This window comes from Mus musculus, chromosome 18 (assembly GCF_000001635.26).
Source record: "Mus musculus strain C57BL/6J chromosome 18, GRCm38.p6 C57BL/6J".
Lineage (NCBI taxonomy): Eukaryota > Metazoa > Chordata > Mammalia > Rodentia > Muridae > Mus > Mus musculus.
Genome location: NC_000084.6, coordinates 34,731,190 through 35,878,486, shown reverse-complemented (window position 1 = coordinate 35,878,486; position 1,147,297 = coordinate 34,731,190). Strand labels below are relative to the sequence as shown.

The window sequence follows — 1,147,297 nt, the reverse complement described above, 5'->3', positions numbered from 1 at the left end:
TGTTTTCTTTTTTTGAGACAGGGTTTCTCTGTATAGCTCTAGGTGTCCTGGAACTCACTTTGTAGACCAGGCTGGTCTCGAACTCAGAAATCCGCCTGCCTCTGCCTCCCGAGTGCTGGGATTAAAGGCGTGTGCCACCACGCCCGGTGTAGTGAGTACTTTTTATGCAGACATATCTACTCCTTTTTGCTGTTGTTGTTTAAGACAGGATTTCTCTGTGTAAACCCTGGCTATCCTACACTATGTAGAGCAGGCTGGCCTCACACTAACAGAGATCCGCCTGCCTCTGCCTCCCAAGTGCTGGGATTAAAGATATGTGCCACCACCTCTTGGGTCGTCTAATCCTCTTAGCACCCACATTTGACCATGTTTGGGGGTATATGATATCGGGGATTGAACCCAGAGCCTTGGGTAACCTAGGCAACTGCTCCTTACCAATGAGCTACATCCTCAAGTTCAATGTTTTTCAATTTTCAGTTGTAAATGTATCAAGCATGTATGGGGCAGGCTGTGCTCAGGATCAAACAGCTAAGTCTGGCCTGGGACTATGTAGCTTACACTGGCCTTGAATTCCTGATCACTCTACCCCTACCTCAAGTGCCGGGATTACAGGAACTCAGGACTCTGACTCGCTTTGTTTATTCTTACAATGTGGGTTGCCCAGGCTGACTTTAAAAGACTGTGCTCAAGGGATCCTCTGCTTCAAGGAATCTTTTAGTAGCTTGGATGGTAGGGCTGCAACATGAGGCCCAGCTAGAACATCTTCGAACAAGACCAGTAGAGCCAGCTCTCAAGAGTCTGAGGGAGGAAGATCATGAGTTCAAGCCCAGCTTAGACTACATAGGAAGATCTTTTCTTAAAATATAGTAAAGGACAGGACACTAGAGACAGGCACTAGTTTCAAAGACCTTACAGTTACAAAGAAGGTGGTTCAATAGGTAAAGATGCTTGCCCTGCCAAGCTGACACCTTAAGTTTGATTCCCATGACTCAAAAGTGGAATGAAAGAATCAACTCCCCAAAGTGGTCCCCTGACCTCCGCATGGACTAGAATGTGAACCAAGACTGCCTAATGCCTACACCATACACCGAGCTTCCGACGACAGACCAGTGTCAATTGTGTTAGCTGTGGCACAGGGCACAGCCCATACACCATTTAGGAATCTGGACTATGGGTCTCTGATGTAGAAGGCCCTCCAAAAAGGGACATTTATTTATTTATCTTGAGGACAGTGTCTTACTCTATAGCCCATTCTGCTCTGGAACTTGTACATGATCTTCCTAATTCTTCTGGGTGCTGGGACAGAAAGCAAAGTCAGCAAAGTTGGCATAGACACGGAGTGTCAGGCTTGTGTGAGACGTTCCAGGTGACTCTCTGAGAGTGTAGCCCAGAGAGAAGGAAGGAACAGAGGGCAGTGAGCTTCCTGGAGAAGGTCTGACAAGCTGCCCTCCCACACCCATGTTGGGCTGGTCAGGGTAGAATGAGAGAAAGGCAGCCCACTTCCAGGCAGAGATACATGGATAAAGTCTTAGAGGGAGAACTGGGCACAGCCTGTACTATCTTGGCAGATCCTCAGACTGCAAATGCAGAACCGCAGCACAGATAGCTCAAACAAAATGCCAACCAACTGGGTTACTCCAAGACTCGATAATATTTCTTAAGGTACTGCAGATGCAATCCCTAAAGCCTTATGCAAGTGCACTACCCACTCATCTACACCAGCCCAAGGTCAGCTTTCTTTGCTGGCTTGTTGGACAGAGCTCTTCCAAGGTGCTGATGGTGAATCCTGATGTGTTCCTCGCGCCCACGATGGTAGCATGAGTTGGGCAGAGTCAAATAGATGAGTGTTTCAAGGACATCCTTGGCTATATATCAAGTTTGAGGACAGTTTGGGGAGCATGAAATCCTGTCTGGAAAAAAATAAAATAAAATAAATCAAGGCAGTGGTCCCCAAAATCCCCAACTGCTAAATCAGAGGAGTCCCTCAATTAAAGCCTTGGGATTCAGCCTGATTGGCTAGACCCAAGTCACATGTCTATTTCAGAACCAATCAATGTAGCCCAGAATCAGAGGTAGGAAGAACCCCCCTAGAGCCCAAGGCAGCTGGAGTGAGGAAAGTCCCTTTTCTGGGACTTCCCTTCATAGTTCCAAAGTAGATTATAATTTCACATGAGATGGGCTGTGTTCTCCTCCCCTGAGAGTGATGACATATGGAAGTGAGAGCTAGATATGGGCATGCCAGCAATCTCAGTACATATGGGTGTGTATGTAAGCCATTGTGTATATGCATGTATGCATGCGTGCATGTGTGTATGATATGTGCATGTATGATTACGTACATACATGTGGAGGCACTCAGTACCTATCAGTGACAACCTACCTCAGTCTCATGGCCAGACCCTGGACCTTGCATGACTCTTGCACCAGCAAGCTAAGGACGACATACTACCTCTCAGAGCTCAGCTGTTAGACAACATCCAGAGCCTCTATATGGCGATGCTGTAGGAAGGCTCCCAAGTTGCAAGGTGTGGTGAGGGGCCCTTGGATGTCTCCATGGGCCCACCTGATGCTGTCATCCACTTTCAGCCTTAGTTGAACTCTTTCCTCTCCATTTGGGCAATTTACAGCATTACCAGCCCTGACTGGCGCTCAAGAAGGCCAGTCTTCCAAGAGGAAGACCATGGCCAAGTGCACCCCACCTTTTAGCCAGGATTTAGGTATGGATGTCAATTTCAGGAAGCAAAGCAATTGGGGCCAGCTCCAGGATATGGGACCAGCCGGCAGGCCCGTCTAGAGCTAATGATGTTGAATTGGGCTTGCCAGGGCAGCAGAGACCTTTCTGGGATTCTGCAGCTCCTTAGCATTTGGATCAAGTACCTGTAATAATAATAATAAAAAAACAAAAGACAGATATTTAAATTCTGCATTAGCTGGGTGGACTTAAGGCTTGCTCTCTCCAGTCTCAGCATTCCCATCTGTGAAATAGGGATAATGCAAGGAAGGCTGGCCAGACTTCAAAAAGTAGTGCCACAGAGATGAGATAGTGCACAGCAGGTGCTGGCTGTGCTCCTGAAGCAGCGGTTCCTCCGTAAAGAGGCAGTTGGTGTTAGGATTTTTCAAGCTCTGAGCCTACCCCTCAGCCTGCAGTTCTAGGTGGCCCATTTTGGACCTCAGTTTCTCCATTTGTCCTTCCAGCTTTCACACTCATGGAGTGGGTGACTAAGATGATCTCACTGAAGGGAGGACCCCTCCCACATGGGTCAGTCCATGGGGGGGCAGGCGACAGTGCCCAACCAACATTTTCACCAGGCTGGGCAGGCAGCGCCAGGCAGGCGGGAGCTGGTCAGGTTTTTAATTGAACGCGATGCAAATGAAATGTAAATACCATGCAAATAAGCTCTTGCCAGGAGGTGCTGGGCTGAGAGCAGAGGGAGCAGGGAGGGGACTGCCTAGCAGGGATCCCTTCTTTGGGGGTGGGATCTCTTTCCTTTGACCGTCCACCCTCCCACCTCCAGTGTTGACCACCCAGCCTGGTCATTTCAGAAGGCAACAGAAATAATTTGTCCCCCTACAGCTCTCTCCAGACTCACTCCCTAACCCCGCTTCTCTTGGTGATCGTAGGGCGCTCTAGGGAGAAGCAAAGGACCTCGTGTGTAGGATAAGGCTGACACAGTCACACACAGTCATATGGAAAGACACACCAATAAAACAGAGACAAGTATTCAAAAACATTCCCTCCTCAGACCCTGCAACCCCGAGGCCCACTTGGACACGGACAGTCATACATAAATATACTCAAGTGCACATTTAGTCACACACACAGTGACAAACCCCGTCACAGAGGCAAGTATGTACGCACACACTGCTATGTCATGAGGACTGCAAACGGAAGTCCCTGTGCTGGCTGGAGGGAGCTGGGTGTGGGGGTGTAGGAGAGACACCCTGTGTGGTCAGAGCCTGGTGGCCTGAGGAAGGCCAGACAGCCAGTAGGGGGATTTTCAGGGTGGCCTGGGCTCTTTGCCCAGCCCCCATCCCAATACATGACCAAACCCCAGAACTCACAGTCCTGCGATCCCAGGTGCTAGATGTGGAGTCTCTCTATGGCCCCACAGCCCATACTTCTGAGATAGCCATCTTTTCGGGAAGGCTGGCCCAGGATGACAGAGTTACCTTCCCAAGGGCTAAGGGATGTGGTGTAGGGGGAAGTGGGGTTTAGGGGTGGGGATTAGCAGTATGGCAAACGCTATTCACCCTTCACATCTGAGGGTGGTCCCATCCCCCTTTCCGAGGTGACTCACGCCCTACATTTAACTCTCATTAGCGCTTCTGAGCCCAGCTGGAGGGACAACCGCCAACTTCCCCCAGCAGACAGGGAGCTCTGGGTGGGCCGCCCTCGCAGCCTCAGTTTCCCCCTAGGGGCCTGGCCCAGGGACAAGAACTGCGTGGGAAGCAGTGCTCACAGTCCCTTTGGCCTTGGCAAGGGCTGTCCTCCAACCCAAGGAATGAGGCACTGGGTGTGGCCTCTTCCAGGAACCACCCTCCCCAGACCCTTCCGGATGCGTTTCAGCTTAACAGCCCTAGCTTAGAGCTTGGCCCAGAGGACAGGACGGGAAGAAGAGGAGGAGGTGACGGCAGCGGCAGTCTCAGGGGGCGAAGTTACTGGGGATCTCGCCGCCAGTGCTTCTCCGACACCCCGCTGTGTGCAGGCGGGGAAAGGGTGGACTGAGACTGGCCAAGAATCCATGGGAGTCCCGGCCTCCGTGGCTCCCAGTGTGCCTGGCACCGTGCGAGAGCCCCGGCCACCTCGGGAGGCCCAGTTGCACTCGCCTCGTCGCCGCCCTCCCCCTCCACGGTTCTGTGGGAAGGAGGCAGCTGGGGCGGGGGTGGCCGCGGGAGCGTCTTGCCCGTGTGATCGTGCCGAGCGGGGAACTCGGGGCCATGTGGGAAAGACATTAGTGCCGGCCGCCCTGCCAGCCAGGAATGCGCCCCCCGCTCCGCAGTCGCCGCCTGCCTGGCCCAGAAACGGTGACTCACACGCTCCGCGTTCCCACCCCCTCGGCGCGCACCCTGAACAGCCCACCAAGGGCCTGGCCAGCGCGTTCAGCCTCCCTGCTTCGGCTGCTTGAGGGCCCGCAACCTGCCTCGCCCAGCTTCCACTGGGCCAGGGTCGAGGAGTCGGGAAATCAGGAGCTACAAAGTTCCTCCAGGGCGTCCTGAGACGCACACGCCTCCACACAAGCTTGCCTGTTCTGGGCTTGCTCGGAATAGCCACCCCTCAGGGACTTATTACCCAGGGCTGCCTCTCTCACTGCGGAAACATTCACCTCGGGATCCCCATATTCAGCACAAGGCCAAGAACACAGGGCAGATTAATAATAACCAGGAGGCAGTGCAACATCTTGAGGCAGGAAACAGGACCTTTGTGTGGGAGGACTATCCCAGGACCACCTACCTCAGCCTCATAAAGCATGATGACTTGTGGACCTTACTCCCTTGTTCTAGCCTAGCTTTGATCAACCCGAAGTAACCATTCCCTGTCGCTCTAACTGAAGCCTATCATAGAAGGCTTTGGTCCTCAGCAAGGAGTCAGCTGCTACTACAAGCAATCAAGGCTATTTAACAAACTATGTGGCCCTACTCCGGGCTAGCTCAAGACAAGTATGTATGTATGTATGTATGTATGTATGTATGTATGTATGCATGCATGCATGCATGCATGTATATAGGTAAATTCAGTGACTCTTGTAACCCAGACTAGCAGAGAATATCCTTGAATTTCTTGAACTTTTTGCCTCCACCTCCGGAGTGCTGGGATTGCAGGCTAAGCTTGTATTCAATGTCCAGGACTCAATGCAGGGTTTCCCAGTCACTGCTAACAGGCACTCTCTCAACTGAGTTGCATCTCAGTAGGGCCATATAGTTTGTTTTCTTTTTCAGACGGGCTGGCTTGGAATTCCATGGCCCTCCCCAGTGTTCTGGGAACCACGTTGTTCTCTTCTCTTTCACAGATGAAGAAACACGGGAACTCTAGGAAGAGACAGACCCTTGGGTCCATGTTCAGGGCTGTGACCCTCTATCTGTAGACTGGATACAGGAGCATCCTGTTTCCCCACCTGCTGGACCTGTGAGATCAAACTGGGTTCTAGTAGACAGCCCTTTGCCTCTGCTGTCCCCCTCAGAAGCCCTCTGCTAGCTGCCACCCAAGGCCACCTCTCATAACTTTTAATAAGAGGTAATAGCACCGAGCAGCAGGCATCAGCTTCATTTTTAATTATCTAATTTACATGTAATCTTCCCCACCAATGTGATGCAGTTTATTAATGTTTCACCTAAGAGCACCCTTTCACGGTCTAAAAATGCATTCGAGAAACTACTGGGCATTGGTTCCCTGGGAAGAATGATCTAGTTCAGAGTGGATTCCAGCTGGGGTCTCGGGCCACAGCATCCAACAACCAACAGTTCTTAACCCTAGAATAACTGATGAACAAATACCCCAGAATTCTTTCATAACACGTCTCTTGCCCGCCAGCTGCCTCCAGAAATCTAGATTGTGCTGCCCTGTTTATGGGGCTTGAATCTTTGTACCTACTTTTTCTTTCCTCCCCCTCTTCCTCCCCTTCCTCCTCCCCTCTTCCTTTTTCTTTCCTCCCCCTCTCCTTCTTCCTTCCCTCTCCCTCCTCTTCTTCCTCTTCTATTTTTTTTTTTTTTTTTTTTTTTTGGTTTTTCAAGACAGGGTTTCTCTATATAGCTCTGGCTGTCCTGGAACTCACTCTGTAGACCAGGCTGGCCTCGAACTCAGAAATCCACCTGCCTCTGCCTCCCAAGTGCTGGGATTAAAGGCGTGAGCCACCACGCCCAGCTCTAATTTTTTAAGTCAGGGTTTTTACTATGTAGACCAGACTCACAGAGATCCCCCTGCCTCTGCTTCCTGAGGGTGAGGACTCCAGTAATCCTTCTTCCCAATTCAGTATGCTAGAGAAGGATGCTCTGACTGAGGGCACAGCCACTTATGGAGCATGGGAGCTTCCAAGGGCCTTAGAGATGACGGCCAAGGCCTTGACCTGCCATCCCTGAGCCTCTGCATTTCTATGCAGCTTCTCTATTTCATAAAAAGGGAAACTGAGGCTCAGAGAAGCCAAAAGACTGCTCCACAATCACACAGCAAATTGGGGTCAGAGGTGGAAACAGAATCCATATTTTTCACCCAGAATGGGGCCTTTGGAAAGCTCAGACAGCTCTTTGTGGTTAAGTTCAGACAGCTCCGTGGAAGGTCCAGACTGGGTCTGGGTGAGTGCAAGTTGTGTGTGTGTGTGTGTGTGTGTGTGTGTGTGTGTGTGTGTGTGTGTGTGCGCGCGCGCGCGCGCGCGCATGTATGCGTGTATGTTGCTGGGAGTGAGGGGCGGGTGGATGCGGTGTCTAGGGAGCTGCAGCCGCCGCCTTCTTGGTATTTTTAGCCTTGAGAATGAGCTGAGCTCAGGGCTATGAGCTCTGGTTGGTGTTGACAGTGAGAGAAATAGGAAGGTCCTCACCAGCCTTCCCTGTCACCACCAACCTAAAGCTGAGTCAAGAGAGGGCGAGTGAGCCTGGAAAAGTACAGGACTCCAGGGACCCTGAGCCCTGGCTGTCTCCACTGTGGTCCATCCCCGTTCAGATCTTTTTTCTTTTTCTTTTTCTTTTTTTTCCCTTTGTGGTTTTTCCAGACAGGGTTTCTTTGTAGCCCTGGCTGTCCTAGAACTTGTTCTATAGACCAGGCTGGCCTTGAATTCACAAGGATCAACCTGCCTCTGTCTCCCCAGTACTGGGATTAAAGGCACATGCCACCACTGCCTGGCTCTCTCTCTCTCTTTTTTAAATTACATTTATTTATTTATTTATTTATTTATTGTGGGTGCATGCCACACAGCATCTGTGTGGAGGTCAGGGAACTTGCCAGACTTGCCTCTCTCCCTCCAGGATTTGGGTCCTAGGGATCAAACTATTAGGCTTAGTGGCAGGCACCCTTACCTGCTGACCCATTTTCCTGGCTTTAGGTCATCGATCTTTCTAATACCCTCTTCCCAAGAAGAAAGCCAAGCTGGTAGGAACAGGAACCCCACTCCAGGACCATCAGCTTTCCTGGCTATGAGCTCTAGGCCTGCTTTTGCCTATGCTAGGTCAGAAGTGTAGGTAGGGTTCCCATGACAACAAATGATAGCACTACAGACTGCTGGCCTCAAGGCCAGAGGTGAAAGGGGTGTGGATAGCCCAGCAGAAGAAAGGTAGCCTACATGAGGATGGGTGAAGGTTGAAGAACTCTAAATTTAAAGCCTACTCAAGCCTTGAACGCCCAGGAAATGCCTGGAGCCAAGACTGACTGCTGATAGATGAGTCTGCCACACCATGAGGAGAGATGGGCACAGGAAGGGCAGCAGACTGGCTAGGCCTTTGTTTGAGATCATGAAGCCAGCTTGAGGTAGGGCTCACATGGAAATCCTAGGCCCAGCCGTCCATCCTGCAGCTTCTAGGCTAGGATCTCTTGGGACACAGATATTTCTTTACTTTTATCTCTGGAAAGAGTCTGAAAGCTTTCCTAATTAGCCTGGTTGGTCTGTCACTGGGATTCTTCCTAAGAGGACAGGCCACTTGCTGAAACCTTAACCTTCTAACATAGAATGGAGTGTTTTAGTTATCCCACAATATTGCTGAAGCTTGAGAACCATCCCTGGCTCCCACTGTCCCAAGGTAAACCTTGACATTAACCCTTGCCTGGGCTCCCATTAGCATGGTCTCACAACCCAAAGAGTTCCTAAGGCAATCTTATGAAAGTATGGCTGGACATAGGGGTCCATGCCTTTGATCCCAGCACTTGGGAGGCAAAGGCGGGTAGATTTCAAAGTTCAAGGCCAGCCTGATCATTCTATCTGGAAATGCCAAAATCCTAAGGAATGACACCTGAGTTTGACCCTCCACGTGAACACACATGCACTGGTTCATATAAACACATATGCATGCATGCATGCACATGCAAGTGTCATTCCCACACACAAAAAAAGAAGCTGGATCCTTTGTTCATCTCTAGATAAGCCATCCTTGTTCTTGCCTCTTGCCTCTTCCTATCCACTCAAATCTCTTGTGCTCTACGGAGTGAGGGTGAGGGACAGTGCTCTCTCTGTCTCTGTTGCTCTGTCAACAGGGTCATGCTATGCTACAGCTCAACCTGACCGCAAACTTGCAGTACTGGGTTTATAGGCATGCATCCTCACACACAGCTCAACCTAGTTTCTGGTCTAACCCGAGTCCCACCTGCTACAATGTGTTGAAGATTAAAGTGGGGTGATTGGCCGAGGTTCTTTACCCTAAGGTGTTACCAACAGGTGCTTGCCTTGTTTCTACCCAGGATGTCCCCTGCTCCCCATCTCTAGGTCATTCAGGGTGAGCGGAAAGGGCAGGCTGAGGAGCCTAACTAACATCAGATCCCCATGTGAACAGGGCCTGGGGGTGCCTCACTCTGGATCTGCTTTGAAGGGTATTGCCTGGTCAGGGCCGCCTCCTCTCAGGGCTGCAGAGCTAGATTAAAACCAAAGAGGCCACAGGATTGCTGCCTGGTCCTCAGAGTCCCTGAGGCCACCCGGAAGAAACCAGAAAAGGCAAAAGGAATTTGGCCTCAGCTCCCCAAATCCACACCCCCCCCCCAAGTTAGAGTGGAGCTGTAGGGCCTTAGAAAGACAGAGGCCCTCCTGGGGGCGTGGCAGTGGTGGCGGTGGGGTGTTGAGAGCTGGGTGCCCTTGTGATGAGGCCAGCTGCAGAGTGATTAATCTTGTGAAGCTTGAACGTCAGGCCCCCCCCAACCCCCCCCCACTCCTACCCCCAGCCTCCCAGGACCAACCCCACCCGCACTGCCCCAGGAGTTAATCTCTGCTCCAGGGACCCCTCAGCAGTCCTTGCTGCTGCATTAACAATTCCGAGGAAGGCAGGAAGCAAAAACACAGCTGGGGGGAGGGAGAGCTAGGATGGCCAGCCTCCCTGGGAAGGTTTTGTGACTAGTAGCCAGTGAGGAGTCACCCCAAAAGATGGAGCTAGGTCCCCTTCAAGGCCCAGCCCTGGAGGAAGGTATGGGACACCTAAAGCATCTCTTTCATATTATCAGAGCCTATGCACCCCTGGTCTGTATCATAGTCCACAAGCTCAGCCCCAAATGCAGTTTGCAGTTTTGACAGCAGATGTCTCTGCTATTATGATTTATCAAAATGCTTAAGGTAAATAATGCACACATATTTATAGTAGAGGAGTGGGTAGCAGACTGGAAATAGCTAAATGGGGAAGGAGGCTTCCGTGGAGCACCCTGCCTGTCCTTGCTCTTCCTTAACAATGCCCAAAGGCTAACTGATCCAAGTCTGACTCTAGGAAAACAGGCTGGAGTGATACTTCCAGCCACTAGCCCAGGCTGACCCCTGGGAGGGCAGGAGGCGACATAGCCTGTGGCTGGACCTGGCTTGCTGGGCCCCTGCCAGGCCTGGGAGGCAGCCACCTGGGGAAGCGGCTGAGCCAGCCTCACACTTCAGCCCCTGTTTCCATGGCTTCACTGTGTCCCTGCTCCCGAGGGCTCTGTCGCCTTATCAACGGCTGCAGAGCGGGCACTGCCCTTGCCCTCACCCTCAACATCGGCCACTCTTCTTCTGGGCCCCCAGCAGCTTGCGTGTCAATCCTATTGTGGGGGGTGGGGGTGTAGGAGGGGCCGTGGGGAAGGATGAGAGCTGTATGGGCTCAGGCTATGCCTGTTTCTCGCCTCCAGAATTTCTCCTCTTGCTGCTCGAAGGTTATGCTCTTATTTCCTATACAGTACTTTTATTTTCTTTCTAAACCTTTCTGAACTTGTAAACATTTGGTTAAAGAGTTTTCTAGGCTGGCTGTGACTGTACATGCCTGTAATCCCAGCACTCAGAGGCTGAGGCAGGGGGATAGTGAAACATCTCAAACAAACAAAAACCAGTGGGTAGTGACCTCTCAGGGGAGGTCAGCTTTGTTTCCTGACAAAGTCTGAAACAACATAACCAGGTGATTAAAAGATCAGCTGTGTGACTTTCTCCTCTTCACTCTCTCTCCTTCTCTGCATCTAATTTTGTTATCTATAAAGTAGGGATATTTGATCAGTGCCCTTCTCATGGTATTCTGGGCATATGTATGTAATGAGCTGGCCAAGTGCTTGGTTCCCTAGTCACAAGCTCAGTGCCCTGTGAGGCAGGAGGGTCTCGTCACCACCATCAGTATTTCTTACTGAGGGCTATGGAAGCCGGAGACTGAACCCAGTGCATTGTACACGTTTTTAAAGGCACTGAGCCACACTCTCTGCCCAAGGAGGCTCTTTTAAATAAATTTTCATTTATGGATAGTACCTCAACTATGATAAAAACTCACACAGGAAAAAAGTGCCCAGGAAAGGAAGATGGTTTTTATTCAGCTCACAGGTTTGTTCTGAGACAGTGTCTTTGACACGAAGCTCAGGCTGTCCTTGAACTCCTGATCCCCTTGTCTCCACCTTCCCAGTACTAATTATAGGTATGCTCCTCCACACATCTGGATCCACAGATGTTTCTTAGCACACTTCCATGTGCTAGGTGCCAACGATGCCCTTCATGAACTCAAGATCACAGCCGTGAAAGCATGTGATGCCACCCAGAGTGGCCACTACTGTGGCAGGGGAAACATGGACACCTGAGCCAGTGGGGGTTAGGAGAGAGAGAGAGAGAGAGAGAGACTCTGTGTGTGTGTGTGTGTGTGTGTGTGTGTGTGTGTGTGTGTGGTGTGCTGGGGAGGGTTAGGATCAGTCAGAAGGAACAGGAAACAGGTGTGTATCCTAGAGCCTGGCATCTGAGATGGGGTTAGTGTCCACCACCCTTAAATCAAATCCCCAGGGACCCAGACCTGAAGCCTGGGAGGACCTGGTCTACCTCTTCTTCGTGGCCCCCCACTGCCTGGAATCTGAAGCCGGCTCTTGTTCTCTGGCAGAGGGGTAATTTAATGCTGCTGGAAGGTGGTAGGTCTCAAGCAGAGAAAACATGTCTGCTTGGTACCCTGGCCAGCAGTCTCAGGAGTACTTTCCATCCTTCCTCAAAAGCAGAGACCTCAGGCAGATGTGGACCCTTAGGGATAGATAGGACACACCAGAGCTATGTGATTGTGGGGGGGACAAGGGTCTCTGTACCTGGTCCCATCTGCAGGGTGGTGGAGTTGAGATCTATGTTTTACTGTCGCCTGTTCATTCTACAGCTCTGGCCTGTCAGGCAGGCAGCGGGGGTTGGGGTGGGGTGGGGGGCCAGGGAGGGCTGTACAAATGACCTCCATCTGTGTATCTCTGGCACCTGGGAGCCAGAGCTGGTAGTGCAATCAGGTCAGACCCAAATGGCCTTGATACAACCGAGCCATGCAGATATCACGTCCTTCTTTGTAGCAGTGTGAGCTAGGTTGGCCTGGGAGTAGAGGCTGGGCCTCCAAGCTCAAATCTACCTCCAGGGTCACCAGTCTCATGTCCCTGCAGTGGGTCTTGGCACTAACTGTGAGGTGACCTTGTCAAGTGCCCTACTCTACAACCCCTGGCTCTGCTGCCCTTCTTCTAAGAATACGGAACAGAGGAAAAGGTACTTGTTCAACCAACCAAGGTCATCCAACAAGAATACGCATAGCATGGTGTCTGTGACACATCATGACCAGTACATGGGGAGGAACCCATATGTCCAGACTCCCAGGCCCCCTGCCAACTCTTCTGGAGGCATCTGGTCCTCCTCCCAAGAGAGCAGAAGCCCGGGTGCTGACCGCCATCTTGCTTGTGGTGAGTCACACGATGTCCGTCATCTATAAAATAGGTCATAAGCCCAACCCTGATGGTTTACCTCAGCCAGAGACACATCGACCAACTCAGAACGGAAACCAGTCTGGACTGAAGGCTAAGCTTCCAACTTGGCCATGTGCCAAGGGGAAGTTGTACCCTTCCAGAACCCAGGTGCTGACCCACCATCACCCGGCACTGCCCCAGGAACTGGAACTGTTGTGGTTTCTCCTTCTTGCACACCACACTCACAGTTCAGGGCCAGTCTGTAGCCCTGTGTAGATAATGTAAAGCATGGGACAGACTTGGAGAGCTGTGTGTGTGAGTGTGTTGTGTTGGAGGTTGGTGGTTTCAGTGGGGAGGGACTAGGTCATACTAAGCTGGCTGTCATGGGAGAAGGATCACCTGCCAGGCAGGCACTGGACATTCTAGGGTTGAAAAAGGAGGCCTTTGGCGGCCACAGAACAAAGGAGTCAGAGTTGCCAAGGTATTTGGTGGCGCTGAAGGCAGCAGTGAAAGGTTTGGGAGAGGGCCATTTCAGCTGTGGGAGAAGCCTCCCTCCTGTCCTCCCAAGCCCTCATGCCAGCACCCAGTGCAGCCTGGGCTTCTGGACCCACACTGGCGAATGAAATGTCCCGAGAGCCCTGTGCTTTCTCTAGAGTTGTACAGCTGTCAGAGGTGGGGAGCAGGAAATGCTGTGGAAAAACACACATGAATGGGGCTGTACCCCTGGGACCCCATGGGCACACCGACACATGTATGTACACTGCACATCCACAGCATTATGTAGGTAACATGCAGGGTTACATGGTCATAACATATGTCATACACTCTCTCTGATGTCAGTCTCAGGCAGGGCCATGTATATGAGTCATGGACACTTAGTATTGTGAAGTGCTCTCCCAGGGTCACATAAGATATAACAGTAATGTATATCCAGTACCACAGACTCAAAATCATCCAATGTTACATTCAGTTGTCCATCTTATCATCCTGGGTCTGCTACAGGACTGTACATGGTCACAGGAACACAAACAATATCACGGAACATCCCAATGAGATCATTCATACATGAATCCATGGACACACCGCGTCTTAAATGTGTTCCACATCATCTCCAGCCCACTTTCATGTCACATTCAATGGTACAGTCATGTTCCTGGACACAGCCTCATAAGATTTTTCTAGGCTTTAAATCAGTCTCAATCTCCCTCTCCTCTTGTGTGGGCACGCGCGCGCGCGCGCACACACACACACACACACACACAGTGTTATTGGACTTGTCTCTAGGAGTGTGCCTAGCCCTTCCAACTCATACCTTGCCACCCTCAAAGCTAGTTCTGACCATTACATTGTTGTAGGTAGGGATCACCAGGAGTCTACACTTCCCATCCTGACAAGGGAGGGAATGAACCATCCTCACTCCCCCAAGAGCATCCTTTGTCAGCAGAAGAGAGGTCTAAAACAGAGATAAAGGGATAGGAGAAAGACTCTGAACACAACTCGGGGACTCAAAGGTGTGTAAAGACAGACTAGGTTTCAGGAGTTTGAGACCTTTAAGCCAGATAGACAAAAAGTAGGATAATGGGCTGGTTAGCAAGGGTCAGGACCATACTGTATAGGTGGGTTATATGGCAGAGAAAGTCTTAGGGAGAATGCTAAGGCCAGGTCCACCTAGAAAGGAGAGGTCTGGTGAACTATTTTAAAGAAATATTCAGTGTGGGGCTAGGGAAGGTGGCTCAGCAGTCACAAATACTGCTCTTCTAGAGGAGCAGAGTTCAATTTTCAACATCCATAAGATGACTTTCAACTGTCTGTGACTATGGTCTCAGAGCATCTGACACTCTTTGGTCTCTTACAGGTATTGGGCCCCCATGTGGTGCAGACTACATTCAGGCCTAACACCAACATACATAAATATACAGTAAAGCTCAGTGGACATTCCCAAAGTGGGAGCGGGCTGTCGAACTGGGAAAGCACACATTCAAAATCTTTTTGTTTTGAGACCAGGTCTTCCTACATAGCCATGGGTGTCCAGGAACTGTGTAGACCAGGCTGGCCTTGAACTCACAAGAGATCTATTTTCCTTTATCTTCTGAGTCACCCCACCACACAAGACTTTTTTTTTTTTTTTAAGCCAGTGCCTGATACCTCTACACTCACTAAAACTAAGGCTTTTTGGATTCCCAAAGTTCTGGCATCAGGGAAATGTAATCACCTTATTAGGATGTTTTGTTTCAGACAGGGCTGTTCTCCTGTCTCAGCCTTCACAGCTGGGATTACTGGTTTGGGCCACCAGAGCTGGCCCAAATATATATTTAACCTCTATGTATGTGTGCGCTTATGTGCTGGTGAATGAAGTGGCCAGAAGAGGGCGCTGGATCCTCTGGAGCTGGAGTTACAGGTGGTTGTGAGCTTCACACGCTGGGAAACAAACTCTAGTCCTTTGTGAGAGCACCAAGTACTCTTAGCAGAGACTCATCTCTTCGGGCTGGTGAATAGTTATAAAGTAGCAGTCGCCCTCGACCACTGCTCAGGATGCACCAAGCCTGGCCTTCATGATGGCGGTTTCTCCTTGACCATCCACGGGGAGAGTATCACTTCCCAGGGCAAGGCTTGGCTTGGCAGCAACCCGTTCCCTTTGCTTCCCTCAGAAACAGTCTGGCTAGTGTCCACCTCACAGTGCCCTTGGGTACATCAAGAGGCAGGAACTCAAAAGTGAGGGGCTCTGGACCTTGGCTTTCTGCACTGTGGGGTGGGCTACGGCCGAGTCACAACATCCCCTTCCCATTAAGGCTGGCACTAGAGCCACCCACCCCACCCCTGGAGATGTGCCAGAGGGCTGGCCTAGGCCATCTGCAGTCTGTGTGCTGCCAGCAAAGGCCTCCAGCCCAGTGCCCCCTGCTGGCCAGGCTCCCCACTCCCTCTGAAGCCCTCCCTTCTCCTGAGGTTCTGGAGATGCAGGTTTGCCTTGTGCTGCAATGAGGGTGCCCCCAGCTGTAACACCCCCCACTCCCTGCTGGACACCCCCCTTTTGCAGAGCCGCCTGGAGAGATCACAGGCAGCCACATGAAAGGGAATTTTCCCAGGCAGGGATGGAGTTGAAAGCTACCTCCCCCGCCCCTGCCTACCCCTGCTGTGCCAGGCCAGGCTGCTGAGCCCTTGGTGCTCCAAGGGAGCCTGTGACACAGGGAAAGGGTTGGGGTCAGGATCCCTCCTCCCTGCTCCCCCCTCCCTCTTCCAGGAACAATAGCAGACAGCCCATCTCTCCCACTTCACCACCCACTCAGCTCCAGAAGCCCCACCTTGCTTTGTTCTGAAAGCCTTCACCCACCTGAAACCTTGTCAGGAAGTCCTTCTGCAAGTCTAGCTTCCATCTCTGCCAGGCTCAGAGCAGATGAGGGGAAGGGGAAGAGCACTCCTCTAGTGGTTGGCAAGGCCTTATCCTTCAGGTTGGCCTCTAGGATGTGTGAAAAGCAGCATCCGAACCACACACCTGTCTGTTACAGTCACCCTGGCCTAGACCATGGGCTCTGTAAGGATTTCCCCAGATGGCGGCTGGCTTCTGAGGTTCTAGACCGCCCCTTACCAACCAACCCTCTGGAGGTCAGAGCAGGCAGTGCACTTCTTAAAATCAGGCTGGAATGGAAGGGATCCAAGACCAGGCATTAGAGGGCACAGCTGCATTCCAGAAACCCAGGGGAAAACTGTGTGGGTGGCTAGGTGTGTGGGAGATGGCTGCCCCGCAAAAGGACCCAAGTAGTCCAGGCCCACTCCAATAGCACAGTCTGCCTGGCAATGGTCAGGTTAAAGAGCTAGGAGCTGGGACGCACCAACCCTTCCATACACAACGGGTTCCGTGCTGTTTCCAGGATGCCTGTTCCAGCTCTCACCCTACCTCCTGGGTCCAAAGGCTTCTCCTTCCCAAGAGACTCTAGCCAGCCCCAGCCCCAAGCCAGCCCCCCAAAACCCAAGAGCAAGAAGCCAGGAGTGTTATCATGACACAAACATGCATTCAGTTTTATTCACAAAACAGCCTGGTCTCCTAAAACAATACAAACAGCATGTTCCTCAGCAGGGAGCTGGCCACGGGCAGGGGGCCCCCTGGGCACCCACCCCTACCAGCAGGGGACCACGCAGAGAAGCCCTTTCTTCTGCTGCTGCGAGCAAGGCTGAGAAAAGAGGGCTTATTTTCTCTAAGGGAAGTAGCCAGGATCAGAAATACTGAGATGTGGGCTCTCCAGATCTCAGTGGATCAACAAATGAATAGAATTTTCATCTCTCCAAAATCCATCACTGTTGGGGTAGGGGGAATCCCAATCAGGGGACGATGGGGTGCAACATGGTCGGGCCTGGGTCAGGAACTCCCAGTCCCAGTGGGCTCTGGCCCCTCTGCACACATGGATGGATACAGAGGGGCTTCTACACGGTGCCACCACCTATTCCTTTATAAACGTGAATGGATTCTCCAGGCAAACTATGCACTATTTCATGGTTGGAAAGAATCAAAGGAAGTTTAAAATGAGAGTGGAGTTAAAACTGTGCTAAATTACAGTAGTGCTTATTAGTAACTAGATTGCAAAAGGTTACAGAAAATTTACATTCTCTACACAAAAACAGCATCTCCCGCACAGACAACATTGACATTGACATTGACACAGGAAGGAGACTGATTGTCCATTCTTTGCCCAGGAAGTCTCGGTACTTTATAGATTCGTCTTTACCTCTCTTGTTGTTGTTGATGTTCTTCTGAAAAAGCAGTTAAAATTTTTTTTCTTTTCTTTTTCTTTTTATACTAGGGACGTGGAGATGTTAAAACGACAACAAAAAATATATATATATAAAAACAGGAATGAAATCTGTGAGAGAATATTTTTGGTTCTAAAGACGGGTGCATCCGTTTGTCTTCGCCCGAATCCCTTGCCGGAGACCACGCGGGCAGTGACATTGCACGGAGAGGGCAGCTTTGGGTTCCCGGCCGTCACTGAAATCACTGAAACCACCGGAAGGCGGCTCCCGACGGAAGCATCACCTTCTGGCGGGGCGGGAGACAAAAACAAGGAGAGAGTTCAGTCAGGGTCCCGGTGGGCCTGGTGCAAGATGCTCCCCGTGGCCGGCTCAATGACGGAGGGACGGGCATGGAGAACGCACGGGCAGTTACCCCGAAGAGTTCCGGTCATCTCGGCCAGGCCAGGTTGGCCAAAGGAGGAGCCATGACCCAGCTGGGCTACCCAAAGGCCCAGAGCACCCAGAGGCCTCCTGAGCCACTCAGATGCCCAAAGGCACCTAGCACCAGGTGGCCATCGTTTACCTGGGGCCACAGCTGCGTTCTGGCAAGTGAGTGTGAGCACTGCTGTGTGCATGTGGCGGGGAAGCAGCCAAGTCTATGATGAGGAGGCCTACAGGGCAGGTGTACACATGGGTGTCCACCCTGGAGTGGGTGTGCCTTGGTGTGCTGGTAGGTAAGCAAGACACATGAGAGAGAGGCAGGCTGCGGTCAGAAAGGTGGCCAAAAGGCCACGACTAGGATGCCTTTCCAACCATTATGGAGTCAAGCCACTTTGCAAGGAGTGGAGACGAGTGGGCAGGGATGGGAAACTGCGAAGCTGCTCCTGAACTCGGCTAGTTCACCCCATCTGGGACAGAGAGCCAGGCTCTGCTACACGGGTAGACAGATCCCTGCAGGTACACCAAGCTCACAGTTATGAATGAGCTGCCTCTTCCTACCTGCAGGCAGGGCAGGCAGCACTGGGACTACTCTATCTTATGGAGTGGGGGGTGGGGGTGGGGTGGGGCTGGGTTGGGAGTTCAACAACACATGACTCTTCTCAAGGCCACAGGGTCCATAGACAAAACCCCTCAGATAGGGCTAGGGACAGAACCAGTCTTAGGTTACAGACTAGATGCTTTAGGACATGTCTAGGAGATAGAAACTTGGTACCTATGTGGGAATATCTTGACACAGGCCCTAGGAGGGGCATCAGAGTCCCAGGGCCTCACTGGGAACGCCAGGCCCCTACCTGCAAACCATGGCTTGCTGGCATCTCAGGATGTGGCTCTGACTTTTAGGGCAGTGAACAGGTATCTTGCAGCCAGACCTCCAGGCCCTAGGGGCTTGGGTATCCCCCACACTTGCAGACAGGAAAGGTGGGCTCCAGGACTCAGGGGTAGGTATGGACCGCCAGAGAGATGGGAGAGCCCGCACACCTCCCTCTACGGTGCTGTTACCTCCAGAGCAGCGGAAGGCTTCTTTTTGAGTTCTTCACACTTTCTGAATTTGCAAATCTGATGGCCAGTCTTTCGGTTCCTACAACTGCTGCACTGCTCACAGTTGATGCGCCGCCGGCAGGGCGCACACATGCCGCAGCGTTTCCGCTTCTTCTTGCCTGAGCTGATGGCGGAAGCCAGCTCTCCCTGCATGGGGTACTCGGCCAGGCCAGCCATGTGCAGTGCACTCTCAGCCAGGAACACGCCAGCTGGGGTCATGATGAAGAGGCCTGGATTGATGGGGAAAGCGCCCAGATAGGGGAAGTCGGACTGGCCATTGAGGGCTTCGGCGCCGGCCACAGCCTCCATGTCAGGCAGGCCGGCACCGGCCTCACTCATCAGTGGCAGGTGTTCCTGCACCACGCGCTTTAGCATCTCTGTGGACTGTGCAAACTGCTGCAGCGTCAGCTGTCCCTCAGCTGCCAGCTCTGTGGCCCTCTCTGCCTTGCTCAGCAGGCTGGCCACAGCACCACTTTTGTGCTTTGAGGTAGGGTTGCTTTTGTCCACTGCCATGGCCGCAGCCAGGTCATGACCATTGGCCAATAGGGAGGCTGCGGCTGCCGCTGCCTTGTCAGCAGACTCCACCCCCATCATGCTTCCGCCGCCACCACTGCTACCAAAGGAAGAGTAGTGAGAGAGTGGTCGGGAGCGCCGCAGGCTCTTGTTGAGGGGTTCACTGATGATACCGCTCTTGTTCCGACGCTCAGGGGGTGGGGCATCGTCTGCCACGGAGGTCGGCGCCGTGGTGGCGGCCACCGCGGTACTTTTGTCTGTTCCTCCTGCCTTTTGGCCACTGCCACTGCTGCTATTGGTGTTACTGCTGCTGCTACTGCCACCGGCGTCCTGGGAGCCACCGCCGAGGCTCGACATGGTGGGGCCGAGGCCCAGACCCCGGGGCTGGGAGCCTGCAAACTGTTGGGGGCTCAGAGTTGAGCGTGTAGCACGGCTGCCCACAATAGAGATGCCTGGGGAGCCTCAGTCAGGGTAGGCACATGATCAGGTGTCCACGTGGAAATGTCTTTACTCTGTTGGGAAAGGTGGGGACAAGGTCAGTAAACCCTCCTCCTTCAGCATCATCACCCATATTGCCATGGTAACAACCAGACGTCTGATGAGGCATTACCAAACCTATCTTGGTGAAGAACGTATTTGTACTATCTCACTTAAGATCCCGAAGAACCTTAGGAACCAAGCAGTACATGGTAATCCAGGGAGGACAATGTTTATTCTGAGTCACTAGCTCAGAGACACATGGCTACTGAGGCACAGGAAGGTTTAGGTCACGTGGTCCCAGCCCAAATCTGCCCTGTGTAGATCTTGAAGACTTAACTAATGAGGGCAAGGGGCTGCTGCCCTTAGTGGGGTAGGAGATCTAGAGAATCTACCTAACCCCGTGGATTAACGACCTCTAGTCTGACCCATCTACGGAGTGGAGTAAAGATACAGACAACAGCAGAACTGCAGTCCCTGGATGCTTGTTTGGAGATTGTGCGTAAAGGAATCAGGCTGCTTCATTTAATACAAAGTCTGATGGAGTAGAGCACCCTCATGTTATGGAACATCTACCCTCTAAGAAAGCAAGCAGGGGCTCTCTGCCTGAAGTGCTTCTCCCGCACGAGTGGGAAACATGCATGCACTCCATACATACTTCCTTTGAAAACCACAGTCATCATCTCAGACCCTGCTCTGGCTTCAGATGGAAGGGGGGGTGCAGGCCTGACAAGGGGTGTGGAGCAGAGGTCACAGTGACAATCGAGAGGGCTGGGATGGAGAGTGGAGGGAGGGAGAGAGGGAGGCAAGCAAGAGCCTGTCTTCTGGCCACGTCTATAGTTCTGAGGCCTGGGGTCTCTCCCAAGACAGGGGGCTTTTAAACGCAGGCATTAATCAGGGCATGTGAATGGCCAGCCCCCTTCTAACAGGTCCAGATGGAGTGGAGTAGCAATTTCCTCTCAGCCTTCTCCGCAGGCCTGCTTCAGTCTAGCATCCCCAAGGAGAGGAGTGAGAGGGCGCAGCACAAGGCCCAACCCCTGAGCAGCTGGTGGCTCAAGGGGCAGCTGAACATCTGGCGGACCCCGCCCTGCCCTGGGCTTGAGTGTTAGGAACACATCAGATCTTTGTCCCTGGACAACCCCATCACACCCACCAGGCTGCCCTGGATACTCAGCCTGTACCAAAGGCCATGGAATCCAACTCTGCATTTACAAAGGTGTAAACCCATCACCCGTTAGACCCTCTGCTCCAGGAAAGTGGTTAGTGTAGCCAACTGACACGCTCAGGGGGTGGGGTGGGCGGGGCCTCACTCTGCCAAGTATCTGCACCCAGAGCACCTGGATGAAGAAGAACCAAGGAAGCCAGGTGTGGTGGCGCACGCCTTTAATCCCAGTACTCGGGAGACAGAGGCAGGGGGATTTCTGAGTTCGAGGTCAGCCTGGTCTACAAAGTGAGTTCCAGAACAGCCAGGGCTACACAGAGAAACCCTGTCTCGAAAAACAAACAAACAAACAAACAAAAACCAAGCATGCTGGAAACCACTCGGACAGTCCCAGGAGGGCATGGCTGGGGGTCAGAGGTCAGGGCCATAATAGGACGGGGACCATTCTGATTATATCTCACCTCCAACAGACCAGCCTAGACCACCTTTCCAGACCAGGGACCCTGGGTGTGCTGAGAGACAAGGGTCAGAAAACACCAAGCACCCTTCTGGCTCCTGCTTTTTGAGCCCAACTTCCTTGCCCAGGGCCACAACCCAGCAGCCCCAACTACAGAGATAGGGAAGAAGGAAGAGGTCTACAGGCTGAAGCGACAGGAGCAAAAGCCCATGTGTCCCCCACCTCTAAGGCCTGCTGGCTGGTGGCAGAAATCGATAGCCGCATTAACGCCGCTCTTGCTTGCTCAAGCTCCCCCCCACCCACTCCCCCCTAGCTCCAGGAGCTGGCTCTGCGTGCAGGGCCGGCAGGTCAATTAGAAGTCAGCTCCCTTCAACACAGCAAGCAGCGTGGTTCAGGGCTGTGCTTACTTGCTCTGGCTGAGCCCCTGCTTTTGTCTCCATCCCAGTCTGTCTAGGTTGAGAACAGGCCTTGGGTTCATCTCTGGTCCCCTCCTAAAATCTGTCTCATCTCTCACGTCGGTCCTCCCAGGGACGACGTGGTCTCAGTCCCAGAGTCCTACAGCATACTGAGCTTGGGACAGAGAACGTGATATGTCACTGAGCAGGTGCTGCAGGAAGAACGCCGTGCTTTGCTAGCCCTGGAAGGTAAGGGAGGATACACAAGGGGACTGGCCACAGGGGTAACGGTCCTCAAAGCCAGACAGCAGATATGCAAAACCAATCTTCATGGACTAGGCCTAGCTCCCAATCTTCTTCCAAACCTGCCTTTGTGGCTGTGTCATCATCCCCTTCAGACCTAGGGAAAGGCTGATGCCCTCCCTGGTCCCTAACAACTACAGGTCCCATCTAACCTGTTCACAGAAGGAGAGAACAAAGAGGTGACATTTTCCTAGGCCCCCAGTCTTTTATGGCAGGGCACACAGCAACCCCTCCAAGGCCAAGAAGGGCCTGGCAATACCCAGGCAGCAGGGGAAGAGCTGGGCTGCGTTGAAGCGGAGCGGGAATGAGCGGGAGGGAAAGCTGGCGGGCAGGCAGGCGGCAGCGGCGGGCGCATCCATCATCAGCCCTGCCAGGAACGCATCCAGCCCCCAAAAAGAAATACTGCGCCTGAGGAGGGACAACAAAGGGCTCCGTTTCATCAGCAATGCGGAGCCAGCGCCCCGCCGCCCCGCCAGCCGCGGTCAGCCCACAAAGGACCCCTTTGTCCATGCAGGAGCCCGGCGGCCTGGAGCTGGAACCAGGGGCTGACGGGTGGGGACAGGGCCTAGGGATGAAGGAACTAGTCCCCAAGAGCTGGGGTGGGGTGGGGGCTGGGGTGTGTGTGTGAAGGAGAGACAGGTGTTAAGGACAGAGAATGTTGACACAGAACCTAGGAACAGGTCAGAGACAACAGGACCTGGTAGGTAGGATGAAGCAGACTCACCGTCAGAGGTCAGAGGGGACATAGGGGACCAGGAATGGGAATGACACAGCCCAAAGAAAGAAGCTGGAGATGCCCACAGAGGGAGGAGCTGAGAGTGAGAATCACCTCTAACATAAACTTGGGGAGAACAGATGGAGGGATGGGAACGCAGAGTTCTTGCCCCAGACCCTAGCCTCAGAAGCTTGGGTGTCTGGCTATTGGGAAGAAGGAAAGTCATGTGACCACCTGATAGCAGTGGGGGGTACTTCAGCCTCTACCCCCTGAAAGCAGAGTCTGGTCCTTTCAAACCGGCACCTCAACTAACATTTAACTAAGAACCCTTTCCTAGGGGCTCGCATTTGTTGAGCATCTATTCTGCTGTTGCATTCGTATGCTTCACATGTTCAGATAGTGGTACCTGAGAGACAGGAAGCTTTAACCAGCTTCAGAGATAAAGAAACAAAGGTTCACAAAAGTTCAAGCTGTCAGCCGTGGTAGAACTTGAACCCAGAGCTAAGTGCTGGTCACCTGCTTTATGGCTGCCTTTGTTCTACTTGGGCAACTGACAGAACAGCCCAAGGCAAAGTGACCCAGTTATCCTACTACCCTGCCACCAAATTGTTACCATGCCTGTCACTTCTTCCTGGTCAGGGGTCAGCTGTCACAGGCCCCCAGGGGAGTGCCCCACCTGGAGGCTTAGAGATACACATGCAGGAGGAACTCAGAATGCTAGGCCAGTGACATCATAATGCCAGCTGGCAATGAGGTCACCGGAGGTGGTGGTGATGGCCTCACCCTACCCTCAGCCCCAGAAGAGCGTGACTGCATAGGGGGTGGAGCTTACGTCCTGGGAGGGGCTGGTGCTCTGTCCCTAGGAGGCCTACAGCTAGATCTAAATGTTTAGTGGTTCTCCCTTTCCTACCAATGCCCTGTGTTACTGTGGAGGGAGGGGCAAGTGGGATGGCCACACTGACCCTTCCCGCAGGAGTGCGTGAGAGCTGGGCTGGTGGAATCACCAGTGAGGCTAGAGGCCTTCTTGGAGGAAGAGGTTGGCAAAGGATAGGGAGACATGACCAAGACACACAGCTGAAAGCGGGTGCCAGGTATGGATGACCTCTGCAGGGTCACAGCCACAGTCTTGAGGCCAAGGATAGGACATTTACAGGGCCACTGGATGCTTTTTCTTGGGTGTGTGTGTTTGGGGAGCGGGAGAGGCAACAACCCGAGCTCCTAAATCCCGGGATTATGGATGTTAGTTACCATTCCTGGCCCTAGTTCTGTAAGTTTTTTCTATTTTTTTAAATTACTTTTTTAATGTATGTGAATACACTGTCACTCTCTTCAGACACACCAGAAGACGGAATCATATCTCATTACAGATGGTTGTAAGCCACTATGTAGTTGCTGGGAATTGAACTCAGGACTTCTGGGAGAGCAGTCAAGTGGTCTTAACCACTGAGCCATCTCTCCAGCTACTTTTTTTTTCCAAGACAGAGTTTCTCTGTATAGCCCTTGCTCTCCTTGAACTCAGAAATCCTCCTGCCTCTGTCTCCCAAGTGCTGGGATTAAAGGCATGTACCACCACTGCCTGGCTATTTTTTTGTTTGTTGGTTTTTGTTTTTGTTTGAGACAGGGTTTCCCTGTGTAGCCCTGGCTGTCCTGGAACTTGCTTTGTAGACCAGGCTGGTCTCAAACTCACAGAGAACCACCTGCCTCTGCCTCATGAGTGCTGAGATTGAAGGCATACACCACCACACTTGGCCTGGTTCAATGATTTTTAAGTGCATTTTTAGAATTATGTCCAAGGACAGGTTTGCCCAGGGCATTACGCCTGCACTGGCTTTAATAACCTGTGTCTATCCTGCCTGTGAAAGGTAGGTTTCCTGAAGTAACTCCAATTACCAAGCAGAACAGCATGGCCTGAGTGGGCTAACTCTACAGAGGACCCTGGCTAGGAGTTTCTTGTATTTACTTATCTGGAGTATGGGGGGGAGAAGCAGTGCTGATGAGTACTATAAGGAGGTCGGTCAGACAGACAGACAGACAGTTGGCAGACAGCCCAGACCACAGGCTCCACCGACTGAACTGAGCTGACCCACTGATGCTGAGGAGAGGGTTCTGTCTCGGATTCCCATCATTTAACTTGGGAAGTCTCCAGGGTTGGGGAGCCCTGTTGGGCCCAAGAGATACACATGGGGTGCTGATCTTGGGGGCAGGAAGACACACAGCCTGACAGGCCAGTATGGGGGGGATAGACCAGTACAGCCATAGCAACCCCAAGCACTTAGCAATTGGTTGGGGTGAGACATGCCCTTGACACTACTGGGGATCTTAACACTGCAAGACAGTAAATAGCAGAGAGGGGCAGGGTGTAGTTGTGCGCCTCTTTAATCTTTTTTTTTAAAGATTTATTTATTTATTATATGTAAGTACACTGTAGCTGTCTTCAGACACTCCAGAAGAGGACATCAGATTTTTGATACGGATGGTTGTGAGCCACCATGTGGTTGTTGAGATTTGAACTCGGGACCTTTGGAAGAGCAGTCGGTGCTCTTAACCGCTGAGCCATCTCACCAGCCCTGTTTGTTTTTTTCAAGACAGGTTTTTTTTTTTAATATTTATTTATTATATGTAAGTACACTGTAGCTGTCTTCAGACACTCCAGAAGAGGGAGTCAGATCTCATTACAGATGGTTGTGAGCCACCATGTGGTTGCTGAGATTTGAACTCGGGACCTTTGGAAGAGCAGTTGGGTGCTCTTACCCACTGAGCCATCTCACCAGCCCAAGTAGGGTTTCTCTGTATAGCCCTGGCTGTCCTGGAACTCACTTTGTAGACCTGGCTGTGACCTCAAACTCAGAAATCCGCCTGCCCCCGCCTGGATTAAAGGCGTGTGCCACCTTGCCCGGCTTAGCATATGACCTTTTGAGCTCTTTTCTGACATGTTATATAGGACCCTATCGATCACTAACACAGATAGGCTTTCTTCTGTATGCTTTAGCCCATATACTCCTTATAGACACCCTCTGAGTATGTCCTGTATTGTCCTACTGAGAATAGGCAGAATGGTCTGTGGCTAGGATGGACAGACTGATATTCTGCTCTGGGTACCCCTGGACCCTGAACTAACTGCTTCCTGGAGTGATGCTGTCTAAGCAGACACCCACCTGAGATGATAGCTCGCGTCCCTGCTTAGCCTCTATCCTGATGGGTTTCATCACGGACAGGCAGCGAAAGCTAGCTCAGAGGACACTTGAGTCAAGGAGCCAGAGTAGGTAAACTGTCAAAAGAATAAAGCTAGCTAGGCACCGGAGTCTTTCGGTCTGTGTCGTGGCTCTGTTCCCTCACCATGAACTTTGAACTAGCCCTCTCCCTGCATAGAGTGTCAGTTTCCCATTTGTAGAATAGGAAATGCCCAAAGACTGTTTTATCATATGAGTGCCTACCTAAGTATATACACTGTGTGCATTTTTGGTGACCAAGGAGATCGGAACACAGCATCACCTAGACCGATAGTTACAGGGAATTGTAAGCTGCCATGTATATACTGGGAACCAAACCTGGGTCCACTGCAAAAACAGCTAGTACTCTTCTTAATTACTGAGCCATCCCTCTAGCCCTGCCAACGGCTTCTTGACCCTTGTTCCAAACTGTAGGACTCCTGCTCCTGGCCTCCAAGGGGAAGAAGACATAGACACACACACACACACACACACACACACACACACACACACACAAAGTTTGGGAAAGCAACTCCTCATCTAGTTACCTAGAGACCTAGTGGCCTAACAGGAGGCCAGAGCTAGTCATAGGATTTGTAGGAGAGGAAGCCTCTAAGCAAGCCACAGATGGAATTTGGCTTACTGAGGGGCAGGGAGACATATGGTGTCCTCTAGCTCTGGTTGCCTAAGGGGGACGTGACAGCAAGCCAGGCACTGTGCTGAACATTTCCTTGTTTTTGTTGTAGCTGTTTTGAAACAGGGTCTCTCCTGGAGCTCAAACTATCTGTCTGCCTCTGCTTCCTAAGGGCTGGGATAAAAGGCATGAGCTACCACACCCAGGCCTTGTAGCTTATTATGGACTGTCTCTATACTCTGTTAACTAAAAGATGTGAAACTATCTGCCTAAGGTCACCAGGTCAGTAGGTGACAGGGCCACAGTTTGAACCCAGACCTGGCTTTCTAACCCTGGCTTAAGAGGAGAAGGCTCCTCCCAAGGATCTTTCTGGTGGCCTTCAGGCTTCTAGGGACATCACATCAAGCACGACTGCTAAAGAGTCTGCGGCTGTACCCCAAGCCTAGGGGAAGGGGCTACGGGTGGGCCGGACGGGCCTGGCCGGGCAAGAGCTCCGGGCATTCCGGCAGCCTCCGCAGGAAGCAGAAGGGGACGGAAACCGGCTCTTGCTGCCTCCCCCAGAATCCTGTGGGCAGCCCAGCCAGGCTGCACAGAGGCCTTCTTTGTGCCTGCCCCAACCCGCCACCCGGCTGGCCCAGGGTTTTGAGTTTCCTGGGGGGGGGGGGGTGTCCAGCCACCACTAAGCCTCTAGCTTCTCCCCCTCCCAGTAACAACCACAGCAGTCCACAGCTGGAGGAGGAAGTGAGTGGATGGCTGTGGCTGCCCCGGAGACTCTAGGGGATCTGCAACAGGCCCACATCCCAATCCCCCATATTTACATACCCTAACCAGAAACTGTGGCACCCAAGCTGTCATGACCCACCTGGAACCACCCCCATCCGACTCCACCAGGATGTTCTTGGGCCAGGTGGGTGGGGCAGCGCAACTGGCAAGCCACCCTTCCCTACACTCTGGACACAGGATGCACCAAGCAGATGTCTCTTCCCAGCATTTCAGGGGATAAAGGCCCCTTTGGGGGTGTTAAGTAAGAAACTTGGGGTACCTGGGAAGAAGGGAGTAGGAAGCAGAACCATCTAGCTATCAGGGGAAGCATGTCAGACATTCAGGCTTGGAGCCTTTGTCTGGTGGGCATGGCCAGGTGCGGATGAAGTCCATGGCGCTAACCTTTGTGGACAAGAGCGCCATTGCAGTTCTGCACCAACACAGGTGGAGGCACTTGGAACATAAGCGCCCAGTGTGCAAGGTGGAGGGGCGTGCTTCCCATACCTCAGGTCGTACACAGTCATCAGTGTTGTTTGCAAGTAGAGTATTAACTATGGTGGGTGAGTGTCTGCAGGTTCTTCTGCTGTGTGCTAACCTGCCTTAGCTGTGAGACAGCAGTGTGTGTGCCCTGTGAGCGAGCCCTGGCGGGGCCCGAGTGTGATGGGCATGATGCAGTTGGGAACTGGTGCCAGCTGCTAAGGCCCTTATGGAAACAGGAAGCTGCCCACAGGTGTGCCTGCGGTGCGGTGCAGTGGGGGCTGGGCGTCACCCAGGTTCAGTTTGTCCCTCTTGAGAAACCAATTCACTGTTTTTGCTGAGAATCCCAGCCCCAAGCGAGGCACCTGTCTGCTGTTCAAGGCCTAATAGCTCTGGTCAGCATCTAGCCGCCTGCCTGGCAGCCGGGCCTTAGCGTGGTAAAAACTGGCAAACAAAAGCCCCTAGACCGCAGGCCCTCCCTGCAGAGGCGTGGGGGAGGCAGGCAAGACGCAGGAGACTGAAGGGGTGGGAGGGAGGGAGGGAGGGAGGTGTCGTCGCAACCCCGGAACACAAAAATAATGAGGCGAGAGGGGCCATGGGGCCAAGCTGGCTGGTTCCGGAGTCGCTATCTGACCTTGACAGATGCCACAGCTGGGCGCCTGGAGAGGAGCTACAGCCACCCGCTGCCTCTGTGCTCCAGCCTGCCCCCCCCACCACCACTTCCCCCAGGCCAGGGTCGATTGAGGCTCTTACAGGCCAGCTACAGGCAGGCCCCCACCAGGGAAGGGAAAGGAGAAAGACCAGGGTGTGGAGGTGACTGGGAGGGGATCTAGCCACAGGGCCACCTGAGTACCCCAGCCCTCAGGTGTGACCAAATGTTAACATCATGGAGTTGGCTATTGTACTACAGCTTAGCTATGTGTCTGTGTGTGGAAGTGAGGCAAAGTCCAAGTCTGACAGGGACAAAGATAGTATGTTTATGTCCTCGGGGGTCATACAAGCAGGACGGATGGACTAACATTCCTGCTGTTGATGTGGACATATTCTTGGGGATGGGCACCGATCGCTCCCCTACCCTCTTCCAGAGACACAGCCGGCCAATGCAAGCAAGGATGGGACTAGGCTGGAGTGGGAGACAAAGAGAAGCACGGCTGCTTCCCCCCCCCCCCACCATGACTCTCTCTAGACCCTGCTCCCTCACTGTAGCAGTTGTCCCCCTCAGTATGCAATGATGGGTATATAGCTGGGTACTGCCCCTTGGGGGGTTGGCAGCAAGGGGCTGGGGTGTGAGCTGCAGCAGGGGACGCTGGGCTAGAGGTAGATTAGCAATTCCGAGCACTGGCTGCATAATTAAAAAATCATTACGGCAGGCAGGCGGGCAGAGCTGAGTGTGAGCTCACGCTGGAGCAGGCGGGGACACAGCCACAGCGCTCCCCCTCAAAGTGCTTCCCCGAGGAAAAATCCCACCTGCTAATATAATTATGGAAAAACACAAGCACGGAAATTCTGTTTCAGCAAACAGTGTGCCTGAGTGCCCAGGGCTTGCATGGCCCCCAGCACAGTTAGCAGGACTTAAGGCTGGCACCTCTGGTTCACTGCAGTGAGGCAGGTCCTGCTGGGTTCAGATTCTGACCTCCACCTGCTGGAATCCCCAAATGCAAAAATCTGCATAAGGTCTTCTCTGTCAGTCATGGCAAGGCTGACGGGCACTGGGCGGTCCTGCTCACCAACGCAACACCCCAGAAGCTCAACTGCCTGCCTCTCTCCTGTCCCCGGCTTGCCTTTCAGTCTCTGCCCAGCCCTTCGGCTGGCTGTGTGGACCCCAGGCTCCAAGGACACAAGGCACCCTGGGCTTGTCTGGGTTAAGCCAGGCGGGCAGCCATTCAGCCTGGGAAAGGCAGCCAGCTTTGGGGCACATGCCCCAGAAGGGCAGGCTGAGCCGCCATCACCTCGGGCCTGAAGCGGGCAGCGCAGGAGGGAGCCGGGTCTAATTAGTCGGCCTGGGAGGACGGGGCGGGCGCCAGGCGGCTGCCCAGAGCAGCGCAGGCACGTCCGAGAGCGGCCAGGAGGTGGTGGCGCCCGGAGACGCACCCGAGACGCAGCGGGCAGGAAGCCTGGGAAGGAGGGCTGGGGCCAAGGAGACTCTGCAGCGAGCAGGACTGCCGCCCCTCACTCCTCCATGCCACCAGGCGCGGCAATTAGAGGCTTTCAAAGTTTGTCCTTAATTGGTTTCATTTTTGCCTCATAAATGATTCATGGCCCCAGAGGTCTGGGAGGCGGAGGGAGTGGCAGGGGAAATTTGGGGAGGCTTTTGCCTGGGGCCAGTCCCTCTCTACCTGAGACTGGGAGAGAACTCTGAACCCACTGCAGTGGAGAGGGACTGGGGGAAGCACTTGGCGGGTGGGACCCTGTAGCAAAATTTAAACACCCAGGCCTTCTCTTTGGAGTTTTAATTAGGAGCTGCAGCGTTTCTGTGGACGAGGCTCAGGCTCTGAGTCTAGGCACAGCCACAGCAGCTGCTGGGACCCAGGAAGCATGAATAACGCCAAGATAACAACCTACAGCATCAATGGTAATAACCATGAACACTTAAGAACGCTTTTAACTGGAACCCGGCAGAGGCTCTTTTAACCACTCACTGCCCCAGCACCACAGGGTGAAGTACTGAAGATCACTGCTTTCAAAGAAACTGAAGCCCAGCAAGATTAAGACCCACCTTCTGAGTGCCCCCCCTCCCCGCCCCAAGTCTCATGATAGAAGCCCTCAGCCCCAAACCTCTTAGGGCTCAAGAGATTTTGTCCTAGTGGGGCCTTGGCCTATCTGTAAAATGGGAACAGAGAAGTCCACAGTCCCTAATGGAGTGATAACTCTGTGCCAAGCCCGGTACTGAGGGATGCAATGGACACCACCCTCTGGGAGCTCCCGGTCTCAGAGACAGACAGACATGTAACAGTTCACCCAGAGAACATGTGAACACATCATAGCTAACATGGTGGGATAACAGGTCTTGAAGCAAGTGAGATATATGGCCAGGATCTCCTTCCTTCTGGCTAACCTGCGCTCAGTATGCTCAGCGAGAGGATGTGGTTCACTTAACCAAGCCCTGGGTCAGATCTCCCTAGAAATTTAGAACTACAAGTTACACCAGACTGACACTGAGATGCAAATTGCTATTAAATACACTGTTTTTAAAAAATGCAGACTCCAGGGTTGCTTGCCTCTGCCTCCCAAGAGCTGGGGTTAAAGCATTACACCTGGTGTGCCTTTTAACATTTTTAAAGTGTGTGTGTCAGTGCCTGTTTGAATCCCTTGGAACTGGGGTTATCTACTGGTGGTTGTTAGCTACCTGATGACCTGAGAATTGAACCCAGGTCCTCTGGAAGAACAGCAAAATGTGCCTACCACTGAGTCACCTGTCCATATTAAATTCACGGCAGGGCTGCTAGGCCCCTAGAAATTCTAGAGATGAAGGAGACTGACTGCCCCAGGTCCAGGCCTGCTGCTTGGTCTTGGATGCCTCACAACATCTCCTCTTGCACAGTGTGTACCAGGTATTCCTCCAAAGTCCTGCTAGGGCAGCAAAGCTCCAGAGCAGCCTCCCCACCCCCCAAACTGATCAGGCAGAGGAAACAGTACAGGCTGATTACAGCTGCCCAGACCCTTCCACAGCCTTCAGAATGTAACCACACATACTTCCCAGATGAAGAAAACAAGGCTTAGGGAAGAGAAGGTTCACAGGTCTAACAGTCTATGGAGCCCATGTCTCATGAGCCCAGTGATGGGTCGGAGCAATGAGTATCAACTCTCCCGTGCCTAGAAACTTTTTGTCCCAGCCCTGATCACTTTTTTTTCTCTCTTTTTTTTTATTACGTATTTTCCTCAATTACATTTCCAGTGCTATCCCAAAAGCCTCCCCCCTCCCCACCCCCACTCCCCTACCCTGATCACTCTTTAAAACCAAGAGCGCCCACATTTCCTCAGCCATTAGAACTCAGTCCAACTGAAGCATGTGATCAGCAGCCTCACAGGAGCCCTGAAGGTGGACAGAGATATTTCTACTACCGTGGCGTGCACAGGGCTCCCAGCCCTGTCTCGTTCAGCTAGGTCTTTTGACAAGAAGCTGGGATGGTAGAAGAGAGTAAAATGGTGCCCGCCAGGGGTGACAAGCTGGAGGGGGTGACTATGACCCACGGACTGCTTACCCTCACCTAGGATAGTAGGTGCCTGCAGGATCCCAGAGCTGAACTCATTCTCTGAGAGGAAGACTAAGTAAGCAAGCTATTCCCTACCCCATCTTGATGGAGTCACTAGCTTAACAACCTGGGTTGCTTAATGGCACAACCATGTCCTTCTTGGAGGAAGTAGACACTCAAATGATCTGTTCTTTGAAGAACTGGACTTTTGTGACATTGAGATCGGTATACTATGGAAGCTGACAAAGGCCACCGATATACAGACAAGTGGCCAGTTCTCAGAGCCCCAAGTCATACTCAGTAGACCTAGCTAACAAACCCTGATGCCCAGGTACTCACCATGGGCCAAGGCACAAGTGCCCCTTTGCTCCCATCTCCCTATCCCAGAGCTGTACAGTGGGGTCACTGGGGCCCCTCTTCTCAGCTTGCCCAGGAAGCTGCATGTCTTCAGTGGGTCAGTACTGACGTCAGCAAGGCCAGCCGGGCGTGGAGCCTGCCACCTCCGGAACCGCCAATTAATTAACTTTTTCAAATTAATTTCCCAAGCAAAATTCCATAATTACATCTGTCTCCATCAGCCTCCTAGCTGGGCAAGCAAGAGGATGACCCCACATTGAGGTGGAACACGGTAAGAGACGAGTATTACAACCTGGGAGTTGAAAAGGACACAAGAGGTTTGGTTTCTCTCTAACCGGGAGTTTGCCTAGTATCCTTATGGAAACCGTTTTGAGGAGGGACAAACTAAGACCAGAGAGAGCCCTTTGGCCCAAAAGTGAAGGGTTCTCAGAGATATCTGTGTCCTGTTGAACTCACCTTGCTGCTGCTGTTGGTACCCCACTAACACACACCCCCTCAGTGCCCCTAAACATAGCAGGTCTTGGCCCAGTAGCAGCACAGGCTCCAGGAGGCTGAGAACGCGGCTGCGGTCTAATTTCCCAAAGGGGCTGAGATTAATTAGCTCACACACAGGCACAGAGAGGGAGAGAGGAGAGTGGGAGCAGGGGCGGGTGGCGTCAGGCAAGGAGAAGCTGCTTGGCGCTCCCCGCCACCCAACCGGCAGGCAGGCAGTCAGGCGGCCTTGACAGCCTGGGTGCTCTGAAGGTCAGTGGCCAAGCCAGCTGAGCTAGCAGACTGGCACCATCTCCTTCCCAGAATGCCCACGACCAAAGCTGGAGGGACAGAAACCAGGAGGCCAGGGTTGGGGGAGGGGCTTGCTGTTACCATCATCTGTGAAAGTCTAGCTAGGTACTGTTCACACATGTCGTGTTTCATCTTCATAGCAGCCCAAAGACAAGGCAGCATGGTCCTCCCGCCTTTACAGATAAGGATGCTGAGGCCCAGACAAGGGCAGTGACCGGCCAAGGTCACTCACGCTTGGGCAACAAAGGTAAAGCTTTTATAAAGGTTGGCCGGTCCAACTCCACTGCCCACCCTGCTGCCCCATGTCTCTATGACAGCACAGGGCATATGAAAGGATCTCGTGCTTACAAATGAGCAGGAGTCAGCCATTTCACGGAGGGACTTTGACCCAAAAGAGGAAGTGACCTGAGGTGGAGACCAACCTGCAGCCAAGACAACCTAACTTGGAGACGCTTTAGTGATCACCAGTGGCCACATGGAACGGAGGACTCTGATTGGTTAAGTGGCAAACCAACCAAGTGATGGGGGACAGGGGCGTGTTTTCATGTTGGCCGCTGTGTACCCAAAGGGAAATGTTTACTTAAGAGACCTCCCAACCACTCTCTGAAGAAGTTTTCCAGAAAAAAGGGAGGCAGCCAGTCAGAACTGGGACGCTAAAGACCCTCAGCAGGTGCCTGGTGCTGTAATTTCTCAGAGCTTGCCACACCCTTGTGGCATCCTTGTGGGTGCTAACCCTCCTTAGACCCAAAGGACCAGCAGCAGTGCACAGCAACCATTACCCATTCATTCCCTGTGACTCTGCAAGTAGGGATGCATACCTCCCCTGGGGGGCATATTAAGGTCCTGTCGCTGTCCTGCCTAGGAGATCTAGTCTAGGGGAATCCCAGACAAGCTGAGGAGGCTTGCTAAGCTCAAAGCCTAAGTCTGGATCATAGCAAGTAACAACCTCAACTCACTGGGTTCTGCAGCCCCCATACCTGAATCTCTTGAGAAAGGGCTAGCTTGTTATCTTTACATGGCTCAGGCCATGGATACTGGAGGACCAAGGCCCTAGTCTCTCTGTGAGCCGCCAACTCCCTTATTCATTCGTTCTGCTCGCTCCATCCCCATACACAGCAGTCCCTGCTGACCCCAGGAGATAAGTGTGTGTTCAAGTCTGAGGGTTGCTGAGAAGGCAGTGCCAGCTGGATGGGCCCATGCCTCTTCTGACCACAGAAGAGCCCACCTACACTTATGGTGACCCTTTCCATGTCCACCCTGTGGTGACACTGCTGTGTCAGTAGCTCCGGAACTATTACGACTGGCTCTTTCCTTCCAGGATGTGAGGTGTCACTGTCCTCTATCCTGAATCTAACTGATCAACCCCCTTGTCTCCTGCCACTCAGCTGGGCTTCCTCACTTCTGCACACATCTGAGAAACAGCTCCAGACAGGGCCAAGTCCATGACAATCTAATTACGGATGCTTCTTGAAGATGCTGCCCTCAAGGAAAAAAAAATCTAGCTTTGGTAGAGCAGACAGGGGTTCAGTACCAGCCCCCATGGGGCTCAATGGGGACTAAACCCAGAGGCTCACATATGCTGGGCATGAGCCCTGCTGGCGAGCCCCACCCTCAGCCCCCATCACTTACTTTCAGCAGTGTAGCTGTAATACCAAGATGACATTTGGTTCATTTTATAGACAAAAATGATAGAAAACCTGGCAGGTGGGGTGTGGTGGCATACATCTTTGATCCTGGTATCTGGGAGGCAGAAGTAGGCAGATCTCTATGAGTTTGGAGCCAGCCTGGTCTACATACTTGAATTCCAGGCAGCCAAAGCTACACACACGGTGAAACTCTGTCTCAACAAAAACAGACCAAAATAAAACAAAGCTTTGGGCATGACACAGCAGCTAACAGCCAACATCAGGGTCCCCAGCTCAGGGACAAGTCTAGTTTTCTGAGTGTCTCAGCCTTTCTGGAACCTTCTCCTTCCCCCCTGACCATCTTACATAGGGAGACTAGGAGGTGGGAACCTGCTGCACCCCAGATGATCTATAACAGAGGTGCTGGACAGTGGTGTCAGTACCCCTCCTGGTTACAAGGCCATGCACACCCAGCTCAATTCTCTCACTTCTTGTGTGGAAAAGTCTGTCTTCTCCATTCTGTGTGGGAGGGCAGGCAAGCCCTGGCCCCAGTGGCGCTAAGGCTTAGACACCACTGCAGGCACCCTGCCAACCTCACAGCCCAGGCCTTCTTGTCAGACCAGCGCCATGCAGACTAAGAGGTGTGGCCAAATCCCAAGTCTCAGGGTGCTAGCTGGAGGGGAACAAGGGGACAGAGAAGAGTGAGTGCCAGGCTAAGCGGCACAAGACTCCTTGGACACAGCTCGCTTTGACAGAAGAGGTGTCCTTCCTTCCCCAGTCCCCAGAATGCTCCCATCTCTCACAGACCCCACCTTGAATGGGGAGAGGTGGCCACTTCTAGGAAGATGGATTTTTCACAGCGTTCCTCCACCAACCTCTCTTCCTTCCAGCCTGTCTGCCTCTTTCCCTTGCCTACCCTTGAGTATCCTCTGCTTGAGCCATAGTCCCCTATGACAACACCAACTGGGTCCCCAAATGGGGCCGACAGTAACCTAATGGCAGGGAAAGCCCTCTCCCACCCCCACCTCAGCATCAGAAGGTGACTGAGGGGAGGCCTCTTTTGTGTAAGCCTCAACAGAGATAAGCAGTGTGACATGAGTGTTAGGCACCATTGAGTGGGTGCTCAGGACCTTACACTGCAGCCTCCTAAAGGTGCGAGCCGGGGCCTACAGACCACTGCTTGAGCCAGGATGGGGAGGTATAGAAGGTCTGTGAGGGCGAGGGTGGCTTCCTACCTATGCCTGACGGAGACTGGGCATGCCTGACTGCCGAATCTGTGCCAGCACGTACATGTACCAGGATCAGGTGTTTCTGAGGTCCCCACACATGCGTGAATAAGTCTGGAGCATGCAGGCAGTGGGTTCCGCTGAGGCATGTGGAATTAGATGTGCTGAAGCCGTGTATACCCTCTATATCCCTGGCTGTGTTGAGAGTGGGACTGCGTTGAGTGTGTGCTCTGCCTGCTGCTAGGGATGGGGTGACTCACTCCTCCTGAGCTAATCTCGCCACCCGCCTGCCCCGCTCACCCTGCTCTGCTGGGCTCATGGCGGCCAGCATAAGAGGTGGGGAGGAGGAGAGCAGGCAGACACTCAGCGGGGAGGCTGGCTTGATAAATAACCTGCTGCTTCCCCAGGCCTCTGTGAAGGGGAGGCTGCATCAGCAAGGAGCAGGAGAGGGAGGCAAGAAAGGCGTCCGTCCTTGGCCCCCCAGGCGCTGACTGCCCTGGCCCCCGTGGCTGCGGTTCCTGTTTCATAGAAACCTGATCTGGGAAAAGCCTATCGGGTCATCTTGCCTGTCCCGGCGACCCAGCAAGCTGCCCCTCAGGGAACAAGCCCACAGCCTGGCTGCCCAAGCAGTGGGTGGGTGGGTGGTAGGATATTTCTGTCCAGACTAAATGCAGCTTTAGGCCTCTGTCTGTGCACCAACAGCTGCTCCCAGAGGCCTCAGCTACGCGGTGATGACTAAATTTAGCCCCACCCCACCCCCCAGCAAACCCCAAAGCTCACCTCTTCATACTGGCTCCACATATACTGGGATAGAGGGAAGGATAGATAGTCTACAGTGTCACCTTGGGCCACTGAATGCCTCTTTGGGTCTTAGTTGTGTGTGTGGGGGGGGAATCAAGTCTTACTCAGGTCTGGGCTCTGAACTGCCCTGCAGGATTTATTAAGGGTAGTCTACAAAAGCAGCTAAGTCGGGGTCTTTGCCTAGTGGTTACTGAGCTGAGAGGTTCCTTTCCCACAGTATCAGCTTCAGCTTATAAACACTGACTTCCTCCGTTCTGCCTTTCCCTCCATCAGACGGGGCAATACCAAGCTTCTCCAATCTACCAAACCAGACTCTGGCCAGGAGACAAGTTGTGCCAGGCTGGGAGTGTGTATGTGAGTGTGTGTCTGTGCACACGTTGACAGCTGATATTTCCTGGAGGCTACAGTTGGGTAGGGCCAGAATTCCTGTCTGGACCCTAAGATCAGCAGAGGAGCCTCTTCCAGTTTGCACCCTGGAGAAGATCAGTACCATTTCCAAACCCACACTGCTGTGGTACAGACGGGGTGGGGGTTGTGGGGGGGTCAGTCATCTCTACAGGGTTCAGCAGGCTGGGAAGGAGGCAGCCACAGTTCCCCTCCTGCCCACCCGCTGCTTCCCCCAGCCCCACATGCACCGAATTCCCCACGTGCCTGTCTGTCTCTGACAGCTCGTGCAAAATACTTGGCTGAGCAGGCGCCCAACGCCCGCTGTTCTGAGCCTGCTGTGCCTCCTCCCCATCTTCCCAGGGGGTTCTGTAGACACAGCCAGGGATGGGAAGGGACTGGAGCCCAGGGCCTGGTGGACAGTTGGGGGAAAGAAAGGGCCAGAGAGACCAGTTTCAATTCACACGACTCTATTCCCAGCTCCTGGCTCTGAGCATGGGGGACAGGGGAGGCTACTGTGAGCAAGCCAGTCTTGTCTGGGTGGCAGCTGCCTATACCCTTCTGCTCTCTCACCCTCTCAGGAGGCCTTGCCAGGGGTTTCCCATTCTCCTGGGCAAAAGAAACCACACCTGCCGCTCCGTGTCGCTTCACTATGCCCCTCTTCCCAGGTAACTCAGGACAGAGCTGAAGGCTTGGAAATCTGGATGAGGGCCCAACCCCTCTTGGCAGTCAAAGGCCCCCTTCCCAGAGCAGGAGGGGGTGTGTTCCAGCTCTCCTGCAGTGAGGGGCACACCCACCCAGCTGCCAGGCTAAGATGACTCCATGTAGGCCTGAGGGGGGGCCAAGTCTGCTCCTTCCTGTCCAGCTTGTCAGGTCTTCCCAGGAGAGCAGCTGGGATTTTCCTTTGACCACTACCTAGCTGCCAAGCTCCTTCTCTGAATCACCCCTGTGACCCAATCAGATCCCCCACCCCATTTCTGCAGCCAAGGATTCTCCTCTCCCTGGGAGATGTGCCACTTGACTTGAATCCCTAGCCCAGATCCCGTTATAGACACTGACTTGTGGGCTCCATTTTACAGATGGGCACACTGAAGTCATGAAGGAGTTCCCTGGAGAGGAGGGGTAGGCTTATCTTGAAACTGTTTGATTCTCTTTCTTATCTACTCCATAAACCTACATCTATCTTTTGCTCAGGAATCCAGCTACCCCCTGCCCAGACTAATGGGGAGAAGAGAGGAGAGGACTCAGTGGCTGGCGGAAGGCCAGTGTCCCAGGCTCTTCTGGACCATCTCATTCTCCACAGCCTAACAGTGGTCCCAGGAAGACTCCTAGCCTTGCTGTTGAGGTGAGCCCCACACTGTGGGACAAAGCCTCCTCTCTCCATTGCACAGATGGGGTTGCTGAGGACCCCAGGGGAGGGAAGCTGCAGGCAGCCATGAGTCAGAGGGGGAGCTGGGAAGCCGCCCGGCCCTGCCTGCTGTCGCTGGAAGCAACAGCCTGCGTTTCCTCCTCACACTGGTGTCTCGGGAAGCGTGGGCAGCAGGCGGCAGGCTGCCACAGGGAGGACCCCTCCTGTGTCTGCAGGCCAGCCACAGCCCCTTGCTGCCTGACTGGGCCCAGAGCCCACCCTCTCCACGTAGAACTGGCCTTTCAGTCCCTGGAATAGGTTCTTGTCCCTGGAGGTCTCCTGGCTCTGCAACCTCAGGAGAGCCCCAAGCCCAGCCCCATTCCAGCCCCACTCTCCCGTGTTCTCTAGCGTCGTCAAACAAGGTGACTGAAGCGTGGCCATGCATGCTTCCTCCCCGCAGGAAAACCTACTCTTTGGTGACTGTAGAATCCCAACGTGACAAGAATGCCAACTTAACACATCTTTTCATTGCAAACAGTCTATGATTCTAGACTCCTGTCACTAAGATTCTAGACTGCCAAAATCCTACAGCTCTGGGAAGGGGCCACTGGGCCTACCCACCACCTCCACCTCCAACCAATCTCTCACCAAAGCTTTTGGGAAGAGGGCTGGGCTGGAGAGGGTCAACAGGAAATGACATAAAGCTGGGGTATACTATGGGCTGGGGGAGGAACCAGTCTAACCCCAGGGGACAGGCCACCTCCTCCTGGCACACAGGGCCACTAACTGCACAGATGTCAGGAAATGAGCTTGCGCTGGAGCAGGAGTTGGTAGCCGGAGGGTTGTGAGCCTGTGCTCGCCCCCCAAAGGGCGGGCCAAGCCCACATCAGGTCAGTACTGGTCTCCATGTTTCTCAGGTTCCAAGCCAGGCTCTTGGCTTTATCTTCCTGTCTTCACCACCCACTGCTTCCTGCTTCCCACCACAGTCCCTTCACCTCCCAGGCTGGCCCCAGTCTAGGCCAGCTGGTAGCCAGCCAAAGAACCTCCAAATTGGGGCCCAGTTGACAGATAGAAACACTGAGGTCCAAGGAGGAGGCATGATTTGCCCATCAGGTTGCTGGTCTTTGTCCACATCTCTCAGTTGTGGTCACATCCCTTCACTTCCCACTATGCTTCACTGAGTCAGAAGGTGTCCACATGCCTGACCTCTACGCCCCCCCACCCCCACCCCAGTGTACTTTGAGAAAGTTCACTCACACGGCCAGCTCATTCATTCATTTACTCAACCAGTCAAACAGCCTTCTTCCCTGCCTCAAACCAGGTTCCTTGCTGGGATGATGGAGTCAGGGTGGTGGAGAGGATGCAGGCCCATGTTTGGTAAACATTTGGGCAGAGTGGAAGATATAAAACACACACACACACACACACACACACACACACACTGACCAACTGCCCTGAGGGTCCTCACAGCCTGGCATACACTGGACCAGGACCCCACCTCACTTGCTTCATTTGTGCACAGCTAGGCATACCCAACACCCAACTCCCAAGTGTATGGTGGGGATAACAGCAGAGAAAGGGCATAAAGAGGTTGGCATAGTAGCATCACTTAGGGGCTTCGGGTGGGCTGGGCTTTCTCATATCCACGTGAGGACAGAGCCTGATGAATGCAATAGCTAAAATCTTCCAAACACTCGCATGGTGCCAGGCGCTGGGGTACACAATGAAGCCACTGCCACATCCCATTTGCAAGGCTGGCACCGAGTGGGGCTCAAAACCCTTGTAAGCATCTGATGAATGAGGGAGTTAATGACAGGAAGTACGGCACTGCCTCAAAGGAGGCACAACCTGGTGGTGCTTGTGACTAAGCAGGTCTCAGCGCTCATGGGCATGTGTATACCCACGCAGATGTGTGCACACGGGGCCTTGGTCAGGACACTGAGGGATCCAGTTACTCTGGCTCTGCCAAGCACAGGCACTAAACCCAGTGACAGAGGCCTGGAGTGATGTTTTGCATAGTTCTGGCCAGGAGATTACAGGCCTAGCTAGGTTAGGCCCCTGGGTTGGGAGATAGAGTGGCTGTTGGTACCAGGCCTCCAGTACCCCTACGTTGGCTCATTCCAGCATGGCAAACAAGTCTTCCTGCTGGCCGGGCAGGAGAGGTGGAGGAGGAGGTCAGAGGAGGTCAGGGGCAAGGGGGGGATTGGTCCCCCCAAAAGCCACGTGGGGTCTGCCAGACAGGACAGAGTAAGTCCAAGGCTCCCCAGGGGCCACTGGGCAGGCCTGGCTCTGCCCTGTTGAGCCCAGCAGCTGGAGGGAGGTAAATCCAGCGCAGGGCGTCCCAGCCACATTCCTGGGAGGCCAGCAGGGCTGCCTGCCCACTGCTCTAAGCGGAGCGCAGCAGCCAGGCCTAGGGCTGCCACTGCCCTCTTCCCAAACAAACAGAAAAATAAATAAAACCAGCTCTCACGCCAGCCAGCCAGCCAGCCAGCCCGACCGGCGGAGGAGGGGGCAGGAAGGGGCGGAGGGCGCAAGGACAGGCAGGCAGACCAGTTGCCACGGTTTCTGTTCCACTGGGAAGGGGAGCCCAACAAAAGAGGAAAATGGAGGAAAAGCAGATGAGACAGTCAGAGATGTCAGGGAGAGAGCAGATAGGGTGTGTGTGTGTGTGTGTGTGTGTGTGTGTGTGTGTCTGTCTGTCCAGTGGAGGTGTAGAGTAGGAGGGTCAAGAAAGACAGGGAAGGCAACAGGGGCAGTCACAGTGCCAGAAGGTAGAGACAGCCTCTGGGTCAGTAACTCAATGACAGAGATGGGGGGGGGGGCAGACAAAGGGGGCCCTGTGGGCTGGGGCAAAGGGGTCGACTTGAAGGGCTATGAAATATTAAAGAGCCTAGGCCAGAGAGTGACAGAGGTCACAGAATTCAGAAGACTAGCCAGTAAGCGATAGGGGGCCTGAGGCGGAAGGCAGCCCCCACCTCTGTCACTGTCTATCCGACAGAGGACGTGCTGAGGGCGGGCGGGGCAAGGGGACTGGTGATAGGAAGGAGAACTCTATAGTTCCCTCTCCCCTCAGGCTGAGCTGGGCACAGCCAGCCTTCCAGAGCTTCCAGCCACTCCAGTATTAAAGCCAGGCGGCCTGTCAGCTCAGTGGCTGTCATGGGTGCTTCCTGGGGGAGGAGGGGGTGGACCCCCTTCCCAGGGAGGAGGGGGTGGACCCCCCTTTCCAAGAGAAAAAAACAAAACAAAACAAAAAACAGCCAAGCTACCACTTTTCAGTGACTAGCAGGGAGGGAAGGCTGTGCCTCACAGCTCCGCTGAGCCAGCAGACCATTCCCTGGCCCCATTACCAGCCTCATGACCTTGGCCAGCCCCTTGCCCTCTGTGTCTGTATAGTTCTACCCACAGCAGGCTTAATGAGAGGAAAGAAAAGAGAGAGCAAATAACATGTGGGAAGCCATGGGGCTGAGCACCCTACAGGTCCTGCACTACACGCCTTTGGGTGCTCGGAGGCTGGTTCCATCCGTCCACTTTGCAGATGGGGAAGATAAACTCCAGTGTGGAGAGAGTAAGGCAGCCAAGGGCACAGACCTGGTTCTTAGAGATACAGGTTGTCCTCCCTGCCCCAATTCATTGGAAATAGTTCTTAACACTATAAATGCCAGCTTTGATCCCAGCAGAGGCAGAAAGACTCAGTGAGTTTGAGGCCAGCCTTGTCTACATAGCAACTTCCAGGACAGCCAAGGCTATGTAGAAAGACCCTGTCCTAAGGACACAATAAACAAACAAACAAATCAGGCCCATCTCTGTTGATTGCTGAGTGGACGCATCTAGGCCCTCTCCTCATGCTTAATCCTTGCATTCAATCTAAAACTGGTCACATGAGTTAGTTCGCTATTTACTGACCCATCTCAGAGATAAAGGAAACAGATAGGTAGAGAGAAAACTTGCCTTTATGGTATACAGTCAGCCACATAGTGGTCAGGATTCACAGCCAGGTGTGAAGACCTCCCGAGTCCTGCACGTGCACTTGCCTGTATGGAGTCCTGCATGTGCACTTGCCTGTATGGAGTTCAGGGATGGTTCTTAGGGGAGCCAGGAGAAGGCCTCGGTGGGCCCACAGGCCCCTAAAAGGACTATGGCTGGGAAATCAGGAAAATGTGAAAAGGGAGGCTATTGCTGAAGTGCTGGACATGCTTGTAAGTCCCTGTACTTGGGAAGGCAGAGATAGAAGGGTCTCTGCAAGTGTAAGGCTGGCCTGAGCCACATAGTGCTCAGTAAGTACTAACTGCTGTGGGAGCAGGTGGTGGGCACAGTCTACGAAGGGCATGGACAAGGGACAGCCTAGGAACCTGGCTAAAGGGATCTGCCTATTCCACAGGTAGCCCTGTACCAGCTACAAGAGATCCTGTTTCCTGACAGAGGGATTCTGTAGTTGGCACAAAAGGGCTAGTGGAACCCGGTCTTGCTGGTCCCTCGGGGTTCTGACTTCAGCTCTAGGGCTAGTGTACCAGGAACTAATCACCCTCCCAGATTCCCTAGGGCTAGGAGAAGGGAAGTTGGGATTGCCCACCACCCCCAATCCCTGCAAACCCAGAGGGAGGCCAGCATCAAGAGGCAGGAAATGAAGAAGAATTTGCAATCTAATTGAGCTGGCGGGGGATTAGGCCACAGAATGCAATTACAGAGGCTGGAGCTGGTCCAGGGGCAGGCAGTGACACCCCAAGATGTGGCCTTGTCCAGGTGACTGGGCCCAGCTAGTCTCAAAGCTAGTCTCAAATTCAACTAGAGGAGAGGAAATTAAGAAAGCAAGACTTGAGGCTAGACCACTCTCCCTTAGAAAACTGTCAAGAGTTCCAGCTCTGTGGGATGCCCAAGCAGCGGGAAGTTTAACTGGGAATCACTCTCCAGCCCCTGGAGAATCCAGGACAAGCCCATGGACTGTCACAGGTTCTGCTCATGCATGTCCCTGTGTGATTCTGCTCTCAGGTAAGGCACACACACACACACACACACACACACACACACACACACACACACACTCTCACACATTGATGTTCACCCGCACAGGGGCATACCCCAACCTGCAGACACACTGCTGTGGACCTCTGCTGCCAGGGGAGAAACAGAAGAAACACCCATGACCTTAAAACCCTTTTATTCTTATAATCACAGGCTGCCATCGCGGTGGATATGCGCTGTCACCCCGGCCCCAGCCTGTCTCCCGCCAAGGCTTCCAAAACTCCCAGCGGCAGGCAGACCAGGAGGCTGCCCGGTTACTACGGCTAGGGGGAGGGGGGACACAGCTAAGTGGAAAAGGTTTTCAGTCTCTTGGCTTCACAAACAGGGAAGAAGAGACTTAGAAAGTCAGAATGGCAAACAGATTATAGAAAGAGACAAGAAACACAAAGCCACTAGCCACTGACAACTGCCCACTCAGCTCAAATATGTCCACTTCCAGGTTTACTCAAATACTCACAATCCAGACATGTACCACTAAAGGAGTGGACACTCTCCCGTGTGTGTGTGTGTGTGTGTGTGTGTGTGTGTGTGTGTGTGTGTATCTCAGGTACATACTAGGAGCCAAGTGTGGTAGGGCACATCTTTAATCCCAGAATTTGGGAGGCAGAGGCAGACTGGTATCTGTGAGTTCAAAGCTAACCTGGTTTATATAGTAAGTTCCAGGTCAGGCAGGGTTATACAGTATGACACTGTCTCAAATCAAACACATACAAATCACAAACCCTACAAAATTCCAAGTACTGGAAACATACAGTATATATTATATAGGGACATGGCCAACCAACAGACATACAATTTCAGACTTAAGTGCATGAGATGTATATGTAGTATTATAATATGTAATATATATATAATGCAGATACATAACCATTCATTTGTATAAAATCATACATCTTAGACTTCCACATCTTCAGACATACACATTTTAAACACAGACTTGCAACAAGAGATATACCATCCAGGTTGTCACACAGATCAACAGACACAGTGTCACACAACCCCATCTTTGCCAGCTGATTTTAGGGGCAGATGAAGGGTTGGAGCTTTCTGGGTCTCTGAGGGGGCAGTCCTTTCTCCCTGCCAGCAGCCTGGGAAGGTGGGCTCAGCACTGAGGAGAGCAGACAGAGCAAGGGGTAAGGAAGAGAATGCAGAAAAAACTTTAGTGGGATATTCTTGTTGGGCAGTAGCGCGTGAGTAACGGGGGAGGCTTTTTTGTGGTCTGGTGAGTTCCAGCTATGAGTGAGAGTTTAACTATTAATATACTTAATCAAGGACACCACACACACACACACACACACACACACACCTCTAGGATGGTAAGGGTAAGAGAGCAGGCGCTGGGGGACCCTTCACCCTCCTGGCCCCCCCCCCTCCAGACCCGAGGCAGAATGTGCACACCAGAACAGCAAGGAACTCAGCACCCACCAGAGGCTGAATAAATGAATTACTTAAAATGACAGTAGGTAAGCCCGCTCCATCCATGACCACCGAGGGCAAGCGCTGGAGAATTTCCTGTGACTGAGTGATTCCCGCACCCCACAGAATCAAGAGCGCGACCAGGTCTAGCCCAAGTCTCAAGTCCTCCATTTTTTTCTACCTCACCACGAACCCTATGGGCTCAACCGGCTTTAGCTCAGTCCAAAGCTCTCTCCTCTTCTTGGGAAGAATAACTGAATGCTCCCATGAGTAACTAGGTAGGGACCTAAAGAAGGGCGGACTTAACTTACTGAAACAAGCATGGCCCCACATTCACATGGGCCTCAATTTCACAGTCGCCAAATGGGTATGAGAAAAGAAACAACAAAACTGAAGGGTCATGGGGAGCCCTTGGGCACGTAAGCCTGTGAGGGGCTTGAGCCCTGGATTCAGAGCCCTCCCCTCTTCCCTTCCCCCACGCAGCCCAGCTCAGCCCAGCCGGGTGGACATTCCAGACCTCACGTGATAAAGGGGAGGCCATTGGCCCTCCGGTAAGTCAACAGGAGAGATAGGAGGCCCAGGCCAGGGTTACCTGCTGAGCTGGGAAACCGGGCCCAAACACACACATAAATAAGGCACTAACAAGCCAGCTAGCCAAGGGCCTAGCTTCTGCAGCCCCTTTAGCTAAGTGCTTCTCCTAGAGAATCCAGCTCCTGCCAGGATGAAGGGGAGGCACCTATAGTGCTTACCAGGACTACAGAGTAACCCAGAGGCCAACCTCCGTCAGCTGTTCCCACCCCTCCCCGGGGCAAAAAAAAAAAAAAAATCAAACTGTCACCCTTCCCTCCTCCCTAAGGAGGACAATTTCCGTTCTGAGGGGGGCGACAGCTGCAGAGCGCGTCGCTACCCGCCCCCCCCCCCAACAACAAGCTCCAGCTTGACTCTCATCTAAGGAACGGCTAAATCAACACCATGCAGTCACAGTCGAAGTAGGTGAGGACAGTCTCCTCATACTACTCTCAAAAAGGAGATGGGAAGGGTTTCCACCAACAACTCAAGGCACTGTAGCCTTTCAGGAGAGGGTCAGGTCAAGCTTAGGCCAATAGGCGCCCCCTACCCATCTCATTTAAACAGTCTCCACTGCTAGGACCGTACACCCGAACCCCCCGATGGGGGCAATTGAGGTGGCGCTGGGCGTTCAAACCGCGCTCCAAACAAGTCCGCGGCGACCGCGCTCACTGCCCCCGCCAGGCGGCCCCAGCGGAAAACTTGAAAGGGACTCTGTTTGCCGGCGGCCCTGGGGCTGCTCCGGCGGGGGCGGGGGCGAGAGCCAGCGATCACACGCCCCCTTCCCTAGTGCTTCCTGGGCAAACCCGCGCGACGGGGGGCGGGGTGGGCTGGGAGGGGGACGCACTACAAAACCGAGGGCTCCAAACAGCAAGGGGGCACAAGGGAAGGCGAGAGGATCAAGGGCCTAATCCGCATCTCGTTTTGGGTACTCCCATTTGGATGACCCAACTCTCAGACCACCCAGGGTCCCGGGGAGCACAGTAGGGTGCGGCTGCCAAACCTTCATTCCCCCCACTTTTCTGGAGACTAGGGGAGCAAGTCTTTCCAGATGAGTCACTACAAACCCCCCAAAATCTAATGGTACCTCCTTGCAACCCATGGCACCAACCCAACTCTGCGCACCCCTTACGATTCCCCAGGGAGGAAAAAAAAGGAAATTTTGCTTGCTTTTTCCGGTGCGCCCCAGCACTTGTGACAGGTCCCCTATTTTAAAAACGGGGTCCCTCACTTTCGGTCCAACCTATTCATAAACAAAGCCAGGCGCACCTCGCTCTCCCCGCCGGAAAACAGCCCATTCCGGGCGAGGACAACTTCCCCCAGTAAGAAAATTAACACATTCCTCTCGCGGCGGTTCAGCCCTGGCTCCAGGGATGCGAAAGGGAGGGGGTTCGGGCGGGACTTCGAGGGTAAATTCGGGGCCAGAGCAGCGTGGCAGGAGCCTGGGATGCCCGCCCCCTGCAGACCTGCAGCTGAGGAACAAACACCCCCCCCCCCCGCGCGTCCCCGGCTTTGCACGCAGCTAGGCACACGCGGAGAGGCAGTCCGAGACTCCCCAAGGCCGAAAAGGACAGAAGAGAGGCCGCCTAGCCGGCGGAGGTGGAGGTGATATACTTTGACGGGAAAAAAAAAAAAAAAAAAAAAAAGGTCAAACTTGATCAGCCCGCCAGGCACCCTGCAGGCAGTGGGGGCGAGCAGCCCGAGGGGAAAAAACAGAAGTAGCCGCCGCCTCTTCCAAGTCTAAGGGGAGGCAAGGCCACGCGTGGTCCGAGGCTCTCGGGGCAGTTATGAACGTCCCTATACACAGGGCAGCGAGTGGGGTCTGATGCGGGGAGTGTGCGCCGCAGACCTGCAAGCAGCCGCCCCCGCAGGCGCAGCACCCGCCCAGCACTGCGAGGTGAGGACCCCCGGCGCCCGCAAGCTACAATGATTGGGAAGGAAGCGTCCCCCGCAGGGAGAGCCCCAGCCCCACTCCTCCGCTCCCAGCCCGCCGTCCTCGACCCTAAAACCCCTCTTTTTGTCTGAACTCAGTGATCTGCGACCGAGCATACTGCGGCTTGGGAAGGCTTCGGTATAGGAGCGGCCACCGAGCGATCACCGGAGCTAGGTCTCCCAGGCCCCGCGGCTCAGGCTGCGGGCGTCCCCCGCCCCTCCCAAACACCGACCCCTCCTTCCCCATCCCTGGCTCTCCGCACCTGAACTTCGGGGGAACCCGCGCCGCCAAACTTTCCGCGGACTTGCGGCGAACTCCGGCCCCGGCCGCGCACGGAGCCCCGGGGGAGGAGAGGGAGGGAGGCGGGGAAGGGGAGAGGGTTGGCCTCCCGGGGGGGGGGCGGAGGAGGGCCCGACACCTACCGGCTCCGCGAGTCGTCCGAGCCGCCACGGTCGCCGCGAGGCCGAGGGGGAGGGGCGGGGCGGGGAGCTGCGCTCCGCTCTGGGCACCGCCGCGGTGCGCTCCGCTCCAGTCGCCCGCCGCGCCCGGGGCCAGAGCCGGAGTCGCGCCGCCGCGGCTGGCCCAAGGCGGGGAGGGGGGGGGAGCCTGCAGCACCTGCCCCTCCTCCCCCTCCCCGCGGCCCAAATTAAAAAACAACAAAAAGCAACTAATCACCCCGGAGCGCAGCGCCTCGCGGCGCGGCGGGCGAAGGACTCGGCGTGCGGCGCCCGGACTCAGCAGGCGGTGCGCATTGCTAGGCGCAGGCTGGGACGCGGGGCTGGGCTGTCGGGGATGAGGCTCTCCTCTTCTGGCTCTGCTCGGACGCCTGATCTCGCCGCCGCCTCTACATCCCAGCTCAGGCTCCGCCGCCTCTGCCGCCGCGCCGCGCGCCCGCCCGGGCAGGAGCTCCGAACGCTGCCCGGGGGCTGCCGGCAAAACCCGGACCGGACTAGCGGCTCCCTCACCCCCCCCTCTCCACCTCGGATTCCCTCCCTCCTCCGCGGCCTCCCTCCCAGATCAGCTTTGGCCACTTGGACGCCGCAGGCTCTGAAGCTGGAGTCGCAGCCGTTGCGCCTCAAGATCCCCGCGTCCTGGCGAGGTCCTCCCAGGCTGAGCTCCCCCACGCGTCAAGCTTCACCTTTTTTCCATGCAACTTTACAAATACATAAGTAAATAAATACCACAGGACCCCTTTGTAGGAGATGCCTGGGCTTGGAGACGCACCTTCCGTGGAAAATCCGCAGACCTTCTGCTCCCTGCTCAACTGTTCGCTGGGGCAACAAGCTACAGGGATTGAGAAGGAAGGTTTGGCAGCTCAGCCCTCACCCCCACCCCCCAGCTCAGGTGCTGCTCGATCTGCCAGACTCTCAGTTCAAAGACCGTACCCTTCCCAAATACACTTGCCTGCATTCAGTAGACCCTAATTCCAACGGAAGAAAAAAGGAGGCAGAGTCCTGCTCCCATTTCACAGATGAAGAAACTAATCAGAAAGAGGACATTTTGAGTTTTTTAGGAGGCAGGCTCCTACCCAACTATAATCCTGGGGCAAAGCATGTACACTGGTGCCCTAGAGCTGTGGCCTATGAACAGGGAGCCTGTAATAGTACCTGGAACCAAGCAACATTCAGTAGATAACTAGCTAAGAACTAAATCTCAGCCCTGCGCCTGGTGGGAACAGCAGTTTTGAGACAGCACCTATTCCATCTGTACCTCTGTCCTTTGACCAAGTCCCCTCCCTTATCTGCCCAGCTTGGGCTAATCCTACCTACATCTGATGTCTTCTCAGAGAACCATAGAATGAGCCCTGGACTCCTATCTTCCTGGAGTGATAGTTCTGCAGTCTTGAGGGATTTGAGTGGGAGGTCAGGGTTGCAGTAGTCAGACCTTCAGGCCAGAGAAAACAGCCTCCAGACCCATGGGGATTTCCGGAGCAGTGAGGGTGGGAGCATCAGCTTGGTGGTAAGTATTACCATCTAATACCAATTGAAGTCCAGATAACAGAGAGTTAACTGCAGTGGCCCGGGTGCCGCCAGCCACAGACTCTGGCCTCTATGGGAGAAGTGAAATCGCCTCCCACAGCTGCTTCCTCTCTGGTTGTGGGTCTCCCTAGAGCCACCCTCCAAGCCATCTGTGTATGGACTGATGGGGCAGATGGAGTGGGGTGGTGGCATGTCAAGGACAGAGCTCACCTGGGTTGTTACCTGTCTCCCACTCTGACATCCCAGACCACAAGGTGACTCCGCCCAGCTCTAGGAACACCCCCTTGCCAGTTCCTACCTACTGTCAAAGAATGGTCTCCTGGAGGAGGTGTTTAGCTCCCCTTAACCTCTAGCTGATTTCTTCATAGTCACCCCCAAAGAAGCCTGTCAGCTAAGTAAAAAGGCGCTTGCAATGTAAATAGTTCTTCTGTTTGTGTCCTTCTTGTTGTGACAGGGCCTCACAATGTAGTCCTGGCTGCTCTGAAACTCACTACACAGACCAGGCGGGCCTTGAATTCAGAGAGATCCACCTGCCTCCTAAGTGCTGGGACAGGAAGAAAAGTGGATGTCACCACACCCTGTATGGAAACAGTCCTAAGACAGTGGACACACTGTGCTATTCTGCTTAGAGATTCTGGTCCTAACCTTGCCAGGTGCTATTTGGCACAAACCATACAAGGAAAAGGGAGGCAGAATCCTGGGTCTGTATGTTCTAGGATGTTCCAACACTTACCCCTCCTCACTCACTGTATCTGGAGAAGTCGGGATGCTGACTGTGCGGAGGGACCTGCTCCCTGGGGATGAGCAACCATCATGAAGATCCTGACCCACGAAGTAAAGGACCTGTCCACCTTGAAGCCTAGAGCCAGTACAGATCAAGTCCTGCACACCGGGAAAAGGCTCTGTGCTAGGCAGTCTCGGGCAGAGGGTCTGGCTCACTCAGTAAATAAAGGTGCTTTCCTTGCCAGTGGGGAGACTTGAGTTTGATCCCCTGAACCTGGGATGGTAAACCCAACAATGAAGAGGCAGAGACAGAAGACTCCCTACGGCTTACAAGCCAGCCATCCTAATTAGTGAGCTCCAGTGAGAAGCCCTAACTCTGAGAAGGTGGGCAGCATTCTGTGCACCCCAGCCTCCCACCTCACGCATGCATCCATATGCATTTAAAAGAAAAAAAAAACAAAACAAAAAACTCTAAACCAGATTCTCTCTGGTCCTCAACTTGCCAGGCACTATTTGGCACAGGAAGTTGCAATTTAAGCATTTTTCTTTGAGACTCCCTACCTCTAAGCAAACTCAAGAAGCCCAAGGCTAAGGGGTCTGTAGTGGAGAGAGCCAGGTGCCCCAGTGGGCTTGACTTCCTCAGGGAGGAAATGATACCAATACTGTGCCTGGCCTCCTTTGATCTCAGGGTCTTCCCATTTTATACCTCAGCAACTGGGAGATGCAGAGCCTCACCTGTCCAATCTACTTGGGAGCCAGAGAGATTATTGTTCCCACGGAAAATATAACATGAACAGGGACTGTCACAAGCAAGCCATCTACACGCAACACTATCCTATGAGTGTGTGCTTAAGAAGAGAACGTGGAGGCGGGGCGGGGCAGGAAAGACCACCCACTCTGGAGAGGGAGGGATGCCACCTTGGTTCTACCCCTCAAAAAATATTTTTGCTTACATTATTTATTGAAGTTTCAACTGAGTTTTCAACCAACCAGCCTTCAAGTCTCCAGCACCGGTGTGAAGGACAGCCCCCCACCTCAATAACCACCTGACCTGCCTTCTAGTAGCAGTCTAGGACCCTCGATTACTGTGTCCCTGTCCACCCTCAGTGCTCCCTGTGTCTGTGACTCTCTCCTTTCCATCACTCTCTTCCTCCTCCTCCTCCTCCTCCTCCTCGCAGACCTCACAGCTACTCCAGCCTGGTCACCACACCTGCCCTCTTGAATCCCACTCTGAAGCCCTTGCCTATCTTTTTTTTTTCCCTCTGTCAATATCATCCCCATTTCTCAGATGAAGGGACTGAATAGTTGGTGCCAAAGTTGTTCTCTAACCCGAGTTTTGCTGTCCTGGGGCTTCTTCCATACAGACTCATTATGGGGTGCCTGTGCTTCAGATCCTGCAGTGGTTCCCTACAGCCATGGGATCCACGCAGTCCAGGACTTTACATCTACTGTTCTGTGTAGAAGGCTTGATTCAAGCTTATCATAGAAGGCCCTGCTTTAGACGCAGTGCAACTCCACTGAGAAGCCTGTGTAGGGGTCACTCTGAGCCTGAGTTTGGGCCATACCTACACAGCCAGCAGTAGTGTTGGTGATACTTGCAAAAGGTGTCCCTTGGAGTCTGTTCACGCTTGTGCTACACACACACACTTCTCTCTCTTCCCCTTCCCTCCCTCTCCTGCCCCCCTCTCTCTCTCTCTCTCTCTCTCTCTTTTGTTTTGTTTTTTGTTTTTCGAGACAGGGTTTTCTGTATAGCCCTGGCTGTCCTGGAACTCACTCTGTAGACCAGGCTGGCCTCGAACTCAGAAATCCACCTGCCTCTGCCTCCTGAGTGCTGGGATTAAAGGCAGGTGCCACCATGCCCGACTTCCTGCCTCTCTTATTTAACCTTTATTTACTTTAAATTTTTTATTTTAGCTGGGCATCTTTGGTATATACCTAATACTAGCACTTAGGAGGCAAAGGGAGACAGATCATGTTCCAACAACCAGGGCTACACAGAGAATTCATGTTTCAAAGGAAAAAAAATATTTTATAAGGTTGGAGAGATTGTTCAGTGGTTAAGAGCACTGACCTCTCTTCCAGAGGTCCTGAGTTCAATTCCCAGCAACTACATGGTGGCTCACAACCATCTGTAATGGGATCCAAAGCCCTCTCTGGTGTGTCTGAAGACAGCTACAGTGTATCCATATAAATAAAATCTTGTTGTTGTTGTTTTGTTTTTTTGTTTTTGTTTTTCGAGACAGTGTTTCTCTGTATAGCCCCAGCTGTCCTGGAACTCACTTTGTAGACCAGGCTAGCCTCAAACTCAGAAATCCGCCTGCCTCTGCCTCCCGAGTGCCATATAAATAAAAAATTTAAAAACTCTTTTATATCTATGGATGTTTTATCTGTATGCATGTTTATATAACATGTTTAGATACCATGTGCATGGGAGGCCAGAAGAGGGTGTCAGAGTCTTTGGGACTGGAGTTATGGCTGGATGGTTGTAAGCCACCATTTTAGTGCTGGAAATCTGATTCACATTCCCTGGTAGAACACTTAGCCCTTTTAGCCTCTGGGTCATCTGCCCAGCCCCTTAACCACTATCTTTATTTTATGTGTATGGGTGTTTCCCTAAAAGTATGTCTGTGTACTGAGTGCACGCAGTGCAGTGGCAGCCAGGAGAGGGCATCTGATCCTCTGGGACTGGAGTTACAGGCAGTTGTGAGCTGCCATATGGTTGCTGGAAATTGAACCCCGGTACCTCTGGAAGAGCAACCAGTGCTCTTAACTGCTGAGCCATCTCTTAAGCCCCACTAGGTACCTTTTTTGAGATGTATATTCTATATACCCACAGCATGGCCTGACTTTGTGTAGGTCATCTCTCCTCTCATAAGGCAGTTGAGATCATATCACAACCAAGTGGGTTTTTTCTCTTTCGGCTGGACTGGGGATGAGATTTGCTCGTATTAGGCAAATATTCAACCACTGAGTTGCGTCCCCAGTCCCAGAAATGGATTTATTTATTCATCCACCAGCCGTGAAAAGTCTTTGAAGGTAAGAGAGTGGCTCCCACCTCCCCTACCCCTAAAGTCTACATCTTCCTAAGTGAGAACTTACTATAAATTAGGCACCAAGCTAACTGCTTTCTGTGCATATTGAATCCACAGGTTCTGAAGGACATTTGCCCAAGTTGACAAAGCAGCCAACCAAGTTCTCAGCCCAGTCTTTTCTGAGGCATTCCCACAACTGCACCCGCCTGTCATTAACCCAATAGCTAGTAGCTGGAAGTGTCTGGACAGAGGAGTGTACGAGTGAGTTTCCAATGAAGATGTTCCACTCAAACTGTGCCTAGTGTCAACCCCTCTAGGACCTAAGTCCTTTACCAGTGTCACAAAGGATGGGAGTAAGGGTGTTTGTGAGCTTGTCTACTAGGGTAGTATATGTCTTAATGGAGGTCACTCTGGATTCTGATTGCAGCCGAAATCCCAATGTGGTGCAGAAGAAGGGAAGAGTTTAAAAACCATTTGTGGCTGGGCAGTGGTGGTGCATGCCTTTAATCCCAGCACTTGGGAGGCAGAGGCAGGTGGATCTCTCAGTTCGAGGCCAGCCTGGTCTACAAAGTGAGTTCCAGGACAGCCAGGGCTACACAGAGAAACCCTGTCTCAGGAAGAAAAAAAAAAAAAGGGCCATTTGTGGACTCAGGCTTTTGGGATCTCAACCATCACATTGACCACTGGTCTGTGTCACCTCTGTCACCCTTACCCTATGACAATCGACAATAAGAGAGCTATAAAACCAAAGGAAAATGTCAAACAAGACAGCCCTGTCTCCCACGTGACCTGGGCTTACTCCTTTAAAATTAGTCTGGTGTCTCACCCTGGTCTTGGTCTGGAAAAACAGGAGAAGAGAGTTGGGGGGGGGGGAGGGACAGGGGAGGGACGACTCCAGCCCTAGAACAAAACAGCTCTGGAGACAGACTAGCCAGTCCCCTACAGCCAAGCACAGCAAACAGTTACGCACATGTGTAAATAAGCACAGACACAGTTCTACACCCCTACCAGGAACTAGGAGTTGAGACTATATGTGTGTGTGTGTGTGTGTGTGTGTGTAGTGGGGGAGGGAGACCGGAAGGTCTGATGACTATCATGCTCCTGACAGCAAGTATCCCTGTACAGTCATGGGTCAACTATCTGTCCAGTAGGAATAAGACCGAGTGCTCACAGAGGCCAAACTGTTTCCTGGGCTCCCGGGTCAGGAAGGAGTAATGAAGGAGAGGCCTAGGGGGGTGGAGGAGGGCAGAGTCCTGTGTTGGGGGTTGGGGGGGGGGATACCCTGGGCAGTGAGAAGCCAGTCTGGCCTGTAAGTGTTCTGCCTGAGGCCTGGAGGCTAGGGTGGGGTAGAAAGGGGGAGACCTGCAGCAGGTGATGGGGTGGGACTTCTCTCGACAGGGCCCCAGAGGATAAAGCAGGGTGTTGGCTGTGTTCCATGCGGAGGTTTCTGAAAACTACCGGGTCTCTCAAAGGGGCTCAAAGACCCCATCTACCATCCCCTGCACTGTCTTCCTCTTCAGACCCCAGAGAATGGGGTGCTCGGTTTGTTCCTGGGGTGGGGTCTGGATGAACTGCTCTTTGAACTGGTGAGACTGGTTTTGTGTCTAGCCACCTGGGCAGTCACGGGTTGCCTGCTGGGCCAAGGAGAGAGGCCTCGGGAAGGGGCCTCTCGTAAATTGTTAACTCTCAGAGCCTCTGCTGGGTCCCTTGGGCCCCACCCCCCAGTCCTGACTCTGGCCCAGAGCGCTCACCCTGGGGCCAGAAGTCAGAGGTCAGAGCTAGAGGTCACAGCACCTAGGCAAGTCCTTCCCCCAGCTCTCAGTGGGAGGGGCTGTTTCTGCAGGGATAGCCCTTCCCTCTAAATTCTGAGAGCTGTCTCTCTGTTTTGCCCTCTAGTCTTCCTGTTGTGGCCCAGACCTTTGTCTCTGAGGAACTCTTGGGTGGGCCTCAAGACAACCCCTGGGCAAGTCCCACCAGCCTCAGATAATTATTCGAGTCCCACCTACTCAAAGGCGTGTCCAAGGCTTGTTAATGAATGGGATGAGGAAAAGCAGCCGCTAGCTCTGAACGCTCTGAATTGAGATAAGCCTCTAAGCATCATTCCAGTCCCAACTAGAACAATAATGGCTACCTTTTTGGGGGCATTTAAGGAAACTTAACCTGCTTAGTAGGTTTTATTTATTTCTTTGTTTGTTTGTTTGTATGTTTATTGAGGCAGAGTCTGGCTGGGATGAAACTCACTATGTAGACTGCCGCGGAACTCAGAGAGAGCCACCTGCCTCTGTATCCAGTGTGCTGGGATTAAAGATGGGAGGTAGGGGCTGGTGAGATGGCTCAGCGGGTAAGAGCACCCAACTGCTCTTCCGAAGGTCCTGAGTTCATATCCTAGCAACCACATGGTGGCTCACAACCATCGGTAAGGAGATTGTCTAAAGACAGCTGTGTACTTACATATAATAAATAAATAAATCTTTAAAGATGGGAGGTAATCTTTTAGCATGTGCCACTAGACTCAGCATAATTTATTATTTTTTAAGATTTTTCATATATATGAATGTTCTGCCTGCATGTATGTCTGTGCATCGTGTGTGCACCCGAATCCTACAGAGGTCAGACTTTGGATCCCCTAAGACTGGAGTTATGGTTGGTTGTGACTGAACCTAAGTCACAACCTGCAAGAGCAGGTGTGCTTAAGTTCTGAGCCATCTCTCCAATTCTTATTATTTATTTATGTGTGTGTCTAAATATGCCAGTGCCTGCAGAGGCCAGAAGAGGGCATCCGATCCTCTAGAGCTGGATGACAGGTGGTCAATGCAGCCTCTTAGTGTGGGTGTAGAAACTGAAGAGGGCCTTTGAAGGAACCGGAAGCAAGCACCTTTCATCTCTCTCTCCAGCCGCACAAAACTTGGATTTTGACCATAGAGGGTGGTCTACGTCATTTCATATTCTGAAGCTCTAGATGAGAAGATATAATACGCCCTGTATCTCAGTAATAGTGCTGTTGGGAGTTGCTGATGTGGAGATAAATAGGGCACATATCTAGGCAAAACTCCATCCACAGCCTGCACAGTTCTGGGAGCCCCTCCCGTAGCACGTCCTCTAGCGCTACCTCCATCCCCATGAAACCTTTTCCAGACAAGCCAATGAGGGAGGATTAATGGTGTTGCCACTCCTTTCGACAGGGAGATGTCTTAGAAGCTAAGGAGATAGGAAAAAAAAAAAAAAAGCCAACATCAACTTTTAATCGAGATTGCAGATTCAGAAAAGATTCATAACTGAAATGATTCCCTAAGGAAATATAAAAAGTTACTTACGGCATGGCTAAATTGGGCACACTTCAATCAGGGGCTGTTGAGAAGCCATTAAAATACACACAGTGATCTACATGACTCTGTCAGAAAGGGTGGCCACTACTCTGACTAGAGAGAGCATCTGTTTCTGGGCTGCCTTGGCTCCAATCCAGAGCTAGGGAGAGAAAGAACCCCTACCTGATTGGCACCAAAGACCATTGCCCAGGGAGCCAGAAATTCTAGCAAGAGAAAGTAAAACAGGAAATAGACCATTTTATTGTTGGAAACTGTTTTCTCTCCAGCAGTGTAATAGGAAGCTGCAGGGTAACTGCTTTTCTTGTCAAACATTGAAGAAGGCCTCAGTGTGGTGGCACAAACCTTTAATCCCAGCATTCAGGAGACTGAGACAGGCAGATTTCTGCGTTCCTTGCCAGCCAAGGTTATATAGTGAGACCCTATCTCAAAAACCAAAACAAAGGGCTGGAGTGATGGCTCAGCAGTTAAGAGCACTGGCTGCTCTTCCAGAGGGCCTGAGTTCAATTTTCAGTAACCACATGACAGCTCACAACCATCTGTAATGGGATCCAATGCCCTCTTCTGGTGTGTCTGAAGACAATGATAGTGTACTCATATATATAAAATAAATCTTTAAAAGAAAAGAAAAAAAAAGATTACCAGTGACTCACAACTTTCTATAACACCAATTCCAGGAGATCTGACATTCTCTTCTGGTTTTCATGGACAGACACACACAGAGCCTTTAATCCCTGCACTCAGGAAGCAGAGGCAGTAAGATCTCTGTGAGTTTGTGGCCAGCCTGGCTCACATAAGAAGTTCTAGCCCACCAAGGATTACACTGTGGAACCCTGCTTCAAAAATAAACAACCAAAACAACCTGAAGAGGGGTCTACTTTTTATGACCCTTTTCCTATTTCTCAGGTCAGCCTAAGGAAGTGGGAAGATTATTAGTTATTTTTGTAAAGGCTAACTTAGGGGCCGGATGAGATGGCTTAGCTGTTAAAAGCACTGGCTGCTCTTCCAGATGACCCAGGTTCAATTCCCAACACCCACATGACAGCTCACAACTGTCTGTAACTCCAGTTGCAGGGGATCTGACATTCTCATATAGACATACATGCAGGCAAAACACCAATACACGTGAAATAAAAGTAAATAGCTTGTTTATGTATATATGTGGGCCTAGTATATGTTATGTGCATTCAGATACCTACAGAAGCCAGAGGAGGTGGTACAGATGAGTGCTGGCAATCGAACCTGGGACCTCTGCAAGAGCAGAAAATGCTCTTAACCACTGAACCATCTCTCCAGCCCCACTCCCACTCTATTGGTTTCGAAAGACAAGGTCTCCTTATGTAGCTATGATGACCTGGAACTTTCTATGTAAACCGGGCTGGTCTCAAATTCACAAAGTTCTGCCAGCCTCTCCCTCCCCAGCGCTGGGACTAAATGTGCACACCACCACACCTGGCTCCAAATACAGTCCTGATGTTGCACCTGAGCTCTAGGCCTGGACAGTGAGACTGGGGGAGGGATCATTGGCTTTGTTCTCCTCCAGGACAAATAGGATGTGAACCTTCTGGGGGAAGCTGAGACAGATAGCTTTTGAGAGCTCTTCTCTACCACTGCTCTTTGGACTCTCGAGTGCTAGCTAGCTAGGGTTCCTGGGGTCTCTTCAGCTGTCTGTGACGGTGTTTCTGGTCCTTACTTTCTCTAGAGGACTGAAGCAGGCATCACACATCTCCATCTCTGCCCAGAGTCTGGCCTCCAGTTGATGCTAATGTTTCTTAGAGGAGGAATAGCCCTGGTTATGGCTGATGAAATACAGCTATCTCAGGTCCTGACAGGGGTTTGCAGTGGTACTTGCCTGGCCCCCTTTCCTAAGGCCCAACTGCCTCCTTCACTGCCTAATCCTCAGGAAAGGCGAGAAACCTTAGCTAGATTAGACAGTGGTGGCTATGGTTGTCTTGTGGGTGACCTGGACTCCACCCAGGCCATGCAGAGGCAGTTTTAGAACCCAGCCTCAAGCTGCCTGCTGCCTTAGGCCTCCTAGGCTTACTGGGCCCATCTTTGATTACAAAGCTATTGCCCACTCTTCCTTACTCTGAGACCCTGTATAACATGATCTCTGGATTTTTTTTTAAATTATGCGTATACCTGGTACCTTAGGAAGCTAAAAGACACATCAGCTCTCTTAGAACTTGAGTTGTAGATTATTGCCAGCTGTCATGTGGGTGTTGGGAATCTGACCTAGAAGAGCAACCAGTGCTCCTAGCCACTGAGACATCTCTCTAGTGAAGGCCCTGGACTTTTTATTAAAGGCCTATTTTATTATTTATGTATATGTGTCTCTAAATGCAGGTGTCTGTAGAGGCCAAAAGAGGGCGCCAGATACACTGGTGCTGGAGTTACTGGTTGCTGGTGGTCGGGTGGTTATGAATTGTGTGTCTTGGTATTTTTTTTGTTTTGTTTTTTTTGTTTGTTTGTTTCGAGACAGGGTTTCTCTGTGTAGCCCTGGCTGTCCTGGAACTCACTCTATAGACCAGGCTGGCCTTGAACTCAGAAATCTGCCTGCCTCTGCCTCTCAAGTACTGGGATTAAAGGCGTGCGCCACCACCACCCGGGTGGCTGATTTTTTTAAAATGTTGTTTTTACTGTTATTTATGAATTCTCCTGAGAAAATGACTCCTTTATGACTTGCCCAGACATCCATCCAGTCCTGCATTTAATCTGTCCCGACTCTGTTAGCATGTCCAGTAGTAATTGCCTTTGACTGCCTCAATGGCCTCCTTTCTAGCCACATAAGGGATGTTCTTCTTGTTGCTTTCATGGTAGACATTGTTGGGAGGATTGCCTACATTTGTCTGTCTTCTTTCCAGCACCCTTAACTCGTGTTCTGGAGGCCCACTGGCTCTTTCTGCCATGTGTCCCCTCTAGGAACCTTGCTTCTTCAGGGTTCCTGACCAATGGTAGTATGGTTTCTCTTCCCTTCTATTAGCTAAAACAAAGTCAGGAAACTTCTCCTGAGAACTGTCTCAGAGGGCTACAGTCCATGGCAAGGAGCAAGGCAGGCAGGCAGTCATGGTGCTGGAGCTGGTGCTGAGAGACACATCGTCATCCATATGCACAAGGCATAACTATTTTTCTTTTACTTTTTTTCTTTGGCTTTTTTGGAGACAGAGTTTCTCTTTAGATCCCTGGCTATCCTGGAACTCACTCTGTAGACTAGGCTGGTCTCGAACTCAGAAATCTACCTGCCTCTGCCTCCCAAGTACTGGGATTAAAGGCATGTGCCTTTAATTATGTGCATATGTGTTTGGTCTTGGATTCCCCTCCGCTGGAGTTCCAGGTAGTTGGTTATGAGCCATCTGACCTGGGGGTTAGAAACTGCAGTGCTTACAGATGGCAGAAGGCATCAGATCACAGTACACTGGATGCCATGAGCTACCATCTGAGTGTAGGGAATCAAACTCAGGTCCTCAAGCAAGTGTTCTTAACCACTGAGCCATCTCTTCACCCCAAACTGTCTTCATCTCTTGTCAATGCCAATCTCAGTGACAGCCTTGACGACTCAGGCAGTCTTATTCCTCCAGCCAGAGGCACCTGTTGACCTGTGTCCTGATATTTCCCCTTCAGAAGAGCTCTCTTCCCTAGGAATAAGGACACAACTAATCCAGAGAACAGAATTCTGGGTACTGTCACTGCTGGGGGACAGAATGCAGGCCACAATAGGAATGATTTAGGAAATAAGTGGACTGGGTGGAATCAGGGACTTCCCAGGAGTAAGATAGCACTAAGCTATCTCCGCTCTGTCTGCCTGTGTGAGGTGACTCGAGGAGGCGTCCCCATCTCAGTTCTCTGCTTTAAAGGCTGGGGATTGGTGCTGTTTAATCTGCACTGCCTTCTTCCTGTCTGCCGTCTGGAACAGCTCAGTGTTCAGGTGGCCCAGCTGTCAGCTGTCTGGGCCCACTGGACCTGTGTTCACAATCTCTTTGACATCCCCAGCAATAGAGAGCTGAGTTCTGCCAGCACCACCCCTAGCCAACAATGACCTTGGGGGAAGCAGCCAGGACACATGGGAAGGGGGCTGATCATCAGTGCTGGTGCTTCCATACTGAACTGGCTAGACAGGTCACTAAGTCACCTCAAGCGGCCCCATAACTCCATCTATTCCCCTGCCTCCATAACTGGTAGCCTCGGCAGTACAGTGAGGTATTGGTGCCAAGCCTGAGAAGGATAAGCAAGGATGCCAGAAACCCTGCCAGCTCAAGTAGTTTATTGCAAGCTAGGAGTGGGAGGTACGGCAGAGGGGACACTTCCGGTAATTATGGACCTGAGAGGGCTGGGGACAGGGCTGTTTGGGGAGATCACATTTTCATTGCTGCAGATCTCTGGCATCCCATGGTATTCTATTACCTCCAGGTGTTTGGGGTTGAGGTTAGATTATGGCTATTTGGTAATTCCTGGGGTCCTACTCCAACCTTACCCCCTAGTGCTGGGCAAGTGCTCTAGCACTAAGCTGTATTTCTTGTCCTTGGAGACTTTTCATTGTTAGTGTTTTGAGGCAGGGTCTAGCCTCACTCTAGCCCTGGCTGACCTAAAACAGGCTATGTAGACCAGGCTGGCTCTCAATCTCATGGTGTGATCCTTCTGCTTCTGCCTTCCAGGTGTTGGGACTACAGGTGAATGGTCCCATATCTAGCCCCTGACCACATTTTTGTCTACACTGTTGCTATTGGCATCTAATAAGTAGAGATCATTGATAAGGATTAAAAAATTAGGACCTAAGTCCTAGAATGTCAGTAGTATTGAGGCTGTGAGAAAGCCGGGGAGGATTTCCCCTCACTGATCCCAAACTTGAGGCAAGGTAATTTTCCAGCCCCTACCACTACATGCATAGGGGCTACAGTTCATCCTTTCACCAGTTCTGGCAGAGAACGCTTTCAAGCCCGCTTCAAAGCCCCATTGTGGCCTTAGGGATGTGAATTGGCTGCCTGCTCACCTGCCCACACACCAATCTCCAATGCCCAGGAAAAGATTCACCCATTCCAATGCCAGGCAAACCCTATGCTGCTTGACCCAAAGAAGATTCTTGGCCTAAAGAAAAGGCTGGAGGAGCTGGAAGGTAGACAGACCACTGCCCTGCCCCTCCAAACCCATTTCTTTTAAGAGTTACTGGAGTCTGTGGCTGGCAGGAAGCTCTGCCCCCCCCCCCCCCCGTTCTATTTAGGAGGCGGCCATGGTGGCTTAGCTCTTGTCTCCGGTTTCCTAGGGAGCTGTGGAGAAACAGCCCAGCCTCCGTGGGTCCATCTGTCAGGGAGGCTGTTCCGCCCCATCGATTGCTGTTCCCAAGGGGCTGTGTTGCTGGAGGGACCCAATGTGGCCGCCAGATAGGAGGGAACCACCCGAAGAGGCAAGGAGGGGGGGCAGCTTGGTAGCAGGAAGAGCCAAGAGAGGCTGACACTGCAGAGAGAAGGGACAAGCATGAGAAATGTAGACAGTCAGGGGCAGTGCAGCATCAGGCTGGCTGCAATGATCTCTGAAGCCAGCTGGCACCCTTAGGACTCAGTTTTGCCTTTGGACACACCAAGTTCCCACTTGTAAAGACAACAACAACAGCTAGCATTTATTGAGCAGGAACAATGTGCCTGGCATTAGGATGGAACTTCACACACCCCTGGTTTCACCTGAAGAACTGCCCGTGCAATGCAGGTGTACTTTATTCTCGAGCAAGAGAGAAGGAATCAGAGACGCTGCGGCTCTGTCAGTCACACACAGGAACTGGAGCAGTCTCTGACTGCAAGTCAGCTAGGCTCAGTGGTTGAGCCCAGCTCCAGACAGACAGAGCCAGGTCGAAGGGGGAGGAGGTAGTCTTGCCTGGCCAGAAGCCCTGCCCGCCCTCCCAGGGAGCCGCCTCCTCCCCTGGGCTGCGTGACATCTGCCCCGCTTCCCGGCCCCAGACAGCTGCCCAGAGCCACGTCAGCACTTCCACCAGGGAGTCTGGAAACTGGCTCTGGCCCCTGAGAAGGAAGGAGGAGGAGGGTTGTGGTCCCCCTTCCCCCCAGGATGGCTTTTCAAAGGGGTGACCCCACTCTGCTGAGCAGGAATGGGGGTACATGACCTTGGTCTTTAACAATACATAGTTTCCCCTGCTTTGGTGGATATGCAGTGGGGGTCCTTTGGCAAGAATACTAGTAGCATCCAAAGTGGATACAGCATATATTCCCACGCGGCCCATAGTTCCAGGGACAGGCGGACAGCCTGCAACCCTCCCGACCTACTTGGGGCCTAATAGTCATCTGGTGGGGATCCCGGAGGTGGGAAAGCAGAGTATGGAAGTGTATGGATGGCCCAGCTCTGCAACTGGCCGGCTGGGGCCAGAGATAACCAGCGCCTCCCAGAAAATCATTAGCATCTGTTTGGGCCAGCAAAGCTGGCCTGCTGGCGCCTCTGCCTACAGGAACCGGAGGCTACAGCCCAGCCCTATGGGTACACAAGCCCACCTGGATCTAACTCAAGTGAGGACGACATCTATTTGTCCACCCACCTTGGGAGATGGGTATCACAGCCAGAAGCAGGAAACAAGTGCTTGCGTTGTTAGGGGTGGGGGCTTCCTTTGCGAAGCAGGCGGTTCACTCCACACTCTGGGCAATCCAGGCCGGTTCTTGGAGATGCCTGTGCTGGCGGCAGCCCAGGGAGTGTGTGGAAATGACACCGCCAGGGCGGCGGAGATCCCCCCCTCCTGACATTGGCTGGAAAGTGGAGCAGCTCGTCAGGGACAATCAATGGCGATCGATCGCTGCGCGGCGCAGGCGGCCAGCGCGCACGCGGGGGAGGGGTGGGGAGGGGCAGCGTGGCCAGCAGGGGTAGGGGCACCCGTGGCTGAGGTCAAAAAACACACAGACTGCAAAAGGGCACAGTTGGGTCGCCTGATACACAACTGTACATTAAGGCATTACAAAGAAGGCAGACTCACCACACTAGTCTCTGACACAAGTCACAACACAACAGGGTTAAATGTTTGGTCTGCAAGGACACACGATGGAATCAGTCACATGTAAACTGCACCATGATATAGCATATCACACTACCACACAACCAGATCCACCACACACAGGGCCCACAGCAACACAACGGATGCCCTAACCTTACACTCACCCACCACTTGCCAGGATATAAAATTACACTAGACAAAAATGGGGGGAATTATTAAGTCTGGCTGCACAAGGCAAAAAGTCAGATGGTCATATTGTATGTCACACAACCTCAAAAAATACTGTTGTGTCTACCGGCTACCACAATGGACCCTAGAGCCCAAGTGGAATACAACTGGGCCACCCATTTCTTCATAGCTTCCACCATGAATACTTTTCATCATGTGGCATTCCCCCACCCCCCACCACACCAGAGACAGGCAAACTAGCTTTCTTTAGAAGCTCTGAAAGGACTACCAAGTGAAAGGCCAGGCAGCAGGTAAACTTAACAAAGGAGGCCTGGGTCACTATGAATGGCCATGTGCTAGACAGTTCTCAGCCTGTGGGTTGAGAAATGCCTTTAGGGGTCGAACTACCCTTTTACAGGGCTCACCTAAGACCAGTGGGAAAGATAGATTCATGTTATGGTTCATAACAGCAATATCAGTTAGGAAATAGCAACAAAAATTTTATTTTGGAGGTCACAACATTAAGAACTGTACTAAAAGGTCACAGCATTAGGAGGGTTGAGAGCCACTATGCTAGTAAGTTATACAATGGCTGCTTGCTTAGCATATCACTCTAAACTTTAAGCTTCCTCTCTGGGAACCTGACTCACCTTAGCATTACATCTGGGAAACACTACTCAAATGTCACAAACTCAACTCCCACGGTTGTTTTCACCCATAAAGAAGCCACATTCTTCCCCCAACCTAGCTGGCCATGTCCTAGCAGCAGGGTTAGCCCAAGTAGCTATCATATCACTCTGGCCATGGGACCTTGGTGGGGAAACCACCCCCAACCTCTTACCAGATGAAACTCAAATACAGCTGCTGATCTTATTTCCTGTTACCTCCCTCCACAAGCTTTAGAAGACAAAACATTTCTTCCCCAAGTTACCCATCCAGAGTCTCCCAAATCCCCTAAGGACTATCCCTACTTAAACACACTCTCTATCCCTTTATTTTATCCAAGAGAAATAGAAGTACTGGTTAAAGCCCTAGAAAGTCAGGTGTGGGTGCACACAACTTTCTGGAGGCAGAGGCAGGTAAATCATTGAAGCCAGTATGACTTAGAGTTAGTTCCTGGAGAGATAACCAGAGCTATACAGAAAAACCCTGTCTCCAAAAACAGCAACAAAGAATCCCCAGATTCTCTCCAGCAAAACAAGGCGGGCCATAGATCTTAGCAATATCCCTGTCCCAAAGAAGCATGTTCATGAGAGCAGGACTGAAATCTTCAGTCCTACAGAACACCCTATGCTGTGAGTGAAAGTAGGTCAGCTGGGGTGTAGTTCTAACTTCATGTGCCCACCCAGGGACTGCCAGGAATCTCTGCTAGCAAGAGAGCTCCCCCTAAAGGTTATGCCTAGAGTGACCCCAACACTCCCTGTGTTTTACCTGTGTGATAGTTTGTGACTCTCAAGTCTCACACACTGACTGACCCAAGATCACAGAGACCTTCCTAGACTACATTCCCATGTAGACTGTTTTTGTGCTCTAGAAATGAGCACAGCAAGGATCCAGCCATAGTGGGTGCTACAACCACCCATTCACCAGTTTTTTCCCCTTCCCTTTCTAGCACAACAGGGAAACCCGTGGAGGAAGAGATCTGCTCTGCTCTGACCATGTCTCACCCCCAGCGGAAGGCAAATTCTAACACTGTACCTTTCCCTCCAGGCTTTATACCCACCAGTCACAGGTGGTTGGCAAGACAGGTGCACCTAACTCATGTGCCTACCGCACTCATGGGCCTTGCTTACGAAGTATGCAAGCCCAGGCAGTTATACCAGGTACCTGGTGCCCCAAATACTGGCCTTACTCAAGAGGTTTGCCATTAAAAAATAAAACAAACAAACCAGGGCATCCGTACAACTGTCCATAGCTACTTCCTTGAGCCTGGCTCACAATTCTTTGTTTTTGTTTTTTTGGGACAGGGTTTCTCTGTATAGCCCTGGCTGTCCTGGAACTCACTTTGTAGACCAGGCTGGCCTCGAAATCAGAAATCCACCTGCCTCTGCCTCCCAAGTGCTGGGATTAAAGGCGTGCACCACCACGCCCAGCTGGGACCTCACAATTCTTTAATTGGTAAGATCATTTTCTATCAAGTCTTACAAGCTGTTAGAGACCAAGTATTCATTTTCTATATGAGAAAATTCAAAGGACATATAAATTATTTGTCCTAAATTATACAACCATAGGTTCAGACCCATATGCATAAACACTAAGGAATGTCCATGCTCACAAACTTCTCAAACGTTCCTAACAACATGGACAGCCCCTCCTGCACACACACAAGCTGGCCTATGCTCTCCCTTGTCTAGAGTCTGTCAGCCACATTCTCCATGGCTCTGTTCTTTCCAACAGGACAGGGCAGACAGGAAGTCTACAGACTCCCTGATCCTGACCCGCCTAATGCATGCATCCCCCACCCCCTGGGGATAGGAAGGAGACCTGGAGGAGCACCAGGCATTCTGGGGATCAGCCTGCTAGCCCTTCTCAGGGCTGCCTAAGATCCAGTTCTATGGCCTGTGTTAATATCAAGTCAACCTTTCCTTCAGGAAAGTCATGTCCTGATAGAATCAAGGCATCTTCTTTATTAAAGAGTCTTTCCTAGGTCCAAAGTTTTCCTTAGATGCAAAATCCTTCACATGGTCAGGAGCTAAAGTAGAACTCAGTCCTCTAGACGTCTCTCTATAGAGGTTTACAACCAAAACCCAACTTCCAGGCACCAACAGCCCCTAGATACTTTCCTAATCTGGGGATAGTATTGGCTCTCATAGCTCTGCCTGGGTTGCAACTACTTGGTGACTTCAGCAAATCTAAAGTTATTTGCATACCCAGATGGCCAAGCCTACAATTTCAAAGAATTCCCAATGAAGAGGCAGCTGGCTTCCGGATGGTGGCCCTGGAGGACCACAGCTGTTGTACTGGAACACTAGAAAGCCTAGGGCCCCAAATCACAAGATAGATTGTAAAGGACAGTATTTCCCACGCCTTACTACCAGTCCTCTCTTTTTTTTCTGAACCTCCATCTTTGGGCATTAAAAAACCATGTTATGGCTGCCCAGCTGACATAGGCAAACAAGTGAGACTGGATTTTAACTACCTGCTTTTGAAAAGGCAACAGTGGGTGCCAGAAATGTAAAACAATGAACACAACTAAGTGGGTAAAGCTGGTGTTAAAGTTGTTTATGTAATACAGAGATGACTGACTACAAGAGCACTAAGTAAAGGCAATCCAGCACTTTGGAACAGAACGTAAGTCATTATACCCTGTTCTCTTACAGTAAACCTTTCTGAGTATCTGACTGAACTAAGCACTGGTCCATCTGTTTCTAAATACACCAACAAAAAGCCAATCCCAAAAGAAGCCTTACTCAAAACAAAAGCTCCTCTTAGGTTCTGTCCACGCACATTCACTGACCTCGCACACCTTGTAGTTTTAAAAGCTGCAGGTCATCATTGCCCTCTGCTGGCTACAGAGAAACTAGCACCCACACAGAACCTCCTTTACCAAGTAGACACTGAAAATGTAACTCGAGTTTGTTTGCTATCTGTTGAATCATGAGTTAACATTGGCCAGAATACATAAAAACTAAGCTAGTGTTGGGGCAATTTTGTCTGTCTCCCACCCCAAATATAAACAATGAACTCACTGCAGCTCGGAAGTTGCACCCACTCACATTTCTTGGCGAACTCAACAATCCACCACCAGGTCCTCCTTCCATCTTGTCTCTCATGTCCTTGCCCTATCTGCTTCAAAGAAAAGACCTAGAGCCATACTTCCATAAAGGTTCAACTTCCCTTTTTCTTCCCACAACCCCCTTTGCCACTCCACAGCAAGTGCCTGGAAGCTCACAATGTCCTCTAAAACAAGACCAGATCCTTGGAGCTGGTGAGATGGCTCCGCAGTTAAGAGCACTGACTACTCTTCCAAAGGTCCCGAGTTCAAATCCCAGCAACCACATGGTGGCTCACAATCATCCGTAACGAGATCTGACGCCCTCTTCTGGTATGTCTGAAGACAACTACAGTGTACTTACATATAATAAATAAATAAATCTTTAAAAAAAAAAAAGACTAGATCCTTTAGCAATTGGCACAATATTCTGTGAGCTGGCTACATCTTTAAAGATGGCTGTAACTTCAGCTTGGAGGACTGGGGTATCCTGATGAGTAAAACCTTGTAAGGGAAAGCTCTAGACCTTAGGGTCGGTCACAAAGTAACCAACCAATTACTTCAAGCATAGAACCAACCATTCTCTTCTAAGCTAGTGCTGGCTTTAAAGCCTAGATGCCAGATTATCCTTTGGGAAGCCTCCAGAAACTTCAATCTCAATTTTTGGGAGGCCAAACCTGAAAACTGGCAATTTATGGGAAGATGGCTCTCCTTAGACAAACCCCCCTCTTCACCTACTATGAAAATTTAAGATTCAACACCTGAGGAAACAACATTACTCTCCAAGCCTGAACTAAATTCAACCTTTGGAACTGGCATGGTGGGAGGAAAGCCATCTCTAGGACCTTCTTCTCTAACCACATGTGTGTTAAGGCATGCTCAAAACCACATACAGACTCATATTTAATGCTACTGCATTTACGTGGTACCCTACAACTTCCAGTAACACAACTTTCAGGGACTCTGGTGAGTTCTAGGATATCTGGTGCTCTTGACATGTGCATGTGATGCACATATATTCATGCAGGTTCACCATACATACACATTAAGAAAAAAAAATCTTTAAGGCAAGAATAGTATGGAATACCTTTAATCTTAGCACTTGGGAAGCAGGGGAAGGTAGATCTTTGCAATTCTGAGGCCAGCCTGATCCACAGAGCGAGTTTTAGGATAGCCCAGCTACACAAAGTCTGTCTTGAAAAAAACAAACAAAAAAAAAAAAAAAAGAAAGAAAAAAACAAACAACAAAAATGAAATGGAGGCTAAGGATATTTATAGTTGGTGGAGTGCCTGCTGTGCCTGCTTGTCTAGCATGCGTGATGGACGTCCTGGCTCAGTTCCCTGCATTGCGTAACTGTGTGAGAGCTGTATGGTGCCTATTATTCCAGCACTCAGGAGGCAGAATGACTGGAATCTCAAGGACATCTACAGCTCCACAAGTTTGAAGCCAGTCTGGGCTACATGAGAACATGTCTCAAAAACAGAAATATTTTCACAATTGAACTGGGTGTAGTGTCCTATGCTTGAAGTCCCGGCTCCTAGGAAATGGAAACAGAAGAATTCAGCTCACAAGTTCAAACACAGCATATATATCCAAAGTAAAACTAAATGTCAAAAAGAAAAAAGTTCCAGGTTTAAATATTTCAGTAAGAAGTTCTAGCCAGAGAATTTTAATAGTAGATATGGAAGATACCTAAGGAAGCCGTAGCAGGCACCCCCCCATACTCTCACAAGGTTGAAGGGGAACTCAATACATTTATCAGGGCTCCTGCTCTTTCTCTTTCTACCACAAGAGCCTAGTTGGGTATTTAGTGGCTTCTTGCTTTCTTTCCTACAAGTGATGAGCCATTTGCTTTCAATATAGGAAATTCTACAAACAACAACTTACATAGGTTAAAATCAAGCCATGAAAAAAACGAATCAAAGACTGCTAAGCTGCTGTACTGGTACCAAGCTATTCTTTTAGGTGTGAATTAATAGGGATTAATCCAAACCCTTGTGCATTTTACAGAAGCACAGTTACATTTGCATCTGATGAAAGGTAACACTATGAATAATTAAAAGATGAAAAGTGATCCCTAGCCACTACTCTAAATGTCTAACTTTGCCTCACCTAGCTAAAATGCAGTCACTGAGATAGCAAAGCTGGATGGTGGGTGACTATTACACAGCCTTGAGGTCAAAGGCCATAAAGGCTTTCAAACTGAGTTTGAAATTTACACTAAGGTAAAATACAGCAACAATGAATTGGTTCAGGAATGATCTAGAACACAAGTAAGGTTACGGTGCCAAGAGAAAGGCTTTTTTCTTATTCTTTTACTTAGACAGGATCTCTTGTACTCCAGACTCTAGATCTCCAAGCTTCTAAAAAACTAGGATAACCTGTGAACCACTCAGACGAAGGCTTTAAGGAAAGAGAACTTGGAGAAATCCAGTATTCACCTAAGTGCACACACAACACAGGGGAACAGACACCTGCACCATGAGTATACACAATCCACAGCTCCAAAGGTGCAAGGTGTGGGGGTGAGAAGAGGAAGTACATCCACAAGCCAAAGAGCCAGGAACAAAAGGCTATTCTACTGAAACCTCAGCACAAATATAAGGATCCTATATTCTAAGACAAAGCCAGAGTTTGTCCTTAACTGCAGACAAGGGCAAACCTTCCTGTCTCTTCAACCATTATGATCCTGCTGTATCTTTGTTCTAGACAAAGTTAGCAGGACAATGATGCCTTTGACTATTAGCCAGTAATGCCAATACCTGAAATGGTTTGGTTTTTTTTACCAAGAGATTGCTCTGAATATAACTTGACAAAATTGTCTAAACTACTATTAACTTAAGCACCCACGCCACCCCCGCAGAAAAACAAAAACCCAACCCCATAACTTTCATTTTCTTGTAACCACTGTCTCACCAGAATAAAACAAAGTTGGTTCAAATTAGCCTTTAGACATCAGAGAAACTTTGTGTGAGCCTATGTGAGAATCTGCCCAAGTGACAGGTTTTTGGATTGTGAGAAGGGAATCATAAAACAACTGGAATAATAGTGCTTCATCCTCAAACTGTATTTCCCAGCCTAATATTGTTTGTGATCATCCAAACTTGCTTTTATTTAACACAAAAATACAGCACTCTTGTAATACCCACACTATAATTTAAAAAATTGTAATAAGCTAGCAGTTCTCTGAGATGAGAGTCAAGTAAGAATGGGCAAATGAGAGCTGTGCAATGGAACCCAAAGAAAGTAGTAGAATAGTAAAACCAGGCAAGTTCAGCAGGGATATGGCCAATTGCAGAGTATTTGATTCGCATCTGCTAGGACTGAGGCCCACTGAAACAAACATATACACAGCACCCAAAAGCAAATTTCCATCTGTCTATAACAGTAATATCTTGTTAGAGTTCAATTCTGAATTGTTCTTTTACAACTGGTTAAAGCAATTACCTGCAGGGCCAAGGAGATGCTAATATAGCATTCCTGAAATTTGTGTAAGCAGCCAGCTGCTAATTAAGAGACTTTTAGCTGACAGGTTGAGATGGAGGAACATTGACACTGAGAGATGAGACAGGTGAACAAGTTTAAAACCAAAAGCAGTGGTCATTTATTCCTCGATTTTTGTGCAAGAGTGTAAAGATGCATTTCAAAGATCTTGGTGACTAAAGAGCATTGGCCTTCAAGCTGGCCTGGCTTACATTTAGGTTAGGAAAGGGGACGAGGGGAGGTAACTAGCCTAGTTCACATGAATGTTTCTGGATTAACAGTTGTTTACAAATTTCAAACTACATTTTACTAGAGTCAAGGGAAGACTTCAAAAAGCCACATACAGTACAATTTAAAACCAAGGGACATCCTGCAAATGTTAGTGCAAAGTAACAACACAGACTCTCCAATACAAGATTGTGCTCATGTTTCCCAGGTTCGGTCAGCTACTCTTTATGATTACAATCAATTAACTTAACAAACAGCAACCAACACCTTTGCATTCTATGCCCTATGTACCAAGAGACTGTCACAAGGTTTTGGTGAAATGCTGCTCAGTTTCATTAACAAAGCAAATTTATTTAGTTTAACAGTCATGTTCCTGGAATGGTGCACATATAAGTTTCATGAAAATGCCTTTAAGCTTATGCCTCTACCTTGTTTAATAAAATTACTTTTATATCTTTTTTAGTATGTAAACTGGAATTGTTTCATGATTTTGAAATGCAACAAATATAGATGAAAACATTTCAGGGGTGAGGAAAAATCCACCACTAATCTTAGCTAGACCAAGTTTTTAAATCAAAAAGCCTATTCACACAAAATTATCTGTAATGACTGTAGTAATCAGTTTATTACACAGATGAATCATTCGTGAACGTACAAGCTCCAGAGGAGCAACAGGGTCTTAAATATACACACGGATTTCCATCAAATACATCTCCACCCTTACATCGAAATAGGCCTAAAGCAGTTAAAAACATAAGAAAAATAAGAGCTATTAGCTATGTATTAACTGAGAAACCACATACAAACCAAAGATTATGGAAAGGGGCTAAAAGGAGGAAGGCTGAAAGGGCAGGGAGATGTGAAGTGTTGGGAACAAAGCCCACCACACTTTATGTACTAACAGCTCCAGTCCATTTAAATGTTGATCCGTTAACCTTAGACCTTAAAGCACAGCATGTAGTTTAATCTGTTTGGTCATAACTTTCACCTAAGTTGTAGGTCCTTCAGGATGAAATGAATATAGAAACAGCTTCACGTTCTTCACCTTGCTTTTTATGACTGTTTGAGATTGGATGGACTCCACTTAAGGACAATCTCCTATGGGTCACTGGAGCTTTTCCTCCCATCCAAGCACACACTGTGTACCTACTACCCCTCACATCTTGCCATTATCCAAAGTTAAGTCAATAAGGAAAGCTTTTAGTCTCACACCTAGGTTATGCCCGGAGAACTGGCTTCTCACACACACACTTCTCTGCTAGGAGGCAATGTTGGTACAGAAGTACAGTATTTCTAGTTTGTTGTTCCAAGTATGTACAACACGCAGCACTGCTGTGTCAGGTAAACATGTGCACAGGGGAAGATGAGGCGTGGGCTCATAGAAAGCAGTCAAATGGAAATCAAAAGGACTTTCTCTCTCTCAGAGTTCCCCTAGCTTTATTTGTAGAGGTTATCCAATAATTTCTTTAATTACATCGCATACTTCTGAGTCCATTCCCGAGCTATTCTGTTGTACCTGTACACACACAAAGAGAACTCAGCTTAACATAGGTAAGGAGTCAATAAGCAACATTTCATTCATTATCCCAACTAGTAATTTTAAGGCAATAACTGAAAATGTTCAAACAAAATCAACTTTCTCCCTCTAATTTTCTTCACACACCCGCCTTTTGCTCCCTAACCACCTGCCCCTCCCTTTGGGTTAGGGTCTCACTTCAAAGCTATAGCTAACCATGAACTACCTAAAACTAGGATGGCCTCAAAACTTGTGGCAACCCTCCTGGGTTGTTGCTATTACAGGGACATAGCACCACCTAGCTTTACCTCCAATTATAAATAAGCCTATACTCAGGATACAGTGAGACACTGTTCTAAAATTCAAAACAATTTCCTATAAATGTAGTATCTAAAGGACTCAAGATTCAAATTTAGTATTTGCTGGTATGTGTATCATCTTAAGTTTTTTTTTTTTTGTTTTGAGACAGGGTTTCCCTGCATAACAACCCTGGCTGTCCTAGAACTCAATTTGTAGACTAGGCTAGTCTTGAACTCACAGAGATCTAACTATCTCTGTCTCCTGTATTCTGGGATTAATATGTAGCCAAAGCTAACCTTAAACCCACAGTCTTTCTAGCTTTGGAGGGTTATAGGCATGTGCCAAGACATCTTATTATGTAAGAATTTTGTGACTATGTAATTTAATATTATATGGTTCTTAAAATCAGCATAATGAGCTAAGAGAGAAGACTGAAGCATTAAATTTCAAAAATTGTCTCAAAACACACAAAAAGAATGAGACCAGCCTGTATTACACAGAGACTCTTGTCTCACAAAAATATAACAGGGGAGCTAGAGGCAGCTCAGCAGTTAAGAGACTTGCTGCTGGTAAGTAGGGGCTCATTCAGTTCCTAGCACCTACATGGCAGGCGGGTCACAAACACCTCTAACTCCAGTTCTGGAGATCCAACTCCCTCTCACGGACTCTGTGGGTACCAGGCACTGATGTGGTACATATACATAAACAGAATTCTCACCTATTCTTATACATAAAGTAAATATAAAAAAATTACAAGGCGCTCTCTTGCCTCTCTCTCCTTGTCTCTTGCTCCCCCCTGCCCCTCCCCTCCATGGTCATGGCCGGTCTCTACTGTCCCCCCCTCTCTGCCTCTACTACTCTCTTAACTCCCCTCCCTACGCCCTGAATAAACTCTATTCTATACTTTTAAAAACAAACAGCCGGGCGGTGGTGGCGCACGCCTTTAATCCCAGCACTTGGGAGGCAGAGGCAGGCAGATTTCTGAGTTCGAGGCCAGCCTGGTCTACAAAGTGAGTCCAGGATAGCCAGAGCTATGCAGAGAAACCCTGTCTCAAAAAAACCAAAACAAACAAACCCTACAAGGAGTTGAATATGGTGGTGCACTTCTTTAGTCCTAGCACTTAGAAGGCATAGGAAAATAAATAGGTATGTGTGAACTGAAGGTGAGCATGGTTATCCATACCAAGCTGTAGCAAGCCTACATGGTAAGATACTGTCTCCAAACAAAACAAAACCCTACAAAGAAATAAAATGGCATAATACCTTCCTTTATATTAATAAAATAACTCATTCTGATAGGGTTACTTCAATAATTTGTAAAACATTCCAGTAAGAAAATAAAGAAAACCTATGTAAGTCTAGACAAATATACCTGTTAATACATCATTCAAGGGGTAGAGACAGGAGGATCAAAAAAAGTTACACAGTGAATTAAGGAGGCCAGCCTTAGCTACATGAGACCATCTCAAACAAACAGAGAGAGAGAAAGAGAGAGAGAGAGAGAGAGAGAGAGAGAGAGAGAGAGAGAGAGAACACAAAGAATAGAAATGTGGGCTGGAGAGATGACTCACAGTTATGAGCACTGGCTGCTCTTTCAGAGCAGTTTAATTCCTAGCACCCACATAGCAGCTCACAACTGTCCATAACTCCTATTCCAGGGGATCTGACACCCTCATACAGACATACATGCAGGTAAAAGATTAATGTACATAAAATAACTCAGAGATCGCCTGTCTCTGCTTCCAGGCAATAAATTTTATTTTAATTTTTAAAAAAGGTTTATTTATTTCATGTATGTGAGTACATTGTTGCTGCCTTCAGACACACCAGAAGAGGGCATCAGGTCCCATTACAGATGGTTGTGAGCCACCCACCATCCGGTTGCTGGGAATTGAACTCAGGACCCAGAAGAACACTCAGTGATCGTAACTGCTGAGCCATCTCTCCAGCCCATAAATTTTACTTTTTAATTTTTAAAAATTTTTTTTCAAGACAGGGTTTCACTGTGTAGCTCTGGCTGTCCTGGAACTCTGTAGACCAGGCTGGCCTCAAACTCAGAAATTCACTTGCTTCTGCCTCCCAAGTGCTGGGACTAAAGGTGTGCGCCACCACTGCCAGGTTAAGAAATTTTAAATTCAGCCAGAAACACGTGATTATTAATGGTACTCAGACATAAACAAAACAAAACTAAGAATTAGTGTCCAGTATTCCCTACTGCTGGTGTAGCTTCATTAAACACTAACATTAACAACAAAACCAAAAACATCTATGATTTCTCTGTTGTTTTTGACTTTGGGCCTTTTAAGATAGCTATCATCCTGTTGTTTAAGGTGGCCTCAAATTCATAGTCCTCCTGCCTCAATACTCTGCATATATATATGTGACTTTCTTTTCTTTCTTTTTTTCTTTTCCATGGAGACAGGGTCTCTCTATGTAGCCCTGGCTGTCCTGAAACTCACTATGTAGACCATGCTAGCCTTGACCTCATAGTCATCTGTCTGCCTTCCAAATACTGGAATTAAAAATAAAGACGTGCACCACAACAGCCCAGCTTGTATCTATGACTTTTTAATACAACAGATTCTAATCGTGTGTAACTTTTAATTAATTAACTAATTAATTAATTAGCTAATGAGAGACAGGATCTTAATCTGTCTCCACTTCACAAGAGCTGGAATCAAAGGTGCTGGCTACCACATTCAGCTAGTCTTTTATGTTTTTAACTCAAAATCTAGTTATGTATGGTGGGAAAGGTATAGTGGCATGTGCCCTTTTCCTGGGGTAAGAGGTGTTCAAGACAGGGTTTCTCCACATAGCCTCAGCTGTCTTTGAACTCAAAAGTCTGCCTTCTCCTCCCTCCTAAGTGCTGGGATTAAAGTCCTGTGCCATCACCAGCATGTGCCTTTAATCCCAGCATTGAGAGGCAGAGGCAGAAGGATCTTTCAGTTCCAGGCCAGCCTGAGCTACACAAGAAATGCTGTCTCAAAACAGCAGGGTTAGAGAGATGGCTAAATGGTTAAGAGCTGTGACTGTTCTTCCAGAGGTCCTAAGTTCAAATCCCAGCAACCACATGGTGGCTCACAACCATTTATAATAGGATCCAATGGCCTCTTCTGATGTGAAACAGCTACAGCGTACTCATAAATAAATAAATAAATCTTTAAGGGGGGCAGCCCCCCATATTCTATATAGTCCCGTCTTAATCTCATCAAGTAAGACACAAAAGCAAAAATGACTAGACCTCGAAGTCACTTGATATCATGATCATTCTTGAGTAAGTCATACAGTATACAGTTCTAAATGCCTAATTCTACATCAAAACTTGTTTTTAAAAGATTTGGCACCTTTATGCCAAATGGTAGTAAGGTCAATTATCTTTCTCATTAATTTACCAAACTATATGTAAGATAAATAAATGAGAACCTGATGTACAATAATTCACAAGTCTAAAACCAAACAAGACACAAAGGTATTAATAAGTACTGTAAGGAGAAGCTGGGCGTGGTGGCACATGCCTTTGATTCCAGCACTCGGGAGGCAGAGGCAGGTGGATTTCTGAGTTCGAGGCCAGCCTGGTCTACAAAGTGAGTTCCAGGACAGCCAGGGCTACACAGAGAAACCCTGTCTCGAAAAGTACTGCAAGAAAGGTTTTTAGTAGAAGTTACATTAGACAACTATATATATGAGATTAGTATCATCTGTTTATAATATATGATATAGAAACCTGTTTCATGTACCCCTCAGAGAGTTTATCTTAAACTTTTAGTCTATATTTAACTCTATAAGTAACAAGTTGTAAGGCAGCTCTATCCCATGCCTGAATGTTTTTTTATCTGGAGGTGATACTTACTTTTCTCTATCTGTTTTGTAGATCCGAGCAATCTCAGGCACTAAAGGATCATCTGGATTGGGATCACACAACAGAGAACAGATGGACAAAAGTACTGGGATAGTAAAAAAAAAAAAGAAAAAGAAAAAAGTATAGGTTAGTAGAAGACCACAGCAAAAGGCTTAAACATCAGAAGCTGGGCATGGTCTTTAATGGAAGCACTCAGGAGGCAGAGGCAGGGGAAAAGGTGGATATCTGCGAATTCAAGGCCAGCCACAGTGGTACAGTAAGACCCTGTTTCCAAGAGGAAAACAAACAAATCACCACCAAAAACCCAACCTGATATGCCAACCTGAGATAAGAATATAGAATTATGAATGCAGGTAGCTTAGTGGTGGAAAGCTTGCATAATGTGCATGAGGTTCTGCTCTGAAGAACAAAACAGCTCTTCTAAATCCTAGATTGAGAATACACATCAGCACTAGCGAACCTCAATTTTTAGAGGCTCATATTCAGAGAAAATCAGCTGTCAAATTTCCAACAGACAAGAGTAGTTGTCTGACACAATCAGTCATACAGAAACTTCAAGGATAATCTGGGGCCAGGCGTGGTGGCGCACACCTTTAGTCCCAGCACTCGGGAGGCAGAGGCAGGCGGATTTCTGAGTTCGAGGCCAGCCTGGTCTACAAAGTGAGTTCCAGGACAGCCAGGGCTACACAGAAAAACCCTGTCTTAAAAAAAAAAAGAAAAAAAGAAGATAGTCTGGGATATAGGAGATTGTCTCAAAAATAAAATAAGTTTTAACCAGGTACAGTAGCTCACACTTGTAATCCCAGCACTGTAGATGCTAAGGCCATCCTGAACTACAGAGTAAGACCCTGTCTTAAAACAAACAGATAAAAATCAAACAATCACATCATTCATTTTCTTTTAAACAAAACAAAACAAAAGCAAAAACAAAAAAGCCCCAGATAATCTTAAAAAGTTAAGCCAACAGAGAACAGTAACAAAGAGCAGTTACTTTCCCCTTTGAGACAGGGTCTCACTATACAGTGCTGGCACTCAGAGATCTGCTTGCCTTTGCCTCCACAGTGCTGGTATTAAAGGTGTGCTCCTCCATACCCTGCACAAAATCAGTTATTTCACCTTGTTATCAAACAACCATTCCATTACCTTTTGAAATAGTTAGTGCTGGAGACCACTGTGACCGTAGAATATCAAGACAAATGCTGCCATTACTGTTAATATTTGGGTGATAAATTCTTGTTGTAAATGCAACCTGAAGAAAAAGAAATCTTTGTGATTTGTTTACCAGTACCATACAGAGCATCTTAAGAGCAATGATCATATACCATTTACCTTAGGCGGTTTGAAGGGGTAATCTGTTGGGAAATGAATTGTCAAGAAAAATACTCCACCCTGATAGGGGCTGTCATTCTGTTGATGATAAAAAAGTGATATTAAAAATGGATAAATTACTTGAAACAATTATTAAGGAATTAAAGTGAATACTTACTGGCCCCATTATTGTAGCCTGCCAATGAAACACTGAAAAAGAAGAAAAAAGGGTCACCATGTTAATTAACAATATTCACATTACACCTACGATAGAGAAACCTATCATTTCCTATATCTAATCAAAGTTTATTTATAAATAGCATGATAACGACTAGTTTCAATGGGCAGGATGAAGACTAAACCAATTGAGTCCAAACCATTAAAAGAAAAAGGAAGGAAGGAAGGAAAAAAACCAGATAGACAGAGACAGAGTGAGACAGACAGACAGACAAGTGAGCAGGGTGTGGCAGTGACTGCCTTTAATCCCAGCACTTGGGAGGCAGAGGTAGGTAGATTTCTGAGGCCAGCCTGGTCTACAGAATGAGTTCCAGGACAGCCAGGGCTACACAGAGAAACCCTGTCTCAAAAAAACAAAAAACAAAACAAACAAACAACAACAACAACAACAAAACAAAACCAAAAAACCAACAACAAAATGTAAGCAAGACACCGTGACATTTACATTTAATCTTAGTACTTGGGAGGCAGAGGTAGAAGGATCTCTTTGACTACAGAGTGAGTGAATGCCAGACCAGTCCAAGCTGCCTCCAAATAAGTAATGAAAATAAATTATGATCTCTTGTGGGTTTTTAGAGTTTCCAGTATATCCTTCAATACAGAGCTGGGGGGACATGAAGCATTTGCCTGGCATATGTTACTCTGGGCTGGATCCTCAACCTTACTTTAAAATACAAACACACAAAACACAAATTTGTTCATAAGCTATAGCGATAATTTCAAAGTACTCAATAAAGTAACTACCTATAAAAGCAGTAAATATTTGTCTCATTTCTAAAGTGGGCTTACTCAATACAGAGACAGAGAACAAAAGAGTTTGTAAGGAAAATCCAGTCAATATCTACACCAGAGAGAGACACTGCCAGTATGAGTTTATCTACATCACCCAACCAAGCTAACTCTTGTCACACGGGATTAAACTGTTAAGAGTACAGCTACACAAAAATTTATTGGGATGTATAAAAACTAAAGGTCCTTCAAACTTCTTCAATACGTAATTGTTTATGGTTTCTTTTACTAGGCCCCAAACTCACCATTAGCAGCTCATTTATCAGAAAAACATATCTAGAGTCACCATACACATTTTAGAAGGCATCAAACGAAAACAGTGGTTAGATGCCATAAAGTAAGTAAGTAGAAATGCCTCTATGCAGGCAGATTTCTGAGTTCAAGGCCAGTCTGGTCTACAGAGTGAGTTCCAGGTCAGCCAGGGCTATACAAAGAAACCCTGTCTCGAAAAACAAAACAAAACAAACAAACAAACAAACAAACAAACCCAGGAGAGTCAGATGGGCATTGTTCTCAGCACTAAAGAGGAAGAGATACAGAGGTCCAACCTCATCTGCACACACAGTTGAGACCCTGCCTCAAACCAAACACCTAAAACATACATACATACATACATACATACATACATACATACATACATACATACATTTGAACAAACAAAACTCCAAAACCAATTAACTCTAGAGCCTCTACTAGGTAGTAATGATCAAATGGGCAACTAGATCTCTTTTAAGTCTTGTCCTTCAACCTAATCCTTTCATATTCAATTTAAATCTATTGTACTGTCAGTTTCTAAAAATCAGATTAAAATAATAATAATTAAATAATAATTTCAAAATATTGAGGTTTCAAGTATAAAATTTTCTAGTAGCTAAGTACTAATTCTTTGTTTCTAGTCTTCTGACAGCAATCATTTATTCTTGCTAAAAAAAAACTTACTAAACTTAAGAAGAACTTAAGCCGATGTTGTGGCTAAATGGTAGAAGGTTTGGCAGGTGTGAGGCTATAGATTCAACCTCTACTATTGCACACACAGAAAGAAGGGAGAAAAGGAGGCTGGAGAGATGGCTCAGTGGTTAAGAGCACTGACTGCTCTTCCAGAAGTCTTGAGTTCAATTCCCAGCAACCACATGGTGGCTCACAACCATCTGTAATGGGATCTAATGCCCTCTTCTGGTATGCATGAAGACAGCTACAGTGGACTCATATAAATAAAATAAATTAAAAACATTTTTTTGAAATGTGGGTATTGCATACACGTTCCACAGTGTATGGAAGAATGGTGGTCAGAGTACAACTTTCAGAGTCAGTTCACACCTACAACCACAGGTTTAGAGATCAAACTCAGTAAGTGCTTTCTTTTAACCCACTGAGCATCTTACTGGTCCTACTTCTGAGAATCTTTACTACCAACAGCAGTAAGAATACTCACTAGAATCACTAACAGGTTTTCCTCTGGAGTCTTATTATACTTCTTGTTCTCTTTAGGTGGAAATATGAGCGAGGTAAACAGTGATATAATATCTAATCCTGATTCAAAAGACGAAGTCTAAGAAATTCCTAGAGGTTTCAAGTAGAAAGAACTCTAGAAATAGTTACTGGCAAAATATGAACCTATCCAACACAAAATATCACTATATTTTACAAAAAATAGTTAAGGACCTCTTGAGTTGTTTGAAATGGAGTTTATAATATCAAAATAAAACATGAGTTTCACCCAACTGCGTGGTTCTGGGCTGAGTACTGAACCACGGCTTCAGGCATGTTAGAAAAGCACTCTACCACTGAGCTCCATACTCAGCTCCAGAAACAACTTGGGACAATAAAAATAACTACTATTAGAACTTTGGTTTGATGCTGTCAAATCAAATTACAGATGATGTCTTAAAGTTAAAAGGGATAGATAGTAAGAATATTTGTTAGTTTGAAATTAAATCTCCAGCTGAACATACAGATCCCAAAAGGATCACTTCACCAAGTTCAAACCAAAATCAAGTCCATTAAGTATCTTCAGCTTACTTCAAGGGGAAGTACTCTTTCCTCCTAATCAGCTCATTACCGAAAAGGGGACGGGGGACGGGGGACGGGGAGAACATTAAAACTAAAAGTACTGAGCCTTTAATCCCAGCACTTGGGAGGCAGAGGCAGGCGAATTTCTGAGTTCCAGGCCAGCCTGGTCTACAGAGTGAATTCCAGGACAGCCAGGGCTATACTGAGAAACCCTGTCTCAAAAAACCAAAAATAAATAAATAAATAAATAAATAAATAAAATAAAAACACTGGATATAGTGAGTGACACACATCTTTGGTAATACTGGGAAGACAAGTGGATCTCTGCAAATTCAAGGACTCTGTATAAAGAGCTATACAGTGAACGACGTGACCATCCAGTGCTATGTAGTAGAGACCACCTCCCTCCTCCCAATTACAACTCTCTCTTCTTCCTGGCTCCCTCTCTGTGTATGATGTTCCATTGCACAGGCCAGAAGACAGTATCAGACAATTCTCATTTTATTACTTCTTGTCTTATTGTTTTTGTACTGGCACACCCAGCTTCTATCAGTGTCTTCTCTCTCAAATCATGACTTTAATCTTAACACTTGATGAAAAAAGATAGGCAGACCTCTGAGTTCAAGGCCAGTCTGTTCTACAGGAGACAAGCAGGGCTGTTACACAGAGAAACCCTGTCTCAAAAAGCCAAAAACCAAACCAAACCAATTCACTCTCTGTGTGTAGCCTCTGCCTCTCAATTACTGGGATTACAGGAAGGCACTACCATGGCTGTTTACTTTTGATTTTAACTTATTTAAAAAAAAAAAAAAGGGGAGGGACTGGAGAGATGGCTCAGCGGTTAAGAGCACTGACTGCTTGCTCTTCTGAAGGTCCTGAGTTCAAATCCCAGCAACCACATGGTGGCTCACAACCATCCGTAATGAGATCTGACGCCTTCTTCAGGTGTGTCTGAAGACAGCTACAGTATACTTACATATAATAATAAATAAATCTTTTAAAAAAACATTTTTTTTAGCTTATGTGTATGTGCAGATGCTTAAGGAGGCCAGGGGAGGGCGCTGGGACCTCTGGAACTGGAGTTAACAGGTTGTTTTGTGCTTGAAATCTAAACTCCTATCTTCTAGAAAAGAAGCAAGCATACTTAACTGCAGAGCCACTCTCCAGACTTTCTTGACATTAAAAAACAAACAAACAAAAAACTCTAGTGGCATCTCATGATAGTTTTGTTTCTTTTTGTTTCTTTCTCTCTCTTTTTTTTAAAGATTTATTTATTGTTAATGAAAGTACACTATAGGATGGGTAGGGGAGCAGGTGGGGGGAGGGTATAGGGAACTTTCGGGATAGCATTTGAAATGTATATAAAGAAAATATCTAATAAAAAATAAATAACTAAAAAGACATGAGAAAAACAAACTGTGAAGTTCATGTCAGGGTTGATTTTCTTTTTCTACCACCACCCAATGGCTCCTGAGTTTTGCCAAACAGACAGAAATCCAAAAAAAAAAAAAAAAAAAAAAAAAGTACACTATAGCTGTCTCCAGTCACACCAGATCTCATTGCAGATGGCTGTGAGCCACCATCTGGTTGCTGAGATTTGAACTCAGGACCTCTGGAAGAGCAGTCAGTGCAGTTAACTGCTGAGCCATCTCTCCATCCTCCATAGTTTTGTTTCTTTAGAGTCCCTTTCACTATATTGCACAGACTGATCTTGGACTCAAAACTCCTGTTTAAACCCATTAAGATTCTGGGATTACAGACATATGCTACTATTTTCAGGGTGTATTTTTTTTTTCTCAATGTTATCATTTGTAGCAAATTAAGGTTCTTGGGGTTTTTTGTTTTTTGTTTTTAAATGAAGTCCAAGTAACCTACATTTAAAAAATATTTGGCAGTGGTCTTGCACAACTTCAATCCCAGCGCTACGGAGGCAGAGACACGTTGAATCTCTCAGTTCTCGGCTAGCCTGGTCTACAGAATGAGTTTTCAGGACAGCCAGGGCTACAAAGAGAAACCCTGCCTTGAAAAACCAAAACAGATAGATTAGTTTGCCCTTAACTTTGCAGGACAGCAATTTCTGCTCTAAGAAAAAATGCAATAATGCAAGCTGCAATATAGCAGTAAATCAAAAATCAATTGTTAATGGCATATTTAAAACTTCCCACCAAGGCTAGGCATGGTGGCATATGACATAAATCCCAGCACTCAGGAGGTAGAGGCAGGGGGGTCTCTGTGAATTTGAAGCCAGGCTGGTCCACAAATGAAGTCCAGAAGAGCCAAGGCTCTGTTTTTTTGTTTTTTGTTTTAAAAAAAAAAAAAAAAAAAGGAACAAAGCATACACAAAAACCAGAACCTCTCACCAGGTCTGGCTGTACACACCTTTAATCTCAGCACTCAGAGGCTAAAACAAACAGATCTCTGTTAACTCAAGGCAGGCTGGTCTACACACAGAGTTCCAGAGTAGCCAAGAAAGACACAATGAGAAAAGAAAGTGACAGGATGAGGACAGAGATGAGGGTGTGTCCCAAAATTTTAAGAAAATAAAAAAACCAAAAAAATCTCAAATCACCTGGGCTGAATGGCTCCCACTTCAATCCTAGCATTGGGGAAGTTGGGACAGAAGGACTACATGAACTACATGAGACTTTTTTGTTTTTAATACTAAAATTTAGTACTACAGTATTAAACTAGAATTAAAATGTTGGCAGGGCCAGTGAGTAGGTAAAGACATCTGCTGAAGCCTAACAACCTAAGTTAAATCCCTGGGACTCAAATGTTAAAAGGAGAAACCCCTAAGACACAATAAACATACAAACAAATATAACTGTTAAGTTGGTCTAGCGAGGACACTTCTCAGTAATAAGAGTGAGTGCCTAGCATACACAAGGCCCTGGGTTCAACCCCTCAGGACTGTGAATAATGTAATAAAAGTATTATGCCTGCTTTCATACATATGAGCCAACAGAATATAGTCAAATACAAGTACACATATACCATGTCATCCTTTAAGAGCAAAATAGCCATGCATAGTAACAGTTTTTTTGTTTGTTTGTTTGTTTGTTTTGAGACAGGGTTTCTCTGTGTAGCCCAGGCTGTCTTGGAACTCAGAAATCCACCTGCCTCTGCCTCTCAAGTGCCGGGATTAAAGACATATAACAGTTCTTTTATTTCAGGAAAACGTCCAAAAGGATAGGTAGAAAGAGACCAGAACAACCACAAAAATAATGCTGGCAGAAGCAGGTCAAAGTCTAGTATGATTGGGTGAACTTAAAACAGGTTCTGTCACAGGAAACTAGTCATTAAGTCTCCCCTTTCCCTATAGCAAATACCTCTTAACAGATCATAACTTTGCTAAACATGACCACCTGGAGTGTATACACACTTGAAAAAAAATAAATAGCACAAATAAATAATCTCAAGAAATACAAATTCTCCAGAGAAAGTACTGCCATGCTACTTCACTCTTCACACCACTTAGATACTTACTATCATCTCCAACAGGACCTGCTGAACACTGTGCTGGGGGATCTCGAGCCAGGTCATTCAATTCCTTAAGAAAAAAAAACAAAAAGAAATGTAACTTTATAGAGTTACTAAACTTATCTTGTTAACAGTGGTCTCTGCCTTACTAGGGAAGCTTTTAGGATTATTCTCCAGTCAGAGAAGCACAGAGTAAATCTTAGAGGTATTTTGGGGGTGAGACAGGGGGAGTTGAGAAATGATAAGGTCTCACTATATAGACCTGGCTGGCCTTGAGAGACACACCCGCCTCTGCCTCATCAGTGCTGGGGTTAAAGAAAGGTATGTATCACCACACCTTGCAAAGCTAGTTTTATGTATTTCTTTCATCCTTTCTTTTTTTAAAAGGTATTTACTGTATCTTACAAGTGTTTTTGATTACATGTATGTATATATGTATATCAGAAGATATCAGATGTTAGATTCCCCTAGATTGGATGGTTTGGATGGCTATGAGTCACCATGTGGCTAGTTCTCTGGACAAGTGCTCTTAGTGGCTGAGCCACAAAGCTAATCGTAAATACAAGCTAATGGTGCTGTTTGATCCTCCTCTAGACTAGTAGACTCTTGTTCAGTTTGACTCCTGGTCTTAAGTCTTATATACTTCTCTTACACAAATGTCTGCAAGCTTTTCTTTATTTTTCAGATTTCACCACCAACTTTATGGCAAACCTCCTGCTTCAGACTCTGAATGCTACTCCTTAACCTATTTGGGGGGAGGGGCATTATTTTTCTTTTATCCTTTCTCTCTCCCTCCCTTTCCCTTTTTGAAATAAAGTCTCACTTTGTAGCTCAGGCCTAGCTTCAAATTTGTGATCTACCTGACTCAGAATAAACAGTGCTGGAATTACATGTGTGCACCACTATGCCCAGCTCCCCACTTCCATTGAAATAGCTCAGGTTGGTCCACACCACCATGCCTGGCTCTCAATTATTTGAGAGGATTGCAGGGGAGGACTCAATGCAAATTGTTTCATTCTGTGTAGTCTTGTCTGACCTAGAATTTAATCTATAGACAAGGCTGGTCTTGAAATCACAGAGAGGCACTTAACTCTGCCTCGTCTCTCTGCTGAGATTAAAGTTATGTGTCACCATACCCATCCCAATTCAATTTTATATCATAAAACTTAGTAGTTAGAACAAGCTCTTAAAATCTTAAAAATGGTTCTACACTAGACCATCTGATAAAGTGCTGATATGTTGTTAGCGGTGTCTTACCGCCAATGTACTAAATAGAAAAACCTTTAAATGAATATAGCACACTCTAGTCAGATGGTACAAATATATAATCTCAGCTACTGGAAGTCAGAACAGAAGGACAATATCCAGGCTGACTGAACTACCACAAAGTTCAAGGCTGGACTGAGTAATTTAGTCAAAGTTAAGGGAACTAACTAAAGAGCTAGGAATACAGCTCAGTCATAGAGTAACTGAATATCATGTTAGTCCAGGTTCAGACCCCAGAATTTCCAAAATGAGAATATACTATAGAGGCTGACTGGAGCACTCAAGAGACTGATTTACCTTCAGTACTGCTCCACAACCAAATGTCAGCTCCTCAGTTATTTTAACACAACCCTGGAGCCTGGTAATGAACAATGATACTTGAAAAACTGGACAAATGAAATCACTCTATTTTCTTTCTCCTCAGCTTGATTTTCCTGTTTTGTTTTACAGTGATGCAGAATACTCCCCCCTGGCTCATGATAGGCAACTGTGGTACAACTGTAACTACAGCCTTTGGCCTGGTTTTAGAGATCAGAAGACTGTTCGGAAGGGTTAATTTTAGGACATACTTCAAAAGTACAACAGTAGAAATAATAAATTCTAACAGTAAAAAATGGTTTTTATTTTATGTGAGTGTTGTCTGCATGCATGTATGTGTGCCATGTATGTATAAGTGCCTGTAGAGACTAGACTAGAGTGTTGGGAGCCCCTGGAACTGACATTATAGACAATTACAAGCCACCACATAGATGTTAGAAATAGAAGCTTACATTAGAAGAATAGTTCAAGCTCGAATCTGCAGAGCCATCTCTCCAGCCCCAAATAAAATTTTTACAGTTTTACAAAAGACTTAAATTTAGGGCAAAGTCTCCAAAAGGCCACAGGCTTAGGTAGGCTCTCCCTCTAAGTGCTCCAATGACCTGTGCCAATGAAGTCCCAAGAGTATAATAAACATTTCCCAGTATCCCCCAAGGTAATGCTTAAAATTAATTAGAAATGCTTTGCCTTTAATGCGTAACTTTTAAAATCTACTAAATAAAGGCAACAGGCAAAATTAAGGCTTTCTAAACATACACTCATTGATGTTCTCACCATCATGCGCTTAAGAAACTTTAAACAAATCAGTTACTTGGTCTCTTGAGATCAGTTTCATACCTACATTAAAGAAGTTAGACTGAGATAGATATTTACATAGTATGATATGGTCATTGGTTAAGACTCAAAATAAATTAGCTGGGCAGTGGTGGCACACACCCTTAGGCCCAGCACTTTGGAGGCAGAGGCAGACAGATCTGTGAGTTGAGGCCTGCCTGGTCTACAGGGCAAGTTCCAGGACAGCCAGGAGTTTACAGAAAAATCCTGTAGCAAACAAAACAACACAACAGAAAGAAACAAAGAAAAAAGAATCTAGTAAGTTTAGAAAATACTGTATTTCAAGGCACACAGAAACAGAAATCCTGTAGCAAACAAAACAACAGAAAGAAACAAAGAAAGATAGATAAAAATGTTAAGCATGACAGAGAAATGCATATACACTGCATGGATAAAACTTTTCTGTAGTTATTTCTTTTTTTTATTCCCCTTTTTTTGAGATAGTGTTTCCTTTGTGTAGCCCTGGCAGAGATCTGCCTGCCTCTGCCTCCTGAGTGCTGGGATTAAAGGTGTGCACTACCACCACCCAGCCTGCAATCATTTCTCAACTATCAGTTCTACATTATAAACTACTTGGAATTATTTTAGATTCATTTACTTACCTTTGTTCTCCCCCCTTTTTCCTTTCTAGACAGAATCTCTCTATAGGCTGCACTTGAGATAGAGGCAATTCTGTTTTAGCATCCCTAGTGCAGGGATTACAACCATGTAACACCATGCCCAGCTCTGAATGTCTACTATACAGAAAGAGAAAGCTTCTGTTTTAATAAATTATCTTTCAAAGGCAAAGCCTTCTTTTTTTCCACCAAGTACTTACTTAGATCTCAGAAATCCTTAAAAATGTAACACTGTTAACAATTTTCAATGGTAAGCAAAATATACACACAGTCCAGAGTAGTCCTGGTACATACTTGAAATCCCCGCACTCAGGTGGCTAAGACAGATGATCTCCAATTTAAGGCCAGCCTGAGCTATACACGTAGTTTGAACCCTACTGGGTAAAGATTCTGTCTAAAATACATAAAAAAGGATTTAATTACTATATCTGAAAGTTAATGTATTTTGGGCCAAGCCAATATAATACTAGAGAATAAGGAATTTCTTGCTTGCTTTTTAGATAGGATCTCATACTGCAGCCCAGGCACCATGCTTGACTAAGGACAAGGAATTTGTTGAAGCACTTCAGCAGGAAACATTCATGAGTGTCCTGACATAAGTAAAGAAAATAGTCATGACTTTGTGTCTATTATTTTGAGATTCCACTATGCACTCAACTAGACTCATCCACAGCTGTTTTCAACTGATACTTTTTTAACATCAGCCTCCTAAATATCTAGGAGTATGAATCTAGGCATCCTTATCTGGCTTTCCTTTGTTATTTAGGATCAAAAATCCTTCATATATGAGTGCAGTAGCTCACAACTGTAAAATTAACACCCAGGAAGCTGAGACAGGGTTATCTCTGCGAGTTCATAACAAGTTCCAGAATACCCTGAACTACATAGAAATACTGTCTCAAAACCAACCAAACAACAAACCAAAACCCGCTGGGGCGTGGTGGTGCATACCTTTAATCCTAGCACTTGGGAGGCAGAGGCAGGCAGATTTCTGAGTTCGAGGCAGGCCTGGTCTACAAAGTGAGTTCCAGGACAGCCAGGGCTACACAGAGAAACCTTGTCTTGAAAAACCAAAAAAAAAAAAAACAAAACCCAAAACAAAACAAAAAACCCCAAAACCCACAAAAACCAAAACACTTTGTCTCAAAGAAACATAACAGAGCTGGGATATGTGTCGGTTGGTAAGGTGCTAATCTAGCATGTACTATCCCTAGCATTTTACAAGCCATATATAGTAGCAAAAGACTGTGATCAAACCTAGCAATCAAGAGGATCAAAAGTACAAGATCATCTACTACAGGGAATAGGAAGCTCCATGCAAGTGAGCAAGAGAGGGAAGGAGGGAGGGAGAAAGTAAAGGGGAGGGGAAAGAAGGGAGGAGGGAGAAAGTAAAGCACTGAAAGTCTACCTTGGAGATAGAGCAAAGTTTACACAAGCACATGTGTTGTATGTAAGTTATGTATAAATGTATATAGAGCACAGCACGATGGCCTTAAATACATATAGATTGTGAAATGGCTCATAGGCTAATTAATATATTTATCATGTAACATTTACTATTCTGTAACACAAACACTTAAAATCTATTCTAAAAATTTTTAGTTATATATTACATACTTATTTCTCCAATACCACAAAATATGAGACTACATTACCAATTATAGTTAACATGCTGTAAAATAGCGGTTTTTTTAAAATTGTATTTATTATTACTGTGAATTATTATTGAGTATGAGGTGGGCTGGATGGTGCACCTGCAACAACACACAGGTGGAGAGCTCTATGGAATCCGATCTCTCCTCCTTCCACGCTGGCAATCACCTTTTACCCACCAAGCTGTCTCAACAGATTGTTTTATATTTAGTCCTCCAATCTAACACAAACTTTGGCCAGGGGTTAGACAGATTGCTCGGGTTAAGAGCACTAGCTGCTTTTCCAGGACTTGGGTTTGGATTCCCAGCACCTACACAGTGGCTTATATCCATTTGTAACTCTAGCTCCTAAAGATTCAACACTCTTTTCTGGCCTCCATGGATGCTTGCACATACAAGGTACACAAACATACACCCACACACATAAACTAAAAATAACTTTTATAAGACATCAAACAACTTTAACCAACTCCTTTCTACCCCCAAGCCCTGTGAAATTATCATTCTATTCTACTTAAATGAGTTTGATTTTTAGGTTCCACATAAAAGTGAGTTCATATTATGGTCTACCTGCACCTAGACAATAAGTTTTCCATAGTATATGAGGTCTTTCCAGAATATTTAAAAACAAATATATTATTACAAATAATAGGATTTTCTTTTTAAAGTTGAGCAGCAGTAGTCTAAGGCATACTGAATTTTTTCTTTCTTTTTCTTTTGTTTTTTTCTTTTTTTTCTGAGACAGAGTTTCTCTGTGTAGCCCTGGCTGTCCTGGAATTTAGAAATCCACCTGCCTCTGCCTCCTAAGTGCTGGGATTAAGATGTGTGCCACCACTGCCTGGCTGAATTTTTTTCTAGGTATCAAGGATGACATCCAATTTGTGACCCTCCTGCTTCAGGTTATCTAATGTGTTGAGATTTTAGGTATGTGGCATCATGAACAGTTCTTTTAAATCCCTGGCTTTACATTGTAACCAATGTGGATCTCGGGGAACGCTGCCAGGAATGGTCTTGCCATTCCCTCTCTCCTTTTCTACTTCCTCCATGTACCTTTAGGTCTCACATAACTGCTTGCTAGCTAACTCCTGACTCTCCATTTATTTGTTGTCAAATACTATGAAAAATCTCAAGTTGCTTTTATAACTAAGTATAGTTCAAATTTCTCTGTGGTTATATAGTATTTCTCTTTGTCCAGTAAAAACTAGGAAGGAATCTGACTTCTAGCTTTTTGCACACTGAAAGTGATGGGACTTGTTCAGGAAATATCTGTTCAACATATAGTTGAGAGGCTAGAGATGGCTCAGCAGTTAAGAGTACTTATTGCTCTTGTGGAAGACCCTGGTTTAATTTTAAGTACCTACATGGCAGCTTACAACCATCCAGTGCCAAGGAATCCAATGGCCTCTCTGGCCCCTGTGGAATACCAGGCACTCACACGTACAAAGACATACATGCAGACAAAAACTTGAATTATGCATAAGTATCCAGAGGAAGGTAATACTGTTTTTCACCGACTACATGAACAATAGCCCACTTTCCCACATTTTGAAATGGCCTCTTGTAGCCCAGACTGCCCTTGGACTCTAGATCCTCTAGGTCTCCACCTCCCAAGTACTAGGCAAGTAGTATGTATATTTTTAGTATAACCAAAATGATATTTTCAACATAGCATGCAACTGGAAATATTTTCTTCCCCTCTTTCTTCTGAGATATTTCCTGGATGGCCTGAAACTCAACCATGTAAACCAGATACCCAACTGTTTCTGCTAGAATTAAAGACACCACCATGCACAGCCTGTTTTCTTTCTTGATTGCATTTTAGATATATCAAAAACAGATAAATGGAGAAGCAACCATCTTATTCTCTGATACTGCAGCTATAAGATCACATACCTAGAAGAGTACAAATTAGAATTTTAACAACTATAGCCAAAGTAGAACATCCTCAGTAAATGACAAAGCTAGATAAGAAAATCTAACATATTTCAGTAAGACTACTTTTCTTTTGTTTTTCCCGAGTCAGGGTTTCTCTGTGTAGTCCTGGCTGTCCTGGAACTCACTCTGTAGACCAGGCTGGCCTCGAACTCAGAAATCCGCCTGCCTTTGCCTCCCAAGTGCTGGGATTAAAGGCATGCGCCACCACCGCCTGGCAGTAAGACTACTTTTGAAATAAAGAAACACAAATATAGAAGCTTCCAAGAACTGTTCCTTTCTGCCAATTCCTGAAGTTCACAAACAATAGTGGCTGTATCAAATCAAGTTTGACTCCCTCGACACAGGATCTTTTAAGATCTGAAACTCCCTCTGGTTACCTCTGTTCTCCACAATGAGTATGGCACATAGCCAGCTAGATGAGAAGAATCTGTGCTAATAGAGATAAATTTCAATGTCTAAAGTATCACTAACTAAGCTCCAAAGAAAATGCTGGACACTGCAGTGGTTTGAAAGAAAATGGTCCCTATAGGCTTATAGCAAGTGGCACTAAAAGAGGTGTCAACTTATTGGATGAAGTGAATCTGTCTTCTACTGCCTACTGATCAAGACATAGAATTTAGGTCCTTCTTCAGCACCATGTCTGCCTGCATGATTTTGTGCTTCCCGCCATGATGATAATGGACTCTGAACTATAAGCCATCCCTAATAAAATATCTTCCTTTATAGAGTTGCCATTGCCATGGTGTTCTTAACAATAAAACCTAAATTAAGATAGTTCCCCCATCTTACATTCAAGTTACTAGGGTCCCTTCCACCAGCTCAATCTTACTTTCTAAGTCAACTACACTGGAAACTAGAAATTTAAAATACTTACTGTAAGGAGTTACACCAAATCTCAAGCTTAAAAAGAGGTAAAGAGCAATGTCACCAAATACAAAGCGGTATATATCTTTACATCTTTAATCCCATCATTGGGGGGCAGAGGCAGGCCTATCTCTGTTAAGTTTGAGGTCAGCTTGGTCTACAAATAGAATTCCAGGACATCCAGGGCTGTTACATACATACACACACACCCTCTAAAAAACAAGTACAGAGAGAGAGAGAGAGAGAGAGAGAGAGAGAGACAGAGAGAGACAGAGAGAGACACAGAGAGAGAGAGAGACAGAGAGAGAACAATAAAAAAGGGAAGTCTGTTTTCTTATGATAAAATCCATACCTGAAAGAATTGTCAGGTTATCTGCAGTAAAGGTTAGAAAATGGTCATTTTAAAAAAAGAAAGAAAAATTGAGTCCATAGTTAAACTGAGGACAAATTTGGTATCAAGTATTATGTATCTTAAGACAGTTTGATCATCAGGAACAAAGCACACCTTTAGTAGTCCTTTTTTTAAAATACAAAATCAATTTAAAAAATTGAGTGGTAAAGGATATATAATTTATTAAGTTATAAAGTACAATTGTACAGGCAAATGGAGGAAGGAGTGAGTTCAAAACTAGAATGGCTACATAACAAGACTGACTCAAAACAAGAAAAATATGGGCGGGGCTGGAGAGATAGCTCAAAGTTTAAGCACTGACTGCTCTTCCCAGAGGTCCTGAGTTCAATTCCCAGCAACCACATACATGGTAGCTCACAACCATCTGTAACAGGATCTGATGCCCTCTTCTGGTGTGTCTGAAGACAGCTACAGTGTACTCATATACATAAAATAAATAATTCTCTAAAAAAAGAAAGAAAAAGAAGAGAGAGAGAACGAATGAACGAAAGAGAAAAATAAGGACTCAGTCCTTAAGAACAGTTCAATTGTTTAGTTACAAGCACTTACATCTGGCAGTTCACAACTGCCTGTAAATGCAACCCCAGGAGACCCCACTCTCTTCTGGCCTCTGTGGGCACTATATACCCATGCATACCACACCCACATCCACTCTTACTTAAAACAAATAAAGCTTTAATCCCAGCCAGGAGGCAGAGGCAGGTAGATCTCTCGAGTTTGAGTTCAGCCTAGTCTACAGAGTTCCAAGGCAGCCAGAGCTACACACAGAGAAACCCTGTCTCAAAAAGCCAAAAATAAAAGGGGTTGGGAACCCTGCCTCAAAAGACCTAACTTTCCTTTCCCACCTCCACCCCCCAAAGAACCAGGCACACTGGCTCAAGTGACATCTGTTAACTGTAGCTGAGGCAACAGTACTGCTACAGGTTCACCATCAGCCTTACACTTTAGAGCAAGTCTCTACAAAGCCAAACACACAGACACAGACACACACACAAACACACACACACCCCAGTGCAACAAGGGTGGAAGAGTTGGCTCAGTGGGTTAAGAGCTCCGAGCTGCTCTTTCAGAAAACCTAGGTTGAATTCCCAGCATAGGCATAGCAGTTCCCAAATCTCTGTAACCCCAGTCCTAGGGAATCCAATGTTTTATCCAATGTTTGTTTTATCTCTTGGCAACAAACCAAGATGCACATATATCCATGGAAATAAAAGTGTATACACCTTATTGAAAGAAATCAATCTCCACAATCTTGGCACTTGTGGAGGGCTGCTAGGAAAAGCAAATATATCTAGGAGGCTTGTGGTTCAAGTCTGTTTTTGTTGGCTCTGGAACCAAAGAGAGCACATGGCTTTAAATTGAAGATACTTATACCCAAGATGAAACTAAATTCTACCTAGGCAAAAAATGTGCTCATGTATATAAAGCAAAAAGCAATACAGTGATCCCTGGAGGTAAGCTGAACAAAACCAGAGGCATCTAGGTAAAGATAGCTCAGGCCTATGCAAACAGTGACATGTTTCATACCAAATTCCAGATCAACATTCCTGCAAAGGCCATTGTACACTGCATCCATGTGGTGCTGTACCCGTCATAGATTTAAACTGAGAAATAGTAAATAAAATGACTTTAAAAAAATCTTCACAAAATTAATTTTAATACACGATCACAGTCAAATCAGGGTAAACACATCCATGTCTCATGTATTTCTGTATAACAATGTTACTATACTATGTTCATCCAACTGTCTTAGTGCCCCTCCCCCCCTACACACACACACACACACACACACACACACACACACACAAAGAAGCACCATAACCACAGTAATGCTTGCTTACAGTTTCACAGACCATCATTATCATGGTAGGGGGCACGTCAAGCATAGTGCTAGAGATGCAGCTAAAAGTTACATCCTTATCTACAGGCAGAAAAAACAAGACTAAGTCTGGCATAGGCTTTTGAAATCTCCAAGTCCACCCCCAGTGACATACTTCCTCCAAGGAATGTTTAAAAACCATACAGTACTATTTGTGAATTCTGAAAGTATTTTTTGGATTAGTGCAGAAAAGGTTACAAGCAGAGGTATTTTGTAGTATAACAGAAGTGTGAAAATATTATAATACAGTTGTGCACTGGTGGTGTATGACTTTAATCCCAAACAATTTCAAGGCAGAGAGGGCAGATCTCTGTGAGTTCAAGACTAACCTGGTCTACAGAATGAGTTCCAGGACAGTCAAGGCTACACACTCACACACAAAAAAAGTTTTGAAACACCCCCCCACCTTTTAAATAGCAGGGGCAGTGGTGGTGCAGCCTTTAATCCTCATACTCAGAAGACAGAGGCAAGTGGACCTCTGTGAGTTTGAGGCCAGCCTAGTCAACAGTTTCAGGACAGTCATTGCTACAGAAAAATAAAAAGAGAAAAAATAATATATATTACAAAATTAAATTATTACACATAAGTAACCAAAAATAAGACATTAAGATAACAATTTACATTATGTGTGTGTATATGTAGATATATGTAGGTAGATACACACACACACACACACACACATGCCTGTGGGTATTTTACATGTATGTAGTAGTTGAAAGAGGATGTCAGATCCTCTAGAACTGGAGTTAGACATTTGTGAGCTGCCATGTTGGTGCTATGAAACAAACCGAGGTCCACTGGAGTAGCAGCAGTAAGTGCTCTTAACCACTGAGCCATTTCTCCAGCTCCTAAACTATATATTCTTCAAAGACAGTTACTAATTAATTACTCCTTCCAGCATTCTACAATTGACAAAAGTAGCATCTACTAAATAAAATGCAACTATCAAGTGATATCCTATGGTCACTGTGATTTGCATTTTGATGAGCAAGGGAGACAATGTAAACACTAGAGCCCTTATAATAGCAGGATTATAAACAACTGCCCAATTTGGAACAGTCTAAATTCTATTGCTTTGTATGCAAACAAGAGCCGGGCAGTGGTGGCACACGCCTTTAATTTTACCACTTAGGAGGCAGAGGCAGGTGGATTTCTGAGTTCAAGGCCAGCCTGGTCTAGAGTGAGTTCCAGGACTGCCAGGGATACACAGAGAAACCCTGTCTCAAAAAAAACTTTAGAGTGAGGAGAGAGAGACAGACAGACAGACAGACAGACAGACAGACAGAGAGAATACAAAAATCAATGTTTTAGCATAACTTTTATCTGAAGATGGCGACTGAACCCAGGACCTCCTACATTTAAGAGAAGGCACTCTTATTAAAGGAACTTAGGAAGATGACTCAACAGTTAAGTGCATTGCTCTTGAAGAGCTCCCGAGTTCAGTTCCCAACCCCCTAACACTCAGTGCTCATGAGCACCTAACTAAACACACACACATAATTACAATGCTAGAGCTGGGCATGGTGATACATAATCCCAGCACTCAGGAGCCATTCTCAGACGCCCATATGAGAAAGTGTGATTATGTTTTAAGCAGCCAGTTTTGTTTTTTGTTTTTTCTACAAACAGGTTTCACAAGCATTTATAAGACAGGAGATATTATAATGGGAGCTATAACCTTAAATGATTGAAGCAACCATCAGTAATGGTTCAAGGTGATAATATATCAACAGTCAGGTTGCAATGAAAAGCAGCCAACTCTACAAATCATCCAGCACCTGGACAGGTGCAGGGACGCACAACTGAACGTCAACTTAACCTAACAGAGGAAACCTAAAAACCTAAACTAAAGGAGACACGCACACTCCCATAGCTCCAGCACTCAGGAGAGATGGGAATTTGAGATCATTCTCTGCAACAGAGCCAGCACAGGTAATAAGACCTTATTTCAGAAAATAAAATAAAAACTAGGTATTGACATGGCATCAACCAAGCAGATTTCTTAGAAATAGAAAAAACAAACCCCCAAAACAAGACAAAAATATTTGTACAAGATTTGCACTTTTTGTAGGTCTGAATTTGTTTTAAATTTTCATAAAAGTTTAACAAATGAAAAAGTCCAAGGGCTAACCAGGCAGTTACTTTATTAAAAATTGTGGATATTAAATGTTGTATTACTGAGGGCTTGCAGAGACTGGACCCTATTTGGTGCCCAGCACCCATGTCAGGTGACAGAAAACTGAAAACACCAGCTCCAGGGATTCCAACATCTCTGACCTCCTTGGGCATCTGCACTCACATGTTTAAACCTACAAGCAGATAGATAAATGGACACAAACACATAAAATAAATAAAGCCCAGCATGATGGCTCACCCATTCAATACCAGCATTCACGAGGCCAAAGCAGGAATATCTCTAATAAGTTCCAGGCCAGCCAAGGCCACATGGTGAGACTGTCTAAAAGACAAAAATAGGAGCTAGAGAGATGGCTAAACAGTTAAGAACACCTAGCTGATTTTTCACGGACCTGTGTTTGGGATTTCAGCACCTAAATGGAGGCTCACAACTGTAAATCCATTCTTTAGAGGATCTGATACCCCCATCTGGCCGCTGGGGGCACCACACATGCACAAGATGAACACCTTTAGCATCAGCACTCAGGAAGCAGAGGGGGGCAGATGGCTATCACAGACCAGCTTGGTCTACATAGTGAGTCCTAGGCCAGCCTGAGCAAATTACTGAGATCCTGCATCAAAAACAAAACATGGGGGCTGGAGAGATGGCTAAGCAGTCAAGAGCTCTTCCAGAGATCCTGAGTTCAATTCCCAGCATCCACATGGTGGCTCACAACCATCTGCAATGGGATCCAATGCACTCTTGTGTGTCTGAAGAGAAGGGCACATACATAAAATAAATAAATCTTAAAAAAAAAAAAAAAGTCTTAGGACAACCACCTTTTTAATTAACCAAAAAAAAAAAAAAAAAAAAATCCAGTGAAGTTGTTGGTGTGCTGGTACAGACTACATAGTTGATAAGCAGGAGGACCAGGAACTCAAAGTTAGTCTGGACTACATAGCTGAGTATGAGGCTGATTATGGGCTACATGAAACCCTATGTTAAAACAGACAAGCTGGCAGGGTGGGACATAGGCACTCAGGAGGCAGAGGACAGTGGATTGCTGTGAATTTGAGGCCAGAATTATTACATAGAGAAATCCTGTCTCTGAAATATAAGAAAAAAGAAAGAGACAAAGGAAAGGAGGGGCTATAGGGATAATTTTTTATATGCACTGTGTAAAGATGTGTCTATGCCCCTCCTTGCATACCTAAGATGCCGTTTCAATGGTTAAAATAAAAGAACTATAGTAAAAGGTAGACTAGAAAGGTAGGACATCTGGCAGAGAGGACTCTGGGAAGCAGGCTCAAGGGATTTTGCCACCCAGACTCAGAGGAAATCAGATGTATGAAACTGAGAGTTAAACAGCCACGTGGCAAACAAAATATAAACAAGTTGAGTTACAAGCTAGTTGAGAGCAAACCTAGCTTAAAGCCAAAAGCATAAATAAATAAATGCCTCTATGTCATTATTAAGAGCTGGGGCAGGGACTGGAGAGATGGCTTAGCAGTTAAGAGTTACTGGCTGCTCTTCCAGAAGACCGGAGTTCAATTCCCAGCAACCATGGTGGCTCACAACCATCTGTAGTGGAATCCAATGCCCTCTTCTGGTGTATCTGAAAGACAGCTACAGTGTACTCATATAAATACAATAAATCTTAAAAAGAAAGAACAAAAGAAAGACAGACAGACTGATCTACAGTTACAGAAGGGAGGAACGGATGGATTTCTTTTGAGACAGGGTCTCTCTTTGTAGTCCTAGTTATCCTGGAACTTAGTATGTAGACTAAACTGACCTCAAACTCAGAGATCCACCTGCCTCTGCCTCTTTCCTGAATACTGGGATTAAGGCATACATCACAACACCCAGCCCAAAAATTAAACTTAAAAAGAAAAAAAAAATTCAATTAAGCTAAGCATGACGGCTCATGCCTGTATCCTAGCACTTACGAAGCTTGAGAGTTAAAGGCCAGACTGAGCTACAGAATGACATACTGTCTAAAAATAAAAAAGCAAATATAGAATTCAATAAAAGGGCTAGGGGTAGGTCAGTGGCAAAGGGAATGCCTCCTACACCTGAAGCTCTAGGTTCAATCTCTGATATTGTTACCATTCCAAAAGGAAAATTAAAAAAAAAATTCAATTCTCAAAAAAACAAACAGACAGACAAAAAAACAACCCCCCCCCCAATTCAATTCAAAGGAAATTTATTATTACTATTGAGATGGAGTTTCTATATAGCCCTGGCTATCCTGGAATTTGCTCTGTAGACCAGGTTAGCCTAACTCTGTCTCCCAAGTCCTGGGATTAAAGTCATGTACCACTACTGCTCTGCTTCAAAGGAAATTTTTATAGTATCTTCAGGGAGCTGGAGTCAAAAGGACTCATTGGTTGTTGTTCTATGATTAAGAGTCCTAGCTCCCACTCGCTAACTAGTTACAGGGTATCAGACACTGTTCTGGCTTCCACAAGTACTATATGTATGTGGTAGACTATATAGTCATAAGTGTAGGGTAAACACTAATATAAAGTAATAAAAATCAAAAAGAAAAAGAAAAGAAACTCAGTTTTCCATTCAGCCTATGTCCCTTTTTTTTTTTTTTAATGTTGTGTGTTTTGTCTGTGTATCATGTATGTGCCTGAGACTGGAGTTACAGATAATATAAGCTACTGGGAATCAAACCCTGGTTTTCTGGAAGAGTAGTCAGTACTTTTAACGGAGTCATTTCTCTAGTCCCTCAGCTTATAATCAAGTCCATTGTCAAGTAACAACCTTGAAATATGTTGCAGTGCTAGCATTACGTATCTATTATACATGGGCTGGTGAGAGGACTCAGTGGGTAAGAGCACTGACTGCTCTTCCAAAGGTCCTGAGTTCTAATCCCAGCAACCATTATGGTGGCTCACAACCATCTGTAATGAGATCTGATGCCCTCTTTTGGTCCGTCTGAAGACAGCTACAGTGTACTTATGTATAATGATAATAAAAATTATAAACCATCAAGGGCTGGTGAGATGGCTCAGTGGGTAAGAGCACCCTACTGTTCTTCCAAAGGTCCAGAGTTCAAATCCCAGCAACCACATGGTGGCTCACAACCATCTGTAACAAGATCTGACGCCCTCTTCTGGAGTGTCTGAAGACAGCTACAGTGTACTTACATATAATAAAAAAAAAAACCATCAAAACTTTATTTTTACAAAAAAAACCACAAGTGTACACCTTCATTTCCAAAATGAAGACGGTAATACTTCAGTCAGCAGCAGCCATCTGTTAGGAATTCCTGTACTGGGAACTACCTAGGATATTTCAGCAGCCATCTTTCTTTGATCATAATATCCAGAATTGCAAACTATCAAAACTACCCCTTACCACTCAAAGACACACACTAAAAAGAGTACACTTCTTAGTTAAAAAAAGTATTCTTCCAATACTCCATATTTCTCATAAATACAGTTAAAGAATGGGTTTTTAATATGTTTTCCACACTGGTCTCAGACTCCTGGAACTCAAACAATCCTCCTGCCTTTATCTCTCAATTTAGCTGTGCCTACACCCATTTAAAAAATCTTTTGATTTTTATGAGGTGAAGAAACTTTGCAAAAAACTGTATCATGGGCCGGGTGTGGTGGTGCATGCTTTTAATCCCAGCATTTGGGGAGGCAGAGGCAGGCGAATTTCTGAGTTTGAGGCCAGCCTGGTTTACAAAGTGAGTTCTAGGACAGCCAAGGCTATACAGAGGAGAAACCCTGTCTCGAAAAACCAAAAAAAAGAAAGAAAAAAAAGGAAATAGACATCTTTAATCCCAGCAGAGGCAAGCAAATTTCTGTTAAGTTCCAAGCCAGCCAAAGATATACAGTAAGACCCCACCAAAAGAGAATATATGCCAAGACCCAATCTACACACACCACACACAATTATCTGTAAATAAATAGATCCACAGATCTTGGCAATAACATTTAAAGAGAAATAGGAGGCAAATGGCCTATTTCCTAGCTTCCTTGTTATCCTTGCTCACTTTAGTTACCTGTCTGATCTTGAGTTCAAAACTTTTATTTAACTAAGAACTTTGCTTTGGCGCCTTAGAACTTTGCCTTAGATATAGATATACAGTGATATTACTTTGCTTCAAAACTATGCACACAAACCTTAAACTATAAATAGCGAGACATAACTAAAATATCCAAGGCATTATCAGGGCTTTAAAAAGTATCCTAGCACCGGGCGTTGGTGGCACACGCCTTTAATCCCAGCGCTCGGAAGGCAGAGACAGGCGGATTTCTGAGTTCGAGGCCAGCCTGGTCTACAATGTGAGTTCCAGAACAGCCAGGCCCACACAGAGAAACCCTGTCTCGAAAAACCAAAAAAAAAAAAAAAAAAGTATCCTAGCTTGCACATTTATTTACTAAGAATCTTATGTATCCTAGGCTAATCTAAATTTAATATGTAATTGATCTTCTCAGTCCTGGGACTTTAGAAGAACCCTACAAGAGGCTAGGGATCAAATCAGGACTTTGCATGCTGTCAAGCGCTCTACCCACTGAGCTTCACACCTAGCTCTTATCATCTTTTGCCAATCTTGAACTCCTCAAGGAATCAAGAAATTTAGCTTGTAAGCCAGATAGGCAGTGGTGGTATACGCCTTTAATCCCAGCACCTGAGAGGCAGAGGCAGTTGGATTTCTGAGTTCGAGGCCAGCTTGTTCTGCAGAGTGAGTTCCAAGACAGCCAGGGCTATACAGAGAAAAATTTAGCTTGTTACCCTTCTCAAAAACAGAGAAATTAGCCTATATTTCAACGAGGACCCTGCATAGTTATAACTAAAGATAAAAGGAAAAACAGGAAGCAAAAAAGGTCTTTGATCAGTCAAAACACCCCATACAGTTCACAGAACACATGAAACCCTCTTCACTCAGAGCCTACTGGATCTTATTTTAGACACAATTTTAATAAGCTCCGTGATCTGGTTTCTTAGCCCACAACAGATGAGATGCAGCCAACTGGAAAAGGGCTGGGGGTGGCACTAGAAGAGGAAAACACTCAAAGCATCAAAACCCAAGCTAAAGACCTATAAAGTCAGCAGAAAACCTCAAACAAAGCAGACCAAGGTCATTTGGTGTAGGTAGACACACACAGAGACACACAGACACAAGTCACACAGCATTAAAATCCCTGCCAGAACTATACTGTTTATAATGTGTCTCTTTGGCAACTTTTGCCCAAAGTGCAGCTCAAGAATCTCTTAAGATATACATTAAAATAATGCCCATTAAAAGATTCTTCCATGGTTTGAAATCTATAGCTCAGTAGTAGGATTTCTGTTGAGAATGTACAAGGCTTGGTTCAATGTTCAGCAATAAAAATAAAAAATGCTATAAATATGGCCAAGATAGTCTACACATGTGTGAAATTCAAATTATAAAAAAGATTTTTCACTGGGTGCTTGGTGATACACACCTTTAATCCCAGCACTCAGGAGGCAGAGGCGAGCAAATTTCTGTGAGTTTGAGACTAACCTAGTCTACAAAGCTAGTTCTAGGTTAGCCAAGGCTATACAGAGATCCTGTCTCAAAAAATAAAATACTAAATGTGGGGCAAGTGGCCAGGGCAGAGTCTCTCAGAACCTTTCCATCTGGATGAGTTTGGGGAGAGCAGCTGTGCTCCAGGATCCCAGCAGCAAGGCAGGCATGCAGCCCAATATGTAAGCATTTTCTAAAAGTGTCAAATTCAGACACAAATCTATATATAATCAGAGAGGTTTTAAGATTCTATTTATTTATTTATTTATTTATTTATTTATAATATGTAAGTATACTGCAGCTGTCTTCATACACACCAGAAGAGGGCATCATATCTCATTACTGATGGTTGTAAGCCACCATGTGGTTGCTGGGAATTGAACTCAGAATCTTTGGAAGAACAGTCAGTGCTCTTAACCACTGAGCCGTCTCTCCAGCCCCCAAAGTAAGATTATGCTTCCTGTCAAATGTGGTAAATTATTTTAAGAATTCTCATGACATCTGAAGTTGAAGGGGTATTGCAGTAATTTTTTTCTTTTCAGAGACTTGACAATAGGAAAGACTCAAGACCAAGACTGGCTGATAATACAGACCAAGCAAGTCTTGGGATTCCAATACAGATACTCTGGATTGAGGACAGGACAGGAATGGTCTTATCTATATCCATTAATCCTATCATTTAATGTAAACTATATGCCACACAAAAAGTCTGAAAAACCTGACTTCTGCTTTTATTTTCGCTATAATTTTGACAAAAATAAAATGGGGCTTTTCTAGTCTCTGGCAGTCTAAGACAAGTGAAGCCATACTTAACTTCAAGAAAGGTTCTAGGACCAGGCGGTGGTGACACATGCCTTCCATCCCAACACCTGGAGGCAGAGGCAGGTGGATCTCTCTGAGTTCGAGGTCAGTTTTGTCTACAGATCAAGTTCTAAGATAGCCAGGGCTACATAGAAAAATCTTATCTTTTTGAAAACAAACAAACAAAAACGTTTAGGTTATTAAATGGGGATGGAGGGAGATATATATAATCAAGCTACTGAGCTAAGAACACAATTTAGCCAAATGGTGTCACCATGAGGCAGTAGTTCAGGGATCAGCCTTGTCTACAGAGTAAATTCCAGGACTTCCAGAACAAAGAGACACCAGGTCTTGAAGAACAATAACAAAAGAATGCAGTTCAGATGGCCAAGTTCTTGCCTAACATGTAAGAACTATGGGTTTGATTCCCAGAGCCACTTAACACCTGACGGGTTGGCACATGCTTATAACCCTAGTATTCAGGAGGTAGGGGCTGCAGGAGCACAAATCAAGGTCATGTGCCCATACTTCAGGTCAGCCTGGCACAAACAGAACCCTGTATCAGGAAAACAGTTTGAGGGCTAAAGAGGCAGCTGAGCTGTTAAGAGCATTTGTTGCTCTTGCTGATGACCCAGGTTGGATTCCCAGCTCCCATATTGCGGCTCACAACCATCAAACAGGCATGTACAATGAGCACATACATGTATGTGTAAAGGCAAAACATTCGTAAAGTGAAATGCACAAATCTAAGAAAAATCTAATTAAAAACTTGGATCACATAGATAGATGGCTCAGTTGGTAAAGGCAAACCTGACAACTCAAGTTCAATTCCTAGGACCCATGGAAAGGTGAAAAGAAGAGACTTTACAAAGTTATCCTCACACTCCCATGAGGGCTGTGGTTGAAACACACACAAACACACACCCACAATTTTAAGGTCAAATGAACATTTCTAAACCTGATTTTTAAAAAATATTTGTAAGAACTGAGAATGTAGTAGAGTGTTTGCCTTAGCATGCAGAAGATCTTGGATTCAATCCCTAGTACTAAACAAAAAGGTCTAGTGAAGGCAGGTGTGATGGTACGTGCCTGAATCCCAGCACTCAGGATCAACACCAGCAGTGACAGCCTAACTCAAAAACAGCACTAGGAGCAAGCTGTGGTGGCACACACATTTACTTCTGGCACTGGGAAGGCAAAGGGGCAGGCAGATCTGAGAGTTTGAGACCAGCACACAGGCAGAGCTGTTACACAGAGAAAACAAAACCCACAACAACAGGAACTATATTGGGCGGGCAAATGTTATTCTAAGATTTAAATGTATGTTTTGAGTCAGTGTCATCTCCCTCTCTGAAGAAGTCTGTATAGCACAGATATTAACAGAAACTCTAAAAGCTATTAACTTGATGGTTTAATCTCAGCCCTTCAAAGGCAGTGGCAAGTGGGTCATGGAGTTGAGGCCAGCCTGGTCTACACCATAGTTAAAAGTTCCAAGCCAGCCAGAGCTAGTGAGACTCCACCTTAAAAAAAAAAAAAAAAAAAAAAAAAGAATCTCTACAAAATTTCACAAACCAAACTCCCCTTTCCGAGCTTTGGGGGGCAATCTTTACAGGTCTAATTCAATACCATTTCAAATTGATAATGCTCCATTAGACTCCATAAAGACTACTAAAGTCTTAGAAATACATATACATGTTACTTAGATGTTTCTTACTTTGTTCTTATCCCTTACACAGTTTTTCTTTTGATCAAACTTCTTTGTGCAAAGACCCTGCTTCATTTTAGTACAAGATTTACTACCTGGGCTGGAGAGATGGATCAGTGGTTAAGAGCACTGACTGCTCTTCCAAAGGCCCTGAGTTCAATTCCCAGTAACCACATGGTGGCTCACAGCCATCTGTAATGAGATCTGATGCCCCTTCTGGTGTGTCTGAAGACATCAACAGTGTATTTACATATAATAAATAAATCTTAAAAAAAAAAGATTTACTACCTAAAGTCTACCCTCTGGGTTCTAAGAAATGAAAGAAAACAAAAGTTGGTAAGATGCTAACTCACAGTAAGGAATGAAATTAATTCCACAAAGTCTTGAATAAAGAATAAATGAGGTCCAATTGATTGCTGAACTGTGCTCCAACCTCCATTCTTTTGTATTCCTACCCTATCGGTCCTTATGGGTTATCCCAGGTCCAGCCACTTACTAATACAAGTTAATATCGCTCATCTGAGGAGCCAAATAAAACAGCAAACAAAACTCACCAGTGGGTAACTTCCTATTTCTAAGAGGGAAGAAAAGTAATCATAAGTGATACTAAGAAGTTAATATTTGGGGGGCTAGGGGCTAAATTTTAATCAAAGCCAATGTTCTCCATAGTATTAAATCTATCATTAAATAAGTGGATAACCTTTCATTTAAAAGAATTAAGAAGTTATTTCTAACCAAAAATAGAGTAAAATCCCTTCTAAATTGGAAGTCTCAGCAAACATAGTATATATTTTCAGGGTTAAAATCATTTTGGAAGAAGTCTGTGAAAGGAATTTCTCCGGCGGTTTTCAACGTTCGGTTTTCTTAACTGAATGGCTTCTACTCTCTACCAGTTGTTGTTCCACTAGATCCAATCCTGCAAAACTGAAGGGTTAGTTTCTGACGACATACACCAACCCCAAGGAATAAAACGCTTCTCCACTTAATCCCCTCCTCCCTCCGGTGTGGCATTTTCTTACCTCTGACTTCCAAGTCCACTTTCTAGACCAGTTAAGGTGGCCTTTCGGGAGCAGTTAGCTGCCCCAGAGTTAGTTAAGTGAACTCAAGAAAAACAGTCATGGAGCGAGCAAATGGACCCTCTGGTCGGCCTAACTATGTCCTCGATCTCAGGCAGCTCGAAGGAGGGCACCAGAGTAGGGGGACAGACTGCGAGCAGCCTATCGACCTCAGATCACAGGGCCACCCAACTACCAGCCGCCCCACCCCTACCCCCCAACCCCCCTGCGCCGCCCCAAGTCCCTTTTTCGGCCGGACAATAGCCCTAAAGAGCATCAAGTCTCAGGCTGGAGGGAGGCCTGGAAGGGCGTCGGGGATTAGAGCCTGCGAGGACAAGAGCAACTTTGGCCTAAGCCAGGGCCCCGCGCACGGGCCTTCCTGGGCGCCATCTCTGGGAGCGGGGTGTGAAGGCCGCCCCCCTGGGGCCGGCGCCGGCAGAAGGAACCAGACGCCGCGAGTCCAGCGGAGGCGATCGCGGGAAGTGCAGGCCGCAGCCTATTCAGGGGGCCCGCCCAGCGGCCCATGCCCACCGCAAACCCCCTGGCCGCTTACCTTGTGGATTCTCTTCAGAGCCATGGTGGGAAACGGTGGCGACGGCCCCCGGGGCGGGGACGGGGACGGGGGAGGGACGGGGAAGGGGCGAGGGGGCCTGAGACCGCCCGAGCGGTCGCGAGTCGACCGGAGAAGACCGGGAGCTCCCGGGAGTGCGGATCAGACGAGCTGAGGGCCGAGGCCCCACTCAGCTTCTGGGCCTGCCGCAGCGGTCACCGCATCACCCGGCGGCGGCCCCTTTATGCGCTGCTGCCACAGCCGCCGCCGCCGCCGTAGCTGCCTCTTCCTCGTACGCTCAGCGCCGCCTCCTCGGCCGCCGTGGATCCCTCCGCCTGGGAGGAAGAGCCCCCAAGCTCCGGGCTCGCCCAGCGCCTTACGGTGGCGGAGCCGGGGGGAGCCTGCTCTCCTGCCTGGTGCAGGTGGACTAAGGGACGCGCGGGCGGGCGGCGCCGCCGGGGTGGGGCCGCCGGAGCGCAGGGTGGGCCCAGGCCGAGGGGCAGGTCGGGAGGCGCCGGGATTGGCGGGCCAGGGAGGGAGGGCCGGGCCGCGCCAGCGGCGGAGGGATACGGGCCGCCCCTGCGAGCACCCTACGCGCCGGCGCAGGCGCCGGCGCAAGCACAGCCGCAGAGGGGATGACGTCGCGAGGCAGTGGGAGGAAATCTCGCGAGAGTTCAGGCGCGGGTTCTAGATGCTCACTACTCCCCCCCACCCCCCTTCGCCAAGGCCTGAGAGCAGCCTCTGGTACCCTGCGTGACTGGGTCTTCGAAGATCAATAGATGCTTAAAGGCACGGGTTTTCCATATTGTGTAATCACCATCAAACTCGGAAGTAACTAATCCGACCGTCACTTTCCATGAAAAAGAAAGGGACTTTTCCAAGGTCACACAACTCTTCAGCCTCACCACCACCACCCCAGAAAAAGAGGGTCCTAGAGCTTGCTTGCACTGGGAGCCCTGAGGCTGCTGGTCCCAACCAAGACCTCAACTGGACAGGACTCGAGGGTTCCATCCGCAGCCACTGGCTTGTTAGCATCAGGGAATGTGCCGTGTAGAATGAGAAAATATGGGAAGGATTTTTGACAAGGTTTCATTGCAAGTGGCAAGGTTGATCACCTCTCCTTACAGAGAAGGGTGGACCCCAGAGACAAAACTCTGCCAGTCACAGAGAATCTGTATGTTAGAGGGCCTGTATGAGGAGGAGCAATCTGTAGGTGCAGGTCTTTCTGAAATATGAAAGAAAACACAAAAATGCCTTCAGGTCAGATTTTTAATTTTGTTCTTTTTTTTTTTTTTTTTTTGATTCAATAAAGTTTTATTTTCTCAAATGCACAGCTGATTGAACCTGTTCTTCACCAGCAGCTGGGGCGTCTCCACCCTTTGTGTTTCTGGTATAAATCATTTGAGCTCTGTGCTTTGAAACCAGCTTGATAAGTCCTTTACTAAGGAGCTTCTGGAGGGCTGCCCTGGCCAAGGACCCGGGAATCTTCAGTCTCTCGGAGACCATGGATGGAGTAATAAGCTTATAGTTGGAAACTTCCTTACAGAGATTGTCAAACAGGACAAGATTGTCCAACTTGTCCCGAACTTTGCTTTTGGACCACTTCTTAGCCTTGGCGCCAGATTTATTTACTGGGTCTTTGTCCTTTTTGGCCGACTTTCTGACATTTTTCTTCTTCTTGTCGTCTTTGGGCGGCATGGCGAAACTCAGGGAGTCGTGTGGACCACTGCAGCTTCACTAAGATGTCAGGAAAAAAATTTTAATTTTGTTCTTAATGGTAACATTCTTGTATTTAAAAGGCAATGTAGGAGCTGTTGATGGCTCTGTGGGTGATGGTACTTGTTGCCATGCCTAATGACCTGAGTTGGATCCCTGAGACCAACTTGAGGAAAGGAGAGAACCTATTCCAAGTTAACCTGTGACCTCCACACCCAAGCACAGGTATACACAAGGGCACATACTTACCCACACAAATGTAAGTTCGAAAAAAAAAAAAAAGAAAATAACATGTATTTTACTGATCCCACTTGGGGAACATTTAAAGAGCTGTTTCTAGGTGCTAGAGAGATTGTTCAGTGGTTCACAGCACACATTGCTCTTCTAGAGGACAAGAGGCTGGTTCCTAACATTCACCTCAGAATCACAGTTCCCTGGGACTCCAGCTCTAGGGGATCCAACACCTTTGGCCTCTGTATTCATGTACACACACCCTTTACCCAGAGAGATGCTAAAATAAAAATAGTTGTTTTCAAAGGCTGGATACAAAAAAAGGGGGGGGGCGTGTACTGGCTAGTTTTGGGTCAACTTGACACAGCTGGAGTTATCACAGAGAAAGGAGCTTCAGTTGAGGAAATGCCTCCATGAGATACAACTGTAAGGCATTGTCTCAATTAGTGATCAAGGGGGAAAGGCCCCTTGTGGGTGGGACCATCCCTGGGCTGGTAGTCTTGAGTTCTATAAGAGAGCAGGCTGAGAAAGCCAGGGGAAGCAAGCCAGTAAAGAATATTCCTCGATGGCCTCTGCATCAGCTCCTGCTTCCTGACCTATTTGAGTTCCAGTCCTGACTTCCTTGGTGATAAACAGCAGTATGGAAGTGTAAGCTGAATAAACCCTTTCCTCCCCAACTTGCTTCTTAGTCATGATGTTTAAGCAGGAATAGAAACCCTGACTAAGACAGGGGGTTATGCTGTTTCCAGCTTTATTATTAAATATAAGGGTATGTGGGTAGGAGACATTTAATGGACATTTAATTCACTTTAGATGAGGAACTGACTACAGACCAAAGTAAGGATACTAATAAAGTACTTGGTGAACCAATGTATTTCCTTGGGGCTATTTATAAGGGTACGGGTGAGGGGTCACTCACAGGAGCAGAGGTGACTGAGAGTCAGCTGCATTTATGAAAGCCCACCGCAGAGGTGGCAGCTCTGGGGCTCACTGTATGACTTGCAGGCATCTTTACAAGTAAGAATCTCTCCAAGGAAGTTCACGGGTCTTTGCTTCTTATACATATCTTGGCTGGTGTCCCTCTTCCAAGCAGCTCAGCTGGTCTGTTTCCTTTAAATCCTTATGTAACCTGGGGGGGGGGGGGGGCAGCCATATGTATTTGGTCAATTTCAGGGACTTCCTAAGACCCTTAGGTTGTCTACTCTCCAAGGTGGTTTTTGTTTGTTAGTTTTTTGTTGTTGGGTTTTTGTTTGTTTGTTTGTTTGTTTTTGGTTTGTTTGTTTGTTTTTTGGTTGTGTGGTTTGAAGGCAAAGCCTCACTATGTAGCCCTGGCTGTTCTACAACTTGCTAGGTCGACTAGGCTGGCTCACAAAGACCTACCTGCCTCTGTCTCCTGAGCTGGGATTTGAACTCAGGACCTTTGGAAAGAGCAGTCATGCTCTTAACCACCTAGCCATCTCACCAGCCCCCAAGAAAATCTCTTAAAGGCATGCCCAACTGCTTGGGCTTTAGTTGATTCCAGATGTAGTCAAACTGACAACCAAGATTACCCATCACAATAACTCTCTGAGATCCTCTTGCTTCAGCATCCAACCAAAGATTATAGATGTGTGTCACACCTGCCTTTCTTGATGTCTCAGTTTGAGACAGCCTGGGCTAGCCTCGAACTATAGATATTCCTGCATCTGTCAGTGGAGTGCACCACCATGCTGATTTGCATACCTTTCTGATACAGGACCATCATGTCTAGTTTATGCTAAGGAAGCATGACTAGAGCTTTATGAGGATTAATTGCTGACTACCTATTGCACCATCATTACACCATTATCAATGCTTCCCCCCCCCGCCCCACCCCCCGGACATCTCATATATTGCAGGCTAGCTTTGAACTTACTGTGTAGCCTAGGATGTCCTGGAGCTTCTGAGTCCCCTGCCTCTACCTCCTGAGGACCAGAAGTAAAAACGTGTACCATCTTTCTTTTAGGTAGTGCTAGAGATCATACCCAGGGTTTCGTGCACGGTAGGAAGTACTCTACTAACTGAGTACATTCCCTATACCAACCATTACTGTTTATTTATTTTAGGTTAACAGAAGCTTTCTTGGGAAAAATGAAGACTGCATTCTATCTTTTACTTCCATTTTATCAATTTTTAAAAGTTTTATTAGTTCTTTGAAAATTGTATACAGTGTTTTTGTTCTGTTTTGAGAGAGTCTCCTTTTGTAGCTCTGGCTGTCCTGGAACTCTCTATGTAGATCAGGCCATCCTTGAACTCACAGAGATCTATCTACCAGCCTCTGCCTCTGGAATGCTGGGATTAAAGGGACACACCACCATAACTACTACATCATGCTAAGCAATGTGTTTAGAAAATATTCCTGCGGGGGGTGGGTATGGGAGACTTTTGGGATAGCATTGGAAATGTAAACGAGGAAAATACCTAGTTAAAAATAAATAAATAAATAAATAAATAAAAAGAAAATATTCCTGCCTGCTCTCCAAACTCTTCTCAGACTCACTCTCCTTTCCCCTTCCATCCAATTTTCCGTCTTTCCCTTCTCCCCCAACCCCCCCACCCCCAGCCCATCAAAACCAATTTGAACTGCCCAAATATCCTTGGATGTGTGATGTCATCTTCCACTGGAGAGAGGCTGCCTTACCAGTGGCTACCATCTCCTATCAGCTAACCATTGTCAATAGCTCCACAGCTAAGGGTAGAATTTAGTGGCCTATTCCTCCTTATGCTGGGATTTGATCTGTTGGGACTTGACCAGGTATTGCAGATGCTGTCATAGACACTATGAGATCATATGTGTAGCTCCTGTGGTATCCAGAAGACACTGTTTTCTTTGTAGTCATCCACTGCCTCTGCCTCTTAGACTTTTTCTGCCTCCTCTTCTGTAATGATTCCTGAGCCTTGGGGGGAGGGGATGGGGATATGTATGTTTCAGTTTGAGCTGAGCACTCCTAAGTCTCTTATTTTCTGTACCTTGGACAGTTATGAGTCTCTGCGTGAATTACCATCTTCAAATAGGAGCTTCTCTGATGAGAGTTGAGAGATGCATTAATTTATGGGAATAACCTAACCCATGGGTAGATTAGATTAATACTATGTCCTTAAGACAAAATGGGTATTTTGCTACTATATTGTAGCAAAAATAATAGTAGTAGCTTCTCCCCTCAGGCCTAGAGTAGGGTGTGGGAAAAGGTAACAACACAGACCTGGAGTCCAGCACAGAGTGGGTAGAGCCAGGATAATAAAGAATTCAAGGGGCTGGAGAGATGGCTCAGTGGTTAAGAGCACTGACTGCTCTTCCAAAGGTCCTGAGTTCAATTCCCAGCAACCACATGGTGGCTCATAACCATCTGTAATGACATTCAATGCCCTCTTCTAATGTATCTGAAGACAGCTACAGTGTACTCATATACATAAAATAAATCTTAAAAAAAAAGAATTCAAGGGCACTCACAGGTACATAGTTTAAAGCTAGACTGATTAAATGTCATTTAGCAATTTCTTCTGAAGTTCATTAAGATCTAGGGAATTCTAAGGAGGCACATTAAGACTCAGGAAATTCTAAAGGAAAGTGCTTTAAATCTCAGAAAGTGGCCATTTGTGGTGGTGCACACCTGTAATTCAAATGGTGGCTTACAACCATTTGTAATGAAATCTGATACCGTCTTCTGGAGTGTCTGAAGACAGCTACAGTGTACTTACATATAATAAATAGGTAAATAAATATTTTTTTTTAAAAAGATTTTCTTGATTGGATCATTGGAAGTGGGAAGACTCACCCTAAACCTGGGCCACACTAACTGCTGGCAGCCCACATAAAAGGACATGGAAAAAGGAGGATTTTTCTTCCTGCCTGTTTCTCCTCACCCTCACTGGCCAGTTCCTCTCTCCTGTTTCTGAGGCATTGCTTGGCTGGTAATCAGAGCCTACTTCTTCAGGATTCCAATGTAAACTGAAGCTCTCTAGAAATCTGCCAAGACTCCAGCAGCAAACTAGGAATGCTGTGACACCCAGTCTTGAAGTCTAAACTACACCAGGTCCTTAGATTCTTGGTTTTTCTGTCCTGAGACAGCTATTGTTAGACTATCCAGACAACAGCCTGTAATCCACTGAATCATTCTAATAAACCATAAAACATAGGATTTATATATATTTATATCTGAGTACATATCCCTATTAATTCTGTGGCATTAGAGAACCCTGATATTCCACCTATGTGGTGAGACTCCTCATTGCCAGGGTTTTTAGAGTCTGAGCCTGGACTCTGGGAATTCTAACTCTGTGACTGTCCTCAACAGGCCAAAACAGACAATACTGTAAAGCAGAAAGAGATGTATGTATTCAGGCTATCAGTGTTTTCAAGGAACAACTAAGAGGTCCAGTAACTGTTCCCCTTAAGATCCTCTTCAGAGTTTTGCCTTGAGGTTTAGGTTAAACAGAAGGCACAAGGTGTGCATGACTCAGCAGTCCTAGTCACAGGCTGCCTCCCACCCAGTACTGACCCACCAGTGTCTCAGTGCCAGTCTCTCCTATAGAGCAGTCTGACAGGTGTGTCAGACCTGTGAGATCTCTTCCCAGGAGTTGGGTTTCTCCTCTGGGTAGAACAAATAAGTCCCCTTTCCTTTTAGCATGAGATTTCCTGGAGTAATTCCAATTGCTTGAAATGCATTGTTTCTTTTCTTCTTTTGAGACAGGATCTCACTATATACCTCTGGCTAGCCTGGACCTTTTAAGACTGGCCTTAAACACTCAGAGCTCTGGCTGCCTCTGCCTCCCAAATGCTGGGATTAAAGGTGCTTTGCATTGTTTCAGTAGCCTGATAGCCAGAGGAGGAGTGCACATATCTCTTTGGACCATTTCATTCCTGTCAGGATGGTTATACCTGGTTTTCTCTTTCCTTCTTTCTTTCTTCCTTCCTTTCTTTCTTTCTTTCTTTCTTTCTTCCTTCCTTCCTTCCTTCCTTCCTTTCTCTCTCTCTCTCTCTCTCTCTCTCTCTCTCTCTTTCTTCTTCTTCTTCTTCTTCTTCTTCTTCTTCTTCTTCTTCTTCTTCTTCTTCTTCTTCTTCTTCTTCTTAATAAAGTGCCAGGTGTTGGTAGTGAATGCAAAGGGAAAAGGAGGCCAGGTATAGTGCATACCTATAGTCCTGACACACTAGTGGAGGAGGCAAGAGGACCAGGAGGGGCTGCAGAAATGCTTCCATGGTTAAACGCACTCGTTCCTGCAGAGAACCTGGATTCAAGTCCCAGCACCCACACATCAGCAACTCCAGTTCCAGGGCATCTGACACACTTCTGACCTCCATAGGCAATAGGCATGCATATGGTATGCAAACATCCATGCAGGCAAAACACCATACACATAAAAGAAAAGAAATAAATTTAAAGCCGTGTGTGTGTGTGTGTGTGTGTGTGTGTGTGTGTGTGTGTTTTAAACAGGTATGAACCTGGGCATGGCAGTGCAGGCCTTTAATCCCAGCACTTGGGAGGCAGCGGCAAGCAGATTTCTGAGTCTAAGCCCAGCCCCGTCTACAGAGTGAGGAGTTCCAGGACAGCCAGGGCTACACAGAGAAACCCTGTCTCATAAAACAAAAACAAACAAACAAGAAACACATATGGGGGCTGGTGAGATGGCTCAGCAGATAAGAGCACCCGACTGTTCTTCTGAAGGTCCTGAGTTCAATTCCCAGCAACCACATGGTGGCTCACAACCATCCCTAACAAGATCTGGCGCCCTCTTCTGGAGTGTCTGAAGACAGCTACAGTGTACTTACATATAATAAATAAATCTTTAAAAAAAAAAAAAAAAAAAAAAAAAAAGAAACACATATGAAGGCTGGAGAGATGGCTCAGCGGTTAAGAGCTCTTCCAGAGGTCCTGAGTTCAAATCCCAGCAACCACATGGTGGCTCACAGCCATCTGTAATGAGATCTGGCACTCTCTTCTAGTGTGTCTGAAGACAGCTACAGTGAACTTACATATAACAAATAAATAAATCTTTAAAAAAAAAAAATTCTGGTCTGAAGAAAGACTAGTGCTCGTGCTGCGTAGATTCGAGGCTAGCCTGGTCTGGGACAGGTGTGTGTGTGTGTGTGTGTGCTGGCTCACACCTGTAACTGCAATAACACAAGAGAGGCTGAGGCAGGAGTTACTAGATGTCAGGAGCATGCCTGGGCTACATAATTCCTGACAAGCCTGAGCCCATAGCCTGTCTCTAAAACGAACTAGAGCCCGGAATGTGGCTCAGTTGGTAAACGGCTGCCTAGCATGCCCAAGGCCCTCAGCTCCATCCCCAACACCAAAACCTGGAGATACAGCAGGGACTTTACAGTGCTGCCTTGCATACACCAGGATCTGAGTTTGGTCCTCAGGACAGAGAGAAAAGGTCTTGGTCAAGAGAGAGGGGAAGGTGGGAAGGAAAGAAGTGGAATTGTAAACCGGTGAGCCAAGCAATGCTTTGCCCACAAGGGAGCTCTTCTAAGGCCAGGTGCTGGGATGCTGAGGTGATCTGCAGGTCCTCAGGGCCCTCGCCTCTCCTCTGGGTGGACAGTTCTCTTCCTCCTGTGAAGGATGCTGAGTTGGTGGGAGGACATCAGAAGTGGAGGAATCTCTTCCCGCAAGCTCAGTCCACACACATTCTGGCAGCAACACTCTTCAGTATTCTTGTTGGAAACAGTTAAAGCTCCATCCTTTCTCTGTATTCTGGGAAGGGGTTGGAAGCCCTGTGCAGGTGTTTCTCATCATAGCGGTGGCTAGTGACAAGTTAGTCATCACTACTTGATGTTATCTAAAGGGAAAGGTATTTTTTTTTGATTTGGTTATTTCGAAACCGGGTCTTCCGTGGCTCAGGCTGACCTTGGATTCAGTGTGGTCTGAACATGGTGACCTTGCGCACTTTTTTTCTTTCTTTCTTTCTTTCTTTCTTTCTTTCTTTCTTTCTTTCTTTCTTTCTTTCTTTCTTTCTTCCTCTTGAGACAAAGTTTTAGGAAGGCCAGGGTGACCTCACTCACACTCTCCGTGCAGGAAGACCTTGAACTTGTGCTCCTCCTGCCTCTAACTCCTATGCGCGGGGAAGACAGGCAGCCACAGCTCCCACCATACCCAGTTTCTCATAGCCGGTGGTAAACCCCGGGGCTGAGGTGTTCCTGATCCCTGCCCACCCGCACTGTGTTATTGTGTTTGATGTCTGTGGCTTGTGTGTGCTGCACCTGTGGTGATCAGAAGAGACATTATCATTCCCTTCCACCTTCATACGCCCCGTGATTCAGCTCAGGTCAGCAGGCTTGTGCAGCACATGTTCTTTCTGCTACGCCATCTGGCCTAGTTTGATTTTTTTTTAATTTAATTTTTAATATATTATATATCTGTTGTACACGTATCTTATCTAATTTAATTAATTAATTAATTAATTAATTAATTAATTTTAGTTAAACTTTTGTTGTTGTTGCTTGAGACAGGCTCTCTCTATATAGCCCTGGCTGTCTTGGTACTCACTATGTAGACCAGGCTGGCCTCGAACTGCCAGAGATGCACCTGTTCCTGTCTCTGAGTGCTGGGATTAAAGCATAAGCCACCACATCCAGCTAATGTTTTTCCACCCAGTTAATTTTTTTAAATTATTTTATTTTATTTTATGTGTGTGGATGTTTGCCTGAATGTCTGTCTGTGCACCATGAGTGCACATAATGCCCAAAGACGCCAGAATAGGGTGTCTGACCCTCTGGAGTTGGAGTTCCAGATGGTTGTCGGTTGCCATGTGGGTCCTGGAACTTGATGACTCCTCTGGAAGAGCACCCAGTATTTTTAACTGGGAAGTCATTTCTCTAGCCCTTATTTTACTTATGTATTTATTTTTATTCTTGAAACGTGGTCTCACTCTGTAGCCCTGGTTGTCCTGGAACTGACTATGATGACTAAGCTGACTCAGAATGCTGGAACTAAAAGTGTATGCCATCATACCCAACTATTCTTCTTTCCTTTTTTAAGTTTTGTTTTGTTTTGTTTTTGTTTTTTTCAAGACAGGATTTCTCTGTGTAATCCTGGCTCTCCTGGAACTTGCTCTGTAGACCAGGCTGGCCTTGAACTCAAGATCTGATTGCCTCTACTTCCCAAGTGCTAGAAATAAAAGCATGTGCTACCATGTCTTGCTTACTTTTATCTTTAATTGTGTGTGTGTGTGGCCTGGCGTGATGGCGAATGCCTTTAATCCCAGCACTTGGGAGGCAGAGGCAGGTGAATTTCTGAGTTTGAGACCAGTCTGGTCTACAGAGTTAGTTCCAGGACAGTCAAGGCTACTCAGAGAAACCCTGTCTTGAAAACAAAACAAAAATTGTGTGTTTGTGTGTGCTTGTATATGGGTATGTGTATGGTAGTGTAGGTGCCCATGGAACACAGATGGGTTAGATTCTTTGGAGTTACAGATAGTGGACACTGCCCAAAATGTGTGCTGGAACCTAACTTGGGTCCTCTGAAAGAGCAGTACTTGCTCTTAACCACTGAATGAGTACACTAGCCTTACTTTCCTTTTGAAAAAGTGTGTGTGTGTATGTGTGTGATGTGTGGTGTGTGGTATGTATGTGATTTGTGTATATGTGTATGTGGGGGTGTGTGTGTATGTGTGTTTGTGATGTGTGGTGTGTATGTGGCATGTGGTATATATGTGATTTGTGTATATGTGTATGTGGGGTATGTGTGTATGTGTGTGTTTGTGATGTGTGGTGTGTATGTGGTGTGTGGTATCTATGTGATTTGTGTATATGTGTATGTGATGTGTGTGTGTGTGTGTGTGTGTGTGTGTGGTGTATATAAAGGCCAGAGGAGAATGTCAGGTGTCACTATGTACCTTACTTTGTTGAGACAAGGCCTCTCAATGAAACTGCTGCTCCCCATATTTTGACTGGCTAGACAAAGCCCAAGGGATTAGCTTGCCTATTACTGGGGTTATAGGCCAAAGTGCCCATACTAAACTTCTTTTTGTTTTTTGTTTTTGTTTTTGTTTTTTTTTAATAGTTATTTTTTCTTTCTTTCTTTATTTTATTTTTTTTATTAGGTATTTTCCTCATTTATACCATACTAAACTTCTATAAGTCTCTTTTTAAAAAGTTTTATTAGCCGGGCCTGGTGGCGCACGCCTTTAATCCCAGCACTCCGGAGGCAGAGGCAGGTGGATTTCTGAGTTCGAGCCCAGCCTGGTCTACAAAGTGAGGTCCAGGACAGCCAGGGCTATACAGAGAGACCCTGTCTCAAAAAACCAAAAAAAAAAAAAGAAAGAAAGAAAAATTTATTATTATTATTTTTTATTTTAGGTGTATTGGTATTTTCCCTTGCATGTCTGTCTGTGCATCACTTCTGTCCCTGATGCCTGGAGGCCAGAAGCAGGTGTCATTGCCCTGGACCTGGAGTTACAAATGTTGTAAGCCACTGAGTGGGTGCTGGGAACTGAACCTAACTCCTCTGCCCAAACAACAAGTACTCTTAATCACTGAGCCGTCTCTCCAGCTTCATGCCCAAGCTTTACATGGGTTCTGAGGCTCTGAACTCAAATCCTCATCAGACTCCTAGAGCAAGTACTCTTACCCACTGAACGATATCCACAGCCCTGTTTTTCTTCTTTTTAAAATGATTTATTGGGGCTGGAGAGATGGCTCAGCAGTTAACAGCACTGACTGCTCTTCTAGAGGTCCTGAGTTCAAATCTCAGCAATCACATGGTGGCTTACAACCATCTGTAATGGGATCCGATGCCTTCTGGTGTGTCTGAAGAGAGTGACAGTATATCCACATACATAAATAAATCTTTAAAACAAAAAACATAAAATACGGGGCTGGAGAGATGGCTCAGCGGTTAAGAGCACTGACTGCTCTTCCAAAGGTCCTGAGTTCAAATCCCAGCAACCATATGGTGGCTCACAACCACCTGTAATGTGATCTGATGCCCTCTTCTGAAGACAGCTACAGTGTACTTAGATATAATAATAAATAAATCTTTAAAAAAAATAAAATACATAAAATTATTTATTTATTTTTATTTATGTGTGCATTGGTGTTTGTCTGTTTGTATGTGTGAAGGTGTCAGATCCCCTGGAACTGGAGTTATGGGTGGTTATGAGCTGTTCTGAGAATCGAACCCAGTCCTCTGTGAGAGCAGGCACCAAGTGCTCAGGTTACTGAGCCATCCCTCTGGTCTCATTAATAAAATAATTTAATGAGGGACACAGAAGAAAGTTTGAGAACAATCTATCTTTTTAGAATTAAAAAAAACGAAAAAACAAAAACACAACAGGGCAGGCAAGGTTGTAAACTCCAGCAGGCCAGGGGAAGGTTAAAGGGAAAGAGAAATGTGTGGCAGTGGGTTAAGGCAGCCCTGACGTCAGTCACAGGGCAAGGCCAGTGACAGGAACAGACTGCTTTGAGAGCAGCCACCTGCATGTCTGTGGCTCTGCAAATGACCTCATTAGGGCTGTGTTTTCTGGGAAGGAAGTGTGCATTAGCTCCCTGAAGGTATAATTATTCTTCCTATCGCTCTAGCCAGGCTTAGGCAAAACCTATCTTCCTAAGGAGAGTCCCTTAGGCAGGTGATTATTCGGCCTAACTGGAATGTTGGGTCTCCACGCAAGCCAAGAATTTCATTTCTTGACCAGGAGGAAAGAGCTCTCCTTTAGTGGGCCTCCAATTCGGCCCAGACTTGCCTCAAACTCCTGACACTCCTCCTGGAATTATAAGAGATTGCCACCTTATCTGTCTTAGTCCCCTCCACCCTTCCCCGGAAGACAGGGTCCCTTGAGTAGCCAGGCTAAAACGTAGCAGAAGTCGCTGGTCTCAGATTCCTTCTGTAGCCCAGGGGGGTCTTCGAACTCATGGTCTTCTTGTGTCGGTCCAGAGTGCTGAGAGTATGGGTGAGCTCTACCACACAGGGCAGTGGTGGAGACGCTGGTGGAGGCAGCGGTGGCTGTGATGGTGGGGATGGTTGAGTTGCTATTGTTTTTCCTCTTCTCATGGTGTTTTGTTTTGTTTTTATAAGATTTATTTATTTATTATATGTAAGTACACTGTAGCTGTCTTCAGACATTCCAGACGAGGGCATCAGATCTCATTACGGATGGTTGTGAGCCACCATGTGGTTGCTGGGATTTGAACTCAGGACCTCCAGAAGAACAGTTAGTGCTCTTAACCGCTGAGCCATCTCTCCGGCCCCCTTCTCATGTTTTATTAGCACGTATTATACAAAACAATACATTGCTTTGTCGAATTTCCATGCAAACATACAGCATACTTTAGCCACATGACCCTAAACTTCTCCTCAGCCTGAGTCCTTCCCGACTCTGACAGCCTCTTCTCTACTTTCACAAGATTTTTTGAGGCTCCACATTTGAGAACAGGTGAGACTTCTTTTCTCTTCCAGAGTTTGGCTTATTTTCTTTAACACAGTGACTTCCAGTTTCATCAACTATTCTTCAAAAGACATGATTTGTATCTTCTTTTTGGTTGAATAATAATACTTCATGTTATGTTTATAGAACTTCAACAAAAGACTAGTCAGAAACTCGGTACAAGTCATACCGGGATCATTGTCAGTTTAGGAAGGAAATCTCTCTTTCAAATCAATTTCCGTTCCTTTCAGTGCGGTCTCAGTTCATACATTTATGTAGTATAGGGACGTCTTTTGTTATACCGTTTGGTTTTTGATTGTTTGTTGTTTGAAGCAGGGTCTCTCTATGTAGGTTGCTTGGAACTCAGTATGTAGACCAGGCTGGCCTTGAACACACGGGGATCTGCCTGCCTCTGCCTCTTGAGTGCGGATTAAAAATGACCCAGTTCAAGGTCATTTTTTTTTTAAAGATTTATTTATTTATTATATGTAAGTACACTGTAGCTGTCTTCAGACACTCCAGAAGAGGGCGTCAGATCTTGTTACAGATGGTTGTGAGCCACCATGTGGTTGCTGGGATTTGAACTCTGGACCTTCAGAAGAGCAGTCGGGTGCTCTTAACCACTGAGCCATCTCACCAGCCCTCGAGGTCATTTTTAAGGGTATTTGTAGTTGTTTCTTTTCCCCCTGGATCCAGAAACCTCTTGTGAAGTCTGCCGGCTGGTCAGGTATGGAGAAAGGAACCGGTAACATTGTCACCTGGCCTGGCTTTGCTGTGGTCCTTCACCCCTAACCTTGCTCCCCTCCCCCCTTCAGGGGGGGGCAGGCTTTGTCTAGAAAGGGATGCTTGAGTGCCCCAGTAGGGGGCCTCTTTGGGGGGGGGGGCTAAACGATCATCACAAAGGCCTCCTGGAGGTTTGTTCAAGGCTTTCTCTTCCAGGGCCTTCTTTGATCCCTCCGCTCCCACTGAGGCTGGGTTTAACAAGGGTCCTCCAGCCTAGCTTTAACCTCATTCCGATTACATTTTAAGCACTTTGGGATGACAATGGCTAACGCTGGCAGTTTGTACTGGAAGAAACTGTTACAAAGGAAAGCAGCCTGCTGGGCTTTAACTGCTCCAAGGGACCAAGCAGCCCAGCAGCTCCAGTGTACTCTCCTTCCCACCTACACCTCCCCCACCCCAGGCACACCAGTTCCCTCAGCCCTTCAAGGTTCTTTCTTTTTTTTTTTTTTTTTTTTTTTTTTTTTTTTTTAGATTTATTTATTTATTATATGTAAGTACACTGTAGCTGTCTTCAGACATTCCAGAAGAGGGCGTTACGGATGGTTGTGAGCCACCATGTGGTTGCTGGGATTTGAACTCCTGACCTTCGGGAGAGCAGTCGGGTGCTCTTACCCACTGAGCCATCTCACCAGCCCCAAGGTTCTTTCTTTATCTCAGCAATACCTACCTTCCTTCCTTCCTTCCTTCCTTCCTTTCTTTCTTTCTTTCTTTCTTTCTTTCTTTCTTTCTTTCTTTCTTTCAAAGATTTATTTATTTGTTATATATAAGTACACTGTAGCTGTCTTCAGACACACCAGAAGGGGGCATCAGATCTCATTACAGATGGTTGTGAACTACCATGTGGTTGCTGGGATTTGAACTCAGGACCTCTGGAAGAGCAGTCCATGCCCCCCCCCCTTTTTTTTCAGTCAGGGTTTCTCTGTATAGCCCTGGCTGTCCTGAAACTCACTAGAGCAGACTGGCCTCAAACTCAGAAATCCGCCTGCCTCTGCCTCCTGAGTGCTGGGACTAAAGGCGTGCCCGGCTTCAGTCCATGCTCTTAATCACTGAGCCATCTCTCCAGCCCTCAGCAGTACCTTTTATTGTCAACCCTTGTCCCTCTCACTGTTCAGGACACCCCACCTGTTTTCTTATTCCCTCTCAATGTGGCCAGCTCTTCATCCTCTCTGGTACTGCTGCTAGCTAACTCCTTGAAGGTCAAAGGTCATTGTTGCAGTGAAAGGGCTCTAGCAACGCTTTCTTAGCCCTGACCAGAGAACTGGCCTATTCTGAAGAGTCAAGTCCACTTTTGTTAAGTTCTTCCTTCCAGAGGGTCCGGGTCTGGATCTGACCCTAACACATCAGGCTAGTAGAGTTGGGGGTGGGCACAAATGGGACAACTTCACAAGTAGGGGTTGGGACCAAACAGAGCTTGGTCCCACCGTTTGCAAGCTATTTGACTATGACAAAATCACCTAAGTGTCTTCTGTCTCAGTCTCCTTATCCATAGCTGGAAATAAAGAAAAAGCCTATATCTCTGCAGTCTTTGGTGAGAATGAAAGTAGAGTATGGCATACATGCCTAAAAGAGTGCTGGGAGGAAAGCTGGAGACAGACTGAGCACCTCACTCCAGGTGGTAAACATATCTCTGTTCTATGATGAATCCCTTGGGAGGCCTTTGGTGCCAGTGTCAGTCAGCGCTCAGGGAAACCTGCTTGCATGGCTGACTGCTCCCAGAGTTATCCCCAGCCTCCTTAGGCTAATGCTCAGAATGGCTAACCCCTGCCCATCCCGCTCTGCCTCCCGCTCTGCCTCCCGTAGACTTTTTGTTTGTTTGTTTGATTGGTTGGTTGCTTTTTCAAGACAGGGTTTCTCTTTGGTACAGTCTTGGCTGTCCTGGAACTTGCTCTGTAGACCAGGCTGGTCTCTTAACTCACAGAGAATCCCCCTGCCTCTGCCTCCCAAGTGCTGGGATTTAAAGGCATGCACCCTCACCACCCCTCTCCCACTGGTTTTATCTCCAACCTAACACAAACTTTCAAGAAAGCTGTTTGTATTTCCTCTTCCCAGCCTTAAATCCCAGGGCAAATTCCAATTATCTTGGGGACTATTGTTTCAGCAATCTGACAGTCAAAGAAACACAAGAGCCTCTTTAGAATATCTTTAGTCCTGCCTGGATAGGTACAAAGACACATCTTGTTCTCACGGCTTACTTATCCCCTCTGCTAGACTTCGAGGAAGAAAAATAAGATAGGGCTCTATCTAGCCATCTGGGGGCATTGCTCTGCCCAAGGCTGGCTCACGTGTTGCTGGGGAAGGTCTGAGATACTGAGAAGGACTTGTACATTGTGTGCCTCTCCTGATTTAGCCTGTAATTAAGACCCTCCTAGGGCAAGGTGTCATGGTATCTGTGTGTGCATGTGTATCTGTCACACCGTGTAACACAAACTACCCAAGTGGAATGTATTTACCATGCGGGGGGGGGGGGGGAGGCTATAATATAAAGGGAAAATAACAAAGATTATATAAGGCAATGTGCCAGTGCATCCTATGTTAGGGGATTAGCCTTTGGATGTGAATTTGTTAAGCTAATGCAGACATGAATAAACACTACATACTAGCAGAAAGGCTTGCTGTACCATTTCTCTGTTATGAGAATCTGAAAACAAGCCCAGTGGAGTGGAGACTTTGATGATCTGTTAGGACACTGGGTATGGCATGGCATAGTAGATTACTTACAGGTTGGCATCTGCTGGGGTCTCTGTTCTGTCCTTGTGGGGTCCATCACATGCTCCATCAGCCTGCACTGCTTACATCTGCCTGGCCTGACATTAGTCCTTCCTCTGGCTTCTAGGGCACCAGATACCAGAAGACAAAGGACTCAAACTGAACACGTTATCAAAAAATCAGTTTTCCCAAGATACCTGACTCAGTCCCATCCTGGGAGGGACTGAGCAGCCTAATCAAAGCCTGAACACCTTAGGGAAGTGTATGCTCTTTTTCTCCTTCATTCTTTCCCAATACCCCAGATAGCTCACCTCTCCAACCACCTTCCACTAACCCACCCAACCTAGAAGTAGGACTACGTTTAACCCCTTAAAGTTGGCACTTGGCTCAGTGGCAGAGCACATACTTAGGATGTGAGAGGTCCTGGGTTTAATCCCAATTACACATACGAAACCAGAATGTTAAAATTACAATGAACCATGCTTGACCCTAAGTATATGTGGCCTTTTTCCTTCCCCAGCTATAAACCTACGGGGGGGGGGGTCTTTGTTTGTTTGGCATGGGGGATGGGGGTGCAGTGGGATATTGAGACAGGATCTCTCCTGGAAGCAGGCTGGCCTTGAACTCACAGAGATCCATTTGCCTCTGCTTCTCAAGTGTTGGGATTAAAGGGTGTGCTACTGCAGTTTTCTAGGCTCAGTGGTTAAGAGCACTGACTGCTCTTCCGAAGGTCCTGAGTTGAAACCCCAGCAACCACATGGTAATGAGATCTGACGTCCTCTTCTGGTGTGTCTGAAGACAACTACAGTGTATTTACATAATATAAATAAATAAATCAAAAAAGGAAAAAGCAGAAGAGAGAAAAAAAATTTTTTAATTGTACATGTGGTCACTGTGAGCCACTTAAGCAAGATTCCCCCTGAGAAGCTATACCCATGCTGTATCTTGTCCTTTTCCTCAGGTGTGCCTCTTTCTATTAAAGCCACGCCTGCATCTATATTAACATCCTCTTCTTATAAACTGCACTACTAATTCATAGCAGCTCATTCTGAAATTCTTGTTGACAGTGATGTTAAGGATTCTGGCTTGGGAGGTGGGGATGTAGCTCAGTTGGTAGAGTGACTAGTATCTTAGGGTTTCCATTGTTGTGAAGAGACACCATGATCAAGGCAACTCTTATAAAGGACAACATGTAATTGGGGCTGGCTTACAGATTCTGAGGTTCAGTCCATTATCATCATGGTGGGAAGCATGGCAGTGTCCAGGCAGGCATGGCTCTGGGGAAGCTGAGAGTTCTACATCTTGTTCCAAAGGCAAACAGGAGAAAACTAGCTTCTAGGCAGCTAGGAGAAGGGTCTCAAAGCCCACCCCCAAAATGACACACTTCCTCCAACAAGGGCATACCTCCTAATAGTGCCACTCCCTGGGTCAAGCATATTCAAATCACCACACCCAGCATCCATGAATCTCCAGCACCTACTTAGACTCACAACCATCTGTTACTCTAGTTCCAGGGGATCCAATGCTGTCTTCTGGCCTCCAAGAGTACCAGGCATTCAACCGGTACACAGACAACACAAGCAAAACACCCATGGACATACAAAATAAAAATAAATAAACCTTAAAAGAAATTCTGGTCTCTGGGGCTGGAGAGGTATCTCAGCGGAGCTTATTTCTCTCCCAGAGGACTGAAGTGTTGATGCAGCTCACGGAAGCCTGAGCTTCAGCTCCAGGGTGTTCAATACCTTATGAGATCCTTAGGATCCTGCCCAAGGGCGGTGTGCACACACACACACACACACACACACACACACACACACACACACACACACACACAGAGAGAGAGAGAGAGAGAGAGAGAGAGAGAGAGAGAGAGAGAGATCACCAGGGTGGCCAGCACACCTTTGATTCTTACACTTGGGAGGCAGAATCAGGCAGCAGGTCCCTTGACTTACAGACTTACAGACTAGCCAGAGTTACACAATGAGACCCTGTTTCAAAAAAACAAAACACCCACCTAGAGTGGAGGTCTCTGAATTGACCGGCAGGGGTAAAGTGCTCGCTGAATAGCCATGAGGACCTGGGTTTGGATCCCCAGTACTCAGTAACATTGGGGCAACAGGGCAGAGAAAGGCAGATAGCCAGTAGGGCTGAATATCCCCTTAGGCCAGCTGCAATGCCACATTTTGGGTTAACTGAGTCATCTCCATCTCTGTTAAGATGAGAAGTAGGAGATAATGTTCAGTGGTTAAGAACAACGTTGCTATTTCAAAGAGAGTTTGTTTCCTAGCACCCAAGTCTGTGGCTCACAGTTGTAACTGTAACTTTCGGGAAAACACTGAATGTCCATGTGCACATACTAAATGAGATGGAGAATAATAGAAGACACCTGAAGAATAATAGAAGACACCTGAAGTTGACCTCTGGCTTCTACATGTACACAAACAGGTAAGCAGTGCACACAAGCATCACACACACACACACACACACACACACACACACACACACACACACACACACACAGAGAGAGAGAGAGAGAGAGAGAACTCAGACCATTGCATTGCGTGGGGCAGCCCCACGACCTACCACTGTTAAGAATATCATAAGAATTTCCATCTCATTTTAAGGTAAACTAAGGCACTGAAGGACAATCTCCTCCAAGACTATTCTGAAATGAGACAACAGAGGCTATGTCCTTGTCTGCCTGCTTGTCCATTTGAGAATAAGAGCTCCCAAGGATGCGGCATGAAGCCGAGGCTCCTGACTTGGAGGCCCGAGGGAAGCCTGGAAAAGTAGAGACGTGAGCCATAAAGCAGCCAGCAGTGATCACAGCCCAGGTGGTGTGATGTGATCGTCCTAGCCATAGCTCAACCGGCTACAGCCGCCGTGGCTCTCGGCTGAGAACAGCGCCATCTAGCGAAGTCTAGGACTCAGCGCAGAGCCGATGATGTCACTGCCATAAGGCATGCCGGGAAGGCGAGCCCTGATCACGATTTACCAAAGTAGAAAGGGAGGGATAAACACCTTTGGAGACTCCGTGTATCTGACTTTTGGGGGAAACTGACCACATCAAGTATAGGGCATCGCGAGTCGGAGTATCCACATCGTCTGGTGTCCTCTGGCAACTGCCCAGGTCACTGTGATGGATCTCCGTCAGACCCCTCAGATTCCGAGGTGGATCCCTTCTTAACCTCCTGACACCCTCCCACTCACCACGCTATTCTTGTGCTGCATCCCCTCCCTTACATCTCAAGGCCATCATACTGGAGGTGGAGTCCTGCTCCTCCTTGCCCAATTATACTATTCAGTTCTGACTGCCTCTCCTAATTCATTCCAATAGCTATGCCAGCCAGCACCAGATCCTCTTCACTATTTCTTGTCCCGCAACTGGAGGAGAGATCCTTTTCTGCTTAGGAACTGTGATTGATGAAACTTCTGCGTTAGACCTGCCGCTCCGCCCTTTCACTACCAGGTTGCCATGGTGCAGTCCCTCTTGTAGCTGATCAGGAACACCAAGGCTCTCTCCCACCCGTGTCCAGGTTTCCTTTTCCGAAGAAGGGCAGGGCTGCTCCTTTAAACTGAGTTGAAAGGTCATCAAATCCTGCTCTCTTGGAGTCCTGGGCTTGCCCCTAGAGATCAGGAGGTGGAATTTTGCCTCTCAGCTTCTTTTCTGCCCAACTGAAAATGTACGCTCCTAATGGTGGCACTGGTATGGTCTTGTTCACAGAGTGAGGTGCCTGCCGCAGAGAAGGGGCTCAATAAATACTTGTTGAGGATGGAATGATTGACTATCTGGACGTATTTTAAGCTCATGGCAATATATATGAGGACCTGGCATCAAGGGTGAGGGGAACAGAAACGCAGAGATTCGGGGTAATGGGCTCTATAGTAGTTCCCCTCAGCCATCACTTACAGAGGTCTAGTTTGGGGACACACTTCCTTCCAAGGATGCCGAGGACAGCCTGGGCCCACAACTCAGCTCTCTTCTGCTCTATGGCATCAAGGATTTATCCTCGGGCTGGAGAGGTGGCTCAGCAGTTAAGAGCACTGACTGCTCTTCCAAAGGTCCTGAGTTCAACTCTCAGCCACCACATGGTGGCTCACAATCATCTGTAATGGGATCTGATGCCCTCTTCTGGTGTCTCTCTAAAAACAGCTACAGTGCTAGTTTTTTTTCCCCCAAAGATTTATTTATTATTATATGTAAGTACACAGTAGCTGTCTTGTCAGAGCTCATTACGGATGGTTGCTGGGATTTGAACTCAGTGTCTTAACCGCTGAGCCATCTCTCCAGCCCTGTGCTTGCTAGGGATTTTATTTTATTTTATTTTATTTTATTTTATTTGTTTGTTTATTTTTGAGACAGGGTTTCTCTGTATAGCCCTGGCTGTCCTGGAACTCACTTTGCAGACCAGGCTGACCTCGAACTCAATAATTCGCCTGCCTCTGCCTCCTGAGTGCTGGGATTAAAGGTGTCCGCTACCACCCCCCCACTCCCCCCCCACCCCCCCCACCCCCACCCCCCCAAGGGATTTTAAGTCCCACCCGTATCATCCAGGGTAACTGCAGAGAGTGTCTTTGCACTCCAGCAGCACCACGTCTCTGGCTTTTGATCTCTCAGAGTAAAACCAAACCTAGTTCAGATAAACATTCACTCTATAGCCTGGAGGAGTGAAAGCCAAAAGCCAGGTGCAGGAAAGGGGCAGACTCTGTCCAGCCCGTGGGACTGATGCCAAAAGAAACAAGCTGGTAGAAGCGGACGGTGTGATGATAACACAGACTATGCCTTAAGGTTGTTGCCACTTAGGATTGTGGGCAAGCTTTGAATTGGGCCATGGAGAGGCAATGCCGGTGGTGGTGGTGGTGGTGGTGGTGGTGGTGGTGGTTCCAATGTTTTGGATGAAAGGTCTTGTGTAGCCCAGGCTGGCCTTGATTTTACTCTACAGCCAAAAATGATCTTGAACTTCTGGTCCTCCCGTCTCCACTTCTCCAGCCCTGGTATAACAGTGGTGTACTGCTACACCCTGATGATGGAAGCCAGGGCTTCATGCATGCTAGGAGAGCACTTTACCAACTGAGCTACCTCCTTGGCCTCCCCCATCCTCCGTTTTAATATTTTTTAAAAGATTTATTTATTATTATATCTAAGTACACTGTAGCTGTCTTCAGACACACCAGAAGAGGGTGTCAGATCTCATTACAGATGGTTGTGAGCCACCATGTGGTTGCTGGGAGTTGAACTCACATCCTTCAGAAGAGCAGTCAGTGCTCTTAACCACTGAGCCATCTCTCCAGCCCCCTGTTTTAATATTTTGAGACAGGGTCTCCCTCTGTAGCCCAATCCAGGCTATCCTGGAGCTCATTGTGTAGCCCAGGCTATGCTGGAGCTCATGTGTAGCCCAGCTGGCCTGAGCTTATGGCAATTCTCTTACTTTAGCTTCTCAGTCCTGGGTACTTACATATCATATTATTTACCATGTCCCATTCTTCCAAGCGCTTGCCATTTAGTCTCTTTCACCTTTCCAGTAATCCTTGTTCCCGGAGGGCAAGGCAGTCCACCCCCTTGGAGAGATGTACATAAAGTGGAGGGACTGGGGAAGGGATGTAGGTGGGCTGAGCTGGGGGTGCACACTGAGTTTAGAGCAGACAATAGGTCTTTGGTTGGAGGGCATTGGTAAGCTCCAGAGACCAGAGGTAGCACCTCCTGCCTTGTAGGCTGAGGGCCTTGTTTCTTCCTCTGAGCACCTTTTGTCTGTGTTTCTGTTGTAGGGAGTCAACTGCTATGACTCAAGGAGTAAGGGTTGGCAGTCCTAGGTCGGAGGCAGTCTGGCTATGGAAAGTTAAGTTTTTGTCTTTGGTGCCCTCTCCTCATCCTCCCTCCCTCTCTCTTCTCTCCCTTCCTCCTTCCCTCCCTCCATCTTGCTTCCCTCCCTTCCTTTGGTGAGGGCTCATGCATGCTGAGTGCATGCCCCATTATGGAACTCCACCCCTGGATCCTCTCTCTGCAGGGAAAGCTGCTCAGGCTCTGTTCATAGCTCCTGAACACGATGGAGCCCAGGTGTAGGTGCAGCTTTAATTAACTTGTCCTTTCTTCAAATAACTCTTTGCTGGCCTGCCTCACAGGCGTCCCTGGAACACAGGACAGGCAGAGAAGAGGGACCAGAGAACCACTGGAGGCTCACCTATGTGCTCATGCCTGAGCAGGTGAGTCATCCGGGGACACAGCATTCCCTTTCATCGCCACAGTCTGTGCTCAGTCATCCTTCTACCCCTCAAAAGAGAGGGTCTTTTCCAAGCCAGACATTGCACCAGGCCCTGAGGTATATACAAACCTGAACCCAATAGACTTTTAGTTTAGCTGGCCACCAGGTGTCACTAGAACCAGTCACACGGCATCTCCCAGACCCGAGAAAAGGCAGGCTAATGGGGAAATGGGATTTGAATTTGGTCAGCTCTGTTCCACCAGTCTGAACCAGAAGCAAATTCCTCCAGTGGAAAAATAACTCCAAAGACATCCGTGTGACTTCCATAATAGCCCAGCTGGCCTGGGGCCTTGGGGAGTCAGTACCTCAGGTCAGTTTGGAATCTTTCTGCAGCTCGTGCCTCCCAGAGCTCACCAGGCTTCCTGCAAAACCTTTTCCCTGCGCCCGATGCAGCGTAGATTATTAGAAAGCACTTCCTAATTTCCAAAGTTTGTCCTCACTTTAGCTTCTCTAACGTGTATGCTGTCTATAGTCAAAAGGGGAAGCCCGGCTACTCTTTCAACATCTGGAGAAGATTGCTGGGTCCTTTTGGTCCTAGCAACTAAAGAGTGACTGTGTGTTGGCCTTGGGGCCACATCAGAGTAAACAAGGTAAAGCTCTGTCCTCCTTTGGCTTATAATCTATCCAAAAAGCCCATGGCCAGTGGGCATGGTGAGCTGTACTTATAGTCCCAGCATTTAGGAGGCTGAAGCTTGAAGAATAAATTTGAGGCCATCCTGGGCTACAATAGTGAGACCCTGCCTAAAACCAAACAGATAGGGTCTGGAGAGATGGTTCAGTGTTGTGGTTTCCTCAGACACCTGCACTCAGGAGCACATATCCACACACATCTACACATAATTAAAAATAAAAATAAATCTTTAAAAAAAAGGTCTGTTGATCTGGCCCTGATGGTGCACATCTCAGTAGTCATGAGGGAGAGGTAAGAAATTATGAGTTTCAAGCTAGCCTGGTCTACAGAGTGAGTTCTAGGACAGCCAGGGCTACATAGAGAAACCCTGTCTCAAAAACACAAACAAGAAACAAACAAACAAAGAAAGCCTGGTCTGATGGGCCATACCTATAATACAAGAACATAGGAGGCCGAGGCAGCAGAATAAGGAGTTGCCTGGGTTATAGATCGAATTTGAGTCCAGCCTGGGCTACATGAAAATTGTCTAAAAATAACAAAATAGGCTAGAGTACTGGTGTACCCCACTAATCCTAGCACCACAGCAGCATACACAGGAGGATCTTTGTGAGTTCAATAGCAGCCAGAACTAAACAGTAGACTCTCAAAACAAAAACAAAAGCCACATCAAGACAGAACAGAACCCCAAAAGGAAGTTGGAGAGATGCCCAGTTGTTAAGAATGTTGCTGTATACCCACAAGGACCTGGGTTCAGATATTAGCATTCATGTAACAAGTTAGGCATGGTCTCTTACATGCCTGTAATACCAACACTTGGGGGATACAGACAGGGGGATCTGTGGGGCTTTCTGTCTGCCAGATTAGCTGAAACTGCAAGCTGTGAGTTCAGGAAGACACCTTTCATTGAAGGGATAAGTCAGAGAGTAATAGAGGCCACCACATGCTCTTGTTTGGACTTTTGCACACAGGCCTATTCACATGTGCATATAACACACACACACACACACACACACACACACACGTTGGGTGTGGTGGTGCAAGCCTGTTATCCCTGCACTTAAGATGAAGAAGAGGAAGTTTGACATGGCTTCTTGGGGAGGTGTCTCTGTAAATAGATCATGAAAAGTTTGTTGTTGTTGCTGCTGCTGCTGTAGAGAAAATGAGTCAGACAGACTTCATCGCAACAGGCTAAGTCTGCTTTACTGGACCATCAAGGGGCCTCAACATTGCCAAGAGATGAAGGCTGAGCTCGTGTAGAGGGGCTGAGGGACAGTGTAAATATTACACACATACATGAGTAGCTACCAGGAAGTTGCAGCTACTTTCTATGGGCTTGACTGGGGGCGGGGTGGGTTGTTTTCAATACCCAGGCATATGTTTGTGCAGGTGGAGCAGAGCAGTCAGTCTGGGGCTAAGCTATGATTTATGGCTAGGGACTATTGTCCGGTCTACCCTGACTCAGTTCCTTATAACCTGAGGTGACCCAACACTACCACTGAGCTACATACCCGGCCCTTTTTGTTTTACTTCTGATTTTGAACTAGTCTCCCTAGGTAGCTCAAGCTGAACTCACTCTGTAGCTCTGACTGACCTGTATCCTGAGCTGCTCCTGCTTTAGCCTTCCAAGTAGCTGGAATTACAGGTCTGTGCCTAGAATATACGCATAGCTTTTTTCTACCTCTTGGAAATAGACAGACAGACAGACAGACAGACAGACAGACAGACAGACAGACAGACAGATAGATAGATAGATAGATAGATAGATAGATTTAGATAAAGGTTTCTTCTGTGTGACCCTGGCCATCTTGAAACTTGCTCTGTAGACCAGGCTGCCCTTGAACTCAGAGATCTGCCTGCTTCTGCTTTCCTAGTGCTGGGATTAAAGGTGTGTGCCACCACTTCCCAATTTGGAGATTTTTCAGTTAAATTTAGCAATTTCACTTATTTATTTGTGTGTGTGTGTGCGCGTGCGCGCACGCATGTGCACAAGTGTGGAGGTCAAAGGACAACTTTCCTGGGTCAGCGCTTGCCTTCCAACATGTAGGATCTGGGATCGAACTCAGGACTCAGGTTGTCAGGCTTCGTGCAAGCGCTTCTATAAACTGAGCCTTCTTTCTGCCCTGTCCTGCACTGAGCCTTCTCTTGTAGTCCACGGCTTTTCTGAAAGTTGCCATGTAGCCAAGAAGTTCCAGGATGACCTTAAATTTCTAATCCTGGCTTGTAATGTACACATGCATTATATAAATTCATGTAAATGTGAGTGAAACCATTATTTAAAAAAAACTATTAGACAGGAGACAAAGATGGGGTAGAGTCACTAAGGAAGTGGGGGAAGGGCTAAGAGTCTTGGGAGGCATGAAGTGAAAGTAGCCCAGTCTGTAGCTCAGTTACAGGAAAGGGTAGGAGGAGAGAGAGAACGGGAGACAGGGAGGCAGAAAATCTGCTAAACACATTTTGCTTGCATCCTGAAACCTGATGGGAGGTATCTACCGGACAAGACCACTCAGACACTAGTTTAAGCCAACAGAAAGTCTCTATTAGCCGCCTGGCAACTACACTGAGTGTTTGGGATCCCAGTGTTGCCTTAAGCCTTTCCCAGGGTGAGCTTTGTAAAGGAATTACTTATTCTAGCTAGCTAGTATAAAAGACACAGAAACCTGTATTTTATTTATAGGCTCTAAGTTTAGACTGGACAGGTTCTAAGCTATTCTCACCTGCATCCAAACCACACACCCCTTGTTAGCTGCTGTTTGAATCTCACCCAGGCTGCTTCTGCTTCGCCAGCCTGTCCTCAAGGTTCACCTCTCCCAGCCACGTGATCAGTGAGCATGATCCAACTCCTCTGTCTTCCTCTCCCTCCTTCTCTGTGGTCTCTCTGGAGATTCCCTCACTCAGGTCCCGCCTTCCTCTCTCTCCTGCCCAGTCACAGGCCCTAGCCTCTTATTTTCCAATAGCTTTAAATTGGGGAGCAAGGTTTATACAACAAAGACTGGTATTGCCAGGCAGTGATGACTCACACCTTTAATCCCAGCACTTGGGAGGCAGAGGCAGGCGGATTCCTGAGTTTGAGGCCAGCCTAGTCTATAGTCTAGTCTCTAAAAATAAAAAACCAACCAACCAACCAAACAAACAAACAAACAAACAAAAACAAAGGCTGGTATACATGAGAATGCACTCGTCGGGGTGGCAACTGGATCTTAGGGTTAAGGATTTGGACACATAGGTTAGCATTTGTATACATAGCAACAGACCAACCCCCAACAGAGCTTTCAAGCACAAACACCACACCCTGAGCTGATGTTCTTCAGTTATCAAGACTAGTTAGCCAGGATTGGTGCTACAGAAGCCTGGAAACAAGGCTAGTACATTTAGAGACTTTCCCAGAACTATGGACTTGGATGGGTTCGGTCTTTGTTTTCATTTTTCAGGTGGTGCTGCTAGCACTCTGAGTTTTATGGCCCGTATGGTACTTCCATCATGAAGTCAGTTGTATTAAGGTCTGAGGGCCTGCTACAAAACCCAACACCTTGAATGGTAACTCAAAAAACTAAACCCCCACATGGTGTCAAAAAAAATCTAGAAAAGGCAGAAGTTGAGGTTAGAGGATAGCTAGCTATATGGAGAAAGGTATAGAGACTGTTGCTCAGGGAATGCAGGGTTTCTGTTTGTGGTGATGGAGAGTGGTGACAACTCAGTCAACCACATATGTCATTTCTGCAGCTCACTTCTTGGTCTTTTGGCTAAGATCAAGAATAACCAATCTATGTTACTTAATTATGCTTTGTAAGGTCCTCTCACTGCATTTCCACTTCAGCCTTCTAAATGTTACAATCATGGAATACATAATTACACCTGGCAAAGGTCACACAGCTAGAGAGACAGAAGTCAGACTGAGTCACAGGTCCACTGGGATCATTGAGAGTAAAACTGTCCCATTGTTGATTTTCTTCGAGGATTAAGTGATGCTGAGCTTGTGTGGGCCAGAGAGGCTCTGAGAGGCCAGAGCCTCTCACACTTTGTCAGGGTGAAACTTCCCCTGAATGGAAAAATGAGGTGACATCTTCCAAGAGCATCAGTGATGAGTGTTGGAGAAGACAGAAGAACTGGCCTGGAAATAGAAATAAGAACCTGTTCAGATCAGCATTTCAGGGTATCTTCACAGAAGAAGCAACTACAAAAAGGCGTGAGAGTAAAGTCTGTATGTCAGACAGCAACTTGAAGCTAACTTGCCTCCGTAGCCTCTGGCCTTCTCTTCGGCTGATGAGAGCTGATCACAGACAAATACAGACTCCTTGCCTGTCTGTAAAGCTGGTCTGTCTACATGTGGAAGACAGTCTCATGCAATCCCTGTCAAATGATTTTTTCCAGGCCTGGCCTCAAGGTCCTAGTCAATTTTTCAAACTTCTTGTGTCACTGACCAGGTGAGAGATTTGATTGTATCCCCAATGTGCTGAAGCCCTGTCTTCCAGTATTGTGTCTATATGTCTGTCTTCTGTTGCTAAAAGCACAGTACAGACTGGATAAGTTACAGAGAAAGCAGTTTTATTTCAATTTGTAATTCTGGTGCAAGGCCAAAGGACTTCATTCAGTATTAACTTTGTTTCTGGCAAAATACCAAGGGAGGGCATTATGTGGCCGAAGACAAGAGACATTTATTCATTCATTCATTCGTTCGTTCGTTCGTTCATTTATTTTGGATTTCTGAGACAGGTTCTTATTCAGTCTGGGCTGTCCTAAACTCACTATTTATCCAAGGATGACCTTGTACTTTGCGCTTCCACTTTCCAAGTGCTGTAACTACAGGAGCATGCTGCTGTGCCTGGCTGAGGCAAGAGACATTCATGTGTATCTCCACTGCTCTTTTCTTCTTATAAATCCACCAGTATTAGATAACAGTTGCTCCACACTAATGACCTTCTTTAAACCCAATCACTTCCCAAACACCTCGTCTTTGTGAACCATGGTTGGACTAAGTACCCAACCCTGGAAGGGAAGCCACATTTAGACCATGCAGTCTACTGTGGGACATTTTTTTGGACGTTTTTGAATGGAGTTAAGGCAAAGTAAGCTCACTGGGTGGAGCACTAATGCCATCTAACTGGGTCCATAGAAAAAGAAATGCTAGGTAAAGACAGATGCTCAGCAGTGCAGCAGGTGAGGTCGGAGGTAGACATTCAGTTCCTGCCAACCAAGGCCTGCTAGCAGTGAAGGGAGCAAGGAGACTTTTTCAGAGCCCTTAGACACCTTGGTCCCTGGCTACCAAGCTTTAGAGAGAATAAAATTGTGTTGTTTGTTTTGTTTTTTGTTTGTTTGTTTTGTTTTGTTTTGTTTTGTTTTTTTGAGAGAGGGTTTCTTGGTGTAGCCCTGGCTCTCCTGGAACTCCTTTTGTGGACCAGGCTGGCCTCCATCTTAGAGATCCACCTGCCTCTGCCTCCTGAGTGCTGCGATCAAAGGAATAAGCCACCACCCACCTGGTTGAGATAATACATTTATGTTGTTTTCTGATGCTTAGTTATAGCAACCTTGGAGAGTATATAGATGCCTCTCCTGCATGTTCTCATAACATCTGCATCCTCCACCGGCCAAGATCCAGCTGAGGCAGGGTTTATACCTCTCCTTTCAGAATGTTTTATCGATGCTGTCCTCATCTCTCTCATAGGCCTTCCAAATTCGGCTTTAATGGCACATCTGCAGTAAAGTCCAGACTTGGGCATTCCGGTTGCCTACCAGAGCAACAAGATGAACGCATCTTTGGTAGCCCTCATCATGTGTGTAGCTGAATACTTCCTTGGATAGTTATGTTATATACATTTGCCCCGCTTGGTTGTTGATGCCAGTTCAAGGCCTGGCATCACAGATTCATCAGCAGACCTGGTCATGAGTAGGCACAATCTCTAGGATGATTCACTGCATGAGATATATGGATAAAAGATGTACAGCCTGGCATAGGGCTGCACATCTGCAATCCCAGCTCTTGGGAGGGCAGGGCAGGAGGCACAGGCGCTCAAAGTCATCCTTGGCTACATATTGAGTTTGAAGACAGCCTGGGCTACATGAGACCCTGTCTCAAAATGAAACAAAAGTAACCCTGCGCAGGAGCTCCTGGCAGGACGTTTAAAGAGCCAGGCAGTGGGAGCCTGTCCTTCAGCAGCTTTATCGCTCTTGCCCAATGCGCCGGAGGTTTTGCTGTAATCAGTCCAAGCTAACGTGCAGACCACAATCCATTCACCAGGCCCTGCTGGCTGCTCTTTTTCTTTGGTCTCCACCATTCCCAACATCTGACTTCCAGGCACACCTTACTATTCCTAAGGGACCTGACTCAATACTTTTTGTAGCATGCATGCACTGCATTGCCCAGAACAGTGGATGAGTGTACAGGACAGGGCAAGTAGAAAGCAGTGCCCAGATAAAAGTGATACTAAGAGGTTTTCTTCTAACTAGATATTAAAAACAAAACAAACAAATAACTAACATATTAATTAATTGACTTATTTAGTGTATATGATGCTTTGCCTGTGTGTATCCCTGTAGCACTTGTGTGCCCGGTACTGGAAGAGACCAGAAGAAACATCAGAGACCCTGAAGATGGAGTTAGAGATGGTTGTGAACAGCCATGTAGGTACTGAGAAACTAACTTAGGTCCTCTGGAAGGGCAGCCAAGGCTCTTAACTTCGGATTCATCTTCCCATCCTCTCCTTTCTGAATACTTTGTTATTGCTTACTGTATAGATGAGGCTTTTCTGAAACTCAGCCCAACCGTCCTATCTCAGCCTCCCCAGTGCTGGGATTACAGGTATGTGCCCTCCTGCCTGTCCTTCTGTATAAAGTGTACATCATACAAATAAATTTCATCCCATGTAGTGAAGGAGGGGAAAACGGAATAGAAATCACTCAGATTCCTACCTCAAGGAATCTCATCCTCTCTCATGCTGTCATCCACCCAGTTAGCTCTTTATATGAGGCAACTATGAGGGAGAGAAAGTGTAGGGAGTTCCCTGCAGTTTAAGATAATTGTTTTTTAAAAATCCAGAGGTTTTCCAGGAAGCCAGAATATTCCTGGGAGTTCAGGGGAGCCTCTGAATGCCGGTGTTCTCCTGTCTCTGCTTGTGATACGGGGAGGATTCAGGTTCTTGCCTGGAAGGGACGAACTGCTCCTGTCCCGGGCCTCAGCAGCTAGCTTCTCCTGTGCCAGGGAAACTACATGAACCATGGCATCTTCCATCTGCTCCTAAAAACAAGGCACGGAGCCAACTGGCTTCTGAGCTTCTGAGCCTCAGGGCTCAGGCTTTACAACCTCACCGACTTGGGTAAAGTTACTGTACCTCTCTGGGCTCAGATCACCCTCATGTAAAAAAAAAGAATAAAGAGCTGGCCAGATGGCTAGCAGGGAAGAGATGCTTGTGGCTAAGCCTAAGGATCTGTGTTGGATCCCTGATACCCACCGGGTGAAAGGGGAGAATGACTCATAAATTGTCCGGTGCCCTCCCCTAACAAAAAAACAAAACAAAACTATAATTGTAAAAACAAACAAACAAACAAACAAACAAAAAACAGGAAAGAATTTGAGCCTTCTTCCTAGGGGCACAGGGAGAACTGAACTGAGCGAAACAGGATTAGAAGCCTTTGGCTATCTGGACCTGGACTTCCCTTCATTTAATTCTAGTACCTTCCCACTCAACCATCCTGAGACTGGGAAATTAGAGGCGTGGTTATTTCCCCGAAAAGAGTGCTCTCCCCCCTCCCCCGGAAGGCTGAAACTATTAAATTCCTTGCTCAGATTTCAGGAAGTAAAGTGTGCTGTTCATCTCAATCTCTCCTGTCTAACCCCTCCCCTCCCGATTTCCGGGGGATCAATGATAGTAGAGAGCTTTGGGGCCTCTGGAAATCCTGTGGGGCCCTGTCACTTTTGGTCCTTGTATGGAGTCCTGCTAGGTGTCCACTGGAGTGTGTTACATCTCGGGACCTTTAGAGGAATTCGGAGTGCGGGGCTGTGGCTGCTGGTGAGTGACTTTTTGAACACCTTCAGTTTGGGGGTTAGGAAAGAGGAACAGAGGAGGGCGATCTGAAGCTTCACCTCCCCCACCCTCCCCTGCTATACTCAGACCTGGTTTATGGAGGCTGGTAGGAAGGGGGGGGGGTGCTTTGGCAGGAAACACCAAAAAGAATAAAGAGCTGGCCAGATGGCTAGCTTCCTCCCAGAGCACTGAAAACTGTGCTCTGGCAAGGGCCAGGGCTGTGGTTTTACTGAGGAAGCGAGCTGAGTTGCAGTTGTTTTTAACATTTCGTTTTCAGTCTCCCCATTCAGAAGCCACTTGCTAGTAGCTACTGAAAGGCTCTTCATTGTCTCTTCTGCTCCAGGAACACCGGTCTAGGAAGCAGAAGGTAGGATTAGAAATGGGGCAGTATTCTCCTGGTACTTCGTGGTGGGAGAAACCCTGGGCTGGCAGAACACTCTAAGGTCTAGGTCTTGGATCAGTTTCTTCCTTCTTTCTCACACCAGTGAGCTCAGTGGGGCTCACATGTACACGCTCTGTTTACTATGAACCTCTCCTAGACAGGTGCTGTAGGATGCTATGTGCCCAGGGCGTCTCCTTGAGGTGTATCCAAGAGTAGCCCATGGGACTAGCTGGGCTGGGAGACCCAAGGAGATGGATGACTAGTCAGGACCTTAGGCCCTGAAGGACAGGAGAACCCCAGAAGCATAGCTGTGGATTTCTTGATGTCTACAGATGCCATACTCCAACCTGCATCCAGCCATCCCACGGCCCAGAGGTCACCGCTCCAAATATGTAGCCCTCATCTTTCTGGTGGCCAGCCTGATGATCCTTTGGGTGGCAAAGGATCCACCAAATCACACTCTGAAGTACCTAGCACTTCACCTAGCCTCGCACGAACTTGGACTACTGTTGAAAAACCTCTGCTGTCTGGCTGAAGAGCTGTGCCATGTCCAGTCCAGGTAACCCTCTGTGGTCTCCACGATGACTTGATACCCAGCAAGTATCACACCCTTGACTCCTAACCTTGGCCTTCCCTGAACATCATCAGCTGAGTTGGGCTGGGATCTGAGGCTAGGCTGTCCCCTGCAGGTACCAGGGCAGCTACTGGAAGGCTGTGCGCGCCTGCCTGGGATGCCCCATCCACTGTATGGCTATGATTCTACTATCGTCTTATTTCTATTTCCTCCAAAACACTGCTGACATATACCTCAGTTGGATGTTTGGCCTTCTGGTCCTCTATAAGTCCCTAAGCATGCTCCTGGGCCTTCAGGTATGAAGCAGAAGAGGTGGGTGGTGTGGGAAGAGGGGACTATGGCTAGTGCTGGTGTGCCTGAGCTCAGTGCTGAGACTCAGACTAATTTAAAGGTTGGAGACCTGGGTGTGGAGCTATGAAGGCTTGGGATGATGGGTTTAATAGCAGTGCTGAGAGCAAGCTGGCAGCAGGTTGGGAAAGTTTTCTGCAAGAGAAGGGCTTTGGACATCCCCCTTGAAAGTCCCTCAGGCCCTTCTGCTGTCTTCAGAGCTTGACTCCAGCGGAAGTCTCTGCAGTCTGTGAAGAAAAGAAGTTAAATGTTGCCCACGGGCTGGCCTGGTCATACTACATTGGGTACTTGCGGTTGATCTTACCAGGTAGGGCACCTCTGGATGTTGATGTGTGGACAACAAAACACACAGCTTTGCCGTACTTATTTTGCTATGCTTTTCAAAGTATTTCCATGTCTGCCATACAGTTAAATTCCTAAAGCATTCCTGTCTGTGTGAAGGGTGTGATCTTTGAGGCAGGAGCCCAGGGTACATAAAATCACCCTATTTATTTGAGGGTGACCTTGAATTTCTTTTTTTTTCTTTTTAAAGACTTTATTTATATGGATACACTGTAGCTGTCTTCATGCACACCAGAAGAGAGCATTAGATCCCACTACAGATGGTTGTGAGCCACCATGTGGTTGCTGGGAATTGAACGTAGGACCTCTGGAAGAGCAGTCAGTGCTCTTAACCACTGAGCCATCTCTCCAGCCCCTGACCTTGAATTTCTGATCCTTTTTCATCTGCCTTCCAGGTCCTGGGATTACAGGTGTGAGCCACCACACTTGTCTTACTATTACTGTTATCTTTGTAATTAATTCATTTGTTGTCTTGAGGACTGACTCTGGGACTTAAACAGACTCAGTAAGCAGCCTGCTACCTGAGCTGCCTTACCAGCTCGAGGACAGCACTACTACACTTGGTTTACATAAGTAAGGCCACCGGTGTTAAGAGCTGGTCATCTTTGCCCAAGATTCAACTATGAGTGCTTGCCTTTGTCTCCTCTCCCTTCACAGTTTTTAGTGTGTGTGCGCATGTGCGTGTGTATGTGTGCGTGTGTGTGAGTGTGGGTCTGTCACAGAGTCAGTTCTCTCCTTCCCCCTTTTTGAGGCAGGGTCTCTCTTTTTTCTGCTGCTGCATAGCCCGTTCCCCTGTCATTGCCTCCCACCTCTGGATTAGAATGCTAGGATCACGACGCACTCCACTGCCTTCGTTCATATGGTTGCTCTGGGGATCAAGTTCACAGGGTCAGCTTTTATTTGCTGACCCATCTCCCCAGCCTGTTTTCCCTCACTTTTTGAAAGATGTATCTAGTTGTTGCAACAGATATCTGTGAATGTGCCCCTGTGTGAATTGTGTGTGTTGGTCCCTAAACTCCTAACTTCCCCCTGCCTTGGTCTTCTAAAAGCTAGGATTACAGGTGTATGTCACTGCGCTTCTCCTGTGATTCCTATTCCATCTCTTTCTTTTGTCTTTTGAAACACGAACTCAATAGGGAACCCTGGCCGGCCTGGAACTCATCTGTAAACCAGGCTGGCCTTGAATTTGTGGTCCTTCTGACTGGAATTGGAGAATGTGCCATCACACCTGGTTTTTCATGAATACTTCTTTAAAACAACTTTGCTTCTATAGGTATCTCGCATGCATGTCTGTCTGTGCACCATGTGAGTTATCAGTGCCTGCAGAGGCCAGAAAAAGGCTTTGGATCCCCTGGAACTAGAGTAATAGATGATTAGCCACCATGAACCCAGGTCCTCTAGAAAAGCAGCAGGTGCTCTTTACCGCTGAGCCATCTCTCCAGCCCCCAGACCCCCACAGGGTCTCAATATGTAACCCAAGCTAACCTAGAACTCTCTATGGAGATCAGGCTGGCCTCAAACTCAAGAGAACCACTTGTTTCTGCCTCTCAAGTGCTGGGACTAAAAGCATGTGCCACCAAAGATTTATTTTTTTCCTTATGTGTATGCATGCATGTCTGTCTGTCTGTCTGTCTGTAGATGTGTGCACCTGAGTCCAGGTGAGCACGGAAGCCAGACGAGGATGTCAGATCCCCTGGGGCTGAAGCTGGTGGTTGTAAGCCATCCAATATTGCTTCTGGGAACTGAACTTGGTTCCTCTGGAAGAGCAGCAGATGCTCCTACCCACTGTGCTATCTGCCTAGCCCCCATTATTCATTGGTTAGATAAGAACACTGTGGCTTTGAGAGAAAAGTGACCTAACTGGTCATGAGTAAGAGAGGAGATAGATTTGGAGTCCAGGGCTGCCCAGAGCCAGCACAGTTGGCCACTCTGCTGGGGAACTCATGCGGCAGCTCCTTGACTTTCAATCCCAGGCTATGACTCTCCTGAATCTCTTGGATGCCAGGAAGGCTTTAGAGCCAGACGTCTATCATACAATGATGACACTGTCTATCATACAATGAGGAGAATGCCACTAGCCAGGGATCTGCCAATCTCTCAGAACCCAGACTACTGTGGTAGTGGTGGTAGGGACTGACACAGACATTCAGTGTCCAGGAATGGTGGCACAACCCTTTGATTCCATCAGTTGGGTGGCAGAGGAAAGCAGACCTTCACATGTTCATGCTCTGCTTTGTCTAATAGAGGGAATTCCAGGACAGCCTGGGCTACACCTACACACACACACACACACACACACACACACACACACACACACACACACGGGAAAACAGAATAAGGGGTGGAAAGGGGAGATCCCTGAATATTCTCTTCTTCCCCCAAATCTCCTTCCTGTACGATGAGAGAGATTAGACACCCCCCCCCAATTCTCTTGTGCTCACACTGAGAAGGCTAACGAGCTGAGTGTCAGTTCTAGATTGAGTGGGAGACAAAGTAATGAGATGATTTCTTGGGCTTCCCTACTGCAGGGCTCCAGGCCCGGATCCGAATGTTCAATCAGCTACATAACAACATGCTCAGTGGTGCAGGGAGCCGAAGACTGTACATCCTCTTTCCATTGGACTGTGGGGTGCCTGACAACCTGAGTGTAGTTGACCCCAACATTCGATTCCGAGATATGCTGCCCCAGCAAAACATCGACCGTGCTGGCATCAAGAATCGGGTTTATTCCAACAGCGTCTACGAGATTCTGGAGAACGGACAGCCAGTAAGTATACAGAGCTCAGTTTGGGGAAAAGGTCCAGCTCCCAAGAACTCTGAATCCCTAGCCACAGGCTGACAAGAATTCATGTCTTCTCTAAGCCTGTCTGCATGGCCAGTCCCAGGACAAGGCAAGATTCAGTTCCAAACGACACTGAGGAGTAACATTTATGGAGCAGAAGCTATTCCGTGTATACCATAAGGCCACTTCATTAAACCTTACCACCAATCTGTGAGACAGGCGTGATCCCTGTTCTATGGTGGAGAAGAGTGAGGCTCGGGGACGCGATAGTGAAGGCTATGAGAGCATTGAGGGATTTGGTGTGGGTGTTGAAGAGCCCCAAGCAAAGCAAAATCCTAGAACCTTCCCAAGACTCCATTTCCAGTCATGATGCCACGCTCCAGGACCATGGGAGAAGGATCTGTGAAGTGTTTAGCCCAGCCCAGGCCTAAAGTTAGGAAGCGGGCATCAGAGGCCCTAGCAGGGCAGTTACATCCCAGGGCTTTTGTTCTGCAGACTGAGGGGGTAGGGCCACTGCCCATGGCACCACCTATCAGGCTGTGGCTCAGTCTAACCTTGTTCTCACCTCCATCAGGCAGGCGTCTGTATCCTGGAGTACGCCACCCCCTTGCAGACCCTGTTTGCCATGTCACAGGATGCCAAAGCTGGCTTCAGTCGGGAGGATCGGCTTGAGCAGGCTAAACTCTTCTGCCGGACACTTGAGGAAATCCTGGAAGATGTCCCCGAGTCTCGAAATAACTGCCGCCTCATTGTCTACCAAGGTAAGAAGAGACTGATACAGCTGGAGGGCAGGAATCAGGAATAGCAGCATCTCACAGAGGTGCCAGAGAACACGGAAGCAGCCTTTTCTGGGCTTTCCTAAGTGGTCAGAGGGATTATACCCTGCCCTTTCCTCCACTGGAAGACGCCTCTTGTCACCCGAATGTGGCCAACCTTGACTCTAATGTGCCTTGGTTGTGTGACCTCAGGCAGGTCTTTGCCCTTTTCTGAACATCATCTCTAAAGCAGGAGGGTGGGCTTCCATGACTTTGATAACTATTTCTTTATCTGGGATTCCCTCAGAGGCTGTGTGTTAGGTGGCAAGAGGGGAAGGAGGCTGGAGGATCATCCCAGCAGCTCCCAAGGGTGCCTGCATCTTGCTGACCACCCCCCATCTCTATTCCAGAACCCACAGACGGAAACAGTTTCTCACTGTCTCAGGAGGTGCTCCGGCACATTCGTCAGGAAGAAAAGGAGGAGGTTACCATGAATGCCCCCATGACCTCAGTGGCACCTCCTCCCTCCGTACTGTCCCAAGAGCCAAGACTCCTCATCAGTGGTATGGATCAGCCTCTCCCACTCCGCACTGACCTCATCTGAGGCATGGGACAGCCTTGTCTGGGCTCTAGTGATCCTTTAGCCTCCTGACTGAGCCTTCCTTCAATGGTTGGGGGCCTCAGAGACTTCACATCTCCAGATGAGTCCCACATTCCTGGGCAAGCCATTTATTTCACCTCTCTGAGCCTCAACCAACCCTACTATGAAAGGAGGTCATAATGCGTTCCCTGCCCAGCCAAAGGATTTTATATATGTAGAAGTTGGTGTCAATGCCTGGTAAACTTGAGAGAAAGGCCAAGTACTTCCCGTGGATGCTGCAGACATTCCCTGCTCTCTGTTGACCTGTGTGGATGGTACCAGCAGACTTCCAACCCTCCAGCTTCTGGTCACGTGTGTTCAATGGGAGCTTAAGTAGATGGCGAGAGGGAGAAGGAACATTTGTTCTGTTAGCTGTATACAATCACAGTGGGCTGGCCTGTCAACTGCCTTCTTAATAAACATATCTATTCTCAGATTTCTAGAATGGCCTCTTCCCCTTGTCTCTAGCACTGGTATTTGTGTGACACTGGAGTACTTTCTGTCTGGTCTCTTTATATCATGTCCCTTGCACATGGTGTTGGCATCAGGACGTCCCAAACTCATGACATCACATAGGCGACAGCATGACCTGCAACCTGCAGACCGGTTGCCAAGACAACAGGCACCATATTCCCACCTTCCACTTGGCTCACCTCCCACCTTTACCTGTGTTACGTCATCTTCCATATCTTCCATACGTCTTCCATCTTCCATACGTCTCTCTCCCCTGCTTCTCTTTCTGCTGCTACCTTGTCTCTCCCTTCCAATAAAACCTCTTCCATGCGGAACTGCCTTGGCCTAGTGTGTTGTTGAGATGCGACCCGCTATTCTATCACATCACATGGCCCTTCAATAGGCACTCCTTGAATTACCCGGTTCTAGGACACATCTTTTTCTGCTAGGACATGATAGCTATGAGGCATTGCCCCTGACATCTGAGTCTGAGGGCATATACAGCACTTCCTATACTCTTCATCCTGCCACAAGGCATAGGCAATGGGTGTCGTTTCAACCCAAACAGAGCCCACCATTCACACTGAGGGCACACCCCACCTTACTTTCAGTGTCCCTGCCTCCAGTGGCAGGCTGAAGGATCAGGAGCGGGGCTGAGTGGAGCAGCACACAGGTGCCATACGTGGCCCATAGCTGTGTCCAGGGAAGGGACCACTGAACAAATGCTCCCAAATGAGAGATCTGTGAAAGGATCATGGAGGAGAGGAGGTGCGTCTGAGGACACACCCTTAGGAATGGTTAGTCACCAAGCCTACCTGATGCCGTTGTAACAATATCGTGGTGGCACTGTCACCCCCAGCTAGGAGGTCAGGCAGTCCTTCCTATCAGCTTTACCTAGACTTGACATGTGTCTTCCCTCTACCTCTGTTTTCATTACAAGGGCTCGGTATTGCACTTTGAACGTCCCCTTGTTTTATGCGTGTGTTTTCTCCAGTACTGAGGATCCAATTCATGGTCTTGTTCACATAGGCAAACACTCTACCCCTGAGCTGTGCCCTCAGTTCTCATTATGAGTTTCTGCATACAGTGTCACTGTAGGGGGAGGTTCTGATGCTAGTTGCTGGGCTGGAGGTACAGATGGGACTTCTGGGTTTTTGGATGAGAACGGGCTCGCCATACTTTAGAGACGAACTAAGAGCCATGTGAGATCTCAAAATGGAGTAGCCACACAGGCTGCTCCTATAGGCAGGTTGTCAGGGGAGTTTAGCAACTAAAGTTTAGGACTGGTGGGAGAGGCAGAGATAAGAAATTGGTAAAGGGCTGGGTGGTGGTGGTGCATGCCTTTAATCTCAGCACTTGGGAGGCAGAGGCAGGTGGATTTCTGAGTTCAAAGCCAGCCTGGTCTACAAAGTGAGTTCCAGGACAGCCAGGGCTATACAGAGAAATCCTGTTTCGAAAAAAAAGAAAAAAGAAAAAAAAGAAAGAAACTGGTAAGGGCATGCTTTTCCAGGCAGGAGATAATAGCACCCAGCAATTGTGCCAAGAAGGCAAATTGAACACCTGTGTGTCTGTGTTTTTATCCTTGGACTCAAGGGAAGCCAGGTAAGGGCTGGTACCTCAATTGATACCACAAAACTACACTCAACATGTCACTATGGAGAAATATCACACACACACACACACACACACACACACACACACACACACACACACACACACACATCAGAGGAAGCCAGTCACTCTAAGGATAGCAGAACCATGGGGATCAAGTGTGGGGCAGTCTTGGGACTCGTGAGATGGCTCAGTGGGTAAGAGCACCCGACTATTCTTCCGAAGGTCTGAAGTTCAAATCCCAACAACCACATGGTGGCTCACAACCATCCGTAATGAGATCTGACTCCCTCTTCTGGAGTGTCTAAAGACAGCTACAGTGTACTTATATATAATAAAAATAAATAAATCTTTAAAAAAAAGTGTGGGGCAGTCTCTTCTCTCTCTGTCACAGCCATCTTGTCATAACACTGAGGAGCCTCTATCACACCCAACACTTCCTTCTCTAGCAACCAGGCCTAGCATAAACGGCCTCCTCAGGCTGATTGTGTTCAACCCACCAGTCCCCGGGATGGTTCCTAGGCTGTGCGGCTGGTGAAACTCAGTCTGAAATGCTCACTTTATTGCTTGGTACCTGTGTCCACCATGGTGAAATGGGGACTGCATGGCATCTCTGCCAAGGTTGTGAGGAGTGAATGGGACTGACAGGACCAGCAATCTGCACATAGATGAATAGCTGACTGCTAAGCAGCAGCATCAAGCAATGCCAGCTGGCACCTTTTTTTTTTTTTTTTTTTTTGAGACAGTGTTTCTCTGTGTAGCCTTGGCTGTCCTGGAACACACTCTGTAGACCAGGCTGGTCTTGAACTCACAGAGATCTGCCTGCTTCTGCCTCCCTAGTGGTAGGATTAAAAGCAAGTACCACCATTGCCTGGCTCTTATGCAGTCACAAGGAGGTGTGTTCATTCTCTGCACACATTTCCACCCATTCTGCTTCTCCCCCACCTCCCTGGTTCCCTGCCTCATTCTGTGGGAGGACAGAGCACGATGATTTATCCTTAGGAGGTCCCAGTTGTGTTTGTTTGTTTGTTTGTTTGTTTAAGATTTCTTTTATTTATATGAGTACACTGTAGCTGTCTTCAGCCACACCAGAAGGGGACATTGATCCCATTACAGATGGCTGTGAGCCACCATGTGGTTGCTAGGATTTGAACTCAGGATCTCTGGAAGAGCAGCACTGCTCTTAACTGCTGAGCCATCCCTCCAGCCTTCTTTTTTTTTTTTTTTTTTTTTTTTTTTAAGAAAGAGCCTCACTATGTAGCCCAGGTTAGCATAGAACTCACTATATAAAATCAATTCACCTTGAACTCAGAGATCCATCTGCCTCTGCCTCTTGAGTGCTGGGGTTAAAGGTGTGCACCAGCATATCCAACCCTGCTCTTCTCTTCTCTTCCTTCCTTTTTTTTTTTTTTTGTAAGTTTTTACTGATTCTCTGTATCATTCATATCGTGTACCCCAGCCCACTCCTCTCCTTCACCTTGTATTTGCCTTCTGCCCATGCAACCTCCTCCCCAAATAATAAACAAACAAGAAATAAAACAAAGCATGGTGAACATCTCGTTGTGGAAGCTGTAGTGTGTCACAGTGTGTCCCACAATAAACCCCTCTGTCCACACACCTTCACTTGGGAATGTTCATTGCACTGAGTCATTGGTCTGTTCTGAGATCTCTGGCTTCCGTGACGCCGTCAATATTGGATCCTCACCAGGACCCCTCCTGGTTTCCTGCTGTTGCCCTGTGTCACAGAGATCCTACAGCTTAGGAACAGCAGGACTGCTTTCATGTGTCCCAACAGTTCACAGATGCTGTAGAGGTTGTGGTGGTGGATCTGGATCTGGGCGTGGATGGAAGCTGAGCGTCAGCCTGCCAGCTCTTCCTTATTCAAACCGCCAGGGCGAGCTCTCCAGCACTGCTCTGACTAGGTCACCCAATGCTGACCTCGGCAGGAAGCAGGGTCAGCTCTTCCGCTCTTATGCCCTCCCTCGCGCAGGCTCACCCGCACCCACGCTGCCAGAGCCCTCGGCTGTACTGCCCAATCAAGGCAGCCTGCTCTCTCAAGTGCTGCACCCGGCAAGGGGCTGGGACTGCTCTGGCCATGTCACACCTTCGGGGCTGCCTCACCTGAGCCATCATCCTCAGGGCCAGCTCCACTGTGTTGCCCAAGCGAGGTGCAGAGCCTGCCTTCAGCCAGTGAGGGACAGGGATAGCTCTTTCCCTTTCATGACAGGTGGGGGGGTTGACCGGTGACAGGTGGGGGTGGGGAGCAGCTGTCCCGACTACTGCAAGGGGAGTGGGGTGGGGGAGGGGAAAGGGCTTCACCAGTCGCCCACTCCACCTCATTTCACAGCAGATGAGTGGTGGGGCCAGTTCTCCTAAGGACTGGCTAAGCTGCCCATGCTCTATCAGGGCCAACTCTACTGTGAGGTTCAGGGCTTGCTTTTATTTCACAACCTCTAGCCAGCCACAGGTGGCTAGTGGCAAGGCAGGCCTCTCCTTTCTCTTAATAAACAGGTGCCATGTAGTCTAGGCTGGCCCTCAAACTTGCAGTGTCATCAAGGATAACCCTGAACTTGTGATTTTCCTGCCTCTATCTCTCAAGTGCTAAGATTAAAAGACAGTACCACTGTGCTGTTTATATATAGTTTATGTCTGTAGGTTTCTTGACTGCATATGAATAAGCATCTGAGGTACCAGAGAAAGGGGGTGCCTTTCCCAGAGAGCCTCCAGGAGGCCCAGCTTTGTTCTCCTGGTCTGCCTGCTTTTTCCTGACCACAGGCTGAGCAATGCTACTTCCCTATGGGGATGGACCCTTTCATGCTCCCTCCTTCCCCGAACGCGTTCCATAACATTCCCTTTCATTTCCTGTTTTCCCAGTAGCTGGAAAGTCCTGGATCTGGAAGTTGTTTGAACTGAGTTTTAGGCTTCTTCCAAGCGGGCCCACCCTCACACTGAAAATAAGAGGTAATTAGAGTCTCCAAATTCCCCCCATTATATCCTAGGATGGCAAGACAGAGTTCGGGGACATTCAAACCCATCTTGGAACTCTGGATAGAGATTAGGGACCCCAAGGGCTCTGGAGGTTATCAACAGGGCCTAGCAGGCAAAGGTGCCCTCCAAGGGCAGAAAGGCAATAATAGAGTTGTCTCCTTTCCCAGGCACACTGTGTCTCAGAGAAGATACCCCAGGCCCCTTGCCTTAGTTCTCCCTGGATCAGCAGTGTGCGAACACAGGGCCTCTGACTCTCCTCTCGCTCAGGGATGGAATCTTCACTTTACTTCAAGGGAGATGGAGATCAGAGGTGCAAGAAGACAAAGGCACTCTGAGAAGGTTCAGGAGGTCTCTGAGGGGAAGCCTTGTAAGGGTGGCCTTGGCGCCATGTCACAAGGCAAGATCCTCAAGGGGCTTTTCTTGTCATCATGAAGCTTTCGTGTTAAGTCCGAGGACAGCTCCAGATGAGTCCGGAGGCAGTCCATAGCTCTGACACCCTGGCTTCCATTCACTCTCTAGTCCAGTGTCTTGTTCTGAGACCAGCCAGGCTAACTTCCAAATCACACTCTTACAGATACGTGACTTCATCGATGCTGGGCCTGTGCCCGTCTAGGGCAGGGCCAGAGTGAGGAATAAAAAGTCCCTGCTGGCTTTCTCTGTGACTGTCCTGTAGACTCAGTAGCCGCCAGTGGATGAGGTAAACGCCGTTCTCTGGCTTTAGGGCCGGTGGCTCTGTGAGGAGAGTAGCCTGACCCTGATGCAGTGCAGGCCCAAAGTGAACCGCCAGCACAATGCAGATCGCCAGCAGGACAAAGGCCGCGATGATGGCAGCAAGCAGCGGCAGCCCGTCGCCACCTCGAGGGGGCATATCTGGGAGCTGCCTTTGAGGCTCCTGATCCAACGAACCATTCACAAGTAGAGAAGGCTGAGGGTAGTAGTCATCCTGGGTGGGGGTGGAGAGGTGAGAGAGAAAGTTGACATGGACAGGAACATACAAAGAAAACCCAAAGGAGAAGGAGGGGTCTGAGAGACAGAAAACCCCAGAGACAGTAACAGAGAGAGGGGAGAGAGAAAGAGAGGAAGGTTCAACACACTCAGGAGAATCAACTGAAAGACAAAGACACTGGGAGCTGTGGGCATGGGAGGAAGAACGATAAAAACAAACAGAAATGAAGATGGAGACACTAACCGAAATACAAACCAGCCCCCTGGAAGATAAGGAGTTAAAAATCAGGAAGGGCAAAGGGGGGAGCTTTATTTTATTATTTTTTAAAGATTTGTCTTATTTTATTATTATTATTTTTTTTTTTTTTGGTTTTTCGAGACAGGGTTTCTCTGTGTAGGCCTGGCTGTCCTGGAACTCACTCTGTAAACCAGGCTGGCCTCGAACTCAGAAATCTGCCTGCCTCTGCCTCCCAAGTGCTGGGATTAACGGCGTGTGCTACCACTGCCCAGCATTAAGATTTATTTTTTATTATTATACATAAGTACACTGTAGCTGACTTCAGACACACCAGAAGAGGGTGTCAGATCTCATTACAGGTGGTTGTGAACCACCATGTGGTTGCTGGGATTTGAACTCAGGACCTTCAGTAGAGCAGTCAGTGCTCTTAGCCACTGAGCCATCTCTCCAGCCCGAGGAGCTTTATTATAGTCTGGAAGAAAATAGTTTGTTCCCAGAGTCTTTTCTCATTGCTCCCCCTTCCCAGGTCTCCAGCAAGAGTGACAAATGGATCCTGTGTTCTGGAAATCTGAGTAGTCTCTGGGCTGCTGCCCCACATGCAGTGGGCAGCAAGCAGTAGCTGCTCTGAGGTGTTCTGGAAAAGGGGGTCATTGTCCAGCCTCAGAGGTTCCCCTACTCCAAGTTACTGGAAAGCAGAAAAGTGGTACCCTTGGAAAAGTTTAGGAAGAGGGACATGAACCCTAGAAACTTGGTACGAGGTGGTATGTATGCCCATACTCCATCCTGTAAGTATATCCCATTCTAGAGGCCTAGACAGGGAGGTCTGGCGTCTGGTGTAGATTCCTGGCTATGCCCAGGGTGGGTTGAGGAGATTCTGCACCAGTCTACCCTTGCCAGGATCTCTGGGCTTCTCTATTGAAAGCTGAGGACATAACTCATGACATTAGTATGTCCCTGTCCCGCTAGATGTTGAGTAGGGATGAGAGGATCTCAGTCAGTGAGGTGGCCTCCCTCCCTCCAGCCATCATTCTGAAGGACCCAGGGAGTCGGGGGGGGGGGGGGGCTCTCTAACTCTGAGCGCTCAGAAAGGTATGGAGCCCCCACAGTGAGTTAGGAAGGGATGAACAAAGACTCTACCTGGTGCATTGTCCAGGGCTGGCGCAGAGTTCTCTTGGGACTGGATACCAGCAAAGGAAGAGAGAGCTCACTGCCCTAGCTCAGTCCCTACCTGGAGCTGCCACGTCTGTGGGGTTCCTGGGCACACACCCTCTGCACACACCCTCACTGTTCTTTCCCGCGCTTGTAGTTCCGGGAACATCTAGGCTACCCTGGGCCACCCTTCTACTCTGAGAGCACTTTGATCTTCAGACAGTTTCTTTCATACCTCTGCTGCTTAGGAGCCCAAGTTGCCCTGCCCACTTCCTCTCCCTGCAGATACTAGACACCTAATCCCTCCCTAGGACTTGCCCATTCTCCTACTCCCTCCCATTTCCTGAAGCTAAGGTCCTTTGCTCTTTCCTTGTTCTACGTAATAGTTCAAGCACTACAGAGTGTAGATCACATATTCTACAGAATAGATGGACTATAATGCCTCTGAATTTCTATAGTCCAACAGCTCTGTCCATCCATTTTTGCCGCACCACATTTATTTCTAAAATATTAAGGACTAAATTAGTGGGCTGAAGAGATGGCTCAGCAGTTAAGAACACTGACTGCTCTTCCAGAGGCCCTGAGTTCCAGCAACCACATGGTGGCTCACAACCATCTGTAATGGAATCTGAAGCCCTCTTCTGGTGTGTCTGAAGACATGACAGTGTACTCATATACTTAAATTAAAAATACAATCTTTAAAAAAAAGAGAACTAAATTAGTTTTCTAAATTTATTCTTATTTTAAATGTTAAAAATTTGATTTTTCATTGTGTAAGTGTGTATGTGTATATGCATAATGTGAATGGGGGCACTGTGTCAAGGCAGTGGACAACTTTGTGGAGTTGGTTCTTTCTACTCTATGTTAATTCTGAGGATCAGACTCTGGCTTACATAGTACAGTAAGTACAGTACCTAACTTCACTTGTTAAGCCATCTATTTATCATTATTATTGTTGTTGTTGTTGCTGCTGTTGTTGTTATCGACAGGATTTATCTATGAATAGCTCTGGCTGTCTTGGAACTTTCTCTGTAGACCAGGCTGGCCTCAAACTCACAGAGATCCACCTGCCTCAGCTCCTGAGTGCTGGGATTAAAAGCATGAGCCACCAGTGCCCACAAAGCCATCTATTTTTATTTTATTTATTTATTTGAAGGTTCTGGCGATCGACTGCCTCCCACTCTGGTCCTCTTGGATCTTAGCCAATGCGGATCCAGACTCTTCCCCAAGTCATCAGTTTCCAGGACTTTCTGAAACCAAAGTAACCAAACCCAGACCTCTCCATTACTTTCCCATGTCCGCACTCAACATTATGATCGCCTCGCTTTCCTATCTACACCTTAATTACTCATCCTGTCTCACTAGTTTTGGGTGTCATCCCTCCTAGAATGCATTCTTCAGCTCCTGAAACTGGAGTAGCCCCCTTTCCCCTTTTAAGCCCTTTACAAGTGCTGTTTAAAAACATGTTACTAATATTTTTCTTTGTGTCTCTGTGTGTATATGATGTGTGTGTATACATGTTGATGCACGTGAGTGTGACATGGCATGTGTGTGGGCACAGAGGACCACCTCAGGTGTCCATTTCACTTCCCACTTTATTGGAGGTCGTCTCCATTGTTAGTTGCTGCGAATGCCGGGCTAGCTGGTTGAAAGTTCGAGGGATGCTCCTGTGTCTGCCTCCCATCTCACCCAGGAGCACTAGGGTTATAGAACCACACCCAGCTTTATATAGGTCCTGGGGTTTCAAACCCAGGTCCCCACTGAGCTATTTCCCAGGCTACCTGTTCCTAACATTGTCAAATGTGAGGAGCAACAAAAAAAGACTGGGAGTTTGAAGCCATCCTGGGCTACAAGGTAAGAGTCTGTCCCAAAATAGCCATCAAGTAAAATCAGTAACAATAATAATTAGAAAAGAGGTCACGGATTTGAGGAGTGGGGGGAACACAGGAAGAGGTGGGAGGGAGAGGAAGAGATGGGAATATTGGAAACACAGTTCAAACTCATGTATGAAAATTTCAAAAACAAACAAACAAACAAACAAACAAACAAACAAACAAACCAAAACCCGGGGCTTTGAGAGATAGCTCAGCAGTTAAAAGCACTTGCTGCTCTTTTCAAAGGATCCGTGTTCGAGTCCCAGAACCTATATATACCAGCCAGCCTCCATCGCCCTCTTCTGGCCTGTGCGTGTACTGCATGCATGTGGTACACAGACTATACACTCAGGCCAAATACCCATAACATTAAAAATACAAATAAATCTTTAAGAGGAAAAAAGTAAAATTTAAACAACAAACAAAACAAAACCCCCAGAGATTTGAGAGAAGGCTCGTCCGTCTGAGTGCTTGCTGCCCTTCCAGAGGCCCTGAGTTTGGTTCGCGTTAGGTGGCTCTCGTTACCTGTAATTCCGGCTCCAGGGAAGAGGATCCCTTCTACTGGCCCCTGTGCACACGTGCCATACACTTACACAGACACACATCTATAAAAATAAAATCTTTTTTTTTTTTCAAATTTGATTTAGATTTTTTTTTTTTGAGACAGGGTTTCTCTGTGTAGCCTTGACTGTCCTGGACCTCACTTTGTAGACCAGGCTGGCCTCGAACTCAGAAATCCGCCTGCCTCTGCCTCCCGAGTGCTGGGATTAAAGGTTTGCGCCACTACGCCCGGCTTGAAGGGCATCAGATCTCATTAGGGATGGTTGTAAGCCACCATGTGGTTGCTGGGATTTGAACTCAGGACCTTCAGAAGAGCAGGCAGTGCTCTTAACCACTGAGCCATCTCTCCAGCCTTTGATTTAGATTTTTAAAAGCTTTTTATTCTTTGTGAATTTCCGCATCATGTACCACAATCCCACTCATCTCCTTTTTTTTTAAAGATGTATTTATTTATTTTGTACATATGAGTACAACACCATTGTTCTGTTCAGACACACCCAGAAGAGGGCACCAGACCCCCATTAATGGTTGTGAGCCACCGTTTGGTTGCTGGGAATTGAACTCAGGACCTCTGGAAGAATAGTCAGTTCTCTTAACTACTGAGCCATCTCTCCAGCCCCTCACTCATCTCCTTATATTTAATTTTATGTGATGGGTGTTTGCCTGCTAGTATGTCTATGTATCATATGCATGCCTTAGCGTCGGGAAGGCTAGAAGAGGGCACTGGATGCCCAGAACTGAGTTAGGGATGGTTGTGACCTGCCACATGAGTGCTGAGAATTGAATCTGGGCCTTCTGCAAGAAAAATCAGTGCTCTTAGCCACTGAGTCATCTTTCCAGGCCCTAAGAAGCATCCGGAAGGCAGAGGCCGGTAGATATCTGTAAGTCTGAAGCCAGCTTGGTTTATATATTGAGTTCCGGGGCAGCTAGAGTTGCACAATAGAGAAACCCTGTCTCAAAAAACAAACCAAAACAAAACAACAAACAGCAAAAACCAAACAAAAAGCTCTAAAAAGAAAACCTTAAGGGACGGTGTGATGAGGTGTGATGATGCATACTTTTGATCCAAGCACTCAGGAGGGCAAAGACAGTGAGATCACTGAGTTCAAAGCCAGCCTGATCTACAGAGACAGTCTAGGACAGTCAGAGCTCCACTGAGAAAAACCTGGTTTAGAAAAACCATAAACAAATGAACAAAGGAACAAACAAACAGAAGTAGTATATATCAGATATCTCTCTTCTTCATTTTTTCTCATACTTTTAAATGTTTTAGATTTATTTCAGTAAGTATGTTCTGGGGCCTTTCTGTATGGTGAGTTTTATGTAGGAATATTACTACTGGCCTGCGGTGAGAAAGTGAGAACCTGGGGCGTGCTATGGAGGGTAAGGACAGGGCATTCTCCAATCGCAGGTAACAAACCTAGCCTGAGGGGGCTAGGGAGGCCAGGGGGTATGCCTCTCCTGTGTGTGTGTGTGTGTGTGTGTGTGCGCGCGCGCGCGCGTGCTCAAGCATGCACGGGTGCTTGTGCATGTGTCTGTACAAAAGCCAGAAGTCACCCTCAAATATTGTTCCTCAGAAGCCATCTACTTGTTTGTTTGTTTGTTTGTTTAGAGATAGGGTCCTTCACAGGAACCTGGGGCTCACCAATTAGGCTAGAGGGCCAATGAGCCCCAGGATTCACCTGACTCTGCCTCCCCCTGTAATGGGATTTCAGGTCAGCCCACCTTGCTTGGCTTTCTATGAGGGTGCTGGGATAAGAGTTCATGCTTTCGAGGCTAGTTCTTTACCCACTGAGCTCTTTGCCCACCCCACCTCTTGTTTTTCTATCAGGAATAACGAGCTTGCTTGTAAGGCCTCCCTAACAGATGCTGGAAGTCCCATCTGCACTGAAGGCCCTGAGTGGGGAGAGGAATGTGGAGAATTCATAGTCTACTGAGCATGGGCAGCTGGTGGGTAGAACTTAGAGCTGGGTCCTTGGAGACAAGCGTCTGCAACAGTAGGCTTTGGGGAAACGCAGGTGCTGCAGGGAAGGACCTGAAGGGTCCCTCAGAGAGGAAGGTAGTGTTGGGGGCAAACTGTCACCACTGGTCATTATGCACAGAACCCAGAAAGGCCCTCGCCAGTCCCCACAACCACTGCTCCGGCTGACATCCTCATCTGGGCTGTGTGCTGAACCGGGGCCCCTGGAGCCAGTCCCAATCTGTTTCCTTCTATTCTTTGACAGGAAGCTCCTGGAGAGCCAGCCCCCGCCCCTGCCCCCGCCCCATCTCACCCCAGTACTCCCTCTCTCTTCTCTACTATGGACAGAGAATACACTGAGGAGCCTGCTACACACCCAGCTGATCTGGGGACCAGCGGAGCCATGAGGCTGGGTTCAGCAATTCTCGGTTTACTCCTGCTCCAAGGTAAGATGCACGTGCCGGTTTTCTCCAGCAAGCCTCCCCTCCTCCTCCCCACTCCTTCCCCCTCCTGCCCTCCCCCCCCCCCCAACACGTTCCCATCCAACGCTCTGCCCGAAGAAGGGAAATTCCAGAACCTTTCCATGAAAGGGATGGGCTGGCCTGGAGGACGGGAATTACCACCCTGGTTAAACAGACTGTAAAGCTGTTAGGATATTTTCTACAGCTCCCCCATAGAGTCTGGCCCCTAGAAAGGTGGGGAGTGGTTGGCTTGATGAATGACAGACCCTGAAAGTTCTTTCTAAGGAGTATAGGAGCAGGAGAAATCTGTGGCTGCCCTGTCAATACTCTACTGATACAGGCACTATGGTCACTCTATGGAAAGTTCTAGCCGAAAATGGTCTGCACCTCGGGCTTTCTGGCTCACCTTCTCTTCTGCCATTACCTGTGAAGAATTACAACCTTTGAATTTCAAATGCTGACTTTAATCTCAAATCACATCAAGAGGGTTTCTGGTTAGACACAAAGAACACTTTACCAAGGAGGATATATACACAGCACAGGGGCTGGTTGAAATGACTGGAATTCGACCTCTCAGATTGTCGCTGGCAGTCGTGAGTGGGGTCTTGAGGCAGGATCCTCTAATTAGGGAGCCATTGCTGGGAACCATGAGAAAGAAGTCCAGGACACTCTGATTCACAGGGCAGCAACTTCCCTTTGTCAACCGGCCCCGCCCCTGCCCCCACCCCTGGTCCTTTGTGGACTGCATCTGAGGCTGCATACCAGGTATTGGGAAGATGGGCCAGAGTGCTTAGGAGAAAGGGTTTGTGTTCCAGAAAATGCTTCGAGACATTTCTCTGGAAGCCCACGGGCTGGGGTCAACACTGACACCCCTTCTTGCCCATCAACTCCCACAGGGGAGAGTCAGAGGTTAGTGTGGGGGATTTATGAGGGATTCCGCAGGCCTTCCTAATGCCAGCCTAGACTTTGTCTAACCCACTGGCACCCTAGCTTGCCCAACTTCTTCAGCTGGGCATTCACAGCAGTTGTCAGCAGTTGTGGCGGCTGAGGAACTGTCTAGAGAGACAGTCACATTCACGCCAACACAGGGGTTCTGGCTGTGGAGAGTCAGCCAGTCTTTAGATTTGGAGAAATCAAGAGAATGGGGCAAAAATGTCAACATCTAGCACCGATTGAGCAAGTGTCAGGGGCTGTGGGCTTTGTATGTATTTTCTTTTCCCCTCAACAACCTCGGAGGCTCTCCCCCACCCCACCCCAGTGGTGTGATGCTGAGAATCCAGCACGGGACTTATGCAGAATTATACCTCAGTCTCACATTCCAGAGAGGCCAGGTCCAGCTCAGGCTGTGAGTGAAGCCAGAACTCAAATTCCCCACTTTTTATTTATTTATTTATTTTTTCTCTTGTGCTGGGGATTGGTCCTAGGGCCTCACCCAAGCTCACACATGCTAAGTAAGTGCTCCACCACTGAGCTACATCCCCAATGCTGCTTTTCAACCCTAAACTATGCTGCTGAGGAAAACAGGGGCGTGGGCGTGGTTAGACTGGAAAGAAGTGAAGCAGGTAGGGATTAGGAAGCAGAGGTCAGCAAAGTTAGGAGTTCTTGTGGCCACAGCTTTCTGGGTGTCTGTATGTCCCCTGGGTCAGAGGCACCAGCCTACAGAAGAACATATTCCTCAAGTCCCCCCTCTGCTTACAAAGAATTTTTAGAGATGGCAAGTTGGGAGGAGTCAGATAAGAGGCAGAGAGCTCAGGCCTTCCCAGCTTGATGCTTGTGCCCTGGGAACTCCTCAAAGACTTACAGATCATCTTCTAGATACATTTAGAGAGGTGCACTCAGACTTCAAGTCCTCCCAGAACTACTATGGAATGTATGTGGTGCTTTAACAGGAAGCAACTGTCTTCAGAGGTTTTGGATGCAAAGGGTTAGCCCAGGCTCATCCCATGCTAGAAAGGGTTTTTCCTAGCCTGGGGTTCCTGTAATATTTACCTCTTTGTGGAACCTCTACCCACAAAGGAGCAGGAATGTGAGAGATCTTGACTTGGAAAAACACATCTCAGGGCTGGGTAAGCTTTGGCTTGCAAACAATTCCACAGTATCCAAGTGTGGATCCCTTCACGTGGATAGTGTGGATCACTCCTTGGAGGAACAGTAAGGCCTTAAGGAAAACAAACAGACCAGCAGGTTGCCACGGCTTGGGTTGGGCCCCTGGAACTCAGCTGCCTCAGTCCTTCAGGGGCCTGGGTCTGATGCTGCACTAATGAAGAAAAGAGCGGCCACCTCAGTTCCAGCCTGTGTGGAGGGAGCAGCTCCAGATGGGCGGTTCCGTTTCCCTGTTTTCCTTTCACATTGTTCATAGGTTTCAAGAATGATTTCATTGTGGAAAGTGAGCAAACATAACCTGACCTTCCAGCCTCCCCCCCCCCCCCCAACACATAAAAGCATTGCATATCTATGCCAAGGCTACAAACACACATGTGAACAAACAGAATAGCTAACAAGAGCTCCAAAAGTGGCTGCCAGTGACCTCCTCTCCCTGGGGTTAGACTAGAACACCACTTTTTAACTTAAACCTGTCACTCCTTTCAGCACTTCCTCTCCTGTTGGACATACCTCAGAACTTGTTTCCAAGGCAGGGCATTACCTCTGGTTAGGGAGGGGAGTGGGGAGGAGAGGGGAGAGGAGAGGAAGAGAGAGGGAGAAGGAGAGGGAGAGGGAGAGGAGGGAGAGGGAGGGGGAAGAGGGAGAGGGAGGGGGAAGAGGGAGAGGAGGGAGAGGGAGGGGGAAGAGGGAGAGGGAGAGGAGGGAGAGGAGGGAGAGGAGGGAGAGGGAGAGGAGGGAGAGGGAGGGGGAAGAGGGAGAGGGGGGAGAGGGAGAGGAGGGAGAGGGAGAGGAGGGAGAGGGAGGGGGAAGAGGGAGAGGAGGAGAGGGAGAGGAGGGAGAGGGAGAGGAGGGAGAGGAGGGAGAGGGAGAGGAGAGAGAGGGAGAGGAGGGAGAGGGAGAGGGAAAAGAGGGAGAGGGAGAGGGAGAGGAGGGAGAGGAGGGAGAGGAGAGAGAGGGAGAGGGAGAGGGAGAGGGAGAGGGAGAGGGAGAGGGAGAGGGAGAGGGAGAGGGAGAGGAGGGAGAGGGAGAGGAGAGAGAGGGAGAGGGAGAGGGAGAGGGAGAGGGAGAGGGAGAGGGAGAGGGAGAGGGAGAGAGAATGTGAAAGCAGGCACAAAGCAATGCGAGCCCCAAACTCTACCCAATTTCATTTACCTTCCTCTCCCCTTCCTTTAGATTGCAGCCAAAATGACAGTTTTCACAGGAGGAAACAAGTGGACCAGTAGTGCATAGACCCAGAGACCCAGAGTTCTGTGTGTTTGGTCAGATGTGTCACTAGTTTGAATAACTGTCCCCTAGACTTGTGTCAGGGTGCTAAGATAACTATTAAGGACTGAAGACACAGTAGAAGACTCTAGGACTCTGAACTGAGAGGTGATGGTGACAAGCCCTTATCCTGTAATTCCCTGCCAAGTGTGTCTGCCTTCTAGTATGGACAGTTTAGACAGCCAAAAAAACCTAGTTTCTCTCATGGGCTCTACTCAGCAGTTACCAAAACAATCTGTCTTTGTTTTGTTTTGTTTTGTTTTGTTTTGTTTTGTTTTGTTTTGTTTTGTCTTGTTTTGTTTTGTTTTGAGACAGGGTCTCTCTATGTAGTCCTGGCTGTCCTGGAACTCACTCTATAGACCAGGATGGCCTTGAATTCAAAGAGATCTGCCTACTTCTGCCTCCTGAGTTCTGGGATTAAAGATGTGTGCCACCATGCCCCTTCATAGTCTGTGTACTTTTGTTTTCTCTCACAGGCTACAGCTCTCAACCTACGACAACTCAGACCTCGCAGGGTAAGATTTGGGGCCTACTCCAGCATCTGTGCCTAAGAGTTTAGGAAGGTATTGGAGGAGGGGGCTCGGGTCTCTCTTTTTCACTGAAAGCAGGTGAGAGGAGCTTGGGCCAAGTCTCTGAGGCTCACTCAACTGGCCTCACCTAACATGCCTGGAAGAGGGAAGAGATAACTAGTCAGAGGTAGAGGAGGGGAGGAAAACAAACAAACAAACAACAAATCTACCTTCAGAGACAAAGAGAAGGGCACAGAACGGCTGGAGGGTAGAGTAGCAGACCCCTCAAGTGATGTGTTTTAGGGCTTTTCAGGAGCCTGAGCCCCCAGCTAGTTTCTCTCAGCTTAGTGAATGGGTGCGGCTGCAGAGAAGGTCACCTCTACCCTCCCATGCTCACCCCCAGCCATTCAGACCTACTTGATCCTGGGGTCCCCATTTGCTTTCCCCTTCTGCTCTGTCCTTGCAGAAGACAGATCTTCCTCAGAGCCTGGCGGCCCGGGGCTTTGGCTCAGCACTGTTACCCTAGGTACTCAGCTGCTGAGACTGCTGATAGTGGCCTGCAAAGGCCCCGGAGGAGCAAGACGCAGTTTGGGCTCTGCAGGAGGATGCAGAGCCTGTGGCAGAAGGGACAGGCAAACAGGGCCTCACACTGGTGATTCCAGAGCAAGGGAGCAGGAACAAGTGTCACTGGGCCCATCTGGATGTCAGCCTCTTCAGACGTCATCTCTGGGGCCCTTCCTATGGGAACTGAGAACAGCCCAGAGACCCGAGCCAGCAAAGGAGTGAGATGAACAAGGGGAGACTGTGGGGTGGAGGGAGGGAAAGACCTTCCCAATCTCAGGGGCGAGCCAGAGAACAGGTCCTCCAGGAATTGAAGGCGTTGACAAAGGAGGGCTGTGGCTGTAGCTCTGGGGCACAGTGCTTGCCCAGTATGAAAGACATCCTGCGTTTAATCACTAGCACCACACACAAGAAAAGGACTAGAAAGAAAAAGTATTTTGGACTCTCTGTGCATATTATAGCTGACACTCTGAGCTGGTCACATGTACTTGCCTATCCACAGAAATTCTACAGAAGTCTTCTCAGGTCTCCTTGGTATCCAATCAGCCTGTGACACCAAGGTCAAGCACCATGGATAAACAGTCCCTTTCCTTGCCTGACTTGATGTCCTTCCAGCCACAGAAGCACACACTGGGACCTGGTGAGTATCCAGGGCAGGTGGGCAGGAGGTGATGGGCCCTAGATATGCCTGGATAGGTGTTTACTTCCTTTAGTGGGGTGCCCTCAGTGTGGGAGTGGAGGCTCTTAAGTCTAGAAACTACATCAGTGGTACCCTGGTTTGGGAAATTACAAGAAAGCACTGGGAAGAAGTAGAAACAGAGTTGGATCTGGTCACAGTAAAGGTTAAACACTCCTGATGGGGAATGAGAAAAGAACAGATGGAGGAGGGAAATGGGAAGGGTTGAGAAAGGGCTAGACCCTTCTCAGAGTATGTTGGGAGAGATGGGATCCTCCATCTTGGCCATTTGTTTCTGGTGCAGGCACAGGAACCCCAGAAAGGAGCAGCAGCAGCAGCAGCAGCAGCAGCAGCAGGAGAGGAGGTATGTTCAGTGTGTGTTCTCAGTCTATAACCCTTTCTTTTAAATCCTCTTTTGGTTCTTGGACATTGTACACTCATACAAATAAGGAAATAGGGTAGAAAATAGGCCGGAGGGTACTTGACTTGTGCAAGGGAAGAAAAATGTGACATTGGTCCTCTCCTTCAACCATGTAGGTCATAGGGATTGAACTTAGGCTACCAGCTTTGGTTGCAAGCACCTTTACCTGTTGAGCCATTTAGCTAGCCCAACATCATTTTAAGAGGGCCAGAAACCTATGTCCCTTGCCTGGCACCCTGGCCCTTTAGGCCAATGTCTTCTTTCCTCCCATCTTCAACTGTTGGCATAGCACAGATGGCTCTGCTTTGCCCAGTATGGTTTCCCTGTTTTTGCAGCATAAATCCTTTCTTCTGGGTACCACGTGGGGATGGGAAGCATTTTAACCTTTCTAGAGTTCTCTGAAAACAGTAATGTGAGCAACTGGCCGAGTTACTCATGTAGAGATGTGAGATCTGCATCCTCGGTCTTCAGGGGGTTGGTTGTGTCCAGAGTGAGTCTTTTTCTGTGAGCTGTTAGCTCTGTGCAAACTCTCACCTCAGAGCATCAGGAAAGAAGCTGATTCTCTTTGCCAGGTCTCAGCAGTGCCCTTCACTGATGCACCAACACCCACTCTATTTCAGAAGCATCTCTGGATGCTACTCCCAGTCCAGAAACCACCAGCCTTCAGACAAAAAAGATGACCATCCTGCTGACCATCCTGCCTACCCCCACATCAGAGTCAGTGCTAACTGTGGCTGCCTTTGGTGAGAGATGGCAGTGGGGATGGGGCATGAGAGGGGACTCCACCTCAGGATTGACTTAGACTCTGGTTAAGATGCAAGTTCAAATCTCACCCATTCATTCTGGGATGGACTTGCTGATAAGCAAGGCCATAATGCAAGGGTTTTGGCTTTCTTGGGCTCCATGTTGCTATGGATGATGTAGCTGGGCTAAGTGGTCCACATTAGTTAAGGGAACCAGCTAATAGATTACTCATGTTTCCAAGAGAAGCAGAATCTACTTCACTCTCAGAGCAAATATATAGTGTGCACACGAACACACACAAACACACACACACATACACACGTGCACACATGCATGCGCACACACACAGGCACTTACCTGTGCCAGGGAACTCCAGACTCATCCTTATTGTTCCACCTCTTCCTCCTGTTCCCATCTCTTCCCTGCTCAGGTGTCATCAGCTTCATTGTCATCCTGGTGGTTGTAGTGATCATCCTGGTCAGTGTGGTCAGTCTAAGATTTAAGTGTCGGAAGAACAAGGAGTCTGAAGGTAATTGTCTTGACCTGGGCTGCTTTGACCCTTGTGCTTCAGGAGCCTGAGCGGGGGCTCAGGCTGATGGCAACTGGGCCGAGGGAGGGAATGACACAGAAGCAGCATTTGATGAGTTGGGGAGGTGAGCTTGGGTGGGCTCTGAGGAGAAGCTGGACATCTGAGTTACAGCGTATGACCCTAATCTGTGCCCTTGGGATTTTACAGATCCACAGAAACCAGGGAGTTCAGGGCTGTCTGAAAGGTAAGATTTTAGAAACTCACGAGAGAAATCTGATTCCAAATCCCTTTACCCCAAGAGGAAAACAATTCTCTCTGCCTTCTGTACACACACACACACACACACACACACACACACACACACACACACACACACACTTCTGCTTCCCACCACATACCATACCCATTCATACCACTTGAAGACATATGCCCCACAATTCTGCAGTCGTCACTGAAGCAGGCTGCCAGGCTCAGCAGAGACAAGTGAGGGTCTTCAGCACCAGGGCTCAGCTCCTGTGGCCTCTTCATGAAAATACAGATTCCGATATAAGATATATCCTCTCTAAGCTGAAGAAACTTGTTGAAAACCTACTCTGAAGGCAGGTATTGTGGTGATGTATGCTTTTAATCCCAGCACTTGGGAGGCAGAGGCAGTCGGATCTCTGAGTTCAAGGTCAGTCTGATCTACAGAGTGAGCTCCAGGACAGCCAGGGCTACACAGAGAAACCCTGTCTTGAAAAACCAAACCAGAAAGCTATTATATACCATACACAACAACATACAAATTGTGATCTTACTGAAAATCTTTTGTTTGTTTGTTTTTTGTTTGTTTGTTTTCTTACTGAAAATCTTTACAGCATTTTTTTCCCTCTTCTTTGAAACATGAAGCATGCTTGGGAACCTGGAGCAGGACAAGTTGTAACTTGGTCAAGATCAAACACTAGAAGATAGGAAAAACAGGTTTCTCCTCCTCCTCTTCCTCCTCCTCCTCCTCCTCCTCTTCCTCCTTGTTTTGCTCTGTTGAGAAAGAGCCTGGGCTGGCTTTGAACTCATTATATAGCTGAGGATGACCCTGAATCCCCTATCTTCCTACCTCTTACCTACCAAGTGCTAGGCTTACACGTGTACACCAGCAGCCTGGCTGGGCTTATGGTTGTAAAGCACCAACCTAGCTTGAAAAAGAACAGAAATAAATGAGGTTTAAACACAAGTCTCGTGGGTTTCAGACCACATTCTCATTTTCTTTCTTTCTTTTTTTTTTTAAGATTTATTTATCTTTTATGTATATAAGTACACTGTAGCTGTACAGATGGTTGTAAGCCATCATGAGGTTGCTGGGAATTGAACCCAGTACCTCTGCTCCCTCTGGCCCAAAGATTTATTTATTGTTATATGTAAGTATACTGTAGCTGTCTTCAGACACTCCAGAAGAGGTCCTTATATTTCATTACCGATAGTTGTGAGCCACCATGTGGTTGCTGGGATTTGAACTCAGGACCTTTGGAAGAACAGTCAGTGCTCTTAACCGCTGAGCCATCTCACCAGCCCACATTCTAATTTTCTTATTATCCATCCCAAAGTAGAGTTTTCTGGCATGAGGACTGAAGGCCCAGTGCTCCGTGGCCCCTTTACTCCCTGGTCCTCCATCCCTTCTTCTCTCTAACCCTGGCTCCTTCCCATCCCAGCTGCTCCACAGCCAATGGAGAGAAAGACAGCATCACACTCATCTCCATGAGGAACATCAACGTGAACAACAGCAAAGGCAGCATGTCAGCAGAGAAGGTGCATCTCACATGTTCTTCCCTCCCCAGTCACCCACTCCACTCCTCACCTCACCCCCCACCCCCACCCCTCAGTCCTATTTTCAGGCTCTGGTTCCTTAGCCAGAAAGGCTAAGGTCACGGCTGCAGACCCAGGCTCTTCCTCCCCTGCTCTCTTACCTGGCCCCTCCCAGGTTCTCCCTTCCTCATTGTACATATGCATTTCAGATTCTTTAAGAGTGACCTGGAGTCGCCATGGGTCCACGTGTGATGCGGCTGTCCCCTGGCCATGAGGAAGGAGAGGAGACGAGATTGGGGGAGGCAGCGGACCACACATAAATTATTTGATGTCATGCCTGCTCCCAGTTCTAAAGGACATGAGATTCCTCTAGATCCAGAAGAACCTACCACACAAGAGACTCCTTCCCACTTGGAAGCCATGCTAGACACTTGGCCTGCTCCCCCTCCTCCTGCTGCTCAGAAACTCAGGAACGAGGAGTCAATAGAGCAAGACTTAAGGAAATAATGAGGTAGATTGTCCATTCTACTAGAATTAAAATTATTTTCTGGCCTGGAATCCAATTTCTTTTAAGGTCTATGTCCCCATCTACCCACCTTTCTTTTCTTTTTTCTTTTCTTTTCTTTCCCTCTTTCTTTCTTTCTCTCTTTCTTTCTCTCTCTCTCTCTCTCTTTCTTTCTTTCTTTCTTTCTTTCTTTCTTCCTTCCTTCCTTCCTTCCTTCCTTCCTTCCTTCTTCTCTCTCTCTCTCTCTCTCCCTTCCTTCTTTCGTGTTTGTGTGTGTGTGTGTGTGTGTGTGTGTGTGTGTGTGTATACACTGTTACACTGTGTGTGTGTGCAGAAACCCACAGAGGGCATGGATCCCCTGCAACTGGAGTTACAGGTGGCTGCTCTGTGGGTAGTGGGAATCGAACCTGGATCTTCTAGCCCCCTATATACATTTCTGAGTAGCATTCTAGCAACTTTGGTATCTTCTTTCCTAGGACAGAGATGCCTTCGTCTTTCTACCTCTGTGGGTAGCTAGGAAGACTTGTGTGAGTGGGATTTTTTGCTAGGTTTGCCTGTTGCCTGTCTTTTGTTTATTAATTTAACAATTTTTTTTGTTTTGTTTTTCTGAGACAGGGTGTTTTTGTTTGTTTGTTTGTTTGTTTGTTTGTTTTTGGTTTTTCGAGACAGGGTTTCTCTGTATAGCCCTGGCTGTCCTGGAACACACTTTGTAGACCAGGCTGGCCTTGAACTCAGAAATCTGCCTGCCTCAGCCTCCGGAGTGCTGGGATTAAAGGCGTGCACCACCATGCCCAGCAATAATTTTCTTGTGTGTGTGATAGTAGGGATTAAAACTCAGATAAGCAGGCTGGAGAGATGGATGGCTCAGAGGTTAAGAGCACTGGATGCTCTTTCAGATTTCCTGAGTTCAATTCTCATCAACCATGGGTGGCTCACAACCATTGGTAATGTGGTCTGTTGCCCTCTTCTGGTGTGTCTGAAGACAGCAACAGTGTACTCATATACATTAAAAACAAAAACAAAAACAAAGAAAACACAAACAGACCTCAGGTAAGCATTCTATTGATGAGGTATACTTTATATGTTGAGACCTTCTCACTAGGTTGTCCAGGCTAACCTTGAACTTATTCTGTAGTTAGATAGGCCTTGGGTTTAACAGTCCCCCTGCCTTAACCTCCCAAGGATCTAGGATTACAAAGCTGTGCAGCCAGGCCCCAGGTTTGCTTGTCTTATTAGGTAAGGTAGCACTGAGTAACCACCTCAACAGAAGCAACAGGCTGTACCTGGTGACCAGTTGTCATCAATAATGAATGCAGTCAGGCTATCAAGATGGCTGCATGGTTGGGGAAGCCTGACATCAAGATTGGTGACCTGAGTTTATCCCTCAGCGTTTCCACAGGGTGGAAAGAGAGCCAACCCCTGCAGGCTTTCTCTGCCTCCATAGGCACCCACCCATAGAAACATAGACACTCCAAACAAGCAAGGATTCATTTTCAAATTAATTTTTTTTTAATTTGGTTTAATTTTGAGACAGGGTTTCTCTGTATAGCCCTGGCTGTCCTAGAACTAACTCTGTAGACCAGGCTGGCCTTGAACTCAGAAATCCACCTGCCTCTGCCTCCCAAGTGCTGAGATTAAAGGCCTGTACCACCACTGCCTGGCTCAAATTAATTTTTTAACAATTACAATTTAGGGGCCTAGAGAGATGAGAACCCAAAGAACCAGAGCTCAATTCCCAGCACCCACGTGGCAGCTCACAACTGTCTGTAACTCCAGTTCCAGGGAATCTGACCCCCTCTCACAGACTCATAGACATACTCACAGGCAAAACACTAACATACATAAAATAAAAATAAATTACAGAAAAATTAAAATTTAGCCTGGGTGTGATGGCACATGCCTTTAATCCCAGCACTTGAGAAACAAAGGCAGGTGGATCTCTGTGTGTTTGAAGTCAGCCTGGTCTTACAAAGCTAGTTATAGGTCAGTCAGAGCTAACTGTCTTAGACCCTGTCTTAAAAATCAAAGTAAATAAATTAAATGAAAATATGATTATATAATTATTTCCCCTTCTGTTTCCTTCCTCCAATCTCTCCTATAAAGTACACACACACACACACACACACACACACACACACACACATACACGCACATGAGTGCACACATGCACAAAATCTTGGTCTTTTTTCTTTGTTATTGTTGATATCTATAAATGCCTAGGTATATAAATACAACCTGATGAGTCCATGTGGTTGCTAGCATGTATATGATTCCAGGCAGGGCTGGATGGGCTCTATCCAGCTGGTACAGGATCACCAATTAGAATGTCATCCCTGGGGGAGGCCGTTTCTCCCCCTCCTGGCATCCCTCGGTTGCTTGTAGTTCTTTGTGTAGGGGTGGGAGCCCTGAGCGCTCTCTTTCTCTCTCTCATTCTCTCTCTCTCTCTCTCTCTGGTTAGCACATATATTGGTGTTATACTTCCTCAGGTCTAAAATAAGAAATCTTCAGCTGGGCATGGTGGTGCACACCTTTAATCCCAGCACTTGGGAGGCAGTGGCAGACAGATCTCTGAGTTCGAGACCAGCCTCAAGTTCCACAACATCAAGGGCTGCACAAAGAAAAAAACAAAACAAAACAAAAAGAAAAAACAAAACAAAACAAAACAAAAAGAAAAAGAAAAAGAACTGTCTGTTTTCTTAGTAATAGGTGTTTGCTTCTATGGTGCTAGTTTGGGAAGACTAGAGGAAACAGCTGCCCTGTGCATCTGCAGAGTGTTTAGAACCCAGAGAGTATATTGCTTAAAACTCTGCAGAAACAAAATGCCATTTTCTTCTGGCTTAACTTCAGGAAATGATAGAAGAGGGGAAGAAGGAACAGTCTCGACCATCTCCATTCTCATGAGAAGTGTAAAAATTATTTCTTCTCTTTCTAGAAAAAAATGTATTTATGGGGGCTGGAGAGATGACTCAGTGGTTAAGAGTACCAGCTGCTCTTCCAGAAGTCCTGAGTTCATTTCCCAGCAACCACATGGTAGCTCATAACTATCTATAATATGTTCTGTCTGATGCCCTCTTCTGGTATGAAAGTGTACATGAAGAAAGAGCACTCACATATATAAAATAAATAAATCTTTAAAGAAAGAAGAAATAAGAAAGAAAGAAAGAAAGAAAGAAAGAAAGAAAGAAAGGGAGGAAGGAAGGAAGGAAGGAAGGAAGGAAGGAAGGAAGGAAGGAAGGAAGGAAGGAAGAAAAGAGAAAAGAAATCAAACCTTGCTTTAAAGGTGTATTTTTTTTTTTTAGTTGTATGGGTGTGTTGTCTGCATGAGTGTCGGCACAATGTGCAGTGCCACAGAGGTCAGAAGAGGAAGTCAGAGCCCCTGGAACTAGAGTTACAGTTGTGAGCAGCCATCTGTGTGCTGGGTCTCAAACCTGGATCCTCTGGAAGAGCAGCAGTCCTCTAAGCCATTGAGCCACCTCTCTACTCCTACCTTCTCAAAACAATTAAAATGAAAGTTTGAAGAGATTGGGTATACTTCATCCCAGAATTGGGAGCAGTGGTAGACAGATCTCTGCGTTTAAGGCCAGTTTGCTCTACATAGCTAGTTTAAGGCTAGCCAGGGCTACATCTAGAGACCTTAAAGAGGAGGAAGAGGAGGATGATGAAGACCAAGTATGATGTTTACACACATAAATTTAGTACTCTAGGAGGCTTGGGCAGGAGAATATTGAGTTGGAGGTCAGCCTAGAGTTACACTGGGATCCTTCCAGCTCTTCCAGGGATCCTGAATTCAATTCCCAGCAACCACATTGTGGCTCACAACCATCTGTAATGAGAACTGGTGCCCTCTTCTGGCCTGCAGGCATATGTGCAGGTAGAACACTGTGTACCTAATAAAAAAAAAAGAGTAGTTGCTGCTCTTTCCTGGAGTCATCCTGGATAGCAATACTCTAAGATTTACTTATTGAATTTTACGACAGGATCTCCTCTATCGCAGGCTATCCTGGAATTCACAATGTACACGCGATAACCTTGAACTTCTTACCTTCTTTCCTACACCTCTCAAGTGTAGATATTTACTACCCTGCCCAGTTTTATGCAGTGCTGGGGATCAAATGAAGGCCTTCATGCAAGTAAAACACACGACCAAGTGACACCTGCCCCTAGTCCTGACGTCCAAGTGACGCCTGCCCCTAGTTCTGATGCACAGTACTTTCTTTCTCATATGTGTATATTTGTGTTATGTGTATTTACATGGGCGTTGGTGAGTGGGAACACACGTGTACTTTGCATGTGGAGGCCAGAAGTTGACAGGCCTCGTCTTTCTCCTCCCTGTCCCCTGTGCATGTAGGCAGGGTCTCTCACTTGAACCCAGTGCTTCTTGGTCTGGCTAGTTTAGCTATGCAGGCCACCCCAGGAAAACACCCATCTCCTTCCCTGACACTGGAATCACAGGCAGGCCCCCATGCCTACCTGTCTTTTATAAGCATGCAGGAGATCCCCAAATCCATCCTCAAGCTTACGTGGCAAGTACTTTTGCCCTCTGAGTCATCTATGGCACCATATGGCAGTATTTTTCCTACTTTAGATATATTTTATTTAGACCATACTTCCAAAAGCCTGATTTACTACATCAAGTTGCAGCTATCGTTGGCATGGAACGTTCCATGTGACATAACAATGTTTAGAAGTCTTGAATTCTGTTAGGATTGTTATCGTTCTGTCGTGGAACTTGGTTCAGCTGCTTAGTGTACTGAACTTATCAGGTCAAGGACATGGGTGGATTTCACTCTGGTTAACTCATATGACTTCTGCAGCACAAAGCCACAAAATTTCCCCTGACTCTGGACAATGTACTACAAATGTGAGCTGTTAGTCATAAGGTATTTATATATGGGAGGTGGAGGAATAAACTGGTATTAATATCTTTGAGATGGCAAGGCTCTCCCTCGCCCTGCTGCTGACACTGCAGTACTACACTAGCTGAGAGAATGATCCCATTGCTAAGTAACAGTACTCTGGGGGTGGGTCTAGGATGACCTCATTTAGTGCTACATCCTGTGCTCCACAAACTATGTTGAGGGGGGTCTTTGGTAGGTTCCTGCTTTGTATGTAAATACAAGAGTCCACTCTGACAGGAAATCCGAGCGCAGCCCTCTGCTGCTCTGGTGCTTCCCTAAGCCTGCATCTCTTCCTTCAAGTCTAGACAACAGGATGGTGACCATTTACAAGACAACTTCCTCCCTTTTCTTATACAAGACTACAGTCCTAAAGCAGGAAGCTCTCTCTCTCTCTCTCTCTGTTATAGAATATCCTCGTATTTCCTCACATTTCTTTGCTCAGTCTATGGGAAAACAAGAAACACAACACCAGCTCAGGCACACAGGCCCCAACTAAATAAAGGAAAATTTACCCAGTATCTTTTTTTTTTCCAGGCCTGGATGGGGCAAACCTCACATCAATATTTCTACCAACACACACACACACACACACACACACACATATATTAAGATTTATTTATTTTGGCTCTGGTGAGATGGCTCGGTGGGTAAGAGCACTGACTGCTCTTCCGAAGGCCCTAAGTTCAAATCCTAGCTACCACATGGTGGCTCACAACTACCCGTAATGAGCTCTGACACCCTCTTCTGGTGCATCAGAAGACAGCTACAGTGTACTATGTATAATAATAAATACATGAATTCTCACAACCATCTGTACAACTACAGTGTACTCACATATATAAAATAAATAAATAAATCTTTAAAAAAAGATTTATTTATTTTATGTATGTGAGTACACTGTCACTGTCTTCAGTCACACCAGAAGAGGGCATCAGATTCCATTACAGATGATTGTGAGCCACCATATGGTTGCTGGAATTGAACTCAGGACCTCTAGAAGAGCAGTCAGTGCTTGACCACTGGATAAAACTGATAGAATACTGGCTGCAGGCTTCCTTGCTCTTAACTCTGGCATATAATTTCTCAAAGCCAGCCTAGTCCCACTAAATTCTATGTAAATATACCAAAAAAAAAAAAAAAGACAAACAAACAAAAAAACAAACAGACAAAAAAAGTGTGGTCCTGATTGCCAGTCACCTGGATTTGTGGATCTGTCCTTCTTCCTGCAACTTTTGCACATATTTCCTTTCTAAGAATTGACTTAGAAGAAGAAGAAGTTTTGCTATATTTATTTTGAAGTTATATGGATATGTGCATGTCGGGGGGGCAGTGGAGGGGGGGGTTGTGATGTAAATGCAGGTACCCTTAAAGTCGAAAGAGGATGTAGAGGCCCTGGAGCTAGAGGCACAGGTAGTTGTGAGCCACCTGACACAGTGCTGGGAACTGACTCTATAAGAGCAACAGTCCATGTTTTGGGCACAGAGACACTTCTGCAGCCCACCTCCAGGATAGCCTTTGTCCTTGCTGCTGCTGGCTTTCCTTTGCCTCATCCACTTCATACAAACACAGATGCTGTTTTTGTTTGTTTGTTTTTTTTGAGACAGGGTTTCTCTGTGTAGCCCTGGCTGTCCTGGAACTCACTCTGTAGCCCAGGCTGGCCTCAAACTCAGAAATCCACCTGCCTCTGCTCCCAAGTGCTGGGATTAAAGGCGTGCGCCACCACTGCCTGGCCAAACACAGATGTTGATAGGCAGTAATGATTTCTGTTAGTTGGTGCATATAAACAGCACCTGACACAGAAGTGTTGTGTGTTGGAATTTGGAGCCCTAAGTTTGACTCAGTGATACAGACAAATCCAGACTTGTCAATGAAGTTATAAAGGATCCAATGGGTACCTTTTCATGCCATTACCTAAGAAGGGTGCAATGCCACTGCCACCCCTTTTTCTTTTACTGGGAGGCTGCAGCGAATGGGGAGAGATTGCTCCTTGGGAAGCATCAGTTTTCCAGTTTTCCCCAGCACACTCGAACCTAGACTCTGGTCCCAGTAATTTTATAATGCATGGTACTCCTTTTCTATCTAGTACTTCCACACTCAACCAGATACTTCTGAGTTGATGGTGCTCAGACATCTATGATTACCGGTAGACCTTAACCCCCTGCCCTGGGAACCAAGGCTTTACCTACCTCAGGTTGCCAGCTTCTACAACCCCCAAAGCAGAAAGCCTGTTACGTACAAGCATGTTCCTGATCAGGCCACGGAGCACTCGCGGATCCGTCAGGACCCAGGCTTCTGTCGTCTTAACCACTGAGCCATCTCTCCTGGGCAGATCTGGTCTCCCATGAGCACACTATTACCTGAACTATATAAGCTTGTCACAGGCCCAGGGTCTCAGAGCCGACCTGCAGCTTATCTCATGGTTTGGATGTTTGTCTTTCAAGTTTAAGACTATAACATAATCCACCCGGTCACGATGCACAGTCCTTTCCACACCAATTCACTTTGCCATACACTTTTGTTTGCGACGAAGTCCCATTCTGGACCTCAGGCTACCCTCAAACTAGGATCCTCCTGCTTCAGCCCCTTGGTGCTACAAATAAGCACCCCCACATCTAGTATTCTCTTTTTGTGAGGCAAGGTTTCATGCCCACCATGCTTGCTTTGAACTCCCGATTCTTCCATTTCCTCTCTAGTACTAAGATTTGGGTGTGTATCACTATGCTTGGTGTATCCTTTGAACTTTCTGAAATCAGGACTGGGGTAGATCACTAGTTTTAAGAGCTGGAGATGTAGGACATAGGGGAAATCAGCTTCCTATCTCTTTTTGATTTTTTTATTCTTTTTTTCCTATTTGTAGTAATAACAATCTACAGATGTACAGGCATGCAGATCTAGTTAGATGTACTGAAGACTTTATGACATGCCTAACACAGATTATACACTACTAATTAACAATGCATATCACAAAGAAATAGCTTTTGTTCTGCCACGATAGTCTGTAGTACTGGTTAACATTTACTTAATATCAGACGAAGTGCTAAATACTTTATAAGTCAACAATGCTAAGCTAATCTCTTACCCACTATGTTGTTCCCCCTCCTAAATCAGATGACAATGATTAAATATCTACACAGTTGCCATCTTCTTTATAATTACAGAGTAGAGTTTAGGGCACATCATCATTAGATGCTCTGTTTGCAATTGATATTTCAAATGACACAAGCCTTTAAGGGCCAATTAATTTGGTAGTTTTTGTTTCATTTTGTTTTGCTTTGCTTTGCTTCGCTTTATTTTGTAGATATGGTTTCTCTGTATAGCCAAGACTGTCCTGGAACTTGCTCTGTAGACCAGGCTGGCTTTGAACTCATAGAGATCTACCTGCCTCTGCCACCTGAGAGCTGGGATTAAGGATATGTACCACCACAGCTCAGCCTTTTATTTCTGGTATTTTTCAAATATATGTTTTAAAAATACTTTTTAAAAGATTTGTTTATTTACATATTTTATGTATATGCATGTATGCCTATTTGCATGTATGCCTATTTGCATGTATGCTGGGTGGCAGAAAAGGCATCAAACAAAAGCGGGCATTGGATCTCATTACAGATGCTTGGGAGCCACCATGTGGCTGCTGGGAATTGAACTTAAGACTCAGGAAGAGCAGCAGTGCCCTTAACGACTGAGCTCTCCAGTCCTCAAATGCATGCTTTTTTAAGTCTCAAAATATAAAACAGAACTGTTTTGATTAGAGAATAGCAATACAGCCTTCCTCATAGAAGGTCCCAGAGGCAGCTACACATTGAGCCTTAAGGCTACCTTGGCTTAGTAATTACCAACTGGCTCTAACATTCTCAACTTATAGAAGACTGAGGTCAAAGCAGGAGAAAGGGGTAGCTCAGGGCCACACAGTGATTTATGGCAACCCCCAACTATAGCCTGTATCTAACTCTGAGCTTTTTCCACTGAGAGTCCTTGGTCTCTTGGCATTCCAAGTAGTCATGAAGTCAGCATGCCAGGGCTATGCCAGTAGGGCAGTGCTACAGCCACACTTGTCATCTGATGCTCTTACCCTTCTGTTTGGGTTCAGTGTTCACCTGAGTTTCCCAACAGCCTAAATTGGTGGTATTTGACAGCATAACTTATTTGGTTTTCTTGAATAAAATCTAAGTGAATTCCAGGCATTTTTCCCCCCAGATAATTTTCTGAACTCATGATCATTTTGCCCTTTTGTAGACCTGATCTGTAGCATGTGATTAGCTTGGGTCTTGGTGATCCTCAGTGGATGAGCAAGAGAGTGAGGAGGCCAGTGGTCTCCTGTGAAAGAGTCGCTTTGATTCTTTGCTTGACTCCAAGGAAAACAGGGTGAGGGACTGTAGGAATAAGCCCTCCTTTCCTCTTTCCAAACTTCTTAGAAAAGAAGACAGGCCAGAGAAAGGGCTGGGCTGAGAAAGAGCGATGCCTCAGAGGCTCATGAGTAAAATGGGGATGAATTAAGAACAAGGAATGGCGGAGCTCCATGGTAGCTCCCAAACTTGCCCTCTCACTCTCCCCATTATGGTTCCTCTGATGCCTGAGGGGCTTCAATGGGAGGAACCCAAACTACTGTCTAACTACATTGAATTCACCCCACTTTTCATTTTGCCTTTTTCTTTTCTTTTTTTCTTTTTCATTTTGCGGCCATTAAACTTCCCGTAGTTGAGTTTAGCTTTCCTCAGACCATTTTTCTATGTCCAGGTCTTAGCATAGTTTAAGCACTAGTGGACATTTAAGGGGGGTGGGGGGGGGTGGGACGACATTCTTGTGGATGTAATCGGTTACCGGTTGTCCTACAGTGTGCAAAGCCGTTGTCCCGTAGGACTTTTGTATGCTCTCAGGATCAGGAAGGACAGAACTCACTATCCTCAGCTACAGATGAGTCTGAGTGAGAGCCAGCAACCAGCAGCCACGCAGAAATCAGCCAACTAAATCTGACAGGCCTCGCTCTGGGGGTCCAAACTCTCCGTACCCCGGCGGCTCAGAGTGAGTCGCGCGGGCCCCGCCGGGACTTGTAGTCGCGTAGAAGCGCAGCCTACACGTATTAAACTACAATGACCAGCGTGCCCCGCGCTCTGCGCCCCTTCTCTTTCAGCCTCCGGGACTTGAGAGGCTCAGTCGATCTGCTGACAGAAAACCGATATGGCGACCACTCTGGGCAGCGGAGAGCGCTGGACCCAAGGTACTAGGTCCGGGACTGGAGGGTGGGACTAGGCAGCATTCCGGAGAGATCAGGGATGCGGCTTCTCCGAGCTTAAGGCGGAGATCCTGGGCCAGATGGAGGCTTATGGGAAGATGCTAAGCTTGGGTAGGATTCGCGTAGCGGTGGAGGACGGCCCAGGGCAGAGGCCGGGAACACTAGCTCAGACAGAGGCTGTGCCCCTGAGCTCAGTCACCAGCTACGACTAGTTGCCTCCGGACCCCCAACCCTGTCCTGGTCTTTCCCTGTCCAGAGCCCGGGGCTGCTTGGCTAGTGTTGACCTCCTGTGAGTGACTCGAGGTCTCTTAGGATGCCGAGTTCTGTAGCTTACCTGCCTCATATGGACGACTTCTCCAGGTTAGCTACCTGACTCTCAGTCCCGGTTTGATCTTGTCCCTCCATGCCTCATCAGGGTCGTAGGCTGTCTGTCCTCTTCCATCCTACGGCAAAAAGTTTTGATCACAATACCTATCATGTGTCCTGCATTATGCTGATTCTGCAGAGGGAATTTGACAGACGCGGGTCCCTGAGCTCACAGAACTGTCAGTCCACTGAGAGAGTTTGACCGGTTAACAGCCTTTTACAAAACACGGCCAGTAAGTTCCTGGGTTACCACAGCAAGGTTGGGGGCTTGGGTTGCACACTGACAAGGTATCCAACACAGCCTGGGTGTCAAGAGAGGCTTCGTGGAGAAAACGTTACACATAAAGACACGAAGGACGCCTTGGAGTTAGCCGGGCTACCTTAGGTGTCGAGGAAGTGTCACAGAGGGATCTTGAATAGGGGAGAAAGATGTTCTTAAAGCCTTTTCATGTCTTCTGAGAAGAAGATAGGAGTGCCCTGTCCTCGCTGACTTGTCCATGCATTCTGTAGGTGTTAGTACTGACTGAATTCTCTTGTGCTAAATTATAACCTTTTTATGGGCAGGAGTTGGTCTCACCCGTACAGCGCCTGATATGTCTAGCCCAGTGTCTTGGTTCATATTAGTTCTACACGTGTTAGTTTATTTAATTAGAAAAAATATTTATTTTTATCTTTAATTGTGTGTGTGTAGCAGCACTATGTGAATGTGAGTTCAGGTGCCTTCAGAGGCTGGAGGTATCGAATCTACCTGAAACTAGAGTTATAAGAGGTGTGAGCCATGTGGGTGCTGGAAACCAAATTCAGGTACTTAGAAGAGCAGTAGTCACTCTAACCACAGCTGAGCAATCAATCTCTCTAGTCCCTCCAAATGCTAGTTCAAAAGAACTGAACTACTCCATTCTTTTTGCTTGTTTTGCTATGGTTTTGGCTTTTGAGACAGGATCTGTCTATGCTTTAAAATTTAAGAGTAGGAGGCAATACACATACACATATACATACATATATATACATACATATATATGTGTGTGTGTATATACATATGTATGTATATATGTGTGTATATATAGATAGATAGATATAGATATATATACATACATACATGAGAGAGAGAGAGAGAGAGAGAGAGAGAGAGAGAGAGAGAGAAAGAAGTGCCACCTCTGACCATGGAGCACAAAGAAATGGTCCTTTCTCTGCCCTGTACTAAAGGGTAGAGACTCCTTACAAGGCCTTTTTCTATAAGTGAAGAGAATTTGTTGAATGGGCATTGTAAGTATGGTTAAAAAAAATGGGCTTTATGTTTCTGGCATCTAATTTCTTTTCTTGGGTGCATCCCATATATTCTGTATAGTGTTCCAGGGAAGATGTCTTTAGGGTTTTGAGTGGAGACTTGGAGGTCCCCATGATGTCTTTAGACATCTAAAGACACCCGTGCTCTTATCTATAAGCTGCCTCCCAGAGAGTTCAGCCAAATAGCAAAACTGTAGAGATGGGCTTCAGTGCATATGCTTGTAATTCCAATGGTAAAGGAGCAGAGGTGGAAGGTGTGTGGATTTGAGGCCAGCGAAAGGTACACAGTGGAGCCTTGTCTGGAAAAAAGCAAACCAAAGCCTAACGTTGATTTGAACCAGAGGTTGATTTGGGAATTGCTTTGCAGCTTACATTGATGCAATTAGAAGAAACAAATACCCAGAAGACAAGCGGCCTGACAGCCATGATCCTTGCGGCTGCTGTAACTGCATGAAGGCGCAAAAGGAAAAAAAGTCTGAGAATGAGTGGAATCAGACGCGGCAGGGAGAGGGGAACGCCACTTACACAGAGGAACAGCTACGTGGGGTACAAAGGTAAGCTGGTAGGATAAATAAGAGATTTTATATAAAGTGCTCAGAAGAAGGCCTGCCTCAGGATGGGCTGTGTAACTACTAACCTATGTCTTCACCGTTTTTCTTTAGGTTGATTTATTATTTTATGTGTGTGGGTGTTTTCCCTGTGTGTGTCTGTGTACCATGTGTGTGCAGTGCCCTCAGAGGTACAAGAGGTGGCTTTGGACACTGAAACTGTAGTTATAGGCAGGCAGTTTTAAGCCTCCATCTGGGTGCTGGGAATCAAACCCAGGTCCTTTGGAAGGGTACAGAGAAACCCTGTCTAGAAAATCCAACACTAAATCCAAAAAAGGAAAAGGAAAAGAAACTAGAAGATAGGTATGGTGGTATATGCTTATTGTCACAGAACTTAAGTTGAAGCAGGGACATCTGAGGTTTGAGACCCTTGACCAAAAAATAAACAACAAAATGTCTTACGTAAGAAGAATAAAGGAGATCACAGGGCCCCCAATGGAGAGGGTAGAGAATGCACCCAAGGAGCTAAAGGGGTCTGCAACCCTATAGGTGGAACAACAACATGAACTAACCAGTACCCCCAGAGCTCGTGTCTCTAGCTGCATATGTAGCAGAAGATGGCCTAGTCGGCCATCAGTGGAAAGAGAGGCCCCTTGGTATTGCAAACTTTATATGCCCCAGTACAGGGGAACACCATGGCCAAGAAGTGGGAGTGGGTGGGGAGGGGAGTGGGGGTGGGGAGGGGAGTGGGGGACTTGAAATGTAAATGAAGAAAATACCTAATTAAAAAAAGAAGAAGAATATAAAAAGTGAAAAAAAAAGAAGGATAAAGGAAATAACATGAGTACATATAAATGAAATAGAAGATAGGAAAACAATAGAGAAAATGCAATGCAATCATAAGTTGAATCCTTAAAACAGTAACATAACTGATAAACTCTTAACTATACTGCCCAAGAGAGAAAAACAGTACTCCAGTGACGAAGGCATTCCTGCTTGTGAAACCTGTAACCCCAGCACTCGGAGCAGGGGAACTGGCAACTTCCGGGCTGGCCAGAGCTATATAGTGAGGGCTGTATGCTCCTTAACACTCAGACCTACACAAAATCAGGGCTACAAGGATAAGAGGGCACAACCCTTTTTATTATTGTTATTGATAATTTTATTATCATGTGTCTGTGGGTGTGAGCACTTGAGTGCAGGTGCCCACAGAGTCTTGAAGAGGATGTCAGACCCCTTGGAGATGGAGTTCTAGACAGCTGTGAGCCACCTGATGTGGATGATAGGAACAAGGCCAGTCTGGTCTGCATAGCAGGTTCCAGGCCTACAAAGCTATAGAGTGAGAGACCCTTTCTCTCTGTTGTTGTTTGACGGTTTGAGACAGGGTCATTCTGTGTGCTGGGATTAAAGGCATGCACCACCATGCCCTGGGAGTGTCTGTTCCAAAAGCAAACAAATAAATGGAAGAGAGAAAAATCACCTGGAAATGGAAGGGACCCAGAATGGCCCAAACAGTTTTTAAAAGAGAACAAAGTTGGAGAAGTAGTGCTTTAATTTTTTTTTTTTTTTTGAGACAGGGTTTCTCTGTGTAACCCTGACTATTCTGGCATTAGCTCTCTATACCAGGATGCACTGACAAAGATGCCCTAGCCTCTGCCTCCTGAGTGCTGGGATTAAAGATATGTACCACCACCACCTGGATTAAACTTTAAGCTTACCTCAAAAGAACAATGAAGACCATCAGACAAATTTAAGGATGGACATGTAGCTCTGTGGTCTAGGCTGAGGAATAACTCTTATGTTTATAGGCCCTTGGTTTTTATTGTTGTTTTTAGATAAGGTTTAATTCTGTAAGTTCCAAACTTCCAGTAAATCTCTTGCCTCAACTACCAAATACTAGCAATGCTAGGTGATATAGGCCACCAAGCCCGGCTCTAGTCCAGTTCTTATTGACAAAGCACCTAGGTATTTTAATGGAGGGAAGGACAGTCCTCTGCAAATGTTGACTGGACAATGCATATTTACAGGAAAAGACTGAACCTGGACCCCAGCCTCATGGACATACACAGCCAGTTGAAGGCAGGTGTGGGGCGTGATGCTTATCTAACCCTCAGGAAGCAGGGGTGGGTGGATCTCTGTGAGTTCTAGGACAGCTAGAACTCAAAAAGAGATGAGAAAGAGAGAAAGAGAAAAAGAGAGAGAGAGAGAGAGAGAGAGAGAGAATGTAATTTAAAAATATGAAGACTGGGAAGAAAACATCTGATATTGGTCTCTGGTTTTGATATATATACATACATACACACATACAAACATACATGCATGCATGCATATAAACATACACACATACAAACATATGCATACAAACATACATACATATATATACATACATACATACATACATATATATATATATATATATATATATATATACACATACATACATACACAAACATACGTACGTATACACACACACACACACACACACACACACACACACACACACGCATGCACACCACACTCAGGGAGTCATTCTCTGCTACTTGGAGAGTTGGAACCCAACCTAGAAGTAGGATGATCTTTGTGAGCTGGAGGCCAGATTGGTCTACATAGAAAATTCCAAAACAGCCAAAACTACATAGTGAGACCCTGTCTCAAAACAAACAAAACACCTTCCTGTTATTGCCTGTAGCTTTTTGCTACCCCACCTATGCTCTGGGAATGGGCTGAGCTACAAGCCCCTGCCCAGCTTCCCTTGAGTCCATGGATAAAAGACACACACACACACACACATACACACACACATTTTCAATTTGCCACCTTGGCACAATTGCTGGACACTACTATCTCCCACCTGGAAAAGCATGTCCTTATCATTACTCTTAACTCCGTACTGCCCACCTGCCTTAAACTTTAGTGGCTAGTCCCATATAGCCCATGCTAGATGCCCCTGACCACCTGCCTGTAGGAGCAGCCTGTGTGGCCACTCTGTTTTGAGATCTCCCATGGCTCATCAACTCTTCTCCATCAAAAGCATGATAAAGCTCTCCCTCTTCTTCCTTGCATATTCCTTCTTCTCCAGGGACCTGGAAGTCCCACCTGTGCCTTCTGCCCAGCAGTTGACCCATGACTTTCTTTATTGTGAGATCAAGAACCAATTGGGGAACAGGACCCTAGCATCAGCACTACCCCTACAGCCCGTTTCTCCAAGACAAAACTGTACACACAATTTTGAAAGATAGCGTAAGGGGAGATGTGAGAGCATGCACACCCATAATATCAACCTGTGGGAAAGGGAGGATTAAGACTTAAAGGCCAGCCTTAGCTACATAGTGAGCTGGAGACTAGTCTGGGCTGCTTGAGATGCTGTCACAAGAAAACAAAATAAATAAGATGGCTCTTGGAGCTTTGCTGTTCTTGGATTAAGTTTCAGGATCTTGACCTGGACTTTGACATCAAGGTTAACAGGCTCCTTTTCCCCGGCTATGAAAACAGGAGAGGGGACGAGTACTCCAGGGGGAGCTGTGCAAAGCATGAGGTCTGGGTAGGAAGATTCGAATGTTTCATAATTTGTTCACTAATTCCTCTTAGGTTTGCTTTGGTGCTCACAGGTTGGTTGGATATATTTTTTGTTGTACAAATAGAGCCTCTGTATCTTAAAATGCACATTAATTTTTTTTTCTTTTAAGAATCAAGAAGTGCAGAAATTACTATGACATCCTGGGTGTTTCTCACAATGCCAGCGATGAAGAGCTTAAGAAAGCGTACAAGAAGCTTGCCCTGAAGTTTCACCCCGACAAGAACTGCGCTCCTGGAGCAACAGAGGCCTTCAAAGGTTTGACCTTGAGCCACGCCCATCTGCCCTTGTAATGTCGGTGGTGGCAAATGTGTTTGTTTTTAACTTTTAAAATTATATTTATTTATCTTAGTAACCGGCATATGCATGAAGGTCTAAGAACAGTCTTTGAAAGTCAGTTTTCTTCCTCCACTCTGTGGGTCCCAGGACTCAAGCCCAGAGTCATCAGACCTAGCAGCTAACACCTGCTACCTTCTGAGCCATCTTGCAGGCCCGGGAGCAAACTGCTTTTAGTCTTCCCTGCAGATGGCTTCTTAGGTCATGAGCACTTTTCCTTGACACATGACTTTTGCTTTGTTTTGTTTGAGACAGAATCTTACTATTCATGTATCCTTGTCAAGTAGGTTTTGGCTGGTCATCAAACACCACCGCATCTGCATTACCAGGCTGGGTTATAAGCTCCATAGGGCCTGGCCCAGGTCATTATGCTTGCAAGGATGTCACTTGACACTCTTTCTTTCTCCCTGACTCCTTCCACCTCTCTTGCTTTTTTGAGACAGGGTCTCACTATATTGCTCTATCTGTAATTCAACAACTAAGCCTATCCTCAACCAGCTTACAAATAAATGAGACTCAGACGGTGGCCATTTTATTTGGCTTCGACCATTACTGGGAGGTAACCCCTAATCCACTCTTCTAACTGCTGGCCTGGCTACCTCCCCAGCGGGGAGATCCCAGATCGGGCTGTTTCTCCTGGTCATGTGCTCATCATCCATCTCCACTCCTGGCAGCTTTCTCCTCTCCTCTCATTCATCTTCCTCTCATTCTTCGTGCTCCCTCTCCCTCTCCCTCCCCTTCTCCCTTTCCCTCCCCTACCTCCCTCCCTCTCTCTATCATATCTCCACCCCCCACCCCACCTACTTCTAATCTCTCCAGTAATTGGTTTTAGCCAATCTTTTTTTTTTTAAAGATTTATTTATTTTATGTATGTGGGTACACTGTTGCTGTCTTCAGACACACCAGAAGAGGGCATCAGATCCTATTACAGATGGTTGTGAGCCACCATGTGGTTGCTGGGAATTGAACTCAGGACCTCTGGAAGAACAGTCAGAGCTCTTAACCGCTGAGCCATTGCTCTAGCCCCCATAGCCAATCTTATTTAACCAATAGTTTTAAATAAGGAACAAGCGTTACACAACAAAAGCTTGTAACGTGAGAATTCACTCATAGACCTAGATTTCTAGTATGGAATTGAGCATTATAATATGTAGCAACAGACCAAACCCAACAGTTCTTGCTCTCTTTTTTTTTATATATAAATGAAAAGGCTTTTTCTCTTATAATAATAAACAGTATATAGTAGGAACAATTATGAAATTATTATGAAAATTATTAGGTAGAGTTACATTAAAAAATCTAGTCTGGCCGGGCTTGTGGCGCACGCCTTTAATCCCAGCGCTCGGGAGGCAGAGGCAGGTGGATTTCTGAGTTTGAGCCCAGCCTGGTCTACAAAGTGAGTTCCAGGACAGCCAGGGCTACACAGAGAAACCCTGTCTCGGAAAAAAAAAAAATCTAGTCTGGGGCTGAAGAGATGGCTCCGTGGTTAAGAACACTGACTGCTCTTCCAAAGGTCCTGAGTTCAAATCCCAGCAACCACATGGTGGCTCACAACCATCTGTAATGAGATCTGATGCCCTCTTCTGGTGCATCTGAAGACAGCTACAGTGTGCTTAGATATAATAATAAATAAATCTTTAAAAAATAAGACTATGACTATTGAGTCTTCAACCCATCAGAGACCTGAGAAGGAATTAAATATTACCTAAGTGCAGAAAGCACAAGGACACAGCTTCCAAAAATGATAGCAGTGACAGAGACAGCTGACCACTGGGCAGTCCCCAGTGGTCCCTGTTAGGCCAAGAAGATCTGACAGATCTTTTGTGAGGCAGGAATTATGAAGGACTTGCTTACCTTTCCCTGTCTGGACAGCGTGGCAGTCATCTTGCCTGTATCTGTCTCTTCTGGACAGTATCCTGTCTGTACATAAAGTTAGGCTATTTTCTTTGTCCAGTGGCTAGCTCGCTACAATTGACGCAACTCCATATGGAGTTACTGATACTTATCATCTTCTCCCAAGCTGGATGGGGTGCTGCCAGGAGCGGACGTGTCTCAATGTCATAGCAGCCTTATATTAAAATCACCCTTAAGTGCCATAGTCTGTGAATCTTTGAGCTTTTAGAAGACCACCGATCTATAGCATATCTGAACAAGCTAACATTGCCTGTCTCCACCTACCTATTATCTGTTCAACCCAGGATTTATAGTTTTGTAATAGTTCAGACTAGTATCTGACAAGGCCATGAGTTTGATGGACTGTTTTGTTTTTTGTTTTTTAAAATTTATTTATTTTTTATTTATATGAGTACAGTGCAGCTGTTTTCAGACACAAACTACAAGTGAGAATCAGATCCTGTTGGAGATTGTTGTGAGCCACAATGTGGTTGCTGGGATTTGAACTCAGGACCTTCAGAAGAGCAGTCAGTGCTCTTAACCGCTGAGCCATCTCTCCAGCCCTTATACCTTGTATTTTAAAATGAGATTCATAGTCATAATGACTATCTAAGTGTTGAAATATACATATATTATGTTGTAACAAAATAAATCTTAAGTTTTATATCAATAAAAAAGATGTATACCAATGAAAACTTTAAACCTGTTTCAGTATACAAAATTCTGTACCAATGTAACAAAATATAACCTTCTTTTTGTATCAATATACAAAATTCTCTACCAGTGTAAGATTATAGCTATAAAATGTATTTTGGCTTAAGAGTAGATTTAATTGTCTACCTCTGATTATCTAATTTCTTATAATATTTTTATATTCTCCTCTTTTCTACCCCCTTTCCCTTACTTCAAGAAGAAAGATAGAGAAAAGGAAAGGAAATAGAATAGAAATCCCTGAGTCTACATTCCCCATTTTGTTTCCTCCCCACTCAAGACTATAATTATCTGTAATCATCCCCTAAATTGGCAACATATCTATTATTCATAAAATAACCAAAATCATTCACCCCAACTTAAGGGACTGGGGTGATGACGGCTTTATTTTAATTTCTTCCTGCTGAACTGGGGCAAAGAATTCCTTTTGTGGGGGGCAAGAAAATTAAAAAATGGTTAGTCTTAATAAAGCTAGCAGAAGCCTTTGTTTTCCAGTCTCTGTAAGCTGAGATAGTGTAGGCTTAAGTGAAGTCCCAATTGGAACAGTCTGAAAGGCTGAACCAAGTGTGCCAGCTGTTCTGAAAATGTTTCGGGACAAAGTCCTTACAGGAAGCAGCTTGGATGCAGTTGAGGTAGAATCGAGCAGGGAGCTGGTATAGCAGGTCTCAGTATCTCAGCATCCCCAAGGGACAATTCTGTCAGGACTGCCGTCTTGGTCTTCCATTCTGCAATATACAAACCTCACAAGCATTATGTAGTTCTATAAAGACATTTGTGTGGAAGGAATGTGCAGCATGCACAGAGCAGTTATGAATGATTTCCTATGCTTTGTTTGTGCAGGTGAAAGACAGCTGTCTTTCTTCAGAAGTTTGTCTGATGATATAGTCAAACCACAATATAAATCTCCATTCAGGGCTGGAGAGATGGCTCAGCGGTTAAGAGCACTGACTGCTCTTCCAAAGGTCCTGAGTTCAAATCCCAGCAACCACATGGTGGCTCACAACCATCTGTAATGAGATCTGATGCCTTCTTCTAGTGTGTCTGAAGACAGCTACAGTGTACTTATTTATAATAATAAAGAAATCTTAAAAAAACAAACAAACCTCCATTCATGCAGTATGAAAGACTTATTGGCCACCTAAGCCTAAGTTCTGGCTGGAGACATATCTATGCCCCAGTCAGTTTCAGAGTTGTTTTAGGACTGTACATTACTGGCTTGTTTGAACCTTTTGATTTTCTTCTTGTCTGTAGTTGAGATCTTCTGGAGGTCTTCCTCTGCCATGTTTGATTTTATCAGTTTGGAAGGAACCCATAGCTTTTCTTTTTCTGTAGAAATATAGGCATAACCCCTCCCCCAGCGTAACACATTTCCTGTTTTCCATTCTTAGGTTAAGACATCTTTAAAATAAACAGGCTAGCTTAGTTCAGCTGTTTTGGTTTTTGCTTGTTTGTTTTTGTTTTTGTTTTTTTTTTTTACTCCCATATTCCAGCGTCTCTTTACAGCTGTAGGTTTTTGCTCGCTAGCATTCATAAAATCTAAAGTTAATAAAGCATTATGCAGTCCATCTCTGGGGGGTCTTTGTATTCCTTTTTGCTTGCTGAGCATCTCTTTAAAATACAATTGGATCTATATGATTGTTGGTCCTGTAGGATTGTGTGGTATACCTGTAGTGTGTTTTATATCATAATATGTAAAAAAATCATTTCATTTTATTACAGACATATACAAGAACATTGTCATAATTTGTCTGTGTATTCTCCTAGTGGACATAATTTCTGACAAATGTGTAATTACAGAATCAGCCTTTTCAGAAGTTAGTGCAGTTGCCCATTGAAATCCTGAATATGTGTCTCTAGTATAGTGCATACATTTCAGTTTACAAACTCTGTAAAATGAAACATATCCATTTGCCAAATTTCATTTCCTTGGGTGCCTTTAGGATTTCTCCCTGCAGGTAATGGAGTTTAATTATATACAGAACAAATAGAAATGTCTTTGCAATTTGCTCTGCTTATTGCCAAGTGATAGAAAATTCTTTTTTTATATCTTTGCTATTAGCATGTGGTTTTTATGAAATTCTGAAGCCTCTAGCACACTTCCTATCAATAGCTAATCAATTTCATCATTGCCTTGTGCTAGAGGGCCTGGTAGACTCATATGAGATCTGAGATATACATATATATATATATACATTTCTATTTCTGATCATTTGTTGTAGTTGAATAAACAGTGAAGTTAATTCAGAATCATCGTGAATAAGTTCAGTCGTTTTTGTATGCAAAACAACTTTCTGCATATTGAGAGTCTTACTATATTAAGAGATTCTTGGAAATCTAATAACGGAAAGAATTGCATGTAACTCTGATTTTTGAACTGAATTATAAGGATTCTCATTTACTATGTTTTCTAACTTATATTCTGCCTTTCCTGATTTATTTGCATCAGTAAAAATGTAGGGGCTCCAGAAATTGTTCCCCCAAGCCAGGCAGTGGTGACTCACGCCTTTAATCCCAGCACTTGGGAGGCAGAGGCAGGTAGATTTCTGAGTTCCAGGACAGCCTGGTCTACAGAGTGAGTTCCAGGACAGCCAGGTCTACATAGAGAAACCCTGTCTTGAAAAACCAAAAAAAAAAAAAGAAGAAGAAAAACAGAAATTGGTCCCCCTTTTATTATACAAGGGAGAATCCAATTAGTTCTTTTTACAAACCAAAGTTGCTTGCCTCTGGGGTATTTATTGTTAATTTCTCCAAAATATTACAGCAAGCTCTTTGCCAATATTTCTTTTCTGCCATAACAAGACAATCCCAACATTAGTAAAAGGCACCACAATTTCAGATGGATCTATTTCAGCTAATTGATAAAGTATCGTTTTTCCTTTTAGAATCAGTCCAGAGACCTTTTCTATATAGGCCTTTAATTTTTTTACTCTGTACGTGTGCTAAAAATAACTGTCCTAAGATATAATCTTCCCTCTGCATAAGAATTCCATGGGAGAATAAGTAGAGGTCAAGATAACAAAATATAAGCCATCTTTGGGCTAATGAGCTCTATGTGGGCAATTTGTAAGTTTTTTTTTCTATCAGCCAATTCCTTTTCAGTTTCAGCTGATAGTCTTCTTGGACTAATTAGTTCTTTATCACCTTGCAGGGTTTGAAATAAATTATTCAGCTCTTGAGTGGTCAAATCAATTGTAGGCCAAAGCCAGTTAATATCTCCCAGTAATTTTTAAAAATCATTAAGAGTATTTAGCTGGTCTCTCCTGACTTGCACCTTTTTTTTTTTTTAAGAATTATTTATTATAAACAAGTACACTGTAGCAGTCTTCAGGCATACCAGAAGAGGGCATCAGATCTCATTATGGGTGGTTGCGAGCTACCCTGTGGTTGCTGGGATTTGAACTCAGGGCCTTTGGAAGAGCAGTCAGTGCTCTTACATGCTGAGCCATCTTTCCAGCCCCTGATTTGTGCCTTTTGTGGTCTCATTTCTTGCTGATTTATTCTAGGTAATCAACAAAATCTCCTCTGTATTTCTTTTCAAGAGTAATTAGTAATCCCCAATAAGGCAATTTTTTTTTCCTTCATCAAATGTTTGTTCCAAGGTATCTCTATTTGAATCAGCCAGCAAGATATCATCCATATAATGGTGAATTATGGATTGAGGAAATTGTTTACAAATTATTTCCAATAGCTGTTGGTATAAGGTAGTAAGCATTATTCAACAGTCCTGTGGCAGGACTTTCCGTTGGTACCTTTTGGTTGGCATTGAGTGGTTAAATGTGGGCACCTGAAGGGAAATCTTTCTTTATGTAAAGGGGTTGGGAAAAGCAATCCTTTAGCTCGATCACTATGATAGGCCATTCCTTAGGTAATGAGGAAGATAATGAAATTCCAGGCTGTAAATAGCCCATTGTTTGAATAATTTTATTGATTGCTCTCAGATCTGTCAGTATCCTCCATTTGCCAGATATCTTTTTAATAACAAATACAGGAGAGTTCCAAGGGCTGATGGACTCTTCTATGTGCTCTGGTTTGTCCTTTCTCTTAGGTCATTGCTCAGTCCAAACAGGTGGTTTGGTCAGTCAACCAGAGTGTAAGGCTGTTGGTGTTTCATCAGCAGTGGCTCCCTCAACCAAGATTCTGTCTATGGATATAGCCTGGACAGTCTACAGCTGTCCCTGATAACATCCTTTTAACTTTTTTTTTTGGTTTGTTTTTTTGTTTGGTTTTTGTTGTTGTTGTTGTTGTTGTTGTTGTTTTGTTTTGTTTTGTTTTTCGAGACAGGGTTTCTCTGTGTAGCCCTGGCTGTCCTGGAACTCACTTTGTAGACCAGGCTGGCCTCAAACTCAGAAATCTGCCTGCCTCTGCCTCCCGAGTGCTGGGATTAAAGGCATGCGCCACCACGCCCTGCTTAACTTTTTATCAGAGCTACCTCCCTATGACCTATCTCTGACTTTGGAGGAATGCTAATCTCCATTGTTGGAATAGATCTCGTCCCCTTAAATTCATGGCCATCTGCTGCATGTGGTCTTAACCTTCCTATTTGACCCTTCTGGTCATTTAACCCATCGAAGACTTTGATGTACCTGAGACAATGTCCCTATCCCTAGGAGCCGAGTAGATACCCTTTGAAGCGGCCAAGCTGGATTCCAGGCACCCTGTGATGTAAAGGTTACATCTGCACCAGTATCCTCAAATCCTTGCATCTCAATTCCATCTGACTGTGGTTTTAACTTTGACCTCTTATCATTGATAGCAGTCTGCAAAAGTACCTGTTTTTCTGTATCCTTAGAATCTCTTGTTTGGGTTTAAGTTTTAAGCAGCTCTGTTTGTCCTATCAGACTTTGAATTTTTAAATTGTTTTTCAGAAATATTTTTCCTTGGTGAATAGGAAATGAACGGCTCATGTTGGTTTTTGTCAGTCCTTGAGCAAAGCCCCTTAGTTAGTTTTCTGAAATTGAGGAGATGCCTTGTATATCTTTGGATGAGCTACATTCATGAGCCATATTCTTTCCACATCTTCCACATCTCATAGGAAAATTTCTCCCAGAGTGATTACTACTGTAGAAGGATTTATCCGTAGTAATTGTTTGGTTACCATCGCCTAGGGAATGACTGGATCTTTAAGAGCCACAGCAATGGGGATCTAGTTTTTCTTTCCTGTAATTGTTTGTCCAAACCCCAATTGGATTGTGAGCATTTGCTTCCATGTCCGCAGTCCTTTTAATCAATTCATAAAGGGGTGTAGATCTTTCTCCTAATGGTCTAATTGCCTTTTTTGCATTCATCATTAGTGGGGTTTTTGTTTTGTCTTATTTGTTTTTGTTTTTTCAAGACAGGGTTTCTCTGTGTAGCCCTGGCTGCCCTGGAACTCACTCTGTAGTCCAGGCTGGCTTCCAATTCAGAAATCCTCCTGCCTCTGCCTCCTAAGTACTGGGATTAAAGGCGTGTACTGCCCGGCTAAAGATTCATTTAAGATTTCTCTAGCACTTGGATCTGATATTGCTGTATTTACAGCTATGGTTAGTCTTTGTAAAAAGTCTGTGCAATGGGCTGGTGAGATGGCTCAACAGGTAAGAGCACCCGACTGCTCTTCTGAAGGTCCTGAGTTCAAATCCCGGCAACCACATGGTGGCTCACAACCATTCGTAACGAGCTCTGACTCCCTCTTCTGGTGTGTCTGAAGACAGCTACAGTGTACTTACATATAATAAATAAATAAATCTTTAAAAAAAAAAAAGTCTGTGCAAGGTTTTGAACCCTGGGTTATCTTCAGTTCATCCTTGTTCAACCTTGTACCAAGCATTTTTGGACTTGGTTCTCTCCTTCTACCATGTAGGTTCCAAGGATTGAGCTCAGGTCTTCAGGCCAAGTGGCAAATGCCTTTACCCACTGAGCATCTTGTGGGTACCTGAGAAAATTTTAAGTTATTCTTGAGGTTAGAGAGATAGCTCAGTGGTTAAGAGCACTGGCTATTCTTGCAGAGGACCAAGGTTCAATTCCCAGAACCCATACAGTGGCTCGCAATTGCCTGTAACTCCAGCTCCAGGAGATTCAGCGCCCTCTTCAGGCCTCTGTGGACATTGCATGCATATGGTACATATATGTACATTCAGGCAAAATGCCCATACACATAAAAGGAAATAAACTTTTTGTTTACTTGAGGAAATGTCACTCTGTGTAGCTCTGGCTGACCTGGAACTCACTATATAGACCAGTCTGGCCTTTAATTCACAGAGACCTGCCTGTCTCTGCCTCCTGACTGCTGGGATTAAGGTATGTGCTACCAAGCCCAGCTAAAAATAAATCTTAGAAGAAGTCCCTGTATATCACGAGGACAGTTTTTCTGTTGTGACTCTAGTTCCTAAAGCATCACTAAGGGACCATGTGGTTAACCCATGTTCTCGTATATTTTTGGTTGTGAGCCCAGCCTTTAGTGGCTGAGCTATCTTTCCAGCCTCCATATTCTCTATATTCATATGGAAGTCTTCTCACAAACCAATGAGAGCCTTTTGTTTTCATCAAAGCAGAAGGAGTTTTGAAGATTAGTATATTTAGGAGTTTGGTTTTTACTTCAACTTAATAGTACTGTGAACTGTTTCAATAAACTGCTGCTCTTAAGTGAAATAATAACACTGGTGTGTGTGTGTATGTGTGTGTGTATCAGATCTTGAGGCTCATATGGTAAGCATGCTCCTGAACTCTGAGCCTTAGCTCCATCCCCTAAAACAGATTTTTTTTAAAAATTTCATTTATGCCTATGCATGTGGTTATTTGTGTGTTCACTCTGTGAGCACAGGTGTCCAGAGAGGCCAGAATAGGGTATCAAGAAACTAGAGTTACAGGCAGTTGTGAGTCACCCATTATGCTGTTAAGAACTGAACCTTAGTTTTGTATAAGAGCAGTAAGTGCTCTTAACCTCTGAGCCATCTCTCCAGCCTCGCAAGTCCCAACATGTCTAAATTATTGGCAGCATGAGCTAGGGACAGTGTCTCAACTTCAGTGCACCTGAGAGGTGTCAAGAACTCTTAGGAGTTAACGCTCACTTCAATAGAGTTCTCAGTTGTTGGATTCTAGTATTGTTCTTAGTTAATCAAGACTATGAACAAGCCGGGCAGTGATGGCGCACGCCTTTAATCCCAACATTTGGGAGGTAAAGGCTGGCAGATTTCTGAGTTGGAGGCCAGCCTGGTCTACAGAGTGAATTCCAGGACAGCCAGGGCTCCACAGAGAAACCCTGTCTTGAAAAACCAAAAATAAAATAAAATAAAAAAAGACTATGAAGATCTCTGGGGCAAATCCTTTGGGGGAAGTTCGTAGGCCTAAGTACCTCTGTTTGTAACCCTGTGAGGCTGTCTAGTACCACCTCTGGGCGTCTTGCTGCTGCTGTGGTCACCCTTGGCAATAGCCAAGGATGTGCTGATGTTGTTTCTTGTTGGTTGCAGCAATAGGAAATGCCTTTGCAGTCCTGAGCAATCCCGACAAGAGACTCCGCTATGATGAATATGGAGATGAGCAGGTGACTTTCACTGTCCCTCGAGCCAGATCTTATCATTATTACAAAGACTTTGAAGCTGACATCTCTCCAGAAGAATTATTTAATGTGTTCTTCGGAGGACATTTCCCTTCAGGTTGGTTTTTTGTTTTTTTTTGTAAAGCTTTGCCTGCATGTATGTCTGTGCACCTTATACATGGCTGGTGACAGAGGAGATCACAGGAGGGTCCTGGAACTGGAATTACATCTCTGAGTGGCTGTGGGTGCCGGGTCCTCTGGGAAAGCAGCCAGTGCTCTTGGCCACTGAGCCATCTCTCCAGCCTGAGGTTAGTGTCTTAAAATGAAGATTCTTTAGCCAGGCGTAGTGGCGCACGCCTTTAATCCCAGCATTCGGGAGGCAGAGGCAGGCGGATTTCTGAGTTCGAGACCAGCCTGGTCTACAAAGTGAGTTCCAGGACAGAAACCCCGTCTAGAAAAAAAAAAAAAAAGAAGAAGATTCTTTATCCCATTTATTTATGGCTCTCAGCAGACTCTAGTTTGCAGATCTAAATAGAAGGACATTGGTGCTGGAGAAACAGCAAGGATTTGAAGTGGGCTGTAGGGAGTCGGAGGAGTCTCTAGTCTCCAGCTGTGCATAAAGTCGGCTGTATCATACATTTCTCTCACCATAGTCACCCACCTGAGAAAATGGTGGTGGTATTTCAGGGTTGCTTTGAAATATATATCTTTTGTATTACATGTATATTATTGCAGGACTATACATTGAACCCAAGGCTTACAAATTCTAGGAAAGACAGATTAAATAGCTGCTCTGGCTCATTTTGAGCCCCTTATGTAGCCCAAGACAGTCTGGAATTTGCTGTCATGGGCACCACATGGTAGAAGGAGAGAAACGATTCCTGAAAGTTGTCCTTTGATCTCCATGCATGTGCTTTGTGTGCACGTGGACACAGGTGCACACATGCAGGTGCACATATACACACATACTAATGTTTACGTATTAAATGAATAAATGTAATATTTTTAAAAGTTCTTTAGGGGCTAGGGAAATGACTCGGTGGTTAAAAAGCACTGACTGTACTTGCAGAGGACCAAGGTGTAATTCCAGCACCCACATTGCTCACAACCATCTGTACCTCCAATTCTAAGAGACCTCATGCCCTCTTCTGGCTTCTGTGGGCACTGCATACACATGGTGCACAGACATACATGCAGACAAAACACCCATACACATATAATTAATTAATTAATTAGTTAATTAATTAATTAAAATGTAAATGTCACAATTGATTACTGGCATATAACTACCTACAGTTCCATTACTTGATGGGGGGCAAGCAAGAGCATCAGAAGTTCAAGGTTATCCTTCCATACATAGCAGGTTTGAGACCAGCTGGACTCCTGAGTCTCTGTCTCAAACAAGGTAGAACTTAAAGGGCTGGGCTTGGTGGTTAAGAGAGCCCAGCTGTGGTTTCCGAGGATACAGGCTGGATTCCCAGTACTCACACAGCGACTCAGCGTCTGTGGCTTCACTGCCAAGGGGTTGATCTTTGCAGGCATGCCTGTGGTGGACATATAGACATGCAGATCAAATACTCAAACACTCGAGAGATGGCTCAGTGGTTAAGAGCACTGGCTGTCTTCCAGAGGTCCTGAGTTCAATTCCCAGCAACCTCACAACTATCTGTATTGGTATCTGATATGCCCTCTTCTGGCATGCAGATAGAGGACTCATGTACATAAAATAAATAAATAGATCCTTTAAAAAAAAAACCTACTCAAACACATAAATAAATCTTTGTTTTTTAAAATTATTTATTTATTTAATGTATATGAGCACACTGTAGCTGTCTTCAGACACACCAGAATGGGGCATCAGATCCCATTACAGATGGTTGTGAGCCACCATGTGGTTACTGGGAACTGAACTCAGGACCTCTGGAAGAGCAGACAGTGTTCCTAACCACTGAACCATCTCTCCAGCCCTGTTGTTGTTTTTTGAGACAAAGTCTTTCTATGTAGGCTTGGTTGTCCTGAAACTCAAACTCAATCTGGCCTCAAACTCACAGAGATCTGCCTGTCTGTCTGCCTCTGCCTGTACCTGCCTTGAGTGCTGGGATTAAAGGTGTGTAAAAACCATACCCAGCAACATAAAATAAATAGATATTTGAATGAACAAATAAAACCACCTAAAAATGGCTTGTTCTTGTTGAGGACCTGGGTTCTATTTCCAGCAACTCGCATCATCTGGAATTCCATTTCCAGGTGGAGCTGATGCCGTCTTCTGGCCACCCTGGGTACTGCATGCATATAATACGTAGACACAGGCAGGCAAATCATCCAGGCTTAGTTACTTCTCTGTTGCTGTAAAGAGACATACAGCCAAGGCAAGTCTTAGAAAGGAAAGTATTTAACTAGGGGCTTGTTCACAATTTTAGAGGGTTAGTCTGTCATCATGATACTGGTGAGAGACAGGCATGGTGTTAGAGCAGCAGCTGGGAGTGTTCCACCCTGTTCTACAAGGGGGGGGGGGCAGGAGGACTGAGCCTGGGGCGGGTTTTTGAAAGCTCAAAGCCCACCCCCACTGTTATGCTTCCTCCAACAAGGCCACAGATACTTCAACATGGCCATAACAAGGCCTAATCCTTCTCAAACAGTTCTACTAACAGCTCAACTATTCACATGTATGAGCCTGTGGGATCCATTCTCATTCAAACACCACAAATGCATATACATAAAAATAAATTTTTCTTTAAAAAATCACAGTGAGCCCCCGCTTTTTTTTTTTTTAAGACAATCAATTTGTGCAATAATACAGAAACCCAGAAAGTATATCACAAAGAGCTGGAAGTTGAGAAAATTCAATGCCAAGACAATAACTTGAATTTTTTATGTTGCTAGGGATGCAGCCCTAATCCTCCAACATGCTAAGCATGTACCCCATGCTGAGATACACCTCAGCCCCATAAACTGAATTTCATGAGTGGCTATTAAAGATGTCACTTAGAGCTGGGCGTGGCAGCGGTGGCGCACGCCTTTAATCCCAGCACTCAGGAGGCAGAGGCAGGCAGATTTCTGAGTTCAAGGCCAGCCTGGTCTACAAAGTGAGTGTCGGGACAGCTAGGGCTATACAGAGAAACCCTGTCTCAAAAAACAAAAAAACAAAAAAAAAGAAGTAAATGTATGTCAGATAGGATTCATGGCCAAAATGCTCTCTGGCTTCTGGGCTTTTAGAGTTACCTCCCACCATACTTGCAAAGGACTGTCTCCATAAAGTCAGGAGTCTTATGCATCCTGTGCCCAGCTGGCCCACTTGGCTCATATTATTTTTCTGCTGGGTCAGACCGGCAGGTGCCCCATCTTTAGCCTTGTTTGGAACGAGACTTTGCAAAGGACAGAAAAGGAATAGCCGTCTCATGAATGTTCTCTCTCCCACTCTCTGCCCTCCCTCTCTCTCTCTAATCACGTCTCTTTTCCAGGAAATATTCACATGTTCTCAAATGTGACAGACGACAGTCAGTATTATCGCCGGCGACACCGCCACGAGAGGACACAGACACATAAGAGAGAGGAAGACAAATCTCAGGTGTGTGGGGAGCGGAGGTCATACTCATGGCCATACTGAGCCTGCTTCTGTGGGGGTGAGGAGCCTGCCTACAGGGCCGCCCTGTGCCTGCCCCTGTGGTATAATCGGTGCTAGACTCCCACTTGAGCTGTGCTGGTAAAATGAGCTAGATAAGTGTTGGTGATTCCTGGTCCCTTCTGTATACAGCAGCAGCCCAGCCTTCCTCTCCAGCTCACTCCATCTCCCCCACCCACTACTTTTTGGTTTTGAGACAGGTTCTCTCGATGCAACTCTGGTTGTCCTGGAACTCACTGTGTAGACCAGGCTGGTCTTGAATTCACAGAGGTCCACCTGCCTCTGCCTCCAAAGTGCTGGGACCACCGTTGGGACCACGGTGTGAGGCACCAGGCCCAGCTTGTGGGGCTGTCCTGATTGAACTCTCCCTTACTAGAGAAAAGAAGAAGCTCCTTAAAGATCCTCAGAACTAGCCAGGCTGGTGGCACAGCCTTTGATCTTGGAGGCAGAGGCAGGTGGATCTCTGTGCGTTCTAGGCCAGCCTCTACACAGTGAGGTCCAGGACAGCCATGGCTACACAGTGAAGCCCTGTCTCAAAACAAAACAACAAAAACAAAAAAATTTCAGAACTAAAAGTAGGGTACACAGGGTTACCTCAGGAAGCTCATAAGGCAAGAAGTACTGCCGGGACTGAGCTAGGTTGTCCAGCTTGGCAGCAAGCACCGCGACTTGCTGAGTTATCACAGACAACCACTCCTATGCCTCTGGCTGGTTCACAGTATTGGAAAGAATGCGTCCTTTTCTAAACTGTAGTTAATAAAGGAGGGGGATGAACCTTGACCCTGCATTGTCAAGGAAGAATGTGGTCATCTCTGACAGAGTTAGATGTCATTGATTTTGGATAGCTGTGGCCAAGTAAGAGTTGCTTAGCAGTAACCACTCCCGGAGCCCAGTCCCTGTCTGGCAGAATTACCTAGAGGCATAAGGGACAGGGGGATTATTGACAGTGCAGGTTGGAAGGGCTTCCTTTAGCTTGTCAGCAGAGAAAAAAAAAATGTGTTGTTTGCTTGTAAGCTGAAATCCAACCTTTGTGGTAACCCTTGGCTTTGTAGGCGTTCCTGCAGTATGCATTAACAACCTGCATTTCCTTTGGGATGTCTTCATCCTCTCAGGCACTTCTCTGTTCTTTTGCAGACTCCATATTCGGCATTTGTTCAGCTGCTTCCAGTTCTGGTGATTGTGACTATTTCTGTCATTACTCAGCTGCTCGCTGCTAATCCCCCATATAGTCTGTTCTATAAATCGTGAGTGGAGTGTTTCTAATTTTCCCCTAGCAACAGTCTGAAAGACAAAAGACTTAATGCTGATTCAGGCTGACATTTCATCTCACCTTCCTGTGGAAACATAATGCTGACTTTATGTTTCAGGGAATAGCTACCCAGAGTTCCCCTAGTGTTTCCTGTGGAAGTGAGAAATACTAAATTCACTTACTCAAAAACAATTAACCTAAATGGAAAGGAACAGCCCAGCGATAACAATGTGGATGCTGGGTAGCAGCTGCCTTAGGAGAGGGACTATTCTGTCACACAGTGACACCCTCTGGTCAACTGCAAAACAGTCAGAATTCATTTAGAAGGATCAGTGCCATCATTTGAGATTCACAGATAATCTTTCTTTCTCACCATGGTGGAGTTAGAGAGGACCCCAGTGAAGGCAGGAATGAGGGCTCATACCTGTGGTCCTGCACTGAGGAAGCAGGGGCAGAGCCGGCCAAGCCTGAGCTACAGTGAGAGAGAGACAGACAGAAAAGAGGGGGGACAGAGGGGGAGAGAGAGAGAAGAGAGAAGATGAAGGGGGAAGGAGGAAGGGCAGACTGTGATTTGTGGGTCTGGAATGACCCATAGTCACTGGGACCTAGTGACTTCTTAAAATACTTTTTAATTCCAAGGAGGAGATGGAGAGACAGCTAAAAGGTCAAGAGCACTGGCTGCCCTTGCAGAGGACTGGGTTTAATTCCCAGTGCTCACATGGTGGGGTATAACCATCCATAACTCCAGTTCCAGGGGAATCTGCCGCCCTCTTCTGGTCTCTGCATGCAAATGGTTCACAGATATACGTGTAGGCAAAATAAGACACATAAAATTAATACTAATTTTTAAAAAATTGCAAGAAGGGACATTTGTTACCCATAAGGACACAGAGGTGACGGCAGTCATATTTAGAGGCCAGAGCCAGAAGTAAGATTGCAGCTATTACAAGCTGATGTGAGATGCTCTCTGTTTCAGGACCTTGGGCTATACCATTTCTAGAGAAACGCAGAACCTGCAGGTGCCTTACTTCGTGGATAAAAACTTTGACAAGGCCTACCGAGGCGCTTCCCTTCGTGACCTGGAGAAGACAATAGAGAAAGACTACATTGATTACATCCAGACGAGTTGTTGGAAGGAGAAACAGCAAAGTAAGTCAGGCCAAACAGGCCTCCCTGTGGCCATGACCCACTCTCATGAGGTCTCCCTAGCCTCCTGACCCCTCTGTTCTATGTGTTTGTGTAACAGAGACAGAGGACAGGCACCCACTCAGATACGACAGCAAGGAAGGAAGGCTTATTGACATGTGACTGGGATTGGAAAACTTAAAAACTCAGGCCCTATTTACCTATTATACTCTCCTCTTCCCCTCGGTGGGGATGTGAGGGCGTGGGGGCTTACTACATAGGCCTGGCTCAGCCTAGCTGACTTAGAGCTCACGGCATGGACCAGGCTGGCCTGCCTCTGCCTCTAGGCTGCTGCTCTGTAGTCCTGAATTTCTGTTCCTCCCGAGGACTTAAGATTACAGCTAGACACGAGCTCTCCCATCTTACTGCCTTTTTCTTTTCTTTAAAAAAGATCTTGCATTTATTTATTTTTACAAGAATGTGTGCATGTGCCACAAAGTGCGGTTGGCGCTCAGAGATGCCTTGTGGGACGCTGTGGTTTTGGCTGTTGCTCTTGTCACTGTATGAGATCCCCAGCCTCAGTAGTCACTGACGGACCCCATGCCGCATCCCAAGCTCCCCCTTGAAGTTCTCAGTGCTCTCTGCTTTCCTTCACAGTTCCTAAATTCCCAAGAATCTGATCGAACCAGCCTAGCTTTTTGAGTCAAGTCAGAAGTTTAGAAGTTGTGAAATACACCTTTAATCCCAGCACTTGGGAGGCAGAGGCAGGTGGATCTCTGAGTTTGAGGCCAGCCTGGTCTACAAAGTGAGTTCCAGGACAGCCAGGGCTATACAGAGAAACCCTGTCTTGAAAAACCAAAGAAGGAGAAGGAGGAGAAGGTGAGAAGAGAAAGAGCAAGAAGGAGGAAGAGGAAAAAGCAAAGTCGTAATAGTTGCTGCGGCTGCTGGCATGGGGTCTCCTGTCCCCTTGACCCTTGTTCCTTGTGGCCTCCTGGGTCTGGCTTTTCAGTAGGATGAATGTAAACATATCTGTCTTCTCTTTCCCTCACAGAGATCAGTGGGGTGACAGTGTCTGCCACTTGGCTTACAGCTCCAGTTGTTACTGAGGAGTGCTGATAGGACTGGTGGTCCTGTCTCAGCCAGTAACTTCATTTTTAAATCCCATTCAACCCCCCTCCCCCACCCCACCCCAACAAACACGGAATAACTACATCTTGGCTTTGCAAACTGGGTTTTAGATGATTTTTTTTTCAAAGCAAACTGTAACTCATCTTTTAACCTTTACTTTGGATGTCCTTAGATGTCTACTGGTGCAGTTTGCTCTTTGTGCTTGTGCCCTTGCTGAGCCATCCATCATGTCCTCCTACCCCACCACTGAGTTAAGCTGTCCCTCTGGTGTGTGCCTAAGGCACTTCACTCTTCCCACTAGCAGTACTGATCACTAGCTTTAGAGGTTCATGGGTGTGTGTCAGTTCCCTCTGCAGGGCTGCTAGCCCCGGGGAGCAGCCCCTGTCCTACTAATTCTGTGTCTCGGCTGCCGGCTGCGGGCACAGTCCTGGCTTCAGAACTTGCTTCAGAACGTGTGCTCAGCATGGGTCTTTAGAGAAGCTTCTCATACTGAAAAGCAGTGAACCGAGGATGAGTGCTGCCGTCTTGTCCCTCTCCCTCAGGGACCTTGTCTCAAATAAGGGGCAGTTAACCAGGATGATGGTGCTTTTACCTACCTCATTGTGAAATTAGTTCGCTTTGTTTTGTTTTCTTTTGTTTTGCAATAGGGACTCACTTTGTAGCTCAGGCTGTCCTGGATCTCACTATGGAGACAGGCTTGTTTAAGTTAGCGTTTCTCCTTAGGGAAGAGCTAGGTGTAGTGGTGTAGGCCTGTAATTCCAATAAGTGGGAGGCACAGATAGGAAGATTTTGAGTTTAAGGTCCGTCTGAGCTACATTATTAAGACTCTGCCTTGGGCAAAAAAATGAGGCTGGTGAGATGGGTCAGTGGGTAAGGGCAGGTTACACAAAGTCTCACTTGAATTGCATCCAGGATCGTGAAGTAGAAAGAACTTACTCCCAAAAGTTGTTCTCTGACCACCACGTACATGTTATGGTACACGAAAGAGGGTGTGCACACACACAAATAAGGGGAATTAAAAAAAAAAAAAAAAAAGCAAGGTGGTGGTGTCACAAGCCTTTAATCCTAGCGCTTGGGAGGCAAAGTCAGGCAGATTTCTTGAGTTTGAGGCCAGCCTGGTCTACAGAGTGAGTTCCAGTACAGCCAGGGCTACACAGAGAAACCCTGTCTCGAAAAGCAAAAGGAAATAAGAAAGAAATCTGTGTAAAGAACAGGCTGGCCTCAACCTCACAAAGACTCACCTGCCTCTGCCTCCAAGTGTTGGCTTAACAGCGTTCCCCAGCACAGGGGAGAATGTAAGAGCAAGTGTCTGTGTGTGTCTAAATCAGGGCAAAGGCAAAGTAATCCGTCCTCAGTGTCCCCTTCGTGCTGGGCACTGGGGTGGTTTGAATCTATTGCTTTCTGCAAGAACTGCATGAAAATCTGTGTTTTGCATGTTTCACACACACAAGCACACATATACCACACACATACATGCATGCCTGTGCACCATATTTTACTCTGGCATTAGGATGCTGACTATGCCAAGAGGTTAAAGATTACACCAAAAGCGGCATCTAAGCTTTTGTTTCCATCCACATGAGCCTTGTTCAGAACTGTCGCCTTCTTTAAGTATAAGTGAAAATTCAATGAGGGCTAGACCTGGTAGAACAAACCTGTAATCTCTTGGGAAACTAAGGCAGGAAGATCACAAATTCAGGACCTCTCCCCACCACAGAGTGAGTTCAAAGCTATCCTGGGCAACTTAATAAGCCCTATCCCAAAATGTTTGAAAAATGAACTGAAGGTATGGCTCAGTGGTAGAGCTCATACCTAGGATTCATGAAGTTCTAAGATCTATCCTCAGTTAAAACACACACACACACACACACACACACACACACACAAAGTAAACAAATCCATTGAATGAACCTGATGTGTGAATGGAGGAACCTGAATGGAGGTTGTCAGCACATACCCCTGTAAAAATCTATTCCTAGCATTTAAACACAATGGTTCTGTGGAGCCTCCACACCACCCGAGTGCCATTTGAGAGCAGGCAGCATTTGCCCTCTGAATCCAGCAGCAAGTGCCCAGGAAGGTTAAATTTAGCACTCTGAGGTTGTAAAAATAAACTCACTTGAGAACAAAGTTCACTCATGGCAAAATACCAAATGGGAATTTTATCAAGGCCAGCCATTGTCTTTTAAAATCTTTATTATTCCTTTTATCCGCTTTTCCTTAGAAAGCCTAATGTGGGTGATCTTGTCTGAGTAACCCTTTACTGTGGATGAGAACTGTCCTGTTTACCCTTCCATGGATTGCCTGCGTATTACATGAACTGTCAGGGAAAGTGGCCGTGGCACTGTACTGGGCAGGATACAAGTTAACAGGCAAGACCTGCCTCCCGGCCGCTCCAGCAGAGCCTGAGTGAGCCTGGAGCGAGCACTTCTTTCCACGACCTTGAGCAGGATAACAGAATAACAGAGTGGCCAGAGTCCCAGGCTTTGACGTGCAGGGGCAGTATTCGTTCCCTCTGAGAGGTTGGATGATGTGGATGTAGCTTGGCACAGTGCCTGGCACACGGTGAATACCTGGTTCCTGGTGAAGCCCAAGCTTGAATAGCCTCACACAGTAGACTGAAGTGCAGTGTCCCATGGGACCCGGCCCTGGGTAGTTAAAATTGAAGGGGACATTTTTGTTAAGGGGAAAAGGTATTTTTTTGGTCCTGCTCCTCCCAAAGACTTTTTTTCTTTCATTTTACTTGTAAGTTACTGAGTGTTGGGACTGGAGAGATGGCTTGGTGGTTAAGAGCACTCGCTGTTCTTCAGAGGACTCTGGTTCGGTTCCCAGCACCCATGTAGGGTGACTCTAAAGGTCAGCCTGGTCTACAGCGTGAGTTCCAGAACAGCCAGGGTCACAGGAGGAACCCTGTCTAGAAACAAAAACAAAAACAAAAACAAAACTCAGCAGAAGGGATTGTTCTAGTGAAGAGGAGAGCCAGTCTGTTCTGCTACAGTGGTGTAGCTGTGACTCGAAAGGTGCAAAGTGCAGAGAGATTTCACAGAGGCCTCCTGCATAAGCTTCCTACCTGCCAAAGAAGCCCTAGAAAGGGTGCTGAACACTCGGTGGGGCACAGGAGCCAAACCGGAACACTTGAGTGCAGCACAGTCCCCCACAAAGCCCTGTCACCTGCAAGGTGATTGTGCCAAGGCAGGCCCTGGCTAGGAGGCCCTGTGGGCGCCCGCACCCAGAGTGAGAGAGAGAGCACATTGTTCTGCAGCCTGAGAGACACACTGCCTGCCAAGCCACTGCAGGCCAGAGTCCAGGCCCTGCACTCACTGTCCAGGGAGGGGTGTCATGCTTCCCCACCCTCACACTGGCATCCTGCTCCATCTGCACTTTGGGCCTGCCTCCATGTAAATAGAACCATTGTGAGCCGAAATGCTAAGCAGTGTTTTGTGTTGGTAGAAACTTACTCGGTAGTCTGTGCCCATTGTTCCTCCTGGTGAGTGCGAATTCCTTTGTCCTGGTACTTTGCTGAGTAATCAGACAGGTGCGTCTTGTTCCACCAAGAAAAACAAAACCTGTTAGCAAGGTGATTAAGAACGGAAGGCATATTTCAAAGTGATTAAAATAGCATTTTCAGAAGCACAGTCCTTTAAAAGCTGCCTTCTGTTGGAGACTTTGGGAAGCCCATGCCATCCTATTAATATGCGGCACCCGTCTCTGGTCTCTGAAGGTGCATTTCCTGAGCTCCCGCTAAGGAGGAGGGGCCTCCAGAGAATCAAAACGTAGAGCAACCATGGAGTTGGGAAACACAGCAGAGATTATATTCCAGTTAAAAATAGAATGGCCTTCTCTATCACGAGGAGAATATGAAATTTATTTAGTCAAGGAAACAAGAGGCCAGTGGGCCATGGACTTTGACTTTTGGAAGAGCAGTTTGCATTGGTGACCTCCATATGAGGTGAGGGGATGGAAAAGCTGCCGGCCTGGCCTTCTATAGCTATTCATCTATCAGAGCAGCCTGGGCCATGTGTGACTTAGGAGTCTGCGTGCTGAGGGAAGAATGCAGCAGCTGTCTTTGTTCAGATGACAGGAATAGGTGGTTGGGCTCCAGTCCCTCCAACTGCCATCTGATCACCACTGGTAGCCAGGCCGTGGCAGTCTCCTCTTTCTGCACATGTGCAAGCTTCCTAAGCCTGTGCCAAATGGTTTGTTGATAAGAAGTAAGCCTCGTACTTTTATAACACACAGATTTCGGGGCTCTCAGGTCACAGATAGCCTTAACCCTCAGAACCTGCTGCAGTGCCCAATGGATACCTCTAGGGTAGAGGAGTAACGCTTGCCCAATGGAATAGAATAAGGTGGTAGCAAAACAAGATCGTTTGAATCTAGACACGCTGAAATGAACCATTCCCTGTTGTGTCTTTCAGAGTCGGAGCTGACCAATTTGGCGGGGTTATACAGAGATGAGCGACTGCGGCAGAAAGCAGAGTCACTGAAACTCGAAAACTGTGCAAAGCTTTCCAAGCTCATTGGCCTGCGCAGGGCCGGCTGAGAGGCCAGCGACCCTACTCTGGGTGGGGGGTTCTTACCCGTTACAATTGCATTGCAAATCCCATTTTATAATACAAGTTAGGAGATATGAGCACTTTACTCTCTGCTGACTTTGTTGGGCAGAGCTGCAGTGATTGGAGACTTGTCCCCTCCAGTCCTTCCCCAGGCCTGGCTCCCAGGGCAGAACAGTTGGTCTTAGTCACAGGCATGGTAAAGTTTGGACCCAACTCCTCTGTGAAGTAGGTCAGGGCATTCCAGAGACGACCCATGTTTCGTCCTTCATCCTGTCTGCAGCAAAAGCCCACTACCTAGGCATGTCTAGGCTTAGCCAGTGCACTGCAGAGTATTGGTGGTGTCTGCCAAGAATTATACCTCTCCTGCTGTAAAGTCACCACCTCCCCTGATTTTCAGTTTTCCACTCCCTAAGGACTGTAGAGAAATTGAACTACGTAGCCAACAGTTCAGTGTTATCCAAATCTCTGTTGAGTTAGGACCATAAGCAAAGCTGCCTGATTTGAGGTTTCTTTTTTTGAGAGAAGGGCTCACTCTGCAGCCCAGACCAGTCTGGAACTCACTACCTAGTCCAAGCTGGCCTGAGTCTGCAGTGATTCTCCTGCCTGAGCCTCTTGAGAGCTGTGATTTCAGTTGTGAGCCACCATAGGTGAGGCTCCTTTATTGTCTTAGTCTTCTCTTTCAGAAGGTCTAAGAAGTAAAACCTGGTTGAGCAGGCTGGGTTTGGTGGCCTACATCTTTAATCTTAGGACTCAGGAGGCACAAGCAGGCCATTCTCTCTTAGTTCAAGGCCAGCCTGGGTTACATATCAGTTCCAGACCAGCCAAAGTTACATAATGAGACCTTGCCTCAAACAAACAAACAAACAAACAAGCAAAAAAACCTGCTGGGCTTGGAGACAGCTCAGTGAACAGTCCAGCAGCAGGTAGCAGGGCTAAGGGAGAAGGTGAAATCTAAGACTGTCAGCTCTTCACTGTAGATCCCCTGGTCCATTTCTGAACTGGAGAACACTCTCTGTGTCCCTCCCTTTAAATCATCATTTAGTGTTAACGGTTGTATGATGAGCACAGGAATGCACAGAAGGGCAGGAGCCAAACTGGAGAGGAGACACAGGCACAGAGACACAGAGGGAAGAGTCTGTCACCGTGGCATGGGAGGCTCAGAGTTAGCAGCCATTTTGTCTGGCTGAGTGCCCTGCACATTTTAGTGTGAGATAGTGATGTGACCTTTCACCCATTCAATATTTATGAAGTGCCTACTGCAAAGAGGCCTTTCAAACTCACGTGGTGTTCTGTTTTATTTTGTTTTTTCACTTATTCCTCATAACAGTTTGTGAAACCGGTATGTTAGCCCTTTTATGAATTGGCCAGAGAGGATGAGTGGTCGGCCTAGGTCATATGTCTAGGTGAGGAAAGACTGTGTGTGAGAAGTCATCCTTTTTCTCGGGTGATTCTAGCCAGTTTGGCAAAGCAGACTTACCCATCCTCCAGGACACCTCCGCCCCCACCTCGCATCCTTTCCAGGCCATCCTGAGTCCCTACAGGGCTGCTTCCCTGCTGGGCGTTTAGAAGCAGGATCAGGGCTGGAGAGAGGCTGGGCAGTTAGAAGAGCACTGGCTTCTCTTCCAGAGGACTCAGGTTCAATTCCCCGCACCCACCTGGTGGCTCCCAACATTCTGTAACTCCAGTTCCAGGGGACCTGACCCTCTTTGGCCTCCACAGGCATTGCCTGCACCTGGTGCACGGACACACATGCAGGCAGTGTAACACCCACATACATTTTTTTTTTTTAAAGCAGGACACTTGATTCAAATCCTTTAGAGGCAGAAAAAGCAACTCTTTCTAGAACTAAGTCAAGGATTGCCTAGGCTGTGTGGTTGGGCCTTCCTGTGGAGGTCGGATTTAGATTTGAGTTCCTGAGCTGCCCAGATTATCATGAAACTGAATTTAAAAGAAGCCGGTAACTGATTTATAGTCTTTTTTTTTTTTCTTTTTTTTTTTTTTTTAGGTAGGGTCTCATGTAGCCCAGGCTGGCCTCAAAATTCATATACAGTCAAAAACCTTGAACAACTTCTTGATTGTTTGGGTTTTGTTGTTTTGTTTTAAATTTTTAATTTTATGTAGCCCTGGCTGTCCTGGAACTCACTGTAGACCAGGCTGATGTTGAACTCAGAGATCTGCCTGCCTCTGCTTCCTGAGTGACGGGATTAAAGGCATTTACCACCATGCCCGGCCCTGTTTGTATGTTTGTTCGTTTTTTGAAAGGTTTTTCTGTATAGCCCTGGCTGTCGTGGAACTCACTTTGTAAATCAGACTGGTCTTGAACTCACAGATCTTCCTGCCAATGTCTCTGGAGTGCTGGTTATCTGGATTCAAGGTGTGTGCCACCACTTCCCAAGACATTGGACTTGTGATTCTCCTGCCTCTACCTCCTGAATGCTAGAGTTAGACCTGGTTTCTGTGGTACTGGAGATTGAGCCCAAGGCTTTGTGCATGCTAGCCTACCGAGCTACATCCCCAGCCTTACCTTCCTAATTTTTTGAGAATCTCTTTAACTTATGAGCAGCAAGGAGTTTATTTTGTAAAATGTGTCAGGCATGGTGGCATATAGCTTTAAACCCAGCACTCAGAATTCAGAGGCAGACGGAATACTGTGAGTTCAAGGCCAGCTGCTCTACACAGAAAGTTCACAGCGAAACCTTGTCTCAAAACATACGTTGTAAAATGTACCTATGAACCAAACTTAAGGAAAGCTCCTAGACATGAAAGCTTCCCTCTCCCAGCCCCAGGCTCTGCTAGAAAATGCACTGTTATGAAACTGCCCTGACAGCGTAAGGCCCCTCCCACTAGACGACTTTTACTAATTCTGTAGATTTCCTGGCACTGAGAGTTATCTGTGAGGTGATGATAACCAGAGACAACACTAACAGCTCCGTCAACTGTTGCACCTATTGTCTGTTCTTACAGCCTGGTGGCACTGTTTTATTTATTACTGTAGCCTACAGTACTCATATCCTGTTTCCTTGCTTCAGTTGAAAGATAATATGGCACTATCTAGAATAGTGTTAAACTCTTAATTCCTTGCTTACAGTTTAGATATGTTGTCTGTGTGTTGGTGAACAAAGTTTTGTTCTCCTGCCTACATCTTTTGGGAGACTTCCTGGCACAGTGAGTTCTCTGCTGGGGCTGTTTTTGCTCTGTGTGTGTGTGTGTGTGTGTGTGTGTGTGTCTCACAGATTGAGACCACAGAATGGAGACTGACGGGAGTGAGGCTCGCACAGGAGTGGAAGCTGCCATTCCCGAGAGGTGCTTTCTTTAGTGAGAGGGAGACAGAAAATCCTTTTCCTTCTATGGAACAGTAGAGCCTGAAGGGGCAAGTTCATCACTCAAGCCAGGAAAACATCTCCGCTTCACTGACCGGCGCCAGGCCTCACAGCTTGGGAGAAGCGACCTACGGTAAGGAAATAGCATTGCTCTGCATGCTTATGGGAACTGTTAGAAAGGACAAGAAGTGCAGAACCCTGCTGGAGCCCGATCCAGCCAGCTGCTGAATTCTCCATCCGCAAGTCTCCATCCTCACTCCTCTGAACTGGCGCTGCCAGAGGCACCTTGGGAATCCCAGCAGGTTCCTGTTGCAAATGGCCCTCACCACCAACTCATTGTCTCTGCATGCACGGCTCCTCCCAGGGGCTGGCGTTAAATCTGTACTCACTTAAGGTGTTAGATTGGTGTCCTAATCCCTTTATTTTGGGAAGGGGCCAAGTTACTAAACACCTTGACGTTTGGGCCTGTGCTGTTGATACCTCATGCAGTATCAAGTAACTGTTACATCCTGAGTACATTTGCATTTGGGGAGGTGGAGAAGGGAATGTTCTGGGGCCAGAGTCGGGGTTGACATATGTGAAATCAGTTGGCAGTGAAAAATGCTGAGAACTCTGGTCACCTGACCCATGGCGTTTGGAGTGAGTTTTAACAAAGTGAACATTAAACGATTTTACATACAAAATTCGACTTTATGACTCCTCTTTCCTCAGCCACTGCTGTCAGCTTCAGATACTGAACACACGTGGAGCCATTTTGGACACAGTTGTTACTGTGCAATAGCTTGTGTTTAGAACAGCACATAATACTGATGGCATGAATTCTAGGTTCGTTTGTTTTGTTTTGTTTTGTTTTGTTTTGTTTTTCAAGACAGTCTTCAAGACAAGACTCTGCCTCTGCCTCTGCCCAGCCTGTGCTGGAATTAAAGGCTTGCACCACCACCACCTGGCTAAGGAATTTTTTTTTTTTTAAAGATTTATCCCTTTTAATTCTTTTTATGTATATGGGTGTTTTACCTGCGTGTGTGTGTGTGTGTGTGTGTGTGTGTGTGTGTGTGTGTGTGTGTGTACACTACACCACGTAGTGCCCTTGGAGGCCAGAAAAGGGAGCGGTTGTGAGCCATCATGAGGGCAATGGAAGCAGAACCTGGGGTCTCATACGAGCAGCAAGTAGGGCTTTGTTTCTTTTGTTCTTTTTTTTGTTTTGTTTTGTTTTACGAGACAGGGTTTCTCTGTGTAGTCCTGGCTGTCCTGGTGTTTTGTTCTTTTAAACACTTTATAGTTTATATATCTAATTTTAGCAAGAAACAATTTAAAATGATAACACTCTTACATTAACAATAAAAACAAAATAGAATTCTATTTATTTTCTTATTTATTTACTTATTGGTTTCTTGAGACAGGGTTTCTCTGTGTAGGCTGACCTCAGAATTCAAGAAGATCCACCTGCCTCTGCCTTTTGAGAGCTGGGATTATAGGTGTGAGCCACTATGCACTATTTTAAATAATTGTTACTGACTGTTTATAAATGTTTGTTATGGTTTTTCTTAACCCAGATAGCTCCCAAATAATTGAGTCTGGACTATTTATTTTAAGCTTTAAGGGCACAACAACTGAGCAGTATTACTCCATCTTAATCCTCTAAACTAATCTGGCTGCCTCCTAGGCAAACACTAGTGATGCTTGTGTTTTAGTGTTCATGGGCTCCCTGGCTCCAGGGGTTTTCTCCTGTCTCCTGGACCCTCTTCCTGAGGTGAATCCCCATTTCCTCTTCCTTTCCCCCTCCCCTGGCTAGGAGGAAGTCCAACCCTATTTATTCCCCTGCTCAGTCACTGGCTGATCAGCTTCTTTATTGACCAATTGGAATAATTGGGGAGCAATGTTTTGCAACCAGATAGGGGTGCATAGAAATCAGCATTTGAACACAAGGATAATCTTTACACAGAGCACAATAACATTATGCCTACAGGTAATTCTTTTTTGTTATTTTTTTTAAATTTTTTTTTAAAGATTTATTTATTTATTATATGTAAGTACACTGTAGCTGTCTTCAGACATTCCAGAAGAGGGAGTCAGATCTCATTACAGATGGTTGTGAGCCACCATGTGGTTGCTGGGATTTGAACTCTGGACCTTCGGAAGAGCAGTCGGGTGCTCTTACCCACTGAGCCATCTCACCAGCCCCACCCCCCCTTTTTTTTTTTTGAAGGAGGGTTCCTCTGTGTAGCCTTGGCTATCCTGGAACTCATAGATCATACTGGCCTTGAATTCAGAGATCCCCTTGCCTCTGCCCTCTTGAGTACTGAAATTAAATGCATTTGCCAACTTACATTATAGCAATTCTGTTTTTTAAAAGATTTATTTAATATTTTATGTATATGAGTACACTGTAGCTGTACTCAGGACCTTCTGAAGAGGAGTCAGTGCTCTTAACCGCTGAGCCATCTCTCCAGCCCATAGCAATTCTTTAAGAGGTTTGGGAGTGTTAGAGAAATGGTTCAGCTGTTAAAAGTATATACTGTTCTTGCAAAGATCCTAATTTGGGTTCCTAACACTCAAAATGAGTGGCTCACAGTCACCTGTAACTGAGATTGAAGGTGTGTGCCACCATCACCCAGCAAAAGCTCAAATTTTAAAAAGAAAAAAAAAAAAACCATAATCCAGCAACAATGAAAAATTCACACACAATGTAAATTGTAACTCGTAAGAAATCAATCGGGGGTGGGGGGAGGCTGGAGAGATGGCTCAGAGATTGAGAGCACTGACTGCTCTTCCAGAGGTCCTGAGTTCAATTCCCAGCAACCACATTCTTGTGCGCGTCCGACTTGCCAGCAGGAACGATGCTGCAACAGGATCCTTCTGCACACGTTTATGGGGAGAGCTTGATTGCAGAGGCGAAGAGACCCCAAGCCCAGAACTGGTGCTGCTTATATAGGCCTAGGAGAGGCGAGTCTCACACCCGGATTGGTTATGCATTCTACCTCATTTGCATGTTCCTCATCTGATTGGTTATTCTCTCAGTACCTCAAATAACCTCATTATCATGCCGGGGCCAGGCAGTATCTTGGCAAAAAACTTTACTGCATATGTACATATTGATTGTTTGCCCAAACTTATGCGTGGTGGCCAGTGGTAGCCAGTGCCACTCTGAAACAGCACATGTGGCTTCCCACACCACATGGTGGCTCACCGCCATCTGTAATGGGATTCAATGCCCTCTTCTGGTATGTCTGAAGACAGCTACAATGTACTCATATGCATAAAATAAATCTTTAAAAAAATAAATCTGATCTTAAGAAAATATTAGTTTATAAAAATTTAAGCCGGACCATCTAGAGACTGTCATATCCAGGGATCCATCCCATAATTAGCCTCCAAACGATGACACCATTGCATACACTAGCAAGCATTTGCTGAAAGGACCCTAATATAGCTGTCTCTTGTGAGACTAGACCGGGGCCTAGCAAACACATAAGTGGATGCTCACAGTCAGCTATTGGATGGATCACAGGGCCCCCAATGGAGGAGCTAGAGAAAGTATCTAAGGAGCTAAAGAGATCTGCAACCCTGCAGGTGCAACAACATTATGAACTAACCAGTACTCCGGAGCTCTTGACTGTAGCTGCATATGTATCAAAAGATGGCCTAGTCAGCCATCACTGGAAAGAGAGGCCCATTGGACACACAAACTTTATATGCCCCAGTACAGGGGAATGCCAGGGCCAAAAAGTGGGAATGGGTGGGTAGGGGAGTGGGAGGGAGGGCATGGGGCACTTTTGGGATAGCATTGGAAATGTAATTGAGGAAAATACGTAATAAAAAAAAAACTTTAAGCCAGGCATGGTGATGCACGCCTTTAATCCCAGCACTCGAGAGGCAGAGGCAGGCGGATTTCTGAGTTGTAGGCCAGCCTGATCTACAAAGTGAGTTCCAGGACAGCCAGGGCTACACAGAGAAACCTTGTCTTGAAAAACCAAAAAAAAAAAAAAAAAACAACAAAAAAACCTGTTGATAAGATCAGTTCCTATCCTGAAAAACAACATGACATCCCGAAGCCCAATAGCTTTAGGAGCAACCTAATCCTTATTTCTCTTTTTTGAAGGGGACAGTGTGGAGATGGTGTGTGTGTGGGGGGGGGGGGGGGACGGGACAGCAGAGAAGAATGAACCCGCAGTGTGTGCCTGTAGGTGATGGATGTGGCTTTAACTGAAGCAGTCCCTTCTGTTAAGGATCCTGTCAGCACTGGCAGCATACCACAGTCAATCTAGATCAAGACTAGAATTAGCTCTTTCCTGGCTTCATTCCATACGGCCCATATTTAGCAAAGTTTTGGCTTTAAAATATTCCTGGTATTTAATATTTACATAGTCTAACTGGTTACATGTCCTTCTTGGACCAACATGCATGTGAAATTCAGTTCAGCAGAGTCTGTGAACGTTCCTGTGTTCCAGGGGGGTTGGGTCAGGGAACAAATGTCCCAGAACTCCTAGAGCAAGTACCTCATGCAGTGACTCTCATCCTACAGGTCACAACCCCTTTGGGAGACATGTATCAGATATCCTGCATATCAGATATATTATGATTCATAACAGCAAAATTACAGTTATGAAGTAGCAATGAAAGTAGTTTTATTTTGGGGCTCACTACACTATAAGGAGGTCTCATTTATTAAGGGGTCTCAGCATTAGGAAGGTTGAGAGCCCCTGTCTTGATTAGTTTTCACTTTGCCTTGGCATTGGTATTTTCAGGATCACAGGTGTGTGTGACCCTGCCTTGAAAATTTTAGTTTTTACCTCCAAAACATCCCAACGCTCTCTTCTGATACCATTAGATGCGCACTCCCATATTCCCATCCACTTACACTGCAGTAGCTTCACCCTCTTGCCTAGGTTATTTCAGTAGCTTGCTTTGGTCCCCAGTACTAAAATCATCAAAGTTCTAATCACAGCTGTCTTAGGGTTTTACTGCTGTGAACAGACATAACGACCAAGGCAGCTCTTAATTGGGGCTGGCTTACAAGTTCAGAGGTTCAGTCCATTATCATCAAGGCAGGATCATGGCAGCACCAGGCAGGCATGGTGCAGGAGGAACGCTCAGTTCAACATCTTGTCTGAAGGCAAACAGGAGAAGACTGGTTTCCAGATAGCTAAGATGAGGGTCTTAAAGTCCACGCCTACAGTGACACACTCCCTTTGACAAGGCCATACATACCTCCTAATAGTACCACTCCCTGGACCAAGCATGTTCAAACCACCACAATAGCCAACATTTTGTTTTGAAGATATTTTTGTTTTGTTTTTTGAGATAGGATTTCTCTGTGTAGCCTTGGCTGTCCTGGAACTCACTCTGTAGACCAGGCTCAGAATCATTGATAACTGTAGATTGTTGCTGGCAGCAGGAAGCTCAGGCTGAGGACCCTCAGTCCCAGTTTCTCCACAGGGGCTGCCTGAGGTGGGTCGATGAGAGAAATCGCCTAGAGTGACAGTAACAGGAGCTGCCAGTGTCTGAAGGCCTTTTGTGTGGGTGGGGGGATGTGGCATGTATATGTATATGTGTGTCCAGTGCATATATATATATATATATATATATATATATATATATATATATATGTTTGATTGCTTTGGGGTTTTTTTTTTTTTTTTGGATTATGAAAGATGATCTCACTATGTAGTTCTACTGGTCGGGAACTTGATATGTAGACCGAGCTCAAACTCACAGAGATCTGCTGGAATTAAAGGTGTGCATCAGCATCACCCAGATAAACCCTCTTGCTAAAGTAACTCCTTACACCATGGATGCAATGCCACCAGCTTGCTTCCAGCTCCTGCTGCTGTGCTCCCCCCCCCCCCGCACCCCCCCCCCCCGCTGTGATGGACTGTGCTCCCAAACTGGGTCAGAGTAAACCCTCCCTTCCTGTCTTCCTGCCTTCTCTCCTTCCTTCCTTCCTCCCTCCCTCCCTCCCTCTCTCCCTTCTTAAGCACTTTGTCACAGCAGCAAGACATATGACTAAAGGAAGGTGTCCTTTCCCATGCAGGAGCTCAAAACTAAGGTGTCACACCACACCGAGTCTCACTGAGCCCAGAATGCCTACTGACAGAGACACTGTGATGGTGTCTGACAAGGGTGACCAGCCTTCATGTCCATGTTGGATCCAAGGTTCTCTCCTTGTGACCTCCCCCTAACCCCAGGGACTGGTTACTAGAGCCTCCTACCCTTCTGGGTGTTGTCCCAAATACATGTGAGGAAGCCGAGTCAGACTTATTAGGTGAGCACTGAGCGGCAAGGACACGAAGCAACAGCTCACGAAAAATCTGAGGGATGAAACAGACTATGTTCATGGAGGAATACTAAGGATCACTGCCCTGGGGGACTCTGCAGCCTTCTCTGGAGTAACTCAGGTGAGCATCCTCATTCACTAGACAAGGTCTGTACAAGAAGCGCTGTGTTGAGGCCATAAACTTCAGGGTCCCATAGGCACATGCTATCCATCGCAGTAACCACCGGTTACGTGGAGCCCTTGAAAATGTGGACTGAGGGTGAAGCACAGAAGTAGACCACTTTCCTAAAATGAAAATTATAACTGAAGTTTATTTAAAATAAATTCAATAAAAATCGTAGGCAGAGGGCTGAAGAGACGATTCAGTGGTCACAGAATACATTACTCTTCTAGAGGACCAGAGTTCAATTCCCAGTGGCTTACCTGTAACTCCAGCTGTCTTCCTTGAGTGGTGCACCACAAAAGCTGCTGCACCAAGAACGCTGTTAAAAAAGCAGGGGCAGGCCCCTCCCCCTCCTTACCACCCCAGCCTACAGTTGCTGCAATAAAATGTCCTACAGGAACTGTCCAAAATGGCTGCTCCTGTCAAAATGGTGGCACTATGGTATCTCCTCAGCCTACAGCTATCACAGGAGCTGTGGGAGCTGTCCACAGTGATGGTCCCTTTCCTGCCTCAGCCTACAGCTTTTGTGAAACTGCCCCCAGAGGAGCTGTCTACAGTGGCAGCAGCTCCTCTCTAGCCCCGCCCCCCCATATACGTATACACCAGCAGCCATACAGAGCTGACACCTCAGCAAAAGCCAGCTGCAGCTGGGAAGGACTTCCCACCCTGACCCTTGGGCAGCATGTGGGGAAGAAGAGTTGAAAAACAAGAAAACCTACCAATCCCTGAGCTTCCCACAAAACAAAACAAAACAAACAAACAAACAAAAATACCAATCCCTGAGTCCCCAAGCTCAGGACTTGAAATCTCACCAATCCCCACTCTGGAAGTCTCTGCCCCGAGAAGCTCTGCCCCCTCAGAAATCCTATATCAGCACTGTCCCTTCGACAGTTCCCTGCTGTCCACTCCCAGGAGCAGAGGGCAGCCATCCCTGGATTCGTCCCTCCTCCTCCTCCTCCTCCTCCTCCTCCTCCTCCTCCTCCTCCTCCTCCTCCTCTTCCTCCCCAGGCCTTTCTCCTCCCCCTCCTCCTGAATTCTTCCCTTCAATAAACCTCCTTTATGAGATTTGCTGCCTGGAGTTTCTGAAGAAGCTGAGAAGAAAGGAAGCAAAGAAAAGAAGAGTTAGCAGGGCTGAGGCTCCTCAGCTCCTCAGCTCCCCTGGGAGCTGTGCTGCCTCTCCTGAAGATGCAACCTCAGACCTGTGAGGTTCCTGAGCTGTATCTCAAGATACCCTTCCTTTGGAACTCTGTCCCACCTCAGAGCTGTGAGGTTCCTGTGCTGTATCTCAAGATACCCTTCCTTTGGAACTCTGTCCCACCTCAGAGCTGTGAGGTTCCTGGGCATTGGGGTCCCAGGATATCCTTTCATCCGAGCAGAAACCAGTTGCAGGGGATCCAACTCCTCTGGCCTCCATGGGCACCTACACACATAATGCACACGCCAACAACACACATATACACACAACACACACACAATTAAAAATAAAAAAAAAATCCTTAGGCACAGAGTTGGAGAGAGAGCTCATCGTTTAAGAGCACCCCCCCCCCCGCTCTAGCAGAAGCCCCAGATTCCGTTCTCAGCACCCACAAAGTGGTTCACAATCACCCATAACTTCAGTTCCCGGGAATAAGAGGCCCCACTTCTGACTCAGTAGGCACTAGGTGATAAGTTATCTTGGCTGATAAAATGAGCCAAGCCAAGCCAAATTAAATTATAAAGGCAGGTTTGTTGGGGAGAGTTCTTGGGTGAATTCATGGGCCACACAACACACAGCAGGGGGTCAGTGAAGTGCAGAGGGAGACAGAGGAGAACAAAGAAAAAACATAAGCACAGAGAGGGGGGGAGAGAGGGAGAGGGGGACAGGAAGAGAGGGAGAGAGGGAGAGAGTGGGGGGAGAGAGGGAGAGGGGGACAGGAAGAGAGGGAGAGAGGGAGGAGAGAGGGAGAGAGAGGGAGAGGGGGACAGGAAGAGAGGGAGAGAGGGAAAGAGGGAGAGAGGGAGAGAGGGGGGAGAGAGGGAGAGGGGGACAGGAAGAGAGGGAGAGAGGGAGAAGGAGAGAGAGGGAGAGGGGGACAGGAAGAGAGGGAGAGAGGGAGAGGGAGAGAGGGAGAGAGAGGGGGAGGGGGGGGAAGAAGGGGAGGGTGGGAGAGGGGGAGAGAAAGATATTGAGAGAGAGACCCAAAAGTCTGTGTTATATAGTTAAAAGCCACTGAGTGAGGGGAAACCCAGCCCCTGGGCTAGAAAGTTCAGCATAGAGGGCAAGGTATGCCAGCCATGCCCCGTAACAGGCAGGGACTGAGGGCTGCTGGGAGATCCTGAAGGCCAGATTCACTGTTATTTACTTCAGCTACTTGTCCCAGATCTGAAACCCAACACCCCAGCCTTTTGTTGATAGTAAACGAATAAGGGACAACATAATCTTATATGGCTACTCTGCTGACATTGAGGCGCCATTATTGGGACATCCTAAAGCTGAACTGTTGGCCAGGTCTGGGAAGAGAGCAGCGTGCTGCCCAGCCTCTGCAGGACCTCTGGGACTAGGGATGTGAAGGCCCAGCTGAAGCAGTTTGGACCTGTACTGGATGCAGGTATTGAATAAACACCTGCATCTGGCAGGATGCTGAGAGACACACGTGTTTGGGGCAAAAGATAAAGTTAAGAAGTTTAGAGAGGATTTTTTTCTTGGCTGTACATTTGAAAACTTTAGGCCCATGGTTTTGGTACTTTGAGGGGGGGGGTGGATGACCCAGAACCAGGGAAAGGGGACTAGATCCCACCCTCAGGGGTCTAAATTTAAATTTTTGTTTGTTTGTTTTTTTTTGAGACAGGGTTTCTTTGTGTAGCCCTGGTTGTCCTGGAACTTACTCTGTGGACCAGGCTGGCCTCAAACTCAGAAATCCGGAGGTAGGGCTTTTATATGTAGGCCAGGATGGCCTTGAACTCACAATCCTCCAGCCTCCTGAACGCTGAAGTTACCAGTTTAAGCTATCACACCCTGTCATTTGTTGCTGCAGTGTTGGGGGATGAAATCCAGTCTGGCTCTACTCATTGAACCACAAGCCCGGCTCTCAAGGGGCGTGGAGCCGGGCCTCGGCCTTGCGAACAGAGGAAGTCCCCGCCCCGGTTGCCAGGGTGCTCTGTGGCGTCGCATTCTCATTGGCCGGCGACGGATGAGGCGCGCAGCAGGAGGCCATTTCCAACGAGCCAGCGGGGGCAAAAGATGGCGACGCCCCTTGGGTGGTCGCAGGGGGGCTCTGGATCAGTGTGTCTCGCCTTCGATCAACTGCGGGACGTGATTGAATCTCAGGAGGAACTTATCCACCAGCTGAGGAATGTGGTAGGCAGCCAGGGCTTGGGGAAAGGCCGCGCTGGACGCCTCACCGGTGGGGGCAGGGCCAGGCGCTCGTGGATGTAGGGGCCGTGGCTAGTATACACCGTGAAGGGGGTCATCCCAGAGGCTGGGCTCACCTAGCCAGGGGCAGAACCAAGAAGACGGCTGCTTTCCTGAACGTTACCAAATCGGGCAATATTCCCCACTCTGCCTGGTTGGTGAAGGGACTGACAGATAACCAGTGAACTTCAGTGTCTCCACGTTTAGCGGTAGAGACCTCACCGACTCCCCAAGGCAACCTGCGCACCGAAACCAGATCATTCCTTAAGCCGCACACCTTTCCAGTGTCAAAAGCAGTGCGAATACAAGCTTGGCCTTTCACGGTGCAGATTTAAGGGCCTCCAAACTTTCCTGTGCCTTTGTTTCTAACCTCAGTTAGTTAGTGGGTGCCACGCTAATGGCGTCATAGTTACATCAGTGCCGGGTCCGCTGGAGGTCATGGGCTTTGTGGTTGTTGTTTCTCTTTTGGTAACAATGTTGGAATGCATCTCTCTCTCTCAAAACAAACAAAAACAAAACAAAACAAAAAATTGGTTTCACATCTATTTTCCACTCTAATGATTTTTAGACAGTGTCATCCCTTCTGAGCAGTTAGATTCGAGGGGGATTATTACTATATGTCAACAAAGTGTATGCCAACATGGGCGCTGAATTGCCTTCAAGTCCCAGAGGATCCCCAGATCTTTCTCTTGGCAGCTCACTCCTACTATCTGGAACGGTTTTTTTCTCTCTCCTCATCCTATTTAGCAGTCCGATCTCAGGATTAATGTTATTTTCTCAGAGAGCAGTCCTGATCCTTACTAATGCTGGGCCCAGGGGTCCCTCTGTGTACCACAGCCCCCTTTGTCCTTTTGCCTAGGACATACAGTGTAAAGAGAGGACTGGTTTTGTGTAGTCTCCATGAGGCTAGTTGGTCTTTGTAGGCAGCACTTTGAGCCAGGCCTCAGTAGATCTGTGAGACTAAATTCTCCTGTCCTAAGGCCTGTCAGGACCTGTGTGCCTTTGACATGGCTCCATTACCCATCCTTTATTCTGGTCCTTAGAGGGCGTCCCCCTCCCACCCCAGCCCCTGTCCCTTCCTGAGCCAGGCTCTGTTGCAGATGGTTCTCCAGGATGAGAATTTTGTCAGTAAAGAAGAATTCCATGAAATAGAGAAGAAACTGGTGGTGAGTAGCCTCCTCTGCTCACTCCTCCCACTTCCCGAGTTCCCTGTGGCTGGGCAGAATCCTTGAGTCTTGGCCTTTCAGAACTTCAGCCCTCCTAGCGAGGCTGCATCTTCCTGCATCCTAGCTGCAGCATGCACCTCTGAAAAGGGGGTTAGTTAAGAGATCCTAAGAGACCCAGGGTGGCTTGGGATAAAGCGAGCCATCACCTCCCTGGCAGGAGGAGAAAGCTGCTCATGCCAAAACCAAAGCCCTCCTGGCCAAGGAAGAAGAGAAGTTACAGTTTGCTCTGGGAGAGGTGGAGGTGCTGTCCAAGCAGCTGGAGAAAGAGAAGATGGCCTTTGAAAAAGCGTGAGAGAGTGGGCCTCAGGAGGGGGCTTGGAGCTTGGGGGGCTCACCTGCCTGCTGCCTGCCCACCCTTTCGGTCTAACTTTCCCCTAGGCTCTCCAGTGTCAAGAGCAGAGTCCTGCAGGAGTCCAGCAAGAAGGACCAGCTCATCACCAAGTGCAATGGTAGGCGGGAGGCCCGTGCTGCCCCCCAAGTTAACATACACGGGCTCTTTACCAACAGCCCAATGACGGTGCCAAAAGCAGGGCTCTACCCCAACTTCTGCCCCCGGCTGAGGATACAGGCAAGTCCAGTCCTTCGAAAGTGCCTTCAGGGACCAGGCAGGTCACGGAAATGATGGACATGATCAGATCAGCGTGCGGTATTCTTCACAGCCATAAAGGAACGGGCTCGCTCCCATTTTTCTTGAAACATACAACCTTCTTAGTCCACCTTTTGTTTTATCCCATTTTTGATAAGTGTTAGAAATAGTATATTCTATTTGTAACCTTGCTTCAAGAGGAGCCGTAGAGCAAACACAATCCTACAAGGGGTCTTAAGACTCAGAATCAAAGGACTCTCTCGGGTTCGAGACTGGGGTTACCAGAGCCATGCCCCTCCTCTGGGAATAGAGCCTAGGATTGTCAGATCTTTTTTTTTTTTTTTTTAAAGATTTATTTATTTATTATATGTAAGTACACTGTAGCTGTCTTCAGACACTCCAGAAGAGGGAGTCAGATCTCGTTACGGATGGTTGTGAGCCACCATGTGGTTGCTGGGATTTGAACTCCGGACCTTCGGAAGAATAGTCGGGTGCTCTTACCCACTGAGCCATCTCACCAGCCCCGTCAGATCTTTAAAAAAAAAAAAAATAATAATCTAGAGGCCAGATGTTGTGGCACATGCTTTTAATTCCAGCATTCAGGAGATAGAGGCAGAAAGATTGGGAGTTTGAGGCCATTGTGGGCTGTGTAAGACCTTGTCTCAAAAGCAAAACAAAACAAAAGAATCTAGAAGTCAATTTTAATGGAAACTTCTGAATTGTTAGTGTAGGCAACTAACTTAGGCAGTTTAAAAGCAGTGTATTCACTGAGTGAACTATGTCTGGGCCACTGAATTTCAACTCTGCTAAAGGCATGCTCATGGCAGAGTTGAAACCAACCTGAGCCCAAGAGAGTGACGATCCCTCCTCATAAGGCTCCCACTTGGGGCTCTGGGCAGCTTTCACCCACCCACAGCCTTCTGTCACTCCTGGTGAACATTCCCTGAGAATTGCCATCAGGCTAGTCTCTTGATGAGGGCAAGCAGGCTGACAGGCATCATGGCTGTTTGAGCAAGGCTTCCTGAAGCCTAATCGGTAGTCGCTGTCTCATACCCAGTGTCCCTACACCTCTCGGTCCTATCTGCCTTTGCACTTCCCCTCTCTGGAAAACCCAGAGAACTGGAGTTATATCCTGGTATAGCCAGAGACACCTTACCTTAGGGTATCTCCTTCTACCAGAATCAGCCCAGGCTGGTGAGAAGCCGGGTCTGAAAAGGCAGCTAGCCCAGCTTGCTAACACTGCCGCAACGCGAGCCTTCCTCCAGTGCAGCCTTATCCTTCCTTCTCTGATCATTTCCTCTTCTGTCTGTCTTTTGTTTTTATTTTCCTCTCTTCTTGCTTTGGTGCAGGAAATCAAATTCAAGACCCTCACTAGGCAAGAGTTTTAGTAACAAGCCACATCATCAGCCTTCAACTCTTCAGCATTTATTTATTTATTTGTTCACTCACTCATTCCTTCCTTCATTTACTCATTCTGCTGAGATGGGGGTCTCAGGTAGCCCAGACTGTCCTTAACTTGGTAAGGTGACCTTGGACTTCCCATACTCTTCCCAGTGCTGGGATTAGTAGCATGTGCCTCCACTCTCAGTTCAGTTTAAGTTTTGTTTTTAAGGTTTATGAGTGTGACTGTTTTGCTTGCATATATGTGTGTCCACCATGTGTGTGCCTAGAGCCTGTGGAGATGAGAAGAGGGTGCCAGATCCCCAGGAGCTAGAGTTAGCATGTTTACAAACTACCATAGGATACTGGGAACCAATTCAGGGTTCCCTGGAAGAGCAGTGTGAGCCGTCTTAACTGCTGAGCCATCTGTCCAGCCTCTAGTTCCTGAGTCCGACTCCTCCTTTTGAAAAGTTAGGCACATGTCTGGCATAATCAAGGACCTCCCACCAGAGGCCCTGTATAACACAAGCCTGGGCATCCGTCTGCTCTTGATAGGTCTGGCTTAACCGAAATGGCCAAACTTGCTTTTTTGTTTTGTTTTTCAAACTTGGTACTTTGAAGCCCAAAGCTCTTAGGGACATCTTGTTCACAGTATACAGATCTATGAGCTAGGCTCTGTTAGGTGTAAAGGTTAACAGTGACAAAGGCAATAGTCCCTGACCCCGTGGACCTTATGTCCTAATTGTAGAAAAGGCCAACAATTGATGGATGAGACACTTTGGACATTGGCACAAGGAAAACAGGGACAGGAGATGGGAATAGAACATACTGGGAAGGGCTGCAGTTTCTAGACCAAGGGTCTAACCATGGAAGTGTAAAGTCCTGAGGGCCAGCCAGAGCTATGACAGGGTTCTCTGCTTCTCTCCAGGGAGTTTTGCCCACCCTCACCTGGGTGAGGTTCATAATACAGTGGTAAAGTTACTGACAGAATCGTTTTCCCTACTCAGGAGACCCCCAAACATTTGCTGATGTGGCAGGGTCTTGTGGTGAACACCAAAGCCTAGCTACTCAGGAAGCTGAGGTAACAGAACCAAAAATTTAAGGCCTGACAGTATTACAGAGTGAGTTTAAGGCTAGTCCGGTCAACTTAATGAGCCTCTGTTTCAAAACCAAGCAGAAAGTGGAGATGGGTGTGGTGGTGGTGTTGGGAGGAGGCTGAGGCAGGTGGATCTCTTACAGTTGGGGCCAGCCTGTTCTACATGGCGAGATCCAGAACAGCCAGAGCTAGTATAATAGACCCTGTCTCAAAAAGAAAGAGAGAAAGGAAGGAAGGAAGGAAGAAAGAAGAAAGAGGGTTGAGTATGGGTTGGGAGGTGGCATGGTAGCACACCTTTAATCCTAGTACTTGGGAGGCAGAGACAGGAGTTATCTCTGAGTTCAAGGCCAGCATGGTCTACATAGTGAGTTCTAGGACAGCCAGGGCTATATAGAAGATCCCCCCCCCCCCCCCTGGAGCTCCGTGGTGGAGCTCTTACTGATCATGCATGAGGCCTTGGGTTCAGTCTCCAATACAGAAAGCCAGGCTCCTTCATACTAAGGTACAGGCATCCGTTGAAGAAGAACTCGTGGGCAGGGAGAGCCAGACAAAGGAAGACCTCAACTCAGAAGCCTGAGGGTGGGAACCACCCCTCCTCCCTGCCTCTCTCCCCCACAGAAATTGAATCCCACATTATAAAGCAAGAAGATATACTTAATGGCAAAGAGAATGAGATTAAAGAGTTGCAGCAGGTTATCAGCCAGCAGAAACAGAATTTCAGGTGAGGGGCTGGGCCAGGCTGGGGGTTGTTGATGGAAGCCGGGAGCCTGACTCCTGGCCCCTACGTAGGGCTGTGCAGCCTACGACCAGCTGGCTCCATTGCAGGAATCACATATCTGACTTCCGGATCCAAAAGCAGCAGGAGACCTACATGGCCCAGGTGCTGGATCAGAAGCGTAAGAAAGCCACAGGAATGCGTCGGGCCCGTAGCCGTCAGTGTTCCAGGGAGAAATAAACTGCTGGTTATCTTCCTGTTCTCTAGCTGTAATGCCCAACCTCTCTACCTTCTCTGTCCTGGGGAGACCAGCTCTCTCCCATTCCATCCCTGTGGGTCCCTCACCCCTCCATGAGCAGTGGCACTGTCTGTCTGCCTCCTATAGCAAATCAAGGCACCGAGGGCTACCTGGGAGTCAGCTCTGGAGACCCCCACCCCTGCACCCGCCTCTACTGAGCTTAAGAGGGAACACTGCCCATGTCCTCAGCCCCTACTGCTGCCCTCCTTTGGGATGGGGTAGAGCCAGTGAGAGTGAGTGGGAACTGCGCCTCTGTGGGTCTTGCTGGGACCGTGGCCCAGAAGGCACTGCTGCTTGCTTTGGGTGGTTAGGTTTGTTCCTACATACACAGCCCCAGTTAGCCCAGTCACCCCCTACCTGGACTGGTAATGAGAATATGTGTATACTGTCGGTACATATCACATCTGCACCTTCTTACACTGCTGAACAAGAACCTTCAAACACATGAGGAAACTTTCTAAAGCAGGGAAAGGACAGCCTGTTCAAGTTGCTCAAGCAGATCAGAGAGGATGAAAGGTTAGCTCTGTTCAGAAGGGGTCACTGAGTGTCCCTCGGGAGTCGTAAGTAGGGGAGAATAAGACCCACAAAACTCATATTGGTTAAGTCTAGCCTGTGCTGTGTCACTGTGAGGCTGTGTGCAAAGGAGGGGCGGGTGCATCAAGGCCAGCTGGGGCCTGAGTCACAGCAGGACGGTCAAGCCAGAAGTTAAGGACAGTTCTGTCCTATTGTCTGTCATAAGACAAAGACAGCTGGTGACTGCTTCTCTATGAGGGAAGGAATGAATTTTTTTTTGGGGGGGGGACTGGAGTAAGAACCTTGTGGGCCTAGGACTTTAGAGGGAACCCTACAAAGACTGGTTTGTCTGCCAGGTTTGTTGGGGGTGCTAAGCTGCTTGTGAAAGCTAGTTAGGGAAGACCCTCCAGCCTTTTCTTCCTATGAGCCTAAAAGTCTAGCCAGCACTTACCTGAGTTAGGAGAGCCCTCTGATGATCCTTAACCCTATCAAAGGTGGTGTGGGGTGTGTGAGGGAAGTCGAAGCATAAGGGAGGCATGGAGGAGAGTTTGTGATGTAAAAGAGTTGGGGGGCTGAGGATATGGACGATCCTCACGCTCTGAACCTCATCTCGGATGAGCCCCTTGCAAGGCAGGAGTTTTCTAGAATTGGACCTAGCTGCTGCCTCCTTACTAAATAAAGCCTGCCTTCCTCTCACATGCCTGTCGGCCGGAGTCCGGAGCCCCACCTCCACGCTGCACCTGTGTTGGAGAAAGTTCGGCATGGGGGCTTCACCCCTAAAAGCCCACAGCTTAGGTTTCTCTGCTGCCAAGGCCGCTAGCTCAGGCGTTGACGCTGGCGCTTTAAGACGCTTTGACCCCGCGGCATCCAGGCGGGGCGGGGATAGTGCAGGAGCCACCAGCGGAGGCACTGCGCGGGAGGTAGTGCTAGGTGTCCTGCCCACCATGCTGACTGCGCTCGCCCCGCTAGCCCTTCCTGGGCTCTCAAGGCGGCTGCCTGCCCCAGCGGGGCGTCAGGACTCGTCCGGTTCGTCCGGCTCCTACCACACAGCTCCGGGTTCTCCGGAGCCCCCGGACGTTGGGCCGGACACAGAAGGCCGGGGGACTTGGCTCTGGGTGGCTCCTGGGCGGGGGGCGGGCGCGCAGCCTGTCCTGTCCGTCAGCGCCCAGAATAGCCGCCAGCAGCACGGCTCCGGCTCGGGTTTCCCGCGAGGCCCGGGCTCCGGCCCGCTGCCGCCCCGGCCCCAGCTGCGCATGCTGCCGTCGGGGGAGATGGAAGTCATCTTCGGCGCGGGGCCTCTGTTCAACCGCTCCGACGCGGAGGATCTGCAGGAGCAACAGCTCATGGCGCCTACCTTCAGCAGTCCCCAGCTGCCCGGGCCAGCGTCTCCTGCCTCTGTCTCATCGCAGCCGCAGGTCCCCGACGGAGGCTCTCGCTGGGCCACCTACCTGGAGCTGCCGCCCCGCGAGCCGAGTCCTGCCGTCTCAGGCCAGTACGAGTGTGTGGAGGTGGCCCTGGAGGAGCGCAGCGCGCCCGTTAGACCCCGCACTGTGCCGAAACGTCAGATCGAGCTGCGTCCGCGGCCTCGGAGTCCCTCGCAGGACAGTCGCGCGCCGCGTCCCCGACTGCTCCTGCGCACGGGCTCCCTGGACGAGTCTCTGAGCCGCTTGCAGGCCGCCGCGGGCATCGTGCAGACGGCGCTGGCTAGAAAACTAGGCTCTGCGGTCCCAGCCCCCAGCAACGTCACTTTTAAGTCTACCGCCAAGCCAGAATCCACGACGAACTCTCAGGAGACGACAGACAGCACTCGTGTGCTCCTGGAAGAGGCTAAGTCTCGGCCACCCCGCGCGCACGATAATTCCTCCTCTGCCAGAGTCCCGCGGCCTTGGCCTAGCCTCCGAGAGCGAGCGATTCGGCGGGACAAGCCGGCGCCCGGGACCGAGCCTCTGGGTCCAGTTAGTTCCAGCATCTTTCTGCAGTCAGAGGAGAAACCTCATCAGGCTTACAAACAGGAATCCAAGACCCAGTTTCCCCGTGAGACTCCTGATAGAACCGTGCCGAGAGCACGGAGTCCTCCTTTTCATTCTAGAGGTTCCCGGGTGGTTCCCAGTAGGGTTGTGAGGCCCAGGAGCCCCTCTCCTCCGCAGCAGGCTCCAAACGGGTCTCCCCACAACCCCCCACAACCTTCTAAGATTGTTTGGAGACGGAGCAGCCCGGCCTTCCCTGGCGGCACATCCTCTGCGTGGGAAAATCGGAATGCTTCCGTCGAGGAAGTCGTCAGCAGAAGGACCCCTTCCCCACCACCACTTCCCCAATGGACTCAGGGTGTCGCTAGAGTTGGGAACCCATGTCCTGAAGCTCCTCTTGTGTGGAAGGTTCCGAATTCGAGAGGCGGAGATGCAGTAGGGCTGAGTAGGGACTCGTCGCTGCCAGCCCTGCTCCCGCGGGAAGCACCTCATCCTATTGAAACGCGTACCCCATCTCCCGGAGAGACTTGGAGTCCTGTTGTGCAGGGTGCATCGACGGCACTGCATCAGGAAGCTATGAACGGTCTAACCCAGGAGCTGGAGCCGCCTACACCATCAGCACCCGCGACTCCAGAGCTCACAGAGGCTCTGTGTCTGCTCTCACTGGAAAATGCGGGTATCGCCGTCAGAGGCGGTCAACGGTCTCCAGATGTGGATACACCGGAACAGCCCCGAAGTCACCTCACAAGCACTCTGGACGACGATGTGTGCCCAGAAGCCGTGGGCTCGGGAGAAGCGGCTTCTGAACGCCCGCGCGTGACCATTCCGCGGCCGCGAGACGTGCGCAAGATGGTTAAGACTACTTATGCACCAAGCTTCCCTGCAGGGACCCCAGGCTCCGGGCTTCCCGCGCCTCCTGCGGACACCTGCGGGGAGGACGGTGATGCATCCAAAACTCACAAGCTCCCCGCACTTGAGTCGCCCGCCCCGGCTCATTACACTTCCATTTTTCTCAAGGACTTTCTGCCTGTGGTACCTCATCCCTACGAGTCACCAGAGCCTTCACTCCATGCAACCCCTAAGGATGCCTCCCAGTCCAGCGGGGTCCCGAGGCGGCGGGCAGAGAACAGCACCGCGAAGCCTTTCGCTCGAAGTGAGATCCGCTTGCCTGGCGCTCTAGCTTTCGGCCAGCGGCGGGAGAAAACCCCGAGTGTCCAAAGACGCGGTCCTGGAGGAGAAAACCCGGATGCTGAGGCCCAGCGCCTGGTCCGGGACCCTGAGGGTCGGACCAGCCCTTTAGGAGGCGCTCGCACCTCAACCCAATGTTCCCCTTTAGAGTCGACAGGGACGCGACCACCTCGCCCCGGCTCCCCGCAGGCGTGTCCAAACTCGAGCCTTAGGGCAGCGCCGGAATTGGAGACACCGCTTGTGGCTCCTGCAACTGCGGTCCAGGCGCCCCTACTTCCCGATCATCCGGCGACGGCAGCCAGGGCCGCTGCACCCTTCCCGCGAGCTGCTTCTGCGCCTCCCACCGACCGGCTCCCCCCTGCATCTTCCCTGGGGCGGAGGCCTCCGGGAGCCGCCCCCGCGGGGAAGGTCCTTGTAGACCCGGAGAGCGGCCGGTACTACTTTGTGGAGGCGCCGAGGCAGCCGAGGCTGCGACTACTTTTCGATCCCGAGAGCGGGCAGTACGTGGAAGTACTGCTGCCACCCTCGCCCTCTCCCTCCCGGCAGCCACGCCAGCCCTATGCCCCACTGGCCCTAGGGCCCGGCCTCTACCCGCCCGCCTATGGGCCTATCTCTGGTCCATCACTGTCGCCGCTGTCCCCCAACCTGTCGGCCCTTGGTAGTCTCCAGCTACCTTGGGCTCCTGAGGCTGGACCCCTGGAGGGAATGTATTACATGCCCTTGAGCGGGACCCCTAGTCCCGCACCACCAATGCTCTTCTGTGCCCCACCCTCCAGTTCTGGTCCCATCCAGTCCAGCAAGGGTTCTGTGTTTCCTTTGTGAAGCCTCAGCCCTTATTCCCATGGAGTTGGGTTCCCTAGAAGGCATTGGAAGTTCCAGATCCCAGTCTCTTTAACTTTTTTTCTCCCATCAATTCTTTGGCCAGTTCCAGCCAGTCACCACACCAGAAGTGGCCTTAAGAGAGTGTATCTGCTACCTGGGCTAATAGTGACAGAGTATCGTTAGCAAATGGCTGTCTGCCTACCCCTCAGCCCCAACAAAAATATGTATCCTTTTCCCAGACCTTCCCAGGGTGTGGTGTATTTGTGTATTTGTTTATGTAGGCAAGCAAGTCTGTCAAAGTGAGAAGCCAGTCTAGGAGGTGTTGGGGTTTCCCAGAATAGCAGGTGTGGGAGCAGCAGGACCCGGGCTGCCTGGGTCAACTGTTTGTATCTCCCTAACACTGGGCCCAGTTGAGTGGAGCCCGACAGTGGGTGCTGCTGAGATGGAAGGGATAGGTGACAGCCATCACATCTGGATGTGTGCTTTATCCTGGGAGCCTATGGGAGAACCCAGTGTGGCCCTAGGGCAGCTTGGGGCAGCCAATGAGAGCTACGAGGATAGTAGCTGGAGTTGTGGTATGGATGTCGTTTAAGGAGATGTGGAGGATCAGCCTGGATTGGAGGTGAGAGAAGAGGATGAAATGGCCCAGGGTTGCTGTAGAGACAGCCAATGGGACAAGCAGCTCCTGGACAGAGAGGCAGCAGGAGGCACTAGGAAATGAGGAGGGGGGAGGAAGATTACTTGTCTTTGGGTTTTCTGTGGCTAGGGGTGACTAGGGACAAGTAGTGAATTAAAGAATCTCAAGTGGTCAGCAAGTGTTTCTCTTGTTTGCCCATTTCTGGAGTTGAGAGGGCAGGGAGAGCAAGAATCTAGAAAAACAAGTTACTTTAGTTTTGGGAATTGTTGTTTAACCAAAATGGAGGAGCTTCATAAAATGGTGTGACAGCTGGCCAGTCCTTTGATCCCAGCACTCTGGAGGCAGCGACAGGTGGATCTCTGTGAGTTCAAGGCCAGCCTACAGAGTGAGTTCCAGGACTACCCAGAGAAATCCTGTCTCAAAAACAACAAACAAATAAACAAAGACACTGACTAAAACTAACAGCCCACAGCAGGGAACCCAGCTCTTTCCTCAAGCCCCAGGCCTGTCTTCTGTAGACCCTAGGAGCTGAGCTGGCTTATCTTGAAGCCTTCATTGACCCCAAGTAAGTTAAATCAACAGGAAGACAATAGAGAGGAAGGCTGTCATCACACTAGTGAGTTAGAACTGGCAAGAGGAAGGGCGTTCCTATATGGAGTAGGCCAAGGGTCCCTGACCCTTTAGCTGGTTCCATTCTCCATGTTCCTCCAGGAGCAGAGGCAACAGAGCCCACACAGGGACTGGCCCTCCCGGCTGCTCACAGCACAGGAAAGACCCTAAACCTGTGCTCTGTCTGCTCTGAGCCTGGGGTAAACTGAGGGCCAGAGACCAATCTCTGTGAGGTGGGAGGTGATCTCTGTCATTTGGAGCCTTGCTGGAGGAGTGTTTGATAGGAGGTGTTTGGGAAGGATAATCCCTATGAGAAGCAATGCCGAGTAGGCATTTGATAGCTTTCTGGTTCCGAGCCTGTGTAGCTAAAATCCCTTGGAGCTTCTGTCAAGCTCCTTGCCCTAGACTGGAAATCGGCTAAAGTGCACCGTCAAAATAACCTCAACATCTCTACCAGAGACACTGGTCCTAGTGACATGGAGAGACCAGGCCCACCCCTAGAGTGTATCATCTCACCTTCGTGTGCAATAAATGGCTGACCATGGAGAGCCATGGTGGCCGAAATGACAACCAAGTGTGTAGTCCTAATTTCCTGCTGCCACCTTTTTAAAACAAAACAAGACAAAATTTAAAAAAAATCACTTATACCTTGCATGATGGTATACACCGTTAATCCCAGCACCTGAGAGGCAGAAGCAGGTGGATCTCTTTGAGTTCAAGGACAGTCGAGGCTGTCTCAAAAAGTCAAGTAAATAACATTTAAAATATTTATTTTTATTTTATGAGTGTTTACCTGCATGTATGTATGTGTACCACGTGTATGCTTGAGGCCCATGGAGGCCAGAAAAGGGCATTGAATAGCTCTGGAAATCCCCTGGAATTGGAGTTACAGATGGTTGTGAACCATTGTGCGAGTGATGGGAACTGAACCCAGGTCCTTAGCAAACCAAGCAATTGTTCCTAACAACTGGGCTTTCTTCAGCTTGCTGCTTCTTAAACATCCTCTGCAGAGAGCCCTCATGTCTGGCTCTGGCCTAGGGAAAGGGCACCCTAGGATTGGAGGAAAAGACCACGTATGCTCTCATACACTGTGGTCTCCAGTAACTCTGTTTTACTACAGTTAGAGCCCTAAGCCAGCCACCACGGCCATGACCACAGTCCTCCTGGAGACTGTGACCTGTGGGCACTGGGACCACTTTCAACATGGCTTCTCCAGCTGGAGGAGCTGGCTTTCTCTCTTGAGCTTTCACATCCTCTGAAGTAGAATAAAGATGACTGCAACCGGCCACCTCACCCCACAGGATGTTCGGTCAGGTTCCTACCGCTGGCTCAGGTCACACTATGTGCTCTTCATCAGCGGCCTTGGCCAGCCTTGGCCTCTCTCCTTGCATCTTTATCCTCTATGTGTGAAACGGAGCTGAGTCATTAGAAGCCAGGTCCCCTGCATGCGTGGCGTCTCCAGGGCCTCGCGGAAAGGGAAGAGGGTCAGTGAGGTGTCTGTTCCCTATTGGCCTACACCACAGATAATTCGAATGCACATCTGCGCCCCGACCACAGCCTGTGCTCCAAGAAGTAAGTTCAGAGGCCATGAGACTGCCTCTGCCACTGTTGCTACTGTTCGGGTGCAGGGCTATCCTGGGGAGCGCCGGGGATAGGGTTTCCCTCTCGGCTTCGGCTCCCACACTGGATGATGAAGAGAAGTACTCGGCTCATATGCCGGCTCACCTGCGCTGCGATGCCTGCCGGGCTGTGGCCTTCCAGGTAAGCTCTGCCTGTCCCCCAGCAGGCCTGGCTCAGGCCACTTCATCTGTCGTAGACCTCACCATTGAGCCTTCAATCCCCAGCCCTCAGCCCGAATCAGCAATCTTTCCAGGATATTACCAGCCCCCTTCTCTTGAATTGCCATGCCTCAGTTTACTGTTTTGCCTGGTCACCAAAGAGCAGACAATCTGAGATGGCCCCATCTTGTCACCCCAGGGAAATCATTCTTCCTCTTATAATTCTCCCGTCTGTATCCTTTCTCGTCTGGACACCCTCCCCAGGTCCCTGAGATGCCTTTATTTTACACGTGTTGAGTACGTATGTATCTATGTGAACCCACCATGTTTGTTCACCTCAAGCATGCCTGTGTGACCATGTTTCTGTGTGTATGTGGGGTGAGTGGGTACATGAGTTATTAAAGACTGGTTAATTTATTTGCGTATCATCATCATCATCATCATCATCGTTATTGACTTTCCTTGTTCTCATGGTTTAAAAATAGCATGTGCTACTGGGCAGGTGGGCCCTGAAGGAGGGCCAGGTCTTTCACTCAGCATTTTTTCCCCTAGCCCCTGAGAGCAGGTCATGCCTGAGCTGGCCCAGCCCAGCTGTGGGGCCTAGAGAGGGGCCCCTGCAGCCTGCCTTGCAGGTGCTTCCTGATCAACAGCTCCCCTGCCACCTCATTCTCCCCAGAGACTTGGGTGTCTGTCCTCCTCTCCTCCCCCCAATTGACCAGCAGTCCCCAAGTCCAGCCTCTCAGCATCCCCTCATTCCAGATGGGGCAACGTCTGGCGAAAGCAGAGGCTAAATCTCACACTCCAGACGCCAGTGGATTGCAGGAGCTGAGTGAATCCACGTACACAGATGTCCTGGACCAGACCTGCTCTCAGAACTGGCAGTCGTGAGTTGTTGATCCTGCCATCTTCCTAAGGGGAAGGGCTGGTGGGTACAGCCCTCCTTCCTCCCATTGATGCCTCATGCTAATTCCATGAAGGCTCTGGTCTGAGGGAGGAGGTCAGCTGGGCTGAAATCTGGGCTACGGCTGCTGCTGAGAACATCTGGGTGAGCAGATGGCCACAGAAAGATCACTGTGAGATCTTGAGACTTAAACTTAACTCTGTCTGAGCTCAGCAAATGTCCAGTATACTTAGCCTAGAATAGGAGCAAGTTCTTCCCTGAGCTGATCCGCACTGATCCTACATCCCTTGCTTCCCATTACCATCAGCTATGGAGTTCATGAAGTGAACCAGATGAAGCGTCTCACGGGCCCAGGACTTAGCAAGGGGCCAGAGCCAAGAATCAGCGTGATGATTTCTGGGGGTCCCTGGCCCAATAGGTAATAGCATGTGGGAGAAAGAGCCCCTGGAGTCCCGCTTTGCTCCTCGACTTCCCCAAGGGCGGGTTAGAGCTCAAGGTGCCTAATGCTCCCCTAGGCTCTCCAAGACGTGTTTCCACTACCTGGGTGAGTTTGGAGAGGACCAGATCTATGAAGCCTACCGCCAAGGCCAAGCGAATCTGGAGGCGCTGCTCTGTGGGGGCACCCATGGGCCCTGCTCACAGGAGATCCTGGCCCAGAGAGAAGAGCTTTAGTCCAACCTGCTGCACTTCTGGATCTTCTCTAATTTTATTATTATTAATGGCTGATTAGAGGCAGGCTCTCATCATGTAGGCCAGGCTGGCCTTAAACTTGTCATCCTGCTCAGCCTCGAAAGTGCTGCATTTAAGTCCTGAGCCTTTTTGTGCTTGACCCTCCTATATAATTTTTTCAACTGTGGTGGTGGGGAGGGGACAGGGAAGCCTGACTCTAGCTGTCAATCTTCTCCCTCCACCTCTCGATGGGGTACTGGGACTGAGGCTGCCTTTCTACTTTCAAATAAAGCTTTGAAAGACTTTGAGTAGTGTTGGCTGTTGAAGGAATCAGGTGTCTCAAGCAAGCCTGAACTCTTAGATACTGAGAACTGCCCTGGTACCCGGATTAGTTCATGAAAGAATTGTTAGGGTCTGAAAATCCAAAACAATCCAAGCAGACACAAGAGTTCACACAAAGCAAGATCTTTATTTGAATGAGGCAGCAAAAACTGACCAGTCAGGGACGACAGCAGCACAGACTCGGGAGCTGACTGCATCTTTTAATGTTCATCGTGGTAGCTCTTTAAGCAGATGACAAAAATGTACTGTACTTGGGATGAAACTGATCGATCAGGGTCATAGAACCAGGCTCCAGAGCTGACCCCCAAGCCAGAATGTTAGCTTCAAATTCATAAATATCTATGCCAAGTTACAGTTACAACTTTCCATCAACCAGAATAATTTGTTCTTTCACAGTTAGGAACAATTGTTATGTTTTGGGAATAGAAGGTGGAGGAGAAGCAGGAAGAGGAAGAGGAGGAGGAAGAGGAGAAGGAGTAGGAGGAAGAGAAGGAAGAAGAAGAGGAGGAAGAGGAGAAGGAGGAGAAGGAGGAGGAGGAAGAGGAAGAGGAGGGACAGGAGGAGGAGAAGGAGGAGGAATAAGAAGGGGGGGGCTGGGGCTGGAGAGATGGTTCAGTGGTTAAGAGCACCGACTGCTCTTCCGAAGGTCCTGAGTTCAATTCCTAGCAACAACATGGTGGCTCATAGCCATCTGTAATGAGATCCAACGCCCTCTTCTGGTGCATCTGAAGACAGCTACAGTGTACTTAGATATAATAATAAATAAAAATCTTTAAAAAAAAAAAAAAAAGAGGAGGAGGAGGAGGAAGTTGGCTCAGCCTTCAGGAAAGCTCCCCTAAAGCCTAGGGACTTGAACTTAATTTCACCTTATGATCAAAATGGAGTCTGAAAACAAAATGGCAGTAATTAGGATAAGTCTCATTTGCTTGATCCCAACAGAATAAAAACACAGCAACTTCCTCTTGGATTAATTTGACCAAGATCAAGCTCAAGTGTGAAATCTTCACTTCTTTTCCTGTACCTTCCAAATGTCCATAGTCTGGTTTCTGGCTTGTTTGTAATCTTTCTGTTATGTTTGTGCTTGTCCCTAACAAAGGGCTTGGCTCTGTGTTTATTGTTTATTCCGAGAAAGGGCCTCACTATGTAACCCTGGTTGTTCATCTTGGCCTGGGATTCACAGAGCTCTGACTGCCTCTGCTTCCCCAGTGCTGGGTTTGTTGGCATGTGCCACTAAACTGAGCTGGGAGTGAGGAGTTCTTTATAAAAATCTTTAACAGCATTTTACAAGGGGAAAGGCCACTTGCTGCTTCATTGCCTCCAACTGACGCAGGCTAGTAACTAAAGCTGCAAGCATGTTCTCAGCCTATATTCATGCATCCCTTGAGTATGTATTGGGGATATTTGCTTTGAGGTTTCTTCTAGACTGTTGTCTGTTTTCAGTAAAAATGTACCACCATGAATACATGCATACACACATATAACATTATTCTGGCTCAGGGCATTGAAGAGCACATAATTTAAAATTAAAACAGTGTGTTGGTGTAGCTTGTAAAAGCTGACTGCATGGGAAATCTAAGGCAAGTAAGGTTGGTTACAGAGTTCTCCTAAGGGCAGGTTAAACTTAAGCAGGCTGAGGGGGCACACAGTAGAATAACAGGCTAACTATATAGTCTTTTGTTGTTGTTGTTGTTATTGTTTTGGGTTTTGTTTTGTTTTTTTGAGACAGGGTTTCTCTGTGTAGCCCTGGCTGTCCTGGAACTCACTTTGTAGACCAGGCTGGCCTTGAACTCAGAAATCTGCCTGCCTCTGCCTCCCAAGTGCTGGGATTAAAGGCGTGCACCACCGGCACTATATAGTCTTAAATGATCTCAAGGGGTATTATTAACTTTGCTATGAGGGTTGCCAAAAGTTTAGACTATTGGGAGGCCAAGAAATATATTTATAAATATGTATTGCTGCATCTCACATCCCATTGACAGTATCTAGGGATCTCAATTAGTTCTTTGTTTTTTGGTTTTTTTGGGGGGTTTTTGTTGTTGTTTGTTTTTCTGTTTTGTTTTGTTTTTGTTTTCTGTCATTTAAAGAATTAAAAGCCGGGCATGGTGGCACACGCCTTTAATCCCAGCACTCTGGAGGCAGAGGCAGGCAGATTTCTGAGTTCAAGGCCAGCCTGGTCTACAGAGTGAGTTCCAGGACAGCCAGGGCTATGCAGAGAAACCCTGTCTAGATGGCTCAGTGGTTAAGAGCACTGACCAGTCTTCCATAGGTTCTGAGTTCAATTCCAAGCACCCACATGGTGGCTCACAATCATCTGTAATGGAATCTGATGCCCTCTTCTGGTGTGTCTGAAGACAGCTATAGTGTACTTACATAAATCTATCATTCTCTCTTTCTTTCTTTCTTTCTCCCTCTCTCTCTCTCTCTCTCTCTCTCTCTCTCTTTCTTTCTTTCTTTTTTTTTTTTTTTTTAAAGATTTTATTTATTGATTATATGTAAGTACACTGTAGCTGTCTTCAGACACTCCAGAAGAGGGAGTCAGATCTTGTTACGGATGGTTGTGAGCCACCATGTGGTTGCTGGGATTTGAACTCCTGACCTTTGGAAGAACAGTCGGGTGCTCTTACCCACTGAGCCATCTCACCAGCCCCTCTTTCTTTCTTTCTTAAATATTTATTTATTTACTTATTATATGTAAGTACACTGTAGCCATCATGTGGGTTCTGGGATTGAACTCAGGACCTTCAGAAGAGCAGTTGGTGCTTTTTGTTTTGTTTTGGTTTTTTGTTTTGGTTTTTCAAGACAGGGTTTCTCTGTGTAGCCCTGGCTGTCCTGGAACTCACTTTGTAGGCCAGGCTGGCCTCGAACTCAGAAATCTGCCTGCCTCTGCCTCCCAAGTGCTGCGCCACCACCGCCCAGTTTACATAAATCTTTCTTTAAAAAGAAAGTAAGATAACAAAGTTTAAAGAAAGAAAGAAAGAAAGAAAGAAAGAAAGAAAGAAAGAAAGAAAGAGGGCTGGTGAGATGGCTCAGTGGGTAAGAGCACCCCACTGCTCTTCCGAAGGTCAGGAGTTCAAATCCCAGCAACCACATGGTGGCTCACAACCATCCATAACGAGATCTGACTCCCTCTTCTGGAGTGTCTGAGGACAGCTACAGTGTACTTACATATAATAAATAAATAAAAACAAATCTTTAAAAAAAAAAAAGAAAGAAGAAAGAAAAAAGAGAGAGGGAGGGAGGGAGGAAGGCAGAAAGGAAGGAAGAAAGAAAAAAGAAAGGAAGGAAGGAAGGAAGGAAGAAAGGTGTTTATTGGGAATAGGGAAACACACTCGGCAGACACATAGAGGAAAATATCCCCCCAAAAGCAGAAGAGACCTTGGAAAGCTGAAAATCTGGTCTCTTCCCAAGACTGGGATTTGTTCAATCTTTGAAGAGTTTCCCTGCCTTAATTTAGGGTTAGTCAGTTTAAAGAGAAAGACAGGATGATTGAGTGGCCCACAGCTATTTGTTCTGACTCAGCCTCTAACTTGTTCAGCCAGTCCATCACCTGGCCTGCTGGCAAGAGGAAGAACCCCCAGGGCCTTTGTTTTAAGCAGCCAGATCAGGAGGGTGGCGAGGACAAAGTCGGCCATCTTGGAAGGTCACCATCTTTATTACTAATCATGCCCCCCTCCCTATCTGTTTGCCTACCATGGAATATGTCTGTTAGGGATATATGAGTGAAACCTGCAAGAGAGGAGCCAATCACGAGGTTGGCAGCTGAGATATGAGCCAAGCCCTGGTAGGCTCTGATATGCTAATAAACTGCAAGTATCCATGATTTGATGAAGAATGATACCCGGACTCGGATAGTATGTAAAGGCAAAGAATGTTTTGTTCTGCAGAAGTCCAGCAGGCTGGGGTCTCCCATTGCCAGAATAGAGAGACACCCAAGGGAGCTTACAGGTCTGATTTAAACTAAAGCATATTAGGGAATTCCAGGGTAGATACTTCTATGTTAATCTGTTGGGTCCATCTCTACAGACATTCCATTACCAGGGTGTGAGGGCTGGAAACTTGCTGGGGAGGTCTGGAAACTGTTGCCACCCCATTGTCTTTGCTTGAGGCCAGGTGGCTGGGTATGAAGGTTGGAGCTTGGCTTTTTTTTTCTCTTAGCAATTGACTTGTCTGGGCTTGCCTGAACTTGCTCAGTTTCTAGGCCTAGTCTCCTTAACTGCTAGTTTGAAGTCTGTCATGAAAACAGCCTAACCTTCTCAAAACCAACACCGACATGCCATTGAGAGCCTAATGAACCAGCCCTAAGAGGTGAGCCCAGATGGCACAAAACTAATGCCCACTAGACAATACAAAAAAACTGGAGATGCGGATGTGACCCAGGCACTGCACAGCCATGTTCCTCAGTCTGGCAGTTTGAGCCTCTGTGCAGATACCCACTGGCAAGGGGACTTTGGGACTGGCCACTGTAGACTGTTGAGCGTCCAGTGTTGTTGTTGAGTTCATGCATACCTTTCTGTCAGCATTAACCACTGGCTGAAGCCCTCAAGGACCTCCTTCCTGGTCCTTTCCTCCCAGCCTGCCACAAACAAAGTAACTCATGGTGATGCCAGTTGAGTTTGGAGGCTGCTGAAAAGTTCTAACTGGAAAATTCTCTGGTGGAACATTAGCTGCCTGATGGACCATGGCAACTAAATGAGGTATCTGTTTATGTGAGATTGCTATAGCCTTTAGAATAGCATTGTATTGTAAAGAAACATGAATGACTAAACTGAGCATATTTCAAAGGCAAATCTGGTGTGGACATTGGAACTGCCGGGCGTCTCACAGCCCACTGGGCATGCTCTCCACACTAACTCTTAGTCCCCCCCCCCCCACTCTCACTTGCCCTAGGATCTACACCATGCCTCCTTTTCCTCCTGGCCCTCACCCTAGCGAGAAACCTCAGAAATCTGAAAGCCAGGGCCCAGGTTGCTGGCTGGACCATGAGGAGTGTGACCCATGGAAGTCTGGGCAGGCGCCTGGGAGGAGGCCTGAGTGATCTTATCTGATGTCATCAGGGAAACGGGGTTTTCCTGCTTGGTTCTTGGTCTTGTTAATAGAAGTATTTTTTCAAGGCTACTGATAGGCTGGATAGATGGTTCAGAGGTTAGGAATACTTGGTTTAGTCTCCAGTGCCCATATAGTGGCCCACAACCATCTGTAACTCTAGTTTTAGGGGAATCCAATAACTTCCTCTGACCTACTTGGGTATTAGGCATACACAAACAGGAAAAACATGCACATGTAAAATAAAAATAAATCTTTCTTCTTCCTCCTCCTCCTTCTTCTCCTCCTCCTCCTTCTTTCTCCTTCTCCTCCTTCTTAATTTTGAGACAAGGTCTCACTATGTAGCCTTGCTGGCCTGGAACTTGCTATATAGACTAGGCTGCACTTGAACTCACAGAAATATATCTATCTCTGCTTCCCAAGGGCTGAAATTAAAGGTGTGTGCCACCACACCCTGCTAAAAAATAAATAAGTCTTTAAAAAGTTAAAAATGACTAAAAGCAGCCTCCTAGCCAGCCATGGTGATACATGCCTTTATGCACTCCTTTAATTCCAGCACTCAGGAGGCAGAGGCAGGTAGATTTTCTGAGTTCGAGTACAGCCTGGTCTACAGAGTGAGTTCCAGGACAGCCAGGGCTATACAGAGAAACCCTGCCTCGAAAAACCAGAAAAAAAAAATAATCTCAGTGCTTAGAAGGCATGTAGATCTCTGCGAATTCAAGGCCAGCTGGTTACATAATGAGTTTCAGGCTGGCAGTTGTTATATGGTGAGATTCTATCTCAATAAATAAAAATATTTAAATGTACTCAGAAGAACATGTCGAGACAATTTGAGAGAAAAAGAAGGCAGACAAGCTGTAAGTCTCAGCGACTGCTGGAGGAGGGAAATGGAGAAGAGGGAGAGAGAGCCACAGGGTCCAAGAAAGCAGGTAGGCTCACCAAAGGAGATGTGCAAGCATTTACAAAGGGAGGGAGAGGTAGACAGGGATTGATTGAAGCAACATACAAATAAAAGCAGAACGGCATATCCAGAAGCAGAATCATTCTTTTTTTTATCGATTCATTTATTATATGTGCGTACACTGTAGCTGTCTTCAGACACACCAGAGAGCGTCAGATCTCATTATGGATGGTTGTAAGCCACTATGTGGTTGCTGGGATTTGAACTCAGGACCTCTGGAAGAGCAATCAGTACTCTTAACCGCTGAGCCATCTATCCAGCCAGAGAATCATTCTTTAATAAGAATAACCGAGTGTTGTGTCCAGCCAGCAGATCACAGCCTGGGTTCTAGCCTGGAAAGGCATTTTGGAAACCTGGAAGAGAAGAGGGGCTAGGCGGCAAGATAAAGAAATGCAGCTAAGACAGGCATTCTGATCAAAGCTCAATTTTACTGTTCTGCACGCAGTTATGAAGGAAGGGGGAGGGGACCCGATTCCCGCCAAATAATCTCGGGTTCCAGTAGCAGGGTGAGCATGTGTGTGGCTCCAAACAGCAAAATGGCAAGGTCCAGCAGTGGGCATGGCAGAACGAATGAGCAGGAAGCTCCACCCCTGAGCAAGCAGGTTTCAGGCTGGGGGAGGGGAGACTACATTTCCTCCCTTTTGTTAACAAAAAAAGAAAAAAAAAGAAAAAGCTGGCCTGAGGCAAAAAATTTATTTGTGCTCAATAGTTCTGCCTGAATTCTAGGGCTAAAGAAAAAACCTGTCTTTGTGGGATTCCCCAACTTTTCTTATGGTAAACTGTATCTGGATAAGACTGTCCTCTCTATCCTAGTAAACAACTAACAGAAAAGCCTGGAGCTGTAGGCTCTGCTTTATAATGCTAATTAGTACTGAATAGGTAACTTCCTAGTTGAATTTTAAGTAGGGGGTTGGAACCCTGACTAAGTTTGACTGAACAAATTTGAAATACACTTTATTAAGAATAACACTGAGGGGTGGGTGGGTATGGGGGACTTTTGGTATAGCATTGGAAATGTAAATGAGCTAAATACCTAATGAAAAATGGAAAAAAAAAAAAAGAGTGTTCCCTAAATACAAATGTACATTTTGAAATTTCTGTTAAGATTTTTCATTATTTTTGCAAAATTCAAGGAGTAAAATAAAACCTACTTAACAAATAAAAAAAAAAAAGAATAACACTGAGTTGATATTCCTTCGCATTTTTGGATGACAGGCGGAAACAGGGAGAAGGGGGTGACAACTGGCTCCGTAGTACAAGGCCAATTGGCTTTTTATTTTGGGAAGGGAGGCAGTGAAGGACTTGCCCTTCTAACAGTACGGTCTCCAACCTCTCTCCCCCCTATTAATTAAGTTTTAAAAGGCCACACTTGGGCTGGTGAGATGGCTCAGTGGGTAAGAGCACCCGACTGCTCTTCCGAAGGTCCAGAGTTCAAATCCCAGCAACCACATGGTGGCTCACAACCATCCCCAACAAGATCTGACTCCCTCTTCTGGTGTGTCTGAAGACAGCTTCAGTGTACTTACATATAATAATAAATAAATCTTTAAAAAAAAAAAAAGGCCACACTTAACTGAGGTGATCAAATGATTTTCTCATCTGTAGATGAGTGGGCTTTTAACCTTGGCTTGGGTGGACATTGACCCGAATCCTCCCGTGGGTGCTATCATGACCCACACCTGTGGCTCTTGGTATCTTTTGGAGAGGGGAGGCAGAGCGTAGATATTTTTGGTTTTTAGCCAAAATTAGATACCAACCTCCTTCAAACCGGGTATAACCCACAGGAAACTCAGAAATGGTCAAGCTGGACCTTCCCCTGCAGTAGTTCTCTGCACCAAGCGATACCCATACTGTATTCGTATGATCATGAACTAGTATGCACAGTTCTGAGTACTGTACAGCTCCTAAAGGAGAATTATCAACCTCAGATTCAGCAAGGCCTAGGCAAGAATTATGTCATTAGTAACACCACGATTTGTGGCTAAAATAGGAGCTGGAAGTCTTCCTCCTCATCCCTGTATTTCCCACAGCCTGAGGAACTAAGGACACCTTGCAGTAACAGCAAGGGTGAAAAGCCAGAGGCCAGCTAAGGGACTAAGCCTGTCTATCAGAATAAAAACCAATCTCTTTTAATATTTGAAATGTCTACTTTTCTAGCCCTCCTGGTAAACCTAAATTTCAACTCAGACTGAAAGCCACGTGCTGGAATGTCCTGGGAATGAAGATAGCAGTTGCCACCTGTGTGCTCTTGGGGGTGGGGGTGGGGAGGGATGCAAGCCCGCTGCAGTCCAGCTGAAGGTGTAGATTGACCTGCCTGAAAGACAAAAATCTTAGAGAGTGAAGAGTAACATCACAAAGCTTCTTTTGGGGAAGTTCAGGTACTTTATTCAGTTGCAAATTAACAAGGCACAATCTCAGTCTCTGGGCTGGTTTTAGAATAGGAAAAAGGCCAGAGACTCTCTGGAAGTGGGGGATGTGCTCTGAATTAACTCTGCTAGGTAATTAAGAATATAGAACATTAATTCTTAATTAAGAATTAAGAACATTGGACTGAATATTAGACCAGTCTAAGATTGAGTTAGAATGACTGGTCACACTGAAGAAAAGAGAAAAATCATTATGACTCTATTAAATGACTAATTTTACCAAGTCAGTATATACAGTCTCTGATGTACTATTGCCATAAAGTTAAAAGGCTAGAAGCTAGTCTAAACTGGAAAAATGATAAGCAAGGATGGATCTAAAACATGAATTTAATTTAGTTTTTTTGTCATTTCAATCAGGACACTGAGTCAACTTACCTGCCAGCTCGACACACGAATTAACTAATATGCTTCTGCAGCGTTCTGTGGAGAAAACCTGTTTTTCCCTTTCTCAATAAGGTAGCTGTTTTAGGATCAATCTATAAGCCAATAAGTAGATCCTTTTAAGATACTATAAAGCATTTATTAAATTCTTTGACATTTAAATTTCAAATTTCGAAAATAAAGGTATGATTTAAATAGTGTGTATGGGAATGCACTAAATAGTATGTACGGGGATACAATTTCTCTCTTTTTTGTCTTTTTTTTTTTTTTTTTTTTTTGGTTTTGTTTTTGAGACAGGGTTTCTCTGTATAGCCCTGGCTGTCCTGGAACTCACTTTGTAGACCAGGCTGGCCTCGAACTCAGAGATCCACCTGCCTCTGCCTCCCGAGTGCTGGGATTAAAGGCTTGTGCCACCAGGCCCGGCTGCTCTTTTTTGTCTTTTAAGAAGTTAAAGTTTTAAAATTTCACAATATCTAACCTATTGAATTAATAACTTGTTGACAAAACATTTTAAATACTTGGCTGTAAAGGGGCAGTGACTAATTGCACTATCAATCATTTTTCTTAAGGAGCGGTTGTAACTAGAAAGCTTGCAAAGTTATTAAGAGTCACATATGCATAATTTATTTATTAATTAGAAATATGCATAAGCAATTGTAAATGTGAGAATTAATAGTATCTGAGGGATGAACAATTTAAGCAATTGTGAGCTCAGAGATATGGCATTGAGTATTAATATACAAATTAAGGTTTGATTGTTCAGCATTTTAAAACAACATCTACAGCACACAACTAGATTATTTGTGCTGAAACGGGGGAAACTGTGTGTCTTAAGACTCAGCCCCACAGAAGCTAGTTGGGCCCACCTGGGCCAACAATCGGCTGGGAGGATGAGAAAAATGACTTTACAATAATGTTTTTTTCTGGCCAAAGAATTGTCTTGGGCACAACTAATTTTTAATTACCAATTAATAACAATTATAAAAGCTTTCTTTATTTTTTTGTAAAACCTTTTGTAGTAAACTAAAACCCTAAGTAATAAAAGGATATTGTCTCTGAATCTTTTGGGTGAGAGAGCAAGGATTTAAGGTAACCTTCCTTTAAGAAGCATTAGTTAATAAAATACTTTCCACTTAGGAAACAATATACACTGAAAGATTAAAACTCTTGGCTTCTTGTATAGAAGCAGAAACAATAAAAATTTTTCTTACATAAGGTAAAGTTACATTAGCCATACCTAGAGGCAAAATTTTCTAGTGATTACAGTTCACCAGAAGCAAAACTCTTTGAATTTAAGCATTATTTTAAACATCTGAATAGATCTGCAACACTGTTAAAAATAAATTTTCTTGAACACAGGGAAAAACTTTCTCAGGCACTGTTTGCAAAACACAAGAAGGCCACAAGCCACTCTGGGGCTGCCCAGAGCCCTGCATTGACTCAAACGTAAAATACTTTTTTAATCTGAGCATCTTGGCCCTCCTGTAATAAGGACCCATTCTAGAGGAACAATGTAACCATCTACGCCTCTAACTTTTGATACTCTTTCTTAAGATGACTTACAGTTAAAACGTTCTTCACAACTTTAGTGTTGTGAAAAAATTGCCTGTACTGCAGTTTCCTGCCAGGCAGCAACTATAGCCAAACTGTTTGTCTAATCTATTCACAAAGACAAACATAACTAGATAACTCTGTCACAGTTTTGTATGAAGTGAGCTGTATGAGTGCTCTCATAAGATGATTACTCTTGTAATAATCTTAATTAACAATATATGGGTGAGTAGAAAATCTTAAATTTGCAATCAAACTGTAAGCTGCAGTCAATGGAACACTGGCAGTTTTAACCATAATTTTAAAGTTTCTTGTGCAAGGTTAGGATAATACCTACAACCTTGGGAAAGCAAAACCCAAGTTTAAAACAATTTATCATCTTTAAAATCAATATTAGAAGCATTACTATCATATTACGAAGTTTGGATGCCAATTAATACCTATGAATACCTATTAAAGCAAGCTTTAATGCTTTAATAAAGAGGCATTGTTTTAAATCTTACCTTAAATTTTACTATTTAGGATAGGAACCACATTAATTATTATCTAAATTAGAAATATCTTTAGAGAACCAGCCTCTTGGCCTGCCTTATGCCATGTGTCGGAAGGAACCAGCCTCTTGGCCTGCCTTATGCCATGTGTCGGAAGGACTCTAAACTTGAGTTATCAAATTTAACACTAACCATCTGTAGCAATGTAACAATTATTAATCTTAACCAACACTCAGAGCACATTACCAATAAAAAGGAACCAAATGAAGCAGTTAATTTTAGACCAATCAGAGAATATTAATTTTTGTAGCTACAATCATAGAATAAAAGGCACTTTACCATTGTCAAACACATTAGTCACAAACCATTTATCAGCTTTTTTACCCCGAAACTAAGAGGCTATGCACTCGCCCTTATTTCCTAAAATGAACAGTTTTTCCAGCAGGGGCCCTCCTGCCATGTGTCTGATTCCTGGCTGAAGCACGTGGCAGCTCTCGGCTTTGCAGATAAAGTTTTTTATACCATCTTTATTATCCAACATAAAACATAGAACATTCATTCATACAGACTGGACACGAACATACATGAATTGAACATGAGAACAGATTGGTGCACCAGACATTAGACAAGACACAAAAGGGAACAGAGTACTCCTGCTATAAGGCCCAGAGAGAAATTTCTGTCTGTTTTTTGGGATATTTTCCTCCCTCATGATGCAGTTTTTATTAACTGTGGCAATCCACCTGATTATTAATTTCCTTTTAATAAACACTTTCTTTTCTCACGCCTGAAAATGTAGCTTCGGAGAGCACGGCCTTCTGCCTGTTATAGTTCCCAGCTCCTCTTAAGCTTCACTGCTGAACCTAAATGAACCAGTGCTCAGGTTTAACGCTGTTTCAGCTTAGCCCATACCTTCTCCGGTATGAATTTCCTTTATCCTTTAATTATTCCATGGAGCTCCGAACCAGCAGTGTCTCTTCCAAAAATCCTTTGCCATTTCTCAGTCCCGCGTTGGTTCGCCAAATGTTGTGTCCGGCCAGCAGATCAAAGCCTGGGTTCTAGCCTGGAAAGGCATTTTGGAAACCTGGAAGAGAAGAGGGGCTAGGCGGCGAGATAAAGAAATGCAGCTAAGACAGGCATTCTGATCAAAGCTCAATTTTTACTGTTCTGCACGCAGTTATGAAGGAAGGGGGAGGGGACCCGATTCCCGACAAATAATCTCGCATTCCAGTAGCAGGGTGAGCACGTGTGTGGCTCCAAACAGCAAAACGTCACTGTCCAGCAGTGGGCATGGCAGAACGAATGAGCAGGAAGCTCCACCCCTGAGCAAGCAGGTTTCAGGCTGGGGGAGGAGAGACTACAACTGAGGGCTAGAGAGATGGCTCAGCAAGGTTGAGAATGCTGACTGCTCTTCCAGAAGTCCTGAGTTCGGTTCCTGGCCACCATATGTTGGCTCATGGCTATCTGTGATAGAATCTGGTGCCCTCTTCTGGTGTGCCTGAACACAACTACATTGTACTCACACGGAATAAATAGATAAATCTTTGTGTGTGTGTGTGTGGGGGGGCGGGTGTTTTCAAGACAGGGTTTCTCTGTATAGCTCTGGCTGTCCTGGAACTCACTTTGTAGACTAGGCTGGCCTCGAACTCAGAAATCCGCCCGCCACTGCCTCCCGAGTGCTGGGAGTAAAGGCGTGTGCCACCATGTCTTGCAAATCTTTTTTTCTTTAAAAAAAAAAAAAAAAAAAAAAACAAGCCGGGCATGGTCTACAGAGTGAGTTCCAGGACAACCAGGGCTACACAGAGAAACCCTGTCTCAAAAAAACAAAAACAAAAACAAAAACAAAAACAACAAAAAAAAAAAACCAACAAAACCAACATAACAACAAAACAAAACAAAACCCCAAAAATACAAAAAAACAAAAGAATAACCAAAGTGTCTTGGCCTCTCCTCTGAAGTGAGACCACGTCTGATGTGTGGGATACTGGGCTTTTACAAGATGGCCAAGGGGCAACTCTAGGGATGAAGAGAATCTTCAGGGCAGCTCCCCTGCAATCTGGGCTTCCACAATCAGAGGCTTCCACAGGCCTTATCAGTGGGGTCAACTTTCCTGCCCAGAGAGTCAGTCTACTTGAGGCTTTTAGGTAATTATCTTTTCCCAGACTGTCAGGGAAAGCATTCTTAGGCTTAGTATCCAAAAACAAACAAACAAACAAACAAACAAAAACCGAGGAAGGGTTATAATTTTCTGAGTTAGTACTGAGAAAAGTAGGCAGGTTCTGTGTGGTAGCACAAGAAATTTGACTTCTGGAAAGGACATTGTCTCATGAAGAGGCGAGCTCTCCTCTAGCTCCTTAGCATGGCCTTAAGTGAATCAGCCTTCTTGACCAGTGGGCTCCCGGCCAGGTGACTGACAGCCCAGCTGGATTGACTTGCTCCGATTCAGTGTGTTTTTGCATGTGTGCTCATGTGGAAGTGGGAGGGTGACTTGCTGGAGTCAGCTTTTCCCTTCTACCCTGTGGCTCCAAAGGATCAAACCCAGCAGCAAATCTCCCAAATACCTTTTTTCTTTCTGAGACAGGGTGTCTTAGTACTCCATCGCTGTGAAGAGATAGCATGAGGGCTGGTGAGATGGCTCAGTGGGTAAGAGCACCCGACTGCTCTTCCGAAGGTCTGGAGTTCAAATCCCAGCAACCACATGGTGGCTCACAACCATCCGTAATGAGATCTGACTCCCTCTTCTGGAGTGTCTGAAGACAGCTACAGTGTACTTACATATAATAAATAAATAAATAAATAAATAAATAAAAGATTTAGTCTTTAAAAAAAAAAAAGAGATAGCATGACTGAAGCAACTCTTAGTTTTTGTTTTGTTTTGTTTTTTTTTAATCATTTAATTGGAGCTGTGCTTACAGTTTCAGAGGGTTAGTCCATGATGACCATAGCAGGAAGCAGATACAGCAGGGTGCAGCAGGCAATGGGCAGAGAGAGACACTGGACATGGTATGGGCTTATGAAAAACTCACATCCACTCGCATTGATAGACCTCTTCCAACAAGGCCTGCTGGAATTGGTCTGGTGCTGCTATGTATTCAAATGCTATAGACTGTATTCCAAGATATGGTTGTCCCAGAACGGGTGAATTCCCATTCTCGAATATACCAGCTTTTGTTGTGCAAGCCTTCCCTGGGTTGGGCAGAAAGAGTGGGAGGAGCAAAGATTGCAGGGCTTGGTGTCTGAGGTAGGGACCAGGAGGAGAGGAAGAAGGATGCTGACCATGGGCACAGGACCATAAGGACAAGCCTGAAGGAGTGGGAGCTGCCCAGGTAGAACATGGCAATGAGGGCAGCCCTCTGCCCTGCTCGGATGCTTTTAAAGCTTATTATAAATCTAGGGCTGGAGAGATGGCTCAGCAGGTAAGAGCACTGACTGCTCTTCCAGAGGTCCTGAGTCCAAATCCCAGCAACCACATGGTGGCTCACAACCACCCGTAATGAGATCTGACGCCCTCTTCTGGAACGTCTGAAGACAGCTACAGTGTACTTACATATAATAAAGAAATAAATCTTAAAAAAAAAAATCTAAAGGTTCCTGTGTCTTGTATTTGGCAACTAAATGATCTGAAGTGGGGTTTCTAAATAAATAAATATTTAAAGACAACAAGGGGGTGTGATAACCTCCAGAATAAGAATAACCACAACAAGGCCACAACTCCTCAGCCTAGTGAGCATGCATTCAAAAATATGAGCCTATGGGAGACCACTCATATTCCAACCACCAATTACTGGAGAAAGAAAGAGAGAGAAACTAGAAATGGTTTGGCAAACCTCAAAGCCCACCCCCAGTGACACACCTCCTCTAACAAGGCCACACCTCCTAATCCTTCCCAAACCATTCCATTTCCCGGTAATTAAGCATTCAAACTTATGTGCCTATAGGGACCCTATGTGTCTAGAAGAGCTGCACTTATACACTGAGTATCTATCTATCTATCTATCTATCTGTCTATCTATCTATTATCTATCTAATATCTATTTATTATTTATCTGTCTATCCTCTATTATCTATCATCTGTCTATTATCTATCATCTATTTATCATTTATATATCTATTATCTAACATCTATTATCTATCATCTATCATCTATCTATCTATCTATCTATCTATCTATCTATCTATCTATCAAGGGCAAATTAGTGATAGGATAAAAATTGTGAGCAAAGGGTGATAGCCCGTGTCAAGATGGACCACTGAGAATCGATGCCATGCAACACATCTGATGTAAGAGGTTTACTGGGGAAGGGAGAGTGAAAGGCATCTCAGAGTGGGAGAGAGATGGAGGCTGACAGGCATGGAGACAGAGAAAGGGACTGGGAAAGAGGGCTCTATAGACAGGGAATGAGAGGGAAGAAAGAGAAGCACGGAAGGAGGCAGTGAGAGAGGGACATGAAGACATAGAGTGGATATCTGGGGTGGCTGGGGGCCCTTTATCTGCAGCACATGCCTGCCTCACCTGGTGGTGGCAGGTGATCATGTAAGCTGTTGCCAGGTCCTGAGAGCAGGCCAGCAGGATGCCTGGCTACTAATGTAAGGGTCCAAAGATTGCTGAAGGAAGACCCCAGACTCAGAGAGGGTTAAGACTGTTTATTCTGCAAAAACATCCAATGTGTGGGGGTCAACCATTCTTCAAAATGGCCACCGCAGACAAAGTCGAGCAAGGCCTTCTTATAGGAAAACAGGGAAAACTCCCTAGAAGGATCAGATAATTTAAAATTTCATTGGTGGGTGCTGGGGGGGGGCGGGTCATACGTTGTCAGTAGTCTGCATTCCTGTATCATGACCATTTAATCATAGGATGAAATAGGGCTGCCCAGCACGGATGGCCCATTCTGAGATATTTCCTCTTTTTTTGGTTACCTCCAGGCTGTTTTTTGGGGAGGGGGTTTTATGACCTTGTTTATGGTCTGTTTCTGGAGATTTTGCCTATGGCCTTCTTTTCGAAATCAGACCTGGTCCTTCAATGGAGACAAATAGGGCTTATGTTGTCCCTTCACTAACAATTAGAATGGCTTACAAGCTGTGGTCCAGCAATGTCTGTCTACCAAAGGCCAAGAGTCCAGTAGCTGTTCAGTCCATGAGGCTGGTAATGTCAGCTGGTCTTCAGTATCTGCCGGAATCCCAAAGTTGGCTCTAATGCCAGTGAAGAAATGGACTTGCCAGCAAGAGCAAAAAGCAAGTAGACAAAGAGAGCAATGCCTTCTACGTCCTTTAGATAGGCTGCAAACAGATGGCATGGTCCAGATCAAAGGTGGATCTTCCCACCTCCGTGTTTGGTTTCAAACCCAGGGACAGGGACTGAGGTGCATAGTTAACATACCAAACCAGACCTGGCTTCCAAGTTCTCCCAGCATCCCTGGGTCCTGACCTGGCACACCCTACCCCCAGTCCTGAGCGTTCTAGCCCACGGATTGGGCTGCCCTTCCCCCAGAGGCTCTTCTCTATAGAATCCAGATACTCTGAGCTCTTTCTCTCCTTCTCTCCCTCTCTCTGTCCACATACTCTTTCTCTTTCCCCTCCTGTCTTTCTCCCTCCTCATGGCAATAAACCTGCCTTTGTATATGTTATATGTTTGTATATGTTAATCTGGCTTGAATTGGCTCATTTTACCAGCGGGGAAATAATGTGTCACTCAGAGGATCCAGAATAAAAGTGGGTCTTTCCACTTCAAGAGACATAATTAGGGCTGGAGAGGTGGCTCAGCGTTTAAGGGCACTGACTGCTCTTCCAAAGGTCCTGAGTTCAATTTCCAGCAACCATCTGTAACAGGATCTGATACCCTCTTCTGGTGTGTCTGAAGACAGTGCTAGTGTACCCATATACACCTAAAAAATAAAAATAAAGACGTAATTAAGAAAAAAAAATCTCTCACAGACCACTTGAGTTTTAGTTAATTCCAGATGTGATCAAGTTGACCACCAAGAATAGCCATCACACAAGCTAGCCAGGCTGTCCTTGGCCTCACAGAGATCTATCTCCTACCTGCCTCAAGTATGCTGGGCTTAAGGGAGTGTGCCGCCATGCTAGCTCCGAGGAGAGGAAACAATGGGTAATGATCTACTCTTTGGAGCAGATCAGAATGTTATCCCCACCCCAGGCCAGGCGTCTTCTATTCTTTTGAGCATTAGGCTTAAGGAACAGTGACAAAGTGGATGTTTATCTTCCTAGTGTTGCCTGAGAAACAGGAGGTGGTGTCCAAGTTGACCATTCTCAGCGGCCTCTAAGGCTACACTATCTTAAAGACATCGTAGGGGGTTAAGGGGGAGCTAGTGTCATGGCCAACGCATGCCAGGGGACACTTTTCCAAGCCTTGTAATGCACATGTCCTGGTCAGGTTTGAGCTGTATGGAGCTGTGATTGAAGAAGTGGGGGTAGGGGCTCCCTTTCTGCCACCCGCAGAGAGCTGGGAGGAGCTGCGGAGGCCCGACAGGTCAAACCACTTTGAGAACTGCAGTGCAGAAACCTGGAGAGGAGTGGACCAAAAAGCAGAGGAAAGGCTGGACGGGGAACTGCACTCAGGACGGACGGCCATGAGGCTGCTGCCCAGCTGGAGAGCCGTGCTGCCCATTCGCCCCTTGCCTGGCCTGTGCCCCTGTATCCCAGGCCAGCCATGGGCACAGCAACTTCCAAGTAGGTAGCCTCTGGGGTGGTTGGGATTATCCTAACCCGACTGCCTCTACTAACAGTCAGGCTGTAGCCCAGGCTAGAAAGGAAAAGAGCAGACACAGACTGAACACGGGTGAAGTGCTCAGAAGCGTCTCATGTGATTAATTGATTATTTTTTTACCCTTTTGAAATAGGTGTGAGGTGTGTGTGTGTGTTTTGATTTTATTATCTGAGTGTTTGGTTTTTTTGTTTTTTGGGTTTTTTGTTTTTTTGTTTTTTTTGTTTTTTGTTTTGGTTTTTTTTTCAAGACAGGGTTTCTCTGTATAGCCCTGGCTGTCCTGGAACTCACTTTGTAGACCAGGCTGGCCTCGAACTCAGAAATCTGCCTGCCTCTGCCTCCGGAGTGCTGGGATTAAAGGCGTGCGCCACCACACCCGGCAGTGATTATTTTTTTTACCCTTTTGAAATAGGTGTGAGGTGTGTGTGTGTTTGTTTGTTTTGATTTTATTATCTGAGTGTATTTTTTTTAAAAAGACTTATTTATTTTATGTATATGAGCACACTGTAGCTGTGTTCAGACACACCTGAAGAAGGCATCTGATCCCATTACAGATGGTTGTGAGCCACCATGTGGTTGCTGGAAAGTGAACTCGTGACCCCTGGAAGAACAGTCAGTGCTCTTAACCGCCAAGCCATCTCTCCAGCCCCTGAGGGTCTTACTATATAGCTTTGGCCTGGAACGCATTCTGTAGACCAGGCTGGCCTCAAAATAATAGAAATTTGCCTGCCTTTGCCTCTTGGGTGCTGGATTTTAAAGGCATGAGCTACCAAGAAAGGGTCTTATGCAGCCAAGGCATTTGGAGGCTGTCTTGAACACCCGATCTCTTGTCTGCATCTCCCTTTTCAGGATCACAGGCATGTGTTATCAGACCTAGCTTTTGTTAGTTTATACAGTTAATAAATTGTATTCGGTGTGTGTGCTCTAGCATGCATAATGATGTGTGTGTGTGTGTGTGTGTGTGTGTGTGTGTGTGTGTGTGTAGCGGGGCAGGTGGCAACTTGTGAGAGTCAACTCTCTTCTAGCGCGTGAGTCGTGGGGGAAGACAGAACTCAGGTCATCAGGCTTGGCAGCAAACGCCTTTTCCTGCTGAGCCATCTTGCCAGCCCCTAATTTTATTTGTTTGTTTGTTTATTTATTTTTGGTTTTTCGAGACAGGGTTTCTCTGTGTAGCCCTGGCTGTCCTGGAACTCACTCTGTAGACCAGGCTGGCCTCGAACTCAGAAACCACCTGCCTCTGCCTCCCAAGTGCTGGGATTAAAGGCGTGCGCCACCATGCCTGGCTATTTATTTATCTATTATTAGTTTGCATGCGTGTGTCTGTGTGTATGTGTCTGTGTGTGTGTTTTTGTGTGTGTGTGTGTGTGTGTGTGTGTGTGTGTGTGTGTCTGCCTGCCTGCCTGTCTGTCTGCTTTCATTTGTGTCTGTGTTGGTTGAGTTTGGGTGTTTTGCTAGAGGGGTCTATGTGGCAGTCAGAAGATGAACTATGGATGGCAGCTCTCGTCCTCCGGTCCCAGAGGTCAAGGCAGGTTACTGGGCTTGGTGGTCTCTGCCTTTACCTGAGGAGCCCAGCTGGCCCTTCCCTGTTACTTTTCAGATAGAGTTTTGCTATGTTGTGTGTTCCTTTTTAAGTGCATAGTCCAGGGTGGCCTAGATGGAAATCATTAGGTAGGCTGGGCTGGGCTTGAACTCCCTGGGATCCGCCTGCCCCAGCCTCCTGAGTACAGGGATAACAGGCATTAGCCACTAGACACAACAAAAGTCTTAATGTTTTTGCAACAAGATGCCCCTTCTCATTTTTACAGGGTCCCCCAAACTGAGTAGTTCTTCCTGACTAAGATGCTCATCCTGACACAGGGGCAGAGGCCTGTCTGTGGATACCTCAGGAATCCTATGTGCTGAAGGATGGCAGGGAGGGGGCGCCAAAACCAACCTGAATTTAACCTTGGTTTCCTGAATTGAACCTCACTTCCTGTCTGACCGTGGTCATATCACTACTAAGTCTTTTTCTTTCAGCAGTGAAAGAGTTAACATATGCAATCCCAGAGGGTCCATGTGACAGTGCATATACAAACTCAGGTAATGGCATTTGATCCTCTTCCTGAAGAGCAGCAATGGTGATAAGATAAACTTCCATTAATAAGTGCAGAGGGTTTGGAGAGCGGGGGATGAGTCATGTCCTCTCCCTCTCCTCACATGTCATCCCCTGACTGTCCCCTCTTCACCCTGTAGACTCTGGCCCTCACTAGGGAAACAAGAACAGGCCTTGTGCCAGGCTGGGATGCGGGTAGCATAGAAGATACTCAGCAGATAAACGTGCCCCTTGCTTGGGCGGCCTTTACCACCGGAGCCAGAGTTAATACCTCACCTCTGTCCAGTCCCCTTTCGCAATCTGGAGCTATGGACCTGGTTACAGATTGACTTCGAACAATGTCTGATGAGTGGAGTAAAGTCCTCCTTGGCCTTGGGAAAGCCCTCTTCTTTTCTCCTCAGAGGTTTCTCAAACTTGTGCCTCAGAGATGAAAACTCCGGAGGACCCCGGGAGCCCAAAGCAGGTGCTGGGGGCATAGCGAAGCTGTGACCTGGGCGAGGGGCACGGCGGGTGGGGGCTGGGGCTGGGGCTGGACTGATCTTTCTGGGAAGGCAGAGACAACATTGCCAAATGACAAAAAGTGACAGTCTTGAGCCTCGAGTGGCACTCGGGGAACGGGGTGGAGGGAAGGGGTGAGGGAACCTTAGGTTTAGGGCCTGGCTGACTTGGGCTTGGAGGTCAGTTAGGGGCTGGGCCTTCTTCTCACCTTGTGGCACCTTCAAGAACCTCTAGGAGATAGAGGTGGGACAGGAGGGGGCTTCTCCACAGTCTAGACCTGCCCAGTCTGATCCCACTCTGGTCTGATACCTTCCCAGTCTCTTGACTTAGGGGCCTCACTAGAAAGCCCTTAAGGGCTCTGGAAGCCAGGACACTGCTTTCATCCCCACAGCAGGGCGTGGGAAGTGGGAAGGACCACTGGGAACCAGCTGGGGAGGGTAGCTGCTGCCGCATCCTGCCCTCACTGAGTTGCTGGGAGACGGCTGTAGCTCCCTTAGTCTAGGCAGCGCGGGCTTTGCCGGTTGGTTCATCGCTCTGCCTTGAGCGGCCGTGGCTCCCTACTTCCCTGAGCAGCATGAGGTCGTGGATTCAGCAGGGACTTCCACCAGGGACCGGCAGGCACCTTTGCCCACGGAGCCCAAGTTTGACATGTTGTACAAGATTGAGGATGTGCCACCATGGTACCTGTGCATCCTGCTGGGCTTCCAGGTGGGTTTTCACAAGACCTCCCCAGCTCTACATGAGCTACTCCCCCGGGATCCCGAGCCACCTCTGATCAGGAAGGTCATTTCAGGCTAGAGAAAGAGACAAGGTCAGCACAGTCACTGTCACCAAACAGCTGTGCCAAAGAAGGTTAAGTGGCCTGGGAGGATTGTGGGTAGCATATGATAGACAGGAACGGTAGGTAGGGCTAACCTGGGGGAGACTGGGCCCCGAGTGGTGGGTGAGCAGTAGTTCTCTGGGAATCCCTTGTCGGGTGTGGTGGGTAATGTCATTTCAAGTAAGCACCCTGTCAGTATGGTCCAGGTTCAGGACACAGACCCGGGTGCCCATGGCCATGAGAGTGCTATGGGGTCACCTCTCGACCGTCTCTCACCCCAGCATTACCTGACGTGCTTCAGTGGCACCATCGCCGTGCCCTTCCTCCTGGCTGAGGCGCTGTGTGTGGGCCGTGACCAGCACATGGTCAGTCAGCTCATTGGTACCATCTTCACCTGTGTGGGTATCACCACTCTCATCCAGACTACAGTGGGCATCCGGTGAGCGGCTCCTCCCCGGCTCCCAAGCACACATACTCGCATGCGAGCATACGGCAGAACAGGTGGGCTGTGACCAGCTGGCTTCTACCCTGTCTGGCTGCCCTGTCTGCCTGCCTAGCCCGAGGGCTAGGTAGCTGGGTTCCTAGGAGCCCTGCGGTTCCCTCCTCTCACTCTGCTCCAAAGGTTTAGAAGGACTGCTTCCTTGCCCACTGTCCATTCCTGTGAGCAGGCCTTTTCAGCATCCATATGTAGACTTGGGGATTCCTAGTCTTGGATGAACAAGTCTGTTGGGTTCAGTGGTGGTAGCTGGGAACAATCGCAGGCAGCCCTCAGATTCAGAAATGGAGCAGTCTGCTTTGGAGCACATGTCTCTTCTTGGCACTGAGGTGGGGGAGCTGAAGGCAAGATGCAGGGTTTGAACTGGAGGATCCCTGAAAATGTGGGGGCGGGACTCCATGTGGGGTCTTAGGGACTTCCCTTTATCCCTTTTCCTCAACCCACTCCACCACTGCTATGTGCCCCGCCTTCCAGGCTGCCGTTGTTCCAGGCCAGTGCCTTTGCCTTTCTGGTTCCAGCCAAGTCAATCCTGGCCTTGGAGAGGTGGAAGTGTCCTTCAGAAGGTGGGTTCAGTTTGCCCATCTGCACTGGTGGAGAGGTCGTGAAGGTCTGGGCAGCTTCCCAGAGTCTAGGCACCAGGGTGTGTTTGTTCATGGCAGTGTGTTCTCTCCATCTGTCTGCAGAAGAGATCTACGGTAACTGGAGTATGCCTCTCAACACCTCCCATATCTGGCATCCTCGTATCCGGGAGGTGGGTGAAGAGATTGGGTTTGAAGGAAGGGCTGGGTGGGCAGGCCACTGCTAAGCTGTATGCAAGGAGGTGGCTGAGGAACTTACATATTGATAATGCCAGGTCAAAGTGACTATAGCTCATTTTGCCTTTTTAGGTCCAGGGTGCAATCATGGTGTCCAGTATGGTGGAGGTGGTGATTGGGCTGATGGGGCTGCCTGGGGCCCTGCTCAGCTACATTGGGCCTCTCACCGTCACCCCCACTGTCTCCCTTATTGGGCTCTCTGTTTTCCAAGCTGCTGGTGACCGAGCTGGCTCTCATTGGGGTATTTCGGCTTGGTGAGCAGGCAACAGGACTATTTTTGCCCAGTCCTAGGCGCTACCCCACATCCCCTTCATTCTTATCCTCTCATCTGTTTCTGGGCCCCAACCTGGCCCACCAGCTATTTTCTTCTTGTGTCTCTGCCTCCAGCTCCATTCTCCTGATAGTCTTGTTCTCCCAGTATCTGCGCAACCTCACCTTCCTGTTACCTGTTTACCGATGGGGCAAGGGTCTCACTCTCTTCCGAGTCCAGATCTTTAAGATGTTTCCGGTGAGGAGCTCGCAGGTGCTGCGAAAAAGGGCGAGACCTGAGTCAGGGCAAGGGCGGGGGGGGGGGGGGGGAAGGGGGGTGTTCCCACCAGAAGCTAGGAGTCAGCCAGGGCTCTGGGGCTGACGCAGAAGCAGGCCAGTCTGCACCAAGGTCTCCAGTGCCTGCAGTGCCCTGTCACCCCATCACCCCACCTACTCCAGATTGTGCTGGCCATCATGACCGTGTGGCTGCTCTGCTACGTGTTGACCCTGACAGATGTGCTGCCCGCAGACCCCACAGTCTATGGCTTCCAGGCTCGAACTGATGCCCGAGGGGACATCATGGCTATCTCTCCCTGGATCCGAATCCCCTATCCATGTAAGCAAGTCTGCTTGGTCCCTTCTGCTTCCAACTGAAATTCCTATGAGACTTCTGATGACTCTGGGTTCAGCTGACAACATCCATCGCATTAGCCCTGTTTGTGGATGCCCCTGAGTGGTGGGTTTACGTCTAAATCTTATCCTGGACTGGTGTATCAGTGAGACTCCCCACCAGCTCCTCTCCCTTTCTTTTCTTTGTAAATTTTATTTATATATTCTTTTTTTTTAAATGTAAGAGTTCTCTGTCTGCATGTACACCTCCATGCCAGAAGAGGGCATCAGGTTCCTTTATAGATGGCCATGAGCCAGCATATGGTTGCTGGGAATTGAAGTCAGGATCATATGGAAACACCACCAGTGTTCTCAACTGCTGAGCCATCCCTCCAGCAGCACCCCACCCCTTCAAATGACCCCATCTATTCCCAAGCCATTACAGCCTCCTCCAGAACCTGTCATGTTCCCTCCAACAGGTCAGTGGGGCCTACCCACAGTGACTGTGGCTGCAGTTCTGGGGATGTTCAGTGCCACACTGGCGGGCATCATTGAGTCCATCGGTGATTACTATGCCTGTGCCCGGTTGGCTGGAGCACCACCCCCTCCAGTACATGCCATCAACAGGTATGCCCACCTCAATGTCTGATCCCAAGGAGCTAGCTACTCTGACAGCAAGTGTGTGGACAGGGCTGGGTCCCACACTTAGGAGGCTTAGGCATGAAAGTCACCCTCACCTCATTTCCCTGGAGCCTGGAATGGAGATTACTTGTTCTGTAAATGCTGGGAACCGTGGAGGATGCCAGTCCCAAGGAAACCAGTTACTGACAACTATCTGTGTAACTATTCGTGCAAACTTGCATTCAATGGCTAGCCATTCTGTGAGGTCGGGCCCCTCATCATCTTCATGGTACAGAGGGGGAACTAAAGCTCAGAATTGCCCCAGGGAGTAAGCAGTGGAGCACTAAGTGCCGGTCCTGACACCTGGCTTCCAGGCTCTAGATGGTACCAGTCTGTCTGTACAGCTTCAGGGGGGTATGTAGCAGATGGACGAAGGTGATGATAGACTGGTGAAGAGGAGGGGCCAACACCCCACTCACCATTTCTTTACAGGGGAATTTTCACTGAAGGCATCTGCTGCATTATCGCTGGGCTACTGGGCACAGGCAACGGGTCCACCTCATCCAGTCCCAACATTGGGGTCCTAGGGATTACCAAGGTGCCACAAGCCACTTGCCAGAGCAGTGTACTCCTGTTCATGTGTTACGGGCCCTGTTCTAAGCCATCTTGGCTTTGGCCTAGCCCCATCCCGTCTTTGAGAGCATCCCACCTTTATCCTACCCCCTCCTACTGCTGGAGTCCATTTATTCACCTAATACCCTGCCCCCTGGAACTAGCCCTGCCTCTGGGCCTACCCAGTCCTTGGCTTCCTGCAGGTGGGCAGCCGAAGAGTCGTGCAGTACGGTGCAGGTATCATGCTAATCCTGGGTGCCATTGGCAAATTCACAGCTCTCTTTGCCTCACTGCCAGACCCCATCCTGGGAGGAATGTTCTGCACTCTTTTTGGTGAGTGTCTGATGCCTCCCCAGGGGGTGTGGCAGGACCTGGTCTAGCCAGGCCGAGCCTCTAGCAGTTCTGCTGTGGCAGGTATGATCACTGCTGTGGGACTGTCCAATCTGCAGTTTGTGGACATGAACTCTTCTCGCAACCTCTTTGTATTGGGATTCTCCATGTTCTTTGGCCTCACACTACCCAACTACCTGGATTCCAACCCAGGTGCTATCAACACAGGTACCTTTTATTCTCTACTATCTCCAGAGATGAGGGAATGTGGGTTGGAAACCAGCGACAGCACTTCCCTAGCACCCTCAGTGAGGCTGAGATTATAAGCAAGAACCTACCTATTGAGTTTTTAATATGCTCATTTAATTTTCCTAACAGTCCCACGAGATTCTATTATGACCTCTGTTTTCCAGAGGACATGAGTTCACAGAGGCTAAGTGACTTGTCTTAAGTCAACAACTAACAGCTGTCAGAAGTTTCTCCCCAAAGATGGGAGAGACAGAGGTACAGACAGGCTTGAAGGTCAGGCTTTGGAATATTCCAGAGCCATGACAGTTTGTAAGAAGTCAGGGGACCACACAGGTAGGAAGTCCCTTGAGCTTTGCCTTCCAGTATAGGCCACTAGCCCATTGGCCCCTGACTTATTCCACAGGCATTCCTGAAGTGGATCAGATCCTAACTGTGCTGCTGACCACAGAGATGTTTGTTGGCGGGTGCCTTGCTTTCATACTGGACAACACAGTGCCAGGTACTGCAGTGGTCAGCTCTGGGAGGGAAGCAGAGAGCCAGGCTATACTATCATTAATGTATATGCTCATGATGGTTTGGTTCCTGAGATGTGGCCAGGCCTGATGCCGTGCAGGCCAGAGTGCAGTAGAAATGGGCTGCTGGAGTGTCCGCTGGCTGGTGGGGGAGACTGAGGCACACAACCTATCTCCTAGGTCTTGAAAAGGGTGAGGTCAAGAGAGCGCTCTGGTTTTAGGAGTCCTAGCCTCACCAACTCTTTAGCACCACCAGGCTGAGAATACCTTTATCTTCACAGAGCTGGATAGGTAAAAATGCAGCATTGGTTTGTGGGAGAAATCTATCAAGAATGGGAGCAGCCTGCTGCACAAATAGAAGAGCCTCCCAAATGAACCTTGGATGCCCAGGTTTTGTTTTTTTGCAAGGATTGTGGAAATGTGACAGTCCAGTATGCATATGCTCAGTATATATATTTTAAAAACTGATATCCAGGACTGGAGAGATGGCTTGGCGGTTAAGAACACTGACTGCTCTTCTAAAGGTCCCGAGTTCAAATCCCAGCAACCACATAGTGGCTCACAAGCACCCGTAATGAGATCTGACACCCTCTTCTGGTGCATCTGAAGACAGCTACAGTGTACTTAGATATAATAATGAATAAATCTTTAAAAACAAACAAACAAACAAACAAACAAACAAACAAACAAACAAAACCTTGATAGCCATCAGATCTGAGTCAGTAGAAGAGTGTCTCATATCATCCTTAAACCTGACAAGCAAAGTTGTTGCCCAGTTCCGAGGTGCTAGACTTAATCCCATGGTGAAACAAAGTAACAAAAAAGTGACCCACAAAGTCGTAAAGTAACATTTAACTGCCAATCTGAAATAGCATGTATCCTAGCCATCATACTACAATGCCTCTGCAGATGGGTTTGGGGAAACTGGGTGGGCAAAACTCAATGAAAAGAACAGCCATTAACCACGACATGGCAAGTTCAGACTGGTTTGAACCTCTCATTCTCTTGTCTTTATCTGCTCAGTGTTGACATTACACCTGCCTCACACCTCAGAGAAGAGTCAAATGCAGTTTGGGACAAGCTGGTGGAATTGACCAGCTTGGCCCTGAACCACATTGAGGAGGATGTGCAGAAGTGTTGACCACATGCCAATAGCTCTTTTCCCTTTCTACTCTGGCCACCTGATTCCTGGTCCTGTTCCAACATCTCCAGGCAGCCTCTTCTGATGTTTCTTGCCTTCCTCCATGAGAGCTTGTGTCTCATTGAGCTGCAGCAATCTGGGCTACTCTTAGCTCTGGCTGCCCTCCCGCTAGGTGAATGATTTCTGTCTTTGTCAGCTCCAGCACTTCTGAAAACCCACAATCTCTGGGACTCCTCTCCAGAGGTACATCCCTACCCCACCAAAGATCTCTTGCTTAGCCTGGCTTTCATCCATGCTATAAAAATGGTTTATGCCCCAAATTTAGAACTGTAATAATGAATCCTAACACTGATAAAGTATTTCAAGGTCTATGTCCTCAGGCAGGTCGGATAACTCGGCAGGAAAAGGTACTTGCTGAACCTGGTCGGAGTTCAATGCCCAGGGCCCATATGATGGAGCAAGAGAACCTACTTCCTGTGCTTATCCTAAGACCTCCTCACTCTCATGGTTCCATAAATTCTACATAAACAATAAATGTGATAAAAAAAATTTAAAAACGTACCCTATTCAGAGGTACAGCCTGGGCACTATCTAGGTCCCATGAAGCAACCACACACTAGCCCCATATTCAGACAGACAGTGTAAAATGACTTAGCTTGTTTCTTCACCTTAAAATTTTGTGCCTATGCACCTCCCAGGGGTGTTCAGAAATAATGAAATTATTTAGCACAGGACTTGATGCTACAGTTAAGTAGTATTAATCTTTTAAGGTTTCTCAGAGCTCTGGCAAGTAAGGCATGCAGAGTGGTAGAGTGCTTATCTAGCAGGCAAAACTGCCCTGGGCTCCATTCTGACTAGGCAAATTCATACTTGATTCTAGAAACATGCCTTAGGACTGGCTATGTGCAGGAAAGATAACAGGGTTTTATCCTCCTAGATGACCTCACTGTCCTCTTGCAGGGAGCCCAGAGGAAAGAGGCCTGATACAGTGGAAGGCTGGAGCCCACGCCAACAGTGAGACGTCAGCCAGTCTCAAGAGCTACGATTTCCCCTTTGGGATGGGCATGGTAAAAAGGACCACCTTTTTCAGATACATCCCCATCTGCCCAGTCTTCAGAGGATTTTCTAAAAAGACACAAAATCAGCCTCCAGTTCTAGAAGACACTCCAGACAATATAGAAACTGGGTCTGTGTGTACCAAGGTCTGAAGCCACCTCAATGAAAGGTAGGACATGATATGGTTCTTGTGGGAGGTTGAATAATCAAACATCTGTTTAAACAAAAAGAAAAAAAAAAAATCAAACTAGCATTTTTGTAATCGGTTACAAGTTTCTTCAAGGGGAGATTAGGCAGGGTAAAAAGTCCTTTGGATCTGGGTAGAATTTCTTAGCCATGTTACAGTGAGAGCCATAGATGGTCACAAGTAAGCGGGATTATCAATCCTACCAGATACAGGCAACATCTAGACCAACTAGAGTCTAAGAGCAGTCACTGCCAGCCTGATCTCTCTGTGTATGCATGCATGCATGCTTCTCAAGTACTGGCATTAGCACAATCAGCTCACCCTTCGCCAATTCATGATCCTTCTATTCATAGACTCTCTCAAAGTGAAGGAACTAAAAAGTATGTATTCTATGTACATTAGTGCACATCATGTGCTTGTCTGGTGCCCACAGAGGTCACAGGAAAGCACAGGATCCTCTGGATGGCTGTGAACCACCATGTGGGTATTAGAAAACCAAACCCGAGCCCTTTGCCAGAGCAACAAGTGCTCTTATCTACTGAGCCATCTCTCCAGCCCTTCAAACGAAGGAATTATAGGTGTGTATTACCATTACCATACCTAAGTAATATCTTTGAGACTGGAAAGGTTGGAAACACCAGCAGTGCCATAAACAGGAGAGATCCTTCTACATGTTATTTTGTTTCAATGTTAGTAGTCATAAAATTTCAATCACTTACAGTTCAGTTACCAGAAACCTGCTAATACAAGCCTATAAGGGGGTAATCATTTATCTTTAAGCTTCAAAACATGTGGGCAGCTCTAAATCCTAGTTTTGCCTATAATGGAGACACTTGGCTCTAGTTAATTCAAATATTTTCCCTCTCAAACAAGAAACATTCTAGTGAAAGTTGTGAGTGGTGGCTTAACCCTGTTAATGCCTGCTCTAAGGAGTCAGGCATGAGATCGAAGCTAGCTTGAGTAGTACCCCTTGCACACTTGATACTGAGCAGTTAGAGAACAAAAGGACTGAAAGTGTTATCTCCCAACCCCCAAGTGCCAAGCATGCCTGTCTTTTCTAGAGTTTCTTAAAAAACTTGCCTGTGGCCAGGTGTAGTGGCACACATTTAATCCCAGGACTTGGGAGGCAGAGGCAGGCAGATTTCTGTGATGTGAAGCCAGCCCGCCCTACACAGTAAGCTCCAGGACAGCCAGTGCTATGGAGACCTTGTTTCAAAAACCAAACCAAACCAAAAACCAGGAACAGGACCTTCCAGAGGACCTTGGTTCAATTCCCGGCACCTATGTGGCAGCTCACAGTTGTCTGAAACTCCAATCCTAGGGGCTCCGATATCCTGTTCTGGCCTCTCTGGCTACCAGGCTTGAAAGGGATACACAGACATACCTGCAGACAATAGTCACTTATCTAATAATAAAAAAAGAAAATGAAAACACTTGCTTCTTCATTAGTTTAAGGTAACTGTTTTTAAAAAGTAAAAAGACTTTTGGCAGCACATGGTGGCATAATCCCAGCAGAGGCATATAATCAAGGCCAGCCTGGACTATAGAACAAGTTCCAGGACCGTGAGAAGTACATAGAAAAACCTGGACTTGGAAAAACGAAACAAAACAAACAAAAGACCCTTCCTGGATGAAGTTGACCAGAACAGTGGTTGGTTAGCATGCAGAAAATAGCTGAAGTTCAACCTCTAGCACCACGGACAAAAACCAAGCCAAACCAAATGAACACCTTAAAAGCTTTTCAGAAAGAATGAGCCAGAAATAACCATACAAAAGAGCAAGGCAGTCCCAGCACCCAGGAACTTGAGGTAGGAGGATCCTAAGTTCAAAGCTGGCCTTGGCTATTTAGCAATACACTGTTCTCAAATACAATAAATGGCTACATGGCCTGCAGCTCTAGCACATCAAGAAACATTTATGCTGCTGCACATACTAAGCAAGTGCTCCGCCATTAACAGATATCCCCAGACCAACCACAGCTTTCTACCATGGCTGGCTAAGATTGCTGACAGTGCAGTCTTGGGCAAGGGCAAGTCAAACACTTGACAGACACCTGCTTGGCTACTGTGGACTGGAGTACACCTTCCTGTCAGCACACCTCACACACAGGGCTGCCCAGTGCCCACACTAGGCGAGCACCAACGCTGGAGTCTGTTGTCTGCACCAATAACACAAGCACCAGCTCGGTTCTACTATCATTTATTTTTTTTTAAATATTTTTGAAAAAATATAATTTTTTTACAATATTTTCAACTTAAACACTATTCACACTGAACACGTATGGCAGCTTAACCTACTCAAATATGAAGTTTAAGAAGCCAAAACTGTTCTAGCTTTGTTAAAAGAAAAGTTGTGCTGCAGACTATAGTCATGATGGTTAACAAAGCAAGGAAGAGCACCAGAGTCATGCTACCGTCTTTTGAGTGCTTCAGTTGGATTATGGGCTGGTGTGGGTCCTGTGTTAGACTTCACACATGATGGCGATGATGCAATCAATCTTCAGAAGATGCAAGCCTCAAACTGTATTTCCTCAAGATTAACACTGGGAGAACTCAGTATTCCTAACATGATAATACACCAGGCAAAAGCCAGACTAGCTCCTATCTGACCATCACCTTGTAACCTCAAAGACATTCTTGTGAAATTACTTACTTCAAAATTTAACAGATTTTCTCCAGAAGAGGTTATTTTTGATGGACAAATGCAACTGAGAAATCTGTTTAACAATCAGAACCTAATTTAAATTTATACAAAGTGTAGACATTAAAACGTGTCAACTAACCCTTAAGGGACCAGTTTAGCCTCAAAGACAGACAATTCAATGAGATTTGGAGGTGATTTAATTTGGTTCTTTGTCACAGTTGACTGGTGCTTCTCCCATTGCTGTCTTTACATTAAGCCACGTGGCCAATTCTACTTTCAGTAATTGTGTGACAGCTCCTTACTTAGTAACAGTCTCAGCACTTTTATTAAGCATGCAAGACTAACAAAAACTTTGGCAATGCGTAAGTGTAACACAGTGACGAGAGCTTTTACAATGGAGTCTTCTAACACTGCCTTCCCAGTGTGGAAACTGTGCTACATCCACCAAAAGCGGCCGGCTGCTCAGACATGTCAGTACTTCACCCCAGGAACAAACTCCTTTGCATTGGGATTCAGATTGCTCTTGACCTGAAAAATCATATATTAAAAGAAAAAGAAAAGAAAAAGCAAGTTCATTACAGATGACTGTGATTTCTCAGAAGTATTCAACCTAGACCTTTATGTAAAAATTATCTCCCAGAAAAATACAAAAGGTTGAACTCTATCTAAGGTTCTTCCTACCCCCAAACTCATGGCAGAGAAAGAATGTCATCTGGCTGGCCACAAACTCACGGAGACCCACCAGCCAATGTGCCTCCTAAGTGCTGGGACTGAAGGTCTGCACCTCCTAGCCTCTACATCCTATTAAGTATAACAAGAAACGCACTAACCTCACTTAAGCTATAAGAAATAGCATGAAATAAGGTATTTTCTTTTTCCAAGTGTGCCTGATGCTCTGAAAATACTTCCAAACATGTTAAATACATGTTCTCAGTCTGATTAACTGGGGCATTGTTGGCTATTAGGGAATTTTATTTAAGATTTTCACTGAAAACTTGGGGGTTATCTCTCTACAACTGCTGTTTTCTAATTCCCATAGGAGGCACTGTGTGTAACAGGAAAAGAAAACTACATAGGAGACAGAAGACCTGAGTTGGAGATCTCAGCTCTACCTATTCAAAATTCCCATGGAAGCTTGAACAGATCACCCTCTCTGTGACTCTGTTTCCATGTCAGCCCAAGTCTCCAAGTACTCTAAGAGACCTGGACTGCATTCCTCTGTCTCATTTCCACTTCCCTAAACATGAAGTCAATATAAAGAAGAAGAACTGAAGATCCTCTATGCTGAGTGTTGATAAAAAAGAAACCTGGAGATATTCCAGGGGTAGATGAAGACAGGAAGATTAAAAAACAAAAAACCAAAACCAAACCAAACAAACAAACACACCCCTGAATTCCAATGCCATGTATTTTAAGACCAAAACATAATATTAAATGACATACTGGACCAATAATTTAAAAAAGTTTAGATAAGTGTTCTCCCTTCACATAGGGGAAATAAATCTATACTTTCAGACTAGCTCAGTGATTAAAATGTCTATTTAGAATGTTCTAGGCCTGGGCTTGACCTTCAACATTAAATATACAGAAATAAAAACCCTTAAAAGAAAGAAAAAGTGCCGGGCAGTGGTGGCTCCTGGCACTCTGTGGAGGCAGAGGCAGAGGCAGGTGGATTTCTGAGTTTGAGGCCATCCTGGTCTACAGAGTGAGTTCCAGGACAGCCAGGGCTACACAGAGAAATCCTGTCTCAAAAAAACCAAAAAGTAAGAAAAGCAAGCATGGTTTAATTGTTAAAAAAATAAAAACAGGGCTGGTGAGATGGCTCAGTGGGTAAGAGCACCCGACTGCTCTTCCGAAGGTCCAGAGTTCAAATCCCAGCAACCACATGGTGACTCACAACCACCCGAAATGAGATCTGATGCCCTCGTCTGGTGTGTCTGAGGACAGCTACGGTGGGTGTACTTACATATAATAAATAAATAAATCTTTAAAAAAAATAAAAAAATAAAAATAAAAACAATCAAAAACAAAAAAAGGGCAGAATTCTTGAATATGTAATCTTCTGGAAACTAGAGAAGTCTAAAAATGAATTAAAGTAATCTCGAAAAGTTTGAGTCAAGCAATTCAGTTTCTGTGTTATGGATTTATGCAAATCTAGTCTATACATTAAGCCTTTATTCAAAGCACTAGTAGTATGTGAAATGACTAAAGTAGCAGTAGGCAAATATGTCCCAAGAGACCAGATCAGACACCTATTCAGTTCAGTCACAGTCATTTACTGCAAAGGGTCTGCCACAATGTGGATTCTGGTGTTTTCTGTATTGTTTTTTAGCAGCAGAATGTTTTTCAAAAGCTTGATGTGGAGGAGAACTGTAAAGTATACTTTGGGATGCTTAAACTGAGTATTCAAGTTTAGGTGATTATGATGAACAGCTTAGTAAACTAATCCATAATAAACAGAAGCTACGAATTCTAGGTCTCAGCAGTGTGGGGAAGAGGATTGCTCATGATTGAGGCTAATCAAGGCATTGAGTTGCAGGTTTGAACTAGAGTGAAACTCTGTTTCAACTACCCACCAACTACATCAAGCAAAAAAAATCTTTTATCTTAATTTTAGTAAAAAGATTCCCTGGGGCTGGAGAGATGGCTCAATGGTTAAAAGCACCAACTGCTCTTCCAGAGGTCCTGAGTTCAAATCTCAGTAACCACATGGTGGCTCACAACCATCTGTAACTGAATCTGATGCCCTCTTCTGGTGTGTCTGAAGACATCTACAATGTACTCATATACATAAAATAAATAAATCTTAAAATAAAAAAAAGGGCTCCTCAAGTTCTACATTAGCAATGATGTAAAATTTTATTACAAGCACATTACCAGTGACAAGACTGAGAAATAAGAATATGAACCTAGGTTTATATTCTTTTTCTGCCAAGAGCTTATAAATGTATCTCAAAGAAACTCAATCAGGAGATCTTAGATTTTTCTTTTTTTTGAGACAGGGTTTCTCTGTGTAGCCCTGGCTGTCCTGGCACTCACTTTGTAGACCAGGCTGGCCTTGAACTCAGAAATCCACCTGCCTCTGCCTCCCAAGTGCTGGGATTAAAGGCGTGCGCCACCACGCCCAGCTCTAAAACATCTTAAAGAGAAAGCAGGTTGATTTTTCACTTAAGGGAGATGAGGTAGGGTCTAAAAAAAGAAAAAGATGAGAAATGGCTTTTTACCACAAGATCTTCCAGAGAAGAGCCATCACTGATAACAAGGTCATTAAACTGGTCTTGGATTTGGTCCATAGTTTGTGGGAGATCTCGAGCTGGAATAAACCATTCATGTTCTTCTTCCTCTTCCAGCATTTCTTGGAAACAGCGTTCAATAAATTCTTCTTCCCACAACTCCTCTTCTATCTAGATTTATAACAAAAGAGGTTTATTATAGCATACGGCTTAAAATATCTTAAACTATGCCATCTGAAATCATAATGTAAGGGCCAGGTAAGGTAGTGCATGCCTTTAATCCCAAAACCCAGGAGGCAGGCAGGAGGTATCTGAAAGTCTAAGGCCAGCCAAGGCTATACAGTGAGACTCTGTCTTAGCAGAACAGAACCAAATTAAACCGTAACGTGCCTGGCTGTGTGGTTTAAAACCATCATCTCCACACTTGAAGAATAAGATAAAATGATTACCACAAATTCTAGGGCAGCCGGTGACACAGTCTGATGAGTTTGTCTCTCAAATGTTCTCTCTCTCTCTTTTTTTTTTAAGATTTATTTATTATTATATCTAAGCACACTGTAGCTGTCTTCAGACACACCAGAAGAGGGCATCAGATCTCATTACAGATGGTTGTGAGCCACCATGTGGTTGCTGGGATTTGAACTCAGGACCTTCGGAAAAGCAGTCGGTGCTCTTAACCACTGAGCCATCTCTCCAGCCTCCTCAAATGTTCTCTTTAACAGCCAGGCACAGCTGTAACCCCAGGACTCTGGAGGCTGAAATGTGTGGCGCTCACATCCACATAAACCCCATGTCTGAGCCGGGAGTGTGACTCATTGATACAGTTCTCACTGATGCAGGAAGTCTTGGGTCTGATCTCCTAACAACAAAATGTAAAGCCTAAAAACTCTTCTCCCTGCCTCTGTACTACAGGAAAAAAAAGCCCAGAACTACCATAAAAACCTAGCAACATCTGTTTAGGGCTATTCCAAGTCTCTACTTGTCTCTACAGACGGTTTTCTCTATTGAGAGTAGCAAAGTAAAAAGTAATGGATGATTTCTTTGAGGAATTTTTCAGAATTACCCATGAAGTCTTAAAATATCCAGGCCTCAATCCAACCTCCATAAAGACTAAGAAAATCTCTAAAAAGTAGAGATTAAAAACAGCTCAAAACCCCTCAACTGATTTCAGTATGATGGAGACATGGTCAACTCTCAAAGCAAAGACAGACAGACAAGACAGATGACAGACATCCACACACCCACATCCCCCTAAAGAGGTTGAAGAAAGGGCTCAATAGTAAAGAGTGCTTGCTGTTAATGCAGAGCTACACCCACACTGGGCAGCTCACGGATTACCTCTCATTCCAGCTCTAGGTGACCCAATGCCCTCTACTGGCCTTTGTGGGAACTTGCACACACATAAATAATAAAAACAATCTAAAACTCAGGCTTAATAGCTCATGCCTTTAATTCTAGCATTTGGGAGGTAGAGGCAGCGACTGCCAGGTGTTCTCCATGTGTCCCAGGCCAGACTAGTCTATATAATGTATTCTATTCAGTCTGGGCTACAGGGTGAGATATCCTGCCTTAAAAATAAACAACAAAATAACTTTTTCTAATGTAATAACAACCCCTCCTCCAAAAGACCCCACCTTCAATTGACTCTCACAGAAACAAGACTGAACTGTTTTACTCTGGAATGTCCATTAAGGGATGCAGAGAAGTTGGGCTAACTACTAACCGCAAAAAGCATGATCAGGATTGGGAATGAGAAAATGATTGACAGTAGAAACATGGGAATAAAAGATGACATCTATCAATTTATCAGAGCTCTCTACAGTGGGGCAGTAGCCGATTTTTCAGGCTGATTAGGACTGAGGCTTAATGAGGCTGGAGAGATGGCTCAGTGGTTAAGAGCACTCACTGCTCTTTCAGAGGTCCTAAGTTCAATTCCCAGCAACCACATGGTGGCTCACAACCATCTATAATGGGGACCCGAAGCCCTCTTCTGTGTGTCTGAAGACAGCTACAGTGTACTCATATAAATAAAATAAATAAATCTTAATAAACACCCCCCCCCAACAAAAAAGGTTGAGGCTCTAGTGAAAAGCAGATAATTTTGAACCAGGACATCTGTGGTCTGTCTGTCCTAGTTTCCTAAATATTTTTGGATTTGGATTGTAATAGAGATGTGATTGGTTCAAACACTGGTTTCCAAACTGAAACTATCTGGGAGCTCTTTTCAGTTTCCCAGGCTCCACCCTACTCTTCTGAATCAATCTTTAGGGTGGGACCCTGAAACAAGCTGCCCAAGTAATTTCAATGAGCAGTTTAGCCTGGCAGTAATTAGCAGCCAAATAAAATAGGAGTGGTAGCACATAAATCCTTAGTGCACATAAAGGACACACAGTTCAGTGCCAAGTACATATTTGAGATATAAAGCCATGAAAAGAAACATGTCTGTATACAGAACTAACTTGTCTGTTGAATTCCTCTTCATTTTCCATCCACATGTACTCTGCAAATGGATTATCCTCTTCATGAGAATGACCGTTAATAATCACATCGTCATTGATGATGCTTGGGCTAGTACTGCTGCGACTTGGATCTTTCATGGTTGGTGCTCGTTGTCGTTTTTAACCTTTAAAGTAGAATACAATCTTAATGAGCACACTTGTTAACCGTCAGGTGTTAGAGGCACATTAGTTGGAAAGATTCTTTCTTTTTCCAAAGCGACTTTAAGAAATAGCTGAGGGCTAAATTTGAGGTATAGATGTAGGATAATTTTAGTGTTTGTGTGAGGACATGGACATGTATGAGAGCCAGAGGTCTGGTTGCCACTACTGTTTGTGTCAGTTCTCAGAAGCAGAGGCAGGTGAATAGATATCTGTGAATTCTAGGCCAGCCTGGCCTACATATGGAGTTCAAGCACAGCTAGTGCAATATAGTGTGACCCTGTTTCAACAAAAAGAAAAAGTATTACATATATCAGGTTTGAGATATAGACGTATGGGATGTTGTGTGGAAACTAGTAAACAATCTATCCAAGTTGGTGCTTTCTTTGTGGGACTATGTGGGACTCAAACTCAGTAAGGTTTGCAGGCAAATGCCCTAATCCACTGAGCCATCTTCTTGGTCCCAACACTAAAAATAATTTCATTTTTGGTTTTTTGATATACAATATCACTATGTAGCTCTCTGGTTTCCCTGGAACTATGTAGACTAGGCTGTCCTTAAACATAAGAGATCCACCTGCCTCTGCCTCCAAGTGTTGGGATTAAAGGTGTGTGCCACTATGCCTAGCCAGAAAATTCTTTAAAACTTGATTTCAAGCCAGGCATTTGTGGCACACGCCTTTAATTCTGGCACTCGGGAGGCAGAGGAAGGAGGATTTCTGAGTTCGAGGCCAGTCTGGTCTACAAAGTGAGTTCCAGGACAGCTGAGGCTATACAGAGAAACCCTGTCTAGAAAAAACAAAACAAAACAAAAAAACCAAACCAAACAAAACAACAAAAAACTTGATTTCAGTTATGGCCCAGAACTAAAACAAACTCATGAATTTTATGTTTGAAAGTCTGGTGGTAGTGGTGTAGGCTTTTAATCCCAGCACTTAGGAGGCAGAAGCAGGCATATCTCTGAATTCGAAGCTAGCCTGGTCTACAGAATGAGTTTCAGGACAGTTAGGGCTGCAAAGAGAAACACTGTTTGTGGAGGGGGGGGTGTGGGGAGGGGGTTTTGTTTTGCTTGAGTGCAGGCACGTGTATATAGAGATCAGAGGATGATTTTCCTGAGTGGGTTGTTTTCCATTTAGTTGAGGAAGCATCACTATATAACATACTTCAGGCCAGAAAGGCTTTTGGACTGTCCTGGCTGTCCTCTGACTTCCACTCGCACACTGTGATGTATGCTGTCATACACCCTAGAAAATTTAATAAATGTACACTCTCAATTAGAATTTGGCAAATATACTAGCCTTCTGACTTTAGTTGAGACTAGAGGTGGTATTATGTGCATTATAATTAGTGTTAACTATAACATTTAATACCTAAGTATGCTTACTAACATGCTTAGGGCTTAAGGTCTGTCAGTAGTTCCTTTATTCCAAAGACAACACAGTCATTTGCTCACATTTGATAGTTTCTCACAATCTACAACAGTAAATAACTTAAAGTAACATAATTACCTATAAAAATTAGGCTAGCCAGGTTGGTGGTACAAGTGTTTAATTCCAACACTCTGGATGAAGAGTCTAATGCTAAAAATTAAAACATTGACTTTCAGATTCTTTACTATCTTACTAGTTAAGTTTGAAATTGCAAAAAAAGGTGCCAGATGGTGGTGGCATAGGCCTTTAATCCTAGCATTTGGGAGGCAGAGCCAGGTGGATTTCCGAGTTTGAACCAGCCTGGTCTATAGAGTGTTTCAGGACAGCCAGGGAAATCCAGTCTCAGGGAAAGAAAAAAAAAAAAAAAAAAAAAAAAAGACAACCCAATTTAAAAATGGGCAAAGAAGATCAGTTGGACATTAGTTTATGTTGACTTTAATAAAAACAATTGTTAGGCACTTAGCAATTCAAAGGGTATGGGACAGAGACAGTCTGACAACGCTACGGGCTTTATTGTAGATACAGATTAGGTTTGCCATAAGTTTACCAAATCAAGAAGAGTTCTAGCCCAGCATTGTAGTACATACCTTTACTTCCAGCTCTCAGGAAGCAGAGGCAGGTGGATTTCTGTGACTTGGAGGCCAGTTTGGTCTATACAGCAGCTCCAGGCTAGTCAGGGAGGCACAGTGAGACTCAGTCTCAAAAAATTCTAGAAAGAGTATTCACCTCCATATACCAAAAATTATGAAAAGAGATGCTGGGGATCTACAGCAACCTTATGAAATATATTGTTCACTGAATAGAAAGTACAAAGACAGCACATTTGAAAAAGGATACTAGAAAGATGTTTGGATTAGAAAAAGCACACACAATCACAAGAATATTCCAAGAATGAAAACAAAATTAAAAAGAATCAAAATCCTGAAGCTGCAACAAAGATTTCCAAGATGAGAACATGTCACATAGACATGGTGTCACACACTTATGATCCATCCCAGCACTGGAGAGGTTGAGGCCTGACTATGTGGGATGCTGTCTTACACCCTTTTGGGCTGGTTGAGGATACTCAGTGGCAGAGCACTCAGGTGGTAGTGCACACCTTTAACCCTAGCACTTGGAAGGCAGAGGCTGGAAGATCTCTGAGTTTGAGTTCACCCTGGTCTACAGAATGAGTTCCAGGACAGCCAGGGCTACTCTGTCTTGGCAGGGGTAGGTGGGTGGTGGTGGTGGTATGAGGCCCTGTGTTCATTCTCAAGTACCATGGTGCAGGGGAGAGACAGATGGACATTTCATTAAAATATATTTTAACCCCCATCAAATACAAATAGGCAAAGGATTTGAATAAAGATAGACCGATATATAAAACACACAGATGGTTCACAAAGCTCACACCTTAACTCCAGAACTAAGGAAACAAAGGAAGAGATTTCCTCTGCTGAGTCGAGGCCTACCAGAGCTACACAATTCTTTATTTAAAAAAAAAAAAAGCCTACAAGCAGCAGTAAATCTAAGATCCATTCGAGAAATACAAACCAAAGTCACAGTAAGACACCAGGCCACACCCTCTAGGAGAGTTACAGTAAGTCTAAATAAGAATGTAGAGAAACCAGAACCTCACTCATCGAGGGTGGGAAAGTAATATGTCACCAACTGCTCTGTAAAACATTAAGGCAGGCCCTTAGTAGTCTAAACAATGACTATCATTGGTCCAGCAATTCTATCTCCTAGAAGTTATCTATACTTAAGAACACGAAGTGTATGACTCCACATGCCCAGGGATGGAGTCAGATGACAATTCTAAGTGCTTGGGAGCATACTTCAAGAAAACAAGAGCCTGTGACCTCAGTTTCTTTAGAACTTGGAACTGTTCTTGGAAAATATTTCATGCTCTGCCTAGGTGTAGGATAGTGAATTTACTTCAGATTATTCATTATTGTTTGTTTCTGTTATTCTGGCTTTTTTGTTGTTGTTTTTTGAGACAGGGTTTCTCTGTGTAGCCCTGGCTGTCCTTGAACTCAGAAATCTGCCTGCCTCCCAAGTGCTGGTATTAAAGGCGTGTGCCACCACGCCTGGCTCTGTTATTCTATTATTAAATGTTTAACTATCCTTTATATGCTTCTGGGAAAACAAATTAATTTATGCAATGTGAACACTCACACATTCGTGGCTTGTTCTTGTGATCGCATAAACAACTCAAGAGAACCTTACTCAGGTGAGCTTTCTTAACCCCCATACATTTTGGTCCCATCTGAGGTTCTGAGTAAAGCTGGCTATTGCATGAGAGTTTAGTTGGCCTCTTCTATTGACTCCATTTTCCTAGGTCCCACCACTTCTAGAGACGTTGACTGAAAACTAACAAGATAATAATTTCAACACTTGGGAAGCTTAGTCAAGGGGCTACTATAAGTTCATAGCCAGCCTGGGCTACATAGCAAATGCCAGGTCAGCCACAGTTATATAGCAAGAGCCTCACTCAAATAAGCAAAATCCCAAAATCAAACAAAAAAACTAGCCAGGTGATTGTCATTGAGAGCATGAGGACCTGAGTTCCACTCCCAGCACCCAAATAAAAAGCCGAACATGGTGGCATACGTGGTGGCATATGCTGTCATGGCAGCAATGAGGTGGTAAATCCCTGGGGTTTGTCAGCCAGTCTAGGATAGTCAGAAAGCCATACATCCTGGTGAGATCTCCTTTAAAAACAAAACCAAAAAACCAGGGCGGGGTTGGCCATGTGCCTCAGTGGCTACGAGCACTGGAAGTCTTTTTAGTTTGAGCACTCACAGGGCAACTCACAATTACAACTCCAGTCCCAGGGACCAGATACCCTCTTCTGACTCCCTAGGCACTACACATACGGTGGCACACGCATACTTAAAGGCAGAATACCCACCTACACACAAGACATAAATTTAAAAAATAAAGACAGGGTTTGTGTGGCCCACACCTTTAATACCAGCACTCAGGAGGTAGAGGCAAGTGGGCCTCTGTGAGCTCCAGCCCAGACTGGTTTTGAGTTCCAGGACATCGAGGACTACAAAGAAAAATCCTTGAATCTCCCAAAACAAAACAAACACAAGTTCTAAGACAGTCAGAGCTACAGTGAGAAAACCTGTCTGGAAACAAAATTTAAGGGAGAAAAATAGAGGATTTGACTGTCTGGTGATAAAGTCTCATTATGTGGTCCTAGCTGTCTTGGAACTCCATACATAGACCAGGCTGGCCTCAAACTCTCAGAGATCCACCTCCCTCTGCCTCTCAAGTGGTAGGGGAATAAAGGAGTTTGCAACCACTGCCCAGCTGTTTGTTTGAAGTCCTTTTAAAACTTTTTGATGACTGATGTTTGATTTTACATTTTCCATCCTAATTCCATGTATAATTTTCTTACCTTTTCAGATTCCATTAAATTATTTCACCCATGATTTTCTTAGTTATTTTCCTATGGGTTAAACTGTTTTTCTTTTATTTGTGCTGGGGACTACACCCAGGGCATCAGAACACAAGCCAGGTAAATCCTGTACTACCAAGCATGCACTCAGTTCTTCTGTTGAGAGTAGAGTAATTAGATAGGGTTACTTTACATAACCTAGGCTACCCTTGATCTCAAGATCCTCCTGCCTCAGCCTCCCAAATACCACAACCAGCTAGCATACATGATTTTTTCTTGTATTTTCATTAGGTGCATGTGTAAGTGCAGGTGCCTACAGAGGCCAGAAGAGTGCAATCACCTGGATCTGGAGTTTTTAGGCATTGTGAGTCACCTGATGAGTGCTGAGAACTCAACTCTGGTGGCCTGCAAGAGATGTATATCCTCTTAACTGGAGCCATCTCTCCAGCCCCTTGTTTTTAACTTTTTATTCATTCTTTGTGAATTTCACATCATGTACCCCAATCCCACTCATCTCCCTGTCACTCCCTATCTGTCTTCTGCTCTTGCAACCTACCCTCAAAATAAGCACACACACACACCAAACCATCTTGTTGAAGTTGTAGTGTGTCACATAGTATATATACCCCTTTGTCTACTTCCAAATCTTCACAGTAATCACTCAGCTTCTGCTGCACTATCGATATTGGAATATAGACTCCTATATCCTGTTGTTGCTCTGTGGAAACCCTGCAACTTTGGATCTGCAGGACCAACACCAGCAGTTCATAGATGGGGAAGATGAAAGCTCCTAACTCAAAGTCCTGGATCTGGGCCTGGATGTTAGCTGAGTTGGTCAGCCCACCAGCTCCAGCACTGGCCCAGCTAGCTTATCCAATGCTGCAGTTGGCAAGAGGCAGGACTACCTTTCCCGCCTGCCCAAGGTGGAGAAGGGTTTGGGGTTTGTGTACAGACTGCACCTCAGGGTGGACCAGTGGCAGGGCCAGTTCTCCCGCGTGCCCTAGTATGTATCTTTGAAACAAAAATTTGACTACTTAATAATTCATATTACCATCTTTATTTTGCCAGGTTCATTGTTCACCATTTATTTTCCTTTATTTGTAGCACTGGGGAATGAAACTGAAGGCCTCATTTATGCTAGGTAAGCACTCTTCCATTGACTTGCTAGCTCTTACAGAGCCTGTGGAGGTCAGAAAAGGGCATCAGATCCTTTGGAATTGGAGACAGGATAGTTGGGAGCCATCATGTAGCTGCTGGGAATTAAACTCAGGTCCTCTGCAAGACTAAGGAGTGCTCCAAACCACAAGTCATCTATTTCTAGGTCTTTAAGTCTTTGTAAATTAGGGTGCCTGTGAACTAGAGCCTCTCCTTTCTGACCTTCATAGTAACTGACATTACAAACCTCACCATGCTTGACATTCATCCTTGTTTCTTATAGTATCTTCTCTTAATTTGATATATTTGAATTTTACTATTAATTTAATGCACATGAATTTACTGTCATTCACATCTAACAGAAAAGAAATGGGTCACAGAAGCGCACACAGAAAAAGTCTGATATTTGTATATCTTGTTCTATTTATATGTAGGCTCAGAGAAACACAACAAACTACACTTGCTGCATGCCTCTTTGGAGACATAATCCTGGCAACAACTCACATAGCCCTTGGAGCAAGGGAAGAGCAGCACTTCCTACAGAAGATGCCAGGATCATTACTGCCAACAGCAATCAGGATCCATTCCTAGTCCACGAGAAGCTGGACTTCTAAAAAAGACTTGAAGATGCAGGGCTCCTAGAAGGTAGATTGTTTTTTATTTTCTTCTCATTATAGGATAGCCAGAATTATCTCTCCAGCTCCTCGTTCTAACGTAGATTTAAGAGTATTATTTTTTCTAAAGATTGCCTGAACTTACATATTTTCAAACAACTGCATGTTCAAAAATGTCTGTTGAATTCATATTTGAGTAGGAACTTTAGTCTGAATCAAATTTTCAGACTTTTGTGTTTCTAGTCAATAATCTATATTGAAATAGGGCTTCACTGTTGCAGGAAATTAATTTTTCCCTCTTGTGAATACTGAACAGATAGCCAGGCATTGTAAGTACCTCATGCCTGTAATCTTAGCTACTCAAGAGGCAGAGCGGTAGCTGGGCGTGGTGGCACACGCCTTTAATCCCAGCACTCAGGAGGCAGAGGCAGGAGGATTTCTGAGTTCCAGGACAGCCAGGGCTATACAGAGAAACCCTGTCTCAACACCCCCCCACCCCCAAAAAAGAGGCAGAGCAGGAAGATCAGATATAGCATGTGTTCAAGGCTAGTCTGCATAAGATGAAACAGCTATCATAAGTTTTGAAATTTTATTATTTAATAAAAATAAAGAAAAAAGGAAAGAGGAGGTCCATTGGGTTGGGAATATAGCCTAGTGTTAGAGGGTTCCCTATTTCGGGGCTCTAAATCCCCAGCACCACAAAACAAGTAACCAACAGGGATTTAGAGAGCTTATTCCCGTGTTACATGAGGTAGGGGAAGAGAAGATGGCTGTATTTTAAAATTTAGATTTAGAAAATTTTTTGTTTGTTTGTTTTGGAGATAGGGTTTCTCTGTATAGCCCTGGCTGGCTGTACTGGAACTCACTTTGTAGACCAGGCTGGCCTGGAACTCAGAAATTTGCCTGCCTCTGCCTCCTGAGTGCTGTGATTAAAGGTGTGCGCCACCACACCCAGCCCTAAAGATTTTTATTCACATTATGTGAGTACACTGTCACTCTCGAGACACACCAGAAGAGGGCATCCGATCCCATTACAGATGGTTGTGAGCCACCATATGGTTGCTGGGAACTGCACTCAGGACCTCTGAAGAGCAGACAATGCTCTTAACAGCTGAGCCATCTCTCCAGCTCCAGATTTATAAATTTTACTAGACTTTTGTTAATTTTTTTTCAATTAATACTGCTTAGAAATCAGCCAACCACTACAAGTTAGGAGCTTATTGTTACTTGATTATGATCTCTTTGTTCCTACCTGAAATTCTATGTTCCAGCAGTGTCCTTTTATAGTTCTATTAAAACTTAAAATATATGGTTTTATTGTCTTTCTCCACTAGTAAGCTCTCTTAAGAATTGTCACTAAAATTCAAATAGAATTATCTTCTGTTTCATTAATTTGCCTTGAAAGGCATTAACCTTTCTTCTGTGACTCCTTAGCTTTATGTGCACTCTATGCCCCTCGCCCCCCATGCACTTTTTAAAAAAAAGATTTATTTATTATTATACCTAAGTACACTGTTGCTGTCTTCAGATGCACCAGAAGAGAGCATCAGATCTTATTTTTATTTATTCATTTAATGTATGTGAGTACACTGTAGCTGTCTTCAGACACACCAGAAGAGGGCATCCGATCCCATTACAGATGGTTGTGAGCCACCATGTGGTTGCTGGGATTTGAACTCAGGACCTTCAGAAGAGCAGTCAGTGTTCTTAACCACTGAGCCATAGCTCCAGCCCCCGCTAACCGCCTGCACAGTTTATGTATTAGTCTACCAGTCTCTTCAGGTGTTAAATAAAATAAATATTCTACCAAGCAAGGTGATGCCTATTCTAGCACTCAAGGAGTTGAGGGAGAAAAGCCCTGAGTTTGAGGCCATATTAAGTTTTAGGCCAGCCTGGGATATGCAATAAGACCTTGTCTCAAATCAAAACAAAATTCACAAGAGAAAACTATTTTCATTAGTCCTTTTGGGGAAGCATTAAATTTCTGTCATCATGTTTGACACTACAAGGATATAACTACAAGAGCGTCCTAAGAGCCAGACATGGTGAACCACACCAATTACCTTAGTACTTTGGGGAGACTGAAATGGGAGAATGTGGAATTTAAAAGGTTAGGTGGGAGATGGGGAGTGGGGTGGGAGGGTGCGGGCTGGAGAAATGGCTCATAAGTTAAGAGCACTGGCTGCTTTTCCAGAGGTCCTGAGTTCAATTCCCAGCAACTACAACAATCTGTAATGGGATCCGATGAAGACAGCATAGTCATACACATAAGATAATTATACATATACATAAAATATCTTTTAAAAAGTCAAGTATACATAGTATATACTATGTATATATCCAAGACTTATTTTCAAAAAAAAAGGGGGGGGAGCAAGCAAGCAAGCAGAAGTAGCTACAGGCTAGGTAGACAGTGCTGGATGGAGTATGCCTTTGATCCTAGCACACAAAGGCAGATCCAGGCTAGCCAGGGTTATATAGTGAGCCTGGCTCAAAAGATTATACAACAACAAACCTGTTTCATCATTATTAGTCTGTTTTATTCTTATTAGTTGTGTAATAAGTTATATAATCTGAGTCTCACCTTCTTCACATGCAAAATGGGTAATAATTTTAAGTATCTAGGGCTGAAGAGGTGCTTCAGCAGCTGAGAGCACTTGTAGTGCTTCAGTTCCTAGCACTCACATGGTAGCTCACAACCATTGTTAGCTCTGGTTCCAGGATCCTACTTTGACCTTTGTAGCAGGCACATGCACGAACACACACACACACACACACACACACACAGAGGCATAACCTAAAAAGTATCTTTTAAAAAAAAAAAGACTGTTAAGAGCAAAGTACTCTTAACAGCTGAGCCACAACTTCAGTCTTTTTTCACCAAACAGAATCTTGTAAATCAAGAGCAGCCTTGAACTTCTTGAACCTCTGCCTCTGCCTCCCAAGTGATGGGATTTCAGCAATGCAGCACTGGTGTTTACTTATTTTTAGACAGAGGCCCACAATGTCTCCCTGGCTCATCTGTAACTTGCTATGTAGAATAGCCTGGTCTCAAACTCACAGACCCCACCTGCTTCTGCCTCCTGTATTTACTCTTTTTGAGAAAGTCACACTGTAACTCAGGATGGCCTCAAACTTGGGGTAATTCTCCTGCCGCAACCTCCTAAATGCTAGGATTATAAACATGATTTAATCAAGCTCAGATAATCATTTAGAACAATTAAGCCTCTAAAGGAAGGTACAAGTTAAAAAAAAAAAAAAAATCACAGGTCTTATACCTGTAGGAGTGAAACAAGAATAATCCTAACCAAAGGCTAGGACCTGCCAGTGTGGCGACAAGACCCTAGAAGCCCAGCTACTAAGGAAGCAATTTATCAAAGGGCTGGACATGTTAGTTGTTGCACTACAACAAAACAAAATTAAAAACTCTAATGCTTATAACACTCATCTCTAATGTTCTAAAGGCGATTTGGTAAAAGGAAGGATGGCTCACCATTCTTCATCATTTTAATCAAAAGCAAAAACACTACTCTAAAGTCATTTTAACTAGAAATTACTTTTCTAGTCCTTTAGTTGAGCTTGCCATATTTCAAGTATCTGTTCCACCCCCCCACCTCACTATGTACCTATGGTTGGTCTTGAACTCAGAGATCTGTCTCTGCTTCCTGAATACTAGGATCAAAGGTGTTTGCCACCATATTACATTTCACCACAGAAGTGCTGAGTTTCACAGAATCCAGCCACCACACATAGTTTAATTAATATTTATAAAGGTACTTAGAACAATGCCTAGCATTATTAAATGACATATACTTGCAAATAATCTGTCAAGTTCCTGTTTTCTCAACTTTAAAATAGGTAAGAAAAAACTTGTTCCAGTTCACATGATGTTATGTGAAAATACTTTATAAATTATAAAAAGATGTGAAAGTCCAAAAGGTGGCTGTACTCCCTTCAATCTTCCACAATACCCATTAAAATTGTAAGCAGTAGACATTGTATAATTTCCATTAAAATGAAGACAACACTATCTAAGCTTATAAAGTGATAAGCCTGAATAAGATTTATTGCTTACTGGAGGGAAATCCTGGTATAAACTTACTCTGTCCCAAAGAGGATAGAAATTACCTACCTCAGTTTGAGTTCTCAAGGACCAATATGCACAGCCTTTAACCATTACAGTGAATCGCCATTCCCCCCATCCCCTAAAGAAACAGATAAATAGGGTATAATTTTTTTTTCAAAGTTACCTATCTTTGAGATACATATTTGTGGTAATGGTTTTGTTCAAGGTCATTAACTAACAAAAAGAGTGTTCTCAATATCCCATCATTCACAAACCAGAAACACAGAACAATAAGTACTGGATCTCATTAAAGGCCTTGCATAGACTTTTTTTCTAGTTGAAACAACATACAGCTGAATTTTCAGAGCTACTTAATGAACCAACACCTATCAACTGCTCAAAGAAACGAGTGAAAAACGTGCTACCTTGATACAAGAAACGCTCAGCCAGCACACGCAAAATGAACGTTCACTGAAATGAGAGTCAAAGGTTGTCAGAAAACAGAAAACCAAATTCGTTGTAGGGTTTGGGGCTGCAAAGTCAGGTAAAGTAAGATAAATCAAACCTTTTAGCACACATTAGAAAATTATCTCAGGCTGCTGCAACGTTTTTAAAAATTAACCTCACCAGAAGTCCTACCATCCTCCCCTCTTTCCTTTCTCCGAGGTAGTAGTGGTGGAAAATAAGCATATATTAACGAAGGGTAAAAAGACCAGTATCAAATCCTAAGAATTAATGGGCCTTATTATCTAGCTAAAGCCTTGCTTGTGTGTTTTCAGCGCCCCCGAACAAGGACCCTATCTGGAGGACGTGATAAAGCTTAAAATAAAGGGGAAGGAATGGTGAAGAAATGGAAAAGGTTGAAAAAGATACAAGCCGTTCGACCGTTACAGAGTGCTCCCCCGGGACACCGCCAGCCTGCCAGTCCCTTTTCTCCCCAAACCCAACATCCGCAGAAACGCGCAGGCGCAGCAGTAGAGGCTGCGCGTGGCGACGCGCAAGCGCAGAGTGGGTAGAAACAATGAGCTTTGTTGCCCAAGTGGCAAAGGGGAGGTGGGGGGGAGCGGGGATCAGGGGAAAATGCACAGAACAGGGGGGAGGGGGGAAACAACTGACTGAAGAACGCAAGAAAGTGCTATCCCGGCAACACTCGCGCGCCACAAAAGACCCGGACAGACGGCTGACTGTGCAATCGAAATCATAATGAAATGAGAAAAATGAACGACGGCCATTTCGGAGATAGATGGAGCCTGCTCATCCCTCAAACTCCGTAGAAATGGGCCAGGAACAACCGAGGTCAAAGCCTACTCGAAGGCCCACAGCCTAGGCGGCCCTTTTACCCCCTTTAGCCTTCTCCGAGTGCGGCCTCTCGACCGCTGGGGTCGTCACGCCCTCACAACGGTCCGTCTGACAGGACCCCTCACCCAGTGCACGGCAGCGGGGACGGTAGCCAACGAATCCTGTCGGCCTCCGCGGATCTCCACAGGCAGCGCCGCTCCCCCGCTCGACGTGCGCTTTGCCCGCCGCCTCCCTTCTCCAGTCCAAACAAACACCCCTGCCCGGAAGTGACTTCACTTCCGTCACCGCCGGCCCCGCCCACCCATTCTGTCTTTGCTTCCCAGCTAGGCCAATAGAGGGCGCAAGAGAGAACGCGGCTCCGAAGGTCGGTGGCTCTTATTCAGGTGTTCTGCAAAGACCTACCACGGGTTTTTCTAGTTCTGTTGACTTCTTTGAGGTATGTGTGGCTCATTTGCCAGCCCCACCAGACTGATGTGATTCTGTGGCTATGGGAGCTGGGAACTAAGGTATGCGTATCTGTCTTCAAGTATATACACCAAAAGGTACATCCAAATGACTAAACACACCACCCACACACAAAGAACTATGCATTAATGTCATATTGAGATCCTGACATAAGCAAAAAAGTAAACTCAGGGGCATATAGCACTCGATTCACACACTGGCAAAATACCAGTGGGTAGTTCCTATGCAGCCTGCAGAGCCTCTTTTAAAACCAAGACAGGAAACTTTAAGACGCAAGACAAAAGAATTTCCACACCAGCAATTTCAGCACTTAAGTGGAAGCAGAAGCAGGAACGCAAGATTATCTTTTGTGACAAGAGATCTTGTCCAAAGGAAAAGAAAAAAAGGCCAGCAAGATGTCTTAGTGGGTAAAAACGCTTGCAGTGTGAGCTTTGTGACCCGACTTCCACTCCTAGGACATTAAAGTAGGAGAGCACAATTGCACAGACTTGTATCTGATATCCAAACATGCCATAGCAAACCAACCAACCAAACCCAATTTCTAACCCTTTAAGCTTATTACCACCTCTCAGCATAGTGAGCCCACATTTCCATGTTATCACCACTGGTTAGTTCTAAGATCCATGTCTAGTAACACTAAGCAAGGTAAAGATGTGTGAAAAATTATCTGGGTATATTTTTAAGAGAACATATGAACCCCATTAAATGTCTTTCCTCTGATGCTAGAAATATGAACTTAGAAATAAAATTTTAATCCTTAGAAAACTGCATTTGGGACTGGAGAGATGGCTCAGCAGTTAGAAACACTGACTGCTATTCCAGAGGTCCTCAATTCAATTATCAGCAGCCACATGGTGGTTCATTCACTACCATCTGTAATGAGATCTGATGCCCTCTTTTGGTGTGTCTGTGTACTCACATACATAAAATTAAAAAAAAATATCATTTGTATTACTCACTGAAACAACCAAATTCTTCGGTGGCTTTTGTTTTTGTAAATAGTTGCAACCAGCTCCATGCTTGCAAGGTCTTAGCACCAGTGACATTCACGTGGTAGTAAGAATGCACTACTTACTCCCTTTTGTCTTCACCACCCTTCAAATTGCATTTTTACCCTCGGCCAATTTGTTGACAGGGTGTGTGTGCACTACTCCTTCCCATTTCTTTCCAGCCAGTTTAAAGTCCCATAGAAATCAACATGGGTCATCTAACATAGTTCAGTTACTCTGGTGGCACACACCTTTAATCCCAGCACTTGGGAGGCAGAGGCAGGCAGATTTCTGAGTTCAAGGCCAGCCTGGGCTCACAGAGAAACCCTGTCTCACCCCACCCGCCCCCCCAAAAAAACAAGAACTGCATACTAAACTGTTCTCATCTTAACCCCTAGCCTGCAAGCAAGTGAACAAACCACTAAGCTGAAGTCCCACAATCATAGCCAACTGTAAGGGAAAATTTGACTTTGTTGCTGCTGAGCAGGCATATATATAGTTTTGAGAGGAGAGACTGTCATGATTTGTCCAAAGGATGCTGATAGACTCTAGCAGACTATAGTAGTGGTCTGCAACTATAACCTTGGTCCTCAGAAAACAAGTCAAACTGTTGTTGATGTGCACCTCAAAACCAAAGAGTGAGGAACCTGGAAAATAAGTGAAAAACAAGTCTACGGTAGAAAGAACAGAAACCAAGACATTTTTACATATTCTGCAATTGGAGCTACTTACAACAAAATATGTCTATATATTTGCCACATCAGTGTGGGTACCTGAGTATTTGAATTGGATTTAAAAGGTGGTTATGACCATCCACGTGGGTCCTGGGAACTGACTCTGAGTCATCTCTATAGTCCCATTTTCCCCCCTGAAAAGAGAAAAAAACCCCTGTAATCCATGCTCATTCTAAACTCATGGCAATCCTTCTGTCTTGGTCTCTTGAGGGTAAGATTATAGACAAGAGGCACCACACATTTGGCTACCTAACCCCAACACTCCTAAAAAGGCAAACCTAGTGGCACATATCTAGAATCTCAGCTATTCTGGAGGCAAAAGAACACAAAACTCAGACCTACTTGGGCTACACTGCAAATGCAAGACCAACTCTGACACTTAAAAGACCAAAATAAAAGGCAAAAAGTTATCTTAAAAAGTGTTTGTTTAGCATGCACTCTATTAGAGCTCAATCTCTAAACCTGGCTGCAGAGGATCATGAGTTACTAAGCACTACTTGGCAATTTAGTGAGACCTGTCTCAAAGCCAGAGGTATACCTTAGTAGTTCAATGTGTGCCTAAGACATGTAAGCCTGGATTAAATAGTTGATTGTCTACCACATTCTCAACCTTGAGATTGATACCCAGCACTAAATAAAATTGGGCATGGTGGCACACACCAACATTTGGGAAGGTAAAAGCAGAATGATCAGTTTAGATCAAGTTTAACATCCTCAGCTACTTACGGATGGCCTGAGCCACACAATCCCCCCACCCCACCCCACCCCGAAGATGGTGTCAATATGCCTTTAAACCCAATAGTCATGAGAAACAGAAAGGTTTGTGAGCTGAAGCTAGACTAGGTTACACAGTGAGCTCCAAACCAGTCAAGGGCCCCGGTCTCTAAACACCCCAAACAAAAACCTTGTTTCAAAACAGTTATAAGAAGCTAAGTGTCGGGCTGGTGAGATGGCTCAGTGGGTAAGAGCACCCGACTGCTCGAAGTTCAAATCCCAGCAACCACATGGTGGCTCACAACCACCCGTAATGAGATCCGATGCCCTCTTCTGGTGCGTCTGAAGACAGCTACAGTGTACTTTACATATAATAAATAAATAAATCTTTAAAAAAAAAAAAAAAAGCTAAGTGTTTTTATCCTGTGGAATTTTGGCAATATACCCTAAAACCCCCACCACTGAAGTTACTAAGCCTATCTCTGAATAACTTAAGGATAACATTATTCAGTGCATCTTTTGGAAACAAGGTCTTGATAGGTGGCTTACTAAATTTCTAGTAATGGTCCCCATTCACAGCCTTCCGAGTGACTCATGCTCCCCTAAATGAAGCTTTTGAATGCATGTGTCAGCATTAGTCACTGAAGTGATGGGTAATTCTGTAGCATTTTTTTCTAGAAGAGATTTACACATGGATATTCATAGTTTGAATAACAGATTTGAATAATATAGATAGGTGATGACTAATGATGTGTGCAATATTGTAAAGATGAAACAGTTGACTTCTCCAGTTTGACTTGGCTCAGTTGCTGATTAAAAATGGGCCAGATACCTATGATCACCAGAAAATTAGAAATCATTACATTAATAAGTATTTGAACTGCAACCTCTTCCATGGGTTCACATGGCATTACAACTTAAGTGGATCTCAAAGACACAAACATGTTTCCTAGTGCTGTGGACTGAACATGCTAAGCAAGAATTTTTAAGATAGCTCTATACCTCCAGTCTGGGACACACATCTAAAATAGAGGTCAATTCCTAACTTCATAGGTAAGTAGCAGCTTGGAACTTGTATTTATAGTCAAATCTAATTTAGAGTACAAATTCAAAAAAAAAAAAATCTTCCGTTTAAATGTTCGATGGGTGGTAGTGTCGTTGGCCTTTGACCCCAGCATTCCAGATGCAGAGGCCAGACTGGTCCACAGAGCAAGTTCCAGGACAGCCAGAGCCACACAGAGAAACTGTCTTGAAAAACAGTTTTCTCTTTCTCACTATGCTGTTGAAATTGCTCTTCATCTGTAACTTGAGATATCTGAGTAGTTTGGACTACAAGTGTTATCTTCATTTCTGATTTAATCCTGGCCAAGTTGAGCAAACTGGCCTTACTTTTCATACACAGTGGCACAGCATTTTGTTCAAGTCAAATCTACCTCTTACTTGGAGGAGTGAGTTCAATCCCCAACACAACAAACAAAAACCACAAAGCTCCCAAATAAAACCCCCCAAAACCAAATCACCCAACTAGCTATCCTTACACAGTAGGAATCTCTATGCTTCTGCAACATCATAAGTCTAATCTTGTAAAGGTATTGCACTTACCTACCCAGAGTGTACAAAGTCCTGGGTTAGAACTCCCACACTACAGTTGATTATACTCATCTTAAGAGAAAGGTCCAGCTATAATAGATTCTAAAAGCCAGAGACCAGCCCAGAACCCCTTATCCTTCTCCAAATGTCAAGTTTCTGTTTAGCTCTGGAACTGGCTCTGTAGTTCAGGCTGGCTTCAAGCTTAAGGATTCCCCTGCCTCTGCCTTCTAGCACTTGATTGAAGGCATGCACTTCTACATCCATCCTGTCTGTACATTTTAACTTCCAAAAACTTTACTGTGAAAAATGCTTAACAATATAAACATGTCTCAATTCTCTCACTCATTTGTCACATCAACATAAAAAGTAACATTCAAAATGTTGAGGATATAGCTCAGTGGTTGAGTACTTCTATTCAGTACTCACAAGCCCTTTGAACACCTAGCACTGGAACTACAAAACACTCATAATTAAAAATGGGAGGGAGAAGGAGGGTAAAAAGGAAATCTCATCCTTCTGGATAATGAGTAATCTTAAAAATCTTTTTTTTTTTTTTTAAATTTTCTTTCCTAATTTCCCCTCCGAAAATCCCCCCTCCCCCTAATCTTAAAAGAAGGCTGGTATACTCATGCAAGCCTTTAATTCAGTACTCGGGAGGCAGACACAGGCTTCTGCTTTGGAAGTCAGCACAGTCTACACAGTAAGTTTCAGCTACTTAGTGAGAACTTGCCTGAAAAAAGCAAAATAAATAAATCTTAAGAGGGCCGTTACTACTCACTTAAATACATTTGCCACATAAGTTTGACAACTTGAGTTTGATCTGGGGAATGAACAGGAGAAAAATAATCCCAGAAAGTTTTCCTCTGATCTCCACAAAGGTGCATGTGTCCATATTCTCACATAAGATACAAAAGTGTCAGTGGCATATGCTATATCTAGAAATTCCTCTTACCCCCCAGACCATCTACACTGCTCAGGCTGGGTGGGGTCAGACTGAAGCTTAACTTTGTACTCTCTTGAGTACCAGAGTGGGCTGATCTACTGCACAAAATTCACTTCTGGGATACACAAGTAACACAAATGTCAACAGGAACACTATGAAAACTCAAACTTCCAGCATTGAATAAAAAGGGATTATAGAATAAACTCAGGGGGCTGGTGAGATGGCTCAGTGGGTAAGAGCACCCGACTGCTCTTCCGAAGGTCCGAAGTTCAAATCCCAGCAACCACATGGTGGCTCACAACCACCCATAATGAGATCTGATGCCCTCTTCTGGTGCATCTGAAGACAGCTACAGTGTACTTACATATAATAAATAAATAAATAAATAAATAAATAAATCTTAAAAAAAAAAAAAAAAAAAGAATAAACTCAGGGTATCTCTTAAAACCTTCACTTACATTTGTAAAATAATAAGACTAAAGGCTGAAACACCAGGAAATTATGTTCAACATTGTAACAGGTGTAAAAATAAACAATTATTTTATAGCCATGAACTACATCTGGGGAAAGCAGGCATGTGAACAGGTATACAGAAGTTTGGGCAGGATTCTAATTTAAATAGTAGCAAAACAGGGTCTGCATTCCAGACTGCACTCAACTCCTTCTGTTGCCAGAGGATGGCCTTAAACTTCTGATCTTGTCTGCATTTTGAGTTCTGGGATCATTATGAGTATACTTTTGACATATGGGGCTTCTCAAAAGTAAAAAACCATTGCCAAGTTGGGCAGTGGTAGGCATGCCTTTAATCCCAGCACTGGGTTGGACATCTGCGAGTTCTAGGCCAGCCTGGTCTAGAGTCAATTCCAGGACAGTTTGAGGTTATACTAAGAAACCCTGTTTCAAACAATCTAAAAAATCGTGCTACAGATTCCTCACAAGCAGCTTATTTACAAAACAAAATAAAAGAACTAAACACCATCAAAACTACAACCAAAACAAAGTAGACATGATTTCATTTTTCTTTTTTCGGTTGTTTTTGTTTTCCAAGATAGGGTTGCTCTCTTACCTTTTTGGAACTTTCAGTCACACAGGTCTACACACCTGCCTATACGACCATCACCTCGATAAAACCCGATTTCTTAAAGCCACAAATCAAGAAAAACTGTTCAAAGTATTCCTCAAGTTACTAAATTCACACAATAGTTCATACAACATAAACTATCAATGCTGATGGATATCATGCTTTCATTTTTATATACAGTTTTTTGGTTTTTTTTTTTTGCGTATTTGTTTGCATTTGAGACAAGTGGCCTGGAACCCTATAGACCAGGAGGTTCTCTTAACTCAAGGCAAACCTGCCCCTGCCTCCCAAGTGCTGGGAATAAAGATATATGCCACCATGACTGGCCCTATCCACAATTTATTTTAGTTGCTGTTAGATTAGAAAAAAGAAAGCAAGAAAGAAAGGAAAAAAGAATTTACAAAAGCATATAATTAGTAACAGCTAAAACTAAAGATTAGCAAGGATTTTTTGTGCATGTTACTAAAATTTTACCCAACAATATGTTTAAATTATAATTTTAAATACAACTGTCGGAGTGTTTGAAAGACAATTACTATTTGTCACCGATTTAAATTAAAGCTGTTCTTGGGTCTTCAGATTATTCAACACAGCAAAAATTCCTTCTTGATTTTGAAGCAGCGACAAGACGAATCTTTCCAATGCTACTTTAATTCTATTGTTAAAGGCACAGATATCTCTGAATTTGAACTTTTGCAATTTCTTTATCCTCAGATTTAAAACTGTAAGGTTAAAGAAAAAGTCTCATTTTTAGTTATGTAACAAGAACAAGAAGTCCATCAGCTCTAAACCAAAATCTTTAGTAGTTTTTAGAACACCAATATAGACTTAAGAATAATTTGTTAAAGCATGCATAAAAATTTAACAGTGAATAAAAAGCCACAACGGACAAATATTTTGGTTAACATCCAAACATGTTTAACCAACCAATCAACATGACCTAAGTTTTTTTTTTTTTTATTGGTATTCACTTCAGTAACTTGAATCCACAGATATAAGCAGTATATAACCAGAGAGTTACAAGTAAACACAGATTATACATGCAAATTTCTGCTCACAAAGGTCACATGTGCAGGTACATGAATTAGAAGCGTGCGTCAAGAATTATGGCCAAACTGGTTTTGAAATGCAGAAATGTAAAATTACATCTTGAAAATATAGATGGTTTACACACTTCAAAAATCAAATGTTGCTTATACCAGAGATGTATGACAGCTACAGGATTCAAGTGACAGGCAATAGGTTCTCAAGAAATTAATACTGGTCAAAGAGAACGGGAATATTTTTACATTTCACTGAAATAACATTGACTACTAGAATATAAAACCTAGCAGGAACTCAAGAGAAAAAAATTACAAATCTAAAGCCAATTCTTAATATTTCTTATCATCTAAACAGCATGACATTAAAAGAAAACTGCACCTGCAATTGAATGGCCAATCTCACATGAATGAAGTTCTCTAAAAATGCAATGCAACCAAAACAGCTTCCAAAGTCAAATGAAAAGTCTGCAAGGCTCAGATTAAAATGTGGAATGTTTCAGATGAAAAGTAAAAAAAAATACAATTGGTTTTGTTCTTTATTGAATGGAATCAGAAGTTGACATTTCTTTGAAGCCTCAAACTACTAAGTTTCATTTTTCTGAATGGTTCTATGTTATCTTTCTCTTAGTGGTGCAAGTTGTTTTCCATAGCTTACAACAGTCAATCTTTAGGAAGTACTTTTGTCTGTTGTCACTCGGATGAAACAAAAACATTTTCATTAACTTAACCGTATGTGTACTTTTTGCTATAACACTTAAACACAACAGACATCTATTATTTTCCACTAAAACAAAAGTGTACAGTAGTTTTCTAACTATCAGTATTGTATTTTAAAAAAGGTTAACATTAAAATCAAAGAACCATCGTTTTCTTTGAATTAAGCTTCTTGTACATCTTAAGTTTCCTTCTTCTGCCTCCGTTCTTCTGCCAATTTATTCAGAAATTTCTGAAGGGGGAAAAAGAATTACAGAGACTAAGTAATTTTAAAAAACACCTAGAATATGTATCAATTATAAAATACAACATCCAGTCCAACTTTAAGGACTTAATGCTAACACTTTAATATTTTACAAATGAGTTAATCTTAACATACAAAACTAAACTGGCTCAGGACACAATAATCATGAAAAAAAAATGGCAAATGTGGAAAATGGATATTTCAATGTGCAATTAACCCTAACTTTTAGAAATGAGAATTCATATAGGAAGAAACAGCTAGATTATCTTTGCTCTAACAATTTCACTGACCTAAAAGAGCCAGACAATACTTGAAAGATCATGGCTATGATGGACTGTGCTCTAATAAGACTTTATTTACAACAGAGGTGACGGACCACCTATGATCTCTAATGTATAATTTCTTGACACAGATTCTAAGGGAACATGAAGAATGTTTTAAAAGGATTTCAGCTTGTTTCTGGTTAAAATATATTTAAGATTGGTCATTGAAGATTGAGAGGGTTAAAAGCCATTATATCCTTAAAAAGAAAATGAAAACAAACAAACAAACGAAAAAACAGAAGGAAAAAAACCCCACAAAACATCTAGTTAAGTGTCAAAAAGGTCAAGTGTCAATTTGAGGAAAATAAACTGTCTACTGACTTTTTAATGCAGCTGATTCATACATTTCTCTCAATACTGAAGGAAATACTTAGTCATAAAGTGTACCCTTCTAGGTAACAACACTGGTTTTGATGCCATATAGCCCAAAGTAAATGGTTCTTAGTACTGAAAATAACCCTTCTTTTCTTATAACCATAATGTCAGGAAACATAGATTACAAAAAGATACATTTGTAAACAACAAAAAATGATAAAACAAAGGACAGATTATTCATTAAAATACAAGGCTACCAATTATCCACCAGTTGTTAAAGAAAACGTGCTGAGATAACTGAATGCTATACAGGCAGAGTTTCTCTTGTTTGAAACACTTAGGAGTAGAAGCTTTAGAGCTTTCAGATTTGGATGAGGCCCCATGAAACCCAGTCCAAAGGTAGTTAATTGTATCTTTTTTCTACTTCTTTCTTTTTAGTGCTTCAAAGTCAGAACTTTATGCATGCTACCAAGAACTCTGCCACTAAGCTGTATCTCTATATCTCTTATACGTAATTTTATTTTTAAGTACATGATTGGTTATCAGGAATCTTTTTTGATTGCCTACAACCTCATTCACTAATGCAGGGCCTCTCAATCAAACCCAAATCTTGCTGGTAAAGCTGGTTTTACTACCAGCCTCCTCCATTTCCATCTTTGACAGCTAGAATTACAAGTATTTGCCCAAGTTCTGGGGAGCTTTCACAGCAAGCAGTTTAACAACTGAGCCACCTCCCTAATCTTCCAAATATAACTGCACAATATTTTTAAGTATATCAACATTCTGATAACAATTTATTTTTGCTACTAAGCTAGATGTGGTATTTTGTTGGGAGGTTTTTTCTTTTTTAATATTTTAAAAAAATTTATGTGAGTACACTTTGGCTCTCTTTAGACACACCAGAAGAGGGCATAAAATCCCACTACAAATGGTTGTAAGCCACCATGTGGTTGCTGGGAACTGAACTCAGAACCTCTAGAAGAACAGAAAGTGTTCTTAACCACTGGAGCCTTCTCTCCAGCCCCATGTTGAAGTATTTTTAACTGGCAGATTAGGCATATTCAATATGTGGCAACACTAAACCTTGCTTAACCATTTGAATGAAAAGAGACTCAAGTTTGTAAAAACCGCTAAACTCCTTAAAGCCCAGGCAATTTTGGAAAAATGAGAAAGCATAATGCTGGGTCCAGAGACATACACACATTGTATCTCACTTATTTCTGTAAAGTATATTGTTTGTTAGTTTTCACAAGTCTCCTCTTATATTCAGCCTTACCTTTAATTTCTGATAATGAGGAAGGCTGCTGCAATGAGTATTCTTTGCAACTTCTTCATTTGTATAAAAGAGTGAACACAGCTTACAGTAAAACCCTGTTTTAGGTATCACATAGTCTATACCTAGAAACACAAACATACATTCTTACAAATTAAGTAAACTTAAATTTTAGTCTCAAATCTTTTTTTCCTGTCAATATAATTTGAATCAGAAAACATGTGTGAATTCCAGTATGGCCTAAACTAAAAATACCAACAATATCACATTACCCTTTTGTTTTACTTAACTGATATTCAAGATCCCACCTAACTTTAGTCTTAAAATGAAAGACAAGAATATATAACAAACACAAAACAAAAAGAAATGTGTTATTTTAGAAACCATTATGAGGAGAGAACACAGTGGGAATGGTAACATAATACAAAATTAGGAGACACAAAAAAAAATATAGAACAGTGTTAGAAAAAAATAAAATTAATTCACCAGGGGATATAACTTTATACACTATCAGAGCTTATATAAGATCAACTTTTAAGTCTTATTTTAATAAGTTTGTTGGGAGAAACAGAAAAGGGGACGAGAAAAATCTTTAAAGCTCACCAACAGGAACATTAGGCTGATATGGTCCGATTCTATACTCATCGGGAATTGTATAATCCTCCTTATTCTCATCATTTTGGCCATCTGCATTTTCACTTGTGTCTTTGTTTGGATCATCAGCATTCTCAGCAGATTCGGCACCCGGTTCTGTATTTTCCTCATTTTTAATCCCATTTTCCAATGCAGCTTCATTTTCTTGATCAAGTTCCTCAATCTTGTCCACCTTAATTTCAACCAAACCATCATCATTTTTGTAATCAGATATAAATATAGTACACTTTCCTAACATGTATAAAACCTCAGCACCATAAATCTCTTTCCTTTTCTTTCTTTTCTTTTCTTTTCTTTTCTTTCTTCCTTTCTTTCTTTCCTTTTCTTTCTTTTTTTTATTTTTTTGGTTTTTTGACACAGGGTTTCGCTGTGTAGCCCTGGCTGTCCTGGAACTCACTCTGTAGACCAGGTTGGCCTTGAACTCAGAAATCCGCCTGCCTCTGCCTCCTAAGTGCTGGGATTAAAGGCTTGCGCCCGGCTTTTGTTTTACTCTAAATCTTTAAGATTTAAGAAGATAGTTTTTCTGTTATACTAAATGTCTTAAAAACAAACAAACAAACAAACAAACAAACAAACAGGTTTACTGGCCATAGTGTATGGAATGGCAGGATGGTTAATTTTAAGAGTACTACTTAGGGGCTGGAGAGATGGCTCAGTGGTTAAGAGCACAGACTGCTCTTCTGAAAGTTCAAATCCCAGCAACCACATGGCGGCTCACAACCATCCATCACGAGATCAGACACCCTCTTCTGGAGTGTCTGAAGATAGCTACACCGTACTTACATTAAAAAGATAGATAGATAGATAAATAGATAGATAGATAGATAGAGCAGACTGCTCTTCCAAAGGTCCTGAGTTCAAATTCCAGCAGCTATAACCATCCGTAACGAGATCTTACACCTTCTTCTGGTATGTCTCAAGACAGCTACAGTGTAGTTACATATAATAATAAACAAATATTTTTTTAAAAGTACTAATTATGGCCAATTTTAACTTGTTATAAAATTAAAGATAAACGTTTATGGCTGTTGCTCAGTGGTCAAGTGTTTAATGTGCAGCCTTTAGAGAACCCTATAGAGAAACAAGTTTACCAAGCTTCAGCAACATAATAGGAGGGTCACCAACACTCATACGTCATCAAATGAAAAGCCTGACTCATCTAAGAAAAAAACATTGGAGAATATTTATAACGGGGCTGGAGATGGCTCAGTGGTTGAATGGTGACTGCTCTTCCATAGGACATAGGTTAAATTCCCAGGACCCAAATGACAGATCTAAACTGTAACTCTAGTCTCCAGGGTACCTGACACATTCACAGACACACATGCAGTCAAAGCATAAATGCACAAAAATTAAAAATACATCACTTTAAATATTTAAAAAGAGTATTTATATTCCACGGACGGTGCAACTCAGTGGCAAAGCCTGCTTAAGAGGTGTCATGCTCAAGGCTCTATATACTCAGCACCATTAATAAAACAAATATTAAAAGAAAGAAAGGAAGAAAGAGAGAGAAAGAAAGAGAAAGAAAGAAAGAAAGTCAGTCCATTCTTTGTTTTCAAACAGGGTTTCTCTGTGAAACTGAGAACTGGCTGTCCTTGAACTCACAGAGATTGGCCTGCCTCCTGCTCCCATGTGCGGGGATTAAAGGCTACACTAATATCTTCAGCAATATGAAGGCTAGACACCAGCTACCTTTTATTTTTCGGAGACAAGGTTTCACGTATCCTGTGGTGACCTCAAATTTCTGATCCTGCTTGTCTGTCCCTGGGTGGTGGGATTTTGGTGTGAGGTACTGTGTAGTTTTTATGTGGTACTGGGGAATGAGCGCAAGAGCTTTGTGAACACTAAGTAAGCACACTGGTAGTAAACATCATCTCTAGCCTTGATTTTCTAATGTAATTCCCTTAAAAGCCATTAAATATTGAATATTACTAGGTAAGTGATGGTACACACCTTTGTCCCCAGAGCTTAGGAGGCAAAAAGGCAGGCAATCTAATTTCAAAGTCAGCCTAATCCTCACAGCAAGTTTCAGGTCAGCAGGGGTTACAAAGAGAAAACCCATCTCAAAAGACCAAAAACCCCCCAAAATGACATAAACTAAAACAAACAACAACAACAACAAAACCCCCAAACCCTTAATTTTAGGTTTTGTTTTCCACCACCACCGGGCTATACTATGAGCCACCTCTTCAGCCCTAAAAAGCATTGTTTTGTTTTTCTAAGTAAGGATCTCTGTTTTCCTGGCTATCTTGTACTTAGAGATATGGTTGGTTCAGCCTCACTCCTGGAAATGCATATACTACATCTGGTGCTCAAAAAATAACTTAAATGGTTAAAGGTACTTGAGTTGGTGAACTTCAAACTCATACCTTTTTCTTAGTAGTTGTCTGGGTCTCACTTCATTGAACCTCTAATTTCTGAATCTATGAAAATGCTGAGATTACAAGGGCATGCCAGTATGGCTAATAGCTTCTTGAAAATACCAGAATTTTAATACATATACAATATTAAGAGTTTATGTAGTTTGACATCTTTCTTGTACTTTTGTTACACGTTGACCTTTTTTTGGGCTGGAGAGCTGGCTCAGCAGTTAAGAGCACTGTTTAGGAGGTCCTGAGTTCAAATCCCAGCAACCACATGGTGGCTCACAGCCATCCATGAGATCTGATGTACTCTTCTGGGGTGTTTGAAGACAGCTATAGTGTACTTACATATAATAAATAAATCTAAAAAAAAATTGACCATTTTTTGCAGCTATAAAGAAATATTTTTATTGCAATTTCCTCTTTAAATACTTTTATCTTGAACTGTACCCGAGATACCTATCTATCTAACCCTGTTTGGAAAAAAAAGAAAAACCTACAAGAAAAATTGATCTGATTTAGTATTATAGTTAAAATACCAATATAAAACCTTACTTTTTTAAGTTTTTTCTTGGATGTTGCTGAAGCACTTGGATCTTTTTTCACAGCTTTATCTGAAGGCTCCTTTTTCCCATCAGAAGATACATCCCCTAAATTAGCAAGATCGGTCTCATCGCCCACTGAACTACCACTTTCTAGTAGTGCTGCAGCTTCTTCCTCATCAACAAGCAGTTCATCTTCAGATTCAAGAAGCATGCTGGGCTCCTGTTCTGTCTGGTCATCCTTGGTGTCCTTCTCACCATCCTCACCCGACTTCTCTTCTTGTTCTTTACCCTCAGCTGGACTCTCAGTCTTCTGAGCATCAGTTTTGGACTTCTTATCACTTGGAGATTCTTTTCCATCTGGAGAATAGGATCTTTTCCTGCAAAGAGACATTTTGATTGTGGAGTTGAAATGTTAAAGCCTAGTATAGCAGTATACATGGTTAATACTGATTCTAATTTGGTAATATCTATCTAAGACCAGGTCAGCTGCAGTGGTAATAGCCACCCTAAATGTGGGTCATACCATCCCATGAAATGCCTAAGGTTCCTGACTGAATAAAAAGAACACAGTGATCTGAATGGAAGCATTTATCTTTCTTTACTTCCCGACTATAGATGTGATGTGACCAGTTTTTTTTTTTTTTTTTTTTTGGTTTTTCGAGACAGGGTTTCTCTGTATAGCCCTGGCTGTCCTGGAACTCACTCTGTAGACCAGGCTGGCCTCGAACTCAGAGATCCACCTGCCTCTGCCTCCCGAGTGCTAGGATTAAAGGCGTGCGCCACCACGCCCGGCGTGACCAGTTTTATTAAGTTCTCACTGTCATTACTTCCTATCTATGCTGGACTGAATCTTTGAACTTTTAACAAAAATAAACTATTCTTTCTTGAAGTTGCTTTGGCCAGAAAGTCTGTCATAGCAAAAGACTAGTAATTATTACATAATATACAGACACAAGCAAAATCAAATTACCGGGATTTATCTTTTTTCAGTAAGTCAATGCCTCTGTTAGGAATCTAAAAGATAAAAATTTTGTAGAAGTTAAATACATTAAATTTTACTCATCTGTAGAATATACCAATCAAGTAACACAGCACAAACCTCCCTTATATAAATAAATCTGTACAACCATACCCAAAAAAATCTGCCTGCATTTTAAAATTTCATCTCACCACCATATCAATATAGAAGTAAACAATATAACATTTTGGTAATATAACTGTTCCAATAAATTTTAAACAAGTTAGAAAAATGGAAGCTGCTTTCATAAAACAACAATACTGGAGAAAAAAGGTTCATTTTTTTAAGATTAAGAAAAAACAAAACGTCCTTTCCTTTTCTTCTTTTGAAGCACAGTCTCACTAGCTCAAGGGAGCTAGCTCTACCTGCCTCTATCTTTCAAGTGCTGGGGTTAATGGTGTATACCACCGTAACCAGCCCAGATTGTTCTCGTTTTTATATGGGTTTATATTTTATAAGGGTTTTGTCTGAATGTTTTTAATGCACCACATACAGGCCTGAATCACAGAGATTAGAAGAGGGTCAGTGTTGAGTTTTGGTCTGTTGCTATCTAATGTAATCCTAAATTCTGTATCCCAAGGTCTACTTGCCTAAAGATGAATGAATTCTCATGCATAGCAACTTTTGTTGTGCAAACCTTGTTCCTTAATTTAAAACTATTGGTTGCAGTAAAATGTCCACATCCAATTACTGGAAGGAATAGATGCAAGCTAATTTTCAGTTACCTGGTTGAGGGTTGCAGGAGAGGGATAATTTTAAATTGGGACAACTACAGGTCAAATCCTGAAACAGAGTTACAGGTGGTTGAGTCATATGGGTGATGGGAACTGAGCCCATGATTTTTGCAAGAATATCAAATGCTCTTTCCCAGTAAGTCATTAAGACTTTAAGATTAAGACTGTAAGATTCACTTTTATCTGTGTCTACCTGTCTGTGCTGAGTGTATGATGATGTCAGAGTCCAGGAAAAGGCAAATGGGGCAGACTCAGTTACATAGTTAGACCTTGTCACCTAAGCAATACATACCCGCAGCACCAGTTTTTTGTATTTCTCAGACAGATCAACTTTAACACATCTCCCCTGAAACCAAAGTGCCTTCTTTAAACAGTGGTCAACCATTGCCATTGCATCTTCTCTGGTTTCCATCTCAATAAAAGCCTGGAGGGAGGGGAAGAAACCCACAATGACATTACTTTTACTGGAACGGAATTAAAATTTTATTTTACATCATGAAATCATCAAAAAAAACCAATACTCTCCTGACTGATTCTGGGAATTGCTGGTGATTGAGTCGTAAGACTTGTTTCATTCCATGCCCTCTTTTTTACATTAAAATTTCAAATATGAGTAAAGTGAATTCAGCTACTAAATTCAGATTCTGAAAAGCTGGCCACGATGTCTCATGACATCTCATGACATGTCTAGCACTTAACAAAACAAACAAAACCTACAACCAGTGCCCAAATCCTTAAAGCTGGGTGTCTACATATTTATAAAACTGTTGCCTGTAAGGAAGGAAATTCTTAAAAGCACTTGCTGACTACGACAAGAGAAAAAAAAAACATTTTACTTCCAATTTTGTACTTATAAAAACTTTAATGCTTGATCATGGGCATCTAACTAAAATTGTGTATGAAAAAGAGAGAGAAAGAGAGAGAATATGTACATATGTATAGGATTAACTGACACATCAATACATTTCTACTACTGACATGTACTCCCAACAAATCAGTTTATCTTAAAGTACATTGAGAATTACTCTTTAAAAAATCCGCCCATGACTTTACCTGACTTTTCATCCTCATTAAGATATAATTCTTTATTTTCCCATAAGGCTCAGCAAGCTTGAGGACGGCACTGTCAGAATAGCCAGAATGAGGTAAATTGCTGAGATGTATCACACGACCAAGTTCTTGCTTTTGATCAAACTTCTGATCTGGTTTTCCTTCAGGTTTCTTTAAAAACAAAATGCAAAAACAAAACCAGGGAGGAAATTAGGGGGAAAAAAAAGATTAAAATGCAAGTTAAAGGTTGATAGTTATGTTACAATTACTAACAGCTTAAACTTTAATCAACCAAGCTAACAAATACAGAAATGAAATATTTAACTATAATAAAACCTAGAGGCAAGGACAAATGAAAGGCTACTACCTTTATTCTCTTATACTTCTGGGATAAATGAACTCTCACTGGCTTGCCAAACACTAATGCTGGTGTAGTTGTATAATAATCCACAGCAGCCTGAGCATCTTCTGTGGTGGCCATTTCAATAAATGCCTAAAATTACACAAAAAGAAATTTCTAAAACTGTTACCCAATATTTACAGATTTCACATTATTGTATTTAATCTTTTTATAGAGAGCCTCATCAATAACCAATATGCAAAAGACCACAGTGTTCAAGCTGAAATTTACTTAGGAATCACAAACCTTTCATTTATTATAGCTAAAAATCTATTTAGTTTTAGCATCTTACCTTTTCTTCTAATATTTCAAATTGACAATTAAAAATAACACCAAAACTAATTAAATTTCATTAATACATGAATGCTATGAGTAACTAATATCTAACTCATACCTCATTAATTTTATTTAAAATCAGATGATTTGAAATGACTCCAAATGGTTCTACCAGTTGTAACAGCTGGTATCTCAAGTTTTTTCCTCGCTGAAAATCCATAATGTGAACAACTCGGCTGGTTTCCTACACATTAGAGGGACACACACACACAAACAAATAAAAAAAGTCCTTTTAAAAAAGCATTTTGAGAAACTAAAGCATGTATTTACCAGACAGCAGTATATAATACTTAGCACATAGTAAGCATAAAGCCCCAGATTAAATATCTAGCGCTAATTTGCATACACACATACAACTTCACATTTTTAAATGTGTGTGGGTATTCCTGCTAGTGCCTGTAGAGACCAGAAGAGGGTTAGATTCCCTAGAGTTGGCATCATAAAACACTGTGAGCTACTCAACATCAGAGTTGGCACCAAGCTCCAAGAACCATGTTACTAGTAACTGCTGAGCCCAATAATAATTTTTAAAGAGAGTCTCCCCCACATCATCTTAATGTTTGTTTTGGGGGCATACGCATGCATGCTGGTGGGCAAGTGTGTATGGGGGGGTGTATTTCTTGTTTTGGGTTATTAGGGAGAAGATACAATTAAAATATATTGCTCATCCATGGCTGTCTTCAAATTCATTCTGTAAATCAGGCTGACCTTGAGCTCCCTTGAGCCTCTGCTTCCAGTACTGGGATTAAAAACACACTTGCCTGTAATCAACATATTTTGTATTAAAAAGAAAAGCTGACCTAGTGATATAGCTACTTGGGAGGCAGACATAACCATTCCCCTGTGCACAAGGTTTAAGGCCAACCAGATCAACTCTCAAAACAAAGGAGGGGGAGGGGGGGAGGCTGTGCTGTCGTGGTTAAGTATAGGGCCTAACATAGCCAAGACCTTAGGTTTGATTTACAACACCATCAAAAAGGCTGACCAAAAAAACCACCTTATACATTAAATTCTTTATTCTATAATCAACCTGAAAACATTACTTAACTTTTAGCATTATAGAGAATGTAAAGTACAGAGCATATTAAATGTTATGGGAATAAATTCACATATTTTCTGTTTTTTTGAGACAGGATTTCATATGTATCTTTGGCTGTGTCCTAAACCTCACTAGGTAGACCAACCTGCCTCTGCTTCCTGAGTGCTATATGCCACCATGCCTGAACTGGAATAAATTTTTCCAAACAGAGCAGAACAGAACAGAACAAATCAAAAAATCAAATAGTGGTTATTGTCAAGTTTCAAAAATATTCTCTCTAGTGATCCTTACATCATTCTTCCTCTTTATCTTTTTCAAGACAGGGTTTGTCTATATAACCCTGGAACCAACAGAGATCTGCCACCTGGCCCTTACTACATTCTTTAAAATTATATGTGTGGACATTCATAGGCTGTGGTGTTAGGTCAGAGAACAACACCATTTGTGGGAAATGGTTCTTCCCTTCTACCATGTTGGTCCTGGAAATCAAACATAGTTGTTGCTCCTGAGCCATCTTTCCAAGCTAATTCTGTTTATGAAAGGTCTTTTAAATACTACTAGTCATGTCAAAGCATGTCAAAGCTTAAACACACACACACAATTTAAAAAAAAAAAAAAGTCATGTATTGCTCCTGACTGGCCTCAAACTCAAAGAGATCTGCCTGACTTTGTCTCCTGAATGCTGAGAATAAATGCATGCCCTCACACCCAGCAAACATCTTGAAATTAAAACGCCCATCCTGTTATAATGACTGTGATTCAGATTGAACCACGAGAGTTGGTCATTGGTGGGTATATGCCTTTAATTCCAGCATTCTAAGGCAAAAGCAGTTGGATCTCTGACTTTGAGGACAGGCCTATTCTACCACAGCCTACACAAAGAAACCCTGTCTTGAAATCCCGTCAACCCCCACAGAAGATTCAATCAATATACATTTAAATGAAATCACATTCCCAGCAACAATTATGGATAGAAGCAATAGCTGTATCACGAACCACTCTGCCTTTTTGCATGTGTCTTGGTCCTTGTAGGTTTCCATTACCAGCACCTGTGTACAGGGAATAAAGCATTTTTTAAATGATTTACAATAAATACATTTCCTTTACAAAGCAAGGTAGTTTTTCTTTTAAAAATGGACATCTTTCAAATACAAATGGAAAGACATTTATAAATGACTGGTTTTTATGCTGTTACTTTAAAAGAACTTTTCAATGAATATTCTTATACCACCATTTACACTAAAGGCAGTTATAGTAAAAGTTACTATTAAAGGCACTATGAAGTTCATATAATCACCCAGATTTCCTCTTGGTCCAACTGCTGGTCCTCCAAGATGAAATGAAGGAGGCGGCGGTCCCAGAATCCCTGGTGCTGGGTTTGTAGACTGCTGCAGCATGAATGGATCACCCCTAGTAATCAGAACAAAATAAAGTACAAATAAAGCACCTCTTAAATAACTATGACTGTGTTAAGCTTTAGAAATATTTGTATATAAAGTAGTAGAAAATGTGTAAAAGTAAAAGAAGAAAAAAAATCACTACATTATTTTCTGAAAATTCCTTACACTGGTACTTTTAAAAAATGTTATTTGGTGAAGAAATTAAATATATATATATATATATGTAATATATATAAGTTTTTTGTTTTGTTTTGTTTTTGTTTTTTTCTGTACAACCCTGGCTGTCCTGGAACTCACTTTGTAGACCAGGCTGGCCTCGAACTCAGAAATCTGCCTGCCTCTGCCTCCCGAGTGCTGGCAATAATTTTTTTTTTAAATGAAACAAGAAAATTAACCTTGTATTCCTTGCATTGATCTCCTTTATCAACAATAAATAGCCTTAAAAATCTTAACTTACATTGTGTGTCCAGTATCATTGTCAGGATTCCATTCTGGGTAGCTTTAAAAAGATCAGAAAATTAATTTTAAAATAAAATGGTTCTTCTCACAAAGTAGCTCTGTTAAGCCTCTAAAACAGAGATGATTTATTAGTAAAGTTATGAGAATCTAATTGTCAAAAGCATTTAATAGATATTTCAAAAAGAACTTCAGGCACCAAATGATTTGGAATCAATCTGGAGTTGTAAACATAAGTGATACATGCTGAAATGTTCCTTCCTTTTGTTAAATTGTAAGCAGGGAAAATGCTGCACAAGGAATTAGAAAGCAGGTTATATAAATAAAAACCAGTGTCCTTCCCCAATATTAGATATCAGAGCAGAGTTAAGGTATGGCATCAGAAAGAAAGGACAGCCCCAAAGGAATTATGTATGTATGGACAATATGTGCTACAGTTTCTTTGAAATCCATTTCAATGTAGCAGTCAAAATACAGAACTAAAGCCATGATGTCAAAGCTTTCCACATGGAACTTCACTTGGTTTCTAGTAATTTTAAATTATTCTTCCCTATTTTGTTTTATAGCATGTATTAACTATTATTATTATTTCATTAATTCTACTGAAATTCTTTCTTAACAGGCCAATGTATATTTATCCTAGAAATTAGAAAGTAATAAAGCATTATCACATCTATTATTCAACAAGCTATTCTTATATATGTGATTAAATATTAACCAGACATCATCAATTATGACAGTAACACCATATGCATAAGTAAACGATGAAATCCCCCAATCCAACAATGGCTGTTTCTGATTCACGATACGGATGCTTTAAATGTATTTCAAATTCCTACATTTCAAGAAGAAGCTGGCATCGACGACTGTGACTTGCTCCATTGATATGTTGACTCCACTCCTGCAGCAAAGTAAATTAGTAGAATTAACAAAAATTAATAGCTAAAATCTTTATATGAACCATTAAATTAATGTTTATGCAGTATCAGGTTGTATGAACACTTCCTGATGTATAAAATCATATTGGTTTATGTTAAAACAATTCCTGAGTCCTTAAAGCTTGATCCTGCCCTCAAATACTCTATGCATTCTTGGAAAAACTGGATTAACTTGGTCAACATAATTGAGACCTGACAATGGAAAGATGTAGACAGGAAAGATCAAGAAGAGTAATGGACCTTTAGGTCAGCTGAGCACTCAGCTGTGGACCAAGCTCAAGTATCCACTGTTATTAGAACTGATATTTAATAATATTCTGCATGTTCAAATAGCCACATATCTAGATTTCTAGAAAATGTGTGTGAATAATTAAGAGTTCAATCTTTAATTTCATATAGCCTTTTAGACAAATTCCAAATATACTATACTTTCTACTATAGCAAAAACAAAACAACCCCCCCAAACCAAAAATTAAACAAAACTTCAACAACAATAACAAAAGCACTGTCAAAAAAGGCCAACATGATTTAATGTAAATGGCTTATCTAAGAAATGGTCCCCATTTATCAAAATTTTAAGTTTCCATATTTCCCTAAAATAGAATTTTAACGTGTCTTTTTCTCCCAAATTTGAAGAAAACAATGTATTCCATCAATATTTTCTTCTTTGAGATCTATTTTAAAATATAAAGCATTAACTAAATTTATTTGATTCAAATTAATTACCCTATCTCTAGGGAAAAAAATCCAGTTTAACTTTTTATCCAATATTAATAGTTAAGGTGGGCTTCGCCACCAAAATGCCTCCGCTTATTTCCTAAATTACAACATAATTAGCTATGTTTCCTAAGTTTAAATTATTTATATTCACTACAAGAGAAGTCTTCTATGGTGAAAAATGTACAAATTAATAAAGGTAAACCATCACAACCCTCCCAAATATATGAGGTCATCTATACTGCACTGTTTTAAAAATCCATTGTTTTAACTTTTCAAATTCCCTCAAATCAATCAATTTCTAAAATAGGCACTGTTCCTGAAAGATCTAAATAGAATATAAACATGGGCAGGCAATGTAATTTTCTCAAATTGGGATTAGAGAGCTTCAGCTATACGAAAATATAGCATCAATTGACACAACTTGCCTTTTATGAAAGCCCAAAATGAAGCTTTATAATTGGATGTTAATTTCTAAGTTTTATCTGTTACAGTCTTCTTATATCTTATGTTCTAAGAAAGTTAACTAAAACCCCGTGAAAGAACTGAAATGGAACGTAGCCAAACAAAATAATGCTAGAATGTGAGGTGCTATCAACTACTTACTATCCTTAGTAACTCTGAAAACTATATTCTTTCAAAAGTTATAGCTAATAGAAACTTGAGAGATTTCTATTGCTGTTATACAATAGTTTCTACTTGCAACACAACAGACCATTACTGAAAGCCATTTTAAAAATGGCTATAAGCAAGAGGCGCCATGGGTAAATTCACCAAATTCAGGAAAAAGCACTAAACAAACAAATCCATCAACCTAAAGAATTTCAGAACAATTTCAGATACAAGTATTGATCCTTAAGAAGCAGTGTTTTAGGAAAAGAATGCTATCATATTAAGCATGCTTCTGAATTTATAGGAAATAGAAAGGACACAGAGCTGAAAAGAAATTATATCCAATCCCCCATGTCCTTTAAGTTTCAAGGTTATGGTAAAAAATGTGGCTGGTTTTTCAAGCACTAAAAAGAAGGCCAAGATCAGAAATTTAGTTACACACCTCCCACCCATTCATCATAAATCAGCTCTACTGTACCTAATCTCTTACTGTCTAGTTTAAAATGAAGACTAAGATTCCAATGGTTAGAAAAACCAAAACCAAACAAAAAACCAAAGCCAACCAACCAACCAAACAAACAAAAAACCTTCTTGATTATGTAAGTTGTAAAATAATCATTCTAGAAGCATCTCCAAAGTACAGACAGAATAGAATGTAATTTAAAGACCTAACTAAAAGGAAAAAAAAAAAAAAAAGAACCTCAAGTCATAAGACAAAAATGCTGCAGTGGGCATTTTCTATAAGTTGAAAGAAGTTTGAGATTACATGCTATTTTATGTTCTAAAATGACCTTAGAAAGAAGTCAAAGAAGACCATTACTTAAAAATTCCCTAAAAATAGAAAATAAGGGCACTCCATCTTGACAAGTTACTTGCTTTTCATGTGAACTTTGTATAATGTAGGCTATTCAACATTACCCTTTAGTGAAAACAACAGATTTTCCAAGTTATGCAGTGATACCAGAGAGCAGGATACTTAACTTTTTTCATTGTTTATGTCAAGATTTTCTTTTTAAAGAAGTTTGTATCTGTCCACATTTTATTGATGAAGTAAATAATTGCCTTTTCAATGAAGCAGATACACAGAAAACATCAGCTAAATTGAGGCTATAAAACATTTAGAAAATCCACATCCTTAAAACTTGTTCCAATTGGTCTAACCTACAAACACAAATTTTGTAAACTCAATGGTTAAGCAAAAATTGAATATACTAATATTTAAGAGTATGAAAAACTAACTAGAAACCAAGCATTTTTATAGGCTAAAAACACTCCTCAATCCAAAGTGTCAGCAAGTATTTCAAACTGCTCCTTTGTTAATTTAGATTCATTTAAATTATTAGCCTTTTTAGGAACTAGAAAGTAGTAAAATTTGGAGGGAAAAAAAGCCTTATACAAAACATAAGCTTTTATCTGACAATCCTCTTATGTTCCTTTCTTCCAATTGCAAAGATTTACAGTTCTTTAAGATCATTTCATTTGATCAATGTAACTATTTCCCTTAAAATTTAGAGATCTTTTCTGAGAATACCAGTCAAGTAATTTCTGCTTGGTAAAGAGGTGAAGAGGTAATATAATATAGAAGTCAATCAAATTTAATGGAACTTACACTAGTCTAAATCTTAAAAGTTTAGTAAAGAGAAAAACCATGGCATATTTAGTATATCTAAAAAATTCTAAATAAATAATGTATTTTATTTTTATTTTTAATAAAACTGTCTAACAAATAAGATATGTTGACTCTAGGTTTTCTTTGTTGAGACAGGTTCTCATTATATAGCCCTGGCTGGCCTGGAGATCAGGCTGGCCTGGAGATCCACCTGTCTCTGCCTCTCCAGTACTGGGATTACAGGAGTGAGCTATCATCCTTGGCAGCTTCACTTCTTTAAAAAAACAAACAAAACAAAAAAACCCCTACAAATCTAAATTTGGCACTTATGGTAACTTATTCGAGATAGGATAAAAGATTAAAAGATAAAAATGCTGGGATCTATATCACAGAAAAGAGAATAAAACATAAAAAAAAGTTAACAGGTGGATTTAAAAAAAGTCAAACACTAAAAAAAAAAAAAAAAGTTAAAAGAAAGTGATTATGAAAAGAAAATGTCTCAGATGTTGCTGTAAAGAAAAACCCTGTAACAGTAACCATAAAACTCAATCTCATGGTAGCACTTACTCCAGTTAAGCACATCGGGGAAATGGACGGTCATAGATTATAGAACAAGCTAGTGGGGTGCTGCAGCACCATTGACTTTAAGTCAACTCTAATATATACTGAAAAATAGATTTTAAAACCCCATGAGAATGAGTTAACACTGAAAAAGTTGAAAGAGAAGGACAACATATTTAAAAGGGCATTTTGAAATGGTTTCCATTTTGCCAGATGTGATAATTAAAGGAGAATTAGGTTTTCTTTCCCCCCACAAATGACTACACCAGAAGTACAATAAGCCTAAATCAGAAAGAGGTTTTTTTTTTTTTAAAACAAGGAACACAGAGCAGAATAATGTAGTCAATGATTTATCAGAGTCTCTAAAGGGACAGATGCAATAAATATGGGATAATAAAAAGTGAGCTTTGAATATGTTTAAGGAAGTTGTGGAAAAGGAGAAAAAAAATGATGAAAATTTTCAGTCATAGTATGAGAGTTTGTGTTAAAGGGAAATTAAAAACGGAAGAATGAACTAATCTAAAATATGAAACACACTGAACACACACCAGGGCTCTACATTAACTCTTTCCCTGTAGCCACAGATAAGGAAAAAAGAGAATTGTCTAAGAATATATATTTGACTACATATAAATCAGCAATCAAGACAGATGGAAAGCTGAAATCTAGCATCCTAAATGGAAAGCACATTGACTTCAGGGGGAAAAATGCTTAAAACAATTCAACAAAGCAGACTGGGGGAGAAAAAAGCCTGCTTAAATATGATTAAGAAGAACATACTGATGCCAAAAAACAAAACAAAACAAAAACCCAAAAACAAAACAAAAACAAAAAAACCATCAAGATAATTCCAGTGGATGACAGCTTTGTGGCAAGAAGCATTGTAGGTAGATTGTATTATTAATGTAAAGCCCTGGTTTATATTGTTCAAAAACAATTACCTTCCAAATAGTGTTCTCAAAAGTATAACAATTTTTGATCAACTCAATGTCATCAGACTACAGAATTAGAGTAAAAGATATAGATAAATACAGAATAGGCACTACAATGTAAAAGAAATTAGAAGCATCTGTTGCTTTAACTCACCTTATTAGAATGAACTGGCAAATCACATATAGAGCACAGATGGGGATAACCCTTCGGTAAGAGTCCATGGAAGTCTTCAATATTGCTACTTGGAGGAGCGCCCCTCTTTTTCTCAAAGAGAGATCTCTCTTGTAAGGGGCCAGGACCACGTCCCATTCTCTCATACTCACTGTCAAATTTATGATAGTTATGCGAGGTCTCACCAAAAAAAGAATCATCCCTACACCTTTCTCCATCTCTTAATCTGTCATCTTCATAATCCATTCTGTCATAATAACCAGATTCTTGAGAACGACTTCCATGGTCATAATCAAGCACTGGGTTGAGACTAGGACCACGATCATCAAAACTATCTCTTCTAAAGTGCCTTTTTTCTTCCCAATCATCCCTAGGTACTCTGTATGGTGGCTCCCGTGTAGCAGATCTGCCATCTCTACCATAACTCAATGTAGGGCCTTCTTCAGTTCTCCTCCTTTTAAGCTGTAGAAGAATTTGGGGCAAGTTCTCAGGAGTAATCTTGTCCTCTGGATAGCGACTCAGTTCATCTAAGTCTCTAGCAGACAGACCAAAGCTGGCCAAAATATTACTGGCCTGGTCTGTATCTCCACGGTGTTGAGAAGACAAAGGGAGTGGACCTCTACTTCCAATGTTAAATATAGACTGCAAATTATGGGAAGAAGTACTAGCAGAAGACAGTGCACTATGAGCTCCTTGTTGATTCAATGAAGAACTCATTCCAAGATTCATTAAACTAGCAAGGCGTGCAGTACCCTGGTTCATCCTTCCAAGAGATGCTGGCATACTTAAAGACTGGGTAGCAGCAGCAAGAAGGCCTATTCCTGCTGCAGACAGGTCACGCCCATGACCCTGTGAATCCCTACCGAGAGATGACTGCTGGAATGACTTGGACATTGTAGAACTATCTCTTGTCTATTTTATAGATCAAAAAAAAAAAAAAAAGTTTTAAAAGATGGCCAAAAAGAAAGCTCAAGCTAGAAAGCTAGGTTAACTTTGCTTCAAAAATGGTAACGCCAAGAAAAAGGATCAATAAGGACTGTAGAATCTTCTTCAAGCTGAGAACCAGCAGACAACTCTGTAGAAAAATAAGCAGTTTTAGTCATAAATCCCTTTAGTAGATGCTGTATTTTTTTAAAGAAAAAAAATTATGCATCATGTTGATTTAAAAAAAACCACTTAAGATCTCAAACTTACAAGGAATTCATTACATATCTTAAACAGATTCTGAATATATGCAGAGCCTGCATATAGATATTTAAAAAGTAGCTTTTCATGCTGAAATTTAACAAAGGGAATTTCAAATTGAGCTTAAAAACATTTAAATCCAAGGGTGAGATGTTTGGGTGCATCAAAATTGCAGTGAAAACATTGATGGGCTTCTTCTTTTAGAAGAATAAAAATATACTATCATACGATGCTGAAGTTCTAGAAGACTAAAAAAAAAAAATCAAAATTAAAAAAAAAAAATCAAGGTCAGCAAGTCAAAGATGAACCAGTCGTATTCTGCTTTAGAAAATGAGACCTATTACCACTCTCGGAAAGAACCAAGTAAAATCACAAGTAAATGAAGCTTAGGGGGTCAAGCATCTGATGTAAGATCTAAGATCAAGTAACAGTTGAGACCTTCAGACAGATGTGAATAAGAAAAATAAGTAATTTCCTACAAATTTAAGGATTTCTGCCCAAATTTAAGCCACACAACTAACTGCCTTCTTACTGACCATCCTGTACCAGGCAGTGCTTATTCGATACCTACTCTTATAAGGTAAGGAGAACAATTTTGGTCAGTATAGAAACAGACCTACCAAGAAAAACCCCAGATACAGGAAATACAGGTGATTTAAAGAAGGGAAACATCCCAAGTTAGCACCTATTATTGTTCATTTAATGTTCGAGGCTATAACATCTCTAGAGGTCAAAGCTTATAAACGAAATCTAAGATCTTGTTAACAGATTTCTGCAAACTCTTCACAAGAATAGCCCAGTAGCTTGAAAACTTTTAATTGATTATGATCCTTCAAGATGTGTTTCTGGATGGAAGTTATTTTATTAAATCTGTTGCACTGTATCTCAAAACTGTTATAAGGATATGCAAAGTATCAACATGTGATTCCCATAAAGCATTAGTTAAAAAATATAATACAACCAATGTTTCCTGTAGGACAACTTTACAATCACAAGATAAATCTGATCAATTTGCCACAGACTTCTACTATGATGCATTGCCTTTTCAGTTTTATGTTAATTAGCCATATACGGAAGCATTGGGAGTTTAATAAAATTTGTTATACTAAAACCCAGAAAATACCCAATAGTTAAAAGTCAACTATAGGATCAATTCCATCAATGATAGATTAGAGGAAAGATATACTGGACGAACACAGAGGCAGAGAAGAGTAAAAAAAAAAGTTACAGGCAAGAAAGATTTGGACTGGATAAAAAAAATAGATGTAATAAAGTAAGACACAAATGCTATCAGTGGTAGCTGGAATTACAGATGTTTTTGTACACCAAGAAAGATGATTTTGAGAAAAGACACCAAGGAAACTTGTTCTAGACAAGATCCACTTATGTACTCTACTTAATCTTTGAGTTAAGATTAATGAAGAGAAGAGTTAGTGAACAGTGGATGAAAGTTTTTTAATAGTATCTTTAAAATGCCACAAAGGACAGCAGGCTGAAATACTATATACATTAGTATTAATGTCTACATTTTATATACACCTTTTTTTTTTAAAAAAAAGAGCCATTTTCAAAATAAAAGTTTTAAAACATTATGGTTAATATTTATCACAGCTTTGACTTTTATGTTACAGTCAAAGCCTTTTATTATGCAAAAGTCCGTCTTTTGAAAAAATTGCTAAAATAGTATTTTGTTGCACATAAAAAAGACCGTATTTTAAGGAAATAATCATCTTAAGTTAGAGACATCAATTACATTCTTGTACTTTACATGAAAACAGTGGATGTGGAAAACCAAGTTAAGGTAAAAGACAAAACAGAAAATGGATGTTAGAAAAACTCAGAAAAGGGAGGACAAACAATATATATCCCATGACAAGTGCAATTCCACAAGAACCACTTCTTTATTACTTTTAATACACTTAATTTCAAATGCAGCTAAGAACAACACTGAAGTAGTATTACTCAAAGAACTTAAGTTGGACTTTTAACTGATACAAACCAAATAAACTGCCACATCCTACACTTCCACCCTGGGCCAGCAGTAGTGCTCATAGATATAAACTCAGCACTTAAGCTGAGGCAGTAGGAGTACTGTGAGTTTGAAGCTACACAGTTCCACACACACATTCTAAGACACCTTGGAACCTGGCTTCAGAAAAACTTAGAAATGTGTTATAGAACACAGAGAAATCAGGCATGAAAAGCACTGCTCAGAAAATATGAAAATAGTGCCACTAGTATTTTTAGTCAATGAACCTACGATATACAAGCCATTTTTAAGGGTTCATTTTCATGGGACCTGACTTATTAGTAAAGCATAATACTGAAATACTTATAAAAAGTTCAAGGACTGGGGATCATTTAGTGGGAATGATCAGTGGGAAAAGGCTTAGAAAGACCAGATATACAAGTTTGATCTCAGGAGCAGACAGAAAGGTTTGGGATACCCAAAGAATTGTCTTCTTGTGGCACTTGCTGTTCCACATCCTCGTTACAGCATGTTCTTATCCCCAATTATAAGTAAACAAAATTTATTTTTTAAAATTAAGGAGCTGAAAGCTTGAGATGTTACCCAGTGAGTAGAGTGCTTTTAAAATCTTGGGCTTAAACTCTAGCACTGATATGTCACTCAATTGTGATCCTAGCATAATGTCCACATTTGAAGCTTGGCTTCAAACTCAAGATGCTCTTGCTTCTACTTTCAGAGATCTGACAGAGTAGAGGCAGGAAGATCACAAGAAAAGGTCATTTTCAGGTACAAAAAATAAAGTTTGAGGCTGGCCAGGCTCTCTTCTGAGAGCTAACCTACAAATGTAATATCAAAATACAATTTACCTATAAATTCTAAATGTCCATCCATGAGTGGACATTCTTCCGCTCTCCAAACACAAAACATCCCCACCCTCTAAAAATCAGGAAAACAAACAAAACTTACCAAAATGACCTATAATTTTACTTTAGGTAGGATGGGAAGGGAATAGTTAAGTGGACTACTTGCTTGCCTAGTATATTTAAGAAGTCTTGAGTTCAACTGCAAGTACTGCACACAAAAAAATAAATGAATAAATGCAATTTACTACACTATGAAAATCAGTTTACTTTATACTTGAAATACAAAGGCAGCAGGAGCTTGGTCTATATAGCAAGTTTAGAGCTATATAGTAAGACTCTGACTCAAAAATGAAACAACAAAAATATTTTTATGTGTGCAGTGAACATGAGTGGGGTTATAGGATAGCTTGCAGGAATTAGTATTCTCCTTTTACTATATGGGTCTTGGGGATTAAATAAACTCAGGATGTCAGGTTTGGCTAAAAGCAAATTAGCCCAATAGTCAAAATTGACCAATTTATTAAAATATGCACTTACATACAAAACAACTTATTATTTCATGTAACAATACAACTCTCCTCCCTGAGTATTAAATATTCTTTATTGGATTTTTTTTTAATTAAAATACTAGGTCTAGGTTGACTGTTCAGACAGTAAAGTGCTTGCCCTGCAAACACAAAAACTTGAGTTTAATCCCCTGAGGTAAAGTTTAAAAAGGCTGGGGCAGAGAGTGGTAGGAGTTTATAATCTCTGCACTGAATCAGAGAAGGGGGTCTTGCTTAGCTAACCATTGTAGTCTAATCCGGTGATGTCAGGCCAAATGAGACCTGGTATCAAGAAGATTTAAGGCATTCCTGAAGACACCTGGCATTGTCTGACACATTTCTTCATACCTTTAAAAAAGAACTGAAATATGCCAAAGGGGGGGGGGCGACTGTTAAAAGGTATCCATTATTGTCACATCTTAAGTTATGTTCTCAATTATATAAAATAATCATTTCTTAAAAACACATTTGTTGGGGCTGGAGAGATGGCTCAGTGGTTATGAGCACTGACTGCTTTTCCAAAGGTCATGAGTTCAAATCCCAGCAACCACATGGTGGCTAACAACCATTTGTAACAAGATCTGATGCTCTCTTCTGGAGTGTCTGAAAACAGCTACAGTGTACTTACATATAATAAATAAATATTAAAACACACACACACACACACACACACACACACACATTTGTTGGGCAGTAGAAATGGCTCAGCAGTTACGAGCACTGGCTGCTCTTCCAGAGTTCAATTCCCAGCAATCACATGGCAGCTCACAACCATCTGTAATGGGATCTGATGACCCCTTCTGGTGTGTGTGAAGACAACTACAGTGTATTCATATAAAATAAATAAATAAATAAATCTTTAAAAATTGTTTTTTAAGTCTGAATGTGTTGTTCATATTGTGATACCAGTACTTGGCAGGCTGAAAAAGGGAATTTCTAGATCAACTTGAGCTATAGAGTGGGTACCAAGCCAGTCATGGCAAGACAGTCTATAAAACTAAAGCAACAGAGAACAAATTAAAAGAACTAGAGATGTCAAATAATTTGATGGTGATTTAATCACAAGTGGTAGTTTAAGACATAACCAAAAAGTAGAAACATGCAGGTAATAATATCATTCATTATACATTAAACTTTAATCTCATAAAAAAGCTAAAAATAGTTACAAAACCTCGATCGTTTTAATATTCTCCTTCTGAGCCACACAAAAGATGGCAAAGGCAAGAACTTTTTAGATTTTTCTGCTTTTGGGTAGGTATGTGCTGTGAGGGCAGGCATGTGTATGCCATATTACATGTATAAAAGTCAGTACATAACTCTCAAAAGTCAGTTCTAAGAGGTGGAGAGATAGCTTAGCAGAAGACCTGAATTTGGCTCCCAGCTCTCACTAACTGAACTATCTGTATCTCCAATTCCAGGGTATCCACAACACTGGCCTCTGTAGGCATCATACATGAATGCAGTGCACCTGTATACATGGGGACAAAATACTCATATACACAAAAGTAGAAGAGTCGATTATCTTCTGCCACATTGTGGACTCCAGGATCAAATTCAGGTCATCACACTAGTAACTCTACCCATTGTGCCATCTCATTGACACCTAAATGTCTTATCAAAGTCAGAAACACTAAATATGTTTAAATAACAATAATAGATGTTGTTACTGGCAGATGGCATGGATAGTTCATTATCAATCTCAAGTCAACATCATTTATAAAGGCTGCAGAAGCTTTAGATTACAGGTATGAACCATCATATTTATTTATAAGATTAGGGCTTTTCAAATGTTTTTCACCAGGCTCCTGAGTTTCAAACTCAGGGTCTCATACACGATAAGCAAATATCTACTACAGATATCTACACTCCAAGCCCAAGGGGAAGATTTTTACACCAGTGTTAAGATACATGTTTGAGGACAGGGTTGACAATTATTCTTTACAAGTTTCATTTGGTGGGGCTGGAGATACTGCTTAGCCAGAGGATCGATTCCCAGCACCCACATGGTGGCTCACAACCATTGGTGACTTCAGTTTCAATGAATGTCTGCCTCTGTGGGCATCAGGCACACATGTGGTGCACAGACATACACACAAACTTTTTTTTATAAATAATTTCATTTGGAAGCTGGAATGTAGTTCACTGGTAGAGCACTTAATTTGTGAGGTCCTATGATCAATCCTTAGAACCATAAATTAATATTTTTTAAAAAAAAATCTGTCACTCATGAAACCTTGAAGGCTTTAATAAAAGTTACCAGCACAGGGCTAGAGATGACTTAATGAGTAAATCTGTTTGCTGTGAAAGCATGAGAACAAGTCAAATGCACAGAATATTCATTTATTTATAAATGTAACCCCAACACTTCTACAGGACTCAGAAGAGATCCCAAAAGTTGGAAGGCCAGCAAAAGTTGGAAGGCCAGCTAGCTTTGAGTACAAAGCAGAGTGGGGTGGAGATAGAGGGTCCACACATGTGAGACTGCATTTGTAACACAAGAAGTTACATAGCAAGGCCCTGTTTCAAAACAAAAATCTGTTAAAAGCCAAAGTCCCAAACCAATTAAATCCCTTAAAGACTGCACATCTAAAAATGTCTCCATTGTAGTTCCTTTCTGTTCTTTACTTTTAGTTATTTATAGCTTTCCACAGTTTTTTGTTATTTCAGAAGAACTGGGTGTGGTGTTGCATGCCTTTAATCCCAGTGTTGGGGAGGCAGCAGCAACAGGAGTCTAAGACTGAGGTCAGCCTGATCTACACAATGGAACCCAGTTTAAAAAATAAAACAAAAAGGAATTTTAGAACTAAGAGAACATATTCTGTTCAGATATACTAAGGACACCTAACAAACCATTATCTGATACCTGATCTTATTAACACAAGTACTAGATTTTTGTCGTTTGTTAAGATTCCACTTTTCAGAATTTGTTAGAAGCTAGTCTGCATCTATCTTAACTCTTAAAGATGTATGACCAGCTGGGCATGGTAGCGCATGCCTTTAATCCCAGCAATCGGGAGACAGAAGCAGGCGGGATTTCTGAGTTCGAGGCCAGAAACAAAACAAAAAAAGACGTATGAGATACTAAAAACCATGAGACTGACCTGATAAGGGCTTCTATCATGTATCCTACACACGAATTTTTCCACATTAAAAAAGCAAATAAATGCAGGCTTGTTTAGTGGCATATTACCTGCTGTCGTAGCACTTGGGAGACAGAAGCTGGAAAAGCTGGAGGCCAGCCTGGTTACAGTGCCAAGACCATGATCCAACACACACACACACACACCCACACACACACACACACACACACACACACAAAAACCCCAAATAGTAAATGTTAATTTTCAAATTTCAAAAAATTACCAGGCAAGAAATCAACTCTAGTGTGTTGTCTTCAGAGACAAGATTTTTGGGTGCATTTTTTTTAAAAACACATTTCTTCAATAAATCAAAGTCGACATCAGTAATACTGATTTCCTTTCCATGTAATGATGTAAGCATAATTGCTTCCTAATATTATCCTCCTCTTAAAAGTAGCTGTACAGATTTCCATTTCCAAATAAGGCAAATCCCCCCTCCAAAACTGAAGTTTTCAGACTCCAATTTTATGTGTCTATCAACAAGCCCTGAATGAGCCTTTTGTTCATAACTGAATATTAAGTGAAACCACTCAACTCCATCAATTAAAATATCATGCTTAAGAACCACCATTATTAATGTTTACCAAACACAATCTGACTGTTAGAGAATACATTCCTAATGGAAGTGCAACCTTTCCATTTTTGGACTACTTATTCAGGACCATACTGGTAGCATTGTCATTATAAAATTAAGACTTAAATTATCAGGCTGGGAATGGTAGTGAATATCTTTAACTTCAGTGCTCAGGAGGCAGCAGCAGGTGGATCTCGTGAGTTCGAAGCCAGCCTGGTCTACATATCAAGTTCTAGAGAAAACCTGTCTCAAAAAAAAAAAAAAAAAAAAAAAAGACTTAATACTCTCTTCTATTATGTGAACCATGATACTTCTACAATTTTGTAAAATATATTAGCACTGCATTCCTGCTTTTAAATTTTCACTTACCGCCTTGTACTATTACTTAGTTTAAAAGCATCAGGTAAAAAGTTAAGTTTCAAATCAGTTCATGTTTAGAATGCTATATAAAAGCTGTATATAAACGATGAAGGGAAAGCTACTTCTATGGGTAGGAAGTATGAACTAAATACTTGTGAAGGGCCTAGAAATAAAAATTTAGAAGAACTTCAATGCAAAACCTGTTGGGTAAAAGCTATCCTTTTAAGATTATATAACCAACCAGATTAATCTTCTCTAGTACTTCGGAGACATTTGAGTTTGTAAAAACATTTAAGTACAAAGGCAACGTTGGGGTTTTTTTTGCAGTAATATACTCCTCCCTTCTAGATTCCTAAAATACTAATGTTCAAAAGTTATGAAGATAACTGGGCTGGGTGTGGTGGCACAAGGCTGTAGGTAATTCAGCTCTAGGGAAGTGGAGACAGGAGGTGCCTCTCAAAAACAGCCTCCAGCTGTCTCAAAAAGAAATCTACGTAATTCGTAGTGAGACTTAACTGTTAGTACAATAATATTTTGTGGTAATCTTGATGTTACCCGACTGGCCCCGAAGTCACAGCAATTCTCCTGCCCTGTTCTCTTGAGTACATTACAGGTATGCGTCACTACGCCCAACAACTAGGGAGCTTTTAAGGAGCTTTTCAACACCCATGAAAAACCACCCGCATAGTCAAGTCTAAATTTACCTGGGCGAAACACGTTGGATCGACTGACAAGTTAGCCCATTTAAATATGCAGCATGCAGCATCAACACAAAAGTCCCATGAACACTTCCTATGAAATCAGCCACACGAAATTTCAGAGCTATAGAAAGACTAGAAATTTTAGAACCACATCTAGACGTTCTAGAAACGTCTACATGAATAACTGTAACCTATCCAATATAGAAATATTCCACAGAAGGGGCGATTCCACAAGACAGTCACAGAACAGGAAACGCGCCTTAAGGGCTAAACACCCACGGTAAAGGAAAAACACAAAAGCATGGCACAGCACTAGCAGAGAAAAGAAAGATTGAAGGGCTACACCATGGCCCTCCAAACCCTTTGTTTGAAAACCGGAAGGTCCCACAACACACGATCCTGTCCAGAGGAGTCTGGACTATTTTGATAGAGAAAAGAAATGCGTGGTAACTGATTCAAAAAACAAATATCCTCGCATACCAAGAGCTTTCCCAAAGACGCAATTCAAAAAATCCAAGCGTTAACGTTTCCTTTTCCGCCATTTTTACGCAACTGCGGGGGGAGTGGGGGTGGGGAGGGATTGTTCCAGATGTCTGGCGAAAATCGCGCGCGGGCGAGGGACGCGGGAGTCTTGGGAAGGGGGCAACACTGGGCGATGGGTGAGGGACTGGCGAGGCGACTGACGCCTGAGAAAGAAACATTGGTCAGAACACGCAAGCTTCTCACATCCTACGAAATCCTCCATTTTAGGTCCGTTTTCGGAGGAAAACCCGCAAAGGCGCTAGACCGGAGCCGCGCTCCTACGGACCGTCCCTTCGCTTTAACCACCCTCCTCGAATGGCAGGCCCCAGCGGACGCGCGGTCTGTCCCTCAGGCTTCCAACGCTCCTCCCTCCTCCTCAGCGCGGCGGCCCGCGTGTAACGGGCTCGTCCCGCCCCCGCCCACTGCGAGTCTCCGGCGCAGGACGCTTGGCGGACAAGCACACCTCCGGACCCCCCGAACTCTCTCGCGGCACCCGGGCCGCCGCCTGCCTGCGAACCTTCCACCGCGGCCGCTCACCTCCGCCGCCCGAGGAGGCAGGCTGCGCCGCCACTGCACTCCTAACATGGCGGCCGCCGCTCGGGCGCCTCACATACGCAGCGACCGAGGAGGCAGAGCGGGCGAGCCCGAGAGCGCGGCAGCAGCGTGCCAGCTCCCTACAGCCTCCGCCAAGGCGGCCGTCCCGCTCTGAACAGACGCAGGGAGTCCCCCGGCCACCCGCCCGGACTCTTACCCGCTTCACGCCTACCTGAGGGGAAGGGAGAGGGAAAAGGAGAGATACCTCTCTCAGCGAGCGGGACGCGGAGGCTCCCACAATCCCCCGCAGCAACGGCGCTGGCAGGAGGTGGCGACAGAACCAGAGATGAATCTCGCGAGAGCGCCCGTTCCCACCCCCGCCCCAGTTCTAGTTCGGCACGCGCCAAGCCCCTCCCCCCGCGCGGGGTAGGCACGTGACGTACGCGGCCGGCCAGCGTTGTTCTCCCAGGCCCAGGAAGGATCCCCCTTCAGGCGAAGGCGGGAAAACGGCACCGACCCGTTCCTGTACCTCTCTAAAAGATGCTTTGCATCTCAACATCTACATAAGGCTGCAAATTATGAGTTAGCAGCGCTAGGCGGGACTCTATAGATTCTCCGACTTAACGGGCGAGGAATGGGGAGGTTATTTATTATTGACACGGGAGAAAGAAACGTGCCAGAAGAAACTAAAGTTTTAGTTGTTTGTTCTCGCGCCTAACTGCTAAGGCCTCGCACGTCACTGTGTCTGGGCGCTGAGATGCTGGTTCCAGGATAAAATATAGCCCAGCAGGCTGCAAACACCCTCCAAGAACATAGAATTTGGAAGGCAGAGAATCTTCCTATATAGATTAGTTATGGACAGCTTTCTTTGGGGGTGGCAATGCTACTTACACATCACCAGACAGGTGAAAAAGATGCACGGCTCAGCCTCCCATTAGCACTTTACCCCAATTTATGATTTTGTCAGTGCCTCAGAGAAGGCAAGGAAGTGCAAGGAAGATAAGTAAAACAAGTGACACCCAAGATGAATTAGATATAGTGATTAACATAAAACAATCCAGAAAACACAAAGCATGAAGAACCATATTTACATCCTCGAAAAAAAACATTTCTGCTTCCACTGTGAATAGAGCAAGGGCAAAGATATGCGATAAGAGCACTCTAGGACCATTTTGTTAAGGAACATTACAAGAAATAGGGGCATGTGCCTGAATTTTTCTGCTCAGGAGACTGAAGGAGAAACTAGGAGACAAGTTGTTGCCACATGGCATAGCATTCAACAAAAACAAAAATAGTGAGCACAGTGAAGGAATACTTAGAAAATCACAATGATTAGCAAGACCAAGACTGAAAATAACATTTAGCAACTTGATTATAATAGATGATAAATATATTGAAGAGAAACAGGGCCCATTCAATAAGGACAGTGTAGCAACAGAAATCAGAGTTGAAGCTTATTTTACTCTGACGGGAGCCATAGCTACTAAATACAATTGGCAGGAAAAAAAAATTTTTTTTTTAGGTTTTTCCAGACAGGGTTTCTCTGTGTAGCCCTGGCTGTCCTGGAGCTCACTCTGTAGACCAGGCTGGCCTCGAACTCAGAAACCTGCCTGCCTCTGTCTCCCAAGTGCTGGGATTAAAGGCGAGCACCACCACGCCCAGCTTGCTTTTATTTATTTTTATTTATCTGAGTACACTGTAGCTGTCTTCAGACACACCAGAAGAGGGCATCAGATCCCATTACAGATGTTGTGAGACAATTATATGTGGAGTGAGTTAAATTCTGTGTTAGAGGACTGGAATAAAGAGAGCTTTAATCAAGATCACAGGGTTTCAAGTGATAACAAGTCTCAATGGTCATGAAATATCAAGATCTCCCTATCAAATTTCAAGTCACAATACACTTTACTAAATGTTTCCAGAACTCTAGTGGCATCTTGTGATTTTAAAGAAGTCAGACATTTTAAATTATCTATTAGAGATTCTGCATTGAAGTGGAAGACAAATTACAGGTCCTAGGAGACTTATCACAAAGATTTGAAAGATTGTATTCATAAAGTACATTGTAGTAGTTTGGGGATGCAAAGTTGGGAAGACCATCCTCTGATAGGGTAGACATTTGGCCATAAGGAGGGTCAGGTTATGAGCTGGGATAAACCAAGATCTCTTTATTTGGGCTTTGGTGGAGTGGCCTCCACCAGGAATGGTAAGAATGAAACCCTCAAAGCAGGAGACGCTAAGGTTTTTTAAAAGGTCTAGGTGACCAGCCTGGTACAGATAGATGATGGGGTTTTCCAATGCCAAGCTTTAAAAGAGAGAGAGGAAGGCTCAGGCTCTGACCTAGTAATAAGGGTTTCCAACCAGGAAAAACATGCATGTACGTAGGACAAAATGCATTTGGGTGGCTCATGCCTACAACCTCAATTGAGGCAAGTGTGAGAGCAGTCTGGGTTAACCCACAAGACCCCTGCCTTACAGCACATTATCAATGTTTTTGGGCACTGCAGATTAAACACAGGGACTTATATGTTACAAGGAAGAAGAGTATATTTCATTTTCCCAGTGCAGGGAATTGAACCCAGCACCTCATAAAACAAACACCCTATGACTGAGTCAAGTCTCCAACTCAATCATTACTGTCAGATTTTACAAAAGTTCGGGATGTAGCACAGCTGGTAAGTTACTTGAAGCCTTGTGTTGAGCTTCAGTCCTCAACATAATTTGAGCAGTGTCTGTAGGCCTGTAAGGTTGGAGATTCAAGGGTACTCACACCAAGACAGAGGTGAGTTCTGCCTAGAGACCATGTCACAAAACAAGTCACAATAATTTAACATTCATCTTTAATATAATCTACCATGAATTTAGCCACAAATAGCATTGGTCTTCCCTCCCTTGGAGTTAGGAGTCTCGAAGCTTCATCCAGTGCCTTAAAGTGGTCCTGGGCTCAATATCCAACAATGGGGAAAATATGTGTATGTCTAAAATGATGCAGCTTAAACTGGATGCAGAGGCTTACCATGCCTGTGACTGCAGTACTTGGATACATGGCAAGAGCCTCTTACTCAAAAACACAAAGCAGCAACTTAAGTGGTCGGAGAGATGGTGCTTATGGTGCTTTTGTAGTTCAAAGTTCACCTTGAAGAGGTGGTTCACAAATGCTCCTGGGAACGCCTTCCACAGTTCTGCATTCATGCACCCATAGGAAATTTCTATCATTAACATAACCTTGAAAGCATCCATTACCTTTAAGTGATTAAAGAGCAGAAGGTATACACTTTTATGGCTAAGTAAGTACATGGCCCCATGTTCAATGTCCAGCAACTCTCCAAAAGATTAACTTTACCTATAGGATCTTCCTTGTGAGTCTAAAATGCTAGCCAACAGGCCTTTAAGAGCAGTCAGGTTGAAAAGGTCTCACCATTACCAGATAGAGCCACTCAAAACACAAGAATGTGAGTAGACTTCTGGTCATTGTGCCTTCACCTCCACATACTGGGAAAACTGCCCAGACCGAAACCTTTTAATGAGGTCTTACTGTGTATCCTTGGCAGCTAATGGAGAGATCCTAGCCCAGATCCTATCCCTGAGAAAGAACTGAGAGATGTTACATCTATACAATGAATTGCTAATATTTGCTTGATTTCCTTTTCAGGATAACTTGAAAAGTAGGGTGGCACCTAATTGAAAAACATGATTTAGCAAATTGATTTATTGTAGGCATTCCTTCAGTAGTTAAAGCAAGGATGCTGCTAAATAAAAACCTTAAGTATTAGTTCATTAGCTCAGTGAAATTGTACTCCTTAGAGTTCTCCATAGCTCCATTTATGGGAGCTATTCACAAGTCTCAAGAGTCATTTCCACTCTTCTCAAGTCCTTAATTAGTTGCTCTTACCTGTCCTTTTCCTTTGGGTATATTCCTAGGGGCTAGAGAGGCTTTTTTTGTGTCCCATTGGGATCTCTAGAATTTGTCCCTCTGGGTTTTTTCTAATCGTAATTTGAGACCTGGCCCAACATTTCAAGAAAAATGTCACTCACTTGTCTAAACCTAATGTCAAAGTAATGAATGGCCGTTTTCAGTGTCAGCACTAGTCGCCTCATTCTTCACATGTTCCTTCTAACTTACGTAGATGTGGGACAAACTTATCCAGAGCGATTTGCCAACACCACTTGTTGCCCTTGTTCAGTATTGACCAACTACACAGTGGCTCACATCCTATTTTTATTCTCAGTTCTAGGGTGACCTCATGGGTGCCAGAAACAAAGAGGACATAGATAAATGCAGGAAAGAGCACCTACACATAAAACAAATATAAATTTCAAAGCTTTTTATTTGCACGTGAATTGGTGTTTTGCCTATGCACCACAGAAGCCATCAGATTCCCTCGGTCTGAACCTAAAGATGGTTGTGAACCACCTAGGTCCTCTGGAAGAGCAGCCAGGCCTTCTAACTGATGAACTGTCTCTCCAACTTCCCCCAACAAAACAAATAAAACATTGAAGCCTCAAGACCTAAACTCCAGAAGTCAGAAATGTTACTAATCCTATTCTGCTATCTCTTTGTCAATGTCCTTTGGGAAATTTTCAAACTTTCAAATACTTGGGAATGTTGACTCTGAAAATGCCAATGAAATTCCAATGTCAAGTGTTTATCAGTTATGTTTTATTGGAATATAACCAAGTTCATTTATTTGATGACACAAAAAAACCAAGTTCACTATTTTTCACACAAAAGCAACATAGTTGCAAAACCAAAGACAGTATTAATATTTACTATCTGGGCCATTATAGGAACCTTTATATAAAACTTTGCTTTTAAAAAGCAATATCCTAAACATTCTAAGCTGTCCTAAGATGGCTACCATCCACATAGATGTCTGAAATCCCTTTTTAATTAGCAAGTAGCCGGCCACATGTAGTCCACAGACACCATCTAGTCCCTCTAAAAATTATAGCTAGATATGCAGCTCAGTGGCCATGGGTGAGCTCTCTCACTGCCTCATCTGCCAAAGCGTAGCTGGACTTGACAAGCATTCTCTGGAATTACATCACAGTTCTGCAATCCTCTAAAGCAAACTCAACTTTCCCCATCTGAACTGAAGTACCTCTACATTACAGAGACCATATATACATTACTCAAAACAGTGTTGTCAGAAACCTGAAGTCCTGATGAACGCGATCTCATTCAGATCTAGAATTTAAGGAGGAAAAGGTGACATGCTGTCAGTCCTAGTACATGTAAAACAAGTGTCCTATACATGCATAGCCAAGTCCCAGTCCCATTTTCTTTTAACATGAAAATTGTTTGCACCCAGACCAGGACCAACTCCACAAGGAGTCATTCCACTCTCAGGGATGCAATACTGCCTGAAAGTACTCAGCACCAGACACCAAAACAGTGCTGGGAGCCGACCCTTAGTAAGGCAGTGTTTACTCTTCCAACAGTGTAACACGATCTCGGGCACCACACAGCCTGGATAGCTGACAACTGCTGGACCGGTTGGAAAAAAATTCTCCCCCTTTCCCATTTCACGTATCCCAGGACCACTCCAGGGAGCAGACACTGAAGCACTTTCTATGCTTTTTAGCTTTATCCAGCAGTGTCTGCATTTGGCAGGGACTAAGCTTAGACTCCTAGCAGTGAACAGAAACACACATAATATTCCTATAAATTATTCCTCGGTTGGAATGGCAAAAATATTTTATGCTACTTTCAAACAAAAACACTAAAATTCTACAGTAACTGCCATGAGTGAACTTAGTTTCCCAGTTGTTTCCTGATGCAGACCAAGTAGTCAACAGGCCTGGCAGTCAATGCTAGAACAAAGACGCTTACCTAGAACCACAGTGCACCCTGTTATGGATCATTACTTCTTTTAGCCTGGTGAAGACCACCCTACTTTCAAGTCATCCTAAAAAAAAAAAAAGAAAAAAAAAAGGAAACAAGCTTTAGCAACCCACAGTACCTCAACAATGCACTATACACTTAAATAACCAGCTCAGCCCTTCCCTGGGTCCCACACATTTGAAAACAGAGAAATGACTCTTGTCCCAAACTCCACACACAATTTTGCCTTCAAGCTACCACCCTCTGATCACCACTAGTCTGAAGACTACTCACCATTAACACTTGCCCAAATCCCACACAAAGCATTCCAAGGCTCAACTGAGTCCTTGTAAGAGGTAGATTAATAGGAAACTGTGGTGTCTTGCTGCCCACATCTTCCCTGAGAGAGGGATCAGGAAGAGCAAAGATAGGGGAGTTTTATTTTGGGTACAGGACAACAACAGCTGGGGAACTGATCTGAGTTTAGAAATAAGGTTTAGTTAGTGACTTTATTCTAAGTTGCTACAAGTGGGTTCAGAGTCAAGGAAGAATTAAGAATTTGATGGGGGCTGGAGGGATGGCTCAGAGGTTAAGAGCACTGACTGCTCTTCCACAGGTCCTCAGTTCAATTCCCAGCAACCACATGGTGGCTTACAACCATCTGTAATGGGATCCGATGCCCTCTCCTGGTATGTCTGAAGACAGCAACAATGTACTCACAGAAAATAAGTATAATACATACATAATTTTTTTTTTTTTGGCTTTTTGAGACAGGGTTTCTCTGTATCGCCCTGGCTGAAATTTTTTTTTAAAAGAATTTGATGGACAGGAAGGCAAGAGTTATGTTAACCTGGAAAGTTATGTTAACACTAGTGCATCAGAAGGATGCGCAAAGGTATGGCAGGCTCAGTGACCTATTGGAGGGTATTTTTAGGGCTAAGCTGGTGCCATTAAGGAACAGTAGTAAAGTAATTATGGGCCTCAATCAAAGAGCAGGTAGATAGAGTGGTAGAACTAGGAGTGGGTAATATGGGATAGTAACTTTCCTGTAAGAACTTGACTGGTTAGGGGGTGGGGGCGTTAGGTACTACACTGAGGAGCAAAAGGGATATTGATGTACATGGGAGGGCAATGATGAAGCTAAGGTGAGCAATGTAGAGGCTACTGATGGGAATGTCAGCAGATGCTCAACCTAGGGTGCTTGGTGGGCCTGGCAAGCGCTTTCACCCCCAAAAACATTCAGGGGGTCAGGTAAGAGACTTCTGGAACTGGTTAAGGAAGCCTGTGTATAGCTCAGCTACAACTATCCCTGAGCTACTCAAGTCCCGGGGCGTCCTGTTGGGTCGCCGAGGTAGGTGTTAAGTAAGGCAGCCTGGTTAGCACCCATGTCCACAGGGAAAACGGAAGGACACAGGTGGGGGCTGCCACCAACCCTTCAGGATATGAGGGAGGTAAAGGTTATGTCTCCCTGTGGAAACCAGGATGCTCTCACAAAAGCTAACTATGTTGGCTCTATTAAACACCAGATTCATTCAGTGATCACTACTTGCCTAAAATTGAGGCATTTCTTAGAAAATCATCATGAATAACAGAAAAGGGGGAGCCTAACTGCTCATTGTACTGTTTGACCTAAGCTAGTTCCCAGAACCCCATGGTCAATTAATATGCATAAATTTATTGACGAGCTAGAGAGCAGAATAGTAATAGAGATTGGGCATCTAGGTTGCCTGGACGGTCTGAAGGGGCCCTGCATACTACAACACCAGACTCAATATTCCCAACAGGGAGCTCACTAAAGGGGATCATGACTTAGCTTTTATTATTGTGGAGCGAGGAAACATCCTATTTTTAGTGAACGTGCAGTCTAGTAACTCCCTCCACTGCCTCAGGTCCGCTCCCAACCATTTACAGGCACTAAATCTTGACTTTTTTTTTTCCTATTTATTTCCCTCAGTGGCTTTTACTCAGTTCCATTTCCAAGTTGTGATTTAAGTAACCTCCATGTCGGAAGATCTGGACTTCAGGTTTCTTCCTGCAGAGCTTGCGCTTCTCTTCCTGGGTAAGCAACTATGCTGACATCCTGGTATAGTTAACAACAGAGGTGGCATGAACCAGGCCCAGAATGCCAACCAGCTATTGGCTGCTGTTCTCCCAGCAGTGTAACACTTGCCTAGGTACAAGGAAACCTAGGTAGCTGCCTACAGCTGGGGCAAACCGGAACTAGCCGAACTGTACTTACCAGGGCAGACATCGCCTCAAACTGGCAGCTGGCCACTATGAAATCAAAACATCCCAGATTAGAGTCAGCCTGTCGACACCTGTGCAATTAAGTTAAAAAACCATCTCCAGCCCTCAAACCCCCTTCACTTTGTTGGGCTGAGTCAAAGAAACAAGAGTAGAGAAACAGTGTGACTTTGGGAGCTCCACCCCCAAATAACCATTCCACTAGCTAAGTCCACTCCCTGGAGTTCTTATTTGTAGAACGGCATTAGCCATTACCCCTGTACATCAGGTAGATTGGACCACAGTGCACTGCTCTGGTGGCTGATTCCTGTAATCTTAACTTGTAGGAAGCCAAAACAGTAAGACTGCCTCCAGAACCAGCCATCCTGCACTTAAGAGAACCACTTTTAAAAATGACACTTTAGTAAAGATGGGGGGTGGGGGCTGACTAAATCTAGACAACAGGCTTAAATACGGGACATTTTTAAAGACAATAAAAGTTAACACTTCGAATAGTAATTGAATGTAGATGTAGTGTGAGGGAGCTTGTGCTTGAGGTTTGCATATCATTTTAACATATCTAAGGGCAAGTTATCCAAGTCCAAACTTCACCCCTAACCAATTCTGACCAATTTAATGGAACAGGAAAAGGAATACAGGACTCATGGTTTAGGTCTAAAAGCCCCTTCAGGGCGTGGGCTGAAGCAGATCTGGTTCTCCCCGGACACGTGTTCCACTGAAACCTTTCTCGGTCCTTGTCTGGGGCTCCGGAAACGCTTAAAGGAGCCAGATTCCAGGTGACTTCCTAGCTGGATAGGGGTACTGTACCTCACTGGCGGTGACTCTTCGGGCTATTCCCTTTAAGATGACCTCCAAGACCGGAGATAAAAAATTTAAAAAAAAAAAAACCCAATTCCTTTTCCTGCCCAGGCAGAAACCTTCTCGCCCCCGCTTCTCGCCTGGGCTAGTAAAACCTCCAGACCCCTTGCTCCTTGGGACCTCACTCACCCGCACGTGCTCGGAGCTCCGCAGGACACACCAACCTCGGCAGAGGCCGCGGTGGAAAGGGCAGCCGGGAGCCGGCGGGAGCCCCGCCCTGGGGCGGTTGCAGGGCGGAGCGATGAGTCCCGCCCAAGAGAGGCGGGACTAGAAACACACAAGGCTGACCAGGGAGGACAGCGACATCCCTATAAGAACAGACCTGGGTGTGAGAATTGGCTAGTTTCCTCACAAAGGCTACATTCCCTGAGCTCCCATCGGGTTCCTTAAGTATATGAGTCCTGGGTTTGCAGCTGCTAAATTTAAAGCCCCTTGTGTCCTAATGGGAGCCAGACCTACTGCCTACCTAGTGCTAGCGGTCGCGGTTTCTGCAGATCTAGCCCACGATTTTGCACCTCCACGTGCAGATCTTTCTGGCTTTCATCATCTGCGTTGTTAGTTGGTTAATGGAACTCCCACACATGCAGGTCGCTTGGTTATGTGCTCTGGGTCTTTTCTGGATGTTAGTTAGATTAGGCCGGTCAATGCTGTAGTCTAACCCTGCGGACCACAGCCTTGACGTCCTTCATTGAAAACCCTTAACTGAGTGGCAGCAGCTAAGACTGGCTTTCTCTGGCAGATTTGGGCTGCTTCAGTGACACAGCTAGCTAAAGAAGGCCATATCCTGGATCTAAGTATACACTTCTCTGTTACCAGGATTTCTTCTGAACACTAACGTTGCTGCCTTTGCCCTGTAGTGATTATGCTTCTATCCTGTTGAACAATTGTCCTGTTGTCCTGTTGATGCTGCCCAGGGCCCATAAGAGCAAGGCCCACCAATCGCAATTCCTGGATCTATTTTGTAACTCCTTCAGATATTGCTTTCTGACTCGCAGCCGAGGCTGTTGATTATGACACCTGTCAATAATGGTCAAGCAAGCCTCCTGGAATCAGCCACTGTCCTTGCCATCTGCCAACATGATTTATTATCTATTTCCTCAGTTCCTTCATAGTGAAAGGGGGTGGGGGTGTTCCTGTGCATTACAACCCTAGCATACCCCTTTGAAAACACTTGGTGCTCCAAATTGATTCCGACAAGACCCTCGGCTATGGAACCAAAAAACTACCAGAGAAGTAGCAATCCCAGTCCTTGTCCCCAGGTTTGATGGCCTTGGATCCTGCCCCTGGCTAGGGAAAGGCTTACATAAATACAGTAATTTAAAAGGTCACATGGTCTGTGCTGGACTGGAAGGCAGGGGCTGTGTCATAATCAATCCAGCTGTCAGCATATTCATAAAATGAGACCTGTTCAACCTGACAGATTGGCTGGGTAATTGTCCTGCAGAGCTCTGCTAAAGGAGGAAGTACATGACCACCTCATACAGTTTGCTATTTTCTCTTCCAAACCCACAAGGTAAAGAAGTCAGGACTACCTGCAGAGTTCATAAGAGGGAAAGATGCAGGTAGAGTGTGCAAGCACATGCATATGAGTGACTTCAGAGAAGAGGCGGGAAGGAGTTGACCATAGGGAAATGTGAAGGTCTTTGGGGAGAAAGAGACCAATCACCTGGTGCCGATTGTATTTACAGATTGTATTCACATTTTAGTCTAGGTCGAAGTAGAAGGCAAGAATTGTGGAAAAGAAAGTACAGTCATTGTAAGTATGGCTGGGTGGTGAGCCCTGGTCTAATGTCATAGTAGAAAGGTAGTCAACTTCTTTTTAGGGCCATTTAGTGTCCTATGGAAGAGAAGAATCTGGATCATGATTTATTTTCATAGTAAAAAAAAAAAATCCTTCATAGTCTGCCTTTTAAAAAGCACATCTAGGGCTGGAGAGATGGCTCAGTGGTTAAGAGCACCGACTGCTCTTCCGGAGGTCCTGAATTCAAATCCCAGCAACCACATGGTAGCTTACAACCATCCATAATGAGATCTGATGCCCTCTTCTGGGGTGTCTGAAGACAGCTACAGTGTACTTACATATAATAAATAAATAAATCTTAATAAATAAATAGTGCATCTAGCTGACTGGTGGTGGCTCACTTCTTTAATCCCAGCACGCAAGAGCAGATAGATCTCTGCGAGTTCAAGGCCAGCCTGGTCTGCAGAGCTAGTTCCAGGACAGACAGGGCTACACAGAAAAACCCTGACTCAAAAAAAAAAAAAAAAATCAAACAAAATACATCCTTTTAAGTCATGGAAATGATTGATTTACATACATGTAGGGTTTTTGGGGGTTTTTTTTGTTGTTGTTGTTATTTGTATTACCAATGTTTTCCTATATTTTTGTTTCTTATACCTTTAGAGTCAAGACTGTAGGGATAATAATAATATAAAGAAGAAACACATCTCTTTTCCACAGTGCTGAGAATTAAATCCCAGATCTTTGAGACCTTGCTATGTAGCTCAGCTGGGCCATGAACTCATATTATGCAACCCAAGAAGGAACGTTTCCAGACCAACAATGTGGGTGGGTAGGAAGCGAAGGATGATGTTCAGCCTGGAGGGACCAGTCCCTGAGCTTCTTGCTTCTTCTGTGTCTTCCCCCTTCTCTTCTTTCTACCTACTCGTCCTTGTTTCTTCCTTGGTCCCCTTTGCCTTTCAAACTACTCTTCTCCTCTTCTACCTCAACAGAGACCATCAGTAGAAAAATACTAAATAATTTGTTCAGTTAACCATTCAACAGATACAGATAAAGTCAGAGATATAGAGGTTCCTGTGTGCCCAATGCTTACAGTCTAGTGGGGGAGATCATTCATTACACATCTAGGTTTTTGCAGCTGGCAGGGCGGGGTGAGTTTTAGAGATGGGTGATTCTCTCTCACTGACCTAAGTGCTTACAGGAGACTCTTTTTCATCTCTGTAACACACTAGCTGCTCAATAAATAATAGCTACCCAAGTTAGATAGGGGTTCTGTGTTGCCCTCATTAGTTCTCAAACACATAGTTAGACTGGCAAGAATGCAGAGAGATTAAAATCCCCTTATGCTTCTAGTAGCTATGTAAAATGGTATGGCTGCTTTGGGGAGCAGACTAGCAGGCAAAGTCGGTGACACCTGTGTTCACAATATTCACCTTGATATGATAAAGATCCACTGGTCTCTTCCTCATGTGTGCTGGGATTAAAGTGCACTGGGAATGGAACTCAGGTCCTCTAGAAGAGCAGGAAGGGTTCCTAACTGTTCAGCATTTCTCCAGCCCTTTTCCTTCCTTCCTTCTTTCCTTCTTTTGTTTTTGTTTTTCAAGACAAGGTTTCTTTGTGTAGCCTTGGCTGTTCTGTAATTCGCTACGTAGACCAGGCTGGCCTCGAACCCAGAGATCTGCATGCCTCTGCCTCCCAAGTGGTGCTGGGATTAAAGGTGTGTCCCACTTCTTTCTTCCTTTCTTTCTCTCTCTCTCTCTCTCTCTCTCTCTCTCTCTCTCTCTCTCTCTCTTTCTTCCCATAGTGTCTCACTATATAGCTTAGTCTAACCTCAAATTTACTATGTAGCTCAAAATGGCCTTGAACTCTTGGTGATCATTCTAAAATAGCTTCTAGAATTATGGGTGTGTACCACTGTGGATGACTGGACTGTATATATAAATGAGTGGGAAATCTGGTATATGAACCATATCTCAATAAAGATGTTAAAGTAACAATGGAAAGAATATAGAGGGCCTGGAGAGGTGGCCCAGAAGTTAAGAGCAGTGGCTGCTCTTCCAGAAGGCCCTGGTTTCATTTTCAGCACCCCACATGGCAGCTCAGCTACAATCTGAAGAGATTCCCTGCCCTTTTCTGGCCTCTGAGGTCACAAGGATGTGAGTCATAAGACACAAAGTCAAAAAACTCGTACATGTAAAAAATAAATTTGGGAAAAAAAAAGAATCCTTGGCGATTGGAAAATCTGCAGTCCTTCTTATAATTATGGGCTGCTAATGTGTTTTGTTTTGTTTTGTTTGCCAATTTTAAGAACTAGAAAGGACTTTTTCTTATGTGTCCTGTTGCTTTTCAGCATTTCTTCCTCAGTCTCTGGGAAAACATAAGGTTCGGCAGCAGAACAGATTGGAAGAGTTCCATTTGGTCCCATCCTTCCACTCCCTAACTCAGCATCTTAGGATGCCTCCTTCAACATGTTTGATGTACCTTCTATGTACAAAGCATGGAGAATTTAAGAGAGCCAATGTCTCTTTACTCTCTCTAATGTTTAAAATTAAATTATGGCAATGAACTCTTTATAAACAAATATAGCTCTTTAAATAAAAAGGCAATGAGGTGCTAATAATAGTCACAAGGCAGCCTTTGATCCCAGGCAAAGGCAGGCAAGATCTCTGTGAGTTCAAAGCCAGCCTGGTCTACAAAGTCCAGGACAGCCAGCACTTGGGACACAGAGAAACCGTGTCTCAAACAACAACAACAACAACAACAACAACAACAACAACCCCAAAAAGTCACAAGACAGCCTGGGACTTTGGGCTCCTTCTGTTGCATGTGAGGGAACACAGATGAGCAAGCTCCAGGACTTGGCTCCCCCTCACATGCCTCCTATCACTATCACCCCTTCATTTGCTTGCTAGACTCAGTTTGTTAATCTATTTTCATACCCCTCATTTTCTCGCTGCCCCCACCCCCACACTGTCCAAATTGGCCCTCCAGTCCTGAAACCATTTGCCGGAAATTCATTAAGCTGAACACATGGGAAATTACAGAGGCGATTTCACTTGTCACTTAAGCTCCAATATAGAAAGTAATTTTCAGAGGACAGTGCTGGGAGGCTATTTTCATCTTGGGTGTTTGTGCTGAGTCCTCTTATCTTGCACCCTCTCATTCCCTTCCTGGCTGCCTCCCCTTTGCTCTGCTTTTCCCACAAACTAAATGCTGCCCTTTTAAATATTTATCCCAGCTTTATTTACTCGTGAGCTCATCACAGATTGTCTCATATGACGCTGTAGAGTCTGTTTCTGACTTCATTAATCATTCGACATGCAGCAGGCCCTGTGCTAGGCACCAGGGGTGAAGAGAAAGATGTAGTCCTTGCTGTTGTAGAGGTACAGCGTGATGAAGGTGGGCCTCAGGGATAGCAGATTTAGATTTGGTCACTGCGAAGCTGGCAGGGATATCTTTGTACTGTTCTGATTCTGATCTATTACTACCCAGTAAATAGGAATGTGAAAATCGCCAGAGGCCTGGCATGTTTATTAAGAAATAAGCCTGGGGGCTGGAGAGATGGCTCAGTGGTTAAGAGCGCCGACTGCTCTTCTGAAGGTCCCGAGTTCAAATCCCAGAAACCACATGGTGGCTCACAACCATCCATAATGAAATATGATGCCCTCTTCTGGAGTGTCTGAAGACAGCTACAGTGTACATACATATAATAAATAAATAAATCTTAAAAAAAGAAAAATAAATAAGCCTGTTACTCACACAGGCAAGGAAACACAAGGCCTTGGCGTGTGTGTGACATATCCTAGTCCCTGGGGAGAGAGAAGTTGGGTTTGGAGGCAGAATCAGGTTTGATTCTGACTACCCTACTCACAAATTAGTAGTTCAACTCTGAGATAAGTGACCTCTGGGCCTCAGTTCCCTCACCTATAAATTAGGAATAGTATCTGAACATGGCAGCATGTACCTATAGTCACAGTTACCAAACATGCTGAGCCAGGAGGAATGCTTGAGCCCAGATTTGGAGCCATCATGCACAATGTACCAGGATGCAATCTTCTAAGGGGGAGGGGGAGCAGGGACTTACCCTTTTTTTTTTTCAATTGTTTAACCTCTTCTTACTTAAAATGTTTTTTTTTTTTTTTGAAACAGGGATGAGTATGGGGTGGTCGCTCTGAAGCTCAGGTTGTCCAGGAACCCATTGTGTAGCTCAGGCTGAATTCAGACTTACAGCAATCCTTTTGTCTCAGCCTACAGAGTTCTAGTGACCTCTTATGTACAACTTAATTTTCTTTTTAATTTAAAAAATATGGCCAGGCATGGTGGCACATGCCTTTAATCCCAGCACTTGGGAGGCAGAGGCAGGCGAATTTCTGAGTTCGAGGCCAGCCTGGTCTACAGAGTGAGTTCCAGGACAGCCAGGGCGACACAGAGAAGCCCTGTCTCAAAAAACAAACAAACAAACAAACAAATAATATGAATCTGATTAAAGGTATGATGATATCAGGAGGATACAGGCAGGTAGATCTCTGTGAGTTTGGAGTCAGCTTGGTCTACAGAGTAAGTTCTAGGACAGCCAGGGTTACACAGAGAACACTTGTCTTGAACAATGAATGAAATAAAGTAATAGTCTAGGTGGGGAGACAACTCAGGCAGTAAGTAAATGCCATGGGGCAATGGAGACCCCACCAGCCAGTGCAGCATGCATTTGTAATCCCAGCAGAGACAGACAGGTTTTGAGGCCAGCCACTCTAGACTAATCATCAAGTCGCAGGCCAGTGAGAGACTTTATCTCAAACAAAAAAGTGGACAACTCTTGAGGGAGAACAATACCCAGAGCTGTCCTTTGATTTCCTCACACATGTGTGCATCTGCACATATGAGCAAACACACATTAAAATCCATGTGCTCACACAGAGGAGCAGTAACCTCATTTAGAGCTGTTAGGTGGAGCGAATGCTATATCATGTAAGGAACCACACAAAGGCCTGTTGTCAGTTTTTTCTCTTCTCTCTCCTACTGTTGGATTTAACAATTAAAAACTATATGGGTCAGTGGGCCACTGAGACTGTGTGTGGGTAAAAGTGCTTGCTGCCTAGGCCAATGTCTCGAGTTTGATCCGTGGGACCTACATGACAAAAATGGACTTCCAGGAGCTGAAGGGGTTTGCAACCCCATAGGAAGAACAATATCAACCAACCAGACCCCCCAGAGCTCCCAGGGACTAAACCACCAACCAAAGAGTACACATAAAGGGACCCATGACTCCAGCCGCATATGTAGCAGAGGATGGCCTTATCTGGCATCAATGGGAGGAGAGGCCCTTAGTCCTGTGAAAACTTGATGCCCCAGTGTAGGGGAATGCCAGGGCAGGGAGGCAGGTGAGGGTGGGTGGGTGGGGAACACCCTCATGGAAGAAGGGGGAAGGGGGTATGGGATGGGGGTTGCTGAGGGAAAACTGACTTCATGCTGCCGGCCTTTAACTCTAGTTCTTGGGGGATGAAAGCAAATGCATCCAGTTCAAGGTCATCCTTAGCTACATAGTTTCAGGCCAACCTGAACTAAATGAGACCCTATGCCAAAACAAATAAAAATACATACACACATACACATACATACATACATACATACATACATACATACATACATACATACAAGACAGGTCTGGTGGCAAAAACCTATAATAGCAATTATTCCAGAAGCTGAGGCAGGAAAATTAGGAGTTCAAAGCCTACCTGGCTTATACCGTGAATTCCAGACTAGCCTAGGTGACTTAGTGAGACACTGACTCTAAATTTGAAGAAAAAAAAAAAAGTAAAGTACATGTGTGCATGAGTGCTCTGTGTGTGTGTGAGTGTGTGTGTGCATGTGTATCGTAATTACTTTCACACTAACCTAACAGGTCTCTATGTAGCCATCAGTTCAAAATGGATCAACGACTTTAACATAAAATCTGGTACTTTGGCACTGTCTGAGGAAAAGAGGACAAATGCTTCAAGACACAGATATGGACAGGAAGGCTTCTGAAGAGGGTTTCAGCAGTATAGCACAGAGCCTCAAGGATTGACAAATAGGATGAAATTAAAAAGCAACTGCACAGCATAGAAGACAGCCTGATGAATAGGAGGAAATATTCTTTTAAAGATTTATTTATTATTATACATAAGTATGCTGTAGCTGTCTTCAGATACACCAGAAGAGGGCATCAGATCTCATTACGGGTGGTGGTGATGTGGTTGCTGGGATTTGAACTCAGGACCTTTGGAAGAGCAGTCAGAGTGCTCTTATCCTCTGAGCCACCTCGCCAGCCCAGGAGGAAATATTTGCTAACTATATATCTAATTAATATCTAGAGTCTATTAAGAACAGTAAAAAAATAATCATCCAAACCTCAAATCATACAGTCAACAAATGGGCTGATGAATCAAAATGACATTTTTAAAAAAGAATTATTTATTCACACTGTAGCTGTCTTCAGACTTCTTACATGATGTGGTTGCTAGGAATTGAACTCAGGACCTCTGGAAGAGCAGTCATCTGAGCCATCTCTCCAGTCCCCGAAAATGGCAATTCATAAAGGAAGAAATGCAAATAGCTAATAAATATTTGGCTAGAAAATGTTCAACAACCTTAGCCATCAGGAAAATGTAAATTAAAACGGTTTTGAGATAGAAAGAAAGGAAAAATACAACCAATGCTGGTGGAATGTGATTCAGCACTGTGGAATCTAGCGTGGAAGGTTCCCCAAACTATAAAAATAGACCTACTACAGGAGCCTGCTGCATCACTCCTGGGACAGAAGCCTAAAGAATTCTATAGTAAGTCAGCATATCATGGAGATCCTTACGAATCCATGCTCACTGCTCCACTGTTCTCAATAGCCAGTATATGGAACTAGCCATAGACAAATGGATAAGGAAAACATAGCACATATTATATAGTGGACTTTTATTCCACTATAAAGAATAACAAAAGTAATGACATTCACAATACAACAAAACTGGCAATCATATAAGTGAAATAAGCAAGACTCAGAAAGACCAAATTTAATTTTTTGCTAAGTTTTTTTTTTTTGTTTTTGTTTTTGAAACAATGTCTCACTATGTAGCCCTGACTGGTCTGCAAGTCACTTTGTAGATCAGGCTGGACTAGAATTCACAGAACCCTGCCTGTCTCTGTGTCCTCTGCCTGTCTCTGTGTCCTGAATGCTGGGATTAAAGGAGTGTGCTGGGTCCCAGCTGTTTTGTTGTTGTTTTGCAACTGCTACCGATTTGGTTTCCCTGCTGGACTTGGCGGAGGCAGCACTGAAAGGTGATTGGGTAGCCGTGGGTTCCGGGCTCCTCTCCAGTGTGCGGTCCTGGGGAATGGTCAGTTCCCTTTGTTCTACAAATTACAGGGAAAGGGCTTAAAGGTTAGACTTCTCTCCTCTCAGCAGCACTCCTTCCTTCCTTCCTTCCTTCCTTCCTTCCTTCCTTCCTTTCCCTTTTTCTCGCTCTCACTGTCCTTCACTCCCACTTTGTGCTCTCTCTCTCTCTCCCCCCAACTTGAAACTCCATATTCACCTGTCCCTGCCTCCCAAGTGCTGAGACCAAAGGTGTGCACCACCACACCGAGCCAAGTCTAGCTGCTTCTTGAAAGGTTTTGAGGATTTTTTTTTTTTTTTGCTGTAGTTGTTTTATTTGTCAAGACAGAATTTCTCTCTCTGAATCTGTGCCTGTCCTGGACCTCCATCTTTAGGTCAGGCTTCCTAAAGATCTCTATGAACTCATAGAGATCCGTTTGACTCTGCCTCCCAAGTGCTGGGACAAAAGGTGTCCACCAGCACCACAGGCTTGAAAGTTTCAATACGCTGACTTGAAGGACCAGGAAGGCTAGTGTACCGGATCACACTTTCCCCACACTTCTTAGACTGTCTTCTTTCTTTATAGAGCTGGGAGACAGTCTCTAACCCCGGCTGACCATGAACTCACTACAGAGCTGAGAATGGCCTTGAACTTCTGATCCTTCTGTCTTTGCCTTCTGTGTGCGTGTGTATGCTTGCACATACGCTGAGGTCACAGTTGTGCACCACAATACTTAGTTTTGTGTACTACCGGCGATCAAACTCAGTGCTCCATTCACGCTAGGTATAATACTCTACATTCCCAGCCCTAGATTCTTCTTAAATACTGTCGTATTCATTTCCTAATTTGGTCACTACAACTACCCTACAACAGGAGAGAGAATTTGTATTAGTCTCATTTTATGGATGAGTAATGCTGAGGACCAGGGAGTTTACTTACCTGATCAGTAGCCCATAATTAGCCAACAAGCAGGAGAGGCAGGTCTTCCTTTGTTGTTGTTGTTGGTGTTGTTGTTGTTGTTGGTGGTGGTGGTGGTGTTGTTGTTGTTGGTGGTGGTGGTGTTGGTGGTGGTGTTGGTGGTGCTGTGTGTGTGTTTTGAGATAGGAGTCTTACTGTGTCTTTGGGAGGCCTCAGACTCATACACCTCCTGCCTCAGCTCCTGCCTGCATCATCACAATGCCCAGCTCAAAGTTATTTATAGTCTTTGTCTGTCTGAATTGTCTTAAAATGAATTTAAAGATAATGTAACCATGCCCTGTCATAATAGGGAATATGATATATTATATGAGAACTAGAAAAATCCTATAAACTGGTGAACTTGACATCCAATCTTTTTCTAGTTAAGGAAAGATGTACGATAAATCCACTGTACTTTGACACTATTCCCTATACTAGAAAGAGAGCAATAATAAACATCAATGAAAATACACATTCTTGCCTTTGTGATACTTTCATTCTAGCTAGTGTATGTGTGGGAACAGAAATAACACACACATAAAATATATCTATTATCCCTTTATATTATTATTATATTGTCTTAACAGCTAAGAATAAAAATAAAGAATAGGATAGGAAGACATGGAGGTTGCAATTTAAGAGGAGGATGGGGGGCTGGAGGGCTGGAGAGATGAAGAGATGGCTCAGTGGTTAAGAGCACTGACTTCTCTTCCAGAGGTCCTGAGTTCAATTCCCAACAACCACATGGTGGCTCACAACCAACTGTAATGAGATCTGGTGCCCTCTTCTGGACTGCAGGCAAACATGCAGGCAGAACACTGTATGCATAATCAATCAATCAATCTTTAAAAAAAACCAATAAAGAGGGAGGAAGGGCCAATGAAATGGCACAGTGGGTAAAGGGGCTTGCAAATGGTTGAAGGAGAAACTAACTTCCACAGTTGTCCATTGACCTCCACAAGTGTACCTTACCATTTCTGTGCCTATCTATACTCACACACACAAATATCTAAAACGTAGTTTGAAAAGGACAGGGCAGGATCATGAACAGAGAGATGGCTCAGTGGTTAAGATGTTTTGTTGCTCTTGCGGAGGTCCCCATTTCAGTTCCCAGCACCACGTAATTCTGACAAGCAGTTCCAAGGGGCGGAACCGACCTTCGAGGTCAACAGGCACACATGTGCTGACATGCAGCCAAAAGACCTATGCACATAAGACAAGAAGTAAATAAATTTAAGAATAAAATGAGAAAAAGCTGTTCTGGGAACGTAGCATTTGAGAAAAGACCTAAAGGGGCTGGGGCAGGAGCAGGGGCAGGGGTAGGGGTTGGGGCTGGGGCTGGGTTGAGCTGGGTTGGGTTGGGTTGGGCTGGGACTGGGTTGGGCTGGGTTGGGCTGGGGCTGGGTTGGGCTGGGGCTGGGTTGGGCTGGGTTGGGTTGAGTTGGGCTGGGGCTGGACTGGGCTGCCCGGCCTGTGTAAGCCCTGAGTTTCATTCTCTGCACTGCATAAAGCAGGTGAGGTAGTTCATACCTGTGATCCCAGCACATGGGAGGGAGAGGCAGGAGAATCAAGAGTTCAGGGTCATTCTCCACTTCAGTAGGAGTTCAAAGCCAGCCTCACTCACAACCCTGTCTCGAAAAGGAAAGACAAACTATTTCAAATGGCCCGAGTTAGACCTGAGCCAACGGTGCGACTGAGCTAGAGAGGCAGCCAGGTATCAGGAGATGAGGCCAGAGAGACTGTGGGAGAGACTTCAGCCAGATTTATAAGGCATCACCAGATTTATAAGGTAACAAGATGATATAATAACATGATATAATAAAAATGCCATATGGCAGGTCTGGTATGTTGCTATAAGACAAATTATCCCAACACTTTAAGAGCTTAGAATAACAAATGCAGGTATTTGTCTCAGAAGTTTCTGACAGGTGGGAGATGAGGTGGCTTAAGGTCACTAATTAGGCCTGCAGTCAGTCACTGGACAGTAATCTTGTAATTTTCTCCCCCCCCCCAACCCTGGAGCTGAGGACCAAACCCAGGACTTTATGCTGGCTAGGTAGTAATTGCTTTACCACTGAGCTAAATCCCCAACCCCAGATCTGATGTACTCTTGTCCAGGGCTGGAAGATCTGTTTCTAAGGTCATACACATGGCTGCTGACATGAACTTCTCCATAGCAACTGGCTTCTCCAGTACCGGAGATTAGCAAGACTAACAGACGTGACCACGAAGAAACCAAGAGTCTTTCATAACCTAATCCTGGAAATTAAACAGGATTACTCCTGCCGTATGTCATGGGCCATACAGATAAATCCTGGCACCAGGTGGAGAGGGGACCACAAATGCCTGAGAATCAGAAAAGGGGGAATCACAAGAGATTGTTGCAGAGGCTGGTCTACAAACCTTCCTCAAGGGCAGGCATTGGTGGGTAAAACCTCTTCAGGGGATAACATGGTGGGTAAAAGTGATTTCTGGAGCCTACAGCCTATGGCGGAAGGGGAGAACTGACTCTCAAAAGTTGTTCTCTGATCTCTAAATATATAACACGTTATCATGATCATCACCACCATCACCATCATCAATAATAGTAGTAATAATAACAAAACTTCAGACTAACCATGTCTTCAGCTGTGTGGCCCTCAGAGCACTGGAGCTTACAACTCTCTCTGGGGAGAGGCTGCAACAAGAATAACACGGATTAAGAAAGCTCCTGAGAAGCCGGGCGTGGTGGCGCACGCCTTTAATCCCAGCACTCGGGAGGCAGAGGCAGGCGGATTTCTGAGTTCGAGGCCAGCCTGGTCTACAAAGTGAGTTCCAGGACAGCCAGGGCTATACAGAGAAACCCTGTCTCGAAAAACCAAAAAAAAAAAAAATTCAGCAAGAGCAAGCTCGTTATTTATTTTTTTTCCAAAAGGTCTGATTCTTCTAGATTTACATTCATTATCTCACCCATCCAATTAACTCAACTTGCAATAATCTTAAACCCGCACAGAAACAAGAATCACTTTGAGGAAATCTACAGAATTTCAAAGGCAGGCTGGTACTCCTCTGGGTAAATTAACCTTGAAAGGACACTGGAGTTTTATGAAAAACAGCAGACCCAGCTATCCTTTCAGAACCCCCAAGTTCCTTTTTGTAGGAGATAAGCATCCAGCCTTGCCTCAGATGAAGGACTGACGACAATGATCAAAACATTTGCCTTGTCCCAGAGGGCCAGTACTGGATTTGTCCAGAACAAAGAAGGCGGTTCTCTTGAGACCCACAGCCAGCCGCCCAGCCAGCCTCCCCCTCCTCCCAGGCTCCCAGGCCTTTTTGCAGCCTCAGCCTGTTTCCTCGGATGAGCAGCAGATGGCGCTGTAGCCTCAGCTGCGAGCAACTGAAGTTGCTGGCAAGCGCAGGGCACAGTAAGAAAAGCAGGTTGCTAGTTTAGCATCTGGAGGCTTTTGAGGTAGTTTCTGCTCAGTGACTGCAAATGAAGATGCTGTCAGGCTGGAATCTCAGAGAGCAGAGCCTGAGCCCCCAATCGGGAAACAGGTGGTGGTGAACAGAGGGCCTTTTAAAAAAGCATCTTTTCTAACATAGATCAAAATTGATGGCTGCAGGGACTCTTTCTTCTTGAACTGGCTTTCAGGGGTTTGCAGAAAGTTATGTCCTAAGTTCAGGGGACAACCAGTCCCGGAAGAACTGGGATGGTCAGGTGCAGCCAGAGGGATTGGAGGTACCACCGGGTACTGGGAAACACCTACGGAATTCCCCCGGCTTAAAAACATTGAATCCGACAGCCAGGGCTACACAGAGAAACCCTGTCTCGAAAAACCAAAAACCAACCAAACAAACAAACAAACACTGAATCCTCCCTGCTCCCTTACCCAGTGTCCCAAATGTCTGCCCAGGTTAGACTGAGACTCAACCTGTAGACCCCAGCGTTTCCTACAGATCTTCCCTGCCCTGTCTCCTTCCCTCCCTGTCATTCCTTGCATTTTCTCCTCTTCCCAGTTTCTCTGTCATCTCCAACACTTTATGCTTTCCCCTCTAGAGACCAATTTCTCTGCTCTTCTCCAGTACCTTGTTACCAAACAAGTGAAATGTCCAGTGGCACTGAATTGCCTACACACCAACACACACCGCCTGTTTTCAGGGATTTAGGCCCTTTCCAGGGGGCTCCTCACTCCCTTCTGCTGCTTGAGGGCTAGTTCCAACTGGGCCCAGACACAGGGAGGTCCAGAGGTTATGGAAAGAATTTATTTTCTTTCTCCAGCACCTGTGCTCCCTGCTTCCTATCTCCAGAGATGAAAGGGACTTCTCAGTAGGGCTGAGAGGTTCACTGGACACTCATATGTCACTGGAATGTCAGTTAAAAGACAGGCCCTGCCTATTTTTGTTCTCTACTGTGTCCACATAATAGAGGCTCAATCAACAGTCATTAAAAAAACCAACTGAGTGAGTGGGGCTGTTAAGATGGTTCAGCAGCTGAGAGCATTTGCTGTCCTTGCAGAAGACCTTGGTTTAACTCTCAGCCCCTCGTGGGGAGGCTCACAGCTACCTTCGCTCCAGTTCTGAGCAATCAAATGCCCTCTCTGGCCCATGAGGGGGTCTTTATGCATGTAGCACACACACACACACACACACACACACACACACACACACACACACAGTGACAGAAATATGGATTGTGAGCTCTGTAAAAGGCAATAGGGATAAAAATATAAAAATGCAGTCCCAGGACATAGAAAAATGGAAAAACCAACTAATCATCTGTGACCAGACTAGAGGATGAGGCTGTAGGTAAAAGCTACGTGGCACCTGCATTTGTATCCTGAAGAGGAGGAGGAGGAGGAGGAGGAGGAGGAGGAAGAAGAGGAGGAAGAAGAAGAAGAAGAAGAAGAAGAAGAAGAAGAAGAAGAAGAAGAAGAAGAAGAAGAAGAAGAAGAAGAAGAAGAAGAAACAATCACTTACCCATTCAGAAGTTATTCTTGTGATCTGCTAAGCTCTTGGCGACAGCCCAGATACTGGGTTGTAGTTAAAAATACACTAGTTGAGAGCCTGATGTGGTGGCACATGACTTTAATTCCAGCACTCTAGAGGCAGAGGCAGGCAGATTTCTGTGAGTTCCAGGTCAGCTTGGGCTACATAAATTCCAGGACAGCCATGACCATATAGAGAGACCCTGTCTCAAAAAATCAAAAACCAAGGGGCTGGAGAGACGGCTCAGTGGTTGAGAGCACTGTTTGCTCATTCAGAGGTCCTAGGTTCCATTCCCAGCACCCACATGGCAGCTCACAACTGTCTCTAACTTCAGTTCCAGAGGATCCGACACCCCCTCACCCTGATGTAAATGCAGGCAAAACACCAATGCACAGCAAATGAAAATACATAAATAAATCAGTTGTGTGTAACATATATATATATGTGTGTGTATTCTTAAAAAATAATATATATTGTTCAGTTCAGTGGCTCTCAAGCTTCTAAATGCTATGACCCTTTAATACAGTCCCTCAGGTTGTGGTGACCCTCAACCATAAAATTATGCCACTGCTACTTTATAGCTGTAATTTTGCTACTGTTATGAGTTGTCATGTGACTATCTGATATTCAGGATATCTGATATGTGGAGCCCCCCCCCCCCGAGGGGTTGCAGCTTCCGGGTTGAGAACCTCTGAACTAGTTGAAATGTGTGAGACAGAGGAGTAATAACCAGGCAATAGTAACCAGAGTCAACACTGTACTGGGAGTAAACCTGTGTTATAGCAGACAACAGGGTGGCTTGTCTAGTCTGAGAATTCTGGGAGGCGTTTTAATGGAGGGAGTTTGTCTTAGTTAGGGCTGCTATTGCTGTGTGAAAGCACTATGACCAAAAGCAACTTGGCAGGGAGAGGGTTAATTCAGTTTACACTTCCACAGTGCTGTTCATCACCAAAGGGAGTCAGAGTGACAACTCAAGCAGGGCAGGCACTGGAGGCAGGAGCTGATGCAGAGGCCGTGGAGGGGTGCTGCTGAATGGCTTGCTCCCTACGGCTTGCTCAGCCTGCTTTCTTATAGAACCCAGGACCACTGATGCAGGGATGGCCCCACCCACGATGGGCTAGGCTCTCCCTCCCCTATCAATCACTAACTAAGAAACCGCCCTACAGGCTTGTCTATAGCCAGTTCTTATGGAAGCATTTACTTAGTTGAGGTTCTTTCTTCCCAGATGACAGCCTGGGTCAATTTGACATAAAATATCCAGCATGGAATTTAAGCTGAGAACCACCATAAAGATTTAGTAGAATTTAGCTGGAAAAAAAAGTAGGAAAAGATTCCAGATCAAACAAGTATCATGCAGGGTCAAGAGAGAAAGTAGGTTTCTAAGAGCTGAGCAAAGGTGTTAGGAGTCATGGCTGGAGTAACAGCAGGCAGTGTGGGGTCAGCAGGCAGTGTGGCCAGAAGGCAAGGGGTAGGAGAAACAGGCGGGGGTGGACAGAACAGCTGGAAACGTGCTATTCTGGAGTGGGGGAACTCTGAAAAGTTTTTTTTTTGTTTGTTTTTTTTGTTTGTTTTGTTTTTTTTTACTGCTCCAGTCGATGGAAGGGGACTTTATTTGGTCCCGGGGTCCCAGGTATGACCCCAACTTTATTTGACCTTCTTCTTGGGGCGCAGGTTGTTGGTATGGCCGCACTTCTTCTTGCAGCAGTTGACTGCATGAGGATGCAGGCGTGCGTAGCACTTGCGGCAGATCATCTTGTCACAGTTGTACTTCTGGGCAAGCTGACGAAGGGATGGCAGATGCAGCACCAGGTGCAAGGTGGACTCTTTCTGGATGTTGTAGTCGGACAGGGTGCGGCCATCCTCCAGCTGTTTGCCCGTGAATATCAGCCTCTGCTGGTCAGGTGGGATGCCTTCCTTGTCTTGGATCTTGGCCTTGACATTCTCGATGGTGTCACTGGGCTTGACCTCAAGAGTGATGGTCTTGCCCGTCAGGGTCTTCATGAAGATCTGCATGTTGGCATTTGCCAATCGGCTGCCTCGTTGAAGAGAAAGAGCCTCTGAAAAGTTTTAAGAAGAAAAGTGGTAAGACTAACTCCATTTTAGATTATTCCGTTTCTCTCCTTCCTTCCTTCCTTCCTTCCTTCCTTCCTTCCTTCCTTCCTTCCTTCCTCCCTCCCTCCCTCCCTCCCTTCCTCCTCCCCTCCCTTCTTTCCTTCCTTTCTTGATAGGGTCTTACTGTGTAACCCTGGCTGGTTTGGTACTCATGGTGTAGCCCAGACTATCCTTGAATTCACAGAGATTCCAAGTGCTGTAGTTAAGACAAGTGGGTACCTCTGTGTCTCACAATCTCTGGGTGCTTTCTATAAGACAGAAAAGATCAGAGGGAGAGTTATCTTGGAGATCATCTAGGGAGTAGAGATGATATCAGTGGGCGGAGAGGTCATTTCTGAGTTGAGGATGCTTAGAGATGTTCCTGTTTTCAAGGTTTGAGCATCTTCTAGGAAGTTCATGTGGTCGTATATCTGTGGATTGTGAGAGGGCACAGAAGTAGATGGTAGGAAACAGGACCAGAGGAGCTAATCTTTGAGAGGTTTTCTAGCTAAGGATAAGCCCAGACTCCTTTTGTTAGAGCCCAGGAAGGAGAGAGGGGGAACAGCCACCCTCTGCAAGGAGGGAACAAATATATTACACAAAGCCCAAAAGATGTGCAAACAGTGTCCATGGAAGTAAATGAGGGCATAAGAGCTAAAGTGAGCAGGCAGACCAGGTAGAGGGCTAGGGAGAGTAGAAAGAGGTGGTCTGCTTGGCAGATAAGCGAGTAAGGTTGAGCTAAATGTATTCTATCAGAATCTGAAAATCCCTCTGTGGGGGTTAGCTCCTTAGTAAAATGCTTGCCTACTGTGTGCAAGGTTCTGGGTTTGATTTCCAGCACTGTGAAAAACAAACAAACAAAAAAATCTGAACTTTCCTACTGTAAAATGGGTCACTTGGGCCTCAAGATGGCTCAGCAGTTAAAAGCATTTGCCAACAAGCCTAATGGCCTGAGTTTAATCCCAGGAACCCACATAGCAGAGAGAACTGACTCTCTTGTTGGGTGTCCTTTGATCTCCACACACCAGTGTGCAGACACATGTACACACACACACACACACACACACACACACTATGTACACACAGAATAATGTAATTTTAAAAATAAGACAAGTTCCTGACTTATTCTCTCTTCTGCCTACAGACCTAAAGGCATCCTACAGATATTTCTATTTTTTTTCCCCCTAAAGAAAAGACTGAGAAAAAGGTAGAGAGCGTGAGTCACTTAACATAATGGTTAAGAGACTGGGTTCTGCCTCTTCCTTGTTTTGTAACTCAGAGCAAATAGTTTAATGGAGCCACTTTTCTCACCTGTTGGTGCTGAAAGCCTGAAATGAGCTTAATGCGAACAGAAGAATCCCCTAATGAAGCCTCACTCTACATCGTCGGTGTTCTTGGGAGTTTGGTGTCAGCCAAATGGAGCAGGGCACGCAGGGCAGAAAGAAGAGGATGCAACAGAAGAGGACCGAGGGGGAGGGGAGTGGGATCCGGCTGCTCAGAAGGCTTCTATGGCTTCCCTAACCCACACTGCAGAATCCTCCACTGCTGTGGTGCAAAGTCCACGCCCTGGAAACAATCCTCAGTATAACATCACCAGGAGGAGGCTCTCAGTGAGAGGTGATGAGGTCTTAGGTTGCTCGGAATGGATTTCTGTATTCCTGGGGTGGACTGGTTAGGAAAGTGAGTTTAATTCATTCTTGCCCTCCTCCTTTCTTATGCTTCTTTGTTCTCCTTGTGTATATTTGCACGTTGGTGTGTATGCAGAGCCATACACATGCCTGCCTCTGTGTGTGGAGGCCAGAGGCCCAGCTTGGGCATCACTCCTCAGGGGCCTGTTTGTTGAAACAGAATTTCTCACTTGGGTGTGGAGCTTGAGCATTAGGCTAGACTGGCTGGCCAGCGGGCCCCAGGGATCTGCCTGTCTCTGCGTCTCTGCATACCCAGTGCTAGGATTACTATTGCACGCCGCCACACCTGGCTCTCTAGTTGATGACCGAGCTCAAATCCTCATTTCATGCTTGGATGGAAAGCATTTTACTGACTGACTTCCCATCCTTGTTTTGGAGACAACCTGCTATATTATACCAAGCTGACCTCAAACTCATAGAGATCCATCTGCCTCTGCCTCCTGAGTGGTGAGATTAGAGGTATGTGCCAACTCCATGCTCAGCCCAGTTGTTCCCAGCACCCAAATAGTGCCTCGAAACCATCAGAAACTCCAGTTCCAGGGGATCTAATGCCCTCTTCTGATCTCTGCAGGCACTACATGTGCATGGTACGCGTACATGCAGACAAAATGCTCATACACAAAGGAAAATGATTAAATAAAAAAAAATAAGTAAAAGATAGGATTTCATGTGGCTCAGACCATCCTTGAACTCACTACATACCCAAGGACAACACTGAATTTCAGATTCTCTTTCCTTTACCTCTAAGCACTGGGATTGAAGACTAGAAATATAGTGTGTTTGGGATTAAACTACAACTTTATGCATACTAGGCAGACAGTATACTGACTGGACTACATCTCCAGCCCTCCCGTGCCTCCTTACCATTTGCACTCTGCCATGGCAATGCTCCAGCAGGAAGACTTTCACCAGATATCAGCAAGATATCTAATCTTGCTGCTGAAACTGTAAGAAACGACTCCCTGTCCTTTATACTCCACTACTCTTAGGTATTGTGTTATAGTATCACAACACAGACTAACATAGCAATCAAAGACAGTTTCACCTGGCCATCCTGGATCCTCTCCCATCACTTACAATGTAATTTTATAGATTAAACATGACACTGTCACTCATAAAAATGTATCAGGCCCTGCAAGTTCTTGCACGAGCTGTTCTTTTGGAAACAAAATGGTCTCTCACCGCTGTCTTCATATCAAATATGGGGAAGCCAAAGCCGTGAGAGCCCTGGAGCATGTGTTGGGAAAAGACTCATGCACACATGTGCTTCAAGAGAGACACAGTGTCCTAAAGAGAAAGAGGACCAGGATTGAATTATGATGTGTGGCAGAGTGCTTAGATGAGACAGAGGAACAGACATTGATATATGTGCTTCTTTTGACCATGAGACTGAGATTGAAGAAGAAAAGGAAAGGGCTTAGCAACCTCAACACTATTCTGTCCACCAGGGTCCAGGTTCTCTGAGAAGAATTGTAAACCTGCATATTGCCCAGGCATTCATTTGTTCCGTTCAGGAGCCTCAACTGAGGCCCCCAGCTATAGGGCACAGTTATGTGGAGACATAGAAAGGCATGCACATAGGGATGGAGATTCTTGCAGAGGAATTCTGTTTCCTTCCCTGAACCCACAGAATGAATGGCTCACGACCACGCCTGTGCTCCATGTGGGTGCCTAGTGCCTGCAGAGGCCAGAAGAGGGCGCCAGATCCTCTGGAGCTGAATCAAAGACAGCCGTGAGCCAAGGTGGGAGTGCTGGAAAGTTGGACTCAAGAACTCTGGAAGAGCAGTCAGCGCTTTTAGTGGCTGAACTACCTCTCCAGTTTATTTTCTGAAATGGGTTTTCACATTAAACCTGGAGCTCAATGATGGGGCTAGCTTGACTGGCCAGCAAACCCCAGGACTCCCCTGTCTCTGCCTCTCTGCCATCTCTTCTCTTCTTTCACTGTTAAGTTTTTGTCTTGATATGCCGGAGGTGCCCACCTATTTGCTTCTGCCTGCAGAGTGCTCGGATTAAAGGTGTGCATCACTATGCTTGGGCCTCTCCCTTAGGTTTTGAGAATGGGTTTCTCACTGAACTGGGGTCTTAACATTTCAGTCAGGATAGCTGAGGTTCGCCTCTCTCTCTGCTCCCTAAGCACCAGGGCTACATGTATTGCTGCCACCCCTGGTTTCGGGGATCCACTCAGGTCCTCATGTTTGCGTGGTACTGTGGTTTGAATATGAAACATCCCCCATAAGCTCTCCTCTTTGGAGCTGGTCTCCACTTGGTGGCGCTGTTTGGGAAAGGTGAGAATTTTTAGGAGGTGGCGCCTCACTGGAGGTAGTAGGTCAGAAAGGGTGGGCCTTGAGGTTTTATAGCCTGGCCTGCTTCTTGTTCACTTCCTGAGTGAGTCCAAGGCAAACAGCGTCTGGTTTCTGTCACCATTCCTTCCCTGGCTGTTACTGGTTATTCTCCATCATGATGAACCCTGTCCCGGCACTGTAAGCCAGAATAAACCCTCTCTGCCTTGGCTGCTCCCGTCAGTCCAGGCTAAGCACCCTTTGGAGCAAAGGACTTGTTTTCTATTGCATAATCAGCCCTATAGCACACTGTGTGGGACACAATCTGTAAATATTGATCAGACAAACCAATAGATTCCCATTTGATCCTAGAGAAGCCATGGTTGCTGAGGATAGGGGTGTATCTGTGTAATTCCAGAGCTGGAGATGCTGAGGCAGGAGGATTGTAAGTTTGAAGGCAGCCTGAGCTGCAGAGAGACTGGGCAGGAGAACTAAAAAGGTTACAGGATTAAATATATTCAGTTAAGTTCGTTTTTGGAAATTATTTGAGCTCAGTTCTGATGCCTAAGGGCACACTTATTCTCTGAATAAAGGCTTGTGGGGGGAGGGGGGTTATGGGGTGTCATGGGATACAAGCCTTAGAAGACTTTGATACTTCATCAAAAGTGAGCTCAAAAGGAACTGTGTGGCTCTCCTTATTTTCTTACCCTCTCCTAACTAAGGACAAAAATGAGAGCCTGGCATAGCCTCTAAAGACCTGGGAATTTAGCTGGGCATGGTGGCACATACCCATAATCCTGACACTTCACCCAGGGAGTTGAGTTCATCTCAGCTATGTAAGGGATCCCAGTCTGGCCTGGCATATGTGAGGCTCTGTCTAACAAACAAATAACAACACAAAAATGAGCTGGAATCTTTCTCACTCTCCCAAGCAGCTAGCCAGGCTTCTGCGTACCCATCCCATGTCTGCTCTGAGCCTTGGCTGCGGAGACAGTGGGCCTCCTGTCCATGGCTTCTGTCTCTTGCCTAAAGCTTTCTTTTCCTCAGCATCTTCCCCTCTACTCATTCTTCTGGTTCTGGCTCTTTCATCATTGTCCCTCCCCTTCTCCTCCTCCTTCCTTCCCTCCCTTCATAAAGCAATAGCCTCGCTCTTTTCTCCCCAAATTGAAGGGCAGTGGTGTAGTAAAACAAATTGCTGTCAACAAAAGTACATTTTCACTGTATTTATCCTCATGCAGGGAAGATTTATCAGGGTCTCTCACCCTGCACTGTTATGTAAATGTGGCAATCCAATGAAAATATGGCATCTAAGGAGCCTGAGGATAGAGCCACCATAAAAACTATCAATTACCCACTGAGGCTTCAGTCGGCTTAACTCGCTCATTACCTTGCCTGCTCTTAGGGTACATTTTGGCAGGTTGTGGCAGCTAATAAAAGATGCTTTCTGCTTTCTTGGGTCCTAGGAGGTCATGTAGAGGACCGAATGTTTGTAAAGTGCCTGAAAAATTATCGAGTGCTACATAATTCAAGGGTATTATTATTTCTGCTGTCATATGGGGGCATCTCTCTGCTTCTGGTTTGACAGATGTCAGCTCTGTCTGCAACCCAGAGCTAACCCTAGGCATGCACGTCTGTAGCTTCCTTTTGCTGTCTACATCTATAAGCAATGCTTCCCTCTGTCCTATTTTTAGGTAGGTAGTCCCTAGGCACCCCAGAGTCACACAGATGTTTGCTTGTCCTGTAGGTTTAATAGGAAGATTAAGGGGGCTGAAAATTCTCTGAGCGGCTCTTACCATTTCCGGCTCACTGGAGTGGAGGGTGGGCTGGTTCTATCTGAATCAGGAGAGCAGTTAGGGTGGGAGGCCTTCCCTCACAGGCCCCAAGCCGCAGTACTGAAGTCTGAGGATGGCATACACTACCCACAGTTGCTCAAAGGTTGTACTCAAAGGGGTCTCCATTGTCCTGCGGCCACAAGGCTGGTAAGAGACCCTTGTAACTAAGGTGTAGGAGGCAAGATGTAGGTCTGAGCCCCAGCTTTGCTTCCTTGAAGTTAGTTCTCCCTCACTTTCCTCCTTTGCAGTACATCAGCGAAACAGCGTTTGTGCTTCAACGAGTTGATGAGAGGATAAAGGAGACGGAGCACGTGAAGAGCTCAGCATATAGGAAAACAATTGTGTCCTCTGAAGGGCCAGAGTGCTTTCTAGATCCTGCACTTCCCCCCCACCTCCCTAAAGACCTAGTCACCTTCCTCACAAAAGGGCTGTAGGTCTGAGTTGTGCCTGCTTCTCCTAGGAAGAGGCTGTTTCAACCTAGCAGTCCTTTGGGGATGCAGCTGAAGTTCTGGAGGAGGCAACAGAAAGGCAAGAAGAGTTTTTGGGGGAGGTGGGTGTCTCTTACTTAGAAATGTCAAGAGTCAGAGCTGGAAGTGAGGGAGGTGGCGGGGGCGGAGGGAGGAGGGAAGAGTATAGGATGTCTCTAAGCTGCCAGCCGGATGGGGCTGCAGTACTCGGGCCCTGGCACTTCCTGCCACCCCCAGTCTTGGGAATGAGTCACTAGAGGGAGGAGTGATGGAGGCAGCATCTTCTGCCCCCAGAGCATCGGGGTCTGTTTCCCAAAAGAGGTCTCGTGGGAGGGAGAGCTGGAGCTCAAGGGAAGGGGTGGGCTGGGCGGGGCCTCAGGGGAGCAAGGCGGAGCTTCCAAGGCTCAGCTGACTTTCTGTGCACCAGGAACAGGTTCTGCTTCCACTGTGCGCACCAACTCAGGGTCCACAAAGGACAGGCGGAACCCATCTACAACTGCTCTTCAGACTTCTGCCTCTGTTTGCCCAGTTTTCTCCAGAGGAGGATGCTGCTTTTCTTTTCTATCATCTGCAGTAGGGGAGAGGACCAGAGTCCATGCCTCCCTGTTCTATCTGACCTACTCAAAACCTTAAAGCCTTAGCTCTGAACATCTTATCCACGATTTTGTTGTATCCACGATTTGTTGGGAGGATTTTCCCCTATGAATGCTTGACCCTTCTGTACAGATGTGGCAAAATGAGTTAGTGCCTCTCGCTTTCTCTCTCCCCTCCCCCATTTCCTCTTCTCTCCCTTCCTCCCCCCTTTCCTCTTTCTTTCTTAGACAGTGTCTCCTGGAGCCCAGGTAGACTTCGAACTTTCCATGTGGCCAAGGTTGGACTGAACTCTTGACACTTGCCTGAACTGCCCAAGCGATAATATTGTAGAGTTATGCCATCACCATCTAACAAGAGGGTGCCTTGCTATGTAGCCCAGGGTGTCTTCAAACACTGGGTTCTTCTTTCAACCTGCCTCCCCCTCCCCCTCTTCCTCCTCCTTCTCTTCCTCTTCCCTCATTTTCCATGGCAGGATTTCTCTGTATAGCCCTGGCCGTCTTGGAACTCACTCTGTAGACCAGGCTAGCCTCAAACTCAAGAGATTCACCTGCCTCTGAAAGGAAATAAAACTTGAGACATGTGATTCATGTAATTTATGTCAAATAGCCCAAAGAGTTGTTTGTGAGCTTCGAAACCTGGGGCAGAGAACATAGCAGAACAAGCCAGGACATGCCTGGGCAGGCCCGTCGTTACATGTCCTGACTGGCCTGGTGCCTCCCTATCTCCCGCCCTTCTGACAGTCTGTTGATGTTTAAATGAATCAATCATGTAAAACCGCGCCAATTCCTCCCCCCCCCCCTTTTCTATAAAAACCCGTAGCTTCCAAGCCTTGTGGTCAAAACTACTGTCTCCTGCGTGAGATATGTTTTGAACCGGAGCTCCGACATTGTGGCTCCACCATGTGGTCGACACCTCTGTCTCCTGCGGGAGATATGTGTCAGCCCGGAGCTCCGTCATTAAACTACCTCATGCTTTTACATCAAGATGGTCGTCTGTTCGTGATTCTTGGGTGCACGCCAAATTGAGTGGGGGTTTCCCCACTAGGTTCTTTCATTTGGAGGCCCCAGCAAGATCTGTGTGACACCCAGGAACCCCGAAAGACCCCTCGAAGGTACGTTTGTTTGTGTGCATCTTACATGTTGTCTGTTGTCTAAGTGTGGCACCACTGAATTTGTGTCTTGGTTTGTAAATTTGTGTCTTGGTTTGTGAATTTGTGTCTTGGTTTCAGGGTTACAAGATCATGGGTTCGAGTCCCACCTCAGGCCTTGGTTTTAGGGTTCTGAGATCGTGGATTCGAGTCCCACCTCGTGCCTTGGTTTTACATCTAGCAGAGTGAGGAATGAGTGTGCTTAGATACTGGTGTCTTTTATTCTCTGTTGCTGTCTTGTTTTTGTGTTGCTGTCTTGTTTTAGTTTGTGGTTTTCGTCATGGGACAGACTGTGTGTGTGGTGCCGAATGCGGACTTGGACTGACGTTAGGACAGAATTTGTCAGTGATAGTTAAGAAAAACAACTTGGTGTGTGTCCCTGGCTGCCGCAGGGCTGGACTGAGAACTTCCGGCTTCGGCGGCAGCGGCATACTGGCTGAGGCAAGACACCACTTGGGAAACTGTGGCCCAGGAACACCGATACAGAGGTTTCCCCGGGATGCCCACCCCACCCCCACCACCATACATTTCACCACCTGCTGGACAGGCAAGAAAAAAAAGAGAGGCGAGGCCCACAGGCCTGCGCCAGCCCCTCCTGGCTTCCTAGGGCTGACTAGATTTGCTGCCTCCGCTGCGTTCCCCCACCCCCCAGTTGGTCCGGTGCAGCCAGCTGTGAGAGCTGCCTTCCTTTCCCTGCCCCACGTGTTTTCTCTAACCAGCGAGGGAGACATCTGCCCACTTAAAACTTCTGTCCCAGGTAAGGAGCACCTACGAGTCTAATCACCAGGCTCTGACAAATGGATATAGAAGTCTAGAAAAAGGTGAGCTTAGACTGTAAGGAAGAGCAAAGCTTCAGCAGACTCAGGAGAGATAGATGACAGTGAAAGTAGAGATGAAGGAGATTAGAGAGGTCCGAGATGAGAGATACCCCGAATGAGAAATATTTAGAGTAGAACCAGTAAGTAAGAGGCAGAGAAGGTATATTACGAGAGGAGAGAGAGAGAGAGAGAGAGAGAGAGAGAGAGAGGCGAGAGGCAAGAGGCAGAAGAGAAGACAGGAGGGATCGTAGACAAGAGAGAAATTTGACTAGAATCTTGGCCACAGTGATAGGAGAGAAAGAAAAAGACAAGATCTAGACAGGAAATCTGGGCAACAGAAGACCGAGCCTCAGCTAAAAAGGCTCAGCTGTGTCAGATTGAAGTTACTTATTTGGGATACACCCTTCGAGATGGGAAGTAGTGGCTAAAGAAAGCCAGAAAAAAGACTGTAACTCAGATCCCCACCCCAACTACACCAAGGCAAGTAAGAAAATTCTTGGGTACCACGGGTTTCTGCAGGCTCTGGATACCTAGGTTGGCAACTTTAGCTGCCCGTTGTACCCCCTAACCAAGGAAGGGGAAGTGTTTGTGTTGACCCCAGATCACCAGAAAGCCTTTAGAGAAATGAAAAAGGCCCTACTGATGGCCAACCTTTGCCTGACCTAACCAAGCCTTTCACTCTATGTGGAAGAGAGATCACGGGTCCCCAGAGGAGTCCTTACTCAAACTTTGGGACTTTGAAAAAGGCCAATGGCTTAGCTATCCAAGAAGTTAGAACCTGTTGCCAGCGGGTGGTTTTCTTGCCTGTAAACTATTGCTGCAATAGCTCTGCTTATCAAGGATGCTAATAAGCTCACTTTGGGACAGCAAATAACTGTAGTGGCACCCCACACTCTTGAAAGCATTATCTGAAAGCCCCCTGACTGATGGATAATAACCAACGCTCCTGTGACACATTATCAGAGCTTTTTGTTGACTGAATCAGTGATGTTCGCTCCACCTGCTGTCCTCAATCTCACTACCCTACTGCCTGAGACTTCACCTACTCATCACTGCGCTGACATTCTGGCAGAAGAAACTGGTACTCAAAATGATCTGAAGGATCAGATCAGCCTTGGCCTGAGAGTTTGAGCTGGTACACCAATGGCAGTAGCCTTGCAGTTAAAGGTAAGCAGAAGGCAAGGGCAGCAGTACAGTGGTGGACAGAAAGCAAGTGATCTAGGCCAGCAGCCTCCCTGAAGGGACGTCGGCCCAAAAAGCTAAACTTGTGACTTTGATACAAAGAGGGCTGTTGACATCTGCAGAGAAGGACCTAAGATGCTGTGGCTACAGGAAATCAGATGGCAAATCTAACCGCCAAACATGTGGCCCAAAAAGCAATGATTCTGGCACCAAGGAGCCTAAAGATTATTATGATGTCAGAGAGACCAGCTTTAGATACACCCCTGAGCACTATCAAGTTATGGACATTATTTGACCCACCTGAGGGCCAAGAAATTAAAAGTGTGGTTAGGTCCTTTGACTACTATGTTACAGGACTCTCTGACTTGGCAGAAGAGATAGTCAAAAGCTGCAAGGCCTGTGCTATGACGAGGTAGAATTTACAGAAATTAAGTCAGCTAGATATGGAAACAAGTACTTATTACTGTTTATAGACACCTTTTCAAGATGGATAGAAGCTTTTCCTACCAGGACTGAGATGACCAATGTGATAGCTAAGATCTTCCCAAGGTAATGGACCTACCTTTGTTGCCCAGGTAAATCAGGGACTGGCCAAGATATTAGAGATTGGTTAGAAGTTACATTGTGCATACAGGCTCCAAAGCCCAGGACGGGTAGAAAAGATAAATAAAATTCTAAAAGAGACTGGTACAGACTTGGTGCTCCTTCCCCTTGCCCTATTTAGAACTAGAAATGCTCCCTTTTAATTCAGCCTTACTCTTTTTAAGATCCTTTATGGGGCTCCCATGTTCATCACTGTCTTAAATGATGTGTTTAAACCTACATGTTGTTGTAATAATAATCTGTATGCTAAGTTAAAAGGCTTACAGGTGGTACAGAAAGAAGGCTGGTCACAATTGGCTACAGCGAACGAGCTGGGTACCCCAAAAGACATCTCACCAGTTCCAGCCAGAGATCTGATCCACGTACACCTACATCATGCCCAGACCCTCAAGCCTCACTAGAAGGGTCCCTGCCTAGTTCTGTTCACTATCCCTTCTTATTTATTCTGTTTTTGTTCTTATAGAAAAAGTAGATTTCTATTCTCCACATACTTCTGAAATTCTAAGATTAGAATTACTTAGTAGAAGAAGAGGGGAATGAAAGGAAATAAAACTTGAGACCTGTGATTCATGTAATTTATGTCAAATAGCCCAAAGAGTTGTTTGTGAGCTTTGAAACCTGGGGCTGAGAACATAGCAGAACAGGCCAGGACATGCCCGGGCAGGCCCGTCTTTACATGTCCTGACTGGCCTGGTGCCTCCCTATCTCCCGCCCTTCTGACAGTCTGTTGATGTTTAAATGGACCAATCATGTGAAACCGCGCCAATTCCTCCCCCAGCCCCACCCCTTTTCTATAAAAGTCCCTAGCTTCCAAGCCTTGTGGTCAAAACCACTGTCTCCTGCGTGAGATACATTTTGAACCGGAGCTCTGCCATTATGGCTCCACCATGTGGTCGACACCTCTGTCTCCTGCGGGAGATATGTGTCAGCCCGGAGCTCCGTCATTAAACTACCTCATGCTTTTACATCAAGATGGTCGTCTGTTCCTGATTCTTGGGTGCACGCCGAATTGGGAATTGAGTGGGGGTTTTCCCATTAGGTTCTTTCACCTCAGCCTCTGCTGCCTCTGCCAGGATTAAAGGTGTGAACCACCACCACCTGACTCAGTTTTCTTCTTTAATTGCTGTTTTCTAATTCTTCTTCAAGGTTTGCATTTGCTAAATACAAGCTATGTTCTTTACACATATTTTTTTTTTACACATATTTATAATGTACTTAATCCTCATAATGACCTAATGCTCATTTCACAAATAAGAACACTAGGACCAATAAGTTCCTAAGATCATGGAGTCAAAAGGTGACAGAGCTGAAGTTTGGTACTCATGTTTTTATTGTCTTAAGAGTTTTGGGGCCTGGGATGTTGCTGTTGGTCAAGTGCTTGTGTAGGACGCATGAAGCCCTGGGATCAATCCCCAGGACCACATGAAACTGGGCATAGTAATGCACACCTATAATCCCAGCACTTGGGAGACAGAGGCAAGAGGTCTTGGCCACCCTGGTCTATAGAATGAATTCCACGTTACTCAGCATTTCCTAGTGAGACATAATAATAACAATATAAAACTATATTAAAATGCAGCAATCATGCATCTTAGCTATACTAATGTTTTCCGCTCATATTCTTTCTGCCTTGGCCTCCCCAGTACTGGGGTTGTGGATGTGATCCACTGTGCTCAGCCTCTAAATACTTCTGAAACATCCTGTCTCAGCAATGGTACTAGGTTGAATGAACTTTGGAGGGGAGAGACATTCAAACCAGAACATCCTCCATCTTCACTGGGACACAACCCATCAATCCCAAAGAGAAAGGAGCAGGGAGGAACCTGCAGAGAGAGGAAAGGGGGGAGGAGGAGGAGGAGGAGCAGGAAGACCCAGAGAGGAGTGCTCAGCCACAGAGAGCAGAGAACTTGGATGTAGGAGAGTCACAGGCTGGCCAGGAGGGAGGATCTTGGGAAATAGAATTCTTCCTCATCAGATATGGCTTCAATTCACCCTAGCTTTACTCCTTATATTAGAAGATGACTTGGCTCCCCAACACCATGATTATTCCTCCATTTTTTCCTAGTATCTCTTCCAAATACCTAGTAGTTATAGGGATTCTAAATATCCCTTGATTTGTGAGAGTTAGTACAAGACCCCTGTTGAAAAACCTGTCTGAAAATGAAAAGATGCCTGGAGTATAGCTCAATGGTAGAGTAGCTTGTGTAGCGTGCTTGAGGTTCTGGGTTCAATCCCCAGGACAAAAAGACGGTATTTATAGCCAGTCATAGAGACTCATTCCTGTAACCTTACTCTAGAGATGGAGACAGGAGGAACTCTACAAACTAGGTTTTATGGCAAGTGTGAGGCTAGCCACAACTATGGAGGGAGATTGTGTCAAGAAAACAAAGTGATGGGGAGAAGGCCTCATTAGCCTAGGCTAGTCTAGAACATATCATGAGATTGAGGAGGATCTTGAACTCCCATCCTGCTGCCCCCTGTGGAGCTAGAACTATGGGCTTGTGACACCATGGCCAGTCTATGAAGTGCTAGGGATAGAACCCAGGGCTTTGTGTGTGCCAGGCAATCACTCCATCAACTAAGCTACATCCGCAGACAGCTACAGTGGTGGGCGTGGCATGTCCTTTGGCTTCTATTCAGGAGACTCTGGCATATGGAGGATGGGCTGGATCGCCAACGGAACACTACTCTTGGGTGTGTGGGGGGTTGGGATTAGGACTGTGACTTTCTTTTTCCCTTCTCTTCCTCGCTCCCTCCTTTCCTTCTTTCCCTTTGATAGGGTCTCATATAATTTAGACTGGCCTCAAGCTCTGTGCCCAAGAGTGATCTTGCATTTTTATCTCTTTTGTCTACTTCTAATGCTGGGCTTTTCAGGCACGCACCACGATGCTTGGTTTTATGGGATGTTGAGGATTGAACACCAACCAGGGGTTCCTGCATGCCAGGTAAAGAACTCTATTAGCTGAGCTGTAACCTAACTGTGATCTGCTGACTGCAGCGGGGCCCAACGAGTCTGTATCTCAACCAAGACTGCAGACCGTCTTTGTAACTAAAGGCTGGGGAGGGGATGAGGCTGTGAGAGGTGGGGGTTCAAGCTCGAGGAGAAGCAAGCTTAACTCCCTGCTAGTGAATAGAGGAAGGATGGTCGAAATTGCTCACTTAGCAAACGATTTAGCCAGCTGTAGAAAATCCCATTAAATGACAATTCTTATCTCAGTGTCTGGCTTCTGGAAAGCACATTTCTGGGCTTTCATGAGAACCAGGGCAATTTCTTCTGAATTCAGTCAAGCGGGCATCACTAGTGAGAAGCCAAAAGCCAGAGATGAGCAAAGCCTTCCCAGTCTCCTGCTTTTTCCTGACCCTTATACCAGGTCTCCATATCATCTGTCAATTACCTGGTTAGTTGAGCCTCTTCTCTGCCTATTGGAATATAAATAGTGAGCATTTTATTGCTCCCCACTAAGCATTGTAATCAGAACCAATTACCAAATGAGACTCTGGGAAAGTCCTGCCCTCAGTTGTGACTAGGCTTTGTCTGGAGCCAATGTGATAATTGCGGTGACAACCAAACCAATTGTTCTACAGATGTGAGGTCCCTACTTCTAGCCTAGGCTCCCCAGCCCAAGGGACCCAAACTCTGTACTTTGCTTTAAAAGAGAAAGCTGTAAATATCCTCCAACAGCTTCAGTGGTTGCAGGTGGGCCTGCCCAGTTCCCCCTGCAGATTCATGCCTCTGGGTATGTCAGAAGCTTGGGCCTTGAAGACAGTGATGGGACAGTGGAGATGTTAGATCACAGATGCTGTGTAGCCCTGGCTGTCCTGGAACTCACTCTATAGACTCAGAAATCCGCCTGCCTCCCAAGTGCTGGGATCAAAGGTGTACGTCACCACTGCCTGGCTTTTTTTTTTTTTTTAAGATTTATTTATTTATTTTATGTGAGTACACTGTAGCTATCTTCAGACAGACCAGAAGAAGGCATCAGATCTCATTACAGATGATTGTGAGCCACCATGTGGTTGCTGGGAATTGAACTCAGGACCCCTGGAAGAGCAGTCAGTGCTTTTAACCACTGAGCCATCTCTCCAGCCCCTATTCTTCTTTCTTATCAACATGCTGGTGCCAAAGGCCTGGGTAAACTGAGGTAACACTGTGGGCCTTGCCACTCTGACACCTTGTCCTGAGGAGCTTTGCCTCTTACCTTTTCAGCCTCTGAAAGCACGGTTCTTGCCGGGCATGGTGGCGCACACCTTTAATCCCAGCACTTGGGAGGCAGAGGATTTCTGAGTTCGAGGCCTGGTCTACAAAGTGAGTTCTAGGACAGCCAGGGCTATACAGAGAAACCCTGTCTCGAAAAAAACAAAACAAAACAAAAAACCAAAAAAAAAAAAAAAACCCAAAAAACAAAACATGGTTCTTTCTCCTCTCTGAGACCTGGTGTCCTGAACCTTTCCCCTTGGGTGTTTGGCTTCTATTGGCTTCCATAATTCACACACCCTCCTCTTCTGCCCATCGCTCTCTAGCAGCTCCAGAATGAGCTCAGCAGCAGGCCCCTTCATGTGATGGACTACAATATATGTAATCCCAGCAGTTGATTGAGAGATTGAGGCAGTCAGTAGTTCAAGATCATCCTGGGCTACATAGTGAGTTAAGGTTACATCTAAGTTACATAAGATCCTGTGTTAAAAACAAACAAACAAACAAACAAATCAACAAACAAACAAACATGCACATACACAAAGCAAAGAGCTGGACTGGTTGTGTATAATACATTTAGCATTACAATTCAGTAGTGCTAAATGTATTTATATGTGTGTGGTGAGTATGTGTGTTGCATACCTTTATTCCCAGCACTTGAGAGGCAGAGGCAGATGGATTTCTGTGAGTTTAAGGCTAGCCTAGTCTACAGAGCAGGTTCCCGGACATTCAGAACTGTACAAAGAAACTCTGTCTCAAAACAAAGAAACAAACAAGCAAGCAAATAAACTGTAAAACAGCAGCAACAAAACAATAAGACATTGGGCGATGGCTTAGTTGGTAGAGTGCCATTGTAGCATGAAGACCTGTGTATGATCCCCAGTGTTCATGGGAAAAAAGTGGGTTTACTCCTGTATCCTTGTAATCTTGCAGGGGGCAAGGGGTGGGTGGAGACAGGCCATCCCTGGGGCTTGCTAGCTAGCCAGGCTAGCCCAGTTGGTGATCTTTGGGTTCAGAAAGAGTCCCTGTCTCAAAAACTAAGATGGAGAATGTCAGAGGAAGACACCAGATGTTGACCTCTGGCCTCTGTAGGGCTCTAGACCTGGATTTGATCCTCAGAATTACCCACACATACATGCACGCACACATGGAAGGTAAATTGTATTTTATATGACTTCTCCCTCAATTAAAGGAGAATAAAATGAACCAAGTGTTGTGGCTTATGTTTAGAACTCTAGCACCTAGGAAGATGAACCAAGATATCTCGGTTGAGTTTAGTCTGGGCAATATAATAAGTTCAAGGTCCCATTGTGAGACTGTCTCAAAAATTAAATCAGTGAGTAAGTGCTCTTCAGGATCTGGTTCCTTCCTACTTTTCCAAGTAGCTTTGTCACCTGGTTTGTCTCTGACTTACTCACCTTCAACATGCCGAACATCTCTGATCTCAAGACACTAGTATTTCTTTCTTTTTTTTTTTTTAAAGATTTATTTATTTATTTTATGTTTATGAGTACACTGTAGCTGTACTGATGGTTGTGAGTGATCATGTGGTTGCTGAGAATTTGAATTCAGAACTTCTGCTTGCTTGCTCAGGTCGGCCCTGCTCGCTTCAGTCTAAATATTTATTTATTATATATCTAAGAATACTGTAGCTGTCTTCAGACACACAAGAAGAGGATGTCAGATCTCATTACGGATGGTTGTGAGCCACCATGTGGTTGCTGGGATTTGAACTCAGGGCCTTTTGAAGAGCAGTCAGTGCTCTTAACCCCTCAGCCATCTCTCCAGCCCGACACTAGTATTTCTTTATTCATCTGCTTAGAAACCTCTTTTCTTTAACCCATGCCTGGCTTCCTGCTATACCTCATCCACACCTCATCTTTTTTTGTTTGTTTGTTTTTCGAGACAGGGTTTCTCTGTGTATCCTTGGCTGTCCTGGAACTCATTTTGTAGACCAGGCTGGCCTTGAACTCAGAAATCTGCCTGCCTCTACCTCCCAAGTGCTGGAATTAAAGTTGTGCGCCACCATGCCCGGCTCTACACCTCATCTTTAAATCACATGTTTTACTCCATTTTCTATTTTGAGATCTTGACTTTGTGATCCTTCTGGCTCTTGCCTTCAAGTGCTGAGATTACAGGAATCAGCACCATGCCTGGCTTCAGAGCATCTCTGTCTGTCTGTCTGTCTGTCTCTCTCTCTCTGTGTCTCTCTTTTTCTCTCTGTTTAGATGAGCCCAGGCTGACCTATGAATTCAGCATGTAGTCCAAGCTGGCCTCAAACTGGTGGCAGTCTTCCTGCCTCATTTTCTCAAGTGTTGAGATTACAAAATGAGCTTTAAATAAAGATATTGTGCAGGAACATGGTTTAGAGAGTTTAGCTTCTGGTGGGCAAGCATTCTCCACTAGCCATGTAACCCTAGTGCCTGGGGACACAGGGAGGAAATGGAGGGCTGGGATGCTGATGACAAATAGTTCATTGACCAGAAAGGCTAAATAATTGATGGATTCCAGGTTTTGTGAGAGACCTTGCTTAAAAAAAAAAAAAAAAAAAAAAAAAAGTAGGGCTGAAGAGATGACTCAGCGGTTAAGAGCACTGACTGCTTTTTCAGAGGACCTGAGTTTAATTCCCAGCAACCACATGGTGGCTCACAACCACCTGTAATGGGATCTGATGCCTTCTTCTGGTGTGTCTGAAGACAACAGTGTACTCACATACATTTAAAAAAAAAGTTTGCACACACCCCTCCCCATACACACACGCACACACACACACTCACACACACACATACTCACACACAGAGTAGATATTTAGAAACAAAAGAAGGCAGCCTGAGCATGGTGGTACAAGCCTTAGTACCAGCATTTGGGAAAATGAGGGGCAGGAGGATTGCCATTAGTTTGAGGCCAACTTGGGCTACATAGTTCAAGGCAAGCTGTGGCCAAGTAGCAAATAAAATTTAAAAAGATAAAACATGTCTCCATTTTGATTTCTATTTTGACCTATGAGTCTAGAAGTGTTTACAAATACTTGCGGTCCTTGTTTTCCTGCTGAGTTCCATTGATTAGATAAAGCAGGTTTTTTTTTTTTTTTTTTTTTTTTTTTTTATGCCTGATGAGGGTTCACTCTGCTTTAGTTTGTGATCAATTGCTTTAGATGGTCCATGGGTACCTGAAAGAATGGTTGCTGGCTGCCTGATGAGGCTGTGAGCATAGGGCTATTCAACCTGTGCTTAGCACTTCTGAGATCTCAAGAATTGGCACCGTTCACTTTTGTCATTGCTATTGTTGCTAGTGGATGAGAGTCTGGCTCATAGCTCTGACACCAGGTGCCCTAGGAATGGAGGAAATTGCTCCCCATCCTACAAGTGAGCACTCTACAGCTCTCTCCCTGATGGTAGGGTTGGTTGATCCTTGACACACAGAAAGTACCATTTTATTTATTATAGTAAAAATAAAAGGGTTCAGAGCTGTAATTCCGATGCTTGGGAGGTAGGGGAGACAAGAACACCAAAAGTCCAAGGTGATGCTTTCTATATATGGAATTTGAGAGGAGACCCAGCCTCAACAAACAAACAAACAAAAGTTTAGTTCAGAATAAGCTCTGGCTGCCTGCACTGGACCCTCACTCCCTACGTGACACTTTTCGACCTTCAAACTCCACTTGCCATTCGAGTAAGAATGAACATAATCTTGGATTTGCGGGGCTGCTGCAGGAGTAATCAGCCATTGGCACAGGGCTAGCCGGAAAGCAGACCTTTTGAGAAGTGTTGAATTTTCTCCCTAGGCTTCCACCGAGTCTCCGGGGACAGAGGAAGTGAGGTTGGAGTTGTAATGGTACAGCCGCCTCCGCTCTCCTTTCCTGGACTTCTCTCCTTAGAAAAGCCTCCTTCGCACCCCTGCAAGACTGCGCTTGTCTGAGGCCCTTCCCCAGACAGCAGCTTGGAACCAGCTGTGACTGGGAGAGAAAGAAGAGGATATTGGCACATTCAAATCAGCACCTAGCCTCCTGCCGAGTTAGCATGACACCTGCTCAGACAGAATTCTCTATCTTTCTTTCTCTCCCTCTTATGTGGAGTGGCCTAATTAATTTTCCAGCCTACCAGTTACCATATCCTGCAGATGGCAAACTCCTCACACCCTGATAGCAGAGCCATACAGACTGGGGCTCGCTCCTGCCCTGTCTCAGATTTTTAGGTTCTATTAGTGTCTCAAAGTCATGCACCCTGCCTTTCCATGGATCTGTAGCTGCTTCTCGAGCCTGCCTGTAACCTCTCCCTCCTCCTTTAAATCTTCATCCCGGTGTGCAAGGTGGGTCGGCTGATGTTCCTACCTGTACATCCAAGGAGAAGGCATGAAACGTAAGCACAGTGGGTAGGGCTAAGGACTGGGGAGTTTCAAATGTGTTCTGAGGGTAGAGGGCCACCGGCATTTTGTGTCTGTTCCCACACTTCCCTCTCTTTCCTCTGCACCCTCTCATTCCATTCCTCCCACGCTAATTCTAGCACTGACAGGGTTCACTTTCTCAGCTCCTACCTCCAGGCTGCCTGAGAAACCCCACAGGATCCTGGTCACTGGCTTCAGTGTCTGATTTCCCAGACACTGGATCCTTCGCTGCTTTTCGGTAATCTTTATAATCTCTTTCATTGTCTACTTATGGACACGTGGAGTTGTTTCCGATGTTAACTATTGTGAATTCTGCTGCTTTGGGCCTTCTCTTTCATGTTCTTTTATGGGCATATATTTCTCTCTCTTTGGGTAAAACGGGAGTGGATCTGCAGGTCAAAGAGTTTTGCTTCATCAGAAAGTGCCAACAATTTTCCAAATTGGTGCTTTAACATTAGTTGAGTCCCTTATTAAAAACAGAGTCCCTGGACTCTGCTCTGCACTTACTGAACCAGAATATTGTAGGAATATGTCCTGGAAATAGCATATTTAAAGGCTCTCTGTATGATTTTTGTGTAGCTTTTATTGGCTAGTCTGGAATTAGCTGGCCTTGGATTTGTGGGAATGCTCCTGCCTCTGCTTCTCGACTGGAGGTTATTGGATGTCATTACTTGTCTCTTTAATTGGCAGGTTGGAATGGGTGGCAGAGACTAATCATTAGGGCTGCTAGAACTAGTGTCCCTGCCCTAAATTTCCAGTTCCATTCTTTGAAATCCACAGTGGGGTAGGAGGTGGGACAAAAAAAAGAAAAAAAAGAAATCCACATTGTTTGCTTTGGTGATAGGAACTTGGGTTGCCTAACCTGACCTTGAACTCTTTACATCGATGAGGCTGGCCTTGAACTTCCAATCCTATTGCCTCCATATCCCAAATCTTGGGATTACAAACATGTATAGCTACACCCAGAGCTAAGTGCTAGATCCAACAACTTCTATCCAAGCTTCTTTGTATTTGACCTCTCCCTGGTGCCTTATTTTGCTGGTTCAACTTTCTTGGAACTCTTCCAAGGTTCTGCTGTACATTGCCTCTGCTTCTCTGCCAATTCCCCTATGTATCCCCCCCCACCCCCCGCACCTGCTCTCCTTTTCTCTCCTTCCTTCCTTTATCTTTATTTTATTTTATATTTCATAGGTGTGTGTGTTTTGAGACAGGGTTTCTCTTTGTAGCCCTGGCTGTCTAGAAACTCACTCTGTAGACCAGGCCAACCTTGAACTCATAGATCCACTTGCCTCTGCCTCCCTAGTGCTGGGATTAAAGCTTGCACCACCACTGCTAGATTATGTGTGTGTGTGTGTGTGTGTGTGTCTGAAAAAGCCAGAGGTGTCAGATGCCCTGGAGATGGAGTTATAGGTGGCTGTGAGCTGCCTGATGTAGGTGCTAGGAACTGAATTTAAATCCATGTCAACAGCAAGACAAACAGTTAACTGATGAGTCATCACCCCAGCCCCAAACAATACAATTTTCAGTGAGTCTTCAAGTTCACCGGTTATGCTGCATGGTTGCTTTCTTCAGTTTATCTACAAATGATCTAGTTCCAGATACATCTAGGAGGGATCTAAGAACACTCTTCAACCAAAGCCAACATAAAGAAGCCTTTAAACAAGAGAAAGAATCCACATTGGTGGTTATGCCTATCAGAGGCCTATCAGTAAGGTCTTAAAGTATGTACCCAGAACAATTCTGTAGCTTCACTTTGTGTTCTTGGAAGAGAAAGCCAAATGTTTACTTTATTCCAATTATACAAGCCAAAACAACCACACATACGACATTTCTAGTTGTCAGTAGTGATTTGTGACGCAGGTTATTCCAAAGAACAGAAAAACAAAACAAAACAACAAAATAACACACACACACACACACACACATACACACTCAAAGTGCTCATTATTTTGTTTATCTGATCGCATTTTTCTGGGTGTCTGCTAGGGAGATGGTAATTGCACAGGACAGCTGACCCATGGAAGCAAACGCTGAACCACTGCCAGCCCTTGTGTGAGTCTGGTGTAGCATTATTTATTGACCTTTATGTACATGTGCATGCTTGACTGTGCCAAGGCACCTGTGTGTCGGTCAGAGGACCCCTTTGTGGAATAGGTTTATCTCACGAGGTGGGGCCCAGAGATCCAGATTAGCTTGTCAGGCTTGGTGCCAAGGGCCTTTACATGCTGAGTCACCTTTTCGACTCTTGAATTTTTGTTTGTTTGTTTTTTTTCGAGACAGGGTTTCTCCGTGTAGCCCTGGTTGTCCTGGAACTCACTTTGTAGACCAGGCTGGCCTCACACTCAGAAATCTGCCTGCCTCTGCCTCCCAAGTGCTAGGATTAAAGGCGTGCACCACCACTGCCCAGCTTTGAATTTTTATTTTTAAATGATGCTCCAGTTGGTGTTTTTCAAATCTAGAATTCATGAACATTTTGGTGTTTAGGAAAGTTTATTATTTAATTTCAGGGTTAATCTTTTTTAAAAAAAGATTTATTTACTTTATGTATATGAGTACATTGTAGCTGTCTTCAGACACACCAGAAGAGGGCATTGGATCCCATCACAGATGGTTGTGAGCCACCATGTGGTTGCTAGGAATTGAACTCAGGACCTCTACAAGAGCAGTCAGTGCTCTAAACCTCAGAGCCATCTCTCCAGCCCTCCAGCCCCCCTGTCCTCCTCTTAAATTGCAACCTCTATGTCTTCTTAACCTATTCTTAGTTTATTTTTATTCTTAGCCATCTCTCCAGCCCCCAGGATTAATCTTTAAGACTAATAATGTCTGTTTAATGTGCAACACCCAAACGACCTTCTGATTCAGCGTGTTCAGGAAATTTTAGTGACCTGGTTTGCACTTGATTTATTTATTTGAGATAAGGTCTCATGTAACCCAGCTGGCCTCCAACTTGCTATGTAGCTACAGTTGGCCTGTACTTTTTTTTTTTTTAAATAATCAACATATCTTTTATTCACAAATAAAAACAGCCGTGAGATTGTTATCTACACATTTGTACAAAGGTCTGGACGCTTAGAAAATACATAACAGTCAGAAAGCACGCCCTGCGTGCAGGCCACATCACAGGCTGGCAGGCTCACCCCTCGTCTGCATCTGAAAAGAACAGCCTCCCATAGACCCCCCCACAATGCCCCCAGTGTCCCCCAGGAAAAGCCTGCCCCCTCACAGCTGCCAAGAGCCCCCAACCTGGGAATACCTGTACAAAACCATAAAAACATAGATCATTTGTCTTCAAATTCCCACTGCAAACTCTATGTTTATTGGCCTGTACTTCTTATCTTGCTTCTACCTCTAGATACTGGGATAACGGTTATGGGCCGCTGCACCTGGCTGCACCTGTATTTATTGATTGGCTATGTCAAACAATCTTCTGAAATGGTAGCATTTAGTTTGTGATAATGTAATTGTTTTTATTTAATTGTTTGTGCAGACATCCTCTGCATTTATTTAGAACATGCTTGGCAATTATAAACATGTAGGGTTTTTCCTGGGCATCATGGCACACATCTGTAATCCCAGCAGTTGGAAGACTAAGGCAGGAGGATTGAGAGTTTGAAGACAGCCGAACTACACAATGAGATCATGTCTCAAGAAAAGACTATATATTAGGCTGGCAAGATAGATAAAGGCATTTGAGTTTGATCCTTGGGATCCACACGATAAAAAGAAAGCAGCGACTCTCCCTAGTTGTCTGACATACATAGTTATATATTATATATACACATACTATATAAATGTAATATAAACATTTCAAAAAAAAAAAGACTATACATCACAAATTCACAATCCTCCTGCCTCAGCTTCCTAGTTGCTAGGCATGCACTATTTGAGCAATATTTAATTTTGTTATTTTTTCTTTAGGCAGGGTCTCTTATGTAGTTCAACCTGGCTTCAAACTCTCTCTATAGGCCAGCATGGTCTCAAATTCATGATGTTTCTTCTGCCTCTATGTCTTTTTTTTTTTGGTTTTTGGAGACAGGGTTTCTCTGTGTAGCCCTGGCTGTCCTGGAACTCACTTTGTAGACCAGGCTGGCCTCAAACTCAGAAATCCGCCTGCCTCTGCCTCCTGAGTGCTGGGATTAAAGGCGTGCACCACCACCGCCCGGCCTGCCTCTATGTCTTGAATGCTGAGATTACACACATATATCAGGATGCCCTCCTTTTTAATTTTTATTTACTTATTTATTTGAATAAATAAATGAAATCTATCAAATAAGGCTCCAAGATCCCTGTGGATTGCTATAGTTAGACATCTTTGCAACATGACACATAAGCTCTTTACAATCAAACTAGGAACATTCAACCTGTAATTTCAGCAGGCAGTCTAGGCAGGATGTGGGGATGCGGAGCTTTTTAGAAAATGAAAAAAGAAGTGAAAGCATAAAGGATTTATATACATTCTGACAGGGTGGTCGTGATATGTAAATGTCATGCAAATATAATGCAAACGAGGCACAAGTGCTCATGCAAATGAGCATCCTGTCTTTAGAATCAACTGCTGGTTATTCACTTATTTGTCTGCAGTACTGACAGTAAATCTTTCACAAGCCTGGGATTCAAGTTGCTTTGGTGGAGATGTGTATGTATTGTAGAGGAAGGAGTGGCAGGAGCGGGGTGTCTCTCAAGGAGGAGTCAGTGCGATGCTGTAAGCCTGTGCTTAGCATTAAGTTCAATATGGCAGAAAGTTTAATATATAGTTATTCTGCCATGACACTCCAGAAGCTGGTCTTTGGGGGAAATAAGCTGAGGAATTTGATTTCCCATAGCCTTTCAAGTTTTTACCTCAACAGATCCTCCAACCCTCATCACACACCATCTGGGCTCTTGTCTAGAGAGGCAGAGGATGGGTAGTCAGCGTTCCCTGGCCCCATGTCCTCGCCATAAGGACCAACGAAGAGCTCGAGGTAAGAGCCCTTGTAAAGCATAGTCGGAGGAGGCTGAGAGTGTGGCATGGAGTTCTGCACTTGCTCATCCCCCATAGGCAGAATGTAGCTGGAAGCTGAATTTCTAGGCCTGTTAGAACAAGATGGGAGGTACAACAAGAAGGGGGGCTTGGGAGAAACATAGCTATGTAGTCTCATGCCAGAGATGCTGTAACTGACAACATTGGGACGCTTACTTGGAAATCGAAAGGAAAAAACTGTCAACGGCTTTTTTTTTTCCTCTTCCCATTATAAAAACCTGTTTTCCTTTTTCCTTTTCTTGGTATGAAAGGAAATGTCTGGTCACACAGGCTCTTCCCTGTTGAGAACATCGAACATTGGGCACACAAAACAAAAGGGCTAATAGCATATATAAACACAATTCAAAAGTTATTAGTTTTTCTTCTTGGACACTTGGCAGTGAGACCTGGGTAAAAGCATCACTGTCTATCTGTATAAACTGGGGCAGTGTTTCCAGCTTTTCTCAAGCTCAGTTCCCCGTCCACAAAGCAGGAAGAGTATAGCCTCCAAGCCGGGCGGTGGTGGCGCATGCCTTTAATCCCAGCACTTGGGAGGCAGAGGCAGGCAGATTTCTGAGTTCGAGGCCAGCCTGGTCTACAAAGTGAGTTCCAGGACAGCCAAGACTATACAGAGAAACCCTGTCTCGAAAAACCAAAAAAAAAAAAACCAAAAAAAAAAACCAAAAAAAAAAACCAAAAAAAAAAAAACAAAAAGAGTATAGCCTCCATAGGATTGCAGTGAAGGCTAGATGCAATAGCATGTACATTTGACATAGTCCCTGGCTATTCAATACTGTAGTTATTTGTAGCTGTCATGCATGGATTTGCTGTAGAGGACACTTTGCCCTCTGCCTGGTAACTATATCCCACTTCTTCCCTGCGAACTGTAATTCTTTTTTCAGTCTTTGTGGCTCTGGTGAAATCAACTGTCTCCTCTGCACTAGATGCAGAATGTATAACCCATGTTTAAGTCCATCAGGTCTAAGTCTGTTTGGTTGAACTGGGTCTTGTGGCATATGCCTATAATCCTAGCCACTCAGAAACTGCATAGGAGGTCAGAAATGTCAAAGCTTGCCTTGGCTACTATATAATTCCATTTGTCAGATAAAGCTGGCAAATTTATAGAGCAAGGAAATAGATTAGTGGTTGTTGGAGACTGGAGGAAGAGGGGATGGGAGTCACTTGTGTGGAGCATAATTTCTCTTCGGAGGCTGGGGAACTGCTCAGCAGGTAAAAGTATTTGCCACGAAAGCCTGACAACTTGAGTTCAGGTCCCTAGAACCCATTTAAAAGTTGGCATCAATGGTTTGAGTGTGTGATCCCAGCACTCCTGATGGGAGATGGAAACATGACATGCCACAAAATCTCTTGGACTTGCTAGCCTGGGGTACCTGCTAGCCTGGGGTATGTAGCTCAGTGGTGAAACAAGAGAACTGCTTCAAATAAGGTAGCAGGAACCACACCCAAGGTTGTTCTCATACTTCCACACATGGGCTTGTCATGTGTGGACTCTCACACATAAACATGTCTACATGCATATCATATACCCACATACACACAAATGAATAAATAAAGAAATAAAAATTTAAAATAATTTCTCTTAGCTGATCATGATGGTACAGGCCTTTAATCCCAGCATTTGGGAGACAGAGGCAGATGGATCCCTGAGTTTGAGGCCAGCCTGTCTACCAAGTGAGTTCCAGGACATGCAGGACAAAGAGACCCTGTTTGGAAAAAACACAAAAAATTTTCTTCTTCTTTTTTGGAGTGACAAAACTGTTTTGGAATTAATGGTATTTTACAACATTGTAAAGATGCCTAAACCAACTGAATTATTTATATTATTATTATCAGTTGGTTAAATTAGTTTTTAGGGAATTTTAGGAAATTTCTATTTGTTTGTTTGTTTAGTTTTTTTTTTAACTCAGTTATGTCATATGATGTTTTGCTGGGGCAGACAGGTGAAAAGACGGTTAGCTAAAGCAGACACATGAAAGAATATTTTGCTGAAGCAGACACATGAGAGGACACATGATGCTTGGAAAGAGTATAAACTTGACCCTGCAGACAGTGGGAGGAGGCTCTGGCATTGGTTCGCCTTGCTCACCTCACTAGTCTTTGCTAACAACACTCTGGCTTTGGCTCATCTTGCAGCATGTTGCTGATCTTCTCTTGTCATGATTTCACAGAGAGTGACTTGCCAAAGGACTTCTCTTGATATTCCAGCCGCTTCTTGCAGTCTCCACCATCTCAGGCTGATTGGCAGAGCCTGGCAGTTTCGTCTGGATGGGACTGTCATTGCTGATTCATCAGTGGTGATTGATTGCAGTGGACTGGAATGCAGCTGCTGATTCGTGTTGGTGTTTTGCTAAAGGCCTGGACTGCTGGCAACAAAGATCAAATCACCCCAAACAGGTCCTAATAACCTTTCATTTCCACTACCTCTGGTAGATGGTGGGCTAGAAGGGAGGCTGAAGCATTAAAAAAAAAATCCCTATTAAAGTAGATTTCGAGAAAATACTCCGACAGGAGAGAGGACAAAGCCTTGCTATGTAGACTGGCCTGGAGCTCACAATGTAGAGTTGCCTTGCATTCAGCTTGTGGATGGTCCTTCTGAGTGCTGGGGTTAGAAACATGCATCTAGCTACATTTATTTTTCTGACTTGTAACCCTCCTGCCTCAGCTTCCCAGTTGCTGGAGCTACAAGCATAAACCACCATATCTGGATTAAATTCCAAACTCTAAATAGATCAATTTTATGGTATGTGAATTATATCCCAGTTAGAGAAAGCTTCACAGTGGCAGCCACACAGAGGAAGAGTGACACATGCTCAGGCTGTGAGGGCCACTCAGACTGTCCCATCCCTTAGAGCCATGAGAGGAGCACATGAATTCTTTCCTGTGTAGTCCAACTTGAAAGGGTAGAGGATATAGACCTGCTGACTTGTCTTGCTATGTGCAGAATTTTGTTGAATTATCCAGTTTATCTGAGAACAGAACCCAGACACGGCAAAACACCTAGGCCTGATGATACTGGGGCTCCAAGACTGAAGCAGGCAAGCATAGGGATAGCTTAGCAGAATAGCTTAGCAACCTGGGGCTCTGTTTGGCTATGGCTGTGTACACACCCTCATTCCTTTCTTGAAGAAGAGTTCTGCATTGCTTTTTATTATATTTGTTTACTTAATTGTGTGCATGTTTGTGTGCCACTAGAGGCATGTGGAGGTCATAGAATGTCTTGGTTTGAGTTTCCTTGCTGTGAAGAGGCACCATGGTCATGACAACTCTTATAAAGGAAAACATTTAATTGGGGCTGACTTACAGTTTTAGAGGTTCAGTCCACTATTATCATGGTGGGAAGTATGCGGCAGATATGATGCTGAAGGAGCTGAGAGTTCTACATTTGATCCTTAGACAGCAGGAAGAGACTGTGTGACCAGGCATAGCTTGAGCATAGGAGACCTCAAAACCCATCTCCACAGTGACACACTTCCTTCGACAAGGCCACACCTCCTAATAGGGCCACTCCCTGTTGTTGGGCACTCAAGCATAGAAGTCTACAGACCCAAACCTATTCAAACCACTACAGAGAACAACTTGTAGGATCCGTTCTCTCTTCCCACCACATGGGTCCTAACGTTTAAGCTCAGATCATCAGTTTAGCAGCAAGTGTCTTTACCCACTGAGCTGTTTCTCAAGCACACATCCCATTTTTTTTTCATTTTAAAAAGAGATGTTAATCAAAGATTCATTTTATTTTCTGTGCATAGTGTTTTCCCTTGTATGTATGCATAGCATCTACATATACTGTCTATGGAGGCTGAAAGAGGTCAGTGGATTCTCTGGAACTGTAATTACAGATAAGTTTGAACAGTCATGTGGGTGGTGTGAATCAAATCCTGACCTCTGGAAGAACAGCAGCCAGTGCTCTTAACTGATTACCCATCTTTCCACCCTCCAAATCCTATATTCTCAGTTAGAATCCTGAGAACTGTGCTTGAGTGCGCGCGCGCGCGCACACACACACACACACACACACACACACACACACACTCCAAATAATGCACCTAGCAACATGTTCTCAACCCAAGATTCCTGCCTGTATCAAGTTGCATGCAAGCTCCGCTTAAAACAGTGGATTATGTTTCTCTTTCCCATAATCACCAAAAGCCCATGACACAAGCTACTCAATCCAGGTATGAAGATGAGGGTGCTGATCTGGCCTAAATTGTTTTTTTGTGTGCATGTGCCATAAGTCAAACTGTGTTCTCAATGTGACTTTTAGTGGAGAATTTCCTATTTACCCTCCTATGCCTATGCACAACTAAGTATGCATATGGTTAAAACCAAATTCTTTATGAGAAAGGACATTCACAATAGAAAAAAAGGTTGAATAAATTAATCTGTTAGTCAAAACTGAACCACTCTCATTAAACCTCTTAATAACTAAACTCCTCCCTCTCTTGAACCCTAATAAAGGGAAACCCCAAACAATAATCAAGGTCTTTGTGTAGCTTCATTGTGGCCCCATGTAGATCTGTACTGTGTATTCATTTGTAGGCTGTACCATCTTTTTGCTTTGAGTAGAGTATTCTTGTTATGTTGTAAGTTCTGTGTGGCTTTATGTCATTCTTGAACAAGATGCCAAGAACTTTGGAACACGAAGTCTATAGACCCTTACTATCAAGAAGTTTATTCATCCATCTCAATGTAAGAGTCTCTCCTTCTCCCTCCCCCTCTCCTCCCTCTCCCCCTCTCCTCCCTCTCCTCCCTCTCCCTCTTCCCCCTCCCCCTCTTCCCCCTCTCTCTTTTGACAAAGGGTCTCATGTAATCCAGGCTGGCCTTGAACTTGTAATGTGGATAAGAATTACCTTGAACTCTTAATTCTTAATCTTAATTCTTTTGCTTCTACCTTCCAAGTCATGAATTATAGGCATGCACTACCATGTCTGGTTGAGCATAGGAGACATCAACCAGACATGGCAGAGTTCTGTTTTGGTTCAAAATAGGGTTTTTCTGTACAGTGCTGGCTGTCCTGAACTTGTTTTGTAGTCTAGGCTGGCTGAACTCTGAGAACTGCCTGCCTCTTCCTCCTAAGTGTTGGCATTGAAAGCATGCATCTCCACCTCCTGGCAGTCTTAACAAAGTAGGGCTCACATGTTAGACCCAGCCCAGAGCCTGTTTATTGTTATTACTGTTGTTTGTTTTTTGGTTTTTTTAGAAAGTGTTTTGTTTCGTAGCTGGTCTGGTCTCAAACTCATGAACCTGCTGCCTCAGCCTCTGAGTAGCCAGGCTTTTCCAAGTGAGCCACTGTGCCTGGCTTTACAGCCTGCTCTCACAGAGCTAGCAGGTTAAGGAAGTGTTTTACTTGTTATTAGGACGGGCTTTGAGACCAAGTTTCTCTGTGATGGCCCTGGCTTAGTTTCCTATCTGCTGGGAGAAAATAAAAGCTGCACACACCACACCCCCATGTTTTGTTTGTTTTTTCCCCCCAACCCATTTACATCTTCAAGCAGTGGTAAAACAAAATAAAGAGAAGGAAAGATAAAAACAGTATGTGACTGAGATTTTATGTGGGCCAGACAGCTGAAAATATTTAATACCTGGATCTTTTTTTAAAACATTTGTTACCCTGTTGTCTTAGGGTTTTACTGCTGTGAACAGACACCATGACCAAGGCAAGTCTTATAAAAAACAACACTTAATTGGGGCTGGCTTACAGGTTCAAAGGTTCAGTCCATTATCATCAAGGTGGTAGCATGGCAGTATCCAGGCAGGCATGGTACAGGAGGAGCTGAGAGTTCTATGTCTTCATCCAAAGGCTGCTAGTGGAAGACTGACTTCCAGGGAACTAGGGTGAGGATCTTATACCCACACTCACAGTGACACACCCATTCCAACCAGGTCACACCTATTCCAACAAGGCCACACCTTCAGATGGTGCCACTCCCTTGTCTAAGGTTATACAAACCATCACACCTGTGTATTAGAACTAACACCACACAGTTCCAAGAGTTAGGATTCCGGGAAGGGTTTAACTGGCCGATCCTTCTGCTCCGTGTGGGGCTCACTGACCTTTTGGGTGTAGTCAGCCAGAGAACATTCTGGTCTGGAGCTTTAGACCTCCAGCCTCATTCATGTATCTGGGGCTGGCAGTATGCCTGGAAGGGTGGGCTCAGTGGGGTTCTTCTTCCTTTACCCGCTGTCTCTCTGTCAGAGTGGCTGCAGTTATTACCGAAGAGCTTAGGCAGGTCTTAGGCGAGGCTTATATTGGGATGGCATTACCTCATCTGTATTCTCTCGGCCATAGGTCAGCATAGACTCAGAGAGAATGGAAATGCACCTTGCTTTCCATGAATAGGGTGGCAAAGAATTTGAGGCCATCTTTACCTCAGGACTTAGTATGTTTAGTCTCCACTGGCTCCTGGTTCATAGCATATCAATTGGAACGTAAACTCTAATGGGTGGAATTTGGCTCATTTTAATACAGTAAGTATTAGATTTAGACTTAAATCCAAACTGGGGTCTACTTGGAGCCTTAGGGAGCACTCCATGCTACCCGTTCTAATCTGGGGGCTGCCCTATGCCCAGCACTGAGCTGTATCAGCACATTTGAACTTCAGTTCCCATTTTGGTTAATGAAGAGCAATAAAACCTGCATCCCATAGAATTAAACAACATAAGGGATATGGGAAGGCTGTATACGTAAGCTGTAATGTTCTCTTTAACGATAGGTTGTTGTCATCGTTGCCTGGAGTAGGGAGCAGATAAGAAGCTCTGAGTCCCCTGCCCAAGGGGATGGCCCCTCAACATTATTCCATTTCCCAGCGCACACCAGCCAGTTCCCGAGACGTACATGGCAGGACAATGAAGCTGGGTTCCTATGGCTCTATATCAAGCTCCAGCCAAGGAAGATTTATTTCCCTATGGTGGCTCTAATGACTGTTCGATGAGACTCATAATTCCATAATGATCTTGGTGTCAGCAACTCCCTCCCTGGGTGTCTCTCTGGAGGTTGTGTGGGGAGAATAGGAAGTCACAATGGCTAAACAAATAAGAATGAATCATACTTGTATGTAGCCAGCTCCTTGTTGCCTGCATCAGCCCATTGTGTGCTCTAACATATAGAGTAATAAAGCTGTTTCTATCAAAACCACATTGGCCTGTTAGCTTCACCTGGTTGAGGGAATGCAGCACTCTGTTCCCCGAAAAGCCCAGAAGCCCTCCGTCTGAGAGATACTTGTATACTTCCTGGTCCCTCTGTTGCTTCACTTGTCTCTGGTGGGAAGGTTTGTCTACCCAAGTAATACCCTCTTCTTCCAAGCTTTTCACAAAAGCTGAAAGTAAGATCGTTACTTGGAATGTTAAATAGCTCTGTAAGTCGGAGTCCCCTGTGTGATCCCCTAAGTACCCAAACATGTACGTGTGTGCTATTTGACTTTGCTCAGCCATGAGTGTGATGTCTGCAGAGCCGGGAGGCATGGAAGAGAACAGAGCTAATTGCTAAGGTTAGTTTGCTCGTTACTGTGTCAGGCACTGGATGGAATGCATCACATGTACACATAGTCTCTCCGTCTCCCTCTCTCACCTCTCTCCTCCTTTCTTTACTGAGGACGCCAAGCCCAGTGGATGCTGAGCAATGTTCTACATCTCTAGTCCTTTATTTTTAAAGTAAAAAAAAAATTATTGCAATTAAAATTTGTACCAGGTGGGAGGCACAGGGTGCCTTTACCCACTTGGACCATCTCTTCAGTGGGGTGCCGTTTTGAAGGGTGATGTCATCAGAGAGAAAGATGCTCCCACCCTTAGCTTGCTGGCCCTGAACTGTGCTTTCGTGCTCAGTTCCTGGACTCAGCTTGCCTAGGATTCTGGAGTGAGCAGTTTTTCTGAAGCCCCCTGCCTGGAGACGTAGCCTTAGCTGTGGGAGGATGGTAAAAGATTAATCCAAGAGCTAAGAGCAGCTGCATAGCAGCCCGTAGTGGCCTGGTTTTTAGGACTTTTTCCAGGGCACGTGTGAGTGGCAGGGTGAGAATTGTATAGAACTGTGACAGTCAGCTTGGTTCATTCCAACTGTCTGTCCAACTGTCTGAGCTGGTCAGATTTTTTTTTCTTTTTTCTTTTGAGACAGACTCTTATTTACCCTGGGCTGGCCTCAAACTTGCTATGTAGCCAAGCATGACCTCCCATTTCTGATCTCCATGCCTTTCTGATCTCTCTGTCTCTGGAGGATGGAATTATATATAAGCCTGCATCACCAGACACCTCCGCTTTCTCGTTGGTTTGCTTTCTCCTTCCAGCCTTGCTCTGCAACCCTGGCTCCTGAAACTCCTTCATAGACCAGACTTGCCTTGAACTTGCAGCAATCTACATGCCTCTGTCTCCTGGGTGCTGAGATTATAAATGTGTGCTACCATACCTGGATCTGACTAGTTTTATTTTCTCAGATATATTTTTAATTATGTGTTGTACTCGACAGTTTAATGAAGCTAGAGCTATCTGAAAGGAGGAAATCTCAATTGAGAAAATGCCTCCATAAGATCCAGCTGTAAGGTATTTCCTTCCTTCTTTCCTTCCTTCCTACACAGGATTTCTCAAGATTTCTCTCGACCTTGGCTGTCTTGAAACTCATTCTGTAGAGTCGGATGGCCTTGAATTCACAGAGACCTACCTATCTCTGCTTCTCTCTCTCTCTTTTAAAGATTTGTTTATTAATAATCTAAGTACACTGTAGTTGTCTTCAGACACACCAGAATAGTGTGTCAGATCTCCTTATGGATGATTGTGAGCCACCATGTTGTTGCTGGGATTTGAACTCAGGACCTTCGGAAGAGCAGTCAGTGCTCTTACCCGCTGAGCCATCTCTCCAGCCCTATCTCTGCTTCTCAAGTGCTAGGATTAAAGCCAGCTTGTATTTTCTCAATTAATGATCAATGGGGGAGGGGCCACTCATTATGGGTGGTGCCGTCCTTGGGCTGGGGATCCTGGATTCTATAAGAAAGGAGGCTGAGCAAGCCTTGGGGAACAAGCCAATAAGCAGCCACCCCATTTGTACGAAGGGCACTGTGATGTGAATGTCCTCTCTGTTGAAATATATTTGCCATTGTAATGGTATTAAGAGGTGGGAGCTATAGGGAATTATTAATGCTTTTATTGACAGAGTGGGCTAGCTATACCAGAGTGTGCTGTTACAAAGCAGGTCTAGCCTCCTGCTTTGCTCCGTCCCACATATTCACTTGCCCTTCTGCCTCGGGAATGATGCAGCCTGAAGGTTCTCGCCACATCACCTCTTCATTTTCAGCTTTCAGACTCCCGAACCATGGCCTAAATAAATCCCTACTTATTACAAATGACCCAGTCTGTGGTATTCTATTATAGCAGTGGAAGATGGATTCACGAGGCCGAGCAGCTACATGCAGAGGTTTGTCAGTGTCCTGGATGACAGCACCTGCTGAGATTCTAACCAACAGCCAGTGTCAACTGCCAGCCCTGTGATTGAACACCTTGCCTTTGTCATGCCATCCCAGTTGGTGATTCGTGGAATAGAGTTGATGCTTCTCTGCTGTCTCCTGCCCAGACAGCTAAATAAATTATTATTGTTTTAAGAGACTAAGTTGGAAGATGCTTTGCTATGCAACAGTGAACAACTTGAACTGCACTGAAGCTGTGTCTGCCCTAAGTGTGTGATTCCAAGCATCTGCGGGTGCCTGTAGGCGGTGCATTTTGTCAGATGTGTGGTTGAAGTCCTTCTACTGACGGAGCTATGGTTCTTGGAGCTTTGCTTCAGCCTCGGTGCAATGTTGTTTGGTGAAAATACTTCAAAAATCTTGTCTGTCTTTTGGCTCTCTGTGTTTTAGTGTGTTCTCTTTGAACCAGAAAGGCCTATTTAGCTGAGAGCTAGTGCAGTTTAAGTGTACTGACCTTCCGGTGGCCCAAGCCCCTTGGAGCTGTGAAAGCCTTTTAGTGCGTAGGAGCCTGCCATCAAGAAATCATCATATTCCTTTCATAAGGGCTAAAATACTGTGTTGTTTCATGTCTCTTCCTGTTCTCTAAGGCCTTCAGCAATGCAGTCAGGGTGTCCTGGATACAGAAACTAGAATTAAACAGAAACTTGGGTTTATTTTTATGTTTAATTCTTTTAATTACACAAAATTAATTTATTTATGTGTATGTGCACACGTGTGTGGGCATGCAAGCTAATGCCACCCATGGCAGGTGCAGACCAGAGGATAACTTATTGGGGTTGCTTTTCTCCTCCTAGCACAGGGGGGCCCGAGAACCAAACTCAGGTTGTCAGTCTTGGCAGCATGTGCCTCTACCCACTGAGCCATCTTGCTAGCTTGAGACAAGGTAGAATTCTTGACTTTCACCAATGAAGCTGCAGTTAAAGTCTCATGTGTGCTCATGCCTGAGAAGAGGTCAGCTGGTTTCTACCCTGCCTTGGCTGCTCATGTCTGAGGAGAGGTCAGCTGGTTTCTACCCTGCCTTGGCTGGACCTACGTCTTCAGAATACAGCCCAGACAGATGTGGATTCCAGTTCTGAATAAAAGTGCTTCTTTGGTCCTTTTTGGGATTCTCCTTAGAGACCCACTTCTCCATACTGGCTATCTGACTTTAGCTTTTCTGGAACCATTTCTGTACTTGCACTGAGGTACATTATAATGCAGTATCCAATAGCCACAGCTGGACGCTACATCTCTAAAGGGTTCACAGAGATTTTGTGGAAATGGGAACAAAATCTTCCCCACTGTCTCAAAAGAGTGTCATGGACCAGCTAGCATATGTAGAGAGACTTCACTCAGAAAAGGATTGGGGGAGGAGGGGCTGGAGAGCTGTCTCAACAGTGAAGAGTGTGTATTGCTCTTCTAGAGGATCTGAGTTTGATTCCTGGTACTCACACTGGGCAGCTTGCAATACTCATATGCACACATATGCACACATCAGACAAAGGCACACAGACACACGCACATAATTTAAAAAATAAAAGGTTTTTTTTTTTTTTTTTTTGGACACGGTCTAACTATGGTAGCTCTGGGACTGTCCTGGAACTCACTGTGTAGACCAGACTGACCCCAAGCTTAAGATCTGCAGGTGTATTTTGGTGGCTACTTTATTGGGTTCTTATATCTTACTACCCCCCTTCTCCAACCTTACTCCACTCTCATCCCTTCCAACCCAACACTAGGTAGGAGAGAAAGAAGGTTAGAGGGGTAAGGGGGCGTGGATCTCTTTAGACTACTTCCTGTGGATTAGGAATGTAGAGTTCCTTGGAGCAAATCCAGTCTTCATTGTTGTCAGGATATCTCCAGCCAGCAAACTAGCAATAGCAATAGCAAAAGCAACAAAAGCAATAGCAGGAAGTTGAAGTGGAAGCAGCAGCAGCAACGGAAGCAGCAGCCTTTACGGGCCCTCTTGGAGCTCTTGCATTTATTCCTCTCGAGAATACACAGAATTCCAAACATACACTATCTGCAGCTGGCAAAAACCATAGCAGCTGTGGACAATCTGAAGCGGCCTCATATCCCACACCTGGGATTAAAACAAAAACGTATTCCCGCAACATAACTGGGTTTTAAAAGAGACCAAAATCCTCACCGCACACATGTATTCCCTGTATCCTTACTTGTTTTTCATTGCTGAGACAAGTACCTGATAAAAAGCACCCTAAGGATGAGAGGGGTTTCTTTGGTGCGTGTGTTTTGTGGTTTGTTCTCCTTTATGATGGCAAGGCGATAGGAGCATGGCACCGGAGAGTAAGCTCTCTCTCATCTTTCCTATCTAGAACCCAAAGACCTGTTTTATCACTTCTCACTGGCTGGTACTACTACTCATCCAGCCCCCGCTCAGGAGGAGCACGCCCTCCCTCCCTAGCTGACACCTGAGGCTTTGCCCAGTGACTCCGAAGCCAACCTCCCACCTGCTTGAAATAAACATAATTAAGAGGGTAAACAGAAAGCTGGAAGCTAACCTAATATACAAAGAATGCAAAGGAATTTCAGAAATAAATTGATGGTTGTATCTTGGGGGAATATTTGCCATTTGAGGACACTGCTGGCATGAATTATCCTTTTCTCCACCCACAAGTGGCCTAGAACCACTGGCAACTATTTTACTAGTCTGCTTTAATGGGTCTGTGTATATGTGACATAGTAGCAAGAAAAGATGATTTCAGGGGAATGGCTGGAGGGATGGGTCAGTGGTTAGGAGCACTGGCTGCTCTTCCAGAGGACCTGGGCTCAATTCCCAGCAACCACCTGGTGGCTCACACCTTTCTGTATATCCAGTTCTCGGGGATCTGGCACCCTCACACAGGCATACATGCAAACAAAATATCAATTAACATAAGATAAAAATAAATGATTAAAAAAAGGAAAATACGACTTTGGGAGTGTCCTATCCATCTGATACCGTTTTCATTCTGTGACCTTGCATAGATCCTTTATCCTGGCATAGCTTCAGTTAAAGTTGTCAACTTGACCCAGGAAGAGCCTCAGTAGAGGAACTGCCTCCAGCAGCTTGGGCTTTGGGCGTGTGTGTGAGCATTTTCAAGATTGATTATTGAAGAAGGGCCCAGATCACAGTGGGTAGTATCATCCCTAGGATGGTGGGACTAAGCTGTGTAAGAAAGGCAGCTAAGCAGGCCAGAGTAAGAAGGACAGTAAGTGGCATTCCTTGGTGGTCTTTGCTTTAGTTCCTGCCTCATGTTCCTGACCTGACTTGGTTGGATGACAGACTGTAACCTGTAAGTTAAACCCCTTTCTCTAATTGTTTTTGGTCAGTATTTTCTCATAGCAATGCAAAGCAAACTAGAACATTCTCTGTGAGAACATCGTCTTTGTAAGAAAAGAGGACAGCAATTCTAATCTTGTGAAATGATCGTGTATGTGCGTCACCGGTCAGTGGTATGGCAGGATTAGAAATTCAGGTGTCCTATTTATCGTTCAAATAATTTATCATTTAAAAAACATACTCAAAACACAATTATATAAAGCTAGTGACTACTTACAGGTACTCTATTTTGCATACATTTTTCAAAGGACTATTTATTGCTTGAGGTTCAATGTGTGTCACAAACTGAGTCATAACATCGTGATTTATATTTACCTCCCACCCACTCAGGTTTCTTTCTGAAGATCTTTACACTAGAAAGAAATTACGGTCTTGGGAAATTAAACAAGAAACTGAAGTTCTAGGTGGGAAACAAGAGCAGGCCCACGGGTAGCTATTTTTAGATACAGCTCCCAGCGGAGGGACATGAACAAATTTCAGCATTTTTTGCGGAGGAAGACGCTAGGGGCGGGGCTTAGCAGCTGAGGAAGGCGGGGCTAACAATGCCGCGTGGGGTGAGAGTTGCTGGAGGCTGTTCTGGCAAGTTATCATTGGGCAAGGTTGAGAGTGACGTAATAGCCACGCGCCTTCAGCCTTCGGCAGCCGCTGGACGGCGTTTGCGCACGAGGAGCTGGTTGCCGCTGCAGCCGCCTGGAATTGTGGGGATTGTGTCTGCCCCTCGGCTGCCGTGGAAAGCCGAAGGTAGGGGAGGTGGGGGCCCCGGGCCCTGCAGCGGGACGCGGGGTGGACGGCGCCCGCCCGGCCTCCTGCCGTTAGCGGCCTCCTCCCTCCCGCGCTCTCCGCACCTTCCCACAGTGTTCCGGGTCCCGCCACATCCACCTCAGTGCCTCGCGGGCGAGACGTCCAACAGCACCCTAGACTGGCAGCCCAAAAGCTGTGCTCTGTCTTGTCACGTTCCTCTTAGCGACGCAGTGCCCCTCCCCCCCCCCCCCCCCACGCCAGAAGAGGGGGCAGTGGCTTTGGCCTGCACATCTGTTTTGAGTTTCCTTCTTTTATCCTCCACCTTCGGCCTCAGTTTTGCCACATCTGTCCAAAGAAGGGGTGAATTAGATGTTGCTCTCTGAGACACTTCCAGGGTTGACTTTTTGGTGATTGGTCGGTACCTCCCCAGTCTCTTGACATGGTATTGCGCCCCATCCCTCTAGTATTCTACCTCCCCTTTTGCATGTTTTCTTTTGACGCACAGGTTATAAGGTTGTGGACTTTATTGTGATTTCAAATTACTTTGTGCTTAATCTCTAGGCCTCCCCCAGGAACTTTGAATAAAGTATTATGTAGGCACCTGCTGCTCACATAGCAGGTGTTCCCGGTCAGATGGTCGCTGAATCCTTGGGAAAGGGAAGGGATTCCGGAACTGGATTCCAGAAATGTCCAACAACTGAGAAAGTAGTAGCAACTTCTTTTTGCACTGTTAGGTATACATTGATGAGGGCTGGAGATGTAGCTCAATGGTGAAGCCCTGGATTCAATCCCTAGCGTCACATATACCAGGTGTATACACTATAGTGTGTACCTATAATCCCAGAGTAAGGCAGGAGCAGGAGCGTAAGAGATTCCAGTGTTATCCTTAGCTGCACAGAGTTCCAGCTCAGAACACTTGAGACCTTCTATTTATCTAATCTCTGTGATTCGTGTGTTGGATCAGTTTCTAATATGTATTTATTTTAAAAATTATTTATTTTTATGTATGTGAGTACACTGTAGCTGTACAGATGGTTGTGAGCCTTTATGTGGTTGCTGGGAATTGAATTCTAGGACCTCTGGTCAACCCCGCTCGCATTGGCCCAAAGATTTTTTTATTATTATAAATAGGTACACTGTAGCTGTCTTCAGACTCACCAGAAGAGGGCGTCAGATCTCATTATGAGTGGTTGTGAGCCACCATGTGGTTGCTGGGATTTGAACTCAGGACCTTCAGAAGAGCAGTCAGTGCTCTTACCCGATGAGCCATCTCGCCAGCCCTAAAATGTATTTATAATGCCTGGTTTCCTTTCAGATCCAGCTGGCTCTCCCACTCAAACAAAACAAAACTGCAGACTGCTTTGAGGGAATGGTTAGATTAACCCACGCTAGGTAGGCAGGAAGAAAATGAATCCTCCCGTTTGCTAAGAGAAGAAACTGATGTGTTTACAAATACAAGCAGTATTTGTTTTGAGAGTGTGAAAGATTGTGTGTATGTATGTGTTGTGTGTGTGTGTGTGTGTGTATGGCCTTTTTAGCTTTATACTCAAAAGCTTTTTGTTCTGATATAAAATATAGACGTTTAGAGATTAGATAAAATTTTAATGGAAACCATAATGTAATATTAGGATTGCTATTTGTGTGACATGGGTCAGTGTTTTCATGGGACTTGGCTCTTGAATGCTTAAGATGAGCTGCCACATCAGATTGATTATAACCTTTCTTTCAGGCAGTAAATTCAATCTGCATATTAATACTTGTGCTGTTTTAGGGAAACTGGCAATTGAGAACACTGCATATTTTACTGGTAATGGGCAAGGGGAGTATGTTAGTAGACACATGACAGCTCAGAAATAAAAATCGCATGGCATTTAATGTTGTTTTCTTTCTCTTTCCTGTTGTTTTTTGAAGGCTGTTTCATCTCTACTGAGGCCAACTTTGAGCCCCTGTATGTCTCATGACAGGGAAAAAGGCCAATTAAGTGAAACTGAAAAATAACAAAATGGATTTCAAAATAGCAAATACACTAGAAGCTCCAGTCTACTCTCTCTCAGTGGTCTGTGTAGGTGTAGCTTTGGGGGCTGGGGGTGGGCAGCATCTAAGTGATGTGGCTGGCTTCCAAAGCAGTTTTAAAACTCCACACCTAGAAATTGTTTTCATAGATAAGTCACATTAGCAGCTCACACTTTTTTCTAAAAACTAAATGGCACATGGTTATAAAACCTTGACACTAGTATGTCTTCAGATAAATCTTTTTTAATAAAAAATTGTATTAGAAGCATTCATAATGTCAACAAAGCAGTCACAATTTCTTTTGCAATTACAGAGTGGTATTCAGTTAACAGAACAACAATCATCTTCGTATAAGCTGCATCAGAAACAACTGAAGATGAAAAAAATAAAACCCCAAAATAAAACCAAAAGAAAAAAAAACCCAAAAACCCAAGTACTTTCCCCATATATAACTAATTTGTGCTATATACAAGAACCTGCTTTAAATTTCCATGCCAATTTACAACCCCCAGACTGTACCAGGCAAGGTTAGTGGCTATTGAAAATACCACCGGGACAGGGCATCTAAAGACACATTCGGTAGTGTGTTAACTATACAAAAAAAGATACTGTACAGTTTAAAAACAAATCTTAGACTTACATTTCAGTATTTTTCTTTAAGAGGAGTGAGTTGTGTACAGGGGTTAAATGCTTTATAGACAACAAGAAAAAAATGCACTAGAACCAACTTATTCATCTTCCTTTTCCTCCTCTTCCTCATCTTCCTCTTCCTCCTCTTCCTCCTCCTCATCTTCCTCTTCCTTCTTTTTCTTGCTCCTTTCAGCCTTGACCACCCCCCTTTTTCGCTGCATCAGGTTTTCCTTTAGCTCTGTAGCCGCAATATTCTTCTCATACTTCTTCAGCTTGGCAGCCTTCTTCTCACAGGGCTGCTTGTCATCCGCTACAGTGTTGTTCCACGTCTCTCCTAGTTTCTTTGCAACATCATCAATGGATAAGCCAGGATGCTCGCCTTTGATTTTGGGGCAGTACTCAGAACAGAACAAGAAGGCCGAAGGAGGCCTCTTGGGTGCATTGGGGTCCTTGAACTTCTTTTTGGTCTCCCCTTTGGGGAGGGATGTAGGTTTTCATTTCTCTTTCATAACGAGCCTTGTCAGCCTTTGCCATATCTTCAAATTTCCCCTTTTCTTTAGCAGACATGGTCTTTCACCTCTCTAAGCACTTCTTGGAGAACTCTGAGAAGTTGACAGAAGCATCCGGGTGCCTCTTCTTGTGCTCCTCCCAGCAGGTTTGCACAAAGAATGCACATGTGGACATTTTGCCTCTCGGCTCCTTTTTTTTTTTTTTTTTTCTCTGTATAGCCCTGGCTGTCCTGGAACTCACTTTGTTGACCAGGCTGGCCTTGAACTCAGAAATCCGCCTGCCTCTGCCTCCCAAGTGCTGGAATTAGAGTTGTGTGCCACCACTGCCTGGCTGCCTCTTGGCTTCTTAGGATCCTTTGCCCATGTTTAGTTGATTTTCCTCCGTGAGGCACTGAGTCACCCAGTGCCTGTCCGGCTCTTGCTTGCCTCGATGCTGTCTCTGTGGAGCTCAGTCTCCAAATTGTGTTGTGCTAAAACATGCCTAAAATAAACTACTCGATCTGACTCCAGAAGTTTGAACCAACACTGGCTACTGAGTTGTGTTGAACCAAACTGCCTCCTTGTCTCCTGGAGATCGTCACTCTGCTGGCTGTGGAGGTCACAAAGATCCCTGTAGTTGTCCATATTTAGAGTGGATCTTGCCACATCAGTTAACCTAATTAAGAAAATTTCCTTGAACTCCAGAGATCTGCCTGCCTCTGCCTCCTGAGTGCAGGGATTATGCTGGCATTAAAGGCATACACTACCATCACCTGGCTCATCGCATCTATCTTAAACTAACCTTGTAAGGTGGGCATCGTTCTGTTTTATTAAAGAAGAAATTGAGGTTCAGTATTTTCGCTAAGGTAAAAGCGAAGGGTGGAGTTGCATATTTACTTATGCCTAGTTATGCCTGTAAGGGATGTTTGCTTTGGGTTATAGACAAACTTGGGCAGCATAGGAAGATCCTGTCTTTTAATAAAATGCTCGATGCAGTCAGAAATGAAAGCTAGCTCATGCTTCAGATTTCCTCCCTTGTTCCTTGTACATACTCTGCCGTGGTTGGCCATTCTTCTCACCTTTCCAAAAGCCTTATCCCGTGTGTGAGCCAGGCCCTGTGGAACACGCTGGGGACATCAAAGCGAAGCATTCCTGTTGTTAAGGTGCTCATGGTGTTTTTCAAAGATGAGATGGCCTTCTGGTCCTCCCTTCTCCCCTCACTCAGTCTCTTTCTCCGTCCCTCCCCTCTTTTGAGACATGGTTTCACTACACTGCCTTAACTGCCCTGGAATTTCTATGTAGACCAGACTGGCTTGGAAGTCTCGGAGAGCTATCTGCCTGTCTGTGCCTCCATGCCAGGCTGGCTTGTCGTTTGTTTTGTTTTGTTTTTGTTTTTTAATGAGATGACTAGCTGCAGCTAAGGGTCATCATGGAAAGAAGTTAGTTTCTTGGTGGTGTTCAGGGGGGTGAAAGCTATGAATTTCCTCTTTGGTTCCGTTTTCTAACTTGCTGATCAGTTCACCACCAGTTCAAGGTTGTAGCATGTTTGATAAACTCTAGCTTTTAATTTTTTTTTTCTGAGACATGTTTTCTCTGTGTAGCTCTGGAACTCTGCCCTGGAACTCAGTCTGTAGACCAGGCTTGCCTTAAACTCAAGACATCTGACTGCCTCTGTCTTCCTAGAGCTGGGACTAAAGGTGTGCGCCACCACTGCCTGGCAGCTTTGTAATTCTTTAAAAAATTACGTGCATAAATGTTTGTTTTTGTTTGTTTGGTTTGGTTTTTCGAGACGGTGTTTCTCTGAATAGCCCTGGCTGTTCTGGAACTCACTCTGTAGACCAGGCTGGCCCTGAACTCAGAAATCCGCCTGCCTCTGCCTCCCAAGTGCTGGGATCAAAGGCGTGCGCCACCACTGCCTGACATGCATGCGTGTTTTATTTGCATGTATATTTGTGCACCATGTGTATGCCTGGTGTCTTGAGGCCAGAAGAGGTTGTTGGATTCCCCGAGACTGAATTTATAGATGATCGTGAGGTGCCATGTGGCTGCTGGAAATTGAATCTGGGTCTTCTGGAAGAGCAGCAAGTGCTCTTAACTGTTATGCCATCTCCCCCACTCTGTTTTACTTATGAATATTCCAGGTATTTCAAAACAGAAGTTGTTCTCTCTCTCTTTTTTTTTAAAGATATATTTATTATATCTAAGTATACTGTAACTGTTTTCAGATGCACCAGAAGAGGGAGTCAGATCTCATTACAGATGGTTGTGAGTCACCATGTGGTTGCTGGGATTTGAACTCAGGACCTTCAGAAGAGCAGTCGGTGCTCTTAACCACTGAGCCATCTCTCCAGCCCGAAGTTCTCTTTAAAGTTGTTGGGGATTGACGCCTTTAAGATAGTCCTGATGTCATATCCTTATCTATCCAGCATTTGGGAGTCTGAGGCAGGAGGATCATGAACTGACTGAGGGTCAGCCTGAGTTCCACAGGAAGTTCCAGGAAAGTCTGGACTAAAAGGTAAGACCTTGTTTTGAAACTTCAGAACAACAAAAGCAGATTGTTTTTTTCCAAGTCCATATGGCAGTGAGAGTTGTAAAAGAACTGCAGTGGTAGTAGAGGAGGAGGTGGGGAGTTTCTACCTGGCCTCCTCCAAAGAGGCTCAACTTGGCTTTGTTTTTCACTGTCTCTGTTCCAGACCTTGGACTCTGAGGTGTTTTGATTTACCATCTGCTCCTCTGGTGCCTTGTGTGCTGTCTTTTCACAGCTGAGCCTGTGTTCCTAGACTGAACAGTGGAATCTCTGGGTAGGTAGTGCCTGAGATTTAGGTTACTTTTCATGCCCACAGGGAAATGGGGAGGGGCCTGTCTCTGAGGTCTGCTCCCCGGCCATGAGGCTGGCCGAGGAGTTTGGTTGTTACATCTGTTGATGGTCAGTTCTCCTCATCACTGACAAATAAGTAGCACAGTTGGTGAAGCGACCTTCACATGTGGCCACTTCTCTCTTGGCCAGTCCATGCCCCTGCTGCCTTGTACGTTAAAGAGTTCTAGAAACAGAAAGGAGAACCTGAGATGCACGCAAAAGGTATTGATTTTAATTTAATAAGTATATATATATACACGTCTTGTAGTCCATATTGGCCTTGAACTTAGTATGTAGTGAGATTGTCCTTGATCTTCCTACCTCTGATTCTGATAAGGTTACAGGTATATGTCACTGTGCCTGGCTTAATTTTAATTTTATATTTGGTTGTCAGGATCTTGCTATTAAGCTTAAGCTTAAGCTAGCCTGTAGTTAGTTCAAGCTGACCTCAAACTTCTGATTTTATTGTTTCAGCCTTCTATGTGCTGGAATTATAGGCATGTGCCTCAACTAAGTGAACATTTCTTTACTTCTGGATACTGTCTCAGGCTTAAATTTTTACAGCCAATTAAACTGTATGTGTGACTGATCAATGCTGATCCTGTGGACTGAAGCCTGTTAGTTTTCTAGAATTTGGTCAGATAGCTCCTCTCGTGGAGATCTCACAGAAATTAAAGACATTTAAGCTTGAGACAGTTCTCAGAGGTTAAGAATTCCTACTGCATCAGGGACCAGTTCCTAAGCAAGGTATTTAAAGGTAACCTTGGTCTTACAGTCAGTAGGAAGTTGACTTTGATTGTGTTTGTGATGTAAAGTCTCCATCCTGAGACCTTTTTGCTCATGGTGCTTTGTCCTGGAGGACATCACTGAAGAAGATGTTTCTCAGTTCTCCCCTCCCTTGTAAACATGGTTCCTATACAGAGTGTAGCTATTGATCATAGTTATTTTATTTAGATGAGCCTCATGTAGCCCAGGATGACCTATAACTCATTTAATAGTTGAAGATGACCTTGAGGTTATTGAAACTGTTTTTTTGATTCTCTTACCTCTACCTTTAAAGTGTGTCACAGGGGTTGATGTAGTGCTGGGACCAAACCCAGGTCTTTGAATATCTAAGCAAATGCTCTACCAGCTGAGCTACATCTGTAGCCCCTGTTTGTTTTCATTTGTTTGGTTTTGGGGGTCTACAGCCAGGAGATACCTCTCTAGTTTTTTAATGCATCAGTTTTGCGATTGATAAGTTCTTTTATTGATGATAAAAGTGAGCTCTAAGCAAATTAAGTGGGCCACATAACTTCTTTAAAACTACTTACATTACTGGGATTCTGGTGATAGTGAGAGCCAGGATATAAGCCTGCGGGGCTAACAGAGGGTGACCAGAGAAATTATTAGGATTGTTGAAAACATCATAGAGGGGCTGGAGAGATGGCTCAGTGGTTAAGAGCTCCGACTGCTCTTCTGAAGGTCCTGACTTCAAATCCCAGCAGCCACATGGTGGCTCACAACCATCTGTAATGAGATCTGACGCCCTCTTCTGGTGTGTCTGAAGACAGCTACAGTGTACTTACATATAATAATAAATAAATCTTTAAAAAAAAAGAAAACATCATAGAGAGGCAAGATGCTTTTGTGATTAAACATCTTTGGTAATAGGAAACAAGAAATCTGTAGGGAAGGAGAAAGCCCCGCTTCATCTACTGTCTCACATCTGAGGGCTTCCTAATGTGTGCCTTTGTTTTCTTTTTTTTTTTTATTGGATATTTTCTTTATTTACATTTCTAATGTTATCCCTTTCCTGGTTTCCTCCCACTCCCAGAAGCCTCCTATCCTATCCTCCCTCCCCCTGCTTCTATGAGGGTGTTTCTCTACCCACCCATCCACTCCCACCTTCCCCTACACTGGGGTATCTATTGAGCCTTCATAGGACCAAGGGCCTCTCCTTCCATTGGTGCATGACAAGGCCATCCTCTGCTACATATGCAGCTGGAGCCATGTGTACGCCTTTGTTGATAGCTTAGTCCCTGGGAGTTCTGGGGGCATCTGGTTGGTTGATATTGTTGTTCTTCCTGTGGGGTTGCAGTCCCCTTCAGCTCCTACAGTCCCTTCTTTAACTCCTCTATTAGGTACCTCGCTCCTTTGTTTTCTGCTCACACAGAAGTGTCTTCCGTCTTGCCCCTTCCTCAGAAGAAATAAGATTTGAGTCTTTCTCTGAATCAGAAATAGTACTCTGGCCAGACTGCTTTGTTGTCTGTGAGGAATAGGACTGTAGACACCAGTGGACTGTATCTGGTGACCTAAGCAACCCTTGAATACCTCTCTCTAAAAGAGAAAGAAAGGGAAAAACAAAGAGTACATGTGAAAACAGTCTAAAACAGGCTTATTTGGGCATGTGGTGCTATGCTATCTGTTTGCTAGCTACCAGATTTCTTTTCTGTAAGCCTTAGTATTGGGTCTATAGGAAGGGAATAACACCTCCTCCTCCTGTAGCTGTGCTGAGAGGATAGATATGGAAAGTGCTGCCTCTGGTAGAGTGTAACTGCTCTGCTGTCAATTTCTATAGGATGGAGATTTTCTGGGCTCGGGCTGGCTGGTTCAGAGCCTGTGTGGAGGAGGTCTCTTGCTTTCCGATCTTCAGCCAGATGTGAAGCAGTGATCGTATAAAGGGGTCCTGGACCTCAGTCAAAGCTTTCCCCTGATTTCTCTGCTCATTTCTGGCCTTTGGTACAGGTCTAGGAAAGCACAGCTTTGTGCTGAAGTTGACTATTTTTCTATTGAAGAGTTATAGCTGATGAGCTGGGTCTGGTGGTACATACCTTTAATCCCAGCACTTGGACCTCTGCGTTTTAGGCCAGTCTGGTATACAAAAGCTAGTTCCAGGACAGCAAGGGCTGCACGGAGAGACCTTACCTCAGTCTTCTCTCCCCATTAAAAAAAAAATATTTATAGCTGAATTGGGTGTGATGGCAAATGCTTGTAATCCCAGCACTTGGGAGGTGCAACAGGAGAATCAGAAGTTTAAGGACATCTTTATATAATAAATTTGAAGCTAGCTTGGGCTACATGAGACACTGTTTTATCAAACCAAAACAGGTCTGATTGGTTAGCTGAGTTATTTAGAATGTGATTCTATTGAAACCAAAACAAATTATTTATAAAGTCTTTATAACTGATACAATGGGAATAGATAAAATGCCCCGAAGCCATTTCACCACACTAATCTCAAACCAGTTTATTTTACTTTTTAAAATTGAGCACTGTAACTCTAGTGCCTATGCCTTGTTCTTTGGAATGAATCAGGGTGAAACCTCATTATTCTGTGGGAAGCCAGTCTGACTTGGTTTAAAAAAAAAAAGGAATTAGAGAATTTTGAAGAAAATGCCCTTGTTTTAAACTTCTCGGCAAGCCTCTGCAGTCTCCTTCTTAGCTTGTCTATTGCTCTGTTTCCCATTACTGTGCTTCTCAGTCATTACAGAAACCACCTCCTATTTCAGACTTCCTACATGCAGTGTTGCACAGTGAACACAGACCTGGACACCTTCCATGGCACCCATTGCAGTAAGTTGTCGTGGTGTTCCAAGCCTATGACCATGTATTCCTGTCTGACAACTGGAATTACACTCTGAATTGTTACTCACCTGTGCCCTCTGTTCCTGATAGACCAGGCATGTGCTGCATTAAGTGTGCCGTGTGCTTGTGTCCCTGCCGGCTCTCTTGCCAGAGCATTCTGGGAGCTCTGCTTTATGCTGCAGAGCTGCCTTCTTTGGTGAGCCCCATTAACTCCTTATCGGTATCCCATAGCAACACCTTGGTAATTGAATCCAGCACTCCTTATTCTGGTTAGTTATTTGTCTCTTATTGTATGAGCTGCTCAAGGACACAGGGTATACTTTTATTTTGTGTCTCCTAGCATAATGCTGAGTGTATTATAGACACCATGAATGTTGTTGAATTAACTTGGAAACCCGAGAACTGTTAAAATCTTCCTTCCTTGATGCCCAGCAGCAGTGAGTTCACCACGCTCTGTTCTCTAGCCCACCATATCCAAAGCTGCCTGATTTCTTAGACCATGTCTTATGTTCTTAACTAGATTAGAAATTCTTTAGAGAGTGCCTTCCTTATTCCCTGTAGGTACTCATCCCTCAGCACAGTTTCTGGCACAGAGATGGGGTCTGAGAAAAGCTTGTTAGTACAGAATTCTGCCGTTTGGTCAGTTAAAGCATCTGCTCAGTTGAGCAGTTTCTTCTGTTGCTCACTGCATGGGAGACAAGAACTTAAGCATTTTCAGGGCCAAGTTAGTATGAAGCAGCAAGGAAGGGTGGCCTGTGTCAGATTGGAGTGTTTATGAGGGGAAGCTGCTTGTTAGCTTGTCCTGGGCAAGCACGGCTCTCATGACCTCATTGTCTCTTATGACAAGAGAAGCTAGAAACAGATTTTTTTTTTTTTTTTGGTACAGTCTCTGGGGATTATCATAGCTCATCTGTGGTCTGCTTTTCACCTGTTCCAGACCTATGGGTAGAGACCAGAATTTACATATTTAGATTATTCATAGAAGAATAAGAGTAGAGGACATACTTGGATGCTTTTGAAGGAGTTTTGGTGAAAGCCTGGCTCTGGTTAGAGTACCTAATTGGTGGTCTTGTAGAACATCACTTGAGTTCTCTGCCCCGTTCACCCGAGTACTCTGACTTTGCTGGGTTATGAAAAGCAACTTAAAATATTAAAAACTGTGTGTGTGTGTGTGTGTGTGTGTGTGTGTGTGTGTGTGTGTGTGTGTATGGTATGTGCACATGAGGACTGGTGCCCTCGGAGGCTAGAGGTCTGTTAGAACTTGAGTTACAGGTAGTTGTAAGTTGTCTGACATGGTCTAACTCGGGTCCTTTGCAAAAGCAGTATGTGCTCTTTAAAAAAAAAGATTAAAAAAAAGATTTAAAAAAAATTATGTGCATTGGTGTTTTGCCTGCATGTATGTCTTTGTGAGGATGTCAGATCCCTGGAACTGGAGTTACAGACAGTTGTGAACTGCCATGTAGGTGCTAGGAGTTGAACCTGGGTCCTTTGCAAGAACAGCCAGTGTTCTTAACTGGCTGAGCCATCTTTCCAGCCCATTAAATTTTTTCTCCTCCCCTCCCCTCTCCTCTGCTCTCCTCTCCTCGTCTTTGAGATAGGGTTTCTCTGTATAGCCTTGGCTGTCCTGGAACTCACTTTGTAGACCAGATTGGCCTTAACCTCACAGAGATCCTCCTGTCTCTGCCTCCCAAGTCCTGGGATTAAAAGCATGCACTACCATGCCCATTCCTTATGTGCTATTAACCACCAAGCTACCTCTCCAGCCCCCAAAGCTGGTTTTGAAAGATGGTGTCTCTGGGATGTCTGTAAATTTTGTCTTTTTGCCCAGTCTCTGCTGAGGCCGTTTGACAGTTCTAGGACTGTAGTATTCAGGCTGGTGTAGCCCAAGGTCCCAGGAACAGTCTGTGAAGAGCCCTGAAGGAGCAAACACATGAAGGAAGTATATGTATGAAATGATGGCCTAAATGTGGCCAGCCAAAGGGCAAAGCAGTGTAGAACCCAGGGGAGTTGGTACCACATGGAAGCTTTTGCAGGGCAAACCCTCCCTGCTGGTTCTCACTTTTCTGGCAGTCCCCGCAAGTGCTTGTTTGGCTTTACCTTCTGGCAAGGGGAATGTTGCTGTTGATGTGATTCCCAACCAAGGCAGAAACTAGCCAGTTGGGACATCCCTGGAAGAACATACGAGAAACTGAAAGCAGATGATGTCTCTGTGAGAATGGGATGGAGGGAAGACTTGACTTTTCCTCATACACTTTTGTGTTTATTTTCAAAGTTGTAATTTTTTAAAAACAAAATCTTAGCTGGGCATGGTGGCGCTCGCCTTTAATCCCAGCACTTGGGAGGCAGAGGCAGGCGGATTTCTGAGTTCGAGGCCAGCCTGGTCTACAGAGTGAGTTCCAGGACAGCCATAGCTACACAGAGAAACCCTGTCTCAAAAAACAAACAAACAAACAAACAAACAAAAAAAACCCCCAAAAAACCAAAAACAAACAAACAAACAAACTCCCCAAAAACCAAAAACCAAACTTTTTTAAATTTAGGAGATGCTTTTTTATGTATGAGGTTTATCTGCATGTACACCTGCATAGGATCACATTATAGATGGTTGTGGTTGCTGGGGATTGAACTCAGGACCTCTGGAAGAGCAGCTAGTGCTCTTAACCACTGAGCCAACTCTCCAGCCTGCAAGTTTGTATTACTGATACTAGGAATTGGGCCCAAGACATGTACTCTCCCTTGTGATTAATAATTTGTATTCATTAATTTTATTTTGTATGTGTAAAGAGGGTAACTCTTTAGAGTCCATTCTCTCTTGCCATTTTGTAGGCCCTGGGGATTAAACATAGGACAGCAGGTCTGTGTGTGAGTGCTTCTACCTGCTGAGTCATATCCCTGGCTGCTGCTGCTGCTGCTGCTGCTGTTAGACACTGTTTCCTTCTGTAGCCCTGACTAGCCTAGAGAGCAGGCTGCCCTTGAATTCTTGGATAGTTCTGCCTCTGCCTTTAAAGTACTGAACCAGCAAGCATGTACCATCATGTCTGGCTCCCCGCCCCCCAACCCCCCCCAAATATAAGAGTGATATAGGCAGGCCTGGCCTCCATTGCTGCTGTGCAGCTGAGGAAGACCTTCGACTTCTTCTGATCTTCCTGCCTCCACCTTGCAAGTGTTGGGATCACAGGTGTGCAATGTCACATGTGATTTATGCGGTTTTGGAGATTGAACCCAGGGCTTTGTGCATGCTGAGCAAACACTCTTCCATCCGAGCTACGTTTCCAGCCCTCATCATTAATTTTCAGAGCATCCCTGCATAGACCTGTATGTGAGTTTCCTTATTATTCCTGAGATGTACATTTCTCTGCAAGTCCATAGACCCAGTCACTATAGACTGTACTTCAGAGGTGACAGATTGGACTTGGAGTTTGTTATTCAGAGGTCTTTGGGGTGACAGTCAGGCCGAAAATATGTCCAGTATTTTCAAATTGTTTTGAGGGCCTTTTGAACATATTATTTTAAAAAAGACTTACAAATATGCTATTTTGTGTGATACTTAGAACATCTTTATTTTATTGTAGTAAAAACGTGAGGCTGACAGAGTCTGTCAGAAGCACACAGCTACAAGGACAGTGCTGTGACTGACCAGCAGCCTTACCTCATGTCCACATGCTTTGCCTTTTGTTCTTATGCTCTGGTTGAAGCTGGGGCAGGAATAAAATCCTCATGGTTCTGCTTTTGTTTTAAGCCTTCCTAACTCAGGACTCTAAATTACATTGGCATTAATAGGGGTCAGTAGTATCTTCTTTATTTTCTTTTTTTTATGGTTTTTTGAGACAGGGTTTCTCTGTATAGCCCTGGCTGTCCTGAAGCTCACTCTGTAGACCAGGCTGGCCTCGAACTCAGAAATCCGCCTTCCTCAGCCTCCTGAGTGCTGGGATTAAATTCGTGTGCCACCATGCTCTTCTTTATTTTCAGGGTGAGGTGAAACTAAGGCTCTGTTGGGATTGAATCTTTTAGGGGAGTTTGACAGCCTGGTTACCTGTTCTTTGCTGAGACTTATTGCTGCTATTAGGAAGAGGGCTTTGTTTCCAGGTTACAAATCTTTTTAGCAAAGAAGTAAGTATGGAATAGAATTGGAAAGACTCATGTGGTCCTTGGATCTGCTGATTTAATCTTCACAACCCAGAGAGAGTAACCGTTGTAAAGTGTGCAGGATGGGTTTAGATTAATATCCTGACAGTGTGTGGCATGGCATGTAGGACATTCTCCCTGGAGGCCACCTCACCATACGAAGCTCTCCTTTGCTGGGTGGCCGCTTCTGTAGGCCTTTCTAGCAGGGGTTGTGCACCATGTGAATCATCAGCTCCCCTAAGCTTCAAACCCCACCGTTAACTGATGGAAGGCCTTCCATGGGAGGCAGAAGGAATAGCCTCCCTCGACAGAGTTTTAATTGTCCTTTGCTGCCCCTGGATTTGTGCAGGCTATTCACCTCCATTAGAAACGCCAGTTTATCTGTATTGCTGGTCTCTTGAGACATGTGTATTATAAATCACCCTCCTTCCTAACTCTGCCACTCCTGAGGTCAAGGGTGTGAAGGTCTCTGGAAACTCTGGGGGCGCACGAGCACTATGGTGGGAAGACTCTTTTGTTTCTAAGGACCAAGCAGAAATCCTTGGCATGGAAACTCTGCTATTTCTACTTGAATCAAAATGTAAAGCTTTCAAATATCATTCTGTGCATTACTGACACAGCTGGGAGTTGGGGAGGTTCTTTTTAAATCTTTGAAAAAATTTGTTCGTATGTGTAGAGGTCATATATCCCCCCCACCCACCTTGTGTTCTTGTGTGCTGGTGCATGTGTGTCAGGGTATGTGGCATGTAGATGCCAGCTGTCATCAGAAGCTATTTATTTATTTATTTATTTGTTTGTTTGTTTTTTTGAGATGGGTTCTCTATGCAGCCTTGAATGTTCTGTATGCCCTTGCTACATAGAGCAGGCTGGCCACAAACTCAGAGATATGTTTGCCTCTGCCTCCTAGATGCTGGGATTAAAGGCATATAACCCTAACCCCCCCCCCACTAGCAACCTTGTTTTTTGGGGGACAGGGTACTTCACTGGGAGCTGGGGCTTGCCAATCAGGCTGGCACTATCCTTAGCACTGCCTTTTCCTGCCTCTCCTGGCCTCCAGTGGACCCAGCTTTTTATGAGGGTACTGGGGATTAAACTGAGGTCTTCATCTTTGTGCAGGAGGTACTTTGCCAACTAAACCCTCTCCCCAGCCACGACCTGTGCTGTGCCAAAATGTTGTCGGGGTGTACCGGGTGATAGCTTAGTTCCGGCTTCTGCAGACTTAGCTGCTCACCCAGACTGTAGTTCCAGGGGCTTCCATAGGCATTTGAAATCATAAAAAGTGTGAATCAATAATTCCAGTTAGCAAACTCCAGAACATGGCTACCAGGTTGATTTGTGTGAACTGGTAAGAGCGTTCTCTTCATAAGAAATCAAAGCCAGCTTGCCTTGGAAGGAAATCAAGACACAGTGTGGTAGAAAGCTTTTGGGTCATTGCATTGGCTATGCCCAGGTTCAAACCAGGTGCTCGCTGGGAGACTTCAAAGACTCTTTAACCTCTTTGCTCTTATTTCCTCATTTGCACCCCATAGAGGTTTCAAGGATATACATAGTAAGTAGGCGTATGGTCAGTGTTGTGTACCATTCGCTCGCCTCTTCTCTACCTCTTCACCCTTCCTCAGTGTCCTTCGAGGGCGGGCCATGTCTGCAATCCGACTAGAATGTCCTTTCAGTCTGTTAGGTCACCAGCTCTGCAGATACTCACACAAATCTCCAGGTTCTCCTTTATTTTTTTCTTTGCAAACCATGGTTCTTGTGTTACAGATTTTAGTAACAGATTCTAGTTCTTGTGAGTCACTTCCAACCCAATATCCTTTACAGGTAGCAGTTAACCTATTGTTATTTGCTAAGCACTGTGTGTCAGATTTGTTTGGCTACTGGGTAGTGGTAAATGTGGTCTTTGTCCTCAGTAACACTTCTCTGAACTCCCTCCTTAGATGGCTTACTTTTGATTAATCTTGTTCATCCTGTGTGGTTGTCTATGGATTTCCTCCTAAGAGGGCAATCTTCTCCCTAGTCCTAGGGGACAGTGCCTCTTTGTGTTGCATGAGCTTTGCCTACTGGCTCGCCTGCTCCCAAGAGATGAAAGCAGTGTGCTGAAGCAAAAGGAAAAAGCCCCCAGGGCCACTACTGCCTCAGCCACACAAGTCCCACTGAGCCTGGGCTTAGCATTCCTGAATGTCCCTTTTCTCCTTGTACACAAATTATAGTGTTCACTGGTAATTTAAATTCAAATAACCTTCCACCCCCTCTCCTCCTTAAAAAAAAAAAATAAAGCCTGTGTATTACAGGGTAGAGAACAAAGCAGGCCAAGCTGGTCTCCTGGTGGGGTTTGTTTCTCTTGTGTTTTTAGCTGGCTTTGCCGTGGGTGGTCTTTGCTTTAATAGGGCTGATATGTAGTTCAAGTATATTGATATTCTGTAGTCATAGAGTCATATCTTTTCCATCCTTGTTTATCATAAATAGTGTGACAGGTAAATTCGGGGGCTTTGGCTGACAGGCTTCCTGACTTTGCCTCTTTGCTTTAGGCTTCAGACTCTATCTAGCCCCTACTGGGCTCTGCATAAAGAAGGCTCTGTGGCCAGCATGCTGATTCTATGCTTCAAAATAGGAGCCCGAAGATAGCCTTCTGTTTCTCTAACTCTCCCTATTGCCAGTTTCACTGGCAGCTGCCAAGAAATGTGTATGGGGAAGCAGGCAGAATAGCTCTCTCGGAACCATTTATTTGAGAACACCCAGTGGAGAAATGGATTGTCTTTTCACCCTCTCTTGCTGTGGTGTGACATTGTGATTTGGGACTGCTTGTCCCTCTGCATATGTATATGACACATCCAGCCCTGTTGGTGTTTTTCACAATAAATTGTTTTCTGGTTGGTGTTTCCCTCAATTCCTTCATCTTCCTGGGAGACTGGGCAGGTATGCTGACAATTAGGGGACCCAGCTGAGCCTCTTGTTTCTAGGGTCGTGACCTCCAAAGGCCTGGTGAGTGATCCCAGATACACCCCATTAACATCATTGGGCTGATCATTTGCTGTATTTAGACCTAGTGTAAAGAGTCATCTAGAGGCTTGGTTGGAAAGGAGAAGGCATGACATAATTATTGCTTCTGTACCAGTTTAACCTATCAGCCAACAGATTGTCAAGTGCAGGAAAATAATGTTATTATAATGGAATAATAGTTATAATAATCTGCTGACATAGACTTTGATAAGAGGCAGATTCTGAAATAAGTACAGGGGGAGGGGCTAACCTTAAACTACAGCACAAAGAGCGGGTATTATTCCTTCTAGGAGATGCCGAGTAGATGACAATTGAAGTATGAAGTTGTTACCCTCTCTGCATAGGTGGAAGAGCTATGGAGACTTGAGATAGGGTTGTATACCTGCAATTACTTTCTGAGCAAGTGAGGGAGCACAGAGTGGTTTAAGGTGCTCTGTCTGGACTATGGGACTATCATCTCAGTGCTCAGCAGCAGTGGCTCCTAGGAAAGGCAGAGAATTCTTATTTGGGGGAAGGTTTTATTTGTTTTGTTTTATTTTGGGGACATGGTATCATTGTGTAGCTCTGGCAGGCTTGAAACTTGCAAGGTAGATCAGGCTGGTCTTGAACTCTCGGGGATACACATGCCTTTAACTCCTGAGTGCTGGGATTACAGGTATGCACTGTGACATCTAGCTTTTAAAAGGGATTTTTTAAAAAAAGTATAAAGTGTGGGTCTGTATGCATATATGTCTGTGGAGGCTAGAGGCATCAGATCCCTCTGGAGCTGGAGTTACAGGTGGTTGTGAGATGTCCAATGTGGGTGTTGGAAGTTGAACTTGAGTCACCTGTAAGAGCAGTATGTGTTCTAAATCACACAGCAATTTTTCCAGGGCCTCATTTAGGATTTTAAGGAAATCCAGCTTCATCCAGAGTTGTAGAATGGCTGTCGTCTTCATTAGCTCAGCTGTGCTTGATTGTGAAAGACCATCCCAATGAGCCAGCTTGTGGGTGGTTGACGCTCCCTCATATCAAGAGGGAATGAGGAGGGCCTTTGGACTCAGCCATTCCTCCCAAGTGTTTGTATGTAATTCTGACCTAATTGCATGTGGGATCTTGGAAGGTGCTAGAGTATTAGGCTGGGGAATGTTAGCTGAAGGGAGCTCCATCTACATGCATATGGGGAAGTCATCGTGCATGCTGGGTGAAGACTCTAGTGTGGTTGCCTCATGGTCGTCTGTGCTTCTGTAAACAATCCCTACTGTCTCAGTTAGAGTTCTACTGCTGTGAACAGACACTATAACCAAGGCAACTCTTATAAAGGACAACATTTAATTGGGGTGGTTTACAGGTTCAGAGATTCAGTCTGTCATCATCAAGGTGGGAATATGGCAGCTTCTAGTCAGGCATGGTGCGGGCAGAGCTGAGAGTTCTACATCTTCATCTGAAGGCTGCTAGTAGTGTAAGACTGACTTTAGGCAGCTAGGGTGAGGTCTTAAGCCCACATCCAAAATGACACAATTACTCCAACAAGGCCACACCTCCTAATAGTTCCACTCCCTGGGCTGATAATAAACAAACCATAACACTTACCCATGTAAGTCCAGTAAACTGGTTGGTTCCCTAGGGTGAGCTTTGGTGGATCCTACTTTGGCTTGTTGTTGGGTCCTTGTAATGAATGATATTTACATCTTCCCAGGGAAGGAATTATTACAATACCCATAGCTTCAGATGGTGAACCATAGGAAATGCAGACGCACTGCATTTTGTCCAAGCCAATGTGAAGGTGTTGGTATAGAAGACAGTCCTTTTCTTTTCCAGAAATTCACTAGTTCTGGCTAGAAAGATGGTGGTGAAGGGGTGAGGACGTGATCTCTAAGGCACTGAGCAATGAAAAAGTATTTGGATTTAGGGTGATCTAGTTTTTTTTTTTTTTTTGGCTGTACTATTCGACCAGTTGCTTAATCTTGCAATATATCAAAAATCCACATATATGTTCTTGACTTGCATTAATATCCTATATCTATAAGGAATCTTTCACTATGCCTGATACTGTGTAGAGCTCAGTAAATATTTCCATCTCTCTCTATTCCCACTCCTGCCATCCAAAAAAATGGAAAAATAGGGGGAAGGTCCTCCAGCTTCTGCAGAAGAGAATTTTGACCTCAATTAGAGCTTTGTCTGAACCTTTGAGCTGCCGATGTTGCTTTGTGAGCCATGATCTATAGTCCTCTGAAGCTGCCTCATAGGGGACACTTTGATAGTTAATGTTTGTACATTTATGCTTTCTGCAAGAAGTAAAGAGAGGGTTTAAAGTCCCTTTAGGGAGCAGTGTACCTGCCTTTGCAACTTTTTTTCCTTTCCGTTTTCCTTTGGGTAGGTCACTTGGGGGCACTGCCTGCCCTGGGGATCATTCATTTCTTGCAAGGGCCGCTGGTTGTTTGGCTCTGTGTCTTTACTGGGTAAAGGATTTTGTGTTTCTGCTTTGGCCTCTGCTGTGGACTTTTATTTTGGAAGACCAGATAGAGCACACAGACAAGGTGATATCTTTTTAGACTATTTTTGGCAGTAGGCCAGCTTGTCACTATGGCTACCACCCTTAGAAGAATGGCAGGACATAGAAAATAACTTCTGTAAGAAATTTGGAAAAGAAGGGGGAAGGGAGAAATGATTGGGCTTAAGGTCATTTAGGGAGAACAGCTTCTTTAGGTAGAATCTTTTGATTTGGAAACTTTCATTTCCTGTCTCTGAAGTTTTGCCTTTTTAATAATAAACTTATATAGAATGTCTGTTACATTCCTCATACTTTCAGGCCCAGAGATTCATTCATGAACTCTTCAGATATAGTTCCTATTAGAGTGTATTTATGAACATCCACATTAATCAAGACACAAATAGAAAACTGTAACCGTGTATTGAGAGAAAGGGATGGCATACCATCAAAATATTTGGTAGGGATCATCTGGGATGAAGACTGTATCAAGGAAGGCTACCCTGAGAGGGTGGTTGAGTACAATTATGAAGAACAAATAACTCTCTACACCGTGTGACATGGGCTGAGCTTCTCAAGCAAAGATCCCAGCTACTTTTTTTTCCTATGACAAATACTTGAGAAAAACAACTTAATGAACAATAATTTTGACCCACAGGTTTAGATGCCATAGTTCATAGTCTTTGGCTTCATTGACTCTGGGCTTCTGGTGAGCAGGATATGGTGATAAGGCATGGAGTTAGAAGCTTCACATCTCATCGTGACAGGAAGCAGACAGAGACAGAAGACGTCAGGATAAGACATGTGTCCTCCTTCCCCCAATAGTCTGTTGAGATTACTAATTTAGATTTGGTGTATATGTGTGTGTGTGTGTATGTATGTATGTAGGTGCATGTGAGGCTAGAGGTCACTCTTTAGTGTTGTTCTTCAAGTACTATTCACCTGTTTTCTTGAGACAGGGTCTCTCATTGGCTTGGTAATCACTGACTAGGCTAGGTTGGCGAGCTAATGAACCCCAAAGATCCTCCATCCCTGCTTCCCCAGTACTCAAATTACAAGTCTGTGCTACCACACCTGGCCTTTCTTGTGTGAATTCTGGGCTCACCAGGCTCATTTTGTACAACAAGGACTTTTATTCACTGAGCCATCTTGATGGCCCTATTTTTATTTCTGTGGTGTGTGTGTGAACATACATGTACATGCATGTGTGTGTGCTGCAGCACTCAGAGCTGGTTCTCATTCTGTGCTGTGGGTTCTAGGAGTAGAACTCAGGTGATCAGGCTTGGCAGCAAGTGCCTTTACCTGCCCAACCATATTGTCTGCTCACCAGTTTCTGTTGTTTTTGTTTTTGAGAGAAGGTCTCACTATGTAGTTCTGACTGTCCTGGAACTCACTATGTAGACCAGGCTGGCCCCAAATTCACAGAGATCTATAGGTATATTTTTTGAGCTACTTTATTGGGTCCTTATATTTTACCACCCTTCACCCTTCTTCCACCCTAATCCCTTCCAACCCAACACTAGTAGAAGAGAAAGAAGATTATAAGGGAAAGGGGGCATGGATCTCTTTAGACTACTTTCTGCTGATTAGGAGCGTTGAGTTCCTTGGAACAAGTCCAGTCTTCGTCATCAGGATATCCAATTTCTTCTTCTCTTCTCTTTGCTTATGGCCACTTGACAAACCACAGCAACAGGAACCAGCAGCAGGGAGAGCAGCAGCTTCTCCAGCCTCTTACAGCTCTGACGAGAGCGTCCCCAGAATCCCAAGTGCAAACTGTCTTCAGGTGGCAGAATCATGCCCCTCCCTGCCACAGCGAGAGACAAATTACAGTGAGCTGCTGTGGACAGTCTGAAGCAGCCTCATATCTCACACCTGGGATTAAAACAAAAACATATTCCCATAACATAACTGGGTTTTAAAACCAATACTCTAGCTACAGAGGTCTGCCTGCCTCTGCTGGGCTTAAAAGACTACTAGAAAGGTACCACCACCACACCTGGCTGGTTGTTGTTCTTTTGAGTCAAGCTGTTGCTGTGTAGTTGACTCAGTCCTCTAGTTGTCTTCTTGCTCTAAGCCTCCTGAGATTATGCTTGAGTACCTCCGTGCTCAGCCTCACAAATGTAAACAGCAGTGTGCTTTACTTCTTTCCTTGTGCCAGTTCCATTAGGTAGACATCCCAGATTCACCATCACAGCAGGGTGAGGAGGTGCATGCCTATAGTCCAGCATTCGGGGGCAGTGGCACGAGGATCAGGAGTTCAAGCCTAGTGTTGACTACCCGAAACTCTACTCCCACACCCAAGATCATAGTTAGGGCTGTGGAACTTATTGAGGAGCTAGAGCACAGAATTGAAAGGAGGTGGGTGACCAGGTGAGGATGGAGAAGTTGGCCTGCGCCATTGACTCTGATCCAGTGGGGTTTTTTTCTTTTTTCCTCCCTCTTTCCCTTCCTCCCACCTTCCCTCCTCCCCTCTTTCTTTTTTTGTGGTTGTTTGTTTTATACCACAAGTCCCTCCTACTTCCTCAATCCTCTGACTATACAGTGGAGAGAACTACTTCAGCTCATTTGTGATATTCTACACATTGACTGCTGTCAAGAGAGAATGTGTGTTCACCAAAACAGGTCAGCCATGAAGGCACCTCACATTTAGTTGTCCAGAGGAATGCCTTGAGAGGGCTTGTGGTTGTGGAATGAGATGATTGGATTTGTAATACAGGGGTGGCTTTTGATGAAAAGGAGAGTGGGAATCTGAACAGGAGTATTGTTGGAATAGATTGCTTATTTTTCTTCAATCTGCAAATGGATTTTTGGACTTGTTGGGAGAGGGATGAAAGGCCAGGGTAGGGGAGGAGGTGAGAGGATAGGATGTAATGAAAGCACAATATATTCATATGTAAGTGTTATAGGGAAACCCCACTAATACTAGAGTTAGTATACATTAATAATTATAATAAAATTAATAGGAAAATATTCTTTCCCTCTTGCCTCAGGCCCTCTCTCAGTGTCATAGTGTATTGTGAGGGCTAGCTGGCTCCTCAGTAGACATAGTGGTCTAGTTTGGCATCATTCCACCTGCATAGAAGACTTGGAATTTTCAGGTATGTCACTTGCTAGTGTTTTACAACTTCAGAGCCATTTGTAACCTGCTATGTCACCAGCTTTCTGTTAGCTGTCATTTCTGGGTGGGAGCTAGCTACTTCTTTAACCTTGAACCCCGTTAGCCATTGACGCTGGGTTTCCCTGAGATGCAGTGTCAAGTTAGCAAAAATGGCACCTTCAGATGGTATAACATTTGGTTCTAGCTGGCATAAAGGAAGTGAGAATTTTGGGTTCTTTGAAAAAGCACAGAGATAGGAATGTGCCTTTGTTTTAATCCCAGGTGTGGGGATGTGGGGCTGCTTCAGACTGTCCACAGAAGCTGCCTGTGGGTTTATTTGCCTCATGCTCTAGCAGAGGTGTGATTTTTGCCAGCTGCAGATAGTTTCTGTGATTGTGTGACATTTGGAATTCTGGGGAGTTATCAAAGGGTATATAAATGCTAGGGCCCCAAGAGGTTGGCCGGTTGTTGTTGTTGTTTGGTTGCTGGTTGGTTGTCGGTTGCTGTTGGTTGTGGTTTGTTAAATAGTCATGTGCAAAGAACAACAGAACAAACTAGATATTCTGACAGTGAAGACCAAACTTGCCCTAAGGAACTTGACACCCTTTATGTTGCTCCCTTTACCCCTTTTTACTCTCCTATCTAGTGTTAGGGGGTTGAAAGGGTAGAAGAAAAGAGGTAGAGAATGGTGGAAAGAAAGAAGAACCCACTAAGTAGCAAAAGACACCAGCTACAGATAGACATATTCTTCCCTCCAACAGCTAATGTCTGGAGAGGCAGAAACAAACGGGGATTGCTCCCACTATGGCCAGGAAGATAGAAGTATAGGAGGAGCTGTGGTATAAAGTGCCTTGTGCTGCCAGAAAGTTACTAAGTACATGATGGGCAATTTCAGACCCCTGGCCGATTTAAGATCCTTCCTCAGTGATACTGTGGTTCTACCCACTGCCCCGCTCACTTGTATGGGAAGGCTGTGTTACAACATGGTGATTAAGAGGGTGGTCCTTGGAGTTGGGCTGACTTGAGTTAGAGTTGAGACAAAGCTCCAACAGGGTGCAGTTTCTTCCTGGGAGAGAAGCAGGCACCAGACTCCTTCTTGTGAAAGCTGTGATGTGTGTTAGCCTAGCAGAGCTTTGGTGGCGGGATCACTCAGAATCGGGGGCGGGGGCCATTATAGCTGGAAGGCAGAAGATAGAGTCAACGAAATTGCTCATGAGTGTTAAACGTTAATCTTTGTCCTGTTTGGGTTTGGACTATGCTCTGGTCCAATGACCCCACTTTTCTTACTGTATGTTTGTAGTAAGTTTTGAAATAAGGAAGGTGACTACTGTCCTTTTTCTTTTATTTTGCAGTGGGTTCTTGTACTATATCCCAGACTGGTTTCAACCTCAACTTCCAGGATACTGGGCACTGATCTGGCCATATCATAGCCTGGAACACTAATTTTTTTTATTTTCAAATTTCTTATTCTCGATGAATTTTACATCATGCACCCCAGTCCCACAGATCTTCCTGTCCTTTCCATGAGAAAACAAACAAACAAACCAACCAACCAACCAACCAACCATCTTATCACCACAGGCATGTCACACCTTTTGTCCACACGTCTTTACTTGCAAATGTTCATTGCAGTGAGTCATTGGTCCATCAATACTGGATCCTCATGGGATTTCTCTCAGGTGTCCTGTTGTTCTCCTGTGTCATGGAGATCCTGTGGCTTTGGTTCTGCAGGACCAGCTGCTTCATGTGTTCTGGTAGTTCATAGATGGGGTAGATATTGGGGTAGGCCTGGGTGTTACCTGAGTTGGTCAGCCCACACTAGCTCTCCAGCTCTCTTGCCACTGAGCCAGCTCTCCTTCTTTGCCCAGTTGAGGGATGGAGCCAGTTCTCATGCACTCATGCCATGGGGGGGGGGTAGCTCTCCCGCACCCATACCACCAGGGCCACCTTTACTGTATTGCCCGAGTGAGATACTAGACTACTCTCCTGAGTGCTGCAGCTGGGTGGGGGGGGGGAGGGGGGACCTCTCCCATGTTGCCCAGGCTAGGGGCAGGGCCAGGGCCAGCTCTCCTGTAGTCACGCCCTCAGGAGGGAGTTTTGCTAGTATGAAATGACGAGTTAACATAACCATTTCTCTTATTCCATTTTCTGTTGCTATAGCAAAATGCCTAAAACTGGATAGTTTGTAAAGGACAGAAGTTTATCTTAACTCATAGTCTGAATTCTGGGAAATCAAGAGAATGGGCCAGCATTTTCTTGACTGGTAAGAGCTTCATGTTGCTTTAACTCATGGCAGAAGGTATGAGGGCAAAGGGAGCTTGTGCAGGAGAGACAACGGACAAAGGGAGGCAGCAGCCCACTTCATAACAATCTACTTTCTGGAGAACTAGCCAATTCCTGCAGGAGCTATATTAATTCATCATGAAGGTTGTATCCCCATGATACAATCATCTCTTACCATTCTTCTATTTCTGAGAACTTTATCTGCTACTGATTTTTTCTTATTTTATTTGTATGGATATCTTGCCTACCTGTACATCTGTGCCCCATGCATGTGTGTACGGTGCTTCTGGAGGCCAGAGAGGGCATCAGATCTCCTGGAACTGGAGTTACAGATGGTTGTGAGGCAGCATGAGAGTGCTGGGAATTGAACCTGAATTCTCTGGAAAAATTGCCAGTGCTCTTAACTGCTAAGCCATCTCTCTCCAGCCCCAGCTACCAGATTTTAATATGATTTTTTTTTTCTGAAAGTAGTATGTAAATCAGAGCAGCACCCCGCAGTACCCTGTCTGCATGCTTCTTGTTGACTGCCTGCCTTCCCTCTGCTTGCTCTGCACAGTGAGTGTGCTATCTGCCCTGCGGTTGTATTCTTGTTGTTTGGAGCAGTATTGGGCATAAAGTAGATGACTAGCATTTGTTGAATGTATGGGCTTGTAAATGACAATGTGTTCCTTTATAACTCAGAACCTGGGCTTACAAGTGTTCATATTCATACTATGTTGTTTCCTAAACAAATGAAATCAAAATGATCTTCTTTCTTGTTCATTATTTATTCAGTGCTCTCCCCCCTGATAGTGGGCACATTCTGAGGAGAGGCTCTTTTCTCCCTGCTATATTTTATGTAGCTCTTTTCTTTCCTGACGTTTGTTATTGGAAAGAAGAGTTTATGGTTGCTGTGCTTTGAGCATTGATTTTTAGGTTTTGTGTTATAAGGAAGCAAGCTTTAATATTTGCTTGGAATAAAACAAACACAAAAGCACACCAGGACATGGAAAATTTATTTCACTCTTGATTTTCTACTGACACTTTCGATAGCATTACTGAAGTTCTTAGACAAGGTCATTAGCCAAGAATTGGCAGATTGAGAGTGGCCTGAGAGAAGCACACTCACAGGTTAGAGGGTTGCAGGTCGAGGCATGGCACAGTCAGAAGGGCGGGGCTTCTCTCCTGTGCAGTGGATTCCCATGGCAGGTACCGTGGGCCAGTTAACTGCTCTCTTGTGATCGTAGCCTTATGAGCTGTAAAGATCAAAGGGAGGCTGCACTGGCTGCAGGGGAGCTGCTTAGTGATGGTGAGCCCCTCTGAGAAGGCCAAGCAGTTCCTTTCTGTGCTTGGCTAGGGGCAGCGGAACCCTGGCCACTTCTGCAAACATTTGAGACATAGATGCTCTTGGCACTGAAGGTGTAGTTCTTAGAGAATAAAGCACCCACGGGTGGATATGAGCAAGAGAGTACCTGGTGGAATTAGCTAGCAGAGGTTAGTTTGTAAAGGTTCTGTGTGGTTTTTGAGACCTGCCATGGCAGGTCTGGGTAAGCAGCCACCAAGTTCTACTGTTGCTGCCACCTGCCAAGCATGCCTTCTCCTCTCACCTGCTTTAGATGCTGGCTTATCTATGTCTCAAGTGAACAACAGCCCTCTGGTCCATTTCCTCCTCTTTTCCCTCCCTCTCCTTGAAGGCCTCAAGGCTGACCAAGGGCACTTGGCCACTGGTGCCCCGACTCTGCAGTCAGTTTTCTCACTAGCTGTTGTTACTGTCTTAGTTAGGGTTTTACTGCTGTGAACAGACACCATGACCAAGGCAAGTCTTATAAAAAAACAACATTTAATTGGGGCTGGCTTACAGGTTCAGAGGTTCAGTCCATTATCATCAAGGTGGGAGCATGGCAGTATCCAGGCAGGCATGGTGCAGGAGGAGCTGAGAGTTCTATGTCTTCATCCAAAGGCTGCTAGTGGAAGACTGACTTCTAGGCAACCAGGGTGAGGATCTTATACCCACACCCACAGTGACACACCCATTCCAACTAGGTCACACCTATTCCAACAAGGCCACACCTTCAGATGGTGCCACTCCCTGGTCCAAGGATATACAAACCATCACACTAACCATGCTTTGTCTGGAATAACTTTCGATTTATATTTAATTTCTCCAAATGTTCATGTTTAACCATGCTTCCTCTTTTCCTTTTAATGGAAGAATGTCAACTAGACGTCAGCAAGACAGTTTTTGGAGGTTCTGGAGCCAGACGGTGGGTGTTACGTAGAGTGGCAACCTTCTCTGGACTTAGAAGTCATTATTAAGTCTCCTCTTAATTCTTTTGCCCTCTCCTGTCTTTTCTAAGCTAAGTGGTCCCAATTCCTTTCATCCTTCCCCACTGACCCTATTTCCTGTCCCCTGTTGTTGCTGCAGTTTTTGAGCAAAGTGTTGTTTTTCAGAAATTTTCACAGTTGTCCTCTGACAGGGTTTTAGGTAATATATTTTGTTCCATCTTTCCCACTACAGAGGTTATACTGTGTTTTGTTTTTGTTTTTCCTTCAATGATTGTAGAGAGGTGGTTGGGGTGGGGAAGATGCATCTCCCACCCCATTTGGACGAACTAGGGCTCTGTGTCTCCAAACTGAAGGTGCTTTACACCTTCAGGGCGATAGCAGCCCGGATTTTGGTGATATCAAATCAAGCTTTCTATTTTTCTCTTTTTTGTTGGTTTGTTTTTTTAATTGGATCACTGTTTTGTTATTGTAATGGGACCTCATAAAATTGCAAAGCTTCTGTAAGGCAAAAGACACTGTCAATAAGACAAAAAGGCCACCAACAGAGTGGGAAAGGATCTTTGCCTATCCTAAATCAGATAGGGGACTAATATCCAATATATATAAAGAACTCAAGAAGGTTGTTATTGTATTAGAAGGAACAGTTGCATACCTTTGTCTGGGCTGCATCGGTTCCCTGTTCTCAGATTAACTCTCAGGTGAGAACTCCCCTGTGGTTGCAGCTTTGTCTTCACAAGGATTTGGTGGCCAGGCTTCTGAGCTCTGCCGCAGGTTCTGCACCCACATCTCTCCTGTGTTTCCATGGCCTGCTGTGGGAACAGCTCTCGAATGTCTGTTACACATGTGCTCACACATGCAGGCATGTAACCAGGTTCTGAGGCAGACCCCTCTGTCAGAGGGAGCCCATCCTCATGTCAGCGCCTTCCTTTGCCACAGAATCCAGAGACTCCGGAAGATAGAATTAGTGACTTTTTCTCCCCCGAGAGGCCTCAAAGCTCTTAAAATAAACCTCAAAAAAAAAAAAAAAAAAAAAAATCTAGTACTTAGAACCTCAGCTCTGAAAGCAGACAAATTGCAAACCTGGTAGAGTCAGACCCTCCTTCTCTGATCTCTTTCTGCTTTTCTCTCGATTTATTTTAATATTCCCTTTCATGGTCTTAACCTTTCAGAAACTTGACTCAGGACTTCCTTGTCAGCTGCTGGCAAGAGAAGCAGCAGGACTTCCGGGCCTATTTTTTTATTTTATTTATTTTATTTTTTGCTTCACATTTTTTTCTGTGTCCCCTTGCTTTGCTGCCCTAGTTCCTCACTGTCCAGCATCCTAGAGTGGCATGTGGCTTTGGAATTCTGATGGTATAGTTCTGGGGATGCTGGGGAGACTGTGTCTAGGTATTGCAGACTGATCTGGGTAGAATTTAGAGCTAGAATTTAGGAGCTAGTTTAAAAATTATTATTTTTTGAGATAGGGTCTCACTATTGTAGCCCTGGCTGGCCTAGAACCTGTTACAGTAGACCAGGTTAGCCTCAGACTCACAGCTCTTCCTGCTTCTGTCTCCCAAGTGCTGAGACTAGAGGCTTGTGTTCCCACACAGTTGTTATTCAAGTGCTGCTGAATGGGGGTGGTTCATCCCTGCCCCGCTAGAGCAGTCCTTCTTCTGCCCCTCTAGCCTGGTGAGCCTGCTACCAGGGGAAACATGAGCTCTTTACCTTGATTAATTTGGTGTATTAGCCTATGAAGTTACAAAATATCATTTCAGAGCAAGATGTCAGGGAGGCTCCTTGCAGTTCCCATGGAACAAGTTGACCTTTCAGTTAATTTTTTCAACATCTTTGGGGACCCATTTGAAAAGAGCTCAAGCCGTAATTAGGACTAAGCAAAGAAAATGAATGTGAAGCCAGAATGTTTAATAAGAAGCTTAAAACCCCAGAACCTCCTAATACATAATAAACAGGATTTTGAACTTTGTTCTCTTATTCCTGCCTTTTTAGTTTAATTTTTTTTTTTTTTTTTTTTTTTTTTGGTTTTCTCACTTGGACTTGAGGACTGTCTCCTATTTTCTTGTGGTAGAACAAGAATCTGACTGGTAACAGCCTGTGAGGCTCAGCTGGGAGATGCTGGGGAGACTGTGTCTAGGTATTGCAGACTGATCATCAGGAAGGGGGCAAGCCTAGTTCACTTGTTTCCCCCAAAGTTTTTAGAGATTAAGTATTTCCTGGATGATTCTTTGTGAGGAGTGGAGGAAATTTTCTGGATAATTATTAGAAGTTTCTGAGACTTGGAACACTTTAGAGAGTCAAACCAAAGATGCGTGGATTTGTCCAAGGTCTTTGCACGTTAGAGTAGTAAGCCCCACCCCTCAGTTCCTCCAGCAGGCAGTTTGATATATTTGGCTGTGTTGGCGCACATCTCTAATCCCAACACTTGAGAGGCAGAGGCAGGAGGATTCAAGACCAGCTTCAGAGACATAGCTAATTTGAGGTCAGCCTAATACATGGAACTGTCTCAAAAATATTAAATACAAAGATTTGGTGGACAGTTGTTTCGGTAAATCTCCAACCCAAATATGCCCTGGCAATGTTGGATGCTCAATTAATATGAATACATGGTATGTGCCTAGATTGGGCAGATCTACTGCTACACTACCATCTTCTCCATCTATGAGACCCCTTAGAACTTGCAGTTTCTCCAGGTCATGTGCTTCTGCTCTGCTTTTTCTTCTTCCTCCTCTGCATCCTCTCCCTCTCCCATTTTCTCCTTCTCTCCCTCAACCTTCCACTCCACTTTCCCTTTATCTGCCCAATCATCAGCTCTCCTTTATTTTATAAATTAAGGTGGGAAGCAGGTTTATAGGAAATCACCTGAGTGCTGACTCATTCCTAGTTCACAAGCACTCACAGGAGAATGGAATTAACATCAAATATAATTAGCCCCAGGGCTATCTGCAACACAGGGCCTCCTGTACCCTAGGATGGTTGTGACCTTCACTTATTTATTTATTTATTGCCTCTGCCTCCCAAGTATTGGGATTATACGTGTACAATACCATGCATGGTTTTACTTTGAAGTGTTATAAATAATTAAAGCTGAACTATACTTGTCAAAATTAGTTCAAAAATGTATTTTAGGATTTTATAACTTTGTCCTGACACTTTGTGTTTATTAACTTGCTTGTTAATTCCAGAGTGGGTTAACTTGAGGCACCTCTGTGCCATTCTACTCAGTCCTGGTATTTAACCTGAAAGCTTCCAGAGAGGTGCCACCTAGTGATCCTTAGTGTCTCAAATTGTTCAACAGCAATCTCTTTTGGAGCAGAAGGGAAGGTGAACTGCCTGGGGCTGATATTGCCTCATCCCCAATCTGTGGAGAAGAACAAACTGTAGACTAGATGGAGTGGAACATCACAGCTAGGAGCTCCTGGGTGTGGGTGACAGTTGAGTGCCCACAGTAAGTTAGATGAGACCCTTTGTTAGGCAGGTGCAGTGCTTTCTCGTGAGGATGTTGGATGCTCTGTATGTACTCATGAGCACGCCAGCAAGTTGCTCAGTCACTGCTAAGTGTTTGCTGTGGTGTGGAAGAAAGAGGAGGCTCCTCTGCAGGAAGAGCTGTGAGTCCTGGCTGCTTCTGTTCTTGGCAGAGACACTCACAGGTGGAGAATCTGATTTGGGAAGGCTGTTTGCAGGAAAAGAGCAACACACAGTGCCCGAGAGCGCAAGCTTGGAGTACCAGGACCCAGGATCGGTGCCCCGCTTTACTAACCACTTGTTCTAGATTCCTGTGGCTGCTGTGGCAGCCGAGATCTATTTCCTCAGAAGAAATGGCTGCTACTAGCCTGAAACCAGGTGTTGGCATTGCTGTGCTTTTGGAGGCTTAGGGCAGATCCTGACCCTTGCTTCTTTCTGTTCCTGATTGCCACCAGCGTTTCTTGGCTACAGGCCACAGCACTCTAAATCTTCACAGGCATCTTTGAATCTATGCTTTGCTTTGTCTTCATTGTCACCATCTTCCTAGACTTCCTCAATTCTTGCTCTGCCGCTTTCTTTTTCTTCTCTTTTAGAAGAAAGTAATTTATTGAGTGTACCACAAGAATGAAGCAGGCCCGGCAGGAACAGAAGAAGCACCTGCCTGAGACAGTAGGCTGGGGAGCGCCCAGAGGTATTTTGAAATTCCTTTGTTTTAGCTAGACTTTGGGAAATCCCTCACCCTCGCACATTTCCACTATGCAAATGAGGGAAGTCCTGGCTGGCTGGTGGTTTGTTCTGGATGGAGGTTGGGCTTGGAGAGAGGCAGCTCTGTGGTAAAGGGTGCTGTTGATTTCATTGACAGGGTTGTTATGTCATCCTGCTGCTTCTGGGTTGACTGGAACCAAGCCGCTGGTTTCTGGTGGGTTTGCTGTTTGGAGCAGCTTATCTTGTAGGATTCTGGATAAGGACTTGTTTCTTTCTGGACTTTCAATAATTTTTTTAATGCAGCAATATATCTTAAGCATATCCATGTATTCACCTCCCACTGTCTCCCTCCAATTCTAGTACTTAACCCAGCAACAGTCAGTTATGGCATCTTGTCACATTTCTCTCTCTGATGAAGCAACAGGCCCAGTCTCAGGTAGTTAGTTGCAGTTTTTTTTCTTCAGTAGCCTTTTGAGCTGTGCAGGGATGACACATTAGTCCTATCTGTCACTCATTAATCTGACTGGGACTCTGGGGTGCTATGCAAAGAGAAACATATCTGAGGTATTTTATTAGAAGGTCTGTGTTACATGGCCAGGAATTTTAAGGGCATTGAGGACTTTGGGCGATAGGAGGTCTTCTCTGGAGATGGAACTGTTGGGCTCAGTCTGGTGTCTTGTGGGGCTGTGGAGCTGGCAGTTGAAGAGATGAGGAAGAGAAACCATAGATTAAGGGGGTAGATGCTGTAGGGTGTGTAGATTGTGTACAGCTGGGAACAGTGCTTGAGCAGGCTAAGGCTGTCCCATCTAGGCTTTCAGATCCCATGAACAGTTGCCTGGCCAGAGATCCCTGGTGGCTAGGAGAGGACTTTTCCACAGCAAGGTCTGTTAAGGAATCTGGGTCTCACCGCTGAGGACTGTGGGATTGTCTTGGAGAATAGGAAAGCCTTTGGATCCCACCAGAGTTGCTTTAGTCAGAAATCGCAGCTTCTAAACTACAGTGGAGTTCTCTGGGGTTCCTGAGGCGGAGAGGATGCTGGGTTCCTTTTCTCTCATTATGCACAGGAACAGGGGACCTGGGCAAACCCATCTCCTCCTCAGGCCAGTGCACAATGTAGAGATAAGGGGACAGTGTGAGGTGTATTTTCTTCTACCATATGGGTTCTAGGGGTGGAAATCAGGCTATCAGGCTTGACTGACAGCACCTTTACCCACCAGCCGTCACCTTTACCCACCATGCCATCTTGCTGGCCCTATTTATTTTATTTTTTCTGAGATAGGATCTAACTTTTATAGCCTGCCACACAAACTAAATAAACACAATGAAATTAACCATATATATATATTTTTAAAAGATACAACTATTTGCTGTTTTTTTTTAAGATTTATTTTATTAATATATGTAAGTACACTGTAGCTGTCTTCAGACACTCCAGAAGAGGGAGTCAGATCTTGTTGCAGATGGTTGTGAGCCACCATGTGGTTGCTGGGATTTGAACTCTGGACCTTCGGAAGAGCAGTCGGGTGCTCTTACCCACTGAGCCATCTCACCAGCCCCCATATTATTTTATTTATTTATTTTTATGTATTCTACATGTATACTGTATGCCAGGAAAGGGCATCAGATCCTATTGTAGATGATTGTGAGTCACCATGTGGTTGCTGGGGATTGAACTCAGGACCTCTGGGAGAGCAACCGGTGCTCTTAACCTCTGAGCCATCTCTCCAGCCCCCAAATTAACTCTACACTATAAGAAGAAAAATAGCTTACAAAACAATTCTGTCTCCTCTCAAAACTCAAGAATATTTATTCTAGGCATGGTAGGACACACCTGTAATCCCTGCAATCAAGAAGGTGTACTGGTTAGTTCTGTCAGAGTGACAAACTAGTTTCCTAGGAAGAGGGACTCTCAGCTGAGGGAATTGCCTCCATTACATTGGTCTGTAGAGCATCTTCCAGACTAATGGTTGCTTTGGGAGAATCCAGTGAACTGTAGGCAGTACTGTCTCTAGAGAGGTGGTCTTGGGTTGTAAAAGAATGCAGCCTGCACAACAAGAAGTGTACCAGGGACCTCTGAGGTCTCTGCTTCAGTTCCTGCCTCTGGTTCCTGCCCTCAGTTCCTGCATTGGCTTCCCTCCATGATAAAGCATAGATAAAATAAGCCCCTTCATCTCCCAACTTGGTTTTGGTCATTCATTGTTTATCACAACAACAGTAAAGCAAACTAGGACAGAGGGTGAAGCAAGAGGATCACTTGTTTGAGAGTTTGCAGCTAGCCTAAGCTACATAGCAAGACACTGTCTTTAAAAGTTGGACAGTGGTGTGATCTCATCGTTCAGGAGACAGAGGCAGGTGTCAAACTCAGGATCTCTGAGTTTGAGGCCAGCCTGGTCTACAGAGCGAGTTGCAGGATAGCCAGAACTACACAGAAAAACCCTGTCATGAAGTACACACATACACACATACATGCATACATACATGCATATATACATACATAGAAAATATATTAAAATGATTGTCATCAGACTTGTTCTTGCCATCACCCTCCTGGTCACTCCCATTGTAAGCAGATGTTTCCAAGGTTACTTCTTCCCAGGCTCCCTTCTTTCTTTCTTGGAATGTGTGCTGTTCTTTCAGAGTGTGTTATAGTCTGAATATGTCCCTCCAAGCCATGCATTACAAGCCTCGTCCCGGCTCTGGGTTTGGTTGGAGAAAGGGTATGACCTTGATTCCGTAGGATTAGTGTTCAGGTAAGAAAAGACACCAGTGAGCTTGCTTACACTCACTCACTCACTTACTCACACTTGTTCTTGTGTTTTTTCTTTCGTGTTTTCTGTGCATACATTTGGGAAAGGCCATGATAGTGTTAGGGACTGAAAATCCAAAACAACCCAAGCAGGCACAGGATTCCACACAAAGCAAGATCTTTATTTGAGTGAGGCGGTCAGGAACAACAGCAGCACACACTTGGGAGCTGACTGGTCTTTGAACATTCATCTTGATAGGTTTTTTTTTGAGTTTCTCTCTCTCTCTCTTTTAATTAATTAATTAATTAATTAACTATTTTGTGTATGTGAGTACACTGTCGCTGTCTTCAGATACACCAGAAGAGGGCATTGGATTCCTATTACAGATGGTTGTGAGCCACCATGTGGTTGCTGGAAATTGAACTCAGGACCTCTGGAAGAGTAGTCAGTGCTCTTAACTACTGAGCCATCTCTCCAGCCCCATCTTGGTAGCTATTTAAGCAGATGACAAAAATTTACTATAATTTACTATACTTGGGCCAAAACTGATGGATCAGGGCTGCAGAACAGACTGGGAGCTGAACTGCAACCCTGAGCCAGAATGTTAGAGTATTTAAACTCCAAAACCCCAAACATCTGTGCCAAGTTATCCCACCAATCAGGATTTAGGGATAGGAGACTTCCTTAGGAACATGACTTTGTGGTACATTTATCTTGTTCTGGTTGGTTGTTCTGATTGGTTGAATAACTGTGACAGAACAACTTACCCAGCATCCATATCTCTATTTGCCAACCAGGATGTCAGTTACCCAGGGAGGTCTTGGGAACTTGAAACTTTATTTGACCCCTATTCAAAAATGGAAGTTTTATTCAGAATAGATTCCTTGGTTCCTTCTTGTATTAGGACATTGTAAAAAGACAGCTCTCTTTCTACAAGCTAGGATGAGGTCTTCTACCAGAAACTGAATTGTTTCCAACCCATATATTAAACTTCCAGCCTCCAGAATGTTGAGAAAATAAATGTTTGTTATTTATGATACCAGTCATGGTAGTTTCTTGTTTCAGAAGAAAATCTGAGATAGGGAGGTATAATCTGACTTTTAAAAAGTTATCTACTTTTGCCTAGATATTTAAGAATAAGCAGGGATATAAAATTATTCCTAGTTATCATTCAAAATGGCCATGTGCTGCTTTCCCATGGATAATTGTAACTCCATAATAAAGAAAGGAAGAATATAATTTTTTACAGTGGTATTCAGTGCCTGATAGCTATTAGCCAAAAGGTAGCTGTCCCTGGTGAGTTATTGCAAACATGTTTTATCTGTTCTGTTACCTGCTGTTTCATGAATGTATCCCAGAAGCATCCTATCTTGTTTTTCATACTTGTCTTCTAGTGAGAATTGTTCTGATTTTCAGCTTCAGGGGATAATTACAGCGTTCATTAATTTCTGTTCTTTTATTCCCTTCCATTTATTTCTGGTTCCTTGAGAAATTTGCCCCTCAATCTATACTAACAGGCTGTAAGTTCCTTCATTAAAAGGGTGTTTTACAACACTGGTTTCTCTCTCGGCGTGCTGGTGGAAAGACTGTGTCAGCACCTCCTTACGTGAGTAAAGGTCTCTCTGGTATGGACTAAATTGATTTAAGGAGCTTGAAGTGGGAAAGGCAGGCCCCGACCTTATGCTACACTGGAGAATTTGTTGTTGTTGTATTGGAATTCCTGAACAGGAGAGGATTATTTGATCTTCTTACCATGATTCAATCATAAACATTGACCATACATGTTTATGTAGAGGGCATTGAGCAGGTTGTTATAGGGAACATGATTCTTGGTTCATAGAGGTTCATATTGATTTAAATGAATGGGTAGCTATATAGAGCAACTTTAGCATTCGGAGATCCAGGACAGGCCCAGAGGACCAATGCCTAGATGCTAGTGAATGGGTATATGTGTGCTAAATCTCCCTGGAATATAACAGAGCTGAGGACATCCACTTGAGGGCTATTGTTCTAATTTTATTTCTTTTGTATGATGGACTAGCCTACCAGAAAGCAACTGAGGGGTTTATTTGGTTTATAATTCCAGGTTACCTACTGTAGATCACTGAGGAGAGGTCCAGGCAGGAACTCAGTGAAGCAGCTAGTCCCATCATATCCATGGCCAAGAGCATAGAGAAATACATGTACCAGTGCTGCCTGTGTTCTGCTTTAGACCTCCTGCAAAGGGAATGGTACTACCCACAGTGGCCTGAGTCTTCCTATATCAGCTAGTAATCAAGACAGTCTTCCACAGACATGCTCACAGGTGAAACAGATCTAGACAATTCCTCAGTTTAAACTATTCCCTAGTGATTCTAGGTTGTGTCAAGTTGATAGTGAGAAGGAACCAAAGGAAGCAGTAGGGAAAAGGCTGTGTGGAGGGTGGCTTGTTGCACTTTTAATTTTTCCTGATATTTTGCCCCCTCTGTGTACATTCTTCATTATAGATAGGATTATAACTCATGTTCTGTATAAATGCAGATATTTTTTAAAAGTCAGAATCTCTCGCTGAGGCTGTTCTTGAATTGGGTATGTAGTTATTGATAACCTTGAACTAATCCTCCCCTTCCTGCTTCCCGAGTGCTGGGGTTACAGGTGTATCACACCATACTTGATTTGTGCAGTGCTGGATATTGAACTCAGGACTTCACACATGCTAAGCAGTGCTTTACCAACTGAGCTACATCAGCATTCTGTATAAATGCAGATTTTAAAATAAACATCAAGTGATCATCTAAGACTCTTGATGGGCAGGCTGGCTTATGATAGGGAAGAAGCAGGGAGATCCCTGAAAGGTGCCCGAGAAAGGAACTGAAGAGAGTAACAAAGCAGATACTAAAACGAACCTGAATTAATCGAGAACAAATGGAAACCCAGTGGAAAGTCATCTGGGTTTGAGACTGTGGGATGTTTGGGGAGATTCTGGGAGGATTTCTGTCTGTAAAAATGGAGAGAGAGATAGGAACAGCTAGCTTGGGGTGGATGAGAAGACTGGCTTAGTTATCAGGGCACTTCTGTTGTGCCTTCTCCATCCTGTAGTCTGTCTATTATAATAGTCCTTCTGGTACTATGTCGTAAGTATTTGTTTTTGTTTGTTTGTTTTCTTAGAGACAAGGTTTCTCTGTGTAGCCCTGGCTGTCCTGGAACTCATTCTGTAGACCAGGCTGGCCTCGAACTCAGAAATCTGCCTGCTTCAGCCTACCATGTACTGGGATTAAAGGCGTGTTCCATCACTGCCTGGCCCTGACTAATATTCTTGTAAATGTTCTTTTTGTCTTCTAAAAGGCAGGAGAGGGGCCCCAGTCTCTATATTACTTATTGAATACCGTGTTCATTGCTTAGCAAGTACTGCACAGACTGCTGGTGAACATGTTTAAATTTAAAGTCTGGGTCTCTTGTCCATTAAGGACACTGATATGTGAGGCTTGGGTGGTGGTGGTAGTTGTGGTAATGATGATGATGATGGTGATGATGATGATGGTGGTGTCATGATGGTGGTGATATGATGGTGGTGATGGCAGCAGCATGTACATAATTGGCTTTGGGAAGTGAATCAAGACAGAATAGAGAAATAAGACTGGTATTTCTTTTGTGTCAGTTGCCAAGGTAGTCAAGACTGTTAGGTATATTCAGTGTTAAATACAGAATGAGTGTGGGTTTCCATCCTTAGGAACCTCACAGTCTACTAGGGAGAAGGCCAGCTGAAAAAGCAATGCACTACACTGAGGCAAAGGCAGGTGCTCTGACAGCACGGACTCTCCTCCAGAGGAGAGGGTTGGAGAAGCATGGAGGAAATGCCTTTCAAACTGAACAGGCATTTGTTAGGTGCAGGCTAGGAGGACATGGCACTCTAAGCAACAGGAGCGGCACATGCAAAAGCTTGGTGGCAGGAGACAGGGTGTCAGAGCAGTGGAGAAAAGGCTGTATAAGGGCAGGAAGACAAAGCTGCAGACTTGATTAGGGTTGGGTGGTGCAGGGTTGGAGTGTAGAATTGGGTCTGTGTGTATTAGTCAACATTCTCTAGGGTAACAGAATTTATAGAATGAATCTCCATATTAGGAAGGAGATTTATTAGAATGGCTTACAGGCTATAGTCCAGCTAATCTCACAATGGTTGCCAATGAATGGAAAGTCCAAGAATCCAGTAGTTGTTCAGTCCATGAGGCTGGATATCTCAGTTGGTCTTCAGCATACTCCAGAATCCTGAAGAAGTAGGCTCCAGTGCCAGGGAAGGAGTGGGCTTATAGTGAGGTAAACGCAAACAGAGAAAGAGCAAAGATTCCTTCTTCCAGTTGCATGTATAGGTAGCAGGCATGGCCAGGATTCGAGGCAAGTCTTCCCATCTCCTCAAAGATCCAGATTAAAAAGGAATCTCCCCACTCAAATTAAGCAAAGGCCACTCATTAGTTAATTATATATATATATATACACACACACACACCCACACACATACACACACACACACACACACACGACTATATATATATATATATATATATATATATATATATATATATATATATATATTCAAGTTGACAACCAAGAATAGCCTTCACGGAACTGAACGCAGGACCTCTGGAAGAGCAGCTGGTTCTCTTAACTGTGGAGCCATCTCTCCAGCCCCCACAGTCTGTATTTTGAGGTTCATAGAAAAATATAGGTTTTTAATAAGGCAGGAGATAGGGTCAAATTTATGCAGTGACTATTGAGTAATCAAGGAGTGTTCATTTGCTTATCTTTGTACCCCAGGATCCTTTGACAGAGTAATGAAGGCTACCTGTTTTTTCCAGATCCTCACCTGTGTGTGGGAGTCTGGGTTAGTAGACTGGCCTTCCACAGAATGGAGGGCCTGGTGTTTGATCTCAGCCTGGTCGCCCAAGGCAGTGCTGCTGAGCTTGCTGTTCCATGTTGGAAAGCAACTGCTCAAACCTCATCTCACTGCAGAGCGCCTGCACAGACAGCAGCTTAAAATTCCTCAGCCACGCTCTCCACAAATTGAAAAATTTTACAACAATGTCATATCAACAGAAGAAGTCTTGAAAAGTAGGACTGAGAAATAAAGACCTCTCTGCCTTTTCTCCCTGCAAGGGAGTTTGAAAAATATAGAATTTCTAAGTTTCATGTTAAATATCCTTGGGGTTTCTTTCCCTTCCCTTTAAAAAAGTTTTTTTCTATTAACCAAAAATCCAACAGAGACGCTTGTGGGAAGATAATTCCTTCTGGCTGGAGCTTAAGCTTCGTGTTGTGAGCTTTTTAATTTTCTTTCATCGGTAGTGGGTTGAGACCCAACTGTGCAGTCACTGGGGCTCAGCACAGTCCTGTTGTTGGGCAAGTTATCTCTGAGAATCTTTGTTTCTGCCTTGTACCTACCTAGTGAAAGCCAAATGAAATCAATTTTTAATCAAGGAGATGAAGGACGAGGCTTTCCTTAGAAAAGAAATCGTAAGGCCCTGAAGTTCTAGGTACGTTAAAAAGTGAAGTTTTTATTTGCTGTCTGCTGTTAGGCATGGTTTAATGTCAGGAAGACAGGAGACACTTTTAAAGAAACATTTGGAAAGCTGCCAAGCCAGGGAGACCAAAGAGAGTGCTCCTTTTTCTCTGCTCTTCTCCTTTCAGTCTGGGCACACGTGTGTGCTGCCGGCATCCTATGCCGATGTGTTCAGAGGCACTGGATGCATGGAAGGTTGTGTGGTTAGGAGCTCCTTCCTCTCCTTCCTGCTGCTCCTCCTCCTGGTCCCTCACTCTGCTATTTGTTCATTTTCCTCAAGGGTTTGCTCATTCTGTGTTTATTCCCTCTAAGTGCTATGAGGGTCAATTTCAAGAAATAGGGTGAAGGAAACATTTCCAGTGGGTTGAGGCTGAGCGACTGATTGGGTCTCCCCTGTACTTTGTATTTGTTTTGGAGAACAGTTGCAGCAAGATTGCCTTCTCCGTCTGCTTTGGCAGATGTGGTTGGTTCCACCTACTGCTTCTCCTTCTGGCAGTGCAGGATGGAGGATGACGTGGGAATGGAGACTCCAGCTCAGTGGCTAGCCTAGGAACCTGTCTCTCTGGCCAGCGAAGGGCGAATGTGTCAAGCCAAGCTTTCTTTGCTTAGGATTTGAATTCTGTCACCATAGGCCTCATTTTTAGGTTTTGGGCTCTTAAGGCAGTGACATTTCTAAAGAATCCACGCAGGGCCAGATCTTCCCCGAAGCCACTGGTATCTGTTGCTGTTCAATGGGCTGTGAGTGCTTTTTTTTTAATCTGAAGAAAAAAGTGAGTTTTATTAAGAGCTATTTAAAGAGTTCAGGAGAGTAGATGTTGGTTATTCCAGTAACCCCTGGGTTGAGCAAGTAAAAGCTGCGTGATTCCTGCTTCCTCACTGTGGCATTCTGCCTGAGTCTGACCTATCAAAGCCTCTAGGAGTTGCCCTCTCTTAGAACGTGAGAACGGCTTCCAGCAATTAGAGATTTAAACAGGAGCATGGAGAATTGGAATGCTTGGTAAATAAGCTGAGAGTAGTTGACTATCAGTAGGAAAGGGAAAGTTGGAACACAGGGCTCTTGTGTTTCTGACTTATCGGACAGCTCCATGGAAGGATAAGGCATGTAGAGTGAAGGATAAGGCATGTAGAGTGAAGAACGGGATCAGTTTGGGACTTGAGTGTGAAACAAACAAGAGACTATGGTAGGATTATCCTTCAGGTTGAGGCAGCATGAAGGTTATGTTGAAAATCTCATGTTGCTTTGATGTTCAAATTATTCACTGCGTTATGTCTCTGTGGATAGGTCATGTGATTGAAGTCCAAATTCTGTTTACCGCTGAGTTACAAGACTAAGGAATAGTTCATGAGCAGAGTTTACAAACTATATTGAACCACTTATCTAGATGGCAAGCTTCATTCTCTCCCCCTTTTTCTCCTTTAAGACAATTTTGTAAAGAGATTCCAGAGATTTGCTAGGACAGCACAAATAGTTATGTGTTCAGAACTTAGATCTGTATGGAAAAGAAGGTCCTTGTATGTTATGTTCATTGTTCATCAGCTCTTTGCTCCAGCGTATATTTGTTGAAATAAATGCATACACCTAGTTTTGGGTCTCCAAGTCTTCAAAAAGGACTGTGGCCTCTATTTGAGCTGTCCCTTCATTGTCTTTTGGCTAACTTGTTTTCCTCTTTCTTTCTTTCTTTCTTTCTTTCTTTCTTTCTTTCTTTCTTTCTTTCTTTCTTTCTTCCTTTCTTTCAAGATTTATTTATTTTATGTATATGAGTACACTGTTGTGAGCCTTCATGTGGTTGTTGGGAATTGAATTTTTTAGCACCTCTGCTCCAGTCAACCCTGCTTGCTCAGGCTCAAAGATTTATCCCTGTTTGCTCTGGCCCAAAGATTTATTTATTATTATAAATAAGTTTTTCAGGCGCACCAGAAGAGGGTGTCAGATTTCATTATAGGTGGCTGTGAGCCACCATGTAGTTGCTGGGATTTGAACTCAGGACCTTCAGAAGAGTAGTCAGTGCTCTTACCTGCTGAGCCATCTCACCAGCCCCTGTTTTCCACTTTCAATCTTCCAAGCTTACTACTTCTTCCAGTAAGCCCTCTATGACCCTATACAATGTTTGCACTCTTGCCTGAAAGCTATCTTTGGCAGGACTCTAACTTAGTGTGTCCTTTGTCCTTCTGGGACCTTCTAGGGTAAAATATCTCTGTTTGTTTATTCTGTACATCCTTGGCACCTGGTACATATTTAGGGTGTTGCAGGCCTTGACAAATCCATATGAAAGGATGTATTATCTTCCAGTTGAATGTGTTGAAGTAACAACTGGATATGAATGTTCCAATTTTTATTTTTTCATAATGTATGAATTTTTATTGGTTTTATAGTGCTATTTGGGAGGGTGAACAATTTGCAAAAGTATGTTTTTAGGATTGGCCTGTTAACTACTTATCTGGCTTTTGTGTGGGTGTAAGCCTCGGGTAGTAAGTAGGCTGTATGTCAGTGCTGTGTGGGCATAATACTTCTTTGTGCTTTTTGGATGCTTTCCACATTTCCGTGAATTACAAGCTAAACATCTGGCTTTTCTGAAGCCAGGGCTTATGTCTTTACGGGTTGTTTATGGGAGAGGTTGCTTTTCATGGTGAAAGCCTGTAGTATTAATCAGACTTCTTGAAGTTAGTATTTTCTCTAGGCATTAACAGAGGCTGCTGCTGCTGTTAGTTTGAGAATCACCACAAGAAGAGTCTGAGTGGTGAGAGGCAGAGTGGAATAATTGTGAAGAATTGCTTCTCATCTGACAAGCTCTTAGGCAAAATAGAGGAAGGCATAGGGAGAGACTGAGCAACAGAGACAAAGTAAGGTCAACCAAGACTGAGGAAGTTGTTGTGTAAGGAAACTATAATGAACTGAGGTACTTGTTATAATACTGAGACAAGGAAAGGACTAGCATCTCTCATATCCTTGTTGTTCTTAAAATTATGTTATCTTAGGTCTGGAGAGATGGCTCGGTGGTTAAGAACACTGGTTAAGAGCACTCTGGCAGACAAACAGGCTTGATTTCTAGCACCTACATGGGGGCTCAACAACCATCTGTAACTCCAGTTCCAGTGGGTCTGACTCATTCTTCCTTCTTCCACAAGCACCAAGGCACACATGTGGTACACAACCATACACGCCGTCAAAACACCTATGTACATAAACTAAAACCCAAGATGTTGTCTTATTTATGACTCCCTGGGGTTGGGTTATGGCACACCTCAACTATAGGCTTTAAATGATTTCTGGTTTTTAGCCAGATATACTCTGCCTAAAGCCACTGGTAGAGTGGACTGGTTCTGGGATATGCTTTGAACAGGTTGGTGGCGTGTTGTTCTCATTTAGCTGATCTGGTTCAGGGAGAAGTCTAGCTGGTGAGCCATCCCTGAGCTTACTGTGGCAAGAGAGATTTACAGGTCCTGCTGGCATCTCCATCACAAGCTCACTCATTGGAACCCAGAATCCCTTTGCAAGTTCCTGTCTTGGATGCTGCTGTTGGCTAGCTGTACCTCTGTCAGTTGCAGGCTGATGATGCCTGGCAGGCTGGGATTTGGTTGGTGGCATCTTGCAAGGCCCCTTGACCCTACCTGCTGTCATAAACCCTTATTCACATGCATGAATGTTTCTTGATATACCATTCCTAAGAACAGATACCAGATGGGAAAAATAACTCTCTTGGGTTTATGTGTACTTTAAAAAAAAAACTACACTTAAAAAAAAAGTTGTAGCTGCCTTTGGTTCTTTCCCATGCTAAGAATGTATTTGTTGGTCATGTTCTTGCTCTTCTGTGGAGACCAGGAAGCCTGTAAAGAGAAACCACCTCATTAGGAGGCTCTAGAAGAAAACCTGAGCAACTCTTTCCCAGGGATATGCATCTTTCTCCTGCCATACCTTGCTAAAGTAGGGGCCTTTGAATGACCTCTCAGAGCAGTGTGCTTCCTACTGTCATCCAGTGCTCTTAAGTAATTAGTAGACCAGGGGGTGCTTGAAGTGAAACTGTTACACTCTTCATATGAAACAGATATTTAATTAACACTTTGTTGGTGGTTTTTGTTTTTTGGTGTTTTGTTTTGTTTTGTTTTGAGACAGGGTTTCTCTGTATAGCCCTGGCTGTCCTGGAACTCACTCTGTAGACCAGGCTGGCCTCGAACTCAGAGATCCACCTGCCTCTGCCTCCCAAGTGCTGGGATTAGAGGCGTGCGCCATCACTGCCCGAGCTTGTTGGTGTTTTTAATACTGTTTCTTGAACTCACATTTGGTTACTGTAGTTGTCCTAGACACTGGACAAATGCAGGTTCAGTTTACAGCTGCTGACATAATTCAGCGGTTTCCCATGCTGATTGCTCCCCTCTGTAGTGCTGATGCAGTGAATTGTTAATGGAGGAGCTCTTGCTGTGCCAATCAGGGTTGCAATGAGGCCATTTGGATAGTTGGAAATAAACTCTGAGTCTGGGAGGACTTTTAGTATCATGCTCTCCTTCAGCCCTAGCAGAACCTAAGCTTTAGGGTGAGCTTTGATTTGAGGGCTTTATTCCTGTCACTCAGAGGGTAGTCGCTAACGATCACAAGTTCAAAGTTTAAGTTCTCATTTTCAAATTGTGTTTGTCTTTCTGTTGTTGGGTTATATTATGTATTCTGATATTCTTTTTTTTAAAAATTACTTAAAATGTTTTTATGTGTATCAGTGTTTTGCCTGCATGTGTGAGAGTATCAAATCTTGGAGTTACAGTAGTGAGCTGCCATGTGGGTGCTGGGATTTCAACTTGGGTCTAGGAAGAGCAGTCAGTCCCCCTAACTGCAGAGCCATCTCTTCAGTACTCTGATGTTATCTTATCAGATTCGATCTGAAATCTTTTCTCCCCAGTGCTGGGCATCTGAGAGCCCTGGCCTTGCACATGCTAAGGAAGCACTTTACCAACTAAACTATATCCCTAAACTTTTTTGTTTTGTTTTGTTTTTTCCCCAATCTAGAATATGTTTTTTGATGCAGAAGAGTTTTGAAGATAAAATTTACAAATAATATGTATACATCTTCATCTATGTATCTTCAAAAACTTTTCTGCATTAAAAAACATATTCTAAATTGAAATAACCTACATGCACGCACGCACACACACACACACACACACACACACAGAGGTAAATAATATTTTTTTAAAAGTCAGTTGCTTATGGATAGTTGTATTCTGTCCTCACAGTCCATTCCCACTGCTTTATATGTTTATATGTTAGTTCTTCCTTTTTTAAAATCGACTTTGTAGTACATTTTGAAGTAGGAACTTGTAAATTCAACTTTTTTCTCCTACTTTGTTCTTTTTTAGGATTGTTTTGAGTATTTAGGGTTCTCTAAAATCCCATGTGAATTTTATGATTTTTTCTTGTTTCCATAAAAAATGCCGCCAAGAATTTGAGAAGAGTTGCATTGAATTTGTGCATTGTTTTGGGTGGAATTGCTTGTTTTTTCTTTTTCTTTCTTTTTTCTTTTTTCTTTTTTTTTGGAATTGTCACTTTGACAGTGTTAAATCTTTTAATCCACCCCAAGATGTCTTTCTGTTTGTTTAGGTATTTTAAAATTTCTTTAGCAATGTTTTATAGTTTTTAGTATGTAGTCTTTCACCTTTGTTAATTAATTTCTAAGCATTTTATTGTTTTTGGTGATATTCTAAGTGACATTACTTTTGCCCCTTTCAGTTTTTTTTTATTTAAAAAAATTTAAATGATGTATTCCTGCACGTGTCTATGTGGGTCAGTGAGTGCAGTGTCTGTGGAGGTCTTGGGGGTCCTTCAAAGCTGGGACTCCAGGCAGTGGTGAGCTGGTTGCTGTTAGTGCTGGCAACGGAATATGGACCCCCTGCAAGAGCAGTGCATGCTCTTAGCCACCAAGCCATCTCTGGCCCCATCTTCTTTCCTTTTTGGTAACTACTTCTCCTCCTCCTCTTCTCCTCTTCTTCTTCTTCCTCCTCCTCCTCCTCCTCTTCTTCTTCTTCTTCTTCATCATCATCATCCTATAAGAACTCTAGCAGAATCTTGGTTGATTCTCTAGGTTTTTTTTTTTTTTGAACACATAAGATGATGATATCTTCCATAGAGATACATTTTCCTCTCCCTTTTGTTTTAGATGGCTTCCTTCCAGTCACACTGGCTGTTAGTGCTTTTTAGAAGTGATCAAAGCAGATATCTTGTGCCTGATTTTAGCTGAAGGATCTTAGTCTTTACCAAGGAATACCACATTCCATATAGGTTTTTCATGTACGTTCCTCATTATTTGGTGAAGTTCCACTCTATCCTGATTTACTTTGTTCAGGTACCACGAAAGGTTTTGGGTTTTTGTTAAACAATTTTCCTTTATCAGTTGAGATGATCATATGTTTCCCACGTTGGTTAAGCTTCCCAGGACAAATATGATTTGATCATGTTGTAGAAGCTTCTTAATATGCTGTTAAGTATGGTTTACTAATGGTATGTTCAGTATTTTTACATCTATATGCCTAGGTAGGGGCCTCTAATTATCTTATGTCATCTTTGTCTGGTCTCTTTATATTAGGGTTAGGTTGATCTCATAGACTAATGGATAAGGAAGTGTTCTCTTATGCTGTTTGTTTGTTTGTTTGTTTGGTTGGTTGGTTGGTTTTTTCAAGACAGGGTTTCTCTGTGTAGCTCTGGCTGTCCTGGAACTCACTTTGTAGACCAGGCTAGCCTCGAACTCAGAAATCCACTTGCTCTGCCTCCCAAGTGTTGGAATTAAAGGCGTGTGCCACCACTGCCCAGCCTCTTATGCTTTTTGGAAGAGTGTGAGAAGGATTTGAGCGTGCTACCTTTTTCTATTTAAACCATCCTTTGTCTATGTATGATGTATGTGTGTGTATCTGTGAGCACCCCCTCCACGCACATGTCATTCAGGCTCACTGACCCATATGTTTCCTAGGATTTTCCTGTTTTTATCGCCCATCGCACACAGGAGTACTAGAGCCATAGACATATGTGCTACCATGTCCAGCTGGTTTTTTGTTTTGTTTTAATGTGGGTTCTGAGAATTTAAACTCAAGTACATGGTTTCATGTCAAGCACTTCACTCACTCAGCCATGTCCCGCCCACTGCTGTCACTCTTAACAATTGCTCTGCTGTCTATGAGGTCTTGGCATCCTTTGTCTCGCACTCCCTATTTGAAGCTCTGGCTTTGAAGCTGAGTCAGGTCAACTTTTTCATACTTTGCCTTGACAGTTCTTTCTTGACCACTTTTCCCGGGAGCCAGTCACACTGATCCGTTAAACTCACACTGAAGGCTGCCCTGACAAGTAGGGTGAAGGTGTAGCTTTCTCTATGTGTTGTATATTCCTTGCACTGATAAGTGGATGGTCTGATCTTGGACTTGCTGAGCAGGCCTAAGGAGTCACCAAGAGATCATTGAGAGGGAGCTCATTTAAATGTTTCTTGAGTAGTTAACGTTTTAGGATAAAAGACTCTGTTGAGCACTGCTTTTTATAATTTTAGGTTTATATATGATCATAGGTGTAGCCACACATATTTTGTTTAAATGAGTAATTCATATATATGCTTCTTCTACTCTATTTTGAGAAGGGGTGCATAGTGACAGGGTCTCACTATGTAGCTCTAGCTGGCTTTGAACTTTCAGTGATCCTTCTATTTCTATCTTCTCAGTAATATTTTCCTTACCCGTTTTTATTGATCCAAATAGATGTGTTTAGGTGTTTTGCCTGCATGTATATCTGTGTACCATGTCTGTGCTGCTGCCCATTGATGCCAGAAGAGGGCATCAGATCACTATGACAGGAGTTACAGAGAGTTGTGAACTACCATGTGGGTATTTGGAATTGAACCCAAGTCCTCTGGAACAGTAGCCAGTGATATTAACTGCTGAGCTGTCTTTCCAGCCCTCTAAACAATTTTTTAAATGGCTAATCATTTGGTATCCTATGATTTTTTTAAAATGTTTTTGCTTTTACTCAATCAACAGATTTTTTTTTTTTTTTTTTTTTTTGAGTGCCAGACAGTGTTGGACCTTGAGGATACAAGGGCTAGGCTGGGCAGACAGTTATTTCTAACCCTTGTGAATTAGCCAGTCAGATGGATTTCAGCTGTGACAGCCTGTGACGAAGAACTTGACTACCCAAGAGAGGCCAAGGTTCTAGTTTCCTTTCAGTTGCCGTGCTGAAATACTTTAGCTAAAAGCAACTTAGGGGAGGAAAGAGTTTTATCCTACACTTCCAGGTCACAGTCCATCATATCAAGCGGAATCAGGTCAAGAACCTTGAAAGCAAGACTGCGTGTTATTCCACACAGCATTTCCTCCAATCCAGGAACTCTTTCACTGGCAAGGAAGCACAGCATAAACTATGGAAGAATGCTGCCTACTGCCTTGTTCTCTGGCTTACTTATCTTTCTTCCTCATAGAGCCCAAGACTACCTGCCCAGGGAATGGTTCTGGCCATGGTAGCCTTCCCACTTAAGTTAACAATCAGGACAATAACAGATGTGCCCAACAACCAAGACAATAACAGACAAACTGATAAAAGATGGTTAACTTAGACCTTTTCCAAGTGATTCTAGGTTGTGCCAAGTTGACAGTTAATGCTAACTGGAAACCTTGAAGAGACTTTTCCTTTCCTTTCCTTTTTTCTTCTCTTCCTCCTTCCCTTTCTTCCCTTCCCTTCCCTTCCCTTCTCCTTCTCCTTCTCCTTCTCCTTCTCCTTCTCCTTCTCCTTCTCCTTCTCCTTCTCCTTCTCCTTCTCCTTCTTCTTCTCCTTCTCCTTCTCCTTCCCTTCCCTTCTCCTTCCTTTCTGTCTCTGTCTCTCTCTGTTTCTGTCCATCTCTGACTGTCTGTCTGTCTGTCTCTGTGTCTCTGTCTCTCTCTCAGGCCCCTGCTGTGTTTCTGAGGCAGGCTTGGAGCTTCCACTTGTCCTCTTCCTGTTTGTGGGATTATGGGCTCACTCCCCCTACCCCCTTTAGTCACTCTCAGTGTTTCAGACTTTACATGAGCATGTATTATACATAAATAACTGGTCTTATGGCATTTCCATACATGTAATACTGTATTTTGTTCATATTCACCCCATTACCTTCTTCCCTCATCTTTTTTGAAATAGTCTTGACTAGAACTCACTATATAGTCTGCTCTGACTTCAGACATCCTCCTGCCCAGTCTTCTAGGTGCTGTGATTACACTGCCATCCTTGTCTTCTAAGATGCATGGAGACTTAGGCTAAATAGTGACAATTCTACTAAAATGAGTATCTGAGCAAAGCCCAGGAAAGCTAGTCCTGGGAACGTGGCAGAGGTAGTTCTGGAATGGGGCTGCCGTTTCCTAGGCAATACTCTGCTTAATATTTTTAGCGTGTGGTCACGGCAGAACTAAATGTAGTTTCTGATCCCAAATTGGTAATAAATGTAGATATATTTAGAGCCAGAAACAATGCATTTAAAATTCTCTGCTCCTTAATTGTGTGCCAAGTGCTGAGTTTAGGTTTCTTTGTTTCTTGGCTACCTACCCAGCCTCCCACCATCTTTTGGAGAAGGCTGGAGAAGGCGCCTGGATTTTTTTCTGGGTGTTGGGTGGGATTGTGAAACCCGAGAGTTATGGGTCTCTGAGTTATGTTGAAAGGCATCTGATTTTGTGTGTGTGTGTGTTTCTGCCTACATATGTAAATGTGTATGTTTTAAAATTCATCTCCCTTTCAAATTTTTAAGGATGTGGTATTATAAATAGCTGTGGGCTCTCAGGCACTTAAAAATAAAATATAATGTTTCAGTTACCTGATGACAGTCAAAGCCAACATGGGTAGTTGTAATTTCTATGCTTGGCGACCCATCCTCTCATATTGCCACAAAATGTTTTTGCAAGTAAATGTTATTGTTGTTGTTGTTGTGTGTCCCCTGTAAGTTAAGGAACACCCTCGTTGTTATCTATCTTCCAATTAGAAAGTTGTATTTCACATCGGCTACAGAAGTGTCTGTTTTTTCATGGTATATCCCCAGGGAACTTTCTTTTAAATCATTGTACCATCTGAGCCTTAGATGTGGAAAGACTGGTTCAGAGAACCTTGTTCCCAGCATCCACAGGGCAGCTAACAACTGTCAATAATTCTAGATCCAAGTTATCTGATGCCCAATTCTGACCTCTGAGGGCACTGTATGCAAGTAGTACACTGTTGCATGTAGCTTTTGCTACCCCGCCTAAGCCCCTGGAATGGGGTGCACTACAATCCTGACCCAGAATCCACCAATAAAAGTTGTTCAATTTCAACTTGCCTTTGGAGCTGGGCGTGGTGGCTCACACCTTTAATTCCAGCACTTGGGAGGCAGAGGCAGAAGGATTTCTGAGTTTGAGGCCAGTCTGGTCTACAGAGTGAGTTCCAGGACAGCCAGGGCTATACAGAGAAACCCTGCCTCGAAAACAAAAACAAAAACAAAAACAAAAACAAAAACAAAAACATCAACTTGCCTTTGGACACAATTGCTGGGCTCTATTATCTCCTGCCTGGGAAAGTGTACCCTTATTCATATTCTTATCTCTGTATCTTCCACCTGCCCTAAACTTTAGTAGCTCAGATACATCTAATCCCTGCTAAACACTACACAACACCTACCTATAGGAGCGGCCACAGGCCATCACTCCTCCCTCCTTCCAAGACCTCACATGGCTGCTTGGTTTTTCTCTTTCCAAAACATGGCAAACTCTTCTCTTCTCCCTTGTCTCTTGCCTCCAGGGACCTGGAAGTACCACCTATTTCTTCCGACCAGCAATTGGCCCATGGCTTCTTTACTGACAGATCAAAAACCAATTGGGGAACAGGACAGCATCAGAACCACTTCTACAATGCACTTATATACATGCAGGCAAAACACTCATACACATAAAAAATAAAGATATAAACTGTATCTGTATGAATATGAATACTGAATGCTTTTAACCCACACCAGCATATAATAGGGCTTGGTATGTTGTTAGGGACTATGAACTGAAAGTTTTACCTTCCTCTAGAATCTTCTGGTCCCACTAAGAGACTCTGCTGTCCTTTGGAAGCTTAGAGGCCTTAGTAAAAAGGAAAGATGAATTCTGATCCCTGCTCTGCTGTGCTTGCTGTGGCTGCTCCTAAAATCCCTGACACTCTGTAGAGATAGAAGAGCTACAGCAGGAATGTGGAGACGGGCCCGAGTTATCAGGAAGCTGGACTCTGAAGCATCTTTCTGCTTTTGATCAACTGGCACTGATTCAGAGGCAGCCAGTATCACTTAGGTCTCAGCGTGTGCACCCCAACCATCAAGTTGTCTGTGTTTGTGGGTAATTTGTAGCTCAGGGCTAGGCTCCAAGCAGAGGCAGTCCTGGATGGTGACAGAATCTACTACTTTGCTTGGCTTTGTGAGTTTGGCTTCAAACTCACAGAGATCCGACTGGCTCTTTTTCCAGAGTGCTGGGATCAAAGGTTTGTACCACCATGCCCAACTTAGCTACAAGGGTATTTGAACTTTCACTTTGTCTCAGGCACTGTTCTGTATGTTTTGTTATCTGATTTAATCTGATAACCATACAACTAAGTAGTTACTTGCAAGTCTCCTTTTAGATATTGAAACTTGACAATGTTAATCATCCAAGTCACACAGCTAGTCAGGGGAATCTGAATCAATCCAGAGTATTGGAGGAGAGATGAGAGGGAGTAGAGTTTCTTGTGACTTTGATTGTTACCGTCAGCATCAACTGATCACTCTCAGGACCTCAGGAAGAGCCAAGAAACAATTATAAAGGAGAGTCTACTGGGCTCACTTCATGCTTAGAGCTATCTAGTGGAAGACATAGTGACCAGGCTGTGGCTCTTCCCCACAGCCTGTGTGTGTGTGTGTGTGTGTATGTGAGACAGAGACAGAGACAGACAGACAGAGACAGAGAGACAAAGAAAGACACAGAGACAGACTCAGTAACTTGGACACGATAGAAGCAGGTCTATCCACAAGAGGGCCCCAGTAGGCTCATTTAAAATTTTTTCTCATGACAAAAAATGTGAGTTTTTATTTATATTATTGCAGAACAGATAAAATGATGGACTGAGTTTCTGTGACTGATTTCACAGACCAGTGGAGAGACAGCATGACCTATGGAAAGAGCCCTGCTTCTGGGGCCAAATCGGCTTTACATTCTCAATATATTGTTCTCTGGCTGCATGAACTCTGGCTAGTTACTTAACCTCTGAATTTTGGTCCCCTCATGGGTAAAATGAGCAGCATATTAGAACCACCTCAGAGGGTTGTTGTGGCGAGTAAATGAGCTTAGCATTTTGCTCAGCACATATACAGTGCTCTATAAATGTAGGGTGTAGTTATTATTTGACAGAATTGATTGTCCTCTGAGATGCTTAGTTACTGCATTGGAATACGGGGGAAGGAGTCTGGTGTGGTTCTCTTCCACACCAACTGCTACAACTCAACAAAGAACAACGCTTCTGAGCAGGCTGGGGCAGACTAAGGCTCAGCATCAGGAGAATTACGTCCAACTCGAGTTTCTCCTTGGAGAATCTGCCTCCCTGCCCCATTCTCTGATGGAACGACTGTTCCTCACTGACCTAGGAGTGTGTGCAATGGGACATGGCTATATATTGTCATAGGAACCTGATCCATGGCATTGGAGAATCCCTCTATGATACTATTAAAGAGTATATTTTTTACTAAGACTCCAGTGGAATGTTGAGTATTTCCAAACTCCAACGTATACAAAGTTAAAGCAACATGCTGCTCCTCTGTGAATGAACGAATGGCCCTCTTGCTGCCTCATTGTCAAACCCAGTGTATCAGTTTCTCCTTATTCAGATTGATCTCTTGGCATTGCTGTCTACAACTTGATTTTTCTTATAATTCTTTCACTTAAAATATTTATTTTTATTATTTTTAAAAATGTGTACATGTAGCCGGGCATGGTGGCGCAAGCCTTTAATCCCAGCACTCAGGAGGCAGAGGCAGGCAGATTTCTGAGTTCAAGGCCAACCTGGTCTACAAAGTGAGTTCCAGGACAGCCAGAGCTATACAGAGAAACCCTGTCTCAAAAAACCAAAAAAAAAAAAAAAAGCAAAACAAACAACAACAAAACCAAAAAAACAAAACAAAAAATGTGTACATGTATGTATCTGCATGTGAGTACCTGCATGTATGTTCAGGTGCTCCCAGAGGCCAGGGGCATCAGAACCCCTTAGCTGGGGTTACTGATAGTTCTGAGTTGCCAGATGTGGGTGTTGGGAACTGAACTCATGCCCTTTGGGAGAACAAGTGCTCTTAACTGCTGAGCCATCGTTTTTAGCTCCTTCTCTTACTATCTTTTAAAAAACCTTTTAATTTATTCTTTCACAAGTTTCCCTAGCACTTGGGAGGCAGAGGCAGGTGGATCTCTGTGAGTTTGGGGCTAGCATGGTCTACAAAATGAGTTCAAGGACACCTAGGGTTACACAGAGAAACCTGGTCTTGAAAAAACAGTTTTATAATGCATATAATGTATTTTGATTATACATTCTTCTTCTTTCTGTTTTCTCTGAATTCCTTTTCTTCCCAACAAGTTCTTCTCCTACTTTCATGTCTTCCTTCCTTCCTTCCTTTCCTTCATGACTCAGTTTAATTATGGTTGCTTGAATGAATATATAGATTTTGTGTTACTTACTAGAACATAAGTAACTTTCCAGTGGCTATACCACTGAAGAAATATAACTCCCCCAGTAGTTATTAACTGCCAGTAGCTCTTCAGCTAGGGTGGGGCCTCATGAGCCCCTCTCCCATCAATGTTGGAGTTGATTGGCTTGGTCTTATATAGGATCTTATGCAGGTAACCATAGCCGCTGTGAGTTCATGAGTATAATAGCCGTATCTCATGTCCAGGGAGCATTCCTCCTCCTCCTGTGGCTCTTCTGACCCATATTTGGTGATGTCTTCTGAGTCATAGGAGGGAGGGAGAGGGAAAGAGAGGGAGGGAGAGAGAAAGGGAGGGAGGGGGGGGGAGAAGGGAGGGAGAGGGGGGGGAGAAGGGAGGGAGAGAGGGGGGAGAAGGGAGGGAGAGAAGGGGAGAGAGAGATTGATTGATTGAGATTCCATTTAGGGATACTTAACAGTACTCAACAGTCAGTGTTTCTTAGCACTTTGACCAGATATGAATCAGCATTAATTGCTGCCTACTGTAGAAAGTTTTTCTGATTAAGGTTGAGACCAACACTAACCTGTGGTTGTAAGCATATATAAAGGCTGTTTGCTAACAGGTCCATTTTGCAGAATGACAGCAGGAGATTCCCCACTAGGGCCTATGACCCCGTTGATCATGAACTTTTCAGCAGATTTACAAGTACCAGTTATGAATTGCCTCCAGTGGAGTAGGCCTCAGATCCAGTTAGAAAGCAGTTGATTACCTCCACATAGTCATGCCTCTATTGCTCTAGTGGTTATATCTTGCCTGGCAAGCTGGTTCTGTAGTACTCAGTTTTAGCCCACTATTGAATACGATCATTGATGAAGATTCTTTCCAGCAGTATAAAAGCTAGCCAGTAGGAAGGAAAGTCTCAGGTCAATTCCAGCATGATTTCTTTATGTCCTTTATGTTTTACGTTCTTTATGTATGTGATGTCTTCAGCATGAAGGTCTTACCATTGTGCTGTGGTGTGTAGCCAAGATCAATATCATTAAGCCTATATTTTGGGGGGTACATCTGGGGCCTCCCTGACCTGGGAAGGTATCCCATACTTGGCACTGAGATTTTTTACTTCACAACCCTTGGCTTCTAGGAGCAGCACTACTCATCCATGCAGTCTCCGCTCTCCTAGACTGTGTAATGCTACACACGAATCTTACTGCTGCCCCTCTGGTTTCTCAGCCTACTGCCTGTCTTTCCTGACCTGAAGTGGGCCCTGAGGACTATTTTTGGTCTGCTCTCCTTTGCACTCTGAGGTTTCTACAGAGACTGCTGCTGTTTCGGTCTCCAGTCCTCACTCCTGTTCTGATGGCACCAAGATCCTTGCCCTCCCCAGCTCCCCTTTCTTTTTATTCATAGATCTACTCTGTGCCCTGTGGTGAACTAAGTGGCTTTCTTGTCATCTGCATTTTAGCAATACAAATGAAAACTGAGCCTTGGCTTCCAACATTCAGATTTTTTGAAGGCTGTGTCCAATCTGGAGAGGGACAGGCAAAATGTTCTTTTATTCAATCACTTTACTTGTCTCTTGATTGTTCTTAGATAGAGCCATCATCTTTTGTCTCTGAAATTGTAATTTTGCAGTAATCTATTTAGCCACTTTCTTGAAAATATGTACTTCATTCTTCTGGAGTGGGCGTGGGGTAGGTCACGTCCTCCCACCTCCCGGAGAACAGAGTCAAGCCTGCACTTCATTGCTTCCACTTCTCTGTGTTGTTTCCCTCTCCTTCCAGGGCTCAGGTTCTAGTTGGGCCCATTGAGCTCTCTTGGCCTCCTGTGTTCTCTTGCAGAACCAGAATCTGTCCTGTACTGGTGTTGGAAAGGCCTCTTGGGCTGTCTCTTCAGACTGGAAAAGTGGTGTCTGGCCAGGAAAAGGCTTGTGCTCACTGGAAATGTCTGTCTCCAATAGTCTCTCTTCATTTTCACTCTCGGTCGGCTGCCTTGAATTGGAGAGAAGTCTCTACCTGTTTCATCCTAGGAATGTCTTTCTCCTTGGGACAGATATAGTACCTGTTGTACAGATGGCCAGGTTTGAGTCCAGACTGCCAGCTAGTTGGTGGACTGCAGTGAGCAACCATATTTCTGTTGATCTTCAAACACTCTGTGTTCTGTTCTTTCTTGACTTTCTGCTTACTTTGTATCTCGGGAGAAAGCCTATTTGACTACTCCAAACCTAATTCTCTTGTCCTTCAAGTTGTTCTTTAACATTCCACTTCTTTTCTTAAGCCTTAGTACATTGCTCTTCCATGTCAGGGCTGTCCTTTCAGTCTCCTCTTTACGTTTCATATTTGCCTGCTTAAATTAGGTGGTTAGCTTCTGTTTGTGGAGAGGTGAGTGACTGTGTGCGCGTTCGTACAGCCCATAAATAGTAATGAATGTGTCTGTGGGAAGAGCTCATCCTCTAACCTTCAGTTTGCAAAGCACGGGATGGTTTCACAGCTGTTCCTGCAGCTGGCAGTTCTGTGTGCTTGGGTCTGGCTGTCTGGATGCTAGTATGCTGAGAAAGCTCTGAGTGGATTAGGTCTGCCCTGGGATTTCGGTTTAGACCATATTCTGGTGTGGGGGTTTTCATTAACATCTACTGTCTTCACCTCCAGGGAGCAGGTACCCAGCAAAAAGCCTGTGGGTTAGCTGGAAGAGGTGTGGGCTCTAGAATGTGATTTCCAGGCTAGTGGCCTGCCTTGGTTGGCTGTCGGGTCAGGGACCACAGTAATTACTGTACCAGTGATGGAGGACAATGAAGTGCCAGGTGCTATATACTAAACACTTTTCATGCATTACTTATCAATGTCTCCTGTCCATTTTATAGGTGAAAAAAGTAACACTTAGCAGAGTTGTGTTTTTAACTTTACTACACTTGTGTGTGTGTGTGTGTACGTGTATGCCACAGCATGTGAGTAAAGGTTAGAGGACAATTGTGTGCTTGTGTGTGTGTGTGAATACATATATGCCATAGCGTATGTGTTAAGGTTAGAGGACAATTGTGTGTATGTATACATGTATGCCATAGCATGTGAGTAAAAGTTAGAGGACAATTGTGGGAGTCCTTTCCTTCTGCCATGTGGGTCCTTGGGATTGAACTCTGATCAACAGGCTTGTTGGCAAGTGCCTTTACCCACTGAGCAATCCTGATGGCTTTGCAAAGTTGTGTCTGAGGTCATGTAGTTAGGAGATCGTCAAAATTATCTTTTTAGGGCTGTAGGACTCTAAGTTGCTGTGCTATACTTTCTACCTAGTCTTTTTGTCTCCTTATTCCCATTTCCTCCTTATAAAATAAAATTTGAAATTCATGCTCTTTCACTTCTTCTAGAAGATGGAAGAAAACAATGTTTCCATATACTGTAGGCAGGACCAAGTATATGTGTTTCCATATACTGCAGGCAGGACCAAACACCAGCAACGCCAAGGTGGGCTGCTGAACTGGCTGGCTGTGCACTGGGCATTTTCACATTTCCCTGGTTCCTCCTGTACACTGTTCCTGTGGCTTGGAGCAACCACCATCTGCCTGGGTCAGCTAACCCTGTCAGAACCTGCCTGGTACCCAGAAATCCCCCCCCCCCGCCCCCCTTACTGGCTTCCTTCAGTTTTCTTCCTATTCTTTTGTTTTCTTTTCTCTGAAAAGACTAAAGTTACTGGAGGTTGTCTTGTTTACACAGGGCCCAGACTTCTCCCCAGTTTGTGTGAATGGAGCAGAGGACAAAACAACATGAGGTGCCAGAGAGGTGGGAGCTTGGCAGCCTCTCCTCATCCATTCCCCAAAGTCTGTTCTGGGCTACGGTAAACTGACATACAGATTGCAGAGCTCCTGATCTCTGTTTAAGCAGACGCACTGCCTACAAATGGCCAGTTTTGATAGAGAAATGGCCATCTCAAGTACCTTATTATCTCCCTGTCTCAGAGCCCAAGGATACTTAAGGAAAAAGTTACTGGGAGACACTGAAATAGTTTCCCTTTTCCTGGACTGATTGGTGCTTTGAGTTGGATGAAGGCCATAAGTGTAAAGCTTGCAGATCTGTTCTCTGTGAAGGCCAGACATGATGGGAGGGTTTGTTTGGCTGGCCCTGAAGGGTGAACTCGGGTTTGTGGATGGCAAGTGCTTTGGGAGGGTGCTCACCTCAGGCCTAGTGGGGTGCCATGACTTTGGCTTTATGTTCAGGTTTTCTTTTGTGGTCCCAGATGCCTGGGTGCCTGCTATGGTTCGAAGATCATCCTAGCAAAATGCAGCTGTGTCTGCTTCCACTCTGCTCTTTCTCCTTCTCCATTGGTTTCAGCCAAAGCTCGAGACAGGCTTTGCCTGTATCCTCTCTACCCAAACCAAGTGGCAGGGCTGCAGGCCGGGCTTTAAAGGACAGACATGTGTCCCCTGCTACTCACTACCGAGTTAGTATTTGTTCTCTGGATATCCCTCCAAAGCCTGGGAAACGTATTCCTTTGAGCTGACCCCACTTCACCTCCATCTCTCCTCAGTCTTCTCAATGGCCCATTCCTGACTCCATGCCTGCTCTCTTTTGTGAGAAAACAATTGGAGGCGATAACTAGGTCAGCTGTGTGGTCCTTGTGGGACCATTGAGGAGAGATGAAGGATCCATTTTCACTTGATCTCTCATCCTCTGTATTGGCAGGAAATGTTGCTGCTGCATGAGTGTGTGTAGGAGACGGAGGAGATGAGAACCCGGTGGAGCTGCCTTTCCTCTGCCCTCCGGTCCCCTTCCTACTCTAGGAGATAAGGAAGCTGTTACATTGCATTGGCCACCTCCCACCTACTGCTCCTCAGTCTCTTCTGGGCCTCTTGTTCATTTCTCATTTTGCCCTTGACTTCTTCCTTCTCATCTGTCTTTCTTAGTGCCAGTTCCATATTTACCCCTAACTGTAGGAAGGGAGCATGTGACTGTGTGTGCACATGCATGTATGCATGAGCACTGTCACGCAAGGAAGGACATCTGTGGCTCTGGGGTTAGTGTGCTTTCTTTTATCTTTCCTCCTCTCCCTTCCTTTCTTTGCTTTTAAGATAGCATCTTCTGTGGTCCAGCAGACTGGCCTGGAGCCAGTATCCTCAGTATCTTCCTGGCCGGACTTTCCAAGGGCATAGATTGCAGAAGTGAGCTACCATGCCTGACTATTTTCTTTTGTTTTATATTCTGATAATGTACCTCACATTATCCTGACTCTCAAGTCAAGTTTGCAGGGGTAAGAAAGATAAAAAGGCATTTGGGAGATCCAGGGCTGTGTCCTCTTGAGACCCTGGCCTCCCTAGCATCTCTTAGTGTGGTAGCCCCTTCCCTTGATCATCCTTAGCCAGCCTGGCCCCTTTCCATCACCCTGGATATGGACAGGTACCTGCTCAGAACAGTGCAGTTGCTGTGGACCCCTTCTCTGTCTCAGTGTGATTGGTGCCCCCAGGAAGCCAGGATGCTGGGAGGAACTTGTGTGGCACTCAGCAGTTCCATTTTGTGATTAAAAAAAAAAAAATGGAGAGGGAGACTGGCAGAAAGCAAAAGCTGTTGCTGCTGGGTGAATGTAGCAGCTATTTTTAGCCCTAAGCCTTTGCTTTTCCGTTTGGCTGTGCTTTTTTAGCACAGTGCTGGTCCAGCAGGGATGTTTTCTTTCAGGGCTGCAGATGTCCTTAGGGAAGGTTTCTGTCTGCCCCTGGGAAGACATGGGCTGGTCAAAGGGCAATAACTTAAGAGAGTGGGTCCATTTTGCTGCAGTAATGTCACAGAACCAGCAAATCGGAGCAGGGTGGAGCATGGCAGGGGTAGGAGAGAAATGTAAACAGCATAGTCTCAGATACACAGAAATACTCCTCTGTAGCTGATTCAGTCACTTCGCTGCACGGGACTGGAGAGAGCTGCATCAGGCTGATGTTCTATGTGAAGCATCTTCCCAGAGTCTGGGCTAACACATTCTGAATCCTTCTGAGCTTCGTGTCACTCTGACTTAGTGTTGTTTCTCTCCCTGCCCCTCCTAGATTATGTGCTAGTTTGAGTAAAGTTGTCTTGATGTCCAACTTTATTACAAATTGTAATTACAGAGACTCTCTATTAAGCATGATTCCCCACTCTCCCTTTCCTTCACCCACTTGCAGACAGACAGATGCTCCTTCCTTCCCTTATGATTTCTAGATACTTTATGAAGGTCAAATCACATTATATATGTCCTTTTCTATGTGGCCATTTCACTTGATGTTATGTTCTGGGGCTTTGTGTTCCAGTATGTACCCAATTTCAATCTTTTTATATGACTGGTTAATAGTCTGTGTGTGTGTGTGTATAGTAGATTTAAATTTTTTGTTTCTTTTTTGACAAGATCTTACATGTGCAGTCTGGTGTTTGTTTGTTTGTTTTTTGAGACAGGGTTTCTCTTTGTAGTCTTGGCTGCCCTGGAACTCACTTTATAGACCAGGCTGGCCTCGAACTCAGAAATCCGCCTCTGCCTCCTGAGTGCTGGGATTAAAGGCGTGTGTCACCACGCCCGGCTGTTGCAGTCTGGTTTTGAACTCATAGTTAAGGCTGGCTTTGATGTCCTGATCCTTCTGATTGTACCTCCCAACTGCTGGAGTTACAGGTTTGCAGCACTGTGCCTGGCTAAATCTCTTTATCTGTTGTTGAGCACTTGGGTTAGCTCTACTGTAGGTGTACTCCTGGCTGTAGAACAGTTTTATCTGTCACTTTTTGTTTTGTTTTGCTTTAAAGACATGGTCTCACTATGTAGTCCAGGATGGCATTAAATTCTTGATCCTCCTATCTGGCTTAAAAGCAGAATTTTTGTTTGTTTGTTTGTTATTTGTTTTGTTTTAGGTTTAATTTATTTTAACCACGTGTACTAATGTATCAGTGTGTGTATATGTGACATGGGAACTGCAGAGAACACCATGTGATTTGATAGAATCACATTGAATTTGTATGTTGTTTTGGTTAGGATTGTCATTTAACAATATTGTCTCTAACCCATGAATATAGGACATCTTTCTGCCCTTATGCTTTAAAACTGTTAATATCTACAAATAATTATGCCGTGATTTGTTTGGTCATTTAAAGAGCAGTGCAGAAGATTTTGTGGCTTGGAAATGTTGAGCTTTGCTGCGGGATGCTGATGCTATCTGTTGTCAGCTGTGATAATAATGGGTATGGTTAAAAGAGGGTGCTACAGATACTGATATGGACCTGGTCCTGATTCTGTTCACATGTAGTTCAGGTGCATAATTTCCTTCTTTTCCACCATGACCAGTAGCACTATCTATAAGCCCAGATACTGTCAGAGGGGAAGGAAGGGCCAGGGTTGTTATGCACATGCATTTCTAACCAGGGCCAAACCCGAGTGATGAGAGGTGGGAGCTGCAGAGATTTATGTAGCAGCAGTAGAAGGCCTATTGCACTTCTGTACAGGAGCTGTCTGACATTTGTGGAGTAAGCACTGTTATGGGAACCATGATGGTGGGGAAGAAACCAAGCCCTGACCTTCTGTTTTCTGTGCTTGTACCCTCAGGTCCTGGTTATGGCTCCTCAGCACCTGCCTTCAACTAGGATGGCCTCTCCAGGAATGCTGCTGGGGCTGCTGTTGACTTCCTGTTTAACTCTCTGCCTCAGCTGTCAGAACTCAGTAAGTGTCTTCCTATAGATTAGAGCCTGCAGGAGGAGGCCTGAGTCAGCACCGTTGTCCCCAAGACCACTGTGGGATGGGCTAGGTTTAGAGTTTTCTGTTTTATGGGAACAGTTTTCTCATTTCCAATTCCTTTAGTTCCTGTTTAAAGGTAATGGCAGTTTCCCTTTGAGGAGACAATGGAGATAACAATGATGATAATAAAGTAATAATAACTTCCCATGCACCAAGCACTGAATGAAATGTTTTGTTTTGTTTTTCAAGACAGGGTTTCTCTGTGTAGCCCTGGCTGTCCTGGAACTCACTCTGTAGACCAGGCTGGCCTCGAACTCAGAAATCTGCCTGCCTCTGCCTCCCAAGTGCTGGGATTAAAGGTGTGAGCCACCACACCCGGCTATGAAATGGTTTATGTGTATTCTTTTTTAAAATAATAATTTATGTGCATTGGTGTTTAGTCTGCATGTAAATCTGTGTGAGGGTATCCAGTCTTGGAGTTACAGACAGTTGTAAGATGCCATGTGGGTGCTGGCTGTTCTGTTAGCCAGTGCTCTCAACTGCTGAGCCATATCCTCTGCCCTCTTATGTGTATTTTTTTTTTTTTTTTTTTTTTTGAGACAGGCTTTCTCTGTATAGCCCTGGCTGTCCTGGAACTTACTTTGTAGACCAGGCTGGCCTTGAACTCAGAACTCCGCCTGCCTCTGCCTCCCAAGTGCTGGGATTAAAGGCGTGCAACACCACCGCCCAGCCTGAAGTACTTTTGTCAGAATCACCACTATGTGGAGAAAAGCTGGGGGAAGTCAGGGTTATCCTGGCAGCTCCCAAACAGACTGCTCCTTCCTTTCCTTCGTCCTTGTCTTCTGTCCAGAGATTATGTCTCCTTTTCTTGTTCTTCTCGGGCCTGTCCTGGTTAACTTAGACCGCATTGTTCAGAGCTGCAGTGTTTGTCACAGGTAGATAGAGATTGCCAAAAGAAGCCTGGCTTGCCCGCAGCACATTAAACCCTTTCCCCCGGGGTGTCTCCACAGCAATAGACTGCTCTTGACCAGCTAGCTCTCAGTATCTCCCCTACAGTTTTACCTTCCCTGGCCACCTTTCCCAATCCCCCAGGGCTCTTACTAAAAGTTGGGTAAAGCTTTGGAAGAGAGGCCCTTGAAGTGCAAATGACAATTGTGATGAATTCTATAACAACCCAGCTCAGCTAAGGTTCACCTCTGGCTCCAAGCTTCCACCTTTTCTATGAAGTGATTTGTTTCCCCAACCTCACTTGCTTAGTAGAGTGGAGAATGTACAGATAGGAGTCACGAATCCTTTTGAGCTTTTGATGTTCATTCTCTGACAGATCCTGTTGGTCCTGATCTGCAACCCCCTCCACATGCTCGCTCGCTCTTTCTCTCTTTCTCTTTCTCTTTCTCTTTCTCTTTCTCTTTCTCTTTCTCTTTCTCTTTCTCTTTCTCTTTCTCTTTCTCTTTCTCTTTCTCTTTCTCTTTCTTTCTTTCTTTCTTTCTTTCTTTCTTTCTTTCTTTCTTTCTTTCCCTCCCTCCCTCCCTCCTTCCCTCCCTCCCTCCCTCCCTCCTTCCCTCCCTGTCTTCCTTTCTCCTCCTCCTCCTCCTCCTCCTTTTCTTCTTTGGCTTTTCAAGGACAATGGGAATGGAATCCCAGGATTCCTGGGGATAGGACTAGTTACAACATGATGTCTCTGACATAGCTTATAATAAAAATTACCCAGAAAGGCACCCAAGAGTCTTGAGGGATCAGACATGTGTCCCCTTCTCAACTTAGAGCTCAGGAGGATCCCTGTGTTCCCTGTTGAGAGCTAAAGCAGATGCACAATTAACAAAGCATGCTGATGAATTTACTTAAGGACTGTGTGTTAGCAAGTCCCCTTTGGATAATAGTCTAACCAAATAGATGAGCTTTCAGAACCGTAATTATTCTGGCCCATTTATATTAGCTCTATTGAGTCTAGTCTCAGAAAAATGTTAATACCGACTCTCATCAAGAGAAGCTGCTTTTATCCTTGTCTGTTCCTAAACTGTGTCTGTTTGTCATAATCTCTCATCATGTGCTAAGAGCAGTAGGAGTTAAAGCATCTTTTCTCTCATATCATAAAAGTGCTGCCCCGATGGCATTTAAAATCCAAATTATGCAGCCAGCCAGTCACCTTGCTGGTATTATAAATGGAATCAGTGCTTATGACCCTTTCTTCAGAGCCTGGAGTCCAAGCAGTGTTCTTGCTGAACTGGAATTGTCCTGCTTGAAGGCATTTGTGTTGGTTGATACCTACCCACGGCAGGATATCTGTGCGTATCTGTGTGATCTGGGAAGACTTCCCTACCCAGCACCTGATGTCATACTCCCTTGTGGGAGTATTTAATATTCGATGTCATCTTGACAGGCTTGAGGGTTGCCTAGGAGACAAATGTCTGGGCATGTCCGTGAAGGAGTTTGTAGATGGGTTAATTGAGGTGGGAAGACCTGCTCTAGCAGCTGGTGACAGCATTCTGAGTTGGGATCCTGGACTACATGGAGAGGAGAAGGCAAGCTGGACCAATATTCATACCTCTCTGCTCCTTGACTGAGGATGCCAGGAAGTACTTAGCCTAGGCTCTTGCATGCCTTTCCCCACAAAGGACACCCTTCCCCCTTTTAATGTGCATTGGTATTTGGTCTGCATGTATATCTGTATGAGGGTTTTGGATCCACTGGAACTTGAGTTATAGACACTTGTGAACTGGTCCTCTGGAAGAGCAGCCAGTGTGCTCAGCCACTGAGCCATCTCCTTCCCTTACTGTATCCCTTTTTAAGACACTAGCCAAAGTAACCGTTTCTTCCTAAAGTGGCTTTTATCAGATATTTTGTTATAGCATCCAGAAGTGTTAAATTGGATGCCACATCATAAGAGGAGGATAAGGGCTGAAGGGACTGTGCCTGTGAGGTTCTTGTCTGCTAAGATGCTGTGAGTGGGTGGGGAGGCTGTGGAGCTTAGTGAGACGAACACAGCCCTTATGTTCTCTTTTGTGACCATGTCTGAGGTTTGTTTCCTCATCTGAGAGACTCGTTGCTATCTCCTTCACAAATTTTTATTGAGATTAAATATGATTGAATAGGTAAATACCAGCACTAGTACAATATGGCAAATAAATACCAGATGTTGTTTTTAGTATGGGAGTATGGATTCCAGTGGTTAATTTTTCAAAGGAGGGTTGTAATATGCTACCCTAGAAGTCTCTCTATGTCACAGTGTTGTTGACACAAAAGCCCACAGCTCTCATCTTAAAGGGAATAAGAAATAGCTTATTTGGGAAGCATTTTGAGTGACCATGATCTATAAACACAGATTTTGCTTACCCAAAATATTCCATGTTCCAACATGGCAGCAGTTTCATAAAGTGTTTACAGATCATAAATCAAGGCGAGTGAGTCTATCAGAGATGAAGCTACATCAAGATGGGTGAAGCTTTCTATAGGCTCAAGATGCTATCTGAGGACACTACCAAGAATGTCCTCAGACTGGTAGAAGAAGGTAGTTGTTTGTTGGGTCAGTAGATTCTAAAAGTTTTTTTTATCTATTGTCACAGGATGCTCTGATGTGTGTGTGTCTGTGTGTGTGTGTGTGTGTGGCATGCGGAGCATGGCTGTTCTGGAGGACCAGATCTTAGCCCAAGAGAAGGTAATTAGGCTCTGGACCTGTGACATTCCAGTCTCTCCACAGTACTAAAATTCTAATCAGCCAGTCAGTTTCTGCAGACAGAGATTCCTCCTGGGAATTTTTGTTCACAGCCAGATACATCTTCTTTTCAGAACTTTCTGTTCACAGTGTCTACCATCTATGATTAGGGTTTATTCATTCTCTTTGATCTTAAAGGTTTGATTTAGCCTTTAAAACTATCTGACGCAACTACAAGCACCAGAAAGTGTGTATGGCTGGTTAATCTGTTTGTCAGCTAACACCTCTGTTGGGAGTTCTTGCTAGTCAGAAGAGAGGACATTGATATTTGGAATGATGTGATAAGGAGGAGAGAGTGTTATGTTCTAGCATGGAAAGGAGCCATGAGAAGCCAGCTGTGAGTGCTGGAACACAAGATTTATTTTAGAGTTGACCAAGAGCAACCCGCCTCTCTCATCTTTTAGTCAGGACACTGTTCTGCTCTCCTCAGCCCCCGGAACTGTGGTTTTTCTCACCTGGCCCGTGAGCATCTGCTTGGGAAGAGGGATATGCTGGTACATATATCAAAGTGGCCTCTTGTCCCAGCTTTACTTCCTTAGCATTCAGGGTACCACCATTAACTAAGATCTTTAACTAGGAAATAGAAAAGTGAGTCTGATTTCACACGTGAGTTTCAGAGTCATGCTGTCCAGAATGTAGGTCCTTGCTCTTCTGAGCAGTGAGATTGTGAGTAGGCCTTATCCTTCATCTCATCTGTACAGTGGGGATAGTCTGTCCCTCACAAGTGAGGCTCCGATGAATCGAATCATGGGAAGCAATTTAACCAGGCCATGATTATTGTAACCCCATTCTTATGATGCTGTTTCTCCACAAAAATCTCTTCTCGATTCTCTTTTGAATTTACTGTCCAGTCTGGGATGTTGATGCCACTGACTTTCTGTGATTCCTGGGAGGATAATCTAGTCACTCAGAGCCAGATCTGGTGAACAGAGAGAACAGATTGAACACAAGAGCACCGGTTTTATGTCATTTTCCACTAAAGTCTGAGATTTCTTAAAATCTGATTCAAAGATGATACTAAGAAATGATGTTTAAAAAAAAAAAAGTTGAGCAAAAAGGACTGTTGAAAATGTTAGGCCCCTTAGGGCTTAAAGGCTGTTGCTTCTTTCTGTGGGTGCATTTTATTCTTAATCAATGCAGTCCTCATACACATTTATGAGGTGTAGTACATGTATAAAATGTGTAACCACCAGGCTAGGTGATTGCCCAATTTCTAACCCTAGATGTTTATCATTTCTTCAGTTCAGGAACGTTCAAACTTTTCTCTACTAGCTAATTTGAAATACCCAGTTGACTGTTATCAAACAGATTGTGTTTCTCTGTTATTGGACTTCATCTAACAGCACCTGTATCCACTAATCATCTTTCCATCCCAAGTGCCTCCTTTGTTCCCTATCATGAAAGTAACTGACTAGCCTCAATGTGATTAAGAACATGTGGTTTTTCTGTGTGGTCTAGGGATGTAGTTTGGTGGTTCAGCACTCGCCTAGCCTTGGGTTTGTTTCCTGGTACCACCTAAAAATATAAAACAATCCTTCTGTGCCTGGCTAATGTCACATAACAAAGTGTCCTCCAGGCAGTCCCATCAAGCTGTTGAAGATGTGTCTATTGTATATGTGCCAGTTATTTATTTATTATTTTCACTGTCGATCCACTGTTGGGCATCTGGGTTGGTTTGTATCTTAGTGGTTGTGAGTAGTGCTATAGGAAATGTAAGTAGTGCAGTAATTTCTTTGTCATACTGATTTCAGTTCTGTGTACATGGTCAGTAGTATGACTGATAGACTCTGTGTCAGTAAACCCTTAACTGTTTTTGATAATGACTACACTAATTTATATTGCTACCAACTGGGTGTAAAAATTACCTCTTTGTATATCCTCACCAGCATCTTTGTATGTGTTTTCTTCATAATAGCCATTCTGACTCAGTAGAATGATAACTTGCTGTTTTTATTTGTATTTTGCTAATGGTGTTGCTGTTGCTTTAGGCATCTTATGGAAGAGTCTGTTGGGAGTTTTCACTTTCAGAGGGTCAGAATCCATGACCATCATGGCAGGAAGTATGGCAGTGTGCAGGTAGGCATGGTGCTGGAACAGTAGCTGATAACTTATATTATCTTGACCTATAAGCATGAGAGGCAGAGACAGGAACGGGGGTGGGGGTGGGGGGGAGACTGAGAGACTTAGTCACTGTTCTATTGCTATGAAGAAACACTATGACCAAGGCAACTCTTATTAAAGGAAATATTTAATTGGGGGCTTACTACAGTTTCGGATGGTCAGTCTGTTATCACGTTGGGAGCATGGTGGCACACACGGTGCTGGAACAGTAGCTGAGAGCTCCTGATCAAAAGGCAGAGGGAGAAAGCAGAGAGACTTTGAGGTCTCAAAAGTGTACTCCCAGTGACACATTCCTCTAACAAGGCCAAACCTACTCTAACAAAGCCACACCTCCTTAGCCTGATGACTAATCATTCAAATTTATGAGCCTGGGGGTGGGGGTGGGGGTGGGGGCTGGTATTATTCAAACCTTATAGAGACTGGAAATGGATTGAGAAAACTTAAAGCCTGCCCTCAATGACACACCTCCTCCAACAAGACCACACTTCCTAATGCTTCCCAAACAGTTCCACCAACTGGCACCAAACATTCAAACACAAGAGCCTGTGAACTTCCATTCTTAGCAGCACAATGATACCGAATATTTTTCACATACTTGTTAGCTATGTCTAAACTGTGTCTGTCCAGGGCTTTGTGCACAGCAGGTAGGTGCCCTGTTACTGAACAATACTGGAGATGAAATCTAGGGTCCTCATATATGTTAGCTAAGCATTCCACTATGGAACTACAAGCTCCATGTAGCCATTGAGTTTTTTCATGTTGGTTTGTCTGGTCTCTTTATATATTCTGGTTAGTAATCTCTTGGTGACTAAGAATCTTGCAAATGTTTTTCTCCAGTTCTTTACATTTTTTTAAAAATTATTACTGTATTTATGATGTTGTCTGTGGGGACACATCTATAGAGAGTGCATACACTCAGTACAACTTAGTTGATCCTTTGTATGGTTCCTAGGGGTGCTGCAAGTACTTTAACAACTGGATTATCTTTATGGCTCTATTTATCTCATTCTTGAAACGTCTTTTCTGAGGTTATGCTGTGTAGAAAGTGTATACCAGTGATGGAGTTTTGTGTTTGGGGATCATGTAAAATACAAAAGCCCTTTGCGCAGTCCAATGTCCTCATGCACTCCCCCTATGATTTTGTTTATAGTTTCTTATGTTGTTTTTTCTCCCTCTCTCTTTTCCCCCTCCGATTTCTCTTTTCTTTTTAATATGGTCTCTTGTATCCTGGCTGTTTTCCAACTCCTTGTGTAGCTGAGGATGACCTTGAACTCCTGATCCTCCTGCTTCCACCCTTAATGCTGGGATTACAGCTGTGTGCTGCCATGTCCAGTTTATGTGGTGATGGGAGCTCAACCCAGGCCAGCACACATTTGGATCGCAGCAGAGGCACAGCCCAGCAGCCCTGATAGCTTTGTTTTCTTTGTTCAGGATTGTGTTCATGGGGTTCCACAGTTCCACATGAGTTTTTTTGGTTTTTTGTTTTTTTGTTTTTTGCGTTTCTCTGTGTAGCTCTAATTATCCTGGAGCTTGCTTTGTAGGCCAGGCTGGCCTTGAACTCAGAGATTCTGGCTGCTTCTACTTTTCCAAGTACTGGGATAAAATCATGTGCCACCATGGCTGACTGAGTTCCACACAAAGTTTTGCAATTAATTTCCTCCTATTTATCTGTTTATTTTGAGTGTGTATATGTGTGCTTCCTAACACATAGAAGTCAGGAAAACTTTCAGGGGTCGCCTGTCTCCACCACGTGAGTCCTGGGGATTGAACTCCTGCTGTAGGCTTGGTGATGAGCATACTTACCTGCTGAGCCAGCCAGCCCGCACAAATTTTAAACAAATTTTACCAGGCCTTCTAAAAACTAATTGAGTAAAATTACTCAACTCTGTAGATCTTTCTGTGGTATGGGCTGTTGGTAAGCCTGACCTATGAATGTAAGCGACTTTCTATTTTCTTGGGGGGGAGATAACCTACTCTGCATGTGCGTGAGAAAGGGGGGGGAGGGAGGAGAGAGAGAGGTTGTTAAGTGCTCTTATATAGAAAATCACATCGTTTGCAAACAAGTAATTTGACCTTTTTTTTGATGTCCTTTATTTTTCGCTTTGTTCCAGATTTGTGAATAAACAATTCCAGCTTTCTGCTGCAGCATGCTGTTAACTGTGGATTTACTGTGTGCAAGTCTGTTTTAGATTTTTTAATCTAAGCACCACTGAATCTTATTAAACGTGGTTTTTGGGTTGTTTGTTTGTTTGGTATCTGTTGAGATGCTCATGTGGTTTTGTCCTCAGTTTTGTTGATGTGATTAATTATGTTTATTTGTGTATGTGTGTTGAGCCATGCTTGTACCTGTGGAATAAATCTTATTTGATAACCTGCCTAGGAAGTAATTTCTTTTTATCCACCATGGAATCTGAGGATCTAACTCAGCTCTTGTGGGCAAATGCTTTTACTCACTGATCAATCTCAATAGCCCAGTAGGGTTTGTTCGTTCTTAATTTTTATTGTTTTTTGTTTTTGTTTTGTTTTGTTTTGTTTTTGATACATTGTTGGGTTTGATTTGCCATTATTTTGTTAAGAATTTTCACATTTATGCCATCACCTATATTGGTCTCTAGTTTCATTGGATTGTTGTGTTCTTATCCAGTTTTAATATTTAAAATAGGAGCTGGTGAGATGGCTCAGTGGGTAAGAGCACCCGACTGCTCTTCCGAAGGTCCAGAGTTCAAATCCCAGCAACCACATGGTGGCTCACAACCATCCGTAACGAGATCTGATGCCCTCTTCTGGAGTGTCTGAAGACAGCTACAGTGTACTTACATATAATCAATAAATAAATTATTAAAAAAGAAAAAAAATATTTAAAATAATGCTGACCTAATAGAATGACTTGGGCAGGGGGATTCTGAACCAGACAATTCTTTGGAATAGTTTGATGATTGGTCATAGTGTGTTGAAGGTTTGGTAACCTATACCATGGAGCCTTCTGGTCCTATGTGAAAATGACCTTTATTCTCCAGAAATAATTGTCCTCTCCAAGGCTTACTGCCTCCATCTGCAAACCTAGGCCTAGTTCTAGAAGCTTCTATACACCATAGAATCAATTGTATCTAGAATGTTTTCAGCCTCTGAGACTTACTGCTGAATAAACTCACCTTTTCTTTCTGAACTCTAGCTGGCTGGTTCAACTCAGCTATTCTGGCTCAAACCCCTCTCCCAGCTGACTGACTCGATCTGGCTTCTCTCTCTGCCTCTTCTGAATTGCTCTACTTGGTCTCAAACTAACTCTGGCAATCTGTTTTAATCTTCTGGCTCCTTCTTATTCTCTGACTCATTCTGTCTTCACCTTTGTCTAACTTGTCTTTAACCTGTCTCTGTAAAACTCTCCTGGTGAAACTGCTTCCTCCCCTCCCCACTTGCAACTCTCTCTTAAGTAGCTTCCCTTTATTCTCTCTTCTTGTTAGAGTTGGGCATATTCTATTCTGTCAAATCTTTCTGATTCATCACTTTGTCTGCCACCCAAAACTAGACATCATTTTTAAACATGGCTTCTTTTTCCTACAGTCTAATTTTACCTTCATTGTTTGGGATTAAAGCTGTGTACTAAGGGTATGTCTGTTTTCCAACCAGAGGGATGTGCCAAGGACTGAACCACACCACAACTAGAAACATACTTTTTGTTATTTTTGTTCTGTTTTGTTTTCTAATTAAATAACAATCTCAGGATTCACAGTGTGGTCAAATATCCTGCAATGCCTATGCTTGTTTTTTTGTTTTGTTTTTTGTTATTTTTTCCTTTTTTGGTTTTTGGAGACAGGGTTTCTCTGTGTAGCCCTGGCTGTCCTGGAACTCACTCTGTAGACCAGGCTGGCTTTGAACTCAGAAATCCGCCTGCCTCTGCCTCCTGAGTACTGGGATCAAAGATGTGTGCTACCACCACCTGGCTAATATTCCCCCTTTTAAAATCTCTCATTTTATTTCTTTTATCTTTTATCACTAATCATGTTTGGTGTGCACAAATTACTTGATAATTTGTTTAAGTCTAAACAAAAGAAAAGAAGGAAATTGTGTTTTGAATGATGATTCTAGGGGCTTTGGATCCATTGACAGGGATGGATGGCCTAATGGAGTAGACGTGGTGGTCAGAACATGTGGAGTGACTGTGGGGACAGGAACAAGCAGTGGAAGCTAGTGGCATTGTGGAGGAGAGGAGGTATCAGAAAAAGAGGTGTGACAACCAGAGTTTGTGGCCTCCAGAGGCCTTTTCCTAGTGACTTGTTTGTTTAGTAGAACCTCATCTCATAAATGTTCCTGTGCCTTTAAAATAGTACAGTGAACTAGGAAACAGATGCTCAAAACATGAGCTTATTGAGGAAACTTCAGATTAAACCATAACATTTGTGATTAGTCTAGCTAACATTCTAACTAACTAACTCAGAGCTGGGCACAGTGGCATGCATCTGTAACCTCAGTGCCTGGGAGGCAGAGGTGTTTCAAGTCCAGTCTTGGCTACTTAGTGAGCTCACTACCAGCTTGGGCTATGTGGGATCAAGTCTTATAAAACCAACCAACAGAAAAACCAACCACAACTCTTTACTGATATTTTGTTTTTCTTCTTCAGATTTTTTTTTTTTTTTAAATCTTAAATCTCTGGTCTGGTCTGGTCTGGTCTTGTTTTCCTTACCTTCTACCACCTATGGGTTCGACTAGTTCTTGAGTAGTAAGCTATACTAATGAAGGTAAAAATTGAGTTAAATTATACTTGTTTAAAGTCTTCTCATTTATTTATTTATTTATTTATTTATTTTTGGGTTTTTTGAGACAGGGTTTCACTGTGTAGCCCTGGCTGTCCTGGAACTTACTTTGTAGACCAGGCTGGCCTCGAACTCAAATCTGCCTGCCTCTGCCTCCCAAGTGCTGGGATTAAAGACGTGCGCCACCACCGCCCAGCTTTGCTTTGCTTTCCTTCCCTTTCCCTTTCCCTTTCCCTCTCCCTCTCCCTCTCCCTCTCCCTCTCCCTCTCCCTCTCCCTCTCCCTCTCCCTCTCCTTTTCCCTCTCTCTTTCTCTCTCTCTCACTTTCTCTCTCTCTCTCTCTTCCTTCCTTCCTTCCTTCCTTCCTTCCTTCCTTCCTTCCTTCCTTCCTTCCTTTTTGAAGGTTGCTGTAAACTTCCCTCATAGTATCACAAAGGTTTTGATATGTCATGGTTTGATTCCATTTGTTTCAAGAAGTTTTGTTGTTTATTTAGTTTTGGAGATAGTTCTGGAGTAGCCTTGAAATCACTGTGCAGTTGAGGAAGATCTTGATGTGCTGATCCTCCTGACTCTGACTTCTAAGTGCTGGTTTACAGGTGCTTATTGTTACATTTGGATCAAGAAAATTTGATTTAAAACATCATCATTGACCTGCTGTTTATTTAGAATAATATTAATTTCCTCCCATGTATTTGTAGAAGTTCTTCTAAATTTTTTATCGTATTTATTTATTGTATGTGTGTGTGCACATGAGTGCATGCGCGCGCGCGTGTGTGTGTGTGTGTGCGCGTGTGTGTGTGTGTGTGTGTGTGGGTATGTGTGTGTGCTTAGCATGGTGTGAGCCTACAGTGACTTGTGGGAGTCAGTTCTTTCTTTCCACCATGTGAGTTCCAGGGCTTGAATATAAAGTAGTCAGGTTTGGTGCAAGTGCCTTTGCCTGCTGAGCTACATTGGTGTGACCCCTTTTATACAATTTCTAAAGTCCCTCTATAGATTGCTTGTTTTATTCAATTGTGAGCAGAAAAAAAATACAGGTCTTTTCAGGTGTAGTTCTTATAATCTTTTTTTTTTAAAGACTTGTAGTCTAACATATAATCTATCCAGAATAAAATTCCATGTTCTGAGAAGAAAAGTGTATATACTGAAACTGTTAGATGAAGTGTCCTGTAATTATCTGTTAAATTGGCCTATAGTATAATTCAACTCCAGTATTTTTTCCTTGATTGCCTATTATCTTTCCTTTGATGAAAGTGGGTATTAAGTCCCTATGATTATGCATGAGAGCCTGCTTTGTACAATTGGATGTTCCAGCATTGGGTCTATATACATTTATACATGCTATTTCATCTTGCTGAATTAATCCGTTTATTATTATATGATGACCTTATTTGTGTTTTCAAGTGCTTTATTTTATCTAATACCTGTGCAGCTACTCTTGCTCCTTTTTCTTCCTGTTTGCATGATATTTTTCCTCCATCTCTCCACGTTCAGTCTATGTCCATGTTATGTTACTGGTGGAATGAGTTTCTTGTAGGCAGCAGTCTCATTTTTTACTCCATTCAACTTGTTGGTATATTTTGACTGAGGAATTTAATTCAACAGGATAGGTTGCGTTGGCTTTGGTTCTAAATGAGTACTTGAGAGCATGTAGCTTCTTCAGCTATAATGCATGTAAATGATGTCTGTGGCATGCTCATAGCCTCAGCTGCAGCAGGGGTTGTTGGGTTGCGCCTACGTTCTCTTAGGTGGATTTGCTAGCAGCTCTGGGTGTAGTGTATTTGTTTGTGGGTGTGGGATCCCTGCTAATTTCTACAGGTCATATGAGGGTTTAGCTACTCGAGAGGGCCAGCACATATAAAGCATCGCAGCAGAGCCATGATTCCTGTCTATTTGCAAGGACCATGTGTCTGAGCACTCCACAGGGGCTGGATTGCACTTAGTGGATCCAGAGGGTTATTTGTATGTGACCAAAGGTTGTATTACAGGCAGTGTTTCAAAGGACCATCTGCCTAAGGTAGGTTCTGTGTACTTCTCAGGGCCCCCAGTAGGCAGAGATTCTGAGAATGCTCAGCCTGGTTGCTTCTTGGCTACAGGAAGATGGATAGGACCACTGATCTGTTCCCTTAGGAGCTTCATTAGCTACCTTGCTCAATGCCGGGGTGGCTGTCCAGCTGCTTCTCAGGAGCCTAACTGGGGAAAGCCTGTGTGAAGGAAGCACAGGAGCTTTCTTAGTGCTAGCTCAGTGCTAGCTCCTGAGACTGGGCTCAGGACCTGTGACAGCCACAGGCTTTTCCAGCAGGAACTGCTTCTGGTGTAAATGGCCTTACGGAGAACTGTTGGGTTCTCCTGCTAGCTCTTTCTCCACCAAGTACTTCAAGTTGATTTTAAGTGAACTGTGTAAACTTTGTTCCCTTCTTATTAAGACCATGTGTTTTAGTTAGGGTATTAGTGCTGTGAATAGACACCAGGACCAAGGCAAGTCTTATAAGGTCAGCATTTAATTGGGGCTGGCTTACAGGTTCAGAGGTTTAGTTCATTATCAAGGTTGGAGCATGGCACCATTCAGGCAGGCATGGTGCAGGAGAAGCTGAGAGTTCTACATCTTCATCTGAAGGCTGCTAGGAGAAGACTGACTTTCAGGCAACTAGGAAGGTCTTAAAGCCCACGCCCACAGTGACACACTTCTTCTGACAAGGCCACACCTCCTAATAGTGCCATTCCCTGGGCCAAGCATATTCAAACCACCACACCACAATTGATCTGTATTCTTTATGATGTCTCTGCCACATCCCTACCACACCCAAGTGCTGTGCTTCAAATACTATGCAAACATGATTGTTTTCTCTGTTTTGGTCTGTTTTTATGGAGGAAACCATGTCAGGTACCTGCAGCAGCTTTGTTGTTGGATGGACCTAATCTGTTAGCTTTGTTAATGAAATCCAGAAAAAGAAGCTTTTCCTGTCTCCCCAGTCATCAGCATGAACTCTCCTACCCCTGTCTGGGTTTTGAAGAGCATTAAATGGCATGTTCTTCCAAATTACACCATTTCCTCCAAGTTGCAGCATTTGCCTGTAGAGTGGAAGGTGTGGTAGGTAGGAGGCAAACAAAAGGTCATACATCCAGGAAGTACAAACACTTGGAATGTTCTTGGGGAACCTTGCAAGTGTACAAAGGAGTAAACACTGCAGGGGTGGTGCATGTGGGTGGACAAGAAGCAGCCACACTGCAGGAAGACCCTGGGACTGTGGAGCTGCATCCAGGCTTATGGACAAAATGCCAGGGTTGTCAGTGTGGGCTTTCTGGTGACAAAGCTGCTTCTGAGCTATCCCTGCTCCTTGTAAGTAATTTCTCCTTTATTTCTGTTAGTAACCTTATTAACATTTTTATTGGGTCACCAAATTGGACTTTGGTGCTGTAATAACTGGGTTCCTTTTCTGGCACTAGTAGACCATTGTGTTGCATCTCCCCAAGAAAAATCTGCCATACAGTAAAGGACTTCTTGCTTCTCTAGGTGTGATGGTTTGTATATGCTTGGCCCAGGGAGTAGCACTATTTGGGGATATGGCCTTGCTGGAGTAGGTGTAGCCTAGTTGGAGTAGGCATATCACTGTGAGTATGGGCTTTAAGACCCTCATCTCAGCTGCCTGGAAGCCAGTTTTCTCCTAGCAGCCTTCTGATAAAGATGTAGAATTCTCAGCTACTGCTGCACCATGCCTGCCTGTATGCTGCCATACTCCTACCTTGATGATAATGGACTGAACCTCTGAACCTGTAAGCCAGCCTCAATTAAATGTTGTCCTTATAAGAGTTGCCTTGGTCATGGTGTCTGTTCACAGCAGTAAAACCCTGACTAAGACAGATGTTGGTACCAAGGATTGCTGTGATAGGCCTGACCATGCTTGTATTGGGAAGAATGTGGATTTTGGGACTCCCTGATTTGGAAAGCAATGGAATGCTTTAAGTAGGGCTTAATGGGCCATCCTAGTAGGAATATGGAAGACTTGGTTGCTGAGAGTGATTTAAATTGTACAGACCTGGCCCAAGAACTTTCAGTAGAGAAGACTATCAATATGTGGCCTGGACACTGTTTTTGTGATATTTTGGTGAAGAATGTGGCTGTGTTTTGCACTTGTTTGAATAGTCTGCCTGAGGCTAAGGCAAGGAGATTTAGATTTGCTTTGATAAAGGAAGTCTCAAAACAGCCTGGTATAAATTCTGTTGTGTGGTTACTAAATTTTACTCTTATGAAGAATATTTTAATGAAAACAAGCAAGCTGAGAAAGGAAAAATATAAAATATATGGCTCAAGTATTAACGGGGCAACAGGAAGTAGAATGAAGCTGAATCCTGTATTTTAGGAGTTAACAGATTAAAGGGATGGGATTTGGGGGCAAGATTTCACCCAGCTAAGTTTAGGACCAGGCATGGTGGTACCTACCTTTAATCCCAGGTGACAAAGCCAAGCAGATCTCTGAGTTCAAGGCCAGTCTGGGGCAAAGGAAGTTCTGGTTGAAGAAAAGCTAAGTCCAGGCATGGTAGTACACATGTTTAATCCCAGGAGACAGAGCTGTGCAGATCTCTGAGTTCAAGGTCAGTCACCAAAGCAAGTTCCAGGACAGCCAAGCATAGGCATTAAGGGAGCTGGAAAACAGAAAGCTGGTGATAATGTAATAAAGTCCAGCTCGGCAAGCAGCAGAGCTCCGCAGCATTGGCCATGTGGCTCTATCTTTAGAGTCAAGAATAGAAGGGACTACTGGGACAATTGATGCTGATTAGCTGGAGCTAAGAAACTAGCAGTGATTAAGAAGAGACCAGCATCACTGAGGTGAAATCTTCTGGGAAGTGTTTTCTGAGAGAACAGAGATAGCCAAGGTTGTACCTCATGCTGCAGCTGAACTTGATAACTTGTAAGAACCACCCAGGTGGTACCAGTTTTGAAGGTATGAAGGGGTCACGGAGAGCAGCTGAGGCCTGGCACTGTGAGAGGCCAGGGAAGGTCATTGGTGAAGGTGCAACCTCAGTTGTAGTTGATGGCCCAGGACTGAAGTGGTTGTGCAAAGTAGTTTAGGCTTGAAGAGAGCCTATAAGAGGCTATTGGTGAAGCCTAGTTGCAGCAGAAGACTCCACCAATATATTGGAGATGTCAGTACCATGGGATGATCACCAAGAACAGCAGCAGTGGAGTGGAATCAATCAGAGCCTGGAATGCTACAGAGGACAGAGCTGGAGAAGTGACCCAAGCCCTTTGAAGGAGCCCAGAAGATCATGTGTGGATCCCAGACATTGGAACAAAGAGCTGAAGTTGTCTTGGAGACCCCAAGATATTTAAAGATGTCAGAGCCGTGGGATACCTGCAGAAGAAAGCTGATAACAGGGAGTGGAACCAGCCCAGGAGAAATAAGTTTGTTGCAGTCAACAAAGATGATAAAGGAGTGGAGATCTGAAAACCATTTGACATCAGACATGGAGATGTAGAATTTGGAGTTTGCCCAGCTGGTTTCCTGTCTTACTTTGAGGATTACAGTTAAGTCATTGAATGAATCTTAGAAGAGAATTTGAACTTTAGACTTTTAACATTGTTGAGACTGCTATAGGTTATGGGGACTTTGGAAGTTGGACTAAATGTATTTTGCATTATAGTATGTTTAGATATGGCCCCCATAGGCTCATGTGCTTGAAAAGCTTATGGGAGCCAGGGAATGGAATGTGATGGTTTGTGTATGTTTAGACTAGGGAGTGGCACTATTAGGAGGTATGGCCTTGTCAGAGGAAGTGTGTCCTAGGACATGGGCTTTAAGACCCTCATCTCAGCTGTCTGGAAGCCAGTCTTCTCCTAGCATCCTTTAGATGAAGATGTAGAACTCTCATCTCCTCCTATACCATGCCTGCCTGAATGCTGCCATGCTCCCGACTTGACGATAATTGACTGAACCTCTGAACCTGTAAAGCCGGCCCCAATTAAATGTTGTCCTTATAAGAGTTGCTTTGGTCATGGTATTTGTTCACAGCAGTAAAACCCTAACTAAGACACTAGGTTATGAGACTTATTCTCCTGCTAACTGTCACACATCCTGGAATTACCTCTTGATACACTAAAGCAAAGTTTCAATTTAAAGCTTAGGTGTTTGGTTTGGTCTTCTTAGTAGTCTAAAAATGAGAACAGTTCACATAAAAACCCAGATTTCTGTTTGTGTTCAAGTTGTGTAGCAGGCATGTGCAGCAGAGTGGCAGTTTCTTTAGCAAAGTATGGGTCTCCCTGCTCTCAAGGATTGGCTGAGTTGGTCTAAAAGGGCAATGGGAGATGTCAAACAGTTCGTATGGTGAATGATCACACTGGGGCTGCTTGTCAGTAGGCAGATCAACTTTACTTAGGGTGATTGAAGTTATAAAGTTAGGGGGCCTGAGGATAGGGACTAGGATAGGCAAAGGTCACTGGCTGAGGCCTTAGGGTTCCTGGCATAGCTCATTAGCATGGGGAAGCATTTCTGGAGTCTCAGGTGCTGACTGGACAGGTTTTGTCAGAAGAAAGGACATTGATCCTGTGTGCCATTCTTTAGGTAGAGACCAGTGTGGGAGCTTAGAAAATCCCAGACAAGGTCAGAGAAGGAGAAACTCTGTTAACAAGGAAGTTCCCCACTATTCACTGAGTCCCAGAAGGCTATACAGTCAATGGTAGACTTTGACCTTAATTAGCAGTTTCCCGACCTTGAAGTTCCCCACAGACTCAGTGCTCCCTGTTGTGTTCACCTGGCCCACTTCACTCATCTTCACCTATTTCTGCCTGGCTCCTGGAGGCAGTCATCTACACAGTTCTGAGGAAATGTTTATTAATAGTGTTCTAATCCTGTGGTCTAGCCCTTTGGGCCAGGGGCTAGCCAGCATGGCTTGGTCCTAGCAAACATAGGTTCTGGATACTTAGCAGATAAAGTAGTCTTTATTTATTTATTTATTTATTTATTTTTGGTTTTTCGAGATAGGGTTTCTCTGTGTAGCCCTAGCTGTCCTGAAACTCACTTTGTAGACCAGGCTGGCCTTGAACTCAGAAATCCGCCTGCCTCTGCCTCCTGAGTGCTGGGATTAAAGGCGTGCGCCACCACACCCCACTGTCTTTATTCTTAAATATGATATTGCTACCTATCTGCAGAAGACTCAGGGATTAGGGGTTGTCAAAAGCCCCAAAGTCACACCTGTCTATGATGTATGATTCATTCATTCATTCATTCATTCACTCACTAACTCACACACACACATATACACACACACACACTCATTCAGCTGTTATGAACTAAGTCTTGTGTGCTAGATCCTGGACATACAGTTATTAAAGGTTGGACCCAGTACCTGCCTCAGGAGACTTGGTAGTTGGAAATCCTGGATGGTTACATCCTCCTGACAAGTTCTCCTCTGTAGTCTCACAAACACATCTGCTATTTTGTTCTTAATTCATATACTCATTCTCTCCTCTCTTGTCTCTTATTTCTCCTTCTCTCTATTCCTCTTTCTCTCTCCTTACCATTCTTCCTTTTCCCATTGGCAGGCTCTTATATAGTGTAGGCTGGCCTTACAGTTGCTTATATAACTGAGGCTAGACTTGAGCGCTCCTGACCCTCTTGCTGTCACTTGAGCTCTCAAGTGCTATGCTATGCTTACAGATGTGCACTGTGGGTCACACTCATCATTACACACAGTCTATTTTTCTTTTCTTTAAAAACATTATTTTTATTAATTTTATGTATGTGAATGCTTTGCCTGCATGTATTTCTATGCACAATGTATTTGCAGTGTCCGTGGAAGCCAGAAGCAGGCTCTGGATTCCCTGGAGTTACAGATGGTTGTGAGGTGCCGTGTGGGTGCTGGGAATTGAACCAGGGTCTTCTGGAAGAGTAGGCAGTGCTTTTCACCACTGAGCCATCTCTCCAGCTCCTAACTCCTGCCTTTTGTATTAATTTTTGTGCGGACTTAAAATTGAATAGCTAAGAGGGATTTGAGCTAGGCTGAACTCCTGGGGCACAGAGTGGTCTCCCCTCAACCTGTTCTGAGTGAAGCTGTGCTGTGTAGTTACTCCAAGTTATAACACAGACTTCCCTGACCTAGAAGCATAGACTGCTTTTATAAGTAAGGTGGTGGTGATGATGATGATGATAATGGTGGCAGCGGTGGTGGTGGTGACAGGTACCATGTTCTCAGAGCTAGTGGCTTATAGTATATGAACTAAAGACCTATCCTTCAAAAGTTAAATAACTTGCCCAGAGTCACACAAATGATGGGATTTGAACTTGTGTTGTATGTCAGAGAGCTCCAGTTCTTTACCACTGTGCGTAGTCAGTGTTCTCATTAATCTGTGAAATGACTTAAGAGCAGTCTTTTGCCTAAGATATTTTCTTTTCTGGCTCTTAACAAGGTATGAAATTCTGCCACCTAAATTTCATGCTTTTATTTCTTGTTAAATGTGAGAATTCTTGGAGAGGCTCTGTATTGTCATCAGCAGCACCTTAGCACCTTAACCCTTCCTCTGACAGCTAATTAAAGAGGAGACACTAAGGGACCCAGGCAGGCGAGAGTTCCTTTCTAGTGCTGGGATAGTACTGGAGGGAGTACCTGCATGTTACACTACCCAGGCAGGGTTAGAATTGTTGAGAAATCAAAGTGAGGTTTATGTAAAGTACTCATCGCAGATGTGGCTTAAAGGAAGTCTCTAAGAAATACACGACTAGGGTAGGAGTTGGGAAGTGGATGAAGAGTAATGAAGGGGAGTGGGGTGGCTGGGGTCGCCTCCTGTGTTCCTGTGCTAGTGTGGCTCCTCCTACTATTCCAAAGGCAACTTCCCCAGGATCTTATACACATAAAATAAAAATAAACATTAAATAATAGGGAGAGCAGGAAGAAACAATGAACAACACTTGGTGTTCATGTTCCCAGCCTCCTAAACTCAGAGTGGATTCCATCCTCCTGTCATTGATGTCCGTGGTGTGGGGAGAAGCAAGTTTGGCGAGCAGTTTCCAGCTGGGATATGTTCTTACCTCAGCCCATTTCCACTTGTAACTTTTACTCCATGGTTTGGAATGTTTTAGAACATTTATGCCCTATTGATCTCCAGGGAACTTGCCAGACTACTTGGGAATCAATTAGAACTCAGCCACCAGCATATTTACTTGAGGCAGTTAAACAGAAAGTAAAAACAGTGCTAACCCTCTCCCTAGTATTTTCTTTAACCCCTTCAAGAGAATATGGAATCTTCTGGTGGTGTTCCTGTACGTGTACAAAAATACCGTATATACCCGAAAATATGCTGTGTTCACTTAACCATTTTGCTTCATGTGCTGGTTCTGAGGCTGACCTTGTGTGAGGTATTGCAGGTGTTGAAACGTGTCTGAAGATGAGGAGGGGCATACAGGGAGGGTGTATCACCTCAAGCTAGTTCTTTCTTCTTGCCTTCTTGTAGTGGTGGATCACGCACTATTTTCTCTTCTCAGAATAATTTTGCACTCACCAACCCAGAGAAGAGCATCCACCAGGAATCAGATACAAAGGAGACCAGGGAAGAGGAGGAGCTAGACACCGAGATCCTGGAGGTGTTCCACCCAACTCAAGAGTGGCAGACCCTTCAACCAGGTACCATATTTGCTCTGCTCCTTAGAAACACTGACTTAAAACCACAAATGCCTTTGTTCTTGAAGGTTGGGAGCAGGCATTCTCATGATGACCATCACAGTGGTAGCTGCAGTGCAGTGGGGTTTGGGAACCTCATTCTCCAGCAGAGCAGTGTGTGGTGTATCAGTGCCCGGGGAGGAAGGTCTGTGCTGGGTGGCCGTGCTTTCTGAGCAAGTGATGGAAAACTTTGTGAAGCATAGGAGAGGCAGTGACATGTGCCTTGCTCTGCAAATGCTATTTTGGGCTCTGCTGCTTGGCTCAATGCTGCTGAAATAGTGTTCATGGGAGAGTCCTGAGCACTGGTGCTGGGCCCAAATGTTCTGTTAAAGGAACCTGTGCCAAGAAAAAAAGGGGCTGGTCCTTGCCTGATTGTAACTGAAGTATCTTCAGAGGGAACAACTTTCTAACTCCTTTATGACCCTGAGTCCAGGGTTTCAAGTGATAATGACAATGACCTGCAGTTGTGAGATGTTTACTATAATCAGACCCACTGCTAAGTTCCTCATGTATACCATGTTGTTTAGGAACTATTAGACTCTATCTTCCAGTGGAAATGCTGAGCTCAAAAGTTTAGATGACTTGTTGCATTATTCACCTGATGTCAAATGTCATGGGCCTTGGAGCCTTGATCTGCTGTCTTCCCACTTCTCCTTTCCAGCTCCAGCTGTCCTTGAGCCTGCTCTGCCAACGCTGAGACTATTCTCAGGTTCAGGCAGCTTGTGTTCTGTGTTGTGGCAAAGTGGATGGCAAGTTCTGGCAGCAGCCATCGTACAGCTTCCTCAGGTCCTCGCTGATATTCATCACCATGTCCTCACAGCCCCCGTTGCTGCTGTGCTGCCAGGATAGCATTGCTGTGCCAGCAGCAGGATCACTCTTGCTAGGCTTGCATGTGGGTAGGAGCTGCTGCAGAAGACTGATGAAGCCCCAAAGAAGCCAAGTGAGAGCTCATGGCTTCAGCAGAGGGAAGTTTAAGAACAGAGGTAGAAAGAGGTATTGGATTCAGCAGGTCCAACTCTGCCTGTCCCCTCTCAGCTTCCCTGAGAACAGAGTTCCGCCTTTGAGGAATAGCATGGAGAGACTCTCAGGAGTTGGGAGGTAGAAGATGTGGCTATGGTCCTCTGACTTTATGTCAGGTTACTGGTAGTCTTGTAAACTGGAAAGTGTGTGGAGTCAATGGAGGCTGATGTTCTGGGATCCTACTTCTACTTCTGTCCCTTTGGCTAGGTCAGTAGTCCCCGTCAAGCCCTTGGTCCACACTAACAAGCAGGACAGCACTAGTATTTCAGACTTTGAGCTGAGCCTAGCCCTCTGGCAGTGGCACTGCTGCTAGTGGCTGAAGAGCCCCTACATGTGTTCTTTGTAAGGAAGAGCTAGGACTAAGTGAGGAGTGGGCTCTGAGAGCTGGGAACCAGAGAGAAGCACTCATTGTACATGGAACTGATGCTCCTTTGACAACACCCTCTAGCTTGTAGTTTCTCAAGAGCTCCTTGTAGACACTTCTGTACAAAATTCTCTTAAAGCACTGCAAAGGCTGTTGCAGCTAAAGCACATTGTAGATTCAAAGTCCTCTACCCAGTGTATCACTTGGTTTAGAGATTGTGGTTTTCAGAGGTAAATTCCCCACTTGTACACATCTTTAGTCCACTTGTGGAACTGGACACTACTGAGGGTGCATTGAGCATGCAGCCTTCTTTTCCTGCTGATCTTACCTGAGGAAGGGAACTTAGGATGTGAAGGAAAGACTTTCATGGTTATCAGATGTTCTTTCTTCCTCCTTCAATCGCAGTTTTGATGAGGGAGCAGGGATGAGCACAAACAGAATGTTTAGTACAGTGTTTCTTGCTTGAGAGCCAGAGGCAGACATGGTGAGCACTGTTTGGGGATGTTGAAAACAAGGGCAAGTTTATAGATAATTGTTGACCCTATCTCAGCCAACCAGTTCTGTCCTTCTGTTGGAAGGACTTTTGGTCTTTGATGGGAAGGCTGTACCTCTGATTTCCTTTTGCCTCAAAGGGAAGATTACTAGGGTATATGGGCTGTTTGTGTTATAGGCTAGGCTTATTGGAAGGCAGATTGCCAGACTACCTGCTGCAGCCTGGCACATGTGACTTTTTAGGTCTTCCCACTGGGCCAGGTGGGGACTTGGATTCAGCCAAACAGCACTGAGACAGCTACAGGTCTCACCCCTGGAGTTTGCCTGCCATCGTTATTACTGTCAGTATCGTCACTGGGAGTTGCTTGTTCCTGGAAGTGATTTTCCTGTCTCCTTTCTTTGGTTTATTTTGGGATCTGCCTCACCTAACAGAGCCACAGCAAGCATTTGAGTGTGGCTTCAGCATCAGTTGTTCATAAGCAAGCAGGGAAAGCTGTTTGCTGGTAGATCCTTTTGGTTCTGGGAAGGGAACTGAGACATTTGTCCTGGAGCTGAGGACTCCTGGATTCCAGAATTTTGTGCCTGTGCACTTGTTATTATGGAACACTGATTATAGCCAGACTCTATGGCTTTATCTTCCCGGAGCATTTTCTGAAATCCTACCTTGTGCCAGGGATAAATAGCTCACATTTACTAAGCATTGACTCTGTCAGGCACTCTTTGAGGGTAGTTGCTAAAGCTATCCTAACTTTTACAGACAAAACTAATTTGCATCAAGAAGAGATTACTTAGACAACCAATAAGTAGTAGTAGTAGTAGTAGTGGTAGTAGTGTGTGTGTGTGTGTGTGTGTGTGTGTGTGTGTGTGTGTGTGTGAGAGTGTGTATATGTATATGAGTGTGTAAATGTGAGTGTGTGTATGTGTGTATGTGTGAGTCTCTCTTGTGTGCAAGAATGTGAATGTGTGTGTGAGAATGTGTGTGTGTGTATGAATGTGTGTTTGAGTGTGAGTGTGTGTATAAGCTTTCTTTCTTTCTTTCTTTCTTTCTTTCTTTCTTTCTTTCTTTTTCTTTTTTTGGTTTTTCGAGACAGGGTTTCTCTGTATAGCCCTGGCTATCCTGGACTCACTTTGTAGACTAGGCTGGCCTCGAACTCAGAAATCTGCCTGCCTCTGCCTCCCAAGTGCTGGGATTAAAGGCGTGCGCCACTACCGCCTGGCAGTGTAAGCTGTTTCTTAAAGGGCCTGACATACAGAGCATATTCAATATGTTATCATTAAAAAAAATACACCTTTGCTCCCTTTGGTGACTTGAAGGAGAAGTGGAGGCGAGGAGGATACTGGACAGTGGCCTCCCCATCCTTCCTGTTTGTCAGTGCTGCCCATCAGCCCCTCTGAGCTCAAGAAAGCACAGCCACTCTCAACCCGAGGCTTCTTATTGACCCAATTTGACTTCAAGGCAGCTGTGAGGATCCCTGAAATATTGGCATTAGAGCCCAGTCAATGGGGGATTGCAGGAAGTCTGTACAAGAACATGTTCATGTGAGAGGTGGAAAAGAGAAAAAAAAAATCTAATTCATCAACTGATGAGAGCAATCCAAGAATTACAGAGTACCAGCCATCTGGTCAGATCATTTCAGATCTGCATGAGCAATAAGAGGGGATTGAATTTTAAAATTCTCATTTATAGTAGACCAACTACTCTGGTTTCAAGTATTTAAGAGAGGAGCCTGATTTCCTGCAGGCTCTGGACATCTGTCTGAAGGAGCACCTGACCCTAATTGAGGTGACAAGGCTGTTTCTCTAGAGCTTTTGACCCTTTGCAGCTTCAGAGAGGCTTGTGTGGTTTGTTATTTCTGAGACACCACTGTGTGTCCAAGAAATTAGTACAATTCTAATACTAGTTACTAAGGATTCATATCAGATCCTGCAAGTTAAAGGCTCAGTTTCCCCTCTCACTGCCCCCATTTCAGATGTCACTTCCAAATCATGGGCTACCTGTGCCTCTCACTACCCAAGAGCCTCATGCCCTTTCTGTAGGTTTGATAATTGTGATAATTAAATAAACTCAGAACTCAGAACACAATACTTAGGTTTATCTTTTTGGTGTCAGTAGTGCAACTGAGGAGCCGCTAAGGAGAAGGGGGCAACCATGGAGGTCAGCCTTCCCAACTCCCATGTCCTCAGTGGGTCCACCATCCTGCAATTCAAATGGCATGAGGAATTACCCTAAAGCCTATTGTTCAGGACCCTTAATGGAAGTTTTGTTACATAGTCATGATTGATGCCCAAGCACTGGCCATAAGTGATCCCCAGAGACAGAGGATGGGTCTTGGAATCCCAGCTCTCTAATCACGAAGCAGTCTTTCTGGTGACCAGGCTCCATGGTGGTCCTATGAGAATCCCCACCAACAGTCACATATTAGCGTAAATTCTGGCCTGGTTGAGAATAGTAAAAGTCTCTGTCACTTAGGGAAGTTCTATACATTTTAGAAGCACTGTGCTGTGGGGTACAGGGCAAAGAAAGATCATTTATTTTCATGCATACACACACATTGCAATTGAGGTGAGATGAAGGTTCAAAGCTTCTAGTATTTCTCCAACCTGAGAGGCAGAAGACCATCCTCTCCTAGGATCATCTTTATAGCTTACCACATTTCAGGATGCCTCCAAAAGCTGCAGCGTTCCTGTTGAATTTGTCCCACACCAGAACTGTGCATACACCAGGGCATGGGACATTCATGGTGGGAGCCTAGCAGAAGCCTAAAGTAATCCATACCTAAATATTTGTGGCTTATCAGAGTGCAGATCTGGGACTTTTTTTGTTTGTTTGTTTGTTTTGAGACAGGGTTTCTCTGTGTAGCCCTGGCTGTCCTGGAACTCACTCTGTAGACCAGGCTGGCCTTGAACTCAGAAATTCACCTGCCTCTGCCTCCCAAGTGCTGGGATTAAAGGCGTGCGCCACCACGCCCGGCCAGATCTGGGACTTCTTGACTGCCACCAGGAGGTAATGGCACACTCACACAGGGTCTCACTATGTAGCCCTGGCTGGTCTAGAACTTGCTATGTAGAACAGGCTCTAACTCACAGAGATCTGCCTGCCTCTGCCTCCCAATTGCTGGAATTAATACCTGTCTCTACTTTCTTTTTAGCTCAAGTTGCCACACCTAGCCACCTTTCAAGGAGAGATACTCAGAGCTAATCTTAGGTTCATTCACATGTACAATGCCTTCCTTTCCTAATTTAGGGCCTTTCAAGTCTTCCAGGGCTTCCCTGAGAATTGTCGCCTCCCCAGGCTTTTGTTAAGCATTATTTACTCTGAGCATCTGCTTTGCCCCTTGGTAATGCAGGTTTGTCAGATAGGACAAGGAAAACCACCACTGACCCAGATCATCATGGCCATTAAAGCAAGCCTTTAAAGACTTGTACACATGGGCTGCCTCTCTCTAAAGGCAGAGATCAGGAGATCAGCATTAGACAGGGGGAAGATAAGAGTTTTCATAGTTCAGGAGTTAGGGGGTTTCCAAATGGGGGATTTGGCAGGCAAATAGGTGGGGTTACAGGAACAGAACCTAAGTATAACAAGTTGATCATAACAACCTCCTGAAACGGGCTGGAGAGATGGCTCAGTGGTTAAGAGCACTGACTGCTCTTCCAAAGGTCCTGAGTTCAAATCCCAGCAGCCACATGGTAGCTCACAACCATCCGTAATGAGATCTGATGCCCTCTTCTGGTGTGTCTGAAGACAGCTACAGTGTACTTAGATATAGTAATAAGTAAATCTTTGGGCCGGAGTAAGTGGGGCCACATAATGGCTCACAACCATCTGTACAGCTACAGTGTACTCATATACATAAAAATAAATAAATATTTTTAAAAAGTGCGTAACTATATATGTTTTTTTTTTTTTTTTTTTTTTTTAAACAGGGGCTGGGGATTTAGCTCAGTGGTAGAGTACTTGCCTAGCAAGCGCAAGGCTTTGGGTTCGGTCCTCAGCTCTGGAAAAAAAACAAAACAAAAAAAACAACCTCTTGAAACAAAGACAAGGTGGTCATAACAAGGTGGTCACAAGGTGGTCATAACAACATATTCATTACAAGGTGGTCATAATAACCTTTTGAAACAAAGGCATAGTTGCCATTTCCTGAAACAGGCAATACAGAAACATTTGTAGTTAGGATTACAGGTGGGGCATAGCCCAATCCTTGAGAAACAGGTTTAATCATAAACAGGACTGGACCTAGTTTGTCTTTACTATAAGATGGCTTTCAGGCTCAAGATCGAGACAGGATCTTATGTGTCCCTGTCTAATCCTTGATAAGGTCTTAGCATTCTTTATCTAGGAGGGGAAGCAAAATTTTAATGTGTCAAAAGATGCATGGCCTGATCATATATATCTGTTTGGTTAGCACAGAAAGAATAAAAATTTTAAGGCCATATAATCTTGGTATGCCAACAGATTCTATAGGTAGCCATTTTGTTCCCTTTGCCATGGAGTTTCCTTTTGGTCTAATATTTTAGCGTTTTATTGAGGATAAGGGACAATCTGTTCTCTTCTGTGGCTACTTTCTGGTGAAATTAGGATGCGATTGTCAGGGCCCAGGAAGGCTGGGATATTAGTCAAAGGCTGAGAGAGGATTAGGGCAGTGACTATCCATCAATACCATCAGTTTTCAGTTAAGTCAAGGATTTCCCTGTTAGAACTCCTAGGCTGGAGTGCTGTAGATCACCTTTGGAGCAGTTTGTAGTCTGCAGCTGGTTTCTGGATGGTGTCTACCAGCCGAGTGGAACTCTGCAGAGACAGAGAGCAGGGACAGAAGTTTAAAAACTTAAAGGAAATTTTTATATTTGGAGCTTTCCTCTCAGGAATAGGCAGTAGGCAGGGAAGCTTAGGCTGTTGATTGACAGGAGTTCTTATCTGGAGTCTGTTTGTCCTGTGAGAGGTGAGTCTAAGTTTTAATGACTTTCTTGATTCCCTGAAGTGTACATTACCATTGTTTGTAAGCTGTACTGAAATCCATTGTAGAAAAAGCAGCTAACAGCTATGTGTAAAACAATTGAAATAAACTCATGCCTTCAAGTCACAGTGAAAGCTGTGGCTTTGGGTCAAAAGAATGAATGTTTTCTTTTTTTCTGCCTAGAGGCTGGGTATGTAGAGTGGGGCAGAGATGCTTATAGCACGGTGAGAAGCCTCTTAAACCTGATGTTTAGAAAACAACTAGAGGAAACTTAAATCTTGAACTTGTTACTCATAGTAGTAGTCAGTGCTCCACCAGCTTTAGTGGTCAGTGCTCCACCAGCTTTAGTGGTCAGTGCTCCACCAGCTTATCAGACCTTCTCTGATTAATGTTAAAACTTTGAACTTTTGACATCTTAGTATAACAATAGTATAGGGAGTGAAAGAAATCTGAAATATCTCTCATCTTTAAAATCATTTCTATATCTTTATAATTTGTTTTTATCTATCTTAAATTATTTTCTTAGAACCTCATAACTTATTTAGGCTTTTATATCTTAAGACATTTATAACTTATTTTTAGACTTATAGTTTACATAAATTTTAAATTTTGTATCCAATTAGTTTTCATTAGACACATTTAAGTGGTTGATTATTGAGAACAGTCTTTGGAGAGCAAGTTACTTTAAATAATGGAATAGTAAAAGTTACATTGAAACCCGTTTTGTGAGTTTATCTTTTTTTATGAAGTAAACAGTGTCTGCCTTTCTCAGCAGGAGACCTAGGAGCTCTAGAAAATGACAGAGCTACAGTTAGCCTTCAGTCCCTTCAGAGATCTGCGAAGATAAATTATAGCAGGAAGTGTAATTCAAATGGCTTCTGTACTAATTAAAGTGTCAGACATACCAGCTATCTGGACAGTTACCCTAGGCTCCCATGATGGTCTTCATGGGGGCGAGGGTGGGGGTGGGGCAGAGGTCATATGTCCTTGGCTGTCACACGCAACAGCATTACATCTTCAGCTGTTGCATAGGACCAAAAGTCTGAGAGATTTAACTGTGGATGAAGAACTTGAAAAAAACTGACCCTCCTTTGTGAGGGAGACTAGATCAGTCAACCCAACAGTGTCCACAGTGTAGGCAGGCCCTGGGAGCTGGCATGTCATGTGGCAGCTTAGCCCAGTGGTTAGTGTTACTGCAATTAAGGTCTGTGCCCTACCATCTTCCTTGGAGACCTTAGGGTCACCAATAGGAGCTGGTGTTTCTGTCTATCATAGAAAGCTTTTTCAGTAAACATTGTTTTTGTGTGTTTTGAGACCCAGTTTTTCTGTGTAACCCTGGCTGTCCTAGAACTTAATCTGTAGACCAGGCTGGCCTTGAACTCAGAAATCCACCTGCCTTTTGTCTCCCAAGTGTTAGGATTAAAGGCTTGCACAACCACCACCACCTGGCATTGGTTTTTTCACAATACCCAATAAACTTATAAATCTCAAAGTACAGGAAATTCATATACTAATCTTGAGATCTTGAGAAATCTTAGTAAACATTTTAGGCAGTTTAATGAAACTAGTAGTCTAATTGGTTTTAGCTGTTCTGCCTTGCTTTTTTTCCCCTACCACAAAGTCAGAAACTTTACAACTCCAGAGCCAGCTTTTTAATACAGAAGAACAACATAAAATAATATTTCAATATTATCATTACCCCAAAAGACATTTGGATTCCTGCTAAACTGATTTACAGTGACCAAAAAGCTCAGAGGTAAGGAATTCTGAACCCTGGCTATCAAAGTAGCCATGGCACATAGAGGCAGTGGATTTGGGCCAGGGAGGTGGGAGTACACAAAGCTGCCCTGATTTATCAGGACTTCTTGAGGAAGACAGGATGCCAGGCTCCTTGAGGCTGACAAATGACCCTACAGTAGGAGAGGAGAGTGGCAGGCAGGCGGACATGTATGAAGGTCCCAGAAGACTCTCTGAGGACGTTTTAGATTTCTTAATTTCCTTTCTTCATTTCAGAGCAGTCTCATTTCTCTTGATGGTAAGTTTCTTCTCTAGCCTGCCTGGACATCTATCCTGCCCCTCCGCAAGCAGATAGAGCCCCACCCCAAAATGAACAGATTGAGGCTCAGACAAGACTTGCTTCCTCCATTGCAGGTACTGCCAATGCTGAGGGCATTCTGTACTGTTGGCTGAGCTCTGCAGTGCCACCAGAACATTTCTGTCCAGGATTTGGCTTTATTACCTAGATAGGACAGGCTGAGGTCCAGGGTGCAGTCTGTGGGCTGGAGTATGAGAGACAGCAGCTGCTGGCCAGCCTCTTTTTAACAAGTATTTGTATGTTTAACGCTCATGTGATGGCCCTTCTCCTCCCTGCCCCTGCTTTCATCCACCTGTTCTCCCCAAGGTTTAATCAAGAATACTTATCAGAGTGGCACAGCCTTAGCTTTCAAAGGTCAACTCCCAAAATGGGCTAGATGAAAACCTTAGACTGAGCACGGACTACCAAGAACTAGATGTCAATACCAGAGTCAGCCTTCGTGCCAAGGACTCTGCTTCAGTTTAGGAAATCTGTCTAGCTCCAACTGCCCTTCTTTCTTTGGAGTTGGCCTCACCATTCTGGTGAGATAGCTTGAACCATCTCCAAAGGGATTATGCAGGGCTTAGAATAGATCTCAAGGGCTGGCCTGGAGCTAGAATGAGAGACCCCTTTCTAGAACTTCTTGAATGCTTAGTTTTAACAGAACACACGTAGGAACTCTATGGAAGGCATAGTAGAGGCTTGCCTCTATGAGCTTAAGCTATAGGGAGGACTGACCCCTAGACAGGGATGCAGCTCTGTGATAAGAGTACTTGAAGGGAAGATTTCCCAAAGGCAGAGCCATTGTTGCTTCTTGAAGAGAGATTTTGGTATGTGTTGGAAAAGAATACAGATGGATTTAAAATTCAGGCTGGGCAGGGCAGTGGTGGTAACACCTTTACTCCCAGCACTTAGGAGGCAGAGGCAGGCAGGCTAGAGAGCTCTAAGACCTCCTGTGAGCTAGCGCTGACTGTCCCTTTTCTGAAGATAGGAGGTATCCATGGGATACTGTGAGAACCTTGACAGGGGCTTGTCAGAGTGGCATCTGTACCATGCTAGCCACTGCTTTTCCAGTACACCTAGAAAGAGTGGCAGTGGAGCAGGGCAGTCTGTGTGGCGGCGCTGTGAGCCTGCTGCTGCTCGGACTGTGGCTGAGCTGACAGTGCTGCTGCACGTGTCCAGGCTTCCGCTGCTGTTGCTCAGAAACTCACATTGCTGAATTCTTTTATTTCCCATACTATGTTAATTTGAGCAAACCAAAAATTGAACTTTATCTAATATTTTTAAATTCCCAGAAAAGTATGTTTATATTTTGTGTAATGGTGTTGTTTAGAAGATGGGAACTATTTCTTTGGATTAAACAATTTGAAATTTGATTATCTGTGGCCCTAATTAGTTTACTGGGGCAGAGGTGAGTGTTTATGGAATAGTAATAGGGTATATTTGTAACAGTCCATCCTCCATCCCCACCCCAGGAGTATGGAAAGAAAGAGATCTCCTGGGCCTAGCAATAGCTTCCATATTTCCAGAACACCTTGATTCGACTTCTCTGGTTTCTCCTCTCCTGCGTTTGCTAGCTCTGCTTTAGACAGAGGAGCAGAGGTTGTTTACTGTCTCTCATGCTGAGAGTTAAGAAGATACAGGAGTTTTAGTCTAGTAATTGGGTAGAGAAGAAAACCTGCTTTTGCTCCCCCACCCCCACCCCCCTTAAGTTAAGTTCTGTTGTGTACATTGTTTGCTCTCAGCTACATATAGAGAACTGGAGAGCAAGCCAGCCTGGACTGTATGACACTGCCTCAAAACAAACAAACGTAGGCCAGTGGAGAGATAACCTAAAACACTATCATATGCTGAGGACCGCGAGAGGACAAAGTAATGTGGCATTTGGAGGCTGTGGATGTGAAGGGAAGCACTCCTCAGGTAGACTAGACTCAAGTCTCTCCAGGCTGGCTGTCTTCCTCTGTTTTCTACATTTTGTCTTGGATTTAGATCCACACAGTGGGGTAGGTGGCTCTCTCTGCAGGGTGATTAGAATTGTTTGGCTTCAAATCTAGGACTTTCCCCACCAATTTTAAAACTTTATCTGACTGTGATTAAGCCAATCAGTTAGTGTTTTGGTTTCATAGTTACTAGACAAAATGTTCCTTTCTTTCCTCCCTATTTTTTGCTTGTGTGCATATGGTGTGTGTGTCTGCACAGGTTTAGGGATGTGTGTGGAGGCCAGAGGTGTCCTCCTTAGTTGCTACCTTCTTTATTTTTGTGTGTGTGTATGTGCACGTGAGTGTTTGATGTGTATGTGGAGGCCAGAGGATGTCAGGTGTCCTGCTCTACCACGCTATTCCCTTGAGACAGGGTCTCTTAGTGAACCTGGAGTTAGACTGGTAGTCAGCAAACCCAGCAGTGTTCTTGTGTGTGCCTCCTATGGTTCTGGGATTAAGGCTTACACATGGCCATGTCCCTGGGTGCTGGCCATTTGAGCTCAGGTCCTCATGCTTGTGTAACAAATACTCTTAACCTTCAGCTTCTACTTGAGCTTTTGAGACAGGGTCTCTCATAAACATGGAGTTCACTAATGGCTAGGCTACGAGTGAGCTCTAGAAATCTGCTTGTCTTTGCTACTCTAGCACTGGGATTGTAGACACCATCATTCATTATTTATTTATGAGGGGTCAGGGGGTCTGAACTCAGGCTTCATACTTGTGCAACAAGAACTTTATCCAGTGAGCCATCTCCCTTACCCCACTCTGGTTTTCATGCTCACAGCTTGTCTTCCTTTTCCCTCATAGTCTGCCTTTGTTGTCTCCTTTCCTGCCTTGCTATAATGGCCTCTATCTGCAGTTGAGTGGCAGGTGGCAGGGATGGATAGATGGGATGTATGTAGCTGAGGGAATATTTTCTCAATTCTGTTAGCATCAAAGAAATGACTTCCAAGCCAGTCCTTCCAGCCATGCATTTCACTGATCAGTCAGAATGAGAGGAAAAACACATTAGCATTGCCAGAGAGGGGATTTGGGGAAAATCAAGTCTGTGAAACTGAGTGATCTAAAGTCATAGCATTAAAAACAAATCTTGAAGTGTAGCTGGAACGTTTCCTAGTCTGTCTCCTGTGGCCAGGTCCCTTGATGGATACCTGCTGTGCTGTACGGAATGGTATGTGCTCAGCCTGGAACAACCTCAGGCTGAAGAGGGGGCACTAGCCTGTGTTGCCTATCATTAGACCTTCTGAGTATGACACAGGGAACCAGCAATCCCAGAGGGTTATTTTTCTTTTAAAACAGAGTTATGTTTTAATTATATGTATATGAGTGTGTGCAGCATGTGCACACAAAGTGCCTGGGGAGGCTAGAAATAGGTATGATCTCCTGACACACGGTCTGCAGGTTATGTGCTGCCCAGTGGGACTGGGACTGGAACCAGGGTTCTCTGCCAGAGCCCCAAGAGCCTTTTAAGTGAGTTTCAGTTTTAAAGCCTGTGACTTTCCTGGCTCTCCATATTTGCAAAGGTCTTGTAAAATATAAGCATTCTCTTGAGTTAAGCATGCCTTCATGATCCTTATATTTCCCCTGCCTTACGCGGGTCCAGAGTGAGGACCCTGGAGAACAGCCTCTTTGTCCTAGACTAGCAATCCCCTTCTTATTAAGAGAAAGAAACTTTGCGGTTGTGAAGACTAAAACTTAAATGAAAATTTTCCCCTTTAGAAAAGAAAAACAAGCCTAACAGTGCCCCCTCCCCTCCTTGGGCGTGAGCAGGGGGCAGCACCTGGGAGTGTTGGCATTTGGTGGCTGTTGCAGTACTCTGAATGTCATAGCTGCCTAGGTTCATGCTTTGACCTGAGTCTTAGAGCTATGTAGCCTTGGGCAAGTTACTTAATTCACCAAGATCTAATCAAATATATAATGAAATATTTTTCTCATTAAAAAGGAGTCTGGTGGTGGAAGAGGGGAGATTGCTCAGCAGTTAAGAGCACTTACTGATCTTGCAGAAAACCCAAGTTCAGTTCCTAGCACTCACATCAGGTAGCTCAGAACTTCCTATAACTCCATTTCCAGGGTATCCTACTCCCTCTTTTTGCTTCTGTGGGCACCTGTATGTGTGTGGTACATATAAACTCATTTGTCACCCCTCCACACACAGATACACACAAAAGTAAGAATATTCTTTTAATAGAAAGATGCCCATCTATAAAATGCAGTGAAAAATCAACTAATATTTATTGAGAAAATAATATGAATATGGCATTATAGTAAATACTTAATATTTCCAAAATAGATATTAACTTCTCTTGTTTCTATTGTGTTAAAATTGGGTAGCTATCAGACAAATTAAAATTGAGGCAAGAGCTGAAAGGGTGGCTCAGTGGTACAGCACTTGCCCGGTTCAACACTGTAGAATAACAGATTCCAGGGTATAATCTGAAAACAACTGGTAAGTACTCGTCAAGTCAAGCATGACAGACACTGCCGTGTGTAGGTTAAGAATATCAAGTGTGAGAACTGTGAGGGAGGTGTAGTGGCAACCACCTTTAATCCCAGCACTCAGGAGGCAGAGGCAGGCAGTGTCTCAAAAAACAAAACAAGGAGGTAGGGGTGAGGAGAGGTGGGAGGGAGAGGTGTAAATATGGGGCTGCAGAGATGGCCCAGTGTTAGGAAACATGCTGAGCATCCATGAGGACTTGAGTTCAGATCCCATCACCCATGTGACAAGCCCGGTGTCCCACAGATGTCTGTAACTCCAGTTCTGAGGGATCTAGTACCATCTTTCGATAAATGTGCATGTATAGGCGTGTCCACCTGCACACATGGAGAGGCATACATTCACACGGGCACATACACATACGAATAAATATAAATCTTACAACGTGTCAGACACTGAGAACTGTCACAGGCTGGAGGATACTAAGAAGACAAGAAAACTAAATGCAGTGTCATATCTTAGATGACATTCTGGGACAGAAAAAAAGTGGACAATTGGTGAAATCCTAGCATCCTACTGCTCTATCAGTAGTAATTTCTTAGATTTGGAAATTGATTTATAGCTATGTAAGATATTACTATCAGGGGAATCAGGTGAAGGGTGTGTGATAACTGTACTTTTTTTTTCTGCTACTTTTCTGGAAGTCCAAAATTCCTTCAGAATAAAAAGCTAAAGTACAGTAAGTGCATGTCTAGGATACCTATTTGGTGAAAAAGGAATAGACCACAACGTAGCCTAGTGTAGCAAATGACCTCTGATTCCATCTCATTCCCTATGGCAGAGTGAGGGCCATTACCAGCCTCTTTTGTGCCTGTGCATCTCCAGTATCCTTAGGAGATGGCTACTCTAGGCAGGTGATTGGTCAGATAGCAATGCAGACAAGCACCTCGTTCTGATCTGGTAGCCGTGCTGTACGTCTGCTGGTGAGGAGGGCGTTCATTTAGTATTAGAACTCTGCAGATCTGAGTGATCAGGGCAATCCCCTAAGTCCCTTGATATAATTTAAATTCTGCCTGTTTTATCCCTCTGTCTGAGCACCCAGTCACTATGGCAATATGTTTGCAGATTGCAGCTCCTACCCCACGCTCACTGTGTTTGATCATCCAGAAGAAAGAAAGATAAGTTCAAATCCAGCTTTGCAATAATTTATTTTCTTTCCTTTCCTGTTTTAAGTGCCTTGCTCTTTCACGAAGCAGGTGTTTGCTGCTTTTCTTGAGTGCAGAAGCTACGTGTGCTCTTCTTAAGACTGATGTGGCCATCTCTGTCACACTAATAACAGGGTGTGTAGAAGAACACCATTATTAGCGTTGGGAGAATGTGAGTCTTTTACCTTTTATTTTTCTTTGAAGTTAGCTGTCAGGGGGGTATGGAATATATATTTCTGTTCTAGCCTGTAACTCCCTTACAAGTATTTACCAACAGCAGCTCATATTTTCTAAGTTAAAAAAAAAATCAATGCTAAAAATTGTTCTTTGTATTTTAACTGAGTAGCTGAGGTGTTCTGCTTTCTGCTATTGATTTTCAGATTTTATTGTCAGACCCTTGGGATGCATGTGGATTACTCAGTGCTCTGACAGATGACTGGGCTCTGAATTATGTATTGTATTATGGGGGAGTTTATAAACTCTATTTCGGTATTGGTTATTTTAGGCATAAGACTACTGAGCTGCTATTTCTCTTTTCGTTACATGTGACTGAAAGGAAGATAAAGGGGGACACTGGTGAGAGAAGTGTCTGGCTCAAGATGCACTTTCCGTCCTGCTCGGACTGAATTCAGAGCTTTAAGACGGACGGGATTGGGGTAGGGGCTTGGGAGTTGAAAATGCCTGCGGTAGAAGAGAGAATCCACTGAAAATTGGCTCTTTTGTTGTGTCTTTGCTCAAGCTAGAGCCCACTGGAGGAAGACTGACTAACCTGTCTCCTGGGCTTCCGGGGCCAGAGCCCTGAGATGGTTTTCTTTGCTGTTGCCTCTCCCTCCGCCCACAGACACTCGTGCTGATGGATGTGCAAACCCTTTACAGACGGTTTGGCACTGCTTGGCTTGCAGAGATCATCTGTCTCTTTTGAATGAGCAACTTTATGTTTGCAGCTCCTTTTCCCTGCACAGAGAAAAATTGCCTCTGCTGGCTTCTGCCTTCTGATGGAAATGTTTACTTTCCCCAGGGAGAGGCACTGTTCTTTGGTGTTAATGTCTACTAGCACTCCCCATTCCTTGTGGGAGCGGAGCCTGAGCTCAAGGGTGGACAGGAAGAGGTGGCCATTGGAGCATGCACAATCGCCACTGGGGCAGCCATCTGCTAATGCTACGACTGCTAGCCTGCCTCAGAGCAGGCTGTCAGGAGGGAGAGTCCATACTCCAGGGCCTGCATGCATTATGCACAACCCATTCCCTAAATGAGCTTCTTAAGTGTATATAACTCCTGTCTACCCTGTTCTTGTATGGCCTGCCTCAGGGTACCATTCAGAATCTCCCCTAATTATACTTCTAGTGAGGAACATTTAGAGTTCCTGGTAATAGCTGATTTTGGGGGGTAGGGTGGAGAGGAGAGTATATTTCTAAAATTGCAGTGAGGGATTGATTTATAGTTTGGGAAGATTTGCTTTTTAGAGGGAAATTATCACGTTGCAATGATACAGTCTCACAGCAGTGGGGTTTTTCCTCCATCCAAAGCCACAGCTGCCCTACCCCCACCTATACAGTTCCTCTCAGAATGGATTCCCTGTCTTTGGTGGAGGCTCCTCTAACAGAATGAAATGTGTTCTTCCCAGTGCAGACCATCACTTTGTTCTCATCACGTTCTCCTCCCAATCTTCTCTTCCTGAAATGGAGGAATCTTTCAAATGTTGTTTAGAAAAAGGGAACTCATACCGTACCTCAGTCCCCGCCCACTTGGCGATGGTGGCTGCCATGCAAGCATGCTGTGTATGAAGAGCAAGTCCTACCGTTCTTCTCCATGCTGATCCCTTTATTGCATAGGCCTCTTGGATGGAGTCTGGGCAATCCAGCTTTTTGTTTTCTTTGCTCCAAGCAGGTTCTCTTCAGTCAGGATTGACCTCTGGTAGCTAGACAGCTTCCTATATCTTCGGGGCTTCATTGGTGGACTCACGTTAACAGCTGAAGTCTGGAGGTATTTGTGTGCTCGTCATGTGTTGTGGTAAGTGCAGTGACGGTGTAGCAGAATGCTTTGGCCCACTTGGGAACCAGTCTTACCACCAGCCACTCCAGGGTCTGATTTCCAGTGTCCTTGTTCTTCTTAGGGTGTTGACATGGCAAGGTCACGAGGCCTTGTGTTGGATGTGAGTGAGCTGCTGCTGATATTGGGTTCTTCCTGTGAGTTCTTCTGACGCAGGACCAGGTGTGGTATTTTTCATCAGAGCCACTGGCAAGCGCCTGTTGAAACAACATGCGTGTGGTTAGGTCAGCACAGTGGACATACCAAATTAGATTTTCCTCCTCCTCACTGGCTTCTATAGGATTTCTTCCCATTTCTGGCCTCAGCTAACTGACTTACTCCAGGTTCTGGAGGCTTCCTAGCCCTGCAGTAAGTCTCATTTGGCAATGACACTATCTTTTATAGGGATGCAGTTATTGAATGCCTTTGAAATGAACTTTACAGATATTCTAAGTGCTCATGGGAGGCTCTTCCCTTCCCTGGTATAATACCTATGCTTCTTCCTATATGAATTACTATGTTTTTCATTCTAAACATGGTTGGCAGTGACTTGGGGGATGGAAGCGGGGATTTGCTTTCTTCTGCACCAGGAGTGAAGTATGTCTAATTTCATTTTCATACTCTGTTTCTGAGCGGAACCCAGTCCTCTGTGTCCATGTTTAGTACTGCTGTGTTGCTGGACTCTCCTAGCAAAAATTAGGCTAATGTCTCCAACGACTACATTAGGCAGCAAAATGAGGTTCTAAATTGTAGGTACTATACCAAGGCTCTCTCCAAGGCATAGCCTTGTTCTGGTTTTTATTATTCAAATTCATTCTCTCAATGATTCTCTGCAGACTGACTGGCATACTGGTTCAGTGCAGTGCATTATACTAGCTGAAAGGCAAGATCACCTTTTTAGAAGAGGGAGAAAAAAAAGAAAAAAGCAAAAGATGAATCCTGTGGTGCTCAGAGTCAGCACTAATCTAGTCTAAGCTTCTAGTGGGTCTTTGTGATGCCTAGGAGGCAGAAGAGAAGTGCCCAATCCTAGATCGCGGCCAGGGAGGCATTGAGTGGGGCAGCAGCATTGTACCAGTGATACCTGCTGTCTGTTTGTGGCACCTTCTTTCCATCTCTGTATATTTGCCACTAGGGTATATGATTAGCTGGGTGTTGGGTATCGGAATTCAAAGTCACAGGTCTGAGGATCTTGCCCATCAGGAGCTATAGTCCTGGAAATTCACCAGTTGCTTCTGTCTTGGCTGTGGGGTTATGTGGGGAGGGCACAGGGGTAAGTGGGAGCTGTGAGAGGGGGCTGTGCTGGGGCCAAGTCTTAGGATGCTTGCATTTTATACATGAAGTAGGAGCCTCTTGGCAGTTGGATACCTAGAGAGTTGAAAACTTGGCTCTTATATGTTTGTTTCTTAAAATGACTCTCTTCCACCCCCAGTGAGGAAAAAGTAGTAAGTATTCAAAGCAGAAAACTTAGAAAACAGAAAAACACAAAGAGAAACTTAACAAAACAACAGCGAGTTGCCCAAGTCCTACTGTACAGCTGTAAAATGAACACTTTGGCACTGTTGCTCCACTGTGTTTACCAGCATTCTCCCATTCTGAGCTTACTGTTGTAAGGCTGGTGCCTTCCTTTCATGGACGAAGAGCGGTTTAAGCCAAGCTTGATGGTATCCGTCTAATCTTGGCACCTGGGAGGCTGCCAGAGGATCATTCATGAGCTTGAGCTCAGCCTGGGCTAGCTACATAGTAAGTTCCTACCCATCCTAGGCTACAAAGCAAGATCCTGTTTTACAAAAAAAAAAAAGAAAAAGAAAAAAAAGAAAAAAAAAGAAAAACAAAGAAAGAAAGAATGAAAGAAGGAAGGAAAGGAAGGAAGGAAAGGGAAAAAGAATAGACAGAAAGAAAAAATGAAAGAAAGCAAAGAAGAAAAGAGGAAGAAAGCAGGGGCTAGTGGCAGAGCTCAGTTGAGTGCTTATCTCATATGCACAGCCCTGGGTTTAATCCTTAGCACCACATAAACTGGGCATGGTGATGCATACCCGTAATCTCAACACCAACAGGGGCTGGAAGTTCAAGACCATCCTCCGCTAAATAATAAGTTCCAGGCCAGTCTGGGTTACATGAAATTCTATTTCTAAATGGATGAATAAATGAAGGAATGAATGATGAAGGCTAGTCTGGGCTACATGAGATTCTATTTCTTAATGAGTGAGTAAATGAATGAATGAATGAATGAATAACAAAACAAGGGCTGGCTAGAATGCGTAGTAGGTTAATGCTCTTGGTGACAAGTCTGATAATCTGAGTTCAGTTCCTGGGACCCATATGGTGGAAGGAGAGAACCAACTCCTGCAAGTTGTCCTCTGACCCAGGCCATGGACTAGCAACCCTGCATAAATAAATAAACGTAATAGTATGACAGAAGAGGTTTTTTGTTTGCTTGTTCTTGTTTGTTTGTTTGTTTGTTTGGAGACAGGGTTTCTCTGGCTGTCCTGAAACTCCCTCTGTAGACCAGACTGTCCTCTAACTCAGATTCATCTGCCTCTGCCTCCCACGTGCTGGGATTAAGTGCCCCCCCACCACTACATAGCAAGAGAGATTTTTTTTTAAATTTGTGTGTGTGCACACTCATGCAAACACACACACACACACACACACACACACACACACACACACACATGCATAGACACACACATGCACACATGCATACACACATACCACCTGTGTGTGGTTATCTGAGGAAGCTAGGAGAGGGTGTCAGATTGTGTGGAGCTGGAGTCACAGGTAAGCAACAGGAATGCTGGGACTCAAACTCCAGAGCTCTGCAGTAGCAGCAGAAGTCACCCATTACCATTGCTAAGCCATCTCTCCATTCCCGAGACAGAGAGTCTTGAAGGCTAGGGCCTCCGGTGTGTGATTAAGTCTGTGGTGGGCATTTTCTGGGTGTAGGAATTCTTAGTGACATTCTTATATATATTTTCATATATTCTCTAAGTTCTTAGAAAGGGAATACAAAAGTAGAAGCACTCGTATTTTCCAATTTTTTTTTTTTGGCGGGGGCGGGGGTGGCCTGGTATCTCAACAGGGTAACATCTTTTCAGAGCTGCGCATGTATCGGGCACACACAAGGTTTTGAGTATTTCTCAGCCTGTTTTGCATCACACATCGGACTCCTTGAGATACAGTCTCTTTATAGTCCCTGGATTGTTCTGGTTTGACTGGGAAACAGCCGGCTTCTAATGAGTCAGGGCAGCAAGTGCAAAACACATATCCTTACTGTCTTGTGCCAAGATTGTAATGTCCCTGGGGACAGAGACATTGTCATCAACCTATTTGTCTGTAAACAGTTATTGAATGACTGTATAGTCAGAGGGGAAGATACAAAGAAGGCCCCTGCCACATACAAGTTTTGATGTCTGGATAAGAGAGTTGACATGAAGCCTCATTATTTGTGAGCACTCACTATGGGTCGAGAACTAACTGAGATGTGGTTGAGGGGAGGGAGGATGATGGCACAGAGAAGGCTGCTTTCCTCTTCCTCCTCCTCGTCGTCTCTCCCTCTCCCTTTCTTTCTTCTCTCCCTCTAGTTTTAGGTAAAGTTCACTAGCCATATAGGGTACTAAGTGACATATAGACACAAATGCTATAGGGTTGGTTATAGGCATTGTGGCACTAAGGCTATTTTGGAAAGGAAGCTCATTGTACTAGATAAATTTCAGAGAGAAGATAGGACAATAGTTGTGGCCTAAAAATAGCTGGAATTTGATGAAGTGGAGTGGAGAGGGTTTTCCATGTGCGTGATGGCAGTAATGATTGTTTAATAATGACTGCCAGCTGTAGAGCATGTGGAGCAGAGAGAGGGTGCAGGGTTGTAAGGGACCAGAGAAAGAAGAGGTGCATATCGGAAGCACTCAGACTTCAGAACCCATAGCTGTAGCGAGAAGAAAGCTCCAACTTTGTCATTGATCAAAGCTTCAGTTTCTCGAAGAACCACAGTGCCTCCAGGCCCATCCTTGGACTTTGTCTACCTTTATCTGTTCATACTGTGTCCTTGGTGAGCTCAGCTAGCCAGACATATCTTTATGTCTGTATGCTGATGACTCCCAATTTATTTGTTTATCTTCAAATCTCTAAGCCTGACTTCTCTGAACTCGAGATCTCTCTGCCTACTATACAATTTCTACTTGAGTGAGTGATTAAAATTTATTGTTTCTATAGCTGAATTCCTGTAACTTTCCCCACTTCAGTTAAGGCAAGTCTCCATTCTGTCAATTATCACATCAGAAGTTTTGCAGCCATTCTCTGTTCTTTCTCTAACTTCTGAAAGCAAATCCTGAAAACTGTCTTCAAAATATATCCCAAATTTGACTGATTCTCATCACTCTAAATAGCTACCATCGTCTCTTACCTGCTTATTATGGTCGACTCCATTCTGGCCCTCCTCCTTCCCTTATTGCCAACAGTCAATTCTCAGCACAGTAGCCAGTGGTCCTGTTGCTTTATTTCCTGTGCTGAAAAATACCCTTTGATGCTCCTTCTTACATAAAGAATAAGCCCATCCCTGGTCTACGACATCCACTGATGTGGGCTCTACCTCACCATTACCTCTGTAATTTAATTTGGTAATACCCTTCCATTCCCTGTCCTCTAGTTACCTTGGCTCCCTCATGTCTCTTGCGCATACCCAGCCTATCAACCTTGAGATATACAGCAATCCTTCCCTACATAGCCCTGTGCCTGGCTCCCTCATCTCCTTTAGGTCTTCACTCAGAAAAGACGTATTCTAGTAGCAGAAACTGGACTGAGTTTCAGAACAGAGTAACCAAGGTAGTTGTATAAGTCTGTTTTCTGTTAAGTAACTATGGCAAAATACGTAAACCTTGGACTGGCAAGATGGCTCACTGGGTAAAGAACCGTGCCACCAAGCTGATGACTTGAGTTTGATTTCTAGGACCTACATGATAGAAAGAGAGAGAATTGATTCCTGCAGGTTGTCTTGTGACTTCCACATACATACTGCAGCATGCACACAGCTCCTCCATAAGATAAAATGTAATGGAGGGGAAATTCTTTAAAAGAAGCTTATTTTTAAGAAAGAAATTTAACCAGGTGTGGTTGTACACACCTATAATCATAGTATGTTATTGGTGGAGGTTGGAGACCTGGAGTTTTAAAGCAATCTTTCCTTGGTCTACAATGCAAATTTGAGGCCACTCTGGGCTTCATGAGACCCTGTATTAAGACTTGAAAACTAAAAAAAAAAAAAAAAAAAAAAAAAAAAAAAAAAAAAAAAAAAAAAAAATTAAAAGCCAAAACCAATTTAGGCTTGTAGTTTGGAAGTTCAAGGTCATTGCTTTGACATCAGCTCTGTTCTGGTAAAGACCTCATGAAGGATTGAAGTAGCTGTGAGTGGGTGAGGCCCTCTGGCAAGACAGGAGATCAGGGAACAGAAAGGGGCAGTTCTGTACTTTTATAGCAACCATCTAGCTAGGGTCCCAAGAGAACAATATTAACTCCTTCCTCAGTCAGCCCTCCAAGTTATGATAGCCACCCTGCCTCTTAGAGATCTCACTATCTCTTAGCACTCCTACTGGGGGCCAGGCTGACAGCTTATCCTCAGCTTTTGGGGAACTTTTAAAAATAAGGTCTTGCTATGTAGCTGAGGCTGGTGTAAAACTTACTATGTAGTCTAGGCTGGCCTCAGACCTGTGATCCTCCTGGGGCTGAGGTGGCATGTCAAGAGTTACGGTTTTGTTGCAGTCAAAGAAGTGTAATGCCCCTATAAAATGTGTCCTTCATGACTTAAAGCAGTAGGGAGTTGTGGCAACACTGAACTTGGGGCAGTTGGTGAATGGGAGGTAGGGTTATTTGATGAGGTTATGGGAGAGGCTGTAGGATCAGGTGTGAGTTAGTCCCAGGATGAACACAAAGTAGCCAGGTTGGTGACCTTAAGAAGCTGGTAGCTGACTGAGGGAGAAGATGAAATGATAGGTTTGTATTATTTAGGAGAGGGGATGTTAAAGAGGTTACAGCCTTGGAGGAAACATCTATATCCAATCAGGTAGAGTCGAATACAGCTGCCAGGTTGAAGGCTCAATCTTCTGGAATTGGGGACAAGGTGACTGATCTCGGTGTCCTCTGAAACTTAAGGGATCGGGGTTGTTGGAGTTGATATGTAGGAAAGGAAGTTGTCTTGAGGCAAAGGAGTGAAGGTAGGATAGGTGGATCCATTGAGGGAGGCCCTCAAACTTAGTAGCTGTGGGGATACAAGAATTACCTTAAAGGGGCCCTGCCATTTAAGAGAAAAGGATGAAGGGTGATGGTCTGGAGAAAAGAGAAGGTCCTGATCACCAATGTTGACTGGCGATAGACATGAGTTGGCATATAGTCGGGGTTGGTAGTAGTCAGTACATTTCCACAGGAGGAGGAGAGATGACCAAGTAAGAGAGTGAGCAGGTGATCAGGGAGAGGAGAGGGTTTGGATGATGACCACTGATCATCTATCTATACCTGAGCTCAAATGGCAATGATGAAAAGAGGTCGCTTGTTGAGAGCCTGAGAAGGAAGGGCCAGTGGTAGGAGTTTTACCCACCTGAGGTGAAGTTCATGTGAGAGTTTGACAAGAGTGGTTTTGTTTTTTTGTTTTGCTTGTTTTTGGTTTTGGTTTTGGTTTTTTGAGACAGGGTTTCTCTGTATAGCCCTGGCTGTCCTGGAACTCTGTAGACCAGGCTGGCCTCGAACTCAGAAATCCACCTGCCTCTGCCTCCCGAGTGCTGGGATTAAAGGCCACCACGCCTGGCTGACAAGAGTGTTTTTAAAGGAGCCGTTAGTTTGTTCTATCTTGCCTGAGGACTAGGGATGGAATGGAATATAGAAATGCCAAAGGATGTTGAGAGTTTTAAATAGGGCTTGGGAAATATGGGAGATGAATTCAGGGCCATTGTCCAACTGGAGGGAGGTGGGGAATGATTTCCTGGGGTAGGAGATCGGAGACTGTCTGGACTGTCTGAGCCTTTTTGTTGGTAGTGGGGAATGCTTTTGTCCATCCTGAGAAGGTATCCTCCTCCAAGACCAGGAGGAACCTGATGTGTTTGCTTGTGGGCATGTTGATAAGGTCAAGTTGTTAGTAGGTTCTGAGAGAGTGCCTCTGACCTGGTGAGTAGAAAAAGGGGGCTGTGATAACTGGAGTTGGGGGTCTAATATTTGACAGATTTTATAAGAGATAGTAGTAATTGCCCTTAAGAAATGCAAATCCTTAGGGGTGGGCTACAGACAGGGCCTTAAAGAAGTGAGACAGCCTCAGCTATTAGGGCAAAAGGGCTGGAGCAGATAGGGCAGAAAATTTTGAGTGTCAGAAGGTGATAGTGGAGGTGTGGGTTATAACACAAGGATGTCCTGTTGTGGGTTAAATGGATCCAGGCCTCCAAGGGCTGCAGCTCTAGCCACCTCATTTGCTCAGTTATTTCCCTTAGAGATGATGGAATTCTCAGTCTTGTGGGACCGGCAGAACACAGTTTCTATAGCCTTGGGGAGATGGGAGGCCATGATTTAGTCTGAGTTTGTTACTGATCTTCCTTTTGTTGTAAATAGTCTGTGCTCTTTCCAGATGCGGTATGGGACAGGAGGACGTGAAAGGCATATCTAGAGTCTGAGTAGATGTTTAGGGATTGTCTATGTGCCATTTGGAAGGCACGGGTGAGAACTCTTAGTTCATCCTGTTGATAAGTTGTGTGGGCAGGAGGGCTGTACCTTAGCTCAGCCACCTCAATCTCTGACACTATGGCATAGCCTGCTTTTCAGGCCCCATTGTGTGAAAAGGAGCTGCCATCTAAATGCCAGGTAGAGATGGCCTGAGGCAGTGTACCCTCCTGTATGTTCTAGGGATGGGGTAGTAGTTCCTTTAAGATTTCAATGCAAGAATGAGATGAGGAATGGTATGTTATTGGTCAGGGAAGAAGAATTTAGAAGTTGAGGCGTGGGCACCATTGGAAAGTAAGTGTGGCATTTTCTTCTAGTGCCAATGGAGGAGAACCCAAGAGAGAAGTGGAGTTTGTAAGCCTTTATACATTAGGAGGTAAGACAGGTTGTGAGAGGAGACGATAGCAGTAGGTGACCTATTAGGATTCATGAATAAGGAGCTCAGCAGCTGTGAAAGTGCGTACACAGGGTGACCATCTCTGGGTGGTAAGGTCTAATTCTTTTTGATAGGTGTGCCATGGGTGCAAAGGAAGGTTCTAGTTGGTGGCTTAAGACCCTGCCTTAGTGTTTCATTGCTGTGAAGAGACACCATGACCAAGGCAACTCTTATAAAGGACAATGTTTAATTGGGGCTGGCTTACAGTTTCAGAGGTTCAGTCCATTATCATCATGGTGGGAAGCATGGCGGCATCCAGGCAGACATGATACTGGAAGAGCCGAGAATTTTATGTCTTGATCCAAAAGCGGCCAGAAGACCTGAATCACACTCACTGGCTAGCATGAATATGAGACCCCCAAAGCCCCACCTCCACAGTGACACACTTCCTCTAACAAGGCTACACCTCCTCCACAAAGGCCACACCTCCTAATAATGCCACTTCCTATGGGCCAAGTATATTCAAACTACCACAGACTGAGGGTATATCCCTCATTTTCTGTTATATAAAGGGAAAAAGGATGGGTTAGGTATGGATAGTGTAGTGTCAGGCCTAGACAAGGACCTGTTGGAGCTTCTGAAATGGCTTGGGAATAAGTAGGAGAAGGGGCTGCCTTACATAGAGGGCAGGCAAGGAGTGAAAAGGAGAGGATCCAGGAATATTAGAAGGAATGATACAATCTCCTTTTTGGTAGAGGGGACTGCCAGGGACTGGATTAGGTGTTTTCTATAGCTTTGTGGGTTGTGGTAATGGTTAGTCCATCCCTGAGGGATTAGTGAAAAGAGTGTGTAAGAGTTAGCTATGACAAGATAGACAGGGACTACTGCAGAATTGATGAGCCAGAGAGTGATCTTGAACCAGGTGGTAGGTCCCATTGAACTTTTTAACTGCAAGAATAGGGGTGCTAAAGGGAGATGTTGTCAAAGTTGTTTTTTCTTAGGAAATCAGAGATGATAAGCTTAAGTTCCTGAGGCTCTGGAGGAAGAGAGGGTATGGGCTTGGGTGATATGTCAGGAAGATTCCCATCATTTGATGACAGAGGAATGGCATTTGGCAACAGGGATTTTGGGTATCCAAGACCTGGGGATCTACCTGGGAGACTGGCAAAGAAAATGATTTATGGGAATTGGTATATTGGGTGGCTAGGAAGAAAGAGAAGGGCAGCTGGTGAGCTTGGGGGTCAGGCTGATTTGGGAAGCAAAGGAAGTAGAGGCTCCCACCTTGGCTCCCTTCCCATTAAGGGGATGGGTCACATTGGCACAACAGAAAAGAATGGATGAGAAGAATACCCCTAAAAATGGAATTGAGTGGTGGGGTCTAGTGAGGCTTGGAAGACTTTCCCCACCCCAGTGATAGGGAAATGAGAAGGAGAGGTGGGTACCCAAAACTCTTGTCAGGACCGAGTAAGTGGCCCTGTGTCCAAAAGGAAGGATGGGTCGGTCGCCTTAATACTGTAATGACTACCTGGGGCTCCCTGTTAGAGATGACAGTGATTGGGCCAAGGGATTCTGGGCCTCTTCAATTGTCCATGGCCAGGCCTAAGAGGCTGGCTAGAGGGTGAGTTTGTTCTGATGTTTCCCACACCAGGAGGGTTGTGGTAGTGGTGGTAGCAGTCAACAGTCCGCTATCCCTCTTGATGGCACTTTGGACATGGCTGGGATGACTTACAGGGATCAGGGCAGGCCTGGGCCCATTGACTCTCCTGGTAACATTTAAAGCAGGAACCCAGTGGTCCTTAAACTTTAGGTGGCAAGGGACTCCAGGCCCTGCCCGCAGTTGGTTGACCGGCCTTGGCCAGCGTTTGGTATTTCTGTTTATAGGCTTCTTCATCTCTCCAATGGTATACCTTGATGTACCACACAGTGGTGTACAAAGACTTGTGCTTGTGGAGTTAGGGTCCCTTCTCCAACTGCTTACACTTGACCCTAATGTTGGGGAAACTTTGGGAAAAAGAAGTAGGTCATGAGTTGTTTACCCTCTGGGTTTTGGGGGGGTGTAGATTGGTGTACTATAAAGAGGGCATTTGTGAAGCATTCTAGGAATTGAGATAGGTTTTCATGTTTGTCCTGGATGACCTCTTGGAGTTTCTCATAGTTTACTGGTTTAAGGGCAGCCTTATAAAGACTGGCCAGGAAGCAAATTATGAACTGATCTCTAGATAGAATGTTTGTTTGTTTGTTTGTTATTATTTGCTTTCCTGGAGATAGAGTAGTCTTGTCTGTTCTGGAACTCATTCTGTAGACCAAGCTGGCTTGAGGGCTGGGATTAAATGCATGGTATGAACCATCATTGCCCAGTGGGTCAGAATGTTTTATCACAACAGCGAAAATGAAACTAGATAGATCAAGAGTCATGCTACAAAACAGCCCTTATTCCCCAATCCTGGTCATAGTCAGCAAGCAAAGGCTGAGAAGCTGTCATATACAGGGAAGCTGTAGTATCCAAGTGCGATGAGGGTTCTAAGTTGGAGACCAGGAAAGAGCACGGCTAAAAGTCTAACTAATAGTTAATAGTGGCGTGCTGGCGCTGCCGTCGCAGTTCTGACATGTGGGCATAAGGAGAGGTGGGAGCAGTGGGTTGGGTCTTAAGCCAGGGACAAGTTTCACTCAGTACCTGTGGCTCCTTTCAGCTCCTTTCAGCATGGCTCCTGCCTTAACCTTCCCTAGCCAAGAGCTTTGCTCCCCTTCCCCCAGCTTCTCATTCCCATATAAACTTGCCATTTCTGCCATGTGTTTTCTTGGTGCCTCTTGGCCCAGGCTGCCTCTCTTGGTCAATGGCCCCCCTCCCTTCCCCTCCCTTCCCCTCTCCCCTTCCCCTCCCCCCTCCCTTCCCCTCCCTTCCCCTCTCCCTCACTCCTCTCCAGGTCCAGTCTAGTTTGTGGGCCATGTTCAGCCTGGACTCTCCCTCTGCCTGCTTTCTCCCTCATATCTGTATCTACAATAAGAGTCTTCTCTATACTCCACTGGGTAGGTAATGTCTACCTTTTATTTCATGAGCAGTACCTCTGAGTTATATTGCTGTTTTTAGCCTTATCCCCTTTGTGTGTGTGTGTGTGTGTGTGAGAGAGAGAGAGAGAGAGAGAGAGAGAGAGAGAGAGAGAGGGAGAGAGAGAGGGAGAGACAGAGACAGACAGACAGACAGACAGACAGAGTAGGGGTAGGGGTGGGGGGCAGGGACAGAATGAGAATGAGAATGTTTTGTTTTGGAGATGAGAGCATCCCTGTGTAGCTCTGTGTGTCTGTGTGTCTGTGTGTCTGACAGGTAGGCAGGCTGGTCTGGAGCTTGTCATGATCCTCCTCTGCTTCCGAAGCGTTTGGAGTGCAGGCATGTGTCAAAATGCCCAGCTTTCCAGCCCACCCTTTTTAAGAAAAATGTTTTTGTTTTTGGAGATTGGGTTTCAAACCTCAAACAGATCTTGGATTTGAGAGCCCTAGCAGCTGGGGTCATAGGCTTGTCGTTGTCTCTTCGTGACATCTGTGCCTCCTGTTGCATTGTTTTGCTCCTTAGCACTGAAGATTTAAGGCTGTGTATTCTACTTTCACTGCCTATCATCTGTTTCCACATTAGAATGTCATCTCTGAGGGGACATTTCCTTGTTCTTTGTTCAGAAATCAGGACTGTATTTGGCTTTTAGCATAGGTTCAATAAATATGTGTTCGTCAATGGCAGAGTGGTGTCCTCCGCAGCCTCCTTTCATCCTAGGCAGTCTGAGAGGTGTGTTTGTGTCTGTCTTCCTTTTTCTGTTGAGGCTTCCAGCTGATTTCACTGTTCGTGTTGGGGGATGATCCTGGTTCCGCTTTTATCTTAGTAGGCATAGAAATGCAGGTCCTACTGGAGGTAGGTCAGAAATGCTTTCAACACACTCATTGAGCAGGTTCGATTCCTAAGATCCTGGCGGCAAATGTTCTCCTGACTTATGACTGTACCTCCCTCCCTCCAGCGATGGTTTAAACTGGTGATCCAGGACTGGCTTTCTGATTCCAGTTCAGCCATGACAAGAAGTGGGGCTATATGTGAATGTGACAAAACCACTTGATCTCAAGTGGTCTAAATGTAGGGCAACCTAGAGAAAATACCTCACATAGTAATAAATATGTAAGTAATAAATATGTAAGTGAAAACATGGACTTAAAAATCCCTTCAAACAGTGAGAGAGAGAGAGAGAGCGCACGGTGTGATGAGTGAGCAACAGAAAGGGAAGCCCCAAGAGAAGGGGTGTGTCTGCTGTCCTGCGCTTTCCCCAAAGCAGTTATTGTGGGATGCTGGTCCGTTTTCCAGTTTTTGGGAAAAGAAAGTGGGCTAGTTCAAGAGAAAGATAACTATGCTCTGGACTTCCGGCTTTGTCTGTTCATAGCACTTGCTTTTTCCTGTGCTGGAACATAATTTGTCTCATAATATATTTGAAGTGATCACCAACAGCACTATTAAAGATAAAAGCCATTTCCCTTGCACAGTGCACTTCTAGCTCCTGTTGTTTTCAGTTCCTCCTGTCTTAGGTTCAGGACGGTGGCTGGTTTGCCTTAGGTTTTTGGTGCTATGCCTGTCACACCTGGGGTGCTCACTAAACAAAGGCCTGCTCCCTGCAGGGCACAGGAATTGGACTAGGCCAGGGATTGGATTCCTTTTGGAGAGAAATAAGCAGGGCATCTTGCAAGCCCTTCCATTTTGCTTATCTTACAGAAGAGGCCAAGGGTTCTCATCCTTTGCAAGTAAAATAGAATGTACTTTCCTCCAACTATTCAAATATCACAGTTGGATTCAATTATCTGCAGAAATAGACTTATATAAAAGGAAAACTTAAAAAGAAATTTGTACCAAATAAGGGCTACCTTTTTGTTAAGGCTGTTTTCTTTTTTTCCTTTTCCCTTTTCAAGGGTGTCCAGTTTGAAGTCTGAGTCTAGAAAAGAAGGCAGGAGAGGGAGGGAGGTAGAAAAAAAAAAGACAATTCAAAAAAACCAAAAAAAAAAAAAAAAAAAAAACCAGAAAACCGCAGTAGGACTTAGAAATGTTTGAGGGTGAAGCAGAAGTCGCAGTGATGGTATGCTCTGAACCCACCTACGGAGTAGCATGCCAGGACTCCTCTTCTTTCTACTCCCACGGCTCCAGTGGCAAGGAACGCCTCACACAGCAATGTAGCTCTTCTGATGCTGCAGCCAAACCAGTGGCTGCAGGTCACACACAGCCATTACTCTCCCTCCTGTGCTTTCTGCAGGGCAGTTACAGTGCTAATTACAGCCTGGAAACCAATTACCACAAGCACAGTGGCTTCAAACCCTACCCCATCTGTGTATTATCTCAGTCTATGTAGGTCAGAAGTCCAGGTCAGTTAGCCGAGGACCTCATATGCTAAAACTGAGGACTCAGCCAGCCTTTGCTGCCCTATGGAGGCTCTGGGGGGAAATTTGCTTTATTCAGGGTGTTGCCAGTTTGTCTTTGCAAACCATTCCTAGAAGTCAGATCCTGGGTTAGAAAATAAACACAGTTTCATCACATGTCCTTCAATTCCCCACTGTGAGGTGTACCCGTTTGTATTCCAAGTACCTGTGTATGCAGGTGGCCATTTCTGAAGTATTAACCATACAGCAGATAGAGGTAAGTGGGCTTATCCCATTGCAGTCTCATTTTACCATCACATTCTTTTTTTTTTTTTAAGAATTATTTATTATATGTAAGTACACTGCAGCTGTCTTCAGACACACCAGAAGAGGGCATCAGATCTTACGGATGGTTGTGAACCACCATGTGGTTGCTGGGACTTGAACTGAGGACCTTCAGAAGAGCAGTCAGGTGTTCTTACCATTACATTCTTAAGGACTGTATTAGTGATTGTCTCACTGCTCTGAGAGAGCAGCTGAAGGAAGGAGGAGACGGTTATTTTGGCCAGTGGTCCCAGCTGCTGTACTTTCCCCACCAAGATGGCAGGAGCTGGAGGGTGCTAGTTGCATGACGTCCACACTCAGGAAACAGAGAGTAAGGAATGCTTATGTTCAGCTACTTTCTCCTCTGTGTTCAGCCTAAGATTGCATCCCAAGGAAAGTCGCCATCTACAGTTGGCATGTCTTCCTGCCTCGTTAGACCTAATGTGGAGACTCCCTTGCAGGCATGCCCATGGGTTTGTCTCTTAGTAATTCTAGATCCTGTTAAGATCATAATATTAGCAATCATAAAAAAATACTATTTTTCTTTCTGTGAAATGTCTATTCATGTCCAGTTATTTTTAATAGTTGCTTTAAGTTCCTTATGTCAGCTATTAATTTTATCTCTGTTATCAAATACTTTACCTGGCTTGTCTTTTGTCTTTTGTCTTTGTCTTTGTCTTTGCTTATGATATTTTCCCAAAGATCTTTGCTTTTTAAAATTTTGTGTAAGCAAATTCATTTTTAATTGCTTTTGGATTTCAAATCATAATTAGTAAAGCTAAGCATATTCCTGGGTAGTAGAGCAGTTCACCTGTGGTTTTTTCCTGGTTTTATTATTCTTACTTAAAAACCTGATTTATCTTGGCTTTCTTTTGCTGTACAAACATAAAGAGTGGAATAAAGGTTGCCTTTATAACAGTGAAGTTGTTCCAACACTGCTTATTAAATATTTGACCAGTGCCACTGGGTGGTGGTGGGAGCATACTCTTTTAATCCTAGCAGAGGCAGTTATGTCTCTGAGTTCGAGGCCAGCCTGGTCTACAGAGTGAGTTTTAGGACAGCCAGAGCTACACAGAGAAACCCTGTCTTAAAAAACCAACCAAACAACAACAACAACAAAAAACCCCACACCAAACAAACAAAACAAGAAGAAGAAAGATGGAGGGAGGGAGAGAGGGAAGGAGGGAGGAGGAGGAGACAAGGATGACAACTGATCAGCACTGGAAAAATAGCTCTGCGGTTTGAATACTGTCATGCAGTCATGAGGATGGGAATTCAGATCCCAGCTCTATCTAATTAACAAGCAGACATCCTGAACATGCCTGTGAGCCAGCTTTGGAGTCACAGATAGGGCAATTGCTGGGACTTACTGACTTCCAGCATAGCTGAGAAAACATAAATCCCTGTTCAGCATGGTCCTTACCTCAGAGGAATCAGAGGAGTAAGGGCATCCTTATTGCTTCTGTTCATGTGCGCGCGCGCACACACACACACACACACACACACACACATATAAATCACTTTTTAAAATCTTTTCTCACACAGTTTCTATTTATTCATTTTGTTATTATATGTGTGTGGGTGTTTTGTTTTGCCTACATGTATGTCTATGCACCATATGTGTACCTGGTGTCCAAGGAAACCAGAAGACTTTGGATTCCCTGGGACTGGATTACAGACACCGTGACCCACCAAATGGGTGCTGGGAATTGAACCAGGGTCCTTTGGAAGGACAGCCCCCTCCCACAAGTTTTAGATAATATCATTATTTTATACCAAATTTCCATATTCAATTGAGTCTGTTTTTAAATTTCCTTTTCTGTTTCATTGGTCCATTCTGTCTACTCTGCTACTAAACCAAACCATTTTTGAGTATAGAGTCTTTGCAATATATTTCTTAGCTTGTAGATTTTTCTAGTTTTATTAACTGTGCTATGTGGTGCAGTGTGTGTGTGTGTGTGTGTGTGTGTGTGTGTGTGTGTGTGTGTGTGTAGATAGGATTTGTGGATTAAGATTAGATTAGCATCAAAGAGATGTATGACTCTTAAGACATTTCAACTCTTAAAGGTAAGGTAGAAAAGGACACACTGGCAGTGGGCCGTGACCAGGAACAGGTGTCACAAGTGCGTGCTGTGCTGCTCTGAGGTGTGCAGTGCAGACGCCAGGACAGACCCCTTCTGGACTGAGATTCTGCTGTCTGTGTTAGGGGCCCTCTGAAGTCTCTTGAGGTGACAGTGAGAAACCTCAGTGGCTGTCCTGGGGTATTGAATAGAGTGGTCTGGGTCTGGGTGAGTGGCAGGTATAAGAGAAACGAAGGAGAGAAAGAAAAAGTGCAGCTTACAAGGGTCCAGGGAGTGGAATACTTATAACAAAACCAACTTATAACAAAACCATATGTCTTGGTGGCATCTAGTATGTAAACATAGTGGCCTATTGCCTCTAATATTATCATGAAGGAAAATTCCATACCTGTTGCTCAGTTACTCCTATTCTAACCAACTCTCCCAAGCTTCTTTCTGTATTTATGATTTATTGGTTGGTTATTTCATATGCTATTTGGAGTCACATTTGACTTTCTGATATCTGGCTTATTTTATTTATATTTTAAGAACTCATCCATGATACAGCATATATCAATATTTTGTTCATTTTATGCTTAACAATATTCTACGTTTTGGATATTATATAAAGAAACCTATGTGTCCATTCACCTGCTAATGGACTCCACATAACCTTTTGTTTTAAAAACAAGAAGATAAATAACATATAGATGCTGACAGAAATACTCTAGTACTTAAAGCCAGGCACAAGACGGAGGAGAGAGAATAGGTAGGAGCAAAGGTTCTCAGAAGCTTAGGCTGCATGCATTGGAAAGCAGAAAGCCGAGAGGACGCTCCTACTTTCTGTCAGCTCTATGTGTAGAAGACTAGGCCTCTTCTCAGTGCCTCACCATGTACTTTAGAGTCAGAGGCTCTACAGAAAAGCAAAGACTATAAAGTAGTGAGTGAGTAGAGTGTGCTAACTGGAGGATATGGCTGAAACTGGTGGGTGGTACCTGATGCTATTAATGTCTTGGCTCACTGTTTATTTCAGTTGGGTTCTCTAAAGCAGATGGTGGATTACCATGTAATTACTAAGGATTAACCCCTGTTGGAAAAAAGGGGGAAAGAGCAGGAGTGAACAAAATCAAACTTGATGCAGGTCTGAATTCCTGCCCATCCCACTGAGATATTCTGGAGTACATATTGTCTTTCAGATTACCTACATTTCACTAAAATGGTGTTAGATTTTTATACCCATTCCAGGTTTAGTCACCAATTATTAGTTTGCTCAGAAGGTCAAAATCCTGTGCATAGTAGATTTCTGTAGTTGAGGCAGGCAAAGTAACTGGTACAAATCTTCCCTTGAAAAGGGTCCTGGATACATCTGCCATGGTAGCTGCAGTGTAGTTGGGAGCCCAGCTGGAGAGCCTGGGGTTGGGACCCATGGGAAGTAGATTTCAGAAGGGTTCTTTCCTTCACTATCTCTGAAGTTGCTCTTAGAAAATGAGCTAATAGGAGCGAGCTGGGCTGGTGCAGAAGTTACACTGTTTCTCAGGTAGAATGAGTTGAGCCATTGCAGGTGAGGACAGGGGCATGTGTTCCCATGGGGAAGGAAATCTCCCTTATTAGAAAGACTTTATTCTTAGCCAATCAACTGTCCAGGTTTGAAGTTTGAAAATGTTTCATGATGTTTTTGATTTCACTGTTCTTTGTCAGATACATGGTGAAAAGGAGAGGGCACCTAGTCAGCGGCCAGCAGATATTTGCTGAATGAGTCAATGAAAGGACCACTGTGGGAAGAGCAGCGGCAGGGAGCCAGGGTCAGGTTCTGTGTCAGCTTCTCAAAGCAGCCTGCTCTTTAGCAGTAGCAGCTCAACAGGAATTTTAATAATTGCTCAACACAGAAAAGGGAGGATGATGGACAGAACATGGCGCAGAGACAGCATTCCAGGGTGGGGTGGAGCTACTCCAGTTACAGTAGCCATGGGTGCCAACTGCCTCAGCTGGCTTGGAGGAGGAGAGAGTGGGTGTTTGGCAGTGAATGGCTAACAGGACTCCTGTCACATATAGCTGGGCAATGGAGGGTGTGGACTGTTAACATTCCCTGTGTGTATTCTCCCTCTCGATTATTTGAGATTTCTCTCTTTTGTTTACTTCCTGCTGTCTTGAGAACTGTCAGAGACCTGGTTGTTTCTTGTGGTTTGCCCTTGTCAGCTTTCTTACCAAGGCTCAGAACCCTACCTCCCCTCCCCTCCCTTAGTAGGCCTTAAAACAGTGTAACTGATTTCTCACTCGGGTCCATTGACTGCTATTCCCTATCCCCCACCCTCCACCTACCACCTCTGCCAGTACCTTGCTATTCCTACCTGTTAGGTCTGTAACCATCAGCCACTGTCTTGGTTCTTCTTTTGTGTCAATGTCTTTGTGGTCTTCAGCACACGGCACAGGCCTCATGGTACCTTTAATTCCCAAGGCATATTGCCAGCCTCCTTCGTTTCCTCAACTAGTTGAACTGTGGAGAAAGTATCAGGACCAAGGGAAAATGTTGAACTAGGAAGGAAAAATGGCTATTGGATGGGAGTTTGAGGTTTAGACGGTCTTGATATCTAATCATTCCAGTTATTGAGGCTGGAAGACTGGAGAAAGAAGAAAAATTATAGGGTTCTTTGTGACTCTTATTTATGAACTTGGCGCATGTATAGGTGCATTTATGCATATGTATTGAGACATGTCCTTACTCTGTAGTCCTGTGAGAGCCTGGAATTCAATATGGAGCCTAGGCTGGCCTTCAACAACTTTTCCTGCTTTAGCCTCTGAGATTACAAACACGAGCCAATGTGCCTAGCCAGTGTGTAGTTGCATCTTCATGTTACTTCACAGGCATCCATTTTTAATCTCTTTCCTGATACCTTTTCCTCTCCCTTCTTTTTAGGTGTAGTCATATATCAATGTTATTGTGAATGTTGTCTCTTCTGTATTTACTTTCTGCCCTGGTATCTTCTGCCACCAGCCCTCTTTGCCATGTAGATGACTCCCAAACTTGGTTTCCTGCCCCTGACTCAGCCCTTGGACTCCAGTTTTTTTATGGTGATATGTGTGTGTGTGTGTGTGTGTGTGTGTGTGTGTGTGTGTGTGTGTGTGTGTGTGTAACTTGCTCCTATTTAATTATGGCATCACCATTTTCCCAGGAACTTCACTTTGAGTCTTCAGTGTGTTCCTCCTCCTTTCCTCCAGGTTCTCAGCCTCAGCAGTTACCTTGCTCTGCCGTGTCTCATCTCTTACTTCCCCTGCACTGGCTTCTCTTGTCCTGTGACTTCCTTCTCAGCTGTGGCAATAGCTCTTAAGCACACACATCTGCACCATTTGTTCTGAGTACTGTGTTTTCCAACTAACTAGAGAGTTAAGCTGTGACTTCTCAGCCCCACACCCTTTGCCTCTCCCTTTCCTATAATCCCACATGCTCACCCATTCTCGTTTTATCCATTGCTATGATAAACACTACGTCCAAAGGCAGTTGGGGAAGAGAGAAGGTTTATTCAGTTTACACTTTTAGGTTACGATCTATAATTGAGGGAGATGAGGGCAGGAACATGGAGGCAGCAATCATGGAGGAATGCTGCTTACTAGTTCCTTCTCTCATAGCTAGGTTTCTTACACAGTCTAGAACTGCCTGCCAGAGAAATAGTCCCACCAACAGTGGTCTTTCCACCTTAATCAGTAATCCAGACTATTCCCCACAGACATGGCCACAGTCCTGTCGGGTCTAGGCAACCCCCAATTGAGGTTAACTCTTCCCAACTTGTGTCATCTTAATGATAAAAACTAGCTAGCACACCATTTTATTCAGATTTGAGGAACTTCAGGCCTGTTTCTGTTTCTCCTGATTATATCCTGGACAGCCCTATAGTTACCTCTCCAATTCTCTCTTAGGCCTTTAGTTTATATAATTTCTACCTGTTAAAAACATATGGATATATGTTCTTTGCAGTGGAATGAATGCTGTGGCAGTGTGCAAAGAAGGTAGAGGGGATGTGTGCTGCTGAAGTGATGCTCAAGGCATGTTACAGTGATAGAGCACATTGCCCGACAGTGTATAATTCCATCCTTGAGGAAATTGTTAGTACTAATAAATGTAGATGAATGTATAAAGATAAAATTTTTAGAAAACTATGCTTTGTTAATGATTATCCTTGTAGAAAGGTAGTAATTAAGAGATTTTAGGATGATATTTAATACTTAAAAATATAATGACTGTCTAATTCTATAGTAACCAGAAAGATAATTGCAAGTAAAACAAGTAGGGTTCTTTTTCCTAGGTCCTCGTGGTGGCAGGCATTCTCGCTTGTATCCTTCCACCGTATGCCCCTCATATCATGCTCTTCTGGTGTGCTGGTCCGTTTTCATCACTGTTACCAAATAACCAGAGAAGAGCAATACTTTTTTTTTTTTTTTTTTTTTTTTTTTTCGAGACAGGGTTTCCTCTGTGTAGTCCTGGCTGTCCTGGAACTCACGGCAGTCAGTTCTTGGATCACTGTCCTTTAGGGGTTTCCTTGCCCCTGAATCAGGAGCAGTCTCTGCCATTTGGCCTCTTGTACCCCTGCCCCGACTCAGCCTGATGTGTGTGGCCTCTGTAAGAGCCCGTGGAGCATTCTGCCATGCCCAGGCATATCCAGGTATTGAGGGATGACCTTCGGGCTCACATAGTTGAGAAGGGTTAAAGACTTTACTCTTTGTGTGGCCAGAGCTATGTGATTGATGGGGCTGATTGATGAGCCTTTAGTTCTTATTAGCTTCCTGAGTAGGATCACATTGATTATGATTGATGAGGATATAATTGGAGACCTCTTGTGTGTTTCTACTGATCTTGAGGAGAATCTGCATCGATACAGCAGCCCAGATGCTGACTAGTACTAGATAAACTGATTCAACAGTCCCCCAAGACAAAGCAATTCATGTATGGCTCAATACCTGCAGGGTCGCCAGGAGGGATAAGCTCCTGGTGTGCGGTTCCTTTTCATCACTCTTACCAAATTACCAGAGAGGAGCAATTTTAAAAACAAAGAATTGATTTTGGCTTATGGTTTCAGCCAGACGTGGTAAGAATAGTGTTACTGTTGGCCCAGATCTTTATGCCAGGCCAGGGAGAGAAGGAGAGGAAGAGGATGGATATGAAGGAGTGAGTGAGTGAATGAATATGACTATCTGTACTAACTGGTGATCCTTTTCTCCTTTTGTTCTTATTCCATCCAGGTCCCTGGCTTATGGGATCGTTCTGTCCACATTCTGGATTGGTCTTCCATCTAGTTGATCTTCTCAGGAAACACACAGATACACCACAGGCAGGGCTCTTGTAAAATCAGAAAATGAACATGTGCTTTACTAATGTTCTAATGTTGTTCCATGCAGTAGAGTTGACAGCCAAGGTTCCCCACCACAAGTCTACCCCTTGCCAACCATGCACTTAGATGCATCTCCTTGTACCATAACTTTACATTCTTGTCTCTCAGAAGGTTCTTGTCAATCTCAATGTAAAGTGTATTCTGTCCCTATCCAAGAGTCCCATAGTCTTAACAGTTCTCATATGGTTTACAGAGTCTCTGAGACTCAAGTCAGACTTAACTATCAGCCTCCGTAAAGTAAAAATAAAAAAAGTGTATACTCTAGAGACCCAATGGCAAGGAGATGAGACATGCATTCCTGTTTGGAAGGGGAAGAGCAGAGCCTTAAAAGACTGAAAGCTGACAGGGAAATATCAAACACTGTGTCTGTGTACAAGGCTCATGGTGGATGATGTGAGTGCTCAAGTCTCAGGCAGACCGACTTTGCCATTTTGGATCAAATAATCTTTCTCATGTGTTGGTTTTGCTCATTTCCCATATCTTTCCTTGGAAAAAGTTTTCTCCTAGTATCCCCAGTTTTCTGGGTCTTGTGATTGTATTTTCAGTTTCCCTCTTACAGATTTACACAATAGCCTCTTCAGGACTTCTGCAGGGATTTTAATGATGTCACACATTACTTGGTAACCCAGATTGTTCTTTGAAATCTGGGTGGAGGTGTCCATGACCTTGGAATTTTTTGTTGTTGTTGTTTTTTATTTTTTATTTTTTTGAGACAGGGTTTCTCTGTATAGCCCTGGCTGTCCTGGAACAAAGTCTATAGACCAGGCTGGCCTTGAATTTAGAAATCTGCCTGCCTCTGCCTCCTGAGTGCTGGGATTAAAGGTGTGTGCAACCTCTGCCCGGCTGACCTTGAAATTCTTACATTTTGCATGCCTGTAAAACCAGCATCACATAGATGATATTAAAATCTGCCATCAGCTCAAGTAGTGGCAGGGCCCTCTTTGATGGCAGCTACAGTGGCTTCTGAGGCTCAAGATGATTGGATGTGGGGAAACACTTCTCTTCATGGGCTTGTGTGAACAGTATACACCGGAGCTTTCCTCTTAAAGCACTCTTCTTCCTTCCCTCCCTTCCAACCTTTTCCTAGTTCGTCTTGCAAACCAGTTTCAGACTTTTGTACCACTGCATCTGTAACCACAGCAATGCCTTGTATCTCTCATTTCAGTTTTCAGTCTTAGTCATTCATTGCTGTGACCAAATACCCAAGAGAAACTGTTGTGTCCGGCCAGCAGACCACAACCTGGGTTCTAGCCTGGAAAGGCATTTTGGAAACCTGGAAGAGAAGAGGGGCTAGGTGGCGAGAGAAAGGAATGTAGCCAAGACAGTTACTCTGATCAAAGCTCAAATTTTACTGTTGCGACACTCAGTTATGAAGGAAGGGGGAGGGGACCCGATTCCCGCCGAATAATCTCAGGTCCAGTAGAAAGGTGCACGTGTGTGGCTCCTCAGGTTCCAGCAGTGGGCGTGGCAGAACGAATGAGCAGGAAGCTCCACCCCTGAGCAAGCAGGTTTCAGGCTGGGGGAGGAGAGACTACAAGAAACAATGTATAAAGAACAGAATATATTTTGGCTCATTGCTTTAGAACTTCAGTCATGTCAGGGAGGTCATGATGGAGCAGAATGTCACCTTTTAGCTCCAAGGAAGTGGGTGTGTATTGGAAAATGAACATGAATGAGAATGAGACTGTGTGTGGTAGCTAGCTTTCTCCTTTTAGACCATTTAAGCTTACGGTACCAACAATATTTAGGGTGAGTCTCCCATCAGTTAATCTCCTTTATAAACTACTTTATAGACATAGCCATTTTACTGTTATCCTAAGCACTCTCCACCCAGCCAAGTTGATAATCAAAATCACCTGTCACGTGGCATGGTGGCATATACTTTTAATCCTTTTACTCAGAAGGCAGGGATGGGTGGGTCTCTTTGAGTTTAGGCTGTCTTAGTCAACATAGAGAGTTGCAGATTAGTCAGGGGTACATTTTGAGACCTAGTCTGAGCCAACCAACCAATAAACAAACCAACCATACATACAAACAAACAAACAAGCACCTTCTATCACGTACTAAAAGGGCTGAGTTGGTTGGGCCCCATTATTTTACCTATCCCCAGTGGTGTTTCTGTTGAAATTCACTAGGATCTCATTTGTTGAACCTTTAGGACCATTACTGGAGCATAGACTTGACTTTGTATGAAGGAGTTGTAGCACATAATGTGACTCTCCTGTTTGGACTCGGTCAGCTTTCTTGGGGCAGAAGTGGGAGAGTATCAGTATAACTAACTGGACTTTGGTTGTTCTTGAAGGACTGTTAGTACCAGCATGTCCTTGCCTGGCTCAGACAGAGAGAAAGCAGTAGCAGGTGATGGAAAACTGTTTTGAAGTCAGATCTAGTCAGACAGATCAAGATATAGACTCAATTCTACTAGCCTATTCTAGGCAGTCACTACTGTGGGTTGCAGGATGGAAAATGCCTGTTAATTTGGTGTTGGTTTTGCATATTTTATAATTAATTGTATAACCAAAGAATTCTCATCTGTAAAATGAAAATATGTGTTCCATAAAATTTCTGTGGAAAATAGCTTATAATATATATGTGTATACACACACAGAAAATAGCTTATATATGTGTGTATACACACACACACACACACACACACAGGTTCCCAACACTGAGAAGTACTAAGTAACTACTGGTTTATTTTTATTGAGCTCTTCCTTTTTACTTCTTGGAAGGTCAGAGGTCTTCGCACTTGCTCTATAATACTGGGTTTATGTGTTAGCGGCTTGGGCTGATGCATTTCTTAGCGTGTGTGACCTCTGTCCCATCTAGAGTTGTCTTTTAAGGCCCTTGTAGCTACTTACCAGGTCTGTGAGAGCTCCATTGTACAGCAGCACACCATGTTGTGGGAAAGAGTACATACAGGCAGGCTATTGAGTATGGTGTCACCTCCCTTCCTCCTTTTATCTCTTTCTGATTTGTGTGGTTGTCTGATTTGTGTTATGTTTTGTCAGCATGTATGTATGTATACCATGTACTTGTCTGGTACCCATGAATGAATGTCAGAAGGTGGTGTTGGATCTCTTAGAACTGGAGCTACAGGTGGTTGTGAGCTGCTGTGTGAGAGCTAGGATTGAACTAAGATCTCTACAGAAGCAGCCTGTGCTCTTATTTGCCTGAGGCATCTCTCCAGCCAACCCACCCAGTCTAAATCTGCTTTATTGAAAGAATGGAATTGAGCATCCCTTTACTCTCACTGTTCTGAGTTACTCTATGCTGGCAACTTTCTGCTAACAAATTCCTGAGATAATTAATGTATGCAGGTTTGCTTGGGGGCCCAATTTCAGAGGTTCTAGTCTGTGATGGCTGACTCAACTGTCTGGGGTGTGTACTGAGCACATGGTGATAGAAACACATGTGGAATAAAGATGGAATAAAGAATCCACTCATGGGCTGGAGAGATGGGTTAGTGGTTAAGAGCACTGATTGCTCTTCCAAAGGTCCTGAGTTCAAATCCCAGCAACCACATGGACAAAAAAAAAAAAATAACCCACTCATTTCATGACTGAGAAATAAGAGAGTAAGTTGGGCCTGGTATTCCGCAGGCATTCCAGGGCTGTACTTCTAGGTCCATCTCTAGTCTTGATGGGACATTGGTTTTTGTTGCTTGTTTGCTTTGCTTAGTGTATCCACATGCTTACTTGTGTCATGGTACTCATACAAGGTGCACATGGAGTCCAGAGGCCCACCTTGGTGGTGTTCCCTAAATGTCCTTCTCTCTCCCCTCATTCCCCAGCCTTCTTCTTTTGAGTTGTCTCACAGTGGCCTGCAACTTTCCAATTAGTCTAGGCCTATGTACCAGCAGTTCCCAGGGACCGCCTGTCTCTCTGCCTTCCTATTGCCAGGATTACAAGCATGAGTGTCAGTGCCCAGCTTTTGTATTTGGGTTCTGGGTTACTGAGCCCAGATCCTCATGCTTGAGTAGAAGTATGTTCCCAGCCCCCTTGTTTCTTGAGATACTGTCCCACTCTTTAGTCCAAGCTTGCCTGGAGTTTACTGTGTTTCTCAGGCTGGCCTTAGACTCATGGCAGCACTGCCTCATCCTCCAGTGTATTTTGATTATAGGTGTGAGCCACTATACCTGACTTCCTTCATCCTAAAGGTTCCCCTACCTCCCAGTATCATTACCTTGAGTCTACGCATTCAATCCCCAACCTTTCTGGGAACATTGAAGATCTAAACTATAGATAGCATCCATTCTTCCCAGCAGCCTGCCTCAATTCATTTCACTTTCTTTGGATATGTCTAGTGTCCCAATCTAGTGACTCATTATTAGCCCCATATTGTAAAAATGTTGGTTAGTACTGTGCTGTACTTCTCTGTGAGGCTGCCTTCTAATGAAAAAGACTTGAAGTCACTTTTAATGATTAGAACATACAGGACTTCTTACATATGTACTAAGGCAGTTTAAACTGTAAATGGGACAAAATACCTGATGTAATATGAAGGAAGAAAGGATTTATTGTGGCTCATGAGGTTAGAGGATCTAGTTGATAATCCTTGACTCTGTTGATTCTAGGAAAGACAGAATATCTGGACAGAGGAACATGTAGCAGAAGCCACTTATGTCCTGGAAGACAGGAAGAAGAGAGATGGGAAAAGGGGGTCAGGGACATGATACTATGGCCCCCAAGAACATACCTTTCCCCTGCATCCTGACCTACTTCTTCAACTTGAGCCCCACTTCCTACAGTTTCCAGAACCCCCCTAAATAGCTAGGGACCAAGTTTTCAACACGTGAGAGGAACACTTCATTTCCAAATCATAAGAATGGAATTGGAAAAAAGCCATAACTAGCATTTTGGATATATTCTGAATATCCTCATAACTAAGAGAAAAGGGGAAATAAGATGATAAATTACACAATTATCATCCAGTAAGTAGTCAATAGTTAAACTGATTGATGAGAAAGAAGCTTTTTTCGTGGTTCTAGTAATAACTGATCTAAGAGTATTTTTACAACAGACATGAGTTTTGGACAATGCTTTTAACATCAGAAAATGTTTCAGAAAATGCAGGGATTTCTTTTATTTTATTTTTGTAATCTGATGCTTTTATAGACCCCTAATAAAATCTCAGGGCATACAAGAAAGGATTTTAAGGATTTGTTTCTTAGGGTCACAAATCTACTGAGCATTCCTCTTTTTAAAATTGGAAGTATAGTATTAAATTGCCCTTAGCTGATAGTATAATATAGAATTGCCTTAGCTGATATATAATATGGGATTGCCTTAGCTGATAGTATAGTATAGAATTGCCTTAGCTGATAGTATAGTATAGAATTGCCTTGGCAGATAGTATAATATAGAATTGCCTTGGCAGATAGTATAATATAGAATTGTCTTAGCAGATAGTATAATATAGAATTGTCTTAGCTGATAGTATAATATAGAATTGCCTTCGCTGATAGTATATAATGTAGAATTCTCTTAGCTGATAGTATAATATAGAATTGCCTTAGCAGAATAGATATAGAGACCTGTTCTTTTGACTATAGCTACTTTGTCAGGCTTATTGATTGATTGATTGATTGATTGATTGAGGTAGGGGACAGAGACTGAATAGTAGATTAAGAACAAAAACATGCTGGGTGCCTGCCTTTAATCCCAGCACTTGGGAAGCAGAAACAAGACAGAGCTCTCTAAATTTATGGCCAGCCTGGTATATGGAGTGAGTTCTAGGACAGCCAAGGATACACAGATAAACATTGTCTTGAAAAACCAAGAAAAATTTCAAGACAACTTTATCCCTACTCCACAGTTCCTTACATGCAATGGTCAATTTGTCTTCACAATGTATGGAATTTGGCAGTGTGAAAAAGGAACTCCTGTGGATTTTAAAATAAATTCTGAGGAAGAAATTAAGAACCAGAGGACGAAGGGGGGTGCTGTGAAATGCTGTCTTCTGAATGTGCCATGGTCACTGCACTCGTGAGCTCTTAGCAGCCATGGTCACTTGCACAAGATCAAGCATGTCACATTCGGACAAGGATAGGGGAGGGGTCCTGAGCCCCACCTCTAGCTGAAGAACAATTGGTAGCTGCTGGCTGCTGGGGAAGAGAGAGTCAATTTTTCCTCTGGTGGTATGACCTTTGGTGGCCACACTCTGTGCCAAGTGGATGGCCTCACACCGATTCGCATGTGGGTGGCACTAACTGGACTCAGGAAGTTATATATTTTTTTAAATGACCCGAAGCTAAGAGGTGAAGAAGTGGGAGCGAGTTATCGAGTAAAGGAGAAGTGGGTGGTGGATACTCATTGTGGTGGATAAGCATTGTATATATGCGTACATTTATCAGAATAAAGTCTTCGAAAATCTAGGTATGGTAGTGTGTATCTGTAACTCCAGCCAGCCCTTGGGAGGTTGATACAAGAGGATTATTACTAGTTCAAGGCAGCCTTGGCTACATAACAAATCCTGTCTTATATAAACACAAAACAAAAATCTAATAATTGAGACTGGAGAGACAGCTCAGCAGTTAAGAACTGCTTTTACAGAGGACCCAGGTTTGTGTTCTACCACCCAAATAAGGTGGTCATTACTGTGTGCAACTCCAGTTCCAGCAGATCTGACACTCTCTTCTGGCCTTCGTGAGCATCCACACAGAAGTGGTATATACAAACTTATGCAGGCACACACAGGAAAAAAAAAATAATGACTTGTTTAACTGTTTTCATTGGCTTGTTCAATGTGTAGTACAGTATCCAGCAAGTTTTATGTTTATGCATATTTATACATACATATATATTTATACATACACATATATTTATACATATATATTTATACATATATTTGGAGCAAAAATCAATCATTCACAGCCTCTGCCAAGTACAACAATGTGGCATCTTCTCTCCCCCTTCACCTAATAGCTTTACCTTTAAGCATATTCATTCAGCCTTCAGTTGTATATACTGTTTGGTTTGAGACCGTAACTCTGTACAAATACAGAGTTTGGAGATGTACTAAGAAATGTTGCTTGTGGCTATATGAGAAAAAGTAGAAACCCTGAGTTTTCTCACGCCTTTAGCTTTCTTTCTTGGGATTGTGAAGTAGGAGATGAGGATGAGCAGCAGTCAGGGTCAGAGAGGTGGGTCAGGGGTTGAGACCCACAACCCCTTCAGAGGGTTCTTTCAGAGGACCAACACCCACATCAGGCAGAGGCAGCTCAGAACCACCTGGAACTCCAGTTTTAGGACATCTGTCACCCTCTTCTGGCATCCAAGGACACTGCATGCACTCAGGTACACACTTATAAAATAAACCTTTTTTAAAAAATGACATTTATTAGAAAATATTGCCATAGTCCGCACTTGTTCCCTAATGAATATGACTCCATCACACATCGGAAATGAGGGAATCACAGTCTTCATATGAAAAAAAGTGATTATAAAGTGGTTTTCTTGGTTGAATCTTTTGATTTTAGTCTCATAAGAAACTATTCATTAGAATATAATTTTTGTGGGGTTTTTTTTTTTTGGATACTACTGGGACTGAAGAAATCCAGGTCAGTCCCTGTGCCCCTCATTAGAAAGTTTTGCCCCTCCAACTCTGGAAGGGTTTTCTGAATTATTTGGGAGGGCAGGGCACTCTGTACTTGTTTTATCCATTGTTTATGTTTGCATTCAATTATACTCAGCCTTCCTTCCTTCCTGTTATGGAGATGGCCCTGGGCGTTTTTGTTTCAGGAAGTCCTGTCTGTTGTAGTGACAATTAGCTGGGAGTTGGCATTGTTACCCATAATTGTCCTCAGAAGAGATGCCGCTCTGCTGGACCACTGGCCTCCCATCTGCCTCATATGGGAGTGACTGATCACTTTAGCTGGGAAGCTCTTGAGATGGAACTCACAGGAGGGGGCACTTGCTCAGTGCTGTAAACCAGTCTCTTAGAGATCTACTGTGAGGCCCCAGGATGCTGACCTGTGCTTTGCTGCCCAAGAGATCTTTTTCTTATAGCCTCTTTTTATCCCATGTTTCACTGGGTCCTTAGTGTTTCAGTTGTGCAGCATGTATGAAATGAAAATTTGTTACACTTTCATATAGTAGTCATTAGCCATGTATGATTATTTTGATTGAAATTAATTGCCATGAAAAAATTGACAATGTAGTCTTTTAATATTGCTAGTCAGATTTCAAATGCTCAATAGCTACATGAGACCAAGGACTACTGTACTAGACAGTGTGGCTATAGAACACTGCTGTGGTTTTAGAAAGTTCTCTTGAACAGTACTGGCTTAGAAATTGGATGCCTGAAGTTGATCTGCGTTCATTGATGGCCAGTGTAGAACACAACCTCCTCTCTCTGCATGGAATCTCTTTAAAGTTGCTTAATAATGATCATCATTTTCCTGCTTGGTTTAAAGTCACCAAATGTTCTGAAATCTCTGCTACTCAGGAGGCTGAGGCAGGAGGATTGCTTGAGCAACAGCCTACCAACAAAGTGAAGGGAGCTGGTGAGATGGCTCAGCAGGTAAGAGCACCCGACTGCTCTTCCAAAGGTCCTGAGTTCAAATCCCAGCAACCACATGGTGGCTCACAACCATCCCTAATGAGATCTGACTCCCTCTTCTGGTGTGTCTGAAGACAGCTACAGTGTACTTACATATAATAAATAAATAAATCTTAAAAAAAAAAAAAACAAAGAGAAAGCTCACTCTAAAACAATTTTAAAAAGAGAGCTGTGAGTGTTGGTTCATGCCTGAGTCCCATCACTCAAGAGAATGAGGCAGGAGGACTGCTGTGAGTTTTCCTGTGCTGTAGAGTAAGGGGGGCCCTGTATAAAAAAAAACAAACAAACAGACAAAACCAAATAAATAATGAAGCTGTAAGTGGAAAGTGCTGAATGCTTCTGACTAAAGCAGCTGGCCTGTGCCAGGCTTGCTGCCTGGACTCTCTGTGCACTGTGTGGTGATAGCTGGCTGTCATGCAGGTTGTACAGCTGCTGAGCAGGAGAGCCGCAGTCACGTGGCTGCCTCTGTCAGCTGGCCTCGCCTGCTACTCTAACAGAGCGGTGTGGGAAAGTAGTCTGCTGAAATCTCGAGGCTCATTTGGGAAGATGCATGGCTTTCAGGCCGTATCTTATAGAAACCAAGTCTCAGGCATTCTAGGAGGGTTAAGATGACTTCCATAATTGAATTTTTATTATAGATTTCAGGAATGTCAAACAAATATTGGGAAGCTTTTTTGTCAGTTACAACTTGGTCTCTTATAAACTCTCATAACTTCTTCCAGACATGGTGAGTTAGCTGAGTATTAGAGACAAGAATATATAGTAGCCCATAGTAACACAAGAACGCTTGTGTACCCAGAAATGCAAGTGTGGTATGATGTGGAAAATCACATTCGCATTGTTCAAGGGACACTGGGCCATGTACTGAATATCCCCATCTCCCAGGTGCCCCTTGCCCTGTGTTTAGTTTGTGTAGAGTCAAACAGAAGGAAGACATTGTCACAACTTCTTACTCTCTGCCGTCACCTCCTCTCAAGGTGGACCACACAGTTTTCGGTACCATTGCCTGAAGAATCGACTGGGATGATTCTGATAGGGTGTGATTAGTAGTACCCGTGGGGTACTGGGCTCAACAAGGGACTGCTATCTGAGATTCCAGTGCATGCGTGGCTGGCTTGTTACCTCTGAACAGGGCAGTGCTCACTATTCTGCCTTTGCGGGTTCATTCATTCTTTGGGAAAATTCCTCTTGCTGTGTGGTAAGGTGTCAGCTTCTGAGCTCAGGTGGAATGATGGTCACTGCTCGGAAAAGCTAAGATTAAGCAGTAAATTCCTAGAGAGATTGTTTGCTAGATAGGAATCAAGATCTACACAAGAACAGGTCAGGAGGATGAAATTTTGTTAGAGACAGGGACACAGAAAGTATCTAAAAATAAAAAGTATTGAGTATGCTTAGGAATTAGATAATAGAAAGTTGGAAGAAAGAGATTGAAATATGTGACAATTATATGTTTTTATCATTTTGAAGCTATTTAGAACTAATGAAGGACTTTTATACATAAAGATATTGTAGATTAAGCAACATAAAATCCCAGAAAAATGTAGGAAAGACCTTAGAGTATCCAGTAGGAGATGAAGCACTAGAATTAGCCTGGAGGGAAGAATAGCTTTCTTTCCTTCTTTCTGGTGGCTCTGTCGTTGCTCATGTTGGGTCACAACAGTCTTTGAGTAACTATGACCATTAGCCACATCAATTGAAAGGAAATTGGTTTCTTAGTCCACTGTGCTAGTGAAATAATGGGTTTGTTATAAATCTGACTCTTTAACATCATGTTTCCAGTTTTTTACTGTCCATCCACCTGTCATAAACCCTGAAAACAATCCTTTACTCTTGTAAATGGAGGTGCTCTGGGGTAGTGTGGCACGGGGACTGAGGAGATTGATTGTGGCATGGGACAGTGTGTAAATGACTATCAGTATCAAGGTTTGCTGTTCCCAGGGTCTGTCTGTTCATCTGTTTTAGTGGCTTTCCATGTAATGCATTTGATTTTTAGCTTCTGTTGCTGAAGTAATGGTAACACATTCTGTTTCCCATTTGTTTATTTATGGTCTTGTTTCTACCCTTGCAGAACTTGATATAGGTACAAAGCTTCAGAAATGTATACATACAAGAGTAATAGATAACTCTGATTTTGTTACAAGGCAATAATTTAAGTTGGCAGGTTTAGCTGATAACATAAAACACAAGAGAGAAATAGGATCCGTTTATAAATGTCAGCAGAGCCCCTGAGAGTGAGCTGCTGTCTTGGCGTTGACTCCAGGACTGCTGTTCTATCTGATATAAAGTGAAGTAAGCTGATGTCTTTGGAAATCTGGCTGGTCAGAATAAAGTAATAGGACTATAAATTAGCTGCTCCCTTTATGTCACTTTAAGCAACTTACGAAATGAATAACTGAAAATTGGGGTTCATAGAAGGACTTGGGATCTAGATTTTTCTGGTAGGTCATGAGGTTAAGAGAATGGCTTCTAGTGAGTTCTGTTGGAAATTTTAGTTTTCCAGCTCTCCATGTGCCACTGTCTGTTCTGGAAAAATGGAGCGTTAAGAATGGGAGGCTTGTGAGGCTCATATGCCTGGAAGCTAGGCCTGTGCAAGGTCCTTGTGGCCATAGTCAGAGACAGTGATGACCATGGGGTCTTTTAGTCACTTGCGAAAACTAAAACCAGTTCAGCATAGTGGGGCATTGACACACAGGATCACCACCTCCCACACAGTCAATAAATATTCCTGCCTTACCTTGACATTTATTCCCCATAAACACTCCAGAGTTTATGTGGCATTATCTTACAAGTGTGTTTTATTTTCTGAAACATGCTGTCACTACGTCTGAAGGGCTGGGGAATTGGAGGGGACTGCTTAGGGCATTCAGGAGCAGGTTGGTTTTAGGGAACTAGTTTCAATATTGCACAGTTAGGACAAACATAAAAACTACACTGTGGCTTCATGAATCTCGGTGATAGCTGCACTCTTGGAAACATTTGGGATTATTGCTTACCCTCCGTAGGACTTATAATCCTTTTTTTTTTTTTTTTTGGTTTTTGGTTTTTCGAGACAGGGTTTCTCTGTGTAGCCCTGGCTGTCCTGGAATTCACTCTGTAGACCAGGCTGGCCTCGAACTCAGAAATCCACCTGCCTCTGCCTCCTGAGTACTGGGATTAAAGGCGTGCGCCACCACGCCCAGCGACATCTGCCTTTCATACCAGCACTTCGGTTATGTAGGCAGGCATATATCAGTTCAAGGTCAGCCTGATCTACATAGTGGTTTCAAGCCAACTGGCACTAGACAGTGAGAGCCTGTCTCTAAAACTAAAACTAAAGCCAACCAACCAATCTTGCAACCTCTTGACCCTTCACTCCTACCTGACCAATCATTACAAGCATGGGAACAAATGCACTTCGCACTGGCTTCACTGCTGAAGATTTAAGGGACAGAGTGGCCATCTCCTCATAGATCCTCCCCATCTTCCCTCCCTACTCAATGTCATGTTATTTTTCCACCTCTCAAAAACAAAACAAAATTTAAAAATCCCCCAAAACAAAAAACAAAACAAATAAATTAAAAAAAAAAGAAAAAGAAAAGAAAAACAAATAGAAAAGAAGAGGGAAAACCACTAAGACAAAGAATGCCAAAACAAACCAAAACTTCCCCAAAACCCATGAAGTCTGTTTTGTATTGGCCAAGTAGTCCTGGCTATAGGGCCTCCTGGAGTGGTTGATACACCCAGTGACCCTCCATCGGAGAAAACTGAGTCTCCCTTTCCTGGCGGGGTATCAGTTGTGAACAGCTTCTTGGTTTGGTGTAGGACCTTTTGTTTACTTACCTCCTTTAGTGCTGGATTTTTGTCTGGTTTGAACTTGTGCAAATCTCATGTGTGCTATCAGAGTCTCTGTGAGTTCCTATGTGTATCAGCTCTATTGTGTCTGGAATATGTGTCTACTTGGAGTCACCTCTGGCTCTTACAATCTTTCTGCCTCCTTTCCTTCATAGAACCCTGAGCCTTGAGGAGTGGGGTTGATGAAGATATCCCCTTCAGTCTGAGTGTTCAAAGTCTTTTATTCTCTGCACTTACTCTCTGCATTGCCCATCTGTGAGTCCCTGTTAATTACCACCTATTGTGAGAAGAAACTTCTCTGAGCAATATACTGATCTAGGTAGTAGTAGGCCATTAGGAGTCCTTTTTGTTTTGGAGTTTTTTGTCTGTTGTTTTTTGGGATTTGTTTTTTGAGATAGAGTTTCTTTGTGTAGCTCTGTTGACCAGACTGGCCTTGAGCTCATAGAGATCCACCTGCTTCTGCCTCCTGCTAGGATTAAAGACATATACCACCACTGCCTGGCAAGAGTCATTTTATTACTGTATTCCTTTAGCTGAAAAGTAGTAATGGGTTTTCCCCTGGTCCAGAACTTAACTAGTCTTAGGGTCTTGGCTATTTCTGCAGTGTCATTTATAAGTTCCACCTCATGAAGTGGGCCTTAAATCCAATTTTTAAAAAGTAGTTGTTAGGCGATGGTGGCACATCCCTTTAATCCCAGCACTTGGGAAGCAGAGACAGGCAGATTTCTGAGTTCGAGGCCAGCCTGGTCTACAAAGTGAGTTCCAGGACAGCCAGGGCTACACAGAGAAACCCTGTCTCGAAAAAACCAACCCCTCCCCCCCAAAAAAAGTAGTTGTTTATTCCCATAGCATTTGTGCCACTATTGCCCCAGTGTGTATACTGCAGGTCTCTACTGTTGGTGGCAGTGTTTGTGGTTACTTTTTGCCTCCCGTACCATGCAGAGTACATTCTAGCACCATGCATATTAGTCAGTAGGAGTGAAGCTGCTACCAAAAAACTTAATTTTTCCATATTTTATGACCTAAGTTATGTTTTCAGCAGTAAGGGCTTCCCCATCATGTTATGGAGAGTAACCAGTAACCTTGGCTCTAACCTGTAATATTTTCAGGGGAATCCTTGGGACCCCTTTGACTGATGAGTCAGTAAGATGTAACACATTCCTGACACTGGAGTTCGGTAGCATAAGATGTTTAATAAGGGACATTGTCTTCCCCATTATATGGTGATGCCATTTAAATTTCTTTCATAAACGTGTGTGTTTTAGGAAGCTTCCACAATAGTGTGTTTTCATATGGCTTTTCAAAGGGCCTTTAGTATTAAATAGCCCTTGCCATATTTCCTCCTTTATTTTGAGAAAAAAAAATTAAATCTTTTTCTAAGGAAGGAAATAGAACTTCAGGAGCTGAGGCTATAGCTCAGTAGCTTATTGTATTCATGGCATATGTGAGCCCATGGGTTACATCAGTGAATGAGGGAAAGAGAAGAAAAGGGAAGAGAGAAGGGGAAAGAACATTGCCAAGGGCTCCTGAGTCCTCTCCTTGGCCATATGGACTGTACCTCTCTTCCTCCACATGTACACATGTCCTGTTCTTATTATTAGTAACTGCTTCTTTGCATTTTCGAGTAATTTATCACTCACATATGTACTCTAGGCTGTAATTTATTGTTGCTATCTAAAAAGTTGTAATAGATCTTAAGTCTCTGATTCTTTCCAGACTAATTTTTGCTTCATATTTATGATGCACATCAATGCTTCATATTCATGATGCACATCAATGCTTCATATTCATGATGCACATCAATATGGTCTTTGGATCTCAGCATTCCTTGCAAATTGTTATCTTTATCTGAGGCTCCTTCTGGTTCAAGCTTGTCCCTTTGATAAGAGAATATATATATATATATATATATATATATATATATATATATATATATTCATCTTTAGGTTCTTGCCAAAATATCACAATAATGGTCTCTTGGCCACTTTCTAATATTCTTCCCCTCTGAAACCTCTTGACTTGGCCCCCACATTTCATATCACCCACAGTACTATCTTCCATGCTCCTATTAGGATTGCCCCATTAATCACTGCTTAATCTATCCAACTGCTTTTGTAGTCCAAAGTCCCAAAGTCTTCCACATTCCTCCAACAAATAGCATGGTCAGGGCTGTCTCAGTAATATCCCAATCCCCACTATCAACTTCTGTCTTAGTCACAGTTTTATTTCTGAGAAGAGACACCATGACCAAGCCATCTCTTATGAAAGAAAGCATTTAACTGGGAGCTTGATTATAGTTTCAGAGGTTTAGTCTATCATCATGGAAGGAATCATCACAGCTTGCAGGCAGACACTGGAGTAGTATCTGAGAGTTCCATCCTGATCTTTAGGGAGGAAGAGAGAGAGAGAGAAAGAGTGGGGGAGAGAGAGGAGAGAGAGAAAGAGAGGGGAGAGAAGAAAGGGGAGCAAGAGGAGAAGAGAGGAGAGGAAAAGGGGAGGAGGAGAGAAGAGAGAGGAGAAAGAGAGAGAAAACGAACTGGAGCCTAGCATGGTCTTTTGAAACTTCAAGCCCACCCCCAGTCCTTCAACAAGACCATGCCTCCTAATCATAATCCTTTCATATAGTACCACTCCTTGGTGACTAAGTATTCAAATATATGAATCTATGGGGGCCATTCTTGCTCAAACAACCACACATTATTTACCAATTTTTAAGGTAATTAGTCATGGTCCCTAGTTATCCTCTGAAGGAAGAGAGTCCATTAAGCTTTTTCCTCTTGTGAACCCAAACATTTAAGCATATCACTTTATTTCATCAGTTATTTTGAAATTATCTATGTGTTTAGCTACATGCACTTGCATGATGGAGATTGCACCCAAGGTCTCATACATGCTAAGTAAGTACCCTACCACTGAAGTTTAGATTGCCCCATCTTTTATTTGGTAAAGGTTTTCAGGTAGACTCTGTTGATGTCACCCTTCTGCTCTGGTCATTTTCTTGCTATCAAGTGTGGGTTGATATTCTAGGCTCACCTCGTCTATTTCATGCCTTTTCTCTATTAAGCCTTGATATCCTAATAGGAAATGATACTTTAAGAGTAAATTTTGCTAGTAGGATAGCTCTTTATAACCATGTTGGCCATAATTTCTAAGCCTTTTCTTTTCCATGTACTAGTAAAATCATAAGACATGTTTGGTTTATTTAAATGGACTTCCTACTTACATTCAGAACTGTAGGGCCTTCATTTAATCTCTTTGATGTTAATTTCTTATCTAACATATTAAGTCTTGATTATGAACATAGGAATTATACAATTAGAATATCTAATAATTACTCATCTGCTCTCTTTTATTCTATGTAAGAGTTTCAGAATGACAATACTACCTCCTCTGATAGGATTATGGAAAACAGCTTGAAGCTCTTTGTGTGTGTGTCTGTGCATTCACATTGTTTTTAAGCAGCTGTACTGAATTGAAATTGTCAGTATGTATTTATGTACTTTCTTTTTAACCCTCATTTAATCTCATTTCTACAAATATGTATAAGTAATGCTCAGCACCAGTCCAAGTCTGGCTGACAGCATTATGTTCCCTGACAAGTTCTTTAGGCAGGGCTTGTTGAGACAATGTTACCCATGTTCTTGTGTGTAACTGTGGTGTTTATACTCAAGTGGCTGGCCTCTCATTTGCTTTCTTTAAATACTCCCTCTCCTGCTGGCAGTAGGCTTTGCTGTTCAAACAAAAAAGGAAACAGAAATCACTCATGACAACCTAGTTTTCTTTAAAAGTAACTATTTTTCTTCTTAATACCCCAATTGTTTCCTTTAAAGTGCAGTGATTTCCAGAATATGTCTTGTTAGGCATTATACTCAAATATGCATTGTTATGTTTTAAATATTTTTCTTAGTTTAGAAAAAAAGATTTTAAACTAGAGGAAAGTTTCGTTACTCATTTCATGTGAAATGAGATTTCTTAAGAAGTATGGCTTTGGGAATTCTCTTCTCCTGTTTGGATTGTCTTCTTCCTGCCCGATCTCATTTGCCTGTCTTCATTGTTTTTCATTTTCTAACAGATTTTTTTTCTATTCTTTTTTTTCCCATTTGCTTTGTAGTTTTTCCATTTTTACTCCTTTTCACTGATTTAATCTTGAGAGAACATTTTCTGTTATGACTCTTACTTCTGGTACCTTTTTGACCTTTATCTCATTTCTAGGTTTTGTTTTTTTAAGTATTGTTTATGATTTTAAAATATCTTTGTGAACTTATATCGATGTTTGCATTCGATGAACTGTAAGTGGAACCCCCTAAGTCAAATGGACAAATAGTCAGATTTAATATTGCCAGATGCCCAAAGCATTTTACTAATGTTTACCCTTCCTGATAAGGGGTTGTGAAGAAGCCCAAAGTATGTGTGCTTATGTATGTACGTAGAGAGAAACTTACATTGCTCTTTTAAGAAAGAGTGAAAGATATGGACCTTCTTCCTAACTGTTGACTGACATATTTTTTTTTCTAATTTATTACTTTATTTTTTTATTAATTAGGTATTTTCTTCATTTACATTTCCAATGCTTTTTTTTTTAACTGACATCTTCTTGAACATTAGCAAGGGTGTTGGCAATTGAGAGGACAGCAAAGAGAATAGAAGAAAGAGTGAGGGGCTGCTGGCAAGGCTGTCACTCGACTGCAGCATCTGGAGGTGTTGGTACAAGGAGAAAACACATCAGTTTAGTAAGGATTGGGTGTCATGATTGCCTTGGGTTTGTTTCCCAGGATGCTGGGGTCACTGCAGAGATTTGATATCTCTTTTGCAGATTTTAAGTGGAAGGGTGAAGGAAGGTGCCATGGAGATGATACCTTGTGACATGGTGTACTGTATGAATTATCATAGGGACATAAAAGTACATAATAGGTAGGGTGTCCATCATCGAACAACAGCTGCAAAGTTCATGCTGGATGCTGAGGCCCAGGGTGTAGATACCTGTGCAGCTGCTCTGATGATGGTGCGGAACAGGTGGTTGTCAGAAGTGTGTACACCAGCAGGCTTGCTGGACTGCTGTCTCTGTGTCCACTGGACTAGAATATCCCAGCCTCCTTGCCCAGGCTTGGGTGGACCCCTGCCAGCACTACCCAGTGAGGAGCAGAAAGCTGAAGTGGGGCAGCTGTTTTCTAATCTCTTTGGTTGGTTGTTACAAAACTCTCTTAAGCTTGTGGTTGAACTGAACTTACTGGAAACATGAAACTTCTCCCCTGATGTTGGCATTTAGTCATATTTAAACCCTTGCCCCAGCATTGTGTAAGCTGTGCTGCTGGGTTTGACCTCTTCGATTTTCAGATAGGTTGGTGACCAACAGGAGGCTGTAATACTTTTCAGGGTGGTCTTGGCTTGGCATATTGAGCTTATTTGTTGCTGTCTCGTTTCGGATATCCTGTAGCTTTCATTGGTATTGATTTTCCCCCATAGCCTTATTAAGGCAGTTTGGCATGAAAATATTACAAAACCATGTGTTTACTTCTACTCTATTGAATTAAGCAGGTGTTTGCTGAGAACTCTTAGCAGTTTGAGCATCTATCAGGGCACTATCCATGCCTCATAGCTGGGAAACCTGATAAGTCAAGCAGAAATAAGGTAAAAGCCATATGGAGAGCTCTTTAACATCAGCTACACGCATCTCCTGAATACTCCTTCCTCTTGTGGTGAACTTTAACCCTGTCAAACTGATGCCATGATGCCTCCTCCGTAGATGGGCCACAGATCATCAGTCCAAGGTGCTAGACTAACAGAGCTGTTGAGTGGCAGAGCAGCATCCTCAAAGCTGTTCCCTTTGCCGCCTCAGGTGAACAGTTGCTCAAGTCATCTATGCAGCTCTGTGCTGCAGCTCTGTCTAGGGAAACAAGCAGTGCAGATGGGAAGAAAGCGTAACTCTGTTGAGTAGCTCTCAATACCCACGGTCCAAGCTATTAAAATAAAAAGCAGCAAACTAGGATTATTCTCATTCATATTCTCTCTCTCTCTCTCTCTCTCTCTCTCTCTCTCTCTCTCTCTCTCTCTCTCTCTCTAACATAGGTGAAGGAAGGCTAAGTTTATTGGCCTCATTTTGTTGTTCAAGGTGCCCACAATGGAAAGGGGTAAGGATTGGAGACCAGCTTTTTATGGCTGCCTTTTCTATTACTGCACCTGTTGTTCCACCTTCCTTTCCTCTTACTCTGGCTTGTACCCCAGGAAGCTGGGAATGGGGAAGGGGGGGGGGATCCTTTGTGGATAATCTAGGGGAAAATTCTACTCTAGGCATTTTCCCCTTCTGGTCATCCCAATGGATCTCCTTATTTTGCATTGCTGAGAACATAACAAGCAGAGGGACTGGGGAGACTCTTGTGGTAGAGAAATTGCAGAGGTCAGTAGTACTTGATACTATTTTGAAATAATTCCTAGAACCATGTTTGGCCATGGAAGTTACAAGTGCTCTAAAGAGAACAATCAGTGCCAATCATGAAGACAGAATCCCTGGGGATTGATGTAGTGGAGGGAGGAAAGAGATTCAAAATTAAATTTCCATACCTTGGCACTTTGGTCTTTTAACCTTCTTATTAAATTATGATTTCTCCTTTAGGAAAACAAATGAGGACAAAACGCATGTTTAGAATGCAGCCTTTGTGTTTTACATTTGATAATGAGCAGGTTTAGTACTGTTTGGTTCACAGTCAACCTGTGTTTAAAGTGTCAATTAACCAATAAATATTATGAGAAACAAGAGTCAGAAATGGTTGTGTCACTCCCGCTAATGAGCTGCTAATGAAATTGTGCCTGGGTGGGAATGGCATGCACTGTGGAGTCCTCAGGAGTCTCCTCTGGAAAATGAGCTACTGCAGAACCCAGACCCTGTCCAGAGAAGCAAACACAGTTAACTCCTTCACTCCCAGGTTGTCAGGTTTTCAACTCTTCATTATGAAGTGAAGCTTGTTGCTACAGTTCAGTTGTGGTAAAAGTTTTTAAATGGTCTTTATTTTACTGGATAGTTTAGAAGCAGGCTTAGAGGCCAAAAGAACCATGCTTGTGTAGCTGTAGTCCCCACTGCCTTGGATCTATGGGTGATTCCTCTCCTTTTTTTTTTTACTAAATTTCCTTAACTCCAACACTCCCTCTCTGCCCCTCCTCCTCCCCTCCCACTCCCTCTTTCCTTTCTCCTCTCTCTCCAGTGAAGTCTGAGTAAGTTCAGGATACTCTAAAGATGAGGGAACAAGGAGTGGATGGGAAATGTATCTTACAAAGAGATATGGCAGTAAATGATAAACACTACCAGGAAAATAGGTACCCAACATGAGTGTAAAAGCCCATGTGCCCAGCTTACAAGGCTCCCGGCACATGCTAATCTTGCTTGCCTAGTCTTGTAAGAAAGGGAAGAGATGAGGGCACAGCAGTGAGCTGGCCAGGAACTAAGTACAGGTGCATTATGGGCGGCTTTGTCTTCCTCATCTCCTTCTCCTTTGTTTTACTCCTGAAATTATTAAATGTGGGGCTGATGCAAAGGTTACTATGTGTGCTTAAGAGTCAGATGCCTCTGTGTGGCAATGCTTCTGGAACAGTGGCAGAACTCATTGCTTTCCTTGTCCTTATTGCTGCTCAGTCTTCTTATTCCATATCCATTCCCCAAGTCGAGGCTCTGTTGTGCCTGGGCAGACAGAAAATAGCCTGATGACCTTTTGCTTCTTGTGCTCCCAGCTCGTGTTTTTTAGACAAAGCCTCTCACTGAACCTAGAGTTCACTCTTTGGTTAGATTGGCTGGCCCATGAGCCTCCAGGATTCTCCTCTCTCTGCCCCTGCCAATGCTGGGGTCACAGAAGCCCATCACCACTCCCAGCTTTTTATGTGAGTGCTAGAGTCCAAACTCAGGGGATCATATGTGCACAGCAAGTCTTTTACCCATGGAGCCATTTCCCAGCCCCAACAAGAAATGGTCTAAGTAACTATATAGTATTTGTCCTCGGAGATTGTATTAATGAGGGTTCTCTAAAGGATCAGGACTGTTAGAATGACTGCCCGTTATATGGATTGCCAGGAGAAGGTGTGGCCCCGATTTAGGGAGGATCTACTGACCTCACATGATCCAGATTTCAGGTGGGTCTCCCAACCCTAAATAATCCAGTTAACTAAAAGTTCCTCAATAGTTGTGCCTGGCAACTTGGGTTTTGAGTTAGTTCCAGATGTAGTCAAGTTGACAACCAAGCATAGCATCATAGAGATGCTTGCCTTTGTGAATTCTGTGAGGGCAGAGCTTGGCCATCTGTCAGCCGTGGGTCTGGAAAGGAGACATTGGTTTGGGCGCAGCATTAAGGTTTTAGAGGTTTTTTGTTTTTTTGTTTTTTTTTTTTTTTTTTTTTCTGGGAAAATGATGAATGTCGATGAGAAGGCTCTTTCAGGGGCTTTACTGCGGCCCAGAGAGCTCTGAAGCCAGCTCAGCCCTTGTAAGGCCTCGTGCAGAGTCTAGATTCTATGACTCAGATTACAAAAATAAAAAATATCAATTTGATGCAATTTTTTATTTTACTTGGTTTGACGTTGTTTAATTCTTTAAAAAAATGTGTCAGGATATCCACAACCCAGAATATCTCATTAAGTGTTTGTTGTTTCCAAAAAAAAAAAAAAAAAAAAAAAAAGTCTGTTTGTAATTCATTTAAAAAACAAGAGCACAAAGTACAGTTTAGGGTTCAGTGCCCGAGAGATCTGTGCACACTCTTCAGTCACTTGTTCAGCTTGTGCCTTGGAGACAGAGATGCTCATCTGTGTGCAGCCAGAGACCTTGCCAGGGCTTGTGTGGAGTTTGAATAAAAAGGCAAAGGCAGGCGGAGAGGGTTGTGGTAGTCATGGCAACCAGGCCTGGGATGTCTCAGGGCTGACCAACCCTTGTTAGAGAGTTAGTGGCGGGTGAAGCATGCAGTGTTACTTCCCATGACATATTCTTTCTATTCCTTTCTGTCTAGTGTGGCAGAAGGCCTACTGTGTGCCCTAGAGCTGAGCCTGAGATATGCACCCAAATAATTGGTCCCTGCTCTTCAGAAATTCAGTTATTTAATGAGAAGATTTTACTCTTAATATACACTTGCAGAACAAAGTCTGTGTTTCATCTGGGCTGACATTTATCTTCTGGGGGCTTTCGGTCGCTCTCCTGAAGTACATTTTACTTCTGAACACTGAGTAGTTTTTTCTCATTTGTCCTCTACAAAGAGAGAAACATTAGGAGAAGCAGATTCTTTTTATTTGATAAATAAGAATGCAAAGATTCAGCCAGGCATAGTGGCATACGCCTTTGATCCCAGCACTTGGGAGGCAGAGGCAGGTGGATTTCTGAGTTCTCGAACTGAGTTCTGAGTTCTGAGTTCCAGCCTGGTCTACAGAGTGAGTTCCAGGACAGCCAGGGCTACACAGAGAAACCCTGTGTCAGAAAACCAAAAAAAAAAAAAAAAAAAAAAAAAGAATGCAAAGATTCAGAAAGATTTGGTTAATTTCACTGGCTACCCCTGGGTAGCAGAGTTCCAGGCTCATGGCAGTGTGGTGTGTCTTGTCACAGGTGGTCAGTTGTCTTTTTAAAATGCATGGCTTATTGTTCACACACCAATGAAATGGAAACAGCATACAACAAATTAATTTAATAACTGAACAGTCTCGCACTAAGTGACATACCCTGCTACCAACACTGAAGGCAGAACTCTCTTGCTGATAGTGAGTAGACATGCTAGGTCAAAAGCCCAATTGCCAAACTGCTTAGTGGGCCACTTTGTCTACATGTACTGGTGGGAGGACGGAAGAGGGGCTCCTTGCAATCGAGTTCCTTGAGCAAGAAGGAAGCTATCTGATCAAGGCCTCAATTGTGCTCAGCCAGCTCAGCTAGAATCCCAGACACTCAAAAGTCACAAGGTCAGAGCCTGGCCAATGGTAGGCTGGTGTGAAATAGACTCACTGGAATGGCCCCTTATACCACCATGCTGCTAAAGTGTGTGACCGTGTACCCTGAGTTACAGTGGAGACCAGCATCTGGGGAGCTGCCTGGAGTCGAGATTTTCAGGACCTGTAGAGGCATATCTTGTTCCTGTGGTTTTGGTCCCTGCTTCTGATTGGAGCAGGCAGTGACTCCTAAGCATTGCTCTATCTTGATGTCAGCATATTGAGCTCAGGGCCTCCATCTTTTTTTCCTCCTCCTCCTCCCCCTCCTTCACCTCCTCCTCCTCCTTTTTTGTTGTTGTAAGTATTCATGACATACAGCCAGTGGGGCCACCCTTACAGCTTTATGCCTCTGTATCCAGGTTTAACTAGAAACCCCTGCAGTAGAGAATCTCTTAGCAAGAGCCCACAGAAAGAACACACAGACCTCTTCCCTCATGAAGCCACAAACAGCAAAGCATCTGTTAACAGGCAGGCACAAGAACATCCATTTTAGCTGGCACTGTGTCTGCTGAGGCTGGGCAGCCAGGTGATGCCACAGCCTTATCGTCTGAGGAGGTCCCTGCAGTTGAGAATCCATGAGGGACAAATTTAAATCACTGGGTCCTAGGAAGGGCTAGGACAATACTGAGTCAGACAACATTTGGGGTTTTTTTTTTTTTGTTGTTTTTTTTAAAAGATAGATTTATTTATTATATGTATATGAGTAACACCAGAAGAGGGCATCAGACCCCATTACAGATGGTTGTGAGCCACCATGTGACTGCTGGGAATTGAACTCAGGACCTGTGGAAGAGCAGCCAGTGCTCTTAACCACTGAGCCATCTCTCCAGCCCCGGACAACATTTGTTAATGGGTGAAATGTATCTTTTCCAGCAGTGACAAATTGGCACCTGTGGGCTGAATTCTATTTATAGTTATGTTTTGTTTAGCTTTCAGATGTGCAAATTTGACTGCATGTGGAACGGGCACTTTTCATAGGCCCTACCATTCCCTGTGTTCTGACAGATAACCCTTCTCACTCATCTCTTTACCAACCTTCCCCCATAGACAGTTGTCTCCTTCCCCTGGCCTCACCTTTTCTTGTCTGCTCTTCTCCTAGGTGCCTCTGCCTAGATGCTTCATGGTCTCAGGCTTCCTGACTCTATTCTCTTGTCCTTCCCAGAACTGCCTTCCTGGGACTGTTTCTAGGCTCTGAACTCAAAGGTCCTGGCCCCTGGAAATATTTGCAGTCATTAGATTACATCTGATAAACTGATTGCTATGCAGGGATTAAAAGGACAGAACTTTTTTTATTTTTTATTTTTATTTATTTTTTGAGACAGGGTTTCTCTGTAGCCCTGGCTGTCCTGGAACTCACTCTGTAGACTAGGCTGGCCTCGAACTCAGAAATCTGCCTGCCTCTGTGACCCAAGTGCTGGGATTAAAGGCGTGCACCACCACGCCCGGCAAGGACAGAATTCTTTATCTGAGCAAATAAAAAATTTCAACAAGTGTATTGAGAGATACTTCTTATACCATCAAGTTCACTCATGAAAAGTAAATGGGGAGAATAATTCCCACACACCCTAGAAAGACAGGCAGAGTACAGGGGCAGTTTCTAGTCTATGGTGTTCCATGGAGCAGAAAAACTTCAAAAGAAAATTCTGCGGACCAAAGCCTACCTCTTACTTTGCTGAGTTAAAGACTTTAGTTTAGAAACAACCAACTACCATCTGTCTTCATCATTATCACATTTTGCAAAAGGACATTTTAATACTAAAAGGAATCATTATTAGTTGTTCTTAATTCCCATGTTTCCGAACCATTGGGGTGAGATGCTGGTGTAAAACAAAATTCTTCAAAGCTTGGTGGCTTAAAGCAACAGTAAGCCCTTTTATGTAGCTTCAACTCTTAGAACTAATCTTAGCTCAGGTACCCTTCATATACCCACAGAGAAGCAGGTAAAGGAGCCAAGATGGAGAGGGGTGGTACCACAAAAAGGAATGTAAATATCAAAACTGAGCCACCTTGTCTTAGTCAGGGTTTCTATTCCTGCACAAACACCATGACCAAGAAGCAAGTTGGGGAGGAAAAGGTTTATTCGGCTTACACTTCCATACTGCTGTTCATCACCAAGGAAGTCAGGACTGGAACTCAAGCAGGTCAGGAAGCAGGAGCTGATGCAGAGGCCATGGAGGGATGTTCTTTATTGGCTTGCTCAGCCTGCTCTCTTATAGAACCCAAGACTACCAGCCCAGAGATGGTCCCACCCACAAGGGGCCTTTCCCTCTTGATCACTATTTGAGGAAATGCCTTACAGTTGGATCTCATGGAGGCATTTCCTCAACTGAAGCTCCTTTCTCTGTGATAACTCCAGCTGTGTCAAGTTGACACAAAATTAACCAGTACAATCCTCCATCATGATCAAGTAGGCTTCATCCCAGGGATGCACAGATGGTTCAATATATGGAAATCCATCAAGGTAATACACTATATAGACAAACTCAATACACTATCTTGCCAAAAGCAATCTACAGTTTCAATGCAATCCCAATCAAAATTCCAACTCAATTCTTCACTGAGTTAGAAAGGGTTGGCAGTTTTGGAAACTATTTGCTTTACATTGTATCATTAAATGTATTATAAATGTATCACAGATAATGAAAGCCAGATTTCTCATGGCCAGAGAAATATAGATAAAGAAAGTAAGGCAGAGGGTTCTGTTATGTTAGATTAGAGTCTGTAGTATCAGTAAAAAAAAAAATGTAAGTTTTGAAATATGTATAGGTAAGGGCTGGTGGAGTGCTTGTCAATCATGAAGCACTGTGTTCAGTCCCCAGCACAACATAAAACAGACATGGTGGCACACATCTGCGACCTCAGCATTCAGGAGGAGGAAGCAGGAGGACCAAGAGCTCAAGCCATCTTCAGCTTGGGCTACATGAGACCCTATCTCAAAAGCATGTATACATGGACAGACAGAAATAGAGGTGTGCGTGTGTGTGTGTGTGTGTGTGCACCACACAGATGAGGGAGGGGTCTGTGTCCCTCAAAGGTGCAAGAACAATGGCTCCCTAGAACAAATGAACATTTCTGTCATTAATCTTGATTTCTAAACACTGTTCCCCAATAAGAAATAAAACTTAAGGTGAACATGGAACTTATGGTACCAGGAAGGAAAGAAATATTTAGGAAAGAAAATGTTGTTGAGGACCCAGCTACTTATTAGAATAACCTGAGAGCCAACTAAAGGAGTCCTCCTAGTTGTTAAGCCTGAAACAGTTCAAAGAGGCAGCATAATTACTACTCCTGAGCTATAGAGATGGCTCTGCCACCCAGAGGACCAGCGCTCTGATCTCTAGAACCCAGGGAAATAGGGATGAGCATGGTGGCTCCCCTGCAATTCCAGCCTTGGACCTTGAGGGCTGTGTGTGGGTGGAGGTTTGCATGACACATCCTCCATACCTTGTTCCTGATTTGTGCCCATTTGGGAAGGTTTAGGAAGTGTGATTTCGCTGAAGAAAGTATGTCACCTGGGCTTTGAAGTTTCAAAGAGTCATTTTGAGTTTGCTCTCTCAGGTTCCTGTGTTGTAGCTCCAATTGTGAGGGGTTGGAAGCTTTTTCTGCTGCCACACTTTCCTTCTGAAAGGGACTCTTGTCCCTCTGGAACCATGGACCCCCAAATAAGCCCTTCTTTTGATAAGTTGCCCTGGTTGTTGTGTTTTATCATCGCAATAGGAAAGTCACTAATACACAGGGAATTCCCGAGTAACCTAGCAACGGAGACGATCCTCATTGTGAGCTTTGGGTTTGAGGGAGCCTGGCTTAAAGAGTAGGATGGGAGGAAGATTCCGATGTTAACCTTGGACTTCCACACATATGCAGCCACACCTTTGTGAGCATGCATATGCACATGCATACAACATACAAATTGTATATATGAAAAGAAGGAAAAAAGAATAAAACAAAACCCAGTAACTTGTAGAACTGGCTAGTAGTGGTAAGGTTTGAAAGTGGTCTTTGATTACTTAACACTATTATTAATTTTTCTGTGACTATATAAGATATTAACTTTGGGAAAGGGCATTTGGAGCATGTGGGAACTGTACTGTCCTTTCCATTTTTTGAACAAATTTAAAAATAGCTCAAAGTAAATTTCTGCAGATAGCTTGACAAGGCTTGCTGTAGCTAGACATGGTGTGTCCTCCCTCCAGCCTGTAGTGTACATCCATGTTGGCTTCATGGTCTCTCCTCTCCTTTGGACAGAGGTCTAGCAGTGGCAGGTTTCCTCAGGGTGATAATAGAAACCCAAGGGATACAAGCCTGTTCCAAGTGGCATATGTGTTAGCCAAGGCATGCCCTAAGCCAAGTCCACTGGAAGGTACACTCTGCCCTGAGTTACTGAGTTAGGAAGAAGTACAGGGTCACATGGTACAGCAAAGGGCAGACACTGTTGAAGTATTGCAGTCTGTCACACCTGTTCTGCCCCTGGGTCCTGGCCTGTGACAGAAAACAGAGACAGTCTTAGGGGAGGCGAAGTGTGAAGTAGCTGTCTTTAGAAATGAAGTCTCTGTGGCCTGGGAGCATAAGGTTTGGAATCTGGTCCTATAGAGTCAGTGGTAGGCCAACAGCCCGTGTAGGATCCCAGTCTTTTGCCCCTTGTCTCAGCTTCCATCCCAAGCCCCCCTCCTTCTCAGGCTGTCTTGTGAGTCTCTGCTCTTTCCCTGTGCTTGCTTGATTTGTTTGCTATTTTTCTTCCTTTACATAAGCTAAGAGATGCAGGTCAGATCACACTCCAACTTGGCATTTTTCCCAGCAGGGTGGAAACATTTGAAACGCTGTATTTTCTGTTGCCCCTGCAGCTGCTGCCACAACTGGTTTCATAGATTAAGTGAACTTAACCTGTGTTTTGAGACCGTGCTATTGTGCTTCCTCTTACCCCCTGTGGTGGCTCATGTGAAAAGAGCAATTTTGGAATTTTCTCCAAATAAAGTAATTATTCACATAAGATGCTATTTTCTTCCAGGGCTATCTTAGCACAGTCTAACCTGAGGTCTGGATCTTATTTGTGCTCTTTTTTTTTACCGTTTCTATCTGAGACCAAGATCAGAAAAATTTAAGATCATTGTTGTTATTTTAAGCATTAGTTCCTTACTACCAAGAAAAACTCTTTTTTTCTTCTTTTTTCTTTTCTTTCTCTTTCTTTCTTCCTGTTTTATTTTTTATTTTTTTTCGAGACAGGGTTTCTCTGTATAGCCCTGGCTGTCCTGGAACTCACTCTGTAGACCAGGCTGGCCTCGAACTCAGAAATCCGCCTGCCTCTGCCTCCCAAGTGCTGGGATTAAAGGCGTGTGCCACCACGCCCGGCTTCCTGTGGCAGTCTTACTCAGCAGCCTATACTGGCCTGGAACTCATCATGAAGCCCGGGCTGGCCTGGGACTTGTGGCAATTCCCCTGCCCTTGCCTCACAAGTGCTGGGATTACAGGTATGTGCCATCACACTTAACTCATTAGTTTGAATTCTCTGTCCCAGGCCAGAGCAGCAGCACAGGAGTCCCACAGCTTCCCAGTCGTATGGGTCCAGCCTTTCCCAGGAGCACGGGCACTGTTGCCAGACGAAGCCTGTGCACACGGGGCTCCTTCATTTCGGATGCCTTTCCCCAGTGTGGATGGATCCCAGGCACAGTTCGTTAGACAGCTCCTCCACGGAAGGAAGGATTTCTCTGCCCTGACTTGAGCATCCTTTTGTCAGGAGATCATTAGATGTACTGTAGGTTGTGTGTGTTTCAGCCAGAGCCGCAGATACTCCTTGCTCCAGTGAGTGGCAGGCAGAGGAAGGCACATCCCAGGGTGCTGTTTCCCTGGTGCCTTGGCTGGAGGCAGAGCAGCCAGAGTAACTCAGAATCTGCCACAGTGGTGCTAGTACTGAGACAGCTTCATTCTTGCTGGGACAGTACTCTTTAGACTCTGGGTGCATGTGGCCATCCTGAGAGAGCTTGTACTAAGCTTTTTTCTTATAAGGATTTTTTTTTTTTAGATATTTTCTTTAAAATGGTATCCCCTTTCCTGGTTTCCCCTCTGAAAACCCCCCTCCCCTCCCCCCTCCTCCTGCTCACCAATCCACCTACTCCTGCTTCCTGGCATTCCCCTACACTGGGGCATATAGCCTTCACAAGACCAAGAACCTTTCCTCCCATTGATGACTGACAAGGCCATCCTCTGTTACATACGCAGATGGAGTCGTGGGAGCTCTGGGGGGGGGGAGGCGGTACTGGTTGGTTCATATTGTTGTTCCTCCTATGGGACTGCAAACCCCTTCAGCTCTTTGGGTCCTTTCTTTAGCTCTTCTATTGGGGACCCTGTGCTCAGTCCAATAGTTGGCTGAGAGCATCCACCTCTGTATTTGTCAGACACTGGCAGAGCCTCTCAAGAGACAGCTATATTATGCTCCTGTTAGCAAGCACTTGTTGGCATCCACAGTAGTGTCTGGGTAGATTGTCACTTCTTATTTAAAGGTCTTACTATGTAGCTCAGTGTGTCCTCACACTCACTGAGTAGCCAGGCTATCCTTAAACTCCAAAAATCCTGCCTCAGGCTCTGAGTATTGGCATTACTGGCATTATTACCATGTCTGTTTTCCATTTTGTGTTCCTGAATCAAACTTAGTGCCAACATGCAGGCTATCCTCTGGCCGAGGAAACAGAGGCAAAATCCAAGTATTAGGACGGACTGACTTTCTTTCTTTCTTTCTTTCTTTCTTTCTTTCTTTCTTTCTTTCTTCCTTTCTTTCATAAAAGTTCTCAATCATCTCATGCTTTTACCTCCTGAATGCCAGTTTTGGAAGCACTTTTTTTTTTTTTTTTTTTTTTTTGGTCAGAAACAATGGTATCTCAATTGCTGGGCACAACTAGAATCCTAATCTTATAAGCCATATTAAACCTAATCCTTCAGTGTCAAATCCACCAGGATTCATCATATAAGCAGGGAGACACTAGTAGCTACATCTTGCCCTCTCACTATCCCTGTCCAAAAAGGCCCTCACTGTCTCCTTTTTTCTCTCTTCCTCTGTCCAACCTGGAAGTCCTGCCTCCTTGCCCAGTGATTGGTCCCTTTATTCATTTGAGGGAAGGTTCAAAAGAAGTCATCTGAGTATGTGACTCATTCCTTGTTCCAGACAATCCCTCTTGGGATATCAGAATTAACATCCAAATACAGGCATCACCAGGGCCATCCACAACACTTCCCCCTTTCTGTTCTAATAAGAAACAACACTTTTCTCTCAAATATAAATTGAGCACACTATTACCATTTTGTAATTTATAAAGTACAAGATAGACCTAACAGTTCGTCATTTTTGTCAATAAAATAGAACACTGTCATGTGCCCTAACTAAAAGACTTATAATTCTACACCTGACTTATGTCCTGGCTTTAAATTATATGCCATCTGAAAACCATCCTCTCAAATCTGTTCTCTCAATGTTAAATAGCCTGGGTTGGCTATGAGATTATAAGTAGTCTTTCAACCCTCTCAGAAATCTGAGAGTGACGAACACTATCTAAAGATACAGGAAGCCTAACAGAGCTTCCAGAGCTAAGACAAGTTGTAGAGACACCTGCCTACCCATACAGCCCCAGTAAGTCAGGAAGCTGGAGCATCAGTCTTCAGCCTTCTGGCCCAGGATCATCTGACAGACCTTTGAAAAACAGGGAGCATTAAGGACTAGGCTATTTTGTCTCAGCAGCACTAAGCTGTCCTAACCTATAAACTGTCCAGGTCTGTACATAGTACAGGTCTAGAAGCATCATTTTTGCTTCAAAAAATTTCCAGTTACTAAAATGTACCGTCTATGAAATGTTCAATCCTGCAGCCATTGATATTCATCTTTGTGTGGGATGTTATGGTACGGGACTGTAATCTCAGCACTTAGGAGGCCCAGGCAGGAGGATCAAGAGTTCAAGGCCAGCCCGGGATACATAGTGAGTTCTAGGCTAGCTGGCTTACATGATGAGTCTACATATAGTTTAAAAAATTATTTTCTTATGCCTAGAAAATATTATTTTTGTATTCCTAGAGGTGCCATGCAGGTCTGTTGTGTAGTAGTTGCCTGGTAAATGCATTTTCTGTGAATGATTGAATGAATGAATATAATATTCCACTTGTACTATGTGATATTGCATAGTTGCTTGTAATCTATCCCTGAGTACTTTCGTGCATTCATACACATAGCCCATCCATTCAAAACACTTGTTTCCCCCACTAATGGATCTGTTCCTCTGAGATAAGTGAGTGTAGTTTTTCAGTTTCTCTTAGCTCTGCTACCTGCTTCCTTGCCTTTTTGTGTCTTGCTGCCTTCCAGTAGCTACCTAGCTACCTATGTATGTATGTATGTATGTATGTATGTATGTGTGTGTGTATTTATTTTCATTTACTTTTTTTTTTGAGGCAGGGCTTCTCTGTGTAGCCCTAGAACTGACCAAGCTGGTCTTGAACTCAGAGACATCTCCCTTTGTTTACCTCCCAAGTTCTAGGACTAAAGGCATGCACCACCATGCATCCTGGCTTCCTTTTTCTTATTCATAACGGTTATTGGCCACATATTTTATGTACCTTACAGGCTGCGGAAATCCAAAAAGAAGACATACAGTTCTGTGAGCAGGGAAAGGAGATGCAAAAGAGCTTGGAGGGTGATGAGCTACAATGCTTACTAGCATTGTAGGATATTTTGGATGCTGTAGGACTGCCTTGGGAGGGGCAAGAAGGGTGTTACAGAAAAAGACAATAATGTCTTGATGGTTAGTTGAGGAGTTACACACCATTTTCCCAGTGCATATAACAACACAGCTTATTTGCCAAATTCACAGAAGATACAAAGCACAAAGTAGACATGATTATCACATTCTCATAAGCAGATGTTGATCTTGAGATGATGACCACCTTGCCCTGGGTCCTACAGATCTGTTATAACAGTAAAAGGAATCAGTGTGAACAGAATGGGGAGAGTCAGGAGAGAGAGGAGGGAGAGAGAGAGAGAGAGAGAGCGAGCTCTGGGTCAAGAAGGTAAACTGGACATGGTACTCTGACCTGCAAGAAGTGCTCAGTCCTTTTGGCATGTTATCCAGGTATTCTACCCCAGTGTTCTACCAAGGTTCCTCTACCCCATGCAACTTTTCTCTTCTTAACTTTCAGGTCAGGCTGTTCCTGCAGGATCCCATGTGCGAATGAACCTACAGACTGGAGTAAACGAGGTGAAGCTCCAACAAGAAGACAAATTTCAAAATAATCTGAAAGGATTTAAAAGAGGCAGAAGGTAGTATATTGTTCTTAGGACTGGGAGGCTGAGTGACTACATTGATTTGGAAATACTAGCAATGCTACCCAAATTCATGAGTGGCCAGTTTTTGTTTTCTTGTTTTTTGGGTTTTTGTTTGTTTTGTTTTGTTTTTGAGACAGGGTTTTTCTGTGTAGCCCTGGCTATCCTGGGACTCAGTCTGTAGATCAGGTTGGTCTCAACTTCAAAGATATGCCTTTGTCTACCAAGTGCTGGAAACAAAGGCATGTGTTACCATGACCAGCTATGCGCATTATAATTTTTATTTGAGATTTAACAGTGTAGAATTTGTGATAAAATTGTCAGGGTTTTATGGAAGTTTGCCTCCACAATCTTTGGAAAGAACTATCTTGCAAAGAAAATAGATCTTTTAAAAAGGCTATAGGGGGAATGCTTAACCTTCTTTAAAAGAGAAGCTGTTTCCCCAGTACTTTAAGAGCACCCATTTGAATCCCAACAATTAATGCGCTGATTACAGATGAGTCATCTATTCATTAAAACAAGCCTGTTAGGCCTTCTGCTTTGCAGTGATACTTCCTTGGTGAACAATAAAATTGCTTTTAAAAGTCTTTAATTCAGACTAACTTTTCCTCTTGTTAGTCAGTGTTAAAATAGGGCTTCCTCGTGGTATGTGAGTAGAAGCCAGCACATTCCCTCATGGTTATAGGTTTCCTAACTTTTTAATAACCAGTTTGAGGGATTTGATTTTAGAGAATTAACAGTTTCTATTTTTCTTCCTAATTGCCTTGAATTAACAAGTTTTTCTTGCTTGGTATCTCCTGAATGAGAAGAAAGGAAACTTGACGTGGTTGGCAAGGACTTCTAGACCCTTTTTCTTGACGAACCTGACCAAAGGTCATGTGTTTGTTTAGTTAAGTTACTCACCCTACAAAGCAGCATGGCAGATCTGGGCAGTTTTTACAGTTAGAAAATTCTAATCTATGTTACGATGGAGACATTTGTTGTCATCCCAAACTGGGCAAGTTCTTTCCTTCTCCCCATCTCTGTTTTAGGCCTGTACTTGCAGTTGTCCAATTCATACAATTGTTCCTGTCTCATAGTCACATAAGAATAAACAGATATAATTCTACAGCCGTGCTAACCTTTTTCTGCCTCCAGAAGGCATCATGCACATAAACTTCAGTGACTCAAGGTACTTTGAACTCTCACAGGTAGCTGAATTCTTAATTTTAATGAAAAAGCCAACCTCCAGTGTCTGGAGAATATTGACCTAGGCCCTTGAATAATGCAGAGGTGTTGGTTTATTGTTTTGTGCGCCCTGCTGACAGCAGGTCTACAGTAGGAGCACTCACTGGGTGGCCCTTGCTCCCTTGAGAGCAAAAGCCTTCCATGTTGGATGTAGAGACACCGCAAGGAGACACACTTGTTCCAGTTTTCCTCTTTGCTTTCCTCCTTTGGACTGTTTCTGAGAGTGTTGCCCTAGAATGGCCTCTAGGATATGCTGGGACATTTCCTCTTCTCTCTCAGCTGTTAACAGCTTTTCTGTCCCAGCCTCCCCCTACCTTCTTCCAGTTCTACTTCACAATATCTTCCTGGCTGCTCAGCCGTGGCCTGGGAGCAGAGGCATAGGAGCCAGCATCCAGAGAGCAGCAGTTATCTCAGTTATCTTATGGTGTGCTTTGGAAGGCAAGGCTTGCAGCTTTCTATCAGCTTTCAGGTGAGGCAGTAAACCACTGTGCTGCAGAGATTAGCTTTTCACTAGTCCTGTTGGCTAGGTTGCTACTTAGATCTGTAATGCTTGTGGGCTCTAGGCCTATGCAGAGATCTGCCTTAGGGTTGTCTCAGAGAGTGCTCTTGGCACTGCCTGGCTTCAAGCATATTTTTAGTCATAAAAAACATAAAAGTTTTATTTTTCATCCTGTCAGAGTCTTCATAGAACAAACGTCTCTTTGCTTTGGAATCTTCTTTGAAACCTCCTTCTACATTAGAGGAAGGAAAAATAACCTTTACTGAATCTGAGCTGTACCATCTTGGGTTGGGCATTTGCCGTGCTGTGTATGGTGCAGTGGTGAAGAGAGGTGCCCGTGACAAACTGTTTCCTGCTGCACTGATTCATTTCACAAGACTATGGAGTGCTTGTGTGCAGGCAAACAGCAGAAGCAGATGCAGTGGTCGCCTCCATAAGGTAAGTGGAGGCCTTGTGCAGGTTGGCAGGCAAACAACCAAGAAGATAAACATATGAGTAAGATCATTACAAATTATAATAAGTTCTAGAGAAGTGATGAGCCAAGGTAATGAGTCTCTGCAGGAGACCATGTTAGATAGGGTGATTTAGGAAGGAAGGCCTCAGCAACATATTTGGACTGAAAGCTAAAGAAAGAGAATTCAAATCCTACGACGAATTAGCCTTGTAAGTTTAGGAATTATAGCATTTCAGGCAGGTGGCACAAAAGGGACCCCAGGTTTGTCAGGTTTTTGAAACAGGGAAATGATTCAAGACACAGGAGTTGAGACTGGAGAGGCAGACGCGTGTGAGATGGTGCAGTGTGTGGAGCATTAGGGAACATTCTGAATGGTATCAATCACCTTTAATTGTAGTAGAATGGACCAGAGCATTTTAGGCAAGAAAGTGACTTAGGATAGTTTAAGAAATAACCATAGTATCTGGATAAGAGACTGAAAATAGGGAAAGAAGAAGCAAAAACCACCAGCATGCTATTTCAGTAGATCAGACAAGACATGGAGAATGGGTGAATTTAGATAGTTTAGCAGTGAGCTGGAAGGACTTGCTGAGTTGGGTGTAGAGATGGAAGGATGTGAAGAAGACTTGGATAGACCTCATTTGGGTTTAAGCCCCTGGGTGCTCAGAGATGTTTTTTTTTTTTTTTTAAATAGAAATGTAACAGTTGTGCCAAGTTTTTTTTAGAGATAAGTATCATGAATGATGTTTTTATTAAATAAGTTTGAGGTATTTGAGACTCACTTGATGGGCTAGCTGCCTGACTTAGAGGGTAAAGGCATTTCCTGCCAAGTCTGAAAACCTGAGTTTGATGCCCAGGGCTAGTGTGGTGGAAGGACAGAACCAGAGAACCCCTGAAGAGTGTCCTTTAACTGCCACATGCATGCCATGCACCAAACCTGTACCATAGTTTGTTGCTTTTAGCAACAAACATCGGAGGCCAGAGAAGGAAAGTTAATAACTAGCCAATTTCCCCTTTGCTGTGAGCAAACACCGAGAGAAATGAGGAATTTCTTGTTTGGGCTCAAAGTTTCAGAAGTGTCACACTATCATGGCAGGAAGAAGCAGCCCCAGGGCATGCCTCCCTCACAGTGGCCCTCTTTCTTGAACTAGGACCTACCTTCTATTCCATCACCTCTCCCAAATGCCATTGTATTATGAATCCATCAAGAATTTAAGCCCGGGCTGGAGAGATGGCTCATCGGCTAAGAGCACTGACTGCTCTTCCAGAGTTCCTGAGTTCTATTCTCAGCAACCACATGGTGGCTCACAACTATCAGTAATGGGATCTGACGCCCTCTTCTGGTGTGTTGAAGATAGCTACAATTGTACTCATACATAAAATAAATAAATCTTAAAAGAAAGAAAAGAAAAGAAAAAAAGATTTTAAGCCCTTAGGGCAGGGCCCTCCTGATCTAATTGCCACTAAAAATTCCTTTACAGATACACACAGTTATGCTTTATCAATCTCCTAGGTATTTCTTCATGAAGTTAAGTTTAAAATTAATTATGAAAAGCAAGATTAACCCTAGCATGTCATTGCATAAGATCCTGCTGTTTTAAGGAAGGGATTTGAGCTACGGGGTTTTAGTGTGGGCATCACTGTCAGAGAACTATTTTAATGTCTCTAGAGACAGAAAAAAGAAGGTTCTTCAGGACCTAACCACGAGGCATTATAGCATGTAGGGTTCAGGTAGACAAGGAATCATTAAAGAGATGAGAGGGATGAGGAGTCAGATGAGCTTGGAAGGAGCCAGGAGAGTCAGAAGAGGGAGGGCAGACTGCGAATGCTGCTGGGTGCTGGAGGAACATAAAGGTTTGATTACCAATCGTTGGTAATTAACTATAATGAGCAGTGTTGGACAGCTGTGGGGCTGGGGAATGTAGCTCACTTGGTAGAGTGCTTGCCTGTATGTGGGGCCATCACCAGCACTACATAAAACCAGGAGGATTGGAAGTGCAGGACCGTACTCAGGGATTCATGGCATGTTTGAGTCCAGCTTGGGATAAGAGACGTTGTCCCCTACCCCAAAGAAACAAAAACAGAACAGTATTAGCAGCATGGTAAGAACAGAATCGACATTAGAGCAAATGGTAATGTAAGAATGAAAAAATAATGAAAAAGAAGACAGCCCTTAGGAGGCAAAGATGACACCATCTCACACGCGTCTGCCTCTCCAGTCTCATCTCCTGTGTCTTGAATCATTTCCCTGTTTCAAAAACCTGACAAACCTGGGGTCCCTTTTGTGCCACCTGCCTGAAATGCTATAATTCCTAAACTTACAAGGCTAATTCGTTGTAGGATTTGAATTCTCTTTCTTTAGCTTTCAGTCCAAATATGTTGCTGAGGCCTTCCTTCCTAAATCACCCTATCTAACATGGTCTCCTGCAGAGACTCATTACCTTGGCTCATCACTTCTCTAGAACTTATTATAATTTGTAATGATCTTACTCATATGTTTATCTTCTTGGTTGTTTGCTTCAAGTCCAGCTTAGAGGCCAGCCTTTTCTAATTACAATGTTCCAGGCTAGCCTGAGTTTCCTAGTGAGGCACCCTGTCTTTTGTTTTGTTTGCTCTGGAACTTGCAGTGTAGACCAGGTTGACCTCTGCCTCTCGTGTGCTGGGCAAGAATTTGATGCAAGACAAAACGGGATTTTTTATTTTGACAAGTAGAGGAGGAGGAAGAGAAGAAGCTGTTCCTCCTACAGCTCCTGACTCCTTAGCTGCCCATGGATGGGGACAGAGCAGTGTTATCTTCATGTGCTTGGCAGTGCAGAGAGAACCTAATCTCTCTCTTACTTTGAGAGATTATGCTAATCACTTGAGCGAAAAACACCTTTAAAGGAGTAGCCCCTTGCTGACACATGAGTTAGTGCTCAAGAAATGGGAGTGGTTAGCTATAGTGAAATAGTTGGAGTCTAAGATTTGGAGAAAATGAGCATTTACCTCAGAGCCCTAAAGACTCTGTGATGAACCAAAACTGAATGAGGAGAGCCCTGAGCATACATCTGTGTAATACAGTTGAGACCTGATGGACCTGGAACAGAGCAGGGTGGCAGCCATTCTTCCGTTTCCTTTGAAATGTCTGCTCAGTCCTGTTCACCCAGCACCAGCACCTAAGCAGTTCCGGGTGGTGGAGGCTAGACCGTGCACCGGCGTGGCAGCTGAGCAGTGCATCTCTGTGCACCTCCCACCTTGCTCCACCACAATGTCTAAGAAGGTTGGCATGGATGAGTGGCAAAGGTGGAGCCCAATGCTACTCCTCAAGGCTGTTAGCCAAGCTCACCCCTGCTGAGGTGGACATAAAGTAGGGAAAAGGATGTGGGAGGGGATAAATCATCGGACAAAACAGTACAAATGAGGGAATCGGGGAGCAAAGACCAAACAGGCTGAAGATCTGCTGCTGAAGACACCCAGAGGACAGTGACAGCCAGAGTCTGCCTCTGAAGCCTAGGGAGAAGCCACAGCCAACTGCCTGTGCAGCGTGTCTATCAGTGGTCCTTGCTCTATTCCTGTACCATCCAGAGGATGTTTTATCAACTATTTTGTAAATGAGAGTTTTTTAGTAGCTCTGGAAACACTTAAAAGGTGAGGAGAAATCCCACTTCATCCCATTTTTTAAGTGTAAATGATTTTCTAAGAGGTTAAATCATTTGCTCCTTGATGGTGGTGGTGGTGGCGGTGGTTGTTGTTGTTGTTGGTGATGATGATGATGATGATGAGGAGGAGGAGGAGGAGGAGGAGGAGGAGGAGGAGGATGGTATAACCTGAAAATACCAGGATACTGAGTCAAGAGAGGCTGTGACTATCTCAGGGAGCTGGAGGTGTCACCATAACATTCCATAGAGGGGACTAGTTTCATATCCTACAATACAAAGCATATGAAACAGCAATTTAGTCTTAGTCAAGCATTTGTGTCTAGAATATTTAGATTTATTTAAGGTCTTGTGTTTCTAGTAGAACCATTTACTAAAAATCACTCCTTCCTTGCTCCTTGCCCTCTCAGAACTGTGGTCAGAGAAGTCCATGTTTGTTACAGTTGTGATAATGTGCTGTGAGTAATGGAAAATGTGAATGTACTGTGTGTGGCATGAAATTGTGAGCCTGTGGAAGCGAGGATTGTGAGTGTTTGGTCGTTAAGTGAGGTCTTGGGGAAAACCGCCACATTACTGGACTAAGTTAAAAGAGAACCAGTGTGTGGATCATCAGAGTTCAGGTACATGTGTTAAGAATTGGAATGTCAGCAGGCATGTGGTGAATACCTTTAATACCAGCACTCGGGAGGCAGAGGTAGGAGAATCTCTATGAGTTCAAGGCCAGCCTGGTCTTCAAAGTGAGTCCAGGACAGCCAGGGCTGGTTATACTGAGAAACCCTGTCTAGGGGGTGGGGGTGGGGTGAAGAATTGGAATGTCTGTGCACTCTGCCTCTCAACCAATACAATCTCAGCTGTGAATAAACAAAACATCCTGTTCTGTCTTTAACTTAATCGCAGCTGCCGTCTGGCTGTGTCAGCGCACTGCCATTTGTCTGCCCAGCTCATGCTCTGCCTCTGTTCACTCCACCCAAGATGCGCTCTATCCGGTTCTATCCGGTTCAGATGCTGGCTGAGCCTGAACAGCTCTGGGGGTGTGGAAGGATCTTACTGCCACACTGGTTCCTTTACTCCAGCCTTTTGGAAGATGACTAGAGAAGGTGATGGTTCTACTCCTGGGTCTCTCAAATCTGGATGATGTTCAGTGTTAGATTGGCATATACCCCTGTGCTCAGACATTGGCTTTAATGTGTGAATCTACCCATTTCACTATCTAAGACAAGTTGGTTTGTCAAATCAAGTCTGGAACGTTTTGGAAGCCTGAGGTTTCTGAAGATTATAGATGAGAGTGTCTCTTACTCCTTAATCTTTGCTTTGTCTTAAATCTTTGCTCCTCAGGGCTCTGCTAGGACACGTGCTTCCAGGGTTAGCCTCTGTTTCCTCGGTGCTTTTTCCTTCTGTCTCATGAAAACAACAACAACAGCAACAACAACAACAAAAACAACTTATTTGGCTCAATTACAGTTAACACGTTGGATTCTGGCTGCCCTAAGGCAGAGGTTTGACAGTATACTAAGAGTTAGAACTGGCCTGGCCAAGCTTCCTCTCTCTGGGTGCCAGTCACTCATAACTGCTCTCTTTCTTGGAGAAATGCATCCCTTCTGACTCTCAGCTTCTCTGTGGACAGGCTGGACATCAACGCCAACACATACACATCTCAGGACCTCAAGAGTGCGCTGGCCAAATTCAAGGAGGGGACCGAGATGGAGAATTCAAAGGATGAACTGGTATGTGACAGTCTTTCTAGTTAGGTTTTGCCAGGAGAGAATGATTGTGCCTGAAAACTTTTATAGTAGGCATGGAATAGTAATATTGTAAAATAATTTAAGAAGCTATTTATGACAACTTAAAACTATTTATATGCTATTTTAAAAAACTTCGCAGAGCATTTCTGGTTTTGTTTTTTGGGTGTTTGTTGTAGGTTAGGATCCAGTGTTCTCTGTGTTTGGAGGAATTGTAGAATGGGGGAGATTATTGCCAGAGCCCACTTAACAACGGCTACACTACAAATCTCTATTTTGTTTTTGTTTTTGTTTTTGTTTTTTAAATAGGGATCAGTGGAGAGATGGCTCAGTGGTCAAAAGCACTGTTTGCTCTTGCAGATGACCTGGGTTCAGTTTTCAACACCCACATGACAGCTGTTTTTAGCTCCAGTTCTGGGAAGTCTGATGCCGCCTTCTGGCCTCTGCAGGCAGTGCACACATGTGATACACAGACATGCTTGCAGATAAAACACTCATGCACATAAAATAAAAACAAACCTTATTGTTTTTTCAAGTAAGACAGACAAGAGAGGAAGAAGCCCGAATCTTTGTCTTTTTATTTGTTTGTTTGTTTGTTTTTGTTTTTTCAAGACAGGGTTTCTCTTTGTAGCCCTGGCTGTCCTGGAACTCACTTTGTAGACCAGGCTGGCCTCTAACTCAGAAATCTGCCTGCCTCTGCCTCCCGAGTACTGGATCTTTGTCTTTTTAAAATGTCACAAATGTATTCTTTTGGGGGCCTCCAGTTTTTTTAAACATAGAATCTGGATGGGTCAAGAGGATGACAGCAGTTTCCCTAGCCCGAAATCACTTCACAGGCTAAGGTATAAGAGGGAAAGCTGGAGAATTTGTGCCCTAACTTCTGGGAGGGCTCACTGACACAGCTCATATGAGGAGGGAATACTACTGAGGTGGACCCTGAGTTCACAGAATACCCGGGGAATGTCACACAGCACTTCTGTGTATTCCCAGTTCAGTCCTGGTGGTCCTGAAAGAAACCTCTTTGACAGTGCTCAGTAGTCCAGGTCCTCCCTTCTTGTCTTCTCCCAGTCCCTCTCGCCTGGGTCTGTCTCTTGGCTCTTTTCCTTGAACACTAGGAGAATCTTAAAAAGGGCAGCATTAGGTCTTGGCAGTTTGTGTGTTAGTTCAAAATAGTCCTTCAGTCTTAAACATGTTTTAAACTACATTTATATGTTTATGTTGTAGGGTTATGGGTGGTGCATGCTGTGGTACACAGATAGAGCACACTTTATGAGGACTGTTTTCTACCTGTGAGTCCTAGGAATCATTTAGATTCCTTTTTTTTTTTTTTTTTTTTTTTTTGGTTTTTTGAGACAGGGTTTCTCTGTATAGCCCTGGCTGTCCTGGAACTCACTCTGTAGACCAGGCTGGCCTTGAACTCAGAAATCCACCTGCCTCTGCTGGGATGAAAGGCGTGCGCCACCATGCCCAGCTCGTATCTCTGTCTTGACTGCTGTTGGTCCTATGAATCCAGAAGTGTTTTCAGATCCATCCAGAAGTGTTTTCAGATCCATGAGATCTTTGCTGACTTCTATGTCAAGTTCTATGACTTCACAGTGATGAAGAGTGCTTGTTGCCTGCAGAGGACCCTGGCTTGATCCCCAGCACCCACATGGTTGTTCACAGCCTTTTGTAACTGCAGACCCAAGGGATTCAGTTCTCTCTTCTGAGCTCTGTGAGCAGCAGGCACACACATGGTGCACATGCATACATACAGGAGGAACACTCATATACATAAAGCAGTAAAAAGTATAAGTCTAAAAATAAGGAGGGGAGGGGCAGGATGACAGCTGCAGCACATGGGAGGTTGTGATGCATGGGAGTCTGCCTTACAGATGTGCACTCCATGGGAGTGGGAGACGGGAGGAAAAGCAAACGTGCCTGCCACCCATCAGAGGGGAAGCCAGGAGAAAACATGTATCTGGGAGCCTAGGTTTAAGATCGGTGCCTGTGGCCAGGGATTTAGACCTTCCCCACCATCACCTTTGATCTGGGTATCATGTAGGTCTGTAAGGAACATAGAAATTGTTCCAGGTTCCATATCCTCTGTGGATGAAAACCCACTTAACCTTACTTCTCTCTGTTTTTTGGGGGAAGTACAATTGAATTTTCCTTCTCTCTCAGACAATAACATTTTCTTTTTGTAATTTAGTTAGCATAGAAAAGCATGAGTAATTTTTAAAAGATTTGAAAAATGGAAAGGCAAAGATTATAAGCTTCCCATTGCTGTTTTTAAAAAATCTGTTTCCCTCTGCAAAGGGATCTACAGAATGCACAAAAGCAAGCCCTTAGTACCTGCTAGATTGAGACACCTGCCTGCCTCTTCCTTGCTGTTTGCAATCTCAGCACATAGGATTCTGGAATCAGAGTCAGGTTGTTAGCTTTGTCTTCTGCCTTCACTTGGAACTGATCTAGACAGACTCAGCTCACTGTCAGCACTGGCTCAGAGACAAGTGCATTAACTCGAAATGGGTTTGTGGCTTTTTGTTTGTTTGTTTTTAAAGTATGTCTCCTGCTCTTGGCTACAGATCCTTACATACCTTTAACTAATTAATTTTTAAGTTCATCTTATGCAATGCCTTGTAAATACACAATGATGCTTTTGATCTGAGCACAAAAACAAATCCTGTCAGATAGTGACCATATCTCTGTGTTTCTCAGATTTGACATGAAATTTGCAGGAGGAAGGGTATCTATTCTCTTGAACTGATAGTTAGTTTAATAAATTTAGATAAAGTTTCTTGCTTCTCAAAAAAAACATAGTCTCAGGACTGGCCAAAAGCCTCAGTGTGGAAAGGTGCTTGCCATTGAGCCTGTTACCTGAGTTCAGTCCTGCAGGTTTGTCTTCTGATCTACATACATGCGTGCCGTCTTAGTCAGGGTTTCTACTCCTGCACAAACATCAGGACCAAGAAGCAAACTGGGGAGGAAAGGGTTTATTCAGCTTACACGTCCACATTGCTGTTCATCACCAAAGGAAGTCAGGAAAGGAACTCACACAGGGCAGGAACCTGGAGGCAGGAGCTGATGCAGAGGCCATGGAGAGGTGCTGCTTACTGGCTTGCCTTCCCTGGGTTGCTCAGTTTGCTTTCTTATAAAACCCAGGACTACCAGCCCAGGGATGGCACAACTCACAAGGTCCCCCCCCCCCCATCACTAATTGATAAAATGCCTTACAGCCGGATCTCATGGAGGCATTTCCTCAAGGGAGGCTCCTTTCTCTGTGATAACTCCAGCTTGTGTCAAGTTGACACACAAAACCAGCCAGTACACATGTGCACATACATATACCTATACATATACTATAGCATACATGAATGTACACATACACATATATACACTCAGTAAGTAAATAAATGCAAAAAAATTTATGACTTAAAACTGTCATGACTTTTTTAAACTTTTGACTCTGTGACAAGGCCATGTTTTCTATTGTTCCCACTAAGATAACTAAACCCAGATAGAACCGTAGCTGCAATATCGTAGCTGCACCATGGAGATTCCTACAAGGTGGTGAAGCAGTTGCAGATTGGACAGGGATTTGGGGGCTTTAGGAATGACATGTCAGTGTCTTTCTTGGGTCTTCGCCCTACATATTCTACTCTGGACACTGGAGAATCTCATGTGCTGAAATATCGGCAGGGTCTCTCTCAGTGCATGGCTTAGGGTGACCTGGAATGCATTGTATCCCAGGCTGGACTCACACATGTGGCTCCCCTGCCTCAGTCTGCTGTATACTGGCATGTGGTGCCAAGCCTGGCTTAAGCAGTACATTCTAAAACACTCAAATAAGCGTTTTCTTTCTAGCTAGAGAAGGAGTAGTCTACAGAGATAAAGCTTTTGACAGCACCTATCCTACTTCTGCCAAAGCCTGTGGGACCCTGACTGCCACCCCATAATGCATGCTCATTTCCAGGAGAAGATGAGCAAGGGAGTCTAGAATTCTACCTCCCTCTTGGTGGTGGCAGCAGCCCTGTATCCAGATTCCTGTTCCAGGGTCAGCAGAAATTGACTGGGGAGCGTGAACTTGCACCTGATCACAATGGCAGTTCTGAGTCAGGACTCTGCTCCACCTAAATGGGGCCAGTGAGCATAGAGCATATGTCAGGACCTCCCCCTGGGCATAGAGACCGGCTGTGGTGCTGGGGTGGTGTGGGCAGAAACCTAATGGGGAGCTTGTATACCTCTTCCTGGCACCCCAGATGGCTTTTCACTACTCTCTGATGAAATGGTATCAGTGGGGCTGCATAGGGAATCTGTCCCTGGTGGTAGCAGGCAGCTGCCCTCTGTGGTAGGGTCAGCGGGGTGACTGAGCAAATAGCAGGAACTATTAATTTTCGAAAATGAGCATATCAATTGCCCTATAAGGGTGGTGTTAGTAGAGGCCATTAGAGGGAGCTATTCTTGCATTCACAAGGTCCTGCATTTAATGACAAGAGCCAAGTGCTTTTTGCCCTCCCAGCCTAGGGTGAAGAGCAGGCATTGGTTTGGACAGAATAGATCTAGAAATGTTAAAAATTACATATAAGTCCTGGACATAACCACTTATGTCCAGAAAAATTTGACCAGCACCCACACTGTTATGAAATCTAATGCAGTGGTGGTCGGGGGTTCCTGACGGGGCCATGCCAAGGTGTCCCCCTGAGAAATCATGCCATTCGACAGACCTGATATAATAATAGAGGTTTGTTTGGGGGAAGGGAGGGGAGTGAGGACCTGGAGATGAGGTAGAGGCAGACAGACAGGAGCAGAGTCATGAGGGCAAGGACAGAGAAGAGCATAAAGAGGGACATAAAGAAAGGCTTCTGGGAACACATGGGGACAGAGGAGCATGGGGTGGGATAGCCAGTACTCACTCCTCTCATATACTGCCACCTGATTCTGGTGGTAGTGACATAATATATCCTACGTTCCTGGGAGGAGTCTAGCCGAATTGCCTATAAGCCTACACACACACACACACACACACACACACACACACACACAGAGAGTCTTAGTCAATGTTCTATTGCTGTGAAGAGACACCATGACCAAGACAACTCTTATAAAGGCAAACAATTAATTGAGGCTGGCTTACAGTTTCAGAGGTTCAGTCCATAATCATCATAGAGTGGGAAGTATGGCAGTACACAGGCAGACATGGTGCTGAAGGAGCTGAGAGTTCTACATCCTGATCTTGAAATAGCAGGAAGGAGAAAGAGAGCTACTGGACCTGACTTAGACTTCTGGATCTCAAAGCCCAGCCCCAGTGACACACTTCCTCCAACAAGGCCACACTTCCTGGTCCTTTCAAATAGTGCCACTTCCTTTGAGCCTATGGGGACCAATTTCATTCATACATCACACAAACCTCGTAGAATTACAGTAGTTCACCTATTACCAAGGGGATATGTTCCAAGACTTTGTGGGTAATGTTGAACTGTATATGCTATATTTTTTCCTATAATAAAAGTTTGTCATAAATTAGGTAAGAAATTAAAGAAAACTGTGGTAAAATAGAACAGTTCCTGTATACTGTAATAAAACTTACCTGGTGTGCAGATAGAATGTGTAGCATGGGTATACTGGACAAAGGGTATTGATGTCTGTGGCAAATAATAGCAAGATGGCATCAGAGTTTGCCACTCAAAACAATCTGCAAATTAAACCCTGAGGAGGTTCTGTTTGTTGGTTAGTTGGTTGGTTTTGATGAAAGGACTGGAAGGAAGGGTAAGCGGATAAGAAGAAAGCCTGCTTTTGTGGAGGAACCCAGGTTTGGTTCCCAGCAGCCGTATTATGCAGCTCACAGCCACTGTAACTCTAGCTCCAGAGGACCTGATGCCTCTGCTGTCTGTCTATGAGCACCTGCGTTGGTGTGTGTGTGTGTGTGTGTATGTGTGTGTGTGTGTGTGTAATGTGTGCATATATACACCCCACAATACATATAATTAAAATATTAATATTTTTAAGGAACGAATTGTATTGAATTTCCTACTTAATTTGTTTGTGCCATAGTTACTATGGATAACCAAAGCAGTGCTGACTAAAATTGAAAAATACAACAAATAAAATTTTAAAATTCACTGGATTAGATCAGTAACAGATTATAGGTATCAGGGAAAAGAATCAGTGAGTAAAAAGAGATAATAAGATTATAACATTTGAGTAATGTGATGGTTTGTATATCCTTGGACCAGGGAGTGGCACCATCTGAAGGTGTGGCCTTGTTGGAATAGGTGTGACCTGGTTAGAATGGGTGTGTCACTGTGGGTGTGGGCATAAGATCCTCACCCTAGTTGCCTGGAAATCAGTCTTCCACTAGCAGCCTTTGGATTAAGACATAGAACTCTCAGCTCCTCCTGTGCCATGCCTGCCTGGATACTGCCATGCTCCCACCTTGATGATAATGGATTGAACCTCTGAACCTGTAAGCCAGCCCCAATTAAATGTTGTTTTTTTATAAGACTTGCCTTGGTCATGGTGTCTGTTCACAGCAGTAAAACCCTAAGACAAGTAGATTTAAAATAGATTGAGGAAAAAATGAGAGAGTTCAGTACCTGAGGGACAACAACAAAAGATCATTTATGCCATTGGAATTCTGAACAGAGGAGAAAGAATATGGGACTGAGAAAAAAACTAAGAAAACATTGAGAACAGATTCTGACTAAAGAAATTACCATATTTGATGAGAGACATGAAACAATAAATCTGTGGTGATAAAATGGATTCCTTGTGATAAACTGAGGAACCTGGGATCCCGATATAACCCAGTAAAACTTCTGAAAAGTAAAAAGAAAAAGAAAATCTCAAGGCAGCTGGAGAGATACAGCACACGAGGGACCTGTGATTGAGGAAGGGTGGTTTTTCATCTAAAGCCACAGGGGCTGGAGCCGAGTGCGTGATGCTTTCCTCAGGGGTGCAAAGACACAGGGCCATTCTTTGAAATTCTATAGCTCATACTATGTCCTTCAGGAATGAAGGGGAAATCACTATATTCTCAAACAAAGGAAAATTAGGAATTTATTGGCAGTGAAAGAATCACTGAAAGTGTTCTACAGGCAGGCAGGATTCACAGAAGGAAACTTAGGACACCAGGAAGGGGGAAAGAACAATGAATATAAACAAGAAAAATAGATTTTTCTTCTTTTTGAACGTTAAAATGTTTTATTCTAAAAGCAAGAATTTATTGACATCCATTTCCTGATGCTCACTGAGAATGTCTTAAGACAATTATGGAAGGAGGTGACAGAATTGGAGGCAAAGTTTCTATAGTTCACTCAGAGTTTAAGATCTGGATGCCCGTAGCTTACTTAGGTATATTGTAGTACTTAGAAAATCAATATTAAAGTGAAACTACAGACAGATACACTCAAAAACACTGTAGATAGACCAATGGTGTTCTATTTTTAAAATGTTGCCATAGGAAGACAAAAGAGTAAGCAAAGAACAAAGACAGGGACCAGGGAAGATAGACACAGGAAGCCAGCCTGGACTACAGGCAGCCAGCCCAGCATACCAAAACCCAAACAAACCACCAGCAACAAGACACCCACCCGCAGAATGAATAGAAATGGCAGACTTGAGCGCTAATGCTTCAGTAATTACGTTCAATGTGAGTAGTCTATACCAATTATTTTTGTGTGTTTCTTATGCTTTTTGTTGTTTGTTTACCAAATGGATTTTTAACAACCCAAATATATGGATCCTACAAAACAATCCACTCAAATATAATAACAGAGGAGGTGGGTGGAAAGCAGAAGAATGGAAAGTATATTGCCAATTAAAACATACCAAATGGATTGGTTTTGCATGTTTCTTATTTTTTTTAAATGGAATTTTAACAACCCAAATATATGGGTGCTATAAGAAACCCACTCAAATATAATAGAGGAGGTGGGTCGAATGAAGGAGTGGAATGTATATTGCACAAACATTACTTTTTAAAAGGCAGTGGATGGCCAGTGATAAAGAAGAGCATTGCATCATGGTTAAAGGTTACGTCACTAAAACACATGGCAATCTTAATGTTTTTCATTTTGTATCAAAATACTTGAGGTAGCATGGGGGTAGTTGTGGCTCATGCCTTTAATCCCAGCACTCGGGAGGCAGAGGCAGGCTGATTTCTGAGTTTAAGGCCAGCCTGGTCTACAGAGTGAGCTTCAGGACAGCCAGGGCTACACAGAGAAACCCTGTCCCAAAACAACAACAACAACAACAACAACAACAACAAATACTTGAGGCAAAACCTGACAGAATTAAAAGGAAGAAACAAATCTACAGTTACGTTTAGGGACTTCAATATTTCTTTCTCAGAATTTCTAAAAAAGCAAATGAAAAAGAATGTGAGAGGGGCTGGAGAGATGGCTCAGAGGTTAAGAGCACTGACTGCTCTTCCAGAGGTCCTGAGTTCAATTCCCAGCAACTACATAGTGGCTCATGATCATCTGTAATAGAATTTGATGCCCTCTTCTGGTGTGTCTGAAGACAGTGACAGTGACAGTGTACTCATACACATAAAGTAAATAAATAAATATTTTTTTAAAAAATCTTTAAAAAAGAAATGAGAAAGCAGAGTACCAGAAACATTTGTCAACCTAGAGTTAACAACACATCTCAATTGAATTTATGGAGTATTTTCTCTGCTCATAAGGGAATCAGAATAGAACACCTTTAAACATCTGCGTTACAGAGAAGGTCTCCAGTGAAGTAGAGAGGCACATTGGCCTGAACATAGGTAGGAATGCAGGTGGTTAGGTTGCTGCTAACCCTGCAACCCCCAGCATTGCAGAGGCAGGAGAGCACACATGCAGGACCAGCCTTGAGCCACAGAGAGACCCGCATGTCAGAGATGAAGATGGAGCTAGGAACAGTGGATTAGTCACTTACCACTCCGAGCCCAGGCCCCAGCACTGCAAGAGAACAAGTGTGTGCTCCCTACATAGAGACACTGGGGAGAGGCTTGCAGCCAGCAAGGACATTTGGTTTGTAATGAGAATGATTTATTTATTATTATATCTGTCTTCAGACGTACCAGAAGAGGGCGTCAGATCTCATTACGAGCTACCATATGGTTGCTGGGATTTGAACTCAGGACCTTGGGAGGAGCAGTCAGTGCTCTTACCCGCTGAGCTCTCTCGCCAGCCCATGAGAATGATTTTTAAAAAGAATTCCTGAGTTTTAAATAGTTTTCCTGGCACTACCTACCAAACATTGAAAAGTAGTTACCATCAACTCTACACAGTCTCTTGTAGAAACAGAAGCAGAAGTGATGTTTCCTCACCTATTTTAGGAGGCTGGTATTATACTTCTACCTAAACGAGATAAATATCTAAAAAAAAAAAACAAAAACAAAACTTGAGAATAACATTCCTCGTGAATATAGATGCAGAAATCTCCAATGCGATAGAGACAAGTCAAGGTCAGGGACTCAGAAAAGGAATAAAGGTTTCCGAGTGAATGGGGTTATTACAGAGAGGGAAAGCTGATTCTCGCTGGGAGTGCTGGGTGCCACACAGCAGGATTCCCAGCACTCAGGACACAGAAGCACAGGGAGCTCTGGGAGTTCAAGGCCAACTTGATCTATGCAGAGTTCCAGAAAGGGCTGTGTAGAAAGACACGACCTCAAAAATAATTTTTTTCCTATGTAACAAAAACTGGTCAGACTGGGTATGATAGTGCATACCCATAGCCCAGCACAAAGGGCTGTGAACTTGAGGCCAGCTGAGCTATGTAACAAGACTCTATCCCCACAAAATCAGAAACAAGCAGACAAAAACATAAATCCCAATAGGTGTAACCACCAGTCAGCAGCTAAAGAAGAAACATTACCTCATCATATATCAATTCAGATATTAAGAATGTGACAGAAATTCAATACCAGTTTATGATGGAAACTCAAAAAACTCCAGGACTAGAACCTTCCTTGACTTGATAAAGAGATTGATGGGGAAAAAAAAACTATATTGAATATACTTTATAGCAAGAGGCTAACTGTGCCAGTGAACTCAGCAAGAATATTCACTCATCACTAGGGATGGCTGCTCTTGGTTGTCAACTTGACTACATCTGGAATTACCTAAAACCCCAATGGCCAGGAACACGTGTAAGGGACTTTTTTCTTAAATTATTTGAAGTGGGAAGACCCACTTGTAATCTAGATCTTTGAGATGGGAAGATCCACCTTCAATCTGGGCCACACCTTCTGCTGGGAGAAAGAAGCTGGCTCTCTCTTGGCCTGCTTGCTCTCACCCTTGCTGGCAAGTCCGTTCCTTCTCTGGCATTAGAGCTCACTTCTTCCAGATTCCTGTATATATGGAAGAGCAGCTGAGATATCCGGCCTCCGGCCTCATCGACTGAACTACTAGATTATTGGACTTTCTGTTCATAGCCAACTGTTGTTGCCTATAACCACAACCTATAAGCTATTCTAATAAATCCCTCTTTATATATATATATATATACACACAAAATATATTTATCAAAATATACATTTAAAGTATATTTACATATAATATGTACTTATAAAACATGTATATATAAATACATAGATAGATTCATTCTATAAGTTATGTTTCTCTAGAGAACCCTGACTAATAGACCACTCATTCAAAACAGTTCAAGCCAAGTCAGTAAGACAAAGAGGAGAGAAAAAGGGCATTTAAACCAGAGAAGGAAAACAAAAACCAACAAAAAATAACCCCAACTTTCCTTATCTCCAGATGACATAAATTACCTAAGTATAAATCTCAGAGAACACCTAATAAGCAAAATACCTTTCTAGAACTAGTGAATTCAGCTAGGTCACAGGATATAAAATCCAACACAAATTCAGTTGTGTTTCTGTATACTAGTTATGAATATATGGAAATTAAAGTAAAACAAATTTCATTTATATTCTCCCAAAAGTGAAATATTTAGGTATAAAGCCAAGAAGGCAAATATAGGATCTATAGTGAAAGTTAAGAGTTGATGAACAATGATATAGGTAAATCAAAAACTTCAATAAGTAGATATACTATGTACATGAATTGGAAGGTTCAACATAGTAAGACATATATATGCAATTTCTATTAGTATCCCAGTAGTTTCCAGTAGTTTTTTTAAAATGTTACAAGTGATTTTTTTTTTTTTGAGACAAGGTCAGTTTGTCCTCAGACTCTGTCACCAACTGAATTATTGATCCTCCTATTGTGCCTCCTGAGATCTGGAGTTACAGTAATGGGCTAGTATCACCACTTTATATGGTATTGGGAATTGAGCACAGGGCATCACACATGCTAGCAATTCCTGTGTTATAAATGTATACAGAAATGAAAAAGTAGCAATACCAGTATTTACTTAGTACTGTAATTTAAAATAACCCAAAACATTGAAAATTAAAGTTTTCATTTTTTGATTTAAAACAAAACAAAACAAAACCAAAAACCCTTACCAAAGAGCAGAGCAAGCAGTCTCTACTCTGCTTGGCTCTTTATTGTAGAGCCTAGCATAAAGCAAGCACTCTCTCTCCCGCCTTGGCAGAGGCTCACCCTTTCTAAGTGTGGATCAGATTCTAGGATTTTACCTATCGAGTGTTCATATTGTGGCACCTGCGTTTCTCTGACATGAAGGGTTTTGCTAGTCTCACTTATTCTTTCTATCACTTTATGAATTTGTCTTATTAACTTGATTTTAGTACTAGAGATCAGACCTAACATGTGTACCACTGAGCTACATCTTCAACCGTCCTTAAATTTTTAAGATACATTTATTTAGTGCAGCAGCTCTCTACCTGTGAGTCATGACCCTTTCAGGAGGGTCTAATGACCCTTTCACAGGGGTTGCATATCAGAGATTTATGTTATGTTTCATAAGAGCAGCACAATTACAGTTAAGTAGCAACAAAATAATTTTATTGTTGGGGGTCAGGTCACCACAACATAAGGAGCTCTTATTAAAGGGTTGCAGCATTAGGAAGGGTAAGAACCTCTGATTTAGAGTGAGTATGTATGTACACAAGTCAGCAGACAGCTGACTTAGACTGGAAGTTGGTTTTCTCTCTATCCTGTAGGTTCCTTGGGCTCTGAGGACTGAACTCGAGTCATCGGACTTGGTGACAAGGGCCTTTATCCACTGAACCATCTTGCTAGTCTCAGTCTAGCCCTCTTAAAGCTTTGTTAATGTTACTTACTTAATCTAGAGCCTCACTCCATTCAGGCTGGTATGAAACACACTACTTAGCCCAGGTAGCCATCAACTCCTAGGTTAATCTTTTCATTCACTCTGTAGTCCAGGCTCCCCTTGAATTTAAGATTGACCTTCTTTAGCCTCCCTGAGATTGCAGCGCTGTGCCAGCAGGCCTGGCTTACCTTACTAATCAGCGTTCAGAGGAAACTGCACCTCATGAGAGAGCACTGTCAGCATCTCCTTTGGCTTTGTGTGTGTTGTGTTCATTTTAGATCTTATTGCCAAAGCTAACAGAGAATATAGTACTTCATTGTGTGGTGGGGATCTGTCTGTGTGTCTGTGTGTGATGGGGATCTGTCTGTGTGGGTCTGTGTCTGTGTGGAGGTGTGGGGCACTTGGGAGCCACTTGATGGGCTGCAGTATGAAATCTTATTGAGACAGTCAGTGTCTTACTATGTAGCCTAGGCTGGCTTGAATTCACAGAGATCCCCTGCCTTTGCCTTCTGAACAGAGCCATAAAAGCTCTACCACGTCCCACCAGTGTATACTCTTTACAGCCGAGCCATTCTCTAACCCTAAGTTTTATTTTTTAGGCAGGGTCTCATGTATCTCAGTTGGCCTCAAGCTGAAACCGTAGCTGGGGATGACTTTGACCTTTGATCCTCCTGTCTGTACTTCCTGAATCCTAGGACTGCAGGTATATGCTACCATATCTAGATAATGTGGTGCTGGGAATCAAACCCAGGGCTCCGTGCATGCTGGGCAAGCACTCTACCTACTAAACTATATCCTCAGTCCTAAAATTAATGCTTAGGATGGTTGCAGTTAATCTGTTGTGGTAGTTGAAATGTGAAACCCATGCGGAGGAAGGACTGTGTGGTTGTGGGTTGACCCTGGAGCTTTGCCTGTGCTAAGTCTGCTCAAGTTCCCAGCCTACCACTGAATTATATACTCAGCCAAACACAGGACTTTTAGCTACATATGTAAACAACCTTCAAAGTTCCAAGAGTTTAAAACTAACCTACTTAGAAAATGAGAAGAGAAAGGAAACATTTTGCCAAAGAGACTATGTGGAAGGCAGATATGCCATGAAAACCTGTTTAGCATCATTAGCCATTATAGAAATGCAACTTAAGCCGGGCATGGTGGCCCACGCCTTTAATCCCAGCACTTGGGAGGCAGAGGCAGGCAGATTTCTGAGTTCGAGGCCAGCCTGGTCTACAGAGTGAGTTCCAGGACAGCCAGGGCTACACAGAGAAACCCTGCCTCGAAAAACAAAACAAAACAAAAAAAAGAAATGCAACTTAAATCTATAAAGAGATATTAGTTAATATTTGTTAGGAGATAAAAAATGATGATAGCACTAAATACTGGTGGAGATATACTTAAACTGGGATATTTTATACATAGTTTATAGGAATGTAAAATGGTATATACTCCCTGGGAAACAGTTTGACAGATTTAATGAAACAACATATATTTACCGTATATGCCAACAATTGTTATTCTAACAGCCAAAACCTAGCAACAGCTTGGATGTTCTTAAGCAGGTAAATGATTACTGTCCAGATGTGATCAAGTACTCGTCAGCAAAGAGAGAGCGGAAGGAACACTTGATGTCTGCAGTGACTGGGTTAGCTCTCAAGGGCATTGTGCTTAGTGAAGAAAATGCCAATCTTAAAAAAGCCAATCTGTGTGGTTCCATTTATATAACATTCCCCAAATGTCAGAATTATAGAGCTGGAAAAAGAACCCAGTGGTTATCAGGGCTTCAGGATGGGACTCAGTGGGCGCGCAAGATGTAGCTATAAAGAGCTTGAACAGGGGGTTCCTCAGAAGGAACAGAAGAGCTCTGGGGTTTGATTGCACTGGTGGCCACATAAATCTATAACCTGGATAAAGCTGTATAGAACAATACATATACACACTCAGTATACATGCAAAGCTGTACATGTAAAAGGTGGTACAGTGTGAGTTTTATATTGTAGTATAAGGTCGCATGCACGTGTGTCCTTTCTTGCAGTTGATGTTATATTATCATTATATAAGATGTTACTGTTGGGGAAAGCTGGGTAAAGAATATATGATATTTTTACTCTATTTTTATAAATTCCCATGAGCTTATAGTTATTTCAGACTACATTTTCTTCCTTTTGTTGTTGTTGTTGTTTTCTTTTCCTTTAGCAGGCCTTCTTGAGAGCCAGGAATCTGCATCTCTGTAAGGCAGAATTCACTTGTTCTTTGCTATTACAAGGTCTTACTACATAGCGCTGGCTGTCCTGGAACTCACTATATAGACCAGGCTGACCTTGAACTCACAGAGATCCTCCTGAGAGGTCATGTGTTTGTTGTTTCTATTGTTCTCTGGCTCTAAGAAGTGACTTAGCCTTTCCAGACCTCTTTGTTGGCTTTGTTTACCATCCAGACTGCTCTACCTGAGACTTGCAAGAGCATTTCGCGGGGTTTTAGTCCAAGAAGAAGAGTGGTACCTCCTGGATGTGATAGCTTTGATGGAGCATCTTTTTAAAAGGAGGGTGATTCATACCTTTGGTTGATGTTTCTATAGAATCCTTATACCAGGGAGAGAAACCATAGGTAATAGATGAATAATTTGGAGCTGACAACTGCTCATCATCCTGCTTTTTATAAATGCCCATGCCTTTTAATTTTTCTTGTAAGATAGATACATAAACTACTGTAACCTTTCAGACTCTCCTTATAAGCACTATCCACTAAAATGGGAAGAAAGTGGAGTGCCACATGTATAAAATACCCAATTAAAGTCTTTTATTCACCTCCAACATAATTTCATTTTAAAGATTTTTATACGTGTGTGTGGGGTAGGGAGGACTGAGAGAAAATTGTTTTGAGATTTGAGTATAGTACATACAGTAATTTAGCCATTTCAAACAGTTGAACAGACTGTACACCTGTGGTTGGAGTGACAGTAATGACAGTGATTTAATCTTCATCCCCAGTTGCTCTTGTTCTGACAGCTCTTTCCCAGTTTCCTTCATCCGGGTTTCCCATCAGGCAGTGCAAGGCCAGGGTATTCTGACTATGGAAGACAGAGAACCATGGTGTGGATCCTCTTACCTTCTACTCCAGCTGTCCTGTGAGGGTAGAGGTTGAAAGTGAACTTGTCTTGCTTTCCCTGAGCTCAGTGGTTGCACCAAGGAGACTCGATTCTCCCAGACTTGAATGAGTGTGCCTGGGAAAGGCCTACGTGTGTTTTCAGAGCAGAGCCCTATGTGGGCCAACTCTGGCGGCTTTTTCTCTGAGTCTCTTGGAAAGTGTCGGTATTTCTATCCCAGCAGATTCGATCCCCAGCCTTGTAAGGACGGGCATCCACGGCACACTATGTGGGTCTTAGGGAAATGCCTCCAGCCCCTGCGATTGATTATGTCTTTGCTGTTCTCTTTAGGCGAGACAGGCCACAGTCAAGCAGCTCTTCCGCCCCATTGAGGAGCTGAAGAAGGAATTTGATGAGCTGAACGTTGTTCTTGAGACTGACATGCAGATTATGGTTCGGCTGATAAACAAGTTCAACAGCTCCAGCTCCAGCCTAGAAGAGAAGGTTGCTGCGCTCTTTGATCTTGAGTACTATGTCCATCAGGTATTGTTTTTCCTTGCCTGCAAATCCAGACTTTTAATCAACAGCCCCAAACATAAACCCCTGCTCTAAACCCTGAGAAGACAACGTCAGTGGTTTTACCTCTGCCGTGGCACAGACATTTAATGTAGGCATAGGGCAGTTGAGCTGTTCTTAAGAGAGCACAACCACCCGCCTTTTGCTTGAATCTGTTTTGTTTTAACACTAAGACAAAATTACCATAATCGTGTGTTACTTACTGTCTGGAAGGGGAAGCAAATATGAACAACTGAGCAAATTAACAAAGTGAGTTAATTTAGAACCATAATAGGGGCATGTAATAGGGGATGGATCACAGGGCAGCTTAGAACAAGCTGACTAGTTAGAATCAATAAGGATGCTTCTCCTAGGTTGCACTCTTAGGCTGAGTTTTCAGGAAGGAGTAGGAGTTGATTAGATGAAGAAGAGAAACTCTTAAGGAGATGATGGTAGCATTGCCCATGGGCAATATCTGGTGTAATGTCTATGTTAGTACATAAGGTTGTATGGTGATAGTTACTCTCATTTTTTGACGTATTAATGGTTATTTTCATGCTATAGTGGTACAGTTAAATAGTTATAACAGAGCATGTTTACAAAGTCAGAATATTTACTGCTTAAATTTTCCTCCCATTTCCCCTTCGTATCACCTGAGTTCTATTCACCTTCCCCACAGCGGCCAGGGAACAGTGTGGAGAAGAGGACAAAAATACTATGACAGCCAAAAGACAGAGTGTGCAGGAGTGACAGGGTCCACTGAACATAACATGGTTCTGTTCTCACTCATGAGCCCACAGGGGCTGTGGTGACAAGACAGGCCTGAAACACAAGTCGGGTGTGGAGGGAGAGAGCTCACAAGCCCCCCCCCCCCAAGCTGAGAAGCTGCTGAGAGTCATGGCTGCTGAGGGAGGGAGAGGAAGTTGTCTTTATAGATGTGTGTCCTGGTGGGCTGACCATGTTGCAGTGGATGGCCCCACATCCGTGCACACATGGGCAGCACAAATTAGATTTAGTAGGGCATTTTTTTTAAGGACAAGAAATTAGAAGGGGTTGGTGGTGAATTTCAGAATAATTAATGGAAGAAGAAGGGATTAGTATGATCAGAGTATGTTATATATGTGTGAAAATCTCTAAAAATAGTAAAATTGTTGTATTTATTTATTTTCTTACTTTAATTTGAGGCTGGACATGGTGGCACATGCTTTTAATCCCTGTACTTGGAAGGCAGGGAGAGCTCTGTAAATTTGAGGCCAGACTGGTCTACCTAGTGAGCTCCCGAACAACCAGGGATGCACAGAGAGACCCTGTCTCAGGAACAAAGAACAAAGAAAAAAGAAAAGAAACTTGGAGAAAATTTACTTATTGTTAGGAACTTTAGAAAAATGTACCAGTCCTTGTTTTAGACTCTTCCATGCAGACTAAGTTATGTGCACGCAGACTCTAGGGTAGAGGTGAGTTGGTAAGGTTGAAGGCCTGGACAAGATTGGAGTGACTGGAGCTCAGACAGGGGAGCCAGAGCTGTAAAGCTGGGGATGTCCTTTTGCCCTTTGTGATTGTCCCCTTAGTCCTGAGTTTTGAAATGAGAAAATAACCATTCAAATACCTAAAACTAATATTGAGCACTCTAGACGATCTACTGCTTCAAGTGCTTTGTATATATCAATTCCATAGGTGCCCTGAGTAGGTACCATTATTAGTCTTAATTTTTGTTTGTTTGTTTTTCTGTTTTGAGTTGGAGTCTCACTATTTTATCCAGAATGGTCTCACATTCCTGGGCTCCAGTGGGTCAAAGGGAGAATTGCAAGCTCCCACTTTTTAATTAAGGACAGAGGAGTTCAAGGAGATGGTGTGATTATTGGGGACCAATCAGCTGCTAAATGAGAGCTAGGATTTGTAAAAAGTTCAGTCTAATCCTAAAGTCTAAGCTTTTAGACTTTTGGTCAGTGTACTTCTCATAGAACACCAGTGCCTTTTGCAAGAAGATTAAAAGATAGAGGTAAAGAACAACTAAGGCAAAGTGTTTATAAAGTCAATGTTTTCCAGCAAGTGACCCTACGGAGAGTCTGCTGGGCCCCAGGCACTTGAGGTGCATTTATGAACAAAATTGGACCTAATTTTCTAGCAGAGAGGCAGATTTAACAAATACTTGTTTGAAAGGTAATAAAATTACAAAAAAAGGACAAAGGAGAGCATTATAGAAAGTGGTGGGCAGGAGGTGGAAGCGTGCCTAGACTCTGACTGGATCTGAGAGCAAAGGAAGAGATCATGGAAGCTCATGGGCCATGGAAAGAGTAGCACTGGAGCCCAGTGGCAGAGGTGAGGTGAAAACAGCCCCTCCAACAGTTGCTTTGAGAATCTGAGCACTGTGGAGAGCTTGGGTGGGCACAGAGCCCTGATAGGAAGCTGTTGGAATGGTGGCCCAAAGGGCTGTACAGTCATAACCAAGCCCTTGTCTAAGATATTTACCCAGCAGACTAGAGCCCCAGTGACCCCACCGACCCCATCACAGTGCCTTGTTCTTCATAAACAAGCCCATCATTGTTCATTTGGGGTTTTGTGATGAGTGCTGTCTGCCGGGGTTACAAGGTGGCTCTTCATCCTCTTCCTCTGCTCAGACCCCAAAAAGCAAGACTGTGACCCTCTTATGAGGTTAAAAAAAAATGAGCATGAGTTTCCCTTCCCCTTCCTCGTCCTTTCTGAGGTGAAAAGGCAGCGCCTAGCTTTTCCATTAGAGATGATTAAGGGACAAGGCTTCTAGGGGTTATTGGCCAGCTCAGGCTTGCTCTGCTGTTGACAGCTTTTATTATGTTTTTCATTTTTAATGTACTTGGGTGGATCTTTAGTTCTCAGCTTTCTGAAGCATCTTGCTTTAGTTCACATGAAAGGCTAAAATCACTAGCTTATGCCTATAAGGGGATGAGTTACACAAAGGCTAAAATAACCAATAACCCAACAACAGCAAAATGTCCCCCTGCAGTCCCATCTGGCAGCGTCATCCTCAGGGTGGCATCCCATCCCACTTGTACAGTTCCTGGGCATCACCAGACTCAGCCAGAGATCATCATAGACCCATTCCATTGGTGAAGGACAAACCCCCTCCATTGGCAAAAGTGCCCTCCTCTGTGTTCTGGGCCACTGCCTTGGGCAAGTGTACTACTAATGTGCCCTGGTAAGTTGTGATTTCTCAGGGAGATCCCAGAATACATAGCTCATCCTGCTTTCCAGTTGTGATGGAGAATTGGGTGATGTAATGCTAACTTTGAAGCAAATAGAACTTTTCCAGATAGGACTTTCAGTTGATTCCCACTCTTAAGTTCACTGAATAGGGGCCTAAGAGCCAGGGGCTTCAAGAACCTGAACAGGGTCTGCCAAAGGATTCCTTGCAGCCATATTTTAATTATTAAAACAGGATATGTGAAAAGCAAAACCTTGTGTGTAGGAAACAGTTTGTGAGTTATTTATGAGGAAGGCCTCTGTGTGCCTGTCTGCCCTGGGTAGAGAATCTGCCTCTCCTCTGGCAACTCCTCCATTATTTCCCCAACTCTCCTCCTCCGATTCCCATTCTCTCACCATCTGCGAGTGCTCTGGATTCTCCCAGTGCTAGCCTAGTTGCCTCCCTCCCTTCCTGATGATTTCTCTTCCTATATTCCTGTCCCATCCTGAGGGCAGCCTGAGAAAAGTTCTGGCTCTAAGCCTGTCATCCTCTGGGTAGCTCTGGGGAGAGCCCAGCTTTGGTGTGTGAGTGGATCAGAGCTTTTCTTCCTCATTACCAGCCAAATAATGATAGAAATAATGATATCGCACCTTCACAGTGTTTACAGAGACACCAGCGACTCCTGTCTCATGTTGTCATGTACACATGTAGCATCTACAACAGACCCAGGCTCCGATGTTGCTTTGGGGTCAGCAGAAAGGCAAGCTGCTCTGCCCGGTTTTAGTAAATGGCCATCCCAGGTGCGGACTGATGGAATCCTTGCATAGGGGCAGGTTGGGACAGGAAAATCATCCATGGCAGCTAGACTTTATACTGGATGGTACTTTCTCATGGTCCATGGGTTGGCACCGACACTATAGATTGTTTTGATTTGTTTTATTTTTTAATTCACAGTGGGGTTTTATTTTGGGAATAGTTTAAATTTTTATTCCTCAGTTCCAGGGTTAATCATTGAACACCTAACTCTATGCTCTTCACTCTTCTAGTCACTGGAAAAGTGGATGGCAAAACCTGCTTTTGTAGACATCTTATCAAAATGTATGACAGTGATCATCCAAGTGCTAAAAATAGTCCAGGCCCACCCAAAAGCATGGAAAGGTCAGATTCAATGCTTTATACTTGCTTTTTCTCTTAGTCCTACTTTTAGTCAGGAGGCAGCAGCAAGGACAGAGTCAGATAGGAACCAGCTTGGAGCTCTAGGAGAAAAGTGGGCACCGATTACATTGCTGCTGGGCCCTCACTTCGGAGACTTCCTGATTTGCTGTGCAGTGTATCAGAAGGACAAGAGGTCACCTTTGAGGGGCAGTGATAGTAAGATTCTGACTTTTCATGTATATATGCAAATGCAGGGTTTAGCAACTTAACTAGTCATCTCAAACTAGGGTAAGACATCAATGTGATTATTTAGTATTGATTTTATTGTAATGAGACCTTTTTACAATCATTTGAGTTCATTGTTTTAAGTCACTCAGCTTATCAGTTATATGATGATAAAAATATTCAGCACTACTGGCATGTTGCCATGGTTAGTAAAACAGACGTAGGCCAAAGCCTTTGGGAAACTGACTTTTGTACAGACTTTAAAATAAATGCCCTCAGATTCAGTCAGCCTTAGCACATGAAAGATAATATTGTTACTTCTCTCCTAGTACTCTTGTAGCACACCCCACCCCCCACCTCTACACACACCCCACACTACGCCACATCACCCCACGCCACCTGTACTGGCTAGTTTTGTGTCAACTTGACACAGCTGGAGTTATCACAGAGAAAGGAGCTTCAGTTGAGGAAATGCCTCCATGAGATGCAATTGTAAGGCATTTTCTCAATTAGTGATCAAGGGGGAAAGGCCCCTTGTGGGTGGGACCATCTCAGGGCTGGTAGTCTTGGTTCTATAAGAAAGCAGGCTGAGCAAGCCAGGTGAGGCAAGCCAGTAAAGAACATCCCTCCATGGCCTCTGCATCAGCTCCTGCTCCCTGACCTGCTTGAGTTCCAGTCCTGACTTCCTTTGGTGATGAACAGCAGCATGGAAGTGTAAGCCGAATAAACCCTTTCCTCCCCAACTTGCTTCTTGGTCATGATGTTTGTGCAGGAATAGAAACCCTGACTAAGACAAATTGGTACCAGCAGAGTGGGGTATTCCTGTGACAACCTGACCATGTTTTGGGGAGGTCTGTGGAAGGACTTTGGAACTTTGGTCTTGAAGATCCATTTGTTGTTAAGAGCTCTGTGGGATGTTGTGTAGGAGCTTGGAAGATAATGTTGAGAACAGTGCAGAAGATGGAGGCCTGGCTTGTGAAATTTCAGAGGGAAAATTAAAGACTCTTTTCAGGGCCATTGCTGTTTTGATTGTGAAGATTCTGTAGTTCTGGTTAGCTGGGGCTGAAGAATCAGCTGTGATTAACAAGATACCAGAACTACTGAAGCAAAAGCTTTGCATTACTGGGACTATTGATGCTGGTTAGCTGGAGCTAAGAAATTAGCGGTGATTAAGAAGAGACCAGCATCATTGAGGTGACATCTTCTGGGAAGTGTTTTCTGAGAGCACAGTGGCTGTGTTCCAGATATAGCCAAAGTTGTACCTTGTGCTGTGGCTGGACTTGGTAATGTGTAAGAGTCACCCAGGTGGTACTGGTTTTGAAGGCATGAAGGAGTTGAGCAGAACAGCTGAGGCTTGGCACTGTGAGAGGCCATGGAAGGCCATTGGTGAAAGTCCAGCCTCATTTGCAATTGATGGCCCAGGACTGAAGGGGTCATGCAGTGTTTTGGAGATGCCAGTACCATGAGATGACCACCAAGAACAGCAGCAGCAGTGGAGTACAGGCATCTGGAGCCTAGAGGATGACGCGTGTGCTACAAAGGGCCTGGCTGGAGAAGTGACCCAAGCCCTTGGAGGAGCCCAGAAGATTGTGAGTTGGATCCCAGACATTGGACAGTTGGAGATTGACTTTTGCTTTTGATTGTGACTGTGCCCTGATATTTTCCCTCTTGAAGGAAGAAACTGTTTTAGTGGAGCCCACAGTTAAGAGATTTTTAATTGTAAAAAGACTTTGAATTTTAAAAGAGATGGATATTTTAAAGAGATTGAAAATTTAAGAATATGTAAAGACTGTGGGACTTTTAAAGTTATTTAGAATGGGGATGAATAAGATTGTAAGGGTTGAGGCTTACTAGTGATGTTTTTGTGTGTCAAGTTGACAAGGGGTCAATTGTACTGGCTAGTTTTGTGTCAACTTGACACAGCTGGAGTTATCACAGAGAAAGGAGCTTCAGTTGAGGAAATGCCTCCATGAGATGCAATTGTAAGGCATTTTCTCAATTAGTGATCAAGGGGGAAAGGCCCCTTGTGGGTGGGACCATCTCAGGGCTGGTAGTCTTGGTTCTATAAGAAAGCAGGCTGAGCAAGCCAGGTGAGGCAAGCCAGTAAAGAACATCCCTCCATGGCCTCTGCATCAGCTCCTGCTCCCTGACCTGCTTGAGTTCCAGTCCTGACTTCCTTTGGTGATGAACAGCAGCATGGAAGTGTAAGCCGAATAAACCCTTTCCTCCCCAACTTGCTTCTTGGTCATGATGTTTGTGCAGGAATAGAAACCCTGACTAAGACACCACCCTACACCTGCCCCATCAGCAGGGCTCCTTTTATAGTCCCTAGTTTCTAATTAAAAGTCGGGTTTTTTTCCTCCACTGCTTCCATTGTGTTTGGACATCCACAGGACGCGTAGCACTGTTTAGTGGTACCATGATGCCAGATTCTCTGTGTTAACAGCTTGCATGTTTGGAGTAAGCTTTGTGACTCATTGCAGCATTAGAATTTTCTGAGACATGTTTGGCATGAGCAAGAGCTAGGTGCTGTTTCCGAGGATTCCCACGCAGGTGCTTAGAAATGGTGTTGCATGAATGAGAAGTTCTCAAATGTAAGATTCCTTTAAAACTTCGGCAGTTTCAATGCACCTTTCTAGTTACTCAGGAAGCCACTGCTGTTCTTCACTGATCTTTTATATTTGTTTTTGCTAATTGTTAAAGAACTGCTATCAGAAGAATGCTCCCCTACCCCCCAGGCTGTTCTGTACTAAGCAATGCTTTTGTTGCAGATGGATAACGCACAGGACCTGCTGTCCTTTGGTGGCCTTCAAGTGGTGATTAATGGGCTCAACAGCACAGAACCCCTGGTGAAGGAGTATGCTGCTTTTGTGCTGGGGGCCGCCTTTTCCAGGTGAGCAGCAAGGATGGGTTGCCATTAGCTAGAATCCTTTGCCTCAATTGGCTTAAGGAAAGGTTATACTTGCCCTTCTGGTCATCTAATGCCTAAGTGATGAATCTGACCAAGAAAAGCCTTCTGAGGAAGATGTGGCTTCATCAGTCATGCAGTGAGGTGCATTCTCTGGATAGAGTGTTTAACATTTCAGTTAGTCTGTTTTAAACTGGAAAACTTACCAGGCAAGATGAGCAGTAGACAGCTTCTTGAAAGAATGTGGAGAAATATGTAGGTATCAAGTAATCTTACTCATTTGAAAAGGTCAGGATATCCTTATACTGTCACTATATCCATTTAAAACTATCTGCTCATAGACCATCTCATCTGTGATTCTACAATAGAAACAGCTACTCTGATTCTTGCTTCATGAGTTGTGATGATTAGTGTTGTCTTATCTAAATAGTGTTGCTGAGGTTGGAGAAAGGCTAGTCTAAACGCCATTGTAGAGTTTGTTTGTTTATTCATTCTTATGTTTATTTAATTAGAACCTTAATCTGATCCTTTCTTTTCATAGCAAAATGAAGGATAGTTGTCCCAAGGAAGAGGCTGCGAACAAGCAAGCCCTGTTCCCTTATCACGCCTGCCTTTACTCATTGTCCTGTGGGAATTCTGTAGATAGATCAGGCTCTGACCTCCAGGGCAACTCTATGTCCCGTGGCCTCACTTTCCAAAGCCAGACTTTGTCAGAAAGCCCAGTTCCTCCTGTGCAGCCGCTGGACACAGCTATGGCTTCAGTCCAGGATCTCCCCTCATAAGGTGGTAGAGACTTGAGAACTTACCCAGTTTCACCGTTGCTTCTCAAACCAGAAGGGAATGAACTCACACTGCAACCCCTTCATCCATTCATTTAGAAATCTTTGTCTTATTCCAAACTACTTCCAGTATGAATGTGATATCCTACTTATCTCTTGCCGTTGCTTCTGGAAATAGATTTTGGAGAAACAGTAGCATCCTCATAGCACTTCCTTGTTAAAGGGGATTCAGATTCGAGAAACATGTATTTAGGCATTCTTTGCAAACCAAAGCCCAGATGCTGCGTCAATATGTGGTATCATGACCTCTCCATGACTGGACTATGTTAGTGTAAGACCCTGTTAGCATTCATATGGCATCACTAAATTTAATAGAGATAAATATAAAATATTGCAATTTAGTGTTTTGATGGCAAGCACACTACTGTAGTCAAATGTTCTAGCTGGGTTTTTGATAGCTCCCTGAAGGGCTGTTACAGCGACAGCATGGTATGGCGCCAGAGCGTTTGGAAGCCAGCAGCAGGCTTCCCAACACCAGGAAAATGTCAGTATTTTATTCAAAGAGAAGCTTGACACAAGTAAGACTATTTCTGTGCAGAGGCTGGCTTCAGTGCTGTTGTCTGATATGCATTACTTACTTTTGATGTCCTAAGTATTGGCTCTGCACCTCCCTAACTGCTTCCAGCATCAGATGTGTAGTCACAGTGATTAGATAAGCTTGCTCTTTGCCAAAGGGCATTCAAGAAACAGCATCCTGGAATCTGTGGGCTTGTGGGCAATCTTTTGAACTGGGAACAATAATAGGTGTCCTGTGCATTTCATAAAGGTGAATAGCAAATAAAAACATATAATAAGCACTTGTCCATAATAATGTGGCACCAACATCATCATTACCTTATCTTAATGGCTCCTTTGTTACTATCAGTTTTCCCTATACAGAAGTTCTTGCATCATTTCTTTCTAGAGTACAAACTCTGTCGTCCTGTTTATGCTCTACCATGTCTCTTGCTGCTAATATTGCTGCTTCATGAGAGTGTTTATTTGCCTACCTGGGTTAATTGCTTAATAAGTCCTTCCACGCACATTTCTGTGGATGAAGGGATCTCTTCCCCAGTGTTAAACACCAATTATTTCAAGATGAGGAAAAGAATGACAGAAATATAATTGACATGGCTACTGAAATAAAATTTGTTCCTTTACTTAAACATGATTAACACCCAGTTGAGGGTCACACATACACATTTCCTGCTGTTTATTGCCCGAGTATAACAGATAGGTGAAGTTCTGTAACATATGCAGAAGGTGGTATGCTGATAATTAGCAGATTTGTAGTTTTATTTCTACTTTCTTTTAAAAGTCCCTTTCTTCTTCAGGTTATTTTCATTGGCCTCTTTGTGACCTGATTTTACCCCATGATGGCACATATGAGGGTCTGTCTGCAGTCAGAACTATCAGTAGTCTTAGACAAGTTGATTTTGCTTTTGTAGGAAGAAGTTTTAGAAAGCATTGTGAATTTCAGAAGCCATAACAGCTTTCTGTAATCTGGCTTTGCTGCTTCTCTGCAAACTAGCCAGCTGTTTTTCTTTCCTCCTTCTTCCTTGTATAAAGCCTTTACATTGAACTAACAGGAGTTAAACTGTCAAGAACCTGGTATGCTTGCTCCAGTGAGCATTGGTTTTGCTGTTCTTGCATTCCCCTCTCATGTACCTTTGCTGTTTTGTATCTGTCTTTAATGACCTGTATTTATATTTACATGTGTGTGTATTTTATACATTTATACATGTAAGTGTAATGCTTTTATTTGAGCTGTTCACAGCGTGTATGATGTGATAGAACTTAACCTAGTACATAAAGGGATATACATGTGTCCTCAGCCATAGAGAGGGTCCTTGGCATCTACCTCCCAAGCTCCTCAGAAGATTTGGAGTTGTATACATTACTTGAGAGAATGAATGTGTGCCCATAGCACTGCACATGTCTGCCCTGTGCTCTCCCCAAGGTTTTACCAATCAGTTTTTTAAAACTTTTTAGATTATTTTATATATATGAATATTTTGCCTGTATGCATGTATGTGTGCCACATGTATGGCTGGGGTCCAAGGAGATCAGAAGAGGGCATCAGATCCCCCAGAACTGGGTTAATGAATGGTTGTGAGCTATCATGTGGGTGCTGCGAACTAAACATGGGTCCTCTGGAAGAGCAACAAGTACTCTTAGCCATTGATCCAGCACTCTAGCTCTATTTACAATTATTATTATTATTATTATTATTATTATTATTATTATTATTATTATTATTATTTTGGATTTTTTGAGACAGGGTTTCTCTGTGTAGCCCTGGCTGTCCTGGAACTCACTCTGTAGACCAGGCTGGCCTCGAACTCAGAAATCTGCCTGCCTCTACCTCCCGAGTGCTGGGACTAAAGGTGTGCGCCACCACCACCTGGCCTTACAATTGATTTTTAACTATTTGGCCAGTGATTGTTACTTCGTGTTATTTCTGTTGTTAGAGGTGGAATTATGTTTGTGTTGGGTTTGTTGAAAGATTACTTTGTTGCTTTTTCTAGGGTGTAGTTTCCTTCCTCGTGTTGGTATTTTCCATCTATTATCCTTTGTAGGGCTGGATTTGTGGAAAGATATTGTGTAAATTTGATTTTGTCATGGAATATCTTTTTTCTCTGTCTATAGTAATTTAGAGTTTTGCTGGGTATAGTAGCCTGGGCTGGCATTTGTGTTCTGTTAGGGTCTGTATGACATCTGCCCAGGATCTTCTAGCTCTCATAGTCTCTGGTGAGAAGTCTGGTATAATTCTGATAGGCCTGCCCTTATATGTTACTTGACCTTTTTCCCTTACTGCTTTTAAAATTCCTTCTTTGTTTAGTACATTTGGTGCTTTGACTATTATGTGACAGGGGGAATTTCTTTTCTGGTCCAGTCTATTTGGAGTTCTGTAGGCTTCTTGTATGTTCATAGGCATCTCTTTCTTTAGGTTAGGGAAGTTTTCTTCTATAATTTTGTTGAAGATATTTACTGGCCCTTTAAGTTGGGAATCTTCACTCTCTTCTATACCTATAATCCTTAGGTTTGGTCTTCTCATTGTATCCTGGATTTCCTGGATGCTTTGGGTTAGGAGCTTTTTGCTCTTTTGTGTTTTCCTTGATTATTGTGTCAATGTTTTCTATGGAATCTTCTGCACCTGAGATTCTCTTTTCTATCTCTTGTGTTCTGTTAGTGATGCTTGGATCTATGACTCCTGATCTCTTTCCTAGGTTTTCTAACTCCAGGGTTGTCTCCCTTTGTGATTTCTTTATTGTTTCTAGTTCCCTTTTTTTAGATTCTGGATTTTTTTGTTGTTGTTGTTCAGTTCCTTCGCCTGTTTGATTGTGTTTTCCTGTAATTCTTTAAGGGATTTTTCTGTTTCCACTTTAAGGGCTTCTAGCTGTTTATCTGTGTTCTCCTGTATTTCTTTAAGAGAGTTATTTATGTCCTTCTTAAAGTCCTCTATCATCATCATGAGAGGTGATTTTAGATCTGAATCTTGCTTTTCCAGTATGATGGTGTATCCAGGACTTGCTATGGTGGGAGAATTGGGTTCTGATGATGCCAAGTAACCCTGGTTTCTGTTGTTTATGTTCTTACACTTGCCTCCTGCCATCTGGTTATCTCTAGTGCTACCTGCCCTGGCTATGTCTGACTGGAGTCTGTCCTTCCTATAATCCTGGTTGTGTTAGAACTCCTGAGACTCAAGCTGTCTCTGTGATCCTGTAATTTCAGGATCCTGAGATCCTGGTTATATCAGAGCTCCTGGGAGTCAAGCTGTCTCTAGGACCCTGAGATCCTGGTGTGACCAAGCTCCTGGGATCCTGGGAGTGTTAAAGTCCCTGGGAGTGGAGCTTCCTCTGGGTGTTGTGGGACTAGCTTCGGAGTTTGCACCCAAGGTCTGCTCAGAGCACTGGCCCAGACAAACGGGAAGGAACTTGTGCCCTAGTCCTCCTTTTTCATTGACTTTAAAGAACCTTGACATTTTAAGTTTACTATCTTGTCCAGAGTGAGAGCTCCCCTCCCCTGTGCTGGGAAATGAGACATGAATAATCTAAACCAAGCATGGTAATCCCATTCTCTATGGATATGGATTGATTTAGAGATGGGCATGTGATCCGGTTCTGACTGATGCAATGTGGAGAGGTATTGGTAGAAAGCATTCTGTAGGGGTCTTGCTCCTGCGAGTAGAGAGCTCAGCAGCTCTCCCCTTCTGCTTATTGCCCTGAGTGCCTCTGTTTTGGAACCACAGCAGCTACCTTGTACCAGTGAGGCTAGAAGGGAAAGGATGAGGAGCCAGTGAGCTAACAGAGTCTGTGTCCTTTCTGATGCAATGAAGACACTGTAGTGCTGTTTGGAGACATTCATTTTCAGCCTTTCTTATAGAAAGTAATTAAATGGTGTTTTTAAATCACAGTTAATTATCATACTGATCCTTGTAACTGAACTTACATTCATATTGAGAAATGTTCAAAATCTCTCTCAGATCTTTTTTGGTTGGTTGGTTTTGTTGGTGATGTGTGTCTATTTGTTTCTCCAAGACACAGTTTCTCTGTAGCACTGGCTGTCCTGGAACTCTTTGTAGAATAGGCTGGCCTCAGACTCACAGAGATCCACTTGCTTCTGCTTGCCTCTGGCTCCTGGGATTAAAGGCATGTGCCACCACCACCCAGGCCTCTCGTTCTTTTAAAGTGTGTTATATTCCTCTTGCTTCTTCAGAGTACTTGTCTCAGTTTGCAATTATGTAGTTATTTGATTACTTATTTATATCCCTACTGGATAGTACTTGAGAGGCTAGGATTCCTTACATTTTAACTTTGCTATTCATTATATATACAGGGCCCAGAATTAAATGAATTATCTGGAAGTAATTATGGTCAGGAAGAGTAAATGAAGAAACAAGTGAATGGCAGTGGCTCCTAGGAAGTCAGCCATTCACTCATCTCAGAAGATAACCACTGGGGCTGAGTGGAGAGTGCTGTTTTTAGTATTAATGATGTAATAGTGGATGATTCAGACACCACACCTTGACCCTTTAAAACATAAGGCTGTGGAAAGGAGTATGTTACCCCACTGGCTGAAGGCCCAGAAAATAGAAGGCTAGAGATTGGGATGAGGTCAGACATGGGAGTTGCCAACATTTAAATAAAAGTTTAAATGTGACCCATAGGACCAATGTGACATTTTGCCTCAAGTTCTTAATTCTCTATACTCCTCCAATGACAAGGGAGTTGCTCAAATTATGTTTTTATAAATTGATTAGTGTAATAACCAAACTGGCCCAGGCAATTGGATAGCCATAGCTCTTCAGCTGCATTCAAAAGCTGATTAGTGTTTTCAGATGACAGTTAATGACAAATCGAAAATGAGCTGCAAGCCTCACCCGCTGTTTGAGTCCTGGGGAGGGAGGCACTATTTGCTAATGGACTTGTCCTCTGTGATGTGCCCCTGCCTCCCCAGACTTTTCACTATCGAATGTTCCTTTTATTTTTTTCCTTGCTTAGCCCCAGCCCTCAACATTCTTTTCTTTTTCTTCAGTTTTATTAGCATTTATTGCCTGACACCTAAACTGACTCTTGAATACATTGACATCTTTGTAACTCACCAATTCCTTCATTTCTTCCCCAACAAACTTGAATGCTTTGGGGAGTAAGAATGGTTACCCAAGTCCACAGCACTTTACAGAACATGAGTCTCTATGACTGCTTCAAGCATAAACGGTCTAACATAAAAACTAAAACTGCTAAACTCAGAGGAGAATGGGGTCACCAAGAGCAGGAACTTGCCACTGTCTATATTTTCTTCCACTTTATTTTTCTTCTACTGAGTATGTATTATTTTTGTAATTAAGATTTAAAACAGTAACAAAACAAAGCAGAGTGAACATGGGAGATTTCTATATCTAATAAATGTTTCAAGAACCAAAATACCTGGAAATGCTAGATTAAATACTTAAATGTTTCTGTACACACTCAATTCAGCAGTCAGGAAATGGTAGGACAGTATCCTTGCATAACTTCAGGGGAAATGAGTAACATCAAACCTTTATGTGATAGCTCTGAAAGAAAGTACAGAAATTCTAAATTCAAATAAAATCCAAATCCTAATAGGCACAGAACTGGAGCAGACAGCTGCCTGAGGGGCACTGCCATCCCTGAGTGGCTGTGAGCTTCCAGCTCAGCCAGAAGTTACAGAAGGAAAACTTAAGACTTCTGAATGAGAGAATAGAAAAACGAAGTCTTCTAGTCAAAAGGAATTGTTCTTACAGCTTCAAATAAAAGAGAAATATTCCTGCTAAAGTTCTTCACCCAGGACAGCTCTGAAATACAATTGTGTTGAAAACCACATTCCTTTTTTTTATATTCTGAAAAACTCAAACCACTACACTATGGTTATTTCTATTTCTTCCTGTAATTACACGTCTTTTGGCTGTATTTTGAGCTATTATTGTTAAATACTCATATGGTTCTAAATACTCATTTAGTACAGAACCTGAAGTTCTGTGCCTTGTGTCCTTAGAAGTATCTTTGCTCCTATTGGAGTTACTTTTGTCTTAAAGTTTGTTTGATATTAATACATCTACTAACCTTGTATTTTCTTGAGTGTATCTTTTCTCTTTTCTTTCAATCTTTGTTAACATACATTTTCTTTATATCTTTTATTATGCGACATATAGTTATACTTTGTATGTGTAGATATGTGTATGTGGCATGTCTTAGTTAATTTTCTATTGGTTGAAGAGACACCGTAACCAAGTCAACTTATAAAAGAAGGCATTCAACTGGGGACTTGCTTACAGTTTTAGATGGTCCATGACCATCATGGCAGGCAGGCAGGCAGGCAGGCAGGCAGAACACTAGAGCAGCCACTAAAAGCTTTCATTCTGATTTGCACGTTGAAAGTGAAAAAACAGAGTGACTGGGCCTGTCTTGGGCTTTTGAAACCTCCAAGTTCACCCTAGTGACACACCTCCCCCAAGAAGTCCACACCTCATAATATTCTGAAAACAGTTAGAACAGGTGTGAGGACCAAGGATCCCGATATATAGGCCTAAGGGCCATTCTCATTCCCACGACCACATGGCGTATATGTGCTGGTACACGTGAGTGCTCATTCTCATGCCTGTGGAGACTGGAGTTTGATCATTGTCTCTTCCTCAGGGGGTCTCTACCTTATTTTTATTATAAAATCAGTTTATTTTGTCTGCATACACGTTTTGCCTGCACATATATGTGTGTCTCATGCATGCCTGGTGCTCGTAGCCGTCAGGAGAGGACTTTGGATCCCCTAGAACTGAAGTGACACAGTTGTGATGCTGGGAACTGATCCTGACAAGTGTTCTTCACTGCTGAGCCATCTTCCAGCCCTCCACCTTATTGAGGCAGTGTCTCATATAGGCCAGGCTAACTTAAACTCCCTCTGCAGGTGAGGATGGCCTCCGAGTGCTGGCTTACAGACACAGACCGTAAAGAGCATATTGCCAGTTTGGTAGTTTTGCCTTCTAGGGGCAGTTAGTTTTACAATTTTTTTAAGAATGTTTTTATTCGTATCTAATTATCAGCAAATTTCATCATTATATGTCCAAGTATGATTTGTTTTAATTTGTCCTCTTTGGCTCTCGGTGTGCTATTTTAAACTACAGACTTCAGCTATGGAAATTTTCTGGTTTATTACCAGTACTATGTGGTTCATTGGCTCTCCCCCATATTCTCTATTTGCGGATGATATTAGGCCATCTGTTTCTAACATCTCTCAAGTGTTCTTTTTTTTTTTCTCTCTTTTTCCCATGTCAGATGGATAATGTGCTGACATCATGACAAAATTTGAGGCGACGCATCTCACACAGTAGCTGAAAACCCACTCATTACACTTAGAGAACACAAGAGGATCTCTTCTTAAGTGCCTTTGTCTCTGTCTTCCTGCATAATTCCATTCACTTAACAGGGTTTTTTTCTTAAGTGTGTTTAATGTGTTTATCACATGCATAAGTTTTTAGTTTTAGATGACTATATTTTTCACTTCTAGGAGTTTCCTGCTAACTATTGCTTTAATTGAATTGAAATTTTCAATGTGTAGTATTTTGATTATTGTTCAATTGAAATGATTTAAATTTTAATTGTGTTTTTTTTTGGTTTATATGAAATTGTATTTCTCAATTTCCAAATATAGTGAAAAGTTTGTAGTCATTGTGTTTGTTATGAACATTGAGGCTATAGCCAGATAAATGCCCTTTGTTATTAGACATTTGAAAGAAGTGGAGATTTTCTATATGGTTAGTTTTCTATTGTGGTTTGGATTGATGTCCCCTAAAGGTCTGTGTATTAGAAAGGCTTGGGTTGCAGGGGAGCACTCTTTGGAGATAGCTCCTAGGAAAGGGGCACTAAAAGGCAATAACATTGAGATAATCCCTGGAAGTAGACTGTGGGACACAGGCAGTCTCTGCCTGCGTCCTAGCTCATGAATTTAGTGGTTTGCTCCAGTACATGTGAGTTGTGCTCACCATGGACCAAGAGCAACAGGCTGATTATGGGCTGGGACCTCTAGAATTATGAATCAAAATATTTTTTTCTCTTTATAAATTGACTCCCTCAAGTATTTCATTGTAGTAATGTGAAGCTGACTAATACAGTAAATATTCTTCTTTTGTAAATGTTCTGAATATATGTGCCTAAAAAGAATGTGCAGCTGTGCGTGGTGGCGCACAACTTTGATCCCAGCACAGAGGCAGGCGGATTTCTGAGTTCGAGGCCAGCCTGGTCTACAAAGTGAGTTCCAGGACAGCGAGGGCTATACAGAGAAACCCTGTCTCGAAAAACCAAAAAAAAAAAAAAAAAAAGACTGTGCATTCAGTTCTCCAGGAACACAGTATCTCTGTCGTCTTCTGTCTCATGTAACCCCCTTCCTTCCACTCTGTTAGGACCTGGTGATAGTGCAGAAACAATATGCATTTATGCCAACCATGATTCGTATTGTGAAGTCTGATCTTTCTTACCCTAGCTAACAGAATTGGCACAGCAGCAAGCCCACTTCCCAGTCACAGGGCAGGCATGGGTAATCGGCAGTTGCTCACATTCTGGCCTAGCTGTTTGTTCAGTAGAGTAGGGGTAATAAACACACTTTTAAGTTAGAAGGGGATTGTTAAATGTAAACCCATCATAAGTCAATACCTATTATGTATTATGCATATATGTATCCATGTGGATATGTGTTCACACATTTATTATGTACATACTGTGTGTATAGATGCTCATGTTATGTGAGGTGTCAAATTTCATTTTTGTTTGTCTAAAAATGCCACAACTCCCCCTCCATCTAATTTTAAGCATTCCTCCAGAAGTTTCTATTATTTTACATGATTATATGTGTAGTTGTGACTAAGACATATTTTCTTCTTGAAAGTTGTTAAACTTACTCAGTTTGAATTTGTTTCTTTCATCTTTCTATACTATTCTTAGCAATCTCTCAAATACTATCTCTGCTGTCTGTCTCTTTTATTCCTGGGGCTCTGACGTTGGGCCTTCTTACTCGGTTGTCCTGGGTTCTAATCTGTTGCCTAGTTTCTTTTTTTTTTTTTTTTTTTTTTTTTTTTTTGAGACAGGGTTTCTCTGTGTAGCCCTGGCTGTCCTGGAACTCACTCTGTAGACCAGGCTGGCCTCGAACTCAGAAATCCGCCTGCCTCTGCCTCCCGAGTGCTGGGATTAAAGGCGTGCGCCACCACGCCCGGCGCCTAGTTTCTTTCTATGTCACATCCCTGCTAAAGTCCAGATGATTTTTTTGTAGCTCATTTTTCTGTTTACTTACATTCCCTTTGCTGTATCAAATCTACTATGGAATCTGTCCATTAAATATTTAGCCATGGGCTTATAATTCTAATTTTAGAAGTTGTGTGTGTGGTGTGTGTGTGTGTGTGTGTGTTTCACAGATTCATGTGCACTGTGCACACATGCAAGGCTGTCTGCATGGGGGACAGTTCCGTGCCTGCAGTCCTGCTGGCTTCATGTACAGCTACCATTTGCACCGTGGTGTCTTCCCTCTTGTGTTTCTTTCTTTCTACTCACGTTTTGTTTGTTTGCCTGCTTTTGTCCTTTTGGTGTTTTGAGACCATCTGGATCTATAGTTCAGGCTGTCCTTGAACCCTTGAACTCACTATGTAGCCCAAGGAAGCCTCGAATATGCAGCCATTTCTTAGTGTTGGGATTATAGGCTTGTGCCACCACACATGACCTACTCATTGTTTTTTTTTTTTAAAAAAAGATCATTTGTGTCCAACGAGGAAGTTTCCTCTTTTAGAAAGGATTGATATTGTCTTCTGGCCAGTGCCCAGAGTTAATTAATAATCCATCTCACACAAAGCTCACAGCTCAGCACTTCCAGGTACTCAGGGATGTAAAGCAACATGGTAGCTAGACTGAAGCTTGAGCTCCTGTCTTGTTCTCTGCTCTTCACCCATTCCTTGTGCCACTCTTGTGCATTTCTTGTTCTCGTGGTTCACTGTTAACTGGGACCCACGGCATTAAACTTCCCATGTTGGGAAGCAGCTCTTGACTTTGGCATAGTTGCTTTTCTCTACACAGGTGAACAAACCCAAAGTCAGTTTCAGTGACTGATTCCTGGGCCTGAGTGGCTTCACTGCCGTCCTCCCTGGTTTCATTCTTTCTCAGCTTTTGCTCTAACGGTTCCTGCTTTTCATTTTTGAGACAGGACCTTGTTTATGTAGCTAGCCTCAGATGTTCAGTCAGTTCTGTGTTAGCACCCTATATAACGAGAAATTTTGTTGCTTTTTTATGCTGTTGAGAAGATTTTTTTTTTGAGGGAGCTATATAACAAGACCTTATTTGGAATGCATAAAAAGCAAATATTTAATTTTTTTGAAAACTTCAAAATTATATAGCTATAATAACTTGAAGTCTTAACTTCAAAAATAATTTTTTTCCATCTTACCTCTCTCCTCTCTCCAAACCTTTCCATTGCTACCCACCCACCTGTTGAAAATATTAAAAGATATATACCATGTTTGTTTTCAAAAGGTGGGTGTGTCTGAATGTTATTGGAAATAGCTGCTGACTGTTGATAGAAACAGACAAAGATAAGCAAAAATCAAACCCTTTCTGAAGTCTTAAATGCATACAAACAAGGTCAGGTCTTTCCTCTTCCTACTATAATGGTCCTAACACCACATACTTTCATTTATATCTCTGAATTTAATGATGAGGCATGATGCTGGCATTTAATTGTATTTAATTTATTGTATGTGTTTTATTTATGTATATGATTTATATTTGCTTAGGTAGATACAATAAAGTGTGTGTGTGTGTGTGTGTGTGTCAATTTCATCAAGGGCTGTGTTAGGAATTTATGGTGAATTTTATTTCTTTTCCTATACAGATGGTCAAGGAATATACTTCTGTGCCAACATTTTGGTGAATTTACTTATATATCACGTAATAGAGCATCATCCCTATATTTTCATAATGAATATTCTTGGTCATTGAGTTATATATCACTACTTAACAAGTTACTATAAACCGAGTGATTGTGAACAGTGGACAGGTTAGGAATCCACATATGATTTAACATATATGTCTGTACATGTCCTCTGGGTTTCTCTAGTGCAGTGTGTCACTTGGGACTTGAGTCTCACGTGGTACTGGACTGGGAAGCATCTTCCTCTGAGCTCGTGGGATTGTGAGCAGAATTTAATTTTTCATGATTGTCAGACAGAAGGTCCTTCAGCTCCTTGTTACATGGCTACCTCAGTAAGCTGCTCAGAGCATGGTGGTGTGTCTCTCCCGACAGGGAGTGAATGTATTTGCTGGGGAAGCCTGATGGCCCGGGTTTGATCTCCAGAGCCCATGGTGGAAGGAAAGAGCCAACTCCCAAAAGCTATTCTTTGCTTGTTACATGCATATGCTTAGTTACCAACTTATACACACACTTAAAAATTTTAATTAGATGACATTTAAAAACAAACAAACAAACACTAAGGGGGCTGGAGAGATGGCTCAGCGGTTAAGAGCACTGACTGCTCTTCCAGAGGTCCTGAGTTCAATTCCCAGCAACCACATGGTGGCTCACAACCATCTGTAATGGGATCTGATGCCCTCTTCTGGGGTGTCTGAAGAGAGCAACAGTGTACTCACATACATAAAATGAGTAAATCTTTTAAAAAAACACTAAGAAAAATATTTTTCAGCATAACATATGTTTTGTGTTTATGTATGTGTGTGTGTATATGAGTGTTTGTGTGATGGTGCATGTATGTGTGTGCAGTGTACAGGTATGCCTGTGGAGAACACTGGTTAACCTTGAGTGTTCAACTGGTTATCCTGTTGCTTAGAAGTTGTCCGCCTTGGTTTTTGAGACAGTCTCTCACTAGGAAGTAATTAGGCCAGTGAGCCCCAGGTAACCTCCTGTCTCCACCTCCCCAGCACTAAGATCACAAGTGTGAACCACCAGGGGCAGTCATGTTGCTGGGTGTCGAATGGGGGTCCTCCTGCTTGTGTGACAATAACTAAGTGTTAGCCTTGCAGTGTATTCACATACATCTTGCCACTTTCCTTTGTTCTGTTGGTTAAAGGAAGTCAAACATTCAGACTCTAGATAGGGGTGTGTGGTTTCAGTATATACATTGTGAGTTTGGCTGCAAGTGACAGAAAATGGCACACATATAATGTAAACAGCTTCAGGTCAGATCATAGGGCTAGGTGGCAGCTCTGTTTCAGGGAGACCCTGAGATCTTCAGTTCCTTTCAGCCACACCATAGTTCCATGTCTAAGAAGTTTTCTTTTCCTCCAAAGGTCAGGGAAGCTACTATAGACGAGGGGGCAGTAGTACTCTTTGGGAGGATACCAGAGACGACAGCACTCCTGCTTGTGTCACACTGGCCAGCTGTTCCTGCCAAGGAGGTTAAGAAATGCAGTCTTAATTTGCTCAGCAAAAGTCCTGTTGCAATATGAACTAACCAGTACCCCCAGAGCTCGTGTCTCTAGCTGCATATGTAGCAGAAGATGGCCTAGTCGGCCATCATTGGGAAGAGAGGCCCCTTGGTCTTGCAAACTTTATATGCCCCAGTACAGGGTAATGCCAGGGTCAAGAAGTGGGAGTGGGTGGGTAGAGGAGCAGGGTGGGGGGAGGATATAGGGAACTTTTTGGGAATAGCATTTGTAATGTAAATAAAGAAAATATCTAAGAAAAAAAAGTCCTGTTGCTATGGAGGAATGCAAAACAGACCATGGGCACCACTGAGAGCTTCTACCACGCGTGGCTTCAAGTCAGATAAGCTTTATTTGCTCTCTGCTTTGAAAAAAATATTTCATAAAGTTTCCTGGATTTTGAAATTTGAAAAGATAATTCAAGGCATTATCAGTGAATCAGCTGCTGCTGCTCCTTTTTTCTTTTCCTTTTCTTTTCCTTTTCCTTTTTCTATTTGATGCCAGGATATTTTCAGGTTTGTAGTGATGGAGATTAACAAAGTCCAGGACTTTCTTCAGCCAATTGCATATTCCACTGTTTAAAGATTCGTCTTCTTTGTCAACCATCACTGGATTTGGAATCTCCCAAAAGACACCGTTCTGGGGGTATGTGAGAGGGTGTCTGCAGACAGGGTTACCTGAGGGACGACCCAGCAGATTTTGGGTGAGCACATCCACTGCTTGGAAGGAGGCAAGCTGAGCAGCATCTGTATTCACTGCTCTCTGCTTGGTGACTGCGGACACAGTGCAGCCATGCCTCTCACTGTGATGGTGGTGCACATGTAAATCTGATTATAAGCCCTGTACTTGGGAAATTGAGGCTGGATGATTGCTATGGATGTGAAGCCAGCTTGGGCTACATAATGAGTTAAGGCCAATATGGGCTACATAGCAAAACTCCGTATTAAAAAAAAAAAAATCAGCAGGACATGGTGTCACATGGCTGTAGTCCCAGCATTTAAGATGCAGAGGCAGTGGAGTTTGAGGCCAGCCTGGTCTACAGGGTCAGTTTCAGGCCATCCAGAAGAAACCCTGCCTTGAAAGAAAGAGAGGGGGGGAGGGGAGGGGAGAGGAGGGGAAAGAGAAGAGAAGAGAAGAGAAGAGAAGAGAAGAGAAGAGAAGAGAAGAGAAGAAAAAGAAAGTAAGAAAAAAAAAGAGAGAGGGTGGGAGGGAGGAAGGAAGAAAGAAAGATAAAATTATGCAAGTTTTTTACTCAGAGAGAGAGAGAGAGAGAGTGTGTGTGTGTGTGTGTGTATGTGTGTGTGTGTTTTACCTGTTCTGGAAGTTAAACCCAAGGCAAATTTGTTACTATGAGATTTTTAATTCTTGTGATGTATTTGTTTATTTTCTTATCTTAGCTACTTATGTCAGGCAAACACTCTACTACTGAACTACGTGTGGCCAAAGGGCCCATGCGATACTTTGATGTCAGTGGAATGAGCAAGGTTTGAAGACACTATACAAGGAGGACTGAACTAACCTAGACCAGGTGTGACAGGATATGGGAACAAGAAGCTTGGGAGGGCTAAGGACTTGCTATAATATATAACATTTAATCACTGTAACAACCTGTGTACTGGCTTTACAGAGGATATATTCCAGAGAGCCATAGATCATTTATGAAGGAATTGAACTATAAACTCTTCTGTAGTGAAGCTCTGACAGAGTCTCACAGAGAGGCACACTCCTGAGTGTTTTGAATGAAGTCTCATGTGTGCCTATAGACTATACAGCATTTGAATCTGATATTGGAGAATTATGGAGAATGATATGGAGAGAGGAGGGTTGGGTTTGTGGGAGACTCCTTATTCGGGCTGGTTTCCATGTCCAGAATAGTGGTCAAGATGCAGCTAAATCTTCTTTTGTGTGTGCATCAGATGTGCACCAGGAGGTGTCTTAGTCCATGTTCTATTGCTGTGATGAACACCATGACCCAAGCAACTTGGGAAGGAAAGGGTTTATTCAGCTTATGTTTCCACATCACAGATGTCATCAGAGGAAGTCAGGACAGGAACTCAGGCAGTCTGGGAACCTGGAGGCAGGACCTGAAACCATGAAGGGGTACTGCTTCTTGGCTTGCTCCTCATGGTTTGCACAACCTGCTCTTATCCAACCCAGCACCACAAGCCCTAGGATGGCCTCACCCACAATGGACTGGACCCTCCCCCATCACTCACTAATTAAGAAAATGCCTTACACCTGGATCCTATGGAGGCATTTTTCTCAATTGAGGCTCTTTCCTCTCCGATGACCCTAGTGTGTGTCAAGTTGACATAAAACTAGCCAGTACAGGAGATGGCTGTGAGACATTCTAAGATTAAGCCTCATTAGCAGCTTGATAATTGCAGGCTCTCCCCATTGGGAGTGTAGCCTAAAACTAGCTCTGACCAGCCTGGTAAGTGGGGAAGGGAGGAAGCTCAGTTGTAACATGCACAGGAAAGAGGGCCTGAGTTCAGATCCTCGGCACCTGTGCAGAAGAGCCAAATATGGTGTGTGTGTGTGTGTGTGTGTGTGTGTGTAAACCCAGAGAGAGAGAGAGAGAGAGAGAGAGAGAGGTTGAGAAAAATTGTCTGTCTATGCATGTGTGCATAGGCAGGTGCACACACACACACACACCATGTGGGAAAAAAGGACTAACGGTGATTTGACTAGAACAAGCATGTTTTAATAGAAAACCATATATCAGCAAGGAAGCGGTAGCATGTGCAGGATTCCCAGCACTAGAGAGGCAGAGGCAAGTGGGTCTCTGAGTTCAAGGACCACCAGGGCTGTCTCACAGAAAAGCTCTGTCTTGAAGAAAACAAAACAAAACAAAACAAAAACCTAAATAAATAAATAAAATATCCCCTTTGAGAGGTTTTTCTCTGATATTTAAGTCACAAGGTCTTGGTTGGGACTCTTCCTACGTTGAATTTATAAGCCTCCTGCCAAGCACTTTTATAAAACATTTTCTATGTTGAATTTTGGTCAGCTAAAAGTTTCTTTCCCAACTCCACTTCTGCTTAGAGAGGAGAATTGTAAAGGCTAGGGAGAGGGCAGTAATTGGGCGATGGCAGGAAATGTTGCCCCTGTGCCCTGTGACTCCCATCCTTCTCAGCCCTGCACTGATGGTTTCGGGGACGTTTCAGTTTCAGGAAGCTGGCTGGATCTCAGCATGTCAGAAGCACACAGTGTGTTTAGTGAGCAGCACTGAGGAAAAACACTGCTACGCGTCTGTAGAACAGAAGGGTTTCCTTGTGTTGGACAATCCATAGTCCCTTTGTTTCTGGGAACTCCCCGAGAGTGACTTCCCAGGCTGTTCCCCTCACTGCACTTCGATTGCACATGAAATCTTGAGGCTTAAGGCTAATTTATCTCTATCCCATTTTCTCCCCACCTTTACCTGTGGTTCCACTGCCACACAGCCAGGCTGCTGGGAAAGGGTCATACCCTAGTGCCTTAGCCTCCATCCAGAGCCCCCATACCAGAAAGCACATTGTCTTGAGCCTTCCTACTCTGACTGGAAACTACAAGATAACGATAGAGACTTCTGACCCATAGTCAGCTCTGGACCAAACCCACACAATGAGAATACAGAAGATTGTAGGCTTAAAAGAACAAAATAAAGCAAGATAAAGGGGGAGGGGAAACAGCTGAAAAACATGTCAAAAATGAAGTGAAAGCGTCTGCCAAGTCCCTGGGAGCCTCCCTTGTTAGCTCTGTGAGCTGGTTGTCCAGGTTCTTACCACAGGGAGTTGAGACCAGAGCCTGCTGAAGTGGGGCATAGAGGGGGTCCTAGAGGAAAGCCACCATAGTGGTTCCACTGCAACCATTCTCTGTGCAAGTGTCATTTTACAACCTTCCTTATGATGGAAACCTCTTTTGGGTAAGCATACACCCAACTTAGAGTGGGAGCTGAGATTCGAAGAAAGCAAAGGCTGAGGAAAAGATGGACCCAGGGGTAACTCTGTGGGACATTTCTCAGCCAAGGCAAGAGTAGATAAGCTTTGAAGCATGCCTGTGTCACTTAATATGGAGTCCTTGCTGCTTGCATGCCTTAGCCAAGGAACTGAGAACAGCTGATTAGTGGCTGGATGAAGGGCCTCACTTCCCACTCAGTGCCTCTGCAAAAGAGATTTGTTCAAAACCACCGAGCCAGCTGGCGGCAGAATGAGAAGATGAGTCAGAGGCTCAGTTTCCAGGCTAGGATGCGGCTCTCATGTGGCATTTCTTCCCAGTTACAGAACTCCAGGGATCTGAGGGGATGTGTTCCTGCAAGGATCACACAGAGCCCCCTTCCCAGGCCTATGACTCACTGGGAATTGTTACTTTGTAAAGGTGAGAAATTATTGGATGCTGATCAAGGGAGAGAGTGCCTACTGGGGCAACTGGGCGTGCTATAGGAAGTCCAGCCTTTATTCTCAGCCTTTTCACTATCCCCTCTCTTCCTTTTGTGTCCATAGTTCTCCTCTTTGCTGCTGCAGCCTGTCCACAGATAGGTCTGATAGCCACCCAGGGTGTCTCTCTCTTGCTATAGCTGTTCTTGATTCTGTGTTCATGGAGTCTGTACAGGAAGTCTCACTAAAGCCATGCTGCTTAGAGATGTGAAAGACTTGCTTTCCCATGGAATAAATTGATTAGTGTCTGAATTATTTTACTTAAATGTTGTATCTTTGACTCTGATTGGTAATATAGACACATGGCTCAAAGTACAAAGGGCACAAAGGGGCATGGTGACTCTCAAGCCTCCTGTGCCAGGCACCTTCCCCTCCAGGCCGCCACTGTTGGTGTTCCTGCCAGAGACACTTACTCATGTTTGAGTCATTTTTACATAAAAGGCAAATACATGATTCCTCCTAGTTACTAAAGTCCTTTTATCTAATTAACTTTTTAAATTGGTATGCAAAAATATGTGTTTTGTCTTAATATTTTTATATATGCAATCCTGTACTTTGCTCACTTGTAGACATGATTCTGTAACACACCTTCCCCATCCATGAACGCCATGCTTTATCAATCCATGACGATGTTCTTAGGAGGTAATTTTTCTTGTAATTATAAAATGGCTTAGCTGGAAGTTTTTGAGAAAATGCTTACATTGACACATTTCAAAATGACAGTGCACTAATTAATTAGACTTATTACTAGGCAAAATTTATTGTTCAGATGGAGGAGGTATTTGATTGTTGTGTCTATGAAATGATTACTGGTGGCTTTTTAAAGCCAGTATGACTCACAAAGCATGTTTGATGTTAAGTTTGGAACAACTGTCATTAGTCCTGATTGGAAGTTTGTGTAATTCAAGATCTTATTTTGAAAGCTGTTAAGGCATAAAGCAGCCACATATATTTCCTTCTTGGCTGCAGTGCATCCCTTATGGGTCCATTTTAAGAAAACCAGTGCAGAGCCCACACTAGGTAGACCCCAGCTACTAAGAGCTGAGCTGTAAAACAAAGGAACAGGCCATGGGCTGTGACTTTGTAGCTGCAAAAAGTAAGAGTAAGAAGCCTGCAGTACATATTTCCCTGTTGAAACCACTGGTGAGTCTAGCCTGCCTTCTAGACCAGGAGGTCAGCTGGCTGAGCCCTGGTCCCCTCTCTGCTCATGCTCCTGGTAAAGAGACCATCTTCAGGGTACAGGAACTGATTGAGCAGACCTTGAGTAGTTGTCAGGAGAGCTAATAGTGCTTTTGGGAGAAGCAAGCTGCTTGTATATAAGATAAAAGCCATATTTCTTGTCTTGGAGAGAAGTGGGGGGTGCTTAGACTCCTCAGGGCTAGCTGGAGATTTTCAGAGTCCTGAATGCTAAAACAGTGTGGTGGTCTCCCCCCCCCCCATAGATTACTTAGAATAAGATACCTCTAAACTTTAAGTAAATTAAGTCCACTAGTCCCAAAATGATGGCTAATTATATTTCTTAAAATAACATATAAAATATCAAATCAGCTCCATTTCTTTCCACAGTTTTTAGGATACCCATGCTTTGTCCAAGGATACCTTGACTCTCTGGGTTGTCTCATTCAACTCTAGGAGTGGCTGATGCTCCAAGGGACTGCCTCCTTCTTATGGTTTTATTGGGGGGGGGGGGCTAGAATCATGATGTCAAAAATTCTGAAATTTCTTTTTTAAAAAATAAGTTATTTTACTTAAAAGTATCTTTATGCAAACAAAACAATTAAAATACCTCTGAAGTTTTTTTTTCAAGAAATACAGTTTGTTTTTTAGTACACTGTGATGAAATCAGCCTTAATTTCAGTTCAACTAGTGTGTAAAAACACACAGTAAGTGATTATTAGTCCTTGAAGGAGGCAAGACAGATGGAGCCCAGAATGGAATTGGCTTTATGATGAATTGAATCCTTAAAGAGTTGAATTAGAGTTAGAGCTGATCTGGCCCAACCAGAACCTGAGATGTCAGGTGCTGTCCTGAGCCTAGGAGAGAAAAGGACACAATGGCCTAGATTTATTTTCTACTAAAATGGACTGGGTATGTGCAGCAGACAGTTCCCAGTTTTAAACCATTGATGCAGGATAATTGGAATAGAAACAAACAATCTTAGAACCAGATCACAGGTCCTGGTGCAAGTTGCCTCTTAAATCCATCAGAGTCCAGCATTTGTTCTGAGGGCTCACTGACACGCAGACACATCTGGAGCTGTCCAGTTAGGAGCAGAGGAGGGAGGAGAACTAAGAGCAGCTTGGGGTTGGGAACTCGGTGTAATTCCAGACTGCTTTTCTGTCTTTGGGGGCAGGAGTCTGCCAGAGAGGATTGTAATGTAATTTTGCTCTTTTTTTTTCCTTCCTTCCTTCCTTCCTTCCTTCCTTCCTTCCTTCCTTCCTTCCTTCCTTTCTTTCTCTCTCTCTCTCTTTCTTTCTTTCTTTCCAGCAGGGATGCATAATGTCTAGATTGAAAATAACTGCCTCTTCTCTATAGTGAATAGATGGGTGTGTTCTTTTTTAGTGTTTGGAGCAAATAGACACCTAGGGTAGCTGCTGCCTATGGGGTCCTTGCAAAGCAGGGGGAAAGGAAGAAGACGGCTATGGGATCACCAGTCTATTAAGACCAAGGCCCTATGGAGTCACAATAGGAGGCCTTGTTAGTGCCAAACATCGTTTGGCGAGCTGGACAGCCTGGGATTTTCTTCATAGCCAGGCAGAGTTGAGGGAAGAAGGAAGCCACATTTCCTCCCAACACACCATCTGACCAGTGTGCTGAGACATCACACCCAGACCCCAGCAGGACTCTGATGGGAGCTCAGAAGACTGACATAGGAAAGCTGATGATAAATTCTCAGTTTATTTCTCTAGAATTTTAATTTCCTTTGTGTTAAAACAAGAGGAGCAGACAGCTAAGACTCTTGCTGGCCTCAGAAATGAGCCTGAGTTAGGTGTCTTTCAAGTGTTGGTCCCGGTCCTGGCGGAATGCTAGGTGTAAGAAGGAAGCCCCACAGCAGAGGCCAGGCTCACCTTTACCTTTGAACTCTACTGTTTTCCTTTCTGTGCTTTTTCCATTTTGAGCTCCTGTGAGTCAGGCTGCAGCAGCTCATTTACATAAGAGTCAGCCAGGAGGAAAGCAGTGGAAGTCTGCTTTCATTTGGTGGTGGGAGGTGTTTTCCTGTTGAATTGCTAACCAGGCAGGTCAGCGGGAATCAAGGGCTCTCACTTATCCCTAGATGGAAACCAGCACAGCAAAACTCGAGGGCCAGAAGAAGGGAGAAAGGAAGGAGGGGGTGCCTCCGTGCTGACATTTCTCAGACTGAACACACTGAAAAGGCAGTATTCCCAAGGGAAGGAGAGGAGGTTCCTTACTCTCACAGTAGCAATGTTAAAATCAAGACCCAGGTCTAACCCTTGTGTCATGAGGTGTCTACCAGGGAAGACCACTTAGACACGGGTTAGCCAATAGAAAGTATTAGCTGGCCTGTGTGTTTGGGACCTGTGTGCAGTCCTGTGTCTTTTTCATGGTTAGCCTTTAAGCACAAAATCTTCATCCTGGGTTAACACACCTCAGTTACCAAGAATAGTTGGCCAGAAGTGAAACTACAGAAGCCAGGAAGCATGGTTAGTACATGTGGAGACTTTCTCAGCTCTGTGGACTTCGATGGAGCGAGTCGTTGGTCTCTCTCTGGCCGGTGGTCCATTATGAGCTAGCTGTGCCTGTGGTGCAGGGGGTCTGTTACACAGGAAGCTCCACTTCCCTACGGCCATGCTGGGCATTAGCTTGATCTCACTGGCTACTCTGACTGCAGTGTCCATGGAGTTTAATTTGCCTGTATTGCTGAGGTCCGTTTTGTGAACAATAGCTCTGAGAATGATGGAATCCTTGAGCCTCAGACAGCCTGCAGTCTGATGAGAGATGTATCCTCCTCCACAAGCTGTCTCACATCCCCACTTAGGCCCCGAGAATAAGAAACCCTTGGGTTTCCTCTCTGCTTTTGTCTGGGTCTGGGCTGTGACAGAGAGCATGGCAATACTATTCCTCATTGCCTGAAACTCAGAGGCCTGAAGAACATAAGGGAGAGGGAAGCGTGGTGGTACAGTGTCAGCCTTGCCTTAGAAACATTGGTGACCTTTAATCCCAGCACTCAGGAGGCAGAGGCAGGTGGATTTCTGAGTTCGAGGCCAGCCTGGTCTACAAAGTGAGTTCCAGGACAGCCAGGGCTATACAGAGAAACCCTGTCTCGGAAAAAAAAAAAAAAAGAAAAAAAAAAAAAGAAAGAAAGAAACATGCAGCGCTTGCTGTCCAGGGTCTAGGGAGCGTCCTCATGTACTGGAACCTGGTCCTACCCCTGTCTACCTTGAGTCCTGTTTCTCCTATGGTTCTGGTAATGTTTCTCCTCTGCTTAGTGACCAGAGGACCACTTAGCTTCCTTATTCTGTTGGTTATGTAAAGCAGGATTTTTTTTTAGTGTTTTCTTAGCCTTTGACTTCTTAGACCTTCATTGGAACCTAACCAGGAAAGCGTTATAGCCCCCTTCTCAATCCTCCAGTAGAGCTCAGTGTGGTTAGACGCCTTTTATTTTGGTGTCCAGGGTGACACAGCTCATAGCCATCCTGTTCCATCTGTTCCAAGGAATGGACCAGGACAGCTGCGCTATTTCCAACAGAGGTCGTTCACATAGGGATGGGTAGTTAGGGCTGTCTGGGGTCCCTGGCAGGAGGGAGGCTTGTGTGTGAGCGGCTCCCTTTGCTTGGCATTCAGAGTTCCTGCCAGACCTCCCTGCCCTCTTGTTCCCCTGGACCCTTAGACTCTGCTGTACCCAGGTGGATGAGCGGCTGCACACAGCCCGGGCTGGTACATGGGATGCCGCTCACAGAAGTATGAGGTCGCAGGACAGGCATCTGTCCAGCAGGCATCTCCTATATGTCTCCCAGAGGGAAAGAGTCTCGTCCTAGCCTTCCTCCCTTTCTGCATGGCACTGTGGGCTCTGGACAGCTTGGTGACTGTGACTCTTTCAGGAAGGGGAGGACTAAGCCAAGCTGCAGTCAGGACTGAGAGCTTCTCGCTGAGGAAAGTGCTTTGGAGAATTGTGCCTGATGCCATTTACTACCACGGGTGTTTTGTTAACAGTTTGGTTCCCTAAAGACCTATGCTGGGGAAGCCAGGGCGGCAGATAGCGCATATCCAAAGATGCAGAGGGACCCAAGGGCTAAAAATACCAGGGTCTCACTGACTAGTACAGTAACCTTGGCCAAGCCCCTGGCTCTCTCGCACTCTTATTTGCCAACAGGGAAATTGCTGAGGGGATGGAGAGATAGATGAGATGCTGCGATTGTCTTGAAAGAAGAGCAGTCTGTCTCTGCCAGTTGCTGTTTTAATAATGACACTTGGAAATCAATAGGGCAGCACTCTGGGAGCTGGTGTACCACCCGAGCATTTGTTTTCCTGTTGACTCTCACCTTTCCTCACGCCTGCAGAGACAGGCTGCCTTCAGTGTGGAATACCTTGCTTGAGGGAGTGAGCAACCATGGGCTGTGGACAGGAGAAGTGCATTTGGCCACTGTGCTTGCTGATCATGGCACACAGGAAGCCAGCTCATCTGACAAATGTTTACTGAATTGAATCCCTGTTATGCTCCCAGGAGATAGAAAGATGCATTTAGCACAGCTACTGTTTCAAAATGTTTCGTCGGGGGAAGAAATGAAGAATGCTTAGAAATAGAAGCACCTATATGGCAGGCGCCAAACTAACACATCTGCCATACATTCTCTCTGGGCAAGTAAATACTCTTGTGAAATGAATACAGTCATCATTTTCATTTTATGCATTAGGAGACGGAGGCTTAGGGAGATCTTGGCTAGGGCACATAGATGGCCTGTGCTTCAGCTGAGATGAAGCAGGCAGTGTGACTTAAAACCCCAGCTCTTACCACTGTGTCTTGCAACATGGTGCTGAGTATTAAGGGTCACCGCGTACATCCTGGTCTTCCATGGTAGTGCTGTGTATTTGGGATATAACCACAGTGCCCCATGCTTACTGCTAGTCACTGTAACTTGTGTTCCTATTGTTTTCTCTGCATGAGAGTCATAAACTGCATATCCCCTGCCATATTGCTGTATTGCATATTTCACATCCCTCTCAGAAGGAAAATCCCAGGCTGTGAGTCAGATAAAAAACTTGATATCAGTGGCTCACCGAGCCCAAGAAACAACTCCTGTCGGGTACCCGGCCCTGTTGTGAGCTGGGTTGATTGTTCCTTGGGGTGGTTGTTGGGGATTCTCCTGTACTTTTTTATTCACTGGTTCTGTGAAGTTTCGGAGGCCCCCATTTTCCCTGCGGCTCCCTCAGGGAAGGCTTCCTCTGGGATTGATAACCTGTGCTCTGACGCATGAGTGCCCGGCTCAGCTTCAAACTCGGAGTCCCTCATGCTTCTCACAGAAGATGGGTAACAGGGTGAGCCCCTAAAGCAAGCACGAGGCCGCTGTGGTATCAGGAGGGGTCTGCCCATTGCCACCGAGCACTTTAAAAACAGATCCACCTCTTTAACTGGCATCGTTTTTCACCCTCTGCCCTTGTTGAAACATGAAACTATTCATGAGTATTTGCGTTCCCAGAGGCAACTTCGTGTGTGTGTGTGTGTGTGTGTGTGTGTGTGTGTGTGTGTGTGTGTGTGTGTGTGTGTATGTGCTTATGCCTCAGAAATTCACTCTGCTGTCCTTTTGTTATCATAAAAGGCGGTGTCATTTTGAGGGGCTCAGTGGTGAAGCAGGTCTTAGCATAGCGAAGGCTTCGGGCATGCTCCCCAGCACTGGGTGCAGAGGTAACACATGGAAGTCAGCCAGGGAAGGATGGGCGGACAGATGCCCTGTCTTGGAGTCTCTTTGATTTGTCATGGACAAGCCCCCTTACCTCTGTCCTAGACCCATCATCCCCTTGCTTGAGGGCTTGGATGGAGCAAATTAGTTGTCTAAACTGTCTGCCAAGTTCAGGATTCAGTTCACCTGAGTTCATTCCATACCTCCCATTTCTGCCTGGCTAATGAAATGCCCCCCTGAGCAGCCGAATCCAGGATTCCTGAGATGCTTTGCTAAGGGGCCCTAGCTTGAATGTTCGGCTTTTTGGATAGTTTTTGCTGTTGTTCTTGGTAAAGATTAGGTGAGGCCAGCTTTTGCCTTCCCCCTTGCCCTCAGAAAAAACAACCGGTGTCAGCTGCATAACACAAGCCCTGACAGTTTTGAAGAACGTGAGTCTATAGCCCGCCTCAGGAGTGTTGTACTGAGCTAAGATTTGTGCAGAGAACCCTCCCCTTGTGGCCGGGTCATCCAACCTGGGTTATTGTTTTGTTTTTGTTCATCCTGGAGAGCAGCTGCAAAGCAAGGGTGGCACCTGAGCACTGAAATGAGTTTGCTGTGGCATGATGTGTGCTGCTCAGCAAGGTCATGCCTCCTCACCTCCTGCTCCTTCTCATGCTCCTGTGGGTACTGTAATCTCTCCTAGACTCTCTGGACCAGGACCAACCCCACATACCATCAGATCCACCCCTGCCCATACCAGCACCTCGCTTGCCCTAAAATTCTGTTAATTCAAGAACCATGTGCTGAGGGGCTGGAGAGGTTGAGTGGTCGAGTGATTATGGTGGTGGTGCGAGCCTTTAGTCCCAACACTCGGGAGGACAGGCAGGGGATCTCTGCGAGTTCCAAGGTTACATAAGAAACCATGTCTCGGGAGGGTGGGGAGCAGTACTGAACTCAGTCCCCGGCATTCACTCACGGCTTCTCACATCCACCTTTGGTAACGTCCTGTTAACTTCCTGAGAGCATGCATGTGTTCACCGACCCACATGCAAATACCTACATGCATAATTTAAAAAAATCTTTAGAAGAGAAAATATGCCCTGAACAACTTCCATGTGCTGGGTAACTTTTGTTGACCAGAGACAAAGTGGTGAGTGAATAAAGAGGGCCTTTCCTCCTTTATGGCTTATCCTTTCACCAGAAGGATAGTTCTTAAAAGTCTGGTGTCATCAAAACCAAATGCTTCCATGTGTGTGTGTATGTATGTATGTTTGTGAGAAACCATGTGTCTGATAAGGGATTTCTAGCTAAAATATATAGAGTGCTTGCAAATCAACAACAAATGGCTCTATGGGGCAATAATGAAAAAACAACCCTTTTTAAAAAGCAGTGGATCTGAATAAACAACTTTTCAAGCAAAGTTTGAGATAATATAATATTCTCTACTCAGTAGCATGACTCTGTTATCAAACAGGCAGATGATAACAAGTGGGTAAATTTTATGTATGAATTTGATCTCAATAAAGCTGCTTTTCAAAAGCCAGTAGTAATATTTACAAAAAAAAAGTAGAGCATACAGGGGTTCCCTGCATGGATTAGTGATGGAGACTTTTCTGAAGAGATGCCATTTTGCAGTGCACATGATAATACTAAAACTTTTCCAGGCAGAAGGGACAGCCAGAAGAGGGGTCTGAGGAAGAACTAACTGAGGCAGCCAATGGAGCAGTCAGGGACCCGTTGTGGCAGGAATTGTGAGCCAGAGCAACTAACAGGGTTCGTTTTCGGTGTTGGTAGTACATCTCAAGGCTGGGGGTGCCCAACCCGAGGGCAGTGATGCTGTCTGCTTCTCAGTGGCTCCTGGTAGCTCCTAGAGGCCCATGTGATAGGATATGTAAAGTATAAAACAAGGGCTGTACGGCCAGAGTTTGGATCTGAACTTACCACCGAAAGCTCTGTAACCCTGGGAAACCGTCAGTCTTGCAGGCAGTTCCACCTCTGTAAGATGAGGGTGGTGGCTTTGCCTGGGGTTGGTGTTTGGGGAGCTAGTGAGTTGATGCACAGTATCCAGATGACTGGAATGTAGGAAATTGGAGTTGCAGCAGAGGGATGTGGATCAATTGCAGAGAAGAACTGCTTGGTATTCACTCTTTATTCATGTAACAAGTATTCATTTAGTGTTTACTGTGAGCCTCCTTGGAGAGTTACCGTGAAGGAGAAGGGAGATGACAGAAATGCCAAGCATGTGTTGGGCAGCCAGTGACTGCTCAGTAGCTTCTGTTGTTATTATCATCACCCTTGCTAGACACAGAGGAATATGCATTATGTGTTATATGAGCTTTCTCTTGTCTAGGCTGCAGGAGTAGCTGGGCCATGAAGGTCATTGTTCTCTCATATATGGAGCTTGAGGCGTAGTCAGGGCTTCAAGCGGCCTCTGGCCCTGACGCCAGACCTCTCTCTGCCATTGCTGTACCATTCCTTGGAAACATTTCTTTCTCTCCTGTCCACCTTATTTACTGTTTGTTACCCTGTAACAAATTGTTCCCAGAGTTAGTGTTAAAATAGCAGTGTATCGTTTTTTTCAAAGTGTGTGGAGATTGAGGTGGGAAGCTCTGCTCTCAGGTTTCAGGCCTACCATGCTGGTGTGGACTGCTGGCAAGAGCCTCAGTTTCTGTTCATGCCTCTAATAGAACTGCCACCCTTGCTGGTGCTGGACAGCATTGCATAAAGAAGACAGATTTCAATTTCTCAAAGTCTGGGTGTTTTGGAAAGACCTCCTTACAAAGTGGAAATGGTGAGTTGGGTAGGATAAGAGCACCTTGGGTAAGGCCTGGGCTCTGGAAAGACAGTTTAATATGCTGTGTCCCCAGAGGAGCTATCTAAGCTGCCTGAGTCTCAGCCTCCATAGGTAAGAACTGGAGAGGACAGTGGACAGTGTGCATCATATACTCCTCATGGGATTAAGTGAGCTGTAGTATAAAGAGAGCGCATAATGCTCAGAGTCCAGGGCACAGCACATGGTTGGAGGCACAGAAAGAGCTGTCCCCACACTAATGTCACCATCATGCCATTAGCTGGGAGAGGGCAGCAACTTAACATGACTGTAAGGAAACCTGAGCCCAGGAGTGGGTTCTCCTTTATAGTCTCCCATTCATACTGCCATCTTCAGTGGCCTTCCATGCGATGCCCGAGCCTCTAACAGAAGTTTGGGTAATTATCCCTTGTGTGAATAAATCACTCTGAGATAATCTGTGTGACTGGCTAGCCTCCCAAATTATCTGAGTGGATTATTCTCTTTCAATTATTCAGCAGTACAAGCATTTGGGAACTGGCACTGGAACAGGAAGGCTCTGAGGTCATCTCCTGTTGTTCTTGGTTTGCTCAGTCCTTTCAGTGATGCCTCTCAGAGGCACTTGGAGGTTATAGTGCAGAGCTCAGAGAGGGGACGACAGCAGGGTGTCAGTCCCGTCTAGGCCAGCAGAAGGGGTCCCATTGACTCTGAGTTCACACTGTTAGGGGAACATTTTGGTTTTGATCCTAGGATGTCAGATCTCCAGGAGTCAGTTTACTGCATTTGGCATTTAGGAGCTGTTCTGGGGAACCTGAGGAGCCTCTCCTCCTGGGAAGTGGAGTCTTCATGTTGACAGTCACATGAACAGTATTGATCCATTGGGAAATGGGCAAAGGTTTTGGTATAATCTTGTTTTTTTGTTTTTCGAGAGGGTTTCTCTGTGTAGCCCTGGCTGTCCTGGAACTCACTTTGTAGACCAGGCTGGCCTCGAACTCAGAAATCCGCCTGCCTCTGCTGGGATTAAAGGCACACACCACCACGCCCGACTTGGTATAATCTTATATTGTCTTTATTTTTAATTGAGAGGGGAGATTTTTTTCCTTTCTATTTTATTCCCTTATATGGCATGAACCTATCTTGTTTTCTAATTAAAAGGTAGAAAATGTAAAATTAAGACATAGAAGATGCTGTTGGATTTTCTGGCATGAGTCCTTTGAATTCACATGCCAATTCTCATAGTCTCTGTGCCACTTCAGCCTTCACAGTCTTGAGTTTGGGGTGCACTCTGTAGTTGCCTAGATCCCTCAGCCTGGTGACAGTAGGCATTGCTCAGAGGTAGGATGGCCAGGAATACTTCAGAGCTATGTATGTCCTCCTTACTAGGGCTGAGCAAGTGGTTCTCCTGGCTGCTCCCACATTGCTGTTCTTCCTTCTTTAAGTCTGGCCCCTCACCTTCCTTCCTGGGCTGAGGACCCAGGAACCCTTCGTCATGATCTGCTGCATCTAGCTTGCCCTGGGGTTAGCTGTAGAATCCACTCTCCAGCTATTAGGAAAGGATTAGTCAAGTTTTAATTCAGTGTGTTTTCACGTTTTTGTTTAAGCTCGGTGGTTTTGAAGAAAAAGGTTAGCTACCGTTTAGACTGTTTCTCCAGGTCTGACAAGAAAAAAAGGAAAAAAAAAAAAAAAAAAAAAAAGCTTAGCTCAAGAAGAACTTGAACTCAGTCTGGGGTTCACAGCAGCTAAGATTCACTCCAGACAGTAGCTAGTGATTCATTCTGTACTGAGGACAAGGGCAGAGTGGGAGGTGTGAACCTGCTTGTCTCTGGGGAGAGTTTAACCTGCAGTAAAGCGCTGTCAATGGAGCAGGAGCAGAGCCAGCCTAGAGCTTCCAGCCAGAGGCCGTCCCTGCACAGGCTGCCCTTCAGCCCAGCTCTGGCTTTACATCTGGGCTCGGGATGACTGCTCTGAATCAGACCCTTTGGTGTGGCTCCAAGTACCAGGCATAGCCAGACCAGTTGATTGTTCCATCTAGCACTTAGCATCATATTCTTACATTCCTAGGGAAAGCCTCTGGGGATAATTAATGGCAGTAGGAAGAGCCTGATTGCACTCAGGGAAGACACTAGATTCATAATGATATTGGAAAAAATCACTTAGGAATATGCAGAACTGGAAGCTGGGGCCTGGTGATGTCCTGCTGGGACCTGCCTCATGCTGCCCTTGCTATCGCTGGCCCCTGGACCTCTTGGCATCTAGAGAGCCTATAAGTTTGTTCTGAGCTGCTGAAAGAAGGGTGTCTTCTGTGGTGTGTGAAGTTAGGCCTAAGTCCCTGAAAACCTTTAAAAGGGAAGGTCTCTGTTAAAAGACAGCTGACAGGCTGTTGGCTTGAATCTGATGGAGAGTCAGAGTGTGTGTGATGTGTTAAACTGAGGTAGGAAGACCTACGTCATTTCTCTCTTAAAGCGATATGGTAGGAAGAGCCCCACTGTGAGCCCTTGGAACAAAATGGTACTTTTTAAGTTGTATGTGGTGACACATACTATTATCATAGCACTCCAGGGACTAATGCCAGAAGATTGTGATTAAAGTTTTAAAGAAACTTTTAAGACAGGGACAACTTGTGTGGACTGGGAATGTGCTAGGGCTTTCCCTTCCAACGAGGCAGAGACTGCATGGATCCATTGATGTGAACAGGGGTAATTCACCCTCAATGTTGGCTTTCTGTCAAAGCTGCTGATGTTCACAGGTTGGGAAGAACTTATTCCATAGTCAGTGCTCTGTGAGAAGATTCAGTGAGCACTGAAGTCCTGCAAGGAACTGGCGACCTGGGATCCCTCTTGGGAGAGGGAAGCCATACCTAGAGAGGCAGCCCGAGAGAGGGTCCTCTCATTTCCCATAGGCTGTGTCTGCTTCTGTCATCCTGCCTTTTGATAGAACCCAGCAAACCTCATTCTCCTTAGATGAGTTTGAATTTAGTTTCGTCACCACTTATGGTGGCATACATCTTTAACCCTGGCACTTGGGAGGCAGAGACAGGCAGCTCTCTGAGTTTGAGGTCGGCCTGGTCTACAGAGAGAGTTCCAGGACAGCCAGAGCTATACAGAGAAACCCTGTCTCAAAAAAACCAAAACAACAAAACCAAAATCAAAGACAAAACAAATAAACCCTAAGCCCTTGTATAAAACAGATTCCAGATGATCTGTTTGCTCCCAGATATCTTATTCAGGGGATCTGTTTTCTTGGTGCAGTAGCATCCCTAGCCTGTGCCTTGCACACAGTGGGTGCTGGCCTCCTGCTCCTGGGGTATTTACAGAGCTTCTGCTGCTGCCGGCTTCTGAGAGGACGGTGAGCATCCTGACTCCATCATGTGTTCTGTGTCTCCCTTCTTCTCTGTCTCTGCTTTAGTCAGTCTCACTCTGCAGGGCCAACCACACTGGTGGGGACTTCATTGGTTTCCTTTAGGCTCTGGTCTTCCAGATGTAGACAAGAGACCATTTTCCCCTAGTATGGCGCTGCTTGTAGCCAGGGGACTGATTCTCTCTTTCTGAAACCAGGCCATCCCCTGGGCCCATCTTGAGCTGGTGCTTGGTTTAGTGTGCCTAAGCATCAGGAAAATGTGAGAGGTTCTTGCCCCACTGCCTCTCTCCCGGCTGCTTGTGCCAGCTGCAAGGCCCTCATGAGGCTGTTAGGTGTCTCTGTGTGGCAGATTCATTGTTCCATATTTTTATTTAATTACTCACTTTTACAGCTCTCGGAATAAATCTAATTATCCATCTGTTATGCTGCACTATGGTGCTGCAGTTCATGCAACTTTCTCTCGTTGTGTGATGTTTGTCAACTTGACCTTGCCCTCGTCCAAAGCTTGTGGCCCTCTGTGTGGCTCTGTGCCAACTCCTCAGTAGGACCCTTGCACCAGTCAGCCTGTTAGGACCCAGACAAAGCTGACTTCAAGTTGCTCTTAGAACTGAGGTTGGCAGAGGGCTGGAGGGAGAAGGCGGGGTCAAGGAGCCACCCCTGAGGTCGCACTGACCTGAGAGAGGCTGGAGCATTTGATGTCATGCCAGAAGAAAGCAGAAGTTCTTGCCACGGCTCCAGTCCCTCCCCAGAGGGTACAGATGAAGTCCAGCTGAAGGGAGGTGAGAGTGGCCACCTGTGGGCATATGTGTGCACTGCGGAGCCATAGGATTGAGTTCACAGCTGGCATGAGAGACGGCAGAGGCAGACATTTAATTTATTAGAAATGATTTCAGGGGCCATGTGGAGGTTACTAGGCTCCCAGTCTTTGTTCCTCTCTCTCCTGTCTAAAATTATATTAATATGACTAGAAATTAATTTGTTAGTAGCATTCCCAGAAGGGCTCTGGTAGTGGTTGGACAGGTCTACTGTCTCCCTTTTCTCAAGTAGCGAGGGGTCAAGGATGGTGGGGGCACATGAGGGACCTGGCCAAAGGAATCAAACAGAAGAGGAAGGAGAGGGGAAAAAGAAGGTAAAATTCAGCATATCGGTTAGGTTGGCCTTCAGTGAGCTCATAGCGTGGTGAGCATTCAGTAAGGGAGGGAGGTCATAGGGCACACCCATCTCCTACCTGGTTAACAAGGCTAGACACTGCAGGTTCCACTGTCTCAGCAGCGCTAGGGGGTCGCAGATACAGGCTGACATCATCTCCCTCCGTAGCCACTACTGTGTACCATTCGGGGGAATTCATAGTGTGGCAGCGAAGCTGACTACCAGCCTGGTAGGTACTGAAGAGGAGAGTGGAGGCATCAGGAAAGCAGAGCAGAGCTGCAGGGAAGGGCACGTGGTCCTGGGATGTGTCTCCGTGGAAGTGGTGTGTGAGGTGAGACTTGAAGGACTAGGGACTAGACAGCTGAAGATAGAATCAGGGAGGGGGGTGGGTGAGGGCTCCTGGGGAGGGGGCTGCTGTAGGAAGCAGTGCATATTTAAGTTGAGAATGACTCTGGGAGGAGGCAGCCCTCCTTCACTGACAGGTTGTTTTCAGCAGACTCCCTGAATGGCTTCCTTGTGAAGCCGCTCTGCTTAGGCTCCATTCTGCAGTCTCACCTGCGAGTCCTCTGCTCAGGTGGCATCACTGGCTTTCCCCCCTACACACGCTCCATTTCCAACCAGAACTTCACCAGGGTGGAGCTCATTACAGCCCAGTGGCTAGGCCCTCCATCTCTCCCTTTTTGGTTAAAACTTGGCAGACACCAAAGACTGCCGAATCAGCTCACAGGCCTTCACCTTTCCCAGTCCCAGCTACCCCAGCCACATGGCCGCCTCAGACAAGCTTTTCCTATCATCAAAGCCTCTGGTGATTTTCTCTAAATTCCCCTCCTTCCAACAAGCAAGATTCAGTGACTAATTGCTGGTATTTTTTCCCTCAAGACTCTATTTATAAAGGCTGTCGTGTGGAGGGGTGGGGGAGGGGTTGTAGCCTTTGGGAGGGCGAGTGGTGCTGTTCTCCGCTACTGCCATCCTTAGACTACAGCCCAGTAGCACCAATGTCCACACACTGGCTTTATTCTGGTTTTTTTTTTTTTGGGGGGGGGGGTTGTTTTGTTTTTTGTCATCTCAACATTTGCTCTTTGAACATCTGACGTCCTTTTATGCTCCCGTCTCCACAGAAGGTTGTTGTATTTTGTCCCCCCTGAAGCTGCATTTTCCTTTTGTCAGATTTTTCGCTTTCTTCTTTATTGTATTTTGATCAGTGTGGCCGTTTGGGTCTGGGTTTTATTGGGAGCTTTTCATCTTCTTGGCAGTGGACCTCACAGCCTGGTCTCTGCAAAAGCTGAGCTCTGTTGCCTGCCTAGACCATGGCATGAGAGAGACCAGCTTGCTGTGAGTCCAGGGAGGCTCTGCCCAGTGCCTCTCAGCCCATGGCAGACAGCAGAAGCTCCTGGAAGGGTTGTTAAATGCAGATGGCCACTCACCTTCTCCACAGTCACTGAGCTGGCTTGAGGCCTGAGAATTTGTGTTTCTGCCTAGTTCCCAGATTCTGCTAGTGCTGCTGGCCAGAGAGTGGACTTAAGATCCGTGCTACAGAGCTGTTTGACTCAAGCCTGGCATCTAGCACAGGAGAGGTAGATTAGCAGGGCATGCATGTGGTTTCTTCTCTCCATTCTGCGTCAAGCTCTGAAATTAAGCGATGGGGGATGTTGGCAGTGCTGTCGTGATGTGCTGTGAGTCCACTGTCTTGTGTGACATCCACAGTCCTCCTTTGGGTCTTGGCATCTTAACAGAAAATGCAGGTAAGAAAGACAGCGTCTTGGTCTTCCAGCTCGCAGCTCACTATGAATGCCTACTAGAATCCTTCGAGCCCCACACTGGGGCCTCCAGGACTTGCCTCTGAATGTGACATTGGAGAAATTACTTCTCTTTCTGTGACTCAGTTTGTGCCCCTGCCTCTCTGGGTTGTCACAGAGAACATGAGCTGGGACTTGAGAGCTGTTGGATGGAGGCGCCCCAGAAGCTGTTCTCCTCAGGACCCCAGCACTGCCTTCACTCTTGCATTGTCATCAGAAGCCCAAGAAAACCTGAAGAGGGTATAGAGGGTTTATGACCACTGCCCACCAGCCAGGACCCAGAGCCCTAGAAATGACTTTTGCTCGCTGGAAACTTCTCTGTTGTTCACCTGAAGAAATGGTGCAGGAGCTGAAGGCTGAGCGGCGGTGGATGGGCAGGAGGAGTGGGGCCCAAGGATCGCTCCGAGTGGGCAGGAGGAGTGGGGCCCAAGGATCTCTCCGAGTGGGCAGGAGGAGTGGGGCCCAAGGATCTCTCCGAGTGGGCAGGAGGAGTGGGGCCCAAGGATCTCTCCGAGTGGGCAGGAGGAGTGGGGCCCAAGGATCGCTCCGAGTGGGCAGAAGGAGTGGGGCCCAAGGATTGCTCCGCGTGGGGATGAGCTGGATCAGCCCTGCTGTTTGTTCTCCCCACATTTGTGCCAACGACCGGCTCTGGCATGGCAGAAGTAGTTGAGTCTCAGGTAGAAGTCCAGTGTTGATAATGCCAATAACATTGGCGTGTTGAAAAGTAGTGTCAGATGTCTCATCATTAGTTTCTTATCATGAGGACTCTATGAAATAAGCTTCATTTTACAGATATAGAAGCCTTGGCAAAGATAGGCCAATCAACTTGTCTCAAGGTCACGCATAAAAGGAATCTGGATTCAAATTCAGGTCTGTGTGGCGTGTCCTTCTGCAGGGTTATCTATCCCCTTGTGTAGTTTGGCTTTAACCTGTTCCCAAGAACCTTTGCCCCTCAACTCAGCATCCAGGTTCTATGAAAAGTACTGGATGTCTTCCATAGAGCCTAACACAAAGCCTTATATACACAGCGGCTGGACATGTTCTCTTTGTGCCTCTTGTTCCAGTGCAGTAATTAACAGAACCATCCTTCACTCTTTTTGTCCTGCTTGAGTCAATAAATTATATGATCACCCTACTTAAGTGTGACTATTCCTTCCAATCTGGGGATAGTGGCACTTTAATAGGGTACTCTGAAAGACTCAACTGTCTTTAAGACTTAAAGAAATAAATCCAAGATGGTAAAATTTGAAGCACTTTTATGACCTAGTGGGCAAGAGCATTGTCCCATAATCCTGTCACGGGAGATCGGAATTGAAGGCTATCATGGGTCAGTGTATCTGTACTTAGATTTCATGGGACTACCGTGCTTCATGCAAGTACCTGACACACAAGGAAAGGGCAAAGCTCTGCCTGGGGTTTCTCCCTCTCAGCTCTATAAACTCCAGGCTTGGCCTTACCCACACTACCACCTTCTATTCCTGGTGGGACCCTGACCCCAGTTCCCAGGGTCTTCCAGTTGCGGTTTTTGCTTATCTCAGGCCCTGCCCCTGTACCTGGGTGGGAGCTGTGCTAGGACCAGGGCCCAGGCCCAGCCATGGTTCACACTGCTCACATCCAGCCCCGCTGTGGTTCATGCTCCGCTCACATCCAGGCAGGCTGTCCAGGTCCCATGTGCCCATGTGCAGGCGCTCAGAATTGCCTGCACATGCCAGTCCACATTTGAACTGGTTCAGTGTTTTCTCTTTTCAAGTTGTGATCTAAAATTCAGTCCATAAGGAATGCTAAAGCATCAAGCCTTTGTTCCCCCTTGCTATTTGGGCCATAGAGACTTTGTGTTTGATTCAGTGACAATTGCTGAATCTTAAATAAACCATTCACATTATGACATTAACTATTTTATGAGTGTAACTTTTTCTTTGACGATAGAATGATCCAGCAGAAGGCCTTTTAATGATTTATCAGAGCCAGAGTTAAAGGGTTTATGGAAAGCATTTTTTAACATTTTCTTAAAAGGAAAAATAGCCTCCTCCTGCTCTTCTTCCTTTGTCCTCCTCCTCTTATTTTTATTTATTTATTTATTTATTTATTTAGAAACAGGGTTTCTCTGTGTAGCCCTGGCTGTTCTTGAACTTGCTATGAAAGCTAGGCTGGCGTCAAACTCACAGAAATACCCCTGCCTCTCTGCCTCTCTGCCTCTTGAATGCTGGGATTAAAAGCAGGACCATACCCAGCAAAAACTGGATATTTATCTGACTTCAGGTGGACAGTGTTGACAGAGCTTTAGGCTTCTCTGCTCTTAAGGACTTTGGTTTTTTCCAAGGCCATCCTTCCTAGACAGGTAGCCATCTTCCTCCACACATCTCTGTTGGCTGTTAATTTTGCCTACTAGAGGCAGGAACTATTCCCATTCTTTGCTCTGGACCTATACTGCTTAACTGAATGCTAAGCACAGTCACTATTTGTAGAACAACTTACTGGCCCAGGAATCCCAGACAAATAGCATGCTCACAAACCAAACCATCCATTACTTTGTCTCTAGAAGCTGTAAGTAACTAGGATTCTCCTTCAGCTCTTAGGAATTTCTACAGAGTGAGAAGCCTTCCCTTTCCTTCTAGGCCCCCATTCTCGAATCTGATGAATCAGGTTCATCCTCTGGCAAATCAGGCCTCCCCCCTGCATCTAAGGACGCTATGGGGCTGGGAGTATAACTTAATTGGAGTGTTTATCTAGCCGCCCAAGGCTTTAGTTCAATCCTCATCACTAACAAAAACAAGAAGGAAGCCCTTTATTCTTCCTTTGTAAAATTTTATTTCGGTGTATATATGTGTAGCTGCTTGTCTGTATATGCACTGTGTGTGCAGTGCCCAAGGAGGCCAGAAGAGGGCATCAGATCCCCTAGAGCTGGAGTTACAGGTGTGTCTCATGGACTCACCTTGGAAACACACCCAGGTCCTCTGTAAGAGCAGCCAGTGCTCTTAGCTTCTGAGACACCTCTCCAGCCCCCTTTAATCCTCTGTAAGCCAGAATAAGACCCTCTCGATCCCTGAGGCAGACTAGGGGCCGTGCAACCCAGTGCCTTCCTATGTTCCATGAACAAAGCTGCATGGGAAACTCAGGCTAGTGGGACCTGTGTGAGCAGCCTCGCAGCTTCAGGCTAGGCAGCGAGGCCATGTTCATCCACCCCCACAGACAACCAAGAACCTGGGGCTGCATGTGCCTTTTAGAACCTGGACTAAGTGTTTATAAAGATCTTTCCAAATACCAATGATGTAAAATATTTGCATGGTTCACCATACTGTTCACCATATTTAAACTGTCAGAAACCTTAAATATCTGAGCAAAACCTCAGCAAACAAAGGATATTTTGAGGCTTGTTATGTATGTTGCACAGCAGAGACATTTGTAGACTATTCGACTTCCAAATCTTGCAAATGAAGCTCTCCGGTGTTGTCATCCTCAGCTGTAGACCATCCCACGACTGCTGCCTTTCTCTTGCTATTAAGAGATTGCTCATTCATAAACATTTCTACAGTTGTGTAGCAAAAGCAACTCCGATGGAGATGAGTTTCCTTCTGTGAGATGCTGTGTTTATCAAGTTTATTAGAGCAGAGATGGGGTGGGGATGAAGGGAAAGGGTGTTTGGTTTCCCAGACACATCTCAGAACTCGAGAGGGGGGCCTGGCTGAGCCACACAGGATCTGCTTATGGTGTTTTCTCTGTGCTTAGAGCAGGGGTTGACTGCATAGTTTCCTTGGACAACGCCCTTGCTGTGAGAGCTGCGGCCCACCCTCCTTCCCTCCAGTGCTAGCACCTGTGGGTGGCAGACCACTAGCAGGAATAAATAACCTAGACACATACTTATCTTTGCACTCTCTAGTAAACTTAATAAATCTCAGAGTGGGAAAAAAAAAAAAAAACCTCCCCAGTGCTTTAGCCTAACTTTCCTTCTGCTTAGCTGTGTTATCCCTGCCTCACCTCCCACTCTGCCGAAGACAATTGAAGAGACTTCTTGGAATAATTAGAAGCCACAGATAATTCTCTCTAGCTCCCTCTCTTCCATGCTCCCCACCCTGTGGTCTCCCTCTAGCCTGTTCTAATTAGCTTCTTTGATCCTTCCTCCCAGTCTCTCCTCTAGCTTGTTAATTACATTTCCCCTCCTGGATTCTCTTAGTACCGCCTTTGTGTATCTGCTACAGGGGCTGAGGCTGGGAATCTCAGGCCACGCTTGGAAGCCGGTTCCTCTTCCTTATTCCCTGCCACACATGGACCCTCCCACTTCTGAGACGCTGAAGACCCAAACATAAAAGCAGTGCGCAGGGATGGAGTGACTTATTCTGGGACATCTTAGAGCTTTATTCAATCCTTTCAACTCCTATAATTCTGTGACACATCATTGCTCACCCCCACTTTATAAGTGACGTAAGAGAGATGTCTTCACCTGTCTGCTGAGGCATACAGCCTGGAAACACTAGATGCAGGACTTGAACCCAGGTTTCTCTAAGTCTACATCAGGACATTCCTTCAGTCAGTTTCCTCTCTGAAGTTGGGATCTGGGTTGAAAAAAGTCTAGATCATTGGCTTTTAGCTATCAAAGGACCTACCAGTTCATCAGCCCACAGCTGGGGTCATTGTCCCCTTATGGCTCACCACAGAAGCAACTTGATGAGGCTCTGCACAGTTAGAAAGCAGGTTCTGATCAGTCATTGGCTTGCCTGGTTTTTGTTTTGTTGCTCAGGCTGGCGTCACATTCGCTCTAAAGCCAAGGATGACCTTGACTTCTGACCCTCCGCCTCCGCCTCTGCCTCCGAAGTGGGTTCGTGTGTATGCTAGGAAAGTTCTCTATCACCCCAGCTCTGTCTCCCCCTAACCTGCTCACAGTTTTAACTCACTTCTCTGACAGTTTCATCTCTCAGAAGATTAAGAAAACAACAAAGAAAAAATCCCCCACTGAAATTGTACTGTGATCAATAAGAAGAATTCATTTGGTGCCGTGAGAGATTGGAGAACCTTTTCAGAAACTGACTATGTTTGGAGAGGCCAAGGGGAATGAAGAAAGTCTCTGACTCCAGGTTTTATGGGAAAGCAGATTTTAGAAGGTCTCAGAAAAAAAAAAAAAGTAGATATGATGTCTGAACCAGCTCTTTGAGAAGAAGGATGGCTCAGTCTGAAAGCTGAAATGTGCCGATTAAAGTCCGCGTGATTGCTGCGGGCGTGGAGGGACCTATCTAAAGAGCCCACGGGCTTCGGGCTTCGTGGGGACCAACTAGAGTTTATATAAAAAGTTAAAAAACCAAAAGAAAAGGAGCAAGCCTCAGAACTGTCGGGGTGGGGACGCCAGGAGAGATAAGAATAGCAAACCTGAGCACTGGGGTTTGAGAGGATGATCTAGAGGCATAGATTGCCTGTTTGCAGCCAGTGACTCTGTGTGCTGGGCAGCCATGATTCTTCTGTTTGGCCTCTGCCTTCTCTTTCAAGGGCAGTGGCCTTCCCACTGGAAAGAGTCAACAAGAGCAGATAAGAGGAGCTTGAGGTCAAGGGTATGGTTCTGAGTTCAAGAGCTTCTCCAAGTTAGGTCTGAAAAGTCAGGTGTCAAAGGAAAACTTAGGAACATTGTCATGTGCCCTGGGTGACCTGAGTCTTTGTGGTGCGTTGGGGATAGAAAGGGACAGGGAGGCAAACCTTGCAGAATAATTTAATATTTGTGTCCTTCCCTGCTTCCCTCCTCTCTCTTTTATGAGAGAACAAATATCAGTGTCAATAATCTCAGTCAACAGAGCACAGGATTGCAGACCGTGACGCTAACGCGAGTCTAAAACTGGCCATTATGAGCGTCTGGGAGGAGCCCGCAAGTGCCCTCCTGTTTTTAATTTCCTTTTTCAGAAAAATTGCCAGCTACAAGATTGGCCCAATGATAGATGCTGAGAGGAAGTCTGCATTTCTTGAAAACTTGTGCTAGAGTCACAGTGTGATCTAATGCACACAGTAAAGGTGTGGAGTTGTAGCAAGGGTCTCCACTGTGGGAGTATTCCCGAAAACTCACGTCATCCTGTCCAGTCTGTGTTTTGAATCTTTTTTCTCCCTCCCTTTTTCCCTCCCTCCCTCTCTCCCCGCTCCTTCTTTTTTCTTTCTCTCACATCTTGGTACTTTACTAAGCCATGGCAGCAGATGACACAAAAAGGAGCGAGTAATTAGCATGTTGGGTCCATGACAGAATGAAGACCAAAAAAAAAAAAAAAAAAAAAGGAAAGTGACATGAAAGGCACAAATGGCCATGTGATGCTCTAATTTTTCTATTAAAATGTAATTTTTGGCAGCTGGAGAGCTGGCTAGGGAGTGAGAGCAGTTGTAGCTCTTACAGAGGACCCAGCGGTTCAGGTCTGAGCAGCTCACAACCACCAGCACCAGGGGTTCTAACGCACCCTTCTGGCATCCGGAGGTACTGCAAGCACATGGTACACAGACAAAACACGCATACCTAAAATTTAAAACGAATATTTTTAGGTATTTTAAATTTATTTCTTTTATTTTTTGAGATTATAATATAATTACATCATCTTACCCTTCTCTTTTCTCCTCCCATTTGCCCCTCCTTGCTCTTTTTCAAATTTATGGCCCCTTTTTTCGTTAATTGCAGGTGTGTGTGTGTGTGTGTGTGTGTGTGTGTATGTGTGTGTGTTCCTGAACACATCTGTATAGCCTGTTCGATCTGTATAATTATAATGTTACTTATTTTCATGTTCTCAGGACTGACCAAGTGGTACTGGATGGTCAGTTAGTGTGCTCTTCCCTAGGGAAGCCTCCTAGCCTCTCAGTGCTCCTTTATCGCCTGTGGTGTTTTGTTTTGTTTTGTTTTGTTTTCAGTAGAGTTGAAGCTTCCTGAGCTACATCCATGTTAGTGTGTTAGCGTGTCCACTAATGTTGGCCACCTTGAGCTCAGGTTCAGGTGGCCATGCCTGTGAGACTTTAAGGGTTGGCTTCTGATAATTCCTAGGAGACAGTCTCACAGCAGATTCTGCTCCCCTGACTCTCGCAGTCGTCCTGCCCTCTCTTCCACAGCACTCCCCAGGACTTAGGCTTGGCTGTGTTCTGGATGTATCCATCAGAACTGGACTCTGTATTTTGATTGATTGTGGTTTTCTGTAGTGGTCTCCATATGTTGTAAGGAGGAGTTTTCTTGATGAGAGGTGAAACCAACACTAGAGTATTAGGACACATGTTTAGATTGTAGTTAGGGATTATTCTGGCTTAATAAATAGAAGTTGTCAGTTCTCTTCCAAGTTCTGGGACGTAGGTGACTGGGTTTCCAGTCCCAGACATGTCTTCTCACTTGTTGAGTGGGTGTTTTGTTTTGAGGCAGGGTTTCTCTGTGTAGCCCTGGTTGTCCTGGAACTCACTTTGTAGACCAGGCTTATCTAGAACTCAGAGATTCACCTGCCTTTGCGTTCCAAGTGCTGGTGTTAAAGGTGTGCTCCACCACCACCCAGTTTTGTCTAGTAGGTCTTAAATACAGTTAAAAAGCTGCTGGTGACTGCCAAGGTATGTGTGCCATTACTGTACCTTTGGGATTATAATGCCATACAGTCATTGTTATAAACTGTAAAAGTCATTTAATGTAGAGGCCATGTGTGGTGATACATACTTTAATTCCAATACTTGGGAGGCACAGGTAGGCAGATCTCTGAACCAGGGCTACGTAGTGAGACCTTATCTCAAAATTTAATTTTACCGCTAAAATGATTAAAAGCAGTTTAATACATAATTGTCTATATTTGTTGTTTAGAAAGAAATTGACCTCTGGAAATGAATGCATGGCATAATATCTTGAAACTTCAAAATAGTTGAAACTTCATTTTTGCCTTAATACATTTAACATTTATTCTTTAATAAGACTAAAGTAAAAACACTATATTTAGTTTCTGAGTCATGTTGGGAAACCCCAGGTTCATTGGAGGATCATGTGACCAGCCTCCAGGGATTTGACCTAAGCAAAGTCAGTCCTATAAAGTACTGTCATAAGCACAGAGGTAACCTCAAACATAGGGACAGTGTGGCCCTGTGACAGAAATGGGTGGGCCCACTGGTCTATTTGACCAAGCTGGAGCCTCTGAAATGGATGGAGTAGCATCCCATGGAGCACTGTGGGAAGTCAGGGATGCAGGGGTCACAGCAACAACAAGAACAGGGTGCCGGGGCCTGACCAGGGATGGCCAGGGTGCCGGGGCCTGACCAGGGCATTTGGAGCCCTAAGCTTCAGAAGGGCTGAGATCTATTGTGCAGAATCAGGCACCTTCCACTTAGAGAGGGCAGAAGCTTCATGCAGGTAGCCTGCAGGACAGTATCAGAAGGCTGCTTTCCAGCAGGTTATCAGAGATGAAGGACAGACCAGAGGTGAGACATTAGGGCTAGTTATCACTAATGTTGGGTCTCAGGATACAGATATGTGCAACATTCAGAGAAAAGTCAAGTTTGGAGCCAACACCTACTAAATTGTAATTTAGTTTATGCAGGTAGGGTTTACATTTTGTATTTTTGAGGCATGCCTCACTCACCAAAAGTGTTCCTTACTGAAATCACTGCAACATATCTGTTGCAGAAGAAGCATAATATTTCAAATAAAAGTGTCTCGTCCCAGAAAGTGAGACACTAACAAAGACCAGGAGAAGCACATAAGAGTGGGGTGGAGCAACCTCACTCCCAGCACTCAGGGCAGAGGCAGGCAGACTTTTGAGCTCAGGGCCAGTCTGGTCTTCAGAGTGAATTCTAGGACAGCCAGGGCTACACAGAGAAACTTTGTTGTAAAAACAGACAAACAAACAAACGTGCCAGGAAGACATTAGCCATGGTGTAAAGGGTACTAGTGATTGATTCAGGGATACTTTGAGCATCAAAATATTAACAAAGGTGAATTATGTCCCATAGGATAAGTGAGAATCTGTGAATCCATTCTGATATGTAGATGAATAAAGGAAGGAGGACAGAGCTGCTGTTTCAGGTACAGTGCCAACACACAGAGATGGAAGGAATGTGGAGTATAGATGTCACCAGTCGACAATACAGGGATAATTGGGCAAGAATTGCCAGTGAATGCCAGAGCCAGTGGGCGAGAGACTGATGAGGGACAGGTTGTCTATCTCACAGTGTTCATACAATAGCTATTAATTTGTACGGGATCAACAATATCAGAGTGGAGAAATCTGACAAGCACCCCATAATCAAATATTCAAAGTGAATGTGACTACATGTGGAGCTGATTGACGTCTTGTGTCCCCTGGTATGATGTACTGAGAAATAAACAACATGTTTTTGTGATATTCCTGCCAACATGAATAACCTCAATCTAATCACTGGATAAATCTGAACTGAGGGACAGCGCACAGACGGCCCGCACTCCTAAATGTCAGTGTCATGCAAGACAGGCCTCAGAGCACAGGACACAACAGAATGTGCTACTGCTGGGGGCTTGAACTGGACCTGGGACGGAAAATATTTTTCTAAAAAAGAAGAAGATATTATTGGGATGGCTAGCAAAACCTGAGCATCTTGTAAAGCACTGTGCCGCTGTCGGTTCCTGCCCCGGTGCCCAGGCTGTCTGTGTTCTCAGGAAGTATGTTCTCGTGTGTTTAGGGGTAGACGGCTATCATGTCTTCAGCCTATTCGGAATGTTTCCCAAAAGTTCTGAGTACATGTTTATGCAGAGAGGGGTTAAGCTACAGCTCGGTGGTAAAGGATTAGTTGAGTGTGTACAAGGCCCTGGGTTTGATCTCCAGCACTGAAGACAATTAAGAAAGATGGGAGGAGGGAAGGAAAGAAAACATTTGGTTACACTGCTGTGGTAACATTAACACTGGAGAATCTTGATGGGAGGTTTCTCTGTAAATTACTTTTCTGTTTGTTGTTACTGTTGCTGTTGTTTTGAAATGGCGTCTTGAGCCTATGAATTCAAATTATCCTTCTGCCTTAATCCCTGGGTACTGGGATCCCAGGTACATGCCAGTGTGTCTAGCTTTTCCTTCTGTAATTTGCATAGCCTTTGAAATGCTTACAAATAGTAATGTTCCCAGGAGTGTGTGCTGTGTGATTGATTACACACCTGCACCCCACACTTCAGGATTGCACATACTGCAAACTGCTGCTTTGTAGACGCTCAGGCCACGTTCTGAGCTTAGGCCAGGTGAGGACAATGGGACAGTCCTCACAGTGAGGACATCTGTGAGGAAACAAATGCACATATCTGGGCTGGGTCAGCCACCCAGAGATGTGCCTGTGTCCTGTGACATGGCATCTTCTCCAGACCTCCTAGAACACAATGAAAAGAAGAAATGTTTGCCTTACTTCAAAGTGCTTTGAGACCCCACAAGAAAGCACACACCCTTAAGGTGTCTCCCAGAGCCCGTGGGAATCTGGGAATGTGGTAGATACAGGCTGGCCTCCAGGCTTTGACCTGAGTGAGCATTTTCTGGCCCCATCCACTTGCAGCGTCCTCCATTCCTCCTCCCAGACTTCCTGCCTCCTCCATCTTTCCTTCCTTTTCATAGATTCACACTCCACTTTAAATCAGATTATCCCAAACGGAGTTCCTGCATATCCTACACTCTGCACTCTCCGTGGCCTAGAGACAGTGCCATGGCATAAAATCCACAGTCAGAGGACCCACAGCTCATGCAATGCTCTCCCCAAACAATCTTAAAATTGCTAACAGTTGAAAGAGCTCACCTTTTCTCGTTATACTTGGGCCTGAAAATTATGCAGCTAGCCCTGAAGGTCAAGGCTGGACAGTTCAGGCATCAGACCTGTGTCCAACAATTCTCATGTTCTCGCTGGCCCTGTCTGGCTGCTCTTGAAGTTAAGTCTTCGACTATAGCCAGATACCTGCTCAGCTTAGCTAAAATATGACCAATGGCCCTTGGCAGATTGACATATTTCTGTCACCTGACCCAAACTGTTTGATTTCAGCAAGTGCAATCACTTCCAGTTCTGAGATCCACCCTTCTCCCCGCCTGTCCCACTTACGATTTACAGAGCAGCAGCTGCTACTGACCCTCTGCACACAGACAGCTGACTGCCTGCTGATTGTGAACATCCCCACAATCCAAGTGCTAGTGGTACTTATTCAGTGCAGCCGGCTTAGCCCTGATGAACAGCGTTTATTCTCATTTATCGCCCTGCAGACGAGTTCCATCTTCATATCCTTGACTTTGGTACACTGGTGTTGCTGGCATGTAGAGGGCGGGGCAGGGTGGGGCGGGCTTCTGATCCCTTTGTAGAAGGCCATCTTCTAGCCACCAGGACGGGCCCTCTCTAGGATCAGGCAGAACTCTGGTCCAGAGCCACAGGCTGGCACGGTAGTGCTGTTACAGAATGGGTTAGGCCCCCTTGGGAAGCATGTCCACTGTGTTTAGAGTCTTGGTGGAACACATTGGTTAGCATTTTGCTGGGCATTAGACATTCTGTCTCTAGCAGGAAGTGGCCCGAGCTCTGATCCAGGACTTACCCAGGTCATCTGCCACTGTTGACAGATTCTCTCTGACCGTCCTCCAGCCTTGGCCCTTGCACATCCTTAGAGCTTAGCCTTGCTAGTTGGGCACGCCCACGCGCACACCCTGAGCACACAGAGCTGTGAACATTGAGAACCTATAGCTGGGCTGCCTGGAGAGAAGCTCTCTCTCTCTGCTCAGGGCTGACTGGAGAAAGCCTCCCTCCTGTTGTGTGTCCCTGCCTGCATAGTCTGAGGCACCTGAAATCTCCAGCCTGACCTTCCCTCTTCTCGTGTCCTTAATTAACCCTTTGCCTGGGAAGCACTGGCAGCCCATCTAGAGGGTGTTTTGTGGAACCCTGAGGTCCTGAGTCCCAGGGCGAGGCTCAGAGTTAGTGTGGACACCTTATTTAATTTGGGTACATGGAAAGGCTAGGCAGCATACAGGCCCAGGCTGCCAATGCCCATGTCTTGTCACAGGCCCGTGTGCCCTGGGCAGATTTATTACCTGGGAAAGTTGTTTCAGAAATTGTTGAGAAGCCCCAGTTGTCTTCTTTCCTCTCTGATTTCCATCTCTGTGTTGGGAACCCATTTTCCACTCCTCTGAATGGCTGTGCTCCCTGGGAAGGGTAGGCTGTGGAGGCTGTGGTAGCAGCACGTCAGTAGGTAGCACCTGGTTTCTGGCAGCCTGCCTGAGAAGAGCGAGCCCTTTGTTCTGTTTCCAGTGTGACATGGAAGGCTCTGACACTTAGCCCTGCTTGATCTACTAAGGCCCTGTAGTCTTCAGAGGGTCCATGGGGATGGGGTGGGTGCCTCAGAGAAACTTCATAGGGCTGATACAGTGTCGGGCCTCGCAGCCCCCCTTCTTTGGGAGGAAGCGTTTGGTGTCAGTGAATTCCCCACCATGGCAGTCTTCCCTTCATAGACCCTGTCTGTTGTGGGTGAATGTTCCTTAGCCACACGATGACAGAAACGGCCTTAATTAACTCACACATTGATGAAGCAGCTGCCTGTCTCAAGTAGGGGGAATGGAGGCAGAGAAGCAGCTCTGCCCAGCCCCCTACAGACTGCCTGCCTGTCAGGAAAGGAGCTGTCAGCCTGGGGACAGCTTCATCCCCTCGGCTGCTCCAAGCGCTCAAGGGTGGAGCTGCCATGGGGCTGGCCAGCACCCTCTGTACATCCTTTCTGATGGGAGGATGCCAGGTCAGAGGGATGAAGGAAGCTAGTCCGCTGGGTCTTCTCGCAGCCCTGAAGCTGGCTCTGGCAGGAGGGGAAGGGGCAGGCCATTTGTGGGGATGACTTGGACCCTCAACGTTGCATTTGTCAGCTTTGGGGGCTACCTGCTGTGTGCTGGACCTCTTCTGAGGCCAGCAGTGTAGCGCACCATCTTTCCTGTTCCTTGTCTTTCCTCCTCCTCCTGGGTTTGGACCAGGACCACACTGCTGGGGACACTGCTGGGGACACTGTGCAGCTTCCTGGCTAGGAGATTGGAGTTTGGGAGGGCAGATGCTTTGGAGACTCCAGGGAGCCAGCCGGAGACCCATAGAGATTTGGTGCCCATTACTGGCTGCCCAGGTGTGTGTGACTGTTTGTCTTCTGGCCTGACTCTCCTGTCATCTAGGAATTCGTGTTGTGGGCCTTTGAGGTGCATGTGTGCAATCCCAGCATTCAACAGCCTGAGACGGGGAGTGCAGTGAAGTTGAGGTTGGCTTGGGCTTCATAGCAAGACACTGCCCCCAAACAAAACATAAACAAAGAGAGGAATGAGGAGCACGCCAGGTGTGGAGGTGCACACCTGCGATCCTAGTGCTTGGGAGGCAGAGCCAGGTGGATCTGTGTGAGTTCAAGGCCAGCCTAGACTAGAGTGAGTTCCAGGACAGCCAGGGCTATGTGGAGAGACCCTGTCTTGAAAGGAAGAAAAGACTGTGAAAGGAGCTTTATCTGGGCTTCCCCACATGTCTCCTGCCTGGCATCCTCCTTATGTCCAGGAGGGACTGGAATATTTTTAAGGATTTATTTTTCATGTGTATTTATGTATGTATTTTATGTATGTGTGCATATTATGTGTGAATATGCACACATGTGTATTGTGTAATATGTCCTAATGTCTATGTGTGTATATGTGTGCGACATGTTGACTGGGGAGCAATGGGCTCCTGGCCCAGCTCTGTATCTAGAGAGCACAGAGCACAGTGGCCTCCCTGGGGTACGACTGCCTAGGATCATGGGAGATGGAGCTCACAACAGTGGCTTTACATGGTGGGGGGGGGGGGTGGCAGTAGTGCCTCTGGGTGTGGTTTCAATCTCAGAATGGCCTACGGTGGGTGGCAGAACTGACGTCTCCCCTGGAGCGCCTCAGTCTGTCACTTCTGGGGAGCAGCAGGCTGGCATGCGGCCATTGGCTCGCTCATCTCTGCCATAGGCCTTTGTACCCAGGTGGGTCTGCACACATTTATCTTTTCCCCCAGCTGAGCAAGAAATACCCCTGTGCCCTAGCTCCCTGCATCCTGGGCCCTGCAAAGTGTCACCATTTCTTCTGCGTCTCCCCTCAGCAATCCGAAGGTCCAGGTGGAAGCCATCGAAGGGGGAGCCCTGCAGAAGCTGCTGGTCATCCTGGCCACAAACCAGCCTCTCCCCGCCAAGAAGAAGGCAAGTCTGCTCCCTGCCCTGCCTCGTGCCCGGCACACCTGCAGGGCTTCCTATCCATGCTGTGCCCAGGGTGCTAAGCACAGTCCACTGCCATGGCGGAGAGCTCACACCAGCTAACGCAGATGGCAGTGTCATCCAGAGGCCCAAGTACCACTACAGCTCACTGACCCGGCATCCCTGAGTCTCATGAGCCATGCTGTTTGTTGCCCGTTTGCCTGCTTAGTTTTGTTGAAATTATCTGGAGTCCCCTGGCTTTCATCATCCTGGAGTACACATGGACCCAAGGGAATAAAGGAACCAGGAAGAATAGAGGCTGGGCTGGGTCACTGGGGTCACTGGGGTCTCAGCTGCTTGTTCTGTGTGCTGCATGTGTGTGGCCCTCACTTATGGTGGCTGCTGTGTGCCCTCAGGTCCTGTTTGCACTGTGCTCCCTGCTGCGCCACTTCCCCTATGCCCAGCAGCAGTTCCTGAAGCTCGGGGGCCTGCAGGTCCTCAGGAGCCTGGTACAGGAGAAGAGTGCGAAGGTACTGGCCGTGCGTGTGGTCACCCTGCTCTATGACCTGGTCACTGAGAAGGTGAGTGAGTGAGTGCCACACCTGCTCTGCATTCCCTTTGTCTTGCTTTGTGTTTGTTTCCGCCATTTGACGCCCTCAGACGCCTGTTTCCCGCTGAGTGGATGGACAGATGAATGGACAGATAAAAGATACATGTACAAAGAGACTGTCCTATGACGCCTTGGTTGGAACCTGAGGGCTGCCGAGAAAGGGAGGAGGTGCTAGCGATGGCTGGGTAATGCCAAATGTGCAGGCAGTCGGGTACGGTGAGGAAGGCGTGGGAGGGACAGAGCAGCAGCCAGGGGACCACAGAGCTGGGCTGGGCTGGTACCAATTCTAGGATTCTAGAAACCTGGGCACACTTCCTTGGGGAGCTTTGGCTCCGAGCAGGGGCTTGGGATGGACCCCAATGGTTTGTTATCTGGGAAGACTTGGTCTTTGCAAGTCCAAAAAGCATCTTGAGATGAGAGAAGCAGGCCTGGCTTCTTAGCCTCTGTAGAGACCTATCCTTAGCTCTCGGTGCAGTGTTGGCTGGTGGGACAGGGCTGGCTAGTCCTGAGCTTGCAGAGCACCATTAGAAGCTGCACTCCCCCTCCTTCCCCGCCCCATCTTCCCTCTGAAAAGTGGGTCTCTCTCTGTCTCTGCCTCTCTCTCTCCTCTGCTCTATTCCTCTCACACTGTGTGTGTGTCTTTGTCCATTTAGTTTCTTAGTTGTGTTGCTCAGAGCCAGGTAATAAGGCTTAGCTGCATTTGGCATCATGGGCCTAGTTCTGGAAGCTTCTGGCCTCTGTACAGTCACCATTGTCTAGGCCTAGAATGTTTTCAGTCTCGGAGACTTACTGCTGAATAAGCTCACCTTTTCTTGTTCTTTCTAAACTCTGACTGGCTACTTCAACTCAGCTGCTCTGGCTCACACTCCTCTCCCAGCTGACTGACTCGATCTGGCTTTTCTCTTGGCCTCTGACTGAATTGCTCTGTTTGGCCTCATACTAACTTTGGCAGTCTGTTCTAATCTCCTGGCTTCTTTATGTTCTCTGGTCCGTTCTGTCTTTACCTAGCCTGTTCTCTCTTTGCAACCTCTATCACTGTCCCAGTAACACACACCCCCGTCTGTGTGTGTGTGTGTGTTATCTCTCTGTCTCTCTGTCTGTCTCTCTCTGTCTGTCTGTCTCTGTCTCTGTATGCGTTGTGTGTCTCTGTGTCTTTCTATTTCTGTGTGTGTGTCTCTCTCTCTGTCTATCTGTCTCTCTCTCTCTGTCTCCCTCCTCCTCCTCCTCCTCCTCTTCCTCTTCCTCTTTCTCCTCATGAGAGTTGGGCATATCCTATTCTGTCAATTCTTTCTCTGACTTTGTCTGCCCCTCAATTAGACATCATTTTCAAACATGGCCAACATGGCTGTTTCCTTCTCCAACCTAACTTTACTTGTATTGTTTTGCATTAAAGATGTGTACTAAGGATGTGTCTGCATTTTATGCAGAGGAGTTAAAGGTCTGTGCTAAGGCACCACACCATTACTAGCAATAGGTCTTATCAGTAAACGACACCATCTCGGAGTTCACAGTGCAATGGAATATCCTGCATTAGTAACATCTAGATCTTCCGGCTCCCAAGTGCTAGGACCACACCCATGAGCCACATGCCAAGCCTGAAGCTGAGATCTGAACCCAGGCTGTCTGGCCCCATGCTGTACAAACTGTCATGCTATCTAAAATAGTGTGTGTAGTGGCATGTATTCATCTGTGTACATAATATGTATGTGTAGGGGCTGACAGACATCACATGCATGGTTCTTGGGACCAAACTCAAGTTGCCAGGCATATGGAGCTAGTGTCTTTACCCACTAAACCATCTTATCAGCCATAGGGAGGAATTCTTACGCACTTACTAGGTCCTGGGAGCAGGGACTAGGTCCCCATTTTGGTTTCTGCAGCACCCAGCACTGTGTGCTGGTGTTTTGAATGGGCAGGCAGATAGACACAGATGGATGAGGGAGCATGTAAAAAGCCAGAAACCTAGCTGGTTGCCTCCCAGGAGGTCCCTGGTGTCCCAAAGTCATCTAGAAAGTAGATGCGCTTCTCCTAATGGGAGGAGCTAGCCCAGAGCAAGCTGACTGCTGTCTGTCTTCTCTCCACCCCACCCTGGCTGTGAAGATGTTTGCTGAGGAGGAGGCAGAGTTGACCCAGGATTCATCCCCAGAGAAGCTGCAGCAGTATCGCCAGGTGCAGCTCCTGCCAGGCCTGCAGGAACAGGGTTGGTGTGAGATCACCGCCCAGCTCCTGGCCCTTCCAGAGCATGATGCTCGGGAGAAGGTGCTGCAGACACTGGGTGCCCTCCTGACCACCTGCCGGGATCGCTACCGTCAGGACCTCCAGTTGAGCAGGACACTAGGGCGTCTCCAAGCAGAGTACCAAGCCCTGGCCTCCCTGGAGCTCCAAGAAGGCGAAGATGATGGCTACTTCCGGGAACTGCTGGCCTCCATCAACAGCTTGATGAAGGAACTAAGATGAGGCTGCCATGCCGAGACCAGGACTGGACGGATGCTGCTAGTGAGAGCTTTGGTGGGCTCTTCAGGGGACATCAACTACGAGGAGGACTTAACCTGCTGGGGCATGAGTGTCACCTGGGCAGAGCTTGCTAGGTCATTAAACAGAGACATGATGACAATGGTCTGTCTCTTGTGTCTGTCAGGGAGGGCTGAGCCCTGTGACTGGGCGCCTGAGGGTAGTTCAGTGAGCCGCTGTGATGGGCCTCTAGAGACAAGCTGGGCAGGAAAGGCCTGGTCTAAGAGTTGGCAACCTCTGGCTATTTCATTTGGAAAGCCAATTAACCTCTCAGATAAAAAGAATGCGATTAGTAAAGACATGGGACACAGGAAAAGCACTGTGCACCCAGCGCCCACCCCTAATCCCCTGCTCACCTCAGGCTATGAGGGTCATCATTCAATGAAATGGCTACCTGGGCCAAAGGCCACTGGTACTGGCGAGGCCTGCAAGCGTCTCCACATGGAACTGCTCGATCCATCACGCAGCAAGTGGGCCCATGCTTCTGGAGCCCACATGGGGGGAAGACACAGGGTAGTCCATACCACAGGGTATTGATTTGGGAGAGAAATTATCTTGTTTCAGCTAACAGAGGATGCCCAGACCAGCCAGACCTGCTTGGATACTAAACAGGGCAGAGGTGCCCCCATCTTGTGCCCTGCCCCCTCCAGTGTCCAGGGTTAGCCTAAGGAAGGGTAAACCCAGCCTGGCAAGTCTGGGCCCCCACCCCAGCGACACTGAGTGCCAGGCTGGGAGCCTGCTGCAAGTTGCCATGGCAACCCCAGCTCTGGGCTTTCCTGATTTGGATTCTGGTGAGTTTGTTTTTCAGTCTTTCCCAGTGCACCAAAGGCTGGCTCCTGCTGGCGCCTCCCAGCCTCCTAGCCCCAGGAAGGCAAGTTGGGAAGGTCATTGTGGAACAGCCTGGGTCTTAGAAATCTCAGCTTCACAGACCCAGAGAAACAAAGGGTAAGTGGGAGGTTGCATTGCTTGCAAATCGTTTCTTGGGTCTTCCTCTCCCTAGCCCTCTGCCCACATTAGCCATAAAGAAGCAATGAGCTGTAGTCATGGGGAAGTTTTGGGAAGGCTGTTTCCGTTATGGGGATCAGAATTCAGGCTGCCAACCATTGGGCGCCACTGCCTTTTGGCCTTAATGCCCCACAGCTGAGGTGGTGCGGTTTTCAGAGGTATGAAGACTGAATTACTCAGCCTATGTGCTGCCTGAGCGGACAGTGCGACCTGCAACCCCTGCAACCGTACTGTGGAAGCATACACGTGGTCACAGGAAATGGGCGTTCCCTTGCGACGAGCAGGGCATGGTCCTGAAGGGCTATGCTGGAGCCTGGCCACGGCCATGTCATCGGCCACTTTAGAGATGTGGTCAGCAGTGCCTGGGTGGATTTTAGAAAGGAGCAGGCTGAGGGCTGGACCAGGGCTGGCCAGAATGGAGAACTGCGGAGGAGGCAGCCCAGGCCTCTGCCGTAGCGCATACACTGAGCCCGGGAGGATCCTGCAAGCCCGGTCAGTCGACACGGACTGGGACATGGAAAGGGTTGCCATGAAAGGAGTGCCGCCACTAGAGGCTTGATTAGGACCCCACTGTCCCTCTGTCCTCACCTATGATGCACGGATTAACACATCTATAGTCCCAAAGTAGGTTCGGGTGGTGATCCCTGGGAGCAGGGAAATGGCTTCTGGGGCTGCAGTAAGGAGGCTGGACCAGTGCTCGGTTGCTGAGCCACAGGCCTGGGAGGGACCTTGTTTACACCCCACCCAGTCATCCCCCTTAAAGCATCACCGAAAGTGAGGTTAATTTGTGAACTGCGTGGCATCATCTAGGTTTGTCTCCTGGATTGGAGCTGGGGAGCCAGGGTTCTAGCTCAGGCTCCCTGGAAGGAGGCTCTGGGCCTGTGACCCAGCTCAGCACTGGCCAGGTCTTCAGGTTTCCCTGCTCAGCACTGGCCAGGTCTTCAGGTTTACAGAAAAGCCCTTCTCTGCCTTGCCTTCCAGTGCTGACCTTGGAGTCATAGGCAGGAAGTATGAGCAGGACAAGGAGGTAAAACCACCCACCTGTGGCACATGGTGGCACTCCTAGAGCGAGTGTCCTTAGGTTGAGTGTCCTTTCTGTGAGAGGATGAAGGGCTGCAGAGTAGGGTGGTGGGCCAAACCCATCCCGTCCCTCAGGAAGCTTGGTTCTCGTTCACTTTCTCACTCAGTTTTCCCCTCAAACTGTACTGACTGCTCTGAGACAAATCAGTCACAGACTCCTGCTCTAGGCCAGGTGGTGGTGACTCGGATGATGACAGAGCTGAGCGGGTCAGGGAAAGTCCCTCAGAGGTGGACGATGTCCAATCTGAGACTTGAAGAATAGCCTAGGTAAAGTTGAAGGGTCTGAGCCGGGGGTGGGGGTGGGGAGTGCCTACTTGAGAAGCCCACACTTAAAGTCATAGAGGAAGCAGCGGGAGGAGCCGGTGGCCTAAGGTGCAGCCATCCAGGTCAACCTTGAGACGAAGTGAGGAGCAGCCTAGCTGAAGCCCCTCCCTCCTTTGTTTCTTAAACACACACACACACACACACACACACACACACACACACACACACACACACACACACACACACACACACACACGGGCTCACTACTGTGAGCTGGGCCTGCCTGGGATGAGCAAGGTGGAGGAGACAGGTGAGCAGCGGGCTCAGGAGCAGAGGGGGCAGAGCAGTCAGAAGTTGGAGGGCCGGATCCACGTGGGACCCATGGGATCACAAACATGCTGAGGCGTAGTAAACCTGCCCCTGTTACAAATGACGTGTTAGAACCCATGGTTCAGCATAGATTATAAAGTCAACAGTCATAAATTAATAGAAACCAAACAAAACACCCAAAAGAAAACAAAAAGAATAAAACTAAAAACAAAACAACAAAGTATGGGGGCTGGAGAAACGCCTCAGTGGGTAAGAGCACTGACTGCTCTTCCAGAGGTCCTGAGTTCAATTCCCACCAGCCACATGGTGGCTCACAACCATCTGTGATGGGATCTGATGCCCTCTTCTGGTGTGTCTGAAGACAGCTACAGTGGACTCACATACATAAATATACATAAAATATTTCTAGAAAGCATAGAGACATGAGACTGACGATGGCTTTGTGAGAGACACAAATAACCAGCATTGGAGACAAAGGGGCCATCACCACGGATCCACAGCACTAAAAGATAAGTGGACAAACCACGATCAAGTCTAAGAACACTGTAAAGTCCGTCTACAGCTCAGAGGGGGCCAGTTCCGGAAAGTACAGCCTTTCCTGTGTTGGTTCTGTTGCTCTGTAACAAATCTCCTCCAGCTCCGGGCTGGAAATGTCACATTTACTGCTTGGCTAATCCGAAGAGTGTGAGTGTGACACAGTTCTCTCAGAGCAAAAGTCAAGGTGTCCTGGGATGTGGCAGGGCCTGTGCCCAGGCCTTTCCCGACTTTGGAGGAAATCCCTTGGCACAGTTACCTCTGGAGCCACAGAAATCGAAGCAGGCTTTCACGTGGCATCACTCTGAAAGCTGCTGTCCCCATCTGCCACTTTGTGGGTGTTTGCTCGTGTGCTGGGTACCAAACTCAGGGCCTAGGAGAGCAAGGTTGGTTCAGCTAAAGTGATCATGTTCACACAACCGAAGGGGCACGAGGCCATCCCTTAGATGCAGAGCACTGGTTGGTTTTAATGTCAAGTTTGCCACAAATTAGAATCACTAAGTAGGGAGTCTCACTGGAGGAGCAAGACGCTCCCACCCCAAATGTGGGTGGAACCTTCTGGTAGCAGCCCAATAAAAAGAGGCGTGGCGGACCACTCTGTGCCTTCTGCTCACTCGACCTTTCCACCCTCCATCGAGTTATTCTTCCCCGGTGGTGGTGATTTCTTCGCTGATAGCCAGAACCAACATTCTGCTTCTGTCATTGACTGAGCAAGGATGAGCAACGCTCCAGGTTTTTGGCACCAGATTAAGACTATGCAGGTACCAGCATTGACCAGGTGCCCAGCCTCTGGAGTGCTGTGCGGCTGCTTGGCTATTTGGAAGTCAGCTGGTTTAATAAATTCATTCATTCATTCTCTCTCTCTGTATACACGTGCACCAGTATGTTCACATACATCATCCCACCATTCATTCCATTCCACTGCAGAACCCAAACGCACTACCCATAACAAAAGCTTCCACTAACTAGGAGTGGAAGAGACGTCCCTGACCTCATAGCGGTCTCCTCATAACCTGCCTTCCTCAAACATATGGTGAAAGACAGAAATCACCCCTGTAAGACCAACACCTAAGACCAAGGGCCACCTAAGACACAGCTCTACAAGTCCTGGGCAGGCCTTAGCAGCAAAAGGCAGTAAAAGCAGACAGGTGACAGACGGTCAGTGTGTAAAACCCACAGACAGACAGAAGGTCTTTTGGAGCTGTTATGTTTGTAAAGGATAGGGTACAAAACTCTGTGTGCCGAATAAATATGTTTCTATATATTTGGCATAAATAATTAGATATTAGAATCTGAAAGTGGTACTTCACAGCAGGAATAGAAAATGATGTGTAGCTTATGCTGGCAAAGGTACAGGGAACTGTATTTACAACTGTAAAATGCCAAAGAAGATCTCAATAAATGGGAGACATTCTGAGCTCAGTGCTGCGCTATGTCCACTTCAGCACAGTTAATCTTACGTGTAGATGTGATGAGTCTTGTTTGAAATCTTAAGTGGAAACACAAAGGCATTAGGATAGCTGAAATAATTTTAGAGAGAAAAGGCTCACACTAGCCTCTGGAGTGTGACTTCAAGCCCATAGACTTCAAGCCCATAGGAATCAGGGCTTGTGGCTTGATCAAAGAGACACATAGTGATGTATGGGAGTGGAGACCTTTGATCCCAGCACTTGGAAAGCTGAGGCAGGCAGATCTCTTGAGTTTGAGGCTAGCCTAGTCTACATAGTGAGTTCCAGGACAGCTTATGTGGAAAGATTTTGTCTGCAGATAAATAAGATAGGTAGGTAGGTAGATGATAGATAGATAGATAGATAGATAGATAGATAAATAGATAGATAGACAGACAGACAGATAGACAGATAGACAGATAGACATAAATATAGATCAATGAATCAGACCCACACAAATCGCTCCCCCTATGGTCAGGGCTGACTTTCCAGACCCCAGAGTAGGCCTGAAACACAGATCCTGCCTAACTCTAACCTGATTTTCCTTTTCTAGCTGGTGCTTTCCTAAGTAGACCAGGCTGGCCTTGAACTCACAGATGTGCCTGTCTCTGTCTCAGGTGCACGTGTGCTCTGTACCTGTAACTTACAACGTTGAGACATAATAACGGAATGAGAAGAACTTTTATTTTCCTCCATATTTCTTGGGAAGAGGATTCGTTCCTACTGCAGATCATAGCACATTCGGCAAGTGGCTTTTCCTTCCCTGAGAATGGCCTTTTGTGAGAGAGCTTGGCAGAGCTTCTCCACCATCTACTCTTGCACCTTGAAGCTGTTACTAAGTAAAAATAAGTGTTACTTGAATATTAGTGCTTCACTACCTTGGCTGGGTCCCTCTGATAGCCAAGATGACTAGTAAGTCACTCATGGGCAGGTGGCAGACGCAGTGTGGATCACTGGATGAAGGGGCCGATGCTCACTGCAGCAGAAGAGAGCTGAACAGGAGTTTCTATCGCCCTAGACAGGCATGCAACTTGAAGCTTATGAAATGTTAATCTCTATAATTTTCCATTTAATTTTGGATCACGGTTGACCAAGGGTAACTAAAGCAGAGAAGGAGCAAAACTAACCAAGGAGGGCTTACTCAGGTGATCTTGTTGAGACAGGTTCTCTCTTACAATACCCTGGATGTCCTTGAAATCAGAGGTCCGCCTGCCTCTACCTCCCCAGTGCTGGTATTAAAGGTGTGTGCCACCGTACCCAGCTGATTTTTGACAAAGGTGCAAACGTGGAGGAAAGACTGTCTTGCCAATAAATGGTGTTGTAGCAGTTGGACCTCTGTGGACCCCTGTACCTCATGACTAATACACAATTCGGCTTTAGATCAATCACAGACTTAAATCTGAATCTTTTATAAGAAAATAGGAGGCAAATCTTTGTGATCTAGAGTCAGGCAGTGTTCTTAGATTTAACACTGGACTTACCATCCAGAAATGTAAAACCTCACAAATTGGACTGAAACGCTCCTGCTAAGAAATTAAGAAAATAAAAAGCTACAAACTAAAATCTTTTGCAAATCTCATATTTAACAAAGAGTTTGGGGGCTGGAGAGATGGCTCAGCAGTTAAGAGCGCCGACTGCTCTTCCGGAGATCCTGGGTTCAAATCCCAGCACCCACATGGTGGCTCACAACTATCCGTAATGACATCTGACGCTCCTCTGGTGTGTCTGAAGAAAGCTACAGTGTACTTATATATAGTAATACATAAATGCTTTAAAAAAGAAATCTTGCCTTCTATAATTTAAAAACAAAAACAAAAACAAAAAAAAAGGGTTTGAATTTATAATATTTAAGGAATTTTCAAAGCCCATCTGTAGAGTCAACCCAATAAAAGACAAGATTAGGAACGACATGTCACCAACGACACACAGATGGCTAAGAAGCATGCGGGCTTGCTCAGCATCCTGGTTGTTAGAGAAATGCATATAAACCCACAATAAGATACCACCACACACCTACACCCACCCACCTACACCCACACACCTACACCCACACACCTACACCCACACACCTACCCCACACAGCCCGGGGATGCCAGTGCCAGAGACAAATCAGCTGGGTGCTTACTGCCGCTGGCAAATGCAAGGCTGGTCAGGAACAGTCTGCAAATCTTTTGCAGGGGTTCATGATGTATTACAGAACACAGCCTTCTTCTAGGTGTTTACTTTGAGATAAGCAAAAAAATCTGTTTATACAGAAGTCGGTGTTCAAATGCTTATATAAAAATGTATGTTTTAAAAACAAAATTAGAAACAGTTTCAGTGTCGCTCATAAAAGTGAGGGGCTGTGCACCTCTAATGGAATACTACTCACTACTGAAAACGGAATACTACTCACTACTGAAAACAGCAAGGACGGCCATGAGGGTGCACATGTCCCAAAGGCCCTGTGTTCCTTGAGATGCACTGTGCAAATATCACAGACGGGGTCCATTTCTACAGAGGCAGCACTAGAGGGGAAGTGTGTGTCGGAACTATCTTGTGATACCACAGAGTGTATAGCTTTCCTGGGTCATCAGAAAGAGTATGTTTTTATTACATGCAAATTCCAACCTAATTTATATTTTACAGTTTTTAAATTTTATTTTATGTATGTGGATGTTTCGCCTGCATGTATGTCTGTGATTAATGTGTATGTCTGGTACCTGCTGAGGTTAAAAAAATGTGTGTTGGATCCCTGAATCTAGAGTTACATATGTCTGTGAGCCACCATGTGGGAACTGGGAATTGCACCCCAAGTGCTCATAACCACTGAGCCACTTCTCCGGCCCCGCCCCAACTTACATTTTTAAGAAGGAAGCGCTTCAGTCCACTGCTGGGTTCCCCATGCTGCGCTCCGGGGGCTGTCCTTTTCCCCAGCTCTGGTTCAGGACTGCAGTCAGCGTGGGACAGTCATCTGACATGGTGGCAGAATCTAGACCAGAGGAACCAGACACTCCATAGATGGAAGCTAGACTTGTAGGTAAGTGAAGATGCCAGACACAGTGGCTCGGTTAAAGTTTAAGGTCAGCCTGGTTTACATAGTGAGTGCCAGGCCATCTTGGGCCACAGAGTGAGAGCATCTCAAAATGTCATAAAGTAGGCCAGGCAATGTTAATGCCATTAACAGTATGTGTGAGTGCTGTGGTGACAGTCGCACAGGAACTGGAGGAGCCGTTCTATAGTATCTGACATGGTCCGATCCGCAGCAAACAGGCGGGGCGCTAGCATTATCCCTCAGGTGAGCAGAAGTGTCAGAAACATTCATGTCATCTGCTGGCGGCTGTGGGGCAAGAGTGCAGCAGAAGCTGGTGCAGGCTCCTGTGAGAGTCTCCTCAGTGGCAGTGACAGGCCAGGCCTTACTGCTTGTAAACGGTGAGGAGTGGAGAGGTGTGGCCTCCTCGCCCCAGCCTGGAAAGCCTGTTTCTGAACATTTCAGCAGCACGCACTGTTTGGGTGCCACAGGCCTGGAGGCTGCCATGTCGGGACAGATAGGAAGAGCAGAACCCAGAGCTGAGCCCCGCACCATGGCAACACCACAGGTATCAAGAATAAGTTGAGAAAAAAAAAAAAATCAGGCATCTGAAGGCTATGAGACCGGAAAAGTCTAGCGAAGGCTTCCTGCCCACCTAAAGCTCATGGGATGCCTGGGACCTGGGGATGCTGGAGTAACTCGACCTTGACATTGGTGTTGGAGTTGCTTGGTGCCAGGTGAGTTGGATGGCGGGCCTTGCCTCCCTCTCTCTGCATATTCTTCCTCAGTCTGAGGACTCAAGAGATAAAAGATAACTGCAGAGGTATGGGGCAGAATGAGGACTCTGGTGTGGTCATCATAGCAATTCCTTCCTGGAGAGGTGGCCCTGGCCCATGTGGAAGGTTCATTTTAGGCTTAGAAGCTCTGAGCAGTGGGTGTTACAGAGGCTGAGGTGGGGACCAGGGCACAAAACATAGGAGGTAATTAGGAAAGCCAGAGCCAGTCTATGGAATGCAGACCCTGTCAGTAAGAGGACCTGGATGTTCTGCAATCATTGTGTGGGGTAGTCAAGGGAGCAGGCCATAACAGAAGAGTAGCCTGACAGGCTAGTGAGGTGACACATACTATGGAAACTTCTGTCACCTGGTTGAGAGGAGCAGTCTTTCTGACCCAGCTCAGGAATAAGACAAAGCAGGAGGGGGGTGCAGTGCACTATCCTGAGGGATGTGTAGGGGCAGGGATCGATCCCTCCTTGGGATCTTTGCAAAGTCCCCACACACTGAGTCTCGTCTTGCATGCTCTGTGTGGAATCACAAGATCTGTAGGACAAAGTGTTTCAAGATTTTTGGTCTGGGCTTCTTTAGTTGCTAGCTTTCTACTAAAAACTCCAATATTTTCATAGAGAACACAGCCAAGACAATCCCTAGCACAGGAAGTGACAGGCATGGGAAAGATGGGCTCCCAGACAGCAGTATGTGGATGCAGATGGGATGGCCCAGTCTCAGACACAAGGCTTCGAGTGCACAGGCTGAAAAAGGGCTTGATATATGTGGTAGCTCTGGCAGGGATGCAGGCAGTGAGGCCTGAGCTGCTGCAGTGGCAGTGGCAGAGCTGGGAAGCAGACTGAACATGTGGGGGCTGGGGACTGACCTACTGGGGTGTGGGCAGGAGGGAGCAGATGAAATGTGTGAGGGCAGATGTGTGGAGCCTGAACCAGGGAAATGATGGGCTGGTGGCAGTGTGGTTGGAAGCAAGGGTTCTTCCTCTTCCAGTCCCTGTCACAGTGCTGAGAAGGGTGCAGAAAAGGGACCAGAAACCCCAGTCACAAAGGCAAATTTCTTATGTTTTGCTGAAAAGCACAGGGCCTGAAGAAGGAACTTGGTTAAGCCTGGGAAGCAATTCTGTTGGTACAAAGCCAAAGGTCACAGGTGCTGCCAACCTAAGTGCAGGGCCCAATCCAAGGCTGAGGCTCCAGCGCAGGCGTGAAGGCACCGTGCACACTTCACTGCCAAGGTGAAGATCGACGAATTAGTGTTGGTGTGACTCTCCACATAACTGCAGATGGTTGGTGGCCTGTGCTGTCTTTACAAATAGACTTGAGGCAAGATCTCTCTTAAAAACTGGAAGTCTGATGCTGGGCGGTGGTGGCACACGCCTTTAATCCCAGCACTTGGGAGGCAGAGGCAGAGGCAGAGGCAGGTGGATTTCTGAGTTCGAGGCCAGCCTGGTCTACAAAGTGAGTTCCAGGACAGCCAGGGCTACACAGAGAAACCCTGTCTTGAAAAACCAAAATAAACAAAAAACAAAACAAAATGCCCCCAAACCAAAAAACCCGTTAGTCTGGTGGTGCCAGTGATGGGCTATCTCCCTAGGTACACGTGCAACAAGTGACCTGGTCTTGGTCATTCAAACAAGACGTGTATGAACAAGTGTGAAAGAGAGCACCAAGTCCCTGGGGATGTGAACTCCACCCAAGAACGGGCAGCACACAGGCCAAATCAGGAAGCACTTGGCAGGCCGACCCCTAGCACTTGCTAGGTATACGTGCAGATTGTTGGACGATGGGGAGGCCGGTGCGGAGAAGCAGCCAGAGCCATTTAAGGACTTTGGCTTCTGTGATGTGAAATCACTTGCAGATTTGTGCTCACTTGGGCAGGTTGGCTGGCTGCTGTGGAGGGGGAAGGAGGGGCAAGGAGGGGCGGGAGATGCTGTTAATGGGCAGCCCACTACCCAATGCATGCACATAGGTACAAGTCACTAGCACACTACCCAATGCATGCACACAGGTACGAGTCACTAGCCCACTACCCAATGCATGCACACAGGTACGAGTCACTAGCACAGTACCCAATGCATGCACACAGGTACGAGTCACTAGCACAGTACCCAATGCATGCACACAGGTACGAGTCACTAGCACAGTACCCAATGCATGCACACAGGTACGAGTCACTAGCACAGTACCCAATGCATGCACATAGGTACAAGTCACTAGCACAGTACCCAATGCATGCACATAGTTACAAGTCACTAGCACAGTACCCAATGCATGCACACAGGTACGAGTCACTAGCACAGTACCCAATGCATGCACATAGGTACGAGTCACTAGCACAGTACCCAATGCATGCACACAGGTACGAGTCACTAGCACAGTACCCAATGCATGCACACAGGTACGAGTCACTAGCACAGTACCCAATGCATGCACATAGGTACAAGTCACTAGCACACTACAGCAGGGATAGTGGGGAATGGCTTTTGAGAGAGCACTAGACCACTCTGGGGAAGGTAGCTGTCACGCTGAGTTTCTCTATGGAAGCACCCATGTGACAAGAAACTAGGCCTGGCCGTGGCAGGCTCTGGCAGCACAGCAGCCCAACAAGCCTCAGTCTCGGCCTGCAGGCCGCTGCCAAGCTGGGGGACATTTGCTAAGAAGTAATGTCCCCACTTGGGCCATGGGGAAATGTGCAGAGGTGGTCACAAGTTAGAGACCTTGCATGCATTTTAAAGTAGCCTTATTATTTAGCTAGAAAATAATGTGGCTGGTAATACCAGCAAGGTGGAGAACGGAGGGGGGCTTTAGGCATGGAGAGCGAGACAGCAGGACACCTCTGGCCAGAGGGAACATCTCAGAGCATCAAACTTAATAGCAGAGCGCCAATAACAAACCAGCGACAGTCACTGAAAGCCTGTGGAAGGCAGGCGCCTTGACAAGGGGCAAGAGAAGAGCTGACTGAAATGGCAGAACAGAATCTAGGGAGGTGACAAGGGCCACAGCCATCTTTCTAGGGAGTTCCGAGAGGGCATTTCTAGTAGGAAGGCCCAGGAGATGAGGCTACGGAATGGAACCCGCCATGCTCACGCTGCTGGGACTGGGGTACTGAACGGGACCTGACCCTTCCTGGGTGGCAAGAGCCTGAAAGGTCCTCCTTAGAGACACAGTCACTGTCCCTCCCTCCTTCCCTCCCTAGGCAACCGTCCTGGCAGAGGGGCATAGAGCACAAGTCTGCTCCTTCTTGAAGGCAAAGAACGACTTCTGCTTCTTAGACTTGGTTCTTAATGGACTTTATTGGGAAAATTAGTGTAAAAAACAGACAGATTCATAAAATTTAAATAAGACAGTAAAATCTCATCTCGTAGCTATGGTGATTGCTGTAGTAGTCACAAACACGGTGCGTCTAAGTATTGCCTAAGCAAACCCTATGCAGTCATCAGGCTTCTTTGCTGGCCCAAAGCAGGAAACACTGCGACGATTAGAAATGAGCCCGATGGTGAATTTGCATTTCAAGCTGGAATAACAGGGAAGCATGTTCTGATTACAGCATCACAACACACGAGCCCGAATAAAGCAACTCCATTAATGTTCTGCAGCAGAGTCCATTAGTAACTGTAGCCATGCGTCATAATTCCCCTTCTGCTTCATAAAGAAAGCAATCAACTTCCTGGGTACTGTGTTATATTTTATTGTCTCCTATAGTTTATTCCTCAGAAGAGGTTTCTGGTACCTTCCTTCTCCAGACCGTCTAAGGTGCCCTGTGATTTACACTGGGCCACCCTTGGTCATTTAATTCCATCTGCCCAACAGTAGGGCTAAAAAGCAACCTCTCCCCTCAGGCGCTCACCCCTACCTAGAAAGCAGGCACTTCAGCCTACTCAGAAATGTGACCAAGAAGTTAATGTGGTACTCTTTGGTTACAGAACTGTTATTTTCATTAAACTTATAAAAATATAGCTAGAAATATATTTTTGAATTCTAAAAGCTTTTTTTTTCTAACCAGCTTTAACACAAACATGTCCTTGCAAAATTCACCACCTGGTTGAGTCTGAAATCTGCTACCTCCCTGTGGAATAAGACAGTGTTCTCTACTTAGCAAATACATTTGAGTGAAGCATGTGACTGGTTTTTTTCAGAACCCCATGGGCTGTGCAGGCTCAGATGCTGTCCATGGCTTTGAACTCGCTCAGGGCCTGCACTGGGTTCACGTGTTTCTTCTGAGAAGCTCGTTTAATCTTGGTCTGCGTCTCATCCTGCTTCTCTCTCTTCACCAACGGCTTCTTCTCAGGGGCCTTCATCTTCCATGACACAGCAGGAAGGTTCAAGGAAGCCATCCCCTGTGACTTCTGGTATTTGGTGGAAGCCACGTAGGACGCCTTCACTGTCTGCACAACAGCATTCATCAAGTTCTTGGCCGCCTGGATCAGGGACATGGCGCTGTCCACCTACAAGGAACAGATGAGTAGTGACAAGCTGGGTTAGACCCCTGCATGCATGCAGGCCTGGCCCCACCAACCAGAGCCTCATCTCCTTAAGAGCAAGGGGTTGCCATAGCACTGGGTGGAGCCCCGTACTGCTCAGACAAGGGCAACTCTTATCCATGTAGCTGAAAATACTTGCTTTTGAAAAGACATGGTGACAACACATAAAATCCCCTCACCACCCCCATGTCCTCAGAGTGGGAGATTTCTTGATGGGGCCGAGCAGCTAAGGCTGGGTAGCACTGGCACCGTGGACAGTGGCAGGGAAGACTTGACATCAGGTCACTTCCTGGCAATACAGAAAGAACTCCCAACTCTGTGGACTTCAGGTTTGAGGTCTTGGTCCCATTGGGAAGTATGGAGACATACTCTCCACAGACCTAGAGAAATGTCTCCTCCTCAGGAACTACGACCTGATGATCTGCTCCAACCCAGCTCTGTGGGCAGAAACCGAGAAAGCAGCGGGCATAGCTCTAGTTGGTAATTGCTGAGTAGAGTTAATTACTCTTTGTGGGGTAGGGGTGGTATAAAAACACCCTTTTCCAAAGAACAGCTAGCAAAAGAAAGAGATTAGGCTTGGTAATAGTTCCAGCTGTCACCGGACCACATCAACCATGCCATGCTAAAGAGGCATAGTTTAGCAGAGATGGTGTGTGGCTGGTGGGCTCCAGGAACCAAGACGGGCCTTGTAGCTTCTGCTTCCAACACTTCCCACGTCTGGAGAAAGTGGACAATGTGTAGGGACAAAAGTCTACTTCTGCTACAGACATGGCTCAGCACACCCCGACTGGCCAGTGCGCCTCATTACTGACACTTACCCCAGAGACGACCAGCTCTCCACCAAGGTTCTGTACTTCAGCCTTGACTTTGCTGCAGATGTTGAGCTGGTGGCAGTAGAGAGCGATGCGCTGAAGGTAGGCCAGCAGGTCCTGCTTGCATGCCGAGTCTGGGCACTGATGGGACAGGAAGCTCAGCACTGAGTACTCCCAGCCCCAGAGACAATCCCTGCTCCCAGGGTTGTTTCTCAAAGGCTCCCTCTGGGTAGAGCATGCTCCCCCCACCCCCCAGGAGCAGCAGGCAGAGAGCGGGGAGATGTCCATTTTCTAGGTTACTATACCCCAGGCCTCATAGAGCCCCCTCCTGCAGCACTGCATGGCGTATGCAGCGAACAATTTCTGAGCCTTCCACTCAGTAACTCAGGGCCACTCAGCAACTACTGCACTAAGGCCTAGGTTTCCACCCCAGGGGAGAAGCTCGTGGCCCCATAGTGTAAGAGAAAGCATCAGTGAGCAAGGGCCTGGTCATACAGAAAGACAATGCTCTGAGCTATGTAAACTAAGCCAGTAATTCATCGCCTAAGGCGCTGTCTGCTCAGGCAGGTGCACACACAGGATAAACCTGGATAACAGACGCTCGCTTTGGTCACATGTGATTCCCAAGACTGCTCTGTGGCCGGGTGTTCAGGCTCCTACTCTCCAGTGTTTACAACAGATACTTGCTTCCAATGAGGTGGAGGGGAGGGAGAAGCACCCTGGTATAAAATAGGGCCTAGATACTCCGTGCTGAAGGCTTTGCATTTTTTCTAAGCTGGCACTGAAGCAGGACAGATTCCAGTCTGATTTGCATTTGATGATGACAGTACTGATGGCTGTGTGCAGAATAGAGGAAAGAATAGGCCACAGAGGTCCAAGCAGGTAAGAGATCAATGGAGCTACTAATTTCAGACAGGAAGAACAGGTGTTGTCAAAATACACTGTCCACATGGCTTTTTACTGGGTGGTCAAGAATGACTGCCAAATGTTGGTTTGAGTAATGAGGGACAGATGTCACCCATCCTGCAGCCTGGATGACACAGTAAGCTTGGATAACTTGCAAAACACACAACTCCAGAAAAAAGCCACAGGAAAGTGCTGCGAGGCTTCCTGGAGGTAGGAAGAGAGAAGCTGTCCCCAGCTAGACGCATTTGCGTGTAACCTCGCCCAGAGCTCCCAATCCCACAGAAGCCCCAGCAAGAGGCTCTGATACATCCGTTCCCGAGGGGCAGGGACGACAGAGTCTGCTTCTGCCCAAAACTACAAACAAACCCAGAAGGGGTTGGTCTTAAGGATGAAATGATGTAAAGTTTAGGATAAACAGACCCAACTCCAGAGACTTGTCAAATAGGAGTTGAGAAATCCTTAGGAACGTTATGCTGGGATTAATCAAGTAGGTTAGAGCAGTTTTCAAAGTGAGCCACAGCCCGTGAGAATGCTCATGAACAGCTTCCTCAGCCACAGGCCACACAGAGTGTCACTCACATGGTCTGCGATGGTCCGGCCGAGCTTGTCCATCCTGGATCCCGCCTCCGCAATTTTCTTGGCAGCACTGATCACGTCAGAGGTGTTTTTGAGTGGACCTTTGCCTCTGAAAAGAGAACAGGGTCCCTGTCTATGAATCCTTTCTTGGTTGGAGGTAAGTGGAGAAAAGAGGACTACAAAGCATCAGGGCCCTGGGCAAGTCCTCAGCCTCTCTCTGCAGGCTGCAGGGGTGGGCTCTGCTCACCGGGTGAAGTCGGTCATCTCCATCATGATCATGCACATCTGCTTGGCCAGCACAATGATGTCATTGCCACTGTCATCCCACTTGGACACTTCAGCATCCAGCTTGCTCTTCTCTTCCTGGAAACTGGCCACCTGTTCTGCAATCTTTGCTTTTTGCTCCTGAGGAAGCTGAGCCATGATCGCCTACAATCACAAGCCACACCAACTATGAGGTTCTCACAGTGCATTAGCCAGGAAGCCTTCTAGCAGCGATCTACAACACAGGTGGATAATACTTTAATGGCTTCATTTTGCCCAAAGGGCTATTTTCTCATTTTGTAGGAGTTTACTGCAGCCTGAATTCCAGACCCATTTTCAAAATCATGTCTGAATGTGGCGGGAACAGTATGGAGGCTAACTTGCAGCTTCATTGCCACAGCTGTGTGGGTCTGACCCACTCCTTTAAAAGTTTCAAGTTTGCTGCTGTCTGTGACAACAGGAGAGGATGAATGGGTGGGATTCCTGTTGGGGCCCTCAACAGACATTTCCAAGTTTGGAATGTCCAGCAAAGGTGGTCAGAGCATCTGCTGAGGCCATCACCTCCTCTAACTACCAAGCAGCACACTGGAGACAGCAGCAATTCAAGCCCACAGGCTCCATCCTAACTCTCCCAGTGCTCAGGACCCAGGAAGGTCTACAGCAGGAACACGCTCTGAGATAGATCTCCATGGAGTGAGAAAATAGACTCCCTAGAGACATCTCGGCATCCTTCCAGCACGGATTGAATTGGTGAATTGAAGATGTAATGACCACAATGTGACAGTGGTGAATGGTCTTCTTGGATGCACTTGTGGGTCTGTTGTTGTTGTAGGTTTAAAGGCCCATGAATTTAAGAGCACATTCCTACAGTTATCAGGGCAACAAGCAGAAGCATTGCAAAATCATTTTTAGCAAACGTAACCCTGACTAGACCCTCACTCTTTCCTGACTCAGGGGGCACCATAAACCGCAGCCCAGCGTACAGCTGTGGACCTGGGCTCTCACCTAGGCCTAGCTGAGGGCTGTTTTGTAGGAAGCCACAAGTTACTAGCAGCTGCCATGACTGAGGATTTTAGCTGTACTCCACAGGAAAAAAAGGATCAGAAAATGGCATTCTGAACACCCTAGAAAAGAGCCAGGCCTAAGTGCCACAGAGCCTTTCCCAAACAAGTCAGAGGACCAAGGGCCATGTCCTTACCCGGGCGCTCTGGCCAGCTATCAGCTGGTCATCTTCTGTCTGGACACTGGTCCTGCTTCTGACATCAAAGTCTTCAGTCTCGAAGTCAGAGTCGTCCAACTCCTCGGGGGTCTGCAGCCAAACAAAGACCATGAATCAGTCAGCCCACGCTTCCGGCTGAGGGAGAGCCCTTAGCCTGCAGTACAGAGGCCAGGGTGCAGCCTCTGGTCACCAGAGCAGTGTGTCAGCCTCCTCACCCTCTCTGTAAAGAAAGCTCTTCACATAGGACTTAGGGTTCAGGCTGACCTCTGAATCAATCATAACGAAGATTTCAGTTTTAATACAATTCCCCAACGAATCTACAAATGCACATGAAGGTAAAAACCATCCTTGGACAAAAGTTTTTAAAGAAGAGATGTTTTTACCCAACATCAAGCAATTCCATAAATGCTTACTTTATGACAACAAGAACATGACATAAATTAATGCTGGGCTTTCTCTTTGGGTGCCAAAGGCTATTTTGAGGAATAAAAAAACAATGTGTTATCCCTAAAGTCTAATTTTATTTTTATCAAAGGACAAGAGAATATAGCAGAGGAGACTTCAGTACATATCAAAGACCAAAGGGGCTGGCAGCTGTAGTCCCCTGCAGCAGTTATTAGGTAAAAATCCTATTTGGCACAGGTGACCAGCCTCCTGCTTAGCCTCTGACTTGAAACAGTTATCAGGAAGAACCGGCAGGCATGAAGAACAGCTGGGGTTGGCGTTGGCCCAGATGGCTGGCCTGTGTCACGGGGCAGCGAGGCCTCATCTCTGGGGTCTTATGAGAAGCACTGAGGAAATGGCATGGGTCTGACGGGTGAAGGTTGGGTCTGCCCGAGAGAAGTGAGCCTGGTACTGGGGAAGATCACAGGTACTACAGAGTCACAGAGATCCTGTCAGTGTGTGACTCTGAGCTCAGCCACAGACTGCTGTGTGCTAGGTCCAAGGAGCTTTCCAGAGCAGCAGCCAACATTGCTTCCTTCCCAGAGCCTAGCTGGGTCCTAAGAATCGTTCTTGCCAAGAAAGGGAGCTCTTCTCTTTTCTCCACTCACTCACTCACTCACTCACTCACTCACTCACTCACTCACTCACTCACTCACCTATTCTAACAGTGAACAGAAGTAATGGGCAAAGAACGAGTAAACTATATGGCTTACTACAAAGTGGTCAGCACAATAAACAGCCGTCATAGTGACTGGAAACAGGCAACGGTTTTGTGAGACAGTGGGAACATGCAGGTGGAGAGTGTGGGTAAACTGAGGTAAAAGAACAACTTAGCTTGCTGGCTGAGCTAAGAGAGTGTGGAAGAGCTGTTCAGTGACTGAGGCTGGGGCTGGTGTGGATGCCCTGGGCTAAGAGACTTCAGGCAGAGGGATGATATGCCGAGCCTTACACCAGGGCGGGATGCCTGAGTAGGTCAAGGCATGTGTTGCCAAGCCCGAGAACCTGAGTTCAATCCCTGGGGCCCACATGGTAGAAGGAGAGGACTGACTTCCACAAGGTGTCCTCTGGTCTCCATACATGTGCACATGAAAATAATGTACTTTAAAAAGAAAACCAAGACCTGAGGGGCTGAGTGAAAAGTAGCATGTGGGGCCAATCAAAGACATGGCAGCCTAGAGGACTAGTGAGAAGAACTCTGTATGCATGTACCATGTACACATACGTACATGTGCCCTGTGCACACATGTGCATGCTGAGGATGGATTCCTGGCTCAGGTTAATGAATACTTGGCTTTATCACTGAGACTCATTTCCCAAGAAAACCAAGATGACTGTGATGGGTCAGTGATGGCGTGCGTACATGCTAACGCTAACCTAATGCTAACCACCACCATCATCGTCAGTGAGCCCTATGCACGTGCTAAACTACACCACCATCTTCAAAGCTTCACTTCTGCCGGTTCCCTGCCAAGCCCACTTGAGCACTGAAGGCTGCCTTCCCTGAGAGTCTATCACTATACACAACCTGGAGGCCCAGGAGGAGAGGAAAGGCCTGCCATTCTTCATTCCAGCACAGAACTAAATATAGTAAGTAGCAGCCATTTATGTGTCAGGCCTGTGCTGGAAACACTGCCTGTTTATTTATTTCATCCAATGAAGCCATTAATGTTTTAAACATTTACTTTCTGTGTATGGGAGTTCTGCTTTCCTGCATGGTTGGTATCCCTGAAGGCTAGAAGAGCCTTGGGATGCCCGGGACTGAGTTACAGACGGTTCTGAGACACCAGGTGAGTGTTCAACCGCTCAAAAAACAGCCAGCGCTTTTAGTCACTGAGCCTTCACTCCAGCTCCCCAGTAACGCCATTGGGGGGGCGGTGGGGACACACATCAGAGAGATAGTGCCCAGACTGCTTCTTCAGAATGGTGCTCTTAGCCTGATCACCTCCTAGAAAAAACTATACAGCTCTGCTCCCAATGGCACCCAGCCAGAGAAGTAGAACTATGTGCATCGCTGGAGTATATGTAGCCTTGGCACCCATTAATACCATATTATAGCCACTAGCTGCCATTGATACTGCTAACCAGACTTTATTAGAGATAAAGTACTTCTGCTGTAGCTTGGAACTCTGAGGACAACTTGTAGGACTTAGTCTTCTCTAGCCATGTGGGTCCTAGGGATCATTCAGGTCACAAAGTTGGATAGCAGACACCTTTACCCACTAAAGGATCTTTGGTCCACTAGGGTTCTTCATTAGCTAGCCCTGGAAAGCCTGGAAGTCTTTGCTATCCTCCAACCACACCCACAACTATTCCTCTTTCCAGTGTGCTTAGGCAGATGGGCAGCTTTCCTGCCTCACCCAGAGAATGGTGGTCTTTCCTGAGTTTCCAATGCCTCATACAAAGTGGAAGCAATAGGCCTTTAACACGTTTCTAACTAACACTTTTGCTGGCTAGGTAGACAGGGTTAAAAAAATGGGATGGAGTCCCTGCCTACCACCTTGGAGGTTTGACTAGAAAACAAAGAAGGTATAAATGAAACTCAATTGACTGACCAAACCACACAACAGCGGGCAAAACTCAAGCAATGTAGGAGGTGGGAATCGTATTCCAAATGCCTGTTCTGAGGGGCCTGCAATGAATGGGGGAAGGGGTGGCGTAGGACTCAGGTAGGCCATGTCTTATATCTGTGGAGCAACATGTTCCCAAATGACAACGTGGTTAGCTTCTGCTGGCTAGATAGATAGGGCTAAAATGGCAGTTTGTGAGACTCAGGCTCAGGACCTGTTTGATGGAGGAACCTGCAGACTCAGAACCCCCTTGTTCACATGGAGGTCAAGCACTTTGTGCTGCTTTCTCTGGGGTGGGTCACATAAGCCCTAGTGGTAGAACTTCCACTTGGCCATGAGCCGTGGGACATCCTGAGGGCTGCCAATTGCCGGACTCTTTATCCTGAGCAGAGATTCTAACCTGCCTGGGTTTCCCTTCTAGGAGGGGAGCGTTCCTTTTGGCAGAAGCACTGTAACTTTACCTACCTTAAGAAAAAGTTCTCTGGGGCATATATCCAGAAGATGCCCCAACTGGTAAGAAGGACACATGCTCCACTATGTTCATAGCAGCCTTATTTATAATAGCCAGAAGCTGGAAGGAACCCAGATGCCCCTCAACAGAGGAATGGATACAGAAAATGTGGTACATCTACACAATGGAGTACTACTCAGCTATTAAAAAGAATGAATTTATGAAATTCCTAGCCAAATGGATGGACCTGGAGGGCATCATCCTGAGTGAGGTAACACATTCACAAAGGAACTCACACAATATGTACTCACTGATAAGTGGATATTAGCCCAAAACCTAGGATATCCAAGATATAAGATACAATTTCCTAAACACATGAAACTCAAGAAAAATGAAGACTGAAGTGTGGACACTATGCCCCTCCTTAGAAGTGGGAACAAAACACCCTTGGAAGGAGGTACAGAGACAAAGTTTGGAGCTGAGATAAAAAGATGGACCATGTAGAGACTGCCATATCCGGGGATCCATCCCATAATCAGCTTCCAAATGCTGACACCATTGCATACACTAGCAAGATTATGCTGAAAGGACCCTGATATAGCTGTCTCTTGTCAGAGTTATGCCTGGGCCTAGCAAACATAGAAGTGGATGCTCACAGTCGGCTATTGGATGGATCACATGGCCCCCAATGAAGGAGCTAGAGAAAGTACCCAAGAAGCTAAAGGGATCTGCAACCCTATAGGTGGAACAACATTATGAACTAACCAGTACCCCGGAGCTCTTGACTCTAGCTGCATATGTATCAAAAGATGGCCTAGGCGGCCATCACTGGAAAGAGAGGCCCATTGGACACGCAAACTTTATATGCCCCAGTACAGGGGAACGCCAGGGCCAAAAAAAAGGGGAGTGGGTGGGTAGGGGAGTGGGGATGGGTGGCTATGGGGGACTTTTGGTATAGCATTGGAAATGTAAATGAGCTAAATACCTAATAAAAAATGGAAAAAAAAAAAAAAGAAAAAGTTCTCTGAAACTTAAGACATCATTTTCTGTAGTTTCCCTGTAACTCTAACTATTCTATGATTATCCAACTAAATTCCCTAAATTAATTCATCAAGCCCAACTCATGTTAGATTCCTTTCTTTGGTCCATGTTTGGGTTCTCATTCTAAAAGCTCTTAGATTCATGGATTTAATATACTGCCACTGTATCTACTGAGTTCCAGAATAACACAATGATTAAGTTAGCAAATGATAAAAAAAGAAGCTGTTAAAATGTCTGGAAGGGCTGGGGAGATGGCTCAGCAGTCCAGAACACTGACTGCTCTTCCAGAGTCCTGAGTTCGATTCCCAGCAACCACATGGTGGCTCACAAGCATCTGTAATGGGATCTGATGTCCTCTTCTGGTGTGTCTGAAGACAGCAACAGTGGACTCATATATATAAATATATAAAACATAAAATGTGCAGAACATGGTTCTTCACCCTGATCATCAGCACTGCTTTCCGGATGTCCCGGATGCCGTCGTACACCAGACGGGAGGCGTCGATGAACTCATTCTCATCCATGGGCTGGGCCGGGTCCGAGCTGAGGGCTTCCACAGCTGCTTCCACCTGCTCAGTGAAGCGCGGCATGACTGCAGAGACAAGGAGGACAGGTCGCACTGCACAGATGCACTCCACCAACCTTCCCTGAATCCTTGGACGGACAGTCACGGTCATGACAAAGAGCCTCTGCTTCTCAAGGACCCAAGCATCTTCTCGGCAGACTCTGTGAACTAGGACTGTGGGGCTGAGAACTTGGAATGATGCTGATGACTTTGAGGCCTTACGAATGGGAACTACAGCAGGCTGGGGTAGTAGTTTACTGGTGAAGTGCTTCCCTACCATGTAAGAGGCTCTAGGTTCAATCCCTAACACTGCGGAGGAGGGGTTTGACCCCACTAGCAGGAGACAACGCACAAGTTTATCTCACATACATAAAAGGAATGTGCTGGTGAGCTGCCCAAGAGCCAACTTCCTCCTAGCACACTGAGCCAATCCATGTGTGCAAAAGTTGTGTGTGTGCAATCCCCAGTATTTGGAATGAAAGGACAGCCTGTCAGAGCCAGCCATGGTGGGGACCAGAGAAACCCTAGGTGCCTGTGGGGGTGGGTGGGTGGGAAACAGTCCTCAGACCTGTGTTGGAGAGGAGCTTGGTGGCTTCCAGAACCTTCTCTGTGTAAACTCCTGGCTCGTAGTTGTCCATCTCTGAGGTGACTACATGAATGACTCGGGCTGCCCGGCCTCGGATGGCACCGGCAGTGCGATCCAGCCCATCCACGTCTTTCTCTTGGAGAGCAATAACACACTTGTTCACATCTTCTAAAATGTGGTTCTCTGAGGACAAAAAGATGAATGAAGAATCAGGTCTACTGGAAGGTGGCATGGTAACACAGCATGTTCCAAGTTTTACATGAAGGAGCTAGGCACAGTGGCACACATTGGCATGCTAGCACTCAGAAGGGTGGGGCGTGAATCTAGAGTATGAACCAACTCTTACGCGTGTCCTCTGCCCTCCAGACATACCTCATGGCATGAGCAGTCTATAATGCCAAATGCATAATGTAATACAAACTAACACACCGCCTTCAATAAGCAAATACATAATGTAATACAAACACACACGCTACCTTCAAGAACTCCTCCTTCATTGACTGTCAGTGAATCCAGCTAAATTGACCAAAAACTCCTACTAGGCACACAGCTGGATTTGAAAACTCCAAACCATTTCCTTTCAAAGCCTGACACTGTTTTCAGAAACCCCAGAGCAAGTTCTCCCAATCTCATCTGTAATCGTGAAAGGGAAACAAGGCAAAGGGCCAAGGAAACCGTGCTAAGAGGAGCAAGCTGCTAGGTGCACACAGGCACCATGGCAGTAGGGCAGACCCAGCAGGGGGCGAGAAGCAGAGAGACAGCGCACAAGAAGGGCTGCAGTAGGTGGCAACATCAACTTCTTTTCTGGAAGGCATGACAGCTCTCAGAAGTTATGTCACTTAAAGACATAACTTCTGCCAACAACAGAATGTGGCATAGCAAGTGCAGAAGGTCTAGTTCTTAGAGAAGAGCTAGAACAAACAGAGCAAATGCAATCTGTTTTAAGAAGCACACTGGGGCCAGGTGGGAGTGCACACCTTTAATCCCAGCATTCAGGAGGCAGAGGTAGGCAGGTCTCTGGAAGTTCAAGGCTAGCCTTGTCTACACGGAGTTCTAGGAATGGCGGCCAGGAGTATACAAAACAAAGAAGGAAGAGGAGGAGAAAGGAGGGAGGGAAGAAGGGAGAGAAAGAAGGAAGACTTCAACATCATCATAAGCATCCAAATTCCCTACATACTAACTAAACAAATGTATACTAAGCCTGCCATCATTCAAGGTCTTAATGTTGAAACTACTTTTTTTGAACCCCATATTTTCCCAAAGGTGGGAAAGTCAAAAGGGAAGAAACGATTCTGATTTAAAAACAAATAAAAACCCTACAACCCTCTTTTTTATATGATTTAGATCTCATCCCTGTTTTAGGGTGGTTCACACTTTGGAGGGGGTCAATACATCAGACTCAGTGATGTACTCTATAAAAAACAGCATCTAGATACCTGTTTTCAAAAACAAACTCCAATTTTATTAAATTCATACATACTCTTTCCCCATCTGTGGTCACATCCAAAGAAGGTATGAAGCCACAAAGGAAGTCCACTTAAAGAAGCTGACTGTGACTTATCTCAGGAAGTCTGACATGTGAGATGAGCCTCTGGGCATGCCGGTGAGGTGGTAAGTCTACCCACTGTGAGCAGCACCACTGCCTGGGTTGGAGAAAGGAGCCAGGCAGTGGTGGCACACGCCTTTTACCCCAGCATTCAGGAGGCAGATGGATCTGGTCTACAATATGAGTTCCAGGACACTCAGGATTACATGAAAACACAAAAACCTGTTGTGGGTAGATGGCGGTCAAGTACAATTACTCTCCCTGTTTCCTGATTACACATATAGTGCCACGACTTTTCTGACATAGCAGACTGTACTATTCAACTGTGAACCCTTTCACTCCTAAGTTACTTCTTACATCAGCAAGAAAAAATACAATACAAAACAGAAAAACAACAACAAAAACCAAACCACCACTATTCTTTCTAGTCACCAAACAGCTCTCAAGTCCTGTTTCCTTCCTTTAAATTTAGTTTCCTTTAAAGGAAATTCTCATCTACAGTTTTGCTAATTTTATTATACTTTTTTTTTTAAAAAGGCAGAAAACAATCCCTTTGTATGAAAACCAGACAGGGCAGGGAATAAACATTTTAATGAGGGTGAATACTGACTGCCAACTTGAAGGGATCTAGACTCACCAAGGGATCTAGGCAGACTAGCCTATGGGCACACCTTTGAGAAACTACTTAGTTTAGATGAACTGAGGTGGGAAGACCCATCCTAACTGGGCAGCACCAACACACAGGCTGGGTCTTAGACGGAATCAGAAGGGGAAACGGCAATGCTAACCCAGTCAGAGCCACTGCTGGGGACGTCTGGACCTTAGAGGAACTCACTAAGGTTTAGTTAAACTGGTAGGTACCACTGTGGCCCCTGACACTTGTTTATACTCACAGAAGAACGGTACTCAACCTCAGAGGCCTTTTCAAGACGGTGAGAATAAGAGATGGTTCTGTGCTCAGCCCTAAACGGGACATTCATACAACTCCTCTAGGGCTTGGGGATTGAAGAAGGGGCTCAAAGAATGCACTAGCCAGAAGATAAAGAAAAGGGCCTGTGAAATCTTCTGGTTATGACAGTCATTTCAACAGGAACTCAATGGTAGCAACTGCCTGCACTGGGCCTATCAGGAGTCAATCATGGTGGGGAGGGGCTCACAGGCTCATTATCAGCTACTGATAAGAAGAAGGGAAGTCCTGTATTTCTGAGCACTACAAACTAACTGCTTAGTCTACCAGGACTTACCCAGGCACCTGCTTGGCCCTTCACCATCCTCACCTGCATCACTAATCCCTTGTATTCCTAAGCAATCTTATGACAGAACAATCAAACACTCAGAAGAGGCAGACATAACACCGTTCAGGTGCTCTCTTCAGGAGAACAAGTCTACGTTTGAGTTCACTGAATAGAAACTGGCTCGACTGTTTGCACTGAGTCAGCCCTCTCTTAAACTCATTTACTTACAACAATGCTGGACCCATTCACTAAATAAAAGTGGATCTACTAAAGAATTTAATTTCTCTTTACTGGTCTTCCATTTTATATTAAATAACCTTTTAAAATCCTGTCTGCATCCCACTAAATGCTGTTACTTAATCCCTTTTGTTGTCTGATTTGAAAAAATATTATATGAGGAACACTTTTACTTTATATTTTACTTTACTGTAAGAAAAAATGAAAATCCCTTGAGTCTAAGCTCAATAAACATACCCACTTTAATTTGAAAAAACACAAAACTGTAAGAATATAGTATTTATCCAGAGGGAACTTTGCATTTAGATTTCCAAATTTGTTGTTTGCTTAAAAATGTGCTATGAAGGTAGAATGTTTTTCCCTAGGCCTATGAAAAAGAATAATTCCATACTTCATTGGGAAAAACAACAGAAGGCCAAGATTCCCAAAAAGGCCCATTGCTGCATTTTTGGCACTTGCAACAATGTGCTTGCAAATGAATTTTCTTGTTTTAAAGTAGCAGCATCTGCAATTTGGCAGTCCTGCAACCACACCGTTTACCACCTCTTCCTGCAGCTAAACAGCCTGCACCAGGCTTTCTCAAGTTAAGCCAAAGCTACCATCTCAGGGAGGACGTGCAATGCCAGGGACATTGGTATGCAGAGCACAGTGTCCCCTTTATATAGGTCACTGCTGGAGGACTGTGCTGTGCATGTACTTAAGTCTGCTTCTCTTTCAAGCCCCATTGCCACTCACATCTTCCACATTCCAGCCCGTGGTTCCCTGGGGTGACAGGTAGTTTCAGCTCTACAAGAACCCAGTCACTAAATCTGCCCACAGCCACTAGCCTCAGGAAGCCTGGCATTTCCAAGAAGACAACACAGCCAGGGGCACCAAAGTCCATGTTAAATGGAAAATGCATTTAGTGTTACTCAACTCTAAGGAGATAGGATTAAAATTTATTTCTGTGAGCTAAACACTGAATTGCATTTGACAGACATGTTCTATATGAATGCAATTTACTATGCCATTACCAGTTTATATTTATATAATGAAATCAACTGTTTTTGTGAGGTGAATTACCCAGATTTATTTTTTGCAAGTTCATAATTAAATGGCACTTAAATATTTCCTCTCTGTTTTCTATCTGTGCATCATGCCGACATAGTCTTTAAAAAAGTAGTTAAACTATGATCACTCCTGAGACAGAAGCATTCCAAGAAGGTAAAGGGAATTCTCTACAATAAAAGCTGAGAGAGCTGAGAGGCTCCTCCCCTGAGCTTCACAGGCTTGTTACCAGTGACCAGTGGCACCAGGACATAGGTCTAAACTGAAGTATCAAGACTGGTGGACTGTTATATGACACACAGATCACACCAGCAGGGAAAAGTTCTGCTAGCCCAGTAACTAATGATGCAGGGTGGACACCAGCCCCACCAGGAGGGAAAGAGCTCCAGGTCCACTCCCCCTGCTCAGGACACAAGTGTGGGAACCAGCATGTTACTGATAAGAGTTTCCTTGACCAGATGTGAGAGTGTTTTGTCTGTAACTATGACCTGGACAACAATTCTACATGCCACTTTAGGGAACCAGATCATTACCTGAGACAGCCAAGAAGTCATCGATGGAAGTAATGTCATCAACAGCATCTGTGAGAACACGGACTTGCTTTTCCCATTGCTCTTTAAAAAGATCCATGTTCTCTTGGGCCAGTTTACTCTGCGGCTTTGCTGCCAACGCCAATGCAGCATTGATAACCTGCAGAAGACAGTAAAAAAATGCACATAGCTCATCCTATCACAGCCATTGCAAACCAATCACACGGGGTGCTTTGGTCAAACATGACATCATGTGCTCCACCACAGGTCGTACAGAGGAAATACTGAATAGCAGGCCTTAAACTTTAACACCAAAGCTATAAATATTATTTGAAAACAACAGACAATTATAAAATAAGTGAAGGCTCTCTCTATTTCAGCCAATTTGTAAAGGCAATTCTATAATTTTTTTCTTCTTAGACTTATTTATTTTATGTATATGAGTACTCTGTGGCTGACACACCAGAAGAGGGCATTGAATTCCATTACAGATGGTTGTGAGCCACCATGTAGTTGCTGGGTATTGAACTTAGGACCTCTGGAAGAGCAGCCAGTGCTCTTAATTAACCACTGAACCATCTCTCCAGCCCCCAATTCTATAGTTTTGACATTAAATTCCAGGTTTTTTAAACATTCATAGAAATGTACCATCAAAAATTACATAATTAAAATTATATGCCACATATAATCATCCTGCTTCCTTCTTTTAAATATTCAACATCATTAAGTATATATTAAAACATTATTATTTCCATTTTACAGGTATCTTACATTACTCTCCTACTGTGGGGATATTTTGACTCATCTCAGTTATACATCATTACAGAAGTAGCAATAATGCATAATGCCTGGTACCAAATGCCAAACTTATCGGAATTCATTCATGATAAAGGTACTGTATTTCAATTCCAAGGACTCGTTTCCCTTTGTCATTTTAACAGAGGTATCTCTGACATATAAAATTCCACAGAAAAGTATCTAGTCTGCTACATATAAGTAAGAACCTAGGACTGGGGACACAGCCCCTGGTAGAAAGCTTGACCAGTATGTGCAGGGCTCAAAATTCCAGCTGCAGCACAGCATACACACACCCCAACGTTTTCTTGAGATACAATTTATAAATCATGTGTAAATTCAATAAGAATTACTATAGTGACAATGAGAATGCATTCAATTCAATCATTTTTTAAGAAGCTCCAAATGTATTAGTAATGAGGAGTCAGCACTCCCCATCTTCCTCTTCTCTCCTTATCCCATCTCCTAGTAACCACTAAGCTGTTCCCCCTACTCCAAAAATAACACGCGGCAAGGGTGCAGAGCACTGCCCTCCTCCTGTCTCCAGGGAAAGCACTAGTCTAGCCGTGAGCCATGGCGTACACACTACCCACTTTCACTCTACACAGACAGCCCACACGCACTGAGTGAGTTTTTCTAAACATGGCCTAGGGAGACAAGAGGTGCTTCTCTTCTACAATTGCCAATAGTTTGTTAACATGGGTGCTGTGAAACAAACCCAGTCCCCTTTTGAGTATAGTCCATGCTCTTAACTGCTGAGCCATCTTCCTAGCCCCATCCCATCCCCTTTATAAAGCATTTTAACCACCTCTCGTCACTGTTTTCTCCTGTCTGTCTCCACATTCGTTTTCATACTATTCACTGTTCACTGTAATCAGTGAGGATGTAAAAGGATCTGAAGAGTTCTTTCTCCAAAAGATGCTCAGACATGGAGAGGAAGTACATGAAAAAAAAAAAACCTTACCACCCTTAGCCGCATGTGGACATGGCAATGGGGCCTCTTCTCTTTTATCTAGGTAACAGAACTAACTTAGGAAAACAAAGATGAACAGCCCACATGGTCCAGTCTGCATTTCCAATACTGAAGATGCCCAGCTCTGCACGTATAAAGAAGAATCACTCCCAGAAAAGATCTTTTACTCAGGGCACAACCCCAATGCCAAGTATGGTCTGGGTCCTGTGTCTTAAACTCAGTCCTGAGGTCCATCTTATGTGAAACTGTGAAGCTGAGAACTGAGGCTTTGTGTGGTGGGCTCCATGCTACGACATGGCCAACTCAGGAGGCTCATCAGCTCCAGCATTTTCATTAGCATCGACTAGATTCTCCCTGTGATTCCTTTCCCCAGGCTTTAAGATCATTTATATAAATACTCTTGGTAGGTGTGATCAGCGTATGTTACCATCTGTTTCTGCAGATATGTGGAAGCATTGTCGCTTTTCAAGCATTTTAAAATGAAACGGAGAACCAAAGATATTAAAGTGCTGGAAGGATAAAATGGCAAACTTGAGGGGAAGAAAGTCCAATCTTTAGATATCAACTCTAAATTTATTTCATACAATTTGGTCATCCAATTCACTGTATTATCTCATAGCAATCAGTCACTGGAAAATCTTATGATGGTATAAAGTTGGCAAGATGTTTATCACATGGCAGGGCCTTGTGATTGGTCCATCATAGAAGGCTCGAGTGCTTTCACATTAAAGAGCCAGGGGACAGTTGTCACGGGCGGGGCACTTAAGGTTCAGACTTTACATAGAAAGCCCATCCTGAGTCAATCCCCACAGTTCCTCTGCTTGCTCCCTCTGGTCTATGTCTACAGCCTGGTTGGCAGGACACACAGAGAGGTTAACCTAACTCTCAGACTGTGCTGTAAGCATTCTCTATCAGGGAAAGTAGAAAGCATGACTTAAGCCTGCTTAGAGATCTGAGTGACAGAGAGAATATCACACAGGAGACAAATACACTGAATATTCAAAGGCACTAGCCGGGGCCAGTGAGATGGCTCAGCAGATAATGGTTGCTTGCTGATAAGCCTGATAATCTGAATTCAGTCCCTGCGACCCATTTAGGGGTAGATCAGACACAATTCTCTCTTACAAGCTGTCCTCTATCCTCACACCATGAGAACATGCAACATGTGTAAGCACAAACCAATAAAGTAGGAGAAAGAAAGAAAGAAAGAAAGAAAGAAAGAAAGAAAGAAAGAAAGAAAGAAAGAAAGAAAGGAAGGAAGGAAGAAAGAAAGAATTAGTTGTTTTATACACTTATAGTCTAGTCTTTCTAGCATCCCATACACTTAGCCCAGCCCAATTCTCCATCTTTCCAAGTGTCACTCACTATTAAAACAGAAACTCTCAGCCTTCACTTCAGTGGCTGGTTCAACCAGGTTACTATTATTTGTATAAGACTAGTACTTTGTGACAAGAGCGTCACAACTGCATAGATTGGTCAGACACCTGTGTACCACACACATAACACATGCACACAACAATGCATACATGGAGAACAGAGGAACTTGTTGAAGTCAGCTCTCTCCTAACCACCACGTAGGTCCTGGGGGTGGACCAAGACCATCAGTCTTGGCAGAACTGAGCCATCTGATGACTCTCTCCTATGCATTTTAAATTAAAGGCAAGGAGGCAGTAGCATATGATTAAAAAAAAAAAAAAAAAAAGGATACTTAAATTTTCCCAATCTATGGTTTATTTGTATCAGGACTTCTATTTAAACCCCCCCCCCTTTTTTAAAGGAAGAAAGGGGCCCATTGGACTTGCAAACTTTATATGCCCCAGTACAGGGGAACACCAGGGCCAAAAAGGGGGAGTGGGTGGGTAGGGGATTGGGGGGGGGGGTATGGGGGACCTTTGGGATAGCATTGAAAATATAAACGAGGAAAATACCTAATAAAAAATATATATACTTAGGGAAAAAAAAAAGGAAGAAAGGGAGGGATGGAGGGAGGGGAGGGAGGAAAGAAGGAAGGGAAAGCAAAATAAATTTATATCTACCCTACTAAATCCAATGTTGGAGACAGTGTATACTTTACCTGAGGACACAGCGCTTCTAACTGGCTTGCAGACATTCGGACAAGCTTCACGCCTTCTTCATTGTTGGAGATTGAACAGGCCAGGTTGGCAACCTGCACGAGGGAGGAACATAACAACGCCTATGAGCATTTTCCTCTTTTGCCTGGAAAACAGGGCAGTAACCATGCCTCACTCTGGCCTTCCCAGAAAACAGAAGATACAACGCAGGAAGGAGCGTCACTTCTCAGCCTGCAAGGACTTCACAATGTTACATTGTAGGCTGGTATCAGAAGAGGTGGCTCACAGGCTTCGAGAGCTCTAATCTGCCTGAACAGTCACAATAAGGCAATTATAAGAAAACCCAAGGAACACCAAGGAAGGAACTGTCAGTACCCACAAATAGTAAAATTTGCAGTTGTTCTTGAGGGGAGGAAATCAAAACTCTAAACTGCTGCTCTCCTTGTCATATGTATAAATTCAAGTTAAGTTTATTTGAACACAGGTAAATTAAGATTTTTAAGACATGATAAAGGTAACACTGAAGTGAACCAAATGAGCCAGGTGTAGTGGCATGCGCTTTTAATCCCAGTACTTGGGAAGCAGAGGCCAGTGAAGTCTGTGAATGTAAAGCCAGCCTGGTCTACGGAGTGAGATTGTGTCTTAAACAAAACACAACAGACAATGCCACCCTCCTCATCAATGAAGGGAGGTGACGACAATGGAAGCAATGAGAAACTCCCACAGGGGCTCTCAGAATGGCAGCGCTGGTTGGACTTCCTTGTCTGGCAGAGTCTACTTCAATGTCAACCTTCACCTTCCCTCCCAGGTGACCACGCCACAGCTGACATAAGAAGAAATGATTTTTACAGGTTATACCATAGTTTTAGCTTGCTAGTGTTCTGGCTGTCCTAAAAATGTTGCTCTTTAGGATTAGCTATACCATAAAAACGCTACCTCACAAAAAGGGAGGGGCATTCTGGAAAACAAATAAAAAACTAGACAACATCACAAAGCTCCTGGTGAGGTGAAACAGCAACACAAGCCCCGCCTACTGCCTCTATAAGCTGCTTTCAGACAGGGACCACGAAAGACAAAGACCACGAAAAGACACTGGGATTTTGCTTTCTAACCACCCAACAATTTTATTTCAATTTATTCCTATTTATACTATCTCAATTCTGTGAATCTTAAACCTTACAAATATTTTCAAAATCAAGAAGTAAAGAATACTGTTCAGATACAGGGTGGTGTGGGTATGGTAAAACGGCTACATTCTTTAAGTCATTTGTTTCCTTGATACAAATCTTATGAAAAAGGCTACAGAAGACTTAAATTCTTTGTTTTAAAACATTACCCTAACTGTTTCTGATAACTCTAGAAGAGGATGCTGCTTGTCTTAGGCCTGGAAGGAGGAGGAAGCGATGCTTGTCACTAACAGTCTTTTCTGGATGAATAAGCTTCAACACACCCTCCAGGGACGAGACTACTCACTTCTCACGATGACAAATGTGCAAATGCAAGATCTAGACTATAGCTCCGAGAGGCCAGCCTCATATACTAGTGCCAGACCTGGCTACCTTGAAAGGGAAGACAGGGAAGGAAAACCTTCACACCTCTTACTGAGGAAAACCTGCACCTTTAGATTTGGAACAGCAGTCAATACGACTTAAAAAAAAAAAATTAGTCTGTGGGGGAAATCGTTCAACTCAGCAGGCTGTTCTTCAAGGTCTCAATTTGATTCCCAGCACCTACATGGGAGCTTACAATGGTCTGTATCTTCAGTTCTAGAGGATGTGACATCCTCCTCCGGCTTCCACGGGCAGTGGGCACACACCTGACATGCGATTAAATAATAAAATCAGTGTGAAGTCTTTAGCTTGACAGGCACAGTAGTGCATATCTTGTGACTCCAGCAACAAGGGGCGCTAAAGTAGGAAGATAGTGATTCTAGGCCAGCCTAGGCTATACAATAAAACCTGGACTCAAGTCACTGTGCCTGAAGATGCAGCTTTCAGTCCCATTTCGGCAGGAAGGTAAGCTCAAAAGTAGCTTGGCCAATTAGTAAGACCCTGGTTTTAACCCTTTACAAAGTGAAACAAAGTGTGTGTGCGGAGGAGGGCAGCAGCTCTGTAGTAGCACTAACACCCAATAGAGTATGTTGAGGAGTGTGTATATAATGAGTATGTTGCAAGAGAATCTGAAGTCTGAATAAAAACAAACAAAAAGGACAGAAGCATTTATCACCACCACCCCTGCCCCCACAGAAAACCTGAGGCAGACTACTAAAACAGCAAGGATGTGACAGCCAAACAAGAGGGAAATAGAGAACTCAACCGACACAGTTAATGGCACAGTCAAGAACAGGGAATGGGGTGAGGGGCTGACAAACAGGGCAGAGAGGAGAAACGAGTGATGAGTGCTTTCACTTCTTTCACATAAAGGCGTGTACTGGATAAATCCTCACATCATAGGTGGTAGCAAATGACCTTGCCATTAAAGAATAATAATTGTCCTACGTTTATTTTTAAAGTGTTGAAAAATCACTCAAATGCCTCATATGTAAATCTCAGGGAAGAATTCTTTCTGAAATTATTCTTAGGAGGGGCTTATTCCCCAGGTGGGGAAAAATCATGAATTCCTCAGCCTACATGTCTGTTTAGCACTTCCATCCCAATACTTCAGTAATACAAACTCCATATAACAAACTCACACTGCCTGCTATTCTTCACTTGGTCCTAGCTATTCACATATGACATTATCATATATATTTTTGTTCAAAATAAGTCATGATAATCTAATTTTAGGAAAAAGCAAGGTATAAATAAGCATAACTAGTAACAAATACAAAACAGGATTTATAATAATTAATTTATTTAAATTATATATATATATATTCACCCCCCCTCCCCCCAAGACAGGGTTTCTCTGTGTAGTCCTGGCTGTCCTGGAACTCACTCTGTAGACCAGGCTGGCCTCAAACTCCAAAATCCACCTGCCTCTACCTCTCAAATGCTGGGATTAAAGAAGTTCCCTATTTCTAAATCTACCTAGCTGCCTAATCTTACAAGTAAACCTAGAAATCGTGCCTCACTAAACATGAGATATCATCAGTCCTCAGTCCCATTTCCTGGTGAGAAAATGGAAGCTCCTACAGTTTTGTTTTGTTTTTAAAAAGGAATTATTTATTTACTTTATGTATATGAGTACACTGTAGCTGTCTTCATACACACCAGAAGAGGGCATCAGATCTCATTACAGATATGGTTGTGAGCCACCCTACGGTTGCTGGGAATTGAACTCAGGACCTCTGGAAGAGCAGCCAATGTTCTTAACCACTGAGCCATCTCTCCAGCCCCTCTCCTACAGTTCTTTAAGTCATATTAAACAGAGATCTGCCTGCCTCTGCCTCCAAGTACTGGGATTAAAGGCCCGTATAACCATGCCTGGCAGGCCTATAATCTAACACAGCCAAGACTGGGTAGAGGGTTCCTCAATCCTTCCTACCAGGATCCAAGAGAAAAGATGCTGCTGAGGCCCCTTAAGAAAAGTGTTTCTGGAGTAGTAAGATGGCTCTGTGGGTGGAGGCACTTGCTGCCTCCGAACCCAAGGGAGTTTGAGCTAAGGGGCCCATGTGGTGGAAGGAAGGGAGGGTTTGCTTTGTCAATTTGACAAAGTGATAAGTTGGCAGAGGAGAAAGACTAGTCTGGGAACAAAGACGACTCCTTAGCCTCATGTACACTGATTGTTATTTGCTAGAGCTTCAGCCTGCCAAGTCACATGGACCCACTGAAAATACACAGCCAGTAATAAGATCAGTGTTTAATTCAAATGTTCTTCATGGAGCCTTCAAGGCCACTTTGCTACATGTTATTACATACAAATTCATGACAAAAATAAAATATACAATGCAGAACATTCAATTTGTAGTCAAAATACACATTTCAAACTAATAAAGTCATACCCCATGAAGTTCCAGATAATGAGGAAACTGGGGGAGAGAGCCCAACAGTTAAAGGATTTCTTCCGCTTTGTAATTCTTAATTCACAAGGCAGCGAATGAGATGCAACCTGAGTGCAGCAAATTCCCATCTTAAGGCTATGTTAATGCACTACCCGAGGATGAAGGGAGGAGGATACTAAGTGATACGTGTTATCTTCCTTGTCTTACTCTTATGAGCTGTAAGTCTGAAGAGACCTGGGTAAGTAAAAAAGAACACTGATTGTTCCTTGGCTCTTACGATGCACACAGCAAAGCAGGAACAAAGGTAAGGAAATCATCCAAAAGGACACACAGATATTACATTAGTGACAGAAAGGTTTCCGACAGCAAACAAATTTCCACCTTAACATACTTTCAATCAAAGACTAACATAAAGACATCATGAAGTTGATATGAGAGGAAAAAGTAAGGTACACAAGGTACTTTTGCCTAGAAGCCTCCCTCACTATTTATAAGCAGATGAGAGAAAACACAAAGCACTCAGTACAGCAGTTCCTGCTCCTCCTCCCTCCTATCAATGACCTCGAGGATATCTAACATCTATGCACATTTTATTTAAGACAGACAAACAGACTGTCCTGTGGGGAGTCAACAAGTCCTATTAATGACAACCATAATCCAAGAGTCAGTCTTAGAGCCTAAGCAGACCCTCAGAAATAACAGTGGAGAGACCTCACAGAAAAACTCTTTACTACTACTTTAAGTCACAAAAGCGCTTGAATGTGATCCATCAGGCACTCACAGTCACCAACACTGCACACATACTTGGTCTTTTATGTTCATACGTAATTCATCCTCTGTAGGCACTGTAGGACCTTCCCACCTTTGAGTGAATGCAGCCATAATATCAGGACTGATATTACTTGGTCAACTTTTACAGGGCGCTCTCACACTAAAGAATTTTGTACTCTATTTTATATCCTTTATATGCTATAAAGAGAAATTATTTCTATTAAAGCAACACACACACACACACACGCGCGCGCGCGCGCGCACACACACTTCCTAAAAACCAATTTGGTACATCTGCTATGTCCCAAATTTATGTTGGTCATTTATTAAAAGTACTGAAGTAATAGTTTTGTATTCATTTCAAACACTAATGAAATGGATAAAAAAATTTTCAAATATTCCTTCATTCCATTTCATTATATGAACCTTATACACACCTCTCATAAAATCTGTATTTACTTTCATCTTCCCCCCATTCTCTAACAGAAGATAATATCCACACAAATGAGGATTTATTATTTATTACTTCATCTCTAGATTTCGTTTGTTTTGTTTTGTTTTGTTTTGTTTTGTTTGAGACAGGGTCTGACTATGTAGCTCTGGCTGTCCTGAAACTTACTCTGTAGACCAGGGTAGTGTTGAACTCTGCCTCTGTACCCCAAGTACTGGGATTAAAGGTGTGAGCCACCACTCCTAGTTTAGGAGTTCACAAATGTTTGCTGATATAATCTTTCTATATATTTTTATCTCTTCCAATCTATAAAAAAAGTTGCTTAGGTTTTTGAAAGATTAATTCTAGCTAAGTAGAATGAAATACTGCTCAAATCTGTCATCTAAACATTCCCCCCCCCAAAAAAAAAAACTGTATTTTTCTCAACTTCACATCCCAAAAGATCTGATCAGGCTGAAGAGATGATCAGTGCTTGTTGCATAATCATAAGACCCAGACTCAGGAACTACGGATAAGTCATCCATCCTGGAATGCCTATAAATTCTGTGTGTGCACAACACAAATATACATACATACATACAAGTGTGCATGGTACCTTCTATATAAAGATTACTTCAAAATAACACACAATGCAAAGTTCTGTTTGTCAACCGTCTATACACAACTGAATCAGGGTTTGGATGCTGAATCTGAAGAATGAGCATCTGCAAGACATTTATTTAGCACTGAGAATGAGGACAGTCACTAGGCTAATAGCTGCTGAGAACCCAGTATGCACGAGGAATCATTCTATGCATATATTCAAAAGAACATTTTATTTCAGTGAGTAGGGCTAGATAAATACGATTATTAAGCAAATCTACTAATTTCAGAGAGTGAGGAGGGATAAACAAATATAACCACTAGAGGGTTGTACGAGAGCTGAGGGGATCAAGGGAGGCCTTTCTGTGGAAGTAACATTTGGGCCTGGAAAATGAGAGAGAAGGATGACAGGGGCCAGTCAGCATGGAGGCACGGGACTAAAAGCAGCTGGAAATGCAAACAGGATACTTCATAATATGGTCAACTACAGTTTCAGACTGTATCACATCTGTCCCTTGAAACCACGCAAGGGTAGGTGAGAAAAATTCTGAAGCAAAGGAATGATATGAGCTGACTTAAGGAGATCACACTGACTTCCGTGGAAGGGAAGAAGCTAGACAGGATTCAAAGTGCAAGCTAGACAGCCATTAGGAGCTGCTGCAGAAAACCAGTATGATAATGGCTATCCTATGGCCTCCATCACAGAAATAAATACAAAGAAATGATGGGAGTTTACTGGTCCGATCTTGGGGAAGAAGGAGGATGGGTTTGAGAAGCCGAGTGGGTGAGAGCACCAAACAAACCAAACAGCAGCACACAAGAAAGCATCATGGCAGGGTCTGGTTATACAGACGTCTCATTACTAATTGTTAAAAACCAGTACGCTATGTGCACCTGAACATGTGCAACAGCTAGAACAGAAACGAGGTAACCAAGCTACATTTCAGCACAGCATGGTTTCATCTGCCTTAGCAAACAACTAACTTTGGTATCAATTTTGTATACTTAACAATAAAAAGAAAATACTGGAGATAATCAGGTTTGAATCTTTCTAATACATTGCTTCAAAATCTCATCCCCAGTTCCTAAAAACAAACTTATAAAAACTGTATTTTAAAACATTAGTGTCCTACAACTGCACCTTATCTAAAGTGGCACTTTCAATCCCAAGGCTTTATCAACAAGCTTTCAGACAGAGACTTGTACTTTTTCAAACACAAAACGTTGTGGGGCAGGGAAGATATGTCTGAGAACACTGACTGCCACAGCCAAGTGTAGGTGCCTGGTTGGTGACCTGGGCCCCACAGCTCAGTAATCACAAAGCAGTTGTGCAGTAGTAAGACATTTGTCCACTCAGAGATCAGAGGACAACTTTCAGGAGTTGATTCCCTCCTTTCAGTATAGTACCTGGAAAGTGAACTCCAGATGTGCTGACTAGTTTCATGTCAACGTGACCAAAGTTTAGAGTCTTTCTTGGGAAGAAAATCTTCAGATGGACCGATCAGATTGGCCTATGGTGCATTTTGTTTGATTGATGTGAGAAGACACAGCTCATTGTGGGAGGTGACACCTGGGCTAGTGCCAGTAAGCAGGATTCCTTCATGGCATTCATCAGTTCCTGCCTTCAGGTTCCTGTCCTGACCTCCCTCAGTGGTGGGCTATGAGATGGAACTATAAGCTGAAATAAAGTCTTTCCTCTTCAAGTTGCTATTTGGTCATGGTGTTTTACCACAGCCATAGAAACCCTAACACACCTATCGAGACATTGAGTCAGGTCTGGGGCACATTTCTTTAAAAACCTAAGAAATCAGGCTATAACCCTCAGGAATTAGGTATGAGGTGTTATCATCTGACTCCAGGAACAGTTGACTGCATGTATATAACAACAGCACCCAAGTATTCATGAGAAAGCAAAGCAAAGAGCTTAAACTTTAAACATAGGTCAGGACATTTGTGCAGCATACCAATGATGCTAAACATGAAGGAGAACCGGAATCATCGCCTCTGAGCAACACTGAGGGATAATATTCCAATCACAGGCTAGCATTTCACAGAGCAGTTGCTCTCCACCATTATTACAAATCTCCTTCTCATTTTCTACAATGATTTTTAATGACACGAAAACTGGACAGGACTGTAGGGGAACCTACTCTAGGAAGAAAAACTGCCAGAACATACTATGCTTTCTTTCTTTCTTTTTAAATAATTATCTCATGCTTGATATTGAAAGGGAGACGAGGGTACTAGCATAGATCTGTCCTATGTAAATGTCTTAGCAAGATAAAAATAAAAGTATCCTTGACTGGCTGTAAGGCCAGTTACATACGACACCCATTCCACAGGACATTTCCAGAGGCAAACTAAAAGGTTCTATTTTATGTTTTATCTTAGCATTGTAAAAACATCAGATTATATGGAAGGGGGAAAAGATATATTAAAAAAAAAAGTATAAGAAGAAATGACAACTTTGGAAAGAAAAGTTGATAAAGAATACCAGACCTAAGTTTACATTGACAGCATATCTAAACCACACATAGAACAAAATACCCACTTGCGCCCACTGGTAGAAATGGATCTGATGTCACTAAGAAGCAGGTCCTCTATAGGGAAAACCTGAGCTCTGACTGACTGTGAGATCAATGGAAATCTCAGAATCTTGCTGTTGCCCACCCCAAAATCCTCCTGAGAAATAATGATGAGTCAGTCCCTGAAGATGAAGGCCTTGGCTGCTGCACTACCCTGCCTGCTGCCCCTGGAGCTGGTGCTCACTGAGATCTGCACTTAAATGGAGGACACACAGAGAAGAGCTACAATAAAGAAAGCTTCTCAAAGCCTAGGAACCATCTAGCACTGCCCAACAGATATAACATGAACTACACAAGATTTTTGTGACATTTAAAAACTAAAAAGGTAAAACATTTCATTTAAAACTGTTACCATTTGAACATTTAATAAATGAAAAAACTAAATTTTTATTTTTTCCATACTATATATTGAAAGGACATAGTTTATACTGGAAGCACTCCCAACTTACAAGTACGTAGCAACAAGAATACGGACAGAGGTTTCAGAGTAGATGATGGCTTCTTTCTCCTAACAGCAACGTGGCATACACTGTCTTTGAAGACTGAGTTTTCTATGACTAAAAGACTGGAGGAGTCCCAGAAACCCTACATGGTTAGGTTCTCACTATGTAGCCCCAAGCTACCCTGGAATGCACTACATAGGCCTGGCTGACCTAGGATTCCTAGACCTTGCCTCCCAAGTGCTAGAATTAAAGGCACGTGCCACAACGCTAAGAATACATGATGCTTCATAAAGCTACACAGAAAGGGATTCACGCCATTAAGTAAAAACCTATGACTTTAAAAGAAATAACTGAATACTCTGTTGATTCCTACAGAGAAGAGTAAATCTGACTGTTAAAAGGCAGGAACTTAGCCAGTCAGTAGTAGGCACACACCTTTGAGAGGAAGAGGCAGGTGGATCTCTGTGAGTTCAAGGTCTATAGAGCAAATTCTGGTACATCCAAGGCTACATAGAGAACCCCTACCTTGAAAAATCAAAAACCAAAAAACAACAGAGCAACAACAAAACAGTAGGAACTCCAAGGAAAAAGCAAATCTCAAAGCCAGTCTTACCAGGGAAGAAAAGTAATAAGTGATCAAGGAGGATCATAAAATGGAGCACTCGCCTTAACCTGTCGTATGGTCTGTATCTGTAGCAACCTAGGCAGATTGTATACTCAAGATACCTTCTAAAATTCATACATATCGGATACCGTCACAGTACACTGCACTATAAAGTACTGTGTACTACATAATCGGCTGGTTTTATTTTTGACTGATCACAGCGCTAAGGTGGCATTTGAAATGTAGATCTTGTTGGGCTTACAACCTTATCTTAGGTCTACGCTAATTCCTGACATATAGCATTAGAACTCTGCAGCAGAGTTTCAGAAAGATCACTCCTTCCGAACATACCTGCAAATATTCTTAGTGGTTGTAGAATCTGACTCTCTCCTTTCCATTTATACTCATGTCCTACCAGTCATGCATATATTTTATGTACTGTTCTTAGTTCTGCTGACCCACCAAGGGAAAATAGGCCCTCATATTAAAGCTGGCCTGTAGACATTTACTTCAGCTAGAAGGCAGCTAATGGCAAGAAATGACGTCAGGGGATTCACAAAACATGGTGAGGCAGTTTATCTTTGCTAAAACCAAATCTCTGATTAGTCCAAGGTGTGCCACTATAATACAAAGGCTGTACGGAGAGGAGAAGTCTTGTCATGACAGGAAAAGTTCTACCTTGAGTCAGGAATCTCTAAGGCTTCTGAAGCACTTAGAAATTAATTTCCTTTTCATGGACATAGTAATTATACATCTTACTGTCTCAGTTATCATAAATATAACTTTGGAGAATGGCACTGCACAGCTTGGGGTTATGCCTCAAGAGATGAGAATCCCATACACTTTAATATACAGCTGTGTAAGCCGTAGGAGAAGGCAATAGGTGTAGAGGGCACGCAGAGGGGAAAGGTGAGAAAAGGGTTAGAACTGAGCTAAGATGGGGAGCATCATCCTCTCATCTCCAAGGACTCGATGTTCAGAATGAAATGAGATGTGTAAGTCTGGAACAAAGTTTTCAATGACTCAAGTCGTTAGTCCGAGATTGACTTAAATTCTGTCTGTCTGTCTGTCTGTCGGGTTTTCTTTCAAGACAGGGTCTTACTATGTACTGCTCGGTGTCCTATAACTCATTATAGAGAATAGGCTGGCCTTGAACTCAGAGAGATCCACTTCCTCTGCCTCCTAAGAGCAGGGATTAAAGGCACGCACCACTATGCCCAGTCACTGTTTCTCAGTGGTGTCAGTCCACTGAACCCATGAGCTCAGTGAGCCTCACTACTGGAGGTTTGCAGTACATAAGCTGGGAGAAGCTCTTCAAGCCTGAGTTCACTTAAGAAGGATTAGAGTGCTGGGCAGTGGTGGTGCTCGCCTTTAATCCCAGCACTTGAGAGGCAGAGGCAGGTGGATTTCTGAGTTCGAGGCCAGCCTAGTCTACAAAGTGAGTTCCAGGACAGCCAGGGCTACACAGAGAAACCCTGTCTGGGGGGGGGGGGGGGGGGGGAATCAGAGTACACAGTGCTGTATACTGTAGGTGCTGGTTAGAGAGGCTGAGGATGACCCAAACGGCTGTCTCATGAGGGTTCAGATAAAAACTGACCTCTCTTTAGCTGTTGATACATGAGGCCTTGATGCCTATCACTCAAAGGAACTTTTTAGTAAGTAGGCCACTTATAAGGGACTGGTTTCCTGAACACAATTTCTGTCCACTTAGAAATGACATCTTACACTGTCATGTGACTGTTGAGAACCAGATTATGCTTAATGGAGATACAAATGAAACACCCCAATTTTAGCTCCAAACTTCAGAATCATTAACTTGAATAACAGGCTGACCTATGCATTCTGTGCATAATTCTGGTCAGAAAAATACTTCAATCAATATTCAAACAAAATGAGGTATAAAATTAGTAAGGTGTTTAATGTGATTACTGGTATTTGCCTTGAAATAATTTTAGTATTAACTTGGTCTGTGTTATTATAAATTGCATTTTACATTTCAGGTCAGTTTCTGCTTTTACATAATGACAACTTACTAATGGGTTTATGAACTATTTATCAATTATTATGTTTCTGTACTAAGGTTATGTTTTGTGTGTATGTGTCTCATTTCTAAACAATGTAAATTCATTTAACAAATGAAGAAGAAACCTAACTTATCTGGAAATTAAATGTTAATTCATCCTTTCTAATTATTATTTGACAAGCCAACCATTTTCACACAGATTTCTAGTGTAAGCTCAAGTATAATTTAGTGGATGTTGGGCTTGTTCACTCTTAAAACAGTCCTAGGCCGAGTCTGCCTAACCATCAGGTAAAACACCTACCATATCTGTCACTCCTTTGGTCCTCAGAACATGACTCTCATTAGTGACCTCATTTTACAGGTAGGACATAAGAACTGGCAAGAATTAGGTAACTTGCTGAGATGCACTTCCAGGCATCTTGTCAGAAGATGACTGGTTTGTAGATGCTTCCACTTGGTACACTGTACCAATCCTGTTCTAATATCATGGTCTAGCTTTAGCTACACTACCAGTAAATGATGGTATTGAGTTTCTAAGACAAAAGCTATCCATGTGGTCAACATAAACTGACAGAACAGCAGTTATGCTAGAGCCCCCGTGAGAATGACTATTTATAAATGCTGTGCACTGATGAGCCCTTGAAGACCTACAGCCTATTCAATCACGTGATTAAAAGTGACGACTCACAAGTTACCTCTGTTAATTAGACCACTAATACACTTACCTCAATCAGTTTGTTGGCATGTTCACGAAAAACTTGGGCATATTCCTTAACTTCTTTCTCATTTCCATTCTTTGCAGCTTCAATCAGTACTAATAGAGGGACATTGGTCTCCAGGAAAGAATCTGATACGTGGTCCATGACAGCTTTGCGAAGCTAATAATGAAATTGCATAATTTGATTTTATTTCTACTAAGAAGTTAAGGTGTGATATAATATATTTAGTGAAAGCCTGTGAAAGACAGGCAGAACTTAGACAGCCAAGCGCCCCATGTGAGCACTCCAGTGAGACAAGCTTCAACACAGGACTGCAAGACCATGCTTCACACCACAGTCAGCACTTCAGCAGCAGAAGTCCAGTTTTCAAGACATTACCTATTTCTTTCCTTGGATCTTACAAAATTAAACAGGATTATAATACTATTCTCAATTGAGTTGGCACATAGCTTTGGAATACATGTAATTGGCCTAATTAGTTAAAATTCAATGAAAAAAAGGAGCAAGTTTCTGGTTTATCTATAAAAGTTACCACACTATAAACGTTTAAATTTTATCTTTCCAATCACTGTTGACATTTGACCCACCATAGATTTTTATATCTGCTATGAGCAATAAACATTTCTACTAATTCTTGAAAACTATCTAAATTCTCACCATAACTTAAATCTTAATATGTTATGTATTAAAGTACATATTTAGTCAACTCTATATTACTTTAAAAACTTTAACAAGCTGGGCAGTGGTAGCGCACGCCTTTAGTCCCAGCACTTGGGAGGCAGAGGCAGGCAGATTTCTGAGTTCGAGGCCAGCCTGGTCTACAGAGTGAGATCCAGGACAGCCAGGGCTACACAGAGAAACCCTGTCTCGAAAAACCAAAAAAAAAGAAAAAAAGAAAAAAAAAAAAGGACCTTTAACAAAATATAATTTTAAAATGTTAATGAGATTATATATCATTAAAGGAACAGATTTTTAAATTTAGTAACCTGAAAAATTCAGTATCTCCATCATTACTGCACTTAGATAAAAAGACACTTCTACCAGTGGAAACAAACTGACAACATGTAACAGAATGGGCAGACCCATGAGGAGCTGGAATCTAGTGTATGGAAGTCAAGACAAGATCCTTTGAGGTTACTTCCACAGAGCCCCAAGTCATCTTAAATTGATTTTCCTGCCTATACATCCTTTTCTCACTGGAGCTAATTCATTCAGTCCACCCCCAAGGGAATGTAATAGTCTACATCCCTCTGAGATTTTTTTTTTAGACATTAATAAGCTTATTAGCAATAGAACAGAAAGAGTCACTTTTCTGTGAAGATTTACCCTCTCCCTTAATTAAAAATATAAGCCTATGTTTATTAGATTTTTAATCAAAACTAAAGCTGAGAACTTAGGAAATACAATTAACCCCCGCCCCCTATTTTTCAGCTTACCTGTCTACGCAAGTCCCTGGTCTTCTTGGTCATTTTATCTATTGCAGAGTTGAGTGCATCACTTCTTTCTTTACGTCCAGCCTGAAGAAACAGATGCTCATGTGAGTACTTTACAAGGAACCTAATGACAGTCTATATTTAGTGTTAAAACTATGTTGAATAAAAGAAAAAACAAGTAAAATGGGCGTTAATTTTTTTTTTATTATTTGATTTCTATATATAGGGTGTCTGAATATGACTGTGCATCCTGTGTGCGCTGCTGCCCATGGATATCAGAAGAGAGAGTTGAGTCTCCTGGAACTGGATTTTGAGCCTCCTTGTGGGTGTTAGGAACTAAAGCCAGGTCCTATAGAGCAGCCACTGCTCCTCACCGCTGAGCCATCTCTCTAGCCCCCCTTGGCAAACACAAACAAAACAACCCCCCCCCCCCCCCCAGAGCTGAGGACCGAACCCAGGGCCTTGCTCTTGCTAGGCAAACACTCTACCACTGAGCTAAATCCCCAACCCCCAAAACAATTTTTAATTCAAAGTTGGAAAACATACAATGGGAGTGTTTATATGTGACTTCACCTAAAATGTGATCTTGTACCACTTAGACTCATTCATCTGGCTGATCACTGAATCTACAAGTTTTTCTAAAAGAGACAAAAGATACTTGAGGAGCATGGAAGGGTTTAGCAAGTTTGGAATTCATAGTGAGATCCCATCTCCAATAAACATCTCAATTCAAAGTTCAGCATACAACCAGTACCAGTTCTTCTAGTGCACAAACAAGAATACGTTACACCTGATGCTGACAGTAACTAGATGCTTTCAGAACAAAGCTGCTGAGGAAATAGCTAAGTATATACAGTGCTTGCATACAATCTTCAGAAACAAATAATCTAGCGTAGCAGTGGCACCCCGGTAATCCCAGCACTGAAGAGGTACGGAGAGGTAGATCTGGGTCTTTATGACCAGCCAGCCTAGCCTAACTGGTAAGCACAGGTAGGTTCCCATGAGAAATTTTGTCCCCCAAAACATGGTGGGTGACTCCTGAGGCTGACCTCTTGCTGTTATATGTACATGTACAAACAGACACACGTATGTTACACATTCAAAATTTAAGTAAAAAGTGAAATGTAAAGAAGCAAAAGATGGCTCTTGATACTAAATGGCAAACAGGTTTTATTTCTTGAATTAAAAAAAAAAATTAGAACAAGTTATGAGAGCATATGCCTTTACTCTCAGGACAGAAGCAGGCAGATCTCTGTGAGTGGTCCACTTATAGCTACACAGTGAAACACGCTCAAAGCAAAAAAAAAAAAAAAAAAAAAAAAAGATGAGAGAAGGCAGAGGAGGGAGGTGAGGAACACATAGACATGGGACAAGGGGGCCAATCTTCACAAGCCAGCCACCTTGGTTTGTTTGCTTCTAAGATTCTTTTTTAAGATTTTACTTATTTTTATTTTATCTATATGAGTGTTTTGTCTGAATGCATGCTGTATGCAATATGAGTGTCTGGTACCCACAAAGGCCAGAGGAGGCATCAGATTATCTAGAACTGAAGTTAATGGTGGTTGTCAATTGTAATGTGGGTGCTGGGAACTAACCTGAGCAGCAAGTGCTCTTCACCACTGAGTCATCACTGATTTATCCAGGCTGGCTAGATTTAGAAAAGCCAGCCTCAGGGATTCTCCTGTCTCCATCTCCTCAGTTCTAAGACAATGAAAGTGTACCATCACATCTGGGTTTATTCATGCATTCTGGGAATCAGCCTGAGATCCAGGTCCTTAGGCCGTTTCCCAAGCTCTAAAACAATACATTTGAAAAGTGAGATGTGGGTTTGGAGAGATGGCTCAATAGATAAATAAGAGCACTAGCTGCTCTTCCAGAGGACCCTAGTTCAAATCCCAGAACCCACTTCGTGGCTTTATGTAATTCTAGTTCCACACCATTTTCTGGTCTACAAGGGCACCGAGTATACAAGTAGTACAGAGGTATATGTAGGCAAAACACCCATTCACAGAAAATAAAAAATTTCAAGTTTTAAAGTAAGATGTATTGTTAATAACATTATATGGCTCAAATGAGAATGGTTTGTAAAATGTTTTTTAGACCTTCTATGCTAAGCTTAATATAATTGTACTGAATAGGAAAGAAAAAAAAAACCACACACACACACACACACACACACACACACACACACACACACACACATTTGACACTTAGAAATGACTACATCAGCATCTCTTCAGATCAGGGGTTGGAATTTGACCAAGTAGTAAGAACTAACCAGAAACAAAGAGATCAATCAAAAGCAAAGGAATAAAGGCCCTAAGCATAGCCAGCTGTATCACTGGAAATACGAGAAGACATCTGTGTATTAAACTATTAATAGGAAATATATTAAAAGTTTTTTCACAAGACAAATGTGCCTCTTTCTGTAACATGCTACTAATAGCTGGAGAGAAACAAATGAAGAAGGACTTTAGCCCAACATTATCTTTCTGAGTGCTCTGAAAACACTCGGGTATGGGTGTGACGTCAGCACACAAGCCAGCAGGCAGACGAACATCTAGCTGTGTGTATATGACATCCCATTTATGTAATTTCATATTCTGCTCTTATCACCTGTTAAATGAGAATGCTGTCACCTTTCTGTATTCATCTTATTTCTATGGGTTATTAGAGTTTTATTATTTATTTTATTTATTATGTACATTACTTATGAACAAGCACTCATAAGCCATATCATATGTAGAGGTCAGAGGCCAACTTTTACAACTTGGTTCTCTCCTTTCATCTTGAGATCCAGTGATTAAACTTGGGCTGCTGGGCTTACACAGCAAGGACTTTCAAGCAGATGAACCACCCTGAAGGCCCGGGGTCTCATTCTTGCCCAATCCCCAAGTCCTCCTGTACCTCTAATAACATTAAGCAGTCTACTAACATTAACGCCAGAGTGGGGGAACCATTAACAACATGGATGCAGATATGAGAATTATTGTGTAGGTTTGCTCAGAGCTATCAATCAGAAAAGACCTCCGCTTAAGCCTAATTACTCACTGGTAACCTTAAGAGAAACCACCAGGATCTAAGACAAAGGTGCTGTGCTAGATAGTTTTATTTTGACTCAACACAAGCTAAAGCCATCTGAGAGGAGGGAACCTAATTTTAAAAATGCCTCCTTAAGATCAGATCATAGACAGGCCCAGAAGAAACTTTCTTAATTAGTGACTGTAAGTGGGGCCATCCTTAGCCTGGCGGTCCTGGGTTCTTTAAGAAAGCAGACTGAGCAAGCTGTTAAGTAGCAAACCGTAAGCAGCACTCCTCATGGCCTCTGCATTAGCTCTTGCCTTCATATTCCTGCCCTGTTTTTAAAGAGTTTCTGTCCTGACTTCCTTCAATGATGAACAGTGATATAGAAATTTAAGTCAGTAACTAAACCCTTAACTAAACCCTTTCCTCCTCAACTTGCTTTTTGGTCATGATGTTTCATCACAGCAACAGAAACAGTAACTAAGACAGATGTCCAAAAATTACATCCAAATCAAACTGACCTAATAATTTCAGTCTCAGAATACTCCTCAGATATTCAAGTACTGACTCTTTTAAAAAAAAAAAAGTCTCTTTAAAGTAAATGACCTAAAAATCCATCATTGTTTCTAGCCACAACTGGGAGGTGTTCATATACATTTCTTTCAGAATTTTTTCCCCAAGCTGAAACTCAAAGGTTGGGCTCATTGACCTCATGACAGTTTAATCAAACCTCAGTACCCAAGAATGTTCTCAAATTGGGTAGAAAGATTTACCACAATGCTGTGTAAAATTGCACCCGTGACGTGATTTCCGAGATTACGCTGACACAGGACACCCATTCTAAGGTACAATAGCACCACACACTTTGTCAATTCTCTCTTTGCTAATCTATCCCCAAAACCAATTTGTCTTGTTCCTGTAGGAACAAAGTCTATGTATGCCTCAGTCAAGGAGGGTTGGTCAGGCCAGGACGGGGCGGGCGGGGGTGGCATTGCCACTCAGCACTCAGGAGGCAGAGGCAGAAAGACCTCTGTGAGATAGAAGCCAGCCTGGTCTACAGAGAGACAGAGTTCCAGGGCTGCCAGAGCTACAGCAACAAAACCAAAACCAAACAAACAAATACCCTATCTGACTCTTCTAGAAAGTTCTAGACAGAGTGCTTAAGTCAGTGTTTCTTTGTTGTTGTTTTTGTTTGTTTGTTCATTTTTGGTATAACAAGCAAGTTTAGGGTTCCAGTCATCATGTAAAATGTAATGAGAATATAACACACATTCATCTCTACCACTTACTATCTGAACACTAAGCTTGATGAAAGTTAGAGATTAAGGAGTTAAAGAGTACTTGCTGGGGCTGGAAAGGTGGCTCAGCAGTTAAGAGCATGGACTGCTCTTCCAGAGGTCCTGAGTTTGATTCCCAGCAACCACTTGGTGGCTCACAACCATCTGTTACTTGCTGTTCCAGACGAGAACCCAGGTTTAGTTCTTAGCATCCACATAGTGGATAATAACCATCTGTACAATTTTAGAGGATTAGACACCCTCTTCTAACCACAGTGGGCACTAGGTACACTCATTTGCTCTGTTTTGATCCTTGGTACTACAAAAGTTAAGTAAATTACTTAATTTAACTTAAAAAAAATTCCCAGAGAATGTTGTTTCTAAGCTTCTGAAACCAATACATGCTAGCCCCTTTAAATTTAGCCAACTGGGTCAGACTCCACTAAAACTAAAAGAGATGCTAACTATGAGATTAGTGAGTATCTATCCCTAATTCTAGTCTGTGTAAAATGGCTCTGTATAGCCCACATAAGAGAAAAATGTGTTTAAATCAAATGTTATTCAAAATAGAAAGGGAGAAAACAGTAAGGGCAACCCCAAAGATGGCTGTGTCAAAAGAAACAAGGTCTGCTATACAGAAAAGGAATGAGTGTACTAGGGTGGTACTAGGGAACAGCCATCAGCAGAGGGAAAAAATTTAAAAATGTAGGCCACATAACTTTCAGTCTGTGTGTCAATGAGACTTAAGGACAGTTTTCACTATTTTTGTTTTGACCTTTGTAGTACAGAAAGAAAAGCCCCTCATGCTAAGTTTAAGTATCCTTCTGCCCCAAAAATCTATGGAAGATTCAGGTGCATCAAGCCAAAATTTATCGCTAAATTATGGCTCAGGGCAGAAAATAACTCTAGCATGAAGAAAAGTAGGGTGTCACATGATCCTGCCACCCAAGAACAAATTCCAAAGTATACATGTCCCGAACTAGAAGTTATAAAATAACAGAATGCTGACACTACTTAGTGTAACCAGTATTTCTTTCTGTTTTAATCAATCATGTTTGCTAGTAAGAAAAACAAAAGATTTTTCTAAAACTTAAGATCAATTGAGAGCTCATTCCTGAGAGTAGGCGTAACTTTAACTTGGCTGGCGAATGGAAGCGCACTGTAGTCTGACAAAGTCTGTACAGCCTTCCCTCTCTCCACCCTTCGAAGGTATCACGTGTGCAGTGTGATCCGAAGACTGTGCTGACCCATCAAAGCATCGCTGCTGGCTTCTCTACCATCCTGTCTAGGCATTCATTGCCTTCAACAAACCCCTTACACTTTGAACACATCTTGGGGTCACTTTAGAAGAACTAAAGAAATGCATATTTACATTACTAGATTTTCCAGAAAATTTTTACACTTGACTCTAAAGGACCTTAGAGACTTCTAGTCATTATCAGAGTAGCCATATTCCAATGCAGAAATTATATCTCTTTGTATAATGACTTCTTAAAATTCACCTGTGGGATGGACTCCTCAGAAGATCACAGGCCAGTGCTGTGCTTGTCTCACAGATCTCATCAATAGCTTTGAGATTTCTGCTCTCAGATTTGAAACCAGGCTCACTAAGAGTAAGTGGTAATAGTACGGGGAAAATAAGTTCATGTAGTCAGTTCACGAGACAAATATGTTTATAAAAGGCAATTCCTTAGGCTGGCCTGAAAATATAGCCCTGATTCATGCTAGACACATGCATTTATATAACACTAACCATAAACATTCATGTCTGAAAAGTTATCTAACAGGGAAGCAAGAGTTGTCAAGCAAAAACAACCAAAACAAAATCCTACTCCAATATTAATGTCCTTTCATATTCATGAGAATTCAACAAGAGCTGATATGAGAGTCAGTCAGTTCATAAATGTGCCAGTAAGAGATAGTGTGCAAATGCTATTTTGATGTTACGACACCCCAATCTCAACAGTAACTGTGGCTTTTAGCCAAGGAGTAGGTGAGATGCTGAAGTAGAAATCCTGAAGACTGTCAAAATCCAGGCACACTGCAATACTTGTCCAGAATTGTCTCTGTCCCACTGTTACCATCTGGGTCACGTGTATAAACATCACGGTTTCTGTCAGTCTGCTCCTCTCCTCTGGTAGGACATCCAAAGATCTAGCACCGTTTTCCAATCAGTGTGGTAATAAAGCATTGTTATATAATAAGCAGAAAAGGATTCGAGGTCCCTTGAAATTCTCAATGGAGGGGGGAAAAAAAGCCAAAATTGTTTCTTTTGGAAGCTATTCATCTTTGTTGTGTTTTATAATGTTAAGTTCTTAATGACAAAGTAACTAAGCCCACTGAGTTTACCAACACAGTCAGTCACACTTTGCTTTTTACCAAGCATGACAACAAGGCAATTGAGTAGCTTTCCAAACTACCAGAGCAGAGGCGTACCTTGTATAGGCTGGCATTAAATCAGCACTTCATAAATCAATCGTGCCCATTTAGATGATCTCTATGCAGAATCGGCAGTCTAACACTAGCTCTCACACGCATTAGAAATCATCACTCTGCTAGTCCAACTCACTGTTCAGATGGGTCTTCTTGAATGCAGCATTTATTACAACCTCATTGTTGCTTCCTACACTGAAGGAATACCAAATTCTCAAATCAGGAGTTCTTCTTTCTCATCTCTTGTAAACAGGGGGTCTTGTAACGCCCCTGACACTGTTACAAAGCACAGTGCTTTTAACAGTAAAGCTTCTGGAAAACCCAAACAAAAGACACGTCACCCGGTGACGTCAGCCTATATACAGTGCTGTGTGGTCGCAGCACATAAGCAAATCCATTCTTGTGCCGTTTCTCGGAAAAGCTTTTCAGTAAATGCACTCATGCTGCTCCAGAAGCTCTTCTCTGCAACAAGCCGCCCATCTGCCATCAACAAGTTAAGGCTGAGAGAACTAACAGCTGCGGGAAGGAAAGCCGGGAGCTCTGACGATCGGCAGTAATCAGGAGGAGGAAATTATTAACTTATAATCAAAGCCGGTTTAGGGGATCAGAGCACAGGGAAAATGACACCAGTGCTTTCCAGAGGAATATCCTAAGGGAAAAAACAATTCACCCTGATAGACTTGAATTTTACTTGAAAAGCCTGGGGCACAGAAAACAGGAAACTGGTCAAAGGCTCCTGCATGTTAGAGCCTTTTACAGACTCACTGCGTTGAGTCTGACAACCTCGACTGAATGCAGCCTCCAATGTGCTCAGAAGAATGGGTAAGTCCATGCATTTCTATGGCTTGTTCAATCAAAGAGGAATCACGCTTTTATAAAAATAAGCCAGTGAATTCCCATCTTATGATGCAAATCACTTGGTTCGGGATTTTAAGATTTATGTAAATGCATATAACATTTTTAAAAGGGACATGTTTTAATCTCTCTTATACATGGTTTAAGTTGTGTTCCAGTCTACAAACAAGGTTAATTTTCTGCAGTAAATGAAAAATGTTATATGCAGTGAAATCTTTCATTATGATGTTACATTTTGTTGTTGTTTTTAATATAGCCCCTGTGTCCTGCTGAAACATATCCTATCTTCTTGTTTTTCTTAAATTATATTCTGCAGGCTTACATTTCAAGTGGCCATTAGGGGCCCCTATGCTGGCAGCAATATATGCAATGAGTGTGGTATTAAAAATGCTGCCTGCCCTGGGTATGGCGTGTCCACCTAAATGCCGCTGTGAGAAGCTGCTATTCTACTGCGACTCTCAGGGCTTCCACTCAGTGCCAAACGCCACAGACAAGGGTTCTTTGGGTCTGTCCCTGAGGCACAATCACATCACAGCGCTTGAAAGAGATCAATTTGCCAGCTTCAGTCAACTCACCTGGCTCCACTTAGATCACAATCAAATTTCCACAGTAAAAGAAGACGCTTTCCAAGGACTGTATAAACTAAAGGAGTTAATCTTAAGTTCCAACAAAATATTCTACTTGCCAAACACAACTTTTACCCAACTGATTAATCTGCAAAATTTGGACCTGTCTTTTAATCAGCTGTCATCTCTGCATCCTGAGCTCTTCTATGGCCTTCGGAAGCTGCAGACCTTGCATTTACGTTCCAACTCCCTGCGGACTATCCCAGTACGCCTGTTCTGGGACTGTCGTAGTCTAGAGTTTCTGGATCTGAGCACAAACCGTTTGCGAAGTTTGGCTCGAAATGGATTTGCAGGATTAATCAAACTGAGAGAGCTTCATCTAGAGCACAATCAGCTGACGAAGATTAATTTTGCTCACTTCCTCCGGCTAAGCAGTCTGCACACACTCTTCTTACAATGGAACAAAATCAGCAACTTGACGTGTGGGATGGACTGGACCTGGAGCACTTTAGAAAAGCTAGACCTAACTGGAAATGAAATCAAAGCCATCGACTTGACAGTGTTCGAGACCATGCCTAATCTTAAAATACTTCTCATGGATAACAACAAGTTAAACAGTCTTGATTCCAAAATCTTAAACTCCCTGAAATCCCTCACGACCGTTGGCCTCTCTGGCAATCTGTGGGAATGCAGCCCCAGAGTGTGTGCTCTTGCCTCCTGGCTGGGCAGTTTCCAAGGTCGGTGGGAGCACTCCATCCTATGCCACAGCCCTGACCACACCCAAGGAGAGGATATTCTAGATGCAGTCCACGGGTTTCAGCTCTGCTGGAATTTATCAACCACTGTCACTGCCATGGCTACAACTTATAGAGATCCAACCACTGAATATACAAAAATAAGCTCGTCGAGTTACCATGTAGGAGACAAAGAAATTCCAACTACTGCAGGCATAGCAGTCACTACAGAGGAACACTTTCCTGAACCTGACAATGCCATCTTTACTCAGAGAGTAATTACAGGAACAATGGCTTTATTGTTTTCTTTCTTTTTTATTATTTTTATAGTGTTCATTTCCAGGAAGTGCTGCCCTCCCACTTTGAGAAGAATTAGGCAGTGCTCAATGATTCAGAACCACAGGCAGCTCCGATCCCAAACACGACTCCATATGTCAAACATGTCAGACCAAGGACCGTATAATGAGTATGAACCCACCCATGAAGGACCTTTCATCATCATTAATGGTTATGGACAGTGCAAGTGTCAGCAGCTGCCATACAAAGAATGTGAAGTATAATATCTACCCATCATCAAAAATCACATCAGATAAGTAACCTATTTTACATAGTAGGGGCTAAATACATATCTAATTTTTACCAATGGTGACATTAAGCCTAATTTTCCAAACCAAGTGGAGACTTGAGTTTTTGAAGTGTTAAAGTATTTTTAATTTTTTAATGAAAACATATTTTAAGTGTTAAGTGAAGCAATGCTCACATTAATTTGCACTCTTGTTGGAAAGTCTAAATGCTTACTTCAATATAAAACATTTCATGTATGTAATTATATACAACTGTATGTAAACATTTGCGCTAAGGTCTCCATATGTTTTTTGGTTTTTTTTTTTACTGAAAACAGTTCCAAAAGATGCTACTAAACAAATATAGGTAGGGACAAAAACCTGTTTGATTATTATTCTCCATCCTATGGACCACAACTGGCTTCCTACTTAAGAAGGAGACAGCAAAGTTCTCTTGTAAGATAATGTGGTATTTACTCAAATTATAATTTACTGCCAGTATAAGAAGTAGACTTACATGTGTGCTTAAGACTGGTAAATATTAAACGTTATTCTTTCAGTTTGGCTTGGCTTAATAAACATTATCTAAGTTACATCATGAAACCAGCACCTTTTATATAACTCTAATAAAACTGGGTGACTCTTTAATATATTTCAACAATAAATCCAAGCAATTATAAAAAGATCTCATTATAATAAATCAATACTAAATAACTATGCTGACTTCTTATACAACTCTAGTTTGACTTATAATGGACATGCTGATTTTTGTGGCATTTAGCCTATTATTTTAAACTAGTATTAAATTCCATTTTACTAATTAACTTACTAAATCCTCTATTATGTAAAAATTTGCATTTGGGAAAGAGAAAAACTGAGTCAACTTAACAATCCTGATATACTCCATCCAGTTTGAAAATACATCCCCTCTCATGATTAAAGATGCCTTGACAAACTGTTTAAGCCTCTTCCTTCTGCCTTTTTCTGATCTTTAAACTTCAAAGATCCAAATTAAAAATAATTGGCTACTAAAGGTGCCTAACCCTGATTCTTGTTATATTATAAAAAACACAAAAAAATTACTTTCAAAATATGATGGTAAAGCTTGCCCTTTAATAAAGATACGCATTTATATGAGTAGCTCCTTCTGAGACAGGACCAATTTCCGAGGCAAACCTTAAGGCAGAACTCCTGGCATTGCCCTGCCGTCACACAGCAGCAAGTGAAGGCAGAGTGAGTGTGAGGGGTTAAGCCCAGGGAAAGACTTTGAGTGTGGCTCTCAGGTTAGTGGAAGTAACTAGGCAGCAAACGTGATCATGTACAATTTGCACCAAATAAGTGATGCTCAGGGATCTGTATGGTGTGGAAGGAGACTCTACAGTGTAAATACGAACACTCTAATCACAGTAACAATTGATAATGATGCCACATTTTTCATGAAGAACCACAAGTGTTCAATTCTGACTTCTTTAAGGCAAATGATGGCATACTGGGGAATTAGACTCAAGTTACCAATTCACATAGAATTTTTTTTCTACAAAGATGGCTCCACATATAGGAGAAAACAGAAAATCATTACTTTGATTTCAGAAAGGAAAAGAAAAGAAGCATTTTTATGTGGAAAAATATGTAAGTCCATAACGAAAGTCACTACTCTAACACAGTATCCTGCATTCAAGACTTATTCTCTCCCCATGATTGGACTGAAAACGTTACTATAGACCTAGATTCAATCATAATTGTTTTCCTTTAGCACTGAAAAATATACCCACATTTCAAATCTCTTAACAAAAAGAAGATAATAGTCAGGCTTCAGTGAAATATGCTCTTTGTATTTCTTATGCTGGGTGATCAGTCTAGCAAAGCCTCAGAGCATCCCGGTTCGGCTGATCTTGAGTGGCAAGCATTCCCTCTCCTGATACAGCAGAAGCTCGGTTCGTCTGAGCTGAGACAGATGCTGGCTTTCCAGCACAGAGCACAGCACACTGCTTCCCCACCGAGGAGCTGCATCAGAAGCCCTATTACAAATGAGCTCCGTGGTCTAGGATTTAACAACTCATTTATCATGGTGACCACTGCCGTTTGCCAGGTGATGGACAGCTTGTTCACAATTCAGTTTTGAGCATGCAAGAAGACTCCATCGGCCCTAAACGATGAGTGGTTTTCATCATTTCAAATCACAAGCAAAATTAATTTAAACTGTGAATTAAAAAGTAAGAAATAGTAACTAGGAGCTCCAATTAATCCTAAAGAATTAGTAAAGTGGACTGTAAGTAGCAGAGCAAGCCACTTAGCATCCGAGGGAGAACAGTGCCAAGAGCCATCAAGGCAAACTACTAGGGAGGGGGGAGGGGCATATTTTTTCCTCCTACATTTTTGGTAATGGTAGTGCCAACCAGGTATTTTCCTTTCTCAGTTAAAGCACAGATTGCCATTTCTAACTGCCTACAGAAAACAAGGCTGCATTTAGTTGATATGTATTTGTATTGCAGTATCTGTGCTACCAACTGGCCAGAGTAGCAAAACCATATATGGTTCCTAGTCATAAAAGTGAGGGCTTTGGGTGGGGTTTTATCTCTTAAGCATTACCACTCAACTTTCCCTCTCCCCCATTTTAAAATCTAGTGAAAAATCAGAAAATAATTTCTCAGAAAAATGAAATGTAGCTAGGAATTTAAAATTAGTTTGCAACTACAGTTACTTATTTTTGTAGCCTACAGGGAATTCAAGCTTACCTTTCTAAAAAGAGTGGGCTGGTAAATCTTTAAATAAAAAAAAAAAAATCACACAAAACTCATATTACTGGCATCAAAAAACAAACACTATTTTTAAGCCAAAAAAAATTGTATTACCACATGTAATTTCTTAATGAGTCAAAGTTAATTTCTGTACTAATTCAATGAATGGAATTGACTAAACTTCCTAATTCCACACTAATTATTAAAACCCATCTGCTTATTATAATGCTAGTCACCAAAAGCTAAACTCCATCTTTCCAGTAAAAGCAAGCTCTATGTAGCACTAGTCTGAATTCTGAGATATCAAAGTTTTATTATTTTCTTAAGTCATACTTTCTACACATAGCTATGTAAGGGTGGAGCTAAAAATTTCCCCTCTCTCTATTATATATATATATATAAATAAATAGATAATTTTTAGGACTATTTTAACAGTTAAATTACATGATAATTTTCCTAATACAGCAATCCAGTAACAGCACTATCTCAAGTATGTTTTGGACATAATTTTCATATATTCTCAGTTAAAATGCTTGAATCAGAAAAGATGTTTTTAAAATGATAATATGGGCCATCTATAGATAAGCATTTCTTTGGCTATCCTGGGGCAAACTCATAGCGCCCGAATAAGGCCAAAACCAGAAAACGACCATTCACCCTTTCATTCTGCCATTGCAGACATTTGGAAACATCTCCAACTTCTTGAACTAATCTTTTCTTCCTTCAGTTTTAAAATCAGTATGATACATGGAATATTTGGTGAACCTGTGAACACTGAGACTGCAAACTCAAAGAACAGTCCAAACACATTTGTTCAATTACCTTTTAGAGCCATGGGGGGAGGGTTGTTGGGGGATAGGAAGAAAATACTATTATACAAGGAATTGGGTTGGTGGGACTATAGTACAGTGTACAGAAAAGTTTTGTTATTAAAATTGTGTATACTGTAAAAAAAACCCGAATGTCTCCTTTGTTTATAATTTTCTCCTGAAACCTGCAAGTGCTGACAGGAGAAACCCAAATAGGCATTTGTGACAGAAGTCAAATGAACAGCTGTCATGACCATGCTGCTTTTCAGTGTCAAATGTGTTTGCTGACAAAAGGGCAGCTAATCATCCTATCTATGAAGGAAGGGGAAGGGGGTACGCACAACACACACAACAAACCACACTAAAGCCAGCAGCCAAGCCTTAACAACTGGGTAGAAAGTAGGGCTCATAAGCCCTGGGGTTGGTTGCTACTCTCAATTCTTCACGTACAATACATTACCCCAACCTGAAACAGATGAAACCTGGACTTAATAAACAGGCACTTGGCCTCTACTTCAGTGGACAGATGCCAGGATCATCTTGCATTATCACTCCTGAAGTCTGTAGGTACTAACCATGTTAGGACTGTAAGGCTCACTGTACCCCAGATACTGGCTCAATAGGTACGGATGAGGAAAGGAAAGATTGTTTTACTGGTGTATTCTGTTTGGCTTGAATACCTACTCAGACAGAATGCTATGCCTAGGCTCTGTAAGGCAGAAACTACCTTGCCTTCTAGGTACCAACTGCCATGAATGATCACAGTTCTTGTGTGAACCTCCTGCTTCTCCAGCCCTAAGGCTGACAGAGATGACATCCACTAGGACTTGAGGAGTTTGGATCCCAGCATCCACAAAACAAGCCAAGCATGTTATATGCATGCAATAAGTATCTTAAACACCTGTAACTCCAACCCAGAAGTGGGAAGAGATAGGATCACTGGGGCTTGCTGGCTGTCCTAGCCACAAACCATTAGGTTCAGGAATAACCGCCCCACGTCCCCCAAAGAAGTTAAAGGCAGAGTGACAGAAAAGGACAACCACAGCCTCTTCTGGTGTGTGTGTGTGTGTGTGTGTGTGTGTGTGTGTGTGTGTGTGTGTGTGTGTGTGTGTTTGCGCGCACATGTGCGCGTGCCTCTGCATCACCTTGTATACCACTACTGAAGTATGGACCCCTCCACATATGTGTACACACCTCTCCTTTCCAACAGTCAGTGATTCTTCCCCATCAGAGGCTATGAGTTCTCATGGCAGAAACTCAGTAATTACTGAGGGTAGAGGAAGGAAACACAACGCACACACACTTTTATATCAAGAATAACTGCGAAGAATAACTGTGCTGACACTAGCTACCATCAGTAATGGTGATTTTACATTTTACAAAAGGAGCAAATCTCCATACTTTATGGAGCTAAAAAATACAGTTTATAAATATAATTCTCTTATAATCTTAAAATCCCCATGTAGTTATACCTGACTTCTCTATCAGTTGTTTTAAGACATAACTACAGAATTTTCAAGTTCCCATTGCAATACAGAGAAGGTATTTCTATCAAGGGTATTTAAAGTGGTTCCCACCCTTTTATAAAAATGTGTCTGACCAACCAGGTGGAAGTCTCTCCTTGGACAAAATATACCACAAATTATCTTTACAGAGGAAGAGGAGAAAAGGATGCAGCGTGTAACTATTCTAAACAGCTTTCCCCATTCAAGTGTGACCTTCCTCTCCCCAGTTGTTTTAGAAAAATGTGTATGCAAATCTTTAACCTCCCTTCACTATCTAAGACAGCAAAACATCTCGAAGGCAAGTATGAAGAATCTTAACCTGGGAAGCCCATGAATTATGCCCTCTATGGCCCCAACCCAGTCTGCCAACAAAGCCTACGGCCTCAAAGGAATCTGCAAGAAATCAGCATTTAGGAGCACCTGTGAACAACTTTAATGGCAAAGCCTAGTGACTCATCGTTTTCATAGGAACCATATTTTAAAACTGCAGAAACAATTCTCAATGCCTTTTTTACAAATTTCAAGAGCCTTTACCTAGAAGAACAGGGAGAATGTACAAAACGAATCACGGTTAAGGATGAACTACACTGCACAGTCATTACAATTGTGCTTGGAGCATAATTCCATTCTTTGACTGTGGTATTTATAGATAAAGTAAGGTTACCAAAGCTCCAAGTTGCTCTTCTAAAAATGATCAAATAAGAATCAATAGCCATCTATATTAGCCAATCTGTTTTATTATTTTGAGGGCCAAAACACTCTTGGGGGGGGGGGGGAGCGGGGATTACTGTCAGGTGGTAGTGGCCTTAAATCTCAGTACTCAGGAAGCAGGGATAGGCGGATGTCTGCAAGTTTGAGACTAGGCTGGTCTACACAGTGAGTTTCAGGACAATAGGACTGTTACACAGGGAAACTCTGTCTCAGAAAAACCAACCACCACCACCACTACCAAATAAGTAATTCCCATCAGGATACAGTTAAGTGATACAGCACTTGTCTAGCATGTCAGGGGGCTGCCTCTCCATCCCCAAAGTCTTAGCTGTCAAATAAATGAAGACCAACTGGTTGGTGCCCAGTACTTAAAAAAAGGCGGGGGAAGCATAATTTACAGAGATTAATTCTATAGGATCAAAAAGGTTGAATAAATTTCTATGTGCAGAATAGCTAAATTAGCTGTACAATAATTAAAAAGCAAAGATTCTTAATCCAAAAGGACCAGAAAACATTTCATAGTCTTCAAGAACCTTTAGAAATTAATACAATAGTATGTATGGTTACAAGGATTACACCAAGTCCTAGAGTGTTTTTAATAATCCATAATTAAGGATTAGGCAGCACTGTCAGAACAATGAAACAGTACTTGGCCTTGATCTTCCCAGGGAATAAAGCAACAAAAACAAACCAAGCTTTCATCTGGTAGAGAGAGGTGCAGCCAGGTAGAGGGTAAACCAGCAGTTTGAATGCCCAAGTAAAAGGATTACAAATGAGAGGCCGCTCTGGGCAGCATGACAAGATCTTAACTCAGAGCAAGCAATCAAAAAAAGAAAAGAAATACTGGTTTATATAGAGGAAAGACTTACATACAAAAGTCTGGATAAATGGAATCAGATGTAGAAACAATAAGGAAAAATGTTCCAGGAGGTTTTAGGAAATCAACAGACCTGTTCCTCAGGTCAGTTCTTGATAAGCAGCCTATTAGTTCATGCTCCATGCTTTGTAACTAGCCAATGCCGGAGCCCAGAAAGTCTACAAGAATAAGGAAATATTTCTTTATTTCTTCCTTAGTACATCTCAAATTATGTGTTCCCTACACATATACAGGATACCCAGTAAATATTTAAATAAATTTAAACTTCTATATTATTTTCATTTAGCTATTTTATTATTTATTCATTTAGAAACAGTTACATAAAGTCTATAAGAATAAGGAAATATTTCTTTATTTCTTCCTTAGTACATCTCAAATTATGTGTTCCCTACACATATACAGGATACCCAGTAAATATTTAAATAAATTTACACTTCTATATTATTTTCATTTAGCTATTTTATTATTTATTTATTTATTTATTTATTTAGAAACAGTTACATATTATGTAACTCTATGTAAAGTAGGCTAGCCTCCAACTCACAGAGATCCATCTACCTGCTTCTGCCTCTCAAGTACTGAGAGTAAAGACATGTGTCCATATGATTTTAAAGTAAAAATATGTCCCATAGCTCAGTGGTTGAATGTTTGCCTAGCATATCCAAAACTCTGGGTCTGTGTCTGAATACTTATGAAAACCCAAAGAGAAGCTTGTTTTGTGCATCATACCTAGTTGTGCCAATTACAATCTTAGTATTCTCCTTGACAAAGAATCTGTAAAATCTTGACTCATTTTCCCAGAAAGAACAAGTTTAAAACTATAAAACTACTACCAGCTGACCAGCCAGAGACTTTAACTTCAAACTTAGTCTGTCTTCCGACATGTGTTATGTTGCTGTAGGCAAGAACTCTTTCCGATTCCTACCCGTTTCTGTACTAATATCAAACCTAGGGCCTCAAGCACGCTGGGCAAGCATTCTAACGCTGAGCTACAAACCTAGTTTAAAATACTGGAGAAAACAACTTAAGAGGGGAAACTATTTATTTTGCCTCACGGTTTAAAGGACTTCACAGCGTGCTGCGCTGGCTTCATTGCTATGGGCCTGTGGTGAGATGAGCAGAACATCACAAGAGCATGCAGTAGAGAGGGCGGCTGGACTCCAGAGACAGGGACAGAGAACAATTATTATTCCAGAGCACTCCTACTGACCTACTTCCTACAGCTATCCCATCTCCTAGTTTCTACCACCTACCAAAAATGTCAGCCAATCACGAATCCATCAGATGGGTCAGTATTCATGATCTAATACCTCACAAAGCACCACCAGCTGGGAACCAAGTCAGTTTTATAGAAAAAAAAAAAAAAAAAAAAAAAGGAAACACAATTTCAATAATGACCTAAGCTATAGTGTTAAGAATAAAGTTGTATGTTGTCAAATGACTGAAATGTAGCAAAAGGTGGATGAAGGTATTTAAGTATGTGATTAGGTAAATGTACCAAACCTTAACAGACTCAAGAAAATGGATATATATAAGGCTATTCATTGTATTCTTTCAGCTTCTCTCTAAATGTTGGTGCTTTTATAATAAACTATTGAGGGCAGAAAATGATACTATTGTAATTCATAATATTAGCAACCTAATAGAACATCTCAACAAGCCATACAATGTTGCATGATAGTTAAAGACAGAATTCTAGAATCATTTGGTTCACAATGAAGCACTTCCAGTTTCTAGTTGTGGGATCTGACTGGACTGACATGCTTCAACAGTACCAAGTTCATACTTTCAAATAAGATCAAACAGGATATAGCTACTTAGTCCTGGCACACAGTGGGTACAGAAGGTTCCTTTATTATGTTTACACTAATGTTATTAAATATTTACAACTAATTCAACGAGTGCTTCCTCAATTTCTACTCTATGATTAGTATATAAAATTCACAGGTCTAGGTCACCTCCCCTCCAGAATTTATAGCTACTCAAAAATAAAACTAGTAACACTTAACAAATAATATAAGAGAATAAACCTGGAAAATATGGGAGGTGGTGAATCCCTCATCACTGAATCTCTCTGGCCAGCCAGACTAGCCAAACTGATTAAGTTTAGATAAAACTAGATACTGTATCAAAAAGTAAAACTCGAAGGTGCTGGAGAGATGGCTCAGCAGTTACGAGCACCTGGTACTCTCACAGAGGACCCAGGTTTGGTTCCCAGTATCCATGTGACAGCCTCCCAACTGTCTCCTTGCAGTTCCAGGAGCTCTGACACCTTTAGGGACCAGATAAACAGATAGTACACACATATACACTCATGTAAAAAAATTAAATCTTAAATAAATAAATCTGGAGAGCAACTGAGCAAAGATACCAGATAGAACTAACTCTCTGGTCTCCACATAAATGTGTTCACAGACAAAGCTGTATCCACACAGACATACACACCCATGTTAACAACATACTGTGAGAAGACAGACAGAAGGAATTAATGTGATAAATAACAAAAGGAAGGAAGAACATTTTTATACAAGAGAAACGAACAGGATGTTGAGGTACTGGGGTAAAATATTTAAGAAACCATTCACTTATCAAGATGTATCTAGGACATTCTAATTATTTTATGTATGAATGTTTAGCTCACATGTATGTACAGCCTGATATGCATGGAGACCAGCAGGGCATCAGACCCCCTGACACTGGAGTGAGCTACCGTGTAGGTGCTGGGAACTAAAACAAGGTCCTCTACAAGAGCAGCAAGTGCTCTTAACTTCAACCTTTTTCCAATCTTTATTGTTTAGTATTTAATTTTTTCTTAAATTTTGTATGCATGGCTCTGCATGTATGTCTTTATACCACATGCATACAGTGCCCAATGAGGCCAGAAGAGGATAATGGACCCCCTGAAATTAGAGTTACTACAGACAGTTGTAAGTGAACACGGCTTCAAACCTAGGTCCTCTGAAGAACAGCTTAATTGTTAAGCCATCTTTCCTGTCCCTGTTTGTTAATTTTTTAAGAGAACTTGGCATGTAGCTCAAGGGTGGTCTTCATTTCTGGTGCTTCTGCCTCCACTTCCTAAATACTGAGCTTATGGGGATGAGCCACCACACCCACCCCTAAATTAACTGCATGTTGATTATCCAGTTTAAAACTGCTTCCAGAAAAGACACATAAGCTCTAAGATATTTCCATATTTCCAGCTTTCTTTTACAGCTCTCATAAGGATATCCCACATGGAAAAGCAGAATAAATGTCTACTTTGTAAAATATGTGCTGGGACAAAGGTAAAGCTCTACCTTCCATTCTTTTCGTCTAGTAAAATCTATTGATTTCTATTTCTTACCCATGTGTTTTTATACTATTTCCAAATAAAGCATCAAATTCTTAGAACAATACCTTTCTGGCTCCCCAGTGTGATATAAATATTCAGTATGAACACAACACTACAAAGTAAAGATAACGTACTAATTTTGCTCTTTCTACAACTAGAAAATTTTGCTGTAAGGCTTAAAGTGTTATTCTAATATATAAGAGATATTAATGGCATCACTGTTATAAAATACAGTGAAACTACTATTGTTTTGTTTGTTTGTTTGTTTGTCTTTTCGAGACAGGGTTTCTCTGTGTAGCCCTGGCTGTCCTGGAACTCACTTTGTAGACCAGGCTTGCCTTGAACTCAGAAATCCACCTGCCTCTGCCTCCCGAGTGCAGGGATTAAAGGCCTGTGCCGCCGCCACCTCCCGGCGAAACTAATGGCTTTATTGGCTGTTCTTCCAACGGACTGGAGTTCAATTTGCAGCACCTACGTAACAGCTCGTCTGTAACTCCAGGTCTAGGAGAATCAAACGTTCTCTTGTGACCTCCATGACTACTGTATCTATGTGGTGGAGACATACATACAGGCAAAACTCTCACACATATAAAATACAATCATGTGTGTGCCTGCCAGTATAAATTTTAATAAAAGCCTTTATCTACCTCCCAACTAAACAGAAACTGAGACTAAACAATTGCATCTACATGCTACACTTCATAATAGCTACAAGTTTCAGAATTTAAAATCACTTTATTCCTTACTGAAATTTAACTCTGGTGGCTCTAGTTACTGTCATTATCAAATGCCTTCTTTTTCTTTACAAAATATGTATTTAGAAGTCATTGTCATTGTAGTGCCTCTTTAACAACTCAAAGAATAGTTTCCTCATTTTTCTTAAAAGTCAGTACTAGCTCACAACTCTAATTTCTCTATTTAGGCAAAGTAAAAATTCTTAGATGGGCAGACAGTAAAATTCTATTCTAATTTGAATTTAATCAATCCAAATGAGGAACACCCAACAGAAACCGCTTCTTACTGCTTTTGCCCCCTTTCAGAACTAGGTAAAAGATGCTTTGTGCGCAACCTGGAAGTAACAGGTTGTTGAGAACTTGCCTCACTTATAATCACTGAGGGACAAAAGGTCCCAATACCCCAGGCAACCTGGAACAAGCAACTTAGAACAGGTAATAGATACTCTAAGGCAGTGCTTCTCAACCTCCTAATGTTTCGACCCTTTAGTACAGTGCCTCATATTGTGGTGACCCTCAACCATGAAATTATTTTCACTGTGACTTTTTGTGATTTTCCTACTGTTATGAACATAATGTAAACATGTGTTTTTCCAATGGTCTTAGGCAACCCCTATGAAATGGTCATTTGACCTAAGAGGTTGAGAACCATTGCTCTATGGTCCAACCAAACCCTCTTCATCTCGGGTAGATGGCTCACCAAGGAGCAAGTTTTAGGGGAGAGGGGGATCCTCTTAGTTTAGTCCAGTATGAACTGCATTTTCTTTCATTTACTATTCAAGGGATTTTAATGGTTAATTGCAGTTCCCTACAGCCACAATGGTACCTGTGTTTAAGAAACAGAGGAGCTGGGCCCCTGCCCTGTCAAGCTCATGCATCTAGGTTAAAAGACAAGCCATGAGATTGGTCTTTGTGTGGACCAGTCTTGCTCTTCACATTCTAAACCCCAATATTTATTTTGCATTTGTCTGCTTCGTTTTTCTCTGAAATGATCAATACTTGTAAATGATCATAATTGATTCTGAAAACTATAAGGAGATCAATATACATTAGCAGTACTGAGGGAAAGCCATCCAAGAGTATGCCTCATAGAGTATTTCTTACTCTTATGCAGAATGGCATTATTATGTAAGCCCTTAGTACCCTTTCCACTGAACAGTAGTGACAGAGAATAAGGAAACCCCTCGCTAAAGAGAAGGAAACTGAAAAATGATGGAGACCTAATGGCATTTTTCTTCTATTAGAAAGCCCTAATGGGTCAAATCAGTTGTGCTCTAACAACCCTCTCTATATCCTACTTCCAATGCCCACATAAATAAGTTCCGGATTTTAGTTAACTGCAGTCTGAGAAGTTACCAAATTGTTCTTTCCTCTCCTCCCCTACAGCAGTTTTTCTTCGGTGATGCCTGGCAGTCTACTCATTCAGCATTTCATTCAGTCTTTCCTTGAAAACGCAAGAATTTACACTTTCTACTTATACTTGGGGAAGGGGAAGAGAACACAAGTGCACATACCCAAATGTATAAATCTAAGGTGGTAGAGAGTAGGGGCACAAAATGATCAAGATGAAACCCAGGTCATATCAAAGAGAAAGCCACTACTTAGCTCACTTCCAGTCATTTTTTCCTTTTTTTTAACCCATTTCATTATCTCCATTTTATTCTAGTACTGGCTGCTTATATTTGATGAGACAGACAGAGAACCACTAAGTTGAATGTATGTGTGTAGTCACACTCAATATTTCCAACTAGTACTTGTATAACCATAAATAATGAGCAGACAAATTCTGCCAATACAAATAGAAAAAAATTAAATAATAAAACTATTTACAGGCCAAGACAATGAGATGTCTCAGGGTTCTTATACACAGACACACACACACATACAAACACACACATACATACGCATGCACACACAAAAGAAAACACTATTTACATAAACAGAATCCTGCAAATGTGGTACCAATGAGAATTACAAAAGGAAGATTTATCTCACAGAAATAAAGTCTAAAAGCATCATTAAAACATCTATAACTGGGCTGCTTCTTCCAGCCATCCAGGTCAAATAATTTTGATCCAATTAAAATGGTCTATGTAAAAGAACTTTAAAAAAATTTAAAAATCTAAGTACTCAAAGTGAGGCAATTAATTACTACCTTGTATTCAACCATGACATTTTTCAAAGAAATCTATATTTGGAATATGTCAATTTATATGAAACCCATTTAATGTGACAATTCTTTCCTAGAAACACCAAGCTTAAAGTCCTTTTTCTTTTATAAAAGATGTATGAAAGCAACAGCCTCACATATACTTTTAATCTACTTCAGAATTTAACTACTTCCATGATTATATATTGTTAATCTCTACAATCAATCTGTTTCTCTCTGTGTGTCTGTGTCTCTCTCTAAGTAGCTCTGACTCTTGTAATCTAACTAGGACAGACTCGAATGTGTACATACAAGTAATCAAAGATGAGAAAGATGCTTTCATCACAAGCAGGAACTCCATTATCCATAAGACAAAAGATATACAAAAGTTCAACGTGTTGGTTTAAAATCTACCAACAAAAACAGTGAAAAAATATAAAATAAATGGCAGCTATTAGAGTAACAGCTGTAATATTCAACAGCTTCTAATAAAAAAAGCCCTTGTACTATTAGAAAAATGGAGCTAACTACAAGTAAGTACTTGACAGAACAGAAAGATCACATGGCACACAAACAAAATTGAAACAACCCCTCCTGTTAGAGAGAGCATGAAGGTTATTTTCTTATGCTGGTGGTACAATAGCCACTGAGCTTAGCACTTTGTGGAAAATATCCTTTCTTCCCCTCCCTCCCCAACTCAAACATCTCCATAAAAATAAAATTGAGAATCTTATATGTAAAAGTAAAGGAACAAAATATAAGGGTATATCTTTCAAGGTTGATCACTGCTACAGCATACACAATGCTTTAAAACAATTTAAAAAGCAAATGTTCATTAAAAAAGGTGATCGTTAAATAATGTATGACAAAACCACACTCTGAATTAAAATAATACACTTTTAATCAATTATAAGTAAACCCAAACTCAGCAATAAGAATGAGGCTTTAAAGTCTTCTCAAGACCGGAGAGCTGGCTTGGAGGTCAAGGGCACTTGTCATTCTTGCTGAGGACCCAAATTTGGTTCCCAGCACCCACAGGTGGTTTACAACCATTCATAACTGACAGCAATCAGGGATCCGACTGCCTCTTCTAACCTCCATGGGCACCAGATGCACACATGATGCATATACAAAATATAGGAAAAACACTCATGCATATAAAGTAAAATAGGCAAATCTTTAAAAACAAACAAAACCTACCTTTTCTATGAAGTGCTTTTAAATAATAACATGCAGGATTGTAAGCAATGATATCATTCATCTTAATTAAGAGAACATTTATGTCAAATGGGGGAAATGATTATAGTTTTACATTCTGGGAAAACTAAGGACTTATCATGTAAATGGAAAAAAGTATGGAAAGTACTCATGCCAGATTGCTAACAACAGTGTCTGAGCGGGGAAAGAATGTAAGAGAGATGTAGGTTAAGGGAAGAGAATGGAAGGATTCCAGAAGACTCTTGGTGGGAAACCAGACATGGCAGTAATATACAGCAGGGAAGAACAAGATCCCCAAATGAAGACTGAAGACGGCAGGCTAGAATGCAGCTCAGTAGTCAAGCAGTTCTGGCTAACACACACAAAGCCCTAGATTTGGTATCTAGCAACACAAAAAGATAAAGAAAGGGGAGAGGGTTAATGTAGTCTTTCCTTTCTCTCAGTTTGCCTATGCCGTGTTCATAACAAAACATGTTTTTTGAAATCCTCCTAAATCTTGACTTCCCAGACATCACCAGTGAGATTTATACTGCATGTTTTTATACTGATAGCAGCTGGCACATGGCATAAAGTACCTTCTGTTGATATAAACTTCTTTCTCCTTAGAGCATAGCACCCAAATTCTATGATGATTTTTTTTTTCAGAATCCCTTAGAACAAATATAAAGCTCTTTTGCATGGTTAGAGGGAAGTTCCAATATTAGAACTCTGCGACCTCTCACATTATTAGATAGGAATGGGAGCTTGTTTGAGTTATGATGATGATGTAATAATAGCAACCAAATATTAATAAAGAGTAAACTCATGCATTTCTGTACAAGAACCAGGGTTAGGAATTAAAGACTATAGCAGATAAGCAAGTAAACAACAGAAAATAAAGTAAAAGTTCTCCAGTTGTTAAAGACTTTCAACAACCTATGATGACAAAAGGATACGAAGTTAATAAAGTGCAAAGAGTCCTGACATCTCAACAAAAGCATCTGAATGAATGAACTAAATGCCTAAAGCAATAAAGACAGCACTAAGATGGATTATTACTAATTATTGTTTAAAAAGAATAGCAATACTATATGGAACAATATATAAAAATCACCTAGCTAAGGCCACTCACTATGACATGAGAAACAAGACAAAATGGTAATACTCTACACATGACCTCCACAGGTCACTGTGTTGTGGCACTACACACTAATGCCACAACAGACAGAGAAAGGAAGGGAAGCATAGGGACTAAACACCTACTACAGGAGCAGACACGCAGAGATGGGAATTAGCGTCCTTGGGAGAGACAGAAAAGGAAAGACAAGAAGTATGAAGAACAAAATTTAGTGGCCTAGAAGCAAAGTGAACCATAAAACACTGCTTCAAATTATAATAGCACCTGTTTCACAATCAGTGACTCATTATAAGGCTAGAAAGTATTTTTTAAAAAGGATCTTTAGGAACTGGGTGTGGGCTGCATGAATGCAATTCAGGCACTCCAGAGGACATGGAGGACAGCTGCAAGCTCAAGGCAAGCATGACCACATGGTGAATCCCATCTCTATAAATACATAAACAGAAAAACCTTAACCTTTTAAGGAAATAATACTTCCCTCTTAAAAATATCTTTAGGTTAACTTACGCATGTGGTTTACTATATCTATATGAAATTGTTTTGAAAGATACAAGAAATTAAATAGAAAACCTATATATGGTTATAAGAGTGATGTGAAAGGATTTCTTTTTACAAAGTCTTTTAATTTTATACTCTTTACATTTGGATCATATAAATACAAAGATAATTTTAAGGTGGTTTTCTTTTTTAAAATGCTTTTAGCAAGTATAAAAAAAATAAAATGGGGTGTGTATTTCTTTAGTCCTAGAAGCAGAGAATATCTCTGTTAGTTGCAGACCAGCCAGGGCTACAGAGAGAGACCTTGTCTCAGAGAGAAATGGAGGGAGGTAGAAGATAAAATAATAAAAATCTCAGTTAAACACTGAGATCCTTGTCAAAATATTAAATACACTCCACTATTCTTAGTTTTGGATATTATTACTAAAGCAAGTAACCGATGAATAATTCCACTGATAACATCTGATGGCAACTGTTCATATTTCAAAAGCAGAGCGATGATACCAGACATCCCATGAGCCTCACTTCAAAGTCAGTCCACCTTAACTATAAAGACTTTCTCTTAATAAGAATCTTCCACTCAGTCTTTTGAAAACCTTCAATAGAAAAACCGATTATAACATGAAAGGGAAAAAGACCTTCTAGACTTCACACTACCTGTCCCACAGTCATTTTTAGGAACATATAGACAACATTTAAACTCACTTGGCTAATTACCCAAGCAGCTATTGAGTCCCTGAAACGATGAGCTAGAGAGCTGTTTTAATCAGAGGGGGTGGGGAGCAGCTTCATACTAGCTTTCCCACTAGCATTCTATTTTTCTTAAATAAACTAGAGAAAAATACAAATACAGCCTATAAAAATGAATAAGAAGAGAAACATATATAATATTCAAATAGCAAGTCTATTTCAAATTCAATCATCAAATAAATCGAAAAGGAGTAGGAATGAATAATGAAGAGATTTTTATACAGAGAAGCCTATTCAAAACTCCATTCAGAGAATGAACATTGATGATCAGTCTCGCTTCCCTATGCCAAATAACTCAGAATTAACTATGGAGTATGCCAGACTCCAGCAAAATGTACATTTTAATAGTAAGGAGACCATAATATGAATCTGGGAACGAGGCCACCAACTTCACTCAAGATAACAGGACACAATAAAATAAGCTCTGCAACAGTCAGTGGGGACATGCTCGCTAAAAAATTAATCTAGTCTTTGGCCATTATTACCAGGGTCCACATAATGACCATAGCAGAAAGCAGAGAGAAGGAAGTGGATCAAAAAGAATAAGCTCTTTACCAAGAGAGTGCTAAATGCAATCACCTGACAAAACCCCTGGAAACCTAAGTTTAAAAACAAAGGAGGATTTGATGTTTGATCCATTGGTGATAAAGCAAATGATCAGTTTCAGTAATCCCAGCGATGTTATAAAGGAGTGGCATGCCTTTGATGCAGCTCTCTAGCCTCACAACCATGCTATCTGCATGGGCACCATCATCACACCCTGTGCCCAGAGGTAGCCACAGAAACTTGGGCAAGTTTAGGTAACTTTTCATACTCAATGTAGATGTTAAGTTATCAGAACAAAGTCTCTTCGCAGACAATTCCTACAGTTACATAATACACATGTATTAGTAAGCAAGCCATTCAAACATACCTGAAAATAAAGCTTCAAAATAAGAGCATGTTTATCCTACTACAAAACAAACCAATCTCACCAAGGCAAAGTACAATTTTTTCATATAATTTCTTAGACATTTCTATGCTTTTATTTTAGTGCGTGCCATGGTCTGGTTTGCAGATGTCAAGAGTTGGTTTTATCCTTCTACTCTGGGTTCCAAGGACCTAACTCACATTGTCAGTTTGGTGGCAAGACTTTTTCCTGGCTGAGCCATCTGAGGCCACCAGGATGATCTAAAGAAGCACTGGCAACAGTAAGCATTCCCGATAGCTTTACAACCAACTGGAGACACACCTCCTAGCCAGCACAGGCTTTGCCATCTTCATGTCCTATCCCTGGCTCCTTGGTCCTACATGAGGAAATGCCGGTGGCATGCCGCCCTAGAAAACAGCAATGAGGCCCTGAAGCCACCTGGCTCCTGCTATATAGCCCACTGAGACTTACTTAGGGCAGCGATGGTACATACTATTTCTCTCTGGTTGTCAATTGAGATGCCTCTCACAAATCTCTACCAAAACTGATCTTACTTTCTACCACAGCAGTAGAAATACCAGCAAGTTTCTTTCAGAAAAAGAAAGAACTCCAATACAGCAACAATGAAGAGACATTACACTTATCACTACCCACTGTTTACAAGTCCTTCAGGTTCCAGGAAGCACCAGTATTTCAGTCTAAATCTCTAGACTCATTGACTCATTCTCTTTGTGCCCTCTCAAATCCAGTTAGGAAGCTAAGATAAAGTAAGCCCTTTCACAACTCTTAGAATGTTATACTCAACCTCTAGGTGAATTATATACACAATTTTCTATTAAGAACCTAACATTTAAAAATATGGTAATTGGCTCAACAGGTAAAAGTAGGTAGGTGGTATAAAGCCTAGAAACTTGGATTCAATCCCTTGAACCTACAAAAAAGAGAATCAATGCTACAAAGTTGACCATGCAGATATACACATGAGCACGTACATGTGCGCACACACACATATATACAAAGTCCTAATGTTAATAAAATATTCTAAAGGCAAACAATTTGCATTTTAAATTATACCTGTTTCAAAAAAGGAGACAAAGTATAAATAAAAATTAGTCAGCCTGACTTCTAGTTCTCAATTCATGAACTATTATATTTACTTATGTATTAGTGTGTGTGTGTGTGTGTGTGTGTGTGTGTGTATCAGTGTAGGGTATGCTCATGCCACAATGTGGTGTAAAGGTCAGAGAACAACTTGTGGGAATAGTCTGTTCTCTTCTTTCACTATATGAGTTCTTGTGAAAACTTTTAATTCCTACCCAGAGTTTCTACCCTGCCATGACCATTTAGTTTCCGGAGAAAAGACATAAAACCTATATATTTACCATGAGCCTTAAACAGCATAAGAGCTGCGCAGACATTTACTTTCTATACCATTACATTCCACTTTCCTATCGGTAACCCCAGGTTATTACTTACTATGTTTCATCTGGGCAGCTCTTAACTTCAACAGGCCGGCCCTTTAGAGCCATGTTTTTATGGCTCACCTAACCTATAGTGGCTTCTTCTTCCTCCTGCACCTTCTCCTCATGGTTTCCCCCAACCCCAAGCCCAGGAAACGTAACCCCACCTGTGTTTCTGTGGCTGTCGGAAACTTTATTTACTAACCAGAAATAACTTGAGGGTAGGATCACTTGAGTCTGCATGCAGACTCCAAGTCTTGGAGGCCCAATATTAGTATTAGAATACAAGCAGCATCAGGCCAACACACTACAGGTTCTGGAGACCAAAAATCAGATCTTTAGACTTAAAAGTAGCTACCTTTACCTGCTGAGCCATCTTGGACCATTTTTGCCCTGATATGAACAGTTTCTGATTGAGCAACTTCTAATTCAACATTTGTATAAGTAAAATAGCTACCAAAATCTATAGGCTATTATTATACTTAAGTTAAACCAATTTTGCACACAATATAGGCTTTAAACACTACCCATATAATTCTGTCTGTAGTAACAGCATAGATAATGTTCAAAATGGAAAAAAAAAATTTCTACTTCATACAGGATAGACAAATTGCCTGAATTCCTGTAGAAAATACCTTTTAGTCATCACACAAGACAGGATTCAATCAAACCTACTGAGCATCGCCTGCCTCTGCCTCTCAAGTACTTCAACTTTTGATATATTTTTTCATTTGATATGAAACTTGGGTTTTCATATATATATAAAAAACATTTCTTCAGGTCTACCAACAACTAAATAAAAATACATTAAAGGCCATAAATAAGTTTACAATGTCTCCTATCCCAATATAACAACAAATACTCACCCTTTTTTGGCTTTGTTTGTGTTTTGTTTTGTTTTTTGAGAGGAGAGTTTCATCAAGTAGCTTTACCTGGCCTGAAACTCAATGTATAACCAGGCTGGTATCAAACTCAAAGAGATCTGCCTGCCTTTGTCCCCAAATGATTGGATTAACGGCGTGTGCCACCTACCTCATCCAAATATCTATTTATATATATATATTTTTTCTTATGTGTGTATGTGTGCATGTGTGCATGGGAAGGGGATGTTGTGCTACTGTGTGCATATGGAAACAAGAGGAGAATGCAGAGTGTTTTCCTCCATCGCTCTCCACCTTATTTTTTGAGGCAGGGTCTCTCACTGAATCTAAAGTTGACCACTTCAGCTAACCTGGCTGGCCATCAAGTTTTCGGGATTCACTTGTCTCCACATTCCAATGCTGGGACTGACTACAGGCAAAGCATGCCCATGCTTGACACTCACAGTGATGCCAGAGACCTAGACTCAGGTCCTCTTGCTTGCACAGCAACGTGCTCTTAGACACAGAGCCATCTCTCACACCCCATAACCAACTTTATTTTTGTTGCATTTGCCTTGCTTGGGTTTTAAAAAGTAGAAACTAGCTCCAAGTCCAACTGTAGTGATCTTAACAGGGCCTTAAGGAATGTCAGACATTCTCTTCCTTCGCCCACATTAAATACACACACCCTAAAACTGTTGATTCACCGGATTCTTGGCTGCCAAAAAAAGTAGACTAGTTTAGTGTTTGACATTTCCTTTTGGCAGTCATTAGTGCTTAATGTGTCACTGTCTAGAGGATAAATGAAATTGTTTCCTTCATTTCTACTTCTGCAGCTCATTTTCTTGGACCTCAGAAAATGTATTAAAGATAATATAACATAATAACAATGATGATCAAAATACCTCTCGATGACCCTCTTTTCACTAGAGTATGAGTTAGTCCTAGCTTTTACAAAAGTACCTTCCTCAGAGAGGCAAATTAAAAAAGAGAAAAACCACCTCAGAGATTTACTAAAGTCTCTTGATATTTGTTGGTAAGCTTACTTAGTAGCATGAGACGAAGAAGAAAAAGAGTCTTAGCCAGTTGCTTATAAAATACTAACCCACACAGTTGCTGTGACTTGTTAACTAATCACCCCAATTACTCCTGAGTCTATTACTCCTGCCACTCTCTTCCCGATAGCCACCCTTTCTTCTGTACAGATCTTAGTACAGACAGTTTCATACTTGCTCCAGTGCTGTAGAATGGTAATGTGCTTTACAGCCTGCTATACTAATATTATCTGCTTAGCGTGAGGTCTGCATTCTTACTTTTATACACCCCCCCCCCAAATGAACACCAAAAAGCAAAAATTAGATAAAATGTAAGTGTAGATGTAAACTGGATACATAACTATCAAGTAAGGCTCCTTTTAACTTTGAGTGTTACTTTTTAATGGCCAATCTCCAAAGCAAAGACTCTGAAATCATGTTGAAAAAAAAAAAAAATGGGTCTGGAATGTAGTTCAGTGGTCTAGCATAAGTGGAGATTTTGGGTTCAATCCCAAAACCTTCATCATATGAACCCAAAATGCTTAAAGTGCCTACAACTGTAAGAACTTCATAATCAAAAACTTATAGGACAAGCTGGCCCAAACAAGAACAAAAAAACTCCATCACTGTCATTTATTATATTCCATTCAAAATCTAAACCACAATAAAAGTAATAACTACCAAATTATTATAGTCAAATAAATGGTGTTTTGCTACCATACTAGATCTTTAAAAATATGACTAAGGCTAGCTGTGGCAGGGAGAATATGGTGGCATATGCCCTGTGATCTCAATACTTGGAAGGTGGAGTCAGAAGATCAGGAGATCAAGATTAGCCTTGAGGAGAGGCGGGAAGGAGGATTAGGAAGACTTCTGGAATCTTCTCATTCACACTGCTGCTCACCAGTACTGCTCCTGGCCTGGCTGTGCTCTGTTATCTCCCTCCTTTAGTTCCCAGTGTTAACTGAAACACTGTACAATTATTTACACACAAATCCTAGGAGAATTACCAGAAACATCTCAGGTACTATCAAGTCTGCCAAGTGAGGAATAGGGAGCTAAGTGGGATAAAATAAAAACTGCTGGTTGTTGCAGGAAGAAAATGATGCTAAGGACTGCATCCTTAACATCTACTACAGTGACACTCAGCTACAATGATGGTAAGTGACACCTTTTCTTAACTCTTCCCAAATATATCCTAGTCAGGGTTCCTAGTGCTGTGACAAAACATCATGACCAAAAGTAACCTGGGGAGGAAAGGGTTATTTCAGCTTACATGCCTTTTTGTTTTTTAAACCAGCAATATAGCATTTTTTTTTTCCTCTCCACCTTCCACTCCCTGTACAGGTACTCACTATATAAACCAGCTAGCCTCAATCTCAGTGAACCACTTGCCTCTGCCTCCCAAACTCTGAGATAAAATGTAATTCAAAACAGGAAAAAGTACTCCAACCGTGAATTCAGAGTTAAATTTAAAGAGTAATTAGCAAGGAAGTCATGGCATGTGATGACACACTGGATTATACTTCACTGACTAATATAAACTGCAATAACAAAACCAGAAATTAGAATATGTGTAACTATAAAGTCACAGCAGAAGCTAGTTGTTCTAACATATCGGAAAATAAAACTTGCAAGACAACTTACTGGTCAGATGACACTTTAGCATAAAGCAAACTTCAAAAGAACCTTTTCCTTATATGCTTTCAAATCACCCCATTATAAAAAGGCCTTACATCCATTTCTTGAGAATGATCAAAGAAAAATAATCACTCTTTGTTTTAATACAGCAAATGTTGCACTTTTAAAGAAATCAGCTATCTAGTGATTGGCAAGCAGTGCTCACTAGCAACCATCAGAGGTGACCACAGATATCCCAAAACCAACGAAAATGAGGATGTACCCTCAGAAAGGGAAAATAATATACTCTGCAAACTTTTGCTCCTCTAATTTTGCAACATGATAAAAATGTGTCAACCAAGTCCATTTTCAAGAGAATAAGCCTAAAGTCAGAGTTGGAACATGCAGACACGCAGGACTCAGTCAGTCCTGGGGAAGTTGAAACAGTGCTCACAGGAGAACTGTAACTGCCTGTCACAAAGCGTCTAAACAGGCATCTCTAAATAAATATATTTTCGGAATGGGGGAGAGACATGCTGCCCTAAAGCAAAAGGAACAAATACACAGGATTGGAGGCAAAAACCACCCATCCCAGCCCCATCATCCTTTAACACCACTTTGAAAGTAGAGGCAGGAGGATCAGAAGTTCAAGGTGCAAGGTCATCCTTACCTACATCAAACTCTATTTAAGAAAAGAAAAAACAAAACAAAACAAAACAAAACCCATAATCTTAACATATATTTACTACCTTAAGATCCTTAAGCCTCGGGCTGGTGAGATGGCTCAGTGGGTAAGAGCACCCGACTGCTCTTCCGAAGGTCCGGAGTTCAAATCCCAGCAACCACATGGTGGCTCACAACCATCCATAATGAGATCTGACTCCCTCTTCTGGAATGTCTGAAGACAGCTACAGTGTACTTACATATAATAAATAAATAAATAAATCTTTAAAAAAAAAAAAAAAAAAAAAGATCCTTAAGCCTCTAAGATACCTCACTATTCAAAACAAATTTTAAATGAAGAAACCAAAAAAGATTAGTATAGCTAAACTAATATAGTTAACTATATTAGTTATATATAACTAGTATTATAATACTAGTATAGTTATCATTTATATGTGCAAATGTATACACAATGCATATTTGTGTGTTGTTACTGGGACTCACTATGTAGTCAGGCTGGCCCAGAACTTACTAGGTTGCCCAAGTGGGTCTCAAATTTGTGACCCCTCTGTCTCCATCTCTAGGGTGCTAGGATACCAAATGTGAATTACAGTAACCATCAAGGGTTAAATAAATATCAGGTTTTAGATATTTGTCATATATGGGCATCATGGATAAAATAAATTGGTAGCCTCCCAAAACCACAAATTTGTGATATTCAAACAATCACATTATTTTAAATAAATCATTAGCAATATATGACAGCTCTGGGCAAAGGCTAAAGCTACCTTGAACCAAAAAGAATGAGAAAGAACATGAATCCAGCCAAAAAAGGATACATCTATAACACAAATCCAACACCTAAGGATCACTGCAGGTCAGGGCGATCAGAAATCTTGGAAGAGACAGAGAAATAGAAGTTTGCTGTGAGCTTGTGTCTCCTAGGAATGTTAGAAGCTACACCCATAAAGCATCACCAACATGACAATTACAATAGAGGAGCTAAACCAGATAAAGGCTTCAACCCACACAAAGAATTACAGGGAACTAAGGAACTCTGAGAGCTGGGGAAAGGCTTACCTAGGAAAGAGAACACAAGGTGGTTATACCAAATGGTCAACTCTGAATGCGCGCGCGCACACACACACACACACACACACACACACACACAACTGAAGGGGAGAAATCGAAAGTGATTCCAGGAAAAATATTTGCAAAATTTCAAAGGGACTGATATCCACACTGAGTGTTTCCCTTTACTACAATATAAATATTAACTGCATTATATTCATGCATTCCAAACCAAGCTAACAACAAATTGAATAATGTTCTGCCTGATACGCATAATGAAGGCATAATACATGTACAGTTCAATTAAAAAACATGGCCAGTTACTGTGTTCTTGTTTTGAGATCTTACAACTAACCACGTTCAATGTTTTAGAAAATAAGCAAATAAAGACTGGAGAGTTTGGAGCTCACCAGTTTAAAACACTTGTTTCTCTTGTAGAGAATTTGGAATTAATTCCCATCACTCACATTGTGGCTTATAACTCTAGTTCCATAAGATCTTGATGCCTTCTTGCTGACCTCCACAGTACCAGAGACACATGTAGTACAAAGAAATACATGCAGGAACAACACAAAGACATATAAATAATACATATTTCTCACACACACACAGACAAACACAAACACAAAGTTAATATGTATCCTTAAGGGAGCTAGAAAGATGGCTCAGAGCCAAAAGCACTTGTTCTAACAGAGGTTCATTTCCCAGCACCTACATCATGGCTTACAACCATTCTTAACTCCAGTTCAAGGGGGGTCTTGAGCCCTCCTCTAACCTGAAGGTACAAGGTACATACATGGTATAAACATACATGAAAACAAAAATTTGTCACACACACACACACACACACACACACACACACACACACACACACACGTTCAAATCCTTAAGAAACATCTTAGCTGGGCACAGTGGTAGCTCATATCTACAATTCCAATACTGCTCCAAGATGCTGTAGTTGTGGGCAACATACTGTGAAACTAAACACAAAGGAGAAGGAAGAAGAAAGACAGGCAGACACAAATGCAAATAAATATACCCTTACTATCTTTAGCCTAACACAGCCCTGTAACCTAAAACTACAGTTCTAAGCACAAAGAAGTAAATACAAAGTACAATGGCTATATGTATGATTACTGTATCATTCTGGCCATTCACCCACCTTAGCTGGTTGGTTATTCAATTAGAACTATGCAACAGAAACAATATGCAAGTCAGAAACATATTCTATGCATAGGCTTTTAAACTTTCTATCTCTCAAGTTCAATAAAGCACAAATAAAAATAAAACTTGTTTTTATTCTACTCTCACACATTACATTTCATCTGCAGTTTTGTAAAAATAAAACTTAAGAGATTTTATTTTGATGCTTATCAATGAGCTACTTTACATTCTTTTTTGCAAACTATTTGAAATGTAGTATTCAGTTTATATATACATTATAGCTATCTAAAATATCACCTGTCATATTTTTAAGTTCTCTATGGAAATATTATGAATGGCTAAGAGAAGAAAAACCACAAACCTAAAGCTATGTAAGCTGACAGCATAAAGCTTTGTTCTCACCAATTTTACAAGCCCTCACTGCAGTCATATGGCCAGTCATAAGACTGCTCAAGACAAAACCAAATGGATGTCCTTTCAAAAACTGAGGATCCTTTATATTCCAAACATTCATTATGTTAAGCTAACCTCACAACAAACTGTAACTCCTACTTAAACATGTATTTTGTACTTATATACAGAACCAAGAATTACGGTATAAAAATTTGTTTTGTTCCTTTGATACAGGGTTTTACAATATAGCTTAGATGGGTCTCAAACTCAGTCTTCCTACCGCCTCCTGACTGCTAAGATTGATTACAAGCATGCAGAGCCATACCAGGCTTAATTACTTTCAATCCACTTACTTTGAAACCCTCAAAGATTATGACACTCATCCAAAGCTGTTTTTCTTTCTCTAGAACCTCCATACCCAGTGCCACTTTAGACTGAAAGACGAGAGGCAAAATAAACCAAACCACAATCGCCAGATTTCATTTCAATATAACTAAGCAGACATTTGTAAAGCCACAAGGATACATTCTAGACCCTTTTGTTGTCATGCATTTGTGGCATTTCACTGTTAAGTAGAGTCAGCGGTATTACTTTTACATCATCAGTATCACTGTTGGCCTATAGAGTGATTGAACTAAAGGCAAGACCACCTAACCTTCCATTCCTTCAAACTATGAAGTAAACAGGAGCATTAAAGCTGCTGGCCTCCTTGCCCTTAGAGCCTTTAATTGGGAAATTTGGTTTTCACCTAAGTAATTAAATTTAAGCTCGTTCTGCTACAAGATACCACTTTTACTAATTACCTACTTGAGAATACTGACATTCAGAAAGTAGATACACACAGACACACACATTGAACGCAAAATCTGTAAGGGCGAGATTGAGGGGGTTTTCCCCTTACTAACTATTCTTAGTATCATGAATATCCAAAATTGCTGGCTTTAATCATTCCCCCATGCCATCATGGATTCCTTAAGCATGCTGAGTACTTCTAGCATTATACAGACCATAAAAGGTTTTTTTTTTTAAATGGTTTAGTCTTCCAAAGTTTTTTGTTGTTGTTTGTCTGAGTTATTTGTTTGTTTGTTGGTTGGTTTGGTTTGGTTTAGTTTTAATGTTTTGAGACAGGTTCTCTGTCTAACAGCCCTCGCTGTCCTGGAACTAGCTTTGTAGATCAGGCTAGTCTCAGAGATCCACCTGCCTCTGCCTCCTGAGTGCTGGGATAAAGGCATGAGCCTCCATGCTGGCTAGTCTGCGGCCTAGCTAGTCTTCCAAAAGTTTAAAACCTGTATGAATAAAAGAAACACAAGGAACAATTCAAGGAAGTATACAATTGGTGGAAACTTCAGTAACAAAATGAGCAATATACTACTAAAGACACAGGCTTGGCTTAGTCTAATGTAGCAAGCTAAAGAAAGAAATGGAGAAAAATCAAGCAAGCATAAAATTAGTGAAGAAATAGAGAGAAATGATGGACAAATCCTGTGTTCTCTGCAAGAGCAGAAAGAGCTCTGAACTGCACAGTGCTTGAGAGGCAGGACTCTCAACCTCATGCAATTCCTATGAAGTTTTCTTATGAGAGTGCTGAGGTTAATTCGTTCTTTTTCTATTTTATGTGTATGTGCGTCTATGTATGAATTCTTCTTGCACGTTTGTCTGTGCACCATGTATGCCAGGTGTCCCAGAGGCCAGAAGGTGTCAGATCTTCTGGAACTGGAGTTATAGATGATTATTAGCTACCACGTGTGTGCTGGGAATCAAATCTGGATCCTCAGTAAGAGCAGCCCATTCCATTTTAACCAATGAGTCATTTCTCCAGACCCCTATTCCTACAAAATTTTTAATGTACCTCTAACAACATTCATATCAACTCCTTGTAGACAACCATTCTGTTCCAAAAAGGAGAAATCAGAGTCTCATATTTCCCCTTATATGACGCTCAAGACATTGCTTTTCATGAGACATATGTTAATACAAAACTGGCCAGTTAAATTGATTATTATTGGTGGTCTGAAATGTTTCCAGATGTTTTATAAGCAGAAGCCTTTGTCTGGTCACTTATGATTCTTTGGACTTTTTTTCCCCATTCTTCTGATGTGTTCCAATGCCTTCCCTTTTAGCCTGACTCTATTAATTTCTGATTTTTAAAGATTTTACTTATTTGTTTGTTTGAAGGTCTTACTGTGTAGCCCTGGCTCTCCTGGGCTACATATGAGATCCACTTGTCTCCTCATCCCAATGCCAGGATTAAAGGTACATGCCACTAACTCATCTCCACCATTTAAAATTAAGATAGATGATAGGTAGGTAGATGGATGGATGGATAGACAGATAGAGCGATCTTAAAATATCTGTATGTGGGTTTGTGCAATGCCCTCAAATGTAAGAAGAGGGCATCAGATTGGAGTTACATGTGGTCATGAGCTACCCAATGTAAGTATTGGAAACTGAACTTGGGTCTTCAGGAAGAGTAGGAAATACTCTTAAACACTTTCTCTTCAACCCTACCTCCATTAATTTTGAGACAGGGTCTCCCTATGTATCCCTAGCTAGTGTGGAACTTATGGAGATTCAACTGCCTGTAGAGCATGTGAACTGCCACTCCTGGATTTCTACTAATTCTGTACAAGATTGATCCCTTCCTTGTTATGTGAATTGATGAAAAGAAATACATAAAAAGTTTTACCTTCAAAAGAAACATACCCAAGGATCATTTCCCAATTTGAATCTCAAGAAAAGTTCTTTCATGACCTCTACAATACTTAAAATTTTGGTCTATATATCAAGTATTATCCTAGTATCCACATAAGAGTAGATATTACATTAGAGACTTAGCATATACATTCAGTATAAATGTTCACACAGTTTCCTACATTCATAACATGAAGAAAAAGTAATATTACTTACATGTCAACCAAGGAAGAAATCAGATTACTCGTGACCAGGGTGACTAGCTGTAGAGTCCAAGCAATTCCATAATTCAAGAGCTATTTTCTAGACTGTTTAGAAAGCTCTATGATTGTCATAATTGCACTGGAATATACTCAAAGTGGCTTCCTAATGACAACCACACTACATACTTCTATATGACTTTCAGTGCTACACATAAGAGCAGATGATCTATATATACACACTGGTTCATGATTCCGACACTATCAAATACTCCTTAACCTATACACTTTCATATTTTTTAATGTTTAAGCATAGATAAGCATTTTTAATAGATCTCATATTTCCACTGTGACTTATCAACCACTTTCTATTTAATTCTAATCTCATTTTTCTTAGGTAGATCACCTATAATCAAAACATGCCAATGACTTAAAATTACATAATTCGCTAACATCACAATATGGTTGAATTAAGTAAAAACATTCATCTTTCACCCTAGAAACACCATCATGGCTCACCATTACCCTTTCACTTATAAAGACATGTAAGTGAACAAAACAAGATGTGTAGCAATGAACATATGAGAAGAAAAAAATAAAACCAAAAAACCAAAAAAATCAGTATCTTTATGTGGAAAAGTATTAATTATATAAGCAAAACAAAAAAGTGAAATAAAACCATTAGGAAAAACTCATTTGTTTCATTGTTTCACCCTTTAAAATATTTTTATTTTTAAAAATATTAAAATGTATTAATAGTTAATGAGACAGTTCTCTATTGTACACAGTAACAATATCTTCACTATACAAAGTGCTGAAGGATGAAGTCATTCATACTCAGCACAGCACAGCCAAGATTCAGATCTACTGTTATTTACACAAAGCAAAGTAGTGTCAGCATGGGGCAGCCAGCACAGTGTGAGGAACAGAATCCTTTAAGATACTTCTATTTATTCATCCCTTCTTTAGAACAGCGAAATACTGGGTACCCAGTCTAAATTACAGTAAACTTAAGCTAGAACTAAATCATTGAGTGGCAGAGTATAAAGGAAGGAGAACAAGGCACATAAAGAGAGAAACCAACAGACATGGTGTTTTCTATGGTTAAAAGGAACCAGACAGCAAATTTTATAATACTGGTTTCTTTGTGATATTTTTTCTTTCTTTTTTTTTTGTTCTGATATTTTTTCTTATGTACATGTGTACACATGTGCACGTGTGTGTGAGGAAGCCTCTAGTGTCTTCCTCAGTTGTTCTCCATATTATCTTTTTAGACAAGTCTCTTACTGAGCCAGGAACTCAAAGACTTGACTAGACTCACTGGCCAAGACCCAGGTACCTGTCCACCTGCCTCCACCGGCTCTGGGATTATAGCTCTGGGATTATAAGCACCATATTGCTTAGCTTCTTAAAAACGAAGCTAAAAACCTGAATCCAAGTCATCATGCTTGTATGGCAAGACTTTACCAACCAAAACTTCTCCCCAGTACCCAATGCAGATAAAGCACCCACACAATGAATGAATGAATGAATGAATGAATGGATGGATGGATGGATGGATGGATATATGAGGGGGTACCATCAGTCATAAAAACAAATTCCTCAGCCATCTTAGTTCCAAGAGAGGTTTTGGCACTTACGTTGCCCATGTATTCTGAGAGCAGGTCCTGTAGAGCCTGGCGGACAGCATTACACTCTGCCACAATGCGCTCCCGACGGTCATCACGTGTGCAGGATGAGTCAGCCATCAGGGCAGCCCCACTAATAATGCTTTCCAGGCGCTCCTCCAGGGACGGCCTAAAGCGCTCCTCGCTGAAGCTCAAGGGGTCCACAATGATTTGTTTCTACAGAGAAAGGGTTACTAGAGTTAATCCTCATTTCTGTCCCCTCAGTTATTCAAACTGCAAGGAAAGTATTGATCAGGAATATCAAGATGTAATCCTAACAGCAAAGGCCATCCCATGTAAGCTGTCACCCCACATCAGTGATTACTTCGCAAAGCCGGAATTAAGTATGATATCACAAATGCAAACAGTGCTGCCATGTTCACACTACTTTTCCTATACATCTAAAGGTCACCCTGTAGAATATTGGTTATTAAAATTATCACATGTTAATCGTAAGAAAAAATACCTCTATGTGAGGTATATAGCTGCTACAAGACAGAACTGTTTGACCATAGACAATTTAAACAACTAAAGTACTAACTTTTCCTCTTTAAAAAATGTATTTATAATGAACTTATAATCGACTAGACACATGTTCATTAAATACAACTGACTTTCATACCAATAAATGTCTATGCAAATATTTGGGCATTAACTTTTAATTTTCTTCCTTAATAATTTCAACTTAAATGCCAATTTTTTTCTGCCAAAAACTTGGTATTTTTCAGTGAGTAAACATTTCGCCCTTTCTTTCCAAGGAAGCTTCATTTTGAAAGTGATCATGTACCACCTTCAGTTAATTATTAGACTACATTTTAGCTGACCATTTTTCTTGCTAGATTTGGTTATTAAAGGATTTCTCTGATCAAGGTTGAATACAGGGCTGGAGATGTAGCTGATCAGTAGCGCATCGGCCTAAGCATGTGTAGGCCCTGCAGTCACTCTCCAACACTGCCTAGTCACGGAGGAGGAGACAACAAAATACCTCTGGACAATAGATGAGAACTGTTAGAGATCAGTTAGTGCAGGCTCCTCACCTTACAAATAACAAAACCATGACCCTAGTCTACAATTCAATTCAGGGCAAACACGCTCCTTACTAACTCAAAAAAAAAAAAAACCAAATACCTAATGTTACCAAACTTGAAGCAGAAGAAAACAACGGTACCAATACATTACAAGACATGTCCTAACAACCATAAAGGCTATCTTACGCTTAATTCTATAGGAGAAGAACTAGAGGACAAGTTCGGTGGTAACTTGCCTAGCATGGATGAGTCCTTAAGTTCAATTTTCTGCAATTCAAAAGTAGAACTCCTGGGAAAACACTAAATTTCAACACTAAGGTCTTTAAGCAAAACACTAGCTTCTTTTCCCTTGTTTTATGAAAAGCCTGAATCAGTGACTATCAGCAAGAACCACTACCCAAGCTCAAGATACAAGCATCAAAAACAAAAAACAAAAAAAAAAAAAAAACAAAAACAAAAACCCCTGCTGAAAACAAAATACATTCCAACACATTGATGCCATATTTCAAAAATTTCAACTATGAAAGACAATAACTTCCTATAAATTCTCTCTAACACACCTAAAACAAAGAATCATAGGGCTTGATGGCATATGCCTTTAATCCCAACACTGGAGAGGCCAACACAGATGGCCAGCCAAAGCTACACAAAGGAAATCTCAATCGACCTCCTCCAACTCTTTCCCCCCTCCCACCTCTCACACACACACACAAACACACTCACTCACACACACAACCAAAGACAGTCATGATGACACATGGAGAGATGAAGAGCCTAGGGCAAGATAATGGGCTGGAAGGTAGCCTAAGCTACATGATCAGACCCAATTTCAAATAAAAACCAACTTAAACTGCTGCCATCTACTGGTGGCCACAACTCACTTTGGGTTAAAATTTAGAACAAAGTCCATCCAACACATTAATTAATGTGAGGACAGAGGATAATAGATACGCATCATATACACCGGAGAGATCTAGGTACCATCTATAAAAGCATTATGATAAAAAAATTCAAATTAATTTCAAATCTGTTTCAATGTGTTTAAACTCCTATGTTCATGGCTCAAAGGAAATCACAAAAAGCAGAAATCTGTCTAGGCAGTCAGGTAAGGTTAAGATGACAGCAGCATGATTTATCTCCACCACTCACTAGACCATGAGCTCCCCAGAGACAAAGCCTACAATGCACTTTGCTTCTGTACCTATCACAGGTCCACATTTGCCAGATGGTCAAATTCCTAGTTGGAATGAACCAGACTCATAGTCTCAATAAGAACCATATTAAAAAAGAAAAAGAACCACGCAAGGAAACACAAATTGCATAAAAGAATCCTGAAGTTTAACCACACAAGAAGAGGGAAAAAACGCTTTAAGCCAAGTTACAATAAAGTAAACTTATGAGTCATAACAATTTCTTTCCACTTGGATAACAGATTTAATTGGAAAATGGGCTTTCATCACAAGCCTTGATCCTATTTCCCCAAGAACCAGTTATCTTTTGGCAGTTGGTGAAGAGCCCAAACTTTCCTCCCAAATATAACTTACATCAAAGTTGTTGAGAGCGTATGCCAGCTCTCCGCCACTGCCACCCTGGTGCTGGGCAGCATCATCTGATGCAGTAGCCTGGGCTGCATTAGAAATTCCTGTGACGGCCTGCTGCAGCTGCTTGTATATCAAGTCCCGGTTGGCCTTATAGGCTGCAACATCAGGGTGTTGTAGACATGCCTGGGATGCAGTATAGAGGATTGGAACATTTTTCTGCAGGATTCCTCTAGCTGCAGCCATCTGATCACGATTGCCCACATCTTTTAGTTCCTAAAAATGAAATAAAATAAAATATTGAAGGGTTCTATTCATATCAAGACACAACTGCATTAACGTAGCCTAAAAAGTGATCACAAAGGAGGTTACATGGCAAAGTAAGCAAGGACGGAGCTATGCAGTCACAGCCTTGACTTGAATCTCCTAGCCTACTTTTTCCTGGCCATTTGTTGTATCCTAACTGTAAACTTAATGTCCAGTTTCTCCTTTTGCAAAACAGAAACAATACTATAAAACTTTTAACATTTTGAGGAATAAAATGGGATAATACATACATAGTACCTAGCACTAAATAAGGCATAAAATAAATGTTACTATATAAAACTGCTTAACACCTTCATCAGATCCATAGAAATAGAATACACACACACACACACATATATATCCACATATATATATATATGTATGTATATATATATATATATATATATATATCAAATAGAAAGTCCATATAGACATATTTAAATGGAAAAACATGAGAATTTAAGTTGTCGTAGTTTATTACAAGAATTTTATGAAATTGGGAACACAATTCCACGTGTATATGAACTTTGCAAACCAACTAGGTAAGTATACGATCAGCTATACACCACTTCCTCCCCATTTTCGGACCCCAAAGACCATTCCAGATTATAAAACTACACTCTTCTCACAAAGTAAGATTACTCATTTTACTGGTCATTAAGTCACAAAATGAAGGAACACGTGCTACTTGACTGCAATTCATGATTATAAAATTCTGAAATGTGGTCTCAAGCAAAAATATCTTTTATCATTTCTTCTACCCCACAATTACAAGAATATGAGGCTGCTGACGTCATTTTAACTAGTGACATAGAGAACACAAAGAAGGATGGATGTGGTAAGTATTAAGTACACAAAAGACAAAAGGAAACACTGCTGGCATCTGGTCATCACTGAAACTTAAAGACACAGGAGTCTTTGATATATGTGGATCACTACTGGAGAGGAAGAATTACCCTAAACTCAAAGTCTGCTCCAGCAGTACTTACATGTGAACATAAAATTCCAGTATTAATATCACTAACTTAATGTTAGAATACAGATTTAAATAAGATTAGTATTGCAATATAAACTATAAGAAAATTTAAATAATGTAGAAAAGCCAATTATTCAAAAAGTCTGAGTTAGCTATTTAATGACTCATTTTTATAGCTGACATATATACATACATATGTATGCACACACATACATATATAATTTAATTTTTATCTTACGTACATTAGTGTGAGGGTGTCAGATCTCCTGGAACTAGAGTTAACAGACAATTTTCAGTTGCCATGTGAATGCAGGGAATTGAACCCAGGTCATGTGGAAGAGCAGCCAGTGTTCTTAACCATTGAGTCATTTCTCTAGCCCCCAGATTAATTTTTTATTTTAGGATTTATTTATTTTTTTGTATGTGAGTACACTGTTGCTGTCTTCAGACACACCAGAAGAGGGCACCAGATCCTATTACAGATGGTCATGAGCCATCATGTGGTTGCTGGGAATTGAACTCAAGACCACTGGAAGAGCAGTCAGTGCTCTCCAGGCCCCCAAAATGACTTCTTAATAAAACATTAGAGACACCAACCCATTTCTTTCTTCTGAAACTTCATCTCAGTACACTACTGGGGATGTTCACATCTTTATTCAAATCTTGTACAGTGACAGCTACTTTCCCACCAAGAATTTTTTTCTCATTTAGAACCTGAATTTTTGAGTAATAGCTTACAACACTCCAAATGCCCTGTAGCATACTATATTAGGCTAAATATTCAGAAACAGGACCCTGTAGATTTAGAGTGTGAGCCATTTCAGTACTCAAGTTATGATAAGGGGCTGTGGCTAACATTAAGCTTAAACGTGTGGCACACATACTCTGCGGGCATTTTCTAATTATTTTGCCCTTGCCGCAATGTCAAGGCCCCTTAAGTCTCCTAAGGCCATATCTGCCTTTAGTATAAATACTACGCTTAGTTTTATAAAATGCTCTACAATAAGCCTTAGTGTTGCTAAGCACTTAAAAGACACATCAGCACAGTCTCCATCAAAGGCTGTTGCAGGTATTTATGATCACCTAAAGTTAACAGGTACCCAATGAGTAGCCAAACTTCAGATTTTCCTCAGCCACTGGGTAGTCCATAGTCTAGTACAATAAGCTTATTTAAAGACTGCACTAGGCTAAATATTCATAACTATCTACCCTGTGGCTTTAGAGAGTTGGTGATCATTTCAAGAATGAAGTACAACAGGCAATGTGGCTAGTCAAGAGGTTTAAATAACTGGAAAATATTTTCTACATGAGCATTTTTGAATAAGCCCTCATCTGCTAAGCATCTATGATGAGGATAACAACTAAGTCTTGCTTATCCTAGGTGCTGAGGGTTCTGCCTTCCCTCTTTAAAGTCATGTTTGCATTGTACAAATAAGCAAGTGGACACTACTAAGAGTACTGGTAATGTAATATGAAGAAATCAATGAAAAAGTATTCCTTTCAAGCTATATAGTGCTGATTAATAATCTAAATTTTGGTGAAAAGTGGGCTATAAAGCAACTTAACAAATTACTTAAAAGATAATTCTGTGTTTTAGATTGACTTTACCAATCTGATTACAGTTCAAGCTGACTAAGGACATACAGAAAACATATACACATATAGAAGAAAAACTAATTTCCATAAATCTGATTTATTCATCCCATGCATTGTGACTTAGTTAACCTCTAAGTAATCCAACTCTAAAAGAAAACTGGAAATCCAAGTGAAAGTTTCTTCTCATTTCCCTCTTAACATTATGAAAAGTGTAAAAATCTAAAGATAAAAGAATTAAACAACTATGTAAATTATATTTAGGGATGTAGCCGAGTGCAGAACTCTTGCCAAGACCCTACATTCAATCTCAGCACAGGAAATGATAGGGAATATTAAGCATGACCTCTGACATGTGACAACCCAAGACAATGGAAGCATGTATCAAAATCTCAACATAAAAAAAAGGCAATATACTGAGTAATTAAAAGGATGAGTGTTACAAAGGCAGATAGATGGAAAGTGAAGGGTGAACAGAGGCACTGAACACATGTTCTGAGGAGAGAAGCAAGGTATACAGTGTGACTTCTCGCCACGTAAGATGAACAGCAGGAAAGAAGGCCTATAGACAGCACACAGCTTCATTCTCTTTTCAGATTTTCTGGTCATGTTTCCACTGGCCAAACCTCAACAGGAACCTAAGGGAAAGGAGCTCACGGGTACAATCCAAACAGGTTATGCCTCAGAGGCAGGAACAGGGCAAACAAGGGTAGAAAAAGGGCACAGAGAAAACAAGACTTTTTGGTACCTTATTTAAAAAACATTCAACATTTATTGATACTTCTCTTTAATACACTGAGGATCATGTCTAACAACCTTCCTAATGCAGTGACCCTTTAATACAGTTCCTCATATTGTGGTGACCCCCCCCAACTATAAAATTATTTCTGTTGCTACTTCATAACTCTAATTTTGCTACTACTAGGAATCCTAATATAAATATTTTGGGATCGCCATTCACAGGTTGAGGACTGCTGATATGTAAGGAATTCCTACTGGACTTAGGGACACAGAGAATGAAAATTCAGACAGAATTACTTTCTAGTAAGTTTCTCTAATTAGACATAAATTTTGAACTGCTGCTATGTTTTTAGCCACACATCCTGGGATATGCCTTTAACTTTAGCACTCAGATGCTGGAGAAAACAGAAGGGAGGAAGATCACAAGTTTAAGGCAAGCCTTGAACTACTTAGAAACACAATATGGAAAGATGAGTGAAACTTATTTATAATACTGAAAAGCGCTCTCTCTCTCTCTCTCTCTCTCTCCACCCCTCTCTTTTTTTGTGGGGGTGTATCAAGACAGGGTATCTCTGTGTAGTCCTGTCTGTCCTGGAACTTACTCTGTAAACCAGGTTAGCCTCAAACTCAGAGATCCACCTACCTCTGCCTCCTAAATGCCACCACCATCGGGTTGAAAGGATATTTCTTAACTTTTTTTAAATTATTTATTTATTTATTTATTTATTTATTTACTTATTTATTATATGTAAGTGCACTGTAGCTGTCTTCAGACACTCCAGAAGAGGGTATAAGATTTCATTACGGATGGTTGTGAGTCACCATGTGGTTGCTGAGATTAGAACTCAAGACCTGAGGAAGAGCAGTCAGTGCTCTTAACCGCTGAGCCATCTCACCAGGCCGGTATCTCTTAAGCACTTATTAGAACCACATGAACAGGGGTGAAAGTAATGGTAACATTAGAAAACTTAGGCAAATCAGGGTATCCCTACTGGATATTAAAATACACTCCATCCTGGTCCACATAGTGAGCTCCAAATCAGCTAGGGCTTCACAGTAAGATCCTGTCTCAACAACAAAGAAATAAGGAAGGAAGTAACATAAAATGTCTGCAAGTCATGTTTGTACCTGTTGTCTTTTTGCTGCCATGATGTTCAGCTTATCTACTTCTGGTTTCAGAGCTTTGTACTGTATCCCTAAGTCTTGTTCATTGCCAGCATTCCTCAGTTTCAATATACCATCTTCCACCTAAAAAAACAAACCACAAAAGCAACAACTCTAAAACAGACAAATCTATAGGTGAAAATTAATAAAGTCTAAGATGCTACCTTCTTTAACAGCTATTCCGAAAGCAACCCAAACAAGTATGCGTAGCTGATATGGCCTGGCATTGTCTGAGTGATTTGGAGGTATTGAGGAGCACCTAATTAGTTTATACTTTGGCTTTCTAATTCTGGAACACTATTAGTACAAAGAAACATAGAATGAGTACTATAAAAAAAATAAAATAAAAGGCAGTCAAAAATACCTTTGTTACAATTTCTTCAGCAAAACTGAGACAAAGGTGGCCTGTAGAAGAGCCTGTGTCATAAATACTTGAACTAGAGAAGAAATTGAACAAAGCAATCACTGAGTCAAAACCAAAAGCATTCTTAAAGAATTATTTATTTATTTTATGTATGTGAGTGCACTGCAGCTGTCTTCAGACATACCAGAAGAGGGCATCCGATTCCTTTACAGATGGTTGTGAGCCATCTTGTGGTTGCTGGGAATTGAACTCAGCACCTCTGGAAGAGCAGTAAGTGCTCTTCACCTCTGAGCCATCTCTCCAGCCCCAAAATAATTCTTAATACTAAACAAAATATGGCCAACACCAGCTTCACTAGGACACAAAGAACAAATTATAAATATAGATACAAACTCACAACTTTCAGCTGAACAAGTAATTTGTAGACATCTGCCATGTCAGCCAGAATCAGCAGCCGGGTGACGGCAGAGAGCAAAGCTCGAGCTGCCCGGACCATGTTGCCTCGCTTCACAGAAGAGCATGGATCATCTGCAAACTCCCCAGCAGCGCTCTTCATCAAATCTCCTATTTTACAGAATGAAAACACAAAACCAGCAGAAATTAATTCAAATAATTTATTCATTAAAAACTAACATTTTATTTAAAGGGTAAGATAGCCCACACTCCATTATTTCATATATACGTGTATTTTAAAGAGTCTTTGTTTCTGTTTTTCTCTCTTCGGTTTGTACTATTACTTAAGTATCTTCATATAACAGAGATCTGGGTACTATATAACAAAAGGGCTTAAAATACCTCTTCCCTTAACTCAGTGACTATAAGGAATCAGATAAACATTTACATCAATTATAATGCAGTCTAGCTAGATTTCAACCATAACAACTTCTTCATCTCCTATTTAACAGGTGCTTATTAGTAATAAAATAAAATAAAAATATACGCAAATCACACTGAACATGTAAGTGTAGAAGCCTGTGGCCTCTACTGTAGAAGAAAGAAGACTTTCTGGTTCAAGGCTGGCAGACAACAAAGTCAGATCCAGTGTCCTATCACTCACCTACAAAAATCCAATAAACAAAATGAACAATGAAAACAATTTCTGAATTCACACACACAGAAAGAAAAGATAGAGAAGCAGGTTCTAAAAGACCTAAGTTCAAGAGCCTGCTTAAAGGCCCTCCCTGTGACCGTAAAGTAAGCAAGACTGGGCATCTTCCTCAACCACCTCCAGCCTTCCTCACTGAGGCATGGCCTCCACTGAGTCCACTCTGGACATCTTTCTTCTATCCTTGCCTTCCCAATGCTGGAATTACATGGGTACACTACACCCATCCAACATTTATGCAGGTTGAGAAGATACAAATTCCAAGACCCACACTTACAATACAAGCACTTTAACCTTCTCCCCAGCCCAGTAAAATTGCAATAAGCTTTTTATCTGCAAAAATAAAAGGAAATCATCATGATCATCAGCAGCAATCAGCAAAACTTGAACAAGATCAGCAAGATGACTCAGCCGATCAACGTACTTGTCACCATCCCTGGCCAGCTGAATTTGATTCCTGAAAACTACATAATGGAAGGAGAGAACCAGCACTCACAAGTTGAACTATGAACTCCACGTGTATGCATACATGCTTCCCCCATAACATATAAAATAAGTACAAATAATTAAAAAAAATGAGAGAGAGAGAACGAACACGTGAGCATTCCAGGCTATCCCGGGCTATCCAGTGAAACCCTATCAAAGGAAGGAAGGAAGGAAGGAAGGAAGGAAGGAAGGAAGGAAGGAAGGAAGGAAGGAAGGAAGGAAGGAAGGAAGGAAGGGAGGGAGAAAGGGTTGATTAACTGATTGATTCTTAAGTGAGAAAAAATGGCTCATGCCTACCGTCCCACAGTTTGGGAAGGCAACAAAATTAAAAAGTCAGATTTGAATACATAAAAATGTTCCAACCCATCCCGGCTACATGAAACCTGTGTCTAAAAAGAAAATTAGCAAGCCAGTAAGTGATGGTGCATCTATGTTCTCAACACTAGAAAAACACACAAGGGGGCTGGAGAGATGGCTCAGTGGTTAAGAGCACCAACTGCTCTTCCAGAGGTCCTGAGTTCAATTCCCAGCAACCACATGGTGGCTCACAACCATCCATAAAGGGATCTGATGCGCTCTTCTGATGTGTCTGAAGACAGGGATGGAGCACACATATCTGTATGTATGCATATACATTAAATAAATCTTTAAAAAAAAAAAAGAAAAAAGAAAAACACACAAGCAGATTTCTGTAAGTTCAAGGCCAGACTCATCTACTTAATGAGTTCTAAGGTATCAAGGGTTATATAGTGAGACCCTGTCTCAAAAAAATAAATAAAAACTGTAATTGTCAGTAAGTCTTTAAAGTACATTCCTAAGAGATCAAAGCATTCTTCCTATATAAAGAGGTGCAAGGGAACTGAAGCAAACAAAAATGGTACCCCAGATCATATAGTCACCACTAAGAACTCAGACTCTAACCCTGTTTCCCAGTACCTCCTAGACAATTCTACCACATGTGTAGTACTAAGATACAAAGGAGACTAAACTCAAGAGAACCTTGTACCTGGGGACATAGCTCAGGAAGTTAAAGTGCTTGTAAGATAAGGACTACTTACTTCCTGCATCATAACCCTTAGGGCTGGAGAGTTGGCTCAGCTTACAACCCTCTGTAACTCTAGTTCCAGGGGATCTGACACCCTCTTCTGGCCTTTGAGGGCACCAGGCATTGGCACACATATACACATGCAGTCAAAACACCCATACACATAAAATTAAAGGGGGGAGGGGTTGCCAGGAGTGGTGGCACATGCATTTAATCCCAGAACTCAGTTGAGGTAGGTAGAGCTTTAAGTTCGAGGCCAGGCTGGTCTACAGAGCAAGAACCAGGACAGCCAAGAATACACAGAGAAACCCTGTCTTTAAAAAACAAAAAAATAGGGCTGGTGAGATGGCTAAGTGGGTAAGAGCACCCGACTGCTCTTCCAAAGGTCAGGAGTTCAAATCCCAGCAACCACATGGTGGCTCACAACCATCCCTAACGAGATCTGACTCCCTCTTCTGGAGTGTCTGAGGACAGCTACAGTGTACTTACATATAATAAATAAATAAATTAAAAAAAAAATAAGTAAGTTTAAAAACAAGAAAGAAGCCAGGTGTAGTGGTGCACACATTTAATCCCAGCACTCAGGAGGCAGAGGCAGGCGGATTTCTGAGTTTGAGGCCAGCCTGGTCTACAAAGTGAGTTCTAGGACAACCTGGGCTATACAGAGAAACCCTGTCTCAAAAAAACAAAACAAAGAAAAAAACAAGAAAGAGAACCTTCTACTATTACATCATCTGTCATGAATCCAGATCTGTCAACCCCAAAGTTTTCTTCTCCTTCAGAGACAGTAGCAGTTAAGAACTTCTATTCATTCAAAACAAAGACAAAAAGGGGAAATAAACCCCTAGTTCTTTATTAGAATAAGATTAAGACCAAGACCTTTCTTAAGAATCAATTACCTTAAGTATATTCCCTCAAAGCAATCAAACTTTATAAAGTTATAGGAAAAGAAATATGGGCAAAAAAATAGGGGGGGGATGACTATAAAGGAGAGTAAGTTTTTCTTTTCTTTTCTTTTTTGAGCCAAAAAAAAAAAAATTGTAGGTTTTTCTTTTTTAATCTGAGCCCTGAACTTAAATTCCCAGACCCATATGTCAGATCACAACTATCTGTAACTCCTTCAAGGAAATCAAGTGGTACACAGATATGCATGCACACAAAAACATTTACACATCTAAATTTTCAAAAACTAAAAGCATGTACTATAGATCCCAGAATGGCTCCATCTCTTATATACTTGCAAACGGTCCTGAACCTCCATCCCCCGTCTCTTCCACCTCCACAGAACTGGGATTACAGGCATGAGATGAGCTGCCACATGTTGCTCAAAGATTCTATTATGCTATGCTAAGTTTTTGTTTGTTTGCTTAGTTCCAAGGGGGGGGGTACTTTGTATGTTAGTTTCTTTGTTTTGAGACAAAATGTTCTGTAGCCCAGGCTGGCTAAATAGTTGAGGATGATCTTGAGTTTATGACAGAGCTGCCTGCTCCCCAACAAGTCTGTAATCCCAAGTCAGGACCAAGGCAAGAAAACTAGTTCAACGCCATTCTAGGATAGATAGTAAGTGCCAGGGCAGCCCAGGATAAATGACATCCTGTTTTAAATGGCAAACAAAAAGAAAACGCAATAGTTATGCTAGCAAGTTTCTTAAGGATAAAGTAGATGTTGGCTCCTAGCAGGAAATGCTGCACCAGTCACCTCCTCTAGTCAACCTATACACCACAGAAAGTCACTTTTAGAAAAGAAGCTGGTCCTTCTGTGAACCATCACTGACTGAAGAAACTCGCCTTGCTGACCCTTGGTTTTCCCACATTTTATTCTCCATACATATACTTACTCATTCACGCATTTACATATTATTTGGAGAATGAAGATGCCACAGTATACATGAGATCAAAAAATAGCCTGCCAATGTCAGTTCTCCCCTCTACCCATGGGCTCTAGAACTAAGCTATCTCAACAGTCCCAACTTTTTTATATTTTAAAAAACTGTTCCAAGCTAAGACTTTTGTAGTTCTCAAGGGAGTTCTCATCTCCCTCAGTTACCCCATTAACCACTTCACACTCCCTGTACTCTATACAAAGAAACGCCAATGAATACAAGAGTTTATGTTTTTGTCTACAACAATATTAATGATACTTAATTTTAATTTTTGTGTATTTGAGTATGTGTGCACAAGGAAGCAAGAAGAGGAGTCTGATGCCCTGGAGTCACAGGGAACAGTGAGCTACTGTGCTCACTATTACACAGGTGCTTCCTTAGGATCCAAACTCAGGTCACAAAGCAGGAAGCACTCTTGAATGGCTCAACAACCCTTCCAGCCCCTTAAAAATACTTGTACCTTGCTTCTTGACCAGAATTTTCCTATATTCTATGTCCAAGAAAGAAGGGAGTGGGGCACACAAAAAGGCAGGAGCAAGGTAGGAGGGGGAAGGAAAAAAACACTCATTTTGTAGAGGTACACAGCTGCAAATTACAGTTCTCCTGCCCCAAGTCTTTACTAATGAGTCCTAATAACAGGTATATAATAATCAGTGTTGGACAGTGAACAGGGTACTGGTGTGTATGTGCACTACATCGAGTGCAATAGACTATGGTGTACCAAAGGTGGTGTGCTATGAGTTACTTATTTTCCTAATAGTTCTCTGCATGTTTATAAGCAATATCATCATCATCATTATTTTATGTGTATGAGTGCTTTGTCTGTGTTTATGTCTATGCAACAAATGTTTGCTCTGTGCCTCAGAGGCCAGCAAAAGGTACAGATTCCTTGGAACTGGACTTACAGATGGTCGTGAGACACATGTGGGTACTAGAAATCGACCCCTAGAAGAACAGCCATCACTTCAGCCTCACGAATATAATTTTTTAAAGAAAAGGTTTATAAATGATGAAAACCATTAAAATATCTGTTATTTATACAAGTAATATATAAAATTTGATGGGCATTAGTGACAAGAACCTTTAATCCCAGCACTTGGGAGACAGAGGGAGGCCAGCCTGGTCTACAGAACAAATTCTAAGATAGCCAGGAATACAGAGAGAAAACCTGTCTCAAAATTCTCGTGTGTGTCTGTGTGTGTCTGTGTTGTGTGTGTGCGTGTGTTTGTGTGTGTGTGTACACATTGTGTCATGTTTCAAATTTTTTGTTTTTAAGGCATAAAAATCTTATGTTTGCTAGTTTATTACAAAACTGAAAAGGCAAAATTAATACATTGCTAAGTCTTTTCTTCTTTCAGACGAGGTTTCAGACGAGGCGAGTCTCACACTTCTGTTCCTCCTGACTGAGCCTCCTCAATACTGAGCTTACAAGGGTATACCACTACTTCTAGTCTCTAAAATCCTTTTTAAAAGCTTTATAAAATCAGGTGTTTAAATATGGTTAAACAGATAAAGTGGTTATTTACAAAGCCCAATCACATTTTTATTTTATGTTTACAGCTAACACAAAGAAAAAAATTCCAATTATTAGATGACCTTAGATAGTCATTTCTGAAACATTTTACTGTTTCTTATTAACTGCCAAATTCAAATGACCTTTTGAGATATCTACCTAGATGTGCATTCTGCGAACCAGGGGAAGGGGGGGGGGCTGTGTTAAAATGACAGAAGCTTTAGGTAAACAACTGAGTGCTACTAACCACCTTTCAAAATGTAGAAATTATTTCAGAATCTTTTTGTTTGTTTGTTTGTTTTGTTTTTGTTTTTTCAAGACAGGGTTTCTCTGTGTAGCCCTGGCTGTCCTGGAACTCACTTTGTAGACCAGGCTGGCCTCAGAAACTCAGAAATCCGCCCGCCTCTGCCTCCCAAGTGCTGGGATTAAAAAAGGCGTGCGCTACCACGCCCGGCCAGGATGAATTTTTTTGGACATTCAGGAAATTGTGGCACCTTGTCGTGTTTTCCAAGACTTTGTTCAATTGTTCTTTCTAACTCATTAGGATATTATATTAATGCTCTCAAACCTTTTTCCTTCTCCCTTATCTCATACCTGCCTTCAGTCTTTTATTTAAAATTTAAAAGTGCTTACAAGCATGAAAAGTGAGTAAAGTTAACAGTATTTTTTAAATCATTAGGGCCAGGGAGTCAGCTCAATGAATGAAAGCACTTGCCACCAGGCTTAGGTTCCATCTACAGAGCCCAGCAGGTGAAGGCAATAACGGCTCCTCCACAAACACACTATAGTGCACGTGCACACACACAAACAAATAAAACGGAAAAATTAAAATGTATGGTTTGCTGGTACAAAACAGTGTGGGGCTGGAGAGATGGCTCAGCGGGTAAGAGCACTGACTGCTCTTCCAGAGGTCCTGAGTTCAATTCCCAGCAACCACATGGTGGCTCACAACCACCTGTAATGAGATCTGACGCCCTCTTCTGGTGTGTCTGAAGACAGCTACAGTGTACTCATATAAATAAAATAAATCTTTTTAAAAAAAACAAACAAACAAAAAAACAAAACAGTGTGTCTAAATTTAATCACTCCATACAAAATGTTTTGCAAGGATAAAAATTATATTGTAGGAAAAAAAACTAGATCCTAAACATCTTTCAGTATCATAAAGTAAAAAATAAACAAAGGGGGTGAGCGCTGGTGAGATAGATGGCTCAGCGGGTAAGAGCACTGACTGCTCTTCTAGACGTCCTGAGTTCAATTCCCAGCAACCACATGGTGGCTCACAACCATCCATAACGAGATCTGACGCCCTCTTCTGGTGCGTCTGAAGACAGCTACAGTGTACTTATGTATAATAATAAATAAATTTAAAATAAATAAATAATAAACGAATGAAGCAACCAAGCACACTGTCCTACTCATGTTAGCACAGTCAGGGAAAACAGCCTGTAAAGTTATTTAGTTTACATGTCTGTGTACATGCCTGAATGTATGTGTATTATGAATATGAAGGAGCCCTAGGAAATCAGAAGATGGCATTGAGTCCTCTGAAACTCAAGTTACAGAAAGCTATGAGCGAATATTTGGGTACTAGGAATTGAATCAGGGTCCTTTGAAAGAGCAGTCAATGCTCTTAACTGCTAAACTATCTCCCCAATCACAAACATATGTTTTTAGTATCTCAGTTACAAAATTATAGGTAACTTTTACTTTTCTTTTTTTGACTAGAATCGAAATACATTCACTACAGATTATTATTATTATTATTTTTTTTTTTTTTTGGTTTTTCGAGACAGGGTTTCTCTGTATAGCCCTGGCTGTCCTGGAACTCACTCTGTAGACCAGGCTGGCCTCGAACTCAGAAATCCACCTGCCTCTGCCTCCCGAGTGCTGGGATCAAAGGCGTGCGCCACCACACCCGGCTCAGATTATTATTATTATTATTATTACTACTACTACTTCTCCTCCTCTCCTTTTTGTTAATGTTGCTTTGTTTTTGAAATGTAAGATTTCGATTAAAATTGTTTTGGCCAGGCTTGGTGCCACACATCTATAATCTTACCTTTCAAGAGTCAGCAAGTTCTAGGTCATCCATATATCAAGTTGGAGGCTAGCCTGGGCTACATAATACTCTTTATTCCTATCTACACACATACACAGGGGGGGGGGCGCAAAATGGTACAGGACTATAATGTCTATATTCAGAAAGCTGAGCAGAAAAATCACAAATTCAATACCACCTTGAGTTACATGGTAAGACTGTTGTTTCATCTCAACTCCCTAAGAAGATCCATGTTTGTTTGTTTTCCATTCTACCCAGAGTAGCAAGAAATGGGCATTACAGAAAGCTCTACTACCAAGTATCCTGTACCTAAGAGTTTAACATCTTCATACATATGTCTCAGATCTTAACCCCTAAAGATACAGAATTTCAGAAGAGAGAGAGAATAAAGAGGAAAGGAAGAGAGGGCATCACTTACTCCTCTAAACCAGAGGCAGCGTCCTCTCTCACCCTGTATTCACTGAAGGAGGTCTGGCAAAGCCCTGGGCCCCAGATACAGCACAGCTACAGAAACATAAGACAAGATCCCAGGAAATCTCTGACACGTGATTTTTACACTTTATCTTTTTAGAGTCAGCCCAACTGCATCAAGTTAATATCAAGTTATTTAAATCTGAACTCACAGAGCCTAGAAAACCTTTCAATTTACCCTCCTCCCTCCTACCCCCTGGTGGCACAGAAAGAAGCTTTGCATTTTCCACTTTTATAGTTGACAGAATATTTCTTTAAATTAAAATAGAGTACCACACATATTCATGTTCTCATTTTCCTTTCTAATTCAAGTGTGCCCTGCTGCTATTCAGAAACACTCCAAAGAGAGACACTTGCTTCCTGATTACACATTCAAATAAATGCATAACATGCATTTCAACCTGGAATCGCTTTCTTTAAGAAATTAACTAGCAGTAACCAAGTTACTGCAATATCACACATGAAGTCAACACCTAAATTAAGCTGGGTATGGTGGTGCAGACCCGTAATATCACCACTTAGTATGCTTAGGTAGGAGGATTGATGCAAGTTTGAGGCCAGCCTGGCCTCAGAATGAGATTCAGTCTCCAAAACACAAAACCAAGTCAGTGGAGTGCATTCCTATACTCTTAGCACTAGGGAGACAGAGGCAGGAGGTCCAAGAATCTGAGGTCATCCTCTGCTACATGGTCAGTTAGTGGCAGGAAACTCCATCTCAAAATTTTAAAAGGGGCCAACAAGCTGGCTCAGCAGGTAACAGCGGTACTTACCACCAAGCTGGATAGCCCAAGTTCTCTCCCAGACCCAACAGAGTAAGGTGAGAAAACTGATTTTCTCTAATTTCCAATGGCATAGCACACAGATGTACATATATGCATACATAAACATTAAAAGAGAAAAGAATTTTTAAAAAACAAAAACAGAACAATACTGAGATAACCTCTGCTACACTGTACAAATATATTAAGGCAACAATATTACCTGCTGTAACTCAAGAGCATTATCTCAGTGGGTGTTATTTTTGTGAATTTAACAAGACAGATCTTTAAAAGAGGAACAATTTCAAAATGGTAAGAAACATTAGAATTTAATGATTTCACTCTTCTTTCCTCACTTACAAGTTGGCTGCATTAGCACTTGAATCTCTGCAGAGCAGCATATGCTCACACATGGGCACTGATCCAGAAGCAGACAGCATCCTTGACACATCCCAAGTCAAACCAAGTACAGCCTCAACCCTAGAGACTTACAATTTGAGACCGACAGACAACTTAAGACATAAAGCTCTCAGGTGACAACTTGCTAATGATTTTCCAAAATTTATATTTTGCTTACCCTGCTCAACTAAAATGAAAAGCAAGAGAAGAATTAAGTGATAAGATCAGGGGTCTGAGGGTAAATAATAAACAATGTTTTTATCTAATCATAGGCTTCAGAACATATGGAGGTTAGAAAATGGATGTACTTCTAACAGATCCAGATAGAAAAGATCAAATGAAGAGAGACATAAAAGGGGCAGGGGGTTGGAAAGATCAGACAATTTTATCCATGCAGCAAAGAGAAAAAAGTTGAAAAGCAAGCCAGGGCTCAAAGGAAGACTATGAGAAAAATCAGCTGAGTTATTGGACCTAATGAAGAAAGTTATTACAGCAATCTAAGAACCTAGTGACTTAGATGTTTTCACACTCCTCCATGAGCATCGTTATGTCTTGAAACTCATACTCGGCATTCCAAAGTAGAAACACTTGTTGATTGTTTCCTATGAAAGGGCCACTGTGTAATATCAAGCTCACAACCTCCACCTGACTAGAAAGACCCACACATCCACACAAATCTCCTCATAGCTGCTTGTCTCTACATCATAAATTCAGCAACCTCGGACTTCATTCTGCCTCTTGTTAACCTCTCAAACCCTGTTCAAAGTGGTCACTGACAGTTACTCTGTCCTATCTCTTTTAACATCTATTTTCCAGGCATTTTACACAGATTGAATAACAGCTGTCAACATCCACACTGGACACAGGTCCAATTTTCACTTCCTTCAATGTGACTTTCATCAGCTGGCAGGAAAATAAATAAATAAATAAATAATTTTTAAAAATTATACACGCACGCACACGCACACACACATACATCTTAAAACTCAAAATCCCTTTGGTCAGGAACTAAATACATCATTTAAAATTCCCTTGCCAAGATTAACAATTGAAGAAGAAAACAAAACAAACAAACAAACAAACAAAAAGAGAAGTATTCTTCACTGATAGCCAGAACCTACAAGTCTTGGCAGAGAGGGGGAATCCTCAGAGCAGACTGGCTTGTTGCACTAGCTGGAAAGCAATCAAGACATCCAATATCAATCTTGACAACCATTACACACACACACACACACACACACACACACACACTCCTAAAATAAAATAAAGCTCACACACACTCACTACAAATCATTTGAACTGTACTAAAAAAAATAACAAAAGCTTTCATTATTCATCCTCTGTGGAATGTTGTAAAAGACCACCAGTTTTACATGATTATAAAACTGTATGTCCCTGAGTTTATGTAAAAATAGCTGGAGATAACTAAGCCATTAGAGAAGTTTACAAAGCAACTGTGCTTACAAAGTCCTGAGCTTTTGCAGAAAAAGTTTCTTGCTCTGAAATGAATCAGTTATGTGTCACATAAAAGGGCTTAATAGTCTAGAACATGGTACATGCCTGCTATTTCACAATTCAGGAGATGGAAGATAATCAAGAATTCAGACTACATAGTATGTTCAAAGCCAGCCTGAGCTAGTAAGATCCTGTTCTCAGGAAGGGAGAGAGGTAGAAGGAGGGAGGGAGGAACTTATGTAAAGACTGATACTTAGAACAATTTTGGTTGCTTTCAATAACTTGAAATTTTATCTCTGCAATGCATCATTACCGAATTATCTACAATGGAATACTGACCCAAAGGCCAGAACTTAAGAAGTTTCCCCCCAAATCTTAAAACGCTTACTACTGAAGCGCAAACAGACATGAAAGGAGGGAAATGCAAGCCAAAATATTAAAGCATTCTCTTTCTATTTACTAAACGACCCCCTCTTCACCTTCTAGCCATTTGGAGCAGACGTTTAAGGTTCACACTACAGTTTCTTTGATACTGAAGAAAAGGCTGAATCAGGTTACCAAGCTCCTGAAGTTCACCAGGAGAACTACAGTACATATCGAGAAGTAATTTACTGTGGTTGATATAACAGTCACAGTTATTTCAGCTGAGCATGGTGGTGCACGAGTTTAAAGCCAAGGCTCAGGAGTGGGAAAATGATCAGGAACTCGAGATCAACTTTGTACACACAGTAGATTCCAGACCAGCCTAGTTCCTGACTCAAAACTAAGTGCTTGAGAACAGTCCTGGTCATTTTGATCAATCCTGCAAGTCTGCTAGGAAGACAGGACTGGCTCCTGAAAGTTCTCTGTCCTCTATTTTCTACAAGCACCTGCAAATGTTCTTGTGCTCTCGCACACTTGCGCGCTCTCTCTCTCTCTCACTCTCTCTCTCTCTCTCTCACACACACATACCACAAAAACTTTAAAAAAAAACTGGTAGTTTCAATTAATAAGAAAAACAAAGGCTTCAACAAATCAACAAAAGAAAACTAAGGCTTATAGATAACCAGTACTGCACTAGGACAATTCAAATATAGCAATAAAAAATTCAGTATCTACCACCAACAACAGTATAATTTTCCCCTTGCTGCAGGGGATCAAAGTCAGGATCCTATGCATGCTAAGAAAACATTTAACCACTAAGCTACAGCCCAGCTTCAAAAGACTCATTTTTTTAAAACTTATTTTTGTCATTTTATTTATGTGTATATATGTCACGTGTATACATTCCCAGCAGGAAAGAACAGGGTGCCGGATCGCTTGGAGCTGGAGTTCCACTCAAGTGCGAGCTGCTCAGTGCAAGTGCTATAAAACAAATGTTGGCTCTCGGGAAGTACAGCAAATGTTCTTGACCCCTAAGCCACCCCTCTGGCTCCAGAACAATTTTTTTTTAAGAAAACATTTTACGCTTACAAAACAAAACAAAAATCATATGGGACTATCCTAGTATCTGTCAAGACTACCATTTTTTTCCTGCACAACATCACTTTATGGAGTATACATGAGCCTATAGAGAGCTCTCCCCCCAATGTCTTGTGTGTGGGGTAAAGATGTATCCAGATTTGTTTTACTGTCCTCTGCCAACAGAAAACCTATTCCAGACTGAGCATGAGTCAAACTGGGCTAGTTATAGACACTGAGGAAGAAAAGATGTTCTGCTGACGACCTAACTGAGATGACTATCTTATGTTGGCATCTGTCTAGGACATGTACACAGAGTACATGAAAACAGAGACAAACCAAATTACCAAAACTGGGAGGTGAAAGGTTCTCGGGATCAAGTCCCTGCATCTTTGACCAATACCTATACTCAAGAGATACTTCTAGAAATCCCAATTGCAAAGGTTCAAGATCTCTCCCAGGTCAAACAGGTCTGAGCTGGATTTCTATGGCACATAGTAGCTGAGGTTATATGAACATCACCAAACTGAAGATAAAACTCTTCTAGAAAATGATTTACAAAAACTATCTTTTAAGTTCCTAGAAACTATACCCTTGGGAAATGTTCTAAATGTATTTCACCAAGCTGTATGCTGAGTATATGTATTTTGTTGTATGTATTTTATATTTTATTTTTTTAAAAAGATCTGTCCCAGGTTGAAGACAACTCAGTGGCTTAAAGCACTGGCTGCTCTTCCAGAGGACCTAGGTTCAATTTCCAGCACCTACCCAGCAAGTCACACATCTTTAACTTGCCCAGTGGATCGAATACCCTTCTCTAGCCTTCAGAGGCACTAGACATGTGTGGTATACAACAGACACATGCAGGCAAAAAAGACCCATACACATAAAACATTTTTAATAAGATAATAAAAAATAAATAAAAATAAAATACTAAGCCAGAGAAATGGCTGAGATACAGGAACTTTCCAGCAAGCCTAAGGATCTAAATTCAATCTCTAATGAAGTGAGACAACTCTACATGTACACCATTGCAGGGGTACCTCTCTTACACAGACACAGAATCAAGACATTTAAAAAAGTACATGTATTTCTCTTGCAGCTAGGAAAATGGCTCAGCAGTTAAAAACATTTGCAGTTCTTTCAGAAGACCCAAATTCGTAATCCAGTCCCTCATTAGGCAGTTCACAAAGCATACAACTGCAGCTCCAGGAGACCCAACAACTCTGACCTCTACAGACACCCACACACTTATGAGATACATACACATACATACAAGCTGCTCCTTGTTCTGCTATAGAAAGTTTAAAACAAACAAACAAACAAACAGTGTGTTATATAACCAAATCTTTGTAGAATTGGTAGAAAGAAAATGAAGACTCATAAATCAATGGAAGGAAATCTAACTTTACACATACAACCTATAGATTGTTAACAAATGTGCAAAATTAATTCAACTGAAAAAAGACAACATTTCCAAAAATGCTGAGGCAACTGAGTTCTCCATAGGCAAAAGAAGCCGAAGGAGAAGGTGACCTAAACACAATTGATAAGTAAATAAATAAATAAATAAATAAATAAATAAATAAAACGCAACCCAAAACAATTCAGATTTAAACACATAATTTAAAAATACAAAAGTAAGTGGGCATAGTGGCACATGCTTTTAACCCCAGCAGGGGCAATCTGAGTTGAAAGCTAGCCTTGTCTACATAGTGAGTTCTAGGAGAGCCAGTGCTACCTACACAAAGAGATAAATAAGATGATAAAGTTTTTACTGGGGTGGGAGTTGTTAAGAGGCTGAAGAAATGGTTCAATAGTTAAGACTGCAGATTGCTCTAGCAGATGACCCGGTTTTGGTTACCAACTCTCATACTGGGCAGCTCAAAACTGCAGTAATTCCAGTTCCAGATTATCCAACATCCTCTTCTGTCTTTGAAGTGCACCTAGACACCCCCACCCCCCCACACACACACCTCACACACACATTCCCATGCAGAAATACAGACAAACACATATATACACAGTTAAATATAAAACCTTTATAAACAACACACACACACACACAAAAATGTTGAGAATATTTACAAGAGGCATCTTTTTACTTTCCGGTGACTAAGTTACAACCATGCCATGGAGTAGCAATGAAAATTTAAACGATCACTTGAACATAACATCCTTAAAACAACAGAATTACAAAGTGATTCAGAGAAGAAGAGAAGAGGTAAATGAATGAGAACAAGGAAGTAAATTAGATCTTTAAGAAAATGAACTAATTCCTTGAATCTTGAAACAGTAGTTCTATAAAATCTACAGATATACTAAAAAGGACAAAGAGTTGTATGTACACATTGAACCAGTGCTAGTGTCCTGATTTAGAAATTGCACTATTATATATAGTTCTAAAAGATGTAAACAAGTGAGAAGCTGGCTGCAGGATACACTGCACTTCTCTATTTTTACAATTTCCAGTGATTTATAATTATTTTTTTTAAAAGTTAAAATAAAGCAACTCATTAACTGACTGTTGTTAATCAACTAAACTACTGGACTAAATATTGTCAAACAATGTTAACTTGACTAAGAAGTGGCCCAACTGAATTCAACTGGCTCTATCCTAAGATTCCCCACCCCCATCCCCACCCCCACCCCCACAACCCCAGTGTCTCATATAACCCAGGATGTATCTTAGGCTGGCTATGAATTCACTATGTATCTAAGGATGGCCTAGAACTTCCTGCATCTACCTACTGAGTAGTGAGACTACAGGAGGATGCCACTTCTGCCTGGTTGTATGCGATGCTGAGATCAAAACCTGGGTTTCAAGCACACTAAGCAAGTACTCTACCACCTTAGCTACATCCAAAGCACCTAGAACAAATACTTTTAACTTTCAATAATATGCCTAAGTTTTTAGCTCCCATGGCCTCAACATGTTCCTTAATTGATTCAGGTTACAAGAAAATAAATCACGCAGTATTTCATGTACCACATCCCTTAACTTTATCCATTAAAAGGAACAGTTATTTGAACAAGAGTTAGCCCACATGACAACTTATTCCTTTGCATTTTTCCCTGCATTCCCGTTACCATACAGCAGTGATAATGGTGTCTAGACTCAGAATCCTGCCTCTAGACTACCTCCTATCTGTCAACCTCTTGAACCTTCCTGTACCGAGTTCCAGAGACTTAATCTCCCATGAGCATCACCTGTCCCTATGTTTTATGTTGTCCAGATGGTAGAACTTCAACATAAGAAAATTAAAGAAACATTCTGGTTTAAATTAAGAAAAAGCTTTATAAATACACACAAACCAATACTGGAAAGAGCCCTGTATCACTTGATATACTAAGCTGTAAACTTGTCCTAACAACAGAATCCTGTGGTTCTACACCATTCCCTAGAAGTCCTTCATTCCACACCTGGCATTCCAAACCACTCTCAAGTGGCACCCTAAGCCAAGAGCACACCCTTATCTTTAGCTGAGAGGCTGAAAGGCAAGCTACTAAAGGACAGCCTGGTTCTGAAAACAAAACACAACCAAAAACTCACAGGACATAATAATTTTCTAAACCTTTTGGAAGAAGGATATTTTCTGAGATCAAACCCAGGACCCTGTGTGTGCTCTATGATTTGAGCCAAAACACCATACACTGTCCTAACCTTTCCTATCAGCAGTGCTCCATAATGTTCTCCTAAAGTAAGAGCCCTCAACATTCCCCAGGCATGGCTTACTGTGCTCCAACTTCCCTAGATGGCATCCTCCCTTTCTTCTCCATTTAAAGATCCAATGGATGTTTTAACACATAAGAAACATTTCTAACCTGCTGTTTATCTGCTCATCATTCTTTCTAATATTCATGCTATTAATTTACATTTCATGCCCATGTATCATTCTACAACAAAACAGGAAAAACAACTTTTCTACTTGCAGTCGTCTGAATGAGAATTGCCTCCACAGGCTCATATATTTTAATGTTTGCCCCCAGTTGATGAAACTGTTTATTAAGGATTAGAAGGTAAAGATGAGGTGTGTCCCTGGGGATGGGGGCTTTGAGGTTTCAAAAACTCACACCATCCCCAGTGTCTGTCTCTCTCTCTCTCTCTCTCTCTCTCTCCCTCTCTCTCTCTCTCTCTCTCTCTCTCTGCTTCATGCTTGTGACAAAAATGTAAGGTGTCAGCTACTACTCTAGCACCACCCCTGCCTGTTCCCAAGCTCCCCACCATAATCATCATGGACTCTAACCAACCCTCTGAAACTGTAAGCACCAATAAACAATTCCTTCTGCAAGTGGTCTTGGTCATCATGTCTGTACAGCAATAGAAAAGTAACTAAAGGCTATACAAGAGTGTCTTGCCCATCAGAGGAACACATGTAACCAGCCAACTTACCCCATTTGGTTTTTTCCCCAACATCTATCCTTCCTAGAAAATTCACTTTTACCTAATCATATGCTTAATTGAGCCCTCTTCTATTTTCTTTCTGGTTTTTGTAGGTACACACACACACACACACACACACACACACACACATATACATACACACACACACACACACACACACACACACTCCAGACAGTGTCTCATTCAGTAGCTCAGGCTAGCTTCTTAGCCTTTTTTACTGAACCAAATGTTGAATGCAATGTAGGATTATACAAAGATGTGCATCTGCTTCTTGAGTCATCACTCAGACGTGCACATGAGTAGCAAGGAAGAAGTTACTCATATTAGAGCAAGTCCCTACTATAAGCTTTTAAAAGCCAACTACTGACTGCAGCCCAGTGTTTCGTTTTGTTTTTTAAGGTAAGGTTGACTATAGAGTCCAGGTATGACTTTCAATCTTCCTGCTCATGCTTTCTAAGAGGTAAGATTACAGGAAAGCCCCACAACAACCATCAAGTAAAATCCTATTCCAATGTGTGTCTGAAAGTTATCTTGATTGCCAAATTCTTCAGATTTAGAGTTATGGAAACAATTTTCTGAGCATGTCTATGTGGAATTATCTAGATTATGTTAACTGAGAAAGACCTACCCTAAATGTGGACAATACTATTTAATGGGTGGGATACTGGACTGATAAAAAGGAGAAAACAAGCTAGGCACAAGTATTCCTAACTCTCTGCTTCTAGAGTGGAGGTGGAGGTGCAATGTGAACAGATACCTCCTCTTCCTGCCTTCAGATCTTCCTCACCAGGCTGGACAGTATGCATGTAACCCTACAACTTCGAGCCAAAATAACTTCCTTATGTTGCACTTGTCAGGAACTTTCTTAGAGCAATGAGACAAAGCAACTAACACAGAAACTATTCCTCATCCCCTTACTTCCAACTTAACAGCACTAGTTCTGTTTTCTATACTTCTCATTTTCTAATCATTTGCCTCATCTTATCTGTCTGGCATCCCTTAAGCCAGCTAAATGCTTTCTTTTTCTAGTTAGAACACTTATTATTCAAGGACTCATAAAATATACTTAAAATAACCAGAGGCAGCCCTCCTCTTTGTGAACTTTTGAAATATATATCATGATGGCACACGATTATAATTCAAACATTTGGGAACCAGGCAAAATGATCCAGCGTCCTGGGCAAGCCTGAGGTAGATAGTAAGACCCTACTGTGTGCCAAAGACGTCAGTGACTTATGATGAGTACAGGTGTCTTTGGGGGTGACAGAAATGCTCTGGACTTAAGACAGCAACCACAGCTACACAACCCTAAGAATATACTACAAACTCTGAAAGGCTGATATAGTATGCACTACATCAGCTTTTTATGATTCTTCACCTACATGAAAGCATTCATATTTGTAAATACACTTAAAATGTGAGAAAGGAACTTTTCTTTCTCACACCATACTCTTTAGGAAATAGCTAATTATCCTAAAACACAATACCTATTATCTACCACAGACCTGACACCATGTTAGGTAGCACAGAAAAGACCACCAAACTATAAAGTAATCTGCCCTACTAGAGACTGGGAAGGGGAGGGCAATCTAATTAATTATTACTATAAAAATTAGAAAACACTTGATTGACCTAACCAAAGAGTAGACATATGGATGTGTACCCACTAAACAAGAAAGGGCACATACAAAAAGCAGCAATATACATCAGCCTGTATAAGGCTCAGCACCTAGTTTAAGCAGATTGTCATTATGATGTGACCCTAGACCACATGAGTTTAGATGCTGTGAAATTGATAACTGGCTCCCATGGTAGGTTCTTGGGAGGCTCATTTCATTACCTTGAAATAAAATGGACTTGAGTTTTATGAATGTGGATGTTTCTGATACACTTATAGCATTTATGGTGGTATTTTAAGACACCCAAATTTTCATACGTTATTCATATAAAAAATTATACAAAACTGTATGCATTCATTGTTATGGTTGCATAGGGGCTGGAGAGATGGCTAAGCAGTTATGAGCACTTGCTGCTCTTCCAGAGGTTCTGAGTTCAATTCCTAGCAACCCATGGTGGCTCACAACCATCTGTAATGTGATCTGATGCCCTCTTCTCCCATGCAGGTGTACATGCAGATAGAGCATTCATATATAAATAAATAAATCTTTTTTAAAAATTATGGTTGCATAGAAAGCACAGGGCACACACAAACCCCAAACACAGAAATCTGACTTGAAACTCACATAAACAAGTACTTCTTCTTTGAACCCAGCAAGCTTCTATTTTTAACAGTGTAGGAAAATCTTAGATTAGAAATTAGCAAACTATATTTTGTATATCAAAACAGCATACCTCTGCTTTTGTAAGTTTTATCAGATCATACCTTGCACATTTGTGTATATATTCTCCACAGCATGCTTATAGCATGGCTAAGTAGCTTCAACAGAGACTCTATGGCCAGTAAAACTAAAATACTAGCTGGCCCTCTACCAAAAAAAAACTAGAAACCCCTATCTAATCAAAGGTAGTCAACATTGATCCAGAACAAACACATCTTACAGTCCCTTAAGGAACCAAATGTTTCCATAGATACCAACTAAGCATTCCTTAGATAAGCAATTATTTAATTGCTAACCTAAGACAAGTTAGGTTATGTTTCAGACCACTGAAAACCTTATAGAGAAAGGAAATCATATTTTCTTCTGCTGACTAATCATTCAAAAATTAATGATAGCTTAAAAGGAGCATTTATAATCCTTTGGGGTTAGTTGGGAGTGCTGTCTTCTGAATCTTGAATGTAAATGGCTATCTGTCCAAAGTAGTCCATTCATATGCTTGGCAAAAGTATGCTGCTGGCCATTAGCAGCAGACGTTACCTCCTTGCTACAGAACTTCCTAAGTGTTCTCATGGCACAGCAGCCAACTCTCCCCTGGTGAATAACCCATGAGAAAGAAGCCCAGTTAGGGCCAGTGAGATGGCTCAGTGAGAGCTGCTGCCACATTTGATAACCAGATAACCAGAGTTCAATCTCCAGACTCACATGACGGGAGGAAGGAAGGAAGGGAGGGGGGAAAGGGGGGAGGAGGGAGGGAGGGAGGGAGGGAGGGAGGGGGCTCCCACAGTTGTCTTCTGACTTCCATATGCCATGCTGTGGCACCCATATATAGAATCACAGACACACGTATAAATAAATGTAAATTTAAAATTTTAATGTATTTCTAGGAAAACCTGTCTCTCTTCATATATTGACCTACCTTGTTTTCGAACATCTTCTACAGCAACCACAAGCTCCTCCTTGAGAAACTGGCTCTCTTTTGCAATTTTATCCCCCTTTTCCAAGAAATTCTCAGTTGCTTGTTCAACAGATGCAGCCAAAACATGGGCCTTCTTAGAACGGCCTCTCTTTTTATTAGACGGCCCTTTACTATTGGTGTTTACCAGGGTTGTAACCTAGAAGTTTAATTTAAAAAAAAAATCATTTAGAATGAAAAATAGTAGACTAGTATCTTTAAAGATAGCAATTCCAAGTTCATAAGTAAGTTAGGTGACAGACACACTTAGAGATCTTACTAAACATGAAATAACACAATTCTTAAAATTATGCTATATTTAGTTTCCAAAATAATTTTGTTTCTTAATGTATACGATAAGAAATATAATGCCGGCTGGAGAGATGGCTCAGTGGTTAAGAGCACTGACTGCTCTTCCAGAGGTCCTGAGTTCAAATCCCAGCAACCACATGGTGGCTCTCAACCATCTGTAATGGGATCTGATGCCCTCTTCTGGTGTGTCTGAAGACAGCTACAGTGTATTCATATACAATAAATAAATAAATAAATCTTAAAAAAAGAGAGAGAGAAATATAATGCATATCTTAAGTTCTTAAGTAATCATTAAGTTTTTAGAGAGACTTCAGACTCAAACTATGATTGGGGATAAGTGAAACGTCATTTTTTTAAGTCAAGGTATTCCAGAAACGGCTGGACAATAAATTTAGATTTACCAGAAGACTACATTTTTGTCATTGTTACTAGTCCGCAAAATGTTCTCAGACAACTTACTTCTGAAGTCTGCTCAAGTTTATTAATGCAAATCTTAGCATTAATTAGTAAAGGTCCTTAATAAAGAAATGAAAGATTGCCCACAAAAGCCTACTGCGATGATGCTTAAAAGTTCCAGAGCATTAGACATCATTAATAAGTTTAATATGCCAGATGATCTGTAGGTTGAAGATGATTAAAGTTTTGTTACAGTGTAAACCTGCCAAACATAAGACCTGAAAAGTACAGAATACTGGGTTCAAGACAGCAAGTATCCCACTAACCCCCACACATCTACATATAGACATATAAAACCTTAGTTTATGGCTTAGAAGGCAAGTTTTTTAAAGACAGCAAATGTCATTCTTGTTTTCTCTCTCCTCTCATATATAAATATACACATACATTAACTATGCCAAAAGAGTAAAACTATACAGCTGCTAAGCTAATCAATGTCATCACACTATGACGCATGTATTTGTAACAGAATATACCAAGCCTACACCCTCAAACTAAATTACCTGCTAACTAATCCTACACAATGAAGGGTGCATTAAGATAAGTGGAGAACCTTAACCATCAAGTCCCACCTTCATTGAATTTCCTGTCTGATGGAGGGTGAAGTTATCTGCAAAGCACAAATATTTAGAAATCTGTACTATATAATACCAATAACCTTTACTATCAGCAGTAAGATTTCAGAAAAGTGAAGCTGTAGTCTAAAGAATTAAATAAAGCCAGGCATAGTGGCACATGACTTTAATACAAGTGGCATTCAAGAGGTGGAAACAGGGACCAGGAGAGTTCAAGTCTACCCTCATATACCTAAGGAGGTTGAGGTCAGTGTGGTGATAGAAAACCTTGTCTCAATTGCAACAGTAGAAAGAATTAAATAAAGAAATGTACCAGTATTCAAAAGGACTGTCAAACTAATTAAAACTCAACCAACTCAAGTTAAGACTCTGAGCTAAAGAACCTTAGTTAGGGTTTGGTGGCCAGGCCTATTGCTAAAGAATGTTACAACTATTTGTGTTTTCAGATTGTTACCTGTGTAACAAGAGGCTCCAACAGTCTTTCAACAGCCAGAGTCCTAATCTCCAGACTTTTGGGGTCCCATTTGAAGTTTATGTTGCCTGCGTGGACGGCAGTCATTTCTAAGAGATAAACAAAAACCCAAAGTCAGGCAAACATCAAACAGAAACATGAAATACATTATCAAGCTCTCACAAAGACTTTCCTATCAGTACTGCAGCATTTACAAGAGGAAGTAACTGTAACTAACCCACAAATGAGTCTTACACATAGGAACTCTGTGTTTACATGAAGAGACAATCTTGACAACATTTTTCCAATACAAATTCACTATAGATTAAGATCTCAATCCTGGCTAGAGAGATGACTCGGTAGTTAAGAGCACTGGCTGCTCTTCCAGAGGACCCCAGGTTCAGTTTCCAGGACTGAAGTTTTCAGTTCACAACTGTCTATAACTCTAGTTCCAGGTGATCTAACACCCTAACACAGGCATACATACAAGCAAAACACCAATACACACAAAATAAAAAATAAATTAAAACAAAGAAATTTCAATCCATACAGGTATGGTGGCACACACCTTTAATCCCAGCACTCAGGAGGCAGAAGCCAGTAAATCTCTGTGAATTCAAAGCCAGCCTGGTCTACACAATGAGTTCTAGCACAGCCAGGGCTATATACTGTAGGAAGGAAGGAAAGAAAGGAGGGAGGGAAGGAGGGAATCTCAGCCCATTAATTAAATGTCTCAGCATTAAAAACACTGGCCTCCCTTCTGAATGACCCAGGATTTATTCCCAGAACCCATATGGCAGCTAAACACCACCTGTAACTCCAGCTCTAGCCAATATGGTACATGTGCATATACATACATGCAGGCAAATCACTCATATATATATAATAAAAAACCAATCTTTCAAAAAATATAAAGAAATCCTAATCGAAACTAAATTTTGAGTTAATAGATAAAGGAAACACAGAAGTACAGTAATCATGTCTATGAGAAAACAGATATAGCTCTAAGCAGAGCACTGTGGTCCGTGCCTGTAATCTTAGCACTAGAGAAAGGTTGAGGCAGGGGGAGTTCATGAGTTCAAGGCCAGCCTGGACTGAACAGTATATTTCCTAGTTAGTTACAAATGTCTACATAGCAAGACCCCATTTTTAAATTTCTTTTTCTCATTGGGTATAGTGGTATCTGTCTGTATTTCCAAATCCACAGTAAATTGAGGCATGAAAGTCATTTGAACCCAGGAATTCAGATTAATTTGAGCATACGGTAGTTCACACATATAATCCCAGCATCTGGGAACCTGGGGCCAAAAGACTGCTATAAATTTATGGTCAACCTTAGTTACACTTGAGACTATGTATCAAAAAAGAAAAACAAAACGTGCAAGGGTAGTATAAGAGATGGCTGCTCAGCAGATAACCCTGGAACCCAAGTAAGAGTAGGATAGGAGAATACCTGCTCCAAAGTTGTCCTCTGACCTCTACAAACCTAACATGGAACATACACATAGCTATCATATAAACAATAAATAAGCTTAAATTTAAAAAGTTTTAGATGGGGTAAACAAAGCTAGGTGTGGTTTAGCATGCCTGTAATCCCAAACCCTCAGAAGAATGAGTCAGAAAAAAATGATGTAAATTCAAGGCCAGTCTGAGCTATGGAGTGAGGCCCATACGCACACAAAAGGAAAAAAAATGCCAGAGGGAACTAGGGAGCTGGGCAGAGTGGTGCATGGCTATAATCCCAAACACTCAATAGATTGAAGCAGGAATTTTGTAACTCCAAGTCTGCATAGTGAGTTCAGGCCAGTCTAATCTTAAAGAGAATGAAATCCTGTCTCGGGGGAGTGGGGGGTGTACACCAAAATTAAAGATTGGGGGGGGGGGACCTCAAATTAAACATTAGTAACACTTTACAGAAGTATATGAAAAATGTTCAAAATGTATACTACTGACTACAGAAAACAATCTGAAGTATAAATGTAAAGGGGGGCCGGGCAGTAGTGGCACACACCTTTAATCCCAGCAATTGGGAGGCAGAGGCAGGCAGATTTCTGAGTTCAAGGCCAGCCTGGTCTACAGAGTGAGTTCCAGGACAACCAGGGCTACAAAGAGAAACCCTGTCTTGAAAAATAAATAAATAAATAAATAAATAAATAAATGTAGAGTAGGGGGGAGCTGAAATGCATCTACCAAAATATTTAACAAAGTCAAGTCTAAAAGTTAGAAACAACCTATTAAAAGTAGCATTAACATTTTTCTTTTTATTAACTGTGTTTTCTAATATTATAGAACTATATAACTACTATTCAGGGGGGAAAGCTATTTTCATAATTAACAAAATTAAACTCTCTACATAATATAATGAGGACAACAGCATCCAAGAGCACACATCATTTTAACTACTTTCAACTTGTCTCATTTATACATGAAGACTACCAACCAGCACCTTTTTCAAAAAAGCTTTTCTACAGATTTAATTAGATAAAATAGATTATGATCCTCTGGATAGTACGTACAGTCTATCTTAATATGAATTAAGGAAAAGGTTCTTCAAACAAAAGATCTAATAAATATAGGATAATGTATTTAAATAAGACACCATTTAGGCCAAGAATATAGCTTACTCTGTTAGTACCAGCACTCAAAAGACTTAGGAAGAAAGATCACAAATTAAAGGCCAATCTGGGCTGAGGAATAAAAATCCTGTCACAAAATTTAAAACAAGTTTAAAGTTAAGAAAAAGGGAAAGCACCTTTTAGGACATCCAAAGTAATCAATGATTCCTTGATTCATGTAAGAATCAAGGAGACTAAAGCATGGGGCAGAAAGACAGCTCCATAGTTAAGAGCATTTACTATTCCTACAAAGAACCCCAGTCCAGACGGAACCAATGCCTCTGCACCCCCATGCACACAACCATAGACTGCATATGTACACACACACACACACACACACACACACACACACACACAGTTGGGGGGGAGGGGGGGACATGGCAGGGTGAGACAAGGTCTCACTGTGTAGGCCTGGCTGGTCTGGAACTTGCTATGTAAATCAGGCTGACCTCAAAATCAGAAATCCACCTGGCCCCATGGCCCTTTAACCCACTCTGAGGCTCTAGGGACAGCTCAGCAGTTAAGAGTAGAGACTGCTCTTCTAGAAGACCCAGGTTCAATCATCAGCACCCACATTGGTCAGCTCACAACTCTATCTCTAACTCCACTGCACCTGACACCTCTGGCCTCTGTAGGCACCAACACTTACATGCACAAAAAACACACATACATACTCATAATTTAAAATTTAATTTAAAAAATCATTTTTGTAGTACATCACAAAACTACTTAACTTCAGTCTAATGTTGGTAAATACCAGGGTGTTAGTAAGGCATATTCCACAAAATTAAGAAAAGGTCAAGAAAACCAAATGTATAAAATTTTAAAATGGATTCTTTATTTATAATAAGCATAGTAATTCATGTTAAATTTCCAAATTTTCATTATTTCACTTTAAATTATCCACGCATCAATAAAACACTGAATCACAAAATGCAGTTTCCAGACAATTTGTTCCCTATACTTACATTATGCTGGGCCTACATATTTTGGGTCTTTAAAGGTTATTTGTCCACTAAACCGATAAACACAAGTCAGTAATCCTTAAGAGATGGGATGGTCTAGGTTGTTAAAGACCACTAACACTTCAAGCAAATGTCATCAAATGTCATAGATAAGACAGTTCAGAAGAAAGTATTTGCCCTGTGGATCCTAGCTTCCTGGCATTTCAAAGAGACTGCACCAGTACAAATACGAGAACCTTTCAGGATTAGAGGACTAGACCCTGTGATTAAGGAAAGCAAACCCAGGTGGGCATTTAGAGCAACTCCTAGTTGCTGAGACGCAAAACACAATTCTCACTTTGAGGGGTCGGGCGCTTGTACTTGGAACTGAACCCAGAGCCTGCCAGACATGCACTAGGCAAAGCTCTGGAGAAGCTCTGCCACTGACGCTGCCTCGTTTTCCCAAAGAAACTCTTCTAATATTTTTCTGATATAAAAAACTCTCTAGACACAGGAAAAACAAAAAGAAAAGACGCTTCAGTGTTTCAGGATTTATTTTATTTGAGACAGAGTCTCACTACATAGCCTTGGCTGGCCTGGAACTCACACAGATCTACCTGTCTCTGCCTCTGCAGTGCTGGAATTAGACCTACACCTACAGTGAAATTAATTTAAGATTTCTTTTTATGTTTCATTTTGCTTTCATGTTATGTATGTGTACCACACACATACAGAGTGCCTATAAAGCCAGAAGAGACCATCGGATTTCCTAAAACTGAATGAGTTGCCATGTGTGCACCAGAACCAAACCAAAATCCTCTGGAAAAGCAGCAAGTGCTCCAGCCCCCAAATTAAATTATTTTAACAAGATGGAAATGGTGGTCTATGTCTATAATAACAACACTTGATTGAGGCAGGAGGATCATCTCAAGGCCATCCTAGACACTCAGTTGAATCCAGCTTTAGCTACAGAACGAAACCTGATCCCAAAACAACAAAAAGCCTTCTGAATCTTTTACTTTCCTGAATCCGAGGATTCAGAGCCCCAGGGCTTCCCATGTGTTAAAGGGAGCTCCAGTGAGAAAGTTAAGGCTGGGCAGTGGTGGCGCAGGCCTTTCATCCCAGCACTTGGGAGGCAGAGGCAGGCGATTTCTGAGTTCGAGGCCAGCCTGGTCTACAGAGTGAGTTCCAGGACAGCCAGGGCTATACAGAGAAGCCCTGCCTCGAAAAACGGGGGGCGGGGGGGGGGGTGTTGTGGTTTAAGGCTCTGCTACTTTCAAAAATACAACAACTGACAAACTATAAATCCAACAATAAGTCAAATGACACCCAGCCTCCCCAGGTCAGAGATGGACAGATAGTCCTACAGAAAAGACCAACTCAAAAAGCTTGTGTCCAACTGATCAACTCCAAGCAATTATCACAAAGTTACTTCAAATGACCTGAATTTAAGAGAAACCAAACATACAAATTTCTATTTGAAATCCCCAAACTTAACTATTGCTAACTCTTCTGAACTGGACTGTTGGTATCCTGACAGTATATAACTGGACTGCTAGTATCCTGAAAAATTACTTCTATAAGGTACACATCCTCTTGTTCTATTTATCTTCTTTCTTCCCTACCTTTGGATGGTGGGCTCGAACAAGGGGAGGGGCGTTTGAGAGCCCTTATTAAAGTAGGTTTTGAGAAATTTAAGCCTACAGATGACACCCAACATGGCTTAGACATAATGGGAAATTCTTCTAATGTGCTAGAGGAAAGGTCAGGTTATGAGCGGTTAGCAATGTACCTTAAGGTTGGCAAAATAGCAGTGAAAACCGGTAAGTGATCTACTACCTTGTTCTTGGAGGAAGGTTTTTGATTTTGTTTCCTGGTTTAAAAAAATAAAAATAAAAAAATTTAAGACCTTTTTAAAAAGATTGGGGGGAAAACTGACAGTACTCTTTTTAAAGATTTATTTATTTATTATATGTAAGTACACTGTAGCTGTCTTCAGACACTCCAGAAGAGGGTGTCAGATGTTGTTACAGATGAGTGTGAGCCACCATGTGGTTGCTGGGATTTGAACTCAGGACCTTCGGAAGAACAGTCAGTACTCTTAACCATTGAGCCATCTCTCCAGCCCCTGACAATACTCTTTATGTTAGATAAGATTGCAGAGTTAGCTAAGCACTTAAGAGAGTTTGCAAATAGAGGTAGAAGTGCTAAGCCAGTGGGAGAGGAACAACAGTGTTCAAACTTGATGTCTGAGACCAGGAATGTACCACACAATGAAAAGGGGAAGGGCTAGGAGGCTGGAGAGATGGCACTGACTGCTCTTCCAGGGGTCCTAAGTTCCACTCCCAGCAACCACATGGAGGCTCACAACCATATGTAATGGGATCCAATGCCCTTTTCCAGTGTGTCTGAAAACAGCTACAGTGTTCTCATAAATAAAATAATAAATCTTTAAAAATAAAAAAAGAAAAAGGGAAACTAAATAAGCTAGAAAGTAAACTGCTGCCTTGCTCTGCTACATGCATTTTCACTAGAGATACCCAGAGCACCTCCCTGACTAGGGGCTCAGTACAGGTACCATGGGATAGTATTCAGTCCAGCGCACCACCAGAGGATTTGCTCAGGCCTTCACAGGCACCTTCAGCCTTCCCAGTCTTTGTGCAGCACAAGCCTACTAATGATGCTGGTTCTGCCTATAATGAGCTGACCTGGCATCCAACAGAAATGCTAGAACTGAAGCATTTTAAAGAGGCTATGGTATTATATAGCTTGCACTCTCCATTACTTAAAGAAATGCTAAATACTTGGGCTATGCAGAATAGGGTTATTCCCCCAAGATTGGAAGAGATTGGTGTTAGCTATTCTATAAGCTGGACAATTACAATGATGTCGTGGTGGTGGTGCAAGCCACAAATAGAACAATAAGATATAGCAAAAAAGGATAAATGTTACTAAAGACAAACTGCATAGTGAAGGGCTTTATGCTGATTTCCAAGAACAAATCCAATCTGTTGATGGCATAATTGAACAATGTTGTATTGGGGCTTTAAGAGCCTGGGATATAACTGAGAAGCCAGGAGGGGGAAAATCTACTTTATTTATGAAGGTAATACATGGACCTGTAGAAGCATTCACCGATTTCTTACAGAGATTGGGTCCAGCTTTAATAGCCTTATCAGACCCTGAACCAGTCATTGATAGAAATACTGGCCTTTGAAAACATGAATACTGAATGTATTCATCAGAAAGCAATCAAACTGGAAGCATGAGGAGCCCCAATAGACAAATGGGTAAGAGAGATAACTGATATTGGTTTTGGGGAGCATCATGCTAATATCATAAGGCAATGAATAGCTAGAAGTCTTAGAAATCAATACCTGATGCTTTAATTATGATAGGTTTGGCCATTTCCAAAGAGATTTAAGGCTAGAAGATTCAGAGCTCAAAATAGCAGGTACACTGACTCTAGGGAACAAAGTATTCATAGAAGAGAACAAGCAGGTTCTGACTGTTAAAAACCACAAAGGTTTCCTGGGTATTGTAGCTACTGTGGTAAGGGCAAATATTGGTCAAAGGATTGCCAGTCCAAGAGGGACACGTGAGGTAATCTGCTCTCAGGAAATGAGCAGGGGGCATGTCAGCTCCAGGTCCCACAGTAAGCAATACAAGTTGTCTTCCTTTGTCAACCAGAAAGTACCAAGCAGGAAAGAAAACTAAAACTAAGTATTTCTAATCTTATACATGCCACAGAACGGAGTGCAGGTTTGGATCTGGCCACAGTTACACCTCTTTCCCTATCCCCAAAAGTTGAATGTTACTAGCTACCACTGGTACCCTCAGAAACAGTGGGAATAATGTACCCTCAGAAACAGTGGGAATAATTTTGGGAGCAGTAGGTTAACTTCTCAAGGACTTATTATGCATCCAGGTATAGTAGATGGGGATAGCAAAGAAGAAATTAGAATCGTGGCATATGTAAGAAAAGAGATGCAAATTGATACAGGGAATAGGACTGTTCAACTGTCGTTTTCTTACATTTTTTAAAAAGACTTTTATTTATTTATTATTAAAAGTAAGTACACTGTAGCTGTCTTCAGACGCACCTGAAAAGAGCGTCAGATTCCATTACAGGTGGTTGTGAGCCACCATGTGGTTGCTGGGATTTGAACTCAGGACCTTCAGAAGAGCAGTCAGTGCTCTTACACGGTGAGTCATCTCACCTGCCCCCTCATTTTCTTACATAAAGGGCAAGGCTGCTCCAGTAGAAAGGACATAAGCTTTTGGGAATACAGAAAAATGTGTGTTCTGGCAAACATTAATGATTAGATTGGTTAATGATCAGAAACCCAAGTTAATGATGTAAATGAATGGCATTGACATAGAAGGCTTGGTAGATACAGGAGCTTGTTAGTATACATTCTCAAAAGTCTTAGAATCCAGATTGGCTACTTCAGAAGGCCATAGTTTATAGAATTGATAAATTATCAGGAATAAATCGAAGTGTCTGACAGGAACTGTGTAGGAACAGAAAGGCAAACAGGGAAGCTGAAACTTATGTAGCTGATATACCCATAAATTTATGGGGAAGGGATCTTTGGATCCTTTATAGCAATGGGGCACACAAATTAATATTCTTGCAATTCCAGGGACAGCAAATGAGGAAATTGAGTGTTATATGGTAGATGCTCCTGGGGAAGGTATTGATACAGGGATCGAGAAAAATCACAAACTGTGCTCATGGTCCAAAAACAAGATATCACAGGAATCACATTTCCAAATGTATAAAAGGGGCCACTGTTGACAAACCAACAGCCTTGCCCCTGAAATGGTTATCAAACAGACCTGTAGGGCAAGAGCAGTGGACCATAACAAAAGAAAATCACAGGCACTTGAACAACTGGTAAAGAACAGCTGGAGGATCAACATATAAAAGAGTCTACCTGTCCATGGAATTCTCCTGTGTTTGATGTAAAAAATAGATTAGGAAAATGGAGGAGGATAACAGATTCAAAAGCAATTAACAAGGTAATTCAATCAATAGATCCTTTACAGCCTGGACTTCCTTTACAATCTTTTATAGGCCAAGATCATGGCCTATAAAAATAACTGACTTGAAAGATTTCTTTTGAGCAGGATAAGGAAAGGTCTGCTTTCTCAGTACCACTGGAAAGAGATACCACTGGAAGGTACTTGCGCAGGGAATGTTAAATAATCCAACTTTATGTGGTAAGCAAGTCCCTTAAGCTATCATTTATCATTATATGGATGTTATTCTGTTGGCTGATTCTGATAAAGATGTTTTAGAGAATATGTTTAAGGTAACACAAAGAATTCTGCCATGCTGGGGCTTACAGATTGCTCCAGAAAAAATACAAAGAGGAGGTTCATTTAGTTATTTGGGTTATAAAATCAATCAACAGAAAATTCCACCACAAAAGGTACAGATCCATAGGGACCAACTGAAACACTTAATGATTTTCAAATGTTATTAACTAGTGTTATTAACTGGCTGTGGCCTACAATTGGATTAAATACATATGAGTTAAGTAATTTGTTTCAACATTGCAAGAAGATTCAAATTTAAACAGCTGAAGCAGAAAAAGAATTCTTGTAATTAATTAATTCTTGTAAAACGAAGACTGCAACATGCAAATATAATCAAATTGATTCTAAACTTGCTTGTATTTTGGTCATTTTGCCTTCGATTCATTCTCCTAGTGGGCTGGCTCATTATGCAAAGAGAAGATAGTATTATGGAATGGATTTTCTTAGCTCATAAACAAATTTAAAAAATTGAAGACATATATACAAAGATTTCTGAGTTAATTATGAATGGTAAAATAAGATTATGCCAATTGTCAGGAATAAATTCAGCCAAAACTATAGTATCTCTTACAAATGCTGAGATTATGTCATTATGGGGATCAATAAAGACTGGCATAGAGCTTGTAGTAATTACTTGGGCAAAATTAATAACAAATACCCAAAAAGCAAACGAATACAGTTCATAAAAAAAACTGGAGTCTTCCACATATCATAAAGGGAACACCAAATGCAGAGACATCAACACTTTATACTGATGTGACCAAGATGGGGATGGCAGGTTATAAATCAGACAAAATGAGCAAGGTACTCAAAAAAGTCCTTATGCCTCAGTTCAAAAGTCAGAATTATATGAAATCCTTATATTACTAGATTATCCTGAATCTCTTAACATAATCACGTATTCTTTATATGCAGAAAGAAACTTGCATGGATATAGAGACTGCTAAATTTGTACCTGATAACTCAGAAATAACCTCATTATGTATACAATTACAACAGGCCATCAGAAGTGAAACTATCCATTGTATGTTACTCATATTTGGTCTTCTATAGGTTTGCCAGGTCCATTAGCTCAAGGAAATGATGAAATTGACCATTACTAATAGAAACGTGTTATAAGCCTCAAAATTTCATGAAAAAAAATATCATATTAATGGGAGAGGTTTAAAGAATTCCCATCACTTGGCAATTAAAAAAAAAAAAAAAAGCTGGGCGGTGGTGGCACACGCCTTTAATCCCAGCACTTGGGAGGCAGAGGCAGGAGGATTTCTGAGTTCGAGGCCAGCCTGGTCTACAGAGTGAGTTCCAGGACAGCCAGGGCTATCCAGAGAAACCCTGTTTCAAAAAGCCAAAAAAAAATTTTTTTAATTAATTAAAAAAAAAAAGTCCTACTTTGTTCTCTATACAATCAAATTCTGTTACCTGCTGGTAGTAACCCTAGGGGACCAAAAGAAATGACATTTGGCAGATGGATATTTTCCATTTTGCAGAATTTGAAAAACTAAGATATATACACCATACCACTGATACATACTCAGGGTGTAAATTGGCAACTGCTTTAAGTTCTGAAATGCCTAACTGTGTTATTACACACTTATTGGAAATAATGGCAATTATGGGGATACCTATACAAATTAAGACTGATAATGGTCCCTCATATATATCCAATAAAATGAAATAATTCTTTATATGTTACAATATAAAGCATGTTACTGGTATACCACACAATCCCACTATAGAAAGAGCCAATCATACCTTAGAAGAGATGCTTATTAAACAAAAAGGGAGAATTAAACCCTCAGAAACAGATTAAATAATGCCTTGTTAACTCTACATTTTCTTAATGTTAGTGAAGAGGAACAATGGCATCTGAGAGACACTGGGTTAACGGGAAAAAAAAAAAAAAAAAAAAAAAAAAAACCTAAGGCACTAAGCCAACCAATATACTATAAAAAAGTTTAACATTGGAGTGGAAACCTGCAATGCTCTTAAGACAGGGACATGGTTACACTTATGTATCTACAGGGGATGAGAAAATATGGTTACCAACAAAACTTATAAAGATTAGATCTGACCAGGGAAAACCAGCTGAGACATCAATATCTTCACAAAGCAAATAGCCCAGGTGATGCACTTTCACAGACTGTCTCAGTTACTGATTTCTCAAAAATATGCATGCACATCAACTTCAAAGGGCTAGCCAAAATGATCAATCACACAGAGACTGGACAATACGTAAACTTGACAGACAACACATAGACTGGATAAAAACAGAGACTGGGCAACAGATGCTACAGCTAGACTTTATTTTGTTTTCCTCTTAGTAACTATTTATTTATTTATTTATTTAACTTATTCACTTTACATCCTGCATTGCTCCCCTCCTGGTCACCCCCTCCCACAACCCTTTCCCCTATCCCCTTCTCCTCTGTGCATATAGGGGTACCCCTGAGTATTGGCACTTCAAGTCTCTGTGAGGCTAGGAGCATCCTCTCCCACTCAGGACAGACAAGGCAGCCAGCCCAACTAGAAGAACATATCCCATGTACAGGCAACAGCATTTGGGATAGCCCCCACTTTAGTTGTTTGAGATCCACATCTGCTACATACGTGCTAGGGATTAATCATTTTGCCCCTTGGGCTCCAAACAGGAATTCTTCACCCCAATTCAGCATGAAGCAATTATAAGAAGACCGTCACCCCAAACCCCTTAAATTGGAATGGACAGTTTGTGTGTTTGATATGCTATGGTTGTTATCATCTAGGATGGTAGATTTAAATTGTTGTACACTGATAGGAATTTAAGGTTTTGTTTTTATTATACATTGATAGAAATTTAAGGTTGTTTTGTTTTTATTGTATATTGATAGGAACTTAAGGTTGCTTTGTTTGAATCATTATATACTGATAGGAATTTAAGGTTGTCTTGTTTTTATTATATACTATTAAAATTTCAGGTTGTTTTGTTTGAATTATTGTATATTGGTAAGAATTTCAGGTTGTTTTGTTTGACTTACTGTATATTCAGCGGGTCCTAGTCACTCCGACTGACTCAACGTCAATTCAGCAGAGGCCTGGCTGTGCTGCCACTGCTGATCTGTGTTTAGCGATTCTTTAAAACTGTTGGTAACCTGACACTACAGAACTGGACTGCTGGTATCCTGACAAACTAAAATTGAATTCACCCAAAGAACTACTTCTAAACAGGTCCACATCCCCTTGTCCTATTAACCATCTTTTCTCCCCCTGCCTTTGAACAGTGAGCTAGATTAAGAACCCTTGTTAAAGAAGGATTTGAAAAATCTAAGCCTACACCCAGGTACTCCGTGTATGTGGTGCACATATAGCAAACACTGAAGTGGAAATTTCTGGTTTCTTTGGAAACTCAGTTGTGTCATGTGATGTTTTTCTGGAAGTTTCCTGTGAGAGGGTGTTTTGCTGAAGCAGACACATGAGAGGGCATGATGTTTTGCTGGAGCAGACGCTTGAAAGGGCGTGTGATATTTAGAAAGAATATAAATATAACCCCACAGACAGTGAGAGGACACTCTTGCATTGCTAACGCCTTGCAACACTGTACTGGCTGATTCTTGCTGCTTCCACAGACTCGTGCTAATTTGCCAGAGCAGTGAGGTCTCCACTCGATTAAGCTGCTGCTACTTATTCATGTTTGTTGTTTGCTATTGGACTGGACTGCTGATATCCTGACAACGAAGCTTGGAATCGCCCCCAAACAACTACTTCTAAACAGGTCCACAACTCCCTTGGTCTTATTAACAATCTTTCTCCCCACTTTGGTCGGTGGGCTAGAAGGGAGGTTGAAGCATTTGAGAACCCTAAACAAAATAGGCTTTGAAAAATCTAAGCCTTTAAAACACTCATAAACATAAAATTATAAAATAAAAATACATTTTTTATTTTAAAGATGTTATATTTCATATTCTACATCCTTTGAGTTCTGTAATCAAAGTGTTCTTTTTATTATTAAATTTGTTCTTTAAAATGTTCACATGTGTATAAAATGCATTCCCATCCCTGACAACTCCTCCTTCCCACAAATCCCTTTCTGTATGGTGCCGTTAGGGGCTTTGGATTCCCTGGACCTGTAGTTACAAGTCAACTGCCTGATTTGGGTGTGGGAACCAAATGTGGGTTCTCTGCAAGAACAATATGCATTCTTAATCACTAAGTCATCTCTCCAACCCCCAAACAAAGACATTTAAAAGATACTTAATTGACACTACATCAATCCAACTAAACTGTATTAAGTTCCTCATTAGTGCCTATCACTTCCCGACCCATATTTTTGACCAAGTTTACAGTACTGTACATGGGTTTCCTCCTGTGGAGTAGGACTATATCCTATCAGAAGATGGTTGGTTACGCCCATAACAGTCACACCACTATTACACAAGACAACAGATCTTTCTTGGCCAGTTGTTATTGCAGTAAGGTTCGTATCTAATTAAAACCACTGATGCCTTTTTCTCCTCTACTAGCCTACACAGGTAGCACCTCTCACCACTATAAAAAGTAGCCAACAAGGAGTAAGCTTCCAGTTCAAACTGCATCCTGCAAGCAAGGTATGTGGCTGGTATCTGCAGCAACAGGGTCTTTCACTAATGTCAGTGGTTCTCAACCTTCCTAATGCTGCAACCCTTAAATACAGTACCTCATGTTGCAGAACTGTATTATATTATAATCATAAAAATTTTTATTGCTATTTCATAACTATAATTTTGCTACTGTTATAAATTGTAATATAAATATCTGATATGAAGGATATAGGACCCCCAAGGGGTGAAGACCCAGAGCTTAGGACCCACTGACTTAACAGCCTTTGAACTGTTTTATTAAACTTAATTTTCTCAACCTTAATATATGTTCCATGTTTTAGGACTAAAGGTAGGGGGCTGGGGAAATGGCTCAGTGATTAAATTTAAAGGCAACAATAGTTATACATTTTTATATTCTATAAGATGCTAACAAAGTACTTTGTACAGGGCACAGCAGTACAAGCTGAACTGAATTTATGCAACCCATTTGAAAATATTCACAAACCTACCAAGAAAAAGTTCCTGCCTTCATCTTAATCATATTCTCCTGGTTATTTACAATTAATGGTATTGTTTAGAATCGCTAAACAAATAACTTTTAAAGCTCTTGGCAGCTTCTAGTTTCCCAATTAACTTACAGAGCACTCCTTTCCAAAATCTATTATAAAATCTGCTAGAGCTGGCCAACATTAATAAAAAACAGCAAACTTAAGTTTTTCCAGGAAGAATTATACTTAGTGGAATGAAATGAAAAGCTAAAACGTAGTTATTTGGTCTTCATTATCTAAAAATAGTGATCTTGTCTATAATGCAAAATATCACTACAAACCCAGAAAGAGCTTCAATTGCTTGTCTAGCAGCCTGTATGAAAGGAAAAGCAAGAAAGGAAATACAGCACAGTCCCATTAGAACCCAAGGGAGCTGACTGTTGGCAAACTGCCTCTTTGTGAGAAGAGCTATACACCTCCTCACAAGACATTACAAGTTCATTTACAACACAATGGTCACATCATTCCTAAAGTGTGTCTTTTCCAACCTTGGGATGCAAGTCGAAGCCAATTTTTTAAACAGCAAGGTTATGTTAATGAAATGTTAGGATGGTTCATTTAAATGCAAATCAGAGGAGATTTAGAAATTAAAAGTACTCACAGCAACATTAACTTGTCACAGTGCACAGGATCCAGGATTGTGAATTACTCTATACAGTTATAGGTGTGCCAGGTTGTATCTGCATTAAGCAGACTTAACACAGCTGTAGGAACCTCAGCTCCCAAATCTCTTGGTAACTGCCCAAAAAACAAGGATAACCCTTATAATTAACTCACTCTGAAAACCAAATTGTATTTGACTAAATCTCTAAATCCCAGCCTATCATCTTCAATTTTGCACTATAAACTAGTTGAGATTAAGGGAGCAATAAGGAAATATTAAGTTTTAAATGAAGATAGTCCTCATAAAAAGAAAATTATTTTCTTATAATTATAGCCAATATTTCTAATTACAATTTCAGCAGCAGCATCTCAGTCAGGTCTGACAGCCAAACTATCTAACTATCTATCTATCTATCTATCTATCTATCTATCTATCTATCTATCTATATAAAGCCAGAGCAAAAAGTTTCCCACACAGCTGGAAAGAGTATCCTGCTCTTGAAGAGGACCAAGAGTTCAGACCCTAACACCCATGGTGAGTACTATAATTTGAGTTCTAACCTACTCCTGGCCCTCTTCTGGCCTGTGTAGGTACCTGCACTAACGCAAGCATGTACCCCATATACACATGCATTTACACATAAGCAAAAGTAATGTATATATACACACACACACACACACACACACACACACATATATATATATATATATATATATATCTTCTCAAGTTTCCCTGGAGCTGGAGATGGTTTAGGAATACTGACTGCTCTTCCAGAGGACCTGGATTCAGACCCCTCAGGCCCAGCATTCAGGTGGTGGCTCACAATCATCCAAAACTGGAGTTCCAGGAGATCTGGGGCCTTCTGGCATCTGCAGGTACCAGGTACACAGGTGGTACACACACACATACAGAGAAAAAAACATTTACACATAGAATACAAATAAACAAAGTTTTTTAAGTTCCCCATCTGCTACAAGGGTAACTGAATCATCTATCATGTGTTACATGATCAACCCAGAGCATCAGGTATCCTCTGGCACAAAAAGTAGATGTCACTCCACTTGCAATTATACAGAACTGTAAAGGAGGAATGACAGGACGACAATGACAACTAGGTTTAATCTTAATCATCATCATCATCATTGTAAATAAAGCAAAACACTCTGCCAGGTGGTAGTGACACATGCCTTTAATCCAGTCCATGAGAGAGCAGAGGCAAGCAGATCTTTACGAGTTCGAGGACAGCCTGGTCTACAAAGCCCAGGACAGCCAAGGCTGTCTCAAAAAAGAAACCCTGTCTCGATAGATAGATAGATAGATAGATAGATAGATAGATAGATAGACAGACAGACATAAAAAAGAAAAAAAGAAAAAGAAACCACTCCAATTGCTCTTATTTTTCCTTTTATTTTTTTCATTTTTTATTTTTTTCTAGGATACATACCAAAGGAAATAGCAAAATTAAAACAACCATACTAAGCCATAACCATCAGGAAACATACAAAAAGCACTAAGCAAAAGACAAAATCTAAATCCAATGGTATTCAACCATTGAGCATCATGCATTCAGCCAGTATTTGTGTGCCACCTCCAAGAACACTATTCCAGTCAACAGTGGATACCACAAAAATGAACTAGGTATGGAGGCTCTCACTTGCAATCTAGCACGAGAGACTGAGACCAGAGAACAAGCCTGGATATTAAAATAAACACTGCAGTGACAGCATAAACAAGAGAGGATATCAGCACCAGAAGAAAAATGAAAGCAGGTGGGGTGCTTAGAGGGCCAAGAACCAGTCAAACTGAACCTGTACCAGTCTAAAATCCCTGCACTTGGGAGACAGAGGTAGGAAGATCAGGACTTCAACTGTGCTACATAGCAAATCTGATGACTGACTGTTCTCCCAAACTGTAAGTCAAAATAAGCCCTTCCTCAATTACATTGTCTGTCAGGTATTCTGTCACAACAATAAGCAAAGCAACTAATACTTTACTATTTCAACTTCTCTATTAGGTTTGAAAATTCCCCTCAAAAGTTGTAGGAAGCAGAGCATAGTGACACCTGCTTTTAACCTCACCACTGAAGAGGCAGAGGCAGTTTAAAGCCAGTTCTTGGTCTACAAAGTTCTTGGTCTGCTACAGCTATACAAACCTTTGTCTCAAAGAGGGGAGAAGAAAGAAGAAGAGTGGGAAAGAAAAATGTTCCAGGTATAGAGAGTTCGAACACAAATGTAAAGCTAAGGTTGTACAGGTCTCCGTTCTTCACAAGAGGCTCTGAAAGCTTAAAGGAGCTGCCCCGAGCTGTCAGAGAGGCCTAATTAAGATCTGTCTGGTATCACTTCAGAAGCAAGTGGTTCTCTCAGGTTGTGAATAACACAGACACCTTCCAGCAACCACAGCATAACTGAAAAACAGAGTAGGTGGTAAAACAGCAACCAAATCAAACACAAAAACCTAAGAAATTATAAGGCATTACAGATCTCTGGACTTTGTTCCTCCTAACTTATATATTCTAGAACTATTTTATTCTTATTGTTTATAACAATTATTTTATGAAACAAAAATCCTCTTCAAAGGTGAAGAGGGTCTATACAGAGTCAGTTTGCTATGATTATAACAAATACATGAGATAATCAACATTTTCTTTTGTTTCATTTTTATCCCCCAGCTGGGGATAATCAACTAACTTTTAAAACATTGGTTTGGGTCAGGCATAGAGGTGCATGCCATTAAACCCAGCACTCAGGAGGCAAAGGCAGACGGATCTCTGAGTTTCGAGGCCACCCTGATCTACAGAGAGTTCCAAGACAGCCAGAGCTACACAGAGAGTCCCTGTCCCAAAAAAACAAAAAAGATTGTATTCAGCTCATGATTTTAGGTATTTGAGTGTGTAACTGGTTGGCTCCACAACTTTGAACCTATGGCAGCACACCAAGAAAAACATGGTGAAATAAATTCTGCAGGCCAATGTGGGAGAGACCCCAATGTTCCATAAAGCCCTTGGAAGACATTCCTCCAGTGACTTCAAGACTTCTCATTAGGCCCCGTCTCCTAAAGCAGTGGTTCTCATCCTGTGGGTCGAGACCCATTTGGCAAACCTCTTATCTCCAAAAGAATTTACATTAAAATTCCTAACAGTAGCAAAATTACAGTTGTAAAGTAGCAATAAAAATAATTTTATGGTTAGAGACCAATCGTGTCCCTCTAAGGAGACTCTAGGTTCTTTTCCCTTCCCTTCTCTCCCCTTCCTAGTTCTTCCCTTAGTCAACACTGACCTCACAACCTTCCTACTGATAAAATACACACTGTTCTGAAGCTCTAGCCTAGGTCTTATCTCTGGTCTGGAGTATATGTATAAGCCAGCAGTGTTAAGCTCAGTGACACAGCACTTTCTTAGTAGCTGCTGAGCCCTGGGCTCCATTCCCAGAACTGCTTATAGAGTGTGGGTGGAAGGGTTGTTACCCATGAATCTACATTCCCTGCCCTTCTACAAGCAGCTCTTGTTATCACTGTCATTGGGTGGAGAACAAGGAGGATAAAGTCAAAACCTTACTCAGCCAACTTCACCTGCACTGGCCCACTAGCCTTCCCAGCCTCAACCCAGTAGAACAGGAAGGCCTTCAGGTCTTTGCATTCACTTTCCCTCTGCCAAGAGAGCCCTCAGAAGTTTCCAAATGGAAAGCTACTCATCTTTTTTCAAGACTCAGACACATCTTGTCCTCTACCTCATGGAAAGGGTTGTTCCTGCTTCTCTAGATTCCTCCAGAATTTGCCACATGAAACTATAAAACCGAGTCACTGTGAACACACATGGATCATGGCTGTCTGTTCTAAGACAAGATACCGCCATTAAGCCCTTACATGCCATTAAGCCCTGCCTCGGTCTTGTGCCTCAGGTATGTGCCACCAAAACCATAAGCCAGCACTTAGAAACAAACAAACAAACAAAATAACACTTGCCAGACGGTGGTGATGCACGCCTTTAAGCCCAGCACTCAGGAAGCAGAGGCAGGTGGATTTCTGAGTTCTGAGGCTAGCCTGGTCTACAGAGCAAGTTCCAGGACAGCCAGAGCTACACAGAGAAACCCTGTTCCTAATCCTATTTAACAATTATTTACAGGAGTCAAGGACAGGGGACAACTTTGTTAATTCTCTCCTATTCTGTGGTTTCCAGGAATTCTAATCATCCTGCGTGAAGGCAGGTGCATTGACAGTTGAGTCTCTCTGGTCCAGCATCACTTTTCTGATTCAACTAAAATAACACTCTACCTAGGTGCAAGGGTACATGCTTATAATCTTGTATGTTCAACTTACATGACCCAAAGCTACTTCAGTTTTCATCTAGCAACACTGACATATAGAAAGAAATAAGGAAAAAGATTAGCAAAAATCACTACAGATTGCAATTCTCACCTATCACTGTACTACCAGGGCTGAGGTCATTAGCTAGGAAGAATCTTGCACAGCGGCAGATTTTTAATGAAGGTCTATATTTAAGTAAATATTTCCTAATGTTATTGACATTCTGCATAACACTTCCTTAGACTCAATAACACTACCTAGAAAACAGCCTTTATCTTTCACTAGTCTGAAGTAAGTTTACATCATTTTTCCCCAAGGGTTAGCTTCTTCCATTTCCTTGAGTTTCACCCCTTCCCAAGGGATCAAGCTCACATTTCATTTGACCATTTCTCTCTAAAATGACAGAGCTTTAAAGATGCACTTCAAAGTCACTGTAAAGTGACCTTGGTCCTTGGTGATGTAACCTACCTCTCCTTTTCAGCATCTGTCTTATTCACTCCCTATATTTTACAAATGATTAAGAGCCCGAATAATGAAGTATATGATATAATAAAATATCCAGTGCAGTATAAGTAAATGGTAATACTGCATCTTATCTTGGAAAGAAAGCATGTATTGGAGCCACCGTGCAAGGCAAGTGGACTCATTAGCAAAGGCCCCTCTCCTTCAGGTACCAGATGGAAATGGAGCACACTGGATGTGTTTCCTGAGTTAAGATGATACTCCCAGCTTCAAGAACACTCTGCAGCTTAGCCTGACTAATAAAGCAGCGCATGGCTATATAACCTAATCTTATTCAGGTTTCCATCTTAAATCTTCAATTCTGGAGTCAAATACTAATAAAATAATATAAACTAAAACAATAAAACATTTTCTTTTTGTTTGTTTTTTTGTTTGTTTTTTGTTTTGTTTTTCAAGACAAGGTTTCTTCTCTGTATAGCCCTGGCTGTCCTGGAACTCACTTTGTAAACCAGGCTGGCCTCAAACTCAGAAATCCACCTGCCTCTGCCTCCCCAGTGCTGGGATTAAAGGCGTGCGCCACTACACCCGGCTACAATAAAACATTTTCATGACAACCTTCAATAGTCCACTTATTTTGCCAATTTTAACAATACAAACTCAGAAAAAGACAGAAAAAAACACAGCTTTATATAATGACAGGAAACCAAAATTAAATAATCCAGGAAATAGTCTTTAAATTAGCAATTCAAAAATTAGATAAATTACAGCACCAAGATTAAACTGGATTAATCATTATAAAATTCCAACACTAATTTAAATATTTTGGAATGTCTTTTCAGTCTTTTTTTTAAGACGGGGCCCTCAGTGGCTAGACCACTTGTTGCTCTTACAGAGAGGATTGGATTCATTTCCCAGCACCACAGAGCAACTTACAACTGTCTATAACTCCAGTTTAGGGGATCCAATGTCCTCTTTTCTGACCTCTGATGGTACCAGGAACACACGTGGTACACACACATACATACATGCAAGCAAAATATGCATACACATGACATAAATAAATCTAAAAAATAAATTTTAATGCTAAAAATTAAAGTTACATAAATTCCACAATTCCATTTCTTCTTTTAATAAATCAAGAATAAGGAAAGGCTAACATTTTACAAATCAAGTCATACACCCACAATACTTGTTTCAAATCTTAGTTACAAATGTTTATAGAGAATCCAAAGTTGCCTTTGGAACTCCATTACACCATGTGCATGACTCCAAACCTATAGGGAGTATAAGTTAAATCACAGTCAAAAAGTAAGTCTAGGGGATAGGGGTGTGAGTGAAAGTGGAAATGGGAGGAGAAGAGAGAGGGGAGCTGTGATAAGGCTGTTAAATAAATAAATAGAAACTGAGTTTGATTCCGTCAAGTAAATAGAAATATATGCTCATTTCGAGCCCCATTAGAAATAGAGTAGAAGCACAATGAATTGAGTTCAATTCCCAGCAACCACATGGTGGCTCACGACCATCTGTAATGGGATCTAGTGCCCTCTTCTGGTGTGTCTGAAGACAGCTACAGTGTACTCACATAAATATAAATAAATAAATCTTTTTTAAAAAGAAAAAAGTTCTAACCAAAACAAAACACAAAAAGACATTTTATTGTGAAACATGGTTACTTTTACACACTTTGAGAACTTTAAATCTGGTTAATTCAGTACTGTGCTCTCACCACTTACAGAAAAAATAAACTAAGCAATTCAAGCCAGATTGCCCCTGATCATTACACTGTTAGGTCCTGATCCCCAACATGCGGGCTGAGCAGACTAGGCTGCACAAGCATCATCTTCAGCAAGCACTGGCTGCTGCTCTGCAGGCCTCTCCCTCATGCCCAACACTCAACTCCCTGTATCCCAAAAGGAAACAGAAGGTGCTACAGAGGTCAAATTCCTAATGTTCTAGTTCATGTTACTACCACTTCATCCCCATACAGAATGTAAAATGTGTTCTCCTCCACTGAATTGTTTATTTTTTTTTCAATTTTTCTCTATTTTGTCTGCATATATTTCTATACATATGTATGTGTTATTAGTGGGGAAAGAGATTGCTAGCAAATGTGGACCTGAGCATACTCAGCACACAGAGAGAGGTGAAAGGATAACCATGAGTTATCAGAAGGCTGATACACAAGGACTACTGAGTCCAGGATTCAAAAATGACCTATGAAACACAGTTCTTTGAAATACCATCCCCAAAAAAGTTGTGTAGTCACCCAAAGCAAGGTAAACCAAGAACTGCACAAGCATACAACTCAGCCATCTGATGTTAAGTTCCAATTAATACTAAAAATATATAATATATAATCTGCTTTCAGAGCTACAGCAATACAGACTCTAAAGAGGCAGAAGGAAGATTACAGATGAGAAAGTGAGTCTGAAACCATCTGAGACACAGAGCACTGCTGGACACAGACAATTGAGAGTTATACTCTAAATGACACCAGCACCAACTTGGAACTCTCACAGCCTCACTACACAGCAGAAAGGACAGACATTGGCATTCGCATCCAAGGAATGTCATCTGTCATCCAAGTCTTCTAGCTTCACTCAACAACTAGTCTATTAAAAAACAGAACATCAACAGAGCCTGAATTCTAAAGTGTAAAATAATATGACATACCACAGATAAAGTACATTTATGGAGAAAAAACTGGCGCAAAAAAAAAAAAAAAAAAAAAACCTTTTCTTTTTGGGGGTAGGTTTTGGTTTTGGTTTTGGGTTTTAGACTGGGTCTATCTATATAACCTTGGCTGTCCTGGAACTTGCTACTTAGACCAAGCTGGCCTTGAACTCAAGATCAGCCTGCCTCTGCCTCCTGAGTGTTGCAATTAAAGACAAGTGCCACCATGGCTGACCTAAAAAAAATTTTTTTTCGAGGCAGGGTTTCTCTGTATAGCCCTGGCTGTCCTGGAACTCACTTTGTAGACCAGGCTGGCCTCAAACTCAGAAATCTGCCTGCCTCTGCCTCCCAAGTGCTGGGATTAAAGGCATGCACCACCATGCCCAGCTGACCTAAAAATTTTAAAGCTATAAGAAAAAGCTTAACTTCTAAGTAACCCAAATGTCCCTAAACAAATAAACAAATAATCAAAATGTCACGGTATATAGAGTCCCCAGAGATGGTTCAATGGTAAAAGCACTTGCTTCACAAGCCTTGCCATCTGAGTTCATGGACCAAGATGAAAAAGCCAGATGCAGGGGCAGCCAGATGGCACGGCAGTTAAGGTGCTTATCACCAAGCCTGGCAACCTAAGTTCAAATCCTTCTGATCCGGTCGCATGGTAGGAGGAGAGAACCAATTCCTACAGGTGATCCTTCTATCTCCATACTTGTACCATGGCCCACATATACACAAAATAAATTACCGGAGGGGCTGAAGAGATAACTAATAGTAAACAGCTAAGGCACTTACTACTCTTACAGAGGGGGCACTGAGAGCAGGCAGCTGACGACAACCTGTAAGTGCAGGTCTAGAGCTCTCTCTGCCTACCTGCATACAGTGCCCATACTCAGGAACACTCACATACAAATAAAATTAATGACTGTAATAAAAGAAATAAATTGATGATCTGTCTGTAATCACAGCAATCATACAGAGTGATAGAAGTGGAATCACCTACCCACAGCTCCAAAGCAGCTATCCAAGAGCACAACAGCAAGAACAACTAGATAGTCAGCTAGATGGTTCATTGGGAAAAGCCAACTGCCACCAAGCCTGATCATCTAAGTTCAATTCTCAAAACTCTAACTCTGTAGAGATAAAACAGATCCCCATAATTTGTTCTCTGATCTCCACATTCAAATGGTATGCATGTATCCACACACATACAAAAAAAATTGTTTAAAAAGAGAGCATCTCCCTCAAAACAGGGTGCAAAACAAGAACAAACCCCCAAAAGTGGTCCTCTTGTCTACACACACACACACCTGTACACATTAAACATGCACACTGTACACATATTATACTATACAAACACACACATACAAATACAAAATATTGCACATGTGTACAATGTAATGATATTCAACTTTAAAAGACAAATTCTGGAAGAAAAACAGCATTACAGGGAACACCAATAATCCTACCCACCTAACAACTATATTGGCAGAGTCTATCTGATTTAACTACTTTGGAACACTTGAGGTCCTACAGCCAGGGTTTGTGGCGCATGCCTTAAATCCCAGTGCTCAGGAGGCAGAGGCAGATAGATCTGAGTTTGAGACAGCTTGGTCTACAGAGTTACAGGACAGCAGGGATATACAGGCAAACCCTGTCTTGAAAAAGAATGGGGAAAAAAAAATCCTGAAACTTCCCTACTCTATCCCCCCAGCCAGGCACATCTTACCCAACAGCCTACCAGGTGGGCAAATAAGGGCCCTGCACTCCAGATAATGAGAAATTGTACTCTTATTGCTAATTACTGGTTCTAATGAGGGAGATAGAGAAACAGAAGAGCATCCACTATTACACTTCTGCTAATGCTAGTTCTCCTCCAGCTAAATATAATTCCTCCCCAAATGTAGTGAACCAACACCTTTCTTCCCTCCTACTTAATTTTTCTCTTAATTCTCTTCTGGGAGATGGGGGTTTAAAAAATGTAAAGGCAATCATATAGGGGAAAGAGGTGATTAGAATGTTATCATGGTGCTTCCTGGTCCTCAGTGTTTTTTACATATGGATTGAGGATGTTAGTCCCCAGTTGGCAGGACTGAGCATGGTAACATGGCTATAATCCGTAGCTAGTATTAGTACTGGGTAGGATGAGGCAAGAGGATCTTGAGTTCAAGGCAAGCCTTTAAAGACTCTGTCTTCAAAAGGAGAGGAAGGGTCTAGTGAAAGTCATTAAGGTACAGGGGTGCTGTCCTAAAGGCACAAGCGCACTTGTGTGTGTATGTGTGCATGTGTGTGTTCAACATATAATTCTTTCTTTTATATATATAAAAAACATGGTATAGATATACAACCAGCCAGGCATAGTACTGCATGCCTATCTCTGCCTTCCTGTGGGCAGGACTGTTTGAGCTAGTATGCCCACTTTTTTATGTACATGAGTGTTGAGAATAAGAACTCAGACCCACATGCTTGTGCAGCAATGCTTTAGCTCCTGAACCATCCCCTCAGCTTACTTGGCACTCCCAGTAACTTAGCATTTATTGACTACTACCTACTGTGAACAAAGAAACAAGTCTGGTACCACAGATGCAGAATGATAAAAATGAACATCTTGACTTGAAGGATTTCACCATCTAGCAGAGCAGCTAGCAAAATAATCTTTACTCTCAGAATTTTTTTTTTTTTTTTGGTTTTTCGAGACAGGGTTTCTCTGTATAGCCCTGGCTGTCCTGGAACTCACTTTGTAGACCAGGCTGGCCTCGAACTCAGAAATCCACCTGCCTCTGCCTCCCAAGTGCTGGGATTAAAGGTGTGCGCCACCACGCCCGGCGACTCTCAGAATTTTTTAAAAGACTTATTTTTGAGTACACTAGCCTTCTTGAGACACACCAGAAGAGGGCATTAGATCCCATTATAGATGGTTGTTAGCCACCATGTAGTTGCTTGGAATTGAACTTAGGACCTATGAAAGGACAGTTAGTCCTTTAACTGCTGAGCCATCTCTCCAGCCCTACTATCAGAATTTTAAGGTAAGGAAGTTAACAACATGGGAATATTTAAATTTTAAACTTGATTCATCGGTTTACCCCTAAGAAAACCCATGTAATATAAATAAAAATAGAGCTTGTCCAGAACTTTGTAACAGAAAGACTCTACTAGCATTTTATCACATCGGAAGTGAAAATAAACACCCTTTATACATCGATAACATCATCATCACCATCATCTTATTAGACAGATGAAAAAGTTCAAACTAAGCCTGAGTCTCGTAAGAGTAAAAATTCCAAAGGTCATGCTATCATAATTCAGATAACAGACATACGATCAGTGAAAAATTAGAAACAAGAAATACCTCATCACATAATTCTAACTCTACTGTTTAGTTTAGCCTTTTAAGGATCATATATTGGGGGCTGGAGAGATGGCTCAACAGTCAAGAGCCCTGACTGCTCTTCCACGGGTCCTGAGTTCAATTTCCAGCAACCAAATGGTGGCTCACAACCATCTATAATGGGATCCGATGCCCTCTTCTGGTGTGTCTAAAGAGAGTGCCAGTGTACTCACATACATAAAATAAATAAATAAATAAATCTAAAACAAGTAAGATTTATAAGAGAATTATATATTAAGGGCTGCAAAACTGGCTCAAGTTAAGAGCACTTGCTACCCAATCACTGAGGAGCAGAGTTCAGACCCCAGCACACACTTCGGGCAGTTCCCAAATGCCTGTGATTCCAGCTCCAAGGGAATAGCACCCTCTCTGGCCTCTGTGAGCACACACACACACACACACACACACACACACACACACACACACAAGGGAATAGCACCCTCTCTGGCCTCTGTGAGACACACACACACACACACACACACACAGGTATGCACACATTTCGGCATACACCCAGATACACACAGTCACATAAGTAAAAAATATATATTTTAAAAATTCTATTATGGGGTTAGGCATGGTGGTTCATGCCTGTTATGTCAGCACTTGGAAAACTGAGACAATAAGATAACCATTGAGTTTGAGGCCAGCCTGAGTTAGAGAAAGCTTCAAAGTAAAACAATAGGAAATGCAATCTCAATTTCAAACTTCAATGCCCAATGAACAGAAGTGAAGTGGTTAGAATAACATAGTTCCTGCCCTTATAGTGTCCAATTTAGCTGAAAGGGGTAGGGAAAAAAAAAAACCCCACAGGGGAAAAGTTCCGCGTCTTTGGATTTCATGACTTTAGACATGACACCAAAAGCAGAGAAAACTAAAGTACAAATTACACTTCATCAAAAATAGAAACATTCTGAGCTGAGCAGTGGTGGCACATGCCTTTAACCCCAGCACAGCACTTGGGAAGCAGAGGCAGACTAGCTAATCTTTGAGTTCGATGCCAGCCTGGTCTACAGACAGCCAGGGCTACAAGGAGAAACCCTGTCTCAAAAAACAAAGCAAAACAAAAACAAAAAAACAAAATAGCAAACTGGGCTGGAGAGATGGCTCAGTGATTAAAAACACTGACTGCTCTTCCAGGGGTCCTGAGTTCAATTTCCAGCAACCACATGGTGGCTCACAACCATCTGTAATGGGATCTAGTGCCCTCTTCTGGTGTGTCTGAAGGCAGTTATGGTGTACTCACATAAAATAAATAAATCTTTAAGAACAAAAACAATTTTAAAAACACACACACACATATACACACACACAAACTTTTAAGCTGGGGCAATGGTGGTGCACACCTTTGACTCCAGCTCTCAGGGGGCAGACAGAGGAAGGCAGATTTTCTGAGTTCAAAGCCACCCTTGTCTAGGGATGCAATAGGACTTTTGTCTAACAAAGGAATACAATCAACAGGGAGTAAAAAGACATCCAATGGAACCAGAGAGAGTATTTACAAATCACTTCTCTGATAAGGGTTACCATATAGAATATTTTTAATCTTTAGCACTGGAGAAGCAGAGGCAGGCAGTATCTGATAGAACCAGCTACCTAAGGAGTTCCAGCCAGGGAACATAGAGAGAGGTCCTGTCTCAAAAAAAAAAAGGACCAAAATATATAAAAGCTACAGCTCAAGTACACCACCAAAAAAAAATTAGAGATCTGATCAGTGGTATTGCTCTGGCCTTGAACACATAAGATCCTGTGGGTTCAATTCCCAATACCCAAATGGTAGCTCACAATGGTCTTTAACTCTGCCAGTTCCAAGGAAATCTATGCAACCACCAGGGCCTACAGAGTAACAGTCTGCATGGAGCAAGAATGAAATCCAGTTCAAAATAATTCATTACACTGGTTCAAACTTCTAGAGTCTAACATTGGGCAGTTTATTTTAGATAAATTTAAGTTTGGTTAAATTTAAAAGTTTCCTGGTATAAAACAATCCTCTTTGCACAGGAGGCATAACTACATCAAAACGCTTCTCAAAATACATGTCATTTCTTTCATGAAGATGGGTTCTAGAAATAGGCTACATGTATTATCTTAAGGGCTTAGGGGATCTGGTGTGGTCCGTGTCAGACACATAGTACAAAGGTCATTTGGGCTGTCAGTCACCTCCAGTCCTGGTTATGGAAGCTTGCCATACAGACAACACAAAGGACACCTGCCTATTAAGCATTTCTGGGAGCTGGAGAGACCGCTCAGCAGTTAAGAGCACTGGCTGCTCTTCCAGAGGTTCTGAGTTCAAATCCCAGCAACCACATGGTGGCTCACAACCATCTGTAACAGGGATCCAATGCCCTCTTCTGAAGACAGCAACAGTGTACTCACATACGTGAAATAAATAAATCTTTAAAAAAAAATTTCTGGTCCTGACTGCAGGGGGTTGGGGGAGCCCCTAGCCATATAGATAATACAACAGCTGCCTAGATAATTAGCCTCCTCTGGTCCTGCTTGGGGGAGCTTGGTATGGCCTGCCCCTACAGATAGGACAAGAATCACCCAAGTTATTAGCCACCATTCCCAGTCTTCCGGACAGAAAGCAGGTCCTACATCTTTTCCTTGTAAACAACAACCCTGAATATTTAACATTCTTGGTTTCCCTAGTGCCATCTGTGAGCACAAGAATCTCTGTGCTGACAACAGAAATCCAACACCTTCTTCTGGCCCCAGGGCACCAAGCACACAAGGTGCACAGCCACCCATGCTGGCAAACCCAGTACACATCAAACTTAAAAACTTACTTTGGGGGGTGGAGGGTAATCATAAAAATGGTTAAACTCAAAGAGAAAAAAAGAATGGTTAGCTGCCAGGAGAGAGGTGAATGAGAAACTACTGTTTAAGAAGTACAGAATTCACTTTGGACAGATAAAAATAGCTCTAGAGAATCAGGAAACATTTTCCCATGTTGTACTATACTTAAATGTGCCTGCAATAAACTGCCCAGTGTCAGACCGATGCTGACCACTGAGTTGCGTTGAACTGGATTTCCTTCTGGCCCCATGTGGATTGTCACTTTGTTAGCCCTGGTGGCACAAAGACACTCACAGGTTTCCCTGGAATTGGCAGAGATTGCATAATAATGTTCATTTAAAGTCAGTGAGCGTGCATACACACAAAAAAAAGGTTTAAATGGTAACTTTTGTTGTGCACATCTTACCACAAAAAAACATAATCAGTTCACCATCCACATGGTAGCACACAACTGTCTCTAGCTCTCATTCAGATACCTGTTCTGACCTCTCTATGGGTACTACACACACATGATGCACAGACATACATTCAGGTGCACACACATGAAATGAAATAAAATAAAATTCCTAACAAGAAATGAAGGATAGTAAATAACACTACCATTCATTTTTACAAGTTTTAAGATTTTTGGATCCTTTCTCAAACGAGGGTGGAGGGGTGTTATTCAGTTTTTGGAGGGGTATGGAAGCAATTATTACAAAGCATTCCAACAAATGGCCAACGACCCAGGATAGGATACAAAGGATAGGGAATAATTTACAGAAGAAAATCAGCCTGGTATGTAGCTCAGTTAGTAAGTGCTGTCACGAGAGTCACTACTGGAGTGGGTATAGCAAAAGAGGTCCTAGGTTAATCCCCAGTACCACATACACCTGATGGTGAACCTTGTAATTCCAACACTCAGGTTGTGGAAACAAGAGTTTCAAAAGTCCAAGGTCATCTGGGGCTACATAACAAGCAGAGACCATTCTGGGCTACATGAGACACGGTCTCAAAAATAAGAATTACAGGCTGCTAAAAGGCTCATTGGGTAAAGGCACTTAACTAATAAGACTGAAATTTGAGTTAGATCCCCAGGAATCACATGGTGGAAGGAAAAAACCAATTCACAAAAGCTGTCCTGTATCTTCACTTGTGTGAATGTGTAAGTACATGAATGTAAATATTCTTATGAAAAATATTTTGTTCTGAAACAGACTCTTACTACATAGCCTTAGCTGGCCTGGAACTCCCTATATATACCAGGCTGGCTTTGAACTCAATTCTGCCTCTGCAGTATGAGCCATTGCACCAGCCCCTGCCCCACCTCCTCCCACACCCCCCCAAAAATTAATGAAAGTAAATTGGTCTGAAATTTTAAGTAAAAGCTAGAATTTAGAAGATCTTAAACCCAACCATAAGACTAACCAGCACAATTACACAGCAGCATTAGGTTTCAAACATAAGTGTGGGAACTCTGGGCTGCCAAGGTGGCTCAGCAGATGAAGATACCTGCCACCAGCCTACCTAACAACCTCAGCTGGGTCACTGGGACCCACATGTTTATTCAAAGAAGAGAAGCAACTTTTCCAAGTTGTCTTCTGACCACACTTACACACACAAACACACAAAATAACATGAACTTCTCAAAGGGGTTTTCTTTTTTCTTTTAGAAACTTTAAGAGCTCAATCACCCTGAATAGCGCCTGGTTTCAAAATACAGAGGCAGAAGGGCAAATAAAGTCAACTGATACTGGGAATTCCTGGGGTGCTAACAGTGTGTTGTTTCTTAGTGGATATACATAGTGTTTAGTTTATATCAATTCACTGGACAAGTGATCCTAATTTGAGCACTTTTCTCTAATTATACTTCAATTTTGATTAGGTTCCTATTAAAGATTAAGCCTTAGGGGCTGGCGAGATGGGTCAGTGGGTAAGAACACTGACTGCTCTTCTGAAGGTCCTGAGTTCAAATCCCAGCAACCACATGGTGGCTCACAACCACCTGTAATGAGATCTGAAGTCCTCTTCTGGTGTCTGCAGTGTGCTTATATATAACAATAAATGAAGCTTTGGGCTGAAGCAAGCAGGGACTGAGCAAGCAGAGTTCGAGCAGAGTTGACCAGAGCGAGCAGATTTCCTAAAAATTCGATCCCCAACAACCACATGAAGGCTCACAACCATCTGTACAGCTACAGTGTACTCACATACATAAATTAATTGAAAAAAAAAAAAAGATTAAGCCTTAAACCAGGAGTGATGGCACAGGTGTTTGATCCTGGCACTGGGAAGCAGAGGCAGGTGGATCTCTGTAAGTCTTGAGGCCAGCCTGGTCTACTTAGAATTGTAAGACAGCCAGGACTGCATAGACCTGTCTGAAAAACTTATTACCCCTACACATACACTTCCCAGAAAACATTTACCAAACAGTATAAAAAATGTAATATAAAAACTGTGTAAGATACCAAAGCACTGAAAACCAAGAGAAAATCCAGAGGCTTCAAAAAATAAGTAAGTTTGCCAGGTGATTAAAAGAAAGCAACATGGTCCAGAAGGAAAAACACAGGGGGAATAAAATAAAGTAAAGTGAGGTGGTACACAATTAATCCCAGCATTAGGGAGACTAAGGCAGGAAGATCACTAAATTCACTCCAGACCCTTTACTAAATAAATAATAAACCAAACAAACAACTAAACAGCTTACTCAGATACTACTTAGTAGTCCACAGCACCAAAAAGAAAAAAGAAAAGTCAAGTCTAAAAGTGGAGTGGAAGTAAAGAAAGACATGTAAACAAAACACTAGAGCGGATTCTGTCACTGACTAGATCTGGGTAGAAGGAAAGAAAGGGGACAAAGTTGAAGAAAGCTCAAGTTGCCCAAAACAGCAATTTGATTGTAATCAATTGCCTCACGTGTCATTGTGCTTACTGTCGGAAGCTTAGACTCCAGAAAGACTTCCTGCCTCCTTCCTTCATTCAATAGAGCATCTAATTTGCCCCCCTTACCAATTACCAAACCAAAGGTTAGGTAGGGCATGAGCCCTGCCTTGAAGAGGTTTACATGAGGTTATACTTTCCAACAAGGACAGCAAACAGGGATATCAATACAACACAAACATAAGTTACTAAGAAAACTGACACAAAATTTGCTACCAGGAATGAAAATGCTGGATCTTGAGATATGACCAAGAGTCCAACACTTCCGAAGCTTTACCCAGATGCCTAGGTGCCACCCTAACCCAATCTTTAGTTGGATCCTTTCCACTGATCCAGATCGCCTTTACCCACATGACCTTCCCCACTCAACTCCATGCTTTACACACACACCAATTCAAGTTTTCTCTAAGCATCAGCAATGAATAAAATGCTGCTCAGATCATGAAAACCCCTACAATGGCATCATACAGCTTTAGAATAAAATCTAAACATAGACATCTGTGACCTGGCCTTTGCCTTCCCTGACCACCTTAGGTGAGACCTTCTCCCTACTTCAGTACTCAATAAATAGATCTCCTTTAAACCTCTAGGCCTCCAAATGCTTAGCCAACGCTCAGGCCACTTACTCCTGTTAAGAATCCTATTCATCCTATTCCTTCATCCTGTCTAAGTCTCAGCCAGTACTCAGACCACTGCTGCCTTCAACAAGCAGGGATAGCTGTACTATCACTAACGTGACTTTCTTTAAAATTACAAGATAGGAGACCCATGTGGGTCAGGAGAGAAACTACACTCAAAATACAGAACTGGATGTTTGCAGCTAAGGCTTAAGACAGAGGTAGGGGGTGCGCAGCTCAAATACAGAGCACTTGCCGAGCAAGTATAAGGTTTGCTCTCCAATACCACAGTGTTGGGGTGGGGTTTGATGAGAAAAGGCACAAGGCAGTGAGTGAGAAGAAAACAGACACCCCTCACCTCTGATCACTATATAAAATGTCTCTGATGGGAATGGAGATGGATGGTACCACATAGCTGGTGCTGAAAACCAATATATTCTGTTAGAATCATATTCAAGAAAAGGAGTTGAAAAGTATAGGGGGAAAGAACAGAATAATATCACGATTCCACTTAAATGCCCCTTCAACTCATGCTTCATCCAGTTCAAAAGCCATCACCTCAGAACTGCCAGACTTAAAAACTTACTAACACCCCATCCATGCTCCCACTCGCTTCTGTTGTTTGCATTATACACAATATGGCCCAGACAGGTGTGATGGCACACATCTGAACCCCAACACTCAGGAAGCTTGAGCTAGTTTGGGGCTTCATAGTGAGATCCAGAATGGAATTTAAAAAAAAAAAAAAAAAAAAAAAAAAAGGATATGACACTAGAAAAGCTTTCAGGTCTCAAAGAAAGAATTTTTAAAACCTGTTTGTTTTTTTTTAACTTAGTAAGTCAGAAAGGATGAACAATTAAACAGAGGCTATGAAATTATTTCCCCATTCAATCCTTTAGTAAAACAAAACAAATTCCATTTCTTAAGGTAACATCCACCTGTAGTCTTTAAAACTCAACGCTAAACACAAAATATCCTTATTAAAACCCCTGAAAGATACAATGATAAAGCATATATTTACATCATAAATTATTGTAAATTCCATACACACTCACATCTAAAATCAAACCAAGTGTTATGAAGGCACAGAACATGAGAGGATATCAATCCTTGACTTGAGCCAACCGCTCACTGGATTATTGGGGTGGCCACTGCTTGAAAACCAAGGTTACGAATCCAGTCAACAACATCCCCGCCCCCAAGTTCTACACGCACATTAACAAGTTCCTTTTAAAGTCGAAAGGCAGGTCATTGACATCGAATGCCAGCGATACCCGCCCTCGGGAAGCTGGGGCAGGGAGACCCAGCGTCCCAGGCCAATCTGGGCTACCCGCTCTCGGTAACCCAAAGTTAGTAACTCTAAAGCCACTCCTGGAAATTGAGCGTAATGTCAGTGAGGTTTCACAGCAAAAGAGACTGAGTAATTTTAAGGTAAAAATTAAAGTCCTTGCCACAAGTCCACACGGGTGTGGCGCACCTTAAGGACAAGAGCGCTGGAGAACAGGAAGCTACGACTCCCATTCTCCGTGGGCCGGGCAGGAATGTCGGCTCCTCCGACCTCTGGTCCCGCAAACGCCCAAGTTTCAGCAGCGGGAAGGGGGAGGGGAGTGGCCGGAACAAATCCAGGGAACAATCGCGTCCCTACAACACCCCACTGCCCGACCGCCAGGGACACGCCGCGGTTGTCCCTCAGTGAGGGAGGCGGCCTGAGGCGCGACGCTAGTCCCGCGCGCGCTCCCTGCTCCGGGAACAAAGTTTAGAAAGAGGGAGAAAGTTTTCCAAGAAGGCGCCCCGGCGGTCGACCCGCTTCCCGAGCGTCGGGCTCCGCCCGCCCAGGCCCAGGCTGCTCGGGGATGCCGCCCTAGCCCGACGCTCTAGGGCGGCGGCAGCCGAGAGCCCGAGCCGGACACCCGGGACCCCAGCCTGAGGAGCCCCGCGCCCCACTAGGGGGCCCCGCGCGCCCCGAGGGGAGGTACGAAGAGTTACCTGCAGCGAACTGGGCGAGCACGGGACGACTCCTGAGGCGCCAAGCCGACGGCCGCCGCTTTGTCTCCCGCCCGTCCGGCTCCCAGGAGGAAATGGGCCGCCCTGCGCCCCCGCCCCCGGCCCGCCCCGCGCCGCGCCCGCCCTTCCCGGCACCTCCCTCCGCGCGCTCTTCCCGGCGCCTCCCGCGGCCTCCATACCGCCGGTCCCGGCCTGGCGCAGCCGGCGCTTTCTAGGGAGAGCCTCCCACCCGGAAGGTAGCCTGGCAACTCCAGGCCGGGACCCCCAGAAGTCCTTTTGGTTTGGCCTCCGGGCACGCAGACCCGAACCCACGAGGGGAAGGAGGGGAGGAGACTCAGGGAACAGCCTGCGGCGGGGACGGGCGGGCGGAGGGCAGGTGAGTCACCGCTCCCAGCTCAGGTGAGTCTCAGGGCGCTGCCCCGGAAGGCCCCGCCCCGTCCGGCTCCCGGGGACCCGCGCGGCCACGCCGGGTCCTGCTGGGGCCAGGCACCCTGTACCCTAGTCCAAGGCGGCCAGAAAAGGGGCAGCCTTCTGCTTTGCTTTACCGAACGAGAAACACAGCAAGTGCAAGTTCTACTTCTCCCGGTACAGTAGAACGGGATCCTCAGGACCTGGGGTGTTGGGGGTTTTTTGGGTTTTTTTGCTTTTGTTTTGTGGTATTTGTTATTTTTTGTTATTTTGTTTTGTTATTTTATTTTTGAGGTAGGATCTCACAGTTTAGGCTGGTCTCGAACTGGCTGTGTGAGCAAGAATGACCTAAAAACTTTTTTATTATTACAGCCATTCTTTTAATTGCAGTGTCCGGAAGGCAGAGGCAAACTCATCTCGGAGAGTTTCTGAACTTGTGTGGAAATCAGGATGTGTGGGAATTGAATTTACTCAAGTGCCAACTTACCTTAAACTCCTAATCCTCCAGCACACCCCCGCAACTGCTGCGATTATAGGTCTGCACCATTATACCCGGTCTTTTAGGGCCTCTTAAAAAGAGGGAGCAAATGAGAGCGATGGCCCCGTGGGTGAAGTTGTTTGCCACTGTATCAACAATGCTAGCCTGACAACCTGAGTTGTGGAAAGACAAAATGAAGGCCACAGAGATGTCCTCTGACTTCCACACTGGTGCAGATGGCAAATCCACCCACCTACGTGTCACACACACATAACAACAACAATAATAATAATAGGCATATCCACCCACATACATATCACAATAATAATAAATAAATTTTAATTTTAAGAGAGCTGGAGATGTCTCAGTGATTGAGTGCTAGCCTAGTATGCCCTGATTTAATCTTCAGCACTACAAAAAGAAAACAAAACAAAAAAAAAGACATACTTTCACAAAGCCATTCTTGACCAGCCACTCTTTTCTGTTTCTAGCTTTGTGGTTTTGCCTCGCATAGCAGTCTCTGACTAGAGTGTCTGCTTTTCCCTCACTTCACTTGGCTATGTCAGGACATAACAATCACATAATAAATATTCCTTTGGTCTAGCTATGATCCCAGTACTTGGGAGGCTTAGGCAAGTCTCAAGGATTACCACTAGAAAGAACCTTTCTCAGAAGGGGAGGTTGGGTGGGGAGGTGGTGTTCTTTATTTGTTTGCTTGAAGTAGTAATAAAACAGTCTATTGGCTCGAAACTTTTTGAGAAAGAGAGAGAAAGCAGAGAGAGAGAGAGAGAGAAAGAGAGAGAGAGAGAACCTGCCCTGGAGAATGAGAGGACTTTCCGAGTTTGAGGACAGCCTAGTCCGCTACAGAGTGAGTTCCAGGATAACCAAGGCTACACAGAGAAACCCTGTTAGGCTAGGGGATGACTCAGTGGATACAAGCTCTTGCCCAACCCATTTGACCTGAGTTCAATCCCAAGGACCCACATGGAGAAAGGACAGAACTCCCAAAGGTTGTCTTCTGACCTCTACGTAAGCACCATGGCATTTATGCATACAGGCAGGCGCGCAAGCACACACACGTAAGTAAATTTTAAAGGAATTGAAAGAATTGGTGGTATGTGCCTGTAATCACAGCACCCAAGAGATTGAGGAAGGAGAAGTGCTGCAAGTTTATGGCCAGCCTGGGTCACATAGTAAAGGATACATGGTAAAATCGCTTCAGATTAAATCAATAAACAAGAAAAAACATTGTGAAGGGATCTTGAATTCAGAAAGCTCTAAGAACTACAATGGCTGGCTTTTTCTGTGTGTTGTCAAGCCATTGGTGATGATCTTATCTAGACTTGACAATGAACATGCTGACAATCCAGAAGTACATTACCACCTTAGACCTTGTCCCTGAATTTGAGAAAATATATTCAGATCTCTGCTATCTCTTTCTGTTTGGCTTCTGCTAGATATATCAGACTTCCAGGACCACATATCAAAAGCTGCTTTCCTGACACCTCTCCAGACTTGCTGACTCCACAGCAGGGGCCATCAGCTTAGTTAGAAACTCTAATCCAGAAACCTTGGAGTTGGGGCTGGAGAGGTGGTTCATCCATTAAGAGCGTTTGTTGCTCTTACAAAGACCTACTTTGAGGGCCCAGCACCCACATAATGGCTCACAACCACCCATAACTCCAGTTCTAAGGGATACATTCTTCTTACCTCAAAAGGCATCAGACACATATGTGTTACAGACAGATACAGATATATATAGATATAGATATATAGATATAGATATGCAAGCATAAATTCCGTGCATATGAAATAAAATGTTTTTTTTTAATTCTTGGTCTTTGATTATTCTTTCTCACATTTTTCATTTGATTACTTCAGAATATACTCAGAACTCACCCTCTTTACTTTTCTGCTGAGTTCAGTCAGCTGTCACCACCTCTGCCTAAGTTTCACAGAAGACTCCTAACCTCTTTCTCTTCCGCCCTCGCCTTCCTCACTGTAGCCTTAGTTCAGCAGCCTGAGTGATCCTATAAAACTTAAGTCAGACACTGTCACCAGCTCTGCCCAAAACCTTCAGTAGCTCTCACCTGTCAGAGCAGAAGCCAAGGTCCTTATAAGGGCTTCCAGAGCTCTCTTGCCCCCACACACTTCTCTGACACAGTGGCCTCCTTACTATTCCCGGATAGGCTCTTGCCTGAGGGCCTTTCTTTCTGCCTGGAATGCTCTCCTAATACCAGCCTGACTCACTCCTCCGCCAGGTACTCAAGTATCTCAAGTGAGACCCTCTCAACTACTGTGCCTAAAATCTATCATCTTGCATCATATAAAGCTATAATTTTGAATACGTATTTGTAATTGCATATGTGATCTATAAAACCATATATATGATGATATATATGGTTCCCTGCTTTTTTCTGACTTCCTTTCACTAAATTTTAAGTCACATGAGGACTAGAATTTCTATTTAATATGTTCAATGTTATACCGTTGGTGCCTAGATTAGTACTTGGAACATAGCAGGCCTCTCAATAAATACTTCCTGAGTGAAATGTACAGAAGATGGGAATGGGATGAATTTTATTCTATTCCAAGGGAATGTGCCTAGGAATAGGAAGCAAAATACAACTTCAAACACTAGCCCAGCACTTGGGAGGCTAAGGCAAACATTCAAGGACAGTCTCAGCTACATAGTAAAAAACCTACCCCAAAATAGAAAACACAGGGGTTGAAGAGATGGTTCAGAGATGAAGAGGACTAGCTGCTCTTCCAGAGAACTCTACTTCTAGCTGCCTGGAAGTCAGTCTTCCACTAGCAGCCTTCAGATGGAGATGTAGAACTCTCAACTCTGCCTACACCATGCCTGCCTGGATGCTGCCATGTTCCCACCTTGATAATTATGGACTGAACCTCTGAACCTGTAAGCTAACCCCAATTAAATGTTGTCCTGTATGAGACTTGCCTTGGTCATGGTGTCTGTTCACAGCAGTAAAACCCTGACAATGACAGACAGCTTCCAGAAAAACATCACATAACACAACTGAGTCTCCAAAGAAACCAGAAATATCCACTTCAATCTCCCTTTGAATAAAATCTACACAATCTTGCCTTGGCTATAGACCTCTCGTTGACTTTTTCTTTCCACTTGAGCCCACATCAAGGTCCAGATATCCCTATAAATTACCAGGCATTGTCTTGCCCCACAGCCTCTGTGTTCCTAGTTCCTTCCATTTGGAATGGTCTTTCTCTGGTAGCACCTTTGTTCACTCCATAGACTACTCATTGTAAAACAACAATAGCATCATCCTCTTCCCTTTCCCCTGATGAGGTCATACTGGGACTTTCCTGGAACTCACTTTGTAGACCAGGCTGGCCTCGAACTTCAGAAATCTGCCTGCCTCTGCCTCCCAAGTGCTGGGATTAAAGGCGTGAGCCACCATGCCTGGCCGTTTGCTGCCTCTTGAGCGCTGAGAGTAATGGGCACCACCATGCCCTGCTTCCTTTGCCCAGACTTATCATGCTACTGCACTGTATTGCACTCATCACATTATTTATTTATAGTTTGGGTTCTGTTTACTGTTGTAACTCCAGAACCTAGAATAGTTCCTCACAAGTACCATGTACCCAACAGAATGAAGGAATAGTTTCAAGTCTGAAAGATAACAGTGAGCTATCACAGTGTTTACTTGCAAGGAGGAGAGCAGAAAGGACTGTTGTGGCTTAAAGTGTGGGAAGTATTTTAATGTGTGAATGAAAAGAAGTAGGTATATTTGAGCGTTATGCAGGAGAACAGAGGACTGGATGTGAGATTCTAGGAAAGAAGTCACAGATGAGTCCCAGGTTTAAGCTTGATCAACTAAAGAAACACCAGTGCCGTTTACCCACAAGAAGAGTTTTGGATGTAAAGATGTGACATTGGGGTAGAGTAATGCACATAGTTATTTTGAGTCATGCAAACATGACTCAAGAGAGAGAGAGAGAGAGAAGATAACCCTATAGAGAGAGGAATGTCTAAATGTAAGCTTGGAAAGGCTCAAAGAAGCTAGATAGAGATGTGAGTTGAGTGCAGCAGGAAAATGAAGTGACTGACACAGAAGGAAAAGGATCCAAACGAAGAAACTAAGTTCCCTCTTCCCTAACACGTGCCTACTCCCTTCCATGTCAAGTTCTTTGCTTTTTCTTGTGGGAAGCCACATATGCCGTTGCAGGGTAGCGCTGGCTTCCACTGGCCACCACGCATACATAGGCAGTAAAGTTCTTTTGCCAAGATGAGGTTTTGAGAATTAACCAAAATTAACCAATCAGATGAGAGAGAAGTTAACCAATCAGATGTAGACATGCAAATGAGGTGATAAGCATAACCCAAGCACAACCAATCCGGGTGTGAGACACACCTCTCCTAGGCCTATATAAGCAGCACCAGTTCTGGGCTCAGGGTCTCTTCGCCTCTGCAATCAAGCTCTCCCAATAAACATGTGCAGAAGGATCCTGTTGCAGCGTCGTTCTTGCTGGCCAGTTGGGTGCGCACAAGATTTTCTGAATTTGATTCTAGGTGGCCAGGATTACGCCCTTATGTACTGAGCCATCTAACCTGACCTTCTCTCTTCATTTAAGACAGGCTGTCAACCAAAAAAAAAAAAAAAAAAAAACACACAAAAAAACAAAAACAAAACCGGGCAGTGGTGGCGCATGGCTTTAATCCCAGCACTTGGGAGGCAGAGGCAGGCGGATTTCTGAGTTCAAGGCCAGCCTGGTCTACAGAGTGAGTTCCAGGACAGCCAGGACTGCACAGAGAAACCCTGTCTCGAAAAACCAAAAAAAAAAAAAAGAAAAAAAAAAAAAAAAAAGACAGGCTGTCTTAGTCGGGGTTTCTATTCCTGCACAAAACATCATGACCAGGAAGCAAGTTGGGGAGGAAAGGGTTTATTCAGCTTACACTTCCACATTTCTGTTCATTATCAAAGGAAGACAGGACAGGAACTCACATAGGACAGGAACCTGGAGACAGGAGCTGATGCAGAGACCATGGAGGGTGCTGATTACCAACTTGCTTCTTGTGGCTTGCTCATCTTGCTTTCTGATAGAACCCAGGACTACCAGCCTAGGGATGGCACCACCCACAAAGAGGTGGGCCCTCACCCCTGATCACTAATTGAGAAAATTCCTAACAGCTGGATCTCATGGAGGCATTTCCTCAAAGGAGGCTCCTTTCTCTATGATAACTCCAGCTTTTATCATGTTGACACACAAAACTAGCCAGTACACAGGGTCTTTCTTTTTCTCTTTCTTTCTTTCTTTCCTTTTGTTTGTGTTGGTTTTGTTCTACTTTCTGAAACAGGGTTTCTCTGTGTAGTCCTGGCTGTCCTGGAACTCTCTCTGTAGACCAGGCTGGCCTCCAATCACCTACCTCTGCCTCCCAAATTCTGGGATTAAAGGGGTGCTTCACCACCATCTGGCTACCTTTGGAGCTTTCTAAGGAGGAGGATAGATGGTTGTCCCCTGGAAAAGAATGTTCATAATAGCCCTGCCAGTGAGCAGTGTTCCTTGTCCTCTTTTTACTTTGTACTGTTTTTTTCTAGACTGTGTCTCACTAAGCTATTTAAGCTCTGCCTTGAATTTTCTCTGTAACCAGGCAGACTGTAAGCATCCGGCCTCGGTCCTCTGAGTTGGTGGAGTTACAGGCTTACACCCCAGGCCTGACTGAAGTGAAAACTTAAGGGTTCTTTAAAAAGTCAGTTGTGTTAGATGGTGTTTCGTTGGGACAAACACATGAAGGAGTCTTTTCTTAAAGTTGATAGAGGTGAAAGGCTAAAGCAGACTCGTGAAGGAATGTTTCTCTGAAGCAGACACAGGAGAAAGAATGTCTTGCTAAAGCAAGCACGTGAAAGGATACGTGATGAAGGATTCTTTGTTAAAAACACATATGTATTGGTCCATCTTACATTGTGCAATTGAGCTACATTTGTCTGGACTCCATAAAGAAAAATACACCAGAAAAACTTCTGGTAAGATGTTGCTGCTTTTTTGCCACTTCTGTAGACTCAGGCTGATTGACAAAGTGATGTCAGCTGAGACAGGCACACAAGAGACAAGACCCATGAAAGACATGTGATGTTTAAAGGGAATATAAAAGGGACAGTGACAAAGACTAAACTTGGCTTACTTCTAGATATAGAGCTAGCTATACAACACTTGTTGGTCTCCCATATTCATTGATCTTTGCTGAGAGAGACACAGCTGAGAACTTCTTTTGACATTCCTGCTGGTCCCTCCTGCTAACTCATGCCTAGGCTGAGGTCTGGCTGCCTCTGTTAGATAGTGTCACTGATGCTGATTCATGTGTGCTATCCCAACTCTACCAAACTAGACTGCTGGTGCATCCATAAAGTGTTCACTAGTAGATGGAGCTGCCACTGCTAACCTATGAACTAAACTGCCAATTTCCAGACAACACAGATAAGATTTACTCCAGAGAACCCTTTCTAAACAGGTCCACTTCCCACATATCCTTTCTTTTCCACTACCTCTAAAAGATGATGGGCTAAAAAAGAGGTTAAAACATTTAAAAACTGGGATCTGGAGAGATGACTTAGTGGTTAAGAGCACCAACTGCTCTTCCAGAGGTCCTGAGTTCAATTCCCAGTAACCACATGGTGGCTCACAACCATCTGTAATGGGATTCAATGCACTTTCTTTTCTTTTCTTTTCTTTTCTTTTCTTTTTTTTTTAGATTTATTTATTATACATAAGTACACTGTAGCTGTCTTCAGACACACCAGAAGAGGGCATCAGATCTCACTACGGATGGTTGTGAGCCACCATAAGGTTGCTGGGATTTGAACTCAGGACCTTCAGAAGAGCAGTCAGTGCTCTTAACCTCTTAGCCATCTCACCAGCCCCCAATGCACTTTTCTAGTATGTGTCTGAAGACAGCTTCTGTGTACTCATATAAATAAAAAATAAATAAATCTTTTAAAAAAAAACATAAAAACCATCATTAGCCGGGTGTGGTGGCGCACGCCTTTAATCCCAGTACTTGGGAGGCAGAGGCAGGTGGATCTCTGAGTTCGAGGCCAGCCTGGTCTACAAAGTGAGTTTCAGGACAGCCAAGGCTACACAGAGAAACCCTGTCTTGAAAAAAACAAAAAAAAACAAAACAAAAAACAAAACAAAACAAAATCATTAAAAATAGAATTTTTTAAAATTAAAGTTATACCTGATACTGTATTCTAGTCTTTGTAGTTTTAATACTTCTCTGGAATTGTCTCCTGGTTAATTTTCCTTTTATTTATTTATTTTTTTAAGATGTTTATTTAGTGGGGCGTAGCATTTTGTGTCTGAGTGTAGAAAGCATAGGGCTACTTGGGAAAGTCAGATTTTTCCTTCTACCATGTAAATCCGGGAGGCCAAACTCAGGCCCTTGGGTTTGGTGGCAAGTACCCTTACCTGCTGAGCCATGTCACCAAGCCAAATTTTCTCCCCACCCCATTGTGTGTGTGTTTGTGTGTGTGTTTGTGTATGTCTAGGCCAGGGATCAATATTATTGAGTATCTTTTCTCACTCTTGATATTATATTTTTTAATTGTATTTTGTTTATTTTTTAATGGGGATGTACTATGGTACATATGTAGACGTCAGAGGCAACTTTAAGCCATCCTTGGATGGTGTGAGTCTTAGAGAGCAAACCCAGGTCCTTGAGATTGGTATGAAGCCTTTACCTGCTGAGATGTCTCACTAGCTCTTCCACTTGTTTTTTGAGGCAGAGTCTCAGACTTAACCCGGAGTTTGCTATTTTAACTGGGTTAGCTAGACCGTGAGCTCCCAGGATCTACCTGCATCCACACATCCCCAGCCCTGGGGTTGGGTTTACAGATGCCACCTTACCCAATGTTTATGCCAGTGCAGGGTAAATAAACTCATGCTTATGCAGTAAGTGCTTTATCTACAAGCCATCTCCCCATCTGTAGTTTATTCTCTTTCTCCTCCATTTTGGGGTATTTCGTAAGGACACTGTCCTTATCTGGTTGGTTGGTGGTTTGTTTGTTTTTCAGGTTTCTCCCATAATTTAGCACAGTAACTGAAGCATAAAATATACATGAAAACAATTTGCAGGGGCCCAGAGAGAGAACTCTGTGGATGCTTGCCAAGTAGGGGAGGTATACACCTTTGATCCCAGCACTCAGGAGGCAGAGACAGGCAGGTCTCAGAGTTTGAAGCCAGCCTGGTCTACAGAGAGAGTTCCAGAACAGCCAGGGCTACACAGTAAAACCCTGTCTTGAGAAACCAAAAGAAAAGAAAAAACAAACAAACAAACAAACAAACAAACAGTGGCTGCTCTTCCAAGGGACCCAGGTTCAATTCCTAGCACCCACCTAGTAACTTAGAACTGTCTATAACTCTAGTTTCAGGAGATTTGATACCCTTCCTTTTTTAGCTTCCATAGGCACCAGGCATGCATATGTGCAGCCAAAACACCCACAGGCATAATAGTAATAGTAATAATAATAATAAATAATGTTGTGTCCAGCCAGCAGATCACAGGTCTGGGTTCTAGCCTGGAAAGGCATTTTGGAAACCTGGAAGAGAAGAGGGGCTAGGCGGCAAGATAAAGACGGAACGAAGACAAGGCTCTGCTCAAGGTTCAATTTTTACTATTCCAGCACTCCGTTATGAAGGAAGGGGGAGGGGCCGATTCCCGCCAAATAATCTAGGAGTAAGGTTGCAGGTGAACACGTGATGGCTTCGAAACAGCAAAGCGGCAAGCTCCAGCAGTGGGCGTGGCAGAACGATTGAGCGGCAAGCTCCACCCCTGAGTAAGCAGGTTTCAGGCTGGGGGAGGGGAGACTACAAAATAAGATACATAATAAAATAATGAAAAGGAAAAAAGTTAACACTATTTGCATGGGTCAGGGGAAAAGGGCAGTAGGATAACTATAACTTCATCGCTATATAGCAAGACCCTGTCTCAAAAATAGTTTCTTGCTGTGTAGTGTTGTCCACCTTTAATCCCAGCACTCAGGACAAAGAGGAAGGAGAATTGCTGTGAGTTAAACATCACCCTGGTCTACTCAAAGCAGTGGCTCTCAACCTTCCAAATGCTGCAACCCTTTAATACAGTCCTTCCTGTTGTGGTGACCCCCAACCATAAAATGATTTTCATTGCTACTTCATAACTATGATTTTGCTAGTATTGTGAATTGTTATGTAAATGTTTGTGTCCTGGGTATCTTTTGGGGGGTTGCAACCACAGGTTGAGAACCACTGACCTAGAGAGCTCCAGCATAAGTTTCAACCTAGATACCATCAACTGACATCAGCAACCAAGTCTTGGGCTTAAAATGCTTGGTTTCCCTCCTAGGTCCATGGCCCCTCATATATAATAAGATACTGTCTCAAAAGAAGATGGGGGATAAAAAAGGAAATGGCTATGATAGTACTGTAATCCCAGCTCTCAGGAAGCTAAGACAGGAGGATTATGAATCCAGTGCCAACTGACCTATGGAGAACAGGCGGGGACTAGGGATGTAGCTTAATGGTGAATACAAGCCTAGCATAGGTTCAGCTGCTCAGGACTGCCGAAAAATAAGATAGATTTGTAGAATGAATGAGTGGCCATGGACCTCAGAGGGAAACCAAGCATTTTAAGCCCAAGATTTGGTTGCTGATGTCAGTTAATCGCATCTTCATCGTATTTTACCTTGCTGAATATAGATCGCACACACAGTTTAAGCTGCACTGAGAAAAACTGAAATAATCACAAAAGCACAGAATATAATGAGACAGTGATACTGGCTTTGGGGGGCTCTCTGCTCACTAGCCACTCCATTCTTAGGAGTGAGTCTTCCTCTTTCAATAAACAATTTCTCCCCCATGCCTGACTGAAACCACATGAATTTTTTTCTGTCTCTCCTCCTGGCAGCTGCCAGGATTTTGACCTAAGCTGTGCTGTTTCTTCTTAAACTCTTAATAAAATTGTTCTTGTGGTTTAAAAAAGGAAAGAGTAATATCAAAATGTCAATAAAGATGAACTAGCAGAGCTCATTTTACAGAATCTGTGCATCATGGGCACTTCATTAGTATTTACCTACATCATGCTGGAAAACAGCTTCACAGTTTACAGAGCCCTTTCCTGGATGTCAGTGCCTTTGTGACACCAGCAACCCTAAAGGAAGGCACAGTAATAAGTAAAATTCAAGAGTGATAAAGAAAAAGAACCGGTTCTGCAGGCTGTAATAAAAGTTACAAACTCTTGAGGTGGGTATGTTGACTCACGCCTGTAATCCCGGCACTTGGAGGTGGAGGCAGGAGGATCATGAGTTCAGAGACAGCCTATCTTAAAAAACAAACAAACAAACAAACAAACAAATAAATAAATAAAAAATAATGGTCGCAACATGATGATCACTCTCCAGCCCCCATTAAATCCCAAAAGGAAAGATGAAAGGGGCTGAGCCTAAGGAGAACTGACAGAGAATTTAGCAACAACAAAAGGTAAAGCCAGACTGTAGGACCACACGGGGTAGTGGGTGCCTAGTTCTAGCTGCCTCTCATTTCCTTTCAGATGGAGGAAGGAAGGCCTACCCTCTGTTAGCTTAGGTAGCAACAAGGTATTTTCCTCAGGTCTGTAGAGTTCAGTCATTCTCAACTAAGTCACCAAGCTTTTTAAAAATATACCACCCCTAGCAGCTCAAATTCAAATCTTCAAGAGGCATTTAGCAGTTTTAAGTCTCTCAGGAAAGCTGTGGTGTTTAAGCCAGAGCTGAGAATCACTAATTCATTGCATTGTCTAAGCCAGAGAGGAGAGGAATGAGTCATAAAAGCTTAAGATGTATTTACTAATGCATTCTTCTTACAATAGAAATTGTTTTAATATTCTGAGTGATGAAAACTCACCACTCTCTCTCCTATGTCCTTGTTGTTGGATAATGACCTCAGGTCATGCGGAACTGAGTCAGAGTACACTGAGCAGTAGCCCCTAGCCATAAAGCCATAAAGCTTGGGTGACCCCAGCCTGGCCTGTCCCCTCCACCTGCACAAACTGTATGTCCAGGTATCTAAGACCCACCCTGGTCCCAGTCAAACCACAAGAAAGTGGCTGTAAGTTCTTGGTGGTCAGTCATGCGCGAGTGCATGTATACACACCTGCCCCTCAGCCCCTCCACATGAGCTCAGCCGTCATCCCTCGGAAAGGGTGAAGCTCCTCACTGCTTCAATAAAGCAGATTCAGCCTGGTGAGATGGAGTGTGTCCCTTTCTTTGCTTCATCTTTCCTAGACTTGTTGTATGCCAGTCTGGGTGCCCAGAGCTTCGTAGTTTGTTCCAGCCTCCTCCCTGTCCTCGGACAGTTATTATTATAGTCCTCATTCCGTACAAGAACGAGGCTTAGGTGTGAGAATGCGGCAGCACTGAAACCCCCAAAAGCCAGAATCCAGAACCAAATTGTGTGTGTGTGTGTGCGCGCGCGCGCACGCGCACGCATGTGTGTGTGTGTGTTCCACGTGCATGCCCACACCTGATGAAGCTAGAAGATGGCACCAGAGCTCCTAGAACTGGAGTCACCAATGTTTGTGAGACACTGTATGGGTGCTGAGAACTGAACCCCAGTCCTCTGCAAGTGCTCTCTGGAGAGCAGCAAGTATTCTTAACTATGGAACCATCTGCCCAGCCTCAAAAACCAACCTCCTTCTACCCTCCCCCTCAGCCTTTCCAGAGAGGGTTACTCTGTGCAGCCCTGGCTGTCCTGGCCTTGAACTCATAGTCTGCATCCTGAGTGATGGGAGTAAAGGCATGCACCAGCATCATTTTAATTTTTTTCTTCTTATTATTAATTAGGGGGTACATGCGTGCAGATGCTTGAAGAGGTCAAAGACATTGGCTCCTCCTGGGGCTGGAGTTGCGAGGAGTGTGTGTGTGTGTGTGTGTGTGTGTGTGAGCCATTGGAATGAGTGCTGTCAACTGAACTCTGTCATCTGCAGGAGCAGTGTAAGCTCTTATTGCTGAGCAGTCTCTCCAGCCCCAGAACCAAACTGCTCTTTTGACCAAATAGTCTCTTAGTCTCTGAACTGCCAGTGTTGTATTCTTTTAAGTACAGAGTCTGTTGGGGATTGAACTCAGTTCATCAGATTTGGCGGCAAGCACCTTTACTTTACCCACAGAGCTCTCTCGCCAGCTCAGTGTTGCTTTTTAATATACAATAATTCCAAATAGTTTTCATGCCAAGAGTATACCCCATCAGAGAAATGTGTATTGCTGTATACTATACACTTTATCTTTGTGCACAGCTTCAAGGAGTATGACAAGGAAGACATTGGGGGTGGAATGGAAGACCCAGTACAGGGCTCCACACCTTGTTCCAGGCCGGTTCTAACAGGATACCATTGGTTTTAATGGTGAGTTAAACTTGGGCCCTTAACACTGAGGGGAGATGTGTAAGCGCCTCTATTCATGCTATTCATCTTTCTTGCAAAACTGGAATCAAGAGTTCTCAAAAGCTGCAGGAGTGGCTATTCATTCCTTCATCTCTGGTATGATCAAAGATGTGCACAGAAAAACAAATGCCTCCCACTTCTTTCATGTTCATATTTTTGTTGATAACAGCCTAGGTAGGGAACCTGTGTGGGAGAAAGTTAAAAACTGACAACAGCAAGATTACACCTAAAAGACGTCATTATAAAGGAGAGATGGGGGAAGGGAGGCTGCGCTTTTTTGTCTTTATAGTATCAGAGGGCTTTATTGTGGAAACCTGGCTCTGTGTATTCAACCATTCTAAAATTTCTTTTATGTATGGCATTTTCAGATTTTCATCAAAGTATGAAAAGGGCTATCAAAATAAGAATTGTTACATTGTACTATAAACTAAATTAAATTAATACATTTTAGCTCTCAGCTGCATTGGCAAATGAGTCATCTGTCTTCATTCATTGTTTCTATTGCTCACCAACAGATGTTTTTTTCTTCCAAGAAACTTGAAGAAAAAGAAAGCCTGCTTTAATAGAGCAGAGGCAAACATTGGTCAGGAATCTTTGCGTGCCCCATAGGACCCACTGTGGGCATTCTGAATATAGATGTGCATAAAGGAGAAGCCAGGGCAGCCCCTGGTTTTGGTTCTTCCGTGTAAAACTGGTTATAGGTTGGCTGGAGTCAGTCAAGCTGAGCTGTTCCTGAGACTCTGGGTGTTGACGCTGGGATCTGGCAAAGACACGGTTCATTCTGGCTCCCTCTGTCAGTTCTTAGCAGGCCAGGTTCTTTATTTCCTTAATCACAATCTATCAGTCTTCTGTCTGATTGTAAGTGTTGACAGGACTTGCCCTCTGCCACAGGAGGCTATTATAGTCATTCATTCATACCTTTAATTTGTTCAGTCAAATATTTTAAAGCTAAGATTGGTGACTCAAACTTCTAATCATAGTATTTGGGAGGCTGAGTCAGGAAGATTGCTGAAAATTCAAACCCAATATAAATATAAAGTTAGACCCTGCCCAAAACAAACAAACAAAACAAACAAACAAACAAACAAACCCGACACACTGCCCACAGGTGCCCTGAACTGAGATTCCAGAGAGACAGCAGGGTAGTGAGTAGGTAGAGGATGAGCAGTGTGATTTCAGACAGGATGAGGCTGAGCGACTATGGAGAGGAATGCTCACATACAGGGCTCACTGAAAGACAGCGTTTGACTAGAGGGAGACCCTGCGATGGAGAGAATGTCCAGAAGAACAAAAAAAAAAGCGAGTACAGAAACCCGGGGGTAGAAATAGGAGGGATGGGACATGGTAGAGCACACATTTATCCCAGCTCTCAGGAGGCAGAGGCAGGCGATCTCTATGAGTTCAAGGCCAGCCTAATCTACATAGTGAGTTTCAGGACAGGCAAGGCCATGTAGCCAGACCTGTCTCTGTATATCCCTGGCTGTCCTGGAACTCACTCTGTAGACCAGGCTGGCCTCGAACTCAGAAATCCACTTGCCTCTGCCTCCTGAGTGCTGGGATTAAAGGCGTGCACCACCACGCCCGGCTTAGACCTGTCTCAAAAAAAAAAAAAAAAAAACAACAACAACAACAAACAAACACAAAATCAAGCAAAGGGAAGGCTAGGGAGCTGAGCAGAGGTGAATGGGGCAAGCACAACAGTGGTAAGAACAGAAAAGCAGCCAGGAGGCAAACCAAACAGGCTCCTGCGGGAGATGGTAAGGAGTAAGGCTCTGGTAGTGTGTGCTGTGATAAGGGGGCGAAAAACACTCGTGGATGAACTGGGCAAGGCCAGTTTGTAGTTTTATTTTGTCTTTTGAAATAGTGTCTCAAGTAGCCTAGGCTGGTTTTGAACCGCTAATCCTCCCCCTCCCAAGTGCACTATGCCCTCAATTATCCCCTCCTCTCCATCCCCAAATCTGGAATCTAAGCATATAGTAGACACTTGTTTAGCTACTGAGCAGGAATCCAAGAGGGCATTTTGTAATTGTTTCGCTTTTGCTTTTCTGAGTGTTTAGTAGCCAGACAATAGGCGGGGCACTGGGAAATTACAGTGAGCTAACAGTCTTCCTCCCAACAAGGGGTGTCCTTGTTAGTCTTTGTCAAAGTGACACATGCTGAAGTCATTTTGGAAAACAAACCTTAACTGAGAAAATACTACCATCAGATTGCCTGTAGGCAAGCCTGTAGGGTGTGTTCTTGATTAATGATTAGTGTGGGAGGACTCAGCCCACTGTGGGCGGTGCCATTCCTGAGTTATATAAGTGAACAGACTGAACAAGCCTGGGGGAGCAAGCCAGTAAACAGCATCTTCAAGGTTTCTGCTTCAATCCTGCCTCCAGGTTCCTTCCGTAACTTCTCTCAGTGATGGAGTGGGACCTGAGAGCTGTGAGATGAAATAAACCCTTTGCTCTCCAAGTTGCTTTTAGTCATAGTGTTTTATAACAGCAATAGAAAGCAAAGTTAAGACATGGGACTTACAAGATAGCTAGGAACATAGAGAAGTGGGGTCCTGGTAATACAGTGCTGTAGTTGGGTAAATAACCTGCATGTGTTACAAGAGTCCAGAGCAATTCTTTTATTTAGTAAATATTCCGTTATAAACTCCTGTAACATAGTGGTAGAATAAACAGATAAGGCACGTTCCGCATGGTGTTTCCAGAGTGGTAAGGGAGATGGAATATGTAGCAAGCCTGGAGTAATGAAAGAGGATTCAGGAGAAACTGTTTGAGCTAACACCTGCCCCGATGCTGGAAAAGAAGTTAGGGGAAGCGTGCTGTGGGTTGGGAAAGGTTTGGGCTTCTGAGCCAAATCCCCAAAGAGGAACAGCGGTTAGCGCAATGTGGAGGAATTGTGTAGGAAAAGTGGCATTCCAGAACAGCATCAGAGGCATGGGAAGTAGACACGGTGTGCTGAGGGGACAGCAAGTGGTGCAGTATGGCTGGTTGCAGTATGGGAACACAGAGGGGTCCAAGAGAATGGAAACAGTGACAGCAAGCCTCGCTAAGAGCAGCTTTTGAACATCATCCCCAGAGTTGCTAGACAGTTTTGTATGAGTTTTATTTTAGCTTTTTTCATTTTTAAAAATAGAGTCTCATATAGACCAGGCTGGCCTCCAACTTACCATGTAGCTGAGGATAACCTTAACTTACTCCTGACCTGCTGCCTCCACTCTCCAAGTGCTAGGATTACAAACCAACAGTACTGTCTGAGCCTGGTTGTATGTGGTGCTGGGGTTAGCATACACATGGCTCTGTGTAGCATCTGAGGTACATTTTAAACAGGACAGTGACCTGGACAGATGAGTGTTAGAAACTGCTCTGGCCATAGACAGGAGGCTGGGCACTATACCCCAGGGTACCACACTTCATCTAACAATGGAATCTGCTAAGCGTATTAAGCCCTCAGTGAATCCCTGTTGTTATTTTCTGAGCTAAGCAAGTTAGCAAGTGACAGTGGTCTCCTCATTCCAGTTTCTGTGCACTGGAGCAGCAGGAGTCATTCAGTCATTTACCTTCAGTGTCAACCAGCCTCTGCAATCGCCCCCGCCCCCGCCCCCACCCCCGCCACTCCCAATTCCATAAGCCTTCACAATGCATAGTACTACACAGTCCTTTTAGATAGGAATGGATTGTCTCTCCCCATTAATTTGCTTAAGGAACTACTGTACTCTTTATACACACACACACATACACACACACACACTGCTTTAGCTTTCAAATCACCTTCTCTTTTTTTTTCTTTTTCTTTTTTTGATTTATTTATTTATTATATGTAAGTACACTGTAGCTGACTTCAGACACTCCAGAAAAGGGTGTCAGATCTCGTTATGAATGGTTGTGAGCCACCATAAGGTTGCTGGGATTTGAACTCATGACCTTTGGAAGAGCAGTCAGTGAAGTAGTCAGTGATCTTACCTGCTGAGCCATCTCACCAGCCCCACCTTCTCTTTTCAAATATCTAGGTATTTGATTCTTTGTGAATTTCACATCATGCACTCCAGTCTGACTCATCTCCCCTCCCTTCCTATCTGCCCTCTGCCCTTGCAACCTCCCCCCAAAAAGAAAATAAAAAATAAAACAAACAAAAGAAACATGTCCTGGAAGCTGTACTGTATCCCACAATATACCCCTCTGTCCATACATCTTCACTTGCAAATGTTCATTGCAATGAGTCATTGGTCTGGTTCGAGGCCTCTGGCTTCTGTGACACCATCAATATTGGATCCTCACCAGGACTCCTCTCAGATATTGTGGTGTTGCTGTGTCATGGGATCCTGCGGCTTTGGATCTTCAGGCCTGGCCCCTTCACATGCTCCAGCAGTTCAAAGGTGAGGTAGATGTTGGAGTGAGCCAACTCAAAGCCCTAGATATGGGCCTGGGTGGTAGCTGAGTGGGTCAGCCTGCCAGCTCTCCTGCACCCAGTCCCCAGGGCGAGCTCTGTAGCCCTGCCCAGCTAGCTCACCCTATGTCACAGCCTGCAAAGGGCAGGGCCAGCCTGCCATGCCCTCGGGGTATCTCTTATTTGATAATGAAGTTTCTTCTGACCACCCAAGAAGCTCTAGATTTAAGGATGGAGAGAAAAAGATAGCTTCTGTGTCCTCAGAGGCTGAGACCAATGTGAGATTCTAAACTGAATTAGTCTGAGGTGTCCTCCTGCCTCCAAGTCTCTCAGCAATAAGGTCCAATGAATGACTCACAGCCTGGCCTAGAGAAGCTCTGTTCTGCTTTTTTCCACCATCTGTCCCCTAGCTCAGGGCTCTTTCTTCCTGTGTCTACCTGTTAGCCGCACTGACCTGCCTAGCCACTCCTATCCCACCTCTGTATTATGTTTTCTTCGTAACACACATCACCATTTGAAATCCCTCTAGGATGTGGCCTGAAAGCATCGACCTTGTCTGTCCTTTTTGCTCACCATTTAGTTCAGTTCCTAGAAAATTGCTTGGCACTTATTAGATGCGAGAGAAAAGCGACTATTGGCCGTCATGTATTCATTCCCAGGCCAGCCCAGCCCATTCCTGTACTCACTTCTCAGGCCTTGCGAGGGTGGAAGTCCATCGGCCTTTAGATCTGCCTCGATGATCGAGGCCCCTGGTCCTTTCATTCTGGGTCACTCCCTTCCTCTCCTGGTCATGCAGTCGTCCTTGTCACCACATGTATTCTCACTGATCTTATACATTCTCTGTCCTCCCACTCAGCCCTGGCACATGCCTCCATCAAGACTCCCCTCGCTATATCTCAAAGCACCTGTTTCACTTGTCTGAGCTCATAAGGAAAAGCATCCATTTATCTCCTTGGCCCCAGCACACCACAGGTAGCCAACATGCAACAGCTGCCTCACTGTTTCTTGATTGATGTGGTTTAAAGAAATATAAATTAGGAAACTGTGGTCATTTTTATGGCAGTGGGAGAAAGGGTTGGTCAACCTAATACTACAGTGGATCTGTAGCCCCTTCCTATGGACCACACCAAAAAAATAGTGTATTAAATTCTGCTCACTCAGCAGAAAGAGGGGATGTGACCTGAGCTCATCACCTCCATACACCCAAGGGGAAGAAGGTATTAGTTCAGTTGCAGGTCTCTAACCATACTGTTAGGATCCATCAGAAGTCCAAAGACTTCTCTCTGCACCAAGCCCACTCCCAACCCTTATCTCATAGCGATTGGGTTGCAGGGTGGAGTCTCATTCTATCAGTGAGCCTTAGTCCAGCAACCAACAGGGGAGACTTGCTCTACAGCTGTGCCTTTATGTTACCTTGGAGCCCTTAACTGGCTCATCAAGCTTGAGTTGCTAAGCTTCTAGAAGTCTGTAATTATTGTTGTCTAAAATGTAAAACAGCAGAATGGATAATTAGTTGCTTTTAATAAAGCCATTTTGTAAGATACTGATGATGCTGAAGATGGTGGCAGTTTTGATAATGAGGAGGAAGGGATTATTGCTAAAGACTAAGAACCAGCCATGGGCTTTTTTTGCTTTTGGTGGCACATGTCTTTAATCCCAGCCCCTGAGAGCCTGAACCAGGCAGATCTCTTTGAGTATGAGGCCAGTCTGGTCTACAAAGTGAATCCAGGACAGCCAGGACTCTGTTACACAGAGAAACCCTGTCTCAAAAAAATAAAACCAACCAAGCAACCAAACAAAACTTCTTATAGTGAATGGAGCCAGAGCCAGCATCACAGGCAAAATTGATGGGAATTTAGCATTGCCCAGCAGTGGACCTGGACACTGTCACCTCCCCTGTGCTGCCTGTGACCACAGAGCTCTGATTGCGGGACCTTGACATGTGTCAGTTGGCCCAGCTCTAAATGGAGAAATCATTCCTTGAAGCAAAAGGTTGTTGGGAGACTCCTCTGAACTAATCCCTCTACAGCATCGTCGTGGTAGCTGTATATACTAAGCATACTGCCTACTTGATAGCAAGCCATGTGCTAACAACTTGTATTAGCTTGTGATTCAGGTTTGGTGTAGCACCCCGGTTTTATAGATAAAGAAACACAAGGAAACTGGGCATATTGCTCATACTTATAATCCCAGCACTTGACAGGTTAAGGCTAAGGATCACCATGGGTTAGAGGCCAACCTGAGCTACATAGTGAGTTCCAGGCACTCACTGGAATGAGACTGTTCTCTACAAGAGAATGAGAATGAAAGCCAAAGAGAAACAGACAGAACGATTTGGTCCATCAGGAAATAACCTCGGCAGTCTTAGGGGCCAGCACAACTGTGGCAGCCATGGAATGCACTGCTCAGATGTCCCGTGGAGACAATTGGAGGAAGTGGAGCTAACTGCACAGCTGGATATTGCACCACTGCTCTTCCTGCCAGGTGCTGATGATGCACACAGGTTCAAGCCAGACAGATCCCAGCAGTGAGGTGGGGAAGTAGACAGACTCCCCCTCCTAACCAAGCAGCTATTGGCAATTGGTACCTGCTGGGAAAGGAACAATCAGTGTCCTCTCACTGAGTGTCCCTAGGTGTGTCACCACACCACAGGGCGGGCCCATGTCTAGGAGTGGCTGGCCAGCACAGCTTGGACTCCAGGGTTTTAGGTGCTTTTTGCTTCATTTTCTTTTCTCTTGTTTTTGTCTCATTGGTCTTTTGTTTGCTTTGATTTTCATTTTTGGTTCTTGGTTTTGGTTTTTCTTCAGAGAGAGAGAGAGAGAAAACATGAAGTTTGTGTGGGGAAGATCTGGGAGGAGATGGAGGAAAGTAAAGAAAATGATCAAAATAAATTGTTTGAAATATATATATATATATATATATATATACATATATATTTGTTTGTTTGTTTGTTTTGTTTTGTTTTTCGAGACAGGGTTTTTCTGTATAGCCCTGGCTGTCCTGGAACTCACTTTGTAGACCAGGCTGACTTCAAACTCAGAAATCTGCCTGCCTCTGCCTCCCAAGTGCTGGGATTAAAGGCATGTGCCACCTTGCCCGGCTTGAAAAATAGTTTTAATTAAACAGTTTGTTTTTTTATTTGTATGTGCACATGTGTTTTTGTGTGAGAGTGGGTGTGCCTATGGAAAGATAAGTATGGGGGCCTTCTGAGTACAGAAGAGGGTATCAGATCCCCTGAATCTGGACCATCTAATAATGGATGCTGGGAATTGAAATCAGGTCCTTTGGAAGAACAGCAAATGGTCTTGACAGCTAAGCATTCTCCTTCCTTCCTTCCTTTTGGGTTGTTTGTTTGTTTGTTTGTTTGTTTGAGACAGGATTTTTCTGTGTAGCCCTGACTGTCCTGAAACTCACTCTGTAGACCAGGCTGACCTTGAACTCAGAGAACTGCCTGCCTCTGCCTCCCAAGTACTGGTATTAAAGGCATGCGCCACCACCAGCAGGTTCCTTACTTGTATTTTTAATTAGAAGCAATTGATATTTTATTTCTTGAATCCTCTAACTCCCACTGGAGAAGTTCTATGTTAGCATATTTATATAACTAAATTATTCAATGAAATAATAATAAAAAGGTTTGTGTGCTGAAGAGCATCACTGTCTCATGACAATTATCTTTACAATGTGACTTTTACTTTTTAAGACAGTCACAGTGTGGTGTTTTTAGGCAGAGGTGAGGCAGGTACCACCGTATCCCTTTGAATAATACAATCTGCCATTCTCTCTTCCTGGCTAGGCAGGAATGGGGCCACAGTGAGCTGGCATCACTCTCTCCATGTCACCCTTCTTAAGAATCTTCAAGCCCCAACTCTCACCTCTAAATCCATTCTAGCAGCTGACACCAAGGAGTATAAAGTCAAGGAGGAACTTCTCTGACCAATGAGGCCAGGCACCAAGATGGGCAGAGCACCCTAGGACTGGCAGCTGGAGCCCTCTGCCAGGCAGCCACAAATACCAGTACTTCCTGAAGGTCTGTAGATCCTTCTGTGGAAGAAAAGTACTTCCCTAAGAGATAGGCCCGAGTGGGTCATCACTGGGGGGTGAACACCCACTGGTCTTCACAACCAGTTTGGTAGTCCAGATAAAAATATAACACCAGCGACATCATTTTCCAAAATTAAGATCGATGCTATAGCTAAATGTATGCAGATGTATACAGACACAGATGGGAACAAGTGTATTTAATTGTAAGTGAGTCAGAATGGAGCAAATAAGATGTCCCTTATATTTGGGTTCCAAAAATTAAAGAGAAAATGTGCCTGAGGCAAAAACAAACCAAAAAAAAAAAAAAAGAAAAAAGGAAGGAAGGAAGGAAGGAAGGAAGGAAGGAAGGGAGGGAGGGAGGGAGGGAGGGAGGGAGGGAGAGAGAGAGAGGGAGAGAGAGAGAGACAGAAAGAAAGAAAGAAAGAAAGAAAGAAAGAAAGAAAGAAAGAAAGAAAGAAAGAAAGAAAGGAAGGGAGAGAGAGAGAGAGAGAGAGAAAGAAAGAAAGAGAGAGAGAGAGAGAAAGAAAGAAAATAGCAGGCAGAACCTTTGACACAGAAGGCTAGATGACTCTAGTCTCCTAAGGGGGCTTATGAAATGTCCTAAGCAGATCACCTGATCCCAGAGGCCCTACATGGTCACAGAGTTAATAGAGTGGTCATGCCACAAGTGAATGCAACTCAAGGTACCTCCCCATCATCTGTCCTCTCGGTGTCGAAAGAGAGGGTTGTTGTAACTGCTCCGTCACTCATGAGAGAGCCTGAGGCCATCATCTGTGTCCTCAGAGAAGCTAGGGAAGAGAAAGAACGAACATCTTTGTCCTGGTCTCCGTGTGACTACAGAGCAGTTAGTCTCAGGAAGGATGAACACATAGTTTGTACTTAGACAGCTCTGTTTCTCCTCAGCAGCTGCCAGGAGGCACCTCTTGGACCAGGAAGCTCTTAGTAGACATCAGTAAACACTGAGAGCCAGATATCCTGGGACATGCCTATAATCCCAGCACTCAGGAGGCTGACACAGGAGGATTGCCTTGAATTGAAGGCCAGCCTGGGTTGCAGGATGAGTTTCAAAAATGAAGAGGCTGGGGAGACAACTTAGTTTATAAAGTTCCTACCTTGAAGGTATGACGGTCTGAGTCTAGAGCCCCAGAACCCAGGTAAAAATCCAGGTAGGACCAGGTATGGTAGGGCACATCTTTAATGCCAGTACTTGAGGCAGAGGCACGGGGATCTCTGAATTTAAGGCCATCCTGGTCTACATAGAGAAACCCCATTTCAAAAAAAGACAGGAGGGGAAAAATAGAGCATTTGCCTATGATCCCAGGGATTGTGAGATGAGAGGCAGAGACTCTGGCCAGAGTGGCAGGCATGGCTCTCCCTCATTCCCTGAAGACACCTACCAAGGTGTCTTCCCTTATTTGGCCAATTCCTTCTCCTGAGACTGAATACCAGGCATAGCTATCAAAGTATTGAAGTCCAGTGATCAAAAGCCCCCTTTAAGCTCTGCCCAATTAAAATCAAACAACTCGATCTAACACAAGGTTCCCCTTGTACCTTCATAAACTGCCATTTGCCTATGGGCCATATCGGCCTCCTCTCTATCCAGAGGCAGTCCTTTCATTGTCCCCACCTCCAGGACAAATATCCCTGCCCCCTCTCAATTGCTCCCTTCCCCTCCTCCCTCATTCTCTGTCTCCTGTCTCTGTGTTCTAGTCCCTGCCCTTTGTCTTTCTAGAGCAAAAAATCTTTGTGCAGAGAACTTGGTCCTGCCTGTCCTCCTAAGCCACTACCAATCCTTTGACAGTCCCTGGAAGCTCACAGGGCAGCCATCCTAGATTATGGGGAAGAGTCCCAGGCCAATGAAAGACCCCGTCTAAAACAAAAGGAAGATGGCACCTGAGGACTCAACACCAAGGTTGTCCCATTTTTCCCATGGGTGCTGTGCCCTACAGGTGTCTCTCTCTCTTTCTCTCTTTCTCTCTTTCTCTCTTTCTCTCTTCCTCTCTTCCTCTCTCTCTCTCTCACACACACACACATACACACACACACACATTTAAAACAACAGCTACCAGGTATGGCGACACTAACTTGTAATCCTAAGAGGAAGAAGTCTCTGAGTTCAAGGCCAGCATGGCACCAGGCCAGCCATGGCTATATAGTGAACTTCAGGCCAACCTGGTCTCTACCACCAGCACCAGAAATCTAGGAAAACCTGTCCCTTCACCATGTGAAGAAACTGCCGAAGTGACAAGGACTGCCCAGGTATGTAAACCGAACACCCTCCCTTGTGGTCAGGAACCTGAAAGGGGGCGTGAAGGAGCCATAGCCATTCCGTAGGTACCCCCTGTCCTATAAACTCATCCCCGGCAAAGGTAGCAGCCTGACAAACGTGACAGTACCTCTGCTGCCTGAGTGGTCCTTACTGGCCCCTCAGAACAGAAAAACAATCCTGACTGCATTATTCCTGGGGAACTGGTGACTTCCTGAGCCAGCAGCAGGCTGACAGACTGGCAGGAGCTTTGCTTATCAGGACAGCCTCAGGATGGGGTCTGGTGTCCTGTGGGTACCTAAAAAGGAGTGTGGAAGGGTGTCTGTGTGAGTGTATGAACACCACCGTCTGCCCAACCAGAAACCATCCGTCTGCAGTTTGGACTTATTCGCCTCTCTTTCAGGACACGTTCTTCTGTGTACTGACGACTTTGCCTCCCAACCAGGGAAGCTGCAAACCCAGCCTTTTCCTAGTGGGTTCCAGAAGCCATGAAACCCAGAGGCTGCTCTGGGGGGAAGGGCATAGAGCTTTGTCCTCAGCCAACCCACATTCTTTGGTTAATCACTTGTGGAGGCCTGGCCTTATCTCTCCAAAGGCCCAGAGGGCTAGATTGCCCTTTGCTGACATTTAAGCCAAGGCTACTGTCAAGTCCCACATTTCAGCCTCTAGAATATGAAGAACTCAAACCAGATACGTTGTGTCTGGAGTTCCACAGGTTGACTGACAGAAAGGGAGAGTTCTGAGTTCTTCAGTGCCACACACCCAGGACAGACCAAGAGGATCACACCCTGTAAGCGGCCAGGGCACCAAAAGTGAAAGTAGAAAACGAAGAGACCAGTTCTCCATATCACTGAACTGCTCCCCAGTGTGAGTGGTGCTGCTCCTGGGCAGGTGGCCCTGGGTTGTGTAAGACTCTAGCCAAGTAAGCCAAGGGCAGCAAGCCAGTAAGCAGCACTCTCTCATGTCCTCTGCATCAGTTCCTGCCCTGATTCCACTGGATAATGGACCACAAACTGTAAGATTAAATAAGCCCTTTCCTCCCCAAGTTGTTTTCGACCAGGATGTTTTACCACAGCCATAGGGACAAGGAGGAAGGAAAACCGTGGTGACACATGCCTGTAATGACAACACGCTCAAGTCCTGAGATAAGAGAGTTCCAGGTTCAAAAGCAGCCTGAGTTCAAACATAGCAATACTGTCTGTCTCCAAGAAACTTAGAAACACGACAAAAAGTTACCAGAGCCTAGATCTGCCGGGGAACTCTGGAAGGCCCCGCAGAACGTATCTCAGAGTTAGCCCGGCTGACAAGGAAGGAATCTGGGCATTTAGCTCCCAAGTCCTGTTTCTACCACTGACAAGAGCTACTTCCTGAGCGGAGCCCTTAACACAAACGCTTCCTTCTTTCTCAGTACACAAACCAAATACCTTCCTGTGGCCAGAGCAAAACCTCAGAGGAGCTCCCAGCTCTGCAGGGAGCAACAGCATCTGGCGGGCAGCAGCGCTGGGGATCTGGAGGGATTCCAGCTGAAGTATGCCTGCCATACCTCCAAAACCTTCTGGTCAGTTCCCTTTACCTGGAACCAGGTGGAGAGTTTGTATTCCTTGAAGCGAATATCTCCGGTCTGACATCACTCCCAGAAGAGTCAAAGCAGAACAAAGCTCTGCCTCAGTTGCCTTAAACGTCCCTGTTTGCCACCTGAGAATGTCTCCACACGTCCATGCGTTCGTTCGTTTGTCTTTGGTTGTGCACTGGATACTGTTGTCTTTCCAACAGGTGAGCTTGCTTTCTCAGAGACCATTATCAGTTGTTAACGAGGAAGCAGCAGGGGCCAGCATGCACCTGGGACTATGCCTGCCTCTACTCACCTGTAGGGGTGACCTTTCATGAAACAAAGTCCAGAATGTAAACTCAGAACCTTCTTGTTGCTGATGCTGCTTGCTTGAGAGAATCTCATACTGCAGTGTCGCCTGGAACCTTCTGTGTGGCCCAGCCTGGTATTAAATTTCCCATCTTCCTCCCTCTGCCTACACAGTGCCAGAACAGACAGGAGCAACCAGACTGTTTCTGCATTTTTTTCTTACGCATCTCCCTACTCAGCCAACATTTATGGAGGGGTTTATTTACTATACACCAGGTATAAGACAGGCACCAGAGGACCAGGAAAGAATAAGATGCAATTCTACAATTCTCAGGATTTACAGACTGGTGATGGGAGCGGGTAGAGATGGATGGAAACTGGGTGCCATGATGGGAAGGGCATTGAAGTCAGTACAGTTGGTGGTTCTGGGGTCCTGTTTGCTGTCTGGCTTAGAAAAGGGCAGTCTTCAGACACAGCTCCTTCCACACACTGCCAGAGTTCATCTTTGTGGCCAAGAGCATAAAGCAGAAATCATGCTGTGTCTCTTCTAAAATTAGCTCATGAGGATTATTTATTTTTCACTTTATATATTTGAGCATTTGCTTGCATATATGTGTATGTAGCACCTGTGTGTCTGGTGCCCACGGAGGCCAGAAGAAGGTGTCAGATACCCTGGAAGTGGGGCTACAGAGGGTTGTAAGCCATCCTTGTGGGTGCTGGCAACCAAACCTGGGTCCTCTGCAAGAGCAGCAGTGAGATTAGCAGCCCATGGGATCTAAGGTTGGGCACTGCTTTTGCAGAGGACTAGGAAGGTTGTAACTCCAGCTCCAGGGGAATCCAGTGCTCATCCTGGATCCCACAGATATTTGCACTCACACGTGTACATTTCTACACACAGACACACATAATTAAAAATAAAAGTAAAAAGTAGGGGCTAATGATCTGGCTCGGTGGCTGCACACTTGCTGCTCTCGCAGAGGACCTGAGTTCCGCTTCTGACACATCAGAAAGCTCACAACCTTCTGTTCCAGTTGCAGGGGCTCGGAGGCCCTAGTCTGGCCTCCACTGGCACCTGCATACACTTGGTGCACCCAGGCACACACATACACAAATCTTAGAAAATGAACAAATGATAGCTCTCTTTCTCTGTTCTCACCATCATTTGTTCTGCAATTCACTTGCTGTACCAGGAGCACCTTGTGCTGACTGACTGATTCTTATGCCAACTTGATATAAGCTAGAGTCATTTCAGAAGAGGCAACTTCAACCTGAGAAAATACCCCCACCAGACTGGTCAGCGGGCAACCCTGTGGTACATTTTCTTGATTGATAATTGATTTGGGAAGGCCCAGCTCACTGGATTGTGCCACCCCTGGGCTGGTGGTCCCGGGTGCTATAAGGAAGCAGGCTGAGCAACTGATGGAGAACAATCCATTAAGCAGCACTCCTCCATGGTCTCTGTTTCACTTCCTGCCTCCAGGTTCCTGTCTTAAATTCCTGCCTCCCAGTGATAGGTTGATATTGTGGTGGTTTGAATAGCAGTATCCCCCTAGGCTTATATATTTGAATACTTGGTTACCAGGGAGTGGCATTAGTTAGGGAGGATTAGGAGGTGTGGCCTTGTTAGAGGAAGTATGTCACTAGGGCTGGGCCTTGTTGAGTTCAAAAACCTAAGCCAAACCCAGTGGCCCTCTCTTCTTGCTGCCTTCAGATGTGGATGTAGAATTTTCAGTTACTTCTCCAGCACCAGGTCTGCCTGAGTGGCTCCATGGTCCTGCCATGATGATAATGGACTAAACCTCTGAAACTGTAAGCCAGAGCCAGCTAAGTGATTGCCTTTATAAGAGTTGCTGTGGTCATGGTGTCTCTTCACAGCAATAGAACAGTGACTAAGACAGTTACCTAGAAAGGTACAATGACACAAACCCTTTCCTCCCCAAGTCGCTTTGGTCAGGTGTTTATCACAGCAATAAAAACCCTAATAGATACCTCTATGACGAAACTGAGACTTCTAACAAATTATGTCAGTGACTCTGGAGTGAATCCTCCACCCACTCAAGCCTCTGATAGCTGCAGCCCAAGACAGTGCCACCTCAGAACTACTCTGCTCTCTAGTTTCTGACCTGAAACTCATGGTAATACTCCTGCTTGTACCTCCTGAGGCCTGGGGATTACAGGCATGATTGAAAATGTCCGTCTCTTTTTTTTTTTTTTTTTTTGATTCTTTTTTTATTAGATATTTTCTTTATTTACATTTCAAATGCTATCCCGAAAGTTCCCTATACCCTCTCCCCCGCCCTGTTCCCCTACCCACCCACTCCCGCTTCTTGGCCCTGGCATTCCCCTGTACTGGGGCATATAAAGTTTGTAATACCAAGGGGCCTCTCTTCCCAGTGATGGCCGACTAGGCCATCTTCTGATACATATGCAGCTAGAGACACGAGCTCTGGGGGTATTGGTTAGTTCATATTGTTGTTCCACCTATGGAGTTGCAGACCCCTTCAGCTCCTTGGGTGCATTCTCTAGCTTCTCCATTGGGGGCCCTGTGTTCCATCCTATAGATGACCGTGAGCATCCACTTCTGTATTTGCCAGGCACTGGCATAGCCTCACGTGAGACAGCTATATCAGGGTCCCTTCAGCAAAATCTTGCTGGCATATGCAATAGTGTCTGGGTTTGATGGCTGATTATGGGATGGATCCCCAGGTGGGGTAGTCTCTGGATAGTCCATCCTTTCGTCTTAGCTCCAAACTTTGTCTTTGTAACTCCTTTCATGGGTATTTTGTTCCCTATCCTAAGGAGGAATGAAGTATCCACATGTTGGTCTTCCCTCTTCTTGATTTTCTTGTGTTTTGCAAATTGTATCTTGGGTATTCTAAGTTTCTGAGCTAATATCTGCTTATCAGTGAGTGTATATCTAATGACAATGTCTCTTAAACCACCGTGTTATAATTTGTCACATGGTAATAAGTAAGCCTCCACCTGTTACCCCTTCCTCAGTGGCCTGGGTGTTCTGCTGGTTTCGTGGGTACCAGAGTCCTCCTTCTTTCCAGCATCTCCGGTTGGGCACAACAGACAGTGCTACAGTATGGCTCTGAAGCCGCTTTCCACACTCACTGTGGGCTGAGATGCTGCGTACCACTCTTTCCCTTGGCATCCCCCACCCAGTTTATGTTCCCTTATACAATGCAGAGGAAGAAAGGAGCCATAATTCCCTTATTCGTTTGCAATCGCCCGTTCCCTGGGGCTCTGTGAGAGTGATCTGCTACGAGAGTTTTTCCTAAGTCCCTTAAAGCTTCTACTCTCTCCATGAACAAAAGACGGTAGCTTGCCAAGAATAAATGGAACTTAGGCATGCAAAGGTTAGAGTTGGGTTTTAAATTTGGAATTCCTGCTCTCTGAGTGGGCTCCAAACTTGGCAGCTTCCTTGGCCTCCTCTAATTCAATCTCTGCCTCACTAGATTGCTTTTTCCATCACAGCTATGCAAACACTTCCCAGGGAGGTTTTCTTGGCGGTCCTAGAGGAAGCGTGCACTCAAATTCTGATTTATCTCAATGCTGGAGCACAGAATTGCAAATGCTTAGAACTGAATCACTGGACTAGACTCTCTGTACCAAATCCTCAACCTTGCATTTTCAATTGTCTTATATTTTTGAGGCAGGGTCTCTAACTCACAGTCCTGCTTCTGTCTCCTAGCAATGGAACTACAGAGACGTGCCACCATCTCAGCTCTGGAGTTCCCTTTTTGTTGCAACTTTCTATCCCAAGGAGCTCAAAAACACAGAGCAATTGAGCCTCCTCTCTACCCCAAGGCATGACCTAAGATTTGGTATTAAGCACCTACCATTGTTTCATATTTCAGTGTAGTGCAGAGAAGGAGACAAGATAGAAGGAGACTTTCATGGAAACACCATAATCCCAGCCCCTGGGAGGCTGAGGCCGGATGATTCTAAGTTTAACCTAGGCTACATATGAAAACCCTCTCTCAGAGGGGGTGGGGAGGAGGGAGAGAGGGAGAGAGAGAGAGAAGGAGAGAGAGAGAGAGAGAGAGAGAGAGAGAGAGAGAGATTGAACTGAGGAGATGACTCAGCTGGTAACACGCTCACCAGGCAAGCTTGAGGACCTGAGTCAGGTCCCCAACACCTACGTGAAAAGCAACTGCAGCAATGTGTCGCTGTAGACACAAAGCTGGGGAGGTAGAATCAGCCAGTCCAGCAGAATAGTGAGTGTGAAACCTCAGGGGAAGAAAAATGGATTAAATGCCTTTAATCTCATCCCTTGGGAGGCAGAGGCAGGGGGATCTCTATGAGTTCTGGGCCAAACAGTGAAAGCTGCACAGAGAGACCCTGAGTCAAACAAACAAACTAGCATAAGATCTGTGATTTTCCCACTCAGGTAAGAGATGGAGGGATTGGCTGACAGGGTCAGGGTACCATACTGTGAACACTTCTCAGTCAAGCCACACCCCAAATCCTGAACCCACTTCCCATCCCAGGACCAACCTATTCCCTGGGGGGCATTTGCAAAGACGAGCCCAGCATCCCTGACAGAGCGCTGTCTGAGTGTGGAAACCTGAAGCACTCCTGGGTCTGGCACCTCCTTTGCAGCAGCTCAGGCCTCACCGACCCATTTCTCAGGCAGACCCTCCCCTCCGAGAGACACTCTGAACCGAGAGCTCGCTGAGGACCAGTCACAGTTTTTTGAAGCCAGTTGTGCTTCAGAGGTGAGGTGGGTGCCACTCTTTGTTTCCTGTGGAAAAGGGACCAGGGGTCTGGTCTCTTCTCTTCCCTGTTGACCGTAGTGCTGAGGGTTCCATTTCATTAGCCTTTATACAGCCTCTGGGGGCTGTCAGACACCAGGTGCTATAATAAGTGTGAAATTTAACTTCTTTTTCATCAAGATAAAAAAGAGAAAAAAAGAAAGAAAGGAAAAAAAAACCCAACCCAGCCCAAGGAGACTCAAGTGCTGGGAATCTGCTTGCAAGAGACAGGAACCCTGTTGTCGACTTTAAATAAATTGCAACTGAAGCATGATCAGGCACCAAATTATCTCAGCAAGTCCTCTCGGGGAGCGCTTGCTGTCCAGAAAGATCCACAATAAGAAACTGGTCTGTGAATGAGGCAGACTGAAGCCACAGCCACAGCCACAGCCCTGTTGCCTCTCTGGCTGGGGGCCTCCAATGTCCAGTCTCTCTCTCTCTCTCTCTCTCTCTCTCACACACACACACACACACACACACACACACACACACACGATTATTGTTATTCTCTTTACAGAAAGATACCACTGTATTCTGCAGGCCTTTGATCCCCTCAACCCCCACCCTGTATTTCAGCCCCATCTCCCTGCTGTTGCAATTATGTCTACCGAGCCCTGCCGGCCAAGGTTTCAGGAGGCACAGCCCTGGCCATTAACCTTTCAAGAACTAAATGCCAATAGTGCTGCGTCACAGGGAGAACACTTGCTATTTACAGCGGCTTGTTCAGACCAGGAGGTACGGGGTAAAGAGAGATTTGCTTTAATAACGAGCAGGTGCTTAGAATTAATGCAGGGAAGGAAAAGCCTGTGAAGGGACCTGAGCGAGCCCGAATCCAGGTCAAGCCTGAGGAGACGTCCAGCCATGTACCACACAGGTGAGTCCCAGGATGGCTTTGGATAATTCAGAAGAAAGGGAAATGAGCATTTTCTGAGCTCTTACCAAGTAACAACTACACGAACTCTACAACTCTCCCCCCTTTATCTGTCTCACCCCCCCCCCCCCCCCCACACACACACACATAGGATTTCTCTGTGTAGCTTGCTCTGTAGACCAGACTGGTCTTCAAGTCAGAGATTCACTTGCCTCTGCCTCCCCACACCTTTTTTTTTTTAATTTGAGGCAGGGCCCCACGTAGCCAGAAGCCAAAGGAAGATGTCAGATGTTCTGCTCTGACATCACTGCATTCCTAGAGACAGGAGAGCTAAACAGACCAGCAGCCAGAAAGCGCCTGGGGTTACAAAGATGTGGCCACATCCATGCGTTTATATGAGTGCTGAAATCTTGAGCATGGGTCCTCATACATGTGCAGTAAGTGCTCTAACACAATAAGCCATCCCCCAGCCTCCTCATTTCCTCCATTTTGTTGTTGTTGTTGCTGGTGGTGGTGGTGGTGGTCTTTCGAGACAGGGTTTCTCTGTATAGCCCTGGCTGTCCTGGAACTCACTTTGTAGACCAGGCTGGCCTCGAACTCAGAAATCTGCCTGCCTCTGACTCCCTAGTGCTGGGATTAAAGGCGTGCGCCACCACGCCCGACTCTTTTTTTTTTTTTTTTTTTTTTTTTGGGACAGGCTTTCTCTGTGTAGCCTTGACTGTCCTGGAACTCACTCTGTAAACCATGTTAGCCTCGAACTCAGAGACCAACCTGCCTCTACCTCCCGAGTGCTAGAATTAAAGGCATGAGCCACCGCTGAATGGTATCCCACTTTTTTTTTTTTTTTTTTTTAAGATGGAATCCTGTAGTATATTTCAGGCTGGCTTTGAATGTGTGGTATCTTCTCGCCTCAGCTTCCTAAAATGTTGGGATTACAGGCATGAACTCCCTACCACATCTAGCTTAAATATAAGTGGTAATTAAAGTTCATTCCTTGGTCTTATGCATTTTGAATGCTCAATAGCCACATGTGACCAATGACCACATATTCGACAGAGCCCTACGGGATAGCAGTGGTCTACAGTATTTATTTATTTTTCTGCCCTGGCTGCTTGGAACTAACTGGCTATTTAGACCAGGCTAGACAGAAGCTTGAAGCAACCTCCCTCTCCTCCCTTCCATGTGCTGGGATCTCAAGCACGACCCACCACGTGTGCATGCCTGGTTTATAAAGCTGGCTTTGAAGCTATGTTTGCTGGAAGGGAACTGATACCTTAGAAAAGGATTTGAGCAACTAAGCAAATGTCATGGCTTCTGTTCTGCACCACTTCCCTCACGAGGCGTACCGGGAAGTGTAGGCAGTCCTGCTGTGGGCAAGGTGCTTGCCTGCAATCCCAACCAACCCCTTCGAAGAGGAGTTTACAGTTTAGGCTGGGGTTCCAGGCAGGAACCATCATACTGGCTTGAAGAGCTGACTTCTGTAAAGCTAGTCTACATGCATCCTGGGCTTTTAGACTTTGTAAGATCTTTGATATCATTGACATTTTTTTTCCCCCCAAAATTGTGCCCCTGACTCCATTTTTCTCATGTCCTGAGGAGTATTACATACCTGGGTGATTTTTAGGCTCACACAGGTCACCTCAAAACAGAACTGCCTATAATTGGGGCTCTCTATCATCCACAACAATCCACAATAGGATGTTTAAGACAAAAATTATGTTTTATCTGTTCATGAATTCCATACCATGGCCCCTTAGGATGGAAATTTAATGTTATAGATGCTCACAAAGTTGTTTGCTACTCCCCAGGTTTCAGAATCTCCACCCACACCTTCAGTACATTCTACCAAATACAAGGAAGTACCCTGGATAGAACCTGTTTAGGGATTCTTTGCTCACAGGGAAGTTTCAGGACCTACTGTTGAGATGAACACTCCTCTGTAATGTGGTGTGAACACACACACACCACACACACACAAAACCCACTTTCAGTTGAAGTAGTCAAAGCTACATCCTCCCACACCCTCTCCTGTCTGCAATAGAGCATCCCTGCAGGCAGTTGGAGCAAACCCAGGGTCCCAGGGTCCTGGTACTGTAGGAACAGCTCTCCCACCCCCACCCCCACCCCCACCCCCAACCCCACCCCCAGCAGCATGCTATGGATGTAAGGGCTTGTGCTAACAGGAGGCTCCACATATTATATTAACATCACAAAAGTTAATGGGCCAGAAAGGAAAAAAATTAACATAAATTACCTTTAGCTACCTTCTCTGGCAGCTAGAAAACAAATCCTATGTAATGCCTGAGGAAAATCAGGCCTTGGGAAGCTGCATCCTGAACAGGCTACATAATAATAACCCCAGAAAACAGTAACTCCCCATCTTGCCGGTTTATTGTGACAAAATGTGCAGAGCAAGCAACAGAAGGAGACTAGCTTCTTCTCTGTGGCTCTCTGGCGACTGTTTGCCTAGAGTTTCTGAGAGCACAATACTCTGCACTCAGGACCTCTCTCTTAGGTACTGCACCTTTCCCGCATCCAGGGTCTCTCTCGAGTGTCTTTGGGTCCTGACAGTGAGAGAAACGATTTGTTAGGAAACTACCTCTTTGTATGTGAAAGATAAATCTTTATCTGTTCATGGAGACCTTGGATGGACCACTATGTAATGGAGGATTGGAGAGAAACGGTTCTTAGAATGTGGGGCTGGGAAAGTGAGATGTGAGGAGACAGAAAGCCAATCTGTATCTCTAACAAAGCATCCCCAGCATTGAGAAGGAACATGATACCCAGGGGCAGCAATGACCAGGGGACCCAAGGGAGTGACCATGCCCCAGACACAGCTCTAAGTGCTTCCTGTGGTATGACTGATAATTCAGGCCTGTGTCATGGCCCTGCAGGTAAAGACATTTGCCGCCAAATCTGATGACCTGAATCCATTCTGGGAACCTACATGGTCAAAGGAGAGAACTGTCTCTCCCCCACCCCCACCCCAGGTTGTCCTCTCACCTCCCCACAAATGCCACAGCACGTGTGTGCACACACAGACACAATACACACAGAGAAAGTACTACATATAATACTCCTACTAATCCAGTCACCACGCTACTCCTAGGAGTGAGGAAGCCATCATTGCCTCATTTTATATATAAGAACGCCGAGGCTCTTTGAAGGTGTGTACTTTCTGCATTGCAGCATCAATAAGTAGCAGAAGTGGGAAGTGACCTACAATTCCAACACAACACTTTTATTTATTTATTGTTTTTTCGAGACAGGGTTTCTCTGTAAAGCCCTGGCTGTCCTGGAACTCACTTTGTAGACCAGGCTGACCTCGAACTCAGAAATCCGCCTGCCTCTGCCTCCCAAGTGCTGGGACTAAAGGCGTGCGCCACCATGCCCAGCAACACAACACTTTTAAACATCTCATACTACTGCACCTTGAGATTCCCAAAGAGACATGTTATGAAATATAATACCACAAGGAGGTACCTGGCAGGCCTGTGCCAAGGTGTTCCCCTGGGGAATGACATCATGCAACAAATCTAGTATATGGGGGTTGGGGGGAGGATAGGAGGATAGTAAGGACCTGGAGAAGAGTAGAGACAGACAAGTGAATATGTAGATGGTAGTCAGTCAGACAGGAGCAGAGCTGTGAAGGCAGAGAAGGGGCAGAAAAGAAGGACAGATGGGGGGAGAGAGACCGGCGGGAACAGGAGGGAACAGGGAGAGCTGGAATAGTGGAGCAGTCCTTTATAGGAAGCCCACACCAGAAGCAGCTGGCTGCAGAGGTCCCTGGGAGGAGCCTAATGGAATGGCCTGTAAGCTAACAGTCAGGGTTCAGGACCTGGGTCTCACGTCGTCTACACTGATGAGATAAGCCTAGGCCTTCTAATCAAGAATAATGACCCTGTGGAGGCTGGGAGACTCACAGATTGATTGTTGTTTGTTTTTAATCGAGCCCAGGTCCTCCCGGATGGTCAGCACTGACTCTACGGCTGAGCTGTATCTCCAACCCCCGCTCTGTTTACTTTGAGTTTGTTTGGTTGGTTTTGTCATTGTTCTTGTTTTGTTTTTAGTTTATTTTCACCCTGTTTCTCTATGTACCTCTATGGTTGTTCTGGAAATCCAAATGGAGACTAGGCTGGCCTCAAACTCCCAGAAATTGACCTGTCTCTGCCTCCTAAATGCTGGGATTAAATGCATGCCCCACCACGCCCAGTTTGTTTGATTTTTGAGCCAGGGTCTTGCTGTGTAATCCAGATTACCTAAAATTCATTCATTCATTCATTCATTCATTCTCTCTCTCTTTCTTTTTGTTTTGGTTTTCCCCGAGACAGTCTGTCTGTTGCCTGGCTGGCCTGGAACTCCTGCCTAGGATCCTTAATCCTCAGGTATCAGCCCTGCCAAGTGTTGCAATTACAGGCCTGACTCACACCAGGCCTGATCTAGGGCTACATTTTAAGTTAGCAAGTGAGAAGTAGGTAATGTCTAATATACTGTCTGTCGGAAGAGAGTCTGTGAGTCAAAGGGTCCTACCTTGAAAGAGGTGATGTCATTTCTACTGCACACTGTCTAGAACAAATGGAATTGCTCTCTCTGGAACACCCAGACCTGCCTGGCAGTAACAGATTCAACGTGAGGTCCTTTGGTTCAGAATCATGTATGGCAGATGAAATGCTTTACAAGAAGGAAAATCCAGGGAGACTTCACGGTGGTGGGGAGGTGTGTTTATACTTAAAGCATAGAGGGCCTTAGGCTCTAGAAAGGAAGTTAAGCTTTTCTCAGTCCTAGCCCTCTTTCTTCAGGTCCTCCTTCCATCCTTCCCTCCCTTCTTTTCTTCCTCCTTCTCTCCCTCCTTCTTTCCCTCCTTCTCTACCTCTCTCCCTCCTTCCCACCGTTCTTCCTTTTCCCAGGCCCGGTTATAAAATCGTCAGAACACAGAACAGCACCTTGTGGAGAGGAAGGAGCAGGGTAGTCACAGTCCAGCTTGGCCAGTCAGTGTGAGAGACTCTGGTTCCAGAACATGATCTGATCTGCAGAGTCTAAAGGTAAATTAGGACTTCTCATCCCAAATTATCTTTGATTTTCAGTTGAGACAGAATTTGCAAGGCAAAATGATCACCATCCTTAATTGCACAATGTAGGCAGGGCAGTGGTGGCGTACACCTTTCGTTCCAGCACTCAGGAAGCAGAGGCAGGCAAATCTGAGTTCGAGGCCAACCTGGTCTACAGAGTGAGTTCCAGGACAGCCAGGGCTATACAGAGAAACCCTGTCTCGATAAAACAAAAACCAAAAAACCAAAACCAAAAACAAAAAACAAACAAAACCAAGTTCAGTGTAGACTGTGCCAGCCATCATTGCAGAGTCCCAGGAAGAAGTCCTGCTGCTGTTAGCAGTCACCCTCTTGTCCTACCATCCCCAGCTGAAAATCACCAATGTCATTCTGTCTCTAGATAGGATATTTCCTATCTATGTCATCTTATTCTATTCTGTCTTTTGTGTCTGGCTTCATTCATTTAGTTCATCCACTTGTAGCGTGGATCGAGACATCGTTCCTACTGTTCTGTCTTAATGCACTGGCTGGTTTTGTGTGTCAACTTGACACAAGCTGGAGTTATCACACAGAAAGGAGCCTCAATTGAGGAAATGGCTCCATGAGATCCAGCTGTAAGACATTTTCTCAGTTAGTGATCAAGGGGGAAGGGCCCAGCCCATTGTGGGTGGTGCCATCCCTGGGCTGGTAGTCCTGGGTTCTATAAGAAAACAAGCTGAGCAAGCTAGGGAAACAAGCCAGTAAGCAGCACCCCTCCATGGCCTCTGTATCAGCTTCTGCCTCCAGGTTCCGGCCCTGCTTGAGTTCCTGTCCTGACTTCCTTTGGTGATGAACAGCAATGTGGAAGTGTAAGCTGAATAAACCCTTTCCTCCCCAACTTGCTGCTTGGTCATGATGTTTTGGTCATGACTAAGTTCCTTAGTCAGGGTTTCTATTGCTTTGATGAAACACCATGACAAAAAGCATGTTGGGTTTATTCAGCTTGCACTTCCAGCTCACAATCCATCACTGGAGGAAGTCAGGACAGGGCTAGAACCTGGAGGCAGGAGCTGACACAGAGGCCACTGAGGAGTGCTGCTTCCTGGCTTGCTTCCCCTAGCTTACTCAGCCTGCTTTCTTATAGAATTCAAGTCCACCAACCCACAGAGGACTGGGCCCTCCCCTATTGATCACTAATTAAGAAAATGCCTTACGGGGCTGGTGAGATGGCTCAGTAGTTAAGAGCACTGACTGCTCTTCCAAAGGCCCTGAGTTCAAATCCCAGCAACCACATGATGGCTCACAACCATCTGTAATAAGATCTGACTCCCTCTTCTGGTGTGTCTGAAGACAGTTACAGTGTACTTACATATAACAATAAATAAATCTTAAAAAAAAAAAAAGAAAGAAAATGCCTTACAGTTGGATCTTATGGAGGCATTCCTCAAGTGAGGCTCCTTCTTCTTGTAATGACTCTAGCTTGTGTCAAGTTGACACAAAACCCACCAGTACAATAGCTTTTGTCTCACATTTGTAGACACCTACCTTTCCAGTCCCAGTTCTGGGGGTGAGGGTGGGGGTGGGGCAGTTTATCCTATGACCATAGTTCTCCAGTGGTGCAGAGGAAAGTCGTAGATTTTTAGTTTGGCCAAATGTTTTTCCTTTTGTGCGTGTGCATGTTTCTGTTTATGGAGTTTTTTGTTTGTTTGTTTGATTGATTGATTGTTGAGACAGTTTTGTTATGCACTCTGGGCTGACCTCCCAACTCAGTATCCTCCTGTCTCAGCCCCCCCAAGCACATTCTGGGCATGTGACACCACTCCCGGGCCTAACCTTTTTATTAAACTAGGACTTTGACTAAGTTGTTCTGAGACTCACAGACCACTGCCGTCAGTCCTGCTGGTCTCTGATGCCTCCCCCTGGTGCTGGCTGCCATGAGAGAGCAGTTCATGGTGCTCACCCTGGTGCTGGCTGTCATGAGAGAGCAGTTCATGGTGCTCACCCTGGTGCTGGCTGCCATGAGAGAGCAGTTCATGGTGCTCACCCTGGTGCTGGCTGCCATGAGAGAGCAGTTCATGGTGCTCACCCTGGTGCTGGCTGTCATGAGAGAGCAGTTCATGGTGCTCACCCTGGTGCTGGCTGTCATGAGAGAGCAGTTCATGGTGCTCACCCTGGTGCTGGCTGCCATGAGAGAGCAGTTCATGGTGCTCCCCCTGGTGCTGGCTGCCATGAGAGAGCAGTCCTGCTGCAGTGCCACGTGAGCTGCTGCCGGTCACCCTGCTTGACTTCATCCCTCTCTGGCCACTCACTGACTCCCAGGTCTTAAATGCTGGGCTGGGGACTCAGTCAGTCTCGTGATTCCAGGAAAGCACCTTCTCCTGGGCCAGCCTGGAGCAGCAGCCCCCAGTGACTTGGAAGTCTGCTCCCGGATCCTGTATTCACTGTGTTTCCTTTTGCCAGGAAAGACAAGGTGTCTTCTCCAGGAATGTCACTGGCAGACAGGACCAGAGCTATGTAAATTATATCCCCAAACTTTTGCTAATCATATCAGCGTCATATGCAAGGAGCCTTTTGGCCTAACTGGAGTCTGATAATTACAAATTATTTCTAGCAGAAATGCTGACTGTGAGACCAGGTTAGAGCAAATTTGATTCATATTAAAGCCATGGTCATATCTTCATGAACCTTCGAGTATTTTATTTTTCCATCAGCTCTCCCCTGCCTCCCCCACCCTCCCACTTTGGCCTGGCTGAGCTGGAGACTCGCCTAATACAAATAACTGCATTAAAATAAAATCATGTGAACACTCAGGGGAACATGCCTGAGTAATGGCGAAGATAATAAACTCAGACAGCCACCCCAGCTCTCTTCTTACTCCCTCAAGGCGGGAGAAGGTCCACAGCTGATTTGGAATCACTTTTAACAGTAAACAGGCAGGGAACTAGCGCTTAAGTGGCTTAAAGAGGAAAAAATGTAATAATGTAGCGACTGCAATCCTCTCCTGACCCTCACTCAGTGCCGGCATCTCAAGTCATTTCCACTTTTTGGGCTATGATAAGAGCCGTAGTTGTTTAACAGAACAGCAACAGACCAACCTAGACATGTCTTCATTCACACTTCCGTTCATCAAGCATTGGCAGCTGGCTGTGCCTGGCATTGGGTTGGCCGTGGGAGATGCAGACCCTTCTTGCTCAGACGTAAACCTGTTGCTTCCAATGATCTTCCAGTTACAACTTCCCCAGCTTGGCTTGAAGTGGGGCAGGGAGGGTGAGAGATGGTCATCCAGTTTCAGACCCTAGGAGCTGGAAATAGGAGTTGTAATCCATCATTTAAAAAAAATATATAGGGTGGGGCACACTGGAGAGCTAGTTCCAGGAGGACAGCCAGGGGGCTATACAGAGAAAGTCTCTCTCTCTCTCTCTCTCTCTCTCTCTCTCTCTCTCTCTCTCCCTCTTTCTCTCTCTCTCTTTGTGTGTGGGCATACGTATGTGTTGGGGTTGGTGGGGTCAGATTGGGAAGATGGCTCAATTGGTTAAGAACCCACCTTGTAAGCATGACTCTTGAGTTTGACAACCCTAACTCCAACACCCTAAAAGACCAGGCAGAGTGGCCTCTGTAATCCTAGGCATTCGAAGCAGGGACAGGTGGATCCTTGAAGGGTGGTGGCAGCTAGCCTAACTTACTGAACCAGTAAGAGATCCTGTCTCAAAAATTAGACAAAACAAAATAAAACAAGACAAAATTAAAAAAAAATAATAAAAAAACCCAAGGGGAACACTGAAGAATAACACCAAGGGTTGTTCTCTAGATGACACACAGACACACACACAGACACACACACAGAGACATTCATATTCACCTGTGGGGTGAGATCCCCTTGGGGTTGCACATCAGATATCCTGCAGATCAGATATTTATGATGTATAACAGTAACAAAATTACAGTTATGAATTAGCATCGAACTGTATTGAAGGATCACAGCTTTAGGAAGGTTGAGAACCACTGCTCTAGAAGAACATGGCACTCATACACACACACACACACACACACACACACACACACACACACACACACACAACACACACATTTAAAGATTTGTTTTTTGCCAGTTGTGGTGGCATAGGCCTTTAATCCTAGCATTGTGGAGGCAGATCTCTGAGTTCGAGGCCAGCCTGGTCTACAAAGTGAGTTCCAGGACAGCCAGGACTATACAGAGAAATCCTGTCTCGAACACCCTCCACCAAAATAAGATTCATTTTTATTTGTGTCTGAGTATGTACATGCTCACAGTCCAGAAGGTATCTAAGGAGGTCAGAAAGAGCTTTGATTTCCCGGGAGCTCGAGTTACAGACAACTTTGAGCTGTCTAGCATGGGCTCTGGGAACTGAATTCTGGTCCTCTGAGAGAGCCACAATACTCTTAACAGCTAAGAAGCCATCTCTCTGTCTCAATAATAATATTTTCTTGGTTTATTCATTTTTCAAGACAGAGTTTTTCTATGTAGCCCTGGCTGTCCTGGAACTCTTCACCCTCTAGACCAGGCTGACCTCAAACATAGAGATCCGCCTGCTTCTGTCTCCTTAGTGCTGGGATTAAGGTGTGTACCCCCATGTCTGGACCTAAGCTTTTGTGTACTTGGAATTTGCTCTGTACCAGGCTGGCCTTGAATTCAGACATCTGCTTGCCTCCATCTCCTGGGATTAAAGTTGTGTCAGTATTCCAGCCAGGGTAGCCATGGTGCTGGATTAAAAGTCCTCTGTAGACCAGGCTGGCCTTGAACTCATGGAGATTCACCTGCTTCCCAAATGCTGGGATTAAAGGCAAGAAGAACAGAGGCAGGAGAGCTGTTCTTCTCACAGGCAAGCCTTTCACCTGATCCAGTCAGTAGCTTTGGGAATGATTGACTCCCTCACTTCAGAGTTCTACTTCTTTGGACATAAAGCCTTGTTAGAGAGGTGAGGAAAATAATCAGGATACGAAGACCAGGAAGGGTGTCTGAATCTTAAAGGTGAAGAAGGCAGATGGAACCTTGTTCTGCTGTTATGTCCCCCACTGCCTGCCTGCCCAGAAGATGGCGGGAAGCCAGCAGATGGCCAAGAAGGGCTTGGGGACCAATGAAAAAGCACCCAGAAGCAGAGGTCTCATGCTACCAGGACAGAGGTCTCATGCCACCAGGACAGCGGCTGGAAGCAGCTGGGGCTGCTTTGCTTTATTATCACAAAAAATGCCATGACATCCAGGGTCGGGCACCATGGCCAGACTTCTGGCTCTTCCAGTACCTGGTTTTGGTGAGATTCATCCTCAGTTCTCCTCTGAGTATGAAATGGATTGCTGCATTTCCAGAACTTAATTGTCCACACCAGCTAAAAGCTCTGCCAGTAATGAAAATACATCCCCTCCTTTTTATCAGGAAAAAGGGATAATAACTCAGCCAACTCCAGCTTACATTTTATTGACGATCAGCCTTGCCTGTTTCCAAGGACATCTGATGTGACACTGTGGCTTGCTGAGAGGCTAGGGGCTGCTGAGGAAGGGTCTGGGGAACCAAGGGCCAAAGAGCAGTTAAGACTGCCCTCCCCACCCCTCAGGCATTTTTAAATGTCAGGCATCCCTCCCAAGGAGCAGAGAGTGTGTTTGAACTTCTACACTGAGAGTGTAGTTAAGTGAGAGAGACGATGCTTAGCTTGAGCCACGCCCTAGGTTCAAACCAATAAAGTAATTAAAAGGCAGTGTCTTAGGCTTTTACTGCTATGAACAGATACCATGACCACGGCAACTTTTCTTTTTTTTAAAGATTTATTTATTTATTGCTTGTAAGTACACTGTAGCTGTCTTCAGACACTCCAGAAGAGGGTGTCAGATCTTGTTAGGATGGTTGTGAGCCACCATGTGGTTGCTGGGATTTGAACTCAGGACTTTTGGAAGAGCAGTTGGTGCTCTTAACCACTAAGCCATCTCTCCAGCCCCCCAAGGCAACTTTTATAAGGATAACATTTAATTGGGGCTGGCTTACAGGTACAGAGGTTCAGCCAATTATCATCAAGGCAGAAGCAAGGCGGGCATGGTGCAGGAGGAGCTGAGAGTTCTACATCTTGATCAGAAGGCTGCTAGGAGAAGACTGACTTTCAGTCAGCTAGGATGAGGGTCTTAAAGCACAGTGACATACCTACTCCAAGAAGACCATACCTTCTAATAGTGCCACTCCCTGAGCCAAGCATGAACAAACCATCACATTTCACTCCCTGGACCCCATAGGCTTGATCAAACACATAAGTATATGGGAGGGGGCATATCTAGCCATAGCATAATAAAAAAGTACATTTAGTCCAACTTCCAAAATCCCCATAGTCTATAGCAGTCTCAACAATGTTGAAAGTCCAAAGTTCTCTGAGAATCATCCAATCACTTAACTGTAATACCCAGGCAAGACAGCAAACCAGCTGGGCAAACTCTGGATCCTGCATCTCCATGTCTGATATCAAAGCAGTCTTCAGATCTCCATTCCTTTTTCATTTTTGTTGACTACAACAAACTTCTTTCTCCTGGGCTGGTTCCACTCCCTGTTAGCAGCTTTCTTCAGCAGATATCCCATGGCTCTGACATCTCGAACATCTTGAGGTCTCCAAGGCAACTTCAATGTTACAGCTTCTTGTTTCAATGTCTGGGATCCACACATGATATTCTGGGTTCCTCCAAAGGGCTTGGCTCACTTCTCCAGCTCTTCCCCCTGTAGCACTCTAGGCTCTGATTGACTCCACTCCACTGCTGCTGCTGCTCTTAGTGACCATCCCATGATACTAGCATCTCCAGTACACTGGGTCTTCCACTGTAACTAGGCATCACTAGTAGCCTCTCATAGGCTCTCTTTATGGTGCCAAGCCTCAATTTCTTTGTAAGACTCCTTCAGTCCTGGCCATCAACTGCAACTGAGGCTGTACCTTCACCAATGGCCTTCCATGGCCTCTCTCAGCTGTTCTTCATGATTCCTTCATACCTTCAAAACCAGCACCACTTGAGTAATTCCTATACCTTACCAAGTCCAGCTACAGCCCAAGGCACAACATTGGTTATCTTTGGAACACAGCTTCTTTGTACTCTCAGAAAACAATTCCCAGAAGATTTCACCTCAGTGATGTTAGTCTCTTCTTAATCATCACTAATTCCTTAGCTCCAGCTAACTAGCATCAATTGTAGTCTCTTCTAATCTTGACTCTAAAGCCAGAGCCACATGGCAAAGCTGCAGAGTTCTGCTGCTTGCCAGGACTGGAACATGGCCCCTCTTATTCTATTACCAGCTTTCTGTTTTCCAACTCCCTCACTGTCTAAGCTTGGCTGTCCTGAAACTTGCTCTGTAGAACCTTGAACTCAGAGATCTGCATGGCTCTATTTTTCGAATGTTGGATTAAAGGTTTGTACCACCATGCCTGGACTTTTCTTCACCAGAACCTGCTCTGTCTCAGGCTGGCCTTGAATTCTGAGATCTGCTTACCTTTACCTCCTGGTATTAAAGGCTTGTACTACCATGCCTAAACCTAAATTTAGCTGGGTGAGATCTTGCCTCAAGGTCACCACTCCCTTAATTCAACTTAATATCCTTGAACACAGGATTCAGCTCCATTTCACTTCCTGGTGCCCCTTTAATTACTCAAACCATATATTTTATATTTTTCCTTTCCAAGCTTGCTATAGTTGTTCAAAATGTTCTTCCTCAGGCTTAACTAGAGAATAAATTCTCTGCTGGTCCTTTTTGAAACTTCCTTTGTTAATACAATTAATACAAATCTCTTTACCTTAGACTCTTCAGACAATAGCAAAAGAAGCCACATTTTTTTTTCACCAAAATATCACAAGAACAGTCTCTTGGCCACATATTAAAATCCTTCTTCTCTGAAACCTCTAGAGCCAGGCTTCCACAGTTCAAATCACCCATAGCAACAAAGTCTTCCATATTCCTACTAGAATGACCCATTAAGCCCCACTTAAAGCATTCTACTGTTTTCTAAATCCAAAATCCCAAAATCCACATTCTTCTAAACAAAAGCATGGTCAGGCCTATCACAGCAATACCCCACTCCTGGTACCAACTTCTGTCTTAATTAGGGTTTTACTGCTGTGAACAGACACCACAACCTTATAGATAACTGTTATAAGGACAATATTTAATTAGGACTGGTTTACAGGTTCAGAGGCTCAGTACATTATCATCAAAGCAGGAGCATGGCAGCAACCAGGCAGGCATGGCTCAGGAGGAGCTGAGAGTTCTACATCTTCATCTAAAGTCTGCTAGAAGACTGACTTCCAGGCAGCTATAATGAGGGTATTAAAGCCCACGCCCACAGTGACACACCTACTCCAACAAGGCAACACATACTTCAAAAAGGCCACACCTCCAAATAGTGTCACTCCCTGAGCCAAGCATATACAAGCAATTATAGGAGCTGGAGAGATGGCTCAGTCGTTAAGAGCACTGACTGCTCTTCCAAAGGTCCTGAGTTTAAATCCCAGCAACCACATGGTGGCTCACAACCATCCAAAATGAAATCTGATGCCCTCTTCTGGTATGTCTGAGACAGCTACAGTGTACTTAGATATAATAATAAATAAATCTAAAAACAAAAACAAAAACAAAAACAAAAACCCCAAAACATTATAGACAGAGACAGCACCAGGAAAGGCATGGTGGCACATGCCTATAATCTCAGGAGTTCCAGGCCATCCTTGGTGACACAGTGTGTCTTAATTAGGTTACTATTGCTGTGATGAAACACCATGACCAAAAGCAACTTGGGTAGGAAAGGGTTTATTTCACTCAGTTCCATATAACAGTCCATCATCAAAAGCTGTGAGGGCAGGAACTCAAACAGGGCAGGAGCTGATACAAAGTCCATGGAGGGATGTTGCTTACTGGCTTGTTCATCATGGCTTCCTCAGCCTGCCTTCATATAGCATCCAAGAACATCAGCCCAGAGATGGCACCACCCACAATAGGCTGGCTCTCCCTCATCCATCACTAAGTAAGGAAGTGCCATACAGCTGGATCATACAGAGGCAATTTCCAATTTGGGTTTCCTCTTCTCGGATGACTCTAGATTGTGTTAAGTTGACTTCACACCAGCCAACAAACAGTTCAAGGGTAGGCTGGCCTACATAAGACCCTATCTCAACAAAACTAACAAAGCAAATATATGTGTGCACATATATGAGTATGTATGTGTGTATCTGTGAGTGTATATCTATTTCTCTGTGTGTATGTCTGAGTGTCTATATCTGAATATGTGTGTTAGTGAGCCTACGTCTGGTGTGTGTGAGACTGTATGTGTGTCTGTGTATATGTTTATGTCTGAGAATGTGTGAGTATGCATTGTGTCTATATCTGAGAATTCCTCTGCTTCTCATGAAGAACCGCAATAGCAACAATAACAACTCTGGCCTGTGTCATAGTTTTCTAGAGACATTCAGATGTCCTCTCCTTTGATGCTTTCAATACCCCTGAATGGCTAGCAAGGAAAACAATGTTATTGTATGTGTGTGTGTCTCTCTCTTAAAAACCAAACCAAACCAAACCAAACCAAACCAAACCAAACCAAACCAAACCAAACCAAACCAAAACAAAACAAACCAAACCAAACCAAAACAAAACAAAAACAGGGTCTTACATAGTCCAGACTGGCCTCAAACTCACTGTGTAGCCGAGGATAACCTTGAACTCATAATCCTCCTGCCTCCACCTCCCTAGTGCTGGGATCACTTGTGTCATGTTATAGACATTGAAGCTGAGACTTAAAGGAGAATCAATCTAGCCAGTGTTCTCAGCTGATGTTTGGTGTCTAATGCTGGCTGCTGAGCAGTTTCCCGTAACTCCATACCCAGGCGTGGGATGAGTTCTTCATGGGAGTGTTAGAGCGAGTTTCTGGTGCAAATCAGGTGAAGTCTCTGGAAAGTTAGGCAGTTTTGAAAGAGCACATTTCAAAGAACCTAAAAATTAATCCTGTAATCTCTCAGCTCCATCTCTGTGACCTCCTGCTGATGGTGTAGCCACGGTGACTTCCAGAGCCAGTTTTGACCTGAACTTGGGCCAGTCCTTTCCCACTTCAGTTGTGAAGCCTGGTGTTTGCTCTCAGAAGCCTGACTTTTTTTTTTTATCAGAAGGAGGGAGCGGTGGCTCTTCAGTGATGCTTAGCTTTTCTGTTGCCCAGCTCATACACAGGATTGGCCAGCGTTCCTTCCTCCAGGGTCCAGCTTGGGAGTGGGTGTGCTGAGCACTGTCTTGTTTCTTTCTCACTTGTTATTACTGTGCATCTTTGATGTTGTTGATTTGCAAAATTTAACAACCTTAGAACCCTGTCTCTATATCCCTAGGCTCCTTTGTGTGCAGGTTGGGTTGCGGATGGGAATGTGTTTGTGTACGCACAAGCACACAGTCACATGGGAAATCCAGGGATCCAGGTGTCTCCCTAGATCACTCTCTCTCTTCTTTTTTGAGACAAGACCTCTCACTGAGCCTGGAGCACACTGATTTAGCTACACTAGTTAGTGAGTGTGTACCGAAGCCCCTCCTGTGTTCGTCTCCCTAACCTGAGCATTGGGCCCATTCCTTTCTGGTGCTAAGCCTCCAAACTCAGATCCTCATGTTTGTGCCCTATGCATTTTGCCACCAGAGCCTTCTCTCCAGCTCCTCCCTGGACTTCTTTATGTGAAGTAAGAGAACTCTTTCTCATCTTACCATTTTAAATTTAGACTTCACTTTCTTTCCATTGCAAGCATCCTCGGTGGCACACTGGCTTTCTGGTCCCCAACCCTCTGAGCCTGGTCTCATTCAAGGCACCTTTGCCACTCTCACCGTCTGGAAGAGTCACCTAGGTGTCAGCCCAAATGTCATTTCTCAGAGAGACTGTGCAGATCCTCAATCCAAATTAGTCTCCATCCAGGCATGGTGGCTTGTACCTCTAATCTCAGCACCTGGGAGGCTGAGGCAGGAGGATTGCCATGGATTCAAGTTCATCCTGGGCTACAGAGTAGGGCTCTGTCTCGAGAAAAAAATAAAACAAAATAAAACAAAACAAAAATGTTCTTCAAGTAACTGTTTCCCTTACAACATTTATTTGGCATTAGAGCTCATCTTTTCCTGTATTTGTTCTGTGTTTTCCTCACTACAGTGAGAGCTGTATGTGAGAGCTCTGTTTAGTTTGCTCACTCTCGGCTCCCAGCTCTTGGTTTGGGGCCCAGTACACAGTAGGTGCCCAATAAGTAGCTTGTGGATGAATATAGGAGATTACCTATGACATCAGCACCATTATGTTCCCCAGTCTCCCTCTTCCTTGTGTACCTTTCATCGATTCCTTTTACAAAAAAAAGTAGAATAAAATCTAACTCTCAGGACCAGAAAGAAATGGAGAAGGCAGCAGATAAGGGAAACATCATAAAGCGAATTTATTTTAGGCTTAAATGTGAAAAGGGAGCAGGCTGATTGCATAACATATGTAGATCTATGCAAATTACCAGGCAGGTTAAATACAAGTTTGAAGTAGTGGGAGGTCCAGGGCCTCTTTGGGTGCGGCGTTTTAATCCTTGCTGGGAACTGGCATTAACTGCCTGGGCTCAGACAGTAGGAAAGCTGACAGTCCATGAGAGAAAAATCAATGAGCATTACAAAAGTAAAAAAAAATAATTTTATTTTGCTGCTAGGTTTTTCTGAGACAGAAATAAAAAGCATCTAGACATCCAGTTCAAATGGTAGGAGCAGGAGGCACAGACCCCATTCATGGCCAGCCTTACAGAAGAAGAAAAGCACCAACAGGGAAGACAGAACCGACAAGAGAACGAAACTCAATCTCTCTGAGTCACTCCAGTGCTTCCATGTCCAGAACATTATCAGGGGCTGGGCGAAGCTGGGTTGGTAGAGCACTTACCTGGCCCTCATAAAGCTCTGGGTCTGATCTCCAGAACCCATAAGATCCCACACCCCACATGATCCAACACTTGGGAGGTTTGAGGACAGAGGCTCAGAGTTCAAGGTCAGCCTCCATCCTTGACAGCAACTTTGAGGTCAGACTGGGATACATGAGACCTCATCTCAGGAAAAACAAAACAGCACAACAGCAACAAAAAGTCCCAGGACAGCCAGGGCTCCATAGAGAAACCTTGTCTTGAGGAGAAGAAAAAGGGAGCGGGGAGGAGGAAAGGAGGGAGGGAGGGAGGGAGGGAAAAGAGAGAGAGAGAGAGAGAGAGAGAGAGAGAGAGAGAGAGAGAGAAGCTAAGAAAGAAAAACCTTATCAACATTTTTTAAACAACTATTTTTGGAGTGTTGCCTGTGTGCTGATCCATTCGTGCAGGCTATGGACACAGCACCTGTCCTCGAGACACCCTATCCTATCAGGCTGGGTGGAGAGAAACATCCTTTACCTGTCATCTTTGAAAGAATAGATCACCCACCAATTACAGAGGGAAATTCTGCTTATTGGAGCTGTTGTCAGGTCCATGGGGCTGGGGAGCCAAGGATCCCAAAGGGGTACTGATCTTCTTACACGGTGGACTTTCTATGATATTATTAATTTTGAACGTTTCTTTATCCATTTATTTTGTATACCTCTTTATTCACTCCTTTATTTTACATGCCTCTGGGTGATTCCAGAGCAACATTAGTGAGGACGGGAGGCAGACCCTCAAAGTTTGCAATGCCATGATGAAGTTAATCCCAGCCTCAGGAAACAGAGGAGAAGGAAGTCATCAGTGTTAGCAGTCTGCTTCCTGAGTGCAGGCTGGGAGTAACTTGCCTGCCGCGTGCTCCTGCCATCAAGCTGGCCCCGCCATGATGGATGGAATTCCCTGAGATTATCACACAAAACAAACCTTCCTTTCTCTAGGTTGTTGTTCTCATGAATCTGGTCACAGCAGCAAGAAAAACTACTGTCCCTCCTGTGTCTTCTCAGCCACCAGGGCAGCTACAGCCACCCTGCTAAGAGTGTTTCTTCAGTGCATCAAAGGCTGCAGGAGCAAGCTCCCTGCTCACTCAGAATGAACAGTCTTCATCCTCTTGCCCCTTCCCTCTCCCTGCCTCACCTCTCCCTTGAGTTCACTCAGCTCCAGCCAAATGGCCTCCTCCTTCCACAGGGCCAAGCTCACCTTCCCTCCCAGCATTCCTCTGCTCAGAGCACCCCCTCCCATGGCTCCCCAGTTCCCCTCTCCAGGCCCTGACTGGGTTGTCACCTTCTCATCAAGGTCTTCCCCAGATACCCTATTTAAAGGCACAGACTCCCCCGCCCCGCACACTCCCGCCCTCGGTCCCTGCATTGCTATCCTCCAGTGCTCTCATTGCCTCTAACTTACTGCATATTTTACTCATTTGTCTTGTTTATCGCCTGTCTCTCCCCCATAAAGTAAAGCTGTGGGAGAGTGGGGAGTGTGTCAGTTTTGTTCACTGCTGCATCCTTAGCCTCGTGAAGAATGATTGACAAATTAAACACTCAAAAGTATTTTCTATGCTTCTTTACTTTGAATTAACCATTTTCTCATGGAGAACGTAATGACGTTATTGTTGTTTTACCAAGGGCCAGAAGATTGCCAAAGGCTCACATTCATGCTTGAGAAGCCATGGCCCCAAGGCTGTGTAACCTTATGGATTGCAAATCCTGACTCTGAATCCTCAAACGGGCCCCCACAAGGGTGAGTCCTCTTTGACACTCAGCTAGTATCCTCTAGGTGCCTGAACAGCAAATGTCAGAGCCTCCTCCTAAACGCAGGCAGATTTACTCCGCAGCCGGTGAGGATGCATTTTAATTTGTTGATGTGAAATCTTAATTGAACTAAACTGCTAGAGGTAGTCTCTGTTCTCTGTCATAGTCTTAATTTAGTTGGCAAAACAAGATATCATCAGAGGAAAATCGCAGGCGACGATGCTGTGCCCAGAGGGTTTGAGGAACACCCTTACGCGTTTGAAGGTGGGCTGTGTGTGACTGGAATGAACACAAATCCATCCCGGCCACTGAGGGTGCCACCTTCATTTTCCAGGGATACTCAGCTCCCACACCCACCTCTCACAAGCAGTCAAGCACAGCATGACTCTCTCTCTCTCTCTCTCTCTCTCTCTCTCTCTCTCTCTCTCTCTCTCCCCTGTACTCATGTGGCAGCTGTAGCACTCACTTCTGTGAGACCTTGAGAAGGTCACTTCCCTACCTGTACCCTGGTTTCTCTACCTATGTAGGAGGCTGGAATCCAAGGCCCTACAGGTTTCTATTGTCAATGTGTCCTGCATGATTCTCTCAAGACCCTCGCATCTGTGTCGATGTCTAGCCTCGTACCCTGACTCTTGGTCTCCCAAATATTTACCTGTGTTCTTGATTATGCATACTGTCACTCCCTTGGCTTGTCTCTGGCAAAAGACCAAATTATAGGGCTTTTGGGCCTTACTAGTAGAATCACAGGTTGCCCTTATCCAGTCCCAAGCCAAACTTAGAAGTCACTAAGCCGCTCTCCAAGCTCTGGTCCTTAGAGGCCTTCTCCCTATACTCCTTGCCCCACCCCAACAGCGCCTGTCTTCTGGGCCTGTTCATATGTGTGTACTACAGCACTGCAAACGGGGAGAGAGCAAAGTCAGGCAGTGTTTGGCAGGAACTGGCTACCTAGGTTTTCTGCCATACCACAGCAGCATTTTATTTCAAATGTATATAGAGAGAACCCAGGGAATTACTCAGACTTCAGTATCTCCCTCTAAAGGACAAGACCTTGTGGCTCAAGGTGATTACAGAACTCGGCAATGTCATCCATGTGGTACCAGATTTGCTGGCATGAAGGATACCTGATTGAGGAGATCATGGAGTTTTAGCTCATAGCTGTGGAGGCCAGGCAGTGTGTGCAGCAGGGTCAGAGTTCCTTCCACGTGGCCCTGAGAGGCCACTGCATGAAACTTTGAATACAGAGCTTAAGTTGCAAAGGGAATCTTATGATGGTGGAGATGTCGGGACCATGAGAACCTTGCCCCTTGCCAAGGAGAGCATAGTTTAGAGCTAGCTCAAGACAGAGTCTGTGTGCTGCAGGCAGCAGATCTGGGGAGACATGTCTGCCCTCTGGGTGTCAGTCTCTCTTTGATCCTGTCTTTACCTGCTGTGCTGTCCATTCCTCCCTTTTGGGAAGGGAATGTTTGTTCTGTGCCATTAAATATCGAAACCATGTCGTTTATTCATTCGGCCTCTCACAGAAATCTTCTGCCTCCGCCTCCTGAGTGCTGGGATTAAAGACATGAACAACCACACCAGGTTACACTTATATTTTTAAATGATGATGAAACTATGGGGGGAGGGGCTTCTTGAAGTTGGACTGAGTGTATTTTGCATTATCAGATGGATATGAGCCTATAAGAACAAAGAGGAGAAGGGGATGGCTTAAAGATCTATATCTTCAGGCCAAGGAAATGGCCTAGTGAGTAATGGTGCTTGCCTGACCACCTGAGCTCCACACCCGAGGCAGTGTGGTGAAAGGAAAGAACTTACCCTTGCAAGATGTCCGCTAACAGTGGTTTGTGTGTCCCCTTATACAATAAAATAATGGAATAAAAATTTTCTTTTGCAGCACTTAGTGGTGTAGGATCTCTTGTTCTCTCTCCCTCTCTCTCTCCCCCCCTCTCTCTCTTGTATTTTGAGACAGGGTTTCTCTGTGTAGCCTTGGCTATCCTGTAACTCACTATGTAGACCAGGCTGGCCTCGAACTCAGAGATTTCTCTGACTCTGCCTCCAAAGTGCTAGGACTAGTGGTGTGTGCCACCACACTTGACTGGTATAGGACTTTAATCCCAGCACCCAAGAGACAGAGGGAGGTAGATTTCTGTGAGCTGTAGGCCAGCCTGGTCTACATAGTGAAATGCTGTTTCAAAACAAACAAGCAAAAAGGAAAAAAAAAAAAAAGTCCCAAAAAGATGTGCTAGAAAGATGGCTCAGTTGTTAAGAGCACTAGCTACTCTTCCAGAGGATCCAAGATCAATTCCTAGCACCCCCATGGTGGTTCACAACTGTTTGTAACTCCAGTTCCAGGAGATCTGATGCCCTCTTTTAGGCTCCTTAGTCCTCAAACATACATATAGGCAAAGCACACACATAAAGAGATATTTAAATTAAAATTAAAAATTAACATTAACAGCCGGGCTTTAATCCCAGCACTTGGGAGGCAGAGGTAGGCGGATTTCTGAGTTTGAGGCCAGCCTGGTCTACAGAGTGAGTTCCAGGACAGCCAGGACTACACAGAGAAACCCTGTCTCAAAACAAACAAACAAACAAACAAACAAACAAACAAACAAACAAACAGAGTTAACACTAACAAAACAAGCCAGGCCTGGTGGCACACAAATTTAATTCCAGCATGTAAGAAGCAGGGGCAGACAGATCTCTATGAATTTAAGGCATGTGTAGAGGAATTTTAATTCAGCAACAAGGCTGCTTTGGCAATGGATCACATCCAAAGATCTAAGTCCATGCGATCTAGCTGGAATGCAGACACGCCTTTGAGATAAAGTTAGTTTGTAGAAGGGAGCAGCTGTGTTTGAAAGTGACTTTTCATTGAGAGGCAGACAAAGTGACGAATCAAAGAAAGACCTGACAGAATGAGTCAGAGAAAGGCTACACCCAACTCTCAGGGGAACAGACCAGGAAAGAGCAGCGCGGGGAGGGTCAGTCACTTGGGAGGCAGTGCGCTGAGTGCAATGCAGTGCAGTGCAGTGCAGTGGAGTTTGTGAGTTCATGCAGGTCACTGCAGGTCAAGGAGGCCGTTGGAACCAGGAGCCATAGGATTAGAACAGGTTGTCAGAGTTAGTTTGAGGCCAAACAGAACAATTCTGGCAAAATGGAGAGAAACCAGGTTGACTCAGCTTGGAGAGGAGTTTGAGTCAGAACAGCTGAGTTGAATCAGTCAACCAGAGATCAGAAAGAGCTGGAAAGTGTGTGTTCAGCAGTAAGTCTCAGAGATGGCAATTTCGTCTGACAAAATAAAAGTTACTTTTAAAGGCTACCAGGGTCTACATGGTGAGTTCCAGGCCATCTGGATTCCCAAAATGAAACCTTATCTCAACAACAAAATATTTTAAGTGATAGGCTTATTCCAGTTAAAATTGATTGTCAATTTAAGAGGATCTACTAATTGTTTCTGTGAGGGGTTTTTTAGATGAGGCTGACTGAGGTGGGGAAACCCACCCTGGGTTTTCCATGGATCACCATTCCAAGAGCTGAGGTTCTGGGCTGAATAAAGAGGAGATGAACATTCATTTTCTCAGTGCTTCCTAACTGCAGATGCAATGTGGCTGGCTGACTCAAGCTCCTGCTGCCATGACTTCCATCTTTATGATGGTCTGAACCCTGGAACTTCGAGTCAAAATAAAATCCTCCTCTGTGTGTGTTCGTGCGAGCTGATAAGGAAGCCAGAGCAAGAGTGAGGGCATCCTGTATTGCTCTCGTCACTGTCTCCTCGAGGCAGGGTCTCTCACTGAACCTGAAAGCTTGCTATTTCGGCTAGTCTAAGTGGTCAGTAGGATCTGCCTGTTTTCATCACCCCAATGCTGGGAATACAGGCATATGCAGCTATGCTAGGTTTTTTATGTGAGCTCTGGAGATTCAAACTCAGATCTTTGGAAAGCAAGTTCTCTTATACACTAAGACTTCATCCCAGCCCCAACCCTTCCCTTCCTCCTTCTTCTCCTCTTCTTCCTCTTTTTTTGGTTAGATATTTTGTGAGGATTTTATTATATTTATTTATTTGTTTGCCTGTTTATTATAATAGTTTGAATAGAAATGGCCCCCAGACACTCAGATGTATGAATGCTTGGCCATAGGGAGTGGCTCTTTTAAGAGGTGTAGTCTGATTGGAGTAGATTTGGTCTTGTAGGTGTGGAGGAAGCATGTCACTGTGGAGACTGGCTTTGAGGTCTCCCATGCTTAAGCTATGCCCAGTGTGACACACAGTCCCCTTCAGCTGCCAAGAGATCAAGATGTAGAACTCTCAGCTCTTTCTTCAGCACCATATCTGCCTGCAGGCAGCTATGCTTCTTGCCATGATGATAATGAACTGAACTTCTGAACCTGTGAGCCAGCCCCAATCAGATGTTTTCCTTTGCAAGAGTTGCCTTGGTCATGATGTCTCTTCACAGCAATAAAACCCTAAGACGTTTCTTTATTTGTGTGTTTATATTTACTGCGTGTTGATATGTATTTGTGTGGACATGTGTACCAGTAGAGATCAGAGGACAATTTATGGGAGTCAGGTTGTTCCTTTCTCTGTGTAGCTTCCAGGGATTGGACACAGGTTGTCAGGCTTGGCAGCATGCATCTGTACACACTGAGCCATCTTACCAGGCCTCAAATGCTTTGCTGAAGCAGCAAAGGAGGACAGCTGTTGGGCGTACTCTCCCTTCACCGTGTAGCCCTCAGGGATTGAAGCCTGGTTATAAGGCTTGGCTGCAAGTACCTCTATCCACTGAGCAATCTTGACGGCCATATTATCCTTTTTCTCTTTGAGATGTGGGTAGGGGAACTAGCTCACTATGTAGCTCAGACCAGGATGAAACTTACAAAATTCTATATCAAGTTTTATACCACTCTGTCCTTTTAAAGAGACTCGATCTTATGCGAGCTAGGCAGATCTTAAATGTATTATATAAATAAAGATGGTCTTGAACAAAATCCTCCTGCCAGCATGAGCTATACAAAGAGCTATATAATTTTTTTAAAAGAAAAGACTGAAGATGTAAGGAGTCTCAGAGCACTTGCCTACCACATATGTAGCTAGTTCTTCTTCTGTAATGAAAACAAAGAATAATGTGGAACTGGGAATCGGTAGAAGAGGGGAAGGGACTAAGCAGAGCCTTTGAGGTCTGAGGTGTAGCAGTGATGGTAGAGTGGTCAGCACAGCTGCCTTCCAATGTGGTTTATCGGGAGAGGAACCAGCATAGGGAAGTGACTGATATACAAGGCAGAAAACCAGCAGACTATGGTGTCTAGAAGCCACAGCAATTCATGTCAAAGAGGAAGCAACAGTCAAGCAGGCTGGGATGTGGCTTCTGAACCTGGCAGCATAGTGGCCAATGGTGATGTTTCCATGATCCATTAAGTGGGGTGCAAGGAATGGGAGCCCAAATGGAGAGGCTATAGAAAGGACATGAGGGAGGAATGAAGGGAACAACTGTAAAGTCCTCTCAAGGAGTTTGACATGAAAGGCAACAGAAAATAAGAGTTGGCCATAGCAGGGGACATTGGATGATGGGAGGGTAACTTGTGAGGTCTTTTTCTGTTGAGACAAGCTCTTACAATGTAGCTCTGGCTGTCTTAGAACTTACTATGCAGACCAGGCTGGCCTTGAACTCACAGAGATCCCATCTGCCTTTGCCTCCCCAGTGGTAGGATTAAAGGCATTTGTGTTTTAAAGACAACGTGTATGCTCTGTTTTGGGTTTTGTTTTGTTTTGTTTTGTTTTGTTTTTGAGATGAGGTCTAATGTAGCTCAGGCTGGCCTAGAATTCACTATATTGCCAAGGGTGACTTGGAACTCTTGATCCTCCTGCTCCTGCCTCCTGAATTCTGGGACACAGGTGTACACCAACATTCCTGGCTACTCTCATGTTTCTTTTTTTCTTTTTTAAGATTTATTTATTTATTTTACATATATGAGTACATACTGCAGCTGTATAGATAGTTGTGAGCCTTCATCTGGTTGTTGGGAATTGATTTTTTTTAGGGCCTCTGCTCTCTCAAGTCAACCCTGCTTGCTCCAGTAGACCCCGCTTGCTCAGTCCCAGCTTGCTCCAGTCCAAAGCTTCATTTATTATTATACATAGGTACACTGTAGCTGACTTCAGACGCATCAGAAGAGGGCGTCAGAACTCATTATGGGTGGTTGTGAGCCACCATGTGGTTTCTGAAATTTGAACTCAGGACCATCAGAAGAGCAGTTGGTGCTCTTACCCGCTGAACCATCTCACCAGCCCCTTGAGCATGTTTCATGTAGCAGATGTATATGGATAAGAGCAGAGACAGGAAGAGGTCATGTGAATACATATAGACAGGTGAGTAGAATAGACACAAGAAAGATGAGTGCACACCTGTGAGAAGGACAGATTCTGCTTTCAGTGTGAAGCATGAGAAAAAGTAGTCAGCACTCGGGAGGCAGAGGCAGGCAGATTTCTGAGTTCGAGGCCAGCCTGGTCTACAAAGTGAGTTCCAGGACAGCCAGGGCTATACAGAGAAACCCTGTCTCAAAAAGAAAAAAAAAAAAAAAACCCATTAACCCTGCCAGGTAGTGGTGGTGCACACCTTCAATCCCAGTACTCAGGAGGCAGAGGCAAGCAGATCTCTTATTTGTAGACCAGCCTTGTTTACAGAGTGAGTTCCAGGACAACCAGAGCTACACAAAGAACCCCTATCTTGAAAAACAAAAAACCAAACCAAATAATATGAACAAAAAACCTTACCCTAAACACTTAGGTTCCAAATACCTAGCCGGGTGTGGTGGCACACGCCTTTAACCCCAGCACTTGGGAGGCAGAGGCAGGCGGATTTCTGAGTTCGAGGACAGCCTGGTCTACAAAGTGAGTTCCAGGACAGCAAGGGCTATACAGAGAACCCCTGTCTCGAAAAACCAAAAACCAAAAACCAAACAAACAAAAAACCCCCAAACCAAATACCTGAGTGTAGTCCCAGCTGTCTGGAATACAAACTTTCAGTTGATTATAAACTGTGTCTGAGTGGTCAACTCTGGTGGGCTCCTCATGACAACGGTGCCTATAGCATCTGCTCTCATCACTGACCAAACAGGTCACATAACCAAACTGTCTCCAAGGAGTTTTACCACTCTCTTCTACAGAGAGTTACTGAAAGTCATGTGGCAATATATTTTCATTTTAATTACTAATACTCTTAGAATAAAGTGAATAATTAAGAAAATATCTTCACAAAATACACACACGATTATATTATATTATATTATATTATATTATATTATATTATATGTTAGAAAATCATGATTCAAAGTCAGGTGTGAAGGCTCATGAATTTAATTCACTCAGGACACAGAGGCAGATAGATCTCTGAGTCAAGGCCAGCCTGTTCTACAAGATAAGTTCAGGATAGTCCAGGACAGCCAGGGCTACACATTGAAACCTGATCTCAAAAAAAACAAAAAACAAAAAACAGAAACACAGAGAGAGAGAGAGAGAGAGAGACGGACAGACAAAGAGACAGACAGATAGATATGATCCAGGTATCAGAATAGCAAGAAATGCAGAATGCAGTATTTTCCGGTTTGGGACATCTAGAAAAGACCCTGGAGAGGTCTTTTGGTATTGATTTTGGACCAAGTTAGTAATGGTTTTTAAGACAGGGCCTCTGACTGGCCTCAGACTTACAAGGAAGCCAAGACTGACCTTGAACTCATATCTCCCTGTTTCCATCTCCCAAGTGCACTCCCATAGCCTGCTTTAACAGTGGTAGAGAGTTCTGACAGGTATGGGAAAGACAGGGCACTTAGCAGAGGGCTAGCGTAATGTTTACGCAGAAGTGGCTGAGGCTTAGCCAGCCCAAAGTAGAGGACCTGGGAGACAGCAATGGAAACATGACTCCTGTCTGAGGTGTCTGAGGAGAGGCAGCGTCCAGCTCTACCTGCTAACCCTCCCACCTCAGTCTGCTGAGAGGCTGGAATGTCAGGCCTATGTATTACTAGGCCTGATTCCCATTATTTACAAGAGGCTCAGATCCTACATAATGGCCTCGGTGAGTCAGCAACCAGTCCATAGTGGGTTGCTTTGGGCTGCATTTCTTTCTCCTGTGAGCTGAGGTCGGCCAGCTCTCAAAAGTGTTGCTGGGAATTCTATTCCTAACTCTCTCTCTCTCTCTCTCCCTCTCTCTCTCTCTCTCTGTATGTCTTTCTCTGTGTGTGTGTGTGTATGTGTCTGTTTGTATCTGTGTGTCTGTGTGTCTGTAGGAGACTGAACCCAGTGTCTCCTGATGCTATATCTTTAGCCCCTCAGTCTTCACCCTGCCTGCCTATCAATTCTTCAGAAATAAAACACATTCTTGTTTTGCTTTGTTTCAAATGAGGCCCCATCCTTTATTTTGTTCACAATGTCATGAAAGAGGAATATAATATCTCTTTACAGTCATATCCATTACACTATACATTTCACTGTCTTTTTGGGTTAAGCTTATTATTACAGCAATAATTTGGACTCAGTATTTATATAACAGGCATTTTCTGTTTTTATGTGATAAGGATGTGATGATCAGTAAAAATTAACTTTATAATAGTCTCATTGGTTTTCTTTGTAGTTATCAGATCCAGCACGCATGTGGAGAAAGCCTGGCTTTTGTGAGGTAAGTGCGGGCTCGTTAGAATTAATGAGCTGCCCACATGGTGGGCGTGTAGCCTAATTGATACTGGCCCTGGGCAGGGTTGCACTTTTAATCACTAATGGCCTGCAGCCTGCTGCAACCATGGCCAGGATGAGGCTAACTAGGAAGTGCCAGGAGACAGAGCAGAGCCACAGGGAGGTCACCCACTGCCCAGGAGGGGCCTGTCTGCAGGCACACAAGGAGCTCAGAACCCAATACTGGCAGTCATGCCTTCAGAGAGGCAGAAACGTCACTCCCTTGGTGGTCTTCAATATCAAACATCTCAGTAGGTGTCAGGTCCATCTGAGGACTGAGGGACACCTGCATGCCGTTCTTTCTATCATTTATTCTCTCAAACATATATAGTACCTACTAGCTTTGCACCAGGCGCTGCATCTGAGGGGACAAGAAGCAGAGGACAATGACACAGGGTGAGCCGAGAACCTGAGTGTGGAAAGCCTCTGCTGGACATAAGGGAGAGATGCTTAGCACAGCTCACATTTGTGCTGAGACCTAAGACATGAGAAGGAGCAGACTTCACCAAGCATCACAGAGAAGCATCCTAAGCACTGGGAGCGGCAGGTGCGCAGACCTCCAGGGCAGGAAAGGTGTATATAGTCATCTGTGGAATAGAAAGGAGACAAGTGTGGATGCAGTAACGTGAGCAAGACGGAGAAGGATGGGAGATGGAGGTTGGAGGTCAATAAAGGTCAGACCATGAGAAGTCCGCTACGGCCCAGTAAGCTAGTAACCAAGAAAACTCAGAAGCTGCCCTGGGTATCACTATAGTAGAGCGGACGTAATTCGAGAGATTGGGAACAGACATGTTGGAAGGACTGGAGGAAGAAAAGGAGATGAAGTTACCCCAAAATTAGCAATCCAGAAAGTCAATATTGGCCCAGTACTAGAAAAGCAAATGGGAAATTGTAGTAACAGTTGCTATGTAGGAACTGAATTGCATGGGAGATAACATAAAAATAAGTAATGCAAGCCAGGCCTGAGGCAAGACCCTGAAAGTCCAGTTACCCAGGAGGTTGAGGCAGGAGGATCAAAAGTTCAAGACCTACCTGGCTACCAGGCGTGGTAGGTAATGCATGCTTCTAATGCCTGCAATCCCTTACCTACCTGGAGGTGGAGGAAGGAAGATCTGGAGATCAAGGCTACTGTCTTGAATCCCAACATGCAGGAGGCCAGCCTTGTCTACAGAGTGAGTTCCAGGATAGACAGGGCTATGCAAAGAATCCCTGTCTTGAAAAACAACAACAACAACAAAAACAAACAAAAAACAAAAACAAAAACCCAATACCAATAAATAAATAAGAAAGAAAAGAAAAAAGAAAGGCCAGAAAAAAGTGAGTTCACGGCTAACCTAGGCAATTTAGTGAGATCATTTCATAATAGGGATGGAGGGGAAAGGTCAGCAGGAAGCCCCAGGTTGTCCCCAATACTGCAGGAAATGGTCGATGATGACAACAGTGATGATGATGATGGCGTGGTCATTGATGTCATCAAAATGCAGAGAAGAGAATGGGTTTGCTTTGTGCCTGCCTTTCAGAATAGCCAGTGGGTCTAGCACACAAAGCAGAAGAGGAAGCACATGACGTTAAGGGGCCATGGACTCTGTGGCCTGCAGGAGGTCAGGACTAGAGGTGAAAGTGGAGGAGAACAACTCTTCAGCGGCCACAAAGCAGCCTGCCTGCATGCTAGAGGCCCTTGACTAGCTTTCTTTCTGTGATAAATACTATGACAAAAAACACATTGGGGATTTTCTTTTTAACTTTTTAATGATTTTTTTTCAGGGTTTCTCTGTATAGTCTTGGATGGCCTGGAACTCACTCTGTTCAGGCTGGCTTTGAACTCACAGAGATGTGCCTGCTTCTGCCTCCAGAGTGCTGGGATTAAAGGTGTGCACCACTACAGCAGATCACACACACAAGCATGTATATAGACAGAGACAGAGATCAGTTACATTTTTGTATATGTGGGGATCGTAGAGGTCAGCCTTGGGTGTCGTTCTTCAAGAGCTATCTAGATATCTACCTTGTTTTTTGAGACAGAGTCTTTCACTGGCCTGAGGTCATGGCTTGTGACTAGGCTCTGGCCAGAGAACTCCCAGGGATCCTCCAGTCTCTACCTCCCCAATGCTGGGATTACAGGTATGCATACCACCAAGACCAGCCTTTTTAGTGTCATGTGGGGACTGAGTTCAAGTCCTCCTGTTTATATAATAAAAGGCATGATCCATTTAAGCATGGACGTTAGAAGGGAGTTAGGTGGGGGGAGGCTTAGGGGAGAGATAGCACACCACAATCAAAACATGGTACAGGCTTTCCTAGAAAGAACAACCCAGCCCTTGTTAAAGTTTTGTTTTTTTTTTTTTTTTTTTTTTTCCGAGGCAGGGTTTCTCTGTATAGCCCTGGCTGTCCTGGAACTCACTCTGTAGACCAGGCTGGCCTCAAACTCAGAAATCTGCCTGCCTCTGCCTCCTAAGTGCTGGGATTAAAGGTGTGCGCCACCACCACCCAGCTTAATCCCATACTTTTAATCCCTCCCTCTTGGTAGAGGCAGGTGGATCTGAGTTTGAAGCCAGCCTGGTCTGCAGCGTGAATCCAGGACAGCAGGGGTTAGACAGAAATAATCCTGTCTTGAAAAAAACAGAAAGGCCAGGCGGTGGTCATGTTGACAGTTACATGGCCTTTCTTTCTTTCTTTTTTAAATAATTTATTTTAACTTTATTTTATGTGCATTGGTATGAGGGTGTCAGAGTCCCTGGAACTGGAGTTACAGACAGTTGTGAGCTGCCTTGTGGTGCTGGAAATAGAACCCAGGTTCTCTGGAAGAGCAGCCCAGCCCACCTGCAGCCTTCTCTCCAGCCCCAGCTGCATGGCTTTCACGGGAAGAAGACCTCAGCTTCACCTCTGTGTAATGTGATATGAGTCATAAACCTGACAGAGCTTGGGAAGAAGGAATTATGGCCTGTTCCTTAATGGCTGAAGAGCAAATTCCCAGAGCAAGTAAGATGAGAGATATTATTGTGTCCATCTTTGGAAAATATGACAAACCGTGGCCCGCAGGTTAGAATGCACACTTCCCAAATGGCCTATGGCCTTGTCAGCCATCCCAAGAGGCTTAAGTAGATTATGGGAGCAAGCACAGCCTTCTTTATGCCTTTTCTTAAGCTAGACAGAGGCTCCTCAAGAGCCTCTAAGAGGAAGAGAACTGAGAGCCATAAATAAGTCCTCAGATGTCACAGCTGAGGCCATGATTGCTGGGAAATGCTGAGGAGTCCCCTCATACCGGACACGCATACGGACAACAAAGACTGTGATGCTATTACTGAGTGCCTCTCCTGAACCAGGCATTGTTTTGTTTTGTTTTGTTTTTTGTTTTTTTTTAATCTCTTCAGGCTCGAAGAGGAGATGTATAAGCTTATATGCTTGTTTTAGAAACACAAACAGATTAAAAATTAATAAGCCAAAAATCTATCTTAATAAATTCAGATGGGGAACTCACAGCAAGATAAACTCAGGGTAAACAGAAAGTAAAGTAAAGAACAGGAATTGAACAAATAAACTGGGTGTGTGGTAGCACATGCCTGGAACACTGAGACAGGAGGATCACTGCAAGCTCAAGGCCCACATGGGCTAAATAGAAATCTGGGCCTATAAAGTGAGAAAAACAGGCAGATGAACACACACACACACACACACACACACACACATACACACACACACACACACACACACACACACGGGGGGGGGGGGGGAGACACCATGTCCGCCCCCCCCAAAAGTAAAAGTACTTTAAATTAGAAATGAAAAAAAGGGGCTAGAGAGATGGCTCAGAGGTTAAGAGCACTAACTGCTCCTCCAGAGGTCCTGAGTTCAATTCCCAGCAACCACATGGTGGCTCACAACCATCTGTAATGGGATCTGATGCCCTCTTCTGGTGTGCATGAAGACAGCTACAGTGTACTCATACACACAAAATAAATAAGTCTTAAAAAAAAAGGAAAAAAAAGAATATTGGTATATACAGATGTTTGTGGCTCAAAAACAAAAGGAGGTTATGAATATTTTTGTGATAATAAAACAGAAGATAGTTATGAAACAGAAAATTGCTTAAAATATGTCACTGACAGAAAAATGACTCAGGTTGGATATTGTGGTAGTTTGAATATGCTTGGCCTAGGGAGTGGCACTCTTATGAGGTATGGCCTTGTTGGAGGATGTTTGTCACTATGGGGGTGGGCTTTGAGACCCTCCTCCTACCCATGTGAGAGACAGTCTTCTCCTGTTTTTCTTTGGAACAAGATGTCGAACTCTCAGCTCCTCCTGCACCATGCCCGCCTGGATAGCTCCATGCTTCCCACCTTGATGATGATGGACTGAACCTCTGAAATGGTAAGCCAGCCCCAATTAAATGTTGTCTCTTATAAGAGTTGCCTTGGTCATGGTGTCTCTTCACAGCAATGGAGACCCCAACTAAGGCAGATGTGGATAATCTTATAAGCACTAAAGAACTTGAATCAGAAATCAAAACTCTTCCTGGTAACTCCAGGTGTGGTAGAGAATAAATACACTTTTTATGGAGAACCTGAGTCTGGTTTCCAAAATCCTTAGCTAAGCTCGACACAGGCCTGCAGTGCCAGCCACAAAGGGACTGAGCAAGAAAATTTCTTGAGTGCCAGAGTTTCAAGATAGCCTGAGCTGGGCCGTGGTGGCACACACCTTTAATCCCAGCACTCGGGAGGCAGAGGCAGGCAGATTTCTGAGTTTGAGGCCAGCCTGGTCTACAGAGTGAGTTCCAGGACAGCCAGGGCTACACAGAGAAACTCTGTCTCAGGAAAAAAAAAAAAAAAAGATAGCCAGAGCTAGCTGCATGGCAAGACCTTGCCTGTTGTTGTCATTGTCATTGTTGTAAGGTCTAGCAGGACCGCTCCGTGGGTGAGGATGCTTGCCTTGCACCCAGCCTGACAATCTGAACTTCCATAAGGTGGGAAGAGGGAACTGACAGCCTGTCCTCTGACTGCCATGTGTGCACCATAGTATGAGTGTTCTCACATGCAGCATGTGTAAATGTAAAGGGGAATGTAAGGGCTGGGAATTAAGCTCAATATAGTGCTTGTGTGCTATGCACACAGCCCTGGGATTTATCCCCAGCACCCCGTGAAACAGGCATGGGGGTGCATACCTGTAACCCTGTAACCTATAATACTATGCATACATAGTAAGCTCATGAACAGCACTCTAGAACCTCAAACAAAATCAACTAGGCAAAGAAACATGCTCCATCCCATGTCGATGATGCATTGGGATTCCCTTCCTGGTGAGAACCATACACTATGAGAGTTCAGGATGCCAGGGGGCTCAGTCTAATAACTGTCAAAGCCAAGATTTGAGTCCTAATTGTCCAGGCACCAAAGCCCACAGCTTAGCCATTACACTCCTCAACCTTCTTCCAGTGCTATGCATAGCATAGCATCAGACAGGTGAAGGCAAAGGAAAGGGCATTGGCCAGAAGCCCTAGACAAGAGGAGTTTGATTGAGTCCACTCCGAGGGGAACTGGGAGATCATCCCTGGGACTGTCCCACCATCTTCCAAATACCATCAAAGCACACCTCTGGGCCTCTTCTATATCTTGTCTGCAGCAAATCACTGTCATCATTACTTTTGCAGAAAATGCATGGACCCCCAGAGACAACAGACTCCAAATTGAGAAAACTGCATCAGAAAGATAAATGCTGGCCTCCAGCTATTTACTGGGGCTCTAAAACTATAAGGCTGCAATCATAGTATTCCAGAATGCCCAAAGCATGTTCTTGTTTAAAAGCACTTTAAGAATTTTACTCAAATAAAATCTGAAAATGTAAATAATCTCATATCAAACTTTGTGGTCCCTGAAGATAACATCTCTCTCTATAACAGGCATTTTATTCTCTCTCTAAATCACAACTAAATCCAGTCTAAGTTCTGTGGGACACTAGATTGATTTCTGATCCTTCTACCAGGCTGGGCAGATTCTTTCCCCAGTAACTTTGTGGTTCTTTGCTCTGCCAGTAGGGAAATGTTTTTCTATACCTTAACTCTGGGTTCAGCCATATTTTTTTCTGAGATGTTCTTGTGACTGTTTTGAAACAAGGTTTTCCTATGTACCTTAGGCTAACCTCAAATTTTCAGTGATCCTCTTGTCACAGGCTCTTAGATACTGGTGTGTGTCTTACAAGTGTGTGTCACCAAACCCTTTCTTAGAAGATTACCAGAGTCAGCCGAGATGCTGAGGTAGCTGGTCTTCTCTGTAACAAGTCTAGCTGTGACAACCTTTGGCGCACAGGCTCCCCAGGTTGTATCTCTCTGAGGCCAGTCTACATCACCATAACTGGCCCCCAGTTTGAGTCTCAGAACCATAATCTTTGAGCAAGTCACATCATCATGCTTTGTCTTGTTGTTAAAATGAAAAAAAAAACACAACTGTATCAACTTCCTAGAGTTCTTTTTTTTTTAATATTTTAACAGATAATCCTGTTTTAAGATTTTTTTTTATGTATATATGTACATTGTAGCTGTCTTCAGACACACCAGAAGAGGGCATCAGATCCCATTACAGATGGTTATGAGCTACCATGGGGTTGCTGGGAATTGAACTCAGGACCTGTTGAAGAGCAGTCAGTGCTCTTAACCACTGAGCCATCTCTCCAGCCCCTTCCTAGGGTTCTTATAAGAAATACTTAGACACAGAAAAAGTGCTTAGCAAGCTGCCTAATGCACAGGGATGGTGTACTATGTATCTGCTCCTCACATTGCTTCTTTCCTTCTAGAGCACAGACCTCAGCCACTAATGGAGTCGGGCTTCCATTCCCTTTACAGCCTTGAGTTTTAGAGAACTTTCTTGAGTTAGAGGTCATCCCTCTTCAGCCTGGAGTCACTTGGCCTCCAACCCTAAGCTTTGTTTTAAAACTGATTTGGAAGTTTTCTTGCACTCAGCCCGGTGCTTATGGTTTCTTCTTTCTAAGCTGAAAGATGCAGAGCCTTATGGGGTCAAGAAAGTCCAAAGCCCAAGAACATAAAGTCTGTCCCCACCCCCACCCCCACCCCCACCCCCCAGGAAGGATGGGAATGCCTCTCTGAAGCAAGCCTGCAACTCAGAAAACGTAGACACGGCTGTTTCTCAAACGCCACTCTACTAAAAGCTTTGTTTGGTTGGTTTTTCTCAATTTTTGAGACAAGGTCTTACTATGTAGGCCTGGCTGTCCTGGAACTTGCGCTGTAGACCAGGCTGGCCTTAAACTCAGAGATCCACCTGCCTCTGCCTCCCAGGTGTTAGGATTAAAGCAGGCACACTATGCCCAGCCTACATTTAATTCTAAGTAAACCTTCACGACTAGACTGTGTACCTCTTGGCGGTTTGTTGTGTTCCCCCAGACTACAGGACACACCACTGCCTCATAGGTGCTTGATGAGTGATGAGTAAGTGAATGACGACTGTGGTTCACAGGACCAGAGTGTTTCCAGACAAGAAATGGAGATATAAACATGGGCACATGCCATGTTACCTTCTCGTTTTCTGCTGTGGTCAGAGAGCACTAAAGCTTGTAGACATACACTTCAGGCCTCATCTCAAATCCCAACCCCTGTCACTGCCTCTGGCCCACATCACTGGTGCCCAGTGAACTGTTGACTCATACAGTGCGGCGGGCTTGATTGAGGAACAGGAGGCCCTAAGGAGGGAAGCAGGGGTGACCTCGGGTCTGCAGGTCGGAGGCTCAGAAGCTCTGGGTGGTGGCCAGCACACGCTTATCAGGTGTCTGAGGCTGTTGAGTTTGCTATTTGTACCTGGCTTGCTGGGGGCCTTGGGATAGGAGTCATGGGAGGTAAGTTTCACTATTTTAGGCTATGACTCAAGTAGCCTGAAAGTCCAAAGAACACAGGAAGTGAAGTGTGGCATGAACCCACCGGCAACAGGCACTCTACTCTTCTCTCCTCTCACTCCAAGACCTGATAAGGTATTGTTTGTTGTGTCAGGGAGAAAAAAAAAACCAAACCAAACCAGGGCTTCTATGTGCTAGGCAAATGCTCTGCCACTGACCGGTCCCCATCCCCACAACCCTCCAAATGAGTTTGGAATCCAAGCTCCAAGCCAGGGGATCAGATATGAACCTCAGATATAAAGTCACATGTGGGCGGGATTATAACTTAATGGTTCAGCCCATCCTTAGCATGTAAACCGCATGGTCAATGCCTGGTAAGAGAAAGTGTGGGGGGGGGGAGGGCAGGGGTAGGGTATGCTAAAACAATGTCCTCAACCAAAACCTACAAAGGTTGTGCCAAAAAGTGTGGATACTAAGCAAGTTAAAATAGCAGTTCTTTACTGGAGCATGTGTTCTCTGGGAAAACCTAATGCCCGGCCTTGGAGGTGGGAGTGGGGGGAGAAGGATGGAGCAGCCCCCCGAGTAAACCAGCAGGCTTTTATGACTGGATCCCCTGGAACTTAGAGCTCAGAGGTGATTTCTTTAGGTTCAGAGTAGCTCAGGTCAGGAAGCCTGGAAGTCTAATGTAAAAAATGAGCTGGGAGCTGCATATCTTTAATCTTAGCATTCAGGAGAAAGAGGCAGTCAGATCGCTTCAAGTCTGAGGCTAGCCTGCTCTACATAGTGAATTCTAGGACAGCCCAGTGAGACTCTGTCTCAAAAAAAGCAAAAACAGTAACTTGGTGGTGACACAGACCCAACACTAGTAAGGTAGAGGCAGGCAGATCTTTGTGAATTCAAGGCCAGTCTGGTCTATAGAGCCGGTTCTAGGACAGCCAGGGCTATATAAAGAATCCCTGTCTCTCTCTCTCTCTCTCTCTCTCTCTCTCTCTCTCTCTCACACACACACACACACACACACACACACACACACACGCGCGCACACAAAGGCTGAGATTAGTGGCAAACATTTGTGATCCTAGTGCTGGAATGTTCTGGAATGTGGAGACAGAAGGACCTTGAGGTTTGCTGGCCAACCAGCCTATCTAAACAGCAAGCTCCTGGTCTCAGTGACAGATCCCCTCAAAAACCAAGATATTAGGTTTGCTGGCCAACCAGCCTATCTAAACAGCAAGCTCCTGGTCTCAGTGACAGATCCCCTCAAAAACCAAGATATTAGGTTTGCTGGCCAACCAGCCTATCTAAACAGCAAGCTCCTGGTCTCAGTGACAGATCCCCTCAAAAACCAAGATATTAGGTTGGCAAGATGGCTCAGTAGGTATTTTAGTCTCTGTTCTATTGCCTAGAAGAGACACTATAACTAAGGTAACATTTATAAAAGAAAGTATTTAATTGTGGACTTAATAAAGTCCAGAGGGTTAGTCCAGTATCACCATGGCAACAGACACAGAGGGAAAGACATCAGGCCTGACATAGGCTTTTGAAACCTCAGGTCCCGCTCCCAGTGACACACCTTCTCCAAGGCCACACTTTCCAGTCTTTCCAAACAGTTCAACTGAGGCAAGCCAGCATATATGAGCAAATATATTAGCCTATGGGGGGCATTCTCATTCTACCACAGCAAGTAAGGGCACGTGTCAGCTGTCAACCTGAGTGTGATCCCTAGGACCTACAGGGTGAAAGGAGAGAAGCAATTTCTGCAAGTTGTCCTCTGGCCTCCACACATGGGTTGTGGCATGCATGGATACACCCATACATACACAATAAGATAGTTGGGCAGTCGTGGCAAACACCTTTAGTCCCAGCTCTAGGGAAACAGAGGCAGGGAAGTCTGTGTAAGTTCCAGGACAGCTTGGTCTACAGAGTTCCAGGACAGCCAAGGCTAGGGAAACTTTGCCTTGAAAACATAGATAGGCGGGGCAGTGATGGCGCATGCCTTTAATATCAGCACTTGGGAGGCAGAGGCAGGCCAATCTCTTAGTTCTAGGCCAGCTTGGTCTACAGAGTGAGTTCCAGGACAGCCAGGGCTACACAGAAAAACCCTGTTTCGAAAAAACAAAACAAAACAACCCCCTAAAACATAGATAAAATATTTATTTATTTATTTATTTATTTTTGGTTTTTCGAGATAGGGTTTTTCTGTGTAGCCCTGGCTGTCCTAGAACTCACTCTGTAGGGGCTGGTGAGATGGCTCAGTGGGTAAGAGCACCCGACTGCTCTTCCGAAGGTCCAGAGTTCAAATCCCAGCAACCACATGGTGGCTCACAACCATCTGTAACGAAATCTGACGCCCTCTTCTGGTGTGTCTGAAGACAGCTACAGTGTACTTACATGTAATAAATAAATAAAATCTTTAAAAAAAAAAAAAAAAAAAAAAGAGTCTTAAAAAAAAAAAAAAAAAAAAAGAACTCACTCTGTAGACAAGGCTGGCCTCAAACTCAGAAATCTGCCTGCCTCTGCCTCCCAAGTGCTGGGATTAAAGGCATGTGCCACCACTGCCCAGCTAAAATAATTTTTAAAATTATAAGAAAACAAAAACTCAAATAGTAAGGTGAAAGACATGAGGAACCACAGCCAAGGTTGTCTTTTGACCTCCAAATTGGTGCACACTACACACACACACACATCTGCACACATATTTTTATTTGTTGGGGGTGGGGAACGGCAAGTGGGTGCCAGCAGAGGTCAAAGCAGGCATCAGTAACCCTGGAACTGGGCTTACAGGCAATGGCTAGCCACCTGATGTGGGTGCTGGGAACTGAACTCAGGTCCTTCACAAGGACAGCAAGCATTCTTAACTGCTGAGCCACCTTTACAGACCCAAGAGTCTTTTTTAAAAGATGAAGGAGGGTTGAAGAGATGGCTTAGGGGTTAGCACTTAGCTCTTCAAGGGAGGTTCCAGTTCCAGAGAGTCAAGGCCACTTCTGACAACCACAAGCTCTTGCATGCATATGATACACATACATACACTCAGGCATACATGCATACATATGATATAGTATATGTACTGTATAGAGTATGTGTACATATATGTACATACATGGGCTGTCTACTGCACTAGGCTCTGGTTTCTTCCGTGCCCCTTCCTGTTTTCCTATAACCTGCCTATGTGAGCAGCTCATCAGCAGCCTTTTCGGCTTACCCTGAGTGTCATTTCTTCTCTGCAGGCCCCTGTAGCCTCTTATTGTTGCACAGCAACCCAGAAACCCCCTGTCACCTCGGGCCCCTAATTGGACATCCTTGCCCAGGGCTGCCTCAGAGCAACAAACAGCAAGCAAGGAATCTCGGTTCAGTGCGCTGTGTTCTGTGTGGTCCTTAGAGGTCATTCTATCCCGACCACACATGGGGGACAATGACAAGCAGGCCTGGGCAGCCTGGGAAAGGTCTTCAGCCTGTGTCCTTGGTTGCCTACCATGATGGATTCGCTCCCCTCGACCCCGCCTCTGTTCCTATTGCTGCCTTCTCGGCCTGTTCTCTGTCACTCAGTAAAAAACTGTCAGTTCTGTTCTCCACGGACTCTTTATAACTACCCTAAATTTTAGCTGTCTTCCACTTCTTCCTTTGCTCAGAGAGACTCCTTCCCCCTCCGTCCCCACCACTCTCAGAGCATGAAGGGCGCTGGGAGAAGCCTGGAATCTTCTCTGTGCTCTGTACTCTAGCTCGACCTTGGTTTCCCCTGGAAGCAACAGACCAGGGCAGACCTATCGGTCTGAAAACACAGTGGCTCATTAAGGAAGCTGAGAACCAAGTGGGATGACTAATGTATTGGGAGCAGCGTCCAGCAGAGCAGATGAGTAAGTCAGATCAAAACTGACTATGGATGAAGAGGAGTCGGTGCGCAGAGCTTGCCAGTGTTCTCTGGAGTCTCATAGCAAAAAAAAAAAAAAAAAAAAAAAAAAACACAGTATGGTGGCCTATGACTTTGCCTCAGCATTCAGAAGGCTGAGACAGGAGGATAGAAAGTTGAAGCCAGCCTGGACCCTACCTCAAAGAAACAAAACAAAGCCAGGCACGGTGGCACACCCCTGTAAATACCAACACTCAGGAGGCAGAGGCAGGAAGATGGCCACAAATTTAAGTGCAGTCTGGCTACATACTGAGCTCCAGACCAGACACCTTCAAGGCTATAATCTTAGAAGGAGGAACTGTTTTGTTCCTTTGTGTGGGGGAGGGGTGGCTGAGACAAGGACACACTCAAAGGTGTTACTTATTCACTCCCTACAGAGGGTGAGCAAAAAAGAACAGGGGTCTTGCTCTTGTATGGCTTACTTCCTGATGTATTGTGCCTACAGAGCCAAGGGTGGTCTTGGTCCCTGTCTCCTTGGACCTTAAGCTCTTCTCTCTTTGCATTCTTGGTCTACCCAGACTCTGATTAGGTCATTTCTGCCTTGGGGCTCAGGCCTGGAGCACTCTCCTCCCAGACCTGGAGCACTCTCCTCCCAGACCTGGAGCACTCTCCTCCCAGACCTGGAGCACTCTCCTCCCAGACCCCTTGGCTGCTGTTTCTGCTCTTTCAAGTCTTGGCCGAACTTCCTTAGCAGAGACAAAAGTGTTCCAGGCCGTAGAAAAGTCTTCTGGAAACCTTCTGAGGTGAGGAAATGTGCAGGGTTTTCTCTGACGGGAAAGCAAATGGCTCCAGAGAGCCTGAGTTGCCCTGATACCTGGGCCTTAGGAAAAGGCTGGGATCAGAGAGCAGGGTGGTAAAGTAGGAGGCATGGAGAGAGGTCTTTGTGCGCACAGATAAGCAGGAGGGAAACAGGGAATGCTGAACACACAGGTTGTTCCCTCAAAGAAGAAAGAGCTAGCCTGTTCTCCAGCAAGAGACTGATAGCTGTGCTCTGTGTGTCCTCACTCCAGGTGCTCCCAGACCCTTATTTCTTGTTTCTCTCGGTCAATATAGAACGCATGTTTCTAGAGAGTGTCACATGGACTTTACACAGAGTTGTAATATAGTCGTGTCCAATCTTTATTTAGCTTACTTCATCCCTCAAGGAGATTTTTGGGAACTTTATTATGCACATGGGATTGAGTTAATTATTACCAGGAGAGTTTTTTGCCAAATTGTGCTGTGCTTAAATGTGCCTAAAATAAACCACTGAGGGTCAGACTCCTGAAGTTTGAACCAACACCAGCTACTTAATTGTGTTGAAACAAACTGCCTCCCGAGAATTGTTACTCTGCTGGCTGTGGAGGTCACAGAGACACCCCCGTATACTCAATGAGGGGCTGAGGACTAGCGCAGGAGAATGTGGCAGGTTCAGCACCCAGAAAATCTCTATGAGCCGCTCGTTAGGGACTCAAAAGGGAATTATTTGTCTAAAGAGGTGCCTACCCTCACTGTCAAGAATTGCCCCAAGGTAGTAACGACCTGGTCCTGGTAGTTGCAAGTAGTTCCCCGGCAATGGAGAATCTGCAAAGAAGCACAAGAAGGGCTTGGTCCTGAGAGGACTCACTGCTGTCAGGCCACAGGGAAGCCAGCGCTGAGCTGACTATCACAGCTGGTGGGCAGGATGTGAAGTACTGCAGAAGAGATATCTAAAAATGTGAGCGGGACGCAGCAAGAGGCTGGAGATAGGAAGGTGGGAAGGAGGGCGGGAGAATGTTTCCAAATTGGGTGCAGGAGAGAATGTGAGGTCTGAGAAGACGCCTCCTTTTTTTTGTGGGTGGTCAACTAGAACGCTGCCTACCCTGTCATGTCTCAGGGAGACCTTTTCTCACATTTGGGGAGATTTACCTAATATCCTACAGCATCCATCATTCAGGAGATGCAGAGCTCTGGCGCTTCACACGGGATCTATGTGACCTGTTGGAGGAGGAAGTGCCCCAGAGATGCTCAGCGTCTGCCAGGAGACTGCCCAAGGCCACAGTGTGCACTGACTTAGCAATCCGTGTCTATGATGAGCATTATTACACTGGAGCCAGGCACTGTCCCACGGCATAGCAGTAAGAAGGAATGTGATTTTGCCTGGGACAAGCCCACAACCCAGTGGGTGACAGGAAGACTTGGTATTTATACTCCACATGTGTTTCACCATGTACACATAACAGGTGTGTGTTACCTTGTGTCCTATAAGGTCATTTTATAGACTATAAGATGTCCGCTGTCCCCAACCCATGCTCTGTTCCCTTACCCAGTCCCATACCAAATGCCCTGGACAGATAAGTAATCCCACCCAACCCCCTTGGCACCAGCTCGTTCTGATTTCTCAGAGAAGTTTAATTTTGCCAACAGCCAGAGGCAATGACAGCCGTGCTGGAAATCTGGCTGCCTGTGCTCTGCTCTGGGATAGGCAGCCCAGAAATAATTGCCTCTTTGAGTGCTTTATTGGAATGTGCACGTGCTTCCTGCTTCTGTGGGGGCTGGTCCCTCCCAGAGCTTGCTTGCTTCATGTGAGGAGTGAATTAGACTTGGGAGGCTGGTGGGGCTGCTTCAAGGACGGAACGGCAGGCAGACCTCAGGTACCTGTCCATCATTCATTCGCTTTCCTCTGAAATCACATTACTCAGGCAGGTATATGGAGAGCCACTGCAATCTGTTTGTCACAAGCACCAAAGCGTCTCCACCTTGTGGTCATAAAGTTTTCCCCAAAGCCTCCTCAAACCACACAGTGTGCTTGGCAGCGTTTCCCTGGCCTGGCAGAGGACAGTCGGTCCTGAGCTCTGGGCTACTTCATCCTAGGAGCCTCCAGCTTGCTACTGCCCACAGTGCAGTGTGCTTGCCCCTCCTTGTTCCTGGTAGAGAAGCAGAGGAATGCTAATGATGATGAGTCCACATTTTCCCAGCCTTGGAACCAGTCAGCTGGATCCTAGCCACATCCTGGTTCTGCTCATCAGACCTATGGTTGCACCAAGATGGCTGCCTCTGGGTGGCTTAAAGGAAGGAAGAATGGGAACCAACCGAGAGGTTTCTTTTCTTTCTTTTTTTAAATTTATTCACTCATTTGTTCATTTATTTGAAACAGCATTTCTCTGTGTAGACCTGACTGTCCTAGAACTCACTACATAGACCAGGTTGGCCTTGAACTCCAAGATCCACCCTGCCTCTGCCTGCCCAGTGCTGGGCCTAAAGGCATGCACCACCACCTTTCAGTCATAATATATTTTTCATTTTTCATCTAATCCAGATCTGGTTGGAATTTCCCAAGGTTGTGAGAGTATCTGTCCCCAGGCTAACCAGTGCCTCCTAGCGTCCCGGGGATCTCTGCCTCCATTCCTGACTTCTTGCAATTTGTGCCCTAGCCTAGGCAGCAGACACTAGGGGATCTGTGATTCAGCTGAAAGCCTCTGGAATTACAGACTGCTTACTAATTCTCACCAAAATAATTATCCGTCATCTAGGTTCTAATCTCTCTCAAAGGATCGCCCTCCATGTAAGCTCTGGCATCGTGCTGAGAGACATGCATGCAGGACTAACTATTGAGTGGGCACAGGGAACCATGGGTACTTAAGGATCTACAGACTCGGAGGATCTCTGTGGGAGATGCCTGCAGTTTTAGGTCTCCTGCAGACCCGCAGGGGTACCATGCAACGTCCTTCCTCTTCAGGCTCTGCTCCTGAGCATAGATGACCCCATCACTGAAACTGTCCCTGGTTCCTTTTCAGGCTGGTTGATCACTCTTTCTGTAGTGACTCAGCACTTCACTCTGTAAACACCATCACCTCAAAAGTTACCTCTCTAAAAGGAAGGTGACATAGTCCCTGAAAGGTTGAGGAGTTAGACAGCCGGCCTCTAAAATCTCATGTAGCTGGCGTAGCGGCACACACCTCTAATCTCAGCACTAGAGAGATAAAAGCAGGCAGATCTCTGTGAGTTGGAGGTGAGTGTGGTCTCCATAGTGAGTTCCAGGACAGCCAAGGATGTACAGTGAGACCCTGTTTCCAAACAACACAAAACCCATCTCATGTATCCAGCACGTGGTCAGTGTTCCGAGAAGGACAGCTCCTAGAGAAGGTGGTGATCACTCATTTTTTCAGGGGACAGTTTGCTGACTGTCACCTCTAACAGACTGTGGACTCCTCAGGACAAGGGCTACAGTTGAATTCTGGCAAACCCTGGTTGGCTCAGAGTAAGCACCCAATCCAGGCTAACGAGTTAACCTTAGGATACCTTGGGTGAGTCTCATTTCACTTAATCTTTGCATAAACCCAGCAAAGTAAATGTTATCATCCCCATTACATAGATGAGTAAACTGATGCCTGATCAGGCTAGGCAACTTGCCCTGACACAAAGGAAGAAATGGGGATGAAGGCAGGGTTTCACCCAAATAGATCATCCTGACTCTGGGGTTTTAAGCCATACTTGAAAGCCGAGCATGGTCTGCGCTGTATGGTAATCTTCCGACCACCTGTCTCTCTCTTATCCCTGGCAACAGGAGCTCAGCTTGGTTATTTTGGTAGGCCCTAACCCACACACTGATTCTAGCAGAGAGGCTCTGGTCAGTGTAGGTAGGCAGATAAAGAAAGGAGACAGTCAGTAGCAAATACTAGGGGCTAGGCTAGGGCAACAGATTTCTTTGGGATCCTGGGATGTGATACCAGAAGCAGGCAGAGAAGAATGTGGTCAGGGCCACCATCCCTGTGACTTTCTAAAAGGTTCCAGGCCATTCCCATCACCCCAAGGGCAGGCACAGTTGAAAAAGGACTCCCTCCGGAACAGACAGGCTTAAACAAAAGGCAGTAGTTTCTCTGTGCCTAGGGAGACCTTGGAGAGGACAGGGCCCCACCCCTCCCCCACCAGCCTTTGACCTCAAATCAACCTTTATATGGCCTACCTGACCTCACTCAAGAGGGTTGTCGAGGTGGGGAGGAAGCCAGGCTGGGCTGGAGGAGGTAACCCTCTCCTGCAAGGACATTGAATGAAACTCTGTTCTAATTCTTCTGCGAGCAGCCTGAGGTGGGAGTGGGGTCCTTTGAGCCACCTGACCTCAGGGCCACTGTTCCAGGGTCCTTCTGCAGCTGCACAGCCCTGCTTCCTTGAGATGGCTTGGCGGTGGGGTGGGGGTGGGTTTCAATTTATGTTTCTCCCCTTGACTCACAGGCTGGGCAGTTATTTTGACTGCTCCGCTGGAATATTATTTAATTCTGAGTTTCTCTTTCTCATTACGCCTTGAAAATTAAACTCTCTCTGCCTTGGGCAAGTGACAGCTAACTGAGGGATAGCGTCGCTGCCACACATTTCTTATTTAAGTCAATTTGGAAATATTGAGTGCTTTCTTTCAGGGCAGGTGACCGAGAGAAGAGGACATGGCAGACATTAGCGTCCCTGTTTCCCGTGTTGTGGGCATTAATCCTCCTGTTACTGCAGTAGCTCTCATTGACCTGGCCTAATCACAGACTTAACAACACTGTGCTTGTAAAGCTCTTCCCCACGCAATACCGATCCTCCCAATAGCCCTGCACAGAAGCAAAGCCAATGTCCACCCGCTTGGGGCTCAGTGCATTTCACTGACGAGAGCTAGAAGGTGCTGAGGGGAGGGAAGAGTGTATGGGTGGTCAAAGCCATGAGTCCCTTCAGCATCTCTTGCTTCAAGCAAGGTAGCCCAGGCAGGACCTCACTGCATTGTTTCCGGGCCCTGAGCAGAGACCCGCTCTGATCAGAATGATCTCAAATAGCAGCACCTCTGGGACCCTCAGATCCCTCATTTAAAAGGAGAGTCTTCCCAAACTATATGCAGTCTCCAGCAGAGAGCAGGCTCTGTTGCCTGGTTCATCTCCAGGTTTCCAGCTCTCTGTCCTCAGATGGCCACTGCTCTTCCTGTGTGTGCCCATGCAGCTGTCCTCGCCCTGCCCTTCTCTCCTCTATGCACATCTCTCCCTGATTTGCTCATAGCTCTCAGAGGAACATCTGGTCTCAGCCGGGCTCCGGGACATCCTCTCAGAGGGGACTGAGGTAGCAGTCTGCTGGGAGGTGGCTTTGGGAGGACCTTAGGACCACAGCAGAAGTGCTGGATGAAGTAGTGCATCTAATCCCAGTGCCCTACTGAGAGATGAGGTAGAGACCAGAGAAGCCCCAGGGGCCCAGAGGCCAGCGAGCCTGGCATATACAGTAGTGAACCAGAGGCCCTGTTGCAAACAAGGACCAACAGCCAAAATTGTCCTCTGACCTCCACATAAGCACTGTGGTCTGTGTTCATGCAGACACAAAGACATACAGAGGTACATCCATGAAAGACAGCACACATACACACACACACACAGTTAAAAATACATAGCAGCCCAGGCGGTGATGGCGCACACCTTTAATCCCAACACTTGGGAGGCAGAGGCAGGCGGATTTCTGAGTTTGAGGCCAGCCTGGTGTACAGAGTGAGTTCCAGGACAGCCAGGGCTATATAGAGAAACCCTGCCTCGAAAAAACAAAAAAACAGCAAACAAACAAAAAAACCCAAAAAACAAACAAACAACAACAACAACAAAAAAACATAGCAATATGCCTTTCAACTATTTTCTCCCCTCCCCCACCCCATCCGTCTGTCTGTCTTTAAGACAGGCTTTCACTTTCACTGTGTACCCCTAGCTGACCTTGAATTCACAATCTTCCTGCCTCTGCTTCTGAGTGCACCACCACACTTGGCTAGCATGCCTACCAAAAGGTGCCTATGGGACTTCCAAGAGTCAGAAATGAAGGCTGCACCCACCACACAAATGAGAAGCTGTGGTGGCCTGGAGGACAAACAACACCAAAGACTAAGGATAGCATCTGTGGAAAGGGACCCCTTGCTTCACTTTTGTTCCTGTCCCCAGCTCCCTGGATGACCTGTAGCTTCCCACATTCTTGTGTCTCCAGTGTCTTGCCAGTGTCTGCCTATGGGAACAAGGCCTGAGGCACCATGTGACCCTAAACCATCCCAACAACCTCCTGCTGCTCCTGCCCTGAAGTAACTGACCAGCACTTCCTCCTCCTCCTCCTCCTCCTCTTCCTCTTCCTCCTCCTCCTGGAGAATGGGAGCTGAGATCTGGGCTGTTCTTTTGGTCATCACCTCAACTCCAAGAGGTACAGTGTAACTTCAAATCTAACCTGAGCTATGGGATGGACAGTCCACAAAACCTGGGGCTTTCTAGAGGCTGCACAGGCCAGAGGGAGAGAAGAGATGGGAGAGGTGAATACGTATTTCCTAGAGGTGAAGGCTTTGGGCTGAAAGTCAAAGATCAGAAAGATGCATTATTGGTAAGAGAGAGTGTGGGAAGCCACATGTGCCGTTGCAGAGTGGCACTGACTACTGCTGGCCACCACGCATAAGTTTGGACAAACAACCAATGTGTACATATGCAGTAAAGTTTTTTGCAAAGACACTGCCTGGCCCAGGCATGATAATGAGGTTCTGTAAGGTACTGAGAGTATAACCAATCAGATGTGAGACATGCAAATGAGGTATGATAATGAGGCTCTGTGAGGTACTGAGAGTAGCCAATCAGATGAGGAACATGCAAATGAGGCATAGTGCATAACCAATCCGGGTGTAAGACACGCCTCTCCTAGGCCTATAAAAACAGCACCAGTTCTGGGCTCGGGGTCTTTTCGCCTCTACAATCAAGCTCTCCCAATAAACGTGTGCAGAAGGATCCTGTTGCAGCGTCGTTCTTCCTGGCCAGTCGAGCGTGCGTGCGCAAGAAGAGAGGAAAAGAAAGCCAGCAAAGCAAGAAACAGATCAAGGTTCACATCTCCGCAGTGTTTTGAGCTGTGAAGTCCTGGGCAACCTCGGGAATCCTTGGTCTCCTCCTCCAATCTCCACAGTGGTGACTGTTCCATAAGGACGCTGCTGAATTAAGTAAAATAATGCACACAATGACACGGAGGTCCCTGGCATATATTAGGCATTTGGTAAACGTTGGCTGCTATTAGCAGAGTCACTATTGTTGATGATGCTAACTACGAAGAGGCATGAGTGAGGACTGAAGACCGGACTTTCCTGTTTCTAGGAACATTCAGTCCAAAGAGGTAGAAGCTCTCCACTAACCATCAGTGCTGTCTCATAGGAGCCCAGCCCGGGATTTCTACTCTGGTGCAATTTGTTCACTCAGACAGAGGACTAAAGGCTCTGATTTCCTTTGTGCCTTCCACTTTATGCTGGGAGAAAACGGCATTGTGGGAAGTTAAGGGTCTCGGAGAAAGGGCAGAGTCCTCAATGTCACATAAAGGGGCCCCTGTTCAGATTCCCAGAAATGACGTTCAGGCTGCCACTAAGCACAAGGGCCTGGCCAGAAGGCACACTGACTGGGCAAGTGCCAAGGTCTTGGGGGTGGGGTGGGGGACTAGGTCCCTACAGAGAGAGTACAGTTGCCCGGTGGGTACTCACTTCTCTCACCTCACTCTCTCTTTTACTTCTCACCTCCCTCTAGACCTTGCTTCTGAGGAAGCCGGGCCCAAGTAAGACATGAGGTGATCGCATAGACAGAGCATCCCCATGAGGCAGCTGGTTTGTGGAGTTGGGCCTCTATGGCACTAGCTCTGGAGCCCCTAAATAAGATGGGGGGGGGCAGGAAAACAGGAGAGCAAGGCTGAGACCCTGAGAAGGCTCCATGACTGTCATCTGAGCCGCCCCCTACTCCCTGTCACCATTCTGGTTTGCTGTTGTTTTTCTTGTTTTGTATGTGTGTGTGTGTGTATGTGTAGGTGCACAGTGTGGAGGTCAGAGGGCAAATCCTGTCACTCCCTGTCTTCCACCTGGAGACAGATCTCTGTTGCTTGCTGCTGAGTAAGCCAGCCTAGCCACCTATGCCCCCAAGGATTCTCCGGTCTCTGCCTCCCATTTCATCACCAGAGCAAGGGATTGCAGACCTGTGCTTCTGCTGGTGGTTTTCCGTGGTTCTGGGTATCTGAGTTCAGGTCCTCATTCTAGCCTAGCAAGCACTTAGCTACTGAGTCATATATACTTCCAGGCCAGCTCTCTGTTCTTTGCTCACGCTCTCTCTCCATTCCCCCTTTTCGGTCTCCTCCCAGGTCTGGCCGGTTACATCTTCAGCTTCTCTTCTCATGTTCCCTTCATACTCAAGAAAGCTGTTTGCCTTCTCGCTGTGTCTCTGCTTCACCTACTTCCTGCAGGGGCCCTGCCTTCCCTAGTGGAGGCCTACAGGGTTGGGGTATCCCAGGAACCTCAGAAGCACATGGGGGCAGAGGCCTGGTCAGGGAGAGCAGCATAAGGCAGGCACAGACAGGTAGAATACATTATTGATTGGGTTGTGACTCCCTGCCCCGGGGAGGGCTCTGGGAGTGATGGCACTGATGAAGCTGACACTGGCACCCCACTTCCCTGAGACTTCTTCTTGCCTTTCTAACTCTGCTGTGGCTCTCATTACAGGGTAGGGCTAGGGAGGCAAGGCTCACCTTTGGTGGCATTATCCCTACAGTTTTCTTAAAGGGAGGTCTCCTTTCCTACCTCCTCTGGTGGTGCACTAATATGCACGTGGGCATTCACAGTCTCACATGTGTGCACACTTCTTATATGTGTGTGCAGCTCATGTGTAAGCCAGTACACACACACGAAGTCACACATACTCCCACCTGCCATCTGCTTCTGAGAGTTGGGGAAAACATATAAATGAGGCTTCTAAACCAAGGGGGCTGTGCTGGAGGTGAGGGGCAACCTGGGTAAGGACCCCATCTGCTCCTGTCTGCTGGCATCTTGGTGACGTGTGCCTCCCGACTTAACAGCCACCTCCTTTGAACACAAGAGTGCCCAAGAGTGGGCATGTATATCCTTAAGTATGTGTTTTCATTTTCATAATTAGAGGGAAGCTGGGATATCATGGTGAAGATGCAGGAATATAAGGAGAAGGATATCTGAGCAGAGCCGGAGACTTTAGGAACTTGTTTTAAGACAGATGTCAATCATCCCCTGGAATGTGTCTTTCCTTTCGATCCACATTTAGAGAAGAGGGAAAGGTCTTGTTCTGTTTTTTTTTTTTTTTTTTTTCTTCTCCCTCATTCCTTAACTAAATCCCAGGAATCCAGCTTAAGTAGGAACAAAAGAAGGGTTCCCAAACATGCGTGTGAATATTAATATTATGCAAATCACATGCAAATTTATCAAGCACAAAAATAAATAGCTGATGAGTCTTAAATATGAACAATTAGCATAAGATGAAGCCATTGGAGGATCCAAGCCTGGTATCGGGGTGACTTCTGGAGGCTGGGCCTCGGATGCAGCTCCCTCTGGAAACCCTGGCCTACTCAGGCTGGTGGAGAAGAGCAACTAGCTGAAAAACCCATCCGATGTCCACCCGGGGGTTGCAGGAAGCCAATGAGGCGCAGCTTCATGGCACTACTCATTTGCGCAGACTCTTTCTGAAGCCTGCACTGACTTCTGTGGCGTTATTGTTATTTATTTATATTGAAATGATTTCATTTGTATGACTGTCTTGGCTGCACACATATCTGTACACCATGTGCAGAAGCCATAATAAAGGGTAGGACTGCTGGAACTGGATCTGTAGGTGGCTGTGAGCAACTGTGTGGATACTGGGAACCAGTCCCCAAAATGAGTCTGGTTTCAGCTCAGGCTAGACTCTTGACTGGATTGCTGGTGAGTAACTCTCAGAATGCCTCAGAAACCAGTAAAGTGGATTTCAGTCTGGCCCTTATTTCCCCCTATCTGGGAGAAATGGGTCTTTTAGTCCCCTATTAGTATATACCTTTAACACATGTCAAAGTGTCTTCCATCTCTTCTGACCTCTGGGCTGATCCAATGTGCAGATGCACATGCTGACGAACACCTATACATGGGCCAGGTGTTGTAGATCATGCCTTTAATCCCAGCATTCGGGAGGTAGAGGCAGGTGGATTTCTGAGTTCAAGGCCAAGCCTGGTCTACAAAGTAAGTTCAGGGCTACACAGAGAAACCCTGTCATGAAAAAGGAAGAAAAGAAAAGAAAAGAAAAGAGAAAGGAAGGGAAGGGAAGGGAAGGGAAGGGAAGGGAAGGGAAGGGAAGGGAAGGGAAGGGAAGGGAAGGGAAGGGAAGGGAAGGAAAGGGAAGGAAAGGAAAGGAAAGAAAATTGGGCAAGACTTTCCCTGTCTTTTTCTATTCTTTCTGCTGTACCTGAAACCCACTCCCACCCCCCGGAGAGGAGATAGCTATGGCAGCTTCATATTTCCAATAAACATTCCTTCTACCTACAGAATGGTCTAGTTTGGTTTCACTCTGCCCTCCCTTACACTCTGAAACAGTAGCAAGTACACTTTTGTTTGTTTTTGTTTCTTGAGACAAGGTTTCTCTGTGTATTCCTGGCTGTCCAGGAACTCACTGTGTAGACCAGGCTGGCCTCAAATCCAGAGATCCACCAGGGTCTGCATCCAGAGCGCTGGGATTAAGGGCATGTGCTGCAGCTACTGCCACCACCGATGCTACCTCTACTGATGCTGCCACTGCCACCCCCATAGCCTACACCAAGCACAACAGCTGAGCTATCTCACCAGCTTGTTGTGTTTTTTAAAAAGGTGTTTCTTAAATTATGTGAGCCTTCAGCCACACAACCTAGTATACTACTGTGATCCCCTCTTTTTTTTTTAAAGATTTATTTATTTATTTATTTTATGTATATGAGCACACTTTCAGTGTCTTCAGACACACCAGAAGAGGGCATCCGATTCCATTACAGATGGTTGTGAGCCACCATGTGGTTGTTGGGAATTGAACTTAGGACCTCTGGAAGAGCAGTCATTGCTCTTAACCGCTGAGCCACCTCTCCAGCCCTGTTTTGTTGTTTTAAAGTCCTGTTTTTTAACCCGGACTGGCCTTTAACTCACACAGTAATCCCCTTGCTTCTATTGACAACATTGTGGGTGTGCAGCATCCACTTTCAGATGTGTGTTCCTCCTTTGAAATCAGCTAGCAGAGATGTGTTTGCCCACATGCCCTTTGCTCTGGAATGGACGAGAACCCCCAGTCCTCCAGGACTCAAATTTATCTGCCTTCATGATGATGTAAGAGGAAGAAGGAAGCTGTTGCATTAGCCAAGGAAATGACCCTCTCCCCCAAACTCTGAGCACACCAGGGAAATAAACACAGATGAATAATAAGGGGAGCCAGCCAGATCTCTCAGGCTGAGCCTGATGACCTGAGTTCAATCACTATGATCCACAGAGCGGAAGGAGGGAGCAGACTCCCAAGTGTACCCACACACATATACCTGCACACAGGCTCAATCAATCAACTAATGTAATTAAAATATTTTAAAAGAAATAATAGGCTGATGTGTGGATCCCTACTACCAAGCCTGGGGACAGACACCGCCGTACCGGACTGGAAGGCACAAAGCCCTGGGTTCAGCACAGCCCTATAAAAGTCAAACCAAAGCAACCTCTCTGAAAGCTTCCGACAGCGACGTTGGACATATTCACAACATTTAATATTTACAACAACCCAAGGACAATATTAGGAAACCAAGTACGGGGATTCGTTCCAGACAAGGAAATAGAGCCTCAGGGAGATGAAATTACAGTGATAACAGCTTAAGACAACGCAGACTGTTGTATTGCTAGAGTCTACATTCACTCTGTGAGCGGTCTAGGAGGCTCTAGGATTGCCCACATTTTTGAAATGGGGAAACCAAACAAGGTCAGCTATTTGTCCCGGCGATACCAAGAGAGCAGCCAAGCAGAGTTCGAAATCCAGCTGCTGACTGTCAATCTATATGCTACTAATACCTTGAGTGGTCATGGGCCAGAATTCAAATCCAGATCTGTATGGCCTCTATATCCTGCCTCGTCCCTGAACCAGGAAGTGCAGGGGCCAGGAGGGAAGGTAAGGGAGATTGTGGAAAGTATGTATGACCAGTTCTAAGAACCATGGTCTTGTCACAGAAAGGACCCTTTAAGGGAAAATGTGCTTCTTGGGCTGCGGTTTGAGGGCAGGAAGTAAGCTATCACCAACCTGCAAAGAGCTTGGGAAGACAGTGAGCGAAAATGGGATTTCCTTTGCCTTCCATGCCCTCTTGAACCAATTTGATACTAAAGGAGATGGCACATGTCTGCAATCTTTGCATCTGGAAAGAAGGGACAAGAGGAGAAGTTCAAAATTGTCCTCAGCTACATAGTGTATTTGAGGCCAGCCTGGGCTACATTCAGTCCTTGGGATTTTCCAGGCAATTTAAATTAAAATTGAGATTGTGAAGTGTGATGGCAGTAGGCCTTTAATCCCAGCAAAAGCAAGTATATCTTGGTTACTTTGAGGCTAGCCTGGTCTACATAGAGGGCCCAGGCCAGCTAATGCTATAGAACGGTCTCAAAAACAAAACAAAACAAAAAAACAAAAACCAAAACAAAACAAAACAAAAAACCAACCAAACAAACAAAAACAACAACAAAAAACCCTCAAAGGTGAGTTTAGAGATACTATCACTGCAACTGGCTTTAAAGCAAAGAGACACTGCAAGGGCAAGCAATGGAGACAGAGATGTCTCCAGCAAAAGATGCTCAAGTCATTCGGAGCTCAGCAGAAGGGAAGGGAAGTAGTGAGAGACAAATGCTGAGACTGGGGGCGGCGATAAACAGTGAGGCTGAGATTGGGGGTGGGGATAAACAGTGAGGCTTGTCCCATATGCAGCTCTTGGAAGCTGCCAGAATTAATAACATCCCCACTTCCTCTCAGCCTCTTTAGGTCTTCAGTGAAGCTAGCTCCCAATGGGCTGTGTGTGTGTGTGTGTGTGTGTGTGTGTGTGTGTGTGTGTGTGTGTCTGCACGCGCCTAGAAGTGTCAGCCCTGGGCTCTGGGGCCACATCACAGGAGTGAGCGATGGTGAGCATCGGGGAAGTGTGATTTAGTGTCTCATTCCCGCTGCCCTTCAGTGTGCTGCAAGGACAGTTCAATGTGATGTATAATTACCACCGCCCCACAGGGCTGCACTGTACACAGACCCCACCTTCCCCTCCTTCCCACCTGCTCGCACGCTATATAAATCAGTTTTCAATCCCGAGCTCTACCTGTATGTGCTCAAGCTCAAGCTCCCCAGCTCCTGCTTCTGTGTCCCAGGAGGGTAGTTCAGGCTCGGAGAAGCCCTTCCTAATCCTTACCCTGACTTGTTCTCATCCTCTGGTGCAGCGTGGGACAGACATGGGGAAGCTGGACTTGGCTCCAGGGAGCCTCTGCGATCATACTTTGGGCAGAGGGGGTGGGTGCCTCTAGGTCTGCTTGGCTCTGCCAGCCACTATCTACCCAACCTGTGGCACTGTGGCCATACTCCAGATCAGTAGGGCAGAAGGGCACTGAAAATGAACCCTCCCAAAAATGGCAATCTCTTCTCTGTCCTGCCAGAAGGGTGACAACTTCCTGGACAATCTCCAAAAGGCAGTGTCCTTTCTGTGTGTTTATCTGGGAATGAAGAAGGAGCGGCTATGGACCGCCCTCGCTCTGGAAATGGAAAAGTACATTGTGGACCTTGGAGGCGACAACGCAAATTAAGACAGACATTCTTTGTGTTTTGTTTTGCTTTTTAATTAGGTTTATTTATTTTATTTTATGTATATGAGTGTTTCACCCGTGCGCACGCGTTTGTGTGTGTGTATTTGCATTACATGTGTTCCTGGTGCCCTCAAAAATCAGAAGCAGCATCGTAGCCCCTAGAACTAGAGTTATAGATGATTGTGAGCCACCGTGTGGGTTCTGGGAGTCAAACCTGTGTCCTCTGGAAGAGCAACCAGTGTTCTTAATCACTAAGCTATCTCTCCAACCCTCTGTTGTTTTTATTTTATTTTATTTTATTTTATTTTATTTTATTTTATTTTATTTTAAATATGGTCTCATGTAGCCCAGGCTGGCCTCAGACGCTACTTCCTGACTACTAGGAATACAGACATTTGGTTTTGGGGATTAAATCTAGAGCTTTGTCAAGCTAGGCAAGTGCTCTACCCACTGAGCTATATTCTATATTCCCCACCCTAAGACAAGGATTCTATGTAGATTTGACTGGCTTCGAACTCAAAGGAATCCATCTGCTTCTGCCTCCTGAGTGCTAGAATTAAAGACATGCACCACCACACCTGGCAAAACAAGGATTCTTTTATTTTTATCATTTTTATCTATTATATTTATTTTATGTGTTTGAGTGTTTTATCCGCATGTATTTCTGTGCACCACGTGTGAGCCTGGATTCCCTGGGACTGGACTTACAGACACTTATGAGCCATTATGTGGGTGCTGGTAATTGAACCAGGGTTCTCTGAAAGAGCAGCCAGTGCTCTTAACCACTGAGCCACCTCTCCAGCCTCAAGACAAGGATTTGATCCATACCTAGCAGGTATCTTGAGGACAACATTGTCTAGGAATTAGATGTTTCCTTCTCCTCTTCCCGTCTCCTGCTCCTGAGGATGACTGCATCAGCCTCCTCAGGGATCTCCCTGTACCCACCTGGAGTCTCTACAAAGTCCTTCTGCTGAGGGGGAGTCCGGCCAAGCCTTTCCCTCTCCCACTAAGCGTTGTAAGCTTTCTTCCTCTCCTAGGTTAAGATGCCCTGCCCAGCTTTGCCTCACTGAGCTCCTGTATTCCTCTCTTTCCCACATCACCTTACTAGCCACCCTGATGTCTGTTTCCACAAACCCTGCCACGGAGCATTTGCCTGAAATGATCTCGCCCTGGCTCCTGTGCTCTGAGGCCTACGTATACAACATTATACGCCCTGACTACCCATCTGAAGAAGAGCCCTCAACCCTGACCTATTTCTTGCTTTCTATCTGAGTATCCTATCTGTTCTCTTTATTGTTCTTGTTCTAATTTTGAATTATCATCTGATTTCCTCTTTTGTTTTGTTTAGGTTTCATACCTAGACTGGCATCTCCATACTGCAGGGATTAGCATGTTATCTTACTCAATATTGTATTCTTAATGCTTAGCCCCATGCATGCTGGGTGTTTTAATAAATACCATGATTCAACTCAATGCATGTGGGTACCTGCCAAGAGTCTCAGAAGCTGAAACCACTCCCCAGCACCCTCTGACATCTCTCCTTACAGATGTATTCTTCCTCCAGACATCAAGCCTGTACCCTCCTGGTAGAAACTGAGGGCCTCCACAAATTTGGAACCGTTTCCTGTCCTTTGGGAAAACTTCATGTATGGCCTTTCTTGGCTGTGCCTGGAGCTGCCCTCTTGGAGAATGACAGTCACTGGCTAGTGTTGACCACCCTGAGTTGCCAGAAAGCCAAGGCCAGCCCAAATTGCTCTTCTGTGTGGGCCAGGCATTCTAGTTGGGTATTAAGGAGGAAACTCCTCCATGCATCACACTATCCATGAAGAAAAGACACCTGAACTGAAAGCACTTTGTGAATAAGCAGCTTGAATGGAGGAGCTGCTCTAATCCCTAAGTGGCTTTGCTGACAGCTAGAAGCTTCCTGGTGGGGGAGAGGGGGTGGGAAATGAGGACACATTTGTCAGCAACCAACTCAGCAGTGCCCCTGCCCCCATGCTTTTGATTCAGGACACACTCCTTCTGGTTAGTGGAACTGGGAGATCTCTAACCTTAGCCTCCATATTCCACTCTTGTTCCATACCCTCACCCCTCACCTGCCACCCTCAGAGCCTGGGCAGCCCAGGCAGCCTGGCCTCTGCCTGTGATGGAGGCTGAGGCTGTTGAAGCTGTGGTCTTAGGTGCTCTTAACCACTGAGCCATCTCTCCAGCCTCAAGACAAGGATTTGATTCATACCTAGCAGGTATCTTGAGGACAACATTGTCTAGGAATTAGGTCTATGGAGACTGTGGCAACTGTGTGCCTGCAAAGGCACAGCTCTTTGTGTGTGACATGAAAGTGCCCCGGTGATCCAGGGTAAAGGTATGTGTCTGTGTCCTAGTGGGTTTTGTTCATTTAGACACACCCTGGAACAAGTATCACTGTACTATTTGGGTACCCTGTAACCATCCCATATCTCTATCTGTACTCCTCTCAAGTTGTGGTGGTGGTGGTGGTGGTGGTGGGGTGACCTTAGGTTTTTCAAGGACAGATAGCTCGGGATGAAAATGAACCAATGACAGAGTGAGCTACCTGGATCCTGGAGATGAGCTACGGAAAAGGGATTAGAAACAGAGTGGATGTTGGAGGGGCTTGGAGTTCCCAGAAATCTTTCCAACTCTGTTCAGCTTTAGAGGGCTAAGGAGATGGAGATGAAGAAGGCCCAGGGGATGTGCAAACACATTATCCATCTTCTTCCTTCTTCCTGAACCTACATTTCCTGTTTGTATTCTTTGTTGCTCTCTGGACACACACACACACACACACACATACCACACACCACACACATACCCCACCCCACTCTCAGTATTAGGAGCTGTAAAGGTTGACTCCTATTGTACTCTCCCTGTCTCCTTTTTTTAAAAATTTATTTTCTTTATTTGTTTATTTGTTTGTTTTTGGTTTTACGAGACAGGGTTTCTCTGTGTAGCCCTGGCTGTCCTGGAACTCACTCTGTAGACCAGGCTGGCCTCGAGCTCATAAACCGCCTGCTTCTGCCTCCCAAGTGCTGGAATTAAAGGTGTGTGCCACCACTGCCCAGCTCTTCCTGTCTCCTTTACCTTGGAGCTGAACCCAAGCTGGCTCCTGCCCAGAGATGAAAGGAAGGCATTCCTGGTGCAGGCCTCAGGGCACCAGAAACTGGAAAGCTGCCCCTTGGACATGGAACTTGCCAAGGCTAATTGATCTCAATATGGCTTTTTTTTTCCTTTCTCTCTCCCTACCTCCTTTCTTCCTTCCTTAGTGAAGGAGATAAAAGCCAGGGAGCTCTCTCTCTCTCTCTCCTCTCTCTACTTGGAGGGTTTATGCAAATGCACTATATGTATAGGTGTATTCACTCACGTATGCATGTGTTCAGGCCAGAGGGGATATTAGATTTTCTCTATTGCTTCTCCATTCTCCGCCATTTTAACTTTGTTTTGTTTGAAAAAGAAATCTTTTTTTATTTTTATTTTATTATTATTATTATTATTTTTTTTTTTTTGGTTTTTTTCGAGACAGGGTTTCTCTGTGTAGCCCTGGCTGTCCTGGAACTCACTCTGTAGACCTGGATGGCCTAGAACTCAGAAATCTGCCTGCCTCTGCCTCCCGAGTGCTGGGACTAAAGGCGTGCACCACCACTGAAAAAGAACTCTTACTATGTATCCTTGGCTGGTCTGGATCTCACAATGTGCCTGGACTAAAGGCATCCTCCATCATACCTTATTATCTGTCTGTCTCTGTGTCTGTCTGTCATGTTTGTTTTTGAGACAAGATTTCACACTGAACTTGGAGCTACCTGTTTGACCAGACTAGCTGGCCAGCTAACTCTAGGGATCTCTGCTTACCTACTAGTGGGGTTACAGGCATGTACCCCCAGTGCATGGCTGTACTTTTATGTGGGTGCTGGGGTCTGGATTCAGGTTTTCATGGTCACACAGCACTCACTGTAATAACTGGGCATCTCCTCAGCCCTGGCACCTCTCATCGGCTGGACAGCTGTTCTACTGAGGAACTCACCCCGAACTGGACAGCAGTGTTCTTTCCTAATGGATTTAGGCCAGTCATCTCAGGGAAAGGGAAGCTTAAGCAACCTCCATACTGGAAGTTTTCTGGAAGGCATAAAACAGGACTCTTGTCACTGGTCAGAGATGATTAGTGATAACCTTCAGCCCAGGGTTTCAAGGTCCTTTGTGCACCTTCTACTCCCCACTGCAGAGACAGCCTCCAGTCCCTAAGCTGGAGAGCTCTAGCCCTTAGCACAGGCTGATAGCCAGTGAGTGTTTAGCATTAGCTGGGAATATCAGCATATCCCCTGGCAAAGAACCTCTGAGGATGGCCTACAGAGAGGGCTCATCTTCTGGAGCTCTGGGAGGCAGGTGTGTGTTAGGGTCGGGATGTGACTGTGGGTCGCATTGTCAATGTGACTGGACTTGGAATTAGCTAGGAAACACAACTCCAGACATGTCTAGGAGTGATTTCCCAAAGCATTCACCTAAGGGAAGATCCACTCCGAGCGTGCATATCATTGTTTCCACATGCTGGGGTCCTGGACCGAGGAAAAGGAGAAAGTGAGCCGAGAGCCAGCACTCGTCCTCCTCTACGTCCTGATTGTGGATGTCGTGTGACCAGAGCTATCCACGTGACAGCTGTCATGCCTGCCCTCTCCTAATGGACCATGTATGTCTCTCAAATTGTGAACCAGCATAAATTCCTCTCTTCTCAAGTTGCTTTCGTCACACAGCAATTAGAAAAGTAACAGAGGTAGGAAGCCGGCCTGGTGTCCAGCTCAAGGGCCAGGAGGCAGGCATCGTGATGTGACTGGCACCGTGTCCCCCAGGGCCTCTTCTCCTTTCCCCATCTCAAACCCCAGAAATGCTTTTCTTCTGGACCTTGCAGAGAGGGGGGCTTCCTCTGTCCCAGGCAGGCCGTGACCTTTCAGTCAAGTCTGCAAACACACTCTTTGCTAGTCTTGGAAATGAAATCGTGTTCAACGTTTGTAGAGGGCTTTTACACCACCTGGCCCCTTATAAACACTGGCTAATTAAAAGGAGGAGGAAGAGAGGAGGCAGGAGAGAGGGGAAAGATCTGTAGGTGCACTAGGAAATTCCACATTTTTGATCCAGGTAGCTCTCTCTCCTTCCTCCTTTTCTTGAAGATTGGACTCTCTCTAAAGAGTAAGAGACTCCTGGTCAGAAAGCAGGGGGAGGGAGGAGCTTGGCAATATGCTAAAGAGGAAAAGGCTTTCTAGGGTCACCTGTCCTATAGCCAGCTATACTCAGCAACTGGGCCCAATCTGAAAACACTTCTATCCTCTTTTGAAAGAGAAGACTAGGGACTAGGGGTGGGGGTGGGGTGAAGGTGGGGACAGACAGCTGCATGGACAGCCAGATGGACAGGATGACAATAACTACAGTCAGTGGAATTATCAAAATTCCTTCCCAGAGGACGATAAAGAGCAGCACGTGGTTTGGCCCAGGGACCAGGGCTGACCCTTCATTGTTTCTGTGAATCATAATCCTGTATTGCAGCCGATGACGTAAAGAAGAACATGGAACCCTCTGTCCTCACCTCTTTCTCTTCCTGCCTGTGAGTGTTGGTGGGGGACATCCCTGAGCCAGCAAATGCCCTTTCTCCTTTCACCATCTATCTCCACCTGCCTCAGACCTTGCCTCTGCCGGCACTCACTCGGCACTCCAGCCGGCAGCTAGCCAGCTCCATCCTTGGAAAGGGAGGAGGGGGGCTTCGTCTTACAGGATTCCTCCAGAAGGTCAAGAAAGCTGCCCAGGCCCTGGAAAGACATCCACATAATTACTCCCTGCCCCTGTCGCCTGCTTTCCTTACATTCTCACAGGTGCCTGGTCACGGAGTGATGGTTTGAGAGAGCACAAAATAGAAACCAAAGAGGAACACAGGACGCCCTCCCTCCTGCCTGTATCACAGGGACTAGAACGTAGAGACAGGTCCTGGGCCCACAGTGAGAATCACAGGCCTGGCTGCCCCTGCCCACCCTGGCCCCATCAGTCTGTTTGGTGCTGATTGGAAAGTCAGCAATTCTGGAGGCCCTGCCAAGTCTAGCAGAGGAGGGCCTGACCTCCCCTCACCATCATTATCTATCTTATAAAATACAGGCATTGAACTTCATAAAACCAATTAAGACTTCAGGGCCAGGGCACGAGAGCAAGCAGGAGTCTGTCAGCTCTGGGTGACAATGGGAGTCACCTCCAAGGACACGGCAGTTACCTCATGGTTCTTTCCTCACAGGTTTGACTACAAAGAGCCCCTACCCACAACTCCCAACTACTGCAGATGCAACAAAGGGCACCAAGGCCAAACCCAGGGAAGGACTGGCTGGCTGACAGGGGCAGTGAGAGCTAGCTAGAGCTGTTCCTTCCCTTTTATGACCAGCAGCCTAGCAAAGCCTGGTTCCTCCTCCCCCTCCCCTACCCCGCACATCTCTCTCTGGTTCCACAAAACCTCAAGAGCCTCCCATCAAGTTACCAAGGCAACCACAGCCCTGCAAGATTCACAGTGATTCTGGGAGAGAGCAGAGAATGACAGCAGCCCCAGACAGGATGCCAGGGTTGGGGTGTGTGTCTGGGGGTAAATAAGGAGACAGGCTTCAGGCAGAACGAGCAGCAGCCCCCTCTCCCTGCTCCAGTTGTCTCAGGCTCTGTGCTCAGGATGCACGCCTTCTTCACAGGCCAGTCCCACGGGGGTGAGAAGACAATGGCAAAGCTCTCGTCCCTGGGGGTTTTTTGGAAAAAAGAGGGGAAGGGCTTCTCCACAGCCCCCCCAGCACAGCCAACACTCAGTTCTTGGCCTGCCATGGGCCAAGAGTACTTCTGCTTTCAAAGTCCAGAGGGACTCTCATCACCACCTGCTCCCCACAGCTCCCCCGTGGGAGTCCATACTGTTAAGGGATCATGGCTTGTCTATGTGGTGGATGCAGTTTGTCTCTTGGCTCAGTTATTTTCTCAGACTCTGTTTTCTTAGATAGAAACAGGGACAATAAGATGACGCCCGGGGTTTACTAATCTCATATAAATGTTTGCAGAAGGCCCATCAATGGGTAAGTTTTTCTTTAACCTGCAAAATTTTTATCTTTATTTCCATTTTTAAAATTTTGTGTGTGGGACTGGAGAGATGGCTCAATGGTTAAGAGCACTGACTGCTCTTCCAGAGGACCCAGGTTCAAACCCCAGCACCTACATGGCAGCTCACAACTGACTGTAACTTCCAGATCTGCCATCCTTAATCAGACATACATACAGGCAAAACACCAATGCACATAAAATGAAAAAATAAATTAAAAAAATAAATTGTGTGTGTGTATATACCCCACAGCTAATATGTCAGTTAGGAGTTGGTTTTCTCTGTCATTGTGGGTCCCAAGGATTAAACTCAGGTTTTCAGGTGTGATGGCAAGTTTCTTTACCCCCAAGCCACCAGTGGGTTCCCATTTTGATTATTAATTAGCATTGTACACTCATCTGTAAAATTAGAATCATGGTTAGAACTGATTCAGTTGTGGCTTGTAGATTCCATGAGAAATCATGTTTCTAACCTTAGCCTCGGCAAGGAGGAGCCAGCCCTGCATCCCTTCAGTCCCTGCTGGGTTTGTTGGTGAGTGGGGAGAAAGGACCACTGTGAGCCTGAGGCTAGTCTCAGTTACTTAGTAAGATCCTTGGTATTCTATTGCCATGAAGAGACACCATGACCTCTCATCTCAGAGAAGAAACAGTTTATTTAGGGCTTACAGTTTCAGACGGCCAGAGGTTGTGCCTATCCTGGTGGGAATTATGGCAGCAGGAAGGTATGGTACGGGGGGGGGGGGGGGGGGGGGGGGGGGCAATAGCTGAGATTTGACCCAGAAACACAAGGCAGAGATTGCTAACTGGGAATGGCTTGGGCTTTTGAAACCTCAAAGTTCACCCCGCAGTGACACACCTCCTTCATCAAAGCCAGACCTCCTACTACAAGCCCCTCGAGGCACCAGCGTGGCCAGGTTCCTCTCCGGAGGACATTCAACTGCAAGGTTCTCCCCACAGAACACTCTAACTGCCCTAAGAGACAGAGCCAGCACCCGTCCCACAGAGTAAAAAGCCCAAGCTCTGGATTTGAAATCCTACCAATCCCAACCCTGGAAAGCCCCACACTGGAAAGCCCCGCCCCCACCCCAGGAAACCCCATACAAAACCTGTCTTCTGTTCAATTTCCTGCAGCTTCTCATCTGAGCAGAGGCAGCCAACCTCCTGGGTTCTTCCCTCCCGATGATAAATCTCTAGTGTGAGGTGTGACTTTGTGGTGTTCCTTGGTTCCTGACTGCCAGGGTACCTTTCCACACTGAGCCTTCCCAAGCAATTCTACCAACTGGGGGCCAAGTATTTAAATATATAAGCCTATGGGAACCATACTCATTCAAACCAACACATTGCCTCAAAACAAACAAACAAGCTGGTCATGACAGCTCATATAATTCGGAGTTCTAAGTCATCTTCAGTGACATAGTAAGTTTCAGGTCAGTCTGGGCTACATGAGACCTGACTTTAATAAAAGAAGCAGAACAAAACAGAACAAGTCTAATTATATACTAGATGGTCATCACCAAAGTCCTAGTACCTAGGCAGCAAGGGAGGCTTTAGGGGCTGGGTACAGCATAGTGGTAGAGTATATGAGGCACTGGGTTGGATTCTGCATCCCCTCAACCCCTCCCCCACAGTGGCAGGGGTGGGTGAATGGGGGTGGGGAGACAGATAGTCAGAGACCAACTTCTGGAGCTAAAGTGGGATGGTAGTGTTGTACTAAATTTTTAAATCTCAGATCAGGGTTTCTACCCCGTTTTTGATCATTCAGTTCCCAGATAAAAGACACACAACCTTTATATTTATAATAAGCCTTTATAGCACTAGAGCTAGGCAGATATTTGCCCTCTAAGCTATTAGATTTTGCTTCCTATCAATAACCCCAAGTTATAACTTGCCATGTTCCACCTGGGCAGCTCTTACTCCAATTGGCCAGCTCTCATAGCCATGTTTTCATGAGTCCTGCCCCATGTTTCCTCTCTCTCTCTCTCTCCCTCCCTCCCTTTCTCTCTCCCTCCCTCCCTCCCTTCCCTCCCTCTCTTCTTCCTCCTGATCTCCTGCCTGGACCCCCAACCAAGCCTGGAACCCCTCCCCCCTTATCTCTTCTGCCTAGCTAGGCTGTAGGCATCTTTATTCACCAGTCAGGGATGACTTGGGGGACAAGGTTACATAACATCACTTGGGTCTACGTGTGGATTCTCTCCTCCCTGGGGGCAATCAGGTCTTGGGGGGGGGCAGTATTTATCGAGGTACTACCTGTGAGTTTCAACTTACTTCTAGACCAAATATGAGCCTTTGTTTCTATACTCTGCCCCCTCTTCTCTAAGCCTGAGGTTTCCCAACAGGCAGATGGCTATCTAGTGCTTAGAATCCAGTAGGAAAGGGGTTTAAATGGCCATTTAAGATGGAAAAAGTTTTGTCTCTATATAAAAAGGGTCAGACTAGGAAAAGAGCTGCAGGGAATGGACAAATTCATTGAGTGCCTCTTACGGCTTTTTGTTTTTTGTTTTTGAGACAGGTTCTCATTCTGTAGTCCAGGCTAACCTCAAACTCCTGCCTCAGCCTCTCAAGTACCAGCATTGTGTAGGCTATATGGCCTCATTCTGTAGCACAGGTTGTCCTTGGTCTCCCTGGTTTTTCTAGGTCCTGCTTAGACATTAATGAGCAAGGCAGCCTGCTCCCCAAACTGCAGTGTGTGTCTCCCTGAAATATCAATACTTCTCCATGCTCAGTCACACTTAGGAATGATCACTTTTGTCTTTCATTTATTGAATAGTCTCATACAACTCAAGCAAGAACTCACTATGTGACTGAGGACAGTTCCAAATTTCTGATCTCCTTTGTTCTGCCTCCTGAGTGCTGGGCATGTCATGACTCACCTCACACTTCTCACTGACTGACTGACTGACTGACTTGACTGGCTTCGGAGTCAATGCAGCCTGGCTTATCCTTGGTCTCTCCCAAAGATGGACTTCTGTGGGCCGTCTGTTTGACTTGTGCTTCAAACCTACCATCAAAAAGACGCAATAGAGCCGGGCATGGTGGTGCACGCCTTTAATCCCAGCACTTGGGAGGCAAGGCAGGTGGATTTCTGAGTTCGAGGCCAGCCTGCTCTACAGAGGGAGTTCCAGGACAGCCAAGGCTACACAGAGAAACCCTATCTGTGGGGGTGGGGGTAGGGTGGTGATAGACTTTGCCCATTCTTTTACCACCTTCCCCTACTTTGATATTTCAACCAATGGCACAAGTGAGTATCCCAGGGTCTTCGGTGTATACCACAGGATAAAGGATAGGTTAGAGTGCAGCTGGAGGAACTCAGATGAAATCTCTTGAAAAAAAAAAAAAGTGCCCTGACTGAAAGACCTGACACATAAGGGAAAAAGGCTACAGGCCAATGGGTTTATGGGATTTAGTTTTCTCCAGAGAGGACTAATCCTCACTCCCCACTCCCTGGAGTTAGTGCCTCAGAGGGACTGAGCACTTGAACATGAACAGCGTGACACTAGGGCGTTTGAAGAAAGTAGAGGAACCCCTACCCCCAGGCAAGCCTGTGGCCCTGAGGGACATTCCTGAAAGGTCTTTGATTTTCCTACAAAGCCATAGCTAGGGAGAACTAGTGACTTGGCTTGGATGGAGGGAGCCAAACTCTGACCTTCAACTCTGTGGGCATCAAAGCCTGTCTCCAGCCTGGAGGTTCTGTTCTTTCCAACTCTGTGGCTGTGTTCCCCACCCCAATCCTTCCCACAAAGAGAACTTGAAGGTGCTAAAAGCCAAAAGACCAGGCTTTTCTTTTAGGCTGGGTAACCCAAGACAGACATTTTACCCTTGGTAGGCCTGTGAATCAACAGTGCACACCACACAGGCCCCTTTATTGGGAAGGAGGAATTCTTGGGAGTCAGGTGTTTGGGTTTTCGTATTGGGGGGGGGGGAGGAGAAAACCCGAAAAAGACAACTGGAAAAACACTGGCTGGGGCACGAGGGTGTGGTTGGGAAGCCCCCCTCCTCCCTCTCACCACAGCAGCTGCCCAGTGCTTGCTCCAGGTCAGGAATGTGCCACACCCACAGACCTGCTTAGCAGCCTCAGCCCAGTCCCATCTGACTCCAGATAATCCAAATAAGGTCAGGAACTGTGTCAGACCTGGGAGAGATAGCTTCCCTCCCCCATGTCACATGACGAAGAGTCTAGTGCGCAGTACATGGGCCATTGCAACACAGGGTAACCTAGAAGCGTATCTGAAGAAAGTTGAGATATTTTCCCCTAAGGAGGCCTGAGGTCGGTTACTGAGGACTGGCAAAGGGCCAAAAGTTATACAGTGTCAAACTAAGTGGGAACCGGCCCTGGCTACCCATGATCCCCAGGAGACCTGCTTCACTAACTGTCATCGACAGAGATTAGCTTCCTACAGCCATGGAGTCCCACACAAGTTGGAAAAGCCAGTTTTCGTTGAAGTTTCTGTCTCTGTCTGCCAGTAGATTGCTTCTGGTGGTTGAATAGTCTGCCCCGCTCACCTTCATATTGACAGGCAACATTTCCCAAGCCAAGGCTGAGATGAAACAGCACAGATTTCCTATTTCTCGCTCTCCCTCCTCCCTCCCTCTCTCTGTGACTCAGGAGCGCCCCCTGCTGTTTAACCTGAATGAAGGCAACTGGGGGGGAGAGGGCGTAGGATTCTAGCTGCAATGCCCAAATTCTGCCACTGCAGGAAGCCCTGCCCACTAGGAAGCCCTGCCAGAACCTGAATCCGAGCTAGACTTCCCTAGGACGCATATGGACCTGATAGGAGACTAACTACCAGGGCTGTCACACTCCAGGCCCTGCAGTGTGATCACTAGACACAGGCAAAAGCTCTGAAGAGAGCTGTCACCAGCTTCAGGAGAAAAAGTATGGTCCATGCAGCAAGAACAATTTCCTTTTCTGAGCCCAAGAGAACAAAGCAGAGACACTCAGTCACATCTGGGCTCCGAACATGGGCCTTGAGGAGTCCAAGAAGTAGCATCCTACTGCTCCCAGCAACTCCCCAGGGACCAGCGGGACAAGTCCATATTAACCCTTGGCAGATAATAGCTATCCCATAAGGGCCTCTAGCTCCTTGTCTGTAAGCACAGGAGAGACCCCCAAATTCCTCATCCTTTAGTTCTAACATTCCATGAGCTGGCAGGAGTCTATAGGGCTGTCTTTGCTCGCTCCCTGCCATTCACCGCTCACCCCCATTCCTAGTTCCTTCTTCGATCTCATTTGAATTCGTGTTGTACATCGTAAACAATGGCAGCTGGGAGGGAGGTTCTTCTCTCCAACAAGATTAGGAAGGGAGGGGGAAGAGAGGAGGTGGACGTAGAGAAGCAAGTTAAAAGGAGAATCAGGACTAGAGAGGTCTATTCATTTCTAACCGAATGAATGTCTATGAGAGTCCCTCTGACCGGCCGGAGCCGGAGCAGTCTGGAACAGGCTTCAGCAGCATCTCTAGCATTGTCCTGATCAGCGTTTTACAGCAGCGGTGTGTGCTCACATTAAACGTAGGCCTGGACATCCAGGCACACACACCATTGAGCTGTGCAGGCCTGGAGGGGCAGTTCTCCTCCCCCCAGCCCTTCCCACCTGCCCCAAGGCTTCTAGCACCAGGTCTTTGTATTTTCCAAACAGCTCCTTCCCCGAGTGATACCACAGGGCAAGGGGAACCGATGGGTGGACGCAGGCAGTGGAGTGAACATGGAAGACCCCGGTGGAGCACTGCACCAGCACACAGTTCCCCCTTGCTGCCACCTCCCACACGAAACAGCAGTCGGTGGACATGGCTATTTTACAGAACAAGAGTTGGGTTGGTGGTTGAGGGAAGGGAGGTCTGAAGTTTCCCATCCCCACGGAAGTCCATACTCCATGCCTCCTTCCCCCATGATTACAGAAACAAAAGAAAAAGCCCACCGGGACAACTCCTGCAGCTACACTGCAGTCTCAAATGACCCCAAGTTTATAAAACCCCTGCCGAGGCCGCCCCAACCCTGTCCTCCCAAGGTAGCCTATATTTTTCAGGTCTTGGGAACTCTCTCCAGGATATATAACCCTGAAAGACAGATCCGCTCTGGGAATGCAAGGAGACAGTGATGAATGTGCCCCCACACTGGCAACCTACTTCCATTAACTCTTATGTCCAAATCATTCCTGTAAATCACCAAGGAGGAAGCTGGGAGGGGAGGCCAGTCCCTGACATTGATCTCCAGCAGGGATTCCTTCTTTGAATGCACCCGTTTTCTAGGTGGGGAAGATACTCAGCTGGGATGAAGCAAGAGAAACCAGGCCTTTGTCCTGTGTCTCCTGCCCACACGCATGTCTCCCCGACCTAGCCTTCTGTTCACCTCCCCTTTGGAATATGGAAGAACAGCTCAGATATGAGGTCAGCCACCCAGTTCTGGAGTTTTCAGAGCGCTGGCTGCTCCTGCATGAGGTGAAGCTATCTTCTGGGAGTATCTCCATCTCCATGGGAGCCATCAGCCAGGACCCAGGAAGGCCCAGGGACAGGCAAGAAAAAAATGACTGAGATCTGTACTCAGTTGGCTTACTCATTCCTCTTCAAATGACTCTAATAATTGCCTTTTTCCTTCAGTACTTGAGATTAAACCTATGACCTTGACCATGATAAGTGCTCTGCCGTTGAGCTATATCCCCAACTCTCCACCTTTAAGGAAACCTTACTATTTATTTCTTTGTCTTAAGACAGTGTCTCGTTACAGAGCCCTGTTTGCCCTCAAACCCTGGGTCCTTTTGTCACAGCCTCCCTCCCACAGGCTGGGATGACAAGTGAGCACTGTCACTCTGGAGACTCCCCTTCTAGTTTCAGAGCGGCTGACTGTATCAAAGCTGCCACCCAAAAAGGTACAGAGGGCAAGGTATCAAGGTCAAGCGCCAGTTCCCACCTCCAAAGTCGTCTTTCTGGGTGATCACATCCTAGGAGGGAAGGGAGCCAGGGGCAGGTGGCACGTCGGTTTCTAAGTATGCCCACCTGCCCTTAGCTCTAGGCCACAGGCCCATCATCTCACACTTATGGCTTATGGTTGCAGCCTGTGCCCTGCTCACATGGCCCTCCGCCAAGCCACCCTCCAGCTGGGAGCTTTATACATCTTGGGCATGGGCCAGGTGGGACCTGGGAACAGAAAAGGGAAGATTTGGTATTTCTGTAGGGCCTGGGAAGAAAGCTGGGCAGATGGGTCTGAACTGTCTGAGCCAGAAGGCTGGTTAGCGGGGAAAGCATAAGGCATAATGTGGCCTGCCTTTGCCCATTTGGCCATCTGAGCACTTCTGTCTTCTTCCATTCTCCCAATCACTCCCTAAAGTGCCTGCCTCGGGTGTGATTCCATCCAAATAGGCATGCTCCTCCCAAGAGGGGACTGGCACGGTAGAGGGATACTGCGGACTCATTACTTCCTGGTTGCCTTCTAGCGGCAGCAGGCTGGGGAGCTGGCTGCCCAGACCACAACAGGAACAGTTTGTGATGTTCTGTTCCAGCAGATTGGAGAGGGTTCCCCGTGGCTCAGACCTCAGGATGAGTAGCCAGGATGGGAAAGGCAGGAAAGAGGAAGGCCTGAGCTCTTGGCCAACCAGCCAGCTTGTTTGTAGCCTGGAATACTGATGTCCATATGGCTCTCCCTGCCTAGGAGAAAAGTCGGCATTACTTTGCCCCATGATTCTAATGGCAGTGGGAGGTTTGTCTTTTAGGGCCTGAGGTTCCCAGGATGAGGGGAGAACAAGGAGGAATGAGTCATGGGTACTCGTTGGGTTCCTCTGCTCTCTCTTAGCAGGACAAGCTCACCCTTTCCCTCTCTAGTCAGGATGAGATGAGGCCAAGTATGGATGGGGCAAGTAGGACTTGACTCCAAGTCAGCATTGGTCCTTTGCGGCCTTTGGTGTACTTGCTGGTGTTAGAGCTCGTTATCTAATGAGATAACCACAGTCAAGTCAGGCTATTCAAACAAACCAGGTAACTTGTAAACAACAGACATCGTCTCTCGCTGTTTGGGAGGCTGGAAGTCTAAGATGAGCATACCAATGTGCTTAACCTACTTCTGGGATGTCAGTGATCAGCCACCCACTGCAGCCTCACATGGCAAATCATGGAGAAGAAGCAAGCTACCACGATCGTGCCAGGGACCAATCCGCATTGGTGAGGTTTCCACCCTCACGTGCCATCTTCATTATCTCCCAAAGTCCTGTTAAAGAAACTACACAGGAGGCCACAGGTCTAGACTGACCTTCTACACCAGGCTCAACCAGACAAACCAAAATGGAGTCTCTTATGCTGAGGTTCTGCATCCAAAACTGAGTTGTTTTCCTGACCTTCAAAAGAACCAAAAGATTGAGAGACAGTAGCCAAGTGCTCGAGCAAGCCAGTTAAAAATAAATTCAAAAGAAAAATAAAAGACAGGAGACCATATAGCTTGGTCTGGCTTTGAACTCACTACATAGAGAAAGCTTGCATTTCTGAAACTCTTGCTTCCACCCACTAAGCGCTAGGATTACAGGTCTGTGTCAGCACACTTGGTTTTATGTGGTGCTGGGGATCAAACCTGAGGTTTTGTGCATGCTAGGCAAGCAGTCCGCCAACCAAGCTACATTCTCAGCCTAGAATTTTTGAACTTTGGAGAGGGACGCTAGCAACATGGGAGAACCTCTCTTCCCAACTGTAAGTACTGAGGTAAAATAATCAATGCTGGATAAGAACCAGTTAGACAAGAAGTTAGAAATTCAGTTCAAGGAGGCCATTTATTTCCATCCATCCATCCTTCTTCTTTTTTTTTTTTTTTTAAGAGACAGGGTCTTATGTGTCCCAGGCTGCGCTCACACTTATATGACTGAAGCATGTGCCACAAAAAAACCCACACCTGCATTTTTGTGCAGTACTGGGGATCGAACCCAGGGCTTTGAGCATGCACTTTATAAATTAAGGAATATACATGGCCTAAGGCCACCCTTTCCTAAACTAAGGAAGGACAATAAGATTGGGGTATGTGCAGGCTGGGGGCAGTGTCTTGCCAAGATGAGCAGGAAGAATATGCTGGCACTGCTACCAAACAGTAAGTAGACTCTGGATGAACTGCTAAGTAGGGAGGAACCCACCTGGGACCAGAGCCCTGTCTAGACACTTCTCCAGCTGAGGCTGGGCACCTGGTGCAGACACAATCCCGCTCTTTCACAGAGCTGCCACTAAGGAGTCTCATTAAGAGAGCCCCGTGTGGGGCTGCTAATGTGTTGGAGACATTAAGCATAAATGGCTTCCCAGACATCAGCTTGAGTGCAACCCAGGAAGAAACAAATATTTTAACCTCAAAGAATAGAAGTGCCAGGACCAAGGAGGATCACTGCATCACCCATTACCATCCTTCACCTGCAAAACTGTTTCTGCTAACTCAAGCCCAAGGATGCCCTGTCCGGGTTGGGTATGAGGAGAGTGAGGGCTGGTTGGGACAGATGTCTTGAAAGATGTCAGAAAGTCACTGACCTTTAGCGTGAATCAATCATTGATAACCTAAGCCCACTTCCCCTGAGCTGGAGAGTGGGGAGAAAGGACTGAGGGTCAGGACCACTGGGACAGGAATTCTCTTTAAACCCAAATCATTTGCTCCAGGCCCATAATTGGGACCAACAGTGTCAGCACCAGCTGGAAGTCTCTAGAAATGTACATTTTTCAAGTCCTACTTAAATCCACTGAATCAGAAAGTCTAGGTGTGGCAACAGGTAGTACACACACTGTCAAGTTCCCTAGGTAATATCTATGGTCTTTATAGTCCTTCATTCATTCACTGGGTATATGTGGGTGTGCATGTGCCACAGCATGGGCTTTAAATTTTCAGAAGTATTGTCACGGGGCGCTGATTCACACCTTTAATCCCAGCACTTGGGAGGCAGAGACAGGTGGATTTCTGAATTTGAGGCCAACCTGGTCTACAGAGTAAGTTCCAGGACAGTCAGGGCTACACAGAGAAATCCTGTCTTGAAAAACCAAAAAACTAAAATAAAATGGTTTCAGAACTATTGCTTAAGATGGTGAGATAGGGGCTGGAGAGATGCTCAGCGGTTAAGAGCACTGACTGCTCTCCCAGAGGTCCTGAGTTCAATTCCCAGCAACCACATGGTGGTTCACAACCATCTATAATGAGATCTGGTGCCCTATTCTGTATACATAACAAATAAATAAATCTTAAAGAAAAAAGAAAGATGGTGAGATAGTAGCTCAGCCAGGAAAGAGCTTATCACTGTAGCAGGAATGGTGGGACCGCCTCTGTAAATGCTGGGAGCCATGCACCCACAAAAGTATCTCCTGTAGGAAGACCTAATTGAGGATTGCCTGAGAGACCAGGGATTGTTAGTGCAAACAATGCCAGCCAATCAGGAACTGTTTAAAAGAGATGCTTTCTTTGGGACCAATGGGGGTATGGGGTGGAGGGCATTAGAGGAGCTTGCAGCAGTGCTCAGAGGAGTTTGCTGTCGTGTTTCTCACCTGCTCCCGCACTCTGGTCCTTGACTCTGTACCAGCTCACCCCCAAGCCCCAAGATCAGGTAGGGTCAGGCAGAAAACTGTCTGGGCTGCAGTCAACATCTGGTGCCCAGCATGGTTGATGGACTACTTCATTGTCCTTGTTTTGTGGCTGCTTGCAAACCTCCTTTCCTGGGGGCTTCGTGTTTGCCTGTTGCTGCAAGGACTGTGTTCATGGTTCAACCTGATCTGCTCTTCTTCTCCTTGAGGTACTGCTGTTATGCCCTCTTCGGTTGCTTCTTTGGTGAGTTGGCTCCTTAGTGTTTTATGTTGTGGGTCCTGTAAAGGTGAGTGCCTAGACCTCATTTCTGTCTTCTTTGTCTTTTCTGTCTGTCCATCCTGGTAATCTCGCTTTTGGTCTCGGTTTGGTTCAAGGGTGAGCATGCGGTGGCCATCTGTTCATTTTTCTTTGTCTTTGAGTGAGTATGCTGCAATAAGCATGCGGCGTCCATCTTTTCTGCTCACTTTCACTTTTGGTCTGGATTCGTCCTGGTGCCTGACATAGGGGCTGGTATCCCAGGCTGTGTTACTAGGGATTGGCTCCCAAACTCCTTTTCCATCCTGGCTACACTGTCCAGGCATAAGGGCTTTGAGCTCCATCTGAGGGAGTCCCCTGCTTAGTACACCACAATTTCCGTCGTCTCCTCTGTTGTATTTGTCACATCTGTTCATCCTTTGTTTCCTTTGTGCTCGTTGACACGGGTTCCCTCCCCTCCGCCACCAAGGAGCCCCAGAATTGGGCTCTGAAGACCCTTCTGGTTACTCATGGTCTCAAGGTTAAGACTCATGACCTGGACCAACTTTGGGAGGAGGTTGCTATATTGGCCCCCTGGATATCCCTGGAGAACATGTGGGACCCTGACCTTTGGATGCATGTTCTCTTCCTTGCCCACAAGTGTGGGGTACAGTCTGGGATTACCCCTCCCTTGTTCTTTGTCCCCATCCTCCTTGCAGTCATTGTCAGTCTTATGAATTCTTCCCCAGAGGGAGTGGTGGCTGCCCATAACAAACACCCAGGATCAGGCTAACAGTCACCTTCCCATAGGACCTCATCCCACTTTCTCCGGGCAAACAGGTTTAGCAATGAGGATGAGGGGCCTCTGCTCCAGCCCTCCAGCAGTCAGGCTCCAAGCCGTCCTCTAGCCCTGCTGTCCCAAGTCCCTCACTCACTAGCCCTTCTGCTCCAGCCCCATCGGAGGTACCCCCAGCTTACCCATGGCGTTATTTAGGGGGACTTTGCCTTCCAGGGCTCACTTCTGCTGTGGTAGCTCCTGCGATGCCCATCATCGTTGTCGTCATGCCCCCCCCACCCCCCCAACACACACACTGGACGGCCTCTTTCCCAGGGCCTCATGCTGGTGTCACAGGCAGTCCTCAATTAGGTCCGCCTGCAGGACATGCTTTTGCAGCTCCACCACCCCCAGCATTTACACAGAGGCAGCCCCACCATTCCTGCTACATATCACCAAGGCTGCTGATGTAAATTCCATTTCTGGGACCCAAAACACGGAAGGAGAGTATCAACTTTAGCAAGGCATCCTCTCTTTCTCTCTCTCTCTCTCTCTCTCACACACACACACACACACACACACACACAGAGAGAGAGAGAGAGAGAGAGAGAGAGAGAGAGAGAGAGAGAGAGAGAATGTAAACAAATAGACAAATTAGTATAAAATAAAAGTCACTAAGTGTTTAATACCAATTTTAAAATGGCTTTGCTCCCTGCTTCTACCCCAACACAGACTCCAAAGAGAAGGTAAAGTAGGAGAGGATGCACCAGGCAGCCTCATCCAAAGTGGGAGAAATGAAACCTTCTCAGTATGGAAATCCCAAGCCAGGTCTCAGAGGAGGCCTTTGATCTTCTGTGGTAAATGTCAGAGCGGTGTCTAAGGGACCCAGCAAGGAGCCCGGGAGCCCTCAGGGAGAACAACAGCCATGACCTTTTGCATTTTGCCCAGAGCAGAGAGGGAGGAACAATCTTTGGGGAAATTTATCTTGTGTTCAGTTCCAGCTTTCCTGCTTGCCTCTCCCCTTCACATGGGGCCCCTGACACTCCAAGCCCTTGTCTGTGTCCGTCTCCCCTAGCTGTCTGGCTATGCAACCTCTCCTCAGCTTTCCCTCACCCATTGAATGAGAACAGCAGTGAGACGGGTCCTGCTCCAGATGGAATAAGCTAGCAGCTAGGGCTATGGCATTTGATGGGGCAGCATGTCCTCATACCCTCCTCCTTCCTCCACCAAGGCCATTTCATCATGAAGCATAAGCAGAGGTCACCCTCCATAATTCACCTGAGGGGTCACTACTGAAAAGAAAGAAGGGGTGTGTGTCAACTAGGCTGTTAGCCGATCTGTGTTTCCTGAGGGCCGGTACTGCTGGACAGCTCATTCTCCTTTTCTACCTATTACACCAGGTGCCTAGAAGCTGTAGACACCCAATGGATGTGTGAAACATTAAAGAGGAAGGAGGACCTGAGCTCAGTTCCCATCATCCACACTGTTACAGCTGTCTATAACAAGTTCCAGGGGATTTCACACCCTCTTACGGCCTCTGTGGGCACCAAGCAGTCATACGGAGTACATACAAGCATGCAGGCAAAAGGCTCACACATATGCATAAAACAACAGAAAAATAAATCTTTAAAAGCAGGGCAGGGAGGAACTCCCAGAAGCAAGAAACAAAAGGCTTTGTTTCCAAACTGGAACCACAGCAAAGATCAAGAAATGGGCCCCAGGACTGGTGAAGAGCTCTTGTTATTCATGCAGAGGACCCAGGTTCAATTCCTAGAACCTACATGGAGCCTCACGAGAAGGGAATTCAATAACTTCTGACTTCTACAGACACCATGTGATGCACATACACACATGCAGACAAAATACTCATACACATAAAATAAATAATTATAAGAAAAAAATGGATCCTTCTGAGTTGAGCCCAGAAACTTCAATTTGGCTACCCATACTCCACAGACAGCTTTCTATACTCCTCTTCTTTCATTCAACAAATATGTCTGCATGGACTCTTGATTAATGCTGTAGTGGGGGAAAAAAGATGGCCGAATAAACATATTTCTATAGTTGCTTCGTAGGAAACAAAGCATAGCTGAGCATGGTGGTGCATGACTGTGATGGAGGCCCAGTTAATTCGTGTGTGTGTGTGTGTGTGTGTGTGTGTGTGTGTGTTTTGACTGGTTGTGTGTACGTGCACCATGTGCATGCCTGGTGCCCAAGGAGGTCAGAAGGTATCAGAGCCTATGGAACTGGAATTACAGATGGTCGTGAGCCACATATAGGTGCTGGAAACCAAACCTGGTGCTGGTAAGAGCATCAGCTGCTTGCTCTTGACTGCTGAGCTGACTTTCCAACTCCAGTACTTTTTAGTATTTTTTTTTTTTATCTATTTACTTTTAAACAGACTCTCACTGTGTAGATGAGGTTTCCTATACTTACCATGTAGACCAGGCTGGCCTAGAACTCACAGAGATCCATTTGCCTCTGCCCTCCCAACTGCTGGCCACCATACCCTGCTTGAGACTGTCTCAAAAAATGAACAAGAAACACAGTAGGGAAACTATTGAAGACTATTCCTAGAGCCAAGATCTTCTTCCCAAACTTGCCCTCCCTTACATTTTAACTAGGCTCAGACAAAAAAAGATTCCATTTCCTACTCTCCCTTGCAGCTAAGTGCAGCAGGTGGACAAAATGGCAGAAGACATGATATGAGCAGGAGCAATACATACGAATGTCAAGTCATGTTCTAGACTCTCGGATAGCTGGGCACTGCGCTGGCTCCCACCACCACCCAGCTTTATCTCCACTTAGCTTTATTGAGATATAATTAAATACAGGTTGCAAATGTTTAGGACTCTGGTGAGATAGTGCACTGAGCAAGGTGCTTGTCAGGCAAGCATGAAAACTTGAGTTGGATTCTCAGAACCCACTTTAAAGCTAGGCATGATAGCATGTCTCTGCAATCCCAGTACTCAGAAGGTAGAAACAAGGCAAATCCCAGGAACTTGCTGGTCCACTAAGCTAGTCTAAAAGAATGGTAAGCTTCCAGTTCAGTGAAAAACCCTGTCTTATGACGATTAAGGCAGTGGATGATAGAGAGGACGGCTGATGTTGTCCTCTAGCCTCTGCCGGACAATGCACATGTTTCACACACATACACAGTAAATAAGTAAGGTGGAGAGTGATTGAGGGAGATACCTCCCCCTCCCAAATCCAAAAGAGAGAGAGAGAGAGAGTGTGTGTGTGTGTGTGTGTGTGTGTGTGTGTGTGTGTGTGTGATGGTCTGTCTGTGTGTGTATAAAAGTGTGATGCTTTGTGATACATACCATTGTGAAACTATTGAAATAAAAAAGATCTATCTATCACCTCAAACAGTAGTGTGGTTCTTTGAGTAGGAATGGCCCCCATTGGCTCATATATATTAATGTTTGGTCCTTACAGAGTGATGCCATTTGACAGGGATTAGAAGGTGTGTCCTTGCTGAAGGAAGTATGTCACCATGGGTGGGCTTTGGGTTTGAGAAACCCAAACCAGGCCCTGTAGCTCTCTTTCTCCTTCCTACTGTCTGCAGATCTGGATGTAGAACTCTCTGCTACCTCTCCAGCACCGTGTCTGTAACTAAGTGCTTTCCTTCCTTTGTGTGTGTGTGTGTGTGTGTGTGTGTGTGTGTGTAGCCTTCACTGTCCTGGAACTCACTCTGTAGATCAGGCTGGCCTCTAATTCACAGAGATCTGCCTACTTCTGTCTCTGGAGTGCTGGGATTAAAGGTAGCATTACCACTGCCTGGCTTAAATGCTCTCTTTTTCTCTTTTCGAAGAGTTACTGTGGTCACGGCACCTCTTCACAGCAATAGCACATTAACTAAGACAAGAAACCTTTTTCATGTCATACTCATTCAAAGGGGGTTTGCCCTCCACTTCTTCCTTCTTTCCTTTCCCCTACTGAAACCTCACAAGAACAATGGCAGCAGCTGGAGGAGCCAGCAATGAGCCTAATGGAACAGACACTCACTGCCATATGGAAGACTGGGGATCGAGTATATGAGGACTGTGAATTACTCACTGCGATTTAGTTACCTAGTAAGCTTTATTTTTTAATTAACTGTATGTGTTTGTTCATTTTGTTGTTGAGATTAAACCCAGGGCCTTCTGCTTACTAAGTGTGTGTTCTACCACTGACCTATATATACCCCCAACTCTCATAAGTAGCTTTAAGTTGTTGAGATAGGATTAATAGGGGAGAGCAAGAATGGATAAGAACAAGGCATATGGAGCTGGAGAGACGGTTCAGAGGTTAAGAGCACTGGTTACTCTTCCAAACATCCTGAGTTTAATTCCCAACCACCACATGGTGGCTCATAACCATCTATCAATCCATAATGAGATCCGTTGTGCTCTTCTGGCATGAAGGCAGAACACTGTATACATAATCAATAATTTTCTTTTAAAAAGGGGTTTGTGGAAAGTTTGGGCAATCCCAGAGACGGGGAAGAAGGGGGAACCAATAAAGGGACAGCAGAGTAGGCCAAATGAAGAGACAGGGTTTGTTTTTGTTTTTGTTGTTATGAGATACGGTCTTAGGCTCCCACTACGTAGCCCTGGCTGGCCTGAAACTCACTATATAGACCACGCTGGCGTAGAATTCACAAAGATCCACCTGCCTTTGCATCCTGAGCACTATGATCAAAGGCAAGCTCCACCACACCTGTCTGAAGAGAAAGTTTCGAAAAAGGGACAAATTACCATCTAAATATTTTGTTCTAGAACAAAATCGGACTTTAAAAATTGTATCTGTTGGCCTGCAAGATAGTTCAGTGGGCAAGGGTGCTTGCTGCCAAGGCTGACAATCCAAGTTCAACTCCCAGGCCCACATGATGGAACTAGTTCCCACAAGTTATCCTCTGAGCTCCACATGCATGCACACAAGTGCACACACATAAAATAAGTGAATAAATAAAAATGTAAGCTGTATCTAAGAACACCGGTGACACTAACAGGAAAATCCCCTGTGGAGCACTGGGGACAGTAGATACTGAGAGGAAACAAGGAGGGCTGGAAAGAAAGATGGCTCAGCAGTTAAGAGGACTGCACTCCTAAAGGAGTACCCACATGGTGGCTCACCACCACCTGTAACTCCAGTCCCAGGGTACTCTTCTGGCACCTGTGGTCACAGTCATAAATGCAAGCAAAACATCCAAACACATCAAATAAATAATTTTTTAAAAAGAGACAAAATGGAAAGGTATAGAGCACTCAGAGTTCTTAGCAGGTAGAAGTGATTAAAGCAACCTAACTTCCACAAGTCCTCTGAAGGACAGGAGGACCTCCAGCAAGTAAAAATCTTCTCCCTGCCATGTGTCTGAATGCCTCCAGTCTCTTCTCTCTCATCTTTTCCTGCAGCTTCGTCTCTGCCCTACCAGCTCCCAAGGCTGCTCTGAAGGACTGCTTTGGCATGCTAGGCAGTCTAGCCTGACTCTCCTGGACCATAATTAGTATTGCTGCTAACAATGGCCCCTGTAGAATAGCATCCTGAGAAATTCTGATTCTTCCAATTTTCTCCATCAGTGCTTTCCTAGATATGATTTTTTAGCCAATACCTTGTGCTCCAGCTCTGAGTGCTGGTCGCCTCTGAGCCAGGGAGAATTAAGCCTGGGTTTGGATGCCACTCCAGAGGCCCTAATCAGTTAGTAGAGGACATCTCCAGGTCATTATCACGACATTATCGTATTAACACAGACACTGACTTCTGAGCAGGCAGAGGGGTTGCTATGAGGAAGAGATGGGGGAACCAGGCCAGATCCACACAGCACACAACACACGTAACTACTTAGGTATGATCAGAAAATGGAAGAATGGAAGGAGAGGTACCTTCTCAGATGAGCTCTGAGTTTACAGCAGAGGTGTAGCTTGACCATCTATTCTCCCCAAGTAAGTATCTCACGTGGTACTCAAACTCCAGAGGAGTAGCCAGAGTCCTGACCACTGCCTCTGTGGCCTAGTGCTCAATCTGAAACTAGGCCCAGCTATTCATTGTTCCAGCAGTTTCTAGTCCTGGCTACCAGCTGGGGAGTACTCAGCCCAGAGAAGCTTGTTGTTGTTTTAGATAATTTTTCTGTGCAGGGGTGTTTTGCCTGCCTGTATGTCTATGCACCATATATGTTTGTATTGTCCTGCAGAAGTCAGAAAAGGGTATAGGACCCTCTGGAACTAGAGTTACAGATGGCTGTCAGAGGCCTTGTAGGTGCTGGGAATCAAACCCAGATACTCTGGAAGAGCAGCCAGCGCTTTTAGCCATTGAGCCACCTCAATGTTTTTGTTTGTTTGTTTTTGTTTTTAAGATTTATTTATTTATTTTATGTATATGCTGTCTTCAAACACACCAGAAGAGGGCATCAGATCTCATTATAGATGCTTGTGAGCCACCATGTGGTTGCTGGGAATTGAACTCAGGACCTCTGGAAGAGCAGTCAGTGCTCTTAACCACTGAGCCATCTCTCCAGCCCCACCTCAATGGTTTTATGTACATGTATATTATAGCCTGATCAGAGAACTATCTTGATCTTACAGATTTTTTTTACCTTATTTTATTACTCTAATGGGATGTCAGCTTTCTGGAGCAGAGGACTATGCCTCAGAATCTTAAAAGAAAGGCTGAAGATACCTTTAGTTAAGAGCACCAAGATTGATTTAACCCTACTTTCTTCTGTGGAAATAAACATTTATAAGGCATTTGCTATATGGGTAAAGCCTTTGTTGAATCCCAGAATCCACATAAAGCCAGATGTACTAGAACACATCAAAAGGTGAGGGCTGACACCCATGGTTGTCCTCTGAATATGTGCATCATGGCATACACCTGTGCACATGACCTCGTGGTAGGAGGGTAAACAATTCTCATACTGTAATGTCTGGCTTCAGAAGTTAGTGAACCCTTCTGGACTTTCTCTGTTCCCTCATATACAATGGGATAATTATTGCTACCTTACAGAATAAGACTAAATGACAGGAGTATGGTGGCATGTACCTGTAATCGCAGCATTTAGGAAGCTCAGACAGGAGAATGGCAAGTTTGAGCCCAGGTGGACTGTATAACAGGTTCTGTTCTGATGAACGCAGCTATAATCCAGCACTCAAGAGGCAAAGGCAGAACGACTGACACAAATCCCAGGCCATCCAGGACTACGTAGAGAAACCAGGCTCGAAAGAGCAAAAACCAAAAGTCTAAATGAAAGAACAAAAGTTAAAGGGCCTGGTGGTCAGTAGGTAGGTGCTTAATAATGTTAGCTTGCCCTCCCTGTCCTCTGTAGGCGATCCATACTTTGTTATCCCTCATTGCCTGTTTTCTTAAGACATGTTTTGTTTTCTCTCCCTAAAATAGATCTTTTAGCCAAGCACCTATGGGAGAGAAAGATGAAATCCTTCTCCTACAATCCTGAAAGGCCAATTTCTAACTGGCTAAAAATCTCTAACTAAATTTCTTCAAGAGCAATTGGCAGAATGAGTGATGGGGTACAAAAGGTTTCTTATGTCAAAAGGAAGACAAATGTGTCCCTTGTTTAGGAGGACACTTTGATGAAATGCCTGAGACAAAGCAGAATTTTTCTTTGAAATGCTATGACACAATAAAAATAAAAATAGGTCTTCCCTTAGTTTGGGAACCTGGGGCAGAAGGCTTATTTCCAGCCATTAATCCATGCTCACAGGAGCCCCCATAGGCCTCATTCAACCATTGACTCAACAATATTTATTATCATGGCAGAGTGGCTATCTGTAAGTTTCCTCTGCATCGGAAACATTCCATCCTGCAGGAAGCTCCTTAAGCAGGGAGGCAAAATGACTTCAGGAAGTCCCTGAAACAGACCAGATCCACTAGATCCCTTCCTACCAAAGTAAGCAATAAAAGCTGCAAAGAAGACAGAGACCTGATGGGCCTGGGAAAAGCAGAAAGCCCAGTATTGCCTGGAAAAGGTTTAGACCAACTGAGGCACCTGTTGGGCTGCCTGCAGGCTGTGTGGTGTGTTCCAGGTTCTCAGCTTTTGTGAGCTATCACCTGCGCTGGGGTGGGGTTTTGGTGATGTAGCTCTATTTGAGTCATTTCTGCTCCTTTTAGTAACCCCAATAAAACTTAGAGTTCACCATGTTGCACTTTCCTGGTATCCATACTTTGGTCTATTATGGCTCCATATCTGGGGTATGTAGAAGAGTAGTCTCCCCAGGAAGCCTTATCACACAACAGTGGCTTGTGATATAATTCCAGGCCTTGGGAGGTCAAGGCAGTAGGATTCCTCCAAGTTTGAGGCTTGCATGAGATACACAAGTGAGAACCAGATCACCCAGACTTCATAGCAACACCCTGTCACACACACACACACACACACACACACACACACACACACACACACGAGTGAGCAAGAACAAGAGAGAGAGAGAGAGAGAGAGAGAGAGAGAGAGAGAGAGAGAAACACTATGGCTGTTTCTGTTTTCATGTTATTTTTTAAAAACTTTTGTTTGTTTGTTTGTTTGTTTGTTTTTGAGACAGGTTTTTTTTTTCAGTGTCCTGGCTGTTCTAGAACTCTGGTCTCAAACTCACAGAAACCCACTTGTCTCTGCCTCCTGAGTGCTGGGCTTAAAGGTGTGTGCCACCATGCCCTGCCTAAACATTTTTTTATTTAATCTTAATTTTTTTTTGTGTCCAGCAAAAAAAAATTCAGGTGCCTCGTGCCTTTAAGCCCAGCACTTGGGAGGCAAAGGCAGGTAGATCTCTTGAGTTCTAATCTAACCTGGTCTATAGAGAAAGTTCCAGGATAGCCAGGACTACACAGAGAAACCCTTAATCACAAAAACAAAAAAGAAAAAATGTTCACATTTATTTACTGGGTCTGGGAGCTCTATCCATGGTGTGTGTGTGGTGGTAAGAGGACTACTTGCCAACTTGTAAGAGTTGGTTCTCTCGTCCACCATGTGGATTATCAGGCATGGTGGCAAGGGCTTTCACCCACTGAGCCATCTCAATGTACAGCGTAAAGGGGCCAAGGAAAGACCAACACCCTGACCCTGACTTACCTCCAAGTCTAGGGCCAGGGCCAAGAAAAAAAAATCCCACCAATCCCTGAGTTGGTCCCAAGATCTGGCCACAGAAATTCAGCCAATCCCAGGCCACCTGGAAAGCTCCACCTTCAGCCCTCATGAAACCCTAAATAAAGTCTGCCTTCTGCTCGATTCCCTACTGCTTCTTGCCTGAGCAGAGGCATTCGCCCTATTGGGTTGTTCCCAATAAATCTCTTGTGTGAGGCTTGTTTGTGGTGTGACTTTTGGTATTCCTTGACTCCCAACTGCCAGGATAGCATTCCTGTCAGAGCTGTAACATCTCCATTAGGGGAGCTTTTCCTTTCAGAGCTGTAACACTTTTATAGGGGAACGTTTCCGTTTCGAACTGTACCACTTACACAATGGCCCTTACTTAACCTTTTAAGTACTTTGAATAATGTAGCTTTAAAAACCACCCAAACCATCTATATATAGCTATTGTTAAGACATTTCAATGCATGTGGTGAAAAGGCTCAGCAGGGAAATGCACTTGTCTTACCTGGCAACCTGAGTTCAAGCTCGAAAAACCATATAAAGGTGGAAGGAAAGAACTAACTCCATAAAGTTGTCCTCTGACCTACACACACACACACACGCGCGCATACACACACACACACACACACACACACACACACACACACACACGCGCGCGTGCATCACATTACCACATACATATTGTGCACGCACACAATAATTTTTAAATTTATGTATTTATTTGTATAATTATTTATTTATTCTTGTTTTTTGGAGACAAAGTTTCTCTGTGTAGCCCTGGATGCCCTGGAACTCACCTTGTAGACCAGGCGGGCCTGGAACTTGGAGATTTGCCTGTCTCTGCCTCCCAGGTGCTGAGAACAAAGGCGTGTGTCACAAATGCTTAGCTACATAATTCTTTTTAAGATATACTTACACGCAACTCTTGAGAAGCCACAGCCACCTACGTGTCTTCCTTACTGTCTGATTTTCAAAACAGGGTCTTACTCCGTAGTCCTGGTTCTTTAGGTAGACCAGGCTGGCCTTGAAATCCCAGAGACTGGCCTGCTTCTCAAGTGCTGGCATTAAAGATATGTGCCACCATACCCAGACAACACACCTACATTTCTTGACTATATATAACTGTCCTTTCCCTAAGCCTCTCTTTCTAACGGTACTATTAATGAATATGCATGCATACCATGATGGATATATATATAAAGAAAAGGACATAATTTTAGTTCTTTCTTTTCTTTTTAAGAAATTTAGAGAAAGTGTCATTCAGGCACTGTATCACTGAGCTATCTCCCTAGTCCTTAGACTCAGAACTTTTCCTTATTATTACTTTATGTGTATGGGTATTTTGCCTGCATGTATGTCTGTGCACCATGTGCATGCCTTCAGCCCACAGAGGTCAGATGAGGGTTTTGGATCTTTGTAACTGTAATTACAGATGGTTTGGGGCCACCAGTTGGGTGTGGGGGAATCAAACCAGGGTCATCTGGAAAAGCAACTAGTGCTCTTAACTGCTGAGCCATCTCTCTAGTCCCCGACTCCAGAACTTTTAACAAAGAAATTAACCTACACTGGAGATCCAGATTGTGTCAAATATTGATCCTCATCCTGAGAGTAATGGGAAATTGTTGAGTTTAAACAAGATTTTGACTTGTATTTTTAAAGGATTAATTACTCTTGTTGCAGTGAGGATAACACTGGGAGGGTGATAATGGAAGAATAGATAATGGTGAATATCAGGGAGATACAGAGAGAAAAGGTACAGGTTAAAGAGATGCTTAGGAGATCACACTTCTGGGACTTGATTTAATTGGATATGGGATGAGGACGAATCCCTGATAACTACGTAGAACCAGATGGGAGATGACAGGTAAATTATTACACGTGATGCCCTTGAGGTGCCTCTGAAATATCTAAGTGCCAAAAGTGAGTTGGCAGTTTGATGTGTGGTCTAGAACTCCAGGGAGAGGCCAGAGCTGAAGATGATAACTGTGTGGGTTGTTTGCTTATGAGTAGTTCAAAGGCAGCAGGTAAGCTTATGTGACGAGAGAGAAGAGAGTCCATGATCCTGTCACTATTGCCTTCCCTGCCATGACAGTATGTACCTCAAACTGAACCACAGCAGGCTTTTCCTATCTTGAGTTGCCTTTGTTAGGTATCTTGTCAATAAGATAAGTAAGCGGTACAGAACCTCAGAGGATCACTCTGAGCCTCTCAGGAATCCATGAGGTCTGAGCTAACTAGTCATATGCCTCTTTGGCCCGTAAACTAGAGTTATCTGAAGGGAGGAAACCTCCATTGAGAAAATGCCTCCATAGGATCTGACTATAAAGCATTTTCTTACTTAGTGATTGATGGAAAAGGGTTCAGCCCATTGTGGGTGGTGCCACCCCTAGGCTAGTGGTCCTGAGTTCTATAAGAAAGCAGACTAGTCAAGTCATGGGGAGCAAGCCAGTAAGCAGCACCCCTCCATAGTCTCTGCATCAGCTCCTGCCTCCAGAATCCTGCTGTGTAAGAGTTCCTGTCCTGACATCCTTCAATGAAGAACAATGCTTGGAAACATTAGCAGAATAAACCCTTTCCCCCCCAACTTGCTTTTAAAAAAAATTTATTTATTTAAGTACACTGCAGCTGTCTTCAGACACACCAGAAGAGGGCATCAAAACTCATTACAGATGGTTATGAGCCACCATGTGGCTGCTGGGACTTGAACTCAGGACCTCCAGAAGAGCAGTCAGTGCTCTTAACCGCTGAGCCATCTCTCCAGCCCCACCCCACCCCCAACTTGCTTTTTTGTCATGATGTTTTATCATAGAAATAGAAACCCTAACTGTGCCCTTCCCCCAGCCTTGAGCGGGCTGAATCAGACCTTGTTTGCCACAGTCGGCTAGCTCACCTAGGGTGGAGTCTTCTGACCTAGGTGAAGTCTACTGTGTGCCCCATCTGCAGCTTCCTGCAAGAAGCCAAAACCGCTGAGCAGCTGAGCTTGTCTTCCTGATGAGATCCTGGCAAAGTGGGGGATGGGCATCCCCCCTCTAAATTCAGGCCCTACAATTAAAACATTGAGACTTGATCAGAGAACTTTGTCTTGGCTCGATATTTCTCTCGCAGTCCTTCCCATCCATCCCCAGCTTTCCTTTCAGGAACCAAGTAACCCGTGGCCACTCGTGAACACCTAAGACAAGATTAGAACCATTTTCTTAGTACTATACCATGCTTCTTCTCACACTTGCAATGGTGGTGCAAAAGTCACTATGGGTAAAACAGCCTGCACCTAGAAACAGATCCCAACAGTAGTGAACTGTCCCAGTAGTCATTGGCAGACTCTTCACTATGTACACTCACTTAGGAGTACCCAGGATAAAGCAGCAGGAAACAATTATTGATGTCTACTGAGTCCCATGCTTGAGTATGTCTTTTGAGTACTCTGACAGAACTGGAGCACTCATGAAGCCTGGCTGCATCCTAAGTGACGCCATCTTCTCCAGGAGTGACTCTTCTGCACGTGTTACTGTCTTGAGCTGAACTAGTCTTGTTTTTTTGTTTGTTTGTTTGTTTGTTTATTTGTTGGTTTTTTGTTTTTCTTTTTTTTTCATGGAGTTCCATCTTGCTTGAAAGAATGACTGAGACACAAACTACAGTTATTCAGATTTGAGGATGTGGCACATAGTTTCCCAAAAATGAACAAACTAAGCCTGTCACTTCAAGGAAAATAACAAGGAGTATTTGTTGCCAATAATAAGATTGAAGCTTTCAAATGAAAAAATTAGAATTTTGGAACACTTGTGTCTGCCACCATGAACTTGAATGCTTCCTAATCCTTAGAGACGTCTGTTATGAGATTGATGGTGGTTTAATGAATGTGAACTTTAAAGTAACTATATCATGAAATGCACTAACATTTAGAAGATCTGCACATTTAGTAGGTTTTTTCTGTATTTTTCTACATAACCAATATATAAGGTAACAAAGTCTCTTCAAAGTGTAAAATAAACCAAAACATTTTACTGCAATTGCTGGGAATTCTTGATGTGGTTCTAGATTCACGTTGCAATGATCTTTGAGAAACTACTATGAAGGAGTCTGGCACGGTGGGACACACCTTTAAGCCCAGTACTAGGGAAGCAGAGGCAGGAGGATTTTTTTTGTGAGTTCCAGGACAACTTGAGCTATGGAGAGAGGCCCTGTCTTAAAACCCAAACAAAAAACAACAGCAAAAGAAACTACTATGTAGAAATCACAACTGGACCAATGCAGAGATCAGTGTATCCTGAGGAACCCAGCCCCAGTGGATACATCGGCATCACAGCTCCTGGCTCAGAGAACATCCTGGAAGAGGCAGGTGGAAAGATTGCCAGAGGCAGAATAACCAGAAGTCTTCTGTGAGGCAGTCCCTCTTAGAAATGGCTGAGTAAGCCTTTAATCCCAGTACTCTCGAGGCAGAGGCAGGCAGATTTCTGAGTTCGAGGCCAGCCTGGTCTACAAAGTGAGTTCCAGGACAGCCAGGGCTATACAGAGAAACCCTGTCTCCAAAAAAACAAAAAAACAAAAAATGAAAAGAAATGGCTGAGTAAATAAGATCAGAACAATGGCAACATCAACGGACCTGTTAAAAGGGAAGGGGAAAGTTTAGGGATTCCCCACTCCTAGACAAAGAACTGCAGGCAACTATTGACTGCCGGGAGGAGAAGAAGCCCTGTCTAGGGATGAGGCTCTATACTGGTCATCCAATACAGAGTTTTCAGTCTTGAAACCATATCTATTCAAAGAACAAAAACAAAGTCAGCGGGTTCTACTTATATATATAGGGGTGTGTGTGTGTGTGTGTGCTATCAACTTTAGAGTGGTGGAGACTGGGAGATTCTAGACACAACAACTGAAAGGGGCAAGAGGAAGGAAAGGGGGGTGGAGTAAATGATGTAATCCTATTTCAATTAAAAACATTAACAAATTAAGGGGAAGAAATGAGTTGAGCCTATGAGATGGCTCTGCAGATAAAGGTGCTTGTCATTTGTCTTCGACTGCTTTCTATTGCTGTGATATAAATACTGATTAAAATGAACTTGGTAAATAAAAGGGTCTGCTTGACTTACAAGTTACACTCCATCATTGAGGAAGGCCAGGGCAGGCACTGAAGCAGAGGCTATGGAAGAACGCTGCTTCCTGGCTCTCTTCCAGGCTCATGGTCAACTGCCTCTTTTTTTTTTAAGGTTTGTTTATTTTTATTTTATGTGTATGTATGTTTTGTTTGCATGTATATCTGTTACAGTACTCACACGGGTAGCAAAAGAGAGCATCCCTTAGAACAAGAGCTGTTAGCCACTGTATGGATGTTGGAAACTGAATCTTCGGCTACCTTGTACAGTCTAGGACAACCTGCACAGGGGCAGCACTCCCAGGTGGGCAGGACCACCTGCACAGGGGCAGCACTCCCAGGTGGGCAGGACTACCTGCACAGGGGCAGCACTCCCAGGTGGGCAGGACCACCTGCACAGGGGTAGTATTTCCAGGCAGACAGGACCCTTCTCTGTTAATTAGAAATCAAGAAATGTCCCAGAGACATACCCATAGTCCAATCTGATGGAGGAAACTCCTCATCCCTCTTCCCAGGAGTCTCTAGTTTGTGCCAGATCGACAAAGACTAGTGCCTCCCATTCTGAGTTCAATTCCTAGCAAGTGGCCTACCTTCCAAATGTATGCCATGGCACGTACTCACTCGAAACCACACACACAGACTCGGACACAAACACAAACTTATAATAAGTAAAATTTAGAAACTAGTGTTCTTGGTCTATATAGCAAGTTACAGGCCAAGCGAGGAATATAATGAGACCCTGACTCAAAAAAAAAAAGAAAGAAAGAAAGGTATGTCTGTTGCAGCTGTGTGCATTCCTATGGAAGTTAGAGAGGTGGCTAATAGAAGAGCCAGGTTCAGTTTCTAGAACTCACATGGTGGCTCACAAGTCCCAGGGTATCCAACAGTCTCGTCACACTTCTTCAGGCACACAGGTGGAACACAGACCTACATGGAAGAAAAATATCCATACACATAATAAAATAAATTAATCTTGAAGTTTTTTTAAAGGAACTAAAATACTACATTGAGTTGCGGTGGGGAGTGCATTATATTCAGGGTTTGGTTTGGTTTGGTTTGGTTTGGTTTGGTTTGGTTTGGTTTGTCCTGAGATAGGATCTGCCTACTTTGTCCTGACTATCCTGGAACTCACTATGTAGGGGGCAGATAGGGTCAGGCTTGATTCTAAAATGACAGAACATTCAATTTGTCCCGTATTTTGCATGAATTTCCTCTTGAGTTCACAGGCTCCTAGCTCAGCAGAATTAAAATGGGATAAAGTAATTGGAGCAGCAGCCTGTAAGGATGTTCTGGCCTGGTGTGCAAAGGAAATGTGGTACAGGGGGAAGGAGAGAAAGGCGACACAGAGCAGAGGCCAGGCGAGAGCCCACTGAGCCCTTAGGTCCCTGGGGAAGTTTTCCCATCCTTGCTGGTTCACGGGTCAGACGCTGACCCTCAGCTCACATTCCTATGAATCTACTACTGGCTGATTCTTTCCTGTCAGGCTCCTCGCTCCCATTTCTGTTCCTTTTTCTTCTTGCTTCTGTTTCAGATGTGTTCTGGGGGTGGGAGGTGGCCTTGAAGAGATGGCTCAGTGGTTAAGAGCACTCTAGCTGCTCTTCCAGCAAGAAATGAATTCAATCCCCAGCAACCACATGGTAGCTCACAACCATCTGTAATGGGATCTGATGCCCTCTTCTGGTGTGTCTAAAGAGAATGACAGTGTAATCAAATACATTAAATAAAGAAATAAATCTTTTAAGAAAATTTTTTTGCTTTTGTTTTGTCTTTTTTTAAAATTTGTTTGAGGTCTGTGTGTGTGTGTGTGTGTGTGTGTGTGTGTGTGTGTGTGGTGTGTATGTGTGTGTGAACATCAAAGGACAGCTTGCAGGAGTCACCTTCCACCATGCGGGTCCTGGAGGTTTGGCAGCAAGCATCTTTACCCACCGACCTCTCAAGTCCTTCCTTCAGACGCTTCCACTAGATTCTTCTTCCCTTTGCTCTCTCTGAACTCATTCTTTGTCACATTTGTTGTGACTTTGTACTTGCACTGATGTACTGGCTAGTTTTGTGTCAACTTGACACAGCTGGAGTTATCACAGAGAAAGGAGCTTCAGTTGAGAAAATGCCTCCATGAAATCCAACTGTAAGGCATTTTCTCAATTAGTGATCAAGGGGGAAAGGCCCCTTGTGGGTGGGACCATCTCTGGGCTGGTAGTCTTGGTTCTATAAGAGAGCAGGCTGAGCAAGCCAGGGGAAGCAAGCCGGTAAAGATCATCCCTCCATGGCCTCTGCATCAGCTCCTGCTTCCTGACCTGCTTGAGTTCCAGTCCTGACTTCCTTTGGTGATGGACAGCAATGTGGAAGAGTAAGCTGAATAAACCCTTTCCTCCCCAACTTGCTTCTTTTTTTTTTTTTTTTTTTTTTTTTTTTTTTTTTGGTTTTTCGAGACAGGGTTTCTCTGTATAGCCCTGGCTGTCCTGGAACTCACTCTGTAGACCAGGCTGGCCTCGAACTCAGAAATCAGCCTGCCTCTGCCTCTCGAGTGCTGGAATTAAAGGCATGCACCACCACGCCCGGCCCCAACTTGCTTCTTGGTCATGATGTTTGTGCAGGGATAGAAACCCTGACTAAGACAACTGATAACACGGGGTTACTCTTGCTTCCCTGTTCTATTCTCTCCAGGGACCACTGCTCCTACATTTCATTTATATCCTGCCTCTTGAGTGAGCTGCCATCATAGTGACAAAACTCTCTCCATCCCTGTGTTAGTCACTTTCTGTTCCTATGATAAGACACTATGACCAAAGCAACTTATAAAAGAAAGTGTTTACTTTGGCTTAAGCTTTCAGAGGGTTAGAGTCCATGATGTTGGAGCAAAGGAACCACTGAACACTCACATCTTGCTGCACAACCGCAGACACACACACAGAGAGAGAGAGAGAGAGAGAGAGAGAGAGAGAGAGAGAGAGAACTGGGGAATCAAATGAGTCTTGTTGAAATCTCAAAGCCTGCCCCCAGTGACATACCTCTTCCAACAAGCCATGCCTTTTAGACCTTTCCAAATAAATAGTCCTGCCAACTGGGGACCAAATTGTCACACACATGAGCCTCCTCATTCAACCACCACAGTGCTTCATAATGACTCCTATATTTGTTTAGAACTATAAAAGTTAATCTTGATTGTCAACTTGATGGGATTCAGAGTCAATATGAAGAAAAACCACTAAGTATATTGTGGTGGTTTGAACAGGTATGGCCCCCATAGGCTCGTATGTTTGAATGCTTGGATATTAGGAGGCATGACCTTGTTGGAGTAGGTGTAGCCTTCTTGTGGAAGTGTGTCACTGTGAAGGCAGGCTTTGAGGTCACAAATGCTCAAGCTATGCCTAGTGTGGGGATGCAGTCCCCTTCTGCTGCCTGCAAATCAAGATGCAGAACTCTCAGCTCCTTTTCCAGCACCATGTCTGCTTGTATGCTGCCATGCTTCCTGCCATGATGATAGTGAACTAAACCTCTGAACCTGTAAGCCAGCCCCAATTAAATGTTGTCCTTTATAAGAGTTGCTGAGGCCATGGTGTCTCTTCCCAGCAATGGAAACACACATTCATGAGGCATTTTCTAGATTAGGAGAATTGAGCTGTGAAGATCTACCCTGATTGTGAGTGGTGTCATCTCTGTAGCTGGGATTCCAGACTAATAAGAGGAGAGAGCAAGCTGGGCATCTCTTGAGGCTGTCTGACTGTGATGGTAATGTGAGCAGCTGCCTCTCACTCCTGCTGCTGTGCCTCCCCAATCTTATCTTTCTGTCAAGTATTTTGCTGGAGCAACAAGACCAATAATGTTAGCATTCCCTCTAGGCTCCATCCCAGAGTTACCTGGCAACAGCCAGGTGTGCCTGACTCAGTATAAAAGGGGCTGCCCACCCCCTCCTCTCTCTTAATCTCTTACTCTTTGCACTCTCTGTCCCTTCTCTGAGTGTTCATGGCCAACCTCTACTTCTCTTCTCTTTTCTTCTCTTTTCTCTTCCTCCTCCTCCTTCTTCTCTCTCTCTCTCCCTCCTCAACTCCTCTCCCCATGCCATAAATACTACTACTACCATACTACTGCCTCTTCTTTTCTTTTTATAAAACAACATTGTTGCCATGGCTTGGGTTTAGAAACTCACAGGTTCACATCTCCAGCTGCCACACGGAATTGCAGCCATCACTAGACCCATCTACCCAAGCACTGGGAGAGTGGTAAGATTCCAGTTCTACTTGACAGGCAGGACCCCTTTTCCCAAAGAGGTTTGGCCACTCTCTATGGGCTTAAGGGATGGATTTTCCATGGTCCCTATGACTGGCCTTCCAGCAGATGCCCCAGTTTGGACTCTTTAACCCTTGGGTGACCCCTCCCTCTCGGAAGCTGTTTTCTCTCCATGCTGAAGAAAAATTCTAAGCTTAGGTAAATCGTTCTCCCTTGGGCCCAGGGCCCACTCAGCCATTAGCTTCCACATGATGACCCATTAAGTATAGACTTGGCTGCATGCTCTGTGGTTATTATTCTCAGGATGCTGGTAGGAATATTTTAATAACGTCCCTCATCCAATGGACATCTCTTATTCTTCAACCATGCCTCCAGGTTCTCCTCTGGAATGTCTCCTGGAAAAATCTCAAATCTCTAAAACTAATACCTGATTTAAATGCATCCAAACATATACACCTTTGCAATAAGGTTTGGCCCCAGTACCCATTAGATAAGGACTCCAAATGGCTACTTAACTGGCACTTTAAACACAAACTTTTACAACTCTCTTGCTAGTCAGTTCCCCACCCCCTTGATTCTGCTGCCTCCAAGTCCCCCACCACCACCACCACCCGACCTTTGCTCTCTCGCTCTGGGCAGCTGCCACCTGACTATTCTCAGCTCTCCACATTCTCTCTCACTGAGACTCTGTTCCTGCAAGCTCAACTCGACCGTCTGGTGTTCTGTGGCATAGGCGCCAGCTTTCTCCCCACTGACCACTCTGAGCCCACTCGCTCTCCCACCTAAGCAGAGTAGCTAGGAGACAGAATGCTGCTTCAGGGGCTGCTCTCTGTCCTGCCCCAGCCCCTCCCCGGCCCATACTCTGCTCTGCCAAGCCATGGTCACACTTGCGGTGTGGCCCTCACATTGCTTAGATTTCTACAGCTCCATTCTAAGGTATAACACGTGACTTTCCTCCAGGCAGAGCCGTAGTTTCAGCGCCATCTTTGTTATGGGCAGTCCCCAGTTCACTGCCTTTAGGAGTACAACCTGTCAAAGTCACTTAGCAATTAAGATAAAGTTTTCATTCTATCCTGCCTTGGTAAATAATGATTTCTGACAGTAAAAAGATAAAGATCACTGCCTTAAATATATGTTTAGCCTTGTTTTTGCTACTGTTATTAAGTCACAGTGTGCTCTCTATTTGCTAGATACATCTGGACAAGTTATTTAAAAAAACCCAAGTTGTCTAACTCAGATATGCTTAATAAACTAGCTCTCAATCTTGACAAAGATCTGCTAAATGTAACAATAATTGTTTAAGCTTATGACAGAGACTCCCAAAGCCTAACAGTGATGGCCACCCCCACCTCCCAAGGTCTCCAAGAAGATAATGGGCACAGCGACAAGACTCCTGGATTGTGGTGTGATAACCACTGAAAAACACTACCTTGTTGCCTTGCCTGCTGCCAGGGCTTGGCCTACACTGTGGACAAACAGCGGATACCCAGGGAGTTAAATGTCTTACATTGCCTAAGTCAAGGTGGGTCATTTCTTTCAAAAGTACCTACTCCACAAGAAAAACCTTTTTGTCTTCTGGGCCTGATGGCTAGACTGACTCTGTCCAAGCTGTCATGGAGACCACAGGGACCATAGACCATAGACCAACCTCTGTCATTTTAATTAATACATGACTCCTAGATTATAATTTATTCTTCCCAGATTTCTGACTACATTGACAGCTAAGGTAACTATAATTTGATAGGTAACCCACCACCTTATTAGCTCAATAGTCAATTTGTTAACTAGTTAAGATTACCAGATCTCTTATCAAAAGTCAGACCGGTATAGGCTTCCTGATAAAGGACAATTCAGATGTAAGCTTTCATGGATGTAACCTTCTGTTACTTCCTTATCTAAACTCAGTTTCCAGGGACTAAATGCTTCAGATTTCCTCTCCTTGCTATGTCATTGTCCTAACATTAACCAATAGAGTTCTTATAAATTAGCCTAACCCTAATAAAACATTCAATTATACTATCCACTTTCATAATCACAAGTTCAGTTTCCTTTGGTTGTCTTTAACTATAGACTTCAGGTATTTCTCATTCGAAAGCATAGGATTAACTATCATATTCACAAGGTCAAGGTTTTGAGTTTCCTTTGTCTTTTAAATGTAAACTTAAAAATACTTCTCATTATGCTCTTCAGTCTCCGAGACAAAAGGAAAAAGCCCTTCTTGTTCCTTCTGCTCCACAAAGTTTTTTGTCTTCCCAAAGCTCATCTTAAAGACTATTCACGTTGTTAACAAATTTATCTCTTTTGCAAACTTATAAGCTGCTGGAAACCCACTCAGATCTACCTCTCATGGACCAAATAGACTCCATCCAGGTAAGTTCACCTGTCAATTAATAGCCTAAGTTCCCACTTGCTACCTATTCCAGAGGGTGGGATTTCTCTCCTGGGCCCCAGGATCAGGACTCCTCTCCCCACCTCAACCACCAAACCTAAGGGTTTCAAATATACACCTAAGAACATTTTTTTCTCCCAAATGTACTTAACTTTATTCTCAACCTCTAATGTGTGTGTGTGTGTGTGTGTGTGTGTGTGTGTGTGTGTGTGTCTGTGTCTGTGTCTGTGTCTGTGTCTGTGTCTGTGTGTATCTGTGTGTGTTTCAGCATCTTACCAAGTCCAGGAGTTTACTCAAAATCTACATCCAGGACAGCTCCAGAGAAGCAACCCCCAGATGCTCCAGTCTACTCTCACAGACACAGATGCTTCTACTGGATCTGCTCCTTCCCATCCACAGATGGTTCCACAGACCCTGGACAGCAAGGAAACAGTCAACTCTCCTATGACTGGACCAAGATCTCCATACTCATTTTCTTAAGTTTCTCATTCTCAGAGTCACATCGACCCACACTCAGCAGGAAGTAATTAAAGATCATGACGACCCTATTCCTTCTTCACCATTGCCTCTTTCTAGTTTTTCCCTTTTTAAATTAAACCAAAACAGAGGAATGTTAGCATTCCATCTAGGCTCTGCCCCACTATGCCTGACTCAGTACAAAGGGGGCTGCTTGCCCCCTCCTCACTCTCTTACTCTCTTTCCTCTCTGACCCTTCTCTCCCCCATTCCACCTGTTCATGGTCAGCCTCTACTCTCTCTCTCTCTCTCTCTCTCCCCCCCCCTGTCTTTCTGTCTTTCCCTGTCTCTAAATAAACTCTGTATTGTATCCATCCTGGGGCTGGTACCTCAGCAGGAAGGGATAAAGGGATATCTCAGCGTGGGCCCACAGAGGCCCCCCCTTCCCCCCTTCCACCTCACCATACTGCACTTCTACCAAACATATGCCTGATTCTTTCTTTCTTTTTATAAAACACAACAATTAATACAGACCACAAGTCCTCAGCTATAAGCAGGAGTTGTAGTTTGAGTTCAGGTGCTAGTTCTCTGAAGCAGGCCTGTGATTGGCTAATGACTATCCTTCAAAGAAATTTGCAGCTAAGTTATTTGTGCCCAAGCCATAGAAACACTGAATGTAAGTTTCATTTTGATAAAAGCTAGTGACCACAATCATTTATCCCATAAACATAGATTTAGAGGCCCCTCTTCTGAAATGTCCTATTCCTGTTTGACCAGTTTTTCCTGTTAATCCTGTGAATCTATCTGTAAAACTACTATCCTTCCCCACTCAGAAGGAAAGAGCCCAGGGTTCCTGGGCCTGTGAACTCCTAGAATATTGGCCATATACTCTGTTATTAAGAGCCACCTTTGTTTATCATTAGCATAAGGATTGGTGAATCCTGACTCCTCTTTCTCTTTGTCTTGCTTTTGTGTTTGTTTTGTTGTCTTTTGTGGGTTTTTTTGTTTTGTTTTTGTCATGGTTTGAACATGCTTGGCCCAGGGAGTGGAACTATTTGGAGGTGTGACCTTGTTGGAGGTGTGTCACTGTGGGCATGGGCTTTAAGACCTTTAACCTAGCTTCCTGAAAGTGAGTCTTCCACTAGCAGCCTTCAGATAAAGATGTAGAACTCTCAGCTCCTCCTGCACCATACCTGCCGAGATTCTGCCATGCTCTTTCCTTGATGATAATGGACTGAGCCTCTGAACCTGTAAGCCAGCCCCAATTAAATGTTGTCCTTATGAGAGCTGCCTTGGTCATGGTGTCTGTTCACAGCAGTAAAACCCTGAGAGAGTTTTGTTTTGTATGTTTTATTTTTGTTACAGAGTTTCTCTCTACATAGCCCTGGCTGTCCTGAAACTTACTATGAAGAGCAAACTGGCCTGAAATTCAGAGATCCACCTGCCTCTGTCTCCCAAGTGCTGATATTAAAGGCATTCATATCCTGCTGGGCTTTCAGACAGACTCTTACTTAGCCCAGGATGGCCTTGAACTCCCTGTGTAGCAGAAACTAGCCTTGAATTCTTGGCTCTCCCAGTTTTACCTAATAAGTGCTAGAATTACAAGCATGCACTACCATGCTCAGTTTGAATCCTAAATCCCTTAAGACCTTAGAAATCCCCCTTCTCCCTTCTTAATGAAGGCAGTATGGGATGTGGGATTAGATTGTGTCTCATTCACATCCGTGTTCCCTGGATAAGGTCTCCTCTAATCAGCGAGAAGGGCTTGCTCTTAGGCTCACCTTTGAAATGAGTCTTTTTTTTTTTTTCATTCTGTTTACTGTTAGATTATTTGCTTAGTATACTCCTTTTCAAGCCAGCAGAGTGTACAGGAGAATGCTTTCCTTCCCTGTAGCTCATCTGAGAAGTTTCTAAGTTCTAGGAAATCTGGAATCCCTGTTTGGTCCAAGATCACAGAATTTTAACCTTCCTCGGAGCCTCACGAGCATCCTGCGATTTCAGTTATTACTGTCCCATGATGAGAGAAGAGTCAAGTACTCCAAGGTTAAGGAACACCATATGAGAGCCAGAGACTCCAAAATCCAGAAAAGGAAGCCGAGAAGAGCAGGGGTGTATGAAGGGTAGTGGCCATGTGGGTGAGAAGAGCCACAGGTCCATTAGAGACAGGGCTTCAGAGAGACCCAGGTTAACCATCAAGCTGTGACTTATCACTTCTAGAAGCTCCAACAAGTCCATTCCTGTGTCACTTTGGTAAACATCTTAGCATCTTACAATCTCTCTTGTAAACTCATCTAGCCAGGCCTGATAGCATCTGCTTGTAAGTGCAGCTACGGTGGACGCTGCGACACGGTGGACGCTGCGACACGGAGTCCAGGGTTCAGGAGTAGCCTGGGAAACACAGAGTCTGAGATCTTCATTTAAAAGAAAAGAAAAAATGATTCTTTTGTCTTTTTTTTTTTTCCAGAGCTGAGGACCGAACCCAGGGCCTTGTGCTTGCTAGGCAAGCAATCTACCACTGAGCTAAATCCCCAACCACAAGAAAAAAATGACTCTTACCTGATCTTCCTTCAGCTTTTTTGTTTTGTTCTTCCTTGGCTTTTCTGAGTCTGGGTCTCACTGTGTAGTTTATTTTTGCCTTGCCCTCAGAATCTTCCAGCCTCAGTCTTCCAAGTGGATGGAATACAGTCTATATCACCATATCTTGGCCTCTTTTTCAGTTTTACAGTTATATCCAGTGCTAACAATAAAATAGCTTCTATAAACAAAAACAAAATTAACTCTCAGATACTAGAAGCCTAGACCTGGCCTCCAACCTCCAGGCCTCTTTCCTGGTGGCTGACATATCCCAGGGCCATCGAGGCTCAGCACAGGTCCCGCACGAAGCCTCTTTGAGCTCTGCCATTTATCTCTAGAAAGGTGCTGAATCCAGCAAGAGGGGCAGGCATGCTGACATCTGCTCTTCAGAGGCAGAAATGGATGCGGCTTTCTTTCTTTAATTTATTCCCAGGCTGCTCCCTCCCTGCCTTCATAAGCTAGTTCTTATTTCAAAGGGTCAAAGTAATAAAGTAATGAAATGACTCGTCTGGCTCTGTTCTGCTTCTTAGCCTCTTCCTGCTCCTTCCTTGCAGAGGGAGTTCGGAAGCACCACACCTACTCAAAGTCGGACCCTCTTCCTTCTTGGCTCTTGCGCATCTGAGATGGTCAGCATCCTTTCTCTTTTTCTTCCTCCTCCTTTTCTTTTCAGGCAGGGTCTCACTACGTTGCCTCAGCTGGTCTTGTGCTCTCTGCATAGACCAGGCTGGCCCTGAACTCACAGAGATCTTCCTGCTTCTGTCTCTTAAGTGCTGGAATTAAAGATGTGCACCACCAGGCCACGCCATATACAGTCTTTAAATCAATGCCTGGTTTGTGATAAGTATTCAATAAATCCTAAAAGTTATTATGATTATATGTGAATTTATTTTAATAAGTCAGATAAACTATTAAAATTCATTATAGGCTTTTAAGTAAAAAGGAAAGTCTTCCTGCTTTCTGCAAGTATTGCCTCTAGGACTTGCTTTAATGAATTGCTAAAAAGAAGTGATTTATAATTACCATATTGTTGGAAATCAACTAGATACTTCAAAAAGGTGAAAAAGAACTCCATTTCTTGAGTGGGATAAGTATTCCCCTTGGGGTTCTGTTTACAAACTCAAATATTTTGTAAGCAAATAGAACTAAGACAAACCCCAGCCCTCATTCAAGTGAAATGATCATCAAGCTGTTTTGAGCTTTAAGCTTCTGCCTTGCAGACAAGGAACTGTTGCCCTGTGAAATTCCCTAATTTCAGAAGTACCAGGTGAAAAATGTCTATTCCAAGTCTTTGTTTCACACATCTTTATTCCAGCATTGCATAAAATAGAATAATGGCCAACCTATTGTACAAATATAGTCAAATTTCAACCACACATATGTGGATTATCCAAGGCAGATATTTAACCAACAGTGCATTCATTCTTTTTTTTTTTTTTCTTTCTTTCTTTTTCCGAGGCAGGGTTTCTCTGTGTTGCCCTGGCTGTCGTGGAACTCGCTCCCAACAGTGCATTCATTTCTTGCTATTCTACTCACCCTCTATTTTCACTGACCCCCAAAACACACTTGGTCAACTCACTAACACACTTGCATTTATATTCACACAGATAAACTCACATCCATGCATTTGCAGGCAGTCATGTATAACAACATATCTCTCTCTCTCTCTCTCTCTCTCTCTCTCTCTCTCTCTCTCACACACACACACACACACACACACACACACACACACACACATACTTTGCCCAAAGCAGGCAGAGCTCAAAATTAGCTTGTCTTGTTCCCTTTCGCCTCTCACTGGAGGCTTCCCTTTCTGAATCACACAGTGAGGGTGTGGCAGGAAGGGAGAGAGGAAGGAAGGAAAGGAAATCACGGGATATATCCTGGCCCAGCAGTGCAGGCTGTGAGAAGCAGAAGGCGCTTGCCCCCTGTGTGCTGGCATCCCTCCTGCCATTTTACTGAAACTTGAGGGTGTTTTTCTCTCTACAGCACCCACGCTCCCCCCCTTTCTGCCAAAGCTCCTTGTTGTGACAGAGATGCCGATGTTGGGGGTGGGGAATGCAGCTAGGTAGCCTCTAGACTGAGTTACAGCTCCCCCTCCAGGAACAGTGCTGGAGGAGATAGGCTACAGATAAGTTCTGGATTTACTGACAACCTTACAGTCCAACAGTACTGGTAGGTACACAGAGCTGTATACTTCCCTGACATCCATACAGGGGCACACACACACACACACACACACACACACACACACACTTCCCTGACATCCATACAGGGGCACACACACACACACACACACAGATCTAGAGCTGGACAGGCATAACCTAACAGTGATGCTCAGGGAGGAAACCCCATTCCACACTGGCATAGGCCTGCAAAAGCTCTGTGAATAAGGGTACTTGCTGCCAAGGCTGACAACCTGAGTTCAATCCTCAGAGCTTGGATGGTGGAAAGAAAGATCTGATTCCTCCAAGGTGTCCTTGGACCACACTCATGCCGTGGAGTGCACACACACATGCACACATGATAGACAGACAGACATATAGATAGATGTGAATAAAAGCCACACATGGCCCAAATCCCTCTCCTCTCATCTCTCTTTCATCTGGTGGGCCAGAGAACAGCACTGGGTGCTCCTGCAGCACAGGAGAATGGTGAGTCTCTTCTTAGCCATTTGGCTTAGCATAGCAAGTAAAGAAGATGGTGAATCTTGAGTGTCTGTCACTGTCCAGCGTTTTCTAATAGAACACCAGAGGCAGGACTCTAAGACTGACCCACCTCCTCCAAAGCAGCCTTTGTATGGAGGACCCTGGGGGTCTCTCTAATGGCTCCAGCAGCATACTCTAGAAAGCACAGACACAGATTCTGGCCAGGGGGCCCCAGGCTCAGCTGATAGCAGAGGCCCTAAATGAGTTTGAGGCAGAAACCAGCACACTGTGTGAGGAAAAAGCAAGGACTCAGTCTCTCAAATTCTCTCAAGCTCTGGGAGAACCAGCCAATGAAAACTGAGAGCTATGGTGAGGTGGTACTCAGTTATAACTCTTGACAATTAGAAGCTAAGGCAGAGGGCTGGTGAGATGGTTCAGCGGTTAAGAGTGCCAACTGCTCTTCCAAAGGTCCTGAGTTCAAATCCCAGCAACCACATGGTGGCTCACAACCATCTGTAATGAAATCTGATGCCCTCTTCTGGCGTATCTGAAGACAGCTACAGTGTACTTACATACAATAAATAAATATTAAAAAAAGAAAAAAGAAGCTAAGGCAGAAAGACTTGTGAGTTCAAGGCTAACCTGAGCTATATAGTGAGATCTTGTCTCAAAAGAAACAAGGAAGGAAAAAAAGGGAGGGGGAGGAAATGATGGAAGAAGAGAGGGAAAAAGAAAGCCAGAAGGCTAGACATGAATGTCAGGAGACACAACATTGCCATCCTGATTCCCAGTTAGGAAAGCCACAAGGACATTATTATTCTACTTCGTTGGGATAGATGAGACTTTGTGGGTTCCACTGTAAGTCATCAGTGCAAGATGGACTCCACCCTTGTGAGCCACCACTAGATAAGTGTGCTGCCTTCCCTGCCTATATCCTCTCTACCAGGCATCTACACTAGTCCTTGAATCTTATGTACATGCTTTTGATTTAAACACACTACTGTACTGAAGAGAAATATGAGAAAGCTTGCGGTTCAGACATTTTGTATGATTTGATCAGGATCAAATGACTAATAAGTGAATTCACCCCAAGGAGCGAATTGGGATCTTTACCCTTTCTTACCAGAGTCAAGGAACCCTCTCAGCTTCCTCTGAATCAGCAGCTGGTGATCAACTGGTGTTGGGTGGTACAAGTCAAGGGAGAAATGCAAGGGAAACGTAGGGAGTCTCTAGAGTCTCTGCCCATCTTCAACACAAGGACAAGGTGGGCCTGTCCCTTGTCCTGTGCAGGCAGTCACAGGGTGAGTTATCTAAGGCCATGTCTCCACCAGGACCTCACGATTTTTGCCAGTGCATTGCACAGCTGCAAAATGCCCATCTCTGGACATCCAAAGCATGTGTCAATTGAGAAACATTTTTAAAAATAATAAGCACATGGTGATGCAGGCTGTTTGCTTCGGCCAATGTGCTGTCTAAATTGGTCAGCACAGAACACCCTCCTCCTTCCTCCTGCTCCTCCCCATCCTGGGTCTTGGCTGTTACCCACGAGTTCTGGCCAGAGAGGCTTTCTCTCATCTCCTCAGGCTGTGGATGTCTGCAAGATTCAACCTGCAAACTGAGCTGTTTGCCCAGACTTAGAGCTTAGAGGTCTTTCCTAGGTCAGGCTGTGTGTGTGTGTGTGTGTGTGTGTGTGTGTGTGTGTGTGTGTGTTTCAGTGGGTAAAGTGCCTGCCATGCAAGCATGAGGACCTGAGTTCTAAACTCTGCACACAGAAAAAGGCCGTGTGGGGCAGTGCATGCCTGTAATCCCAGCACTGGGGAAACCAAGACAGGACTCTTGGAGCCTGTTGGTCTGCTAGTCTAGCCGAATTGGTAACGTCTGGGTTTAGGATGTTCCTATCCCCCAAAATAATGTAGAGAGCAGTTAAAAAACAAACAAACAAACAAACAAACAAACAAACAAACAAACACCTGGTGGGGGAACACCCTCATAGAAGCAGGGGGGGAGGGGGTTGGGATAGGGGGCTTATGGAGGGGTAACCAGGAAGGGGAATAACATTTAAAATGTAAATAAATAAAATAATCCATAAACAATAAAAAAAAACACACCTGATGTCAACCTCTGGCCTCTATATGTACCACACACACACACACACACACACACACACATACACACAAAGCTAAAAACAAAACAGAAAGCCAGGAAGGGATCAGAATAGTCTCTAAACCGCTAAAAAACATCAAAGATCAAATCACAAGATTACTATCTAGCCAGGAGCTTTCTTGTAAAGAACTAGGGTATACCATTCCCCTGAGAAATAATCCAAATGGGCCTATCAATCACTTAAACAGGAACATATCCCTCAAGAAGCTGTCTGTCCCAGATTTTAAGAAACAGTATAAGGGAAGGCATGGCGGCACACATCTTTAATCCTAGTATTCAGAAGGCAAAAGCAGGTGGATCTCTGTGAGTTCAAGGTTAGTCTGGTATACTTAATGAGTTTCGGGCATGCCGGGGCTATGCTGTGATACCCTATCTCAAAAAAACAAAACAAAACAAAAGCAGCAACAACAAAATGGATAGTATAAATAGTGTAAAGGCTACCTAAAACTTAGGCTGACTCATGGTCGCTCTAGCCCCTGCTCCATCTCACCCTGGATAGCGGTTTCCTTCACGGTGCTCACTTGGTCACTGTCCACGCTCACCCTGGACAAGCCCTCCCTTTACCGTATAATAAATTCCACCTAACTCCTACTCTCTGCGTGCCTTGCTTGAAGTCTTCCAATGGAAACCACAAGACTGAAGAGCTGAAGGGAAGCCAAAGCAAGGTCCTAGTACCAATATAACTGAAATTAGGAAGGGAGAGTCTTCCCTTAAAGGTTCTAGTGTCTCTTTATCACAACTATGAACTGTTTAGAGGCTGGCAGAAAGTCATTCCTGAAATACAACTGTAGGCTTCCCTGCTATTCTCTTTAGTCTTATAGAGAGGACACTGCATTTTTTTAATGACAAAGTTTTAGGGTTTCCTTGTTGGGTTTTGCCATTGTTTATTTGTTTATAGACAGGGTCTCACTCTGGGGGCTGGGATTACAGGGATTACAGATGAATGCTGTTGTGTCCAGATAACGATAGCATTTGCTTATATTTGACTGTGTGTGTGTGTGTGTGTGTGTGTGTGTGTGTGTGTGTGTGTGTGTGTGCACAGGAAAAATTATAGAGCAGGTAAAAGATTTAAAAGAGGACATGGTGGGGAATGGTTGGAAGAAAGCATAAAATCCCCTAGACACAGAGTTACAGACCACTGTAACCCACCATGTGGATGTTAGGAACCTAATGTGGCTCTTCTGGAAGAACGTTCAGGGCTCTTAACTGCTAGCGTATCAGCAATCTGAGCTGAACAGATAGGTTCTTGGCTTTTGACAAAGACCAAGAAAAATATTCCATTTCTACCCAGAGCTTTGCTTTGAAAAACATAGGGCATTCTCAGGCTAAGTATAGAGAGCTGTTAGTAAAGTGCTTGCTCCAGCGCCATACAAAACAGACATGGTAGCACATACTTACAGTCTCAGAACTTGGGAGGCAGGGGAATTAGAAGTTGAAACTTGGGCTAGCAAGATGGCTCACTGCACCAGTGAGAGCACTTTCCCTACAGTCTGATGACTGAGTTTGAATCCCCCAAATCAATCTCTGACTTTTGCACCGTGTTTTCTCTTGCATATACATACAAAATAATTTCTAATTTATTTATTAGTTCAAGGTCATCCTTGGCTACTAGCCAGTTTTGAGTCCAGCCTGAGCTATGTGAGACAACCAAAACAAGCAAAGAAAGGCAGAGGACACTTCAAACTTGTGCAATAACTAGGGGTTAGACATTTCCAACTTTAGGTTTCCTGAAAAGAATTTATTTAGGGCTGGTAGATGGCTCAGCAGTTAAGAGCACTGACAGCTCTTCCAAAGGTCCTGAGTTCAGATCCTAGCAACCACATGGTGGCTCACAACCACCCATAATGAGATCTGAAGACAGCTACAGTATACTTACATATAATAAATAAATAAAATCTTTTTTTAAAATGTATTTAAGTCATTACTGTGTATGCACATGCCACAATGCAGGTACCTTTGCCAGAAGAGGGCATCAGATGCCCTGGAACTGGAGTTATAGCTGGTTGTCAGTGGCCATGCAGGTACTGGGAATCTGGGACTCAAACCCAGGCTCTCTAGAACAGCAGCCAGAACTGTTCATCACTGAGCAATCTCTCCAGCTCCTGTGTTCAGTATCTTAGGGATGGCAACTAAAACGAGTCCCTTTCCTGAGGTTTACAGTCTGTTTAGGAACAGAGAGTTTGAACTTGTGAAATAATGGTGACTACATAGAATAAACTGATCCAGAAAGGTGAGGACACACATGACAGCTGCCAAAGATTTCAACAGAAGATGCTCAGTGCACTGCCTCAGTGGGCAGGGAGGATCTGAGTAAAGCCAACGGCATCTTCATTAACGAGAGATCCCAGGAATAAAGGAGATAGGGGCTGGAACATAAGCACTCAGTTGCTGACTGCACAGTGGCAGTGGCTTCTTTTCCGTCTTTCTCCTCCTCTTCTCCCTCCTTTTTGCTACTCACATTTTATAAAGCACTCTCTCATAAATTACCCTATGTAGGCATGGTGTTACACCACTGAGCCGAGGGAGCTCAGAGGCTAAAGTAGAAAGACTAATGTGAGTTGAGGCTCGATCTGTGGTGTGACTCCATCTCAAAACAAAGCAAGGCAAAACAGGGCCAGGGACACAGCTTACTTGGTAGAGTTCCTATTTAGCATGCACAAAGCCTGGGCTCTTTCCCCAATACCACATTGAAACTCGGCATAGCCTGTAAGCTCAGAATTGAGATAAGGAAGCAGGAGGATCAGAACTCCAGGGTCATCTTTGGCTACATGGAGAGTTAAGGCCAGCTAGACTACCTGAGACCCTGCCTCAAATAATAGAAAACTTCTTACATGGCATTTAACAATAATCCTGTGATTATTTGGGGCAGATGGTACTGATTCCATTTCATGACTGAAAAAAATAGGCTCAGGGTATTTAAATTGCCCAAGCCATAGAAGAAAGACTGGAAGCCACTGTTCTGATTTTCAGCACAGCTTTCCTTGCTGTGGGGAGAAGAGTGGATAATTCAAGCAGACAGAACAGAAGAAGAAAGAAGCAGTGAACTCAGATAGCACCATTACATGTCAGCAACTCTGAGCATCTCTTTAAGGAGTTTGAGCATTCTGGCCTCTCCTCTAATTAGTACACGTTTGCCCAGATCACAGGCCCAGCTCAGGAAGAGGAGAGAGTTACTGGCAGACAATTTCAACACAGCAGAAAAGCTGCAAGAGAAATCCACCATGTCTACAATCTCATTAGCACTACGGATCCACACACATGCAGCAGACCTGCAGGTTGTCACTTGTACGCTACTAAGCCTGAGGCCCGAAATAAATTAGTTTGTGTCTCAGAAAAACAAAGCTATGTTGCTCATATTAAGTATTTCCGTGGATTAAAATGCCTTGTACTGTTCTGTGGGTCGGTTCTTTTCTCAGGACACTGCTGAGGGTTTAGGAGGGTTATCTACCACACCCTCCACACAAACCCACCTTGAACCTCTTGGCCCTGCTCGGTTGCTCTCCAGTGGGGACTGGCCACCTACCTGTTGTCTATCAGATCGAAGCACTGAGGCTCTGTGTAGGGGGCTTTAGCATCTGTTTTTGGACTGTTCTGCCTTCTGGGGTTGCCCTGGCAACCAACTGCCTGAATGTGTTTCTTAGAAAAGCCTGGGAGTGAGGGAGGAGGGAGGCAGGCTCTGAAAAGAAAAATGTAGGGAACAGGCCAGGCACTCTCTGCATTTCCTCCTCCAAGTCACGACTATCCTTACCTTCTCTGGGTCAACAGGACCAGTCAGAGACTTACCTTGAAGACAGTATGTGTGTATGTGTGTGTGTGTGCGTGCGTGTGCGTGTGCATGTGTGTGCGTGTGTGTGTGTGTGTGTGTGTGTGTGCATGTATGTGCGTGTGTGTGTGTGTGTGTGTGTGTGTGTGTGTGTGCATGTGCAGCCCTGCTGTGAAATCCAATAACTAGCCAGGCACAGTGCTACATGTCTATAAACCCAGCACTTAGTTGGTAAAGGTTGAAAGATCATTTCATGTTCAATATCATCCTAAACTACATAGTATTTTGAAGCAAGTCTGTGCTACACTACAGCCTGTTTTAAACAAACCAGGAGAGATGGTTCAGTGGTTAAGAGTACCTGTTGCTCTTACAGAGGACATGATTTGATTCCTAGTACCCACATAGGGGACCAAAACCACCTGGTACTCTAGTTTCAGGGGATATGATTCCCACAGCTCTGACCTCTGTAGGCACCAAGCACACCTATGGTACAAACACATACATGCAGGTGAAGCATTCATACACAAAAAAATACAATAAATAAATCTAATTTAGGGCTGGAGAGATGGCTCAGTGGTTAAGAGCACCGACTGCTCTTCCAGAGGTCCTGAGTTCAAATCCTAGCAACCACATGGTGGCTCACAACCATCTGTAATGGGGTCTGATGCCCTCTTCTGGTGTGTTTGAAGAGAACAATAGTGGTGTACTCATATGCATAAAGTAAAATCTTTTAAAAAATAAATCTAATTTAATAAATAAATCTTTAAAAAAAATAATAAATCTGCCAGGCAGTGGTGGCTCATGCCTTTAATCCCAGCACTCGGGAGGCAGAGGCAGGCGGATTTCTGAGTTCGAGGCCAGCCTGGTCTACAAAGTGAGTTCCAGGACAGTCAGGACTACACAGAAAATCTCTGTCTCGAAAACCTCAAAAAAAAAATAAAAAATAAAAAATAAAAAATAAATCTAATTAAAAAAAAAAAAGCCAGGCAGTGGTGGCATACATCGTTAAGTGCTCACTAGCACTTGGGAGGCAAGAGGCAGGTGGATCTCTGAGTTCCAGGACAGCCAGGGCTACACAGAGAAACCCTATGTTGAAAAACCAAAGAATAAAATAAATACATGAGTAAACAAACAAACAAACAAATAAGAACAAAACCAAGCAATCCTAACCTAGCACAATGCCTGGCACATAGGCACAAAGAAACTGCTGTTGAATGGATAAGAGACTGAATGAGAACATGGCAATCTGACAGAAGCAGCAGCAGAAGCAGTGGGGAGCTCTGCAAGCACTGGCTGGAGGAAACAGCAGTATCTGATATGATTCAGCTTCATCTACAGTGGAGGCTGTGGAGAGGAAGGCAGGCCAGGGCGAACCAGGACAGACTCAAATGCTGAATTAATACATCTGGGCCAGCACACTTAAAGCAGCACTTCAAGAAGACAGATCTGACCAGGTGTGGAGGAAGGACTAGGAAAAACCAGCAGGCAGGGAAATTAGTCGGGAGACTGTTTTGACAGCCCAGATTTGATGTGTAAAGGGTCTAGACAAGAGCGGTGATGGGGGAAATTCGGGAAAGAAATAAACCACCCAATTCTGTTGGATGGCTTCTTCCTGCAGCCTGGCAACATCACCTGCTGCCTAACCATGGTTAATTAGGACCCCGTGGTTGTCATCTGAGCTGCCTGGTCACAGAGTTCCGTGCTTTGTAGAATGCTTACTGCCAGCTAGGGTGCTGCTACTACTGACAGGGACTGAGTGGAATTGATGGGGTGTTGGAGAGCCAAGGACAGCATTCCCTACAGTCCTAAGCTTCACTCTGAATCAGTAGATGTGTCACATAAAAAGATATGACTTCCTGTTCAGATAACGTTGGGAAATTCTAGGTTAATTCTATGAAAAAAAAAATAGCTTCTTTACTAGAATATGTCAAGGAGGGCATATGTTTGTCAACTTAAAATGGAAATTGGAGTCTTTTTACTGCCACACCCTAAAAGAGCACTCACAAACAGCTGGAGGATTCTGGAATCGGGTCTGCTTGTCTCCCTTCCTGCAGGATGCATCTGGACTGCATATGTTGAGCACATTGCCTGTGCATCCTTCGTCCCTCCTCAGAGCAGTAGCTTCACGCACAGCACTAACTCAGCAGCAGTATGGAAGCTGCTTACAGGCTCTGGCTCTGAAGAATCTCCTGCAGTCGAATAGTAATTCCACTAACTCATAGCTGCCTAACCCTGGTTTACTTTCAGTTCATTTATGTACACAACAGGAGAAATATGAAGCCTCCTTCAGTGGGGTTTGACGATTGCACCAGGGAGTTAAACCATCCAAAATGCTTTGTACTAGGCCTGGTACAAAGGAATCCCTCAATTGTGAGCTACTGTTTTTGTTTATTGTTATTTGTTTTGTCTCTTATAACTATGCAGTCTATGATAAGAGCCCAATCCCTTCTGGGCAGTGGTGGTGCACCCTTTAGTCCCAGCAGTAGGAAGACAGAGGCAGTTGAATCTTTGAGTTCAGGGCCAGTCTGTTCTACAGATTGAGCTCTAAGATAGCCAGGACTACACAGAGATGAACCCTGTCTCAAAAAAAAAAAAACAAAAAACAAAAAACAAAAAACAAAAAGACAAAAAACAAAACAAAACAAAACAAAAACAAAAACAAAAACAAAGCAAAAACAAAAATGAGAGAGAGAGAGCAAGTCCTGCAACCATAGTTCTGAACCAGGGCAGGGCAATCTGGTAAGGTGTGAAGAGGGGAGAACAACAATCAGATTCTCTTTGAAGAATTAGGAATGGAATTTGGGGCCAGAGGACTAGTAGTGGAGGTAAAGCTGAAGGCATGGAGAATCGCAGCAAGGACAAAATCTCCTCATTTTTTGTGCCCAAAGTTTTGGCTATCCTTCTATCTTAGTTCATTTTTTTTATTGCTATAAAAGTAGCCTTAAAGGTTTAAAGAGATGTTAAAAGCATGCACTGTTTGTTCTTGCAGAAGACCTGAGTTCAGTGGCAAGCACCCATGTTAGGTGGCCCAAAACTTTGTATAACTCCAGCTCCAGGAGGATCTGGGATCTGATACCTCTGGCTTCCATAAGCACTTGCACTAATGTGCACATACCCATAGAGACAAACACATAATTAAAAATAAATCATTTTCTAAAGTATGCTTGAGTATAACATATTGAGTATATTTTATATTGAGTATATATTTATATTGAGTATAATATAATTGGGTATACATTTTTAGATTTATATTTTAAAAATGCAGAGTTTGGGCTAGGCATGGTGATCTACACCTTTAATTCTAGTATGTGGGAGGCAGAGGCAGGCAAATCTTTGCCAGTTTGAGGCTAGACAGGGCTACATAGTGAGACCCTGTCTCAAAATACAAGTCAAGAAACCTCCAGAGATTTAGTTTTACAATTCTGAAATTCAGAAGTTCAAGATTAAGGACCTGACATCTGCTGAAAGCCTCCTGATCCTTTCTCTTCTTGTCCTCCTTCTCTTCCTCTGCTTCCTTTTATGTATTTGTTTGTTTGAAAAGGGTCTTTTTTGTTGTTTTTCAGATTGGGTTTCTCTGTGTAGCCCTGGCTGTCTTGGAACTTACAGTGTACCAGGCTGGCCTTGAAGTCTTGATCCTCCTGGCTTCACCTCCCAAGAGCTGGCATTACTGATGTGTACTACCATGTCTGGTTTATGGGGTGCTGGGTACTGAACCCAGAGCGTCAAGCATGATAGGCAAGCATACTTTCAATTGAGCTCCAATCTCCTCTTCCTTCTACTTTAATAAATTAAAAAAAAAAAACAAAAAAAAAAAACAGGGCATCAGATCTCATTACAGATGGTTGTGAGCCACCATGTGGTTGCTGGGATTTGAACTCAAGACCTTGGGAAGAGCAGCCAGTGCTCTTAACCACTGAGCCATCTCTCCAGCCCCAAAAACTTGTATCTGAGTAGTCTATACCCAGTTTGTGACTTTGTAGGTAGGCAGCACCCTAGATAACTAACTGAGGTTTTGAAAGTGAATTTGGGCGTAGGGAAGCTGGTAGACGCCCTCAGGTATGCTAGGAGCACAGTCTTGGATTAGAGCTTTTTTGCCTGCGTTGTCACATGCTTCTCTCTGGGGAGATCCAGCAGCTGTGATAGGGCAGGGTTCAGTATTCTGCCCTAACGTGGTTTGACAGCAGCTAAAAGGCTGGAATGGGAGATCCTAAGGCTGAAAATCCCTTAGTGGAGGCGTGGTTCCCATGGGCTAGGGAATGGCCAAGTCTCGGGCCACACAATTATCTGACATTTTGAGTGTCAGGCATAAGGCATGGTGAGAGGCATCTCTCCCTTTCCTTGCCTTCAGAGGGAGTCTGATACTAAGTATTTCCTGGCAGACAATGAGTCTGTTTTGTTTTTCTTTTTAGATCTGCCCCATCTCGCTCCTGCAACTCTTACAATAGCAAGCAGTTTCTTCACACTCACACCCCTTTGCCCTCTGCCTAGCGAGCATCATTATCTCTCTGAGTGGATTACAAGGCACCCCCTTTTGACATGCTGGGATTTGAACCCAGGACCTCATAGCTACTAGGGAAGCACACTGTCAATGAGCTACATACCCAGCTACTCTCCTATGTTCACATTATAGGATAAGCAATTTCTTCATTATAAGGGAAAATGTTAAATTATCTCCCTAGCTTGTGGAGCTAAAAAGTGGGTGGTCTAAGTCAATTTTATATTCCATGCAAATTGTTACCCAACCCAGCTCTACCTCAGTTGCTAAAGCCAATGATGGCACAGAGCATAAGCGGACCCATAAAATTTCCTCAGGAAACCAGGCAGTGGTAGCTCACACCTTTGATCCCAACACTTGGGAAACAGAAGCAGATGGATATCTAAGTCTGAGCCAGCCTGGTCTATAGAGCGAATTCCAATACTGCTAGGACTACATACAAAGACCTTGTTTCAAAAAGGAAAAAAAAAAATCCTCAGAAAAAAAAAAAAAAAAAGCTAATTCTTTAGCTTTTCTTTTAGACCAGGCTAGCCTGGCCTTAAAAATAAGTTTCAGGACGCCAGGGCTATACACAGAAACCCTGTCTTTGGGGCTGGTGAGATGGCTCATCGGGTAAGAGCACTGACTGTTCTTCCAAAGGTCCTGAGTTCAAATCCCAGCAACCATATGGTGGCTCACAACCACCCATAATGAGATCTGACTCCCTCTTCTAGTGTGTCTGAAGACAGCTACAGTGTACTTACATATAATAATAAATAAATCTAAAAAAAAAAGAAAAGGAAAAGAAACCCTGTTTTGAAAAACAACAACAAACAAAATAAAAACAAAGAAAAAAAAACATGTAAAATAGAGACTCTAAGAAAATGCACAGAGAAGTTCCTATTTATTTATGCTTCTTTGTGACAGAAACACACACACACACAAAAGCTGGATGGTAGTCCAGCACTCAGGAGGCAAAAGCAAGTGGATCTCTATGAACTGGAGTCTGGTCTATAGAATGAGTCCTAGGACAGCCAGGGCTACAGAGAAACCCTGTTTCAAAACAGGAAGAAAGAAAGAAAGAAAGAAAGAAAGAAAGAAAGAAAGAAAGAAAGAAAGAAAGAAAGAAAGAAAGAAAGGAAGGAAGGAAGGAAGGAAGGAAGGAAGGAAGGAAGGAAGGAAGGAAGGAAGGAAGGAAGGAAAAGAAAAGAAAAGAAAGGCTGAAGGAAAAGAGACAGGGTCTCATGTAATCCAGCTTGCTTCAGATTTTCAGTTTAGCCAAGGATGACTGGTCATTCTGCCTTCACCTCCAGAGTGCTGGGATTGCAGGCATGCACCACCATGAGTGGGGAAGTGACCCATTTTAGTGTCCCCACCCATTTACCTTCCCCAACCCTCTCAAGGGAGAAGCTAACAGAGTTGTCCAGGAAGAAGTTAATGGGGTCGTCCATTAAATGCAACAGCTGCCAGAGCAGTGTGCCAACTGGGCAGAGGGCTTCAACCCATTTACTACAAACTGCAGCCCCCATTGTGTATTTCATCTTTTTATTTTCATTCCCATACTGTGTTACATCCAGATTACTGAAGGACAACTCTGGAGCTGAGAATCCTTCCAGTTTACAGTGATGACAGATTGTGCATCATGCACAAAGGCATGAGAAGGTGAGAGACAGGGCGGTAAGAACGGCAAAAGAGCATCCATCTCCCAACGCCCTGCCCAAGCAGAAGAAAATGTTGCTCTTTTTAAAAAGCTCTGGTTGGGGCTCTGGAGAGTTGGGTCAGAACTTAAGAGGTTTTGGTGTTGAGCAGAAAGTCCAGGTTCAGTTCCCAGCACCCACATGTCGGTTTACAACCATCTGTAGCTCTAGTTACAGGAGATCCGATGCCTTCTTTTGGTCTCTGCAAACTTCTGCACACATGTGATACACACACATATACTCATACACACATAAATACTTTTAAAAGGCAGTCCTGAAATTCCAGCAGGAGGAACTGCAAGTTGACATACCAGGTGCTGTGCAGCATACATGTAATCCTGTATTTGGTAAGAGAAGGGACAAAGATCAGAAGTTTAAGGCCATTTCTGTTGTACATAAGACGTGTGTGTGTGTGTGTGTGTGTGTGTGTGTGTGTGTGTGTGTGTGTTTTAGACTCTGAAATTTTATGATTTTTATGATTCTCTGAAAAGACAACCACAAATACTAAGAGCCACGGTGTGCTAGACTATTCTTCCTAGTACAACCTTCAGATTCACAGAAAAAAAAAATGTCTCCTTCAATGTGTGGTTTTCCAACATTTCCAGATAGTTTTCTGAATACTATGATCATCAGGGTATTCAAAAGAGCTGGTCTGATTAATACTTTTTATACTGATTTACACAGCCATTTTTTTAAGATTTATTTATTTATTATATGTAAGTACACTGTAGCTGTCTTCAGACACACTAGAAGAGGGAGTCATATCTCATTACAGATGGCTGTGAGCCACCATGTGGTTGCTGGGATTTGAACTCAGGACCTTTGGAAGAGCAGTCAGTGCTCTTAACCACTGAGCCATCTCACCAGCCCCATACACAGCCATTTTTTAAAAATTAAATTTATTTATTCCCTTTATAGTCCAATATCAGCCCTTCTTCTCCCAGTACTCCCTCACAAGTCCTCTTCCCCATTCTCCTTCTTTTGAGAAGGGGAAGCCCCTCTCTAGGTGTCAACCTTCCCCCAGCCCCAAACATCAAGTTGCTGCGGAACTAGGTACATCGTCTCCCACTGAGACCAGACAAAGCTGTCCATTTAGGGGCACCAATCTACAGGCAGGCAAATAGGCAACAGGCTTAGGGATAGCCCCTGTCCAGTTGTTTGACCCTCACAAAGACTAAGCTGTACATCTGCTACATATGTGCAAGAGGCCTAGGACCATGCTGTGCTCCCTCTTTGGTTGGTGATTCAGTCTCTGGGAGCTCACAAGAGTCCACGTTAGTTGACTCTGTTGGTCTTCCTGGGAAGTCCCTGTCTTCTTTAGGTCAATCTTTCTCCCAACTCTTCCATACGACTCCTTGAGCTCCATCTAATGTTTGGGTGTGAGTCTTGGCATCTCTTTCCATTGGCTGCTGGGTGGAGCCTCTCAGAGGAGTTATGCTAGTCAGTCCTATTTCAGGAAGATTCAGCCAGGATGGGTGGTCCAGCAGGGTTCCAAGCTGGCTAGTTTTAGAAGGTTTCTAGAAAGAGGCAAGACACTCTTGGGGTCTTGAAAGGTTCCTCCTGACAGAGGAGCAAGGCCAGAGCTAGACAGTGGTGCTCAGGGTACCCTGATCTGAGTCTAGAAAGTACCATTCATAATTTATGTTGACCTACCGCCATTTTATTCTCTCTGAAAAATATGCTGGGGAAAAATGTTATGGAAATAGTTGAGTAGTCCCAAATTCTCCTGTTACCTTTAGGTCTAAACATGAGATTCCAGATCTCTTAAGAACAAGAATCAGGCAAGGCATGGTGGAACATACTCGGGAGACAGAGGCAGGTGGACCTCTGTGAGTTCAAGGCCAGCCTGGTCTACAAAGTGAGAGCAGGACACAGAGAAACCCTGTCTCAAAACACCAAAAAGAAAGAAACCAAAAAACAAAACAAAACAACAACAACAACAAACACCAAAGCAAACAAACAAAAAACTCAACAACACCCCCTCCAAAAAAAGAAGCATCAGGACTCAGTGTTTTCAGAAAAAACTGTGAGTAAACTGAAGTATATACTAGAGAGTAGGAATATTTGAGATATGCCCTAACCCTTTTATTTAGCATGTTGATAAGCACCCACTGTCCTGAGTGTTGCTGTGAAAACAGATCTTGGCCTATTCCAAGTGGTGTGGGAAGAAAGAGTTCTTTGCCTCTTTAACTTACTCCATTCTCATTAAATCTCTACCCTGAGAGGTCAGGGAAGCCCTCAGAAGAGGAGGGAGAAGGAGGGGGAGACAGAGAGGATGGAGGACAGCAGGAGAACAAGGCCCTCTAAAATAACCGAACAAAGCTCATATGAACCCACAGAGACTGAAGCAGCAATCACAGGGCCTATAGAAGCCTGTACCAGATCCTGTGCACAGACACTATAGCTTTCAGCTTAGTGCTTTTATGAAACTCCTGCATATGTAAATGAATGGATCTCTGATTCTTAGGCCTTCTCTTGGGATCTTTTATTTTTCTGTTGGTTTGACTTGTCCAGCTTCGATATGATGGCTTATTTTAAAATATTTTATTTTGCTATGTTTTATTATCTCTTAGAAGCCTGTTCTTGGGCTAGTGAGATGGCTCAGTGGGTAAGAGCACTAACTGCTCTTCAGAAGGTCCTGAGTTCAAATCCCAGCAACCACATGTTAGCTCACAACTACCTGTAATGAGATATGTCACCCTCTTCTTTTTTTTTTTTTTAAAGATTTATTTATTTATTATATGTAAGTACACTGTAGCTGTCTTCAGACACTCCAGAAGAGGGAATCAGATCTCGTTACGGATGGTTGTGAGCCACCATGTGGTTGCTGGGATTTGAACTCCAGACCTTCGGAAGAGCAGTCGGGTGCTCTTACCCACTGAGCCATCTCACCAGCCCCATGTCACCCTCTTCTAATTGCATCTGAAGTCAGTTACAGTGTTCTTATGTATAATAATAAATAAATCTTTTTTAAAAAAGAAGCCTGCTTTCTAGTGAGATACAGTGGGTTCCTATGGGAGAGGAAGTGGGGAGGACTTAGAAGTAGAGGGAGCATAAATTTTATTCAGACTATATGAGAAAAGAATCTATCTCTAATAAAAGGTGTGGGGGGAGTTCACTCTTATCCCAGACAGAGTCAGACTCAGATTTCACAGGGATTAATAATACTGGTGGAACAAAAATAAAGGGCTAGCCAGGGCAGAGTGAGGATGGTAGAAAGAGATAGTCTCAAAATATAATTCTGGCTGGCCTGGAACTCACTATGTAGACCAGGATGACCTTGGGAACAAAGAGACACTCTTGCCTCTGCCTCCTGAGTGCTGTGAGGCCCTCATCACAACACCTAGCAAGTTCTACTTCTTGATCCAGGAAAATCAGGATATGAGTACTTGCAAGCTTACTGTTCCTTATACAGTATCCTGTAGGTGACAGCTGACATGACTAATGTATGCTCCTACCCAGCTCAGATCTTGACACTTGGGAGCAGAGCCATTAACATTCTTTCCTCACTCAGACAGCTCTCTTCAACCCTTGTTAGTCTCAGTTTCTTCCCTTCTGACTTTTTCATCAAGAGCAGCAGCAGCTTCCTTGTTCCCAGAGCCTTTTCTTCTTTACAAAGAATTTAAGGAGGCCTGTCGCCAAGAGACTTGCCAGACAACTTTTGATTCTCAATGAAGAGATTGCACCACCTGCTTTGTAGCTGGGACTCCAAGCACCTCCTACAGACAAACTTTAGGATTGAGCCAGCGCCAGGCAAGATGCCTGAGATGCGGCCTTCTCTCTGGTCTCCAGGACAATCTGCAATGATTGGGACTTGCTTATGGAAGTGCTCCTGTTGAGTCCCTCAACTTACCCGTATTTTGGGGTTTAAGCTATTTCAGTAAAATAAGTCAGATGGAAGTACAGGGTAAAAAGTGCCAAGGAAAGAACACCCTGGGCCTGACTTGATCCCAAGCTAGGGACCAGGGCCAAGAGAAACAAAAATACCAATCTCTGAACATGAAATCCCACCAATCCCTGGGCTTGCTCCAAACTCAGGACTTGAAATTTCAACTATCCCCTGGAAATCTCCACCCTGAAAAACTTCACCCCACAAAGCCCTATATAAGCCTGTCTCCTGCTCAGTTCCTCCCTTCTTCTCACCCAAGTAGGGGCAGCCACCTTGTGTCCATCCCAATAAATCTCTTGTGTGAGGTTGTGCAGTGTAACTTTGTGGTATTTCCTGGCTCCCAACAGCCAGGACACCTTTCCCCTCAGAGCTACAACATCTCCATTGGGAAGCTTTTCCTTTTAGAGTTATAACATTTTCCTAGCAGAAGCCTGTGCCCTCAGAGCAGTAACACAGGAACAGTCAGAGGATCTGGGCCAGACAGGACAGAAACTTCTTTCCTGCTCCTCTTTCATTCTGATACTGTGAGAAAACAAGAGAGATCTCTCTGAAGTGGGGATTTCTGGTTTCACTGGAGACTCAAATGTGTCATGTGATATTTTTCTGGATGCTGTCTTATGAGAGGACGTTTTGCAGAAGCACACATGAGAATATTTTGCTGAGAATAAACATGTGTTTTTCTGGAAGCTGCCTGGTGAAAGGGAATGTGATGTTTGCTGGAGCAGAGGCTTGAGAGGACAAGTGATGTTTGGAAAGAGTCTAAGTATAACCCAGCAGACACCAGGTGGATGATGGCCTTGCATTGGTTTGCCTTGCAACTCTTTGCTGGTCTTCATTGGATTTCGCTGACATTGGTCTTCACTGAAATACTCTTGTATTGGTTTGCCTTGCTTTCTTTGCTGATCTTCACTTGTCGTGACTTCATAAGGGAGAAACACACCCAGGAACTTCTGGTGGTGTTCTGGTTGCTTCTTGATGCTTCCAGGGACTTGTGCTGCTCCATGGAGGAGCCTCACAGTTCCTTTTGAATGGAGATGCCACTGCTGACTCATGTTTGGTGTTTTGGTAGTGGACTGAACTGCTGACAATGAAGATTAGAATCGCCCCCAAAAAACTACTTTTAAATAGGTCCACAACTCTTGTTCCTTATTAACCTTTCTTTCCCCTACCTCTGGTGGGAGATAGGCTAGAAGAGAGGTTGAAATATTACAGATCCATTAAAGTAGGTTTTTAAAAATCAAACCCTCAACTCTCTATTTCACAAATGTCCTGAAGGCTAGAAAGGGGCAGAGGTTTTGGTGAGAACACCATCCAAATATCTAGTATTTATTATGAGCTCCATCTGTTCAACTATGTAGCAGGTACTTAAAATTTACTAGCCGAAAATTATTTTCTTAAGCAGTCTATAGATTTTAATAAGAGAGTTACAATGCCTGTAAATTCAGGGAGGAATGACATTGGTAAATGAAAACTCAGCTTTGCTTTCCCCTCTGGTGTATAATAGTTTCCACCAAGGTTAAACCTTTCATCTTGGAAGGAAACTTCTGAAGATATCGATGCAAAACAGGAAATGAAAAACAGGATATTTTAGGACTGGGTGTTCACAAGGAGTGAAATAACAGAATATTCTAAGGGGAGGTGACACACTCCATCCTACAGGGTAACTAGTTAAAACAGGAAGCTCAAAATAGCTTAGGAAGTTCATGAAACTGACCAGATTCATTAGGCCTCTCTGCCTTACCTCCAAGAGTATATAACCAATAAAGACTGCTGAGAGTCACTCTCAGACAAGCTGAACTCCTTAGAAGAGTCATAGACCAAAGAGCTTGGAGACCTGTAAGAAGTTCAGACTAGAGCAGGGTGAGGAAGCAGCGAGGACGACCCCGACCCCCGGACGGAGCAAACCCGCGCGCTGCTGTATCCCTGTGCTCAGCGCCGATGTCCCCTGCCGCCACCATGCCCAAAAGAAAGGCTGAAGGGGATGCTAAAGGAGACAAAACCAAGGTGAAGGACGAGCCACAGAGAAGATCTGCAAGGTTGTCTGTTAAACCTGCTTCTCCAAAGCCAGAGCTCAAACCTAAAAAGGCCCCTGCGAAGAAGGGAGAGAAGGTACCCAAGGGGAAGAAGGGGAAAGCCAACGCCGGGAAGGATGCGAATAATCCTGCAGAAAATGGAGATGCCAAAACAGACCAGGCACAGAAAGCTGAAGGTGCTGGAGATGCCAAGTGATGTGTGTGCATTTTTGATAACTGTGTACTTCTGGTGACTGTACAGTTTGAAATACTATTTTTTATCAAGTTTTATAAAAATGCAAAATTTCGTTTTACTTTTTTTTTTTTTTTAAGCTCTGTTGTTAGCACACAGAACACTTCATTACTGGGTTGGGGAAGGATCATGTGTCGGTAACAAAATCTCCTCCCAAGCTGGATTGAGGACAGAAAACCTCTTTCCCTGATAATTTTGGAAGGCTCCTGTTGGCTCCCAGGAGAGAGATCCTGGTCTTGACCTAGGTGGCCACCAAGGCACAACAATGCCTTGTGGTCTGGGAAAACTATAAATTCACTTTTATATCCTCTTCCCCCTGTACTATCAACATAGACTTAATTCCCTTAAAAACCAGAGACCTGTTGGAACCTGGCCCCCAAAATTGGTTTCCCAGTCCATTGAGTGATGGGGACTTTGCAGTGACTTCATCGAGAGTTCTCAGAAGAGCACTGGTTCCTTTTATAAAGGATTGTGGATCTTCAGATTGATAATTCTGCCCAAAAGTCAGGGTCGGCTTGTGAAAAGTTGTTAAAACAACATCCTTAATGTGAAATGTCAACCCTCACTCTAAGCTACTTCCCCCTTTTCAAAGCATTGAATGAAGACTTCGTTGGGTTTTATAGTGGCTTTCTGATTTTGGTAGTCTATACAAGAAGGGAATTTGGAAGTTCTTGTATATTGTTGATTGTCTGCCCATGTCCTGCCTGAAATACCATGATTGTTTATGAAAAATATCTTTAATAAAGCTGGTTACAGTTAGGCTTGGAAAAGAAAAACAAAAAACAAGTTCAGACTAACCTGGAAAGGACAATCTCCAGCCTGTTGAGCTACATCAGGCTGTGCAGTGTCCTCCAGGTTTTCTGCTTTTGTGAGCTGTCATCTATGTTTAATAACACTTGTTGCTCTTGCAGAAGACCTGGGTTTGATTCCCAGCACCCATATGGTGGTTCATAGGCATCCATAACCCCAACTGCAGGGGATCCAACAGGTATTCATGTGGTACATATACATCTATGCAGGCAGTTGTACTTATATGAACAAAGCAAAATAAACAGGATAGAAACACAATATTCAAACAAAGCAAAACCTCAGTGGTTAACCAAGTTGGATTTTGGTGGTATAGTACTTTGTGCTATCATTAGTTCCTTCTCTGGTGTGGGTAGATACTTGTTCATATCTACCCAGGAATAGTGTCACACAATGTCCTTTCCTACAAAGGCCACTAGATTTATGCTTGGGTACGCTCAATTTCTCCAGGCATGAGAGAATCGGGCCAAGTCCTCTGCCGCCCAGGCCTCAGTTCTGTTATCTCTCTTCTTTTCCCTCTCTTATGGCCTATATTCACTCCTCACACTTGCTTCTGTAGTAAATCCTGAGAGGCACATGAAAACAGCCTGTCTGGGATCATATGTTAGCAAAGTCCTCTTCAGACAGGATAACAGTCTCGACAATGTGATGCAATCATTTTTATTTGTTGCCTTTTCCCCTCTGGCCAGAGCTGGACCTTACATCACCAACAGTGCCAGCCCAGGTAGGCTCAAAGGCATACAAAGAGCTGCTACTCCATCTGCTGGCGTGATAGCAGCTCTAGGTGAAAGCCTTGGTTCCTTGTAAGGTGGCCTTTGGCTCTGAACCTGGAGACCAAGATGTCCTTTGAATGATGATAAAGATATCCATATCCAGCCATTTCATCAAAAGTGATATCTACTCTTCTCACTTCAAACCTATAGACACAGACCCAAACCCAATTATATCTCTAACAGTACCCGGGGAGTGAGCCACTCAGGCAAGGGCTGCTCTGTGACTATAATACAGACTTGTCTAAATTCCATAGACAATAGACACAGACTCCAACCATGATAGGGGATAAGAACGGTTAAGAGTGACATTTAGAATGGCTGACAAAATTAGCCTTTTATTCTTTTCATCAAGTCTTTCAATTATACTTTCTCAAGAGAAAGGAACACAATGCTATTGCCTATCCTTCTTACTCAGAAATTACCTGTTTCCTGAAATCCTGGATACAGTAACTACCCTGCAATGTTGAGTTTCCTCAGAGATTCCAACTGAAGAATGTGTGTGTCTACCAAAGTGAAGAAATTTGCTATTGTTGTTATTGTTTAGATAGAGCCTCATTTGGTCAGCCAGTCTTCTTTATATGTAGCCAAGAACGACCTTGAGCTCCTGATCCTCTAACTCCTGAGAATAATCCACTGCCTTTTCCTGGCCTCTACAGTATGCAACCTTCACTCCATAAACACATAATCTTTTAAAAGACAAAATCTCTTAAAGAAGGATTTGAGAGGATCAATAGGAAGTTAGAGGACTATAAATATATATATATATATTAAATTTTATGTTCACTGGTGTGAGCATGTCAGATCCCCTGGGGTGCTGGGAATTAAACCCAGCTTCTCTGGAAGAGCAGTCAGTACTCTTAACCACTGAGCCATCTCTTCAGCCCCAGGGAATTATAAATATTAAGAACACAGCAACTTAATCAAAGAGATGGCTCATGAACTACTCTTGTAGGAGACCCAAGTTCAATTCCCAGCATCCATACCACCTCCATCCTAACTCCAGCTCCAGGTGACCTGACACTTCTGGTGTCTGCAAGAATCCATATACACACATAGACATAATCAATAAAAATAAATGATGGGTTGGAGAGATGTCTTAGTGGTTAAGAACATGTTTTGTTCTGGCAGAGGGCCCATGTTCAAGTCCCAGTACCCACATCAGGCAAGCTTACAACTGCTTGTAACTCTAGCTCCATGGAATGCCCTAACCTCAGGTTCATGCATATATACAGACACACACAGCCTATGAAGCTGCTAAACGTAGATAACCATTCACTGGTGGTTATTAACCACAGATCATTAGAAGGATGATTACTTTGAACAGGTGGCAGGGAGGTTGATTTGTTCAAGGCCTAGCTTATTTTCATTTGTAATAGAGAAGCCTATTGGTGAAGGCTGAACAGGGCAGCATGCATAGAAGCCAAAGGACATAAGGCAGAATGAACTACCCAGCGCAGCCCCGGCCATATACCCTGATAAATGGAGCTTGTGCACCATTACTAAGGCACATTCCAGTGCTGGCAGCAGCACTAGGAGGCTGCTCCTGTTGATGCAAACCAAGAAAGCATGATTATTAAAGCAGTAAGGAAACCTGGCCCCTTCTTACCTTCATTCCTTATCCTCACTGTACAGCAAGCTGGTCTTACTAGCTCACGGAGATTCATTCGCCTGCCTCTGCCTCCCAAGGGCTAGGATTAAAGGCGTGTAGAACCTTACCTGGCTTAAATAAATCTCAACAAACAAACAAATATGGGACTAGAGAGATGATTCAGTGGTTAAGAGCACACAACAGCTCTTCCAGAGGATCCAGCTCAAACCTCTAGCACCCACATCAGGCAGCTCACTACTGCCTGTAACTCTAGCTCTAGAAGTATGTGACAACCCTGGCCTTTCCAAGTACCTACATACATGTTACACAGACAAACACACACTTAAAAATATTTTCCTCTTGAGACAGGGTTTCTCTGTATAATCCTTACTGTCCTGAAACTTACTAGACCAGGCTAGCCAGAAACTCAAGTAGTGCATCACTACACCTGGCTAAAAATAATTTTAAAATTAAAAAAATATATACTAGTAATCAGATATAATTAGAACATATAGAGTTTATCTTTACTTAAGAATATAGCACTAAGCTGGGCATGGTGGTGCACGCCTTTAATCCCAGCACTCGGGAGGCAGAGGCAGGCGGATTTCTGAGTTCGAGGCCAGCCTGGTCTACCGAGTGAGTTCCAGGACAGCCAGAGCTATACAGAGAAACCCTGTCTCTCTCAAAAAACTAAAAAAAAAAAGAAAAAAGAAAAAAGAAAAAAAAGAATCTTCCTGAATCCTCAGGGAATTCTGGGATCTTTCTGTAGATTCTGAATAAGATGGAGCCCTGATCTTCATTTCTGCATAATATCACTAGAATTTCTACAGCCTTACTTTCTCAGTACATTTATTCAAATTCTTACTTTTTCACACTTGAACTATAGCAATTATAGTAGGTCTTAGCATTTATACATTATGATGAAATACAACTTTAAAAAGTTTTGTCCTCTCCCAAGGCTATATGCTAATGCTCTGGGGGGGCAGGCTCGTATTAATAAAAGAGATTTCGTGACTACGTTTTTACTTATGTCACACATATAGGGTACTAATAATAGCAAGATTACTATAACTGTTCCTACATTTGAGATACCAACCATCTATTGGGAAGGATGATACACTAACAGATAGTTAAATCCTCTGTGGTATGTCATGACAAAACTGCACAAATGCTATGGAAGTGCCAAGATTCAAGAGACAAACTTTGTCTCAGGAAGCCAGATTAGACTTTCCAGAGAAGGTGAGATTTAAGTTTTATGAGATGAGAAGAAGGTTGACATTTGGATAAGAAAGAGAACACTCTAGAGTATGGGGAAAGAATGCATAAAGGATATAGGCATAAAGAACTATATTTTTACATTTTTATTTTTACTTATATATGCTGTATGTATTTTTACATATATGTGCTGTATGTGTGCTGATGCCCGTGAAGGTTATCAGATCCCTTCTGAAGTCAGTATCCCTTTGACCCAATCATCTCCCTTGAGGCTTATCCCTCAACAATACTACTACATTGAGGACCAAGCTTTCAGCACACAAGTCTTTAGAAGGAGAAACCACATCTAAATCATAGCTGAAAGTCCAAGTGAGAACTTGATTGCACTCAGTGAAAAAACAAGTGGTTCTGCCTAAAACTGGCCCATGCACAGTCACTACAGAAGGACTACTGAGTAAGACCAAAGGGAAGAAGTCACATGTCATAGGCTCTATAATCCTGTTCTGGCAATCATACCTTGAAATTTTTAATTATTTCTGTCAAAACCATTTTCCTGTTTTCTCTACAGTTTCACTACAATCATATGCTTTTTACCAAAAGCACTAGTAGTTTTTCCATCTCAACAATAATCAAATATAGCTTTCTTTATTTACCAAGTGAGGAACTTTTAGAAGAGGACAAAAAAAAAAAACCCACCTTACTTCTTGGGTAGTATGCTGTACACTTGACTATGCTGTCCTGGAGATGGCTTCTCTTTAAGCCTGTCTCCTTCCCTGCCTTATGTTATGGAAGAGAGCTATACTTACCTAAGTACAGTATATCTTTAATTCACGGCACCTTCATGTAAAATTATAGACGAAAGTAACTCCTCCCACCAACTCCAGAGAGATTCCCCCCACTGAAAATGAGCAAGATTTATTGAAATATCTAAATCTCATTAGCACATTAAATCTCAGCACATTAAAGATCTGGATTACAAATGTTTGTGATACATTTTAGATAAAATTCAGACTTCAGGGAATAAAAGACATTGTTATTTGACAGTGAAAGGAGAATCTCAGAAAACTAACTTTGGCTTTAAAAGATTATTTGGTCTTAATTTTCAGACAAAAATGTCGTTTGGGTTTGAAAACAATCACAGGGACTCACATCTTTGTGTTTAACCACCGCCTTGAAATTGGCCGGCCTCAAATGACAGCATGATTCTGGGCTACCTCAGCATGAATGATTTATGATATTCATGAACTTGGCAACCACATCAGCTTTTCTAAACCTGGCACCTAACAGTACCTGCATGGTAATTGAGGATTTATGACTTATAAAACTCATCTCATTATGCAGAGGTACACGAATTGTCTTCTATGTATAGTCTATAACTCCCAAGACAGATAAGACAATCATGTCACAGAATTTATAGCTCCTTTCTTCTAACGCTGAAGTTTGAGAAAAAAAAAAAAAAACCTAAAGAAATAACTGGCCTTTTGGAGAAAAAAAATGGCTTAAACTAACCATTACCTTCAAATGATGAAATAACTGTAACCCACTATCGTATCTTACAACCAAAGAGGCCAATAGCATAAGTCACCTTAATCACAACCCTGAACTATATGTTCTCAACAATGCGGTCATAGACAAACCTCAGTGACGCCTTGGAAATATCAACTACTCTGTCAGCTTAATTTTTCCTCAGTGTAGCATGAGGCTTCTTGCTGGGATTTCTCAAGTGGCCCAGCCAGATCCACAGACATTTGACTTGAGAAAAGACAGTACAGTATGTTGTACTCCATGGCTTCCCGTGGACACACTCAAAATGAAGAAACTCAAATGCTGACTTGTGTTCTGAGATGTAGCTTGTTTTCAGAAATATTTTTAGTAATATAGCAGATCTTTCCCTTTACCGATGTGAAAAAAAAAACAAGAAGAAGGAGAGGGAGAGGGAGAGGGAGAGGGAGAGGGAGAGGGAGAAGGAGAAGGAGAAGGAGAAGGAGAAGGAGAAGAAGAAGAAGAAGAAGAAGAAGAAGAAGAAGAAGAAGAAGAAGAAGAAGAAGAAGAAGAAGAAAGTGGTAATCAAGGGACTCAGTGGAATAAAAACTATCTCAAGGAATAATATAACTATACAGATAACCATTAAAAACATAGGACCAGCATGACATACAGAAAACTTTAGATAACATCAAGAAGGGGAAGAGAAGAACACAAAAGTGACAGAAAAGAAAAAAAGGTGTATGTAGCTTAGAAATTTGACATTAAAAACAATGAACAGAAAAAACTGAAATGCTAAGCAATTTTTTTTCATTTTCAAAGTTCCCCATCAATCAGGAAATAGACACAAAGACATGACTGCTGATGGTACTGAATGCAGAAGTCCCTCCATGCACTGCAAACCTTGGTAAATAGTAATCTTCCCTTTTGTTTTTTTTTTTTTTTTTTTTTTTATTATATGTAAGTACACTGTAGCTGTCTTCAGACACTCCAGAAGAGGGAGTCAGATCTTGTTACAGATGGTTGTGAGCCACCATGTGGTTGCTGGGATTTGAACTCCCGACCTTTGGAAGAGCAGTCAGGTGCTCTTACCCACTGAGCCATCTTACCAGCCCCCTTCCCTTTTGTTTTTAAGAGTGTATGGGCGGAGGCCTAGTGTTCTGACACAAGCCTCCAATCCTAGCATTTGGGAGCAGAGACAGGTGAATCTCTGGGAGTTTCAGAACAGCCAGCGCTACATAGAGAGACTGTGTCTCAAAAACAAAACAAACAACAATAAAGAATATATAGAATGGAGAGATGGGTCAGTTGTTAAGAGCACCCATTGCTCTTGCAGAATACTATTTAGGTTTGATTCTTAGCATCCACATAATAACTCACAACCATCTGTGTAATTCCAGGGAATCTGACACCCTCTTTTGACCTCCTTGGGTACCAGGCACCTACGTGGTGCACATACATACATATAAGCAAAACACACACACACTCTCTCTCTCACACTCACACACACACACACACACACACACACATATCTAAAAAAAAAAAAAAAAGAGTAAAATAATTAGCACTCAAAGGATATAGGAAAAAAAAAACAACCCTGAAAATTAAAAGGCCTTTGATTAGGGGTAGGAAAATTACTTGAACAAGAGGAAGGTAATGACTAGGGGTATGACTTAACTGTTTTTGTTGTTGCTGTTTGTTTGTTTGCTCAGCATATATGAGTTCTTAGTTTCAGTTCCTAGACTACACACACATAAACACAAACATATACACGTAATCTACCTTCAAATTTAAAATCTATCTTTTAGGAAGATGTTCCTTTGGTATTTATTACATATGTACGCAACCATAACCAGGGCAAATCAGACTTCTTTTTTGGAATTTATGCTAAGTTGCTGTGCATAGGCAGTACATAGCCATACCCACAGTCTCTGGATTACCTGTATACTTTACCAACCTTATAAACAATTCAATAGCTGAGCTCAGTAACAAATATAGCCTAGGAAGGCAGCAGACTCATTATGTAGCCAAAGATGGCCTCCAGCTTGAAAACACTGGGATTACATGTGTGAACCACCACTCCTCATTAAGAGCAAATCTCTGCTTTTGTCATTCCTACCCTTCCCACAAATAAGAGTCTTCCATGAAAGCTCTGATGATTTCTCTCAAATGAACAGGCAATAGACATGCCATAAAAAGGGTCATAAAGTCAAGTCCTGCTATGCCCAATAAGAGAGATATAAATGAGGACAATGAAGGAAAAATGGCCTGTATCTTTTTCAGAATTTCATTTGCAATACTAGTAGCATCAAAAGGCAAAGGCTTTGCATTTTCTTCAACTTACACCATCCTTATGCAGGGCTAACCAATCTAAAGAAGTATTAATATTATGCCAAATACCCTGAAGGGGCCTTTTTACTCTGGTCCAGTTTTGTTGACTCTCATTATACATCTTTGGATTTATACAAGTCCAAAGATATCAAGCATGACAATTCCAAATGGGTTCTGACTTTCATTCCTTGTACCTCATCTCCCATTATCTGCAGTATATCATACAATGCATCAATTCTTTGTTCTCAGCACCTACTGAAATCCCCTTGTATGCTCGGGGCATTGGTTACATTCTCTGCAGGATGATTAACTAAACTAGCTGTTTGTATCTTGTGTGCTGAAGCTCATGCAGGAGTAGTAGCACTGGCTATGAGAGTTGTGAGAGCAACAACACCGACAGTGATCAGCCCAACCATATGTTTGCTCCTTGCCAGAGCAATATTCTTCCAATATTTGTAAGCCCTTTTCAGAATACCACAGTTCAGAAACATTTACAGAAATCATAGTAAAGGCTGGTTGTTGTACTACCATTACAGATTGACCATCATACAGTACAGAAACACAATTGGACAAAAGACAATTAAAACATGAAACACTGAACTCATTATCAGAGTGAACAACAAAGGTAACATTCCCATTAGGTGGGGTAACACAGGGTGTCATATTTACTGTAACCCTAGAACCTGTTCCAATTTTATCCACAGCAAACATAACATCACACAAGGCAGCTGCCAATTCCAAATATGTCTCTGAAAATGTCCAGACCTAGCCCTCCAAATGTCTACTATCATTTCCTTTTGTCCAATATTGGATTGATTTCTAGACCAGTCCATAACTGAGTCAGACTGGCTAGTCACATTAAAGAAAAGAGGAGGGTCATTATAACAACTTCTCCAGTTGCTTGATTTTTCTTTTCCTTCCTTTTTTTTTTTTTTTTTTTTTTTTGTTTTTGTTTTTCAAGACAGGGTTTCTCTGTGTAGCCCTGGCTGCCCTGGAACTCACTTTGTAGACCAGGCTGGCCTCGAACTCAGAAATCCACCTGCCTCTGCCTCCCAAGTGCAGGGATTAAAGGCATGCGTCACCACTGCCCTGCAACCAAGGAAATCCTAACAGCTGAGTATTATAAGAGGTCACAAGTACTCCCAGCCTTGATCATTGAGAACAGTGTAGCAAAGGTGGGTCAGGAACATGAGCCCAATACAGTTTCCCTGCCAACATCATCAAGGCCCTTAGTGAGATCACAGTCAGCATCATTCTTTGTTCCAGCATCAGCACGTCTCACCAATCACGCTTGCAGCCACTGTGCTACTTCAGCATCCTGTGAAAAACACAAACCTGCCCTCTTCCCCATGTTAATACTGGACTGGGACATGCCGTATTCCAGTGAGGGGATCCTTCCATTTCATCTGGACATAAACATGCCAAGTTGTAGGGTGCCAAAGACACTCAGCAGCAGAGAGTCTCTTGGCATCCAAGGTCAAAAAATTCAAAATATTGTAGTGAAGGAGTATACAACTCTCTTTGTTATTTATTCATAACTAATTTTTTTAGAGATCCATGGGCTCATTCTATAATTTCCTGTCCTTGAGGACATGTGAAATGTATATTACATAGATTATAACTTATATTTTATAGATTTAGCTCATAGTTAATTCATATCTTAACATATGATTTATATTTAATGAATATACTTTTAATTTAAAGTAAATATTTAATGCATATAATTTATATTTACTGTATGTAATACACTAACATAAAAATCATATTCAATGTATATAATTTATATTTACTTTTTTTTTTTTTTTTTGGTTTTTCAAGACAGGGTTTCTCTGTGTAGCCCTGGCTGTCCTGGAACTCACTTTGTAGACCAGGCTGGCCTCGAACTCATAATCTATATTTAATGTATAATTTATATTTAATATGGACAATTTATATATAAATGTATGAACATGCACATAATGATTATATATGTTTCAATGTATATAATTTCCAACTTGTATGATATATGTTAGTTTATAAAAATTATATTTGGGGCCACCTCCTGGATTGGATCTGAACAGGCAGGTGTACTTATCTGGAGTCCATTTGATCTGTGACAGGTGGTTCCAAGTCTTAGGACTCTTGATTCCCTGAACTTTAGTTTACAAAAGGATGTATATTAGTATTTACCATTGTATGGAAATCCATATTTTAGAAATATAATTAACAGGTGTCTGTTAGACAATAGGAGTACACTCATGCCTTTGACCTAGTAAAAGCTGTAGGTTTGGGTTAAAAGGCCTGGGACATTTTTCCTCAGTCCAGAGGAAACTCTGTAGTTATACAGCATGAACATAGATGGTTTAAGCATGATGGGAAGCGTCTTAAGTTTATATTCAGGAACAACTAAAGAGAAATTAAAATCTTAAGCTTGTGACTGAATTGTAAACTGCCAGTGTTCCATTAGCTTATCAGAACTCCACCGATCAATGTTAACATTCTGAACTTTAAAATAATAGCATGTGGGGGTAAATATGAAACATTACCCATTTTTATACCTTAAATCTTTTTTTTTTTTTTTTTTTTTTTTTTTTGATTTTTTGAGACAGGGTTTCTCTGTATAGCCTTGGCTGTCCTGGAACTCACTTTGTAGACCAGGCTGGCCTCGAATTCAGAAATCCTCTTGCCTCTGCCTCCTGAGTGCTGGGATTAAAAGCATGCGCCACCATGCCCGGCCTTAAATAATTTCTTGCATCTCTATAATTTGTATTTATATACCTTAAAACATCTTCTTAGACCCTCCAATATTTATAACTTGCATTTAGCAACTTTAAACATCTTTACTTGCAATTACTAACTTTAAATATTTTAAAAATGTCTGCTGCCTCTGCAGCTGCCCATGAAGGGAGCAGGGTCAAGCTCAGGCTATGCTCAAGAAGGGAGGGGTGGGAGCAAGCCGGATGCAGCTTTGGGATTGGTTACTTTCCCTTTCTCGCTTCCTTGCTAAAGCATCCTGGGATGGGAGAGTGAGGGGGGGAGGACTGCTTCTCTGAAACCCACTTGTCTCTTCTAGCTCTAATCAGGGTCCAAAGACTGAAAGTATCTACAGGCACTTTACATAATCCATGCACATCATAACAATCTTGAAGTCTTTCTCCAACTTTCTTGCAGGTTGCTAAATCTACTGCATCTTCCTCAGAAAGCCAAGGACAAACCCTGTCTACAGGTGTAAAAACTGTCGCTGCTGTTGCTCTATTTGAGCACAGGAAGCATCTGCACAAAAACCACACAGCTTTCCAGCTTGTCTTTCTCTTCTTCTCTTTTTTGACTTTTACTTTTTACGACTTCCCTTATTTTTTCTGAGTTCCCTTATCTGATTTCCTGTCTTTTAATCCCGACGAGTACTCACAAACTCCCTTTTCTAAACTCCCTTTTCTTTTTCCAAGCAATCACTTTTTCAGAGGTGTCCTCCACTTCATCCCCCATAGTGGAGCCACAGGCTGGATGACGTTCTGCCAGAGCTAGTTTGTCAGTTAACTTGGGAACCACCACTGAGGGGTGAGGATAATTGCAGGAAAGGCAGGGAGATGATGCAAGAGACAGAGATGGGGTCGCTGCTGGTTAATACCATGCCAGTGAGTAACTATATTTTCTCAGTGTCTTTTAAAAGCAAGCAACACAAAGTATGACCGCTTCCGGGAAGTTAAGCAATGATCACGTACGCAGTGTCGAGTTCATAATACACAGTAGCTATGTTGGACTAAGGCCATTTTCTTCAGGCTTGGACAGTCTCTCAAGGATGTATGCGTAAGTGGAGAAACTTGGCAGGGTATGAAATGGCAGATTCATTTATGATTAATCACAACCACGAAGTCAGCCAAAGTTAACTCCAGAAGTGCTCCCCACAGCCGTGGATGGTGGTGAACATTCAAGGACCTGAGAGGCTGAGACCAGAAGATTTTTAGTTTAGGGCTAGCTTGGGCCTCATAATATGACTCTGTTTCAAATTTTTTTCAAAATAATATATAGTTCTTATAGTCCACAAGTTATAGTATAAATCCTATGGATTATATCACAGATTAAATCTTCTCTCGACCTTTTTTACATGTTCTGCAGGGCTGGGGATCAAGCTCAGCATCTTATGCTTTCTTGGTAGGCTCTCTACCACTAAGTTACCTACATATTTATGCCCTGAATTTCACTGTGGTTATTCTATAATAGACATTTTTGATTATTCTTTTTTTATTCTACCACCTACAATTACTGCTATTAACAGTGGAATAGGTCAGTATTACACTACTCATCTTTATATATGTGAATACAGAAGTAAAGACCAGATTTGGTTTTGGTGTGACATGCAGGTTCTGGAGTTGACAGACTGGCTTCAAATTCTGGCTTTATCATTCACATATACACATTCCAAACAGAGTCAATTCAAGACCAGATTGTACAACTTAGACCCTGTCTAAAACATAAAAAGTACTATGTGTGGTGGTGCACACCTTTAATAACCAACATAGAGCCAGGCAGCCCTGTTCTTTGAGGCTAGCATGATACAGTGAGACTGGATCAAATAAGAAATGAAAAAAGTAAACGTCATCTATATGTATTGTGCACAGGTATTGTACTATCACTCCTTCAGTTTGGTAAACACTGAACCTCAGGCAAATTATGCATTAGTTCTTTCCATTTCAGTTGATAAAAAATGCCAACTGAGAAATCAAATGTAATGCTGTATAGTGAACTGCATCGTTGGGCGATGGGTTTCACTATCCATTTCAATCACATGAACCCCTTTTAGATTCAATTTATTTTTTCCAGCCTTCAGGCTGTACATGCTCATTTGCAAGGCAGTTTGCAGTTCAGAAGGCTATTCTTATACTGGTAAATATTAAAGCTATTGTTATGTCCACACTTTCAACATTTAGCTACCACATCCCCCTTGTGGTCATAAAGAATATTTTTGAATGACTTGACCAAACCATAAGGAAAAAATTATACATATATATATATATATATATATACACACACACATATATATATATATATATACATACACATATATATATACATAACATAGAACTGTGGTCACCTTTCAGGTAATCCCATTTGGACTAAGCTCAGTAGAGTTTTTACTTAGCATACACATGGTTGGGTTACATGACTCAGATAAATTTAGTGAATTTGAGGTAAGTCTAGGATATAAAATAAATAAGATAATAACAGTGGGTTCCAGGGCTTTCACTCAGACTTTTAAGTATGTGGAACAAGAAGAAAAGCAAATACTTAACTTTGTTGTTGTTGCTTCAGGGCTTTTAGACAAAGCCTTGCTATCTTAGAGCCCTGTTCATTCTGGAACTCACTATGTAGACATGAACTGGAACTCACCATGCTAGGCCAACTTTATCTTTTTTTTTTTTTTTCCTGGCCCTGCTCACTCCAGTCATATTTATTTTATTTCATGTATGTGAGTCCACTGTCACTGTCTTCAGATAAGCAGGAGACCCATTACAGATAGTTGTGGGCCACTATTTGGTTCCTGGGAATTGAACTCAGGACCTCTGGAAGGGCAGTTGGTGCTCTTAACTGCTGAGCCATCTCTCCAGCCCAATAAATAAGATTTTGCTATGTAGCCCAGGCTGTCCTTGAACTCCTGCTTCAGTCTCAGAGACAAATGATACCACACCAAATTTCCAAGAATACACTGGCTTCAATTATCTTCACCTGCCTTACTTACTTCTTGTCAAATTCAATGTAAGGTGCAACGGTTTCACCTTTTGTTTTGTTTTAGTGTTTAGTATCTGTCATTCCTCTCCATATTCTTTCATCAGGAAATTATGGCAGAGTATCTCTGTTTTCAGGGGATCAACAATCTAGCTTTGGCCTTGGTGATGTAATTTCTTAAAATTCTAGATCTACTAGTAATACTAGAATGTAATGGCAAGTGTAATTTAATGAAGAGAGGTGAGAGATTCCTTTTGAGACTGTCTCCAATGTAGTCTGGTACTGGTAATATAGCCCAGGCTGGTCTAGAACTAATAATGCTCCTCCTGCCTCAGTATCCTGAGAGCTGGGATGAAGTGTGCCACTAAACCTGATTGATGGGATGATGAGGATGGAACTCTGACCTAGCACATTCTAGGCTAGCACACTCCCAACTGAAATATGATTCTAGTCCTTTTACTTTTTGAGACAGAGGCTTACTGTGTAGCTGTGTTAAAATCAGACCCTCCACACATCTTTGATAGATCACAAGCATTTATCACCAGGCCCCTTTTTCTTTTAATGCATTATCTATCACTAATTGAAATGCAATGTCTGTCCTGTTTAACTTAATTTTATTAACTTGTTAAAAAAGAGGTTCACAGACTCTTAGTGTCATCGAGCTGGTTCCCAATTCATTTTATCACCAAAGGTGACCTTGCATTTCTGGTTCAACCTCACCCAAGTGCTGGAGGCTGACAGCACCATTCCCAGCTACCTTCCATTCCCTTCTACTTTCTTTTATAATATAACTGTATTTTATCTCCTAATTTCCCCACACGTTCTTCATAACTTGTTACAGTGATGACCACCATTACTTCTTTTTGAGATAGTTTCATGTAGCTCTTGTTGGCCTGGAACGAATGATGGGGTCAAAGATGACCGGTGGAATTACAAGCCTGTATGAGCACTTCCTACCCAACTATTTTCTCTTGCTATCAAACTGCTACCTCCAAAACCAAGTTCTACTTCACTGTCTTTGAATCCCTGTTTTTACAACCGTCGAGAAAATCCTGACACAACATTTGTTCCAAGGTTTTGTCCCTAAAAGTCTCTCAGTACCTCCCATCTGTAATTCAGACATTTGAAAGGGTCCGGCAGTAGAGCCTTGAGTGTGAGGACAACTAAGGCTAGTAAAACCCTGGGGTTGGGTGGGGTGGCGCAGGCCTTTAATTCCAGCGTTCTAGAAGTACACTGGTGGGATCAAGGCCAGCCTGGTCTATAAATCTAGTTCTGTGACAGCCGGCGCCCGCCATTCATACCCCGTCGGAAACCTTGTCTTTGAAAAAAAAAAAAATCGTCACATTATAATCAACATCTGGCAAGCGCAAGGTTTGAAAAAGAGGCGCCCCTGGCCTTGCAAACCGGGCAATAAGAGCTCATGTAGTTCTCCCCTCATCGTTCCCAAGGCAGCCTTAAAAGTGACTCGAAGCTTCGTGAATCCGATGCTGCCCTAGAGCTTAGGAACCTAACCCGACCGAAGCAATGCGCTGCCCAAATTTGTGTGAGACCGCGCACATTCAGGTGTGCACATTTCAAGCGGCGAACAAACAGCGATGGAGAACAAAGGTCCCCGAAACAACGCCTCAGGACAAGATGGCGACCGCAGCAAGTCGCGGCCTCCGGGGACAACGCCCACGCGCCTGCCAGTGAGCGCGCGAGCTCGCGCCCCCGGCACTCGCCCGCAAATTCGCGTGCACTGGAGCATCCAATAAACGCTACAGTTAAACCCGAACCCGTTTTCTCCACGCCCCTCACACATGCGCTTCACGACCTCTGTCCGGAGCGGAGAACGCAGGCGCAGAACGCACCTCCTTCTGCGCAACTGACGCAAGGAGACTGTAATCTGTTCGTAATTTATCCCGTGTGACCTTGAGTCTTTCCCGTCCTAAGGACCGGGACTGTCCGAAGCGATGCCTGTCCACCTCTCTTCTCTCTTTCCCTTCTCCCTGCTCCCACAGCCCTGGAAACCGTGATGAGAGAACGGGAACTTTCAACGATTAATGCTGAGAGGCGTGCTGGCGGCGTGCGCCGATCCCGGGAGCAGCGGACACGTAGTCTCTAGTCAGGCAGCACGTCGGGCGCCTCAGCAGAAGAGCGGGCTTCATTGCTGCAGCGGCCAGCCCCCGCCCCCACCCCACGTGGTTGGAGGTTTCCAGAAGCGTAGCCACCACCGTGCACGCAGCTCCGGGCCCGTGGGGTGTTGGTTCTTGCCCTCGTAACCCCCTCTGTCCAGCCACCATGATAAGCGCCAGCAGAGCCGCGGCCGCGCGTCTCGTGGGCACCGCTGCGTCCCGGAGCCCCGCAGCCGCCCGTCCCCAGGTGAGAAGCTGCCATGCCTTCCGGTGGGGGCTCCAGGCCCGGACTCGAGTGAGGCAGGCCTTGCCCTTCGGGGTCAGACTCTAGGAAAAATCCGGAGCGAAGGGATGTAACGGACCTTCTGTGGGCATTGTTGGCCTTCTTGCAGGGCTTTAGCTTCGAACTGTGCTGAGTCACAATCCTTGGCGTTCCTAAGTCTTTACCCCGCTAATTGAGGACGTCTGGGTCCCCCCTCTAACCTGTGGCGCTTTGAATGTGCCTGGACTTAGGCAGTGGACGTAGTTTACTGGAAAGGCAGAACTAAGCACGGAGAGTCGATGGACAGGTTCTGTACTGTAAATATTCATGAATGTCGCTGCTATGAAGAAACGGGGGAGGGTATGTACATTAGGAACCGAAAATTAAATTCCAACTCCATTCTTGGACGTTTTGCTTTATTATTTTTGAGACAAGGTCTCTTTGTAGACCTGGTTGCCCGGGAATTGACTTTGGACTTCACAGAGACCTCCCCCAAACCCCCAATCCCGCCTGCCTGTCTCTGTCGCACGGCGGCTGAGATTGAAGGCGAGCACACCCGGCTCCAATGTTAGTGACATTTTTTTTTCCCCTTCTTACTCGATTTACTTGTGGCTTATAATAACAAATAGAAAAAAGATTGTGGATCTTGAAATAAGAGAAAAGGACCTCTTTGGAGAATGAGACCTGTAATTTTCTAAAGTACATAATAATTCATAAAAATAATAAAATACATAAAAATAATTATCTGGTTGTTTGATCAGGCCAGTGGAAATGAGTACCTTAATTGAGGCCAGGTGTACAGGGTTGTGAGTTTTATTTTGAGATAGGGTCTCAACAGCCTTAGCTGTTCTGGAACTTACTAGACCAGGCCTGCCTCTGGCCTGGAAATATTAGGATTAAAGGCATTTGCCATTAGGCCCGTCAACTGAGTTTTCAATTTTTTTCGTGTGAGCTTAAACAGATCTTCAGAGGAAGTGGTTCCCAGACACACACACACACACCCTACACACATGGGGTTTTGTGTGCAAGCAAGGCAAATCTGCCAGCTTCCAGGTTGTCCTGACTTTGAGGGACACTTAATTTATGGGTTTCTTGTTGGTAAAGGTCAGAGTTGCTTCTAAGCATCACATTTCTCGGTTTGTCACAGCAAATATTGGTACAAGATCAATAATGTCAAAGTTGGAAATCTATTGGCAATGTAATTTTTTTATCTCTGGGGAGGGGGAGCAATTCAAGACAATTTTATGTATGTTTAATTTTACCAGACAAGTCTGGAAAACTTGTAGATGTGTGATGTATAGCTCAACCTATGTATTTTACATACTAAGGACTAAAGCTTGCATGTGTTTCTCAGAATAATTGGAAAAAGCCCAAGTTTCTTTGTGTAGTTGATGGCTGATGCAACTTTTTTCCCCCCAGGATGGCTGGAATGGCCTTAGCCATGAGGCTTTTAGATTTGTTTCAAGAAGAGATTATGCGTAAGTACAACCTCAGTTTCTCTGAGAAAAAAAAAAAAAACACTTATTGAACCTCAAAGCTTGGATGGGTTGGGTGCGTTATACATTTGTACTTGTAGTTTATTCAATATGCCACTGGTAACACCAACATAAAACACAGTTCTTCGTATTGGAGACCACTGTTCAGATGACCATGGAATTTCATTTCTTACAGATCAGAAGCAATCAAGGGTGCAGTGGTTGGTATTGATTTGGGTACTACTAACTCCTGTGTGGCTGTTATGGAGGGCAAACAAGCAAAGGTGAGCATGATTGGAAACCTGAGGTCACTTAGATACCCAGTCTGGCATTAAGTACATAGGAATGCTGAGTCGGAGCCCAGGTTAGTGGTGGGCACCTTTAATCCTAGTAAAGGCAGAGGGATCTCTGAGTTCAGGACCAGCCTAGAGTACAAAGTGAGTTCCAGGACAGCCAGGGCAACTCAGAGAAAAACCCTGTCTCAAAAACCAACAGTGGTGAATTTAGTTTGGTGCTGGTTTTTCTTCGAGTGACTGTATCCTGGGCCAGCCTCAACGGTGCAGTATTCTGTGCTAAGATTACAGGCATTGACCGCTCCAGACTTCTAATTTGCATTTAAAGGCTGCTTTTGCTTTTTTAAGACTTGGGAATTAACCTTTGGGTGTTCATAATTGAGTGGGTTTAGATTACAAGAGTACTATTTAAACATGTCATTAGAGGACTTGAAATGGCCTGCTCTGTTAGGAGTCCAGCAAGACTAGAAGCTTCTACTTGCTAGAAACAAGGAGAACTCCCACTTTTGTGTTCTGTAGAGGTTGTTGAAGCCTCTTCAGCACAATACACAAGCTTTTCCTGTTTGAGTTGTCAAGACTTAGAGCTCCTGGGACTCTACAGTTGTCTGTTTTACCCTTGCTGCTTTACCAATACCTGGGCTGGCTACAGGCTGGAACCCCACCTGTTTGATACTAAGATAAGCCCTTACTTAATCCTGATTTATGCTGCTCAGTCTATTTTGTTCTCTTTGTCTAAAATTTTAGCTTCTGTATACTTAACAAGAATAGGCTTAATAAAAGTGGTATGGCCATAGGCTTGTGGACATATTTGAAATATTTATCATGTAGGATTCACAGCAGTAAAACATGCCAATTTAGTGCATCATCCATTTAGTTTTTTTTTTTTTTTAATATGATTCAAGCCATGGTTGTATCTTAAGTCATGGTTATAGAGATTCCAGTGGTGATTAGTACTTTAATCAGTGTCTTTGGGAATTTTAGGTCCTGGAGAATGCTGAAGGTGCCAGAACTACCCCTTCTGTGGTTGCCTTTACAGCAGATGGAGAACGACTTGTTGGTATGCCAGCAAAACGGCAAGCTGTCACCAATCCAAACAATACCTTCTATGCTACTAAGCGTCTTATTGGACGACGATATGATGACCCTGAAGTACAGAAAGACACGTGAGTAATAGGAAAATCAGTCCAGAAGACTGGTGCTTTGATCAAAGTTCTGTGGATACCTTGAGTTCTGTGGATACCTTGATCACTTTTTCATTATTTCTCTTGGGAAGAAATCACACCACCATCAGAGGCATATAGGTTTTTTTTTTGTTATTTCTTTGTTGTTGTTGTTTTCCTATTTATTTGTTTGTTTGTTTGGGGGGGGGTTTCTTTGTGTATTTTCCTGGAACTCATTCTGTAGACCAGGCTGGCCTCAAGCTCACTGAGATTCACCTGCCTCTGTCTCCCAGGTGCTAGGGTTAAAGGTATGTGCCAGCATCACCCGGCCCAAGAGTACAATTCTAAAAAGCCCATTTTTGCCTTCCCAGATTAGAGCTTACTTTGATTTATATGACAGTAACACATGATAATAACAGGTCATGTATTAAGATGCTTTAAGTTGTCAGTGGTGGCACGCTCCTTTAATCCCAGCACTCGGGAGGCAGAGGCAGGCGGATTTCTGAGTTCGAGGCCAGCCTGGTCTACAGAGTGAGTTCCAGGACAGCCAGGACTACACAGAGAAACCCTGTCGTGGGGGTGGGGGAGAAGTTGCTCTAAGTTTGTGAGACATTCCTAAATTATGTAAGTCATCAGCAGTCATGTAGTGGAATAGGTCGTATCATGTTAAGTTGTGTGTGTATGTGTATCCACCCTCCTCCCCCTTTTTTTCTTCTAGATAATAGCCCTGGCTGTCGTAGAACGCATTCTGTAGACCAGGCTTGCCTTGAACTCAGATCTCCTTACTTCTGCCTCCCTGGTGCTCAGACTAATAAAGGCATGGACCGCCACTGCCTGGCTTTTATTTATTTATTTTATTACATTTTTGTTGTGTTTGTGGGTATGGTCATCCTCTGTCATGTGACAGGAGGCCAGAGTTATACCTTGCACAAGTCCATTTTCTTCTACCATGTAGGTCCTGTCTGTTGAAGGTCAGGTTATTAGACTTGTTAGTAAGAGCCTTTGCTTGCTAAGCTATCTTCTTGGTCCTGTTTTGCACTTTTTTTTTAATACTTATTTTATGTATATGAGTATACCATAGCTGTCTTCAGACACACCAGAAGAGGGCATCAGTTCCTATTACAGATGGTTGTGAGCCACCATGTGGTTGCTGGGAATTGAACTCAGGACCTCTGGAAGAGCAGTCAGTGCTCTTAACTGCTGAGCCCCTCTCCAGCCCCACTTTTTTTTTTTTTTTTTAAAGTTGAGATTAAAAGTGAAAAATATGGGCCAGGTAGCAGTGGTGTTACATGCTTTTGAGCCCATCACTCAGGAGGCAGAGAGGCAGGTAGATTTCTGAGTTTCAAGACAGCCAGGGCTACACAAGGACATCCTGTCTTGAAAAAGAAAGAAATCCAAAAGGGAAAGAAAAAGAAATAAAAGCAGACTGGAGACTGCTCAGCACTTAAGGGTGCTGACTTCTTCCAGAGGATCTGGGTTTGATTCCTAACACCTATATGGTGGTTCACAAACTATTGGTAACTGTAGTTCCTGCGAATCTGACACCTCCTGGCCAGTACATAGACATGCAGAGTAAACACCAATATACATAAAATGAGTAAAATTTAGAAAAACACCTCAAGCTTACTATTATGTGTGTTTTCTTAGAAAACTGCTTTAAAAAAAAAAGAATTATTTACTTTAATTATATATGCACTCTGTAGCTGTATCAGACACACCAGAAGAGGGCATCAGATTCCATTACAGATGGTTGTGAGCCACCATGTGGTTGTTGGGATTTGAACTCGGGACCTCTGGAAGAACAGTCAGTGCTCTTAACTGCTGAGCCATCTCTCCAGCCCAGGAACCTGCTTTTTTTTAAGCTCTGGGGATGAAGTAGACCTGGTTAACTTCAAGTTACTCTAAGTCAGTGTTCAACTTCTTCCTTGCATCTGTACTTATTTTTGTGACCAAGTAATATTGTATGGACATTTTCTTAGAGACTATCTGGTCTTTTACAATTTAAAATACATGTGATATATGATGAACTTAGAGTGGTAAGTTTCACAGGGATAGTTTACTTACATAATTCTTTCTGTCTTTAAGTAAGAATGTTCCTTTTAAAATTGTCCGTGCCTCCAATGGTGATGCTTGGGTTGAGGCTCATGGAAAACTCTATTCTCCAAGTCAGATTGGAGCATTTGTGTTGATGAAGATGAAAGAGACTGCAGGTAAGTGGATTTATTTCACATTTAGGAAAATTGGATGTGCTGTTTATTTCTCTGCATTAATACTGATTAACTTCATATTCTGTAGATAATGGAGTCTGAAGCTTTTTGCATAGAAAATTTAGGAAGGGTAGAACCTGCAGATTGGGTTTAACTTTCGTGCTGGGCTGGTTGTAGGGTGCACTGTAGTATTTTGTGTTTAAAAATCAGAAAGCTACAAGTTAAATTTAAGTCTAAAGGTCACTGGATATTGATTAAGTCTTGACTGAAATGCTAAAGGTGATTTGGAATTTCCACTAACATCTCTGCTGTTGCACAAAAGCACTTCCCAGACCTTTAAAACATTTTTGAGGAGGGGGGCTCAGCAACACAGGCTGGCTTGAGCTTCCGATCCTATAGTTGTAACCACCTAAGTACTAACATAGTTAGGGTGATTTGTTTTTCAGACCAAATTTCATACTGTAGCCTAGGCTGACTTGGCATTTTGTAGTCAAGACTTGTCTCAGACTTGTAGTGATCTTTGACCCTCAGCTTTCTAAGTGCCAAGAGTATACGCATGAGCTACTGTGCCTGCAGGTCTTCCTTTGTAACCCGGGCAGCTTTGAATTCATGTTCCTCCTGCTGCCTCCTGGGTGCTAAGTTGCAAGGTGATAGATACAGTACTCACTCTAGTGTCTTTCTTGGGGTGCTCTTTTCCAAGGCCTCTCTACATATTAAGCCACAAAGGAGTCTGTTGCCCCTCAAGAGGATGAGATGTGGAATATTAGGCTACAGTTTTGTTGCCTTTTTTTTATTTTCCTAACATGGTACCACAATTGAATTTTATTCTTTGTTTCCCAGAAAATTACTTGGGCCACACAGCAAAAAATGCTGTGATCACAGTCCCTGCTTATTTCAATGATTCACAGCGACAGGTAAAATTAGATCTCTTGTTTGCTGGGAGTGGAGGTGGGGTACCTGAGTTAAAGGATGGAAAGATAGATTTATTTCTACTTTCTCTAGGCCACTAAGGATGCTGGCCAGATATCTGGGCTAAATGTGCTTCGAGTGATCAATGAGCCTACAGCTGCTGCTCTAGCTTACGGTCTGGACAAATCTGAAGATAAAGTGTAAGTTGGTACAGTACATATTACCTGATTTACAGGGGTTGTGTGTGTGTGTGTGTGTGTGTAATTTTACTACAATTTGTGTGGGTCCGTGTGTTGTGGTACATTTGTACCATGGCATGGATATGGAGGTCAAAAGATTAAATGTGTGAACTGGTTTTTGACTTTCCTAAGGTAGATTTTGGGTCAGGTTTTCAGATGTGGTGGCAAGTGCCTTCATCTTCAATGGTTCTGCTCTTTTGTTAAGAAATGACACTTATTTTCAATTATTGATTTGTTTGTATATAGGTATATGCATGTTAATCCTGACACAGAGATGTCAGACTCTCCTGGAGCCCACACACACTTAAAATGTATTGTGTGTGTGGTGGGTCACGTTCACAGCACAGTGCTCATGTGGAGGTCGGAACAATTTAGAGGATTCAATTTTCTCCTTCCATGTAATTTTCTGAGATTGATCAGGCTTAGAACCAAAATCTATTTTGATGGCCCTTGTGCTTGTTATTTGTTTTGTTTTGAAGACAGGGTGGTTCTTTTGTTTTTTTGGTTGGTTGGTTGGTTTTTGGTTTTTCGAGACAGGGTTTCTCTGTAGTCCTGGCTGTCTTTGAACTCACTCTGTAGACCAGGCTGGCCTTGAATTCAAAAAATCCGCCTGCCTTTGCCTTTGCTGGGATTAAAGGCGTGCGCCACCACTGCCTAGCTGGATACAGTTTCTTTATGTAGCTCTAGCTATCCTGGAGCTCCCTTTGTAAGCCAGGCTATTCCCAAACTCAGAGATTTGCCTGCCTCCCTCTCCCCTGGGATAAAGGTGTACACTACCACCACCTGACTTGTGCTGTAAATGTAACCTGAACTGTGAACTAAATTATGACAGCTATAACATTTTTCCTAGAGCATTACTGTTTCAGAGGGTGAAAGTATTGTGCTTAGACAAAAAAAAAAAGTACTTTATTCTCTGCAAATCTGTTTGTATGATCACTAATTCATGACCATTTTACTGTTCATTTTAGACCTTGATAGTTTTTTTTATATGTTGACAAATACTTTGGAAATCATAGTTGGTGTGTTACTAATTTTACTTGTTTCTGTATGACATGCTTATATGATACGTTAACAGGCATGCCACTTAGGTTGATAACTACATTCAGTTATTAAGTATTTCAGGAAATATCATAGTTAATAATTAAACTTTTGGTCTTTTAATTCGTTCCTTTGTTTTGTTCCTTGGAACTTAACTTACTTATTTATTTTTTAGCATTGCTGTGTATGATTTAGGTGGTGGAACCTTTGACATTTCTATCCTGGAAATTCAGAAAGGAGTGTTTGAGGTGAAATCTACCAATGGGGACACTTTCTTAGGAGGGGAAGACTTTGACCAAGCTTTGTTGCGGCACATTGTCAAGGAGTTCAAGAGAGAGGTTAGTCACCACTGGTTAGTTACCACTGCTTAGTCACCACTGGTTAAGGTGTAGGCGTTGGGTTGTTGAGAATTTTTGTTTGTTTGCATTGCTTTTAGCTTTGTTAATAGCTTTTTTATACTAAGGTAACTAACTATACTTCAGATTCATGGGTAAACTAAACCAGTTTAGTTATATAATCTTAGATTGGGAACAAAAGACCAAGTGACAGTGGTTATAGTATTGGAGAAGGAATTTTAGGAACTCTGAAAAACAAAACCTTGAGCTTGGCAGAGTTGATGGGAGTTCAGTCTACTGACATGGGTCCGATAAATTATTATTTGGTTATTTTCTACATATCTTTAAAGGTGATAATTTGTATTTCTTTATAAAGGATTGGCCCCTTAATAAGCAAACAAAACATGTTCTACATCACTACTGCAGTTCTATATTAATTGTCTCACTAATCCTATTTTATAGACAGGGGTTGATTTGACCAAAGACAACATGGCGCTTCAGAGGGTTCGGGAAGCTGCTGAGAAGGCTAAATGTGAACTTTCCTCATCTGTGCAGGTGAGGGATGGAAAAATCCCAGTACTGAGCATATTTGAATAGTGTATTCTAATTTACCTAATGTCAGTGTAGCTCTTTACAGTTTTCTGTTGGCTGAAAACTTGGGGCATGAGCAAAGGAACAACTTGATGATCAGTTCTTTTCATTTGAATGAATGAAGTAGATTTATGGATGTGTGTATCTTTTGCCTGCATGTGTGTCTGTACTACATTTGTGCTTGGTTTCTGTGGCGGCCAGAAGAGGGTATCAGAACTGACATGTCAGTGTTGGGGATTGAACCTGAGTCTTCTTGGTGAGCTCTTAACTACTGAGCCATCTGTCCATTCCTGAGCTAAAAGATGATACAGATACACTAGAGCCAAATAACAGTCATGCTTCTGGGGGAATGACATTAGTAACATTAGTAATTCACTTTTCTTTTTTTTTTTAATTTTGTTTTGTTGTTTCGTTTGGGTTAGGGTTTTTTTTTAATTTTTTTTTTTTTAAGATTTATGTATTTATTTACATGAGTACACTCACTCTCTTCATCAGAAGAGGGCATTGGATCCCATCATAGATGGTTGTGAGCCACCATGTGGTTGCTGGGAATTGAACTCAATACCTTTGGAATAGTAGTCAGTACTCTTAACCACTGAGCCATCTTTCTAGCCCTTGGGTTTGGTTTTTGCTTTTGTTTTTTAAAGATTGATTTATTATTATATGTAAAGCACACTGTAGCTGTCTTCAGATACCACAGAAGAGGCATCAGATCTCATTACAGATAGTTGTGAGCCTCCATGTGGTTGCTGGGATTTGAACTCAGGACCTCTGGAAGAGCAGTCAGTGCGCTTCACTGCTGAGCCATCTCTCCAGCCCCCTCGGGTTAGGTTTTTGAGACTGGGATTTTCTGTATAGCCCTGGGACACTAGACCAGGCTGACCTCAAACTCAGACCCACCTGCTTCTGTCTCCCAAGTACTGGGATTAAAGGTTTGCACAAACATCCCTGGCTTGAAGTAGCAAGTGTTCTTAACCACTGATGTCTCCAGCCCACTCCTAAGGTTCTTAGCTCTGTGAATTTGGATGAATCGTTCCACTTTTTCTTCTTAACCTACAACTGAAGCTAATGAATGGTAATTTTCTCTTACACTTGAGGTTTACCTTCCTAAGGAAACTAGTAAATAGTAAGGACTATGCATTAAATATAACTTAAAGGTGACTTATATCTGTAATCCTAGTACTCTGAAGGCTGAAGCAGTTTTAAAGGAACCTAACAGCAGGGTGTGCTGGTCACAGGAAGATAAGAGTTTAATAAGGTCAGCCTCACCTGACTAGTGAGACCCTTGGTGTGTGAGAGAGAGGTTTGAAGCTGAAAAAACATCTGATGAGGGCATACAGCATGTTAAGGACAGGACAGTTTGAGGTGGTAGGGAAGAGATAATTTGTGGAGAGTAGTTGCTATCCCCCACCTCCCCACCCCCTTTTGGTTCCCAGCACCTGCTTGTAACACCAGTTCAGGAAAACTGACACCTTCTTGCTTCTTTAGACACCTGTACTTATGCAGTACACATCTATATACGTTTAGGTAACACACTTTTTAAGAGAGTTTTGGAAAAAATTCAATGTGGCAGATTGTATAAGGCTCAGGGGTAAAAGACCTGGGGTTGGAAAAGCTGAGTGCAGATGGAGGAGATGCTAAACCTAGACACAGATGTGGGTCATTAAGTACAGACCCCAGAAGAATTATTAAACATGGTCAAAACATGTGAAAAAGTGTAATAGAATGGAAAATGTTTCTTAAGGAGCTGTGGATTAATGAGAGTTAGGTGATAGAGTTTAAAAGTGAGGAAGGAAGGCAAACTTTGTCATAGAATGACTTTGTCTTAAAAGTAGTCCCATGCCGAGTGTAGTTCCACTTGGGAGACAGAGGCAGGTGAATCTCTTAAAGTCTGAGGTCATCCTGCTATATGTAGTTCCAGGACCCCCAGAGCAACATAGACCCTGTTTTAGACACACACAAACACAGACAGCTGTTAATCCTAGAAAGTCCTCAGTAGTTACATATGGCTAGTGATCGCCAAATTGAACGACAGTTTCTGTTGACAAAACGGCCAGACAGCATTGAAGTTATTTTCTGATTTGTCATTGAAGTTTTCAGAGAAATTGTCATTATTCTTTCAAGCAATGTATATCGCCCTTATTTATATAGACAGTGTATTTACTATGAAGTATTTAACTGTGTAAGGTAGCTTTTCCTGTAGCAAAGTGCTTAAGAACTAGCTTTTCTCAGGTTGTATATCCTATTAGCCTTTGATAGAAATGCAAAGCAGTTTGGGAGAGGGGGGATCTGGATGTGTACTTCTCACACAATGTTCATAGCAAATTCTTTGAATTTTGTTAGCCTAATTTTTTTAACTGTGTTTCTAGTTGTCTAGTAACATGTATTTATTTGCTATGAAACAGACTGAGTGCTGAGATTAGATATGTGCTATATATACTCTTCAGTATATACTAATTATACATAATAAATTTTATTAAGATTTTCACACAAATATATTTACCACATCGAGTCTAAATATCCTTGATTGCATGTGCTTTTCAAGTCCGTGGTTATGGTTAACTTTGAGTGGAGTATCAAAGTACCAACCGTTCTCCCTACTGACGTGTGGTTCCTGTGCAGACTGACATCAACTTGCCATACCTTACCATGGATGCTTCTGGACCAAAGCATTTGAATATGAAGCTGACTCGAGCTCAGTTTGAAGGCATTGTCACAGATCTAATCAAGAGAACTATTGCTCCGTGTCAGAAAGCTATGCAGGATGCAGAAGTCAGCAAGAGTGACATAGGAGAAGTGATTCTGGTTGGTGGCATGACAAGGATGCCCAAGGTATGGACTCATGGTATTTCTCCTAGAGGAAAAAAATAACAATGCATTCTTGAGGCAAATGGCTTGTGTTGTGTGTGGAAACAAATGTGATCCATTCTTCTAGTGTTCTTTAAAGAGTGGTGAGACCAGACTCACCAAAAAGTGCTTTTAGTCGCCTGTGATGGCTCATGTAGGAGGATGGCCTTGAGTTCTGGGTAAGATGCAGCTACAGAATTCTACCTTGCACACACACTTAAACCCAGTCTGGTAAAGAGAAGTTGTTAAGCTTGATAGTAGCCAGTCCCTGGGGGATGTTTTGGACACCTTTTCCAGTAGTACTTGGTGGGGGGTGGGGGCTACTTGAATTTCTTCAACAAATACTTGTGCGATGATGCATTTTATTCAACACATCATTCTGAAAATAGATGTGTAGAGAAATGATAACTGAGCACAGACTTGTTGAAGGTGCAGTTGGGTTTTGGTAGCTAGATAGAATTATCTTACACCAAGTTAATGATGCATTTATTTAGGTAGTGGTTTGTTCTTTTTCTCTCTTTGAAATGCATAGATGTTGGAAAATGAGCCCAAAATAAGACCCTAGGATTCTGGTTTATTCTGTTATTGATATTAACAAATTCTCCTAAGATGCTGTGCACTTTTGTTACCTCTAATACATAGGCTCAGAAACTATCCCTCATTTCAGATGTAAAATTGATAATACTTCTTCCTAAGATTGGGCGATTGTGTAGAATATGAGAACTGTATTTTATAACCCCTTGTCATGTGCCTTCTATTTCAAATGATATCCTCTGGGAAGCTAGATAATTAAATTCTTCTCTCATTTAAGTGGACAGTGGATGAGATGCTCTGAAGTTGTCAAATACAAACAAGTCTGCAGTCTTGGATATGAATCTCTCTGACTTGCTGTCTGGCAGGCGTATTCTGTTTGGCTCCATCAGTCGCCCTGGGTGTTGGCTAACAGGTTCTTTCTCCCTGATGCTTAGGTTCAGCAGACTGTACAAGATCTTTTTGGCAGAGCCCCGAGTAAAGCTGTTAATCCTGATGAGGCTGTAGCCATCGGAGCTGCCATCCAGGGAGGTGTGTTGGCTGGTGACGTTACAGACGTGCTGCTCCTGGATGTCACTCCCCTCTCTCTGGGTATTGAGACTCTGGGAGGCGTCTTTACCAAACTTATTAATAGGAACACCACTATTCCAACCAAAAAGAGCCAGGTAAGAGCCATTCTTTTTTCCTGCCTATTAACAGTCCCAAGTTGTACAAGTGCTGTTTACAATCACTTTATGAACTCTTTAAAACTTTGTTTCTAAGACTATACTAACTGGACTGGGTGTTGAGACTATGTATTTTGTTTTTTTCCTCCCCCTTTTTTTGCAGTTCCTAGAAAAGTTAGACCTCAACTAGCAGTGGTGAAAGATGATGCAATTTCCTTAAAAGGCTGTTGTCATTTATTACCATATATTACCATAGTCCTTGTAGTCTTCTGTTATCAAAAGCAAGAAAAGCCTGGGGAGGGACATGGGAGTAGGTTTGATTTCTGGGCGAATGATGGGCTGTGTTGTACACCACCAAGTAGGGACATATGGGTCTGGCATGGTCTCAGATGAAGAATTACTTCTTGTGGCTGGTAGATTATTCCAACACTTGGGGATGTTGAGACATGAAAATTCAGAGTTTGAGAACTGCCTTGGACCATGTAGTGTGGACACGTCTCCAATATTTTATTTCTATACTAATTTAGTTGTCAGTTTTTCTTGAGCACTCTAGTTCTGGTGTTTGAGCAATGATGTATTTGTCACATCATTCTGAAGGAAAGTTTGTGGTGACTTGTTATTACTGAGCACATGGTACATTGTCTGTCTCTAATCCTCCTTCCCTGGACTAGCAAACCAGTATTTAAGGTCTTGTTTTGATGCCTTAAACGTTAAGGCTTAAAGCCTCACCTTGTATAGCTTGCTTAATTAGCTGAAGCAACAGCTATTGTGTGTCTTTTTAAATTAATCCTGTTCCTGTCCTTTGTTCTAAGAGTCATAAACATTAGGAATTACCCAGTGTCTGAATAAATTTCTCTTGTTAGCCTTTTCTCTATAATAGGTGTAGTTAAATCAGATTATCAAGTTTTCTTTTTCCCTAGGTGTTTTCTACTGCTGCTGATGGACAAACTCAAGTAGAGATTAAAGTGTGTCAGGGGGAACGAGAGATGGCTGGAGACAACAAACTTCTAGGACAGTTCACTTTGGTAAGTGTTTTGAGTCTGAGTATCATGCTTTTGGGGTCTATAGCTTGCAAAGCTCCAAACTGCTGACATACAGGCATATTGTGTTATTTTTTAAAAAGAACGTTATGTACATGAGTTATGAAACCCATGATTTTAGTTTTTACCTAAAAGTGCTTTGTGTTTTCAGAATTTGAAATTTTCAAAGCCTGGGAAATGTTCAGACTCAGAAGCAATGCTAACTCAGAAGTTAGTTTTATCCTGATTACTCATTTTAAAAAACTTAATAGCTACTGGTTCTGGTCAGCATTGCTACAGTAGAGAAGTTTATTTGCTGTAAATTCTGGGCACATATAACCATCATGGTTATTAACTTCTTGAAGCCCAGTGATTTCAGAAAGCACTAAAACTACCACCATCACTTAAAATCTCAAGGTTTTGAACATTCAGTGAAGATACTTGTTTTAGGAAACAAGTGGTTAGTTGGCCTGTTTGGAAATGAGAATACATGGGCCTTTCAAAGGAGCTCACTCTGGATATTTATTTTAGATTGGAATTCCCCCAGCCCCTCGTGGAGTGCCCCAGATTGAAGTTACATTTGACATTGATGCCAATGGGATTGTGCACGTTTCTGCCAAAGATAAAGGCACTGGTCGTGAGCAACAGAGTAAGTAATCAGACTGTAAATGATCTGTCCAGTTCCCCCCCCCCCCCCATCTTTTTTTTTCCCTAAGGATTGCTGCCTCTCTTAAACTTTTTGGGAGGGGTGAATATTGTTTTGAGACAGGGTCTCGCTTTGTTTCCCTGGATGCCCTTAAAAGTTGCTGGATAGGCAAGGCTGGCCTTAAACTCTGAGATCTGATTGCTTCTTCCTTCCAAATGGTGGGATAGATGTCTGAATTTTTATATGTATAACATTAAGAGGGGGGTAAACAGGCAAGCCTGACTTCGTGGATTGTTAAGTATGGATTGCTTAGAAGAAGATCACGTGAACCTTTTTTTTAAAGAATTATTTATTTACTTTATGTATATGAGTACACTGTAGCTGACTTCAGACACAGCAGAAGAGGGCATCAAACTCCATTACAGATGGTTGTGAGCCACCATGTGGTTGCTGGGAATTGAACTCATGATGTCCAGAGGATCAGTCAGTGCTCTTAACCACTGAGCCATCTCTCCAGCCCCACCCCACCCTCTCAAACTTTTTATACAATTTACTTACAAGGCTATGAGTATTTATAATCTGAATCATTCAGATTAATTACTATATAAATAGTGGTGGTCTGTAGCTATGGCTGGCCTTGAACTCTGATCTGCCTGCTTTCTCAATGCTGTAATCAAAGGTGTGTACCTTCATACCTAGTGAAGTAATTTCTCAGTGCAGTAAGAGAACTAAAGAGCTGCCTTTTTTTTTTTTTAACTACAGTTGTAATCCAGTCTTCTGGTGGATTAAGCAAAGATGATATTGAAAATATGGTTAAAAATGCAGAGAAGTACGCTGAGGAAGACCGCAGGAAGAAGGTGATTACTTTTGCTGACAGTAGAGTTTGGTTACAGATACCCAGTCTCTCTCACCTCTCATCTCCTAATGGCTTTGTTTAATGTGAGATTACACTATGTAGTCAGGGTGTTTGAGACAACCTCCCTAGTACCTGGGATCCAGGGCACATACTGGGTTTGGGATGATCTCTTTCGTCTTCCACTATCAAAATTTCCATGTCACAAAAGCCGGCTCAACTCTCAGACATGCCAAGTACTTCAGCTAAGAAACTGTGTGGCAAGTAACTTCTCAATTGTTACTGAAGTTAATGAAACTTTGGTTGATTAACTTTTCTAAGGAACGTGTTGAAGCAGTTAATATGGCTGAAGGAATTATTCATGACACAGAAACCAAGATGGAAGAATTTAAGGACCAGTTGCCTGCTGATGAGGTAACAATTCACTGGTTCTTTGAAGCTCATTTTTCTTGGGTTGGTAGTGATTCAGTTTCTTAAACATATGAATAAGGGTTGGAGGTGGAGAGGCAAAAACCATTTAGAAATCTAAATAGTAGATGTAATAGTAAATCTAAATGTAATGAGACAAGATACCTAGATTAAAAAGATGTGTCTGTGTATCTGTGTGTTTTGCCGTTTCCAGTGCAACAAGCTAAAGGAAGAGATTTCCAAAATGAGAGCGCTCCTTGCTGGAAAGGACAGTGAGACAGGAGAGAACATCAGGCAGGCAGCATCTTCCCTACAGCAGGCGTCATTGAAACTCTTCGAAATGGCGTACAAAAAGGTACAAGGGCTGGAGGGGTAACTGGGACCTAGTTATTGGGGTTCCCTCTACCATTTATAGAATTGAGAAAACTGTAAATAGAATGTCACGGGGAAGATGAGGTTTGTACGGTGAATGAAGCCTGTTGAACAGAGAGCGAACTTGTGGATACCTGTGAAATCTTAGTGATCCTCAAGTATTTTCTCAACAGATGGCATCTGAACGGGAAGGTTCTGGAAGTTCTGGCACTGGGGAACAGAAGGAAGATCAGAAGGAAGAGAAACAGTAATCGTGGCAGTGCATTGTGGAGCCAGAAGGACATACTATGAAGCTTGGGACTAAAGGGACTTCCTGAGCAGAAAAGGGGCAGACTTCAGTCTTTTTACTGTATTTTTGCAGTATTCTATATATAATTTCCTTAATATATAAACTTAGTGACAATTGCTAACTCATTTAATGGGTAATAAAGTCAGCAATAGCAGGTTCATACTGTTCTGTCACTAGCCTGTTATTTTCAGCTGCATGTAAAGGGGTGGGATGGGGCTGTGAACCAATCATTAAGGTAGATTTGGTTTGTGCTGAAATGGCTGTGATTTCAAGGTGGGAAGCCCATTTCACATGCAGTGGAGGTAGTCTGTCATTGACCTTGAGTTGAGATCATATGCAGATGCTTGTTGGCCAAGAGCACTACTATAAAGAATGACCTCTGTATATTTGCTCCTACAACTGATGCCTTTAAGACTGAGCTACCTGTACCATGGTCTGTAGGTGCAGAAGCTAGGTCAGTGGATAGCAGTTGTGTTAGCCATAGCTTAAAGTATGATATGAGAATGATATAAGCCTCTCATGGGCCTGAGGCATACTTCTCTAGCCACCCTCTTGGTTGGCCAATGTCTGGCATCTGTATTCTTGATGATTGTTCCTTTTTCATCCACTCTGGATTTTTTAAATAAAATTCTGAAAGCCTCTTGATCTCCTTTGTGAATGGTGATAGCTCAAGGATTATGACTGCTATCAGTTTTGTAGGGAGAAAAATCACTGGCTAAAAGGTTGAACAAATGAAACATGGGGAGTGACTAATAAAATGCTGGCATATATGCTGGATGTGAAAGTCCACTCAGGAAGCAGTTTGAAGCCAGGCAGGGCTGTACAGTTAGACTCTGTCTTAATAAAAGTACTGGCATAAACAAATCCAGTCGTTGTAATCTTCTATCTAGAAAAACTTCAGTGCTTTTTACCTTGAACAAATTTCAAGCAGAGTTGGTTTAAAGAATATAGTTTCATTAGTAAGTTCTAATGTCTGATTTCAGTGACTCGGGACAGTTTTTGGGTGTTTTGTTTTTTGGCCTATGTCTATGTGCTTATCTCCTGAAGCTGTAGTTAGAGGTAACTGTGAGCCCTGGTGGTGGCCCTGCATTTGCTGAGATAGGGTTTCACTGTAGAATACTGGAATGTACTACAAAGCCACCTGATTTCTAAACATTTTTGAAACATTAGGATAGGGTTTCCAAGATACAAAAATAGGATATACAGCTATTATTTGCTATAAGTAATTATTTCATGTGGAAACAAATCGAAATTCAAACCTCAGATGAAGCAACAAATCTGTTTTCATGCTCTGCTTGACCCTTTAGGTTGTTGGAAAGCGAAGTATTGTAAGGATTTTCCCCTTCTGGTTTATTTTATGTATGTCAGTACACTGTAGCTCTACAGATAGATGGTTGTGAGCTTTCATGTGGTTGTTGGGAATTGAATTTTTAGGACCTCTGCTCACTCCGGTCAACTCCGCTCACTCAGTTCCTGCTTGCTTTGGCCCAAAGGTTTATTATATAATAAGCACACTGTAGCTGACTTCAGACACCCCAGAAGAGGGCGTCAGATCTCAGTACAGGTGGTTATGAGCCACCATGTGGTTGCTGAGATTTGAACTCAGGACCTTAGAGCAGTCAGTGCTCTTATCTGCTGAGCCATCTCACCAGCCCTTCTTTTTAAGTACTTGGGTTAGACCCCATTCATAGTTTTCCATCTGCTTACATCCACCTTTCTGCTCTTGGTTTTATGGCAAAATAAACAAAATACATGGGGTTGTTCAAACCTTTTGTTTAGAAATGTTAGCAAAAGCACAGATTCATGTACTTGAAGCTATCACTTAGGACTGTCCTAAATTTTTGATTCCAGATCAGGCCCCCTCTGCCTACTTTACAGCACAAATGCATGTAGTATGCTTAAATATATGGGAAGCAAAACACATTGTAGAGATGACACCATCTGTGTTAGCCGGTGCAACTTTTATCAAACTAGAAACACCAAGTTTTTGCAGGGTGGTTTTTTGTTTTTGACAGGCTTGCTGTGTAGCCCAGGCTGGCCTCCAACTTGAAACAGTCTTTTAACCTGAGTGCTAGGGTTATAAGCTTGCATCACCACACCTGGCTGAATTTATTTACTTTTTCATCATTGGAGATGGGACCTAGAGCTTCAAGCCACTGGAGTAAATCTCCCAGCACATAAAGATAATTTGTTTTATGTGTGTGTTGGTGCTAAGGATCAAACTCAGAACCTTGTTTTAAGCTAGCTCAATTGAAAGCCCACTACAAAAGGTTTTTGTTGGTGTATTTAGTTTTAGGGATAGTTGTGCAGTCAAGGCGTGTACATCACCATGCTCAGAAAGATAGAAATTCTCAACCAGAAAATGAGTAGAAGGAAAAAATTGATAAAACCAAAAGTATAATAAGTGTTATTTCCTTGGCAACACATTTTGAATGGCCAGAATAAGCAGCAATTCTGTCATCTTGGTGCGGCTGTACTGGTTTGTCTGGTGGCTTGGGAAAGGTCTGATATCTAACATTTCTTGCTTCATCATCCCAAATGTAATATCAGAGTAGGCCAGAGATTGAGTTTGCAGCCTCAAGCCCTTTTATTAGCATCAATCCATTCAGAAGGGTGCAGCCCTCCTGTCTATAAGCAATTCCCTGTAGGCCCTATCTCAAAGATGAGATCTATTCATTCTTACTTCCTAGGCGGATAAGGACTCTTTCTAGGTTTCTCTATTATACTATTTTCATGAATGGATTAATATTCCTTCAACTTTAAACCTTCAAATCTCAGAGAAGCTGGAACGTAACAAAACACATTTATAGTGAACACCTTTCATACAGATTGAATTAACATTTTATTTACCTTGCACATTTCACACTCATGCTTTTTTAACCCTAAAAGTATTTCAGCATGCATTTTTCATGATCCCCATAATTATCAAAATCAGAAAACTTAACATCGATACATTTTCATCTATAATCAATATTAAGACTTCCATCAAGCATGTGGTTCACACCTGCAATTCCAGCATCAAGGAGGTGAGGGACTCCCAAAGTTTGGAGCCTGGACTGCAGTTAGACCCTGTCTTGAAAACAATAAAAAAGGAATCCCTTTGATCAGGGCACAGGACAGCATGAGTCCTAAAGTAAACTCTTAAAGCATGACTCAGAAGATGGAGATTAGAAACAATGGCAGTGGTTTGTAAGTTAAAGAAAAGGTCCATGCAAAATAAACTAACCAGGGCTGGTGAGATGACTCAGTGGATAAGAGCACCAGACTGCTCTTCTGAAGGTCCAGAGTTCAAATCCCAGCAACCACATGGTGGCTCACAACCATCTGTAATGAGATCTGACTCCCTCTTCTGGAGTGTCTGAAGACAGCTACAGTGTACTTACATATAATAAATAAATATTAAAAAAAAATGTCTTGAAAAAAACAAACAGGGCTGGTGAGATGGCTCAGCGGTTAAGAGCACCGACTGCTCTTCCAAAGGTCCCGAGTTCAAATCTCAGCAACCACATGGTGGCTCACAACCATCCGTATCAAAAATCTGATGTCCTCTTCTGGAGTGTCTGAAGACAGCTACAGTGTACTTACATATAATAAATAAATAAATCTTTAAAAAAAAAAATAGACTAGCCAGTCCTTAGGCACTGATGTAAAACTAGATACTAATAATTTTACTGGGTGTTGAGGAATGGCCCTACACACAATTAGCACACACTCAACTAGGGTCCCAGCCTTTTCATTGTTTTTCAAACCTAAAGATTTAATTCTTTATGTGTTGATTTGCCTGCATGTATGTATGTGAACCACGTGTGCACTGGAACTGGAATAAAACCATCATTTGGCTGCTGGGAGCAAACCCACATTCTTTTGGAGGAGCAACCACTGCAAATACTCTTAGCTGCTGAACCATCTGTCAGTCACCACCACCCCCCCCCACACACACCCACACAAGAGTTTCTCTGTGTAGCCCTCTGTCCTAGGATCTCTAAAGCAGACTGGTATTGAACTCAGAGACCTGCCTGCTTCTGCCTCCAAAGTGCTGGAATTAAAGGTGTTGAACACTACAACCAATCCTTGCACCGCCATCCCCACTCCATTTTAAAAAATTAATTCATTTGAGACAGGGTCTTACATCACCCAGGCTGCCCTTAAATTTATTCAGCAGCTTGGGCAGCCCTTGAACTCAAGATCTTCCTGCCTCTTTTTTTTTTTTTTAAAGAATAGGGACTTTAGGCTTTCCCTAGCACCCAGGTACACTCCAGTTGTCTGAGATGGTAATGTGTGTCCTGATCTTGTCTCCAATTCCTGAACTCAACTGACAAAATCTCAGTCTCTGGACAGGGGTAACTGCTAGAGACCTACACTAGGTGTAGCTGGAGCTACAGGCACGCACCACATAGGAGCTTCTTTTCACCCTCAGTGACACAGTTGAAATTCAGAGCCTCAGGCAAGTAAGTGGTCCACCACTGTATACACCCAGGTTTATGCAAAAATCTATTGTGGGACTCTGGATGGGGCAGAAAAACAACAGCAGTAGCAGCAGCAGCAACAACAACAACATATCACTTAAAGACAACTTAGGAAAGGGTTGCAGATACAGAACATTTAGGTGGTACAGTGTTTTCCAGCATCCTTAACAACCAGGAAAGACACTTTAATTTTACTAACAAATTGTTTACATTCAACCTCTGTAGCTGAACGCTTAAGTTTTTTCCATACTAAGCAGCAGCTGGGTGTTCAAGTCAGTTCTAACACTACCTGGAGTTATAACACTAGATCCCACAAATAAAGAGCAGTCTCCTAGCCTACTCCAGCTTTGGATGCAGGTTTGGGACCTGTGGACTTGACAGGTCTGGCTGGGTTTGCTAATTTACTGGAGTGGCTCACAGAATTCAAGGCAACAGTTTATCCATTCCAAAGGCTGTTACAAAAGATACAGAATAACAGCTTGATGATACAAGGAATAAGGTCAAGGAGGGTTCTGAGTCCAGAACATATGTGTCCTCTGGTTCTTTCTGCTATGATGACACTGCCTTTCAAATGGTAGGCTTGGCCTAAAAGATCCGTCAATGTCTTCTTCCCCTACTGCTTCAACACACTGCCTTTTTTGTATCTCCCCAAATATTTTAGACCCTCTGACAAAAATCACTCATTCTCCAAGCCTCATTTCAGTGTTAGATTTCTTGTCATACACTTTCAGAGTACTTAAATATTCGTGCAATTATCTTATCGTATAAAATATGAAAAAGAAATCATCTGGGTTTAGTGGTTCACACCTGTAATCCCATCATTCGGGAGGCTGAGATATGATTATTTGTTGGAGTTTGAGGCCAACATCAAGAACCTGTCTCAAACGAAAGTATAAAAATTACAAGCGATTATAAACTCAACTAGGCTGTGAACTCCATTAGGGTTCCATTACTTTGTTCAAGTTTAGTCCTAGAAAAACAAGATCTAGTACTTGCTTCGAGGTCAAAATATTTGAATGCACCCAAGCGAGGCGAACGGAGCCAGACAATTGAAAAGCTTAACTCATAAAGTAAAAGTTCTAACGCTTTCATCATTCTCCCTACCTCCACGCCCAACAGTTAAGAACAAATCACGCATGCTCTCAGAAACCTTGGGTCTCTGATCTCGGGCAACCCCCGAATCCTTCAACACCCAAAAGTCCCAAATCCAAAGTGAACCCATACTAGTTAGCACTGAAACCCTTCTTCACCCCGCGCAATCGATCGGCTCCAGCCTCGGCGAAGTTCCTGATCTCGACCTAGCGGTCAAGATTCTGAACTTTTGTTCGCAAAGCCACGATGCACACAGCCCACCGCACTGTATCAGCGAGCCATAAAGTTGAACCTCGTTGCGACGTTTCCTCCATGCTTCCCTAACGCAGTCGACCCCACGCTCCTACGTCCATGAACAGGACTTTGCGCCGCAGAGCTTCAGATGCTCATTCAGATCAAGGGGGAAGAACGAAAGACAACGACCACGCACTCTCTCTCTCTCGCCCTTTAAGAGGCACCCCCATTCTAGCCCGTAGAAGCTGGGGAAATGCTCGCGAGAGCCACGGAGCTCAGCCCGCTTCCTCCTCCTGGAGAGCCGGGCCGGAAGGAAGACCGTCCCTCCCGCTCCCCAGCCCATACCTCACAAGGCAGCCAGGCCGCCGAGGCAGCCAATCAGATTGCCTCTTGTAAGCGGAGGCGCAGAGAGCCAATGGGAAGTCGCGGCGCGCGCAGAGCCTCTCGTCGTCGCCCCGGCCCCCTCCCTTCCGCCCGCCGCCTTCCACTCCGCCCCTGGCGGAGGAAGTGAGATCAGAGGCCCCATGTGAGCGGATTGCAACACATGCAGCTGCCTGGAGAGAGGGAGCCGGTGTCCTACGTCAGAGCCGCCGCCGCCGCGGAGCCGCCGCCGGGGAGGAGCAGCCGCTGCCGCCCAGGACTGGGCCCTTAGGTAAAGCGGGCGTAGGGAAGGCCGGCGCCCTTGTGCGCCGGGCCGTCGGGGCGGGGAGAGGAGGGCGGCTCGGGGGATGGCGAAGAAGGGGGCCGCTCTGCCCCAGCGGCGGCGCTAACTCTGTGGTCTTGGTGTCTCCCGGCCCCGCCGGGCCGCTCTAGGGAGGAGGAGGCGAGAAGATGGCGGACGACCCCAGTGCTGCCGATAGGAACGTGGAGATCTGGAAGATCAAGAAGCTCATTAAGAGCTTGGAGGCGGCCCGCGGGTGAGCGCTGCGTCCGGCACCCCCGTGCCCTCTTGGATCCCGGACCCCTCAGGATGGCCGCCCCCGCGCCGCATGGCCGGATGAGGAGAACCCGGCACTAGCCAACTCCCGCCTTCTGGACCTCTGGGTAGTAGCCTCTGACTGGAGGGCGAGGGTCGGCGCGGCTGGCCGGGAAAGAAGTCCTTACTCCTCTTGGTGGTAATGAGCCTCTGGCTCCCACGGCTCAGATCGCTCGGCCCCCTCTCCGGATAAAGCCACTACTACTTTTGTATTCCTCTCGGGCCTTTAAATCCAACTCCTCACTTTTCGGGCTCCTGGTGCTGCCACCCAACTTGGGTGCTGTTAGGAGAAAGTACTTGGCGTTCCTTTCCGAACGCTCTACCCTGATTTCCTCTCGCTTCACGTTCCTCCAACCAGGCCTCATTAAAATGGCCTCCCCCACTTGGACTTACAAGTCCTGTGTGGGTGAAGTTTTAATAGGGTGTAAAAAGAGAGTTGACCAAAAGAGATCTTCTTCTTGGCTCCCCTTTATTTTTCTGGGTCTTAGACCTCTCCGAAGATGACTTGCCCTAAGTTTTCTAGTTACCCGGAGCTTCCTGGGTTTAGCTGTTCTAAGACCCGCCTATAAACCGAAAATGCCAGCGTGTGCGGGATGGAGTGGTGGTGTTTTGTCTGTTATGGACATAGTCCAGAGAAATCCAGGTAGTAGAATCCCTGATGGCTTTTCGGTGGAACTTCTTGGGAAAAATCACTCTCCAGTTGCCTGATGGAGTAACAGTGCTTAAAACTGACTAAAAATGAGCTTTCTTAAGTTTTCATTAGTGAGTCTCTTAAGTGTTTCTAAGAAGTTGTAGGTGTGTGAGTAAACTAGGTTGAAAGTAGCCATATGTTTGTTTTGTGTGAGAGTGTGCCAGAGGTATTTGTGTTCCTTCCATGTGTTGCTATGTGTGGTTGCTTTCCCAGTTACAGAAACTTTTTAGTACTTGGGGTGTCCTCACCCTAAAAGTGGAACATTATGTATTCCTGCACTCAGAGCATTCTTATAACAGAGTGACGTTCCTCAGATGCCCTGTGGAAATTCAATGTCAGCACACACACGATACATTCTGGTTTTCAGCCCGAGTTTGTCATTGATGTGTAGGTTGACACTGATACCTTTACCACTTTAGCACTACGCTCATTAACTTTTTTAAATGGATTCCGGTTGGTTCCTCTTAGTGCATGGTTTTAAAGTGGTGGAGTTTCATTCTTAATAAGTGAGGAACATTAATTTCTGTTTGGGATTAGACTTCTGAAAGTTTGGACATATTTGGTGTGTTGCTCATTCCTTTGATGATTGTAAAAACTTGAGTTGAAGGTAGATTTTTTTATTATTATTATGATTATTTCTTAGAATTTTTTTTAACTTGAATATAAAGACTTTCTAATAGGAACCGGTACCATGTGGTAGAATGGAAATAAAATCCCAATGTAAAAATATATCATGAGTGTTAATAGAGGTAGTTGTTCTTTGTGATGCGTAGAATTAGCCAGGTACTTTTGTTTCAGTAGGCTGTCTTCTGTTGTTACTTGAAGCTTTCTGTTTGGTATTGACACTTATGAATAGCTGCTGTTAACACTGTTACAAGTTGAAACTGAACCTGTAGGTTGTCTGGGTGCTTTCTTAGGTAGTTTCCTGGATTAGAATGTGGATACAATGCATTCTCTGAATTCCTTACTAATTTGTCTGGGTGAGGTAACATTGAAGAGAACACTGCTTGCTAAGTAATATATATTTCTCCTGCTTGATGAACAAATTCATTCTTAGATTTATTTGTTCCTAGCCATAGTTCCCAACTAGAAGTTTTAAAGCTCTCTTAAAAGCCTTTGGAAACTTTATTTTCTAGTTTAGAAAAGTTCAGTAAAGTTTGAAGGATTACACTGTCTAAAATAGTGTATTCTAGGAATTCTAAACAATGTGACTTAACATTTTGCTGTACTTTGCTTAATTTTTCGAGGATTCAGTTGCACCCTGAGCACATGGTAATTAAAGGCCTGTCCCTTTCTGGTGTTAGTCAGGGAATCAAAAGTTTATTGTATGTGGCTGGGGAACTTTTTTTCTTATTACAATGGCAAGATTTAATTTAATTCTGAGTTGTGTTAGACTTTATGTTTTCATAGTGATTTATACCAAAAAATAATTTTTTTAAAGCCCTTTGGCCTCTACCTCATGTGGCTGGCTAAAACTGGTTTGCCCTCCTGGTCTGCTTTTGTCCCCAAGGCGCCTGGCTAATACTAAAGTATTATTAGGATGCTTGTGATGAACTTAGAGACAAATTGCATGGTAAATGGATCCATAGGCACCAGTGTTGGTGTTCCAGTTGGGTTTCCGTAGAGAACAAACGCGTGTTGTCAGATGCAGGTAGCACAGACAGAGGTAGTGATGGGTGCCTAGAGTTGTTTCTGAAATGAAAAGGAACTTGTGAGCTAGATGATGTGGGTCTGCCTCCCTCTGTCCCATTAACTTTGATTTCTCTTCTCTTTGTATATTCATGGCCAACTTTGAGGAGTCGACTTTCTCCTACCTTAAGTCAAGTTCTGGGGCTAGGGGTTTTTTATTTGTTTGTTTGTTTGTTTTGTTTTGTTTTTTGAGTCAGATTCTCACTGTAGCCTTGGCTGGCCTGGAATTCAATATATAGCCCAGGATGGCCTCCACCAGCTCATAGAGAGTTACGGGTATGTGCCATCACGGCACCTACCCTAAACACTAATTTTAATTTTAGCCAGAATAAGTAATTTTGAAGTTTACTCAGTCAGTATGTGGTTATCTTTTGGTATATAACCAAATGTAGTACGGTTTTAAAAGAACTACCCACAAAATGGACTCAATAGTTAAAACACATTGAAAGGATTAGATAACCACAAAATTATTTATTGAGCATTTAGTCATAGACGCTTTGGAGTAATACATTGTCATTTATTATTTACAACAATAAACATCACCATTTGATGCCCAAGGTAAATGAGGCTGAGATTTTAGATAACCTGCTGTCTTGAATGACATGGTATAAAAAAGATGAGATTAACTGCAGAGGTCTATTTGACCTATGATAGGCTGTTCTAAGCTTTGGTTTCCACGTGTGTAATTGTATAGTAATCTAAATATATGCAGACCCTAATTTGTGAACTGGTGTGCTGTATTTTGTGTTCTCTAAAATCTCCAAGACTAGTCCTTTGTTGTTTTGCCTTATTTGAGACAGTTAATCTGTGTGGCCCTGCCTGTCCTGGAACTCACTCCGTAGATCCGGCTGGCCTCACCTGCTTCCCTAGCATTGGGATCAAGGGTGTGCACTGCCACCGCCAGGCTGCAAGACCAATCTTAAAATTTATTCTGAGCCCAGCAGGCTGTATTGTTTGTGAAATGGCATCTGTCTGCAAAGGCTAGAGTACTAAAGGGAGAACTCTGTTCTCATAGCATCCCTGTCTCATAGCGTGTGGTTTAAGTTGGCTCCACTGTGCCTGCTTTGTTGTCATTTAAATGAGGACGAGTATGTTGTGTGTATGTACTGGTAGGATAATGAGCCCGTTTTCATTCATATATATATATATATATATATATATATATATATATATATATATATATATATATACACACTTCCCTTCACAATCTAGTTTGATTTATCTCTCCAAAGTTGGCTTATAAGGAAAAATATGTACATAGCCAAAATGAATCTAGGACTATGTGAGTTGAACCACAGTTGGTTTCAAATAAGGAACTTAGAGCAGATGGACATTACTAGGCCTTTTCAGTTTTCTTTTTGAGATAAGGTCTCCTTTATTCTGGGCTGGGCTTGAACTCTTGATCTTCCTGCCTCCATTTCCCAAGAGCAGAGATTATAGGTATGAGTCATCCTGACCAGCATCACTCTAACTGCCAGAAAAAGGAATGGCCCTTAGTTCAAGGTCAGTTGACTACGGGAGACTGTTCTCACACATTTTTCTCCTACTCTCCCTGGGAGAAAAAAGGGAACATTTTCAAACTAGTGAATTTCAGGAAGTTTTGTTTTTACTTTATTTCCTCAATGTTTTTTAAAATTCTTTGAAAAAGGGGTTTTAAAGATATTTTAATAAGGTTTAAGCATTAGGGTAAAGAGAATGTGTTACTCAAAAGAAAGTAAGATTCACTCAGAAAGTGTTGTAGGCTCTCAGAGAAGTCTGTAAGAAAGTAGCTTTTCATAGTTTTGTTTTGTTTTGTTTTTTTCTTTAGTTTTTCGAGACAGTGTTTCTCTGTATAGCCCTGGCTGTCCTGGAACTCACTTTGTAGACCAGGCTGGCCTCGAACTCAGAAATCTGCCTGCCTCAGCCTCGTGAGTGCTGGAATTAAAGGCGTGCACCACCATGCCCGGCTCTTTTCATAGTTTTGTCAGGGTGGTTGTAACTGGGCTAGGGATCTAGCTTTGTAATAGTTACAGTGGTAGTGTGTATGGTTTTCAGCACTTCCTCCAAACAGAAAGTTCTCAAAGTGATAACCTTACAGTCGCTCTTTTTCATCATTCCTCTCTCCACCCCTCCCTCCTCCTTTCCTGTTTTGCATGCCCTGCATTTGCAAATATGTTTGAAGGAGGATATTAGAGATTGAACTCAGGCAAACAAGGACTCCTCCACTGAGTGAACATTCCAAGCCATTTTTAACAAAACTGGTTTTGATACAAAGGGTTGAACTTTTTAGGGCCTGTCCATTCTAGCAGACACCCTGCCTGTTTCTAAGCCACAAACCTCAGACTTTTGGGGATCAGAAAGGATCTCACTCACTTTGTACTCCTAGCTTGTCTCAGACTTGGCAGCTCTCTTCATAGGCTTTCATATAGCTACCTAAAGCATTAAAGACTCAGCCTCTGAAAGGGGGTTTTAATTCATTCCTTAGCTTGTGTGCCACACTGCCATCTCTTTTTTAAAAAGTTCTACAAGAATCAATGATTAGAATATTTATGACTGGGGAAGAGGTGAATACGAAACAAACTACAGGGGTCTGTTAGGGCTATTCTTTTAAGGTTTGATTTTTATGCATAGAAATCTTGAATTGGTAGTAATGTTTGGCATAATGAGGGATAAAATGTCTAACACTGTATTTCTTATATAGTGGGTCTTGCTGTGTAGCCTAAGTTTACCTCCACTGACTATTCTTTGGCATTATAAGCATGTGCCACTATTCCTGGCTGCAAATGTCAGTGCTTTCCTGTTACTTACACATTGGTCCTTTAGAAATATCTTAAAGGAATAGGTCTAATGGGACAGGAGTAATTTAACTACCTGTGAAGCTGAGGCAGGACGTTGTTGCATTTTCAAAGTCTGCCTGGGCAACTAAATGACATCCTGATTCAAAATATAAAAAGCAGTTGTGCTGTCACTCTGGTATAGTACTTGACTAGCATGTTCAAGGTCCTGGGTTCAATCCTTTACCTCGTCCTACCAGAAAACAGGAAACAGAGATAACCTAATGGAGCATTGTATTAAGAGGTGAGAACAGAGAGACGGGGTTCAGAATAAAGTTAGTGGTCAGGCAGTTGCCTAGCATACACAAAGGCCCAAAGTTAATTCTGAGCACTGAAGGAAAAAAAATATTAGGAGACTAGTAAAATAGTTCAGTTAGTAAAAGTACTTACAAACTTGAGGGCTGTAGCTCCCACACAAAAGCTGAGTATGCTAGCTTACCCCTAGAACTGGGGGCCTAGAAACAGGAGAGTATGGGCCTTGCTGGCCGATCAGTCTTGCTGATTGAATTCCAGGCTCAGCAAGAAACAGTCTCAAAAAAAATATGGCCGAGAGCAATTGAGAAAAACCATTGTTAACCTCTGTCCTCCCCATGCATCTACACACAGAGAGATGTGGGCAAAGAGGAAAGGGGTTGATGAGAGCATCCATAATAGGATGTGGTGATCTTCCTTGGATACCCTTCCACACATCTTAATTCAGAACTAATCTGAACAGCTGTAGTATTCTGGACAAGTGTCCTATGTTCTGTGAATCTAAAGGACAAGCAAGCATTCTTTGAGTTTCAAGCCTTGACAGACTTCACATTGTGGTAGGAGATATAGTTATTCTCCCAAGGAAAGAAAACTCTTTAGACAAACTCCTCAGAAAGCAGAGTACAGTGTTAGACTACATTTAAGGCAGACTGTAGTGCCGGGTGTGGTAGCGCACGCCTTTGGTCCCAGCACTCACGAAGCTGAGGCAGACGGATTTCTGAGTTCGAGGCCAGCCTGGTCTACAAAGTGAATTCCAGGACAACTAGGGCTACACAGAGAAACCCTGCCTCAAAAAAACCAAAAAAAAAAAAAAAAAAAAAAGGCAGACTGTAGTAAGATTTGTCCAGTCCTTTCCCTACCATACCACATAGACCAATTGGATCCTTTAACGGGAGGAATATTTTTCTCTGAACTTCGAAGTTGAGGGTATTGTTGTATGCCAGTTATGGTAAGATACTTGCTTCAATTATTAGCTTTATAGCAGGGTTTTTAATGGTTTGGATTCTGCTTGAAGGTTGTGAAGAAAATTTTTGCCTGCCCATTACCAGGTCTGTCCAGTTGACCATTTCCAGCAACGATTTCCAGTCTGGCCTATTCTCCAGGAATCTCAGAATAGAATCTTCTCCTAGGATACATTCTGTAGGTGTCTTTTCATTCTTTAGCAGCCTGCTATCTGAAAAGGGAGCAAGGAGCTTGAAGGGTTCGAAGCTCTTTTCTATCATGTTAGAAATTATGTGTGACTTCCCACTCAGGCACCAGGAGCTTGGCGAGTCTGCCTCTAATAACAGGCTTTATTGTTGCCATATGGTATACTTTGGGCCCTTGGCTACTGTCTTCCTTCTTATTGTAGCCCTTCCTATTATTCAGTGTTCAGTGGGCTTGGCATTTTGGGATCCCTGACAATTCATTCTTGCTATACAGATAATCTGGGGCTATTGGTCCATGTTTGGCATTTAGAAACAGGATTTTGCTTTGTTGTCCAGACTAGTCTTGAGTTCTCCACAATCCTGCCTCAGCCTCCCATGTGCCAGGATTATAGGTGTCTTCTTTGATGCTCTTTTTTCCCCCTAGTTTTATGTTTTATTTTGTTTTTGAGACATGGTCTCTCTGTGAAGCATTAGCTTTCCCAGTACTCAGTACACCAGGCAGATCCACCTGCCTCTGCCTCCCAAGAGCTGAGAAATCAGGTGCATCCCTACACCTGGCTATTCATTCTCTGTGTATCCCTGGCTGTTCTAGAACTCACTTTGTAGACTAGGCTACAGAGATCAGCCTGCTTCTGCCTCCTAAGTACTGGAATTAAAGGTGTGTGCCACCACCACAACACTAAAAATTTTTTGTTGTTTGTTTTTGTTTTTAATGAGAACCTGGTCTGCTAGCCATCCCTGGAATGGTGACACAAACCATTTTCAGTCCCATGTTAAGTACAGAGTAACATAGTAGTTTGAGGAGTTACTGCAGGCTGGAGAATAATTATGTAACTACTTAGACAAAAGTTAGAAAGTATCTTAACAAGGCAGGTAGTTTGTTTTTAATGTTACTTTGGGGGCTGGAGAGATGGCTAAGCAGTTGAGATCCTGTTTTTCACAAAGGTTGTTACTTTGTAGGCCAAGTGATAAGGAAGCCTGGCCTTACTTGTAATCTCCAGTAGTAGGGAAGCCAAGCAGGAGGGTCACCTGTTCAAGACCAGTCTGAGCAATGAGACCTTTTCTCAGGAGAAACCGATTACTTTTTGCTTGTTTAGCATGTTCAAGGCATTGTAGAATAGTTGGCTTGGGCATTAGTGTCGTATTACATGGCTGATAGCAAGTCTTTGACATGGTAAAGTTATGACTGCAGTTTTATAGTTGTCATTGTGATGTTTCATTGTTTTGACATAAGATCTCTGAAACTGACAGTCTTCTTGATATTTACCTAATAGCTGGTGTGGTTCATTCTTGTTTTATCCTGGGGATTGAACTAGTTACTAAAATTATGTGGTATTGGAAAGACCTGTAGCCCCAAAACCTGTAATGTTAGACAAGTGCTCTTATACTGAACTACATTCTTGGGCCCCCAAATTCATTGTTTTTTGTTGGTTAGATTTATTAATATATTGTAATAGAATGTGTGTGTGTTTGCGCATGTGCAAGTGCTCAAAGAGACAAGGAGTCAGATGAGTTACAGGAAGTTATAGGGAGTTGTGAGCTACCTGATTTGGATATTAGGCCTTAAACGCAGATCCTCTGGGAGAGTAGTATTTGGTCTTAATGGCTGAGCCACCTTTTCAGCCCCTAAAATGCATTTTTGATTAAAAGCAAAGTAGCCTCAAATTGAGTGCAAAGGCTTGGTATTGGTTAATGGTTGATACTGTCCTCGGGAACTGAAATAGTAGCAGAGCGTTTGAATGTATGCCTACCTAGATTTTAAGACCATGTGTTTAAGAATTAAGAGTGGGGCTGGAGAGGTGATGAGGAGGTTAGGGTCGTTGATTGTTAGAGGCGAGGCGCATTTCTTAGTTGTTGTGCTTACCAAGCACAGACTAAAAAGTTATGTCCTGGCCCTGATTTTAAAATGTTTATTTTATGTATGTATGTCCAAGTTTGTGTATGTGTGGCCCATGTTTATGTATGTGTGACACGTGTTTAGGAGCCCTCAGAAGACAAGCGAAGGTATTAAATTCCCAAGAATTGGAGTTAAATAATTAAAACTACTTTTTCAAAGATAAGTAACTAGCATGCCTTTTAACTCTATAACAAACCTGTTAATGAAACAAGAAGCTACTAATGGCATTCCATGGACAAAAGTGAAGTACAGAGAATATTTAGTTGTCTAATGCCAGGCAAGTTCAGAGGTCCTGTCAGTTTCTTCCCATCTTCTCATGTCAAACCTGTCTTCCTATTTATACACACTACCCTTGTTTTTTGTTTATTTTCAGACAAGATCTCACTCTGTAGCCCTGGCTGCCTGGGAAATCACTGTGTAGACCAGGCTGGCCTCAGATTGCCTCTGAGTGCTGGGATTAAAGGTGTGCACCTCCATGCCTAGCCAACATGCTTGTTCTTTTAATTTTTAGTTTTAAGTTATGGGTGTTGTGTCTTATGCACCATATATATGCTTACAGAGACCAGAAGAGGGTATCAGAGCTCCTCAAACTAGAATTACAGACAGTTATGGGCCACTATGCAGGTGCAGGAAATGGAGCCCTGGTCTTCTGGAAGAGCAGCCAGAGCTTTTACTCCAGCTCTGTTTTTCATGAACATCTGGTGGTGATGGAAATCTTGATGAAAGTGTATATTAAAAAGACAATTAGTGGGAGAATTGTGACTTCTGTCTTATTTCAAAATGCTTCCACATGGGTCACAAGAAGGGTTTTCATTCCTAGTTCCCCGCCTAGAGCACTAACTGTGATCCATCTATCGCTGGCTCCTTGTATCTCATTGTTTTGAGAAGATTAGGAAAAGATTCCAGCTTCCTGGTGGAATATTCCAGTAGGTAGTGTTGGGCTGTTGACCTAGGTAGAGAAACTTCCCTGTTCTTGAGTGAGGAAAGGGAAAGCTACTGGCTGTCTAAATATTTCCTTTCTGAGTTTTGCTGCTTTAGTTTGACCGGGTTGTATTTGCTCTGTGTATCTACACCATTTACAAGTTTTTCTTCTGTGTCTCCCAGAAGTTAATCCTCTGGGTAAATCATTGAAGAGAATTCTTTGATAATGGAAAGTACCCTGATGAGCATGGCAGGGGCCCTTGGGAGCTTTGGCGTTGTTCTATGTCATAGCTTGTTTCTTACGTCTACCTTGAAGTTTTTAAGACCTATGTATTAGTCATTGCTGTACAACATGATTCACTGGCCTTTTTTTAAAATTACATTAATTTATTTTTGTAGTTGAAGGGTGGGGTGGCGGTCAAAACAGTTTGTTCTCTCCTGTCATGTGGCTTCCAGGGATTGAAGTGTTCATTGCCTGATGAACCATCTCATTGGTTCATGTGTTGAGACAGGGTCTTACTTTGTTCCCAGCTAACCTGAAACTGAATATAAACCACACTGGCCTCAAACGTATGGCCATACTCCTGACTCTTGTCTTCTAAAATCTGGGATTATAGGCATACACTGCTAACTCGAGCATGCTGTCTAGTGACTTTTTTCTAATCTTTGTCCTTTTCCTCTGTGTGGGGTACATGTGTGCATGTGTAGGTAGAGGACACCATCAGCTGTGACAGTTCCACCTTGTTGGAGAAGGGCTTTGTTTGTTGCTTGGCTTCCTGTTTATGTAGCTTATGGGAATTCTCCAGTCTGCTTTTCATCTCACTAGAGGAGTGTTGTTGTTTTTCTTTTTACATGGGTTCTGGAGATTCAAAACTCAGTCCTCCAGCCCATAGGGTGAGTGTTTCCATCCATGAGCCACCTCCCTACCCGCTGACTGGTCAAGAAGCTCAAGGGATCCCCTGTCTCTGTTCTGGGGTTTGGGGCATACATTGCCACGTGAGTGCAGAAGATGGAGTGTAGATCACCATGCTTGCCGAGGGAGAGCTTGTCTGACTCCATGACCTATCTCCCCAGCCTTTATACTGCCTCTTTTCCTACTTCTTTCCTTTTCATTTATTTGTTTTGGTTTTGAGGCACAGTTTGGCCATGTAGCCCAGGCTGGCTTGAGCTGTTTCTGTGCTATCCTCCCAAGTGCTGTGTATTCACTCTGGCTCTCCTTTAATTAGTAACTTCCATTATATTTACTTTATGTGTGTAGGTGTTTGTCTGAGCATCGTGCAAATGTCTGGTGACCTCAGAGTCCAGAAAGGGCATCATATCTCTTGGAACTGGTCACCATGAGAGATCCACCATGTGGATGGTTGAACTCAAACCCCAGGTCTTCTGGAAGAAGAGCATCCATTACTCTTAACTGCCAAGTTATCTCCAGTCTCCTCTCTTATTTAGGGCTTGTGATTTGGGAAAGGATATATAATGACAGCAGAGAAGATGAAAAAAAGGACTTAGAATTAGAAAAAGCAAGCCTACCCAAGTAGTTTACATGCTTAATCCCAGCACTGGGAGACCAAGGGGGGCAGAGCTGAGTGAAGCTCCAGGCCAGCCGTGTAGACAGTGAGCCCCTGTCTACCAATGAGGATGTGGTGACAGGGAGAATATACTGTACTTGCAGTTAGCTTCTCTAGTGAGAACTTTGTCTTTTCCTAGTGTCTGGTGATCTAACTAAGGGCCTTGCATATGCTAAACAAGTACTTTATCACTGAGCTAAGAACCCTCTGATGCAAGGGTTTTATTTCTCAGTCTCAATCTCTCTCTCTCTTTTTTTTTAAGATTTATTTAACTTTATGTGAGTATACTGTCCCTGTCTTCACACACACACCAGAAGAGGGTAGCAGATTTCATTACAGATGGTTGTGAGTCACCTTATGGTTGTTGAGAATTGAACTCAGGACCTCTGGAGGAGCAGTCAATACTTTTAACCACTGAGCCATCTCTCCAGGCCCCCCTCTCACTCTCCTCGTAATAGATATTTGTTATACATGAACATGAAATATTCAATATCCTTGAGATATTACTGTGTTTACACAAACTGGTCTAACAACTTTGGCTGCTTGTGGAGTAAATGGGTGTATCTGTTTCAAAACTTCCTGGCAGGGCCCTTTACTCTGTCAGGCAACTCTAATAGTCTGAACCATTGCGTCCTGAGCCTTTAGAGTACTGCTTATACAGGCATCATGCACCACCATGCCCCCCTAAGGCATGTTTTTAATAATCTGGATTTCAACTCTAGTGAAGTGTCTTACAAAGGTAAGTTTAGAAACTTAAGGTTTCCTTCTACAGAATAGAGTTATACATGGAAACTAGTGAAAGGTAGTTTTGTTCCTAAAATTTGGTGGGTAAGAGTGAGTTGGACATGTATATCTTTGGGTGAAAAGACAGGATGTCTCTCTAACCTAGAGCTAGACTGGCAGCTAGCAAGTCCTGGTAGCCCTGTTTGCATCCCACGGCCGCACGGTTCCAGGCTCATGTTTTTATGTAGGTTCTGGGATCTAAACTCAAGGCCAAGCACTCTTATCCAGAGAGCCAGTTTTAAACTTTCAAGTAGTATGTTTCTGATTTAACAATCTTGGTAGAAATATACCAATCCGAAAATTTTCTGCCAAGCTGTATATATCTGAACCTGTTTATGTGTTTGAGACAGGGGTACAGGCTCTTTCGGTGTAGACTTGGCTGGCCTTGAACTCAGATCTGTCTTTCTCTGTCTCCAGTGTGATGATGGGATTAGGGCGCATGCCTCCATGCTCTGAGCCCACTTTTAAGCAGTGGATTTCAGAACCAGATCACATCCTATCACTAAGTGTGTTTACTTGCTCTATCTTCTCTGGAATGTTAAGCGGGTGTGCCCGTAGGGTTGCCCTGCAGTTCTTACAGCAGAATTGCTTAATGAATGTTTATCATCTTAACCCATCTTCCTGAAAGTAAATAGCAGTTTATCTCAAGGTCATTTCTCTGTTGTGCACAGCATTATCTGGCTTTGAGGCATTTTGCTCCTTGGGTTCACTTAGTTTGCTCCAGCATTCCCTTCATTTAGCTTTAGGTTTTCCAGTCCTTTAGGTTTGGGTTCCTGTGGCGTCATTCTCTGTGCTCAGAGCGCTTCTCAGTCTACTTCTAACATCACCCATGTCAGGTCCATCTCAGTGCTGACTCAGAACCAGGCCCTTTTACGAGAATGCCTGTGGTCCCTAAAGATTCCAGGCATATGTCTCCTTGAGAATTGTTCAGAAGAAAACAAAACAAAACAAAAACTGATCGGTCTGGCCGGGCGTGGTAGTGCATGCCTTTAGTCCCAGCACTCAGGAGGCAGAGGCAGGCTGATTTCTGAGTTTGAGGCCAGCCTGGTCTACAGAGTGAGTTCCAGGACAGCCAGAGCTACACAGAGAAACCCTGTCTCGTAAAAACAGAAAAACAAAAACAGACTGGTCTGGGGCTAGAGAGCTGGCTCAACAGTTAAGAACACTGATATTTCTCTGAGAGATCCTAGGTTCCAGGGGGATTCAGTACCCTTTTCTAGCCTCTGAGGCGCCAGGCATTTGGTCATACACAAGACAGGCTTGTGTACTTAAAAAAATAATAATTTTCTCTGCAAAAGTTATTCATGCCCCCCCACACACACACACACACATGCATTCGTGTACCCCACAGTCTTTAAAACAAACAAGCCCTGACTTAAGGCGTCTGTGGATCTATAGGCTCAGTAACGGGGGTATGGTCCACATGTTTCTGAAAGTCTCTTCATTCTCAGTTTATTTGACCCCACCCATTCCCGTGACACTAATAATTATCTGCTTTTTTAACCTTAAAATTAGGGCTGATCTTTGGCTTGTTTTATATGTATGAGGGAGTGTGTGTGTGTGTGTGTGTGTGTGTGTGTGTGTGTGTCCTTGCACCTCATGCATGCCTAGTGGCCTCAGATGCCATATGAATGGGATTTTAGGTGATTGCTGGTAGTTAACCTTCCTTTGGAAGAACAGGCAGAGCTTTTAACTGCAGGGCCATGTCTCTAGCCTCTGATCTTTAAGTACACGTGAATTATATAAATGAGTTTTACGCGTTTTCATATGTGTACATACAGCATTACAGTCATTTACCCCCTATGTTTTAGTTGCTTTTCTGTTCTGATAAATACCACTGAAGCAGGTGTTCCTTTGGGTTTACTCATGGTTCTGAAAAGGTTAAGACCATCGTGGAGTGGAATCGGCTGAGCTCTCACATCTCCCACCACAAGCAAGAAGCAGAACAAACTGGGAATAGCTGCAGTCTTTGAAGCTTCCATGTTCCCAGCAATGTCATATCTCCCAGACAATGCCACCAATAGGGGCATTCAAATGCCTGAAACTATGGTGGACATCTTACTCAAACCACCATACCGCCTCACCTTTTCTTGTTTTTCTCCCGCAATCTGCTCCTTTCCCAACTAGTGCACTTGTACATGTGTGTGTTGGTCTGTCCATCCGTCACAGTGAGTTTCATTGGGTTGTGTGCAGGAGCACATGCAGCATGATGGCTGATTCCCAGTTGACTGATGTCAAGTCGGCTTCCCAGTGCTTATATTATAGAAGTGGAGGTTGAGCCTGGGGTTCCATGCATGCACAGCAAACACTCTTATCAGCTAAGCTATGTCCTAGCCCCTAACTGATTTTGTTCATTTGTTTTTGAGACAAGATTTTTCTGTATAGCCCTGGTTGTTCTAGAACTCATTTTATAGACCAGGCTTGCCTCAAACTCATAGAGATCCCACTTGCCTCTGCCTCCTGAGGGCATGCACCACCACCACCCGATTTTTTTTATTATTAAATATAATTTAGATACCATAAAATATACCCCCTTTCTTTAAAAGATGTACTCGCTGAATGTTTTCCCCCAGGGTTCTGTCCTAGTTGTGTGTTGAGTGATAAAACACTGACAGAAAGCAGCTTGGGGAGCAGGAATTTACTTGAGCAGCAGCTCCAGGCTGTGGCCCAATGTTGTAGGAAAGTCTACGAGGCAGGAACTTCTTGGTTGCAGCTAATCATGTCTACAGCCAGGAACAGAGAATGCATGCATGTTTCCAACCACCTCCACTTTCATAGTCCGGGTCCTTGACATCCTATGGCATCTCCCTAGCTATTAGATTGTTTTCTGAATATTTCATGTACATAGAGTTAATTAGACAGTAGTGGTCATTTATGACTGATTTTTAATTTTAATTATGTGTGTGGGCACATACATGTGGAGGTAAGAGGACAAGCTAAAGGTGTTTAATCTTTGTACATGTGAGATACGAGACCCAGGAATCAAACTCAGGTCATCAGACTTGGCCGTACTTTTTACCCACTGGCCCATACTACCAGTTGCAGTCATCCCATTTTACACTTATAACAGTATTGAGTTTTTGTTTTCCGACATCCTGTCTCCTGTCCCTTTTTTTTTTTAAGATTTATTTATTATATGTACGTGTGCTGTAGCTGTCTTCAAACCGCCCAGAAGAGGGCATCAGATCTCATTACAAGTGGTTGTGAAGCCACCATGTGGTTGCTGGGATTTGAACTCAGGACCTTTCGAAGAGCAGTCAGTGCACTTAACCGCTAAGCCATCTCTCTAGCCCCTCTCCTGTCTTTTTTAAAAGGGGGAGGGTCACTTGTATATATGGAGATCAGAGGCCAACACTGAATGTCTTATCACTCTCAGGACAGTGTTTGCCAGCATGCATGTTAGTGCACCATATACTTGTACCCACTAAAGCCCGAAGAAGGTATCAGGTCTCCGTTGACTGGAGTTACAGACAGTTGTGGGCTGCAGTGTGGATGCTGACAACTGAGCCAATCTGGATCCTCTGCAAGCACAAGTGTTCTTAGTCACCCAGTTATCTTTCCTTCTCTTGTGTGACAAAACTTTTCGAGGAAATGCAATACACAGCTTTATCTTCCAGATAGGGAACCCACAGCTGACCTAAGTACTACCTCTTTCTATGATCTTTACAAAATTGTCTCTTCAAAGTCTTTGCCCAGTTTTATTTTGTTTAGAGTTTGTATTGGTGATTGAACCTAGGCTTTGTGCTTGGTTGGCAAACACTCTACCACTGACCTATGTCCTTTGCTAGCTTTTGCTGGTGGTGTTTATTTGATTAAGCCTTGGGCGGGCCTGGGACTCACTGTTGTAGACCAGATGGTCTCAGATGATCTGTGCCTGGTCTTTGCTGGTTTTTAATTCGGATTGTGTTTTTGTTGTTGAATGCTGAGTTATTTGCATGTTCTACATAATTGTCACAGAAATCTGTACCACACGGTTCTCAGACATAGTCTCTTATATGTTATTTTTGTGTATGGTACACTCATGCATGTTCCTGTGTTTATGTACATGTGTGGAAACCAGAGACCATAGACAGCTATTTTTCTTTTATTACTTATCTCATGGTGTGAGACAATCTCCACTTGAGCCTGTGAGCTCTGGGGATCCTGTTTCTACCTCCCTAGTGCTAAGACTACAGGATGGACCAGGTGCCTTTCCTGCTTAGGCTTCAACTTTAACCAACTTGATGTGTAGAGGGCATTAAAGATGAGTATATTCACATTGTAAGCCAGCCTTCAGAACTCTTTCCAACTTACAAAACTGGTTTATATTGCTGCTGGTACATGCCCTGCCCTACTCCCTTGTGTTTGAACCTGTGACCTCATGCTTGCTAGGCAAAAACAACTAGAAATATTGAGACCAGGTGTTTCTTAGACTGCAGCTAATGATATGTATCTTGGAAGTACAGGTTAAAAAGGTGATATTCTCCGTGGGTCATACTTCAGTCTCATCTTTTCGTTCTAGATATTTGAATTTGTTTAGATACTTAACTGGATACTTTGGGGGAGGGGCGTTGAGACAGGATTCTCTGTATGACCCTGGCTGTCCTGGAACTCACTTTGTAGACCAGGCTGGCCTCAAACTCAGAAATCCGCCTGCCTCTGCCTCCTAAGTGCTGGGATTAAAGGCGTGCGCCACCATGTCCGGCTTAACTGGATACTTAATCAGGCTTTTAGTGTATTTCTCTTTTAGAAATTTGTGTTTGCACATGTGTTGTGTGATAGACTTTCTGGTCTGCACATACTAGGCATGTGCAGAACACCTGGCTTGTTGCAAGGATTCTGGGATTCCAACTTCAGGTCTTTATGATTGTGAAGCAAGTGCTCTTAGTTATCCAGCTATCTCTTTAGCCCCTGTAGTTCTCTTACAAAAAGAATTTTAATTATATCAACGTAATCAAAACACATTCTTGTTGACATACCCCTATCTTTACCCAGCACATAGAGGGGCAGGGACAGGAGGATGGATCTTTGTAGTCTAGAAAATCCCTATCTCAAAAAAAAAAAGGCAAAAAAAATACATTCTTGAGTTACAAATTGTTTCATAACTGGGAAGTTTGTGGATTGCATTACTCTCCTGTCAAGAAAGTACTGGGTTTGCTGAATTACTATTTGAGGATTTTTCAGAAAGGCGTAATCAATATCAACTGGAATATTTGTCTGGACTTTGAGAGATTTGTTTCTTGGTCCTGATGTAGCTTCTCCCAAAGAGCCACCAGGATCTCATCCTCTGCTGTTACCAGACTTCATTTCTTGCCAAATTCCAGCTTATTGGTGTCCTCCAGCAGCCTTCTCTTTCCACCCTTGAGACTGAGATAGTTTTCCCGGCTGTCCCTTTGAGGGCCTTCATTACATGGCTAATCTCAGTGTTAAAATCTGAACTGTTGCTGGCTCTTGTTAGGCTTTCTTTGGACGGTGTGCTAAAGTAGCTGCTGCCTTTCTAGTACTGTCCAGATGATGTGTCCTATGACTGTCTCACCGTATCTTATTTTACCAGTGGTAAAACATGAACTTAAGCTTGTGTGCGTTCTTTCTCCAGCAATGGCACGAGCATGATATCGCTGATCATTCCTCCCAAAGACCAGATTTCACGAGTGGCAAAAATGTTAGCAGACGAGTTTGGAACTGCATCTAACATTAAGTCACGAGTAAACCGCCTTTCAGTCCTCGGAGCCATCACATCTGTACAACAGAGACTCAAACTTTATAACAAAGGTAAGCCTCTCCCTCTCGCTCTGTCACTCTGTCCTCACTGGCTTTCCTGCTGTGACTTCAGCCAGCTGCCACCACTCTAGCGGGCTCCTGCTTGATCTCGCTCTCACGCTCCCCCCCCCCCCCCCCCCCCCCCCCCCGCCCCATTGAATGCTAAGTACTATTTGCTATACTTGAGGAATAAATCCTATTGAACCATCTCAGGAAGCTTTACAATAAGGATGAGAATTTTGCCAATGAATCTTTAAGAGTTTCTGTTTAAATTATGGCTGTAGGAATAATTAAAGAAGTTGTTTATGTTCTTTGCAGTACCTCCAAATGGTCTGGTTGTTTACTGTGGAACAATTGTAACAGAAGAAGGAAAGGAAAAGAAAGTTAACATTGACTTTGAACCTTTCAAACCAATTAATACATCATTGTATTTGTGCGACAATAAGTTTCATACAGAGGTAAGTGTGAGCACAGAGCGTTGTAGGCCAAAGCCAGGGCCCATTAGCTCTCCTCCTTTCACTTCCCAGCCCCAGGCCACTGCTTCTCTACTTGCCATATAGTGAATGCTCCGCTCTGTCCATTTTAGGACTGTGGTAGCGTGTGTATGTACTATTTCCCACTTTGCTATTGAGTACTCTGGTCTGTGTGTTTATGAGTTGGTGCAACCTTTTACATAGGTATTTTTTCCTCCCTTTTTTTTTTTTGGTGGGTTGGTTGTTTGGGTGGATAACGACAAGGTCCATGTTACTGAAGCTAGCTTTGAATTCCTGATCCTCCTGCCTCTGCCTCTGAAATTCTGGGATTATGGGCATCCTTCATCACAACTGCTTTGGTTTTGATTTTGGTTTTTGGTTTTCAAGATGCTTTCTCTGTGTGGCCCCGGCTGTCGTGGGACTCACTCTGTAGACCAGGCTGGCCTTGAACTCAGGTATCTATCTGCCTGCCTTCTGCCTCCCAGCTGCTAGGATTAAAAATATGTGCCACCTCTAACTGGCCATCATGAATATTTTCAAAATAATATATGTTTATTATACTACTCATCATGGTATTTGAGGAAGGTGGAAAGTTGGATTTGGATAACTTGATGAGAGGCAGGTAATTGGCTGATTTTGATTGCCTCTCTGTGTACTAGTGACACTTGTCTATAGTTTTTGCATCTTTAGCACTAAGCTCACAAATCATTGCAAATAAGCAAATAAAATGCATTTAGTGACAGTTTCTTCTCTTTTCCTGTTCTTATAAACCCTGAGTGACAGGGCTAACTATGATGAACATTAATAGTGGAAAAGAAACCTCATTAGATTGACCTAAATCAGTCAACAGTAAGCAATCAGGAATTCACAGCTGGCTCCCACTTTAGTCTCTTGCCTTTCATCAACTCTGAGACAAACCTCTGCGGTGGGATTAGAGCTGACATTTGTCCACAGTTTACAGTGAGTGGTTTTTGCTTACTTGACAGGAAGACCAATTCCAGTTGAATCATGGGTAACAGTATGGAAATCTAGCTTAGTTTTCCTTAGCTTCTAGTGCCCTGGCAGAGGCCTCTTCTGCTGTTAGCAATTTGCTTCTATCAACTTTGTTTAAAAAAAAAAAACAAACAAACAAAAAACAGATTTTGGAGCATTCTGTTTTAAAATGTACCTGATTGTCTGGCTTTAGCTCAGCTATTATATTAGCATAAATGGTTTTTACTTTTCTCCCAGTAATCGCTAAAATGATTAGTAGAGCTAAGGGTGTAGACTCAGCTACCCCCAGCACCCAGCATTCCCTGATACCCAGTGTTTTACATGGATACTGGGACTCCAAACTAAGGTCCTTATACATAGCAAGCACCTTACCTACCAAGCCACTCCTCAGCCCCTGTTGGAGTTTATTTTGTTGAGACAGGTGGTTCTCAAGTTTATAACCAAAGATGACCTTGGATTTCTGATTCTTTGGCTCCACCTGAGTGCTTGGAGTTACAAGTGAATCCCACTGTGCCTGACTCCTTTGATTAAGGTAGTCTAGCTGGCTGGCCTACACTCGCATTTGGGTTCAGTTCTCGCACCTTTGCTTCCCAAGTGCTAATATTATAGGCATATTACCATGCTGGAGTTAAAGTTTCTTATTTCTTGGTTAAAAGGTAATGAATAAGCCAGGCAGTGGTGTCACACGCCTTTAATCCCAACACTTGGGAGGCAGAGACAGGTGGATTTCTGAGTTCAAGGTCAGCCAGGGCTACACAGAGAAATCCTGTCTTGAAAAACCAAAAAAAAAAAGAAAGAAAGAAAGAAAGAAAGAAAGAAAGAAAGAAAGAAAAGTAATGAATAATTGCTTAAGATCTAAAGAGACAATATGGCAATTAATGATATTTCAGGCCTTAGTTAGGTCTCAACCTATCACAGAAGATGTGTCTCTGTAAATCCCAGGGCTGCTTCTGTGCCTTTCAGGAGAGACACTGTTAGGAAAATAAAATTCTTTAAGACTAGTTGAGTGATGGTGGTGCATGCCTTTAATCCCAGTACTGAGAAGCAGAGGCAAGTGGATCTATCTCTGAGTTCAAGGCTAGCCTGGGCTACAGAGTGAGTTCCAGGATAGCCTGGGCTACACAGAGGAAACCCACGTTCTTTCAAATTGAGCGCAGTGAGGTTTTTTCTTTTTAAGAAACTTAAATGTTTTCCTTTAATTGTTACTATAGCATTAACTTGCAAAATTGTTTTACCTTGATAGTACTATCAACAATGCTGAGGTCATTAATAGTAACAAAAAGTTAAGTTGGCTGTAAGTGACACTGGCTCAGAGTGCAAGAGTCCCCCTGGGTACATTTCAGAGCGCTATGCTAGTAAAACAATAATCAAAATTTTAAATATGATCTTTAATTTAGATGTTATACTTTACACACCATCTATCTAAATTAAATGATGAAAATGAAAAAGTAGAGACTAATTTTCTGCTGACATTTTGATAGGTTGGTTGGTAGTTATTTTGTAGTTGGTTGATTGACTTTGAAGATGGGCTCTTAACTATGTGGTGTGGGTTAGCTTTGAAGTTGAAATTCTCTTCTGTCTGCCTCCCAGGTGCTGGAGTTATGGAATGGCACTGTTTACACCTTAAGTTTTGTGGTTTGTGTATGTGGTGGGTGGTGGGGGCAGGGCATGGCAAGGAGGACAGACCCTGTGGCCTGTGGAGGGCAGGACAACTTTGTGGAATTGATTCTGTCCTCCCACGTTGGTTCTGGGGATCAGGTGTGAAATCACTGGGCACCTTTAATTGCTGAGAAATCTTGCCTACCCGAGTATATGTTTTGGGTTGTTTGGTTTCTTCCTGTTACTACTGTGGTAAAATCCAGATAAGCACTGTAACTGTGGTGCTGGAGAGATGGCTCAGCGGGTTAAGAGCACTTTTCGCTTTTTCAGAGATCCCAAATTCAATTTCCAGAAACTACATGGAGGCTCACAACCACCTATAATGGAATCTGATGCCCTCTTGTGTATGGAGACAGGGCACTCATGTACATAAGTAAATTTAAATTTAAAAAAAAAAAAGGACTGTGACTGCTTTTAGTTGTGTAGTATGAACTGTCACCACCATCTTATCTCTAGAACTAACTCTGTAACTGTAAACAACAAATCCTTCCCTGCAGAGTGGAAACTACCACGCTAATGAGCATTACGTTTTTTCACCTGGGGTCTATAAATTACTCCCCCATAGTGTTGATACCATGTTGAGTTAACTAAGCATTGGCGTTCATTGTGCAGTGCTTGTGTTTGTCTTTTAGGCTCTTACAGCGTTACTTTCAGATGACAGCAAGTTTGGTTTTATTGTAATAGACGGAAGTGGTGCTCTTTTTGGCACGCTCCAAGGAAACACCAGAGAAGTCCTGCACAAATTCACTGTGGATCTCCCAAAGAAACACGGTGTGTAGAGGGCTGCTCGGGTTCTTTGACTTGTCTGTTACAGTAGTCACTGAACAAGCACATTTGTGCTAAGACAGTTAAGGGGTGGTGGTTAGTTTGACTGGTTATTTTGTTTGTGCTTCATAAGGCATGATGTACTTCTTTAATAGTTACTCTTTTCCCACCGCTTTTGTGTCAAAGGCAGAGGAGGTCAATCAGCCTTGCGTTTTGCCCGTTTAAGAATGGAAAAGAGACATAACTATGTTCGGAAAGTAGCCGAGACTGCTGTGCAGCTGTTTATTTCTGGAGACAAAGTGAATGTGGCTGGTTTGGTTTTAGCTGGATCAGCTGACTTTAAAACTGAACTAAGTCAATCTGACATGTTTGACCAGGTAAGAGAAAGGGAACTGCCGTGGCAAGGGTCTGTGTGCGAGATACGGCCATTCTCGGTCCATGGTGCATGTGTTGGCCTTCCTAGGTTAAAAACAGTGGCTGGAGATCCCAGCACCCATATTACATGGCTCACAAATGCCTATAACTCTAGCTTGTGGGGGATCCAAGAACAATTTTTTTTTAACATATTTTTTTTAAAGAGTGGGGTTTCAGGGGCTGGTGAGATGGCTCAGTGGGTAAGAGCACCCCACTGCTCTTCCGAAGGTAAAGAGTTCAAAGCCCGGCAACCACATGGTGGCTCACAACCATCCGTAACGAAATCTGACTCTCTCTTCTGGAGTGTCTGAGGACAGCTACAGTGTACTTATATATAATACATAAATAAATAAATAAATAAATCTTTAAAAAAAAAAAGAGTGGGGTTTCAGTAGATATTTGAGGTCCTAATGTTTTTGTTTCTGTTTGTGTCAGAGGTTGCAATCTAAAGTTTTAAAATTAGTTGATATATCCTATGGTGGTGAAAATGGATTCAACCAAGCTATTGAATTATCTACTGAAGTTCTCTCCAACGTGAAGTTCATTCAAGAGAAGAAATTAATAGGTATTGGTATTGGTATTATTGTCTGTGAAATGTTTTTGGTGTGTATGGGTGACACTGAGAAGGTATAGAAGGAAGGGCTGGATACAGGTTGGATCAAGAGTTCAGGGTCATTCTTAGCCACAGTAGTTAGGCCATCCTGGGCTGTATGAGACTCTTGTCCCAAACAACTAAAATAAAGAGTAAAAGAATGGAAAATTAAACATTTTTACTGAGAAAAATGGACACAAATGGCATATACCTCTATAACTCAGGAAGCTACGATGGTTGTGTTGCCGATGGCCTGATTTTCAGAGTGAGGCTCTGGGGTGGGAATAGGAGCTACTGGGGAAGTGGTTCAGTTGACACAGTGCTTGCCCAGCGTTCACTCCCTGGGCTTATAGAGTTCACACTTTGTTGGCCTCTCAAGTACAGCACCACCCTCAAAGGAAGGGGCATAGAAAGGGGCAACTGGGGAGAACCTAGGCAGGTCAACAAAAGGTGATCCAGGAGCCTTCAGTCTCCTTGACCCTGTGGCCTGGGCCTGCCTTCACTCAAGGCCCTGGGTATGCATGCCTGTTCATGGTCCCAAGGCAGCATAGAGCTAGGCTCCAGGACAGGCTCTGCATCAGCTGCCACGCCTGCGAAACTGTGAAGGGCTCTAATAGAAGTGTGTAGTGTATATAACCTGAGCACACCCTCCCGTGTACTTTAAATTATGTTAATTATTTGTAATACCTAGCATGTTGTAAATATACATTAATAATAGTCTGCTATCATTTGGATTAAGAAGATAGGTAAAGGTCTATGTATGTTCCATGTAGATGCAGACATTACAAGCTTTGCTCCACAGTACACATTGGCATGTTGTGCTTATTTTTCTAAATATATTTGATCCACAGTTGGTTAAGTTTGTGGAAACCAAGAGCCACCATATATTTTATTTATTCTTATGTCCCTAATCCACAGGACGATATTTTGATGAAATTAGCCAGGACACAGGCAAGTACTGTTTTGGAGTTGAAGATACACTAAAGGCTTTGGAAATGGGAGCTGTAGAAATTCTAATAGTCTATGAAAATCTGGATATAATGAGATACGTTCTTCATTGCCAAGGCACAGAAGGTAAAAAATAATATCTGTTACATTTCTCTGTTCAGAAATCCTTGGTTTCAGACACAGTTATAAGGAACATATAAGTGTCTTGTGTCATGTTGCTGCCCCCACTACCGCACCCCATCCCACCCTAGCTATGTAATGCCTGTTCATAGTTAAATTAGCCAAGAATATGGGGCTATATCTTGAATGTCTTTAATGTTTTCTTATAGAGTGGAGTACCAGGTACTTAGTGTGTTGAGATGTTTGTGGGAAGGCTTGGTAGAGTTAGTCCAGGAGTCCTTTTCTTATCTGATCTCCTGCATAGCTTATGTCTGTTGGTACTTTGTGAGCCAGGCTAACATTTTTGTTTTTAACTTTTAATACTACAGAGGAGAAAATTCTCTATTTAACTCCAGAACAAGAGAAGGATAAATCTCACTTCACAGACAAAGAGGTATGTAAAGTTTTCTTTGCTTAGTGATAACATACAAAAAGCTTGAGTGCTAAAGCACTGGTAACAGTGTCAGCTCTGGGAAGCAAAGCTTTATTCTAGTTAGACAGCCATGGAAGGGGAGCAGTGTCTCACTGCCACACACTGATCTGTATACAAGGAAGGTAGGATCAAGGTTATTATAGACTGAAATAAAGTAGCCAAATAAACTGAGTGAGAGTGACGCAGGCCATCTGTGGGTTCAAGGCCATCTGGAACTACATAAGACCCTATCACTAGGGCTGGTGAGATGGCTCAGCAGGTAAGAGCACCCGACTGCTCTTCCGAAGGTCCGGAGTTCAAATTCCCAGCAACCACATGGTGGCTCACAACCTTCTGTAACAAGATCTGACGCCCTCTTCTGGAGTGTCTGAAGACAGCTACAGTGTACTTACATATAATAAATAATAAATAAATCTTTTTTTAAAAAGCTATTGAAAAAAAAAATCTTTAAAAAAAAGACCCTATCACTAAAAGTAAGTTAAGAAATCAGGAAAATGCCGGGCAGTGGTGGCGCATGCCTTTGATCCCAATACTTGGGAGGCAGATCTCGCAGTTTGAGGCCAGCCTGGTCTACACAGCGAGTTCCAGGGCAGTCAGGGCTATACAGAGAAACCTTGTCTCATAAAAAAGAGATTGAGAGAGATCAGGAAAACACTGTTATCCTTGAAATAGCAGAGATTTAATTTGAGTAGCACTGTCCCAGCTCTGAGTGTAAGACCTGGTTGCTTTATTAGCTTGGAGGAGGTGGGAGTTTTAAGGCAGGATTTCTCTGTGTAGCCCTGGCTGTCCTGGAACTCACTCTGTAAGCAGGCTGACCTTGAACTTAGATATACACCTGCTTCTGCTTCCCAAGTACTGGGATTAAAAGCGTAAACCACCAATGCCTGGCTTGCTTTTTTTGTTGTTGTTGGTTTTTTTGTTTTTGTTTTTTTGCATTTTATCAGCTTTTCCTTTGCTCTGGACACTTGGAAAACAAGGCTAAAGATATGCTCAGCAGCTGAGAGCACTTGTTCTTGCAGGGCCCAGGTTTGGATCATAGCGTCTACATGGGAGCTCGCAACCCTCTGTAATTTCAGCTCGTGGGCAGGGCACAGGCATCTCTGTGGTGTACTTAGTATTTAGACTGTCCTGTTGTGTATGTTTCTTCTGGGCTGAGGAATAATAAGAAACTACAACAGCCTAGTTTCTGGAATCAGCCACAGGAATCAAGTTGACACAACCGGGAATGGTTTAACGTTTTGTTGCTAAGCCCACACACCCTGCGGGGAAATGATGAAATAATCAGTTTATCTACCGTTTCAGTTATGTTACCAAGAACTGGTAGCTATGCTTAGTTTTGTGCAATTATAATACTCAAAATGGTGAAGAGGATGGGTGATGGTGGGCACTGGGTGTGTACTAAGCTGTGTATCTAATCCCATTGTTTCTGTGTCATGTGCCTTGTAGACTGGACAGGAACACGAACTGATAGAAAGCATGCCTCTCTTGGAATGGTTTGCTAACAACTATAAAAAATTTGGAGCTACACTAGAAATTGTCACAGATAAGTCACAAGAAGGATCACAGTTTGTGAAAGGATTTGGTGGAATTGGAGGTGAGTAGCAAGCTCAGACCAGGATCATCTTGGCTAACCTTTCAGGGTTACTTAAGTGACATAGGCCCTTTCTACTTGGAAGGGGTGGGTCAGTGTGTGATGCCACATTCTTTAGTTTTGGACCAGTTCTTGGTTATTTTTCATGTTTTCTATTAGCATTTTATTTGTTTTTTTGTTTATTTGAGGCAGGGTTTCTCTGTGGAACCCTAGCTATCCTGGAACTCACTTTGTAGATCAGGTTTCCCTCGAACTCAGAGAGAGAGCTACCCGCCTCCGCCTCCGGAGTGCTGAAAGCATGTGCCACGACCCATTTTTTTCATGCATGAACATAATGTATTTAATCTCTACGGCTTGGTGGTGTTTGTATGTGTTATGTGGCCACAAGAGTGGCATGTATGCATGTGGAGATCAGAAGACCGCTTGCAGGATTGATTCTCTCCTTCCTCCATGTCGGTCCTGAAGAATCAACTGGGGCAGCAAGTGCCTTTACCTGCAGAACCATCTTGCTGGGCCTGTGTTTTGTTTTGGAGAGTGTTGTTTTGTGCCTACAAACATTCAGGAGTCAGGAGATAACTGGGAGACTACTCTTTCCATTATGTGGGTTCCAGGAATGAAGCTTGGGTCATCAGGCTTAGCACGTGCGCTGGAATTCACTGAGTTTTCTCCCCTTCCCTTTGTGGGTTTTTTCTTGGGGGGTGGGAGGCTAGCCTGGGGTTGAGTGTGCCACCCAAACTGGCCTCCAACACTGGCAGTTCTTGTGCCTTGGCTTCCTGGGTACTAAGGTTTATAGTTGTGAGCTACCATTCCTGGGGCTGATTTTTACAACTATAATTCTGGAGTAGGGTGGGCTTCTCCTGTAAGAGCAGCCCCTTTCTGCTTTAAGACTTATTTATTCTGCTTTGTTTCTCCAGGTATCTTGCGGTACCGAGTAGATTTCCAGGGAATGGAGTACCAAGGAGGAGATGATGAATTTTTTGACCTTGATGACTACTAGGTAGTCGACATGGGTCCGGCAACCGTGCCTCACCCTCCAGCATTCAACCCAAGGAGCATACCCGTGGTGGAGTCCAACAGATCCCTGCCTTACAATTGGAGCATTTCCAGAACTTAATCCGTGAGCATTGGATACTGAAAAGAAAAGTGAAACAAAACCAGACCCAACCCTACACTTTGGTTTGTCGTGGTGTCAGCGCAGCAGCCGACAACTAAGTCTCTAAAGGCCACTGTGGACTCATTTAAAAAGAATCCCAGTTTTTACTTTTACTTGATGGTAAAATTGGTTGCTCTTGTATTTTATGAAAAAATGATTTTTTTAACCTTCATACATAGAAGCAAAATACTTTAACTGCTGTAAACCTTCAAAAGTTAGTAGACGTGAGGTCATACTGGTTTGTTTCTTCCTTTGATCGGAGAATAACTAAATTGCTGCATTTCGCAGTGACCCATTTACATGGCATTCTCGGCTTAGACTGCACAAGAAGAAATATATGTGAAATATTGGAACTGTTTCTCTCTTGGTCTCTGTTTAATGTTGAAAGGGTGAGCTGACAGGAGGCAGTTTGAGCTTCACTCCCTCACACTCCCCACTCCCAGACTGTCCCTTTCAAAGGTGCAGGTTGCGTTGTAAAGTCAGACTGAGTGCCAACACACTGGGGCCAGGGCACTCTGGGCAGTCACCAGTGTGGAGGCACAGTTGTGCCTGGCATTTGGGAGCCCTCTGTGCCATTAGCGTTACTGAGGCTCCCTGTCATCTCAGCCTACTAGAAACCAGTCTGGGATGGACATGATGGGCTTCTGTGCTATTGCTGGGATTGGGAGAAATAAAACATGCAACTTAAGTGGAACCAAAAAAAAATTCAAAGATGATTTTGCTTGGATCTATTCTTGGTAAGGGGAGGCGGTGGTGTTTCCTTGTGTTGGATGGCATGAGATTATGTGAATGTTTTGATTTTATTTTTTTGTTTTCAAATGAACTGCAAGATTTTTTTCACGGGAACGACAGACACGACACGTATGACCGTGCATGTATCTCAAACCCCTGGTGGGGCTGGAGCATCTATTTCAAAAAGTGGGATCTACAAGCACCTCTCAGATGAGAAAGTATGGAGGCGGGTGGGGAGGGTAGGGGTGGGGTGGGTAGGACACGGCTGCTGGCACCATGGACTATATAAACCATGTTAGAGCCGGAAGTTGGCCTGAAAACCTGAGGCTTAGGCTTCATAGCTGGGCTGTAAATTGGATTTAAACCCAGTTGGAGTGCAAAGTCATGGTGTGCTCAAGGTGGTGACAGTGAACAGAGTATGGGGTGCCCGGTGGTAGCGGTGGGAAAACTATACCGAGTAGACTTTGAAGGACCGAAGGTTTTTTAAGTCAACTGGTATCACCCACACTCACCAGGGTGGTAGGGTGCATTGGGTTTCAAATTGGGTACTTTTAACACTTTAGTGCCTGACTGCTGTTCTTCACTGACTTGACTCAGTCACTTGTAGCTTTATTGGTCTGAACCAGCTCCTTGTTCCCAGGTTACAGACCTGCCTATCTATCGTTCCAATAATCCTGTTTCACTTGAATGAAGGGAGTCTGTCTTCAATGTAAAGCTTCTGCTTCTCACACTGTACCCTGAGGTCCAAATGACTGTCTGTCCTGTAACCTGATGTCTCAACCCAGTGAGAAGAGTCAGTTCCTTAGTGTTCACCAACACGGGAGGCTTCACCGGAACAGGCTTTTGCTTTGGGCTCTGCTGTTTGTTTGCAGAACACCCAAGAGCGAGCGAACACACCCTTCCCAGCAGTACCTTAGGGTTTTGCCATTGTAAATGGGTCTAATGTGATATGACAAGACCAGAGAAATTGGATGTAAATTTACATTTTTGAATATGCTTGTTGTTTCACATGATACATTTAGGGTATGCAGCTCCTTTTGTAGTTTTTATTTTTACTATTTAAGTTTGGAAATGATGCCAAATTTTTGTATTTCTTTAATCAATGTGTTCTCCTTGGTGATATATATTGCATTATATATTGATGTGTGTATCAATATATACCGATATGTGTTACACTTACGCATACAAACACACATAAGTGAGGGGTGAAACCGTAGCCTGCACTCCCTAGCCTCTGCAGAGAGACCCTAAGAGCAGAATCTCGGTGTTGTGATGTACAGAAATGGAGAAGAGTATTAAACCATATTTAAGAATATATTTTGTGTGCTTGAGATTTTTTAGGAATGTTCCTAGAAAAGTCTGGACTACAAGGGACTAAATTCTTGCATTTGTCAGATTAGTCATGCCTAATAAATGCTCAGCCTTAGTTATCCTCACTGTATCTGTCTATGTGAAGGATAGCTGAGGTTGCAACCCTAGGGATATGGTACAGGGAGCTGCCGCTTTCTACAGCCAAACTGATTTATAGCTTCCTCCACTGGACGTGTAAGTCAGAAGGCAATGTGCATGTGTTTGGCTTTGGTTTTTTGTTTTGCTTTAAGGTATTTCAAACCCGCCTGTAATTCCATAGAAACACCATCTAACAGGTAAGAAAGCATTAAGAGTTTGATTAGCAGCTGTTTAGTAATGAAACCAAAATTTTATCCCAGTCTCAAGTTAATTTTTGTCCCCTTGCATCTGAGGTCTGTAAAGGGGATCATAGTCCAGTGTGGTGTTACATACACTGGAGGCAGAAGTAGAAAGTTCACACATTTGAGACTAGTTTTGGCTACATAGCAAGATCCTGTTTCGAAACAAACAAAAAAATGAACAAAAGAATAACTAGTCCAGAGGGCTGAATAGTTGGCTCAGCAGTTAAGGGCACTGACTGCAAACCGGGGATAGCGGTGCATGCCTTGAATCCTAGCACTTGGGAGGCAGAGCCAGGTGGTTACAGGACAGCCAGGAGAACACAGAAGACCCTGCTTTGAAAACCTGGGAGAACAAAAGGCAGTGCTGCTCTTGGCCTGTGCCTAGCTTCAGTCGCCAGCACCTATACACGGGGCCGCCCAGCAGGCTGTGAGCACAGTCCTAGGGGATGCATGGCCTTCTCGCTTCCTTCCACTGGCACCAGGTACCCACAGGATGCATGTCCATGAGGACAGACAATACTGTCGTCATCCAGATGGCAGAGCAGAAATTAGCCTGGCATTAATGCTTTCTCCCTAAAGGTTCAAGAGCCGACAGGTTCTTTGAGAGCTCAGAAGAAGCTTAGCTAAGAAACAGGTTACACAGACACACACACACACACACACACACACACACACACACACACACACGGCTTGCTATTTCCAGGTGGAAGGAAAACTGGCCTCCAGCAGCTATACTCTTCCCCATCACTGCGTTTTCAGCATACTGGTGACTCATCCAACCGAGAAGGTCCTCAAATCAAACCAGTGTTCCTCTGGAGAGACAGGCACAGTAAGGGTAGTGTTTCTCCTATAGCACGCCTAAGTGGTGTTCTCTAGTCAAGCTGTTGGGAGTGCAGGGTATGTGGGCTGCACCTCTTGCCTGTCTGGGCCTGCAACACTTTTCTTCTCTGGCTCCCATTCCCATACCACCACACTCCCAGACAGGCCCAGTCGATAGACGGCTGAGTGCCAGGGTGGAATTTAAGATTCATGCCAGCTTCTCCCTTGTAGCCAACTTGAATGCGTGCCAGTTGGGATTTGCATCTGCCAAAGTCCCACCCTGATGGGACTGTACTCAAGAGATGTAGGAGCTAACTGGCCAGGGGGTGTGGAAACGTGGTGTTAGAGCTTGTAAGGCAGGGCAGTCCCTTGTCTTGTAGCAGTTTGGGTGCCACAGTGTGACATGTGGCCAAATGGAGTTAGAGGCACACATGAAGGCGTTCATCTTCAAGGTTTTCTGTATGTCCTGGCCCGTGAACTCTGGAGATCCACCTTCCCCCAGGAATCTCAGAACTTGGCAGGGTCATCCTTACCTGGGCTCAACTAGGAACTAGCCTGTAATCCCTGCTACTTGGGCAGCTTGGGAAAATCAAAGTCAGCCATGACAATTTGGTGAAATCCTTTCTCATAGCCAAGGGCCGGGATGTAGTTCAGTGGCAGTGTTTGTCCAGTGTATGTGACAGCTTTGGGCTTGTCCTCTGTTGCCATGACTACCCACACCAGTTCCCCAACACAAGAAGTCTTAAAAGCCCTGGCTCTGAACTCTGTGATGACACACCTGTAGCATCAGCACTAGGAGGCAGGAGAATGCTGAGCCTTCCAGGCCTGCCTTTTACCTGCCAAGACCCTCTTTCAAACCGTCTTAAGGATTTCATAGAGAAAGGTATGTGAATTGCATAGTCCAGTACCTGGCACCTATGACGAGACTTGCTATCAAGATTCCATGGCTACCAACCTCCTGTCCAAAGTACCTTTCTGCTAATGGGCACAAGGTGGTGCTATACCACAAGGCTGCAGAGGAAACTTGCTTCATTGGAAAAGGCAGGATTTCTGACCCAGCAGCAGCAGATTTCTGGGACTGCTTGCTTTCTTTGTCCTTAAAATCTGGAGAAATAAGGATGGCAGCCAACCAAAGGAAAGGAGGGTTAACTACATAGAAGAACACAGGAGCTTATTTCACCTCGGCTCAGTTTCTGCCCTTTAAAATCTAGATTTGAACTACCACCTATAAAATAACAATAGTAAGTTATATAATCTTTAGGAAGAACTAAGGTGTTTCTGTCAAGGTTCCCAAGCTATTACATAACATTCTAGGACTCTATTTGGTTCCAAAGCCACGAACTGCAGACCATTCATGCTTTAAGGGGGAAAAAAAAAAAACAACGCAGTAGTGTCAGTGAGATTGAGTGGGTGTGCCTTACCGCTGGCTTTCCAAGGGACCACCACTTCAGTTGTGTCTGGAAGGCACCCTTCAGAATTTCCTTTCCACAACACACAATTTTACTGGCTGGCCAGCCTGTCCCCCACCACTGATGGGAATAAACAAGGAGACCCCATGACTTTCCTTGGAGAGGGCTCCTAGAATTCCTCCAGCCAGACCTTACAGCACTTGGGAAACGGAGATGGGGAGATGAAGGAACTGAAGGGCATCCGCAGCTATTATAGAGGGCATTTAATGCCAGCATGGACTACATGAGTCCCTGTCTCGGGGGAAATGTATCCAATGTCTTCATCAAAGAATAGGTGGAATGTTCAAATGGTAGCATAAGTTTGTTATTTTTCCTGTTTTGGGGTTGAACCAGGACCTCTGTATGCTAAGTATGCAGTCGTCTATTACATTTCATTTCTGCCTCACACCCACCCCCACCTCCTTTGAAAAGAAGATCTTACAAACCTACCCTAGTTGACCACAAACTCTTGGTCTCAAGCCATTTTCGTTGTTGCTGGTTTTGTTTTTTGAGACAGGATCTCTACATAGCCATAGCTGTCCAGAAGCACACTATATATACTCAAACTCAGAGATCTGCTGCCTCTGCCTCCCAAATGCTGAGGTTAAAGACATGGGACTCCGCACACTTGCTCTAAGGTCCTCGAGGAGCTGAAGCAACAGGCACGTGCATTGTGCCAAATTTGCACCCCACACACACACTAAGTTTTTGTGTTTACTTATATCATGTTTTTATTTGTACTTTTAGAGGGGCCTGCAACAGTATATGTGGAAATTAGAGGACAGCCTGTAGGAGTTGGTTCTTTCCCAACCACTGAGCCCTCTTGCCTGACTCCTGCCCCTGTTCTTCAGATTATATTGTTGATAGGACAGGTGACAGAGGTGGACTATTGATAAAACCTACTCTAGTTAAATAATTACTGTGGTTTTTGTAAGAGAATGTTCTAAGTACATGTTGATGAATGAGCTGGTAAAGTAGGTGAGGCTTATAGCCGGGGGCAGTGGTGCACTCCTTTAATCCCAACACTCCAGAGGAGAGGCAGGTGGGTCTCTGTGAGCTCAAGGCCAGCCTGAGTTCCAGGACAGCCAGAGCTACACAGTGAGACCCTGTCTAGAAGGAAGAAAGCATCACTGGGCATGGTGGTGCCCTCCTGTGATCCCAGCACTCAGAAGACTGAAGCAGCAGCATTGCCTGGAGTCCCAGAGTAGCCTCTGCCCTGTAGCCAGTCTCAAACTAAACCATGACAGCATCCTCATGTAACAGATGATTTAGGGGCCCTGTGAATGAATATCCACCATGCAGCAGGGTGACAGAGTCCTAACTAGTTCAGAAGGTTCTTAAGTTGTTTTGATCTTTGTGCGAGTTTGTTTTGACTCAGAGTTTTGGGCTTTGGCTCAAGTCAGTTCCACTAAGCCAACCTGGGTCTGAAGCCTGGGGGTTGCCTGGGCAGGGTCAGGAAAGGAGCTGCTGTCCTGTTCCCTAGAGATAGTCGGTCTTGGGCTTTGAACTGGGTGAGGTGAAGCAGTAGAAAAACAGGGTGGCTGGAGAGATGGCTCAGCAGTTAAGAGCATTGACTGCTCTTCCGAAGGTCCTGAGTTCAATTCCCAGCAACCACATGGTGGCTCACAACCATCTGTAATGAGATCTGGCGCCCTCTTCTGGAGTGTCTGAAGGCAGCTACAGTGTACTTGCATATAATAAATAAATAAATAAATCTTTAAAAAAAAGAAAAAAGAAAAACGGGTTTGGTTGGGAGAATTGAATGCTAACTAGACAAGCAGCAGCTGATGAGAAAAGCACAGCAGCTATTTGAGAACCCGGAGCCAACCTCACAACAGAGTTCTGTCTGTTTGCTCATCACTACAGAGCCCTCATGCTTTAAAAAAAAAAAAAAAAAAAAAAAGTTTTGGGGTAGGAGACAGCTTAGTAAGAACACTGGCTGCCCTTCAGAGGACCTATGTTCAGGTCTCAGTGCCCATTCACAACAGTCTCAGGGGATCTGGTGCCCTCTTCTGACATCTGCAGGTATTACACAGACTCAGGCAAGGAAAACACCCATACACATTTTTTAATGTGTTTTGCCTGCATGTATGTACACCAACATGAATACAGTGCCTGCGAAGGTCGGAAGAGGACATCAGGTCCCATGCAACTAGATGGTTGTGAACTGCCATGTGGGTGCTGGAAACTGAACCAGGGTCTTCTACAAGCTCAACAAGTGCTCTTAACTGCTGAGTCGTCTCTCCAGCCCCCTAATACTTTCATTTTTGAGACAGCATTTGCTATGTAGCCCAGGCTGGCTCCACATCCCAAGTGCTAGGCTTACAGTCACATATTACCAGGCCTGACCCTATCTTTGAGAATCATAATTTTAGCCATCAAAAGAGCCTTGGGCCTTACCCTGTAACGGTCACTGAAAAGACAGCTGAAGTCCAGAGAGCAACATCATAGACAGCTCTCTGAGCTCTGAACAGCAAAGTCGTTAACATGAGTGCTCAACATTATGGCCCCAATGTCTGGCCTCACCAAATAGATGGCCTTGCTCTTCACCTAAATCCTGTCCTCTCTAATGCTGCAGATGAGAAGACAGAGGACAAGTGAGTGGCCAGAAGCCAGAGAGCTGGGAGGGGGAAGGTGGCCCGCATCTAGGTAGTTATTAAGTGCTCTCAAGTCACTTCCCTGTGAGTCAGGCTGGCTTGAGCCTATGACTCAGTTGCTTTTCCCACCCCAGGATTCCAGCCAGCACTCGCTGCCATTCTGCTGATACCCAGCATGGCTATGGGTAGAGCCCCTTCTGCTAGGTTCTCCAGCCCCACTCAAAAAGAAAGCAAGTGGCCCCATTCCTAGTGAGGCCCCCAAAAAAGAACAGCAACTCCAAGCAAGAAAGAGCTAGGATCTTGTGGGGTAGAGACAAAGGAGACACTCTGCTCTCTGGGAGTAGAGGAGGGCTGGAGAGGAAGAAGAAACTAGGGCTTGATGGCCGGCCATCTGCCTGTCACAGGGCTGTCCAAGCAGGACAAGTTCCCAGTCTGAGTTTTGGAGAGGGGGTATCTGAATGACAAGATCACTTGGAGGGCCACTACAGAGCAGACTCTGTATTAAGGTAGGATGACTCAAATTTCAGGGTTTTGATATTTATACTCAACATTTCTCATTTGTTTATTAACTCTATTAAGGTATAGTTTGCACATAGAGTGAGACCATTCCTAATATAAGGTGACTATAAAACTACAATTTCAGTTTTTGAAGCAGTCTTACTATGTATCCCTGGCTGGCCTGGAAATCTTATCTTTTCATTTCTTTTCTTCTCTTTCTTTTCTAAGACATGGTTTTATACTATATCTCAGAGTAGCCTGGAACTCACAACATAGTGAAGGCTGGCCTGGGATATTCCTGTCTTCACCTTCAGAGATTGCAGGCCTGTGTAGCACATGTCAGGACTAAACCCTTCAACTATGGGGTCTGCACATAACTTGAGCTGTCAAAGCTCAGTTAAACTGTTGGCCACCCAGTTCATGTCTGGAGAGATGGAGAAATGGTTGGTATGGGAAGAGACCCCCACATAATTGGTATTGAAGTGTTAGAAGTAAAAATCAAAAGTATCATACCACTGTATGGGGTCACAGTCACTGCTTCCCTGGTGAATCTGGGTCCTTCGTAGTTTTCAGCTGTGGTGAATAATACTGCTACTGGCATTTATATATGGTTTGAGTAACTTGAGGGAGTGGGAAAATGGCTCAGTTGATAAAATGCTTGCTTTGCAAGTAGAAAGATCTGACTTTGAACTTCAGAAGCCACACAGCTGGGCATGGCAGAGCAGACCCCTGTGGCTCTGGACCAGCCAGTCTAGCCTACTTGGTAACTAAGCTCCAGACCAGGGAGAGAAATCTTGTTTCAAAATAACAAAGTGGGGAGCTGGAGAGATGGCTCAGCAGTTAAGAGCACAGCTGCTCCTCCAAAAGACCCAGGTTCCATTTAAAGCATCCACAAGACAACTCACAACCATACAATTGTCTGTAACTTAAAAAGGGGGGGGGGGGCTGGAGAGATGGCTGCAGTTAAAGGGCACTGACTGCTCTTCTGAACGTACTGAGTTCAGTTCCCAGCAACCACATGGTGGCTCACAACCATCTGTAATGAGATCCAATGCCCTCTTCTGGTGTGTCTGAAGACAATTACAGTGTACTTATATAATGAATAAATGTTTTAAAAAAATTTTTAATAAAAAAAAAAAAGGCACTGGGCAGCACATGCCTTCAGTCCCAGGCAGGTGGATCTCTGAGTTTAAGGCCAGCCTAGTCTACAGAGTGAGTTCTAGGACAGCCAGGGCTACCCAGAAAAACCCTGTCTCAAACAAAACAAAAAGAAAGAAAGAAAGAAAGAAAGAAAGAAAGAAAGAAAGAAAGAAAGAAAGAAAGAAAGAGAGAAAGAAAGAAGAGAAAGAAAGAAGAGGAAGGAAGGAAGGAAGGAAATGCAAGTGGGTAAGCAGGCAAAGGCACTTGTGAATTCAAGGCCTGATCTACATAGCAAGTTCAGGCCATCCAGGGCTACACAATGAGACTATGTCTTAGGAAGATGGCTCAGCAGATAATGTACTTGCCGTTCATTGGTGAACGAATTCCAGTCCCTAGAATCCATACAAAAGATGGGTGAGCATGACCCCAGCTAGTGGGATAAAGAGGACACAGGAAGGGCCCAAGCAAGCTGGCTAGCCAGGCTAGCCAAATGGTGAGCTCCCAGCTCAGTGAGAAACCTTGTCTCAATATACAAGGTGAAGAGCTTTCCAGGAAGACACTAGTTATGTCAACCCTGGGTGTCCACAGGAAAGTACAAACACACACATACCTGCACCCACACACATGCAAAACAGACAGACAGCACATGAGGTGTGCACATGTGTACACACACTATTTTGGCTTCTCTTCGTATCTTATTTACTTTTCTAGAGCTATGACAAAATACCATGACCAAGGAAACTTGTGCAAGTAGGAGTTTATTTGGGGCTTACAATTCTATTATGGTGGGGAATATGGCAGCAAGCAAACATGCTTGGAGCAGCAGCTGAGAGCTCACATCTTGATCCATGAACAGGAAAGGGCATACTAGGAATGGCAGGAGTCCTTTGGAACCTCTAAGCTCACCCCCAGTACCACACCTCCTCCAACAAGGCCACACCTCCTAATCCTTCCCAAACAGTTCCACCAACTGGTACCAGCCATTCAACACTCATGAGCCTCTGCCTCTGCCTCTGCCTCTGCCTCTGCCTCTGCCTCTGCCTCTGCCTCTGCCTCTGCCTCTGCCTCTGCCTCTGCCTCTGCCTCTGCCTCCGCGGGGGCCTTCTCCTTCAAACCATCAGTCAGGTTGACCTCTCAGAATCACTGGGTTTTAAAAAAAAAAAAAAAACCAGGCAGTGGTGGCACATGCCTTTAATCCCAGCACTTGGGAGCAGAGGCAGGTGGATTTCTGAGTTTGAGGCCAGCCTGGGCTACAGAGTGAGTTCCAGGACAGCCAGGGCCACACAGAGAAACCCTGTCTCAAAAAAACAAAAGAAAAAAAATTTTTTTAATTTAGTGCTGGTGAGATGGCTCAGTGGGTAAGAGCACCCGACTGCTCTTCCAAAGGTCTGGAGTTCAAATCCCAGCAACCACATGTTGGCTCACAATCATCTGTAACAAGATCTGACGCCCTCTTCTGGTGTGTCTGAAGACAGCTACAGTGTGCTTACATATAATAAATAAATAAATCTTTAAGAAAAAAATTTAAAAACCAATTCATTAAGTCACATCGTATTATCTTGGGTTTTGTTTTTCTGGATTTTGTTTTGTTTTGTTTGGTGTTTTTATTTTTGGAATCAAAGTGTCTGGCAAGGCTCAGGCTGGTGATCCTCCTGTCTCAGCCTCCAGAAAGCTTGGATTACAGGCTTGTGCCACTGTGCTGGGATGTCTAACATCAACCAAGCCATCAAACAACCTTCCTCAGCTGACTATAACTAGTCCTATATCCCCACCGGCAGCGCAGAGCCCGCAGAACCCTGCAGAGCCCGAGCTGTCCACCTCCTTGCTCACCCTTGTTGAGCCCAGACATCTTTGTTCTAGCTCCTTGGTGAGAAGCAGTAACTCAATTTAGTTTTCATTTGCATGTCCTTAAGGACTAATTCTGTTTCAAATTTTCTTAAGAACATTGGCCATTTGTTTAATACTGTTTGTCTTTTGTTCATTTGCACACACACACACATTTACATATTTTCTCATGGGCATATGTGTGTGCACACACAGTATTATCTTGGGTTCTCCCCACATTTCATATGTGGAGATCAGAGAGAGATTGTATACATCAGTGTTCTTCTGTTTTGAGTCCTGGGGAACAAATGGGTTGTCAGACTCGGAGGCAAGCACCTCTCCTCACTGGCCTTGCTCAAGAGCCTCATATTTGACTTTTATTCTTTTTGATGCTCTTTGACGTATAAAACTTTGGTTGCTGTGATGCTGGGGCAAGCTTGGGGCTTCATACATGGTTGGCAATCTATGACTGAGCTACATCACAGTCTGCCAAACTTTCTGAAGACTGGGTTGTGAGCCTTAGTCTTTACCGGATGAGCTATCTCTCTATCCCTCTCAAAAGCTTTTTATAGATTTGTTTTCTTAAATGTCGTGTGTGTGTGTGTGTGTGTGTGTGTGTGTGTGTGTGTGTGTGTGTGTGTGTGTACATTCATGTGGATGACGACAGAGGCCATCGTAGATAGCACCCTCTCTCTCTCAGTTTTTTGAGACAGTGTCTCTCTATGTAGCCCTCCAGGCTGTCCTGGAACTTGCTATTTAGAGCAGACTGATCTCAAACAGAAATCTTCGTGCCTCTACCCAACCCCCCAAGTGCTGGGGTTAAAGGCACATTGCATCATACCAGTTCTAGGATCCTCTGGGACATCAGTAAGAGCTCTTACCCACTGAGCCATCTCTCTAGCTCCTCCTCGAAGCTTTTACTTTTGGATGGGGTCTAGCTTATTTGTTTCTTGTTGCCCTCTAAGAATTCTTTCTCAAAATCCAGACATGGTAGGTGTGGTGCACACCTATAACCACAGCATATGTGTGTGTGTGTGTGTGTGTGTGTGTGTGTGTAAGGGGGGGCTGTCAAGAATTCCAGGCTAGGGGCTGTAGAGATGCTCAGCAGTTAAGAGCACTGAATGCTCTTCCAGAGGACTCAGCTTTGATTCTCAGCACCTACATTGTCAGTATTTCCTCTAGGCTCCGCCCAACAGTTACCTAGCAACCTAGCAACAGATGCCAGCCAGAAGCCAGATTTATATTCTCCCCCCACACACACACACACATGTCCCCAGCCAGCCTCTCTTCCCTTCTTCCTCTCTTCCTCTCTCCTCTCTTTCTGTCCTTCTCTGGCCCTCTTTCTTTGCCTCAACCCACTTCTCCAGGTCCTAAATAAACCCCCTTTTATACTAAGCCTCTCTGAGGCTGATTCCTCAAGGGATCCCGCACTGTTTTATGAAAAACAACACACATAGCAGCTTACAACTGTCACTCCAGTCCCAAGGGATTTAATGGCTTCCTCTGACCTCCCAGGGCACCAGGGACACAAGTGGTATATGGACATATATGCTGACAAAACACTCAAACACATAAAAATAAAAATTAACAAAGAAAAGTTCAGGACAACCTGGCTCCATGGTGAGACCATGGGCCATGTTATTTTGGTTCATACAGCTTTATAGTAAGTTTTTAAATCATGAAGTTTTCTGGTTTTTTTAGGGTTTTTCTCCTGCTTTATAGGTCTTAAAAGTGCACATGAATTTTGGGACTAGGTTTTCTGCTTGCAGAGGAAGCTCTACATTTTGAAAGGCTTCATTCAACTGTAGGTTCTTTTAAGCAGTCCTGCAGTATGAAAAAGAAAAGTCCTAAGTCAGGGTGTACACACCTGTGATACCAGCACTCAAGAGGCAGAGGCTGGTAGATTTGAGGCCACCATGGTCTACAGAGTGACCTCCAGGCTGGCCAAGGCTACACAGTGAGACCCTGTCAAAAAAAAAAAAAAAGCCAATAAGAACATCTTGCAATCTAATAACTTTCTATTTATTTAGATTTTCTTTCTTTCAGCAATAATTTATAATTTCCATTGTATAAATCTTTCTATCCTGGGTTAAATTTATTACTGGGCATTTCTTCCTTTCTTTTTTCTTTTTTCTTTTTTTTTTTTTTGTTTTGTTTTTTTTTGTTTTGTTTTGTTTTGTTTTCAAGACAGGGTTTCTCTGTGTAGTCCTGGCTGTCCTGGAACTCACTCTGTAGACCAGGCTGGCCTCGAACTCAGAAATCCGCCTGCCTCTGCCTCCCAAGTGCTGGCATTAAAGGATTGTGCCACCACTTCCTGGCTTTCTGGGCATTTCTTTTGTGGTTGAAAATGGAGTTGTTTTCTGAATTTCTTTTTCAGATTGTTTGATGCTGGCACCTCGAGGTTTTGCTTGGCATTTGTCTGAGTAGTAAGTAGCGCCGGCATCTTTTCATATGCTTATCAGCCATTCAAATGCCTTCAGTGATGTTTCTATCTCAGCTCTGCACCTCCGTGATTACAAAGCAACTCCCCAGCTTCCCTGACACCCTTCTTCCCTTCCCTCCTCTGCACTTTTTCTTTTTGTAAATTTTTATTTTTTTAATAAATGAAAACGGGTATTTTGCCTGCATTGTGTCGGTGCACCATTTGTGTGTCTGTTGCCAAGAAAAGAACACTGGATACCCTGGAACTGGAATTATACACAGTAAGTGACCATGTAATATGGGTGCTGGGAATCAAACCTGAGTCCTCTGAAAAAGTGGCCAGTGCTCTTAGCTGCTAAGCCATCATGCCAGCCCCTCCTCTGCTGTTTGACTTTCAAAAACTAACAGATGTGGTGGACACTGGAAGCAGCTGCCCAGGACAGCGCTGGCGTTCCACTGAAAAGCTCTGTGGCTTTGAGCGGTTATTGAGCTCTCCTTTCAAGTTCAAGTTTAAACTAAAGTTGTATTAAATATACTAAGTTGTTTATTCCATACTATAAAAAAGCAAAGGGCCAGACTCAGGAATATTTCATGAACAAAAGAGACAACCCGGGGCTGAAGAGATGGCTCAGTGGTTAAGAGCACTGACTGCTCTTCCAGAGGTCCTGAGTTCAATTCCCAGAAACCACATGGTGGCTCACAACCATCTGTAATGGGATCTGACGCCCTCTTCTGGTATGGCTGAAGACAGCTACAGTCTACTTATTTATAATAATACAGTGTACTCTTACACATAAAATAAATAAGTAAATCTTCAGAGAGAGAGAGAGAGAGAGAGTCCCTATCCAACCAGCTTCCAGACTAGTGGAACAGTTCGAGCTGTTGGAAGTCCTGATTGTGACAGCGGTCTGAAGAAGGGCTACATGTGGGGCAAGCTGACCAGACAGGAAAAAAGGAGATTCCCTAATCCAGAACAACTCATTGAGGAGGCGCATGTGCATAGCATCTCTTGAACTAATGGGACTGTTTGGAGAGAGACCAGAAAATAGAGCCGGGTGTGGCACTGGGAGCTCAAAGGAAGGTCAGGAGTTCAAGGCCTGCTTCTGATACAGAGCAAATTTGAGAATGGGCTGAACTATGTGAGACCATAGAGGAGAGGAGAGGGGAGGGGAGGGCGGGGCAAGCCAGGGAGCAGACCCAGATGTGTGTGAAAGGCCGGGCTAACGTCACAATTTAATCTGAAGTGTATGAGAGACCAATGAGGTATTTTAAGCAGGCAGGTAACAAACCTCTTTTTCAAAACGTCCCTATGCACACAATGTAGTTGGGGGAAAGAGCCTGCAATGTATAGGGAAGTTCTAAAGCTAAGCTCATATCCAAGGAGAGGAAACTTACAGAGCCTGTGAGTGTGATGCTGGATAAGATTCAGAACACACAGAGGGCTCAGTTCAGTTTCCAGCACTCAAGCTCACAACTGCCTGTGACTCCAGCTCCAGGGGCTCTGACGCCCTCTTCTGGCCTCTGGGAGTACTTGCACTCATGTGCACATGCCTATTACATACATATACACATAATTAAAAATAAATCTTTTTTTTAAGATATGGAAACAGTGGAGATAAGGTTTCATTGCAGAATGATTGCTAGCATGGAAAAACTGTGGCTTTCATTCCCTGGGGTTGGGAGAAGGAAGAGAAGGAGAAGGAAGAGGAGAAGGAGGAGGAGGAGGAGGACGAGGACGAGGACGAGGACGAGGAAAGATAAAAACATTTAGGAGGCAGGGGCATGAGATGGCTTCAGCCTGGTCTACATTGCAGAGTTTCCAGCTAGTCAGAACTGTCTTTTGTTTTGTTTTGTTTTGTTTTTCGAGACAGGGTTTCTCTGTGTATGTCTGACTGTCCTGGAACTCACTCTGTAGACCAGGCTGACCTCGAACTCAGAAATCTGCCTGCCTCCCAAGTGATAGATTAAAGGCGTATGCCGTCACTGCCCGGTTATACTAAAATTTCTTTTTTTAAAATTAGATTTATTTATTATTATATGTAAGTACACTGTAGCCGTCTTCAGACACTCCAGAAGAGGGAGTCTGATCTCGTTACGGATGGTTGTGTGCCACCATGTGGTTGCTGGGATTTGAACTCAGGACCTTCTGAAGGGCCGGCGGTGCTCTTAACCACTGAGCCATCTCTCCAGCCCTATACTAAAATTTCTTAACGAACGCTGTTGAGACGGCTAAATGGATTAAAGGCACTAGGGAAGGGGGAGAGGGAGAGAAAATTATCAATCTAGATCAAATATCCAACCCCCAAAAAGGAACCTTAAATGCTGGCATCAGAGCTTTCATGAGACCTAGGACTATTGCCAATTCAAAGGACTTTCTGGGTCTCAAAGCTCCCTAACCGAGAAAGAGAAGGCCTTCCAAGCAGAAACGCGGGGTTCCCGCGATTTCTGTGGCATCCTAGTGGAGTTCAACACCTCCAACGCCTCCTCCCTCCCTCCACCCCGCTCAGTTATAAATATCTCTCTGGTTTCCAGCCCGGGATCTCCCAGCTTCAGGAGTCAGCGCCTCCACACCCTGAACTGCCCTCGACCGTGAGGAGGCATAGGCCAGCAGGGGGCGAAAGGTAGCGGGGAGTCAATGGGGAGCCACAGGAAGCCTGATCTTCCTGAACCACTTCATCCACAAGAGCCATAGCCATGCTAAGGCAAGAGGTTCCCAGGACAGGGGTGTGGGACCTAACTCCTGGATCTTCTGGACCCTTGACAACCTCACCATGCCCCCTATTCGCAGGCACTCAAGATGACCTGTGATGGCCGGGGGCACACACAGAACTCAACTTCTGAACGTTGTAGTCACACAGCACATGTGTCTTTGGCTGGTGGATACTGGAAGCCTGTAGGTCGATTTATTCTAGATCAGAACCAGAAAAGGAAGAAAAGAAGGAAGGAAATCTGAAAAGAGGAAGAGAAAGATTGAAGACGGGATGGCTCTGCAGAAGGTTCCTGATGCCAATCACAACGACCTAGGGTTGAACCCTGGGACACTCTTAGTAGATGAGACTCCTACTTACCATCCTCTGGTCTCCACTTACGAGCTGGGGTACACGTATACACACACACACACACACAAATAAAAATGTAATAAAAACAAACACAACTGTCCACAGGCTGCCTGGCACTAGAAACCCCAGCTCTCAAGATGGTTACCTGACAACATGAAGACCTGCTTGTCTCCACCCAGCATTACGTCTGGCCCTCACTGACTCTGGCGCCCGTCCCTCTCTAACCTTTTCTTAAGGCAGATCACCTCAGGGTACCCAGGTTTAAGTCTTGCTCTAACAGGGCATGTAGGGGCTTGCGGGTTCTCACTGGGAAGGATTAAAAGCTGGCAGGCAGTGCAAGAGAGGCCACTCTGTATGGTGGGGGCACCTCGTGGGCACTGTTGCTCAGGTACTTCTGGCTTAGCCGTTGCTACTCCCCCCCACACACTCCACCCCTCCTCCATCCTCCCTTACCTCCTGAACCTCTCATTGCCACAGGAACCCTAAGGGAACTGCAGAGGCCTGATAACAAGGTCCTTTCCTGCTTTTTTACTCAAAAATTGTGTCATTATCTGATGTGGGAGCTAGGAATGCAACCATGTGTAAGACTAAGGTTGCAGTCTGGGTAAACCAAGGAGCAGATAGTGGTTAGGTGCATCGTCTGCGGGCCTGTGGGATGAGGGTCAACAGGCTGAACTACGTGAGGGAAAACTAGGATCGTTCGTTCTACCACAGGGGTGTGAGGAAGGCATTAGAGGAAAGGCGGGAGTAGTGAGAAGCAGCCAGATGTTCCTAAACGACCAAATCGCTAAGTGAGAGGGGGGTAGGGCTCTGGAGTCGCGAGCGGCTAAAGGATGTCCAGCAAGGGGGTGCTGAGTGCGCGGGAAGGGGAGAAAATGGGGCAGATGAAATGGATGGCGATGATGAGCGCCTCTGACCTTGCAGGGGTGGAAGGCGGCGCTGTTTCGAGGCGCTCCGGAGACCGGCCTGTCCGGCGTTCCCCTCCTTGGCAGGGTCACGGCGCGGCGGGCTGCTCTCGGAGGCCGTGCTCCAGCCCTCGGGCAGCCTGCCAGCCGCGCCGGGAAGGAAGCGCCATGTATGGGCCGGTGACAGAGAAGGAAACTCCTTGTAGGGCTCGGGAAGGAAGCGCCATACATGGTGCGGGGCTGGCGGGGGCGGGGCGGGGGCGGGGAGCGCGGGACCGAGGCGCTTCCGCCGCCCCGGGCCACCGAGCCCGCGCCGCGCCCCCGAGCCTGGGATACGGGGCTCCGCTGGAGCTGCTCCCACACTGTCCTGGGGAGCTCGGCCCGGCAGGAGCTGCACGCACCTCGCCCCGGGAAGTGTGGCCTGGTGGATGCTCCAGCCGCCTGGTAATCCCAGTTCGGTCGCGCGCTTTCAGCAACCTAGAGGGACCGACCGGTGCTCACTGATGCGGGTGAAGCATGCCTGAGCGCGGGCACAGCCCTAAGTAGCCACCCTGTCGTTGTGAGTGGGACGGTCTTCCCAGCTGTCTGCTGACTCCCCTTCACCTCCTCCAATTAAAGGATGGAACGGGGAGCTGCTGAAGACATGACTAGAAGAAAATAAATAGAAGGGGTTTCCCCATCTAGAGCTCAGAGAAAGTCTAATTCCAGCTTCTCCCCTTACCAGCTAATTAATGTTGGAAAAGACAGCTTCTCAAAGGCTCCAAGAGCTAACAGTTCCTGCTCTGCAGGTTTGTGGTGATCAAATCAAATAGAGAATAAGCGTGTGTGTGTGTGTGTGTGTGTGTGTGTGTGTGTGTGTGTGTGTGTGTGTGTGTGTTAGTGGTGATGCGGTGTCTAACATAAAGTAGTCCCTGGCTTGAGGGCTTGGGCATTCTTCTGGAAGGCCTGTCTCAGTGAGGAGAGGCTGCCTCTCTAGATCCCTCCCACCTCACAACATCCTTTAAATACTGAGACTGGAGCTCAAGGCCTTGCACATGCTAGGCAAAGGCTCTCCAGCTGACACATAACCCCTGTCCTTTTGGTTTGTCTGTCTGGTTGGTTTTTGAGGCAGAGTTTCTCTGGAGGCCTGGCTGTCCTGGAACTCACTCTGTAGACCAGGCTGGCCTTAAATTCAGAGATCCATCTGCCTTTTCCTCTGGAGTGCTGGGATTAAAGGCGAAGCACCCAGCTCCTTTTTGTATTTTTTATTTTGAAACTAAATTGCACCAGCTGGCCAAGATCTCCTGTAGTGCAGGCAGATCTTAACGTTGCCATCTTCCTATCTCAGTCCTGAGAGTAGTTGGGATTGCCAGCCTGTGGCACCAGCCTGTGACACCAGCCTGTGGCACCAGCCTGTGACACCAGCCTGTGACACCAGCCTGTGGCACCAGCCTGTGGCACCAGCCTGTGGCTCAATTAGGGTTATTGCCTTTACCTGAGGTATGTGTGGCCCTGACTTGCCTTTCTCAATTTGGCCATTGCTTCAGTGATCTCCTGACCCTGCACATGGCCCTCCCCTACTTCCTCCAGAAGGCAAGGGTGGAAGGGCCAAAAAAGAACCCAGAGGAAGTTGAGTTCCCATCCTGTCCAGAACCCGGTATGTAGGACACCCTCCCCTCCCACACCTGCTGTCAGTACCACACCCACACATTTCACCAAGAGATGGGTATCACTCTCAGACAAGCATTTCCCAATCAGCCCTTGTCGGTCCAGCCTGTCCTGGAGTCCCACCGAAATCTAACCTGAATTTCCCTGCCCCGTCCTGCTGAGCAGCAGTTAACAGCTACTGATAGATTCCAGGCAAGTCTGTGAACACACAATGGCTGCCTGTCACACAGGGCCTGGATTCCTTTCATCCCTGTTGGGCAAGGAGGCTGTGGTTGGCATGGTAACCTTCCCTGTACAAGTTGCAGCTTTCAAGGATGTCTTTCGATTCCACCAGGGACACAGCTCCTTCTGTGGGCCACAGAGTGCCATGTAGCTGTGTCATCCAGGCCTCTCTGGTAGCAGAAAGGAAGAACTGGTTCCCAGGGAGCCAGAGACTCAAGGGAGATGCAGATTGGATCTCCTTCCCTGTGTGTCAGGCCTCATCCACCCAGAGAAACCAGTTCTGAAGCCTTTTGGGGATGTCACTTGTGAATGGCAAGCATCTCACTACACCTTCAGGCACCCAGCAAATTGAGCCGCACTTAACATCTTCCATCACTGTAGAATAAAACTGATAAGTCACAAAACCTCCCAAATGCAGTGGCTTTTCTCTTCAAATATCTGTGGAATCAATGAATATTGACTATGTCCTACGTTTCGATCTCCCATACACTATTTCAGCTAATTCCCTGCTTGGTTCTACGAGGTCTCCTGATACTTGTTTTTGAAACAGGGCGGTGGTGGTGCTCACCTTTAATGCCAGCTCTTGGGAGGCAGAGGCAGGTGGATTTCTGAGTTTTAGGCCAGCCTGGTCTACAGAATGAGTTCCAGGACAGCCAGGGCAATATAGAGAAACCCTGTCTCGAACAGCCCCACCCCCCCCAAAAAAAAAAAGAAAGAAAGAAATGGGGAAGTTAGAATTCAGGCTAACATCTTAAAAAGCATGACCAAGGATCACACGGTTCTAGCACCCACACTAGGCTTTCAGAACTGCTGCTCCAAGTCCTTACTGTGAGGTCTCACTCTCCGTTCTGTCTGCTTCTCCTCCTCTATTATTTTTAATTTGTATTTGCTTCTGTGCTTGGAGCAAGCCAACCTTCCCCCAAAGCATTGTCTCTCACGGGATTGCTCAAGAAAGAATGGTGGCCCCAGCATCTGTCTCTGGCCTGAAAGTTCCTGTGTGGCCCTTTCTGGCTCGAAAGCAGCCCCAGCAGCCTCAAGCCAGCTGTCTCCGTCATGGAGATTCCCAGCAGAGGGCAAGCCGAGGGAAAGTGGTTCCCAGCTGCCAGCTCCATCTAGGCAAAATCACATTAGAGCCAGCCCAGCGGCTTCCCTCGGTCCCTCCAGAGAGCAGTCAGCTCCCCCGCAAAAGGGAGGGGAAGATAGACTCGGAGAACCGGAGGAAACTTCCATTTCTCTCGCTGGCTGGGAAGACTTTGGCGTCAAGTGCCACCATTGTACGTGGGAAGACTGATGCGGATCCTCACGGGATTTCAGAAGTCTCTAAAAGGAGCCCCAGGCAGAGCTCAGCAGCAGGTGCTGGATTGAAGGATGGAGAGGCGGCTCTCAGGAAGCAGAGTTCCCCAGCTCTCCTCCTCCTTCCCTCTCCTGCCCTTTCCTGATGTCATTCAACTGTCAGGATGTCTTGCTCCAAAGGTAACAAGCCACTGAGCCTGAGAACCCAAGTTTGATCCCCAGGACTCTCCTGGAAGAACTGGTTCCCATAAGTTGATCTGCCCAGGTACACTGCGGTACACCTACCCACAGTAAATAAATAAATAAACAAATATAAACAAACAAACTTTTCAAAGTTTTTAAGATGCGGTTCAAGGGTGGGGGTGTTGCCCAGTGTAAGAGAACTTACTTTTGTGTGCCGGTTTCAGGGAATACACCTGCCATCAACTAATCCTGAAGCAGCAGAGGTAAGGGTTAGATAGAATTCAGATCTGCAACTCTGCGTCTGCATGGGATGGCTCTGCCTTACGGCCTCCTGACATAATAAGGCTTCTTCCCTCCTGCGAGGCTGAGACCACATCGATGGACACGTGGGAAGGAGGAGGGAAAGGTGAGACCTTGGGTCTTTTTTTTTTTTTTTTTTCACTCTGTAGACCAGGCTGGCCTCGAACTCAGAAATCCGCCGGCCTCTGCCTCCCGAGTGCTGGGATTAAAGGCGTGTGCCACCACGCCCAGCTTGACACCTGGGGTCCTTAGAGTTGCCTTCAGCTGGCCTCTCTTCTGCATCTGGTCATTGATTCCTGAGGCAGGAAGGAGCCTCCAGAGGGTTCCACTACCTCTCCCACCCTTGAGAGTTCCCCCGAGAGACAACAAGGTGTGTAAACTGAGCAGTAGTGTTTCTTGGGGCAGGATGGGTTTAGTCAGATGGACAGGCTAGCCATCCCTGTCAGCTAACACTCCTTCCTCTCTACCACGGGTCTCCAGTGGATTGGCTCCCAGAGCTCTTTGCAGACTGCTTCTGCACCACACTCCACTCTTGCACCCAGCAGCAGCCTGTGGGGGTGGGAAACACTTGAAGCTCTGAGTCAGAGGAAAGGTTTCACTCTCCCGAAACAGAAAGTCAAGGATGCAGAATCTGTGGAAAGGAAAGGGGCCTGGAAAGAGAGGGGAACACAGCGCTTCCTTCCTGGCCCACTCTTGATTAGTTTTAAACACTTTTTATTGCATTGTGGGTAATGCATGCTCATTGTAGACAATGCAGCTACTGGAAATAAGATCCGTTCATTGTTTCTCCACAAAAAAACAAAAACGAAAACAAAAACAAAAACAAACAAGCAAACCCCAAAACTCTCAGGGCTGGAGAGATGGCTCGGCCTTTTAAGAGCACTGACTGCTCTTCCAGAGGTCCTGAGTTCAATTCCCAGCAACCACATGGTGGCTCACAACCATCTCTAATGGGATCTGATGCCCTCTTCTGGTGTGTCAACAACAGCATACTCATATACATTAAACAAACAAACAAACAAACAAACACATAAATAAATATGTTTGTAAAAATTCTCTCACATATCCACAAAAGATATACAGCTCAGACTCCATGTCTACTCACCCACTGGGAGTCTGGCTTTGGGGCCCCAGTCCTGGATCTTTTCTAACGCAGAATAAGGTACTTAGGGTGCAATTGGAAAGAATGTTTGTGGAGCCTGAGAGGCTGGAAGGAGCGGCTTTAGCAGAGCAACTGCATGCACTCCTGAAACAGAAGATGCGGAAGGATGGAGAAAAGAAAGGAGGACTTGCTCTCTTTCCTTTCTCTCTTTCTCTCTTTTTAAAGATTTGCTTACTTTATATATATATATATATATATATATATATATATATATATATATATATATATATGAGTCCACTGTAGCTGTCTTCAGACACACCAGAAGAGGGCATTGAATCCCATTACAGATGGTTGTGAGCCACCACGTAGTTGCTGGGGATTGAACTCAGGACCTCTGGAAGAGTAGTCAGTATGCTCTTAACTGCTGAGCCATCTCTCCAGTCCTCCTTTCTCTTTTAAGGTTTTTGAAAATTTATTATTGTGTGTGTGCCTGTGTCTCTGTGTAGGTATGTGTATTCATGGTCAGGTATCCATAGACACCAGGCAGGGATGGCTGATCCCTCTACAGCTAAAGCTACAGGTGGATGTGAGCCACCTCATGTGGGTGCTGGGAACCAAAGTCAGGGCCTCCGCCAAGGCGGCTTTTGAGCCTCTCAAGGAGTTAAGTAGTTACACTTTCATTCCCCTATACTTGTTTGGTTTTTGTTTTGTTTTGTTTTTTGAAAACAGGTTTAGCTCAGCATGGTGGCACTTGCCTGTAATACCTGATCGTGGAGGCAGAAACAGGCAGATCTCTGTGAAGTCGAGGCCAGTCTGATCTACAGAGCAAGTCCCAGTACAGTCAGAGCTATACAGAGGAACACTGTCTAAAAACAAAAACAAAGCAAAGCAAAACAAAACAAAAGAATGAAAACAGCTTTACTGAGTCCACTACAAGAGATGGTCAGCTGAGCAACAACTAGAATTCTACCAACAACAGCCCACAACTTTTTTATTTGCCCTTGGAGAGCCTTGATCACTTAGGCACCTAAAAGTTATCACTATTTGATAAATTAAAAAAAAAAGTCAACTATTGTCTTCCTGAGGATAATCTGGTGTGCTTGTCATTCAAACACTTGAGATGCTGAGGCAGAAGGATCAGGAATTCAAGGCCAACTTCAGCTAAACAACCAGTCCAAAGCCAACCTGGGCTATGGGAGACCCTATCTTTAAAAGAAGTGAGATGCAGAGGAACCTAGGAGGAACTGAAAAGGGGGTGCCCACGATCAGATTACATTGTGTGCATTTCACCAAAGTCTCAAAAAACAAATTAAGCTGGGCAGTGGTGGTGCCAGCACTTGGGAGGCAGAGGCAGGTGGGTTTCTGAGTTCGAGGCCAGCCTGGTCTACAGAGTGAGTTCCAGGACAGCCAGGACTATACAGAGAAACCCTGTCTCGAAAAACCAAAAACAAATAAACAAACAAACAAACAAACCAGAAAAACAAATTAAAAGTACACACTAAGTCTAAGTGAAAAGCGTGTTTAAAAAGCATTTAGCTTGGGCTGGTGAGATGGCTCAGTGGGTAAGAGCACCCGATTGTTCTTCCGAAGGTCCAAAGTTCAAATCCCAGCAACCACATGGTGGCTCACAACCATCCGTAATGAGATCTGACGCCCTCTTCTGGAGTGTCTGAAGACAGCTACAGTGTACTTACATATAATAAATAAATAAATCTTTAAAAAAAAAAAAAAAAAAAAAAAAAGCATTTAGTTTACCTTTTTCTCCCATCTATGATTCAGTCTAGAAAAATCCTGACCAATTAATGCAAATGAAGCTGTAGAATTACAGACATCATTGCAACACCTAATGAGATCATGGTTAGACAAGAATCATCAATAATGGGAAGCCAGCGACTGCACTCGGTAGCTGAGGTGGAGTATCGCTTCAGTCCAGATATTTAAGATGAGACGATGCAACACAGGAAGAGCAAAGCAACAAGAACAACAGCAGCAAAAGCCAGGAGCAGGGGTGGAGGGAAAGGTTCCTATAGCCAGAGAGCAGAGGGCTCTTTATAGCTTTATAATATGGTGACGCTTGAACCCAACAATGGTAATGTCACAGAAATAGACAGCCAGCAAGTTAATTGGAAGCATGAGTTCCTGAGAAAGCCTGGACATATCGTTCCTAGTACCAGTATTGTCCAAGGCAGCCCAAAGCTGCAGCAAGCCAAATGCCCACCAACCGCCCGGCAATGGGATAAGTAAACACAGTGTGGTCATTTACTGGAATATTACTCACTCGTAAGATAAGTGAACAAAACCAGACACAAAAGATGACTTGCTGTGTGATTCCTCCCATAGGAAATCCCCCAGAACAAGGAAATCTAGAGAGACAGAAAGTGAGGTTAGCAATTGGCAGGTGCTGGCAGGTGATAAGCAATGAGTGACAGCTAACTGGTACAAGGCTTCTTCGGGGAATTAGATATTAGCAATTACTTTGCAACACCGTGAATGTTCTGAAAACCATTAGAATGTACACATCATATATTTACATAGTTTAGCCTTTTTTTTTTAAAGATAGTCTCTTATAGTATAGACTGGCCTTAAACTCTCTATTGAATATGGCCTTGAATTTCTCAGCCTATTGTATCCCCAAGGGCCAGGTTCTTCCACATGTGCACCACCACACCTGGTTTATGCATCACTGAGATCAACTCAGGGCTTCCTGTGCTCACTAAGCGGGCACTCGGCCAACTCCACTCATCCACAGCCCTCAGTAGTAAGTACAATTGAAAATGAAACACAGCTCTGAAGTTAATAGCTCCTGTTGCTCCTGAAGACAATCTGGGTTAGGTTCACAGCAGCCACATGGTGGCTCACAACTATCTGTAAGTCCACCCAGGTCTGTCTTCTAACATGCGTACCAAGCACCCATGGGACATATACATACAAACAGACATACACATACATACAGGTAAGCACTCACACACATAAAGTAAAAGAACTCTTTACAAAAATTGTTTTATGGAATATTTTGTAACATTTAAAAATCATATCTGGAAAACTGAAGAGGGGAAGAGAAAGGAGAAGAAATTGCAAGTGTGTACTCCTCACGCTGCACTACAAAGCCCATAGCATCACCTAGCAATTGGGTCTGACCCAGCCTCTGGGTCCCACAGCCAGGTCATAGGGAAATTATGAGATTAAAAGACAGATGAGGCAAAAATTAGGAACAAATGTAGTCTGTCAAATTCTAAAAATGGGAAATTCTTTTACCATGCAGTAAAAAGGACACTCTCCGGCACATCCGCTGACCTCTCCAGGTGCGTGGCCCACCCCACACGTAATAAATAAAATGTTAAAATAAAGAAATACCGAGAACTTTTCAGCTTTTTCAAGGCTGAAAAGAAACTTTAGGCATATTGGCCACACGGAAAGTGTGATGTTTGGGGGTCTAATTCAAACAAAAATACTTCAAAATATTTATAAAGGTGTCCTCTGAAGTATTTGTGGATTGGAATTACGTGATGGGTAGGATTTGCTTGAGTGGGGTCCTGTGGATTTCGGGGTGGGGGGGGCGGGGCACTAGGAAACTGCAGCTGGCTGTGAACTGGTAAGGGTTGAACTGCTTGGTAGTTACGGTGTTCCCTCCTGCTCCTGTGAATATCTGGAACTTTCTATATTAGAAAGCATGAAGCTTTTTTTTTTTTTTTTGACGTGAAGCATTTAGTGTTTCCATCCCCAGCACTGAGGAGAACTCTGTGTGTCTGTGTGTGTGTGTATGTCTGTGTGTGTGTGTGTGTGTGTATGTATCCATGTTTCTGTTCTGTGTGTGTATTATATGAGACTGGACCCGACCATGAAATCAGAGTGTATTTATATACATAGATATTCTTGTTGTTTTTTGTTTTGTTTTATTTTTGTTTGGGAACAGGGTCTTTCAAGACCCCAGCTGTAAGAAGAATGAAAAACAAAAAGAAAAAAAGAAAAAAAGAAAAAAAAAAAACCCAAAGATTAAAAAAAAAGAAAGAAAGAAAAAGAAAAAGAAAACAAAACAAAAAAAAAGACCCCAGCTGTCTTGGAACTCACTATTTAGACCGAGCTGGCTTTTAACTCACAGAGATCCTCTTGCCTCTGCCTCCCAAGTGCTGGGATAAAAGCCATGTGCTACCATGCCTGGCTTATTAGATGCATAAATGTTCTAACTTAGAGAAAATTAAGTTAAAGTTGAGTAACTCAGTCTACAGTGGCACTGAATTGACTGAAACCTAACATTAAAAGGAATGAAAGAGGCAGGCCCGGGGACTGTCCTGGTTAGGTTTTTATCAACTTTATACAAGGTAGAAAAAAAGGTAGTTCCTCTTTGCAAAAGGAACTTCATTGGGAAAATGACTCCATCAGATTGGCTGTAGGGAAGTCTGTAGGGCACTTTCTTGATTGATGATTGATGTGGGAGGCCCAGCTCAGGCTGATGGTGTCGCCCACCCCGCGACAGGGGTTCCTGAGTGCTATAAGACAGCTGGCAGGGCAAGCCATGGGAAGCCAGCCAGTGTTCCCCCATGGCCTCTGCTTCAGTTCCTGCCTCCAAGTTCCTATCTTTAGCTCCTGTCCTGACTTCTATGGATAATGGACAACAAGCTGTAAGATGAAACAATCCCCCCCCCCTCCCGGGTTGCTTTTGGTGTTTTATCACAGCAATAGAAAGCAAACTAAGACGGTGGCTCCCACTGAAATCTCAGCACTTGAGATGCTAAAACGGGATGACTCTTGTGGGTTTAAGATCAGCCTAAGCATGGCTGATCTGGAACTCACAACATAAAAGGCATGCATGAAACCTGAAGTGATTAGTCTAAATTATTGTCATTATTGTAATAGTCGGGTCAAGGGCGGGCACTTGGGCTCTCCTGAGAAGCTCGGAAGCAAGCAGCCTTTCACACACAACCAAGTGCCGGCTCCCAGTTCAACCTATTGGGCCATCACTGAAGCTCTTCCAAATCTGGCCCCAACCTGCCTTTCCAGCTGCATCCCCTGCCCCTCCTCTTGTTTCCTGGCCACACCACCATTCACTCACTGGTTTCTGAACACCACAGTCTAAGGCACCTCTGCCGTGTGCTTCCCCCAGCCTGGAACCTTCTCTTGTAACTCCCAGGTTTCCTTCTCCACCCTGTTCCTGCACCCCTCCTCCTGGACAGAATTAGTCACTCGTCCTGTACACACCTTCCATATACATGCTATCTGGTAATTACGTCTTGCCAAATGTCCCCCCCCCCAACTCTGCGCTTCCCCAGATCACTTGTCCTGTTTCTGTCTCTGTGCTCCAGGTTGGGCACAACACTGGTTGTTTGGGAATCTCCAAATGTTTGTGAATAAACTTTGACCAATGAGCTAAAAGAGCCAATAGATTCTAGATGGCCCAGTGCTGCTCTGTGTTCTCAGGAAAGTCACACTTGGGATCGTTCCCAGCCACCACTAAACTAGGGTGCTCTGAAGCCAGCAGTGTGACCTGTGGATCACTGAGACCACCAACTCAGTAGCAAAAGAAAGGACGTGCAGAGAAGGTTTCTGACCTACTGACCTAGTGCTGCATGTGAGCTACGGCTGGAGGTGAGGATGGAAACAGGATTCAGAGGCTGGCAAGGTCTCCCCAGTTATCTAAGAAATAAATGAGGGAGGGCTCGTGAGATGCTCAGCAGGAAGCCAACAAACCTGAGTTTGATCCCCAGGACCTGCAGTAGAAGGAGCGAACCAATTCCTGAAGTTTGTCCTCTAAAATCCACACAAGCATTATGGCAAACATAGACACACACACACACACACACACACACACACACACACACACCACACAAACACACCACATACAACACACACACAAACAAACACACGTAACATCATACACACATCCCACACCCCACCTCACAACACACACATCCTACACACACACACACACACACACACACACCACAGTTGGGTCTAGTGGTATGCTCCTGTAATCCCAGTTCCTTGAGAGACTGAGGTAGGATGGTGGCTAGAACCCAGGAGTTTGGAGCCAGCCTGGGTAAGTAATAGGTAGGTATATACCCAGACAGACAGGCAGATAGACAGACTAGATAGATAAGGCAGCTCAACAGATTACTAAGATAACTTTCTGGTTTGTTTTTTTCCATTTGTGTTAGAGATCAGACTCAGGCACCTGGGCCTGATAAGCAAGCATTCTTCATGAGAGACAGGATGAAGCTTGCAACATCACTTACGCTAACCCTGAACTTGAAACCTTCTGCCTTAGTTTCCCAAAGAACTGGGATTATAGGCCTGAACTACCAGACCCAGCTTCTTCGTATTTATGCTTGTTGTTTTAGAAAGGGTCTCTGGCTAGCCTAGAATTTACTATGTAAATAAATCATGCTTGTCCCAGACTCACAGAGTTTCACCTGCCTCTTTCTTAGTGCTGGGGCTAAAGGAGTGTCCTTCTGGGTTTTGAAAACCTTATAGTCTAGAGATCTAGAAACTCGTAGTAGCTCTCTGGCACTTCTGTCCTGTCTGTGTTTAGCAGAGCATCAATCTACAGAGAATACTACACAACTAACTTGCATCCATACAGTTAATAGCCTAGTGTCCTGAGTCCCCAAAAGACATCCCCCTTCTACACTCTCCTTTAACACTTCATCACGGAAGGGGCAGATACCTGGACAGAAAAAAATCCTCCAACACAAGACCTTCATAAATATTCCACATAATTCCAGGTTCTAGAAAATGGTTATGACTAATCTATTCTCTTTTTAAAAATTGTATTCATAAGCCAGATGTGGTACACACCTCTAATCCCAGTGCTTGGGGGCAGAGGCAGGCAGATCTATGAGTTCAAGTCCACCTTGCTCTATAAATTGAGTTCCAGGATAGCCAAGGCTATACAGAGAAACCCTGTCTCAAAAACCCAAATAATAGTAATGAGGAGGGAGGGGGCAGTTATGGGTAGTAGACATGCCTTAATCCCAGGTTTGGGAGGTAGAGGCAGGCAGATCTCTGTGTGTTCAAAGCCAGCCTGATTTGCATACTGAGCTCAAGGTGATGTTATATATGCATGTGTACTTGATAAAACTGTAATAATACCATGTACGGCTTGTTTTGGTTTGGTTTTGAGATAGGATCTCATTATGTAGCCCAAAACAGACTAGAACGTACAAATAGCACAGGCTAGCCTCAAACTCATGATCTTCCTGGATCAATCTCTTGGAATGCTGAAATTACAGTCATACGATACCATAAATGAATGTAGGTTTTATTAGTTATTACTTCTATTTTATTCTTTGGACATAGGGTCTTATTACATATCCCTGACTGGCCAATAATTAATTACGTAGATCAGTCAGCTTGCCTTCCCCTTCTGAGTATGGAACACTATGCCCAGCTAATGACTTAGTATTATATTGCGAGTCTCTTTCAGATCAGTAATTAATTCATAATAACTTACTACTTATTACAAGTATGTACTTGTTTGTGTATGTGCATGCATGTATTGCGGTGTGGCTATGGAGCCCAGAGGACAACTTCAGTAGTTGTTCTCTCCTTCTGTCATGCGGGTTCCAGGGATTGAACTCAGATTGCCAGACTTGACAACAGGTACCTTTACCCACTGAGCCATCTCACCAGAACAAGATTTACAATAACAACTTATCTCAGCTGTCGCTCACTGGATTTCTAAGTGTATTTTCCTCCACTACAGCCATCCTGGTAGAACCACTGAGAGAAAGGGCATGAGCTTTAAATTACTCCTCACTCTTCCTCTAGCCACATGTGAGACTTAAGGTAGCAAGGGGCTTTAGTTTCTTCTTTATTTGGTTTTGGTGTTTCAAGACAGGACTTCTCTATGTATCTTGGATGTCCTAGAACGTACTCTGTAGGCAAAGCTGGTCTCGAACTCAGAGATATGCTTGCCTCCCAAGTGCTGGGATTAAAGACATGTGCCACTACTGCATGGCTAAGGTTTTTGTTTGTTTATTTGCTTTGTTTTGTTTTTACTTATTTTAGCATACATGGAAAGGGTAGGATGCTGTCTTAGTAACTGTTCTATTGCTGAGAAAAGATACCATGATCAAGGCGACTCATAAAAGGAAGCATTAAATTGGGGCTTAGCTCACAGTTTCAGAGGTTCGCCTATTGTCATCATAGCAGGAAGCATGGCAGGAGGCAGGAATGGTGCTGGAGCAGTAGCTGAGAGCTTAGGTCTAACTAGTAAGCGTGTGACAGAAGGAGCAGGAGACTGGGCCTGGCATGAGCTTTTAAAACCTCAAAGCCCATCCTCAATGACACACCTCCTCCAGCAAGGCCACACTGTGTGTGTGTGTGTGTGTGTGTTTGTAAGAAAGACAGACAGAGGCAGAGACAGACAGAGACAGGGACAGGGAGAGATACTATGCACTATGTCATCATGTAGCTGAGGCCAGCCCAGAGCTCTCTCTCTCCACCACCTCAGTCTTCTAAGTGCTAAACTGTGATTACAGGCATGTACCACCAAGCACAACCCTATTATATTTTATAATACAGAAAAAGTGATGTTTTGCTCTGTGTTTGCAGTAGTCTTACTCTATAGCCTGGATTGATTTGGAACGCATAATATAGCCCCAAATGGCCTTGATTTTGAGAACTGAGATTACAGTTCTAAGACACTATGATAATATTATCTTTTTAAGAGGAAAATTAACTCGAAAAAAAAAAAAAAGAAGAAGAAGAAAATTAAGCCGGGCATGGTGGCACACGCCTTTAATCCCAGCACTTGGGAGGCAGAGGCAGGCAGATTTCTGAGTTTGAGGCCTGGTCTACAAAGTGAGTTCCAGGACAGCCAGAAACCCTGTCTCGAACAACCAAATGGGGGAATTGAAACCTATGGATGAATGTTACAAGATTTTGATCCAAAAAGGCTAACAGTGTGGCTTGAGATGTTTTTGAGCAGAACCAAGATACACCTGAGAAGAAAGTTCTAGAACCTTAACTATTTCATTAGCATAAATTAAAATGTGACTCTGAAAAGAGAGGGAAAGATGGCCCTGAGGAGACGATTTAAAAAACCATCTCACATCCAAGGTGATGAAGCCTCTGAAGTGTGCAGTGGGACTGGAGGCAGCCATCATCACTAATTTTTTTTTAATTTTAATGTTTGTGTGTGTGTGACATACCACAGTGTGCATGTAGAACTTAGATTGGTTGATGGATTTGATTTGATGTGCATGGGAATTTGTTCTGTGTACACTACATGGATACCTGGTATCCGTAGAGACCTAAAAAGGGAATCTCACACCCTGGGATGGGAGCTATGGACACTTGTGAGCCACCACGCGGGCACTAGGAACCAAGCCAGCGTTCCCTGCTAGTGCAGCCTGTTCTCTGAACAGCTGAGCACCCACCCTGCCTGGATACAGACCTTCAGTTACATCTATCATCCCGGAATGGGGCAGAAATGTGACAACTAGCTAGTGAGGGGACAGTGTTCCAGAAAACGCACTGGGGGGAGCGGGAAGACACTCAAGACATAGATGTGCCTCTCAGGACCAGTCTCCTGAGCCAACTTCCTGTATCATTGTGCTGGTTTGAATGGCAATTGCTCTACAGACTCATTTGAATGTTGTATAGGCAGCTGGTGAAACAGAGCAACTGTTGGGGAAGGATTAGTAGGTGTGGTCCCATTAGAGGAAATAAGTCACTGGAATGAGCTTTTAAAAGCTCATCATAAGCCCAGAGGGCCAGGAGAATGAATGGGAATATGGAGCTGTGGGGGTGGTCGTGGGGGGAAAGGACCTCTAGAAAGCCCTAGAGACCTGGGATATGAGACTCTCCCAGGACTCCTTAGTCCAAATGCCCAAGAGTGGGGAGATGGAGCCTGAAGAGACCACCTCCAGTAGATAGACAGGCTCTGCAGTGGAGGGATGGGGTCACCAACCCACCTTCAAACATTTTGACCTAGAATTGTTCCTGTCTAAATGAAATGCAGGGACAAAAATGGAGCAGAGATTGAAGGAAGGGCCATTCAGTGACGGACCCAACTTGGAATGGATTCCATGGTCAGGTACCAACCACTGACACTGTTACTGAGTTGACCATGTTGTGCATACAGACAGGAGCCTAGCATGGCTGTCCTCTGAGAGGCTCTACCACCAACTGATTGAGACAGATGCCGATACTTTCAGCCAACTGACTGAGGTTGGGAGCCCTGTGGAAGAGTGAGGGGAAGGACTGAGGTTGCTGACAGGGGTGCCAATCCCATAGGAAGAACAACAGTGTCAACTAACCTGGGCCCCTGGAAGCTCCAAGAGACTAAACCAAAGAACATACATGGGCTGGTCTGTGGCCCCAGGCACATATGTAGCCTTATCTGGTCTCAGTGGGAAAGGATGCACCTAGTCTTAGTGACTTGATGCCAGGGAACAGGGGTGGTGAGTAGGGGGTACAGAACTCTTGGAGGGAAGACTGGGAAGGGGAGAAACATTTGAAATGTTAAATAAATAAAACAATTTTAAAAAAAGGAAATAGAGGCCAAGATAGATAGATAGATAGACAGACAGATCAACAGACAGATAGATAAATAAATATTGGTCAGATGTGCGCTCAGCTCAGCCCCATGCCTGACTGCCTGCTGCCGAGCTCCCTATCACAACGATCAGGGACTCACCCTCTGAAACTGTAAAGCCCCAAAGAAACGCTGTTTTTAATAAGCTCTCTTGGTCATGGTGTCTTATCATAGCAATAGAAAATTAAGTATGTAATTGTCTGATCCTTAGCATTTTCCTCTTTAAAACTAGGAATATCTCATGGATCTTTGGTCTACTCTCTGCCATGTAATTTTTCCTCCATGCAGAACTTTTCCAAGGACTTGTGCATACTTGGTGAGCTGGCTAAATAATGACAATATACCTTGTTTAACCCAGACATCTCATTGCCAGAAAGATACAAACCAATGGGAGTAAGTTTGGGATTCAGCAATAGAAATGAAGAGGCAGGCCCAGCGGTGGTGGTGCACGCCTTTAATCCCAGCACCTGGGAGGCAGAGGCAGGCAGATTTCTGAGTTCGAGGCCAGCCTGGACTACAAAGTGAGTTCCAGGACAGCCAGGGCCACACAGAGAAACCCTGTCTCAAAACAACAACAACAACAACAAAAACCAAAAAAACAAACAAGAAATGAAGATGCTGGTGCTGTATACTCTAGGAAAGGTCAAAAGAAAAAATATTTTAGGAGGCCAAATCCTGCCTGTGATCATGAACAGGGACGGAAGGGAGGAGCTAGAAAGCCTGGGTGAAATTCTGGTCTAAGAGAGACACAGCTCCACAAACGTTTGTTCTCAAACCTGCACTGGTTTTCTTCGCTATAGTTCCAATGGAGCCGGTAGACGAGAAGATAAACACACTGTGGTCCAGCCACGCAGCAGAACACTGCTCAGCAGGAAAAAGGAAATCAGATTGATACATGAATGGTCAAAGTAACGATGCAGGCTCAGACTGTAGCTCAGTGGCTGGAAGCCATGAGCATGAGGCCCTCCCAGGGCTCCAGCTTCAGCGCCACATAGTAAACCTTAAAAATAAGTTAAATGATAATGCTACTATAAGAAGCATACTCTGAGGCTTAGAAAAATGCCAACTGATTGATAGCAGCAGAAAGAACTACAAATGTTGCCTGAAAAGCAAAGGTTGCCAAGGGTCATGAGGAGCCTTTGAAGGGGGATGGATATGTTTATTATCTTGTGGTGATAGTTTTGCCTGTGTACATATATGATAGGACTCATTAAACCCAGGACCTTGTGCATTGTGGTCAAGCATTCTATGACTAAGCTACACCCTCCAGCTCTAGATTACCTCATACAGCCCTATGGAGGCAGGCAGAAGTGAGCTACACCTTTAACCCCAGCACTCAAGACACAGAGACAAGAAGATCTCTGAGTTAGAGGTCAGCCTGGCCCACAGAGTTCCAGGATGGCCAGGGCTACACAGAGATACCCTGTCTCAAAAACAAACAAATAAACAACCAAAAAGAAGTCATTTGGAGCCAGGCCGTGGTGGCACACGCCTTTAATCCCAGCACTTGGGAGGCAGAGGCAAGCAGATTTCTGAGTTCGAGGCCAGCCTGGACTACAAAGTGGGTTCCAGGACAGTCAGGGCTGCACAGAGAAACCCTGTCTCAAAAAAACAAAAGCAAACAAACAAACAAAAAAGAAGTCATATGGGAACCTACTACTTCTGAAGATGCTTTCTAAGTGTATAAAGAATTTAAACAGATTCACCATTTATAGGGGGAGACTGCATCCCTATTAAACATCTTAAGCTAAAAAAATAAAGCCTCCAGTGCCAAGAGTGGGCACTTGCTGGGTTGTTGTCCCATTGTCTGCCTCCCCACAAAAAAACATACACTGGGGGTTGGGGATTTAGCTCAGTGGTAGAGCACTTGCCTAGCAAGTGCAAGGCTCTTTGGAAAAAAAACAAAAAACAAAAAACAAAAAAACATACACTGTTGCTAAGGCTATTGGTTACTCTTCATGAGCTGTTCACAAGACCCTATTGTTGAAACACCACTTACTTAAGTCATCAAACATGGAGAAACTGACCTGGTACCAAGTAGAAACTTCACCCCCCTACTGACTAGTAGGTGCTACAAGGTACTTTGCATACTACCAGTGAAGAAAAGCAATCATAAATTAACCCAGATACAAACTCTGCAACCTGCAACAGTGACTGGCCTGCCAGAGATGCTGGTGCAGCAATGGCACACACATCATGAGAGTAACCAACCACTTCTTGCTTGGATTTACAGCCCACTGTGTGAGATGGAACCCATACTTGATACTGCAAAAGTGGTCAGGAACCTGAGACTAGACAGGTCATGGGGCTAGGGGAAAACTTACTACTATTATTCTGCTAAAGGAACATAGCATATGTTCCTTTGACATACTGCTAAACCTACAGATTGGTGTGCCACTCAGCCCTCATCAGAGACGCTTCTCCTTGCAGTAGATGGGAATTAACATAGAGACCCAGCATAGACAATGTGCAGAGACATTGGAGCCCTCAGTGAGATGTCAAATCCCTCCCCCCAGGGCTCAGGGGTCTATGAAGGAGAGGAGGCCAGGTGATTAAAAGAACCAGAGGTGGTGGCTGCCGCCAAGAAAAAACCATCTTCCAGACACAACAGGGCTGAGCGCACAGAGACTGACAGCACACAGGAGATGTGCACAGGTCCAAAGCAGAGAAAGCCTCAGCTCTGAGAAAGGGAGAGGGTGGACACGAAGTTCCATTCCTAACGGAGAAGTTAGCAATAGCTGCCAGGAAAGGAATTAATATTTTCCAATGGAGACTCCCTATGTTTATCAGTCACACTCCAGGGCAGCCCCCACCCCTTTTTTTCCCCCAAGCATTTTGTTTTGTTTGGGTATTTTTAATTTATTGAATTTTTTAAGTTCATGTGTTTTGGTTTTCATATTTTGTTGGCTGTTGTAGTTTTTCCTGTTTTTTGTTTGGTTGTTGTTGTTTGCTTTTGGAGACATTAGAGAGCGACAGAGAACATGAATGTTGGTGTGTAGGAGATGGGGAAAATCTGTGAAGAGTTGGGGCAAAGAGAAGGATTATAATCAAAATGCATTATATAAAACATTTTGATAAAACATTAAAATATACATATATATATCACTGTATAAATACATGTGTCATTTATTATTTATCAGTTATACCTCAATAAAGTTGTCATAATAAGTTTGCTTGTTTGTTTGTTTGTTTGTTTGTTGAGGCAGGATCTGGCTATTGAGCTGGCCTGGTCACCATATAGACCAGGATGGCTTCAAACTCACAGAGATCTGCCTGCCTTTGCCTCCTAAGTGTTGAGACTAAAGTCCACGTACCTCCAAGTCTGTCTTAATAGTTTCTAAAAACTCCTTGATGACAGCCAGAGCTATATACCTCATACAAGACAAAACAAAACAAAAAGAAACTTTAGTACTAGCCTGGTGTGGTGGCTCACATCTGTAACCTCATCACCTGGAAAGATGCATTAAGAGGACTGCGTGAGACCATGACCAGCACAGTCTGCATAGTAAAGTCCAGCCTAGCCAGACCTTGTCTAAAAATAATCAATCAATTAAAAAATAAATGGAAAAACTAAGGTCATCGAGACAGCTCCGTGGGCAAAAGTTTGTCATTAAACCTGACAGCCGGAGCCAGCCCCAGAACCCACAGCAAAAGAAAAAAGCCATCCTTCAAAAATTGGCCTCTACTCTGTCTCAAAAAACCAAAAAACAAAACAAAACAAAACAAAACAAAAAACAAAAATTGGCCTCTGACTACATGTGCACACTCACACATACATATACAATCACTAATAACAAATAAATAAAATGTATAAACTAACAAAATCAAACCCCCTCAGTGCTGAGGAGAATGTGGCTAGGGGAGAGAACCCACAAATGGAAAACAAGATAGATTCATCAGGCCTGAGCTGTCACCCAAAGTCACGTGATCATCTCAACAAAACCTAATCAAAAAAGGCTCTCCTGGGTCCCCTGACTGGGGAAGGGAGGCTGGGGGAAAAAACAGCTCAAACCTGGGCCAGATTTGCTATCTAAGTGAGAATTGTTTTATGTACCTAACTGTTTTGTTTGCATGTATGTCTATGCACCACCTGCGTGCCTGGCCAAAAACCTGTGTCTGGTTCCTTGAAGTTAGAGTTGGGGTTGGTTATGGTATGCTGTGTGGATGCTGAATCGCACCGGGGTCCTCTGTGAGAACAAGTGCTCTTAACTTTGGAACCACCTCTCAAGTCCCTGAATGCAAAAACCTTCCTAGCAGCTGTTGCATGAAACTTTTCTGGCAGTGACCTGAACACGGGGCTACTCGCCCACACAGGGCACTGGCGATAGATCAAAGTAACGGTCCCACAAAGTCCAGCCTAGTGAGCCACTGAGTTCACTGCAGTTACGTGCAGGAATATGGGTAAGGGTTTACCGTACAGGAACTTGAGTGGCTCAAAGCCTACCACAGCATGGATCAGGCTTCATGAGAACTGTGTTCCTGCATCTGTCTTCATGACTGTCCTCGGGACTCTACTGTGATGGGAGCTGGCCTCCTCTTCCTAGCTTTTGTTTACGTTTCTATAACCTTAGGGAGGGGCCTTGTGAGGCTAGGGAGCTTGCTTCAGCATTCTTCAACTGAGGAGGCCTGTTGCCTTTCCTGAGTCTGGGACCTCCTACCTCCCTCCAGGAAGGAATGTTTCAATTGGAGGAAATCACACGCACCATGGTATCCAAAGATTTCTGGATAAAATGTTGTAATCGAATGGTTTTGACATCTGATTCTTTGAGAATCAGTCTCATTTAGGACACTGCGGTCTTCATTTGTCTACTCTCCCCCCTCATAAACAGTACTAATGTTACCAGGAAGCTAGGAGTGCAATCAAGCTGGGGATGGGGGCCTGGCAGAAAATATCCACCCTATGCTATTCTGACCTGGTTCCATTTCTCCTGTGAGCCAGGAAGGGTAGAAGGAAGCTCACAGGGGAAAACAGAAGAACTGAATATGACAGGGAGGCCAAGTTCTTTTCTTCTAAGTGGAACCTTTCCAAATGCATGGGGCTGACCATTCCTGAAATTCAAGAGAAAAAGACTTATTGAGAACTTCAAGAGAGCCAGGCCGTAGTGGTGCACACCTTTAGTCCCAGCACTGGGAAGGCAGGTGGATTTCTTTGAGTTCAAGGCCAGCCTGTTCTTATAGACTGAGTTCCAGGACAGCCAGAGAAACTGTGTCTTGAAATAGCTCACCCTGCCAAAAAGGAAAAGAAGCTAGAGAATTCCTAGAGGGCCAGCATGTTCTACCTCAGATCTACATCTGTTTCTCCCCCTTTCTCATTTCTTCCATGCTATGGTCTTGGTCTTTTTCATATTTCCGAGATGCTAAACAATGTCCCCGGGTAGCAATCACTAGTTCAGCACTCTTTCCAAATGTCAGTTTTTACTATGGTCACAGCTTTTATCAGCACTGTTCTGAGCCTTTGGTTGCAGCTATCCCTCTTAGGAGCAAGAGATGAAATTAATGCTGTTGTCATTTTGGTTGCTTCTTCTGGAACCCAGGCTTTGTGCATGTTCTGAAAGAGCCCTGTTGGAGAGCTACACCCTCAGACCCTGGCAACACACCTATATTCTTGGTCTATAAAACAGGGCAATTTTTTGAGTGGTGCCCTATTTCAATCATGCAAAAGAACTTGAGTTTGGAGTGTTAGAATCTAATAAAAACCTTGGTGCCAAGACTGGCAAAAATTGGCTAGCAATCTTGGCAGAATTTCTCAGCCAGCCATCTGCCTAGGAATGACCTTGTTATCAAGGCCAGTACCAAAAGCCACCCCGGATGCAAGGCAGCAATGGGGCTCTCTGGGAAACAAGGCCAGTTATTTCACACGAGGGCCCTCAAACTCCACGGTAAAGAAGTTGCCTTGACTTCTTCCTCCCCACACACTTGGACTTCCGATGCGCTTTGTTTCTTGGGAATTTGGGGTGAGGAAGGCTAAGGAATGCACAGCAGGCACAGACCTGTGTTCCTAAGTACAGAGGGAGATGGAGGAGGGTAGGTGGGGCTAGGAAGAGGTCTGCCAACACAAATGTCCTATGGGGACTTGGCAGTTTTGCCAGGAGGTTGGCAGGGATGTGCTCTTGTCTAGAGAAGGTGCCCGGTCCTCCTGCTTGGGGCTGAGGAATCCAGAGTCATGGGAAAGGGCAGGGAAGGTCTAGGATTTGAAGGAACCAGGCCGATGCCCAGGGACTGCTGGAATTTCCCAAGACAGAGGAGGCCAGGGTTGAGAACCTGAAGGGCCCTCACAGGAAAAGGAGTAGGTGGAGGTGAGTTTACCCTCCATCCACTTAGTTCCTGGTGACCATGCTGGGTGGAAGGGACACTCTGGGGTCTGGGGTCAAAGGTGAGTGGGGAGCCAAGGCTTGGGAATTCAGCCCACCAAATCCACTGTACCATCTGCCCAAAGGTTGTGGGCATCTGATCAGTTTACAGAAGACTTAGGGCACATTAGGGTGGCAGGAAGCACTTGTACAATACTCCATTCTAGCGACACTCCACCCTATTGGCCGTCATCTTCCCTGTCCGAGCATCACACGGGCCCTGAGGTCTAACCCCTACTTAGGCTTCTGTTTCATGTTCTCACCTGTTCCAAGGCCCCAGCTGGACGGGACAACTGTCTGTGTGCTTCCAGAGAGCCACACGCTGGCCCTTCTTGTGTAACATACCATTGTGCTGTCATTTTTGGCTCAACATCTCCATCTCTCCAACCATCTGCAATCCTGGAACAGGAGCTGTCCTTGCTCTGTCATGGCCAGGTCAAAGGCTCTCACTGAGGAGACAGATGCTCACATACCCGCAAGGATCACTCCAGCAGTGCGTAGACCTTAGGCTCCAGGGTCAAGAGAACCTCCTACTGTGTACCTCCCACTCACTGGGAACATACTTTGCCACCCTCCTCCTACCCATTCTGCCCCGTCTCCCAGGAAGCTGCCAAGAATGGCCATTCCAACTGGCAAAGGGATGAGCTCTGCTTCCTGGATTCTTGGCTGGACAACTAGCCCTTGTTTTTAAGTTGCTGGGGACATGCAAGGAGGGAGAAGTTGAGTCACCCTTAGCCTTGTAACTGTTTCCTAAAGCCTGTGTTGTCTACCTCTTATCTCCTATGAGCACATCTGGCCTGGAGCAGATTTCTCGAATATTGGGTAGAGATAAGGGATTGGATTGGCCACCACCTCTGGCCACGTGGCCTCTGGCTCCAATTCATCAACACAAAGCTATAGTTGACCAGCCCGAAGCAGAACAAACACTGGCCCAGGTCTGTTTAACACGTGCATGGTCAGTTCCCAGAACCACCACACATGGGTAAGGACTCAGGCTGAAAAACACCTTGACCCCCTTTTAGGCAGGAACGGGTACTCCGCAGCCCTACCCCAAGCCCAGGAGAAACAACAGGCTACAGTTTCTTTATTTTTCCTTTTAATTTTTCTGAAGGATACACACCACATATCCCATGGGCAATAGAGCGCATTCAATGTGTTTATAAGCCAAACAGGTTACTTTGTTTAAGCAAACACAAGTACAAAGTAAAATAAAACCACAAAATAATGAACTTCATGTTCATAACATACAAAAACTGCAGCCTACTCAGTAGGTAACCACAACACTCCAACTCCTGAATAGATGTATAAATTTACATTTTCAGTTTAGAAAAATAGACTTTTGAGAGTTCAGATTTTTGTTTAAATTTTTTCTTCTTACATTCTGGAGACCGAAAGCTCAGCTCAGCCCTCTTCCTCGTTTTTGCTCTCAAAGCCTCCCCCAAAACATCACTCCTACCCCCTTAAGGCTAAGGTGAGCGTGTCCCTCACATCTGCGCATGTCAAGCCATCGGCAAGGCGTGTCACACAAAAGGCACCAAGACGTGAAACTTTTGAAACCAAAGGGACGGGCAAAAAAATTCTCAAAAACAAAACCCAACCAAACAAACCATACTTTGTCACATGTGAGAGTTACAGTCGAGCAGTATTTACAAAATTAACGGAACAACACTCTGACACATGCTCCAGTTAATACCTAGGACTGCTGCTTGAAAAAAAAAATGCTTCAAACCTAATGTCACAGCAGAGTCATCACAAAATAGAGGATCATCATTGGTTTGCTTGGCTTTGCTCCCCCCTCCCCCAAAGTGAGGATTTAACTCCAAATAATACAATAGAGTATGCAAATTATCTTCACATCAAGAATACCCCAAGGAAAACAAAATCCATGGCACAGATGCTGTACAAAGATGCAGGGCAGGGTTCTGAGGGCCCAAACCCATTTTTTTTTCTTTATGCCAACTTGATGGTCTAGCGCTGAAGGGAGCAAGGGCCAGGCATGTGATGGAGAGGATACTGAAATGATTTATCCAATACCATGCAAATCAAGTCCTTTGGATAGAGGTGAAGAACTTGGACATGGCTGTTTCAGGCAGCTGAAGTCAAAGGGAACAGGACGGGGGAGGCAGGGATGGTAAGTGAAAGGGCTGTTGGCCAACGGTCCTTCTACTCGTGAGTAGAAGGACTTGGCTCTGAGATCTTCCATCTGACCTAAGAGGTGGCCCCTCTTGCGGCCATCTCTTCCCTCCTGTGCTTTTATGTCTTTCCTGCCTCTCCCTTTGCTTTCTTTTATTCCCTTTAGCAAATTTCAATTGTCCTGGGAGAAAAGGTCGCTGTCATGTCTGAAAGACCAGTTGAGGTGCTGAAGGAGCTGCTGACGCCCGCAGACGGGAAGCTGCTGACCTGGGTGGGGAAAGCAGGTGGAACGGAGGCAAAGGTGGTGGCCACTGACGGCGACGGGAAGCCACTGTGCGCAGGAGATGGGTAGGTGGAGGAGCCAGGAGAGGAGTAGGAAGTGGGCACAGGGGATGGGAATGAGGTGGTGGCAGGGGATGGGTAGGAGGTAGCCACTGGGGATGGGTAAGAAGAGAGTGAAGAGGCAGCCGGGGAGGCCACCACACTTTTGTCTGCTTTCTTGTCCTTCTGTCTTAAATGGATTTTGGTATGCCTCTTGCGTTCATCACTCCTGGCAAACTTCCTCCCACAAATGTCACAGGCAAAAGGCTTCTCGCCTGTGTGGGTGCGGATGTGGGTGGTAAGGTGGTCACTACGACTGAAGTTACGCATGCAGATTCGACACTGGAAGGGCTTCTGGCCTGTGTGGATGCGGATATGGCGGGTAAGCTCATCCGAGCGAGAAAAGCGGCGATCGCAGGACTCGACAGGGCAAGCATATGGGCGTTCATGGGGGGGTGTCTTGCTGGGCCGGTTGGGGTACTTGCGCATGCGGCTGGGTTTGATGAGCTGGGATTGGTAGGTGGTATTAAGAGCCTTTAAGTCCTGGGAGCCCGACTGAGTGGCGAAGGCTTTAATAGTGGATAGTGGAGTGAGCGAAGGCTGCTGGGTACGGTTCTCCAGACCCTGGAAGGGCTTCTGGTCTGGGGTGCCCAGGCTCAGGTCTCCCTGTTGTTGTGGAAACAGATAGTCAGGGATCATGGGAACCTGGAAACCACCTTTGGTGGCAGGGTAGGCAGGAGGCGGGTACTGCAAGGCTGTGCCTGCCGAGCCAGGAAAGGCCTGGCTTTGGGGCTCAGGAAAAATGTCAGTGTTGGGAGTAGGAAAGGTGGGCGCAGCCGAGTAGATGGGACTGCTGTCGTTGGACGGCACGGCACAGCTCAGGGGCGGGCTCTGGGAGGCAGAGGAAGACGATGAAGCAGCTGGAGAAGGCGCCGAGGATGAAGAGGTCGGAGGATTGGTCATGCTCACGAGGCCACTGACTAGGCTGAAAAGGGGTTCAGGCCACAAAGTGTTGCCACTGTTGGGTGCGGGCTCCAGGGAGAAGCGGCCAGTATAGGTGATGGGAGGCAACCGAGTCGTTTGGCTGGGATAACTCGTCTCCACCATCGCCTTCTCATTATTCAGAGCGATGTCAGAAAAGGACTCTGGCAGGAAAGGGAACAGAGAGGCCTGGTTACTGGAGAGGAATCACTGGACGATGAGACCCGAAGCGGCCTGGCAAGAGGTCGCCCGGCTACCACTGACTCCCGATGTGGTTAATAATTGATAGCAGCAGATTGCAATGTTCCTGGACCTGCTCCAGTGGCAGAGCCCATTTCAACAGCTGACGCAAACAGAGAATCCCCCCTCTACTGCAGCTCCGAGAGCGCTCCGCAGCGAGGCTGCGCGGGCGAGGGAATCCCGCCAGCACCCTAGTGGCTACAGCTAATGCGCGCCCCCGACCCTGGGCGGCGGGACATCCCTGGTCACAGATTTCAGCCCTGCCTTGGGGAACAATCTGCAAACAAGGCGCGCGACACCGCGCGCGCGGGGGAGGGGGCAACCCCGCTCATCAAAACAAACCCTCCCCCCCACCCCCTCCAGCCACCCACGCAGCTTGAGTTCTCCATCCAAAACAAACGTCCTGCCTTCCGGGCACCCGCAAGGATGGAGGGTAGGGGGTGTCCCTAGACATCCCTCTAACACAAGACCCTGGAGCTGTGTGAAATAGAGGGAAACCCCAGTCCCATCCCTAAGGGATAGAAACAGGTCCGTGCAGGAAAGGACTGGACGTTTGGGTCGTCACGAAGGGGGATTCAGCCTCGGCGCAGACCACCGCTTACCTGTGGTCAGGTGCTCATAGGGTTGTTCGCTCGGCTCCCCTTGAGGATTGAAGGCGCTGCTGCCGCTGTTGCTGCCGCCCCCACCACCGCCCCCGCTGCTGGTGCTGCTGCTGCTATTACCGCCGCTGCCCTCTGGGGTTCCGGCAGCACCGAGGAACTGGGGAGCCCCGTTGCTCAGCAGCATCATCTCCTCCAGTTTGGGGTAGTTGTCCATGGTGGGTGAGTGAGGAAAGGAGCCGAACGGGTCAGAGATCTGCAGCGGAGACATCAATTGCATCTCGGCCTTGGCCGCTGCCATCCCGGACCAGCGAGCTGGAGAACTGATGTTGGGTGGTGGGCGCAGCCCGGGGCCGAAGCTACTGAGGGCACACTCGCCGGGGGTTGGCCGGGTTACATGCGGGGTGCAGGGGCACACTGCGGGGAGTGTAGGTGGGCCCCCAGGCTGGCGGTAGCCGCGGCCCGTGGTGGACGCAGGGCTGCCGCGGAGGCTGGGGCAGGGGCCGATCTTGCGGCGGCGGAAGCTGGCGGCGGCGGCGAATCGCGGCGGCGGCTCCCCAAGTTCTGCGCGCTGGGATCTCTCGCGACTCCCCGAATCGGCCTCTATTTCAAGGGTCTGGAACAGCACGGGCCCGCCTCCGCCGTGACGTACATGGCCATATATGGGAAGCAGGAAGCCCTAATATGGAAGGACCGGCCGGGAGGACCCGGAGTGACGTGAAGCCCTCCCATCCAAGAGTGGTGGGCACCTCCACCCTGCGACCCGCTCCGGCATCGCGAGCGCTCAGGCTCCTGGAAAGCCTAGTATTGGAACAGCAGCAGTGGCCTCCCGGGCCAGGCGCCTGGAGTTCCCAGCTTGCCCCCGCCCCAACCCCCGCTCGCCCCTCCTCCCAGAGCCGGAAGCGGCAGGGCCATATTGGGCCACTCCATATAAGGCGCTGCCCAAATAAGGTCTGTTCCGGCGGGGGATCCTTCCTGCTCCTTATATGGCGTTTCCGGGTCGGCGCACACCCCCCCCCCCCATCCTCCCCCTCCTTGGTTCCCAACTGGGAGCCTGAGCGCGCGCGGGAGTCGGGGACGCCCGCGTGGGGAGGGCGCCAGGCGCGTAGAGCTGGGCGCGCGGCGGCTCCGACGGCCCCCGGGTGCGAGCTGGGCTAGGGAAGCCCAGGCCCGGCGCGGGGGCGAGGGCGAGTCAGGCCGGGGTTCTACAGCCGTCATCCTGGGCTCACCCGCCCACCTCGGGGACCGTGGGAGCGAGCCTGCGGAGAGGAGGAGCGGCAGGGCGGGCTAGGGCAGAGGCCGCCCAGGAGAGGCGGGGCCCTGACCTGAGCCTCTACTAATGGCAGGGTCACTTTCCAGGTGTCACCGGGAAAACTGAGGCCAAGACATTTGGCTACTGGTTCTTGGGACACTGCCTAGCTAGCAGTCGGGTGCATACTCGGCCACCAGTCAGTAGGTTGGGGGTTTTAGAGCCTGGGGCTTCCAATGCACCACCCAGAATCGAAAGGCTATTCCCTCCGTCCTGCGGTTGAGGATCCCACCTTTGGGGACCTGGATTGCGGAACCCTGATTGTTCTAGGTCAGTCCTAAGTCCCCGCCAGGATCTGTTGGTTCTTGTGATGGTTAGACACTTCCTGACTTTTATCCAGGCCAGGGACTGGTCGGGCACGAACCCTGCCCTGTCCTAAAGAGGGGGACTTGGCTTTGGGCAGTCTGGCGACCCCAAGCTTGCAGTGCGGAGGACCCGTTTACGGCTCGGTGCTGCCCTCTGTAGGTCTCTGGTTGTATTTCGGGAGCCCCAGGCGCGACGGGCTCTTCCGTCGCCTCCACGTTCCCCCTCCCGTAGTCTGGGCTGGGCGCGGAGCCAGGCCGGGAGAGCCTTAGACGCAGTGAGGGAGAACTGAGCAGGCGCGGCGGCCTGGGCCTTCCCCGCAGTCCCGAGGGAACCGCCACTGCCAAAGCGCCCAGAATTCAGGGTAACACTTCCTTCACAGAGCCAGGCCAAGGGCAGGGAACAGGGGGGGGGGGGGGAGGGGGCGGGGGTGTGATGGCAGAGAGATCCCGCTGGTCTCCCGGGACCCTGACGCAAGCAGTGAAGCCCTATCTCCGAAGCAACCCAAAGGGAGAAGGGATTCCAGGAATGGGAGGCTCTTGTTTCCAACTTTGAATACGAGGAAGGTGCTGTTATTTTAATTTTATTTTTTTATTTAAAAAGAAAGCAGAGAGTGCCTGTGTGGAAGGAGATTGAGAGACAGAAGAAGGAAGATCGGGGACGTCAAGGTTAACAGGGAGGTTACTCTTCGGCTCTCTCTCTCTCTCTCTCTCTCTCTCTCTCTCTCTCTCTCTCTCTCCATCCGCCTCCACCTTCGTTTTATTTATTTAAAAAAACCAAAACAGCTTAAGGAATCCAGACATGAACCAGGGTTCCATTCTGTTTGAGTTCTTTGGTTGTTACTAATTTAGGAGCCATTAATGTGCCTTTCCATAGCCTCCTGGCCAGGACAGGCAGGGCCAGGTGCTTCCTGTGAGAGCATGCCCATTTTGATACTCTGGTGGGATTCTCTGACCAAACCTGTGTCTCACCTGCTCTTGTTGTAAACTCTGTTTTCATGAGGAAGGATTGTTTGTTTGTTCAGACCTGTGACTACCAAATGTAGAGCGCGTACTGCCCGTTACTAAGCACTGGAGACACGCGGTGGGGGACTGAAAAGACAGTATTGGAGCTGGAGAGATAGCTCAGCGGTTAAGAGCACTGACTGTTCTTCCAAAGATCCTGAGTTCAAATCCCACAACCACATGGTGGCTCACAGCCATCTGTAATGAGATCTGACACATTCTTCTGGTGAGTCTGAAGACAGCTACAGTGTACTTAGATAATAATAATAAATAAATCTTTGGGCCAGAGCGAGCAGGACCAACTGGAGTGAGCAGAGGTCCTGAATTCAATTCCCAGAATCCACATGATGGCTCACAACCATCTGTACAGCTACAGTGTACTCATATACATAAAATAAATAAATCTTAAAAAAAAAAAGTTGCTGATGGCTGAGGCTGATCTGAGCAGAATAAAAGTAGGCTGGGCTTCAGAGGTAGGGAGGTGGGAAGGGTCTGTAGGTAGGGGGCACATGGAAGAGAAAGAGGGGGGAGAAGCAGGGCATGGCTGGAGTGGATCCAGCACAGACAGGACAACTGATTGGCTGGTGACTTGAGTGTGGGATAGTTTAGGGGTAATGGCCTGGTAATTGTGCTAAAGTGGTTCAAATAAACCCATAGGTCTCTGTCTCCCTGGCTAAGTCGTATTAAGAACTAGTAGAGTTCTAAATATCATATTCATTTCCCCCCATGACTCTGATGTGCAAGTCTGCCTGAGGTATTTGCATGTGTGTATCTTCTGTGTACCCAGCACCTGTTAGTTTTGGAATATTCCCCAGTAAGCAATTTCTTCTGAGGTGCTACTGTCACTCCTGAGATTGTGGGAACTCCACACCAAAATCTAAGAGTAGGTCTGTGACCCAGGCCTGGCCATTCATATAGGACCTTGTAAGCCATGAGCATTCTGTTTCCTGCAGTGATGACTTTTGGATGGGCACATGACCCAAACAGGCCAATGGAGATTACTTCTGGGACTGTCTCTTGAACTCTTGAGAAAGATCTACAGCCAGTGGAACGTGACCCTGGAGTCTGCTTTGCTCTCAGGGTTGGTGAGCGTGTTTCCGAGTGAAATCAGTGGTAGGAAATCAGAGAAGAGAGATTTCCATACCCAGAGTGGCTTTTGATTCAGCCCAGGCTCCTCAGTTACACGAGGCAATGGATTCCTTTCTCAGCCTTTTCTCTGACTGGTAACACAAGAGATTCTAATCAACACACCCTTCTCAGCTGAGTTCCAAACTTCTGTGAGGAGCTGCTGAGTAAGGCCTATGGTGGAGAGCCCCACCCCCACCCACCAAGAAGCTTGCTGTTGCATAGAAGCAAGCTGGAATCTTAACAAATTAAGAACAAAAAGAAAGTCCCTTAGTTGCCCAATGGCGGCGGTGGCAGCAGCAGCAGCAGCAGCAGGGGACTTATAAGAAAAAAGGCATGGAGAGAAGCTTGTGACTTGGTGAATCTAGCACCTGGTAGACAGAGGTACGGGGTTATCACCATTTCAGGTCACTAGCCTGGGCTACATAAGACTGTCTGCCTCCCAAGTGCTGGGATTAAAGGCGTGGTGGCGCACTTGGGAGGTAGAGGCAGGTGGATTTCTGAGTTCGAGGCCAGCCTGGTCTACAGAGTGAGTTCCAGGACAGCCAGGGCCACACAGAGAAACCCTGTCTCAAAAAAACAAAAACAAAAAACAAAAAACATTCGAGCCAAAATGCTGGTGCATATAGTTAGTCCCAGAACTGAGGAGATAAAGACAGGCAGGAAGGTCTCTGTGAGTGTGACACCAGCCAGAGCAATGGTGAGGTAATGAGAACCCCCTTCTCTCAACCCCCCTCAAAATAATAATAATAATAATAATAATAATAATAATAATAATAATAATAATAATAGGCTGGGACAGGAAGAGGGCCGTGAGTTGTGGGCCAGCCTGGGCTACAGAATTAAGACTGTCTCAAACAAACAGACAGACAAAAATATCCACGCTGCATAAAAGGAAGCTTGGGGTCAGGGTGGGGGACCCCAGGAAGAGAGATAACCTAGCAAAGAGCCCAGGAGGGACAGGGGTAGGAACATGATTGGTCCAAAACCTCAAGCTAAGACATAGGCTAAGGACGTCCAGTGCTTAACTGTACCCAGCTGTCTGCCCACTCTAATTCTTTTATGGTTCATAGACAAAAAGTCCTCTTGACTTTGCCCAGTCTCCTTGGTATAAGCCACTGGAAGGCAGATTCTGCCCAGGAACCATGAAGGTCAGCCATGCTCTCAGCCATGCTCTTAGAGAGGGTTGTGCTGCTGGCCCGACATCTCAGAGGCAACGCTAGGCGCCTCTGAGCCATCCTCACACTCAGCAGATATGTTCTATAGCTGGTGGCACACTTCTGTTTACTATGATTGAGGGTCAGAGGGGACAATGATGACATGGGGAGGGGGAATTGGTTCCTCCTAAGGAGCCAAGTCACCAACAACAGGCTTTATGGGCCTGCAGGGATGCTGGGCCCCAAGGAATCCTCAGGGATGTCCTGAGAGTCTAGGGTCTTACTGGTCAGGTGATGGGAGGAGGCAGAGGAGAGGGAGAACCAGGCTTCTGAGTCTTCACTAGAGAGCAAGTGCAGTGGGCCATCTTGACTCTACTTAACCTAAGGCCAGGCGAGCTGCCACTCTCAGAGGAAAGCAAGTCCCCTTTCCATCGCCACTTCCTCCTCCCAGGGCTGGGTTTCGTCAGCACCCACATGTGCTGCTCAGGCCGTGGTTTGCCACTTCTGTGGCTAGCTTAGGGCTCAGGAAGTGACTCTCTTTTGGGTTCTGTCTGGGTTGCCCGTCACACTTTCCGATGGCTGAGAGGCCCCAGCGGAAACCTAGACAACTTGGCCTGGGATGCTTCCAAGTACAGCTTTGCTCCCGCCCATGGAGGGCTTTGAGAGATGAGAAGAAGGCTGAAGAGGCCACACACACGAGGTGGGAAAGAAGTTGGGGACAAATGGGGAGTCATGGGAAAAGACAGGTTCCAGAGAAAGAGAATTGTCCCAGAGTGTGGAGGTGCAAAATCACCCCCTCTTTGAAACCCCTGAGACCTAGGCTAGGTGGGAAGGGCCACGCAGAGTAGTGCTGAGGCCTGAAGCAGATCGAATGGTAGTCTGAGAAGGCCCCTCATGGGCTGGGGTGTAGCTCAGTGGTAGAGTACTTTCCTAGTATGTTCGATGCCCCAGGTTAGATTCCCACCAAGACCCCACCACCACCACCCCCACACACACACCATGGGGAATTTGGCACTAGGTACAGCTTGCCTAAGGAGGCAGTTGTGGTCTGGGTGACTTGAATAAAAGTCCTCAGAGCCCTACAGAGAGTTGAGCCAGCCAGGTTAGGCTTAAAATGGAAGCAACAGCAGCATACTGAGTTGGAGGAGGCGCTATAGTCTGTTCCTTAAGCAGGTCTGTAAAGGGAGGAGGCAGCCGCCTATCTATAGGCTGACAGGCTCTTTCCTGCGGCAGGTTGCCATGTAGAGACCGAAAGAGGCTGTAGTCCTTGGCCCTCAGTCCTTCCCTGCACAGCCCTCCCCTGGATCTGAAGCTCAGACACTGGGCTCAGAGGACAACCCATCCTGTGGTGTTTTCTCTGCTCTCCCCACCCCCAGCTGCATGTGCAGCGCAGCAAAGCCGGCTGTAGAAATCTCTGGAAGCTCCCTGGGCAGGAGAGGGAGGGGAATGTTACATAAGAGCCCTAGTGATGAGCAGGAAGTCGAAGCAGCCTTTAGATTCAAAAAAGCAGCGTTTCCACCCAGCCCAGAAAGGCAGGAATAGAAACAGGGGTTATTTCTGGCCCCTCCCCACCGCCCAGCTCCAGGCTGCTCAGCTTCTTGGTGGGTAAGCTTGCATTCTGCAGACCTGCCAGGAGGGGAAGGAGGGAGGAGCAGGCACCTTCTGGGGCTACCTGATTCAGAACTGTCCTCGGCTACCCCACTCTAACAAACCTTAGAATGCCAAAAAGCGATAGTCTCAGGGTGCCTGCTTCTTCCGGCTTTCCTTAATCTCTGGGGGATCTCTTTTCCCATGATCACCCCTCCCAGAACACATTTACTCTGACTTTGGGCTCAGTGCTTCTAAGAGTCTGTCCTCACAATGCCTTATGCGGTAGGTCTCTGTCTCAGCCTCATTTCATTGATGAGGAACGATGCACAGAGAGGGCAGGTAACTTGTTTGAGGTCACAGAGCAGCTGGTCAGAGGTAGACCCAGGGTTCTACTGAAAATGGTTTGGCTTCAGAACCCTTTGTCTAAACCTTGGCTTCTGTCATATTCTGTTCTCTGGAGTCCCTAGCTTTTTCTATGCAGTTCTTGAGTCAGTTGGAGATAGGAGACAGACAGACAGATCATTTCTATTCATTTCATATTTACTGACCAAACATGTCTGTTCTATGATATAAAAAAAGCAAAGAGACTCCTCCTACCCTGCTGTTGCTGCACAGCCTGGTGGGGACAGATATGCAAAGAAGCAATGGCAAGCCGGATGTGGTGGCCCAGGCCTGTAACCCCAGCACGTGGGAGGTCTAGACAGGGGGTCAGGAGTTCAAAGTCGTACTCAACTACACAGGGAATTTAAGGGTAGTCTGGGAAACTCAGAAATCAGTTGCCCTCCAATCCAGGGGCAGAGGGTCTTCATGGTGGTGTAGTACGCATGCCTTGAAGCTGACATTGGACATCCAGCTGGCTTTTGCTGACTCAAAATTTTAAAAGAAAAAAGAACAATGGCAGCAGTATGACATCATCTCTCACGGCAGCAGTATGACACCTTCTCTGGTGGGGAAACATAGTGAGAACCTGTGTCAAAACCCAAACAAGCCAGGCGATGGTGGCACACGCCTTTAATCCCAGCACTTGGGAGGCAGAGGCAGGCAGGTTTCTGAGTTCGAGGCCAGCCTGGTCTACAGAGTGAGTTCCAGGACAGCCAGGGCTACACAGAGAAACCGTGTCTCGAAAGAACCAAAAACAAACAAACAAACAAAATACATAAACACAGCACAAAAGAAAAGAATGCTAAGCACAGGACCTGAGCGGGAGCCCAAGGAGAGAGCGCTGTAGTCCCGGATAGGGCATCTGTAAGCGCCTGCTTCCCACAGCATCCACTCCAAGGCAAAAAGACATTAGAAAATGGACAGCCAAATTCACTGAGAGCGAGCTTAGCACATAGGGCCATCTACTGTTCTTGGCATGGTGGCACTATGATGACTGGGACACTGGGTAGAAGGGGCTGTCCTTTTTCTTTCTCCAGCCATTCTCCTATCTGCTGCCTCCATATGGGAACACAGAGTCCCTGTATCCTCAAGATGAGCTGTACAGGGGAAGTGGTACCTCACACTGGGAGAAGAGCTTCCGGCAGGAAGGTAGCTGCTGTCCTTAGAGCGTGCTGGAAGGGCTCTGCCTTACTCTGTGCACAAACAGCATTGCTGCTCCTACACACAGGCAGGGGTTTTTTTTGGAACTTAGAGGACTCAGTTTCCCCCCAGTGCAGGGGGCAGGTGGTCATCATGGCAGCATGAATGCCTTGAAGCTGACATTGGACTGAAATGTTCCCTTAGATGAAATACAGGAGGTCCTGCGATTAATTCTCAACACTGTCAAAAATTGTCTGGGAAGCAGAGGCAAGCAGATCTCTGTAAGTTCAAGGTCAGCCTGGTCTATATAGTGAGCTCCAGAACAGCCAGGGCTGAGTAGAAAGCTGTCTGGAAAAAAAAAAAAGTAAAATACTATATACTTAAATTTTACCATTTTAATCTCTTTAGTTATCTGTATGATCCAGGGACATTAATTGCGTTCAGTAACTCCTGAATCCTTCCAAACAGAAAGTCTGTGTCCATTAAACAATGACTCTGTCCCGTCCTCCGACCCCCATGGCCTCTGTCTCTTGTCTACCTTTGGAGTCTCATGTAAGGCTAACACACACACTGTGTAGTCTTTGGTGTCTGATTTATTTCTCTTGGCATGGTGTTTTCATGGACTGTTTTTTTCCAGACAGGGTGTGTGTGTGTGTGTGTGTGTGTCTGTGTCTGTGTGTGTGTGTGTGTCTGTGTGTTTAGCCTTGCCTGTCCTGGAACTCATTCTGTAGACTAGGCTGGCCTCAAATTCAGAGACCTGCCTGCTTCCTCCCAAGTGCTGGGATTAAAGGCGTGCATCACTACAGGACTCTTCCTATTGTAGCGTTCCTATAGGACTGAATTACTCACCATGTCATGTATATTTCACATTTTATGTGTCTACTTATCTTAACATGGGTGAAGGGTGGTTTCCACTTGAATATTTTTTATGTGCATTGGTGTTTTGCTTGCATGTATGTTTGTGTGAGGGTATCTGGTCCCCTGTTACAGACAGTTGTGAGCTGCCATGTGGTTGCTGAGAACTGAACCCAGTCCTCTGGAAGGGCAGTCAGTGCTCTTAACCACTGAGCCTTCTCTCGAGCCCCTAAATATTACTTTTGTTTTATGTGTGTGAATGTTTTGCCTGCATGTATGTCCTTGTACCATGTGTGTGTATGGTACCTGTGGAGATCAGAAGAGAGCATCTCAGATACCCTGGAAATGGCATTACAAATATCTGTGAACCACCATGTGAGTGGTAAGACTTGAACTTGCCTCCCCTATAGGAGCAGCAGCTGCTCTTAAGCACTGAGCTATCTTCAGTGCCTCACTTTTTGACGATAGTAAATAAGGCTGCTGAAAAGATTGGCAAGTGTTGTGGATGTAGAGTTTTAATTTTTTATCCTGTGGTGATAGCCATTTGGTGTCTGTCGGTGACAGCCGATCACTAGGAGCATGTGCCTCGCGGATAGGCTTTCTGAGTGCAGTTGCTTTGTTTTGAGACAGAGCCTCACTATACAGCTCAGCCTAGACTTGGGCACACAATCCCCCTGCTTCTAACTGCTGAGTGCTGTCACAGGTAGGTGTACACTGCCACAGCTGCTGTGCATTCTGGGTAGCTTTTATACGAAGACATGCCCACATGCTCTCTGAGTAGGACAGGACTTGGGTCTTTAAGTGGCAGGGCCCTTGGGTGATTCTCTTTAGGAGTGAGTTGACAAGGGCCCATGCTCTTCCCCTGGGCTCTGGGTAGGTTTTCCACCACCCAGCCCAGCCCCAGCCTGCTTTCCCTGGTAACACCCATGCTGTCTCACTTTTTCTCTCCCAGGCTAAATATGGAGTGTGAAACTGCTCTTCTTCCCAATTTAGCATTTGCATTAAAGCAAGAACCGAATGTGGCTGGCTTGCTGACTCCCATCTGTATGTGAGAAAGGGCTCGCAGTCTGATGGGGGAGGAGACTGAGGAACAGGCACTAAGGGCACGGGCTGATGGTGGCATCAGCAGGTGTGTGGCAGGACAGGTGTGAGGGGACACCTGACAGCTTGCGGGTTTAAGCCCAAGACTTGTGCACCTGTAGGAGCTGGCCCAGCTGTGTGGGAGAGTGGGGGAGGGGCACTTGGGCAGCAGGAAGTGTTGGGCAGTGATTTGAGGTGATATGGCTTCTGTCTGTTGAGCACAAGGCACAGAGCATGGGGCCTGACTTGGTCCGGGAGCTTCCTCAACCTCAGATTCTCCCCTCTTTTCCTCTTCTTACCCTTCATGCTGGAGAATAAACCAGGTGAGAGTGACCTGGGCCAGAGATGTCTGATCACGTGATCATGTTTGTTTTGTTTGCCTGTTTTGTTTTGTTGTTAGTTTCCAGGAGGCCCTGCCTGGCCTGGAACTTACGTAGACCAGGCTGGCCTGGAGCCTGGAGTGGACCCTTCTGCTTCTACTTCCCCAGGGCTGGGATTCCAGGTGTTCTCTACTGTGCCCTGCATGTGATCACCTTCTGCTTAGACCACTCAGAAAGTGGACCTGGCAGGCCCACCGTGGACATGGAACTGGAGAAGGATCTGGAGGGCATCATGGGAAATCAGTTAAGGGTCTTTGCTTGTTTTAGCCGAACCGTCCTTCTCAGGGGGAGGAGCTAAGTTCTTCTCACATCTCTTCCTCTACTGGTTGAAACTTAATCATGATTTTGGTTCCGAATGGATCGGGTGGAGATCTTGGTCAAAGGAAACCTTTTGTTGTCAGTGTGAAAAGGCTGCCGGGAGGGTCATGGCCTGCCAGACCCAGCTAAGGGATGCTGGTGTAAAACTCTCCATCAATATTTCAAGCAACATTATTTATTGATCACTTATCAGGGACAAAAAGAGGAGGTAGTTCATCACCAATACAAACCTGCTGGGGTGAGTGTGGGCAAGAGGTCAGAGAAAGGTAGGCTGTTAAAGAGGATTCTCTACCTTGTCAGGCCCTGCAATTTTTTGGGGATTCGGGGGTAGGGTTTGCGGTTTTGTTCTCTCTTCCAACTCCACAATATTCTGGATGAATATACAGAAAAAGACTAGAAGTTAGGGGATCCTGGAGCAGGCGTGAGCTGCCACTGTGGCCAGGTCCAAGGCTGTAACATCTTTCCCCACAACCCCAACTCTGCCTTTCCCCTCGTCCCACCCCCAAACCCACTTTAGTAGGTGTCTCTTAGATGCTACTTTGGAAGCCCAGGTTAGGTCCCTCCTGAAGGAAGCCTGGCACGTCCCCTGCACCCAGAACTGGGCAGATTCCTTCTCAGACAGGTTCTATCTTTGAATCTGTTCACCTCTTATTTAGAGTGGTGGGGTGCACATAGACGGGACTCGGACAGAGATTACCAGAGAACCCACAGCTATCTTTTCTACCCTCTTTTCTACCCCCTTTAGTCTCTCATTCCGGGGAGCAGAGTAGGAGGTATTCTGGTCTCCAGGCCCTGAGCTGCTAGAGGGTAGAATCCACATCGGGAGGAAGCTGCGCCACCTAGTGGGCCTTTCAACGTCTTGCAGGGAGAGTTCCCACAGCCGCCACCTTCAACCTCCTCTTGGGTAAAAACCAAAACGGAAGCCGCTGTCCAGCTCTCAGGACTGCCTTGAGATGCCCTTTTCTTCCTCAAGTCAGGCATGAGACCTAGAACCGAGAGAAAGCAACTATGGCGTTGGGAGGGAAATGATCATACATTAGCTGAAATTTAAGTTAGTAGGAAAGCCAGGAGGGTCTTTTGACCTGGAAACAGACTGTTCCTGTCATCCAGAAAGCCACAGATACAGAGACCACTGTTTAGAGTCCCAAGTTCCTCCCTCCAGTCCCTGTTAGCTTTCCAGTAGGCTGAGCAAGGCTGAACTTAGCTCTGCTAATCACGGTAGAGCTGGCACAGGCTAGAGGGAGCTGCTGGCTTTCCTCTGACGTCAGGGCCTGGAAATCCCATTTTAAGCAGGTTCTTGGGAGGCTGGAACACCCACAAAAAAGGGAGGAGAAGCCAGATAAAGCGGCTTCAGGCCTGAGGCCATCATAGTCTGGAACACAGGCCTGGAGGGTTGCCTAATATTCCCAGGGGACCTGGGCACGTGACATGGCACTAAACCCTATCGCTAAAGCTAATAATACTTCCCAAGGGCCCCCGAGAACCCCTTGATTTAGTGCCCTCCACCCACCTCTAACAGAGGTCTTTCCCTCCTGCCAGAGAAGATCTGTGGCAAAGGAGCAAGGCCAGGTGGCCCTAGGGAATGAGTGACAGTATGAGGTCACCCAGACCCAGTGCGCCCCACCAGCCAACCTTCTCCTAAAAGGCTTTCCAGTTATTCTTTGTCACCTGTCAACTCTCCTCTCCTCCCCTGCACCACAGGGGGCAGACCCTGAGCCTAGAGTTCTGGAAGCCTGAATGTTTCCATGGCAACAGGACAAGGAGCTTGGAAGTCTGAACATGCATACTCCTTTTGACACAAAAAAACCCAAATGTATATGTAGAGAGGGGCTATTCAGAATCTGGCTGTGGTCTCCCAGCCACAAGTGTGTGTGTGTGTGTGTGTGTGTGTGAGATGTAGCAAATGAAACAGAAACCTAACTTGTTTTCTTGGCTATATGGTAAACGCTAGCAGAGTACTACAGCATTTTACTTTCTGGGAATCTTTTATTTTTCCATTTTTTTTCGAGATAGGGTTTCCCTATGTAGCTCTGGCTGTCCTGGAACTCACTTTGTAGACCAGGCTGGCCTCGAACTCAGAAATCCGCCTGCCTTTGCTTCCCGAGTGCTGGGATTAAAGGCGTGCGCCACCACGCCCGGCTACTTTCTGGGAATCTTAAAGAACGAGACTCTTCCTCTCCTTTTCAATTAAAAAAAAAGGAGCCAAGTTCCTCAAGGGCTGGCTGCTGGCTCGTTTTTATGTCAGCTTGACATAGGCTAGGTTTGTCTGTGAAGAGGAAATCTTCAGGAAGTGCCTCCATCAGATAGGCAAGCCTGTGCTGTATTTTCTACACTGTTGACAGATGTGGCAGAGCCCCATTGCCTTTGGCCAGTGATACTCTGGGAAGGTGGTCTTGGGAGGAATACAGGAGTGGACTGAACAACCCAGGAGCAAGCCAGTGAGCAGTGTTCCTTCATGGCCTCTGCATCAGCTCCAGATTCCTGCCTTGGGTTTTCCCAGACCTCCTTCAGTGAAGGAGTGTGAGCTGAGAGCTACATGCTAAAATAAGTCCTTCCCTCCTCAGTTGCTTTTGTTCATGGTGTTTATCACAGCAGTGGAAACTTCGATAGGGGCCAGTGGTGAAAGGAACCTTCAGAGGGCTGCTTGACTAGAGGGTTCCAGGGTGGGCAAAGGGCCCTTGCATATCTATTTTTATATTATAGATTTATTTCTTTTTACATAGTTATATATTTATTCATTTATCTATTTATTTTTGAGACAGGGTTTTTCTGTGTAGCCCTGGCTGTCCTGGAACTCACTCAGTAGACCAGGCTGGCCTTGAACTCAGATCTGCCTGCCTCTGCCTCCAGAGTGTTGAGATTAAAGGCTTGTGCCATCACCCAAAAGGGGCCTCTTATACCCTCACATCTCAGTTCTGGAAGCTCTGATAGTTGGCTCCAGTATGGCAGGCATACTTGCCCTGATGCCAGGGAGGGAGTCTATTGTACTTGGGATGTTTGCCCACCTTAGGGACTGGAGCCTAGGCTCCCGCTCCACTCTTCCCCCATCACCTGTTTCCCTTTCACTCTGAGATGCTGCTCTCTCTCCCTTTTCCCTCTCTGCTGCTCTGCCTTCCACAGCCACCTCCCCAGCAAGCCTACTATGTCTCACAGACCTACTATGTCTCACAGACTCCTCCTCCTCGCCAGCAGACCTACTATGTCTCACAGACTCCTCTTCTCCCAGCACTTCTGGTTCCATGCTAAAACACCTCTGGTTCCAGGCTTTGGTCTCCTGTCTCATTTGTCCCCAAGACCTATAGAAGTGGTTCGCCCATAAACCTTCCTTTGAGTCTTCTCTCTTGCCACCCTCTCCAGCAGGACTGGGCTTTCCTGCCCTATCTTCAGCTCTGTTTAATAGCCCTTATCCCAGTTTTATCCCCCTCACTGGGATCCCATCTCTAAAGTTTACACCTGGCAATTTCCATGAGCTACTAAAGGATCTACTGAGGTCTTGGGACATGATTCTGGGGTGTAAAACAAAGTATGGAGGTAAGGACCCTTAAACTACTCTTCCCAGATGGATCAACTCTCCTGGGTTCCAGCTGGCCCTTTTCTGTGCCCTTCATAGCTAGGTTCTGCTTCCTGGTGAGGTCCCTCCCACTTACTGGCTTGGTGGGTCCAGAACAACGCAGAGATCACAATAAAGGAGGTGTCAGAGTTTCGTTTATTGGCTCATCCAGTGCCAAGGTCCAGTGTGGGCACCGTGGAGTTGGGAGCCTCCCAGCTCCTGCATCTCCTTCCCTGCACAGGTACCACTTGGCCCCATTGAGGCTGGCAGGACCAGCGCCAGGGGTGGGGTCCAGGTTAGTTCTGACCAGGGTTTGCTTGGCACAGGAAGGGGACCCCATGGCAAGGTGGGATGCATCCCCTTTACAGGAGAGGAAAGGAGCCATCTTGGCAGGCCCTCTGTGATGGAGCCTAGGAGCAGAGGAGTCCAGCTTACGTGGGCATGAATGTGTAAAAGGGATCAAGGATGGAAGGGTAGGGAGGAGTCCCTGGGAGCCTCGTTCTGTCAAGGGCTTGAGTTCTGAGGTTCAGAGACCAGCAGGGGTGGATAAAGAGGAAGAAAGACCAGAGCTGATGTAGGGAGGAGGTGACCCCTCTCACCCAACCTCCCTAACACGCACACCCTTAGCATCTCACCTCTCTTTTGGTAGAATACACAGCCCTACCAGCTGCAATGCTGGCCTGGCCGTGCTGCTTATTCAAAGCCCTTGTCTCCATGCATAGCTGCGCCTGAGGAACACCCTCCTCCCAGGCCTGCCCAGTTTCTTCCCTTTCTCAAGGTCCCCTCCCTGGGGGTGGGGGAAGCAGGTTAGGCCTCTGAGAGGGGACGGCCATGGTCAGCAAGGCACTGGATGGGCAGCGTGGGACTGGAGCAGCAAAAAGAGCAGCGCTGGCTGGCCACGGAGCCTCCACCTCCTCAAGGGCTTAGTCATCACCTCTGTCCTCAACCTCCTCTTTGCCAAGCCCCCTCCGGAGGCATGTTCATGGGAAGGGGGTGCTGGGGACAGCCACCTGGGGGGTTTGCGGGTCTGAAACACTTGGGGCTAGTGGCTCACTGTTGGAGGGGCCAGGGCTGCAGCTCTTCTCCGTGCTTGTCCTAGAGATGGAGGGGTGCGGGGAGCCGAGCCTCTCATGCTGAGTCGCCCCCTCCAGAACTCTTCTTCTTGGGCCGGGTCTTCAGTGTCTTGGAAGCCGGCGGCTATGTAGAGAGTTATGGTGGGGTTCAGCTTGTTCCCATTGTATCTTCCCCATCTCCCCAGGCCACGGCCTGTATTCTCACCTCAGCTCTGGGTACTTTTTTGATAGGTTTGGTCCTCTTGGGTGCCTTGTCTCCCAGGTCATCTTCTGAGGTCTCTGTCCGGGGATCTGGCTGGCTTGTGCTAGACCTTAGACTTAGGGCAGGCTCATCTCCTGGTTTCACGGGGAGGGAAAGAGAATAAGGGCCCAGGGGTCTCTCTGGTCTTTTTAGCTCTGGCCTCCTTCCCACAGCTCAGGGCGTGCTAGTACCTAAGTCCTCAATAGTGTCCAGGAGACCCACGGGGCCGGGTTGGAGGCGGCCATCTGGCCCCTGCAGCGGTAACGCATCCTCATCTCGAATGAGAGTCAGGTCCTGCATGCTGAAGCTCCGCAGCTTTTCCGACAGCACCCCCTGGCCCTAGGGTCACCACCACGCACCAAGAGAGCGGGAGGAAGGGGCGGGGTGGAGACAGAGGTTACCATGGTGTTGAGATATTTTCCCTCTGGTCAGATGAGGAAACTGACTAGACAGTCGGAGACACAGGGCTGGAGCCTGGAGCCACACAGCCCAAAGTCTCCTAGGCCTAAAGATAGGGTGGATGCTAAGGGGCCTGGACAGGACATGAGATGACCGAGGTGGGGGCCCCGGGAGTCTGGGCCCATCCTCATCTCACCTTGGCAGCAGCTGTGACTGCAGCATTGGCAGCCAGGTTCAGGCCCCTCTTGCCCACCCTCATCATCGTCTCATAGCTCTTGTCTCGAGCTTGTGTGATGTATTCGTCGATCTCCTAGGGGGATGAGAGACCTGAGAGGTGAGGCTGCAGGCAAGTTACCAGTGCTCACAACTGTGCAAAGACAATGCCTACCCCCAGGAGCTAGGCTCTGCCAGGTTACTGCAGGCTCTGGCCACCCATAGGAAATATCTGTGGCTGGAGGCGTGGGAATGTCTTTGCTGGGCCAGGCTAGGAAGAGCTGAAGGAAGGGGCAAACCTTTTCCTTGTTGGACAGTGTTGGGTGCACGAACTTGCGGTAGAGGACACTGGAGCCCTTGGTGTAAGGGGACAACAGCCATATCACAAAGGCAATCTTGAGCTCAAAGTAGAAGGGGAACCTGTTGGGCAGACAGACAGAGGTATGCTCATGGCTTGTCAGACATGAGACAAGGGATATACTAGATTTACAGCAGGGACCCTGGACAGCTCCCACCTCTTAAGTGGTCTGAGGCCACCTGGTTTCCAGGAGGAGGGGTGTGGGGGTGGGCTTTGGGGAGTGTTGGGAACACAAAACTGACTCATGCGGAAGGCAAGAAGAGAACCCATTTGGGGTACATGCCTATAATCCCAGTATGGGAGATTGATCACAAATTTGTGCCCACTCTAGCCTACCATATCTTAAAACAGACCCCAAAGCAAAGGCATGGGAGCACATGACATTTCAGCCAGTGTGGGGGACAGGCATGTGACTCACAAGATGTCACACGGTGGAGAAAGAGAAAGAGAACCCAAAATGTTGGAGAAGCCCTAAGTATTAAGAGATGCATGTTCGGAAAAGAGATGGCTCAGTGGTTAAGAGCACTGTTGGCTTTTGCAGAGGACCTGGGTTCAGTTCCCAGCACCCACATGACAGCTCATGATTGTCTGTAACTCCAACTCCTGGATATCCCGAGAGCTTCTCCTGGCACCAGACACACAGCAGGTGCGGGGAGGCAAATAGACAGGCAAAACATCCGTGAACAGAAAGCAAGGGTTTTTGTTTGTTTGTTTGGTTTGGTTTTTGTTTTGTTTTGTTTTGTTTTGTTGTTGTTTTTTTCTGAGACAGGCTTTCTCTGTATAGCCCTGGCTGTCCTGGAACTCAGAAATCTGCCTGCCTCTGCCTCCTGAGTGCTGGGACTAAAGGTGTGTGCCACCACGTCCAGCAAGGGTTTTTGTTTGTTTGTTTGTTTTTTTTTTTAAAGAAGAAATTGAGTTGTGGTGAAGTGTACACCTGTAATCCTAGTATTAGGGAGGCTGAAGCAAGAGGATGATTGCTATTTTAAGGTCAACGTGGGGTACATAATAGGTTCCATGTCAACCCAGCCAGGGATGCATAGTGAACTCTATCTGGGAAAAAGAGAAAGAGAGAAGGGGGGAGGGGAAGAAGAAGAAGAAGAGGAGGAGGAGGAAGAGGAGGGGGAAGAGGAAGATGAGGAGGGGGAAGAGGAAGATGAGGAGGAGGAAGAGGAGAGAAGAAAAAGAAATTATGCTTTCCTGAATCCAAACAAAGCAAGAAGCCTCAGGAAGGTGCATGGCTGTGGCCAGTAAGCTACTGCCTTTTTTTTTAAAACCTTAATCATGTATATGATATGTGTGTGCATATATGCGCATGTGTGTGTTTGTGAGTGTGTGCCACAGTGCATCCGTGGGAGTCAGAAAAAACAGTATTGGGGCTGGAGAGATAGCTCATCGGTTAAGAGCACTGACTGTTCTTCCAGAGGTCCTGAGTTCAATTCCCAGCAACCACATGGTGGCTCACAACCATCTGTAATGGGGTCTGAATGCCCTCTTCTGGTGTGTCTGAAGACAGCTACAGTGAAAAGAAAAAATACTTCTTTTAAAAAAAGAAAAGACAGTATCTGGAGCCGATTCCCTCCTATTCTTACACAGCTTTCAGGTGTCAAACTCAGGTCAGCAGGCTTTGAGCTGATACAGCGAGAGCTTTGTTGATGAACTAACTACCTTGCTGCTCCCTGCCCTAAGATTATGTAGCCCAGGCTGGCCTCAAAACTGCAACGATACTCCTGCCTTATCGTCCCTAGGGCAGAAATTATGGGTGATTCAAATTCCAATATACTTCACTCTTCAAGAGGTATTTCTCACCCAGTAAACATTTCTGAGCAGATTCAAACATAGTCCCCGTCCCAGTGACGCTTGCATACTTTAGGCCTATTTGTGCCTGCAGTACCTTGGGAATGCAAGCATTCAGTGTCACCACAACTGAACTGCATGTTTGTTCCACAGATGGGGGAGACAAGGTTTAGGGACTGGTGATCTGTCCAACGTCACAGAAGGACTTGAGAGCAAAGCAGATGCACAACCACTCAGTTCCCCTGGGGCACTGTGGCTGTCACCAGAAAGAAATGTGGCAGGTTGGTTGGTTGGTTTGAAGTAGGATAGCCCTAGCTGTTCTGGGACTTGCTACGTAGATCCGTAGATCCGCCTGCCTCTGCCTCCCAGGTGCTGGGATTAGAGGCGTGGGCCACCACGCCCCGTTGCTATGTCTGTTCTTGTGCTGAAGGTGCGAAGAGCCGCTGTATGTTGGGAGTCATCATGAATCTAGCCTGGGTCCAAATCTGCCTAATCTGTCTGGCTAGAGAAAGGGAGAGATCTGGGTCCTGAGATGTGTGTGGGGGGGGTGGGGGTGGGGGACGATGGGGACACGACTGGACCTCACCAGGACAGTATTATATCTGTAAGTGTCTCAGCTGTGGTGAAGAAGGCGAAGACTATCCAATACATCATCCATTTTACCTGAGGGACAAAAGGGCAGCATTAACCGGGGCTTAGGGCTGAGAAGCTGTAAACACCCCAAGTCCCCGATCTGTCAGCTCCTCATAACGGGGCTAAGTTGAGGAAAACAGAACCCCATCGCACTGTCTGCCCCAGGTTAGACGTTCTGGGAGAGATACCCAAGGCCTCACACTTGCCAATCATACCAAGCCTGCATGGGCACAGGGAACATCCTCTTTTACCCAGGGTCCTGTTGGGTAGTGTGGCATAAAGCCACACTCTACTCCCATCTGTTTTACATACACACACACACACACACACACATTACACAGGGTACAGTCATGCACTCACGTATTCCTTCACGTTTTTGGTCTTCACGGCCTTGTAGGAAGAATAGGCTGGGTACAGGGTGCCAAAGATGAGCCTAGGGAAGCAGGCATGGTTACTGGGCCAGTCTTCTTCCCAGCTGTGCACCAACCCCTGGGCGCTAAGGAGCAGAGGGATGGATCTCCAGAGCATCAGTTGTCTGAGGAACTCTGGTCAAGGACTATAAAATCAAAGCCTTTGGAGCTACACACGTGTGGGGGCAGGGCCTCAGCCAGTCTGGGTGGGACCCTCTCCCTGTCCACTGTTCATTCTTTATATGGAAGACGCAGAGGCCGGAGGCTCCAGTGGTCCCTCCGGTCAGGAGCCTTGGCTATCCACAGCCGTGTCATGAGAGCTGAGGGGCTGGTCACTGCTATGGAAATGTCATCCTTCTTGGCCTAATGCCTATTTTACCCATCTGTTCATACCCTCCCCCTCCTTGTCTCACAGACAGGCTGGGTAGGGCCAGGTCCCCAAGGGACCCTAACATCACCGAACAGGGCACCCAACCTGGCAGTCAGAACTATTGTGGTCCTGGGACTAGAGGGCACAGGTGCGGGAGGGGCACAAAAGGCTTATAACCCCAATATCAGCGTGGCCCAGGGCCAGGTACTGAAGACCTGGGCTTCAGACCTTATCTGAGCATCCCTCTACAGATTACAGGAAGGGCACAAGTGAGGGAGAAAGAGAGTCATGTATCCTGTAGGGAGTTTGCCCAGGCCAGAAAAGTAGCCACCCTTGAAGGCTACATGGAGAGATAAGGCCTGTAGGGGGTGGGAAGAGGAAACCCCAGTGGCTGGAGAGGAAACCAGGACACAAGCATGGGAAGAAGGGTGGGGCTCCTGGGATGCCAGTCCTGACGGAGGCTCAGGGGCAGAGCCCTAAAGTAGAGGAATGGTTGCCTCGGAAGCCAGCACCTTCAAGTGTGGGTGATGCTTTGCTAAGGTAGGGCACTCATTTCCTGTGCCGATGCTGGATAGCAGCGGGGCAGAATTCACAAGGCCAAATCTAGGCTTGTGTGTGTTTGTGGGAGGGAGGTATTTGTTCCTGTATCTGGGGGAGGTGCCAGGGCCACAGCTCCACAATGTGACTGTTACAATGTGCCTGGAATCAAGGCCACCAAATGTTCTCCCAGTGGCTTTCCGCAATCCTAGGCAGATATGCATCCATCCAGTTACCTCCCCACTTTTGTCTTCCCAGCAACTCGGCTTCCATACCCAGCCCTGCTTCCCGGATGCCTTAGGACAGGTGTCCTCATCCTATCACAAGTCAGAACCAGGAGGAAGGCCTTGAGAGCTTTGGGGAGGCCCCAGGGGATGAGCCATGGATCTGAGCTCCGGAATGACGAGCCCCCCCGTCATAGTCCCCTTTTAATCTCTTCCTGGAGGGAAAGGAGGGTCTTGTATGCTCCTCCAGCCTAGATCTGCTTGGTGGGGGAGGGGATGTGCCCGCCTCCCCTTATAAATCAGTAGCTGCTCAGCGTCTAGGATGGGGGAGGGCGCAGGAGCAAGACAATTAAGAATAAACGGGTTTTAAAAATAATATGGGCGAGGTCCCTGGGAAACCAGGCCTGCCATGCTCCCCTTCCAGTCCCACATCTCTGTGTCTGGGGACACCACTTAGGGACCCTGGGATAAATCATCCCAGGCTTGAATACCGCGCCCTCCACCACCGGCCCCCTCATCCCCAACCCGGGCGAGCCCCGCCGCAGCCTCTGCACTCACACCACCAGGCGAGAGATGATCCAGGACACCATGGCGGGGCGGGGACCCAGCCCGGGGTATGGATGCAGCTGCCCGAGGCCGGCGGCTGAGGCAGCAGGAGCCGCTGTTAGCAGCGGCAGCGGCTTTGGGGTCAGCGGAGCGTGGAGTTGCCGCCGTTAAAGGGGAGGTCCCTGCCGCAGCGGCGGTCCGTGGGCGGTGGCGCCTCTTAAAGGGGAGGCCGCGGTGTCGGCGCGCCCCCCCAGCACCTGCTGTGCCTGGGCATGCGCCTTCACCCTCTGTGCCCAGCTTTCCTCTAAATCGCCTGTTCACTTTCCTCGAGCTTCAAGTCGGTGCCCAGAGTCCTGGCGGGGTTCCCTTTTGGTTCCATCCTTTGACAGCAGCTTCGGCCCACCTCCCGCCCTGCCCACATCAGGTTGAAGGTTAAATATCCCACGAGGAGTAAGGGCTGCTTTGCTTAACTGTGAGCCTGTGCTTAGAGCTTCGCGTGTTTCATTGAATCCTCACAACTACCCTGTAAGGTAGACGTTATAATTATCCTCATCCTGAAGATGGGGTTTATTGGTTTCACTACTATGCTGATGGCTACAAAACCACTAAGCCATACGTGTTTAATAGGCTACATCCTCCAAACACTGTCAAATTCTCCTCCCTGTTATAGGCTCCTTAAGGACTTCCACCTGGCTCGGCTGCACCTGTCCACTCCAGTCCTCATCAAGAACTGCTAAGTCCCAATTTAACAGAATGTTTTGACCTGACTTTTGGTGGTAAATTGTGTGTGTAGTTTAGGGAGATGTGAAGTTTAATTTAATATGGGTGTGTGTGTATGTGTGTGTGGGGGGTGGATAGGAGAGAGGAGTGGGTCTCAAGTCAGTGTAAAGTCCAGAGACCTCGGTTCCACTCGCAGCAAGTACCACTGGTAGTGAATGTCCTAATTCTGAAGACATTTATATCCAGAATGTAGGCTAGCCTGCCTCCCGTTTTCACCAAAGCAGCCACATTCCAAAGCATCCCTCCTCCACTGTCCTCCTTCTCTGTCCCACTTTAGAGCTGCTGCATCCCGGGTCTTTATGATGACCACACTGTTAACCTGTCCCACCAGGCTGAAAGGACACGCTCACAACTCTGTATTTCAAAGCGTTATGATGGTATTCAAACCTAGCATCCTTGAAAACCACAAATGGTCTATTTCCACCCTGGTAATTATGTTTCCAGGTGCAAAAGCTTTGGAAGGTGTTTTCAAACATTTTGGAGAAGCAGGCCTCTGTGACCCCTCCTGCTTTTCTTTAGAATTTCCTTCCCCAAAGGCCTCTTTAAATCAGAATGTAGGCTGTCCTTACCCAGCAAGAACACTTTAATTTTGCTTAATAAACACAACCTGATTGGGTCTGTGCATCATTTCTAAGATAACCTAGGGCCACACAGGTTAAGGCAGGCAGGCGACTGCAGCCTCACAGCCTGGCCTGCAGCTCTGTCCAGGCTGCACGTCAGGGCAGGCGTCTCTCATCCGGCTCCTAGCAGGATTGCACGGCTCCTAGCAGGATTGCACGTACTCCATTCTGTTCAATGAGCACAAACTGGGAACCCTCTCTCCACTTCCCAGCTCACATGGCTCCATCCCCACTGTCTGTCTTCCTCCCAACTAAGCACAATTCAAACAGCAAAGTGCAATGACCAGATGCAGGCAGGGCAGTAGGAAACCCTGAAATCAACTCCATCTCTCACACCCAATGTGAGAGACTTTCTTGACTTTAGAAAGGTTGGTAGAGAAAGAATTTTGTCTACTCCAAAGAGATTTGTTAGATTTTTTAATAAGAACATGGAAATCCCAATCAGCCCTTCAATAAAATTAAAATACAGAAAGTGAAATTAAAAGTATTCTACAATAAATGACTTTTATTTAAAAAAAAAAAAAAAAGAAAGTAACTGTGAACATATAAACAAGGCTGCAGGGTAGTACACCTGGAAAGAGACACATTTCCCAATGCACCTATGGGCCAATGAATTCTATCATTTCCAAGTAAATCCTTAATAAAAACTCCACTGAGTTGGAAAGCTTTGCTGAAAATATTCTAGACAAAACTCCAAAAAACAAAAGCAAAACTTCTTTATATTGGAGATCAAACTTTCCACCCCGTTTGGACACACATGAGGAGTCCCAAGGGAACGCTGGTAATTGGTGACACAGCTCCTGGGGTCAGCAGTTCACGTGCAGGGAACACTCCGAAGCTCAGACATGATGCAGTTCTTTCTCAGATGACTGCTCCCTCAAGATAAGACTGAGAAGGACGCGGAGAAACTAAAAAACTCCTAATAAAAAGCCAATTCTTTTAAATCACGCTTTGGCTGATTTTGTGCTATAAGGGGCAGCTGATTTCTAAAAATCATATTTCTTTTCAAAGAGTTTTATCGAAAGGAAGACTAACTGTAATGTGCCTTTCCTCATAGTCCAGGAAAACAACTGTTATTTCAAAAGTTCTAAAAATATCTACTTTCATGAAATAGTAACTATTTCACTACAAACCTATTTTTCACTAAATACACGTTTCCTAATCCTGGAGCCTCCTGGGAAAAGCAGTGGGCTCTCCCTGGGTCCTGAAGACTCCGGTGTTCATGGAGAGTACGGGAAGGGCTGCACCCCCATCTCCTAGGATGGGCCAGGTCAGAGGTCACGTGTGGAGACACTGCCAGGCTCTCACCAGGCACAGTAAGTCATCACCTTATGTTGCCAGTTATGACTTCCTCTGCCTCCAAACACATCCCTAGTTAGCCAGGCACAAGAGGAACAGGAAAGGAAGGTGTGCCCACATTCCTGGTTTCCATGGTCTCAAACCAGGAGAATGTGCAGGAGAGCCCAGCAATGTTCAAGCAACCTGGATTCCCAAAAGGCCACTGGATGGGAATGTGGCACCCTCGGCTTGAGTCTGACACTGTGTGTCAACAGTGCGACTTGCTTGTGTCACCCTTCAGTGTTGAGGCAGCACAGAAAGAGCGGCTGGAGTTTGTAATACTGACCACACTGGCTTGGGGAAGGGCCTCTGCTCCTGCAGAGAACCCTGCCGTTCCCTGGTAAGTGTTGTGAAAGGCCTGCTTGACAGGAGAGCTGAAGTACCCCAGGTTTTAGGACCTTGCGAGCTTGGATTCGTGGGCCTTGAGAGTGCCGACAGCGTCTTTCACTGCGTGGTATATGATGTTCTTCACCTGGAGAACAATCAGCACTGTCAGTTCCCGGCAGCAGCTCACAGCCGCACGGCTAAGTCCTACAGCGACCGTGCTTCCTAAACCACCTCCACAGTGAACTCAGTCCTGCACGATGTGAAGGCTACACACAGAGAAGGCTACACGGCCACCGTGCTCAGTAGGTGCTCAGCAGTGTGTAACTACGGTATCAGGTGGAGGATTAGTTCATCTTTGCCATGATCCTATGAACTACATTTTATCGTGAATCTTGTTTACAGATGAGACCCTGAAAGAATCAAGTTCGAGCAAACTGAAGCTGGGCATGGCAGCACTTGTCTATAATCCCAATGGCTGATACCAACCTGGAACAGACCAAGACCTCACAGCAATAATCAGTGGGAGCGGGTGGCTGAGTGGTGGGCTTTCTCCCTACTGTGTGAAAGCTGGTTCTCTCCTTCCACCTTGTGGTTCCAGGGAGTAGAGCCATCTTGCCAGCTCTTCCTCCCCTTTGAAAAATGGGGTCTTACTACTTAGCCAAGGCTGGCCTCTAAACTATGAGCCTTCTGATTACTTACTACTTAGCCAAGGCTGGCCTCTAAACTATGAGCCTTCTGATTTAGTTTCTCAAGTAGTGGGATTACAAGAATGTGCCACCAGGTCCAGAGCCTATGTGTTTTTTCTAATTTATCTAAAAGAAACATATTTTACATGTGATATTGGAAGAAGTTATTAAAATACGGTGACAGGCTAAAGACACCTTTTTTTTCTTTCCTTTTTTTTTTTCGAGACAGGGTTTTTCTGTGTAGCCCTGGCTGTCCTCGAACTCAGAAATCTGACTGCCTCTGCCTCTGAGATTAAAGGTGTGCACCACCACGCCCGGCTAAAGACACCTTTTAAAAGGACTAACCAGAAGACTGTTTTCTAAGGAGGGAAAGAAAAAGGAGGACACTGGTGCTGTCATAATGCTGCTGCTGTAGACTGGATGTGCATGTGTGTGCATACACATGACACTTTGCTTCACAAACACTGGAGGCTTTGTGAGGGTGTACAAGATACCTTATACCTCGACTCATCCTTTTCTATTAACAAAACCACACTGAGTACCATCAGATTTGTGCTAGGGAAAGTTGCCAATGAGACAAAGCTCATTTAAAGCTTACTTTAACATGGGTAGCAACAGACAAGTCAAATAGTACAGCATGTCAGATGGTGAAGTCCTTACAGAAAAGAGCAAGTGACCAGTGGGACCTGGAGCATCAGCAGAGGTGATGCTGATGCTGCTATCATATCATTTTAGAATTAAATTTATGTACATTTTATTGTATTGTATGTCTGCATGTCTACCATACATGAGCCAGTGCATGCAGAGGCCAGGGGAGGGCATCAAATCTCCTGGAACTGGAGTTAACAGGCAGTTGTAACCCTGGTAACCAAACCCAGCTTCTTTATGACAACAGCATGTTGGTTTGCTGTTGTTATTTTTTGAGACAGGGTTTCTCTATATGCCAGGCTGGCCTCAAACTCACAGATCTGCCTGCCTCTGCCTCCCAAGTGCTAGGATTAAATGTGTGCACCACCACTACCACCCCTCGCTAGCATGTGTTCTTAGCCCCTAAGCCATCTCTGAAGCCCCAGACACTATAAAATAAAAGGAAGTAAAAGGGATGAAGAGTTGGTTCAGTGGTTAAGAGCACTGGCTCCTTTTCCAAAGGACCTGGGTTCAATTCCCATCATCCACCCGACAGCTCACAACTGTCTATAACTCCAGTTCCAAGGGATATTGGCACCCTCATACACAAATACAAGCAGGCAGAACACCAATATACATGAAATAAAAATAAATAATTTACAAAAAGAATAAAACGACAGGCTACAGTTGAGACCTGAAAGAGGTGGGGATGATAAATACATTTATATTGCTTCTATATTAATATGATTATACTTTGTATAAAAATATCTCTCTGCACCAATCTGCAGACTAAGGAACATGTTGCCTGAGGCCCTATACAGGGACAAGCTCAAGTTTCTCTCTTTCTTTCTTTCTTTCTTTCTTTCTTTCTTTCTTTCTTTCTTTCTTTCTTTCTTTCTTTCTCTCTCTCTCTCTCTCTTCCTTCCCTTTCCTTCCCTCCCTCCCTCCCTCTCTCTCTCTTTCTTTCCTTCTTTCTTTTTCTCTCTTTCTCTCTTTCTCTCTTTCTTTCTTTCTTTCGACAGGGTTTCTCTGTATAGTCCTGGCTGCCTGGCTGTCCTTGAACTCAAATTCTCCTGCCTCTGCCTCCTCAGTGCTGGGATTAAAGGCAGGGCACCACCACTGTCTGGCTCAAGTTCAAGTTTCCTGACCACCAGAAGATACCCTTGTCAAAGTGTGGCTTCACCAAGTTTAATGCAGATGAACCTGAGGAAGTGGTAGCTGAGAAGCGCCCCCCCCCCAAAGGCTGTAAGGCCAAACCTTTTTCCAGCTCTGTTCCTCAGACAAGGGCAGGGCTGCCACGTGGAGAGCCTTCCACTGTAATGAATGAGGGAAACCTTTATCCTACCAATGATGTCTATTAATAAATCTCAGATCCAATTGAAAAAAAAAAACTTTGTGACTAAGCTAGGCCTGCCAGCACAGGCTTCACTAGTCCAGGCTACTCAACTTGAAGTAGGAGGATTACGAAAGTGCGAGGCCAGTCTGGATAGCTTAGCAAGAACCTGTCTTGAATTCAGTCTGATACAGTTCCATAGGAGCGTGTCTGTCTACCGAGTGCACAGCTGCATATTTGGGTCTCAGAACTGTTAAAAAATAGTTCAAAGGAACAGGCATCCTCCTTCCCAAATAAAACCTCCTACGGTGTTAGTGTTGTCCCCTGAGCAGGGATGTAAGCCTAGTCAGTTATCAACACTAGAAATGGGATTATATTGGACATAGTAGACCCTTACACATAAACAACACTCAAGTAGCCCAGGCTGGCCTGGAACTTGTGATACTTGCCCTGCTTCGGCTGAGTTATATGTGTCAATTAGATGAGCAGAAGAGCTGGAAATAGGAGGGTTAGGAGTTCAAAGTCAGCCTGGGCTACTTTTTTTCAAAAGTATTTGTTTCAAAACCAAAGCAACACACCAAACTTAAAACCCCCCACAATCGAAATGGTTAGGTATCTCTTCCTGAGAGGAAGCCTTTAGATGCCAGACAGTTTCCCGGAGTCCTTTCTCTACCAGAAAACATCTATGAGGAGACTGTGATTTGCACTGTGAGCTAGACGAAGGAGACATTGCTTACCTGTAGCTTATCCTCATGATTGGTGTGAGTGTTGGAGAGATGCCTGAATTCCTGAGTCAGGCGGAAACAGTGCTTCACGTGCTCTGGAGATACAAAATCTTCTGCGACCTTTATGCAACTGTACAGATTGTGAACCTGGGATGAGGAAATGTAGACCAGAGTAAAACAAACACAATCTCTTTTTTCCTTCTTCCTTCTTTTCTTTCTCCCCCACCCCCCTTTTTTGTGAGACGTGTTATGTCTCCCATACTGGCTTTGAGCAATCCTCCTAACTATAGCACATGCCACTGTGTTCTGTTAATACTACAAAACATGAGTATATATTTAAAAACAAGGGCTAGAGGGTCTGGAGAGATGGCTCAGAGATTAAGAATACTAGATGTTTTTCCAGAGGTTCTGGCTTCAATCCCCAGCAACCTTTTGGTAGCTCATATCCATCTATCATGAGATCTGCTGCCCTCTTCTGGCATACAGGCATACACGCAGGCAAAATGCTGTATACATAATTAATAAAAATCTTTAAAAAGGGGTTGGGGTGGAGGTGGGGGAGTCTGGTAAAATGGAGATGGCTTGGCAGGTATATGTGCTTGCCACCAAACCTGGTAGCCTGAGTTTGATACACAGAATCCAATGGTGGAAGGAGATCACCCAACTACTGTAAACTGCCCTTTAACCTACCACACACGCACACAGCTTTATTCTCAGTATTAACAAGGCAGAAACAGTCTGATATCTATGAATTTGAGGCTTGCCTGGTCTCAGGAAAGCTGATTTTAGATCCCGCTATTTATAGCTAAACTAGAGAGAAAAAGGAACCATCCAAGCTCATGGAGCTCTGGAGCCAGTCTTGCCGGCACAGCCCACCTGGTGCGGGGCTCCAGCAGGGATGAAGACAGCGTCACCCAGGAACTGCACAATGGCCCAGCCTTGCACACCATACTCTTCAAAGAGTCGCTTTCGGAGGATCTGGTCCAGATACCAACTTTGGTCATGAATTGGGTCATGATCTGGAGGATTCTCTTGGCCTTGCTCTTCTCCAACCTGAAATCATGATCACGATCCAAAAATGGAAGAATTAAGAGAGTAGTCCTTCTGTACCCAGTGTCTACAGTTTCATTTACACATAGGCTATTGTGCTCTAAACACACCACATAGAGAAGTCCAGAAAGAAGTCAACACTTTAAAATTGTGTGGTACTCTTCTGGTAGTGTGGCAGACTCACTGTCCAGCTCCACTTTATACTAGACATGTGTCATCCTTATCTAGGACAGCTGTCTTTCAGGCCTTGGCATTTAGTCACCTAATAGCTGTTCCAGTTAGGACAGGTACCAAAGTTTCAAGTACCCTTTATGTAATGCTGGCTCAAAAGGACAAAAGCATGATGGCAAATCAAAAGCTCTGTGAGCCACGTTCTCTGTGAGAGCCACGTTCTCTGTGAGAAGGTACTGGGGTTGGAGGGCTGATGAAGGAGGTGGTGGTAGGATCACAAGTTTGAGGTCAGCCTGGGCTACACATAGCTGGGGACTGGTAGGAAATATGCCTTTTTCCCAGAACTTGAGAGGTAGAAGTAGGTGATTCTCTGAGTTGGAGGCCAGCCTGCTCTACAGAGTGAGTTCTAGGACAGCCAGGGCTACACAGAGAAACCCCATTCCAAAAAACCAAAGCTAAACAAAACCCAAACAAATGCTAACTTTTTGTTTGTATGTTTGGTATGTTGTAGTACTATTGTTGTTCTCTTACTGTACCTCATTATGTTAAAATTTATTACCAGTATGCATGTATAGAAAAAATAGATATAGGATACCTACTAGGGTCATGGAATATATTATCCTTTAAACACACAAAGAATATGAATATTTTCCTTATTGTGTCGAACATGTGTGAGCGCAGGCCCCTTGGGCATTTTGGAAAGAGGCTTCTTGGCCACTCAGGCCTTTCTTCTCCCTCCCCACAGTGCTGCAGACAGAACCAGAGCTGTATACAGGCTAGATAAGCACTCCACAACTTTTAACTACAAACCTTGCTCTTGTTTGATTCATGTATTGTAGTCTTGGCTGTCCTGGATCTTGCTCTGTAGAACAAAGGGCCTCTAATTCTAAGATCCACCTGCCTCTGCCTCCCAAGTGCTGGGATTAAAGGCTTGCACTACTAGACTCACTGGAAATTTATTATGTGCTTTATCATGAGTGGTCAATTTGCATATACTGCTGCATACCAGAAGAGGGCATGGAATTCCATTACAGATGACTGTGAGCCACCATATAGTTGCTAGGGATTGAACTCAGGACCTCTGGAAGAAAAGCCAATGCTCTTAACTGCTGAGCCATCTCTCCAGCCCTTGTGTGTGTGTGTTTAAATGTTTTTCTTAAAAAACACTATTTTATGTGCAAAATGTTTTGCTTGCATGTATAATGTAAGCTCATGTACCGCATTTGTGCCCAGAGTTCAGAAAATTTACAAATGGCCATGAACATTCACATCATGGATGTTGGAACTAAAGCTGGGTCCTTTGCAAGAGCAAACAAACAATACTCTTGATGCTCTAGCCTCACGCTCTTACTTTTTTTTTTTTTTTGGAGCTAGGGTTTCTCTATGCAGCCCAGGTTGGCCTCTATGATCTTCCTGACACAAGCAAGCTGTCATGTGCTACAGTCATAGGTGTGCACTACCATGCCCTGTGTGAATAGATCTTTACTAGTAACAGACTTCATACCAAAGACCATGGTGGGTGCCCAGCCCAGCCCAGCCCAGCCCAGCCCAGCCCAGCCCAGCCCAGCCGGAGGCACACCTTCCGGAGCAGCTCTCGGATCTTCTCTGCATCCTTCGCTGCATAAATGTGCCATAAAGCTCCTGGCTTCTCTTTGCCATCATGAATCCTCTGCTTGGTCACCTCATCAGCATCTCCCTCATCAATAGTTTTGAGTACTTCTGAAAAGAACAAAGTGTTGATGTCAAGTAACCAGTCTGACTAATATCTCTAGGCAAAAAAACAAAACAAAACAAAAAAAAAAAACAAAAAAAACCTAAAAAAACTGATTAAAAAAAGTTTGGCCTACATTCTCCTCTGTCTAGTAAGATCATAAATTATCAAGAATCAAAACATTCTAGGTACAGTGGGACATACTTTCAAACCCAGCACCTGAGGAGAGACAGGCAAATCTCTGTGGAATTTGAGCCCAGCCTGTTATACAGAGAGACCCTGTTTGCTTATTTATTCTTTAAATAAAAACTCATATTGGGGATGGTGAGATGGCTCAGCAGGTAAAGGCTCTTGCTGCCATGTTTGATGACCTCAGTTGGGTCCCAGGGACCCACATGGTAGAAGGAAAGAATCAATAGGGTCTTACCATGTAGCCCTGGCTGGTCTGGAACTCTCTCAGTAGGCCAGGCTGGCCCTAAACTCTCAGAGATCCACCTGTCTCTGCCTCTGAGTGTTGGAACTAAATGTGTGCAGGAGCACCCCTGGCTACTTAGGTTTTCCTGCTTGCTTGACAAATGCTTTACCAACTGAACTTTGTGTCTGGTCTCTGTGCAGATGACCTGGCTCTGCCACTTGTCCCTCTGTAGCTGTTACAGTTAACTAGTCAAGTCCTTTCTTATTTTTTTAAAGAAATACTTATATTTGATTATGTGTATGTATCTGTGTGAGCTCATGTGTTCCACATGCATGCTGGTGCCTGGCCTGTGTGAGGCCAAAGGGCATCCCATTCCTTACAGCTGGAACTACAGGAGGCTGTAAGCCTCTTTCTGTAGGTGCTGGGAACAGAATCCAAGTAAGACATAACCATTATGCCGTGGCCACAGCCCTTCCTGCCCACTCTCTACCAGGCTGGATAGTTGGTAGGAAAAGAGAACATCCCAGGGCAAGGATCGAGTCAAGATTTATAAGCAGCACTCTGCTAGGACGTCAGTCCCTTTGTCTAACAATCTCCACCAGGTGCCGCTACATGAAGCTGGAAAGGGAGTAAAGAAAACCCACTAGTGGGATATAAAGAGGAAGGAAGGAAAAGAAGTCACTGTGTCTCAGTGGACTGGGAAGAGACAGCCAGTTACTATACTTCTTAAAGCTAGCCACACTACAGCAATTTTTCTGGCAAGCATACCTTCATCGTGAGCACCCTCCCCGACAGGGATCCCAACATACACCATCACATTAACAGCGTCTGACACATCTAAATGAAGATTTGTTGTACCAACTCTTCTGTCTTCTGCTGTTATCAAACCTAAAGTTGAGAGGGAAACATGAACGATAAAGGGGAGGTATTCCAAAGGACCCATGACAACCCTGCAAATCTGCTCCAGGATGTCCTGAAGTAAGTACCCTGAGAGAGGGAGGCGCGTGTCTTATCAAGAAGTCAGCTCCGTGGCAGTGCTTGGTGCTCAGGCCCTGGCTAAATCCCTAGCACGACAGGGATGTGGGCACACAGAAAAGGAGGAGGCCGGGGAGGTGAGAGGGAAATAAGCTACAGCATTCTCCTTTTTCGCTTGTGCAGTTCAGGACTAATTCCTAGCCTCTCCACAGATCATCAGCATTCACCAAGCTGCTTCTTGAAAAGAGTCCCTTTCTTCAAATTCAAAATATACAGGATTAGGGACAATCAAACAGAACTCAACTTTCACAGTATTTTAGGTCATTTTTTAACTTAACAGAGCACAAGTCTATTAGTAGCAAGGTATTTAGTATTCTTTTGTTGTTGTTGTTGTTGTTTGAGTCAGGGTTTCTCTGTGTATCCCCGGCTGTCCTGGAACTCACTCTGTAGACCAGGCTGGCCTTGAACTCAGAACTCCTGCCTCCCGAGTGTTAGGACTGGTATTCTTTAGTCTTAGCAAAACTAAAGTATAAAACTAAGAATATGTCTGCTTGAGTAGAATTTTTAAGAACAAACTGTTTCTAATAGATACACAAGCTTATGAATGTATCACAAGTCAGTACTGACAAAGGAACACGAGTATGATTTTTTTTCAGCACCTGTCACCTGCCCCCAATCATCTCTCCATATAAAACGAGGACAGCAGTCCCCCCCGAAGGGCAACTCTGTCCTCTCCCTCATACCATAGGCGTTGTACATCTTGGGGCCCAGATCAGGCCTTACAAAGTAGCTGGGTAGCCTAGAAGCCAGATTGAGCCTGCCATCTCGTTTGGTATATTCTGGAAGAGGAAGATTCTCCATCAGATCTTCAAACCTAAGAAAGGGCAAGAAAGATGACTCAGTTTGCTGCAGGGAGGAAAACAAGAGCTAGAGCTCAGGTCTCTGTGCCTGGGCTCTGCTGGATTCCACCCAGCACAAGCCCGTGAGGACGGTACTATCTGAAACCACTCACCTTGTAGGCATCATGTCCCGGAAATCTTCCCCAGGGGGCCAGTCTTTGAGTTTGAGCACCATTGGCTGCCCATCTTCTGACCGTAGTCTCTCTAGAATACAGACAGCATTCTCATAAACCTCTCCTGACTAATCTAGGGACCGGTGTTGAGAGATGCAACCTCTCATTTCATAATGGGCCAGGTGAGGTGAGCCTTGCTTTCTCCACCCACGCTGTTACTGCTCCATTTCGCAGGTTCTTGCTCCTTTCCTTAGAGCAACAGAGTTCCATACAACCTAAGTCTTCCATGAAGCGCAGCAGGCCTGCTCTGGGATGACAGGACTGCCATGCAGCTCTGTTCAGCTGGGGTCGAAACAGAAGGCTCCTCCCTCCATGGGGGATGGGCTGTTATTTCAGGTGCAGGACTACACTGTCTCTATTTAACCAGATAACCAAGTTACTTACTGCATATGATCTCAAAGCCATCCCAGAAATCTCGAACTTTAACATCGGAAATGATAGCACAATTCCTGCAGTTCACCAAGTCCACGTCCTGGTCTCCAAACTCCTGGCTGAAGGCTTCCGGCTTCCAGAGTTCAGACTTGAGCTTTTTATGCACCCCTGAAACTAGCACTGGCTGTGAAAACAAAAGCAACCCAATGAGAACCATCTACACATGCTGTGCTCCATGAGAATTCCCAGGTCATCATCTCTGGCTACGGAGAATGGACTCGGCCTCTACTCTGCTCTTATACTGTGTTCTCACTCTGGAGGACACCACTACATTTTTTTTTTTTGTCTGTGTAATAGAGCCCTAGCTATCTTAGACTTGCTTTGTAGACCTGGCTGGCCTTGAACTCCCAGAGATCTGCCTGCCTCTGCCTCCTAAGCACTGGGATGGAAAAATTAAGTTGGTATCTACCAGTATTTTGAGGTGAGGAGACATAGCTGGCTGCTGAGAATATTTCTTCACAATACAAATGCAAATGAGGAAACTCGCTAAGCTAAGCTCCTCCTTCCTCAGGCACCTGCTATATAAAGATCATGGAGCAGCGCCACACTGTCATATCCACAGAGACTCAGACACGTCCCCAGAACCCTGTTACTCCAGCTCAGACCCTCGTCCTAGCCAGCCCTACACTCAGGGGTTGATTCTCCTCCAAAGGTGTCACCAGCAGCAGCTCAACCCACAAGAATCACCCTGTGCATTTTAACCACAAATACAAAGCCCTGCTCAGCATGAAAAAGCCCAAAGTGTTCTCAGGGAGCTCTTTGATTTTAAAGAACAAAGTCAAGTTGAAACAGCAATGACATCTCCCATAAATTTACTAAGTACATCCTCCTGGCAAATGGTCTTCCAGGTAGGCCTGGAGCTATCTCAGCAGCAGTGACTTCCAGGCAAACAGTAGGCTAAGAACAAAACAAAACACCTTAGTTTTGCTTACCTGGCCTTGTTTCCAACACTCTCGGAAGATCTTCCAGTTATTTTTGTTGCTGGGGTCATGGAGACACAGAAGGCGCCCGTCGCAGAGCCAGGAGTGAGACGTGTGGGGGTCGAGCACATTCAGCCCCATCGCCATCTCCTTCACCTCCTTCTGGGTGTCGGTCAGGTTGCAGGACCGCTTTGAGGGATCTGAGGTTTTCTTGTTTTCTACCACTGAGGCGATGATGTGGTCGAGGAAGTCGGGTAGGCTGGCTTTGCTCTTCGCTACCTTCACAGACAAACCCTAGGTAAGCTTGGCTCAAGCCCACAAGAACTTAAACAGAACCGTCTCAGAGTTACGTATCCAGTTCTAATCTACCTGATTAAATCTGATAAAAAATGCTTCCTGCAATTGCAGAAAGACAAAAAATTACTAATTTTTACTATCATAAAGTCCTCAACCTTTTGTATTTTCTTACATTTATTTATGAAAGTACAGAGTGAGACCCTGACTTAACAGACAAAAACATATACTCACATAATGTTCTAAAAAAGAAACTTCAGGAAAGTAAATGGGGTATAACATGTTCTTATCTAAAAAGAAACAACCTCTATAGTATACATTTAAACCACCTATGGTTTCAGACTGCACCCATTAACCATAAATATAATAAAAAACATACTTATAGCTAGAGAAAGTACCCAAGGAGCTAAAGGGATCTTCAACCCTATAGGTGGAACAACATTATGAACTAACCAGTACCCCTGAGCTCTTGACTCTAGCTGCATATGTATCAAAAGATGGCCTAGTCGGCCATCACTGGAAAGAGAGGCCCATTGGACACGCAGACTTTGTGTGCCCCGGTACAGGGGGACGCCAGGGCCAAAGGGGGGGAGTGGGTGGGTAGGGGAGTGGGGGTGGGTGGGTAAGGGGGACTTTTGGTATAGCATTGGAAATGTAAATGAGCTAAATACCTAATAAAAAATGGGAAAAAAAAAAAAAAAAAAAAAAAAAAACATACTTATGTTCTACAAGATAAATACACTGAAAAGTAGAAAAATGAACAGTAGAGCCAACTGTGTAAACAGGAGAAAACTATATACATTTAACGTTTCTGAAATGACACCCAAGAAATAATGCAGGGTCAGTTAGACAGCTCAGCAGGTAAAAAGTCACTTGCTGCCAAGTCTACCGCCTGAACTTGCTTCCCACCCTGTGACACCTGCATCACTCCCACACGTAATGAATGGTGATCTGCACACAGAGAAAGGAAAACCCGAGAGACACCTCGACTTCTTTTTCTTAAAGCGTGTGCTTTGCCTGCATGGTGTGCACCACATGCACGCCTGAGGGCCTCAGGTCCCCTAAGACCGAGGTCACAGAGCTCGGGAGCTGCCATGTGGGCACCAGGAAGTCAACCAGGTCCTCTGCAGCCAGTGCTCTTAACCACTGAGCCATCTGTCTAGCCCTGCGCGCCTGTTTCTACCATCGTTAACTTTTGTACTCTGAGAACTCACAAATTACATCATGCTTACTAAAACGGTTCCTATGAAACTTTTGTACTCTGAGAACTCACACATTACATCATGCTTACTAAAACGGTTCCTATGAACGAGTACTAGTAAGCAAGACGCCTTTAGTGCAGGCAAGAGAAACAGAGCAGCAGAGCAGATTGTAACAAGTGCCAGCAAACAGGCGGATCTCTGAGTTCGAGGCCAGCCTGGTCTACAAAGTGAGTTCCAGGACAGCCAGGGCTGTACAGAGAAACCCTGTCTCGAAAAACCAAAAAAAAAAAAAAAAAAAAAAAAAAAAGAGGATGCTGGTTCATTTTACAAAAGAGTTGTACCTGATGATCATGAGTAGATCTAAGGAGGAAACAGAAGAACTTGCTGACAAACTATGTATGAAATGTAGGAGGAGAGTTCCAAAGGATTCCAATTTTGGGCTGAGCAATCAAATGATACAGAACCATTGAGAAGGGGAGAACACAGACACACATACACACACACACACAGACACACACAGAGAGAGAGAGAGAGAGAGAGAGAGAGAGAGAGAGAGAGAGAGAGAGAGAGAGAGAGAGCGAGCACAGGTAGAAGACTGGAAAGACTGGAACTGCCCTGGTTGTTTTAAAGACTTGAATCCAACAGAGCACACTGAATGCACTGCTCAGCTTACAAAAATCTAGAGTTTGCAAGAAAGTCAAATGGATCTGCCGAAGACCAAAAAAAGGAATGTTTCAATTCTTACTGACCTTCTTAAAAAAACCAAAACCAAAAACAAACAAACAAAAAAATGTGTGTAGCAGGGGAGGGAGGGAGGAGTGTCACATGCCGTGTCTGCAGGAATGGGTGCTCTCCTATGGTATCACATGGAGGTAAGACAACAATCTCAGGAGTAGGTGAGTTCTCCTCTTCCACTGAGGGCCCTGAAGATTGAACTTAGACCATCACACTGAGCCTCAATTTTACTGACTTCAAAAAATGGTACCCAAGGCTTACAACTTAAAATGATCTCAAACATTCCAAGAAACTAATGTTAAAAGAGATTTTGTTAGCTTGACCACGTAACTAGGAGACTCTCACTAGATCTGTGATGGTTTTTTTTCATAAAAAAACAAAAACCCCAAAAAACCACCAAAGGCTAGAGTTGTAGAAAGGACACTTACTGCTGAGGATGAAGAGAAAACAGGGGGGAAGGGTATGCCTGTATCCAGGGGGGTTTGAGGAAGCTTTCCGGGCCCAGAGTGAAGGAGGTCTCGAAGACTAGAACCCTCAGTTTTGCTGTTGGAGGCAGTGGGACCCAGTAACAGGCTGTTAAAAAGCTTTGGAGTCAATGGAGAGACTTTTGCAGTAGAGTTGAATGAGTCCAGCCCAAAGGGTGAATGAGACTCCTTATTGAGCACCGACCGCAGGGACCCTGCATCTGTAAGAACACAGAAACAGAGAGCATTAGACGGAGGAACACAGCAGACACTGACTGTCAACACAGCTAGGTGGAAAGAGAGAAAGAGCAACCTTCTGCAGTGCCCTGCCTCCAAACTAGGTAGGATTAGTGTGTGTCCAGGCTGAGAAGCTCTGAACACAGGTTTTAGGAATACAAAGAAAATTCTCTGCCTCTTTCTTCTTACCTATGTTTGGATCACAAAATTTCATTTTTCTCACCTACTTTTTATCTTCTAAGACAGTTTAAGTGGGTCTTCAGATCTCTTGGACTGGAACCATTTGTAATACTTGTAATAAATGGAGATCAGTTCTTATCTCAAGAAATTCTAACTCAATGGTTCTATGTGGGGTTAAAGAGAAAGAATTCCCAGGTGGTTCTCAGGCCCATTTAACATGGCTGCTCCTTTCAAGCCCAGATGATACTCTCTTCAAACTAAAATTGCTATTCTAAGTCTCACTGCTAACTCTGGCTGCAGAAACAATCCAGGGGGAGGCTCACACAACACTGTCTCAATTCTGACTAAGGAGGTTCAGGTAAGGATCCAACAACACTCCACTTTCTAAAAAACCAACCAACCGGGGGCTGGAGAGATGGCTCAGAGGTTAAGAGCACTGACTGCTCTTCTGAAGGTTCTGAGTTCAAATCCCTGCAACCACATGGTGGCTCACAACCATCCATAACGAGACCTGGCGCCCTCTTCTGGAGTGTCTGAAGACAGCTACAGTGTACTTACATATAATAAATAAATCTTTTAAAAAAAAAAACAAAAACAAAAACCAACCAACCAACCAAAAACAACTGGAAAAGAACCCCTCTTGCTGAGCTACCAACCAGAGTAGCAAGCAGCACCTCTCTAAGCCGTCAGTTTGAAAAATCTCAGAATTCCGCAGCCCCTTCCCACAGCCCCGGCTGTGGTGCTTCTCTAAGCGCACAAAGAGCTGTGGGGTGGGCACAGGCGCTTCATCTCACCTTTCGTTTCTTCTTTCGCCTTCTGAGTTGCTAAGTCGGCCAACCAATGCAGAGCAGAGGAAGGAGGGGCTGTGTCCGGGCACGGGGGCCTGATGGCTTTTAGTTCACTATTGCTATTTGACGCAGAACCTTCTGCTTTTAGGGGCTCCTCAGATCTGCCGTCAGTGCCAGCACCTTTGGGAACTTGGTCTGGCTCTGGATTTGTGACCGCTGCAGCTCCGCCTCCGCTTGAGAAGGTAGTTTCGTTTCCAGAAGAGGCACTAGGGGTTACACTGGGAAGCTGAAGCACGGAGGGAGGATTAGCGCGCCCGTGAAGAGGGCCGCAGAGGGCAAGCTTAGACAGAGAGCACTGACCAGGGGGACTACAACGGCTGCTCACACTACACAGGTCTGGGAAGAATAACCTGGTGCTGTCTCAATGTTATTTCATGCGTTCTGTAATCCATAGACATTTATAAAGTCTACAATGTGTCAGCCATTTATTCAAGGTTCTGTAGAAAACCAAGCGATTAAAACTTAGAATTTATAATTTAAAAATGTCTTAGAGTGCTTCTACAAAAGGGAAACTAGTGATTAAAGCTAATCCCATAGGGGCTGGAGAGACAACCCTGGGTAGGAGCACTGGCTGCTCTTCCAGAAATCCTGAGTTCAATTTCCAGCACCCACAACCATCTATAGTGGGCCATCAGCACTGATGCTACTGAGGACTCACCTCCAGAGCTCTCAGCATCCACACTTGGGTTTCTAGGAATCCACTCCATATTAGTGGTTCAAGGAGAGTTTCAAATGTAAGCTGTGGACTCTAACTGTTGCTTTGATTTTGCTTTTGAGATATGATCTTGATATGCCCAGGGAGGCCTCAAAACTAACAATTCTTTTACCTCAGAATCCTGAGTATTTCAGATTGAATTTTTCCTTTCAAGTTGAAAGCATGAATTTCCTGTTTAGTTGGTCCTAAGGTAACACGTCCCTACGGTACACACACTTAACGTGGCTGGGGTTCCCCACCATCCCTGTGCTTTCACCCTTCTACCTCAGTGCTGCCCCTTCCGGGACTAATTTTTTAAAAAAATAAAAATATAAAAAGAACCCAAAGTATATAGAGGAGGAGGAGGAGGAGGAGGGAGGGAGGGAGAAAGAAAGACAGAAAGACAGACAGAAAGGAGGGAGGGAGACAGACAGCCTCACTTAGCTGTGGCCCACACATCTTACCTGTGATATCCCATTGGTGACAGCAGGTCTCAAAACAGATTTGCTTTGCCGACTTATACAAGGGCAGTTAGCTTTAATCCCCCACTTTCCCCGGGCAGCGTGTACCATGTCTCCAATATTGTAAAGCGCTAAGGAGAAGAACAGACAGTAAGTACCACTGGAAGACCTGCTCTGTTTTGAGACCAGGACCTGAAGGCCCGGCTGCCTTTGAGGTCCTGAGGAGGACGTGGTGCAGAGAGCTGGGATTATGCCCAAACATACCCAGTCATTCGAACTCTGTCAGGTTAGTACCATCTTCACGGATTCAAGGGTTTGGTTATGCTGAGCTGGTATCCCCCATCCCCAGGAAGCTGAGAACCAAACCCAGGGCCTTGCAGTGAGCTAAATTCCCAACCCCTTAGCTAGATATTGTTATTGTTCGCCTGAGTTGGAAGTTCCTATGGGAGCCTAGGATAGCCTCCCACCCACTGCAGCCTCCTGCCTACCTCAGCTTCCCGAGGACTAGCACAACGGTTCTGAAGCACCGTGGCAGTTCTCAGTTGCTTGGTTGGTTTGTTGGTTTGTTTGTTTGTTAAATCATACATTTTTAAAATTATTATTGAGACAGGGTTTCTCTGTGTAACCCTGGTGGTTCAGAACTCAGTCTACAGATCAGGCTGTCTTTGAACTCAGAGATCCTCCTGCCTCTGCCTCCTGAGTACTGGGATTGAAAGTGTGCGCTACCAAGCCTGGCAAAACCTATTTAGTTTTTTGATTTTATTTTACTTGAATGCCCACAAACATGCATGTATGCACGACTGCCCTTGAGAACTAGAGTTATAGGTGGTTGTGAGTTGTCCTATGTGAGTGATGGGAACTGAACCCAGGTCTTCTGAGAGTAGCAAGTGCTCTTGCTGCGTGTTAAAAACCTAAAACCGGAAGTCTTTCCTAATATCAAGAGTGACGGCTTATCATGGTCAGCTTGGTTGAATTTAGAATAACTGTGTTAACACAGCTCTGGGTATCTGAGGTGTATTTCCAGAAAGGTTTAAATGAAGAAGGAAGACCCATTCTCAGAGGCCCAAAACTGACTAAAAACAGAAGAGCAAGAACACCAACATTTCATTTCTGAATCCTGTCTTTGAATACAATCCTGAAGTGACTTTTCCTGGATATTTTGTCACAGCAATGAAGAAGTAGCAATTGATCTACTGATTGCTTTCTTTCTTTCTTTTTTTTTTTTTAAGATTTATTTATTTATTATATGTAAGTACACTGTAGTTGTCCTCAGATACTCCAAAAGAGGGCATCAGATTTTGTTACAGATGGTTATGAGCCACCATGTGGTTGCTGGGATTTGAACTCGGGACCTTCAGAAGAGCAGTCGGCACTCTTAACCACTGAGCCATCTCGCCAGCCCGACTGCTTTCTTTCACTCTGACAGAGCTAATCACTCACCTGTCCCAAGTTCAAGGCCTACTTAAAACATGTAAAATCACTTCCTGTAGGCTGTGGATGCATTCTCAGTGGGCAGAGTACTTGCCTAGCTTACATGAAGCCCTGGGGCCATTCTAGCATGTAGACAACATTCTAGCATGTAGACAACATTCTAGCATGTACACAACATTCTAGCATGTAGACAACAGAGTGGTGGTGGGATACTCCTATAATCCCAGTACTTGGGAGTTGGAGGGTCCTAAATTCAACCTTAGTTAGATAGTGAGTTCTAGGTCACTCTGAGTGTTTGAGGCTAACACAAGGCCTGGAGAAGTGAGTCAGCAGTGACGAGTGCTTCTTCTGGGCTTCAGGAGCTGACTGCTCTTCCAGAGGTCCCGAGTTCAATTCCCAGCAACCACAACCAGGGCTCACGCCACCTGTAATGGGATCCGATGCCCATTTTTGGTGTCTAAAGACAGCTACAGTGCACTCATGTACATAAAGTACATAAATAAATCTTAAAAAAAGAAAAAAAAAGTGCTTCTTTCTCTTCTAGGGAACCCATCCAAGTTCAGTTTCCAGAATTCTTGTCAGTCTGTAACTCCAGCTCCAGGGTATCTCAAGCCCCCTTCTGAACACCAAAGGTATCGGCACACAGATGTGCCACACAGACATAAATAATATGAAATAAAAATAAATCTTTTAAAAGATTAAGGAAAAAAAATGGCACAACAATGGTGCTGAAGAGATGGCCCAGAGGTAAAAGGCACTGCTGCTGACACGGTGAAAGGGCTCAATCCCCAGACCTACACAGTGGCTCACAACCCTTTGTAAATCTAGCTCCCAGGGTCTGGTGCCCTACATACATTCAAACTAAACCCCACATAGTAAGTAAACAAACAGAACAAGCAGTCAAGTTGGTTCTCTGTGAGTTGAGGCCTGCCTGGTTTTTACATTTTGAGTTTCAGGCCAGCCAGGGTTGCAAAGTGAGACCCTGTCTCAAACATGTGTGTACACCCCCACCCCCACCAAACACACACACACACACACCCCACACACACACAGTAACCCAATACACTCAGGCCAGGTGGTAGCTCTGTGGTAGAAGTGCTGACCTAGCATGTGAAAGGCCGAGAACATGTTTCATCCTCAGCACTTCACCCTCTCCACCCACTGCCGACAGCAGCCTACTTACCTGTGCCAGGGATGATCTGGGTGGGCATGAGGTTTTCTGGTTCGTGGGACTGCCCCTTTGCACACTTCAGCCAGGAGAAAACTTCCTCATCCCCCATTTCTTCTGTCTCTGAAACAGAAATTAATTTCTGATTTTATGGGGTCACAGATGGATCTCTCTCAGTGAGAAGTTTTAGAACCGCAAATTTTCTCATGGCCAAAGAAAGCAACAGCTTACTTAAAAAGCTAAAACTATGAACTGTCCTACTGTGCTATGCATTATAAAAAATAAACCAACGATCTAAAGTAGATACTTCATGTTTCTTCAAATCAATAAGGACAAAGAACAATCCTATCCCTCTACAAACTTGAACTCTTTACAATTAATATCCATCTTTTGATCTTGGCCAGCACTGTTTGTGTTGTGCTGTATTGTATGAGTTCTCATGTGTCTCAGCTGGTCTTCGACTTGCTAAGCAGTGAAAGACAGCTCTTAACTCTGGATCCTCCTGAGTGTTAGGATTACAGGAGTTGCTGTCAGATCTAAAGTGTGTCTGTGATGAACGTTGTATGTGTGTGGGTGCCAGCCATGGTCAGAAGAGGATATCAGGTCCCTTGGATCTAAGGTTAAAGGTGGCTGTGAGCAGGCTGCTATGGATGCTGGGAAGGAAACACTTTTGCAAAAGCAGAAAATACTCTTAATCATCTCTCTAGCCCCAACAGCTTTGGTTTTTTAGGAATTGCCCTAGGGTTAGCAGTACTAATTTTTAACTTACCATAGTCTATCTTCAACTATTAGACTACCACTTCATATTGGGTGTGTCACTTAGACAAGCGTCATCATCCACACGACTTATAAGCATTTTCTCTTTTGTCATTTTGAGTCATTGATCATACCTCAACTCTGCCTTTATCTCTTCCCCATTATTCTTTGTTGATTGAATGCAGAGGCTTGTCACTATGTGGATACTGTTTTGTTTTTAATGTTGTTTTGTTTTGTTTTTTTAAGATTTTATTTATGAGTACATTGTAGCTGTTTCCAGACACACCATAAGAGGGTGTCAGATCCCTTTACAGATGGCTGTGAGCCACCATGTGGTTGCTGGGAATTGAACTGAGCCATTTCTCCAGCCTGTTTTTGTTTTTAAATCCCCTGAACACTGTTAAACTTGTTAACACTGTTAACAACACAGCAATCAGTATGAGTCTTTTTTTAAAAAACTGGTTACTCTATTTATTTACATTTTCTTCCTGTTTTCTCATCGGCAAATCCCCATCACATGCCCTCCACCTTTGAGTCTTCTAAAGTTTACTTTATAATTCTCCATGGCAGATCTAGAGTTTTATTTTACATGTATAGGTCGTTTGTCTGCATGTATGTATGTACATCACCTGTGCCTAGTACTAATGGAGGCTGGAAGAGGGTGTGTCAATCTCCTGAAACTGGAGACAGACAGTTGTTACAGACAGACATGTGGTTATGGACACCCATATGGGTACTGGGAACAAAACCCGGGTCACACACTCTCAGCCCTCAATAAAAGAAGATTTTAACACTAAATCCCACAACTCAGATGTGACCCTTCTAGACTCTAATAAGCATCTCTTTTTGTTGCTGCTTTTATTTTTATGTCTTTAAAATACTATCTTTATTATATAGTCTTGGCTGTCTTGGACTTGCTATGTACAGCAGGCTGGTCTTTAACTCAAGAATATCCAACCGCATTTGCTTCCTATGTGCTGGGAGGCCAAGCATCTCTCTACAATTGTGATTCTGACCTCAGGCATGGTGGGGCAAGCCTTGACTCCCTTTCAACACTCAGGAGGCAGAACACACACACACACACACACACAGATTTCTGTAAGACCAGCCTGGTCTACAGAGTGAGGTCCAGGACAGCCAGGGCTGACAGAGAAGGTTGGGGGATGGAGGCAGAGAAAAAGGTTTTTTAAAAAAAATTATGGATTCTGAAAATCACTTGGCAATTATTCTCTGAAGATCAGTTCTGGGCCTCAAGGAGTCTGATCTGAAACTCCTATAGATCTGTTACACAGGAAACCCGGGACCTCTGCATAGTCTCTGCTGCTGTGTGTGCGCAGGCGGCCCTTTCCTCTACCCAGGTATTTATTCTCCCTGATTTTGCTCTGTCTCAGCCCAGTGGGGCTGCCAGGCTGATTTGGCCTCCTCTGTGCTACAGTTAGAAGCTGCTCCTAGGCAGTGCACAGGCCACTGTAGAAACTAGCTTGTTCAGTTACATAGCAGCTGTGGCAACAGAAAGGGATTAAGTGGAAGAGCCAAATGTAACCCTGGACTTGTGAGTGGAAGTTATGAGCTGAAGGAAGGAAATGCAATGGGTGACTTGATGTTGATGCCACCTGACTCTTAGATGTTGAGAGCAGCTTGACTACTGGACACACACTGAGTGCATTCAGGCAATGCCTCTTACAGCCTAAAGTGGAATCTACTGTGATCTTCAGATAGCAGGAAGATAGTCTAGTGATGGAATGTTACCCTTTGACTAGTATCATAGCACTGCTAGCCTAGGTTCTTTTGGTAATAGACATTGTAATTTAAACGGAAAGTTCCATATATATGTATATATTGACTAGATCTTAAAACCTTGCTAATATGGTTGCCTACCACTTCAGACTCCACATCTGGCAAAGTTTAACATCGGAGGGGCCTTTCTTCAAGTAATAGGCATTCCATTTGTGATGCAGTTAGCTTTATGGCACATAGACATTCATAATTTGAGCCAAGGATGTTCATGTGTACTTGACAGGTCAAACTATGAAGGACAATGTCAAATCCAACTTTCTCCATGTATGCCTTAGGTTGAATTTGTTTCCAAGTTAATAGCTTTTACTGGCTTAGACATTCACACTCATCTGTTTTATTTTATGCTTAGTCATATTTAAATCCAGAATTTAATAGTCTACTAGACAGATAAATGAGATGCATGAATATAAAAATATATAAGGGAAAGGAGATGGTAAACTATTTATAACTTTATTATATTACTAACATTTCAAAGTTTATTAGTTGCTTATAAATTGTATAGTTACAAAATGTCTGTGCTCCATAATCAGAAGATCGCAACGTATCAGCAGGCTGGCTAATTTTACTGGAGTTTTCAACACAGTTGCTATTGTGGAAGGTTCAGATGTAGAGAACACGTGCTTTCAGTGTGTGAGTGGCATTGGCTGTGCACTTGCATTAGTGATAGTTGCTCAGCCTGAACAGCTGTGAAATGCGGTGAGCTCCAGTCATGGTTCATTCTTCAGAGGTTTAGCAGTTTGGAAGTTTGATTGACTGGCACATTCTATCATTGTCATATCTTAAATAATTCAGTTAAAAAATTTTAAAACATGATTTGATATTTAGGGCGTTTCTTTTTTAAAAAATGAGAAGCAAGTAAAGAATTGTAAAGATTTGGGACTTCTTTGTGGCATTGTGAAAATAAATAAGCCAATGTGAAAGGAACCCTGCTTTGTGAAAAAAAAAGAAACTAGCTTGTTTCTTCTCATTTCTCAGGTCATAGTCCCAAGTTGCCTGCTGCAAAATCTGGAAAATTAAGAGTTTTAAATACTTACTGTTTCTTTCTGTTTATGGCAGAAAATCAATTCCTATAGAGTCATGGTAGAAAGGCGAATGTTAATTTTATGCCATACTTAGGTGTAATTACCTACAACAACATTGCTAATAATGTTGTATATTTGTTTTATAGAAGAAGGAAACTGAGGCTTGGAGTGATTAAGTCACTGGCCCAAGATTCCGCAGTTGGTGTATGATGTGGGTGCAGGTTTTCAGGTTCTAGTTGCTTAAGCAATAATATCCACACCCACCAGGCCAAAAGACAAAACCAACCAACCAACCAATAAATAAATAAAACCTACGGGCCTGCTGCCACCACCATAACACCAGATCAGGTGTGGTGATGGAAACCCACAATCTCCACCTTCAGAATACCCGGGGGTGGGGGTGGGGGGGCACAGAAAGGAAGATGGTGAGTTTGACATTAGCACTGCCTATGAAGGGAGACCATTTTAACAAAAACTAAAACCACTACCAAACAACACAGATACCCAACTGTTATACTGGATCTCTGCAGAAGGAAAGATGAGGAAAGGGGCAAGGGATTCCTAACCTCAGCTAGAACCACGGGGAGCAAATAACTGAATCTGTATCTGTAAACAAAGCACAGATGGGCAGTAAGACTTAGAAACATGCAACAGCACCAGCAAAACAGCCCAACCTACAGGATGTGGCTGGGACTATAAAACTGTAAGGCATTTTGGAGCACACTCTGGAAGACCTCCAAAGCCAGGGACGGTGAGCAACACCCGGGACCCCAGCACTTGAGGTAGAAGCAGGAGGATTAGGGTCAAGGTCGTTCTCTGTTATGCAGAGTTTAAGGCCAGCCCTGCTTACTTGTGACAGTCTCCAAACAAAAAGGCAAGGTTGCCTCAGGCCTCAGCCCCAGTCACAGGACATCAGTCCACAGACAGTCAAGATGAGAAGTTTCTTTGTTTTGAGATGAGGTCTCCTGTCCTCCAGACTGGCAAACTCACTACACAGTTGAGGTTAGTGCTAATCTCTGTATCTTCCTCCCCCTACCTTCCAGATGCTGGGATTACAGATGTTTATCTACTACACCTGGCTTGACCCATAAATTGTACTCCTAGGTATATAACCAAGAGACTAACAAGCATACAATCCACACAAAAACTGGCACACAGTGGCAGTATTCATACAGGCAAAATGAATATAACCCAGATGTACATATAATATACATACAATAGAACATCGCTAGACAATAGACAATAGAAAGAAATCAACTGATATGTACTTTTATAGACAAACCTGAGTATAAAGCATTATGAAGCCAGTCCAAAAAAAAAAAAAAAACCCAAATGTTACAACTCTATCTATATGACATGAATAGAATATGTAAATCTATAGAGACAGAAATTAATTAGGGAGAGCAAAATGCCAGGGCAAGGAAACAACGGTAAACAACAGCTTGGACAAGATTTGCAAGGGTGGCCACACAATTTTATAGGTTAAACTACTGCTTTATCCATGTTTAAAAGGTTTGAAAACAACAGTGAAGACAGTGAGCTGACAGGGTTGTGAGGCGGCTCAATGGTTACAAGCACTGCTTTGCACAGGACCTTTTCAACTCCCAGTACCCACACCAGGCAGCTAAGAACAGCTGGAATTTCAGCTCCAGGAATCTGATGTCTTACCCTTTTGATTTTACTTTTTATTTGTTTGCTTTTTTGAGACAAGTCTCTATATCACTGTGGCTGTCCTAGAACTTGTTATATAGATCAGGCTGTCCTTGAACTCACAGAGACCCTTCTGCCTCTAGCCTTAAGTGCTAGGATTAAAGGTGTGTGCCATCATACCCAGGCAGACTTTCTTTTGTGGCTTCTGAGAGCACTGTACTCATTCCTCTTAGGGTTTCTCTGTATAGCCCTGGCTGTCCTAGAACTCGCTATGTATACCACCAGGCTAGCCTTAAACTCACAGAGATCCACTTGCCTGTGTCTCTGAGTGTATAGATTAAAGGCATGTGTCACTATGCCTCACTTACTAAATCTTTTTTTAAAAAGGAAAAGGTGGGGGCTGGAGAAGTGGCTCAGTGGTTAAGAGCACTCCCTGCCTTCCAGAGGTCCTGAGTTCAATCCCCAGCAACCACATGGGGTCTTACAACCATCTACAATGGGGTCTGATGCCCTCTTCTGGCATGCAGGTGTACATAGTAGAGCACTCATATATATATAAAATAAAATCTTTTTAAAAAAAAAGGGGGGGGGAGGGGAAAAGGTGGGCTGAAGATTTAGCTCAGTAGTGGAATACTTGCCTAGTAGAATCCTCCTTGATTTTACGCTTCCCAGATGGGCTGAACTTTGGCAATCTTAAGACATTACAACAGGGGCTGGAATGATGGCTCAGCAGTCAAGAAGATACTGCTCTTGCAAAGGACCCCGGTTTGGTTCCCAGTACCAATATCAATCTGCTCAGAACTATCTGTAACTCCAGCTCCAAGGGAAGCCAGACCTTCTTCTAGCCTCTGTAAAAACCTGTGTTCACCTGTGCACATACACCCGCAGACAGACATAGTCACATAATTAAAACATAATAAAAACTAATCTTTTTAAAAAGGTGTTATATGTCTAAAAAAAAGAGTTATGGCAAAGGCAAATGAAGCCGAGCAGCTTTCAGAGGGACATAAGCGTCCCCCAACCCCTCACCCCATCCAACTGCCAATGCCTACTATCTATTAGAATAGATGCCTACCAGTCATGTTTACAATGACCTGAGACAGACAGGACTACTTACCACTCCTTGGACGGCTTTTCCTGAGCCGGTAACAGTCAAGGCAGACCCCAAATCCACATTTCCGACAGACCCAGTGGATATTGAAGAGGGTTGTCTCACACACATCACACATCTCCCGAACTCCACGCACTGCTCGCTTCCACGCCACTTTCTCTGGTGAGAGAAGAACACTTGTGCAGTTCCGACTGCGACCAACAGCACGAGACCATTTTACTGACTGCTACTCATGGCATTTTGTTCATAGATAAACATTTAAAAATAAATAAGTCTTTCTACAATTGTAAGAGAAACAAATAGCCGAGTGTTGTCGTGGAGTTGTAACAACAGTGGGTGATAAGATTCTTAGTGCCAATTAATTCCTAGGAAGTTAATGTTACATGTTATCAATTGAGAAAAAATAACACTTTAGTTGGGTTGTAATTCCTACATTTAAAGGTGGAGGCAGGGAAAGGTCAGTCTTAGATCTATGACAAGTCTGAGACCGCATCTCAAAAATAACAGACAGTATAAAATCTTTACAGAGAACTTGACAAAAGAAAAGTTTTCTTTTGAAACGTAAAGTATAAATTCACAGTATAGTTTCCATTGGTATGGAAAAAGTATGATGTATATCTGTATTGTCTCTTTGCAATAATGAAGATTCTAGGTGAGAAATTAAGCACTGAATAGTACCATGTTTCTCAACAAACCATAGAACACTGGTACTGATGCAAACTCAGAACAGCTCAACCCTACGCGGCAGATGTGTGACAGACACAACGGCACAGTGAAGAGGAGGTTCTGTTTACTAATTGTCAGAGATGGAAAGAATGGCACGTGCTGGGAACAGTTCATCTGAATAGGCTGCTACAAAGACAAGTCTTATCAGTCCTAATTCATTCATAGCAGATGCCTTCTCCTCCCAATCCTTCTTTAAGTAAAAAGAAATCAGGGTGGCAAGAGGGGAACAGCGGGGAACAGTGAAAGGCGCCTTACGGTGTGGCTCCACCATCATCATGGCCTCCTTCTCAGACATTACAAGCTGACAGAACTGGTCCCCAACATTGGCCAAGATGTATTTTGAGGTTTCTAGGTCTATTCCTTCTGCTAGGGAGGAAGAGGGGATCCACAGGTTCATGGCATCCGGGTCACTCTGCTGGGGGCTCAGAAATCCCTCCACACGGAGCACCCCCTTTCGAGTGAAGACCAACCTAAGGCAGAAAGGATACAAGTCAAACCCAACCGTCCCTTGGGGTCTGAGGGAAATGGTTAAAGGCCACACTTCCTACCTATCACCCATACCCCTATCAAAATCTGGGGCCGATCAACTCCCTCACAGACTATGATACTATAGTTGAACTATACATGTATACATATTCTTTAAGTCATCAGTAGGTTACTTATAGCAATGAATACAGTGCAAATACAGTATTTATTTCCTGTAATACTTAGATAGCCGTGACACTATGCTGACTAAGGACGTGGGAGGAAAAGGTGAAGGATGGACAAGGCACTGGATAGTGGATGGCTCAGCAGGTCAAAGGGCTTCCTACTACACTTGATGATCTGAGTTTCATTCCTGTGAACTACTCTAAGTTATTCTGACTGCCAAATGCTGTGTGTGCATGTGCATAGGCACGTACACTTCAGAGGCCAGGAAAGAAAGGCATCAGATCCCCTGGGGACTATGTTTATAGATGGTTGTGAGCTCTCTAGCTCCAAGAAAGAAAAGAAAGAAAAGAAAGAGAAAGGAAGAAAGAAAGAAAGAAAGAAAGAAAGAAGGAAGGAAGGAAGGAAGGAAGGAAGGAAAGAAAGAAAGAGAAGGAAGGAAGGAAGGAAGGAAGGAAGGAAGGAAGGAAGGAAAGAAAGAAAGAAAGAAAGAAAGAAAGAAAGAAAGAAAGAAAGAAAGAAAGAAAGAAAGAAAGAAAGAAAGAAAGGAAGGAAGGAAGAAAGGAAGGAAGGACGGACGGACAGTAATCCTGGTCTATCAGCTCTGGTTCTACCAACAATAGTGCATCCTCAGGAATAAACCTACTTTAACTAGTCTCTCAGGGAGGGCATAGTAGCACATGTGTTTAACTCCAGTACTTGGGAGGCAGAAGCAGGTGTGAGTTCAGAGCCAGCCAGGACTACAACAGTAAGACCCTCTCTCAACCCACCAACCAAGAGAGTCAGCAGACCCCCTGGCATTGGAGTTAGTGGGCTGTGAGAACCCTGACAAGAGTGTCAGGAACCAAGCAAGAGTTCTCTAAAAGACCCACGGTCTCCCCAGAGCCACTGCTCTAGCCCCTTGACATCAACTAAAAGACAAAACAAAACAACAAAAAAAACCTTTCTTCCTCTTCAAATCATGAGAGCTAAAATTTGTTTCCTTTGCTTCTGAATCCATAGGAAGGGTGAGGGGCACGTGTGTGTGTGTGTGTGTATGTGTGTCTATCAGGGGAGGGTGGCTGACATAATTAGTGGCCCAATAAATATTTGCCAAATAAAAAAATTCAGATCAAACCAATAAAAAATTTGGGTTTCTTTACTTGATCTTAGTTGAAAAAGCTGAGCTACCGTAACTTGAGTTCTTTATTCAACAAGTAAAGACTCTTAATCAGTATGGTGGCAGACACTGTAATCCCAGCACTTTGAAGGTTAAGGGCAGGATTTTGAGTCCACTAGTTCAAGGCCACACTGGCAACACAAATAAGACACTGCCCCTAAAGCAAACCAACTGAACGACAAAAGAAGGACAGAAGCAGCTTTGCACTACGTCCCAAATGCCCATCTCTCAGCTTACTCTAGCACTGAGGGAAGGGAGGTGGTCAGGGGGAGCCACAAAAGAATCTGAGTCTTGCTTATACAACTCCCAATGGAATCAGACTTGAGAATAACTCAGGGACAGCACAAGGCTATAGCTAAAATACTTCAACTTACACTCTCTAAGGACAAAGCCACATGCCACTTCACAATCCAACTGAGAGACTGACTACTCTGACAGAGCCTCAACACAGACTCTAAGAGCAAAGGTTAGGGAAGGTAAGAAAGATGGCAAGACACATCTGTGGGTTCAGAGAGAGCTGCAGTCATTTAAAACCAATGAAAACTGGGAAGTGAGTTAGATAAAAGCCCAGTACCTCCGGAAGTGAAAGAAGCGGCAGGCTACAGTAGAATCATCTTGCTCCTGTTCCTTAAACTTGCGGTACCTCTCCAGGCGGCACTCTCGGCACTTGTGCAAGTGAGGCGCCACGTTGATGCAGGAGCCGTCCTGCAGGAAGGGCTCTCCAGACTGCTTCAGCTTCCTTACTTTACTCACGTCCTTCAGCACCGACTGGCCAACTGTCGTGGGGAAGGAGGACAAAGGGCCTTCACAAGAGGTATGCATAAACAGGGCTCAATAGTACAAGACACACACCCTGACGTGAGCTATTTCTCTCCATGCTCCTTGAGGATGTACCCAGAAAAGAGCGCATGAAAGAAAAAGGCTTCGGTTGGGAACTACGAGCCATGGAGAACTCAACTCTGAGTAACCCAGCTAAGTGAGAACTCTAGGGATAGGGATGAAACCCCCGCAGGGAGGAAGAAGGCAGTCACCACCTGGCTGTGGCTCTTCAGGACCCCAAAGCCTCTTGGACTTTATCCTAAAGTTTACCAGAGCCTGAAGGAAAGCACTGCTTTTATCACTAGACTCTAAGCAATAGCCTATCATAGCTACTGAGCTCTGGTGCGTCTTGAGGGAAGAACAAATAGAGGTTGTGGATCTCTTTGCTTCATCAAATTTACCAAAGGTTGCTATGGGAACAGTGACTATTTCTTCCTAACTCCCTGAAGTAAATTTAAAGATGGTCTAAGAGAAGTAGAAACAAATGGGATACACAAAAAAACTTAGTTCCCGATGTTTAAAAAAATTAATAAGATCAAAAATGTTTTTTTGTGGCCAGATAACTCTTATAGTGACAACACAGAAACAACATTGCCCAGAACAGGGTTTGACGGGGACAAGGTCAAGCCCCGTTGGCTTTGTAATTCTATGAGATTAAGAATTTTCCATCAAAGCATTTGGTGTTTGTGCTAGAGCAAAGACCATGTATGGTCCCAGCTGGATCACCTTTCAGGGGAGCAGTCCGGGGCCGGCCCTTTGGGGCCTGCTTCCCTTTGCCCTTGCCCAGTAGCAGCTCAGCACTACGCTCCCCGTTGGGGCCTAGCTTCCCCATCAGGTGCTCTGGAATCCCCTTCAGGCCACTCTTGGCCTGCAGCTGCTCCTCTGAGTCGCTCAGATCTGACAGGTCACTGTTGGTGCTGGAGTCCGAATCCTGTCTGCAAGCCAAGCTTCGCTCATCCAATGAGAACCTTTTTACAGCTTCAAAAGGTGCTTTGTTCTCCTGTGCAAACTCTGCTGGGGCGGAGAGAAAGCTGCCTGAGTGCCTGCCAAAGACGGTACTGAAGGTTTTGAGGAGCGGATTGTCCTGCTGGCCAGGCCCCACAGTTGGCCTCTCTTCTGTGGGACTGGAGGAGAGAGTAGGCATCTCAATAGGTTGGGTGAGGCTGTTGGTGGGCGAGCTGGAGCGGCCATTCCCCACTGCAGAGAGACTCGGACTCCCAGTGCTGAGAGCGGAGCCCAGAACACCAGATACCAGCTTGGAGGAGTCAGTTGTAATAAAGAGGGGCTTTTTCTTTGCTAAAGGTGCAGACTCTGCAGAGGAGTGAGACTCAGGCCAGCTGGCTGTTGCCTTTGAGGTGACAGAGGTAGCAGAGGAAGAGCTACCTGATGCCTGAGACACAAAGCTGCTGAAAGGGCTGTGTTCCACTTTCTCCACAAACGCCAGGAAAGGGTTAGAAGGTTCTTCTCGGGACAGTTTCGGGGGCTGTAAAAATAGATTTTCATGATTCTCTGGGGTGCGGGTATTTAGGAGACTCCGTGGGAAGGCTGGAGTAAGGGTGGGCATGGACTCTGCAGGCACTTTTCGGTCCACAGAGCTGCCGGCCTTGGGACCTGGCTGAGTATCTGCTCCGAGAACAGATCTGCCTTTACACAGGCCTGAAGTCAGGCTCTCGAGGCTTTGTGTGAAGGAATCCCTGCTCGAGGAGTCATCGGCCACGCTCTCTGAAACCCTGCTCAGGTAGTTAGTGCTGGGTACATTTTGGGACATGCATTGAAAAAACAAGTTCTTGGAGAGATCGGAGTCCTTCTGAGACTCTGATGCAGAGCTGCAGCTGAAAGAGAAGCCCAAAGGCTTGTTATCTGTGGCTAAAACTCCATTGGACTGGCTCCGTCCACTTCCAAAAGTCAATGGTTGTGACAAACTTGAGAGAGACACTCCAAATCCAGAAGAGGCCAGACTAGAATTTCTTGAATTCTGGAAGGAAGATTTTAGCTTCAGTTAGTGATGATCCAACCCACTGACCTTCCTTTATCATAGCCATCACAGTTCTATAAGTCAATCAACTTTTCTCTCCTATATTTCATGAACCTGCTCTTACACCTGGATTTCACCAGCACTGGTATCGAGAAAACTAGCCACAGACCACAAGTCATTTTTGTTTTAGAAAGATGAGCCAGAGATAGCAGGGTGTCATCCAAACCGCTACTTCATTGGTTATTATCCAAGTATTCGGAAGGCAGTGTGGAGCTAGGATGTATGAGTCTCAGTGTCTGCAGAAGTTGGAAAGAGCTGCCATTAAGGAATGGGGTTCTTACTTTGTTATGTAACTTGAGACCCCAGACCTTTGTAATATTCGTTCACTTCCTCAGGCCTACAGAAAGGCATTGCTTTTCCTTGTCTTTTGAGACAAGGTCTCATGCAGCCCAGGCTGGTTTCAAACTTCCTATGTAGTTCAGAATGACCTTGAACTTCAAATGTTCCTGCCTCTACTTCCCAAATGCTGAGGTTACAGGACAGGTCCATGTCAACATGCCTACTTTATGAGGTACTGTGTATTTGAGGCAAAGCACTCTACCAACAAGCTACACACTTTTATTTAGTTAAGCCGCTGTAAATAGCCCATGTTACAAAGTTACTTCACTTTCTTACAACTCCCTGTACATTAAAGAAAAGAATTGCCGGGCAGTAGTGGTGCACGCCTTTAATCCCAGCACTTGGGAGGCAGAGGCAGGTGGATTTCTGAGTTCAAGGCCAGCCTGGTCTACAGAGTGAGTTCCAGCACAGCCAGGGCTACACAGAGAAACCTTGTCTGGAAAAAACAAAAACCAAAACAAAAAAAAATTGAATTTCATAAAGTAGATCTTTTCTAAAATAAGTCCCCTAACTAACGTCATATTCAAGTGAAGTTAATTAGTCAGTTAATTCTGAGACAGAGTCATGGCCCCCTGGCTGGCCTTGAGCTCACAGAGATCCCCTGTGCCTGCCCTGCTAGTGCTGGGATTTACAGTCTGCACTATGTGCCCTGCTCATGTCAATTTTAAATTGAACAGATGCTTCAACCGTGCTTACTCTTCACCTAACCATAACCCTAAATGACACGAGGCTATTTAGCGAGCTCTGTAATAATCAGGCTCTATTAAGGCTCCCCAGTTGAAACGTGGACATTGAAATATTTGCCAAACAAATTTTTTAGGACAACAAATTAGAATGAAAGAAACATTTAGATATTTCTTCCTTTACTTTGAAAAGGCTTAACTTCTGTATGTGAATGACTGCAGGATACTTTCCTGTGCGTTAGACATCTAGACCTAATATATCTGTAAGCAGATGTACTCACAGGAACCCGTTTTTATTATTGGCTTAATTTAGTAATACTTAGATCCTAGCACCTAGCTTGCAAATCATGTATTATTAAGATGAAGATACTATACCTCCAAAATACTGAAGAGAAAAATTATCTCATAGCTGAAATATGGTTTATTCTTTTGGTATGGGGAAACTCTCCGGAGCTAGTAAGAATTCTGGCACTGTGAATGTACTAACCACCACAGAACTAAACATTTTAATAGTTACAGTGGTAAATTTTTTTCAGAGTAGCACAGAAGCCTAAAATACAACTGGATTGTCTCCCGCTGACGTCTGCTACCAAGACTACTTTAGACATTTTACAGTTAAAAGGTACAAGTTTGCTTCTTCCCACTAACTACACAGCACCGATACTCCAGCAAGGCCCATGCACGAAACAGAACAGGCCTACAGCATTGAGGCTCTCCTGCTGTTTTAACTAGCAACATCTGGCCAGGGGCTGACATCTGCAGGGCTGTAAGGAACTCTACCTAAGTAGCTTGTTCCTCACTACTAAAGCTAATAGCACACGAGTGATCATTTGACTGCTCTTTCATTTTCCCTCAAATAAATAAATTCCAAATTCTTTCTTCATAAGAAAGTGATGAAAACTGTTGCAACTCATTTTTTAGAAGTCTCTTGATGGCTATTTCTCTATTTCAGATTAAGCATAGAAAGGGAAACATTTATGGCTGTACTTTGATTCCAGAAACATTAATAAAATGCTTGATCATCCAAAAATTCCTCCAACCCATTTGACTTTTGGGGAAGGTGACGATGGACTGAACCTATAAGAGCTGTGAACGTATTAGGCAAGTATAATGCCAATAAACGATATCCGCAGCCCTCTAACCATGGAAAGAAATACCCATTAAACCCACGTTACTTACATTTCTTCAGCTTTTCTACTCCAAGGGTTTCCTACATACATCATTTTTGCAGCACATAAACTGGCTTGTTTTATAAGCCCACTTACCCTCATACTACTTCTGACAGTGTTAATTTTAAATAATTCATAACTCTGAAGATTTATCTGCACTAGAAATCCACAGAGCCACCTGGTTACTTTCCTTAATACTACCTACCTAACAGAGGAAAGCCATAAGCAGCATTTATAGGCCTTCTTCTGCCTGGACATTCCATCTCCCTCCCTATCCCTGAATACTAAGGATTTAAAAATTGCATTTGCTGGGAAAGGAAAGAAATGAGATGAAATCGATAAGTAATAGGTTTTTGATGAGGCTAGAAACTGAACCCTGGGCTTTATTTATACGTAACAGTCAAGAGCTTCCCACTGGGCTATACCCTCAACCAACTGTCATTTTTAAAAGATTTATTTATTTATATATTTTATGTGTATGAGTACACTGTAGCTGTCTTCAGGCACCCCAGAAGAGGGCATCAGATCTCATTACAGATGGTTGTGAGCCACCTTGTGGTTGCTGGGATTTGAACTCAGGACCTTTGGAAGAGCAGTCAGTGCTTAACCATTGAGCCACCTCTCCAGCCCCAACTGTCATTTTTATCTGCTATGCCTATACCTGAAATAATTCCATTTTATTTTGTATGTGAGTTCCTCTTGAAAACAGGGATTTTTCTTTTTAGACAGGGTCTTGTGTAGCCCAGGCCGGCCTCAAACTCTTTAAGGAGCTGAGAATAACCTTGAACTTTCTGGCCCTCTTACTGCTCCTCCAGAGTGCCGTGGCTGTAGGTATACATACACCTCTATGCCTGGTTTTCATATATAATATGCAGTAGTACTTAGCACACAGTAGTTTTTCTGTATATAATTTTTTGTTTCTTTTAATTTTGTAACAAAGTCTTACGTTCCCAGGCTAAATTGTCACAAACTCCTGGCTCAAAGGAACCCTTTGCTCAATTTCCATATTGGCTGAGAGGACACGAACGTGACACCATCTCCAACTCTCTCTGTTTAAACACAGGTTTATTTGCCTTTATACCCATGAGTGTGAGTGTTCCCTGCATGTGTGTCAGTGCGCCACGTGTATAGGCCTGCAGAGGAAGGGGTCAGATCCCCAGAACCACAATTACAGTCGGTTATGAGCCACCATGTGGTTGCTGGAAATTGAACTTAGGACCTCTGGAAGAAGAGCCAGTGCTCTTAACTACTGAGCCATCTCTCTAGCCCTCAAATTTTATAATTTTTTAAAGGTTAAGGATTTCATATTTTAACATGCATTACCAGACTGTTTAAAAGAAAAATACGACTTAACACTTTGGTGACCAAACTTGGTCAATTTATTTTTATAGTTTATTTTGGAAAAAAAAAAGTATACAGTAAACTAGATACTATTGCCAACTAACTCTATTAAATTTTATAGTACTGCTATTTAACAGAACAAAATTAGCAAGAAAAAACTATAGCCATGCCAAGTGATTGGAAGTGGGGCTACCCATGAGGAAAACGTTCAGAGAAGGAAGTGACAGTGCAACTATGGCTTGCACAACCTTTGTTCTGGCGTTCACTATCCTCAACACGGTAACTCCATTAACTCTGCCTCCAAGACTCCAACTACAACGTGAACTAAACAGACAGCTGAAAAAGAAGATCCCCACCAGATCTTTTTCACATCTCATTAAATTGAATAGTCTACTGGTTTTTAATTAGCTCAACTGTCAGGTGACTTTTAAGAGCTGATAGTTATTAAAAAAATCCACATTGGCCAAACAAGCAGGAGTGGTCCAGAGAGAACACAAGCTGAGTCTGTATCAGAACTCTCCCTTCCTGGGGCGGCTTCAATGCATCAACAATGGAGGAAGAGTTAACCCAGATCTGCAGTCTGCCCTGAAGCAACTCACCTCTCCTGAGGCCTGCGACCAGCTGCCTTTCTGTTTTTCCGGCCCAGTCCCTGATGCAAGGCCAGTGTCTGAGATCCTCACCGTGGTTGGGGTGGAGCTGGCGGTAGTGACTACAGCTGCTGAAGCCACCATGCCCTGGCTAACTTGTTCCAGCGTTTTTCCCGCCTCTTTGTTTTCAGCTCCACCTACCTCTGGGGCCAAAGGTGTCTGACCTGTGGCTGAAGCATACGGAGTGAAAGGGACGGGCGTATCCCCACCTACAGGCTCATCCTGTACCACCAGAGTTCTGCCGTTTTCTTTGGTGTAAGTGGCAAAGCGAATGTTGCGGTTAATCTGGGGAACAAATGTAGACGGTGGCTGCTTGGCTCTCTGCTCCAGCCCTGGCTCTCCACTGGCATTACCTCCTTTCCAGGGCCCTCGGCTTGCCTCACCTCCATCACTCCCATTACTGTCTACTTCACCCCTGTCTCCTTTTAATTTCTTTGTAGCAGGGTCACACCCAGAGTCCGAAGCACTTTTCCTCCTCCGGCCATCTCTCCCCTCTATGCTCTCTCTCTTCTTCTTTCCTTTGGAAGATTTTACTGCTTTTATGGTACCCCCCTACAAAACAAAATTCAAAAAAGGTTTATTGTAAGGGATCTTCCATCCTGTGAAAACCATTAGCCATTAATGCTTTCCCATCCTAGAAGCATTTAGAGCAGGCACCGCTCTGATGCTGCTCTAAGACACTGGACAGCTCCAGTCTGCCAGTGGCTTCCTTTGTAGATACCCACACTCAAGACCATCCCTGCCTTGGCAAACCCTTGCACAAAAGGTACACCACTTCACAGGAATTTTTTTTTTTTTTGAGAGTTTCAACAATTTGTGGAATTTCTGCTACAAAACAAATTGTCAGAACTAGGCTGGGAGTGCATTTGTCCTGTAATTTTTAAATTTCCATTTATGTGTATGCCACATGTCTGCAGTAGGTATGCAGGTACCTTCAGAGGCCAGAAGTGGGAGCAGGGCCCCCTAGTGATGGAGTTACAGATACCTGTACATGGCCTAATATGAGTTCTGGGTCTGAAACACCAGGTCTCTGACAGAGCACCCTTCAAACACCTCTCCAGGGCCAGGCTATTGGTAGTGGTAGATGGAGAGAAGACTCGAGGAAGAGCATTGGCTACTTTTGACTCCCAGAACCCACATGGCAGCTCTCAACCATCTGTAACTCCACTTCAAGGGATCTGACACCCTCTCCTCACATCCAAGGGCATGAAGGCATGCTCAAGTGCATAGATATGCATGTAGGCAAAACATCTATACACATAAAAGAAGTACTTTTTTAAAAGTTAAAATTTATTTATTTATACTTATTCTGAGACAGAGGTCTCACTATGTCATCCCCAAAGCCTACCAGTCTCTATAGAGACCTCAGGCTAGCCTCAGACTCGAGCGCCTGCCTCTGCCCACTAGTGCTGGGATTGATTACATGTGTACTCCATCTTATCTGCTTTTGGTACAAGTTTGCATTTCAAATTCTGAAATATAAAACCTCCTAGAAATGTGTGAATCATGAGCAAAGGAAAAGCGAAGCTGACAGACAGGCCTGAGCTATATACACAGACATTCTAAGACTAGCTGACTTCCAGACCTTCCTGCAAACCTTAGTCAAGGAGAGAGAAAACAGCAGATCAACACAGGCTCAAACCACAAACCTCCTTTCATACTGCCAACATCTTATGATTTTAGAAGCCAGAACTAAGAAGATATGGATCTGAAGGGACCTTTCCTAAGAAGCAGGTTCTAGGTTGATTCAGAAACACTGAAAGTATTGAGGTGGTAATAGACTAGTTGTTTGTAGAGATGAATATTTACGATTTAATAAATCTACTCTTAATACTTACAGAGCCGAGCCGGGCGTGGTGGCGCACACCTTTAATCCCAGCACTCTGGAGGCAGAGGCAGGCAGATTATTGAGTTCAAGGCCAGCCTAGTCTACAAAGTGAGTTCCAGGACAGCCAGGGCTATACAGAGAAACCCTGTCTCGGGGGAAAAAAAAAAACCAAAAATCCAACTTACAGAGCCATATCTATACTGTGATCATTATATTTGGTATGTCAACTTTTTAAATATTTAAAAGTTTCTTGGAGCCATGTGGAGTGGTACATGCCTTTAATCTCTGCAAAGGCAAGGAGAATCTCTGAGTTGGAGGCCACCCTGCTCTACTGAGTGACAAGGACAGCAAGGTCTACACAGAGAAACCATCTCGAAAAACAAAACAAACAAACAAACAAACAAACAAAAAAGCCAAAAAATATAAATTTTTTCCTTCTTGCTAATTTCTGTAATTTTCTTTTTCTTTTTTGCTGACTTCATTTTTTCCCTCCTTTAATTTTTTTGTAAAACTCTTTTTAAAAAAAATCGGTTTATTTTATACATAGTGCATGTATACCCAAGTTTATGTATGTATACCACATACATACAGATGCCTTTGGAGGCCAGAAGGGGGAATCTGATCCCTGGAACTGGAGTTACAGGTGGTTATATGCCAGCAAGTGTGCACTGGGAACTAAACCCAGGACCTTCACAACAACAACCAGTGCTCTTAACCTATGTGCCATCTCTCCAGCACCAATTGTAAAACCCCCAAAAAAGGAAGAAAGCTCAAGATTTGCTTCCATTTGACCCACACTTCTGGTAATATTACCCAAGTTTCCACAGAGATAAGTAACAGGTATAAATAAATAATAACATACTCATTATGACTAAGTACCTATTATATTCCTGGTGATATTATCAAAGTTTTCCAAATCTTTTATTCAAGAATTGGAAACACTTCATTGAACATTGTTTTTATTTCATCCTCATTTAAAAATATTCTGCAAGTTTTCAGTCTAATTGCAGATGAATGTTCACTGAGATATAATCTTTCTTGTTCATTCAATCATCCACACACTTTCGCATCCCAGTCAGATATGAGTGGACTGATCTTGGATGTCTAAAAAGGGTTATTATAAACTTGCTACGATATCAACAATAATTGCACTTTGTTTGTCAAGAATATAGTCATACCAGAACAAGCCAAAAAAGAGCCACTATCTTCAGCTAAATAACACAGATCCAGTTTTCTAACACATCTGGCCAAATTGCAGACCTGGCTCAGAGCAGTCTCCTACCATTCCCTAAACATCCAATGTGTGTCCTACTATGCTGAGCAGATGTGAGCAGACAGCGTAGACGGATGTGAGACCTATGCACGCACTCCAGTTTCATCTACAACAGAACAGTAGCAGCTAAGTACTTAAGAAACAAATGAGCTCTAGAAAGGAACAAAGGGAAAGCTCAGCACATCATCAAAACAACGGGCGTCCTCAGGCCTGCAGGCACACACAGTAAGAGATAACCGGTGCAGTCAAAGAATTAACCAACTATTAGACTGAACATGGCTCCTTCCTTTCCTTCTGATCTTGTTTCAGCAAGAATGACTGAACAGTGGTGCATGGTGGCATAAACCTTTAAGCCCAACACTTGAGAGAGAGAAGCAGGCGATCTCGGAGTTTGAGGCCAGCCCAATCTACATAGGGTAGGTATCAGACAACACACAGACCCGTTTCATTGAAAAATAACGACTGCACACTTATCCAGTGAGATGGAGAAAGTAACATTTACACAACTGTTAATAGTTTAAGGACTATAAATGTTGTTTTGTCTTTTGAGGCAGGGACTCAAGTAGACCACGCTGGCCTTGAAGTCCTGATACTCTTGCCTTAGCATCAATGTGCTCGGATTATCTGAGTTCACTGTCATTATCTAGCTAGCTCAAGCAGATTTTTAAAATAAACTTTTTTTTTTTTTTTTTTTTTTTGGTTTTTGAGACAAGGTTCCTCTGTGTAGCCCTAGCTGTCCTGAACTCACTCTGTAGACCAGGCTGGCCTCAAACTCAGAAATCCGCCTGCCTCTGCCTCCCAAGTACTGGGATTAAAGGCGTGTGCCACCACTACCCGGCTAAAGTAAATGTAAAAAAAAAAAGATTTATTTACTTTATGTATATGAGTACACTATAGCTGCCTTCAGACACACCAGAAGAGGGCATCGGGCTCTCATTACAGATGGTTGTGAGCCACCATGTGGCTTCTGGGAATTGAACTCAGGACCTCTGGAAGAGCAGTCAGCGCTCTTAACTGCTGAGCCATCTCTCCAGCCCCAAGATAAAAATGTTTTTGTATGTTTATGATAACTTTGAAGGAACCAAGAGTTGGCCTGGTTCATAGTAATTATAAATAAGCCACTGTGTGCGCAGTACTGAACTGGGCATTTGTTTGATTTGATTCCACCACAGAATACAGAATTTCAGACTACCTTGGAATTCAATGGGGAGCTCAATGGGGCCTGATTGGGGGAGGGAAGACAGCTTTTCCTTCATTTCCTCTTATTAGCATTATTTATCCCAGTATTAACTATCTATTAAACTTGTTCTGGGAGAATATAAAAAGAAAGAGACCATGGCTTACACAATTGAGAGACACTGCTTTAATTAAAAGGGTTTGCTCAAACTAGGTCCTCTCTTAACTAGACAAATCATATAGTAAACAGGAAAAAACCGGCAGAGCGGAGCAACTTAAGGGTATCCAGGAAAACCCAGACACAAGAAATCCACATAATAGAATTAATACAAGCTCCGCAATCTACTTTGACTCTATTACTGTACCTCACTCTGTGGTGTCGAGCTGTCCATCAGCATCACGTGGGTGAGTCTGGGATCTACTGACTTGACCTCACCAGTCTATGGTAGCAGGAAAGCAGAGCACATGAAAAACAGGAAAAAAGCTATTTAATACCTTGACAACCAAGATATAATATCATACATGCTCCTTAACAATATAGGTATTTATTTATTTTTAATTCTCTACAAGATGGAAAACTTTCTAAGAAGAGTGATCTCCAATAATAGTGCTGGAAATAACATCTACAATAGTGCAAACATTAATATTTGTCAAGTTAATGAACTAAAAGAACTGACTGAGTTTAAGATCTAAGTATATCTTTTTAGGAATACTCACTTAAATTTCTATATCTTTAAGCCAACAATCATTAAAAGAGGCACTCAACTATTAAAGAAAAAATAAAAACTTTGGGAGTGGGGCAATGTGATGTAAGTACAAATTTATTGTATTTTCTTTGACTTAGCAATTTCACACCAAGAAATTTACTTATTTTTAACAGACTTATTTTTAATTATGTGGACAAATGTGTTGTGTGGGGATATGTATATAAGAGTACAAATGGCCAGAAGAGAATGTGGAATCCCTTGTAAATGAGCTACAAACAGCTATGAGCCACCCAACACAGGTGCCAGGCACCAAACTCAAGCACCGAGTGCTCTTTACAGCTGAGCCATCTTTTTTTCCCACACCAAGTTGTCTTTATTCATTCTTTTTTTTTTTTAAAGATTTATTTATTATATGAAAGTACACTGTAGCTGTCTTGAGAAGTCCAGAAGATATCAGAAGAGGGCATCAGATTTCATTATGGATAGTTGTGAGCTACCATGTGGTTGCTGGGATTTGAACTCGGGACCTTCGGAAGAGCAGTCGGCGCTCTTAACCACTGAGCCATCTCGCCAGCCCGTCTTTATTCATTCTTATAAATAACATCTGTGAAGGAATGTTTAACTGTGCTAACTGTGCCCATAGCTTTTAGTGAAAATACTGCACATAATTTAAAAGTCCCCAATTCTAGACTAAATTATGATATATCCACTTAGAGTATAGCTGTATTTTGAAAGGATGAGTCAAGTTTTAAGTGTCTATACTGACATACATATACAGCACAACAAACATACAATGATGTTCAAAAGATGAGTTGTGCCTATGTACCATATCATACCAATCACTAATGTATAACTTATACAACTAATATAAATAAAAATGTATCATGGACATACACATAGAAAATGTTAGGCAGAAATGGAAAACATCAAATTGATGGTCCCACTGTGGGAGTCGAAGATCCTTGGGGAAATGGCAATTTTTGTTGTACACTTTACATATATGTATATTATTTGAAATTAAACAAAAAAAAAAGTCTGTAGTGGGGACTGGAGAGAAGGAACAGCTCTGTGGATAAGAGGATAAGAGACTTCACTGCTCTTTTAGAGCAGAGGACCTGGGCTGACACTGGGCCTGCTCACTGCCCATATGTAAATCACAACTGTCTGGAATGTCAGTTCAGGGAGACCCCACTCTCTGCTGACTTCTGTGGGCACAGGGCACAGCAGGCACACAGAGTACACACATACGCAACTGTAATTTTTTTTTCTCTTTAAGATCCATCCACCTAAGCTTCTCATGGACCGCCTGAGTGCTGCAGAATTTCAGCTCGACTGTGTTTTAACCTGTTTCTGGAACTTGGTATGTCTCCACCCTACGGAGTTGACTTGAATCTTGAACATACTATGATAAGATGTTCTGCCCAGTAATTTTGAAATCTTCAGCCAAGGTCCTACATAACCAAAATTCTCTAGAAACTCCCTAATCCTTGGAAACCTCAAAGTCTTGCAGTTTTGGGGGCCATATAAACCCTAACTTCCCCTATGTTCATTGCTATTTTCTTAACCCTCCTACTTTAAAGAGATAGCCCTGTATGGCAAAAAATAAATAAAAAAGCCTGCATAGTTTGACCAAAGAATGCCCAAGCAATGGTTTTTAATCTCCATAGATGGGATTAACACTTTCAGAGTGCTAGACCACACATATGCACAGCCACACTTGGTTTACAAAAGTACTTTCAAAGACATTATCCCAAAGCTATGAAGCCAATGGGGTTTTTGCATGTTTACCTCTAACTCACAATGACAGGTTCAGCAATGAAGAAAACAGGCAGAAGTAAAATCCAGTCTTCCTGTGGATTCTATGCTGAGGCAGTTACATTCTTTTTTTTGTTTTGTTTTGTTTTGTTTTGTTTCGAGACAGGGTTTCTCTGTATAGCCCTGGCTGTCCTGGAACTCACTCTGTAGACCAGGCTGGCCTCGAACTCAGAAATCCACCTGCCTCTGCCTCTGCCTCCCAAGTGCTGGGATTAAAGGCGTGGGCAGTTACATTCTTATGTTATTTTCTGTAAGGCAATGCTGTACCTCTTACAGAATAAGAGCCTCACCTCAGTTATAGACACTTCCATAAGACGGGTGACTGAGTCCTGACGGCTCACAACACCACAGAGCCATACTTCCTCTCCTTCGGGTTGGTAGACCTTGACTCTGTGGCCCTGGACACTATAGGGACCTAAAGGAGAGACCAATTACAACGGAATGTTCTGGGCTGAGCTGTATTTCATAACTACATGAGATACAAACTTGACATTTTCTGTGCAGAACAGAAAAGAGCAACTCTAGTTTTCCATACTCAGCACGAAAATGGAACTGAGTTCTCCTAAACTTTTATACATTTTTTATTTCTAAAGAATCTCCCAAGCCCAATTTTTTTCCTCAATCTTAAAAAAAAAAAAAAAAAAAAAAAGTTCTGAAAGGCCTGCCTAAGCTTCAAAGAAAAGAAAAGCAAACCAGGCCACTAAGCTGAATGTGTCATTAGATAAAATGGCCATGGGAATGATAAGTGACCATTAATGTCCTGCCACCTCAGTTTTAAATACTTTGGTTGAAAAGTTCAATTGATGATGAATGATGGGACCCAGGACTGTGCTACAGACACACGTTACCACTGACAACTTCTAGCATAGGCCTCCCCCTTTCTTCTGTTGCTAACGTACAATAGGTCTTGAATGGATTGCTTTATGCAAACACTTTGCTGGTATTAGCAAGTTTTTAGCTCTTGAAAAATGGTTAAGTATAAATATAGTTAAGTATAAATATAGTTTTCTCTAAAGGCAGTAACCTCTATCTTAAACAAAACTGAACATTTTTTTAGTATGGGGTTAACTCCTTGATAAACACTCAAGAAAACACAACAAAACTCTGTCCTAGGAAATGCAGAAAGAAGAGCTGAGAGCTGTATTTGTTGGCACTATTAACAAGTGGAAAACGGGGAACTTTATAAGCTGAATCCTCTATCCAATGGTAGAAATTCACAGAGTAGAATTCCTAGGGTCCCTGAACATAATAGTCTGAGTAAGAGGCTATTTTTTCCAACTGATTCTAGAACTGTAGCTAACTACAGATAATTCAAAGTTTACACGACAACAGACCAGGGAAGACATTTAAAAGCTGTGTGGTGCTGTGTCCTCTCTATCAATGCTGACCTGGATCCAAGGACAGAAAACTGCTTGTTCTTACCTCGGCTGAAAATCTCTTGTAGCTTTTGGTCACTGATCAAAGCATTAACTGTCTCTCTTAATGCAGCATGTTCTAAAAGAATCTGATTTTGAACATCTGTTCCCATCTGGTAGAGATAAAAGCAAACACCTGGATGTTAAAATGAATGGCAATAAAACTTAACTAGATAAGAAAAATCATACACTAGAAAGGTCTTCATCACACGCACACAGAGCATAGGGATGAATAAAGTAAGGATTTTTCTTGATGAGAAAGAATAACAAAGAAACTACCATTAATAAAACATAGAACACAGTTTAGGAAATACTGGTCTCTCAATGCAAGACTAAAATTGGGGGCTGGGAATGGCTCAGCAGTCCAGAGCACTGACTGCTCTTCCAGAGGTCCTGAGTTCAATTCCCTGCATCCACATGGTGGCTCACTACCATCTGTAATGGGATCTGATGCCCTCTTCTGGTGTGTCTGAAGACAACAACAATGTACTCTAAAAGAAAAGAAGGATAAGGAAGAAAGGAAGACAGACAGACAGACAGACAGACAGGAAGGAAGGAAGAAAGAGCAAAACCTTTATAATTTAAAACTTTCAGATAATCCTTACAAGTATGTGAATGCAGTGCCCTCAGGAGTCAGAAGATGGCATCAGATCCTCTGGAACTGGAGTCACTTCATGCTGTAGGAACCAAATATCACTCTTCCCTACTCCCCACTAGGGTCCAGCTACATGAGCTCTATCAGGAGGCATCAGCAAGGAGCCTCTTTTCTGTCGAGTACGCATATGCATGTGTATGCATGCACATAACCTTTGCAGGTATCTGCAGAGGAGTTCACTGCTCCCCTCCAGCTGGAGCTACGAGCAGTGTAAGTAAGCCTGAGGACAGATTGATGGGAACCAAACTCAAGGTCTCCAGAAGAGCAGCAAGTACTCTTAACTGCTGAACCCCAGAGCCAATTTTTTTTCCCTGAAGAAACCCTCAGAAGCACGGTAGTTTTTTAAGTCCTGGGTGGCTTTAGTGTGTGCAGAAGAATATGCAAAAGAGAAGAGAGGCTCCAGTCACTGGATGTACTTCTTAAAGTAGAAAACTTCAAAATGCACAGGGTCATTTATGAAAAGAAGCAAAGCAATGCTAAAAGAGTAAATTCCCATATTTGAACCAACAAGGAAGTTGGCAAGGAGGTAAATCATAAGCCGAAGACTAGATGGAGCAAGTGCCAAGTACCTGGAACAGATGCATCCCATTAGCATCCGACAGGAAACGAAGCTCTCGATCCACAAGGTATTCAACTGGCACCACAGACCCCAACCCCAGCTTATCTACTAGGGGGGTGAAAGTCTGTGAAGCACAAAGACAAGACATTGATTAGAGCTTGGAGATAAAAATAGATAACAGCTCAATTAATCTTTAGCTTCAGAGAAAGCACCCATCACTACTCTCTTCTCATCCCAGTGAACAGAGAAGCTAAAGAACAAGTCCTTGCAAACATTTTCAACATAGCCTCTGCTCCTCAAATAACCACAAGGAACAAATCAAATGACAGTTTGCTCAATATTTCCTAATTTGGCTTATTTGGTTTTTGGGTCAGATCTCACACTACAGACCAGGTCAGTATGGAACTTGAAGCAATGCTCCTTCCTCAGCGACCCAAATGCTGAAATTATTGGTCTGAGCCACTACACCTGGCTTTAATGCCCTTACATCTAAAAAGGACATGTACAATAAGAAATTAAGCACCATCACAAGGGATCTGACTAATCATACCAGGCAGGCTTCCAAGGGATAAACTATAACAGTCCAGAGTAAGAGCTGTAGTGAAGGTGTGCTAGTCCATGTCTGTAATCCCAGCACTTGGGAGATGGTCAAGGAAGATCCCCCAATACACAAGTTACATTTGTCTCTACAGCTCCTGAAGCCTCTGTGAGATTTATCAGTCACTGGAATAAGCCAGGTATGATGGTGCATGCCTTTAATCCCAGCACTTAGGAGACAGAGGCAGGGGGACCTCTTGAGTTCAAGGCCAGTCTGGTCTATAGAGTGAGTTCCAGGATAGCTAGGGCTACATAGAGAAACCTATCTAGAAAAACAAACAACAAACAACCTTTCTTCAGAGCACAGGAAGAAAAGATCTGTTGAATTTTTGCTTTGGTAACTTTAGAAATCAAAGCCTGTTAAGGAGGTAGCATGTAGATTTCACAATCCCTGATGAGTAGTTATAAGGTAAATATGTATGGGAACACATAAGAAAAAAAGGTCAAAATGTTCCTATCCAATGAAAGTGATTCATTCACTGGGTAGCAGGCTATAACTCAGTGGCAGAGCACTTGCCTAGTATGAAAAAGGCCCCGGGAGGCCCTGGATTTGATATCTAACACCAGAAAAACAAAGAAAATAGAACAACAATAGAAAAAAAAGCAAACCAAATAAAGCCTTTTTGCAGATGGACACACAGCTCAGTGAGAAAGTGCTTGCCTAATATATATAACTGTAGGTTTAATCACCAGCATGGTATAAACCAGGCTGGCACACACCTGTAAGCCAACCCCGGAGCCCTCAGTGATCTGGAAGTCTATCCAATAAAAGAAACAAGTAAAGATGAAATGAAAAGCTACTTACCAGGGCTGGCCACTGGGCAACTGGGACTCGGGTGCCCTGCAGAAGGACGGGGTCCTTCCGGGGAGCCCAAACAAGTGAGCCTTCCAGCAGAAGCGCAAGCACGTCTTCAGCGTGAACCTTAACCCAGGAGTGCTGCTTCCAGTTACAGCCGTCAAACTCCACAAAGATCTGCAAAAGTATTAAAGCCCGTTCAAATGTCACATTGTGTAATACAAAAACATTTTCCTGAGGTGCTTCAGATGAAGAAAATTTCCATAAACTTGAGACAGGTTTCTCTGTATAGCCCTGGCTGTCCTGGAACTCACTCTGTAGACCAGGCTGGCCTCGAACTCAGAAATCCGCCTGCCTCTGCCTCCCGAGTGCTGGGATTAAAGGTGTGCGCCACCACTGCCCGGCCATAAACTTACTTCTAAGGTAATTTTTATTAATATTTTCTTTTACTTAAAAGATTAAAAGGAAACTGACTTATTGGGAGTGTATGCCACAGGAGGCATGCATATGGAGGTCAGAGTTAAAGCTGTGGCACTGACTCTCTCCTTCCACTGCGTGAGTTCCAGGGACAGAACTCAGGCTTGGTGGCCAGTGTCATTACCTAATAGGACATTTCCCTATAACTTTGAGTACATTCATTTACTTGTTTTGTGTGTCCGTACAAGTGCCAGAGTTTATACCTGGAGAGCAACTTGTAGGAATCACTTCTCTCCTAGAACGGGGCTCACAGGAGACAGAACTCAGGTCGGCAGGCTGGGTAGCAAGTGTGTCTCATCAGCTGAGCCACCTGACTGCTTCAATGTTTCCCTTTTTTTTAAAAAAGATTTATTTATTTCATGTATGTGAGTACACTGTAAACGTCTTCAGACACACCAGAAGAGGGCAGCAGATCCCATCACAGATGATTGTGAGTCACCATGACGTGGTTGCTGGGAACTGAACTCTGAATCTGCAGAAGAGCAGTCAGTGCTCCTGAAGCTGAGCTATCTCTCCAGCCTCCAAACATTTCCTTTTTTGATACACTGTCTCAGGTATCCCACACTGACTTCAGTTAGGATGCTATGTATGTGTCGGCACACCTGGCTTTATATGGTACAAGGGTCTAACTCAGTTTTATGCTCATTAGACAGGAAAAGGCATCATAACTTAAAAAAAAAAAAGAAAGCTAGAAGGATGCTGGAAAGTGGTAAAGAAACTCTAACGGCTGGGGAGATGACTGCTCTTCCAGAGACTCAGAGTTTAATTCCCAGCATCCACATCATGGTGGCTCACAACCATCTGTAGTAGGATCTGATGCCCTCTTCTGGTGTGTCTGAACAGAGTGATGGTGTATTCATATACATAAATAAGTAAATAAATCTTGGAAGAAGGGAGGGAGGGAACTCTTACAGAGACCCCAGGTTCAGCACCTGGAGCTCACTTCCAGTTTCTAGGGACCCTCTCCTGGCTTCTTTAAGCACAGACACACATGTAGTACATATACATACAAAAGGGTAAACATACAAATAAAAATAAAATGAACCTTAAAAACAAACAAACAAAAAACCCACCAGAGCCGAGTGGTGTGCTTTGGAGGCAGAGGCAGGAGGCCAGTTTGATACACGCAGTGAGACCTCATCCTCTGAGAACAAAACAACAAGAACCCAGACCCGCAACGAAAGAAGCAAAGACAAAGCATCAATGGTAGTTTATACTTGCTTTAGTGCCCTTAAATCAGAATGCATAAACTCAAAATTAGCAACAGTAAGGGATGGTGAGGGGGCTCAGTGGGTAGAGGACTCCTAGCACCAAGCCTGGCACCCAAGTTTGAGCCTCAAGGGCACACCTGGTACAAGGAGAGAATCAATTCCAGCAAACTGTCCTCTGACCTCCAAATAGGTATTTTGGCATATATGCACGTCTCTCTCACCCCATACACAGATAAATGTCATGTTAAAAGGTTAACAAAGTCAAGTGCATGCTGTTAATCTTAGCATGCAGCAGGCAGACCCAGGTGTCATCTCCAGACTGGGTTCCAGCCTGCTCTACACAGCAAGTTCCACACTACCCAGCTAGAAAGGAGACGTGCTGAAACATGTCTCAAAACAAACAAAAAAACAAAATTTAAAAAAATGCTTCAATTTTGATTAACACTGTTAGTAGTAATTTGACTTCATGTCTGTCCTGTAATCATCATTTTGGATTTTGGCTGTCTCTAAGAAGAACTTTTACTATAACTGATATGAAGAGTGTAGCCTGGTGGTGGTGGTGCATACGCTTAATTCCAGCACTCAGGAGGCAGAGGCAGGTGGATCTCTGTTTTGGTGGGCAGCCTGGTCCACAGAGTGAGTTCCAGAACAGCCAGGATTACACAGAAAAGCCCTGTCTTGAAATCACTAAAAACACAACACAACACAACACAACAAACAAGAGAGGGGGCAGGGAGAGGAAGAGGAGAATATTTACTCACTTGCCAGGTCCAAGAATATCCAAGTGTAAGAGTGGGTGACAGAGGAATGGAAGCTTAGAATTATGTAAAGCCAGCGTAGAGACCAAGGCTGTTATGCTAGCCTGGACAAGGCATCTGTCCTGGAACTACAACAGTTTTGTGCAACAATTACGAGTTCAAAGATGAGGGAGGACGATGCCAACTGCTCCACAGAGATGAGCTGCATTCATCCACTGATAAAAGACTTTCTGGCAGGTAAGATCACAGAAAACCACAAAAGACCCACTGTTCTAGAGGAGAGGAGAGGCAAAAGACCCACTGTTCTAGAGGAGAGGAGGAGGCAAAAGACCCACTGTTCTAGAGGAGGACAGCAAAAGACCCACTGTTCTAGAGGAGAGGAGGACGGCAAAAGACCCACTGTTCTAGAGGAGAGGAGGACGGCAAAAGACCCACTGTTCTAGAGGAGAGGACGGCAAAAGACCCACTGTTCTAGAGGAGAGGAGGAGGCAAAAGACCCACTGTTCTAGAGGAGAGGAGGAGGCAAAAGACCCACTGTTCTAGAGGAGAGGAGGCAAAAGCTCGGCACAGAGGAAGAATGGAGACAAAGTGCAACCTGTTGGCAAAGACAGCTCCTGTAACAGACAGTGTTTCTTTTAGTCTAAGATATAGTTCATTTTTAATTATACACGTGTGAATGCCGGGACACCAAAGACAGACGAGTTGGAGTTGTGGGCAGCTGTGGTGGAGACCAAGCTCAGATCCACTCCCAGCGCAGTGCATGCTTTCTACTGCAGAGCTTTTCTTCCACATTTTATTTTTATGTGTCTACCTGTCTACCTACCTTCCTACCTACCTACCCTATCTTTATTTTTTGAGATGGGGTGTAGCCTTGGCTGATCTGGAACTCACTTTGTAGACCAGGTTGACCTCGAACTCAGAAATCCACCTGCCTCTGCCTTCCAGATCTGGGGATTAAAGGCTCGCACTACCACCTCTCAGCTTGCCCCAGTTATTTTTAGTTTCCATTTGTGTATCTTACCTGAATATGTCTGTGCACCAACATGTATGCCTGGTACCCAGAGGCCTAAAGAGGGCAAAGAGGGTATCAGATCCTCTGGATCTGGCATTACGAATGGCTGATTCTCAATATGACTGTTGGGAATTGAATCTTGGTCCTCAGTGCTCTTAACCACTGAGCCATCTCTACAAAAACCAACCCCACTCCCTTTTTATGTTTTGAAACAGGGTCTCTCTCTCTCTCTAATTGGAAGGTGTTATTTTAAAAAGTAGGTGCTAAAAAAAATAGAAAAGAAAAGAGAAGAGTAGGTATCTTAGTAGGGAGTGGTATAAGGCCATCCGTTAAAGTTGGATGATCTCTTAGAATAAAAGTCCAGCCGGATCTACAGATCAACTTCCAAGACAGCCAGGGATGTTGCACACAGAAACTATCTGAAAAAAAAAAAAAAAGAAAACCAAACACAAAGCAGAGTGCAGGTGGGTGGATAGTACAGGTGGGTGGATAGGATAGGTGTGTGAGTGCAGGTGCCTGAAGAAGCGTGGATTCCCTTTCCCTGGACCTGAGCTTCTACTCAGCAGTGAACACGCCAATATGGGTGCTAAGAAGAAACCCAGGTTCGCCGAAAGAATAGTAAGTGTTCTTAAACACTGAGCCATCTCTCCAGTCTTTCACTTTTTGTTTTGTTTTGTTTTTCCTTTTAAAAAAGATTTATTTGGGGGCTGGAGTGATGGCTCGGTGGTTAAGAAAACTGGTTGCTTTTTTAGAGGTCCTAAATTCAATTTCCAGCAACCACATGTCAGCTCATAATTGTCTGTAGCTCCAATTCCAGGGCAATCTGACACCCTCACATATACATACATGCAGGCAAAACACCAATGCACATAAAATAAAGTAAAAATCATGTGTGTATGTGCCAAGTTCCTTGAGTGCAGGCGCCTATAATATATAGAGGCCAGAAAGTACATCTGGAGCAAGTGGAAGCTAGGAGCTGAACTCAGGTCTTCTACAAGAGGTTCTTAACCAATGAACCATCCCTCCAGCCTCCTTTTTAGGTTTTTAGTGTAGCCCTGGCTATCACAGAACTCACTCTGTAGACCAGGACAGTCTTTAAGAGATGTGCCAGTGCCTGCCTCTTGCACACTGGAAATAAAGGTGTACATCACCATACCCAGACTAGGTTCCCTGGCTTCTTCTGACAAACATTTGGATGTCTTTACCAAGTTATCAGTGCTCTCTGGCAGCGGATGAAGTCAACCACACCCTTTGGTATATCATTTGCATTTTGTTTTTGACAGAGTCTCACTACTTACTTGAGGCTGGCTTTGAACATTATCTTCTCATATCTACTGCCTACTGAGTGCTAGTATTATAGGCATAAATGCCAGCACACTCAACTGGATTTTTGCTTATGTTTTATTCTTCTTTACACATTTTCTTCATTTTTATTTTATATTTATTTTGGTCTATTGGCGAATGCATTCTTCTATTTATTAATTCTGTTTGTTTTTACTGTCCAGCTACGAACAGTCCCTAGATGATTCTAAGGGTAGGTTGCTTGGTTATAGAATTTCAAAGAGCCATCATTCTTCTAGTTTTAAGGTAAGGGAGATATCACAAAATAAATTTTGGAAAGACAATGCTACCTGGCAAAATAAATTCAGTTTAAACAGAAAAATCAAAATGAAATTACAATGCATCTTATAATTAGATGACTAAAATACAACAGATACTGTGAAGTAAATAATATAGAGAAGTTTTGCCAGGTGGTAGTGGCATTTAATCCCAGCACTTGGGAGGCAGAGGCAGGTGGATCTCTGTGAATTCAAGGCTAGTCCACACTACAAACAGCCAGACTACACAGTGAAACCCTGTCTCAAAACACCTAAATAAATAAATAAATCTGAGTTTTAGAAAGTGGTATCTAGGGCTGGAGAGATGGCTCAGTGGTTAAGAGCACCGACTGCTCTTCCAGAGGTCTTGAGTTCAAATCCCAGCAACCACATAGTAGCTCACAACAATCTATAATGGGATTCAATGCCTTCTTCTGGTGTGTCTGAAGACAGCTACAGTGTACTCATATACATAAGTAAAACCATACACACACACACACACACACACACACATACACACACACACACACATATATATGGGATCTAACAGACAACTGTGCAGACATAGGGATAAAGGAAAGCTGCAGCTGATTTGAGGGCAGGCAGATACAAGCAGGAGAACTGAGCAGAGTGGGGTCACATTTGACTTTTTATTTGCTCTGATATTTCATCCTTGTGCATAATATAGCCTGATTCCTCTCCCCAGACTTATCTCCTAACCATACTTCACACTCCTCCCCAGCAGAGTCTTTCAGATTCATGACTTTTGTTTTGTGACCCATTTATTTTACCAGGGCCACCTCTGGACTGGAACTATCTGCTAGAGCCTAGTGGGGTCACCAGCGGGTATACAACTGGGAGCAACGAGTTCCCCCCTCCCTAAACCTTTCAGTAGCCAATATTCAATGAAGAGTATGGTCTATAAGCCCAAAGCCCCTCCTTCTTCTACACCTGACTCCTGGTGCAAACCCAGTACAAGTAACTGCAGGTCCACGAATTCATGATTGCAAAGGTTTGCTGTGTCTTGCCAGAGACAATGTTATTTCACAACCCTTCTCCCTGCCTTCGAGGCGCTTACATCCTTTCTGTCCCTTCTCCCACTCTGCTCTCCAAGCTCAGAGGGGACTGTATAAATGTCTTCTTTAGGGATGGATGAACATCATCCTTTATTCTCAGCACCTTGTGCTGCCATGAGTTTGTATATTCACAGAAGTTCACTGAAAAGAGGTTTCTCTAGTTACGGCTGAAACAAGTATTTATGGGTATAAAACATGATTTTTTTCTCTTCAATAAGTGTATTTCACTTATTATTTATGTAACCAATTTTTATGGGGAAAAATTAAATTTGGATTAGGCTTAAAAGATAAACTTTTAAGGGTGTGATCTGTAGGAAATACCATTTACAAAGAAATAAGATGAAAAACACCAGTAAGAGTGTATGAATGTAAAGTATACTTGAGAATTCAGAGATAGGAATAACAGGATATGGGCTGGAGAGGTGGCTCAGTGGTTAAGAGCACTGGCTGCTTGCTCTTCCGAGGTCATGAATTCAATTCCCAGCAACCATATGGTAGCTCACAACTATCTATAATGGGATCTGATGCCCTCTACTGGTGTCTGCAGACATCGACAGTGTACTTATATAAAATGAAATAAATAAATAAATAAATAAATAAATATATAAAAAAAGAATGACAGGATATGATGATTGTCAGAATGTAAAGGAAACAAAACATGAATTGCTAAGATTCCTGACTTCTAAATGTGAATTATGTACAATTTTACAAAACTGCAGGATATGTGGACAGCTACAGTAGGTGATGAAGCAAGTCTACAGGCTGCTACTTTTAAGTAAATAACAATTTTCTCTTTATAGTTTCTTTGAATTTTCAAGAGATATCTTTTCATACCCATCTAACACTGAGTATATTAAATGTAACATAGTAATTATATATTAAATGTTGGATGTAATGGTGTTAATCTGAATAAAATTCAAACATGTACAACATTTTGTGAAATCAAAGGTAAGGATTTGCACCCCAACTCCCCCCACATTTACACTTCAGCCTCTTTGAGCCTCATTTCCTTTGCCTATAAATAGGAGCAATAAGGGCCTCAAAGGATTGCCGTGAGGATTAGCCCTTATTCCCTAAGCAACCTTGTATTCCTTACTGGTCACGTATAAATTGGGAGTAGCTTTAAAAAAGAAGTGTTGGGCATCGTGACGTATGCCTGTAACCCTCTAAGTCTATCATTCCTGAAACTAAAGGATTGTGAAGCCCAGGCTTAATATATGGATACTGAACTCACTAGCTGTGAGGTCTGGATTGAACTTGAAATGACCCTTTGGAGAAGCCATGAGGAACCAAAAAAACCCAAACAAAAACAAAAACAAAAAAACCCCAGGAGTTCCAGGCCAGTTTAGGCTGAGACCCTATCTTAAATAAAACAAGAAAACATAAAAATGTATCTAAAAATTCTAACCATGTAACTAGTCTAGTGATACCATCCTGCAATGATCTAAGTACTCTAAACACAGAGAAGTCCACACTCAAAACTTCTCTTTGCCAAGGTAAATGTTGGTAAATGCCTGTAATCTCCAAATTTAGGTGGCTAAGGCAGAGGACAGAAAGCTCTCCTTCCCACCCCACAGACACCCCAGTTCAGAAAAGAAAGAGATATGTGTATATGATTGAAGTCAACTGTTTCCATAGAAAATGTCATGACAAATTCATTATTTTGTACAAATAATGCATGCTGTTATTTTAAAGTAAAAAATTGGGCTGGCGAGATGGCTCAGTGGGTAAGAGCACCCGATTGCTCTTTCAAAGGTCCAGAGTTCAAATCCCAGCAACCACATGGTGGCTCACAACCATCTGTAATAAGAACTGACTCCTTCTTCTGGTGTGTCTGAAGACAGCTACAGTGTACTTACATATAATACATAAATCTTTAAAAAAAAATTAAAAGTTAATACTAAACTACTGACAATGCCATAAATTTGAAACAATATGCATAACTAAAGCAAAAAATTTATGTATTTTTAAGTTTTCTTTTCCTTTTTGAGGTAGGGTCTTAAGTAGCCCTGGGTGCTCTTTAACTCAATCTGCAGCTTTAATGACTTTAAATGTGGGGTGGAGGATGGAGCCCAGGGCTTCAAGATGCTAGGCAAACACACTACCAATTGAGCTACACCCTAGTCCCAGATCTGTTAGACATAAGGTCAATATATGGATACTGAATTCACTATCAGTGAGATCTGGACTGAACTTAAAATGACTCTTTTGGGGAAGTCATGAGGAACCAAAAACAAAAACAAAGCAACAACAAACCAAAGCTAGGCATATGCCTTTAATCTCAGCACTTGTGGGTAGAGCCAGGGCAATTTCTGGGATTTTTAGGCCAGCCTGGTATATAGAGTTTCAGTCAGTCAAGTCTACATACAAAGATGGTGGAGAGAAAGAGAGAGAGAGAGAGAGAGAGAGAGAGAGAGAGAGAGAGAGAGAAAGAACACGAACACAAGGTGAGCACTCGTGTCAGAGCCATTAAGAAAAGAAAACTTTAAGCCCAGGTGCTGGGCATCCAGGTGCGTAGCTGTAATACCAACAAGCAGGAAGCCGGGCTGGTCGGGGCTCACCTGGGCTACATATCAAGGCTATCTCAAAAAGGAACAGGAATAAAGCCCTGGAAGACAGAAAGCACTAGGGAAAGAGAAGACCACAGAATGAGGGCTGCTGTCTCTAAGTATCTCTGGGCCACACCAAATTTCCTTGTCTAATTCTTCACAAGGCAAAGATCCTTCTTCTAGAGCAGATGAGGCGCCTCATCTCTACAGGTGTATCCTCTGCTGTAAATTAATAACCCTGCATATGGACCTTCAAATCCGTCCCCAGAGAGTGTGGTTAGTGAATCAGTCCCCTGGAGCCCCATTACCTACTACGTCTCTAAAAACAAAGAGCTTACACTCCTGGAAAACTAAGAGGCCACCCCACTTGTCACTACTAAACAACCAGGGAGGTTTCACCCATTTGGGGAACAAGAGTAAAGGATGCTTTGGCAGAAGGCATGATGGGTTTGTCACCGCGCTATCAGAGGCAGTGGGAACTGAGGAGCGACAGGTGTTAGATAAGGGTGCTCTGACCTTAAAGCAGCAAAGCCTACAGCACCCCCCCCACACACACACACACACACCACTGTTAAAATCAACAACAGAAAGGGGTTCCTATCTCCCACCTGGGGTCTACTTGTGAAGGGAAACCTAAACCAGCAGAACAGCTAGCAGGGCACAGACTTGTACCAGGCAGGCAGGAGTGAGTGACTCAAACCCCTGATAAACAAACATCTAGCTTTACCACACACCTGTAACACCAGATCAAGGCCAGCCAAGGCTCTGACTTTAAAAACAAAAGCAAAACCTAGCCAGGCATAGGTAGCCTGAAGCAGGTCAGCTCCAGGCCAGCCAAGACTACATAGTGTAACTGTCTCAAGAACAAACTCACCCCACCCCACACAAGCACAGAAGGGAAGCTGTGATGGTGTGATAAGGAAGGTGAGAAGGTCACTGCAGGGGCAGGGACAGGGACGGGCTCGCTGCACAACACTGAAACAAGCAGTGCAGACACGGTACAGTCGAGCACACTTGATACCCATCCAGCACTTGCCAAGTTAAGGAAAGGGCTTTGAAAACCCCAGGATACCCTGAGCTACAAGGCAAGATCCTTATTATTTAGTTTTCTTTTGTGGACCTACAATGAACTATGGTACTGGCTGGCCTGAAATTCTTGCTCCTCAGGCCTGGGCTTATAGCAATTCACTACTACACCAGGCAAAAGAAATGTTTTTTTAAAATGAACAAGGGGAAAAAAAATGAACAAGGGGGCTGGAGAGATGGCTCAACATTTAAGGACACTGACTGCTCTTCCAGTGGTCCTGAGTTCAATTCCCAGCAACCACATGAAGCTCACAACAATCTGTAATGGGATCTGATGCCCTCTTCTGGTGTGTTTGGAGACAGCAACAGTGTACTCAACACATAAGATAAATAAAAATAAATCTAAAAAAAAAAAAAAGACCATTTAGAAGAAAGATATTTTAAAAAAATAAATAAAAATAAAAAATGAGCCAGGCGTGGTGGCACACGCCTTTAATCCCAGCACTTGGGAGGCAGAGGCAGGCGGATTTCTGAGTTCAAGGCCAGCCTGGTCTACAAAGTGAGTTCCAGAACAGCCAGGGCTACACAGAGAAACCCTGTCTTGAAAAACAAACAAACAAACAAACAAACTGAACAGAAGCCAAGAGTGGTGGTGGTTTCCTTTATTCCCAGAACCTGAGGCAGGTGAGCTCTAGCTAGCCTGGTCTACACAATCAAGTTACATACTGAAACTTTGTCCAACAATAACAACAGATCTGAAGTTAAGATGATAGGTGTTTTTAAAGGGGATCCAATTAAACAGTACATGTTCTTATTAAATGAGAAGAACTTCACTGCATTGAAAGCTATACTACAAAATGCTGGGAATTAAAGGCATGCAGCTCCACGCCCAGTTTATCTAAAACTCTATAAACTAGGTGTGGTACCACACCTGAATTCCCAACATTTACAAGGCGGAGAGAGGTGTATCTCAGAGTTCAAGACCAGCTGATCTACATATCAAGTTCCAGGCCAGGGATCTATAGTGAGACCCTGCAGGAAAAAAAGAATTAGGGGGTGGGAAAGATTGATACACTTTCATTCCTCATAGAGGTCTTCCAGATAGGAATCACATGGTACTAGCCAGATACTGCAATTATTATATATTCCAAATCACAACAAAGCGATTTTTAGAGCCATTCTGACCCTGAAACAAAAATGAAAGATTAAAAGTTAAGACATTAAGCCGGGCGTGGTGGCGCACACCTTTAATCCTAGCACTCCGGAGGCAGAGGCAGGCGGATTTCTGAGTTTGAGGCCAGCCTGGTCTACAAAGTGAGTTCCAGAACAGCCAGGGCTACACAGAGAAACCCTGTCTCGAAAAAAAAAAAAAAAAAGTTAAGACATTAAGGCAGATAATGTCTTAGTCCTCCCTGAAACTCCTGAACTGAGACAGCTATGACAGCAGAGCCACCCAAATACCACACTTAAAACCACCGGTCAACCCTACCGCACCACAACAGAGTTTAGTTAGTAACAGTGGGGACGCCATAATTGGGGACGCCATAATTGATTAGTCAGTAGGAAAAAGAAAGGGTAGATCAGATTGCCTATTTCATATCCAATAAAAACAAATCAGGTGAATGGTAGATCCAATGATCAAAGCCAGCAGGAATAGTGGAAAATGCCTTTAATACTAACCAGCACTTAAGTTCACCAACCTGGTCTACATAATGAGTTCCAAGCACACCAGGGATACATACATGTGGGATAGTGGGAATGTTTTTAAAAAAAAATGGGGAAAAAGATTAAAATGAAAATATTAAGAATAATTATAAAATCTTAAGTCTTAGAAAGTCCTTTCCAAGCAAGTAAACTTAGAAGCCATTGTGAGATAGAGAAAGAGAGAGAGAGAGAGAGAGAGAGAGAGAGAAAGGGCGAAACCCAGACCAACAGACAGGGAGAGATTGATTGACTGGGTGGGTAGGTGGAGGGAGAAAGGGAGAGCAGGGAAGCCAAGTAGTGGTACAAGCCTTTAATCCCAGTGTAAACTAAGGTCTCTGCATTCAAGGCCAGCCTGGCCTACAGATCGAGTTCCAGAGCAGCCAGGGCTATCTATGGAGAGAAATGTCTCAAAAACAAAACAAAAACCGAAATGAAACAAAAACCAAAAAATCCAACCTAACCAGTATACTAGAAGCGTTAGTAGCAATATAAAGAACTCAGAATGGAGAAACCCTGTTCATTTACCAAGTGAGGGGAAGATGCATAACTAGGAGGAAGCAAGAAGAACTGCACCCATAGAGACAGCAGTCATGAACATGTTAGATACTACTTCTCACTGCTCGACTGGCAATAGCAAATACTGACAGAGAAGAAGAAAACCAGACCTCCACCACTGTTGGTGACTGGGAAGCACTCATGCATTACTTAATGAAATAAAAGTACACACGTTCAACCTGACAATCTCACTCTTGGATGCCCAAAATCACAAAAGAAACCTGGGTCACAAAACCAAAACACAAGAATATACAAAAGGCAGATTAGTATGTTCACTATTCCTCCAGAAAACAAAACAAAACCAAACAAAAATTTAAATAAAGTGGACTCCACCAAGAGAAATAAAAATAAATTACTAAATGATGGCATACGCATTCCATGAAGTATGAAGTAGTTATAAAAAATGACAACAATTTGGGAGTGTTACTCAGTACTCAGCACAGTACGTGCCTAGCATGTGGAAGTCCCCTGGAAGGGCTGAGGAGAACTGGGACATGTTTATAATATATATATAGATAGATAGATAGATAGAGAGAGAGAGAGAGAGAGAGAGAGCGAGAGAGAGAGAGAGAGCGCTATTATATCCGTATATATAATGTTCAATTAAAGAAAGCGGGGTTGGAGAGATGGCTTAGTGGTTAGGACCAGTGGCTGTTCTTGCAGAGGACCTAGATTTTGTTCCCAGTACCCACATGGTGGCCCACAGCTGTCTGTAATTCCAGGTCCAGAAGATCACACATACTCTTAGTATATGCAAAGATACTCATTCACAGAAAATAAAACAGGCTTCTTTTGTTTCTAGAGCTGGCGGCAGATACTGTGTAGTCAGCTAGCTTTTGTTTCAGTGGAGAAGATCTTTGCAGGTGTGCACCCAGCCCAGCAGCAGCCTTAGTCTCTACAGTGTGAACTGACCCTGAGCCTTGTGCATGCCAGACAAACACCTCCAACTGTTCCAACCCTATCTTTGTCCTCATTTTTTTTTTTTGGTAAGTATAAGTTATTTTTTTATAGGAAAAAATTCACATTCTTCCTTGGTAAGTTGAAGCAGGCAGGGTTAAAATGCCCTGCTCTCAGGTCTATAACTCTGACATTCTGTAAATAGTTGTACTATTATGCCCAAAAGAACAATCCATGGTATTTTTGTCTGTGTCTACTGCCCCTATATATAAAATACTCCCAAAGACTCTGGGACTGACACGGACTAACAATGACTTAGGAACTCAGAGTACAACTAGATTAGGAAATAAAATAAATGCAAAAAAAAAAAAAATCAACAATCTTGCAACATAATTTTTAAAAAACAGAAAACACATATTTTGAACGACAAAGCCACTACTCCAAGAGAAGGGGGAAATTGGGTTTGTATCTGGCTAAAAATATCAGCAGTTGCTTGTCAAAGAGAAATTCACTGGTGGAGACACCCACTCCTAAGACCTTCATGGAAATTCCCAAGAAATGGAGTATTTTCATTTTTTTCACATCATTTCTTAAGGCACCATATGACATTAGTAATGAAATAAAACAGGTTCATTAAATGTATCACTAGTATGCTCTTAAATATTTCTGGGTCAACAAGTATTTAGAGAGAGGGTATTAATGGGGCCTAAAATTGAGCAATGTGTTTTCAATCAGTTCAGAAACTCACTCATCCAACCCTCAATTACTCATCAGTAACAGGGGGCGCCCTGCTATGCAGTACTCAAAACTAAGCACGCCTGAAAACCTCTTAAACGTAACTGAAAGAAAATCTGCCCAATCACAGGCCAGCAGCTGGCAAACTCCACCCTTGAGTACAGGAAGAACACTTTTGATTGGAAGACAGTTGTGTTTACTACAATGTGTGGTGCAAATTGGAAAGGTCCACATGCCCAGAGTCCAAGACATTCTCGTCAATGAAAAAGGAAAACGAGCCGGCAGCCTGGGCTCCCTCACTAGACATGGCCATTAGGAGGACCTGCAAGACGGCTTTGGGAAACCTTAAAGGCCCAGACTTTCGTTGTGACTTTTCTTATATATGTGCCTGGATAAAAGTGTGGCAAACACAAATGTACCCAACCCAAAGTTACCTTTGCTTCTAGATTCACATTGCATCATACAAGACGGCACACAGTTGTAAGTACAACCTGCTTTTTTCCAAGAACCACTGCAAGCTTTTCGCTGGTTACGGAAAACCCACTTCCTACTGGCCAAGAGGTAAACGCATCGGGAATTTAGCCCTAGTAGGTGTTCAACACTCAGTGAACTTCAAAAACCTCTGCCCTCAGGGAAACCAACACCGCCAAAGTGAATGGGTAGCCATTTCAGGTGCACAGCTCATTAGCTCGATTCATCTGATGGCCGAAACAGGGAAACAACTATTCAAAGAATTGGGAAGTAACTTCCAGTCTAGAAGTCAGGAAAGACAACACCTCAGGTCAGAATATGCACATAAGGGTGGATCTGAAGAACGATTTGCTTCCAAGGTGAATTTGTGAATCAGAAAAGAAACTGCCTGGATCTGAACCCAAGGGCAGAGTAATTTAGTCAAACTCCATCTTATTACATCCTGAACCCCTTATATTTGTGGCATCTTTTAAAAAAATTCACTTCACTAAAGCTTCATAAATACCCTTAACAAGCCTTCATTATACATCCCGGAGAAGGATCCAAGCTGGTCAATTCAAACAGGAGAGGAAAACTTGATCCAGGGAACAAGTCACAAAAAACCCAAACCAAACCAAACCAAAACAACAGCAACAAAAACCACCCCAAAGATTGCCGATCAGAGAGAAAGTCCACAGAAACCAGCAGCACTCAACTACATTAATCCTAAACCTTCCAAAATAACGTTTCTATTTAGGGAATAAAATGTCTATTGAATCAAGTTCATCAAGAATATTCACTTTCTGTTTACTGGTCAGTAGATAATCCAAAAGCATCCTTCCCGCCCCATTTTTCTTAGTTTTATTTGACCAGAGAAGCTAGAGCTACTACCATATCAGAATGAGGAACTTAAGAGGCTTGACAAAACTCATTTTGCCGCCACATTACCACCACCATCAACAACAACAAGAAAGCTCAGGATCTCGAATGCTAGTTAACTTCTTACCGAACAAATTCACCATAAAATAGACCGAGGCAAGCGGCCAAATCCTCATAACAAAAGTTTCAAAGCAAAACCTCTCAAGGTTAGTTAGGGGAGTAACCCAAGTTCGAAGCCAAAAGCACCATTCTGCAGCCCCATTCAGCTAGCACAAACCTCAAACTTAGCAAAAAGCTAAAACTGCAGCTCCTGTTACCTCGAAGCGCCAAAAGAAAAGGGGCGTTCGAATTCAGACCACAAAACTGGCCTTTCTGGGGACCGTCAGGCCGAGCACTGCTCCAACAAGGAGGAAGTGCCAGATTAAAAAAAGCCCCGAGCAGCTCCGACTGCAGCCTCTGTGCCTCCCGTAACTGCCCACATTCCGGCCGCATTGAGGGCTCCAAAAAGAGGGGAACCCAGAGTGAGTCCGCCGAGGCGACCTGGGATCCGCAGGTCCGCGTCTTCTAGCCGAATTTTGCGGGACCCGGGAACCCAGGGTTCCAGAGCCTGCTCCGAGGGCGTGTAGGGGGGGGTGCGCTGAGCAGGGTCGCCCAGGAGGCGGGGCCTGCCGGCAAGCAGCAGCAACAGCAGCTCTTCGCACCCCGGCCGCCCCCCAGGAGAAACTGGGGCGCGCACCCCAACGCGGAAGCCACGCCGGTCAGAGCCAGAGTGCCCGGGCGCCGAGGTGCCGGCGGGGGGCGCTCAGGAGAGCCGGGGGCGCGGAACTGGGTCACCCCCGCCTCGCCACCCCCTCACAAAGGCCCCCGGGGAGGCCGCCCACAGGCCCCACAGCCCCGGCCTCGCGTGCCCGCCTCGGCCGCCACTCACCGCTAGGTCCTGGGGCACCGCCCCGCTCATGGCCCGCACCGTGCCGGCCCTCCAGGCCCGAGTGCGCAGCGCAGGCCCAGGATCTCCGCTCACTACCGCCGCCGCCGTGGGGGCCGAGGCCGAAGCTGAGGCCGTAGGGTCCGCGAACAGAAGCAACAGCCGCTTGCCCACCGGGGAGGCCGCCGCGTCCGCCATCGCCAGGGCCGGACGGACCCGCGCTCCCGCCCGCCGCCTCCCACCACCTCCGCCGCCAAGCGCCCGATCCACCCGCAAGGCCTCCCTCCGCACCACCCGCGGCCGCCGCTCCCCCCCACCCCCCCACCAGCCACCACCAACCACCGGCGCCGCGCAGCGCCCCCCGTGGCCGGGAGCGGAGGCTCAACCAGGGCTGCACACAGCGCCCCCAGCGCTCCGGAGCTGGGCAGCAGCTCTCAGCCCCTCACAGTGCTCCGCCCCAACCTCCCCGGGGCCTGCAGTGCCCCCTGCGATCGGGAGGGGAATTGCAATTTCCACTGGGGGGCGGGGAGGTGGGCGGGTCCTTCATCTTCCTCTCCCCCAGTCGCCCCATCCCTGGTTCCAGTCTTTCTTCAAGTGGTCACGTGTTGTGCTTAAGCTTGCTCTCCTCAGACATCACCAAAGACTTAAGGGGGTGGGGAGAGGTGGCAAGGTACCTAGAAGATGGATGTGTTGAGCAAAGACTACTAACCCCAATAAGAGTCATTTATCCTAAAACAGGTATGTTAGGATACGTTAGGAAGTATCCACCGCATGGAACACTATCTTCCTTCTCCTTGGCTCATCAGTAATTCAGTTCTTGATAGGTTCCTTTCCCATTGACCAATGCTTAACATCCATTGGATATGATTATGGTGATTTCCATTGGCCAAAGACCAACAAACAGTGTACTTTTAACATCTTAGTTTTTTTGCCTTGAACCTGTAGCGCTTCTTCCCTTTTCTAATGGACCAATTTTACTGGGTTTTGAAGATGTATTTTTAGCCAGGTGTGACACATATTCTTAACCCCAGCAGAGGCAGACAGATCTCTTCGAGTTCAAGGCTAACCTGATCTATCTAGGGAGATTTAGGTCAGCCAGGGGTGACTTAGTGAGAATCTGTCTCAAAAAAAAAAAAAAAAAAAAAAAAAAAAAAAAAAAAAACCAACACAAACACCTTTTACTTATGTACTGTGTCTTAAATATTTTGCCTGTGTGTGGGGGGGGCACTAGATCACTGGAACTGGAGTTATAAAACATTTGTCATGTGGGTGCTGGGAACTGAACCCAGGTCCTCTGCAAGAACAGTGCAGCAAGTGCTCTCAACCTCTGAGCCACCTCTCTAGCCCGACTTCCAATGTTATTAAGCTGTTACTCAACTTGTGGGGGAATAGGAAAGAGACCACCTGACTTGGTAGCATTTCATTTTGCCATGGAAATAATGGGGTTGCAGGCAAAGAAAGCACAGTAACATGTATTAGAACTATTTCAGGTGTGAGATACTCTTCAATCCCAATCAGAAAAGGTACTGTAGAGGCAAGTTGCTGACATTTGGCCATACTCATCCCCAGTAGGCAGTGGAGACTCTCCAGCATTTGATGTTGGTGATGCTAGACTGCCTTCTCTCTAACAGTCTCTCGAATACACAGTCTAAGGATATATAAGCCAGAAAGAGACAAGGTCTAGTAATAAACCACGCCAGTTGCTGTAAAAGTGGCAAGTTCTTCCATCAGCCCAAAGCTTTTGTCACTACCTAGTTATCTCCTTCTCCATAACCTTGTTTAGACCTTTGACCCTTTTTTTAAAGCAAACACTGGGATAGGAGACACCAACTACCAACTTTGTATCTAGAGAAGTCATCCTAACGCCAACCGTGTGGAGCTCCAAGGAAACAAAAACTTCTTCCCTGTGCCTTGCAATCCTTTAAAAAAGGAAGGTGGGGGGTTGGGTGTCTCTGTATATGCCCCAGACTGGCCTGGAATTAGGTATGTAGATCAGTCTGCCCCTTCGATGAAAAGCATGCTCCAGCATCTTATCCCTTGTAACTTCTATCTCCCATAGCAAACCTGAGGTCTGGACTGTGAATCCTTAGAGCACATGGCACATAAATTATTCATAGAAGGAAACCGGTGAATCCTTGGAGGACCTATCTGCCTTGCATCTTTTCTACCAAAATGAACTCCTGAAGGTTTCCCCTCCCAATGGAGGAGTTTTAGTCACCACCCCCCACCTCCCATCCTCCAGTATCTAAGGCTGGTTTTCAACAGCACCAGTGACAACTATATTTAAGCTTAGAATGGGATGAGCAAAGGAGAAATTCATCCAACAAGTAAAATATGCCAGATTTCCAAAGCATTGAGGCCACAACACAAAATAAAACAATCCCTGCCCTCATAGAACTTAACTTCTTTCCTATAAGAGACTTGAGCAATGAAAGTGATTAACACAATTGACCTCACAGAAAATTAATAGAAAAACAGAACCATAGAGCTGGGAATATAGATAAGTGAGAGAATATAGTGTGCATTCCCTTTCTTGTTGTGGTCCCCAGAAAAACACACACACACACACACACACACACACACACACACACACAGAGCATAGCATGAAGAAAAACTTTAGAAACCAACTATAAAGCTAAAAGTAAAAAAGAACAAGGGACTATGTCCATGTCACTTTAGTTGTTAAAATTCCATCCCTTGCTCTGGTGAAGGTGAAACAGAAGAGTTACAGTCTTCAACCCCTTAAGCCATCTCCAAAACTCCTCCGTCTTTGTCTCCAGGGCAGGAGGCAACTCCCACTCTGGGGAATATTTTCATGCAAAGGTTCCTGCTCCAGGTAGCAAGGCCAGTCCTGCCCTGCACACTTCATTGGTGTTCCAAGATGAGTACCACAAATGGGAAGCAGGAAAGGATGTAAACTACGCAACTTGACTCTTCCTATACCTGGTATAGAAAGAGGCCCTTGCTTGGCTCAGTAGCTATATTTCATCCATACACATTAGGAAAATGTTAACATAGGAAGGGCAGGATAGGAAAGGCAGGATTCAGGAAACAACAAAAGCATTAGAGAAGGTATCCTTTTTAGGACAAAAGAGCTTTGCTTGTTAGAATAATTCTGCAAACAGGATTTTTAAGAGGAAGAAGTTACCCAGGTCCTTGGAATCTAAATTCTGATGACTACATCTCCATCTCTCCAGGATTTGGCATGTGAAGAAACGTTCTCTCCCAAAGCCTACGGATCAGCTCAGGCAGGTTTCTAACCATCCCATGAGGCGTATCTCAGGGAACTGGAATGTACTAGTACTTGACTTTAACTAGCTGGAAAATGGAATGATGTCAGAAAAGGACTGTGTTAAGTACCAGGGAAATAGGGACCAAGCCATATCGACAGAATCCCAGGTAACAGAGTCTGATCACAGAGTCTAGTGTCCAGATACTGCCCTTCTGCAATGAAGTTAAATTAAGAGGAATGTTTCTTCCTCTCCCTCTATGTGTTTGTGTTTGTGTGTGCATGTTTGTGCACACACATGTGCACATATAAGGGAAAAAGACACTATCGTACACAAGGTTGCTTGGGAAAATGGATTATTCTAATAAAACTTTATTTTTTCAAACACAGCCACAGAGGCAGAACCTCATGTTTTAACACACACAGACTTATGGATTTTTTAATATAAAACAAAGTTTACGAAAAATTTTTTTCCACTTTTTGTTTCTGTAATCCCATTAGCACAGGGACTTTGGCAGCAGGTGGGAATGAAGGGCAGCTAGAGCTGCCACTGGGCAGTCACCGGGCACAGGAGGAGAGCATCAGCCTGGGAGTGGCTTCACTCACGCACGCAGTAAGACTCACCTGCTGGCCAGCCACACGCACCACACACGCAGCACAGATGCAGGCGTCTACACAGCAGCAGCCACAAGCCCCGGAGGTGTGCTCCACTCTGGGTAAGCCCACTGTGTGAGAACCCAAATGATGAAACTGGCTAAAGTAGAGGGAAGTTGCTTGCTTTACAAAAGAAGCAAACATAGGCTGCCTTTACATGGTCAGCAGTCCAAATGCATTAAAAAACAGCGTTTGGTTTACACAGAACCGTTGGAGCAGAGCTACTGTGTAAAACCAACGATTCACGTCTTGAAAAGGCTTGTTCCAGGGCCAGAGGCATTTAAACTGGGAAGCAAGATGATAGTTCTGCCTAGTTTAACATTCCAGACTTAAAGTAATGGAATTAAAATATGACAATTGTAGGCCTCCTTCCCTAAGGGCGGTGACCTAAGGGCTTTGGGAAAGCCAGGTTGGAGGCAGAATCACTGCCTTCACTTAAACTTGGGGCCCGCAGAGACCCCATTGGCACTGCCAGTGACCTACTGGAGGCTGACACTGCCATCTGCAGCAGAGAGCCCAGGGATGAGGTTGCCCCAGGTGGAAAAGAAGCTGGCACCAGGGAAATTATGGACCAAAGAGGGAGAACCAGGGAAAGATGAAACCTACGATAACTCCTGGGCTCAGTTTCCCTGAATTCTCAGGAGAGTCTCTCGTAGGCCCTTAGAGACCGGTAGCCCAGTGGTAAGATGTGGTAACTAGCCAGGAGACAGGGAGGAGCCTTGAGAAGGTAGAACCTCTGAGGGCCACAGGTTTAAGAAGACATGGCCACCTCCCCTGAAGTGGAGGCAAAGAGTCTGACGCCTCTATAGTATTCCTATTAGCATGTGGGAGACATTAAACATCAGGCTCAATTCCACAAGGAAGAAAGTACATGACCTTAGTTGTCTTCTGTAACACTAGGAACTGGGCCTTAAGACACCATGGAAATTGAACAGAAAAGTGCCCTTACTATAACAACTGGGAAGGGCAGGTCCAATTTCGCTATACAGGGTGTTCTAAACAAAGCCTCACAGGATGCATAGTGACAGCTTCTATATGCATGCCCACAGGTGCCAACCCTACCAAGGTAACTGCAATCTTCAAGTCCATCCCTCCAACCACTGGATCTGCTGCACTGGCTGAAGTTGTGGGTGAGAAACAAAAAAAGAAATTCAATCCAACAACAACAAACTCCCAGCTGCTTCTCATAGCCTTTGCTTTACACACCCCAAGTCAATCCCTCGGTGAGCCCCAGCCTCTCTGTGGTCTCTCAGGGCCAATTAGAAGCAAATAAACATTTCCTGGCAAGTGTGGAAGACAAGCAAACTATTAAATGCTGAACACCCTACCTCTTTTTCAAGCAGATCAGAGAGAGACCGGGCCTAGATATTGCAAGAGTAAGTTTCCCTACAGCCAGCTTCCAAAAGGCAGTGCTGAGGGTGGCCTCAAGGACTTCCAGGGAATAATGTCACTGCTCCTGGTCTGCCTCAACACATTCTTGGAGAGCAACCCTGTCTCTGACTTGTAAGATCAGAAAAGGAAAGGTCCCCTTGGGGAAGAGGAGAGCGCCCAAGCTCCTTAGCTCTGCCTCAGTTGTCCATCTGCTTGCAGCTTCTCAGCAAGCGAGAGAAGCGGGCTGCAGACAGCTTAGACAATGAAAACAACAAGTGTGGGGACTGCCTCAAGCCTCAATACTAGATTCATCTAGTGGGAGAGGGCGGGACTTCAGAAAAGCCCATTAGCTGAAATCATAGTACTCAAAAGATTCTGCTAGACCCCAAAACAGAACCATTTACAGAGCAGTGATGCGATGAACTTAAAAGCCTGGCTCCAGAGCTATTAAGACCGAAAAAAAAAACAAAAACAAAAACAAAAACTCTCTCCTCTTGACACCTTGAACAAGCCCAATGTTATATTAAGGAAACAAACAAACAAAAAAACCCACAAGATCCTGGGGGTATCCTGACGCTCTGCTGTTAAAGGAGCAACTGCCTTCCTTCCCTAAGGCTATACAAACGCACGCACCTTTCCTCAAGTACACACCCGTGCACACACGCACACTCACACAAGTACACACCCATGCACACACACACACACACTCACACAAGTACACACCCATGCGCGCACGCACACACACTCACACAAGTACACACCCATGCACGCACACACACTCACACAAGTACACACCCGTGCACGCACGCACACTCACACAATTTCTCCGAGGAGGCTGACTGAACCCCCCCACCCTGGCCAAATTCTAAGACACAAGTGCCCTTTGAAGCAAAGGGGCTAGTGAAATTCCCCGAGCTGGGGTCGCAGACCCCTTCCTTCCCTGCCCATTGCTCTTAGTGGCAGGGATACTCACACTCAGGGCCGCCATGGGGAGGGTCTGCTCTGGGGCTGTCCCTCCCGTCACCAGCTCCATTTATCTTGTCCCCGCCAGTCTCTTGGCATGGTCGAGTTTGCTGGAGCAGGAAGACTTGGGCTGCCCTGAGTAGGAGCCCTCCATTCACCCCCTTTCCCAGGCTGGGCCCTCAGCCTTGGGGCCCTCACACGTGTTAGTAACCATTACACAGTCTGCATGGGCCCAGGAAGCAGCCTCTCACTTTTAGTTTTCTTCAATCAGATTCAGGTCCAGGTCCCCAAAGTCCTGCTGGCACAATGTCCGCTTGCTCAGTGCCTGCCGTTCCCACCGCACAGACCCCTCTTCCTCCTCTTCGCTTTCACTCAGCACCTGGGATGAACCCTCGACGGGACTGCAGGAAGCAGAGAGAGGTGGGGGACTACAGGCCATGAACCATGGTGGAGAGACGTTGCTGCCTTCTTCTCGGGCTGTTTCTTGGAGACAGAGACCTCCTGAGTATGGTTTCTGTCAACAAAATTAAAAAAAATATATAGTAATTTCCCAAAGTCACTTAAATAAAACAAACAAACAAATAAAACCCCCTTAGATTTTTTTTATTTTCTGTGTTGAGTGTTTTGCCTACATGTGTGTACTCCGTGTGCTTGCAGAGGGCCTGAGAGGACTTCGAAGCCTCTGGAAATGGACTGACAGACAGTTAGCCACTATGTAGGTGCTGAAAATCAAATTCAGGTTCTCTGGAAGCGCAGCCTATGTTCTTACCACTGAGCCATCTCTCCTGGCCTTCCAAAATGTAAAGTGTTCATCTCAGTTACACTTGAAATTTTATGCTTTAGAGTAAGGTTCCAAATCATAAAATCTGGAACATTTAGTGTACATTCTCTGGGGAAGGCACCCCAGTTCCCACCTTTTGGTGTGTTTTGGTTTTTAAGACAGGGTTTCTCTATAGTCTCAGCTGTCCTGGGACTTGCTCTGTACGGCAGTCTGGTCTCAAACTTAGGGAGATCTGCCTGTCTCCTGCCTCCGTGAGCAGGATTAAAGGCCTGCACCACCTCCTGGCCCAGTTTCCAGCACCTATAAGGAAGAGGCAGGCAGATCTCTGCCAGTTCAAGAGCAGCCTGTCACATAGTGCATTTAGGCCAGCTAGGACTATAACTATGAGACCCTGGCTCGAAAAACCAACCCAAAGCAACAATGAACAGAAGCTCTCAGAGCGAGTATTGTTAACTCAGTGGCAAAGTATTTACATAGCCTAAGAACACAGGTTCACTCACACACAAGAGCCACAAAAAAGAACAGAGCTGAGTTATGATGGGGCATGGTGATATCTGAAACCTCATAGCTCAAAAGGCTGAAGCCAGCCTGGGCTAAATAGAAAGACCTTATCAAGAAAAGAAGAAAGGAAGGAAGGAAGGAAGGAAGGAAGGAAGGAAGGAAGGAAGGAGAAAAACCAACCAAAAGAAAGAAAGAAAAGAAAAAAAGAAAGAAGAAAAACCAACCAACCAACCAAACAAACAAACAAACAAACCCAAAACAACAACAACAAAACCCTCTCAATTATAAGGTCCAGTGGAGGCCACACCACCATCTGCTTATCTGGCCACTCACTGCCAATGCCTAAGCAGACTCAAGCACATAGATTTTGCCATGAATGCTTTCTGAATAGCTGGATGACTAAGAGAACAACTTCTCAGAGCCCTATGACCAAGCGATCTGGAAGGAAAACTATGGCAAAAGGGGACAAGTCACCCACAGTGGCTGCTCTCAGCTTAGGGCTTAGAAAGCCACTGCTCATCTTGCTTAAGCTCCCAAAGGCTGACAGGGGGCACTGAAGCCAGGGAACAAAACCAGCCCTGAGACTGCAGAGGAGACACTGAGGACAGGAATCCTGTGGTCTAGAGTTCTCAGAGAAGAGGAAAAGTGCCTCTGGCAGGACAATTAGGATCCCTGTCTGAAGGCTTAAGGCCTCAGTCTAGTTTCTTTAGAATACTAAGGACTAACTTGACAGGGCAGAAGACATTAAAGGTTAAAATTCAATACTGCCAGGGTGGTTTTCTTGTATAAACTCTAGACAGAAGAGTTCCCAGGGAGGCCTTGCCAGAAGGTAGGGAATTAGGAGATGTTTAAACAGCTTCTGGTCTGCCAGTCCCACCTGATTCATCTTGTCAAAGTCCAAGGAAGGCCGAAGGCGCCTGCAGTCTTCCTCATGACGCCGCTTGACACCAGTTTTGCGGGCATCCAGATCACAAGGCTGTGAGCGGCTTCGGGGAAGGTTTCGGAGACCTCGGGGTCTCCAGGGCAGCTCTGGGGAAGACGCGGGAGAGCTCCGGGCAGAGGGCAGGAAGCGGCTCGCCTGTGGGCCCAGGCTGGGTGACAGGGAGAAGCGGCGCTGGGGTGGGCAGGGCGACAGGGACTCTGCATCACTCTCCCAGGAGCCACTCTGAGGGGAGGTGGCGCAGGGCTGAGCGGAATCTTGGGCCAGGGCCAGGCTGAAGAAAGGAGGGCTGTAGGGTCTGTGGGCTGGGGCACACTGAGACGAGGCACTGGGAGCTTGGAGGAACCTGAGGCTGGAGACCCGCTTCGGAGGGCTCTGCTGAGGCACCTGCGGCCCACCCCCTCCAGCATTGCCCCGGTGCTTGATGGGAGTCCACAGCTTGGAGGGGGCAGGCCGCCACACCGGCTGCCAGCGAGACAGGTCCACAGGCACCGAGAGTGAGCGGCAGTGCCTCTTGGATGGAGGGGCAGGGGGCACAGGAAGCTTCTCTGGGTCTGGGGGTTCGGGGCTCAGTACTTGGGAGAGGGGCGGCTCCTTGGGGGAGTTTCCCCGACTGGGTGGTCTGAGGTGCAGGCTTAGGCCTGAGGGATGGTAGCTGAAGTTGAGGCTGTCCTGGAACTCAGCACAGGAACAGTGGGGCAGGCCCCTCCAGGAAGCACCTTCTGAAAGGCATGCATAATGAAAAGGGTTAATGGCTAACATATTCTAAGAGCTACTGTACCACAGAATGTAATTTCTCAAAAGTCTCCATGAAGGAAGTACTATGACTGTGCTTGTCCAAGGTTAACAGGCACAGCTATTAAGGGAACAGAACAGGATCTAAACCCACCCACACCATGCTACCTGCAGCCTGAGAACCCACCTGGCACCAAGAATGTTTATACACTGTCTGCCACTCCTCCTCAAAAATGCAGTCAATCAAGAAACCTGTATGAGCTGTGAAGTGGTAATGCCATGCCTCTAAATCCTGGCACCTGGGAGGCAGAGGCAGGTGGATCTCTGAGTTCGAGGCTAGCCTGGTCTACAGAGTGAGTTCCAGGACAGCCAGGACTACACAGAGAAACCCTGTCTTGGGGGAAAAAAACAAAAACTCCCAAAAACCCTAGACAAACCAACCTGTGTGTCTATTCCCACTCACCCCCTAGCTCTACGGACAACCTAACCTTCCCTGCTCCCAGCCTGCTCTCCTCCTCCGGCCTTTTCCCTCTCTCTGTGTCTTCAGGGGTAAGGCAGGCAGCATTGTCTGGAGAAGTAGTCAAAGCGGGGAGGAAGTCACTGTTACTCCTAGGAAAGGCAATGGGATGTCTGCGGGTCTGATGGCAGAACACGTGTTTGAGAAACCCTAAGCCTCTGAGCTGGTTTGTCCCTCTGTATCTGTTTGTGTATATACTCTGCTTCCTGTCTCCTTAGGCCTTCATTATTCAATTTTGAAAATTATTTTTTTTTAGTCTATGTATTACTATGTAGCCTTGTTGCCTTAAAACTGAGTACATAGAGCAGGCTGGCCTTAAACTCAGAGATCTACCTACTTCTACTTTCCAAGTGCTGAGATTAAAGGTGTGCACCATACTGCCTGGCTTGAGGCCTTCTTTTAAAGCCAAAGACTGGAGGACCAAGCCGGGTAGGGCTCAGTCCTATAATCCAGGAATCCAGAGATGAAGGTGAAAAAATAAGGAGTTCACATTAATCATCAGCGACATATTGAATTGAGGCCAACCTGGGCTAACTCCCTGTGCTTACCAAAGGTAAGGAAAAGAAAAGAAAAGGAAATGGGCTAAAAGAAATGATCTGGACTGCATTCTAACCACAGCTGCAACTTCTGGAGTGTGTGTACGTTCTTATTCACGTGTGTACCCATGTTCATGTGAGAATGGATAAGAGCCCACACATGTTGAGCCAGAGGTCAACATCTGATGTCTCCCTCAATCACTACCTACCTCACTTTATTTTTTATATTACACTTGTTTATCGGTATATGCATGTGTTATGTGTACTAACATCACAATCATGTATGTGAAGGTCAGAGGACAACTTGGGGAAATAGCTCTCCTTCTACCAAGTGGGTCCTATGGAGGAAACTGAGGTTACCAAGTGCTTTATGACATTCTGCCTGCTCTCTCCACCCCCTTTTTTGAGATAGGGACTCTCACTGAACCTGTTGTTCATCAATTTGGATAGGCTGGCTGGCCAACCTGTCTCTACCTCTTTAGGTACTAACGTATTAGAATTATAGACTGTGCCACCATATCAGGCTTATTATAGACTGTGCTACCATATCAGGCTTATTATAGACTGTGCCACCATATCAGGCTTTGATGTGGATGTTGGGGACCCAAACAAACCAAATGCTTACAACGCAAGCACTTTACCAACTGAGCCATCTTTCCAGTCCCCCCAAATTGTGACCTTCTTTGAGACAGGGTCTCATGTAATCCAAACTGGCCTCAAATTTGCTATATAGCCTCCTGCCTCCACCTCTCAAGAGCTGCTCAACCCCTTGCCTCTATATTCCCATGCAAGACCAATTTAGGGAAAATAGTGAGTTATTTTCTAAGTTTTTTCAAGAATTCTCTAGAAAAGGCACAAATCAAAGTAATATGAAGTGAGACTTGATGACAGAAGTCAACAGTTCTTCCCATTCCTGTCCATCCCAAGGCAGGGAGCACGGACCCTCAGGACGGAAACCGGCTTTCAACAAGTGCTTCTGAGAGAGAGAGAGAGAGAGAGAGAGAGAGAGAGAGAGAGAGAGAGAGAGAGAGAGAGCGAGCGACTGGCAGCTTTTGCCCACTCGCCTCCCTTGCCAGGCGCTCAGGATAGATATGAGGCAGCCCGGCTACACAGGCTAGAGAGCTTCTGCTTGTCTTACTTAGCTCATGACCACAGGCCTTGGGCTAATGCACAATTGAGGAACTGCATTTCAGATGTATTTTCACATATCACAAATGACCTAGGGAAAAAGTTATTTACTGCTGTTCTGGGGAGGTGGCTAGGCAGGCAAGCGCCTGCTGTGTAAGCATGAGGAACAGAAGTCCTTTGTAAAGAATAGAAAACAGGAATCTCGGGGCTGGAGAGATGGCTCAGTGGATAGGAGCACTGACTGTTCTTCCAAAAGTCCTGAGTTCAAATCCCAGCAACCACATGGTGGCTCACAACCATCTGCAATGAGATCCGATGCCCTCTTCTGGAATGTCTGAGGACAGCTACAGTGTACTTACATATAACAATAAATAAATCTTAAAAAAAACAAAAAAAAAAAACAGAAAATAGGAATCTATAAGGTAGAGATCACAGCCTTGGTGGCTGCCAGCCTAACTCCAGGGTCAATCAAAGACTGTCACGTCGCAATAAGGCAGAGGGATAGAGAACATCTGGAGCCCTGCTCTGGCTTCAGTGCTCGTTTTCATATCCATACATACACATGCATGTAGAATACATGGACATACACCCCCCAACTAGAAAACTGCAAACTGCCCGCATCCACATTAACAGGGAGTTAACGTAACGCAGATCCACGGTGCACTAAACTTCAATGAAACACAGACTAGTAGAAAACTTTCCGTGCCAAAAAAGTAAGAATGCAGATAGACTTATACCTGCTTCTACTTGTATATAAATATCCAGGGCTAGTGATGCTGCTAAGCTTGATGACCTGATTCCATCCCCGAGACACACACAATAGAAGGAAAGAAACAACCTGACACCCACAGGCCACGGTACACACATACCCTGCCCCTCTGTAAGTATAATTTTGAAAACTAGAAATTCTAAGCTAGGCCTCGTGGCATAGACTTGTAATCCCATAGGCTGAGGTAGGTGGTTACACATTCAAAGCTAGTCTGTGAAATTAAAACAAAAACACAAAACAAACCCTATCTCAAAATAAAAAATTAAGCCAGCCACACTGGCACACATCTGTTATCCTCGTATTCAGGGTGGAGGCAGAGGATCAGGAAGTCAACACCAGCCTCGAGTGCATAGCTGGAGCTGGAGACCCGTAATAGAGTGCTTGCTCGGTATGTCTTAGCTCTAGGTTCAATCTCAAGTACTACCAAAAAAGAAAAAACTCCTAGCTGGGTATGTGTCTAAGAGACTGGTTAACAGAGCCTAAGCAAGAAGCCTCAACAGATGTGCTTGCTGTCGAGGCTGGTCACTTGAGTTAGAGCCCCAATCCCTAGAAGCTATGTGGTAGAAGAGAGGAAACCTGCTCCCACGGGCTGCCCTCTCACCTCAGCATCCATACCCTGCATCTGTGCACATACTCTGCATCTGAGCACATACACCCCCTCCCCAGCCCACCCCACCAATGTAAAAGCAACAAAACAAAACAAAAACTTATAGGTGAGCAAGACGGCTCAAGGGGTGACTGATTCTGCCAAGCCTCACGACCTGGGTTCAGTCATCCCTGGGACTCACGTGCAGGAAGAGAGCCGGCTCCTACAAATGGTCCTCTGACCTCCACACACTGTAGCACACCTGTGCATACATTTTATATAATAAATGTAAAAACAAGCTATTGGATGGATCACAGGGCCCCCAATGGAGGACCTAGAGAAAGTACCCAAGGAGCTAAAGGGAGCTGCAACCCTATAGGTGGAACAACATTATGAACTAACCAGTACCTCTGGAGCTCGTGTCTCTAGCTGCATATGTACCAGAAGACGGCCTAGTTGGCCATCAGTGGAAAGAGAGATCCATTGGTCATGCAAACTTTATATGCCTCAGTACAGGGAACGCCAGGGCTAAAAAGTGGGAGTGGGTGGGTAGGGAAGTGGGGGGGGAGGGTATGGGGGACTTTTGGGATAGCATTGGAAATGTAAATGAGGAAAATACCCAATAAAACAAATGTAAAAACAAACAAAAAAACTGCAATAGGCCTTACCTCTCCAAGCCATACACAGTTCTTAAGAGCCAAGGCAGGGCCTCACATGCCAGCCAGATGCCCTATCACTGAGCTACTTGCTTTCAGAAGGTACTTTTAGGGAAGAGCTAGGAGCTAAGTGGACTAGAAACACGAGAGGGTAACTTTTGTCAAAGTAATAGTTGAGCTATTTTTAAACTATGTATATGTATTACCTCTTCAAAGCAATTACATTAGAAAAGCTCTAGAACTGTTCCAGGCTCACACTGTAACCTAGCACTCAGTTGCAATACTGTTAAGAGTTCTAGGTCAGCCTAGGCTACAAGATCCTGCCTTAAATACAAAAGAACAAACTAACGAATGATTTTCCTGCAGGAAAATAGAGATAAATAGCACTCTCAGAAGTTGGCACTTACGGAAACAAAACAACAAAATGCCAAGCTGGTGTCCGGGCAGTGGTGGTGCGTACTTTTAATCCGAGCACTTGAGAGGCAGAGCCAGCCTGGTCTACCAAGCACGTTCTAAGACAGTCAAGGCTATACTGAGAAAATGTCTTGAAAAACAAAAACAAACAAACAAAAAAACCCAAGCTGGAGTGGAGGCCAGACACCTTTAATACTAGTACTCTGGAGGAAGAGGCAGGAGATCTCTATAACTCTAGGCCAGCCTAATCTACATAGTAAGACCCTGTCTCAAAACAAAACAAAACAAAATAAAACAAAAAGACCATCACAAAAGCTAGAGCTAAGCTAATCAGTCTGGCCATTAAAAACCAACAACAGACATGTGTGGACAGAAGCACAAACAAACATATAGTACATAGAAACCACAGGTTCCTTACCAGACACAAGCTGGAAAGGGTCCCCACAGTTGGGTATGTCTGCATGATCAGGCAAAGGCTAAGAGAGAGACCATCATTATTTGGGTTCAGGACAAGGACATTTCTAGAGAGAACTCTTACATTCTTCCTATAATTCATGAGCTACCAGGATATTAGACTCCTGTGTTGTTCTCTTCCTATTGTCTTCCCAAAGTTGGTGAGAAACAAGCCACACCTCAAATGTCACAAAGCCCCTTTCACCCAAGTTTTAGCGTCCCTGCCCCCTTTCTCTTGGCTGGCTTTTGAGCTGTTAGTGGGCTTTTCCGGTACAAGCACGTTTCAGACGACACAGAACACAGGTTAGATTGTAGCAACAGCCTCCAGAAAAAGGGGAAGATGAGGAAGAAGCAGAGATTCGGGTCTTTACCAGACTGACGCTGAAGCGCGTGCATTTCAGCTCATCCAGGGTCTGCTTCTGGAGCTGCTCCGTGATCAGGGTGATCATGTTTCTGCCCAGGACTTGGCTTGCACACTTTGGAGCGATTGGTGGATGTCTTCCTTGTCGTTCTCCTGGATCTCACTCATGAGCCTCCTTCTGCCACTGCAGCACCGTTCTAGCACCATTGGGACCTCCCTCTCCAGTCATGCCTGCTGTGCCTGCCAATTAGAGGGGTCAGCCCCAAGTAACATTAGAGATGGACAAGGCACAGTACACACACACAGCAGTGTCCCTATGCCAGGCCTCGGGCAGACTTCGTTAATTGATCATAGCACTTTCCTGGTAAGCTTAAAGACAGGCTCAGAAACACTCTGAACTTGGCACTCTAGATACCCAGTCAAATAAACTGGTGCTGGCAAGCAAAGTGAAACCCACTTACCGTTTCTAACCTGGCTTAAGTTCTGTTGTGTCTACCTAGAATATCAGCACCACTTAGAAAACAGCTCAAATGAGAGCTGTCCAAATGGTTATTTCCATACTGGATGAACACAATATTCTCTTTATCTTACAGCCAGAAGCCAAGAAAAAACAAAAACAAAAACAAAAAACAAACAAACAGAAAAACCCTTCTAAACCACAGGGGTTTAGTACAGAGAGAGGAGCAAGGGCTGGGCTTTCAGTTTCAGGTCAGATTAAAGAGGATTTTAAATGAACAGCTGATACATCACTCTTTCCTAGTAGATGCTGCTGGTTATTCTCTTATCCAATGAGAAAGAATGGTCAGTTCCAATCACATTTCAACTCTACGGATATTAAAAACAACTCATGACTTCATCCAACAAAGTTGTGTTGATTTTCATGATCCCACTTGAAGACCATGGATTCTTCCTTAAGACTGAAGCCAACTGACTTTTATCTGAGAGCAGCTTCTAAACCCCACACAACTGCCTACCTACGGGGCCTTGGCCTTGCTCTGAGGAAGAAGGAAGGGAGGTTAGTGATGCCTTTGTTCTACCTCTTCCCATCAGTGACCAACAGGCAAGGCCAGAGTATGTGGAGCATTAAACTGGCACAGAGAACAGTCAGCCAAGAAAGCTAACTCTTGGGCAGACACCTGTAATCCCAGCCCTCGGGAGATGAAAGCAAACAGAAGCTCAACAGTTCGTGAAGGCCAGCCCGGGAGGAAAAAAAGCTGCCACTATCACCTAATCCTTAATCCAATTTACTCAGGCAAGTTTGGCTAGCCATATAACATTCCTGCTTACCCATATGTAAAATGGGTATAACGATCTTACTCTATCACAGGAATGAGGCCACATGAAATATCAAAATAGCTTACCAACTGGCCTATATAAAATAGTTCACACAGACTGTTGTTTCTTCTCTCTCCCTTTGCTGTTCTTCCAAGCCTTGGTGTGCCTAAAGAGGTGGTATCATTAGGATGAAGAAAGCTATGCATCTTTCTCTGGCTGGAGGCCAACCTCCGTCACTTGCTCACTAAGTTGAAGCCTAAGGGGTCTTCCTCCTGTGATGTTTTGGAGAAGCCCACCCACTGCAAAAACGAGGGTGTCACTTCAGAGGCACATGACAAAGAGCAAAGGTCCTGTGGATGTGGATGGAGTTCTTTGGAAGGACGGCGCAGCCGTCAATCATCACTCTAGCTAACTATGGTTTCCATGCGTAATTATCCCTACCGTTCCGAACAAAGTTCCAGCTTCCTGAGAACCAACTCCCTTCAGCTGCTTCCCCTGGGTTCTGGTGGGAGAAGCTAAAGCTTGAATCACTTCTGCTCCCATTCTAACTCTGTCCTCAAAAATGATGAACAAGAAGGGAACCTAAGTGGAGAATCTTACCCTAGAGAGACCCCAGGCTCCAGGCTGACCAGCCATGAGGAGCAGGGAGTGAAAAACACTTGCAAGCTTTTCAGTGAGGCAAACAGCAAACTCCCAGCCCTCTCTAGCAGCAGCTGAAGAGGGTGATTTCTCTTTTTCTGCATTTTAATTGTCGGGATGTGGCCACACACAGCGGTAATTGGAACAATGCAACTACCACCACGCAACTGATACTCTCAGCCTGAGTTTCCTAAAACAGGCCAGGCTGAGAGGGGCAACAGAACGGAAGCCATAAGGAATCAAACCAGGACACAAAAGAAGGTAAACCAGCTCTGCAAGGGGCCTCCTCGTTCTCAAGCAGACATTTACAAAGTGTGAGAAGCTCTCTCTGGCAGCCTTCCTTCCCTTCCATTTTGTGTATCTGAGGGGTAGACAGCTCTCAACATTTCACTAAACAAGTTAAAACTTCTCAGCTGAACGTTACTGGCACAAGGCTCAGCCCTTCACTGAGCAAGAAGGCCGCTCGGCCCTCCCAGTAACCCCACCAGGCCTAACTCTCTGCCCAGAATCTCCCTCCACCACAACCCCCCAAGATGACGACTAGACCCCCCCACTCCTATTGGATGGAAGCAACTCCTGACACTTGCGTTTCTGGGATACTTAGGTTGTGTTGAAACCTGGACGACCTAAGATCCAGTCAGGCCAAGGGAAAAGAAAGTCGCAAATCCCCTGGGGACATTCCCCCCAGGTCTCCCGGTCCCACACCTCTGGGAGAAACTGAAGGAAAACATAAGCGAGGCAGGGAGATGCAAGAAAAAGGTAAATGGATATTAGAATGCTCTTCTTCCATATGGCTCTCGTGAAGACAGGGGTGACAAGTGGGGTGCACCCATCCCCCACCGCGACGAAAAAGCAAACGACTAGGCTCCCTCTAATCCTCAACCTCTCCCTCTGTTGCCCTGCCTGTCCCCGCGGGGTGGGGCATGAGGCATCTACTGGCCCCCGGGGGGGCACTCCAGGGTTTGCTCAGAGAGACTGTCGCTCTCTTCTTTCCATTCTGGTTCCCCATCTGACCGCGGGAAGCGAACTCAGGACGCAGGGGATGGGGAGGGTCTGGGACATGCACTCCGCCACCCCCTCCCCCACCGGGTCCCGGGTTCTCCCGCCGAGACGGCCTAGGAGGCTCCGCCGCACCAGCGGCTGGACTGGGGGATGGGAGAGAGGGAGGGACGGTCGCGGTGCCCGCCCCGAGGCCCCAGCACCACCTGCCCTCCGCTACCTACCGCGGCTCCTACAGCTCCATGGGCCGCGGCCGGAGCAGCTCTGAGCGCTCCGTTCGCCCCACGGTGCCCTTAAAAGGCGCTGGCAAGAACCAACCGGTCTTTGAGGAGAGTATGGGGGATCGCGTCTATTCACAGAATCCCCCGGAACCTGCCGAAGAGGCCCAAGCCCTACGTGGTGTCTCCCTTAATCTTTTTCAGAATAGCGCCGTCGGAAAGGAGCCTAGAGCTGTGGTTTGGGGACCGGAGTGTCTCCTCACTAACTAATCACCCCCTCCAAAATAACGTGGAAAGTGGACAGGCCCAGTTGGAAGCATATCACGAAGCCCGTAGGGGAAGCCATGTCGGATAAAGGTAAACAAAGCCATTGTCCACTCCTTCCACTAAACCATCCTCCCAACTGAACTATCTGACTCAGCTCAGGCCACGAAACAATATTAGCCACAGTCTTCTCACCTGGCCTCCTTTCCCTTCCGACACAGCCACCTTTCTGCAAGCATCCCCCCACCTTCCCCCGGCAAGGACTGATCCTCGGCGTGAAGGCTGCTGGGAAATGTAGTCCAAGCGCCGGTCAAGGCCTGCTCTGAGTAGCCGGAGCCCCTCTTCTAGCTGCCAGATCTGCTAGAGCTTTTATAAACCTGAGATTTATAACGGTTGCGGAGCTGTGTCCCCTTGCTCTGTAATTTGTTCTCACCCAAAACACTTTGTAAAGCTGAGGCGGACCCGAGGCTGTTCACTCCCTCCCTTCCCTTTCCTCCTTACCGCCCCCCCCCCAGCAGGATGAGGTAATGGGATTGTGATTATGACATCATAGGTGGCTCAGTTGCGGGGTGTATGGGGGGGTGGTGGTGGAGCAGGATGGTTCTGGCTGGACCACTTAAGACAGAAGGAGGGAGGAAGCTGACATATGAGGAACCGATTTCAACAGTACTGTATTTCCTCTTCAGGAACTGGAAACCACATTTTTATTAAGTCTGTACCATTATCACCACCTCCCACCTCAACCAAAGTTTTAAGTTTTTTTTCAATAGGCTGGGTGTTGATGTCAGTAGGGAAGAAAGCCCATAGAGGCTTCTGGCTCTTCTGTAAATTGGAGGTCTCAGATGGGAAAAATTTTTTTCAATAAATGCTCTCATGCTCAGATCACTGTAGGGCAGAGTTTCAGATTCCTTTCTTTAGTCGGATAGAAAGTGGTAATTCCAGTCATTTCATTATTACAGTTGTAGCAGCAAATCCCTAAAAGTCAAGGGTTTACTCTAAGTGTTTTGAAGCCCCCTCATCTGGGATAGGGAAACAGGTAGACTTAGTGATAGAGAACTTCATCTTTGAGCTGGGCCGGGGAGGAAGCAGGAAGCTTCAAGTATGCAAACTGAAAAAGAAGAATTAAAAAATGTATTACAAAGTTGAGGTGGAAGCCGGGCGTGGTGGCGCACGCCTTTAATTCCAGCACTTGGGAGGCAGAGGCAGGCGGATTTCTGAGTTCGAGGCCAGCCTGGTCTACAAAGTGAGTTCCAGGACAGCCAGGGCTACACAGAGAAACCCTGTCTCGAAAAAAGAAAAAAAAAAAAAAAAAAAAAACAAAGTTGAGGTGGGAAGTCCGGGCCAGTAGTACACGTTTAAAATTCTGGTACTTTGGAGGCAAAGTCAAGAAGACTGCCTCTGCCCTCCAGGTCAGCCAGTCAGCATTTCAACTGCAGAGGCCACTCAAGCATTACACAGCAGAACCTAAAACAAAATTAAAGGTGTCTGTGTGGAGACTTATTTTGAGTTGCGTGTTTTCCTTTGACAAAGAGTAAAGGAGACATGGTTTCCTACAACTGCACTGTGCTGCATACTTTGCTTGGTTATTTTTGAGACAGGGTCTCCTACAGCTCTGGCTGGGCTCAATCCTACTATGTAGCTAGAGATGTCCTTAAACTCTGTTCTTCCTGCGTCAGCTCCCTACATGCTGGGATTACAGCCATGAATTGCCCATGTCTAGTTACACTATATACTTTAAGTAAACATATTGCTGTTTTCCTTTCAATCACCAAACGGAAACTGTCAACAAACCCCCTGAAAGGCTAAATGACTGTTCAAGTTATAGCAAAATTGGAGACTCTTAACCCCTTGGTTTGGGTTTTTGTTTCGCTTTGTTTTGAGTCAGGTTCTCACATGAACCCTGGCTGTCCAGAAACTTACTCTATAGACCAGACTAGCCTCCTGTTCACTGAGCTCCTGGCTCTGCCTCCCCAGTGCTGAGATTATGGGCATGGACTACCTTGCTCCATTTTTATTACTAACCATGCTTACTAAAGTTAAATGGTTGTGTGAAAGTTAAGTGGGCACTGGCTTATTTGCAAAACGTTGAGAGGAACGGAGTCAGGCTTTTTGGTTCAAAGTTATAATCACACTTTGAATCAAGGGTTCAACACTTGAGACTCTGAAGGAGGGTTGCCATGAACTCAGGGCTACCCTAGGCTACACTGCATTCTAGGCCAGCCTGGGCTACAGAGTAAAGTGCTATCTTTTACTGCCACCACCAAAAGAAATAATAAAATAAAAAATAAAAAAGGAAAAAAGAAAAGTAGAGCAAGATGGAGGAAGGAAGGAAGGGAAGGAGGGAGATGAAAACAAGGGCAAGGAACTGATAGAGCTCACTACTGCCAAAGAAAACCACTGCAAGTCATGTGTGAGGACTCATTTGGAAGGCTGCACTGTTTCCTGTGAGTATGATCTTCATGTGTGTGCCATCTCAGATGGCCTGCTGTATAGTATAACACTACCCATATTATGCCTCTCTTGATTTTCAAGGAGGTTTTTGCTTTGCTTTTTTGTTTGTTTGTTTGTTGTTTGCAGGTCTTGTGTTTGTTTGGCAAGTGGATCTCATGGAGCTGATGTTGTTGGCTTTAAACTCCTGATCCCACTGTTAATGTCAGTAATAAACTCTTGCTTTAATGTTTTATAAAAATCAGCTTTATTTATGTTACTTAACATAAATAAAACTCCTGTTCCTCTTACTTTCACCTTCCCAGAGCCCACAGGATTTTGCACCACCATGCCCAATTCCTTCATCTCTGGTGAAGAGAGATCAGACCCATGGAGGCCGTATAGCTCTAGCCCCGTCTCCTTTGGACTATACCTTATTTATGCTCTCACAGGTCAAACCCCATCTATTTTCCTGAGCCAGTGGTTTCAGCAGAGGATACTACCTGGGCCTCTTTCTCACCTCTGTCCCAATTCTCTGAGGATTCTGAGCCCTGGGGCCAGCTACCAGGAGATCATCTAAAGGAGTAGAACCCAATGTCCTTAGGAAGTTCTTTGTTGCTTTCCTAGAGGGGCAGCAGAATGAGAGAACATACACTCATGCAGATACCGCCCCCCCCCACAATTATACAACCCAAATCTTTGCAGTGGACAAAGTAGGACTTAAACCACACCACTCATAGGAGCCAGATTAGTGAACACACCCCTCAGCCTGTCTGTCATGGAGAGGCTGGCTTGGGGGGTCCCAGGTATGCAGGGCTCTTCTCCATTGCCTGATTTGGGCATCTCAGGATCTGCGACTGTATCTCCTGTTTTTGTTTGGTGTTTGAGGGTGAAAACCCGGCTGTCGCTGTGCCCTGACAATGACAAATATGGGTCAGATTGAAGTCAAAGGAAAGGGACACTGCTCATTGCTTATCACAGTAAATCAGAAGCCTAGACAGGATTACCCAAGGACAGGATGATGCTCCAATCCAGCGAATTCAGTGAAGCCAGGCCTGGTGGCACATCCTGAAATGTTAGCCCTCAGAGGTGGAGGCAAGTTCAATGTCATTCTTAACTACATAGAGAGATTGAGGCCAGCTGAGGCTACATGAGACTGTCTGAGAGACACGGAGGGAGAGGGAGGGAAAGGGTGGGGAATAATGTTCACTTGTAATGCTCACTTTGAGGGGAATTGTAATGATACAGAAACTTACACTGGCCCTTGAGTAAAGATGATATCCAACTTTTGATACATTTTGTTTGTTTGTGTGTGAGAGAGAGAGAGAGAGGGGGGAGAGAGAGAGAGAGAGAGAGAGAGAGAGAGAGAGAGAGAGAGAGAGAGAGAGAGACATGAGGTAAGAGGTCTGAAGGGAGCAGAGAGGAGAGAATAAGAGAATATTGGAACATATGGAAAATAGAAGAGGGGGGCTGAGACAGCTCAGAGGACCTGGATTTGATTCCCAGCACCCACATGATAGCTCACAACTTTCTGCAGTTCCAGTCCCAGGGAATCTGATATCCTCTTCTGGCCTCCACAGCATTCATGTGGTGTATAGACATACATGCAGGGAAAACATAAACGCACAATAAAAGCTTTAAAAAGTTAAATGAACAAATAATAGTGAAATACTTTCATATAATGAAGTCATCCCAATGAAACCATTCCTTTGTACAGTAACAAAGAAAATTAATAAGAAAAGGAATGTGGGGGACAGCAAGATGGTTTAGGAGGTTAAAAACCACTAGGTAGGATAGGAGGGCCAGATGAGCAAGTTTGATCCCCAGAAGAGCCTGTCCTGGAAGTAAAGATCCCTCTGACTTCCACAAGCACATCTGCCCTCACCCAACACACACATTAAATGATTAAAAAGAAGGGGCGGGCGGGGGGGGGGGAGGGGGCGGAACATGGCAAGCCTTGAAAGCCTTCTGGGAAAGTACGCTTCTACTTGAGAGAAATCTCAAACGTATTGGGGACTAGACGGCAGGAGAACCAGTCCATCTGCATCCACTTTCCAGTTATCTTCCAGCACCTGACAATGAGCTACAGCCATTTGGTTGGCATCCTTGTGGCTGCCTACAACTGCACTCACCTGGGGACCTGCTGCAGAAAGCTCTGGTACCCAGGTATGCACTTGCCATAATCTATCTGCTTCTGCCACCGCTGCAGGACCACTTCATCGGTCTCAGCTTCCCACCTACAGGGAAGCATATGTGGTGCCTCAAAGAGTACGACAGTAGCCATCAAAGCATAAGAAACTCCTCTCACACCGCCTCAAACCCCAGCCTTGTCTCCCAACTTACCTGGCCTGACAAGGCTCAGTGGTGACTCCCACACTTCCTAGGGGGACAAAGACATTTCACACACCTCCGTTCTGGGGAAGTAGTTTCTGCAGATAGAAGGGATATCAACAAACAAACAGGCTGAACATGCGACATTTTCCAGCCATGGCAACTGCCAAGAACCTCAGAGCAGATAAAGGCTATGGAGTTTTGTTGTTGTTTTTGGTTTTTTTTGGTTTTTTTGTTTTTTGTTTTTTTTTTTTGAGACAGGACCTTCTCCATAGCCCTGACTAGTGGTCTGAAATGAACCAGCCTCCAAACTGTGGCAATTTTACATCAGCCTCCCAAGCTCTCAGATCATAGGAGCAGGCCAAGTCCAGCTTCGTTTCCTTTTCATATTTGTGTGCTGTGTAGCTCGGCTTACACGTATGGGTGCACGTGTGTGTTTGTGCATTAGATCAGGTGCCTTAATCTTCACCTGGTATATTGACATAAAGTCTCCCACTTGATCCCAGAGCTCACAAATTTGGCTAGTCTAACCAGCCGGCTTGTTCCAGGTAGCCATTGGTTCTGCCTCCCGAAGGTTAAGATAACCGGCACGCCATCATGCTACCCAGGACTTATGTGGGCTCTAGGAATCCAAAGCTGAGCATTATGCTTGCCTTTACCACTGAGCCATTGCCAGGCTGGCAGCGAACTCAGAAACCCGCCTGCCTCTGCCTCCGAGTGCTGGGATTAAAGGCGTGCGCCACCACGCCCGGCTCGAGGTCCAGCTTTAAAGGTTGTATTTCTGTTTTCAAAAAGTGGTCTGCAAGCTATTAGCATGAGTAGCACCTGGTGGCTTTAACCATTCCTGGGCCTCTATAGACCTATTAGCCTGCATTTTAAACCGTTGCTAAAGTTTTAAATTAAAACATTTGCTTTGTTTGTGAGGCAGGGTTTTGCTAGGTAGCCCAGGTGGCATTGAATTTGTGGTTCTCCTGCCTCAGCTGCATAAGGTTTTAGACAGCAAGCTCTATCAAGCTCCCACCATTTTCTTTGATACTGGGCCTTGTTATGTAGCTAATAGTGGTAACTATCCTTCCCCCGCCTCTGCAATGCTGGGGTTACAAGTGGGCATTACCATACTCGGTACTCGGTGTAAACATTTCTAGTTATGAAAAATGTCAAGGTTAGTGTGGGAACACATGCATGTGATCCCAGAATTTAGGTGGTTAGGACAGGAGAATCATGAGTTCGAGGCTAAGGCTATATAACAAGACCCTGCCTCAACTAGCCAAGGGAGGGAGGGAGGGAGGGAGGGAGGGAGGCTGGCTGGCTGGCTGGCTGAATGGTTGAATGCACTGGCTGCTGTTCCCAAGGGCCTGGGATCAATTTCCAGCATTCACATGGCAGCTCATAACTGTGTGTAACTCCAGTTTGAAGGGATCCCACACCTTCACACAGACATTCATGCAGGTAAAACATGAATGCACATGAAATACAAATAAAATATTAAAAAGAAAAATTCAGATGTATTCTGAAGTACAGGAAACTGGGTGGGTGTAGTATCATAGCTCTGTAATCCCAGACTTCAAAAGGCTGAGGGATTTTAAGCTGAAGACAAGTTTAGGCTAAACAATGAGACCATGTCTCAAAACACACAAAAAGTACAGCATAATGTTTGCTACTCAAGAGTGTGGTCCTGGGACCAAAGATACCATCATCAACTGAGAATTGCTTACAAATGTAGAATTTTACATCCAAACCCAGACCTACTGAATCAGAGTCCACATCTTTTCAAGATCTCCAAGTGGTTAGTATGTCCATCAATTAAAAGTTCCCACCCAACCAGCACCCCACACTCATGGCCAATTACTTCATCTATACTCACACCCACTCTCCAAAGGAAAAAATATACCAACACTAAGACTTTCTTGGATTTACGGGCTGAAGAGATGGTTCAGTGGTTAAGAACACATACTCTTGCAGAGAAATTGCCCATGTTGGGCAGCTCAAAACTGCCAGTAACTCCAGTTCTAAGGGATTGCCTCTGGCCTTCCAACTGGCACAAATGCTCATACACATATATACATAATTAAAAATAATTTTTTTTTTTTTTGGTTTTTCGAGACAGGGTTTCTTTGTGTAGTCCTGGCTGTCCTGGAACTCACTTTGTAGGCTGGCCTCGAGCTCAGAAATCCGCCTGCCTCTGCCTCCCAAGTGCTGGGATTGAAGGCGTGTGCCACCACGCCTGGCTAAAAAATAAATCTTAAAAAATAATTTCTTGGACTGGGAACTAACAGCTAAACGACAGTCCTTGTGTTGTGTGCTCTGGATTCCATTCCTATCATCACCACCGCCGCCGCCGCCGCTACCATCGCAGCTGCTGCCACCACCATCACTAAACCCGCCCCGTTCGCCGCCTTCTTCAAGCAGGATCTCACTCTAGCCCACGGCCAGATCTGGAACTCACTCTGTAGTGCAGGCTGTCCTCAAACTCACGGCGACCCTTTTATCTCCGTCTTCCAAGTGCTGGGATTATAGGCATGAAACCCTCCTGTCATAAAGAATACGTCAAAAGGTTCCGTCCCTCTAATCTCCCTGAAAAGGAATTTCTATCCAGAAAACCTCTTGGAATGGGCCAGTGACAGCTCATCATCAACATGGTCATGCTCCAACCACTGCCACACCAGCGGCAAGTGGTCCATTTCCAGCCGAAAGGTAACAAAACTCAAGAGGAATAACGCGAGAAAGAAGCAAGGAGAAGCGAATACTTGATCCAAAAGCAGTTCTTGAAGATAGTCAACGTTAGCGGGGCTCAATTTAAATCGCCCGGGGTTCTTGGGGCGAGAGAATTTAGTACAAGGAAGGATGTGGCGATTGGCCAGAGGGAGAGCCAATATGTACCAGGCTCTCTGTATGGCGGAGCTGCCCAGCGGACTAGGTACGAAAATAGCGATTGGTTAGGGGGCGGGGTCATGTTCTGGTGCGATGATTGGCTGACGCTGCTAGCAGGAGAGTGGTGATAGGTTGTTGAGAGAGTGGAAGGTTTGAATGGTCAGACCTCTGGCTGTTGGCTTTGCCTTCAGGCCATCTCCGGAGAGAAGAAGCAAAGCTGAACCTCGGGCCACGTAGATGCAATTTTAACCCGAAGAATCGCTTCTGTTCCTCAGATCCCTTGTCATTCTGTGGAGTCTTCGCTTACGTCCAGTCCTGCAGGAGGTTTTTTGTTTTTTTTTTGTTTTTTTTTTGTTTTTTTAATCTCACAAAATTCAAGTCGGCCTTTAAACTTAAGGTAAGCCGGGAACTGTGTCCATCCCGGAATCTAGGATACCCGATTGTCCCTGCAGGGTTCGTTCGGGACCCGAGATCCGTATAGCCTCATCTTGTTTGTTAGATCGGTTTCTTCTGGTCAAGAGTGTGAAACTGCGTGGTCCGGATCAAGCCAGTGTTCTCTTCGTTCCACCTTTGAAGTCCTGAGCTTGCCTGACGTCTGTAAGTTTTCGCCCTGAGCAACTGCAATGTAACATTCCAAGAGGTTAAACCCTTCATCCTACCGGGATGCTCCTCCACCCGGGCTCAGCCGGGCACTGGAAAGGGTGGAGAGACTGGAGTTGTTGAATATCTGGAGTGTTCTTCTCCTAGATAGCCCCACCTCCCTCGGTGAAGACTCTGAAGTCATGTCTACAGGACCTATCCCACCTGCAAGTGAAGAGGGAAGTTTTGTTTCAGCACCCAGTTTTAGGTCCAAACAAAGGAAGATATTACACCTACTTTTGGAGAGAAACACTTCTTTTACCATCCGTTCAGATTTCCCTGAATCTCCGAAAGACAAACTCCACGACTCGGCAAACCTAAGCATTCTGTCGGGGTAAATTTATTTTTAAACAACATTTATTGTTAATTTGGGGGGTGGGAGTGGTTGTGAGCTACCTAAAGTGGGAGTTGGGTGGGTAGTAACCCGAGTGCAGTCTTCTATAAGAGCAGCAAGTTCTTAATCACTGAGCCATCTCTCCTGTCTGTAAATTAATTTTTATTTTTACGCCTTATCTTTGATTTTTATGAACAAGTTTGTTTGCTGAGTTATCCTGTTTCAAGGTCCAGAGTTTGAGTCTCAACTATGATCTTGAACTTTATGACTCTTAAGTCTTGGGCATCCTTTCTATGTAAAAAACAACCAAAGAACATTTTTCTAAATAGGACTTGGTGGAGGCTGAGACAAGGATGATCAACAGGTTCAAGGCCAGCATGGGCTCCTGTTGAATTCCAGGACAACTAGTGGGCTATAGTGTGAGACCCTATTGCAAACAGACAAATAACAAGAAGAAAAAAATTAATTTTCTTTCTTACCAGGAGTAATCTTTTCCTGTAATGTTGGAATCAATGTGCTGTCTAGAAAACATTCTAAAAACTCTATTAGTGTGTCATATGAGTTGTCACTTTAATTGTGTTTGTGTCAGTGATATACTTTAAATTCTGGTCATGCTGTCTTTACACCTCATTAGCAAACAAGTATTGAGAAGGAGTAGAAATTCCAGGGAGAAGTTGAGTTTATGTGTTCAGGGTGAACAGGATAGACAATTGAGGGTTAAGATCCTATTCACTGGGCAAGTGAGACGTAAAGGCACCTGTCACAAAACCTGATGGCCTGAGTTAGGTTCCCTGTCTATTGCAAGTGGTCTTCTGACCTTCACATACCAATATGTGTACACACAATATATAAAATGTAGTAAAAATTCTTAAAAGTATTCTCTTTAGATTCTCATTAAATAGATCCTATCTCAGTATGTTGGTGAAAAGAAAACGAGGCTCGCATTATTGAAATAGAGAAAAATTGGGGGGGGAGGTTCCTTCTCAACCCAGTCTGAGCTGATTTGTTTGGACACTGTTTAGTTTTTTGTGATAGTAATTGAGAGACCCAAATACAGGCCTGAACTCTACCTTTTAAGAGTAATACAGCCTAATGGGAATCTTGATATATTTTTATGTCTCAACAGAGGAACCCCAAAATGTTGCCTTGACCTTTCGAATCTTAGCAGTGGAGAGATGTCTGCCTCTCCGCTTACTACTTCTGCTGACCTTGAGGACAATGGTAGGGGTATAGTCTTTAAAAGAAAGCCTAACTTTTAACCTAAAAATTTATATTTATTAATGTGTTATGTGTATAAATGAGCATTCATGTGTGTGTATGTGCCCTGCATGTGTGCCTGGTGCCCTCAGAAGCCAGAAGAAGAACTAGATCCTCTGGGACTGGGATCACAGACTGCTGTGACCTACCATTGCATGCTGGGTATTGAAGAGCAGCTACCATGTGGATGCTGGGGTTTTTGGAAGGGCAACAAGTGCACCCAACTGCAGAGCCATCTCTTGGTCTGGAGAGATGGCTCCATCTTTAAGGCTAAGGCTTACAACTTAAGGAGAACTAACTTTTCAGAGAGACGATATGGTACTAGGATAGAAATAGAAGATGAGCCGGGTGTGGTGGCACACGCCTTTGATCCCAGCACTCGGGAGGCAGAGGCAGGCGGATTTCTGAGTTCGAGGCCAGCCTGGTCTACAAAATTAAACCCAGGGCTTTGTGCATGCTGGGCAAACTACTACCAAGTAAGCTATATCTCCAGCCTCTGATTCTTCATATCTGATTGCAGGTTCCTTGGATTCATCTGGACCTCTGGATAGACAGTTAACTGGCAAGTAAGTTTTGCTGTTGAATGGTCTGTATGCTGTAGCCTTGCTGTATGAATCACAGGGATGTTATCCTATGTAGACTCTGTACACGCTCAAGTATTTTACTTTGGACATTAGTGGGTTTCAAAGATTCTGACTTGACAGCTTTTAAGCTTTCCAGTTCTAAATAGTGTTGTGAAATCCAGGCTATTTTCACTCAGCATACACGGAAATACCTTGTTTTTACATGAAAAGAAATGGTGCCCTGCACTCACGGTAGGGCTTCTCTTTGCACGTGAGAAGTCCTGTATTTTAGTGGCTAAGGATGCAGGGTGGGAAATGAGACTGTCTGGGTTCTGGTGACAACTTCACTAGCTGGGACCCACAGCTTCTTAATTCATTGGATTGTATTTTCTTTATTCATATGAGGTAACAAAAGTGCTTATTAAGAACAGCTATTGCAAAGATTAGATAAAAATGAGAGGCTGGCCTATATGAGACATTGTCTCAAACAAAACAAAACACCACCCAAACCAAAAATAAAAACATACTCCAAACAGACCCAGGTAACATGGTTTACATTTGTAATCTCAGGACTCAGATGGGAGAGGCATGAGAGTCAGAAGGTCAAGGCCAGCCTTAGGTACATAAAAAGCCTGAGGCCAGCCTGGGCTGTGTGAGACCCTATCTTAATACCACCTCCCACCTCTATCCCCACCCTACCCCCCCTCCCCCCAAAAAAAAAGAAGAAAAACAAAACATGTATCTAGCTCATACGAAACATTTTGTTTGTTGTTACAACCACTGTGGAGTCTCTCCTGGAGATTCTAAAATAGTTAGCTAGTGGGTATACAGAGAGTAAAAACTGATTTGAATGCAACTCTTTCAAACCTTAAATAGCCTATTTTGTACACACTAGGTAGAAATTTGAGAGGGAAGAAGAAATTAAAAAAAAAAAAAAAAGTAAGCCAGGAGTGGGGGGTGCCCTTTGGTGGTAGAATGTTTACCTGGCTTGTACAAGGCTCTAGGTTCCATCCCTAGCACTAAAATTTGAACAGAAGACAAACTCCCATTTGGTGCATGTTTATCTTGTATAGTTATGCTAGTGAATTGAGGGCCTTCCCCCCAGGACACCACTAAGTCTTGGATATCTAGTACCCTGAATATTGTTAGAAGATACATAGAATCGCAAAGACTAGGGCCCCTTGAACAGAAGAAACTGGGGTGCCCCAACCACTGAAGAACCAAACTGAGTATGGGGATTAGCTGATTAGTGCTTGTTTTTGTTTACTCTTCAGGGATTTTCACCAGGACCTTATGAAAGGTATCCCAGTAAGTAGACCTCCATCCCTTTCCCTCCCTCCCTCCTCTGCTCCCTCCCTCCTTTCCTCCCTCCCTCCATCCCTCTCTTCCTTTCTCTTTGTCTTTCTGTTAAGAGAGGGCCTCTTAACTGTGTTTAGCTACCTGGGCTGGTGCAGCCGTTGAACACTGAGACGGAAGCCATGTGCCACCAAGCCTAGATTTTCCTTCCTGACTTTGGTTTGTCTCTCAGGTGGATGGCAGAGGGTTCCACACAGCCGTGTGGCTGTAGCTGTTGGATGCTTTCTGTAGACATGTCTGTCTTTTAGGTACAGCTTCTTTGTAGTACTCCGAATGCTATGAATCATGGCCACAGAAAGAAGATTGCAAAGCGTAGCACATCTGCACATAAAGAAAATGTGAGTGTTACTTCCTAAACTGGGAACTGTCAGCTCTGTTCAGTTTGTTGGTTTAGATCTCAAGTTGCTGCTGCTATCCTGAAAATAACTGTTTGGAGAGCATCACAAACAGTGTGTGAGTGTAGGTTCCTGTAATGGACTGCTGGAAGTCAGTTTTTGCCTTTTCACATGGGTCCAGGGCTGGAATTCAGGACTTTAGGCTTCTTTCCCAGCAAGCACTGTTTACCACTGAACGCTAGCCCTAAATAATTTTACTTTGTAAGAACATACATAACATAATTTGTTCATAAATTCTTTGTGGGTTTTTTTTTTTTTTTTTTTTTTTTTTTTTTGCACTTTTATTGCTAAGGATTGGGTGTAGTCATTGTTCAAACAGCTCTTTCATGTCATTGAGCTATACCCCTGCCTTGTCTTGGATTCCTGAGGATGGAGCAGTATACAGCCCTAGTGCATGCCAGGCAAGCAGCAGCCTACAGCTCACTTTTTGTGTGCTGTTTTTAAGATAGAGTCCATGGGACTGGAGAGATGGCACAGCGGTTAAGAGCACTGGCTGCTCTTCTAGAAGACCTGGGTTCAATTCCCAGCAACCACATGGGAACTCAAAACTGTCTATAATTCACAACCTCACATAGACATACTTGCGGGCAAAACACCAATTTACATTAAGTAACAATAAATAAATTAAAGAAAAAAAATACAGGGTCCAGTTATGCAGGCTTTCCAAGTAGCTAGGATTACAGACCTGCACCAGTAGGCTAAACTTTCGTCTTTCATTCTTTCGGTATTAGGGATTGCATGAAAGGCCTCAGGTATCCTGAGCAAACACTCTGTCACTGGACAATTACATTCAGTGTCTGGCCTCCTTTGGCCTTTTTTTTTCTTTGAGACAGAATTTCATTAAGTTATGACCTTGAACTTGAGGTCCCATGTCAGTCTCTTAGGTGGGATTAACTGTGCACTACTAGCAGGCTCATATTAATTTTTTCTGATTTCTCCTTAGATAAACTCTTGAGGACACTATGGTCCTTTTTATATAAGCCTTACTGACCACTTACTACGATGATTCTTTAATCCGTCCATCTACACTGCTTTTCTAGCCGTCTTCTGTGTCTTCCATCCCTTCAGCTAGATCGGTGTACATGCTAAAGTGGCTATTCTAGTCTCTTTTCTTTCAGATTCATTTGTTTTTATTTTATGGGCGTGAGTGTTTTGCCTGTGTGTGTGTGTGTGTGCACCACATTAGTGCAGTGCCCACAGAGCTGGAAGGGTGGTTAGATTTTCTGCAACTGGAGTTGCAGGTGGTTCTTGGCCACCATGTGGGTGCTGAGAATTGAACCTGAGTCCTCTCTAAGTGCTCTTAACCACGGAGCCCTATCTCTAGTCCCCACTATGCTTTTATTCTTTCCTTATACTAGAGAAGATATGCCTGGTTTTAGGTGTTTATAATCATCTTTTGAAAATTACTACTACCTCTGCCCCTTAATTTTTTTTTCTGTATTTATTTATTATGTGTGTATGTGTGTCTGTGTCTGTGTCTGTGTCTGTGTATCTGTGTGTGTGTTTGTGTGCTCATGTGCCCGTAGAGGTCAAAGGACAACTTATAGAAGTCAGTTTGTTCCTTCTGTTTCTTAGGCCGCCTCAGTTCCAGGGCTCGAACACAAATTGTCAGGCCTTGCGCTGAGTACCTTTGCTAGCTGAGTCATCTTTCTATTCCTATTATTGCCGTTTTAATCTCCCCTTGTAAATCACTCTTTAAAATCTCACAGTCCAGGACTACAGAGGTGGTTCAGTGGTTAAAAGCACTTACTGCTTTTCCAGAGTTGCCAACACCCACATGGCAGCTCCACACCCATCTCATCTGTAAGTCCAGTTCCAGGGGATCGAGTGCCTTCTGGCCTCTGCAGGTACCAGGGGCACGTGTAACACACATATCTATGCAGACAAAACACTCATATACATAAATTAAATACACTTTAAAAATAATAAATACCTACAAATAAAATTGCAGATCCCTTCCCAAGCAAGCTTTCTTTCATCCCCTGTCCTTTTGCTTATGATGATAAAATCCTCCAAAGCAAATCTGTGTGTCAGACATCAAATCCACAGCATTATCTGTATCTTCAGATATGATTTAGTGATTACGTTTCTGTGTTTCAGGAGAGTTATTCATAGTTTGATCAGACGTGATATTTTTGGCAGGCAGCGTTCCTGCTTCTCTCCCTCCAGCTGATTGACGCGGGTCCTTCTTGTGCAGATAAACACCAGTTTAAAGGCATTGGAATGGGAGGCACCTAGGACCCCAAGGTTTCGAAAAATGCCTGGAGGTCCTCTGACTTCTCCTCTGTGTGAGCTGGTGAGTTACTGACTATGATCAAGTGGTGGCTGAAGTATCTTGGGCGACAGGACAACAGCCATGGACTCCTGGTCGTTGACTTTCAATAAGCCACCGCCGTAGCTGAGAAGAGGGTGGGAATAGTAACCGCCAACATGAGGAGCTATGTGCCTTCAGATAGTTTGGGTTGTTTAAACTGCGGGGTGAGAATTCTTCTTAGCCTTTGGTTTCCTCTTCTTTTCTCTTCCTTTCTTTTTGGGGATTTGAGACAAGGTTTCAGGCTATTACATTCCAAGCTGCCCTCAAGCCCACAACAATCCTGCTGTCCCAATCTAGGTGCTAGGTCAACAACGATGTGCCACGGGGCACAGTGTCCATTTCTTTTCTCATTTTTGAAATGAAGTTTTACTGTGCTGCTCAGGGCAGCCTTGAACTCCTTCACTCAGGCTCTCTTCTTCCTCTTCCTCTTCCTCCTCTTCCTCCTCCACCTCCTCCTCTTCTTCCTCCTCCTCCTCCGTCTCCTGAGTCCTGTAGGTTTCTGCCACTACATGCAGCTTCTTTTAAGGGTTGTACAGTTTAACTCTTACATTTATATTGTTGCTAACATGATGTATATGTTCCGAATAAGGTAAGGATTTCTTGTTTTTTTCTATTAATTTAGATTTTAATTTGTTTTTTTCTTTTGTTGAGTTAGCATTTGAGTAGGCAGCTAAGGCTTGCCTCAGACTCCGGATTCTTTTGCTTCAGCCCCTTGATTTGTGGGATCATAGACATATGCTTTCATAGTCAGCCCTAAATAGGTTTTAATCTTGTCAGTATACTTGACAGGAAATGAAGCATCTGGGCAGTCCCATTACTACGGTTCCTAAGCTGAGTCAAAATGTAAAGCTAGAAGACCAAGAAAGGATTTCAGAAGACCCAATGGAGTGTTCCCTGGGAGACCAGGACGCCAAGGTTCAGTGTCATGTTACTTTTCACTTTCCACCTTTGTTTTGCAGTTTACTTACTCCGTGCGTGTGTCTATGGTGTCTACGTTTCTGCGTGTGCATGCACATGCGTGGCATATATGTGGTGGCCAGAGGACAGTTAGTGAAAGTTAGTTCTCTCCTACCTTGTGGGTCCAAGCATCGAACTCTGTCATCAGGCCTCACAAGATGAATCATCTCAGGAGCTTTTGGATGTTTGTCATTGTTTTTGTTTTCTATTTTCTTAAAAAAAAACAGGGTCTCATTAAGTAGTTGTTGACATTGCTGTTTAGCCCAGAGTGGCTTTGAACTGGCAACCTTCCTATCTTAACCTCCTGAATACTAGGACTATAGGTGTGGCATCCTGTGCTACCGTACCAAGTTTTCTTTGTCACTTTGTTTGTTTGTTTGTTTAAGATCAGGTCTCACTCGGAGGTCCAGGCTGACCTGGAAATTACTTGTAGCCAAAGCAGCTCTGGAATTCACTGTAGTAGCCTAAGCTGACTTGAAACTCTTTGAAATCCTCTTCCCTCAGCCTTCCAAGTGCTAGGATTACGGACATGAGCGTCTACATTTGATCTTAAGTAAACGATATTGTTTGTCTATTGTACTAGGGCTGTGACAAAACAAAACAAAAGACAGAGTCTCAGTGGTGATGCATACCTGTAATTCCATTACTTTGTAGGTAGAGGCAGAGGGTTGTGAGTTAAAGGCCAACCTTGAGTACATAATGAGACCTGGTCTCAACAAGGACAATAGGGCTGGAGAGATGGCTCTGCAGTAAAGAGCCCTGGAGGCTCTTTCAGAGGACCATGGTTTGAGTCCAAAAAAAAAATTTTTTTTTCTTAAAAAAAAAAAAAGAAAAAAGAAAGAAAAGAAATTCTTTAGACTCTAAGAGATACCCGACAGACAGTGTCTCATCACCATGAAGAGCATTCTATTACTGAATGAAAAGTTTTGGTCAGTAATTTTAGACACTATCAAAGCAGTGGCTGGAATAACCTAGCAGGTGTCTTCCAAGGCACTTCCCACATCACAGGACACCAGAGATAGTCTCTGAGGTGTTTGGCACTTCTAAGTCGGCTTTGTTTGTTTGAAAATATGGTGGACAAAGATGGCTTTAAATGCATTAGTTTAAATGGAGTAAGTTGTGAAGGGCACCAGGCTGACTGGTGGAGACGTGAGAGGAGCACAAAAGGCAGGGTGGGGGGTGGGGAGCACTGCACTAGCCGCACAACTCACGCCTTATGGCAACTTTAAAGAGTTAGAAATAAGTGACTTGCCAGCTTTGGTGCTTCATGCACATAATTCTAGCACTTGGTCTCTACTAAGGTCTCCTCAAGCTTGAAGTTAGCCACGGTAACAGAGGAATGCCCTGCGTCAACAGAGGCAGATGTGGTGTCATGGAGTTGGGCACTTGGGCTCCAGTTCTTGCCCACTACTAGTGGTAGACTCTTGGCCAGACTACTGCAAACTTCAGTTTTCCCTTTTAAATTAGACAGCTGCCCAGCCCATAAGCATGGGGACCCCAATTCGGGTCCTCGGAACCCACATAAATGCTGGGTGGGTCTACCTTAATCCCAGCTCTAGAAAGGTGAAGCCAGCAGGTGGAGGTTGGAGCACGCTGCCTGGCTAGACAGCCTTGCCAGCACGTTCAGGTGACAGACTCTGCCTTAGTGAACAAGGAGAGGGTGATTGGACAAAACTCATCTACACACATGCACATGGATACATGAACACACATGCAAAGAATAGATAAAATGGAGAACATGATGAACCTTTCATAGAATTGCTGTTCATATGATAAAGTATTAAAAGCAGTTTGTATAACTCCAGCACTCGGGAAGCTGAGGCAAGAGAGTCCAAGTTCAAGGCCAGCCTCCAGCCTCCTCTCTCTCTCTCTCTCTCTCTCTGTGTGTGTGTGTGTCTGTGTGTGGTATGTATGCAAACACAGGGAAGCAGTGTTTGATGAAGTGTTTGTTTAATTTTTATTATAGATCTTGAAGGTTTACATTTTTTGTTTGTGAAATATACCTCAATTAAAATAGAAAAGTTTTTTGCGGGGAGTGACGGCACATGCCTTTAATATCAGCATTTGGGAAGTAGAGGCAGAATGAGCTGGAGTCTGGTCTGGTCTACATAGTGAGTTCCAGCCCAGCCAGGGAGGGATACATGGTGAAACCTTCTCTTCTCCCCACAGCCCCCTAAAAAAAGAAACAAGAAAAACAAAAACTTAGAAAGCAACTTATAATGTTCCACATGCTTTATTATTCTTTAAAGGTTTATCTTATTTTTATTTATATGCTTATGTAAATATCTGTGTAGGCCAGAAGGTTGTGTCAGATGTGATTGTTAGGAACCCAACTCTGGTCCTCTGAAAGAGCAGCAAGTGTTTTTTAACCACTGAGTCATCTTTCCAACCCAACTCTATTATATCAATAATAACTGATGTAAGTAGTAGCAACATTCAATAAGCATGATACTAGTATTGCTGTATTACTACAGCTAAGGACAGTCATAATTGAGAGAAGATTCCTTGGGCTAAAAAGATAGTTCAGTTTGGGCCTGGAGCTACGGTTTAACTGGTAAAGTACTTACTGTGTGCATGGGAACCCACCTCCAGCCTCAGCACCAGATGTGGTAACACTTACAATCCCAGTGCTAAGGAGGCAACCCCGGGAGGCTGGCCAGGCTTGTCTACTCAGCAGGGCCCAGATTTCATTTGGAGACCCTGTTGCAAATAACCAGGTGGATGACTCCTGAGAAATGACACCAGGGTTGACTTCTGACCCACAGCAGCCCTCACACATACAAAGAGAATATGTTTGTACAGGAGGTCCTGAGTTCAATCCCTGGCATGGGCTTGGGAGGGAGAGAAAAGTACATATCTTTGGAGTGTTGAGTGTTATTGTTGTTTTTAAGGCAGAGTCTTAGTATGTAGCCCTGACTGGCCTTAGTATTCTAACTCTAAGTGCTGGAATTGCAAGTGTGTACCAGCATGCCAAGTCTGTGACGTGTCTTGAAACTGTTTTCAGTGTTGGAGTTGAACTCGGGATCTAGTGAATATTAGGTGACTGCTGAGCCCATGAGCTCTACCCCAGTCTATATAATGTTCAGATATGACAGTTTTATATTTAAGTTTTAGGAACTGCCTATTGCAGTATATCATTTTACATTCCCACCATCAATGCACAAAAGTCCCAGTTTCTCCACAGCTTAAAAAAATTATATTTACTTAAAACTTCTTTAGACTTTTGTCTTATTTATATGTGTATGTATTTAATTTTGTGTGTGTGGGGGGGGGCATGTGACATGTATGTGGAGCTCAGAGAACAGTTTTAGGAACCGGTTTTCCCTTCCACATTTATATAGGTTCTGGGAATTGAACTCAGGTCGCCAGGACCCAGCTAGTACCTTATTTACCGAGTCATCTTGCCAGTCCAGGTCTTTACATCTTTAACATGAGAACTGGAAGTAGTGGGAGTTTGTCTTTTCAGGGCTTAAGTCTAAGGAAGATGGTCCCACTCTGTGACATGAACGCCATTCAGATGGAGGAGGAAGAGTCTGGCTCAGAGCTTCTGATTGGTGATTTCTCAAAGGTGCATTTGGCTGGATATACTCTTCCCCTCTCCTCTCCCTCTCCTTCTCCTCTCTTCCTCCTTTCCTTCCCCCTTTTGTGTGTGTGTGTGTGTGTGTGTGTGTGTGTGTGTGTGTGTGTTGGTTAATACAAAAACTTGGTAGAAAGTGATAACATTTATCCCAAACCTTATCAACCAGAAAAAATATTTTTTATATTTATTTCTAGACTTTTCTACACAAATACAAACAAGTGAGTTTTGTATGCTTCACACACACACACACACACACACACACACACACACACACACACACACACACCACGGCAACAACAACAAATCCTCTTACCCCACTGTGGGTCTGTTGAGGTTTTGTGTTTCTCTGTTGCTTTGTATCGTCTCGCTAGGACGAGATACGGTGATAGAGTGTGTTTGTTTTTTAGAGTAAGTGTATGTGTGCATGAGGATGTGTGTGTGTTCGTATCATAACAGAGAAGCAACGCTTGAGGGAGTCGGCTTTCTCCACTCACTATGTGGGTCCTGGGCATTGAACTCAAGTTTTCAGGCTTGCTGGCACGTGCCTCTGTGGTTCTGGTTTTTTTGTTTGTTTGTTTGTTTGTTTGTTTTTTAAATTTTTATTTATTTATTATATGTAAGTACACTGTAGCTGTCTTCAGACACTCCAGAAGAGGGAGTCAGATCTCATTACGGGTGGTTGTGAGCCACCATGTGGTTGCTGGGATTTGAACTCCGGACCTTTGGAAGAGCAGTCGGGTGCTCTTACCCACTGAGCCATCTCACCAGCCCCGTGGTTCTGTTTTTTTACAGATAGTATATTGTAGCTCAGAATCCTCCTGACTACCGGGATTATGGATGTATTTTGATGTGCTTGCACATTTTATCTTCTGGTTTGGGGTGTACGGGGTGCTGTGTGTGCTTTAGTGTGTATATACCTGTGAAAGCCATAGGTCAGCCTTGGACAGTGTCCTCAGGAGCTGTCACCTTGTGTTTTGAGACAGGGGCTCACTGGCACCTAGGACTTGCAGATAAACAAGTCTGGCTGGCCAGCAAGCCCCAAGGATCTTTGTGCCCATGCTTCTCAGCTCTGGGATTACAAATGCATGCCATCCTACCAAACGTAGCTCCTCATAATTACATGATTTCACCAACTGAGCAGTTTACCCGGCCCCATGTTATCATTAACACCAATAGTAAAAAGTCTTGTTTATTTTTATTTTTTAAGCCTTTTTCTTTTTTTTAAAATATTTATATACATATATACACACATATACGCATATTTGAGTGATCTGTCATTGTGCATAACGGAAGAGGGAATCAGATCCCATTTAGATGGTTATGAGCCATTTCTCCAGCCCTATTTTATATTTGTATGTATTTTCCCTGAATATATGTATGGGCAAGTGAGCCATAATGTGGTTGCTGGGAAGTGGACATTGGTCCTTCGGAAAAGCAGCAAGTGCTCTTAACCACTGTGCAAGGTCTCTAGCCCCCCATTTCATCATTAAAGAAATAAGAAAAGATTTAGCCTTGCCTTTAATACAAACACTCAGGAGGCAGAGGCAGGCAGATCTCTGTGAATTCAAGGTCAGGCTGGTCTACAGTGTGAGTTCCAAGACAGCCAAAGTTTCATAGTTTTTTTTTTTTTACTCTCAAAAACCAACAACAAAATATTTTTATTTTATGTGTATGGATGTTGTGCTTGCATGTATGTCTGTACACATCTGTGCAGTGTCGTCAGAGGCCACAAGAGGGTGTCAAATCTACTGGCACTAGAGCTAGAGATAGTTTTGACCCACCACCTGTGTGTGGTATCTGAACCCAGGTCCTCTGGAAGAACAACTAAGTATTCTTAACCACTGCGCTATCTCCGCAGACCCTTATTTCATCATTTTCAATAGCTGTTTATTAGTTAGTTAACTTTTTGGCTACTCATAATTTCTCTACCAATCCCTTCTTGTGGGATAGTCGCTTGGAAAGGACCATATGGGAGGGTTTGTTGGGATGCTATGGGGGGGAATTCCTGCTGTTATTTCAGTTCTCGGGTCTTTCCAGGTGTGTGTGCTGCCAACGGTGCCAGGGAAACACCCGGATCTGAAGTATATCAGCCCAGACACAGTAAGTACAATCTGGAGATGGCCACTGGTTAGATCATATTATCAGCCGCTGGCCTGTGCTCCCAACACCCACTTCAGTCTGTATGTCTTTCACTCTGTCCCTCTGTCCACTCTCATGGGCTCTTACTGGGCTGAAGCTGTATTGAAGGTTTCCTTTGTATCTTTTTTTTTTTTTTTTTTTTTTTTTTTTTTTTTTTTTTTTACAGATCTTGCCTGAGTTTATTTGTAAGAACAGCATAGGACACTGGTCATCTGCAAATAGTGTGCGGGGAGGTGTGTCACAGCAGCCCGTCTGTCTTTACACTGGCAGGAGCCTTTTCTATGGGGCCTTCACAGGGGCCTGGGCACCTTTGGGGGCCTGAGCACCTTTGGGAGCCTGGGCTGGAGTTGAAGCCTGGGCCTTAGCTGGAGCTTTGGCCCCTGCCTTGGTTTGGACCTTGGGCTTCGGTTGGCAGAGCCTCTGACCCTTGGCCATGTAGCTTCGAATCCGCTTCCCAAGCTTAGGGTGAGCGATAAAAGCCAGCCGCTTGAGTTTGGGGCCTTTTGGCATCTTGGGCTTGATGGCCTGAGGCTTCACCAGGGCCTTGATGGCCTCTGCGTGCACACTCACTGCCTTTGCATTGCTGGCCTGCATCTTCTCCAGGCCTTTCTTGTTGTGCTTCTTGGCAAAGCGCATGTTCCTCAGAAACTTGGGGTCAACCCCCTTAAGAGATTCGTATCTTTGCGACCGGGGTTTCTTGATGCCATTTCTGTGCCATTTGCGGGACTGGTTGTGTGTGGTGTGGTTCTTGGACTTGGCCATGTCTGCACGGTAACCCGCGGCCCCCGCAGCGCCTGAGACCGGAAGAGCTCCTTTGTATCTTTACTTTTCTTTTTCTTTTTTCTTTTTTGAGACAGGGTTTCTCTGTGTAGCCCTGGCTGTCCTGGAACTCACTCTGTAGACCAAGCTGGTCTTGATCTCAAAGATCTGCCTGCCTCTGCCTCCCAAATACTGGGCTTAAAGGTGTGTGCCACCACTGCTCAGCTCTAATTTCTGTCTTTTTAAATTTTTTACTTAAGGGGCTGAAGAGATGGATAAGCAGTTAAAAGCACCGGATGCTTGTCCAGAGGTCCTGAGTTCAGTTCCCAGCAACCCCATGGTGGCTCATAACCATCTGTAATGGGATCTGATGTCTTCCTCTGACATGCAGGTGTACATGCAGATAGAGCACTCATATACATAAAATAAATAAGCCTTTAAATTTTTTTTTTTAGTTAGACAAATGATGTATTATTATAAAGTAGAGAAGAGAAGGAAAACATAAAAAGAAGAAAAAAAAATCACTCAGTTGGGGTCTTAAAGCAGCCATGATTAATTCTCTCTCTCTCTCTCTCTCTCTCTCTCTCTCTCTCACATACACACACACACACACACACACACAAGATGACTCTCTTGAGACAGTGTCTGATTCTCCTTTATCTTGACTGGTTGTAAATCACTATGTATTTGAGATGAGATGACTAATGACCTCAGATTTCTGAGCCTTTTGCCTGGACTTCCTGAGTGCTGGGATTACAAGCAGGTCCCACCACACCTGGTATAAGGAGAGCTGGCAGTGTTGCAGGGTAGAGGAAACAGGCTTAGTGTATGCACTGTACCACCTAAGGTACTCCAGCCTCCTACATTCCTCTTTCAGACAGGATCTGGCCTGGAACTTACAGTGTAGACCAGACTGGCCGTGATTATAGAGATCCACCTACCCAGTTTATAAAGAATAGAGTAACGGGGAACTTGGAGTGTTGCAGTTAATTTGGTGAGATCATTGTAAGAAGCCAAAGTGAGGCCAGCCAGGGCTGCATAGTAAGACCGAGTGTTAAGAAAAAAAAAGAAAAAAAAAAAAAGGTCAGGTGGTGGTGGCGGCACATACCTCTAATTCCAGTTCTTGGGAGACAGAGGATGGCAGATTCTGTGAGTTTGAGGCCAGCATGGTCTATGGAACAGAACCAGACAACCAGAGCTACACATAGAAATCCTGTCTCAAAAAACAAAAAGCAAACAGACAAAAATCTATGTTATTTTAATGGCTGTGTAATCTGTTATACCAGAATATACAATTTGTTTAACTAAATCCCCCTTAATGGATGTTTGAGTTGTTTGTAATATTTCAGAATCCTAGACAATGCTAAGATAATTATCAATTTGTGTGCTTTTACTTAAGGTGTTAGAAGAAATTGGGGATAGTGGTACATGCTTATAATCCCAGCAGTTAGGAGTTAGGGCCGGGAGGATCAAGAGTTCGGAGCTATCCTCTGGTACATAGTGAGTTTGAGGTCAGCCTGGGCTACTTAAGACTTTATCTCACAAAACAAAGATTTCAAGTATAATTCCATGTATTTTGTATGTATTTACAAAGTTCTCTATAGAAAGGCTGGACCAGTTTATTCTTCGGGATGTCCTCTTACATTGGGTTGTTTAACCACTAATACTTCTGCTACTGCTCTACTCCTTAGCTGCCTCGTTGGTCATGCCTTCCTCTGGATAGATAACCTCGGTATCAGCCATTTGGGTCCTCCCTCTACACAGGCCATCTTCATCTCACACTCGTATGTGGGATTAGGCTTCATCCATGTGCCGTGTTGCAAATACAGGCTACACTTGGAGGTTCTGCATATAGTACAATAATGGGAATATGCAGAAAGGAGCTGTGTGGCTCCTCTCTCAGAGCAACAGTGATCGATCGGGATATTTAATCATTCTTTGTGTGCAGGTGGCTGCTTTGCTGTCTGGAAAGTTCCAGAGTGTGATCGAGAGGTTTTATATCATTGATTGCCGCTATCCGTATGAGTACCTGGGAGGCCACATCCTGGTGAGATTACATCGTGAGCACTGGGAAAGGAGAGGCTGCGGATTCGCTTTTACTGAGAAGAGTGTGGGCAAAGGGTCCTGTGAGCTCCAGCGCTAGGCCAGAGATGATACATTTGGATCCCATCAAAGGAAGTCCTTATTCCCACTGTAACCCTGTGTACCTTGAGCAGTCCCTTTCCCTCCTTGACGGTCTCCCTCCTTCCTGTGCGAGCCTAGGAACCCTAAAAACCATCCGGGAACCAGGTAGCACTTTGCAACCATTTAATGTTCACAGACAGTTCTCATAGTTTATCCCGTACCCTGGGTGGCTCAGTTCTGTGAATATTTATTGAGCAGCTACATAGCAAAGTCTGTGCCAAGCCCTGGAGTAGATACAGAGGGAGGCTTAGGTTCCCACCCCGGAACTCCTTGTTGCTTGGTTTTTCTGGCCTCAATGTCCCAGAAAAGTATACCAGTCATTCCCGAGTACTGACTGTACACAAGCCCTTGAGGAATACTTGCTAACATTCTTCTCTGCAGGGAGCCTTAAACCTGCACAGTCAGAAGGAACTGCATGAGTTCTTTCTGAGGAAGCCTGTTGTTCCTCTGGATATCCAGAAAAGAGTCATCATTGTGTTCCTCTGTGAATTCTCCTCCGAGAGAGGCCCTCGAATGTGAGTGTCTGCATGAGTTGAAGCCGGGGATGGAAACGGATCTTGAGTGAGACGTGGCACACCTGTTTGGACAGAGATGAACCTAAATGAATGCCTGCCACTGCAGTTCCATGAGCATTAGGGTGATCGAAGGAAGGTGTTCTTACAGTTCAAAAGAATTGGGCATTGGCAATGTAACTCCGCTGGCAGAGTACTTGCCTAGAATATTTAGTCCTTGGGCTTGATCCCCAATATTGCATAAAGCTGGGCGTAATTATACATCCCTATGATCCCAACACAGAAAAGTAAGGGAGTCGTGGTGTGTCAGGGATACACAAGCAGGAAGATCAGAAATTTAAGGTTCTAAATCAGTCTGAGCTAGAGATCCTGTCTCAAAAAAAAAAAAAAGATCCAGACATGGTGGTCCATGCCGATAATCCCAGCCCTTAGGAGTCAGAGGCAGATAGATAACTGAGTTTGAGACCAGCCTGGTCTACATAGTGAGACCCTGTTTCAAAAACAAAACAAAACAAAACAAAACAATGAAAAACCCATGTAAAACACACACACACACACACAAAGGGATTTGGGGATGAAGCTTCAATAGAGGAAAGGGAAGAGTGTCACTGGACCTTGGTTGGTAAACATGGTGAGAGCCTGTGTGTATTGGGGTGGGGGTGGCTGTGGATTAAACCTGGGTCTTCTGCCAGGTGGTGGTGGCGCACGCCTTTAGTCTCAGCACTTGGGAGGCAGAGGCAGTCAGATTTCTGAGTTCAAGGCCAGCCTGGTCTACAGAGTGAGTTCTAGGACAGCCAGGGCTACACAGAGAAACCCAGTCTCGAAAAAACCAAAACCACACCAAAACAAAACAAAACACAAAACCCTGGGTCTTCTGTGTACTACATGGTACTCTACCACTGAGCTACGTCCCAACACTGGAGGTCCTCCGGGGCAGTTACTCATAGTGTGTTCTTCCCTCCCTCCCACTGAAGGACCATAGAGTCCTGGCCTTGCTTCCTCCATCCAACCCATCTCTGTGTTTTCTTTACAGGTGCCGTTCTCTGAGAGAAAAAGACAGGGCTCTGAACCAGTATCCGGCATTATATTACCCTGAGCTATATATCCTCAAAGGGGGCTACAGAGATTTCTTTCCAGAGTATATGGTAAAAGGATGTGGAAGATCTCAGACATGGTGGGAGGGGTGCTCCAACTCAGCTTTAGCATAGTCTCCAGGGATGTAAAGCAGTCTAGGAGAAAACGGGTTTCTCAGACCCAGGGAGCAGTATCTCTTCTCTGTAGTAGGCAGGGCTCAGGAGTCTGAGAAACCTTTGTCTCGTACCTTTCAGGAGCTGTGTGACCCACAGAGCTACTGTCCCATGCTTCACCAGGACCACCAGGCTGAGCTGCTGAGCTGGCGAAGCCAGAGCAAGGCCCAGGAAGGGGAGCGGCAGCTGCAGGGACAGATTGCCCTCCTGGTGAAGGGTGCGAGCCCACAATAGTGACTATGACGGTGGCAGTGAAGACACTACAGACCCTGGACAGAAGGAGTCATCTTCCATGTCGCTAATCCCGTGATTATGTCTGCAAACATGGGCAGAGCCAGGCAGGCTGTAAATAAATGCCTTTCGTCCTAGCACTAAGGAGGCAAAGGCAGGAGGATCTTTGAGTTTGAGGCCAGCCTGGTCTACATGTGACCTTGTCTCAAAAACAAAACAAACAAAATAAAACAAAACCCATTAAACCAAAACCTCTAGATGTCTCTAAGCCTGTCGTGCTGATGAAGTGCCCCTCCTGAGGCTGGGCGTGGTTTCCGTGAGCTGCTGGCTGTTCTAGATGATGAGCATTGTGTTTGAGAGTTCAGAGTTCTAGCCCCAGTCTCCCATATCTTGCCACAAGCAGCAGCTCTGCACAGGCTTCTGGTTTTCTGAGAACATGGCTTACCCTCTATGTATTTTCTTCCCTTTCTCAGCCTCTTTACTCAAATGGGAAAGTAAAATCGAAGTGACTTGGAACCCAGGCTCTTCCTGGAGGATCTGCATAAGGAGAATTGTCTTGAGAGGAGGCTCCTTTAAGGGCTTGCCTGTCACAGGAGCACTGAGTCAGAGCTTGCACACCATAAACAGTTAAGAAATACAGTCAGGCTGGGGAGGTGCCTCATTGGGTGAGTAAGACGGTTGCACGAGGCTCTGAGTTCCAAACCTAGGGAGCTAATAGGACACTGGCCACTCTACTGTGCCTCTGTAATCGTGGTAATCCTCACCATGAGAAGAGAGGTGGGGACAGAAGCCATGGAAGCTCTCAGGCCAGCTAATATGGCATACAGAAGAGACTGTCTAAAGTTAGAAGATGAAGGCCAACACCTGACCTTACACACACACACACACACACACACACAAACACAGATCTGTGAGACCTCATGTATAGCCTGATAATGCCAAAGTTCTTTTCTTTAGTTTTCAAGCTTTAGACCCTCAGCGTCATATGAATCTGCTTAAAATTAAAAAAAAAAAAAGATGGTGCCTGCTTTCAGCAGCATTTACACTAAAGGTGGAACAAAAGCATGACCCCTGCAAGGATGGTCCGCAGATTCGTTAAAGCATGTGTGTGCATGTGCTGTCTGTGTGTGTGCGTGTGCTGTGTGTGTGTGTGTGTGTGTGTGTGTGTGCTCTGTGTGTGTGTGTGTGTGTGTGTGCTCTGTGTGTGTGTGTGCATGTGCTGTGTGTGTGTGTGTGTGTGCTGTGTGTGTGTGTGTGTGCATGTGCTCTGTGCGTGTGCTCTGTGCGTGTGTGTGTGTGTGCGTGTGTGTGTGTGTGTGTGTGTGTGTGTATTTAAGTCATGACTCTTCATTTTAAGCCAGAACTGAGGTTCTGAGTTTTAAAACTTTCTGCCAAGTGTAAAATAAGTGCTATACTGAGTACTTGGTGAGTCAGACCCAGGAGAGCTGGGGTTCAAGATCACACTCAGCTCCCTGCCAGTGCAAAGCCAGCCTCAGCTACATGAGACCCTGTCTTACAAAATAAAATCAAAATCTTCCCTTTGGAGGCTGGAGAGAGGGTTCAGCGGTTGGGAGACTGCTCTTCCAGAGATCCTGAGTTCAATTCCCAACAACCACATGTTGGCTCACAACCATCTGTAGTGAGATCTGATGCCCTCTTCTGGTGTGTCTGAAGACAGCTACAGTGTACTTATATATAATAAGTAAATCTTTTTAAAAAAAGAAAACTTCCCTTTTCAGGTAATTTGATGTACCTTGGGCATAGTAACAACTGCTCTGGCCCTAAGGCTAAGTTTCAACTGTATTCTTGAGCTGGACTTAGTGCTACGTGTTTGTATCTCTAAACGGTCAAGGCAGGACCATGCTGATTGATTGGTCTCCAACCTGGAACAAATGTCCTGGGTTTAAGACATAACGGTGAGCGGGCGTGGTGGTGCACGCCTTTAATCCCAGCACTCGGGAGGCAGAGGCAGGTGGATTTCTGAGTTCGAGGCCAGCCTGGTCTACAAAGTGAGTTCCAGGACAGCTAGGACTACAGAGAAACCCTGTCTTGAA

General features: G+C 44.5%; 23 protein-coding genes, 10 long non-coding RNA genes, 7 other non-coding genes and 4 pseudogenes across 89 annotated transcripts, besides 2 other annotated features; 21 read left to right on the top strand and 23 right to left on the bottom strand.

The window, feature by feature from the left end:
• Nucleotides 1-1,175: 1,175 nt before the first annotated feature.
• Gm41693 lies at nucleotides 1,176-5,876 on the bottom strand. The gene is made up of 2 exons (XR_877307.2): nucleotides 4,063-5,876; nucleotides 1,176-2,877 (listed from the first exon to the last, which is right to left on the bottom strand). It is a non-coding gene; the product is annotated as a predicted gene, 41693 (long non-coding RNA).
• A 10,917-nt stretch (nucleotides 5,877-16,793) lies between these two features.
• Nucleotides 16,794-49,108, bottom strand: Cxxc5 (CXXC finger 5). 7 transcript variants are annotated; one of them, NM_133687.3, is made up of 3 exons: nucleotides 48,501-48,699; nucleotides 19,031-20,094; nucleotides 16,794-17,837 (listed from the first exon to the last, which is right to left on the bottom strand). In NM_133687.3, the coding sequence occupies exons 2-3, from the start codon at nucleotides 19,937-19,939 to the stop codon at nucleotides 17,793-17,795; spliced, it is 954 nt and encodes a 317-aa protein (NP_598448.1). In that variant the 5' UTR covers nucleotides 19,940-20,094; nucleotides 48,501-48,699; the 3' UTR covers nucleotides 16,794-17,792. The 7 variants fall into 7 exon arrangements, with proteins under 7 accessions (NP_598448.1, NP_001344387.1, NP_001344388.1 ...); NM_001357458.1 differs by lacking the exon at nucleotides 48,501-48,699 and adding an exon at nucleotides 48,088-48,173; NM_001357459.1 differs by lacking the exon at nucleotides 48,501-48,699 and adding an exon at nucleotides 23,705-23,800.
• Nucleotides 28,088-30,804: an enhancer, noted in NCBI's record as "VISTA enhancer mm1614". NCBI's record gives its function as "enhancer in: midbrain (mesencephalon)[10/11] | forebrain[11/11] | limb[11/11]" and the evidence as "EXISTENCE:transgenic organism evidence [ECO:0001131][PMID:17130149]".
• Nucleotides 35,559-39,252: an enhancer, noted in NCBI's record as "VISTA enhancer mm1664". NCBI's record gives its function as "enhancer in: somite[6/12] | limb[7/12] | facial mesenchyme[7/12]" and the evidence as "EXISTENCE:transgenic organism evidence [ECO:0001131][PMID:17130149]".
• Nucleotides 45,726-50,226, top strand: Gm29417. Its single transcript, XR_004691322.1, has 5 exons — nucleotides 45,726-45,744; nucleotides 45,809-45,876; nucleotides 47,094-47,214; nucleotides 47,700-47,789; nucleotides 47,924-50,226. It is a non-coding gene; the product is annotated as a predicted gene 29417 (long non-coding RNA).
• A 21,088-nt stretch (nucleotides 50,227-71,314) lies between these two features.
• Nucleotides 71,315-106,928, bottom strand: Ube2d2a (ubiquitin-conjugating enzyme E2D 2A). 2 transcript variants are annotated; one of them, NM_019912.2, is made up of 7 exons: nucleotides 106,475-106,928; nucleotides 84,959-85,022; nucleotides 78,615-78,646; nucleotides 78,458-78,535; nucleotides 78,272-78,377; nucleotides 77,120-77,213; nucleotides 71,315-72,969 (listed from the first exon to the last, which is right to left on the bottom strand). In NM_019912.2, the coding sequence occupies exons 1-7, from the start codon at nucleotides 106,496-106,498 to the stop codon at nucleotides 72,924-72,926; spliced, it is 444 nt and encodes a 147-aa protein (NP_064296.1). In that variant the 5' UTR covers nucleotides 106,499-106,928; the 3' UTR covers nucleotides 71,315-72,923. The 2 variants fall into 2 exon arrangements, with proteins under 2 accessions (NP_064296.1, XP_006526183.1); XM_006526120.3 differs by lacking the exon at nucleotides 106,475-106,928 and adding an exon at nucleotides 105,886-106,456 and having other exon boundaries at nucleotides 71,319-72,969.
• Nucleotides 106,929-107,785: 857 nt separating this feature from the next.
• Gm16490 lies at nucleotides 107,786-108,179 on the bottom strand (annotated as a pseudogene).
• Nucleotides 108,180-137,932: 29,753 nt separating this feature from the next.
• Sting1 (stimulator of interferon response cGAMP interactor 1) lies at nucleotides 137,933-144,809 on the top strand. Of its 4 annotated transcripts, none has more exons than NM_001289592.1 (8): nucleotides 137,933-138,180; nucleotides 138,473-138,562; nucleotides 138,910-139,136; nucleotides 139,390-139,447; nucleotides 139,698-139,806; nucleotides 142,370-142,608; nucleotides 143,198-143,384; nucleotides 143,789-144,809. In NM_001289592.1, the coding sequence occupies exons 3-8, from the start codon at nucleotides 138,910-138,912 to the stop codon at nucleotides 143,980-143,982; spliced, it is 1,014 nt and encodes a 337-aa protein (NP_001276521.1). In that variant the 5' UTR covers nucleotides 137,933-138,180; nucleotides 138,473-138,562; the 3' UTR covers nucleotides 143,983-144,809. The 4 variants fall into 4 exon arrangements, with proteins under 4 accessions (NP_001276521.1, NP_082537.1, NP_001276520.1 ...); NM_028261.1 differs by having other exon boundaries at nucleotides 139,267-139,447; XM_017317994.2 differs by having other exon boundaries at nucleotides 137,938-138,180; nucleotides 139,267-139,447; nucleotides 139,671-139,806; nucleotides 143,789-144,454.
• Nucleotides 144,810-147,617: 2,808 nt separating this feature from the next.
• Nucleotides 147,618-151,645, bottom strand: 1700066B19Rik (RIKEN cDNA 1700066B19 gene). Of its 2 annotated transcripts, none has more exons than NM_001033168.2 (2): nucleotides 151,391-151,498; nucleotides 147,618-150,013 (listed from the first exon to the last, which is right to left on the bottom strand). In NM_001033168.2, the coding sequence occupies exons 1-2, from the start codon at nucleotides 151,397-151,399 to the stop codon at nucleotides 149,639-149,641; spliced, it is 384 nt and encodes a 127-aa protein (NP_001028340.1). In that variant the 5' UTR covers nucleotides 151,400-151,498; the 3' UTR covers nucleotides 147,618-149,638. The 2 variants fall into 2 exon arrangements, with proteins under 2 accessions (NP_001028340.1, XP_006526353.1); XM_006526290.4 differs by having other exon boundaries at nucleotides 147,627-150,013; nucleotides 151,482-151,645.
• Nucleotides 151,646-156,073: 4,428 nt separating this feature from the next.
• Ecscr (endothelial cell surface expressed chemotaxis and apoptosis regulator) lies at nucleotides 156,074-165,401 on the top strand. 4 transcript variants are annotated; one of them, NM_001368651.1, is made up of 9 exons: nucleotides 156,114-156,243; nucleotides 160,101-160,139; nucleotides 161,197-161,334; nucleotides 161,675-161,734; nucleotides 162,412-162,534; nucleotides 162,966-163,064; nucleotides 163,272-163,308; nucleotides 164,750-164,846; nucleotides 165,053-165,401. In NM_001368651.1, exons 1-9 carry the CDS (start codon nucleotides 156,138-156,140, stop codon nucleotides 165,059-165,061), a joined length of 708 nt encoding a protein of 235 aa, NP_001355580.1. In that variant the 5' UTR covers nucleotides 156,114-156,137; the 3' UTR covers nucleotides 165,062-165,401. The 4 variants fall into 4 exon arrangements, with proteins under 4 accessions (XP_030106452.1, NP_001355580.1, NP_001355581.1 ...); NM_001033141.2 differs by lacking the exon at nucleotides 156,114-156,243 and adding an exon at nucleotides 156,996-157,167; NM_001368652.1 differs by lacking the exon at nucleotides 164,750-164,846.
• Nucleotides 165,402-170,068: 4,667 nt separating this feature from the next.
• Nucleotides 170,069-207,384, top strand: Dnajc18 (DnaJ heat shock protein family (Hsp40) member C18). Of its 5 annotated transcripts, none has more exons than XM_006526345.3 (9): nucleotides 170,069-170,209; nucleotides 175,375-175,461; nucleotides 177,497-177,683; nucleotides 181,364-181,509; nucleotides 191,634-191,819; nucleotides 195,163-195,269; nucleotides 196,458-196,567; nucleotides 197,549-197,721; nucleotides 203,244-207,384. In XM_006526345.3, the coding sequence occupies exons 2-9, from the start codon at nucleotides 175,422-175,424 to the stop codon at nucleotides 203,366-203,368; spliced, it is 1,074 nt and encodes a 357-aa protein (XP_006526408.1). In that variant the 5' UTR covers nucleotides 170,069-170,209; nucleotides 175,375-175,421; the 3' UTR covers nucleotides 203,369-207,384. The 5 variants fall into 5 exon arrangements, with proteins under 5 accessions (XP_006526408.1, XP_006526406.1, XP_006526407.1 ...); XM_006526343.3 differs by having other exon boundaries at nucleotides 170,069-170,228; XM_006526344.4 differs by lacking the exon at nucleotides 170,069-170,209 and adding an exon at nucleotides 174,451-175,265.
• Nucleotides 207,385-216,300: 8,916 nt separating this feature from the next.
• Nucleotides 216,301-221,798, top strand: Spata24 (spermatogenesis associated 24). 3 transcript variants are annotated; one of them, NM_029485.2, is made up of 6 exons: nucleotides 216,301-216,475; nucleotides 217,630-217,695; nucleotides 217,913-218,043; nucleotides 218,134-218,204; nucleotides 221,436-221,538; nucleotides 221,643-221,798. In NM_029485.2, exons 1-6 carry the CDS (start codon nucleotides 216,359-216,361, stop codon nucleotides 221,770-221,772), a joined length of 618 nt encoding a protein of 205 aa, NP_083761.1. In that variant the 5' UTR covers nucleotides 216,301-216,358; the 3' UTR covers nucleotides 221,773-221,798. The 3 variants fall into 3 exon arrangements, with proteins under 3 accessions (NP_083761.1, NP_082009.3, XP_006526311.1); XM_006526248.4 differs by having other exon boundaries at nucleotides 216,316-216,475; nucleotides 217,596-217,695; NM_027733.5 differs by lacking the exons at nucleotides 221,436-221,538; nucleotides 221,643-221,798 and having other exon boundaries at nucleotides 218,134-218,471.
• A 1,467-nt stretch (nucleotides 221,799-223,265) lies between these two features.
• On the top strand, nucleotides 223,266-228,140 carry Prob1 (proline rich basic protein 1). The gene has a single exon (NM_001270646.2). The coding sequence runs from the start codon at nucleotides 223,288-223,290 to the stop codon at nucleotides 226,318-226,320; it is 3,033 nt and encodes a 1,010-aa protein (NP_001257575.1). The 5' UTR covers nucleotides 223,266-223,287; the 3' UTR covers nucleotides 226,321-228,140.
• An 80-nt stretch (nucleotides 228,141-228,220) lies between these two features.
• On the top strand, nucleotides 228,221-231,222 carry Mzb1 (marginal zone B and B1 cell-specific protein 1). Of its 2 annotated transcripts, none has more exons than XM_017317978.2 (4): nucleotides 228,221-229,138; nucleotides 230,104-230,228; nucleotides 230,553-230,663; nucleotides 230,761-231,222. In XM_017317978.2, exons 2-4 carry the CDS (start codon nucleotides 230,104-230,106, stop codon nucleotides 230,915-230,917), a joined length of 393 nt encoding a protein of 130 aa, XP_017173467.1. In that variant the 5' UTR covers nucleotides 228,221-229,138; the 3' UTR covers nucleotides 230,918-231,222. The 2 variants fall into 2 exon arrangements, with proteins under 2 accessions (XP_017173467.1, NP_081498.2); NM_027222.3 differs by having other exon boundaries at nucleotides 229,120-229,327.
• Nucleotides 231,223-248,641: 17,419 nt separating this feature from the next.
• Nucleotides 248,642-274,263, top strand: Slc23a1 (solute carrier family 23 (nucleobase transporters), member 1). Of its 3 annotated transcripts, XR_003952504.1 has the most exons (18): nucleotides 248,642-248,796; nucleotides 250,847-250,909; nucleotides 251,324-251,385; nucleotides 251,994-252,128; nucleotides 252,522-252,679; nucleotides 253,211-253,299; nucleotides 253,420-253,487; nucleotides 253,624-253,805; nucleotides 253,939-254,059; nucleotides 254,260-254,416; nucleotides 254,889-255,036; nucleotides 255,523-255,628; nucleotides 255,846-255,975; nucleotides 256,057-256,200; nucleotides 256,625-256,720; nucleotides 258,835-259,099; nucleotides 273,573-273,609; nucleotides 274,058-274,263. XR_003952504.1 is itself a non-coding variant. In XM_017317851.2 (17 exons), the coding sequence occupies exons 1-16, from the start codon at nucleotides 248,697-248,699 to the stop codon at nucleotides 259,080-259,082; spliced, it is 2,007 nt and encodes a 668-aa protein (XP_017173340.2). In that variant the 5' UTR covers nucleotides 248,642-248,696; the 3' UTR covers nucleotides 259,083-259,099; nucleotides 262,800-263,279. The 3 variants fall into 3 exon arrangements, 2 of the variants coding, with proteins under 2 accessions (XP_017173340.2, NP_035527.3); XM_017317851.2 differs by lacking the exons at nucleotides 273,573-273,609; nucleotides 274,058-274,263 and adding an exon at nucleotides 262,800-263,279; NM_011397.4 differs by lacking the exons at nucleotides 248,642-248,796; nucleotides 250,847-250,909; nucleotides 273,573-273,609; nucleotides 274,058-274,263 and adding an exon at nucleotides 262,800-263,883 and having other exon boundaries at nucleotides 251,260-251,385.
• Nucleotides 261,301-279,877, bottom strand: Paip2 (polyadenylate-binding protein-interacting protein 2). 10 transcript variants are annotated; one of them, XM_017317973.2, is made up of 6 exons: nucleotides 279,728-279,877; nucleotides 278,370-278,442; nucleotides 269,668-269,749; nucleotides 267,453-267,616; nucleotides 264,985-265,164; nucleotides 261,334-262,288 (listed from the first exon to the last, which is right to left on the bottom strand). In XM_017317973.2, the coding sequence occupies exons 4-6, from the start codon at nucleotides 267,588-267,590 to the stop codon at nucleotides 262,232-262,234; spliced, it is 375 nt and encodes a 124-aa protein (XP_017173462.1). In that variant the 5' UTR covers nucleotides 267,591-267,616; nucleotides 269,668-269,749; nucleotides 278,370-278,442; nucleotides 279,728-279,877; the 3' UTR covers nucleotides 261,334-262,231. The 10 variants fall into 10 exon arrangements, with proteins under 10 accessions (NP_001344399.1, NP_001344401.1, NP_001344400.1 ...); XM_017317972.2 differs by lacking the exon at nucleotides 279,728-279,877 and adding an exon at nucleotides 278,729-279,616; XM_030250581.1 differs by lacking the exons at nucleotides 269,668-269,749; nucleotides 279,728-279,877 and adding exons at nucleotides 268,814-268,894; nucleotides 279,189-279,616.
• Nucleotides 279,878-286,441: 6,564 nt separating this feature from the next.
• Nucleotides 286,442-316,329, bottom strand: Matr3 (matrin 3). Its single transcript, NM_010771.6, has 15 exons — nucleotides 316,195-316,329; nucleotides 305,552-306,644; nucleotides 300,868-300,929; nucleotides 300,030-300,071; nucleotides 299,470-299,582; nucleotides 299,169-299,221; nucleotides 297,192-297,317; nucleotides 296,765-296,890; nucleotides 296,401-296,568; nucleotides 295,640-295,771; nucleotides 294,566-294,609; nucleotides 293,606-293,972; nucleotides 290,634-290,856; nucleotides 290,034-290,155; nucleotides 286,442-288,107 (listed from the first exon to the last, which is right to left on the bottom strand). Exons 2-15 carry the CDS (start codon nucleotides 306,461-306,463, stop codon nucleotides 288,057-288,059), a joined length of 2,541 nt encoding a protein of 846 aa, NP_034901.2. The 5' UTR covers nucleotides 306,464-306,644; nucleotides 316,195-316,329; the 3' UTR covers nucleotides 286,442-288,056.
• Nucleotides 316,330-320,170: 3,841 nt separating this feature from the next.
• On the bottom strand, nucleotides 320,171-325,077 carry Snhg4 (small nucleolar RNA host gene 4). Its single transcript, NR_038073.1, has 4 exons — nucleotides 325,018-325,077; nucleotides 324,026-324,060; nucleotides 321,796-321,871; nucleotides 320,171-321,150 (listed from the first exon to the last, which is right to left on the bottom strand). It is a non-coding gene; the product is annotated as a small nucleolar RNA host gene 4 (long non-coding RNA).
• Nucleotides 321,260-321,457, bottom strand: Snora74a (small nucleolar RNA, H/ACA box 74A). The gene has a single exon (NR_002905.3). It is a non-coding gene; the product is annotated as a small nucleolar RNA, H/ACA box 74A (small nucleolar RNA).
• Nucleotides 323,851-323,920, bottom strand: Mir1949 (microRNA 1949). Its single transcript, NR_035472.1, has one exon. It is a non-coding gene; the product is annotated as a microRNA 1949 (primary transcript).
• A 10,720-nt stretch (nucleotides 325,078-335,797) lies between the features above and the next one.
• On the bottom strand, nucleotides 335,798-337,628 carry Gm41692. The gene is made up of 3 exons (XR_877306.2): nucleotides 337,544-337,628; nucleotides 336,457-336,554; nucleotides 335,798-336,129 (listed from the first exon to the last, which is right to left on the bottom strand). It is a non-coding gene; the product is annotated as a predicted gene, 41692 (long non-coding RNA).
• Nucleotides 341,465-341,945, bottom strand: Gm5239 (predicted pseudogene 5239; annotated as a pseudogene).
• Nucleotides 360,961-375,775, top strand: Gm41691. The gene is made up of 2 exons (XR_877305.1): nucleotides 360,961-361,145; nucleotides 375,545-375,775. It is a non-coding gene; the product is annotated as a predicted gene, 41691 (long non-coding RNA).
• Nucleotides 375,776-379,096: 3,321 nt separating this feature from the next.
• On the top strand, nucleotides 379,097-612,091 carry Sil1 (endoplasmic reticulum chaperone SIL1 homolog (S. cerevisiae)). 7 transcript variants are annotated; one of them, XM_006526365.4, is made up of 12 exons: nucleotides 379,097-379,696; nucleotides 385,254-385,342; nucleotides 385,521-385,628; nucleotides 440,107-440,220; nucleotides 460,292-460,430; nucleotides 529,727-529,847; nucleotides 537,290-537,389; nucleotides 553,012-553,203; nucleotides 560,524-560,645; nucleotides 608,777-608,873; nucleotides 609,284-609,448; nucleotides 611,578-612,091. In XM_006526365.4, the coding sequence occupies exons 4-12, from the start codon at nucleotides 440,116-440,118 to the stop codon at nucleotides 611,932-611,934; spliced, it is 1,398 nt and encodes a 465-aa protein (XP_006526428.1). In that variant the 5' UTR covers nucleotides 379,097-379,696; nucleotides 385,254-385,342; nucleotides 385,521-385,628; nucleotides 440,107-440,115; the 3' UTR covers nucleotides 611,935-612,091. The 7 variants fall into 7 exon arrangements, with proteins under 7 accessions (XP_006526428.1, XP_030106494.1, XP_011245345.1 ...); XM_030250634.1 differs by lacking the exons at nucleotides 385,254-385,342; nucleotides 385,521-385,628 and adding an exon at nucleotides 410,544-410,641; XM_011247043.3 differs by lacking the exon at nucleotides 385,521-385,628.
• Nucleotides 569,266-569,367, bottom strand: LOC115488964. The gene has a single exon (XR_003952699.1). It is a non-coding gene; the product is annotated as a small nucleolar RNA U13 (small nucleolar RNA).
• Nucleotides 612,092-623,710: 11,619 nt separating the features above from the next.
• Nucleotides 623,711-759,585, bottom strand: Ctnna1 (catenin (cadherin associated protein), alpha 1). Of its 3 annotated transcripts, XM_030250299.1 has the most exons (19): nucleotides 759,506-759,585; nucleotides 740,366-740,502; nucleotides 725,780-725,886; nucleotides 723,947-724,142; nucleotides 704,068-704,234; nucleotides 703,271-703,390; nucleotides 698,533-698,802; nucleotides 695,934-696,137; nucleotides 656,342-656,422; nucleotides 654,912-655,064; nucleotides 642,787-642,879; nucleotides 638,948-639,104; nucleotides 634,332-634,532; nucleotides 633,639-633,790; nucleotides 628,675-628,785; nucleotides 627,460-627,641; nucleotides 627,216-627,321; nucleotides 625,737-625,871; nucleotides 623,712-624,882 (listed from the first exon to the last, which is right to left on the bottom strand). In XM_030250299.1, exons 3-19 carry the CDS (start codon nucleotides 725,882-725,884, stop codon nucleotides 624,595-624,597), a joined length of 2,721 nt encoding a protein of 906 aa, XP_030106159.1. In that variant the 5' UTR covers nucleotides 725,885-725,886; nucleotides 740,366-740,502; nucleotides 759,506-759,585; the 3' UTR covers nucleotides 623,712-624,594. The 3 variants fall into 3 exon arrangements, with proteins under 3 accessions (XP_006525611.1, XP_030106159.1, NP_033948.1); NM_009818.1 differs by lacking the exon at nucleotides 740,366-740,502 and having other exon boundaries at nucleotides 759,506-759,575; XM_006525548.4 differs by lacking the exons at nucleotides 695,934-696,137; nucleotides 698,533-698,802; nucleotides 703,271-703,390; ... (3 more) ...; nucleotides 740,366-740,502; nucleotides 759,506-759,585 and adding an exon at nucleotides 663,209-663,423 and having other exon boundaries at nucleotides 623,711-624,882.
• Nucleotides 663,463-669,484, top strand: Lrrtm2 (leucine rich repeat transmembrane neuronal 2). Its single transcript, NM_178005.4, has 2 exons — nucleotides 663,463-663,894; nucleotides 664,244-669,484. The coding sequence occupies exons 1-2, from the start codon at nucleotides 663,891-663,893 to the stop codon at nucleotides 665,785-665,787; spliced, it is 1,548 nt and encodes a 515-aa protein (NP_821072.1). The 5' UTR covers nucleotides 663,463-663,890; the 3' UTR covers nucleotides 665,788-669,484.
• On the top strand, nucleotides 758,781-761,188 carry Gm46617 (predicted gene, 46617). The gene is made up of 3 exons (XM_030250668.1): nucleotides 758,781-758,868; nucleotides 759,451-759,922; nucleotides 760,322-761,188. The coding sequence occupies exons 1-3, from the start codon at nucleotides 758,781-758,783 to the stop codon at nucleotides 760,503-760,505; spliced, it is 744 nt and encodes a 247-aa protein (XP_030106528.1). The 3' UTR covers nucleotides 760,506-761,188.
• Nucleotides 761,189-790,543: 29,355 nt separating this feature from the next.
• Gm3587 lies at nucleotides 790,544-818,642 on the top strand. Its single transcript, XR_001782428.2, has 3 exons — nucleotides 790,544-791,015; nucleotides 808,903-809,701; nucleotides 818,331-818,642. It is a non-coding gene; the product is annotated as a predicted gene 3587 (long non-coding RNA).
• Nucleotides 818,643-875,012: 56,370 nt separating this feature from the next.
• Nucleotides 875,013-895,813, bottom strand: Gm36037 (predicted gene, 36037). The gene is made up of 3 exons (NR_167746.1): nucleotides 895,493-895,813; nucleotides 878,371-878,443; nucleotides 875,013-875,469 (listed from the first exon to the last, which is right to left on the bottom strand). It is a non-coding gene; the product is annotated as a predicted gene, 36037 (long non-coding RNA).
• Nucleotides 883,011-884,849, top strand: Gm41690. Its single transcript, XR_877301.2, has 3 exons — nucleotides 883,011-883,265; nucleotides 884,060-884,113; nucleotides 884,401-884,849. It is a non-coding gene; the product is annotated as a predicted gene, 41690 (long non-coding RNA).
• Nucleotides 907,646-908,825, top strand: Gm6724 (predicted gene 6724; annotated as a pseudogene).
• Nucleotides 924,136-941,073, top strand: Hspa9 (heat shock protein 9). The gene is made up of 17 exons (NM_010481.2): nucleotides 924,136-924,317; nucleotides 925,752-925,810; nucleotides 926,004-926,091; nucleotides 927,082-927,263; nucleotides 929,346-929,470; nucleotides 930,308-930,381; nucleotides 930,470-930,576; nucleotides 931,829-931,991; nucleotides 932,451-932,543; nucleotides 935,202-935,411; nucleotides 936,395-936,622; nucleotides 937,543-937,647; nucleotides 938,173-938,290; nucleotides 939,050-939,144; nucleotides 939,462-939,554; nucleotides 939,763-939,903; nucleotides 940,094-941,073. Exons 1-17 carry the CDS (start codon nucleotides 924,237-924,239, stop codon nucleotides 940,169-940,171), a joined length of 2,040 nt encoding a protein of 679 aa, NP_034611.2. The 5' UTR covers nucleotides 924,136-924,236; the 3' UTR covers nucleotides 940,172-941,073.
• On the top strand, nucleotides 935,774-935,843 carry Gm26109. Its single transcript, XR_003952727.1, has one exon. It is a non-coding gene; the product is annotated as a small nucleolar RNA SNORD63 (small nucleolar RNA).
• Gm22200 lies at nucleotides 937,187-937,253 on the top strand. The gene has a single exon (XR_003952729.1). It is a non-coding gene; the product is annotated as a small nucleolar RNA SNORD63 (small nucleolar RNA).
• A 5,405-nt stretch (nucleotides 941,074-946,478) lies between the features above and the next one.
• Nucleotides 946,479-975,702, top strand: Etf1 (eukaryotic translation termination factor 1). 2 transcript variants are annotated; one of them, XM_030250436.1, is made up of 11 exons: nucleotides 946,479-946,653; nucleotides 946,815-947,045; nucleotides 964,312-964,487; nucleotides 964,794-964,933; nucleotides 968,233-968,371; nucleotides 968,552-968,742; nucleotides 969,215-969,344; nucleotides 970,290-970,445; nucleotides 970,808-970,872; nucleotides 972,358-972,505; nucleotides 973,417-975,702. In XM_030250436.1, the coding sequence occupies exons 3-11, from the start codon at nucleotides 964,325-964,327 to the stop codon at nucleotides 973,497-973,499; spliced, it is 1,215 nt and encodes a 404-aa protein (XP_030106296.1). In that variant the 5' UTR covers nucleotides 946,479-946,653; nucleotides 946,815-947,045; nucleotides 964,312-964,324; the 3' UTR covers nucleotides 973,500-975,702. The 2 variants fall into 2 exon arrangements, with proteins under 2 accessions (XP_030106296.1, NP_659115.3); NM_144866.3 differs by having other exon boundaries at nucleotides 946,484-946,653; nucleotides 946,815-946,918.
• Nucleotides 975,703-1,013,530: 37,828 nt separating this feature from the next.
• Nucleotides 1,013,531-1,017,280, bottom strand: Egr1 (early growth response 1). Its single transcript, NM_007913.5, has 2 exons — nucleotides 1,016,701-1,017,280; nucleotides 1,013,531-1,016,022 (listed from the first exon to the last, which is right to left on the bottom strand). The coding sequence occupies exons 1-2, from the start codon at nucleotides 1,016,996-1,016,998 to the stop codon at nucleotides 1,014,719-1,014,721; spliced, it is 1,602 nt and encodes a 533-aa protein (NP_031939.1). The 5' UTR covers nucleotides 1,016,999-1,017,280; the 3' UTR covers nucleotides 1,013,531-1,014,718.
• A 10,218-nt stretch (nucleotides 1,017,281-1,027,498) lies between these two features.
• On the bottom strand, nucleotides 1,027,499-1,029,362 carry Gm41689. Of its 2 annotated transcripts, none has more exons than XR_877298.2 (2): nucleotides 1,029,008-1,029,362; nucleotides 1,027,499-1,028,914 (listed from the first exon to the last, which is right to left on the bottom strand). It is a non-coding gene; the product is annotated as a predicted gene, 41689 (long non-coding RNA). The 2 variants fall into 2 exon arrangements; XR_877299.2 differs by having other exon boundaries at nucleotides 1,027,499-1,028,644.
• A 1,661-nt stretch (nucleotides 1,029,363-1,031,023) lies between these two features.
• Reep2 (receptor accessory protein 2) lies at nucleotides 1,031,024-1,037,898 on the bottom strand. Of its 2 annotated transcripts, none has more exons than NM_144865.2 (8): nucleotides 1,037,700-1,037,898; nucleotides 1,035,961-1,036,033; nucleotides 1,035,554-1,035,630; nucleotides 1,033,115-1,033,235; nucleotides 1,032,799-1,032,912; nucleotides 1,032,395-1,032,542; nucleotides 1,032,168-1,032,298; nucleotides 1,031,024-1,032,086 (listed from the first exon to the last, which is right to left on the bottom strand). In NM_144865.2, exons 1-8 carry the CDS (start codon nucleotides 1,037,729-1,037,731, stop codon nucleotides 1,032,018-1,032,020), a joined length of 765 nt encoding a protein of 254 aa, NP_659114.2. In that variant the 5' UTR covers nucleotides 1,037,732-1,037,898; the 3' UTR covers nucleotides 1,031,024-1,032,017. The 2 variants fall into 2 exon arrangements, with proteins under 2 accessions (NP_659114.2, NP_001191843.1); NM_001204914.1 differs by having other exon boundaries at nucleotides 1,032,395-1,032,536.
• A 1,218-nt stretch (nucleotides 1,037,899-1,039,116) lies between these two features.
• On the bottom strand, nucleotides 1,039,117-1,101,479 carry Kdm3b (KDM3B lysine (K)-specific demethylase 3B). The gene is made up of 24 exons (NM_001081256.1): nucleotides 1,101,162-1,101,479; nucleotides 1,085,316-1,085,483; nucleotides 1,083,924-1,084,037; nucleotides 1,082,707-1,082,812; nucleotides 1,081,575-1,081,699; nucleotides 1,079,128-1,079,202; nucleotides 1,074,438-1,075,037; nucleotides 1,068,998-1,070,246; nucleotides 1,068,027-1,068,228; nucleotides 1,065,901-1,066,115; nucleotides 1,064,926-1,065,078; nucleotides 1,058,599-1,058,706; nucleotides 1,055,988-1,056,115; nucleotides 1,054,776-1,055,055; nucleotides 1,053,529-1,053,785; nucleotides 1,050,882-1,051,148; nucleotides 1,049,902-1,050,073; nucleotides 1,049,458-1,049,548; nucleotides 1,049,189-1,049,319; nucleotides 1,048,239-1,048,358; nucleotides 1,046,924-1,047,063; nucleotides 1,045,000-1,045,176; nucleotides 1,044,136-1,044,270; nucleotides 1,039,117-1,040,897 (listed from the first exon to the last, which is right to left on the bottom strand). Exons 1-24 carry the CDS (start codon nucleotides 1,101,354-1,101,356, stop codon nucleotides 1,040,817-1,040,819), a joined length of 5,289 nt encoding a protein of 1,762 aa, NP_001074725.1. The 5' UTR covers nucleotides 1,101,357-1,101,479; the 3' UTR covers nucleotides 1,039,117-1,040,816.
• Nucleotides 1,101,480-1,104,726: 3,247 nt separating this feature from the next.
• On the bottom strand, nucleotides 1,104,727-1,119,656 carry Fam53c (family with sequence similarity 53, member C). 5 transcript variants are annotated; one of them, XM_006526152.3, is made up of 5 exons: nucleotides 1,119,581-1,119,656; nucleotides 1,115,763-1,115,992; nucleotides 1,115,357-1,115,414; nucleotides 1,109,535-1,110,319; nucleotides 1,104,727-1,107,889 (listed from the first exon to the last, which is right to left on the bottom strand). In XM_006526152.3, the coding sequence occupies exons 2-5, from the start codon at nucleotides 1,115,838-1,115,840 to the stop codon at nucleotides 1,107,629-1,107,631; spliced, it is 1,182 nt and encodes a 393-aa protein (XP_006526215.1). In that variant the 5' UTR covers nucleotides 1,115,841-1,115,992; nucleotides 1,119,581-1,119,656; the 3' UTR covers nucleotides 1,104,727-1,107,628. The 5 variants fall into 5 exon arrangements, with proteins under 5 accessions (XP_006526215.1, NP_780313.1, NP_001344385.1 ...); NM_175104.5 differs by having other exon boundaries at nucleotides 1,119,343-1,119,637; NM_001357456.1 differs by lacking the exon at nucleotides 1,119,581-1,119,656 and adding an exon at nucleotides 1,118,890-1,119,160.
• Nucleotides 1,117,510-1,119,542, top strand: Gm3561. Its single transcript, XR_001782441.2, has 2 exons — nucleotides 1,117,510-1,119,240; nucleotides 1,119,369-1,119,542. It is a non-coding gene; the product is annotated as a predicted gene 3561 (transcript).
• Nucleotides 1,118,890-1,118,968, bottom strand: Mir12191 (microRNA mir-12191). Its single transcript, NR_162793.1, has one exon. It is a non-coding gene; the product is annotated as a microRNA mir-12191 (primary transcript).
• Nucleotides 1,119,657-1,119,792: 136 nt separating the features above from the next.
• 2010110K18Rik lies at nucleotides 1,119,793-1,125,044 on the bottom strand. The gene is made up of 6 exons (XR_001782407.1): nucleotides 1,125,020-1,125,044; nucleotides 1,123,918-1,123,954; nucleotides 1,123,707-1,123,811; nucleotides 1,122,336-1,122,488; nucleotides 1,122,078-1,122,197; nucleotides 1,119,793-1,120,255 (listed from the first exon to the last, which is right to left on the bottom strand). It is a non-coding gene; the product is annotated as an RIKEN cDNA 2010110K18 gene (long non-coding RNA).
• A 1,878-nt stretch (nucleotides 1,125,045-1,126,922) lies between these two features.
• Cdc25c (cell division cycle 25C) lies at nucleotides 1,126,923-1,145,494 on the top strand. 3 transcript variants are annotated; one of them, NM_009860.3, is made up of 15 exons: nucleotides 1,126,954-1,127,173; nucleotides 1,127,276-1,127,373; nucleotides 1,127,524-1,127,749; nucleotides 1,128,876-1,128,970; nucleotides 1,129,527-1,129,572; nucleotides 1,130,844-1,130,877; nucleotides 1,131,174-1,131,263; nucleotides 1,133,518-1,133,616; nucleotides 1,134,424-1,134,549; nucleotides 1,138,058-1,138,159; nucleotides 1,140,209-1,140,271; nucleotides 1,143,018-1,143,116; nucleotides 1,143,635-1,143,768; nucleotides 1,144,799-1,144,910; nucleotides 1,145,094-1,145,494. In NM_009860.3, exons 3-15 carry the CDS (start codon nucleotides 1,127,559-1,127,561, stop codon nucleotides 1,145,244-1,145,246), a joined length of 1,344 nt encoding a protein of 447 aa, NP_033990.2. In that variant the 5' UTR covers nucleotides 1,126,954-1,127,173; nucleotides 1,127,276-1,127,373; nucleotides 1,127,524-1,127,558; the 3' UTR covers nucleotides 1,145,247-1,145,494. The 3 variants fall into 3 exon arrangements, with proteins under 3 accessions (XP_006525614.1, NP_033990.2, XP_011245121.1); XM_006525551.3 differs by lacking the exons at nucleotides 1,133,518-1,133,616; nucleotides 1,134,424-1,134,549 and having other exon boundaries at nucleotides 1,126,923-1,127,173; XM_011246819.1 differs by lacking the exons at nucleotides 1,126,954-1,127,173; nucleotides 1,127,276-1,127,373; nucleotides 1,127,524-1,127,749; ... (2 more) ...; nucleotides 1,130,844-1,130,877; nucleotides 1,131,174-1,131,263 and having other exon boundaries at nucleotides 1,133,527-1,133,616; nucleotides 1,134,412-1,134,549.
• Nucleotides 1,140,473-1,141,119, bottom strand: Gm3550 (predicted gene 3550; annotated as a pseudogene).
• Nucleotides 1,145,495-1,147,297: the final 1,803 nt, after the last annotated feature.

What these genes read in the sequence shown, in the direction of transcription:
- Cxxc5 (XM_006526180.3), bottom strand. Translation starts at nt 19,939, where the DNA reads ATGTCGAGCCTCGGCGGTGGCTCCCAGGACGCCGGTGGCAGTAGCAGC. An exon ending in AGCCTTCCGCTGCTCTGGAG is followed by an intron (nt 17,838 to 19,030) that starts GTAACAGCACCG and finishes CCGCCCCGCCAG; the next exon opens with AAGGTGATGCTTCCGTCGGG.
- Ube2d2a (NM_019912.2), bottom strand. Translation starts at nt 106,498, where the DNA reads ATGGCTCTGAAGAGAATCCACAAG. An exon ending in AGGTCCTGTTGGAGATGATA is followed by an intron (nt 78,647 to 84,958) that starts GTAAGTATCTAA and finishes CTTCTTTTTCAG; the next exon opens with TGTTTCATTGGCAGGCTACA. An exon ending in TACAAAACAGATAGAGAAAA is followed by an intron (nt 72,970 to 77,119) that starts GTAAGTATCACC and finishes GTGTGTGTACAG; the next exon opens with GTACAACAGAATAGCTCGGG.
- Sting1 (NM_001289591.1), top strand. Translation starts at nt 138,034, where the DNA reads ATGATAGTAGAGAGCTTTGGGGCCTCTGGAAATCCTGTGGGGCCCTGT. An exon ending in GCATGCTCCTGGGCCTTCAG is followed by an intron (nt 139,448 to 139,697) that starts GTATGAAGCAGA and finishes TGCTGTCTTCAG; the next exon opens with AGCTTGACTCCAGCGGAAGT. An exon ending in CCGCCTCATTGTCTACCAAG is followed by an intron (nt 143,385 to 143,788) that starts GTAAGAAGAGAC and finishes TCTCTATTCCAG; the next exon opens with AACCCACAGACGGAAACAGT.
- 1700066B19Rik (XM_006526290.4), bottom strand. Translation starts at nt 151,571, where the DNA reads ATGTTCCCGGAACTACAAGCGCGGGAAAGAACAGTGAGGGTGTGTGCA. An exon ending in CACAGACGTGGCAGCTCCAG is followed by an intron (nt 150,014 to 151,481) that starts GTAGGGACTGAG and finishes ACCCCCACCCAG; the next exon opens with GATGACTACTACCCTCAGCC.
- Ecscr (NM_001368651.1), top strand. Translation starts at nt 156,138, where the DNA reads ATGGACAGAGAATACACTGAGGAGCCTGCTACACACCCAGCTGATCTG. An exon ending in GACAACTCAGACCTCGCAGG is followed by an intron (nt 160,140 to 161,196) that starts GTAAGATTTGGG and finishes GCCTATCCACAG; the next exon opens with AAATTCTACAGAAGTCTTCT. An exon ending in GAAGCACACACTGGGACCTG is followed by an intron (nt 161,335 to 161,674) that starts GTGAGTATCCAG and finishes TTTCTGGTGCAG; the next exon opens with GCACAGGAACCCCAGAAAGG.
- Dnajc18 (XM_006526345.3), top strand. Translation starts at nt 175,422, where the DNA reads ATGGCGACCACTCTGGGCAGCGGAGAGCGCTGGACCCAAG. An exon ending in CAGCTACGTGGGGTACAAAG is followed by an intron (nt 177,684 to 181,363) that starts GTAAGCTGGTAG and finishes TTTTCTTTTAAG; the next exon opens with AATCAAGAAGTGCAGAAATT. An exon ending in TATAGTCTGTTCTATAAATC is followed by an intron (nt 196,568 to 197,548) that starts GTGAGTGGAGTG and finishes TCTCTGTTTCAG; the next exon opens with GACCTTGGGCTATACCATTT.
- Spata24 (NM_029485.2), top strand. Translation starts at nt 216,359, where the DNA reads ATGGCGACGCCCCTTGGGTGGTCGCAGGGGGGCTCTGGATCAGTGTGT. An exon ending in AAATAGAGAAGAAACTGGTG is followed by an intron (nt 217,696 to 217,912) that starts GTGAGTAGCCTC and finishes CCTCCCTGGCAG; the next exon opens with GAGGAGAAAGCTGCTCATGC. An exon ending in AAGATGGCCTTTGAAAAAGC is followed by an intron (nt 218,044 to 218,133) that starts GTGAGAGAGTGG and finishes ACTTTCCCCTAG; the next exon opens with GCTCTCCAGTGTCAAGAGCA.
- Prob1 (NM_001270646.2), top strand. Translation starts at nt 223,288, where the DNA reads ATGCTGACTGCGCTCGCCCCGCTAGCCCTTCCTGGGCTCTCAAGGCGG.
- Mzb1 (NM_027222.3), top strand. Translation starts at nt 229,154, where the DNA reads ATGAGACTGCCTCTGCCACTGTTGCTACTGTTCGGGTGCAGGGCTATC. An exon ending in GCCGGGCTGTGGCCTTCCAG is followed by an intron (nt 229,328 to 230,103) that starts GTAAGCTCTGCC and finishes CCCTCATTCCAG; the next exon opens with ATGGGGCAACGTCTGGCGAA. An exon ending in TGCTCTCAGAACTGGCAGTC is followed by an intron (nt 230,229 to 230,552) that starts GTGAGTTGTTGA and finishes CATTACCATCAG; the next exon opens with CTATGGAGTTCATGAAGTGA.
- Slc23a1 (XM_017317851.2), top strand. Translation starts at nt 248,697, where the DNA reads ATGAGGCTGCTGCCCAGCTGGAGAGCCGTGCTGCCCATTCGCCCCTTG. An exon ending in GTGGAAGTGTCCTTCAGAAG is followed by an intron (nt 253,300 to 253,419) that starts GTGGGTTCAGTT and finishes ATCTGTCTGCAG; the next exon opens with AAGAGATCTACGGTAACTGG. An exon ending in CCAGTACATGCCATCAACAG is followed by an intron (nt 255,037 to 255,522) that starts GTATGCCCACCT and finishes ATTTCTTTACAG; the next exon opens with GGGAATTTTCACTGAAGGCA.
- Paip2 (XM_017317973.2), bottom strand. Translation starts at nt 267,590, where the DNA reads ATGAAAGATCCAAGTCGCAGCAGTACTAGCCCAAGCATCATCAATGAC. An exon ending in AAGAGGAATTCAACAGACAA is followed by an intron (nt 265,165 to 267,452) that starts GTTAGTTCTGTA and finishes TTATAAATCTAG; the next exon opens with ATAGAAGAGGAGTTGTGGGA. An exon ending in CTTCTCTGGAAGATCTTGTG is followed by an intron (nt 262,289 to 264,984) that starts GTAAAAAGCCAT and finishes ATGATTTTTCAG; the next exon opens with GTCAAGAGCAATCTGAATCC.
- Matr3 (NM_010771.6), bottom strand. Translation starts at nt 306,463, where the DNA reads ATGTCCAAGTCATTCCAGCAGTCATCTCTCGGTAGGGATTCACAGGGT. An exon ending in AATGATACTGGACACACAAT is followed by an intron (nt 299,583 to 300,029) that starts GTAAGTTAAGAT and finishes TCTGATTACTAG; the next exon opens with GGGTGATCCATTCATGCTGC. An exon ending in TAATGAGGATGAAAAGTCAG is followed by an intron (nt 295,772 to 296,400) that starts GTAAAGTCATGG and finishes CCCTCCCTCCAG; the next exon opens with GCTTTTATTGAGATGGAAAC.
- Sil1 (XM_030250634.1), top strand. Translation starts at nt 440,116, where the DNA reads ATGGCTCCTCAGCACCTGCCTTCAACTAGGATGGCCTCTCCAGGAATG. An exon ending in GCCTCAGCTGTCAGAACTCA is followed by an intron (nt 440,221 to 460,291) that starts GTAAGTGTCTTC and finishes TTCTCTTCTCAG; the next exon opens with AATAATTTTGCACTCACCAA. An exon ending in GTGGCAGACCCTTCAACCAG is followed by an intron (nt 460,431 to 529,726) that starts GTACCATATTTG and finishes CTTAACTTTCAG; the next exon opens with GTCAGGCTGTTCCTGCAGGA.
- Ctnna1 (XM_030250299.1), bottom strand. Translation starts at nt 725,884, where the DNA reads ATGACTGCCGTCCACGCAGGCAACATAAACTTCAAATGGGACCCCAAA. An exon ending in TGGAGCCTCTTGTTACACAG is followed by an intron (nt 724,143 to 725,779) that starts GTAACAATCTGA and finishes TTAAACTTCTAG; the next exon opens with GTTACAACCCTGGTAAACAC. An exon ending in TAGAAGCGCTGTGTCCTCAG is followed by an intron (nt 639,105 to 642,786) that starts GTAAAGTATACA and finishes TGTCTTCTGCAG; the next exon opens with GTTATCAATGCTGCATTGGC.
- Gm46617 (XM_030250668.1), top strand. Translation starts at nt 758,781, where the DNA reads ATGCCAGCGATACCCGCCCTCGGGAAGCTGGGGCAGGGAGACCCAGCG. An exon ending in CCCGCTCTCGGTAACCCAAA is followed by an intron (nt 758,869 to 759,450) that starts GTTAGTAACTCT and finishes CAGCCTGAGGAG; the next exon opens with CCCCGCGCCCCACTAGGGGG. An exon ending in AGTCACCGCTCCCAGCTCAG is followed by an intron (nt 759,923 to 760,321) that starts GTGAGTCTCAGG and finishes TTTTAATTGCAG; the next exon opens with TGTCCGGAAGGCAGAGGCAA.
- Hspa9 (NM_010481.2), top strand. Translation starts at nt 924,237, where the DNA reads ATGATAAGCGCCAGCAGAGCCGCGGCCGCGCGTCTCGTGGGCACCGCT. An exon ending in CCTGAAGTACAGAAAGACAC is followed by an intron (nt 927,264 to 929,345) that starts GTGAGTAATAGG and finishes TCTGTCTTTAAG; the next exon opens with TAAGAATGTTCCTTTTAAAA. An exon ending in TTCTAGGACAGTTCACTTTG is followed by an intron (nt 937,648 to 938,172) that starts GTAAGTGTTTTG and finishes TATTTATTTTAG; the next exon opens with ATTGGAATTCCCCCAGCCCC.
- Etf1 (NM_144866.3), top strand. Translation starts at nt 946,833, where the DNA reads ATGGCGGACGACCCCAGTGCTGCCGATAGGAACGTGGAGATCTGGAAG. An exon ending in TCAAGAGAAGAAATTAATAG is followed by an intron (nt 969,345 to 970,289) that starts GTATTGGTATTG and finishes CCTAATCCACAG; the next exon opens with GACGATATTTTGATGAAATT. An exon ending in AGGATTTGGTGGAATTGGAG is followed by an intron (nt 972,506 to 973,416) that starts GTGAGTAGCAAG and finishes TTGTTTCTCCAG; the next exon opens with GTATCTTGCGGTACCGAGTA.
- Egr1 (NM_007913.5), bottom strand. Translation starts at nt 1,016,998, where the DNA reads ATGGCAGCGGCCAAGGCCGAGATGCAATTGATGTCTCCGCTGCAGATC. An exon ending in CTATGAGCACCTGACCACAG is followed by an intron (nt 1,016,023 to 1,016,700) that starts GTAAGCGGTGGT and finishes CTTTCCTGCCAG; the next exon opens with AGTCCTTTTCTGACATCGCT.
- Reep2 (NM_144865.2), bottom strand. Translation starts at nt 1,037,731, where the DNA reads ATGGTGTCCTGGATCATCTCTCGCCTGGTGGT. An exon ending in ATCATCTCTCGCCTGGTGGT is followed by an intron (nt 1,036,034 to 1,037,699) that starts GTGAGTGCAGAG and finishes CTGCTTCCCTAG; the next exon opens with GCTCATCTTTGGCACCCTGT. An exon ending in CACTGTCCAACAAGGAAAAG is followed by an intron (nt 1,032,913 to 1,033,114) that starts GTTTGCCCCTTC and finishes TCATCCCCCTAG; the next exon opens with GAGATCGACGAATACATCAC.
- Kdm3b (NM_001081256.1), bottom strand. Translation starts at nt 1,101,356, where the DNA reads ATGGCGGACGCGGCGGCCTCCCCGGTGGGCAAGCGGCTGTTGCTTCTG. An exon ending in GAAAAGCCGTCCAAGGAGTG is followed by an intron (nt 1,058,707 to 1,064,925) that starts GTAAGTAGTCCT and finishes TTTCTGTTTCAG; the next exon opens with AGACAGAAGAAATGGGGGAT. An exon ending in CAAGATGTACAACGCCTATG is followed by an intron (nt 1,048,359 to 1,049,188) that starts GTATGAGGGAGA and finishes TCTCAACTTTAG; the next exon opens with GTTTGATAACAGCAGAAGAC.
- Fam53c (XM_006526152.3), bottom strand. Translation starts at nt 1,115,840, where the DNA reads ATGATCACCCTGATCACGGAGCAGCTCCAGAAGCAGACCCTGGATGAG. An exon ending in CCCTTTCCAGCTTGTGTCTG is followed by an intron (nt 1,110,320 to 1,115,356) that starts GTAAGGAACCTG and finishes CATGCCTTTCAG; the next exon opens with AAGGTGCTTCCTGGAGGGGC. An exon ending in ACTTTGACAAGATGAATCAG is followed by an intron (nt 1,107,890 to 1,109,534) that starts GTGGGACTGGCA and finishes TTTTGTTGACAG; the next exon opens with AAACCATACTCAGGAGGTCT.
- Cdc25c (NM_009860.3), top strand. Translation starts at nt 1,127,559, where the DNA reads ATGTCTACAGGACCTATCCCACCTGCAAGTGAAGAGGGAAGTTTTGTT. An exon ending in GATAGACAGTTAACTGGCAA is followed by an intron (nt 1,129,573 to 1,130,843) that starts GTAAGTTTTGCT and finishes TTTACTCTTCAG; the next exon opens with GGATTTTCACCAGGACCTTA. An exon ending in TCCGAGAGAGGCCCTCGAAT is followed by an intron (nt 1,143,769 to 1,144,798) that starts GTGAGTGTCTGC and finishes TTTTCTTTACAG; the next exon opens with GTGCCGTTCTCTGAGAGAAA.